Source organism: Sceloporus occidentalis, unplaced genomic scaffold, assembly GCF_023333645.1.
Source record: "Sceloporus occidentalis isolate IW3139 unplaced genomic scaffold, rSceOcc1.0.p SCAF_1, whole genome shotgun sequence".
Classification (NCBI taxonomy): domain Eukaryota; kingdom Metazoa; phylum Chordata; class Lepidosauria; order Squamata; family Phrynosomatidae; genus Sceloporus; species Sceloporus occidentalis.
The window spans coordinates 42,835,763-43,989,195 of NW_028316981.1; the positions used below are offsets into that span (position 1 = coordinate 42,835,763).

Below are 1,153,433 nucleotides of genomic sequence, written 5' to 3' on the forward strand. Positions count from 1 at the left end.
ATCTCATATAGATGTCATGGCCAGGAGTGCTTGGTATCAGCTTCAGTTGATATGCCAACTGCGTCCCTAACTGGACCGAAAGGAACTTGAAGTGGTGGTACTTGTACTGGTAATCTCTTGTTTAGATTTCTGTAATACGCTCTACTTGCGGCTACCCTTGTACCAAGTTCGGAAGCTTCAATTGATTCAAAATGCTGCAGCAAGATTGGTCATCGTAACATCTAGGTTTGACCATATAACACCAGTACTAAAAGCTCTGTGCCTGTATTATTGGTATTACCTTGTATTACCTTGTATTATTTTATTGTTGTAATCCCACCTCAATCTTTGGAGAGGCGGGAAATATAAATAAACTCTATTATTGTTATTATTATTATTAGTCTTGCTCTATAGGACAACAAAAAACAACTCTTTTCCATCTCCTGCATACCATCCTTTGAGCTGTTGCAAGACCACTCCTATAGTGGCACCACATGTTTTTCCATGATGATGTACCACCAGTGTCAACAGGCATCCATTATTAATCTCTCATCATGCTAATTCCAGATGTTTTGCACTAGGGCTGTGCCTTCCATTTGGGTGAATCCTGAATAATGAAGTGAATCAGGCTGATTCAGATTGATCTATACAAATTTTGGATCAGAATGGATTAGTCCAGTTTCACTGTGGAGCAGAACTGTGCAAGCCAAAGCCCTTCAGACTTCTTCAGACTAAGCAGTACATTAAGAATGAGCAGGAAAAAGTCAGGCACTGTGTTTCTGACATGACCATATATGTTTGTGGGATGTGAGCTGGATACTCCTCATTGACCCTGCATCTATCATTTAATCTAGGACAAGAGTCTTACCAGCACTTCCTAGTGTTTACGATGAGTGATTGTGTGAAGCCATTGAAGTTATATAATTAATTATCTGTCCATAACATCTTTTCACTAGGTGTTAGCAGACCTTAGTGAAAGAGCTGTGGTGAGAGGTGATCAATGCTTTATGTTCATGTAAATTGGTCACACTGAGTCTCTTAGTTGATTTTTGTTTGGGGGTTTGTTTGTTTTTTTGTATACAAAGGGATCTTGTAGCACCTTTGAGACTAAATGAAAGAGAATAGTTTGTATCATGAGCTTTCATAGACTTGAGCCTACTCACTCAGATGCATGTTTTGTTGAAGAGTCTAACTTAATCTTCTGTTTGCCTTTCTGGTTCACTTGGTTAGTGTGAGTTTCTGTTGATTTCATTCAGTACCTTTCTGTCTTTTTTCCCATACAGGATTGGTTCCAGTTTGGATGCGCCTTGTGCAAACAGCTCTCTGGTGGGATTCATTCAGCACTGATGGCCATGCTCCAGTTTATTTTGCAACACCAGTGGCAGCAACATTTTAATAGTGGTTGAGAGCTTCCATTTTAAATTTTCATATGTTCTTGAGTGCTCAATGTAGTGTTACTCTAGGAAGTTGAAATGGAGACTCACAAGAAGCAGAGTCAGGCTCTGGCAGCTGCCCAATGACGTCAGGTGCTATAACAAGACTTGTTTTCCTAATCTGGGCATTCTTTTAGTAGAGCACAAACATCTGGCAATCTACACATATGAAAAATAGGATGTGATTTTTCTCTCGAATGTCACTGCAAAAAAATGACCCTGACATACTAATATACTTCAATTTTCTGAAAGCACTTAGAAGATCTTTGCAAATAGCCATTAAACTCACCTCCTTAGGCATGACTATGGAATGAAAAGAGTATTTGAAATTATTTAATAAATAGCTGGAAAACATGTTACCATCCATTCATCGATGATAGATAGATAGATAGATAGATAGATAGATAGATAGATAGATAGATAGATAGATAGAGAAATAGTTTTTTAAAAAAATAAATCCTAACAAGCTGAATCTTAGATTGACAAAAATGGTGGCAATCCAGTACTTACTCTGTGCAAAATTTCAGGAGGAAGGGGAGGTTTGTGCAAAAAGTAGCATTTTCTGTGCAGCAAATATTGTTTTCTGCACACAAAATGCTGTTTTCTGTACCCACACAAACACACACAAACTCTGAATGACATCTTGTGCAGAATAAGTCCTGAACTGCAAATAATATTTGAAAACTACACAGTTTTTGAAGACTTTCTAACATCAGTAAGAAAAATGCTAAAATAACTTGTTCCTTTGAGAGGAAAATTAGTGAAGAATTACACCCCTAACATTCCCACACTTTGATCTCACCTTATCTTCTGTGAACGGACTGAAACAGAAACAGAATGAAATAGAACTTCCCCATCTTTCCAAGCAGCTCTCTGCAGCCCCTGAAAATCTGTCGCAACTTGACAGTAGATGAACTCTTGAAAACAATATGGAATATCTGTAGGCGCCTGTAGATGGAAGAGGGGTTAAATTTGTTCTCTCCCATTCATGAATGCATAAGTAAGTAAAATGCAAGCCATAGACGTAGAAGAGAATTTTCATATACATTATAATCTGGGGCTCCCTGCTTCAGGAATACATTTTACAACTGCCTGATATCTACACCTGAAAAGTAAAATTGCAGGCCACAGACATTTCATTTTTTGAAAACCCTCTTGCCATTTTTGAAAGTAATACATTTGTGATTTTTTGTGATAATTTTTAATATTATCTTAACTTTTGGATTTCATTTGTATGTATATGTGTGTGTGTATAAAATGAGTTGCTACCCAAACAACAACAACAACAACAAAAATCCCACTTCTAATTAATGAATATTGCCTCCTGGAATTCCAAACCTGTGCTAGTTTCCTCATACTTTCATACTTTCTAACACATTTGTTTTCTCTCTCCTCCAAGAAAGCTAGCCCATTTAATAACTGTATCACAAATCAATAAAATACAACTTATGCTGAGTCAATGCTGCAGGAATACATTCTGTTTTATGTTTTGTAATGGGTGATGTGCACTTATGTTATTCGTTACCTTGGATGGGTAGAAACTCCATAGCAACATGCAGATACTGTTAAGGGTGATGTAGTACCACACTGATTACAAGAGCACACATACTAATTAAAGGCACATTTTAACAACTTCATCACTTCTTGAATTATAGATTGGGGGAAAACCTATAACTGATGTGGTAAGTATATCATCTGAAGAAATGTGTCGAAGGCAGCCCAGTGAGCTACAGATATTGATAATAAACAAATAAACTAAAATGTATTTGTCTATTACAATCAAGATGGCTGAAAGTGCACAGCACAATTTCCATCTGAGGAACCAAAACTATCTCATGAATCTCAGGCAAGTCCCTTTACAGCTTTATCATTTCAGTAGTACATCAAGGAAGATTACCTAGCAATAAAAAATGGCTTTGTTTACAAGCTTCTTGCCAAATCAACCAAGAACTTGAGCCAAGACTGGCATAAAGCATGAGAGGATTAGGTCATACCTTATAGCCCGTATCTTCTTGCACTTATTATTAATATCAGTCAAGAATGAACCATATCTGAATGACAGCTTTGTAATAAAAGATTAGTGAATGATGTTATAAAAATGGATGATCAATCATTACTCCAGAGTAGAAGTTACTGTTTGCCTACTTCCATTCCCCTTTTTAAAAGAGTTTGCCTTATTTAGATAGGTAGAAATGTCACCTTGTATGTGACATGAAAACATTCTACAGATATGCTAAATAGAATAGATAATATGTTCCAGGAGGGCTCAGCAGTTAGGGTATATGAATAGTCTTCACAGTGGAATTGCATTTCTGTGAGATTGTATTCTTCTATGAGGCAAGTCGCTAAGCTGACAGCAACCATGCTGCTGGTAGGGTCTCTCATGTCAGATACGATTTTGCTGAGTTGCCAGACCAGGGTGACCAGATGCATAACTGCAAAGGAGGACAAGGCACCAAAAATGTAGGACATTACTACATAAAGGCTAAAAACATGCATACAGATATACATTCATTTCATATGGTTTATTTACAGCTATATTACACACACTGTATTTTATTATATACTCAACCATATTTTTCTGCTGAACCTGTCTTTGTTGAAATGCCTTTTTGGCATTATCCAGTGCTAAAGTCATCTCTCACTCCTCTTTGCTTTTACCTCTCTGGACCTCTCCCGGTCACCAAATACCACGTTCCTCCAGTTCCTTCCATTCTCAAGGTGATGTTAAAGCCTTCTCTTCCAGCACCAGGGAAGTGGGGTTTGGTGGCTGGGAGAGGTCCAGAGAGGGGCAGGGACAATGGCAGGAGAAGGTTTTAACATTGGATTCAGAATGGAAGGACAGGAGGGAAGTGGTGTTAAGTGGCCAGGAGAGACACCAGCAGCCTGTAGACAAATATCTCAAAGGGGACCAGCAAACATGATGTTACTCAATGGACTTCTTTCCTTTTTCTCTCTGAGACACAAAAACATCCCAAGCTCTGGGGAGCAAGTCTTGGATGCTGCTGCTTCTAGGAAAAAGAACTGTAAAAGGATCCATCCTATCATCCTATTTGCAGCAAGGACGGGCTGCAAATATGTTGAAGTGGAACAACAAGTGAAATTAATGAATGGGTTTCTCTGTCATCTTCAGAATGGAGGGCATTCAAAATGGAGTTCTTCCCAAACCTCTGGACAGAAGGTTGAAATGGGGGACATGTCTGGGAAAAGGGGGATGTTTGGTCACCCTGAGCCAGACTGAATGTGCCAAACAGCTACAAGGCAGCAGCAGTAATACATATTATAGGAACATGGAATGTGAGCAGAATGAATCAGGGGAAGCTAGGCCTAGTAAAACAAGAAATGGAAGGTATTAATATTGCAGTACTTAGGGTGAGTAAGCTAAAGTGGACAGGAATTGAACATTTTGAGTCATAAAGGCGGGATACTGACTGCCCCTTTGGGGCGGCCTGCACCTTCCCCTTTCCTTGATCGATCAGGGCTTCAGCTGCCACAGCAGCAGCCCCAGAGGCCCCGATCCGCCACTTTTCCTGGCCTTGGGGAAGCGGCAAAATGCCGCTTCCTCACGGCCTGGAAAGGAATGTCCTTGGGGCTTCGTGCCTCAAAGACACCCCGACAGTGACGGGAAAAGGGAGAAAGAGGCCACTTGGCCCCTTTCTCTTTGTATTGCTTGTGCAGCCATTTAAAGGCCGCACCAGCGATATGCGCAGCAGGAGGAGCTCCAAAACAGAACTCCTTCTGGAGCCACTGAAAGGGCGCCACAAGTGCCCTGCAGCAGCGCCAGGACATCACATCTGCACCACGCCGTTTGGCTGTGGCGCAGCCGTGATGTCATAATGGCGGCACCCATGTAGACAGGGAGCCACCATTACAACGCCGCAGCTACGTACTAGGGTTGCAGGGCATCTGGAAAGGATGCCCCTAGGCAACCCTAGTACGTATCCAGGCTGGCACTTTGCACCGGTCTGGATACCACCATAATTACACAGAGTTTTACTCATGAGATGAAAACCTAAGAAGAAATGGGGTGGCATTTATAGTGAGGATATAGGTAACAGAAGCACTCAAAGCATATAAAAAAGCCTGACCAAATCATGTCAATAAGACATCAGGGATAAAACCTTAATATAATATAAACTCAATATAAACTTAATCCAAGTTTATGCTCCAACTACAGGGACAGAAGAAGAAGAAATTGAAAGGTTTTATTCTGGAGTCTCATTGTTAAGCATAGGTAACTGGAATGCAAAAACAGGAAATAAGAGCCGAATCAAAGTTTATATAAAAATTCACCCTAGGATGAAGAAATGAAATAATAGAGCAACTGAATTTTGCATGGCCAATGGTGCCTTCAATGTAGACACAATCTTCAAACAACCAAAGAAGCAACTGTACACGTGGACATTACTTGATGACCAATATAGAAATCAAATACACTACATAATTGGAAGCAGAAGATGGAGAAGCTCCATTCTCTGCAAAAGCAAAATCAGGAGCAGATTGTAGCAGCGGTCATGAACTGCTAATATGAAAAATGAGAATAAAGGTAAAAAACACATCATGCCAAAATATAACCCAAAGAACACCCCTGTAGAATTTAAAGAAAATGTGCAATCTAGTATTCACTATTAAGCCTAATTGACTTGGAGCTAGAAGAACTCGAACTTGCTCTTTTTCTCCAGCCCCCTTATTTCTTTATATTTTAAAATACCTGAGGTGAACTACAGATGTTAAGAAAGTATAGATAACAGCTGCTGGGGGAAAAGTCAGAAAGAGAAGCAGCCTATAGTAGGGAGGATCTAGTCAAAAAATAGACATCAGATGTCAAGTTCCAGTAATGGCTTTTGTGAGACCCCTAAAGCCATAAGTCTGAAGGATGGAAGATGCTAAAGATAATTATGTCAGTCTTTGCCCACTGTTATATAAATGCATCTATTTAGCTATTTAGCTATCCAGAGAGTATAATGCTACATAACATTTCTATGGAGGGGTACAGACTGCCAGAAAGAGGCATCTCCCCAGTGTCTCTCTTTGCTCCGCAGGAGCGCCACAGCAAGCAAATGGCGCTGCTGTGGAGAAAAAAAGGAGCGCCCGGAAGCGGCTCCTTTTTGAGGTGCTGCTGCAATGCCACAAAGTGCATTGTCAGCTGTTTGGAGGCGGAGCAGCTGAGATGTCACCATTACCCGCCGCATCTGGTGGGCGCACTGCAGCTGCGGCGCCCTCATCACGTGCGAGGGTTGCTGGGCATGTGGGTGCTCTGCCCACCGGACAACCCTTGCACGTGACGAGGGTGTTGCAAAGGCCCGTCTGTTCTGGGCCTGTAATACTTTAAAAGAATCAATATACTTTGCATTTTTAAGCAATTTTACAGTGCAACAATTTTGTACAAGAGGTAAGCCAGAATTCATTAATTTTAATGCAGTCATTCATTTATTTTGTCAATTTCTCAGTTATTTTTCAATTCCACAGTGTAGTCAGCCTTAAAAAAATAAGAGTAATGAATCTGTTATTGCTTTATTAATGAGATAGAATGACTCACCTAAAGCCCTTTGCTGATGAGTTTTTATGATACTGACTTCTCAGTTCACAAGTCAGCGTTTGTACAACTTAACAAATGTAGATAGATTACAGTGGCATTTTATTTTTATTTTTCACCAAATGATATTTGCATTATTATTGTGGTTCATTGGTAATAAAGCAGGATTTTCTCTTGATATGGCTTGATATTTGTACCTTTTGCCTTTAGCTGTTGTCATTCAAACACCAAGTAAAAGCATGGCTTTTTACTAAAGCCTCTAGTGTTACCCAAAGAAAGGTGGGGCAACTAAGGGAATCCACACCAGGTATGTCAGTGTTACTTTAAATGTTGGGGAAATTAGCTTAGCAAGAAGCTGAGTAAACTTTAGAATATTTGGCACCTATTTTTATTGGAAATAATTGAGGAGAACTTCAGGTCTGAGTGAATTAAGAGGGTTTATCTAGAAAAAAATGTAGAGTGCAAACACACACAACAGCAATTCACACAGATACAGCATTTAGGACTAATCAAAATGGAAATATGGAAACTAGATAGCGAGGTTTGGGGAGTTTTAAAAAGGTGATACTTATCTGTCCGAAGTGTAGACCATGGAAAGCAGGAGTGGCTTAGACTGAGGTCTGAGAGCGACACAGAACATACACAGAGTGCAGCCTGGGACAACTGTATGTGTACTGAGTGCACAAGAGGCTAGGTTTTTGAGACCAGTATTTTTACACCTGAAAACTAGCCTCTGGGGATGTGCTATCTTGCAAACTAACCAAGGCTTTCTGTTCTTTCTCAGGTGCTGTCAATTGGATTCCAGACTTGTTGATGTCTTTAACTTTAGAAAGGCAAAAGGAAAGATAGTATGAGGACAACCCCAGGAAGGGTGGACAAAGAAGTTGGCTGAAAAACAGCAGGGGCAAACAAAAAGAATTGGTTTACTATTTTGATGCTATGAGAACTTTTTTGTCATTTGGTGCAGAGGACTTGGGGGAAGGAAGGAGCTATTAGTACACTTATTTAGCCTTGATTGTTTTATAACCTGTCCATATACCCTCAGGTCTTTGCTTCTTTTCTACTGAGGATCTTTAAGTCTTGGATCTTTTCACACTGATAAATATCCCTGACATATAACACTATTCTGTGGCGTGTTACAGACCGCCGAAAAGCGGCGGCCTGCACCCGCCCCTTTTCCTGCCGGATCGGGGCCTCAGCGGTCAGAGCAGCAGCCGCTGAGGCCCCAATCCGCCCCTTTCCAGGCCGCGGGGAAGCTGCAAAAGGCCGCTTCCCCAAGGCCTGGAAAGGGGTGTCCTTGCGGCTTCAAGCCCCAAGGACACCCCGTGGCGGCGAGGAGGAGGAGAAAGGGGGCGCTTGGCCCCTTTCTCCTCTGCGTCGCTGGGCGCAGCCATCTAAAGACTGTGCCCAGCGATGCAAACCTGGAAGGAGCTCCAAAATGAAGCTCCTTCCCAGGCCGCAGAAAGCGCGCACTAGGCACCATCGCGCGGCCCCACTACGTCACAACCGCGCCGCCCTGTTTAGAGGCAGCACGGTCGTGACGTAGTAATGGCGGCGGCCATGTGGAACGGCTGCCGCTATTTTGTGCGTGCTCCGAGCGTCCTAGGATTAGGGGCGTCTGGAAAGGATGCCCTTTTGTAACCCTAGCACGCGCGGAGCGCACACTTTTAGGCCCGTCTGTAACGGGCCTTTCTTCTTTCCTGTTTGGCCTATTTTTCTTTAAAAGGTTATACCCCTCATGAGACATCCCACCACATTTCAGCGATGCCTCTTATATTGTATTGGCTTTGTTGTGCTAGGATTTCAAGTTTATCTTGTTTATTTCTCATGCTGCCTTGCAGACTCAGTGCTGGGACTTCCTTGGTTGAATCAACCCACCAGTAGTGAGTTAGATTACTAATTTTAACTTTGTATGTTTTAAATTTTATATTTGTAATTTTTAAAAACATTTTTATGATTTTAATTGTACAATTTTAATTGTATTTTATATTTGTTGTTAGCTGCCTTGTTAGCTCCCACTTTGGGAGAAAGGTGGGATAAAAATAAAATAAAATAAATAGTGTGGTCTTTCTCCTTTTTTACTGCATTCCAGTCTCCCAAGCATTATTGTCTTTCCTAATAAATCATGTTGTTTCATGATACATCCAAAATGTGACAGCCTCAGTTTAACTATCTTAACTTCTAGTGAGAGTTCAAGCCTGATTTACTTTAGAACACAATGATTTGTCTTGCTTGCCCCCCATAGCCCAGGCCATAGTCTCACTAAACCTAAGTTGTCTATTCCCCAAACCTCCTGATGTCACACAGAGAGCAGACAGGGTGAGCAAGAGAGAAGCATGGAAAGATCCCTATTAAATTTTCCACTCCCTTTCTCAGTACCTCTCACCTCTCTGCCCTGCTACAAGAGACCTTCTCACTTAAATCATTTGTTCTCTCCTGCAGGAAAAAATATTTAATACACTACCATCCTATTCCAGGCTCCCCTTGTCTGATTTCCCTTCCCATTTCCAATCCAAAAAATCCTGTGCACCCTGTGCCTAGTTGCTTAAGTTAAAAAGCAAGATCTACACATTTTGCTCCAATGTCTTATAAGTCATTCTTTAAAATAAAATAAAATAACCTGGAGTCCATTCCAACCAGACACTGCTTTAGATGCCTAGATAAAACCTGGCAAACTGGGTAATATGACAATCATAAACAAGTGGTGAATTTGGTGAATCAGCCCTAAGTATTGCTAAACAGATGATCCAACTGCATGTCACCTATGAAATGTTTTCACACATTAGGTGTCATATATCAAATAATGAAATCAAATATAATTGGACAGCAGATTCAGACAAGTATTTGAAGCATATTTCAACAGTTGGACTTCATCAAGATTATATTCAACACGGATTTAGCAAAGAATTTTGATGAGTTGTGGGTTTTTTTTAAAGTAGACTAATTTCTGTTCTAGTATTGTTCATGCAAAACTGATCACAAAATATGGGGCTTGGGGAATTAATTTCCCCAGGTACAACTGTATAAAAGAAAATAAAAAACATCAATCAAATGCAAAATTGCCCTGAATTATAAATAGAAAGAATTACATTTGAAAAGGCCTTCCCAAAGAAATGGAAGGGAAAAGATATGGCTAGACTAAACCTTTAAAAAAATGAATATGCTCCTTTGTAGGAATTGGTTGGTCTCCCTCAAAAGAAAAGAAAAAAAAAAACCTAAAAACTGCCTTAAGTTTAGGTGTTGTAGCTGCATTTCAAATGCTAGAAGCATCTTGTTGGGTGTGGTCCAAAATGTCATTCATTTCAACATCATACCTATTTTTCAACCAATGCCAAATAACATTCTGTTTCCTGCTAGCCTAAGGGGCTTATGAATTTAGTTTGTTTCCCCACTTTCCTTATTGATTCACAGTTATATTTGGCTTGTCTGTTGCACCAGGTTGTCAGTCAATTTGCTGACAGCTATTATAAGCTCCTGGAATGGTGTATGATTTATTTGACTTATCATCATTTTCAAAGGCCATTGCTGAACATCACTAAGATTTGAAACAGAGGGGGGAGGCTGTTAGCTTGAGGCAAAGAGAGGTACAGAATTGCATGGTAACAACATCTCTTCCAAAAATATCAGCGTGCTTTAAGTAGAACAATTTACAGTGCAATAATGTTCACTCCTGTTAAGGCTGCAAACCTAAACCTGATCTGAGAGTAATCTCCATTGAACTCAACAGGACAAGCTCTGCTGAAAGAACCTATACAGCCCTTGTATTATTTCTCACCAATATTCTCAATCTTGATGGTTTTAAAAAGGCCATCAAGATGGATCTCTTCTGAAAGGCCTTCCCTGATTGACCATCTTAGCTCCACTGATTTAAATTGCCCAGGACTGCCCCAAGATGACTATTTTAAGTGATTTTAACTGGATTTTATAATGTTATAGCACTGCAGATATGCCAACAACAGAGCCCAGCCTAGGGGGACAATTGGCAGCCTATAGGGAACCAGAGCAAGGGTAGAATATTTGACCTTGAGGCAGTTGGCATCAAGCAACCAACTGCTGCTGCATAGGAAAGAGATGGCTCAGAGGTTTATTAAATTGTCATTTCAGTCTAAGGAAGGACCCCTGGAATGATTTCTGTATCCACAAGATGATAGAAGGGTGACATAGAGAGCAGATCCTTAAACCGGATGATCAGGGTTCATTGTACATGGGCATTTTGTGAGGCCTCAACTTTCTTAGGAAGGAAATCTGAGGAATATGTATGATCCTATTTCATGCAGCATTGCTTCTGGCATACCTCAGATCTCTTAGAGTAGAGGAGATGGACATGATGGGCTGAGCGCACCTCCAGCATTCCATGCATCTCTTAGGAGACCAGAGTTTAGTTTCCTTAAAATTCTCAAAATTAACTAAAGTGGAAGGAGGATTAGGATAGAATGGTTAAGAGCAGTGCACTGCTTTTATTCATTTGGGGCAAAAAGCTCCCCCAGGTCCTAACTCTCTACAGGACCTCACAGGCTGAACACTTTAGAAATGGACAACTGAATGCCTCCAAGTAAGAATGAGGAAGGAGGATAAGCTGATTTTACAGCAAAAACACTTATTTCTTCATTTAAATGGCAGAAAAAGATAGCAGCAGAAACCAACAGAACAGTCTACAGTCAATGCAAGCTGTTTCTCAGAGTAAAAAGGGAGGGGCAACATGGAAGCTAAAACCCTGTCCAATCTAAGGGGGATAGAGCGGTGTAGATAAACTTATAGGACTACAGACTAGAACACACACATGGATTTTATCATTGTCTGATGCAAAGAAGATGACTGGAGATTGGAGCCGCAGAAGCAGGTCTCAGAGAGAGAAACTCTCTCTGTGTGTCTCTGAATTTAACCTCTTCCTAACTTGGAGGCTGTCTTCTAAAAGTGATTGGAATGCTTCTGGGAGGGGCAAAATGTGGCCTCAGTGTTTTTCTATGGAAGGTTCAAAAATGACTCTCTGGGCAATAGAGAACAATGGGCTGTGTACAGTGGTGTCACTCGGCAGGTGCAGGGAGTGTGGACAACACAAGGTGACATCCTAGGGAAGAGGTGACTCCTGGTGGGATCTTCCACTGAGGCGGATGAGTGAGTGCACCCCTTGTGGCTATGTTGGTCATCCAGCTCTCTCCCTGGGAAGGCAGTCAAAGCAGTGGAAAGGACAGTGGAGGCATGAGCATGCCCTTCGTGGCTTCATCGCGAGCCCAGCTCTCTCCCCAGGGAAAAGCAGGGCAAGTGTGCCCCCTTGTGGTGTCATGACTGGTCTGGCTTTCTCCCTGGGGAGGGAACAGAGGTGGTGGCAAGGGTGGCAGGGGAAGTTAGAGAGAATTTCCAATTTGCACTTTATGGCTTGATGTTTTCCCCCAATATGGACATGGGTCCAGGCCAGCAACATCACTACCTGTCCAGTATGCTTTCTCAACAAATCATGCAGACTCTGGTCACAGACAGCTTTCCTGCCTTATGCATTAATATTTCATATTTATTGAATATAACTCATAACAGAACTAAGCTTATGTGCTGAGCCAGGTTTGTGCACAGTGAGCACACTATAGGATCGTCCAGCCATTAGGGGAGCTGACAATGGACTCCTATTTTGGCATCAAGATAGCTTTCCCACTAAGTTCCAGTTTTTCAGATGATGTTACAGGCCCTGGAGAGGTGAGAACTAGGGTCAGGTCGGTTTTGGTACTCATTCACTTCAGATTAGGGCAGTTACAACAGCAAATGCTGGTGGGTAGAGCAGTCCATTAAGAAGCCAGAGCATAAACATTCTGTTTATTAGAAAAATTATATTCATCCATTAATGAACTGAGTTGAAGGTTGAATGGTCACACTGTATACAATTTTCTTCTCTTTTTAGGAATCAGAAGGAGGAGAAATTATTTGCATACTCTGATACTTGTAAGTACAAGGTAAATCTGTGTCTTCATAGAATCATAGGATTGCTTCCCCTGCTCATCTGTAAAAGCATTTAAAGATCTTGTGACCTAAATACTACTGTTCTAGATGTTCATTCCATCTAGAATAGAACCACTCAATGGATGTGAATTTAGTAGTTACATGAGTTTCATTGATTCAGTGGGCTTGGATTAACAAGCAGGATCTCTCAGTCTATTCTCGCTCTCTCTCTCAGATTTTTGTTCAATGAATAATCAATTTATATTCTGGTAGCATCATCTTCCTCTTGTGTAAATAATATTTTTATTATAATAATGCTTAACATAAAACAATCCAAACAGTCAATTAACATTTCCAAGTAGGATAAAGATACAAATCCAAACATACTTGCCCACAGTGTTGTTCAAACCATTGAAAAGCCCATCAGGACCCACTATTAGAGGAAAGATCTGCCAGAGTGTACTTTAACCAGAGTGTACTTTTCATTAGGCCAAATCTGAACCTGGATTTGCTCTTCCTTGTCCTTTTTAAGTAACAAAAATGTGACATGATTCTTCCATTCAATGTAGACTGGGACCCAGGACTATAGCAATGTGGGCAGGGCAAAATGAGAAAATTCCCCCCTCTAAATAGGAATTCTGCCACCTCCAGTGAAATTTCCCTTCTGTCCTCAAATTTCTAGCATTGCTGTGACTTAAAATTTCAGCTGAGCATTTAGAAATACAGTTTAGATATTGATCTGAAAAAGTTACCAAAGGAATGTGAACCATGAAAGACCAGACTCTTCTGGCAGACCTATCCGGATTGTTTTTAAATGATGAATTTCAAATGTGGAATGTATTTGCATGCATGCATTTTGTTCATTCTTTAAAACTGATGTGTGTTTTTAATTGATGTTTTGTTTTTAACTGATGTGTGTTGCTGGTCTGTTGTTGCTCTCTGCCTCAATACATGGGGAGTGGCAGGTAAGGTGTTGGTGTTGCTGTTGAATGATTTTCAATAGCTCACTCTCTGCAATGCTAGTAATTTGCAGAAGGCAGGTACTTTTCAGGGAAGGGGTTAATAAAAGGTATGGGGTTTCAGGCCCTGGGTTGTCTCATTTTTTTTTTTTTAAAGGATCAGAAAATATAATATCAAGGAGTCAGACATGGTACATAATGTGTTTTTGATTTGCAGTGCAACAAATTTCATTCTCCAGCCCAATAAAGTTAATGATAATGAGCTGTCGGGCCTTCCAGAGAATGACTAACAGAATAGGTTGCTTTTAAATAGTAATGTTCCAAGCTCAGCTCTTTTAGAACTGATGCATGAACTGTGATTATGATGCATTTATCCATGACAAAATCACAGCTTTCCTCTGGTGCATATAGACTGTCATAAATTATGATGGTGTGATAAGATGACTGTTGATATGCCCTCTTCTTAAGCACTCAATGGCTCAACATAACAAGCGCCAGTGTCCATAAGTTATAAAGTATTATCTTTCATAATTCGTCATTTAACAAATTTTCCTGTTTTTTCCATGCTCCTGATGGAAACAGTAGATTTTCCCTTACTTGCATATCTCTGTGTTTTGTTTTCTTTTGATTTGATTTTTGCTACTGCAGGGATTCAAATGGTCTTCACTGTTAAAATAAGACTGGAGTTTTGTTTGTTTGTTTGTTTTACTTTCCTGACTGACACACTGGCACACACACTTGCAATATTATTGCAGATGTGCAAATTTTGAAAACACACGAGGAAGTGCAGCTCTGTAACATCCTGGGAAATGAACAGTTATGTATTCAAATTTTTTACTCCAAGTTTCAAGACAAGTCTCAAGCCTCTGCCTTCAAGTCTCAATTTAAGTCTCAAGTCTGGAAGCCAGATTTAAAAGGAAAGATAGAGAAGTGGTTGTGGTGTAGGGGTGTGACATTTCAATAACTAGCAAATCAAGAAGGCATGGAGAAAGTTAAGTAAAAACAATTCCCAGAGGGGAACAGCAAACATGTTAGGCAACAGACTTGAGGCAGAAGGATCCTTCTGAAGCTTTTCAAAAGCATTAGAAGTTTCCTCTAATGTGCAGTGGGGACAGGTGGCTGAATAAACCTCAGCCCCCGTTCCAAGCCCATTGCCTAATGTGTTTGCTATTTTTGCAGGAAGTTAGATGAGCAAGTCAGTCACTAAAAATATGTATCGAGTCGAGTTGAGTCAGTGCAACATTTATTGCTGAGATGAGTCCAGGATGAGTGATTGAAGCGATCTGAGTCCTACGTGAGTCCAAGTAATTTGACTGAGGTCTACATCGCTGGAAACAGACATACATATACAAAACAAAAGAAAAGGGCAAAAGGGGTGAACATTAACAATTTTCCGTTAAGGGTTATTAGTGCCTGAATATATGCAGTATACATTTGGTATATGCAGCAATTCAGTGGAAAGCTTCCTTTGGCAATAAAAGCCTTGGTCATGGTCGAAGAGGACTAACTATTCTGTGGGATCTGTGGATGATTTACTCAAATGAGCATTTAATGAAGGTCCATACAGACAAGGCTTGAATCTGTTTCATGAGGTACAATTTTGCTTTTAAGAAAGCAAAACAAAATGCATGCAGATAGAATTGACTGACAAATGCCAATTATCAGTGGCTCATTAGAAACATCTATGAGGGGGAAATGGCTGGTTGGGACATGTCTATAATCAGGCAGTGAACAGTTCTTAATTCTGATAAACAGAAAGCCCAGTGCTAATTAATAAACTGACACTCATCATTGAATGGTGCTGTTGGGACTTAATTTCTGATTGTCTCTTGAAACTAATTAAGTTATTCTCTCATTAAAGCTAGTATCATTCCCCACATATCTTGTTTTGCAGACTAAAGAATGTTTGTTTTCTACTTTGAGTACAGTGCAAGAGTATCATGATTTATTTATGTTATAGAGTCATTGAGAACCTCAGAGCAGGCATTATTGTTCAGGCTTTCACATGCTTGTTATAAATCTGAGCCATGAAGCATGTCATGTAATTTTCCCAACAAGGACAATTTATGAGACACATTCTATAGTATGTGGCATGTTTTCCCCATTCTACCACAAATAGCTGGGGGAAAAGTAATAAGTTCTCCACTGGGGAGTCACGTTACAGGGTGTCATGTAGAAAACCAGGCTTAAACCTTGTTTTTCTCTTCTGTGCTCCTGAGAAGTGTAACTTATGTGATTGCCTGTCAGAATAAAGAGTAGGAATTTATAAAACACTCAAATGAACACTGCCCTATTTCAGGTAGGAGCACTTCTCGTTAGCTGGCTCCCTCTGGTTAGAACGTAGTTTTCCCCTTTGCTACTCCTTGGCTTTCCTATCATTCTTCCACTTTCTCCATGAGGAAAAATCTTCTTCCCTTGGAGAATGAGGAGAATGTTATAAATATGGCAGTGCCAGAATGGCTTTGCATTGGGCATCGATTGTTGGATGAAAGTTTAGGAAAGGCCTCCAGTGACTTGAGATCACTGACAGCACTTGCCCCCCACCCAACCTTCAGTTTTGATTCAGCATTTCTCTAGTATTTATATGCCAAATGCTTTCTAGGCTCAGGAAAAAAGTACTGTGAGGTGCTAAAGGAAAATCTTAGACAAAGGAGTAACTGGCAACCTTACATAGCAAAGGAAAATATGTAGGGTTACTACTGCTGAAACCAGAAGACTTGTTCTTCATCCATTTATTCCATAGTGGCTGGAATTCAGTTAGGGACATAAATATGCCTATGTCATGCTACACACAGAGAGCCAAAAAATCACCAGTGTACAATTGACATATTCCACTGGTAGCATCGGAAGCAGAGTTGTGCAGACAGTACAGTAGACCTTCCATATCCACTGATTCTTTATCCAAGGATTCAACCATCCACAGTATGAAAATATTTTTAAAATATAAATTTCTAAGAGCAAACCTTGATTTTGTCATTTTTATACACACCATTTTGCTACACCCTTATATTTAATGGAACTTGAGCATCCATAGACTCTGGTATCCACGGAAGATCCTGGAACCAAACCCAGCATATACCAAGGGTCCACTGTATTTTCATCTGTGCTTTGCAAACTGAGCATTGTGTATTGCATCTGGGTATCCTATACTTTCAACTGTACATCTTATACTTTTGATTGTGGTTGTGCATCCTACACTTTATGTTGTGATTATGCATTGTAGTTGTGTGTCTTATACTTTGCATCATGCATTGTGTATTGTACATGGTCCAATGGAACATAATAATTGATATGTGTTGCACAGTGTTGCTGTGCTGAATGAGGGCTAGGTAATACTTCTGTGGCATTTGTCCACATACAGGTATTTACATAATGCTAAGGAGAGTTTGGATTGAGTTGGAAATCTTGTAACAGTAAATAGGAGATGATGACAATGGACTATGAAATTCCAGCAGGAGTATAAAGAGTACAAATGGGAACTTTACCACTACAAGAATTCTGTCCCCACAAGCCATGCACAACAAACATGCTTTCTATAGCACCTTATAACACAGGGAAGCCTGAATTGTATCATTTCCCTTGATGCTGAATAGAATGTAGAGCAACTCTAAGATGCTGGAGCATCATAGAGTTACAAGTCTATTGTACTAATTTCTTATGTGTACTGTCCAGGCACCCTTTTGTTTGTCTTCATTGTCACCAGTTGGTATAATTCTAGATAAGCTATATACATCTCACCAGCCACAGATTGTGACCCATCAGAATCCTGACAATCTTCTGTGAAAACAGCTATTGTAGAGTTATAGGTTTTACTTGGCTTGTTCAGGTACAAATTTAGGGGCCTGCCCTAGACAGATGGGAATCAGTATCGTCCAGATGGGTGAGACTTCGTTGTCACCATTGTCGTAAGGATTAATGAAGTAGGTTTTGTATACAATTGGTATTTAAGCATCTGCCTTGAATATCATCATACATCTCTTCAAAATCTCCAGCATGTGTACTGAACGTGTACTCCTTGATAGGATATGAATATTCCATAAGCTACAGGGCCATGGCAGTAGCCTGCAGGGAATATTTTTCAAACTTATCCAGCTATGAGAAAAAGAAGAATGCTTGAAGAATTTGATCTATGCAAAATCTGTTACAAGCTGACCTGATCTGCACCTCATGGACTAACATACACATCAGTTACCTACCAATTCTTAGATTTTCTAAATGCATGTCTATAGAGCTTCTTGTTTGATCGGCTATATCAAATATGACTTTGAAATTTATGTTGTGAGATAAAATACATAGTCAGATTGTAAAAGGAGAGAAATGCTAACTATAGGACTGGCACAGTTCTTTTTCCATTATGTGGGCATGGCAGGGGCCTGGAAGTACTTTGGTTTTCAAACTGGGAGAGGCAAATTTAAATCTTGTGGGGCTGTATGTCTTGCTCCAAGGGTGCAAGTAATTCTTTCCCTCCATTGTCCTCAGAAATGCTATGACCCCTAGTCTGCCTTCCTATGGCCCAAAAACTACAAGTTTGGAAACATTATTTTGTGAAAAAATGTTGTTGTTGTGTGTCTTCAAGATGTTTCTGACTTATGGTGAAACTGTCATGGGATTTTCTTGGTAAGATTTGTTCAGAGGAGGTTTGCCTTTGCCTCCCCCGCAGGCTGAGAGCAAGTGACTTACCCAAGCTCACTCAGTGGGTTTCATGACCAAGATGGGAATGAGACCCTGGTCTCCAAAGTCATAGTCCAGCACTTAAACACTATACCATCCTGGCTTTCTTGTGAGATATATATATATATATATATATATATATATATATGCGCACATTTAAATGTTAATTTTATTGCAGAATGTTTTAAATACAGGAGCTAAGATAGAATAAACTTTATGGGTGAAGATGAGCAAGTGACCAGATACTGAAATGGTCCAGAGGTTCACTAATGTCCTGCTCCCTGCACAGACGTTTTGAGTCCATCAGCCTTTTCAGTATTGAGTGTCTGAACAAGATGAATATTGAGCAAAATCAGTGCCACCATGTGGGCACAGGTGCCCAAACACATGGATGTTGGGATGCAATTGTATTGCAGCCTACAAAATTGTAATAGACCATGGCATCTTTCACAGAAAGGACGGCCTTTTAAGAGTCTCATAAAATTAATGGAACAGAATATAGTGACTGTCCTTCAAAACTAGAATGGTTGCTATCTTTCTTCTATGAAACTTTCCACTAATAACATAGGGGGAAAACAGTTTGCTTATGGGTGTTTATTTATTCTTTTGCATTTTTTAAACTAGCAGTTATTATGGTACAGACAGCTCCTTACTTTTGTCTTTATGAAAAAATAAATGAATGAAATAGATGTATTTATCCCCATTCTATTGTTCACAAAACTACTAGTGCTGGATGCAGTTTCTTTTGCAATTTAATTTATAGCACCTAGGGACACACATTTGTGTGTTTTATTCTGTCTCCTCAATTAGAGCCAAGGGCAAAAGAAAAAAATATTTTGTAAGTCTGGTGGTATTCTGCTCTTTTCACTCAACATCTGGAAAGCTTACTCATGCATTTTTTGTCCTGTTCATTTTTATCACAGTGATGTGTTTGCTTCAGATAAGCTAGAGGAAGAATCTGCAATTTGGCTTGATTCTACATTTCATAGCTGGCCCCAATTTTCAGTAGTTATGAGCTACTGTATCATTATACAAGGTCAGAACAAAAACTGCCAAATCATGCTTATCTGGGTTTTGAAGGTTCTGGAGTCCAGATAAGACTAGATAAGGTAACAGGCACAGGCACTACTAGTGACAATTATAAAAGGTAGGAGCAGTATCACACTATATGAAAAATTATTCCTCTTTAGGCAGAGCTCCTGAACTACTTCAAAAACCGGAACTACATGGAAATAAATAGGATGTAGGGACATTAACTGTCCAAACAAAGGAGGAGCTTCAGTGGATGTCAGACAAAACTCTTTAAGCAGTTTAGGACAGATGAGAAGCAAAAATAAAAGGGGACGGGAAGAGACTCAGAACACTGAATGCAACTGTTCAACAACTCGTGCACAGGGACAAGGAGAATTACTATAATAATCAATGCAGAGAAATAGAAGGTAACAACAACAACAACAACAACAACAACAACAACAACAACAACGGAAGATCCAAGAAATTAAAGGCAATTTTAAACCAAAAGTAAGAATGTTATACAACCAAGAGGGAACACATTACATATGCAAATAGAAGTAAAAAGATGATAAAAACAATACACAGAAGAACTATATAAAAGGGATGAAAAGTTGACAGATTCCTTTGAGGAAGAATTATATGTAAATGAACCTCCAGTTTTACAACAGGAAGTGGAAGCTGCTCTCAGAGCACTTGGGAGAAATAAATCACTAGGAATAGGTGACTGTGGGTGGGGCCGGGGCCGCTGGCTGCATAATGAGCGACCCGGCTTGACTCCTCCCTCCTTGTCCGATGGTCGGCGGCAACAAACATTCAGGCACGTTGCAAGAAAACTCAGCTTTTTAATAATAATAACTCTCAACTCCAACACACCAAACCACAGGCTGTTTCCCAGACCTTTGAAATAAACTATAAGTCCCAGTAGTCCCCCGGCAAACTCTTCCCTTTTTAGCCGTCTTCTTCAGCCACTCGGTTCCGCGGCGAGGGCCTTCCTCCTGAGTGCTTCTCCAGGGGTTCTAGCTCCGCCTTCTCTTTTTCCCGGGGTTCTGGGCCGGTTTGCCACTGTTCCCCCTTGGGGTCCCACCAAGCGCCCTCCAGAGGGTCCTCTTTTCCTACAGCCCAACTCTCCACGTCGGGGAAGGGAAAATCTCCTTCCACACGGGGGTCTCGCAGACAAACCTCCTCGTGAGGCCCCTTTCGACGCCCGCCCAACCTTGCCTGTAATATTGCTGGCACCCCGTCTCTTAATGGCTTTCGCTTTACCTCCTCTCTCCCTTCTCCGACCACCCTCTCTCTTAAGGGTACCCCCTCACTACAGTGACATACAAGATAGCTGCTTTAATCTACAGGGACAGGACTTAGTTCTAACTAAACTCTGTCAGCAGATATGGAAAACATCAGAATTGCCCACAAATTGGAAACACTCAATATATATTCCAATCCCCAAGAAAAGAGACACCAGGGATAGTAGTAACCACAGGACCATTGTATTAATTTCCCATGCAGGCAAACTTCTACAACAAAGTTTTTTCCATATACGGAGCAAGAAATGCTAGATGATGATGATGATGATGATGATGATGATGATGATGATGATGATATCCTGCCTTTCTCCCAACATAGGGACTCAAAGCAGCTTTTTCAAGCTGTTCAAACTGGGTTCAGGAGAGGAAGCAACACTAGGGACCATGCTGCAAACATACATTGGGCAATGGAGTGCACCAAGGAATTTCAAAAGAAAATCAGACAAGAGGCTTCTGTTAGGACAGAATATGAAGAAAATAAATAGATTCCAGTTGGTAAGGGAGTCAGGCAAAGCTGCATTTTATTTTATGTGTTTAACTTGTATGCTTAAAATATCATAGGTAAAGCAGGAATAGATGTGCAGTAAACAGTCATCAAAACTGGAATTAGGAACACCAACCATTTAAAATATGCAGATAATACCATTCTACTAGCAGAAAATAGCAATGACTTTGAATGATTACTGAAGAAAAACAAGAAAGAAAGTTTAAAGGCAGGTTTACAGTTGAACATTAAGAAAACAAAAACAATGGCTAAAATGATTTACATAACCTCTATATACTGATTCTACAGACTAACACAGCTATATCTTTGAATTCTACCACTTGGTAAGGTGGAAAGCAGTAGAAAAAGAAGAGGACTGCATTCCAGATGGACAGGCTCAATCAAGGAAACCAAAGCCCTGGATCTGCAAGACCTGAGCAGGGCTGCTGGTGTCAGGGTGACTTGGAGAAATGTAAGGTACTGCATTTAGGGCAGAAAAATGAAATGCATAGATATAGGATGGGGACACCTGGCTTAATGAGACTATGTATAAAAGGGATCTAGTCGTTCTAGTAGACCACAAGTTGAACATGAGTTAACAGTGTGATGCAGCAGCTATAAAGGCCAATGAGATTTTAGGCTGCATGAATAGATGTATAGTGTCTAGATCAAGAGAAGTAATAGTGCCACTCTATTCTGCTTTGGTCAGGCCTCACCTGGAATACTGGGTCCAGTTCTGGGCACCACAATTCAAAAAAGATATTGACAAGTTGGAGTGTGTCCAGAGGAGGGCCACCAAATTGGCGAAGAGTCTGGAAATCATGCCTTATGAGGAAAGACTTAGGGAGCTGGGTATGTTTAGCCTGGAGAAGAGACAATTACAAGGTGACATGATAACCCTGTTTAAGTATTTGAAGGGATGTCATATTGAGGATGGGGCAAGCTTGTTTTCTGCTGTTCCGGAGACTAGAATACAGAACAATGGAGGGAAGCTACAGAAAAAGAGGTTGCGCCTCAACGTGAGGAAGAACATCCTGACAGTAAGAGCTGTTTGACAGTGGAACACACTCCCTCAGAGAGTGCTGGAGTCTCCTTCTTTGGAGGTCTTTAAACAGAGGCTGGATGACCATCTGTTCGGGATGTTTTGATTGTGATTTCCTGCATGGCAGGGGGTTTGAATGGATGGCCCTTGTGGTCTCTTCCAACTCTATGATTTTATTATTCTATTCATAGAGTTGCCATAACTCCAAGCTGATGATGGCAATTAACAATATCAAGAGACACCTTAGCTTAAAATCTATTCCTAATCCTGAGTGAAGTACAGCTATTGAATCAACCAGATTTACCTACTTAGAGAGTCAGAACAGGCCTGTCTCCATATAATTTGTCATGACCATAGTGTAAACTATGAAGGAACTGTCTTTTTGTGAATCAGCTAATGACATAAACCAAGGGTTGGGTAGCATAACTGAAGTGCACTTCTCAAAATCATGATGGGATGTCATGTAGAGTTTCTTTTTTGTCTTCCTAGTTCAGGATTGATTTCCACAATTTGCTGGTAGTTTTCATGTGATAGTTTTCATGTGCACAGAAGTATACACTTTTCTGTCATGATTACTAATTCTGATATAAAAGAACATGTAAGACTAGCATTGAGTAAATTTGTTATATGGGTATATTGCCATTTATTTAACTGTTTTTAAGTTAATGTGTTAAATATAATGTTTAAAGTGGAATTATTATTATTATTATTATTATTATTATTATTATTATTTACCTGTGTTTTAGGGGATACAGATTAGACTGCAACACATATCAGTTAAAAACACATAACATCAGTTAAAACATAAAAATGCATTTAAACACGTAACATCAGTTTAAAAGAAAAAGAAACCTGGATCAAAACCATGTAAGGCTTGATAATAACCAGCACTTTGTACCTTGCCTGGAAACTAATTGGCAGCCAGTGGAGTGATTTTAATATTGGTGTAATATGATCACTCCTAGAAATACCAGTAACTAAACTGGCTGTCATTTTTTAACTAACTGAAGTTGCCAAACTTGCTACAGAGGTAGCTCAATGTACAGTGCATTGCAGAAGTCCATCCTTGAAGTTACCAGCATATACGCTACCGTCTCGAGGTCTTCCAGCTCTAGGAAGAGGCGTAGCTGGCATAACAGCTGAAGTTGACCGTAAGCACTCCTTGCTGTTGTATCTGCTTGAGCTGTCATTTGGTGAGACAGATCCAGAAGCACTCCCAAGCTGCAAAAGGTCTTTCGGGGGAGTATAACTCCATCCAGTACTGGCTGACACACCTCCAAATCCTTGACTGTGAGCATCTCTGCCTTGTCTGGATTCAACTGCGTTCTGATTTTTCTTCATCCAGCTCATTACCCCCTCCAGACATTCATCCAAAGGAGGCACACTATCCTTAGCTGTGACTATTTTTGAATTCATGAAGAAATATATTTGACTATCATTATCATACTGACTGCTTCCCATCCTATACCTTTGGATTATCTCTCACAGCAATTTCATATAGATGTTGAACAGCATGGAGGATAGCATGGCACCTTGTGGTATGCCATATAAGAACCCTTTTTTAAAATACTGCCACTATCTGGAATCTACCTGACAGATGGGACCATAACCATTAAAGCACAGTGCCTCCAGTTCCCAAATCGCACAGGTTTTCCAGAAGGGTACCACAGTTTATAGCAGTAAGTGTCACTGAGAGGTCCAAAAACACCAGCACAAACACACACATCCCAGTCAATACTCTTGCAAGGATCACAAAGGTGATCATAGTGGTCTCAACTCCATAGTGGTCTCAATCTGCTCTGAAGCTGGTTGGAAATTAGTCTAGATAACATGTGTCATAAAAAAAACTGCCTGCAGTTGAGAAGCAACTACTTTTTCAGTCATCTTGACCATAGTCCAGGGAATGGAGAGGCTTTTTAACTTTTGTAATCATATTTTTTCTGCTGTTCTGTTTTAATTTATATTGTAAGGGGATTTAAGTCTCATTTGGGAGAAAAGTGGACTATAAATCAAATAAATAAATCTGTTAGTGCATGGTAATTACTAAGTTGATAGCTTTCAGTATAATGGCTGTGGATGGGGTGGGAGAGGACAGCACACTAACATCCATCCATATTTTTATTGTGTTACCAATGTATCTACTACTGTGGGTATGCTTTCATGTTCCTTTCATTAGAGGAAATGTTGTGGATTGTATTATAATTCAGTTAGAATCCACATAATTTTAAATGATGTACAGTGGAAACATTTAAAAAAAAACCTATTCTGCTGCTTGCGCATCATAATTCCAATTTTAGATCTTAGCCTTGTTGAATCCTACTCACATCTAATTAGCTATCCATCAGAGCTAACGTTGATATTTTATTAAGCAGCCCTGTTATCATGAAAATATAAGGGCATTATATCAAAGACTATATGAGAATGGAAAAAAATATGGATTTAATTACAAATGTATGAAACGACTTGCTAATATATACTGCAATGTCTGGTTCTAGCAAAATGCAAAATACTAGTGTGAAATAGACTGCCATAAGCTTTCCATCCCCTTCAATAATTCAGAAAATAAATAGGCTATGTGATATTCAGGAGACTGATTACTAGAATGAATGAACAATACTTATTAGAACTATTTATTAGTGGCAAAATGAAGATTTTTTGATGAACAGAAATCATACAGAATCCACAAGTTGAGCTGGAATAAATAAATAAACAAATAAATAACCTTCAAGTAGTGAAAAATGTAGTACGTCCCTAAGTAAGTTGTTTCAATAACAACAAAATGTACACCTACGCAACCATTTGAGATGTCAGTTTCCTTTCCTTTTCTGTACTTAATGTTCAAAATACTATGTATAGTGAATTTCAAAACACCCACAAAAGTACTATTACCAACATCCTCTTAGTGACATTCAGGCAGGTAAGTGTGGCTACAAGTATTTAAGTTCCTTTTCAAACAAGGTGCAGGAGACTGTTTCCTTGTCATTACACTCCTCCCCTAAATCTCCCTCCTGTCAGCTGTCATGCTCTGAGAATCCATCTGTGAGTCCCCCTTTCTTCTCCCACCATGAAGAGTCCATTTGTGATTTCATGGTCTGAACCACTTCCACCCTCCATCCCTCCCCACTCTACTGGTTAGTATCAGCAGCTTCTCCTGGAGCTTGAAAGCCTCGAAGGGAAAAGAGAGAAGGACACAAAACTACGCAGACAGAGTTTTGGACCAATATAGGATCTTGGCTTGAGACTGTATGTGCCAAAGTGAGGAGCTTATTGCTCACCTTTTTAATCTGGTTCAAGCTTCTCAGGCTACAGCTAGGACACAGGATGAAGGCAGGGATTATCGCTCATTAAATTGCTGCTGAACAGCCACTCACCATCAGCCCAGGTCCAAGCTGGATCCTAGCCATGATACCATGCCCTATGAGGAACGACTTAGGGAGTTGGGGATGTTTAGCCTGGAGAAGAGAAGGTTAAGAGGTGATATGATAGCCCTGTTTAAATACTTGAAGGGATGTCATATTGAGGAGGGAGCAGGCTTGTTTTCTGCTGCTCCAGAGACTAGGAACCGGAGCAATGGATGCAAGCTCCAGGAAAAGAGATTCCACCTCAACGTTAGGAGGAACTTCCTGACAGTAAGGGCTGTTCGACAGTGGAACAAACTCCCTCAGAGTGTAGTGGAGTCTCCTTCCTTAGAGGTCTTTAAACAGAGGCTGGATGGCCATCTGTTGGGGATGCTTTGATTGAGATTTACTGCATGGCAGAGGGTTGGACTGGATGGCCCTTGTGGTCTCTTCCAACTCTAAGATTCTATGATTCTATGAACCAGATTTAAAAAGTGAGCAATAAGCTTCACCACAGGAGATGGGTCTGTCTTCTCATCCCAGATTTTGAAGCTAATTGTTTACTGGATATAACCCGCACTCATTCATGATGTGACTGCATTTTCCTGTGCAAGCCCAAGATAAATATATTTGTGTACTGATATTTGAGGGGAAAGAGATGTGTTACATTAACATGCTATGAATGCTATGAACATTCTAACATGCCAATTACTTTTTATACGATTCAATTGAAATGTACTTTTTTTGTACTGTTTTTGGAGTTATTCTGCAATTGGTGGGCCTAGGTATCTAAACTAATGGGTCACTCACAGCAGACATATGTTAGTGTGCACTATTATCATTCTGTCTTCCCCTTTAGCCAATCCAGCTCTCAAATGATAACAGAACATCTATTTTCCTTGCTTCAGAGTTCACCAATATGTTAAATTCATCTTTGAAAACAAGATGACATTAAAGCTCTTCATTATTATTATTATTATTATTATTATTTAAAAATTTCTATCCCGCTTTTTGCCAGGCAACCAAAGCAGCGTACAAATTAAAATGCATCCATATATACATAATGACCCCCCCCTTAAAACAAGATTAAACAGTATAAAATTCAAGGGCCATCATGAAATTTTGAGTTAATTCCACAGCCCTATAAATTGTATACTTGGTGTCAGGTTATCTGAAGGACCACAGCCTCTCATATGAGCCTGTGTTACCAAAAATGTTAAGGTTGTGTTTATAGGGCTCAATGAAGCCCAGGATAGCAACCCAGTTGTATACCAGGTCCAAATCACACAGAACTCCAGAGGCAAATCCAAATTAGTTTTCATTTATTAAGGGAATGAACAACATATACGCAAAAACACATGAATTCACACATGCACACAAGAGCTAAGAAACCAAAGGTGTGAACAGTAGATAGATTGAGTCCTGCCTAATGTTATTATTATTATTATTAACCTTTATTTATGAAGCGCTGTAAATTTACACAGCGCTGTACATACAATCTTTTAGTTAGACGATTCCCTGCCCTCGGGCTTACAATCTAAAAAGACATGACACAGAAGGAGAAGGGAGTGGTGGAGGGAAAGGATAAGAGGTCCAGCAGTTCCTCTCTATCTCCGAGGCCTGGACCAAGGCAGATGGAATGGAGGGAGGGGGAGGCTTCATAATGGATGGTTAATCATTTTTCAGGGAAAATACATACTCTCAAGTAGGATAATACATATACAGTACATAGCAATACAGGAAAGGGTTCAATAAACAGGCACCACAAGAACATCAAATAGTGAGCGACAATTATGCAATGCCTGGGAACGCTTCTCTGAACAGGATGGTTTTCAACTCCGTTTTGAAGCTGGTTAAAGAAGTGATGGCTCTTGCTTGTGGGGGAAGAAGGTTCCAGGAGTGAGGGGCAGCAAGTGAAAAGGGGCGAATCCGGGATGGGGCAGAGGAAATCCTGGGCTGAGACAGCAGACCTTGACTACCAGAACGGAGGGCCCTGGTGGGAAGGTGAGGAGAAAGAAGGCCTGATAAGTAGGGAGGGGCCAGTCCATGGAGGGCTTTAAACGTGGACAGCAGGAGCTTATACTGAATGCGGAAAGGGAGGGGGAGCCAGTGAAGGGATGCCAACACAGGAGAGATGTGGTCAGAGCGGTGGGCGGATGTGATAATGCGTGCAGCTGAATGCTGAACAGAGATTAAAGGACGGAGGTGAGAAAGAGGAAGCCCAGCCAGGAGGACGTTACAGTAATCCAGTCGTGAGATCACTAGGGCATGGACCAGGATCTTGGCAGTAGAGGCGGAGAGATATGGTCGGATTTTGGCAATATTGTATAAAAAGAATCTACAAGCCTTGGCTGTGGTCTGGATCTGAGGGATACACGACAGAGAAGAGTCAAAGATAAAGCCAAGACTGCGGGCTTGCTGGACTGGTTGAATAGAAATGTTGTCCACAGAGACCGAAAAGGAGTGTTGAAGGATGGGCTTAGGAGGAAAGACAAGAAGCTCCGTCTTGGACATGTTGAGCTTCAAATGCAATACTTACCAGTGATGAAACTTGCTTCAAATAGAAAGGACTGAGACAGACTCAAGCAGTTACCTGGAACAGTGGGGTGCAGCTAACTACTGCGGAGAATTTAAAGGATGATAAACAGCATGCCAGTCTGAAGTCAATTAAGCCCCAAAGAACTGGATGCTAAAAGCCAGAATTTATACAGTGAAACAGCTTTGATGGCAGAAATCAAAGACTTGGAATAATTAAATAAACCAAGTAGTTTTCCAGGAAGGAATATTAGATGGGATTTGGAGTGGATGTGCCCATGACTATTTGGACAAGTGATAGATGGCTTCAGCAAATGTTCTCAAACCAAGAGTTGAGAGTTGTGAATTTTTGGAGATAGATGTTATTTCCTAAGACAAATGGCAGACTCACACCTTAGTAAGAAGATTCTTGACTTTACAAATGCCATAATCTCCTCTTGCCAGACTCCCCATCAACTCATCTTTGACCAAAGGGCTTATGCTGATGTCTTTGGGTGACCTATTGTGATGTGGGTCCAGATCACTCTCTGGTTGGCTCTGACTGGTCTGGGGGCCCAGCTGCCTGTTTTGGAGCAATCCTAGGTTATTTAGAGGCCCCTTCATCAGAGTCCCTTTTTGATATGAAGTTACATTAAATATATTTAGGATCCAAATGTGGGCTAACACTAGCCTATGCCTTGAGATCTTTCAAGAAAGGACCTTCTCTCCATTCCACTCCTCTGACATGGCCATCTGGTGGGAACACTGCACAAAGCCTTCCTGGTGGCTGCTCCCAAGCTCTGGAAGTCTCTTCCTAAAGAGGCTAGATTGGCACCCTTCATGGTTTCTTTCTAGAAGCGAACAAAAAGGGTGGGGGTGGGGTTGTTTTGTTTTTTGGCTTGTTTCAATAAGCATTTGGGAAATTTTTAATGAGATGGTGTATTATCTGCATATATTGTTTTTAGTGAAAATGATTTGACATTTATTTTACAGTTGGCCCTCAGTATTTGTGGGGATCCATTCCAGCGCCCCCCCCCCAGCCTCTGGAACTCGCTGCCAATGGAGCTCCGCACAGCCACCTCCCTACCTCAATTTAAGAAGGGGTTGAAAACTTATTTATTCAAACAAGCCTACCCCTGAATACTTCCTCCTGAAGATGTACTCTCCTCCCCCCCTTCCCTCTGCCAGTATCAGACCGGCACGAGGTTGTAATATTTTTAATATGTTAGATTTTGCTGTGATAGGGTTTTTAATATATTGTACTGTTTGGATGCTTATTGTATTGTATTGTTAAATTTGTTGTACACCGCCCTGATTGAAGAAGGGCGGTATAAAAATAAAACTTTTATTATTATTTATTTATTTATTGAGTTCCGTTGTCCCCAATGGTGGCTCATGCATGTGGCTGCACCATGATTGGGGTCAAAAGAACTTCAATGATGGCACATGCACATGGCTGTGCTGCCTTTAGGGATAGGCCCGGTTGTCTTCAGTGACAGCACATGCAAGTACATGCGGCCGCTCTGCCATTACAGACAAAAGCAATAGGACTCATTGTCCCTAATGACAGCATGTCCATGCACCCATTGGGGACAATGGGCGCTGATCCTAATGGCAGTGTGGCCATGTACACGCACCTCATTTGGAGACAATGCAGGCTTGCCTGTCACAGATGCTTGAATCTGCCGATGGCAAGTCCATGGATACCGAGGGCCGACTGTAATTCCATATATAGTTTATCATATTTTAAGTTTTGCATGACTTAACAATGTGAAATTTTATCTGTACTTGTTTCACCTTTGTAAATTGCCTTGAATCCAAGGGCAGGGGAAAAGGTGGAATGTGAATAAATAATCTCTCTCTCTCTGGTTTTTCTTCGCAAACGAAGATTCAGGAAGGACTAATCCCATGCTTTCTACAAGCATGCTGATGACTAAAAAGGCCGATCCGAGATAAACAAATCCAGTTGCAGAAAGCACAGCAGAAAGTCTCCTTGGGTGATGTTTCCGGGTTGTGGTTCTTTCTGCGTTGCCATTTCTCTTCAAGACTTGTTTGCCGTGAGCTTTCAAAAAAGGCTGCAGCATCACGGATAGTGTGTCTCCATGCCTCTCGATGCGAGGCCAGGGCGGACCATTGTTGGTGATCGATTTGGCCAAGCCTGAGATGTTGTTTCAGGAAGTCCTTGTATCTCTTCTTTGGGGCACCCCTCTTATGAGTTCACCATAGAGTATTATTTTTGGGAGGTGATGGTCCTTCATCCTAGAAATGTGTCCTGCCCAACGCAGCTGCGTTCTCAGTAGCATGGCCTCAGTGCTGGTGATCCCTGCTTGCTCAAGGACAGCAACATTCATAATAAATAATATACACAAGAACTCATAAATATGATCTGGGATTTTGAAAAAACAAACAAACAGAGTATACAAGCAAGCCAACGCATGCACATAACAGACTGCTTTAGGGATGGTGGATTGCTCCAACTTCTCAGAAGTGAATTAGCTGTTAATTTCTGCACTGGCAGGGAGTTGGACTAGATAGTGTTTAACATACCTCTGTAATAGTATGCACCAAGGTTCTGTTCAAAAGAGCTACTGAGGCAGAGAGGCAGAAACAGTGGACAGGGTCTGCTCCCTCCTACTGATATGATATATTCACTGTATCCAGCATGTCACTTAAAAATAATTTTCTGATTATTTGGTGTTTTGTTTTGTTTTGTTTTGTTTGGCTATCATAGCATTGTTCACTCTGGGTGTATTATTTTAGTTTTATTATCTTGAACTAGGGTATATTATGCAAAGAAAAATAATACATAATTAAAATTCTATTATCCTATCCCATGAGTTTAAAATCTTGTGTTGCCTTTTAGCTACGCCAGGGTTACATAAAAAATGAAAGATGCCTTTTAAGGATGTGGGAAGAGAGGAGGTTTATTCACAAAAAGATGAGCATCCAATCTTCACCTTGAAGAATGTCACCTTTCTTCTTTATCTGGAAATTCGTATCAGGTTTATAGCAAGAGACAAACAAATAAGTATAAAGCTGAAGTAATTAATAAAATTAATGCCTGTGTGATCACACTTGTTTTAAAAACTGCTTTAAACATTAATAAAAGCAAGCATTTCAAGGCTTGGGATTAAAATTTAATTACTTCAGGGAGTAAGATAGAGTTCATTTACATAGGAGGGCTGCAAAGTTATCTGCAGTTTTGATCTCAGAAAAAGTAGGCACAGGTAATGGCATGATCCAGCCAAAGTGAAGTATATTTAAATACCCCTGATTTTAGTGGGAGAGATTTAAACAAATGATTTAATTTTGCCCTTTCTTTTGCCAGAATGAAGACATGGCACATATCCAGAGTATCAGAAGTAATTCAGTAGTATCATCTGTCTTACAACTGTCAGAATCTATAGCATCCTTTGTGTATAGAATCTGCCATGAGTGTTTATGTTGATCTCTGTGTATTTTATTTTACTGGGGCTGATGGGAGATGTTTAAACTGGGGCCTGTTGGGTGACCAGTGGTATGGTGGGGGTTAATGTGCTTAGTAAATGTGCTAGCTGCTGAGAAGAGCTTGTGGAATTTACTGTTGCTGGGTCTTGTCTATAAGTAGAGGTTTGAAGGTGCTCAGGCGGGAGATGGGGAAAACAATTCGACATTGTTATGGGAAGAGAAAGTATGCACACTAAATATATGGAGTTGAGTTAATTAATACAAATGCTTTTAATATGTGGCGATGGGTGTGGTACATTAGATCTGACCTAGATGTACTACTGATGGCTCTGTTTCTGATCTCTGCATTAAAAGTCTTTTGTTTTCACTTCACCAAGATTGATTGACTGTGGGATAAGAGTTCATTGGTCCTGACACAGTCCTTGCCAAGTTTCCTTGCCTGTCAAGGCCAACAAAAAGGAGGAGTTAAGCCAATTAGCCAAATGAGAAAGTTAAGATTCCCAGTGAATCTATTCTATAGAGGGGGAGGAGAACAAACCTCAAAATCAAACCATCACAAATCATAGTCACAAATCATAGTCAGATCCTGAAAGAGCAACCAGCTAGTCTCATAGAACCATTGGGATGGATGAGTGGACTACTGCCCTATCTGCAAAAGAGACAGGCCTGTTCTTCTTTGGTTGTCACAACCAACATCAGTAAGACTCTGAAATCCCCATTCTGCTTTGAATGCAGAGAGATCCTGACCACTCTCACTTTAGCACAGAAGGGCGGGATGCTTTTCACCTCTATCAATGGTGTTTATCACACTGAGGTTTTTGCAGCTTTTTGCAGCTCAGATCCGGGGTGACTGTGGATCCAACAATGCGAATTCACATTATAATGTGAATGTGTTATCAGAAGCGATTCCTTTCTGTGGGAGCTCCTTCCGTGGCGCTTCCGCAGTGAATCCAAAGTGACCCCTTATTTTGATGAATTCGGAAAAAAGTGAATTCACAGAATTCGCTTTCAAGCTCACTTTGATTTCAGTCCAAATTGGTCTGGTGTGGAATGCAACTTTGCTTCTGCCCTGGTACACCACTGCAACCCCACTCCCGGGGTTGCAAATTTCCCATGATGCAGCACTGCAATTTTCCCCCATTTCCTTTCAGTGGTCCTTTCACTTTCAGGGCAACTTTCAGGGCAACTCATTTTTTATATGTGTGTATGTGCGTGAATGTGAATATACAGATATGTCTGTCTGTCTGTCTGTCTATCTATCTATCTATCTATCTATCTATCTGTGTGTTGAAATTGCTGAAATGGAAAGGAAAATAAAAAAGGGGGATGAAGAAGACACAGAAATATTCACGAGGCAAATATTCATGCAATCACGCAATTACACGAAACAGGGAACAAGAACTTGTGCCCCTTCTCACCCCAGAAACATACAAGGTCACGATGCGTTCAGACCCCCACTGAGGTGCCAATTCGAATACTTGAATCCCACTGGTATGGTAATACGATTTGCACTCACTCTGCTTTGCTTGAATCCGCATCACGTGACTTGCCTTGGATTCGATTCCCCCTCGATTCGGAAGGGCAATGGAAAGGCAACCAGATGTGATAAAATATTCACGTTATAACATGAATTTACATAGCAGAACCAGGGGTCACCCCAGATCTGAGCTCAAAAACCTCCATGTTATAAACCTCATAGAGAGCTGAAACTGCTGGATGTTGACTGGATAATCTCAGGTGTTTGCAGTGAACAGCCTGATCTACCTAAAGCCCCCAAATAGTTGTAACTGTTCATGCTGAAGAAAACATCATCGTGGAATCCTAACACAGATATCTGCAATACGATTACTATTTAATATTATGTATTATTGTAAGAACATCTACAGTGAATTTCAAAGGTTCAGCTAAGAAATCTGTCTATCATTTCAGGTTTAGAATGAAATGTTCTTGTGGAGGGGGACTCCATTGCTTATGTAACAAGCAAAAATATTGTAGTTGTATACCAAGAGTTCTGTTGCTGGGTGCCTTCATGTCATTTCTGACTTACGGCAACCTTAAAGCAACCCTATTACAGATTTCCACAGAGAAGATTTGCCAGTGCTTCCTCTGACATAGAGAGTGTGTGACTTGTCCAAGGTCACCATGGCTGACTAGGTCACACCCTGCTCTCCCTGTTTCTTACTGCAAAACTTGAATTGCTACACCACACCGACACTCAATGATTTATGTTGTTGTTGTGTGCCTCCAGGTTGTTTCCAACTTATAGCAAACCTAAGGCAAACATATCAGGTTTTTTGGGGGGAGGGGAGGGCTGAGGCTTTGTTACCTGCCAAAGTTCATCAAATGGATTCCCATGGCCAAGTAAGGAATGGAATCCTGATCTCCAGAGTCATAATCCAACACTCAAACTGCTGGCTCTTCATTGGTTGTATACACTAACGTACAAAACTGGCCAGGATCCACTGCTTGAGTATGCACTGAAGGTGGAAGTGAGACATTCTCTCCATCAAGCTTCCTGCTTCATGAGATTTCCTAAATGTCTGGAGCAATTTTTTGGGATGCAACAAAGGAGAGAGAAAATGAAAGCTAGATTCAATTTAAAGGAGGAGGAGGCAGAGGAGAGATGCAGTAGAATCCTGCAGAAGTATATCATGGAATCTGGGTCATTGTCTTAAACTAGAGTAGTCCTAGCTTTTCTCAACTGTAGTAATGTGTATAAAGGGAAATATGGAACAGCTAAGTGTGGATGTAAGAAGTTTTGTTTCTCTTGATGCTAGCAGTTAGAAATAGTACCGCAACATAGAAATTGCTGCCTGTGTGATCACCAGTTGATGTGGTATGTATTATTTGTGTGTTGTTAAATACAGAGAGAACTTTATATTTTAATTTGAAAATGAACCCTTGTCCATAGCAACCACACAAAATTGTTCACCCAAAAAGAATTCACATTGTTCTTAAATATGGGCATTGCCACAAGAGCCCCATTCTCACCACAATTGTTTTAATAAAAGTAAATGGATACATACCAGGTTGGGAACTTTCCATATCACACATCCCTCCAAAAGTGCAATTGGTGCTGTTTCTGGCATTGATGGTCCCTTCTGTTCTCTTCCACACTCCTGCTTAGCCCATCCCCCTGCACTATGCCCTATCCAGCATGCCCTTGGGTTTTTGGTTTTGGGGGATTTTGGGGAACACAATTTACTAATTATGGCAATATGCTTTAGTAAAGCAAAGATGAAAGAGAAGAAAAGAAAGTGGGGAGGGGAAAAAAAAAAACCAGGCTACTGGAGAATAGTGAAATGGAGGGGGAAGACTAGGGGAGAGGAGGAGACTGACACTACGTGGCTGCACAATGCCAGATCTGCCATGGAAGGATTATTAATGCCACAGCAGCATGATTGGGAGCTTATTGACAAGTTTCCCCCATCAGTAAAAAGGGTTATCCTAACTATGTTTCAGAGACATGAGTTGGAGCTATGGGTTGGCGGTGACACTGTGTGATTTGTATTGCCAAAGGTGCTATTTTCTGACTTTAATTTCAGTTTAAAGGCCACATGTGATAATCTCATATGACTCATTTTTATTATTTATGATGGCTGGAATTCACTATTGCAGTTACAGGTGTGTAATGTATAACATGCATCAGTTATGTATCCATATTTGATGCATATTCATGGTCCCTACATATTCACAATTATGGCATCACCGTCACACCCCAATCCTACTTTACCAAGCAGCAACAGCTACAAGCAGTAAAAGTCTTCTCTCTTATTGACTGGTGTGCAGCATACCGATATTTCAATCCCATACCTCCCAGTAATCTCTGGTGCAAGGAAGAATTGTAACAGAGGTCCTACTTCTAATTGCCATACTGCAGATCGCTAGCGGGAGGGAATGGAAATGTTATTCTACAGCACCCTGATCAACAGGAGAACTGATGCCCAGTAAAGCAAGACTGGGAGAGAGTGGGTCAGGAGACACTACTTAGGTAATTATAACAAACTAGTCACATAATCTAGGATCTCAACCTTTATTTATTTATGTATTTTATGTATATGCCATCTTTCTCCCTATGTGGGACTCAAATATTAAAAAAAAAAACAATAAAACCCACTAAATTTTTTTAAAATGTAAAATTATTTTAAAACTTAACAATTAAATTTAAAATACACCACACCCACACCATGAAAATGGCTTCCTGCAAGTAATTCATCATTAATCGCTTGTTTGAACTGAAAAGTCTTCACACACACTATATATAAACTGTTAACTGTGCCATATAATATGAATGGTTGTGATTCCCAATTTTAAACCTTTCTCTCTCTCTCTCTCTCTCTTTCTTATCAAAACAAAGTAGAACATTATTCTGACTATGAATCACATCTTACATCTAACTAAAACAAATAAATAAATAAATCTAGATATTTAATACACTCTATTTCTTGAATTCTGTTAAAGATAGATATCAGGACGTATAATCAACCATCGTATATCAACAAAGAAATGCAATCTGTGAAACGGTCTCTCCGTTTATTGGTTTTTACTTGCTTTACAAACTAATTTGCAGTAATTGCTCACCATGTAATGTTAAAACAATTTTTTTAGGAAAAACACATAGGACTGCAGGCTAACAGAAGCTGCTGCAAAATTCACTAAAAAGGTGGGGAAACTGTCAAACAGTAATGTAAAATGTTGTGTAAGAACATGTGCAAGAAAGTACAGAACCCGAGACATGATGCTTGTGAATAGACTTTCAACAAGCATAACAGTGCTTTCAACAAACATAAGCTCTATCCTAGAATTTCTGTGTCTGTGCAAGGCTCCTGAACTGAATCACAAGTACACCATCTGCGCATGAAACAGTTCCCAGAAATGGCGCCCTCTGGAACCGAATTGGGACGTGATGGGAACCCGCGGCGGCGGCCCCCCATGCGATAAAGTCGCGTTCTGGACCCCATCCGGTGCCCATCGCGTTCCGTGCGCGCCCCCGCTCACCCCCGTTAGAATGTGCTGGGGAGCGGTTTAAGCCCCATGCAATAAAGTTCTCTATCTAGCCCCTCCTTATCTGTTCATCAGCCTATCCAGTTACTGAGACTTTATATGGCTTTCTGTCATATCTGGTGCTCTTATATCTCCATGAATCAGATATGGGTTTTACTGGGTTTTGTATGCCATAACTGAGGTGACTGCACGATTTATCTACAGTACTGACATATACTTAGAAGTTCCCTATGTATCAAAAATAGAATACTATAATGGCTACCCCTACATTGCCAACAATATAACTTAACTATGTCATTGGGATACAGTTAAGTTGTACTGTTGCTAATATAGTGGTAGCTATTATAATATTATTCTGAAACAATCTGATGGAAGATGCTCTTCAACCCTAACATAGTGATCATGGTTCATTTGGACTTTTATCTCAAAATACAGACAGCCTCTTTGCATTCAGGGAATAAGCCCTACTAGAACATGAATACTGGAAATTTTTAGCACTAATGTTACATTTGAGCAATTTTCCCTCTCTCTCCAGTTGTGTTGGATTACAATTTTCTTCATCCTTAGACAGTGACTACCTCTTCTTCCTGTGGTTGATAGAAGCATTAGCCCAAAACATCTTGAAAATTGCAAGGATGAGAAAAGGAAGTGCTAGGGAAATCTTTTCCAATGCAACCTTAGTATTATTCCTCTCAAACAGTGATTTACAATATATATGTTAAATAGCATTGGGAACAGAATGGTGCCTTGAAGGATGCTGAATTTAAGCTTCCTTTTTGATGAGCAGCTGTCCCCAACCATCACCATCTGGAATGTGCCCAAGAGAAAGGATCGGAACCACTGCACTGCAGTGCCCCCAATTCCTAACTCTCTTAGGCGTTCCAGAAGGATACCATGGATGATGGTATCAAAAGCCACTGAGAGGCCCAGAAGTACCAATAGGGTCACACCTCCTTCATCAATACCCAGACGAAGAGCATCCACCAAGGCAACCACGGAGGTCTCAACTCCATATCCTTCCCTAAAACCGGTTTGAAATGGATCCAGATAATCAGTTTCATCCAAGATTGCTTGGAGTTCAAGGGCAACAGCCCTCTCAATCACTTTGCTGAGAAATGGAAGATGTGAGACTGGACTATAGTTGTTCATGTCCAAGGGATCTAAGGAAGGCCTTTTCAGGGGCGACCTTACTATCACTTCCTTACATTACCTGAGCTGTGAGTCCTTAAACCACCACTGTGAAATGAGATGTCCTCCATATTTTGACCATGGATCATTAAGATCATTGGAACAGCGGCTCCTTGATGCAGTGTTAAAAGAATTTATTCACAGACAGATCAGGAAATGTCTCTCAGACATTTGCTATTGATCCTGTATAAAGGAACTGTGGTTGTTCTAATTACCCATATAAATGCTTTTCTTTAAAAAAAATATTAAACTTACTGTCATGATTGCTCAGAATTCATGTGTTGAATACAGAACACACACACTGACATTTGAAAAAGAAAACACCCAGAAGATGAGATAAATGTTTCTCCTGCCACTGTGACAGAATCCAGAACTGACGAATGATGGTTAAAATGGCAGCTGAGAATGACAGGCTTCAAAAACTGTAGTAAATTTGCTGACTGCCATTCCCTTGGTACTTCAGCAGCCACATGCCTTTCCCTCTGCTAGACGGCCAGTGCTGGGACTGTAGAATGGAAGCTTCTGTTTAACAAAATTAAATGCACGGATTAAAATGAAAACATCATACTCTTTCTGTCAAAGACAGAGGTTAAATGGGCTTTATTTTTAAAGTGTGCTTCAGTTAAAGTTCTGTAGGAAGTAGTCCTTCTTTGCTTCTTTGGTTTTGTTGTTGTTGTTGTTGTTAATTTTATTTTGAATACAGACAAGAAATTAAGAAAATCCAACAGTATATCTTGATGTGAACTTTCTAGAAATTGCATTATGACAGATATGGGCTCCATTCTTCAAATGGCACATATCTCATAGCAGTAAGGCTGTCAATAGTAAAGGATATTTGGGAAGATTACATTACCAAAGAATGCATAAAGATGGAAGTTATTATAATGAAATGATATTTTCTGCATTCAGTTCATGAATACCTGTCAGCAAAGAAACATTATTGAGTTAATTAATTACTGTCTATTGTTCCTGATGGGCTAGAAGTAAGCAATTTTTTTAAAAAAAATTCCCCCTCTTCTGTGTTCAGAGTCAAGTGCTATTTGTATGTCTTCTTGGTCAAAGTGAACTACATTCTTTATGCAAGATGGATTCATTACATACTGTATCACTCCCACACCTTTGCAACTCTCAAAGCCTTAACTCTGTTTCTGCCAGTTGTTCAAGTTCCACGTTTCAAAACAAGATGGATTCCTGAGTGAAGTTTCCAGGATTATATCCAATATTTCCATAGTTCACAATACATGTGAGCAGAAATCAAGCATGTCTGGAGCTCCTCTGTATCTCTATGAATTGCTACTTACTGTTGGGCATGAAACAAAAAAAAAACCTGCTTCATTGATTCAATGGTTCTACTCTAGTTGGGACTAAAAACTGGATTCAGCATCTTTCAGTTAAACTCAAATCTATTATCCTCCTTTTTACTGAGAACCCAAATATAATCCGAAATGACAACCCAGTTCATGCACATTTTGGTAATATTCAAAGATATAGCCGTGTTAGTTTGTAGAATCAGTATTTAGAGAGATCTTGTAGCTCCATTGAAACTAACTAAAGAACTTTCATAGACTAAAGTCTAAATCCAAATGCATCTGAGGAATTGACATTAGTCTACAAAAGCTCATGCTGCCAACTTCTTTCTTTTAGTTAGTCCTAGAGGTGCTACAAGATCTCTCTACATGCATTTTTGTAATATTGTAGCTGCTATAAAACATCCTCCATGGGTCCAGTACTTTATAGCAAACTAATGGCACAGCCAGGAACCAGTAATATTGTTTGGCCTAGGAATGGGCCAAGGCCACCTGCAGGTTAACAGTGCCCTTTAAGAGACATGGGGGAATTCTGCCAAATTGCTGGAGCCCAGATCATGTTATGACCAGAACAGGCTTTCTTTTTTAAAGAAAGGCTTAAAACAACCTAACTGAAAAAGCTCTCAACTCCCACAGAAGGCATTTGAAGACAAAAAAAGTTTTGATTGGGGGTTACAGTGGAGATTCCACCTTCCAAGGTCTCCCGGGAAGCTAATAAGGCCACATTGGCCCACCCTGATTTACCAGATTGACACTGTTAGTTCCTTTCCCAGATTGGAACCTTCCTTACAATCCTGAGAAGGAACATTTTTTTAGTGCTGGCATAAGTTGCCAACACTGAACATTAGCCAAAAAGACGCACCTTCATGGTAGGTGTATCAATAATATAAATTGGCACATGTCACCTTTATTGAGATTTTAGACCACTGATGGGCAATCTTGGATCCTTCTGATGCTCTTTTACTACAGCTTCCATTAGCTCTGGTTAGCATAGTGAATGGTCTAATATGATGGCAGTTGTGGCTCAACAAAAGCTGGGATTTATCCAAATTATACAATTCTAGTGCTTTGATCTCAAAGTGATCAAAGTGTCATGGTTCCATGCTGTGGAATTCTAGAATTTGTAATTTCATGTGGTACTTCAAATTCTGCGCCAGAGAGCTCAAACACTGTTGTTTGGGGGAATATAGTAGGGAGTTTGAAGTACTTCTTGAAACTACCAAGCCCAGAATTCCATAGGATGGAGCATTGTAGCAGTTACAGTGGTATCAAATCGCAATAATTATGCAGTGTGGATATATTTTTGGTGATTACAAGCCTTTTACCAGTAGTTGAGACAATCAGCAAACTTTAGGCAATGAACACTACCAGAGAATTATTTGTTTGTTTGATTGATTGATTGATTGATTGATTGATTGATTTCTATCTGGCCTTTCTCCCTGAAAGGGACCCAAGGCAGCTCACAAATAAAAATTCTAAAAACATATTACAATAAAACAATTAGAAATATCATCTAAAAACAATATAAAATTGCAGACATTAAAACCACACTAAAACCATGATGCAAAAGGAAAATCATACAGGTATTCTCCACTTATTTGCAATATTTTGAATGGTTATTACTGTGCTGATGAAGAAAATCCAGTCTTCTGTAATCTAGACAGAGTAAAAAATATATAGAAAGAATGAGGTGAGGAGCACATAGTCAGGTCCTGCTGTTTATTAAATCTAAATGAGTGCTTCTGTAACATTGCTTTAAAGTATCAAATGCTAATCATAAATCAAACAAGCAAATGATGGCCTAAAGTTGCATCACTATTCAATTAACTGTGACATTTGCATAATCACAGTCCATACTAGCAATGAATGTGCTAGTTGGGGGTAAAATTTAGAGACGGATATGCAGAAGGTTCAAGAAGAAAGGACAAAATTGGAACATCTTACTTTTCATTCTTTTCTGTAACCAGATAAAAGCATAGAGAACTCATATGAACCAAGGCATTATCAGTCCAGTATACCCTCAGCATAGAATGGCAGCTGAAAGCCTTGCCCAAATGTTATGAGATGAAGGCATATTGGATCCTATCTGCATTTATTAAAGTATTATTATAATAAATGTAATAAATATAATTTATAATATATATTTTATGAATAATAAAATACTTCTGTAAAACAAAAGTATATATCCATGTTTCCTGCACACACAGCTATTACATGCGACTTACTTTTGTGATAACAAAGTAAGCTTTACAAAAGTAATTTACATGTGTGCTGTCTATGACAGTAATAAAGATTCTATTCTTAATGTAATTTGCATGTAATAATTTATACCATGGGGAACATCTATTTACGCTTTGATTTGAAAGAATATTTTTCATCATTTTAAATAACAAATAATATATTTGCAGTTTCAAGTCACATGACATAGCTATTCCTTGAACCATAAATCACTGTCTGGCCAACACATGAATGGAAGGGAGACTACCTCGCAATCATGTGAATACTGGAACAAAAAGGTTTTATTGAAATAATTAATATATAAACATTCTATACTTATTTAGCATATCTACAGCTTGCATGTTATTTTCTGAAGTGTTTATAAATGGTAGCTATGTTAACATAAAATACCCCAAGGATTTCTTTATTTTCCATTTTATAACTGAACATTTCTTGTGCCAAGTTCTAATTTATTCATCTGTAGATTATTTGCTGGCACTACAGTTTCCAAACTTGGGATGATACCATTCCACTTGAACTGCCATGGCTTAATAACTGCCATCAAGTTGATGTCCACTTATGATGGATCTGCTTAGGTCTTCTAAACTCAGGGCCATGGCTTCCTTGATTTAGCCTATCCATCTGAACTCTAGTCTCTCTTTTTCTCCTTTTTTTCTACCTTACCAAACATTATTGTCTTTTCTAGTGAGTCACGTCTTCTCACAATATAGCCAAAATCTGACAGTCCCAGTTTAGTCATCATTGCTTATAGGGAGAGTTCAGTCTTGATTCACTCTTGATTCCCATTGATTTGTCTTTTTAGCACTACATAATATCTATCGAACTCTTCATCAGCAACATATTTCAAATGAGTGCACAGCTTCCTATGAGATCTTAGGATTTGCACTTGAGAGATTTAGAATGATCAGCCAGAGAGCTCCTCTAGTATCTCATCAAGCTACAAACCCCGTGAATCCATAGGATGCAGTAATAGCAGTTCAAGTAGAATCGTAACACTATAATTGTGCAGTGTGAAAAGGGTGCTTGGATACTGAGAAATATTGCTGCTGGAGTTGGACAGAGATATTTAAAACATACATGTTAGTTCTTCATGACTCTTCTAATAAATGGGGAAGGAGGGTTAACTTATTCTTTTAAAAATTGTGATAGCCCTGATGGAAATATCTCAAATATTTCATCATTGATTTTCACCTGTATTATAATAATAATGCCTTTTACGTCCTCTGTAATAAATATTGGGTAATTTTTATAACTAAACTTCATTTTAAGAAGTATGAGATACCATCTATATTTATTTCTTCTGTAACTCTATTTACAGTTATTGACAATGGGGCAGATGTTTATAGGTTTACAGAATATACACTAACTGTATCTAATCCTGTCTTTCATCTGGGATCCCTGCATTTGTGAATAAGATACATTGTGGTAATTTCATTTGTTTAAAGGGGCCAAATAATAAGATTACACAACATTTGTGTGCCCATTAAACACGCTCATTTAGCTATTAGTGGAAAGTAGAAGGCTTTCTGCATTTGGCCCTGGCATTCAAACAAAGAGAAGTTACTTTTATTCAGTAGGAATTTTACCAAGTTTTGCGAATTAATAGCCTAGCAAAAAGTAAGGTATTTCAAAGGAGACTGTGGACTTCAAGGCTTGATGGCTTCATGTTTTTATATTAATTAAAAAGCAGTAATTAACTGATTGTTATCTGGCCACCCTTGAAGCATTAGATGCCTTTAACTTGCAGTTAATTTTATTCAGATTAATTAAAATACAAACAGTCCCATTTTGAGTCATTCTTGGTCTCTTTTGCTCTGGATTTTTTTTATCTCTCTTACCTTGATTTCCCCCTCCTTCTTTCTTTCCCTAATTCTCTTTCTTTCTTTTTAAATAAGTGGTTCTCACCTAGTGTAAACCAGATATCTCTCAGGTGAAATAATCTCTTGAGAGAGAATTGTGATTCCTATAGTAAGTGAAAAGTGTTTCATGTCTTACTTTCATCTTCTGAAAGGGTACCTTAAAAACTTAACTCCTGAGGAGAAACAGATGCATTGTAAAATTAAGTATTCAGAGCATTGCTGGGAAATGCCCACTGCAGCCACGGCTCACACTGACTGTAAAGGAAAAGCATCTTTGAAAATAACATATAATTTCAGTATTCTAGAGTATGCACCTGAATCTATTCCCTGGGTAATTTGGAAATGCAAAGTGTTTCTGATGCATTTATTCACTAGATGTAGGGCTGTGTTTTGAATTTTGGAAACTAAGAGGGGTAGCTGTGTGAAAAATTGACTGAAGCTTTGGCTTTTATTTCAATAATGGTTGAAGTGTGTCCCCAATAGACTTGATACAATGTTGCATTGATATTGCCACATCTTCTAGAAACCTTTGCCCTAACCATAGAGGGTTTTTTCCCCTTTAGAGATAGGAAAGGAGAAGTGTGCATCCACTTATGCAGTTTTTGTGGCCCCCAGAGCCCTACAGCACACCACTAATATTTCTTTCCTTCCAAATGATTCCCCTTTTACTGCATTTTGAGTCCTTCCTTGGCCATTTTAGGCTCAAGAGAAAAGTGTTTTGCTTTTTAAAAACCATATGTTAATAAACCAGCATGGTGTAGTGGTTTGATTGTTGGACTAGAACACTGGGAGACCAGGGTTCAAATTCCTATTGGCCATGGAAACTCACTGGGCAATATTGGGCAAGTTGCACTCAGCCTCAGAGGAGAGCAATGTGCAAAACTCCTCTAAAATGTTTGCCGAGAAAAGCCTACAATGGATTCATGCCAGGGTCAACATAAGTCAAAAATGACTTGAAGGTACACAATAATAAAAGCCAATGATCACCTCCATTTGGTGCCCTGTTGCATAAAATGCCTTTCCTGGGCCTAATACAGCCAGAGGGAGAGGAGGTAAGATGTGGTGAAAATATGGTATCCCCTATATGACACTTTGTTTCTCCCCCTAAAAAAAGCTTTTTAACAAAATTTAAAAATTTAAGCATAGGGTGAGGCAGGATGTAGTGAGGGAAGCAACACTCTATGAACCTCTGAAGAGCCAGTGTAGGTTCCCTCTCCAGACTTCTAACAGTTGTCCAACCCTACATCAGAATATTATCAGTCTGAGCATCAGAGTGTTCCAGGTATGCTGTGTGCTCATCCAGAGTCCAGCAGAAATGTATTTGCTTACTTATACACTTTATAACCCATACTTCTGGTCTCACAAGAGATGCTTGAGTCAGCTAACATCCTTGAATAAATCCAAATGCCTCTGATGCAAATACCATCTGAAAACTGTCTTCCAACTTTTTCGCTGTCTGCATTGTGCTCTTCTCCTCCTGCCTTTTCAGTTCTCCACTCACAACCCCCCCCCAAAAAAAAACATTCTTTCAAATTATTTACTCTAGTAGCTTCCTACAAATTTCCCATGAACATCTCTTCATCAGACCATTTTTAAAATTGATTTAAGCAGAGTTAGCCCTGTCATTGGACAAAATAAGGCTTTGCCTAATGCATCTGATGCCAATGTGCAAGGAATAATTTCAACAGGCTGTAGCACAGAGGTGTGTGTACCACACAGATTGCCTTGCATACACTGAGGTATCATATTCCATAGAAGATATTGTTCTATCACCAGCAGTATTGTTTTAATCTGTATTATTTTAATTGTTGGAAGCTGCTTTGATTGTTTTTTGTGGGTTTTTCAGGCTATGTGGCCATGTTCTAGAAGATTTTCTTCCTGACATTTCACCAGCATCTGTGGCCACAGATGCTGGTGAAATGTCAGGAAGAAAATCTTCTAGAACATGGCCACATAGCCCAACCCCCCCCCCCCAAAAAAAAACATGGATGCCGGCCATGAGAGCCTTCGACTTTACACCGCTTTGATTGTTTCTTACAAATAAGTGGGATATAAATAAAAGTTTTATTTTTTATTTGTAGTAGAGGTTCAGTTATGAGTCTAGTTAGAATCTGTGCACAGATAGACTCATGGATAGAGAAAAGAGAACTCTTCTCCACATAGTAGTTGGAATCCAGTGAGGGACATAGACATGTCTAAGTCATGTAGGGCCAATAAAGTCTCTGTTTCATAATGGCTATATTCTGTTGATTACAATGAAAGCACAATTGAATAGACAGAGTATACCTTTGTGCCTTCTCTTTGTACATTGCAGTTGCATATTGTGAATTTTGTGTCATGGTTGTGATTTGTGCACTGCATGTCTCAGTTGCAGATTGTATATTCTGCACTGACGTGCATCATATATTGTTCATTGCATAATGACACCTAGTCACTGACACATTGTTATGCTATATTATTCTGCATGGGGATTGCATAGTGCTTGCATAGTTTATCTCCATGTGCAGATATTCTCACTATGCTGAATGGATTTTGAACTTGAGCCAGTGTGTCATAAAGGTATGGAACCTGTGGCATAAGATGTGCCACCAGTAATTATATTGGATGATGTGATGGGATCTTTTTAAAGACCTAGGTTGATTTCATATTCCAACCTCAGAAAGTACATTGTCACTCACGCTTGCCCTGCTTTTTACACTACCCTTAAGTGTATAAGTGCTAGGGTCCCAAGTGTCTCCATAAACCAGTTTCAATATTTTAGGTAGCATGTATTTTCCTCTCTACCGTTCATAATAATTAATTCAGTCAGAGTCAGTCACTATAAAACAAGCAGTAACTTTTATTGAGAATCATATAGAAATAAAGTATGTTATTGGAGTTAACTTCAAGCTCAGTATGGTTACATTAAAATCAATCACTTGTCAGGCTTTAGCCAACTCTTTGTCCTACTCCCTTCCTATAGACACACATCTCTGTGTCAGCGATTCAGCTATCTCAGTTCCTTTTTTTCCTTCTCTCTTAGTAGAACCACCAACCAGACCAGACCAGACTAGATTAACTCTCACAACCAAACTTTGCTTTTTAAAAACTCTCATTTACCAGGAGGACCCTCCCATCAAATAACTGGGCTGAGTTTCACTCCTCCCATGCTATTCATTGGCTGACAACAGCTATTGAGCTGCACTTCCTTCCAAAAGTCCATCCTCTGCCACGGTCCCAAATGGGCCACCAGCAAGGAGCACTTTTTTTGGTCCTTTTGCCAGTGGCCCCAGGCCACCTTGGGCAGCCATGATGCAGCTTTGGCCTGATCTGGGGACATGTGTCATCTGTACACCACACCCCCACATCTGCCCAAAGCCAACACTTTTGGACTGTATGTTTGGAGCCTATGTCCTCCTCCTGTTTTAGATGAACTTAGCCTAGCACTCTTGGAGAGCTTTCCTCTATCTAATGGAATTCCTATAACAAAGGTTTAGTTTATTTTCTGTAGCCATTGATATCAGTGATCTTTAATTATAGTTGCTAGTCAATAAACAAACACAGACACAGTCATAGACTGTAGTACATCCAGGAATTGTGCAATCTAATTCTCCTATATTTTATTGAAAGTATTACCTACTGTGTTCAGTGAGGCATAAGAAACATAATTTTGTATGCCTTAGCATGAAAAGGAGGGGGAAAGAGGGCAAGTGGGAGGGGGAGAATCTAACACTACTCTTGAGACTGGTTTGTTTTAGCATGAGCTTCCACAGATCCATCCTTTTATGCTAAAACAGACTGGCATGGGTATCTCTTTAAAAACGCTGCTTGTAAACACTGTGTCATTATTTCAATGAGTTTCTGTATTATATACAATTTTAACTGGAGATGGCATTCTGTATTCACCTTGTTTTAAAGGTCTTCTAAATGAACCAAAGTTTAGAGGTAGAACAAGGCAAATGCTGAGACAATCAAACAAGAACATAATGATCACTAATGTTTAATCAGTCATCAAACCAAATATCCATCTAGACCATCAGACTCTCTACAGCAGCAGCCAACCATGGATATGGCCCCAGAAAGTTCATAAGCAGAGCAGTCTGGATATAGCATTCTCCTCTTGTTTGCCCTCAGTATGTGGTAATGAGATACATACTTCCTCCGATTACAGAGGTTTAGATATCATCATGGCTAATAGAAATGGATAGATCTATCCTCCCTGAAGTTGTTGTGTTTTTGTTTAGCCATAATAAAGTACCTCACATTTTCTAAGCATTGTACAGAATGATAAACAGTCCTTGCCGCTGGTGGAAAAAAGAAAAGGTGCCAATTTATAGAGATAGAACTTTTCTGTGAGCTCCTTTTTGCTACCAATTCAGTAGTGGTCCCAGTTCAAGTTAATGGAACTTCTGCCTCATTTATTTGAATTCTACTGATATTGTACTTAGTTGCTTGTCCTCTAAAAGCAGGGATCCATAGGATTTTTGGCTTCAGGGGCTGTATATAATGCTGACTCAGGGGTTAGAACTATATGCACAAATGCACACATACACATATATACCACTTCCTCTTTCAATGTTGCATGGGAGTGAAGAGCTATCTTTCTGTATCATCTCTGACAAGGCAAGTGATCTGTATAAAGTTCTTTTGTAAAGGAAATGGATAGTCACCTCTCCCTTGCAGCAATCTTGATACAGACTTTATTAGAAAATTGGGGGTGGGAGAATTTGAAAGCAGTGGGGTCAGGCACTGGAGGCCCTCAGATTGTTCATGTTTGATTTATGTCTTTCTTAACTGGATAGCAAATGCAAAATAGTGTGGCCTAGTAATATACTCATATATGTTTACAACAGTAGGAACAAATATACTAAATTTCATGGAAATAGTCTATACTCTTTTTTAAATCCCATTATTCTCAAATGACCTATGGTACCAGCAGCATTTATATTTCTTTCCTTACCACAGTTTGCCATAGTTCATGAATGCAGAACAACATTGTGTAAATATAGAAATCTCCTTCTCCTGCTATTCTTGCTGGTTTTAGATTAGCAGGCCCTTTGCATATGTTCTTTAGTTTTGGAATGGACTCTAGTTCTAAAGCGAGATATGTACCACTATGAAAACAAATCAAATCAAATGAAGAGTGGTGTACAGATGCATAAAGCCACTTTGGATCCCATCCCAGGAGGAAAGAGTATAAAATAAATAAATAATTTTTTTTAAAACCATGGGAAAGTTTTCCCATTCATCAAACCTCACATCTTCAGTAGCCACAAATAATTTTTGGAAAGAAGGTTGCAGTAGGAGTAGGTGAGAATTCCCTCTTTTTAATATGAATTTGCCACAATCCATACATGTCTCCATTTTGAAGATGGAAAGAACCTGATACTATGTAAGAATCTAAAAGGGAAACATTTATCTATCTTGTGCTTTGAGTACTTAACTATTACCTGTCTCTTTATATATAGGTTTACAGTGAGTGATCAAAACATCAAAACAGTGAAGATTGCCTTTATTTTGATACAATCATTAATACAAATGGAAACTGTAGTTAAGAAATTAGAGAAAGTTGGGACTTTGGGGTGCAGTTATGAAGGAACTAGAAAAAGTGTAAAGATATGCTGTATCATTAAATATCAAATTCAGAATCATCATATTCTCATTTTTTTCAGTGCATGTTTATGAAAGCTGGACAGTGAAGAAATGCAGTGCTGAATGAAAGTTCTGCAGATACCACGGACTGCCAAAAAGACAAATAATTGAATCCTACAGCAATTCAAGCCTGAACTCTCACTACAAGCCAAAGTGACTAAACTGAAGCTATTGTAAATTGGACATAACATGAGATGACATGATTCATTTGAACAGATAATAATGTTTGGTGATGTGGAAGAGAGGAGGAAGACCATATTACAATTACAGGTATGACATGCTCCTCTCCACATGATAATAGTTCTCTCAACTGAATTTGGTTCATGCATGTGTTTCAGTTTGTTTGTTTGTTTGAAAAGAGCACCAAAATTCGCAATTGCATATTTGTATAGAAAAGATTTAAAATCTGAATAAGAAAGAAAGTGGAACTAAAAGAGTTCCCCATCTGTAGTCTGCAGAGAAAACTCCAATCTCTCCATTACACTTTGTGTTAATTTACAACAGTTCACAACCCATACACGTCTGCACAAATGAAACTCCATAAGCCCTTATACTGCTACTTGTGGTATCTAGTGAAGCTGATAACCAGAATCTTCAAATAGCAGCAGACATCTCACCATAAGGATTACATCTAGTGTAATCCCCTGGTATGTGCCAAATGTTCAGTGATCTCCCTCGTGAATTGTCAGGTGCCAACAGATTTTACTCCATCTGTGCAAATTGTTCAGGGACAAAAAGATATAGGAACAGTTGAAGTTCCAGGAAAAGCAAGACAGTCTGTGCTGCTAAATGGAAACAAGGCTATACCACAACGCCTGCTCCATTATAACAAGAACTGAGATGAAATCCCGGTTTTATAAAATTTATGGCCAGATCTGCAACAGGTCTGGAGGAAATGCTGACAAAAAATCTCATGACGTGCCAGCAAGTTTCTTCTCTTTTCTACAGTTCCTTTATCCCATATAATTGCTTTCATTATTTTCCTTGAACAATTACCATAACAATATGAAATCTCCCCAGACTGGGCAAAATATCAAGATTGTTTTGCAGACAATTTTTTGCGACACTGCATAATTTGGACTTGAGTTTTGGTTTAAAAGCAACGGGGGAGGGGGGTGGATAGAAAAAGCATACAGTGTATTTAAATATGATTTCTGATGGTGAGATCGGTTTTGTTGGTAGTATTCATAACATTATGTATTACGACAATAAAGATTTGGAGTATGAAGCTCTAGAAGTTTTCTGCTGCAAGAGAACTTCTTCCTGCATTCAGCTCTTGATGTGTTTTCAGTTACATTTCTTAGAGCAGAAATAAAAATATTCTATTAAATATGAGAGATTCTGTGAAATTTAAAGATAGTGATAGCTAATATAGTGCAAATAAATATGCAAAAAAACCCTTATTTGATGGGAAATTGCTATACAATACATTTTCCTTGTATTGAGATCCTTTTTCTTGCTATATCTTAATCCTCTCTTTTCATGTTTCCTTGCAAATAAAAATATGTGCAAAATTATTTGTCCACTTGCTGTAAAAAGGATTTCACTAACAGTTTTCTTTCCAAAATCTCCTTTTGTAACATTTTAACATATCAGTTGTTCCTTACAGTGAAAGCTCAAACAGCGCAGAGTGTTTTCTACCTGCTATCCCCTCAATCTGTGCAAAATAAAAAGATCTAAAGATGGACAAAACTAGTTGGTTCTGCTCAATGGTGTTTTGATAGACATGGGATGAGCATTCTACTCTACAAAGCTGCCAGAGTAGCTTGCAGAGTCAGAACAGCTTTGACTTTTCACCACACAGCAAAGTGGTTGTGTTTTTACACCTTTTCCTTGCTGAAAAAGACAACCAAAGAGACATTTGACTACCAACGTGATCAAATCAGAGTTGTTGCTTTCCTAATAAAAGACCACATTCAGATGTAAGGATAGTAATTAACTATCGTGAAATACCAAGGTGAGGATTATCCATGCAATAAAATTTCTGATTTCTTTGAATGCTTGTGAAAGCTCTACAGTGAAGAAAGCTGAAGTCAGGAAGGGAATCAATTCATTTCAAATGTGGTGCTGGAGATGAGTTCTGTGGATACCATGGACTGCCAAACAGACAAATAAATGTGTTCAAGAGCAAATCAAGCCTGAACTCTCCCTCAAAGCCAAAATGACTAAGCTGATAATATCATACTTTGGACATATCATGAGAAGAGTCATTAGAAAAGACAGTAATGTTTGGTAAAGTGGAAGGCAGCAGGAGACAGGGAGAGCATACTACAAGTGGATTAATTAAATCAAAGAAGCCATTGCCATGAGTTTGCAAGAACTGAGCAGGCCTATTGATAGCCGGTCAACCTACAGGTCTCTCATACAGAGGGTCACAAAATTTGAAGTCAGTCTGAAGGTAATTAATGACAATATAGTCATTGACATGACCACACATTAAGAAGGGAAATTTAAGCCTTTCTTTTCCTATTGGCATCAATGAAAGTTGTGTGTTTTTTTTCTGGACACATATGGACTTTCAGGTGATATTGGTTTGCATCCCATTGAAACATAGACCCATCAGGTATTGTTTGGAACTTCTGCATTGCTACTTATAAAGTAAGAAGAAGTACTGCACCATAGTTAAGAGAATGAATCCTCTTTTATTAGACAGAATGATTCAAAGGCAGTATTTTAAATCATTTACAGCTGAGAAAAACTAAGTTTACTTAAAGAGAAGAAAATTACTCAAGAATTAATACATAATGGCAAGGGCTAGACACACTCAACTTGGAGCAATGCAGTCAAAATGAGATGCCAAAATAAAATAAAGATGAGTTGAGGAACTGTAAAATGATATTCTCTAGTGAGCTATAAACTCCCTACCCCCATTACTTTTAGAAATTTCACCAATTAATAGAGTTTTAGTTATTGCCAGAGAGCAATAGATTAGAATTTGATGGTCATCTTTTAGACTTCTTCTGCAGAGATTATAAAAATGGGTAGATGTGTGATATTTCATTTAGTTCTTTTTTCCCCTTTTAGTTTCAGTTTAGTTACTTGTATCCTTGAGCCAGACAGCTCTATGAGGAGGAAAAGGAGGCGAGAGAAAGGATATCGAGTTATATAATAAGAATAACTGCTTTCCTAGCAACAATGTTAAATTGATATATATATGTCTTCAATTTCACCTTGAAACCATCTTCTCTGTATAAATGGTGCCTATTCCAAATATTAGATATTTCTTGTTACTGCTACAATGCTTGGGTGCAGTCCCACACAGCTAAAACAATGAAATTTCCTTTCCCGCTTTTTTTAAAGGAGAGCAATAGTCAATTTGTTCATCCTAGAATAATAGTGTTTGGGACTCAAACCGCATTACCAAGTGATATGTGGGAGGGAGGGGGATCTTGAGCCAATAACAACATGTATTGGCCTTAATACCCTAAAGGCACCAAAGTTCACCTAACCTGGAAAGCTAAGCTGGGTCAGCTCTGGTTAGTACTTGGATAGGAGACCACCAATCAATACCCGGTGCTATATTTCAGAGAAAGGAACTGGCAAACTCACTTCTGAGTATCCCTTGCCTAAGAAAACCCAATGACATTCATAGGGTTGCCATAATGTGACAGGCAACATGTAGGCACATACATACACACATGCAGAGCTCTGCCTTCCAGACATGTTGTGGGTCCTTATTGTGTGTATGTTTCAAGTCACGTGTTGGCCTATGGAAATACTGTGATTTCCATGAGGTTTTCTTAGACAAGGAATACTCTGATATGATTTTGCAGAGCTGCAGAATGGCAAACCCAACACAAAATAAGAATTGTTTCACTATTGTACACAAGGAAGAAGCAGTTTCTTTCTCATGTGTTCCTGCACTAGCACAGTCACAACTAGGGGATAATGTGAAAAGATATAGCTACAACAGTTATTTACCACTGAACAGCAACATTTCCTGACACGGTTTTGTAGCTGACATGAATGGAGGTTGCTTTTACATGCGTGAACTAGCCAAATGAGTTCTTAGAGATCCCTTAGCACTCTCAGCCAAATGTGGTTCTGACAAGAAATGCTGGAGAAAGCAAAAACACAATTTTTTAAAGAGAAGTAAATAAGTTTAATTTGTACCAAGAGATGGGGTTTCCCCTGATACTCTTGAGTTACATAGCATTCTTTGTATTATGTTTTCCTAGTACATTTTGAAGTTCTGAACCTGAATTCTGAATCCTAGCTCATTCATTCCACTCATGGAGGAGCCTTTAGTATTTTTTTTCATATTTCACAAAATATGCTTCTTCTTTTGTGAAGAGCAGGATTTTGAATGTTATTTCCCACCAGAAAGCTGAGTATAATGACATAAGGAAGCAATGGTAGTATGCTATGGGACCCGGGGCATCATCTTGCATAGTTATGGTTGGCTTCAGCATGCCATTATATCCATCCTTCTGGGGAAAAAAATAACTTTGGAAGCTCTGTTCCTAGCCAGCAAGCCCCTTCTAAAGTTTCCTGTGAAGAAAACAGGATGCATAACTAAAGGCTTACTGTGATTTTTATGCTTAGATACAAGTTCAGCAAGATGAAATAGGCATGCAAATGGTCAAAATGGTGCAAGGATTTACAGCGGCATCAAAGAAAAATAGCATGTTCCAGAAACTGCCACCATTTCTGCTTACTCCTTTTAGCCATGCAAATCTTAGTTATCTGTGTCCCAAATGGTGGCATTCAAACTTTCCTCCAAATAGGCACGGCTTCTCCAGTACCTAGAAGGCACCACCCATCAAAACTCATTGATAGCAATTTAAAGCTAACATTCTTCTATTTTAATTTTGGCTGCTACCTACTGCCAAGTTGTGCAGGTCTGAGCTAGAGTCTTATCCTGGTGTCCAGAGTCCTGAAATCACCATGACTACACCTGGAAGCTAAATTGTCTCAGGGAAGTGTTACCTGTTTTTCAGGAATGTATTGGACTAGGCGAGCTATTATGTTATATCTGGGGTGGGGGAGGTGATGAAGATGCCTGTATACCACTATCAATCTAGAATCTTTCTCAGAGGCTACATGTATCTTTTAAAATTAAAACTGCATTTTGTTAATTAGCAGAATGCCAGGAAAATATCACATGCAAACCAAAATGATGGGATCTGAATGCTGTAATGTAAAGAAAAAGGGAACTAACATGTTGCTGCAGCCTTGGCAACTACTAGTAAAGGAGATGCCAGCAAATGAAGATAGGAACACTGAATTTTAAATAAGGGGAGCAGAAGGCTTAGTCTATTGCGGGGAAAGGAGAAGGCTTGCAGAAAACAGCTGCAAGCAGTGCTATAAAAATTAGAGGCACAACACGAAAGGATGCACACGTGCAGTAAAGTAAAGCCAAATAATTCGGGAGGGGGGGAGAGAATCACATCATTGGGAGGAATACTTCCCTCCCCCTGAATCAAAGGGACAGCTGCAGGGAAATCTGCTGTTTATGAAGAGAAAGTATTATTAAGGAGCAAGCCAGTATCCTCCTGGGAATGTTTGTTCAAAGAATGTGCAAAAGTAATTATCCTCATGAGAGGTACTGCTGGCCACCAACTTGAACAGCTTTACAAGGGGATTAAATAAATTCAAGGCAGATAAGGCTATCATTGGCTTCTGTTCATGATGCCTTCATTTTCCTCAGAGGCAGTAGGTCTGTCTCTGCATACTTATTGATAAGGGGGGAAACTCAGGACAGTCCTATCACACTCATATCCTGCTGCTGGGTTTCCCATGGCATCAGATAAGCCACTGTGGGATGAGAATGCAGAACTAAGTGGGCCTTTGGTCTGAGGCTGAGCTATGAGGATTCTTTTTCAAAGAACATGAACCTGTATCAATCCAGGACCTCACAACCCCAAGCCAACAATTGTTCTAAAATAAAAAACCTGGACTTGCAAGGCATAGCATGGCTCATTAGACTTAGAAAACCAGACCTCTAGACCATTCATAGCAAGATAATGTGTATCTGCTGCAGAACTCAGAAACTTTTAGGGCTAGTAACAGGTACAAAACAAGTATGGGACGTTTTGTAACAAAAAGAAAATGTTTCATAGGGGAAGGGAAAAGTTAGCATTAATGTGACATGGGGGGCGAAACAGACCACCCAAAAAGGGTGGATTAGGGCCGCCCCAGAGCTGCTTGCTCTGGAGCTACAGCAGCTGCATGTGTGTGGCCCCAATATGGCCCATTGCCACTGTTTCAAAGCAGCTTCTGAAAAAGAGCAGTTTTTTACTGCTCCTTTTCAAGGCAGTTTTCTAGGTGATTTGGCAGCAGCCTCCAGGCAGCTTGGGGGAGTGTGTTATGTGATCACTATGCTCCGAAGCCACCTGGAAGTGAGATTTTTTTCACCTGTCTGTTTCAGGTCAAAGTCCTGGCAGGTGTTTAAACGGCTCTGAATTCTACAGGGAAGGACCAAGAAACCTGTGTTCTATTCAGAATACATATTAGTGATACTTTTATTAGGTGAGCCAAAAGGTGCAAAGTTCACTCATTTCTTCACAAGGCACAAAACACTTGCACAGTCTTTATGGCTGCAATGGGGATCCAGAATCTTACGTCCTTTTATAATCGTAAGTCCTGTTGCTTCTATGCCTTTCTGTAGAGGAAGGAGTCATGGAGCATGAGCTTCTACCTGTGCAAAGTGTCCCTCTGTAAACATTACAAACAAGATGCAAACCTGGGGGTGTAGCAGACTGGCCAAATGGAGTGATCTGTGGCTGCTCTGGCCACAGTCGCTCTGGAACTGCAGCAACCAGATGTCACGGTCCCAAAGCTGGCCACTGCCATGGTCCTGAGCAGGCCACCAACAAAGAGCCACTTTTTGTTGCCCCTTTTCAGGCCAACTTTAGACCACCTTAGGTGGCCTCAGAGCAGCTTCCAGACATCTCAGGGGAGTGCCTTGTCTACCTTCCATGCCCCCGAAGTGGTCTGAAGAGACTCTATTTGACCCGTCTGTTTCAGTCCCTGGATACTTGTGACTCCAACTGTGTCTTTTTTGTTCCCCTGCATGATTTCTTTCTGCAATTTTTGCCATATGAGTAAACCAATTAGCTCCCAAAGTTCAAGTAATACTTGTGTGACTTAATAAAGGTATTAGCCATTTTATTATAGATTTTAGATAATGTTAAATAAGCAACACTACTACACCTACATTGTGCCCTGTACCAACAACCTCCAAACGGCAAAGTATATTATGTCAGCCATGAACATCATCATTGTGACTAACATCATCATTTTATATATATAAAAAATCTCCTATATGATTCTTAACATCTTTGCCTGATGAAGAAGCCAGTGGAGCTTTGAAAATATGCATCATATATTTTGTAAATTTTGGCTAGCTGATTAAATGTATCACTGTTTTGTGGATTTTATTATAATTTGCTATATGACCAGCATTGCTACCGCTGAATATGTTTCCATGTCAGCCATTAAATCCTAGGTTCAGAGAAAATTAGAGGCAGTTGGGGAAATATTGTCCACAGATATGTCATTGACTGTCTGAACCCCTATGCTTATTCTCCAAAGGATGAAACAGTTGAATCTTAAGTTCAAAATACATTGATTGATTTTGTCACTCATTTCTACCAGGTATTCACATTAAAGTGAATATTCAAGGAAGATCTGCCCAACTCAGAGGTCCTTCACAGGAAGTATGTAAGTATGTGAGCTAGGAGTCTACAAAGTTTATCTCAAGAATCTCCAGTTAATGACAACATAAGATGTGTAAACTTTCTTGCCTTTCATCTTAAATTTTACATCCATCACTGCATGCTGCTGTTTGTACCCACAAATGCACCACCACAATCAATTTTTCTCCTGATGTGATTGACACTGATGTTGTGCTAGTTGCATTTCATTGCACAGTGGAGGTCTGCACTGCCTAGTAGAGCAGGGGTTGCTGCCTACACTGACTTTAGGGATGTTGCAAGAATGCTGTGTCTACCAAAAACAAGAGGGATGAAGATAGTTAGATCCTACATGCACAAGACACTCATCTCTCTTACAAATATAGTATGACCCAGAAGCACAGCTGTTAATCCTTAGAAGAAACTACAAGTACACTAGAAATTTTAGGACTGCTGTGACTGTTCAAAAAGTCAGTCAGGGCCCCAGTAAAAACACTCTCCAACAGTAAGTGCTAAATTAGACTCAAATCGTGCAGGCTAGCATTGAAAATCCTTATATAATTTGCACTGTCAGTTTCAATACAGCTCTACAGCTACAAATCTATTATCTCAACAGTGGCATGATCTAGTTTCCCTTGACTTGATAGATCTAATTTTGGGGTGATGGTAGTTTTTTAAAAGAAGAAGAATTTGCCTTTGTGGATGGAAATAGCCTACAACACACACACACACACACACACACACACACTTTCTCTGATTAATTTTCTCTTCTTCATCATACATGACTCTGGGTGTTTATCTTCTTCTATATTTAGTACATTTTTTCTCTTTCTAGCCAATATTCTATTGCTTAAATATCCACAGCTGTTGCAAATCTATGGTACGTTTTCCTCACAGGGAATGATTAACATCCCTGGCTTGCTTGCTTGCGTGTGTGCTTGCTTGCGTCCTTCGGCTTGTCTGTTTTGGTTTGGGTTCTGAACAGTAGCTGTGCAGTGTGCATTTCTTGTTTCTTAAATTCTCCAGATCGTGTGTGATATCTATATTAGTTTCTCATCCTATTACTTCTGCTTCGCTATCCATGAACAATGTGTGCTCAGCATCTGTTTCTGTCACTGGCTCAGCAAGCAAAAGTGATTTTCTTCACCAGCTTTCCACTTTTCCACAAAACAGGAGGAAAGATGTCTTACTACTTGTGTTTAAAACAATAGGAGTTGATAGCATATGTAATGTGGAAATCAGCTCCACTAGACACAACATTGGATTTGTATCCCAGACTGAAACCATGTTGCAGATCCTAGTTCAGCAACAGCAAGGGCTTTATCACACAATGGTTGCACAAATACACTCACTTGGTTCCATGTTTGATTTTTCCTTGTCATATGAGATCATGACTCTCCCATTGTTACACTGCATGTCTATCATTATTAGATCACATCTTTTCATTGATGAGGAAAAATCCATTAATGGCTCAAATATCGCTACTGTTCAGCTATTGCTTCTGGTGTGATCAATTTGTTCAGCTGCGCTTCCAATATTCCTGCTATTCTGTGATATGAGTGAATGTGGTTTGCCTCTTTTCCCCTTCCCTATCACCAAGCACAGGGGTAGGCAACCTGCGGCCCGCGGGCCGGATGCGGCCCGGCGAGGCCTTGGGACCGGCCCCAGCCCGGTCCTGCCGCCGATTGCCGCCGTGGCCTTTGGCGTCTCACGCGAGGGGCATGGTGGAGCAATTGTCTATAGAAGCCTCAGAAACATGCATTTATCTTAACATTTATTTAAAAATCAGCAAATTTTTTCGCGTGTCCTCCATTTTTTATTAAAAAAGTGCCCTCCATTTGAAAATTTTGTCCTACATTTGTCCCGGTTTATTTATTTATTTAATTTTTAAAAAATTATTTAATTATTTATTTTTTGGCTTCGGCCCCCCAGTTGTCTGAGGGACAGCAACCCGGCCCCCGGCTCAAAAGGGTTGCCTATCCCTGACCAAGCAGGATTAAGTTGCTACTTTCAGGTGGAGAGAACATGTCAACAGTGTGATGCAGCAGCTAAAAAAAACCAATGAGATTCTACGCTGTATCAATGGAAGTATAGTGTCTAGATTGAAGGAAGTAATAGTGCCACTCTATTCTGCTTTGGTCAAGCCTCACCTGGAATAGTTTGTCCAGTTCTGGGCACCTCCATTTAAAAAGGATGTTGACAGCCTGGAACGTGTCCAGAGGAGGGCAACCAAAATAGAGAAAGATCTGGAAACCATGCCTTATGAGGAGAAACTTGGGGAGCTGGGTATGTTTAGCCTGGAGAAGAGAAGGTTAAGAGATGATATGATAGCCCTGTTTAAATATTTGAAGGGATGTCATATTAAGTTCAGGACACCGTGCAGTGGATTACAATGACAGGAAAAGAGATTGCACCTCAACATTAGGAAGAACTTCCCGGCAGTAAGAGTCTGTTCAACTCTGGAACACACTCCCTTGGAGTGTGGTGGAGTCTCCTTCTTTGGAGAGTTTTAAACAGAGGCTGGGTGGCCACCTGTTGCGGGTATTTTAATTCTGTATTCCTGCATGTCAAGGGATTGAATTGAGGTCTTCCAACAATATTATTCTATTATTCCAGGTGTCCAGGCAAAATGTGCATCATGGTGCACAGGAACAACATTACTTTTACACAATTTCCCAGTATTTTACTTTAAAAAATGTTTTGCACAATTGTGAAATTGTGTTGCTATGATGGGTTACCAGCATGCCACAATTATGGTATTTAAAAAAAAAAAAATACTGGGGAACAGAGTAAAAGCAACCAGTATGAACCAGCAAATGGATACACAAACTACACAAACATGTGAATGAGGTAGACAGATTATGAGCCACATTTATGTGCACCGTTTCAATCAGAAGGGTGAAATGGTAGCAGTGAGAAGCATCAAAACTGCACAATTGTCAAAAAAGAAAAATAAATTGTATGAATTCACTACATAGATCAGACACAGGGAGGAAAGTGGGGTTAGTGAGGTAGTGTGGAAGACTGGTTGTTAGAACTTACATTACCAAAGTGGCACCGCAGCACTATTGCAGAGAAGGTGTGATAGTGATTGTTTCCATACTAGTATGTTTCTTTTTTGCTTAAACAGCAATAGCACTTACATTTCTATACCGCTTTATAGTGATAGGCATTTCTAAGTGATTTACTATGTGTTAGCCAATGTGATTGCTGCAAGACAACAGGCTGGTGTAATAAAGTCCCAAGTGTTTCCCAGTACAAATGACCTGAAAAGGCGGGCTGGGGCCGCCTTTCATTGCTGCACAGCAGCGCTGCAGCAACCAAATTGTGCAGCGCTACTGCACAGAAAAAAGGAGCACTAAAAAGCAGCTCCTTTTTGTGCTGCCGCAAGCAGCCTTCAACAATGCAAACACCTCGCTGCTGCATTGCTCCATTTGGATGCAGCACAGCAGTAACGTCATTGCTACGCATGCCATCTACACAGCGCTGTGCAGTGACAACGCCTTCGCCACGTGCTAGGGTTGCGGGGCATGTGGGCACTCCACCCCAAGGCAACCCTAGGACATGACGAGGGCATTGTTTAGAGCCCGTTTGTACCGGGCCTTTCTCTTCCTCAGTTTACATTTCTAAAATGGGAATCACAGAGACCTATATTATAAGTTTGTTGTGTTGAATGAAACAAATATTTTTGGACATTTGCTGACCAAAAAGCTGAAATCAAATAGTCACCCCCTAGTAGAATACAGTCTTTAAATAAAACTCATGCTTTGGACATATCATGAGACAACATGATTCATTTAAAAAGACCATAATGCTTGATAAAGAGTCTTGACAGACCAGCCATGAAGGCTGCCATTTGGGAGGAGTGGTGCCATGGCATCTGTACATCGCACACCTCAACTTTGCCCCCATGCCAGCATGATGCCATGTGCTGTACCACATGGCAGGCGGCATCATGGTGCTTCTCTGGTGCTGCGCCAGGTGACACAGCACCAAAGGAATACAGAAAGGCTGTGGCACCAGTGTCTATGGCACCATTTCTGCAGCACAGAAAGGAGATGCTTTTTGCAACTCCATTTTGTGCCATGGAAAGGCCAGATTGGCGCCACCGCATGTAGTTGCCATGGCCCCAATCTGGTGCTGAAAGGGGTGGCTGCAGGCTGCCCCTTAGGGGAGGTCTGTTCAGCCCCAAAATGAAAGAAAATAAGTAGAAAGGAAGACCACATTAAAAGGGGATTGACTCAATGAATGAAGCCACAGCCCTGGATTTGCAAGAACAAAACATGGCTAATTAAGGGCTCTAATCTACTGGAAACCTACTGGACACCTACTGGACAGCAAATAAAAACAAAAGTAAAATTAAATTACTTCTAAGAGTTTCTAACTTTTTCAGGTGCTTTGAACCAGAGATTCTTGATGTAGGAGACTACTTTTCTTTCTTTTGTTCCTTTGTAATGTCAGCTCAGCGTTGAACCAAACTGAAATTCTTCTTTAGGTGATTTTTTGAACTGCTTGCAATTTGCAACATCGAAGATATAATTGAACATTATGATTCAGAAACGTTTAGATCTAAAGTTAATTTTGTTACAGTAACCCTACAATCAAAACATACAATTTCCAAAGACTGTACAATACAAGCATAAAATCATATTACAGAAAAAACCCTGATGCCACCAGTTGCCCTTTCACTGTGAAGAGTGAGCTTCAGCTTTTCATTAGGTATTATATCAAAGAAAAACAGAAGTCTGATTCATTTAGCTTTTGAAAAGGTGATAAATGGCTTTGCAAGTTGCCTCATCAGTAGGCTTCAGCTGGCAGCGGGAAGCTCTGATTCATTAGCAAAGATTTTTCCCCATTTCCTTTTATCCAAATACAAACCTTGTTTTTAATAAGAATGATGTCAGGCATTTCATAAAAGAAGCAGCCTGATACAAGATTGGTATCCACACTGTCTGTCTGTCTAGCTATCCTGGTTTAAAACTCAGATTATTTTCTTAAATATCAAAGTATACACTAAAGGCTTCAGATCCTGTCTGACCTTGACCTAGTCAGGGTAAGTGCTGGTTAGTACTTGAACAGGAGACCACCAATTAATACCAGGTGCTATCATCTATATTTCGGAGGCAGGAACTGGCAAAACCACCTTTGAGTATTCATTACCTAAGAAAACCCTATTGAAATTCATGGGGTCACCATAAGTGGACAGGTGACATACACACACAATTCAAGTTCGAGTTATTTATTTATCAGGTGTACTATATATAGTGCCTTATAGACAATCATCCAGGGTGATCTTCAAATGCATTGCAATAGTTACTGTGAATAATTGCATTCTTCTTCCTCTTTCAGTTCTTCGTCTTGCCTCTTTTAGGGCTTGCCTACACTTACTGGAAAATCCAGAGTACTCTCACCATTTCCCAATGGGCAGTGAAACCTTGCTGTCCATACAACATCAAGTTTATTTCAGAGTAAGTGGTCATGCACTTGTTGCTTCCAAAGTCACTTTGATGAAAGATGGTAACTGGAAATTCACTTTCTCTGCATTGTTTCTGGCCACACTTGCATGGCCACTTCACATTATTTTTTTTAACTATCCCTCAAAGATGCACACACATATATACTTCCTAGTGTATCATCATAATCTTTTGTGCTCTCATTGGTTATCAGGAAACACACTCATTGAAACTCTTGTCTTACTTCCCACACCAAAATTGTTCTCACCATTTGCTAACTTTGGTCATAATGGAGAATTCGATGGAATTTTGTTCTGCAGTTCTTGGATTGATACAAACCATAAATGGTGTGCATGGTGCTCTTGATCATTATGAAAGAAGATGAGAAACTGCACAAAGAAGAGCAGTATGTGTGAGAGAATAGTTAGAGTTCCATCCCATTCCTTTCATGAAGGTTTGTGAATCCATCTTTAGCAGTGGCACCACAGCCATGAGCATTCCCACACCTTGGCAGGATCAACATTGGTGGGTGTACCCATCCAGAACTGAGTGATGGGATATGGTCATTTTGAATGCATGATCTGACGATCAGAGGTTGTAGAAATTCAGGAGGCCTTGATTGATTTTCTTCAAGTTGGTGGATGAACTCCTTCCTGAGATCTCAAGAAGAGATACCTACATGTGGAGAGCCATTCCAGAAGAGGGATGAGTAGCTATTCCTTTATGGTTGTTTGCAAATAGATGCTCCTAGTTGCCCAGCAGTTTAAAGTTGGAAGATCCACTGTGGCAGATATCTTTGTGGAAGTCATCCTGGCCATGGAGTTGACTCTGCTGATCCACACCATATTCCTAGGTGATGTTCATATCACACAGAAAAGATAATTGCATAGGCACTTTTTCAACCAATTTGTTGGAAAAAATATATGTTCACATCTACACATTAATTGCCCTTTCTCTGTCTTCCCTTTCCCTACTTTTTGCTCACAGGTCATGGATGGCTTAACTGAATTCTGTTTTCCACAGATGGTTAGGGCAGTGGATGGCTGTCACTGCCACGTAATATCACCAGTGAGACAAGGAACACAATTTATTAAGCAGAAGAACATTTACTCCATTTTTCTCCAGGGCATAGTGATCACACTGGTCACTTCATCAGCATGGAAATTGATCAGAATGGCCAGAATCATGATTCCAGGATCATCTGGAACTCTGCCATGAAAGGTGGGGCTTTTGTTTTGGTGAACCCAATCTTCACAATTGGTGACCAAGAGGTTGGGCCAATATTTATTTCAGACAGTGCCCACCTGATTTGGAGGAGGCTAATGAAGCTGTACCTATTAGGTTCACATAATGCTCAAAAGACATGGTTTAATAGACATTTGAACAAAGCAAGGAAAATTGTAGGGAAGGCATTTTGGTCACCTGAAAAAGGTGACAGTGGCCTTATAGCCACATTAGAGGTAGCTGAGGGAAACGTAGCCTCGGGCATTTCTGCATGTGTTAGTCTGCACAATATATGTGAAAGTAGGGGAAAGCTGCTGGATGGCAAGCCACATCATGTTAGGGAGTATGTACCAATAGAACACAGAAAAGCCATGGCACTGCGGCTATGGCACCATTAACAAATGAAGAACAGAAAATGAAAAGGCCACTACAAAAGGCCACTGCAAACCACTTTGGGGCTTCATGTCTGTAGCTGGAAGGTTTTGCTTTTGTTTTTTCATCACTGGCATTGGGAGGATGCTAAAGGGAGACTGAAAAAAGTCAGACTTTCAGTTGCAACAGCATGTCTGAAGTAAACAATACAATAAAGCTTGACCTGGGAAAGAATATGATTCTGTTTTAAGTGATCCTGCTGTAGCTATATGTGCTTATGTACATCAGTGAAGGTAAACAGCTGCCTCCTGTAGCTCTTGCTGAGCATGTATGAACAGCAACACAGAAAGAAAAGGGGAAAGCAAATTAATGTGCCTCACCAGCTACCCTGGCATGCTGAAAAAGCATAGATCACTATGTTTCACCACCAAAATGGAAATCTTAAGAAAAATGGAAGCTGTTGAAAGAAAAAATAATCATCCCAAGATGTATATTTGAAAAAGATTTCAAGTGGTTTCTAGAAATTCAAAATGTTTGTTTACTTATGCAAGGCTTACCTGACCTAGTTCTTTCATTTCCCATGTGTTTAATGTTAGTTTTGCATAAAAAGTTTGTTGAAACATGTTGAACTGCTTTTGAAACTCAAAAACTTGGTTGAAACTTGTTGAACTCTTTTTTTCCCTTTTTGGTGGGGTAGGAACCTATCTCTATTCTATGTTATTTCTACTTCTACCAAAGTTTCTGTTAAAGAAGTCCAAGAAAACATCTACTTCACTAACTGAGGTACACCTATGATCTATTTGAATGGCTGCATCCACACTGTAGAAAAGCCATTTTATCTGCCATGGCTCAGTGCTATGGAATTCTGGGAATTGTAGTTTTGGAAACTATTTAGCCTTCCCTGTCAGAGAGCTCTGGCTCCACAACAAACTGCAATTCCCAGAACTCCATAATATTGAGCCATGGCAGTTAAAGTACTGTCAAACTTTATTATTTCTGAAATATGGATACAGCCAATGTGTGTTAAACCTGCAAAACTGGAAGAGAGAAAAGGGGAAAGCTCTTGAAAACTTTCCTCCACTTTTCTCAAGTCTCAGGCATCACAAGTCTCAGGGTGACTTGTGCGTATATATAGAGTATGAATTTTCATGACACAGAAGAGAATTGTTTTTTGTTTTGTTTTTTAAACCCCTCTGGTATTTTTGTGCAATAGCATAAATTACAATCATGCTTTTCTTGTTTGCTTTCTTGGAAGAAGATCACCCTCTTAACTCACGTGTGCACACACACACACACACGCAAACACACACACTGCGTGAATTGAGACACTGGAGAAGACTATTTAGGGAGGCAGTTCTGGAAAAAGGTCTTACTCTAAGAAAACAAAAGCAGAACTAGCACCATCATAATTTACTGCCGTTGCACTATAACTCTACATAATTCTTTTTCTTTTCTTTCTTTTTCTTTTTCTTTTTTACAAAAAAAGGATGTATTAAGCAAGAAAAAGGAGACTATGGCCTGTTACAGACTGCCAAAATAAAGCTGCTTCGGGTCTCTTTGGAGGTATGCTATTTAAATGATGCATGGGTCCTACGAGTCCGGAGGTCGTGCCAAAGCCACACTCCATTCCTAAGCACTGGAGTGCAGCTTTGGTGCGGTTTCCAGATTCTTAGGATGCATGCATCATTTAAATAGCATACCTCCAAAGAGACCCGAAGCAGCTTTATTTTGGCAGTCTGTAACAGGCCTATGTGATGATTTCAACAAACCTGAAAACACATCTGAGAATAATTGTGAGGCAGGTTAGACACACCCGCACCTAAGGTCATAATTCAAGTAGGCTTCAAACCCTCCTCTCCAGAGTCATAGTCCAATGCTCAAACCATGCTGGCTCTCTCCAAACCAGACCTACCATGGCTCAATCCTAGCTCAGAGCCATGACTGCCAAGGTACCAAGGTTAAAAGGGAGAAGAGGGTCCCAAGAGCGACCGACTGCATTAGTTAGCACTTGTATTTAAAGATCCCACTCAAGGCAAGAACCATCCAGCTTTACTCTTGAGCCATGTGACAATGAAAGATATATGGGTTGGATTCCTTCACCAGCCAATGCCTCAGGAAGTTTACCAGCAGATCATATTGTCTGCCTCAGTTGCTTCACACTGCCAATTGTAGCAAGGGAAACACTAAATAGCCAGATAAACCAAATTCACACTGCCAGTTGTGGCAAGGGAAACACCAAATAGCCAGATAAACCAAATTTAGATTACACTATGGGTAGGTGAAAAAGCTGTGTCCACAGACCATGAGGGTACAACCAAAAATTCCTACTGAGTCTTCAAAGCTCATGCTATATTTGGGAGGGAGGAGATGCCAGTGAAGAAACATTATGAAGCCTAGCCTGTGCCATCTTAAATAGGTGGCATTAAGCAGCCCTCAGTGTCCTCTCCCTATGAATGGAGCAGGGAAGGGAAAAACACTTTCACCTACAAGGAGGGAGAGTGAGAAAATTTAACACTGAGCAGATTGATCTGAATTGGTATGTCTATTCTACATCTTTTAAAGAACCCACTTTTTTGGACATATATATTTCCAATACCTATCTTCTTCCAAAAAGCAAAGATCACGAAAGTTGCATCAGCATTGCACAAATAATCTAGCTTGACACCATTTTAATGGCCATGGCTCAATGGGATGGAATTCTGGGAACTGTAGTTTGTTGTGACACCAGAGCTCTGCAGTGTGGATACAGCCAACATTAATCCTACACTTGACCAGTTTAACAGTGTGGGAGCTGCACATAAGGAGATCTTGATGGATAGTGTCTGTGTCTTTTGTTGCTTAGAGCAGGTGTTCAATTAGGCACATATTCACACTTTTTGGTTCCAGGAAAAGCCTTTTATGTTTTAAAGCTATCACCTTTAAATTAAAACAAAGGGGAAAGGGTAGTGTGCTGATATATTCAGTGTTAGCTGCTGTTCATTTTTTCACACTGCTTCTGGTGCTCCTGTTTTTTAGTCTAATTACTGCATTGGTTTTTCCTCTCATTTGTTACTTCCCTAGATTTCACTTTACTCCATTGAGTTCATCTGAGATATTGCTACTAATACTTCTAGCTAGCAACTATAAAGTACACATAAAAGACAACCCACAAAAATCAGCCAAAGCATTAGCTCAGTTCAAACAATTTAAGTTTTGTTTAACATTTTTGCAGAGGATGGGTGATACATTTTCATAACAGAAGCCAAATGATTTACTATATCATGCTTTTATAGATAAAAACCTTTTATTGGTAAAACAGGTGTCTGATCTGCAACACGTTGTTTCAATAAGACAGGTGGTTGCTAAATTCAACATTTTTTAAAATTTAACAAACAACTGATTGTAGCTATGAGAACATTTACTTGTTCTCTCTAGACAGGATTCAGATATATTCCTGGCAACATGAAAATGACAATGTTTCCACATGGCTAGACTGTCCATCATCAAAGTAAAACTATTAAATTATGAAAACTGTAATTGTGTGTTCAGTGAAATTGTAGGCATATGGTTAAAACTCTTACACTAGGCTATTGATATGCATCCGTTAATGATGCAATAAAATTAAGAACCAACTAACTGAATATATTAGCATGATAATATTTTTCTTTTATTTCAGTTTAAAGATTGTATTGCATATCATTGTAGTGCTGGATTTAAACAGCCTTTATTTTCTGTTACGCCTTTAGTGACTACTTGAATGGGTCAGGAGACAGAAAAGGTGACATTAACTGATGGATAAAAACAGGCCACAACTTGATTTATTCCAACTCTCATGTTTTTGGCACTACACAGGGACAGATCTAGTCACTGGCAAATCCAACTGCCAAATGATCCCGCTACCAACACATGTGGGTGGCATGACAAATGGGGTAGCAGATTATTTGAGCCCACCAGGGCAAGAAACACTATGTGTGGTAAGGCTGAGATCATATGACCATGCTCTATAGTAAAGTTGTTACAGAGCAATATGTAGCATAAAAATAGAAATATGTAGCACTACAGCAAACCTATTTCCAGAATAAATAGTTGGACCAGAGAGGTGGAGCATACCATGTCCATCATGAAAATTATAATTACTACAAACCAATTAGAGGTGTCACTTGGGTGGAGGAAGGGAGTTCAAAGCCTATGGCACACAGCATGACCATATTAGATGCTGAGAAGAAGACCAGGCACCATCCTCACCTTCAGTGTACATTGCAGGATAAAAACAGGGGGCACGGTGAGGGCTCCAGGCTTCTAGCTTTGCACCTATCTAGGTGAATACAGCCAGTGTGAGCATTGGACTATGACTCTGGAGGTCAGGGTCCAATTCCCCACTCAGTCATGAAAATCCACTGTGTGAGCATAAGTTGGAAACAACGTGAAGGCACACAACAACAACAATGGTCATCATAAATCAAAAACTATGTGAAGGCACATCAGGATTGGTTATTGTTCAGCTTTTGCTTTGTCAATACTATTTCTCATATTTCAAGACATAGCCTAGCAGCAACAATAACCAAAAAGAGGAGGAGAAAACCAGGTTTTCTCTTCAAATTGAATGCTTCTTGTATCAAAACACATTAGCACACCCAGAAATCCCAGAACAAATTGGAAGTCACAGAAAGCTCCTAACTATCTATTCACATACAAAGCACTTGCTCCCCGGGTGACTTTTTTAAAGAATAAATACACACTGACATCAAAATTTTGAGGATAATAGCAGTTTAGGCAATGACAGCAGAGACAGTGGTGGTCTTAGAGGCTAAGAAAAGGCACTAGCTGTGTATATGGCCAGCAAGCCACACATTTTCTACCCTGGCTATAAAGTATCAGTTGCAAGTCACAGCCAGTTGTGATTTCCCTATGCTATATATCTATATCAAGTTAGTATATATATCTGTGGCATGTAATAATCACAGTGTAGAACATAATTAAGCTCATCTGCTTGTGGAAATGCAGCATTTCTATTTTTATCACATGTATGATACATACTTTAATTTAAGACATTACATATTTTAAATATGGTACATTTTTTAATTTAATGAAATGTATGTTGAGTCTTTTTTGCATTATATTTATATTCCATCTTTTTTCACATTACAGCTTACAACACAAGTTAAAACAAACTTTTGATACACACACACACACTACTTTCTCTCTCTCTCTCGATATACAGTGTGTGTGTGTGTGTGTGTGTGTGTATAGAGAGAGAGAGTAAAACACGGCACAGACACAGTTTCTAAACAAGTTAATAGTTCCTTATTTACATCTAAATAACCCTGGAACACCAAAATGGCATTTTGGATAGCTGTCATATCGCACCACAAGGAGGCCATCTCAGATGAGGAAGGAGGAAAGGAGGGCAAAAATAACACATCCCAGTCAGAGCCAGAGAAGGTTGGTTTTCCTCCCATGGCACTGACAAAAGCAGAACCTTGTCCACCCCAGGCAGGACCTGCTGATGAGGAGATACTATATACTTCATCCTGTAGAGCATCCTAAATTAAAATACCAGAGCTCAAGATCAAGAAACGCCCTGCTCCTATTTAAATGGGAGACACTAAGCTACTGAGGCCATCTCGGCTGATTTATTGCTGATAGATGATATTCCTGTTGAATTGATACAATCCACACAGAGATTGTCAAATCCAGTGTTAACTAAAATATGCCAACAAATATGGGGGGAAATGGTGGCCAAGAGACTGGAAACATTCAATATTTATCCCGATTTACAATAAAGGAGACACAAAAGACTGCAACAGCTATAGGCCATAGCATTAATTTCCCACACAAGCAAAAGTATGCTTAAAATTCTTCATCATGGAATCCAATCACATAAAGAGAGAAAAATCTCAGAGGGACAAGCAAAGTTCAGGAACAAGAGAGGCACTTGGGACCACATAGCAAATATATGATAGCTAATGGAGCACACCAAGGAATTCCAAAAGAAAATCAGCAGGTGCTTTATAGATTATAGCAAAGCTTTTGACTGAATAGATCCCAAAAAAGCTATGGAATGCACTTAAAGTTGTGGGAATGCCACTAGATTTGATAGTACTGATGAAAAACTTGTACTCAGGTCAAGAGGCAACTGTTAGAAGATAATATGAAGAAACAAAATAATTCCCAGTTGGTAAGGGGGTCTGGCAAGGCTGCATATTATTACCTTACTTGTTCAACTTATATGCAGAAAATATAATACTAAGAAGAAAGAGGAGTAAAGATAGGAAGAACGAACATCAACAATCTAAGCTGTGGGGATAACACCATACTACTAGCAGAAATCATCATGGACTTGGAAAAATTAATAAAGAAAATCAATGAAGAAAGTGCAAAGGCAGGCTTGTTACTGAACATAAAGGAAACAAAAATAATGATGACAGAGGAGCTACAGAGCTTATTGCATTAACAAATAACCCAGTTTACCTCTTCCTGCTTGAATTCAGGATCCAGGATGCCCTTGGATGTTATCATACCTAAACTGCCACTAATCTAGCTGGGATGCTGCTGCCCAGATGCATCCCAGGTCAAAGCCTTGCTCAGCAGGCCAATTTTTGAAGTCAGAAGGACCTACAAATATCTAGAGTAGGATTTTCTCTAGGAACCTCTCCAGCACAATTCTATGGTCAACTTCTGGCAGCGATTCCTGGAGGGAACATATTAATCAAAATTGCAAATAATCAAATCCACAAATGTCAAAGAACTTTATCGCATCAGAACCTGTAACGTTACCATTGAGTTCCGAAAACATTCCATGGCAGAACAATCTGGGAACGGGACTCATCGCATTCGAGAAGTAAGAACAGGATGATAACGTAACGGGAACACATTATATCACACAGCACCCCCTTTGAATGCCTTATTTGCTGTTTCATCACACTGATTGTTCATACTATACCATGATATAGCATTAGATTTCTTTGCTGCAGCACCACAATGCTGTCTCTTCATCTAGCAAAGATCAATAAATATCCAATGTCGTTTTCTTAATGTGATGACTGACACCCAGTATAAATTAGTTTTCCAGACAAATTCCAAAGTGTTTTTTTTAAACCTTGAACAGTGTGGTATTACATGGATGTTATTGCACAGAGGAACGTCGCTGCTGCTGCCGGACGTTCCCATTGCATCCTATATCTGTTCCAGAGGGCGCGATTTTTGAGAACTGTTCAAAAGCGTTGTCAAAAATCGCACCCTCTGGCACAGGTGTAGGATGCGATGGGAACGTCCAGAAGAAGCTGCAGCGTTCCTCTGTGCAATAATATCTGTTCTTAGCCCCATCCCGTTCTGGTCATGCCCCCTTTTGGGAAAGCGATGGGGCTGTTCTGGGGGCAATGCGATAAAGTTCAAAGTTCAAAGTTCAAAGCTGCAAATGTTGTGGGCCAACTGTAATTTCTATCCTGCTGCGGCCATTGTCCCCAAATATGATCTAGAGACTTTAAAGGACTCCCCAGAGCAGATCTGGAGAAACCTAGGGATGTAGAAAGAGGAGAGAAGAAAGACAAGTTGTTGATATGTCATTAGATGTAGCCCTAAATATTTAAGGTATCCTGTAATTTGGCATTAGGGCTTGACCCTGAGAATTGTCATTTCAGGAAAGTTTGACCCTGGTGAGAGCAGTGGGGAAACAGTGATCTAAAAACCCATCCCTGCTCCTTGAGATGGACAGGTGTGTGCCTGTGCCACTTTGCCAACCCCCTCCTCAACATGACAACATTCCTGAAGCGATAAAAAAGTGATTAAAAAGATGCCTGTTCATTTATATTTTCTTCTATTTTCTCTGATCCCAGAACTATACAATATAGATTTTGTAAGAACCTGAATTACTTCACACTACTTTTTTACATTTTAAAACAAGTAGGCCAAAAATGACATAAACCTGTCTGTCATTTCTCAAATATACCTGTGTATCCTAGCTAAAAATATAAGTTGATCCACACTACAAAGGAAATCATAATGTGAAATTATGAATAAAATATTGTCCTTTATCTAAATTAGAACAACCTAGAAACACCTTAAAAACAAAGCTGTAGTCAAGTTTAGATTAAAAAGCTCTGATGCTGTTTCTCTTCAGCTGCTTATAAAAAATCTTTTTTCTATCTCCAGTCATGCATGTGGAAACCAATTACTTGATATTTGAGCCGTAAAGCAACAGTGATTGGGTGGCAATTAAGACAACAAGGAAGCCTTGAACAAAAGGCGGTTTTGTTGTGTATATCTGAATTATTTATTCTTTAAAAAATAACAAGAAACTGCAACAAAGTGAACAAAATCTCTAAGAAACCGAGCAATAGTTGAAACAATGAATAGTAATTTGATAAAATTACTGGATTGTCTGTGGAATTTCCTACCTTTATGTGGTATAAAATCATATTAGGCATTGTAAATAATAAGGTTATTGAAGTGTAAATACATATTTGGAATTGTGTTAATGGACTCCTATTTCTAGTAAAGGTTGTATTAGTAGGTCTTAATTTATTACACGTAGCTTATACAGCCAATGCAAATGTTTGAAGATGGTTAAAAAAGTGAAATTAATGTAATGAAGATCAGAAATAGGTTTGAACTGAAATATGGGGCATAAACTCTTTCTGAAGACACTGAGTTCATTCAGCAGTTCATCTGGCCAAGAACTTTACTATGAGCAGAATCTAATTTTGCATGAGTTGCATCAAGTCCAACCCCAAATTAACACTGTCACCATTCCACATGCTTCCCACATTCTAGCATTAAATACTGCAGTTCCTCTAAAAACATTACTATGGCCTGTTACAGACGGGCATAAAAGTACAGACTGGGTCCGTATTAGGGTTAGAAAGGGGCGTCACTTCCTGACACCCCTAACCCTAGTACGGAACCAGTCCATACAAAATGGCGGCGCCCGTTCCACACGGGGGCCGCCATTACGATGTCACGACCGCGCCGCCTCTAAATGGGGCGGTGCGGTTGTGACGTAGTGGGGCCGCACGAGGGCGCCTAGAGCGCCCTTTCTGCGGCCCTGGAAGGAGCTCCGTTTCGAAGCTCCTTCCAGCTTTGTGTCGCTGGGCGCAGCCTTTACATGGCTGCACCAGCGACGCAGAGGAGAAAGGGGCCAAGCGGCCCCTTTCTCCTCCTCCCCGCCGCCATCGGGTGTCCTTGGGGCATGAAGCCCCAAGGACACCCCTTTCCAGGCCACGGGGAAGCAGCCTTTTGCAGCTTCCCGCGGCCTGGAAAGCGGTGTATCGGGGCCTTGGAGGCTGCCATTGTGGCAGCTGAGGCCCCGATCCACCGGAGAAAGGGCCAGTTACAGGCCACCCCAAACGGGTGGTCTGTAACGCGCCTATGAGCAGCATCTAATGTTGCATAGGCAGATTCTTCTAAAGCAATAGAATGTTATTTTCCTCCCTTCCTCACACTGTTTCACAATCCCTCTTAAATCTGCTAAAAGTTAGGGTAACATAGAATCATAGAGTTGAAAGTGACCTCATGGGTCATTGAGTCCAGCCTCCAGTTCAATGCAGGATCTTCAGCTAAAGCATCCCCAGCAGTTAGTACCCAGCCTCTTTTTGAAGACATCTAAAGACTCTTCAGAATGAGGAGGTATAGAGGTTGCAAGGAGAGATGGAAGGTAATCAGATTCCATCCTATTTGTCTGGTTTTGTTTTTTTTTTTTTTTTTAAAAATACCTTAACACCCTGCAATGGGCAGTATACAAACAAGTCAATTACACCTGATTCTGCATTATAGTAATGACCTGTTGGCTTTCAAAACACTTCTTAGGGGTTGTATGCATGAGTTAGGGTACTCTGGGGGCAGTCTGAAGTATTCCTCCAGTTACCTGGCCCTTCAGTCCCCCATCATGGCAGCTGTCTGCATGGGTGTCCTTCTAAACTGCCCAGCTGATCTGCTACAACTGCAGGTCAGAAGGAGACACCCAGCAATGATCACATGGCTGGCCACCTTATTCTGACCTCATAGAAAATGACCCGCTGCTGTGGCGGCCATGTCAGGCAGTTCAGTGGGACGATTGTGCAGAGAGCCACTGTGGTGCAGGGTCAGAGGGCTACAAATACTCCTAGAAGATCCAGAGTAACAGGTAAGCTTTTAATAACCATTTTAAGGGTGTTATCTCTTGGTTCTTGTCCATAACATGCTGGATGTTATCCAAATGTTGTCTGTTGTCCAGTGTGCTTGCACCAAAACTGGGGTTTGGGACATGTGTCATCCAAACAGGACAATACCAGAAGGAGGGAAATGGGCCTTTTAGCCCATGCAGACAGGGTCATAGAGGCATCATAACATCTATTATTAGCTACACCTTAAATCTGCCATCTGCTGGAACAAGTCTTCATATACTCAGTTCAGCATTGTCTTACAGTAATAGGACTACAGCCCAGAACAGGCAAAGAAGGAGTACCTAGCTATTCTTAATGAATTCAGGTTTGCAGGGTCAGATGAGCTGAATCCAAGAGGTACTGTTAAGTACTTAACTACTGTTATAGAAGGAGCTAAGATACTATGCTTAGAGTTGTCAGAGTGAAACCTGGAGGGAGCTCCTGTACTTTTAATGTTGGTGTAGGAGGGAATTTCACCAGCTGTTGCTTGTCATACAACCAGATAACAAGCAATACCTACTGAAATTCCCCCTTCTACACAATGATTAAGGGTACAGGAGCCCTCTCCAGTTTTTATTCCGGCAGCTCTAACTGTCTCAGAGAAGTGAGGGAGAGGCTGCTATGCTCACTGGAGGAGCCCTAGGAGGTCATGTGGAGATAGAAATGGAGGAGGGAGGTGTTTTTCTATGTGTCAGAGAGATAGACAAGAAGGAGTGTGTGCTTCTGAGTGTGTTAAAGAAAGAAAGGAGGGGAAGGAGTGTGTTTGTGCATTTATGTAACAGGGGCAGCCAGGGGAGAAGAATCAAATTTGCATGAACAATATCAATAGTCCATTTAAATTGACAATCGGACTACGGGGGGGGGGGGGGGGGCAATCCCAATCAGTTTTGTGAGACTTACTCCTAGTTAAATGTGTGCTTAGCGACAAATGTTCCAATTTTCATCTGTGAAATATTGGAGATTTCCCCCCAGGTATTGTGGATAGCTAGCAATGAAAGAGCACCTTCAGTGCTGGCATTCACCAAAGATTTTTTTTAATCCAATTATAACTTGTTTTAGCTCTGAAGATTTTTTTAAAAATTCTTTGATCTCAGCAAGAACTGTTGTCAAGGTTATTTGATGCTTAAATAAAAAGATAAACAACAGGATATTCATATTGTATTTTTCTTGCATTGTCGGTCTTTTTTTTAAAAAAAATATATATTATACTTTGAACAGCCTAAACAACTGGAACCTTTTGTTCCAGAAAAGGCTTATAAAATGTAAATAAATAAAACACTAAGAAAGCATAAATACTAAGGAAGTATGTATAAGTTTTTTATGTACCCTCAGAAAGGCAACATTATTAAAACATCTGCTTTGATTCTTTTTGATTCAAACACCCTTTGGATTAAGAACCACTAAATATAGATGTCTTCATTATAACTAGATTTATCATTCAGTCAGTTGTGCACCACCTTTTCCCCAATGGATATTCAAGGCGTTATGTTTATCTCTGTTTACTTAGGTGCAGCTCACAAATTATCTCATGGTCATGAAGGGTGGCATAACAGTGAAAAAATTGAACCTCTGTTAGCATTACTAAGCCTTCTAATAACAACAACAAAAAGCTGTTGCAGACTTAAGGAAAGACATTTTGGCTCTTCCCTCTGTAGTGGCTATAATCTTAAATACATTTTTGTGAAGATTTTTTTTTTTTTAGCCACCTAATTTTATTGCTGTTAAATTGACAAGTGTCTACATATACAGGCTGAGGAAACCTACGGGTTTTTTTGGTGATGGTGCTGATTTTTTTTGCGAACCATGTCATTCTGAATTATATTCTGTCATGTTACAATGATGACTGGGTGGCAGAGAAGTCTATGGTTTGAGAATACAGTGTTGGCTTTATAAAGAGAGGCTTTATAATTACAGTGATGGAAGCCTGGAAATTACAATATATATATATATATATATATATAAACATGAGACAGAAATAAGTGGCTGATATATAGGGGAAGATGGTGATACCACCGCTGCAGCCTTAGCTTGAATAGACCTCTGCACTACGTTCTTATAGTGCTGCTATTCCACTTCTGCTCTGGTTGCCTCCTGTTGCATTCTGGGGTTTGCAGTTCCATGTGTCCTAAGAACTCCATGGCTGAGAATTCTAAATGCCCCTCCCTAAACTGCACATCCTAGAATGCAACAAGAGGCAGCAAGAGCAGTAAAAGTGGAATAGCAGCTCTAAAACAGTGTAGTGCGGTAATCACAGACCTGGTCATATCAGGCCCAACAGAGTTAGGAGAAGACTCTGATAGTTTATATCTAAAATACTCAGCAATCAAACAAGACATGCAAGTGGATTCCATATTATAAATCGCCTGGCATCTCAAGAATTTGTTGCTGACAACTGAACATTCAGTAGAAACAACATTCATGTCTCATGTTCCTGTTTGTGCTTTAGACCTTGCTCTGTTGTTTACTATGGGTTGAAGCAGATGGCCATGAAGGAGTGGTCATCTACTCCAGACTGATCTCTCTGGGATTTCAACTACCACATGGGCTGTTTCCAAAGTGGGCTGCTACTGCAGTCCCCAATGGGCCACCAGCATGAGTGGATTTAATCTCCGTCTAAAAGCTCTGGCTCTGGCACCATAAACGCAGCCTCAACGCAGCTTCTGCCCATTTTGGGGGTGTGCATCATCTAAATGTCATGTCCCCAAAGTCACCAGAAGCTGCTTTATGTGACCCATGGATTTTGGGTCCACTTTCTCAGAATCTCCCTTTGAACTGCTGCCTGAATTTATTGCTGGACTGTGTATTACTCGGACTGAACTGTCTTTTCTGCTTCAACCTTCTTGATGATGAGCCACATTCTTCCTGTGTTTGCCTTGGCTCTATATTTCCATATATTCCCTTCTGAGACTCTGGTTGTTTGCTGTGACCAACAGAGGGCATTACTTCCCATTGTAAGGGAATGAGGGGTGAAGGAACTACAGACATTCTATTAGCCATCCTCTTCTTTCTCTCTAATGTCTCTGGGCACAGTCAGCATATACCATGATGATGATGATGATGATGATGATGATGATGATGATGATGATGATGACGATGATTTGCCTTTCTCTAAGGAATTTCTCAAACACTATTTAAAGAGATTTACCCCATTCATATTTAATTTTGAAGTCAGATCTTATTGTACATGCCAGGGGCCAGGCGAATGCAACCCAGCTGTGTCCCGGTCTGCAGCCATGTTAATCCAGCATCTTTTCAAAAACAGCAGACTCCCAGTTTTGAAAAGATGCCAGATAAACATGACTGGGACCCGGGCTGCAGCTGGGTTGCACTTGCCTGGCTCCTGGCACATGCAACAAGATCTGGCTTCAAATTTAAATGTGAAAGGGCAAGTCACTTTAAACAGCATGCAATAAAATCCTATGGCTCGAGGCAGGGTACAACATAGATTACAACACATAAACAATTTAAGCACATTAAGGCCCAGAATAGATGGACAAAAGGAAGCTGTTTCTGGCTGCTTTCAATGTGTGGCATTCAAACAACGCACACCTCCAATGTGGCCTGAAGCCAGTGAAATGATTTTCATATTGGTGTGTGATATCCTTCCTCCTAGATGTACCAGCAATCAATCTAGCTGTCATGTTTTGAACTAACTGAAATGTCTAAATCTGGTACAAAGGTAGCCCAACTGTATATTGCACAAATGTAGCCTTGCGGTTAAAGATGCATATACTACCATCTTTAGGTCTTCCAGAACCAGGAAGGAGAGTAGCTGACATATCAGACAAAGCTGATAATAAGTACTCCTGATTGTTGCATCTATCTGGGCTGAAATTTGGAAAGATGGATCCAAGAACACTCCCAACACTATCCTGCAAACACAGTCTTTCAGGGGAATGTTACCCCATCCAGAACTGGTTGATGCACCTCCAATCCCAAATAAGGCCCTTTAATAATAAGCGCCTCTATCTTGTCTGGATTCAGTTTCCATTTGTTTTTCCTTATCCAGCCCATTACCTCCTCCAGGCATCCATTCAGAGGAGACACAATATCCTTAGCTGAGGCTGTTTTTGAAGGTATGAGATGGAGATCGAAATAGTCATCATGAGGCATTTTACCTAGACTACCTAGGGAATAGGCTACCAAAACCGAAGGCCTTTAGCCCACCAGGATGATCCCTGGTTTTACCTTTAAATGGTCTAAACTGTCATTCTAAAATAATATATCTAGCTACAACTGTTCTGAACTCTAGCATTTCGGAGTTTTTGCTAGTCTCTAAGAATCAGACAAAAGGTTAAGGGTACACAAAACCATTAGAGTTATAGTAAAACAAGGAAAGTAGTTATAGCCAGGAAGATGGAAGAAGCTTACAAATGAATTTAGGAGCCCCTTTGCACCCACAATGGAATATTCTTTGCCTCTCGTTTCTTCCCCCAGTTGCCGGCATCACTGAAAACTGTGCAAGGGGTGGGGAGCTTACCCTGTGGATCAAATATTGAGGTGTGTGTAGGGTGTGTAGGAAGAGGCAAACATTTCCTCCTAGACCCATAGATTCATTTTTTTCCATCAGCCCAAGTATCTATTTCAATTCTGGTCTATGCATTTTCAATTTAGGGCAGTTTCAGACAAGACTTTTATGTTGGCCTTACATTGATATATAAGTTGGGTTTTGGGTGGTCTTAATGTTATATCCTGTTCAGCTCATTTTCAGGCTGAAACTAAGTTCATTTCATCACATAGCTTCCTTCAGCCTTTTTACTCCTTTTAAAGCTGCTGAGAATTTTATAGGTATGGAGAAAATTCAGAACTGTTAGTGTACTATCGGAATGGAACAGCAGTATGATTTGGGGTATGTGTTTTGACTGTACCCCTTAGTTTCTACTGGGGAAGAGGTGTTGTTCCAAGAGCAGCATGGGGTGAACAGGGTGGGGATGCTTATGTACTGCATTTCATATCACTGACCAAAGCTATACAAAAGAGGTAGAACAGCCTTCATCTCTGCTTTATCAATAATGTTTCCTCCCCCACCAAAACAAAAAGAGGAGAAGGAGGAGGAGGAGAGAGAGAGAGACAGAAAGCAGAACCTCTCGAGAGAACCTGCAATTCCTCTCATGGGAAAAATGTCTAACAATTTGTAAGACTTTCTGATAGCCTTTTGGCTGAACAGCTGGGTATAAATAAATTATTATTATTATTATTATTATTATTATTATTAAGAGGGTAGCAAGGTGAATTTTTCTTACCCACACAGTTAAGTCCTGTCTCACTTCTGTGAAAAGAACAGAATACATACTCAAGGAGCAAAAGTGTGATCTACAATTTCGACTACAGCTTATATTGGGAAAGCAATGATCTAATAACAGGAGCCATACATATGTGAGCGATCTTTCTCTCTTGTAAAGTCTCAGGTAGACACAGGCCTGTTACAGACAGCCAAAATAAAGCTGCTTCGAGTCACAGTGGAGGTATGGCGTTTCAATGATGCATGCGTCCTAAGAGTCCAGAAGTCGCACCAAAGTCACGCTCCAGCCCTAAAGACTGGAGTGTGGCTTTGGTGTGGCTTCTGGACTCTTAGGACGCATGCATCATTGAAACGCCATACCTCCACTGTGACTCGAAGCAGCTTTATTTTGGCTGTCTGTAACAGGCCACAGAAAATACTTATTTTTGGAAAAAAGCTGAGGAGAAAAGGAATCCAAGATTAACTGAATACTAACTTGGAGATGCTGTCTAATCAATTTTATTTTTTGTGCAGCCTTATCAACACTTTCTGCTTCTTTTCTTCTGATTTTATTGTCTCCACGGTCTTTCCAAAAATGACAATTTGTCTAGGCTTAGACAAAATTCTCTGCCCTCTGACATGTCCATTTATTTCTTGATCTGCAGTGAGTATTTTCACACATGGACCAGTTACTTTCATGTGTTGAAGAAGATGGAGGAGGCAAGAAGAGTCAGAAACTGTGGGGCACAGAGACCTCGCCAACAGGGCAGATATGTTCAGAAAAATCCCTGACAGCTTTCCTGTATGAAATATCTGAAGAGGTTCTGTATTTTGCAACATTTGGAAGGCCTAAGAAGATGCTTCGAAGTAATTTGGGGGAAATAAATACCAAGTAAAAAATTATTGTTTTAAATACCGTTAAACATTAACATTCTAAAATAAAGTATGTCATAATCTATTTTCCCATATTTAAAATTTCTCAGAAAGTTATTGGGAAGGGACCAGGACCCCTCATTCCCATTTTTCATTAATGTATAGTCCTATGAGGAATGACAAATCCCATAAAGGTATATGGTTATAGACAACAGATTTCCTAGGTATTATTCAGTTCTAATGTTTTGCCTATTGCAAACCAGAAAGACAGGGGGAGGTTTGATGAAGAGGATAGTCCTGTTCATGCTACACTGAAGCAAAAATTTTAGTTAAAAATGTTGGTAGCACAATGTCTTTGTGGTGCAACTGGAACATGAATACTGTACATGTTCTGGTCAACACATCTCAAGAAGGATATTATGGAAAAGGAAAAGGCATCCCAAATGACCTGAGAACCAAGAAAAGTCTCCCTCAATGAAAAATTAGAACATTGATGGCTTCTACACTCAGAAAAAAAAATGCACAAGGGAAGAAACGATGGAGAATCATTAAATTATGCACAGTGGGGTGAAAACAGATGGAGAAAAATAGTTTTCTGTGGGTTTTTCGGGCTATGTGGCCATGTTCTAGAAGAGTTTCTTCCTGACATTTCATCAGCATCTGTGGCTGGCATCTTCAGAGGATGCTTGCCTGGAAAAAGGTGTGTGTGTGTGTGTGTGTGTGTGTGTGTGTGTGTGTGTGTGTGTGTACACACACACAGACATACATACTGTGTGAGTCTGGGAATGCTGGAGTGATTTGCATGTGTATTGTTCTGTTGCTGATGGTAGGCCTCAGGCTCCGAGGCGAATGCAAAAGAGGATTCGTGTCTGCTAATTGGAGGAAAATATTTCCCTCAAAATACTGGAGCACAGGATCAGACTATAAGCTGAATAGTAAGAAATCTGAAACAGACAAAAGGAGACATGTAGACGTATAGGAAAACTATGGAATTCAGCATCACAAATCTGTTAATGACAGTCAAAAAACATGGAAGGATTTAAACTATTATTAGATAAATTCATGGATACATTCACAGTTGTGATGGGTACATCTACTAACTCCTGGATGAGGGACAGCATTCTTTGATCATGGAGACCATAGAACAAAAGGAATTATGCCTTCCAAGTTTGCTTGTTGACTCCTCATAAACATCTGGATGGCTAGCCTGAGAAACAGGACTGCTAGGTGATCTGACGTAGCATGACATTTATTATGTTCCTATGTCAATAATTCTAGTTGTATCAATATAGACAGGCACATGTTGAATAAGGCCATGCTCAGTGAGCATATGTTATTTATCATTTTCTCAGTGATATGCTAATAGTAACTTATTTGCATTATTTGTTATGAAATCATGTTTCAGCCAGACTTCTGAGTTAATGATTTTTTTAATTGTTCAGATATTTTGAAAAATAATTAGCTTTCAATGACAGAACAGATGGAGGTGCAAATCTGTTAGTTCTATGTCTCCCTACTAATATATTTTTGGTTCTGGATGATGGTGTAGCTTTGTTGGTTTTTTTAATTACCACATCAAACAATAGTCATTCTTAAGACGAACTAGGCATCTTGAATATCTTAAATAAACTGCACCTTAATTTATGTAGGGATGAGAGCATTCTGAAAGCTTGTGTGTAATTCAAGAAGCTGATACTCTAGAATATGGAACAGTAAGTCATATTTAAACAACCCCAGTGATGCAGTCTTGCACAATTACTACCTCTTCCCACCTTTCTTAGTCAACACTTTCCCTGCTCCCCAAGCCAAATAGATATTTGTCAACCATGATACTGAGTGATCCTTCTTCAATATCCATGGTTCCAGCCTATGGAATCCTGGGACTGGTAGTTTGATGAGGCAATAGAGTTTTAAATGCCCCTTCTTCAACTGCCAATCCCAGTAGAAGTGAAATAATAGTGCTATACATCTGCAGCATGAATGGGCATATAGTTAAAATGCAGATAGGTTCCTGACAAAATGTGGAGTTTTAATATGAGGAAGCAGACTGGTGATCTGGTGGTGTGGCAGAATTCGAGAAACCCTGACTGATTTGGGACAGTTCTTCCCCTCCAGGTCCAATTCCATATTAGTCAGGAGAGTCTCCTTAATTTGTAGAAAGAACTTTGGGTGATGTAGCAGACAGGAAGATGGAACACTGAATGGGGAAGTCTCCTTACATGTTCACCTTTTCTGTTACCCTATATTCATAATATTTCACATCTCTACCTCTAAAATGATAGGATCAAAGACTAGTCAAATGCACATGATATTTCAAAAATGGTCAGTCAAAGGAGCATAACATTTCAAAAACTGGATTTGTAGACCAGAGACATCATTAAAAATGTAAACCAAAGATATCCCAGCAGTAGAGGGTTTTGATTAGGAGGAAGTCTCTTCTGCTGGCAAAAAAAAAAAAAAAATCTTCTGCTGACAGAAATGCCATTCTGCCATTCACAATCTTCTTCTGCCAGCTGATCTCTGAAATCTGCCAAGAGAGCAACCTGCCAGCAGAACATCTCTGTTGGATAAATTCTATGTTGAATAAAATACCCAATCCAAAACTCCTCCAGGGATGCAACCACAAAGGGTGAGGGTAATCTTTGGCAATTTCTAACACCCTAGGTTGGGAGCAGGTTGGATTCAGTGTCACTTTAGTGGGCCTAGTATCAGTTCAGCTAGCCTCCTGGCCATTTTGGCAAATTAGGATGATGTCCAGTAGGTATAATCCCATTTATACTAGGAGTTAGCAACATACAATTAGTGGGGACATAGCAGAGAGTCTTCCCAACTGGCATGGGTTACGGAATTCCCTCCCATTGTGAGTATGCATTTTGCAAATACTGTAGTAAAGGACTTATTGTTTGAATTATGAGTAAAAGATAGAGAGCCTTCAATTAAAACCCACCATGCCTTATTTCCCTGTAACTCAGCTGAATCATGCCACACATCCTTCTAAGAAAAGTCAGATAATTTAGTGAAACAGTGCAAAAACCAAATGGCCTGACCCACCTTGTGACACAGTTAGTAGTTCTTACAGCTTTATCTCACTAGGCCAGTTGTACTTTTTACCTCGGCACCCCCAACTCCTTTACATCTACATGGAGCCTTTGCCCCCCTCCATTCAATGTAGTATATGAATAAAATTATTTTGTTGATTTGTTAGATGTATTTTCATTTACACATTCATGTATATTCATATTTTAACATTTTATAAGGAAATAAACATTCAAATTGGAAACGTTTTGTTTGAGCAAATTCAGTATTTAACTCAATAGATGTGTAAATTTTAGACATAAAATGTGAGAATGTGGAAAAAGGAGGAGGAGGGATCCAGGCTTCCAAGTCTTCCCTACCCTGCAAAGCAACTCTTGGGTTCTGCCCCACCATTTGAGAACCACTGCATTAGGCTATTCTACTGGCACAATAGTGGATTTCTTAAAATCCTATTTAAGTGGGATTTTTTTAGCCTTTTGCACCTTTGGAATCATGCTGGAACTACAGCATTTACTTACAGTAGAAGCTTGTCATACAAAGAACACTTTGGACTGCCCACCCAAGTACTCCAACAAGATGTGTCCCCACCCCTTTTCTGAATTTGGCACACATGCACGAACACACACATATGCACACACAGAGACCTATTTGTAATTGCTTTTCCAAAATCTGAATAATGTACCACAAGACACTGATCTATGGTATAAAACACACACAAGCAGATTAAACTGGCTTTAAATACACACACACACACATCCCCATAGGACATAACAAAATTAAGGGGGAGAAATAAAACACTATGCCCAGATTCACCCTTGCACTCCCCATCTTAATGTTACCCAAGAACACATTTTAAAAAAACCCACTTGTTTTACATTTAAAATTCTGCTTTTGAAATATAGCCATCAGAAACAGCAGGTGTTCAAAGAACAGCAGGAATCCTCTGTTTACAGGACGATTCACAGTGGGTTTTGACCAGTCTCAGAATAAAGATGAGGATATTCCTGAAAAGTTAATTGGTTCTCCATTCTTTCCTGTTGTTTTTCCAGGAGGAAAAGGACATGCACATTCAATTTTTTATGTAAGTGAAGCTGCCTTTGACAGTCATGTGGACAGGGCAATCTGCACTTGGAAGGACTTTACATGCCCACCCCATTGAGGATGGCTCTTAAACAGAATGTACAGATTTTGTGGGTTATTATATCTGTCCAATAATCAAATAACCCAATTATTCTAGAATTATCTGTGAGTGCTATTTTCACTGCTGTAGTGTTTCCATACGTGTTTCATGATTACTTAAGCAAGTAGGTCCAACATAATCTATTTTAGGATGACCCCACAAGTTCTAGATCATTATATGGGGGGACCTTCAAAGTCTGAGCAAAACATATTTAAATAATGTATCAGCTTGAGAAGGAACCTTCAATTTTGCTCTTGATATTGCAATAGACAGAATTTAGTTGCCTTTAGCTGTTATTCCCACACCTTGTTTTTAACACCCAAAATAAATGACAAACTATAATTGAGGGGTTTTTTTGCAATATGTGTCCAGCTATATACAAAATGGCCACACTGATGAAGATCTATTGATGAAGATGAAGGTGGCACTCGTTTGTTCACTCCATTCAGCCTTAATGGTAATATGCTAAAGGATGTTGTTGTTATTGTAACCAGAATAGGATTTGCTTAATCTCATGGTGTGGATTCAATTCAAAAATAGGAGGCAAAACTCTACGAAGGCAGATTAGCAATATAGCTTAATTTCACCAAGTTAACAGCATTGATTATCTAGCAAACTGATTTATGTTTATTATTATTTTTTGGAAAACAGGAAAAAGCTGCAGATAAATTTGTTTTGTTTCTCCCCATGGAGACTTTTGACTATTTAATTAAAGGCCTCATTGCCTCATCATTAAATTCAAAGAAGCATATCTAATACGAACACTTAAATGTAATGGCACTAATTAGTCTTTAATGAAGAGAAACTTATTCTTTCTCTGAAGAACAGCTGTAAAAATTGTATCGATGTCACAACAGAATCATACATTCTGAAGGTTATTAATGTGTGTTTGATGACTTTTTTAAAAAAAATGAGCTGTGCAATGTATACTGTATATATAGGATACTTTTTTAAAAGAAAAGAAAATCTTGGCTTCACTTTCGAAAGGTTAATTAATGCTGTAACATCTGTAATTATGTGACCTGTCCATGTTTTGCACTAGCAAATAGGAAATCTTAATGATCGTTGGTGACAGGAATAATGAGACTCAAGGGGTGTCCATGGGGTCATGCAAAGGAATATGCTATTTAGAAAGGTTAGGAGGACAAGGCAGTTCCCACCTCCTGTTTTTTAAATCTATGTCATTATTGATCAGGAAGACTTTTAGGTGTTGTATGCTTTCTGTATGTACATACTATATCTATAAACAGTTAAATTGTCATAAATATGCAGGCAGGTCTAACAGTATGAGTTAGTGCCACTGGGCAAAGAGGCTAAGGGTGCTACAACTTCTGGAGATCTTTGACACAGGTGCTGCTTCTCCTTGCTATCCTGTCCATCCACCTGAGCTCTCCAGAGCCATCACATAAGAACAAGGGGGGGGGGGGAGAGAAGGAGTTTCTACGCATCTTGCCATATTCCTATTAGGAGCATTACATAGTGGGACCTTAAGAAAAAGTCTTGGCAAGGACCCACACAAATACCTTTGCATTGGATCTACTTTCAAGTATGTTGATATCATTTCTATGTAGTGTACTGGTTAGAGCAGTGGTTCTCAAATAGTGGGGTGGGACCCCACATGGAGCATGAGAGTTGTTCAAGGGACATGTGAGATTTATAGACCCTGATCCTTCCTCCTCCTCTTCCCAAACTTCTTTATATGTAAAATTTACATATACGTTTAGTTAAATATTGAATTTACTTAAATAAAACTATTCTAGTTTGAACAGTGTTATTTCCTTATACAGTGTTAAACTATGAATATACATGAATATGCAAATGAAAATATGTCAACTAAATAAACAAAATATTTTTAACATATGCTATCATGAATGCGGGTGCGACATTTGCATATAAAGGGAGGTCCCAAGGGTAAAAACTATGAGCATGGCTGGGTTAAAGAGTCAGATTATGAGTGGAGCAGAAGCAAGATCTAGATTTGCTAGATCAGATCCAGAGGGGGTTCCTGCAACTTTAATCATTCAGATCTTGGCACAGGATAAGGTTAAATAAAACTCTTGTTAAATGGGAAAAACATTCTTGTTATCCCTCACTTTCAAATCCCAGGTTTCAGTTGAGCTTCTCAACAAAGCTTTTGCCTCATAAGGAGAGAGTTGGGAGGGAGCAGGATGTTCTGTGTTTAATAAGTTAGTAATGCAGTAAGTGTTGTGTGTTCAGTAAGAACAGAGTTAAACATTCCTCCATGCCCTCTCCTCCTAAATAATATAACTGCTAAAAAATAGGAACTGTTCAATGATAAATAGTCAGGATGTGGGGAGCACTGCAGATACATATACTGGAATTCTCTTAAGTCATTATGCAGATGTAGCTCCTGGTTATGCAAGCCGTTGTTTCTTTGCAGACTGGTATGAGGAAATGCTCAGCTATGCAAGTGGTTCCCACTAATGCTCAGCACAATGCTTGAAGGCACAGTTCATTGACCTCTGGTCCTGGAATGGCCACTATGACAGAAGATCTTGGCCTACCTATAGCTGGACATCCTATATTTAGATCATTTAGATCATTCAGCCATGTTGAAATGGATATAATTTCAGGTTCTCAGGTCAACTACTATTCTGTCCTCACACTGCACTAGCAGGCACAGTGATGAGAGTTCAGAAGCAAAAAGATCAAGTGGAATTCAATGTCAATCAGTCCAAAGGTCAAGGGCTGTAAATCTAATACACAGTTCACAAAAAGCAAAGTCCACCAACAGTTCAGGGTCATAACTTGTAGAGTCAGGTCTTGCTGTAAATGGAAGTTTTCAGAAAGCAAACCAGTTGTTTCCAACAACCCAGAATGGAAAAGCCCACACCTTATAAAGCATGCTGGCTCAGCTCCACCCTCCTTCAGCCCATATTTCAGGAGGGTGTTTCCCTGCTGTGTCCATAAAGCCTATCACTTGGTCTGTGGAGAAGCAGCTGAGTCTGCTCTAGATACCACATCCTTCTCCTTTCTTGAGGTGTTATCTCTTGTACCTCCTCCTCCTCCTCCTCCTCCTGTAGATTACTCAAATGGCTGTCAGACAGAGATGGAGGAGGTCACCTTCATCTGTAGAATCCAATCCGGTGAGGGGGAGGCTGCTGGCTGAATCTGCTTCATCCTCAGAAGCCAAGGGCGGGTTATAGACCGCCAAAAAGCAGCGGTCTGGCTCCGCTGCTGCTTGCAGCGTCCGGGAGCCGCAGCCTTTAAACAGTGCGACTCCTGGACGCTGCAGAGAAGGAGCGCGGAAATCACGCTCCTTCTCGGGCCCCGGAAGAGGCGCTGCAAGTGCCAAAGGGCGCACTTGCGGCGTCACTTCCGGTGCGCCACGTGCGGACGCAGAGCATCCGTTATGGCAATATGGCAGCGGCCGTGTGGAACAGCCACTGCCATATTGTACGTATTGAATACGTATTAGGGTTGGGGGGGTGCGGAAGCACCGCCCCTTCCTAACCCTAATACGTATTCAATACGTATTTTTTGGAGGTCTATAACCCGCCAAAGTCTCAAGCAGGGGCATGAAAACTACTCCATAATATCTTTCTCCATTAGGTCCTTGTTTCAGATATTTGTACCTTCTTGTTAAGCCAAGTGCCCACTAATATCTCTCAGAAAAGCCAGATGAGGGGCTAAGTGTGCTATTGTTCCTCTGCTGTAGTGGACCAACACGATCTCAACCTGGTCTTTCCTCATCCCAAAGCCACATGAAAGACCTCAGACTCTAAACAAAAGCTTGCTGTTCTGGATACAAAACCCAAGTCACTGTTGTCTCTCTAGTTGTTGCCTGACTCCCTTCATAACTGAAATCACTGAAGCCTGGAGCTCTAGACTTCCTTGAAACCATTCTCTCTTTCAGAGTATTCTGGCCCATGTGGAAAGAGATGTCCCACTTAAGTTCTTCTGGGTCTCAGCTAATATTATGTGCCTTCTGCACTGTCAAGTACACGACTCTCACTGCTGCTTTTTCTCAGCTGTTCCTTTTCTTCATTTCTTCAAAACAGCACATGGAAATCTAAAAGGGTGGTGGGAAGCACACAAGAGCCACACCTCCAGCATCTCCCTGGCACCCTTCCTTTTTCTGGCCTTGCTAAGATGAGGAGCAAGATCTGAAGGGAACTTCTATTCATGTTCCCTTGAACACAAATGCATGTATGGGACTGGAAAGAATCATTCCTGATTACATGGAGGTGTCTACTTTTATTGAGATGAACATGTAGATGTCTGTTTTAACCCTTACTGTCCAATATAGTGAGGCTGGGGAAAGGGAAAGTATCCTGTGGGTGTCTTACACATATGTAGGTTAACCTATGGAAGTAATTCATTTTTTTTCTTTTTTACTTATGCAGATAATTATATTCAGTTTAAGATTGCAAAAGTGGAGATGCATGTGCAGTTTCATTCAGCATGGATACACTTATTGCACATGGATATGTGTGCCTGCACACTGTGACTGGCTATCTGGTTGCATGTTCAGTTGCCCATTGTCATAATCCATTAATGAAGCAGTGTTAATGAGGCAGTGATCTATTATCACTCATAGTTTGATCATTATATTTTTACCTGTTTGAGCACTGGGATCTCCAATGTGTATTGAGAGGAAATGCCTTCTCTGTAGCAAGTGATGATGAAATGCAAGAGTGGGAAGAGGAGAAGCCAAGCCAAATTCTGAATGCCTTTCCAGTTCCTGTGCTTTTCACAAAAATATTCCTCAACATGTTAATGCATATTTTTATTTTCTCTGTGCCACAAAAACAGAATTGCCATTTCAGTCCTCCCGTTGAATTGCCTTGTGCTTCTTTTAATGCTGAGGATCAATTATTTAAGTGCCACCTGATTCTAAATGACCTACTGCCACATACTACTTTACAAAATAATTAAAAACAAATCATCCTAGTGTGGAGACACTTTAGGAGTTAATAAATTAACCCTGGAAATTGACAAGGAAGCCATTCATCTGAAAGCCTACTCTGACACATTAACCTTTTGCTGTTCCATTTTGATGAATACTGGTACCTTGGAGGGATCTATGACCCCATATCACAAATGTACAGTATGTATATTTGGCCATAGATTGTTGGAGATCTTGATCATAGAAAGCTTTCTAGCCTCCATAGCTGCCAGATCATGACAACAGGATTGTTTGGAAACTTTGATTACAGAAAATTGGGTGTCTCCTATCCCTCCTTATACATATTTAAAAGATTTTACATCAAGTTAACTCATAAAGCAAGCATATATTGCAGATTATTTAAAGCATGACCACAAGTAGACCACAAGTTGAACATGACTCAACAGTGTGATGCAGGAGCTAAAAAAGCCAGTGCGATTCTAGACTGCATCAATACAAGCACAGAGTCTGGACTGAGGGAAGTAGTGGTACCACTCTATTCTTCTTTGGTCAGGCCTCACCTGGAATACTGTGTCCAGTTCTGGCAACACAATTGAAAAGGGATATTGAGAAGCTGAAGCGTGTCCAAAGGAGGGCAACCAAAATGGCTAATGGTCTGGAAACCCTGCCCTATGAAGACAGTCTTAGGGGGCTGGGTATGTTTAGCCTGGAGAAGAGGAGGTTAAGAGGTGATATGTTAGCCCTGTTTAAGTATTTGAAGGGTTGTCATATTGACAATGAAGCAAGCTTTTTTCCTGTTGCTCCAGAGAACAGCAATGGATTCAAATTACAGGAAAAGAGATTCCACCCAAACATTAGGAGGAATTTTTTAACAGGAAGAGCTATTCAACAGTGGAATACACTGCCTCAGAGAGTGGTGCAGTCTCCTTCTTTGGTGGTTTTTAAACAGAGGCTGGATGGCCATTGGTTGGGGTTTTTTGATTGTGAGTTCCTGCATGTCAGGGGGTTGGACTTGATGGCCCTTGTGGTGTTCTCCAATTCTTATGATTCTATGATGAGATCAACTTGTGCTACATAGCTGTTTTGGTGAATTGGCATTCCAGGCCAATCTTTTTTATAACTACATTTACTCACATTATTGAGTGGCTGGTTTTCTGAAAGCACCAGTCTTCTTATGCCTAGATAATTCCATAACTACTACAGTCACCTCTTCCCTAAAACTACAGTTCTGGAGCTGCCTTTGGTCCATCCAGCCTAGTATTGACAACTACATGGCAGGATTCTTTTCTAGTCCTGCTTGAAAATCCCTAGTATCCCCTGATTGTCTCCCATCCAGGCCCAACCTTTCATAGCTTCAAAAACCAGATGAGTGAGTTCAGGATAGTATGATGGTTACAATGTCTCACAGTAGAAGGAAACCATGGGCCAAATAAAACACACACACACACACACAGTTCCCAAAGGGACGAGTCTAAATGATGCATGGTCCAATTCCCATAATGTGCAAACTGTCCAGATGATGTTTAACCACTTCAGCACTAAACCTGTCACCCCCTTTAAAAGTTTTTTAAAACTCATATTTTCCTCCTGATCTTCCCAGAAGACCCAGAACCCTCCACTGTGATGCCAGGTAGCTGTTTACCATGCATCTTGCTGTGGCACCCACTTCCATCACCACCACGTGTTGCTCCCTCTAAGGTCAGAACAAGGTGCCCAACTATGCGACTGAGCTTAAGTGCCTTGTTTTCAGCCTCAGAGGGAGTGAGCCATGGCGGCAGGTGGCACAGTGAGATGTGTATGCAAACAGCTGCCTGGGATTGCAATGGAAGGTCCTAAGAAATGGGGAAACAACAGGGCAGCTTTGGGTCCAGAATACTCTTAGCTGCTCTCAAAGTTTTCTGGCCCATGTGGACCTGTCCTCAGCTAACTAGAGGTAAAGTGGTAATTAGCCCCTTGTCAAAAATGTTTTGATTTAAAAAAAAAACAGGTAAAGAAATAACTTTTATTTGAAGGGACTCTGTACTGCTGATTGATTGGTTTGTCTTTGTCACAGAATTCCTAATTTCCTTCACAAAGATATTAGGCCTTAACATGCTCTATTTTGGGGCCACTTCTCTTGCATTTGTTATTAGTTTAAAATCACTGATTGATTGGCAGAGGTCATCATGCATTTTCCATTGACTGCCTTTTGTTTTGTTTTAGTCCAAATGATCTTAATTTGGCTTCCAGTGGACTTTTGGAGCTGAAGAAGGAAAGCCAAGCAGGAGGGAAGAAATTGACTTGTTACACAAGTAGTGGCCATTCAAGAAGCTTCTGAAAGTAGAGGCAGACTTTATACAGTGAGTGCCTGACTGAGCTTTCCCACTGTTGCAAACAATAAGCAAATCAATGAAGTTTCACTGTTGTAAAAAAGGAAGAAATGGGGGGGGGGGGGGGAGAGTAAGTGGTTAAAAATCAGACCCTTCTTTTTTATATAGAAACTGGAGGGGATAACTAGCAAATGGTGAGAAAGCATATGGAATTGTGACTGTAAATGTGACTTGTAGCTAAATGGATGACTTTCCTTTAAACATGTCCTCCTTTTGTAGGGTCAGATTGCACACATTAAGATTGCTTGATATCTCCTGCAATTAAAATGTTTTCTCTCCATGTACACGATTCCTTCAATGTTCTGTGCCTAAGCAAATAGACTTGCAGTTGAAGCCCATGTTTACCTACCAAGGACTAATTAGAAAACAAAACTAAATTAATTTGTTTACTACAGTGGCTATCCACTGGGATTTGGTTCCATGAACCCTCCCCCCAATGGATACCAAAATCCGTGGCATAATGAAATGGTGGCCCTTCTATAAAATATCAAAATTAAGGTTTGCTTTCTGGAATTTATATTGTTTTTAAATATATATTTTCAAGCCGTGAATGGTTAAATCCGTGAATAAAGAATGCATCTATATGAAGGGCTGAGTGTAATTTGTTACACGTTACATGCAGAGTAAGGCAAAATTGTACCACAATAATAGAATTTCAATAGGATTTTATAGTGTTTTACTTGTTTTAGCATTAATTTGTGTTATTTTGAAATGGCCTAAGGGCTAATCAATAAACATTTCTTGTCTTGTCTACAACAACAACAACAACTATTATTATTATTATTATTATTATTATTATTTATTTATATTTCCCACCTCTCCCTGCAGATCGAGGCAGGATTACAACATAATAAAAATACAAAAACACAATAAAAAGTTACAATTAACCCCTAAACCCTCCCACCATTAAAAATAATAAAAATTCAACAAATAATTACATAAATAGTATAACCTAGAATAATCAAAATGGAATGGACAGTTAAATGCAGATGGGGCTATCCTTCTTCAGAGGTCAGTCTGGGAAGGCCCACCAGACATCTTTTACTTCCTCCATGTGTGCACTATCTCTGTCTATTTAAAAAAAGGGGGGGTAGAAATCATGTAGAAGAGTCTTTGAAGGTTCCTACTGAAGGGAAGGGGTGAGGGGTTTTTTTATCCTCCTTTTTGCTGAGTGTTCCTTTTTTGCTGAATCTAGCAACCCCAAGGCCCTGAGGACTGGAGACTCAATGCCAGGCCCTGAGACCTGGCAACTGCACTTCTTCCTCCTCTGTTGATATAGGGCTAGAACAGACTAGCCTGAAAGGCTGGCTTCTGGGTGGGTTGGGGGCATGGCGTTTAGATGCTGCATGCCCCCAAGATTCCCAGAAGATGCCCAGCAGCATCACACAGGACCAGCTTCAAGATTGGGGCTGTGTTGGAGCTGCTTAAGGTGGCCCAAAACCAGCACAAATAGGAGCAAAACCTTTTTGCTACTATTTGGGCTGGTCTCAGAGCAGATTGGGGCCACGGCATATGTTTGCTGTGGCTCTGGGATGACCAGCTCTGGGGTGGCTCTAGTCCACCCTTTTCATCTTGTCACTTTCACCCCATAGTTACACCAGCCAATAGGACCTTGACTGCTATCTCTATTGACTTTATCACACGGGAGGCAAGTGTTCTCCTCCCATCATTAAATTATAATTAAATAATGTTAATTGCACAATTGGGGGGGGGGGGAGATTATTACACCCCCATGTACTTATCCTGTTTTTGTCCTGTCTGTAAACAGTAATGGACTCGCCATTTGGTATTAACAGAAACTTTCATTACTATTTACAGATGGGACAAGAATGGGATAAGTGCACAGCGGTGTGATAAACTCCTCTCCTCCCGATTGTGAGATTAACATGATTTAATGATAGTTTAATGACAAGAGGAAGACGCTTGCTTGTGATAATCTCCTATGTGTTTCCTTCTGTGGGCCCACAGTTGCTTATACAAGCAAGGTCACTGTCTCTCCTTCCAGCAGCAAGGTGGGAACTAGAATTTTCCATATAGTATTCTATACTATCTAAAACCTTTTAAGCACTCTGAACACATCTGGCATCATTTTAAATAATGGATAATCCCAGTTTGTCACTATTTTTCTTCCTCTCAGTCCACTATCTACATATTGTAGAGATGCTTTATTCTGCTGCTCTGTGATACTGCTGTATTCTGACTGATTCCCTTAACAGCGCATGAAAAAAGAAGAGGGAGTTGAACAAACAAGGTTTCTTTAATTATACAAACTTTAAAACATTTGCTGATAAATTCAAAAAGAGTCCTTATCAAGTGTCTGGAAGAAAAAACATAATCTCTCTCTGCTAAAAGGACAAATTCAATGCAATCCCGTTTGTTTTTCTAAAGAAAATGCAACAAAAACAAAAGATGTTAGAATTTAAAGGCTATTTATATCACATATGGTTATTTTTCTTCATTGAAAAGGATGGGTAACCATAGCAATAAATTATCCTTCTCTCTATACATATATGTACATATAGGGCACCAAATTTATTTTTAAATTCCTTGGCATTTCAGTCAAGTATTTAGGAACTAGTACTAAATTTGAAGCTCATGAATAACCAGGGATCTGGGATTTTTTTAGCCATGTTAATGGGATAACACAGTGTGCCAAAGTTAAATGCCAATTACAGTAAGCCCATTAAAATGAATTGGATTTGTTAGTGACAAAGCATGGGAAGCTGTGGTCCCAAAAAATTGGTTAAGTAGTTATTGTATAGTGTGAAAGCGCCATTGGTCTGAGAGTAAATCCAGTGTTAGTCCTACATATAGCTTGGCAAAGGATGTGAAGGGTGCATCCACTTTAATTGTCATGGCTGCATCCTACACAGCCCTGGAGTTTGTAGTTTGGTGAAATATGTAAGCACTCTGGTTGAGAATTCTAAATGTCCCTCCCTAAACTACAAATCCCAGGATTCCATAGGATGGAATCTTAACAGTAAACATAGAATCAAGACTCTATAACTGCATAGTATGAAAAAACTCTAGATGATCTGTATGAGAATTCAGCCCTAGGGTGTTCATTTGGATTGGGGAGGTTTGGCATCAGATTTCTACTTCACTATTAATTTTCTGAATGGTCTGTGGCTGTGTGCAATTATTATTATTATTATTATTATTATTATTATTAAAATGTTTATATCCTTCTCTATATCAAAGTTCTAAGGGCAATTTACAAAAAAGCATTAAAGCTTAAAACTATAAAATAATTAAATAAATATTAAACAGCAATAATAACTTAGACATTCTTAAAAATATGTACAACCATATTTAGGAAGAATTAATGAGCCCCAAAGGCTTTGATGAACAGCCACATTTTGAATTGGTGCATAAAGGGCAAAAGTGTTGGTGCCAGTCAGGCTTCCAGTGGGAGGGCATTCCACAGTTGGGGTGCCACAGCTGAGAAGGCCCTCTCTCATGTCCAAAAACAGAACAGTGATCTCACCGGTGGAGCATGGAGGAGGGGACCCCAGGAATCCATTATCCTTGAGCAGATAATCTTCCATACCACAGTTTTGCTGACCAAAAATAAACGGAACACTTTCATTTTGCATAATGATCATTCCCATGCAAAGCTCCATTTTACTTTGTTTCTTAGCATTACTCGCTAAAACATTCCCAATCACTCTACAATTTAAGATCTGCTCTTAAAACCATCTTTAGAAGTATACTTCCAGATCATCTAAACTGAGCCAACTCAGTTTCATATCTGGGGGGGAGGGTACTAGGGATTTGATATGTTTTATATTTTTAACTTGTTAGCCACCCTGATTGTTCTCAGAGGGGCGGGATACAAATAATTTATTATTATTATTATTATTATTATTATTATTATTATTATTAGAAATGTGCGTGAAAATGTGTTCTCAGACCCACTTTCATCTACTACTAAAGCTTGATTTCTTGGCTCACCAGGATAAAAATTTCACTTATTCAGACATTGCCTAAGCGGTGTAGCCCTTTAAGGGAAGGTATGCATTTGGTGGTCTGCATGATTAGAGACCAGGATAAATGGGGATTGGCTAATTAGCCAAGCCAGAAACATGTGACAGGAGGCAGAACAGGTGTTTTATGCTGGTTGCCCCCTAGACAGCCATTCCTTTTCTTTGGAACACGACCTGCCTCTTTTATTTCCATTGAATGGGTTTTTGTTTTTTTTTGTTTTTTGCCTACCCCATACTGTTTGTATTGGGACTTGGAAAACTGGCTTGTTGAGTCATTAAATAGGATGCTGTCATCGTCACCAGGGGGCAGCAATGGGGGAAAACATGATTAGTTCAGTGTTCACCATTGGCACCCCCTTTGGATGAAAGACTGGGACAGGCTTTACAGGTCAAGAGACCTGGGGGTTGGAAAGGAGCCTGCCTTTGGGGTTGACATGAGGGGTTTGCTCTCTCCTAAAACATGTAGGATTTTGGGAGAGAGTGCCCTATGTTTGCCTTCCAATAGACTGGACCAAGGGTTCAGTCCAATATCTTGGATTTACCTTGGGGCCTAATGTTTCGCCCAAGGCTAGGCTGGAGGGGTTTTCGTCATGTGGTAACACCTGGTTCTCCAGCTGGATCTGCACCAGGATGCTCCCCTTTCTTGTAGTTTCCCAAAAAGTCAAGTCTATTAGTATTTGAATAGGTCAAATAAATGACCCTTTATTTTCCCATATACTGTATTTGTGTCTGGTCTCATTATTTCATGGTTGATCATCAAATGCTATAAGCACAATTAAGACAAGGCCAGAATTCTGGAGTGCAATTCTGGCAAGACATGTTTACCAAAAATGTTTTTAAACCTATAGGCCACACAGTTTAGAGAATCAAGGTATGAGTACTGTTACCTACCCCAATTTGTGAAATATTAGGGGTGTAAGTAAGTGAAATAAAACATGCTAAACTACCATTCTTTGTGCTCAGATTTGCTTGTTAGAATGCAAATCAGGAAAGGGAAGGAAACATTGTTCAAACCACCCACATTTCCTGAATTAGTTTTTTAAACTGAAATTGTCTACAGAAATCGTTAAAATTTTCATTGGTGAGCCATCCTACTATACTCAAAAGAGAAAAAAGACCTCAACAGAAAATGGAATATATATGTACTTCTTTAAACGATTTATTGCCACAGGGAAAACCAGAGGGAGGAAGATTATCTGTGGATAATCAGTACTAATAGCCAGAGAACAACAATCTACTCATCCTCCAGGAGCTCTCAGGAGTTCTTAGAAGGTCCTGAATTATGATGCCATCATTGTGTACCAGCTAACAGAACATAGCCAGACTCTGATGCCCTTGTGCACTGGTGATTCTGGGATGGGAGGCAGGTTGTTGTCCCTGCTTTGATTCAAAGATTCAGGAAAAATGAAAAATGGGCTTTAGGAGGATTCTGCTCATTGGGGTGACATGAAAAAGAAAGTCCTTTTTATCCCACGCTGCAAGCCTTCAAGTATTATTTTCATTCCTAAATAGGAATAGTACCAGTGGTACACACAGGAATGTTTTCCTTTTTCATTGGTATTCTGCCAGGAGATTTATGGGATTTTGGTTCTTCCAATTGCTCTCTTTTACCCTTAATTCCAAGGTTCTGTTATTTAAAGGGATTTGATCAGACGGGAACAGATGGCGTTCATATAAGATATCCAACAAGTATTCATGATTAGTTATGTTGCAGGGGATGCAGTAAGAGTCAGGGTAGAGATGTGGTCCAGCTCCTCAGTGCAGATATAAATGGTAGTAAAATAACTTCAAAATAAGACAAAAGAAAAAGTTATTTTACTACCATTTATACGAGGGTCATTCAATAAATACTTAGCCTACAAAAGAAAAACAAAAATTTTGGGAAAGTGGCAATTTATTTTTCAACATAGTCTCCTTTTAGCTCGATACACTTGGCCCAGCAACGCTCCAACTTTTTCAACCCATCCGAAAAATACGTTTTCCCGAGGTCTGCAAAACAGGCCTCTGTGGCAGCGATGACCTCCTCATTCAACCCGACCCAAATCTTTTCCCGGCGAGTGACTTTTTCAGGTTTGGAAACAAAAAAAAAGTCACAGGGGGCCAAATCTGGAGAATACGGTGGATGGGGCAGCAATTTGTAGCCCAATTCGACCAATTTGGCCATGGTGACCGCGGAGGTGTGAGCTGTCGCATTGTCGTGATGGAACAGCACCTTTTTCTTCGCCAAACGGGGCTGTTTTTTCTTCAATTCAGCAGCGAATCGGCCCAATAAGTCTGCATAGTAGAGCCCCGTGACTGTTTTACCCTTCTTGAGGTAATCGATGAGGATCACACATTGTGAATCCCAGAAAATGGTGGCCATCACCTTTCCGGCCGATAGAACAGTCTTCACCTTCTTCGGAGCACGTTCGCTGGGTAAAGTCCACTGTTTCGACTGTTTCTTGGTCTCTGGTGTGTACCAGTGGATCCATGTTTCGTCGACAGTCATGAAACGACACAAGAACTGTTGGAGTATCAAGGGTTAAAACAGCACACAGGGAAATGCTTGATGTGTGTGTCTTTGGCCATGAGCATTCAGCAGAAAGACAAGGCTGATTTGCACAGCTGGTGCTCATAGGCTCAAGGACACTTTGGTGTCTAAGTGCACGTAGCCATGGATGATGAAACAATGTGTCTGGATTACACAGGGGACACATGTCATGGTTACACACCTGAACTCACTGGGTTTGGGAGACCACATGGTCTGGAGTCTATATAAACCCAGAGGTTTCAAGTGATAGCTTGTGGGTATGTAGTAGGAGTTGGTATGCGTTTTGGAGATCTGTATTTGTATTATAGCACTGTGAATAAAGAGCACTTTGGGAGACTTGGCTTCTCTGGTCATTTATCAGTAGAAGTCTGGCATCGGTTTGCTGTGTGTCCCTGGAGGTTCCTTCATTGCTTCGGTTCCTAGAAGAAACCCAGTTGCTGTTATCTCATCTGGCTCTGGAACCACGTTTCTGCTGAAAATTGCGGGCTTGCTCTGCTCAAAGGTCTGATTTAACCACAGGGCTCGTTTGAGTTGCTGACAGTGGTTGTTGGACCCAGCAGTTGTGATGACAAGAACGCCGCCGGATTGCGCGTAAACAACGGCAAACACGTCGCCGATGTGGTCTCACGGTTGTGCTTGTTGTCCAGTGTGAGCAAACGCGGCACCCATCGCTCCGACAGCTTTCTCATGCCCAGTTCTTCGTGTAAAATATGATGCACCATTCCTTCTGCGATGCCTACAGTCTCAGCTATCTCGCAAACCTTCAATCGGCGGTCTGCCAACACGAGATCATGGATTCTTTTTATGTTTTCCTCTGTAGTAGCCGTTTTCAGGGCACCTGGGCGTGGCTCATCAAAAACCGACGTGTGGCCACGAACAAACTCATTGAACCAATTCTTGACGGTCGCCATCGAAGGAGAAGAGTCACCGTACACAACGTCCAAGCGCTCTTTGATTTCACAGCGCGTTTTCCGTTCCAAAAACAAGAATCGAATCACTGAACAATACTGCTCTTTTTCCATTTTTGTAAAACTGACCGACACGCTCGCTTCCAAAAGCTATCAAAACAAAACAAATGAAGGGAATTGACTGAAACTTTGACAGTAGGCTTCTAAAAGAATGTACTGCACAGTGGTAAAACTCTTTTGTAACAGCAGTGCCATCAGGTGGTGAGGCTAAGTACTTCTTGAATGACCCTCGTATCTGCACTGAGGAGCTGGACCACATCTCTGCCCTGACTCTTACTGCATCCCCTGCAGCATAACTGATAGTGAATACTTCTTAGATAAGTATTCTTTGTTAGGGCATGGAAAGACGCAATGTGTCCACCACGACCACCTACAGAGTTGAACCATGTCGACAGGACGCCAGGAAGAAGGAATCGGTAAAGAATCTTAGTTGTGTAGGCAGACTTCCTCTCACACAGGAATGAATCTCTTGACAACTAGGTTTCTCTCAAGAACAGGGTTCTTTAATCTTTGTTACATAACTATTTACAAAGATTACATTGATTATCAGACACCTGTCTTGGATACTTATCAAGTTACTCCACCAACCGACTATAAACACAACCTCTGAGGCAGCTACATTAACACCAACCATCTCTCTGTCTCTCAGTGACAGTTCAGAATGTCAGTTGACAGTTGACAGTTGGCAGTTGCATCAACATTCCATAATTCAACTGTCAACTGTTAACAGCCACTGAAACTGTAATATGTTCTGCCACAGCTCCCCCTAGTGGTCACATCACTGTCATTTTATCAGACCTGTTTCAACATGGTCCTGACAATCCATAACCCTTGTTAGGGCATGGAAAGACGCACTGTGTCCACCACGACCACCTGCAGAGTTGAACCACGTTGACAGGACGCCAGGGAGAAGGAATCTGAAGAGATGTCTGCAACTGATAACGACACTAACAAGCCTTCACTCTTCACGAGGGCTTTAATAAATAAGTTACTTTACCAACCAAACAACCATAACAACTAAACAGATAGGCAGGTACATAACAACAAACACAGAGAGGCAGTTGCTGTAACACCAACTGTCATAACTGACACACTGTCTCTGAAGGACCAACTGTCTCACTCTCCCTCAGTGACAGTTGAGAACGACAGTTGACAGTTGCATCAACATTCCAATGATGCACTGTTTAAATGCTGACATATATAACTGCCACTAGAGCTGTAAATAACTTGCACAACAGCTCCACCTAGCGGCCACATCATTGTCATTTCCTAACATTCTTATAGCTAAATAGCTAAACTGGGATACTTTATTTTCAGTAACTCAGGCCCAATACAGACAAGCACAAAGCGGTGTACTGCCGCTGATTCTAGCTGCATGGTCCAGAACCATAGAACATACAGACACCATCATCATGGTGGTCTCCCATCCACACGGAGGCTGCCATGATCACGTGCGCAACGCACAGCATCTTCACATCCACAACAAGAAATGACATCATAAGGGCTGTGATGCACCCCTTACAACACTGTAGGAAGGAGCTGCATTTTTCAGCTCCTTCCTAGAGCAGATAGTTCCCACGACAACCTCATGGCCATGGGAATGATCCTGAGGAGAAAGGGGCCACCCCTTTCTCCTCTGTAGGGCTGGCATGTCCAGGGCCATGAAGCCCCAAGGACACCCCTTTTCTGGGCCAGGGAGAAATGGAAAATGCCGAATTGGGGCCACAGGGCCGCCAGTGAGGTTACCCTGGCCTCAATCCAGCACAAAAAGGGGTGGGTACAGGCCGTCCCTTTGGGCAGTCTACTGGGCTTCTGTTAGCATCCTAATTCATAGAGGAGAAAATTTGCTTTCAAACCATAGAACCACTTCAGTAAATCATGCCCTAGTTTAAAAAACGAGAACTTTGGAAGAGCACTAGTGCAGATCCAAGAAATTGCTGTAAACAGTTTGAAAAAAGAAAAGCAATAACAAACAGAATAGGGTGATTGGATGCTGAGGTGACAACATCCAATAAAACCCAAGGAGTTATATCACAAGAAGTAACACCTCTTTAGGCCAGACTGGAAGAGTTCTTTGTTACTTAGTTTGTCATGCGCTGTGGGGAAAGGCAGAGAATAGACAGAAATTGAGAAGATGTGTGAATGTATGCATCCAGGCATTTTTCTCATTCTTAAGAGTGTTTGTGACAGAGAGCTTAAAAGATGTCCTTTCTCATTTTTCTCATGCTTAACATTAATTTAATGTTTCTGGAGCTGCCTGTGTGCATTTCCAGAACTGTGGAACAAATTCCTCTATTTTTGTGAAATAATTACTTGATCCTGACTGTGAGGAACTAACATTTGGACAGTGAAGGGAGGCTTGTACATGTGCATACAGTAACAAGTACTTTCAGCAATCAGTTTCTTCAAGGTGCCATCACTAGTACACTGCTTATGTGTTAGAGTTTAAACAGGCATTTGAAGTTACTATTGTGCTCAAAATTACGATATGTACAAGTTCCACAGACTTCCTGCATTCTGCTCCCATATTCTGGGATCTATTTTTCGTTCAGAAATCTAGAACATTTGACAGTCCTCGATTAATACATCAGCCAAGAAGAAGGCACAGACAGTCTTGTTTGTTTCTTTGGTGAAGCAGAAGACAATAAATAGGCACACCACACTTCAGTTGCTTGTTTTCAAGCAGAATAGAGAAGAAATTTATGAAGAAACAGAAAGGCTATGGATTTTTGATTTGGGTTGTTTTTGTTTTTAGCATATTTGTATTTTATTTTAGTATTTTAGTATTTTATAGTGTGGTGTTTTATTTATTTTTTATTGTACACTCTGCCCTTCGCATACATGGGGGATCTGTTACAGATCCTCCCCCCCCCCACCGTATATGGGGAAAAGCTCAAATCCCATTGAAAATAATGGGGCACATGCTCAGGGCGGCGTGGGTAAATGCCCCATTACTTTTGCCGGGACTTGCCTTCCACATAAGCTCAAAGCCATGGAAGGCAAGCCTGCCTATGGGGAGGGCTAACTTTATATGTTATGATGTACTACCCTTTGGTGGAAAGGGGGTTATAAATAAATGTTATTGTTAGTTTTTGTGAGTTTTTCTGGCTATGTCTGGCTTTGTTTACTTTAAATACTGTTTGAAAACACTGAAATTCTAGACCTTGCCTACAACTATCAGGTCAGAATGCACAGGAAAGCCATTGAAATTCATAAACATCTGGACAACTTCAACAGGAAAGAAAAAACCCTTAAAGTAAACAAAGTTTGGTTACCAGTCCTGAAAAACACTAAAATCAAGACCCAGCAAATGCAAATGAAAACCAGTCAGGGTCATGGGATTTCTCAACAGACAAAGGATCATTAATTAAATAAACCCTCTGAGACCTTGCCTTTCAACAACAGAACAATACACAGATTAACATGTAAATCGCTTCCTCTTAACCAACAGTATATATACCCCACTTTCTTCCATGTCAGCATTTTCTGAAGATGCCAGCCACAGATGCTGGTGAAATGTCAGGAATAAACTCTTCTAGAACATGGCCATATAGCCTGGAAAACCCACAAAAAACTATGGATGCCAGCCACGAAAGCCTATGACTTCACAAACATTATTATTATTATTATTATTATTATTATTATTATTATTATTATTATTATTATTATTATTATTATTATTATTGCTATTTGGTTGTGGTCTGCATGGACCAAAAGGCCTGTTTCCCCTCTGTTCTGGTGCCGCCTGTTCAGATGACACGTGTCTCAAAACCTGTTTCTGGTGCAAGCAGTCCAGACAACATCTGGCACATTACATACCAGAACCAGGGTATAAAAGTCTTAAAATTGTTGGGGGGGAAAACCCATACTTGTTGCTCTGCATCTTCTGGGAAGATCCAGAGCTCTCAGTTCCCACAATGCCACAGCTCTGTGTGGGCATCCCACTGAACTTCCCAGTGTGTCTGCCATAACAAGTCATTTGTTCTGAGGTCAGAATGAGAGACCTGCAATGGATGCACCAGGCAGATTAGTGGGATGCCTATGTAGACAGCTGCTGCTGCACAGGAATGAAGGGCTAGGTAACAGGGGGAGATTGGGGCAGCTGCATGCCCAGGATACTCCAGGCTGTCCCCAGAGTATCCTGGCCCATGGATTCCAGACTGGGTCTTGTCTTGACTATTCCACAGTGGATTGAGGCACAATTCAACCACTTTATTGAGCTCCCAAGTGGATCCATGTCCAGCCATTGTATCATTTTCTATTGCTATATTAGCAATATTAATTGGGCCATGTTTTTGATGTGGTAGCTTTATTTTTATGTTATGTCCTATCTGCTTCAAGGAATCCAACATTACACCAAAGGATTCCTGAAACGTAATCTTTGGGAATCACTCTTCGAATACTTATTTATCTACTTAATATATGTATTTACAACATACCTATAAAACAAGCTATCTAGGAATCACATAATTATTTGAAAACAAATACAAATAATTATGTGATTCCTAGATAGCTTGTTTTATAGGTATGTTGTAAATACATAATAATAATAATAATAATAATAATAATAGGTTTTATTTATATACCGCCCAATCACTGGGAATCCAAGCGGTTTACAATAGAGGGGATAACAGACAGTTCCCTGCCCACAGGCTTACAATCTAAAAGACACGACACAAAAGGAGAAGGGAATGATGAGGGGGGGAGGGAATCAGGTCCAGCATTCTTCTCTCCCTCTGAGGCCTGGACCAAGACAGATGGACCGGAGGGAGGGCTCTTCTTCTTCAGGCTAGCCCCTGATGGAACTGTTGGATTCCTTGAAGCAGATAGGACATAACATAAAAACAAAGCTACCACATCAAAAATATGGCCCAATTAATATTGCTAATGGCACATGCGTTCATGCTCACATACACACACAGAGTCTTCCTACAAGTATGTTTAGTAACCATCATATTAGAAAAGAATGGTTTTTACATAAGCAATGTATTTTCAGGTGAAACTGTTTGTCTTCTCTCAGTATACAAAGGATTAACACAACAGCATTTGCCATGTTAAAGCCATTATTTGTACAGTAAAGTAAGATGAAAGTAGGCATTACAAGGATTTGGTCACTTTGACATGTTCCTCTCCACTCCTTGTCCTGTGCCATGATCCTATCTATGATCATAGGATGGCACCCCATCAGATTGTTCTTAAATTTACCCAGAAATAGCTATAGCAGTTCAGGACACCTGCAAGACCCACTTACTTCACAGTTAGGGGAAATAAAATCTTTTTTAAAAAATAGAAAATGTTTGGGTGTATTTCTCAGATGTTGTTTGTCAGGTTTGCTGTATAATAACCTGCAGCGTGTGGTTAGCATTCATAGCGTTGTATCGACTGGGAGGGAGGGAGTGAAGTTAACAAACAGAACAGAAATGCTACAAGAAATATTTTTATCTTGAAACACTTGTACACAAACACAATCCCCTGAGATCTGCTGTTCCATTTTACGGCCCCATGAGAGGCTGAAGTATATAAGACAATCACAGAAATGCTTTATGCTAAACTAAAACAAGTATATGCCAAGGCCTCCAGAATAATGACAAACAGTATTTTATAACCTCTTTTATCCACTTGGCCTTGGGAACAGTGAAAATGTGCAAACTATGTGATGTTCTGATGAAAGGAAGAGTTGTTTACATTTATTTCAGAAGATAATTGTGGACTTAAAAGAGAGGCCGCTCCGTTTGACAGCTTTTTTTTCCCCAACTGGTTAATGGGAAAGGCTTATATGTCTATATAGTCAGTCCATTGTCTAAGTAAGGTAGTATACACACTATAATCTCCACAGGACCACCCAAATCACAGGTTGACCCACATATGAGGGAGCTTCTGGCAACCCCTCAGCACTCGCCTAGCCTGAGACATAGCTCTTGTCAACAATTGACAATGAGGATGGTGTACCTACATCACTGAGAGAGAGCAATTTGTGGTCCTTACTGTGTCTTCCATGAATCTGCCAGGACTAAACCAGTAGTGCCTCACCTGGACCTGAGTTACTGTAAAATAACTGATTACAATCTGAGATTATTGCACCTCCAATTTCTGCCAGGATAGATGCAGGTTGTAACCATAACACACGGATCTTATCAGACATCCCTGTGGCCAAGCAGTAGGCAGCCCATATCCAATCTGAACTTCTTTTCAAGAACAGGATTTTCCTCCTCCTTCTTTTACAAGTTTTTTTAAAGTCAGAAAATATAAATAATATTTTAATAGAACAGAAAAGTTAAATATATTTGCTTAGTTATTGTCTTAGAGCTGCAGGGTATTGTCTGTATATTCTGTACCCTATATGTAGATGTGGGGGGTAGAGTAGAGTAGTTAATCTATTTTTATATTGATGTTGTTCAGTGTTTAAACTGTGCTTTTTATGTAATTGTACACTGTTATTTCACTAATTATAATTTTTAAAAAAACATTGTGTTTTTAAGAATCCTCATAGCTAAAGATATTTCAGTGATGATGTATGAGAAAAGTAATTTCCTTGCCACACTGGTACTTGCAAGTAAACAAAATTAATTTAAAAGAATGACTTCCAGTGTTGAACGTCCCACATCTTAAAAACAGTTCCAAGGACCTTGTTATCCATTGTCGTGGAAAATGGAAGAATACTGCCATAGCTCAACAACTGAGCACATGCTTTGCATTCAGAAGGCCCAACATCTCCTATCTCTTAATCAGTGTGAAATAAACTCCTGTTTGAAACCCATGGAGATCCAATGAAGGGGAGAAAGAAATTTACTTGGTTCACATTTCCCTCAAAAATTTACATACTTCCAGCACTGAGCCTGTGATCTGGTTGGGTCCCTATAGAAGCATAATTGGCATTGCACAATTAACTGCCATGGCTATGGAGTTCTGGGATCTGCAGTTTAAAGAGGGGAAAATATAATTCTCAGATAGAGAACTCTGGAGAACTCTAGTGCTTCCCCAAACTACAAACACCAGGATTCCATAGAATTCAGCCGTGGCAAATGAAGTTAAACCATACACCAACAATTATGTAGTGTGAAAGGGTAAGGGGCAATGGACCCTACGATAGGAGAAAGGAAAAGTTGCCTCATTATGGGGAGGCTGTTAGCTCTAAGTCTCAGATTGGAAGAAAAGTGGAACAAACATTAAATAAATAAAACAATAAATAAATCATTTACTCCAATTCATGGAAGTATGCCCAAATTTCTGTCAGGGATAGGAGGATAGTTTCTCAACCTGATTTGATACTGGAATGGAGCAAAACTACTGGTGGGGCTAGAGAAAAGCAGCAAAATTAAAATAATGCGCTTTCACGTCCTAAAATTGTTTATTTATTTTTATATTTATTTAAAGTGTTCATGTATCTCCTCTGAGTCCAGCAAGGCTCCCAAGGCAAAGGAAATCAGGTAAAACATTTGAAATAATACAGAGATAAAAACTTTAAAAGCAAATTAAAATATTATTTAAGAACATTTCAAAACAAACAATTAAAACAGAAATGTTTAACCATAGATATCTCTCTGTTTTGTAAGCCATGTTGCGTCCCAGTCTGGGGAAAAGGTGAGATATAAATAAAATGAGAGATGGATGAATTTAATTTACTTTAATAAGTAATTGGGTCCAAATGGACTTTGGTGCAAAACAGATCGGCACAATATCCCAATGTAGGGGCATGGCGTTTAGATGTCGCACACCCTGATGTTGTCCCCAAGCCGCCCACCCACCCACATGGCAGGCAGCATTGCGGTGCTCTGGTGGCATGGTGTTCATATGCTGCCCACTGCAGGAGTGCAGAAAAGCTGCTGCCATGGTGGAAAAGCCACCCTTTTCCGATGCAAAAAGGAGCGGCATTTTGCCACTTGTTTTTGTGCTGGAAAAAAGTCAGATTGGGGCCATGGCATGCAGTTGCTGTGGCCCCAATCAGGCATTCAAACGGGCAGCATCAAGCTGCCCCTTTGCGGGGGTCTGTTTTGACCCTTTATTAAAGTGATGTTTTAAGGTATTTTCATAAGTATTTTGATAATGTTATTATTTATGTTTTCTTATATGTGTTAATATGCTGCAGGCTACTTTGCATCCCAACTTTGAGAGAAAGGTGGGGTACTACACAAATAAATAAATGCTTTCTCATGTTTATAATATGGGAATAATGTATTGACATATCTTACAGAGTTGTGAAGATTGATAAGATGGTGGTTTATATGATTAAAGGTACTTAGATGTGAGTGATTTTGTCCCTTTTGCAACACATCCCTAAAGCTTTCATTCGGCTTTTTCACCATTTCAGATACTTGGATGTTGTTTGCTCTTTAAATTCATAATAGCCTCTTAGCCAGCCTGTTGCCTGGCACTTTGTTCTCTCCCTAGCAATTTTTCTAATTTTGGGGTGCCATTTTTCCTTGGTTGTTCTAACAGCTGTTTATTTGTCATTTGGTGTTTGTATGTAATTACTGCCTTTGCTTTCCCATTCTGGAGTTAACCTCTCTCAGCACCATTCTGTTCATGATGAGCCTGTATTAACCAAGACACTAGGAAGAAAATTTGCATTGGACATACAGGAGAGATGAAATGCAAACGTAGTTAATGGGAAATTGTGTGTCCTGTGTTATGTAGCTATTAATACAAGCAGTGTTACAGGATATTCAAATTCATGATGGTCTTTAAAGAACATACTTGCCAATTAGTGCCTTTACTGGAATCCTTATTTTTATCATTTAGAACTACAGCTCCTAATTGGGATCAGCTATTCCTTGGGGAGAAACATGTTTAATAAATAAGTGAATAAATTAAGTCAGCACTGGCAATGAGAAACATGAAGAGAAAGTGGGTGTCTTTATAGATCTCGCCTCTCTTAATCCCATCCAATTATTAAGAAACACCATTTCCATGGACACGATTGGATCTTGTGATTTGCAGTATAGACAGAATATTGGAATGTGTTTGTTTGTTAAAGGAAGAAGCTCATTATGAATAATGGAAATAGAAGAAACTGGGTATTAAATTTTCATAGCACACTATCAGTTAGCAAGCTCTACAAAAATAAGAGAGAGAAAAGCAGACTGCCACTCAATCAGTACATTGATCCATTGAAGTTTAACATAATTAACCAAGCAATTCTATACAAGTTTAGTTAGGAGTAAGGCCCATTGAATTCCATGGATCTTACAAATGAGTAGACAGGCATAGATGGATTGCACTGCAAGGTTCTGTTTTTATGAGGACCTTGGCACAACCATTATTTGTGAACATATTTCAACTAGCATTTAATTAAAAGCCTAATGAAGATGCTCAGAGAAAGTAAGTTGTTATAGGAAACCATCTATCCAGTTGTTAAGTTACCAGTTATTTAATGAGCATTTAGTAACACATTGGAAGCATGGAATCTTCTTTGTACAACATTGGTGACTAGAAAAAGAGACAATTTATGTCTTTTGCCCAACCATCTCCTAGCCTTGTCCTACTTCTCTGATCTTTTAACAATATTTTCTCCTTTTTGTTTCTACACGGTCCAACAGAACATCCCTGAAAGTCTTCACACATTTTGGGTATTAACACTGCACACTTACTAAATCTCTTGGTGACATATTTTGGGGTTTTACTGCAGTCTATGGGAAAAGTTTCAAAGTAAATATGTATAGGCTCAGCTGTACAATACCTGAGGATTTCAAAGAAGTAGTCATGTTAGTCTCTTGCAGCAAAAAAGGGAGGAAGGAAGGCGAAGGGAGGTAAAGAAAGAAAAAGAAATGTGGCAATGTCTTGAAAACTAACTGGTTTATTTTATTTTATTTTGAGATGAGCTTTTGTGGATATTTTCACATGAGCTTTCCTGGATTATTTTCACATGAGCATTCATGAAGATATGTTCTTTGAACAGATAGGAAGAAAAGGAGAAATGAGTTGATAAAGCCAATGGCATGTATTTTGGATTTAACTCTTATTCTTCTGTACCTCACATTGGACATTTAAACAGAAACCTACAAGATGGCAATCAATTCCTTTTCCTTTAATCCCTCCCTCCCTCCCTCTTTGTAATTTCCCCATGTTTCTGCTTCATGATCTAAGCCATTTTTTACACACACACCCCTTTACGAGAAGGTGCTATGTGCCTTGTCCAGTGCACAGACAGCTGGATCCTGGCATACAGAAGTTCTCTTCTCAGCTTCTCTCCAATCCTAGGAGAATCCTCTCTAAATTCATCTAGCATTTGTAGGAACAAGATAGTTTCAGGCACAGGATTTGGTCCATACCTGCAAGGACAAACTGAGAAATCTGTACTCTTCTGCCACCTTCTCCTTATGAAAGAGAAGCAAAATCAGATCCCTAACAAAGCAGCAAGCAAGTGACAATGGTGTCACAGGCTGTGGCTGTGTATCCGGGTACAGAAGGCAGATTTGGGATGAGATAGTTCTCAACTCATTTTCTAAAGGAACATAGAACCACCCCTGAAATGCATTTTGGGGGTTGTTTATACAAAACCTCAGTCATCCCTGCCCCCACCCAAAAAAAGTTCAGCATCGCTTGCAGCTCCTTTAAAGTTCAGGCTATAACCCACAGCAGTTTCATCCCAGCAAACATCAGAACTGCCAGCTGTCAACACTCAGCATGGATTTTTATTTTGTTTCATGTAGGAGCACTTTAAAATACATTCTCTTATTTGCATTTTCAAGCAACACATTTCTGTATGAGGAGTTTTTGCTACAAGGTTTTGTGTCCTTCGTCAGTTCCTCAATTGGGGAAACATATTATCCAAACATATTGCTCAAAAATATTAGGCAAAACCCATAATTCCCTGCCTTTAGTATGTGAACGTACAAGAGAGTTTCAAGTGCTAAACGGTGGCACATCAGTGCACCCCCTAGTGACTCCACTGGCTCTAAATATTTTCTGGGTGACCTAGAGAATTCTGAAGGTACAGCCTTGGAACCAGAATTTTCCTGTGAAAGGAATTCTACTGAGTGGATCACCCCCATTGGAAGAAAATGGGTGAGAGATTTTATCTGTTCCTTCTTTCCATCACCACCCCATGTGTCCACTAAACAGTTGGAAGCATGGGACTTTCTGGAACATGTAGAAGGTGGAAGTGATGGCTCGAAGGAAAAGAAAAATTGAGGGAAATCAGCATATAACACTCAGAATGCCCTATAAACACGCACTCTCTCTCTTGCTTTAAGATAAGGTACACAAGGTGCACATTCCTTGTTTTAACACAAACTTGCATTTCCAAAAGCTTCTAGAATGCTTAAAAATAAGGAGTGTGTTCTCCACATACTTTAACTGGAAGCTTTGATGTCTGTGTGTGATTCCCCCCCCCCCCCTTTTTAAAAATCTGGAATGGTAGTTAGCAGGAAGATGCAGCCTACAGTGAAAGTAAGAGGATGCCAATGTAGCCCCACAAACTCCAGAAGTCCTGAAATAAACACATATGCACTTAGATGGCAGTCCTACAGGAGCTGGGGAGAGACTTGCATAGACCACACAAGCCTCCAGGTTTGAATGAAATAACTAACTCACTATATAGTTCTCTCTTCAAGATTTAGAGACTTGTCAGCAGGAAACAAGACCTGCTTTAAAACAATCAAGGAAAAGCAATGGTGCAGAAGATGTATGGTAATTGCACTGATTAGCAAAGGACACATGAAGGTACTGAGGTGAAACTGGTTCTTTATGTGGGACTATAAAAATGATACGAGTAAAAAACAAAAGACAAAACAAAAACATTGATATAGCTATAGGCTATTTCAATATACCTATAAGCCAAATTCACAGTGTGTCATCTGGTTACATTTATCAGTGTCAGAAGTTGCATATGCACCTTTCCTGCCATAAAATATTAGGAAGGTTATGTGATGGGATATATGCAGTGGAACAGTTATTGCAGAGAAATTGTGATCTCAGCCACAGGTGGTGCAATAACAGTGAGAGAAGGCAGGCATGATTCAAGCCTTTTGAGCGGACTTTCTATGAACAGAATCCAGCTGTAAAAACATAAAAGGGTGGTATGGGAAACAAGAGGGGCAAATACGTTTAATAATTTAACAAATGGGAAATGAGTTTTAAATTGTGATTAGTTAATTGGGCATTATTAATGTTTGTTATTTAGTTCTGACAATGAGCATTGCTAGTATGGAATTGTTGTACTGAGTAATGCTTTGCTGAGTTTTTCACTACTGAAACGGGTATTTCTGAATTTGTTCTTCTGCCATGCTTGACAATGAAAGGCAAAGTTTATTGTGTTATTTCACCTCAGAAAGTCAAGCTTATGAAGTGTTCCCCTGTCCAATTCATATGTACATTCCTTATAAGATGGTGATGATGATGGATACAATGAAGATTTTTACAGCTTGGCCCTCATTTATCTCTTATGCTAAGATGGTGAGACTTGAGGAAGTGGAGAGAGATGTTAACAGTCAACTTGTTAAAGTTAAAACAAAAATATTTTTGAGGGCTTTTTCAAAAATGCATCCAAGGACATTTTTTTTCCTTTTGACCAGCCTAGACATTTCTCATGACTTCCATTTAGGCCAGCCAAACTTGCAGATCTATGTTTTTTAAACATAGGGGAGGTGATGTGACAGACTATATTGTTTTTCCTGGATTTTGTCATCTGCTTTGCTGTTCATGTGCTCAATAAAGGATTCTAGAGGGAGCTACAACCTACTTTTTTTGCTATATAGACAGACACACACAGCTGCAGTAGGATCATCTAGAGTAGAATGTCATTCTTTCTTAGTTCACACTTTCTTGCACTGTTCTCTACAGGCTTACTGCTGCAACTTGGCACCAGAAGTCTGTATTTCTCTAGCCCCCCCTTCACCATGTTAATGCTGGTAAAAACATTTTGAGTTAAATAGAGGATAAAGAGGAAAGGGCATGGAGACTGTGGGTGAGGATAAAAAAAATGTAAAAAAAATCAAGAAAAAACTTATTAAGGCTTTATTAACTGAGGTATGCCCATACTTTATTTTTGTACTTCTGTTATATATCTTTCCCCAGGACAGACAGAACTGGGAAATGGAGTAAACAGTTCATGCTGTCTCTGATGCACATTGCTTCTATAGGCCTGGTGAAACTGGATTTCAGATCAACTCAATCCAGTTTAAAGGAAATTTATAGAATGATGGGCTAATGACAGAAGTATAGCAGGACGAGACCGTGCAGTCTATGCGCTTGTCAGAAGCCACGCAGCTCTTTATATTGATTTCATCACTGACCTATTTTCACAGCAAAATGTTGAACTACTATTTCTTTTTTTTAAAAAAAAGAAATCTGAAGCAACACAGATTTATTTACATTTGTCTTGCAAAATAATTACAGGTCACATTGTGAGATTTGTTTGTTTTTTCAACCTCAGACCAATGTCTCCCCATACAGGATGGACTGGGTCTCTGCCCTTGCTAATCAAAGGCCTTTATTATGAATCAGTGAAATTGGAAGGTATAATCAGCACAGTGGAAGCTGAGTGGTTTCTGGGCTTTTATTCAGCACATATGGGAGGCAGATATTTCTTCCAATAGCAGGGAATATTTTCCTCAGTGGACACACATAATGTGTTGTAGAAAACAGGTTAGCTGTAGGGGTTTTTTGCTTCTTTCTTTTTAAATTGCCCTGAGTTTAGTTGAGTGGAATGAAGAGGGTTTTTAAAAAAAGAGCCATTTGTTATTAACACGGATGATTACAGTTATAACAATTATAAGACTACCTGAGAAATATCAAAAGCATCTCCATAGGGTTGATGACATAAACTGTTTCTTGTTTACAGTTTTAAATGAGGAAAAGCTAATTAACATTTAATAAACAACCCCAAAATGACAATAAATGCTCAGTCTCTCTGAAGTACCACTGGTGATTTTTCTTCGTGTGGCAGCTACCTGATGTTGAGACGAATCATTGCTCAACAAAAGCTGTATGAGACCTATTATGCTCATGCACTACTAGACGATGTTGAGATCTATCAGAACTTTCCTTACAAGCCACTTATTTATTCTAAGATGCATAGCAGACCAAGCTTTTTTATTTATCTCGACTTGCTGTCAGGTTTGGTGCACTGCTTGGAGGCAGCTTTCTGCCATCTTTAAGACACAGCAAGTAATCTTGAAGATACTTATAAAAAGAGACCACAAATGTTTAATAATATTTAAGACTTGATAAAAATGTAAAGGTAGGGCTATAACAATGTTTGCAAAATGCTTGCAAGAGAAAATAAACAAAAAAGGTCAGTCAGAAGGGTAGCTAAACACAGGAGAAGATTTTATAATCGAATATCACTTGGACCTGTAGTAACAGCATCATCAAGCAAAATGATGGGCCCAAAGAGCTGTGAGAATGAGAGTTGGCCAAGTACTTTAGAATGCAATTTATCCTTAGCAAATTCAGTTAGGCTCAGTGTTTGCAGATAACTGGATGTAGCAAGAGCATGCAATTGATGGGGTTAGGGGAACAGATTGGCCCCAGGGGACTTTGAAAGCCTGCATCTAGTCACTGCATCCCCAAACAATTATATTGTATTTTTGAACCACCATAAGTTGATAGATGGCTGGAAGACACACACACACACACACACACACACACACAGAGAGAGAGAGAGAGAGAGAGAGAGAGAGAGAGAGACTTCTGGATGGATGAAAGATGACCTCTGAGTCTTCTAAACTTGCATAGATGTGTTGTAAACACTCAAAACCATTTTGGTGGATGAACTCTCCTGCTCATACGGTGTAAATTAATTGGAAGATGCAAGCAAGTGGGAAGATGAAAATACATGTGGAGAAGTGGGGCTGAATTTTGTATATCTGCATGTGGGGCACAAGAAATTTGCTTCAGTGGATTCTTCCACATTGAGCTCTAGGCAATTAATCAGGTGTAGGAAACCCATCACACAGGACTGGAAGTGGCAGAAAATATAATAATGTGTTACTTATTCATTTTTAAAGGAAAAAATATATTTCCTTAAGTAATTAGAGTTTAAAAGGCACATGACATTTCTGTAATATTTTTGAATTGTATATTAATACATGAGTGGAGCAATGGCGGAGACATTCTGTCTAAGCATTTCTAGAAGAAGCAAACCAATGAAGTTCTACATGAAAACATGCCTCTCCCATCTCTATTCTGATTACAGCTGAGCACCCCCCCCTCCAGTAGCCTGGAGGGGTCCTCCAGTAGATGGGGAAATTTTGGCAACCCATGTGTCCCCACGAGATCCCCATGAAAGAGAAATGGTCCCTGGATCCACTGCGGTTACTCACCCTGGATTATATGTTGGGTTCTGTGGTGCCCATATGACAAGGTTAGCTCATGCTCCCAATCTGGGATAGAGTTTTGCTTGGGGGAAGACTAAAGGGACCTATCAATGCTGTGTTTTAGGAATCTGTGCTTTGTTTTTTTGTATCTTCGATCCTATTTTCAAAATAAAATAATATCCTTTTATCCACAAGGCAATCATCCCCTCAGAACATAAATAAGATAATGTAACAGTATAGCTTTTGGCCATAAGAAACAGAGTAACAGTTGCATGCCAAATCTGCTTTTAAAAAATATTGCTCCATTCTGGACAGTATATGTTATGCTCAAAGACTAGCATTTCAACAAGCTGAGCAAAAATTGTTAATGGCTGAAAAGAACTTTCTTTGACATTTGGTCTGTCTAGGCTCTTTTCAGATATATTTGATCACTAATGTGCATTTTCTCTGACATGGGAAGTGTATCTGTTAAACCAAGTGGACACATGCATAAATAAGGCCAAGCAAATTAGGTTATCATTAAGCTATCAAATCAGAGATGCTATGTTTTCTGAACATAATAACATCGGGCCTTGCAAATTATCTCCTCATTCCACCTGTTCTTGGATCTTTATAGCTTGGCTATCTTCTTTACTGTGATTACTAAATGGAAAAATAAACAGATGAGATTGAGAAAAATAAAAAAGGAAGGTGGAGGTAAAGAGAACAAAATCTCTTGGGGGCTTTTTGACAGTATCCATTTGCTCTTTTAAAACTGTCTGTGTTTGTGTGTGGTTCCCCTTTAGATTAAAAAAGAAAACAGCTGTCTGGTAAAAATGACATATTTTTATTACTGTTTGACCATAGATTTTTTTAATGTCTTATACTTCTTTTAAAAACCTCAAGGGTCTATATAATTTGGTTGTTTATCTTGTTTGTTTTTGTAATCCGATAAACTATCCATAGTGGTATTTTGAACCAATATTAAGATATGCAGAGAGAGAGAGAGAGAGAGAGGCCTTTCAATGCAAGAGACTCTATAGATTCTTTCTGAATATGCTGAAGAACTTCAGCAGTAGTAATCTCATTAATGGGATTGCTTTTCAAATAAAGGCCAACTCCATTGATACATGACAAAGATAAATTATGCCTCCGGTAGGCTTATGCTTTTCTGTGTGTGCCTGGCCTTTATGTGTTGACTTCTCCTTAAAGCAAGCCTAGCTAGACATTTTCCCCCCTCAGACCTCCCAAGACATATCCGCTTATTATCTTAAGGAAGAAGGCTCTTTTCCTGCTCTTGTCATTGTTTACAGACTCTGCAGCAGCAGGGGTGACCTTATATATAACCTTTAAAGATGCTGATTGTGTTCACTGCCTTCCCTAACAAAAAATGAAAGTTTAAAAAGGACAAAATGCTGTCTGGAAATCCAGAACTACAGTTCTCAAAATGTGACAGGAGGCCAAATGCTTGGGACGGAAGGGCCCATTATTGGTCTTCATTGTCCCACTCTTATTTGGAGGATGTCTGGACTTCTTTTATCCAGAAGGATGAAAATATTATTAGAGAGAGGATTTTTGAGTTTGATTCTCATGAAATTGTGCTTGCTAGCCAACAACAAGTGTTCTCCCCATGGTACAGCCTTCTAAAATGAGAACAAGTATTTCCAAGATTTAACCTTTGTTGCTCTTAGAAAAGCCTTTACTGCCCTCCATTTTCAAACACTGCTATCAACTCACCTGGAGGGAAGGTATAAAGGGATCCCCTATACACAGCAACTATATGTTTGTGGCTCTGGGGAAGGGGAGGACATAGTTCACTATTTAATACACTGCCTATTACATAGTGACTGCAGGAAGCATTTCTTGGGACCTCTTGAGAGTGAGGGCAAGTTGGATGTTGCCTGATATTATTTATGACCTGTTGGCAGATTGTTCTAAATCCATTACATTCAAACTTGCTATTTTCATAATAGCTGCCAAAAAGAGTATCTGCAAATGACTAAAGATGTCAGCACTGGATCACAAAGGGATTAGTCGTCATAGCTGCCACTACTATTGTTGATCCAGCATTTGATCCATCTGGTTTTGTTCCTACATTACTAACCTTTGCAATTAATTTGCCTAATATAAGTATGTCAGTATCATACAATTTGTTCTACTAGATACACTAGATTATCAAAATGATTTGGTGTTGTGCCATAGACAAAAAAAAAAAGTTATTGATTGACAGGAGCCTAAACTGATTTGAGCCATTCTGACAGGAAATCTGGATCCTTTTCACAAGCTGTTTAAGAGTGAATCTACATTAACACAAATGGTAGCATTCACAGATTAGCTATCATGGTTCCATCCAGTAGAATACTGCAGTTTGGTGAGGTACTTAGAATTCTTTTTTCCTGATAGAAAACTCTAGCAGTTCAGTGAATGCAGTAGACCTTTCTAGGAAGGAAATTTAAGTACCTCACCAAAATACAAAACACAGGACAAATTCATAAGTACAGATGGAAAGAATACTTTGAAACATTTGAACAGTTCTTGTAAAACATGTGTCTGAAATGCTGAAAAACCATTACAACATGAACGAATGAGAATTTTCACAGCCAAGGTCTTATTCAGAGCAAAGTTTGTACATGTTTTCTTTGTTCAGAAAACAGAATTATCTGCAAAGGAAACAGGACTTCCTGTAAGAAAAATAAAAAAGGATGTACACTTTGCACAGAATAAGTCCTGAACTGCATATATGCTTTAAAAACTGCAATTTTTGAAGATGTTCTCCTGGTAGGAACAAAATGGCTCAAATTACTTGCTGAAAGAAGAAAATTAGCAAATAATTACATCTTTTTAGTGACAACTGTAAGTTATTCATGAAGAGTGGCTATATTTTTAACAACATCCAGATGATGGCAATGTAAGTGGAGTTGCACATGTGGAATTGTTATGCAAGCTGAAGCTCATTGAAGTACAGAGCGTAGCATGTGACTCTATGTATTGCCATTGCCTTTGAACACTGTACCTTACAATTTCACAACTGATTGTCAGTCTTGCACATTGACCATTGATCCACATGTTGCACTATCTTGGGGTTTAGTTAGGGGTTGTGTAATTTACCACCACCACCACCACCACCATCACATATATCAATGCTGCACAGAAGAACTGTACGATCTCAGCCAGAGTTGAACAATCAGCCTTCTATATCCACAGGTTTTGCATCCACAGATTCCACCTTCCATGGCTTGAAGATATTATTTTTTAAAAAATTCAAAAGCAAACCTTTATTTTGCCATTTTAAATAAGGGACACCATTTTACCATGCCATTGTAAGTAGTCAATATAGAGCAAATCAATATGCAGGAAGGGGAGAGAATTAGCTCCTACCCCTTCACTCATCACTCCCCATGTAGAGCAATAGTGAGCAAAGTATGCCCCACTGATGAATACACACAGAGAGAAAGTCCTGTCTATAGAGTGTGTGGAACAATTATGCCATATTTTTTTTTTTTGGGGGGGGGGGGCTGTTTTAGGCTTGGGCAGGCTTTACTCCAAACTGAAAATGGCCTCACAGAATCATATACAGTCAGCCTTCTGTATTCATGTATTCTTTATCCACTGATTCAACCATCCACAGCTTGAAAGTATTTTTTAAAAATTCCAAAAAGCAAACCTTGATTTTGCTATTTTATATAAGGGGCACCATTTTACCATGTCATTGTGTATAATGGGACTTGAGCATCCACAGATGTTGGTGTTCGTGAAGGTCCTGGAATCAAACTCCAGCAGATACCAAGGACCCACTGTAGTAGAATCCTAAAGTAATCACATGGACTGTACTACTTTACATTGTTGGTAGAGGATGCTATTTTTGATTGCTCCCCCATTGACCATATTTACTAAAAATATTTTTAAATACACACACACACACTTCAGGATGAAAGGTTTTGTATTACTTCACCCCCTGTTATGTTAATTTTCAGATTGCAGACCATCTTCAAAAAAAAGCCTTGAGAAGCATTTTCAAAAGAATACCTGCCAGAGCCTACAGTAGTGTGAAATTACACAGGCAATTCTATCAAGTTGGGTCTTTCTACCTCATCTTCACTTCATTGTCTGCATGTGTACACAAAGCAGATACCATTTGCATTTGACAGAAATGGTTCATGATTCCAGCAAACCATAACTAGGAAGAACAGATTGTTACAAAATATGCACTCCTGTTCACATTTACATGGGATTAAAATTACCTGAATTTGGTGGAATTTCCTTTTTTTGTACAGAAAGATAAGATCAGGGAAATGAATTCCATAGTATGGAGACTCTTAGATGTCCTTTATACTTTGAAGTTTAGCCTCAAAAATTGTCAGTCTCCAGCTTCAAATATAACTGCACACTATTTAAAAAGGACTTTAACAATTTCATTGTTTAAAAAAATGAGTACAATTATATGTGAAAGAGAGATGATATATAGTTCTGAAAATGTTCATCCAGCCACTGGAGTGGTTGATTAACAAATAGATTTTAACTGGTGCAGTCTCCAGTCTGTCATCTATAGCTACTAAAATTCCTCAGAATATTTCTTTTGTCCATAAAAAATCTATCATTTCTATTTTCCCCATTAATTATGGATGCAATCCTGCCCAAAGGATCCACATAATTTGGTTACTCTGATTTAGAGGCTCAGTGATCAGGATGTTTGTTAAAATGCCAGATTATAAAGGAACTGAAAACATTTATTTAACACCTCTGTGAAACAAGTGAGTACAGTTTGTTGTCCAAGAACAGTTTGATTCTCTTCATAGGCAGGAGAAATCTGAAGTGCAGATTTCTTGAGTATGTTATAGTTTGTTGGTCCTTGGAGACCCTGGGCATGTCCTTATGGAGAGGGAAGGTTACAGATCACTGATGTGCTTATACAGTTTATCTGACCCTGCCAAATTTCACGGAGGAGGGACACCTACCTGTCCAAATGATAGACAAAACATTGCAGGCTGCACACAGTTGGATGACACAGACACAGAGGATGACATGCTGATGATGTTTCACACACACACACACACACACCACATTGTAACAGATCTGTTTTCTAGGAACTATTTCCTACAGTCTCTTTTGTCCTGATATGGAAAATAGGAAGTGCAGGAAGCTTGAAAGCAAACATGTCTCACATTGAAATCCCCCCCCCCCCTTTGCCTTCAGTGTCTTTGTAAAAATTAATTCAAAAGCAGTTGGAAAAATCCCAAGTGTAAATACAGTCCAACGGCCCAATGATATTTAAAACAGAAGTTAACCTGATCAGCAAGGATGGCTGTTTTAAATGATCTAGGAAATCTATGTAAAAACAAAAAGCAAAACAAAAATCTGTTGTTATTATTATTATTATTATTTGTATCCTGCTCTTTTCCCAAAACTTAGAGTGGCTTCACAATATTAAAAACAATACAATTTAAACATAGAAGAGTGATTTATTATAACAGAATTAAATTGTTACTATATTTAAATAGATTACCTATTAAGAGAATAAAAATACAGTTAAAAAGATAAAATATTTAGAACACTTAAAATGATATCACACCCTAGCTCAGTGACGGCAAACCTTTCCAGGGCCATGTGCCTGAATTAATTTTTTTCCAGCATCAGATAGCACCTAGTGCCAGGGGTAGAGCTTCTGCACTCCAGAGGTGGGACGTCTGCCCTTCAGGGGTTGGACTTTCCCTCACCCTTTCCCCCCCATCTAGCTGTTTCTGAGCCTTCTCCTGGCCTCCAGCTGCCTCTGAGAGACAGCTGGCTGCCAGGAAAGATCCCTGGGGAGGAGGAAGAATGGGCACACACCTGTTCCTCCTTCTACCTGAGCTTTCCTGACCCCCAGCTGTCCCTCCAGAGGTAGCTGGGGGGAAGGAAAGGTGCCTGGAGAGCAGGAGAAATAGGCACGTGCCTGTTCCTCCTCCTCCCAAACCTTTCCCTAACCCCAGCTGTTCCACTAGACCCACTGCCAGTGCCAACCTAGCAGTTTGAAAGCATGTAAAAGTGCAAGTAATTAAATAAGTACCACTGAAGCCGCCATCAATCAAAATTAACCCTCCTCATCTCCTGGATATCTAAACAAATCCATCACTTCGGAAACCCTTTCAGTTCCTCTGAAGGGCTATTAAGTTTTGTTTCCTATGGAATCACATTGATTTGGGGCTAGTACTAAGGTATATATGGTTGTCAACCTCAGGCATCGCTCTGAGTTGCTATTATTCTTTCTTTGTGCTCAGCACTTCATCTATTTCTGTTATCATCCCTAAACTGGTATTCTCAAACCTCATGGTTTGAGTTGTTCCTGCTTTCCATGGACTTTTCTTCAGGACAGGTAACTATGAGCCCTCAATCCAACCCTCAAACTCTACTATTCCTTTTGACCTTCCCAGTTCAGTTAGCTCTGTATGCTGGATGTTAGTGTGTTTTACTCTTGTATGTGCATTCCATCATATAGTATTTCTTCCAAATAAACCAGCAAACAGCTGGTCTTTTTAGACCACATTAAGGGCCCTTTCAGACAGATTCAACCAAGAACCACCAGATTAGCATCCACACTGGCCAATCCTGGCCATCATCCATACAGGACAATAATAGACCAGGGGAGGGGGGACAGAGACCTTTTAACCTGTGTGTTGAGCCCCAAAGAGAGAATTCAATTGCTTGTGAGTTTGGGTTGAAGAATTTGAAAGTAAAAAGCTGTGACAGGATATTAATAACTAAAAGCAATTCTCTTATCAATTAAGGTAAACATCTTATAATAAAAGGAGGAAAGGTTAATTGAATTTATTTTTAAATTAATTGATTGACTAAAGTTGGATTTTATAGTATTAATTCCAAAATTAAGTTACTAACTGGCGTTTGCCACTGCCAAGGCACCATTAGTGCCCTAGAGCGGTGCAGTGACACCCCTTGTATGCCACACCGTTTGAACGCGGTGTCATCAGCGCACATGCCATGGGAATGTGCATGCCAAAATGGCACCCAGACAGTGCGGTAGGGCTCAGGAGCATGCAGACTCCCGAGCCCTAAAATTGGCCCCAGGCCAGCGCTTTGCACCAGTCTGTACTGGGCCTAGGTTATTAATTAATTGCATGAAACTGTTAGAAGAGCCCTGGTGGCACAGTGGTTAAATGCCTGTACTACAGCCACTCACTCACAAACCACAAGGTTGTGAGTTCAATACAAACCAGGGGCTCCAGAGTTGACTATGTCTTGCATCCTTCTGAGGTCGCTAAACTCAGTCTCCAGCTTGTGGGTTCAGTTGGCTTACACATTGTAAACTGCCTAGGGAATGCTTAAGTGCATTGATAAGTGATATAGAAATATACTTTCGATTGCTATTGCTATTACTTTTAAATGAGTACCAGAATCCCTGTTTTATTCAGGATTAGAGTACAATAGTTTAGTTAATTCCAAGGTTAAAAGATTTTGAATTAAGAAGTAAAATCAGTTTGAAAGAGGTGAAGATTTGTGTTCTACAACTGATACCAAATAGTAGCTCCTCATTTGTCCCAGCGAACTGAATGCTGAATGTCTTAATCTTTATTTTTTCTGGGATTAAAAAAAAGAGGAAGTTAAGAAACTAAGATCATAAGGTAGAAAGCAAGGGGAAAGTTTTTGGTCAGGTGACAAGAGATGAGGTTTTATAAAAATCATCCAATTATTTCCTCATCTCTCAAATTCTAAATAGGGACAAAGAGACCAGCAAAATCCTGGATAGCATTTTTGGGGATTCATTTTCATAAAGTTTTTAGTGCAGGCTTTTAACTAAAAGTTAAACAGAAATTTAACATAAACATAATAATTAATTCCCTCCCTTCCAATGTAAATGTAAGTGAATTAGACTTTTTAAAAGGTGATTAACAATTAACTAAACACGTTGACCATTCTGTGTTAATTTTCCTGTCTATAGTATAGATCTTCCTAATGGTAAACATAAGTTGTCACCCAGTCATTTAACTATTAAAAAGTTTTCATTGTTCATTAACATAGAAAAGGTAGAAGTGGGGAAGGGGGTTATTTGCTACCAAACTATTCTGAAGATGTTTCCTAGGAATGTATCATTTTTAACAAATATTTTTATTCAAAAGGCATAAAAGGAAGCCACCTTATCCAACCCAAGTCACATTCCCCAGTCTCTAAATAGTGAGATTATGGACAAAGCACACCATCTGTCTTAAATGAAAAGCAGCATAATTAAGAATACACAAGTGATCCGCTTTATACTTTCATTTTATTGCAAGGATTCTTGATAATTTAGCCTTACTTACTTACTTACTTATTTACTTATTTATTATGAGGACTTCTTTATTTATTATGTAAGTAGAGCATCCAATAATAGATGCACTGAGGCTCAAGTCTATGGAAATTCATGCTACCAGCTTGTTTGTTTCAGTTAGGGGCTGTGCACACTGGCGGGAAAGGCCACCATGTGGACAGAGTCTGTTGGGATATAGAGTCACAAGGAAAATGTACAATGTGGGTTTTAATAGTAACCAGGCATAAAAGGGTTACTGTGAGCCATAATGATTAGACATTTAATCAGGGAGTGACATCAAAAAGACAGTCAACAAGTGCTGTAAAGTATATAGAGTGCTGCCAGTCTGAAAAGTCACTCAGGAGGGTGGCTGGCTTCTTTGTGAGACCAGAGGGAGAGTAGAGTAGAGTAGTGACGAGCATTTGATCTCAGAGTGGGTTGTTACTAGTTTGGATGGTGGATGGTGTCGGTGTATATATTGTTGTAAACACTGGAACTTCTTCTAAGAATAAAAGCCTCATCTGAGAGACATTTACAATGTCTCTTTGCTCATTCAGAAAGGGAGAGGTGTTTCTCCAGCTCACAAGCTGCTGACTACAGTCACGAAGGTGGAAAATCTGGTGCCAAACGTTGACGCGATGCCATCAAAAGCATTTTAACAGAGTTGGGGTGTGGCATCCATATGTTGCACACCCTGGCTCCGCCCCCAGGGTGGCGTGACACCATGCACTTCACCACACGGCATGTGGCATCATGGTGCTCCTCTGGCACTGCATCCTCATGACACAGCACCGAAGGAGCACTGTAAAGCCTCAGTGCTGCTGCTATCGCACCCTCTGCAGTGCACAAAAGGAGCCACTTTTTGCAGCTCCTTTATGCACCCTGCAAAGGCCAGATCAGGGCTGCTGCAGCATGCAGTTGTCACAGCCCCAATCTGGCTGTAAAAGGGGCTCCCAGACATCTTAATTATAGTTTGGTAATTATTATATAGTAAATGTAAAATCCTTAAGGTCACCCCATTTCCATTTTCTTACAAATTTTGAATAAATACAGTGTACCCTTGTTATATGCTGGGGTTTGGTTCCAAGATCCCCTGTGGATCTTGGAACCAAACCATTGAGCTTTATCGCATGGGGGTTAAACCGCTCCCCAGTGCGTTCTAACGGGGGTGAGCGGGGGCGCGCACGGAACGCGATGGGCACTGTATGGGGCCCAAAACGCGACTTTATCACACGGGGGGCCACCACTGCCACCGCCGCGCGTTCCCATCGCGTCCCAATTTGGTTCCAGAGGGCGCCATTTCTGGGAACTGTTTCAAAGCGTCCCCAGAAATGGCGCCCTCTGGAACCAAATTGGGACACGATGGGAACGTGCGGCGGCGGCGGCCCCCCGTGCGATAAAGTTGCGTTTTGGGCCCCATCCGGTGCCCATCGCGTTCCGTGCGCGCCCCCCTCACCCCCGTTAGAATGCACTGGGGAGCGGTTTAACCCCCATGCGATAAAGCTCAATGTTTTTGTACTTTCTAACTGCTTGCATTCTTGCAGTATCTTAAATTTCAACAATAATTTATTCTTGGCTGTATCCCCTCCTCACACACAAACACAAACACACACAAAAACACAAATTCCCTTCTTAGAAATACCTTTAGAGTATCCCATACATAGCCAAGAAGATGGGGAAAATATAAATTATCAGAAACCTGACAATCCAGAAGGGAGCCAAGGGCCCAACTATGTTGCTTTTTTTAAATGTCTTTATCGGTAGTATCATTATTTGCAGACTGTTTCTGACATCAATTGTAAAATCTGTGAATTTCAAAAATAATAATAATGATGATAATGATATATAAAAATCTCTTTTACAAAACATGAAACCTTTTAAACTGATCTGCCCTCACTGCAAGAGAGATTAGTACCAGGGCCCAAGTTGGGGGGCAGGAAACTGCATTTTAGCAAAGGCATATAGCAGCATCAATGAATAGAACGAAGGGAATGAGAAAGCCAGTCAAACAGCACTGGAAAAAGCCACAAGTAAAATGCAGGTGGAGACATGGTGGTTTAGAAGTTCAAATGCCGACTCAGACAACCACAAGGTTGGCTGATTGCCAATTCAAAACCCAAGTGTCACATGATAGAGTGAGCCCCCATCACTAGTCCCAGCTTCTGCCAGCCTAGCAGTTTCAAAGCATGTAAAGGTACAAGTAGATAAATAAGTACCACTTTGGTGACAAGGTAACAGTGTTCTGTTTAGTCAAGCTGGCCACATGACCACGGAGTCATCTTTGACAACACTGGCTCCCTTGGCTTAGTAACGGAGATGAGCACAGCCCAATAGAGTCAGACATGACTAGGCAATCATGTCAAAGGGGAAACCATAACTTTTTTAAAAATGCAAGTATGACATAATGGTTTGCGCATTGGACTAAGGCCCTGTTCAGACCAGCCATTAAGGCCAGCCTGGGGGCAGAACTGGGGCAACGCGTCCTCCTGATGCACACCCCAACTCCAGACCCAGGGTGCCATGATGCTGTGAGCCACTCTGCATGGCTCACAGTGCCATGGGACTCCTCTGGTGCTGTGTCCCTATAATGCAGCGCAGAAGGAGGGCACCAAGCCATGGCAACATGGCTATGGCACCCTTCCCAGGGCAGAAAAAGGAGCCACTTTTTGCACTCTGGAAAGGCCAGATCAAGGTGCGCATGCCACAGCCCCAATCTTGCTGAAACAGGTGCGGCTCAATGTCACCCCTTTGGGGCTGTCTGAAGAACCCCAAGACTCTGGAGATCAGGGTTTAATTCTTTGCTCAGCCATGGAAACCGCCTGGATGAGTCACACACTCTCAGCCCCAGAAAACACAATGACAGAGTTGCTTTAGGGTCTCAATAAGCTCAGTCCTCAAATGACTTGAAGATAAACAATAACAAAATGCAAGACCTCTGACAATGGTGGGTGCTGCAAAGAGAAACCCAAAGATGATCTGCCCACTGCGTATGGAGGAGGAGGAGGAGTGTCAGTTGTCTCTTCATATCAAAAGTCCTGGCAAGCAGCTCTCTCAGTTCTATTCAAGTCCTCTGACTCTCAACCATCTTCTGGCTGTCCCCCTAGCCACTAAGTTTTCTTTTCATAAATATAATGTGCAGAACATATGGGGCTTGACAGTCCTCCCCAAAAGGGTGGGCTAGAGCCACCCGTTTTTGCTCCCAAGGGATGTCTCAGCAGCCAAACCGCGCAGCATCCCTCCGCACCAAAAGAAAAACAGAAGGGTTTTAGGAGCACACAATGATGCAAGAGTGGCACCGCACCATGCGGATACTGCACCATGTTTGTGTCATCATGACAGCCCCCATGGGGACAAGAGGCCGCCATTATAACAGCTTCTGTATGGACTAGGATTTGGGAGCATGCAATCGCTGCACATTCCTGAACCGTAGGATTGGTGCCAGGACAGCGCTTCCTGCCTGTTTGTACCAGGCCATAGTCCAAGAAAATAATTCATAATTCAAGAAAATGGTATGCTGAACAGATTTTTATATGGACTGGGGTATGATCTATCAGCCAGAACCAAAGTGATGCTCACTTCTGGAAATAGCTCCCTTATACCAGCCTTTTTCACCCTTTTCACTCTGGAGGAAATATTTTTCAGACCTCAGGGAAACCCTACATAAAAATTATTATATCGACAGCTAAAAAAAAAGGTGGGCAGAATCCAATCACAATTTCTCATACAACCCCTGGTGAGATCTTGTGCGGTTTATACCCTGTACAGATATTACACTATTCTAAAACAGAATATGATTCAGCCTTTAGGTTTATCATGCTGGTCTGAATAAAATGACTAATATTTGTTCCCCAGTGAATTTCATATATGGAAGGTGCAGAAAAAGAGGTTGATCCGCCAGTTCCCATTGTCACTTCTCTATCATTTTATCACATTTTTTAATATTCCAGATTCTTGTAAAGCATATCAGATAAATATATCTTTCTTTTTGTTGTGACTGTACAAAAAACTTGGAGTCCCTTTGTTCCCTTAATGAAAATGAAATAGCCTCTAAGCATGTATCATTTGGAAGGACTTTCTTCATAAAAGGGCTATCAAAATTTCTTTGAACTTGAATGATCCCGTCACAGCTTAGTATACATGCACATTGGTTTTACTGATCAGAGAAAGGGTTCTCCCCATCACATGTCTCTTTCAATTTCAAAATAGTTAGACTTTTTTTAGAATTATTCCTGGAAATCTTATTTGTTTTATAGCCATGCCTATTCCATTAACATTAGAAAAAAATGGTCTTTAAAGCAGCCATTAGTTACATCCTGTTGTTATTATTATTATTATGTTCACTCAGAATGACTTTGTCTTATGGCAATGCTATAGGAGAGAGAGAGAGAGAGAGAGAGAGAGAGAGAGAGAGAGAGAGAGAGAGAGAGAGAGAGAATTAATTCAGAGAAGGTTTGCCCCAAGGCTGTGTAGCCAAAAATCTATGTAGGGGAATTTTACTTTAGCTCAAAGCAGGTTAGGCCACTTTTGCCTCTGGGCAAAAGTGATTTCACATGTATGGGTGAAGTCATGGTCTGGCAGTATTCAAGGTGGCAATGGGTGCTTGATTACTATAAGCCCATCAGGCTCATCTGGTGAGACATCTTTCTGATAATGGAAGTGTTAATATCTCATTTGCAACTCCCAAACTATTTGCTTAGCCTGCAGGGATCTGGGGCATTATTCCCCAATCATCCCATTAGTCTGACCTCATTTGGGTGCAGTGCAGACATGTCCCCTTGCTTTGGGGATTATGGTGGGCTGTATTGCAGAGTCCATCTGGGGTCATGTGGAAAATTACACACACCAAAATTTCAGAATATCTCAATGTCAGTAACAGCTGAAAGGGTGACTTGTCCATGAAAGGGTGACTTGTCCACTTCCAAGGCTGAACAGAGATTCAGCCTCTGGTATCCCACAGTCCTAGCCCACTCAAACTACTAAGCCACACTGGCTCCTTACATCCCATATATTGCCAGCAAATTCTGAATAACCAGTTAACTCCAAACATATTAAATAATGAATCCTGAAAGGCTCATCCAGGATTGCATCTCTCAAGCAACTATGACCATTGCTCCAAAAGAAGTGGTAATATAGGAGATAAATTTAGGGATAAGCAACATCTACAGAAACAGGGTGAAATAAATTATTCTCCTTATTGTTAGTTTTTTCACTGAAAATCATAGCTCTAGAACACAGAGAGATCTACCACTCCTGGTAGCAAGGGATGCCACAATGGTGATTACCTATTTTGGATAAACCCCTTTGTGATGAACCCTCTTTATGTGAGATCTAGGTTGAGTCCACCTTCCAACCTCATCACTAGCACTTTGCCCTATTTCCACCCTTTCCCCACCATCTGTATGTGTATGAGGAGAGAGCTAGCATGGTGTAGTGGTTCAAGTGTTGGACTATGACTCTTGATTCCCAGCTCAGCCATGAAACCCACTGGGTGGCCTTGGTAAAGTTACATGCTCTCAGCTTCAGGGGAAGGCAATGGAAAACCCCTGAACAAATTGTGCCAAGAAACGCCCATGACAGGTTCACCTTAAGGGTGCCGTACATTGGGAATGACTTCAAGGCACACAACAACAACAACAACATATGTGTATGAGGGCTTGGGTCATAAGTGTTTCTTCAGCTCCAGTTTATGTATTTTTGGTAATGTCCACTTCTGTATAGTGATTAAACCAATTCAGTCAGACTCAGCAGCTATAACGAACAGTAACTTTTATTGAAAAACCAACTAGAATAAAGTATTTTATATAAGTTTACTTCATGCTTACAGAGAAAAGAATCCATCACGCAACAAACCAAAGTATGTCTTTGTTTAGCTCCCTTTCTTTAAACAAAGATCTCTGATTAAATATCAGTCCTCTCGCCTACTCACCAGAAGGCCCATCCCATCACTTACCTGGGCTGGATTTTGCTCTTTGTGTACCAAGGCTGTTGCTTAGCAACATATCAAACTGCAACTTCACTCAAAAAACTAGTTCTTACAACAAACTTGTCAGACCCTTCCCTCCCCCAAAGAAAGAAAATCGGGATTTAAGGGCATCTGTGCGTACAGGGGGTCTGATAAGATAGCAACAGCCTGGAGGGTTAGAAAAATACCGCTATGGACCAGATGAAACCCATATGCTGCAGTTTGCTCACACCTTCTCTTAGATGAAAATAATGACTTGTTGTGAGTCAACAAGACATGATAAAAAAGAAAAACAAAGATGGCTTTGCACTCATCATGTAAATTATAGTTCTGACATTCTGAAAAATAGTAGGAATGTACTAGCCTCATCCTTTCCATCATCACTTTTTGCATGTGCAGGAGGACCTTCTGAACAGCAAAGTCTTCTCTATCTGTGGAGAAGCTCCACATAATTCAAAACACTGATTTTTCATTGTTAATGCACTGATATGGGCATCAAAATCCAGAACTACAATAGCTCAACTGACATAAAAGGAGAATGTAAAAGAAAGCTAAAATCAAAATTCTATAAACTCTTACTGGAAAGGAAATTAGAACAAAAAATAAACAAAAGACTCGATGCCCTGCTGGGCAAAAGATCTGGGCAGAGAAATCAATCTAGATAGCTCACAATATGCTAGAAAAAAAGGACATTAAAATTATCAAAAGTCAAAATCTCTGTGAGAATTATTTAAAGATGGAGTTTCGATGGCACCTCACTCCTGAGAAGTTCATCATAATATACAAAGGAATAAGTAACACTTGTTGGAAATGCCAGTCATCAATAGGCACATGGTATCATGTATGGTGGTAATGCCCCAAAATAAAGAAATTCTGGAATCGCATACATACAGAAATAGGCAACATGCTGGAAGTAAAATATGTCATGATTCCAGAAATATATCTTTTAAATATGATTAATAAATTGCCAAAAAAAGCTGAAAACCCACACTGGGGAAAAAATCTATATATGATCTCCACAGGAAAACTACTTATGGCACAGAACTGGAAAACAAGTAACTTATACACAACAGACGAACATTTACTTAAACTACAACACATGATGGAACTGTCATCAAACAAATTTGATACATGGGAAATCTGATGAAGAGATTGAGAAGGACTGAAACCCGGTGGGATGAGTCTCATGATCGGAAATGTAGAAAGAGAGGGATATAACCTTTTAAAGAGAAACAGGCCAAACAGGAAAGGAGGAGGAATAGCATTATATGTCAGGGATATTTACACTAGTGAAGAGACCCAGGACATCAAAACTGTAAGCCAGGTGGAGAGCATCTGGATAAACATTAAAGGGGAGGGAAACAACAGGGACATTATTGTGGGAGTCTACCACAGACCCCCAAGTCAGACTGAGGAATTGGATGATGCCTTTCTAGAACAGATGACCACATACTCAGAAAGGAGAAATGTAGTAGTGATGGGTGATTTCAATTATCCTGATATTTGCTGGAAGTCAAATTCTGCCAAATCCTCAAGGTCTAGAAATTCCTCACTTGCTTCAAAGACAATTTCACTGTCCAAAAGGTGGAAGAGGCAACAAGGGGGTCAGAGATCTGATACTAACAGGAATGATCTAGTTAATGGGATGCAAGTGGTGGGATCCTTAGGTGGGAGTGATCATGTACTCCTGGAGTTTGTTTTACAATGGAAAGGAGAAGCCAGGCATAGTCAGATATGCATTCTAGATTTTAGGAAAGCTGATTTTAGTAAACTTAGAGAAATACTTGGGGTGATCCCATGATCAGGAATACTAAAAGAGAAGGGAGTTCAGGATGGATGGGAGTTTCTCAAAAGGGAGATACTGAAGGCACAATTTCAAACAGTTCCAGTGAGAAAGAAAAATGGGAGGTGTCGCAAGAACCCAGGATGGATGACAAAGGAACTTTCAACTGAGCTAAGTTTTAAATTGAACATGTATAAGAAAAGGAAAAATGGGGAAATCGCCAAAGGGGAATTCAAACAAATAGCTAGCACATGTAGGGGTAAAGTCAGAAAAGCTAAAGTGCAGAATGATCTCAGGCTTGCTAGAGAGGTTAAGAACAACAAAAAGGGCTTTTTTGGATATGTCCACAGCAAAAGGAAGAAGAAGGAAATGGTAGGGCCACTGCATGGAGAAGATGGCAAAATGCTAACAGGGGACAGACAAAAGGCAGAATTACTCAACACCTTCTTTGCCTCCGTCTTCTCAGAAAAAGAAAAGGGTGCTCAACCTGAGGATAATGGAGCAGAGGGCAGAATAGGGGAAATTCAGCAAAGAATAAGTAAAGAGATATTACAGGAATATCTGGTTAATCTAAATGAATATAAATCTCCAGGACCAGATGAACTACATCCAAGAGTATTAAAAGACCTGGCATATGTAATATCAGAGCAGTTGGCAATAACCTTTGAAAACTCCTGGAGAACAGGAGAAGTCCCCACAGACTGGAGGAGGGCAAACGTTGTTCCTATCTTCAAAAAGGGGGGGAAAGAGGATCCCAACAATTATCATCCAGTTAGTCTGATATCAATACCAGGAAAGATTCTAGAGCAGATCATTATCAGCTCTGGCTGATCCGCCAACTGCGTCCCTACCTGGGCCGGAGGGACCTTTAAACGGTGGTACATGCTCTGGTAACCTCTTGACTGGATTTCTGCAATGCGCTCTACATGGGGCAACCCTTGTACCAAACCCGGAAGCTACAATTGGTACAGAATATGGCAGCCAGACTGGTTACTGGTACATCCAGGGCCAGTCATATAACACCTGTACTTAAAGATCTGCATTGGCTGCCCATTCGCTTCCGGGCGCAATACAAGGTGTTGGTTATAACCTATAAAGCCCTACATGGCTTGGGCCCAGGACACCTTGAGGACCGCCTCTCCCCATACAATCCGCCCCGCACACTCAGAACATCTGGGCAGCAGCTACTGAGGGTCCCAGGGGCAAGACTATCCTCCACTGCGAGGAGGACATTCGCCATCTCGGCCCCGACTCTCTGGAACACGCTGCCCATAGAGTTCCGCTCGGCCACCTCCCTGGCACAGTTCAGGAAGGAACTAAAAACCTTCCTGTTCAAGCAAGCATTCCCCGAAACAAGTCCTAGTTAGTCCCCCCCCCCCCCTCTGATGGCAATAGTGAACTGGCTAGATAGGCATTTTAATGTGATTTTATTGTATTTTTTATTATTGTATTGTATTTTGTGTTGTTATTATGCTGTACACCGCCCTGATTGATAGAAGGGCAGTATAAAAATAAAGCTATTATTATTATTATTATTATTATTATTATTATTATCATTATTACTATTATTATTAAACAGAGAGTCTGTGAACATCTAGAAGGCAATGCCATAATCATAAAACGTCAACATGGGTTTCAGAGAAACAAGTCATGCCAGACAAATCTGATCTCTTTCTTTGATAAAATTACCAGCTTGGTAGATGAAGGGAATGCTGTGGATATAGTATGTCTTGATTTCAGTAAGGCTTTTGACAGGGTTCCCCATGACATTCTTGCTAACAAGCTTGCAAAATGTGGGCTAGACAAGGCAACTGTTACATGGATTTGTAATTGGTTGACTGACCAAACCCAAAGGGTGCACAACAATGGCTGCTTTTCAGCTTGGAAAGAAGTGACCAGTGGGGTCCCACAGGGCTCTGTCCTGGGCCCAGTGCTATTCAACATCTTTATCAATGACTTGGATGACAGAATTGGGGGCATATGCATCAAATTTGCAGATGACACCAAATTAGAGGAAGTAGCAAATACCCCAGAGGACAGGATCAAAATTCAAAACGACCTGAACAGACTAGAAAGCTGGGCCAAAGCTAACAAAATGAAATTCAACACAGAGAAACATAAGGTACTGCACTTAGGGCAGAAAAATAAAATGCACAGATATAGGATGGGGGACACCTGGCTATAGTATGTATAGTATAGTATAGTAATATGAAACTATGTGTGAAAGGGATCTAAGAGTCCAAGTATACCACAAGTTGAACACGAGTCAACAGTGTGATGCAGCAGCTAAAAAGGCCAATGCAATTTTAGGTTGCATCAATGAAAGTATAGCGTCTAGATCAAGGGAAGTAATGGTGGCACTCTATCCTGCTTTGGTCAGGCCCCACGTGGAATATTGTGTCCAGTTCTGGGCACCACAATTCAAAAAGGACATTGAGAAACTGGAGCATGTCCAAAGGAGGGTGACAAAAATGGTGAAGGGTCTGGAAACCATGCCCTATGAGGAACGACATAGGAACCTGGGGATGTTTAGCCTGGAGAAGAGAAGGTTAAGGGGTGATATGATAGCTCTGTTTAAATACTTGAAGGGATGTCATATTGAGGAGGGAGCAAGCTTGTTTTCTGCTGCTCCAGAGACTAGGATGTATTTTAACCTGTTGTATGCCGCTTTGATTGCCTGGCAAAAAGTGGGATAGAAATAAAAAAAGTATTATTATCATTTATTATAGGACCCAGAGCAATGGATGCAAGCTCCAGGAAAAGAGATTCCACCTCAACATTAGGAGGAACTTCGTGACAGTGGAATACACTTGGAGTCTAGTGCAGTCTCCTTCCTTGGAGGTCTTTAAGCAAAGGCTGGATGGCCATCTGTCAGGGAAGCTTTGATTGAGAGTTCCTACAGGGAAGGGATTGGACTGGATGGCCCTTGTAGTCTCTTCCAACTCTACAATTTTATGATTCTATGATTCATACAATATAAATGTTATCAAGGGAAGTATAAATATAAAACAAAAAAAATAAGAAATTGACAGCAGTACTTAAGAAGTAGAAAGCTTTTTTATTATTTAATTTTCTTTATATAGAAATTGCAAACAGAAAGGTGACAATATAATTGTATATAAGTAAAATAGGATTTGCAATTTATATATAATGTTGCATTAATTAATTTGGATATAATGTTACATTAATTAAAAGTAAATAGTAAAAAAAAAAGTTATCCATAGTGATTTGCTGTTTGTCGGCCTTAACTACATCATCTTCCTGAATCAGTTAGCCTGAATTAATCTGAGTTTGATTGTCCTCCACTTTGCAGTCTGCAGCTCTCTCCTCCTCTCCTGTAACAGCTCATGTTACAGATTCTCTCCTCTTGAGATTATATTTGTAAATAAACCTAACTCATAGATTTTAACAAAGAGGACTAAGCCTACTTTATTTTTTGTAGACCCAGTAGGGGATAGATGTGGAACTAGTTGTTGCTCGCCTTCTGCTTGCAAATACTAATTACTTTGCTTGTGAGAAACATTACGGTTTCTCATATTCTTTTTCATATTCCTCCAAAATATAGCTTGTAGATTAGCTCTACTATTTTCTACACTGTATAGCAATGCCTAATATATAGCAATGTGCTATATAGGTTTCCAGACAGGACTCTTTCCTACGCTGACTGGAGATGCTGAGGACTGAACAAAAGACATCAGTGTACACAGAATATGCTCTACCACTATGCTATTGCTCTTCCTCAAGACCTGTTCCTTCCAGTTCTTCCTGGGAATGATTAGCATAAAGCATCATGATTAATTGCACCTACATGTGCTTATGAGGCTCTCAAGACACAGTGAAGCTGTCCTTGCCTGCATTTGATTCCAAAGCAATATTTATTGTTTTTCAAATCTGGATATTTGTGCTTCACTCTGTGGATTAGCACAGAATGTATCCCAGGTTATAGTTTTATAAGTTCATTCACAGGCACTAATAAAAAATGTTGCAGATCTTCTGTTGTATTCGATAGGTGTCCCACAGGTTACTTTTTAATATAATTAAATATAAATCACACAGAGAAGCATGAAATCTTGTCTTCTAATCAGAGCATATGCCCAAGGAGTAAATCAAGCAGATACTGTATCTGTGCTACCATTGTACATCTCCTGAGTGAAAAGTTGCAATAGTAATAAATAATAGTCATACACTACTGCACCTGTGTGATGTCATGTCATTATGAATCACCCTGAAATGACAACCGTGAGGAAAAGAACTACAATATGCTCACTGCAAAGGAAGTGTTGGCATTTGGGGGTGGGGTAGGGCTCTCTTGGCAAACACATTTATTCATATGTTGTTGCCAGGGAGAGGGGGGGGGGGTAACTAGGCACCACAAAAAAATTCAGGGCTGCATGTTCATTTGATATTTGATCTACAAAGGATGTTACATTCATATTGTACCAAAATGCATCTAACAATAAATCCTAGCTGCTTCACCAGCTTTTAAATTTCAAATACCACAGTTCTTCAATTCTTCCATCTCCTCATTCATCCCTTTATTTGTATCCTTCCTTTCTCCCTGACTGGAACTCAAGGTGGCTGGCAAAAATGCAGAAAATGCAATGAAACACATTTAAAAGCTAGAAAATTAAGATTAATAACAACAACTAAATAACAACAAAATTAAAAGCATTTAAAAACTTACTTCAAAACAAAGCATAAAAACAGTACAGCACCACAAAAAGCCTTTTGCTTGTTAAAAAAAATCAATTGCCAAAGGTTTGCTGGAAAAGAAAGATCTTAATGTGATACCAAAAGGGAAAGAAGGATCCATTTTAGCTTCCCTAGGGAGGGAGTTCCAAAGTGTGGGAGTAGGTGCAGCAAATGACTTCTCCCACATTCCCATCAATTGTGTCTGTGAAGAAGTGCCCCTGGGGAAGATCTTAAAGCTCAGACAAGTTCATATGGGAAGAGATCCACCTTCAAATAGCCTAGGCCTGGGGCATATAGATCATAACCAGCACTTCGAATTGTGCCCAGAAACAGACCAACCACCAGTTCAGCTTTTGCAACAAGGGAGTTGAGTGCTTCCTATAACCAGCACTCATTAGCTATCTGGCTACAGCTATATGGACAAGTTCAAGCAGCCCTCTGTAAAGTGCATTCCATTAATCCAGTTCTGATGTAACTAAAGCATGTGTCACTGTGCCCAAGTCACACATTATAAGGAATGGACACAACTGAACGATAGCTTCTGAAGTACATGGAAACTATATCCTCCAACTTGGAAGCCCTATATCTTAAATATGTAGTGATTCCTTAGTAACAAGGAAGAAATTCTTATAGGTACTTATGGACACTGTTTTTTCCCCTTACTATTGTCAATTGTTTGGTCTTAAATCAGGATGGGAATCATGTGGTCCATGAGCTACAAGCAGTTTGCATTGGGTTTATTGTGGCCCTTGACCATATGAAGACTCCAAAATCTTCCCCACAAAATAGGCAACTGAGCGTAATACAAATGGCAGCCATTACAGCTGCAGCCTCCTGGAGAAGCAGAAAAATGGCTCTGTATCATACCCATCCCTTTCTAAACTTTGTTTAACTGAAGTTCATGATTAGCCAAAACAATAAGAGAAAGCAGGAAAAATAAATCACCAGGGAAAAAAAATGATATTCCAATATAGAATTGCTACGATCCACACAGACAGACTCAACTCTAGTGTTAATTAAAATATGTCAACAAATATGGAAAACAAAATAGTGTCCAAAAGACAGCAAACAATAAATATACATCCCCATCCATAAAATTAGTTACAAAAAAGACTGCAGCATAAACAGGACCATAGCATTAATTTCCCATGCAAGCAGAATTATGCTCAAAGTTTTGCAGCATAGATTCCAATCATACACGGAGAGAGGAATTCCAGAGGTGCAATCAGAGTTCAGGAAAGGACTCCCTCATTGAGTCCATCCATCTAGCATGGAGTTTACCTCTCTTCCTACTGCCTTCTGCTTTCCTAGCATTATTGTCTTTTCTAATGAATTGTGTCTTCTCATGATGTGGTAAAACAGCCTAAATTTGATCATCTTGTGGGCTAAAAAGACTACCCCTTTGGAGTGGCGTCCCACCACCCCTTTCCTTGCTGGATCAGTGCCACACCAACTACATGCCATGGCCCTCATCCAGCATTTTTCCAGCCCCAAAAGAAGCAGCAAAATTACCACTCCTTTTGGAGCCAGAAAAGGGGTGCCTTTGTTGCTTTGACAGCACTTTCTGGCGCTCCTTTTGGTATGCATCATTTGGATGCTGTACCAAAGGAGCGCCATGACACTGCCTGTAGTGTGGTTGGGCAGGCAGCATGACAGCAGCTGGGGGTGGAATCAAGGAATGTGTCATGTGGCCTCTACACATCCACTCCATCCTGGCATCAGACCTTTGGGCCTCTAGGGAGATTTCAGTTTTACTCTGTTCTAGGACCCATTTGTTTGTCTTTTTGGCTTTCCACAATATCCTCAGCACCACATCTTGTATGAGCTGGGTTGTTGTTGTTGTTTTTTTCACACTGATTTTCTTCACTGTCCCCCCATACAAGGCAATGGGGAATACCAGGGTTTGAATTATTCTAACTCTGGTACTTAGCTGTATATTTTTACATTGGCGGGATACATACCGCCATATAGTACGTCTTCTATACGTACTAGGGTTAGGAAGGGGCGGTGCTTCCGCACCCCCCTAACCCTAGTACGTATAGAAGACGTACAAGATGGCGGCACCCCTTCCACATGGGTGCCGCCATCTTTACGTACTGGACGCATAGCGTCCAGACGTGTCGCGGCGCCTATGACGTCGCGAGTCCGCGCCAGGCGCCTCGCGACGTCATAAAGGCGCCGCAAGAAGAAGCTCCATTTTGGAGCTTCTTTTTTGCTCCGCGCGGGAGCCGCGCGGTTTGACTGCTGCGGCTCCCTCGCGGAGCAAATGGTGCCGGCGGGAGACCGCCGCAAAGCGCCGGTCTGTATCCCGCCTTTAGTTCTTGTTTTGCTCTATCATAGCTGCCCTTTCCATTCCTAGTCTTTTTATTTCTTGGCTGCAATCTCCATTCTGATCAATGTTTGATTCTAGGTATGGGAATTCTTTAACTATTTGGATTTCCTCACTGTTTAGATTGGTCCCCTGTGGTCATTATTTTTGTTTTCTTTATGTTCAGTGTGAAAGTTGCATTTTCATTTTTGATCTTCCTTAGTAATTTTCCAAGTCTTTGATGTTTTCTACTAGTAGTATGGTGTCATCCACCTATCTTAGATTGTTGATGTTCCTTCCTCCTGTCTTCACTCCTACTTCTTCTGCAGCTAACCCTGCTCTTCTTATATGTTCTGCATACAAGTTAAATGGATAGGATGAAAGGATGCAGCCTTTCCTGACCCCTTTGCCAATTGAGAACCATTATTTTTCTCCATGTTATGTTCAAAGAATAGCTTCTTGTCCTATGTATGGATTTCTCCTCAGGGCTATCAGATGTAGTGGCACTTCCATGATCTTTAGAGCCATCCATAGCTTTTTGTGGTCTACACAGTCAAATGCTTTGCCAGAGAGCCCTGGTGATGCTGTGGTTAAATGCTGGTACTACAGCCATAACATTGTGAATTTGATCTCAGAGGGCTCCAGGTTGACTCAGCTTTCCAACCTTTCATAGATCAGTAAAATAAGTACAGTGGTGCCTCGGGTTACGAAATTAATTCGTTCCGCTGTCAATTTCGTAACCCGAAAGGCTTTCGCAAGCCGAATCCCCATAGGCGCTAATGGGGAAAAGCCGCGATTCCGTGTGAAATCGCGCAGAAAAGCACCAAAAGTTTTTTCGTAACCCGAAAAAACTTTCTTAACCCGGAAAATTTTTTTTAAATTTTTTTTTTCGTATCCTGAAAATTTCGTAACCTGGGTATTTCGTATCCCGAGGTACCACTGTACCCAGCTTGTTGGGGGCAATTTGCTTACAGATTGTAAACAGCTCAGAGAGTGCTGAGTTCACTATGAAATAGTAGAGAAATGCAAACGTTGTACCTATTGCTAAGCTATAGTCTACAAAGCACATGCTGATCCCCCCCCCCCCGCAATTCCTTTTTACGCTCCATTAACCATCTTATGTTTGCAATGTGGTCCCTAGTGCCTCTCCTGCTAGTTTACATGTGCAAATTTGATAAACATAGTCTCTAACTCCTGGTATGTTGCAAGAAAAATATTAGCAGGTAAAATAGGGCATGTAAAAATAGTACATGTGCTCACTTTAAAAAAAAAAAAAAAAACTTTTTCAACCTCCGCACAGGTGTAAAGGCAAATTCCTGTGGGCCATAGTTAATACATAAAATGGAGAGCTGGATTCCAGAGTATTTTTGCCAATTTCTGCATGGTTTCCCAGGACATGAAATGAGTAATTTTTAGATTAATTCAACAGCAACCATATTACTTCAACAACAGAGTAATAAAAGTTATTCTGAATGCACTGACTAGCTGCAAGATAATAAATATGTTTGCTTTGGAAAGAGCAGTGGGAAAAGATTGGTAGAATGCTATAATTCTGTTATTTAGAATCATAGAATCATAGAGTTGGGAGAGACCTCAAGGGCCATCCAGTCCAACCCCCTGCCATGCAGATCATGCTACAGAAGGATTCAATTTGGTGGTTATATCACATTCTGATAAATTTTCAACAGACATACAGTCGCTTCATTAGGCATCAAGACGATGAAGGGGAGGAGAGGAGACTTAGGGGCTGTGCACACCAACCATAAAGGCTGGCCTGGGGGCAGAGTCAGGGCATGGCGTCCACATAACGCACACCCCAACTCCGCTCCCAGGGCTGTGTGACATCGCGTGCTGCTCCACACGGCGCATAGCATCATGGTGCTCCCTTGACACTGTGTCCACATGACACAGTGCCAAAGGAGCACCTTAAACTGATGTGACAACAGAACTGATGTGATAACAGTTGGTGGATGGGTCTTGTGACTACAAGGACTCATGTAAGTGTCAGTGCTCAACCTTTTGAGATCTTTCACAGCCTTGGGAATGTGCCAGGAGGATCCAACATGTGCCAAGTAGTTTCAATTACATAAGTGCCCCAAAAGTATTTTTTTTTAAAAAAAAAACTCAGATGAGAGTAACTACTTAGAAGGTAGTGGTTGAACATAAGTTACTCTGACATATTTGGCATACAGCTGGCCTTGCTGACTGTACAGTTCCATTTATGCAAAATACAACAATTTTTTTACCAAAGGCAATGGCAGTTGTGTGGTATGTTTGGCCCCTTTTTCAGTACTGTGACATTTACTGATATTTCAGTTTTACAGGTGCAGAAATGAAGCAAAATTTATCTAATTTTGTTTTATCCAAAACTTCACAGTATGTGGAGAAGAGATAGCAATCTGGATCTCAGGTCTATATCCAAGATTTTCCTCACTGACTCCCAGCATACACATTTTCTATAGCTGAAATTGCAACTTGAGGTTTACAGATGGTCCATGGCAGTTTTCACAGACACTGCTTCCAACAGTTTTCATGAAACAGACTATTCCACAATAGATTCTCATGCCACAACTCTATGTATCATTGATATTCATCCTTTTATTGGTAGCCATTTTGCATTTATAACTCATATATAATGAACCAGTTCTGTATGGCAAATGCCTCAACACTTGAAAAAATGCATAAAATATAGAGTGGATACATTTGTGAAAACATCAACATGCTGGCCACGTTATAAATAACCCATTAGGATGGCTTGCTGGGACTCCAGCTGGGATGTTGCTAGGATCCACACGTTCAATAATTACCAGTCACAGATTCAATGTGTTTTATCTTCAAACAGATATATATTTACTAGTTCAGCTATCACTAGCAATGAAGAGATTGGTATCAATGCTCCTTTTAATGTAAAAAAAAAAAAAAAGGGGGGGGGGGTAAATAATAACAAATGAAATAATAATCATTTTATCTTGCCCAGAATTGTTATTTTGAGATGCACAGGTATGAAACACATATTCACAATAAATTACAAACTACCTATTGTTTACTGCAATCTTTAAGGGTTCCCAGTGTAGACACTGCAAAATATATTTGCAAGGATAGGCACATACTGCAGTGTTGCACTTGAATTTCTCTCCTATGCCAGGCAAGAGCCTATAGATGAGCCTGTGAGAATGGGGTAAGGCCATTTTATTTGGCTATGCACACAGGACTCTAAACTGATCCTTGAGACTTCCTAGGCAGGGAAACCCATAAAAAGAATTATTGGCCCAAGAGAGACGGGCTAAAAGCAGTGTGCCGCTGCCGATACTAGGGTTCCATAGTGTGCAGTAACTGCATGCTCTGGAACTCTAGCATGTTTGGATGGCACCATCTTTATGCAGCACTGTCCATATGGGGTGTGCATGCATGACACCAGCATGGCGCTATATCCGCACCTCTGGGCACCATGCTTGTATCATGGATGCGTCACAGTGTGCCAATGGTGTACTGATGATGGCGTCTGAGTGCGCCAAGAAGAACCCGTTTTTTCCGGGTTCTTTTTGGTCTGGAGGGATGTCGTGTGGTTTGGCTGCTGCGGTGTCCCTCTGGAGAAAAATTGGGTGCCTTCAGCCCTCACAGTTTCAGTAAAGAGCCCCACAGTTTCAGTAAAGCCATGCTGAACAACAAATTACTGAGCTCTGGCTTGCTTTTTGGGCCTGCTTAGGTTGTCTTTCAGTCTTTGTAACCTTAATTAAAAGTAATGGAAAAATGTAAATCACAGGAAATTAGTGTCTCTGTGGACTTCTGGAGTCTTGTCATGTCAGTTCCTATTCCTCTTCAGATCCCACCACAATCATCTCAATCCATTGGAGATACTATATAAAGTTTTGGCTGGTTAATTACAATGTCATGGCAAATTATGTTACTTCCTCTCTTTGTCATTTGTTATCATTGTTATTGTGTGCCTTCAAATCATTTCCAACTTAAGGCAATCCTAAGGTAAATCTATCATGGGGGTTTTCTTGGCAAGATTTGTTCAGAGGAGATTTGCCATTGGCATGTTCAAGGCCACTCAGTGGGGTTCATAGCTGAGCAGGGAAACTGAACCCTGGTCTTCAGAGTAATAGTCCAATGCTCAAACCACTTTGTCATTACCAGTCCCACATATTTCTGCCTGCCCTCCCGCCTCCTATCTCTCTTATTTACCTTTCTGGAAAGGCATATGTGTCATCCCACTTACTCAAGAATCCCATAGTAAGCAGCACATATTGGTGCTAACTACATCTGACATGATAGACACCAATAAATATAACCTTGTTTGTCTGAAGGCTACATCATAAGGGGGATAGAAAGTGAGGGCAGTTTAAATCGACATGTGAACACCAATAAGTCCCCCCCCCCCAAAAAAAAAAAGTGTGCATGTGTGTTTTCCAAAACTTATTTCAGCAAATTGTGAGAATTGGGAAGCTTAGCTGTGCCTCAAAGAATACAACCATTGCCAGAGAATGGTTTTCTTTGCTAATTGCAATATTTCAGTCCAAGTTTAAGCCTGATAAGGAGGGAGCTTCTTTGTCCCTCATGCATAGGGGAAAATGTGTTGGATAATTTATCCATGTGAAGTTGCAAGCTGCCAAGGTCACTGAGAGTATCGAAAATTTGCTGAATAAGTGCTAAGCAAGCAATACAAAGGTGCCTTGTTCAGCTTTACCATATGGACCCAATTTGTCTTATTCTTCTTCTGTGTATCCTCCTTGCATAGTTACTTCTTGCCACCTCTCACTCTTTTACATATAATCATTTCCCCCTTATAAATATGAGTACTATTTTCACTGTTGTATCTGCAGTTGTAAGGGGATAATATTGCAATGGGCTCTAACCTTATATTTTAGAGTAAATGAATAGACTCTGGGAATGCTGATCGCTCTAGGGCCCCTTTTAATACATTCACGGCTGTGGTCATTCTGGTTAAATGAGACTTTGGACTCAATACTTCCAACAGATACTCTGAGGGCTGCTTTAAATGTTATGAAATTATTATTATTATTATTATTATTATTATTATTAAACTTTATTTCTAAAGCGCTGTAATTATACACAGCACTGTACAAAGAGAAATTGTCAGATATCTTAAAAATATTTTTAAGTACTGGGAGCTGATAAAAAGGGAGGAAATGGGAAAAACCCAAGTGTGTAAAATGGAGGAGATGGGCAATTTACTCATTTCTACTACTTTTGTCTACTAAAACTTGGGTGTTGTTGGTTTGCAGTGGGAGATGTGGGGTTAAATTGTGCTTTGTATTTAGTGTTTAGACTATATCTTTATTTTACATACATTTTATGATCTCCATTTCACTACACTATGAACTGGCTACACTATGGAAATCTTTTTGCCACCAGGAATATACCTGGGCACCATACTACATTATTAAAGCTTAGAACCTTATCATCTGTCAAAATTAAGCCACCATGCAACAAGATAGAAGTTGCTTTCTGCCTACCTCTCCACATGCTCTTGAAGCACTTCCATTCTCCTTCCAGAAGGAGATGGTTGTAAAAGTGTGTCTTTTGCTAAACTGATTTTTCCAGCACAACAAAAGACATTCTTTTATCACCATCTCCCTCAGGAAGTGCTTTGAGGTCATGTGGAGGGGTAAGCAGAAAGCCATTTCTGTCTCACGGTCTCTCGGCTTACTTTTGTAATGAGATAAGGCTCTCAGATTCCAAAAGTGTCCAGCATCCAGACAACGTCTAATATTAATGACTTAGGGGCTTGACAGATGGGCAGAAAGGGGTGGTGAGACATTGCCCCTTTCTGCCTCAGAAGCAGGCTATGGCAACCACACTGCGCAGCCTGTGCATGGCAGAACAAGGCGCCCCAAAAAGGGGGTTCTTTTTGTGCCACAGAATGGGCAACATTGGTGCACTCGTGCACCATGATAATGCCCCTCATGCACCGTACCATTTGGACATGGTGCATGAGGCACATCATCGGTGCACGCACTGTCTGAATGTGTGTGTGCCAAGATGGCGCCCGGACAGCACTGTAGGGCTCAGGAGTGTGCGGATGTTCTGCTCTCCCAAGCCCCAATTTAGTCCCCAGGCCAGCGCATAGCGCCAGTCTGTATCAAGCCTTATTTAAAATATCCCCACACCTTACCTTCAAGGGAAAGGCTCCCAAAAGCAATTCCCAAGGTAGTATTGAAATATTATAATAGAAACTATTATTATTTAAAACAGTTAATTAACATAAATATTTAAACTGCAATAATATATCATTCTCATTATTTTATTTTTGAAAGGTGCCTGTTATACCTCAATCTACAAAACAAACTAAAGTTAACTATGTTCAATCTTTATTTCCCAGCTCTGTTTTTCAGCCCTGCATGTGACATCGCTAAATGCTATTCCATGAGTACCAATGCTTATTATGGCAAGAGGTAAGCCGAAGGTAAGTACCGTTGCTTCCTTTCTTTCTATACCAAGCACACAGAAACAAATGAAATTGTAACTGTACTGAAATACGTAAGAATGAATACTGAAGAAGCCAAGATGCAGACTGGTGGGCTGCTGTCTTAGAAATCCTGTGAACACACTGGAAAGAGTGGAAGAAAATGCTTTGCAGATAATTTGAAAGGGAAGTATGAGTTATGTACATCCTGCAAAAGGAAATGTACTTTTGCTAATGGTAAGTCATTTTTATTCTCCCAGGCACATTAAACGAAATGATTTTTTAAGATCAGATGGAAGAAGCTATTTTTAAACATTATAACTGAGTCCTCTATTCTGCTGTCTGGATTGGCTTTAAAGTTGTGGTGAATTTGGAAAGTTATTATTATTATTTTAATTGTGAAAAAGAGTGGTAGTTGTGGAGAGAAGGCAGAATAGGGCAAGCCTTAGCAATAGCCAATAGAATATGAGCTGGTGACAGCCAATCAAATCAAAGGCTAGAGAAGATAAGTAGTCAGTTAGGCACAGTACACACTGGTCTTTTGCTCCGTACCGGCGCCGATTCTAGAGTTAGGGATCGCATGGCAACTGCATGGTATCTAACACTAGCATGGCGCAGTGGCATAACAATGGCGGCACCCTGTGTACACGGGTGCTGCCATTGTTACATAAGCACCATGCGGTGTCCACACGTTGCTGCATGGTGCTTACATTGCAAGTGTGAAATTGGTTTTTCTGAGTTCTTTTTCCTCCACAGTAATGGCATGCTGTTTGGGGGCTGCACCATCCCTGCGGAGGAAACTAGGCCACCGGCAGGCCGCCGTTTCTCGACGGTCTGTCCTGGGCCTTAGTGACAGTTGGAACATAGATAGGGTTTCAGTAAATCTAGAGAGGGACAGATGTAGTGAGGGTTCTAGTGTGAGACAGGGATGGTTGGGGTAGAGTACAAAAGTGAGGGACTCCCTACCAGTACACATCCAGACCTCTGAGAGAGAGAGAGTTGCTGGAGTGGAATACAGTCGGCCCTTCTTATACTCGGATTTGCCATCCACGAATTTGAGCATCCACAGATGGCAAACCGAGAAGTTTTCTCCAATGGCGGCATGTGTGCACACGCGCCACCATTGGGGACAACTTCCTTCTCCTCCCCTCCTGTTCTCGCTTCCCTCCCTGCCTCCCTCCCTTCCCTCCCTCTTACTTACCTTGAAGGCCTCTGGCATGACTGCTTGGCCTCACCACCACCGCAACGGGAAAAGCTGGGTGGTGGTGGCAGCGGAAGCCAAGCCTCGGCCTCTTCGCCACCGCCGTGGAAGGACCCGATGGTGGTGTTGGAGGCCTCTTGGCCCCCAACAGCACCGCCACTGGGCCTTTCCCACATCAGTGGCGAGGAGGCAGAGCACAGCACCCGGCCTTATCAAGGCCTCCGCTGCTGCGGAAGGGCTGGATACCGGTGTTGGGGGCCAAGAGGCTCCCAGCACCAACACCTGGCCCTTCCGCTGTGGTGGCAGCAGCGGCGAGGAGGTCGGGTGATGGTGCGGGAGGCCTTGAAGGCCTCCGGCGCTGCTGCACTCCGCGCCGCCTCTTCGTCACCTCCGCCGCCGCTGGGGCTTTCCTTTTGAAGAGGAGGCACAGAGCACAGCAGTGCCAGAGGCCTTCACCCGGCCTCCTCGCCACTGCCGCCACGGAAAGGCCGGGTGTTGGCGCTGGGGACCTCTTGCCCTCCAACACTGGTATCCAGTCCTTCCGCGGCGATGGAGGCATCGAGGAGGCCGGGTGCTGTGCTCTGCCTCCTTGCCTCAGATGCGGAAAAGGCCCGGTGGCAGTGCTGTTGGGGACCAAGAGGCCTCCAACACCGCCATCGGGCCCTTCCATGGCGGTGGCAACTCTGCCACCTGGCTTTTGCCACGGCGGCAGCAGCAAGGCCAAGCAGTCATGCCAGAGCCCTTCAAGGTAAGTAAGAGGGAGGGGAGGGAGGGAGACAGGGAAGAGGGAAGCAAGGGAGGGAAGGGAGGAGAGGGGGGAGGCCAGGGACTTTTGTTCCCAATGGCGGCGCACGTGCATGCGCACCGCCATTGGGAACAAATGGGACTTGAGCATACGCGGATTTCGGTATACATGGGGGGGGGTCGGGAACGGATCCCCCACGTATACCAAGGGCCCACTGTATCCTTTGAAATTTAGTTAGCCTGGTTGGGCAGGGTAGAGATAAGTTTGAGAAGGAAACATTGTACAAAGATTGTATGAGTTTTAAGTGAAACTAACTGGTATTCACTAGAGAGAGTCTTATGTAGTAGCTATGGGGCTCAACAGATGAGTGGCTCAACATTGCCACTTTCAGACCCAGAAGCAGGCCATGGCAGCCATACACCACAGCCTGCACACAGAGCAAAAAGAAACCCCCAAAAGGGGCTTCTTTTTGTATTGTAGAAGAGGTGCAGTGTTATGATGCCGTGCTCATGCTTATGGCGTGGGAGAGCATGTGTGCCTCAGGTGTGCTCGCCATTCATTCTCCAGTCATGCGACTTCCACAGGTAAGCAGGTACACTGTATATGGTTGGAAATAGTTGGTCCTTAAGAGATATAAATAACTATTAATTATAAGAATAAATGAGTACAACTATAACTAAATAACACAAGAAAAACTATGCAAACAATTTCATATCCATGATGCTTTGTACAATTCTATTTTTAAATAAACTTCTGTTATAGTTTCAAAAAAGACTTGGCCGGAGTTTTAAAATAGTAACACGCTACTACACTTTACCCAAGTCGTACCCAAGAGTGGAAGAAAAGATAATGGGGACAGAAGTGGGTGAAAAGGCCCATCGGAAAGGAACTTTGGCGGGATACAGACGGGCAAAAAGGGGTGTATTCATGACGTCATGAAGGTAGAGCCTTCAGACAGGCCTTACCTGAATGCCGCCATGAACACGCCCCCCGCACGCCCCAAGCGGGAAGAGGCGGCATTAAAAAGGTGCTGCTTTTCTCCGCTTCTTTTCCGTTTGATGCGCAGCTGCGCAGCTCCGTCTGTAAGCTGCTGCACCGGTACGCCAGAATTGCTACGCCGCTAATTTAAGTTGCCCATTTAAAAGCTCCGTGTCTGCTGCGTCGCATAATGAGTCGGGGTCTTGGAACATGCGCAGTTTGCAGTCAGGCTTTAATTGCAGCGTCAGCTGCCATGCAGGTGTGGAAGCTGCAGCACAGCTGCAGCGCATTTTAAGACTCGTAACCCTAACCCTAACCCTAACCCTAACCCTAGAGCAACATGTACGCATGCGCTGCTTGGAAAGTTTGGACTTTAAAGTGAGCCCCTACACACATTCCTGTGCCATTTTCACCTAACAATAAAACCCCTAAAACTGTAAATATTTACATATGTACAAGGGAGGTGATGGGGGATGGCAGGGGGACAGCGGTGGCAGCGGCGACAGCTGTGGCTGTGCATTGCAGATTCAGCAGGAGCGCAGGGACCAAAGGAGAGGAGGCATCCATGATGCTGGTGACACTGGCAAAGTGCAAGCGGGCAAGGATGCCAACACCAGCTGATCACCAGCTGGCAGGAGACCACCATTGTTCTTGGGCAGAGCGGGGAAAAAAGTTTTAAAAGGGCTTGGGCACTTTAAATGTGCCCATAGGCTTTCTGCCGCCGCTGCTTAGCGCTGCAGCTGCGCAGCTGCGCATCCGCCAGCCGGCAAAGGGGAAAAAAAAGCCCCGTTTTTGGCCGCCCGTGAGGAAGCTGCCTCTCTCTTTGCAGCGTCCTCCGAGGCGGCAGTTTGGAAACTGCGGGTCAGAAACGGACCCAGGTGAGGTGTCTTCACTGCCCCCCATGTGGAAGCCCCATCTCCTGAGCCACGCCCCTGGGGTGGGCAGTCTGGAGGCTCCGTATTCAGCAGAATACACCTCCAAGACGTCTTCCCCTGCCCGTCTGTAGCCCGCCATAGTGTTGTTAATTAAAGTGGTCATGACAGTAGCATCTGCAAAATGTAGTGGCATCTTATTTTAATTTCTTTCAGTGAATTAATTTTGAATATAGTCATATGAAATGGTATAAATAAGTTATTGGAAGCTGGCCAAACACAGATCAATTGAAAACCAAACAAGCTAGATGCAAAATAGGTACTTCTGTATTTTCAAAATGAATTTTCAATGTTGAAAGCAGGCATGTGACCTGTAGGTCACATGTCCTCAAGGCTATTTTTGTATCTCCCTCTGTCTTCCCTTTTTATTTGTGAAAACTTTTTTTTCATTCTCTCTGTTCTCTAAGAAGCATTGGGACAATTTCAGCAATTTTAGGGTCAGGTGCATTTTTCTCCCAAAACTAAAATCATTCATAGAGTTAGAAGAGACCACAAGGGCCCTCCAGTGAAGACCCCACCATGCAGGAAAACACAATCAAAGCATTCCTGACAGATGACTATCTAGTTTAAACACCTCCAAAGAAGGAGATCGCACCACACTCCAAGGCAGCATATTCCACTGTCAAATGGATCTTACCATCAAGAAGTTCTTCCTAATGTTTAGAATCATAGAATCCTACAATCATAGAGTTGGAAGAGACCACAAGGGCCATCCAGTCCAACCCCCTGCCATGCAAGAACTTTCAATCAAAGCATCCCTAGATTCACCAGGAAAAGGTGAAATGTCTTTTCCTGTAGTGTGAATGAATTGCTCCATGTCCTGATCTCTGGAGCAGTTAAAAACAGGCTTGTTCCATCCTCAACATGACATCTTTCACATTCTTAAGCACTTGACTTCAGGTTTCTTTCTGGGTGGAAAAAGGTTTTACCTGCACCTATAATATTCTGTGCAGTGAAAAACTGCCCTCTAGGGCACAGTAGAGTATTTTGATTTTTGAAAATAAATAAATAAATGGGCTTCAAGGGGGCAACTCAGGCTGTTGCCCACACATATTTTAAATTTTAGAATGTTTGGGCCCAAACCCAAACCACTAAAATATATTAATCTGTCTGCACTCTAGAAGACGCTTCTCATTTGTTTGTGGTTAAGCCAGTGAGTACAAAGGACACAACCTTCTCAGTGCTTATGCCATATTTTTGTAAGCCAATTTCATCAATTGTTCATCGGGCCTCTTCTTTTCAGATCTTTGGGTCACCTGTTTTTGATGGCCATCTCTAATTCTTAGACTGTTAGATGTATTAATTATTTATGTGTGATTGCCTTTTTAAAACAAATTATTGGACTTTTTCCAGTTAGGATTGCCTTTTTTGCAACAATTATTGGACTTTTTCCAAGTAGGAATATGTTAGTAAAGAAGACCAAAAGAGAGAGAGGGAGAAATACATAGGATATAATTGAGCTAGGTGTATACTATAATATAAGCTGACCACAGCATTGTTTTGTTGCTTTTATTTAATATTTATTGCTTGATTTTTGTTCTGTTTGCTTTATATTGTTTTTATCTTCTACACTGTCTGTGAAGAGTTCCATCCTTAAAGGCTGCCTAAATAGATTTATAGATAAGTATCTTGGAGTAATGTGATTTTATTGGGGTGGTCAGTTACTGTTGGTGCAGACTGCAACTATTTCACACCATCGTTGTAATCATAGTTGCTATGGCATTATTAACAGTATATCAAATGGCTTTGGCCCTGATGTATGGATTATGGGTGCTGGTGGCATATTCCTACAGAAAGCTGCCCCAATTCCAACTCCAGCATGTACCAGGCACCTTTCCTAAACTTTGGGATTTTGCTTTTTCAAATGATTATGTCACCTATCTAGGAGTAAGCCCTGTCTAATAAATTTGGGCTTCTTTCTGAATAAATATGCATGTGATTACTCTTTTATAAAAGTATCCACTTCCTAAGAAATATACAGCAGACATGTGTGGGTGTCGTGAGAGCTTGTTGTAAAATGCCATAATATGCTGCTATCATTGCTCACTTAACCCACCTCATATTTTACCATGTCTTGTGATCTGCAGTTGTTGTTGTTGTTGTTGTTGTTGTTAATGTTAAACACGGGCCTCTTCACATTGCACAATCTTAACACTACGATCCCACTATTAACTGCCATGGCTGCAGCCTATAGGATCTTGTGGCTTGTAGCTTAGTGAAGCACTGGATCTCTCTCATTGAGCATTCTAAAGACTTCTCCATAAATGGGGAATCCTTGGATTCCATAGGATGTTGCCATGGCAGTTAAAGTTGAATCATACAGCCATGCAGTAATTGTGCGTCATGAAAAAGTCCTGTGTCGCTAACATCTGTAGATTGAACTTGTACATCCCCTTGCCACCTCCATGGGGAGTTTCCTGTACATATGGAGGGTCAGCCAAAACATTTTCCTCACATCTGAGATACACATGCCCCCCACTTGAGAGATTACTAAGAATAATGACTCATTTCTGCGTTTCCACATAGGACGATCAGAATCTCATTTTATAATATAGGTGACTGCTTTAATTCCCATTATTGTTTGAACTTATCAATAAATATAGCATAACAAGCAAAGGAGGGGGGGGGGAATGCTGCAACTGTTGGCTGATTTCTACACCTGAAGGAAATCAAAATGATACAGATGGCTAATCAATGCTTTAACAATGCAGAAAGGATAGTTGGGCAGAAGTACCCAAGTGGGGCTCCCCTCTGGATTCAACCAGACAAAAACAAAACAAAACTGCATTTTCCTACATGGTAAATTAGTCTTAAGGACTGACACTTTCCCTGGCAACTTTGATCATTTGATTGATTAGGCACATGCAATACTGTTTTGATTTTCTGAGATGCCTTGATTGATACAGCACTTGTGGCTACATTGTACTCTATAACTTTCCTGCTACAAATTTCTCTTTCAATGAATTAATATGATCTTGGCATTTGGGGTGATTTTCTGGGGTGGGGTGGGACATTTTACAACTGTCTAGAATAAATAGAAGGTAATGATCTATGACACTGGAGAAATTATTACATGTCTTGAAGCAATGCTGTTTCTTTTCCATTGCTCTAAATGATGAACAGCACGAGCGTTTCAAGTCATATGAGGCATAATTCAAAGTGTTGGGTTTGGGCTCAAGATACCTGAGGTACCGGCTAGCTCCTTCCAACTTCTTTCTGACTCCCTCAGATCTCTCCTTATGTGCGCACACACAAACACACACACACACACACGGAGAGAGAGAAAGAGAATAATATCACTGAAAGACAATACAATTTTATTTATTTAGGACAGTCTTGAAGACACTGGGCAATTTTCAGTCCTAAATGAAAAAAATGTTACTTTGTTGCATAGGAGGCCAAAGCCAGAGCCTAGTGGCATGTCTGTCTTGTGATCAATTAGTCTGCTCTTGTGCTTGTAGTAGCGTGTATGCTAACTTTCATAAAGGAGGAAAGACACTAATATTATGAACCAGGCTTGTTTCCCCACCCCTATGTCTTAGACTGAGGGATTGAAGATCCACTTGTCAGATAATTCTGGATTCTGTATGAGATTACCCTTATCAGTTTCTGGTCAACTGACTGCCCAACACATGACGGATATAATACTGCTAATGTGTCCTTAATGGATATGGTTTGGAATTGTCCCATAGTAGCTACATTTTTGGAGAAAGTAATCACATGAATAAATTTGGTTTGGGAAAATTCCTTGATATTCAGGATGTACATGTTCTTTTGAATTGTTTACCTGTTCCTTGCAAATCAAACAAATGCCCAATGGAAATGGATTTTTATGCCCTCTTGATTGCTAAAATATACTTCATTACTGGAAATATAATTTCTCTCTCTCTGTGATCCAATGAATAGAAAATCTAACAACATGCAACATTTGAAAAAAAAATGCTGTATAGAAGAAATTTAAAAATAGACTTATATTGGGACATTTGGGCCCTGTACAGACCAGCCTGAAAGGCCAGCCTGGGAGTGGAGTCGGGGTGCTGCATTCACATGACACACACCCAACTCCCCCCCTGGCACCATGATGTCATGCACTACTCCACACGGCGTGCGGTGTCATGGCACTCCTCTGGTACTGTGTCCATACGACACAGTGCTGAAGGAGCACCACCAAGCCATGTCAATGTGGCTATGATGCCCTTTCCAGGGCACAAAAAGGAGCCTTTTTTGGTGGCTCCTTTCAGTGCCCTGGAAAGGCCAGATTGGGGGTGCCATGTGAGGCTGAAGAAGGGATGGCTCCATGCTACCCCTTCAGGGATGTCTGAATAGCCCCTTGGACAGCTTTTATAGAAACTTTTTCCCTCTTTTTTGTTTTTATTTTCCTGTTTTTGTTATACTGGAACAATTTCTAAATCCATCTGTCTATATAAAAAGATGATGGTTAAATCAAACATGTCAAGTTTACATCAACATTCCACTTAAGCATTCTTAAGTATTGGAATTTCAGAATGTTTATACAAGAAATGAGCAAGCTGTGTAGTACTATTTTAGGCTATTTATTGGAAGCATTCATAGATATATACATTACATCATATTATATGGCCATGCAGATGTCACCCTTTCAGTAGGACATTTCATAAGGACTTTATCTCTCTATTCAGCTCTTTAACAGGCTTATTTTTAATTTAACATTCAATCCTTTAACATAGCCTTTTATCCATCATGATTAACCAGATTCATCCATGATTTCATAGTTTCCAACAATGTCTCATAAGACATTATACCTATATTTCATTAAGATTTTTACATGTACAGAATTGTGTCTCTTCTATTGTATTTATAACCATACAATTTAGCCTATAATCCATTTGGTTATACACTCCAGTCTGTTTGAAGAATTACCCAGCTCTAACAGGTATTCAAGGGTTAATTTCCTTGTTAACAGCATTCAATACTACATCTGTTATCTATAACTCCACCTGGAGTCTGGTAGGACTTGCAACTATCCTTCCTGCCACAACTAGTACACCTATGAGGAAGTTCATTCCCAGATCAGACTAGTGATAATCTTCCTCTATTTATTTCAGTTGGCATTTCTTATCTTATTTAGATTTCAGAGCATCTGCCCTTTCTCCCAGATTAGATCTGACATCTGTATTAATGATTCTGAATGATACAGAATCACCTCCTCTCAGATGTAATTGGTCTTAATAATTGTAAAGTCATTTACTTATATGTGATCTAGGTTAGATTCTGTCCTTTAAAGATATATGAACAGGCTGAAAAGCAGGCAACTGAACGTAGCTGTCCTGTTGCATGATGACAAGAGTTTTGTGCAAATTAGATTTTTCACAAATTATGCAAACCATCTGGCCTACTGGTAGACTAGTGTTTTGGCCTCACACAAGGTGCAGCATTGCTCATGGGGGCTTGAAAATGGCAGGGATGATGGGAGTTGTAGCTCTTCACCTCTGGCTCTAACTCACCACCTTGTTATGCAGCAGAGCTGACCAGCTTTGGTCAGTAGTTAATGCTTTTCTCCAAAGCAGCAGAGTTTCAGAGAATAGGCTGAAGACCCTGACAAGCTCTCCAAGCCTTCTCACTCTTCTTCCTCAGATGTCTCCAAACTTCTCCAGGATTCTGCTGACACTTGTGTCTTCACCCAAGATACCAGACAACTCAGTAGTCTTATATAAAAGATCTACTTTATTCTACTATATACAAATACTATCACAATCTCTACAATCTCCAAACTACTCAACTATCCAAACTACCCAACAACTACCCACAAAATACATTGGCAAACATAGCAATTATTATAGCCATTGTTAATCACCACCCACTAGTCAGTTTCCACCCAGTGGGCGTGTACACTCATTTTGATTGGTTCACATAATTCAACCCATACTTAAGAATTTCATCATTTCACCTTGTACACTTAATGAATCTCAGGTGTTTCCAATTGTACATTCTACAATTCTGTCCTTGACATTCAAGACTTCTAAATTACATTAGCTTTTTCACCTGTGTGGCTTCTTAATTGCTCTTGCTTAGTCATTGTGACTTTCACATACATGTTTTATTTCTTCCACTGTATGTCCCATGTTGCATTTTCCTTAACAGAAAATCCTTGAGAAACTATCTTGTAATGTCAATATGCACAGTCTAGCCAACAGTCATAAAATTTCATTCCAAACCTAGTCAATGGTCATGGCACATTCTGGAATGTCTTACACCCATGTGACCTAGGTACTGTTCAGACTAGCCAAAAGGGCTAACATCGGGGTGGAGTGGAGGTGTGGTGGCCTCATACCACATGCCCTGACTCCACACCCCAACCTCTGTCATGCCACCGACCCAACCAGATGGCAAGCACTACTGTAGTACTCTAGCAGTGCCACATGCCAAAAGTTGTGCCCAAAAGTGCCACCATGGTAGCAAGAGTGGCTTTTTTCTATTTTGTTGCTTCTTTGGGGGCGAAAAAACACTGGATTGTGGGCTATGGTGTATGGTTGCCATGGCCCCAATCCAGCAAGCAAAGGGGCAGCATGGAGCTGCTCCTTCAGGTTGGTCTGTTTTGCCCCCTCTGCTCCACCTTTACTTCTGTTCTCTGACTAGTTAAAACTGTTTATACCAGCAAATGTTTATCCTAACACTTTTTTTTTAGTGGGACAGACTCTCATTTTTATTTTTTCCCCATTTTTGTACTGTTGTTCTATTTTTTTTTTTTTTTAGATTATTTCATTTTTAATTTTTGTAAAAGCCACCTTGAATGATGGAAATATTGGTGGGATACAGACCACCCCTTTGGGGCAGCCTGCACCCGCTCCTTTCCCCAACGGATCGGGGCCTCAGTGGCCACAGCAACAGGCCCGGAGGCCCCTATCTGCCACTTTTCCAGGCCTCAGGGAAGCGGCAAAACACCGCTTCCCCATGGCCTGGAAAGGAGTGTCCTTGGAGCTTCATGCAGCCTGGAAAGGGGTGTCCTTGGGGCTTCTGTATCACTGGCGCAGCCATGTAAAGGCTGCACCAGCGATACCCACAGCAAAAGGAGCTCCATTTCGGAGCTCCTTCTGGCGCCACTGAAACGGTGCCACAAGTGCCCTGTAGCAGTGCCAGGATGTCATGCTCGCACTGTGCCATTTGACTGTGGCGCGGCCATGATGTTGTAATGGCAGCACCCATGTAGACAAGGTGCTGCCATTTTGACACCACGGTTACAGGCTAGGGTTGCGGGGCATCTGTAAAAGATGCCCCAAGGCAACCCTAGCATGTATCCAGGCCGGCGCAAAGCCGGTCTGGATACCGCCATTGATGGGGAGGAGGAAAGCTTTCTCAATAAATCTTGCTTCATCAGGATCCTAATAAACTGATTTTTTGGAATTGAGTATTATATTAATACATGATGTGTGACTGATATACAAATTGGCATTGCAAGATTGAAATGTTTTTAACGATGGGATTGGGCATATGTTCTTAAACATTATGAATAAGAAAGCCACATTTCCATGAACACTACCAAAGGCAGGAATAAGGCAAAAAGAACTGTATTCAAAATACTGTCAGAGGTTTGCAAAGAAAAATCAGGTTGGGTTTTGTGTGTGTGTGTGTGTGTGTGAGAGAGAGAGAAAGAGAGAGAGAGAGATTTCTATCATTTAAATTTCTGGATAATAATCAGCAGATATACAAATGTCCCATTCTTTACTGAGTGGTGTCTAGATTTTTAAAATGGTTTTAGGGATTTATGGTTTTAGACACTTTGGCCAAGATCTTGCATAAGACATGTAGCCATGATATCCTGTCTTCTGATTGGGCCCAACCTATTTAAGGAATTGCCTTCTTCCGTACAATTCACCCTGTGCACTCAGATCCTCTGGGAGGAACCTGTTGCAGTCCATAAAGACCCGATGGACTACGAGATCCCAGAGGATGTTCTCCGCAGTCACTCCCACCTTATGGAATGGCCTGCTGGATGAGATCAGTCAAATTACCAACCTAGATAGCTTTAAGAAAGCTGTCAAGATGGATCTCTTCAAGCAGGCCTTCCCAGAATAACACCTGGCAATGTAAATATCCCTGTGCGTGTGTGTGTGTGTGTGTGTGTGTGTGTGTGTGTGTGTGTGTAATGATTCTGCCCACCGTTATTGTATTAATGTTTTTAGATTTATTGCTTGTAATTTTAATTTTTAGAACTGTTTAATCTTGTTTTAAGGGGGGAATATTGTATATATTGTTTTATCATTTTAATGTTGTACGCCACTTTGATTGTTTTAACAAAAAGCGGGATATAAATAAAAGTTTTTTATTATTATTTATTTCTGAAACCCACCTTAAAATCAAGCCAGCTGCACTGAAAGACAGCATTCTGAGATGCTGGTAAGAGTGGTGCTGATGGAAGAAAGAATCCTTGAAGTTGTCTGGTTTCTTCTTTTGCTTTGAGATAACTTGTCCAGACCCCTCCCACCAGTGATCATTGACCCACTGAGGATTTGTGACAGGGGTCCCAACTTCTTCTCTGTGCACTATACACAGGGGCTCAACTTCTGCATTGTGCACTGTCAGTTGCTGGCAAGGGAGAGCTAGATACAACATATTTCAGCACCCAGCTCACAAGTGCTAAAGAATTCCATCCTTCAGTGCATCTAGCTGGATTTGAAGGTTCTTTCTGGCAATGGTACCATAATTGTAAATGTGAATAAGAAACCATTAAAAGGTCATAAGACTAGCTTACAGCATCATTACTAAGTGCCAACTTTTCTTTATATGTCTTGACTGTTTTGTCCCAACCATTGGCTGATCTGCTAAGACAACCCAAATAACTTTGTATTCAGAAGTTACCAAATCTACAGATGAGGTATGCAATGTACGGCATCTACATAGTACTTAATACCAGTAGTGACCCTCATTTTGAAGCTTTCCACAAAAGTATCTCTTGTTCTACATTAAATTCCCTATGTGGCGTACAAGGTGCATTTGAGACAAGTATATTTTCACATGGTATCACAGACCTACAATGTCGATTGACCCTCAATTTCATTTTTCTGATGTAGTTGTAAAGAAAACATCCTCAGTACCAATATCAGGTCTGTGAAGAACTTGCTTTAAGACTTACAAAGGAACTTCAGAAACAAGGCAAGGAGTGGGCAGAGGGAAGAAGGAAGTGTCCTTGAAGTTGTCTGGCTTCTTTTTTGCTTTGAGATGACTTCTGCATACATTCTATTTAACATAAACATAAAAGAGAGCAAAGACTTCATAAGAGGTCACACAGGTAGGCAGCCTGTATGATCATGAATAGGAATAAGATGGGGATAATGAATAATTCTTCTACGGAGTGTCTCACACATTGCTATTAAGAGTATTAAAAGAGAAGATCATAATTAGGATTTGCGAGAAACTCAGTAGTGTACTATACACCTGTAATTCTGTAAATATTTCCATCAGGCCAGTTTCTAATATTATGCCAGTCACTAACTAACTAACTCAACTAGAGTACACTAGCATGTAAGAAAGAAAATGGGCTAGATCCTATCTATTTTACATGCTACATTTCTGCTGATGAAAAGCTTTCTATGGCAGAGCATTGATATTGTGCTCTATCAGCATTCTGAAGTGGTATATCATTCAGCAAGTGATTATTAATTTGAGCCTTTTACTTTGTTCATTATATGGCCCATCCTTCTTTGAATCCAAAGTATTATTGGCTAAATTCAATTTATTTGATAGAATGAAGGACATATTTTACAAAATGAGAAAAGAACAGAAATATTCATGGCCAATGTTGCATTGTTCTCAAAGGAATGAATTGGTGATTTTAGGAGTCTTCTTCCTGTGGTGAAAATTTGCAGTTTTTAACATTCAATATTTTTTAATATTTTCGGTGCATAAAATAGTATGTTGTTTCCTGTGCAGAAAAGTCTGCTTTCTGAAATTTGATGCAGAATAAATCCTGAACTATAAATATTCCCATTGCTTCAGGATTCTCCTTGTAAAGGTTTCCTAACAGATTTTTCAACCGTGTTACAAATATTTTCAAACATTATTTCCATCTTTAATTAATACTGTTTTGTGAAGTATCAAGTTGGTTGGGGGAGATGACCCATGAGTTTGTTGGTGGTACATTAAATTTCATACAGACAACTATGTGGAGAGCCTGAACTTGAAAGGTTACTTTTAAAAAGTAATTAGTAATGTTTACCTCTGCAAAGTGCAAAGAAGTTAACTGCACTGTTTAAAGGCAATTCTTCATTTTCTTGTTGGTCAAAAGTAACTAAATTACTTAATTTAAAAAAGAGTTCTTTTATTTTGTGGTACAAAACACAGTTAAGTAGTATGGCTACACATTTATAAGAATAACAATGAAAGAATAAAAGCTGGTCACCAATAAGCAAGGGAAGAGACTCTCTTGCTTCTTCCTTATTTGCCTGTCTAACAAAGTGATGTAGCATATTTGGCAGCTAAACCTGAGGAGATGTCTGTCAAGGGAGAGGGCCTTCCTCCATAATAAGACTTTACACAGCTTTATGTCAAAATTCATTCATATGGTATCATAAACCATATGCATGGATTACTGCAAAGACATATTTAGAATGCTGAGTGATCTTGGCTGGTCATAACATAACATTCTTTAAAACCATGGAATGACTACAGAAGCTATAGTCTCTTACATGCCAGTATCATGTGGTTTCTTTGATATGTTTTCAAGAAACACAATTTGTACTCTTTGCACACTATAAAAGAGCAAGTGTAAAACACCCAGCTACCCGGAAGAAACAAGAAATGTTCATATACATTTTTGATGAGAACTTTCCCAACATGAATACATTTGTGCAAACATCTTCTGGTTCATAAGAAAGGTCCAAGGCTAAACTTAGGTGAAGCTAAAGTTTAAATCTGTCTGGGGATTATTTGTCATGGTGTCAGCTATTGGCCAGCATATTTTCCATTCTAAATTGCTGTAGTTTGCATGCCCAAGTTGTTAAATGACATATCAAGAGAAGTTCAGCATGTCATGAATATGTTCAAAAAACATATTTTGTCTTATTTAATAAGGTATCATTTACATGTGCACTGTACGGCTTGAGAGTTACTTTGTCTGCTGTCAGTCCATCAAGATTTTTGGTGAGGTGAATGTTGTTGTTGTTATGTTTATTTGTATCCTGCTCTTTTCCCAGAACTGGGACTCAGAGCAGCTTCACAATATTAAAAAAACAATACAATTAAAACATAGAAAAGTGATACATTAAAACAGAATTAAGTTGTTACAATATTAAAATGGATTACTTATTAAAAGAATAAAAATACAGTTAAAAAGATAAAAAGTTTAAAACACTTAAAATGATACAACACCCTAGCTGGTTCTTTGAGACCATTCTGTTGTAAAAAGCCTGCCTGCATAAGAAGGTCTTCACTTGTCGTCAGAAGGCCAATAAGGAGGCGGCCATTCTGGTCTCCCTGGGCAGGGAGTTCCAAAGTCTAGGGGCAGACTCTGAGAAGGCCCTCTCTCGCATCTCCATCAACCATGCTTGTGGGACACAGAGAAGGGCCTCACCAGAGGATCTCAGGGATCAGATTAGAATTAGCATTAACCTGCCACTGCTGTATATCTCCAGGAACTGGGAATGAGGTCTGCTAACTTTGGGAAGGTGTTTGTTTTTTACCCAATAAAAATGCTATAGAAAATATAGGGACTTGGCAGAGTCAGACTAAATGGGGAGGGGGGGGGGGCTTGGCCAGGTGTCACCCCTTTTCTGGAGTATCACCCAGTGCATTCCTCACCCACACAGATGCCACTGGCCACAGGCTTGAGCCTGCATGACCTGAGCTGAGCAGTTGAGGACAGCGGATCTTGGAGATCTCCCATCCCCTGGGGCACAATAAGTCAAGATTGACTCAAGGGCAGTTAACAACAACAAAGTACTGCTACAGTACTATGGTCAATGAGGACCTCTCCTGGGTAGATCCATATAGGATTGGAGCCTTAGCCCTAAGTTCAAGGGTTAGATACAAGCAAAGTAGACCCACTGAATTAATGGAATAGGTCAGTTCATTTATAAGTTCCACTGGTTGAGTGGCTCTGCTTTATCTGAAACAAATTGACCTGGGTTATTTCCCCCTCACATCTTAAAAAATGCATTTTGGTGGATATGCAGCTAGTAGATTCTTTTATATGGATGATAAAAAAGAGGAGAGAGAAAAAAAGATGTATAGGTTACTAGCTTAGTTAAAATCCAGCCTTGAAATCTCTTCTCCCATATTCAGGACTTTAAAGCTGATTCAACCAGAAAGAAAGAAAGAAAGCTCATTGTGGAATAGAGAAGAAACGTCTTTTCTTGCTCTTATCAGTATAATCATGGTGAGGTATAAGGAAATTATTCCCAGAAGGGCCTACAATATGCTACAATGCATTTCTGCTGTGTCTTCAGGAATGTTTCTAACAGTGCTACCATAAAAGTGTAAATATTACCATGATCAGAGATTCTCCACAGGCTTGGAACCTGTGGGTGGAAGTGAAAATGTGCAATGTTTTGCTAGCAAGCTGTGCCATTTATCAGCCTCTGCTCAGCCAGGGCTTATTTGTACTTATGCTGATTTAAAACCCATGCTGAGGTGTTTGTAGAAGGAGATGAGCTGATTTAGGGGTGAGTATCCTGCATTCCCTTTGGCTGCATGCTTCAAAGCAATCTCATACACCCTTATTTCAAAATGCTTCTGCAAATAACCAGTTCAGATTTACACAGACGGACCACATATTATTTGAGTGATCAGTTCCGGGACCCTTCATATAATATGATTTTTACATAAAATCTGAAACCTTATTTCTCTTACCTAAAATTAATTAAATGTTCTCTCTAGATCCGAGTCTACTTTTGGAGTGCCCTCCCCCCAATCTTTTGCTTGAGTTTTATCCACCACCAGCACTCAACTTCTGACAGAGTTTAAGTGGGCAACGTGGTCTTCAGGAGAAAAAAGTGTGCTCCTCTCTGCCCCAACCGGAAAGCTAATAATGGCCAGTAGAGAATTCTTATTCAAAAGTGCATGCAAGCTGTACAAACCAAGACCAAAAAACTGAGAGCTATTAGGAACTGGGCTTTCTGACCCATCTTCCTAGCTTTAAAATAGACTCTCTAATATTTGCAGCTTTGACAACACCAACTGTGTTACTTGGCACCTTATAAATAAACAGATCTCTGGCTACAAGTAGTAAATACAGCCTAGCAGGCTTAGGAATAGGCATAAAAAGATCAAAATGATAACTCTATATCCTTAAATGGGAAACAAAAACTCAAGGATATGATTTTACTGGGGCACATTATATAGATGTACAGATTACAGGAAACATCGGCCTGCTGCCAAAAATGACAGCACTATTTTGAATTCTCATCTTTCCTGCCATAACACACAGTACAATTTACCGGGGTGCACACATACTGTTATCAGTGACAAGGAGAATTTTAATTCTGCTGAACAGCAGAAAAGTCTCCCACATGTAGATAGACAGACAGTCAGTCCTAGGAGAAAGCTGTTGGCTAGGTCAGATGAGATCAAATATTGCACACATTTCTAAAAGCATGAAATACTTGTCAACTTTTTTAAAAAGTCACCAGTAATCCAAGGCCATATTTTCCTGTCTCATCAGCGTGTGGAGGTGATGCTGGGTTCTCAAAGGTTATGTTATTAGATCACAAGCTCTGGCAGGTTCTGTGTACAGCTCCAATGGCAGCTTGCATGTTGACCATCCAAAGATCAGCCTAGCTATGGATGGGCAGGCTCACCACCAGGCCATCAGAGTAATGAATTTGGCACAGAAACTATGAACACATTAAGGATGTAAAATAGTTGCAGTGAACTATCCTCACCAATGAAGTCATACAGATATTCAGGTATACAAAGGGCCAGCAATGAAAGGGGAGAGTGTGCTCCACTTTTTAAAATGGCGCTAGGAATTACCATACTTTGTTATAATGTCTATATAGGAACTTAGGGAAACATTTCTATCAATGCCATGTGCATGCATACATATATATGCCGTGGTACAAAACAACATGCTTATTTTGTCTATGTGTTGCTATAATGATCTTTCTTGCAGCAACCACAAACAATAACAGGCATTTTTTAATACCAAAAAAGAGGTGGGAAACCCACTGGGTGACCTTAGGCAAACCACACTCTCTCAGTCTCAATGGCAATGGCAAACCGCCTCTGAAGAAACCTGCCAAGGAAACTCCATGGGTTGCCATAAATTGGAAACAACTTGAAGGCACACAACAACAACAACAAATGGTAAAACATTAGTATGAGGAAGAAGGGAAGGAAACTTGACACAGGATCAGTTTTGGTGGAACACCTACATTACTATTACATGTACTTGACTTTTGAATAGCCCTGGACAATATAGGCAAACCATTCAACGTAGGGTTATGAGCAAAAAGGAAAGACCATGTAAATTTTAGGTGAAAAATCTAAGAAACATTTGAATACCTAACTTCTGATATTGAATGGAATGTTATGGAGCAAAAAAAAAAAAAAGTATTTTTCTGCCCTGATCCTTTCTTTCAGCTGGATTTCAAAAGCTCAGTGGAAGCAATGGGAACATTTGAGCACCTTTTGAAAAGGTGGAAGACTACTATTTTACCGTGGCATGCAATAGACAGTATAAATATAGGCATTACTGCTATATCTCCTTGTATAAAATATCTATGTGATAATTTATCACCATGAATTCCTGCTGGGGAAATCTGGATGTGTAGCTTTAAAGTGCCTGGCAGTGATTTTTTATTTTTGTTTTTGTTTTTAGGCCTGTGGTGGATTTGATGCACAAATATAGGATTTGTGCATCCTTTTCTTGCATAATGTGTTCCCTGGCAGAGTGAAAACTTACACCCTCCACCCATCTGTTCTCACGTACAATTCTTAGGAGAGCAAAATGTTTAGCGTAAAAATTATTTATTTCCATGCACACAAAAATTAAAGATGTCTATTTTTCAGAGAATTTTGTAAGAACTCCATCAATAAATGTAACATTGGAGACTGAAAGGGTTGGTGTGTGCATGTGAAATTCTTACTTATCGTCTTGGTTTAATTCTATGCAGTTCTTCTCTTGGACAGAGTTTAGTTTGAGTTCCAAAACTGAGATAGACATTTTTGCTCCTGTTAATGCCTCTTCCAGGTAGTTTACTTGCTGAATCGTTATATCTAGTGATATTACTGCATTTATAGCTATTTCTAAAATATCAAGAATGTGGCTTCTCTGTATAAAATATGTGAATGTTTACTATAATGTTGGTTTCTCTGTATAATATTTGCCATGTGTTTAAAAGATACACATTTTATGTAGTATAGCTAAACAGATGTTAACCATAACCATCCAAGCAAAACTCACAAGTATTATTATTCTTTTTACAAGTTATTTCCCTTCAATTATTTTAGCACTTTATATCTGCCATAGATTTTAATGAACATGCTCAACCAATTCAGCTACATTTCAGAAAGAAATTTATTGTTTTAATAGGAGAAATATGAAATGCCAAAATTATTAACTCAAATGGTGTAGCTTCCAGAATTGTTTCAGTATATACTGTAGACCCTCTTACACTACACAATTATAGCACTATGATTCCACTTGAGGCATCATGGCAACATCTGATGGAACCCTGGGATTTGCACCTGGGGGATATATTTAGAATTCTCAGCCAGAAAGCAATTCTAGTGCCTCACCAGATTAAAAAAAATGAGATAACCACATGAATGATTCTCTCAAAACTTTGTGCACTTTATTTAGGTGTTACCTATTTATTTCACTTCTGAAGGTGCTGCTGTGTGCCTTCAGGTTGTTTCTAACATATGGCAACCCTAAGGTAAACTATCACAGAGTTTTATTGGCAAGATTCGTTCAAAGAGTGGTTTTCCATTGGTTTCCTCTGAGGCTGAGATAGTATGACTTGTAAAGTTGAAGGCTTTCATGGCCAGCATCCATAGTTTTTTGTGGGTTTTTCGGGCTATGTGGCCATGTTCCAGAAAAGTTTCTTCCTGAGGTTTCGCCAGCATCTGTGGCTGGCATCTTCAGAGAATGCTTTGCCTGGAAAAATTGGGTGTATATATACTATATACTGTGTGAGCCTGGGAATGCAGGAGTGATTTGCATGTGTATTGTTCTGTGCTGATGGCTGGCCAGCAGATAATGATCACCAATTAGCAGACACAAATCCTCGTTTGCAGTAGCCTCCCAGCCTGAGGCCAGCCATTAGCACAGAACAATACACATGGATGTGCCTCATCACACAAACACACCACCTGGGACCTCCAGTACCTCCCACATCCAGCCAGATGCCATCCCATTGCATGGCCACCTCTTTCATCAGCCACACAGTCACACATACAATGCTCTGCCAGTACAGGACATTGGTGCACCAGTGTGCAAGTGATATATTGACATAGCACAATCACGGAGGCCCCCCTACATGCCCCCTTCATCCTAATGAAACTCTAATTTGTTGGGTCTTCTAAACCTTGCATTTTTAAAAACTGTACATTCTTTCTCCCTACATTCAGATTTACAGTTGATCAGTTTCAGATTAGTTGAAATGTTTTCACTATCATTTTTATTTGAAATGCAAATTATCCTAGTTATCAGTGAATTTGCCACACAACTTGTTATAAAACTGAAACATTGGAGGGGCAGACATGGAAATACCATAAGGAGCCTGCTTTTCATCATAGCCAGGAGAAGGTGCCTTGAAATTGGGCTATGAGATGATGATTGTGCGATGTTGTTGTGAGCCTTCAGGTTGTTTCTGACTTATAGCGACTCTAAGATGAACCTATCACAGGGTTTTCTTGGCAAGATTTGTTCAGAAGGGGTTTGCCATTGTAATCCTCTGAGGCTGAAAAAGTGTCACCCAGTGGGTTTCTGGCAGAGGCAGGATTCAAACCTTGGTCTCCAGAGTCCTAGCCCAATGCTCAAACCACTGTGTCAATTTGCCCCTCATCTTTGGCTATGCTGGCTAGGGCAGATGGGAGTTAGAATCCAGCAACATCTAGAGGGTTCTCTAAGCTAGAGAAAGGACTCAGACAGTCAGGATCTCTGTTTTGCAGGTCAAAAATCTCTCTATGACAGAGTGGGCCAAGTGTGGCCTGTGGGATGCAGGTGGCCCCTGTGGGTCCTTTTTGTGGTGCTCAGAACCATCATCAAAATATGTTAGTCCCCAAATGCCCCCTGGGGGGATGTGGAACATTTTTGCCATGTTTTAGAGTCCCTGGATCATTTTAAGCCTAGGAAATGCCCTTTTAAAACCACTTTCTGTTCTGAAAGGGTGGAAACGACTCACCAGGGCCTAACATGTTTTTTAGCCAGGGCCCCCCTAAAAACATGGCAGAAATGCCCTCTGAAGCCCCTAGAGAGGAGGCAACATGGGTTTTATTGCAGTGGGAGTTGCCCTGGGGGCTAACGCAGCACCTAGCCTCCCACAGTTGCCCCCCTGATCCATGAACAGAACCAGTCATCCAAAAAATATGTTTTTCCAGATGAAGCAAATGTGCCAGGAGTGACAATATTTGTTGCTATATATCCTGTTGTTTTTTCAAAAGACAATCCAAAACAATTTTTGCTAGTCAGAGAATGCATATGCTATTTCCTTTCCTTTTCTGCAGTGTTCAATGATGCTTTGTTCTTACCCAAGGGGAAGATACTTTTAAAAAAACTGATACATTTGGTCCTCACATCAATTGTGAAAACAGAAGTGTGTTCAGTCCCTCACTTCCTCCCTCTTTTCAGGATGCTTTTGCCCTCTTCTCCACTTACTTTCTATCCTCTTATGCCTCCGTTTAATAATGTTTTCAATGTGTTCTTTTTAAAAACAAAAACAAAACCCAACTCTCGCTACAGCCTCAGCTATAAAGCAGGAGGTTTTTTCCTTCAGAAAGATCTCACACACACACACACACACACACAAACACACACAAACACACACACACGAGATGTAAATATTCTAATATTTCATAATTTCCAGTCTTTTCTGGGTTGCAGAGAAAAGCAAATTTTTGTGTAGTTCAAGATTGGTGATTGGATGTGGGTGTGCATATAAACACATGCAAAAACCAGGTATTTTTGCACACACAAACAGTAGCTAGGTTTGTAACAGCAATAGCAAGTACATTTCTATACTGCGTATCAGTGCACTTAAGCACTCCCTGGTGGCTCAATGGTGAAATGCCTGTACTGCAGCCACTCACTCACAAACCTTAAGGTTGTGAGTTCAGTTCCAGCCAGGGGCTCAGGCTTGACTCAGGCTTGCATGCTTCTGATGTCATTAAAATGAGTACCCAGCTTGTTGGGGGCAATTAGGTTACAGTTGTAAACTGCTTAGATACTGCTTAGTATGGTATGAAGTGGTATATAAATGAAGCTGATATTGCTAAGCAGTTTACAATGTGTAAGCTAATTGCCCCCAACAAGCTGGGTACTCATTTTAGCATCCTTGGAAGTATGCAAGGTTGAGTGAACACTTAGCCCCTGGTTGGTACTGAACTCACAACCTTGTGGTTTGTGAGTGAGTGGCTGCAGTACAGGCATTTAACCATGGTGCCAGCAAGCTGTAAGATTATTATATTTTTGCACAGAAAACAATCTTGCACACATACAAACCCCACATGGCTACTTAAAAACAGTGGAAGGTTTGCACAAAAAGACATTCCCCTCAGAGACAATAACACATTTATATGTAAAGAATCCTGTGTATTTCTGTGCAGAATAATCCCCCCCCCCATTTGAGATAAACAAGTGTACAAAAACTGCAAAACAATGGGCATGTTGTGCAGAATTCTTACTACTGTTATTCTTCCCAACCAAGTGCCCATTTTTCAGCCATACCATGAATAAAAAGTGAATATTCTTTTCATTCCTACCCTATATACACTAGTCAATTTCCACCAGCTGAAGTGGTAAGATTGCAGATTGGGAGAGCATCTCTTGAAACGTTCATCCAGTGAACATATAATGGTTGATCCTTCCCAGCACAGGAGCATACTGCTTTTGTGCAAAAGTGCTCGACATTTTGTTATTAAAGTCTTGCATTGTAGTATAAAAGTGGTAAACTATAATGGCTATGTTTGTTTACTCACATACACACTACCTCCCCGACACACACACTTTATGTAAATCAAGGCTTTGGAAGAAGTCTGTATGGCAAATGAGTGCAGGGCAGGAGACATTACTCTGGAGTAGCATACAGAGCAATAGTACTGTTACATTTTACTACTATAGTTCCAGTGAAAACTACACACACAAACAGAGAGAGAGAGAGAGAGAGAGCAAACTACCCTTAGGGCTCTAGGGGGAAAGCAAAAGGAAACTGTGAGGAGACTAAAGCAATATGGAAACCTGTCAGGGGTGGAAAGGGTATAACCTGAAATGTGCTGCCTTCCTATTTCTTTCTTTAATGTCAGGAGAGTATTTGAACTGGGATGGTATGATATAAATAAACCACCAAAAACCACCCATCTGGATGTTTGTCAAATAATGGGATGTCCAATGTGTTACTTGCTAGGACCTCTTATCACAATTTGTGTAGCAACTAATGGGTTAAAACTGGATGCCTACTCCAGCAATAGTCCCAAATTTTCAAAATCATTGTTCTCTATCAGGATGCATAATATACTTTCAGGATGGCAATCCCCAAACTGATCAAAATGTTGTTGATGCTGGAATTAATACCTAGGACAGTCTTTCAGAACTGGAGTTTCTGAGCTTCACATATCTCTTTTCAAGAAATTCACTAAGTTCAGGTAAATAATGTTTATTGTGTGTTTTCGTACTGTCACTTTGCACATTATCTTCCCCACAGAGATACTGCCATAGACATCCTCCCCATGTCAAGTAATAACCAACTTCGCCATAACTCATAGAATTGCAGGTAGTCATTATCACATTGTGTGCCTCCACACCCCTACCAGGTGTTCCTGGCAGCTGCTAGCAGGGGTGTGGAGACTTCTCAACATGATGACAATAATCCACATGGATCAGCTGCCTATGTCAAGTGTAACATCCTTGGACAGAATAAGATCTCAGTATTTGTAGCACAACAGACTCTGATTTGATCAGTGATCCACAGCAGGTGGGGGGGGGGGGGAGGGACTGAAGATGAAACTAAAGGTGAGAGAGTATCTCTAACAGCATTAGACTACAATGATTCCTGCTCTACTAAAGCAGAAGAAGTTACTGGTAAATACATGACAGTAGGCAATCTCAATGAGAACCTTTTCTCGTGATCTCTGACTTCAGTTGCCAAAAAAACCCCCCACAAAACACACACAAAATAAAAACTGCAAGGCTCTTCAGCATCACTCTCGAAAAGAACTAGAGGCAGTGACTCCACTCCAGAGCTCACCTGTCCTGGTCAGAAAGGATTCTTAATCTCATGAAGTTCCATTCTCCCCAATGGAGAATTGTAGTGGCATTGGGGACAATGGAACTTAAGTATCCATGGATTTTGTTATCCATGGGGGGTCCAGAACAGGTCCGCCGCAGATACCAAGGGCCAACTGCATTAGCAACTATCAAAACCAGGTAAAATCCAATAAGGTAGACCATAATATGTATTAATATGTTGAGCTTGTTTGCAAAAATCCTCACTTAGTGTCTTCTAAGAAACTCACCAAACTACAGACAAACAGCATAGCATCCATTATTGTTTCCTTTTTCATCAAGGGTAATAAAATGGAAACCTGCCTGTCATTAACTTCAAAGTGGCTAGTGTGGCAGTATAATAAATCTTATAACAGTGGCACTGAATAAACTACAGAACACTATACTATATCCTATACTATATAGTCTATATCCTAAAAGTACCTTTGGGCCAGGTCTACTAGTCTTTTGGACTCCATCTTACCCTTACCCTTCTTAAAGAGACATAGGCTTGTTACAGACAGCCAAAATAAAGCTGCTTCGTGTCACTTTGGAGGTATGGTATTTCAATGATACATGCATCCTAAGAGTCCAAAGGCTCACCAAAGCCACGCTCCAGTCCTAAGGACTGGAGTGCAGCTTTGGTGAAGCTTCCAGACTCTTAGGATTCATGCATCATTGAAATACCATACCTCCAAAGTGACTCGAAGCAGCTTTATTTTGGCTGTCTGTAACAGGCCATATTCTGCATATTACATACAAGGGATTACTCATAAAGATGTCTCTCATTGCATGTTGGCATGTTGCTCAAAGTTTCCTCTTAGGGATCCCACTCCATGATTAGAAGAGTTACACCAAAAAGTTACTCCCTCTGAGTTTGGTAGGAGGGTGATAATAAAACAACAATTTTCTTTCAGCTCTTGATACTGTCCATTGTTTACTTGTCTAAAAGGCACAATTAAGAATTCAATTTTAATAAAATAAAATAAAAAAGACAAAACAACCATCATTATTTTCAATGGGTCCAATGGTATGGAAATTTTCATTAGGCATATATGGTATCTAGTGTGTCCATATAGTTTACTGAAGTGTTTCAGGTATTCCTCGAGGCATTCTCTCTTGATATGGGTCTCTTGTTTCAAGGAGTCTTTCTTAATATACTGTCACATGAACTGAGATCTACACTGAAGGAGTAGCCCCCTGCCAAAGCTTAGCATCACAAAAGGAGAAAATGTCCTTACAACCTGCAGTCTTAACTCACCTTTCCAATGAGTGAGCTAAATCTGTTCTCCCCCTGCTTCATCCCCAACACTTCTTTTGAAGAAAAACACACATATCCTGGCTACATTTTTCTTCTTCTTCTCTCTTTTTATAATAATGAAATATCAACTGGTTCCAACACTGATTCAATGAATACCATAAAGCTTGTGGATTATACAGGTCTAGAGTTCAGGACTTCTTGCCTTCTTTGCACACACATCAATGACATTAATAGCATTGCTCCCTATGAGTGTTGCAAGGAGACTGCTTTTTTTGCTTGCTTTCTTTTGGATAAAAAATATCCTTAAAGCCTTTCCTTTACTGTGTTAGTGAAAATCACTCTGCTAAAGAATCTTTTCTTGCTTACATAAAATATAAGCAAATTCACTTCCACCAGCCCAGATATGGGAATGCTGGATAAATTTCAAAGGCAAGGCTTAGCAGGATCTCCTTTTACCCTTCTCCTTTCAACCCACAACCTGAAAAGAGCAGATTGAGAAATTGAAACTATTGTGCTTCCAAAATTTCAAGATTTTTAAAAAATGCTACACATTGCTACTGGCCATGGTTATTAAGAGGAAGTCCCATGCTAAGAAGTAGCAGACATCTATGTACTGTGTACAGTATGTACTCACAAAGTGGGAATGAGAGTTAATTTCCTGCTCTCAGGACTGACCATTGGCATTTGGCCTCCTTCTTTTAGAAACAGTATACTGGTATAGATCCTTAAACATATATATATATATATATATATATCTTCCTCTAGACATACTATCTGGACAGTTTATATGAAATTCCAAAATGACAGTGGCACTTTAGTTAACTTTTGTTAGTACTGTGCAGAAGGAGGCAATGATTAAGTACTTCTGAATGTCTTTTACTGAAAACACTATGATGTTTATCACACTATACTCTTAACGAGCTATGATTCCAGTGTGACTCCTCTAGCTGCCTCCTGCTGCATTCTGGGATTGGAAGTTTTAAGGAGGGGTATTTAGAATTCTCAGGCAGAAGTTCTCTGCCTGAGAATTCTAAATACCCCTCCTTAAAACTTCCAATCCCAGAATGCAGCAGGAGGCAGCTAGAGGAGTCACACTGGAATCATAGCTCGTTAAGAGTATAGTGTGATAAACCTCTATGATGAGACAATCCAAAATTAAGCAAGCGGTGGAAGCTGGGATCCTGGCTGGGGCTGGAGCTGGGCTGGGGCTGAGGCTGAAGCTTGAGTCTCGGAGCCCCATCCCTAGGCCTAGCACCTGGGACAGAACCAATATTCAGCCCTGGCCCCGGTTCCCTTGGCTGGAAGGAGTTAGGGCCAAGGCTGAATCTTGGGGACGGGGCTCCGAGACTCAAGCCTTGGCCCCAGCCTAAGCCCTGGCTCACTGGTATGCAAACTCCACCCCCAAAGCCAAGCTGGGGCAGAAGCCTTGGAGGAAGCATGGAAGGAGGGAGGGAGGGACTTTTGTCCCTTGTGGCAGTGTGGCTATGTGCATGCCACCATTGGGGACAATTTGCAAATCCACGGATGCTCAAATCTGCCAATGGCAAGTCTGCAAAGAAGAAAGGCCCACTGTAGTTAGCAAAGAGTTCAGACTTCCTATTTTATTTACCTCAGCTCAGTCATTAATTATAATGGACTCAAGAAATCAGAAAAAGACTAGGGTTGCATCTGCACTGCAGAAATAATACAGTTTGACATCATTTTAACTGCCATGGCTCAGTGCTACTTAATCCTGGGATTTGTAGTCTGCTGTGGCACCAGAGCTCACTGATTAAGAAGACTTTCTCACAGATCTATAAATCCCAGAATTCCATAGCACTAAGACATGGCAGTTAAAGTGGCATCAAACTGTATGGAGCCTAGGGCTTGGAAGGGCTGATATGAAGGAACTAGATAAAATCCTTCAAATGTAAAGACATATCATTAAATCCAAAAGTCTGAATCATTCATACCACTGTAATTCCAGTTTCTATTTATGGTCATGAAAGCTGGACAGGTAGCAGACAAGAATAGAATCAACAGCCAAAAAAAGTGAGCACCCACCTCAGTTATAACACTTTTGAATCAACACATTTGAAATGTGAATTAACACATTTGAAATATGATGGTGAGGGAGAGTTGGATATTACAGATATCATGGACTGCTAAAAAGACAAACAAATGGATCTAAGAGCAGATTATTCTTGAACTCGCTCTAGAAGCCAAAATAACTAATGTGGGGCTGTCATAGTTTGGAGATGACATGACCCATTGGAAAAGACAATGAAGCTTGGTAAAGTGGAAGGCAGTGGGAAAAGAAGGGAAATACCTTACAGATGGATTGATTCAATAAACACACAACCATGCGTTTTCAAGACCTGAATAGGGCTATTGATGGTCATGGAGGTCTCATTTGTTTGCCATGAACTGAAGAAGACTTGATGTCAAATAACAAATTCATCAGTGATTCTGTTACTTAGAAATCCCGTAACATGACTACTCAAAATATAAGCATCACTAAATCATTGGGTCTTACTCTCAGGTAAGTATAGGAGTTTACAGCCTTGTCGATTTATAGATGTTAAAAATCTGATTTATGAACCTGAAAGAAATTTCTGAGTTTTCTTTTGCAGCAGTAAATAGATATCTAAGGGATCAAACAGACAGGCCAAAATAAAACTGCTTCAGGTCCCTTTGGAGGTATGCTGTTTAAATGACACATGCATCTTAAGAGGCCAAAAGCTGTGTTAAAGCTGCGCTCTAGTCCTTAGGATTGGAGCATGGCTTTGGTGTGGCTTTTGGACCCTTAGGACACAAACATCATTTAAACAGCATACCTCCAAAGTGACCCAAAGCAGCTTTATTTTGGCTTGTCTCTTTGGGCCCTAAGTCTTTAATATTGAGAGGTTACTAATCTTCAACAGCACTAACCTGTCATTACTTGAACAAATTTTATCTCTTATTCCTAAATGCAAAGGGATATTTTCTTTGTTAAGATGTCATTATTTTCTCTCATCATTTTTTGCAACTGCCTGTTAGAAGGAGAGTTTGGCTTAGTATGTAAGTGTTATATTTTCCAATGAAAATAAAATGTATGCATTAATATTTTGCTTTTGTTTTAGTGTGGTAATTAATTTCAATGATCCCATTTTCACTTGGGTGATGACAGTAACAGGAACATTTTATATAATGTCTCAGGGCCATACATATGTAGATTTATTAGTGGTAGGGATGGGCAAATCCATCTTGTTTTCTTTTGTGTTCACCCTTTAGTCTTTTCTATTCTGTTCTTCTAGATTAAGCTGCACATTTTGTTTTTATAAGCTCCCTAAAATACTCATTTAATTCTGTACTAAAATACAATATGTGTTTTTAAAATATATACTGGGCCCTTGGTATCTGCTGTGGTTTGGTTCCAGGACCTGCTGTGGATGCCAAAATCCATGGATGTTTAAGTCCCATTAAATACAGTGCCATAGTAAAATGGTGTCCCTTATATTAAATGACAAATCAAGGTTTGCTGTTTGGATTTATACTGTTGATAAAGAATCTGTGGATACAGAGAGCCAACAGTATTCTTCTCAAAACAATACATATAAAATGTATCCAAAACATTGATGAACTGTAAATGCCTCTGGATAACTATATTATGATACTCACATTTAGCTAAGAAGTGCATACCTGTCATTTGTTTTGAATCAGCAGGGACAGTATTAATTAATCCCATTATTATTCAATTTTCAGCTGCTTTTAAAATATCATTTTCTCTCTCCTCCTCCTCCTATTTTCCTTTGTGCTCAGTTTACTCCAACTGCTGCAAACTGAATTGAAAGTGCAAAAATAGTCTCCTAATATATTTATCAGTCCAGCTAGTTTGATGTAATATTAGATGGCAGCATGCGCAGACACAGTTTGTGATGGCATACATAGCACCAGAATAGGTACGCTGAATGACATGTAGACCTTGCCATGTCAAAAGGCATGGAAGTGAAGGAGCTTGCTGGAAGAGTGCCAACACCCCCACTCTGCATTTCCAGTGGAAACTGAAAACCAAAAATGGGTTTTGCCAGATCAAATAAGACCAGAACCCCCCTTTCGTCTCTTGTGTATTCCTAAACACTACTTCTCACCTTCTCATTCTTGTGGATTTTGTCTAGGTGTTGTAAAGTCCATGAAGCATCATTGATTAACATCAGTGCCTCTCATCTCCCATGTATCAAAACAAACTCTCCACTTTGGAAATCTTCTCAGGTTCTGTTGAATGGCAAACAAGATTTTGGTTTTCCATTGAACCTTTATGGATTGGGGTTGACTTTATGGTATAAATAGCACCCCAAAACTTAGCTTTTTTGCCCACTCTGAACAGGTGACTATTGCCCTCAGGCTTCGGTCTGGGTCATCATTCCTTTGTTTCTGTCCGTTTCCCCAAACCTTCATATTCAAGCCTCCTAGTTTAAGCTGTTCCTGCTTTCTGCAGACCATCTCTTCAGGATCAGTAGATATATATCCTTATCCAACCCTCAAATTCAGCTATCCCCTTTCGCTTTTCTATAATTTTGTTAGTGCTGTATTCTGTGTGAGAGAATAAGGTACTCCAGTATCTGGTTCTTTTATATATCTCCCAATAAAGGTTCATGTAGTTCCCCATGTCTAGAGTCTCTGTCCATTATCATCAATATAGTTTATGATTAGCTCATGCAAATGTTACCCTCTCCTACAAAGCTAAACATTCCCCAAATTATTAAAGATAGATTGCAGTTGTCAGTGGAAGCTCTACAAGCCCCACACATTTCGGGTAACAGAGAGGAGAAGAAGGCATGGAGTCTTCCACTTCCCAGTAAGCTCAGGCAAACATAAACTGTTGCAGGCATTCATTGCTTGTGCACTGTTCCTCATTAATAACTTTTGAACTGTAGATTGACTATCATTTAGCACCCAACAAAGGAGAAGAAGCAGAGGGAAGCCAAATGCAGATAGCTGGTTGGCCTAACATAATTTTTTAGAGAATTATCACTTATTTAATCATTCTTAATGGAAAGTAACAGGTTGGTAACATTAACTGAACTCTACATAACCCAGGAGAATGATCTGCAGAGGAACTATAAATACACAAATAAAAGCCAAGCTGAAAGCTCATATGAGTGTCCAAAATATAAATCCAAAAAAGATGTCAAAATGGGAGGAAAGAGGTCCAAAAGTGGAGGCATAAGATAAAGAAAAATAGTAAGATATAGAAGAAAAGTAAGACCATCAGGACCATCAAGGAGCTGGGAAAACAAGGGAACTCAACTATATGTTCTTGGAAGAGAGATCTACAAAGACTGTTTGCTTTGACTGATTCTTCTGCAAAAACAATTCCACTTAAGGCCACTCAGAAGAAGCCCCCCCCCAAAAAAAAGAACAAAAAATCAAAATATAAAAGTGTGCATAAACACTATCATCAACAGGATGCTCCCTCCAAAGACCTAACCTCAATTAAGGAGACTGGTGATAAGGTTTTGAAATTGCCACAGGACCAGAGAGAAGAAAAGACATTGATGCAGATAGATTTTGGGAATGCTAAACCGTTTATGCAACTGCCTGAAAGAAATACAGAGGACCCTTGTTATACACTGGGGTTTTGTTCCAAGTTCCCCCGTGGATAAAAAAAATCCATGCATGCTCAAGTCCTATTAAATATAATGACATAGCAAAATGGTGTCCCTTATAAAAAATGGAAAATCAAGGTTTGATATTTGAAATTTATTCTTTTGTGAACATTTTCAAACCATGGATGCTTGAATTTGTGTATAAGAAATCCGTGTATAAGAAGGGCCAACTGTACAGATTTATCAGGCCAATAGACAAGCAGAAACTAAACACAACTAGTCTATACAAAATCAACATAAGTAGATGGATCTGAACAGTTCCAACTGGTTAGCTATGAGATATTTAGAGGATAGGGAGTTGGGTTGCTCTAAAACCACGACCCCTCAAAACCCCTTTAGAGCCAGTGGTGAAAATTGTTAACCCTATAAGAACATAAGTGATTTTGGTTCAGATAATGATAAATTGGTATGTTTAGAGTCAGAAGAATCTAGAGCTTTCTAGAGCTTCCTGAATTATAGGATTCTATGAGACATAACTGCAGCTCTTCAGGAATTTAGGAAGAAGATCCATTATCTCAGGTAAATTGCTATCAACCCTTATCTACACACTGTACATATTATGTAGATAGCGGCATGAATCATATTGGTAGCATCAGTCAAACTTATGGAGTTGAAGACATTCATGGCCAGCATCCATAGTTTTTTGTGGGGTTTTTGGGCTATGTGGTCATGTTCTAGAAGAGTTACCAGTCAAACTGTTTATCTGTCTTTGGGAGAGAGGAGGAAACTTAGAAATTCTGCTAGGTATAGCTCATCATCCATCCCAAAATTTCATTCATTAAATGTAAATAGTTTAGGATCAGCTCTCAGGAGGGGGAAAATCCTCAAACAGATTAAGAGCCTCCAGACAAATTTGTTGTTTTGACAAGAAACACATAACAAAGGTATAGACCCAGTTTTGAAAACTCAGTTTTGGAGGGATCAATATGTAGTGGGAGGAACTGGCAAGACAAAAAGGGTAGCTATTTTGTTTGACAAATTATGTCTTTTTCAGTTAGGCAAATTCAAACAGGACCCCAAGATTTGTTATATTGAAGGGCAACATTTTCAGTGGTGCAACCACACTGGGTTGAAAGCAAAAAAGTCTAGGGGAAAAAAACTATAAAACACAGTAGTTTTATTAGGACAAATTAAAAATATAAAATGTATACAATCCTGCAGACAGACTGACTTGTATCTTGTATCTATCTGTGGGACATCCAAGTTTCTGTACTGCACAAGGTCCATATTGGACAACTACTTGCTTACTATTACTAGATGTCTCCACATATTTCGATATATATTTTTCAAGCTGTAACACCAGTTAATCCTGACCACTGATGAAGACTCCTAGTTGAAACGTGTTTGGTCTCGGTTGGTTTATTTCTCAGTTGTAATGGGCTTACTGTGTTACCCCTTTTATTCATCTTCTTGGAGGTGTTAAGAGCCTTATTTGTATCTGTTCTAGTACTCTGTATGTATGACACCTCCATACACCTGATACATTATTTGGGATTTACAGTTTTCCAGCCTAGTACATATTGGTAACACCAGCCCTTTATTTACATTTGGGCTTTGCACACAGACCAAAACAAGTCAGTTTTTTCCCCCTAGACTTTTTTGCATCCGAAATTTAAAAGTTCTGACATCTCCCAGTTTGGGGTGTGGAAAAATAAAGGGCCCTATACATTGCAAATCACCCCCCCCCCCCAAGAATAAGCCCAAATCAGCAAATGAGCTGCTCGAGGCCTGAGCATCTTTTCAGCCCACTTTGGAGGCATGGCATGCAGATGATGCACACCATCAGAGTGGTTGGAAGCCATGCGGAGAGCGTGTGCATCCAGGAAAAGCTAGCTGAAAAAGGAATGGCAAAATGCTCCCCTTTAATCAAGGTCCAACTCATGCTGGATTGGTCAGAGGCTGCTTCAGGCTGCCGGTCTGCATGGCCCCTTGGTTAGGGAAGGGGAGACTTTGCACTCTCCTACAATGTTTGATTATTATTGTAAGGCTTCCACCCAGCTTCCTAAAGGCATTACAGGGAAACTCCACAACTGGCTTATAGAGGAAACGTATGGTAATGGACTGGCATATAAAATGAAATGGGAACTAGATTTGAATATATGAATTTCAGAGGTTGAATGGAATAAGATTTGGAGTCTATCCCCTTTCAAATCAAGATCTATCCCCTTTCAAATCAAGAGAGTGCTCCTTAAAATTACTCTATACATGGTACCTCATCCCTTTGCAACTGGCTAGATTCTCTAAGCAATCAACTGTAATGAATGAATGAATGAATGAATGAAAGTTTATTTCTAGACCGCTATTCCTTAGAGATCATAGCGGTTTACAAAATTTAACATCAAAAGACAATACAAAGTGAAAGCCCATAACTCGACAATAAAAAACCCACACGTACCACTTAAAAACAATACAATAATTCTAAAAACATTCTAAACAATCATTCAATATAAAAACCAATTAAAACACATTAAAACACATATAACAAATTAGCTGGATCGAACAAAATGCATAGAGAGAAAAGGATAACACCAAGGCACGTGGGGGGAGGTTTGACGGAAGAAGAAAGTCTTCAGATTCTTCCTAAAAAGATCTAGAGAGGTTGCTGAGCGGAGCTCGTCTGGCAAAGAGTTCCAGGTCTGTGGGGCCACAATGGAGAATGCCCTTTGTGAAGAAGACACAAACCTTGCCTTGGGAACTCTTAATAGATGTTTTCCGCCCAATCTGAGAGTGCAGGGCATATTGTATGGGGAGAGGCGGTCCTCCAAGTACCCTAGGCCCAAGCCATTTAGGGCTTTATAGGTCATTGCCAACACCGTGTATTGCGCCCAGAAGCGAATAGGCAGCCAGTGAAGATCTCGCAGTATAGGTGTTATATGGCAGGTCCTGGAACATCCAGTGACCAGCCTTGCTTCCATATTCTGAACCAATTACAGCTTCCGAGTTTGGTACAAGGGTTGCGCCACGTAGAGTGCATTACAGAAATCCAATCGAAAGGTTACCAGCATGTACCACCGTTTCCAGGTCCCCCCGGCCCAGGTAGGGTTGCAGCTGGCGTATAAGCCGAAGCTGATAACAGGTGCTTCTGACCGTCGCATCCACCTGAGATGTAAGGTGGAGCGACAAGTCCAGGAGCACCCCCAGACTGCGAACAGAGTCCTTCAAGGGGAGTGTGACCCCATTCAGGACAGGTGGACAAATATCCTTCCCCGGGCCTGGGGAACCTATCATGAGTACTTCCGTTTTCTCTGGATTCAAGCTGAGTCTGTTTTCCCTCATCCAGCCCATTACCGACTCCAGGCAGGAATTAAGAGGAGAGATGCCATCCCTAGTTACTGCATCAGTCGGGGACACAGAGAAACATATTTGGGTGTCATCAGCGTACTGATAACACCGCGCCCCGTGTCTCCGGATGATCTCTCCCAGCGGTTTCATGTAAATGTTAAATAGCATGGGTGACAGAATCACTCCTTGAGGGACGCCAGATGTAAGCACCCTCTTATCGGAGCAAATGTCCCCCAGCTGCACCATCTGGAATCTACCCGAGAGGTAGGAACGGAACCACTTGGAGCGCAGTGCCCCCGATACCTAACTCCCTCAGGCATTCCAGAAGGATACCATGGTCAATGGTATCAAAAGCCGCTGAGATGTCCAAAAGCACTAACAGGGACACGCTTCCCCTGTCCATGCCCAGACGGAGATCATCAACTAAGGCAACCATGGCAGTCTCAACTCCAAAACCCGCTCAGAAACCGGTTTGAAATGAGTCCAGAAAATCCGTTTCATCCAAGACCCTTTTAAGCTGGAAGGCAACCGCCCTCTCGATCACCTTCCCTAAAAACGGCAGCAGCAAAACAGGCTGATAATTGTTCTGAATTAGGGAGGGCTTTTTTAGTAAAGGTTTTACTATGGCCGTTTTTAAGCTTGATGGAAACTGCCCTTCCCTAAAAGATGAATTAATAATCCGGCATAACATCTCTGTCACAGCCGTTCCCCCCAGAGCTGCCAACCAAGAAGGACAGGGATCGAGAGAGCACGTTGTCTTCCTAACGCTATGAAGAATCTTGTCCACATCCTCGGTACTTACAGACTCAAAATGATCCAGTACAACAGGGTCCACGGAAGCTCTGGACACCTCTACTCTAGATTCTGAACTAATACTGGCGTCGAGATCAGCCCTTATCTGAAAGATTTTATCTGCGAAGAAGTTATTAAACTCATCACAGCAGGCTTTATATGGTTCCAAAATAGGGTTCAGAGGGGGAGGCAGTTGAGTAAGCTCACTACCCTGAACAGCTCTGCTGGATGCGACTCCGCGGACGCAATACGTGCAGCATAGAACAAATTCTTAGCTGCACTTATTGCCACTCCGTAGGCCTTCAAAAGAGAGTCTAGGAGTGCCTTGTCGGCTAAGTCCTGATGTCTTCGCCAGTCGCGCTCTAGTCGTCGCAGAACCCGCTTCCTTTCCCTGAGGTCTTCCATATACCAGGGCTGTTTTTTGGAAGCAGGCCTGAGAGGACGCTTGGGAGCGATACTGTGTATAGCCCTGGAGAGATCAGTATCCCAGATGTTAGTCAGGGCATCAACAGAGTCGCCGTCAGTTCCAACCATATACCCCTCTAGGGCTTCTTGGAACCTTGTGGGTTCCATCAGCCTTCGAGGGTAGACCATCCTAATAGGTCCACCACCCCCGGGAGGGATCTGGGTAGAAGCCTTGATACTAGTCTTGACCAAGAAATGATCCATCCATGACAGGACAGAGATGTTGGTGACCTCTGCCCATGGAGACACCATGTCCTTACAAAAGACGACATCGAGCGTATTACCAGCAGAATGCATAGGCCCTGAGACCAATTGGGACAGGCCCATGGCAGTCATGGTAGCCATGAACTCCCGAGCCGCGCCAGTTGGACCATGGCCAGCCTCGAAGGGGATGTTGAGGTCCCCCAGGACAAGAAGCCTAGGGGACTCCAACATCAGCTCCAAGACTAGCTGCGTCAGCTCGGACAGGGAGTCTGTTAGCGCACGGGGTGGCCGGTAGACCAACAGAATCCCTAAACAGTCCCTGGCCTTCAGGGTCAGGTAAATACACTCGATAAAGTCCAGTTGTCGGACATGGTTCCTGGTCAAGGCAAGGGTGTTCTTATGGATCAAGGCAACACCCCCCCCCCCCCGCCCACCTAACCTGGTCTGGTCCTTAACTGAGTACCCGGCAGGAAGGGCCTGTGCCCACACAGCTTCACTCTCAGGCCCAAGCCAGGTCTCAGTAATGCAAGCCAGGTCACAACTCTTATCATCTATAAGATCGTATATAATGTGGGTCTTGTTCCTAACAGACCTGGCATTGCACAGGAGCAGAGACAGGGTTTGTGGTACAGTTGGACTGACCCTCAGATTTGTTTGGTTAGGAGAGTGGATGGAAGGGGAGATAGATATTATGCATCGATCTCGCTTTCCCTTCCGATATGATTCCACTCTCCTACTGCTATACCTCCCCCCTGCCCCACACTACTCCAATAGGAGCCCCGCTTAATGTTGTAAAATGTTGAAGAGGCTGTACTTGCAAAGGAACGTATGTCCATACGTGGTTACACTGTGACAAGGTTACCCAGTTTGGGTCAACTGTACTATCTATTATTTCTGAGATCACTTTTCAAGAGATAGTTCTCTGCCTTGAGCTTTTATTATTCTCAGTGTTTCTGGGAAGGAACAAAGACTTGAAACACAAATCACTGATTTGTTTTTTCCTAGTCGTCACAAGAATTAAAATAGCCAAGAGCTGAAAGACAGGCAGCTTAACAATGGATAACTGGTGGCATAGGTTATGGGACAGTTTATTAATGGAAAAATTGTCAGACAGGATAAATAACCTCTATTATACTTCTTTTGAGGAGAGATGGCATCTTTTTTTAGAGTATATTAACAATCACTCTTGTCAGCTGAAACCACCAAACCAGCATTTAAATCTCTGGAAAAGAGCTCTTACAGAAGACTAATAATAATCATGACGTATACTTATACAGTTGCTTTTTGGAAACCCTCATATATCCCTCCTTGGTAGTATTTTGCCTGTGTCTTACCTCTGCCTGCTCTAATATGAATTTTTAAAAATTATAATAAAGAATTAAAAAAAAAACCTTTGCCTTCTTGATCAGACTCTGATGATGCTTGACTACATGTGTCCTGGTTTTCATCTGTGAAACATTCAGAGGGATGGGAATGTTTCTATCATAATTCACAATTACCAGATTCCAAACAGTTGATGAAACCTTTGATGCATCAGCAATGGGTAGTCTCCCATCATAAATATTTATGTGAACAAACAGTGGAACAATTATACAGTAGACTGTGGCTCACAAAATTTCAGTTTGAATGCAAAATATGGTAATAAACCAAACCACCAGCAACAAGGGAATAGTTCCAGTTTACAAAACTGCCAGCACTGTTTGACAGATATAAGAAGAATGTGTTAGGAAGTTATATGGGAAGGAGACAAGGCAAGGGCATTAAAGAGAAAAGAAGAGACAGAAAATGAAAAGGTATGACTAGAAACAAGTTGGCTCTAAGTTGGATGAAGTGAAGAGGATGAAGGAGCCAAGTTCCATAAGGGATATACCAAGAATGCAAAGGAAGCTACAGCTGTAGAATAGTAGGGCAGAATATTATAGAGAACAATAAAATGCACATATATTTTAGACCTCTAATTTTGTCCTTCTGGCATACAATAATCTGAGTAATGTGGTTTACGCTGTCAAAGTGTTCAGAGTAATCTATGTATAATAACAGGAACTTAAACTTCCATATATGAATGCCTTGTGCTCCAAATACTTTTCCCGCATTCTTAAACAGGACTGTGTGTATCCTGTCATTTATTATTATTATTATTATTATTATTAGCCTGCCTTCTTCCCAGTACAGGGACACATTAAACGTTTGCAAATTGCCATGCAAATTTTTAAAATATAAGGAAATTTTCTATAGACTCAGTGCTATCAATTATACCATTTTCCCCCTTTCTTCTACATACAGCTCAGGAAACAGAAATTTTCCAAGGGGATTTAACACAGGGGACATGGAAACCCACTCCTATACAAACCTTACAAAACTTCTAGTGAAAACTTGTTGCAATAAAAATACTCCAGTATTACAATTTAGTGTGCCATTTCTGCTTCTCAGCTGTATTCATCAATATAAACAAAATAGTTGAGCACATTGTAAACAAGGATCATGGGGGGGGGGGGATAATTTGAAATATTCTCCACCTTATTTTTAAAGCACTCTAATGTACAAAGTTTTTCACTGCTACTACATTGTACATTATTAGTTAATGCTTAATATGCCTTATTCAGAAATGACTGTCACTATTTCTCATGCTAATCACATGACATTTACAAATACCAACACCTTATCAGGCCAATGCAGCCTGAGTTTGGTGTCTCCTGTATGAACCATATTTGTTTATAACCCCCCCCCCCCCCCAATGTGGCTGGAGGAAAAATGTATTTTTAAAATTCTCTTTTTGTGTTGAATTCTAAATGTCATTGAACTCCTTGTTAATAAACTAAATAATGAACAAGAGTGTAAAAAAAATGATCTCAAAACAGTCATAGCAGATTATGTTTTAACATGGTACTCTGAATACTAGAGCACTGAGGTATATGTCTCTTTGGAATCTTAATCATCTTAGAAAATAATTTACAGCCCTTGAACTACAGAACTTCAGGCTTTTCTTGGGCTGTTTTTTGACATTAATTTTTTGTCCTTAGCTTTCTAACCCAAGGTGTTAATTTACAATTATAATTGTAAGAGAACCATTTGTGAATTACCTCATTATTTCCATTCTAAAAAACCCTAATTTCAGAGTTCAGTAATTCAGTCATTAAAAAAAATGCTGTAGGCTTAGGCATCGTGTAGAGGGCTTAACCCTGAAGCATTTTTCCTCTGAGGAATAGAAAAGTTCAGATGCCTTTAGCAAAAGAGCTAAAAACAAATTACTAGTTTAAGATGCTATTTCGCACTTCCCAGAAAGTACAGAAGAAAATTTAGTTCCTAACCTTTCCTTTATGGCGAGACCACAACGTCTTTAATTCAGATGAAACTCCTGCTGATTTTAATAGCAGTTTTCCTAAAATAATAGATGCAGGATCAGGGCATTGTTCACAGAAGAGTCCCAGGAATGTAATTTGGCCAGATTCACAATCCTATATATACTTTCATATCTTTATCTGCTGCAAAAAGGAGCGGCATTTTGCCACTTTTTTTTGCACCAGAAAAAAGCTGTATCAGGACCCCAGCATGTAGTTGTGATGTCCCCAATCCAGCACTCAAAGGGGCGGCATCAAGTCGCCCCTATACGACCATCTGTTTCAGCCCTAGATCACTTTTTATCAGAGTCAGATGAACTCCATAAAGGCCCAAAGACACCCACATATGCAGGTGCTATTATAAAGATAAATGAAGAGTCTGGAAATGTGAACATTAGAAGAACTTAGAGCATATAGGAAATTAAAGATGAACAAGTTAGAGGAAAAGGCTTGGCTTTAATTAGCTGCTCAGGTGCTCAATGTCTCTGCCTCAGTAAGAGCCCACAAATAATTAAATAACATTTAACCCTCTCCTATCAAGTTTCCAATTTCTGCTGGAAATCTTTGCATTACAGTGGGTAGTTTGCTTTTCTTACCGTCTTGAAACTTATTAAGTTATCCTTGACAAGTTTCTAGCTCTCAGGAAAATTTACACTCAGAAATTTCATCTATGGAGAATATATATGTGTAGGAAAAATCAAAGGATAACCTAAAGTATTTGGCTGCCTGATAACAAATGATGAAACTGCAAATTTATTTGCAAGCTGAAGGCTATGTGCTTTGTGCTCCAAGACAATGAAATAGAGGAAGAGGGCCTGTCACTGGTGCTTATCCAATATCGAACATCTCAGAAAACTCACTTCTCACGGGTCCAACCATTTGATTCTAAAAAGAAGCCAAAATGACTAAATTGATGTTGTTGTGTGTCTAGACACATCACGAGACAACATAACTCAGCAGAAAAGTTGATAATGCTGAGGGCAGTGGAAGACAGTAGGAAAAGAGAAAGACCACATGATAGGTTCATTGATTCAATTAAGGAAGGCATCGCCCCAAGTTTGCAAGACCTTAGGGGCAAAGGGCTGTTGATGACTAGGCCTCTCAGTTATCGAGTGGCCATAACTTGAAGCCAACTTGATAACAACAAGAATGACCAACAATGGAAGAATCAAGTGCAGGCCATCCTATGTGATGGACACACATACAAGATAAAAAGTTTGTTTCCCAAGATGTATGTTGCATTTTCAGAAGCAGGTACATCTCCCTAATATTGCAACTGTTTTTTTCAATATATATAGTGTAGAAGGTGATCACAAGGAAGCATGCAATAAAACAAAAGTGATGAAGGTATAGAACATGCTCTTGTTATGCAACAGCAAGTTACACATATGAGCATGAAAGTGAGCCCCCAGAATTGCTTTATAAGTTAACATAGGTTCTTAAATTTCTGAAACAGAAATTTTTTGAGATGCATCAGCAGATGAGAGATGTCACTGTTTTCTTGCAAGACTTTACTCTCCATGCTGTCAATCCAAAATCCTTCACCAGTACTAAATTCACTTTAAAAATCTGTCTAGATGATTTATTGTTTCAGTCCTTACTGAATCAGCCTGGTAGTCTCTCTAATAAAAGATATTTTAGCTATGGTGACAACTAGCTTCTCAGCTCCTGGACAAAGTTTACAAAAAGAAGAGGGCATACAAAATGCAGTTGAATACAAAATCTACATGCATGTAGTGCCATCTTCAAGCAAAGTCCAAAGTTGTAGCAGGGCGTTCATCAGAAGCAGTATGTATTTCATGGAACAGGTGTAACAAAATGAAAGAAAATGAGGATAACAGAAATGGATACACACACACATGCTCCACTATGAAGCAAATGCTTCTTAACAGTGTGCTACTGTCTTTCCGTGTTTAACATACACAAAGAACAGCTGCTAAGCCTAACTCAGATGAATGAAGATATATATATATATATATATATATATATATATATATATATATATTTATATTAATGGCTTCTAAGCAATTCAGAACACCCAGTTTAGCACTGAGGGAGAGAAAGATATCAGAGGCCTGACTTATAGGGAACAGACATTTTTTAAAAGCACGTGAAAAGCAAAAACATAAAAAGAGCTCTGCTGCGTTGGACCAAAGGTCTTTCTGTGAAAAGATTTTGCTCCTCAAAGTAGCCAGTAATATCTACTGAAAAGACATAAGCAGGGAGTGAAAGGAATAGCTGTTCCTTGCCGTTGCCTCCCACTAGGAATTGTAAAAGTGAATTCCACATGCTCTCCTTCCCACCAACTGGTGAATAGCTTCTAAGCACAGAAGTTCCAGGTAGCCATTGTACTGAATAGCCTCTGAAAGTTATCCAACATTGTTCAACTTTTTAAAGACCACTTAGGTTACTGACCATGACTGCATGTGATGATAAGGAATTCCATCAATATGCCAATTCCAACCTGCATCTCTCCAAATATTTTCGGCTACATCATAGGCCCTGTTAGATGGAGCTGACAGGAGATGAAGAGTCTAAAACATCCAGTGTGACCTAGGTTGCTGAAGGCTGTCATAACTATGCCTCACAAGCAGCTGACTTGATCCTTTTATAGCCCCTCATCCCTACATTTCTCAGATCTTGTTAAGAGGGCTAACCAAACTAGCAGATAGTTCTAAGATGGATGCACCATCAGCTGATAAAAAGGCCAGTATGTTATTGATCAAACAAATGGGTACAGGAAAAAATCAGACTTAGAAGCCAGGATGACTAAATTGAGGCTGTCGTGCCTTGCCCACATCATGACTTATTAGAAAAGACGACAATGCTCATAAAGGTAGAAGGAAGTAGGAAGAAAGGAAGACCACACATCAGATGGATAGACTCAAGCAAAGATGACATAGTCCTAAGTCTACAAGAACTGAGCAAGACCATTGAGAATAGGGAGAAGCCTCATTTACAGAGTTTGAATTCAACTCAAGTGCTGTTAACAACAAATGTTATTGGTATTTTATGTTCAGTGCCTTTCCTTAGAATGTCTGGATAATCGGGTCTTCATTTTGGCAATGAGCCTCATCTATACTGATCTGAAAAACAAAAAATGTATTTGCATTTTACAAAACATTATATAAAGAAAACATTTAATAAAATGGAAGGATGACTGCTGGTTATTGGACTACAGAGGTTAATAAATTATAAAGCTGGTGGAAAATATGAGTTGGTGGCACAGAGAAGGAATTCATTCTGTTTCAGTCAGTGGTTATGTTGCCATGATGCACTGAACAACATCACTGCAGTGACTTCTCAGCACATTAATGTACTTTTTAAATCTTTTCCATGAATCCTGAATATCATTTAGACTAGTCCCTTCTTTTAAGACAAGATTCTCCAACTTTCTACAGAGTATTATGAATGAATGAATGAATCTTTATTTATATACCGCTATTCCAATGATCACAGCGGTTTACAATCAGTTAAAATACAACAACAACAAATCCAATAAAAGAAATCCCCCCACATTAAGCAATAAAATACAAGCGATAAAAATATCCATCATTCAATCACCTTTTAAAACCATTAAAACCAATAATACCAATAACACCAAGGACATCCATTACAGTACAACAACATAAAAGGAGAAGAGTGGAATTAAGGGACATGGGGGAAAGCAAGACGGAAAAAGTGAGTCTTTAGGTTTTTCCTAAAAGACTCCAGGGAGGGGGCTGAGCGGAGCTTGACAGGGAGAGAGTTCCAAGCCTGCGGGGCCGAAGCAGAAAAAGCCCTATGTGCGGACATCACATATCTCGTGTCAGGGACTCTCAAAAGCTGTTTCCCACCCGACCGGAGAGTGCAGGGCGGATTGTATGGGGAGAGGCGGTCCTCCAAGTACCCTGGGCCTAAGCCATTTAGGGCTTTATAGGTTATAACCAACACCTTGTATTGCGCCCGGAAGCAAATTGGCAGCCAGTGTAGGTCCTCCAATACCGGTGTAATATGACTGGCTCTGGAGGTACCCATAACCAGTCTAGCTGCCATGTTCTGAACCAATTGAAGCTTCCGAGTTTGGTACAAGGGTTGCCCCATGTAGAGCACATTACAGAAATCAAGTCAAGAGGTTACCAGTGCGTGTACCACTGTTTCAAGGTCCCTCCGGCCCAGGTAGGGTCGCAGCTGGCGTATCAGCCGAAGCTGATAACAGGTGCCTCTGACTGTCGCATCCACCTGAGAGGTTAGGTGGAGCGACGAGTCCAGAAGCACCCCCAGACTGCGAACAGTGTCCTTTACAGGGAGCGTGACCCTGTTCAGGACAGGTGGAAAAATTTCCATCCCTGGACTAGGGGAACCTATCACAAGTACTTCCGTTTTCTCTGGATTCAGGCTGAGTCTATTTTCCCTCATCCAGCCCATTACTGACTCCAAGCAGGCGTTGAGCGGAGAGATGCCATCCCTAGTCACTGCATCAGTCGGGGACACAGAGAAGACTATTTGGGTGTCATCAGCATACTGATAACACCGCGCCCCGTGTCTCCGGATGATCTCTCCCAGCGGCTTCATGTAAATGTTAAATAGCATAGGGGACAGAATCGCTCCCTAAGGGACCCCAGATGTGAGGGCCCTCTCGTCGGAGCGACAGTCCCCCAGCTCCACCATCTGGAATCTACCCGAGAGGTAGGAACGGAACCACTGCAAAGCAGTGCCCCCGATACCCAACTCCCCCAGGCGATCCAGAAGGATACCATGGTCGATGGTATCGAAGGCCACAGAGATGTCCAAGAGCACTAACAGGGACACGCTACCCCTGTCCATGCCCAGACGGAGATCATCGACTAAGGCGACCATGGCAGTCTCAACCCCATAGCCCGCCCGGAAGCCAGTTTGAAATGGGTCCAGATAATCCGTATCCTCCAAGACCCTCTGCAGCTGGGAGGCAACCGCCCTCTCGATCACCTTCCCTAAAAATGGCAGCAGTGACACAGGCCGATAATCATTTCGAATTAGGGGGTCAAGGGAGGGCTTCTTTAATAAAGGTTTTACAATGGCCGTCTTTAAATTAGATGGAAAAAGGCCCTCCCTGAATGATGAATTGACGATGCGACGCAACATTTCTGTTGACGCCGTTCCCCCTTGAACTGCCAGCCATGAAGGACAGGGATCGAGAGAGCAGGTCGTCTTCCTAACGCTGCCAAGGATCCTGTCCACATCCTCGGTACTAACAGACTCAAACTGATCCAGTATAACTGAGTCCACATCCATCTTTATTATGGAATTCTACAGAAAGCAGAAGCAAGTCAGTGTCTCCATGCCAGAGACACTGAAACAATCTTGATAGTTAGGATCTATTGTGGAAAAGGGGAGGTTTTTTTAAATAATAAAAAAACCCCCACATACTTGGAAAAAGCTGTGGTAGCTTATTTGTGCATTGTAAAATGTTATTTCTCTCCAGGCTGTAATAATCTCTCTTTATTTAAGGATTTGCAAACAGTGAACTCAAGGCTGGAGGTGGCCTTCTATCAATGTATACATTTTGTTTCTTTAAGCTCTGTTGAGGAAAATAATGCCTACGAAAATAATGGACATGTGTGGGAAACAGAACTATGGAATTTATCTATTTATGAGTATTCCCAGACATTTTTTAAGGTTGCTCTTCTATCTCAAAGCAGCTTACACAAAATTCAATGCATAAAAACTGTGTGAATACATAAAATAAAACAGTGACAGAAAGCAAACAACACTATACAATAGCAAATATAAAAAAATAAGCAGCAGAATTCAAAATCAGCTATTTGTCTCTCCTTATTTCAAAAGCTCTTTCAAAAAGCATGGAGCTGACTGTTACATGATATTTGAAGCTACACAAATCTGAAGTTACCTACATAACACTCATGTGAATAGCTACATACTATCAACATGCTGATAAACTCATGCCCTACTTAGTGGGTGATCTCACTAAGTAGTTTTCATGCATCCATTTCATGCATCAAATAAATACAGGAGATGAGAAACTTTATAGTAACCCACAAGATAATGACCACAGGGTGGGACAAAGATCCCCTAACCATGTGTTTTGGTAGCCTGTCCTCTGGACAGAACATTTGCACTACGATGTTCCTTTCCAAGTCCTGCAAGGTGTCAAAAAAGGATATCATGGTAGCATATGTCACTTAGCGTACAGATTAAAAGTCAACTGATGTGGACCAACATTTTAAAAAAAGTTAAACTTGTATAGCCAGTCTACTCATGTATTGTTCTCAAGTGGTGTTACTGGCTTTATATTCAGCAGTTTCAGTAGATTCCGTGGTTTAGTTAGGGTTTAATGAGAAGCTTTGCTTAGTTGCCATTCTTTCCAGATCTTGTCTTGCAACTATGTTTTAGTAATATTTAATAATAATAATAATAATAATAATAATAATATTTATTTGCATCCCACTTCTCCCTATAATGGATCGAGGAGGGTAACAACAAACAAAAACAATAAAATCAAACATGACTATCAATCTCCCTCCCACCCTAAATACCATTAAAAACAATTCTCAATAAAATGGTTAATAAAATAAAACGAGATTAAAGTCCGGTGTGTACTGCTAAACAAATGGAGGGGAAATTCTGAGGAGATTAGTTTGGGAAGGCCTGCCAGAAGCGATCCATTTTTATTGCCTTCTTAAAGGCCTCCAAAGATGTTAGATAGTAGATCTCATCCAGCAGGCCATTCCAGATTTTTGGAGCGACAACAGAGAACATCCTCTGGGAAGTTGTCTTCAGTCTAGTTCTCTCTAACTGCAGTAGGTTCTTCCCAGAGGACCTGAGAGTGCGGGAAGGATTGTATGGGAGGAGGCATTCCCTCAGGTAAGCTGGGCCCAAGCCATGCAGGGCTTTATAGGTAATAACCAACACCTTATACTGTGCCTGAAAGCTAATGGGCAGCCAGTGTAGGGATTTTAAGATAGGTGTAATAGAATCAAATTTGGACCTCCCTGTCATATTTTGGACCAGTTGCAGCTTCCGAGAGTAGCATGAGGGTTGCCCCATGTAGAGCGCAGTGCAGAAACTGAGATGAGAGGTTAGCAGTGAATGTACAACCATTTCTAGGTTTTCCCATTCCAGGAAGGGTCGTAGCTGGCGAATCAGCCGAAGCTGATAACAAGCACTCCTGGCTGTCTCATCCACCTGGGATGACAGCTGAAGCGACAAGCCCAGGAGCACCCCCAAGCTACGGACACAGTCCTTTAGGGGAAGTGTGACCCCATCCAGAACTGGAGAGCTTATCACAATACCTGGATTGGGATTGTCTATAGCGAGTACCTACATTTTATTTGGATTCAATTTAAGTCTGTTTTCCCTCATCCAATCCATTACTGACTTCAGGCAGTCATTTAGAGGGGAAATACCTTTCTTGGTCACTGAAGCTGTCTGAGACATGAAGAAACAAATTTGGGTGTCATCAGCGTACTGATAACACCCTGCCCTATGTCTCCGGATGATCTCACCCCGCAGCTTCATGTAAATGTTGAATGGCATTGGCAACAGTATCACGCCCGATTTGAGCTACCTCATGGCCGAACAACTGTCGCCAAGCGACACCATCTGAAACCTGCCCGAGAGATAGGACCGGAACCATTGCAGAGCAGTGCCTCAGATTCCCAATTCCCTCACGTGCTCCAGAAGGATACCATGGTCTATGGTATCAAAGGCCACTTTTCAAGCCTCACATGTTCCTAATAATGGCTTTTTTCCTCCATTAGTCCTCTAGCATCACCTGTGTTCTCAATGAAACAAAGAGCTTTATCCACACTGTGATCTTCCATCCAGATGGAGATGATTTCCTCATTTTACATTAGTGGCCAATAGTTACCATGGCCAGTGATTAACTATATGGTCGGGCCCTCTGCTTTTTCTCTTTCTCTGAAACAGTTCAATAGCTCTGCTCTTAATTTCTCTTTTGCCTGAGACTAGTATGCATTATTTATTTATTTATTTATTTAATTTATAACCTACCTTTCTCTCAAATGTGGGAAACAAAGTGCAATATCGCATAGGTTAAAATAAAACAGCTATATAATATAAAAGGTTTTTTTTAAAGGAACAAACAACCTTTCTAGTTCAAACATTAATTTAAAAGAGAAATATATCCTTTCTGTTTCTCAACTAGCCCTGTGCTACTGAAACTTGAGTTTTCTCCATTATACATAAGCCTTAAAACATTGCAAAGTACTTTCCCTAATGTCTCTGTTTTCCATTGTCATTATTTGACAGAACTTAACTTGTTGTTTCTTTCTCTGCCTCACAATAACTCTCTCATATTTTTTTAAAAAACATTCAGGGGTAGCTGTGTTGGCCATTTAACAAATACAAACAAAAATCCATCAGTGATACTTTTATTGGCCAACCGAAATGCACAATATACTTGTTGCAAGCTTTCGAACTCCATGGGCTTCTTCATTAGGCAATATATTACAAACCAAACAGAAAGGGGGAAAAACAATTGGAGATGTTAGTCAGATACCTGCATGTTGTTTCAGTCCTTAGTAAATATGTTCTGATGGGGAAGATATCTTTTTCAGTCAGGCTCCTCCTCCTTTTGGCCATGTGGCAATAGGGAGATTTTCAAAGTTCAGGAAATTTAAAGTCCATGTGCATCTCAAACAAAAGCCAATAAAAGTATCAGTGATGGGATTCTCTCATATTTTTCCACTGTTATTGGGAATTGTGAGGCAATAGTCTGCCAGTTCAGTGTGTGTGTTTGTTTGTGTGTGTGTGTGTGTCATCAGCCTTTTTCTCATTGGAGTAAAGAGCATGGCCCATACTGTTTTTGGAAATGTGGGAGATATTAGTAGTTAGTATTCACAAGCAGAGGGTGAGCAACAACTAGTTCTGTGCTGCCAGCCCCAACAGGATCTAGCAGAGAAATGAGGGAGTCATATGCCTTTGGAAAATCATATACAACATGTTTATCTTTAAATACTGAAGATTTCATAACATCTCATGTTGACATCTTCTGGTGTACTCAACCACTGAGGAGAGAGAGAGACCTGCAGACTCAAAATGGAAAATGAAACAAACTCAAACTAGCTGATGCAGGAAGAGGGTGAGGCTAAGTGTATTAAATGACATGAATATATGCTGTGCCTAAACCCCTAGACACAGTTCTTGGTTACACAAAATAGCGAGTAGAGCAATGAACATATTATTTTTGGAACAGCAAGGATACTACTTCTGGTTAAAGTGACATAAAACCTGACATAATGGCACCAATCTGACTCATGTTGATCAGGACTCAGTCTTGACCGCAGAAATAATGCACTTTGACACTGCTTTAACTGCCCTGTCTCAATGCTATGGAATTATAGAATTAGTAGTTTGGTGAGGCATTTAGCCTTCTCTATCAGAGAGTTCCAGTGCCACAACGGAACTACACATCCCAGGATTCCTTAGGATGGAGTCATGGCAGTTAAAGCAGTGTCAAATTGCTTTACTTCTGCAGTGCAAATACAACCTTGGGCAAGTCATACTCTCTCAGGAAGGCAATGGCAAACCCCTTCTGAAGGAATCTTGCTAAGATAACTCCAGTATAGGTCTGCCTTAGGTTCACCGTAAGTCAAAACAACTTGAAGGTACACAACAACGTTTACTTCAGTTATGATGGTGAAGAAGGAGCCCGACACCAAGCTGCCACTTTTGGAAGCAGCTCCATAATTCTAATAATGTGGAATTCTCCTCAGAGTCAAGATTATAACCGTGTATCTGGTTTCCTCTAATTTGTAAATTCTTTGACTGCACACCTTTTTTATGATCTGGAACCTGTCTTTAATTACATTTGAGGTGATTTTGGTTTCTTCTTTAATAAAGTGAAGGTAAACACTAGATGCTGTTTATGTGAAGCCCTGTAGAATTATTTTAACTGAGATTCGGACTTTTGCCTTTAGGGACTATTTCTATCTGGAACATAAAGTGAAACTCATGCAATGTTTAACCCCTGTGGATCAAAACAGCTGAGAAATATATACTCAAATCCTTCTGCACAGAAAGCACTCCTGTCCTGGTTCTAAACAGCCCCCCAAGGGACCAGCAAATGCCCTTCTCCTAGTCAAGATAGTCTTGATATTTAATTAAAGGTCAAACAAAATTGTACAGCAAACCCTGGGGATACTTTAGTCGAGTAACTTGGGTTACTCTATTAAAGGGTTGCCTAATGAAGATTTCACTGTATTAGTAGAGGGGAAATGGCTAAGTTCATTTCTAAGAGTATGATGCAAACATAGCCTAACAAAAGATTTGTGTGTGCAGGGGAAACTATAACAAGGAGAAGCAGATGGCATTGTCAAGATGGCTGGAGTAACACTGGAAAAAAAATAGTGTATGAGAAACTTGGGTTGCTTTTTGTAAAGAAAAGAAAAGAAAAGAGGAAGGAAGGAAGGAAGGAAGGAAGGAAGGAAGGAAGGATGGAAGGAAGGATGGAAGGAAGGATCTATAATGCCAACTGTAGGGCATATTACCAATCAAGGGTCCTTGTGTGGGGAAAGGAAACAGGCAGAGTGTCATTTGTTTTCCATTTCTAAGGATACAGGAAGCCAGTGAAAACTTACACATAGACTTTTTTGTTAGTAGATAATATTATCTGTGTCTAATTTTCCAGGCTTAAAAACCCACTTCTTGGGAGAAATTGACTATTTGTGCTGTCTCTGTTAACAGAGGCTTGCGGGACTGGGCCATTAAAACAACTTATGAAATGATAAATAATACATTCATAAACTAGAAATAATCACAGGCTCGGCATAGTGGAACAATGGATTCTTCCAAAGAAGTTCAAAAGGATGAGATGTTTAGCAAGTATGTTGGAGAACTTTTATTATACATAGCCATCATATTTTACTGTGCCTATTTCCTGGCTAGACATTACAACCTATAGGACAACTTTAACAATTTCAGTGCATATGATACATGTTCTCAGGCACGGTAAAGTCAGTATTTCTTAAAGTGGATATCTCAGTTGTCAGCCATGTAGTACAGTTACATACAGCACATATATTTGAAGGTCAATATGTGGAAGATCCTTGTCCAAATAGTCAGCTTCATTATTTCATTTGATCTTAAAGCAATCTACAAGGTAGTTTTGGAGTCAGATTTATCACCCTGTCTGAGAATTATTTTAGACTTATCTCTGAAATGGGTCATATTCAGAATTTTTACCTAAGGACTTTTACTTAAGCCACTCCTTCATTTTATTGGTTCTTCCTAATGTTGAGGTGGATTCTCTTTTCCTTAGCTTGCATCCATTGCTCTGTGTCCTAGACTCTGGAGCAGCGGAAAATAAGCTCCTCGATATGACAACCTTTCAAATATTTAAACATTGTCAATAGCAATGCAGCTCTAACTATTGTTTACATGGAAAGGTATCCTTGACTTTTTGCCAAGATACATTCTTGATTGTGCCCAAAGTCTCTGCCATCTACATGGTAATAAATTTGATTAGTCTCCATATGTAAAGACAGTGCTGGTTTCAGTGTCATTGGAACAGTCAATGCATTCCTGTTTCAGTATGAACTATCCAAGGTGCTAAACTTATTTTAGGGCTGCTAGCTCATTTAAAGCCAGTGTGGTGTAATGGTTTGAGCATTAGAATATGACTCTGGAGACCAGGGTTTGAATATCCGCTCATCCTTCCTCTTAGCCTCAGAGGAATCGTAGAATCATACAATCATAGAGTTGGAAGAGACCACAAGGACCATCCAGTCCAACCCCCTGCCATGCAGGAACTCTCAGTCAAAGCATCCCTGACAGATGGCAATCTAGCTTCTGCTTTAAGACCTCCAAAGAAGGAAACTCCACCACACTCCGAGGGAGTTTGTTCCACTGTCGAACAGCACTTACTATCAGGAAGTTCCTCCTGATGTTGAGGTGGAATCTCTTTTCCTGTAGCTTGCATCCATTGCTCTGGGTCATGTTCTCTGGAGCAGCAGAAAACAAGCTTGCTCCCTCCTCAATATGACATCCCAATAAGACAAAGGCAACCCCCTTCTGAATGAATGTTGCTAAGAAAACCCTGTGGTGGGCTTGCCTCACGGTTGTCACAAGTCATACGTGACTTGAAGACACACAACAACAAGTTCAAAATTCTACAACAAAGACTTTTGCCAAACATGGAGCAAGAAATGCCAGATATCCAAGCTAGGTTAGGAACAGGAAGGGGCACAAGGGATCATCTTACAAGCATACATTGGATAAGAATGTAGATAGATCTTGTAGCACCTTTGAGATTAACTGAAAGAAAGAAGTTGACAGCCAACTTCTGCCAACTTCTTTCAGCTAGTCTCAACGGTGCTGCAAGATCTCTCTACATACTGATTCTATAGACTAACATGACTATATCTTTGAATAACATAAGAGAGCACAAAAAAATCAGAGGAAAATCAACCTGTGTTTTATAGATTATAATTATAGCAAAGCAATTGGTTGTGTAGATCATGAAAAAGATATGGATCACATTTAAACAGATGGTTTTCAATTGGTGATCAGGCAAAACTATTAATAAACCTTATTTGTTTAACTTGTACACTCAATGTATCACACACAAAACTGAGAAAAGATGTGTGAAAACTGGAAGAAGGAACATCAACTATTTAAGATATGTAGATGACACTATACTAATAGCAGAAAATAGCAAATACTTAGAGTGAGTATTGAAGAAAGTAAAGGAAGCAAGTGCAGACAGGTTAACAGAGGAACATTAAGAAAGAAAGAAAGAAAGAAAGAAAGAAAGAAAGAAAGATGACCACAGATGAGTTGCATGATTGTACAGCTGATGATGAAGACATTGAAATAGTTCAAGATTGGCTCAGGTATCAAAATGGAGACTGCAGCCAAGAAATTAGAAGAAGATTAGCACTTGGAAGGGCAGCTATAAAGGAACTAGACAAGATCCTCAAATGTAAAAATATATCATTGGCGCTTTACAGACTGCCCAAAAGGGCGGTTTGCCGGTGCTGGTGTTTGCTGCGCCAGGGAACCACAGTGGACAAACTGCACGATTCCCTGATGCAGCAAAAAGAACCCGCAAAAAGTGGGTTCTTTTTGCAGCGCGGTTATGACACCTCAAGGCGCCAATGGTGCATTTGTGGCATCATTTCCGCACTGTGATGTGCGGACGCTAAGCATCCGCTACATCAAAATGGCAGCACCCATGTAGACTGGCCGCCGCCATTTTGTACATGCTTGGCAAGTACTAGGGTTAGGGGCATCCGGAAAGGACGCCCCTTCTTAACCCTAGTACATGCCAAGCATGTACTTTTGGGTGGTGTGGAACCCACCATTGAATACCAGAATTGTTCATGCCACTGTATTTCCCATTTCTGTGTATGGTTGTGAAAGTTGGACAGTGAAGGAAGCTGATAGGAAGAGAATTAACTCATTTGAAATCTGATGCTGGAGAAGAATTCTATGGATATCCTGGACTGCCAAAACAAACAAACACACACCCCAAAATGGGTCCCAGAGCACATCAAGCCTCGGCAAAATTGAGAGTGTAAAATTTTGACCATATCATAAGACATGACTCACTAGAAAAGACAATAATGATTGGTAAGGTGGAAGGCAGCAGGAAAAGAGGAAGACCACATTATAGGTGGATAGACTCAATCCATCCACAGTCCAAAGTTGCCAAGACCTAAGCAGGGCTGCTGATAGTTGAAGTCAAACTGAAGGCAATTAACAACAGCATTTAAAGTTCTGACTAAAAGCTGGAGCAGACTCAACACCTCACTGACATGTAAGCTTTCTTACCTGCTACTTAAATTATTCTTGCCCAATGCAGAATGCTTTCAAAACATGAGCTGTTCATATTCTCATTCTTACAAATATGAAATAACTGTAAAGGGAAATTATGTCAGAAAACTTGAGGAAGTCAGTGTTTCTTTGTCTTCAGAATTATTTTATATCACTCTCAGGCCAGTCAGCATCATATATATATATATTTATATCTGAAGTGCCTGCAGAGGTGCAATTGTCCAAAGTAGCAAACCTCAGATTATTAAAGGGATTATTTATATGTCTTGTACTTTCTTGTGGGATGTAACTACCGTCAAATGGCTTGAGAAGCTCTCAGCTAGAATACTTTCCCAAATGTTGCAGTTGATTCACTCCTGCTTCTCTCTCACATACACATGCTCAAAATATTTTTAAAGTTTGACTTATGTGCAAGCATGATTTTGCCAGGATCAGAAGAGAAACCTTAGGCTAGTCCTCTGTCTTTCCCTCCAGACTCCTGACTGATCAGACTTAATCAAGTAGACAGCCTTTGCTGCTGTTTCTGTTCTGTAAGACCTGTCCATTGCCTTTAGCTGTCTCTTCTCCACTGCATTTCTGTTTCAGCTTCGGAGTAGTCTCTGCAATCTTTCCTGGCATTCTTTGCTTAATTGCCACCAGCTGGAATATGGCTTGCCTCAAGTAAAATGGCCAGCAGTATTCCTCTTGACATCACTGTGGAGGATGCCTTCTCTAGATTCATTCCCCATGGTCATTCATTAAAATTTTGCCCTATTTACTAAAGTATTTGGTTACAAACAAAGGTAGGGGGTTTTCCCCCCTGATGTTTTTTTAAAAAATGTCTTCTAGTGATGGCACTTTAGTAAGAATGAGAGCAGAGTCTTGTCTGTACTTCAAATCATATTGGCCAATCAGTTTATAAAATTAGTAACCCCCACAACCTGGGGAATGGTAGTATGGTAAGAATATTTTGAAGCAGATCATGGAAAGTTAGTTTAAGAAGAATAAATTGTGTGCCATGCTGAAGCTATTGGTAACTGAGTCATGTTCAGCTTGGAAGTCTGTCTAAAATACCTAGCTACCCAATAAAACTATTGTCTATGGGGCCCCTTGGGGAAACTGAAGAATACTGCACCAGTTTACATCTTTCAGTTCAGATTAGTTGAAAGAGCCCTGCATTGAAGAACCGGGTTGTCTTTTGAAGTTCAGAAGTTGAGAGGGATCTGAAAGGGATTGTTGTTTAGACATCTTTTAATGCTTTGCATTGTGTATATTCTGTCCTGATATAAACAACCTCAGGTATGACTATCCCCAACAGAGTCTACAAATCAGTCTTTCCATCTATTTCTTTGGACGGTGGCTTCAAAAGTTTTCCTATCCTGTAAAATGTTGTTGTGTGCCTTCAAGTAGTTTCCACATTATAGTGACCCTAAAGTGAACCTATTAGACCCAGTGTGGTGTAGCGGTTTGAGCGTTGCACTATGACTTTGGAGAACAGGGTTCAAATTCTGGCTCAGTCACGTAAACCCACTGGATGGCCTTCAGCAAGTCATATTCTCTCAGCCTCAGAGAATGGCAATGGAAAATCCTCTGTGAAGAAACTTGCCAAGAAAACCAAGATATGGTTCACATTAGGGGGTCGCCATAAGTCAGAAACGACTTGAAGGTACACAACAGCAACAAATTGAACCTATCATGGGGCTTTCTTGACAAGATTTGTTCAGAGGAGGTTTGCAATTGCCTTCCTCAGAGGCTAAGAGTATGACTTGGCCAAAGTCACCGATAGGGTTTCCATGGCCCAGTGAGGACTCAAACCCTAGTCTCCCAGAGTCCTAGTCCAAAATTTAAACCACTAAACTACACTGGCTTATCACACTGGCTTGTCATATAAATTAAGTAAATATGGAACCTGGAGACATTTATATGAATTGATCAATTGTTTCCCCCTCCCCATTTAAACATAGTCTGAGATCCAACTATTCAGAAATGTTTTCTGTTTTGCAAAAGGCTGATTATTGCACTATTCCTGATCATTTAAAGGGGAAAAAACCACAAAACCCCATAGCTATATACCCAAATGATTCTCCTTTATAGAAGTAACTTCTGCCAGGATCCATCCTGTCCTTAATGTGGAATAAATGTTGCCCTTCCCATTCTCCTTGGAAAGCTATACAATGATCTTTCTTTTTCTCAAAAGGGACTACATTGTTGTCAGGTTGCATGATTTTTTTTTCTTGCTCTTTGGGAGAAAAGCATTGATTTGTTCCTAGCACCAGGAGCTGTTCTAATAAGGAGGTGCTGATATGTGAAATGAAAGCACAGAGTGCAAGCACGTGGAGTGCAAACCTGTGAGCCACATTAAATAGGAACTCAACCTGCACTAATGTTAATTGTCATTCAGTTTATACCAACGTGAAGCTTATTAAACCATAAAGTGCAGCATCTAGCACCAAGAGTGGCACTGGAGACAATTAAGTGTAATAAGTGTTTCTCTTAATCCCTTCAAACCCAGGAGATGCACAAGTTACAGATGAACATCCTGTTTATATTAAAGGTGCTGTTTGCACGGCTGCTGGGCACACATACTGCGCTGAGAGATCCCTGCTCAGATATAAAGCCAATTCTTCCCTGAAGCTTGAAATCCAAATTCACTTCCTTTTGAGTGTATGTGTATGTATGTCTTAGCTCAGTCATTCTTTTTCTTAGCTTACAGGTTTCATTTCCAAGACACCTATTCTTCTACCAGTGCTGTTGTTTATTATTTTGAGTAATGCTTTTAAAAATTATATCAAAATGTCTGACTCTTGAGGTGTTGTGAAATTTGGGGCTTGTTGGAGAGATTAATGTGTGAGTTTGTAACTCCTCCTTAGTACTATCAAAATGGTGATGAGCACATATCTTTATTTACATTTATCTGCCACTCTTCTATAAAGACTCTCAAGGTGATGCACATAGGCAACAGCCAACAAAAATCATTACAAATTTTCTTTAAAAAAAGACTGTGGTTTAAAAAGCCAAATTAAAAGGACATGTTTTAACATCTTTTCTCACCAATTCTATGTATCGACTAGAAAAAAAGAACACTAGGAACTAAGGAGGTTCATATGAATGACAAACAGCTTCATCTATTTCCAGGTTAGTGCTACTAGTGTGTGGTTCATGTGGAAAAGAGCCACCCCATTAGAGATTATTTGCAGGAGCCACTGAAGATCCCTTGGAACTTCAATCTGTATATTCATTTCTAATATTCAAAATGCACATTTTGCATTCAAAGGCAGTTAATCTTTAAGGCAGCTGTCGGCCCAGAGATGCTGTGTGTCTCTTTAAAAGCTTTAATACAGGAAGAAAAGGCACAGCAGGCACAACTAATCTGCAGATCACCTCATCCAGCATCTTCCTTCCTCTATACTTCTTGCCCTATTACAGCAACCCAGAACTTAGTTTTATGCTATGAAGAACAAGAGTAAGGGTGGTGATGGAATTGGCACAGTACTGGAATGAAGTGGGAAGTACAATATATGTGTATTTTTATTCCTGCTTTAGAGCCCCTACAGGGACAGGTGAGATCTCTGGGTTGACAGCAAGTGGCAACCAATCATAATTCTCTTCTTTCTCCAAAGACTAATACATTCAGAGTGTCAACATTCACTGTAGATTAGTGAAGTTTGTGAAAGTGGGTTCCTGAATACGTTAGACAGTATTGTGCCAATCAAAGTAAATATAGCTGGCAGCATATTTTCCAAGTAGGTACAAATGCAGTTGGGGGGGGGCATGTTTACATCGTGTTAAAAAGTGTTATGCCTATTATGTGAAAAGAGGCAAGGAGTAATGTACCTCAGTACTTTAGTTTTCAGGATATTTCTAAATCATCAGATTGAAAATATGTGATTGGGAATACGGGGGAAGAAATATATTTTAATGGTATGCCAATGATTTATTTATGCCACATTTCTTGCCATTCTCATGAAGCTGATAATCGGCAGACCAATAGAGTCAAGAAACAAATATGTAGCACACACCATAAATAAATTAAAATATAATTATAAAAGCCACATAAAAAGTCAATAATCTATATGGAATACATTATCCAGAGAGTTTTGATACTAAAGTCACAATATTAAGCATGTGAAGGCCTACCTGGCATAAATCTTTGCACTGATTATAATCTGCTATAAATAAGATAATACTTGGATAAAAACCAGATGTCTTTCAACACAACTGCCTTCTGCACTGTCCTATATTAAAGTTCTTTCTTTCCAGAAATCTTCTCACTCTTTCCATCAGTGGGAAAAACTGGCTGGGAGTGGAATTATTATTCCTACTATATTAGGAATTTTAGACCAATGATTTTGGTTCTGAGTGGTAGAAATTAGAAATTTTCTGGAAATAAAGGAATTTAATATTTGCCCCTGAGGAAAACAGTTTTGTTGAAAGACATCTGGCCTTTATCCAAGATTTATCACAAACAGACCTTCACATGTACAGTATTGTGCCTTTATTGGTATTATAAAACTCTATGGGTCGGGCATTAATTTGTTGTATGGTTTATGTGTATAGATTAGTTATACATTTATCTTTTAATTTATTCTCTCTCTCTCTCTCTCTCTCTTTCTCTCTCTCTGTGTGTGTGTGTGTGTTTGTGTGTTTTACTTATACTGGCCACTATTGGTTTGTTCATTATCAGTACTGTGGGTCAGGGCCTATATTTTCTGCTTTCTTGTATTGCTCTATTAAGAATCTTTGTTGTCAGCAGAAGATGGTAAAATATTTCTTCCTTTGACCTTGAAGAACTTCTCCCAGTTAGGTAAGATATATAGGTGCAGGACTCAAAGCAGGACTTATAAAATTTTTGCTGCTGATTCTTCACTAGTTTAAACGTCCAATATCCCCCTGTTCAGATGAATAGGGCTGATGGCTAGCCAGTGGCCTGTTTACACTAAGCAATTAAAATGTTATGATTCCAATTTAACTGCCATGGTTACATTGTGTGGAATCCTGAGACTTGTAGTTCAATGAGGTGCTGGTATTCTGGCTGGGATTTCTAAATACCCCTTCCTGAACTGCCAATCCCAGAATTCCATAAAAAGCAACTCTGGAAGTTAAAGTGGAATCACAGTGCTATAAATATGTAGTGTGAATGGATCTGCTGCCAAGGAATTATTCTGTGCTGGATTAGACTGATATCTACATGATGGAATGTCTTTGCCAGGCAACTTCTTGTTATCCAGCTTGTTCAACTACAGGCTCCAGTAAAACAACAACCACACAACCCTTCTACATGCCAGACGGTTGGTGGCATCTAATCTCTAGCTTCTGATGGATGCTTTATTTGTATAGTATTGCTTATTTCATTGTGGATTATTTTCTTCTTTGCTGTAAGCAACCTTGGGGAGCAAGCATTGTTGAAGAATAAATAAGCTGCTCTGGAGATGTGGTGGATGATTAACAATAGCTTGCCCACTCCGTTGCAGAGGAGGTGCTCAGAGCAAGCAGTGCAGCTTCGGATAATTTCTTTTCAAGGAATGAAGTGCTGTTCCTCACCGATCACTTATCCATGTGAATTATAGAACAGCTGTATGTCTTTTAGATTAACAAAGCAGTGGGCTGTTAATTATTGGAGATTTTTATACAGAGGTTGGATGGCCATCTGTCAGGGACGTGTCAACCAACCATTTCCTACATCAGCAGGAGGATGGGCTAGATGACCCTTGCAGGTTCCTTCAAGCTCAACAGATCCATGAAATGAAGCATAGTGTGTGTTCTTTGTCTCTTCCTCCCTATTATGATTCTAGACAGGATTGATTCCAAGCCACAGGGACACATCAAGAACATGCTTCTGCTAGCAACGGCCACTATCTCTTTATACTTGAATATGCTCTTCTTCTGGACAGCCTGGATAATTGGGCCTAGCAGACATAGTCCTTCCTGCTATGTCAAGAAGAAAAAAGGAGTGGGTGGGTGGGTGGGTGGGTAGTGGCTACTCCACCAGTGGCTCTATTATCCATATTCTCTAAAAGAAGAGGGACTCAGCTGGGTATGTGTGAGACTGGGCTCAGTGGGTTGATTCCCTTTTGTTGTGCACTGTTCAGACAAAGTCAAAAGGTGAGGGATTGTAGGCAGTGGCAAAGTCCACACTAATGCAGAAGCTCACACCCGCCCCCACTCCAGGGAGATGCTTTCCCCTGATCTGCATGGTTTTGTATGGCCACACATAATGTGGCTTTGCTGTAGTCACACTCACCATCTCAGAAGTAGGGGAAATTGTGGCATTTTTCGCTGTAGTAGGTGTGTGGTGTTCATCAGAACCACTAGTGTCAGCAGGGTGTTTATGGGCTGATACTGGTAGTCATTCTTACATGTCCTGCAGCCTGAAAAGTCCTAATTTCTCCTGATTCCAAGGTATGAAGGCACAGCATGGCTGTGTTATGCACAGCCATAGAAAATAATGTATGGTGCCAAACTGAAGGTAAAAAATATCCTCCAATCAAAATCCAATTCTGTCAGAAGATTCCAAATCCTGTGAGGTTCCAATAAACCCTTTGGCTGAATTGCAAAAGGAGTGCTGGGGCAGTTGGACACACTTGTAGCTAGCAGGGCTGTTGATGACGGGGTGACTTGGAGGCCTCCTATTCATGGGGTTACCATGAGTCGAAGTCGACTTAATGGCAGTTATCAACAAAAGATATGGTCATGTATGTCCAGTTGACAGTACCTGTAACTAGACAGATCTTCATGCAAGTTCAGACAAGTCTCAATTTGCATCCCCCCCATTCACAACATTTCAAGTTTGCAAATAAACAAATAAATGAATGTCTCCCAGTGCACGTATGCAGCTGAATAAGGTGGGATAGTTGAAAGACTGGGGAGGCTAAGGTGACTTGGGGGGCATTCCCACTGGAAGGATAACTCACTTTCTGATTCAGCTTGGCTGCATGTCAGACATCGATCCCCAAAGGTCCCTTGTTCCCACTATGAACAAGATTTTCCTTACTCCAGTGTAAGTGTGTGTGTTTTTGGCACAATTCTTGTTCCCATTTGTTTTGCTTCATATGTCAATCATTTGATGGCAGGAGGAGGAAGGGAGGGAGGGAGAGAGAGAGAGAGAAGCCTCCGAGTTGGGGATGGGAAGGGGAAGAAGCAAGGGGAGGAAAGGCCCAGGAAGGCCTGCGTGTGTCTCTGGTGCTCCCTCCTTCCTGTCCCCTTCTTTCTCTCCCTTCCCTTCCCTTTTGCTGCTTCACCTTACCAGGGAAGGGAATCCTCAGGGAGGGAGATGTGCGGAGCACTCCAGCGTGAGGCGATGCTCCTTCACCCAGCTGTCATCCAACAAAGCCCCCCCCCCCCCAGCAAGGCCAGGGAAGGGAGAAATGGAGGGCAATGTTTTTTTTAAAAAAATTAAATTGAATGCATATGTAATTAATTGCTTTAGCAACTAAATGCCTTTGCAAGTAGTTGCAAAAGCAATCAATCCAATATGCACTTAGTTTAATTTTTTTTAAAAAAAAAAACAAGTACAAAGGCAGCACTGATGGGGGGAATGGTGGATCTGTCATAAACTGAGGAGGGATAGTAAACACCCCTCTGCCATTTGTCCCTGCCCTCCTGAATGCTGCAATTCCAAGTGTTGTTCCCACTTATCTGACTCGGTTAAGGATGATTCTTGTGAAAAGAACCACAAAAAAGGCACTATCAAGTAACCCCGGGTTATTTGTGTTTGCCCCGCTTCTTTCCTCCTGGGATCGATCAAATGAGGATCAGAAGTGGTTTCAAATAGGAGCAAACAGCAGTGGGAATGAGCCCTTGGAGTATTAGTTTTAAAAAAGTGACTATTACCTGCCCAGGCTGAAGAAGTGAGGGGTGCAGCAGCTTCAGTTTTGGCTTTATTTGCTTTAAGGGTGTGTGTGAAGGGGAGAAAGAAACTGGAATCTTGGCATGGATGAAGGGAAGGGTTTCTTCCGGCCACTTAGATGGGGGAGTTTTGATGGGAAGGGAGTGAGTGGGTAATGTAGCAATGCCAAATGGGATAACTCTGCTAAGCACACTACAGTAAGAAAGAAGAACCTTATGGTATCTTAATGTCTGCGTATCACTGAGAACTGTTTGGAAAGACAGAAATCAGTGGGTGTTTTTGTAAGGACTGTTTATTTTGTTTTTTTGCTTTAAAGTGCTGCAGACACTGCCTCTCCTCCTGTAGTGACCTCGGCACCTGATGCAAAACACCCAGCAGGAGGTGTGCTCTCTCCTGATGTGCTTTCTCCACCTGTGAAGCCTGCTGGAGAAGACACATCAGAAGTACACAGTTCTCCCCAGTTGCTCTATGCGAGCATGTGTGCTCCTTTGAAGAGGCACTATGGTCTAATGGTAGCCAGCTCACCCCAATCAAGCCTTTTCTGATCCTCTGGAGACCATCTGCACATTTCTCTGGCCAGGAAACACAGATGGAGTTTTCAAGAAGCTGATCCCAATAATATATAAATAATAAAAGGTTGATTGCAGAAAGGGAAGGTAATTCATACTTCTACTACTATTCCTATTGTTGATTTTATTTTCTGATCATTAAAAATAAAAAGAAATAACCGTATTCCTGAGTAAAGCCCATATTCCCAACTGCACAAAAGCTTATTGCCTACTGAAGAGTCTCCTACTCCACAGAATGTGTCCATCTGCCCTTTAAAGTAAGAACACCACAGTAACAATTGCCCTACTTGTAAAGTCAAAGGCTTTCATGACCGGCATCCATAGTTTTTTGTGGGTTTTTCAGGTTATGTAACCATGTTCCAGAAGAGTTTCTTCCTGATGTTTTGCCAGCATCTGTGGCTGGCATCTTCTCTGAATGCTGGCGAAACATTGGGAATAAACGCTTCTAGAACATGGCCACATAGCCCAAAAAACCCACAAAAAAACTGTAACTGCATTACTTCTCTGGATAGTTGTGATTAATAAAAGTCTTGAAAACATAACCTTGGAGAGTGGTGCTTGCAGTGTAGCAAAGTACAATACCATCCAATATCTACAAAAGGAACCACTATTTTGTGGATTCTGGATGTTTTTGTATTTCTCTGGACAGCTGTAATTTATCAAGTGTCTTGGAAACATATCCTGGGGTAGCCATGTTGGCTGTATAGCATAGTACAGTTTATCACACGGGAGGAATTTCTCTTAATTTCAAATGAAAAGAAAGTGGGGCCAGAGCGCATTCACATGAATTCTGTGGATTCCAGATGTTACCGTACTTCTCTGGACAGTTGTGATTTATGAAAAGTCCTGCCTCCCATCCACACGGCAGAAACAATCTGATTTGACCCTGCTTTAGCTGCGATAGGAAGAGGCCAAAAGCAACACGTCTGCTCAAATTCACAGCCTGGCAGAGAAATAAACAGGCTATATATTGCACTGTCCACACACATTTTCCCCCCTTTGAAATGGGTTCATAAGGTTGCATTCCGGCAAGTTTGTAATGGTTTGGTCCCTTTAAATTGAGAAGGTAGAGATGGAACACTGCGGTTAAAGCGGTGTCCAGCCACATTATTTCTGCAGTGCAGAGGCGGCCTTTGGAAACATGGCCATGCAGCAAAGTACAAGAACATCCCAAACCCACAAAAGACGGTGGAAGACAACAAAAGTCTTATCAAAGGCTGCATCCACACTGGAGAAATAGCCCTGAGTGGGCCCCACAACAAACTCCAACTCCCAGGATTCCATAGCCTTGAGCCAGAAAAGAGTTGAAGTGCCAAACCGGGTTGTTTTTCCAATGTAGATGCAGCCCTTGGGTGTTATAGCTTTCCTCACTTTCGTTGTAGTTGTGTGCCTTCTTGTTTTTTGCCACGGCGCTCCTCTGAGGCTGAGAGAGTGTGACTTGCCCAAGGTCAGGCAGTGGCTTTCCACAGCCGAGGCTCCCCGGGGTTTCTTGGTCCTCCTCCCTCAGTCAGAGGGCTCCCCTTTGGGGAGGGAAGAGCTCAGGGTTTGGGCGCCCAGAGGAGGGCCTGGGGAGGGGTCCTTTCGCGCAGCCCCTGAAGCCAGGGCTTCTCAGCCTTGGCTCCTCCAGGCCAGGCCTTTGGAGACTTCAGCCCCCAGCATCCCTGAGCATTTGGGGGCAAGGGGCTGAGACTTCTGGGGGCTGAAGTCCAAATGAGGTTGAGTAGCACTGCCCCGAGCGTCTCCTCCGCCTGGCGCCCCGGGGCCCGAGGCGTCTGCCGGTGCCCAGCCTCCTTCTCTCCCTGCCAGCCTGCCTCCCTCCTTGGCGCCGCCTCCCGCTCAAAAAGGGCCGCGGCTGCCATCCCTCAGCCCCAGCTTGCTCTGGCAGGGCAAGCCAGGGAGAGGAGGGACCCGGCGAGGAAGGCCAGGCAGGCAGGCAGCCTCGGCGCCGGAGAGTTCTTGGCCAGGACCCGGTTGGCATCCCAGGCTTGGCTCTGGATCTCCTCCTCCTCCTCCGGCTTTGAGTGCCAGGGCAGCAAGGGCAGGGAAAGGAGCCTCCGCTGCCAGCCTTCCTTCCTCTGGTCTGGGGCACCTGGGCAGCCTCCTCCCCCTCCTGCAGCCCCAGCCCTTTCCCCAGGTAAGGCCGGGCTTTCTTTGGGGCAGGGCAGGGCAGGGCAGGGGGAGAGAGGGAGCAAGAGGGACCGGGAGGAGCAGGGGAAGGAGGGCAGCTGCTGCTTTTATGCCCGCTGGAGTCCCCTCTTCCCTTTGCAGCTGAATGCCCTCCGCTCTGGAGCAAGGCAGCGCCTGGACAGCTCCTGCCTGGCTGCCTGGCTGCCTTCCTCCTGAGGGTGACCCCCGCCAGCCAGGTCCTCCTCCTCCTCCTCCTCCTCCTCCCGCCCAGGAGGACTTTCCCAAAGGGTCCTCTCTGTCTGGAGCCTCGCTCTTGGTGTTTCGGGGGGTTGGGGTATGAGGGCTTGGAGCTTGTGTTTGGAAGGGCCTCCATTTTCCCTCTTCCCTGGAATGTCCTACATTTTGCGGTGCCTTGTCCTCCTTTGAGGTGAGCAGGGCGTCTGGTCCCTTCCTTCCTTCCTTCCTTCTTGCCTTCCCGTCCCTTCTTCCTCATCCTCTCCCCTCTTCTCCTTCTCCTTCTTCCCAATCGCCCTCTCTGCACTGAGCTCTCTCTCGCTCGCTCGCTTTCTCTGAAGTGGGACATGTTTTCCTCTCTCCCTCTCTCTCTGCCTCCTTCCCTTTCTTCTCTTTGCCATGCCTCTTTGGATGCAGAGACTTGGGGAGCCCCCTTTCGCCCCTTCTCTCTGCAAGTTGTGTGCCTCGTGCCTTTGCAGCGGGGCTCCTCTTTTGGGGCTGCATCCACACTGCAGGAATCACCCGGTTTGGCACTGCTTTTCTTCTTTGTCTGGCTCAAGGCTGTGGAATTCGGGGAGTTGGAGTTTGTTGTGGGCCCAGAGCGGAGGAGGTCTCTAAGCAGAGGCTGGATAGCCATCTGTCGACGGGGAGGCTTTGATAGAGAGCTCCTGCATGGCAGAAGGGGGCTGGACTGGATGGCCCTTGCGTCTCTTCCAACTCTAGGATCCGATGATTCTATGAGGAGGTTTTGCCAATGCCTTCTCTGAAGTACATAGCCTATAGCAGCTGGTTTCCCATTCAAGTGCTAACCGAGGCTGACCCTGCTTAGCTTCCAAGACCCTTCAAAAAGGGCCCCTTTAAGAGGCCACGACCATCTTTTTCCATTTAATAGAGGGGCAAAAAGGTATGTTAAATGCCTTTCAAAAGATGGGCAACTGACTCCAAAATCCTGCGTTGGTGTCTATGCCAAGGTTCCCACTCAGTTCTCCCCCAGAGGAGGCTAGATAGGGAGATTGACTGGGCTAGATAGCTGCTATCTTCCCTAGTCACCTTTGCAATAAAGCCGGCAGAAGAAAGATGATATGTATCAGTCGTTCCCCCTCCCTCCCTCCCTCCCTCTCTTTTTTGCTTGCAAAAAATGGGATGATCTGAAAGGGAAAAGGCTGGGCAAGAAGTCTGGTGGATGATCTGAAGATAAACAGACATTTGGAGGGGGGAGCATCCATTAAAGATGTGCGCTTATGTTCCTTGAAGTGAGAGAGAGAGAGAGAGTGTGTGTGTGTGTGTGTGTGTGTGTGTGTGTGTTGTTCTTACTCGGATACTTGGCAGAACTGTTTAACCAAAATCGTTCAGCAACTTAATATCCCTTAATATAATAATATAACATATATATGGAATGGGCTTCTTTCCTCCCTCCAGCCTTTTCATTTAAAATGACACAACTGGACACAATGTTTTATTATTGCAACTACCTTGGGAGAGGGAGCAAGGAGGCAAACCCATAAGGTGTGCTTGCATGCATGTGTGCAAGCGCGCACGCAAGTGTGTACAGCTGTGGTGTTTTCCGGTGCCAATGCCTGAGTAACTCTGGCTGGGTGCAAACAAGTGTTTCTTTTTCCCGCTTGTACAATCCTTCCCTCCCAAGGGTGGTTTGTTAGCGCTTGGTGTTGGGCGAACAACATAATGCAGCATGTTGTGTCACTTTTCCCGACAGAGATGGCTGGCTCACTAAACTACAAATGAAACGGTGCTGCTTGCATAACAAGTGGGGCTAGTTAGCATCTTACATACTGATTTTCCTTTCTGGTGAAGGGAATCTGGCTAGTTGTTGCAGCAGTTGGTTGTGTTTCCTAGGAGGAAGGATATATTAAAATCACCATGAACTTTCATGAAAATATATTTACTTCATGATATACGTCCCCCTTCTCTCTTTAAGCTTACATTTTGGATCTTTTTTTTTTTTTTTAAACACAAGATAAAAGATATGTGCAATACTAAATATCTTACAGATTTCTTGCAGGTCATATGTAAAAATGATATCAATACAATACTTTATAATTAATGCAAAGTCAAAGGCTTTCATGGCCGGCATCCATAGTTTTTGTGGTTTTGGGGGCTATGTGGCCATGTTCTAGAAGAGTTTATTCCTGACGTTTTGCCAGATCAGAGAAGATGCCAGCCACAGATGCTGGCGAAACGTCAGGAGGAAACTCTTCTAGAACATGGCCACAAAAACTTTATAATTAACATATATTTTTTTTTGGGGGGGGGGAGAAATTCTACTGTTAGGTTAGAGTGTTTAGATTCAGGGTTCCAACAAATGAAATGTATGGAGGTGTCCTGCATGCTCAGTACACCTGAGTGCATTTCATTTGGTGGCACTGTGACCCTAAGCATTCTAAACTGAATATAACTCCTAAATCATTTCTTTGGAAATACCTTTCAGCTAAGGGTAAAGATGGACCCATATATTCTAATGTGTGACAGAGCTGAAGTAGTTTCTAAACAAATTTGCTGCATACTGAGGCATTTGTTTCCATTCCATTTTTAAAGGCTGCACTGCACACTTCTAGAATACCTCCCTTCATCACATTTTGGCTGGTGTAAATTTATGCGCTAAAATGAGTTTGACTTTACAAGCTAAAATTAGTTTGGCATGTGACTTTGTTAGGGTTTCATGCAAATAAGTTCGACAATAAGTTTTGATAGTATGAAGAATCTTTGGTGTGCTATTCTTGCTATCAATGTATGTCATGCAGGTTTACAGTGTAAAAATGTGTTTGTTTGTTTTTTGTTTTTTTAAAATATAGCAGCAGTTTGTGTGTGAGAATACTCTGTAACCAAAGCTGCTTTTCCACTATGGCTAGTAAGGAGATAGCACTGCTGGTAATCCCCTGATCCAATCCTTAATATTGGTGTTATTAGACTTAAGTGGTATTATGGCTGTCATTGTAACCACAGCTCATTGGATGCAAGTTTTATTGAAAATGGTAGTACTTTGTATGTCCATAAATAACAGGAACCGTTTTTCTGTAGTGGGGCCGAATTGGGTTTGGAATTGCAGGGTATGGTTACAAACTATTAAAACAGTGTAGGAGATAAAAAGTTGTCAGTAGCACGAATTTGTTGTTAATTGCACAAATAGCACAACACAAACAGGCTTGTATAACATCTGATGAAGTAGACTGAAGTCTATGAAAGCTCATGCTGCCAACATCTTTCTTCCAGTTAATCTCAAAGGTGCAACAAGAGCTCTCTAACAGGCCTGTATGGTGTATTGTTAGGCATTCGTTGTCAAATTTCTGTTTGGGAATGTGCTTACTCCTGGTATGGATAGCTGTATGGGGTCCTTGCAGACTCACAGTATCTATATTCAGCTATTTATTTATTCATATTATTAACATCATAGGGTACCAGTCTTGGTAGAGTTTGGCTGTTCGTGCTATATGAAGCAGGTATTAATTGGCTTGAAGATCTGCATCACCTTACCTCACAGCTGTTTAATCTGCCATATTGTGGGCTGATATTTTAAAATGGTACAGTGGGCTGTAGAAAATGGTTTGTTTTTTTAAAAAAAATCCCTACACATTATAAGCTTTTTGTTTTTAGTACAACGGCAATTGTAACCCACTATAATCCTCTACTACAGCTACTTAATAGAACATAAGCTACTTAAGATAATATAAGATGTGCTTCTCAGTCATTCAAGAGATCAATGCAGTCCCAATGTCTTGTTCCAGCACTGGCTGACCAGACGCCTCCAGGAAGCCCTTTCTTGCAGTAGACAACCGTCCTGTGCTTTTGCAGCAAGTGGTGCCCATCTGAGTGTTTGTTAATATTCTGCCTATACTCTTCAAGCACTTAGAAGGTAATGGAGGACCTGATCCTAAGCCAGCAAAAAGGCTCCTGATGACTTTGCCATGACCCAATCATTAAATTCATAGGAAATCCTACAGTACACCTTTAGCAAGATGGACAAAATTGCCTTCCAGCTTGCTTGATGTTGGTAAATAATGTATTGCAGATGGCTTTAAATAGTTGCAAGAAGTGCTAGCTAGAGCTCTCCAACATCTGTAGGTCTGTGGCCAGCTATACTGAAGAAGCCCCTTTGGGTTTTGGTCAAGAATACAAACTGCTCACTGCAGGAGTATGTTTGCTTGCTTAAAATATCAGTGAGAAGATTATTATTATTTTTAGAAAAATGCTCCATGTAGGCCAGGGGATGATCTAGGATTTCAGATACAAATATTTGAGTCCAGTTTTCAGTTCAAGATAACATCTTTATGTGAGTTTCAATGTAGAACATGCTAATATTTCCTTTGTTTTCTTCCTGAATTATTAGGAGTGACTGGTGTGCAGAGTTTGTTCTCCCGTGGTTAGCCATTAGGCCTTTAATATGTTGAATTTAAAGAAATTCTTAACCTTGACACTTTGATTTCAAATTCCACATTTCTCATTTTAATTTTAATTTCACTGCCTCACTATGACATCTTTAAAAAATTTAAACCCTTGCATGATAGAGGACTGTGCAGCCATTAAATAGAAATTCATCTTGAATGGGACACATGGGTCCAGTTCTTTACATCTGTTTCTGTAAGTGAAAATGCATTATATTCATCAAAGTGGAGAGATGTTTAAAAAAGAGTATTTATGCTTACCTTTCCACCCAGTACTATAATCAACATTAATTTTAATTGTTGTACTGCTCTTCTAGTGTGAGGGATGCTTTATATTTCTTTTCCTCTTTACCCTAACAATAATGTTTAGAAAAAGGTGCTATATTCACATTTTGCAAATGAAGAACTTTGTCTGAGACAATAACTTGTTCATGGCCATGACAGGGACCCATATTTCACAGATTCAAAGCTGGCTTCATAATCTTGCATAGAGCAGTGACTATTGTTTACTCCTGATGGTTGCATTTCAACTGTGCAACATTATCTTAAAGTGCACTCTTGTATATATTGGGATATGTTTAAAAAAAGAAGTGAGTAATCCAGTAAGTCATTTTGTATCAACGATTGTTATGACAAGACAGTGAAAACACTGGGCTCTTTAGATTTGGAGAATGCCCTGCGAGTGTCTGGTTAATTTTTTCTGACTTCATTAGGCAACGTTAAAATTGTATACATCAAAAACTGACAGCTATATAGCTGTTGAAGGCAATTGATTAGCATTGTGAGTACTTAATAGGTCTCTCTATCCACTCACTTGTCCTGTTGGTTTCATCCAGCTCAACCACAACAAAAATCCAGATCCTGGTGATATAAAAAATATATCTTGCTACATATTTGGGGAATGCTCTGGTGATCAGTCATTGTCATAGCTGTTTTGGGTGATTCCAACTGTTCTGGGTGAAATCTTCTGGAAGCAGGAATTGTGAATCAGAACAGTAAGACACCTCTGAAGTGCACCTCTGAAGTGGAAGGGAAGAGCACAGACAAGGTATGTGCATCATGTTTCAGCTGTATCAAAATGCTTGTAATTAGTAACTCACAAGTTATACATCAGCAAAGTTTAGCCACAGATTTCTTTTCTATAGCAAACTGTTCCATTGGATTTTTGCTTGGACCTTGCTTCTGCTAGATGCCCAGTAGGTAATGTTAGTACATTTACTGTATCTTCTTTCCCCCTTTTAGCTGGGAAGAGAAAATGTTCACATTGGTTGATCAGCTTTGAAAGGTTTCTCCTGAAACTCCTCCATTTGTAAGGAAACCTGCCTAAAATTGGCATTTTTGCTTTTGCCACAGTCCTCCTAACTCTCCCCCTCAGTGTAATCATTCTTACAGTTAAAGTGGAGGCAGTGTGGTATAGTGACTTGATTGCTGTCCTAGGATTGTGAGAGACCAGGGTTCAAATCCTCCATCAGCCATGGAAACCCACTGGATGACCTTGTGCAAGTCACACTCTCTCAGCCTCAGAGGAAGGCAATGGCAAACCAAAAAGCACTGAGTGGAGGAATTATGTTTTGGAAGAAGTGGCTTATATGTTTCCAGCATTTGTTTGAAATCATCTCATTACAAGTGGGGTTCTTTTTCTTTTCTTTTCATTAGGAGAAAAGATATATGATCACCATATTTTTTTTCACCAAAGGGAAAATATCAGCTTAGAGGGAAAAGATTTATAGCTAGTAGCAGAAAGGGAAACAATTAAATAACCGCTTATCTTTGCTGCGATTCCCTTTTTGTATATTCAGTGTATTTGGCCATAGCATGCATTGTTTTCTGACTGTTTAGCTCAGTTTTGAGTCCTGTGTAGATATCTTTTCTTTGAAAAACAAATGTGTATAACTTAACAAAAAGAGCAGGCAACATTGTGACCACTACATGTTTTGGATTACTACTGAGATAAGCATGATCACATGGGTACTGGTTAGGGATTATGGGAGTTTATTTCTGCCAATTTTTTAAAATTCAAAACTAACAATATGCACATATAAAATGAAACAACCAGGCCAGGTAAGCCTTGTGTATGTAAACAACATTTTGAACTTTCTAGAAACCACTTGAAAGGTTTTTAATTACAAACGTAATCAACCTCAAATTATATGGGTTGGAAGCCTAACAATTTTATGTTTATATAAAATATATGTTTAGCACTTTTGGTGGGTGGATGGGTTGGTAGTATTCTGTTTTAGGGTTCTGTTTTGTTTTTAGTATGTTAATATGTCCCTTTTTGCTTTTTCTGTTTTTATTCACTTTTCTGTTTTTATCTCTTTTTTCTTTAGTTGTACGTTCACCAATGTTATTATTAGTAAATGATTCATCTATTCACCAATACAAATATTGATTAAAAAGAAAGAAAAGAAAGGTTTTTCCAAAATTCATCCATTTTTCTCTCAACCCACTCTACTTTTAAAATGATTCTTTGTGGCCAAACTTCTAGATCTTTGCTTTTTTAAATATGTTGGGATACCTAGTGAGACAGGCTGATCTGCTTTCCCATTTTATCTCTGATCTGCTCTTCACACTTGCTCAGAAAGGAATTTTGAAGGCAGTTGTTGTTTACCTTTCCTGTTGTAGACAGGCACACATAGCTACAACAGGCTGAGCTAGCGTAGAATCCTATTGTTTATAAGATGAAGTCTTATTGCATAGTTTACTGCTGACATGCTGCTTAAACTCAGCACCAAAGAGTGTGTGTGTTTTCTAGCCCACCTTCCCAATTCTGATAAAAACTTTCAGCTAGAAAAAAAAGGGGATTAGCGGTTATAAAAGGACTTTGTAAAAAGGAACTCTTTTGTCAGCTGCTTTTAAAGCTGAGGTATGCCTGTATTCTAAATTCTAAACAATGAAGTACAGTGCTCCCACATCATACACGGGCGTGCTTTACATGGTCTTGAGCATACACGCTCAAGCCGTGGGGAGCACGCGGGGTGAAGGGGCGGCCCGTCCCATTCAATTGAATGGGCACACACGCCCGTGGCGCTCCACGCACCGCCGCGTCACCGCACCACTGCGCAGCCGTGCATGAGCCCCATTGTTTCCAATGGGGCTTGAGCATAGGCAGAATTCGCCTTACGCGGGGGGTCCGGAACGCGAAAGGCGAGGGCCGACTGTAGAAGCTGCAATAAGAGAAACAGATGATATTCCGATAGAACTGCTGCAATCCACATTGTCAGAGTCAACTCTAGTACAAACTAACATATGTCAACAGATATGGAAAAGAAAATGATGGCCAACGAATTGGAAATGATCAATATACATCCCCATCCACAAAAAGGGAGACACAAGAGACTGCAGCAACTATAGGACCATAGCACTGATCTCCCACACAAGCAAAATCATGCTCAATATTTTGCAACATAGATTCCAACCATACATGGAGACAGAAATCCAAGAGGTTCAAGCGGGGTTTAGGAAAGGAACAGGCACTAGCGACTACATTGCAAACATAAAATGGCTAATGGAGCACACCAGGGAATTTTAAAAGAAAATCAGCATCTGCTTTATAGACTACGGCAAAGCCTTTGACTGCATAGATCCTGAAAGGCTACAGAATGTCCTTAAAGACATGGGAGAGCCAACATATTTGATAGTCCTGATGAGGATTCTGTACTCAGGACAAGAGGCTATTGTCAGAACATAACATGGAGAAACAGAATGGCTCCCAATTGGTAAAGGGGTTAGACAAGGCTGTGTCTTATCACACTACCTGTTCAACTTATATGCAGAACATATTGTAAGAAAATCAGGCTTGGAACCAGAAGGAGGAGGAGTGAAAATAGGAAGAAGGAATATCATTAATCTGAGATTTGCTGATGACACCGTAATACTAGCAGAAAGCCTCACAGACCTTGAACAGCTACTAAGGAAGATCAAAGAAGAAAGTGCAAAGGCAGGCTTACTGTTGAATACAAAGAAAACAAAAATAATGACTATGGAGAATTTACATAAATTCAAACTAAACAATGAGGAAATAGAAATACTAAAAGAGTTCTCATACCTGGGTTCAAACATTGCTAGAAATGTGGACTGCAGCCAGGAAATCAGAAGACAATTAAGAATGGGGAGGGTGGCTATGAAATAACTGGAAAAGATCTTAAAATGCAAAGATATACAACTCAGTACTCAGTTAGAAGCATTCAAGCCATTGGATGTCAGAGCTGGATAGTTAAGAAACAAGATAGGAAGAAAATACATTCATTTGAGATGTAGTTGCTGAAGAATAGTGCTGAGGATTCCTTGGACAGACAAAAAGACAAACAAATGGTCCTAGAGCAGATCAAGCCAGAGATTTCCCTGGAAGCCAAGATGACAAAACTTTATCATTAGAAAAAAAACAATAATGCAAGTAAGGTGGAGGGAAATAGAAAGAGGGGAAGGCCTCATACTAGATGGATGGACTCTATTAGGGAGATCACGGGTATGAGTTTGCAGGACCTAAGCAGAGCAGTGGAGGACAAGGGGGTCTTGGAGATGTCTCATCAGCAGATCGACATAAAGGCAGTTAAGCAACAACAACAATGGCAATATTAAATTTAACATGGAAAGAATTAATCAGGAATGAACACCCCCCCCCCCCCCAGTAATTTGTTTCTGCAAAGGCAGACAAAAAACATAGTAGGGAAGTTTTGATAGGGCTTTTTATATGGTCCTATAAACATCTTCATCTTTCCGGAACTGTCTATGCTCTTTCCATGCATGTTTAATGTGCTTAATATAAGAGTATGAGTTTTTAACATCTTATAGTTTTCCATGAGCCATAATAGAGGCAGACTTTTCTGCTGTGCATGCAATTATGTGTGAGAGAGATTTTGTTGTTACAGTATTAACCATGTAGCTTCTAACATTCCAAAGATACATAAAAGTTCCATTGAACTTAGGGAGCTGGGGATGTTTAGCCTGGAGAAGAGAAGGTTAAGAGGTGATATGACAGCCCTGTTTAAATTCTTGAAGGGATGTCATATTGAGGAGGGTGTTAGCTTGTTATCTGCTGCTCCAGAGACTAGGACCCAGAGTAATGGATGCAACAGGAATAGAGAATCCACCTCAACATTAGGGACAACTTCCTGACAGTAAGGGCTGTTCGACAGTGGAACAAACTCCCTCGGAGTGTAGTGGAATCTCCTTTCTTAGAGATTTTTAAGCAGAGGCTGGATGGCCATCTGTTGGGGATGCTTTGATTGAGATTTCCTGCATGGCAGGGAGTTGGACTGCATGGCCCTTGCGTCCTCTTCCAACTCTATGATTCTATGATTCTAAGTATATACTTTAGAAGCTGTGTTGTACATCATTAATGTTGTACTAAAGAAGAGAAGTTATATTTTATTTTTAAAAGTTCTTTTCTTAATTGAGTGAAAAATCTTGTAGTGAAAGATCATAAATTTAGCAAACCTAGTTTAGACTGTTTTTTGTTGATATTACTGAGCAAACATTGTAGCATTCTATATTAGATTTTAGTGACTAAATAAATTGTATACTGAAAGACAAATAATTTCCTTTAAAAGCTGTATGGCTAGGCAGCATGCAGTAGGTATATGTGTGTATGTTTCTCTGTGTGTGTATTCTGTCACAGCAACACTGGGAATAACTGAAGTTTATACATTTAGAGCCATTTATGTTCTCTTTTGAAAAGTCTTAGCTGTTTGCAGTATCTTATCTACTATTTTATGCAATAAATTACCTTGGCTGTGTCCTTTTAAAACAACATTGATAAACTGTGCTGTTTTATTTATTTGTTTGTTTACAATTTATTTATTCTAGAATAGTCTTAGGGACATGAATGGCATTGTTCTAGAATAGACTTAAATTTATCATAGTCATACTGCGCAAAATAGGCTTGCTTGCTTTGAAATAAGTCCTGCTGTGTTCAGTGGGGCTTTCTGTGAGGTAAACATGTAAGGATTGCAGTCTTAAGTCTCACTGGTATACAGACAAATAGGCATATAAATATATGCTCAAATCTAGGAGTCCTAAAATTTCTCCTTAAAAACGTATTTATCTTCTTGGGGCATCAGTTGTGATGCAAATACAGTATATCTATCATCATGAACACCAGCAACTGAGAAGAAGCATATGAAGTCTACCAACACAGTCTTTATTTTAATTCAATCAAATTATTAGGTTTATGAATTTTGGGCCTTCTCACTAGTATATCTGTTGATAAATCCTGCTACTGTTGGTAGTTCATTAGTTTCATTTTTATTTCAGTTACTCCTAGCTGCTAAGTCTAATCTAGTTGATGTTAATGTGTTAGTATATCAATAACTTCTTTGTACTGCACCTTCCCAGTTGATTCAGATTGCTCCTTGGGATAGTCATGTTTCCTGTTTTACAGGGGATGGTCTGGTATTTGATGGATTGTCCAGGTGAAGTCAAATTAAAAGCTAAAGAATTTGTGTGGCAGCTGGATGGCAGACTGAAGTATAAAAAGTAAAGATAATGGAGTGTAAAGCTCCAGTAGTGTCATGTTGCTGAGCTTCTGGTTCCTGGCCTGTGCAATGAAGCATGATTGTGCCATGGGACATCTTCACAACCAATAAATGGTCAAAAAGGTGGATAAGCACTTGGGCATCTTTCAGTTATATGTAGACAGTCATTAAAAAAAAAAGGAAGAGCTATCGGCCCTCTGGACCACCAATGTTATGCTGTAAGTGTTGTGCCAGAGGTCTGGAAGGGTGACATTGTCCTTTGCCTCAGATGTTGCTGTCAAATAACCACAATACAACAGGTTGGAAGTAAGGTCACTACTTTATTTGCAAACAATTGGTAGGGTTGGCACAAAGCATAAGGTCAGGATCTGTGAAATCAAACAACCCGATGTTGTCTGATTATCCAAACCTGGCACCCACCAGGTGCTTGGGATGACCTAGGGGCTAAGGAACACATCTTGACCGCAAACGTTGTCTTGCGTTCACAAATTCACTAAGCCCCTAGTCACCGGGAGGCGCTCCCGCGTTCTGGCCCCCGCAATGGCCAAACGCCTGCCCTATTCACCCCCGGGTACCTATTGACTCCCAAACCAGAGCTCCATAGCCCTGGTACAACAACGTGCAGATCCTGGCCTATGCTGCCGCCAAAGTTGTGACGAAAAAACACCCACAAAACAGCGGTGGGCGGGCGGGAGAAGTCTTTCTCCCTTCCTCAGCTTGGCTCCGCTCTGCTCGAAGCCAAGCGCCAACTGAGGGCTGGGGCCGGCAATGTGGCCTAAAATAGGCCTAGGCCCCACCCATATTGCATGCTGTGCGGAGCCCCTCCTCCAAGGCCACCCAACCAATGGGCAGCCCTGGAGGACCAGAAGCTCCGCACCAACGAGCCCGGCTCCCAGAGCGTCGCGGAGCGATGGGACCGCCCCATCCGCTCCGCGCACCAATAGGGAGCCGGAGCAAGCCCCAGTGCACACTGGGGCTTGTAGTTCCAGCTGCTTCTAGCGGCAAAACTGTCTGTCCGCCGAGTCGGGCGACTGTTTTTTTTGCCAGCTGCTGACTCACCATGGGAAGGTGTTCTAAGCAGTCTGAAGCCATGGTTGTGCCAGGGAGGAGGGCTTTGTGCAAGGGGGTAATGGATAGTCCTTGTGCAAAGCCTGTGAAGATGTATGTTTATGTCATTGATGGATTTCTGATCTGAGCAGGCACAAGTGTTATTTGGTTACATTTTTCTGAATTGTGGTGAGTGATGATGAATTTTTATTTAAATTACAGATAATATTTGTAATGAATATTAACTAAAATGACAGTTCATTTTCACATGGAGCACAGCAAACCATTCATTATTTTTAAAGCTCCATGCTGTCATCCTCTCTCCCACCTTTTCACTTTGTATGTTGTAATGTAAATACCTGTGCCACCCTTGAACTCTGGTACTGTTCTAAAATTCTTTAAAGTATCGGTGGTTCATTTGTCCAGTCTATCAGTTTTTGACATTGCACATTTGTATACACCTGAAAAGGATGTCATTTTAGAATAGATGGTATGGTGGAGCCAACACAAATCTCTCCCAAGGTTTACTAAATCACTCTTGAAGGATTCCAAAATGAATAAGCATAGTGGGATTGATGGTAGTTTCTAAAATCAGAGTCAAACTTCTTTTCTTATCCCCCCCCCCCCCCACTGGTACTTATCGTAAGAATAAGAATATATTGAGATCAATTCTGGACCAGACGAAAGGCCTATCTTGTTCGGCATTCTGCTCCTACCATGGCCAACCAGACACCAATGGGAAGCCCACAAGCAGGACATGAATGCAATAGAAACTTCTTTTTTCTGTTCCCTAGCAACTGGTAGAGAAAAGCATACTGCTCTGATACAGGAGGTAATATATATCCATCCTGATTAGTAGCCATTTTTAGCTTTACCCTTTATGAATTTGTCTAATCCCATTTTAAAGCTGTCTATAGACGCAGTCAATATCTTGCCCTCAAGATTTTCATCGTTTGGTTATGATGTGTGGAAAAATTAATTCCTTTTGTTTGTTATGTACCTCCCACAATTTATATTTAGTGAGTGCCCCTGATCCTTGTATTATGAAAGATGAAGCAAAACTCTTCCCATTCTGCTTTCTCCACAGTAATTTCATGTACAGTATTTCTAGCTTTTCATAAGTTATGACTGTATTGAAGTCCTAGGAGTTGGTACCAGCACCTGGCATCCTTGGGTAGTTTTCAGTTCTCCAACACCTTGCAGAGCACTCTACCAATGCTTGGTCATGGTCCTCTGGGCATTGTGGGAAGCTAAAATGGTAACTTTCAACCACCCACCATTATTGTCTTCTCCTTCTTGCTACATCAGCCACATAAGCCTTCAAAATCATATCAAGAGAAAAGGAAGTCTGCCAGAATGCATTTTGTTCATCCCCTCTCTCTCTTACATGGAGCCTCAGTTGCTCTGCTTTATACAGTGCTGCCCTTAATGTCATGACTTTGTCCTCTGGGATCCTAGGATTTGTTGCTTTGAAAGGTGGTGAGAACTCTTTGCTAGAAGGCTTATGAAGGTACAGTACTACAGTTTGTTTGTTTGTTTGTTTTGATACAGTGCCCACCTTGAGCAACCCCCCCTCAAGATTCCTGCCCCAATTTGAGAACCACTGCCCAGCTCTGTCTCTGCTTCCCATCTAACGCCAAGGAAGCTCTTTCTGTACTAAACCAGTGTCTGCTGTATGTAATAGATTGGATAAGGGTGAACAAACTGAAACTTAATCCTGACAAGACAGAGGTGCTGCTGGTCATTCATGCAGCAGATAAAAAAATACAGGAGTTTATCACACCGACTCTAAAACGGGCCCATTGTGTTCTAAAACGTGTGCGTACATGGGCGCGCACAGAACAGGATGGGTCTGAGGATGGTATTTTACCGTACACGGGAATGCCACTTTTGCCACTGGGTATTCCAATTGTGTCCCCGTTCTGTTCCAGAGGGCACCATTTCTGAGAACTGTTGTAAAGAGTTCTCAGAAATGGTGCCCTCTGGAACGGAACGGGGACGCAATTGGAATGCCTGGCAGCAAAGGCGGTGTTCCAGTGTGCGGTAAAATGCCGTCCTCAGCCCCATCCTGTTCCGTGCATGCCCCTGCGTGCATACGTTTTAGAACACAACGGGCCCGTTTTAGGGCCGGTGCAATAAACTCCAGATTCAGCCTGAACAAGATGGGGTTACATTTCACCTGAAATCTTTTGTTTGAAGCTTGAATGTACTCTTGGACTCAGATCTGAACCTGGATGCCCATGTTTCAGAAGTGGCCAGAGTGCATTTGCACAGTTAAAACTAGTGCACTACTGGAGCCTCCCCTGAGAATTCCAATCTGTCTACAATGATATGCTTTGATTACCTTTCATTTCAATTACTCTTACATCCTGTATGTGGACCTGCCTTTGGAAATTGTTCAAAAACTTCAGCTAATCCAAAGCAGTAATAATAATAATAATAATAATAATAATAATAATAATAATATGATTTATTTATAAGCTGCCCAATCACTGGGAATCTGGGCGGCTTACAACAGAGGGGATAATAGACGGTTCCCTGCCCTCAGGCTTACAATCTAAAAAGACATGACACAAAAGGAGAAGGGAATGGTGAGGGGGGGAGGGGATCAGGTCCAGCATTCTTCTCTCCCTCTGAGGCCTGGACCAAGGCAAATGGACTGGAGGGAGGGCTTTTCTTCTTCCAGGCTAGCTCTGATGGAGCTGGACCTGCCTGGTTAACTCCCTCATAGGTCTGAAGATGACAGTTATGAACGGAGGAGTCTCTTCTTCCAGGCTATCCCTGATGGAGCTGGGCCTGCCTGGTCACTCCCTCGCAGGGTGCAAGATGACAGTAATGGAGGGAGGAGTCTCTTTCTTCAGGCTAGCCCTAATGGAGCTGGGCCTGCCTGGTCAATTCCTTCACAGGCTGGAAGATGACAGTTATGGAGGGAGGAGTTTCTTCTTCCAGGCTAACCCTGATGGAGCTGGGCCTGCCTGGTCAACTCCCTCGCAGGCCGGAGGATGTCAGTTATGGAGGGGGGAGTCTATGGCCAGGTTGTTGACAGGGACTGGTTACAGGGGTTGCATGAATCCCCTGTTGCAATAGCTTCACTGGCTACCAGTCTGCTTCTGGGCAGAATTCAGAGTATTGGACATGAACTTTAAAGCCATACAGAGACTTGAGTCCAGACTGTCTAAAGGACTGTATCTCCCTAGATGAACTGGCCAGTGCTTTAAGATCTGCAGGGAAGGGATTTTCTCAGTTCCACCATCATCAAAGGCACATTTTGTGAGGATATGTGAGACAACCATTTCAGTGGCTGTTTTTTTAACAGAACTGAAGTTTCCTTGTGTTTTAACTTTTTAAATACTACCTTTTAAGCTAAACATTTATTTCTAATTTTATTTTAAATTTTGTAAACAGTCTTAGGTCTTATGGTGGGAGAAAAGTGTGTATAAATTTAATAAATTTAACAAGTCTCCTTATAGGTCCATTTAACAAGTTAACCTATTACTTCACTGAATGTGATCTTTTTTTAAAAAAAAGCCTTCACATTAGCTTTAGTCCTTGAGGCTAGAGTTTCAAGGGCCAAATGAAATGGTCTTACTAGTTTTCACAGCAAGCTGTCCTAACAATGAATGGGATGATTGGTGCCAAATCTGGGCCTTTTCATTGCCTCAGAACTTTAATGTGGAGGGAAAAAAGTGGGAGTTCCTGGTTTTGAGTGGAAAATCTGGATATTCATGTATGTGTGTGTGTGTGGGGGGGGGGAGGAACTGTGCTCCATAGTGATACTGATGTGAGGATAGGTAGGAGAGGAGTTGAAAAATGTGTACAATCTCATGCATGAAGAAGGGGAATCCTGGAGCAGTCATGGTCATGCATACTATAATTTAGTGGACCAGGTTGAGTTGGGAAGGGAGAACTGTGTGTGGACAATTGTCTGGAATTCACCTCAGTGTATGTAGACAAGCTTGTGGTCTGTTCAGATTGGGGTAACGTGAAGCTAAACTGGATTTTCTTGTCAATGTAGATGCATCTTAGATATCATTTCACTTAAAATATAACTATTCCAATGGAGTTTGAAAAGATGCAGTTTGATACAGAATTTATTCTTAAGGAGTCAGCTCTCATTATTCTTTATGACTTTTGAACAGTTTTCAGAATATAATACTACAAATTTCTGCTGTTGACTGATTATTTAGAACTAAAAGCTTCTTTTTTTTAGAACAAAGTTCACCTTCTTATTTGCTCTCTGGGTCTCTCAAGTACATTTTGGAACATTAATCAGCAGCTGGCTTGTAAAAATAATGACTTGTTTAGTACTTTAGCAGAATATGATTTTTTTAAATGAAGGATTTGACATATCTGATTTTAATAGTCAAGAGTGACCTCTTTTGTGTATGTGTAGATATCTTTGTATAATTGTGTATCTACAGAATGCTCTTTGCTGCATGACTGTGCAAGGGAAGGTATAGCAATGGTGGTTTAGGAGGATGCAGTTGAATCAAGATTTCAAATCAAGCCTCAAGGTATGCATGCAAATAAGATTTTTACAGGTGCAGTTTTTTGGTAATTGGAATATGCAAATCACTTTGAATTACAACATTTTTAGTTTATTTCAGTGACCATTTTCATTATACAGTATATCTATTTTAGTAATCCAGGAGTACTTTGTTGTGTTTTGTGAAGAAACCTAGGTTCTTTTTAAAAAAGAAACAATTCTGCTATTTTGATTTTAATTTGAAATTCACATATCCAGTTCTTATAAATACATTTGTAAAGGAGGTTCTTACATGCATGACTGTTCCATTTCCAATAGAGGGGGACTTGTGCTGAATCTGAGGTTCTCATAGCACTTTTGGCCATCACTGGAATGCCAGCTCTGTTTGTTCTGTGTTCTCTCCAAAAAAAAATCTCTAAAACATCTGGCTGCAGGGAACACACCGTTCCCTTTTTGCAAAAGCTCTACTGATTGCTGGTCTGTTGCCAGGCACAATTCAAAGTGCTAGTTATAATAAATAATAAATAAAAGCTTTATTTTTACCCCACCTCTCTGTTGGGGACAATTGAGGCGACTTACAATTAAAACGAGAACATACATATCCCATATCCCAATCTTTCCCTCCCTTCCTTAAATTATCAATTAAACAGAATTAAACATTAACAACAATACAATTAAAATAACCAGGGACGGGTAGATGGGGTACAAGTACTCAGTGGGAAGGTGGCCAACAAAAGTATCTGCCTGTATGATCCTTCCTGTGTCTTGAGAACTTTTGGGAAGGGCCTTCTCGCTCCCACCACCTGCATTGGTATGTCTGGTGGGAACATGGGAGAGGATGTTCTTGGTGGCAGAGACCAGGTTCTTGAACTGCCTTCCTAGAGAGGCTAGAATGGGAGCCTCTGCCAAGTGAAGATCTTTTTGTTTGACCAGCCCTTTGAGAGCTGACTGCCCAGGGCTATGTTGTTTTTGTTTGTTTGTCTTTCTAAGGTTAGTTTTCTACTGCTTTTTGCATGATGCAAAGCATTAGTTATATCTGTTTTAACGTTTGTAAGGCACCTTGAGTCCGAGACTGGAGAAAAAGGAAATAAATAAACAAAAAATCAATTTATTATTATTATTATTTGCATTTAAATAATAATAATAATAATAATAATAATAATAATAATTTCTACAAATTGGTCAGCATATGTGTATATATGGGAGGTCAGCCCCACTTCAGAGCATTATATACTTCATGGTATTGTGACCAGAAGGAAGAAGGTGAGGGTGGTGGCTGAGTGTGGTTGAGAGCTGGTCTCATTCAAACATGATTGAATCAGATTCACTCCTAAAAGCACCCACCTTCAGCTTGTTAAATAACTTCAGTCAGAAAAGAACAAATGGTGGGTGGGCTAGACAGTTTCACTTGTATATTTTTTTAAAAAGCTCTTTCTAATTTGTCCTCTATAATCATTTCTGTCTTGAGCACTGTACAGTTAAAACTATTGCACTAAATACATGTGTCAGAGCCCATTTTGTTGAATCAGAAAGTTCTAAATGGTGTGTTTAAGAATAGGGAAAGAGGCAATTAACTTTCCTGCCTGCCAATGTCCCTTTTAATATTTGCAAACCTCTTTGCAGTTGATTTTCTTTGTGTGCCTCTGCACTCTGTAAATCTTGAGAGTCCCTCTTCTCTTGGCTTCTCCCTGGTTCAGAGACTACACATTTAGCTACTCATGGGTTATTGGACCACTTGCCCAAGATTTATAGTTTAGGAGCCCAGTTTTACTATTGACTGGTCCCCATTAGGAAAAGGTGTGGAATGCTTCTCTTCTGTATACCACCTGCTACATCATTTTCCATCAATAAATCACATCTTATAGCAGTAATGTGTGTCAGTGTTGATACCCCCCCCCCCCAAAAAAAAAAAAGAAAAGAAAAGAAATCTTGGGAAGGCCTGGAAGTACGGCCAGTTTCAGTTTTTTAAAATTATTTCTCAGGGTTGGAGATGGGGTACTGTCTAAGCTTCAATAATATGTGTATTTATGCTTTAGATCTAAATTTAGATAAGTGTTTTTGGCGTAAAGCCAGCATCACACAGGTGCTGCAGCTTTCTTCCGTTTACCTGTTCTGGAGACTTTGCTGTTGTCCCAAAAGCAACTCCGGACAGTTTCCCAACCCTGCAAAGTAGGTTAAGTGCATGAATGTCAACAGTGCTTGGGGAAGGGATTCATTTTTCTCCAGTTCTGCTGGTGGAAGCAATTCCATGCATGGTTGGGTTTAGGCCTTTATCTCTTAATGCCAGTTGTGCTTTTTCAAAGACAACTCAGCTAAGCAACATAGCTCTCACTTTATCATGGATCTGGATGCACTGAATAAATTGTTGCCTTGTTTACATAGCGCTTATGTGATTCATCAGCTGTTGACTCATGTGGCTGATCTTCATCTTTTTATGTGGGCTGTTGAGGGCATAATTGGGTTAACTGGGTTAGGTTTCTGTTTTATGGGCACTATGTCAACAAGGCAGTACACACTTGCAGAGAGCATAGCACTGGGAAAGAAATTTGAATGAATTTGATGGTGGCCATTGTTTTCTAATAAGTATCTCAAAAGTACCCAAATGACCCCTTTCCCATACCAGTGGCCATTGGTAAATTTAAACTGGTGGACTCTCTCTGATGTTGATAATAGGATAAATATGAGAAAGGAAGGAAGGAAGGAAGGAAGGAAGGTCGGTCCAAAACACACTGCAGAAATAATTCAGTTTGAGACAGCTTTAACTGTCCTGGCTCAATGCTAGAGAATTCTGGAAGTGTAGTTTTGTGAGACAATTAGCCTTCTCTGTCAGAGAGCTAGAGTGCAAAAAGATATTACAGTTCCCAGAATCCCCTAGCATTGATCCAGGGCAGTTAAAGTGGTCTCAAATTATTTCTGCAGTGTGTTTTGGACCAAAGGTAAATTGTCTCTTGTAATACATCAGTCTTGGTTGTCTTTCTGATACATGCAGTATCAATACAAATAAAGTAGTGCCTAATACAGCATTGTGCACCATGGTTTCTGATTTAATATATTACTGTAATTCATTTATACTCAAATTGACTAGTATTTCAGTGGTAGAGAGAAACTGTGAAAATTAACTTTCCTTTTCTATTTGTATATTATGAGATTCATGATAAAAAATGTTGCACGTGTAATTTAGTGGTTGTCCCAATTGATCTGGAAAAAGCATCCAATACTTTTGTACCTTATTTTCATTGTGATCTATGAACTACTTGAAAGGCATCATGGACTAGTTTACAAATATTTGTTCTATCTAAATGTAGTTCGTATGCTGTCTTCCCTTTAATTCTCACTCTTTTATGATATGATTTCCTGTAGCTGATAGATGGACTTAAATTTAACTTTCAATAAGGCTTGTTGCCCTGGTGTATTCACATGTTGAGTACACCACTGTGATATAGTGGTTTGGGCTATGATTTTGGAGACCAGGGCTTGAAAAGACATGGGGTAAGACACACTTTCAGCCTCAGAGGAAGACAAACCTGTAAAAAAATCTTGCCAAGAAAACCCTGTGATAAGTTTGTTTTAAGGGTTGCCATTAAGTCAGAAACAACTTTAGGTTACACAACAATTCATGTGTTGTTTCAGATACAGCTGAGATGAGGACAGTATTTTCCAGAAAAAAAAGAAAAAAGGTGGGTGTTCTTTTATTCCAGCATTTAGAATACTAGAGTACATGATGGGCATGGTATAGGGGCAGAATCCAAAACAAAGCAAAAACTGTTTTGGTCTGTCTTCAACAAGAAAGTGTATCATTTCTTTTAAGAAAGAAGGTTTCCTTTATATCCTGGTTCTAACTGCTGCAGTTTTTGGAGATAAATTTGCTTTCCCTTTTTGATTAAGGACCTTGATTATCTATAAAGCCCAATCACCTGCTGTTAAGCTGGCAGTCTATAACTGAAGGCCTCTGGCCTGTATTGGGTAGGAGTCATATCTGCTGAATTGCTGAGAACAGTGAAAATTCACAAAGCCTCTGAAATCTTCAGTTTTCATGTTGTTTACAAAATGAGATGATCCAAGCTTATTTAGATGGCTAGAATTGGAGAAGAATATAAGGGGATGATTTTGGGTTCAAGTTGCAATGACACCTTGAACCTGGCATCTGAAAGAAAAAGAAAAAGATATGACCAAGCTTGCATAACATATGTCTGCTATGTCCATTTAAAAACAACTGCAGACTACAGATGCTACAGTAATGTGGGCCTTCTGAAAAATATGATTTCTCTAAACCATTTGGTTTAAATATTGTATTTATTTATTTAATATTTTTATTTTAAATCACTCAAATACAACAATATATGCTTATATGTACATAAACCATTGATATAAGTACAATCCTTCTAGATTTACATTAGATTACTGGTTTTCGTTATACAAATAATAATTCGTACAGGTCTATCACTAACAATACGTCAAATAGACAGGCAGACCAGCCACTACTAAACAAAAAAGGAAAACATACCTCATTATCACTCACAAAAAAGAACCGAGTGTATTGCTTAGTCATATTTCTCTTTCATATTTATATCATTATATCCTTTTGGATTCCAAAATTATCCTCCCAGTATTGTAATACTAGCAGCCATTCCTCTGCCAGTTTGTCTTTAGATTTATTTCTAATCATAAACGTTATTCTGTCCATTTCTTTTACTTCTTGTAGTTTCAAAATCCACTCTTCCCAATTTGGAGGCTCTTTATTTTTCCAGTTTCTCACTATCACTAGCCTCGCTGCCGTCACAAGAAAAGCAGGACCCTCCAGTACTTCCTTTCTATTTCGCTTTGGAAAACAGATGTCATATTTAGCAAATAGAATTCTGATGACATAGTAATCTGCACCTTAAATATCTTTTGAACAGTTATTTGTATTTTTCCCCAAACATTTTGAATCTTTTTGCAGGGCCACCACGTATGGTACAATGATCCGGGGTCTTTGTTACAGCACCAACATTTCCTATCAGGAAGTTTATATATATGCTTTAATTTTGTTGGGGTTAGGTACCATCTATTTGATATCTTCATAAAGTTTTCTTTTAGATCCTGCGATGCTGTGAAGCTATTTGTTTTCTTCCAGGCCTTTTGCCAATCGTCGTATGCTATCGGGTGCCCTATATATTGGGCCCAGCGGACCATATGTTCTTTTATTGTTTCCTTTTCCAAGTCTCTATTTATTAATAGTTTATAGAATTATAGAATTTAGAGATTTTCCCTTTATCCGATTTCCACCAAAGTTCATCTAGATCGGTTTGCTAATTCTATCCCTCTGTCTTTAATATCTTTCTTAAATTTCTCCTTTATTTGAATATATATATACCAATTTAGATTTACCCCTTCTTTAACAAGTCTTCTCTTTGTTTAATTTCTAAATGTCCGTTTTCTCCTGATTTTGTCAAGTCCTTATATGTCTGCCACTTTGCGTCCGTATTCCACTTAGCAAAAAAAGCTTCTTGCACTGATGTCCACAATGGTAGCTTATGATAAAATAATTTTTTAAACTTTATTCCATGTTTTCAGGATGCCTTTCCTTATGGGATGGCAATTAAATTCTTTATCATCGACTTGTTTCCCATATAATAGAAATGCGTGCCAACCATACTTAAGTCCTGCAGCTTCTAAATTTAACAGTTCTTTGTTCTCCAGTTTTACCCAATCTTGTATTTCTCTTAGGTTACAGGCCCACATATAAAGTTTTAAGTCTGCGAGAGCATACCCTCCTCTGTCTTTTCTATCTTTTAATATCTCCCATCTTATTCTTGATTTCCCACCTCTCCAAACAAATCTCTTCAAATCTTTGGTACAATGTTCAATGATCTTTTCCTTTATGAAAATAGGTAAACTGGATAACAAAAATATAATTTCTGGAAGAGTAGACATTTTAATAAGGTTTTTTCAAGATAGAGAGGTTAAGATAGAGAATGCCCACAAGGAAAAGGAAAGCACAGACAATGGCCAGTCCTCAAAGTGATCACTCTGATTTATCTAGTAAACAATCAGAGATAAATAACATAATTCTCCAAGAATTGAGAGAATTCAAGAAATCATTTAAAATTGAGATATGAGATGATCTTAAAGAAAACAGAAATGAAATAGAACAGGACTTGCATAAAGAAATTGAAATGTTAGCAGGGAAAATTGACAAAATTAATAAGGAGAAGTAGTCAAGACAGATGTAAATAAAATAACCTCCAAAACAAATAGATTGGAAACTAAAATTGAATCTTTTGAAGCTAAGCTAAAACAGAGTGAACAAATCACTTTGTCCTTGGAAAATAGACACAGAGAAAGATGTATCAAAATAAGGGGGGGGTCACAGAAGAATTAGAGGAGAAACTGTTCAATAAAATAATTCCACCTATAGCTAAATTTATAGATATATCAGAAGACTATCTGGACTCTCAGATTGAGAAAACTTTTAGAAGTAATTCTAAATTTGCAAGAGAGAGAAAAATACCAAGGGACATCCTGATTTGCTTTATAAGTACAAGAATAAAAGATGAAATAATACAAAAGTGTTATAAGGAAAGATTAGTAATAGAAGATAAAACAATAGAAAACTATAAAGATTTACTGGCACAAACATTAAAGAAAAGGCAAGAATATAGATTTCTAACAAATTTACTCCAAAGGAAAAACATTAACTATAAGTGGGATAAGACAGATGGCATAATTGTCTTTTATAAACAGGTGAGACATATAATTAACACACCAGGGAAAGCAGACGATTTCTATAGGAAAATAAATTCGGAAGAGAAAGCAGAGGAGAAGGAATATTAACAGAGTTCTAAACGAAATAAGTAATCAGAAAAGGAAAATTATGATAAGGATCAAGGAAACTTATTTCAGAGAGAAGAAGGAAAAAGAGAGGAGTATAAAAACAGAGTTTAAGAAGATTTAGTGACTAGAGGGGAGTACAAGAAAACAACTAAAGCAATATGTCTATTAAAGTTGGCTCTTGGAATGTGAAAGGTCTAAACTCAGAAAAGAAAAGAAAACAAATATATCATATTTTATAGAAAAACAGTTTTGATTTTATATGCTTACAAGAAATTAAAATTAGAGAAAAAGATATAAAGGCCTGTTACAGACTGCCAAAATAAAGCTGCTTCGGGTCTCTTTGGAGGTATGCTATTTAAATAATGCATGGGTCCTATGAGTCCGGAAGTCGCGCCAAAGCCACACTCCATTCCTAAGCACTGGAGTGCGGCTTTGGTACAGCTTCTGGATTCTTAGGACCCATGCATCATTTAAACAGCATACCTCCAAAGATGAACAAAATGGATTCCTGCCAAACAGGCATTTAAAAGATAACATCAGAACTATAATCAACATTCTACAGTACTATAATATCAAAGGAGTGGGAACTAGCGTTAATGTTTATCAACGCCGAGAAGGCGTTTGATAATGTAAGATGGGAATTTTTGCTAGAAATACTAAAAAGAATGGAATTAGGAGAATTTTTTTATAAAAAATATAGATCAGATTTATAAACACCAATATGCCCAAATAAAAATCAATGGAAGTATGACAGGAGAATTCAAAATAAGCAAAGGAACAAGGCAAGGTTGCCCCATGTCTCCCTTGCTATTTATTATGGTAGCAGAGATATTGATTAATGCAGTCAGAAATAATGAACAGATAAGAGGCAACAGAATAAAAGGTAAAGAAAGGAAAATCTTAGCCTTTGCAGATGATATGGTGGCAATATTAGAAGATCCAATGCGGGGAGTGGAACATTTGATGAAGGAATTAAAAGAATTTGTCCTCTTTGCAGGATTAAAAATAAATAAAGATAAGACGAATCTATTAACGAAAAATACGGAGAAAAAAGAGGAAGAAAAATTGGTAAACAAAACAGGTTGTAAAATTGTGAAAAAAGTCAAGTATCTTGGTATCTGGCTTACAAATAATATTGATAAACTTTTTGAAAACAACTACAGTGGACCCTTGTTATACGCTGGAGTTTGGTTCCAATATCCCCCGTGGATAACAAAATCCATGTACGCTCAAGTCCCATTAAATATAATGACATAGCAAAATGGTGTCCCTTATAAAAATGGAAAATCAAGGTTTGATATTTGAAAATTATCCTTTTTGGATCATTTTAAAACCATGTATGTTTCAATCCGTGTATAAAAAATCCGTGTATAAGAAGGGTCGACTGTATAAGGGGAAATGGAAGGATATACAGAAAGATCTGATAGATTGGAACAAACTAAACCTCTCAATCCTGGGTAAATATTGTATTTAAACATATACAAAGCTCTATTTGTATATTATTTTATAGCACTGTCTGTAATAATATGAACAGAATAGTATATACTTTCATTATATTTACCAAAAAAGACTATAAATTATACGACTGCAAATGACTAAATTATATCAACAGTTTATTTTTGTTCTGCTGAAAGTAAAACTATAATACCTTCAACTTCACTCACTCAGTCTCTGCACTACTTATCAGCTTCAGATTGAGGAAAAAAAACTGATTAAATGGGGATAACATAAACAAATTATTCAACAGTTTATTCCACAAAAAGATTTATTGAGTCTGTGTTCAGGCCATATAACATTTTGTCCTGACTACTTGTACAGTGATCCCACCAGATTTCCAGGCTCCAAATTTGTAAACTCAATGGCACAAAGATGACCACCCCTCATATTACTAAATGGGAACGTACAGTAAATGCAGACACACTAAAGTGTGTGCATTCAGGTTGATACCATTTAATCATATGAGCCATGATTATTTCCATTTTTTCGTGTCTATGTGGTGTCATGAAACTAAACCTCTACATATCCCAAAGGCCAACTATGGTTATGACTGACAAGAAGCAAAAGATTTTGTAAAATATAAACAAGTTTAGCTATATTCCTCTGAGCACTAGAACTTCATGTGCTATATTTATCCATCCAACCTGACTGATTGCAGTACCAGAGCCCAGATAATGATGATTTCATATACACACACAGTGTGGACATTTTTCCATGGAAAAATATAGCAGAAAATTTCCTACCTCACACATCTGAGAGATGAGGTATCATGCCTCCTGAAAGGGAGAACACACATGAAGGGCCTTAACTGAATGAACCTATTATCATTTAGATTCTAGCATAATTAGATGTTGACATGATTAATATAATGCCATTAAAATCTTTAAAGGTGGCGATAAAGAACTGTAAGAATCCTTATCCTGAAATCATGCAACATTGTTTCTCTTGTCAAAATCTTTCTCAGGCGATTCATTATAAATACTTAAAATATTTTGGTGGGGTTGATGATCTATGCATCTATTTAGTTTTTGATGCAGTATTCTAAATATCCTTCATAAACCAACTTGATCTCACATGCTTCTTTGGCTACCTAGTCAATTAGTGGTGGCTGAAATCTTTCAAAACAAGAAGATGAATAGAATCCCCCCCCCCCCGATCACTGAATGATTGAAAAGTTGTTTGTTGATTAAAATCCAACATAGCTAGCTAATCTGCCCTGTTCCAAATCATTCCCCCCTCTTCAAATGACCAAATGACTGGTGATCTGTAACTTTGCTTTCTTAGCTGATTATGCTTGGCAAAATTCCATAGATACCTGGTGAAAGATTTGGCACCAGGTTACACTTACTCAACATCCATCAACTTGGCAATTTAAAAATCACAATTTGCATTTGGTATTGTTCTAATTGAAGGATGGACCGTATTGAGATTTTTATGTCATTTATACACAGGTATTCAAATTCATTTTTAAACTCTAAGGATAAAAAGCAGATACCATCTCTGAAACAGGGAGCCACAGTTTTACTTTAAAATAAAAACACCCAGTAACTCTGATGTTTCATACATAGAAATATAGCTACACATACTTTATGTAAAATTCCAGAATTTAAGGGAACAATTGGTGAGGTAAACTTAAAATTTGATATGCTAATAGTAATTGCACATACGAAGATTAAAAAAAAAAAAAAAACAATCAGTGGTCAAATAGATTTGAGACTGGGGAACAATGTGTTTAGACTGACTTGAGTGTATTTTCAAGTCAAGTGGAAAAACAAAGCACAGGTTTGGAATCCTGCAAAGGTCAAACTAATTTTGACTTGTATGACAATGGGTAATCTTGCTAGCAGTGGAAAATGATTGCAAAGTCCTCCCTGGCATTTTTCCTTTGCTGTCATGTTTTCTTTTTCATGTAACTTATAGGCCTTCAAACAGAATTTTACCATCTAATTTAGTTTATTGGAATTTTTCTGAATAGTTACGTGTAGCTCAGAGGTCTCTTCTGATTGTTTTCTTTCACTGCCAGGTGACCCATGCACTGACATATTCTGTAGAGCCCTATACATTGATTTAACTGAGATAATGATTCCTAATTGTTGCTGTAGTATAAAGCAACATGATATTCATGTTAGGTGGATTCAAATGACAAGAAAAGAGATTCCACCTAAACATTAGGAAGAACTTTAATTTATGAACTGTGTGACAATGGAACAGACTTTTTCATGGTGCGTGTGAGAGTTGACCCACCTTCTTCAGAGATCTATAAACAGAGGTTGGATGGGCATCTTTCAGGAATGCTGAAGTTGTGTATTCCTGCCTGGCAGGGGTTGGACCAGATGCAACCCTTTACAACTCTAAGTTTTTGATTTTATAATCTTATATGTATGCTCCCCCCTTTTGGGGGGGTTCTTTTTGTGTTGATCTGCATTGTCCACTTTCTCCCCCTTTAATTTAAAATGTACAGCTGTAAGACTAGGTAACAGTAGTATGACATTTTTGTGCTGAAATTGCAGGCTGCAGATTGTTCTTTTTCTGTCAGGTCTTATGAACTGATTTGCCAGGAAAAAAAAAATCTTCCGAAGTGGTTGCTGTACTGCTGACTAAATGTTGTTGTTTTTCAGACAGAAGTCATTCATATTACAGTACATGGTTACATGCATTTCACTGCCTGTGGTAGCATGTTAGCAGGTGTTTCTTCTGCATTAGGAAGAGTACAATTTGTAGACTATATTAGAAATCATTTGCTAGGTAATATGTTAGCTAGTTATTACCACAAATGCTTTACAGTGGAATATTTTAAGGTGTTGGCCAAATGTCCCTTGTGGTCTCTTCCAACTCTACAATTCTATGATTCTATAGCTACATCCATCCTTACTGAAGGATTCTGGCAATCAGAGAAGAGCTTCAAGAGAAGATCAAGAGATTTGTTCATTTTTTTTAAAAAAAATGTTGAAGTAAGTGACACCATGTTAATTTAGGAAATCTTTCTGTTTTACTCACTGCTTTCCTTGAATGTTTTTTAATGGTACATATATAAAGAAATACGCAGAAGTCCCTATGCCTGCTTACAAATTAGTTTTTTGTGCTTAACAGCATTTGAAAACTTTGTGTCCCTAAAATATCCAATGACACCAAGAAGAGAGGCCTGGCCTTTAATTTTAAACTCTTGGTAACAAGCTAAGGGGCATAACATAAGAATCTGTATTGAAACGGTAAGCATGCTTCTCTTCTCCCATAAATGCCACTGTTCCCGAGAAGATGGCTGTATATCATTGAGACACATGGATTTTGCTAAAAGTGGCTACAAACTCATCCTATAGTTGGTGTTCATCATTTTTTATTTTCCTGCTAGGAAAGCTTCAATGTTTCTTCTGCTTAGTTTTAAAAAGCTCTCCACTTAACATGCAATTTCCCTAGCATTGTACAAACAACTCTTGTATCTTGCTGAGTATCCTGCATCCTATGGTGTGATACTATGGTAGGCTCCCTGTTGTAGGCAACAGGGATCCCACATGTCTTACAGCTTTATTCTAGTATAAGAAAACAATAACTGAGGCTTGTTGGTGAGAAGCACTGGGATACTGTAAATCTGGAATATATTTAAGCCTTATAGCATCCATTTCTTCATAAGGGAGAGTTGAACAATGATGAAGTGTTAATAAAGAATGTGATACAGTATTGTTAGACTAGATCAAGATCATATGGAGACATGGCCAAGGCATAGTGTGCAGCTGTCAGTCTAGTGGACAAAAGAATATTATTTTTATGACTTTGGTTTAATAGCACTTTTTGTTTTGTTTGCTGATATTAACCCAAGCCTGTTTGGTTCTCTTTCTTCTTCTAAGTTGCCCGTGTATAGAAAAAAGAGTATTGGGCCATGTTCCCACTATGATATGGGTTGAAAGGAATGTCAAAAATACTTGCTTTTATTAGGTGCGAACTAGTTTACAGTTTAGACACCTATACAGCTCTTTGAGTGCAAGACAGTTGTTAAAAGCTGTTTTAGTTAGTAGCAGAAACCAACAGAAAAGTTTATAGTCAATGCAAGCTGTTTCTCAAAGTAAGAAAACAAAACCAAAAATAGGCAGGGAACAATATGTGATCTAAAACTCTTCTCCTAACTAGTCTAAAGGGGGGGGGGGGGCTAGACAGTTGTAGTTAAGCTTAAGGGGTTTACAGGATAAAATACACACATGGGTTTTCTCACCCTCTGATGTGGAAATTATGACAGAGACTGAGGAATGCCAGACAGAAAGAAAGAGGTCCAAGGGAGGGCAGGCCCAAAATATAGATTCTCTCTATATGTATCTATTTTTATGGTATTTCTAACTTGAGGGGCAGTCTCCTTTGAGTGACAGGAACACCTCTGGGTAGAGCAAATGTGACCTCAACAGGTGCTTGCAAAAGGGCAGAGATAAAGTACCCTTCTGGTTCTGGTAATGGCTCTTAAGTGGTCTGGGCAATAGAGCCAATGGGTTTCATATACAGGACGAAGCAAAACAAACAAATATTTACCTCATAATATACCACTCTGAGACGGTTAGTCGGGGGCCTCCATTCCATGGTAGTATACAAGACATTTAAGCAGTAATTGCTCTCATTTGCTTTCTCAGCAAGGGGGGTAGGTGGAAATTCCCAGTTTTAAAATGAGGCATGGCTTTTCCAAAATGGACAAAGAGTCCGGGCCAGCATCAGCTGCCCTAGTTTGACTATTATGAATTCTTTAGACTCTTGCCAAAGAGATCTTTCCTGTCTTATGCATCAAAATCTAATATTTTTCTTCCATATATTTTTTGCTCATTTAAATATATCTGTCAACATTTCTTAAGTTAGGAATTACAGTATTTTCAGCACAACAAGCTATTCTTGCAACAGCTGGAATTTTAATGTAGTGTTTGCTTTTTGTTCATAAAGAATGAATGGTGATGGCAATGCCAACTATATCTTTTACAAGTATTCCCAGATGTGAACTGCCTAGTACATTACAGCTGCAAATCACCTTTTCTCCAGGTAGTCAGCTTTCTTTAGTGTGGTGTAGTGGTCTGAATGTTGGACAATGGCTCTGGAGATCAGGGTTCAAATCCCTGCTCAGTCATGGAAACCCACTGGGCGACCATAGGCAAGTCACATTTATTCACCTTGAGAGGGAGGCAAGGGAACCTCTCCCCTCCAAAAAAAATCTTGCCAATAAAATGCTATGAAAGGTTTGCCTTTGGGTTGCCATAAATTTGAAATGACTTGAAGGCACACAACAATAACAACCCAGCTTTTCCCCATATTTGCTTTTCACTTCTAAAACTATGCTAGCTACTTAGGAGAAACAATCTGCTAATCAAAATTAGAGTCAAAGTGTCTGAAAAATATTTTTCCAAAGGTCTAAATGAGATAAACTTTTCTTGGAACATTTAGGTTTCTTTAAAATTTCAAATTTACCTGTCAGAGGAGCTGTTATATTGGGACTCAAGGTGGATTAAAGTATATTAAAAGCTATTCAGCTTCTGTTTGTATGCCAGTTTTCTCTGGTATAACCAGAGAGCTTGGGAAATCGGCAGAGATTTATTTGTTCTTGGTCATCAGGCAGGTAAGAAATAATGGAAGAGGAGCTGTTTCTTCTTCAAGTTAAAGGGTAAATGAGAGGCGGTGGTCTGTATTCTGAGTGATCTGTACAGTCTATCATAGACTTATGTATTTTGTCACTAATGTTATGTGTTTCTCAGCAAATGTGATATAGAAAAATGGAAGTGTACCAGTGCCTCTACTTGACAAGGAACACAGGAGACCAGCCCCATTATTCATTTTGGTAGTGGTGAATGAACGCAAAGACTGTATTGACTACATGTCTTATTTCTGATGAATTTTCTTTTGTGCTATGTCACCTATGGCCATTGTCACTCATTCTCTTTTTTTTGAGACAATATCATTCTATATTCCAGGTATCAGATTTAATCCATCCTTCACCTGTCACTAACTTGGCTGAGACTGCAGATATATTTTCTGTGCTGTTGTAAGTTAATGAAAAGAGTTGGCCAAACCATTTTTTGTACACACAGAGGTAAATTCTTTACAGTTCAGAACAGACTACACAGTGAGCTTTCTGAGTTTTAGGAATTTGGTATATGATCTGTTCTGTTTGGAAGTCAACTGTTAAAAAGAAAAAAAGATGCCTAGTGTCAGAAAACTCTATTATATGTTTGCCTTAAGGTGACCATAATTGGAAACCACTTGAAGGCACACAACAACAACAATTACGTAACTTGTGAAAATAGCATACTGTATTTTAATTTTTAAAATGTTTTTATTTATTATTTATTTTTAAAAGATTTATCTTGAGTGTCAGTCAGTTTAGTGACAGCTGAAGGTTGGATTAAATCTCATATCTGGAATAAACAGGATACCTGTCTTTGAGAAGACAGAATTGTGTAAGCTTTTGGAAGTGATTTTTTTTTAAAAAAAATATGATTTTAACTGCTGTGTTTTGATGTTTTAATTATAATTCTATATGATCTGAATTTTACTGTTAGCTACCTTTATTTCTGTTCACATAGGAAAGGTGGAATGTATGTATGCATGCATGCAATAGTCTGTCCTTTCTGCATCCATTTTGAACAGTCTAGGTCAGAGATGTAGGCATAAGGAGGGTGCACCTGGTCTGTCTTGGAGGTGTCCATCAGTATGAGAGAGAAAGCTAGATAAATAGCTGTAGAAGTTGTAGAAAATGAAGTTCAACAAAAGTTTGCACAAGGAAGGCTAATATATGGAGTCTAGGAACTGTTGCGGAATATGATGTTGGTAGCCACTTCCTATTAAGAAGTGATCAGCCACAATAAGTCCAGCATAATTTATTTAATACAGCACCTTTTGATAACAGATTTCTGCTGTTGCTAAATGAGTCAGTAAATGTTAATGTGTTCATGTTACTTGGAGATAACCAGGTGCCCTTGGCAAATGTATCACTAAGTGGCATTTATGTTGTATTACGGATATTAATTTATGTGTAAACAAAATAATGAGATAGCAAAGGTCAAGGACAAAATCAGTTTCTCTTCAAAACAATAATAGGCTATTTAACAAATGTTTAGAACGTGAACCTCAGTGTTAACATTTGGACAGCAGGATGAAAGGCTCCAAATGACTTCTAAAAATGTATTCCAAAACATATTTGAAAATAAATGCAGATTTGAAAATGTAAAGGTGCAATAAAAAAATAATAAAGTAATAAATGCTCATCATAGGAGTAGAAATGCAGATCTTGATGGACAAGAAAAATCTTAGCTTTGTTTTGAAAAGTAACTTTTTGGACTATAATTCCCAGGATCCCCAGCCAGCATGGCCACTCAAATTGCAGTCAAGAAAAGTTTCCAAGCTTTGGAGATGTCCTGAAATATATTTACATTAAAGTTGAGCATGGCTCTGGGATGTAGTGAGGAATATATTTGCTTTGCCAGCAAATTCCTTTGGAAGTTGAATGCGGTTAGTGAACATAACACTTTTTGAAGGTTAATACGTGTTTAGTAAGGGGAGTAAATTAAGTTAAAGGAGATGCAAAAATAATTATTTGAAATTAAAAAAACCATAAAATTATCAGCATGTATAATTTAATAGATCTCTCTTTTTCTGGGTCAGATTTAAAGTGATGGCTATTACCTTAAAGCCATTAGGGTCCCATGATGTTGTTGGATTAAAACTCCCATCTCTGATTGATAAGGTGGCCTTTGCTACATTTTAATGTACCTTAGTGTGAAAATCTTATTTTAAAAACAGTGTTTTGGCTTCTAGTGTTGCTTACACTGTCTTGCTTTTGGTGATTGTCTCTGGGCTAAAGCACATGCTCTGGAAGGAGCAGCCTTTGGCCACTCTGGCCCCAGTCACACTGGGACCACAGCAACTGCAAAGCCTGCTTCCAAAGTGGGCCACTGCTGAAGTCCGAAGCGGCCATCGGCAGGAGCTGATTTAATCAGCTCCTAAAAAGTATTGCTCTTGCCGCCTTATTTCAGCTTCAGAGTGACTTCTGGCTGCTTTGGGGGTGTGCGTAGGGATGCCATATCCCACCTGGGGGTGGGACATTCCCGTTTTTTGGTGGGTTGGGACGGTCCCGTCCCGCTTTTGGCCCTTTTTCGGGTTTGCCCCGGGGGGACTTGGCTGCTGTTTCCTTGGCCGCGGCCACAGCAGCAACCACACCCGCTTCTGGCACGGCCTCCGTGAGCCCTCTGCTAGGGCTCTGGGGTGCCCTTTGCCCTGTGTGCTTGCACACGTGCGCACAGCCTGTGCCACCGGCGCACCTTCTTTAAGGCCTTTGCGAGGGCTGTGGGTTGTCTTGTGCGCTCGTGCGCGCACACCACCCAGCACTGCTGGCGCTCCCTCTATGAGCCCTTTGCTAGGGCTCTGGGGTGCTCTGCGCGCTCCCGCGCAGCCGCACACAGGGCTGAGCAGGAGCTTTTCCGTTTCAGGCTGGACAGCCAATGGCTGGACAGCTTGCCCCTGCTGCAGGAGCCTATGACTGCTAGCAGGGGGTGGGGCTGTTCCAGCTCCAGTCTCTCATTGGCCAGCCAGCCTCAAGAGGAGGATCTTCTCCTCTTTCGTCCCTTGCGCAGGCCCAAGGCTGGAGCCTGGAGAGGGCTTTGCAGGCAAGCTGCTTTTTCTTCCTTTTCTTCCACTCTTCCTCTTTCCCCTCCTCTTCCTCCTCTCTTTTTTCTTCCTTTCTTCCTCCTTCTCCTCCTCCTCCTCTTCTTTTTCTCTTTTTTCCTATTATTCTTCTTTCTCCTCCTTTTCTTCTTTTTCTTTTCTTCTTTTCTCCTTCCTTCTTTTTTCTCCTCCTCCCCCCTTCCTCCTCTGCTGTTGTTGTTGTTGTTATTGTTGTTGTTATGTACCCAACTCCTTTCTGACTTATGGCAACCCTGCCTCTAGCCCCCTTATTTACCCTCCCCTCTCTAAGCCCCCCTCTTCTTCTTCTCAGGGGTACAGGGCTTCTCAAGGCTTTGCCCCCATTAGAAAAGAAAAAAGACTTTGCAAGAGATCTGACCCATAAATCCCCCCTAAGTTGAGACATACCTGGGGAAAAAGAGGGGTTTTTTTGGGGGGCGGGGTTGGAGGGGGCAAGGAGAAGGAGAAGGGGGGAATTGCTATGAAGGCTTGGGAGTGGGACATGTAGTTTGCAGTGGCACAAGGGGCTGCCTGTGGTCTTGCAAACCCTATGCCTGCTTGGGAGTGGGACATGTAGTTGTAGAATTGGGTGGGGGGGATTTTGCCAGAAAGAGAAGTACATTTCTGCCATCTGTCTAGGAATAATGCCAAAATGTCCTCCATTTTGAGCATGCCTAAAAAACATGCATTTATATTAACATGTTTTTAAAATCATTTTTTCGTGTGTCCTCCATTTAAAAAAAAATGTGCCCTACATTTGAAAATGTTGTCCTACATTTGTCCTACACTTGTCCCGGTTTGGAGGTCCTGACTTATGGCAACCCTAGGTGTGCGTCATATAAATGCCATGCCCCTAAAACACCTGGAAACTGCTTTATTTGGCCTGTGTTTTAGACTTCTGACTCTTAGGCGCAAAACACATGGGCCAAATAAGGCAGCTTTTGGCCCCTGTGGGGTATGGGGTTCAAATGATGCACACACCCACCCAAAGCAGCCAGAAGCTGCTCAGGTGCCACGATCCAGTCATCTGGACCAGATAAAAAAAGAGTGGTTTTAATCTGGCTCCTGGTGGTGCTGGTTTAGGACCACGGTAGCGGGCTGCTTTGGGACTGGACCATGCGGTCCCAGCCCAATCATGCCTGGAGTGCTCTTTACCGGTCATGTGCCTCATGTGTTTCTTCTTGTTTTTAATGTTCTGTTATACTCCAAAAACAAATCAGTTTGCTGCAACAAACATGCTTATGCCACTGGAAACTGTTACAAAGGAAGGCATATAATGTGTTGGGTTTTATACTACTAGTTTTAGTGTATTTAATTTTAATTTCCATGGGCTTTTTTAATTTGTGAAACACACTGGATGACCTTGAGCAAGTCACACTCTCTCGGTCTCTGACAGTGGCAGAGGCAAACCCTTTATGAACAAATCTTGCCAAGAAAAATCCATGGTAGGTTTACTGCAGCATCACCATTAAATTAGAAATGATGTGAAGGCACACAACAACAGCAACAATGACAAGAAAAATAACATATTATTCTTGATTTTTTTAAAGGAAAAGTGTGTGTATGTATGTGTCCCTCCCTTCCTCCCTCTATCTTTTGCATCTTCTAAAGATGATATATCTTAGTTATATTTGTTGTGTGTACCCTCACCCAGTTTTATTGGCTGCTTCATGGATCCCTTCTAGCTGGAGGATTCTGGAAGTTCTAGTCCAAAAATAACTTTTTGAAGCAGAACATAAGAATGACTATAGTACTATCTCCATTCTTCCTTGCTACTTTAGTGCATTCCAGGGAGCCTCTGATGAGCATTTAGTATTAAATATAACTGCTTTTACTGAGCATCACAATTTCTCAGAATCCTTCTCTAAGTGTTTTTAAACCTTATATTTATACTTTAAAATGTTTTTGTTTTGATTTCAGTTTGTATTGTTTATAATTTTATTGTTAACCACTTTGAGTCCCTATATCATGAAAAGATGGTATATAAGTAAATAAAATGATAATAATATTAACAATAATATTCAGTACTAGAAGTAGAAAAAATTGAGGACATTTTAGGATCGCTATGCCTGATTGTCTCTGCTTTATTTTCATTTCCACTAAAGGTCTCAGGGAAAGTATGAAGGTTATAACTACCTAAGGAACTAGTGGTGTAAGAGACAATGTGGTGTAGGGGTTTGAACTTTGGACTATGACTCTGGAGAACAGGGTTGAAATCCTCACTTGGCCATGAAACCGAATGTGTGACCCTGGGCGGTTCACACTCTATCAGCCTCAGAAGATGTCAATGGCAAGCCTCCTCTGAAGAAATTTGCCAAGCAAACTCCATTATAGGTTTGCCCTAAGTTGGAAATGACTTGAAGGCACACAACAACAACAAGGAATTAGTGCAACCATTTAAAACATGAAGTTATACAACAGCATGGAAGAGAAACATGGAGGCAGTTGATTTTACCTTATGCCAAATTGTGCACCAACAGAATGCATTGAATAAGCCACTCATACCTCAGTGAGACCAACCTATTATTCCGTTAATTAAATTTATATATTCTATTGTTCTGAAGAAAGTTACAGACGCAGAACACTGCTACCTTCTATTTGAGATTTTATTTCAGATACTGCATTAATAGGAAGAATCAAACTGAGCTTTCCTATTGTAGCAAAAGTATGTTAATGACTGTAGTATGTATATTGTCTTTTTAGCTTACAGTTTATTATGCAAAAAGAGAGCATACTCCAGATAGTGCATTATCTATTAAAAATGATACTTGCTCAAAGTTTTGGAGCTTTCCCATTTGCCCTCAGCCTTGCTAAAACAGTAGGCAACTCAGTAAATATCCAACAGTTACCATGCTGCTAGGCTGCTCAAGGAAAGATTGAAATTAAGACTTCTTTTGAGTCTCTCGGGGCTTCTTTTTATCCATTGTCTAAAAGCATCTTCCCTACTAACCAGATGATGTTGATATATGAAATATTCATATTCTGTCATACATTGTACAGCTCTAAATATCTGAACTGACTAGGCTGAAATATTATTAGTATTTTATTTTCCTTCTCACATCCCCTTTGTCATTGTTAGGAAGCTGCTAAATACACTGGGTTGAAAATGCATGCATTAGATGGGTGTTTTCTATGCGTCTGTTATTCCGAAGACGAATTTATACATGGTTACTCTGTTGAGTTTAGAGATTAGAAAATATTTATTTTTTCTGAATGAGTTTATTTTATATAACACATCATATTTTTTGTATAAAAAATTCTTAACACATTCTGAGGAGTCCAAGAACAATTTGATCAGAATGAAGTTTGTAGAGTCATGATTAATTCTTTGAGTCATGTGTTTATTTTGGAACCTTGCAAGATTTAAAAATTGTTGATATACATCTCTGAAAAAAAATCTTCACCAAACTAGGATACATCATGCAGAATCTGGGGAGTTATTAGGGGGTGTAGGGTATGTGTGACACACCAGGTGACACCCTACGGTAAGGGTGACACCACTGTTCCTCAAACTTGCATTTTGCACTGTATTGTATTCCTGCTGCCAGAAGAGAGTTAGACTTGCTATTTATTGCTATTATGATTTGTTGTTATTTTTGTTATTGTTATTTGCTATATTATTCTGGGGATTAATTTTAAGTTGTATTGATTTGATATGTTAATTGTTATGCAGTTTTTATTGCTATTATTATTGTTATTTGCTATGCATTCTTCTTGCTATTTATTATTATTCTAAATTGTTATGTTATTTTTATTCTATGGTTATTGCGATGTATTTTTCTTACTGCCGTAACCCACCCGGATTCTTTGTGATTGGGTGGGCTATAAATAAATAATTTATTATTATTATTATTATTATTATTATTAAACATCTTTTGACAGAAATGGGTTGTGGCATTCAGCTGCATCCTTTTAAAATGCTAAAAAGATGGTGTGAGTGGAGCAAGGTTCAGTGGGAAGAGAAAGGAGAGGCCCGTTTTTTTACAATTAAATTATAAAATTATTAAAAAAAATAAAATGTCATTTAAAAAAATAAATTATTTTAAAATTTTCCTTAAAAGTATCACTTCTTACCAATTTTTCTCTTTAATCACATGAAGCGTGCATGGAAATATATTTAGACTATGCATATGATATTGTCATTTAAATTTATAATTTAAATTTTGCTAGTTGTTTATGTTACATTTATTACCATTACAGTCACTGATCATATATGGGAATTATGATTTTTGAGTAACAGTACCAAAAACATTATGAAGGATTCTGTATGGTGTGGTATGGGAGGAGGTCAGTGGGGGGGGGGGGGGGTGCCATGACACCTTGAGTTACCGCACTGGATGACGCAGATCCTAGTGACACCACGGTGCAGATTGAATAGTATGCGTGTATAAAGTTTAGACTTGTCATTCTGAATTAGCATGAACTTTTAGCTATGATAGATAACTTTTAGATTGGGAAGGACATGGGATGTATGAATGCATATTGATATGCACTGTTGATTACATCCAAATCTTGGACTTCTCTATTGCTTTCTGTGCATAGGCCTTCTATCTTTTTTGGGAGGAATTAGATTTCCCATTATGAATAAAAATGAGGCAATTACCTATGTAGACATGTAGACAGTTACTCTTTTTTCCCACACTGTAATTTTTTTTCTTCTTTAGCCATCCTTTCCTCAATTTGGAGGAACTAGAAAGCTAGAAGGGGAGAACCAAAGGAGGTTCATGAAAATATAACTGGACCCGACCAAGCACTAAGGGGAGAAAGAGCGGGGAGAGAGGGGAGGACGAGGAGACACTATGTGTTTATATTGAGAACACCTAGCAGTGATGCAGCACATGTAGTAGTTTGCCAAGCCAAAAATAGCCCAGAAATTTGCTGCTGACAACTGGATTTCTCAGTCAAAGTAAGCTTGGTAACTTGTTCATGTTAGTGCTCTAGACCGCACTCAGTTTGTTGACATTGCTCTTGGAATATCCTTTGGGACTGTTGCCTGGACGTATCTTGAATTGTGTATGACCTGGCCCAAACTGACTTCCTCACTGCTGTCTCTTGCTGGTGAGCCAGGATTTATCCTGAACTGTGTGTACAACCTGGACTGAACTGACTTGTCAAACTACAAATCCCACGAATCCGTGGGATGGAGCCATGGCACTGAAAGTGATTGAAACTGGATTATTTCTGCAGTGTGGATGCAGCCACACATTCTGCTCTTGAGCTCCAAATTGTGATTTTCACAGAACTGCTACTTTTTCAGTGACTGTGATTCATTCTGCTACTGAGCTCCAAACTGTGAACTGCTACTTTTTCTGTGACTGTGATTCATTCTGCTACTGAGCCTCCAAACTGTGAACTGCTACTTTTTCTGTGACTGTGATTCATTCTGTTACTGAGCTCCAACATAGTGTCAGCTGGGTATCTACCTGCCTGCCTGCCTTCCTGTGTTACGTCTGTCTCTGCGCTTTGACTGAAACAGGACAATTCCTTGTCTCAGTTGCTCCCTTGCCTTTATATTGGCTAACTATGCCTGTTTCCAGCATGCTCCATTCCATTCCAGATTGACTCCCAATGTTGCATGCCTACAGAGCATAGTCAGTTGACACTGGAACCAGCAGAGGCCAGCTCCCCTCACATAAAGAAGATGAAACAGATTCATGGAGAACAGTTCTTTCAGTTACTATTAGCTGACTCAGAGTGGCTTGCAATTTATAGTTATAATATCATAATAGTTATAATGCAATATAGTTAAAGACAGCTTGTGTGATGTAGCAGTTTGAGTGGGGAAACCTACTAGGTGACCTTGGGAAGGTAACAATGGCCCTATCTGCAAGGGGCAAATAAAAAGGGCCTCCTCCTGTTCCCTCGGCAGACTAGATAACACACCGCCCAAAGCCCAGCTCTGGTGCAAACAGACTGGACAATAGCTGGCCCTCTCAGCACCAGAACCAAGTTTTACCCCTCTTGTCACAGGTTTTTTTTAAAAAATCCCTGTGTGCTCCAGATTTTCCAAAAAGATCTAGACCCTGCCATTCAGATGCTAGGTGGCTGTGTCAAATGCAAATCAAATCAAATGCATTGAGCCACCTGTAATGTCCTCCACCACTGCTGCCACCAGTCACTTGTACTGAGGTCACCTTAGAGTCACCATTACTTGAAAATGATTTGAAGGCATAGCCCAATAAAGGTTAAAACATACAGATGATCAGCATTAAAAGACAATTGAACTTCCAACAATATTTTGAAACGGCTTCAGGCATACAGCTAATAATGATAAAAAGCAGTTAGAAACACTGCAGGTAAAACAGTACAGCACCTGCTTAAAAACACTTAAAAACAAAAACCTGCAGTTCCCAAAAGCCTGTTGGAATAAAGAAGTCTTAACCTAGTGATGGACGGACTGCAGGAAGCAGTCCATTCTACAGCCCTAAGAAGGATTGGTGCCAATGGAATATTTACAAAAAATGTTCTACTCTTGAGAAAAGAAAATGAAACTGGAGGAGGAGGTTTAAATCTCCCCTGTCCATATGTGGGGACACTTTTCCAAATTAGAATCCTATAAGTTTAGGGTGCACTGAGAAATAATGCAGTTTGACAGCACTTTAAGTGCTATAGCTCCATTCTATGGAATCCTGGGATTTGTAGTTTTTAATTAAGGTCTATAACCTTTGCTGCTAAACATTGTAGGTGCCACACAAAACTACAAATCCCAGGATTCTTAGAATGGGGTCATGGCAGTTACAATGGTGTTAAATAGCATTGTTTGTATAGTGCAGATGCTCCCTTAGTGGTAAGTAAAAGAGAAGGCTCAATTGTATATTATGTGTTTAATGTTGGTGTAGTTTCAGTAGTTGCTATACTATTGCATAGTTGTCAATAACACTTTAGCTGCAAGGTATGCTTGTGTACCATTCCTCCTTTTAGACTTACAACTTTTACTGAATTTGGAGGTTTGGAAATAATTTATAAGAGTCTTGTTTTCTGAAGTGACTGTCTTGATATTGGCACAGAAGGGAAACAACATAGTATGACTTAATTTTCTTATAAATAATTATGTCATGCGGAAAACAAATCTGACAAGGTTGTGATCCTTTCTTTTAAAGAAATGGGCAAGGTATGACCTTTCCAATCAAATTAATTCATTGTTTTTAAACTTATTCATTTTTAACAATGGAAAGTGGTGCTGCACAAAAATAAAATATTGCTCTTTGGCTTTTTCTGAATTCCTAGACTCACTTCAGTCCATAGTTTCATAAAATACTGGTAATCCTTTACTGTGAAAACTAAAGAAATAATTTCCTTCTTTACTGCCTTCTGCACACAATTATGCAAAGAAGGCTGAAGAGGAACTGTGCTAAAATCACAATACTGTATTCAGCTTTTATATTTGGTCCTGTGACCTAAAAACAAATCTAGATTTGAGAGTCAAATTTTTAATAATTTGAATAAACACTAAACCATAAAAGGAACTCCATGGAAGAACCAGGTGCTGACTTAATATGAATAGAATAATATCAAGTAAACAATTTTCAAAGTTCATATGATGATATAAATTATGCCAATTTATTCAGTGAGTATTCAAGTATATGTTTAGTCATTGTTTAGAGATTTGATATCTTTTTGTCATTGGTATCTGTAGGGATGCTACACTATTTTGTTGCAGTTTTGTAGAAGAGATCACAAGGGTTATCCAGTCCAACCCTCTGTCACACAGGAACTCATAATGAAAGCACTCCCAACAGAGGGCCATCAAGCTTCTGTCTGAGAAGCTCCAAAGAAGGAGGCTCTACCACTCTCTGAGGCCCTGAAGTTTATTGCACTGGCCCTAAAACGGGCCCAGTGCGTTCTAAACGTGTGTGCACACGCGTGTGCACAGAGCAGGATGGGGCCCAGAACCCCAGTTTATCGCATGCTTGAACACCGCCTTTGCCGCCGGGCGTTCCAGTTGCGTTCCCATTCCGTCCCAGAGGGCACCATTTCTGGGAACTGTTTCTAAGCGTCCCCAGAAATGGCGCCCTCTGGGACGGAATGGGAACACAACTGGAACACCCAGCGGCAAAGGCGGCATTCCAGATGCGATAAAAAGGGGTTCTGAGCCCCATTCCGTTCCGTTCGCACGCGCGCAAACACGTTTAGAACACACTGAGCCCGTTTTAGGGCCAGTGCACTAAACTTCACTGTGTTCCAATGTGAACAGCTCTTACTGTCAGGAAGTTCTTCTCAATGCTGAAGTGGAATCTCATTTCCTGTAATTTGGATGTATTGCTCGGCATCCTATTTCCTGGAGCTGAAGAAAACAAATTTGCTCCATCTTCAGCATGACATTGCTTCAGATTTTTAAAAAACAGGCCTATCGTATCACCTCTTAATCTTCACTTCTCCAGGCTAAACACACCCAGCTCCCTAACTGCTCCTGTTAGGACATGGTTTCCAGACCTCTCACCATTTTGATTTCCCTCTAGACACGCTCCAGCCTGTCAACATCCTTTTTGAATTGTGGTCACCTAACTGGACATAATATTCCAGGTGAGGCCTGACCGAAGCAGAATAGAATGGTATGGTTACTTCCCTTGATCTATACACTATACTTCTATTGATGCTGTCTAGATTCACATTGGCCTTTTTAGCTGCTGCATCACACTGTTGACTCATTTTCAACTTGTGGTCCACTAGGATTCCTAGAACCCTATCATATGTACTGTTGTCAAGCCTGGTGTCCCCCCATCTTATATCTCTGCATTTCATTTTTTTCTGCCTAAAAGATCACAACAGTTTTGTAGACCACAAAATGTTGAGGATAAATCATATTTATGAAAGACTCTGCTTTAATATTAATCTAAGTGTTACAAGGATTAGTACTTAACTTTTTTTTATTTTTAAACATCTTTTACCACTCTTCCATTTTTGTGTTTGTACATCTAGGAAATAATCCTTAAATGACAGATTAAACCAAAGACTTAATTAGTCCAGCTTTCCTTTCCCATAGTGGCCAGTCAGATGTCTATGGAAAGCCCATAAGTGAGACATGACTCCGATAGCATCTTCCTGGTTCTGTTATCTAATGACTTTTCTTCAGAAGCATTACTGCTTTGGATGCTGAATGTAATATACAGTCATTATGATCAGTAGGCATTTTATATTAAGCAAAACATTACAGAATCAAGTCACTATAGATTACTTGTAGCACTGTAGACATTATAGTTTCCTGCTTGGGCTTGGAATTTTTCACCTTGATATATATTTTTCTTAGCAACTGTATAACTAAAGCCCAACTAAGGTACCATCTGACAAAACATTTGGTTTTAAATTTATGTAGATTTTAAAATCTAGGAATTCTTGTAGAACTACTTAGCCTTTGACTTATTAACCTTAAGACATAATGTAAACATTTTTTTTTTCATTCTTGTTTTTGCTGTAGTATTTAATTCTCTGTTTTTTCAGGCAAAGTACATCAATATGTGATAATTTCCTAAGGGGAATGCACTCACAGTGTTTTCCTATAATGTCTTTTTAATTACAGGCAATATGCTTCATGAAATTAAGCAGCATAATGTTTGTTGATATTTCTTTTATATCTATATATAAAGGAACCAAGTACAGTTTAAATATCCAGCCTAAAATTTCCTTGCTAGAATTGGGTCTGTGCTAATTGTAGAAGTTATGAGAAAGAAGCAGGTTTAATTCCAGGATATTTTTGACATATTTAGCCACTCATGGCCATAGCATATTTATATCCTAGGCCACTATTTTTAAAGTGCACAATTAAGTTGTTTATAAGGGAAAAAATTGTGGAATATCAACAAGAGCTAGAAAAAATGGTTTGGACAAACCAGTCCTGATGAGGAAGACACCAACTGGACGGTATGTTGTTACAAAGGACCCTGATGATGATGATAGGACCACCATCTCAGTTGGAAATAAACTTGAAAGGAGTAGCTTGTTAATGATACTTCATAGAATCATAGAGTTGGAAGAGACCACCAGGGCCATCCAGTCCAACCCCCTGACATGCAGGAAATCTAAATCAAAGCATCCCCGACAGATGGCCATCCAGCCTCTATTTAAAGACCTCCAAAGAAGGAGACTCCACCATTTTCCATTGAGGGAGTGTGTTCCACTGTCAAACAGCCCTTACTGTCAGGAAGTTTTTCCTAATGTTCAGGTGGAATCTCTTTTCCTGTAGCTTGCATCCATTGCTCCGGGGCCTAGTCTCTGGAGCAGCAGGAAACAAGCTAGCTCCCTCCTCAATATGACATCCCTTCAAGTATTTAAACAGGGCTATCATATCAACTCTTAACCTTATTTTTTCTGGGCTAAACATCCCCAGCTCCCTCATAAGACAAGGTTTCCAGACCCTTTACCATTTTGGTCGCCCTCCTTTGGACATGCTCCAGTTTCTCAACATTCTTTTTAAATTGTGGTGCCAAGAACTGGACACAATATTCCAGGTAGAGCCTGACCAGAGCAGAATAGAGTGGCACTATTTCCACTTAGAGTAGAAGAGTGCTAATCAAGAAGCTTTCTCTTCTTTCTTGGAATGCAAATCTATATGACCTCTCTGGAGATTCAAGTGAAAGCAGAATGTTTCTGGCCCAAATGTGTCATGCCAGAATGGAACAAGAGATTTCATGAGTAGAATAGGAGGTGTGGTGTCAGAAAAGCTAATGCGAAACAATAAGGTTTCCAGGTTTGTTGTCATTTTTCTGAAGTGAGAATGCAGAGAAAACAAACATCCTGAACAAACTGTTGTCTGAGCAGAACCAAAGTCTACAAATGAATATTTGCTCAGAATTTGGATCCAGGATGGGACAAGACAAGGGGTCAATTTCAGCCAGCAAATGAGAGGTACAGGATTGCTGTCCAACTTGAAATAAGAGACCAGACAAATATATAGGTTGTAAAATGGGCCACTTTATTGAATTAACCTATTTAACTGTCTTCTTGAAAACCTGTAAAAATTTAAGGGAGCAACCTGGTGCGGGAGCAGCTGTGGCAGGTGGTCTATTCCTCAGACCGCCTCCTCAGCTTCCCCTGGGTGAAACACCTGAGCTCCGTTGAAAAACCCTTGACTGGGTTGCTCCCCGGCCAGCTCGCATCTGGAATGCCAACCTGAGATTTCCTCACTCAACTCACAGGACTTGATTGAGGGTTAAAATTCCTACCCAGCCCTTAAAGCGGCCAACACAACCACACTGAAATTGAGGTGGGAGGGTGGGACAACAATTGCAAAGAGGGATAAGGAATGGTGCTGCTGGCTTAAATAGCCTCAGGTCCACCCCCAACCCTTCCCTGATGTACTGTAGAAACACCACATCTAATTGGCTGCTGGCCTCATTCAAGAGGGCAGCAAATGCACATCTCCAGACATGGTGGCTGGGGGATGTGGATTTCTTCTTTCCTGCTGGAAGTCAAAGAAGAGAAACTACATTTAGAAGCAAGAACAGAGTTATGACTGTGCACCATACCTTACACACTGCTGATCAAATAGGTGGATGGAGTTTTTACAAATGCTTTTGATTAGCCAGTTAAGGTATATGTGAGTGAGTAACATGCTGGATGGTGATATGGTAACCAATGCACTTCTTTTTTGGCCATAGGGAAGATACTATTTTCTTTTTTTTTCTTTTTTTTAAAATTTTATTAAATTTGATCAAAAACGGAAGATACTATTTTCAAAACAAAAATGCAATTAAAAAGCAGCTTGAAACTCCTGCTGGGAAAACTGAAAGGGAGCAGATATCGTATAATTAGTTCCTGACAGGTCTTTAGGCAGTGCTGTTCTGGAATTCAGAAAATAGAGAGAAGAACTTTGGAATATATGAGCCACTAAGATCTTGGTGATGTCCAAGTAGTGCAGAGCCAGCATGTCGCAAACTCCACTGCAATTCCAAGGGCTGGATGTTAAGTATTGCAGCAGCAACTGCCGTGGGGAACTTCTCTCCCACCAACATTCGGCAAGCATTCACTGTTTTGATTTTTACTTATTTGTGTAGATCTTTTCTGAAACTGAAACTTCTGAAACTATGGCTGTGCCCTGGTCTCCCTGACTCCTAATCCAACACTCAAATCCTTATTGTCTGCTGTCTTTTTATGATCTGTATTATTTGTTTATTTAGAACAAATGGTATGTAAATTCAAAAATGTATATAGACTGTTAGTGTCATCTTTTTTAACTCCTGTAAATTAAGTAACATAGACCTAGGTAGTCCTTACTAAAGTAGAAACCTTGAATAAATTGGAATTTGGTAAAACAGTGTCATCGGCCCACTGTATCCATGGGTTCTTTATCCATGGATTCAACCATACATTGTTAAAAAAAATATTCAAAATTATTTCAACAAACAAAAATCCAACCTTAATTTTACGGTCGGGCCCCCCAAACCAGGTATTGGGCTGCAACCTCCAGTCCTAGAGGGGCTCACGCTCTCCTCGAAGGACTGTGTTCACAGTCTGGGGGTGCTTCTTGATCCATCACTTCAGAGGAATCAGGTGAATGCGACACTCAAGAGTGCCTGTTACCAGCTTTCATACAATCTGCCCCATACACTCAGGTCCTCTGGGAGGAATTTACTACAGCCCTTAAAGACCAGATGGATGGTGACCTCCCAGAGGACATTTTCTGCAGCCACTCCCAGTTTATGGAATGGCCTGCCGGATGAGATCCGTCAAATTACCAATCTAGAGAGCTTTTAAAAAGCCATTAAGACGGATCTCTTTCGGCAGGCCTTCCCGGAATAAAATACTCAGCTACGAATAAGTCCTCCCATCTATTGAGCTCTGCCCATGGTTTTTATTTGGATTATTTGGATTTTAGCATGTTAGTTTTAATCTTATAATGTTTAATCTTGTTTTAAGGGAGGAGGGGAGTTTTGTATATATGAATGTATTTTAGTCTGTTGTATGCCGCTTTGATCGCTTGGCAAAAAGCGGGATAAAAATTAAAAAAGAATATATTTTATTTGTTACTCAATTTTGTCATTTTACTATGCTATTATATATAATGTGATCATCCATGGATTTTGATATCTATGGGGGGTGAGGGTTGGAACCATACCCCAGCAGATACCAAATGCCCACTGTACTTACTGTAGTTCTGTTGATTCTGTTGGTCTGTTCTAATATTAACAGCTAGATTTAAGCAATAGAGATCAAGCTTTGTGATCCCATGCACCATCTGTGAATCTTTTCCCAGTTTGGCAGTGTGGTTGTTGTTGTTGTTGTTGTTGCAATTCCGGTTTGTCATGACTCTCTTGTTATAACAACACAGGACCCTTTCAATCAAAATACCAAATGCTGTATAATTAAATTTATTTAAATATTACACAAAAATTGTATTCTACAATTAGTGACTATGTTATTTATTGTTACCTGTATATATTAGGAGGAGTCTTGCTATTGCAATTTGTTCTATTTTGGTCTGACTCTCATGAGCTCTTTCATTTGTTCCTGTGCTGTACATCTGCAAAGATCAATAGAGGAACAGATGTGGCATTTGAGTTAGCACACTGTATGGTGACTTTTAAGTACATTTACTTATGGTTGCTTAGAAATGGACCTTTAATTAGAGAAACCTCAATGTATGTAGTACTGTATGCTGAAATCTGGACATATATCAGAAAAGCAGAAAAGTTGCTGTAAAAAGAGGTGGTGATTTAAGAAATATTATTTATTATCAATCAAAGGTCTGCTTGTTATGATTGTTGATATTTTTCATGAATCTGTGTTTAATCCTTTAACTACCTGTATTCTGGTCTTGTTTGGTTCTATGTGCCAATTGCTAGTCCTGAACAGAATAAATAATAATAATAATAAATAAAATTTTTATTTGTATACCGCCTTTCCTGTGATCAGGGCGGTGAACAGCACAGTACAAATACATATATCCATATACAAATACAGTAAAACAAACTATTAAAATTGTTAAAACCCCCCATCAGCCAGCTATCATTGCTGTCGAAAAGGGGGAGACTAGCTAGAACTTATGTCGGGAATGCCAAACGGAACAGGAAGGTTTTTAATTCCTTCCTGAATTGGGCCACGGAGGTGGCCGAGCGGAGCTCTATGGGCAGCGTGTTCCAGAGGGTCAGGGCGATGATGGTATAAGACCTCCTTGTTGTGGAGGCTAGTCTAGCCCCTGGGACCCTCAGTAGTTGCTGCCCAGATGTTCTGAGGGTGCGGGGCGGAATGTATGGGGAGAGACGGTCCTCTAGGTACCCTGGGCCCAAGCCATATAGGGCTTTATAGGTTATAACCAACACCTTGTATTGTGCCCGGAAGTGAATGGGCAGCCAATGCAGATCTTTAAGTACAGGTGTAATATGACTGGCCCTGGAAGTACCAGTGACCAGTCTGGCTGCCATATTCTGTACCATCTGTAGCTTCCGGGTGTGGTACAAGGGTTGCCCCATGTAGAGCGCATTGCAGAAATCCAATCGAGAGGTTACCAGAGCGTGTACTACCGTTTCAAGGTCTCCCTGGGCCAGGTATGGGCACAGCTGGCGAATAAGCCGAAGCTGATAACAGGTGCTCTTGACCATCGCATCCACCTGAGCTGTAAGGTGAAGCGACGAGTCAAGAAGCACCCCCAGACTGCGCACGGAGTCCTTCACAGGAAGCGTGATCCCGTTCAGGACAGGTGGAACCACCGTCATTCCTGGACCAGGGGAACCTATCACAAGTACCTCCGTTTTCTCTGGATTCAGACTGAGTTGGTTTTCCCTCATCCAGCCCATTACTGACTCCAGACAGGCCACGAGAGGAGAGACGCCATCCTCAGTCACTGCATCAGTCGGAGACATAGAGAAGACTATTTGGGTGTCATCAGCGTACTGATAACCCCGCGCCCCATGTCTCCGGATGATCTCTCCCAGCGGTTTCATGTAAATGTTGAAAAGCATGGGAGACAGAATGGCTCCTTGAGGGACCCCAGTTGTGAGTGCCCTCTTATCGGAGCACACGTCTCCCAGCTGCACCATCTGGAACCTCCCAGAGAGGTAGGACCGGAACCACTGGAGCGCAGTGCCCCCGATTCCCACCTCTGCCAGGCGCTCCAGAAGGATACCATGGTCTATGGTATCGAAAGCCGCTGAGATGTCCAAGAGCACCAACAGGGACACGCTTCCCCTGTCGATGCCCAGACGGAGATCATCGACCAAGGCGACCATGGCTGTCTCAACCCCGTAACCCGCCCAAAAGCCGGTTAGAAATTGGTCCAGATAATCCGTTTCATCCAAGATCGATCGAAGCTGGATTGCAACCGCCCTCTCGATCACCTTCCCCAAGAATGGCAGCAGCGAGACTGGCCGATAATTACTATGTATCAGGGGGTCGAGGGAGGGCTTTTTTAGCAGCGGTTTTATAGTGGCCAATTTCAAGCTGGATGGAAATTGCCCATCCCTCAGAGATGTATTAATAATCCGGTGTAACATCAAAGTTACCACCGGTCCCCCCTGAGCTACTAGCCATGAGGGGCAGGGATCGAGAGAGCAGGTTGTCTTCCGAACACTTCCAAGGATCTTGTCCACATCATCAGTACTCACCAACTCAAACTGATCCAGTTTAATAGAGTCCGCGGAGGCTCTGGATGCCTCTACCCTAGGTTCTGCTTTAATGCCGGCGTTAAGACCCTCGCTTATCCGAGAGGTTTTATCCGCGAAGAAGTTGTTAAATTGGTCACAGCAGGCCTTAGAAGGTTCAAGGATCTGGTTCAGGGTGGGAGGGGGCTGAGTAAGCTCCCTGACCACCCTGAACAACTCTGCTGGACGCGACTCCGCGGACGCGACACGAGCACCATAGAACGAATTCTTAGCTGCTCGTATCGCCTCTCCATAGTCCTCCAAAAGGCGGTCTAGAAGAGCCTTGTCGGCTAAGCGTAGGTGTTTCCACCAGCGATGCTCTAGCCGTCGCAGGACTCGCTTCCTCGCCCGGAGATCTTCCGTATACCAAGGCTTACGTTTAGAAGCGGGCCTGAGAGGGCGCTTGGGAGCGATAGTGTGTATAGCCCTATAGAGACCGGTATTCCAAATACCAGTCAGGGCATCAACAGAATCGCCGTCACTTCCAACCATGTGCCCCTCTAAGGCTTCCTGGAACCTTTTGGGTTCCATCAGCCTTCGAGGGTGGACCATCCTAATAGGTCCGCCACCCCCAGGGGGGATCTGGGTAGAAGCCTTGATTTTTGCCTCCAGAATAGAACCATTGAATCAGTTGCTGAACGGTAACTCAAGAGAATCTGCTATATTCAACAGGAATGCTCTAGCTGGAAATAGTAGTTTGAGTTAGGCCTAGCACTGTCTGCATCCGCACAGCAGAAATAATCCAGTTTGACACCACTTTAACTGTCATGGCTCAGTACTGTGGAATACTAGAATTGTAGTTTGTTGTGGTACAGAGAAAGGCTAAATGTCTCATAAACCTCTTTCTCTCTCTTCTTAGCTTTATGACACTAGCGAGATCCCACGAGAAAATGGGAGTTAAATGAGAGTTAAGTTAAATTCGAATTTAAACAGAACTTACAAATTCGGAAAGTTTAGCACACTAATTGCTGCTAAAATGAAATAACACGTAGTTAATCCGCAGTTAAAGCGGAGGAAACCAGCAGCTTTTTAAATTTGGTTTGTTCCGAATTTAAAAAGCTGCTGGTTTCCTCCACTTTAACTGCAGCTCAACTTGTGTTGTTTCACGTTAACTGCAACGTTGTGTGATAAACTTTGGGCATTTCTGGGTTATCTTTGTATTATATCACGTTTAACTCCCAGTTTCCCGCAGAATCTTGCTAGTGTGATAATCTCCTCTGTCTCTCAAAAGAGAGAGAGAAAGAGGGAGGGAGAGAGGCGATGTACTGGCACTGAATTCAGTGAAGCTTCTTTTTATTTATGCTACTAGTGCTTGACATAATGTGTGGCTCTGCCAATTGCCTAATTAATAAAGAAAGGGAGGGTGGGAAGGATTCTAATAGCAGTTTTAGTATTAACTTATTTATTTTCATGTTAGCTTTGATGAATTTCAGTCCACTTTCTCAGTGTACTGATGCCCAGTTTAAGACTACACAAATGAAGAAGAATGCTAGTTTATATTCTTCTTTGTACAATGAGCCCTTGGTATTTGCTGAGGTTTGGTTCTACGACACCCCCCCCCCCCCCCCCGAATACCAAAATCTGTGGATGCTCAAGTCTAACTAAATACAGTATCACAGTAAAATGGTATCTCTTATATAAAATGGTAAAATCAAGGTTTGCTTTCTGGAATTTATATTCTCTAAACATATTTTCAAGCTATGGATGGCTTAATCCATGGATAAAGAATCTGTGGATATGTAGGGCTGATTGTAGTAATACAGCCCTTTGTCTTGCACATTGATATTTTCCGCAGATAAGAGGTGAGTGGGTAGTGTGCAAGGGCCAGGAAGAGCTAGCCTGAAGAGGATATTCCTCCCTCCTCACATAGGCTTTCTCTCTGCTGGAGAACTCAGGAATTCCAGCTGCTCAACTGTGTGCCTGCAGAAATGATCACTCAAAGAACATTAATTCTTTTTTCCACTACAGAGCAGTGTCATGACTTGAACAGCCCATAGTAGCTCTGTGCCACTATGCATTTTTTTGGTTGTACCTCTGTCTTTTTCATCCAAGATACACAGAATTCAAGCAGACACCACCATCATTATTATTATTACAGTCAGCCTACATATTATGCAAGCAATCCATTCTGGGACCTTTCACATAATATGATTTGTATAATCTAGAGTCCTGTTTTTCTTGCCTGAAAGGAATGATGACATGTTCTCTCTAGATCATCCAATGTGACTCTATGGTCAAGGTTTGGCAGAAGCATCTCATAGAATCGTGCTGGGAAACATAGAAAATGCTTTGAGAACATATTTATCCAATGTGTATAAGTGAACCCATGTTATATGAACTCGCATAATATGCTATCCTACTGTATTTTTATGATTGTATTTATAGTTGTCCCTTTATATCTCGAAGTGTGTGTTTCCATTCTGGACCCCTCCATGGAATGCCAAAAACTGTGGAACCTCAAGTCCCATTGCTTTTAATGGTGATACACCACACACCTATCATCATTTGGGACAATGGGAGGGGCCATCTGTGGATGCTCCAATCCAGAGATGGCAAATCCATGGTTGGGTGGGCCGACTGTATATGTTGTCTTTCTCCCAAAGTTGGGACTTGAGACAGCTTAGTTTTGGGGTATTTATCCATTTTGTTCTCAAGTTTTAATATTTATCTTTGACTTCCTAGAGTTATTTCAATAGATGTGTATTCAGGCATACCTATGAATGTTTCAGGTATTTTTAAGTTAGAGAAGAATTGCTCCCCCCCCCCCCCCCACTGCCATTGGCATCATATTTCACTGCAATGACATTCCAATGGCAACTCTACACTTCTGGCTAACATCCCACTGTGTCTTATTTAGGCTTGTGGTGGGACTGTTGATTCTCTTCTTTTGTACTTTTTCACAGCTAAGCATTCTAGTTGGGTCATTTATTTTGTGTTTCATCTGTACTGATATGTGTCCGTGGTAGAATAAAAGCCAAGGCCCTTTCCTTTTTGTAAAAGGTTAGTTCTGTTTCATTTAGTAAAGGTATTCCCACATGGCTAAAAGTACGGCAGAACAGGAAAGACATCCTGTTTCCATGCATACCTGATCTGCTAGCAGGCAGAGAACATGTCAGGTATTTTAATAAACTTGTTTCTACTGAGTGTCTCATCAGATTACTGAGTAGCCTTCTCATGACAGGTAGCAAGTGGCCTTTTGTTAGCTGTTCTAAGCTGCTTTTGAGTGAAGTGAGTATGATATTTCCCCTTTGTTATTTAAAATCGCATTAGTGTTTAAAAAAATGTTTGATGTAGATTTTCAAATCAGGCTTTAACAGGTTTTTGTCATAGTGGACCTTCAATATTATATTGCATGATAATTATATTCCAAAATGCATTTTAATTTTTTAACCTGAGCCTCAACTGTTCTTTTGTTTTAGATTTTCAAGTCTTCCTCAAAAATTAAGGATTTTTTTTCTGTGAAGTTAGAAGATTTATTTTGCAGGCCTAAAAACATTACTTTTCTGTCATGTCATGTCCTTGTTAATCTGTTTTCTTAATTATTTTTGGGGTTTTTTTGGCCAAATCTTCACCTCAAGCGGGTGCCATAGGTGTTCACCTGACCTCTAATTCTCCCCTCATCAACGGCCAGTGACCACCTATTTAAGTCCACACCAAAGCCAATTTTCCAAGTCCCTGAACAATAATGTGAGGTAGACAAAAAAACCTTGGAAAGGGGAGATAATTCCTACCTGGCTAACATAGCCACACTGAAGTGACCAACATAGCCACACTGAAGTCAAGGCGGGAGGTGAGACAACAAATTCAAAAGAGGAAGAGGGGAGGGTGGTGCAGGCTTAAATAGCCTAAACCCCACCCTCCAATGCTTCTCCATGACACGGCACAGATCGCCACGTCCAACAGTTTACTGGCCTCAGTTCAAGAGGCCAGAAAACGCCTGTACCAGGCCAGAATGGCTTGGGGGACATGGAATGTATAAGTTGAGAAATTTGAATATAAACATGGACCCCAAAAGCATGCATTGACTTATCCATAGATCAAATTAAGTACTGTCCCTTAAGTCTTATAGAAAAAGGAACTACCCCATTCTCTGAGTAGAGTGGCAGCTTAATTCATCCTGAAAGAACCTAAAAGAAGCACCAATCACTCCTATTCTCTCAACCATGGTGTTGCTTCTGGCCTCTTTGAATGCCTGGTTGGGAAAATGTCAGGGGTTACAGCTCTTTTGCAGGAGCGCTGAGAGAGTAGAGGAGTTTAGTGCTGAGGGTCCAGCTGCCCTTGGCTGCTGCCACTGCCATTTGCCAACCAGGCATTTAAAAAGTACCTTTCGGCAGTCTACTTGGAGAAGAGGATGGTCTCTCTCTCTCTCTCTCTTTCTCTATTTTGAAAAGAGTTAATACTGTAACTTAGGCACGTTACAGACTGCCCTCAAGCAGCCGTTCTCCCGCCACCACCATTAGCTGCGGCAGGAAGCCCCAGCGGCCAGACCGTGAGGCTTCCGGCCGTAGCAAAAAAGGGGCGCCAAAACGGCACTCCTTTTTGGCCCCCGGAAGTGGCGCCGCAAGGCGTGAGGCGCGCACTCGCAGCATCACTTCCGCCGCGCTACGCCTGGACACACAGCTTCCACGATGTAAAAATGGCAGTGCCCATGTGGATGGGCGCTGCCATTTAGGACGCACTCTGCGCATGTCGGGAACGGGGCCGGTTAGGAAGGAGCAACCCTTCCTAACCCTAGCACGCCCCTTCCTAACCCTAGGACACACGGAGTGCATCCTAAATGGCGGTCTGTAACCCACCCTAATTTTTTATTCAAAAGGAACCATCCCATTCTCTGGAAGTGACCTCCTGGTGCTTTTGACTCTCTGCAAAAATTGATCTAAAGAGCCCTGTGCATCATATTTTCCTAGCCCTACCCATGCCTGGTAACCCCTCATACACACTGCACAGTCACCATTTACTGTAGTTCCCTCATCATCAATCCAGCCCTTAGAGTGAGTGCTAACATTTATAATTGTCAGAATTTTGTAAGTGCTTTGGCATTGTTTTCTTTTGCTTTGTCCTTTACATCCTTTGTTGCATGCCCCAAAGTGTTACCCTCGACTTATCCATGTGTCATAGCAAAATCCATAATTTTGACCCGAAACTTGCCTTTGAGGTCGATTTATACATGAGTGTATATTGTATACACATTCCAAGGTGATGAACAGAAAATGAAAAGAGAACAAATAAAAATACTCTTTCAAAAATGTTTTTAAAAACCTTTTTAAAAGTTTTTTTTAAATGCAACTCTGGTTCTAAAGACCTAAGGCTGTGTGTAACAGTATAATCTTGGTTGTCTGCTCAAGAAGGATGGAACCAGCTTGAAATCCCCTGGGAAGCAGTTTCAGAGTGGATGTGTCACTACAGAGAAAGGCCATGCTTGTGTACTCACCAGGCTATCCTCTCAGGACAGGGTGACCAGACATCTTCCTTTTCCAGTACATAGCCTACATTTCAACCTTCTGTCCAGAAGGAATTTCATAATTTCCTTCATTGTGAGCATGGCTAAGAACCATGAATTTACATTTATATGAGTGTTTTCAGCTTTTATTTTGTAATGTCCTACATTTTTCTTGAATGCCCTACAGTTTGTAGTCTCTTGTCCCCTTTTGTGGACATGACACTTGGTCACCCTGTTCCAGGTGGTAGGAAATGCAATAAGGCCTCTAAGGATCTCTAACAGCAAGCACGCCCATAATGGGTGGAGACAGTCATTTCTGATATCCTAGAGTGCATTGTAGTTTTCAAACTGAGAGGTATGCAAGGCATGAACCACTGTGGCCAGATCTGCCCACTCTAGGAAGGCATGCAGCTGGTGCTCCCACCAACCAAAACTGGACAAATGCACTCCTGGTTATTGCAACTACCTGACTTCCCAGGATTAATTCTGCTGTTAGAACTAATTCTGCCCCAAGTTGTGAATCTTGTTTTACAGAGACCTTCCCTAGCAGCATGTAGACATTTAAAATCATAGAAGATAATATTGAGCTCCCTGGAACCTCATAGGCTAACAGTTGAGGGAATGAATAACAACCCCCCAGCAACATTTTCTAGAACCACAGCAAAACAATGTCCCCAAGGCCAACAGTAGCCAAACGGGGCCGAAGGATATCATGATTAATGGTGTTGAATATACTCAAGAGGTCCAGCAAAACAAATAGGGACATATTGTTCTTAACTTGTAAAGTAAGTGATCATCAGTGGTTATTTGGCTGTTATCTTGTCCTTTGGATGTCATCTGTTTCTCATTAGCATTGTAATATTCCGTGAAGAAAGCTGAAGCTCATAGTTCTGTAATGCACAATTTTGTATGTGCTGTTTATATCATCTTGCATTTAGAAGAAGAAAAATGGAGATTAAAGTGAGTTGTTAATGATTCTATTTGCAAGCACATTCAGATTTTCTTGTAGTTGTCAGTATGCTGGTTATTTGATTTGTTTCTATAACTTTCTTGTAAAGTCCAGTCTTTAAAAGGAATATTTTAAACAGACTTCTTAAATTTTGTAAACAAAATGTCCTTTACTGTGGCAATCTGTTGTAATGCATGTTCTGAAAAAATACTAAAAGCTTGAGTGGTTTTTTTTCATGGGAATTCAGAGCCCTGACTTGAATTGTCCCTTTGTGCCAAGATGAGCAATACATTGGACAATAGCTTATCAGCCCCAGTCATTTCTGGCTGATGATATACACACAAAGAAAAAAAAACAGACAAATGTGCACACTTAGGATGTGAAGGCATAGGAAATAATGGAGTTCAGAAACAAATTCCTCAGGGATGGATATCTCAGAACTGTTACAAACATGGTTTTCTACCTTTCCTCCAAATGTTGTCCAACTATACAATCACTTGGAGACAGCCTGGTATATTACTCTTTTCTGTTCCCCTTTTCTCCACAGTTTCACAAATGTGGCAACTTGTGGGATGGGGAGGATAGGAACTCTGGCTAAGTGTGTGATTATCAGTCTCCTTTAAATTTATATATCCACTGCTTTGAATTTCACTGGGATTTTATGCAAATCTCCATAGCACTGTTCAGACTAAATGAAAGAAAGTAGCTGATAACATGAGCTTTTGTAGACTCCAGTCTATTTCATCAGATGTATGGAGTGGGGGATCTGGGGACAGATCTATATAAACAGTCTGTGTGAGAGATTAGCAATAGAAATGCAAAACTTATGGGTAAGGAGATGAGGTAGAATAGAATAGAAGTTCAGTTTTAATGATGGTCATTCTGAAACAAAGGCAGGATGTTGCCTAAAGCCAAGATTAGATAACCATATGAGTGGTACATTTTATTTGGAATGTAGTTTGGGAACAAGAAAGGAGATGTGATGGATTAGCCAAGAGCTTTCATGAGGCAGAGGGGTTAGCTAGCTATAATGTGAGTTATAATGTGTGTAATGTGCAAGGAAACCAAATTTTCTGTTCAATCCACTGTCAGTGGATGGTAGTTTGTGGATATATTCCAATTCTGCTGTTTCGCTTTCCAATCTCATTTGTGTTGTTGTTGTTGTTGTTGAAACATTGTTCTGAGCTCTGAGGTGGAATGCCCAGGAAGATTGAAGTGTTCAGCAACTGGCTTTTGTGTATTCCCATTCCTAATGCCTGATTTATGTCCATTTATCCTCTTGCATAGAGACTGGCCTATTTGCCCCATTTAGAGCACTGAACAGCATTGCTGGCAGAGGATGGCACAAAGCACATTAGAGGATGAGCAAGTGAAAGTCCCTCTAATATTGTGGGTTGTGTCATTAGGTCCTGCCATGGCTCAATGCTATGTAATCCTGGGATTTGTGGGTTTTTGTGGAGAGCCCTGGTGGCGCAATGGCTAAATGCCAGTCCTGCAGCCAGAAGGCTGTGAGTTCGATGCCAGGGCTCCAAGGTTGACCCAGCCTTCCATCGTTTTGTTGGTCTGTAAAATGAATAACCAGCTTGTTGGGGACAATTAGCTTACAGATTGTAAACCACTTAGGGCTGAGTTCACTGATAAATGGTATAGAAATATAAATGTTATTGCTATTACTGTTTTTGCACCAGAACTCTTTCACAGAGAAGGCTAAATATGTCACAAATGTACAGAACCCAGAATTACATGGCATTGAGCCATGGCAGTTAAAGTGGTGTCCAAGTGGACATGGAAGGGCAGCTATGAAAGAACTAGTTAAGATCTTCAAGCGTACAAATATGTCATTAAATACCAAAGTCAGAAAAAAGGGCATCCTTTCTTCTTGCACTCATATCAGAAGAGAAATCTGTGCAGCTCTGTGATTTTTTATAATGCAGATTTAACCTTTTGGCCTCTTCTACAACTTTTGATAGCAATCATAGGGTTTAACTCTATTGAGGTTGTGTCAGATGAAGCACCAAAACTTGTGTTCTCTTACAATTTCATTGCATCTCATTCTCTATGCATTTGCAAATAACTCAGAGTTTTAATTTCTCTCCTACTTAAAGCATAGTTTTATCCCCAGGTTCCATCCTCAGTGTAATGAAATGCCTGCTCTAGTTCATTCTCATTATCAGGAAAGAAAATGGTAGGACTGAAGAATGGAATAAGTGAAGGCTATACCCAGAAGCAGTTTCATGTAATCTAAAAAGCTAAAAGACATGGATAGAGTAATAAAAAGTATGTTCAACATAGCCACTAATAAAAGAAGAACCAAGCATCATTACAAGGTCAATGTAACTAAATTGGTATCTTCACTGTATTATAAGAAGGTAATGAGAAACACCTTCACTCTCAAATAGAAGTCAATAGAAAATCAACAAGCAGCTACTGCAGACATTCTTTATCTAGCAAGAATCAGAGTCAACATGTAAGCATTCTGGAATAGCACACAAAAAGCCTTTTAAAAGAGGACAAACAACTTCCAGCAAATAGCAGAAGCGGCCATCCCCATTATTTTATCTCTCTGCAGCATGTTGGTGAAATAATGAAAGAAATACAGGTCAAACCAGCATTTTTTTCAGGCATAAAATTGCACACAATTTAGGTTTATAGCAGCAGATGGCCACAGAAGTGAAGCTAAATTGAGTGCTGCATGAAGCAGGGAGCAGAAAGGGAATCTGAAATGCAAGTTAAAGATAAGGTAGCAGACATTTCTCTACCTAGATGTAATCTCAGCAAAGCACCCTATTATCAAAAGCATTAGGAACATTTTGAGATAACTGATAATGAATGAAGTTATGCTAGAGATAATTGTTGAAGAAATAATGATCTAAAAGTATGATCATCCTACTCAGAAAGGTGAGTTTCAGACAATGATATAGGGCCCAGGCCAGTATTTTTCATGTATAATACATCATTATTGTGAAATAGATAAGTGATTAACTATGCATTGCTCTTAACATCTAACATAGCACTCCAAGTGTAATCACACTAATTTGCAATTCTAAATCTCTTGTTATCAATTAATTTACACTGCACAAGTAACCATCTGATTATCTTCTTACATAGCAGTATTTACACAGTAATTAAATTGTAACTAATTAGCATGTAATTGCACATACTTATTTGTACCTTGTAAAGTGAATGATGTATTTAAACATAGTTGAAATACTTGTAATTAAGAAAACATGAATACTTCTATGTCAGATAATTATGTATATGACTGAAAATTATCCCCCATGATTTGTCTAGGGTGCACTGATTTTTTGTGTCATCCTTATGAATGTAACTTTGAAATAGCTTTTCCTTTTTTACTTAAAAAAATATGTTTCTTAAGCTATCCAAAGTGAGGAACTCCCTAAGGAAATCAGAAATATTTAATCTCTATACATTATAATTCTGTCCCATATTAAAATATTGCTTTTCTGCAGAAGGAACACTTGTAATAAGAAAGATTCATTACAAGTCCAGTTGTAATAAGAAATTCATATAGAACTTTTAAAATAGTAAATAACCTGGCATGGACAGATGCACTGCATAGTAATTAATACCTTAAGGCACATGTGCCAGGAATATTTTCAAGGTTAACTATAGTTCAGTGTTTTGTCCAGTAACTTAACAATTATTATTATTATTATTGTTTCTCTAACATGCTTTTTCTTTCCCCTGCATTAATATGCATAATTCTCTAAACATACTCAATATTCAAATATAAACTAAAATACATTACCTTACGTCAGTAGTTTACAGTATGCTTCTAGCCATGTCTATTCAAAAGTAAGATTGATTGATTGATTGTATTTATATCCCACCTTTCCCCCCAAATGGGATTCAAGTTCTGTTGAATTCAGTGGGACTTACTGTATATACTCATGTATAAGTATAGAAATTTTGGCCAAAAAACTGATCCAACTGGGTTGACTTATCCACGGGTCAGTGTGACTACTGTACTTTAACTCTTTTTTAAAAAAAACAAAGGAACCATCCCCTTATGAAAGGCAAGAGCAACACTGGTTCCTCTCTCTATTCTCTCATCCATCCAATCTTTAGTATGAGCAGATATGCCTACCAGAATTGTCTAAGTTCTTTTGCATTGTTTTCCTTCATCCTTTAGATGTTTTGTTACATGTCCCTAACTTTTACCCTCAGCTTATCCATAAGTCATATCAAAATCCATAATTTTGAGCCCAAAACCTGCCCTCAACTTATACATGAGGAAGAAGTATGATCTGCCTTCAAGTTATTTCTGACTTAGGGCATCCATAAAGTGATTCGGTCACAGGGTTTTCATGTCAAAATTTATTCAGAGGAGATTTGCCATTGCCAAGAGAGTGTGAATTGCCCAAGGCCAGTCACTGGGTTTCTGTGGCTGAGTGGTGATTTGAACCATGGGCCTGATCTAGACAGGCCAAAATAAAGCTGCTTCGAGTCACTTTGGAGGTATGCTGTTTAAATGATACATGCATCCTAAGAGTCCAGAAGGCACACCAAAGCCACACTCCAGTCCTAAGGACTGGAGTGCAGCTTTGGTGCAGCTTCCAGACTCTTAGGACGCATGCATCATTAAAACACCATAACTCCAAAGTGACCTGAAGCAGCTTTATTTTGGCCTGTCTGTTTAGGGCCATGGTTTCCTAGTCATAGAAGACTTTTTTTACCAGCGCTTATTGTGGGGTAAGCTCTGGTAAATTGTTGCTGAAACATTGTGGAAGCATGTGTGTGTAAAAGCCTGTTTTGCCTCCTCAATGTCAAAGAATCGTCAGCTCCCCTCTTGCATCACTGAATCGTTCAGAGAGAGGGAATTTCCTCTGAATGGAAACTTTGCACTCAGAGGAAATTCCCTCTCCCTGAACGATTCAATGATGCTAGAGGGGAGCCGACAATTTCCTGACGCTGAGGAAGTGCATCAGGCTTTCACACGCACAAGCTTTCAGCAACGATTTACCAGTGCTTAAGCACTGATATGAAAATGTTGCTAGTCCAACACTCCAACTAGTACCTCACATTGACTCATTAAACAGAAATACAGTGGGCAGTTCTAGTCCTTATAATAAAAGTGCCAGAACACAAATAGGACCAACATTGAGTTGAACCCAGGTTTGACTGAACCAGGGAAGCATCAGAAGGTGCAGAGATACTTTGAAAAGCAAGACTCCACAACTATACATATATCCCCAGATAAGGCATGGGACTGCCACAGCTATTTCCCAAGAATTGTCTAAAATCAGCACCCAAGTATTGAGGAGTAATTACTAGATTTGCATGCATTTCCTAGTGGATAATAGCCTTGAAGAAGATGTGAAAACATAGCTATGACCATTTGGTATACTAGGTAACCTAACACTAGAGAAGTAGTAACCACAAATATTGGCAGTCAGATTTTATTTATTTTAATATTTATGTTATACCAAACATGGCTTTATAGAACCCTCAGGTGGCAAATGATATAAAATAAGAAGCAAAACCAGAGCCCATCCAGGGTGACAAGAAAAATCCTGTGAGCCAAAGAAGGTGTCTTAGTACTTGGGATTATATGTCTTCTGTGGTTTAGTCCAGTAATATATTACAATAACCTACGGGTAAAACACACTCACACCCACCGCTGATTTGCTTGCAGTTTGTTTTTTTTTAAAAGAGTAGCTACAGCAAAAACCTCAGTAAACCTCAACAAAGCAGGAATTATTTTAATATACTGTTTTGTCAACCTACTGAAAAATTGTCTTCATGTAGTCACACATCTGTTATTTAGTTTTAACAGACAGAAATTTTTAAAAATATCATTAAAAAAGGAAGCAAAAATGTAATTTTTTTCATTCAGAAAAAGGAACAAATAAACTTATGAAAGATAGATTGGCAGAATAGTGTCCATGACTTTTAGCACTAAAAGACCCCATTCTAATTAGCATCCTAAATTGGTGTTAAAAAGTATATTTTTATGACAGTTTATCTCTCAGTTTACATCCTTCATTTTCATGACAAAAATAGTTATTGATTGCTAGAAATCTCCTCTAAGCAGAATGGTACACATCACATTCAGAAACTAACTTCATTGAGATTTTACTTTAAAAGACAAAGGGTTGGGGGAGAACTATCTAAGATTGGCATACAATATTAATTATAGTGGGGTTTGAGATTGATTTCATTTTGTGCAAATAAGAAAAGAATAACTTAAGCAGCAATTCAAACACAGTATGAGCATCATTTGGAAGCAAGACAAATTGCACTGCATTTTATTTTAAGCTGAAAGGTAATGAATAGGCCAGAGTGTCTTAGGGCAAGCTATATGCTGACAAATAAACTCCACTTTTGTTTCTATAAGAAAACTATTTGATGACTAATTCATGAAATAACGAGACTAGACACAGAACTTGGGATAAAATATGGGTAACGTTATTTAAACAGTTTCCTATTTAAACTTGTTTCTTGAAAAATACAACAAAAGTGGGGAGCAACCTAATATGGGACCAGTTGAGGCAGGTGTTCTCTCTTAGACCTCCTCCACAGCTTCCCTTAGACAAAACACCTGAGCTCTGAGGAGAATAAAAGAACTGGGTTTCTCCCTGGCCAGCCAACTGCTGGAAGACCTACCTAAGGATCCAACCTCCAAGCTACACAAATTCTATGGAGAGCAAAATCCCTTGGCCAGCCCCAAAGATAGCCTCCTGCCTCACTCCTCTAGCTCCATGCCCAGTGGGGCATTTCCAGAAGCATATCCTTCACCAAAAGGCTGCTATAGGCGATCAACAAACTCCTCCTTTCTGCCCTCACTACCTGCCAAGTGATTGCCCATTTGAGACACCACCCTAGGCAAATTTCCAAATCCCCAAAGCACAGTGTAAGGTAGGCAAAAAACCCATGGAAAAAGGGAGAAAATTCTTACCCATCCCTGAAGCTACCAGCAAATGTACACTATGTTAGAGGCGGGAAGGTGGGTCAAAAATTCCAAAAGGCTGGAAGGTGAGGGGCGGTAGAGCCTTATATAACCTCAGCTCCTCCCCTCATTCTTCAAGTCTTGGTGGGAAATGCGCAGGCAACCATTAATGTGGCCTCCCTCATAAGAGGGCATCAAACTCTTAGTCCTTTCAACATGCAAGCAGTGTGGTTAGATAAGTATTCCAGCATATTTTCATATATGCATCTCTTTGGAGTGTACAAGTGATTCTCTAGTGCACATGAAAAAAATATGCTAAATAGAGGGGAAAAACACTAAGTGAGTGATAATCTGTGATTTACAAAGAAGCCTGTAATAAGGGGTCCCCAACTGTGCCCTTTAAGAGATTTTGGACTTCAGCTCCCAGAAGCCTCAGCCATGTTGGCTAATAGTCTGGGATTTTGGGAGCTGAAATCCAAAATCCCTTAAAAAACACCGTTTTGGGACCACTGCTGTAAATCTTCTCTTTTGTTTTCTTTCTACAATTGCTGAAAATAGTCCTGGGTATCTAAAGATGACTGGCAGTAACAAGGTTGGGATGTCAATGGATGCATTTAGTTTGCTAAATTAATGTAATATTTTGATTTTTAATATGTATTTTTAAAAAAATTATGAACAAATTAAGGGAAATGTGTGTGTTGCTATACAGTATTTTCAGCTAATCTGATTTCCTTGTGCTTTTCTTATTGCTCAAAAATCATGGCTTTAAGCAGTTTTGAACTTCATTGGCAAAGACCCAAGTGGTTTGCTATTCAGATAGATAATAATATTCATTGCAGAAGACTGTTGATCCTATGGGACAATGATCAGATGCTTGATTTTGTGTATATATGCATGTGTATTGTAAGCAGTACAATGGAAACACTTTTGGATTAGCATTATGGCACCTCAGATAAATATATTTGATGTATAACACTTGCACTTTTGATAGTTCGTAACCCTGTGTCAGATTATAGTTTTGGTAGGTTCATGATTGCATTAGATAGTGCATGACAATGCTAGAAGGCATCCTACCCTGTTGTCACAATACAGCATGGTTGTACAACTGACCAACAGCATCTAGTTCAAGAAATTTCTCGTTAAAATCACCATCTTAAACATGCTGAAGATTAATGTCTGAGCACTATGAATTCATACTGTTGTGTAAAATCACCCCCAAACTATTTCTCTTTAATCCTTGAAAGTTACCTTCTCTGAACTCCCCATTAGAGGATCTTCACTTATCGGACATGTTGGACTGATTTAAACCATAGGAAGGCAATATGCCTGAAGTATGTAGATAGAACAGACTTTAAATTTCAGGCTTTCAAAACATCTCTTTTTCTCCTGTTTTACTTGTCATCACCAATCTATTCTGCTGATGACAATGAATTAATTCATGAATAGAGCTTGTGATCCAAATATTATATGACAAAAAGCTGCAATGTACTTGCTAATTTATCAAGTACAGCTTGACTGAAACATGGTATCCCTTTTGGGGAAAATAATTATTTCTCTGCACATGAAATTCAGCTTTCTTCTTACTTCCCATGGGTGCTAAGGAGGAGCTGGGGCTTTCAAGATCTCTGTGATAACTTGTGGGGAGCAGAAACAGAGATGGAATGAAACCAAAACTTGGGGCAATTATTTTTTCCAGTTACAGCTCTGCTAATCCTTTGGCCAGCATGACTACCAGGAGATGTAATACCATATATACTCAACTATAAGTTGACCTCGTGTGTAAGTTGAGGGCAGTTTTTTTGGGGGGGCTAAATCATGGATTTTGATATGACCCGTGGATAGGTCAAGGTTAAAATGTAGGGGCATATAACAAAAGGTTCTAAAGGATGAAGCAAAGGAAAACTGTGCCAAAGAAATTACAGTGTTCCAGCAGGCATAACTGTTTATACTCACACTAAAGGCTGTATGGATGAAAGAACAGAAGGGAATCATTTCCATGACAGATTACACGCTTGCCTTTCAACAGGGGATGGTTAATTTGAATCTTATAAAAAAAAGTACAGTACTTACCTTGACCTTTGGATAAGTTGTTTTAAATTTTTGGGGTTAATTTTTTGAATTAAATTCTAGTCTTATACATGAGTACAGTAGGCACTCGGTATCTGCAGGGATCCTTCTGGACCTCCTCCCCCCAATGGATACCAAAATCTGTGGATGCTCAAATCTGCATTGTCCCCAGTGGCAGCACAGACATGCAGTCATGCCACCATTGGGGACAATGGGACCCTCCCCCCCTCCCTCCTGGCTCTCACTGCCATCAGGTAGGCTGCCGGCTGACTACTTCCTCCACCAATGCTACTGTCGCTTCCTCCTCCCACATCTTCCTCCTCCTCCTTCATCCTCATCCTCTTGCTGCCTCCTCTTCCTCCTTCTCCTGCCTCCTCCACCACCACCTCTTCCTCCTCCACTCGCTTCTTCCTCCTCCTGTTTCCTCCACCGCTGCCACTTCTTCCTCCTCTTCTTCTCGCCTCTTCCTCTTCCTCCCACCTCCTCCTCTGCTGCCTCTTCTTCTTCCTCCTCCGCCTCCTCTTCCTCATCTACTGCCACTGCTTCACTGTGGGCCTACCATTTGCAGATGCTTGAATCTGTGGATGGCAAATCCACAGATACGGAAGGCAGACTGTGCATATAGTAAATAAAGTTTTTCAATGAAAACTGTCCATGTAGCACACAATCATTTACTTCTTCTCATTCATTGTTTTATAGTTTATATGAGATGGTGGCCCTGAAAATATAACATGGTCTATTTGGCTTTTCATGAGCGAGATATGTTACTTCTATGGTTGCGTAACATTATTTGTATGAAATAAGTTTCCTGTTTCCCAAGTAAAGTTAAACAGATGTTCACACATGCTCAATTAATGCATGAATGATGGAAGTAGCAACATGACAGCTGTCACCTGATCTGCATTAGAATATGTGTAAAGACCCTTCTGCTCTATGCATAATAAGAAAACACACGCACAGATGAATGTATGTGTCTTCTACCGAATACACATGTTTTGAACCAAAGCTGAAGGCTGCATACCCCATAATCTGTCACTTGAGTTTATTTAACAGTTGAAGGATATAGTAATAGGCTAGGTTCAGGTCAACATGTATTAAAAATTCAACGATGAGGGCTGATTTGAGACCTAAGCCTCATTATAGTTATAGCAGTTTAACTCATGACTTTGGGACTTTCAAAACAGAGGCTGGAGGGCTATCCATCAGGAGTGCTGTAATTGTGTCTTCCTCCACAGCAGGGGGTTGGACTGGATGACCCTTGTGGTCCCTTCCAATTCTATGTTTCTATTATTCTATGTGCTTCTGGAAGAAGTGGAAGGAGGAGGGATGCAGTGGCTTAGTGGTTAAGACGCCAGTTCTGTCGATTGGAAGATTATAAGGTTCGCAGTTCGAGGCCTGAATACTGCATGCTGGGGTGAGCTCTAGTCACTAGTCCCAGCTTCTGCCAACCTAGCAGTTCGAAAGCATGCAAATACAAGTAGATAAATAGGTACCACTTCAGTGGGAAGCTGACAGTGTTCAGTATAGTCATGCTGACCACATGATCACCAGAGCAGTCCTCAGACAGTGCTCGTTCTTCATCTTAGAAACGGAGATGAGCACTGCCCCCTACAGTCGGTTACGAATAGTTATACTTTGGGTAGAATCATTAAAGTCAGTGGGACTTAATAACTAAGAGTTAGCCAAGGCAATTTATGAAATATGATTTTTTACATTACAGCATGTCTCATTGGTGTGGAGCACTTTTTTCACATATAATCTAAAGAGTTTATTACACAATACATTATAAATAGCAGCAATCTGAAGCCATCTTCAAAATTAATTATTGATAAAATGCCTTTGCAAGCTTTCTTCACTGGGGGAAGATCAGGTATTCTCACCACCAACTCACAATTGCCATTACCCCCCACCCTCCATGTATCACCAGAGAAAAACATATATTTTGGGGTACAATTAATCATTGAATTGTGAGAATTAAAGTGTTTTTCCTCCATGAAATGTTTCGTACAAAATGTTTGTGCTGCTACTTCATATAAAGTGTGTGGTCACATAAAAATAATGTGAGAATCAAATTCTGCTGAAGGAGAGAATGTATTATATTTGAATCCAACCTCATACTGCCACTCTGAGCCTATTCCATGTCAGTTACAGCTATAGAATTTTCTGAGTAGCCTGTGTGAATGAAGAAAGCATTTGAGTTGACTGGTAGGTGTCACATACTTATTTTAAAGTGTAATGCTTTATGTTTCTGAATATTGGGTGGCGACATAGTTTAACCTTTTAAGTGGGTATTTATTGCTTGGTGTAACTTGTAAAAATATAAGATGTTGTCATTTTTCTAAGGGTGAACAAAAACATGCGTGGTACATGAGAGGTGGAGAACCTTTGCATTGCAAAGGTTTTAGACTTTAGCTTTCAACAGTTTGTCTTATCATGTTCCAATCTGGGGGGTTGTAGTACTGGGGTTAAGGACTGTACTCTCTTCCACACCATGCATAATTTTATACATCTCTATCATCTCAGAGCCAGTGTGATGTAGTGATTCGAGCATTGGACTCTGGAGATCTGGTCTGCTTCTCTACCCTGACATGGAAATACACTGAGTGACGATGGGCAGATCACACACTCCCATCCAAAGAAAACCCAGTGATAGAATTCACCTTAGAGTTGCCATAAGTTGGAAATTACTTGAACGAACACAACAATAACAACAATATCATTGTCCTAATGAGATCAAACCCTCCCCCTCACAAACCCTTTTCTAAATTTTGGTAAAGGACAAACATAACATTTACTCACAGGAGTGTTGGTTCAGTGTCTTGATTATTTTGATTGACTTTTTCCAGACCTCTTTCAGCTCTACCCTATCCTTTTGGAAATGTTGTTATGCCTAGTAGAAAGTATTCCAAATGTTGCATCACATATTTTATAGAGACAGTATGATATAACAATCAATTCCTTCCCTAATGATCTATAACATGGCATATCCCCACCTCAATCCATGGGGAGAGATGGGTAAGAAATAACAACAGCAACAACAACAATTTTATGTGCTTGTTTATACAGCGATCACAGACCGGATCAGTGTAGTTGTTTTTAAAGTTATCTATCACAATCTCAAGATTCCTTTCCTGGTAATTCTTCACCAGCTAAAACCCCATCAGTACCGTATATATGTGAAGTTGAGATCTATTTATTTTTTTGTTCCAGTATTCATCATTTTACATTTTGTATTCTGCTTGACTCCAACTGATTCTATCATACTTGTACTTTAAAGCAAATGAGAACAGATAATGCTTCAGCCATGCATGTTCAGATGAATTGTCTGCAACAACATGGAAGCTACTTGAGTTTATATCAGAGTGCACGTAGCTATTGTACAAAAGCTCATACATTTGCCTTTTTGATCTCTAGCTGCATACAGGTTTATGTAGAACCCCATCTGAGTCTCTATCTCTTGAAGCCTGAACGTTATTCTCATTCTGGGATGCTTTGGAAGAATTGTGTTTCTCAGTTCCACATGCTTCACATCAAGCCTTTACGCTTGAACTGGAAGAAAACTCTTCCCTCCAGCCAAATGAAAGCTAGTACTGTGCAACAAATAAAAGCTGTGGCATTAAACCTGCAGAGCTGTGGCTGCTGCTTTCTCTCACAGTTTCTGAATCTGCTTTACCAATATTGGCTAGGCTATGTCACAATCAGTCTCCAGGACAGCATGTAATTATATGTGCACACTATATGCTTGTTAAGTGGAGCTATAACCCTTTCAATCTGATATAGTAACACATAATTGTCCAGCCAAAATTACACACAGAAAAATTGTTAAATAAGCTAGGAGGTGAATGAGTGTACCCATGAATCTAGTGGGAGTTTTAATTCTAGGTTCACTTAAAGAAAATATAGTACCATATTGGGGGGAGAAAAGAGTAGCTTTCCAGCATATATTACAATATATTAATAGATTTTTATCCCATCTTTAGTATCTAACATCACATAATTGCTTACCAAAATATTAAGATAGCAATATAATAATATAAAACAACGTTAAGAATTTCTTTAAAAACAACAATGAAATCAACCCTCACATTGCTCTATCTTGTTTCTTGTTATCTATGGAGAGAAGATGTTCTGAATTAGCATCTGGAGAAATGGGCTGAATGAGTGCTAATAAACTGAGGCATAATACAGATAAGAAAGTAGTGCACATAAATGGGAGACAGATGGACTTGGGAAGGGGAATGCAACTGGTTTCAGCTAGGGCTAGAGTCTGGCCCACATTTTGAGGCTGTTTTGGGATTTGGCTTAATACAGGGGTTCCCGACCTGGGGGTCGCTTGACCCTTTCTTGCGGGTCGCCAGGTTGAGATTCCGCCCTGCCTCCCCCTCCTCCCCTTTTCCCCGTGGGTGCTGGCGCTAGTGCCAGCAACCGCAAGGAGAAGGGGCCAGGGCCTTCTCCTCCTCTTCCCTTCAACTCGCGGGTGCCACCGAAGGCACCCGCGAGGAGAAGGAGACAGAGCCGGGGCCTCTTCCTCCTCTTCCCTTCTCCTCACGGGTGCCACTGAAGGCACCCGCGAGGAGAAGGGGACAGGGTCGGGGCCGCCTCCTCCTCTTCCCTTCTCACGGGTGCCACCAAAGGCACCCGCGAGGAGGAGGGGACAGGGCTGGGGCCACCACCTCCTCCTTTTCCCTTCTCCTTACGGGTGCCACTGAAGGCACCCACAAGGAGAAGGGGACAGGGCCGGGGCCGCCTCCTCCTCTTCCCTTCTCCTTGCGGGTGCCAGGCACCCGCGGTTAAATGGGACAAGGATGGGACTGCAAGCCTTTGTGGCCAGAAGTCCCTCCCCTTCTCTGCCGGTAGCCTCCCTGATTGGTTGGGAGGCCAGGAAGGGGCGGAACTTCTGGCTGCAAAGGCCGCTGGGGCTTGTAGGCAGTTGAAAGTCCCACCCCTTCATGGCCTCCCTACCAATCAGGGAGGCTGCGGGCAGGACTTTCGCCCGCAATGGAGGTCGTGGCCTAACAAAGGTTGGGAACTGCTGGCTTAATGTCTGGATACTCAGGCAGCGGTACCAAAGTGCCTTTATCCATGCTAAGCTGTTATGCCAATTGCATCTGTCCCCGTCCAGGTGACAAGCACCTTAATGAAATCTAGACTGGCTCACACTAGTGTGCTTTGTGTGGTGCTCTGTTAGAAGAGTTCTTCCGAAATTGGCGGTAGTCCAAATTGCAGCAGCAAGCATGCTAGGGTGAGTGTATGTGCACTCATCTACAAGGATCATAGCAGGGAGTTGGACTGGATGGCCCTTGTGGTCTTTTCCAACTCTATGATTCTATCACACCTGTCTTGAAATAGTTTTTCAGCATGCCAGTTTGTTATGGAACACACTAAGTGTTGGTGATGACCTAAATGGCTTAGCTTTGGGTTATCTTATACATTTGTTGTTACAAGCCTTCCTCCATTTTAATATATGATGGAGGTACTATCATTTAATCTTTTCTCAGATTTTTTATGGATATCCGATGAGGTAGAAATGCCTTTCCTGGTGCTTAGTTGCTGGTAAATTAAAATATGCTGGTTTCTTTGGTGTTACCCCTTTTGCCCAGCCTGTCACAGAAATATAGCCTTGGGGACATTTTTCTAATTGAATTTAGCCCTTGGGCTGAATGGAGTTTTCCATCTGTCTTTATAATGTATTCAGGTTTGCTTGTAGTATTTGAAAGTATTGTGTGTCTGATAGTTTTGTGTGTGTGTGTGCTTGTGTGTGTTAGAAACAGAGCCAAAACACTTGTGATAATGGCCATCATATTCTATTGCTGCTGGCCACCACTAAACCACTTGGTCCAATATTGAGCAGCTTTATGGAATTAAAATGTTACTTGGCATTTTGTTGCTGAATACTTGTGATAGTTGACAAAATGACAAAAATCTGAGACTGCTAAAACTGGACTTCTGGCAATAGAAAGAAAATTGATTAATTGTTCTCCTTTTTTGAAAAAATAAATCTTGTGTGATTTCTTTTTGTAACCATCCAGTTTTTATATTTAGTACCTCTTAAGTGGAGATAGTAAATCAATTATATTCCATTTCTCGTAAAATGCAGTTACAGAAGAGCCTAGAAACTCAACTAACTGAAAAGCTCTTTTGACAGTTACTTGGGCTTTTAAACCCCGATTTTGGACCCAACCTTTATGGCTCCAGCCATTTTGAGGAACACAATGCTGAGCTTCTGTGTGAAGCTGAAAACTGTAATTCCAGTTTTGAGATTGATAAATCTGGCACACTGAGAGTATCTGGGCAAATGAGAAATGGAAGACTTTCCAAGGGGGTTTGGCAGGCTTAAAAGAACTTGTTCTGCCCAAAGTCAGTTTTAGGCAGCTGAATTTTGAGTCCAGGCAGCTGAGTGAAGCAGTTCATATAGCTGTAGGTGAAATAACTGAACTTGAAGCACTGAGAACTGTACACATAGTAGGTCTGAGAATACTACATATATGCCGAGAGCTGTTTGAGAGAAGGAATAATTCAAGTGGAAGGAAGGAAGCATTGATTCATATGCTGGAATAATCCAGGGGACTTCTTGATGTAACTTTGCTGTTTTTAACTGAGAATTTTGCATTGCTAAATTAGCATTGTTCGTAAACCCTTTTCAAAATCCCTTTTGTATACAGAAGGAATATTCAGAACAAAGTTAATCATGTAGGAATCAGGTAATGTTTCCAAGCAACAGTTTGTTCTCACATAATATCATAGTTTATATTGATTCACAATAGCAACCCCAGCCAATTTTCAGTGAAATGCATCAGTCTTTTATAGTCCCCATTTTAAAAATTGAATCTCTCTACTACAGTTGGGTAACCCTGACTTATGAAATAACTGTTTATTGAATGAAATCAGTAACCCTGCATATTTATTTTTCCAGGTAATGGTGAACTGAAAGTGGACTCTGTATCATGCCTTGAAGTAAGTATGAAGTATTTCAGTGTTTTTGATGGTCTCATAACAATTTACCAATTGATATATTGTCCTGAGCTTCTATTGACCTTTGGAAATCTTGTGATGTTGAGCAGCTATGTTCAAATATTTGCTCATTGTAATTTGAAGCAGCATTAGGGAAAGGAGGGCTGGTCATATGATAGAGATGAAAAGAATATTCAAATACCTGAGGGAATAAATGAGGAAGGGGCTTTTTAAATGTCCAGAAATCCTGACAAGAGATTCCTCCAGAACCCCATTCTGTGCACCCCATCATCTTTTACTAAACCAAAGGACTACTCCTGCTTCCCCAACTCTGACTCATTTGTTTCCTTTTCCTGTCAAGTTGGGAGTGGGGCAGCCAAGTGAGAAGGAACAAAGTCATGCACTGTGTCCAAACAGTAAAGATATAATGTTTAAAATATGTTGTAATTGTTTTAACTATTTTTAATCATGTTTTAATACTACTGTTGCTTAATTCTTATTTAACTTTTGTAAGTGAATATTCCATGTTGATCTTTTTAAATTATTGTAAATTGCATTGAATTTCATCTTGGGATATAAATTCAAAGAAATAAAATAAATTGTGAACAAGTTGACAGACTGCAGATGGCAAGGATATAGCCTTTTTAGTCCTTGGTTGGCTCTTCCCTCCCACGTTGCATTGAACGTGTGTGTGTGTGTGTGTGTGTGTGTGTGTGAGATTCCTATTGTTTTGAAAGGGGTTATATTACTTCAGTATTCTGTATAGCCCATAATCTGATCTAGGTCCTAAATGACCTTTTGGTTATATATACAATAAATAACAATTGTGTAAAAATAAATTTCATATTTTCTAATGTAACTCAATGGAAATTCATGGAAAGCTATTTTGACCATTACATTGTAGTTAGAGGGCTGTATCATTATAACTTTCCAAATCTTCATTCACTGGCACAGCCTGTATGCTCCCTATAAAATACCACTGAGTACATGAAGTTTTAGTTAGTTAGATACAAATATGAATTAATTTACACAGCCAGAAGGCAACCTGAAGGAATTTACAGTTATTTTTCTTTGGCACATAAAGAACTCAACCATGCAGCACAGGAGTTAAAAAGTGAATAAGAAAAATGACTAGCAGTGAGGTCATTTCAACTAATCAGATACCTAAAGAAAGGGAAATGGCTTCATGTATCACTTAAGAGATAACATATTCAGCACTAGAGAAACGTCTCTGGGACAGGCAATCTCTCATGGAGCTATCATACAAAACCTATTCTTTTTTCACCACCCTCTAAATCTTGATTGAGATACAGAAGGAAGAGTCTTAGATGTTGATCTCAAAGTTTATATTGGAAAAAGCAGTACATGTAGTAATGGATTTCCAGGAGGTACATGGATTTAGAGGTGAAAACCAGCACCTTGTCAACCACCTCAGGACATATTAACTGAAAATCGTCCCACAAAATTGAATCAGTTTGTTCTCTGGATATCTCTTGAGTCTGCTACTATAGAATAATCCAGATCCCAACATAAAGGGAATTTAAGTAATGGTATCCTTAAAATCTCTTCCAAACAAATACATCAGAGTAGGACACCAATGATATATCATAAATGTGCCATTTGTCACCAAAAGCAGGGTTGTTGTTTTTTTGAATACCTGCCTGGTTGACAGAATGCTATTGCATGGAACAACAAGGTATGTAAAGGTGTTATTTTGCACTTGGGTAAGCCCCACTATTCATCTTGGCAGAGCATTCCAGTAGATAAGCTCATAACCCTTCCTGTGGGAATCTTTCAGACTAGCTATGAGAGGGAGGTAGTTCTTAGAGTTTCTGTTATCAAAGCTTTGAAGGAATGTGTGTGTGCTCAAGGGAGGGACAACAATATTTTTTGGAAATCTGGACAGCTCAGGGAGAAAGACTCTGGCATAGCACAGTGAATGGTATAGCAATAGAATTTTTAATATGTCCTGTGAATGTAGCAGATATTTTAGACTGAAACTCGGGTGAACAAAACTGGATACACTGATAGTATTTATCTAGAGCAAGGGTGGAGAATGTGCAGTCCTCTACATGTCATTGGATTATAGTTCACCCCAGAATTAGCTAGTATTAGCCATGGTGAATGATAGAGGAAAATACTGACTAATGACATCTGGAGGGTCTATATTTGCCCCATCCCTGCTTAGCCCCCTTCCTGATTTTGGTCTTACACTAACATTCCAGATAGGCATAAGTGGAAAGCTTCTCACCCACCCAACCTCACATTTGTCCAAGCCTCAGTTATAAACACCAGACTCTCTTCCTTATCAAATTGTGAATAAACTGAGAGATAACCTGTCATTCAACAGTTTATTTCCAAGCCCAACTCACAGGGCAGCTGTTATATCCCCAATTGCAGGAGGAACAAGTATATAGCACAGCAAAAGCTATGTATATTGATTCAAAGGCTTTCACAGCTGGCATCCATAGTTTTTTGTGGGTTTTTCAGGGAATGTGGCTGTGTTCTGGAAGAGTTTATTCCTGACATTTCAACAGCATCTGTGGCCGGCATCTTCAGAGAATGCAGGCACAGAAGTGAGTGGGGGTATAAATGCTGTGTGACTCTTGGTTGAGAGGAAGTGATGTACATGTTAATTTGTGTATTGTTCTGTTGTTGAATGTCAAGGTTGGAAAGCTCCCTGCCCCTAAGTGGTTTTCATTTGCACTTGCTGGATCTCTATTTTGGTGTTGTTGCTACCCAAACTTTGTTTACTTTGAGGGATTTTTCTTTTCTGTTGAAGTTGTCCAGGTGTTTATGGATTTCAGTGGCTTTCTTGTGCATTCTGACTTAGTAGTTGTTGGTAAGGTCCAGGATTTAAGTGTTTTCAAATAGCATTTTATGCCCAGGGTGGTTCTGCTACTGCTGATTTTTCTGCAGTATCTTTCGTGTTCCTCGATTCTTGTTTGCACTGCATTTGGTGGTCCCTACATAGACTTGTCAGCAGCTGCATGGTATGTGGTAAACTCCTGCAGCTGTGAGAGGGTCTCTTCTGTTTTTCGCTTTTGCTGGATTTTCTTGGTCAGTTTGTAGATCATTTGGAGGTTGTGTTTCCTCTCCAGTTTCCCTATTCTATCTGTGGCTCCTTTGATGTATGGTAAAAAAATACCTTCCCTTTGGGTGGTTGTTTGTCTTCACTCCCATTCTGGGTTATTCTGGGTCTGGCAGCCATTCTGATGTCTGAGCTGGAGTAAACATCAGCCATTAGCAGCCTTTCTAATTTGAAAGGTTTCTTTTTTGTTACGCTACCTATTTTTAGAAGGAACTGTTGTTCACAGTAACATGCCAGAGTAGTTGTACATTCTGCACTGTTTCGAAAGTCTTCACAATCATTGTTTGAAAGCTAATGTGTAGGGGATTTTAAAATTTTGAAATCAATTAATAATCTACTGAATCATTCCCTCAGTGCTTGCCTTTTAATCTCAAATTTTATTACTTTGTCTCTACTGAGTGGTTTCAGATAGGCAGATCATTAAAATATTTATTTTGTCAATTGTTCTCCATTTTTCAGATTTGAATTATTCATTTGTTTCTCCTGGGCTGCTAGATTGTTGTCAAGAATGCTAATTGATCCGAATTTATTGTTTGAAATGAGAAGAGAATGGGTCTGATAGAACTAAACAAGTCTTTTTCAAAACAATATTTCTATCTCTTTTCAGTTTCCTCTTTTGTTGGCTGTTCTATGGGGTGTGCATCTGTTTCTAAAGAGTGGAATTTCTCTTCCCATTTTAAGATAATCTTAATACTATACTATAAAATGTATATAGTGTTGAAGATTATCTCAAAGCATTTCACATGTATTTTGTAAATATTTTTAATCACTGTATGGCGTATGTCAGTATTATCCTATACCATATTGTGTAGCAGCAGAACTTGTTACAGGTTACTTGGCTTATTTATGTGTGTGGTGGTGTTGAAATTTGAGCCGAGAACAATTCCTGATTCACAAGTTTTATCTTACAGTTCACTCTCTTGACTTCTAGGCAGCAGTCCTTGAACAAAATAAAATAATAATAAAAGAATAAGAGGGGATTGGAAAGAGAAACAGCTGAACATGTCCACAAACTTTAGTCCATTAGCCATAATTTGAACAGAAATAATGGTTTCTTGGAAAAGTTCACATATGAAAAGACTAGTTGATATCCTAGATGCTAAGTAGGGTTCTAATGCCTTATTTATTGCCACACTTCACTAGTCTTAAATCCATGTACATGCAGCATAGCAAGAACTTCCTCCACTATTCATATGTATTCCTCATCATCTTATCTCTTATATAAATCCTGTCTCCCATTTCTTTTAATACCCTTGGATGTAGTTCATCTGGTCTTAAAGACTTAAATTCATTTAGATAAACCAGGTATTCCTGTACTACATCTTTTCTTATTCTGTGCTGCATTGCCCCTGTTGTGTCCTCTACTCCATTTTCCTCAGGTTGAGCACCCTTTTCATTTTCTGAGAAAACTGAGGCAAAGAAGATATTGAATAGTTCTATCTTTTCTCGGTCCCCTGTTAGCATTTTGCCATCTTCTCCACACAGTGATCCTACCATTTCCTTCTTCTTCCTGTTGCTACAGACGTACCCCAAAAGCCCTGTTTATTGTTCTTAACCTCTCTAGCCAGCCTGAGCTCATTCTGCACATTACCTTTTCTGACTTTACCCCTACACGTGCTAACTGTTCCCCTTGGGTGATTTAAAACTTAGCTCAGTTGAAAGTTCTTTCATCAACTATACTGGTTTCTTGAGACACCTCCCATCTTTCCTCCTTGTTGGAACTGTTTGAAATTGTGCCCTCAGTATCTCCCTTTTGAGAATCTCCCATTTGCCTTGAGCTCCCTTCTCTTTTAGTATTCCTGACCACGGGATCATTCCTAGTGTTTCCTTAAGTTTACTGAAATCAGCTCTCCTAAAGTCTATAATGTGTGTCTGACTATGCCAGGCTTCTCCTTTCCACTGTATAACAAACTCCAGGAGAACATGATCACTCCCATCTAAGGATCCCACCACTTGCAGCCCATTAACCAGGTCATCCCTTTTGGTTAGGATCAGATCTAAAATGGTTGATCCCTTTGTTGCCTATTCCACTTTTTGAGCAATGAAATTGTCTTCCAAGCAAGTGAGGAATTTGCTAGACCTAAATTTTGGCTAAATTTGACATCCAGCAATTATCAGGATAGTTGAAGTCAGCTATCACTTCTAATATATCTCTTTTCCGGATGTTTGGTCTTCTGCTCTAGAATTCCTCCATCTGACTTAGGTGTCTGTATACTCTCACAATAACATCCCTGTTGTTTCCTTCCCCTTTAATTTTTATCCACATACTCTCCACCTGGCTTCCAGGATTTAAGTCCTGGATCACTTCACAGGTGTAAATATCTCTAGCATATAACACTATCCCTCCTCCTTTCCTATTTGGCCTATTTCTCTTTCAAAGGTTATACTCTTCTATTAATAATAATAATAATAAAATTTATTTCTATACCGCTTTTCTGCAGTGATCAAAGCGGTGTACATAGTAAAATTATTAAAACAACATAAAATTGAAACCACATTACATTAATTACAATATACAATTAAAATCCAATTACTAGGTGTATGTAGTGAGAGGGAGAAAGGGGATCGAACATAACTTCAGTGTACATGGGGGAATGCTTGGTTAAAGAGAACTCATCCCACCGGGTTTGAGTGATACCAATTATATTGTATTTGCTCTTTATCCTGTTTATTTCCCATGCTCTGTGCATTAATATAGAGACATTGACCATGGGTCCTTCCCTAGCTGCCTAGTTTTTCTCCTCCCACTGTTGGATCCTTGCACTATTTGCCTTCTTCCCTCTATAACAATTCGACTACTATCTCCAGTCCTTGATGAACAAAGGATGGAAGGCTGAGTCAACCTGGAGTCCTACAGGATTAAACTCATAATGTTTTGGCTATACTACTGGCATTTAACCACGAAGGCTCCTTGATAATATATAAACACCAAATGTTGGATTGTAACATTAGCAGCCTTAGCTAGCATAGACAATGGTAAGGAATGCTGGGAGTTGTAGCCAAAGAACATCTGCATAATTCCAAATCCTGCTCTGGGGTATGGGTTGCGCCACAAAGGCTATACAGAATAAACAGAGAATAAAATATAAAGTTAGTAAATTTTATATATCTGTTTGCCATAATTCTTCTTCATCCCTCTCTAAAGCTAGCAGTAATCAGCATGACTTGTGACAGCGAATTTCATTAACTGACTTTTTGTTTTTGTGAAGAAGTGGTTTATTTTGCTTGTGTTGTCCCTACTGCAAGTCAATATTATGGGATGATCTTAAGTCAAGGTCACTCAATTTAAAGTGTAGTTTATTTGATTCAAATCAATTTGCTGAAGAACCATTTTGAGTTGAATGGATTTTAATTCATCTATTAAAATGGCAATATTGTTCCTTTTATCTATGTACACCATAGGTCTTAGGGCATGATTTTGAAGTTGAATTGCATACAAATACATTTCCAGAAGATGGACATGAATGTACAATAATTAAGAAGGAAATCATCATTTACTGTTATAGAAGCATATTATTGTACAGTTATGTAAAAGTACAAGGCAGAAAAAGAGACAAAATACTAGAATGTTTTGGCAGTAGAAGAAATTTCCGAATTCCAATAATGATTTTTTATTCTCTAGCATTCCTCATAATATTTGAAATAGATTTTACATAATTCCAAAAGTGTTTCACAGGCCCGGTACAGACCGCCCAAAAAGGGCAGTGTGCCGGCACCCTGGTTTGCTCGGTGAGGAAGCCACAGCGGACAAACCGCATGGCTTCCTTGCGAAGCAAAAAGAACCCGCAAAAAGTGGGTTCTTTTTGCATTGCCATAATGATGCCACAGTGTACCAGTGGCGCACTCATCATGTCATTATGGTGCCGTGACGTGCAGACGCTAGGCGTCTGTCACGTCAAAATAGCGGCACCCATCTGTACAGGGCGCCACCATTTTGACGTATGGAAGACATGCTAGGGTTGCGGGGTGTCTGCAAGCGACAACCTGAGGCAACCCTAGCATATCATCAAGACGTGCCACGGGGCCTGTCTGTACCAAGGCACAGTGATGAAGAAATGCATTTCCATTGCACTGCATGAACGTTTGAAATTTGTTCTTTGGTATGGTACTACAAATAAGATGTTTGGAGAGTTCAATAGACACATCATTTTTAACTGATCAAAAATAAGGAGTTTAACTTTTAATTTGTATGAAAGTGGATAGAATTTGAATGTAAAAAGTTGTGTCCAAGCTCTGCAGATTTTTATTTGATAAAAGGAGAAAGGGGATTTTAGGTAACAAAGAGAAAAATGGTGGGTATCATAAGAAGAGCATTAAAATTGTGAAGGGTCTGGAAAGCATGCCCTATGAGGTGAGACTTAGGGAGGTGGGTATGTTTAGCCTGGAGAAGAGACAATTAAGAGGTGATATGATAGCCTTGTTTAAATATTTGAATGGATGTCATATTGAGGATGGAGCAAACTTGTTTTCTGCTGCTCCAGAGAATAGGACCTGTAACAATGGATGCAAGCTACAGGAAAAGAGATTCCACCTCAATATTAGGAGGAATTTCCTGACAGTGAGAACTGTTTAACAGTGGAACACACTCCCTCAGAGAGTGGTGGAATCTCCTCGTTTAGAACTCTTTAAACAGATATTGGATGGCCACCTGTTGGTGGTACTTTGAGTTCTGGCATGGCAGGTGGTTGGACTGAATAGCCCTTGTGGTCTCCAACTCTATGATTCTACAAGACTAGGGAACTGTTTGTGGAAGAATTACCCTTACCGAAAATTAAATGTTTGAGGTCTAAAAGAAAGGAAGGGAAGCATTCTATGGAAAGGAGTTTTCTGTTGAGAAGACTTGTCTCCATGACTGCTTACATCTGCTGTATCTGTTGAATTCTTATTCATAACACAAGGTGATATTTATTTAGAGTGAGGTTAAGTGTCTCCCAAATTTCAAATATTTGCCATACATGGTAGAGTACTGACGTGTTCCATTTCCTAATTGCTTGAATAAATATTGAAACATTTCTCCCCCCCCCCCAAAAAAAAAATCATAATTTTAAATAAGCAGTTTTCCCATGTGACATTTTAATTTTGTAGCTTCAGATCAGTTGGTGAATGGTGTCACTCCTTTCTTGGAAAGAGATTCAAGCAGGAAACCTGTCTGCATATGTTTCTCAGACTCTGTGGATGCTTTAGACCTAATGCTGACGTCAGGTTCAGGGCCATCTACTTCTCGCTCCCCTTTCTTAACACTTAGATGTAAGAAACAAGCAGTGAGATGGATCAACAGATCCTTTCTCCCATTTCAGATTCTAAAGCCTGGATGTGGGAATGTTCCTTCACATATGCAAAAATAAAATACTGGTATGGAAATTCCTGGAACTTGCAGTTCAGCTATCATCTCTGTGGATGGGGATGATGATGATTATAGTAAAATAACCCTACATTGGCTTTACAGACAGAAAGGGTAAAATGCATACGCTCAACGTCAAGTATCCTGTCCTAAAGCATATTCTAGTAACACAATGGCCGGTTACAGACCGGCACTTTAGTGCATGACGAGCACGCACTAGGGTTACAAAAGGGCGGTGCTTCCGCACCGCCCAAACCCTACTGCGTGCTCGTCACGCACTAAACGGCGGCGGCCCTTCCATGCAGCCACCGCCGTGAGGACGTCACGGCCGTGCCGCCTCTAGACGGGGCGGCACGGACGTGACGTCCTTACTCCGCGCCAGGGCGCTTAGTGCGCCCTGAACACGGAGCAGGAAGGAGCTCCGTTTCGGAGCTCCTTCCTGGTTTAGTCCGCTGGGCGCAGCCTTCAGACGGCTGTGCCCAGCGGACTAAAAGAGAAAGGGGCCAAGCGGCCCCTTTCTCCTTCTCCCCGCCAGCACGGGGTGTCCTTGGGGCTTGAAGCCCCAGGGACACCCCTTTTCAGGCTGCGGGGAAGCGGCGTTTTGCTGCTTCCCCGCAGCCTGAAAAGCGGCAGATCAGGGCTTCAGCGGCTGCCGTTCTAGCCGCTGAGGCCCCGTTACTCCGGGGAAAGGGGCGGGTCCAGACCGCCCCAAATGGGCGGTCTATAACCCGCCAATGACATCATTGCCCCAAAATGCACAGGCCAAATAAGTTGGCTTCTGGACACTTTGGGGGCATGGTGCTTTCATGATGCATGCCCTCAAAGTGGCCGGAAGCCTCTCTGAGGCCACGTTAAATAGGGAAACCCAATCCCAAAAGGAGCATATACAATCTGCTCTTGCTGGCGGCCACCTTGAGACTATGGTAGGGGCCCGGTTCAGGAGTGGGCCATGCAGTTGCTGTGGTCCTGGCCTGATCACAGCCAGAGTAGCCTCCAGCCAGTCCTCCAGGGTTTTGTGCTTTAGCTTCTAGTCTCTGCTAAGTAAAATATTGTGTTTCTTCATTCCTGCAAGACTTGGCTTCACTACATCACAATAGTGCTATAGAAATTCTGTTCATCATTACCCCATGGAATACAGAAAGTCAGTCCCTAGTATGCAAGATAATCCAGCAGGGCTGGGAACATACCAATAGAATTTAAGCCAGTGGAAAGAGAGATGATTACATGAAAAAACTTAACAATAGTCATGGAATGAAAACTCACTTATAAATGAAACAAAAGTAATCTATTCCTCCTCTCTGTATTTCTGAAATTTTTGTTTACATTTTCTATAAGCACTTTCCTTTACTTCCCAAGGGATATATAGTGGCTGGCAATGAATGGAAGTGTTTTATTGCACAGCATATCTTGGTGTATCCTTTCTTTTGTTTATTACTGCATTGTAAAATATTTATTCATCTTGTTTCTTTTCTCTTGAATATCATACTCTTTGTAGGCATGTACCTGCAGACAAATAACTGTAATTACTAGCAATTATGCTTATAACGGAGCCTGTGTATTTTAGACAGGTAAATTCCAGGGCTCCCCGCCTCCCCAGAATATAAACATAGGTAATGACTTCTCAGTTGTGAAACAGCTGATAGTTCAGCTACTATGGAAAGCCAAACTAAAACCATGACTTCCTAAAAGTACAGGTTATGGGTATGCATACATTGAAATATATCCGTGCATGCACCCTCATATACCCAATGCAATTTAGAAGCAGGCATCCATGTGATATCTGCTTTCTGTAGCTGAAATATCTGTCTAATTTCATGTTACACATACTGTTTATAACTAAGTTATTTGAGGGCACTGGTATATCAGCCAAGAAGGATTGCTGTTTTATACTTTTGCTGATTTTTCTGTAGAACTAAATATAAGATGCCCTGGTTCAAAACCTAATATTATGCTCCTATTGCAGTCCAGTCTTTATAAATATGTAATAATCTGAGACTACAGTTTGAGATAAAAAAAAATAAGTACAGTTAGCCCTTCAGATCCACAGATTCTTTATTAATGGATTCTGCCACCCACAGACTGATAATATTTAAAAAACATATAAATTCCAAAAAGGCAAGCCTTGATTTTGCTATTATAGATGCCCCTCCAAGTCCGTGGACTTGAAATGCATGGACTTGGAAATCCGTGGAGGGGTGACTGCTATTAATCATAATGGGGCATGCACCCACAGTGCATGCCCTTTCATGGGCTTGAATATGTGTGAGATTTTGAACTCGCAGGGGTAAAACACTGTGTAATTATCTAACTCAAAATGTCTCATTCCTGTCCACTTTAGCTTGCTCACCGCAAGTATTGTAAGGTTCCATTTCTTGTTTTAATTCCTCTAGTTTCCCCTGATTTATCCTTTGCACAGACAATGTTCTTATATAATATGTATTGTGCAGTTTCAGACTTTCCTCTGAGGACATCAACATCTCAGCATCCTTTGGGTTTGAATCCAGTTACTTCATTAACCCCAGCTGTACTCATACTTGTCCTTTGCTCTACATGATAAGTTCACCTGAGGGTTACAATAAGTCAGAAATTACTTGAAGGACGTAACAACAACAACTACCCTAGTAGCTTTTGTTTCATGCTGGACTGTCTCATCATTTGGTTTCTATGGTAAAGGATCTTCAAAAAAAGATTTACCTATCCTTCTTCTGTGAAGTATTAACAAGCATTAGTTGTGGTGTCACTTCTGTCAGATAGGTCCCCAGCCAGTGATGCCCTCCACTACTGCTGCTTCCCAGAAGTTATTTCGGATGTTTGGTCTGGCTTCTTAGCAAAAGCTTTGATGCTGTTTCAAGAGTGTATCCACACTATCAGAACTAGTTGAACTGCAACCCAGAAAATTAGGTTTCTGTGGATGATCAGCAAGCTTTATTTCTGAAGTCAAAGAGATGCAGCTAGTGAGTTTTTGGACAAAACTAAAGATAATGCTCATATGCATCTTAAAAAAGCATTTGAAAAACATAGCCACTTCTCCCAAATTATTTGGTGGGCAAAAGTTTGCCAGTTCTCATAACAGTAGCTGAGCAGTTCTCAAAAAAAAAAAAAAAAAAAAAAAAAAAAAAAAAAAAAGCTAGTTTACTTTTAAGGTGTTGTTTTTCCCCCCTTCACATTCCGATATCATTTTGGTCCATTAGAGCAAGTTGATCACAGAAAGCTGACAAGCACTCATGCTGCTGACATTTGTATACACAAATCTCCCTTTGAAGGCCAAGCGGCCAAACAGTCTTCTCCATTACACTTTACATTGGATTTTAAACTCATTGGAATTCTTAAATTCCTCATGTATTCATAATCTGTAAAAGCCATTATCTATTTCTCAGTTACATATCAATGATCGTCCTCATACAACCTAAATGATAATATGTTTTGGGAGTATATTCCAGACCTCATACACCATACCAACCAGTAAGAATATTGAATTATAAAATATAACAATCAAATATAAACAAACATATCAATCAAATAACAAAGACATATTACTAATCACTCCCATTTCAATCATACAAAAGCCTTTTCATATCACTCTATAGCTGTATTAAGCCACACTGCACAGGTATTATCAATCAGGACAAAATTATGGCAACATGTAAGGGCAGAATCATTGCAGAGTTAACCCAATCCTGACATATACCCAGCTGAAATGAAACCATGATGTCTTTGAGGCAGGGAGTTGGGACAGCATATAACACTTGTTACAATTGTATTTTTAACTCTTTTTAACTCTTGTGTTTTTAACAACATTGCTTGTTTGAATTTTTAAATTTTTTGTAAAGTTTCATTTTAGTTAGTCCTTGTTTCTAATTGGATATATTATATTTAGTGAGAATTAATTTTGCTTTCTTCTAAATGGTTATCTGCTGAAAAGGAACATGTTAACTGCTGATAATGTCTTTTATGCTTCCATCAAATATTTCTTCTATTTATTTTTTTCTATGAGTTATTTCTCTAATGGTGCATTCCTCCAGGCTGTTTGACATTAATTGTCGACTAAGAATAAATTGGGCAACAAAATTATCCTTCTTTAACCTTAGGATTTCAATGAACTGAAATGCTCACATTAATTTTATATTATTTGGCAAGTTTCTGGCTTTTAGAGAAGCTTAACATTATTTTTCTAAATGTTTTGTGCCAAACATAGACTGATTGCCCTAATCTGTATACAATGCTGACTTCAGTGGAAGCACTCCTGGTTTGGTTGTGAAATTATGTCCATAGGCTCTACTTCATCTTCTGTTTTCCATATTTTTATGAAAGTTTAGGGCAGTTTCTATTTTAAACGACAGGGTTGTAAACACTGCTGTAAGCAAGGAAATAATTAGCTTATATCTACTCAGAAATCTACTTCAGTTTTAAAATTTAGAAGCTCAGTTTAATTAGTGTCTCAGTGAAAAAAAATATCTAATTTCTCCTTTATAAGTTTGAAACACTTTGGTCTTTCTGTATACTAGAGGTGCAGTAGATAGCATTCATGTTTGGCTGCACTGCTCTATAGTTGCATACATTAATCAAGGAACATTAGATATGATGGCTGCAATCTAGCATGTTCTTAAACCTAGTGAAACAATGGCCTGTTACAGACTGCCAAAATAAAGCTGCTTTGGGTCTCTTTGGAGGTATGCTATTTAAATGATGCATGCGTCCTAAGAATCTGGAAGCTGCACTCCAGTGCTTAGGAATGGAGTGTGGCTTTGGCGCGACCTCCGGACTCTTAGGACCCATGCATCATTTAAATAGCATACCTCCAAAGAGACCCAAAGCAGCTTTATTTTGGCAGTCTGTAACAGGCCAATATTAATTAAACATACCACACCTATTTGCTGAACACAGGTGTACAACAGTTCATGTTGTAGATGTGTTCCTTCTTTAGCAGAAATGTTGGTACCGCTGTTAGAAATGATATTGAAAGAATAAGGATAGGTTCCTACCCCACAAAATAGAGCAGCAGTTCAACATGTTTCAACAAACTTTTAATTCAAAACCAACATGCACATTTGAAATCAATCAGGTTAGTTAAGCCTTGCAAAAGTAAGCAAAAACAGTTTGAATCTTCTAAAGATCATTTCCAAGTCTCTTCCAAAAGGTAGATCCCCCCCCCCTTTCTTTCAACATCCTCCACTTTTCTTATGATTTCCATTTTGGTGCTGAAACATCTAGGTCTATGCTTTTTCAACTTGTAAAGGTAGCTGGTGAGTCGGACTTATCTGCTTTCCTCTTTTATCTGTTTTGCTCACTTACATATTCAGGAAGTGATTCTGAAGGGAGCTGTTCATCTTGCATGTTCTACATAAGCACAAAAAAGATCATATAGAGGAGAATTGCATTCTTTTCCAGGTCAAGCTTTATTGCATTGTTTACTGCAATTACAGCTGCTGCAATACACCACTAAAAGCCCTCTTTCTTCAGCCTTCCAAGAAAAAGGTGGGTGGGCTTTGGCTGAGCTCTCATACGAACATTTTTGGAGATTATCATTGTTCTTAAACAATGGGATAGAAGTGGGATGGAAACTGTAATAACAATAGCAATAGCAGCTTCATTTATACACTACTTCATGCAACACTAAGCACTCTCTAAGCAGTTTACAATGTGTAAGCTAATTACCCTCAACAAGCTGGGTACTCATTTTAGTGATCTTGGAAGGATGCAAGGCTGAGTTGACCCTGAGCCTCTGGCTGGGATTGAACTCACAACCCTGTGGTTTGTGAGTGATGGCTGAAGTACTGGCATTTAACCACTGTGCCACCAAGGCTCACTAATTGATGGAACGTATCACATCACATTGTGGCTAGGCAGTAGTATCCTTTAGTCAATCAGTGCTTCTGCTGAAACTTTTAATAAACAGGAAAATTCTGTGAATAGCTGTCAATTCCACAGTTAACCCGTTATTGAAGTATGTTCCATAGGTCATTCAGGGGTAATTCAGAGAAGGGGATTTAAACTGGTTTCACTGCCCCCCCCCCCCCCCAATTCCAAATGAAGGCAAGACATCTTACTCATGAGGATGCAAGAGAAAGGAAAGTTAAGCCATTTTCACTGCAGAGAGAGCATTCTCAGTGAAGGCAAGATTCTTATAAAGAGGCTGTAGAAAAGGGGATTTAGACCGGTTTCACTGCACAGACTGCATTCCCAATGAAGGCAAGACTTCTCACTCAAGAGGAGAAAGGAGGCAGAGGAATTAAACTGGTTTCACTGCACAAATCCCATTTCCAGTGAAGGCAAGACTACTTACTTAATCTTGGATAGCTGGCCAGTAAACAGAAAGGTTGTGTGATAAGATGCGTCGACAGCCTGTTAACAGTTTACAATTGCATGTTAATTTGAAAAGAATTGTTGCTGTTTGGGGTGTTTTAAAAGCCATGACAGCATTGGGAGGGAAGCTTCGTGTGATAATCTCCTTTCTGAAAAGGAGTTTCTTTGTAAGAGACTTTATTAACTGAGGCCGCTACTGCCTGTAGTGGCTTTTGTTTATGGAAAGTTGGTGTATGTATTGTTCTTATGTGTATTGTTCCATTTTCTCTGTTTGCCTCTGCACAATATAATGGTCAGGAATCCAACATTTCATCAATCCCACCTGGGCGGATGGGTCTGCATCTAAGCCCAGAGGATCCATTAAGCACCCTATGGGGAATTAGATTGTTGACCATGGGGTAGCAGAGGCAGAATTAGTTGTTTTAGGGACCCAGTTCATTGATTGGCTATAAGGGGGGATGTACCCCAAGACTGGAATGCCTCTCTGTTATGTGCTGCACCACTCACCACCTTATTTTGAAACTCTTTTAATAACAGTAATGAGGATCAATACAGGAAGCCTTGGGGATGATTTGGAATATAACCAGTTCCAACACAGAACAGAGGGCAGTAGACTACAGTTAAAGCCTAACAAAAGACAGGCTAGTATAGTTTGTAATTTAGTTTACTGTGTAAAGTAGTTTACCATGAGCATGCTACACCTTTTCTCAAAAAACTGTACTGATTACCAATATGTTATTTGGTATAATGCAAATATGTTCTTATTATACAAGGTGCTCTTATTATCTCCTCAACAACTTGGTACCATATTTTTTGAAGTAATTCTCCATCATATATAAATTTGCCTATCCATTAAAGTCTACAGATCAAGGCCTCTGACTGGAACCAGTCAGCATTTATGCTCCACTAGCTTACACTTTGAAAGTGCAGGATACCTTCATAGCATGATGATACAACAGAATAGGTCTTGGTTGGAATCAACATAAATCATTTATATAAGTAAATTTTTTAAAGCGTGGTATATATTTTTTGGGAAAAAAATGAAATCAATACTTATAAATGTATTTCATGTGTCTCTATAACTTGCATATATAGCACATGCAAAGAAATGGCTGAGAAAAATGCCATTTGCAAAAGGCTGCAGTTTCTGCTTTATGTTATTCTGCTGTGTTGAGAAGCAATTTTTAGATGGGTTTCACTTTCATTTCTGTTCCACCTTCATTGTGCAGTTTTGAATTCTAAAGCCGTTTGTGCATTCAACCAGCCTAGGCTGTAGCGTATTTTGACTAATGAGGTGTTGCTACCAGCAGTTCGACATTTCTTGTAACTGCACTGAAAAACAGCCAAAGTTCATTTAAAAAGGAGAGAGAATGCAGGCTGTAAAGATTGCCAAACCAGTAAGAGGCACATTTATTTTCATGCACTCTTCTGAAGGAAGAATCAGAACTGGCCTAGGATCAAATTAAATGTTCCACTTAGTGAAAGATGTCAGCTAGGAATTGATAATGCATTCTGTCTGAATGGCTTCAGCATTATCATTGTCTCTCTGTTGCGCAAATGGGCTCTGAATGTTACAGAAATGTCAAGGTACTGAGAAAAGTTTTAGGTTTTACTTTCGGTCTTGGTTTTGAATGTTATTTCCCAGTAGACTTTTCAGTTCTAACTTTCTGGTTAAGAAAGAGAAAGCATCTGAACCTTTCTACTTTCAAACACAAATTCCTTTATTTATCCGATTTATATCGTACTTTTCTCGCAATATGGTACCCAAACTGGCTAAGAGAACAAGCACTCTGGAGTCATTAGGATGGACAAAAATATGTGGCAGCTATTCTTCCTAATTTCAAATATAGAAGCATGCATTCAGATAGCATGAATGGGCTAACTGTATGCTATGGGTGAATGTAGCAGAGATCTGTTTTTATGGAAAATAATTATACACAGGGTTACAAGCTGAGTCTTCCTTATTCAGAATTCTGAAATCCAAAATATTCCAAAATCCAAATTGTCCACATGAGCAGCTAAGATTGTGACATCTTTGCTTTCTGAAGGGTCAGTGTACACATACTTTGTTTCATGAAAAAAATAATGTGAAATATTATGTATACAATTACATTCAGGATATTTCTATAAGGTGCATAATAGATACCAATTAATTCCATGTTTAGACTTGGGTCTCATTTCCAAGATATCTCGTTAGGTATATGCAAATATTCCAAAATAAAATAAAATAACTTCAAAATCCAAAACACTTCTGGTCCTGAGCATTTTGGATAAGGGAGACTCAATCCATACCTTGCTTCAAATAGTGAATTGCCTTTGTAGAGTGCAATATACAGTGAGCCCTTGTTATCCAGAATCCCCCATGGATACCAAAATCCATGGATGTTCAAGTCCCATTAAATCCAGTGGCATAATAAAATGGTGTCCAGTGGCATATAAAATGGGTTTTATATTGGTTTTAATTATTATGATTGAATGATGGATTTTAATATGATGTGTATTGTACTGTTTTAATATGGGGGATTGTTGCTGGTATAATTTGTATTTTGATTATGTTGTAAACCGCCGTGATTGAAGGAACGGCGGTATATAAATAAAGACTCATTCATTCATTCATTCATTCTTTATGTAAAGTGGCAAAATAAAAGTTTACCTTCTGGGATTTCTTTTTTGGGGGATGGGGATATTCAGCCCATGGATGATGGAATCTGTGGATGCAGAATCCATGGATTTGGAGGGCTTAACTATACCTGAAACTTGGCATAACCAGAAATGCCAGTTTTATTAAAAGATAATAAGACATAGAATGATACATTAAGTTTGTGTCCTTATTTATTTATTTATTTATTTATTTGCTGTATTATTATTTATTATTTATTTACTGTATTTATATCCCACTCTTCAGCCTTAAAGGCTCTCAGAGCGGCTTACAGATAGTTATTCAGATAGTTCCCTGTCCTCAGGTTTACAATCTAAAAAGACATGACACAAAAGGAGAAGGGAATGGCGGTGGGGAAGGGGATTACGTCCAGTATATAAATATATTAAATAAACCAGATCCCATCTGATCTTGCAAGTTAAGCAGGGTCAACCCTGGTTAGTACTTGGATGGGAGACCACTAATGAACTCCAAGTGCTGTAGGCTGTATTTCATAGGAAGGCACTGACAAAATCATCTCTGAGTATTCCTTATGTACGAAAACCCTATGAAATTCACGGGGTCATCATAAGTCGACAGGCAACTTGAAGGCACATGCACATATGTGCACATGCACACATACATAGACACACACATAGTCATGCAGCATCTTTTTATTGAGAAGAATGGTTTTAATATATAGAAATATATTCGTGTTATGTTATTTTTTTAATGATACAAATAATTTCTCATATTTTTAGAAGCACTCTGGAATCTTTTGTCATTTTCAGTAGCGATCCTAATCTCAATTACCTTTGTCTTCAGTGGATAAAATGCTGAAAATCCTTATGTTACAAAGGTTGTTCACTTTACTTTAGTTTGTTTAAATTCCATAATTTGTTTTCTGTAGCTATACTGCCCTCTGCTTAAGAAATGCCAAACTTCATTGAACAGCTGTAAGTGGGTGTCATAAAAGAAACAGAGTTTGCATGATTAAGGAATAAAAGGGATGGTTACTTACGAGCAGTACACCCATTTCAAAATCTGTAATGCTGGATTTAGATGTTTGTACTGCGTGTTAAAAACAGGGGCCAGAAGAAAGTATCTTAATGAAATTGACCTGATCATGTCCCTGTTGCTAACACACACATTCTTTTTGACCAAGAAATTCATAAGTAGTAAATAATTGTGTTATATACAGGCTTTGTGCCACAATAAATAAAACAATCATTATTCCGTTAGGAACATCTTGATTGCAAAAGGTCACCATGCATAAGAAATCAGCTAATTTGAATCTGTATGAATAGTAAAATGGGTTCATCATCATTAACGCTATTGAAATGAATGCCAAAGGGTGAAATTATTATTTGCTGTTTATTTGGGGCAATTTAAAGAGCAAAATGGTCAAATCAATTCATGTATATAAATCTTTTCATTTTTGTTCTAAACTTTTCCAAGCACATCTTGCCAACTGTGACTAGAGGGATGGCCTGAATATGTACATTTGTATGATTAGAAAGATGTGGGGGAAGCTCAGCTTGAATATGGGACAGTCCACATTCCAGACAGTTGCCACATTGAAGACAGAAGCTTGTTTGTACTGCTTGTTGTACTGGATGACAAAGATTAAAATAGTTTAATGAGTGCACAGTCCCTGCCTTTGGCACATTTCTGTATATGTTGGTGTTGCTAGTCATATTAGGCAAGTTGCAAAGAAAAGGTTGCACCATCACAAACCTTGGCATTATTTTTTGGCTTTTAAAAAAAAATGACATCTGTTGAACTCATAACCTGAAATCTAGCCTCTGTGATGAAATTGATGACATCAGCATTTTTGTGAACTGACTCTGATGATAATTGGCAAAGGTACAACAAGTTAAAAACTATAGACATTGGCACATGAATCATGTACTTCTTTCCAATTCAGTGGTTCTCAACCTTCCTAATGCCACAGCACTTTAATACAGTTCCTCATGTTGTGGTGACCCCCAACCATGTCTCAGTTCCTAAGAACATTGAAAATATGTGTTTTCTGATGGTCTTACGTGACCTCTCTGGAAGGGTCATTCAACCCCCAAAGGGGTCACAACCCGCAGGTTGAGAACCACTGAATTAACTGGTGTGGTTTAAGAACTACTCATGTACTCCATTTATTGTACATCCAGAACTGGAAATCTTGGTTTGTGAAATTTTGATGAGCAATTTAAAAGTGATTATGTTTTTCCAACTCCATTAAAACCTGCCAGCTGCTGGCAGTGTTATCTTGTGAATGATCAAATTTGTTTTCATGGTATATTGCTACCAGTACCCCTGTGTTTTCAGAGGAAGTCTTTGTCACAGGGATCTACTAGAATCTATTTTATTCTGTAGTTGGAATTCTTTTGCTATTCTACATCAGTGTAACTATGCCCTCATGAGCAGTGGTGTCCCTGCCCCTGGCGTCATTTGAGGAGGCAGCAGCAGCCAAAAGGGTGTTCTTGTCCTCCTTTGCCATGGCTGTGGCCTCCTCCTGAGGAGAGAGCTGCCACTGCCCCTTCTCACCCTGAAGCAGGAGGAGGGCTTGACCAGATGTCACTCCTCTTTTGAGGTGTCACCCGCTGTGATTTGCACCTCCCTAGTGATACCACTGCTCACAAGTGGGAGTATGACAGTACCAGGAGAAAAAACGCTACAAGGGGAGGAAGGCAAAGCTTTTTTCATTGTTAGCTTCAAACAGCCCATTTCCCCAGTACCCAGCTTCCAGGTATGTCCTTGGAACCAATGTGTTCTGGGAAGTCTGGCTTGCAAAATTGCTTCTCCCCATCTGTTGTGAATTACTTTAACCTGTACTTAATTATTATTTTATTCAATAAATTCATGTCCGCAAATACCTTAAATTTTTTTCTTTACATATTTTTTTGCATTTTATTACTCAGTTTTTAAAGTTTCAGAGTAGCGTTTATGGTAGGGAGATTTTATTTAAAAATATACTCATAAAAGGACTATTTATATTGTAATTGCTTAGGTAATTTTTTTGGAGGAAGAGCACAGTAAGTATAAGCTTCACTAACTTATTTCTGTATGAATTAATTCCAGTACTTTCAAGAGTGAATGGTTCAAAGAAAAATGGTAACATCCAAAATATTTATTCTTTTGGTTATGAAGCCTAAATATAAGAAAAATTCTGCAATTTGTTCTTTCAGGTATAGAAATGTAATTGCCAGGTATAGTGGGTTATTAAATAACCCCAGTATGAACACACATACATGAGCTCTGTCACATGCATGTAAAGTGTTCTGATCTGCAAACTATTTGCCTAGTTGGGGTGGGCAACTGTGAGGGGTGAGGAACAATTTATTGCCTTGCTCATTCTGTGGGTCATATTTCCACATTATCAACCAGAAATCATTCGAAAATGAGACTACAAAGTACATAGAAGTCACTTTCAGTTTTTGTTATCTGTTTTAATGCTTTTGTAAAAATCAGTTTCTCCCCATATAAGTAGGTTTAGGAGGCTACCAGTGTTTAAAGACAATTTTGGGTTGTTGGGTTGAAAGTTGCATGAAAAATGATTGGGGTGTGGCTGAAGGTTTGGAGGGTTTGGAGGAGGAGGGTATAGTGTTTGGGGCCACAAAGCATAATTTATCTGCCCTGACCTAGACCGCGCACATAATTGAACTGTGTATATATGAACCATCTGTGTACATGTGTTCACACATTCAGTGTGCATTGCATTTAGTATCTGAACACCCCTTTTCTTTTGGCATTTCATACATTGCCAGGTTGTTGTGGAAATACTTAGACAAGGCCATCCATCCATCCATCCATCCATCCAGGAAGATTCCTTTAATAATGCATTGAGGCTCAGAGCAGTCTTACTAGGATAAAGTGGATCATCTTCACTGTTCCAGACACTCCATTTACTCATTTCGTTTGAGCAGTGTATGGGGAGTAAGTTGTAAGAAATATGGTTTGTGATATTGTATGCCATCTTTCTTGACCAAGGCTCAAGTGTTTTAAAAGAGTGCTACTCAAAGTGCTGGTCCATAGATGGTTTGACTCCATGAGCCATTGGCTGCTGAGTTTCCAGGAAGCTATCCAAATATGAAAATAATGTGATCCATGGCATATTGGGGGGAAATTTGCCAGCGTACAACATAAGATACAACAGAAGCAGTGTTTTAAAATTATTTTGTTTTTCTTCTAGCTTCCTGGCATCTTAGCACTTGAGTCAATAAGTTACTTTATTTATATAATTGGAGATAAAAAAAAATATTTTGGGAAAGAGGAAAACTATTTGAAGAAAAAAAGTTTAAAAGTATGAAAAAATTGTCATCAGATATTTTTTTTCTCACACTGCAGATCTATTCACACTATGAAATAACCCAGTGTGGAATGTGGGTTATTTCATAGGCATTCACACACCCCGACTGTACTGGGGGGGGGGGGGGCACCCAAAAACCCACCTGCACTTGTTTCACACTGGGTTATTTCATAGTGTGAATGACCCTTGTGTACCTTTTCAAGTCTGTAAATAATATTGGCGCAAGTTTCCAATGTGGAGGCCAATGTGGTTTTTGGTAGATTTTTTTAATGCCATATTTAAATATCTATTGTCTCACCAGACTTAGATTCTGGTCGTTATATCGTTACTGAAAATACTGTCAGCCAGATTTTAATGTGATTTCATAAATGTTATGTGCCCTCTCCAAATGAAGAGTTAAAGCTGAAATGTACTAATATGCATTACTGCTTTTAGGAGGTGGGGGTGAGAGGTTTTTTAATTGCTGTTATTAAAATAATTGGGTCCTTAGTGATTTTGTAAATTAGAGATGCCTTATATAGTCTTGATAATTTATGCATATCAACCTTCTGAAATATACTGGACTTCCTCTGAAGGGAGGATGTGTAATTTTGGCAAGTTAACACTTTATCTTATTCAGTTCTTATCCTTTCTTGATTACTGCATAGATACCTACTCCTATTAACAGATACACAAGTATCACTAGATTCTGGTATACCAAGTGGTTTATATCATATAAGATAATGAACAAGAGTTGAGGATCTCATTTCTTCTTGCCACTTGTTAAATTTATTTACAAGAACTCAAACCCTGCAATTTACAGTTAAGGGTTTCTGCATGTTATTTTCCTGAAAATACTGTGACCTCTGCAGAGTTTTCCTGATGGCAAAGAAATGAATATTTTGAGAAAGAAAATTATGTCCTTAGATTCTAAGGGTGGTCAGCTAAAACCCAAAGAATGTGCTCTGCTGGGAGCCAAAGAACATGAGTGGCCCTGCATATGGTTCCACATCTGCAATTTCTGCTTCCACATCTGCAGTTTCTTTAGCAGTTTTGTACTTGTGGAAGAGATTAGCATGTAGTATCTAAAATAGTACTTTTGTGACTGGAAGACCTTTCTCCATATGGAAGAGAACTTTTGGATACATTCTGAGGAAAATTTTCCAACTTCTATATGATAGGTACATTTTGAGTATGTATTAATTAAACAACAGCACTGACAACAAAATTAGTATGTAAAGAAATATATAATGAACTTGTGGTACAACTAAGTGCTTACTAAGCTCTCATTTAATCAATAGGTAATGTCGGCAGTGATTGCAAAACTTTACTACATGAATTTAATCAGATATGTTTTCTTGGCACGTTAGCAGATAAAACACTGATTAATTAATTTCTGTGTGTGGAGTGAAAAAAGCTCCCAGCAGAGCATATTTGAACAGTTCAGTGGCACTGTGAGCCGTAAAACTATGCCATAAAAATTGTAAGTAGTCTCTCATTTAAGACCCTAAGACAGCTAGTTTTATCAGAGTTACAACAGGAGAATAAAAGGGAGCTAATGCCAAATCAAGTAATACAACATTGGCTCAATATAATGATATGCAGTAACTTCCTTTCCTACATTACTTTTTCCAAGGAAAATATTCAATATCAGTGATGAAAATAAATAGAGTTAGAAAAAAGATATCAAGTCAGGGGGATTTAATTACCCCCCCTCTAAATTATAGTTACTAGTGGTTAGTGTGGAGATATTTCGTATAAATTAGAATGCTAATACCATCATTGGTGTACCTTGTATATAGTTACCTGCAGTTCACAACTGGTGGTGCTTCCCCATGGGAAATGACAAACTTATGGTAGAATTCAGATACATATCCAGAGTTAATGTACAGAATCAGGAACAAGTAGCTGTGCTCAAACGTATATCATTTTTTGCTGGACAGGGACAGGAAGGTTTGTTTTACCACATCCAATTCCTTCAGAATATACAAAGGCAATCCTTCAGTCTGTTCTAGTGCCCCTCATGTTAAACACATTTGAATTGTGGAATACAGCCCATGGTCTTCCCATTTCAAATAGGTGAAGAGCTATGACTATACAAGAGCATTTTCCTTACTCATGTAAATGGATATACCCCTCAGAACTCTATCCTTGGGTTGCTTAGGTGCTGGTATCTTTTTTTTTCTCCTTACTGGCAATTTTTAGGTTGTTCACAGAAGAACAGTGATCTTGTCTATTCCCTGTGTTCTGTCAAGCAGACATCCAATATGGTGTTACAAATTGGTTTAAACATCCTGGAGTGAGCTTCCAATGATATGGTATCCTTCTGAGTTATTGCTTTATTGTGACACAAAGAAAAGAAGTGTCAAGCCCTCAGTGATTCTTTCATGATGCTTTCCTTATCTACTATCTTGCTCCACTTTCCCATGAATTCCTATTTTAACTTTGGTTTACAAAATTTAACAGTAGTCAAACAGTACTAAATCCTCTGTGGAGGAAGATACATATTGAGGGAGAAAAGCACTTCATTGTCTTGAAATGGTAATAATGAAAGAGATTTGCGACTGAACGAACAGGTGGATGGTGAAGGAAACTAAATTTTCTCTTTTCTTATTTATACCTATTACACATATTGAATAAAAATTGTTAGTTGAGCAGTATGTGAAGAATTCAGACTGTAGTAGCTGTACATCAAATATTTTAATTTGGATAATAACAGCAGAATGCTTGCATTTCCCCCTAATAACAGTGTGTGTGTGTGTACGTGTGTTTATATAATCAACATTATCATTTTAATTAGGAAGTATCGCAGTTCAGAACCAAGCTATTAGTGTGTTTGTTTTTTGATTGCTTGGGTTTTTAAAAGGATTTCTGTCATGTTGAAGCAGAGGAATACATCCAGCAAGGGACACCAAACAACCTAAATTGCTGGTTTAATACTATGCTACTTTGACATGCTCTGTAATAGTGTTGCTTTCTTGAATATGGTGATGGTGGAATAGCTGCCTAAATGTTAGAGACCAAATATAATGCTCCATTTTGACTGGGTGAGTTCTTTTTTCCAAAACTTTGTGAGTGTGTTTCACTGAGGGTATGGGTATGGGGCTTCTGTGAGGAGGAGCTAGCAGCCTTGCCTTTATAACTCCTGCCAGAGGCTTGCAGGTTCAATCCTTGCCAGGGAGCAGAGGGAGAGTGTGACTGGCCACAAGAAAACCCTGTGATAGGTTGCCTTTAAGGTTGCCAAAAGTCTGAAACAACTTTAAGGCACACAACAACATCATTAATGTGACATCAGTTGTCAACACTTTTTTGTTTTCAGTGAAATTACAAATTAACTAAGATTAGGATCTCATCCTGTGTGTGTTTTGCGGAAAAAATACAGTGGACCATTTGTATCTGCTAGTATTTCTCCCCAGGACCCCCTGTGGATACCGAAATCCTCAGATGCTCAAGTTGGAAATGCTTTATTTCTATTTTGTGGAATATTCCAAAAATTTGAAGCCCTGGATGCAGAACCAATAGTTATGGAGGGCTGACTGTATACAACATATGTATGTACAAAATATGTGCAGTTTCTACTAGTACCCACAATACTATAAGTTTTCTTTACCACTGGAGTGTTTGTGAGTATTGGTTATGTTGACCAACTTTATTCCAATGCCACCTTGGATAGGATACATGAAATGCCAGTATTAAGAAAAATCATACATTGTGTGGCTGACGCTGTGGCTTCATCTACACCACAGAATTAATGCAGTTTGGCACTGATTTAACTACCATTGTTCAATGGTATGGAATTCTGGGATTTTTAGTTTTGCGAGATGTTTAGCCTTCTTGGTCAGAGAGCTTTGGTGCCACAACAAACCACCAATCCCAGGATTCCATAGCATGGAGACATGATAGTTAAAATGGTGTCAAGCTGTATTATTTCTACAGTGAACATGCAGCCTTAGTTGTAGTTGAATACTACACTGCTTTGATAGCACATATAAACAGAAAATCCAGATCACATAATTAGTCACCAACGCACCCACCCAGTAATGGCATGAAATAATTGGAACAATATTTGAAAATTATTTTTAAAAAGTTTCCTTAGTACATTCTCTCCTCAAAGGAAAGCAAAACAATTTCCCCCCAAGGATACAAGCCTAATACAAGCCTGGAGGGAGGAGGAGGGTAAAGGAAAATTGGCTTGTATTAGGTTTATTTCAGGATCAAACTTAATTTAGGCATTGCTTTCATCAGTTCATTTCTATGGTACCTCTCTTTACAGATTCTGTGGAAGCTCTCCTTAGGGATTCTTCACCAAATCTCAAGACATTCAGGTAACACAGGCAGATGGACTGAGAGGAACCCCTCTTCCAGGGACCTTTAAAAGATCTTAAACTTCCTAATCTTCATATATCTTAGAATCCAAGCCTGTGTTGCCAATTAGTTTGGTTACAGTTGTGTAAAGCAACAAATAATGGAGCTGTGGAGATGTGAAACTACTAGTTGAGTAATATCAATAATATCAATAATAATGCAACTATTGATAGACCTGGCTCCAAAACAGTGCTACAAATTGTAATGACTTCAGCAGATGGTCTTCCTTGACAAAAGGATTGTATTTTAGAAGAGTAATGCAGTACATTTAATACTTCCAGCCACTTGATATTTTGTCAAACTAGAAAATTGAAATTCATAGATGAGTGATACCACATATTCAAGGCACTCTACTGTGCTAAAATTTGTAATATAAATTTTTATTTCATTTCTTAAAAAATTAAATAGATGAAAAATATATCACAATCCATTGCAAGCTAAATGAGCTGTAAAATCCTTTAGCAAAGACTGAAATAAATGTAGATTATAATTCAAGGTTCCTTTTTTACTACTGCTTTTTAAATGGTGAGGTGATGTGCTGAACTCTTCCCTCCCCTGTTGAATAACTTCAGAATAAATCCTTTGTGGCTTATGTGCATGACTAGACAGCTAGTTAAGTTTAGGACACAATGCTAGATTTAGGACTCTCATACTTGAAGTTGGCTCAGGAGCTGTAAAAATTGGTGTAAGCCCTGCTACACTATAAGTTATCATCCACACAGATATGCTTGTCAAATGTTCTATCAGTGAAATTTCTTCTGTGGCAACAGCACACTAGTAAATGGATCTCTGGGTAGGATTCATGACCCACGATCATAAACACAGTTATGATGAATACAGAATGGCCATCCCATAACCAGCAGCCAGTTACCAAGATGCTCCTAGCTGTTACTCCATCCCAGATACTTATGCCACAAGTAAAGATCACCACCACCCCAAGTGGTGGCAGACCATACCTAGTAGCTTACTTTTTTATGTAATACTGCCCTAAAGAACAAAGACTGTGCTGGAGAGAGTAGTTTGAAAGTATGTGGTTTTATGTATGGGTATGCGTGTGCCTTCCAGTTGGCTGATGACCTGTGGTTAACCTAGAGTATGTACTTATAGGCTGTTTATTTTCATTTTCCTATGGATAGAAATTCTGAAATGAATTAAATAAGTTACTTGAGAGGACCTTTAAATCATTCTTATAGTTATTCATTTAAAACATTATACCAAAATTTCCCCAAATGTTTCAGCTTAAAGTGTGAAAAGTGTGCATTATGGCATCAACAAATTGAAAATGAGAATACTGGATCTGAAATGAATTTCATTTGGCACCTACAAAAATGGAATATGATTTCTCAACACATAAATTGAATGCTAAAACCCTAGTCTTATATAACAGACAGTTCATGAATACACTCTACATGTCTTTGTTTTCTATCAAGCTACAAGGACTGATGAATTGTGCTTTGATTTAAATCAGAGGAGCATAGTTTGGGCTTTCAATATTGAAAATAGTCCTTGATAAATAAAGGCTTGGCCAGTTTTCTGTGATTCCTTCCAGTTAAACATAATAAACAGTTCATTTAGAAGGCTTGGCTATGAGGTCAAGGAGTTTTGCCCAATGGATTTTGTCTTTGCCCCCAATTTTGTTAGAATTTGCTCTTCAAAGAAGTCATGGAGAGGGGAAAAATACTGGTAACTTTGCCCGGAAGCTGTCCTTTTGAGACCTCATCCCAGCAAAACTAGGACTTTTAGTGGGAGAAATCATTCCTTACAGCCAATCCTGTTATCGCAAGGATTTCTTCCGTGGGCACAAAGGGATGGAGAAAGACAGTAACCCCCTTCTATTTCCAGGTTGGTATGAAACTTCTCTTAGCTTTGCATAACTGAGCAGATGGGCCAGGATAGCACAGGCTGAACCCATGCTATTCTGGCTCAGATCCACATTCAGGTTGGCATGGGGATGGGCGGATGATTTTATGCCCATTCCCATGCCTCCTGGGACCTGCTACCAGTGTGTGCTCCTTACCTTGCAGGGGGATAAATTTAGTGATAATTCCCATTCATGTCATTTCATGATTATAATTTCAGTTAAAATGGTATGAAGATTGCATTCCCTAGAAGACTGTCATTTTTCTTTGCCTTTTTTAAAACTATGCAGTATCTTTTTCAGTATAGTGATGATTGCTTTGAACAGTATTCCAAGGGAGATTCATTTTAAATTTGTATGACAATGATCTTTTAATTCCTTATCTAAGAATTCCCAATTCTTCTTAATCATGCTCAAAATGGAATTTACTAACCCAGTGCAGCCACACACTGGGTTGACATTTTCACTGAGCTATCCACTCAGCTATACAACTGAGGCTGCATCTGCACTGCGGAAATAATTCAGTTTGACACCACTTTAACTGCCATGGCTCAATACTGCAGTATTCTGGAAACTGCAGTTTGTGCACTATTTAGCCTTCTCTGTCAGAGAACTCTGATGCCATGACAAACTACAAATCCCAGAATTCCATAGGATGGACCCATGGCAGTTAAAATCATGCCAATTTGGATTTGTTCTGCAGTGTGGATACAGCCTGAGAGATGTGGTCATTTTCTTCTACCTTTTCTGCTCCCAGTTTTCATTCCATAAAAAAAACCAGTCTTATTCTGGAACTGCTAGGTTTGCTTAGGAGTCTTTGGTGAGGGATTTTGCCAAAAGCCCTTTAAAAGTTCAAATAGTGTGTACTGGATCACTTCTACCCATGGGTTTATTGACAATTTCAGAGATCTTTTAAATGGCTAGTCAGACATTTGCAGAAGCCATATTGATTCTTTTTCAGCTTCACACCCCCTATTATATGCTTCACAATTATATCCTTAATAACACTTTTCACTGATTTATCAGGAAAAGACATTAAGCTTACTGATCTATAGTTCTCTGATATTTTCCTTTCATCTTATAGTATTTGATCTTCTTGTGTGAAGGCTTAACACAAATCAAATTTAGCTTATTCAAAGTGAGTTCATTCTTCATGTTTCTTGTTACATCTCACTATGAATTAGCATTGTTCCCATTCAGTGACTATGTACACTATATTTTCAGTGTCTTTATGAAGAAGAATATCAATTTGAGCAACAAACAGGGGTTGACGGCACTGTAAAAAGTATCATTCTTTGTAAGGCTGGAAGAGTATATTTTTGTTGTTGAAAAAGAACATGTTCACCAAAAGTGTTCTTCCTCTCCAATACAGTATTAACTTTACATACTATAATTGTTCCTTAAACCAATTCAGGGGCAATTATGGATCCTTGCTTCTAGTTGAAATTGATAGGAATACTTTTAGAATAAATCATTGTTGAATAGTGCTGGGCTCAAGTTTCTGCATAATTAGAGTACTGTTCATGGTGATTTGTTGAGGCTCTGATGTCATACCAAGGAGAACCAATTTAGAGAGAATGCACTTATGGGAATAATGTAGTACAGCCATGGTTGCCTGATATTTAAAGGATAATCATTTTCATGCTGGCAGAGTAATCTACATGAGAAAATAAATGGTCCTCATGTGTGATTGATAACTGCAAAGCCTGTTTATTGCTAGTGGTTTTCACTACTGTGTACATTCCAGCTAGGTTAAAGAAGACAGAATCACCATAATGAACATTCTAAAATTAAAGGCAAATATTTCTTACCACCTGAACTCTTAAAAGTGCTGTGCTTTGCTTTCTTTCCCCAATGGAGTTATCCTGTGCAGCAGTCTTGCTTAATTATTATGCAAGAAACTTACATTTAAAAATAAACTGTTGTTTTCTTATCAGACACCAAAAGAATTACCATAGACTCAGGAACTGCAACCACATGTCTTGGCAACAATCAATAAATTACCCCATGGCTACGAACTTTCCTTATTTTCCTTTGTTTTTCATTTCCCTTCATTGAAATGGATGATACCAATGGTTGGTATTAAATGCCCAGATAAAAGCCCACAATTTATTAAATTCTCCTTCCAGATTTTGAATAGTAAAATCTGTTGCATGAAATAAATGTGACATATGCAACATAATTACAATAAGCATGTAAAGATAAGAATAAAATATTGACATTTCCATGGCACTTGGCATATGAGAATAATGGTAAACTTAAAAATGTATGGCTAGTATTCTACATCTACTACTTAGTTAAGTATATTCAGCTAAATAACCTCTCCTGGCCTGACTCCCTCCCTAAAGCCTGATAGAAATATTATTCATCATCCAGTCACAGGCAGGATGGACTGCCTTCTTTCGATGCAGCTGATGTCCAATAATGTAGCTTGGGAGAGGGGAGAGTTACAACTGTGATTATAATGTCATAGTTGTGACTACATAGTGACCATGAATACAAAACAGTAACAGAAATATGCTTAGTTCCAGGGGTTTCTTGGTTTACTTAGTAGCTAGTGTAAAATACAGCTTCACATTTCTAAGTTTTCTTCCTGAATTACTTCGAATATATTAAAACACTAGCTGTACCCAGCCACACGTTGCTGTGGCTCAGTCTGATTAAATGGAAAAGAAAGAAAAGAGAAAGTGCACATTTCTAAAATATTTAATTTCACAATACTTGTTGGTATACAATATTTTTTGTTGTTCCATTGTCTGTATAGATATAGAGATTGTCTGGTTTGCCGACTCTACAACACGCAACATATAATTATCCATGTGAGAAGCAATCCGTGTCTAGATATAAACCGCACAATCCTAAAGATTGGCCCTGAGCTTTGTTGATGGCGATTGCAAATGACAATCAAATTGGGAATTGCAATCTTTTAAATTGAAATGGCATATCCATTTGGGTATGTTGCTGTTACATCCAACAGATGGCGCTGTTTTTCAAAGAACATATCTTTACCTGTCACAGGTGTGACATCTATATATAAAAACATATTAGGCATATAAAAACGTGTGTATTCAAATGGAATGTTGTGTCAAAATTTCAAAGCCATTGGTGAAGAACTTACGGAGATTTAAGATTTTGAACAAACTAACATTTACATTTTTATTTATACAGATGCTGGTTTTGGACTATTTTATTAATTTAGGTTTGCTCTCTAGCCATGAATGATGGTGGTCCTTTGTCTCAATCTTGCTATGGTCTGGTGAGAAAATTAGTGTGTCCCATATTGTTAAAGAACAACATTATTAATGGTTGTTGTTGTTGTTGTTGCTTTTTTGTTGTGTGTCATCAATTTGTTTCTGACTTAATAGAGAATCTAAGGCAAACTAGTCACGGGGTTTTCTTGGCAAGGTTAGTTCAGAAGAGGTTTTCCATTGCTTTCCCCTGAAGCTGAGAGAATGTGTCTTGGCGAAGGTCACCCACTAGATTTCATGGTTGAGTGAGGAGCTGTAGGGCAACATTCAAACCACTATGCCACAGTGGTTTGCAGTTCATGGCAGTAGCACCTAAAGGGGGGAGGAAACCTATGAGATGAAGCAGATCGGCAGCATGGAATGATCTCTGTCCACTCCATCCCTGGTCAGCCCCTGGTCATCCTGGGGCTCCAGCAACTGGATGCTGTGGTCCTGATGCCGGACCTATAGCTCTGAAGGCAGATGCAAAATAAAGGAAACAGTTATTTGCCACTGATTCTTTTTAATATAAAAGGATTTCTGAATTGTGGCAGGTCCTAATTGGTTTGACTTAAATTGGTGTTGAACCATAAGCAGTTAATGAATTAGACCTTGACATATTGAGATTATATAACAATGGCTATAACTTACCATGCATTTCTAAGTTTTATGTAGGGGAATGGAACTAAGCAAAATTATTGGAAACATCCTATGTCTTATTCCTGAGCAAAGAAGTAAGACATAGGATGTTTTCAATGATTTTTACTGCTCCAGCTCTGTGCTATTGTGCCAGAACAGTCATTGGTGCTCTGTTTCTGAAGTACAGTACACCCATACCATATCCAGGCGCACTATACATGGCTTTCAGCTTATGCTGAAGCCGCACAACAAAAAGACGAATGCTGCATGTGCCTGCGGCGCACACACTCTGCCATGCCACAAGCACGAGCCCCATTATATTGAATGGGGCTTGAGCATACATGCTTTTCACCTTACGCAGGGGGGAGGAGGTCCAGAATGGATCCCCTGCATAAGGTAAGGGACCACTGTATACATGGAAGCAGAAACAAGTAAATAGGGATGATGGATGCAGGAGTTTAACACAATTCATAATTTCAAAGGAATTAACATATTTGCAGCTCTCAAAACAATATGCGAACTCCGCCTTTCTCTTAAAGAGTACCATTCACGGTGGTCTATGATGATCTATATTGGGAAAAAAATACAATTAAAATTTAAAATATGTTTTGAAGTTGGAATTAAAAGCTGCCAGTAAAAACATACCAGTAAAACACAGCAGAAAACAGTAGGGAATTCTCTTCCAAAAGATGTACTGGTTTCTATCAGCTTGGTTGTCTCTTGAAGGATAGTAGTTAAATTCTTAGAAGTTGCAACTTACAATTATTTCTTATCAGGATGGTCATATATCACCTCCAGTGTCCAAGGCAGTATACCTCCATGTAACAGTTGCTAAGAAATGGGAGACAGAGGGTGCAGTTGCAATTGTTTCTCGCTGACAGGTTGGTCTCTGTGTAAACAGGATACTGGACTAAATAGGCTATAGGTTTGATCCAGAATGGATCTTATCTTCTTAGGCATTAGTCCACCTGGTTAAAACATATTTTAATAGAAAAATAGTGTAATTTCCAAAGGCCTCTCAGAGTGAAAAGGCCATTGTCTATGTACTGAAATGATGCTTATAGTTTTATTTCAGTATTGACATTTCTTGGCATTTTTGACCCATCTCTCTGAATGAAAACTGCATGAAAACTAAGCATTTTAAAGAAAGTGTGCATGTATATTAAATAAGTACAAAAAGTACTGTATATGGGTTTATACGCAGATGTTACAGACTTTGGAAATGGAACAGTATGAACCTATAATTGGAAAAATGAGAACGAGAGAGAAACAGAAATTGACATAGGTTTCCATGTAGATTAGTAGCTTAATTTTTAATTAAAGAATTTTAGAACAGTAATGTTCTTTCATGTATTGAACAAACCCATTATATTACAAGTTCTCTAAACTGTAAGAAATACTTTCCAGTTCTTGAAGTGGAGAGGGAAGGACAGACCTCTCCTCTATTAACAGTCAGTTGGGACAATCAATTGCTTTAAGTTTTGTTGGCATTGCTTTCAGTGATGCAGTTCAGACAATTTTAAAATGAAATATTCATTAATAGTTTTGAAACATGTAGTCCTGAAGTCTGGCATATCTTAATGTTCACTAAATGTATTTCAGATAGAAATGGTATTGTGTCCAAATTCAGGTTGTAGAGCTAATTACCTATAAAAGCTTTGGTTATGCTTGTTAAGCATGGAATGTTCCTTGTCATTGTCCTTAGTATGGAACTCACTAGAAGAATATTAAAGTTTGTTGGAAATGCTGACAGAAGATACAGTAATATCAATAAGAGAGAAATACAAAGGTTAAACTGAAGGAACTTGAGAAACAAAAATGTGAAAGTAGTCCCTTTTCATTTTAAGAAACTAACCTGATATTTAGCATTTCATAGAAACTTAAGTGGAACGAGGCAGCAAGTAATCTAAGCCCATTCAATCTTTTTGTATTTATTGTGCAACACATTTTTCCTCATTTGAATGTAATTTTTATCCAGCTTGAACACTGACAGCTGATAAAAGTAATAACGTACATACTCAACTAGAATTCGAGCTCATGTATAAGTTGAGATCAGGTCTGGGGCCAAAATTATGGATTTTGAGGTCAATTTTGGGGCATAAATTTTTAGATTTATAGATGAATATATACTGTAATCTTTTGCTGAGAAAGCCTTAACTGGATGGATTCACTTCCTTTTTCTCCTTTACAGTGTCATAGCATAGCATTGGAGACCAGGATCATCATCCTGCAAATTTGGAGAGTATGTTGTTGGGAGCCACATGAGGCTCAACCTGATATACTTTTTTCCCCCTCACTGCACAATAATGTTCACTGTTATTGTCATGTATACTGTCTTTTAAAAAATAATCTAAAGGAGAAGAAGAAACAACCAACAGTTTATGGGCATTGGACTGTTACTCTAATTGACTTCTTTTAACTTGATGGATTCATTTTCTGAACCATCCACCGAGCTTCATCTACTTGGTGGCATAAAAAGGCAGTAAGTAGAACACTAAATCCAGATATTGTTTAAAAGTAACATGCCTTGGGTTCCATACTGGGAGAAAGGTGGGGTATAAATTAAATACATAAATGATTCTTTCTCTCTGTAGTTAATTCTGCTCAGTCAGTCATTCAGCAGATTATATTGTATCATATAGAATATTTGTCCAAAAACTTCCAGGATTTTCTACTACTTATAATGCACTTAGAAATAAAAGCAACAAAAAAGGAAACAAAAACAACCTCCCGGAAATGCTAAAAACAGTAAATAGAAATGTTAAACACAAGAAATAAAATCTGTAAAAATCATATAAATCAACTTGTAGAAGAAGAGACTAGGACAAGTCTTATAAAGGAAGGCCAACCAACTTGGACTGAGTGATGAAATGCCCTGGCAAATAAGTTGCTCACTAGATGAAATGATGGCTAGGTTTCATACCAACTAAGTCTCCCTACAAGCTATAGACAGAACAGCATGACTCTGGCCATGTCTGCATGGGCCAGAATAGTCTGGGAGCAGCCTGGAATATCCCTTCCCTGAAGCTGTTCCAAAGTCCCTTGTTACCTGGGTACTCAGGAGTGACGCCAGAGGGCTGTTCCCACACATGTCTCACTGTGTCACCCATCACCACTGGTGCAAGTTGTTCTGTCTAGCTGAAAACCAGGTGCTGAACATTGACCACATGGTTGGATTCCTCATTCTCACCTCAGAGCAATTCATTCTGGCCCCAGCAGTGGCTCGGCTGTACAGTATTGCTCCAGATGGCTCCAGATCTTCTGGGGAGATCCAGAGAGCAAACAATGACTTTTAAAAATCCATGTTAAGGGTGGTATACCATGGGTTCAGTGCTGAACTGGCTGTATGTCACTGTATGTTGTCTGGACTGGTGATTGAGCCGGTGATTGGGCCCTGCATCGTCTGGACTGATTATTGTGAGGATGAGAGGGGTGTTTTATTTTCCATCTGTAGACACATCCTGATGTAGCCTTTTCTTTAGTCCCCACACAGGAGGGCCTCTAAAATATTTGCAGGCTTGTTTGAGAGAAGGTGGCCCTACAAGTTGGCAGATAAAGTAGATATAACTCCCTGGCTGACTCCCTGGCTTGAACATTTGAAAGGAAAAAAATCACATTGTGAGTTCTCTCTCTCTCTCTCTCTCTCTCTCTCTCTCTCTCTCTCTCTGTTTCTCTGTTTCTCTCTCTTTTGTCTGTGTTGTGAAAATAAATTACAATCTGGCTACCCTTTTAAAATGTGATCATATTTTCAAAGCATATTAATATAGATTTTTTTAAAATTACATTTAATTCTATAGAAACCTTGGGTTATGATATATTTCTGTGCATGATCTTGATTCACTGATTTAGTTTGCAAACCACGGAACAGCAAAGAAATAAACCCTAATCACTGAAGTGCACTACACAAATGAAAACATATACAGTGCTATTCAAAGATGTGGTTCATGGATCAGTGCCCAACCATGAGCCATCAGCTGCTAGTCCCTGAAGAATTTCCAAGAAAGGAAACAATTGTAGCCAAGGGGCATAAACCTGCCATCGGTCCCTGGAACACTGGAAGAAAATAACTGCTGTCCCTCTGCATCAGATAGATTAAGAAAGCATTATTTTAGAGCATGCTTTTTACCTTTATGGAAAGGCACGTTAGTCCATTCAAATTGAACTCTGATTTACCAGAGGATAAATTAACAAAAATCAGAAATTAGGAATGGGAGTACACAAAAGCCTGATGCAGAACATTTCAGTCTTCCTGGGCATTCCATCCTTGACCTCAGAACAGCAATCCTTGAACAAAACAAAACAAAAAAATGACAAAGAGAGATAGGAAAGAGAAATAACTGAATTATAATATTTCACAAATTCCAATCCATCAACAATGAGTTGAGTAAAGACAATAGCTTCCTGGCATACTACACATATTAACATTGGACACTCTTAGTCAGTTTAATATATACTCAACCCTCTATATCCATGCATTCTTTATTCACAATTCAAGCATCTACAGCTTGAAAACATTTTTTTAAAATAAATAAATAAATAAAAAAGCAAACCTTTTATGTAAGGGTCACAATTTTGCTGTGCCATTGTATTTGATGGGACTTGAGCATCCATGGATTTTGGTATCCATGGGGTCCTGGAACCAAATCCCAATGGATACCGAGTGTCCACTGTATCTCCCTTTTGGTTCCTACCCAAGCACGCCACATTCCAAAACTCCCTCTCACAATTTCATATAGACACCGACCCACCTCACCATAGGCAACATCTTTTCTCCTGCCTTTGTCCCTCAATGACCTTCTTTAAACCTAAACTTGTCACCTCATCACCATAGCCCCACCTTTGCCATTTCCATAGGTATTTATACAATCTAATTATAAAAGTCCTGCATGGGCACAAGTTCACTCCATGCATCTGAGGAAACAGACCGAATGTATGAAAGTTTATGCTACAATTTCTGCAGAAGTAGACTCAAGTTTATGAAAGCTCATGCTACCAGCTTCTTTCTTTCAGTTAGGGGCACGGCACACCACTACTTTCCTAGCTGAATGGGGGCCGTGGCAACCGCACACCACAGCCCCAATCCGGCCTTTCGAGGGTGCAAGAATGAGCGGCAAAAAGAAGTTCCTTTTTGTGCCCTCAAAAGAGTGCCATGTCCACAGTGGTACAGTTGTATGGCACTCCTTTGGCTCTGTGCCATGTGGATGCAATGCCCCAAGTCTGCCCCCAGGCTGGCCTTTCAGTACAGGGCCTACATCTCAAAAGTGCTACAAGATACCCTTGCATACTGATATTCCAGATTAACATGGCTATGAATTATGATTTACCAGGTAACTGTTTAGGTGATTATGCCAATAGTTTTTCAGGAAATATATAGATAGGAAGATGTCCTTAATAATGTTTCTTCTAGAAGGTGAAGAGAGTGAAGAAAACCTGAACATTGCCTACTTGTAAAGGAATGGCAAAAAATCAGGTGCTTTGTTTTCTTTTTAAACTACCAGTTACAATAAAATCTTTGCAAGTAAAGGCACATTAGGTTTAGAATGAGAAGAAAATAACAGAAAAAAATCTATATCAATTTTGGGCCTTCAGGCTCCATACAAACTCAGTTCCTGAGTAATCCAGTTTATATATTTTATTAAGCTATAAATACATTTTTAGAAATCCAGTTGACATTTAGGGATTTTATTAAACACAATAAATGGCAGAGAAAATTGAATTAAGAAAGCTTGTAACATGCTTTAGTGCTACTTTTAAAAAATTTGCCTTACAATAAACCACACTTCTTTATATCAAGAATAAATCTGTTTGGGAACTGGTGAGTAATTTTTTACCCATTTTCATTGCCACAGGCCCTGACCTTTTTGTTGATGGCTGATTTTAACAGCTTCACCTTATGTTTTATTCTTTGTGATTTGTGTTAAATTTGATTATACGCCCTGAGCGCTAGTCACCATAACAGCAAGAATATGGCTGGGAAGCCAAAGGAGGAGGAATAGCACTATATGTCAGAGATATTTACACCAGTGAAGAGATCCTGGACATCAATCATGGAAGCCAGGTGGAGAGCATCTGGATAAGAATCAAAGGGGAGGGAAACAACAAGGGTGTTACGGTGGGAGTCTACTACAGACCCCCAAGTCAGACTGAGGAATTGGATGATATCTTTCTAGAACAGATGACCACACAGTCAGAAAAGAGAGATGTAGTAGTGATGGGCGACTTCAACTATCCTGATATTTGCTGGAAGTCAAACTCAGCAAAATCCTCAAGGTCTAGCAAATTCCTCACTTGCCTGGAAGACAATTTCATGGTCCAAAAGGTGGAAGAGGCAACAAGGGGGTCAGCTATTTTAGATCTGATCCTAACCAACAAGGATGACTTGGTTGATGGGGTGCAAGTGGTGGGATCCTTAGGTGGAAGTGACCATGTTCTCCTGGAGTTTGTAATACAGTGGAAAGGAGAAGCCAGGCAGAGTCAGACACGCATCCTAGACTTTAGGAGAGCGGATTTCAGTAAACTTAGAGAAGTATTGAGGGCGATTCCATGGTCAGAAATACTAAAAGATAAAGGAGTTCAGGACGGATGGGACTTTCTCAAAAGGGAGATACTGAAGGCACAATTTCAAACAGTTCCAGTGAGAAAGAAAAACGGGAGGTGTCTCAAGAAACCAGGATGGATGACTAAGGAACTTTCAACCGAACTAAGTTTGAAACGGAACATGTATAAGAAATGGAAAAAGGGGGAAATCACAAAAAAGGAATTCAAAGAAATAGCAGGCATGTGTAGGGGTAAAGTCAGAAAAGCTAAAGTGCAGAATGAACTCAGGCTTGCTAAAGAGGTTAAGAACAATAAAAAGGGCTTTTTTGGATATGTCCGCAGCAAGAGGAAGAAGAAGGAAACGGTAGGGCCACTGCGTGGAGAAGATGGCAAAATGCTAACAGGAGATAGAGAAAAGGCAGAATTACTCAACACCTTCTTTGCCTCAGTCTTCTCAGAAAAGGCAAAGGGTGCTCAACCTGAGGATAATGGAGCAGAGGACAGAATAGGGGAATTTCAGCACAGAATAAGTAAAGAGATAGTAGAGGAACACCTTGTTAATCTAAATGAATTTAAGTCTCCGGGACCAGATGAACTCCATCCAAGGGTATTAAAAGAACTGGCAAAAGTAATATTGGAGCCATTGGCAATCATATTTGAAAACTCCTGGAGAACAGGAGAGATCCCAGCAGACTGGAGGAGGGCAAACGTTGTCCCCATCTTCAAAAAGGGGAAAAAAGAGGATCCCAACAATTATCGTCCAGTTAGTCTGACATCAGTTCTAGGAAAGATTCTGGAGCAGATCATTAAACAGAGAGTCTGTGAACATCTAGAAGGCAATGCCATAATCACAAAAAGTCAACATGGGTTTCAGAGAAACAAGTCATGCCAGACAAATCTAATCTCTTTCTTTGATAAAATTACCAGCTTGCTAGATGAAGGGAATGCTGTGGATATAGTATATCTTGATTTCAGTAAGGCCTTTGACAAGGTTTCCCATGACATTCTTGCAAACAAGCTTGTAAAATGTGGGCTAGACAAAGGAACTGTTAAATGGATCTGTAATTGGTTGACCGGCCGAACCCAAAGGGTGCTCAACAATGGCTCCTTTTCATCCTGGAGAGAAGTGACCAGTGGGGTCCCACAGGGCTCTGTCCTGGGCCCAGTGCTATTCAACATCTTTATCAATGACCTGGATGACAGAATTGGGAGCATTCTTATCAAATTTGCAGATGACACCAAATTAGGGGGAATAGCTAATACCCCAGAGGACAGGATCAAGATTCAAAATGACCTGAATAGACTAGAAAGCTGGGCCAAAGCTAACAAAATGAAATTCAACACAGAGAAATGTAAGGTATTGCACTTAGGGCGGAAAAATAAAATGCACAGATATAGGATGGGTGACACCTGGCTGAATGAAACTACGTGTGAAAGGGATCTAGGAGTCCAAGTAGACCACAAGTTGAACATGAGTGAACAGTGTGATGCAGCAGCTAAAAAGGCCAATGCTATTTTAGGCTGCATCAATAGAAGTATAGTGTCTAGATCAAGAGAAGTAATAGTGCCACTGTATTCTGCTTTGGTCAGGCCCCACCTAGAATATTGTGTCCAGTTCTGGGCGCCACAATTCAAAAAGGACGTTGAGAAACTGGAGCGTTTCCAAAGGAGGGCGACAAAAATGGTGAAGGGTCTGGAGACCATGCCCTATGAGGAACGACTTAGGGAGCTGGGGATGTTTAGCCTGGAGAAAAGAAGGTTAAGAGGTGATATGATAGCCCTGTTTAAATATTTGAAAGGATGTCATATTGAGGAGGGAGCAAGCTTGTTTTCTGCTGCTCCAGAGAACAGGACCCGGAACAATGGATGCAAGCTACAGGAAAAGAGATTCCACCTGAACATTAGGAGGAACTTCCTGACAGTAAGGGCTGTTTGACAGTGGAATGCACTTCCTCGGAAGGTGATAGAGTCTCCTTCCTTGGAGGTCTTTAAACAGAGGCTGGATGGCCATCTGTCAGGGATGCTTTGATTTGGATTTCCTGCATGGCAGGGGGTTGGACTGGATGGCCCTAGTGGTCTCTTCCAACTCTACGATTCTATGATTCTATAAGCCAATTCAGTTTAAAATGCAGTTCGCCTTGTTATGATGCAACTTGGATGAAACTTTTAAAATCTAATACACACAAGCACACACAAATGCACACATGTTAGACATATGCATTGCTTTGCTTACAGTTTTCTGTACTTTCACCCCCCCTCCCCCATAATTTATGAATACTGAGCCTGGAGATTTAGGACAATAAAAGCAAATAAGATATATGCCCCTCCCTCAACGTTATGTTACAAGTTGTTGCAAAACATGATGAAAGAGGGGGGTCTCTTCCTTTGTAACTGACATCAGTCACTTTCAGCTCTTTTCTTTGTGGAGTCTTGCTATTTAATTTGATAAAGAATCATTGAACTGTGTAAAGTGCATTTTTGACCTGGAATCGCTTTCCTCTCACTTGTATACCTACTGAATGTTTTATTCGCTGTTTGATGTATTGTCGTATACATATGGTTAGATTGGCTAGAACTTAAAAAGTGACCAAGGGGGAAAACAGACCAGCAGTAAGAGCTGGCTTTGGGGATGTGGTGACCGCACGCTGCATGCCCTGACTCCATCCCAAGCTGGAATCTTGTCACCCACCTGACCAAATGGTGGGTAGGATGGGAATGCTCCTGCGGTGCAGCGATTAGACACCACATGCCACAGGAGCAGAGAAGAGCCATGGCAGCAACGAAAGGGGCACCTTTTTCTGGCACAAAACATAACAACATTTTGCTGCTTCTGTTTGTGCTGGAAAAATACCAGATTGCGGCTGCTGCGTGCAGTTGTTATGCTTCTGATCTGGTGCTGAAAGGGGACGTGTTAAGCTGCCCCTTTACGTCCATCTGTTTAGCCCACAAGTGACTAAATTTTGGATACTTTCTTGATTGGGTGGCTAGCTTTTCCCCCTTACTCTCTTTTAAAATTAACAGTCAAGATAATAGAGTGAAGTGTTAGCTGAACTGAATAAAATACAGTGGATCCTTGTTATACGCTGGGGTTTGGTTCCAAGATCCACCGTGTATAACAAAATCCATGTATGCTCAAGTCCCATTAAGTATAATGACATAGCAAAATGGTGTCCCTAATAAAAAATGGAACATCAAGGTAAATTTATACTTTTTTGGAACATTTTCAAACCGTGTATGCTTAAATCCGTGTATAAAAAATCCGTGTATAAGAAGGGCCAACTGTAATAATAATGATGATGATTTATTTATGTTCCGCCTTTTCCTTGCAGAATCAATTTATATTCTCATTTGAGCCATCTAGTTATGAACTAAAGGAAAGGATTTTTGGTGCCTCTTGAAATGGACAGATGCTTCAAGCACAGCTGCATTACTTTCCTGACTGAACCCCCTTCCCCTCGAATTCTCATAATTCATCCTGTCTTTTGCAGGCTTTCATCAGTGAAGGGCCAGATTTAGTGGAAGCTTGTTTGATTTTAGTGAGATTTTCTAGCAGTTTTATTCACCACTTGCTGAAATCAGAAATTGGGCTCCTGAATTCTTTAAATAAATAAATTAATTAAATAAAACTTTTATTTCTACCCCGCTTTTTGTATAAACAATCAAAGTGGCTTACAATGTTACATGAATACACTATATATACAAAATATCCCCCTTAACAAAGAATTAAACAGTTTAAGGTTAAATTACATGAACATTTACATGAACAATTAAAGTATTTGTGGGGTTTTTTTTATTCTTGGAAGCTTTGGGTGTATTTTTAATATAATAAAATGTTATTAATAATATAATAAAAGATGCTTGTTGCTGGAGCAGTGGCAAAGGAAGGGGCATTGTCTTTTTATTGACAAGCAAGCAAACTAATCCTCCTCCTTCCACTGCAAGCATAATTTAAATCTCACATGAGTGGCCTTGATAATTTGAAAAATAATGAAGTGGAAAAGGCAACTTTTTCTGACATTCTGTGATCTGACCCACAAAATTCAACAACAGGAGATACTGCATCAGGTAATATGCATCACCTAGGTGTATAGTTAGCATGTCTTAAACTGTGAGTGTAAGTATTTCCATACTGAACAGTTTAGAGATTCTTTTTGAAAGAATAAATTTGTTTCACTAAGTGTACAGTCCAGTAATTATAAATATTTATTGTACTGAATGAAATGAATGGAAGGGAGGGAAAGGTTTTCTCTGTTAAAACACAATGTATTTTAAAAAAAATAGTTTATACCATGTACTAATATGACAAATCCTATTCTATATATTAGGATAGTCAATAGGAGCAGAGCAGAAAGGAGAATGTGTTTTGTTTCTCTCATCAGTTTAGGACTGGAAGAAAAATACAATGGTGCAAGAGATTCTCTTGAGGGCTAATCAGGTATCTTGTGCAGGAATATTTTGCAAGGTTTTTTTTTTTTTTTATCTGATGCTTGTTGCCAACTTGTATATATTTAAGTAAAGTATGGATTGTAATGACAAAAAAACCTATAGTAGGGAATAGAATAATGATTTAGTTATGAATGATGTAACTCTGTGTGTGTTATTAATTTGTTTAATCAGAGAATATGGTTTTGAAAGTAGCAATTGGTTAAGAAAACAAAGGAAAACTAATAAATAAATAAAAGTTGTCATTGTCTATGACTTGCAAGGATGGATAAAAGAAATAAAACACATAGAGCTTCTATAGTGAAATGACCTGCCTAGAGATAGAAGTATGTGTATTGGACGTTTTGGAATTCTATGCGTACTTCAACACTGCTTCCTCATGTTTTTAGGATATTTATGCTCCCATCCCCATACACTTACATTGTCCTTTAGCCAGAAAGATGATTCATAAATATTTTAATATCAAACACAGACACAAATCAAACAAAGTATTTGTGCCACCTAATAATTTCTTCATATGATTTTATTTGCCATTGTACAATATCTTGGGATCAGTATTGCTTTACCTTATTTTCTCCATGATTTTGAATAGTAGGGACATAACAGTTATAACTTATAACCATGTGTCCACTACAGTCTCCAAAGGTTAGTGTATCATGCCCAGATTTTCATTATTTCCACTAGGCTGTGTATATTTTGTAAGATGTCACTGAATTTGTGGGGTTTTTTTAAAATCTACAAAAGGATTTTCAAGCAATACCTGTTCTCCCCACCAAATTCCAACTACATAGCAGGCAATATAGAATTAGATCATGTTTCTCCCCACAGCTGGTTATGCTATAGAGGCAGAAATAATTTTAGGAATACAAGGCATATTAATATGTAAGGTAATCATACATTTTGGATTATAAACATATGAGATTGCAACTCACACATACATACTTCCTTTCGAGTCAGTGAACCTGGTGGAGTAGACATTTATAAGATTGTGTGGGTGGATCATTTATGCGATCCCCTTTCAGCTTACTTTAGAATGTTTATTTTTGTCTTTAGCCATAAGAATTTCTGGAATGTAGATTCTGATACACTGAAAATTGAATGCACTGTATTTTCAATACATTTACTGCACTTTGTGAAGCAGATAAGACACCATACAGATTGATACTTAAGCTGCATTGTGGAGGAAGAACAGCCTTCTATTGCTTCTAAAAGTAGTACAGAATGCATACTTTATTTGGTTGTTAATACTAGATTGCTTGTAGGATAATTTAGTAACAGAAGCTTCTCTTTCAAAGTGGACTGTCTGTAGATGAATGATAGCTGTGTTGGAGCTTTTATGTTGACAAATAGTTTATTAGAATGACCCTTCACCTTTATTATGCTTGGTTGTTCATCCAAGCATCTTTACTGGGTTGCTTGAATTTTAAAAATTGTTCATGGCAGGTATCTATTATAGGTCTCCACACGTACCCTAAGTATCCCTGCAGCCTTTTTTCTTTCTTTGGTGGCTGAAGAGCTCAGAAAAGATAATAATAATGTAAAACCATATAAGTGATGCTGATTGAGCCTATTAAAGAATTTTCTTTTTAAAGTGTACACATGCATGCTTATGTAACCCAGGGAGAAGCTGTGCCAAGATGCAGTTCAATTTGCTTTGTACAGCTGAATTATCAACAGCTCAAGAATGATTTTTAAAATGGAAACTTTGACAGTTTTTTTTTTTTTTTTTACATCAGTGCCTGGTGGAACTATTATACACCGAATAATGTGATAGCAGTTCATGCAATAAACAATTGACTAAAGCTCTTTTCATCTTGTCTGTCCAATAATGCTAACCTTAGAAACATCATTTGAAGTTGAAAGCCTTGTTTTTCTGCCAGTATGCCATTTGAAAAACAGCATGAATTTTGAAATGATAACACTTTATCCATTTATACTGAGTCAAATCACAAATATGTATGCATTCGGGATGCAGACTTTAATTGTTCTAATAGTTTAATCAGCTAAGTTAATTAATTAATAAAAGTCATAACTTATTGCCATGGAAAAATTAATTAATTGTGTGCATTACAGATTAAATTTTTAAAAAAGTTTATTTGGATTCAGTTGTTGTGCACTAAAAGATAGGACAAGGAAAATACATATAAACTGTAATTTGCATTATATTATTTCAACATCTTGAAAATAATCTAAATGGAGGATTTGGCAATGTACACTTTTATTTAAGTAAAAGTTTTATTTAAGTAATTGTGTCATGAATGAGTTAAAAGGCTGGATAGCCAAATGTTTATAAATTATTTAATTTCATCCTGCTTTTTTTTTTTTTTTTTTTGTACAGTGACCCTTACCATTGTTTAAACTATCAGACCAAAATTAACATCTTCCATAAAGTATTAACTTTCAGAGTGCAGTTTTATATATACTTTATTATTATTATTATTATTATTATTATTAAACTTTATTTCTAAAGTGCTATAATTATTATACTTATGTAATTCCTTTCGGTTCAGTGGAGCTAACTCCCAGGAAAATAGATATAGGATTGCAACTTTAGTGCCATATATTTTTATTCACATTCTAAACTTTATATTTTTAAAATATACTTAATTTGAAATAAAGCATCTGTTTGTTCATCAGAATGCTCAGCATAAAATAATCATTGCTGGATCATTCTAGGCTAGCAGGATTTACCTGTGTATTCTGACATGTCAAATGCAAGACATGGCACTTGCTGTTTCAGGATATAGCTAACATTTTCTCCCAGGTGTATTGCATGCTATAACTTATGTTCCTTGAGATTGCCAAAACAAACCTTATGCTCTCCTTAGCAGTGACATGTAGGTCTAGTAGGTGGCTAAACTTTACATTTACTCTGGGTGCCTCATTCTGTTTAATCCTTAGCAATTTGTCTCACCCATCATAGCTGCTGTGAAAGAAATTGGAGCGGTTACACTCTGTCTTTTGATACAGTTTGAAAAATGGAAGGCAGGAGATAGTAAACCAAACACAGCATGCTAGTAATTTTTCTAAAACGGTTGATGTTCCAGTGTGGTGAACTTATATCCTAGTGAGATGTTATTTCTTCTCACTGCAGAAGAGATGATAAGGTTTAAATGTTTCATTCCACTCCTTTTTACTGATGTTGTAATTTGTTAAATAGTTCACAAACATAGGAGGTGAACAGTCACACCAGATGTTTAGATGTTATTCTGCATTAAGTACAAAACTGTCTTCATTAGAATGGGATAACTTAGTGAGTGGTGGCATGTTGGATGATTGCTAAACCTTCAGTAATGGATGGGTGGGGAACTGGGGGTAGATGATAAAAAGAGAATTGGGAGAGGCAGAAAAATCTCTTATTTTGCAACTATCCCGTGAATAGAACTAATGTTAGCATCCATACCACTGCAATTGTGTTTGTGGTCATAAAACACATACAAACACATTTCCATTATTATTATTATTATTATTATTATTATTATTATTATTATTTAAATGAACACATAATTACAGCTGCTGTTTATGGTTATTTGAACACCTTGTTATTAATGTGACCTGTGTGCCGACTAAATATATGGAGTTGTGGCATGTGCAATTGCAGCATTCCTTATGTTCCTTTTCTTACACTAGACAGAATTTTGCCACCATGAGCAGTGCCCCCCCCCCCCCCCCGGCCCGGTATTTTAGCTTTGTCAAGGTGGGGAAATCGACTTCTTCATTAAGAGGATAAATAAAAACCTTTCCTTTTTGTGCATTTAATTTCCTCTAAGGCTCACTCACCTGCAATTGTACTTGATCCAGATAATTTTTTGTAGGTTTTCCGGGCTACGTGGCCACATTCTGGAAGAATTTATTCCTGATGTTTCGCCTGCAACTGTAGCTGGCATCTTCAGAGGGTGGTGGCATGGAAATGTGTGGCATATATAAATATTTGTGTGACTCTTAGTTGAATGAATGAATGGATGGATGGATGACATATTTATTTATATCCCACCTCTTCCGTTTTGGGGATCGAGGCGGGTAACAACATGATTATATAGTATATAAAGATCAAACATTAAAACCCACAAAAACCCTGCCTAACCCTCCCACCCAAATTTAAAATTACATAGTGGGACACAGTTAAAATATATAACAACACATCACAATTATTGCATAATCCGCGATGAAAGAGGTGATGGAAAAGGTTCAATCGGTTCTGGGCAATTTTCAGTCTGGGTAGGCCTGCTGGAAGAGAAGTGTTTAGTCGCCTTTTTGAAAGCCTCCAGCGAGGATAATTTGCGAATTTGTACCGGCAGGTAGTTCCAAATTTTTGGGGCAGCTGCCGAGAAAGCTCTCCAGGAGGTCGCCACCAATCTGATCTTTCTTATTTGTAAGAGGTTTTTCCTGGAGGACCGGAGTGTACGGGGAGGACTATATGGGAGGAGGCGTTCCTTCAAGTAGACTGGACCCAGGCCATGTAGGGCTTTATAGGTAGTAACCAACACCTTGTACTGTGCCCAGAAGCTAACAGGCAGCCAATGAAGTGACTTTAAAATAGGTGTAATTCGGTCGAACCTGGATTTTCCAGCAACCAGTCTAGCTGCCATGTTTTGTATCAGTTGGAGCTTCCAGACGTGGCACAGGGTTGCCCCATGTAGAGTACATTGAAGAAGTCAAGATGAGAGGTTACTAGAGCATGTACAACCGTTTCTGGGTCCCGCTGCTCCAGGTAGGGATGCAACTGGCATATCAGCCAAAGCTCCTGGCTGTCACGTCAATCTGAGAGGACAGATGAAGCAACGAATCCAGGAGCACCCCCAAGCAGTGGATGCAGTCTTTCAGGGGAAGTGAGACCCCCATCTAGGACTGGTGAACCTATCTCCATACCCGGATTGGGGTTACCTATCACAAGTACCTCCGTTTTATTTGGAGTCAGCTTAAGTCTATTTTCCCTCATCCAATCCATTACTGACCTCAGGCAGTCATTCAGTGGAGAGATGCTCTCCTTGGTCACTGTAACAGTCCGAGACATAGAGAAGTAAATTTGGGTGTCATGAGTGTACTGATAACACCCCACCCCATGTCTTTGGATGATCTCACCCAGTGGCTTCATGTAAATGTTAAATAGCATTGGCGACCGTATCGTGCCTTGAGGGACAACCAATTTGAGCTCCCTCTTAGTGGAATAGCTGTCTCCAAGCGACACCATCTGGAACCTTCCCTAGAGATAGGACCGGAACCACTGCAAAGCAGTGCCTCCAATTCCCAACTCTCTCAGGTGTTCCAGAAGGATACCATGGTCTATGGTATCGAAGGCCACTGAGAGGTCCAAGAGCACCAACAGGGTCACACTTCCCCTGTCGATGCACAGATGGAGATCATCGACCAAGGTGACCAGGGCAGTCTCAACTCCCTATCCCGACCTGAAGCCAGTTTGAAATGGAAGTTGGGAATAAGTGATTTACATGTCAGTCTGTGCATTGGTCTGTTGTTGAATGGCAAGGCCTCAGGATGAGAGGATATGCAAGGTGGATGTGTGTCTAGCAAACCATTATCTGCGGGGATTGCTAATTAAATAGACACCCACCCACCTCGCATATCCTCCCACCCTGAGGCCTTGCCATTCTACAACAGACTAGCACACAGATTAGCATGTAAATCATTTCCTCCCAGCCAAGGGTCACACAATATATATACCCCACACACCTCCATGCCACCATTCACAAAGATGCCAGCCACAGATGTAGGTGAAATATCAGGATTAAATTGTTCCAGAATGCGGCCACATAGGCCGGAAAACCTACAGAAAACTATGGGCCCCTGCAATGAAAGCCTTTGACTTCACATTGATGCAGATAGTTCATATATACGTGTGTGTGTTTTCCCCCCTTGAACTGTTGCTCTAAATGTTCATTTCACAGACTAGTCTGATTTACAGAGACATTTCTAAAGTGTTACATGTTATAATCCCAACCACCATTTTCACCTCTGGGTTCTGAGAAGTGTCATATCTATCTTCAAATCTGACCGTTTTTTTAAAAAACAACAACAACAGTGAGAAGAGCTCTATTGGTCAGACTTTTTTGGCTCAGCATTATGTTCCTACACTGGTCGACAAGATGCCGAAAATAAGCCTAAAAGAGCTGAGTATTGTACCATCCTCTCACTGTTGTGGTAACCAGGGTCATATTGCTATTGGAGGTAGTATACAACCATCATAGCCTTATCTTTATTATTATTCATTATTATTATGTTTATTTATATCCCGCCTTTTTCCCAATACAGGGATTCAAGGCAGCTAGCAAATCTAAAACAGCCCAAGTTAAAACAGTATAAAACATTAAAAAATACAAAGTTTAAAAAACAATTAAACAATAAAAACATTACATTATTAAAATATAAAACTCTTTAAAACATAAACAAAGCAGCATCCATGTCCATTATTATCTTCCATGAATGTGTTTAATTCCCCTGTAAAGCTATCCAAGTTGGTGGCCATCCCTTCATTTTATAGCATTGAAACCCATGTTCTAATAATATGTTCTGTAAAATAGTTCTTGCCTGCTTCCCAATTAACTCCTGAGTTCTAAAACCTCTCATGACTGTAGGCCTTCTTTATAAGTATCTGGTCTCTAGAGATGGGCAAGTCCAAACTTTCTGTAGGACATCTGAAAACAGCACCTCCCAACAACTACTGATTGGTCTTACAGTAAGTACCTTTATATCCTTGGCTGTAAACCTTAGTGCTGTGGGTCAACCTTAGAAACCACATAGACCAGAATACAGACATCTCAAAGATTTAATATATCTATTATTTAATAAATCATTGTCCAGAACAGGTAGTCATCAGTAGATAACAGCAGTAAATAATAATGCTTTCAGTAAGTGAACATGGGTTCTTTGCCTTCAATAACTTCTCATTCTTTCTTCACCAGTCCTACTCCTAATGGACTTTCCCAACTGCCACTAACTCCAGCCATGTTTTTCCCCTTGGCTCTTTCTGACAGTCTTTTCATTCCTCTACTTATTTATCTGTTATACTCTTTTTCTCTGTTCACTTTTTCCATAAGCTTTTCCTACGTTTAAAAGCCATCCATATTGTAACCTTTCCTCATGTTGGAATTGCTCCATCCCCTTGTTAATTTTGGTTGCCCTTTCCTACACCTTTTCAGCTCTACAATATTTTTTAATTTCTTTGTTGGAAAGGTTATGACTTTAATTTTGCTACTGGAGAGACTGCAAGTTAAAGCTGAGGTAGACCTTGAACATGTCACAGTATCTTTCAGCTGAGAATTGCAATGCTGAATGGTGCAGCTCATTGTTACTACTACAGATGTTCAAAGTACTCTCTGTTCCAGTTTTGTTGGCATGCATTTTCAGTTACTGAATGTAAAGATGTGGACATTGTTTTTGTGGAGCCACTGAAAGCTCATATGCTTCATCATGCTCTTCATGGCAGAAAAGTGATGTCTTCCTGATTCCGTAACATTGGATATAAGTATTTGAGTAAATCAATCTGGAACCAGCGTTTTGACATATTAATGGACTGGAAGAAGTTGAATAAAGGGAGATTCTGTCCAGAGCAGACAGAGATATTATTGGTCTGTGGACCATTCAGATTAATGGTGGTCCTCCTGTTTTCGTATTGTTACCTCTGTGGCTTGATATAACTTCTATCAGACAATATTGCAGTTGTGAATTTACCTAAGACTTTATCACATGAGAAAAGGAAGCCAAAATGGAGCAGGAGAGTAGTGGCTTTCTCCATACCTCTACACATGCCATCATAGTACTTGCATTCTCATCCTGAGGGAGATAGTCATAAAAAGTGTGCCTTTTCTCAAATGGATTTTTCCAGCACAACAAAAGACACACTTTGATGATTGTTGTCCTTGGAAAGAGAATACAAATACTACGAGAGCATTCAAAGAGGCACAGAGAAAGCCACTATTCCCCTGCTCGAATTCTGCTTTCTGTTTTCATGCAATAAGGCTCTTCGATCTGATTGTTTAGCCACAATTAGCAATGCTTTGATAACGTCCAATTTAAATATTGTACTATTGAAGTTGAAAGAGTGTAGTCCATAATATGTCTGCAGAATTATTAATTGGGACTGTGTATTTTAACCATATTGTTTCTGTAATTTGTCAGTTCATTTAAAGAACTGAATTCAAAGTATTAAAAAGTTTGACCTAAATTGTTTGAAATTCTGTCCCCTCCTGTCTTTCAAGGGATGTGTTGTCCAGATCTTGTCTGCACTGGTGCACGGCAGCCTGTAGTATCTTGGCTCAGGAGCTGCCCTGACCTTTCACCATTGCTGAGCTCCCCATCCTGTTCTTCCACCTGAAACATCTGCCTCTGCTCTAGGTCACTTCACTCTGAGGTCAGAATGAGGTATCCAGCATCTGTCACATGGCTAGGCCCTTGTTCTGACCTCAGAGCAAACAACTGGTAGCAGTGGCGGATACACTGGTAGCTGAATGGTATGCATCTGTGATTAGCTGTCTGGTGTAGGAGCAGAGGACTCCAAATCTTCCTGGAAGATCTGGAGCAACTGGTGAGTTATTTTAATTCATGTTAAGTGGGTTATACCCTGTTTCAGGGGCTTAACAAGGTGGCCATCATCTGGTCTTTTCACATCAGAACTGGGGTTTGGGCTATGCATCATCTGGTCTCCTTGCCGAGAAGCTGGGTTTTTTGGACCGTGCAAAGAAGGCCCTAGTATTACAGTTAAGATTTTTTGTTTACCCAGGATTTTAAAATTGTAGTGTGGGCCTCAATAAAGCATGGTCTAATTTTGTTTCATTTCTGATAGACTGAGCTCTTCAAATAATTTTTGTAACATGGCACCTATGTAAATACAGAAAGATGTGTCATCAACTCTGCTCTTTGAGCCATGATTTACTGGTTTAAGTGATTGTGAGGAGCAAGTATGGGGAACTGAAGCCTTCCAGATGATGTTGAACTACCATCCCATCGCACGCCTCAGCACTGGCCAGGTGATAGTTGGACTACGACAACATTTGGAGGGCTGCAGATTGTCTAGTCCTGGTTAAGAAGAATACAGAACAGCTTGGGCTCTTCTGAAAAGCAAATGTAGATGCAGAAGGAATATATATTTTTTATCCATGTGCTGAATGCAGTTTCTTCCTTTCTCCAAGACATATATGTTTAAAGGTTTTAATTTATTCAATTTTACTTGTTTTGATAACCATTTGAGAAGTATTTCTTGACACAAATCAGGAAACATAATAGGCACTTCCTGTGATGTGATTCTTTTGAGAATTTTCAAGTCTCTTGACACATCTAAATAAAATCCCTCCAGATCATATTTAAGTAAGTTTAGCTGGAATATATCAGGTATTTCCTGGCACTGGCTGTAAGTATTTCTATAATTGGGGCACTTATCTGTAAGAGAGACTCTTTGAGCTAAGTCCTAGTTACACACATGTGTGTGTGCATACACGCACACACACACACACACACACGGGAGAATGAAAAACTTGAGATGTATAAGGTAAAATAACAAGGTAAAACAACAGCCACTGATTTGTTTATATAACAACTTCTATAGATGACTCCACCCTAAAGCAACACTTGTCTCTAACTGTATCCTAAAGCTTTTTAAAACAACAGCAGCTAGGTGTCAGGATATCAAAAACTGCCTAAATCATCCATTTATTCCATATATTTGGTTAAATGTGATGACAGACTAATAGAATTCAGAATGTAGATCTCAATTGAAATAACAAGGGCTAAACATTAGCAAAATAATTCTTCTTCTAGTGGCATTTAGTGAAGTCTACTCACCAGATTTGTTTCTCTTGTTGGTCCTAGACAGAGTCATCTTCTGTTAACTTTTTTTCTGGGATGAAAGGCTCCCCAAATACTCCATGTCTTGGGAAGAACTAACAGTATTTTTCTGATAGTCCCAGTAAATATTAAAAGTTCAAGAAATTTCATGGATAGTTTTTTGTGATATTTTTTTTTTTTTTTTTTTTGGACTATGAGGCCATGTTCTAGAAGAGTTTATTCCTGATGTTCCACTAGCATCTGTGGCTGGCATCTTTAGAGAGTGCTGACATGGAAGTGAGTGGTGTGTGTGTGTGTACTGTGTGACCCTAGTTTGAGAGGAGTGGTTTGCATGTTCATCTTTTTATTGTTCTGTTGTTGAATAGCAAGGCCTCAGGGTGGGGGGATATGCAAAAAGGGGATTGTGCCTATTTAATTAGTGGTCCATTGTCTGCTGGGAAATCCCTGACCTAGGCTGGTTTTCATTAGCATTTTGCTGGGTCTTGATTTTGCTATTTTTCAGGACTGGTAGCCAAACTTTGTTCACTGTAAGGGTTTCTTCTTTCCTGTTGAAGTTGTCTAGGTGTTTGCGGTTTTCAATGGCTTCCCTGTGCATTCTGACCTGGCCTTGCCATTCAACAACAGGACATAGACAGATTAATTTGTAAACCACTCCTCCCAACACAAATTCTTTTTGCACATTCCCCTTTTGCATATCCATTCAACAACAGAACAATACACAGATGAACATGCAAACCACTCCTCCCAACCTAGGAGTCACATAGTGTGTGTGTGTGTGTGTGTGTGTGTGTGTGTGTATACCCCACTCACCTCCATGCCAGCATTCTCTGAAGATGCCAGCCACAGATGCTGGGGAAACATGAGGAATAAACTTTTCTAGAACATGTCCACATAGCCTGAAAAACTCACAAAAAACTATGGATGCTGGTTGTGAAAGCCTTCGACTTCACAAATTTCATAGACGTTTTCTGACAGTGACCCTTGCAATAGTTATGTCTAGGAAAAGATTTTGAACACTCTTGCCTGCATGACAAGCTTTTTCCTTTCCAGGAACAGGTCTGAGTATAATCATATTTCAATGTTTCAGTGCCAGAATGTATGTGGAGCATCCATCCCTCATGTCAAGGTGGCTGAGGCACAAACAGAATTAGCCACTATCAAGCCATTTCTATCCCTGAACAGCAGAATGGGCATTCAACAGAATACATATTGATGGAGCTAGTCAGTATGCCAGCAGTCTTTCTGACAGAGTCAGTTCTTCTGCTAAGTCAGATGTGGGAAAAGCCAACTCCTGGGACTGTATTCTGTGGTACCTAGAGCCCCACAAGTAAATGTCACAGTTCCTTATCCCACCTTTTTTTTAAAAAAAAATGACTGAATCGTCAGCCTCACAAATCATGTAAGCTGCCACAAACTAATCATTAGAAACAGCTTTGCTTTTCACTTGCTCTTTATTCAGAGTAGGTGCAAGTAAGCTCACGAAGGCTCAAAGTATTCATTCTGAACTGAACTTGCCTTTCGGAATAGAGGAAGGGGAAAACCAGACATTTCAAACACAAGAAACAAAAAGCTAAATCCTAGTGCTAAAGTAGTGATCTGACTCAAAATCAATAGCTCTTTTCTTGGAAGTTGGGATTCATTTTTGCCTGGCTATATAGAATCTCCAATATTAAACACAAAGGGCCTCTCAATATGATTTCCTGGGGATCATTGGTGGGAGGATGTTCTTGCACTCATCTTTTTTTGTTTGTTTTTTGGGAGGGCTTTCTATTGGAGCATCTCAGTAGCCATTGTGGAAATTAAATTTGGCTCTAAATAAGCCCATGGCCTAAGATACCTCTTGTAATGTTTACAAGATGCTGACTTTGTAATATACCATATAATATTTTGGGATTTCCTTCCCTCTCCCAATATGTTTTATCAAGAAAGAATGAGATAAAATGAGATTTGTTCTTTGTCATTACAGTGCTGTCCATACATTCATTGTACAGGGTCCTCCCCTTTCTAAAAGGCTCAGCTACCATATACAGAGAAGAGTTCCCTTTCTTGTCAACATGTTCCTGAAATTAAGAGAAGTTCTCTGAAAGCTGATGAAAGTTTTGATGAAATCCTTGTCAAACTATACAATACTTTTAATAATTTGCTAACAGCTGTATTTTTTTTTATTCTGAAGTTAATGCAGGGGACTTGATCCAGATTGTGTCCGTTAAAACGGATGGGTAACTCCCTGACAATGCAAATTCCAAGTGTGGATGCCCAGTTCAGATCAATACCACAGTGGGGGTGAAAAATTAAAAGCTCCTCTTCAAGTTTGGACCATAAGCCACCTCTGCTTTTGTGAGGTTCAAAAGGGGTGGGAGAGGAATAGCTGTTGGATGTAATGTGTAGTTTGGCCATTAGCTCAAATAGCAATTGTGTGTTCCCATGCATTTAAAAATAAAAGAAAAGGAAGCTTTATGTAGCAAATCAGATCTTGCATAGCTTCATAAAATATAATGAGAGCTGCTTGCAAATAATATTTTTCTCATTACATCTAGTTTGGTTACAAAAATTGTTAATTTGCTCAGTGATAGACCTGGTTAAATGCCACATGTCCCATGATACCCTACAGGGAGGAAGTAGCATGGTTTGTGATTAATATATTTGCATTAATTGAGCTGAAATTAATGTTTTATGGAAGGAGCATTTATTCTTCTGGGAACTAGAGTGCTCTTACATAAAAGTGCTGCTTCTGCCCAGCTGCCACCTTTCATGTTCTTATAATAATGACACTTCTGTTTTTTATTTCTCAATTTGACTTGTTTCAGAGTTATCCTGTGACCTTACATTAACATGAACATCTAGATAGATGTAGCCTATTGTCCATGAATATAATGGGCTCTATATTTTTAAAGTTCATTTTTTAGAGCTGACCTCCCCCCCCCACCCCTTTCACCTTTGGAGGTCTAAAGTTTCATTTGCACTAGACATGAAAATCAGCACATTTTCTGCCAGGTGAGCATTCAGCCTCCCTCAGGGAAGCTCTATAGAGCAACTATGACTGGATGCCCATCGCAGGAAAGGGAAATTAAGCCCCATGCTGACACAAGGTATCTTGTGAAGTTTTGGGAAAATGTGTTAATCTAGTACTTTTAAAAAAAGATATTCTAACAACAAAGGATTATTCGAGTAAACAAAAATGAATAATAATGTTTGCTCCTAAACAATTATTTTTATTAATTATTAGTAATGTTTATTTATATAGCACCATAAATTTGCATGACACTTTACAAGCGTCATCAAAACAGCATACAACCTGCCAATGCTGTACAATCTAAAAGTCATAAGATATAAACTATACAAAATTAAGCAAGCTTTGCAGTTAAAATGAAAACTGTAAAAACAACTAATATGTTTTTATCAAGAATAAATTATAAGAAATGGGATGAGATCAGAAACCGTCATGAACAATAAGAAAGCAATGGTGCAAAATTAAAATAATAATCCACATGGTTTCTTAGCATATAAGGAAAATATGCCCTAAGAAGATATCTTCTCTGAGGATTCAATGTATGTGAAGTTGAAGGCTTTCATGGCTGACATCCATAGATTTTTTTTGGTGGGTTTTTCAGACTATGAGGCTGTGTTCTAGAAGAGTTTATTCCTGACATTTTGGTGAAACACCAGAAATAAACTCTTATAGAACATGGCCTCATAGCCCGAAAAACCCACATAAAAGTAAGGATTCAATGTATCTTCAAGGACTCCTGAAGACTCAGTATCTTCAGTATCCATCTCTGGAATCACTGTTTGTGGGTTGTTTTCCCTCTGTGCCTTAGCATGTTTATACCTAGTAACTCTGCGTAAGTAACTTCATTTTCATGTTACTATCTGTTTTGAGAGCCATTGTGGTGTAGTAGTTTGAGCATTAGGTTAGAACTCAGGAGACCAATATGTGAATCTCCACTCAACCGTGGGCAAGTCACACTCTTTGAACCTCAGAGCAAAGTAAAGTCAAACCCCAGGTGAACATTTCTTGACAAGAAAACCCTATGATAAGTTTTCCTTAGGGTTGCTGTAAGTCAGAAAGAACCACAACCAAGACCCCAGTTTTAAGTGTTTAAGAAGTTCATCTTCAATCCTAAATTCCCTAAGATCTCTTTTCTGTTGAACACACCAGAACTTCTTTCTGAGTATGATTAGAATCAGATCACACAGATTACATCAATAATGAACAAGAATACTTTGAGGAATTTGTATTTCTTAATATAGATTTATCTGTAGAAATGTAACTTTCTGTTGATAAAAAAGAAAACCACTGTAGCAATCTGGTAACAGAGTCAAATGAAAGATGTACTTCATGAAAGCTATACAAATAAAATAACTGATGGATTTATTAAGCCCAACCCAATTTGTACTTTAAGTATTAAAAAAAGTGGTTTTGTTAAGAGCTTCTTTTTTCAGTTCAATATGGTTTTGTGGTTAACAGTTTCCTATGCTGCACAATATAAAACCTACAAGAACAGTATTTGGCACCTAATTAACATTACATATTTAACAACATAAAGAAAATATTGGGTCATTAATATAACATTTGTGTACTAGTACAATATTATTGCACACTCTTCAATGATTTGGCATTACTGTGATTTTTAATTTAATTATAACTTTTTAATACATTATTAAGCACTATGGAAGAGTCTTATAGGTGCAGTACAGACCGCTGAAAAACGTTTTTCATTTTTCCGCTGGATGGAAGCTGCTGCTGCCAAACTGCACGGCTTCCCTCCAGCGGAAAAAGAACCCGCAAAAAGTGGGTTCTTTTAAAGCCACAGGGGCGGCATAACGAGTGCACCACTGTTGTTCCGCGCGGCAACATGCGGAACGTAACAATGGCATTTACGTAACAATGGTGGTGCCCATGTATACAGGGCAACTAAAGGAGGACAACTAAAATGGTAAAGGGTCTGGAACCCATGCTCTTTGAGGAATGAATCAGGGAGTTGGAAATGTTTAGCCTGGAGAAGAGAAGGTTAAGAGGTGTTATGATAGCCCTGCTTAAATATCTGAAGAGATGTCATATTGAGGATGGAGCGAGCTTGTTTTCTGCTGCTCCAGAGAATAGGACCTGGAACAATGGATGCAAGCTACAGGAAAAGAGATTCCACCTCCACATTAGGAGGACCTTCCTGACAGTGAGAGCTGTTTGACAGTGGAACACACTCCCTTGGAGAGTGGTGGGCTCCTTCTTTGGAGGTCTTTAAACAGAGGCTGGATGGCCATCTGTCGGAGATACGTTGATTGAGAATACCTGCATGACAGGGTTTGGATTGGATGGTCCTTGTGGTATCTTCCAACTCTACGATTCTGTGCCTTCCTGCGCAAGCTATGAAAAGACACATCAGCATACGTGATCTGGTATTACCACAACTGAACCCTCAGGTACATTAATACAGTTGTTCCCAACCTTGTGTTCCCAGATATTTGGGATTACAGCTCCCACAATCTTTGAATCATTAGCCATGCTGGGTGGAACATCTGGGACCTGTACTTGTAAGCCACCTTCAGTCCCAATGTAGGAAAAAGGTGATTATAAATAAAGTGATGAACAATGGCGGGAAAGAGTTGAAGTCAATTAAAACCTGTGTACTCAAGTCTGGAAATCACTAAATATTATAACAGCCTTCTAATTGACTGAGTGTTCTTAACAGCTTGTAGAGAAATGTAGAGGTGGGGAATTATAGTTGTACCAAATAAGGAAAGGTGCACACTATAGAAAAAACACAAAAAATATTTTTGTCGCTGAAGGCACGGTAGAGACCATCCAAAAAGGGTGGCCTCCCGGCACCTGTTTTTCCACCAGAGGGAAGCCACAGCTGCCAAACCGCATGGCTTCCCACCGGCGGAAAAACAACCTGCAAAAGGCAGGTTCTTCTGAAGCTGCAGCTGTGGCATAACCAGTGCGCCACTGGCGCACTCATTATGTAAGTGCCACATGGCGCTTTCGTAACAATGGTGGCCCCCATGTATACAGGGTGCCACCATTGTTATGCCCTCATCACATGCTAGGGTTGCGGGGCGTGTGGGCGCTCCACTGCCCAGGCAACGCTAGCACGTGACAAGGGTGTGAGAAAGGCCCGTTTGTACCAGGCCAAAGTTATTTTAAAAAATAACCCTCAAAGATTGCCATTTCTTCCTTTTTGGTCTCCTACAGGAAATACTATTACTACATTGTTGTTGTTGTTGTAGTTTGCTTTCATGTTGTTCCTGACTAATGGTGACCCTTAGGCAAAGACATCATGGGGTTTTCTTAGTAAGATTTGCTCAGAGAGGGTTTGCCATTGCCTTCGTCTGAGGCTGAGAGGGTGTAGCTTGCCCAGGGGATTTCCACTGCCAAACAGGAATTTGATTCCTGGTTTCCCAGAGTTTCCGTCCAATACTCAACTGCTTGGTTAAAGTTAACTCAGAAGTTTTCAAGAAATATGATTTAACAGGACATCACATAGTTGATCTAAGTGTAGGTAAGGGGCAGTTTTTCTCAGTGCAGCCAAATAAAAAGAAGCTGTGTATGCAGAGAATCAGGGCTGGAAACATTTAGAGCTTTAGAGCACAATCCCAATTAACCAAATGGCAATGGGCCAGCTGAGCAGACTCTTGGGCAGGTAATGATATACTGAGTCCAAATTCTACTTATTCTAAGGGTGTTAAAATTATGTAAGACTACTTTTGCCCTGACTTAACTGTGTGTTAACATAGTGATTATGTCTCTGTGGACTGAATAATGGTCTGGAACAGACGGGCCTTTGCAGCGCCCTCATCATGTGTGAGGGCTGCCTGGTGGACGGAGTGCCCACACGCCCAGCAGCCCTTGCACATGACGAGGGCGCTGCAGCTGCAGCGCACCGACCAGATATGCCACGTACTGGTGATGTTGCAGCTGCGCTGCCTCCAAACGGGGCAGCACAGTTGCGATGTCCTCGCGCCGTCACTGGCACTTTGGGGCAGTAGAAGAGCACCGCAAAAAGGAGCTGCTTCCCGGCCCTCCTTTTTTGCTCCGCAGGACCGCTGTGGAGCAAAGAGAGGCACCTGGGACGCACCTCTTTCTGTTGGTGTGTACCCCGCCAATGTTTGTATCTGGAATGATTCAGCTCTCTGTTACTCCACCCTTTGCTTCTCCACTACCCTTTTTGTCTCTTGCTGATAGACAGCTGTGTGGCAGTTCCTTGAAATCAGCTGGCAGCAGAGGTATCCAGTAGAAGGGTTTGTTTGTTTGTTTGTTTGTTTATGCATTTATTTATTTATTTATTTATTTATTTATTTATTTATATTTTATGTATTTATATCCCACCTTTCTCCCACAATGGGATTCAAGGCGGGTATTTCTGCAGATAGAAATATTCTGTACTGGTCGGTCCTCATCTGGAGAACAGCAGTCTGTTCTGAGCATCACATGTTAAGAAGGATATAGACAAGCCAGAGTAGATTAGGAAAAGAGCAGCAGGGATGATGAAAGGTATGGGGAACAAAACATCCAGGGAAAGGTTGAAGGGGATGGGCTTGGTGGAGAGAAGATTGTGATTGACATGATCACATTCTTTAAATACCTCAAAGGCTGTCAAAGAAAGGAGGGGCATGCCTGTTCTGTGTTGCCCCAGAAGGTAGGAGCTGGTCTTAATGGTTTGAAGTTCTAGGAGAGTAGATTTCATCTGAACATTAGCAGGACAGGAAGAGCACTTCAGCAATGGAACAACAGAAGTGGTGGGGTTTCCTTCTTTGAAGTTCTGTCTTCTGAAAGAGGCTGGACAGCTACCTGCTGAAGGTGCTTTAGCTAGAGATCCATCATTGAACAAAAGGTTGGATTTGATAGCCCATGAAGCCCCTTCCATGAATCTATTATCCTATGTTTGAGTTTTCACAGGAAGTCATTGAACTAGAGTTTACATACTGCTCCTTCCAAGACAACAGTGTAGTATGATGTTTTTAGTATTGGATTAGGACTCTGGGAGACCAGGGTTTAAATCCCTGTTCAGGCATACAAACTCACTTGGTGACCTTGTGCAACTCACACTTTCTGGCTGAGAGGAAGAATGACTTCCTTTGAATAAATCTTGAGAAAACCTTGATGGGAACTCAGTAAATCAGAGTTGACTTAGAGTGGCCTAATAACCACATCAACAAACCTCCATGGACGGACAAGTACTAATATACAGGATGAATACCCACCTGCTCAGTTCTCTTCTGAGCATCACATTACTGTAATTGTTCTCACCTTTTCCTTTTCATTTCACTCATAGAAAGAGCAGTTTTCTTTCAAACATTTAATATGATAATACTGTTTTATTTTGTTTCCTTCTCGTACTCTTGAAAACTAGTTAACTCTCCTTGCCTTTTCTTTCTTTCTTTTTCTTTTTATCCTTAGGGGTTTTTTGGCCTTAGAAGTTTTTCATTGCTTTTTGGGGGCATAGCCTAAAAAATAATAATAATAACAATCAAAATAGGCAATGCTTTTTCAAGCAGAAAACCTATGCCCTTTGGGAATTCTTAATGGGTGCACTTACAAGTATGCTCTTGAGTGAAGACGTGAAGAATTTGTTTTTCAGCATATGTCCTGCCATAGGGCTCTTGCCAGCCAAGAGTGAATTCTATCGGTCATGCTCCAAGGGATGTAGAATGGGGCATATATTTATGGTCCCTTGAACAGAATATATATGTTGGAAAATGTTTACTGTTCATAGGAGTACATGAATTAACTAACCGTACCCTGAACAATCCTGGCAGACATTATCTGATTCTTTTGCTTACAGCCTTTTCCTTTAAATCCACCTTGACAAATATTTTGCTACTCTGCTTTATGTACTGTAATTTTTAGAGCCAGAAATCTACATGTTTATGTCAAAAAGAAGGCTGTTCTAGGATTGAAAGGTCTTAGAAAGGGAGTTGTATCTTTCAGGAATGTCATGAAAGATTTCTTCAACAAAATTTACAGTCATGATAAACTAGTTACAGAATACTTTCAGGCTGCTTCATAAAATGAAGCTTTGCTTGTTTAGTGTCTGCAAAAGTACACCCTAAAATCCTATATATAATTTTATAACATTAAAAATATTTGAATTTGCCATACTGAAGAAGGAGAATTCTTGTTTTCTGCTACTCCAGAGACTAGGACCTGGACTACAGGGAAAAACTATAGGGAAACCAATTCACCTAAACATCCACCTTTCCTGAATAGATATCCAGTCACCAAAAATCCGAACCTGTTATGCCTCTGAACTCTGATACAACCACTGTTTGATTTGTGTTTAATATGCTTATTGTTTATTATTTTAAGGTATGTTTTAAACTGTGTATTGTTTAATTGTATTTTGGGGTGGGATTTGGGGATGAGATTGTAATGTTTTAATGTGTAAGTTGCTCCAGTTGTGTTGCACAGAGAGGCGGGATATAAATAATGTTTATTATTATTATTATTATTATTATTATTATTATTATTACATTAGGAAGAATGTGCTGACAGTAAGAGCTGTTAGACAGTGGAATATGAATCAGAGAGTGGTGGAGTCTCCTGCTTTGGAGGTTTTGAAACAGAGGCTGGGTGACTGTTGTGAGTACTTTGTGTCTTGCTGCATGGCAAGAAGTTGGACTGGATATCCCTTGTACTCTCTCCGAAACCTATGACTCTAATAGTACACAGAGTTATCCATTATCATTTTGATGCAGATAGACAGTGTACTTTTTTCATGACTGTCTCCAAGTCACGTATGATATAATGTATGCCGGTTGTAAATATGTAGTGCAATTCTAAATCAAAGATGTGCAGCTATAGGAGATTACAAGTACAAGGTTACAACAAACATTAAGTTACATACATACAAACCTACTAGAGCCCTAAGATCTTCCGGGGAAGGCTTTCTCTTGGTCCCTCCACCATCACAGGCTTGCCTGGTAAGGACACGAGAGAGAGGCTTCTCAGCAGATGCTCCTGCCTTCTGGAATGCTCTTCCACGAGAAGCGAGGCTGGCCCCCTCCTTGCTGGCCTTTCGTCGGCAGGTAAAAACAGCTCTGTAGAGACTGGATTTTAATATTTAGTCATAGAATGGGTTTTATATGGGATGGGTTTTGTGTTTGTATTGTGGCTTTAATATTTGTAATTTTAAAACATTTTTAACTGATAGTTTTTTGTGGGGTTTTTTTTTGGGGCTATGTGGCCATGTTCTAGAAGAGTTTATTCCTGACATTTTGACAGCATCTGTGGCTAGCATCTTCAGAAAATGTTGGCATAGAAGAGAGCTGGATACACACACACACACTATGTGACCCTGGGTAGGCATAGTATATATATACATATCCAGCTGGTGTGATGTTGTTGATCTTCTGGTCAGTTTTTAACTTGTTTGTTTGTTTGTTTGTTGTTGTTTTTTGTTCTTTTTTTTAAAATATTGCATTGGATTTAATACGTTTTTAAGGAGGTGAGGGCACCAGGGATTTTATATGTTTTGTATTTTTAACTTTGTTAGCCGCCCCGATTGTTCTCAGGGGGGCGGGATACAAATTATTATTATTATTATTATTATTATTATTATTGTAACATGTTTTTAAAATTGTTATTGTAAGTTGCCTTGGGTCCCTTTAGGGAGAAAGGCGGGATATAAATTAAATACATACACACATAGACAGTTCCCAGTAACTGAAAAGCATGTAACCCTAGCCCCTAGTTAAAAACTTACAGGATAACAATGAAAAGAAACAGAAGACAATCAGAAACTACTCCACATGGGTTGTATGCTGCATACAATGAGAGATGGTTCAGCTGGCCCTTGGCCATTTATATAGGATAGCACTCATATTTAAATTAGTTTATAAGCATAACCCAGTCAATAAAAGATTGTTTTAACTGCCTTAGCCATAGCAACAGGAACACCTGTACAAAAATTGTTTTCTTCACTCTACACCATGCGGAACGTTAATAATGGCGCTTACGCAACAATGGCGGCGCCCATGTATACAGGGCAACTAAAGGAAGGCAACTAAAATGGTAAAGGGTCTGGAACCCATGCCCTTTGAAAAACGAATCAGGGAGTTGGGAATATTTAGCCTGGAGAAGAGAAAGTTAAGAGGTGATATGATAGCCCCGTTTAAATATCTGAATGGATGCCATATTGAGGATGGAGCAAGCTTGTTTTCTGTTGCGCCAGAGAATAGGACCCGGAACAATGGATGCAAGCTCCAAGAAAAGAGATTCCACCTCAACATTAGGAGGACCTTCCTGACAGTAAGGGCTGTTCGACAGTGGAACACACTCCCTTGGAGTGTAGTGGAGTCTCCTTCTTTGGAGGTCTTTAAACAGAGGCTGGATGGCCATCTATTGGAGGTGCTTTGAGTTCTTGCATAACCCAGTCAATAAAGCATTGCTTTAACTGCCCTAGCCATAGCAACAGGAACACCAGTACAAAAATTGTTTTTTTCACTCTACACCAGTGATTCCCAAAGTGAGTGGTAAGCCACCTGGGGGCAGCAGAAAGATCCAGGAGGTGGTGAGGAAAAGGGGGAAAATAGGGGAGCCCTCAGTAAAATGATTTGCATTCAAGCAATACAAAGGGAACCAGAAGCTGCTAGGACCATGGTGAGGATGAGGGTCGTGTGAAACTTCTCTTTTCAGGGTCCCTTAAAACCACCACACAGCCTCCTTGGTAGCAAAATCTAACATGGGCTAGAGGTTTCTTGGTAGCAGCTCAGCCAGCTATACCTGAGTGATCAGGTGCAAAGGGAGCAGAAACCAAGATTAGTTGTTTTGAATTTGAAATAGAAAAGTAGACCTAATATCAAGAAATAGGTTGTCAGGGGTGCTAGGTTTGTTACCAAAGAGGAAAGGGGGTGGTAGACCAAAAATGCTTGGGAACCATTGATCTACACCATGTTACTGACAAGTTTGGGCAGGCAAAGGTCATAAAAGTTAGTAGTTGTCCTTGAGCAGGGATTTTAATTATATGATACTATCAAAGGGAAGGCTTGGGTTTCCCAATTTTAGATAATGGATGTTCAGAAGATAGCATATAGCTCATAGAAATGATCTTCCCTCTCGTGTGTCTGTTGGTATAGACCAAACACAGTTTTTGGAGAATGTAATTGTTAAACCTATTTTAGGCTAATGTTGGGGACCATTTTATATAAAAATATAGTTGGGTTATGCTGAATCTAAACTTACTGCTGAAGTTAACTTTCAGTATTGGGGAATTGTAAAGGTGCTGGGGTTATATTTTTATATTTTGTGTGAATCATCCAAAACATAACCAGAAGTAACTTATGCTTTCTATTTCGGGGTATTTTTGGTCCCTTTCTTCCTTTGTTTTGTTGAGGTTTGAGAGTTTTATTTAGGATATGCTGCACTCACTTTCTTCTTTTAGGAAAATATGACTGATACATCTCATGATTGTTTATTTTATTTGATAAATGTGAGATATATGTAGCAGTTTGCTTCAAACCTGCTACATAAATAATTCATTAGTTATCTAAATATGAATGTGAATATTTCATTATATATTTCAAAGATCAAAATGCTTATGTAATTAACTTTCTTATAGTTCTTGTCTTGGACAGTTCCTATATCATTTTATAATGTTAATGTTACATTCAAAACATTGCTGCTATACAACAATTTTGCTTACTAAAAGGAAGGCAGCTACTTGATCATCACTTTTCCACGTTCAGATGAAATTTGCTAACAGAAATGTTATGGGATGAAACAGGGAACTTGTCACCAAACAGAATGGAAATGCAACACAGGGATGTGTATGTGAATTTGAAGTTCCATAAGGCATTTTCCTATGGAATTTCAAATTCTTCAAAATTGAAGTTAAATTTAATTTTTATGAACTAAATCAAGTTGTTATTCTCAACTAGATTAGATCTACATATACATATCAGTTTGTAAGTCTTACTGAAGGAACAATAGTGGGAGAGGAACTGTACCCTTCTGTTTTGCATGCAGGTTTCGTCTGTTTTGCCACTGTGAGAAACAGAATACAGAATTAAATTGGCTTTTAGTATAATTCATTGAACCTCTCTTTATGTTGTTATAAATTCACTATGGCTTATTTCCTAAAAAGTATGTATAGTATTACAACTTTGAAAGGTACCATCTACATTGCTGCAATGTGTGGGTATGTTGGGTGTGTGTGTGTGTGTAAAGTAATCTAGGCAACTTAAACTAGTTTCCATTGGGAAAAAGTGACTGTCACAATAGGGAATGTAGGAAGTCTTTGTCACCAAACCAAAATCAGCATTTCTTTAATTGGACTTTAAAGATCAAAGTTCTGAGGCTTAGTCAGAGATTTAAAAAATGCCTTGGTTAATTTAGCAAAGTAACTCATGAAGACAAGCTTGGAAGATAATGCTTTTACTTCTTTGTTCTTTGTGTCAGCTGAAAATCATTTTTCTTTTGATAAGAGATATAGACAGCTTAGAAAGTATGATTAGATTCTATAGAAATATGAAAGGAGTAGATGGGGTTAAGAAGGCTATTTACTCTGCCTGGACTTTCCATTTTTAAAAAATATCACCACAAAATTAAATGTCTTTTTATTGGCATAAAATAAGTCTTCTTTCTTAAGGTACCATGGATCAGAAGGAAGCTGTACTTGCTACAGTTGATAAAGTAGATATTCTACACTAATAGATAGGATTTATGTGGTACACAAACAGATTCTTATGATTATATAACTTAAATACAATATTGATTTATAACATCTGTGTAATAAACAGCTCTTATTTGCTGTTCAAAACTGTAGATTAATGTTGCAATGTGGTAACTGTGCGACATAAATTTTGTAGGAATGTAAAAAAAAAAAGGATATTCTATGCTAGATTTTTTGTCCTGATTAATAAGTAAGGGGAAAAATATCAACAGTTACCTTGACATAGAAATGGCTAGCACTCAAAGTCTGAAAATGCTGGACAGATCTTAAAATGATTCTTTTAAATGATAAGTCAAACTTTAAAGCAGTGGTCTCCAAACTCCGGCTGTTTTGGACTTTAGTTCCCAGATGCTTCAGCCATCTTGGCCAATGGTTAAGGATTCTGGGAGCGGAAGTCCGAAACACTTGGAAGACCAGAGTTTGGGAATCACTGCTCTGAATGGTAGATTGAGAGGATTCAAAACAGCTAAACACATCTATTAGGCATTTAGTTTACATCAGCACTTTGAATGATATATTACCATTTCTTTACTTCTAAAAAAAATACATAATCCTGAAGTACTGTACAGTCATCCCTCCACATTTCCAGCTTTGTCTTTTGCAGATTTGTTTATTCACAGATTTGATTATATGTTCTCTCTAGGAAGATAGGTCCTTTCAGCACAACCCTATGGTCAACATCTGTTAGAAAATCTGGAGTACCTAGAGAGATTGTTAAAGTATATTGCTAATTTGTATTGAAAATGTTCAGATGTGTCAATGGTTAACTAAGGTTTAAAATGGTTCCTGTTGCAGGCCAGAAAGCCTAGGCCTGGAAGAGCAAGTCTTCAAGGACATTGCCTGAGACATAATATAAACAAATGTATTATTGTTATGGTCTTGTGTAGTATGGTGACTTCATGGGAAAGAGGTGTGTCCACTTGGTGGGTAAGTTGATCTTGTGAGAGAACAAAGACTGATGTCACATTCAAGCTTCTAGCATGGACTCTGAAAGAGAATAGATGTATAGTAGCTTGCTGTGAATGTGTAAATAGCAACAAAGTTAATAAACCCTCATTTGAGTGTACATCTGTGTGGAAGTTACTTTGATATTGAGTAGCTGAGAAGACTGCATCTGTTCCAGTTGGTACCAGTCCAGAACCACCAGTAACAAGAGACATCAACCATCCCAAAGATCTTTTTCTCTAACAGAGATCACCTCTCTAGGCATTTGTAAGTCCTTCTGTGCAATTCTTTGATCAACATCTGGCAGACGTTGACCACAGACTTGTGCTGCAGAACCTAGAGATTCCTAGAGAAGTGTTTTCTCAGTTAAAAATAATAATTTTTATTTTCAGTATTCCCACTTTCATGGGGATCCTGCACCCCTAACCCCAGCAAATGTGGAGCCCACTGTACATTGACAGTATGCCCTTTCTGCCCAGATGGATTGTCCAGGGAGCCAGAAGAGGTCCCCCTTGTCTGAAGAGCTGACCATAACGGAAACTGGGTCAGGTTTCATGTGTTTGCCATGGAGGGAAGTCGCCAATGAGAACCAAAACACAGGGTTGCAGGAAAGGCCACAACTTTATTCAAACAAACCAAACAGGAGTAGGGTTGGCCCCAAAACATAAGGTCTGGATCTGACATCAATCAACCCCTGATTGGTCAGTGAACCGAATTGCTTGGTCATGGCCAAGCTTCAGGATGACATAGGGACAACGAAATGCCCTCTCAAGACATGCAAACAGTCGATTGCATGTTCACAGTTGAGCCCCTAGTCACCGGGAGATGTTGAATCAGTGTGGCTCCTGCAGCTGCCACACCGCATGCTCTCAGCACTCCCGGGTCCCAAAGATCTCCCGATTCAGTGCTATGCAGCCCTGGAAACCATCCACCAGATCCAGGACCTATGCAACCACCCCCATAAAGTTGTGACAATACAGCACCCTGAACCAAGGGAGGAAGGGTGGGAGAGCCGAGCAAGAATGACCTTATATAGGCCTAACTACCACTCAGGGGCCAGGAAAAAAAGGAGGCACCGCCTGTCCAGCCCCTTGAACCAGTCAGCTGCACCCAGGAGACAGTGGCAACCAATCCTCCAAAATGAATAAATGAAATCAAGAGAACAGCTAAAAGTGGAAGGATATACTTTTCAATTGTACTCCTACCTACAACAGTAAGGAAGCTTTAAAATTCACTAAAACGATGTATGGTTCTGAATAAAATAAATCAGAATTTGAAGTGTAATTGTGTACAGAAGATGAACATATAATTGCTAAAATGTATAAACTTTTGTTAAAATTTGAAATGAAACCAAAGCAAGTTAATGTATGATAAAATTAGCCAAGAATTTTGGCTATACAGATGAGGATATATGGTCAAAGGGATTAAAATTTACATTATGGTTACAATCTTCAAATTTTTACAAGATGATGTATTGGTGGTAGAGAAACTGTCTACAATGTATACAGGTTTGTATAAGATGTTTGAACAGTGTATCGTATTTGGTGGAGATGTGAAGAAAAAAATCTGATTCAATGCATAAGTTGATGCAGATGATTTTGAAGACAAATATTCAATTAAAACTGAATATTTCTTTGGGGACTGTTTGATGCACAGCTGGAAAAGACCTACAGAGGATTACTTCAATATATGACTACAGCAACAGCTCAAAGATGGAAAAAAAATCACTATTACCTACTATGGAGATTTAACATATTTAGCATAAATTGATAAATTGCCTTGTCTGGTTAGAGAAAGGTTATTAGTGACAATTCTCAGAAATGAAAACCTTGTAGACATTTTACAAAAAAAGAAAGAAAATTATTTGTTAACTTTTGGCTTTGATGATTAGAAGGAAAGGCTAACAAGAAAAAGGAATGTATTGTATTAGTAGAGAGGGAAACATGAATATGAATATGGATACCATGGACAGCCAAGTAGACAAACAAATTGGCTTTAGAACAAACTCTCCCTGGATGTTGAACAATTAAAATGTTCATACCTTAAATTGTATGCCTTAATAATCACTGAGAGTTGAAAATATGTTAGTGAAGTGTTGTTATCTGAATCATATATTCAGTGAAAAATTCCACAAGAAAACCACCAAAATGCAAACTTGTGGAATATTTTATGACCTTTTTCTTCTTTGCTGATACGTCTTCCTGTGTTATCCATCTTTTCTGCCTATTATTTGGTGCAAATGATCTGAAATCCCACTAGGAAGATGTTCAGGCCTGCAGACTTAGGTTTATTATTATGAGATTAAATATTACAAGACTTGGTTTCAAAGGGCTCTTGCTGCTTTTATTTGGCATCGTAGGTGAAACACAGGTATTGTTGGGCTGCTTTCTGCTCATTTTATAATAAAACAAGCAAGAAAGTTACCTTTGGGTTCATACATTGCCCATGTGAAAACCTACTGCCATTAATATAGGATGCACTCATGTGATACATTAATGATATATAGTAATATATTATGTAGTACTCTTCCAATACAATTCTTCGTGCCTGTAAAAAAGTCAGTGGACACGGTCTCATGTATTTATTTATTTTTATATGCTAAATAAAAGTATACAAGATATAGGCGTAAATACATAATCCTTTAAAAAAGAAAGAAAAACAATTATCAGACAAAGTATTTTTCAGAGGATAGGGAACCCAGGGGGTTCACTTTCTGATTGGTCACAATCATTTGGAAGCTTGGTGATTTATGACTGCTTCTGATAATTAGGGATGTCAGATTAGGGATGGAAGGAATATTAAAAAAATTATGAAAACATGACCAAAACCAAATTTCTTGAGTGCTGCAAAACCCTGAGGAGGCGAATACTAGTTGGGCAAGAATCTTTATAGTGCAAGACTTATTCTACATGAAAAAATGCCTAATTTATTTTGAGAGGGGGAAAATATTTTTCTTTTGTGCTTATTACAAATTTCCAGCACAGATTGTACTTTCTGCATATAAAATGCCATTTTCTGTGTAAAGAAATCCCCCAGGCAATTTTTTAAGGCAAAATATGCTCCAATCTGTGAACAGTCTTTAAAAAAAAAAACAAAAACAGCACAGTTTGATGTCTTTCTCACAGCAAGGGAAAAAAATCATTCTTGCTTGCAAGAATAAAATTTATGAAGATTTGCATTCCTATAACAGGTACATACCTAATACCTGAATGGGGTCTTTGCTTGCTTGGGAGTGAAGACTGTTGTGTCTGTATCAATCCCCTTCCATACAAGGCAAAGCTGATGCAAATGTTGTTTGGGGATTAAAGGGGGACTATGACATAATTTCAAACCTTTGTGCCCTAATGGTGTGGGAAGAACTTCAAAAATAGAATTTGAGCTAATAAAGCAGTTCTTACATTTGGTATAATTATATCCCCACAATGGTTAATTTGTTTTATTGGAAATGCAGATTTCAAGTGCAGGATCTTCAGATACGTATAGGACTGGATGACAGGAAGCAAACTATTAAATCCTTCTGCCCCTCTGAATTAGCAATAGCAATAGAAAGTACATGTCTATATTGCTTATCAGTGCACTTAAGCACTCCCTAAGCGGTTTACAACGTGTGAGCTAACCTTGAAAAGATGCAAGCCTGAGTCGAGCTTGAACCCTTGGTTGGTACTGAACTCACAACTTTGGGGTTTGTGAGTGAGTGGCTGCAGTACAGTCATTTATTTACTGTACCACCAGGGATCCTGCATTATGACCTACACAAAAATCCCAATTCTAGATCAGGTTCCCCTGAACGTTTAAAGGGGTGGGGGGAAAGGATAAACCTGTTAGTTTGATTCCATAATTACAGTAGTTATTCTAGAGAATTGATGAGGTCTCAGCCCCCTCCCAGTCTTCTTTCAGCTGACATGAAAGGTAGGTAAAACCACCAGGGCAGCAGAACAGTTCTGTTAAAAATATCAGCCTCAAACAGTTCAGACAATCAATGCTGTATTTGCTGAGCATTTGGGGTTCACACAGGTGCTGAGAAAGGTCTAAGAGTTTATCTGATTTGGAAGCTTGATAAGTGGGGTCAAATTGCATTTTGCTTTCTAAATACACTAGCCCTTGATTCTTGCAGATGCATATATGGAAAATATGTAAAATAGCTTTGTGGTGAGATATTTTTTCTTGCACGCTGTTGATTTCAATAAATCATTATTCTCTAATATTAAGTCTGTAATGTTGCATTAATTTGGCTCTATAATACATTTAGGACATCATCTAGCTATGTCATCCATCTTCATTTGCTTGCCATGCTCTGTAAACTGTTGAGGCTTGCAGTATGCTACCATGTCAAAAGTGTTCATTCAGATTGTTGTTGATGTGGCATAACGTTACTGCACAACCAATAGCACCTAATGGGAAGTGGAGACCAACACAATAGGTTAGAAAACCAAGACCAGAGTAAGTAGAGTAATTAATGTGCAACCTGTGTGTTTGATATGCAGAAGATGGCAGGTGAAAAGCCTGAGAGCATCTGGCCAGGCAATGCACAATATTTAAAACTAAATAGATATATAAAACATGAAAACTGAATATCGGTCTTGAAGGGTATGTAGCTGGGAGGCAACCAAGAAGAGTTAATTCATCCATTTCCTTTGTATTCATTCACTCATTCATTCATTCATTCATTCCTACAACTGTCTAATAACCAGAATTTTCAGAGTAGAAGAGGACCTGTTTTCTGTACCTGGTAGCAGATAGGTCGAACACATGAAAGTCAGAGTAAAATACATAATAAAAGTAGTATGTAATGAAATAAAAATACATCCAGCACAAAAAGGTAAGAAAAACATAGGGCATAAAATCAAAGCAAAAGGATAAGGATTAGTAAAAGAATAAGTATAAGAAAATGATTTGATGAGATTATTCTCTCAATGGTAGATTCTTTCTACCTCCATTACACTGCTTTTAACATGATGCTCATTTGAGTGCTCATCCTACTGAAACAGATTTTTTTTGTGTGTGGACTATATCTGCACTTGGACAGGTGAACCGTAATCCTGTTTTTGGAAGGCAGTCCATAAATGTCTGATTTTTACAAAGAGCTGGAAATTAGTTTGTAATTCTAAGAATTTGAAGGCTGAAGTCTCATACTCTGTTATTCCCTTTCATCTGGGATCCTTCTTTCTCCCAATTATCTATTTACACTGATAATTTTACCTTTTAAATGTCAGCCCATTTCAAGACCATAATCATTATTGCCTTCTTGACCAGGAGTATGAACACTTTTGGATTTATTATTCCCTAGCCTGACTTTTCCCCCTGTGGCTGAATGCTTGATGCTGTGATGGAGTGTTACATTAATTAAGATGGCATTTAGAGGGTAAGAGGATTCCTGGAGGCAAACCAAGTGGTGAAGAATAGGACTTTGGAGGTTGTACCTTGTCCTACTTTTGGACACTTGGTTTCCATAGCTTGATTTGTATTGTACTGTTGTAGACACTCTAACATAAAAAGTGCAGGTGGATTTTTTTACTTGTTCATGATGAACTTAAATCCCCCAAATCTTTGACAAACCTCATTTCAGAGAAACCTTCAAAATGTGTAATAGTGGTGAGATATTATTTATTCAGACAAAGTGACTGAAATATGTAGTTTTACCAGCATTATTGAAGGTACTGTGAAGCTAATGATTTGAGAACCCACAGTAATGTTAAGTACATTTGAAAAATACTATTATCATGACATAAGGGCACTGCTAGAAGTTACAGAGCATATTCTGCTCCTCATTTTTGCACATTCTGTTCATGGGGGGGGCTGTAACAAATAAAAACACACTAACACACTCTAAAAACTAATAGACAATGGCTCTCAATATGTACATAGTGGACTTAAGGAACTAAGTAGTTGGCTAGTCCAATCTAATCCTGTTCACATCGAGGTGACACCTTATTGCCAACTAGATGGTACCAGGTTGTGTTCCCTCCAGTACTCCGTCTTATTGCTGCCACTCTCACTGTCAACTGGTTTATTAGTATTATAGAAATATATCTGTATATAGATATCCAGTCAGGTAAAGTTCTCAAATAAGGTACAGATGGGATTGCAAAATACAACAGTATAATACACAATAAACACAACACAGAACACAACTAAACCATTACTAAAATTGCCATTTTCTTGTAAAAATCAGTAATTCAGTAGCTTTATGACAGTATGTGGGATTGTATTCATGTTAAAGAGACTGAATTTTGAGATTATGAATGAATTCTCCTCTCCCCCCCCCCCCCCCTTTATAGTATATATTTAGTATTTGGTGGCCCTCTTTATATTTTGTAAAGTTTGTATTATAAGGTTTAAAAATATAACTGTCCCCTTATGGACTTAATACTTGGATGATGATGATGATGATGATGATGATGATGATGATGTTAGTAGTAAGATTTCTTTCTGATCAAAAGTTGTGTGAAGTATTTTCCCTGAATGTTCTCCTCCTTCTCCTGTTCCTCCTTCTCCTGTATAATGTTTTATGGCTGACACCTTCTGTCTCTATCCCAGGAGACTGGATTGGATTGCTTTTGTCTGAATGCAAATCAAGCAGATTAGATAGTGTCATGTTATGAGATTGTCCGCTAGTTTATTGGATCTTCCATCTTTACTTTCTTTGGTAAAACACAGTGCGTAGATTGTGCATAGTGAATATCATAGAGGCAAATAAAAAGGAGATCTGAAAGTACCAAGACCAGCAAACGTGTATGAAAATGTAAGAGAAATCTGAAAAGTTGAACTACTTTGTGTGCAATGGGTAATATTTTCACTTTCAAATAACTAAAGCACTGATTTAACTTCTGGACTATGCTGTATCTATGCAGTTAAATCTGTGATTGTTCTGTGCAGTCTGCAGGGAATTTTGGTATAATATTGACAAGAGCTTGACTGCATTCCTGAACATTTTGAATATTTACTTTTTGTCTTTGAAATGGGAGAAAGATGAAAGTTCAAGACTTTCCTGCTAAAGGAATGAGGTGCTTTGGAAAGATCATTAATTGCAGTAATCTTCAAACAAAGCAGAAGCTGTCTCCAGGAAATAAGGATTAATAGCATTGCAAGTAACTAATCCCTTTGTATGTATACAACATGTCAAAAGTCAAGAGAATCCAAGGATCAGTCAGATGGCTGATGGAGGATGCATCTGATGGATTATCCTGTCACTCTTATCAATACATGAAAGAAGAGTGGCCCAAAACATTACACATCATAGCAATGAAATAAAATTGAATATGATTGTTATCAAGAAAAGAATGACTAATTAGTGTTTGCGCTACTATACTACATCATTCTGATTATATAAAACATTTAAAAATATTACACTTTGTCAGTTATTATAAGGAATAAAATGTGTTTATGTGTTCGTATGCGTGTGCGCACACATGTGTGTATCATTACTGTTCTATCTAGGCAAATGTAACAAATAGGAAAGGTGGGATATCACCAATTCATACAAAACCTGTGATAAATTGAAATCCAAAGTACAGTCTTTTCCCTTAAATATGGTTTGTTATGAGAAAATCAGGGATGGTAGAGCAAGATTAAGCCTTATGGAAAGTGGATGTTCAGGAATGTCATGGGGAATAGTAATGTACACCATGAAATGAAAACTCATTCCAAGCTATTCAAAATTAATCTTTGGTCTGTGATGATGAACACAGATAACTTTTAAAAATGTACTGAAAGGGAAAGAAAAGTCATGCATGCATGTAATAATATAATTATCTCCTAATATTTGCATACTCCTTCATGAGATAAGCTATCTTTCTTCTTCAACATGGTACTCATTGTAGCAAAATGGAACTCAGTGTAGCAATACAAGAAAACTTAAGCAAAATGTATCAATCATATATTAAGTGTCCCTCAAGACACTTAAGGCATGATCTCTAGCTTATTATAATCAGTGAGAAAGTGTCTTTCTCTTTCTTTTTTCCCCCCTTCTTTATTTCAGCTATCCTGTTCTAGGAATTTAGTCATGTAGTTTCTAAATTAAAAATTACTGCTGTTACTAGATATTACTGGATCTGAATTTTTCAAGCATCGCCACCTAAGGTTATTGTCATCTGAGAGAAGATTGTAGATTTGGAAGCTTCACAAAATGTAAAATCTCAGTGAAACTCAAAATCCTGTTTTGAAATATTTCTGTTAGATATTTAAAGCACAGGCTTTTTAATGTTTAATTGGAAAAAGTCCTGCTGTTCAGTAAGATTTATTCTCAAACAATTGTTCATAACATTGCAGTCTTAGGTCTCAAAGCATACAAGACTGGATTATATGTGACAGTGTGTCAGTCATGTGCTCGCATGCATTATTCTGTGTATATTTTTAAATATTTCCAACTATGCATGCATTATTCTGTGTATATTTTTAAATAATAATAATAATAATAATAATAATAATAATAATAATAATTTTTATTTCTACCCCGCCTTTCCACAAGTGTGATCAAGGCGGCTTACAAAATTAAAAGACAATAAAATACAGTTAAAAACATCAGAGTATAAAATTTAAAACAGCATTACAGGGGGATATAAACAAGAATCTATACAAATCACATTCATCAGGGGGAAAATAAGCGGCACTATTTACAGTACTCTGGGGACAGAAGGACAAAAACAGGGGCAGAAAGAGAAGAACACTACTAGCTAAAGTGAAAAAGCCAGCTGAAATAAGTATGTTTTTAGTTGTTTCTTAAACGAAACCAATGATGCAGAGGAGCGGAGCTCTATGGGAAGCTTGTTCCACAATAAGGGGGCAACAGCGGTAAAAGCCCTCTGTGAGGTCCTTGCCAGATGAAATTTAGGGACCTCTAACAAGTTTGTCCCGGATGATTGGAGTGTGCGGGGCGGATTATATGGGGACCATTATATGGAAATATTTCCAGCTATGCAGTCTCTAGACTCTAGATATATGAGACACCTGGAAAAAGTATGGTTATGTTTTTGCATAATTCTTCTAACACATACCTTTCCTCTTCTTCTTGGACACAATGTCTTGGTTCACAAGTGTTGCAGCTTCTTGGGGGATTATGTGAAAGAAGAATTTGGAATTACCTTTATGTTTTTGTTGTTCTCCTTAGTATATATGTAGGCAATTCTTTCCTCAGGCTCAAGCCCTCTGTCTGTTCCAGAATGTTTGGGGTGGGAGGTACAGACTTATCTATTTTATTTGATTTAAAGCAAATGTCAAAGCAAAGTCTAGAGAACCAAATACACAAGAAAAATTGTTTTTGGGCATTATCTGAAAAATTTGGTTGTCTTTCTGAAAATTTGCCAATAATTAGAGGCAGTTTGTTTAAATCAGTGGTTCCCAACCTTCCTAATGCCATGACCCTTTAATACAGTTCCTCATGTTGTGGTGACCCCCAACCATAAAATTATTTTCGTTGCTACCTCATAACTATAACTTTGCTGCTGTTATGAATCATAATGTAAATATCTGATTAATTAATAAATATATAATTATCAATAACCAATTATTAATAAGTGATAATTAATTACTACTAATAACTAATTATTAATAATTATTAATTATTAATATGAATACTATTAATTCCATCCTCTGCTGCTGTCACCCTGCTCTTTCTTGGGAGAATGCCAAGCAGTGGAGGAGCCTTGAGCAGAGAGACCAGATGTCATAACCAGAATGGAGGGAAAGAAACAACAAAATGTAGGACATTCATGAAAAATGTAAGTGACATTACAAAATAAAAGCTAAAAACAATAATATAAATTCACACAATATATAAATATAAATGCACAAGAAACCTCCTAATGCCCCCCATGGCACTGTGCTCCCACCCCACTCATCCTCCTGGCAGCTGCCTCCTTAGAGGTGAGAGTCAGCTGGAAAAGCACATCTCACTTCAGAAGATAAATATTGAGCAGTTTGCACTCTATGTCTTTCCAATTTATAACAACAGCTACAAAACTGAATAATGGTAACAGCATATGGGCCATTTAGGTCGAAAACACACTACAGAAATAATCCTGTTTGAGGCCAGTTTAACTGCCCTGGTTCAATGCTAAGGAATCCTGGGAAGTGTAATTTGTGAGACATTTAGCCTTCCCTGTCAAAGAGTTCTGGGGCCACAAGAAACTACAGCTCTCATGTTCCCTAGCACTGAGCCAGAGCAGTTAAAGCGGTCTCAAAATGGATTATTTTTGCAGTGTGTTTTGAACCTTACTTTTTAAAAAATAGTCAAGATTTAAATGTTGCTTTAAAAATTATTTCCATCTCCCAGCAATGAGATGGTTGGAGGGAAATGAGAAAGTGTTGGGGGGGAAGGACTGCCAATATATTGGGTAATGCATTCTGGGGTATGTACAATTTGTGGCCAAGTAAGTGGCCCTGGGCAGGTCACACTCTCTCAGCCCCAGAGGATGGTAATGGCAACCCCTCTTTGAAGAATCTTGCCAAGAAGACCCCATGAAGTTGTCTTAGGTTCGCCATAAGTTGTAAAGGACTTAAAGACACACAAGAACAGCAAAAAAGATTGCAATTATTTCATAATTAGTATATAGGAATAGGAACCAGTGCGCTGTAGTGGTTTGAAAGTTGGACTAGGACTCTGGAGACCTGGGTTTGATTCCTCGCTTTGCTATGAAACCCAGTGGGTGACCTTGGGCAAGTCACACTCTCTCAGCCACGGGGAAGGCAATGGCAAATTCTGAGCAAATTTTGCCCAGTGTGATTTGTGAATTGAAGATCAGGGTTTGAATTACCGCTTGGCCATGGAAACCCATTGAGTGGTCATAGGCAAGTCACGTTATCTCAGCCACAGAAGGAGATACTGGCAAAACTATGTCTAAATAAATTGTAGCAACAGGCTTCCCTTAGGGTTGCCATAAGCCAGAAACAACTTGAAGGCACAGAACAACAACAGGAGCACCTCACCACCCTACACATCAGGCACTCACATGAGTAGAGAGCCTGGGGGCAGCGGTGGCAGCAGAGGGAGGTGACAGAGCTGGCAGTGCCCAAAACGCAGCCTGGCAAACTTTACCTCCTCCGCTGAGGGAAGAGCGGGAGGGGGAGGAGGAGGGAGCAAAGAGGGAGGGGAGGGAGCAAACTTGCAGTCAAGGAAGTGGGAGAGGAAAGTTTCCTCCATCACCACAGAGCAAAGGCTGGTGCTGACAGTGAGGGCGCTGCCTGAACCTTCTCCAGCCACTTTCAGGGGCTTGGCAGAGACCTGAGTTTGATTCCCTGCTCTGCCATGAAACCCACTGGGTGACTTTGGGCAAGTCATACTCTCTCAGCCTCAGGGGTTGAAATCTTGCCAAGAAACCTCCCATGTATAGGGTCACCTTAGGGTTGCCAAAAGTCCAGAAGAACTTGAAGGCACGCAACAACAAAAAACATGGGAATGGGTGTGCGTGTGTGAGAGAGAGAAATGCTGGCTCCCACTGCATGCTTCAATCCAAGCATGAGGAGGCAGCTGCAGCAGCACCAGACGTCCCCAGAGGACATTGTCGCCAGCTCCAGAGCCCCCAGAGCAGGACAAGGAGGAAAGGGCCCAGGGGGAGCCCTCCTTCAGACAGTGCCCCTGAGCCAGGCACTCTCTGGCCCCAACTGGGCTGCCTGGCCCACTTCTCTGAGATGGAGAGGAAGCAGGCAGTGACCATGCTCTGTCTTTACCTTCTTGTCCCCTGCCCTCCCCTCTGAGCCCAGGCAAGGCACAGACAGGCTGTCCTCTGTCTCCCCAAAGAGCCCCAGCAGCCCAGCCCAACCCGGTGCCCTTCTTTCTCCCCCGCCACTTCTTCTGCTTGCCTGCCTCAGCGGCTTCTCCTCACCCATGGTCCCACCTAGGACTCCGCCTCCCTGCTTTCCTCCCTTTGCTTCACTTTCGGGTGTAGCTGCAGAGGAAGGGTCTCCATGGAAATGGAGGGCGTTTTGCAATTTCTCTGAGACCCCGCAGAGAGAAGGTTAAAATGTAGGACTTGTCCTAGGGAAAGGAGGATGTTTGGTTACCCTGCTGGCCTTGGGAGGTGAACAATTGCCTTTCCTCCTCTTCCTCCTGGCCCTTTCCTGCCGGCTGCCAGGAACCCTTGGGAGGATGGGGGCTAAGAATCTTGGGCGACCCCTGTGAAAGGGTTGTTCGACCCCCAAAGGGGTCGCAACCCACAGGTTGGGAACTGATGGTTTAAATGCTAGCTTCCCACCATGTGTGTGCCAATATTAACATACTATCAACATACTGTATCACATTAAAATGGGCATTCCTAATGGCCTTCCTGAGTTGTCAGGTGTAGAATGGGTGTTTGGCTATGCCTCTGGAGACCAGGATTCAAATCCCCACTGAGCTATAAAATCCACTCTCAGCCACTGAGCAGGTCTTGGAGGATGAGGAGGAGGATGTGATTACTCCAGTGCAGGAGGAATTGGAGGCTCCACCAGGTCCTAATCCTGCTCTGCCAGATCCCAGCTGCAATCTCCCAGCCCCAGAGGAGGAGGCTCAGCCAGGTCCTAGTGCTGGAGGGATTCCTCCTGAGGCTCAGCAGCCTAGTGGTGACTCTGGGGAAGAGCCAAGCCTGGAGGTGCCTTCCTTTAAACAATGCAGGGCTGAGAGGGCTTGCATGCGTCGGTCCAGGGGAATTGCTGAGAGACAATTGGCAAACAAGCTTCAGCTGGCACTGAGAAGAGAGTCTCCTACTTAACCACCTGGGAGACGCTGACTCGGTGCCAGAGTTTATTGCAGTATCCTTCTGGGTGATTACTGTCAGCACTGGCTTCTTGCTCCCTTGTTTGCCTTGGACCCTTGACTTTGGAACAGACTGGACTCTTTTTACCTTCTGGCTGCCCTGACCTGGACTGAATTGACTTCTGTGGACTCTAGAATCCTGACCTTGGCTTTGTTATTGGTGTGCTTCATGTGGACTAACTGAAAGGTCTGTAGACTGACTTTTAGCTCCTTTTTTGCTACAAAACCCTTATCAGCATTTCTTTGGACTTGTGCTGGCTGTAGTCCAGGACAGCCACAGAGGATGGCAATGACAAACCCCCTCTGAAGAAACTTGCCAAGAAAAGCCTGTGATAGATTCACCTTAGGGTTGCCATAAGTAGGAATAACTTGAAGGCACCCAGCAACAGCAATAGTAAGCAGAGTACAGTAGGGCTGGTACAGTATGAGCTTGTTGTAGAGACGAATGTAACGTACTACATTCATCCCCCCCCCCCCCCATATCTATCTTGAGTTAGGAAAGGAAACAGATAAACAGATAAAGTGAAGTGACCTATACTTGGTAACAATAGGCCCTAAAAGTTGTCTCATATCAGTGGGGCTAAGCTAGGAGCCGCGGAGGCTCCCTTTCCTGACAATGGGAACAAACAGACCAACTTCTTGAAGAATGGGAAAGTGACCCCTGCAGGTATGAAGGAAGCAAAAGGAGTGAGCACATAGACTAAAGAAAGGGATCTTGTAGCACCTTTGAGACGAACTGAAAAAAAGAAGCTGGTAGCCTGAGCTTTTGTAGACTTGAGCCTTTTCCTCCAGATGCACAGGGATCTGAGAAAGCAGGTTCAAGTCTACAAAAGCTCATGCTACCAACTTATTTCTTTCAGTTATCCTCAAAGTTGCTACAAGATGCCTTTGCATACTGATTTTCCAGACTAACACAGCTAGACTAAAGAAAGAAAGAGAGGTGAAACAAAAAGCAAGCATCCTCTAGGCTACTCTCTCACAGTAATCACTTTATACAAGCATTGATGTTTCTTTGCTTCCAAAAATCTTGAGGTGGAGGGGACTTGCAGTATGGCATGAGATGCAGAAAATAAGGGAGGAATCTGTACCGTTGAGAGGTGAAAAGGGCATCCTACTATTCAATAAGATGGTCCTTCTATTCATATGATGGCATATGTGGATCTAGGTCTATAAGCATATACTCATAGTATAGTAGGAACAGAATCAAGGCATTTTGATAATGCTATTATTTGCTCTGTGTTAAAGGTGACACATCCTTTTGAGGTTATGTTTTTGTTAAAAAAAACACATGCACCCTGTACTAGTTCTTCACCACATAATTGCCTTTAGCTTGTTCAAATAGTCTGTTCTTTCAAACATATCAATGATTTCTTTGAGCTGAATAGGCAAAATATACAGTACATTAACTTTGGTTTTTCAAAGAGATTAATTTATTTACTATGTAGTGTTCTTGCATGACCTAGGGAATTTGGATATCCCTAGTTCTCTAGTTGACATATATCTGTGTATATTAAAGTGTAATCCTTTCATGAGTAGGCATTTCCTTTATTAATTTTGTTGCCTCAAGAGTTAGGGAATAAATAGGAATGGATTTGTAAATGGAAAGTTCCTTGCTTTTAGGTTGTTTTCAAGTAGTTAATCTGAGGTTTTAGTTTATCATAAGGAAGATGATAGCTCTGTGATTTCATTTCTTTTTACAACAATAGTGCTCTGGGGGGAAATATAATGAAAGGGGCTTAAAATTAGGTTTTACATATCTAATAAAGGGTGGTTATATGTTCCTTATTTCAGTATTCTCTCTGTATAAATGAGGGGCAAGGAATTTGTAGCCTTGTTGAACTTGACCCCCCATCAGTCCTAGATAGTATAATCAATGATAAGAGATTATGAGAGTTGTACTCCAGCAACATATTGAAGGATATATGGTCCACATCCCACTATAAATAATGCCTTTGAGTTCATACTGTGCATATTTAATTTGTTTCAAAGCCCTCCTTGAAAAAAAGTATTTTGATGTGAACTGGTTTGGCTATTATCCCCATGTAAAACTACAAAAGACCTAATAGAAGGGAAATGCAGCCATGTGATCCATAGTAACAAATATATTTTAAAAAGAGCTTTAATACTATAGAGGGTGCTTTATGCTTCTGCTCTAATGCATCTCAGGAGTTTCAAAATTGCAACAAGGAGTTTTCAAGTTATTAATCTGCTCTTCAGTGCAAGAAGGTGGAGAAAAGCCACTAATGTTGCATCTTAGTAAACTAAAATTAGATATTTCAAAACCTCTTCAGTGTGTCCGCTGTAATAATTTGCAGACACACATTGTTCGTGATCCAAAAGGCCAGAATCTGGACTCTCTTCTTTCTTCCCTCATCCCATATTGTTCTGTAGCGTTATGACTGATGGCAGAATTCTGGAGTACTTGGATGGTTGTGTAACATGTGGAACCACTTTTAACACTCTAATGGTTTGGCTCTAATAAGATTAGGTATCTGCTTTCAACTATCAGGTCAGAATGCACAGGGAATCCATTGAAATCCACAAGCAGCTAGACAACTTCAACAGGAAAGAAAAAAAACCTTAAAGTAAACCCTTAAAGTTTGGCTACCAGTCCTGAAAAACTCCAAAATCAAATGAAAACTACCCAGACTCAGAGGGTTTCCCAGCAGATGATGGATAACTAATCAGACACCCTTAGACCTTGCTATTCAACAACAGACCAAAACACAAATTAACATGAAAATCACTTCCTCTCAAACAAAGGTCACACAGAGTGTGTGTGTGTGTATATATATATATATATATATATATATATATATATATATATACCCCACTCACTTCCATGCCAGCATTCTCTGAAGATACCAGCCACAGATGCTAGCAAAACGTCAGGAATAAACTCTTCCAGAACACAGCCACATAGCCTGAAAAACCCTCAGAAAAATATATCCTCTCTGATTAAGAGTGTACAAGTATTTGCACATGGTGTTACATACTTAAGCATCTTTAAAATTTTTATATTTCATTAATTTCATAAAGTAATGGTCACTTCTTGATCGTTTTTCTGCTGAGATTTTTACAACATATTTGATTGAATTGATAACATTTAGCCCATTGTGAGTTCAACTGCCTAAGGCATTTCTAAGTTTCGAGGGCAACTTTTGGTAGAAAACTTTCACCAGAGAATTGTGATTAATGCTTTTTTGCTGCAGAGCAAAGACCTTTTTAAATTTTTTAACTTAATAATGTTAAATATGATAACTTTTAATAGTGATGGTATAGACACTTTTGTTTTCAAGGCTGCCCTGTTTGTATTCTAATATATCTTAGAATTAACACCAGTCAGCCAAAGGGTTATTCTATTATACTTTAGTTTTCCTATTACTATATTCCCCCTTTTTTGTTCGTTTTGCTCCTTTCTGTGTTCATATAGCTGTTTTGTACTTTTTGCAGAATCAATGAAGGTATTTAACATTCAAATAAATCAATTAAGAATATTCCTGAGCTTCACTGAGGGTAAAGATAATGAATAGAACATGAATCGGTGGTATTTCAGGCATATTCTCTGCAACACGTTTGCAATATCTTACAAGACCATGCTGAGTATCCTGCATCCTGTCGTGAATCAATCTAGGAGTAGGCTTCTGAAATGTGTGGAATATAATGCTTTTCATATTAATGGGAGAATGAATTGATTCTGGCACTTTAAAGGATCTGTTTAAGGTGCTTAGCACTATTCCCATAATAGGGTCAAGATCTTGGACAATTCATTTAAAGTTCCGATTAAAATTTAGAGTGGATTCACCAACCCAGTCACATGAAGATACAAATACTGTCAAACACAAATTGCTATGCACAATGAAATGTTATTAGTTATTTTGCCATTAGTTATTATTAATATCCCTATTTATCTTCCTCTTGGTTTTGAAATAAAGCCATATTCTTTCAAATATATTGATCAGCAGAGTAGAGATGAAGTGCAAAAACTATACTGGGAATCATTTGAAACTAAAACCACTATTTGTCATTAAAATTGGAGGAAGGAATCTCAACAGTTTAAGAAATGCAGATGATACCATACTACAAGCAGAAAATAGCAAAAACTTGGAAGAAAGTCAAAAAAGAAAGAGCAAATTCAGGTTTACAGTTGAACATTAAGAGAACAAAAATAATGACCACAGAGGATTTATATCTGTAGTAGACAATGAAGACGATGAAGACATTGAAACAGTTCAAGATTTCCACATGTTGGCTCAGTCATTAATCAGAATAAAGGCTGCAGTCAGGACATCAAAGGAAGACTAGGAAGGGCATCTTGTAAGAAATTAGACAAGAATCTGAACTGTAAAGATTTGAATAGTAAAATTAGGACTGTCATAGAATCATACAGTTCGAAGATATCATAAGGGACACCCAGTCCAATCCCCTACCACGTAGAAATATACAATCATAGCATTCCCAACAGGTGGCCATCAAGCCTCTATTTAATACCTCCAAAGAAGGAGACTCCATCACACCAGAGTGTGTGTGAGGCAGCACATTCCACTGTCAAACAACTCTTACTGTCAGAAATTCCATGTCATCATATTTCCTATTTCTATGTTTGGTTGTGAAAACCAGTGAAGAAGAAAATAAACTCATTTGAGAGGTGGTGCTGATGCAGAGTTCTACAGATACCATGGATTGCTGAAAAGTCAAATAAATGGGCCCGAGGGCAAATCAAACCTGAACTCTCACTAGAAGCCAAGATGACTAAACTGATACTGTCATACTTTGGACTCACCATAAGAAAGAAATAATGCTTGGTAAGTCGGAAAGGAAGACTACATTCCAGATGGATATATTCAATCAAGGAAGCAATGCCCCTGAGTCTGCAAGACCTGAGCAGGGCAGTCAATTATAGATTGACATCATCATTATAGTCATCATAAGTTGGATAGTCATCATAAGTTGAAGTTGATGTGATGACAGTTAATAACATCAACAACAACTCCTCAATTTATTTTTTGTTCCTTCAATCCTTTTCCCCTTCCTTTAGCCTGAAATGCTAGATGATGACGACGATGACGAAGACAACAATGATGATGATTTGAGCAACGTGTTCTTTGGCGTTCATAGTCAAAATATCAGCAAATGGTAAGCAGAGACTGCATGATGGATGGAGGCAGCAGGAATGAAGTATTAACAGAAGGACAATACCTGCCTCTTAAATGACTAAACAGTTTATTCTGTTCTGCGTCTATCTGATGTTGAGTACTGTGTTGATAAATAAACAAGAACTTCTATAATTTCATAACTATACTAGGCACTTGAGGACATTATGCATACTCTTTGTCTATATTCTGGAAGGCAAAGTGTCTGGTTTGATTCCCTTCTCTTGTCCCACACAAATGTGATCTTAATGTTTGTTGATTTTTATGGGGCGATGATGAAGATGATGATGATGGTGTAAAGGCTGGAAGAGGAGGAAGAGGAGGAGAATGAGGAAGATATGTACAGTATGCAAACCAATGTTTCTTTAGTCATCTCTTTTATTCATCCTCTAGACTTTGGAGTGAGTCCATTTATAGTTTTCTGTGGGAAAACTGAATTTGGAATAGAAACCCAGCTCTTAATGTTTTTGATCCTCCGACTAGCTTTTTATTATATGTTGTCTCTGACAATGAAAGATGAAGTTACTCGGCAAATAACAGAACTGAGCTCTAAAAGCTCAACCAAGCTGTAGAAATCCCCTTTTATATCTTCTTTGAAGGATGCTTTTATAAACATAAATATCATGGGGTCAGGAACAGCTCAGCTGCAGTGATCTTATGATATTTTCCTAGGTAGTCAAGATTAATGACATTTGAAGGAGCTAACTGGCCTGAGTAGGTAAGAGAAAGGCATATGGCAGTCAAGGTATGGGGCTTTCTTCCTGTTGCTCTCATTCATGTTTAATCTTGGTAAAGTAAAAGGAAATGCTGCCTAATGGGAATATTTGATTCCAGGGTTTTCACATTCATATTTCTTGAATTACACAGGAATCTCACCTCATTCATTTGCAGAATAGGTGGTGATCTGAATGAGATTTCAGAAATATATTTTTTTATTTATTTAAGAGTAGCCATCAATTCAGAAATGGCTGCATCACTGTATTTTTGAGAGCAGATCTTTTTCAAAACTAAAGACAAGTCTTCAAGGAAGAAGGATCTGACAGAACAAGCATCTTTGAAATGATGCTTTAAGAAGCAATTGCAGGTTGCCTTGAATTCTGTACATGAAACATTTTAGCATTTTTCCTATATTATATACTGTCTTACTTTGTATATCCTGAGGTGGGACTAAAGATGCAGGCAATGATATAGGAACTGACTACCAACTTGTTTGTTAATTGATACTACTATCTCCTTTCTTTTTCCTTAGTTGACAATGTCTTTCGTGAGACTGAATAAACTTATTAAGAGAAAGTAGAAATTACTACATGTGGCTTTTAAATTGCAATTATAATCGTAAAATAGCACCTTAGGCGATACTTCTCACATGACATCGCCTCCAACTCATAGCTACTGTGCATGCCAATTGTAGTTAGGGTGTCTTTTTTCATTGGTGGGGGGGGGGGGGGAAGCTTCATTTCATGGGAACTTCACTAGTCCTCCTGTGAAAAATATTGTTGCTGTGGCAGTTGTGACATTGGCAGTCATGTAGTGTCACAGTCTTCTCCTCTCCCCCATCAGCACTCTCCCCCTTATTTTCAAGCAGCCTGATTCACTTTTTTTGTATCACTTTTTGTGGGGAGGGGGTGTTGGTACTCATTTATAGTAAGCTCCTCTATTTCTTATCTTGCCCACACGGCTGTGGATATGCACTCCTATACTACTTATCCCCGTGCTATGAATGCCATTGCAAAACATCTACTTATGCTACTATTTTAATATTACATATCTGATGTGGTGAATATATCAGTGGATGTTCAGATACTTACAGGAGCCCCAGAATTAATGGTTTGGCACATCAGTGATAAAGGACTGAAAATTTGCATATCACCCTTCCTCACCCTAGTGACCTCCAGAGTTGAACAACAACTCTGATCATCCCCATGATGTTGTACACATCTGGAAAAGAGCAGATTGGGGAAAGCTGTTACTGCTCCATACTGCTCTTTTTGAGTTGTGAATTAGATCACTATATTTTGAACAGTGCTGATTTTAGAACATGTGTCCCAGGTTGTTTGCAAGTTTGGCAGATGAGGACTTGGCATATTTATTCCAATGCTCTGCCATGATCAATTTGTCTTGGAGTTCAAGTTGTTATGGTATTTGGATTCCAATTGATGAAGGTTTTAAACATGAAAATCAGCACCTTGGTTTGGGTTCAGAATAGAAACAGTAAAGTGTGGTAAACATATATTTTTAATCAAAATATCAGAAATTAACATATAAGTATTTACTTTTTCTGTATACGAAATTAGTGAAAGCTGGATTTTGTCCCAATTTGAAATTTATTAGAAGATTTATAGTTCACCCTGCATATCCACAGATGTTTCATCCATGGATTCAACCATCAATGACCTGAAAATATTTTTTAAAAACTATATAAATTCCAAAAAGCAAATCTTGGTTTTGCCATTTTATATAAGGGGTACCATTTTACTACCTTACTGTGTATAATGGAATGAGCAGCCATGGAATTTGGTCCTAAGGTTTTGACCACTGCATCTGACTGTAGAAGAATTTTCTTTTCATTTATGCCATTACAGTCCTTCTCAATCCTGCTTTAGAAAAATGAAAAGAAAATAGACTTCAACCCTGGGCATGGCCATGTCAGTAGTGGAGGCAAAAACTGGAGAGCACCCAATAGAGGGGGGAAAGGGAGACATGTCTTCAAGTGCTCAGTGGGTGGGATATATATGTAAAAGCCCAGTGCTACATAAAAACATAAATATAAATATATGTTTAAAATTAAAAAGACAACACATAATTACATAATAATACATACATCATAATAAATATAAATGAAATCTTTGCACACGGCTTAAAGCATATATATACCGATATGAAATTTAACTGTAGAATTTTCTGGAGCTGAGAATCTTATTTCATTTGCTGAAAGAGAAGAAACAAACATGTGAATTAGGCTGAAGGTTTTTAATGTTAGCAGATGGATGGGAAAAATGGTGGTGGGAGGAGGAGTAGGAGTGTGGTGGCCTTCAAGGACATATCATGCAACCAACTAGAAAAATGTTCTTCATGAATTTAGAAAAGCAGGAGGAAATCATGCTTTTCATTTCAGTCCTCCAGGAATTAGAATCCACTCTGCTTCTTTTTGAACAGAATCTTCTTCTTATTATTATTGTTTCCTTTTTTCATTAGTCTGAAATCAATGGTCTGTTGCAGGATGGTGGCTTTCCAAAAATGACTTATTAAGGGAGCACCTCTTTTATTGTTTCTTTTACATATAAAGGTGTTCACTTGCATCATTTCTGAGAGGACTTGTTGTCTTTCCCATGTAAATATTGAAGACACCTGCACTGTATAGCATAGGTGACAAAACTGTTATTGCAAGTATTTGTTAGTATGGTTTGTAAATGCAGTCATTTTGGAGGTATACCAGCAAGAGACACAATGGCCACATGGCTGGTATCCTGGAAGGTCTGGCTGCAACCGTCAGATTGTTCAAGGATATTTTATTTTGTTCCCAAAGATTGCTGTTCACCAAAGTATCTCTAATGTTTTCTTGACAAACTGCTATGAGTTGGATTACATGGCAATATTTTTTGATGGGACCTTGTACACTGTTGTTGATATGACTGAAAGAGTCTGACTGAGAGAGTTGGATTGTGGGCAATATGTGTCTTGTTTTTTACTTTTTAGTAGTCCAAAAACCGGTTTTCAAGCCGCCTTATATAAAGCCTGAACCACCACATCATGTGGATACCCTCTGTGAATTGATTGATACTTGGATCTTTTCGAAGTCACTTTCATTGGAACAGTTTTATTTTAATCAAAGGAAAAGCCCCTATTGACAGCGGACACTGCTTGGAATGCTATGTATCCCTTAGTAAATAAATTAGGGTCCTTGCTGATTAGGTACTTCAAGGCTCATGTGTGCTCATGGCATTTTGTGAAGTCAAACAGCCTTATATCCATGGCTTTTCTTTGCTATTCCTCTTGTTAAAATTGTTGTACAGAGCATTGAAAATTGGAAGACCTGATATATGCAGGAAGAAGATTTGAGCTAAGAAATAAAAACCTTTAAAACTTGTTTTTTCTCATTGCTGGTGTTTCCCCCCCCCCCCCCTTTGTCTAATTCACTCCTTCCCCCTTCCTCTCATGTTTCCTTCTCCAGACAAAGGTATTGAATGCTGATTGGATGATAACCTATTCCTGGGACAAAAATTGTTAAGGTCATTTCTTCCACATCATTAAAGCATGGCCAGCTTATTTTCTTGCACAAGATGTGTCAGCTACCCAATTATATGTGCTGCATTTTATTTTTTTGTGTCCTCTCTCTTTTTTGCTTCCATTCATACAGTGTGATAATCCACAGTTTAAGTTTTTGAAAGAATTGCTTTCTGTTGAACATTCAAAACAAGTACTCAGCATACAGACACAACAAAACACACTCTCTCTCTTTCTCTTTTTGTTTAACTTTCAAAGCCCTACACAACCTAGCTCCCATCTTTTAGCTCTTATTTCTTTTTACCAGCCAGCTTTTCTGGCTGCTTTCAGAAGCCATGAAGGGCAAGGATCCTGTATGCATGTTGTGGCCCTCGCTTCTCCAGGAAGGAATTCACCACTCCCCTTACCTACTCCCCTTACCTGTCCATGTCCTCAGTCTGCACAAATTGAAACTTATCAAACAGTATAGGACAAGCAGGCACCAAGATTACAGGTATCTGTAATACAATCCAAGTCAGGATGCTCATCCAGGATTGAGTCCTGGATCAATGGTATCTTTCCATTCACCAACCTGGCATTGAGCAACAGCATTTTCAGCCTAGGGAGCCTGTTGCCAAGGCTATCTAGGCAATAAAATTGGGGTCATCTTGGGAGTAATCAATACCTTGTGTCTCTCCCTTCTACCAAAGTAATAGGGCTGACTCCCCATACCATGGAGATTACCGCACTAGGGTAAAAGCGTTCCCCCAATGTGTTCTCACGGGCGCGAGCCTGGAGCGTGATGAGAACCAGAACGCTAGTTTACCGCACAGCGGAACGCCGCCATCGCCGCCGGGCATTCCAAATGTGTTCCAAATGTGTTCCCAGTGTGTTCCAGGGACGCCATTTCTGGGAATGGTTTTGAACCGCTCCCAGAAATGGCATCCCTGGAACACATTGGGAACACATTTGGAACGCCCAGCGTGGTTCTCATCACGCTCCAGGCTTGCGCCCATGAGAACGCATTGGGGAACGCTTTTACCCTAGTGCGGTAATCTCCCATATCTCCCCCTGCCCATTATTGTCATTATGGCTGCTCCCTGGGCTGCTTCCTATCCCATACCCTCCTTGTAGCACATATTCTACTACTAGCAAGTAGGTTGTTTCAAGGTTACAGTCTGCAGTAGTCCTCCAGATGAGGCTAGCAAAAGCAAGCAGCAAGCAATCAGAGAATAACATGGTAAAACACTCTACTGGGATGGTGGAGTGGCCTCTTCCTCCTCCCACATGCTGTTTGCCAAAGTTTTTGGAATTTTAGTTTGATACTGTTTTATAATCTTGTATATTTGTTTATGTATATTTGTCAGTTTGCTTTACATTATATTGTCTTATCTGGGTAATTTGTTTTAGAATTGCATTGTATAGTTTTATATTTTTATTATACTTTCCTTCCCTCTGCGTGTGTGTTCATATATTTTAGCTCGTACACTTTTAGCAGGACCCACTGTTTTTGGTTGTTTTACTTCTAAAGTGCCATGTACATTGATGGTTCTAAATAAATAAATAAATAAACATTGTGTCCAGTTCTGGGTACCACAATTCAAAAAGGATGTTGAGAAATTGGAATGTGTCCAAAGGAGGATGACTAAAATGGTAAAGGGTCTGGAAAGCATGCCCTATGAGGAATGACTTAGGGAGCTGGGAATGTTTAGCCTGGAGAAGAGATGGTTAAGAGGTGATATGATAGCCCTGTTTAAATATTTGAAGGGATGTCATATTGAGGAGGGAGCGAGCTTGTTTTCTGCTGCTCCAGAGAACAGGACCCAGAATAATAGATGCAAGCTACAGGAAAAGAGGTTCCACCTCAACATTAAGAGGAACTGCCTGACATTAAGGGCTGTCTGACAGTGGAACATACTCTCTCGGAGTGTAGTGGAGTCCCCTTCTTTAGAGGTCTTTAAACAGAGGCTTGGTGGCCATCTGTTGGGGATGCTTTGATTGAGACTCCCTGCATGGCAGGGGGTTGGACTGGATGGCCCTTGTGATTTCTTCCATGATTCTATGAAATAAATCATACATACATACATACATACATAAATGTTGCAGTTTATTAGGAGAGGCTCTGTTCAAATATTTCATTAATAGTTTCTGTAGTTCTCAATAATAGCCAAGTAGGTGAAGTTATATATGAAAGCCAAGTCAGGTTTTATATAAAAATTGTATATAAAAGCCAACCATCTAAATGAAGTTATATATAAAAGACAAGGCCAAGTGTGGGAGACAAAGGGAGAAGTAAACAAATCCAACTAGTCTCTTGGGAACTACCCTCACAAGAAGCTAAAACTGGTTGTTGGTGGTGGGAGTGGGTTCTGGTGGGCGTAGAGAGTCTCTTCAGCCATCCTGTATTTTGCTGCTGATTTTATCTCTCCTGTTACTTGGAAGATTTCCACATCAGCTCAAAGACATTGCTGGATCATGAGGAACTGTGTGTGTGTGAGAACGCCTGATGCACTTTCTCATCCTCATTAAATCGTCTGCTCCCTTTAGCGTCAATGAATTGTTCCAGGAGAATGAATTTCCTCTGAACAGAAACTTTGCATTCAGTAGAAATCCACTCTCCTGGAATGATTTAGTGGCACTAGAGGGAGCCGACGATTCAATGACAATGAGGAAGCACACCAGGCGTTCACACACGCGCAGTTCCTCAATGTTTGAGGGACAATTTACCAGTGCTTCTGCCTGGTATGAAAATCTTCTTGGTGGACAAAGAGTTGAGTTGCAGAATCAGGAGACACAGTCTACTATAATTAGTGTCTCCAATCCTTTTCCTCTTTCCCTGCAGTTGGGATCTCTTTAATGCTTTCTTGTTCACAGTGGGAGTGGTAAAGACAGAAGGAATTGGGCAGCAGGATCTGAACACAGAGAAAAGTGAAACAGATTTATGCATAGTTCTCCTGATCGGCTCAGATTCCTCTCTAACCAGCAAGGTCATGAAGGCCCCTGATAGATCAAGGATAAAAGTGCATTTTGATAGCAGAAGAGCGATCTGATAAGATATCCCTGAATGCAGAGCAGAAGGTGCTGTATCACAATGCTATACACTAGTTGAACGGTGTTGATTGCCATGTTTTCACCCACATCCTGTCAGGGACGTAGCCAGGATTTTAGGAAGGGGGGGTCCAGACTAAGTGCCACCATTATAATGGGGCTTGGGTGCGGCGGCGCAGCAGCACACACCATTCATTTTTCTAATGGAAGGGGGGGGGGTCCGGACCCCAAGATCCCCCCCCCCTTGGCTATGTCCCTGATCCTGTTCAGTCTGGCTTCCTCCTCCTGAAAAAAGCCACAGTGTTGCCTGGTAAGCAGTGCACATCTGGCTTGGAGTTTCACTGAACTGTAGCCCCATTCAGGCGTGGTATTTTCTGGAGGATGGTACAGGGGAAGGTGTATACATGGGTACAAAGGCTAGAATGCTACTTCTTGGAGGTCTTATCCAATTACTGGGCCAGTCATTTCTGAAAAATGATGGGGGCGGGTTGTGTGGAGCCAACTGATTTTTTCCCTTTTCTTTTTGAATCTTAGAGACTTTAGTCTTCTCATGTGTATAAGATATTAAAGGCTCTGAGGAAGTCAGACATCTCTATTCAATGTATTGATCTACCTCATGTATTCCTCCCTCACTTCTTGAGCTTTCTGGCCTCTGAATGTTATGAATTCACAGGGGCTGAAAATGAAAGGGAGCATACATATCATTTTGCACTATAGTCTTTCCATGTAATTTGCTTCCATCAATGCCCATTTTTGTCTTGCTTGGTGGGACCTGCAGCAAAATAGGTCTAACTGTCATTTAATGGCAAACACATAGTGAAATATTTGCTCTGTTATTTTCAGATTCATTGCTCAGTTTTAATTCATTGTACTTGAGAATATGTGTGATGGTCACTGGAATATTTTACTGTTGTTATTTTCAAGTGTAATATATCTCTTCAAAATAATTTCATAATATGAGTGAAAATAATTTGGTGTTCACATTCAGTTAGGCTCAGTCAATCATTAAAGATTGATTTTTTAAAAAATATTTTTTCATCCAGAACATAAAGTGATAAAATCACAGAGTTGGAAGGGGCCATCAGTACAGGATCTTCATCTAAAGCATCCCCTATAGGCAGCTGTCCAGCCTCTTTCTGAAGATGTCCAGAGATAGAGACCTCACCACCTCTCTCACCAACAAAATGAGTAAAAGTAGATATTTTGGGTTCAGAAAATGGTGAGCTGAATGATTTTAATAATAATAATAATAATAACAACAACAACAAAAACAATATACAGTCAGCCATTCATATCCACAGATACTTCATCCATAGACTTAAGCATCTATGCCAATATCAAACTTTCCAATGAGATTAAACTCTGTGAGAAATGATGTCGTTTTATGCATCCCATCTTGCTTATAAAATATTTAAGATGGATTCTAGAGAATGTTGATTACTTGAATTGTGACATAGATGAAGAATTTAATTTAATAGGAGAATTTAATTGAAGAAACTAATTAAAATAATAAATTGAAATTTTTCAGTGTTTATTTGTATTAGTCAATCCTTAAAATAGTAAAAGTATTGAATGGGGGTCATTACATTTTAAAGCTAATATAGATTCATGTTCCTTGACCCTTGTATGTTCAAAATAAAAAGGCTACACAGAATATTAAAATTATTTTTGTTAGCTGATCTATTTTCATTGACTCTAGATTTAAATTTGTGTTAAAACCTTTATCCTTCTATTGCTTCAGAAAGCATTCTGAGTGAATTGTATCTGAAAGCATTTAAAGTTCTCTACTTCATAAGCTCTTTAAAGGTCAACCTAATTAAGATAAACTTTGTACCAAGAGAAAATAGATGCTATTATTGGAATTCGTTGCCATTCTATATATATCATTGTGCTTACAGTTTAAATTTTGTAAGTGTAATAAGGAAAGAGGAATGGTTTTCAATTATTGTACTTACAATATTTTAAATCAATAATAATGGTTTTTAGTGTGTGATCTCTCTCTCTCTCTCTCTCTCTCTCTCTCTCGCTGTGTGTGTGTATGTGTGTGTGAGTGTGTGTACCCACGCCATATGTGTACTTGTAAGTGGCTTTGAGATTACACATACGGCAAGCCCCATAGGACAAAATGGCAGGCATGCCACAGGAGCACCCACAGCACTGTGCATGGGAGCGTACTGCCATAAGAATAAATGGGCTTTCACCTCACGTGTCTTTTCCATACATGGGAGGGGAAGAATGGATCCCCCGTGTATAGAAAGGGCCCACTGTATATCTGAAAAAATGATAGTCCTCCAGATACAAATCAGAGAACAATAATTAAGCCAGCATCTATAGTTTTCAAAATGGAAAGAGTTAATGGGGAATAACTTGTAGTAAGCCAAGTCTAGCAGTAGAATCTTCAATTACCTGCTATGAAAAAACAAACAGACTGAGGCACTGTGTGTAGAAAGTCACTCATGTTAGCTAAGAACATGATGCTTCATGTAGAACAAGATGATAGCCTTGGTTATAAATTCTGTAAATTGCCATAGGCTAGAACCACCTCTTGGAATAGCACTTGGAAATAGACCGACCATTAGGATTGCATTCTCAAAATTTTCACAATATGTTGCATGCCATTTAAACTCACGAGGAGACCTCCAGCCGCATGGGAAATGAGAGGGCCGAGCATTCCTTTCCTGTTTTTTCCATGGCAATGCAGGACTCCTACCTAGGAGACCCCTGCCACTGCAATAGCAAGTAAATTTTTATATCACTTATCAGTGCACTTAAGCACTCCCTATGCAGTTTACAAAGTGTAAGCAAATTGCCCCCAACAGTCTGGGTACTCATTTTAATGATCTTGGAAGGATGCAATCCTGAGTCAAGCTTGAGCCCTTCACTGCTATTGAACTCACAACCTCATGGTTGGGGAGTGAGTGGCTGCAGTACAGGCATTTAACCGCTGCGCCACCAGGGCTGCAGAAAAAAAGGAGACTGAGTGTCCCTCTGCCAGTTTGCTGCAGAAGTGCAGGCTGCCTCACGAGGAAACATCCACTCCCACGGGAAAGAAGAGGGCCAAGAGGGCCCTTTCAGCACCTGCCGCCCCCCCCCCCCCGGCAGCACCCCCCTGCACTGGGTGACTGCAGAGATAGAACTACAAACCCAGAGGCCTCTGGGTAAGATCATGTCCTTGCCATGAAATTGGTAGATGGCAATTAGACCTATTTTAGAGTTGTCATATAGATGACTGTAATTATCTATGTGAGGTGCTTATGCACTCATAGGAATGGACTGTAGAATATCTCCCTTTGCTGACTCTCCTAGGTGAAGGTAGGTAGGGGTAAGTTGTCTTCTATATCTTAATGGTGAGAACTCTGCTAGAGTTGGTACCACACTCTGGTCTGGATCTGAGATGTATGGCTCTGAAACCTCCTCCTACTTTGGTTCAGCAGCAAGTCCCAGTGGGTTCACTGCTTTGGTCTCAGAGTCAGAGTCCATATCCATGTTCTGAAAGCAAGACCTGACAGAGGTCTATGGCAGTGACACCATGAGTTCCTGCACTGGGTGACACCAGCACTAGTGATGCCACTGTTTTCAGCTGACACATATTGCTTATAGTAGTGCACATATTCTGTTGGTGTAAAATTAAACTGTAACAGATGATCCCTCCCTACCCGCTTTCTCATCATTGTTAAATAAATTAATGAAAAATTACATAATGAGAACATATATGGTATTATGTAAATATTCAAAGACGTAGAAACATGATGTAGCTTCCCCATTCAGATTATAAATGTTATAGCAGAGGTTGACTTAACTTTAGACACAGCTACCCAAATCTACCCAAATACCTTTTCTGGAGCCAGTGAAGATATGGTGAGTAAAGAAACAATACCTTGAAGCAGAGATTTTAAACTCAGTGTTAGTATGTCCACATTCCAAGTTTAAACAAACAAACAAACAAAAAACACACTTCAAGGCACATAATATTATTTTGGACAGGTTGACACTTGGCACCTGTCATTTTAAATTGATTACAGTAACATGAGTATAACAGACTGGCCACAGTCTTGGGCACAGTCTTCTTAAGTGAGACATTGTTTTAGGAATCATAGCATAATCCATATGTCAGCTGTGAAGTAACTTAGTGGCGCTTGTTTCCAGGTAAGCTGGCACAGAATTGTAGTATAAAATATGGTTTTAAAGCTATTTCCTTTTCTTTTTACTGTTTTCCATTTTCACTTGCTGTCAAATATGGAAATAAAGCAGTAGAATTAGATCCACAGTTATCTTCTTGGATCTTTGTCCATCAGAATTTCAATTATTTTTGTATAAGGGTTTTCTAAATCCCCTTCCCCATGTAAGAGCTCTACAATGGAATCCCAAGCCTATTACAGACGGGCGTAAAGTACGTCCCCAGGATATGCTAGGGTTAGGAAAGGGCATCCATGCCAGACACTCTAACCCTAGTACGTCCTGGGGACGTACAAAATGGCGGTGCCCATTCTACATGGGCGCTGCCAAGGGGACGTCACCACCGCGCCAGCTCCAAACGGGGCGGCACGGAAGTGACATCCCAGCGCCTCGTGAGGGCACCTGGGGCGCCCTTTCCACATAGCTGGAAGGAGCTTCATTTCAGAGCTCCTTCCAGCTTTGCATCACTGGCGCAGCCTTCAGATGGCTGCGCCAGTAACGCAAAGCAGAAAGGGGCCAAGCAGACCTTTTCTGTGTGTCCCCGCCGCCGTCGGGTGTCCTTGGGGCATGAAGCCCCAAGGACACCCCTTTCCAGGCCACAGGGAAGCGGCCTTTTGCCGCTTTCCCGCGGCCTGAAAAGCGGCGGATCGGGGCCTCAGAGGCTGCCGCTGTGGCAGCTGAGGCCACGATCCAGCAGGGAAATGGACGGATACAGGCTGCCCCCAAAGGGCAGTCTGTAACGCGCCCCATACCTATCTACTGAAAAGCAAGCCTTGTTGAGTTTGGTGGATGGTAGAGAGTTTACACCAGCCATGTTAGCTGTAGTAGGGCAGCCCTCTGCTAAAAGGGGGTATTCCAAGTAGTTCTGAACAGGGTTATAGCCAAATTCATGCACATTTGTTGTTAGTGAGCCCATCATTTATTATGTTTTAAAACACAGTTTCTTTGTTTAAAATAAAAAGTTTTTAATTTTTTTGTATTGATGTGAAATTTCATGCCTTTCGTGTTGGAAATGTTTCAGAAAATGAGACACAGTGAATATACAAAAACATATGTGAACTCTAGGCAGTCTCTCTCTTGGAATTGCTGGATATTTTCTGTTTAGTTCGCATGTTCACCTAGTCCTTATTATATCTGACCTAGATATATCATCTGAAAAGGAACAGCTAGTCCCCACACATCTAGCCTTTCAGCCTATTGCTCAGAAGTCTTCTTTCTTTCCAATGTTAACCTATTTTTATGGCAGACAGGAAGTGAGCCAAAATATTTGCTTTTTATTTTACTTCATACAAATGTGAAACTTAAAAGACAAAAACATCCACCAGGTCAAAACATTACTAGTAATAACTTTTAACACAAATGAGTCTTTATACATATGGTTTTTAAAAAGCTCTGTTGATGTTCAAGTAAATGGGTTGCTAAATGACCATAGTTCATCTGAGCAGCCTGCATCTCAATAATGCAATTTCTATTGCTGGCTGTGGAAAGTGACAGAAATTCATGTGCTCATAGATTTCTGGATTTAAAGAGCCTAACAGTGTATGACAAGGGTTCAGCCATGAATGGCTGTTAAATCTTTCAATGAATTTCTACTTTCAAGGTCAGCAATAACCTGCTGATGTGTTGTTCCAGGATTGTCCTTCCTGCAGTGCTTTTATCTAATCTGGCAATACTTTCACAGGGAATGTTTTACTGTTCCTTGATTCCATAACAACATGTTAAAAATCTTTTTATTTATATGGGTACCCCCTAAAAGAGAGCCAGCATGGTGCAGGTATTTGAACATTGGACTGTGACTCTAAAGACCAGAATGTGATTTCCCACTTGGCCATGGAAACCCAATGGGTGACCTTGGGCAAGTCACACACTCTCAGCCTGAGAAAACCTCAGGGGTCACGATAAATCAAAAATGACTTGAAGGTACATGATGGCAATGACAACCCCTAATAACCCAAAAGCATCTGCATTCATAATTTTTACTATGTAACAGGACTGATTTCTTGCACAAAGGAAACATGGGGACTATTAACACATCCTGTGTTTTAAAGCAGGGGCAGGAATCATGTGGTCCTTCCAAAGTTGTTTGCCTGAAACTACTAGCATTCCTCACCATTGACTATGCTGGCTAGGGATACTGGGGATTGCTTTTGTACAACGTCTGGAGGGCTGCGTAACTCTTTCTACAGGTTTATTGTTTTTTCCATTTTATGTTAATATTTTGTACTTAATTTTTAATTTAGGAATATGCCGTACCTACTTTGTGCATCTGTTGAAGAGTGACTACAAAGTGGCTACATATCCACAAAGTTTTGTATTTCGATGAGCATCCTTAAACACAGTCTGTTATAACAATAGCAATAACATTTATATGTCTATACCACTTCATATTGAACTAAGTAGTCTCTAAGAGATTTACAGTGTGTAGGCTAATTGCTCTCAACAAGCTGGGTACTCATTTTACAAACCTACAAAAGGATAGAAGGCTGAGTCAACCCTGGAGCCCTGGGATTGAACTCACAACTTTGTGGCTGCAGTATTGGCTACAGTACTGGCATTTAACCAGTGCACCATCAGGGCTCCCTCTTATATAGTTCTGTGCCTGGACTTTCGACTCTATCCCATGGATCTGGGGAAGTAGACTAAAGTCTACAAAAGTAAATGACACCAACTTCTCTCTTTCATTTAGTCTCAAAGGTGCTGCAAGATCCTTTTGCATACTGATTTTCCTGACTAATACAGCTATGTCTCTGAAGTCTAAAAATGAATAAACAGACATTACCATTATCACAATCATTATATCAAGATTTCAGCCAATTTTTTTACAAGTGAAAAATGACTATATCAGTTACATTATATTATAACATCAAAACATTTTGATAAAGCACAAAGCCAGGTATACTCATACACTGTGACTTGATAAATCTATTTTTATAGTCCCAAGCAGGTCACTAACACAGAGAGAGGAGACTTCAATATTTGGGGGGGGGGGGGGGGCAAATTTCTAAAGGTAAGAATTGTTTTTCATCTAGTTAGTAATGGGCAAATGTTGCACTCAACTGTGGTTGGGCTGCAGTTCCCAGCATTTCTCACCATTTTTGGGTTGACTATGTCTGCTTGGAGTTTCAGCCCAAGAATATTTGGCAAGCAACATTGTTGCCATCCCTGATCCAAATACAGGGTTCAGCCTGCGATAGATTTGGATAATACTCTAATATATAAGAATCAAGGTGTTAACAATTTGGGGTGGATCCTGGATCCAGCCTTAATTTTGGGGACTAACTGGATACCCATTTCTTCATAGAGCCAATTCAAATTGCTGTCATTATATATTGGACCAGGACTGCTTATTTGCAAATGAACTTCCTATGTATCTAAGTATTCTCACACATTCTAAAATTTTAAGGCTGGTTCTGCAATTTAGAAGCTCTGAAAAATTCTCCCAAGGGAATTTATTTTATACCCTTGCAAACAGCTTTTCAACAAGCCTTCAGCAAAGGTTTTTGTGCTTCAGAAGAGTACAACATACAAACTAACTCCATCATTAACATGTAAACCACTTTCCCCCAAACAAGGGTCCTACAAGTATATATACTTCCATACCACCAACCTCTGAAGATGTCAGCTACAGATGCAGGCAAAACATCAGGAATAAATTCTTCTGGAACGCAGCCACATAAATAAAATAATAATAAAACTTTTATTTATATCCCACTTTTCTGTGACAGGACAATCAAAGTGGCTTACAACACGTTAAAATCCACATTTACAAATTTATATCCCAAATGCCCCCCCCCAAAACAGGATTAAACAAGTTACAATTAAAACATCTATTAAAAATACAATAAAAAATACAATGAGGACAGAGCAGTGGGCTGATACATGATGTGGGGGGCAGTCATTCTGTGGCCGGGCACTTTTATTCAGGAAAGGCCTGCCGGAAGAGATCCGTCTTGACAGCTTTTTTAAAGCTGTCTAAGCTGGCAATTTGATGGATCTCGTCTGGCAGACCATTCCATAATTTGGGAGCAATTGCAGAGAAGGCCCTCTGGGAGGTAGCAGTTAGTCTGGTTTTTAAAGGCTGCAATAGATTCCTCCCAGAGGACCTGAGGGTGCGGGGCAGATTATATGGAAGCAGGCGATCCCTCAAATAGGTTGGACCCAAGCCATGTAGGGCTTTAAAGGTTATAACCAACACCTTGTACTGTGCCTGGAAACTAATAGGCAGCCAGTGAAGAGATTTTAAGATGGGTGTTATTCAGTCACTCCTAGTTTTTCCAGCGACCAGCCTGGAAAAAACCACAGAAAATTATGGATGCCAGCCGTGAAAGCCTTTGACTTCACATCAGTACTATTTCATTTCGTCAGTTATTTATACCTCACCTTTTACCCAAAGCTGGGACTCATGCCCGAGCTTAAAATGCCTCACTTTTATAACTTTTTATGAGATTATGAAAGTGGAGGACCATGGGGGGGGGGGTGTATGAAGGCGAAAAAGGATTCAGGTGCCAGGTTACTTTTAAAAACAGCAGACAAATCTTGCCCCTGCGCCTCTTACTGAATTCTGTTAATATGTCAAGCACAGCTATATATTTACAATCTGCATGTAGCATAATTATATGACTTCATTCCAGGATCACAGTTTGAATTTTCTAAAAATGGTTTGTCAACAGTGGATTTAAAAAAAAAATGGTGCTGAGCTTTGTTGCAAAAGGATGTCAATATCCTGGGGACAGGAGAGGGTACAATCTTCTATATATTATAAAATAAGTTATATCTGTCATGGCAGTGAACTTCATTTCACAAAGCCTTCTCATATGGGAAGTTGTTTTTATTTAACAGCTCTTGTCCTGGAAGCTTTCTCCAAATTTGCCATGTCAGTTTCCTCCTACCAGCTTGTTGAAATGATATCACTTTGTTGCTGCCATACTTTTGGATGCCCATCTTTTCTTGGGAAAGATGCACAAAGGGTGTAGCATTACTGCTGTTGCTAAAATGGAAAAATGTACTGCTGTAGTGCTTGAGTTCCAGATACTCTATCCAGTGGTTTCTACATGAAGCTGATAAAGATTTTTCACCCTGATAGCCTTGCTATCTGATAGGTTCTAAATGGAGTGGATAGTTCACTATCTGAGCATCTGTAATATAAATACCCACTTGTGCCTTAATGTTGGATCTCATTAATAGGCTGCTCCACTGTGACTGCCTGCCTGTATGTCTCTCTTTCTCATTTTGCTCTTCTCTCTCTCTCTCTCTCTCTCTCTCTCTCTCTCTCTCTCTCTCACACACACACACACACACACACACACACTCTGTGGTAGAACTATGGATGCTTAATGGTACAGATATTTTCCTCTGTGAGATAGTGAGGTTCGAGCCTAGTGTCCTTATTTTCCTTGCATAAACTTTCAATTTGATTTTCAGAAAGTGCAAACAAGATTAGACAGAAATTTGATTTGCTGGAAAGTTAAAGACCTGCTGTGTATCCAGAGAGTGCCTTGCTTCTGTTCAACAGAATGCGTTATAAAAGAAACTATTTGCATTCAGCTACAGGAATTTTATATCAGTCATCAATCATGGGGCCAATGTCATTTGGCACATAGAACAGCATGTGGTCATATCCATAGGACTATGGGGTCCTGGAAATCTGGAATGTGGCCTTTGATCACTGCCATTTCACATTATCAGTATTTTTTTCTTTTATGCAATTCACTTGAGCTTCCTAACTTTCAGATGATTTACTGTATATGTTTGATAATTGACCCATGAAGTGCAATCAGGTCCACTTCCACTTTTGTTTCCTTCACTATAGTCCACAGTGAACAAATTAAGATACTTTAATCTGCATATGTAAGGTGTGCAGGGGAAGCCCTATTTCAGATGGCAGATCCTATGTGAGTAGTGGCTGTATTGCTTTCTTAAAGGGCAGAGCTGGGCCTTTCATTCAGCCTCCCCTTGATTCCTTCTCTGACATCAGGCATAGTGAATGTTACCCCATCGTCAGTGTAGAAGTAAGATTCAGCAGAATACAATTAAGATATAGGCTACTCCATTTCTAGTTGGAATGCAAGTGACATATAACTTTCTTAGCTGGGGTAAGGATGTGACTTCCAAGTTACAGATGACTTAATAAAACGCAGAATCCTTTGTTCTTCAGTTATATACATCCTATGTAGGATGGAAACAGTGCCTGTTACAGTGAATCCCACTTGTCCATATACGTTTTGAGTTATGTTGTTATGGGCTACCTGAAAAAGACTGAGGAAACATCTGAAGCAATTCTGTAAACATAGACAGAATTTTCCCCTTGTAGGTTAGGCCAGCAGAGTATAAGCAGAAGATGAAGGCAGTTCTCAAGTTAAACTTCTTTGTAACTGCTGAGTTGATGTTGCTAATTTATTTTAATGCTCTAAACAGACATGATGAAGCTTATGTCAGGGAAATTATTTCTGCACATATTTTTTTCTAGCATATCAAGATGGAGCTTTCTGCACTTTTACTCCAACATTAAAGCAGCATCAATGATTTGATGTTGGGCTAAAAGAAGGAAATAAAATACAGATCGGCTATGCATGCCGTTTAAAGCCTTTCCCTAATATGGAAATGCAGCCATCACTGAGGTGAAATTGGTGTCATGTACAGGAGTTCCCTTCTCCAATGTTAAATTTTGGTTCCAAACATAGTATTTGAATGAATCTTACTTCTCTAGGATCTTAATAAAACATATTCATGTTCCTTAGATGATGAAAGCAAAAATTAGGGGGAAAATACAATTACTTAAACAGAAAATTGAGAGAGACATTGACTCAATCTCATAGCAGCACAATTTGCATATATATTTAGTCACTTGGAAGTGTTGCTTTCTTATAAACATTTCTGAATAGTAGGAGGCTGCTTTTCATAGGGATGTGTGCCATATATTTTCAGATTGGTGATCTGGGGAGAAACCCATTTGCTGGGTACTCTAAGCACCATTATTTCTACTTTAGCTTTTCTAATATCCTTCAAATTGTACATGCTTGGAATTGATTCTGGAATAGCACAGGATTTCCTGATTTTGACATTTATTTTATTAGGATATCTATATTGTGCTTTATATTATTGGATCTCATGGCATTGCATAAGTAAAACCAGTTCAATCAGTTTAGAAGCGTTGGTCCCAGTAAGGCCTCTAAGAGGAAGAATTTCACAATCAGGAATCTACAACCATGTGTATAATTACAGTGCTCTAGAAATAAAGTTTAATAATAATAATAATAATAATAATAATAATACAACCATAAAGGGTATTTCCCTCACCCTTACATAGTACAGACATACCTCAGTTAAGAAAGCCTATGACAAAGAAATTCTTTTTTACATAGTATTTTCATGGCCCTCCTTTCCTTCTTCTACTCTGTCTAACTGGGTGTCTATTAACATCATTACCACTGGGAGGAGGATGAAGCTGGGCTGGAGAAATTGAGGCTTTCAGTCATGGGTTGCAGCAGCATGTTTGTAGGGAGCGATGCAATAAAGGTTTGCCAAACAAAGACCTGAATTCTACTCATCTGAATTGTACTTTATCCATGTCTGCAACAGGTAAATATACAGCAGATCCCACCAGAATCCATTACTGAGCATGCTTGAACAGCAAAAGAGAGGGAAACACATAAGCCTGCCCCACAGCGATCCCCAGCATGTTAAAAGGCTATAGACCTATAGATCAAAATGGAAATCATAAGACAAGGAGGCTAGTGAAAGAAAAAAAATCATCCTTGGACATATGTTAGAAGTTCAAATGGTCTCTAGAAGGTTCTAAATGCTTTTGTTTATTTGTACAAGGCTTACGTGACCACGTTGTTTCATTTCACATTATTAATGTTGAGTAAAATGTTTGTGGACAAATGTTGAACTGCTTTTCTTTTTGTACTGTTGGAAACTATCCATATTCTTTCCATATTATTTCTACCTCTAGTACCATTTTTGTTTGTTTGAAGAAATAATGCCTAAGAACCCATCTACTTGGTTACCCAAGGTATTGGGGAAAGCACACCAGCAATAAGAGCTGGCTTGGGGGTGGTGTGGGGGCATGGCAATTGCATGCTGCATGCCATGAGTCCACCCCCAAGCCAGAGTCACTCCGCATGCCCAACCAGATGGCGGGCAGCATGGGAATGCTCCTGCAGCGCAGCAATTAGTCACTGCATACCACAGGAGCAGAGAACAGCCACGGTGGCTGAAAGGGGGGGGGGTCCTTTTTTCCAGCACAAAAAGGAGAGGCATTTTGCCAGTTCTTCTTGTGCTGGAAAAATGCCGGATTGGGACTGCAGTGTGTGGTTGCTGCGACCTTGATCCAGCACTCAGCAAGGCATCTGTTTAGCCCCTTAGTCTTGTATATTGCCCCCATTGGTGAGCCACAGAAGGTGACCTCCTCCAAATATTGGGCAATGGTATGGAGGAAGGGGCACTGCTCCACATGTCAAGGCCCCAGTCAAATAGCTTGAAAGCATATTGGCAGATAGTGCAGGAGTAGAGCTATATGGTGTCTATATGGTTTTTTGTTCAGCAGTTTATCTGGCTTGTCTTACATTAGCTGCAGCTTAGTGATGGAAGAAATATTTGAAAACATTTCTTAAAAAATGGTTAAAAAGCATGTTTCTTGAGTGCTCGGAAACCCTGACAGGAAGGATCCTGGACTGATGAGAATATTTGCAGTTTAGTACTTATTCTGCAGAAATGTCACACTTTTCTTACACTGAAAACAGCCTTTTCTGTGCAGGAGAGAGCATTTTCTGTACAAAAAAAAAATTCTGCACAGAGAACTGCTGGGCCTGTTTTCTGTGCACAAAACGCCTGTGAGTTTTGCAGAGAATAGGTCACAATTACAGTATGTTCTGTTCAGGAACTGCATTTTCTGTGCAAAAAAGTAATCTTTCTCTACAGTGCCAAATTACTGCATGTGAATTTTGTGCAGAGTAAGTCCTTACCTGAATGGTTTTTTCTTCCATGGGAATAAAATTGCTGAAATTACTCACTGATTCCTTCAAGAACAAAATTAGCAAAGACTACATCTTGGCTGCAGCTTCTATGTTGCCTTCAAGGGAAGCTGCTGGTAGAGTGCATCAAACGTACTATAATCAGGAGATAACCATTGCATGAAACCATGTGGCTAGGTTCTTCCTTTCCAGGAAAAGACCCAGATGTCTGAATGGTGAAAACTGGCCACAGACACTCTGAGCCACTGAGAGATGGATCTCTGAGACTCTGTTCTGTGCTCCTTCAAGGGGAGTACAATCCCATCCATATTGTATACCCAGTTTCTGGACACAGGAACAATCAATCACTCAAGCTTTACATTAGCATGGCAGAACCTAATTTGTTTTCAGAATTGGTTGATCAGCCATCTTTGATATTACTTACGCAAATTAGATGTGTTCATTTCTGCCATTGAGGCCTCCCAGCTGTAATAGCAGGTTGAAAACCTGTGGTTTCACATGCGCTTACACAGTAGTTGTAAGGCAAATAGGGCTAGGACAGTGTCATAGATTGAGTGCTGGACAAGGATTCTGGGAGATCACAGTTCAAATCCCTGGTCAGGCATGGAAAGCCACTAGCTGATCATACACTTTCATCTTACTATAAAAGCAATAGCAAACCTCTCCTTGTAATCTAATTTCAAATTAGAACCAATTCTAATTGTTCAATATTTTCTTCTGAAAAGCAGAAATGCTCCGTATAGTATAGTTCATATATTATCTGTTACAGAATATCACTTTCCAAAGAAAAATCATAATGCTTTGCTAAAAGTGATCTAATTTTGAATCCAAGTCTTAAACCCAACTTCTTTCTTCTTTGCTCCAATTTTGCTACAATGTCATTCATAAATTGGTGGACTATGAAGGGGAAAAACTCCCTAGTAAACGTGGCTGCATCTTCCTGGGCTGCAATTTGGTTCCATGAATTATTAATTATTTGACCAGTATAGCATCAGCTCTTCAGAACTCAATATGAATGTAAAAGGCTCACCTTATCAGTCATAATCTAAGAAGCAGCAGTAATGCAATTCTTACCATTTAGCACTTTGTGGCAAGTTGAACAGGAATAGGATATTCGTCCACGAAACTTTCTGAAATGTAACACAAAGTAAGGAAGCATTTTTTCCTCTCATCTGCGAAATGGTGTAAAAAGAGATGAATTTGCATAGGTTTTCTTGGGGCTTTAAAAAGGTGGACGTTCTTCAAATTTGTGGAGAAGGTTAGATTCAAGAGGGAGAAAGCCTGCATGAAAGACAGGTCAAGAAGCAACAAAATTGAACAGCTTTTCTGTATAGTACTGATTTGGACAAATGGAAGAAACAGCCAATGAAGACTCCAAATATGCTGAAAAGTAATGAAATTGTTAACTTTAAAAAAAATCAAGGGTACTGTAAGTAAACTTTTTATTTGTTTCACATTTGGTTGCTTGCTTGCTTCTTACTATGCAATCTGAATTAGTTTACAGTGGTAGATTTCTGTGCATTTATGTAGTTAATTAAAAATAGAAACTACCTGGTTATTCTTTCTTTCTTTCTTTCTTTCTTTCTTTCTTTCTTTCTTTTTTGTTTGCCTTTACCAATGGAGATTGAAACGATCAAAGTTTTATTAGCTCATTGGCCAGATTTTAGATGTTTTGATATAAATACACTTGATTTCTATGTTTTGTGTGTGTGTTTTGAGATACTGTTACTTAAAATATTCTAAAATAGAGAAGCCTAGGCTTGAAATAAGTTCTTTTCAGTTGAATAGCTACATTTGCTCAAGGTCATTCATTTTCTTCACATGAATCATTAGATAAGTTAACCTGCAAATGCTACACCGATTACCTGAAGTAAGCTTTATTGATCTCAGTGGGACTTAATTCTTATTAGAGATGCATAGCATTGTGCTGTAAGTATATAAACAAATTTGTCTGGCAGAAAGCCAAAATGTTCTAACAGTTTAAAAAAACTGCAAAGGAACTGAAATTCAAAACAAAAAAATAAAATAAAGTAAATTGTGCACACTAAGCCATTGTTTGAAAAAGAAACTGGAACAATTCATATGATAGTACAGAAGGGAATGCCTAAGCTTACCATTTTATAGCAAAACATCTAATTTCTTAGTTTGATTAGAATACATTTTTTTCATTACACTTAGTAGTATAATTTGGATATAGAACTTGTGTCTCAGACTAATTTAGAGTAATACCATTGTCTCTGTTTTTTTACTGTGTGCATTTCTAGAAAGAATTTGAAAAAACCTTCTTGCCTATTTGATAAAACTAGTATTCACACCTATGCAAAACTGCTAATATACCCAGATATATAGGGAGTGATCCATGCAAAGTTGCTCTTCAAGAGTTTCAGATCTCTGCCACTATTACATATTTGTTTATGTTGTGTGTCAACCAACTAATTTAAGAAAAATAACAGAAATCCAGTTAAGTATGGTTTCTCTGCTTTGTTACCTATAATCATTTTCATAACTGATTTTTAAGTTACATTCACTCTTATTTTCTCCCTGATCAGAGCTCCTTCTCTGAAATATTTCTGTCTGTTTCAGAAAGAAATGAACACTCTTGACCACATTGTTCCTCTACAGTATGGAAATAATTGTTCATCAGCTCAGATATTAAAGTACTCCTCTCTCACATCCTGAGCTTATTCTGAGAAGAGTTACTGTCCAATGTTTCACTTTCTTTTCTTCTGTTACTTGAGCCTTTGAAGAACAGAATGGTCTATTGTCAATCCTTACTCTACATGTATGCAAGCTAAAATATCAAATATCTTTGTATACTTTAAGAAAAGGTGAGCTTCTAAGAATCTTTTTCAGAATTTGAACATTGGCAAAGTAGCTGGCAGTCCTGGTGTGTTGAACTGGGGAAAAAAATAGCCCAGGTAGTTTTAGAAGTGCATTTCAATCAGCATAAGAAAGAAGTTTCCCTTTCATTGCTAACTTACCATTTATTCATGCTGCAGAAAGGACCAGCATGATAAAATAACCTTTGGAATTTTCCTTATGAAGATAATGACTAGACGAGGATGCTTCATTATTAATGAAATTGTATAAGTTGGGGTTCATTTGTAGTGTGTCTTTTATAGTATAATGTGGCAGAGATAATTGGAAAAGATTTCAATCAGGAACTTTTTGCTTCCTGTCTATATCACTGGCTTGTTGGTGTTATAGGCTATGCATTAAATATTTTAGAGAGAAAGAGAGAGTGACAGTGGTCCCTTTCCTCTTTACTGCACTTTGAAGCTAGTTTAAAACCATAACCAAATGGCTTATCTTTCAGGTCATGTCTGGACTAGAATACAGTTCAAATTTGTCAAGTATGTTCTATTATATACAGTAGCTAAAAAAACCCTAGAAGTGATGAATGGGTCTAGTAAACATCACCATATATGCAGACTTGGGTGATGGAGGCATGCCTTTGATTTCACCAAACACTATTGTGTAAGCACTGATGGTTCTAGTAAGGTAAACCATGCAACAATGGTTATTACAGATCATGCATGTAGGATCAAGTGAGTGCCCTTAATTAAAACTGGACATAATGCAAGTACAGTAGGATTAGGATTGTAAAAGTGAATAAATAAGGTTGTCATTCCTCTGTATTAAGGAACAATCCAATTCAATCTTTATTTATGGTCAATAGACCCATCAAGGCATACAATAATTTAAAACATATAAGTGGAAAGATTATATATAAAATAAAACCAATATAAAATAGGTTTCATTAAAATGCAGAAAGTTAAGAATAAAATTAAGTTGTCAGACTGGATTACAACATTGGGAATTAACTTGATTATGTAATTATAGCACTAGGATATAGATCCATTATTCAGACCCCTTTGTAGTAGTTCACTCTCTAATTTTAGCCGCCAGTGACAAAAATTTTGAAGCTGACAGGGTAGTACTCTTGCATTTATCTTGCAGTAGCATATGGATGTAAAACAATCCAGAACAGCCTGGCTTGCATCTCAATAAGGGGGCAATCACCTGGTTATGGCACTGATTATAAAAACATATGAGAACAAAATGTGTGATAAAATTTCAACTACTTGCTGTCCACAAGGGCGAAGTCTGGCAGAGGTGGGTAGTCCAGCAAACCTTCAGAAAGAAGGAACAGAGTTACAGAATAAAAGTGATGGACTGATTACAGAGATACCGTTTTGAGGGAGTTAGTGAAAAGTAAAATATGTTCCATCTGGGACTCCTGCAATAGTTCTTGGGGCTTTAAAAATATCCTAATGCCATTTCTCTGGTCTTGGATTATTTTTTGGCACCAGATACAACATTTAATTCCCACCTTTGGGTTTCTTTTTAATTCTGAGACATGAAAACAAGGCATTGAAACAAGAAACTGGCAAGGGCTGCAGCTAAAGGCCCCTTTCATGTTACCTTTACAGCGTGGGGTTTCTTCATTTACATCCATGAAGTGGCACTTTTGTGCTACAACATTATGAGTTTAAGATTTAAAAGGGGGAGGATTTGCCCTTCAAACCATAGCATATCTCAGCAAGCCCATGTTTAAAACAAAAGCAAATCTTTGGGGAAAGCCCTATTGCAGATCCAGGAAATCACACAAACAGCCCCCCAAATAATGAATAATGAATAGTGGATGCATAGGAGACTGGAACATTCAATGAACTCCAAGGACCTCTATTCTAAGAACTCATGTTTCAAGTCTGAAAGACCCCTTGGGTAGCAATGATCATTTCTTTGCAGAAAATAAAAATAGTGCTGCAACAAGAGGAGACGATTGTGAGACCTTCACACAGAAACAGACCACCAGAATGAAATATGAGATTATCAGAAGTTGCTCCAAAAATATTAACATACTCATTAAAAAAAAAACAACAACCCTGAGATCAGTATCTCTGAGATCCATAGTTCCACATTATATACTTACACTTTGATTTTAGAGGATGAAACATGATTGTAAACAAACATCTCCACTTATTTATCAATGTATTTTCAAACCTTTATCAGATTGTTCCACTTGTTATAAAAGATTGAAAATATGTTGATAATTTCATATGTTGGAAATATGTTGGAATATTTCCTAAAAATATGAAGCCAGTTAAATATATAATATAATATAGGAAAATATATGGATATTTGAAGGGGAATTTTCTCCCTTGCTTCCCAAAACAGAAAATATTTTTTTTAAATAATGTATATGTATAGAAGTTTATTGTTAAAAGCTAAAAGCCATCACAATATAAAATAGATCCAAACAGTAAATACAAAAACAGTATAAAAAACAGCAACCAAGGGACACAAACCACAAATAAAACAACATGGTAAAATTAGTAAAAGAGACCCATCAACAAAAAACAATAATACATCATAAATGATAAAATAATAAAAACATAAAACTAGAATGGATCTAGCCATCATTCCAATCAAGAAAACTGATTCTAATCTTGCAAGCAGCTAAACCAAATTTTGCTATCATAGAAGTAACAAAAACATTGTTGTCGGCCAAAAGGACACAAATCTGCTGAAGGCAAGATCTATCGGAAAGGGATTTTAAAATACATTTAAGAAAACTTTGTCTAGGAGATATATACAGAGGACAATGTAAAAGGTAATGTTTGATATTCTCCATTTCCCTGGTTTTGCAGATACATAGTCTTAGATGGACAGGAGTGTTATTATATCTGCCCGTCAAATAGGCAGAAGGCATACATTGGTACCTTAGAGCTGTAAATGCTTTTCTAGAAGGGGCCAGAGTAAGATTATTAAAGTAATGCTCTAACCCAAACGAAGTCTTGTACAATGGGTACCAAAAAGAAAAAGAAGAGTTTGAAAGTGAAAGAGGATCGGCCCATTTGGAAGCAAGATAAATTTTCTCTTTAATCAGTTTCTTGACTCTATGCATGGCATAATTTGGAAGTGAGTCCACATTAACCTCACAGCTCTGCAATATTGTTCTAGCTATAGATACGCAGGAGCTTGGAGAGTTTAAAATAATATTTTCTCACCTCTTTCAGGAACAAAGAGGAATCAGGTATTTGGCTCTTTTCTGCTATCTCCTTGGAAGAGTCCTAGATTATATTCCAAGCTCACCAATGTGATTTGTTTTAAAAATTCAGAGAAATTCAGGAACATCACTGTTTCCACATATGTCAGTTACACACCTTAAAACTTTTTTTTTTTTCACTACTTGGCCTTTATGCCACTTACCAAAGTTCTGGCTTAGATCTAGTTTTAGCTGTCTCTAAGGTTAATCCATTAAAGTTTGTAGACAGTAAATCTTTCCATAGATTTCACTGGTTCTACTTTCAGCTGACTAAACATAAACTACTGTGAAGATTCTAGAATAGGACCTCAAAGAACACTTACCAATTTTTATCATTTTTGACAGAATCTAAATATTACAATCCATTTTATTCTCTCATAGAAAAATTATTTATATGTTTAGTCAATTGTTTGTTTCCAAATTTCTTTCATGCTTAAGACAGTTATGAAAGAAATGTGAGTGGTGGGGGGACTTTTTAAAATGAACTTTAGGCTCATCTATTCTAGGCTACTCCCAGATTATTTTGGCCCTGAATACTCCCCTTACCTGATGCAGCAAAATGTGGTGATGATGAGTGGTTGCTTTTCCATGCAGCCGACCGGTACTGATGCTGTGGGTACTCTGGCTGCCTCGTTCTGACCTCAGAGCAACTCAACAGGAAAGCTCAAAGGTGCAATAAGGGAAGGCAGCTGCCTGTCATCGCTGTGTTGCCATATTTCTGGAAAACTCAGATTAGAAGGTAAATCTTTTCAATGTGAAACATTTTGAATGGAAACACCGAATTCGGTCCAGGAGCATGCAGTCAACCCAGGAGGGATTCAGGGTAAATAGATAATGTAGATGAGCCCTTGGGTGATTTGTCAACATGCCTTTAGAAGCAATCTTATTTTTCCTTGTGCATTTTTGCAATCTTGTCTTTACAGGTGAAAAAACCTTTTTCTTGCTTTTTTTTCTTCAGGATAATAGACCAGTATATATGTTTTCTAGTTTCAGTGATGAATGGGGATATTCACCCTTTGACCATCACAATGTTGACAATTAAATGGACTGCAAAATGTCAATAAAATAGCTGATTTGAAGCTAGGAGTCCTTTTTCTTTCTGTAGTTGCTGCACAGAAGAAATCTTTAAACTCAGACTAGTGAGACAAACATTTAAAACATTTTGCCAATTTAAAAAGAAAAAGAAAAGAAAGTTAAAAGCTTATATTTAAAGATGCAATTGTTAAAAAGGACTACTTTTTAATTCTTTAAAAAATAGTTTTGATACTTTAATAGCACATATTTATTATTTCTGTGGCATTTAGCAATGTGTTGTGAAAATACTATTTCTGTTGCCCAGTGTGTTGCCCAGTGTGTTGTGCATAGTATGTTGTGCAAATACTGTTATTGATGTTCTACCAATAAACCTCACAAGTAACCGAGGCACAGATTGATCCCCAGTATGAGCAAGATGTATTTATTTAATTGATATCCTGTCTCTCTCCAGTACTGTATGTACTTTAATTAAATGTAATTTAATTAACATTTACTTAAAATGTTAATTAAATTACATTTTAATTAAAGAGAGAGAGAGAGTTTGTTGTCATTGTTGTGTGCTTCCAAGTCATTTCTGATTTATGGCAATTCTTAAGGTGACTCAATCACAGGGTTTTGTGGGGCTGAGAGTATGTGACTCACCCAAGGTCACTCATGGCTGAGTGGGGGATTTGAACCCTGGTATCCCAGAGTCCTAGTCCAGCAGTCAAACCACTCCATCACACTGGCTCAATTGAACTAACTTTGATTGAAAAACAGAAATTCATAAATCAGCATTAAAAAGATACTTAAAACATAATAAAATGAAAACACTACACTTCCACCCCATTAAAAATGCTATCTGACATTGCCCAATGCCTCCTTAAATAAATATATCTCCACCTACTGGTGGAAAGAGAGTAGGAGGGTGGGGTCCACCAGAGCAGTCACCAAGAAACCTCTTTCTCATGTCCACTACATGTACTTGAGATTGTAGCGGGACTGTGGAAGCCCTTTGCTGAAGAGCTTAAAGCATGAACTGGTTTATATAAGAAGATACAATCTTTCAAATGGTCTGGACCCAAGCCGTTCTGGGCTTTAAAGGTCTTTGAATTCTGCACTGGGACTTAACTGCACTTAACCTAGGAGAAATGCAAATCTAGTGGCACACTGCTTTATTAGAGTACTATGGTTCTATTTTAAGTGCTTTGGGAACATATAATGGCTGTATCCAATGACAGTGGAATCCTGGGATTTGCAGCACAAAGCGAGGTGATTAGAATTCCCAACCAGAGTTCTTGAGCACATTACCAAACTACAAACCTCAGGATCCCATAGGAGGCAGCCATTAGAATTAAACTGGAACCATGGTGTTATAATTGCATATAATATAGTATGAAAGGACCCCTTAGCCAAGTGAAAAAGTTTTTTTAAGACTGTAAGATAGTGATTCAGTGGCTTAGTGGTCAAGACACCAGTTCTGATGATGTTAAGGTCAGGAGATTGACAGTTCGAGGCCTAAGTGCCGCATGGTGGGGTGAGCTCCCATCACCAGTCCCAGCTTCTGTCAACCTAGTAGTTCGAAAGCATGCAAATGAAAGTAGATAAATAGACTTACCATTTTGGAGGGAAGATAACAGCATTACGTTCAGTCATACTAATCACATGAACACAGAATCATTTTTGGACAACACTGGCTCTTTGGCTTAGTAATGGAGGTGAGAACTGTCCCCTACAGTTCGTGACGACTTGACATTCACGTCAAGAGAAAATCTTTACCTAACCTCTAAGATGGTGGCCAACTTTCTGGCTTTGTTTTTCCTTCTGAGATGCAACATTGACCTTAAAAGTGTTTGTGTTTATCTCAGAGCAAAGGATATCTGCTTGACTGTAATCTAAAGTAGTGATAAGAAATTCTGGACATGTAAATTCATTGTAACCACACCTACATAGCTGTTGTGTTTTCTTTTAAGATATTTTGTTAAAAAGGAGAGTCATCTGTGGCCAACAGAGTAAAGCAGAAGGGCAGGTGTCCTTTTCTGTAGTGTTTTTCTGTCTGAACTCTTATCATCCTATTCAGCTGCAGGATTCTAAAGGAAAAGCTAATATGGTTTTTGCTGCCACCCCCCCCCCCCCCCAACACACACAAACACAAAGCAAAGAGCAGTATGTTCCTTTTGGATTGCTCTGGAGATCACTGACAATTGGAAGAAGCAATGCTTTTAAGATAATTGTGGCTATTCCCTAAACATTTATTAAGGAAATATTTATTTTTCTATACTATCTCACAGTGTAAAGATGATTTTTTTTCCTAATGCCATGCCATCTCCTGTGGCCATTAAGAGAGAAGTGCTTTACCACTGACTCCAGTCTGCTTGGAAACTGAAGGAGGAGGAGGAAGTGAAGTGAAGTTACTAGTTGCAGTGCAGTGCAGTAAACTCTTTTTTGTGTGTGTGTGGCAAGGGACAGTTCTTCCAGCTATTTCTATGATAGCAGGGTGAGCTGATATTGTTTTACTGGCTCTACTATTGCATCGAACTTTATTTACTCTTTCTATTATTCTATTTATATTTTCTGGTGCATCACAAGAACTCAAGGTGGTATAAAAATAAAATCAATTCAAGCAATACAAAATTAAACACATTAATGTCATATTCATTTAACAATTTAATTTTAAAGTTATGTTATTTATGATATAAATAATTTTGATCCCAAAGGGTTTGTTAAAAAGCTACACACACACACACACACACACACACACACACACACACGGAGCTGGAATGAAGCCAGCATCATGACCAATCAAGCCTTCAATAGTATTCCAGAACCAAGGTGCCAGAGCTGGGAAGACTGTCTCCCATGCGACACGTTACATTGTCCCACTGATGGATTATGAAAGATGACCTAATAATAAATGGCAGATTAGACATTTTTGAATAATATATAATTACTGTTCCATATCAACAAGATGACAACTTCACTCTCAGTTTTAGTCAGAATGTTTAGAAAGCTACTCGATATTCTGTGTCTATTTTAAGGGTAGCATTCTGTATCTGGGATAGTTCTTTTAATGTTTTTTTTTTAATCTAAAACCCAGAGAGGATTCCTCATTCCAAAGGCATTGAAGCTATGAGCCACCATTGTACATAATTTTGGGCTGAAGCCTGTGTATCAGCAGAGCTAAACATACTGAGTATTTATTCATGGTGTGCCACTCATAATAATGAAATCTAATTCACTGAGCACTGGAAATATCCTAGAACTACCAAAAGAGGCACCAACAAAAGAAGACTTTCAAAGGTTTTTCTCCCTCTGAGCTCTTTGAAAAGCATTTCCAGAGATTGTGGGTCCCTTTTGGATTGACTGGGCTACTGATTGGATTGATAAGATAAAAGGAAGGAATCACTGGAAATCCAGCTGTAACTGTGAAGAGAGCACTATTGTGACGTACATTTTAGGGAATAAGAAAGACAAGGCAAACACTTTTCCTCAAGAAGAGAAAGTTTATTGAGGTAAATTGCAAGAAAAAAATACTGAAAACTTATCCAAGAAGGATGGGAATGGTGAGAGGTGGGCCTAAAAATTGGTGCTTATTGATGTTTTGATGAAGTGTAGACTGTTTCTGACTCTCCAACATTAAGCTATGGAAGTTGTTGGGCTGCATCTCCCATCAGTCCTAGCCATCACTAGTATCTCCAGCTGTATTTGGAGGGCCATGGGTTTTCCTTTAAAAAAAACATATGGGAAAGAGAAGGGAATAAGGGGACTGATGAAATTGAAAAGAAGAGGTTGGAAGAGGTAATACAGCAATAGAGAACTGTGATTGTATTCCCGATCTTTCCTTATAATCTGCCCTCAAACACATCAAAAGTTAGAACATGAATTTAAAAGCAGCCATTTCCCATGCTCTGGTTTTACCGGCCAAGGTCCAGTGAATGAATAGGTGAGTATAGAGACAATTGTTCAATTGTACATGTTGAATGTGCCCAAGACTGGTCTTCTGCAGTCAGTTCAGGAATGCCTACTGAAAGAAGGGTTTCCAGATGAACAGAAGAAGAAAATGAGCATCTATCCTTGACAGAGATGTATCGTCCTTAGGTGGTTGCTTGTCAGTACTAACTGAAAGATCGCACACAGTAGTTCAGGGTTCTGAATAGCTCATTAACGGGTCTCAGAAAGATGCCTAGACTGAACTGGGAAGAAATTTATCTTGCCAGCTCATCGCAGAACGTCTTATAGAAAAAGATGGTACTTACTCGCATACATGTCACTACATCTCTGCAGGATATCCTTAAATAGGAGACACAATGTGCATATTTATTTTATTTCCAAGCAGAAACAAAAATGATGGCCATCAATTAGAACATCAGGTTTAAAACATTATATAAAATTAAAATATGAAGTGTTTCAGTTACAACACCTGCTTCACTTATAAAGAGACATAAAATGTACTAAAGGCTGGACTTATTAACCACATGAAACAACCAATTAACAATCATAATCTATACCCAATAGATAATTAAATCCCATTTATAAACATTGTGGGCTATGTTAATTCCTCCTCATGGATAACAGATTTCAACTGCTCAATAAAAACTATATCTTTGAACTGTCTTCTATGAGTGAATCTGAAAATGCAAAGTAATACTACAATTTTAGATATTCACGTTAAGCCTATACCCACTTTATTGGGAATAAGCCTATTTGATGTGAATGTGAGTTACATCTGAATAAATGTCTAAAAGACTGTGGTGTTAGTTTATTTGATGATCACCAATAGCAGAAATACTATTGGATGTTTTATGCAAAAGTGGTAAAATATGGCATGAGAAGTTTGTGTTTTTTAAGAAATCACCAAAGCAAGGAGGCAGTCGGGTTCCAGTTTATTTTTTTAACATTTTAAAGTATAATTATTTTTTTCTAGCCACAAAAAAACATTCCTAAACTAAAAAGCTGAAAATTGTGATTGGTTTTTCTTTTAAAAAATCCTTAATTTTATTTTATATGTATTATTTAGTTTTGGTATACACAAAATTACAATGTAGAAAAAGTGTTTTAAGTTGTTTTGTGTTGTCACCCAGAACATGGTTGAAATAACAACAACAACAACAACAACAACAACAACTGGCTTTAAGCAACTGATAATGGTATGTTCATTGCTGAAATGGAAGTACATAGCAAAATGAATGCCTATTATCTAGCTATAATGGTCTACATTGAAATGCAAAACAAAACAGGGAAATGAAATTCAGTTTTTAGTTTAATCAAGTTTCATGAGTCTTTTGGGAAGACCAGAAGTATCTAAAAAAGAGCCCATGGGGCCTGCTAGGTTTAAGTATGAATTTTGCAGTCTGTTTAGTATGATGTTGAATGTTACATTGGCTGGAAAAAGAAAGAAGGCTAGCAAGTGACATCTGTGTTTGATTTTAATAACAGACAGTAGGAAGCTACCAAGGGAGAGAAAGACAATGGGACAGCTGTCAAGCTGTGTGGTCAGTTAACCCTATTTGCAGTGGCAGATGGTGGCTCCCATATCAGTGAGGCACTGAAACTGCTCTTGGACTTTAAAGGGGCTGTTCAAGGGTTGAACCTATTTGGGGGATATAGTTAAGCCCCTAGAATAGGTCCTTTAAGGTTTGAACTAAAATATGGAGTTGTGTTGACATAGGAGCCATGATCGTGGATAGGGTTTTCAAAAGCTAGCAATAGTATTTACATTTCTATACCACTTATCAGTGAACTCAGCATTCTCTAAGAGGGATACAGACAGCCCTTTTAGACTGGATCAGGGCCACGGCAAACAGATGTGTGGCCCCAATCCAGCCATCTTCCACTCCAAAAGTAGTGGATAAGATCCACTTCTTTTTGAGGCAGAAAAAAGCTGCCCCTTCTCCTGAAGAGCTGACTTTTTCCCAAGTGAAGAGAAGCTGGCCAGCATGTAATTGCCAGTCCAGCTTCTCTCCTGCTTGGAGGAGTGGCACGCCCTCACTAGCCAGCCCAAAGGGGCTCAAATGGACTATTTGTTTCGGCCCTAAGTGGTTTGCAATCTGTAAGCCAACTGCCCCTAATAAGCTGGGTACTCATTTTACCCGTCTATGAAAAGATGAATGTAAAGATATAGACGTGTTAGTCTGTAGAATCAGTATGTAGAGAGATCTTGTAGCACCTCTGAGATTAAATGAAATAAAGATGTTGGCAGCATGGAAGGCTGAGTCAACCTTGGAACCCTGGGATCGAATCACAATGTTGTGGATGCAGTACTGGCATTTTCCTACAGCATCACCAGGGCTCCTCAGTATCCAGCTACTTCAATATCCAGTGTTTACTGAACTTTTGTTTGTTAAAGTTCTTATACAACTTTATAACCAAGATAAATATGTGTTATGTTTTATGCAAGTGAACTGACATATTGTACAAACTCCAGAGAAGGTTCTGCTTTCTAGGGTCAATGACTGACAGCAGTATGACACCATTCTGGGCCAAGTTGTATTATTTCAAAACACTCTTGGCAAAGCATTATATCATTTCACATTGATATGAATAAGCATTAGTCAGTGAACATTTTGTAGAGCAATGTATATTTAAAACCTTTCCTGAAAGCAATTATTGAATATTGATAATCATCAAACAATTAAGGGTTTCAGGCAAACCCAGTCACTCTCACAGATTCATAGATTTTGAAGACTACAGTAGTATCCAGTCCAACCCCTTACAATGCAGGTATACACACATAAAAGATTTCCACACCTGGCTGTATTGCTGGTAAAACATCCGTGAAACATCCTTGAAATGTGGAGGAAGTGTACCTGTCTGGAAGCCAGGCAGACTTCCTCAATAGCCAGGGAATCGTCGCTCCTTCTAGTGTCCTTGAACTTTACATTCATAGGAAATCTGCTCCACAGGAATGATTAAGGGATGTGAAGAAAGGAGCAATGTTTCCATGATGATTGAGGAAGTGCAACTGGTTTTCAGATATGCGCACTTCCTCCACATTTCAGGGATGTTTCACAGATATTTTACCAGTGATACAGCCAGGTGTGGAAATCTTCATAAAATATGGTACTCTTGAGATGTAACCATCCAACCTCTGTTTAAAACCCCCCAAAGAAGGGATGTGTGTTCTACTCTTGAACAGCTCTTGCTGTCACCTAATGTTTAGGCAAAATTTATTTTCTTATCATTTGAATCCATTGGTTTGTGTTCCAATCTCTGAAGCAGCAGAAGACATCTTCTACATGACATCCCTTCAAGATATTTAAAAATAGCTATCACATCACTTCTCAATATTATCTTCTCCAAGTTAAACATATCTGTTTCTCTAAGCCATTCTTCACAAGGATAGGTTTTCAGATATTTGATCATATTGGTCACCCTTCTATGAACATTCTCGCTTGGCAACATCCTTTTTGAACTGTGGCGACCAGAATTGGACATGATATTCAAGGTGAGGTCTAACCAGAGCAGAATAGAGTGGGACTACTACTTCCCTTGATCTGGGCCTGAAATAAAAAGACAAAAAGAAACGACTTCAGGCTGTGTTGGGGGCATGGTATTCAGATGACTCACACCCCCAATAGAGCCAGACGCCATCAAGAAGCCTTGCTCCAGTCCTTTGGAGGAGCAGTTTTAATCTGCAGTGTGTGGCTTGAGACTGCTTGAGTCAGCTTGCTTTGAGAGCAGGCTGTGCGGTCGCCACAGTCTTGGCGCAACTGTGGCTTGAGTGACCTTGAGCTGCTCTTTTTGACTCATCTGCTTCACACATACACACACACACCCAGAGACACTATACTGCTGTTGATGAAGCCAAGAGCTGCATTAATTCGTCTGTGAAAAAGCGGAATATAAATATACTACTACTATTATTATTATTATTATTATTATTATTATTAAGAGCTGCATTAAGGGTTTTTTTGGCCAGTGCTTCACATGCTTGACCCATGTTTACACTGATCAGTTAGGCATCAGCTTCATAGAAAAGGAGAAAAAAATCTGATGAAAAACAATTCGCTATCTCTTCTGCTTAATGTCAAAACATAAGACATTGTAGTTTTGGATATTAACATTAACTTGTTCTGTAGCCAAAACAAACAAACAAACAAAAAAAAAAAAACACCACTCATTGGTCTAGGCTTCTCTATCTCCACCTCCCCCCCCCCCCCCCAAATGCTTTGACCTGTCCAACCTCCCTGTATTGAAGTGTCTATGTATTGGGGTGAGTGTGGGAAGTGTTGTGTTGCATTACTAGACTCCTTGTAGGAGTTGGAAAATTAGGAGCAAAATTCTCCCAAGCCACCAGAAGCTGCCAGGCTGTATGCATGGGGTGGCTTCATGTCACATTGCACACCGCATGTTACTGGAGTGTTAAGTAGCTGGCTTCCAGCTGCGGCATGGATGGAAATTTTGGGTTTTTGCTGCTCTTTTTTCAGGCAGCTTCAAGGTGGATTGGAGCCATGACATGCAGTTGCAATAGCCCCAAATCTGGCTTTGGAAGGGGCGGCTTGAAGCTGCCCTTTCCACTGGTCTATTTCGCCCCTTAGTCATAGGCAGCCTGTTTATCATTAGAGTCGGCTTTCTGCTTCATTCCATCCTCTCAGATGTGTGTGTATCAAGTCATCTGTCAACTTATGATGACCCTATGAATTTGATAGGGTTTTGTTTGTTAGGCAAATAATTCTCAGAAGTGGTTTTTCCAATTCTTTCCTATCATTGATGGACTTCCATCCAAGTACTAACCAGGGCTGTTCCTGCCTTTTCTTCTAAGATCAGACAGAATCTGGTGCCTTCCTTTTTCTGATTTAAGAGGATAGATGGAGGCATAAGGTCCAGTATTGTTTTCATTCTCATACATGAGGAATCAAATGGAAAGCAAATACCCAGATATACAGTATTAATGTTTGACCCAAGTTGCTAAGAGTTGTACTTAGGTGACCTGAAAGTCCACTGTGTGTGTGCCTGCATATCTACATGTATGTGAGGTGATGGAACAATGTAGTGGATTTTATAGACATATCTGTTCAGAAGTTATTTGTATTCATAGCAAGGAATTTAGTATGGTGGCTCCCATCTTTTGGAATAATCTTTCCCTCGTTACACACATACCAAAAATTGTTATTATTAGGCATCAGTTAAAATGTTCATATTTTTAAAAGATTCTTGTTGTAATTCAACCTATTTAAAGATGGAAAGTAATGAGCACTGAGTATTGATTTTATATATTGTATGATTTATTATTACTGTACACTCCTTTGAAACTTTGAATTCTATGCTGGTAAATAAGGTTTTTTTTTGTTTTTGATGTTGCAAAGAAGCGGCATGTGCTTTTTGCAGAGAATAAATCCCAAACTGTAAATAATCCTTAAAAATATGCAGTTTTCAAGGACTTTCTTGTAGCAGAGAGAAAAGTGGCAATAATATTCATTCTTGCCTACGAGATTGAAATTTATAAGAATTTATGTCCTAGGATGTAGACTCACACTAGGAAATAAAAATAAAATTTAAACTTGGCTAACATTTCTAGAAAGTGACACCGAAACTATAGAATGCTGGTTTTCATTTATTTATATGCTGTTTGATTGAACTAAGACTGTGTTCATGTCCTTAAAGTTATATTTCTCTTGAGTCCAATTACAAAAGTTCAATGGGTTGTTTTTATCCCCCCTCCCCTTTATGCCTTTTTAATGAGGCCTAACCAGCAAGCATTATACTTCCTTCAACTTCTGTCTGCCGCCTTCAAATGTTTATTGCTAATCCAGTTGGGAATTGATTTATAAATTAAATATTAGGAAAATTTACTTTTACAAAGTAGAAGGAGTTGTCGGGGGCATCATATATAATTGTCATTTGGGGAAGGAAAAATCATACTTGCTAATGGAAATGCTTTTAAAACTGCTCTTTAAAAATGTTTTATGATTGTATTTAATAAAGCTTGTAAAAGTGGGGTTTTAGTGCACATATTTTGCTTTCTGGCTCATTTTAATAAATTATGTTTAGAAAAGTGGTAATCTTTGTTAAGAATTCTCTGTAGATAAAATACTAGCATATTCCCAGCCTTCCAGCTGGAATTAGTCATTTCAGTCCAGGTAGCAATGCATTTTGAAGTCATATTGAGGCAATGTTGGAAGAGAAATCAAAAGTTTATTGGTTGCCATTGGTTAACTCCTCTGTGATGTTACTAATAAGCTTGGCAACTTGCATAGACAACCACAGTAATACGTGGGAATACAGACATTTTAAAATTAGAATCTAAATAGCAGTGTTCCTGATAAATTGGTAACAGGAATATTGATGATGACCAGATGGGTCTTCTTAATAGTCAGAAATACAGATTACAGTTGCTGGTTATACAAGAGATAATGCTACCTGCTTCCACAGCAGTGAACATTATTTGTTTTGTTCACCTGAGCAAATAGTGCTTGAAAATGTTTGAAAGCAACAGCAACACACAGTTTGCAGATCAGAGTAATTTGGAAGATCTTCCTGTTTACATGCAGCAATTAATTGCAAACTAGAACAAGGCAACTGAAGATAATTTTTCAAGAAAAGATGAAAACATAGAGTGGCTGTACACCAGCCAGCATACTCCAGGCTACTTGCAGAGTATTCCAACCCCCGAACTGACTTGAATTTCCCCTATCTGGACTAATGCTGGGTGGCTGTCTCCATATCCGTCCTATTGGGGCTCCTGGTGCTGTCACCACTGGTGCAAGTTCTTCCCTTAGAGAATGCTCCTTGTGGTCTCTTTCAGCTATGTTTCTTTTTAAATATTTTTATTTTAAAAAGATTAAACACAAACACACAATAACCAACACAGACATACCTCTGTTACCCATTCAACATCAACCCCTTCCCCTCCATGCCTTAAAAGCAAAATACTTCCTGCATATTTTCTGATTGATTTCCTAAATGATAATATTATTTCTCTCTCTTTAGTCTTCTCTCTATTAGTCAGAATTCACAGGGAAGTCATTGAATCCATAAACACCTGAACAATTTCATCAGGAAAGAAGAAACTCTTAAAATAAACAAAGTTTGGCTACTAGTCTTGAATAACACCAAAATCAAGACCCAGCAAATGCAAGTGTAAACCACCCACTGTGAGGGGAATTTCCCAGTGGACAGTGGATCATTAATTAAATAGATACGTTGAAGCCTTGCCATTCAACAACAAAACGATACACAGATTAACATGTAAATCACTTCCTCTCAACTAACAATATATATACCCCACTCTCTTCCATACCATCATTCTCTGAGGATGCCAGCCACAGCTGGTGGCGAAACGTCAGGAATAAACTCTTATAGAACACAACCTCATAACCCGAAAAACCCACAAAAACTATTTATACATTTTGTTGATCAGGTGATTGTCCTTGGAACACAATAACTTTTCAGATATAGATTTTTTCCCCATACTGGGATTTTAAAAAAAAATTCTTTGCTCTCTTTCATAATTGGTAACCACTGCATATTAATTCCCTCTTTCTTTAATTCTTGTCTATCTTTAATTTTCCACACCCCTGATTTTTTTTTCTCCATTAGGTCTCCTTATGTAGTAGCAGTTATTGTTGTGTGACTTCAAGTCATTTCCGATTTATGGCAAACCTAAGGCAAACCTATCATATGGGTTTCCTGGCAAGATTTGTTTATTGGAAGTTTGTCATTGCTTTCTTCTAAGGCTGAGAGCGTGTGACTAGGCCAAGGTCACACAATGAGTTTCATGACTAAGTTGGGAATCAAATCCTGGTCTCTAGAGTCCTAGTGCAACACTCAGACCACTAATAGCAAGTACATTTCTATACTGCTTATCAGTGCACTTAAGCACTCCCTAAATGGTTTGCAATGTGTAAGCCAATTGACCCCAACAAGCTGGGTACTCATTTTAGCGACCTTGGAAGGATGCAAGCCTGAGTTGAGCTTGAGCCCTTGCCTGGTATTGAACTCACAACTTTGCTGTTTGTGAATGGGTGGCTGCAGTACAGGCATATAACTACTGTGCTGCACCACCAGGGCTCGATTATGTCAAGCTGGCTCACAATTACTCAATTATCATCTCTTAACTGCTAATTATAAAGAGCCTCCTGTGGTGATAGCCACCCTGGGATTTTGGGGCATAATCTGTTTTTATACATTTGTCATGTTTTTATTATAGATCTTACATTTTTTTAATTCTGTATTTGTTTTCACATTCCCATACCATATGTACCCATGCCACTATCATGTTAATTTCTGTCCCTCTAAGAACTTTATCACACAGGCCCTAAAACAGGCCTGTCGTGTTCTAAAAGGGGACGTGATGAGAATGGAGGCAGCATAGAATGCTGTTTACCGCACATGGAGAATGCTGCTGCCGCTGCCAGATGTTCCCATCGCGTTCTGGATGTGTCCCAGAGGGGGCGGTTTTCAGGAACACTTGAGAAGCATTCCTGAAAATCACCCCCCGGGGAACACATCCGGAACGCAATGGGGATGTTCGGCGGCGGGAGCAGCGTTCTCTCTGTGCGGTAAACGGCGTTCTGTGCCACCTCCCGTTCTCATCACGTCCCTTTTAGAACACAACAGGCCCATTCCAGGCCTGTGCAATAAAGTTCTAATTCTAAATCTCTACTATTTTCTAAAGTATTCCAGTGTTCAATTCAACTTAAACTAGCAGCCTCAAAATATAGTTTCAGATCTGGCATCACTAACCCACCTCTGTCTCTTGCATCTGTTAGTAATTTCCATTTGTTTCTTGGCTTTTTTGCCAGCCCATATAAACTCAGATAATTTCCCTCTTCTTTGAGGAAAAATAATTGCAATCGTTTGAAATAAATACATTAATCTAGACAATACATTCATCTTAATAGCTGATGTTTACCCCAACTCTGTGATTCTATGATTCTATCCCACTCCCATAATTGTATAAATATGCTTTATATTTCAGATGTTAATACCATTCTGTACTAGAACAAACGAATCCTGAACTCTCCTAAGAAGCTAAGGTGACTACATTGAGGTGCAGTTCAGACCGGCACTTTGCACTGGCCTGCCACGTACTAGGGTTGCACGGCGGCGGAGCATCCACACGCCCTGCAACCCTAGTACATGGTGGCAGCTTCATCATGATGGCCTCCCATCCACACTAAATGGCGCAATGTGTGCGTGAACACAAAGGTAGAGGATAGGGGGCTTGGAGACATTTCATTCACAGGGTTGCCATGAGTTGAGGTTGACACAAAGGCAGCTAACAACAACAACAAAAACTACATCAGAGGACTTGGGTTTATGTCCATAAAAACCCATGCAATTTTTTAAAAAAAACTAGTTAATCCTAAAGGTGATATCACATTCATTCATTCATTCATTCATTCATTCTCCTCTTTCTTCTTCTTTTTTTATGTTGCAAGAGACTAACATGGGCACTTCTTTGAAAACTACAATAGTGGAGAGGAGATTTTAAGCTGCATTTCTGTCATTTGCAGCTTTCCCCTGCCGGATCACTATCACTCTTTTTGAAAAAGGACTTCTCTTAGTGCCTGTATCCACAACCTGTCTTGTAATAGCCAATCCATCCTTTATCACAGCCATCTGTCAGTCAGTGGGGATGCTGCCCTAAAGTAATTTCTTTGACTGAGTAAAATATCTCTTGTTCAGCTTGTTCTACAGGCTTCTGATTATCTTCCAAATAGTATATGCCACTTTGTTGATTGAATTTTCTAATGACTAAATGATTGTCTGGGACAGGGCATGAGATGCACTGAGGCTACCAAAGCATTTAAATAGCAATAGCAAGTACATTTCTATACCACTTATCAGTGCACCCTAAGCAGTTTATACTGTGTAAGCTAATTGCCCCCAATAATCTGGGTGCTCATTTTAGTGATTTCAGATGGATGTAAGCCTGAGTCGAGCCTGAGCCCGTGGCTGGTATCAAACTCACGTCCTTGTGGTTTTTGTGAGTGAGTGGCTTCAGTACAGGTGTTTAACCACTACACCACCAGGGCTACCAGGGCTAAAATAACATGATTTCTAAAAAGAATGACTTAAACACACTGGAATGCATCCTGAATACCACTTCAATCATGTAAGAGTTTCTTTAGGACATATTAAGACTGCATGACTCATACATAAGACACAATCCATGTATTGTGGCATGACCAGTGATGTTTTGAATTTGGTTCAAGCTTGAGTAAGCTGCTTACACCAATATTTGTTTATATCCTACTATAAATGATAATGAACTGTATTTACCTTGGAGAAGTTTTACAAACTGGGTTAGCAAAATCAAAGTGTTATGCTAGCAATCCTACTTTCTACATTTTCAGCAGTACAGGAGTGTGTGCAGAACATGAGACAAGCACAGTGACATACAGAATTTCGGAAGATCAGTGATCTTCTTTATGGTATCATCAGCACAAAGGACAGATCACTCTTTTATGGGAATTGTAGAAAAATGAGAAAATTGCTTAAGGCTCAAATCACAGCATGAGATTTGCAACAAGTTGGAGTGTATTGTCTGCCATGGTACCACTTCAGTCCTCTTCAATTCCTGGGCAGGAAAACAGAGGCAGTGGCTCTTTGGTATAGTCAGTCCCCCTTATCCACAGATTTTTCACACATGGATTCAAGCATCCATGGCTTGAAAATATTTTTAAAAAGTATAAATTCCAAATAACAAACCTTGATTTTCCGTGTTATATAAATAACACAATTTTACTACCTAATTGTATTTAATGGGACCTGGGTATCCACAGATTTTGATATCCACCGGGGGGGAGGGGGTATCCAATGGATAACAAGAGTTGGTGCTTTCCCTCAAAGAAACACCAAGGAGCTGGTGCTTCTTTCAGGTTCTCCCTGGATGGACTAAGCTCTCACCTTTCGCCACTCTACTCTTTTGATAGGAGTTAATACTGTACCTTAACTCCTGCCTTTACATCCTTTTTGACATGTGCATATTTTCTTAGCACCACATGTGCCTGATCACCTCCATGTGATACAAGGTGTTGGTTATAACCTATAAAGCCCTAAATGGTTTGGGCCCAGGGTACTTGGAGGACCGCCTCTCTCCGTACAATCCGCCCCGCACACTCAGATCAACCGGGAAGCAATTGCTAAGAGTTCCGGAGGTCAGATTAGCTACGACCACCAGAAGGGCCTTTTCCATCTCGGCCCCCAACCTCTGGAACTCGCTTCCTGATGAGCTCCGCTCGGCCACCTCACTGGACCTATTTAAGAAGGGTTAAAATCACACCTTTTCGAGCAGGCATACCCCTGACTCTTGACCTCCGACTCCCAATGTGCTCCCCTCCCTCGTCAGCATTGTTGGGCTGGCATGAGATGGGGTTTTAATGTGGTTTTAATTGTGGTTTTATTATGGTTTTATTGTTGTTTATGTATATGCTGTAAACCGCTTTGATTTTTAGAAAAGCAGTATATAAATAAAAACTTTATTTATTATTATGTCCCATTGCATAGCCACCATTTACAGTAGTTCCATCCTTATTCATCCACCTTTTAGAGTAACCACAAATATTTCTGCCAGAATTTTGTAAGTTCTTTAGCATAATTTTTCTTTGCTTCATCTTCGACATCCTTTGTTGTACACTTGACTTATCCATTGGCCATATCAAAATCTATACTTTTGGCTCCAAAACCGGCTCTTGACTTATGCATGAAGTTGACTTATATACCAGTATAAATGATACATCTTTCCACTCACTGGTTACTTCTACAGCTGCCCTGCAGTATGAGTTTGGTTTTTGCTTTGTTTGTTTGCTTGGTTGCTTGTTTTTAATGACTAACTGGGCACTTAACTGAAAAGGTCACTATAAAACATCTACTATACTGAGCCATGCTTGTGAATAACGGAAGGATTACAATAACAACCCATTCTTATTAAATAACAGCTTCAAGGAGGCCTTGCAGAGCATATGTTCAGTCAGTTAATTCTTGCTACATTATTATTTAGAAGCAAATTGCTCATTCAGGTGTTGCCTTAGGACAAATAAAACAGAAATGTTCTGATAATATCTATTTTCTTGTGAAGGAAGAAATTTATATAGAGGTGCATGAAAGGTTCTTAATCAATGTAATTGAACTCTTTACATTGTAAGGCAGAATTGTAACTATCCATCAAAGATTTGGAATATTTGTCATGGAATACAAATACTGTAAAGGAAAATGAGCCTTCATTTAAAAAAAATGTGGCCTATACACAATTGATTCTATTATTCAATCTGGAATCCTCTCAGAGATTTTGAACCGTTATTTTGCTTATGATGTTTTTATCAAACTGTCCTTGTTGTAAGCTGTACTGAGTGCCCCCATATATCAGTCAAGTGTTTGTGCTCTCGTGGAAGTAGATGGCCAGTTCATGGAATGTGTAGTATTCTTTAATTTTTTGTGTTTTCCACTTTGAGAAATATTTTTCCTCTTGAAGATCTGTTTCCTAGTGTATGTTTGATTGCATTATCATATCCAGAGTGGGAGTATGATTAAGTAATTATGCATCTCTGACATCCCAGCATCCTTCAGTCAGTAGTTTGTATTCAACCAAATTATACACAATATATATGGGTGTATAGTATGTAGCTCACAGACACTCTCTCAAACTCATTCAATGACAATGGATGTTTTTACACAGGTAACTTCATTGATTCAGACATAACACTAGAATGACATACTTGAATACAGATTTGAGTGTAGTTGTATTTAAGCCAGTATTTTAGAAAATTATATATAACTGACATTTTGTTCACTAACTATTTTCACTTCTGTCTCCAATCAGTGATTTTAAGCAGAGTATGAGTGTTTAATTTAGAGTGTGTCTGCACTGCACAGTTACAGCAGTTTGATACCACTTTAACTGTTATGTCTCTTGGAAGTTGTAGTTTGATGAGCTACTTAGAATTCTCTAATGAAGTCCCCTAATCTAGCATTAGAACTCTCTGGTAGCAGTTCTAAGCACAAAACTACAGATCTAGGATCCCATAGAGCAAAGTGATGGCAGTTAAAGTGGTATCAAAGTGCTATTGTTGTATAGTATGATAGACACTTTGGTAACTGTAACATTTAGGAGACTACATCATCTGTAGATGGGGACAGGATTGATCCAAAGCAGGTGCTGAAAAGTAAGCCTCTAAAATAAATGGAAGAGCAGAGATTTTTCAGTCATAGCTGTAGAACATAACCATACCAGTCATGCCAGTGAATGAAAGGAGTCCCACTTTGTTCTTTAAAGCTACTGACTCTGCACTGTCTTCTTAGCTGCAGTGATTCACTACTCAAGCATGGATGGCAAAATCTATAAGTAGACTGTTCTGCTACTACAATAGCTCTTGCAGTATGCAGTATGCAAATACATCCTAGGAAGTAGTCTACGAAAGCGCATGCTGCCAGCTTCTTTCTTTCAGTTAGTGGTGATGCAGACCTGCAGCTTGGATCGAGCTCTGGCCGCTCCAACATCAGTCAGCCTCCAATTGGAGCAGGGCAGTGGCAACTGCATGAGCCTGGTCCTGATCCTGCTGCTGAGGTCTGCAACCCGGCCACTGGCAGGAGTGGCTTTTAGCCAATCCTTTTTGTGCCAGCTCTTCCAGATTTGAATGCTCTTGCCATGCTGCTTGTACAGGTCCAGCTGCTTTGTAATCCACCTTGAGTCCCTGTACTGGGAGGATGGCAGGATAAACAACAACAACAATAATAATAATAATAATAATAATAATGTGTCATGTGCACACCCATCCCCGAAGTGGCCAAAAGCTGTTTTTCCCCGCCTGCCTGTCTGTTTCAGTCTCAAAAGTGCTACAAGATCTCTCTACATAATGATTCTACAGACTAACATGGCTATATATTTGAATTCTATTGCATGGTTACTTGATTGCTTACATGGTATAGTGTCCAAAAGGAGTGACTGTGTGCATGGCAGGACATTTCACTGTAGGAAAAAAAAAGGTCCCTGGATCTGGGACATAATTGGTACCAGATTCAAATAGCTCACCGTTCATTTGGATACACTTCTAATTTGGTGAAAATACAGCTTAATTTATGTATCATATGACTGTGATGTGTAAACATTTAGACCTGCATGAAAGGTTCAGATCTTTGTGAAACTCAGTTGTTTCCATGTTTTCCATGCTGATGGATTGTGAAAATAAAATTAGTAATTAATTTAAAATGTATAGATTTTTACCCATATTCATGGAATATATTTATGTATTGATCAAACAGAGTAGAAGGAAAATCACAGTGCCCACATTCACAAAAATATAGTTATTTTGTACCCCTCTGTGTGTGTGAGTGTGCGCGTGCCTTCATCACCTGTTGGCTTATGGCAACCCCATGAATTCCATAGGCAAACAGTACTAAAATGTGGTTTTGCCAGTTCCTTTGTCTAAAATATAGCCTACAGCACATCACATTCATTGATAGTCTTCCATCCAAGTATTAACAAGGATTGACACTGCTTAGCTTCCTAATATCAGAAAAGATGTGGTGGTTTAGGATATTTAATAATAATAATAAGTTTTATTTATAAACCGCTATTCTGTGTTGATCATAGCGGTATACAGGTAAAAATTGCAATATCAAATACAAAATACAGGATAAAAATTGCAATACATAAATAAAACTTCAATAAAAACATTTCAGAATACAGATTAAAACCATACATTTAGGTTTCTCTGCATTGGTATATCAGTATAACCTTATTTATCAGTTTCCCTACTGAGAGAAAGATGAGATATTGCATAAATAAATGGAATTTGGGTGTTGTCATGTGCCTTCAAGTCAATTATGACTTAAGGCAAGCCTCTCATAATGTTTTGACCTGGCTTTTTTTCTCTGACTGAGAGAGTGTGACTTGCCCAAGGCCACCCAGTGGGTTTCCAGAATTCAGCAGGCATTCAAACCCTGGTGTCCTGGATTTCTAATCTAATACTCAGAACAACTACACTTCATTGTATCTGTATGGAATCAGGGCCCTTCAGCACACTCCAGTATGTGTAATTTGGGATGGGGCTGTTACCTCAATCCTACTTACCTGCTGCAAGTATATTCAAGATGTGTATATGGGGAACATGAATTACATATCGATTGCATTTTGGAATCACGTTTTAACAACAGAATAGGCTCATTTTATCAAAATTGGATTATTATAGGTCAGTAGTTCTCTGCCTTTGGTCTTCCACATGTTTTGGACTTCAACTCCCAGAAAGCCAGTTGTCAAACATTTGGGGAGTTGAAATTCCAAAAGCTTCTGATGAATCAGAGTTTGAGAACCACAAGTATAGGTAACAATATTATGGCCAATAGTCAAATAACTTTGTTGAAAAAAATTATTTTATCCAGTATTTTGGAATAGCATCTTTCAAGGTAGCATCCATCCCTATATTTTCCTATCTCTGTTATGATGTTTTTATATTCTTTCCATCCAGATAGACAGACAGAATATAGGTAGTTTGGTGTTCAGAAAGGGTGATGGACACAGTTAGATTTTGTTCTTTTATGGAAGGAGAAAAATGCTAGTTGTGATTGTCAAAGCCCTCAGCTAGTTGGCCATGACTTTGCATTTATCTTTTGTGGAATGTGTATTTAATTTCTGAGGTTTGAGAAGAACTACAGTTGCCCCTTACTAAAAACGATAAAAATCTATGTGATCAAATACCTGGACAATGACTAGAGCGCAAGTGGTGTGACACTCAACTCTTATCTGACAGAACTCATCATAGGAAATTTCTTCGTTCCTATAGAGAGGTGATACAGGCAGCACAGAGATCTTTCTCCTCTGCACGTATCGCATCTGCAGAGTCCCGTCCAGCAGAGCTGTTTAGGGTGGTAGTGGAACTGACACAGGTTCCACCTGTGCAGAACCCTTTGCTTAACCCGACAACGGCCTGCTGTGATGCTTTTAATAACTACTTCGCAAATAAAATCTCTCAGATAAGAGCTGACCTGGATGCCAGGATTGCTGCAGAATGGACTGATGAGGTGTCCAGTGAACCCGTTGTTGAGGTTAAACTGGATCAGTTTGAGCTTGTGAATACTGAGGATGTGGACAAGATCCTTGGAACTGTGAAGAAGACGACATGTCCGCTCGATCCCTGCCCATCATGGCTGGCCATCCAGGGGGGTGATGCCTCGATGGCATTTCTCAGAGATGTCATCAATGCATCCCTTAGGGAAGGTTGTGTTCCAACTTGCTTAAAGGAGGCGGTTGTTAGACCGCTCCTGAAAAAACCTTCCCTTGACCCCCTGGATATGAAGAACTACAGGCCTGTATCCCATCTGCCATTTTTGAGCAAGGTGATCGAGAGGGCTGTCGCCCTTCAACTCCAAGTCATCTTGGATGAAACCGATTATCTAGACCCATTTCAAACCGGCTTCAGGACGGGATATGGGGTGGAGACTGCCATGGTTGCTCTGGCTGACGATCTTCGTCTAGGCATTGACAGAGGAAGCGTAACCCTGTTGGTGCTTCTAGACCTCTCAGCAGCCTTCGATACAATAGATCACAACATCCTCTTGGAACGCCTGGGAGAGTTAGGAATCGGTGGCACTGCACTCCAGTGGTTCCAGTCTTTCCTCTTGGGTAGATTCCAGATGGTGATGCTTGGGGACAGTTGCTCCTCGAAAACAGAGCTTAAATGTGGCGTCCCTCAAGGTGCCATACTGTCCCCGATGCTATTCAACATTTATATGAAGCTGCTGGGGGAAATCATTCGCAGGTGTTATCAGTACGCGGATGACACCCAAATATATTTCTCCATGTCCCGATCAGCAGCTATGACAACAGATGGCATTTCTCCCCTCAATCAGTGTCTTGAAGCAGTAATGGGCTGGATGAGGAAAAACATACTCAGGCTGAATCCAGACAAAATGGAGGTACTTACAGTAGGGGCCCCCAAATCAGGTATAGGGTTGCAACCTCCAGTCCTAGATGGGGTCACGCTCTCCACAAAGGACTGTGTTCGCAGTCTGGGGGTGCTCCTAGATCCGTCGCTTCACATGAGAAATCGAGTGAATGCGGTGATCAGGAGCGCCTGTTATCAGCTTTGGCTGATACGCCAGGTGCACCCTTTCCTGGAAGTAAAGGACCTAGAAACTGTTGTACATTCACTGGTAACTTCACAACTTGATTTCTGTAATGTGCTCTACATGGGGCTACCCTTGTGCCTAGTCCGGAAACTTCAACTAGTGCAAAATATGGCAGGCAGGCTGGTCACCAGAAAAACTAGGAGTGCCCAAATAACACCCATCTTAAAATCTCTTCACTGGCTGCCTGTTAGTTTCCGGGCACAGTACAAGGTGTTGGTTATAACCTGTAAAGCCCTACATGGCTTGGGTCCAACCTATTTGAGGGATCGCCTGCTTCCATATAATCCACCCTGCACCCTCAGGTCCTCTGGGAGGAATCTATTGCAGTCTTTAAAAACCAGACTAACTGCTACCTCCCAGAGGACCTTCTCTGCAATTGCTCCCAAACTATGGAACGGTCTGCCAGACGAGATCCATCAAATTGCCAGCTTAGACAGCTTTAAAAAAGCTGTCAAGATGGATCTCTTCCAGCAGGTCTTTCCTGAATAAAAGTGCCCGGCCACAGAATTACTGCCCCCCCATCATGTATCAGCCCACCGCTCTGTCCTCGCTGTATTTTATTGTGTTTTTAATAGATGTTTTAATTGTAATTTGTTTAATCCTGTATTAAGGGGAGGAATTTGGGACATAAATGTGTAAATGTGGATTTTAACATGTTGTAGCCGTTTTGATTGTCTTGTCACAGAAAAGCAGGATATAAATAAAACATTTATTTATTTATTTATTTATTTATTTATTTATTTAATGCCAGGGTGAGCGTGTGTGTGCACACATCTGTATTGCTTTTAATATTCTCACCTTTTCTTGCCTTCTTTACAGCTTTATTTTATATTTATTACTGTGTGAACATTGGATTTAATTTTACAAGAATAAATACTGTAAATGTTCTGTCATCCTCATTTATAACTGGCTCCTACGTTAGCACCAAAGTAGTTTTCTTTTATTTCCTGAGTGGCCTGATTAATATTGTAGGTTTATCTGGAGACTCATCTGTCAGGTTATTCAGAGTCTAACTATTATGTTGGTAATCCTGAATCCATTTCTCGTTCAGAACACTTTGATATGCTCTTTGCAGTTATGATTTACAGTGAAGCGGCTGTTTCCCAGTATTTACTCTGATCCATTGTAGAGACAAGCAGGATGTTGTTCATCTTGAATTTTATAGGTGCTGTTTGTACATGCTTCACCACATGCTGAATTCAGCTCTAACTTTTATTATTAAATGTAACAAAAATTGACTTGCAATTAAATTTTTGAAGGGAATCATATTTATAATACTAGAATTTGCAAGAGACATTGTGAATTTTTATCAAACATGTAAATTTATTAATTGTTTTAATATAGTATTCTGCATGTCACTAAAAATCAATACAAGTTGTGTGTCCCTTATCCGAATTGCTTGGGATCAGAAATGTTTTGGATTTCGAATAATTTTCAGATTTTGGAATGTTTTCTTATACGTAATGAGATATCTTGGAGATGGGACACAAGTCTAAATATGGACTTCATTTTAGTTTTATATATACCTTATGCACATACCCTAAATCTAATTTTATTTATGCTATTTTAAATAATGTTGATTATGAAACAAAGTTTATGTACACTGAACCATCAGAAAGCAAAGGTGTCACTATCTCAGCCAGCCATGTGGATAATTTTGGATTTTGGGATATTTGGGGGTTTGGACTTCCAGCTAAGGTACAATCACCCTGTATTGTAAAAGAGAGGTGACATTCTGCAACATTTTCCTGAGAATCTTGTATGTGCAAAATGCACTGGTTTGGTTCCTAACTGGACTATTATATAGACATCATATAATGCCAGTCTTGAAAGTATTGCACTGGCTGCAATACAAAATAGGGATTTGGCCCTGCTTTGTGTAGACAGGTCATGATGAGGGTGGGGAGAAACTGGTGTAATTAACCTGTGTAGACAAGTCCTAAGTAATCACTACCTAGGAAAGCAAACCTCTCAGATCACAAAACAAATAATAAAATATTTGGTCTTGGGAAAAATATTAGGACAGATGCTTGGCAGGAGTGGATTTTCCCTCCGCACACTTCCCCTATCAGTGGAACCAGTTATAGATTCTTGCTAGGCACAACATATCATCACTGAATACATTATGTTTTCAAATTTTCTTTACCTCATCACATTTTGTGTGCATTGACCCATCACAAAGCAAAGGTGTCATTATCTCAGACACTCATTTGTGTAATTTTGGATTTTGGAGAATTTTGGATTTTGGAATTCTGGATAAGGGATATTTAGTTTGCAGTAATACTGATATTCATTCAGTACTACTGATATGCATTTTGTCATAAAGAAAACGTTATATTTGGGTAGGTTTCACACTTAATGTATGCATACACACGCATGTACATGCAGTGTGAACTCTACCCAAACATCATGCTTTCTTTAAGATAAAATATGTTTTAAAGCACACTGTTATTTTGCTTTTTGGCAAATTTGTTGTTGTTGTTGTGTGCCTTGAATCCTCTATACCACACTGGTAAATGGTATGGCATAATTCTGGGAAATTTTGCCTCTTGAGAAGTGTGAAAAGTGTTAGCTTTGTCACCTATTACAATATTATAATATGGAGCTTGGTAGGTTAGGTTTGAAAATTAATTCACTTATGTTAAGTGCTGGAAATGAAAAATTAGTTCAGTAGAATAAATAGATAAACAGATTTACAGATAAAAGCATAGAAGTTTTCACTATTGACCTTAAGGGAGCACATTTTGTTAACAGATCTTACAGAGTGGCCCTTTTTGTCCTTTTAATGTTGCCTTCTTCCAACCTTGAATTTATTTCTGTATAGACTACAAAGTCCATAATTGTATTGTTTCCTGGGAGTGGTGGGAGCCTTGCACATCTGGAAACTATCAGGTTGCTGTCCCAAAGCATGGAGTCTCTTCCTCAACTTCATATTCAATTTATAGATGATCTTTCTCTTTCTTTCAATCCAACACATATGCTTCACTCATTCTTCAATTACATGTTCTGTGGAAGACATTTTGCTTTCCTCTTGTTTGAGAAGGGAGAGCAACAGAGGTTTATTCGGCCAGATACATGTGTTGTCAGTAGCCACATTCATTCCCATCTCTTGGACAAGAATTTTCTTGTCTCTTGGATAATTCATTTATCACCTTTTTCTCTCTCTCTTGCTATGTAATTCCTTAGTTTCCACATTACATCCCTAGAGGGCTATTCATGCTGGTTTTCCTCAAGCGTGTGTCAGCTGCTGTGTCCTCCAACTATCCCTGATACCATCTCCTATGTCCTTGGCTCTGTCCTCAGCTGCTGAAGTCTTCTGGAGAATGTATTTCAAGCATGTGAGACTGACCTTTCAGTGGAGTCTGGTAATCAAAGTAATAATACAGTCTACTCTTCATTACATCACTTAATTCCACCAAACAAAATTTAAGAGCCATACAAATGAATGTTGTCCTAGAACCTTTTGAGTGTACATTTTTAGACTTGTATAAAACATTCATTTTAGTGCAATTAAGACTATAACTAGTAGTTAAGTGGTGTGAGATCACAAAGAGAAAAGGGAGAGTTCTCTGCCTACTACATTCTGGTAACAGCTCTCACCTGGTCTGGATATCATTTCATAGATAGTTTTTGAGGAGAACAGGCCAGAATTGGAAAAATTAGAATGATCATAAATAAAAGACATTAATTGGTCATCTTGTCAAGGTTAAATGAGAAAATCTGAAGTGTGCCTCGGTGGCTGTTTACTTTCTTTTTTTAAAAAAAAAGTAAACATGAGGAGACTTGATCCAGACCAGGACACTAGCCTGAGGGTAGTGGTTTTTAATTTGAACCAGTCCCAGCACCTGCAGTGTTTATGGGATGAGAGTGGGAATCCTGTATGCAAATGAACTGATCTTTTTCCCCTATGCAAATTGTAGATTCAGGACTCCCAATTTCCTATGCCAATCACAGGGAAAGATATTACAGTATTTTGTAATTTGACTTCCCCTAAAATAAGTTTTATATCTGAGAGAGCATTTGCTTATAACTATACCTATCTCTCTCTCTGGTACTAGAGGCTTGTTTGATGGGAAAATATGTTTAGTGGGTTTTTTTTTTTGGGGGGGGGGGGGGAAATACATTGGCAGAATCACACTTGATAATGTGATATAGGCCCGGTACACACTTGCCTTTTGCGGCAATAGTAGGGCTTGATTTGGCGCAGCATCCATATGTGCTGAGCCCTACTATCTGCACCATTACGTCAGAAGGCTGCATCCCCATTTATACGGGGTGCAGCCTCATGACATAAGGGCCCCCGAGCGTCCAAACACCTCTGGGCGGAAGAGCCGTCATAGGAGCTGTGTCGCAGCCCTTATGAAGGCTCAAAACAGCCACCTAGACTGGCTCCTTTTAGACAGCAGGGCACAGATAGGCGGCATGGAGCAGTCTGTCTGTACTGCCGCATAGGTACTGATCCAGGCCTTTCTAACCTGTGACCCATCAAGCACAGCTACAATGGTCTACCAATGGCTTGATTCCTGTTTTAATAACCTGCCTGGTCTATAAAGACAGCAATGTTGTCATGTACTTGCCAAGCCATAAAACATTATTGCTGAGTTGAATACAGCTTTGTGAATCATATCTTATGTTGACTTATCATAAACCAAAGGCCATTCGTATAACCTTATGGGAATATTGGTAATAGTGTTCTAAAGGCCTTGAAAAATTTTGCAATCTGTAAAATTTACGTTTAAATGGAAATATACACATTGTACTTAATATTCTACTTGACACTAATCACAACCAGTCTGTACTTTCATGTTACTCATTTGAATATCGTGGGCCCTTGGTTTTATCCACTGGGGTTTAGTTCCAGGACTCCCACCTCCCACCCTCCATGGATACAAAAATCAGTGGATACTCAAGTCCCATTATATACAGTGGTGCAGTAAAATGGTGTCCCTTATATAAAAACGACAAAATCAAGATTTGCTTTTTTGCCATTGATATTTGGGGGTAAGTGTTTTCAAGCTGTTGATCTTTGAATCCATGGATATGGAGGGATGCCTATATCAGCAACCTTTGGGAATGAGAGAGAAAGGAATATTTTTTGTTCTTGTTTGCAGTTTTTCCCCCCTGTACTTAACATGCCATAGGCAACTATGTGGCTATATAGAAGCCAGAGATAGTTTGCAAAACATGATGATAACATTTAAGATACCAGTTTATTTCTGTGTCTTTTTTGTTATCTGAGTTAACAATTAGTGCAAGTATCATTTAAAAGTATTCATAATAAGTTTTGTGTATAAAAGTAATATATGAATAGGATATATGCATGTTTACCAGTGTACATACTTTACAGATAGACGTGTGTAAGGAATTAGGAGAAAAAATCAACCTAAGTAAGCTAGGACTTTCTCCCAGAGATTTGAAGAATTTAGGATATCATATAATTCTAGGTGAAAACATGCAGTTGTTTAACAATTACTGTAGGGATGAGAACAACAAATATCCCCATTTGTCACTTTCTTTTTCACAAAAACAACTGAGCAAAACAGTAGGCCTTTTGCCTACAGGCATGAAATCTGGCAAGGATAATATCATGTGGGAACAACCAGACAAGCAAAACCATAGGAGCTGTACAAATGTTGCATTTACTCCAGGCTTTATTTTATTTTATTTTATTTTTTGCAGCAGGAGGACCACCATCACACAGATCACAAAGATCAGGTGTATGCAAGCTAGGCAATGGAACTGTATTTTATTTTAGTTCCAGTGCAGAATAGTAATACAAATAAGGAAAAATAGCATTTTTCAAAGATAGTTATATTGGTCTGTTTCATTATAAAAATAAAAAAGGAAGTGAAGGGGGAGAGGGGGAGTCTTGTAGTACTTATAAAAATAACTGGTTTATTTATTTTTCCATAAACATTTGTGCCCTAAAATTCTCTTCCTCAAATGTGCTGATGGAGTACAATATTCAAGTCTCAGGTGGAAGAGTGAAATGCAATTCTGGAAAGTCCAATTGTCACACTGGTCAGAAACCATCAGAGTGCATCTTTAAGCTACTGTAGATAGCTTCTTAGACTGATAATTGCCTTGCACGTGTGAAAGCAATATACATTTTGACTTTAGGAAAGTTCTCTTGGAGACAGAGACTTTTCCAGAAGGAGTTAATATATATATTAATATACATAGTTGCCTCAGGTTGAGCACCCTTTTGTGAGAAGACTGAGGCAAAGAAGGCATTGAGTAGTTCTGCCTTTTCTCTGTCCTCTGTTAGCATTAAACCATCATATCCTACCATTTCCTTCTTCTGCCTTTTGCTACAGTCATAACCAAAAAAGCCCTTTTTATGGTTCTTAGCCTCTCCAGCAAGCCTGAGGTCCAAACTATGTTGGATTTTGGCTCCCAGCGTTCTTCACTGTGATGGCTAGGGATGCATTATAACAAAAGTTAATTTTAGGCACTTGAAAATAGTTCACTGAGGATGATTTGTAAAAACATAAATTAAATAAGGAGTAGTTTGTAAAAGGTGTGGCAATATTAATTACATAATCAACTTTGTATTAATTCGAATGCTTGCAAATTTTAAAATATGTTTTATTCATTTTGTACTGTATGTTGTTGTTGCTGTTGTTGATTATTATGTTCTTGTGTGCCTTCAAGTCACTTCTGACTTATGGCGACCCTAAAACGAACCTATCATGGGGTATTCTCAGTAAGATTTGTTCAGAGGAGGTTTGCCATTGCCTTCCCTTGAGGCTGAGAGCATGTGACTCGCCAAATCACCCTATGGATTTCATGGCAGAGCTGGGAAGTGAACCCTGTCACCAGAGTCCTAGAAGCTTACTGCACTGGGCTTCAGGGACGTTCTCAGAATGGAACGAAAGGGAATGGAATGAGTGGGGGATGGATTTTACTGCACACACCAGTCCCTCACTCGTCCGTTCCCCCTCTCTTCCGTGCCCATTCCATTCCAGAAGGGAACGGTTTTTGAGAACTGTTCTGAACAGATCCCAAAAATTGCCCCCTCTGGAACGGATTAAGAACAGAAGAGAGGGTGAACAGAATGTGTGAGGGACTGGTGTGTGTGGTAAAATCCGTCCCCTACTCGTTCCACACTTGTTCGATTCCGTTCTGAGGCCGGACCGAGGAGGAACAGTGCGGTAAACTCCCTAGTCTCGTAAGCACTATGCCACACTTTGTATATATTAAAGGTTATATTGAAGAGTGCAAGTAATTACATCGTTGAACATTTAGAGAAAATACACTAACCAGACATTTCCTAAAAGCAATGAAATGTAAAATATAGAGATGTTGGAAGTCTGCATTTGGAAGCATATGCTCCATTTATTCATTATAACTGTGAAAGCTTAAATGCAAAAATCTCCAGAGCTGTTTTGTATACCTGTCACTTTGGCACTTTTAATGAACATTTCTCATGTTCATCTGGACATATATTTGAATTAAGAAAAAAAAGTACTTTCTCAAAACACTGCAAGAACCTTTCTTTTTGAATAACATTTGACAGTTCCCCAGAATGTATCTGCAAAGACAGCTATCAATTTCAATACATCTTAAGTCAACATTAATCCCAATAAAGCACAATCCACTCTTAGGAAAGCTATTACAGTTTGAGAAGTAGTCAGGCACAAAATATTCCAGCTTCCCCCGGAATAACCATCAAAACTTTATCTTGTGATGTATCTAGTGGTGTATAAATATGGTTATAATCCTATGGTGTCATCCCATAGTGAAGATTTGTTACTCAACAAATGATAGCTTAAATGTTGAACCAGCAGTTTAGAGATAAGTGCAGATATTTTGATAGATACCTTAAGGGTACATATGTAGCTTGAGTTTAAAAAAACTGAGGCCTTAAATAGCAACAAATTTATTTTAGATGGGGTTATCAAGAGTAGAACTCCAGTACCAACCACTTAGATTTCAGTTTGTTACTTTTATACTTTCTTACAGAAGGACGGAAGGAAAATCTTTCCCTACAGTGGAAATCTTGCCCTTCTAACTTACTCTTTGTTTCATTCTTCTGCTTATGCATAAAAAGGCTGTGGCAGAATGTTGTTTGTAAATAAAAGTGAATTAAAAACAAGCAAAAATTATATTACCTTTCAAGATATACCAAGACATTCTTGTCATGGATGAGAAAATTTGCATATGCTCTTTATGTTATTAAAACTGTAAATTTTAAACAGAATTTTAAATATAGATTGTTTTAATATGTATGTGCCTTGTTTGTTGAATGTATGTATGTTTTAACTGAAGTTGTACTTAATTAATGCATATTTGTTGGTCTGTTGTCGTTCCCACCTCGATCCATGGGGAGAGGCAGGGAAGAAATAATACTAATACTAAAATAATAATTAAGCTGCTTCTTTCATTGTCGAATCAGGACTGCAACAACTACATGCCACAGCCCCAATCTGACCTTTCCACGGTGCAAAAAGGAGCCACAAAAAGTGGCTCCTTTTTGCACCATGGAAAGGGTGCCATAGCCACTGGCACCATGGCTTTTCAACGCTCCTTTGGCGCTGTATCATCTGGACACAACTCCAGAGGAGCGCCATGACACCACCTGCCGTGTGGTGGGGTGCATGGTGTCATGCTGGCATGGGGGCAGAATTGGGGAATGTGTTGTGCAGATGCCACACCCCCACTCTGCCCCAATGCCAGCCTTTGATGATGGGCTGTCAAAGCTGTAAGTCAAACCAGGATTTGGGGGTCAATTTTTTTGACTAAAATTTCTAGACTCATGCAGTAGTATTTTTGTGCTGGAGTCAGTTTTTTGTGTGTTTATATATGCTAGACACGTATTATGATATTGGCTATAGGGTTTCAGGGGTGATCTAATTAAATAGTGTTTAGGGAATTTCACATACAGTGGCCTTTGGTATATGCCAAGGTTTGGTTCCAGGCCCCCCTGCCCCCATGGATAACAAAATCTGTGGATGCTTATGTCCTATTAAATACAATGGAGTCCCTTATAAAAAATGGCACAATCTTTTTGGAATTCATATATTTTTAAAATTTAACACACACACACAAACACACATTTTTAAGCTGTTGATGGTTGAATCTTTTAATTGGAAACTGTGGATGGCAAGACTGTGTATATGGAGGACAACTGTATGTCAAATGGTACTTGTGCTGCTGTCTTCTGAGGTACTGACAGGGTGGAAGAGAAAAGAATATATTTTGTACCAGAATGAAGTGGTTAGGCTCATTTAATTATTTTTTTTAAGTAGCTAAAAGTAACTGTTTAGTCAGTTTTGGAAAGCAGTAAATGAAAGTTACTTTGAAAAACTATTTGGACCATCACATTATAACAGCAATCAATTGCCTTTTAAATGTATCCTTACAAACTCTCTTATCACCATTTATCCATCCCAGGATCTTTTGTTCCCATATCATTTGCATTTTAAAGGTCTACATGTGAACTCTCTTTTACCTAAGTGGAAATTATATATTTGGGACCTTTCATCAGAGATACCAGAGTAAGAGCAATCCCATGGACAGTTTAAGAAGTGTTTCCAGAAAAGGTGAATCACTATGATATTATTCAGTTGTAGTGTAGAAATGTGTGTGTGTGTTATGTATTAACCAGTATTTGCAGATTTTGTTCACTTAAAATTAGCAACAATCGCCAATCCTGATGACCATAGTTGTGAAGTAGTTTCTGGATATTTTTACCATAAACTGATTTGTTCTACTGGAGATTGGAACAAGGAATTTTTAAAAGATAACTAGACTAAACCAAGGGGTTTCTGCTTGGGCCAAATAAAACTTCTTCCATCTGTCCTCCTAGCAAGCAATCTGGACCTCACAGTTTTGGTGTATACTGTCTGGACAATGCCTCAACATTTCAACACCAAACCTGCTATATACCCCTTACACCATTTTAATTTTGATCAGGATTTTCCTTGAATATCTGGAGTCCTCCCTGGAATATTGGTTGGCTGTTTACAATATGTCTGGCTATACCAGCCACCCCTGCTGCCATGAGTACGAGTTGCTTGCTCTGAGGTCAGAACAAGGCGATCAGTGTCGGGTGCCTCATTCTAACCTCAAGAGCAAGTGATGCACATCACTGGCGGTGGTGCTGAGAAGCACAACATCCGCACAGAGTGCCCAAGCCAGCAAGGAGAAGTTGGGGCAGCTCCATACCCAGAATACTCCAGATTGCTCCTGGAATGTTCTGGTCTGTGAGCTCTCAACTTAATTTTATACTTCAAGATACATACATACATGCAGTTCCATAAGAGAATCTTCAGTGTTAGGTTGTTTTCTCTCTCAACAGAATTTGAACAAATCTTGTAATTTTGCCCCTACGTTGATACTATCATCACTATTGCTACTTTCTTCTTCCTAAAAAAAGTAGGAAGGTAGGGGAAAAACAGAATGTAGCAACATCTTGAAGAAAACTTGTTTTAAAAAACCAAAATTTATTTTTCCATGAGCTTTCATGGATATAATCCCATTTTTTTCTATGCAATACTGCAAATATGCAAAAATAAAACTAGTTGATTTTAAAAGTTCTGTTATATTTCTTTTTGCCCCTACCCCTCCCTTCCTCCTTTTTATCTGCAAAGAGACTGACATGGCTATTTCAATATATATCCCACTTTTCTCAAAAAATGGGATTCAAAGTGCCCTTTCCCCCACAATGAGATTCAAGGCCTTTTAATTTCCCTAAAAGCAGGTGGGATACAAGTAATTTTTCAAAATGAAAGCTATGGTTAGAAAATCTGTTATGAATTATTTAGCACTTCTTGGCAGACCTATCTTAATTATATTCCAGTACAACAGCAACAACAAAAAGTCTCCAATTGGACTCTATAAGTATAAGGCTGCTTTCATATGATGTTTATAATGGGTTGTTTTTACCATAACTTCTAAATAAACTGCAACACGATTATAACAGCACACTCTGGGATGAGTTACAGACCAGTACCACATTTTCACCTTTCGAAAAGGTGGGAAACATTTTTCAACTTTTGGCTGAATTCAGTTTCAGAGAAGTTGAAAGGGGGCAAATAGTGAGCAATCCAAAAACAAAGAAGATTGGACCCAAAATATCAGTATTTTAGGTGAAAGCTCTTGCTATTATATACTGAGCATTAAGAAAGGCATTTAAACTTTTTAGACTGAAGTGAAGCAACAAAAATTGTATTAATAGAGGCTCCGTAAGAATACATACCATGTATCAGCAAGTACACATTTGGAGGTCACCACTGTGGCTAACAAGCGTTCAGAAGGAAGTTATTAGAGATCAAAAGCCTTCCTTCAGAAGTTGGAGCTCTTGCCCAAATCAAAGATACTTAAAAGAACACAAACTTGCACAAAGAAAATGTGATATTAAATAAAGAGAGAGATTTTGAATAGCACATTAAATCAAAACCAGTAACAAGGAATTCTATGAACCTAACCCTAGGACATTTTCTTTTAAAATGTCTATTAAATACCTTAATCGGAGGTATTTTCTGACTCCGGTGAGGATCTATAAAAATCTCTCATGTCCATGTTCCCAAAAGTATTAGTGGACACAGAATCATGGGCAAAATCAACAATACCTAAACAACTACAGATAAAAAAAAAAGATATGGGACTTTTGTTTTAAGTAGATGTCAGTTACTTCTGTTTGCAGAAAATTTAGTCAAAGCAAATGCAATAGATTTATCATGATAAATTTATCTCAGACACCCTGTCTCACATGTTGGAGATGTAAAGAATATTACAGGTTTTATTTTCTTATTTTCAATGAAATAAGTGTCTTCACAGACTGAGATTTCCTACCAGAAAAATGGTCAAGTACTGTGATTTTGTTGTTGCTGCATTTTGGAAAGGCAAATAACGGTTTTTGTAAAGAAAATGCTTTTTTCCAGTTCAAAGCACCTGGTGGCTGTCCATGATAACCCATTTTGTACAGAAAATAATGTATTTTGTTCAAAATCCATGATTTGTAGTACATTTATAATGTGGAAAAAGTAAAAACTGGAGAAACTGCCCCCCCCCCTCAGTTTTCACAATGTTGTAGCATGAGTCTGAAGCTATATGGCAAGGGTGGGCAAATGTATTAAACTAAAGGACTGCATTAGCCCTCCAGGAGACCTTGGGAGGTTGCACCTGATCCTGCAACACACACACACACACACACACAGACAATTTTTTTGCCTCCAAATGTCCTTAGGGTACATGGAGCGACAAATTTGGACCTTCCTGATCCACAGATGGCTTTTGAGTCAAAATGATGTGTTTTTTTAAAATGCAAATTTTCATTTTTATTCTTGCAGGGTCCAAGCTCCTCCAAATGCCCCCTCCACACCCATTTTTGGATATTTTTGAGCCCTCCACCCATGAAAATAGTTTTGTGGTAAACTTTATTTTAACCAAGGGGGCCAAAAATTGGTCCTAGGGGCCGCATACTCCTGTGGGCCTCAGTCTGTTAACCATTGAAATACAACTTTAGGATAGATAAAAGGAAGCATGTCTTGTGATAGCATACAGTTCAGTTATGGAATAAACTGCAGGAAAATATAGTTAAAGCTGTCAACATGAATGCCTTTGAAAGAGGGCTGGATAACTTAATGGATGTTAGCCTATGAATGCCTGCTAGTCAGGATAGCTAAGTATCATCTCCAATAACAGAAGAGTATGCTGAAAAACATGAAATGTATGTTTCAGTTGCACTCATGTCCTGTGACAGGTTCCCCATAGGCAACTGATTGACTACTCTATGAACAGAAAGATATGAAAGATAAGCTATGGTCTGATCCAGTATGGTTCTTATTTTATTGTGGTCAAATATAAGTTGGAGAAACTCTCAAAAAATGTTGTAATGAGAAGGGAAATGCGGTCACTTTGGATAGCCTGGACTGGGAAAACACAAAGGTTAAATTTGGCCCTAGGATCTAAACTGCACCACTCCTGTCTGACAGGTTGTTGGGGTCAATTTGTCATAGAGATCACATTTTTAAAAAAAATAATAAAATCTTGACTTGTAGTTCTGGGAAAGCACTTTGCCTGAAATCCTACGTGAAGAAAGAGATGGCAATGTTGATGTAGAGGTGTGCCAATTATTTCCTTATAATCAATCATTTGATTTTAAGGCAGGTTTAAGTCTCCTTTGTTACAATAAACCAGTGGCATAGGATTGACTATAATATATTCTAAATTTTTGTTTGTTTGGTATAGTCCAATACTGTTTTCAGCTATAAGATCTCTAAAGCAAGTATTTATTAAGTTTAAATCCAAAGTGTAGTATACAGGTGAAATCAGAATGTTTCTAGGATTATTTTGAGATCGGCTTATTGAAAAATATCTGATAGTTTATTGGGGACTGTTACAAGAAAAGAATTTTACTGAGTTTCACTGAAGACATTTGCATCATTTGTTTCAGAGAATGGTCATATGATTTCCCCCTGATTATCCAGCCTCTTTCTGACAGTGGCTAATGCTGACATTTTATCCTAATTGAGCTGGTCAAATTATTCATTGTGAATAATTTAACAGATAGGGTTTGGCATATTTCTTTTTAGAAATTATTCAAGGTTAATCTACCTCCTCCTTATTCCTGTCATTTAAATTGGCTTGATAGAAAACTAACTCGGAAAAATCTTCTCCACCCCAAAATGATAAATTATATGATGTATGTTTTTAATGGAGTTGTTATCAGTATTCACCAATTCAAAAAAAGCAGCTGCCAACCTGTTTTCATGCACTATTCTTGTCTGTTACTTTGTGAAATCCAAAATGAAACAAGTCCTATAAAAGCTTGGCTCTTAGCTTGTGGAAGACTGTTGTTTCCCTATATTAGCTTACCTAAGTTTTATTTATTTGTTTGTTTGCATTTGTTTCAGTTCTACAAACAACAATAACTGAAGAACAACAAAACAGGGTTAGGATATGAGTTATGGGAAAAACACACATAAGGGATACTTTTTTGAGATCCTCAGGGGAAGGCTTTCTCTCATAACATGGACATTTGATTTGGTTGTTGAGAGGACCTTCTTGTTGGTTGCCCAAAGCTGTAGACTTCTTGCTACAGGAGACAAGGCTGGTCTGTGTCTCTTCTCTTTGGCTGCATCTGCACTGCAGAAGTAATCCAGCTTAATAGCACTTTAACTGACAAGGCACAATGCTATGGAATTCTGGGATTTGTGGTTTTGTGAGACATGTAGCCTTCTCTGCCAGAGAGCTCTGGTGCAACAACAAAATACAGTTCCCAGAATTCCATTTCACTGAGTTATGACAGTTGTGTCAAATTTGATAATTTCTGCAATGTGGATGAAAGGTTAAGATTTTTTTTTTATTTTGACAGGTCTTTTAACATGGTGCTGGATTTTTATTTTCATCACTACATTTTAAATAATTTTAGAACCAGTTTAAATTAGTGATTGTAATATGATTGCTTATTTAATGTCTTTTAACTTTAATTATATTAATACATTTTTAGCTGTATTTTAAAATCTAAGTTGCAATGCTACTTAGGGCTCTAGTTTGACCATTGTCCCCCCCCCCCCCCCCCCCAGTTTCACAAGGAGTTGCAGAATTGTTTGCATGGCCTGTAGGTTGTTGCACTGGTTACATAGCCAGCTGTACAGCCGCATGTCAAAGTAGTTGTGCACCTGAATGCACCACGAGCAAAGCATTTTTAGACAGAAACTCACCATTGCCTTCAGTTTCAGTGGATGTTGGGGAGTTAATCATGCTGTTAACATTTAAAGCAATTTTTCACAACGTCTGTGTTCAATGGGCATCAAAATGGGAGCAGTATTTTTCAGCCGAGGGTGGAGTTTGTGATAAATGTTTCCTGTTTTCAGTGCAACCTAGGTTTTTAAATTTAATGTTAATGTAATGTAATGAACCATGTATATGTTAACCTATTGCCAGAGAATAATAACATTTAAAAAATCATAATGTCAAGTTTATCGAATGAAAATTTGCAATCATTTCTTCAAATGTACTTTGTTAGACTTGGATAAGTTAATGTATGCCTAAATGGCTTTTGGGAGTTACATGCACAGTGGAGGTAAGCTGATAATTGGTGGTAAGGGTAATGAGGAAGGGAAGACTCGGGTAGTTTTCTATGAAGCTGGTAGAAATTTGAAAAAAGTTTCTAGCAAATGGAAATAATGCATTGTTATTATGTGTGTTTATTTAGGACCATTTTTTCCTGAGCTGGTTTTAGCAGCTTTAATAATATTTTCAGTTAATATAAATCTATGTAGACATAATTAGAGCTAGTGTGGTATAGTGGTTTGAGTACTAGTTTGAACTAGCGTTCAAATCCCTGATTATTCATGGAAACCATGAATTATCTTGGGCAAGTCCTTTTCTCTCAGCTTTAGGGGAAGGCAGGGGCTGTGCAGACCACCTCCAGCTGTGCCGGATCAGGGCTGCGGCAACCGCACACTGTGGCCGTGATCTGGCCTTTCCAGTGTGCAAAAAGGAGCCTCAAAAAGCGGCTCCTTTTTGTGCCCTGGAAAGGGCACAGCAGCTGTGGCGCCATGACATTAACCTTATGTTGCAGTGCCAGGGAAGCACCATGATGCCGTGCGCCATATGGAGCAGTTCATGGCATCACACCACCATAGGGGCAGAGTTGGTACGTGCATTGTATGGACGCCATACTCCCGACTCTTCCCCCAGGCTGGCCTTAATGGCCGGGCTGAATAGGCTGCAATGGCAAACATCCACAGAATAAATTTTGCCAAGTAAACTCTGATAGGACCATCATGAGTTGGAGTCAACTGGAAGGCACATTACAACAACAAAAGCAAAACAGTTATTCAAACAAACACAGAATTATATTGCAGTAATATCTTCAAACCAAACGTGATTTTTCGTATTGAAGATTTATTTTTACCAATTTATATTTCTGTAGTACTTGTAAAAAAGGAAGTGATCCCAGATTAAGAAATTTCACATTTTATGTAAGAAACTACTTAATTTGATTAAAGCTGTCATTAGTTTTGTTCCTGTAATCCTTCCTAGCTTTGGAAGGTTTCCTAATTAAAAGTGCAGTTGAGATCAGAAGTCTATCCTGAAGTAAGACCCAGAAAGCTAATTGAGGCTTACACACAGGTTAAAAGTATGGTTATATTTTTAGGTGCATCAAGAAAAATTAGTGGAAACTCTTACCATTGAGAATATGCAATATTCTTTAGCCATATTATTGTAAGATGGGTGCATTTTAATTCTTCAGAAAAGTTTCCTATGACATTCAGACAACCGAATACCACAGTTCTGCAATTGCAGGACAGAGTATGACTGCTTGATGATATTTATTTATTTGTCACAAATGTCAGGCTTTTACAGTTGTTATACTGTCATAAAAGGCAAAATCCTATAGTGGTGAACCACTAGCAGAACAGGCTGTTCCTTTAGTTAGTGAGTTGCACACAGAGGCATAGTCTTTTACTGGGCAACCAGAAGAAAGGCATCTGGTCACCAACTACACTTGCATGCTGCTGTGTGCAATGGAGGCAGATTCCAGGTCTTTTTTAGATGGGTCTATTTTCTCATTACTTGCCTTTAGGTGTTCATAGAACAGCCATGGCATTATGGAAGACATGTCTTGAGCATTGTCCTGTGCCTTTACAAGTGATTTCCCGAACTATTCCTCTCTTAAGATTCAGGGGCAGAAGAAATAGGCCCATAAAGAAAGAGCTGGCCTCTGGCTGGAAATTTGTGACATGCAATCCAGTGCAGTGATGTTGGCAGCCCATTTAGCTTTGGTGACACTTAACAGGATCATGTTAAAAAGAACCACAGTTTACTAATTGATCATATTGAAAGATCTTCAGAAACTTTATTGAGATAAAAAATTAATTGGTCAATATGCTTAAGTCAAAAATGTTTTTATTTTTTTATTTTCTGCTCAGCTTGTGCAGATTAATGCACAGTCTATGTTACAGTGGATATGTTGTTCTCTGCTTCTCTGCTTTTTATATTGCTCCACTTGTCATAGAGGAGAATGTTAAACTTTAAGTATCATACAGAATGCTCCCCACATAGTCATTTTTTTTTTACAGAGAAGCTTATTATTTCATGAAATCATGGCTTATAGTCTGACCTCAAATTCAAGTTTCCCTATATTTTTGAATGGAGACAGAAAAAGAGATCAGTTGTTGATGAAGTTAGCTGATGGCAATGAGTAGATGAAACTGTCAAGACAAATAAAGATGCAATAAAGCATGCAAAATATATTTTTAAAAATATGTTTATTCTAATCATACACTAATCTGCAGTTTCTTCTGCCTGAGGCTCACAACTTTTCTGTGGGGTAAACAGAAAATGCTTGGGGTCCTTTTGTGCACCCCATCCCCACAAAAAAAGATGTGAAAACCCTAAATAAAATAATCAGATGAAAGATTAATCAAAATCTGTACAAACATTTAATATTAAAATAACGTTTGTGTTCATAAATGTACATACAGATTCAGTTGACTGGCCTCTGGCCCTTTTGACTATCATCCAAACTACTGTGGAATTTGGTTACTTGCTAATGTCTGTCTTCAATCATTTTATGAGAAGCTGTTCCTGAAATGCCTTGATATACTTGTTCAAAATACATCAAACTAATTAAATTATAACACTAACTGGATAGATAGATAGATAGATAGATAGATGGATGGATGGATGGATGGATGGATGGATGGATGGATAGATAGATAGATAGATAGATAGATCTTTTTTCAGTTCTATTTCAGCAAGAAATTTTGGAAGACTGAATATACTGATATACCCTTGCAAAAAATTAATAATACTTTCTCCTAATATTGGGACCAGAATGTGTTCAGACTGGTTCAGGCGTTGATCTTATCACAAATGTTTAGCATTAGAATCATAGAATCATAGAGTTGGAAGAGACCACAAGGGCTATCCAGTCAACCCCCTGCATGTAGGAATACACAATCAAAACATAAATGACAGATGACCATCCAGCCTCTGTTTAAAAACTTCCAAAGAAAGAGTCTCCATCGTTCCCCGACAAAGTGTGTTCCACTGTTGAACAGCTTTTACTGTCTTATTGGAGGAGCACTTGAACATGGTTGCTTATTACAGTCAGGAATATCTCCATATTAGATCGCTGATACCCCCCGAAGCTACACTTTATATCATTTTTGAGTCATATGTCTCTAATACCGTAGATCCTACACAGAAGCCTTCTGAAATAACTGTATATAACAGCAAACTCAGATCTACGAAGTCCCTGCTTTGAGGAATAGGTGAGATATACATAAATTAATACAATACAGTTTAAACAACAGTTGACTGATAAATGTTGATAATACACAAACTTCGTAAGTCAAAAAGGCATTGTTATTTTTTTTTAAATAGATGTTATAACACGGTAAAGGTAAAGGTTTTACTTTGACAAGATTATCTAGGTGTGTGTGACTGTAGGGGGCAGTGCTCATCTCCGTTACTAAGCTGAAGAGCCAGTGTTGTCAAAAATGCTCTGCGATCATGTGACCAGCATGACTGCACAGAACACTGTTACCTTCCCACTGAAAGGTGTCTATTTATCTACTTGCACTTGTGCATGCTTTTGAACTGCTAGGTTGGCAGAAGCTGGGACTAGTGATGGGAGCTAACTGTATCACATGACATTTGAGCCTTGAACTGCCAACCTGCCAATCTTGCAGTTGTCAGAATCAGTGTCTTAGCTGCTGTTTTCTCTTTATTTCTTACGTGAAAATCTTTCAAGCTGCTGATCAAATTTCAAGTACAAATGCTTGTATGGTTTTCTTATCACATGAACACACACATTTCAAAACACCATACACATATTTACTCATTAGACAATGAGCTTCTGTTTACTGTATTTCTTTAGTGATCTTGCTGTACCATCGTTTGCATACTTTTGACTTCATTTAAAAATAAATTTTGATTTTATGCTTTTAAAAGGAAAACCAAAACAATCACTAACATCTATCTTCATGTAAAACTGACAATGAAAGATTATCTTGTGAAGACGTTACCATGTCAGCATGTAAAGTAATTAATCCCTTTTTTCCCTATTGATTTCACTTTTTCTTAATCTTCTACACAGTCATAAAGCCAGATCACGAGGGGGAAAGTGGGAAACTATTAAGTAAAAGTAAACAAAGTGCCTGAATTATAGTTATGGCTTAACAGTGGTAGCTGTGTAATCCCAAAGCACTATTAAATTCATTGTGGGTTCCAAGATGAATTTTCATTTCAGTGCTGTATAGCATTTCTCATCGTGCTTGTTTGACTTGGCAATTAATTTTCCCACAGCTTATTTTTAAAGTAGCTCTGGATTTGCTACACCCACCGAGAATATCACATAAGTTGACATCTGTGATGAAAAAATAACACTTCATTCCCCTTCTTATTTCAATGTGATCTGTTGTTTGTATCCATGGAAGATAAATTTTACTAGTAAAAATTAAAAAGGTAATACTTTAAGTCTATTATATAGCCTCTTAAACCTTATGTTATCATGAAGTAAAAGTTTTATTTTGTTTCAGCAATGCAAAGATGATGATGTGAATGAAGTTAGGATTTATTTCGAATGGGCCGAAACAAGATTGCACGGAGTACTATTTCAGATATTGAGGTAGGGAACTGTGGAGATTTTTTTTTTTAATCAGCTCCATTTACAGATTTCCTTCTGGGTTAAAAAAAAAAGCCATCTGGAAATCTGGCTAGACGGATATCAGACAAGCAGTTTCCCTATGCATATGTTTAAGCAATACAGTCTATGAGGATTTTGCCACATGGACTAATTAATATTCTCAAGTCAGTTCTCCATGAATGTCTCATTTCAACCTTTTCTTATGATGAAATAAAACAGGAGTAGCTGAAAAATATAAATCAGATTCATGGGAAAGAGCAAAGAGTAGGAACAGTCCATAGTTTCTGAATTCTGGTTGAGAAATCTCTCTGTAATGTGTGGGGTTTTTTTTATTTCTGGAAGGAATGAGTCCCCTCACTGATTTTTAATAAGAATTCCTTGTGAGGGTACATTCTAAGCTATCAGTGAAAGAGAGCATGATAGAGAGCAGACAATTATCAGGGCCTTATGTAAAACAAATACTCTCTTCTAAGATGTATTTCTGTGCAGCTGATTGACCAAGTTTGTTAGCAAAGTTATAGATTAGAATTAATCATTCTGCACACAGACATGGAAGAATAGAAGCATACTTGCTCACAGTAAGTCCTCTTTCCAACTGTCCATCCTGAAGACTAAAAGAAAGGTATTGCAATCTAATTTCTCATCCCAAACCATCTGCTTCTTGTGATCTATTCATGCACCATAACCTTCCTCTCCCCATTTTACACATCCATAGCCATCCATTCTCTTCTCTTTGGTTGTCTTCCCTCCATTAAGTGAAGCAATGTCGCTGCCCTCTTAATAAGTGCCTTAAGACTATCTTCTTTCAGGGTGATTCATCAGTTCAGTTAAAGTCTTAGGTGAAGCTCTTGAAGCAGTCAATTTAAATAAGAAAGAGACAAAAGCAAAAGAACTTGATAAATCTACTAGTTGAGCTCTTTTATTGAAAGTTCTGGCTATAACACAGAATACTGGGATCTAATTAGAAAGAATAAGTGAGTCACTTATCCACACAGTATCCACACTGAGTTATCGACATCATAGGTCTGGGTATATTTTGGAACAATTCCATTTTATTTTGGAGTAATGTTTTATTTTTGTCATCTCCTTTGTTTCATCTAAATGTATGTTAATTCCTGTTAGTATTTCCATTTGTCCTTTCCCTCAGTCATTCTGATACCTAACCTACGTATTTTGCCCTAGAATTTGATCTTTGCAGGAAAGAGCCAATGTGTTTTTCACAAAGAGACTGCTTTCTACACTTTTTGCCTTATGGATGGTTTTCTTATGTACAGAATCTCTTTAGGTCAGTAGGCATACTTTCTTATATGGAATGAAACTAAATGAGGAGTCAAAATCTAGGAAGAGCAGGAAAAATGAAGCTATGAAGTCATATTTTATACAAATGTCTTGTGCAGAATATGCTGACTAAATCAGGGATGGGGAACCTATGGTCCTCCACGTTCTAACAAACTACCATTCGCATCAAGACTCGCCACCAGCCAAGATGAAAGAAGTTTTAGCCAGGCTCATGAGGACCTGGTTGTAGCTCCTTCCCTTATGGTGACGCTACATGTATATGATGCTTGGTGGCAAGGCATGATGGGAAAGGTAGTTTGTCAGAAATTGGAGGGCTGTAGGTTCCCCACCCCTGTTTCAAACCAAACTATTCCATGCTTTCCTTATGGATGGTTATGTATATGTATCTATTTAAGTTGGATTTCTGCAGTGAACAATGTGGAACTGGTAAGCAAAGATAGACATATGGTTCTTTATATATGTTTGGAAGACCTCTCATACCTGTGGAGCAGGACCCCCTGAGAGGCGTGAGAGTTTCTCAAGGGAGGCACAAGACTTGGAGGATCAGATCCCTCCTCCTCCTCCTCCTCCTCCTCTTCCCAAACTTTTTCATGTGTAGTATTTACATATATGTTGCGTTAAATATTGAATTTACTTAAATTATATTAATTTAAAGGATGCTATTTCCTTTTTTAAGATGTTAAAATATGAATATACGTGAATGTGAGAATGAAAGTATGCATGCTAAACAAATAAAATATTTTTGTTCATATACAGTGCACCCTTGGCTTACGCGGGGGATCCGCTGCTTTACAGGATAGAAATTTAAGTTTTCCTTTTTAATTTTTATTTTTATTTTTTGGAAGACTGCCAAAAAAATTTTCAGGTGGCAGCTGCCTAATCTATATCTGATAAACTCCATAGATCTAGTAACTGCCATTGCAATGATAATTAGAAGCACTCTGTGAAAAGATAAGTTGTCATTCAGAAAAAGGGTCATGTGGAAGTGGTAAACTGAGAGCAACATCTAAAAGGGGGCTAATGAGAAAGTATGACAGAGCACTCCTTATTTCATATGCTGTATATGTTTACACATGTCCCCATCCCACCATTAGTAGTCTTATACTTTCTGTGTAGAAGCAACAGAACTGAGCTCATTAAAGGAATGGTACAAACTACAGTTCAAATTCCAGAACAGCTTATTGGCTACACAGTGTCTCCTAAGGCCTGACTTGTTGTGCAATATATTTGTAAGTACCAAAAACACATCCTAATCCCCCCCCCCCATAGACAAAGTCTTCTGGTTTCATGAATTGTTAAGCTTACTGCAATATAAGTCACAAATACAGTCGGCAAGATGCCATTTTCTTTAATCTTTCTCTTACTGTGATTTAGAATATTTTTTTTATGCTCCAAGTAGTATCTAGTTTAACCCACAATATGAGGATATTTTTGTGCAAATTGCATTCATGATGATGTGACAGCCTGTCAAAACATTAACTGCAGAAAATCTGGTAGCGGGAAATCTCTCTGCCAAAGATAGGGAGCAGCATACACCACCTATCACTTTGTTCTACTGACATATTGCCATGTCACTGCTAAATGTTAACAGCATAAAATCAATCCTAAATCAGACTAATATCACAAGGACTGGGATATTTTATCCATGCTGCTTCTGGAGCTTGAGACTGTCAGTGCAGGGCGGGGGAAATCCCTCTTTCTCCATTGTGCATATACTCTGTACTGTGTGGGGAACCATTATAGGAAGGTGCCTGTTTGTGCCAGTTGTTTCAAATGCACCACATCTTTGTTTTCTTGAATTTCCATTTGCCTTGTTATCAAAAAGAAACTAAACTCTGTAGGATGAAAAACAGCAATGTTAAATGAATTCCTGTCTTGCTGCAGCCCTTGATATCCCCACTAGAAAACTACTCTGGAAGCTGGAAGACTTATGCAGTGTGAAATCAGTAAAAAATAGTTCAGCCATCAGAAAACCTTTTTAGGATTCCAGTTCCAGATGCCAATGGAAGGAACCATTGCATTTTCATAGGGACCGCCTGTATCTGACCACAATATCTTTCTTTATTAAATAAAGGTTTCCCCTTGAAATGAAAGTCTAGTCATAAATGACTGTAAAGGGCGGTGCTCATCTTGGTTAGTAAGATGAAGAGCCAGCATTGTCTAAAGATGACTCAGTGGTCATATGGTCAGCATGACTGCACAGAATCCTGTTTCCTTCCCATCGAAGTGGTACCTATTTATCTACTTGCACTTGCATGCTTTCAAACTGCTAGGTTGGCAGAAACTGGGACATGTGGCACCTGGGCCTCAAACTGTGCCAACCTTCTGATCTTACGATCATCAGAATTGTGTTTCAACCCCTAAGTCACCACTTAGTGGCTTCATTGCTGGTTTATAAATGTTCAGTCCCACTCTTATGGATCCAAACTGCTTTCTGAGGAAGCAGTCTGCCTTGTTTCTGCTACTTGAAGTATTTGCTTGGGGGTGAAACAGACGGTCAAAAGAAGCAGCTTTTGCCTGCTTTGCAGGCAAGGTGTTTAGGTGATGCATGCTTCCAAAGCAGCCGGAAGCTACGCTGAAGCCATGCTCTGGTCCTTACGACTAGAGTAAAAAGGAGCTGCAATAAACGGACTCCTGGCAGCCCAGGTCAGTCCCTATGTTCATGTCCCACCTTGGGAGTGGCCCATGTGGTCAGCGGGGTTTCAGACTGCTTCACGCCAGAGCAGATTCAGGCTGCTTTTTGGCCTCTCTTCATATTCTGTTGTAAAGAAAAGAAAAGAAATTAAATAAGACAAAAATCTGTAATAATTGCAGTTTCAGTAATGTGCATGTGGAAAAGAACACAAATAAATTAATATATATTTGAAAATGTTATTAAATAATCAATAATATTTATAGCAACTATAAACAAGGTTAACAAAGCCAGGGAATTGAAATGACCTTGCATCCAGGTGCATTATTATAGTGTAGATATTGTCTGACTCTAATTTTTGACTTTAATTTTTATTAATGCTGATAATGTCTTACACAAGCCTTATGGCTGCATTACTAGCTCTGTAAAATTTAATTAGATTTTAGAGCAGCTGTTAATGTCTTTTCTAAGATTATGTAATTTGGAGGCAATGCTAGCAAACTCCATCCATTTCATTTCATTTCATTATGTTTGGAAAGGAAAGTAAAATGTGATATTTGGTCTGCACTACCTTTTGGCATTAATAAATAATAATTAAGGCTGAGGGCATACCTGATTATCTGCCTGGCATGTTTTGTACATAGTGTGCAGATTGACTGCACATATTTTACATTGTCTGAGAGTGGGAAGAGATGACAGTACAATAACCAGGTCCCTAATTCATTTTAGTGTAAACTAGAGCCTATTGTTTCAAGGCCAAATCAGAGATAATGTCTTTGAAGTAGTCTTTGAAGCAATCTGGATAAGCCCTTATCTGGGGGAGGGATGCTGTTTTTCAATACTGAGATATAGAGGTATTCCAGCAAAAGAACGTACTTGTGTATATGATTGTCAAGAGGTAGAGGACCTTGTTCATTACATGTTATTTTGTCCTCTCTACCAAGAACCAAGAGAAAGGTTCATTACACCTATAATAGAAACCAGTCCCAGTCAAAACCCACAGGATATGATTTTTCATCTTCTACTGGACCTGAATAAATATGTAACCTGGAAAGTAGCTTTGTTTGCCATAGCAGCTAAAAAAAATCAGGAACAAGTATATAACAGGGATAGCTATAAACTGTAAAGGTGATGACTATATTTGACAAATTTTTTAACCCATAATGACAACTGTTGTTCGTTTGTTTAGAAATTCTATACCAGATATGAGATACTCGCATTTTAGATATAGGAGATTATCGCACTGTGTTCTGAGAACGTTCCTATCATCACGTGATGAGAACGTTCCTGGAACAGATATTACTGCATTAGTAAACTAGAACGTGATCAGAACGTGATCAGAACTGCATTTTACCGCACAGCGATTCCTGAAACCGTTCCGAGAACATATTCCACCAAGGCCGCCTCCGTCTCCTGATTGGCTGAAAGAATGACAGCCAGGGAGGCAGTGAAGCAGGCAGGCGAGCGACTGCAGTGAGGGAAGGGGTGTGTGTGAGAGAGAGAGGGGGGAAAGGAGGAGGGAGGGAAGGGAGGGAAGAAGGAGGGATCGGGAGGAAGGCAGGGAGAAAGAGAAATGAGGAGAGATGAGCCTTGCAAGTTACATCCCAAACCTCCTTTGCAAGGCTGGGAAGAAGGAGGAGCTCCATGCAGGTCTCTTCAAGCCGAAGAAAAGCAAGTTGCCAGGGAGGGGACTGGGCCAAGGGCAGAGCCCCGGCAGCCATAGCAGCTCTTTAAACCGGTTAGAAAAGAAGAGTCCTCTGCTGTCATCCCAATTCCCCATTTTGGCTGCTTGTCAGCCTTTTGCCTCCTGTGTGTGTGCGCATGTAATGTGTGCCTTCATAGAATCATAGAATCATAGAGCTGGAAGAGACCACAAGGGCCATCCAGTCCAACCCCATTCTGCCATGCAGGAAATCACAATCAAAGCATCCCCAACAGATGGCCATCCAGCCTCTGCTTAAAAACCTCCAAGGAAGGAGACTCCACTACACTCTGAGGAAAGAGTGTGTTCCACTGTCGAACAGCCCTTACTCTCAGGAAGTTCCTCCTAATATTGAAGTGGGATCTCTTTTCCTGGAGCTTGCATCCATTGCTCCGGGTCCTAGTCTCTGGAGCAGCAGAAAACAAGCTTGCTCCCTCATCAATGTGACATCCCTTCAAATATTTAAACAGGGCTATCATATCACCTCTTAATCTTCTCTTCTCCAGGCTAAACATCCCCAGCTCCTTAAGTCGTTCCTTGTAGGGCATGGTTTCCAGACCTTTCACCATTTTAGTTGCCCTCCTTTGGACACGCTCCTTTTTGAATTGTGGTGCCCAGAACTGGACACAATATTCCAGGTGGGGCCTGTGAGCTTCCCTCCCCGCTTTAATTCTTGTCTGGCTCTTTGCTATGGAATTCTGGGAGTTGTTTGCTTGCTTTTGTGTGTTGCTCCAAACAGAGGAGCTTTTGTGGGTTCCTTCCTGGAGGGAAGGAGGAGAAGGTCCTGGGCATCCCTGCCATCCTTGCCTCCTGCAGGCTGCCAGCACAGGAGCCCCGCTGGACATGACACTAGAGGCCCCGCAGAAGCAGCCAGACCCTCTCCCTCTTGCTCTCTGCTCTGGCCCCCCTGTTTCCCTCTCTCTTTCTCTCTCTTTCCCTTCTTTCCTCTTCTCTCACTTGTCCCAACTTTCCTCCCTTCCCTCCCTCCTTCTTTCCCCCCTCACACACACACACCTTCCCTCACTGCAGTCGCTCGCCTGCCTGCCTCCCTCCCTGCCTGTCATTCTTTCAGCCAATCAGGAGACGGAGGAATGAGAGAACGGATTTGAGAACAGATAAGAATATCACACACACCTCTGTTGGAACGTTCTCATCACGTTTCAGCTCTCTGGGAACACATTCATATCTGTACCCTCCTGGAACACATTTGGAACACATTTAAACGTTCTGAGAACCCGATTGGAACACATACGTGCGGTATACTCAAATGCGTTCCGTTCTCATCACGTGATGAGAACGGTCTCAGAACGCAGTGCGATAATCTCCATAGTTTACATGTATTTTTATATTGTTATATGTATTGTTATATTGTTGTGCTGTGCAATGACCTTTGGTCAAAAGCAATAAAATTTGAATACTGAGGTTTCAAGATACCTCTTTCCTCCCCTTAGATGTTATCTGTGTAAGGATAAATGTTCCACATGATGCCAGTGGTTCCTTTCTCCTGGGAACTATATCCTGGATATAATCTAGGTTAGGCTCATTGCTCAGTAACATCTGATTATGGCAAGCTCTTAGAAATAGATAGTTAGGCCCTTGGCCTCCTCACCACAGGTAAGTACCACTCCTTTCTCTTGGTTGCACTTCACTTACATACAAGATTGATAAGCTTATACTTTTATATGCATGCACATGCAGGTTATTGTGTTTCAAATTTGTGTCCTGTGAATATTTGTGAATTTGATCAATGACCAGTCTTGCATGGTATTCCATTTCATCACTCATCTCAGTGTAACTTGCTCTATAACTGGTGTTATGATTTTGGAACTGCTGAAAACTGTCATGAACACCATGATTCCATAGAACACAACTGAAAATCATTGTAGATTATTCCCTTGTAGGTTGGAGGAACTTTGCAGAAATTATTATTGCAGAAATTATTATTTCTATTTTTGTGCCCTATGTTTTGTTTTTGTTTTTTAACATGCTGGCGGTAATGGGTAAGGCTGGGAAATGTTCTCTTTTCTTTCTGTTTTGCTGTTCACACATGCTCATTAAGGGAGCCTGGAGACAACTTCGGTTTCGCTTGCCTGTTGTAGTCAGGACACACAAAGCTACAGTAAGATTGGTGAGATCTGAATCCCATTCTTTCTTAGCTCAAGCTTTATTGCATTGTTTACTGCAGATACTCTGCCACAACGTAACACTCCTTCATATCCCCTGCAATGCTGAAATTGCTTTTAAAAAATCCAGTTAGAATTAAATAGAAGACCAGGATATTAAGTGGGGGCTGGTCAGTTGTAAAAACACTGTGAAAAGGGAGCTTCTTTCTTAACGGAGATATTCCAATACCAAAATATATTGACCAGTAGAACTTGGCTCACAACAATCACATCATAGAGTTTCCTTAAAATAGATTTCACATTCACACACACATTGATAGGAACAAACACACCTCCATTATCTCTTATGGCGTACTTTTAAGTGAAGATACTCATGCTGAGAAAAAAGAGAAAAAATTTTCAAGCTTTCTAAGATCTTGTCATCTTGGCTTTTCTTCATTGTGTGACGGTAATTATTGAGAATGTATGTTAACTAGAAAGGAAATGTTGTAAAGTAAAAATGGATGCAAAGATGAGATGTGTTAGGAAAAGATATTATAATGATATATGACAGTGACCTAATTTCTGGAAACATCTCCCGAGATAAAATAATCTACTAATTTATAGCTATATAATTAACTGACCAAGAACAAAATCAATCATGTCAAAATAATCACATAGTGTAACAAATCACTATAACTTTTTGAAATACTGCCTTGTATCACTGAGTTACGTGTAGTGAACTCTCTTTATGAATTCAGTAAAACAGATTAAGATAACAAATGTAGAGGCCAACAAGTCAATTATTTTATATTTGTAGAAACTAGGAAACAGGCAAGGAAGAATAATAACTCAAGCAGAAAAGTGATTTTCAAGCTTTTAGAAAAAAAATACTACACACTGTCTCTGCTGTGCCCTGTGACTGCAGGATATTGCTACATAGTGTGAAGAAATACATAGGCAGTAGGAACAAAAGAGTAATTATAAACTAAGAGGTGTTCTTGTTAGTGTGTTCATATTCCACCTTATCCCCAAAACTAGAACTCATGGAGGCTCACAAAAATTAAAAGAAATACAAATAAAAGTATTTACAGAAATATAAGGATAATGTATAAATAATTATTTTAAAAATAAACTTTGCACCTGCCTATTGTGATCTATCTCACAATATTTAATAATAGTAAGACAGACAAAGTCTTCCACTCATAACCAGAAGCATTAGCATTGTTATATACATTGACATTAACGGTGCCCATGTATGGTAGCAAAGTAGTAGGATGTTGTTGTTGATGTTGATGATGTGTGAATCTATAGTGAACCTAAGGCAAACATATCATGGGGTTTTCTTGACAAGTTTCTTCAGATGACAATTGCCATTGCCATCCTCTGGGTCTGAGAGAGTGTGACTTCCCCAGGGTCACCCAGTGGGCTAACATGGCTGAGGTGAGATTTAAACCCTGGTATCCAGAGACAAGTGTCCAATATGCAAACCCCTACAGGGCACCCCATTTATATCTACAAATATTAGCTGAGCTGAGGACAGCGTTTCACAATTATTCAAGTTCCTTGTGGAGATTATTTCACTCACCAATCCCACTTGATTGGTGAATTGAAATTACACAAATTGATCACAAATGATTTGAGACACATGCTCTAGGGAGCTGGATACCCTTTCCTTCCTCAGTGAGGTGATGGCTGATGCTGGCAATGGTGATGCTTTGGGCTACCTTTGTGTATAACCCAGGAATGATGCAAAAATAGCATACCTGAAAAACATTTATCATCGTCAATAAGGATCATAAGTGTTGATCATTCTGTGGATGTAGGCAACAGAGCAATAATTTGAGAGAATCTGGTTACAACTGGGTGGTGAATTTGTGTCCAAGATTTTGTTTTTGTTTTGGCCAGCTATTTGAATTGAAGTGAAGGGTGTACATTTCAAAGTATATAACTTATTTTCCAAACATAAAGAGCCTGTGAAGAGCTCACATCCTAAGCTGAACACAGGGAGCTGGATAGCTTTTCCTTCCTCAGTGAGGTGATGGCTGATGCTGGCAATGGTGATGCTTTGGGCTACCTTTGTATATAACCCAGGAATGGCTACATGCTAGCATAATCTGAAGATAATTTAATATGATTGTAATGTCAGAACAAAGTTTCCTGAGTACTGTGGAGTCTAGTGAGTCAAGAGTTATTTCAGGAAAATTTATCCTTGTCAGCATAAGAACAATGTATATTCAGCAGCGAAATGAATGGATGAGGAAAGTCTTCTTTTCCTACTGATGAAAATGCTTGCCAAAAGAAGGTGGAACTCCTTCTTTTGGCTGAACCATAATCAGGAATGACTTTACCTTTCAAGTGACTGCTTTAGAAACAGCATCAAAATCCCTGATGAAATATCACTAAAATATTCATTTACTCTACTAATTAAATATGTTGTCAGATGGAAAAGTGGCAGATTGGTGTGCCTCTTACCAAGAGATGTCTAAGTGCAGCAGCTAAAACACATTGGATGTGTTACATCTGTGTCATCACTCTAGAGACAAAAATAAAGCCTATAATTACAATATGGTCGAAACATTTCATGGTGCAATTACTCACAAAAAGGATCTCTAACAGACTGTAAAGCTTCTGGTTTTGTATTCTGTTTATTTCAAGAAATGGGTTCAGATTGTATTGTACTAAATACAGTGAAGAATGGGAAGCACTCGACAAATAGGTCAGGAAACAACAAGCTAATTATTTATCAGTAAAGAAAAGTCATCAGCTGCTGATAACCATTATTCATCATCCAGTGTTATTGATTTTTACACAGGGCAATGATAACTTGTCTAATGAGGGGGTTATTGTATAATTCTAGCCGAAGGCTGACTCAGCTGAAAGGACCATTTACAAGTAATAACTGTATTAACCAGCTAAAGTGTCTAAAGTGCTATGGAGAGGCTGAAACCCAAATCTGGGGGGGTGGGGGGGGTGGGGGGTGTTTATAGGTGGCTTGTGGGATGTAATAGGACATCAGTTATTTAAAATCTACACAAATCCATAGAATGAACTTCATTAAATAAATAAACAAATAAAAAGACTTACTTAATATGTCCTCCAGGTGAATTTTTCATTCATCTTTATAAATTTACTTCCACAGAAATATATAGCCTGTTCAGCAGTCATGTTGTGCCTCTACATTGCGCCTCAATAATCTCTAAGCAATAGATATTGCATTGCTTATTATCTGAAATTTCCATTGATTATTATCCTTGTAAATCAAGAATGCTCCTCTTTGTCCAGACTTTTCATAAGATGTTTATTTATTTAGCATTCTTTAAAGGTGTTTACTTGGATCCAACAGGAACCTTAATTATCAAACACAGGGTATTGACTATGCTTGGAGAGCTTCATTAAGTGAAAAGAGATTTATTGGTCATTATGTTTCTCTTGTTTTCAACTGTGTCCAGAATGGTCATTTGACTTCAGCTTGCTAGGGAAAAGCATGCAATTTGTTCATGAATTCTCTGTAGTATTAAATAACAGCTGTATTTTATTTTATTTTATTTGACTTTATTTTATTTGTGGCAGGGGAAAATCTATGGAATACTGCAGAGTTCTATACAGTTATAGCATTGGGGGGAGGTAGATTATGGCTGTGTAATAACATCTAAGAAAACGATTAAAAGTTTTAAATGTTATAAATCAGAATAGAATTCACACACACACACACAAGACAAGTTTGGCCTATTACAATTGTTTTATCAAACTGCATGAGTAAATAGTCTTCTAAAGTTTGAGCGTATAGATAAACCCGTGTCCTTCATCCCAACCAGTTATGCTTCCTCCACTATTGAAATCTGTGAGCTACTTTGGGTCCCTTCTGGGAGAAAGGCAACATATAAATGAAATAAAGAAATAAATACATTGAAAAATGGACTACAATCTGTCTCATGAGAGATCTGAAAGAGATGGGCTGTCTTTTGTTGGAGACAACTTGTTATTGTGTATTCTGGAACCTATTAGATATCTCCCCCCCCCCTTTTTTTTTTTCTATTCTTTTCCTTTTTTTTTTTTTTCCTTGTAGGACACATTGCATCAACCAATGGCCACCAAAGTCCCCTATTCCTCCTCATTGTTATTTTTTTATAATGATGAAACTAATGAAGAGAAGAAAAGAGATATATAGTCTTTTTGCAGTATGAGTACTTGTGTTTGATTAGCAAGCAATGTACTTATTTGGGAAATGCTTTTACTAGAACAGATTAACTTTGAAAGTGATTTGGAGAAATAATTGGCTGCCTCTCTGTGAAACTGATGATGTTTTAGAAGAAAAAAAATGTCATTTCAGAGGAGTAGTACCATCGTTCTTCAGTATCTATGGATCCAAGCTTTCATGGCTTGAAAATAGTTTTATAAAATATAAATTTCAAAAAGCAATCTTTGATTTTGCCATTTTTATAAAGGACATCATTTAGCTATGCAATGATATATAATGGGACTTGGTATGTTATATACTGGGACTTAAGCATCCATGGATTTTGTTATCCATAGGGGCTCCTGGAACCAAACCCCAGTGGATACAAGGAGCCCACTGTATTTTATTCTGGAGATTAGGTCCCAGCTGTGCCTTGTACCTAGGGTTTTAAGGAATCTGCCTTTTAATCTCACTGGTATCCCTTCCTGGGAAATTGATGTTTTGTGACTTGTCACAACCATCCTTTGAACATCCCATTTCATTATAGCTATTTTTTGATGCGGCCTGTAGCAATTTCAGGTATGCTTATTAATATAGAAAGTCTGGGAACCTCCATTTAGATCTCTAAAGATAATGCCTGCAAATAAACACAAACCAAATGTGCATCTTGTAAAAGATAGCACATTCTGAGTAACTGATGTTTCCTGATATAATTCAGAGACAGCTCCATGTGAAGCATATTGAAGAAATCAGTTATAGATGCAAGTAAGGCATATAGGATCATGACATGAACTGGGTGAAACCTTTTGTAGTTTCAGCTGCTAATCATACTTTGCATTTAAGCAGCTAGCTAAAAAAAGTAAAAATGTAGAATTCTTTGTTTTATGAAGAACTTTACTCTTTTGTTTGTACAGCCTGTTTAGGTTTATGTGCTAGATTAAAAATATCCTCTTGCTCTTGAAAAGAAAGGAGTAAATTATTTCCTCATATTGGTTTTTTTTGGGGGGGGGGGTTATATTGCATTATCATTGTGTCTTTATATTTGAGCAGTATCTAGTGATTTTTATAGACTGGACTTTCTTAGGATTTTTAGTCTCAACCATATTTAGTTTGAAAATCCCTTTATTAGAATAGTGCCATTTTGCAGCACTGTACACACTATGGGGTGTCAGCATCATTTTTTTTCTTTCAGAGAATCACATCTGATAAATGCATATCCTGTGGTTAAGAAAATTACAGACATTTAATACCTGAGACCAGTGAACTGCAATATCAGCATAAGTTTAAATGATTATATTGTTTCTTCTAGCTGCCAAAGGGAGTACTTGATATCATCCAAAGTGAAGAATTGTTTCCTCTTTGTATTCAAGGGCAATTTCAACAAAGGAATTCATTGTTGATTATTTAGTTTGGTATGTCATAGGTTTCAATAATAATGCTAGCTTGTTGTGAATGCACCCTTTTATACATTGTTGTGAATTATATTATATTATTATTATATTTATTTATATTCTACCTTTTATCCAAAATCGGGACTCATATAATTATGTGAGGGAGGTTTTCTGTTCAATTAAGGGCGCCTGTTGACACATGCTACATATATAATGGGTCACAAGCCTCCTTCCTTAATGTCTATTTTAAAAATTTCCTAAATCTGATCTTTATTATGGCAGCATGGTGCATTTACCCACACAAAGCTTTATGATGCTTATGTCTGGATGAACATTCACAAATTAATTCAAAGACTTTGGGCCAGAATAGACAGGTTAGAAGGGGCACCTGAGTCCGCTTTGGCCAGAGGTGGATTGAGACCACACCAACCACACAGCCCACTCCCAAAGAAGCCTGTGGCCACAGGACCCAGATTATACCAGCTCTTTTTTTCTGCAGTCCTAAGGACCAGAGCACAGCACTGGTGCAGCTTCAGGCTGCTTTGAAGGTGTGCATCATTTCAACGTCACACCTCCAAAACAGCTGGACATTGCTTCATTTGGCCCATCTGTTCTGGGCCATAGTTGTGTTAGTCTGGGCAATCAGTATTTCAAGGGATCATGTAGCACCTTTGAGACTAAAGAGATTATTGTATGCTCTTCCAGTACACAGAAATAGAACATATGTTAAAAATCAAATGTGGGAGATAGATATTTTAATGGGTCAAAAAGATATTATAATAATAGTAAAAGAATGGGGCCCAATATTGATATACTGTAAGAATAAACAATAGAGGGTGCAGATTATGATGAATTACTTTTGAGTTGTATTCTGTCCCAAAATAAAAAAAAATTAATTTGGGAGGGGGGAGTAATACAGAGAAAAAGAAAGACCTTGGTCTCATAAATGTGTTTATTTATTATTTAAAATATTTTATATTGCCATTTGAAACAAATCCTCTTCAGAGTGGTTTACAAGTAAGAAAACAGAATAATGAAATGTACAACTAAGACCACAGCACAAAACATGTAAAATTGCTATAGTCAGTTTATGTAATTACATTAAGAATATTCATTGTTGATTGTAGTAAAGTGACACTGCCCCGCTAGTGCCTGATTATATAAGACTACAATTTCTTATGGATAATACCTTTTTCTTTCAGTTGTTTTAAGCAGAATAATGCTTACAGCCTTATTTTCCAGGCTAATTCTGTTTTTTGGTTCACACTGTGTCTCCCTCAACTGTTACTCTTACTCAGGTTCCAGTGTGCAGCATTTGAAGTTGCTTTCTTTTAAAAAGATTGGGCTTTCTGTTAAAAAGATTAAATGGATTAACTATTTCTTCATTGGAGCAGCCTTCTGAGGCATATTCATCAGGCACTAAAAATAATCTTCTGTCACCACTATGTGTATTTTATGTGTCTGCCCATGTTTCTTAATATTGTGCCCCAGACAACCGGTTAGCTTATACACAGTATTATTTATTGTTCTGTATTCTGTACATTTTCATTATACTTATTGTTATACCTAAATAAAAAATATCTCCAGGGAATGTGATCCATCCTGTTGATTATTAACTTTCTCCAATTTTAAAGTGACTTAGTCCATGGGTGTTTTTTCCCCTTCCTTTTGTTGGGGGCAAAGTCAAAAGCACCAAGTGTGCAAGCATGTCATAATTGGATGTCTGTTCAAAGCACCAGGGAATTCAATCTATTACATGCACTTCAGTGCACTAAACTAACACTACATGGAGCCATCAGAGCATAGAATAGGCCCACTAATCTCTCCATAATAATTATTCCAGGTGGGCCCATAGCATAAAACACATTGATTATATTATTTAGTTCCTTTCCTGGAATGCATCCTGAACCTTCATTTTGCCTTAAATGATATTCAGATGTTACTTTTCTTTTCAAAGCAGAAGAAAATAAAAATTTAATATTGCTGTATTCCAATCCACTGTCAAGGCTGTATATATCATAGCAAGCTAGTGATGTAGACAATAGTTTGGATTCTAATCAGAAATACATCCCCAAAACTCTGTGGTTCAATTGAGACTAATTTTGCAAGCACATTGATATGCAAGTATAATCTGCTGTCCTGTGTTTTTCCACTTGTTGCTTGGTATGAAATTCCACTTCATTCCATCCTGAACGCACCCAAAATCTCATCCCCTTTTTGAATTTAAGCAGAGTTGGCACTTGTTAATACTTGGACAAGAGTCCACTAGATAATACCAGAAATCTCTAGGTTGGGTTAGGAAAGAATACCACTTGAATTCCTGGATAGCTGCTGCTAGGCATTGTTGACAATACTGGTGTATGTGGAAACCAGTTTAAGATACCTTCCTATGTTCTTCAGTTAACAAAATGGAAAGCTGGAATGGTCAAGAATGGACACATATTTTGTGACACGGTTGTAACTGTTGTTACAGAAAGGAAGCACAGATATATAAATATTTATGTTTTCAGCTCAGCTGAATGATTTTAGCAGCCTAATGATTTTTCAGTATGTCTGGAAAGTCAAAGAGCTGCCCAAATAAGCCTGAGTGGGTGGTGGGACAGAGAGAAGGGCCTCTCCAGATAATCTTAGATCTTTACTAGGCTCATAAAGGAAAGTATGGTCCTTCAGATAACCTGGACCCTAGCTGTATAAGGGGTTTTTTTTGTTTGGGTTTTTTTTGGGGTCAAAACTAGCACTTTGAGTTGTGCTTGGAAACAGACCAGCGGCCTGTTAAGATGTTGCAACAAGAGAGTTTTGTGCTCAGATCAGCCAGCCCCAGTTGATAACCTGGCTGCATCTCTTTGGTCCAACTGATGCTTATTAGCACTTCTCAAAGGCAGACCCACATAGAGTGCCTTATAGCAAGCAAAATGGGATGTAACCAAGGCATGTACCATCATGACCAGATCTCATTTTTCCAGGTGTGTGCCTTGGCACACTAGCTTTAACTGTGTGCAAAAACACTCCCGGTCAATGCTTAAGCCTGGGTCTCCAAGCTCAGTGTTAAATTATTCCAAAACTGTGAATGTGCCTTTTCAGGGGGAGTGGAACCCCATCTAATCCATGTTTCCCGATCTATCTTTTGACTGACCAGGAGCATCCTCTGTCTTGCCTGGTTTATGCTTTAATTTTTTTGCCCTCATCCAATCCATCACAACTGCCAGCACCCTTTTAACACAGGAAAGGCTTCCTTGGAATTAAGTGGGAAGGAGTAATAGAGTTGGATATCATCAGCATACTGGTGACAGATGACCCCAAAACTCTGGACAATCTCTTCCAGCAGTTTCATATAGATGTTATATAGCATAGGGCATAGGACTGAACCCTGAGAGACTCCATAGGCCAGGGAGCCAAACAGGAATCCCCCTGAGAGACACCCTCCAGGAAAGAACAATGCCACTGTAGAACAGTAACTCCAATTCCCATCTCAGAGAGGTGACTCAGAGGGATACTATGGTCAATGGTATTGAAAGCCATTGAGAAGTCCAGAAGAACCAATAGGGATGCACACCCTATATCCAGTTTCCTGCATAGGTCATTCACTAAGGTGGCTAAAGCTGTTTCAGTTCCATAATTTGGATTAGTCAGATTTTAATATGTAGTTTTAATCTTATACTGTTTAATCTTGTTTTAAGGGGGGGCCTTATGTATATATGGATGCATTTTAACTTGTTGTACGCCACTTTGATTGCCTGGCAAAAAGCGGGATAGAAATTAAAAAATATATTTATTTATTCATAACCAGGTCTGAAATCAGACTGAGGGCCCAGACAGACAGGCTAAAATAAAGCTGCTTCGGGTCACTTTGGAGGTATGCTGTTTAAATGACACACATATCTTAAGAGCCCAGAAGCTGTGTCAAAGCTGCACTCTAGTCCTTAGGATTGGAGCGTGGCTTTGGTGCAGCTTCTGGCTTCTTAGGACTCATGCAGCATTTAAATAACATAGCTCCAAAATGTCCCAAAGCAGCTTTATTTTGCCTAGGAGGGGTGCCGCCACAATAACCACGTAGACAGTATTGGAGGAAAAGGCCACAACTTTATGTAATCAAACAGCAAACAGAGTAGGGTTGGCCCAAAGCATGAGGTCAGGATCTGGATTATCGAACAACCCCCTGGTTGATCAATGACTAAAAAGGCCTGTCCACGGCCATACCTCGGGATGACATAAGGGCTAGGGAATGCCATCTTGCAACCATGCAACCATCCGATCGCATGTTTCCCCCTGAGCCCCTAGTCACCGGGCTACACAATAATGTTATGGCCCCTGCAATGGCCACAACATATGCCCTCAGTGCACCCGGGCCCCAAAGGATTCCCGCTCCAGTGCTCCGCAGCCATGGGAATCACTCGCACCAGATCCATGACCTATGCTGCTGCCCCTTAGTTGTGACTAGCAAAACACCAATCCCAGGGAGGGAGGGTGGGGAGCCAAGCTAAAATGGCCCTGAACATTGGGCCACATGGCCTTATATTGGCCAGACAAGAGGAGGGGTCAGGAGAAGATTTCTCCTTCCCCTCCAGGCAGAGCACCAATCAGCTGCCTTGGAGGACCGGAAGGAGCAAACATAGAGAGGTCCTCCCAATTCCTAGAGAGGCCTCTCCCCAGAAGTCCTCCTCCGGCCCCTCTTTCAGCCAATCACAGGTTCCAGCTGCCCCAGCAAGGCATGCTGGGGCGCCCCAGGCCCAGCAGAGCCCCAATGGCTGGCGCGGCCTCCCGCTGGCAATGCAACTTGCCGGGGCAGTCTGGCAGCTGGCTTTTGGCCTGTCTGTTTGGGCCCTGAAATGCATCTACCGTAGTTTATCTTCTTCATCCATGAACCCCTGGAGTTTAGAAGCAGTCATGCTTTAGCATGCACTTTAAATTATAAAAAGCAATTTAAAACTGTAATTTGAAACAATAATGCAGCCTCTTAAAGACTTTTCAATATGTTAAACTTACATATTACTAGACCAAACTCAGCCATGAAACCCACTGGGTGACCTTGGGAAAGTCATATCCACTCAGGCTCAGACGAAGGCAATGGAAAACCTCTTCTGAACAAATGCTGCCAAGAAAACACTATGATAGGCTTGCATTAGGGTCACCAAAAGTTGAAAATGACTTCAAGGCACACAACAACAACAACAACAACAACAGCAACAGCAACCTAACTTGGATATTTGTGGCTCAGAAGAAGAAGCCAAAGAATTCAAATTACTAAAAACAACAGAATTAAAAGTTTTATGGAAGCACCTCTATTTGTTAAAAGTCTAAGATTTAAGGTTCTACTGTGCCTTGTTTCCATGCCTGGATTTAAATGCTTTAAGTTATTGCAACCAGCGAACTCATAAACATTCAATGAATCAATTTTATCCACAGCTTGTATGCTTTTTGATACAGCTTATTTTATATTCACATTCTGTGGGATTCCTCTTAAAGTCACTAATTTTTACTTTTCATTTTTGTGTGTGCAGTATATTTGTGATTGTTACTAACAGAACAATAAAAATTATGCAGAAACACACTGTGAATGATATGCAATCCATAGTTTATGGGCCCTTAATTCTTCAGCACATTCGAAGGTTTAATGCAGTTTTAGATTAAAATTGGAATAGAGTCACTAAACCATCTCACTCCTCTGTCTAATTTTTATTTCAGTGCATGCTGGCTAGACAGTCTAGTATCCACCATTAAAGCATTATTGATGGAGATACTCTGCAAATGTAACCCTATGTACACACACTTGACAGTCCCATTTAACGTGATGACACTTCTTATTTATGTCACATACAATGTACTATATCAGCAAGAAATATTTAGAGGTCTTTATCTGAGATCTAAACTAAAGAGATTCTCCATGCTAGCTAATAGCTAATTAAATTCACATTTAAAACCAACAGAAGCTTTCTCTCTCTTTTTGCTCTATGGAATGAAGCCTCACTAACAAAGCATAATTAGCTGCTATTTTTGTACATCCTTACATATTTCCACATGGTTGAGTGGACAGTTTTTGTTTGTGCCCTTGAGTCAACCCCCAACTCATGATGATCTTGTGGATGAGACATCCAATCCCCCCCCCTTGCTCCACGTCTCTGCTTAGGTCCTGCAGATTCAGGGCCATGACCTCCCTGATTGAGTCTAGCCATCTGGAGTATGGCCTTTCTCTCTTTCTGTTACCTTCTACCTTTCCTGGCATTATCATCTTTTCTAATGAGTCATGTCTTCTCATGATGTGGTCAAAGTATGACAGCCTCAATTTGATCATCCTGACTTTTGGGGAGATTTCAAACTTGATTAATTTGAGGACCCATTTGTTTGTATCCTCAGCACTCTTCTCCAGCATCACATCTCCAACGAGTTTATTTTCTTACTGTTGGCTTTAATTGCTATCCAGCTCTCACATCTGTACATAGTGATGGGAATATAATAGACTGGATAATTATAACTTTAGTGCTCTGTTGTATTTCTTTACACTTTAGAATCTTGTCCAATTTTTTCATTGCTGCCTTTCCCATTTCTAGTCTTCTGATTTCCTGACTGCAGTTTCCTTTCTGATCAGTGTTTATTACAAGGCATAGGAGATCTTTAACTATTTTGATTTCTTCATTATCTGGGTTGAGTTTATATAGATCCTCTATGGTCATTATTCTTGTTTATATTCAGCAGTAAGCCCGCCTTTGCACTTTCTTGTTAGTAATTGTTCCAAGTCTGTGATGTTTTCTGTTTCTAGTGTGGTGTCATTCACATATCTTAGATTGATGTTCCTTCCTCCTGTCTTCTCTTCTTCTTCTTTTCTAAACAGTACTGACTGCTAATATGCAGAATGGTGCAGTTGCTTTGGGCAATAAGTGATAGTCCGGTATGATACTTGTCTTGCCCTGCATCTTCAAAGTTTGTTGTCTCCAGGTGTGAAGGAGGAGGTTCTAACTTCACTAATGGTCCAGCTGAATTTTCTGCATAGAATGCAAAATTGCACCAACTTGCTTTTGGCATCAGACAGCAACATGCTTTGGGCCAGCACTGTGATTTGATAAAGAGTTTGGGTCTTGGACCTTGGAAAGGACTAAAATATAGATTTCTTACCACATCATATGGTGCTTTCTTAAAGGAACCACCCCAGATGAGTTTTGTTTAATAGCTGAGAAGACAGCTAGGATGAAGAGTGTGGGTAGTAAGAAATATGAACTTGTGAATGTTGGTATCAGTACTATAAGTCTTCACTTGGAACACAGATTAAAATGCAAGCAGTTATGTGAATTTCAAAAGTTAAGTTATGATTGCATACACCGTAAAATCCCTCTAATGAAAAAGGATGGTAGAGCACCGCTGGCGGAAACACCTACGCTTAGCCGACAAGGCTCTCCTAGACTGCCTTTTGGAGGACTATGGAGAGGCGATACGAGCAGCTAAGAATTCGTTCTATGGTGCTCATGTTGCGTCCGTGGAGTCGTGTCCAGCAGAGTTGTTCAGGGTGGTCAGGGAGCTAACTCAGCTCCCTCCTGCCCTGAACCAGATCCTTGAACCTTCTAAGGCCTGCTGTGACCAATTTAACAACTTCTTCGCTGATAAAACCTCTCGGATAAGCGAAGGTCTTAATGCCAGTATTAGAGCAGAACCTAGAGAAGAGGCATCCAGAGCCTCCGTGGACTCTATTAAACTGGATCAGTTTGAGTCTGTTAGTACCGATGATGTGGACAAGATCCTTAGAAGTGTTCGGAAGACAACCTGCTCCCTCGATCCCTGTCCCTCATGGCTAGCGGCTCAGGGGGGACCGGTGGTAACTTCATTGTTGCACCGGATCATAAATACATCTTTGAGGGACGGGCAATTTCCATCAAGCTTAAAATTAGCCATAGTAAAACCTTTGCTTAAAAAGTCCTCCCTCCACCCCCGATGCACAATAATTATTGGCCAGTTTCGCTACTGCCATTTTTGGAGAAGGTGATCGAGAGGGCAGTTGCAATCCAGCTTCAATCAATCTTGGAGGAAACGGATTATCTAGACCCATTTCAAACCGGCTTTCGGGCGGGTTACGGGGTTGAGACTGCCATGGTCGCCTTGGTCGATGACCTCTGTCTGGGCATTGACAGGGGTAGCGTGTCCCTGTTGGTGCTCTTGGACATCTCAGCGGCTTTCGATACCATAGACCATGGTATCCTTCTGGAGCGCCTGGCAGAGGTGGGAATCGGGGGCACTGCGCTCCAGTGGTTCCGGTCCTACCTCTCTGGGAGGTTCCAGATGGTGCAGCTGGGAGACGTGTGCTCCGATAAGAGGGCCCTTACATCTGGGGTCCCTCAAGGAGCCATTCTGTCTCCCATGCTTTTTAACATTTACATGAAACCGCTGGGAGAGATCATCCGGAGACATGGGGCGCGGGGTTATCAGTACGCTGATGACACCCAAATAGTCTTCTCTATGTCTCCGACTGATGCAGTGATCGGGGATGGCATCTCTCCTCTCGTGGCCTGTCTGGAGTCGGTAATGGGCTGGATGAGGGATAACAGACTCAGCCTGAATCCAGAGAAAACGGAGGTGCTCGTGATAGGTTCTCCTGGCCCGGGGAAGGTGGTGGTTCCACCTGTCCTGAAGGGGATCACGCTTCCTGTGAAGGACTCAGTACGCAGTCTGGGGGTGCTCCTTGACTCGTCGGTCCACCTTACATCTCAGGTGGATGCAACGGTCAGGAGCACCTGTTATCAGCTTCGGCTGATACGCCAACTGCGTCCCTACCTGGGCCAGAGGGACCTTGAAACTGTAGTACATGCTCTGGTAACCTCTTGCTTGGATTTCTGCAATGCACTCTACATGGGGCAACCCTTGTACAATACCCGGAAACTACAACTAGTGCAGAATATGGCAGGCCAACTGGTCACTGGCATATCCAGGGCCAGTCATATAACACCAGTGCTTAAGGATTTGCACTGGCTGCCTATTCGCTTCTGGGCGCAATACAAGGTGTTGGTTATTACCTATAAAGCCCTAAATGGCTTGGGCCCAGGGTACCTTGAGGACCGCCTCTCTCCATACAATCTGCCTCGCACACTCAGAACAACTGGGCAGCAGTTGCTAAGGGTTCCAGGGGCTAGATTAGCTTCCACGTCTAGGAGGGCCTTTACCATCTCGGCCCCCAACCTCTGGAACTCTCTGCCCATCGAGCTCCGCTCGGCCACCTCCCTGGCCCAGTTTAAAAAGGGGCTGAAGACTTTTCTATTCACACAGGCATACCCTGATATGAGCCCCGAATAACCCTACCCTCTTCTCTTCGTCAGCAACGGCAAGCTGGCTGGAGTGTTTTATTATTTTATTGGATTTTTAACTGAATGTATAATTTGTTTATATGTATTATTGTAATTTGTGGAATGTTGTGCACCGCCCTGATTTTGCAGAAGGGTGGTATATAAATAAAATTTTTATTATTTATTATTTATTTACTTGTGTCATGGTTGGTCATTAATAAGGATGAAGAACAATTGCTTCACTTTTCTTTCCCTTCCCAGTGTTGTTTTCTTTGGTTTGGTGCCAATACTGTCTCATGAACTCTTAGTGGCAAAGTGCCAAGTTATTCTTTTCATTCCATCTAAATAGCAGGAAATTGAGCGCAGGTGCACATCATCCAGCAGAGAGGGTAGAGAATACAGGTATATGTAACTATTGAGTGTTTTAGTATTCTGAATGGAATGAATTTGTTTAACAAGAAAACTGACTATGTTTTGTGCTCTAGGTGAAGGATCACCAGTCCTCCCCAAAGATGTAGCTATGATTGTTTCCTCTTCTCAATTTTCTAACATTACAGTAACTGAAAACGTCACTTCAGCACTTAGAAATTGACTTTGGCACCCAAAGAAAGGGGGCGAGCAGAGTTACCAAGGGAATGCAAACACAGCAAATGCAAAGTTTTAGGTGTGAATAGTTCTCTCTCTCTTGCCATGCATGGCTAGAAATTTGAGGACTGAATGAAAATTGCATTAGAGAAGCAGAATGCTCATTGGAGGAGTAGCATCACATGAGTACCCCCCCTCCATATCCTGTTTGACCCTTTTAAGATCCAGACTTAGCATGGTCAAAAAAGGTTATGGTTAAAGAGGCATCTAAGGTAGCTCACAGAGTGATCTATTGTTGGACAGGGAGAAAGAAACAAAGTTGGAAGGTGGAGCATAGGAACCAATCTTGTAGGAGCAAGCACCATACAATTGTGTCATCCAGCCTTTCCTTAAAATGCAGCTGAAATGTTCACAGTTGCTGTTTCCAAAGATTCCACACACCTCTTTTTCTAGTTTTCTCTCACTGAAAGACTGCTCTGGAATCTCCACATAAGTATCTTGCTGAAACTGAGAGGTGGCATAATGATGTGCAAGACACCATATTGAATCTAGTCACTTTAGACTTCTCTTTGACAAGTGTCTTGCAATATTTAAGGACTCTTAGGTCAGAGAACTTCCAGAAGGGAAAAAGACTTAGTCAAGAAAAAATCTTTCTAACTGGATTCTATTCTTTCCTTCCACACAAAATCCTGCACATTGTTCTTTTAGAATGTGTTGAACTGCAGGCTAAGTCCACTTGGAGATGTTAAACCGTGCATGGGGGCTGGCCATGATCTATTTAATTTTAAATGGTGAATCACCACTCCCGGAGGACTTCCAGAAGAAACAATTCACCCTTTCTTTCTCTTAAAGAAGAAAAGTAAAAATAGAAAAATATATGGAGGATTTTGTGGAAGAAATCAGGAGTTACATCTATTTTAGAAAATGTAAGGCAAAGTAAGTTTATATATTATTAACTAATTTAAATAGCTAATCAGTTATGATAACTGATAGCTAATATTTAAAATACTGGCAAATTCAATAAAGTAGTTAAATAGTATAATGTAGTTTAAGTAATACTAAATTAATATAAGTAGTAGCTCAGTTGTCAGCAAGTGAGTGGAAAGCCAATTGAAGAAGAGTCTTACACCATCTTAACATTCTTTCTCTTTTTTTAAATTTCTCTTTCTTTTTCACCTTGTTCTCACAATATGCTTTTTCTGGTTTATACACACCATCTACTAGTTGTGCTGGAATCTTTGAGACTTGGGTGGGAAATATTTTCTGGCATGCTGTTTTTGAAAGAGATTCCTAGAATCGAAGCTTGCCTAGGGAAGAGAACATTCTTTGCCCAATCCCCCTTTAGAGAATTAGATCAAGGAATATCAATAGAATAGTCTTCTCTTCTAGGCAAGAATGTTATAAGTCTTTGTTCCTTGCTGTTATTGCTTTGGGTGCACGCAGCAGGAATTTGGCTGTTAGTGTTTCTTCAGTTGCTTTGTGATCTTTCAAGAAAATGATGTATGATATTAGTTATACCTGGTATATAAAGTCAGGGATGGGGGAGGTAACTTGGTGCCAATGCCTGTCCTAGGCCTTATATGCCACCTCTCAGAGACTTCAGCTCTCATAGGTGCTGGCCAACATGCCGAAATTGTCATTGTTGTGGAACTGTGGAACTAAACCTCTGGAGAACATTATGGAGTTGCCTACTTCTAATTTAGGTATTGGAAACAGTGAGTTTTGTAATTACAGTCTCCAGCACTTGGTTCACAAGGACAGTCTTTGAACAAATTTGTCTGTATGGAGCTATTCTCAGCTTACAATATATAAACTGAATTTCTCATTTAAGAGGGTTTCTTAATTTTTCATGATAGTGCATGTTAGAAAGATCGTGTCTGAAGAAAATTACATTGACTTTCTAGTGTGTTCAGACTTTTAGTTTAACACTGTTACATAGAACATGTTCTTTGCATTATTGATGAAATAGATTGTTATCTTTTTGTGGAACAGGTGTGACAGTCTTACATTGGGGCATTTCTTATCTGTTCTTTCTCACAGAAAAATATAAATATCTCAGAATACTTCATAAAGCTTCCCATTAGCTCCGTAGTATCACTATAACAGTAAATTGGCATTTTTATGCTTCTCCTGCACATATATGACATATTTGCAGTGGAAATGAAAACAAGGCATTCCCTCAAGAGCAAAAAGGGAGAAAACTCCACCAAACCTGATGATGTTCTGTGACTGTTCTTCAAGGCTCTATCCCCTAGACATTATTGGGTAAACCTGTCCAGGGCTTGCATCCTGTAGAGATGGGGAAAGTACTTGCAATTACAGTTATACCCCATTTAACAAAGTATCTGACAAAGAACCTCCTTTTTAAACATTCTTTTTACATCCCCAAGTCCCTTACTGCCCCTCATCTTCTGGCTGGAGGTTTTTTTAAGCAGCATTGCCATTCAGAGTTTGGTGAAGAAACAGTGTTTTGGTCCTGGGCTGCAGCAGAAGTCTGCTGTAAACAGTACAATAAAGCTTGAGATAGGAAAGAATGTGATTCTTCTCTTGTTGATTGTAATGTAGCTGTATGTGCCTGCCTACAACAGCCAAGGTAAACAGTAGCTGCCACCAGAAAAGCAGAGGGAAAAGACAGAAAAGAGACATACCTGTTTCATCAGCTTCCCCAGCAAGTTCAACAAGCACAATTTCCAAAATGGCCACAGAAATGGAAAGAACAGTGTGGTCAATGAAAAGGTCATTGCTGGATGTATTTTGGAAGAAACTTTTCAGTGACATCTAGAAGATTTAAAATGTTTACTCACATGAAATTACCTGATCTGGCAGTTTCATTTGACAAGAGAATATTTCCTGGGTGGGGCTCTGTTGAGTGATCAAGCCAAGGAAAACCCTTATATGGAAAGAAAGGAGATAGTTTTTTCCTCTTCTTATTCCTTTTTGTCTGCTGAAACTAGTTGTCTTGCTGATGAGCAGACCTTTGAGATCCAAGTTACAGGTGCCTAAGGGTCTCTTTTATTCTGCTTAAACAAGTCCACACATTGGGTTCATTTACACTGTAGAAATAATGCACTTTGACACCACTTTAAGTGTTACAAGTCTTTAGCCATCTCTGCCAGAACATGCTGGTGCCTGACAAAACAATAAATTCCAGTATTTAGTAGAATGGAGGCAGGACAGTTAAACTGGTGTCAAACTGCAATATTTATATAGCCTGTATGCACCACTGGTTTTGTGGCAGATTTCTTTGAGGACATGGCTAAGCCTCAGCCACAAGGAGAAAACCAGATACTGTTTGGCCTGAGACCATATAGCCTTCCTGCAAGCCATATATGTAGCTTGCTTAAAATCAGAATCTCAGGGGGAACAAAATTCATGTGGCAGGAGGGAATACATGACATTTGAATGTGGATTGTTCTCTTGCTTTGTTGACAATTGGTACTGTGGGGGTGGAAGAGGTGGAATATCAAATGAGATCAACTTGCCTCTGATTCTCTTTTGTGTGTTTTTGTGTGTGTGCCTGTATATGAGAGAGATAAAGTCTACAGTCTGTGCACATGTTTGTGAATTCATGTTCGAAAGTTATGTGTATGACATGTCAGAGACTGATGTGTGTGAGTGAGAGATGTGTGATATAATAAATAAAATGTGCTTCTCTTTCTTTTCTCCAGCTGCATAATATTTTTGTGGGTCCCAATGTGTAATCCAAGAAGGACAGTGTAGTGGTTTGAGTGTTGGACTACAAATCTGTTGGATCAGGGTTCAAATCAGCCATAGAGTCAGGCAAAGAATCCTGCCAAGAAAATCCAAGGACAGAATTGATTTAAATCAGAAGTGATTTGAAGTCATATAACAACATTGACTACTTTTTTTGTCCATTGTATGTATTCTTTTTGAGGTAACAGAAGCATTTTCCTGCCCTTTTAGGTTATAAAATTATTATTACAACTTTGTATCACAGCTTTTGACCCAATAGTTCAAATGCAGGTCATCCACCTTGCACTGTGCCCTGAAGGAATTTTGCAACCCTCATGTTTTGAAGCTCTGCCCATGAAGCAAAAACAGTAATTTTATTGAGCCTCTTGTGGGCCATCTTGCAGTGCTGATACATTACATGCAGGCATATCATGCCTCCTCCTCTTCCTCCTCCTTCTCCTCACTTCATCCTACAAAGGAGATAATTTTTATTTAACTACTTGGTAAGATTCCTGGGTCTTCTCCTTATTAGATTATATACATTGCCAGGATTTTCTGATACGCTCTTTGAACTTGGTACACATTACCTGTACAGAACCCAGCAGTTCAGTTAACATGGGACTTTATCCAAAGAAGATTAAAGCCAGTTTCAGAATTGCGGAAGTCATTTCAATTGTGCTTCTACTTGGCTTACTCGGTGTTGTTAAAGTATGCTGCTGTGCAGTGATATGAGAAGTATAAATACATTATCTTCATAGCCATTTGAAACAACTGGGTTGTGGGTGTTTAGAATACACCACTACTTTGCAAAACCAAGCATGGGATGTGCTGTGTAGAGCTTACACAATGAAATATCTTTGGAAGTGACAGTAATAATAATGGAAATAATAAACTGTACCTATATTTAGTACCATTTGTCCACAAATACCAAATTGCTTTTTAAATATTAACTAAGCCTCAATACACCCCTGTGGAGTAGGTAATTATCATTGCTATAACCATTTTGCATATGAGACAGGAAGAGATTAATGGCCTTATATTTTTACGAACAGGAAATGAAGCTCACTGTTTATGCAAGTACACTGGGGCTTATTTTTAATGTGATGGTTACAAAGCTTTCTGGACTATTTGCAATGTAACATGAAAGTTGTGTGTCTAAATGACCTTTTATCCTTACCTCCTGCATTTCTGGGGTTGTATTTTAGTTTTGTTTTTTTCTTTGTTTGTAGATAGTAATTAAGGAACCAGCTGTGTGAGTCAGAGAGCCTTTTATGACTGCACAAAGGAGGGAGAATGAATACTTCAAGATGAGACGTTGTAATGATTCCAAGGACCTGATCCATAGGCCAACTGAGACTTGAGGGTCTGTCAAAATTAAACAAAAAAGTGGCAGGTGCATCAAAATGGTGGTTTATTAATTAAATAGAGAAGATAAGATGGATGGGAAAAGAAAGCCTAAACAAAGACAAAGTTACCTCACATCTCTTGAGCTGATCTAAGCTGGCATTTGTCACAGCTGCTATTCACCAGGATCCACACAATTAACAAGTTTCTGCCCCAGTGGACCATGTTCCTGGCCTGGACTATGGCCTAATACACCCTTTCAGGATGAGAGGCTTGATTTTTTCCTGATCTTTAAATATCCTCTTTCTGTTGTTCTGAAATGTACTGACACCCCATTGAGACAAGTTTATTCCATTGTAACAAAACAACAACAACAACAACAACAACAACAACAACAGTATTCCAGGCATTCTGTGATAGAAACATTTTTACTTATGTCTACAGTGGGGTTTCTTGACCAGGGTTCACTGGAAGACTAGGTTTCTGCAAGAGGTCATTATACTATCTCTGTGAGGGTTAGGTCAGGGTTTTGTGGGCTTTATTGTTTTTATATTGTGCATCATAAATTCTGTTGTTACCTGCCTCGATCCCCAAATGGAAGAGGTGGGATATAAATAAATATTTTATTATTATTATTATATTATATAAAAATAAAATCATTTTTATGCATGGGTTCCATGAGACTTTATTTCAAGGGTTTCCCTGGGTAAAAAGATTAAGAAAGGCTTCTCTACAGTGAGCTGACCTTGTACAGCTTGCTAGAGAAATCACATCTACTGAAAGCTGCATTATGTTATTACCTGTATTATTATTTGCTAGAGGCTGGTTTGATTAACTAACAAATGTCTAGTTACTGTGTTATGTATTCCTTAAATAAGTGTGTTCCTTAAATAAGTGTGTCTATGTGTATATGTGTAAGTATACATGTGTATAGTGAATGTGATTGCTAACTATCACCTCTAACCAACTGTTCAGGAAATTCCAAACTACCTACAGATTTGTGAGGTCTTTCTTGTTCCAGCAGTGGATGCTGAGAGATATTTTTTAAGCACCAGCAGTTTTCAAAGCTGACTTCTGTTGTACCATGAAAATTAAATTCTGTCATCTCTAGTGCATCACATCATTGCAGTATGGTGCAGTGGGACAGCTTAGTAATACTTGCTTTTCACTGCTTCATTTACTGTTTTATTTCACAGTGTTACAGTGTCAGTCCTTCTTCCCTGTAGAGGTAGAAGATCTCTTTAAGTGGTCTGTCATTGGAGATGTATGGAATCAAAAAGTTTTCTGAATGCTCCAGGGGAATTTTCCAGTAGCCAGAGTGAACAATTCTTTTTAGGTGCTTAGCATGGTGTAGAATGGTTAGGTGCAACAGGTTATCATCACAATTGTTTTTGAGTGTCAATTTTTGTCCTGTGGAGTTGGGATGACTCTTTAGTGTAACTGCAGAACTTCAGACCATGAAACAGATAGGAAAACAGCTGGAAGGAAAGTAGAACTAAACATGTCACGAGAATGATCAGACAGACTTGAGAGCACAAAAATATGCCTACTGTGTGACACTAAAGGCAAGAAGCAAGGTTTACATTGAAGTCTCCATCACATTCTTGTGTACCTGTATGGCTACTCCCCAATAGTTAGGGACTGCTTTGATATATCCTGCTGAATTCAGTGGCAGAGGCTAACTGACTAATTTCCCCCAAAGATTTGAAAACAAAATCAAGCATATTCATGCCAGTTTAAGTGTCTCTATTGAGATAGGGTCTGTTGAGGTTCCAGTGCACTATCATGTCCTCTTTTGTATAATCAGTTTCAGGTTTTGCATCTTCAGAATGGGGACAAAATGTTTCCCTCTTTGCAACCTACCACATGCTGCCTCAACTATCCAGCATGGAATGTTTCATCTTCTTCTACGCATTCAACCCTTGTCCATCATTGAGGAACGATAGATTATATGTGGGGTGTAGTGAAGGACGAATTTTATGATCATGTGGTCTCTAGTGCCATGAAGAAAGGAGTAGTCTGACAGCTCTTTTAAATACCCTCCCTTGGTCCAGTGATTTATAGTAACTATTGCCTGTTCAAAAATATCCCTTTTGCGGGTACAATACTCAATACAGTTGTCACATCTCAGGTGTAGATACCTTGATCATTCTAGTCTCAGTTGAGGCCCAGTTTTGGACCTTGTTTGCCTTGATGGATAACTTTCTTTGGGACAGGGAAGGAAAAATGTAGTCCTGTTACTCCTTGGTCTCTCAGCTTACAGAGTCTTTTTGGACTGCTTCTGTAAGTTTGATATTCAGGGAAAGTTTGTACATTGGTTCCACTCTTACTTATAGGGTTAGTTTCAGAGAACAACAATGGGAAACAATGGGAAAAATTGTGTTGGTTTTCTGGTAGTTGGCTTGTGGAGTGCCATAAGTCATTTTCTGTCCCTAGTGTCACCAAAGAGGAATTCAAATAACCAAAAATGAATTCAAACAAATAGCATGCATGTGTAGGGGTAAAGTCCAAAAATCAAAACTGCAGAATGAGCTCAGTCTTGCTAGAGAGGTTAAGACCAATAAAAAGATGGGGGTGGGGGGTTGGTTAGGTCAGTAGCAAAAGGAAGAAGGAAATGTTAGGACCATGACAACAGAACTACAGAGAGTTCCTCCAGTTCCAGATCACTATCATCCTGCCCATAATGAAAACCAGATCCAGAGTGTGTCCCACAAAATGCTTGATATTACTTGGGGCAGCACCATGGTTATCATGGCAGAAATGAAGTCCTGAGCTGCTCCTGACAGAGCAGTCTCCACATGGATGTTGAAGTCCCTCAGGACAACAAACCGAAGAGACTCCAACACCACTGCAGAGACCAACTCAGCGAGATCAGGAAGGAAGAGTGTTGAACACTCATGTTGGGCAGTACACCAACATAATCCCTATTCTGCCCTGGCCACCCACCTTTAAGTTCAATCACTCAAACCCAGTAGACTATGGGACAGGGCACCTGGGTAAGAGAGATGGAATCCTGATAGACCTTTGCAGTTCCACCTCCTCGCCCCTGAGGCCTCACCTGCTGCTATATGGAGAACACAGGTGGGCAAAGCTAGGAGAGATTAGCCCCCAGCTTCCTCCTGCCAGGTCTCTGTAATACAAGTCAGGTTGGCATGCTCATCCAGGAACAGGTCCTGGATCAGTGATGGCATTTATGAACTGGATGAGGTCAAGTGTTTTGTGGAGCAGCAAACTGTAAACATGCTGCTTCTGTATGCTGTTTGGACTGGAGATTATTAAAAGTGTTTGGAAACTTTGAAAGTATCCACACTATACAGTGATTGCACTTTGATGCCTCATTAACTGCCATGGCTCCATCCTATGGGATCCTGGGATTTGCAATTTCATGAGAATTCTATGCCAAAGAGCTCTGTAACCAGGATGGGAGCTCTGCCTTATGGTTAGCTCACTCTGGGAATTAAATATTGGCTCAGTGTATTGTCTGGGTTACTCAGTCCTAGGATCATCCCTATGTATACCAAGGTTGGAGGGAAGAAGGACTACTGGGGCAAATCCTCAATGAACTGTATTTTATTTTAAAGGGGAAAAACCAACATACACTCTTAACAATCACTCACACAGACACACAAGAACTGAGAAATAAAGGTGTTAGGTTGCAACAGAATATAACGTTCTAATGGAGATACAATACGTGCTTGGATGCTGCTCCTCTTGATGATGTTCTGGGGCAGGAGAAAAAGGCTACCAGAGTTTGGCGAGTGAATGAAGGGTCTAGCAAAGTGAAAACTGGCAGCACTTTTGCCTACAAACCAAGCGTAATCCAACCAACAAAGGAAAGGTCCCCTAATTGATAGGAAATTTGTTCCCTGGAGCAAAATCCAGAGAGTTGATGTGCCGAAACAGACCAAATTTTTTATATGCATAGGCGACACTTTGAAGTTGGGTCTTCCAAATGTGTATCATGGGGATATGAATGGGTGTGTTCCTGAAGCAGGGTAGCTTAAAGTTGTTTACTCCGACCGGAGCTATCCTATTATTTCATAGTTAGGCTCTTCCTCACCTCCTCCAAAATAGAATCATAGAGTTGTAAGAGACCACAAGGGCCATCCAGTCTAACCCCCTGCCATGCAGGAACTCTCAATCAAAGCATCCTCAACAGATGGCCATCCAGCCTCTGTTTAAAGACCTCCAAGGAAGGAGACTCCACTACACTCTGAGCGAGTGTGTCCACTGTCAAACAGCTTTTACTGTTAGGAAGTTCTTCCTAATGTTGAGGTGGAATCTCTTTTCCTGGAGCTTGCATCCATTTTTCCGGGTCCTAGTGTCTGGAGCAGCAGAAGACATATCCGGAACATAAATCCTCTTGGTAATTCCTAAGCTAGCCAACCTCCCACTTGCAAATAATGGATCATAGAGGCTGAGTTTCCAAAGAGATGGGGTAGGTTTAGGTATTTAGGGCTAACAGCTCTAATGAAGCAGTTCAATGGAGTGCACTAGATCTTGCCATAATGCCAGGGATTTTTAATGATGGAATTATGTCAAAAAAAGTGGTATCAAAGTGCTATCATTGTGTAATGTGGATTCACATTCCATTTGGTCCTGAACACTGAAGCCAAATAATTGCCTCTGACATGTTTGCAGAGATTGTGATTCTGGTGCTATATGATTTCTACTGGCTAGCAATCCTCTTCTGGACCCAGTTCAAAAGTGCTCCTTATAACCTATATACTGTGGGTTTTAGAACCAGTCTGTCTGAACAGAGTCTACATTGTTAGGTTATGTGGTTCAGATCCTTTGGAGAAACTCTTCTCTCAGTCTTATGCCTGTTCAAGGCATATTGGGAGCATGAAAATGAGTATTCCCAGGCTCTAGGAAATCTTTGACAAGAAAGACCATGATGCCTTCATTGCTGTTCTTCTCCTTTTTTTCACTAGTAAATCAGAACAAGTCATTAGTGAGAGAGGTATGGCTTTATTATAAGTATGTATAACTGCTGAAAAGAAATTTAGGAAATTATCAATAAAAATACTTTTAAAAAAGAACAAACCAAAACATATTTTTATTCTTGTAGGGGTATTTTTTGTTGGATGTTTTTATTTTTTGTTTGTTTGTTTTTACTTTTAAACTTGTAAAATATGTTTTAACTAGTGGACACACTCCTAAGACTTTGTTCTTTTACGAGGCCTTTAAAAATAGGTTTGCTTAGGTTGCTTAACTGGCCATGATTCTAAAACTATTTTCAAAGAATTATTTCAGTCAGTTTTGAAACATTTTTATTTGTATATTTCCTGAGTTTATTTAACCCATTGCACATTGTCTCCAGGTTGAAAAGCAATAGAAAAGAAATTATTTTATTTTTTTTTCTTATTTTGGATTTTGTATTCATCTTACTATATGAATCTTACCAATATTTGCTACTCTGAGCACATTAGTAATGGAAATGTGGAATACATATGTCATAAATGATGTGTGAACTGCAGGGTTGTTGTTTTTTTTTCTTAAAATGACAGATCTGTCATTTTACCTCAGCAACTTTAACTTAGTACAAGGATTTTCAGCGGAGTTATTTATACACTTTGTGGAAGGTGTCTGCTTTAAAGTTGTCAAGTGATTTACATAATCTGTGAAACAGGTCTATATAATTGGTTGGAAAACTGCTTATTTTATCTATAAAATCATTTTTTAAAAAAGTTATAGCTTTTAAGGGGCAAGATGAGAATTGCCTCACAAACCTTTGCATGCTCAGTAGTTTCAGTCTAATTTCCAGAGCACTGTGCAGACTGCAATGGTTTATGCAGTAGATTTATTTCTAAAACACTGGCCCACTGACAAGGGAACTGTGAAGTGTTATATTGTTAATGTCAGCTGGCAGCCCTATTTTAACTGGTCTTTCCTTAGCTTCTTGTCTTGCTCAGTGCTAGGATGCTGTTATCACTTATCACCCATCCTTGTGAAAAATATCCTTACTAATCATAAGCTTAGCATCAAATTGCCATGGACAATACTTTTTAATACTTCAATTTGGTTAATTGTATTGTTTACAGTTATCTTTTGTTGTAGGTCTGATTGTGGAGATATAGGCTTGTCGACACAGGGATAACACTTCATGCATCTGACTAACTGTTTTCTGCTCCAAGAAAACTTCTGCCATAATTGGTTGCATTATTTTTTAGGGTACCACTAGTTTCCTTCATAGTTTCCAGATCATTCTGGAAATTGTTGCTATGATGATGCATTTCCCCCTCAACTTCCCATTGTAAGGTGTTAATTGTTAGTGTTGTGTGTCTTCAAGATTTTTTTTGAATTGTGATCACCCTAAAGTGACCCCATCATGTGGTTGTTTCCACAGCATTTGTTCAGAAGAGATTTGCCTCTGCATGTAAGGCTGAGAGAGTGTGGAGATTTACACACAGGGACTGGACAGAGACAGGATCACTCCTCCATCCTTATCCCATGCATGATCTGAGTGAAAGTGATTGCATGAATCACTTTCACATGAAAGCAGGCTGAAAAGCACTATCCGGCATCAGCCGAAAGTGTTTTTAGCCATCATTGTAATAATGGGTTTTTCCACTGGAAATGACAGCTGAAAGTGCTTTCAGCTGATGCCTGATAGTGCTTTTCAGTCTGCTTTCATGTGAAAGTGATTTGCACAATCACTTTCACTCCCACTTCCTGAGTGGTTGAATGATGGGTTCAGTGCACTTGCAAGTGAAAGTGATTGGCACAATCTCTTTCACTCACACTTCCCTGTTGGCTCAAGTGCAGGTCATGTGTGAAAGTTCTTCCCATGGTTGGGCGGGAAGGACGGGACAATGACACCCCGTCCCTAATGTGATAATGTGCTGTGACTTGCCCAAGGACACTCAATGGGTTTACATGGCTGAGTGGGGATTCAAACCCTGGTCTCCAGAATCATAGTCCAACACTCAAACCAGTATACCACTCTGATTCTCCTAAGGTGCTGATTGGTGATTTTAGGGCCGGAACAGACAGGCTAAAATAAAGCTGCTTCAGGTTACTTTGAAGGTATGCTGTTTTAATGACACACGCATTTTAAGAGGCCGGAAGCTGCACCAAAGCTATACTCCAGTTCTTAGGACTGGAGTGTGGCTTTGGTGCGGCTTCCATCCTCTTAGAACGCATGCATCATTTAAACAGCACACTATCAAAGTGACCCAAAGCAGTTTTATTTTGGCCTTTCTGTTTGGGCCCGTATTTAGCCTATGTTTATATAGGGGAGTTTTCAAATACCTGAAAATGTTGCTTATTGTATGAAAATAAATAGTACAACTGGATAGTCCATATAATTTTAGTCCCATGATTCAAAAATCAATGCAAGACTCTTGTTTCATTTAATTATATGATGCAGTTATTTCACATATTGCTATTATTGATAATTCATCAAGTATTTAAACTGTGATTGGCATACAGCCATCATTGTTGTCCTCACAGCATGGTCATGCAGTTATTCTCTAATGTCTTCTTTTGAAAATTGAGATACATAGACTGAGACATAAATAAGGTCTAAGACCACTCATTGATTTGTGCTTTATTTTTCCATGACAGCTCTTGCAAGCTTCATATCCTTTCATATTCTATTGTTCTGTTCTTCAGATACTAATACTTTTTTAAAACTGTCCTCATGAAAGATCCTTTTTTAAGAATCAGTTACACGCTGATTCTTTTTTCCCCTGCAAATATCTGTTGAAGCTTGAGTAAACAAATAGAAATGATATGGCATCATTACTACTGGATGCATGCAGGGTAATTCTGTCTCACTTTGTACAACAAAATAAATCAGTCTTACTAAATAGCTGTGAGTTTCCAAGACTCCATCCAGTGTCACTTCTTCAAAGAAAGGAAAATATAAATACAAAGAAGGAAAACGATATGGCTCCACAGAGCAGTTAAAAACAGGATTTCAGGAAAGACTTGACACAAGCATCTGTGCTTGTAACAGAACTGCCTGCCATCTATGCAAAGCATTCATTTTAATTACAGAGATTTATCTAATCATTTATTATGTCATCATAGCAGGATTACAGCGTCACTGAAATCCAGAAACCAAATACATAAATGCATGCCTGCCCTTCTGTGTGTGTGTGTGTGGCCAGTGTTTGTTTTCAATTAAAAATAATAATAATAAAGAAAGAAGTCTAGCATACTTGATCAGTGAAGAAAATTAACCAGTATTTGGCTATCCCTTAGCTAGGATCTTGTGTTCTTATGTGTGCAGGGTCTCTAAATGCATGCACCTTTGATTCTGTGTGCTAATTGTGCAGGTCCTTGGGGGAAGGGAAGACATAAAGCTGTGCTGCACTCTACTTCTTCCTGATTAATGCTGGTGAGCAGGCACACAGTGCTTCATAGTAGTAGCGGTTAGGCATCTCCAGTCCCAGCTGAGAATATGGTTCCATTATATCCCAGCTGCATAGGCAATCCATAAGGGCCTCTTTTGCCTGACTGATCAGTGCAGTGGAAACGAGCTGAGATCTTTGTCTGATTTGCTGTAACATGTAAAGGAGAAACTGGGACATTTTACTTTACAATCCTGTAAGTACCAGTTTTGCCTCCCTAGCTGCATGTGAATGTGACTTTGCCAGCTACGTTTTAATTTTCTGTTCCACTGCTCTTTGTTGAATTTAACAGGCAAGACTGAGGGTAATCTGTTTACAGCTTGCAAGTTGCTTTGGCTATGTAAAACACAGACACATGACAATAGATTCAATAAGCCAGCAAGCTGACTTTAAAAAAAAGAGAGAGTTTATTTTGTGAAAGTTTAGTGAAATGTAGTTGGCATCTTCAGTGGCATTTTCTTTGATGTATGATTTGGCTATGCATTTCCTTTCAAAAACCTGGATACTTTTTTCTTTCTGTTATTAGTTGGAAAGTTATTAGGAGCTGAGAATAACATAAAAGAGATTTTTTTCTGGAATTCAGTACCTTCTGAAGGCCATCAGAAATTAAATGAGAAATGAATTTGTTGGAAATTGAAGTCTTTCGATTATCATTGTGCCTTTTACACACACACACCGGGGAAAGGTGTGTTCATATAGAAGACGTGCTGAAGAATGATAGCAATGTAAAGGAAGACATGTTTTGAAAAATGTATTCAGTATTCAGAACAAATTAATAATTATTTCTTACATTTAGGATTGTGTTCCAAACTGAGAACCATGATATAAACTTACGACTAATTGCCTTTCCTCACAGTATGTGTGTACCTATGACTTGGTTCGTTTTGTTCATTAGTATAGACATATATGTGTACAGCATTAAAACATGGCAGAATAAAAGCAGCTGTGCAGCATTAGTTTTGGAACTAAGCTGCAATTTGGAGGTGGCTGCAAGTTGTATATTGCATGCTAAATGAATAAGAGTGGTATCTTATTTCATGTGTCCAGGAGGGTGTCTCATTTGTTTCCCAATGATAATTGCCATTAAATATATACATGGTCTAATTGTGATAGCCTATTATAAAGCTCAAACTTCAGATCAAGACATTCTTGTTTGAAAGCCAGCACAATATGTCAATTGAATGAAACCATGTGGTGCTGAATGTATCTTCCTGAATAGGCAATAAGTCTCAAAGCAGAGCAAAATCACAGACTGTGAAGTATGAAAGTGTCTCACCGCTGAGGACAGGGTATGTTCTCATTAGGTTGGTTGATGTGATGAAGAAAAAGGAGAATGTCACAATAGATGGTTACCTACAGTAGTAAGGAACACATTCTCATAGCCTGGGGGTCTTGGGAGCAAAATAACAAAACAGTAAGTGGAAAAAATGGCAGGAAATGAATACAGCCTCTCTCTTTCCTCTCTGCCAAATGCAGCTGAGTTTTACTGGCTTCCAGATGTAAGCTGATGTCTCAGCTTAGAACTAGCTGCCTCCATGGAAAGGGTTTGTCGGAATTAAATATGCACAGATACATTATTTGTAAAGCTTATTGTTTTCAGTGGCTGCTTCTCTAAGCATTTTCTTCTAACTGAAAGGACCAGCCTTTATTTCAAAACAGAAAGCTTTTTACTGGACACTTGTTGTACACAAGGGTTAAAGGAATATTGCACTGTGTTTTCTCACTGAACTTTGTAATTTGAGCATTTGTGTGATGATTATAAGCTAGTTTAGTGTGAATAATATCCTACTGGGCATCTTATTAGGTAGACTAACATACTGTACATGATGTATATTCTCTTCTTACTGCTGGTAAACTCACTGGATTCTATGTGATTTGCTCCAGTGTAAATAAGCACACAGAGACTTTCAATCTGTATTATTTTTTAAGCCTCTTGCAAATACACATTCACACATAGAATCGTGTGGTTTGTATATACACCACCTCACACACATTCCTTTGTTTTTTTAAGTTTTTTATCATGTGGATAGATGATTAAGATGATGGTTTTTGGTGATAATGATCAAAGCTGATATCCTTATAAGGCATGCTTAGTCAGTAAAGAAAAACAAAATAACTTTTTCAAAGCTCCTCTATGAGCATGGTTTCTCCAAAGCAGATTTTAATTCTTTTCTACATTGGGGATGGGGGAAGACAACCCTGCGCTGTTTCTTTTGATGAGTACAATATCTACAGCTATTGCTGAATATAGGTAGTTTTTTGACCTTAATAAATTTACACGGTCTTCCAGTTGTCTGAAATAATCTGAGTTTCTGACTGTCTCTCTTGGTATATGAATGAAAATCTGATATAGGTGACAGCTGTAAAGAACAGCCTGAAAAAGCACTGAATGGCCCTGATGGGGATTACAAGCTGTGTTGTATGTTACACATTGTATATCAAAGAGCCGACATTAGAGAGTGCCAAGAAAACCTTATTTTCAGATAATAAAGCAGAAGACAATAAAAAATTTTTTTGAACTGAGCCTGTGAACTCAGCAATGTATATTGGGCTAAAGAAGAAATTAAGGGGAAACTGTTGAATCAGCAATGCTTAGAATACTCCCCAGTAGTGTAACAGTTTTATTACCAAGGGTCTCAACATGAACTCCAACAGCAGGAAGTAGTAATATTTCTTAATGGCAACTTGGTTGAGGTAGCAACTTTAGGAGAATAAATGTGTTAGTTTGTTCTAGTAAAAACAACAAAGGAGTCTTGTGACATTTTTGTGGTTTGGAGTTCACTTCATACATCTAATGACATGGAACCCACTCTATCAAAATATCATATGGGCAGAACAGACTGCCACGAAGGGGCGGGCTGAAGCCGCCCCGAGAAAGCTGAACTGGGCCTGTGGCAAACCATACACCATTGCCCCAATCCCCCTTTTTGCCAGCCCAAAAAAGAAGAGGCAAAATGCTGTTCCTTTTTGTGCCAGCAAAAAGCCAGCATTTCCCACCATGCCACAGTTTTATGGCACTCCTGTGGTGTGCAGTGGCTAAATGCCATGCCTCTGGAGCACTTGGAATCTGGCTGCCATGAGGGAAGCCTGGAGATGTGAAGTTGGCTTCCAAGCCAGCTGGAAACTGTCTTTTCCTACTGGTCTGTACCGGGCCTTACTGCCATAAGACAAGTTGTTGTTTTGGTTGAAATGATAACTGAACTTTAGTGTATAGATTGTTTTTGGGAAGATACAATAGAGATACATATGGTTAAGAACAAACCTAACTCAAATATACCTTTATTGTAGACCTTTATTTGACGGGGAATTTTTGGAAACATTTGGATCTTTATAACATTTGTATAATGTGACTTGTAAATTTGTGTTTTGACTTCACATGCCTCCTACTTTTGTTTCTCTTGATTTCATCATCCTGGTTGTTTCTATGTATTTCCATCAACTATATTCCCTATGGCCGCACTCAACTTTGCAACTGTTCCTCCTAGTTCCCTGAGCCTGTGTTTAGTCACCATTCTATTAACATTTTCTCCATACTTTGATCACATTAATCAGTACTTAGAATACTGACAATATAGAGGCGTCATATACTCATCCATATACTCATCCATCATGTGAAAAGTGACAATACTGGCTGGAGAAACTTCAGGCCAACTATGTAATATTAAATGGCATGATATATTTGAAGGGTTTTTTGTTTGTTTGTTTGTTTTTGCAGCGTACTGTAGAAGAGAGGTATGATATAGAACCCTTGGAAGCACCAACTGCTACTTACTTGTTATTAAAAAAACAACAAAGTGTATATTGTACCTTTGTTAGAAGGCAGGTTGTCTGGAGAGAAGTACAGTCTGTTATCTGCCAGTCCTTCCTTGTTCTGTCAGTGTAGGGCATGATTGTGACTTTTGGGAGCAATCTCCTCTTACCTTTTTTCAAAGTGCATGGGATTTCAGAGCACAAACAGCAGCATGAGTTGTGCTTAGCCTGCTGTGTTGTAAGCCTATGGTCAGAATACTGAGAAGTGAGAAAGATGTGTACGTAGAGGTTGGGCTGCACATCCCTAACATGGAGAATTTGTGGTTGTTAAAAAAATATTCATCTTCCTTGTGCTGTCATACATACTCAGTGTCCACATAAAAGTAAATAATGCTTCATATGGCTCATAGGATATAGCTGTGATTCACACTGAGATGGATCCAAAGGAGTATTAGGTACGGTGGGGCTTACAAATTTGGGTTTCGGAGAGCCATGCTTTTCTCCAGGATAAAATGTTCTCTTTCCTTCTCCGATCATGGTTTTCCATGTATTCTTCCTGACCCTAATATCTGATATTCTGCATTTTGGGGCTTTTGAAGAGCACTGAGCATTTTCAGTTCAGATTTTGATGGTTTTGGAGTAAACTGTTTCCATCCCCCACGCTAACCTAGATTTGCTAAAGTATCTGCATAAACCCGGTTTACCCAAGCATGCTGGTGCAAGAACTTGGGTAAATTCCTTTTCCTCCTGTACCACAGTTCCCAGAATTCCCTCAGCAATGCAATTTCTGTCAGATTCTGGGAGCTGCTGTCCAAAAACTAACATTTCTAGGTTCTGGCTGATATGTCTCTTGTGTTTCTCAGAGTCTGTATTTTGGCTTGTGTATAGTAAGTATTCAACCAATAGTGTTTGTGAAGTCGAAGGCTTTCATTGCTGGCATCCATATTTTTTTGTGGGTTTTTCGGGCTAATAGTTTGCTATTAGAGATAAAGATGGTGATATGCACCTCATTGTTCAGAGACAATATGTTCAGCACCCTATAGTCATCACTGAGGTCAATTGCTGGAGTGTAATACTATGGGAAGGTTGTTGCCCTTTCTGCTTTTCATCCCTCTTGTTTGCGGTTTACAGAATGCATTTGGTTAGACATTGTGAGAATGAAAATGCTGGCCTGGCTATACCTTTACACTGATCTAACATAGGTATGCTGTAAAGGTTTTGAAGAAGCACAGTTCCTTTTCTATACCTCAACTTATCCCTTGAGCACCTATTGCTGCTGCCATGTCCATTCCCTTTCTCTAGTCTCCATCATGTCTTATTTGGATCAAGAGAAAAGGAGGTAGTAATCAGGGAAGATATTTCCACACAGAAGCATGCCTTCCTTTCAGGGCAAGACATCACCAAGGAATAGAACACACCAAGGAGAGAAGTGACCAGTGGGGTTCCACAGGGCTCTGTCCTGGGCCCAGTGCTATTCAACATCTTTATCAATGACTTGGATGACAGAATTGGGAGCATACTTTTCAAATTTGCAGTTGACACCAAATTAGGGGAAGTAGCAAATACCCCAGAGGACAGGATCAAAATTCAAAATGACCTGAATAGAATAGAAAGCTGGGCCAAAGCTAACAAAATAAACTTCAACAGGGAGAAATGTAAAGTACTGCACTTAGGGCAGAAAAATTAAATGCACAGATATAGGATGGGGGACATCAGGCTGAACGAGACTACAGGTGAAAGGGATCTGGAAATCCAAGTAGACCACAAATTGAACATGAGTCAACAGTGCGATGTGGCAGCTAACAAGGCCAATGCAATTTTAGGTTGCATCAATAGAAGTATGGTGTATAGATCAAGGGAAGTGATAGTGCCACTCTATTCTGCTCTGGTCAGGCCCCACCTGGAATATTGTGTCCAGTTCTGGGCACCACAATTCAAAAAGGATGTTGAGAAACTGGAGCGTGTCTAAAGGAGAGTGACTAAAATGGTGAAGGGTCTGGAAACCATGTCTTATGACGAAAGACTCAGGGAGCTGGGGATGTTTAGCCTGGAGAAGAGAAAGTTAAGGGGGGATATGATAGCTCTGTTTAAATACTTGAAGGGATGTCACATTGAGGAGGGAGGAAGCTTGTTTTCTGCTGCTCCAGAGACTACGACCCGGAGCAATGGATGCAAGCTGCAGGAAAAGAGATTCCACCTCAACATTAGGAAGAACTTCCTGACAGTAAGGGCTGTTCGACAGTGGAACAAACTTCCTCAGAGTATAGTGGAGTCTCCTTCCTTAGGCGTGTTACAGACCGCCCAGAAGGGGTGGTCTCGCACCGCTGCCGGTTGCAGCATGGAGGAGTCGCAGCAGCCAAACCGCGCGACTCCTCCACACTGCAAATAAGAAGTGCCGAAATGGCACTTCATCTTCTGCCCCGAATGTGATGCCGTAAGGCGCTACTCACGCACTCAAGGAGTCATATCCGGGGCGCGACGTGCGGACGCTATGCATCCGGCACGTAATAATGGCGGCGCCCATGTGTATAGGGTGCCACCATTATTACGCCCCCGTCACCTGCTAGGGGTGAGGCCGGTGTGGACGCTAGGTCCTCGGCCAACCCCTAGCACGTGATGGAGGCGCCGGAAGGGCCTGTCTGTAACGGGCCTTAGAGGTCTTTAAACAGAGGCTGGATGGCCATCTGTCGGGAATGCTTTGATTTAGATTTCCTGCATGGCAGGGGGTTGGACTGGATGGCCCTTGTGGTCTCTTCCAACTGTATGATTCTATGAATATAAGGTGTCTCCACTGCTTTCCCTTCTCATGCCCTCTTCACTGTGCAAGGCAGAGGGAGGTGGAGAGGTTGGCACACAGGGAATCAAACCCTTTAGGGGTGAATAACGTAATCTCTTGCTTTCCTCGTATAGCAATGACTGTGCTGAAGCGTATTTATCAGGCTATTTCTTCTCTTGGTTAAAATATTAGGGAAATACCTCAGATGTTACATTGATTTGAAATCTCTTACAAATCCTTTGAAGCATGTGGTTCCTATACTTTGAGCATATTTATCTCTGACCTATTTCTTCATGCATTATATGTGGAAATGATGCTCCATCTCCTCAGGCTGTGTTTCCAAGTACAGTTACTTGGAATTAAATCACTAGAAGTTAAGGGAAGGTTTTGAAGAAAATACGTTTAAGGTTGTACTTCAGATAAATCTTAAGGTAACAGCCACTCAGAGATAAAATAATGGTAGATTTCTTTAATGAATGCCTTTTTCAAGTCAATAGTGCTTCTGAGCAATTAGTGTTAATTTGATGGTACTGTGACAAAACATTAATTAATTGGATTGTTACATATCTAACATTCTATCAGTTTTGCATTCATTCCCAAACACAAAATGCTAAAATGACTAGTATGTCCTTCCCACCCACCACCCAGCCCTATTGTATGATGACAGTAGAAGTGAAGGCTGCCCCCGATTAAGTATCCACATCTCAGTCTATTGAGTCAGGAGACAGTTAAATATTTTATGTGATCAATGCGGTATATGAAAATCATTTGCTTTTGTTTCCTATGTGTCAATATGTTTGGTGGGCAGTAGCAAGCAAATTAAGTAGAGGCATTATACGGGTTAAGTACAGTAAGTCCTCCTCTCCCGATTGTTTTCTTTCTCTTCATCTAGCAAATCTATTTCTATAATAATGTGAAAATATGCATTCACAGAGATTAGTATCTTGGTTCTTCAGGTGACATCACCTTCAATTTCATTCATGCTTTTAATCCATGTCTTTATATTGATGACACTGACTTAAGCATATAGGTTTTCAAGTTAATAACTCATTATATATATATATATATATATATATGGAGTGAAATTTGATTAAGCCATTGTATTTTGTGGTATTAGCCACAGCTAAGACTTATATAAGTGAGAACTTGGAAGGGAAGCTAAAGTCTTGTGATTCACATGCTTGCTTTGTATGAGAGGGGAATGACTGTCCTGATGTCTCTCCCAGATAAGGGTCTCTGCCTGTTTCAGTCCATTTTTCAGCAAGGAAAAGCTCGTGATTTAATGTTGAGTAAAAAAAAACACCGGAAGAACAGCCAAGAAATAAAATATCTCGCATGGTTATTTCTCGCATGAGATATAAAATGCAGTGGTGTAGATTTTAGAAGAGATGGCAGAATTTACGGAAGCTGGCTATCCCGGGCAATTGGCAAAGGAGACTCAAGAAGACAGATTTAAGACTCACCAGAAGGAAAACCTTATATCAGTGGGAAGAAATTCAAATGCCTGGCAGAATGTTTGTAGCCATCGAGTAAAGTGTATTGACACTGGAGAGAAGATGTAAATAAGGGGAGGGGGGAGCCTAAGTTTATTGTGGCCAGATGAAATTCAGGGAGACCATCTCTGTAGAAGGAGGGAGAGGATGTATATGAGAGGGGGGAAATATCAGCAACATTGGGACAAATTCTGGAGCAGCTGTCATATTTGCTGGTAAGTGGCTGAACAAATTACTATGAAACTTTAATAGCTTGTAGTGTTAAAAGGCTGTTTAAAGATGTTGTTGCCTTTAGCAACTTTTTGATGATCGAGCATGTCAATAGCATCTTTGTTCAAGCTTTAAAGCAAACCACATTCAGTGGGAAGTGGTTAAAATCACAGTAGGAATATTAGAAAGAACCACACTTCTTCTGTGAAGCAAATTCTTTCTCTATAGGTTTTATTTACGGTGAGGAAGGAGTAGTGATAATGTTGGCTAGCTAACAGCATGCATGCATAATATAGTAATAGAGTTGTTACTATGATTACATTTAATTAATTCTTAGAACACAAATGAAAGTAAAATATCTGCAGATCATAGAAGTGTATCAAAACAGGTTTTGTTGTTAAGAATGGGATTATTTGTGAGCAAGTTGAATAATTAGGTGTAATAATCTGAAAAAACTATTTCCCCCTTTTTATGTCTATGTACTTCTCAAAACTAAACTATGCTGTTCATGATGTGTTTTGAAAATGGAAAAAAATAATGGAATATCCTTGTCACAGATGATCATCTTGCACAGTATAACATCTTGGTGGACTGAACACACCACTCATAAGTTGCTTATTTTTAATTATTAATTTAATTTTAATTAATAATTAAATCTAATTAATCATTAAATTATTAATAATTTTAATTTATATTGTTATTTTCTGAATAATGAAAACATAGTTTGTATTGTTCAGCTGTTTTTATATGGTGAGAACAAAATTTTAAAGGCAGGGGAAAAAACAGTTCTGTTCTTGGCAGTCACCTTCCCTGTCATGACACGACCCAGAACCCCCTGAGGCAGATCCAGTTTATTATAGTAATTAACCTCTCGTGCAATATTATGTTTGCTCTTGAAACTAACCAGAGAACAGTACATAAAACTCAAAGTGGTAGACGAATAATGCACTCCCTTTAAAAGTATTTAGTACAAAATTCAGTCAGACAACTATGTATTATACTGTATATAACAATAACGTGACATATTTGTGCTAAAATATACTTCTGTACCTCAGGCAGATCTGCGTAAATTGGAAGAGGTTTAGAGGTGTGCATTAGAGCAAGCAAGTCCTGGTTGCATTCTGTGTATTCTAGTTTTTTGCACGTTGTTGTGTTATAGTAGGGATGTTTACACATATGCAGACACGCACATGCAAACTGTGGAATACTGTTTTTCAGTGAAGATGACAGCTTTCTCTTGAACGTTTCACAATTATACCATTGATAGTCAACTTGAAGGATTGGTTAAGGACTCTGGACAGCTCTCTGGATTCTTTGTTCAAACAGAAAGAAAGGAGTTGCAGCTGCAGTTAATGAAGAGGCAGTGGCTCATCCCACATCTGTCAGGGAGTGTTCAGGAAACAGAGCACAGTGAAGGACTGAGATTAAAGCTTGGGGGGAGGGAAGGATACAATGGCCTTTGCTGAGTAGGACAGAACAGGCAGTGTTGGGCAGCTCTAAAAATAGAAATAGTGTCATTATTGCTTTTCTGTACAAGAAAACAGATTTGCAAAATGTAACTAAAACTTTGGCATAGGAAGTGATGACCTCCATTGTATCTACACGATTTTCAATAAATATCTTTTTTAAAAAAAGGTAAATTATCATAAAGCTCATTGTGCAGTTTTTTTGTTTTTGACCTTCTGGGATCTTTATGTAGTTTTGGATCATTTACTTGGTTCTTTGAAGAGCACTGTTGAACTGCATTGATTAGATGTTCATGAATGGGTCAAATGAAATACACCTATAGGGTGCTACACCAGTCTAGAAGGGAGTATGACATTCTGATCTAACTCTATTGCAAAGACCTTGGTAGACATAGAGGCAAAACAGATGGCCCCTTTCTGCTGCCTTAGAGGTGGTGTCAGAGCAAGGCATTTGGATGTCACATACTCTGAAGCCACATACTCTGATGCCGTCCCCAAGCTGTCATCATGCTACCCACCTGACCACATGGTGGGTAGCTTTGTGAAACTCTGGTGGCGTGGCATTTATATGCCACATGCTGCAGGAGTGTCACAATGCCATGGCAGTGGTGGAAAAACCAGCTTTTTGCTGGCTCAAAAAGGAGCTGCATTTTGCTGCCTCTTTTTAGGCCAGCATAAAATTGGATTGGGGCCACGGTGTGTGGTTGCTGTGGCCCTGATGTGGTTTTCTCTGGGATGGCTTGAAGCCACCTCTTCACAGCTGTCTGTTTTGGGCCAAAGTTTGCTATAAAAGTGCAAAAACAAACCCCAAAACAAAAATGCAACATGGAAGATTATTGCACCGGGGTTAAAACATTCCCCAGTGCGTTCTAACATGCACGTGCGGGGGTGTGCACAGAGTGTGATGGGAACCCAATGGGGCCCAGAACGCTATTTTTCCGCACAGTGGAATGCCGCCGGGCATTCCCATCGCATTCCCTTTGAGTTCCAGGAGACGCCATTTCTGGGGACGCTTTGAAACAGGAACGCAATGGGAATGCAATGGGAACACCCGGCAGCAATGGCAGCATTCCGCTGTGCGGAAAAATAGTGTTCTGGGCCCCGTCGGGTTCCCATCACGCTCCGTGCACGCCCCTGCGCATGCAAATTAAAACGCACCGGGGAACGTTTTAACCCTGGTGCGATAATCTTCATGGACTCTACACTAGTGTCTTGTGTCTTAATCTGCCCCCATTATCTGTATCCTGTGTTCATTTTCAGTGTTTACACATCTCATCTATTTTATCTTTGCATGTGAGGACAAATAATTTCAAACAGGTTTTTCCCCCTCACTGTGGGATATTTATGTTCAGTATTTACACCTACTGAAGTGTTTAAGGCAATTACATGGAGGGATGCATGATTTTCCCCCCTGTATGTGTGCAAAAGGCATGATTTTCACACATAAAAATTAACACTGTTTCCAGAAACATACACTTTTGTACAAAATCATACTTTTTCTACAAACCCTTCCCCATCATATTTGCATTTTAAAAATCCCAAGTATGTTTCTCAGCATAATAATTTCCCCAGACCTTTGGGATGTGCAGATTACAGGATTCTTGCTTCTGTGTTACTCTTCCTGAATGAAAGGGAAACCCATTTCTTAGGTAGAATACATAAAGGGGTGAATATTCTTTCTGTATCTAGTGTTGATGTCCTACTTTAATATATATTTTATCATGTTTTTGTGAGTCCTCACCTGAGCCCATTGCACTGGTCAGAAAGAAAGAAGAAGCGATCAAACTCATTAATTTTTGACATAATCTTTTATAGTTTAGACATTTTTAAAATCCCATTTTAGTATACAAAAAGAGGAATGATCAGAGAGAAGTGGGATGGGTAACTGTTTGCTTCACACTTTTTTTGCCTCAGGCCAGATCTGCCTGTTGTTTCACCACCTTTTCGTAGAGTAGCATTCAGCTCATTGCAAGAATTACAATAATAATAATAATAATCAATTTTATTTGTATAGCGCTTTTCCAAAGATCAAAGCAGTTTACAGTCGATAAAACCAAGTACAACACATCTCATAAAAATCCATATTACAAATATACAATATATAACACTAAAAACTCCAACACAATCATTCAAAGGGTAAAGCAGAGAATCGATGGCAACAGAATACATAGCTTCATTGTTCAGCATGTACAAAAGAGAAGGGTTTTCAATCTCTTTTTAAATGTTTCTAGGGGGGTCATCAGACGGAGCTCCTTGGGAAGATTATTCCACATCCGCAGGGCCGCCACTGAAAAGGCCTTTTGAGAAGTGGAGACATATTTGGCTGAAGGGACTTCCAACAGATTCTTCCCGGATGTTCTGAGTGTGCGGGGCGGATTATATGGGGGGATGCGGTCCCTCAAGTAACTCGTGCCCAAGCCATATAGGGCTTTATAGATAATAACCAACACCTTGTATTGCGCTCAGAAGTGAATGGGCAGCCAGTGAAGATTTTTCAGAATGGGTATTATATGGTCAAACCTAGATGCCCCGGTGACCAGTCTGGCTGTCATATTTTGTACTAACTGTAGCTTCCGAGCTTGGTACAAGGGTAGCTCCATGTAGAGCGCATTACAGAAATCTAAGCAAGAGGTTAGCAGAGCATGTAACACAGTTTCAAGGTCCCTTTGGCCCAGGTAGGTTCGCAGTTGGTGTATCAACCGAAGTTGATAGCAAGCACTTCTGACCGTTGCATCTACTTGAGATGTCAACTGCAGGGACGAGTCCAGAAGTACTCCTAAACTATGAACTTCATCCTTCAGGGGAAGTGTGACCCCATTCAGGACAGGTGGATAAATTTCCTTCCCCGGGCTTTCCCTCATCCAGCCCATTACCGACTCCAGGCAGGCATTCAGAGGAGAGACGCCATCCTTAGTCACTGCATCAGTCAGAGACACAGAGAAACATATTTGGGTGTCATCAGCGTACTGATAACACCGCGCCCCATGTCTCCAGATGATCTCTCCCAGCGGTTTCATGTAAATGTTAAACAAAGTGGGGGACAGAATAGCTCCCAGAGCGACACCAGATGTCAACTCCGTATCCTGCTCTGAAGGCAGTTTGAAATGGGTCCAGATAATCGGTTTCATCCAAAACTGCTTGGAGTTGGAAGGCGACTGCTCTCTCGATCATCTTACCTAAAAATGGCAATAATGAGACCGATCTGTAGTTATTTCTTACCAGGGGGTCCAGGGAGGGTTTTTTGAGCAACGGTTTAACTGTTGCCAATTTTAAGCTAGATGGAAATTTACCCTCCCTGAATGATGCATTGATTATGCGTTGCAATAATGATGTTACAGCATCACCACCCTGGATGGTCAGCCAGGAGGGACAGGGATCGAGAGAGCACGTCGTCCTCCTAACACTTCCAAGAAGCTTGTCCACTTCATAGGTATCAACAAACTCAAAGTGATCCAGTTTAATGGAGTCCACGGAAGCTCTGGACACCTCTTCTATTGTCTCTGTTGAAATGCCAGCGTCAAGATCAGCCCTTATCCGAGATATTTTATCTGCAAAGAAGTTGTTAAAATCATCACAGCAGGCCTTAGTTGGTTGGCATTTAGGCCCTATGGATTTGCTCTTGTGTTTGTGCCATTTAGTTCATCAGTAGTATCTTTAGATAAGTCGCATATTGCATATATTACAAATGGTGCTGACATGTTTCTCTTCAAAAATTTGCTTGGTTCATTATCTCTACTTTGGGCTTGGTGGGTGTAGAGAAGGGTGACAGATGCAAGAAAGAGCAGTGAAGGCAACAAACAAAATGGGGACTTCCTTAATTCCCTTGAGCAAAAAATGAGCCTGCTGCAGTGGTACCCACTTTTTCAAAAGAGGGAGATAGGATTAAACTTCCCTGCTTGTTTTGTGCAAGTTCTTTACTTCAGCTCATATAAAATGCTGCGGGCCATACTGTTGATTAGGACACTTACCATGTGTACCTATTGTTAAGAAGGATTTATTGGCTACCATTTTATTACTGGACACAATTCAAAGTACTGGTTACAGCCTGTAAATCCCTATACTGCATGGGATTACACTACTAAAAATACTCTGTTCTCCTTTATGATACTGACTGTATTTTAACATTTTCAGGGGAAGTAATTTTCTCAGTCTTTCTACATACTTTCAGCAGCATCCTCAGAGATTTTGTTGGAAGGGGGCTTTTTCTGTTGGCTGCTCCCAGGTCCTGCCAAATTCCCTGCCAAGGGATGCTAGACTGGCCCCTTGCCTTTTGTCCTTCACCAACAGACAAAGACCTTTTCATTCAGCTAGGCATTGGCCAGCAACACTAGATTGTGTAGGAGGTTTTGACTGGAGGTGGTTCTGGTTTTATTGATGAATTTTTTTATCAGTTCTACAATCTGTTTTTTATGTTTTAATTCTAATTGTTTTTATTTTGGTTTAATGCTTGTACCTATATTCAGTCGTTTCTTGGCTGAAAGACAGAATCTACATTTAATAAAGAAATAAATAAACTTGTGTCTGAACTGCTTGTCTGGGGCTATGGAGTGTAATGTCATATGGAATACCTCATTAATACAGTACTACATTAAACAACCATATAAACCACTAAGACCAATATTCATTTAAATGGTTAGTACTAATGAACTGATTTTCAGGGATCTGATTGAACTGGATATAATTTCTCACATGCTTAGGGGCTGTAGAATGAAAAATGAAGTCTAGCTACCATCTGAACACATACTGGAATATGAGTGAAACCAATTCAGAGTATGTGCACACATGCACATCCTTTACTGGGAAAAATCATGTTGACATCAACATATTAAACAAGTGTTTGCCTTGCCCATATGGGAGTGACATCATGTGAAAATCAGATTGCTTGTTTTGGAAATGGTTGCATCATTTATTGGCTATGTAGAGATTGCAATTACCAGGAACTGTAGCTCTGGGGAGTTTGCAAACTATGTTACACAGTGCCTGGGCAACAGGTACATAATTTCTTCCAAGACTTCTATAGCACTTTTTTTAGAAGGAGTGCTTTGGCTAACCAATCAGAGATGCCAAGTGAGCTACCTAAGGAGTTTTATGCTAAATAGCATTAGGCTAACAGAAGACAACTTAAATTCTCATGTTAACTACCATACTAAAGAGCCTTTGCAGATTTGAATAAAGAGGAGAAGCAGTCTCTTATCATACCATGGCTGATACAACATTTGGTGACAACGAACAAAGCTTTTTCTTTGGATTGTTTCTTATATATACTGAAAATGACTTCAGGTTTTTCCCCCCTAATCATCCTGGGGTTTCTTCTTTCAACATAAAACTCTTTCCCCTGCCAGTAAAGACACAAAAGGTGATAGCTTCCTTAAGGATTATGTAGCGCACACATTTTTATAGCCTCCCTTTCCAAAGGGGCTGTGGCAACATCACACCGCAGCCCTGATCTGGCCTCTGGAGGGTGCAAAAAGAAGCTGCAAAAAGTGGCTCCTTTTTGCAACTCCAAAGGGCGCCATATCTGTGGTGGTGCAACTCTATAGTACCCCTTCAGTGCTGTGTTATTTGGATGCAGCGCCGGAGATTAATTATGATGCCACATGCTGCCTGGAGTAGGACGCACCATCATGGCGCCATGGGGCAGAATTAAGGCAAGCATAATCAGGATGCTGATCCCTGACTCCACCCACAGGCTGGCACAAAGTGCCAGTCTGTACAGGCCCCAAGTAAATATTGAACAAGTTACTGACTTTTACATGGCAAACCCAAGAAACATACTTTGAAACATCATTTAAACCATGGCATAGACAGCACCAGATAATTGCAGCTCTCAGCACTGAGTTGAGGCTCCAAGCTCCAATAACGACCCAGGTACTTCCAGTGTAGCATAAAAACTGGCCACAACTTTTATTGATTACAGTTGAAAAGGGGGGCCTAGCATGGGACAGAGATCCATTAATCATGCAACCCATCACTCTCCCTAGTGGTGCAAGTGCTGGAAGGAACTTGAGATCACAGACCCAGGATTCCACATGGGCAATAGCCACGGCATGGTTCTCCTGCCACTTAGGCCTGATACTAGATACACCCAAACTGAGTGTGTCTGTTAGTGCCTCAACTCAAGATCCCTTAAGGGTACCCCATAGGACCATCGACAGTGAGCATATAGACCCATCTCCCCTCATCTTCATCTGCCCTCATGTCCAACCTGCCAAAAGTAGTGACAGATCAAATACAAACAAAAAATAAAATAGTCAAGAGCTATTGTACAGAGAGGGAGGGTAGGGAATCTTCTTCCAGCAGAATGCAACAGCGTTCACTGAGCAGACAGTTTCCTACCCCTTAGGCAGACCTCATGGAAGCCTTCAATAGTCAGGTCACCCTGGAAACTCCCCCCCCCAGCCAGCATATTCACCATTGCAACACAGTAATGGTTCCTGGGAGGGGGAAGCCACAGCACATAGCTTCATTTTCTGTCCTGACAACTTGCTCACAGAGCTGCGAACAGGGATTCCAGGTAGGTCAGGGCTCCCTTGCTCCTGTTGTGCTGTGGGATATATCCACCTCACACATCTTAATGTAATAGAAGTGGTAGAGTTGCTGAGGCAAGCATCCATCCCACCATAAATCTTCCCACTGGTATTGTAGCATTTGACCGCAAATTTCAAAGGGAGGTGGGGAGAACAAATGAATATTTTGCCTCTCAGGATTATGGAAAAGCAATGGCTGAAACCTGACTGGAAGTTATTATGTGTGCTATAATTGTGGAATATATTTCTTGGGAGAGAAACTATTTGCATCTACATGAAACTTTTCTAGATGAGGCAACCAGGGACTGTTAGAAAAGTCTGCTTCCTCAAGCTCCCAATAGTAATAAAAATATTTATTTTTCTTCAGCAGCAATGCATATTTTATTGCTATAAGTGACATCTCAGAGGCTGGGGTGTGACACCTCACTTCTTGCTAGGGTGACATGATGACAGCTGTCCTGGGAAGGAGAAAGATACAGTGATTAAAAATCTTCCAATGAAGGCATATTCACATTTACAGCTTAATGAAAGTTACTTCCTAGCAAGAATATTTTGACCATTAAGTATTTTGAATCCCTAAGTCATGTGCTATTTGTGTCTGAAGGAATTAATTTGCCTTTAAGCTTTTTATAACATTTTACTATTGTCATAAGGAAAATATTTATTAGATTTATTTGTTTTTCCCTAGGAAGATTTACTCATATATAGAGAGTTTACGTACACTATTTGTATTTGTGAAGCAGAAAGATGAATGACTGCATTATTCTGGTAAACTAATTATTGCTTCTGGTGAGTAGTCACTGTACTTGGTGGATGTTTTTGTCCTGGGATTTTGCTTCAGGACTCATCACTGAGAGACGTGTGTGAGACCTGTCAGTGAAGCTGACAACTAATCACTTATGCATTTGTTTATTTAATGTATAATTTATTTATTTAAATGTAGGCTATTTAGATTCAAGTATCATATAACTGAGTAAAATAGCCCTCCCTCTCTCTCTCCCTCTTTCTCTCTACCTCTCCTCGACCAGCTCCACCTAAATATACGAGAGGTCATTTGCTTAGAGACCTTTTCCAAGCCAAAAGGTGCCACACAATAATAAAGCAAGGCGAAGAAAGAAGCATCCTTGCTTTCTACCCAGATATCCAACAGCCTTGGCTCTTAAATGCAGGTTGCTTCTTTTTACAGCAGTCAGATGTTCTGACAGGTAAAGAGAGATGCTTGTATAGTGAAGCCCTGTCAGGTGCCAGATTACATCCAAAATGGAGCCTTAAATAGAAGTCATGACTTGACAGACTGCATCTCAGGAGTTAGGAGGAAATGTAAAATTTCTCTTTATCTTTTCTTTATGCCTTCAAGATTCAGGCCAGTAAATTGGAGGCCTCCAAGGCTCTTGAGTGCACAGGTGCTGTTATGTAGCTTCGCACCTGTACTTCTTGGCCAACGGACAGACAGGCTGGATATTGTCCAGTATTTTTAGTCACTTTCAAAGTTGTTGATACATTGGATAAAGAGATTTATATAAATATATGTTTTAATATCATTTTTTGTTCTGTATTCATTTTTACTTTATCTGTATTTAATAACAGGTGCTCATCTAGCTACTTACTTTAACATGTCAGTACGAAGTATTTGCAAGTGGGTAAAGGCTATTTTCGTTCTAATTTCACTCTTTTATTTTTCAGTCCTAGTTTCATAAACATTGCTTTCTACTTGTCTAGACTACAGAGGAAACCACTTTACCCATCGTGCTCTTACAATACTCTGTAACCTATATATTTCTTAGATATTATCCATAAAAGGCTATTTTGCATAATCATGGGCTTTGTGGAAATATTCCCAGGAAACACACAAAACTTTGTTTGTACATCATAGTGGGTGGTTGCTATTACTCTGAAAAAAGCCACTACCAGATTATGCCCAAAGAAGTGACCAGACAGATACCTGTAAGACATAAACTAGTGCAAGATATTTTGAAGCATCCTTAAAAGGTTGTGAGGTGAGGGGCATTCTCAGATTTTATTCATGCTGCCATACTTCCACATTCTATGTATGGATATGGAAGGTGGAAAGTGAAAAAAGCTGATAGGAAGAGAATCAGCTAATCTGAAAACTGGTCCTGGATAAGAATTCTACATGCATCACACCAAAAACAAACACACAAATCAGAAAAAAATAAATGAATGGGTCCTACATTAATCAAGCCTGGAAGCCAAGATATCTAAACTGAGACTTTTTTACTTTGGAAGACATGACTCACTAGCAAGGATAATGGTGCTTGGTAAGGTAAGAGGCTGGAAGAAAAGAGTATGACTGTATTGCAAATAATAATAATAATAAATTTATTTAATCTGCCTTTCCAAAAAGATCAAAGCGGTTTACAAAAAGACATAAAAATACATAACACATAAACAATTTACAGAACCAAATAAATAAAATATCTAAACAGTACATAACGTATACAAACTAAAACCCCATCACTCATCCCTTAACTAAAATACATCCATTATTAAACATTAAACAAAATTACACAAAGCAATATTAAATAAATTCAAATTACAAACATAACAAATTACAAACAAATGTATAGGCTCGATCAAGGAAGCCACTGCCTTGAGTTTGCAAGACCTAAGCAGGGCTGCAGATAACAGGGTGACCTGGTGATCTCTCATTCATAGGGTTGCCTTAAGTGGAAGTTGACTTGATGCCAATTAACAACAATATGCACTCCAAGACATCCAGAAGCCTTCTCCAAAATGCCATAAAGGAAACTGGGAATGACAAAACAGAACTTCCACTTGCCAAAATGGCTGCCACAATCTGGCAAGGCCCTCCAGAAATCTGGAGGCAAATGAAGGGGATGTTGTGCCCTCTGGAGCATTCCTGTCCCTTTCCCAACATGACATTGGAATAGGAGGAAGAGACAAATCCCTCCCTTACTGCACCCAATAAAACAAGAAGGAAATTTTAATGCAGTATTCTGGCAGTTTTTTTCCCTTTCTGACAGCAATATTATAAGGTTTTCCCTTTCCTTCACATTATGATGTGATGAATTCGAAGGCTTACATTTTGAGTTCCAGTGTAATTTCATGTTGAGAAGTTTCATATCCATTCTCAACACTGGCCTGTCCAGAAGCTTTTGTACGACAATTTTTAATAATAATAATTCAGCATTGTTACATACACTGCTATGTATAACAGTTTGTTGTGAAACAGGAGTATTGCTATTTTGATTTCAGTGGACCCAGCTGGAGACGTCCTCTTCCCCCACTAGCTATGGAAAACTGCAGTTTCAGATTGAAAGAGCTGACTATGACACAACTGACCTAAGGCTGATATCCAGTAAAGAGAAAACAAAATATAAGAAAGGGGAATCATATCTATTGAGGGGGGAAATAGTTTGACAGTTAGAGACTCTCAAGAATATTAGTTGGAATCAAATGTTTGGAGATGATAAGATGGTTGGTCCTTTTTACATTGACAATTATTTTACCTAGAGCAAAGAATAAATGATAAATAATCACATAATTCACATTATATGTGTCATATTCCCTTTTGTTTTTTGAGCCTGTGCTCCCTCTCCCTTGTAATCTGTTGTATAACCATCTAGTGAAGTGCAACATCCTGTGAAATATCCAGTTGCCCATGCCCCATATTTTCTTCTTCCAAGACTACAAAGAAATATGCACATACTCACACCCATTCACATGACAAAATTTGTCCCTAAGAAATACCCTTATTCGTACAAAACACTATTGACAAAATTGACAACTCACAATGCAAATTGCCTAACCAGACAGGAAGTGGATTGCCCTGATTCAGGCCATTGGGCCTTGTAGCTCACTGTTGTCTGCCAGCAATTCTTAGGATTGCAGACTACAAACTATCCCAAATTTACATAAGGGTGAAACAGATGGGTCAAATAAACTGGATTCTGACCACTTTGAAGGCAAAGTGTTCAGATGACGCAGACCTCCAAAGTGGGCAGAATCCGGATTGAAGTTGTACTCTGGGGCTAAAAACTGGAGCAAAAAGAAGCTGGGATATTCTGACTTAGCCCAGAAAATGTGTACCTTTGGTCCTGCATATAAAGCCCCAACATGAGAGCAGTCCTGAAGGAGTGCTAACCCTAACCATAAAGCTGCACATAAACACACTGGTGGAGGTGCACATGAAAAAAGAATGGAGCTGGCATACCCAAGTGGTGAGGGCAGCAATGGGAAAAAAGTGAAAGTGTGAAACCTCCGATAGATAGACCATATATAAACTAGACAGTCCAAGAAGAGGCATGAGGTAAGGGGGGGTGAAAGGGGCATGTGGGGGGCACAATTGTGCTTTGCCAGTGCTTTACTGGCCACACCAAGGCACCAATGTACTGATAGAGGATCTCATGTCATGTGTGACTATGTGGCTGATCAAAGGGATGGCATTTAGATACCAGGCAGACCCCAGTGGTGTGTTTGTGTGACAGTATGCATGCATTGTGGGGAAGCAACAAAAAAAATTACCCAGTGGCGTGGCTTGATGCTGTAGTTTGTGAGTTATTGTGTGCAAAAAAAAAATTAGATGAGGGAAAGTTTCATGCCCTTCCCCCTCCCCCCCCCCCCAAAAAAAAATCTGTGCAGAAATGTTGGCATGTTATCTCTCCCTAGACTACAGTGTTTCCTGTACAGGAAAGTTGTTTTCTGTGCAAAAAGCGTTTCTTTCTGCACATTTGTTTCATGTAGAGTAGGGCAAAAACTGTAAAAATTCTCAGTTATCTGGGATTGTCCTCATCAGTGTTTCCCAGCACTTGAGCAATCGTTTTTCAATCATTTTGAATATTTTTGAATATTCCTTCCATCTCTACCCTAGTATTGAACTTGAGGTCATTTCCATGCCCCTTGTCTAAAGAACCTGACCACTAGTGTTTTGATGTCTTGAATATGTATCCATGTGTGTGAAAATAATTTTTCTGTCATTCCTCTTTATTTTTGCTGTGCAAACTAAGTCCCTGCCCATGAAGTTACAAAGAGATTTAAAATTTTGTCTGCTTAATATTTTCTTCATTGAGTATGGAGAGTTACAATGTAGTAGCACACAAATACTCTTTATTATTTTTCTTCTTGACAGTAAGAGTACTGATCCACCTGTATTAAATCTGCTTTTCAGCAAATAATGTTTTCATTCTGGTTAAGCCTTTCTGAATCTGTACCATTTTAGCAGACAATGTATTGTGAAAAGTGAAACCAAGATCAAATTTCTTCTTTTTTCCCCATGTCTGTTTCTCATAATCTCTCACCCTTTTATTTAAGCACTCCAGGTAGCCCAAAGCAACAGGCAATTGCATGGAAGTGAATGAACATGCAGGTGGAGGAAGGATGGAATACTGTAGCCTAGCCTAGGAATCATGCAGTTCTCCAGATGCTGTTCGACTGCAACACCCAGCATCTCCAACCAGCATTGCCAGTGGTGAGGAATAGGAGCTGTAGTTTAGCAACCTGTAGAGGATCACATGTTTCCATCCCTGCTCTGCATCTAGCATGGGAACCAAGTGATCTGCCAGAACAGAGAAGCTCCTCCTCCTCCTCCTCCTTGTTTCCCTACACAAGTCTTGATAATAATCAAAAATTGCACAAAAATCATAGTATGTTCATGCAATTGAGGAAACATTTCTTCCAAGTGAGAAGCAGATAAGCAAAGATTTATATCTCTAGTAAATTTGTACATCTGGTCATCATATGAAAATGCAAGGCTACATATTTACTAACTTTTGCTAAGCAGCAAAATACCTGCCACAGGTCAGATGCTGCAGAGATTTCATACAACCTTATAGCACAATGTTCTCCAATGGTAATGAGGCACTTATACAGGGGGGACACACTGAATCCTACTATATACATGGGAATAGATTTAACATTGCTATTTGGTTGCTAGAGTTTGTGTTCTGAAATTTGGTGGGGGAAAGGGATTTATATGGTGCGGTTAGGACACAGATACACAATATGTAAGTGTTTAAAATGTCTTTTCTAATTCATGGTGCAGTGAACCTAAAGAGCCTGATTTCCATGCTACTTGAACTGAACTATCCACACACACACCACACACAAATAGAAAATAACAGTTTATAAATTCTGTGAAGTGCCAGATTTTGGAAAGTAGGGAAACATGTCACCACTTATGTAAAGTAAAATCAATGTAGATTGAGTTACGCCTTTGCATTTTAAAAAAAGTGACACAATAAGCACACATCATGATGATTGAATAGTAGTATACTTTGAGACAAGAATAGAAATGAAAGTCCTAGTCATACTGCAAAGTCATTTTAACATTATAATCTTGCCTGGACTTTTTTTCCAGTTTAATTTAATCTTTGCAAAAACCATGTTTCTGTCCTGTTTTGCTGCTGCAGTAGTCCTCTCTTTTTTGTCTTAGTTTTCCCTTTCCCCCTCCTTCTCCTTGGTATATTTTTATCTTGGGGCCAAGTTCTTTTCTCTCACAGGTTTTTATTCTGCTTCTAGGTTTTCCTTTAACAGTCTCCACTTCCTGTCTCATGTGCTTACTCCTGTCTTCTTTAATATTGATTCCTGCTCATGCTGCCCAGTCACTCCTAATGATTTTTGACATTTTTAAGGGTGGAATGCTTCCTTGCACACTCCATCATGATTCTCTCCTGGCAAGATACAAGTAACTCCCATTGATGTCAATGAGAGTTATTTGTAACCCTGTAAGAGAGAGAAACATTAACCCATTGGAGATGGTTGGACAGATTTTGGCCACTAAGAAATGGTGCTGACAGGTTTTTTTCCCCCTTTAAATCAACACCCTGTTGTTTCAGAGTGGGCAGAAGAATACAGATCTTATTGCATTCCCAGGATCCAACTAATAGTGATGTGTTTGTGTGATACATTGTCTCCTTTGATTTTGATTATTTAATGCCTATGAGTACTAATTCCCTTCTCCCTCCATTTTCTCTTTGTGAAATGTGTCTCATTCACTCCCTGAGGGTGCTTTGGCTTGTTTGCTTAAAAATACTGCTCAGTTCTCCTTTGTTGTTTGAGTTCTGACAGGTGATAGGACAGAGTATCTGTTGCTTAAACAAACAATCATAATTATCATTGGACAGTGGCTTGAAAGAACATGAGTTCAATTTTGCAGTGTGCTCATACTCTTTTACTCTAGCTAGTAAGCCCTTTATGTCAGTAAAATATGTAAATGTAAGTAATTAAGCAGGAAAATTGTTCCATTCGTGAGTCAGCTCTGTGCTGGTTTTGTGATGGTGGTCATGGTTGCTATTGTCCCTATCCACCTGTAAGAAGTGAATGCATATTAGTTACTTAAATTGTGAACAGTAAGGGGCAAAACAACACCAAACCAGACAGAAAAGGGAGCAAGAAAGTCCAGCAAAGGTAGTGGTGATGCTGTTGTTTAATGCTGCAGCTTGTGCAGTAGGAGTGACCTGCTTCAAAAATGAATTGGTTATCCCAAGGCATCTGTCAAAGTCTTTTTTTCAGGACTGCAATCTTCTTCCCTCTTTTGTATGAGACAGATTGTTTGCCTTATCTAGACCTGAGTACTACCTGCTTTGAATATCAGCTTTCCCAACTCTAGTGGTCTCAGCGTTCCTTGCTCTTGAGCAATGTGAGGGGTTTTTCTTTGTACAGCTTTCTGAATCCCTTATGGAAATCCTGTGACAGCGATGACTCAACCTAGGACCCTCTGCATGCAAAAACATGTACTGCACTACAGAGCAGTGACCCTTCTCTCTCACTAAGAAGAGAGCAATCCATCTCCTTTGTACTACTCACTTTGAAACAATGGTTTCTCCACGTTTTCAAACATTGTTCTGTTCCTGTGGGCTTACAAGGTAACTGAGGGCTTATTGGGAAATCTTAGCGAATTCCCATGGTCTCTCCACAGGTTCTTTGAGAGATTTTGTGCTTTTCAGATCATTTCCCTTGTTATCTCCCCACAGGGATCTTTCTGGTCTTGTATGGACATGAGGCTGCATTTTCAGATGCTTCCCCCTCTCCTCCATACCACAGTCAGCTCCTGAATACTTAGCAGCTGGATAGCCTATGGCAAGGAGAAAGAGCTTCTTTCCACCTTTTTTTTTCTTCCTAGCAAAAACCATCATATTGTGTGAGACTGACTTGAAACAAATACATTCTTTCCATAAGAAATGAGTGAGAATGAAGAAGAAAGACAAAAGTGGAGGAGGGAAGAATGGGGAGCAATCAATAATGTCATTTAATCTGCATGCTTGTTAAGTCCAACTTGAAGTGTATTTCCGGTTTCCTGATAGAATACTCTAAATAAGCAGGATTTTAATAGCAATTTTTAGCTAAATAATGCTCTAGATAATATATTAAATGTGATACTGTTTTGTTAGTTTTAGTTTTCATGCTTGTTTTATTTTATACATAATAAGTCACCAGGGAGAAGGGACACTGAAGTGGAAATGAACACATTCACTCTATGGAATTCATCCATGCAAAGGCACATATGAATTGTATAGTTTCCAGTGGGTATGTGGGTTTCAATATTTGAATGTTTTCAGCTACAGTAAATTGCATTTGCCAAACTAAATGCTACATGGAAAATTCATGATTGGATTTTCCAGCCAATTTTATTTCCCTAAAAGAATACTCCGCTTCCATTTTCTAAAAGCATATAGAGCAACAGAAGTTCTAATTCAGGAGTGGGACTTGTATGGCCAGCCAGTGCTTTTAAACTTCAGCTACCAGCAGCCCTAGCCAGCAGAGCCAAAGCTGAGGTATGCTACGAATTGCAGTCCAAGAACTACTGTTTGTGCTCAGGCATAAGCTAGAAATGGACTTTATCCATGGGTCAATGGATAACTCTTTTCAAAAAAAGGAACCATCTATTTCTCTGAATAGTGTGGTGAAAGGCAAGAGCTTATTCAATGATAGGAGCCATTCTGTATTTACCCTGAATGCTAGTATCTTATGTTTTCATCTTTAACATATTGCATAAATGGGTAGCAATTTAAATAAAATGCACCTGTTTTAACTTTTCCTTCACTCAATAAGATATTATGGGACAATTTTCCATAATATATATAAACCATATATTTTATAGTTAGTTAATAAATATAGTTAGTAAATAATTGTGACCTATTACCAATCAAGATGCGACAATGCAAAATTTCAAAAGGTCTTTATATAAACAACGGTTATTATGTCCTTCAAAAAGACCTAGTAGGAAAGGATTTGCATCCTTCACACCTGGCACCTTCAGTATAAAGGACATTCTTGAATAATTAAATCCCAAAGGTAGAAACAATTGAGCAGTCTCACCATATATGTCAGTGTGTATCCCTAGAACCAGAGCCCCCACCCCCAACAAAGTCCTAATCCTGTAGTTTTAATCATGGCGGCCTGGAATTGTGTTCTGTACAATTTATGTGATAATTTTAATGACCTTTCCTGAATATGGGTTGAAACCAATTGAATTGGATGCAAAATATGGGAAAAGAGATTCCACCTAAACATTAGGAATAACTTCCTGATGGTAAGAGCTGTTCGACACACTGCCTCTGAAAATGGTGGAGTCTCCTTCTGTGGAGGTTTTTGTCAAAAGTCCTTTTGTTTTGTCTTCCTGTGTGGCAAGGGATTGGACTGGATGGCCCTTGTGGTCTCCTCCAACTCTATGATTTTATTATTCTATGGAATGATTTTAGGGACCAAATTTTGGGCCAAGTTCTGTGTGGTATGATTTCCTGCCATTCTGATACCCAGCTCATTTTAAGTCATTCTATATTTGTTGTTTTATTGACCCGACCCATGACCATTGTATTACCTAGACAAATCTTTTCTTCTCATATTTGAGTCACAGTCTAAATTTCTTCTTTATATTTGCTAAAAACACGTTTTCCACTCCATGGCTCATAGTGTATGAGGGTCAAATGCATAAGAAGAAGGTTAAATGTACATATGACAGCTAAAATGAACATGATACTAATGGCGACCATGCAGTTTCTGTACACTTTTTTGTTATGTAGCTAGCAACCACAGAAAAGCCTTAACAGCCTTGAGAACGAAGGGCTTGAGAAATGTAACACTGTCTTTCCCTGCTACCATTCTGACAAAACCTGTCTCATAGACTGTACTCTGTGCAATTGAAAGAAACTCCCATTGGTGCCAGTAGAGCCTATCCTTAAAATGTAAGTAGCACCTTTAGATAAGTCCTGTCTGTCAAAATAATGGCAAGGCTAGGAAAAGTAGATACTGACACCCATGACCCCAGAAACTGCTCAGAGTTCCCTGTGCCTACATTTCTATACTTAATGCCATCTCTAGTTTGTTCCTGAATTTCCAAGAACTTGAAAGATGTGCAATAGTACTTAAAAAACTAAAAGACCCCTTAATGGAATAACTGAATGAAGAGGGCTTTCTGCACACCCAGCATCCTTTTATGGCAACACCGAACTTGACATTTCAGGTTTCCTGAAGGCTTAAATGTCCTGATTTACAGTTGTCTCTGCAGAAAAGATAAGGAGTAGTACTTCTGTCATTTCTATATGCATGTTCCAGGCACTGTACCAGTAATATGTCAGAATATCTTCACCCATGGCTGTTTTGCCATGTTTTTCCTTTTCGGTTTTGCAGATTTGTGTTTACACCCACAGCAAGTCACACTGGAAGCCCAGTTATGGCTTAATGATTGAAAAACAATTTCAGGGCCTTAATGTTTGGGTAGCAGTCAAGAGTGATAGAGAGGAAAAGAAAGTGGGGGTGTAAAAGTCATGCACTAGCAGCAGGAGTACTCACCTCTCTTGAAAATTAGGCTGATAGTCCTGTGCAATAAACATGTGAAGGATGACTGGTTGCTTCACAAAGATTAAAGTTTGAAAGCATCTTGCACATTAAAAGGGCTGAGTGAATGGGAATAATCAAGTTGAGTGCAAATAAGCTTGATGTGGTGGAGTGCACTAAATGAGCCAGATATTCATGTGTCAAGTTTATTCCTGTATCTGCATCACATTGTTATTTTTTTATTAGTAGTAGTCAAGGTTGTAGTTATAAAAAGATCAGTTCCTTCTCCATTCTCCTGTATCGTTATATTATTTATAAGGAAACTCACTGTATGCCAGTGTGTTTCCTCATCCAAGAGGACAGTCACATCCTTGGTGTTAACCAAATGAGCACAAGTTGTAATTATCATAAATAAATCTAAATTTGAAAGTTACTGTTTATTTGTATATTTCCCTGTTCCTACCGAACTGTTCCCAGTAGTCACTGGAGTCATTACTTGGTGCTTTACACTTTTAACAAATACTGGTGGTACAGTACTTACAACTGTTTACTGGAGATGTTGATAAGTAAAATAAATATTTGCCTTAGGGTTTTGCATTTTCATAAAGATTCTGATTTGTATCCAAGTGCTTCCAGCAAGAAAGAAAGAAGGAAGGAAGAACTGACATAAGGACAGACAGAAGTTGGACTTGGATAATAGCTGAGTGGTTCATTCATTGATTTTACTTTGACAGTTTGTCTTAGTTCAGAGGTGACAGTATAGCTGATGTAACCTAAAACAGAAATCAAAACAGGGGTAAATCAGCCGTCATATACTTTGAAAACCACTGACAATTCAAAATAAGTAGTATATACTGGATAATAGTATATACTGGCTAGCCTGAAGAAAGAGGCTCCTCCCTCCTTAACTGTCATTTTCCAGCCTATGAGGGAGAGAATAGGCTGGTCCAGCTCCATCAGGGCTAGCCTGAAGAAAAAGGCTCCTCCCTCCTTAACTGTCATCTTCCGGCCTATGAGGGAGAGAATAGGATGGCCCAGCTCCATCAGGGCTAGCCTGAAGAAAGAGGCTTCTCCCTCCTTAACTGTCATCTTCCGGCCTATGAGGGAGAGAATAGGCTGGCCCAGCTCCATCAGGGCTAGCCTGAAAAAAGAGGCTCCTCCCTCCTTAACTGTCATCTTTCTGCCTATAAGGGAGAGAATAAGCTTGCCCAGCTCCATCGGGGCTAGCCTGAAGAAAGAGGCTCCTCCCTCCATAACTGGCATCTTCCAGCCTATAAGGGAGAGAATAGGCTGGCCCAGCTCCATCAGGGCTAGCCTGAAGAAGAAGAGCCCTCCCTCCAGTCCATCTGCCTTGGTCCAGGCCTCAGAGGGAGAGAAGAACCACTGGACCTCATACCCTTTCCCACCACCATTCCCTTCTCCTTTTGTGTCGTGTCTTTTTAGATTGTAAACCTGAGGGCAGGGAACCGTCTATTATCCCTTCTGTTGTAAGCCACCCGGATTCCCAGTGATTGGGTGGCATATAAATAAATCCTATTATTATTATTATTATTATTATTATTCAAAAGACAGACAGACAGACAGACAGAGAGCCCACTTAAACAGATTGGTATGTGTCAGCAGAACAAAGACGTGAAAAATAATGTTTCCTCTTCTGTTCCTCAAAATCTGCTCCAGTAGTTTCAAATATCCTCTTGGATAGATTTTGGGGCACATTGGGGTGGATACAAAATGTTTATTGTATGAGAGGGATGCCAACATTCGATTTCATGTGTGATGTTGAGTAAGATTTACTGCTGCAATTTAAAATAGTGCCCTGTGTCACACCTTTCTTAGTGAGAGTTACAAAGAGTGAGGTTTTGGATAGGGATAATCTCAGTAATTCCAGATTTACTGAACAGCTCTATGTTGTTTTTGTTTTGTTTTGTTTACTGCTAGGACATATTTTATTGGAAAAATCTAAGTTATATTCTTGATCAAATAGACACCACTTTCTAAATATATTGTGACATATTTCTAGTGACAGACAGCTACCCCAGGATTTCTCATTTGAATCAAATTCCTTGGTATGTGCTTAAATTAGAAGTTGCTGAGTCAAAAAATGCTGCTGACTAAACACTTTTGCTGATATTAATTATATGCTTTTGAAAGTAGATTTGTTTGACAGAAAATTAAACAAGTATTTATCTAGCCCAAGAGGTATTCATATTGATATTTCCTGAAAAATAAAAGCAATTAAAACATTCACAGTTAAATATTGTATTGTGGACATAACCAAAGGATACTGGGAGACAAACTCCAACAATTTACTTCTAATCTCAGTGGCTCTGGGAAGCCTATTTTCTCAGTAACAAAAAATATGTGGCTTTCTAGATGTCACTAGTTTGAAAAATTAAGAGTGGATGGCTTTTTGTGTGTGCGGCAAGTAAAACATTAATGGCATCACAAATGTAATAAAGAACTAAGCTCCTAACCTCATGTTTGAGAAGTCTGGTAGTGAAAGCAAAATTGCTCACTTAAAGAACCAAGATTTTGAAGTAGCACTGAAAGATATTATCTGTAGAGTAGAAAAAAGGAAGTTAAATAATAGACTGTGGAAGCTACAGAGAAATGAGATTTTTAGTCTTTGTAGGAATGTGAACTGTTAACTAAACAAGAGTGTGTGTGTGTTGGAGGGGGATTATACTATGAGTTCAGTATTTATAGGTTAGAAGTACGTTTCATACTAAATCTGGTGTGGGATTAATAGGTATGGAAGATAGATGTTTATCTATTAGTTACAGTGATTTACAGAGCAATCAAAAAATAGGTTTGGATTCAGAGTAAAATGATAGTTCTACTGTTGCATTTTATGTCCTTCAGGGAAAATGGGGGTAGATGACTTCAGTTCTAGGGCAGTGTAGCTGAGGGTCCTGAAAACAGGCTATTGTAATGTGGGATATTTTGTAAAACTGTAAATAGTAATAGCAAATATTGCCAGAAATTAGTGTGATCACAGTTTGAATAATCTACCAGACAGCTTCTGAACAATTTTCCAACCATCCTACAAAGCATGATGGTATCCCTGGATGAAAAGTATTTAAAAACAAAATAATAGATTGCTCTTCATCTGAACAGCAGCTCTTTTTGATGTATAATTCAATTTAGTATATAAAAACTAGATTGCATGGAATATGCTCTTTTTCAGGTTCAGATTGCTGCAAGGAAGCATTTCCCAATTTCTTTTGCAGATGGAGTTTTCTGTCCTTCATGTTGTTATCATGTACTGAATCATACCAGTATCAACACTCAGAATTGACTAGGAAGCAATTGATATACAACCTATCTGTCCTTGAAATCCCCTTGGCATAAGAAGTCTATATTGTTTTTATTGGATAAACATGTTTGGTTTTAATTTTATTTTTGAAACAAAGCAATTGTAGAAACAATTGTATGTTATAAATAATAATAATAATAATAATAATAATAATAATAAATTTTATTTATATACCGCTTTTCCACAGATCAAAGTGGTTTACAGCTGTAGAAAACCATTACAACCATAAAAAACCGTTATAAAACATCTCTAGATAAAAACCAATTATACAAAATTTAAAACACAGTCATACAGCAAGGTAAGGCAGGGAATCAATGGCATCAACATACACAACTTCATTTATCAGGGGGGAAGGCTTGACAAAAAAGGAAGGTTTTAAGCCTTTTTTTAAATGTTTCTAGGGGGGTTGTCAAACGTTGCTCCTCGGGAAGGCTATTCCAGATTCTCAGGGCCATCACTGAAAAGGCCATCCGGGATGTAGAAACATATTTGGAAGGTGGAATTTCCATAAGATTCTTCCCGGATGTTCTGAGTGGGGGAAAGATTATATGGGGAGATGCAGTCCCTCAAGTAACTCGGGCCCAAGCCATGTAGGGCTTTATAGGTAATAACCAACACCTTGTATTGCACTCGAAAGCGAATAGGCAGCCAGTAAAGATCTTTTAAAATAGGTGTTATATGGTCAAACCTAGATGCACTGGTGACCAGTCTGGCTGCCATGTTTTGTACTAACTGAAGCTTCTGGGCTTGGTACAAGGGTAGCCCCATGTAGAAGTCTAGACGAGAGGTTACCAGAGCATGTACCACAGTTTCAAGGTCCCTTTGGCCCAGGTAGGGTTGCAGTTGGCGTATCAACCGAAGTTGATAGCAAGCACTTCTGACCGTCGCATCTACTTGAGATGACAACTGCAGGGATGAGTCCAGAAATACTCCTAGACTGCGAACTTCGTCCTTCAGGGGAAGTGTGACTCCATTCAGGACAGGTAGACAAATAATATAGTCTGCTTTGTTCCTAATTTGACAATCAGCACAAACATCCTTTCCCTGGGAGAAGTAAACTTCCAAAGTGGCCAAGCTGAGAAATTCAGAAATGTAAAATATTTTAGTTTCAACAAGAAAATGGGTTTTTCTTCTAATAAAAGAATTCCATTTTCTCAAAAGAATTTAGATTAAATTTCAAAGCAAATTAATGAGATGCAATGATGAAAAGGTTATATTGCTATGATCAGTGCATCTCAAACTGTCTGATGTGAGGTACTCTTCCTCCCCCCGCCCCCAGTGTGCCAAGGATAGATACTGCAGTCTATGTTTCACAGGCCAGCAACAGTCCATGGACCACTTTGAGTAGCAGTTATTAAAATTATTAAAGGACCAAATGACAAGAAAATTTAACTACTATCTCAAAATATATTGTCCAAGATCCTGTTGATGCACAACACTGAAATAACAATGCTGGTGTAGCCAGTGGTGGCAAAAGCTGTCAAGGATGGAAGGAAGACTTTGGAGATTTATGCTGCTCAAAGCAGGGCAGATCTTGGCACTGAGCAGATAGAGGAGAAAAACTGGCTTACCTCTGTGGTTTCCCAATTCATGCAGAGAAGCTGTTGACAGCACTGCTTGGTTGCACAGTGGACCAAATTCCCACAGGCAGTCCATGCCACTTCCCTTTTCCTACAAGGATGGACCAGATAAAATGGGGCATTTGTGAGTATAGGCTGCACCATGACATAATTGTTTTCTGTTTTGCCCCAAGTGTATGTGCAAGCATGTATGATGTGCCACCAGCAGCCATCAGTCACCTTCCTCATCCTGCCCAGCTGCCAGCCCATTTGACACCCCATGTAACTAGCCAACCTCCCAATTGCACAAGTGATCAACTGTCCGTATGATGCATTGGTGTGCCAAGTGAGACATTGGCTCAGCACAATCAAGGAGGCCTCCCTTTACATTCTTCCTTCCTGCTTTCCCCATGGAAGGACTGGCTGGTTTGTTAATGTTCTTATTAAATCCATTGTATTGTTGGTGACATTTTGTGTTTGTCATTGTTTCTCTTCATGGATTATACGATAGGTTGACGGTGCAGCTGACCACTCATGTACATGTGCTATCGATTCGTGGGTGGGCAACAAAAATACTATGCATTGTACTTTTTCAACAGGATTGCACTTTTAGAAAGGTCATTCTTGATCATATGTAGCTAAACCTGGGTGTGTAGAGAATGCTGAAAGAAGGGCACAATTTGATGGTCTCCACAATTGGAGGCCAGATGTCAGTGGCCTGGCTTGCAAGGCTGTAGCTTGCAAGGGGGAGGGGGGGAAGACAGAGATATTTTATAGCTCTGTTGCCCTTTAACAAGCGTCTTTTGATCATTGCTTGGACAGAGCCTCCTACCCTCAGTGCAATGTGAGCTCTGTTGGTCACTTTGGGGCCAGGTAGGAATTTTCTCCCTTTCCCCTTGTTGTTTCCCCTCAGGGCTGACTGGGTTTTTTTCTAATAAGGTTATTTTTAGAGGCTTCTTGTGATCTTCATAACCTAGAAAATATCCAAAACAATATAATGTGCAAAGCCTGTACTGGGCAAAATAGTGTGATTGTCAGCCTTATCAATTCAGAACATGCAAGAGACAGAGCACATACATACCCATGGTAATGGTGACCACTCTTTCCTCTACACTATTTCAGTTTCTCAATTTGTTTAGATTAGAACTGAGTTTTGTGACAGCTGATGTCAGATGTGGCTTCCTACTATGGAGGAGAGAAGGAGGACTGGCAAATATGAATGACTAGGCTGAGCTGGAGGGGGCTTGCTTCTTTTCTGATGGTGCGTGACTTCTTGGTGCAGCCTCAGAAAAACCAAATCACATTCTAGCCTGAATAAGGAGAAACTTGATAAGTCACTATGTGTTTCAACTATTTAAAATATCTTTATGCTACTGTAGGAACATCCTACATTGACTCTAAAACAGGTACACACAGGAGGCTGCTAGCATGTGCATATACTGTCTGGTTTTAGCATATCAAATGCTAATGTGATGTAATGTAATCTTCTGTGACATATAAGGAAGAGGACGATGTTCAGACATTCCTTAGTCTGACATGTTTGCTGGAAAAAGAGTGTGACATGAGCTCTTCTGATGATATCACTGGCCTGCTTCCAAAACTCTCCCTTGCTTGTTGCCTTTCTTTTGCAGAAGATGATTTCTGAAATGCAAGCTTATAGTTTCATCTGTAAGATCTCAATGAACATGTCCTTCAGTGTTGAATTAAAGCTATATAATTTTTTAATGAAAAGTAGGTGCTATATATAGCAGTATAAATTCCTTGGGAAATTACATATGTCTGTGCTGTTAGGAACTCTGCAGGTACTAATTACTCAGAAAATATAGCTCATAACCAGCTACTACATAACTGAAAATGAATCTGTCCTGAACACAGAACCTTGCAGAAAATACTACTCCCAGTATTAGTGTTGCTTCTTATTAAAAACATATCTTTAATTTCCTGGGGAGATTAATAACATACATTCTACTTCGCAAGAAATCCAGTGGCCAAGGCATGGGCAACAGCTGTGCAGAATTACTGCTTTCCTCCTGATTTAGTGAGGGATATTACAGTCCTTTCCTGATGGGGGAAAAAAAGAGGATTAAGATATCTAAAAAACAAAATAAAACAAAACAAAACAAATATAGTTCACCATAAACTTTTGTGCTGAGGAAGTAGGCTATAGTCCATAGAAGTGTTTTCTGCAATAAATTGTTTAATCTTTATGTTGTCTTAAAGATCGCTCTTTTTATATATTTCTGCAATGAAGACAAGGCCTTAGTTTTGAAGCTCACTAAATGATGTTGGGCCAGTTGCTTTTTCTCAGCCTAATTTTCCTTGCAATTTTCTTACAAAGAGCTTTGGGCTTCTTCAAGAAAAAGTAGGATTTAATTGTAGCAAAGAAATGACAAAAGCTATAAATAATTTTGAGATCATTTGGAATAGAATACTATGTGATGGAGCCGCCATTGATAGTCATCTTCATTTTATCTTTTTTGTCCCAAGGCTCACTGGCATTCTGAGGAAAAGAAAATGGTGGCGGTGGGGAGTTTATTGGGCAGGGAGAAGGTGAGAGAGGCTGGTAAATTTTTCTGGAGGTCCCACTAGGGCAGTGCAGAGGGTCTCTCTAGAGGGCACCATCAATGCTTGCCTTGCTGTTCAAGATCAGAAGCTGAACAATCACTGGACATAGTTTGTATTTATTGGTTCCAAGAGGACCAGCGTGCTTTGTAAGTGATGTCAAATGTATGGCAGGATTTGGGATAGGGTTGCTTGTATGTAAAATACAAAGTGCAAGCCTTGTTCATGTGGTACCATGATGGAACTGTGAACTTCATTGACCTCAGCTAATAACTCTGTCATTACTTATATTATCATGCTATTTGGAGTAATTAAGAGTGAGTTAAGAGCTCCCTGATCTTCTTTGCCTCATTAAGACTTTTAAAAGGTAAATGAATGTCATTGCAACACTTTGGTATTGCTATTTTATTGCAGTTTTACTAAAGCTACTGTAACAGGAAAAAGGCAGGGAGAAAAAAAAGTTCCAGTCAGCTTCAAGATATGTATGTGTGTGTGTATGTGGAGGAAATTTGCCCAGAAAATCTCCATTCCTGTGAGCATCCATCTCCTCTTCAGTGTTGATGTTCTGTTCATTTTGTTAATTCTGTCTCTACAACATCCAACTAGAGCATTTCTTAGAGCAGGAATGAGCAAAGGATGGGTTATGGGCAGTGCCCTGACTCCAATTTTGTGGCTTATACCAGACCCCAAAGCCTGCTAGCGTCCCCCCCCCCCCCAATTTTTTAAAATATTTTTCCAGATTTTTTTTTTTGCCTGCAAACCATACTATTAACCTCCACAAGCAACCCATACATTCCCCAAATACCTCAATGTTCCTGTGTGCTTCCTCTCAAAATGGCAACAGAAAGGGGTAGAATGTAACCCATACAGGCATCCAGGGCAGGGAGCATTGCCTGTGGACCACCATGCAGGTGACCCCTCTGGCCTAGAAGAATGGAATGCTGTGGGTAGTTCTCCTTGCTCTGGTCCAGTCATTCCCAAACTTTGGTTCTCCGGGTGTTTTGGACTTCAGCTCTCAGAATTCCAGGCTGTTGGTCAAGGTGGCTGGGGTTTCTGGGACCTAAAGATGCAATAGGGGCCTGGTAGATAAATAAAGACTCCATGGAGAGGAAGTAGAAGGCAGGGCTTGGGAAAGTTATATTTTGGACAGCAACTCCAGAAAACCTCATTAGTTTTAAAGCAAGGCCCAAAGGACTGTTCTCTAACTGTTTTCTGCCCTCCCCCCAACACACACGTATACCTTTTTTCCCCTAATTCCAAATAGTTTTTGTTGTGGGCTTATTTCAGTCATTGCTTTCTTTTTACCACTCTTCCATAAAATGGAGCTTTATGGAGTGTCCGGGTGGTATTTGCCCAATGGGTGGTTTCTCCTATGTGAGCTGCAGGTCTCTCCAGTTGTATCAGAGTTGTGAGTGGCCTCTTGATTGCTTCTCTGACTAAAGCCATGCTTACTAGGTGACTGTGCTTTGGGTGGATCACTTTCTCTAGGTACAATTATTATTTAACCATATTCTTTCCAGTTTAATCATGGATATATAATGGTACTCCTGGGAATGTTTATATTAGTTAGTGCTTCTACAGTACTTTTGCCTGGATTTGTTATTATTACTTCCCTGGCCTTCATTATGCTGGTTGTTGTGGTCTCCAGCAAACTGTGTGACCTTCCAAAAATGGGTGAGATCACATGAGACTAGAAATGTATAAAACAACCCACTCATTCAGTAAGGTATCTTTTGTGGACAGCGGATTGTACCAGAGCTGATTTAGTGACATCACAACAAGAGGGAATGAATATTTACAAAGCCCACAACTGCCAGTTTTGTTTGTTTACTTAATTTTAGTGCCATAATTAAAAAAATATTGCACCTTCACTATGCATCTTGTGCGCCTTAAGTGGTAACCATGACAATTAAATCCATTTCATTTCCAGGTTATAACACAACAAAATGTGGGGGGGAAATCAAAGAGGCTGAATACCCCTTTATCTCTTTATCCAATGAATGCTCTAGATGGAGCTAACAATAAGAATCAGGCAATAAAGTTTAATATTAGACATAATTTAAGAGTTTCCCCCCACAAGGAACCATGCAATAGAACACTGCCTTTGTTTAAAAAAAAAAACAGTTGCACAGAGTTGTTTTTTTTTAGTAGTTTTTGCATCTTTAGGTTTTTTTAAATTTAAATGATTAAAAAACCTGTTCTCTGACATGCACAACATACTTCATTAATTATGATTTATTTTGGCATTTAACACAGTTGGCACATTGTAGTACACCAGTGGGCAGAAGAAGAAGAAAAACCAAACGTGAGGGAACTGCTAAGAAACCTCTTCTTGTTTCCAGTTTTGTAGATATGACTCCCAGTCACTTTGCAAAACATACTTTATGGGATGCTAGAAAACACTGACAATACAAGTTATGGGACTATATACACAAAGATCTTCATGACAGACTGCTTTGTTTTCATTTTGAATGGAGAAAAATGGAATTGTTGCAGGGTTGTTGCTTTTTTTAAAAAATCAATATTGCTTAGTTGTCAAAGTAACATATAGGCTTAACAGTTTGTTGTCCAAAGATTTCCAAAAACCCACAGAGTCTGTATTTCATTTGCAGAGAACCATTGAAAGAAGGTCCCTAAATGCTTTTGCAACTATGCCCGTGCCACTTCTTTCTTTGCCTTATCATACCTAAAGTTCTTATATTGTCAACTTTCTCGATCAAAATCCAATTACTGACAAAGGTGCCTTTCAAAACAATTTGCTACAGCTCAGTTGAATCGCCAAAAGTATGGTTAGAAAAACATCAGCATAAATACGAGGTCTTTTCAGTGGGGAAAGCATGAGATTCAAATTGTATTTAGGTCATTCTTCATCTTTTCAAGTGACTTGTAACTATACAGATTTTCTTTTTAGGAATTATATATTTTTTATCTTGTGTTTAGTACTTTGTATAGCCTCTTCAGCTAGATAGTATGCTGTGTTTGTTTATAATTCACAGACATTAGAAGAAGGGCAGAATGTCATGTATTAAATTCTATATATTTTAGCCCTCTTCTATCAAACAAAAAAAGCCTGATAAAATCTCTCCTTCAAAACAAAGAAACTGAACAATAGAAATTTGTTGGATTTTTCCATTTGAAGTGTAAATGAATGGGCAGGATGGCAAGTTGATTTCAGACACTCCTTACTAGTGAATTTTAATAAAGAGTAAACTATTGATGCTGTGTTCTGTGTTGTTTCCCATTACAGACAATTACATACAGTTTTCCCCATTATATGGCCCTTTTCCACTATGCAATTATAAAACAATGCTTTCCTTTTAACTGCTATGGCAATGTTCTACAGAATCATTGGATTTACAATTTAACAAAGGATGTTTAGAATTGTTAGAGGAGCCAAAGGCATAATCCCCCCCCCCCCCAAAAGATGATGAGGCAAGCAGACGATCCACTCAAAAATCCAAAACCTATCCAGAGCAGCACAACACATATAATAGGAACATGGAATGTGAGAAGCATGAGCCAAGGGAAGATGAACATAGTAAAAATGGAAATGGAACACATTAACATAGCAGTACTGGAAGTAAGCAAGCTAAAATGGACAGGAAAGGGCTACTTTGACTCAGAAAACTATGGAGTGTTTTACTCAGGGAATGAGAATATGTGAAGGAACAGGGTGGCACTAATAATAAGGAAAGATGTGGCAAAAGCAATAAAAGACTATAATGCCAAATCAGACCGAATCATCTCAATAAGGCTCCATGAAAAAGCTATTAATGGCGGGATACCGACTGCCCCTTTGAGAGGGCCTGTACCCGCTCCTTTCCCTGCCAGATCGGGGCCTGGGCATCCGCAACGGCAGCCCCAGGAGCCCCAATCTGCCGCTTCTCCAGACCTCAGAGAAGCGGCAAAATGCCATTTCCTGGAAAGGGGTGCCCCAGGGGTGTCCCATATAAAGACTGTGCCAGCGATACACGCGGTGAAAATGAGCTCCATTTCAGAGCTCCTTCTGCAGCCACTGAAGGGGCACCACAAGCACCCTGCAGCAGTGTGAGCACGTCATGCCCGTGCTGCGCTGTTTGGCTGCAGCGCAGCCATGATGTCATAATGGCGGTGCCCATGTATACAGTGCACCGCCCTTATCATACCACAGGTACATGCTAGGGTTCGGGAGCGTCTGCAAAACACTGGTCTGGATAGCACCAATATTAACATAATTCAAGTACTGTATATGCACCAAATACAGATGCGAAAGAGGAAGAAATAGTGAGAGTGAGACAAAGGAGTCCGGGAAGAAATTGACAACACACTAACACAGGATAAGTTGATCATAGTTGACTGTAACACCAAAGTTGGAAGCAAAGAGGAATCAAAAACAGTAGGCAGATTTGGATTAGGCAAAAGAAATGAAGCAGGTGAGCATCTGATAGACTTCTATGAAGTCAGCAATCTATTCATTGCAACCCCCTTTTTCATACAGCCAAAGTGAAGGCTATACACATTAACATCACCAGATGGACAACACAAAAACCAAATAGATTATATAATTGGAAGCAAAAGATGGAGAAGCACCATGTTGGTGGCCAGGACTAGACTGGGTGCTGAGTGGCACAGACCACAAATTACTTATTTCAAAAATAAGAGTAAAACTTAAGAACAAAATCAGTCAACGTACCAAAATTTAATGTAAACAATATTTCAACAGAATTTATTGTCAATATAAGGGACAGATTTGAACTAAGTAGCACAATAGACTGGGAACCAGAAGAACTATGGTCAGAAGCCAGGGACATAATAAAAGATGAATGCAGACAAGACACTTACAGTAGTCAAAAAGAAAGAAGAAATCATGCATGCCAGATAAAATGCTACAAGCAGTAAAAGAGAGAAGAAAAACAAAAGGAAGACAGGAACAAACTCAGAATTATAAATGCTATAGTTCAACAAATGGTGCGAATAGATAAAGACAAACACTACAATAATCAATGCAGAGAGATAGAGGATAACAACAAAAATGGAAGAACAAGAGGGTTATTCCAAAAGATCTGGGAAATCAAAGGGAAATTCAAACCAAGGACCAGGACACTCTATGACAATAAAAACAACATAATTCAAGATCAGGAAGGAATAAAAAGATGCTGGATGCAGCACACAGGCATGTTACAGACCGCCTGAAAGCGGCGGTCTGCCTCCGCCTCCATTTCCGCCATCAGGAAGCTGCAGCCTCCAAACGGGAAGGCTTCCCGGCAGCAGAAAAAGAAGCCGCAAAAAGCGGCTTCTTTTCGTGCCATGCTTGCGATGCACGAGTGTGCAAATGGCGCACTTGTGACGTCACAAGGCAAGGGGGACGTGCGGACGCTAAGCGTCCGGCACGTAAAAATGGCCACACCCATGTGTATAGGGCGCCGCCATTTTTACGCCCTCGTCACGTGCTAGGGGTGAGGCCGGTATGGATGCTAGGTCCTCGGCCAACCCCTAGCACGTGACGGGGGCGGCGCAAAGACCCGTGCAGAACGGGCCACAGAAAAGTTATATAAAAGGGATAACAAAATGAAGGACATATGGATCAAAGAGTCGTATGAGGATGAATCCCAAATTGGAAGCTGCAGTTAGAGAAATAGGAAAACATAAATCACCAGGAACAGATGATATTCCAATTGAATTGCTTTAATCCACATTAACAGAATCAACACCAGTGCTAACCAACATATGTCAACAGATATGGAAAAAAACAGTGGCCAACAAATTGGAAACCATCGATATACATCCCCATCCACAAAAAAGGAGATACAAAAGACTGCAGTGACTATAGAACCATAGCTCTAATCTCTCATGCAAGCAAATCATGCTCAAAATTCTGCAACACAGACTCCAACCATACATGGAGAGAGAAATCCCAGAGGTGCAAGCAGGATTCAGGAAAGGAAGAGGCACTAGGGGCCACATTGCAAACATACGGTGGCTAATGGAGTTCACCAAAGAATTCCAAAAGAAGATCAGCATGTCTTTATAGACTATAGCAAGGCCGTTGACTACATAGCTCATGAAAGACTATGGAACGCCCTTAAAGAAATGGGAGTGCCAACACATTTGTTAGTCCTAGTGAGGAATCTTTACTCAGGACAGAAGGCCACCGTCAGGACAGAAATAGTTGAAACAGAATGGTTCCCAATTGGCAAAGGGGTCAGACAAGGCTGCATCCTCTCAATGTATCTGTTCAACTTGTATGCAGAACATATTATATGGACACAGAGGAAGGAGGGCTGAAAATAGGAGAAAGGAATATCAACAACCTAAGATAACAGATGACACCATACTACTAGCTAAAAACATCACAGACTTGGAACAACTACTAAGGAAGAACAAAGAGGAAAGTGCAAAGGCAGACCTATTGTTGAACATAAAGGAAAATAAAAATAATGCCCACAGAAAATTTTCACAAATTCAACCTAGACAATGCGAAAATAGAAATAGTAAAAGAATTTTCATATCTGGGATCAAATATTGATCAGAGTGGGAAGTGCAGTCAAGAAATCATACGAAGACTAAGAATGGGGAGGCCAGCTATGAGAGAACTAGAAAATATCCTAAAATGTAAACACATACAACTGAGTATGAAAGTTAGAATTATACAAGCCATTGTATTCCCTATTACTCTGCATGGATGTGAGAGCTGGACAGTTAAGCTGATAGGAAGAGAATTAATTCATTTGAGATGTGGTGCTGAAGAAGAGTGCTGAGGTTACCATGGACAGCCAAGAAGTCAAACAAATGAGTCCAAATGGATCAAAGCAGAAATCTCTCTGGAGACCAAGATGTCAAGACCGAGACTGTTGTACTTTGGCAGCATCATGAGGAGGCACGACTCACTGGAAAAAAACAATAATGCTAGGGAAGGTGGAAGGAAGCAGAAAGAGAGGAAAGCCATATGCTAGATGGATGGACTCTATTAAGGAGGTCATGGGTATGAATTTGCAGGACCTGAGCAGAGCAGTGGAGCTTGGGGAGTCTCATGTATAGGGTCGCCATGGATCGAGATTGACTCAAGGGTGGATAACAACAACAACAAAATTTAGAATTTTTAGCCAGATTGCTCTAGTGCCTCAACAAACAAAAGCCCAGATTTCCATAGGATGCAGTGCTTGCAGTTAAAGTGGAATCATAGTGTTATAATTCTTCAATTTGAATAGGCCCATAATCACTTTGAAGCCTACAGTATGAAGAAGTTCAGAGTCAAGTGCAAGTGGCTTCATTTTATGAGAAGAATTTCACAAAACATTCTTGATTTTCAATTTAAGAAATTGCTAAGCTTTTCAGTAAAACAGGGTGGGTGGGTTATTATATATTTATTTCCACTGAAAGTAAGGGGAAGGTTTTGTGTTGAAACCAGTGCATGTAGCATTACTTTTATGTCTTAAATCCAGTTGTTAGGTACAAATACAGCAGACTCATTAAGTCACTGGGAACTTGATAAATCAGCCTTTATGTAAGTTCCATTGATTCAGCAGCTCAGGAAATTGTCCAGGAAAACCATTTATGAGAACTGATGTGAAAAGCTGGATCTAGGCTACTTACCATGTTCCTACCATGGTATGTGTGCTGAAGCTGCTTACCTCTGTACCACTGAAGCCCATTCAGTAGCTACTATTGTCCATTTTCCCTACCTGAGGATTTTCGAAGCTTAGAATAAAAATTCCTCTTTCCTACATGATTTCAGAAGACATGCAAGATTGGGAATTTGATGTATCGCATCCCTTGGAAGCTGCAACCTCTGCTGCACAAAAAGATATTCTCTATGCTATATATGAACTGCATCACAATGTTCAGAAAAGTTCAAAGGTCATAGCTGGGATGTGTTTCAGTTTATATTTATGCTCTGGAAATGAGAATTTGGTAAGCTAGGACTGAAATTGGAACAGAATTAATTTCTTACCCATCTCTGGGTGGCAAGGGGGAATCACTTTGGAGTAACAAAATGTAATTGGTTTTGCTGCAGCTATCCTATTCATTCGCTTACCTACCTTTTAGACAGCTTCACTACTATATCCCCAACAAAGTAGTTTTGCAACTCTACCGTTTATGGCATGTCAGTGGAGGCTTTGATTGTGGAGATATTTAATTCAAGGTCTCATTCTCAGGAGAAAAGTGTAGAGAAAAAGGCTCATTCAACTAAGAGAGTGCTCCATCTTCTAATGGCTGTTTCCCTCCAGATTCATAAGTTCTATGATTCTGTGAGTTCTATGTCCAAAAAATCATTTTGTGAGCTTATATAGTATAAGATGAGCCCAAGCCAAGGACCTATATTCTGCAAAGTTTAAAGCTGTGATATCATTCCAAGCAGATGAGTTAAGACACCTGCTTGTGAATGTCAGTTCCTTTATCCTGGTATGACACCTAGGGTGTGTGAAAAACTACTACATGACTTCTGAAGTGGTATCATCTTCACATTCTAAGACAGATGGGGTAAAATTCACTTAATATGAGCATAGAACTCCCTGTGGTAGAAAGGCCACACTGCACTGATTCTAAGCTCAACTTGCTGTGTTGCCCTATTTAAGTGGCAAGTGAAATGTGATGCATGAAAACATAAAATATGCACATTTTAAAGATGTAAATGGCAACTATGTGACTTGAGCAGCATCAGGATGGTAGGGAGAGTGGGGAAACTGAACCCCCTCCATTGTGCTAATGAAAATCTCCTGCAGAGACCTCTCATTGTAGAGAAGGAAATTCATTTATTATAATGGGTAAAAATGTTAGTTTCTCCACTTACAGTCATGATGCTGCTCCCTTCCTCTTTACCTGCATCTTATCTTACCTTATCTTACCTTATCTTATCTTTTATTAACTCCAGTCTCACGCCTGTTTGATTTGAAAATGTTGCTGGTGCATTGTTGGGCATTTTTTGTACTGTAAAGGAGACATGCTGAACCATGCATATAGCCTAGAATAGCCAGTGACATGTTCATTATGCAATAAATAATGGATGTTGTAATCATTCAGTTTAAAGGGTTACTGAGTTCCATTCGTCAGCACTTTTCTGCTTATCTAGTTATCCTAATCCTCATGCATGCCAAAATATTGGTTTAGTTGTTCTCTTGAGGTAGTGTCTGCAAATCAGAAGACAAGCGTTTTTAAGTCTTCTGAACACATTAAACCTGACTTTTAGAATTTGAGCAAATTTAAGTTATAAAATCAGGCTGGCACCTCTAATGATGCCATTTCATTTTCTATTAGGCAGGCAGTTTTCTTGTAAACATAAAGGTTCCTTAAGCACTAGACATCAGAAAAATTAATAAATGATGAGAACATATGATTAGATGGTGTTATTTATTTTTAATCTTAAAAACTGCCTCATGTGGATACTTTAAAAGAGATTAGGATGTTTCTATACCCTCTTTCCACCCAAACATACACAGTGTTACGGACTGTAATAACAGTTTCCTTAAAATCGCATAAAGTGGGGATATACAACTTAATATGTATACTGAATTATGGATGTTTATATTGATTTAGCTAGGATAAATACACTAAAGAAAATGCCACAGTAGAATGCTTCCTTATTCAAGCCTGAGCATCAGGGAACTTGCTTTAATACGTATGTACAGAAGGGACTCATGCTTTGCTGAAAATGAATTACTTCTGGTCAAATGGCTAAAAGAGTTTAAGTGGTTTGCCATCTTCCTGACTGTTGCCCCCCTCCCCTCAGCTGCCCCAGAAGTCTACCAGGAAGACAACACACTGTCATGGAGGAGATGAGCATTACAGAATAGCAATTAATCTTAGACCATCTCTCTTGCTGGATGGTCATGAGCAGTGAGCCTGTGTCCTAGCTCCCTGGGCAAAAAAAAGAAAGAAAGAAAAGGGATCTCTTGCTATTCTCTAATAGCTCGCCCTGACTTTGTATACAGAACAGCATTTATCATCTCCACAGGGATCTCTAGGCTACCCTTGTTACCATTTCACTTCTTGCAACATTTCACTTGTTGCAAAGGACGTAAATTCAGTGTTAGCAAAGGAGAATGTAAGGGATGAGAAACACCTAGTGATGTCAGTCCTCAAAGGTTGTTTTTTTAAAATATATATACAATTAACTAAGTACCAATTATTGGACGAATGAATAATATGAGAATGAGAGTAATATGACACCATTTACTATGTCACTGTATATAATGGGTCAGGAGCATCCACAAAATTTGATATCTGTGGGGGTCCTGGAACCAAGCCCCAGTGGATAGCAAGCCATTCCCATAGAAAGTTTCCTTTACCACCACCATCACCACCCAGATGATACTAAAATACAAACTCTGAAAAATCAAATTATTATTTCAAAGGCAGTATGGTTTCTTCACCATTTCTAAGTGACTCAACAGTTATGGCATCCTCCCTTTTTTTATGTATAAATTTCCTTAGCTGTTGTGGAGAGGCAGAGAATCTCAAAGTCAGTAACAATGTGGCATCCTAAATCTCATTGTAATATTTCTCTTTGTATCTCTATAGATTGAAGATTGGATATAACTTAAAAGAAGCAGCATTCTAATCGCTACGTATTGGACTCCGGCCTCCTTTGACCTCGGGAACTGAAAATGAGGTTGCTATGGGAACTGCTTGTGCTGCAATCGTTCATGTTGTGCCTTGCAGGTAAAGTGTCATTTTTAAACTTTTTTGTTCCCCCTTTATTTGTGATTTTTAAATGCCACTGTAATGTTACACATTAATCTAAAAGGACACAGCATTTCATATGCCAATGACACAGCACCAAATTAAGTTGTGCTTCTTGACCTGCACTTAACCAAGAGACTTGAATAGACCAGGGGTGAATTAGGGAGAGGGTTGACTGTATTTGAGAGATCCCTCAGCAGTTTGTATTAGATCAGTTGGATTCCTGACTTCCAGTAGTTTAGCAAGGATAGGATGATCCTGTTAAATTCATAGTGTCAAAATGAAGAAAGAATTGGGTAACCAGGAGTACTTTTTCCCCCTGTTGTCTTTTTTGGTCCTGCTGTTTAAAGCTATTGCCTGAAGTAGAGTTTCTTAAATATAAGTCTTTTGCATCAGGCTCTGCCTGGTGCATATCAAAGTTCCAGTTAAAAATCAAGTAGATCATAGAATCCATCTCTCTCAACTCTTGCCAGAGCAAGTTTTTATCTTCCTTCTATAATATTTTCTACACCTTTTTCACAGCTACATTTAAGTTACTTTACATCATTGTATTCTGCACATTTAAATTCACAAACGGTTTGTTAACAAAGATCCATTTTTTCCCCTCACTAAGAATTCTATGCCCAATTAAAACCTCTTTCGAACTGGGAGGTGCCCTCCGCCAGGAAGTGATACAGCTACAAATTGAATGCTTGACATAAATAATAGTGATGCTGCTGTACCAGTTAGGTTACATTGGATATACGAAGTTACATCTAGAGTATGCCTGTTGATTCAATGGGGCTTATGTAAGTATCAGCTTGCCAAGTTTCACTCATTCAGTGAGTGCTGTCTAGCTGGGATTAATGTCTAGATACAAGGGAGTATATATTTTTCTAGTGCATCAGGTGTAGATCCAGCAAGGAATTATAGTCTGCATGTTGGATTATGACTGTGGAGACAAGCATTCAATTCCCCACACAATCATGAAAAGCCACTGGTTCATTTTGGGTGAATCAAACTCCCAGCCCCAGAAAACCCTCGCTTTAGGATCATGATAAATTATAAATGATTTGAAGGCACACAACAGAAAAAACATGTTATATATGGCGATTTTGTAATTTAGATTTTTCAAAGTGTGTTAAAGTTTCATAAATTACTCAAAATTTGCTAGCTGAATCACACCAAAGCACTGTGGAGCATATTTGCAAAGGGGCTGAGCTGATACCTTACAAGATGTAAGAGAGGAAAGCCATTTTCCAATGCAGTGTCTGGCAGCATTCTTCTGTTAACAGAATTCTTTACTTATTGGCATTCCTAGGGTTATCTTCATCCTTTTAAAAGTTGTTGTTGTTGCTGCTGCTGCTGCTGTTGTTGTTTATTTAACTTTTATTTTGTGGATTGTGGGCTCTTTTATTCTCATACCATTCCAAGAGTTGGCATTTATCGTCATACTTAATTTTAAAATAGAATAGACTATTATGTTTTGGCATGCAGATTTTTCAGTTTCTGGCTCTAGGCATCCAGGAATACAAATGTCAGCCAACCCTCCATTTTCTTATTTGTAGATGAAGGGGCTATCTGTACCTTATTACAATATAAGAAATTTAGTGGTTCTCTTGAACAGAAACTTCAAGAGCTATGAGAATGAGTGGTCTGTGTGTTTATAAATGAGACAAGGGCATGAGCTTCCAACTGAGCAGTCACTTTCCTCATAAAATAGCTGTAGCATTTGCTGCTTACTTCAAGTGTCCTTTTCCAGGAGTCACTGTTTTTCATTCCTCATTCTTGTCAGTCAATGTTTTTTGTCCATAAAATAGCTTCAGTTCTCATTAGGCTCTATAAAAATACCTTTTATTATTTCCCTGTCCCCTGAAAACTGGGGTATCCAGTATCATATAAGCAAGTAGACTGGATGTGTGTTTGTGTTTATGTTTAGTGTGACCATATGTGATAAAGTTTGTTAGCAGCACAGGATCTAACGTAATATTTTTTTTTGTTGCTGTCATTGCCATTCTTGCTGCTTTAATCACAATGGATGGCGGAAAAGTGTAAACAGAAGAGTGGCAGGAGAAGTTCATGACACGTTGTAATATTTCATGTCCATCCAATGAATACCACTGAAAGATGGAAACTGAAACATATGATACTTTTTAAATATGACTGTTTTTAATACTTTTATTCTACTATATTAATTAAACTACAAATTTTATGGTATCCTTTGGAATCTTGCTTCTATCTAAAAACTGTCCTGTTACTTTCTCTCTTCTTTCTCTCTAATCAAGTAGTCTTGTGCAGGTGAATTTCACTGTCTTGCATGTTCCTCCCATCTCGGCACTTTACAACAATGATGAAGTGTGATAAAGTGTGTTTTCTGTTTTATTTATCCCATATGTTTCTACACAGCATCTTGCTCTCACACACATTTTCTTTGAAACATGTTTATGCATATGTTTACCTCCAAGACACATCACATAACCTTTATTTATTGTTTTCAAGTGTGTCTCTACTGATCTGGGGATGGATAGGGGGAATCTTTGCATTATTCAGCTGAAGTTCCTTACTTGCCACCCTGAATTCAAAATGTGATTTCCTTACTCACAAGCCACTTTCTGAGCTGCCTTTAGAGGAAATGTTGCTGCTTATTTCAAAGATATGTAGGTACAGGATTGGAAAGTCGTAAGTGGTGAATGAAATTAAATAAAGTAATGGTTTTCCTTGATTCTTCTGCATATTTGGTCTTTTCAAACTTAAAACCAGCAGCTACAATTACAGTCTTATAGACCCCAGCCCTTGTACTTATACAGACAAGCCCTGAAAACAGTTATTCCTCTCAGCAAACACAGAGAGCCCTTCTTCTAGTTGAATTACTTGTTTCAGCCATCATTGAGACCTAAAGAGAAAATTAGTATAACTTAGGCCCTCAACAGTCTGGCAAGACACGCTGGTGTGATTGCCGCCAGCATCACGCCACGCACTCCACTGCACCACATAGAGGGTGGCATCACGTCGCGTCTTTGGAGCAGCATGTAAATGCGCTGCGCCAAAGAGCCACAGAAGAGCCACTATGGTGGCAGCTGTGGCACCCTTTTCGTGGCACAAAAAGAAGCCACTTTTTCCGGCTTCTTTTTGCGCCATGGACCTGCTGGGTTGGGGGGTGTCATGTGGCTGCCACGTCCCCAACCCAGGTCTTCCAGGGATGGCTCAGAGCTGCCTCTTAGGAGTGGTCTGTTCAGCCCCTTAGTCTTTAAGTATATGCCAAGGAAATTCCTTTAAGAAACACCAACCCTCAATCATTATTTTAATAATTCATTTATTTATCCCCCAACTAGCACACTTGTCTTTCATTGTTCAAGTCTGCCAGGTGTAAGTGGTATTCCAATATGTTGGCAACCATACACATAATGTAGCCAAGTCTTGTCACAAAAAAGTGACAAGACAGGACAGGGCAGACATGGAACAAAAGAAGGACAGTTATCACACCAGCAGGGAGAAATATGACAGCTGCAAGCGTAATGTATAGTCTATGATTGGTTTCAGTTCAGGGAGGTGAGATGGGAAATTGTTCAGGGTGAGTTACTAAATAGATAGATTTAAGCTCAGGCACTGAAGGAAGAAGAGTAATGGTGGGGAACCCTGGCGAGTAGTTTGAGGATGAGGTGAAGGGATTGGCTTCTGGCTTCAGCATCCTTCAAAAACAGCAAATGCCAGAGGACATTCATCATAAAAACTGGTGTAGGCGGGGGGGGGGGGGGGGGGCTAGTCCTGTACTAATAGACTGCCAGTGAATATGTTCTTACTTGGAGCTGATTCAGTCCTTCTCACCCTCTGATCTTTACTGTTCTATACAGTGTTACAGAACAGGTAATGCAATATCTCTCTCTGTCTCCTATTTTGGAAAAAGATTGCTTCAAGCTCTGTAGTATTGTCTTAATATTTCCGGGACTCACTGGGCACAATGCATATTGTTTTTTCCCAGGCAATCTACTCTGGTTTCCTCCACCAAGTAGAAACTGGAGAGGGAAAGAGAAATAGGGAATAATAACAGCAACAAGAACAACACAAAACCATAAGTGTGCACGTGCGCGCACACACACACACATCTTAATTTGCTTTCTTAATATCATGCAAAGTCTGTTCTGGATGCCTCTTTTTCCTAGTGTGGCTTCGGACATTGACAAGAAGCATTAATAGGAAGTGACCCATGCTGATTAATTCTGATGCAAAAGTGGCAGAATATTAATATCTTCCTCAAATCATAGTATTTATTCTATTCCAACAAGAAAAAATTTGTTCATTGTGGCATTACTTTTCTATTAGGAACAGCCTCAGATCAGTCATAGAAATTCTGGCTAACAAAGCTCATCATACAATTAAGTCCCTATTCCTAAAATGCCATACAATTCCTTGTTAGTTCATTGTTGCTGCAGAGAATAGGTGAGGCCTTTCAAATGTTGTTGAACTGTGACTCCCACCAGTTCTAATCAGCCTAGATACTGGTGATGGATGATGGGAGTTATTTTCCAACAGCATCTAGAGAGCCACATGTTCTCCACCCGTACCATAGAAAATACATTATTTTATATTATCTGATATGCAACTACTGTACTGTTTTATTATCGATCCTTCTCAGACTACACAGTTGATAGTTTGGTGAGGCACTAGTACTCTTTCACTGAAAATTCTAAATATTCCCAACAACTACATATCCAGGATTCCGTGCAATGGAGCCATCACAGTTAAGATGATATCAAAGTATAATAGTTCTGTAGTGTGAAAGAGACCTAGAATAAAGTAGGAAATATCAATTTAAGCAAATGAGACATCAACTAAGAATTAAAGTTTGAGACCTAGGTCTACTCCCCAAGGTCTCACCCTTTTGATTCACTAACTATTCATCATCATCTAGTACTAGTTTTAATGCCAGGATTTGACTCTAGAAACTGCTGTATTAACTAAAGATTTTTAACATTGTACTATGCCCCCTGCCTTATGGTTATTCAACTACTGTATCTTTTTTATATGTAGATGCAAGAAGAGACCTTTCTGCAGAAACACAGGGTGAATTAAATTAAATTAAATTACAAGAAACAATAATAGGCTGTTTCTTTCAGAGTTGTGTGATATATTAAGAATAGCTAGCATCTTCCTTTTTGAGGTTTTCCCTTTATTTCTTATTAAATCAGTTTCTGTGGAGGTGAAGTGTAAAAATTAAAGCATCTTCAAATGCCTTTTAAAATTCTAATCACTGTGTCTTTCAATTTTCAAGGAACCAATTTTAATCCTGTCATTTGACACATCTCTATTTAAAACTAGAGACAGAATATAAAAATGCACTCAATATTTGGTACTGCAATAAAGCTGGAGTATATGACCTCACTTTAATTGCTTTCATGTTTCAAAATAAGAGAAGATGTTAATGGGGATTCGGTGTGACTGGACTTAGAAAATAAATAGGAATATTCCCTGGTGCCAACTATAACCTGTTTATTCTGTTATATATCTGTTAACTAAACATTTGAATTTGTCCCACTCCAAGCCTGGTGGAGGTGTATTGCTCTATTGCTATAAGTAGGAAAACAGATTGACATTGGGCCTGTAGAGATGGGCCAAAAAGCATGTACTCAGTAAGTGCTAGGGTTGCCTGGGAGCATCCTTTTCAGATGCTCCCTAACCCTAGTACATACTCAGTACGTCAAAATGGTGGCACCCTGTCTACATGGCATTTTGACAAGTTTGTAAGGGCAACCTGTTTATGCTGAGAGCGTATGGTGGAAATCTCCTTCCTTCTGAACCTACCCAAGCAGGACTGAGACAGACATTGAGACACCAAATTTGGTTTTAAACAATATGCATGTAACATTTATTAAGACATTAAAACAGTACAGACATTCAGTATCTCTCACTCACACACACACACACACATATAGAGAAAATGGAGGCACCCACAAAAACAAGGAAATGGTGGGCCAAAATAATTGTGGTGCTAGTCCTGATTAGTAAGGGAACACAAGGAAATTGGATTAAGCGGCATTCTCAACGCATATTTGAACACCATGGAAAAGATGTGATTTTGGTTTATGCACACCCGCAATCAGTAGGGCGTATATCTTTTTTGCCCACACTATAAATGCTGTTTTCAGCACAGCTCATGTGTAGTTGGGGATTTACTGTATGTGCAAAATTTGCACATAGTTGATTTGCAAAGAAACCAGCATTTTCTGCACGTGGATTAATATTTCTCTGTGGAGATACTATTTTCCATACAGAAAATGCTGTTTCTTGAGCATACAATGTTGTAATTGGGATTTTTTTTCTGCATAAAATACACACATCATTGATTTGTATAGAAATAAGCATTTTCTGCATAGGAATTAATATTTCTGAACTGAAATATTATTTTCAGAAAACAAAATGCTATTTTCTGTGCAAAACAATGTGGACAAAGTCCTGAATTTCAAATATTATTTGGAAACTGGTTTTTGAAGATTTTCTCACATTGGAAAGAAAATTGCTGAAATTACACATCACTCTCTTTGGGAAGACGCATAGTGAAGAATTACATCCCTGGATGGATCCAGACTTGCTTTACAACAAACAAGAGCTCTCCTAGTTCTAGTAGAGGCTTCTCCAGGCGTCTCTGTGTTTGCTGCTTCAGCCTTCCTTCAGCGGTCCACATTACTCCCAAACCAAGCATCCAAACTACTTTTCATACTATTCTTGAGTTTTTTCTCTGCTGTCCAGATAACATTCAGGGCAGAAAAGGGCTGCAGGGGGGTTGGAAATAGCTAGAAATAACCCATTCCTTCTGCCAAAAGAACATTCTGTGTGCACATTTCCATTGCTAGAGTTTCTGGGTTTAGGCAAGTAGCATGCTTATTACTTCTGTAATGATAGTGTATAAAAAGCAAGGCCTTAGATGTGGTGCAACTTTTGGTTTTAGAGGAGAATACAGTTTTGCAATTCTGTCTGCCTTGCCTAGCTCCTGGTTCACTCAATAGGGTTAACGGTGGAAAAAGTCCAGTTAATTGTGTCCATTGCTTCATGGCAATTTATTAATGGGTGCATTAAATATTGTGGCATCCTTTCTTCTGAAATTAAACAATAGCTGTTCAGAGGCAGCGAATGCTGTCTCTATAATTATGGTAACTTTTCAAAAGTTTTGCTATAAATTCTGACAGTGAAACCCACTCATTAGCATAGTGCTTCAGCTAGATATTCTTATTTTTATTCTGTGCTTTTGTTGTTGATTACCAACACAATACACAGATTTAGCAGCATAAATAATTTGGCGACACCAGTTGTTAAACAGTCTATTTCATATTAATTAGACTCTGAAACAAGGCAAGCATTACAGCCATTTATAACTGAGTACTGCTTAAGTTGCTAATCAATGAAAGAGGCAACTAATTAACAAGCCAGCAGTCAGCATCTGAATAGAACTTGGAGATTTCCAACTTAATTAAACATCTAAGGTGTCTAAGCCAAGAAATCTTCTATAGAGAAGTACCATCATTTTTCTTTTATGTTTTAAATTATGAAAGACTTTGTTTCTTAAAAGAAGCATTATGTGCTTTGCATTCTTATTTCATGTTGTTTTGAAAATAACAACCATTAAATCATATTTCAATTGTGCACAAGGGCTGCTACATTAAATTGTTCTCATTATAGTGTCTTAGAAGTTATGTACATTGATTTAATAGATGTTCTTTAGAACTGCTATATCACACTTCACATCCTCCCCCCCCCCAAATTGTCTATGTATATAAATGTAAACATACCTTATCATGTTTAAAATCTATGCAACATCTTACTGCAGTTAAATTTATTGGAAAGCTACTGTGCCTTTAAGAACTTGCCTAGAACCATATACGGGATGGGCATGTTTGGCCTGAATGAAAGTTAAGGAATACAATAACCTGAAAACCAGCATGTGTAGTGGTTTGAGCATTGGGCTACAACTTTGGAGGCCAGGGTTTAAATCTCTCTGCAGTCAAGGAATTCCAATGGGCAGGTGAAATGCTCTCATCCTCAGAGGTAGGCAAAGGCCCATTCTAAACAAATCTTGCCAAGAAAATACCATGACGGGGCACCATATGTCAGAAATAACTTGAAGGCACACAACAACAACGATGAAAGAGGTGTTTAAATTAAGAAAATGAGATTTCCCACAGTTATATTAATGTTGTCCTGGACCTTGCTATGCAAAGGTTACCTGCTTGGTTTTTTTTTCTTCTACATCATAAATAGTAGGTGTGGGGTAGTTGCACGATCAGGGCTATAACTGAGGAGATGGCAAAGGTTAAACTATATTCCAACACTATAGTTCTCATTCTCCTCCTCTTTGTTAAAGTTAATAATTTTGAATCAGATGGATTAGAAAGCCTCATCCTGGAGAAGCTGTGTCACAACTGGGTTTCTTCCCCACTAATTATCAAATTATAATTTTGTTTTTAAAAATATGAGTTTCCCCATTTCATTCCCCTGCTTAGCGGTTATCCTTATTTCAGAATAAACTGTCCCTGGACATTCTTTTCTGAGTATACAATCATAGAACGTGTCCATTGGTCACTGTCTGCTGACAAGTAGTTGTATGCCAAAAGCCTGCTTGCTTGCAGTGGCAGATATGAATCATAATATAATAACTGGGAGTCCCCACCCATGAGTTAGCCTTGGGACTATAAAAGAGTTATGCCAAAGTATGTAGTTTGATCCTGGGTCCCTGATGGGAAGTCTGTCTTCCTTGAAGTTAGCAAGCATTAAGAATATTTTTTCTCACCTCCTGGAAAGAACTAGAAAGAAAGTCTAAGAGACAATGAGTATGTGCAGGTATGTGTCCTCTTCCTTCTCATGTTTTATTTCTAAGTACAGTTGGATTTCAAAAGAGGAGTTGAGCATCTGGCATGCTGAAACAAGAGTATTTAGGTGTTGGGCCTGAGGTGCCAGAAAACTAAAGAGTGAGAAGAGAAGTGAATAGAGAGGTGATACCAAGTGCTTTAGCAGGAGTGGGAGAAAAGAGTGAAGATTGGAAATACGACTTATTGTGCAGCTTCACTTTTCTGAAAGTCTTTTATGGAAAAGAAATAAAAAGAAAATCCTTCACCTGCAGTGCTTGGAATGAAAGGTAGTCATACATAAGTATGGCACTGAATGCATAAATAATATCTAGAAACAATTTTCTTAAAAAGAGGAATTTGTATTACAGCTGGCTCTTTATCACAATTCCATATTGTATGTGCTTGTGTTTATAACTTACTGCTGAAAGTACCTGTAAGCTATTTTGTCTGTTTGTTCAGCATACCCATTACCTTACTTTAAAAGCCTTTAAAAAAAAGCTTAAACAAATGAGGCATTTAAAAGATTACACACAGATAAAGGACTCTCAGAATCTGTTGAAAATGGTTCATTGCTGGTCTTGCACAAGGTGAATATTTCTGTACCTATATTCAGGGCCAAGGAGTGCTAGAAACAAGCCAGCATGACAAATATAGAGTGCCTCTGTCATCCTTTGGAGCAATTTTAAAGGAACAGAAGAATGTATATTGTTATGTTGGTGAGTGGAGAAACTCAAGAAGATTTTAACAAATGTATATAAAAACTTGATGTGTTGAAAGAAAGTTAGCCTTGAAGATGATTTATGCTGCCAGCCCCTCCTGTGCTGTTTACTTTCTGGCAAGTTACAGAGAAGTTGTTGTGCTGTCCACCTTATAGCTCTTCTAGGAGAAGTCAGTGCAGCTCAATGTGCAGGGACATTGATGGGCCAAACTGGGAAGAATCACATGAAGTGATAATAGGTGAAAGGCATTTAATATGCAGATATAAATTTAAAGTCTGCTGCTGATTAAAGAATGTAGAGCTCATGTTTTTCCAATAGGTTTAGGGAAATGAGATGGTAGAAGGAATGACTGGAGGAGTGATCAGAGAAAACATTGGACAAATCCAGTGTGATTTTATTTATTTAATTTCTATGCCACCTTTCTCCCAGAAAGGGACCCAAGGCGGCTCCCAAGTGTAACACATACCAGAGTCCATTTTAAAGTGTATGGTACAGTAATAATTACCAAAAAAGAGTAATCTTCCATTGCCATTGCATTCACAGTTATCTAACAGAGATGTATCAAGTGAAAGATTTGCTACATCATAAACAATTAAGAGTTGAGGAAGAAGACTCTTTGAACCACTGCAACTGTTTTGCTACACATTTTGTTTTGATACAGGATCTGCTATCAGCTGCAACTGAGATGCCATGATTTTAGTAGATCCTAAGGATGAATATTTGGTTGTTACTTGTCTTGTCTTGGTTTGTCCATTCTGAAGATGTGGCCAAGTTCCTTGGTAGGTTGAGATCAGCCAGTTCCATACATGATGTCTACACTTTTGCCTGGATTCAAGTAGCTGCAGGAAGCCTTGATGAGATTAAGAAAAATGGAAGATGCCTCTTTGTAAGGGAGAGAAATACAATCCAGCATTAAGTGGCTGTTATGAGATTTATAAAAAAGGGCTACTTTATATTCACTGTGTTTAATGATTCCGGGCAGTCTCTACTTTGCTTTATTTAAACAATATCATCTGATGGAATCTTAGCTGAATTAGTTTCTGGATGAAGTAAATTGGCTGGAATCATTTTAATGGGGCATGGTCATTCCTCACAAGTTGGTTTCATAAAGTGATGTTGAGAGATTCCTATTTAGACCCTTGAGCATTGGTCTGTGGAATCCCTTTGTGCCAGTGAGGTGTAGTGGTTTGAGCACTGCACTACAAAACCTCATTATAGAGTTCCCTTAGGGTTGCCATAAATTTGAAACAACTTGAAAGCACACAACAACAAAGCAACAATAAAAGTTCTGCCTTGCTTTTCCTCTGTCATCCACATGCCACCTGCATGGAAACTCCAGAAGAGAGATCATCTATTTGTTAGTGTTTCATTTAATGTCTTTTTCACAATGCGCGTAAACTGATCAGATTGGTGTGCATTGTGTTCTATGGCAAAGAAATAGAAAGAACAACAACAACTGCTGCTGCTCCAGAGACAAGGGCCCAGAACAATGGATGCAAGCTACAGGAAAAGAGATTCCACCTCAACATTAGGAGGAACTTCCTGACAGTAAGGGCTGTTTGACAGTGGAACACACTTCCTAGGAGTGTAGTGGAGTCTCCCTCCTTGGAGGTCTTCAAACGGAGGTTGGATGGCCATCTGTTGGGGATGCTTTGATTGAGATTTCCTGTATGGCAGGGGGTTGGACTGGATGGCCCTTGCGGTCTCTTCCAATTCTATGATAATGTGAGTGAAAGAGAGAGAGATATCAGGGGAGAAGACAGATTGGAAAGGATGGCGGTGATATATCCACTGTGTATCTGGGAAGGAAATGTGTGTGTATGACAAACGATGAATGGAATGGGATGAGAAAGCAAGCAGTGGCATGATGGAAGGTTTTAATGACAGGAATAGGTGATTGACAAGTGTGGAAGGTACTGGTGATGAGTGGGAAAGAGGTATATAGACATATATGGATGGATAAATGTTGATTAGTTCTACCTAATTTTGACATTGATCCTTGTCTCAGGGATGGTTACTGTAAGAAAATGTGACTCTTGGTGAAAAAGATTCCTCGCTGACATCCAGGTCCTATTCTAAGTTGCATTGAGTGAACTAGTATCAAGAAACTCAATTGTGGTTTCTTTGTTTTTTGTTTTTCTTGTTATTTTGTTTCTGTCTGATCAAGTGATCTTCAGAGTTCGGTGGTAGTTTGTCTTCCTAAGCTCCTTTTAAAATAACTGCAATACGCATAAAATATTCTGAAGCTTCACTTCCCCCCCCCTTTGGTGATGCAGAGTTAAATGTCTGCCAAAAGAGATTTCAGAACTGATGTGTGAAACGTTGTTAACTTTCTGTTAACCTTATACATTTGAGTCAGCAGCTGATTTCACAGCTCATGCATTGGGTTAAAGGTAACAAAAACTTCAACACTATTATATTGAGTGCTGAAATAGCACTGAAAAGTAGCATGTTAATAGGAATGCTGACATTCTATGGCATGTAAATTATTTCTAAAATAATATCAGTGCAAATAGCTGGAAGATTAAAACAAAAACATATGGATGATTTTGTAGCTAGAGAAGAAAACATGAAATAATAGATCTGAATTTATCTTTTAGCAGTCCATAGCTGTCATTTGGGGTATGCTGACTTTTTGAAGAAAGGCTTGGGAGTAGGATTGCTTATTCTAGTCTCCCTAATCTAAGGAGCATAATTTGCATGGTACACATTTGTGTATACAGTGGGCCCTTGCTTTATGCAGGGGATATGTTCCGGACCCCCCCCCCCCACGTAAGGTGAATTCGGCCTATGCTCAAGCCCCATTCATTTGAATGGGGCTCGTGTGCAGTGATGCGGCAGCGCGGGAGCATGCAGGGCGCCACGAGTGTGCACCCTATTCATTTGAATGGGATGTGCCACCCCTTGCACCCCACATGCTCCCCACAGCTTGAGTGCATACACTCAAGTCCACGTAAAGCGCACCCGCATACAACACGGGCACACTGTACTATGCAAAAGAAATATGTTATACAAATGTAAAACATTAATTACTGAATTCTTTTTCTACCACTGTGTTTTATCCTTCCCATCATTTATACTGTAAACATTGACCTGAGAAAGCCAATACATGTTAACAGCTAACGATATGGAACTGGGCTTATATTGGCATATATTGAAGAATGTCTCCCAACAATCAGTTCTGAACACATAGTTTTTTGTGGGTTTTTTGGGCTATGTGGCCATGTCCTATCAGAGTTTCTTCTGCATCTGTGGCTGGCATCTTCAGAGAATGTTTGCCTGGAAAGGTCTTGGCTATATATATCGTGTGACCTGGAAAGGCAGGAGTGATTTGCATGCATATTGTTTGTTGCTAATGGCAGGCCTCAGGCTGTGAGGGTCTGCACAAAAGGATTAATGTCTGATTGGTGGTGCTCATTGTCTGCTGGGAGAGTTCTCATTTCCATTGTTGAGTCTTTATCTTGCTATCTTTCAGGACTGGTAGCCAAACCTTGTTTACTTTAAGGGTTTCCTCTTTCCCATTGAAATTGTCCAGGTGTTTGTGGATTTCAGTGGCTTCCTTGTGCATCCTGACATGGTAGTGGTTGGCGTTGTCCAGAACTTCGGTGTTTTCAAACAGTATTTTATGCCCAGGATGGTTTGTGGCATGTTCTGCTACTGCTGATTTTTCTGGATGGTCCAGTCTGCAGTGTCTCTTGTGTTCCTTGATTCTTGTGTGCACACTGCCTTTGGTGGTCCCTATGTAGACTTGTCCGCAGCTGCATGGTATGCAAATATGCATGCAAATCACTCCTGCCTTTCCAGATCACACAATATATATAGCCAAGTCCTTTCCAGGCAAACATTCTCTGAAGATGCCAGCCACAGATGCTGGCGAAACGTCAGGAAGAAACTGTGCAATACCATGGCCACATAGCCCAAAAAACACACAAAAAACTATGGATGCCAGCCATGAAAGCCTTCGACTTCACAGTTTGGAACACCATTTTGAAGAAAACTGTGTATTTCAAAGAACTAATGGATGTTGACCTGGGAAAGACAGTACAGATTAACAATTAAGAGTGCTAGATTCTGACTTCTACAGTGTTGTGACATAAAGAAGGCAATAGAAGAGATTCTTTGCACATAATGGCCACACACACACACACATGCACGCACTTCATCATAACTCAAAAATAATTGTGGGTCCTATTGGAGAGGACTGAGAGGTGTCGTGATAGCCACCTCTCAGTATCGGAAGGGGTGTCCTGTAGAAGATGGAGCAAGCTTGTTTGCCCATCCACCCCAGGAATAACAAGAGAAGACAATGGAAACAGGGTCGTATATTAACTTGACCTATTTATTAATTTCTTAACAGAATTGCAAACCCGGTGGGGAAATAGCCAAGGATGTGAGTAGCTGCAGCCAGTGGTCTGTCTCTGAGACCACTTCCACAGCCTTCCCTGGGCGATAGCACCTGAGCCCCAACAGTAACCCAAAATCTGGGTTATGTGTTGGCCGGCCTGCATCAGGAAGACTAACATGAAAGTCCCTCTCCCAGTGCCCAAGAGTTAAGGGGAGGGGTTTATCCTCCATGTAGTCCCAAGGAGTGTCTCTTTCTCCACCTCCCAGGTCCCAAGGCCTAAAGAGGTGGTTCCGTAGACTTCCCTTTCACCCGAACGGTGTCCTAGGTGCTCACTGAAATCCAAATTTCTTTCAAATGATGCCAAATCAACCTATTTAGACACCACCCAAGCCAATTTCCCAAGGTCCGTCTGGAAACAGCATGGGGTAGGTGAAAAAGCCCTTGGAAAGGGGAAACATTCCTACCTAGCTCTGAAGCAACTAATTTAACTTCACACTGCACCGGTCGTGGGAGGGTGGGTCGACTGCAAAATTGAAGTGAAGAAGCTGAGGGCAGCAGTTGGCTCTGGCCATGCCCCCAAAACCTTCCAGCCTTGGCAAAACTGCTGAAGCATCTTTTCAATCTTGTCTCCCTGTTGGCGTGGGCAAACCATGCATCCCATCCCAACCCTTTGTGTGGGAGTGGGATGCAAATTCCTGCTGCTCCAGAGACCAAAATAATGAACCAGTGAATTCAAAATATAAGAAAGATTCCATCAACTTTAGTCAGAAATTCATTATTCATCTAAACTTTAGGAAGAAATTCAAGTGGGCTGTTGGACAGAAAAATAGACAGGCTTGGAAGGTGGTAGAGTCTTCGTATTTGGAGGTCTTTAAACAGAGATTTCATGTCCATTTCCTATTTATTTATTTATGGTATTTATACCCCACCCTTCAGACCTAAAGGCTCTTAGAGCAGCTTACATGAATGCTTTGTTTTTGTATTTCAACATGGTAAGGGATGGAATAAATGACCTTTGCAATCCCTTCCACCGCTTTGATTTCATAATACTAACATTCTTATATGGCAGCTTTCTTGATAATTATGTTCAGAATCGATGTTAGTTCAGATATATTCGAGTATGAACCCAGTCTCTCACCTTTCATTTTTTCCTGTTGCACTGACCTTGATCTTATCTACCAAGTAACAGTATGTGTGTGTTTCTTTTTTTAAAAAAAGAATAAAAAATCCTGTATTCACTACTTAGATTGTACTAATTGAAATGCATGGGACTTGGTAAATGAATCATAACTAGAATCCCATTGATGTCAGTGTGTCTACTCTAGGTAAGACTAATATTGGACTTAGCAAAGTAATGAAATATAAAAGGAACTTGCTTTTTCAGCAACGTAGGGATTATTGTACATATACCGCTGTATTTGATAGCCAAGATAAAAATGTGTTATTACTTGGCCCTAATGAGAATGTATTTGTCATCGTTATTCCTTTATCTGAGCATAATAAAGTAGCAGTTTCAAAATGACTGGGACTCCAAGATCTCGTGTAAGTTTATTCATAACAATGGAGCCATACACATTAATTCAAGTAAGGAGTAGTTCCATTAATTTTACTACAGAAATTTATTAGTATTTGTTATGCAGTGAGATGGAAAATGTGATAGCTATCTATGCAAATATATTTCTTTCTGTCATTAGCTTATGTAGGGTGCCAGACTTTAACCAGCCCTTGAAGAGTAAAGGTTGTTTTCAAATAAATGGTGCTTTATATGGCTGATTCTCATTTTAAGTGACCAAAATATTGGCTCACAATTTAGTTATACTAACAAATTAGCGCTCATATATGTTATACATAAGTAGAGGTAAGATTATAAGAATCAGAACAGTACATTTAAACATATTGTATCAATGCTTCAGCAAAAACTTTGAAATGAATCTAATGAATGTGTATGTGTGTGCATGCGTGTGCACATGTGTATGTGCATGCATATGCACAGATACAGCTTTGAAAAATTGGTATTATCGCAAGTGTTTTCTGAACAGAGTTTTGCTTGTTATTTATTTGTAATATTACAAATGTGCATACTCAGGAGAGACTGATTGTGAGCTTCCCAGGGTTTATTTTATTTTTTAAATGAGTTTTTAAATTTGAATGAATAAAAAATAGCCAGTGTCACTTTCATTCACCTATGTACCTCTTGTTCCCTGGACCAACAAGTGGCAGGCATCAGATTTTTCAGGAGTAAGAAGACTCTTTGCTATGATAAGGACCTGCTCAGGAGCAGAAGACCTTGAGTTTAGGTCCAAATAATTGTAGCTCATTTGTGGTGGAGCTAAGGAGAACCGAGATATAATTTCAACAACACATGTCTTATTGCTGTGAAACTCAGCTTTCCTTTTCCTGATTCCAAGTGAGAGGTTAAGTGTGACAGAGGCAAACCTCCCTAAAACCAACACTGTGTGTTTTAAGAAGAGAAAGAGTATTTGCCATCAATTCTATCTGTCCAGAAAGTGACATTTCTATCACTCAGGACACTCAGTTGGGTAGAATAACACAAAACTAAGAATTCTGTGCAGTTGTCACCTGGAACCCAATTCCAAAAGCTGGGTAGTAACTTATGAGAAACACTTTTATTTGTTCTTGACAAATTTATTCAGGAATTTTCTATGCCTGTTTCAAAATGTGTGCAGAACACAGCTTTCTTAAGATAGGAGGAGGTTTTAATCTGCATGTGTAATGAAGGCTAACTTTGTTCCCCAAAGCTTAACTGCCACGCTTTTCTCACCCAGGACCATAAACTGCCGTTTGTTGTTGTTGCATACCTTCAAGTTGTTTGTGACCTATGGTGACCCTATAGTGGGCTTTTCTTGGTATGTTTCTTCAGAGGGGATTGTCATTGCCATCTTATCAATAATATTTTTTTAACTTTTGTAAATTAACGGTTTTACTTCTGTCTTTTTAAATTATTTTGTCGTTTTGAATTATTGTATCCCTCATTGAATCCCATTTGGGAGAAAGGCAGGATATTGAAATAAATAAATAAAATAAATAATCTTCTGAGGCTAAGAGAGTGTGACTTGCCCAAGTGTGAGCAAGTGACTCACCAAGTGAGTTTCCATGGATGAGTCCCCAGAGTTGTAGTCCAATGCTCAAACTACTATGCCATGCTGGCTCAATTGCTGTGGTTGGGTCCAAACCCCCACTGATTCCTTTTTTTAGAGAAACTTGAAGCTAAGGGAAAAACAATTTAAGTCATCCCCACTTCTGTTGTTGCGCTCTCTCTCTCTCTCTCTCTCTCTATATATATATATATATATATATATATATATATATATATATTTGAATATCTGGTGTGCCTCAGACACCTGGGTTGAACATTGGGGGGGAGGAGCAGCACTGCTATCCAAAAGCATGATGGAGAAAACAAGATGCCTACACACACACACACACACACACACACACACACGGCAGAAGGCTTGAGCGCTTTTATGGTTGATTTTAAAATTTTAAGCAAAACCACTTCAACCTCCATTATAAAGCACATGTGTTATCTGTGACATTACCATCTTAGTACAATGCCAAAGGGAAAGAGTATAGTGGTTAACCAGCTTGTGGCTGTTCAGCCATTTATGTTTTAACTTTTAATAACTAAAAATGATGCAATGGCACAAAGAGGTCAGGCTCATGAAAGTGACAAAAGAAATGAAGCTCAGACGGGATATTGTCTCTCTGCCCCCTGGTTGTCATAGAAATGGAGCTTCTGTGCTATGAAGCTTTTCTGTACTGACCTTGATAACTTAGTCACCTTCAGCATTGCAATAAAAAAAGGTTATGCAGGATATAAATTCAGGATAAGTACAAGTTCATGGCTATGAATACAGGTTTCATAGACTGAACAGGCTTCTTCTTGGATACATGTTTTCTAGCATTTCACTTTCTTTGAATAACTGCTTTAAAGTTAATCGGAAAAAGGCTTGAAAGAAAAGTCCCAGATCACCAGGCATAGAGATCTCAGGGCAAGTAGAACGGACATGGTAGGAACTACCTTGGAATTTATCTGGTGCACACAAGTTCCAGAATGCAGGTTGTTGAGTAGGAAAGAAATAATGGTGGTGAAAACAATTTAAGATTATAACTTTGTTGTTGGTAACTGCCACTGAGCTGACCACGATTTATGGTGACCCTCTGTATGATACATCTCCAAACCCCCTTATCCTCCACTGTTCTGTTTAGGTACTGCAAACTAAGGCCTCACTGATTGAGTTCGTCCATCTAATATTTAGTATATGTGTCTTTTTGCTACCCTTCATTTTCCTAGCATTATTGTCTTTTCTCATGAACCACACCTTCTTATGATGTGGCCAGTCTAAGTTCCTTCATATTGGCTTCCAGGGACAGTTTAGGCTTGATCTGTCCTAGAACCCATTTATTTGTCTTTTTGACTGTCCACAGTATCCTCAGCACACTTCTCTAGCACTACATCTCAAATGAGTTGGTTTTGTTTTTATCTGTTTTCTTCACTGGCTACCTCTCACCTCCATACATAGTGCTGGTCAAATACAGTGGTCTGGATGATTCAGATTTCTCATCAGGACCATCAAGTGTATTGGTACTCCCATTTTTTAAGAGCTTTCCATAGCTTTTTGTGATCTATACAGTCAAAGGCTTTGCTATAGTCTATAAGGCGCTGGTCTTCTGAAATTTCTGGGTGCTCTCCATTAGCCATTGTATGATTGCAATGTGGTCCCTAGTGCCTCTTCTTTTCCTGTACACTGCTTGCACCTCTGGAATTTCTCTTTCCATAGATGATTGGTTCTAAACAGAGTTCTAAACAGAATGTTGCATGTGTGAAAAATTAATGCTATGGTTTTGTAGTTAGTGCAGTATTTTGGATTGCCTTTTTGTGTGTAGGAATATATATTGTTTCCAGTTTGTTGGCCATCATTTTGTTTTCCATATTTGTTCAATTGAAATATCATTTGTTTCTGATTATTGTTTTTCCACATTTCTCTTATTTCAGCTTCCACCTCTCTTTCTAGAATTTGCAGTTCATCTTCATATGGTTCTTCTGTCCATGTGTCATTCATTTTATCATCTCTTTTATATAGCTCTTCTGTGTATTGTTTCCACAATCCTTTTATTTCTTATTGTTCCTGTAGTATGTTCTTCTTCTGATACAGTTACCAGCTTGGTAGATGAAGGGAATGCTGTGGACATACCATATCTTGTTTCCATTAAGGCCTTTGACAAGGTCCCCAAACAAGCTAGTAAAATGTGGGCTAGACGATACAACTGTTGGTAGATTTCTAATTGATTGACCGGCCAAATCCAGAGAGTGCTCAGAAAAGTGACCAGTGGGATGCCACAGGATTCTGTCTTGGGCCCAGTGCTATTCAACATTTTTATCAATGACTTGGATGATAGAATAGGGGACATGCTCATCAAATTTGCAGATGACACAAAATTAAGAGGAGTAGCTAATACCCCAGAGGAGAGGATTCAAAATACCCAAAATAGATTAGAAACCAGCTCCAAAACTGACAAAATAAATGTCAACATGGAGAAATGTAACGTACTGTACTTAGGTTAAAAAAAAGAAATGCATAGATATAGGATGGCGGACACCTGGCTTAACAAGGGATCTGGGAGTCCTAGCAGACCACAAGTTGAACATGAGTGAATAGTGTGATGCGGCAGCTAAAAAGACCAATATGATTCTAGGCTGCAACAATAGAAGTATAGTGTCTAGATCAAGGGAAGTAATAGTGCCACTCTGTTCTGCTTTGTTCAGGCCTCACCTGGAATACTGTGTCCAGTTCTGGGCACTACAATTTAAAAAGGATCTTGACAAGTTGGAGCATGTCCAGAGGAGGGTGACCAAAATGGTGAAGGGCCCTACAGGAGAGACATAGGAAGCTGGGTATGTTTAGCCTGGAGAAGAGATGGTCAAGAGGTGATATGATTGCCCTGTTTAATTATTTGAAGGGAATCATATTGAGGATGGAACAAGCTTGTTTTCTGCTCCTCCAGAGACTAGAACATGAAACAATGGATGCAAGCTACAGGAAAAGAAATTGTACCTAAACATTTGGAGGAACTTCCTTGACAGTAAGAGCTGTATGACAGTGGAACTCACTCCCTCAGAGAGTGGTGAAGTCTTTCTTTGGAGGTTTTTGAACAGAGGCCAGATGGCCATCTGTTGAGGATGCTTTGAATTGTCTGCATGGTAGGAAGTTGGATAGGATGGCCCTTGTGGTCTTTTCCAACGCTATGATTCTATTGTTCTAACCTATGGACTGAATTTGGGTTATTGTTTTATGTCTTGGAACATCAGAATTTTGCAACAATTTGACTTGTTTCTTCCCTAGCAAGCCAGAGGAAGAATTTGATGGTTGTTTAAAAGCTGGTTTCTCTGATTTTTTGAGAGACAAACAAGTCAAATGGCCAACCACTTCCATGTTCCAATGTAAAAAAGAAAAGAAAAGAAACCACGGAATGAAGTACTTGGCTAGTTTAACTGTGACTGTTGCATTCCAGGGTGATTGGAAGGTAGGAGCAAGAATGCTGGGTTAGCCATGGAAACCCAGGGTTCCTCCAGTGCCCTGGCTTCCTATGGCAGCCAGATATGCTCGTTGTTGCTTGAGTAAAAATCTAAGGTGTACCTTGCTCCATTCAAAGAGCAAGTCATGTTAGTCTGTCACAGCATAAAAAAGTGAAGGGGTTGGTACAAGGAGAGAAGGAATCTAGAAGAACCATTAAGACATCTATTTTGGAATGATTTTTGTGGATTGCAGTTCACTTTTTCCAACACACTCTTGGAGTTAATACCAAACCATAAGTCTATCAGCAGTTACATAGTTGAGGAGGAGGCATTTTATTTCTTCATTCAGAAAGCAGAGTTCCAATCAGTTACAAAATTCCTGTTCACAAATTTGTTGCAAATGTCTGTTGGAACATTTCCACTCAAAATCCACAATGATCAGGTTTCTAAGTATCCCCCCAGGGGTGAAAGACAGCAAAATCCATGCTGCTAATGGGCTGGGGGGTGGCAGAGGAAATGTTGCTGTTTTCTGAATACAGAAGGCCTTTGGTATCCTCTGTGGTTTGGTTGCAGGGCCCCTCTCCCCTGATGGATACCGAAATACATGTATGCTCAAGTCTCATTATATACAATGGTGTAGAAAAATGATGTCCCTTATATAAAATGGCAAAATCAAATTTTGCTTTTTACATTTTTTTTTTCAGGCTATGGATGACTGAATCCATGGATGTGGAAACCATGGATATAGACGGGTGGTCATACTTTCAAAATCACATTTGTAGTAGGTTGTGCCTCTGAAAAGGAAGCAACACAGTCATGTAGTGCTGTTATTTTCATTTTTAAATTGGGGAAAAGATGAAAAATTCTGGGCAGTGTTTGTGGACCCTTAATTAACTTCATTGATGAACTCCAGAGTCTGGAATCCTCTCCAGTATATAAGTACAGTCTGACCTATCATTTCAAGTAAAATCAATAGCACAAGGCATCATGTTTTGGTGGGATCGTTACAGATATTTCTAGTAAACACAACTTGCATTTTTATTTTAGTCAGAACAACTTCTTTTTATCTTCACCTGACATGTAGCCTTTGAAACTCAGTATATAGTCAGGGATGTTTATATGAAATAGTGTGTTGATATTTCACCAAAAACTTAACAAGAACTCTTGAAAGTCCCTTCTTCACATCTGAGACTTGTATCTTTAGCAATCTGAAGCACTTAAGAATGTGCTTCTTTCTGAAATAAGTCAAGCAGGAAAATATCAAAAAGTATCTCATGTTACTACCCTACATTTTATCATGTTGCAAGCTAACAGAAATAGCATGGGGAAAAAGATAGCTTAAATCTGCAATCTACCTGAGCTAAGATGACTCAGGGTTATACATTCAGTGTGCATGGCTAAATTCAGAAGTGGGTGGATGGGTGGGTAAGTAAGTGTGCTTTAATCATTCTGCCTAAGTCACAATGGTGCTCATCTTTTCTTTCCCTGTGCATCAGCAATATTTAAGATTATGCTAGATTCATCCTCAAATAATGCTGCAGTGTCTGGAGTGATTAATTTTTCAGTGGAGTGTGTGCTGACATTTTGCCCACTGAGACGAAACAAGTAAAAAGTGACATCAGGCACAGCTGCTGACTTCAAAATCCCTGCATATCAGGTGACGCTAAGCTGTCTTCCCCACTGATAATAAACACCATTTACAGTGAAACTTCATTTAGGTTAACCTGGATAAAGTAAAAAAAAAATCCTTAGGGAAACAGATGAAAGTCGAATGTTGTTGCTTTGCAAGACGCTTTGTAGAGTCTTTGACAGGTCTGCTGTGCATACGTTCTGAGGTGAAGGTCGTGTCTCTAGTGGGCTGGATGGCTTATGAGAACAAGTAAAACATCTATTTGAGTAAGAAGTTAGGATGTTCATTCCTTCTGTGCTCAAAGCTATATTAGGTTACTTGTTGCTGTTAGAGGCCAAAGATAGCATCTCACCCTGAGGTCCCTTTGTAAGTATCCCTGGCTACCTGTGATGTATGAGAGTACACACCACATAGTAAGTTACACATGTAGGGGTTATTTAAGACTCTGAAAGAAACAAGTGAGATAGAAGAGAGTAAGCCATGGCTAGGGAAGGGTTCATAGCAGTGACAGCGAGGGTGAGGTCAGTGGATTATGGCACATGTAACAGAAAGTAAGAGCAGAGAAAGGTGAGAAGGAGGAATGTTTGAGAAGTAAGAGGGTGAAAGATGGAAAAGAGAGCAGGCAGGCTAAGGAGTATCACAACTTCTCCTTTTGAAGCACAGTTTAACAAGGATATTGATGAGCTGGAAAATACCCAGATAAACATGACCAAGTAGTAGAACATGACCATAGTAAAAGGCTTGGAAATCAAGCCCTATTAGCTTAGGAGTATGCTTAACATGTGAAAAAGAGGTGCTATAACATCCATCTTTAAACATTTGAAAGGATGTCATGTATAAGATGAAGGAAGCTTGTTTTCTGCTGCTCCAGAAACTAAAACGTGCATCAATGGGGTCCATATACTAATTCCAGCTGAATATTAGAAAGAATGTGTAGATGATTGTAAGAGCTGTTTGAGCATGGAATAGGGTGTGGCCATTTAAGAACATAAATATTACTCTGACAGTTGTCATATTACTACTGTTTTCCAAGGCAGAAACCTTCTTTTACATGAATGTTAACTATTCTATAGGAGATGTGCTGTATTTTAGTTTTTATTGTTGTTGCTGTGTGCCTTGAAGTTGTTTTGGACCTATGGTGACCCTAAGGGTTTGATGGGGATTTATGGCAAGATTTGTTCAGAGGAGGTTTGCCATTGCCTTCCCCTGAGGCTGAGAGCATGTGACTTTCCCAAGGTCACCCAGTGGGTTTCATGGCCAAGTGGGAAACTGAACCCTGGTCTCCAGAGTCACAGTCCAACACTTATGCCACACTGATTCTCTATATCTATACACAGAACACTTCCAGCTCTGAAATCATATTTTATCCTTTTCTCACCTTGGTGATGAATTAATTATTTTGCAAAAATACTGCTTCACAATGACCTATTCATGAGTGTATTTGATGTTGATAGTTTTAAAGGTAATTTGTACACTTTTTCTTGATTACTATGGTCTCTGTGTCAGCAAGGGTTGTGGCTTTCCAGTATCAGTGTGGTAGCCAAGATAACCTTGGAGTTTCATTTTAAAAATAACAGAATAATATTTGTTTTCCCTATGACTTCTTTGGGAAACTGGAAGTATACATTTTAACTGATGTACAAAATACCAATTTAATTAATTATTGGTTTAGCTCTGTTACACAGAATAAGATTATCATCTTTTTTCTATCTTGCTAAAATAAAAGATGGATAAAGATGGGCGAAACACTCTTCTTTTGTTGCCACTCAGAGAAGTGAGATTGTAGTTGTCCTCATTTATTTTATTTTGGGGGAAGGTTAGGGCTAGGGTCAAAGTGCCACATCAATACCCATAGATTCAGTAAATCTGACATCTAATTGTTCTGCAAACAGTGCTGGATTTTTGCTGGACTGCATATTATTTGAAGTGTTTGTTGTTTGGCTTCAGTCTTTGAAGTTCTTTGCCTACAGTGCTTTGATCTGTTCCTTGTAGTTTGCAGTAATGAAAGTAATGTTTTATCTGTTGGTTGAGTGTACAATTGGTCTTGATGGTCTGCAGAAAGTCAATGACAGCAACTTTGCCTCTATAGGCAATAGCCAAAGGGGGGGCTGATCACTTTGTGCTTTCCTGAAAAGATTCCAAATCTTCTCTCTAGATTTTCACCTGTCACTTTTAAAAATAAATAACTAAATAATAACTAAATCTTTTTTCTTATAGGGCTTTTAATTGGACACTGGATACTTCTTCTCCCAAACCTTAAATTTCAGTGTCAGGTCCATAAATTCAGTTTATTTTGTTGAGACAATGGTCCAGTCAGTAGGTAGAGAAACAAGAATTATTTATGCAGGTATTACAATATTGAAAAAAGTACCCTTTAAAGATCGCCCAGCAACAAGAGAAACAGAAGTTGCTCTTCATTTGGCTGACATGATTTTGATGTTACCATTTTGTTCTTCCCATTTTGCTGATCATTCTACTGCTGCTGAATTAGGCTTCTGCTTTCTGCTGATGTTACGGCTATTTCTTTTGTCAGTTGGCAGTTCCCCAAATATTCAGATCTTCAAAGGATCAAAGAAAGGGGTTGGTTCCTTCAACTACTGTTACTGAGCTGAATGTCTTTGCATTTCTCCTGTCTTTCTTGTTCAGTGTCTCCTCATTTTTTGGGCCATGGACACTTTTCTTTGAAGTTACAGCCTTTATTTATTGGAAATACTGCAGTGAGGTATTTTCTAGAAGCCCCTTTTTATTGATTAAAAAAGCAGTTACCATCAAATACAATTGGTATACATACATTCATAGGTGAGAAAGAAGAGAAAAAAATATGAGATGGTAAGTATTGAGTTCTCTTAATTCTTTATCTTCAGAAATATTTTTCCCCTCTAGTCTTCTTAACTCTTCACCGAAGTAGTTGGATCTTCTTATGCATGTCAATAGGTCAACACCTCTTTATATATAAGAGACTCGAAAGTGGTAAATTCTTTCCTACAGATCCTTAAACCATTCCCCAATAAATAATATAAATTAATTCTTTCAAATCTATTTCTAAACATATTATCATATAATCATGTTAACCTAATCTTTAACCTACACTCGACTTCCACCACCTTGGATTATAACCGCTGAAAACTCCCTATATTCAAATAATTCTATTTCCATAGATCACTCAAAATACATCAGACATTATAAGAATACATCATTTGTGAGTAACCATATTCTAACCTAAGAGAATATTATACAGTGAATCAGATCTATCATGATTATCCATTAGTCAAAACTCTTTACCCTTTTAATTCACTAAATTAAATCTAAAAGAATGAATTACTAAAATCTAAATTCCAAAATTATTGGTCTATAAATCCTAAAATTAGCCCTGAAACTTAATTCCAGAATTGTCTATGCCTATTATTTCTCTAAAATCTCAGTATATAACCAGTGAATCCCCCCATTTCCTCCTGATGTAACTTATAACTCTATCCCATTCTTCTGGTATTGTCTCTCCTTGATTAACTGCCATCTCCTGAGACAATTTGTCCATCTGCAATAGATCAAATAAATAGTTAATCCATTCCTCAAGCAGGGACATATCTTTCATTTTCCATTTTTTGCGTATAGAATCTTAGCAGCTGTTAACATGTATCTCACTATTTTTCCCACATTTTTTCTCCAAGCTGTCTTCAAACACATGCAAGAAAATAATTTCTTTCTAGATTAATTCCAAGAATTATATTTATTTCATCTATTATAATTTTCCAGAATTTTTTAGATATCTCACATGACCACCAGCAGTGAAAGTAAGATGCTGGCGCAGAACTGCATTTCCAACATGAGATGCTGATATCTTTATATATTTTAGAAAGTTTGGTAGGTGTAAGATACCACCTCAGGTAAATCTTAAACCAATTCTCTTTTAGGTTTTGAGCTGCTTTGAAATTTAAGTTTATGACCCAGGCTTTTTCCCACTGGTCTATATTAATTGGGTGACCCACATCTATAGCCCAATTAATCATTACCTCTTTCACTGTCTCCTGTTCTGTAGCTCAGGATAATAGTTTTTTATATAGCTTCCCCATGAGTCCTTTTTTATATTCTTCTGCTTCTAGAATTTCTTCTAATTCTGATTTTTTCCTTAATGTGCCCCATTCTTTTATATCCGCATATGTTCCCTTTTTAATTTGCCAATATTCAAACCAATTTAAATTGAGCCCCTCCAATTTTAATTCTTCTAGTGTTTTTAAAACCAATTTATTTTCCTTAACTTTTAATAAATCTTTATATTTAATCCAATTTCCTTCTCTATACATCTCTTTTCTATATAATGCTTCTAATGGAGATGCCCATAAGGGGAGACTAACTATAATTCTGCTTTTGTATCTTTTACAAATGTGGAGTAAAGAGTGTCTGATTCAGTGGTCATTAATACTGTCGTTTGCTTTTTCTTTATCATACAATAAGAAGGCATGAAGTCCGAATTTGAGTCCTTCCCCTTCTAATTCAAGAAAATTTTTATCTGCCAATGTTAGCCAATCAGGATCATCCAGACACATTTCAAAGAACTCTATATGACATGTGATACTTTTTTGCAGTGTCAGGCTATAAAACATACAATTGAAAAGTTTTCTTAAGATGCCATTAATATAAGTGGGTTCTCAAGAGCCTTTTTGGTCATGTGTGTGCTGTTGCCAAGTTTTAATTGGAGATATTTACCTGCTGGAGACTATTAGCTTCCGTTCACACTAATAAATTCACCTATAACAACACTGTTGAAGAGCCATAAATTTCTCCCACACATGTTCTTATAACCATCAGACATAACTAGGATCACAGTAGATCTCTTTAGTATACCAACTGATGCTCATATGAATTTGGACTGGAATTCCTGCCATTCTAAATGTGAAAAATCAAAAACATATATAGTGTGGCAGTCAAAATTAATTATATATGCAATAGTATTAACAACAAAGATTCCAGAAACTAAAACACCATCTACTTTAAAGAAGATAACCCATCTTTTATCACTGAGCACAACATCCATCAGTCTGCTGTAGTCACAAGAGAATATCTCCTTTAGAAGAAAGAGGCAGTAAAAAAGTGGAGAGAGGGGATAGCATGTGCCCTTTGTGGTGGATTTCCACCCATCATCCCCTAATTGCCATACTTTGTGTTGAATATGCTTTTATGAGTAGCTTCTGTAGATAACAGGGAATGGTATGTGAAAAAAAAATAGTAATGGCAGAATTATCAATAATGGAGGAAGTTTAGAAGCAATAGCTCCTGCTTCTGGTGGCTGTGCATGTGAGAATGCAAAGAGACAAGAGCTGATGATAGAGCAGGAGGAAAGTAGGATGGAGCTCCAACTCAATGTGGTGCCATTAATTTGGCCACTGTCTCCTCCGAGCCAAAACTTCCTACTCCGTTCCCTATGCTGTCACCACCTCCTTCCAACTCAGAGCTGGAGTAGGGTTGATGACAGTGACTGACAGAGCAAGGGATGGAAAGAACAAGTCCAAAAAGATGCCTTTTGGCTGTCCACAGTATTCTCAGCACTCATCTCTCAAATGTCTTGATTCTCTTTCTGCCTGCCGTCTTCACTGTCCAGCTCTCACATCCATGCATGGTAATGAGAAATACAATGGCTTGGGAGATTCTAACGTTAGAGTTCAGGTCTATATTTTTACACTTTAGGATCTTGTCTAATTTTTTCATAGCTGCCCTTGCCTTTCTTAGTTGTCTTCTGATTTGTTGACTGCAGTCTCTGTTCTGATCAATGTTTGAGCCAAGCTATGTGAAATCTTTAACTATTTCAGTTCCCTTATCTAGACTGAATTTATGTAAATCCTCTGTGATTATTATTATTATTATTTCTTTATGTTCAGCAGTAAGGCTGGCTTTGCACTTTCTTCTTTAACTTTCCTTAGTAATTATTCCAAGTCTATGATGCTTTCTACTAGTAGCATGGTGTCACCTGTATTTGTTAGACTGCTGATGTTTTTTTTCTCCTAACTTCACACCTCCTCCTTCCAAGTCTAAAAATAATAATATGTATATGTTATTATTAAAATAGTTATACTCTACCCTATAATCCAAAATTTATGGACAGATATCAATAATTTTAAGTATAGTCAACCCTTCACATTTCTGAGTTTGCCATTACTGCTCCTTGGTGATTCTTCCTGCTCACAATCAAAGCAGTTGTGTGAATGTGCACATGGCAGCTTTGGCAGTGGGGAGCAGAAAGAATCAACACTGTCATTTTCCACAAAACCCCAAGCCTGAATGTGCCCATAACAACCTCATCCTAAAGCTGGAGGCTTTTGGCTCAATGGGTCTACATAAAACTGGAGACTCTACATGAACTATATGCCCTTTGAAACAAAAGCCACAGCTTCAGGAATGGGAAGCAAGAAGGATCTTTACTCCCACTTCCAAAGCTGCCACAAGACCACAAGCTAAACATGAGTCAACAGTGATGTAGTAGACCAAAAAGCTAATACAGGTTTTGCCTACATTGACAGGGAATGACAGCAACTAGATTAATTGCAAACATTTTGCTAGCATGAAGGGTACAATTCATGGAAATGAGTTGCCAAGGGGTATGCAAGTGAAAAAAGAAAAGAGCTTGGGAACCATTTCTCTAGGAGATCTTGACACAATTCTTGAACCTCTAACTTAAACTCATAGTAGTTTTAAAAATATACTTGAAACATTTTCTTCCTTAATGAGAAAGGATGTCTCAACATATCAAATCATGTCAGTTTTTAAAAAGTCAACTGCCATGAATTTTATTTGCTTCTTTTTCCACTAGTTTGGAATCCCCCCCCCAAAAAAAAAAAAATATCATAAAAGTGATTTTGTACCAAAAAAAAAGGTTTTCTGCATGAAGACACTGTATTTTTGCCAAAAGATTTTTAATGAAAAACATACATTTTTTTGTACAAAAAGGTCTCTATTTATTTCCCAAAAGTCCAGAAATGCAAAAAAGAAAAGAAAAAGAAAAGAAAAAGAGAGCACATATTAGTTCACTCGTTTTCATGCAGTAGGGATAAAATGTACTATATATTTTCATGCAAGAATGAAATGAGTGAAGATTTACACCTCTATTTTTGCCTGAGAACACATTATCATAAAGAGGCTAGAGGTGAGAAGCCATTTTCTTATCTCATTACTTCATTCTCATTGAGTGATTAATTCTTATTAATTCAAATGGTCCATTAAAACATTAAATGGAAGGGGGAAATGAATGAGACATATTTTACATATGTCTATACCTAGGGTACACCGAATCCCCCCACCATCACTTCTACATAAATGTTGACATAAGGGGAGACAATATTGTGCCGTTATTGATATAGAGATCCAGAAAATGGAAAGAAGCATCTGAAAACAGACTTCCTTGCCTTCTCCACAGTGGAATACCTTGTGTACTTTGATAATAATTCCCTGCAGTTTGGAAAAACCTTCCAGGATGTGAGATGGAGATTATGTGTTGAAGTGGGGACTGACCAAAATGTTGCATGACCAAAAGCAGCATTTGGGTAGCCCAGGGGAATTTCCTTGTGAAATTTCTCAGATTCACATTCATACACCTTTTTTCTCTCTAAATGTTCAAACTGCTTCATATTTTCTTGGCAAACATTCCCAACAGCTCGATATGTAAGCCAGTATTTCAGATCATTCACCATAAAAGTCATGCCAGCTTAATATATGCTATTTTATGGTTTTGTTTTTGTTTTTTAAAATTCACATACACACCCTAAAGTTCATTTCTTCACAAAATCCCAGAAAGTAATTAAATATATCGTGTAAGAAAGTAGTCTTTATCTACTAAAATGTTCACTGATTTACAAGGTCAGTATACTGTGTTAAAGGAATGTCATCAGTTGAATTGATGCCAGAAAATGAAACCTGTGTGACTATGTTTTAGTACATAACCATAGAACATAATGTAGTATATCAATATTGTTAGCAATATTTAGAAGATTTATTTGACATATCTTTGAAGATGACATATTATTAATGTACACAAAATGACTTTCTTTGAAAATATAGCTTTACTATACTTTATTGTGTTAGAGGTAACTATTTAACACAATCAATTTACAAAGAACAATTTGTTCTTTTTCCATGCTGTTCAAATAAATTGGGATGTAATTAGATTTATATACTGAATAATCACATTTGCATATCCAATTAATTCTTCCTGTTTTAATTTGTTAAGGATGGATTCACTTTAGTTGTAAAAATAAAATTTAAATAGTCAAGAGCTCTATTTACCTTCTCCAGTACTTCATTCAGGAAGTTTCCTAAGATATTGTTTGTGAGCATCCTCCACTCTCTTTTTTAAATTTTGAAAACTTTTTACACTAAACAATGTCCCCTGTTATTAAAATACAATGTGAAATCATGAAAAGTGTGATTTCATTTGACAAAAATTAATGCATCACACATTATTTTATTTAAACAGATTATTTTATGCCATTGTAAAATAGGTGTATACAGTGCCTCATTTCATTGAACAAATTCTGTGTTTGAGGTATCATTTATTTTATTTGCTGTATGTACAAACCTGGAGAAGAGAAGGTTAAGAGTGACGTGATAACCATGTTTAAATATTTGAAGGGATGTTATCCTGAGGATGGAGCCAGCTTGTTTTCTGCTGCTTCAGAGACTAGACCATGGAGCAGTGGATTCAAATTACAGGAAAAGATATACCACTTAAATGCTAGGAAGAACATCCTGATGGTAAGAGCTGTTTGACCATACTCCCTTGAAGTGTACTGGAGTCTCCATCTGTGGAGGTTTTTAATTATGTTAGTCTCAGTGAAGGCAATTTGAATTATTCCATTTGGGCTGCAGGAGGGAAGGAGAGAGAGAATTCTATTCTACAAATAAGCACAGGCCATGTTTTCTTATTAGATTCTATGTGAATGGAGTTTTGTGGTTCATACACTAATTGCAAGAAGAGTCATGACTTGTGAGGGAAGTCAGCTGAGTGTTTTGTAGCCCTCCTTTGGAAATCTGATAAGAATGGTTTGCTTTTCTGTGAGGGGCAACCAAGTTGAAATATCTCAGTTGCCACAGAAGAGCAAGAAGAGTAATAAAATTTTCCTACTCCCTTCAGGGATGGGAAGAGTAAAGAGAAATATTTACATCACTGTTTCCATGTGCGCCATATGTAAGGTCGGCAAGTGAAATAATGTACAGGGCTTCCTGTACCTTTAATAGTTGTGTAGAAGAGGGAATTTCAACAGGTGATGCTTGCATGAGAAGCAAGATCTGGAATTCCATCTTCTACACAGCCATTAAAGGTATAGGAGCTGTGTCACTTCACCCAGCAGTCCTACCCATAAACTTCAGATAGGACTCCTTCAGCATAAAATCTCAGATTATTTCAAGAGACTATACAGAACGAAGACAACATGGGGAATCTTTGGTGACCCGAGGTACTCCATTTTCTCCATATGGATTTAGATTTGAAAGACTCAACAATGGTAGTTGTAAGCAACCACAGTTTGTGGCACCTGAAGAAATAGGCTCAAGTCTATGAAAGCTCATGCTACCAGCTTCTTTTTTTCTTTCAGTTAGTCTCAAAGGTACTACTAGATCACTTCCCATGCTAATTTGTTACAATGTGCCATATTTTTATTGATCAGAGGGGATGTTTTTAGTCCATCAACCATATCTTATAATATATTGGATTTCTGGAGTGTGCATGAGATAATTTTGTTCTTAAGCCAACAGTTTTAAAAAAATATATATTATTGAAAATACAGTATATCAGATTTATTCAAAGCCACAGTTACAACCTTTATATGGGCTAGCTAGAGTGTAATCTAGGCATGAACAAACCAGCTGTGTGAGGATGTCTTTACCTAATGTCAGGCCCATCCCAAAAACACAGTCTAGACAAATCATGTATATTACGTACAGACACCATTAGCACTTTCTATGATAAATCTGCTTCAGTCTTATTCTTTGGGTATGAGATTATATGTTCAGTCAGTGAGATGCTTCATGAAGTGTTCAGAAAACTTTTAATGATTTCCAAGCCCCCACTAATAGGCGTTTACTAAAAGGCCCTTACTAAAAGGCATTTGTGAAGCAGAACCATATTCAGACTATCAAATAACAGTAGAACTAACATTCTGGAAACTTCATTAGGGTCATGGCTACCTGCTGATTAGATATGCCCCTTGCATTTACCTCCAAAACTCCAGGTTATAGATATCTATTCAGATTCATCCAAGTCCTTGATTAAATTTACCAATATTACTGCTGATACAGATTCATTTTTCCCTTTTAATTTCAAAAGGTGAATAATTACTTTATCAGCATTGAATTATATTCCATTTCCCCCCTGAGATAAACTATAGTCTAGTGATTTTCAGTTTAAGCAAAATGCTTGGAGTGAAAAAGCACAAACAGTTATGCCTGCCAGAATTTTGTAAATTCTTTGACATTGTTTTCCTCATCTTCATCCTTTATCTCTTTTGTTACATGCCTTTAAGTATACATGCCTCAACTTATTCATGGGTCATATCAAAATCCATAATTTTGGCCCCTAAACCTGCCCTCAGTTTATAAATGTCAACATACTCATGGCACTTGAATTGAAAAATTTGTATTAGAGGTAGATATAACATAGAAAGAATAGGTATAGGTTCCTACACCACAGACACAAAAAGAGTAGTTCAACATATCTGGGCAAACCTTTCACTCAAAATTAACATTCTCCATATGAAAGGAAGCAATCAAATCAGGTAAGCCTTCGAAGTAAGCAGAAACATTTGGACCTTCTAGAGACTACCTGGAGGTTTCTTCTAAAATTTCTGCTATCCATTATCTAATGACTGAATTTGATATTTAAGAATAAATACAATTTTAATTAATAGCAGTTAATCCACGTAAAAAACAAACCATACAGTACAGATGTTCAGGGTCCCCTTAGGGTCCATGCCTAGTTACAGCTGTCCAGGTTCCCTTTCTTCAGGCAACAGTGAACTCTCTCTCTCTCACACACACACACACACACACACACACACACGCACACGCACGCACCGACCCACTCTATTAATATTATTAGAAGGCAAAACTGCTGTGTCCTCAAAAATGAAATAACATTTTCTTTTTGGAGTCTCAAAGGTGCTGCAATATCCCTTTGCATATCATTTAGAATAGTTAAGAGTGCCTTATTTATGCTGTGTCCAAGCAATGTGAAATACAAACCAACTGATAACAGCTATTAATAGTGAAAATAATTTCAAGTAACCCTTCTTTGTTTTTTATGTGCACCAGGAAGAGTATGGTTCTGAAATGTATTAGGTTTTGATGTGGATTAAGGTTGTATATAATATAGGTTAATACTGTGGAGCACTCCACTAAAGTACAAACAGAGCTTTAAAATTCTCTGGATAGAGAAGAGTGTAAACATTCTTATGTGCAAAAATAAAAAGGTAAGCACAAATGACCTCCAGCTCTGAAGCACTTATTGAAAACCTATTTTAAACTGAATACACAAGCCAAGATAATACAAGTTGTTTGATAAGAAACATTAGAGAAATCCATAACATAAGTCTTTTTCTTATAGGTTTATAACATCAATCTCTCCAGTGCGTAATGGAACTTGTAAATATACTCTTATGTAGGAGTCTCCTCACAGGCTTTTTATTCATGCTGAAGTAAGCACAGCAAACTTATTTGCTGTCAGGGTACATTGAATTTAGGATTAGTATTTATTTTGGATATAAAGAGGTTTTGTGTCTGGGAACTTGGATCAGCTGCATTAAAGACAGGTGGAAACAAACAACTATGGGGAATACAGCAAGTAAATTAGTTTTCTGAGGATACTTTCATACACAGTTTAATCAGACCAACATGAAGTTAAGTGTTCTGAACTGTATCTATCCCAAAGTGCGGGAATCATGCAGTTCTCCAGATGTTGGACTGCATCTCCCAGCATTGTTCACTATTGGATGTGCTGACAAGAATTGATATGAATTGCAGTCCAACATGAATCCCCTCTCTGCCCTAAATAAATATCAGCATGGTGTGTGTGTTTAATAACAACAGTTGTTGCCGAACTATCAAGCATAATTGCCTATTCCCAATTATGTAGGTAATCCATTGCCTCTCAAGGAGGGATGGATTCCCCCCCCCCCCCCAATTAGGCTAGTATAATAAAACTGACTACATCCTTTTCTTTTATACAAATCACAATAAATTTCGTTGTAATATGGTCACATAAATACAATACATTGAGAACAACACATTATTATACTGGAAGAGCACAGTCAGTTAAGTAAAGGTAAAACAAGCACTACAACACAGGTCTGCAGAGATAGATTATTGTGTAGACTACTGCTCCTGTTATATTTCACAAGGCCGGCTTGAGGCTGATGGCAATTGAAACAGTAACTTAAAGTGACTTTTTAACTTACTGATTCACATCTATAGAAAGAAGAGGTTCCAAATTTCCACTTAGGAATGAGGTGCCACATCCTCATTAGACCAAAACTCACTACAGGCCACGTTATATGGCTTAATCTTGTATGAAAACATTTTATTTTCCTTATTTTTTACATACTGTTTCTAATGGATGCAAATATAGAATGACGAAGTTCTTAATTTAAAGAGGTAGAGCATATGCTTCTCTGAAGGTGAAGTGTAAAACTGATGCAAGCACCAGGAAGTAGGTTATGACCTCCATTTGATGCATCATATTCAGATCTTTTCCCTACCTGTGATCTTGTTTGATGTTTGTAAATCCTGGTACATTTTAGGAACAGTAGTATTTATTCTAATCAAACTGCTTCAATCCACACTGACAGAATCAACACCAGTGCTAACTCACATATGTCAACAGATATGGAAAACAAAATGATGACCAACAGATTGGAAATGATCAATATACATACCCATTCACAAAAAAGGAGATACAAAAGACTGCAGCAACTATAGGACCATTGCTCTAATCTCTCATGCAAGCAAAATTATGCTCAAAATCTGCAATATAAACTTCAATCATACATGGAATAAGAAATCCTAGAGGTTCAAGCAGGGTTCAGGAAAGAAAGAGGCACTGGGAAAACATTGCCAACATATGGTGGCTAATGGAGCGCACCAAGGAATTCCAAAACAAAATCAACATACACATGCACATTATATTAAAGCCTTTGACTTTATAGATCACAAAATGCCATGAAATGCCCTTAAAGGCATGAGAGTGCCACCACATCTGATAGTCGTGATGAGGAATCTGTACTTAGGACAAGAGGCTACTGTCAGAACAGAACATGGAGAAACCTAATGGTTCCCAAATGGCAAAGGGGTCAGACAAGGCTGCTTCCTTTCACACTATCTGTTCAACTTGTATGCAGAACATATTATATGAATGCCAGGCTTGAACACAGAAGCAGGAGGAGTGAAAATAGGATGAAGAAATATCAACAAGCTAAGAAAATAAAATGACACAATACTACTAGCAGAAAACATCACAGACCTAGAGCAAATGCTAAGGAAGATGAGGGAAGAAAGTGCAAAGGCATGCTTATTGTTGAATGTAAAGAAAACAAAGATAATGACCATGGAGAATTTCTAAAAATTCAACCTAGAGAATGACGAAAGAGAAATAGTAAAAAAGTTCTCATACCCAGGGATCAAACTTTGATCAGAGCAGGGACTGTGGTCAAGAAATCTTAATGGGTCTAATAATAATATAATCATAGAATCATAGAGTTGGAAGAGCCCACAAGGGACATCCAGTCCAGCTCCCTGCCATGCAGGAACTCTCAATCAAAGCATATCTGACCGATGGCCATCCAGCCTCTCTTTAATGACCTCCAAGGAAGGAGGATCCACCACACTCTGAGGGAAATTTAGTGTCATCTGCAAATTTGATAATATACCCACAACACTGTCATTCAAGTCATTAATAAAGATGTTGAATAGCACTGGACCCCGGACAGACCCCTGTGGCACCCCACTGGTCACTTCTCTCCAGGATTAAAAGGAGCCATTGTTGAACACCTTTTGGATTCGGCGGGTCAGCCAATTACAAATCCATGTAACAGTTACCTTGTGTAGCCCATATTTTACCAGCTTGTTTGCAAGAATGTCATGGGGAACCTTTTCAAAGGCCTTACTGAAATCAAGATATACTATATCCACAGCATTCCCTTCATCTACCAAGCTGGTAATTTTATCAATAAAAAGAGATCAGATTTATCTGGCATGACTTGTTTCTCTGAAACCCATGTTGACTTTTTGAATGGGGAGGATAGGTATGAAAGAACTAGAAAAGATCCTAAAATCATATAAGCCATTGTATTTCCCATTAAAGTGATGGCAAACCTTTTAGGGACCAAGTGCCCAAACTAAAAGGTGTTCTGGCACCGAGTGTTACCTGGGGCGGGACTTCAGGGGAAAGACATCTGCCTTCTGGGGTGGGACTTCTTCCCTCCACCATCCAGGCCTTTCAGCTGCCTCTCCGGAGACAGCTGAAGGCACGGGGGGGGGGGGGGAGGGCGAGAAGGAGGAAGAGCAACAGGCATAGCCAGAGACAGCTGAAGGACCGGGATGACCACGGACAGCCAGGAAGAGGAGGAACTGGTGTACATCTGTTACTCCTCTTCCTTACTCTCTGTGTGCTCTGAAAAATGACTTCATGGGCCATCTCTGGCTGGTGTGCCATAGGTTCGCCACCACAGTCAGTGATGGCAAACCTTTGAGACACTGAGTGCACAAACACAAAGGTGTTCCAGCATCAGGTGTTACCCAGGGGCTTCCAGGGTGGAACTCCCATCCTCTGGGCATGTGACTTCCACCTTCCAGGGGCAGGACATCTGGGGGTTGGACTTCCCCAGAGACAGCTAAAGGCCGGGGGGGGGGGGGGGAGAGGAGCAAAAGGCATGCACTTGTTCCTCCTCTTTCCCCCACCTTCCCAGGCCTTCAGCTGCCTTTCGTCTTCTTCCTCCCTCCCCCCACCCTCTCATTGTGAGTGGCAGCTGAAGGCCCAGGAGGATGGGGTGGGAAGAGGTGAAACAGGCATGTGGCTGTTCCTCCTCTTCCCCAACCTCCCGTCTCTCCACGTGTTCTCCAAAATGGTGTTGTTGTTGTTGTTGTTATGTTGTTGTTATTATGTTTGTTTATATCCCTCCTTCCTCCCAGTGCATGCCATAGTTTCACTACCACAGGACTAGACCGTGAGATTTAAAGAGAATGGCATGGAATTTATCACTGTTGACCTTAGGAATACACATTTTGTTTCTGGCTTCTTCTAAAAGACTCTTTTTATTCTTTTAAAGTTGCCTTCCCCAACCAGAATTTTGCCCCATATATACTATAAAACCCATAATATGATTGTTGCCTGGATATAGTGGGACTATAACACAACCTTAATTGTCAGGTTGGAAAAGGCTGTCTCCAAGTGTGGAATCTAAATTTATAATTTCTTCAACTGAATTTGTCACTCATCTGCATCTTATTTTTTTCCAGCTCCACCAACATGTACCTTTTGTTCACTAAGGAGTGATCTATTTCAGCCAATCCAAGTATTAAGTAGATAGTTTCCAACATTAGTTCATGAATCAAGGGTGGAGGTTCTTAAAGTGTTTTGAGAGTCTTTGCATATACAGAACATTTGGTTTCTCTACAGTTAAATTACTGCATCCTCTGCCACCTAACTCCCAATGAAAATAGCAAAGTTTGAAAAAATAGGAAGGAGAGAGAGAGAGAGAGAGAAAGAAACTAATTGAAAGAATGAGGGCATGGATTTATGGAAAACTTTTCAGACAATTATCCAAAAAGGGATTCATAACCTCTCAACCCAAATAATATTATGCAAGATTGTCTATTATACCATAATAATAAGTAAGATAAGTTACTGATAAGGAAACGAATTTACTGAAGAGTCATAGTACACCCCTGCACCCCAGAAAAGCTTCGCACACTTTTCTTCCATAGAGATTAACTGAGGCAGTGTTAGATTTGTCAGAAAGTGAGTAATTGGGAAGGTGGAGAGAAGTCTGTATTACTTAGGCATTGTGCAGTGTCTCCCCAGATTTAACATAATCATTAACTTTTAAATGTAGAAAACCATTATTTTAATTGTAATAAAAATTACTGAACCAAGACACACATTTTGATTACCTGCAGTGATTATATAAATGCACACACATACTGAAGGAGGGGATTATCTTTCTCCCTTTAGGAGTCATGCCTTTATTTGTAATTTGAAAAAATGTTGGAGGGGGAATCAACTTTGCTTTTTTTTTGTCCAATATGTTCTGTTGTTAAATTGTCTTGTATTCATCTGCTAAGCCCTGCAGAGGTATAAACATTCAGACTAGAAATATAGGTGCATTAAGACTCCCTGCTTTATTTCCATGTTAATGTTTTTCTCTGTGTGCTAATCCTACTCAGATACATCAAAGGACAACATTTATTACTCTCTATTGAAATTCAAGACCATGACTTCTGAGAAATGTGAGACCTGCTGATTTAGCTCTAGGTATACATTATTTAACTGCTACTTTACCAGGGTCTCATCCACTGTGTGCTAAAAAGAAAACATTGGCCCATTACAGACCGCCCCTTTGGGACGGCCTGTAGGCGCACCTTTCCCCGCCAGATCGGGGCCTCAGTGACCAGAGCGGCAGCCGCTGAGGCCCCAATCCGCCGCTTTCTGGGCTGCGGGGAAGCGGCAAAAGGCCCCATTCCCGCAGCCTGGAAAGGGGTGTCCTTGGGGCTTCAAGCCCCAAGTACACCCCACGGTGGCGGGGAGAAGAAGAAAGGGGCCGTTTGGCCCCTTTCTCCTTTGGTCCGCTGGGCGCAGCCGTCTGAAGGCTGTGCCCAGCGGACCAAACCAGGAAGGAACTCCAAAATGGAGCTCCTTCCGGGGTTGCGGAAAGGGCGCCCTAGGCGCCCAGCCGCGACCTCAATACGTCACAACCGCGCGCGCCTCGTTTGGAGGTGGTGCGGCCGTGACGTATCAACGGCGGCGGCCGTGCAGAACGGCCGCCGCCATTTTGTGCGCGCACAGCGCGCACTAGGGTTAGGGCAGTGCGGAAGCACCGCCCCGCCTTAACCCTAGTACGTGCTCCGCGCGTACTTTTAAGCCCGTATGTAACGGGCCATAGACACACACACATTTCTTGCAATGGCAATTGCAATTGTACAGTAACAACTGTGGTGCTATTTTAAACTGACAAAATAACATTTGAAAAATTATTTTTAAAAAATTTAAATTGCTGCAAGATGGTATTGTTATTTGGGGGAAAATTGGTTTCTTTGATTGGACTTCCTTTCACAAAAGAAATGTTCCAACTGCTGTGCATAGGATCTATTGACATGTTTCACTCCTCAGTGTGTGATCTGGCTTCTATATGTGACTTGGTTTTGTCTACCAGGATGCCTGTCTTATGAACTTTCCCCAGTGTAACATCCCCTGTCATAACAACAAAACAAGCATTTCCTCAAGGGAAGAACTAGCTACACTTCATCTCCTGAGATACAATTATTTTGTGTTTGTCTTTAATGCCCCAGGGGTGTGGTGATGCAGGAGGTTTTCCGTTCAGTCAAATACAATCACCTCTGTTTTTAAATGCAACCAATACTAATTCATGCACTCTTGCATCACATTTTGATAATTTTGATAGCTACTCTGCTAGTTGTCCTGGCTTTGACATGAATTTTCAGTACGAAAGCCTTCAAAAATACATATGCAGCTGTGGTTGCTATTTATTTATTTATTTATTTCCTGTCCTTTCCCCAAAACTGGGACTCAGTTAAAAACACAGAAAATCTTACATTAAAACAGTATTAAATTATTATAATATTAAAACAGATTGCATAAAAAATAAAATATAGTTAAAAAGATAAAAGTGTTTAAGATACTTTAACAGAATTCAACAAAATGAGTTCAGAACCCTTGTGTTTACAGTTTGATTGGTGATATGCCCATGGCCCACATTCCCACCAACCCTTGTCAGTTTTATTCCCTGTCTCTTCTAAAAAGTATGTTTAGTTTGACAATTAGGGTGGAGTCATCATCCCTTTCTGCCACTGTTCTCAAAAGGGACATATGGTCATGTATCTACAAGTCAAGTGCTTCTGATTTTGAGGGTGGAAGGGATGTAGAAGACTGATACAAAATGCAATTTTCATTTTCTTCACCTTCTCAGGTTATGGCAGTGGGTTCTTGAAGAATGTGTCAAATTAGTTACAGACTTAGGTACACCAATTAGCCATGTCTAGTTCAAAAACCCAAGAGTTTTGTGATAATTTGAAGGATCATATTGTTCACACTTCTCCAAGACTGCATGGATCAGTCATGAATAAATACATTTATTTTTGAAGAATACGGGGAGTTGCAGTCCAACATTTGGAGATCAGCATTATTCCCAATCCTGTCTTGAAGGCAAGGGAATGTAGTTCAAGTTCATAGAGAGAATTATTTTACTACTACTACCTTAAATATCTTTTTTTTAACCAGAAGCACACTTTGATCTGACCACTATCACCAAAACAAAAAAGAGATACCAGTATGAATAATATTTGGAGTGCCCAAATAGTGGCATCATTAGTGGGTGAGGTGCTGTGGACTTCACCCGGGGGGGGGGGAGTGTCACCCAGTGGGGAAATACACATTGAGGGAAGTGGACAGCTGCCTTCTGAGTCCCACACGACCATGGCAACACAGGACTTGGAAGCCGAGTGGGGAGATGGATCCTTTCCAGGTCCTGCACACCCATGCCCACATGGGACTCGGAAGGCTAGGGGATTACTAGATCAATTTACATGAGGGTTTTTCTGGCAGTGGGGCCAATACACTCCCTCAGGTAATGCAGTAGGGAAGGGCAAATTCAGTGGTGCTCGGGCCAGCTTTCTATTCCCAAGGTCCATCATGGGCCCCATCACCACTCTCACATAGCATGTGCAACTTGCACACCTTGTTTCTTGTACTGAGACTGAATGTGGTTTCCTAGAATGCACTTCACTTTGTTACAAGGAGCGATGAGGCAGGGAGATTGGCTCTGAGGGCTGCAAAATGCAAGAGGGCTTTATGAAGACTGTGGCCCATATGTTAACCACCCCTGTAGTAACAGGACCAGAACAAGGTGGGGCATCCTTACTGGCCCCTGATATTCTATTATCCTTTATAGATTAGGCCCTGAAAGACCAAGGGAAGCTCTGGGGAGAGTATGTTTATGACATTGCACAGCATTGTTCCTGACCACTGCACACACATTAACAAGCCCACAGATGTGGAAAAGTGAGTCTGGTTACATCCAATCTCTGATATGGAAGATCCTTCATTATATTGGCTCTAACAGGTGAAACAGATTGGTGGCTTGGAGTGGCCTCTGGTCGCTCCAGCCGCAACTGCCCCATGGTCAGCTGGGACTGAAACAACCACTCAGAAAGCAGGCCGTTGTCATGGTCCCAAATGGGCCTCTGGCAAGGAACAGATTTTTGCCACTCCTTTTACTGGTTGTCTTGGGCCACCTTAGGCCTCAGACCAGCTTGTGTCCACTCCAGGTGCATGCATCATCTGCACACTATGGCCTTGAAGTGGCTGGAAATTGCTCCTTTTGGCCTGTCTGTTTTGGGCCTAAGATGATTTGCCTGCTCTCTTGGAATGAAATCAAGTTGTTGGAATTACAGTGTTATTGTAAGAGGCGTATAATGTATGAATGATTAGTTTGCCCAGGAGGTGGAAAAAGTATAAGGAAGGAGATGTACTTACTTGTCAAGTTCAGGAAAAGAGGGAGAGCTGGAGCTGGAGTTTGAGAGGACCTGGAGTTCAAGCCATTGTCTTCCGCTGCACCATCAGAGATGGACAATGGAGAAAGCAGATAAGAAGAAAATCAACTTTTTTGAGATATGTTCCTGGAGCGGAGTGCCGAGGATACCATAGACAGCCAAAAAGACAAACAAATTGGTCCTTGAATAGATCAAGCCTAAACTATCCCTGGAAGCCAAGATGAAGAAACTGAGGCTATTGTACTTTGGCCATATCATGACTCATTGGAGATTATCACATGGGGATTGAAAACAGGATGAAATGGAATGCTCCTGTCATGATCGCACAGAGATTTTCATACGACATTGCACTCATCAAGTACTTTGGTCATGAATAACTCGTATTCATCATGAATGGTTTCTCATTTGCGCCTTACTTTAGCTATTGTGAACGTGCAGAAGTTAATGACAGTTCATTCACACTATCACAGAGCTATCTGATCTTTTGTCAGACAGCTTTGCAATACAGACAGTTCATTCTTATTACTGGGATTGGTTCAAGAGGAGAACTGCAGAGCATGATTTTGTTTGAACTAAATAAATATCATGTTCATAATATAGAAAAAAATTTTTTATACTGTTTGGGACAGAACCATGTTTTTCAGACATGTGCAGTAGCAGGAAAAGAATGCACATATGAAATATTCAATCCTGATATAATAATGATGCAGGAATGTGATTATGCAGGACACAAGTGCATTTCCCATTTCTTTTTATATCACCATTATATTGTCATTATGGTGCGATTGCACAGCTGTGCAGACACAGGGTCACACACTCAGAAAGGAGAGATGTAGTCATGATGGATGACTTCAACTATCCTGATATTTACTGGAATTCAAACTCAGCAAAATCTTCAAGGTCTAGCAAATTCCTCACTTGCCTCAAAGACAATTTTATTGTCCAAAAGGTGGAAGAGGCAACAAAGGGGTCAGCTATTTTAGATCTGATCCTAATCAACAAGGATGACCTGGTTAATGGGGTGCGAGCTATTGAAAGAACTGGCAAATGTAATATCGGAGCCATTGGCAATAATCTTTGAGAACTCCTGGAGAACAGGAGAAGTCCCAGCAGACTGGAGGAGGGCAAACGTTGTCCCCATCTTCAAAAAGGGCAAAAAAGAGGATCCCAATAGAAGACAGAAGAGTATTGCAGACAGAAGAGTATTGCAGTCAGGTTATGCGCTGGAACCTAATTGGATGCATGGAACTTTTGGGACACTGCATATGTGTTAAATTCAATATATAATTTGTTGTACTGTTGCTAAAAATAGATTGGAACTTAAATTGAGATTATGTTTGGAATATTCAGTTATAGTTGGACACCTAGAACTGAGAAAGTGGTGCACATGCACATTATAAAGGCACTGTCACATATAACAACACAAATAATAATTTATAGTAAACCTCAGAACCAACACTGCATGATTCAGTTGTATTAACTAGTACAACTCTTAGTGCAATAGAGACACAATCCATTTTATGCTGCTGATAAATTCATAAAAGGTGTGTCACAGAAGCATAACACTTACATATGCTCTCTTCTGCTTATTGCAGTAGCATACAAATAAAAAAGCAGTAGTACATGAACAGGAATATTAATATTATAGTCAGACATAAGCTAAGGAGAAGAAAAATGATCCAAGGGCTCAAAGAAGAGCTTTAGATAGATGGAACTTCTGATGTCAAGTGGTACTCATAAAATAAAAGACTACAGGAGCAAGTAATGAGAAGATAGCTGGTTGTGAAAAGTGAACTAGACTATAGGGAGTCTGTGGAGAATTTTGTAAGTCAATGCAGTAATTTTGAGTTGGATTTAGAGATGAATAGGGAGCTTCTGATATAATGTGTTATGTATGAGCAATGCTTAGTTTTCAAAACTCTTGGAAAAAAGATTTGTGAGCAGTATTTCTTCAAAGTGACTTGCAAAATTTGCTAGTCAATTTGCATATTTTAAAGTCTACTGGAAAGGGAGGCTGCCTTGAGTGTTACACTAGGGCTGCTGCCACATTGCAAAAATAAAACAGTTTGACACCATTTTAACTGCCATGACTCAATGCTATGGAATTCTGGAGTTGGTAGTGTTGTGAGATATTTAGCCCTTCCTGTCAGAGAGCTTTGGTAGCCCACCAAACTACAATCCCAGAACTCCATAGGATTGAGCCACAGAAGTTAAAGTGGTGTCAAAATGTGGTGTTATTTCTGCAGTGTGGCAGCTACCGAGGATTCCAAGAGACCAGGATTTTAATCTCAGCATAGCCATGAAAACCAGCTGTGTGACCTTGGGCAAGTCACACTCTTTCAGCCTCACTGGAAGCCATGGCAAACTTCCTCTGAATAAATCTTGCCAAGAAACCCCTGTGATAAGTTTACCATAAAAAATCTACCTAACAATAAACTCTACTGAGATGTTTTAATCCAAAGCATTTTTATGGGGAGGTAAGTACAGATACTTAGTTTTTTCACAGTTATGCATGCAGCATATGTTTTTATCCAGTTCCCATGTACTTATTGTCTCTGCTTCCTAGTCATAAAGTGTACCTAGTACAGACCTTGCACTATAAAGGAGGAATAATATTGGAACAGTAAGAACATTTTGCTAGTTATATAAATCTTAGGAAATGGGATCCACTGGGATTTGGTTCCAGGACTCCCCCTTGGATACAAAATTCATGAATGCTCAAGTCCTCTTATATACTATGGCATAGTCAAATAATGTCCCTTGCCATGGGTGGTTGAATCCATGCCAAAAATAAATAAATAAATAAATCCATGGATGAGGATGGCAAACTGTATATAACTGTAACATAAAACTGTATAGAAGATTGTGGAATTGTTTCATTATTGCTTGTACTATACTGAAATTTAGGATCAATATTAACACTTCTGAATATTGGCTCATTCTATTCTAATGCTGAAAACATGATGTGATTAGTGAAATGAGACGAGCCAAGGGACTAGTGAGTCTTTTGATGTGTTTAGACTCTAGTTGGACCAGCCCTAGCCAGCATACCCAATAGAACGATGTGCTGGTAGTGCAGACCAGCCACATCTGGAGGAATCCAGATTACCCATACATTATCCTTTTTCAATTCTACAGCTGATTTTCAGATTCTAAAGAATACATTATTATTATTATTATTATTATTATTATTATTATTATTATTATTATCCTTTATTTATACAGTATAGTGCTGTAAATTTACATGAATCCCTTTACATTTATTTTTATTTTTTATTAAACTTTTGTATGTTTATAAATGATTTTATATTGTTTTAGTTGTGACTTTTTTAATTGTTTTTCTTAAGATTACACTGATGATTTTTTAATTGGTTTCCAGCTATGAGCCAGAAAGGTGGCATTTAAATAAAATAAAGAAAAATAAAGAAATAAACAAATTTGAGGTACTGCCATTCCCCACATGAATTTCCACCTTCTTTGGGGGCCTTTACTGATAACTTTTTAAGAAAGATAATATATTTTGAAAACTATATTATTGAAGTTTTCTAATGCTGCTTCATGGTCCAGCTTTAAAGCTATGGTCTTTAAGGAGCACTTCAACTGTTTTCTCAGTCTGGACATAACAGAAAGCTGTGATTTAATAAACCATGGAAAAGGAGATACAACTTAGAATAAATTTCTATATTAGAAAATGTGAGGATTGAATAAGTAATACGAATGTAAATATAACAAATGAATGAATTTTTTAATGAAGAAAGAAAAAAGTAAGAAACTACACTGAATCTGAGTATGCAAGAGGATCAGAGAAGGGAAAAGGGAGCACTTTTTGAGAGCCATCCTCTTTCATTTGGTGGGACATTCCTGGAGTTATTTTTTTTTATCACTTAAGGTCTATGAAATAGTGCAGTTATTAATCATACAGTGCAGCTAATAGCTCCACAGTTAATTAAAGGCAGCCTCTAGTTGGTGAATTAAAGGCTCTGCCAACTTTGCCATACCATATATCTAAGAAATATGGTAGAGACAGACCATTATTCTTTCCTTTTAAAAAAACAATGATCCATAAATATGTTCTGGTGAAAATAGGTCATTGTCATTGATTTATATACAAAAAGCTTTGCTGCGTTCTCTCTGGTCTATTTCCTTTGTCTGTATCCACTAAGATCAGAGAGTATCTTTTTGAAGACTTTTTTTTAAAAACCTATTCATCATATATGATCTGGGACATGAAGAAAGATGCAAAAATTGGTCATTTCTCCGAATTCTCTCAATGCAAAGGGCATGGTTTCTAATATAATTGTAAATTACAGAATTATTAGACTGTTATTGTTAGTCCCAGGAATGGAGGACGGGCAGGAATCCCAGTTTTTAGAATGTGTCTCATTCTTAAAATAATTGATGTAGCTCCATGGACGGTGATTTTGGTGAATACTGAACATGATCTCAATTTATAAATTATACATTGGGTCAAAGCTGCGTTGCCCAGGGTATGTGTGCAAAACTGAACATCACCATGATTTCTGTTGTTGGTCACATTGTAGTACATGAAATATCACTTGCTCTGATCTTATCCTTTTCTAAATTAGCCTCTACTTTGGAGTGAACAAATTGTCACCCTGGAGTCTCATGTGTACAGATGTTTCTGTGGCCCTCAGTATCTCCAAAATCCTTGTATCAACCTTTTTGTGGCCAAAAAAAGAGGGTGAGCATCTCTTCCTGGACGGGTCAAGATCCAACAGTTTACCTTTTAAATAGGTGGCAAAGTCTCCATGCATAGTTTAATGGTTTCAAAATAATAAAAAATTTTGAGAGCCAGAAGTAGATTTCTGGATACTTTGGGGTTTTTGCTGTTTAATTTTTTGTTGTCCATATGGTCCGCTGGAGTGTCCCAGAGCATAAAAGTGGCCCATAGAGCTCCCACAGTTGTCCATCCCTGCTTTACATAATTCCAGTGCCCTATTCCTAAAGAAGAATATTCCCAATTCTGTTAAAGCAGGTCCTCCAAGTGTTTTGAAGTTCATCTCCCAGAAGTCCCAGCAAACTTGGCCAACAATCAGGAGTTCTGGAAACTGAAGTTCAAAACACCTGGAGGACCAAAATTTGGGAATCACTGTGTTAAACGGTCTTTAACTTTTTCTTGACATGATCTCAGTGACTAAGGCAAAATGCTACTCCCCACATTTTCCCATGAATAGCATTTGTGAGTCTCCCAAAGATATCAATGTGACTTCATTAAACATGAGATATGGAAGTTGAGGGGCTGCTCCTCTTCTCCTTCCGGAAGTTAATTCACATGAGAGACATCAATTCTCTCATTCTGACACTTCAGTTAGAAGTCTACTGTTCAGAAATTAAAGTGTGGGTATATATAAGAGCTTTATTTTATCATTTTACTATTACACTCAATCGTAGCCATATAAGAATACAGAGATTAAAATGCTGTGTCCAAGCAAATAGCCTATCCAGAAGCATCATCACATCAAAAGGATATTGTTCAAAAGGAGACAGACAAGTGTTTATTATGGTTGTTAATTTGGTGGCAAAGTGAAATAGCTATTCATGTGCACCAACACTATTATAACATTTTTATTTGGCTTTCAATTGCTGCATCTGCAGGAATCACTTTATAAAGACTGGCCTCCTGTAGCTGCAGACAAATTTGGAAACGAAACAGTGTGCATATAAATAAAAGACTCAAGTCAATAAATCGATGCAATGTGCTTCTCTAATTGTGAGGTGAAGCACAGGAGGACACTTCTGTTTTGACAAGTAGATCAGATAAAATGTCAGTATAGTTACTTAATGGTTGTCCTATTACAATCTTCAAGGAAAATAGGAAAGTAAATTTGTAGCTGAGGTTACAAACTTGCAGTGTCCGAACAGAATATACTAAGTCAGTGATATATCCTCCTTAATGTTATGTTTTGCTTTCAAGAACTCTCATTGCACTTTAAAATAGTTATGTTTGAATATACAACAGCCACAAAGAAATATGGCTCTCTTGGTTAGCAGAAATTTGCAACACACTACAAATTTCTGCAGATTTTGTTCACAACCTACTGTACAAATGTATTCATCAGATCAACAGTAGGTAGGGGTGGACTTGTTAATTTTGGTTTTCCCCAGCTTCTCAATTTTTCCATTTTATATAAAAAAAACTTGCAAGAGCATGTGTACATATTTCATGAACATTTATTCCTATTTTATTACTGTATTTTAATTCCATCAAGGGCAGGTTTGCGGGACAAAATTATGGATGTTGATATGACTCTTCGGTAACTTGAGGACAAAACATAGGGACTTGTAACAAAGGCATATAAAGGATAAAGCAAAGGAGAACAGTGCCAAAGAACTTACAAAATTCTGGCACAAGTAACTATTTGAGCTCACCCTAAAGGCTGGATGGTGGAGGAAGGAACTATGGTAAATGGTGGCTGTGCAATGTGTGCGGGAGATGATCCAGCATGGGCATGGCAAAAAAATGTGCAGATGTCAAAAAGGATGTAAAGGCAAGAGTTAAGATAGAGCATTAACTCTCATAAAAAAAAAGGAACCATCCCCTTCTCTGAGTAGAGTGGCAAAAGGTGAGAGCTTAGTCCATCCCAGGAGAACCTAAAAGAAGCATCAACCTCCTCTACTCTCTCAGTGCTCCTTTGAGGGGAAGTGCCAAAGAGCTGCTGCTGCCACCATTTTCCTCATCAGGCATTCAAGATGGCTAGACATGGTGTGGTAATAATGGAAATATCCTAGAATCGTACACACGCGTGACGTAGATAAAGACATCTTTCCATTCTGATGTGTAAATGCAGAGTAGAGCACTCACTTCTCAAGAGAACTCTTACTCTGAAGGATTATGGTGTCTGTCACATAGCAAGTCAATGAGAGAATGATACCTAACAAATCTATGTGGTCCTATAAGTTACAGAGAAAATTTTAGTTAATTAAAAGCTGTCACTTTGTTTTAATGAACAAAACAATCCTTAGATGCACCCTGTGGAGTGCTCCCAGTTTCATGGGTGCAAGTTTCAGTGTAGGGACTATGGCAAAAACAGATAAACAGATGGGCAGAGATACTCTCTTATTCTAGAAAAAACAGTAGTAAACAACTAAATGCAGACTATAACAGCAGTACACGTACACATTTGCCAACAAATTGTCAAGTACAGAGGAGAAAATCACTAGGATGAATAAGTTTTGCATTATCAAGATTTTTCAAAATGGAAAAAAGTGGCATGGACCCACCTTTATACAAAGTATATATTTATTACTTTTTCAAGAATATCTGTTCCAAGAATAACTTTGGGGACAGTGTGAATGTTTTGTTTTCTACATTTATACACTGTCAGAAGTCATCACCAACTTTCTACCAGACTATTTAAGAAGAATTTAGGCAGGGGATTTGATGAACAAATATTTGCAAATAAGCAGATAGTCACCAGTAATTCCGTAGGTAAATTGATGCTTTTGCTGGATATAGAAAAAGGTTGTAAATAATCAGTCTGATGCATTCTTCTAAGTGAATGACCTGGAAACTAATGTAAGTGACAGGAGTAAATGGAAAAAAGAATTGGATTTTATTATCTTGCTTAATATGTATCTTAGAATACTTGATTCATGTCATATTTGTATTTTTTTTCTCCAATCTAGATTAAACAAAGTCTGAAATGACTTGAAGGCACACAACAACAACAACAGAAAATTATGTATTGTGTATTTTACTATTTTTTACTGTAACCTGCCTCGATCTGCAGGGAGAAATGGGCTAAAATTATTATTATTATTATTATTATTATTATTATTATTATTTTAAAGGATAAAGTGAAGCTCTGTTTTGTTTCTTTCCTAGGCAGAGCTATTTATACAGTGCAATCTATGTTCTGTTATTATTTATCCTAAACAACAAAAATAGATGCAGGAAAGAACTGGTAAACTGGCCTGCTTGTTTAAATAGTCCCAACTACAGTAGACTCATTGAATCAAATGTTCAATGATGAAACAATATTTATATAAATCCAGTTGATTCAGTGGATCTGAGTATAATCAGACCAACAAAAGGATACAACCCAGAGTATTTAGCTCTGCCTCTGAGGTCACATAGCTCTTCCCATCCCATCACAGGAGGGCTGACTCTCTTTCTTTGGAGGTCTTTAAACAGGTTGGATGGCCATCTCTTAGGCCATCTCATAGATGATAGATTGAATTCACTGGTTCTATGATTCTATAAGAGAGAACCCAGATAGTCATAAGGCAACTGGGCTGTTGTCTTATAGTTGAGAACAGTGCCTCCCAATCTATCTCATTGGGGAATTGGCAAAAAAAAACCCATTGTGCCAGCAAATGGTACCATATTTGGCTTCAATTGTTTGGTTACATTTGTTTTCTTTCCTGGGAATTCAGTAGGCACTATCAGCCAAAAAGCTTGTGGACAGGCAGCAGTTCATGGGCCACCACGTTCGGTAACACTGGTTTAGAGAAGGCCTAGGTCCAAGATACACTGCCAAAATAATCCTGTTTGAGACCGCTTTAACTGCCCAGCCTCAGTGCTAGGGCATCCTGAGAATTGTAGTTTATTGTGGCATCAGAGCTGTCCGACAGAGAAGGCTAAATGTCTCACAAAACTACAGTTCCCAGTATTCCCTGGCATTGAGCCAGGGCAGTTAAAGCGGTCACAAACTGGATTATTTCAGCAGTGTGTTTTAGACTCTAAATTTAGGTTTAGACCTTGTAACAGAGATTAGCCGAGAGGCTGTATCAGCACTGCAGAAATAATGCTGTCTGAGAACACTGACTGCCATGTCTCAAGGCTATAGGATTCTGGGATTCATAGGTGCGTTACAGACGGGCCCTTCCAGCGCCCCCGTCACGTGCTAGGGGTTGGCCAACGACCTAGCATCCACACCAGCCTCACTCCTAGCACATGATGGGGGCATAATAATGGCAGTGCCCTATATACATGGGTGCCGCCATTATTACGTGCCGGACGCATAGCATCTGCACTTCGCGCCCTGGATATGACACCGCGAGTGCGTGCCTCACAGCGTCACATCTGGGGCACAAGAAGAAGTGCCATTTCGGTGCTTCTTTTTAGCTGCGCCAGGAAGCCTCACGGTCTGGCTGCTGGGGCTTCTCGGCGCAGCTAATAAGGGCGCAGGGAGAGCGCCGCTTTTCGGTGCTCTGTAATGCGCCATAGTTTGTTGTGGCACAAGAACTCTCTGACAGGGAAGGCTAAACATCTCATAAAACTACAAATCCCAGATTTATTTTTACAGTGCAGATGCAGCTGTACTCTGTATAGCTGAGGCAAGCAGAATCGATGTGGAGAAAATAAGTAGAATTTTGAAATCAAAGATTCAAACTAGAATAAGATTGAAAGAAACAGAGCGTTAAGAGATCAAGTGTGATGGAACCTGTTAAGACCTAGCATAAGGAAATGTACAAGAGGAATCAACCATTGAAGAAAAAGGATAATACTTGAACTCTCTAGCCCCCTGTTTCTACTGGTTTAGCTCTCCTGTAAAGGAACATTTGTTGTGTCCACAGAGCAAATCTGTGAGATTGTTGTTGTGTGCCTTCAAGTCGTTTCTGACTTAGGGTCACCCTAAGGAAAACTGATCACAGATGCTTTTTTAAAAAAATAAACGGAATGCATTTATGTTTCCTTATGAATGGCATATCAGAGTCTAGAAAAAAATAAGTACAGCTCTGCAAAACCAAGTTGTTTTCCCAAGCATAATTTAGGAAAATTCCTTCAACAGTTAGTAACTAAATTATTAAATATTAATTACAACACATTTTAAAATAATCACAGTGGTGAAGTGGGGCTTTTTCTCTTCTTGACTTTCATCCTCCCCCCCCCCCTTTTTATGACTAGTCTAGAGACTAGCTAAAACAGTCTAAGTTCACCTTCCGCAAAATCTACTTTCCCCAATGGAATGAGAGATTTTTCTACAGGAGTCCTCCAGAAATAATTCCCAGCACCATTGCCCTGCATGATAATCAGCAGCCTCGGATCTAATTCATTCATACAGAAGAGTAAAGTGATGACCACTTTCTTAAGGTGTCACTACTTAAGACTGCTGATGAAGAATGACACATTTTAATGCTTTCCCATGGAACCTAAACTTCATCTCATGTGGATATTTAGTAGAGCAGGGACAGGATGAGTGAATTTGCTGTGTACCCTGGAAATACAGATTTTTCTACATGAGAGACTTGCAGGGTTGATAAAAGATTGCTCCATCCTGCTGGGTAGAGATCAGGTCCTCCTTTTTTAAAACATGCTGTTCGGAAGGTGAATGAATTTTTGAATATGGCTTGATTGGCTTTGATTTCCTTTCTTTGTGTTTGGTGGAGAATCACAAGTGAAGCTAAATTCCCGCCTCATCTCTGCAGCTGGCACCTGGACAAGAGTTTTTCCTTCCACCCCCAGTGGGAAAGAATATGTGTCAAGCAATGTGTATCATACCCTTATTGCCAAATATTGATCAGAAATAGTGGCAAGGATCCCCACCATTGCCACTGGCCTTCCAAGTCAAGAATAGAAATTGTGGCGGGGGTGGGGGTGGGAATCCCAGTGTTATATATGATAGGATGTAACAGCGAGATCCCAGTGCATATTGCTCACCCTCTCATTTAGGAAGGCTAGTGGCACATAGGACAATCTCTCTGCACTGGAGGTGTGTGGGTTGGGAAGGGGCATAGAGGAACGAACGAATGGCATTTAGTAGTTTATAATTCAATTTGTGTTCACATTCAGATTTTAAAGAAGATATCCAAGGAACTGAACTGTATGCCCAAAATAGAGTCAGGACTTTCTATAGTTTCTTAAAAATTCAGATAAAAACCACCCCAGTAGCATGGAAGCCACCAGCCACCACTGAGCAGGGAATACCGCCATACTCTCCATAGGCCCTATGGGGAACATCCAGGGGCTGAATTAGGATCACTGGGTGAAAACTCTCTTTATTGTGCTAAAGAACAGAATACTAGCATCATATAGCACCTCCTTTTTCTAACTCCACCACTTCACAAAAATCAAGTGATATCTTGTTGACCTTCTCTGTAACAGGACAGCTTATGTTTTACTAGGTCCCACACCTTTTTCCAATTGAGATTCCTTTAACTGCTGTGTGAAGGTGAGAGGTTCATCAAGAGTTGTTTTATCTCAACATAACAACTCCTAAAGAAGAAAATCTGATTTTGTTGGTCACTCCTTGTCATGAAGCTAAACTTGAAAAGACTAGAAAGCTAATTAAAGTTCAAGTAACATTAAGTAGCTTGAAACAATTAAGCTGCAATTATTTTCAAAGATTCTTCATGTCATTCTTTTACTACTTCCCTACCCTAAATTTGTAAATCAATTATGTTTTCATGGAGAATGCTTCCCTCTTTGTTTCTTCTCCTGGACATTAATGAAAGATAAGATGTCCTTGAAGATTCACAACTATAGCAAGCATATTTTTTTCTTTCCATATTTGATGTGTTTAAAATATTTTGGAATGTGATAACAGAGAGCTGGAAGAATGAATGTTTACTCAGGATTCCCAATTATTTCACGTCTTGCTCTCTTAAAAATATGCATATGATTGCAGTTTTAGATCCTACTGTCAGCGCAACTGCTGGGGTCCAACAACCACTGTCAGCAACTCAAACGAGTCCTGGGGTTAAATCAGACCCTTGGAGCAGAGCTGGCAAATTTCCAGAAGCCGAAGCGTGGCTCCAAAGTCCAAGTTGGGATGACAGCAACTGGATGTCTTCCAGGAGCTGCAGCAATGCAGGAACCTCCGGGGACACACAGCAAACCGATGCTATAGCTTCTTCTGATAAACAACCAGAGAAACTAAGTCTCCCAAAGTGCTCTTTATTCACAGTGCTATAATACAAAACTAGATCTCTAAAACTCCAAACCATACCAATCCAACTCCTTCTACAAACCCACACCACACCCTTGCAACCCCTGGGCTTATATAGTCTCCAGACCATGTGGTCTCTCAAACCAAGTGAGTTCAGGTGTGTAACCATGTCATGTGTCTCCTGTGCAATCTAGACACATGGTTTCATCATCCATGGCTACGTGCACTTGGGCATCGAAGTGTCCTTGAGCCAATAAGCTTCAGCTGTGCTGATCAGCCTTGCCACTCTGCTGAATGCTCATGGCCAAACACACACACATCAAGCATTTCCCTATGTGCTGTGTTTTAACCCTTCAAATCCCTGACACCTACATCCCATTCTGTTTTGGAAGATTTAATATAGCTGACAGTCTCAGGGTGTAGTATGTATTTTTAATCAGTGGTGCCCTTCAAGCTGTCCTATCTATGTGTGCTTTTAGTTTTTCACATGGTACGTTTTTATCTTACAAAAATACCAAGTATCAGTTTGCTATACCTTTCCAGTTGTATTATAAATTGTAGATAGCATGAATTCCCTGAGCAGAAAACAAGGGCATTTTTTTAAAAATGGTGTGGACTGGATAGAATCCAAAAATCTTTAGTTTAGTTGTTAGCTTTTCCCCACAGTGAGAAATATTCAATTAGGTCTCCTCTCAAATTGGCCATAACTTTCAATTAAAATAAATGAAGTTTCATTTTGCTAACAATATCAATCAGCACATGTAACAAAGAGGTACAGCAGAAATGGTTCACCTGCTTACTTAATATTAGAAGGCTCAGTTGCAGTGTATTATAGGTCCTTCTGAAGGTTTTGACTGAGTGAAATATGGGAAACCTAGTGCAATTTTTATGTGAAGATTTTTTATCCACAGATGGCTAGTGAATTCTGGTAATTGCAGTCCATTAATTATTATTATTATTATTATTATTATTATTATTATTATTATTATTATACCCCACCCTTCTCCCAAGGCTGGGACTCAGGGCTGCTTACAACATTAAAAAACACCATACAGTTAAAAACATACAAAATAGTACATTTGGAAGTGTTCTCATGTTAAGGAAGGCTGCTTTGTAAGAAAGATCTATTCTATGTCATCATCTCCCCCCCCCATCCCCTTGTATTTCAGTGACAAAATGCCTGTCCTTGAGAGAATTAAGTTAAATAAGTTTCTTACACTTTCAACTTCTAACAATATCTCAGCTCAAAATCTCTGCCCCATCTGATTGTTCACCTTTGTGGAGAAAAGATACTCTAGGGGAGATCACCATATTTTACTGGTTAGTGTTTCCATTGATTGTGTCATAAACCTGCAAGGTTGACCAAGCCATGGGAAAGTGTAGTACTGGTCCATTAGAAGACAGAGATATTATATGGACCATGAGACATATGGATTGAGATGTTCCATGGTCCATATGATAATAGATTCAAATTACAAATTAGAAGATTATGAATGAATACTAGAACTTCCTGATGTTAAAAACTGTTCAACACTGAAACCAGACTACCTTGGAAGGTAGTTAACTTTACTTTGCTGGAGTTTTTTACACAGAGGTTCATTTACCAGGCTTGCTTTTCAGGCTGATTTGCTGCATTAATGACAAGGGGTTGAACTAACTAACCCTTGGGGCTCCTTTCAGCTCTGTAGTAGTCTGACATGAGCTGACAAAGTAATTTACTGAAATGGCTATATATTTGAACATTATTTAGCATAGATATGTGTATTCTTGTAAAAATTGACTTTAAAGAAAATCCTATAATTATCAGAAGAACTGAGAAAAATGTCATTTCGGTGAAGTTTAAATATTTTAAACCTACTATTACATAAATATGTTTGTTTTTTAAACTTAAAAACCACATTATATTTTGTCCTGAAAAAAAAAATAGCACAGCATTGCATACTTTGGGCCATATCATGGACAGCTGCATAATTTTTTTTCCCTTTATGGGTTTCTTTAAATGTTGTGAGTTCATTTTATAGTTGCCAAATTCAATTTTTAAGAAACTAAAACAGACACAATTGCACGTCTTACCATCCTCTCTCTTTATGGGATTCAAAGACCAACTTTATCTCATGCATTCATAGCTGAATGTTTTGAGTTCTTTGCTCCAGATGGCCAACAGGTGCACACAGTGTATGGCTATTGTATTATTTCTGATTCGCACCATCTGAGAGTTTAACACACACACCCCAATTGGATAGAATAATACACCAGCAATTTTCTAGCAAAAGGAGTGTATGGGCTGCCGACTAAACTGATTATGAACTTGGTTATCTTGACTACACAGTGGTAGTAATTAAATGGGCTGGGGAAACAGGGAAAAGAATAACCAGTTAAATAATGCTAATGGTGCATTGTTGTCATTTCTCCCACGTCATCCTTTCCTTTTCCTTTTCTGCTAACAGCTGCTCCCAGATTTTCTCATTTTCTTTAGCCCATGTAATTTATTTTTCTCAGACCAAGTAATAATTTTAATGGTTTCTTTTTGTCTTCCTTAGAGAAAAGATCTTCTTTGTTTAAAAGGCAACTATTAAAAGGTGTCTGTTGCCAGCATTTTAATATGGAGACAATGACCTGATCTACTGAACTTCTGTCAAGTGTTTTTGATGTGATTCCCTCTCCCCCACACACTGTTTATGTGTTTGACACAAGTTAATTGACTTCCTATAACTAAGACCTTTATAGGTTTTTGAATCCTAGAATTGTTATGAGCGATTGCATTCCTAGTCACTCATGAGGGTTGCAGGATGATATATGGCAGAGAAGTCTTGAAATTGGTTCCACTGTTTCTGTAGTTAATTTAAAGAATTGGCACTGACATGCCAGAAGTTAGATTCCTAGATAATTCACACTACTAGTCTGTATGATACAGTCTACCTCTTCATACGTCATCCAAATGCAGCAGTTACAAATGTTGGTACTACTAATGTTAGTATGCCATCTATAAAGAAACAACTCAGAGAAGGTCAGTCACATAGGGCATTCCCAATTAACTGAGATATAGTCTGGTAGGATACCTTTACTGGGAATTAATCACAGATCTGATGTTCTGATGACTGATGGTAGTCATCTTTAAAATAGTTTTGACTTGGTAGCATTTTCCATTTTTTATGGAGTTTTCCATAAAAATCTCCAGCAAAGTAAAGTTTGACATCAGGGTACAATCCATAGCTCCAAGAATGTTGATGTACATGATATGAGTCCATCTTCTTTTTCTTTTTAAAATAACTGTGGGACAGGAAAAAAATCTTTCAGTGCTGCTTGCCAACCTCTTTTGAATAGCCTTCTAAGGGAGTTAGAATTACTTGGTAAGGTTTTATGCATTTGTTTGGGAAAGTTCTATCAAATATGATGTGCTTATCTCTGGGCAATCATCCTTATAATTGTGTGGAATAAGGAGTTATTTCCTTATGAAAATACTGCAGAAAAAGAGCCAGTAGAGAGCATAGAGAACCAGTTGTGTTGCACTTACACTTTAGTAATTCAAGAATTATTTCTTCACTGACATTTCCTTCTGAAAGTCATAGCAAAATAAGAGATGAAACAACATTGGCATATTTAGATCTGTTACACAGTTATCAGTCAGTAATGGATGTTTCCATAAAATGTTCTGCTTTTATTTTAACATCTTGAGCCTTCCAACCATTCTTTTCTTGTTTTTTATTCTTTGTTTCCCATTATCACCAATATGCCAGTATGTCACCATATTCAAGCTCCAGCAGCCCTGCAACTATATCTGCTTTGGTCAATTGATATGAGGAATAGATATCTGCAATATCTGTGATATCTCAGCAATAATGGGGCCGCCCGCCTCGGCGGGACGGCCTGGTTGCCGCTGGGGGGGAAAGCCCCGCGGACGGCTGAAGGCCTCTTCCGGCTCGAGTGGCCCTCCAAACCCTGGCGGGGGGGCCGCTCAAGCCGCGATTGGCTCGGCCAAAGGAGGAAGGCCTACAGGTACCAGTGGCCTTTACGGGAGGAAGTGCTCGCCGATTGGGCGGCGTCATCCACGGGCGCCGCCCGGGATTGGCCTTAGTGCCCCTTGCCGGCCTCCCATTGGTCCACAGGCCTATAAAAGGCCACGAGGCATACGAGGACAGCACCATGCGATGGATATGCGGTTGATGGCGCGTGAACAACAACCCATAATCTCTTGCCATCCCGAAGCTTGGCCGTGACCAAGCACTTGGTTCATCCAATCAGTACTGGGCTGATGGATGACAGATCCAGACCTCATGCATTGGAGCCAACCCTACATTTACATTGCTTGATCCTTGGTTATGTTTACCTCCAACATGTTGTGGTTTATTGTGTCTGGGGAGGCGTCCCTCTGAGGCAATGTATCTTTATCATTTATTAAACTGTTTGCTTTTAATACTTTATATATTACTGTATATATTACTGAAAGACTACTCTGGAATGTGAATGTCTGTGACTTATTTCCTAAGTGTTTATTCTCCTTCATATCCCCTTTTGTCACTTACTGTTATATAGTAATCACTCAAATTGCCCTGCTAAAATAGTAGTAAAATATACACTTCATTTTTACCTTCTCTTTTTATTCTTTATTGAAGCTTCATGTCAAAACAATGTTATCTGTCTTCCTATCTTTCCATTAATTAGAATAAACTCTACTAGAAACTCACTCATTTTGTACAATGTAAAAAAGGCAAAATCCTTCATTTGTTGTAACCTATGAGGAATATTTACCAGCTTGATTAATTTAATGCACTTTTCTATCATCCTTTTTATTTCTGCAAATTGGCAAACACATCCTGTTGTTTTTACTTTTGTTGTTGTTGTGTGTCTTCAAGTCATTTCCGACTTAGGGAGACCCTAAGGCAACCTTATCACAGGGTTTCTTTGCAAATTTCTTCAGAGCCATCCTCTGAGGCTGAGAGAGTGTGACTTGCCTAAGGTCATTCATCATAGGTCTTTCAATAAGAATGCACTCAGAAGTTTATTTTCCTTTTACAATGCACAGCTCTTAGCATCAATACAATGATGTAATGCCCTTAAATTGCATTGTGGGGCAGGGAATCTAGGAATATGGTTCCTTCATTGAACTGTATCTGCATTTCAGGGCTCCCGACCCAGCCCTGTGAACCTCTGCATTCTGCCTCCACCATGAAAGTTTGGTGATTTTTGCTTCTGGAATGTTTTCTCTCCATTGTTCAAGTTTGAAATGCCTATCTGGAGATTTAGTTGCTGGTCACAAGAGCTTTAAGCTAAAACCTGCAAGTAGTTTTGTCCCGAGAGCCAGTAAGGTGTAGTGGTCTGAGCATTTGACCATGACTCTGGAGACCAGGATTCAATTCCCACTCAGTCATGGAAACCCATTAGCAAGTCACATAATCTCAGTCTCAGAGGAAGAAAGGTAAAGCTCCTCTGAAAAAATATTGCCCCAAGTTAGGGTCAAATTTAGAGTCCCCATAAGTCTGAAACAACTTGAAGGCACACAACAACAAAGTTTGGTTCTACCCTTTTGGATTTATTTTTTTTTCGCCATCCATGATTGGCATTATTGGTTGTTTATTCTCAGTTTGGGGGAAAAGATGGGGTATAAATAGAGAAATTCCCAATATTTTCTCTGGAATTGCATTGGACCTTGGGGTAAAAAAAGATTTTTCACCATTGCACCCGTATCAGATAAAAAAATAGGATTTCTGACACTGACTTGAAGGTTGTTTAGATGAATGTGCAGAGAGCAGGAGTATGCTGGCTTGGAGCTTGACAATGCTTTATCTAAATGGCTTTAGAACTTGACTTAGTCACAGGAAAGTAAAACCATTGGATTCATATCCAGAAATTCCTGCTTCTCAAGGATCCATAGTTTTCATACTGTGGCTGTGCCCTAGAATGGAAGCCTGTTTTGGTACTCCTTGGCAATAGCCTGCTGTGGTTGTGCCAAATCTCCAAAATGGAAGTTGCCTAAAAGGAGTAGAGACCTATCTTCTGTTAATAGGTTTAATCCCCTTTTAAATCCATCTAAATTAGCACATTTTATAGTAGTGAATTACATAAATTGATTTGGTGTTGTGTAAACAGGACTTTATTTTGTCTATCCTGAAATGATTATTGTTCCATTTATTGGGGTGGTCCCTAGTTCCAACAGTCTAAACTAGTGAGTTCTACAAGATTTCTCTATACTGTGCAGAGTGTTACCAATATTATTACCTTTCTAAATTTATTGCCCCTAAGTATATTGAGGAATGGAAACCATTGATAAATTACATAAAGGAAAAAAATGGGGGAAATATATATTTCTGCATTTTAAAACTGATAATTAATAGCTAGGATATAGACAGTACATATTTGGAAGTCATGGAAATGAAGGGGAAAGACAATGAAACAATTAGAACTTTTAGGAATCAAAGGGTGTATAGTACTATATTACTGATATTCCAAAAACCAATAATAGTTTAGTTACTTTTATTACACTTATGAATAATTTTGGTATGAGAAGTTTAGAGGTTTTGAAATATGGAAAGAAATTTAGATTTATAGGTAAAGGCCAAAAAAATAAGAAGAAAAAGAAAGCAGGAAAATAATAAGAGTCAATCTGCTGAAGGTAGAAAATCCTTTTATTCTCTCTAAAAACAACTATACGTTAAAGCACTTTGCAATGTGCATGTTAATTTTAGTGTTGAAAGTAATAACAATACATTTTTATATAACTGTAATTTTCTTTAATCCTAACTACTTTAATCTAAATTTAAACAAAAGAGGAATCACTCATGTGATCATTTTAGTTACTCATCTTTGCAAACTTTCCAGAAAAGAATGACCTGAATTGTATATGCTAAATGGGGATCATGCTGACAACTCTTCTCTTCTAATCTACAAGTACATTTCTTTTTTACAGATTTTGTTTTCCTATATATTCTTATTGTTATATTTTCTGAGTCTGAGCAAGGCTTTTACTTCGTAAAATTTTCTTTGTAGCTTCCTTATTTTTTTTTATTAATCATATGGACCTTTCCTGATATGTAATAAATAATAATAATAATTTTTTTTATTTCTATCCTGCTTTTTGCCAGGCAATAAAAGCAGCGTACAACAAGCTAAAATACACCCATATATACATAGTACCCCCCTTAAAACAAGATTAAACAATATAAGATTAAAACTAACATGCTAAAATCCAATTAATCCAATTAATACTAACCATGGGCAGAGTTTGATAAATGAGAAGTCTTATTCATGGCCAAGTATTTTATTCCGGGAAGGCCTGCTGGAAGAGATCTGCCTTAATGGCTTTTTTGAAGCTCTCTAGATTGGTAATTTGACGGATCTTGTCCAGCAGGCCATTCCATTAGTTGGGAGAGGCTGCAGAAAATGTCCTCTGGGAGGTCGCCATCAGTCTGGTCTTTAAGGGCTGTAGTAAGTAGATTCCTCCCAGAGGACCTGAGTGTACGGGGCAGATTATATGGAAGGACGCAATCCCTTAGATAGGTTGGGCCCAAGCCATGTAGGGCTTTAAAGGTGATAACCAACACCTTGTACTGTGCCCGGAAACTAATAGGCAGCCAGTGGAGTGACTTCAGTATTGGTGTTATATGGTCACTCCTTGCTGTTCCTGTGACCAACCTGGCTGCCATATTCTGTACCAACTGAGTTTCCAGACTAGGCACAAGGGTAGCCTCATGTAGAGCGCATTGCAAAAATCAAGTCTTGAGGTTACCAACACATGTACTATGGTTTTGAGGTCACCCCGTTCCAGGAAAGGGCGCAGCTGGTGTATCAGCCGAAGCTGATAACAGGCGCTCTTGATCGTCGCATTCACCTGATTCCTCATTTGAAGCGATGGATCAAGAAGCACCCCCAGACTGCGAACACAGTCCTTCGAGGAGAGCGTGAGCCCCTCTAGGACTGGAGGTTGCAGCCCAATACCTGGTTTGGGCTATCGTAAGTACCTCCATTTTGTCTGGATTCAACTTGAGCTTGTTTTCCCTCGTCCAATCCATTACTGCCTGAAGACACTGGTTGAGGGGAGAGATGCCATTTGTCGTTGTCGCTGATGACCAGGACATGGAGAAATATATTTGGGTGTCGTCAGCATACTGATAACACCCAGCTCCATATCCACGGATGATTTCTCCCAACAGCTTCATATAAATGTTAAATAGCATCGGGGACAGGCTGGCCCCTTGAGGGACACCACAATTAAGCTCTGTTTTTGAAGAGCAACTGTCCCCGAGCATCACCCTCTGGAACCTGCACGAGAGGAAGGAACGGAACCACTGCAATGCAGTGCCTCCAATTCCTAACTCTCTCAGGTGCTCCAAGAGGGTGCCATGGCCTGTTGTATTGAATGCCGCTGAGAGGTCTAGAAGCACCAACAGGGTCACGCTCCCTCTGTCATTAGTGGCATTGTGACATTGGTTGAAGATATAAGCCTTTTCCAAATGCAACTGCACTTTGTGAAATGCACACATGGAGGACAGGATTACATGAACACCTTTCCTTGCATGTTTCCAGCAGCATCTACACATGGAGAATGACTTTCTAAAAAAGATAACCTCTTCTCTCCATGTGATTTTAAGTACCTGAGATTCCTGGATCAAGTTCTTTAATTCATCTTTGTGTCCTCCCTGTATTTTAACTGAGTAAAATGCTTCACATATTGTGAAATGTCTTCTCTGTAAGTGATAGTAAGTTGGCTTTTCAGCTGTATGAAATACATGTGAATGTATTGTTCTGTATATTGCAGATGATAATACGCTGCATGGACCAGTTTTCATCCAGGAACCAAGCAGTGTTGTTTTTGCACTGGATTCTGAGGAGAAGAAAGTCAAACTGAACTGTGAAGTCAAAGGAAATCCTAAACCAACTATAAGGTCTGTTGCACAGCTATAATGTCTTTAGCATTGTTGTTTATAAATAAATTGAATGATTTTAAAAAAAACCCTTGAGATTATAGGTTTTAGTGGGATGACCATAAATTTGGATTATTCTTGTATTTGTCATCCTACAAATCTGTGAACTTGAAGTTACAGACAAGAAAATCAGTGAGAAAAATACTGCTACATTATGCTTACACAGAAAAAAAAAGAGTCTGTTAAGTTAACTGTATTCACAATGAAGGGCGATGAGTATTTTAGTTTCATTAATTCTATCCTAACATTTAAAGTTAAACTAGTTAGCTGCTCTAAGGACCTCACCATCATGCAGATAAAAATATTCCATCCATGATTTCATGTCTCCTTCCCCTCCATGTCCCAGTTTGGACTTTAGCACATGAGGGAAAGCAGGGGTTTAAACTGTCATTATCCATGAAAGTCGTGCAGTCATGCTGAAGATTTTCACATGATGTCGCAATTAAAGAGGACATATCCCTGAAATAACCAGATAATAACCAGCAACAAATCATTCACGGGGAAATATTGTGAATGATTTGTTGTTGTTTATTACCTGGTTATTGCCAGGATAAGTCCTCTTTAATCACAATATGTGTGAAAATCTTCTCCAGGATAAACTTTCCCTGATCTATAATAAGAAATGAGTGCAGTTACAAAGTTACAAAGAAATACACACAGGAAGAATACAGAAACAAAATCTTATGGAATGAAAGCCAGACTCACTCACACCACTCGATTGACGGTATCCCATACTAAAATTTTAAATATCTCACATCTCATACCTGAGATACTACTTTGAAAAACAAAGCCAACAAATAGCATTATCTCCGGAATACAAATGCAAATCATTGTGCTGTCCAGTATCTTATTCCTTTCTGGGGTGTCATCAATCAACTGCTATTAAGTTCCTGTTTTATGTCCTCTTCTCTTCCCAATTGCTTCCATGAATTCCTTCTATTTCTCAGACTGTTCTCTCTGAAAGACAAAAGGAAAATAAAGACATCCTGAGATAAAATTGGAAACATTTTTTTAAAACTTTCAGAACACCAAACACACATTCATTTGTTACAGGAAAAGAAACAAAAATAACAACCAAGATGAAATATATCTCTTGAGCAATGCTTGAGGGCCAACGTGACATAATGGTTTGAATGGTGGACTAGTATTTGCCAAGAAAACACAGTGATAAGATCACCTGACATAGTCAGAAATGAAGGCACACAACAGCAGCAATGCTGACATTAAAATGTTGTACCACATTGGCCAAAGAGCTTTATCTCTGTGCAAATGGCCATATGTATTGGGTGCTGGCAAGAGTTGCACTTCACCAGTAGATCTTTCTGCTTCCTGTTTATGAGGTTTACTGCTGTTTCATATCCACATCAGAGTACCACACTATTCCAGCCAAGATTACCATATTATTTAAGTCCCTCTACCTCTTGCTTGATGTATGGAACAGCAAAAGCAGCTTCAATCCCTGTTAGAAGATAGATGAACTGGTTTTTTTCCCCTGTTTAAATATATTAGTCTTGTAAACAAAGATTCATATATCCATCTGTCCATGTTAAACCTTTTGAAGCTGATGTTAATAATTAGGCACACAGAGACATGCATATATTATTTCTTAACTAGGTTTACAATATTTTTAAATCCCGGCTTGGATTAAGAGATATCAAATGAAAGCAAAAGAATTTGATTAGGTGGAAGAATGGTTGAGCTATATTTGGATTATGTAATACTGCATTGAAATCCTCCTTAACCCCCCAAAGTCAGTTATACATATTTGAAACTACAAGTGAAAGAGGAAAAAATATTTTTATATACCATTATCTACTTCTGGCCCAAAATAATCCCATCCCTTCCCTTTTCTTCCTCCAGTTCTTCCTGGTAACATACCTCTTTCAAAATCTTCCTTTCCTCTCATATTTTGGCAAATATCTTTCTCATCATCAATACTATCATTAACATCTCTAGTGCCATGTTTCTTCCATCTACCTCCTCCATCTTCCTTTTTTTTAGCAGCTGCACAACTGTGCATTGAGTTGTGGAGATCTTGGCCCTATATATATGGATAAAAAGCCCCATTCCCACGCTGATGCTGGTCTTGTCTGTTCGCCTTGTTCCAGTGAAATACCACAGCTCTTCCCTGTTAACCTGACTTTGCACTCACAAAGTTGTAGGAAGCCTGGTGTTTTCACAAACCCCAGGGACAGCATGGGGTTTTGAGGTGTACAACAGCTGGATCAGGCCTGGTTTGGGTTGGCCCACTGTTCATATATTAGGCACTCTGCCACCCCCCTTCCCTGTATTGCACAGTGCAGGGAAAGGAGATGGCCAGATAAGGGGACTCCCTTGATCACATACCTGGAACTTCTGGAGACCCCAGATGTGTGATCAGGGAGTCCCCAGACATCTCTCCTTATTGGTTGCATGAGCAAATCTAGCCTTAGGAGAAGTGTCAGGACACCAGGCAGCATGTTCACGTAGATGCTCCTACAGATACAGAGGTGGTAGCCATGGCTCCTGGTACAGCGAATGAGCCAGCCATGCCAATACTGTGTGGGCCCAGCTGGCCTGTGCAGATAATACTGTGCTGCCATACTGGATTTGGCCCAGTGCATACGGCCACCTTTGTAGCCAATCCAGGGCCAGTTCCAGAACATAATGCTCTGGGACTGACCACAGACTTACACCCAGTAAAAGCAGGACCCTCTTCTCTGTGTCCAAATTTTTCCTCTTTCATTCATTCTTCCTTGTCCTGGGTCTCCACTACCCCCTCTTCATCCTTGTCAATTATCATCACTATTTCTTATATCTTCTTTCACTTCTTGACCTTGTCTCTGCCTCTGTTCTTTCCATCATATACACTCGGCAGCTTCCTCCCCCCCCCCCCCACATGCACACATTGCAGCAGAAAGCATCATGCCCCAGGTATCCTGCCCCTCCCTCCCTCCCTCCCTCCCTCCCTCCCTCCCTCCCATTCTTTGGTGGTCTGGCCACTGATTACCACATACTTGCCACTGATTACCACCTAACAAAGCATGAAATAAAATCATAGAATCATATAATCAGAGTTGGAGGAGACCACAAGGGCCATCCAGAACAACCCTCTGCCATGCAGGAACTCAGTCAAAACATCCCTGACACACAGCCATCCAGCCTGTTTAAAGACCTCCAAGGAAGGAGACTCCACCACTCTCTGAGGGAGTGTGTTCCATTGTCAAACAGCCCTTGTCATGAAACGTAGATACCTGGGCCTCTAGCTGCTGGACTTTCTCTTCCATGAGGGTTACCAACTTGCACTTGGTGCAGGTGAAGTTCCCTACATCCATAGGCAAGAAGAGAAACTTCCCACAAGTGTTGCAGTTGACTGCAGCAGATTCCTCAGTATTCATACTGAAAAGTCTTAAGGAGCCACTGAAATAAGACTAGGGGTTTCCTCTGCTAAACACCAGTGTAAAGAACCCCTGCTGGCTTGGCCTTTGTTCCCAGGCTCTGTTAGCAAGCTCAATCAACTGGGACTCTAGTTATGTAGAGAGCTCCTGGCTACTAGCTCCTTCCAGAGGCAAGTCTCTGACTCACTTCCTCTGAGCAAAAGTCCACACAAGCACCTTAAGGAAAAAGGTGAATAAGAAAAAGTGGAAAAATTAAAGGAGAAACCCTTAAATGTTGCTCCCAGGTCACCTTCTCCTCTGTACTCCAAAACCAATGTGACTATTAAAAAAATATCACACGCCATTAGGCGCACACCTCTGCCAGCAGTTACATAAAATTAAGCTTCTACCTCCGCCCCCAGTGACCCACAGAAGTAGCTCACAGTTTAAAAAGTTTAAGAACTCACCCAACCAAAATGGCCACAGAGAACCAGCCTTTCTTCTTGAAAGAAATAACTCTGGTGAGGATCATAGGGTTGGGTGCAAAAGGGAAGAGATTAACACAGATAAGGAAAATGGTCCCTTTTCATATACAGAATGCCTGCTCTATATGGCTTCCAGTTTACGCAAAAGCCACGCTGCAATACTCTGTGGTGCGCACGCATGTTGTGTGCACACACACTGCACCACCACGTGCATGAACCCCATTCACTATAATGGGGCTCGAGCATAGGTGGAATTCGCCTTACGTGGGGGGGGTCTGGAACAGATCCCCTGCGTAAGGCGAGGTTCCACTATAATTCCCTGGAAAATACTCTCTAAAGTCCATTGAACTACATTTAGAAAAATAGTACTTTACATTCTGGTCTAAGGTTTTGTGGGAGATTTTTAAATATGAAAAAATAAAATCAATATAAATAATATTAATACATGAATTTGGATCTCTAACTGGAATGATAGCATCTTAAATTGTATGCAAATAGAGTCAAATGAAACCTGCTTTTTAAAAAGAAGAAAAAGAAAAAATGCTAGAAAAGTAATAAGAACTGTACTGTCATAGGCGGCCAGAGGAAAAAATCAGTAAAATACCTGCTCTGTTGAATTGTGTAATTAAAAATAAATAAATATATAAGTCAGAAAGGAAAATCAAACTTTTTTTTCCTGAAGTTGGCTCTTCTCTGTATGTCCTCTATGCACATCTTTGGCTCTTTAGTGTGTATTTACCTTTCCTCTGGTGACCATGTGCTACAGCAATTGGTCATGTCTTTTTATACAGCTCTGGTCCCCATAACACTGAAGGGTAGTTTTTAATTATTAAATTAATACATATATAATTCTGGATGACATGATCTAAACTGTGAAGAGTTAAGTTTTGAAGACTTACCTTGCATTTGGGAAACTGGACTAGATTCATTCCTAGACATAGATGGCACTATACAACTGTTCAATGTGAAACAGTAATACAAAGGTTGACTCAAATTTAATCCATTGTATGACTGACTACCAAAATGTATACCTATCAAATTATATGTTGCATCACATTTCCTCATTATATAGGAAATTGTGATTTCCTGCTTGTTAGGAACAAGAGAATGCTTTTGTTGTATTTTTAAATATATTTTCCCAATAAATCCTTTAATGTTAGCAGAATTCAACAACTGACACTTTTGTGTTATAGGTGGAAGTTAAATGGAACCATAGTTGACATTGGTATGGATTACCGCTACAGCGTGGTTGAAGGCAGCTTGTTGATCAATAATCCCAATAAAAGTCAAGATGCTGGAACATACCAGTGCATAGCAACAAACTCGTTTGGAACAATTGTTAGCCGGGAAGCTAAACTACAGTTTGCGTGTAAGTAATGATGATACAATATGGTTGACATGGCTTTATTTACCATAATTTTTTTTGGGGGGGGGACACTACAGACTGATGGTTTTAAGAGGCATACATATTATTCCATTCAAGATGCAACTTGGTTTCTTAAATGAAATATAGGTGGGCTACAGACGGGCAGGGGAAGACATCTTGAAGGTGTCTTCCCCTGAATACGGAGCCTCCAGACCGCCCGCCCCGGGGGCGTGGCTAAGGTGGATGGGGTTTCCACACTGGGGGTAGTGAAGACGCCTCACCTGGGGCCGTTTCTTACCTGCAGCTTCCATACCGCCGCCTTGCAGGACGCTGCAAAGAGAGAGGCAGCTTCCGCACGGGTGGCCAAAAACGCGGCTTTTTTTTTCTTTTGCCGGCTGGCAGATGCGCAGCTGCGCAGCTGCGGTGGTCAGCACCGGCGGCAGGAAGCGTATGTGCACATTTAAAGTGCCCAGGCCCCTTTAAACTTTTTCCCCTGCCCTACCCAACAACAAAGGTGGCCTCCTGCCAGCTGGTGATGGCATCCTTGTCCGCTTGCACATTGCCAGTCTCACTGGCATCATGGATGCCTCTTCTCCTTTGGCCCCCGTGCTCTTGCTGAATCTGCAATGCACAGCCACAGCTGTCGCCGCTGCCACCACTGCCACTGCTGTCCCCCTGCCATCCCCCATCACCTCCCTTGTACATATGTAAACATTTAAAGTTTTAGTGTTTTTTTTATTGTTAGGTGAAAATGGCGCAGGAATGTGTGTAGGGGTTCACTTTAAATTCCAAACTTTCCACAATTCTAGCAGCGCATGCGTACATGTTGCTCTAGGGTTAGGGTTACGAGCATTAAAATAGAGTGCAGCTGTGCTGCAGCTTCCACATCTGCCTGGCATCTGACGCTGCAATTAAAGCCTGACTGCAAACCGCGACTCATTATGCGACGCAGCAGACACGGAGCTTTTAAATGGTCAACTTAAATTAGCAGCGTAACAATTCTGGCGTATCGGTGCAGCAGCTTACATACAGAGATGCGCACGTACGCTGCTTATCAAAAAGAAGCGGGAAAAAGCGGCACCTTTTTAATGCCGCTTCTTCCCGCTTGGGGTGTGCGGGCGGCGTGTTCATGGCGGCATTCAGGTAAGGCCCGTCTAAAGGCTACACCTTCATGACGTCATGAACACACCCCTTTTTGCCCGTCTGTAACCCGCCATAGGTTCACAGAATCAGAGAGTTGGAAGAGACCACAAGAACTATCCAATCCAAACTCCTGCTATGGAGGAACAATCAATCAAAGGATCCTGACAGATGGGTATCCAGTCTCTGTTTAAAAATCTCCAAAGAAGGAGACTCCACCACTCTCTGAGGCAATGTATTCCACTGGCGAATAGAACTTCCTAATATTTAGGTGGAATCTCTTCCTCTAGTCTGAATCCAATGCTTTGTGTCCTGGTCTCTGGAGCAACATTTTAAAAAAGCTTGCTCCGCCCTCTATATGACATGCCTTCAAATATTTAAACATGGCTATCATTTCACCCCTTAACCTTGTATTCTCCAGGCTAAGCATACTCAGCTCCCTGAGCCTCACCTTACAGGGCATGGTTTCCAGGGCTTTCAACATTTTGATCATCCTCCTCTGAACACACTCCAGCTTGACAATATATCTCTTGAATTGTGGTTGAATTGTGAGAGATCTGTTCTTGTTTAGAACTAAAACGGGTGTCGCTCCATTCTAAATTTTGATTGAAGTAAAAAAAAAAAAATTAATGCCGTATTGTTGAAATACATAAATGTGTAAATGTTCATCAAGTTTTGAAACTTCAGAATAATTCAAGTAGACATGAACTTCAAAAAAGTGAAATCCATAATGGTGGTTGTTCTTGTTGTTTTTTACATAGTGAGTGATCTAATGAGGACTGCAAATCTTAAAGCAGTGCTAGATTTATCTTTGGATGTATAAGTCACTCACATAAGGTCAGCACACTTAGGCCTGTACTATTCGTTTCCTGAAGACATTTATCTCATTTGTTATGATTTGCCTTTATTTATAAAGTGAAGTATGGCATGGTGTTACACTAATGAGAGTGTAAAATAAGCTACATGCTTTGGCATGTCCTGATGAGCAGCATTTACCTTTTTAATAGTACACATTTTTACTTGTACAGATCAACTGAGGCATTTTATTTGGCTAATGAACCCATATGGGAATATGGTTTAAGGGCTAATACCACTTAGAGTACCAGTTAGAAGCAGTTCATATCATTGTTCATAGCTTGCTTGTGAACGTTACCAGCACATAGACCAATGGATGGCTATGAAGTTTTGTTTAATCTTATTGCAAGCCTGTTGTAGAATAAATTTTGATTTATTCCTCAATAAGAAACAGATGTTTTTGCTTCAAACTACTTCCTGTTACCTCTGGTAGTCTGGTACGGAGTAGGTAGCCAGGCTGAAAGATGGATATAAATAAATTGCATTATATTCTTGTTCTCTTGTTACATCTTTATTGTTAATCTTCATTATTTAAAGTGACAACCATGTGAGATGTGGTTTACCTGTGGGCAGGAACATTCCCAGATATTACAATATCTGTTCCTCAGATATTACAATAATAATTAAGTGTTATTCATTATCTATATATTAATATTTCAGTTTTAGAGGAACCCCTTAAAAGGTAGGTTACAAAAACTGAGGACAATATGATCCCACATAATCAATAAAACAAAACTATATAAGCTACTATTTAAAGATAACAGCTCATCTAAAAAGCCTTCTTAAAAATAATACTACCACAACCAATTTATTTAGAACCATTTCACAAATAAAAGAATACCGGGGCAAAGATGACTTTATACAATATGAATTAATAACATAAACCAATCATGGGGTTTCATACCTTTATTTTTTCCATTTAAATTATATCCTATTGTGAGACCCAGAGCAATTGATGGCACATGTTAAAAAAAAAATACTGTAGAGCTAAAACAATATGTAGTACAAAAGTTAAAAGAAAAGCAGAAAAACTGGACAAGTGAGTAAATTCAAGATTAATCCAGAAAAGTCCATCTTCCTCCAGTCCATTATTTGTCAATACACGTTGGTTTAGTACCAAAACAGTTCCTTGGTAATTGGATTGAAAGGAGAGTATGGACCTTATCACACGGAGGCACTTACGTGGGTAAAACATTGCTGAACTGTTGCAGAAGCACAAAGGTGGTATCGTCCATCGTGCTTCTAAAATGTAATTGAGGATTCCCACTTTCCTTCTGTTGATGAAGCGTTCACAGAGGAGCCGGGTTTTTGTGGGGTTTTTTTAATAACAGAAGATCCTGTTATTCAAAAAATAGCTTCTCTGCGAATGTTTCATCAACGGAAGGAAAGCGGGAAGCCTCAGTTGCATTTTTTTTTCCTTCAGGAAGGTTTCCAGTTTCTTCTTATGAATGTAGCCTACAACACCTGGTGTCCATTGTCAGTCCCCCATCCAAGTATTAATCAGGGCTGACCCTGCTTAGGTTCTAATATGAGATGAGATGTTATGCCTTTAGGTTATTTAGGCATTCAATATCTTTCTATCTACTTGTCCAGCTATCTCTATATGTCTGTGTCTGTCTGTCTGTCTTTCTGTCTGTATTCATGAAATGAAAATTCATTTTTGTGGCAGCTTCCTTGACATATGATCGGTAATAAAAAGTAATAGCCATGGGAAGACAAAGTCTTGTATTTTCAAGAATAATTTACAATATAGTATCAACTTCTTATAGTCTGGTGTTGTTTTTCTATGACTAGAAATGTGCTCTTGTGAAAGGACAGTAATGAACAACTTCTTTGAGACTAATAACATGAGATTCTGGTTTGTCAGGGAGATTGCTTCATAAATACTGCTTCCTCTCCTGAAATCCTGGTGCTCTGTGATATCCCAGAAGTCACAAATCAAGTAGCTCTTGTTACTGAACAAGCTAAGTTTCAATACATTATTATTCAAAGCAGATTATTCAACATGCTGTCATATTGTTTTGAAAAGCTACTCACTGACCTGGTCACATATTTTAGCTATGTAGAAGATGATAAAATGGAAAATGCCTTGGGCAGCAGGCAATCCTCCTGTCCTGGTCATGGAATAATCTTCAGTGTAATTTCTAAGAAATGCAAAGCCCTGCCACATTTGCTTAAAGAACTGAAGGGTTAGATGAGGAAAGGAGCATTAGTTCCATCCTTTCTTCTCATTCCCCCTTCCTTCCCCCATATTTGCTTCCTAAATTTTCTTCCCATCATTCACCAGTCATCCTTCTTTCTGGGGACAGAATCATGGTGGGGTTCCTTCATTAACATGAGTGAGTGTTATTCATGAGCTTGTTCCTGACAATTTTAGAGGTGTTGTTTAGATATTGTATTTTCTGTGACTGAAACTATGTTTGAAATTTAGCTTAATTTGCAAGTACAGTACAAATCTGTGTTGCATTTAATTAATGGTTATGTTTCTGCAGCCTAAGAACACATCTGGACTATAACAGAAACTTTGATAGATGAGCAAGCAAAAGTTTGGCTTGACTGACTTTTAATTAAGGAGGTTTCCTTATAAAGCAAAGTTTGTTTCTTAGCAATGAAGTGGCAAATAATGTCTCTTATGACCAACACATTCCTAACATTTATATCCGTTAAATGTCATGCACATATCACTCATATTTTGATTTGAAATAGGATGAAAGGGGAGAAAGCAGTAGCTCAGATTGTGCTTTGGCTTTGTTTTGTTTGTCCTCCTACTTCCTAAAAGATATGTCACCTTATGTTACCTGAGTAAGAAGATTGCAAACATAATGTCTAGATTTTGAGATCTCCTTGGTGGATTAAGTTTATTACACAGGATTTGCTTCTAGAAAGCAATAAAGGTGTGCATCAATTTTAATAATGCATTCTTTGGAATCCTGACATTCAAGTGAGCTGTGTGTAACTCTGATAGAATGAAATCAACCATAAAGGACACATTGTAGAGAGCAGAGGGAGAAGTTGATTTCTGAACTCAAAAGTTCCTTCATTGAAAAATTGCTTCCTATTATTGAAGGGAGAAATGGTGTAGAGAAATTTCAAAATATATAATTAGCATATAGAGATATCATTGAAGATATGCCTTGTCTTCCATGCCTTTTATGGATTTTTTTTAAATCACTCTTTACAATACCATTTACTCTGAATATAACACAATCATGTTCTGAGGCCCAGGAGTTCCTAAATAATTCCCAGAGAAACTGGTATTGTCAACTGGGGCTAATAAGCTTGGCATCAACTCATGGGCAGGCAGTGGCACAGTGGGACTTATTGAAGTTGGCATTCCTTGTTATAGAGACCCATCTTCTTTTCTATCAGGATTATTTTGAGTTTCCTTTTTTAAAAAATCAAGATTCTTTTATGCTGTTTCCTGCAGGCAATATAGAATCACTTGTAAATCATGGAATGACACTGGGGATGAAGAAGAGCAACAGGTTGTGTTCTGTACCTGGACTTTCAATGTAAACTAATGCTTACATAGGGGAAACCAGTTCCATAAAGAATCATTGCAGACTTGGGAATACATTGAAATAGCCAAATGGCTAGTGATTTAATTCAACCCACCACTAATATTAAACAGGTTTAAAGCAGAAAACATCATAGCTTATTTATTCCAGGTTAGAGAAATGGGTGATTCTCCCCAGAGGCAGCAACTTGTTGATGCCAAGGGGGGTTGGCTAGGATTAAGTGGTTTGCCCCTAGATTAAAGTTCCTTTTCAGAGAGCAACTCTGTTTTGGTTTCCCCAGTAGACATTGTGGAGGAAGCACATTAAGGAGAAGAGAGAGCGGCAACACATCTTTTGTGTTGATGTGTTTTCTTTGCTACAGGAGAGCACAACAGGAGGAAAGGCAATACATCTTCTGCTGTACCCTCTCCAGTGGATTTGCCATGTGTAGAAAGCAGGCTCAGGCTGCATCTACACTGCAGAATAAATGCATTTTCACACCACCTTAACTGCCATTGATCATTGCTATGAAATTCTGGGATTCGTAGGGTTTAGACTTCTATTTAGACTTCTCTGTCAGAGGGCTCTCGTGCAAAAGCAAACTATAAATCCAGGATGGACCTATGACAGTTAAATTGGTGTCAAACTGCATTAATTTGACAGTACAGCCTTTGATGTTTCCATCTAAGCACAGGAAACACACTCCAGCCATTCCAAAGTTCTAAGGCTGCAATTTCTTCCTCCCAAGCAGGCAGAATAAACATTTTCCTCTACACAATGGCACAATTTGAATTTCATCTTTACCTCGACACTTCCTCTTCTAAGCAGGCAAAGGAAACCCCATTTCTTTCTGCAGGTCCAACACTGTAGTTGTTTTCTCCCACTCCTCCAGCCAAGGGAAGTAAAACCAAGACAGTTCAGTCAACTTTTCTTATCACTCAAAGTCCATGACACTCTCACCTTACCCTTTTTATTCTCTCTCATCTTTTTCCTCACTCAGCTGCACAGGAATATCAAACTATGAATTTTGGGTGGGACTTCTGTTTATTTGTTTATGGGGAGGACTACTATGCTTAGCCCTCCACATTCATGGATTTCGCAGATTTGATTATCTGCAAATTTGATTTGCAGCAACTCTGGCAGGAGTTGACCATAGAGTTGTGCTGGAGAACCTAGAAGTTCCTAGAGAAAACAATTTGCTAGGCATTTGTAAGTCCTCCAACATGGTTCTATGATCAACTTCTGGCAGATGCTAACCAGAGTTACACTGGAGGACCTCTTAGGTGAAAAGAATAGTGTTTTTATTTGTGGTTTTTCCACATTCACAGGGGTCTTTCACCCCTAACCCCAGCAAATGTGGAAGAACCACTGTAAACCTGAAATGCTATAAATTGGGGTAATACAAATTGAGGCTCACTTGCAATACTTGTGTGTTTCACATCAGAAGTAACACAGCATAGCAATGTAAATGGAGCCAGTAAAACCATTAAATCCAGCATTTAAAATTGCGTAGCTGCAGCACTGTGTTTGAAACCCACCACTAGATTTGCTGTCCTTCGCCTACCCTCATAACCAGACAGTCTCTCATGATTTGGTTTAACTATATGTGAAGTTATATTTAATATGGCAAAACCATATTGTGTTGTGTGGGAGGTTTCTTTTGTCCTGCGACTCAGCACTTTCCACCATTTTCTTGTTACTCTATTGTTCATTATTCCATTGAGTGGTCTTTTCCTTCTGTTTTATCCCTCATTTTATATGCTCTGCCAAATTACAACCACTCCATTTAAGAGATAAAAGACTCATGGGTTAAATTTTGAAGACGAGGGCACCATTAAAAGATGCTCTTTCTCTCTCTCTCCCTTTTAGTTAAAGGCTAAATTATTCTTTGTGTAGCTTATCCCCTGCAGATTAAACTCTGAAGTAGCTATTTAAGCTCTTGAAGAGGTTAGAGCAGGTCAGCAATTTATTCCTGAAATATGTATTTAGGTTACAAACTAATTTTGATGAAAGTGCTAAATATGTGCCCCCAAATACTTGCCATGTTATACATCATTAACATTTCAAATTTGCTCATTGTTTCTTGACCTATTAGTCATTCTTTTTAAATAAAATAAAATTTCTAAAAGTAAAGCATATACTACATCACTCTAATAAGCTGTGGATTGATGATATTTTGGCAAAAAAGAAGGGTGGAGAGAGAATACCTTTACTCACAGCAGTAAAGATTCACTACTTTATACTCCATATAGAATGCTCAAATATTCACTTTACACATATGAACAAAGTAATTCAGATTAAACTGTCTGGGTTCTTTTCTTCTTTCTCATTTGAGTATGTAGCATGATTGGACTCTTCTCTACTGGATACTTGTTTGATTCCTTAGAGAACATAGTTTTTTTGCTGTTGTTTCTTTTTGATTTGGTTTTCATTTTTTGTTAAGATATAACTTCATTTCTTAAATTAATGGCATAAAGATGTATTTCAGAAATAAATGTTGCCACCGTGCATACAACTAGGCTGCTTAAAATCCATTTTAAGTCAGTGGGGTTTGAGCAGGCTAATAGTGTGCAGGACTGCAGCCAAAATCAACAAGGAACTAAGCCTAGATAATGAGTGTTGCTATGAGCCTATATGCACTTCACCCTGTTCCTAAAGATGGTCTTTGGATCTATGAATTATTAACACATAACTGAGTAGCAGAATAAATAATTGATCTCATGAAGTGCTGTGCAGCCTCCTTTCCCTCTGGTTTTTTAAATTTATTTCTTGTCCTACAGGCACCTATGGTGTTGGCTGGTACTCTTTGATCCTTTTGCTCTTTGCTTGTGGCACATGATAATCTGAATTTCATGGGTTAACATTTTAACACTTTTTCAGTATGGAGGTTTCTGCCTGGTTATGCTGCACACAGGGGGCTTGTTCCTGTTCATGGTGAGGCTTTATTGCTCATGAGTAAAAAGGCAGTTGCAGCCTACTTTGTGGTTTTTTGCTTTGTTCTGACATCTTGACTGTCATAGGAGATTATTCTGTTCTATGGGAGATAGCTCATGGGAGTAAATGTCTTCTGACACTGCTACACCCGGATCTGTCTGGAGCCATATAATTATGCATTTTGCCTTATCTGGCAATCAAAATTTGGGGAAATTACTTTTTTTCCCCAAATCAAAGAAGAAGAAGAAGAAGAAGAAGTAGTAGTAGTGGTGGTGGTGGTGGTGGTGGTGGTAACGTTCAAGCTCTGGGAATTATCAGCTGGTAGTGTTTTACATTACTCTGACTATACAATATCAATCACAACCTTTGAAAGTCAACAATACATTGACAGAAATGGTTCCATTTCAGTTTTTTCAGATAAAGATCTTTGTATTTACACAGAAAATTGATGGCCACCACCTTTTAGTTGGAGGGTTGTGATGTACTTTTGTTTTGTTTTGTTTTTGTTATGCTTTTAAAATCTTGTGATTATACCTTGTTTTAAATTACTAGTTGTTTTTAATGTGATTATTTATTCAACTGTCTTTTATCAGGATTTCAGCTGTGTTTTGTTCAAATCTTGTTATAAACCAATTTGGGTCCTGTATTAGGAGAAAGTGGACAAATATAAATTAAATAAATAAAAGATAAAATTTGGCTGCTATCCTTTTGGCCTGTGTAACTATGCCACCACAGGTAGCGTTGGCAGAGTGGCATGGATAAAATGGCTGCAGGCATTACAGCAACAGTGGCACAGCAACTAAAGCCTTCTCTGTCAGAAGGAGAGACTATCCTGCCTCTTTGCAAGCTAGTTGGGGGCCAGCAGGGCAGCTTTTGCTAAAGGGAAGGAAGGCTTCCTTTCTTGTCCTTGCGCCACAAGTCCAAAAGGTCCTGACACCAGGATAATAGGCTAACAGGATTCTGCTCCTGAAGGCAAATTTAGAAGTATATGGTGATGCAAAAAAACAATGGTGCAAAATCAAATGAGTATAGCTTTACTTTTCCACCATTCTTTGTGAATCACCCTGTAGATTTTGGAAGCACGTTATGTAGTTGCTGGATTCATGTTATGTCAGGAAACACCACACTTTTGGGAATGTTGGAACTCAGTCTTTCCAACCAGGACAGTGATGGTGAACCAGTCAGTGCCTTTTCCTCAGGATTGAATAATCATCCGCAATCCTCCCGACTACCATTCCCTTCTACTTTTTGTGTCATATCTTTTTAGATTGTAAGCCTGAGGTCAGAGAACTGTCTAATTAAAATCTGTAAGCTCCTCTGAGAGAACCTCTGTAACTGAAAAGTGGGGTATGAATACTCCAAACAACAAACAAACTCTGAGACGATGTCCAGGTTTCTGCAGTGCATTTACGCAGCTTAACTCAGTGTAGCTGTTGCTAGAGATGTCAGATTTAGCTACAGTGACACATGCTTTGATTGCACTCTATTTGGACTTCTGTAACACACTCTGTGGGGCTGTCTTTGGAAATTTTAGCATGTCCAAAATGCTACATCCAGAATGCTTACAATGGTAAGTTATAGGGAACATATAACTCCCTTGTTAAAACAGCTTCACTGGCTACTGGTTCATTTCTGGGCAACGTTGAAAGTGCTGGTCATGACATATAAATCCATGGGTTAGGTTCAGACTATCCAAAACACCGTATCTCATCATACAAACCAGTCAGAATGCTAAGATCTTCAGGGGAATGCTTTCTCTTGGTTCTGTCAACATCACATCAGTTGGTGAGGACATGAGAGAGAGTCTTCTCAGTGGCTGCACTCACCCTCTGGATCTCCTTTCATAGGAGGCTGGAATGGCCCTCTCCCTGCTTTCCTTTAGCTGAAAAAGAGTTTTTGGTTTAAGCAGACTTTTAATGTGTAAGCAAGGAGCTTCTTATTGAGATGGTTTATTTATTTCTTAAAAACTCATATATATCTTTATCATATGATTTTATGCCTGTTTTATGTGGTGATTTTGTTTTAAAGGGTTGTTTTTTTTATTAACTCCCTCTGGGAATCATCTTGGGTCCCACTCTGGGAGAAAAGTGACACACAAATGAAATTATTTTATTGATTCCAGCCATGCACCACTCCCTGTGCTTTAAAAACTAAGCACCCTATATGCAAAATTGATTTTCTTTTATTGCAGTTTGTGGATAGTGAACATCAAGAAAATTAGTCTCTTGTTTCCAAAAACTAAGCTTAAAAGGTTGTTGCTAAGATTGTTTTTTCTAGAATTGTAACTTCAACTCTATTATCTGCTTTCATAATTCATATAGTTCCTACTGTCAATGTGAACTTGTTTTATTATTTCCCTGTACATAGTTGAAGCTCAACCTATCCTAGAAAACGCCTACATGCTTTGCATTTTATTTGGATTACAGCCACACTTTTTAATTTGTCCCAAGTGTATTCCCCCTCTGTTTCTTGCCTGATCTCTAGTTAACCATAGCACTATTTCACTGTTATCAACTTACTTCTACTTCGTGCTGATCTCTAGTTAACCATAGTACTATTTCACCATATCAACTTACTTCTATTTCACTATATCGACATATTACTACATTGCTATATTACTACATCGCTATATTTCACTATATCAACATATTACTACATCACTTTTTCGCCTCATATTTCTTGTCATGACAGATCCATAACTTCTGGATATGACACCTATTGAACCAATGACAATTTGGCAAGTAAATGCACATGGAAGTTCTATTTCAGAGCTTCTATTTTAATTGGGAATAACAATAGGTATAAGCACTTAGTTAAATTGAGGTTTGGTTGCTTTTATTGAATTTGTTTAGTTACCAGACTGCCATAATCATTTTCAAAGGGGGAAAATGGATTTATATCCCCTTGAAAGACCGTGACATATTATAATAGGAATGAGTTGAGGAATTCAGAATATTAACTGTATAGATAATTTTGATCTGTTTTTCTTGTTATATATATGTATATAGGGGAACGGGGGGGGGGGGGGGACAGAACAGAATTATATGCGTGATATTTATGTTTAATTTGGATATATTAGGCCTATTTTGTTTGTTTGTAAATGCTTCAATAAAAATTTAATTTAAAAAAAGAAAGACCGTGACATACAAGTTGCTGCTCAGAACTGAATATTTTGAAAGGAAAACAGGAGTCACATAGCAGATAAATTTCAACTTCAAATGAATAAAACTGGATAATTAAGCAAATATTTATCAAAGTCAAGCTCTTTTTTTAAAAAAACTGTTTTGAAATGTCATCAGTGAAGCCCACTCAGAGAAGAAGAGTAAATGCCACCTACTCACTTTGATGTAAGGGATAAGATTCTTATGCCTCATCTGGGTAAACCAAAGAAAGGTTTCCTTGCATACAGGCAGAGTATTAGAAACTCTGAGTAAGTAAGTGAAGTGTATTTGATATGCAGCTACTATCGATCCCATTTAATGATTCCTTTGAAAGTGAAACAACTTTATTATCCTGAATGACTGACATTGGTTTTTTCACTTTGTTTGATGGATGTTGCTGCTATAGAATGACAGTTGTTCATAGTAATATTATTGAGCTGTCATAGTTTGATGGATTGATTGATTGAGAAAGCTGCTGAGTTTTTTTATAAAGTTTTGAGACTAGTGTGCTTCAGAGGCTAGATATCTGATTCAGGGATGGGATTCTGGTAAATCCTGCACAGTGATTTATCTCAGACTACCTGGATTAGGAGTCATGGTAAGCACAGTGGCTGAACCTATTAGCTATATAGAATCAGTATTGAAGTTTGATTTCTATACTGGCCATTAGGTGATGCTCATGTATACAGTTGCTTCTTTTATGCTAAAAGAATATACTTCCAATGAACAAACTATTGACTTCACAAAATTCAGTCAGTCATTTTCCTGCTTCATTTCTTGATCCTAGGCCAAATGTTCCTACAATCTTTGAGTCTGCTCTGTTTCCTGTGTTTGAATTCCAGTTGCCTATGATTAATAAGCAATCCTGTTTTGGTGTGTGTGGGCAGGACTGGCATAGCAGACTCCATCTTGCAAGGAAACAGACTCCTCCCCTTAAGTTCTTTCCCACATGCACAACAAACTTACTCAGGCAAGTGTGGTACAACTGTACCTTTAATAAGAAAATAACTTTGTATCCAGTAGATGATAACTCAAAACATAAAGTCCAGTCTTCAAGTCAGACATTCCCACTTCCCATTATGACATGGCTTGTTTCTCAAAGCTTCTCTTGTGGACTCCACCACTCATCCTCCAAATCCTCAAGGTCTCTGGTTGTCCATTCCCCAGAGCCCACAAAAGCCCAGGCTCCCTCCTTTTGAGGGTTCTGTCGCCTCTCCGCCTCTTGGGGCCTCTGCTTTGGCCGTAGGGCCCTTCTTGGAAGAGGCACAGGGACTCTGTCCCTCTCTGGCCTCCTTAAACCCTGTTCCTTCCCTTCCCCGGCCGCTGCTGCCCGAACAGCTCTTCCACATCCATCCTTCCTCCCCGCACGCCTCAACCCTTCTGCTTTTATAATCCTTCCAGCTCCTCCTCCTTCCCCTCAACTTCCACCACCTGGCTGCCCTTAGCCCCTTCAGCTCTCTCCACCTGGGTGAGTACCTCACTACAGTGTGTAAGCTATTTCTTCCTGGACTCTGACATAGACTCTTTCCATTCTTCTTCTGCCTCCATAGGTGGAGCATAAACTTGGATGATGGTTATATTGATGAGTTTTTCCTGGAGTCTTACTGATATTATTCAGTCAGGCTTTACATTATATCCATTGCCTGCTTTTGCTACATATCTCCTGTTCATATCACCCAATTTCTTCTTAGATTTCATTTAATGAGTAAAACATTGTACAATTTTCCGACTCAAAATGCCCCATTCCTGTCCACTTTAGCTCACTCATCCCAGTTTATACATTCCATTTCTTGTCCCCTAATTTATGCTTCTGACATTCCATTTTCCTATAATATGTGTTGTGCAGCTTCAGACTTTCATTTAACCTCTTAGAACATCAACAGCTGAATGTCCTTTGGGCTTGAGTCCACTTGCATCATTAGACACAGTGCTACTTATTTTTGTCCTCTGCTGTACCCCAGTAGCTCACTGAGTAACATCTGACCTATACAGTTTCATCTTCTGGCACTATTCTCTTGTTTTAATATGTATTGTCTCATCATGAGGTTTTCTTGGTTAAAAAAAAGCATTTAAAAGGTTAAAGTGTGCCACTGCCATTGTGTCTGAGAATTCCTCCTCCACTGCTGCTGCCAAGTAGCTGTTTAGCACATTTAAAAAAGACTTATATCATACTTAATGGAATATAGGCAAAATAATGATGATGATATTGATGGTTCTTGTTGTTGTTGTTCTCCTTTGTGGAAATTGATAAATTGATCCTCAGGAACAGCCTCTTAATAGTTCATTGCATACCCTAATTCGGGGAGTTGGAATTACATCTCCGGACTCACTTGTGAATTGGGAGAAGCACAAATATGTGAAATACTTTACACACATATGCCAGTACTCTGCATTTGTATTTGTATCTGGACTGATGGAGTAGAGATGCCTTAGTTGAAATATATGTGTGAATATATATAAATGGTTATAAAAAATATTAATTGATGTTCAGTGTCAATAATATCTGAACCTCTGAAAGTTGTCCACCATATACGTGTTGTGAAACAGCATAGCCAGTGAAAAGGAAGAAAGGATAAAATAAGATACAGATACACTCATATTGACTGTAGCCCTATAAGCCAGACCTGACTATAAACTGTTACACTGGCAAAAACAGAAACACAGAATTAAGCACTACCAGCTGCAGGCAACTGCTCTAGATGCAGAGAGTCATTTATCTCTTATTGAACCTCAGAAGACTATAATATATTCCTCCATGCCCCTCCCCAGTTTATTTATAACTGTAATTATAATAACTGTAACTACAACTGCCCCAGAAAAATATTTTGTTTTGTTTTTAAGGGAAGGACATGGCAAAAAATCCATTGGGATTAATGAAGGATATTTTATAAATTTAAAAGTGGCTGATACATTGAATAAATCATACATGCCATAGGCTTGAGGTATACTGTGGTGCATGAGGAGGTAAGGTAAATTATACCAAATATAATTTTCTTGGGAAGAGTTAAAAGTATGAAGTTTGATTTGTAGGAGTTGTGTGAACTCTGTAATTTTTATTTATACTGATTGTGCAAACAAACAACTCACATTATTTTTACAATTTATTAATTATCCTTCATTTATCCTTGGACAATGTACCTGAAATTAAAAGAGGCAGGAATAGACGTTAAAACTGATCAACAGAAAACAAACAAACCCAACAATGATGCGGTTCCTGCTGCTATTAACATTTTTTTAAAAAGAATATTTTGATTTTGTGCCAAAATAAAAAAGTACCCTAAAGTAAGTCCTAAATTCCCTAAAGGCACCAGATCCTGTCTGATCTTGGAAGCTAAGCAGGGTCAGCTTTGTTTAGTACTTGGATCGGAGACTGCCAGTGAATACCAGATGCTATAGGCTGCATTTCAGAGGAAGTGGCAAAACCACCTCTCCTTGCCTATGAAAACCCTATGAAATCCATGGGTCACTGCAAGCTATCAGATGACTTGAAGGCACCTACACACTGCACAATGTGAACATTAATTATTCAGTCCCCTAGGAGAGTTTTTGAATCTCAGGATGCTGCAACAGAAAACCACTTATATGAGCTGTTGAGCTTGTATATCAGGGTCCGGATTTGAGGAGTCACTTGTCCTTTGTGACACGCTAGCTAATTTTCTCTTGCAAATATTCTGCTTGTCAGATATATCCATGGAATGTCTATTTGTATCCATGGTGGCTTAAAAAAATCTCTGTGAGCCCTGAGCTATAGCTTCATTATAAATTTTGTGCAAAGGGCAGCTTGTTCCTAAACTCCCATGTGTACCGGCTAATTAGAAGACTGTGATTATGCCCCTTCCTACTCTAGGGAAGGGAGTAAAATGTGACATGCTCTGCCCGATACAGCGTGTGTTTGATTTCCCAGGCTCACTAGCTTTAGGAAAATATACTCAAGTGCTGTGTAATTAGGAGCTGTCCTTCGAATATGTTGAACGAATTCAAGTCTTTATTTTGATTTCCAAGCATGTTCCGTTAAGGCTGCCCCCATGGAAGTGATGGGGGGAATCTGCTAAAACCTTGGAAACTCAAATTGTTAATTTCTCTAGAATGGAAGAGCCATTGTTCACACCATGAAAACTGCTAATTCTTGCTTGTAGTGAGTTTCTAAGAAGCCTTGAGATATGCTTGGGACATGCATGAACCATTTTTCCAAAGATTTTCTAAAGGTGGCACCAAAAGTTGTCAAAATCATCAAGAAGCATAACCTCTTCACTTACTTGTGATATAGCAATAGCTGTATAAAGAAAGGGCTATGGGCAGCTGAGGTGAAATGGGAGCCATGAACTAGGAGTCATGGAGCAAAGCCATTAGTCAAACCAAAGAACAAGCCAAAACTAGAAGACAAATGAACAGGGAAGATTGAAAAGTAGACCAGATGGAAGAATGAAAAGACAACCAAGATTGCAGGTGCACAGTAGAGATCTAGAAGACCTAGTTCCTTAAGCAAATCTGAACAGGAACAGGAAACCATGCCTGGGAAACAATGTTACCAATTGAGGCCTAATGATATTAAGTCACTCAAACAAATGCTCCAACATGCAATTTATTTTTACCTCACATGGGCAACTTAGTGCATGCTAATTCAGATGCTCCTTCTTTCAAGTCCGAGATCTCCACGCATGGAGGCTTTGAAGATAACGTGAAGGGAATTGTCAGACGTTTCACTTAAGACTACTTATAGGCTATGCTTCTTCCCTTCCCTAGAAGACAATTTAGAGAGATGCTATCTGCATCTTTGTTACATCACAAAGCTCATCTTCCATGTTTCCTTTCTTTCCATGCTAACTGCTGCAGACTCACTGTAAGTGGAATGTCAGGAAGAAGAAGAATCAGCAAGAAAGGTTGATGAATGCTATATAGAGAAACGTATGGATATTATATAAATAAAATATCATTGCTTTCCCCTCCATTTGTTATTGATTTCTATCATACTTAAACTTCTGTACAATGTAAATATCCAAACACTATGTGAATCAGTGAAGTGAACTTGAAAGATTATGAAACTCCCATCCACAGAAGATTTGGTCAGCCCCCTCTCTGCCATCTTTCCAATGTCAGGCAAAGGACTTTTTATTTAGGCAGGATTTGGTTTTTAACCTGCTGCAGCAGATGGAGCATTTAATGGATGTGTTGTGTCTGTCTGTTTTTATTATATTTAAATGTCTTCTTTAAACTGTTTTTAACTTGTAAGGGGATCTTTTAGCACCTTTGAGACTGAGAGAAAGGAAGAAGTTGGTAGCATAAGCTTTTGTAGACTTAAGAGGCAGTACAGATCAGAACTTTGTGTTGACCTGACTGCATTCTAGGGGTGAAGAAGGGCTGAGTGTTTACACGCTCATAGCCCTTCTTCCTCCCCTTGGGCACCAACTGGGCTCACGCCTGTTTACACAGGGTGCGCCATGATGACGTCCCTCGTGTGCTGCACCCAAACAGCACTGAACACAAGGGCTGTCATAACTCCATGGCACGGCGGTTATGGCGCCCCTTCTACGGTGCAAAAAGAAACCCCTTTTCAGGGCTTCTTTTTGGTCCATGCGCAGGCCATGCCATTTGGTTGCCGTGGCCTGCTCCAGGGATCGAAGGGGCAGCCCTTAAATCTACTTCCTTGGATGATGGAGTGAAGATCTGATGCTTTAGGCATGTATTTTATATACTGTCATGGCCAGCCAAGAGGAGGACTCAGAGGACGACGAGGAGGACTCGGCTCCTCAGGTACCACAGGAACCTGAAGCTGTGCCAGGCCCCAGTTCTGCCCTGCCAGGTCCAAACTCTGCTCTCCCAGCCCCAGTGGATTTGGCTCAGCCAGACCCTAGCTCTGTGGGATCTCCTGCAGTGGAGCCTGGGGCTCAGCAGCCCAGCCTTGCCCCCTAGAAGTGCCAGACTTGGAAGACATAGAGCAGCAGAGCATTGAGGTTCCTATATTCAGCCAGAGGAGATCAGAAAGGACATGACATCGGCATTCCAAGAGGCTTGCTGAGAAAGGCTCATTAGCTACTCAGCAGCTGTGATAAGGGAGCTAAATATAAGATACCTGGCACACTCTGAACTCTCTTGTCAGAGTCTATTGGTTCTCATTAGTGAATGCTGCTTGATCTGACTCCTTGCTTCCTAGACCTTTAACTGCCTTTGAATCCTTGACCTCAGACCGGACACCTTGACCAACCCTCTGGCACTCTTGACCTCAGACTGGACTGGTAGTATTGCTCTCTGTAATCTTGAACTTTGGACTGGCTAGTGGCTTATTCTATTCAAACGTCGTTTGGCATTGTTGCTTGAGGAACTGCTTCTTGGCAGCTCGACATGGTTTTCTTTTGCCGAGCAGGCTCTTGTCAGCCGTGTGAGTGTGTGTTGGCAGCATTCCCGGACACATAGTTTTTATTTTAAAATGTTTGAACAGTTTGCCATTTTTTTCCTTTATCAGACCAGTGCCAAATAATGTAATAAGTAAAAACAAATAGTGCAATAAGTAAATATTGGAGTAATAAAATAATGCAGTAAGTTGAGCAAGGAACCAATAATATATAGACATGTAGCTACAGGTATAAACCAGCATGACACAGTGGTTTAAGTGTTGGACTATGACTCTGGAGAGCAGGGTTCAATTCTCAGCTCAGCCATGAAACCCACTGCATGATCTCACATGCTTTTAGCCTCAGGGGAAGGCAATGACAACTGTCCTCTGAACAAAACGTGCCAAGAAAACTGCATGACAGATTCACCTTAGGGTCACCATAAGTCAGAAATTACTTGAAGGCACACAACACACACAGATACAGGTATAAAGCTTTAAAATATACATTATCTTTACCCCGAGAGTTTGTTTTTGTTTTTAATTATCATAAAATAACCTCTTAAGTATTTGCAATATGTGGATTACTGCTATGTAATAAATAGTTATGATTTTAAAAATCTGCTTCATAATAGGAGCAAACAGGCAACTGAATTCAGTACCAACCATGAAGAAATATGTCTGAAGCTAGGAAAAGAAGAGTGGCTGTCCCATTTCCTTTAGTAGAGACATCTCCAAATCTTACTGGATCACAAGAAGCTGTTTTACACTAAATCAAGCCATTGGTCCATGTAGTTCAGCACTCTCTGTTCTGTCTGAAAGTTGCTGTACTGTGATTCCATCAGAAGTTTTTCCTAGCCTTATTTCAAGATGCCAGGGAATGATCATGGGACCTTTTTACAAAGCAGGTGACTGGAGCAAATGATCTTTCCACTAAGCTAAAGACTATTTGAAACTTGGAAGTAATTAGAAGATTAATGGAATCCCTTTAAGCCTTAAAACCCTTATGGAAAGCCCATGGTTTTCTTCAGGAGCAGACTCTCATGCCAATGCTCTTGTTCTTTAAACCATTGCTGTCCACTAGTCTGATTGGTTGGTAAGATCATTCGAGTAAATCCTGCTGTGGTTTCAAGTATCCTACACTACGGTTTAAAGCAAAATTGGGCAACTGCAGAAGTCCTAGATACCAAAGTTTGAATAGCAATAGTAATAGCAAGTACATTTCTATACCACTTATCAGTGCACTTAAGCACTCCCTAAGTGATTTACAAAGTATAAGGTTATTCATCTTAGTGACCTCAGAAGGATACAAGCCTCTGGGATCCTCATGGCATGAAACCACAAAATGCCCAAAGAAAAGGGGTTATGAATGGATATTCACTTCTGATTTTTTCATTATCATTTGGGGGCCTGGGAAGGTTAGGGGCCTGCCAGTCTCTCCAAGTACATAACCAATCCAAAACACATTTACAGTTAAACGAAAATACTTTAAGCATTTGGGACAGGGAAAAAGATGGTGGGGGTGAAAACAAGTAAGGAGCCACTATGGACTGAAGACAAGTAAGAATTACCTTTGCCTGTTTGGCAGTTACGGTGGATTGACCTAGCTTGATGAAAATGTGGAGGTCTGGAATTTCATGTTAATCATTCCTGGAAAAGGAGTAGAGCTACAAAGCATTGGACTTATAATAATAAAATAAGTAGGCATTTTGTGTTGTTATGGTGTATGTATTTGTGTGTATTTACTGTGCCTCTCTGTTGCTGATGATCTCTAGCTTGAATAAATGCCCCAGGCCAGATGGAATTAATCTATCTACTGCCTCTAGACCTCTGGGCAGAGATCCTCTCTCCAGGTCTAATGCTCTTGATTCTGAAAACTTGCTGAAGTGTAGCAGATCTTGATCCAGCCACTGTCTAAATGAGAGATGTCATATTTTCCTCCCCTCCATGTAAAATGCCTTGAAAATAACCAATATAAATAAATATATGGAAGCCTTTCTCCTAAGGATTTTATGCTGGTGTTTTATGCTGGTGCAGACTGTTTTTGTGTTTCCTGGCAATTAATGCATGTCTGGTTCCTGAAGACATGCTGAAAATATTCTGCCTAGATAACTGATTTTGTCATAGAGATTCTGAAAAGAAATAATGTAGTAGCTGACATTAATCTTTTACATGTCAGAATACGTAAAAGATTAATGCCAGCTATTCCTAACATTACATGTTAGTAAACCTGCACAAAAATCAAGCTACACATTACAGCTGGCCCTCTGTATGCATGGATTCTTTATCCACAGAGACAACCATCCATAGCTTGAAAATATTTAAATATATCAATTCCAAAAGGCAAACCTTGATTTTCCCATTTTATATAGGGGGCACCATTTCACTACATCACTGTATATACACCCATGGATTTTGGTATCCACGGAGGATCCTAGTGGATACAAAGGGCCCAGTAATCACTTAGGTTGCTGCTACAACTGGGTTTTTTCCTACTCAAAAGTAAGTGTTTTGAAGAGTAATGAATCAGTATCAAGGTGCCATTGTGGTGGGACCACATACTAGGTTCTTGTAGAGAGGAATTAGGGAAGGCTGAGTAGAGTCAACTAATCACAGCTGTGAGTGGAGCCTGTGAAGAAGTATAAATCCACCTACTTGTTGGTTAAGCAGTCATATAATAGCAGTTAGAAACAGAGAGATAGGTCCAGTTAGGAATAGAGGGATCGATAAGGTCTGAACAGAGACTTTTGGTTTGATGGGAATGGAGATTGTGGAAACAGTACCAAGAGAAGTGTTAGTTTGTCTTGAACTGAGATGTTACAGTATACTGTGTACAGGGCACTTATAAGGCCATATGTTTAACTTACTTGTTTTCAAAATATCTTTACTAGTTTTATTTTCTACATTTTTGTGTGTTTTCTTTTAAGAACTGATAAAGAGAACTGCTCGTGTATTACTACAGTGAACCTAACAATAAACACATCAATTTGCCCATTATAATGGTCACCTTGGGGTCCAAGACCTAGACCCTTCAGGGGATTTTAAAGGAAAAGGGGTATAGGAGCCAAATGGTAATTAGAAACTTGATTCATAGGGCTGAAACAGATGGCCTTTTTGTGCCGCCGTCTGGGCAGCTTTATACGCCACATGCTCTGAAGCTGCCCAGAAGCCAGTTCCAAGCTGCCCTGCTGCCCACACATAAAAGATTAATGCCAGCTACTTCAGTCCCATGCCATTTACATGCCGCACACCGCTGGAGCACCTTAAAGCCAGCCCCAGCTGTGCCGAGGCGGAAATAGTCAGCTTTTCACCAGCCAAAAAGGAGCAGCTCTTTGCCGCTCCTTTTTTGGCTGGCTTCAAGGTGGATTCGGGCTGTGGCATGAGGTTGCCTCAACCCCAGTTCAGCTGCCAATTCAAAGCCAAATCTATTTTGGCCCTTAACCTCTGCTCTAGAAAGATCAGTTGTAATCTGTAATTAGTAGTAATTTGGAGTGAAATTCTACTGACATTTAGACTAGGATACCAAGTTCACATTAATGAGTATCACTGATGCAACTTGCTGAGGTGAATAGTCTCAGCGGTGAAATAGACCACCCCTTTGCACCGCCTTCCATGTGGCATGGCAGAACAGTGTTTACATGCTGCATGCTTTCAAGCCACCCAGAAGCCACCCGGCCATTTATACAAGGGCGGCTTCATGATGCTCTGGTGGCACCATGCCACACACTACTGGAGCATCATGAACATGGCACAGGTGGAAAAGCCACCTTTTGGCGCTGGAACTAGGAGCGGATTTTTACTGCTCATTTCTTTCGGGTAGCTGCAAGGTGGATTGTTGCCATGGCATGTTGTTGCTGCAGCCCTAATCCAGCTTCAAAAGGGGCAGCTTCAAGCCACCGCTTCTAGCTCTCTATTTCTCCCCTAAGTCAGGCGAGTGGAATTGAGCTGACTCAAGTAAATAGAAAACAACAAATAATAGTGTGATATACCAGAAATTGACAGGTGGCTTGAAGACACATAGACATACACACACTTAGATCAACTGTGCAGGGATGGTCTCTTAGATGTTTTGAGTATTAGTTTACATTTAATGAGGTTCTTTAACTTGCATTAAAATGTAAAATATGACAGGACACTTTACCCCAGGTTTGTCTTCTGCTATCAGGGTACTGTTGTAAACCATTCTAAAGATCAAGTCTTTACTGAACCCTTTGAAAATTGCCTGCTGCAATTTGTAAGAAGAAATCAAGTTTTGGGGAACATACATTTTTACCGAAAGATATCCCCTAGAAAGCTGTTCAGGAAAAAATCATTTAGCATTTATTCATTATTCATGTAGCATCGCACAAGTATCTTGGAGATTAAGTGTGGGGAAAGGCAAAGCTCATGATAGCACAGATGGTGCAGGTGAAATGTGAACAGCGAAGGAGTTGTAAAGAGTATGTGAGAATGAATTGTGTTTGGAAAATCTGCTATGTTGGGAGTGCCAGGAGTCAAAAACTAACACTTAGTTAATAGCATAATGCCAAGAGAGACCTGTGTTGCTAGCAATGTGTGGCATCAGGGACCATGCGCAATCACAAATATGGTAGGTATAAACAGACAGGCAAAGCAACGTTTCAAGCTGTTTCTAGACATACTTTCAAAATAAAATTAAATAAAACCTAGTGAAGAAATAGGGGGAAAGGTGGAGAGAGGCAAAATTATAATCTGAAGCTCTTTATTCTGAAGGGCAAAATAAAATTAAAAAAATTAAATGGTCAACCCGCCACTGCCAGAAGCATATTTCACAAACTCTGACATGCAGAGAACCCCACATGATTCCAAAGCCTTTAATGTAAGGCAATCATTAAAATGAGAGCCAGTGTGGTATAGTGGCTCTGGAAACCAGGGTTCAGTTCCCATGGAACTATTCCCATTGTCCATGGAAGCTCACTGGGTGACCTTGGACATGTCACAGACTCTCAGCCACAGAAAGCTCCCTGTGTGTTCTCCTTAGGGTTGCCATGATTCAAAAGTGGCTTGGAGGCACCCAACAGCAAAGTCCTTACGATCCTGTACATTGGACCAATGGATTTTATCTCACTTGCAGTTTCACCAGGTCAAGCTACTAGTCTCTCACCTTCAGCCCCATCCAGTGATGGTTGGTGCTTTCAGCTCAGTCGACCAGTTTCAGTATGAACTTCAAAGAATAATAAAGTTACTGATCCCTGTGCACAGCATCTTTCATAGTAACTTTAAATTTTGGACCAAACTCCAAAGTGGATTCATTGTCCCACTTATATGGGTGCTGCAAACCAAATGCAACTCCAGGGACCCCATCAATTTCATAGGGTGTTCTTAGCCAAGAAAGACTAGAAGGTGGTTTTGTCAGCAACTACTGAAATACAGCTTATAGCACTTGGTATTCGTTGGCAGTCTCCCATCCAAATACCAACCAGGGCTCTCCTGCCTAGCTCCCAAGATTAGACAGGATCTGGTCTCTTTAGATTATTTAGACACACTGTAAACCTAGAGTATATGAATTACAACACTAGCATGTATTACACCGTTGTTGTAAGATTTGCTGAGAATTAAATGTATGTAAAGTAATTAGGATGCTTGGAATATTCTATACAAATCATAGAGATTATTATTATACTATTCATATTTGGGTGTACCTAGGCAGATCAGCCTTTTACCGGTTTCTGTTGTTTTCCTTGCTGTTTCTACACTATTCTGCATTTTGAGTGTATGTGAAATGTGAATTTAAATTTACATTTCCCTGAAGCATATTTCTAAACCTGTTTTTCCTTAAAATACCAGTTTTAGCATGCATGTTAATTTGTTGTTGTTTTTAAAGGTGGGAACTGCATCAGAACACTTGGGAAGGTCAAAAGCCTATAGACATTTGAGATTTGTTCTTTATGTTTGAGATGCAATTCATTTCAGTTTATAGTAAAAATATCAAGTTCTGCAAGCCTCCTTATTTCATACTCTTATCTCCTATAGTCATGGCATATCAACAGGCTTCATTAAACCTCAGTTTCCCCCCAAGTTTTTATCATTATTTTTTGTGATAGTTATTCGAAGACATCTTGATATCACAGTGATGTTTTAGATATCTGAAGCTGAGCCATTGCATAGAGAATGTGGTGCCTATTGCCTTTTAGGAGCACTCCAGTATAATCACAGTAGCAGTTTGAGGCATAATATTATCATGCAATGGGGAGAGATTACTACATCTCTAGTCTTCTGAACTATAATGTTAAGGGAGAATTTTAACTTACTTTCTAGATGCCATAAGAGATTCTAGCCCTAAATCTTTTATAACTTCTTAAAAACAGTCAGCCCCAAATTTATATACAGATGCAGATGCTGAGTGCTTAGAATTAAAATGCATACATTAGTGGAATTGATAGAGTGCTGTACTTGATTTGTTCAGCCATAAAACATTTAACCTCTGAATCTGCTGTTTTATATAATCATAATTTAAATCTGTAAATAAACTGAACTATAATCCACACCACCGTTATACTCATTCATAGAACAGATCTCAAAATGTGGGGAGGAACTGCCTGAAACCAGGATTCACTAAGGTGTGTGTGAACTCAGAAAGTTAATAGCAACATGTTTGCTACTTAAAAATAGTCCTAACTAAATACCTTGGAGAAAAATTGAATATTTCAATGGAATGGGAATATAACCCACCATCATGAACAAGGTCATGTTCAGATCTTGCTGTTAATCACATACATCCCAGTTTGTCACCTAGGCAAACTTCATCCTAGGATCAGTGCTAGTCACCTGTTTTAAATATACAGCCTCTGCTTTACTGAAGTAGTATTTTATTTATTTATTTAACTAATTATATCCCACATTCTGTCTAAAGATTTCAGAGTGGCATTTAATAAATCTCAATTTTACCAATTCAAAACAAAGTCAACACCAAAAATGTTTATTAAAAGGCTAAATACATAATATATCATTTAACAAGTTTAAAATAAGACAGATTAAAACTAATTAAAATAATTTTTAAATTGTTTAAAAGCTGACACATTTGTGTAAATTTGAGGTGTAATAATCAGTTCTGTTGCTTTTTTCATCATCACTTGGCTATCTCATAACGGTTTTTCCATCAAAATGACTAGGAGACTGAGTTCTACATGTGGTTGGACTACAAGTGTCAAAGTACTTAATAATGGTAAAGAATGCTAGGAGTTATAGTTGCAGAACACTGGTCTGCTGGAGATAATATATCTTTTCTGGAACGAATTCATAAGCTAATGCAGAGGTAATGCCGTAATGAGCTTTTTGTTTCAGGGAATTAACCCTTCCTAATCATGGGTCAGGGTCAAATATAAAATTTATTTCTGTCACCTAAATTATCCTAAAATTAACAAGAGTCCTTGTTAGTAGATATAGAACAAGAGTCCCATATCTATATATCTGTATCCAACTACGTAGCCTTTGGAGGCTTCCGCTAATAAATTGAGCAATTATGAATTTTAATGATGATCTCCAAGGTCATTGCAGTGATACATAAATTAGTACTTTAATATCCAATATTTAAAATATTATTATCAACAGCTGACCTTAAATGTTGTTGTTCTCTGTGCTGGTCCCATTGTAACCCATGACAAGAGCAGCCGCTCCCAGGCTGGCATTCCCCAAATTTATTGTACTACAACTCCTATCAACCACACAGCCAGATTGAGTTATGCTGGTGGAGTGTGAGAAAAGCTATTGTCCAATATAATTGGAATGTGCCAGGTTGAAGCAGACTGCCAGTCATTGATGAGCATTTGGAAGATATGTGATTCAGTAATGTCACAACATAGGCAAGTGTGCCTAAACATTGTGGGATAACTATTGGAGACAGGCCCAAATGCTCATGCAGTCTTTCCTTGAAATGAATCTTCCTGGATCATTCTTTAACTGAACTCTGTGTATTACTATAGCAGCAAAGAGTCTTTTGGCATCTTAAAAGCTAACACATTTTATCTGGCATAAGCTAACATGAATACTTCATCAGAGGTTGTAGTAGTTTTGTTGATCATTTTTACTGTTCACTTTAATGATATTAATCTGCCATGAAATTGATTGATACAGGTTGGCGTATAATTTAAAAGGAAAGCAATACCCAACCCAGAGTCACTATATTTTATTAGTATGATAAGTATAATGCCTACTTCAAAAGAAACATCAGTCTATATATTCTGAAAGAAGTACCCCCAAAATCTCCCCACCAGCAGCAACTCTTCAGTGGAGAATAAAGATGCTTCAACTGTTTCCATTGCTGCTTATCTGATGGACTAAGAGCTCTCCTTCCTGTGTCAAGAGTAATTCTGCTCCCTGGAGCTTCTATAAATCCTTTTGAAGAACAAATATTTTCTGCTAAATTGAATGTTCTAAATTGCTCTGTGTGGGTGTTTTTCTTTTCTTTTCTTTTTAAATGCACATACATATCACAAATGTTCCTGCTCACAATGTACTGTTAGCTTTTCAGAAATATTCCAGAGATTGTGTTATAGCAGTTTTTCAAATATTTATCTGCCTTCTATTTTTGTTTGTTTACATTTTGTTAAATTAGGTGTTTAAATTGGTAAATTGGCTTTGTGTTATTTGTGTCAGCAGAAGATAGACATTCGAAAGATTATATAAAACAAAAGGCTCTTTTGTATCCCCCCGAGAATCTTGGCCTATTTAGTGACACTCCAGGGTTTTATACAGATTGAGAGTGACCCTCTACAGTACAAAAGGCAAAAGGCAATTTTTAAAAAGTGTATCAACAGATTTGCTGTCAAAAGTGATGAGACCAAAATTCTTCCATCATTCAACTTTTAAATTAGACTTTCTGAAAAATCTGGATAAGTGTACTCTTTGGCACCTTCCTATATTTGTGCTGTCTTTCCAATATAGCAAGTTCCAAGTTGTAATAGTGCAGCAGCCTTTTCTCGTTACTATTCAAACTATACATGTCACAAGCTTTTGAAGCTCCACTGGTTTCTTCATCAGGCAAAGGTGTTAAAAATGATAGAGGATAAAAGGAGTTTGTAACTTCCCAGGAGGTGGAGGCAATGTGAATCTCAAGAGGAGCATTTCTTTTTGTCTTGCTAATGGAACATACAATTTTTATTTCCTGGAGTACCTACATGGCCTGAGGGAGAAGGGGCTGCCCAGCATGAATATCCCTTCAGAAACACCTGAATTGAGAACAGCTATATCTTGACAAAATGCAGGCTTGTTTCTAATACCATCACATTTTTTTCCTCCTCTGTGATTTTTGTATGATTTCTCCAGTATTATTGTATGATTTCTCCTGTATGATATTTTTTTCTCCTGTATGTCTGACGAAGAACCCAGTGAAGCTTTGAAAGCTTGCAGCATGTATTTTGGGGATTTGGTTGGTTCAATAAAGATAACACTGTTTTGTGGACTTTGGATGTTATTATACTGTAAAACCAGAGATTTATTTATGTACTTAGAGCCTCCACAGGCCGGCCCAAAAGGCCAGCCTGTTGGAAGAGTCATGGTGTAACATCTGCATGCTCAACACTGTGACCCCGTCCTCATGGCACCATTTTGGTGTGTGCCTGTTTACACAAGCATGTGCTGTGATGTCCAGCCAGGACTGTTTGAATCTCCCCCTACACTTTCTTTCATATTAGTTCAGGCCATAGTATGTTTTAGTGAAGGAAATGTTCATTGTATTAGTTATGGGAGGAGCTGTAGGATCCCCTGCATTTTTCCAGGTTTGGTTTGCCCTTTCCTAGCATGCTCTGTTTTAGCTAGAGGCTTTTAGTTTGAGGCAGTCTTTGCTGTGAGCTTGCAGAGAGCTGTCTTTTGGTGGCAAACAGGCCTAGACAGCCGGAAAGGACATTTCTTACATGTTAGCCAATTTAGTTACCCGGAACAAGTTAGCCGAATCAGTTACCAGGAACTAGTTAGCCATTTTAGTTACCAGAAACAAGTCAGCAAAATTAGTTACCTACATCAAGTCAAAGAATTCAGGAGCTGAAAGAACCTGCACCAGCTCCATTGAGTGAGGAGATCAAACCCAGAGAGATGTCACTCTGAAGATTGCTGAAAGTCAAACTGTAAAGTATCTTTTATTTCAAGTTATCTAAAGCTGGGGAGGAGAAAACTCTTTATTTTTGTTCTTTAAATTAAACTTCCTCCTTTTTGAACTTTACATTCAGCATCAGAGCCTTTTTTGGTAGAAAATTTTGATCTCACCAGGGTACCAGCATTGCACACCCAAATCTGCCACCATCTTTAGTTGGGTGTGTCTTCACATGTGCCATGATGACACCACTCTGGTACTGCATCTACACGATGCAGTGCCAAAAGAACACCATCATGCCGCACTGCAGCAGATATGACACCCTTTAGAGGGCACAAGAAGGAGCTGCATTAGTGTTTCTGTGGCACAGCATGTGTAAATGCTGAACCGCTGAAATGCCATGAATCCTCCACATATGTGGTCAGCAATGTGGCTTCCCAGTGGCCTGGGGACATGCTGCTGTCTGAGCGCCACACCCCCATGCCGCCAAGAAGCCAGCTTTATTTGGCAGTCTGTTTTGCCCTTTCATTTCTGCAAAAAAAGCGAGGAGGGAGGGCAATTTGATGATGACGATATTAAACAACTGGAAATCAAAGATGTTTGCTGACAATTGTATGACAATTTACCCATAGACCTATCCATACATCCAGCTCTACTCTCTGATCTGCTTTATAGAGCCTTTAAAAGTAAAATTCCAATGCATATGTTTGCCATACAATCTCCATTTGTTAAATTTGCTCTGTACTTCTAGATTCTGGGATTCAGTACATTATTTATATCATATATGATAAGCCTAAGAGTCCATACCTGAAGTGCAATGGAAGTGCTCTTAACTTAGAAGTTGCAGAGGGACCAAGATTTATATCAATTTACAATTTAAGATTTTGATGGGAGTTGGTAAATAATAATAATAATAATAATAATAAATTTTTATTTATATACCGCCCTGTGGCGAACCAATCCGGGCGGTTTACAGCATTAAAATAACATACAGCATAAAAACAGTTTATTTCCCTCCCCCCTTAAAAAGTAATTAAACAACATATCTAATTTAAAACCACAATAACTAGTTAAAATAACAATAAATTAAACAAAATAATACCAACCAATAAACCACTGCAACTTCAGTTCTAAAGAAAAGGGGGCTTTGGAGACATTACTGAGGAGGGGGAAATCCTAAGATCCTGAGGCCGGGATATTTCAGTCTGGGAAGGCCTGCCTGAAGAGATCCGTCTTGACAGCCTTTTTGAAGCTGTCCAAAGATGTTAATTGACGGATCTCATCCGGCAGGCCGTTCCAGAGCCTAGGGGCGACAACAGAGAAAGCCCTCCGGGAGGTCGCCGCAAGCCTCGATTTTTGAGGCTGCAACAAGTTCCTCCCAGAGGACCGGAGAGCGCGGGGAGGATTGTATGGGAAGAGGCGGTCTCTGAGATAGCTTGGGCCCAAGCCATTTAGGGCTTTAAAGGTAATAACCAACACCTTGTACTGGGCCCGGAAACCAATAGGCAGCCAGTGGAGGGACCTCAAAACCGGAGTGATATGGTCCCTTCTGGATGTTCCTGACACAAGCCTGGCTGCCATGTTTTGAACCAGCTGTAGTTTCCGAACCAGGCACAAGGGTAGCCCCATGTAGAGCGCATTACAGAAGTCAAGGCGTGAGGTTACCAGCGCGTGCACAGCTGTCTCGAGATCCCTTACTTCCAGAAAAGGGCGCAGCTGGCGTATCAGCCGAAGCTGATAACAGGCGCTCCTGACCGTCGCATTAACCTGATCTATCATCAGGAGCGACGAGTCAAGGAGCACCCCCAGACTGCGAACGCAGTCACTAGAGGAGAGTGTGACCCCGTCCAGGACTGGTGGTTGCAACCCAATTCTTGGTTTCGGGGCCGCTACCGTGAGCACCTCCGTCTTGTTCGGATTCAGCTTCAATCTGTTTTTCCTCATCCAGCCCATTACCGCCCGAAGACATTCATTGAGAGAAGAGATGCCATTAGAATTCGAGGCCGACGAACGAGACATGGAGAAATAGATTTGGGTGTCATCAGCGTACTGATAGCACCCAGCACCATAACTCCGTATGATCTCACCCAGCGGCTTCATATAGATGTTAAACAACATTGGGGACAAAATAGCTCCCTGAGGGACTCCACAAAGGAGCTCCCTCTTTCTGGAGCTACTGTCCCCAAACAGCACCCTCTGGGACCTGCCTGAGAGGTAGGACCGGAACCACTGCAATGCAGTGCCTCCGATACCTAATCCCCCCAAGCGGTCCAGGAGGATGCTGTGATCTATCGTATCGAAAGCCGCTGAGAGGTCTAAGAGCACCAACTGGGTCACACTACCCCTGTCGATGCTCAGACGCAGATCGTCAGTCAAGGCAACCATGGCAGTCTCAACCCCAAAGCCTGTCCTGAAGCCAGTTTGAAATGGGTCTAGATAATCGGTTTCATCCAAGACAGCTTGGAGCTGAAGAGCAACCGCCCTCTCGATTACCTTGCCCAAAAATGGCAGCAAAGAAACAGGCCTGTAGTTGTTCATATCCAGGGGGTCCAGGGAAGGTTTTTTCAGAAGCGGCTTAACAGCCGCTTCCTTCAGACAAGATGGAACATGCCCTTCCCTAAAGGATGCATTGATGATATCCGTGAGGAATCTCCTCAATGCATCCCCCCCCTGGACGGCCAGCCATGATGGGCAAGGGTCGAGAGGGCAGGTTGTTTTCCTCACCTTGCCAAGCAGCTTGTCCACGTCCTCGGTACTCACTGATTGGAGCTGATCCAGAATAACTTCATTGACGGAGTCACTGGACACCTCGCCTATAGATTCTGTTCCAACAGTGGCGTCTAAGTCGGCTCTTATCTGAGAGATTTTATCTGCGAAGAAGTTGTTAAACGCGTCACAGCAGGCCATCGTCGGGTTAAGCAAGGGATTTGGCGCAGGAAGTACCTGCGTCATTTCCCTCACCACCTTAAACAGCTCTGCTGGACGGGACTCTGCAGACGCAATACGTGCAGAGGAGAAAGCTCTCTTTGCTGCACGAATTGCCTCCCGATAGGAACAAAGAAAGTTCCTATGGCGAGTTCTGTCAGATAGGAGTCGAGTCTTCCGCCACCTACGCTCTAGTCGTTGTCCGAACCGCTTCATTCTCCTAAGCTCTGGTGTATACCATGGCCTACGATTTGAAGCGGATTGGCAAGGACGCTTGGGAGCGATCGTGTTGATAGCCCTGGTAAGATCGGTGTTCCAGGTATCAACCAGAGCATCGACAGGGTCACCGGCATTCCCAACCATTAAACCCTCTAAGGCTCTCTGGAATCCTATTGGTTCCATTAGCCTTCGAGGGCGGACCATTCGAATGGGTCCACCACCCCCGGTGGGGCAGATATTGGCTCTTAGTGCCGTCTTGACCAGGAAATGATCCGTCCATGACAATGCGGAGGTACTTACCACCTCCGCCCACGGATATTCCTGTTCCGTACTAAAGACCGCATCGAGTGTATGACCTACACAATGTGTGGGCCCAATGACCAGCTGGGATAGGCCCATGTTTGTCATGGTCTCCATGAACTCCCGAGCCGCACCTGTTAGGCTGGTCTCGAGCGGAATGTTGAAGTCCCCCAAAACTAGAAGTCTGGGGGACTCCAACAGTAGCTCAGAGACCAGCTGCGTCAGCTCAGTCAGGGAGTCTGCTAGACAACGGGGTGGTCGGTAGACTAGCAAAATCCCCAGACTATCCCTGGTCTTCAGGCTGAGATACATACACTCGAAGTGGACTGTGTTCCGGACAGGTATCCTGGTCAAGGCCAGGTGGTTCTTGTGAACCAGAGCCACTCCGCCCCCCCGCCCACTTCCCCTCACCTGCTCACTGACAGAATACCCGGCTGGGAGGGCCTGCGCCCAGGTGACTGCGCTATCCTCTCCCAGCCAGGTCTCTGTGAAGCAGGCCAGGTCAGCATCCTCATCCAGGAGGAGGTCCTGGATGATGTGGGTCTTGTTTTTGACTGACCTGGCATTGCAGAGGAGCAGAGTGAGGTTCTGTGGAATGGTTGGTCTGCTCTCCAAGCCATTCTGAGAAACAGAGGGAACTGAAGGCGGGATAGCTTTCAAGCAGCGATCCCGTCTTCTTTTGTAACATTTGTTCCCTCTATTCCAACCATACCTCCCATTCCCCAGCACAACTCCAATGGCCGCCCCCGCCACATTCCCGGCCTCAGGTGGGGTGGTGGAATTATATGTTGTCTGATGATGCATACTCTCATTGATATTCAGGAGATGTATTTCAGTTTATATCTTGTAAAGGATTATACATTTATTGTTGAGTTCTTAATCTGAAGGTAGTTTTAAATTACTGTGACAAAATAATAATAATAATAAAACAAAAGTTTTATTTATATACCGCCCTTCTTACAATCAGGGCGGTGCACAGCAAATCAAAATACAATACAAATTACAAATACAAAGACAATTAAAACCCATATTAAAACCCATTCTAGCCAGCTACCACTGCTGTCAGAGGGGGGAAGACTAACTGGAACTAGTGTCTGGGAATGCTAGTTGGAACAGGAAGGTTTTTAATTCCTTCCTGAACTGGGCCAGGGAGGTGGCCGAGCGGAGCTCTATGGGCAGCGTATTCCAGAGGGTCAGGACGATGATGGTATATGACCTCCTTGATGTAGAGGCTAGTCTAGCCCCTGGGACCCTCAGTAGTTGCTGTCCAGATGTTCTGAGGGTGCGGGGCGGAATGTATGGGGAGAGGCGGTCCTCTAGGTATCCTGGGCCCAAGCCATGTAGGGCTTTATAGGTTATAACCAACACCTTGTACTGCGCCCGGAAGCGAATAGGCAGCCAATGCAGGTCTTTAAGTACAGGTGTAATATGACTGGCCCTGGATGTACCAGTGACCACTCTGGCTGCCATGTTCTGTACCATCTGTAGCTTCCAGGTATGGTACAAGGGTTGCCCCATGTAGAGCGCATTGCAGAAATCCAGTCGAGAGGTTACCAGAGCATGTACTACCGTTTCAAGGTCCCTCTGGCCCAGGCATGGGCGCAGCTGGCGAATAAGCCGAAGCTGATAACAGGTGCTCCTGACCGTCGCGCCCACCTGAGATGTAAGGTGAAGCGACGAATCAAGGAGCACCCCCAGACTGCGCACGGAGTCCTTCACAGGAAGCGTGATCCCGTTCAGGACAGGTGGAACCACCGCCATTCCTGGACCAGGGGAACCTATCACAAGTACCTCTGTTTTCTCTGGATTCAGGCTGAGTCGGTTTTCCCTCATCCAGCCCATTACCGACTCCAGACAGGCCACGAGAGGAGAGACGCCATCCTCAGTCACTGCATCAGTCTGAGACATAGAGAAGACTATTTGGGTGTCATCAGCGTACTGATAACCCCGCTCCCCATGTCTCCGGATGATCTCTCCCAGCGGTTTCATGTAAATGTTGAAAAGCATGGGAGACAGAATGGCTCCTTGAGGGACCCCAGTTGTGAGGGCCCTCTTATCGGAGCACATGTTTCCCAGCTGCACCATCTGGAACCTCCCAGAGAGGTAGGACCGGAACCACTGGAGCGCAGTGCCCCCGATTCCCACCTCTGCCAGGCGCTCCAGAAGGATACCATGGTCTATGGTATCGAAAGCCGCTGAGATGTCCAAGAGCACCAACAGGGACACGCTTCCCCCGTCGATGCCCAGACGGAGATCATCGACCAAGGCGACCATGGCCATCTCAACCCCGTAACCCGCCCGAAAGCCAGTTTGAAATGGGTCCAGATAATCCGTTTCATCCAAGATCGATCGAAGCTGGATTGCAACCGCCTTCTCGATCACCTTCCCCAAGAATGGCAGCAGCGAGACTGGCCGATAATTGCTATGTATCAGGGGGTCGAGGGAGGGCTTTTTTTAACAGCAGTTTTATAGTGGCCAATTTCAAGCTGGATGGAAATTGCCCATCCCTCAGAGATGTATTAATAATCCGGTGTAACATTGAAGTTACCACCGGTCCCCCCTAAGCCGCTAGCCATGAGGGACAGGGATCGAGGGAGCAGGTTGTCTTCCGAACACTTCCAAGGATCTTGTCCACATCCTCGGTACTAACCGACTCAAACTGATCCAGTTTAATGGAGTCCACGGAGGCTCTGGATTCCTCTACCCTAGGTTCTGCCCTAATGCCGGCGTTAAGACCTTCGCTTATCCAAGAGGTTTTATCCGCGAAGAAGTTGTTAAATTGGTCGCAGCAGGCCTTAGAAGGTTCAAGGATCTGGTTCAGGGTGGGAGGGAGCTGAGTTAGCTCCCTAACCACCCTGAACAACTCTGCTGGACGCAACTCCGCGGACGCGACACGAGCACCATAGAACGAGTTCTTAGCTGCTCGTATCGCCTCTCTGTAGTCCTCCAAAAGGTGGTCCAGGAGAGCCTTGTCGGCTAAGCGTAGGTGTTTCCGCCAGCGGTGCTCTAGCCATCGCAGAACCCGCTTCCTTGCCTGGAGATCTTCCGTATACCAGGGCTTATGTTTGGAAGCAGGCCTGAGAGGGCGCTTGGGAGCGATGCTGTGTATAGCCCTAGAAAGACTGGTATTCCAGATACCAGTCAGGGCATCAACAGAGTCGCCGTCATTTCCAATCATGTTCCCCTCTAAGGCTTCCTGGAACCTTTTGGGTTCCATCAGCCTTCGAGGGTGGACCATCTTAATAGGTCCACCACCCCCGGGGGGATCTGGGTAGAGGCCTTGATTTTTGCCTCCACGAGGAAATGATCCGTCCATGACAGGGGGGAAATGTTGATTATTTCTGCCCACGGATTTTCCGCATCCGTACAAAAAACCAAATCCAGTGTATTACCCGCAAAGTGCGTAGGACCCGAGATCAGCTGGGATAGGCCCATGGCCGTCATGGTATCCATGAATTCCCGAGCCGCACCGGATGGAACGTAGTTGGCCGTGAAGGGGATGTTGAAGTCACCCAGGACAAGCAGCCTGGGTGTCTCCAGCATCAGCTCCGCGACCAGCTGTGTCAGCTCGTTAAGGGAGTCTGTTAGCGCACGGGGTGGCCGATAAACCAACAAAATCCCTAGACTGTCCCTAGCCCTCAGGGTCAAGTAAATACACTCGATAAAGGAAGTTTGACGGATGTGGTTCCTAGTGAGAGACAAGGTGTTCTTATGTACCAAGGCCACACACACACCCCCGCCCACCTAACCTGGTCTGGTCCTTCACCGAAAACCCGGCAGGGAGGGCCTGTGCCCACACAGCGTCTCCCTCAGGCCCAAGCCAGGTTTCGGTAATGCAAGCCAGGTCGCAATTGCTGTCTTCCAACAAGTCGTGGATTATGTGGGTCTTGTTGTTAATCGACCTGGCATTGCACAGGAGCAGCGACAGGGTTTGTGGCATGGTTGGAATGACCCTCAGGTCCCTTTGGTTAGGAGGGGGACAGGAAGGGGAGATAGATATGACGCATCGAGTTAACAAGTTATCCCACCGACAACAGAACTGTGTCATCAATTATTTTGCCTTTTATCAAATAGAGATAAGAGTAGGATTATCACAGAACAATCACAGGGAAGAAATTATTTTGAACTAAGTAGTCCTACTGCTAGTAAGTCACTTGCCCATTTCCCACTAAGCTAGACACATTATATTGTGGCTGTTTAATTTTATGTTGAATTAGACTTAACAATTTAACTTTTGGAATGCATTAGTTATATAAGCTGTTGGAAGTCACTGTCATTTTATTAAGAATTTGGCAATCCAAAATTTGGCAATCCATGTTCAAGATCACTTGGGGGCTCTTTTGGTCACTTGGAACAGTCAGTGATACCATATGTTTTCTCAGTAACATAGAAAGATAGCAATAGCAAGTACATTTCTATACTGCTTATCAGTGCACTTAAGGACTCCCTAACAGTTTACAACGTGTAATCTAATTGCCCCCAACACACTGGGTACTCATTTTAGCAACCTATGGAAGGATATCAGGCTGAGTGGACCCTGGAGCTCTGCCTGGATTTGAACTCCCAATCTTGTGGCTGTAGTACTGGCATTTAACTACTGTGGCACCAGGGCTCCTGATGATATAAGTAAGATACCTTATACTAAGTTGGTTTACCTACCTCATTATTTTTAACACCAATTCTGTATAATTATCAAGATGTTTTGAACTTCAGTTCCCAGTTTTCCTGTGCATTGGCCATGCTAATCCAAAGATGGGGGAGGCATGAATGTTAGGAATTATTGGCCTGTTCTGACTGTCAGTAACTCTCCTTAAAGTGGGAGACAGTAGGAAAATAGAGAGACTACAGGAGTCCTGGTGGTGCAGTGGTTAAATGCCTGCACTACAGCCACTCACTCACAAACCATAAGGTTGCGAGTTCAATACCAGCCCAAAGGCTCAAGCTTGACTCAGGCTTGCATCCTTCCGAGGTCGCTAAAATTGGGGGCAATTAGCTTACACTTTGTAAACCACTTAGGGAGTGCTTAAGTGCACTGATAAGCGGTATAGAAATGTACTTGCTACTATTACAGGTGGATATATTCCATCAGTGCTGAGTTTACAAGACTAGAGCAGGGCTGTTGTTGACAAGGTGACTTGGAGGTTTCTCATTCATAAGGTTGCCACAAGTTGACTTATGACAATCAACAACAATAAAGTATACTGGTTGTCATTGTCTGCTGTCCATTGTTGCATGCTTTGGAAAACACCTAGCAACTAGTGATGCCAGCATAGCATAGATCAGTGATAGGAAGAAAGGGCTCGTGAGGGCTTGCCTATGATCTAGGGATGGTTCCCTTTCTTCACTATTGGTACAGAACTCAATGCAGGATGGCCTACTTTAAGAGGCCTTAGGACTGCATGCAGTTTTCCAACCCTGAAGGGCCACCATGCAATATGGCTACCCTGAAAAAAATAAGGGTTCTTTAAAGCTCTTATTTTTAACAGCAAAAACTCAAGAGTAGTTTTCCTGTGTTTTTAGCCTCCCCAGACATAGTTTAAGCTAAGAAGTTTTTTTCCAAAACAAAAATAACTGGAAATTGTCTCAGTTTTAAAATATACCACTATAAGAGGTATTTTAAGGTATTTGCATGAGGCCCAGAGATCAAATTTCTACCACCCCAGGCTCAAATGTTGAGTATTGCAATACCAGGATTTGAATTTGCACTCATCCATGAAGCTCATAGGGACAGCTACTTTCTCTCAGCCTCGCTTATTACAAAGTAAAAATGAGAAGTGGGAGCACAAGATAATACACTCGCTCTCTCTCACACACACACTCAAAGAAATCAACAATAAAATTCCCAATTAATCTTGGATAAATATGCATCTCCCATTTGGTATCATTTCTAAAGCTTGGGGCACTTAGCTTTAGATGGATTTCAGGGCAAGCCTTTATCATATTATGTAGAATTGCTATTTATTTTTGCTTTGGTGAGAAATAGTAGATTGATGTGCCAAGTAAAAGTCAAGTAAAAATTGGTCTTCTCAGCTGTCAGTTTCAAGGAGTCAGGAATGCAATTAAGATATGATTGAGAGGAGTTGCACTGCTATGATTAATGAGCATTAGTACTATTTCATATCTTTTCAAATTCAGTATTCAGTTAGAAGACTGAAGGCTTTACTGAAAGCGAATAGACAATGGAAAGGATTGTGCTACTTGAACTGTCTCCTCACAGTGCCTGCAAAACCTGAAAACTATTGTAGACCCAAAACAAAATGAAACATGCAATAAAATCCCCTGAATAATACTGTTGAGCATTGCATCTTCCCTAATGTATGAAAAATTCAGCAAGCCACAAGGCTATATCTACAATGAGAGATCATTGAAGACAGAAGATTTGTGTTGTAGCAAAAAAAACAGAAAGTCCTGCAGTAGGCAGCAGATCTAAACTGTCACTAGATTCCTAGCAAGCAGCGTTTGCAATGCCTTTTGCAGCTATGGCTGCACCCCAGTATTTTCTAGTTCTAGTGAGAAACCCCCAACTATTTCACCATCTGTATTTGTTTTGTTTTGTTTTATTTTGCAAACCGTTTTCCGTATCTGTTTCAGCGATCAAAAGAATTAGAAATCAAATTTTCATTTTCCCCAATTTTAAATTCTATCCATTTTCAGTATCTACTTGAAAATTTCCACAAATGCTTCTGCACATTAACAGTGTGTTCATTTTATACCAATTTTGTGTAATGCTGACAAAACGTAAAGCAGTTCTCCTTAATATAATGGATTTTTATAACCAATTTCCCCAATGCCATTCATTTTTGTATGCACTTCCCATAAAATATACCTACTTCGATGCATTTTTAAACTGGAGAACTCTTTCATGAAACCCAGAAAAATAGGAATACTGAATGGCTGTGTTTTGGTTCATGTGCTGGTTTGGAAAATGCAAACTAGGTAGTTTCACATTAAAATGCATACCAGACAAATTCCCCACCCCCGTCCTTTCCAATTAGCTGCACAATGTCATCTTGCAAAACCAGCAAAAAATAAATTTTCTAGCCCTTACAGCACACTAATCTTATTTCATTATTGAAAAGATAGTCCACTGAGGAAGTATCATTTATCATTTCTGTTCTTGGCAAATGATTTGTTTAGGGATGGTCAACCACCATCAGTAACAATACTTAGCAGCTGACAAAAACAGCTGTTCTTAGGATTTCCCTTGGTCTACTATCATAAAAGTCAATGTATAATTCGCTCCTCACTTGATTTAACTGCTAGATTAATCAACCAAAGCTTAAGTTGATTAATTGGCAGTGGCTAAAATAGGGGACAGTCTTTTCTGTGAATTGTACACTTTAGTTTGTTTAGGTTACAGATTAAATTTCTTGTGTTCATTAAATTATAATATAAATTTTGTTTTCCAAAAGCTTTATTGATGTTTTGTTAATATACTAAAATTGATTGTTTATTTAACAGGATGGGATTCTAGCACTGTTCACATATATGAACATCTGGAAGCTGTTTCCAGTGAAACTGAACAACCATGTCCAAATTCAGGGGTGGACGATATGTACAGTTCCAGATGTTTTGGACTGCAGCTTCCACAGATTCTCCCCATGGGCCAAACTGTGTAAGGCTGATAGGAGCTGTAGTCCAATAACCTCTGAAGATGTTCATTTCACAGTCCTGTATTAAATGGAGCAGTGGTCTCATATGATCTTTGTACATTTGTGTCTTAATAAGATGTAATATTATCCAAGCTATTAGCATATTCATAATATCTTTCTGGAAAGACAGTAATGGAAATCTTGCCAATGCACTATGGTGGTATAATAATAATAATAATAATAATAATAATAATAATAATAATAATTTGTTTTATTTATATACCGCTATTCCAAAGATCATAGCGGGTGAACAGCAAGTAAGCTAATTAGCAAGTAAGCTAATTTGCCCCCAACAGTCTGGGTACTCATTTTAGCGACCTCAGAAGGATGCAAGCCTGAGTCGAGCTTGGGCCCTTTTGCTGGTCTTGAACTCGCAACCTTGTGGTTTTGAGTGAATGGCTGCGGTACAGGCATTTAACCACTGCGCCACTAGGTCCAAAACATACTGCAGAAATAATTCAGTCTGAGATCACTTTAACTGCCCTGACTCAGTGCTAGGGAATTCTGAGAACTGTAGTTTTGTGAGACAGTTAGCCTTCTCTGTCAGAGAACTCTGGTGCCACAATAAACTACAATTCCCAGGATTCCATAGCATTGAGACAGGACAGTTAAAGTGGTATCAAACTGGATTATTTCTGCAGATTATTTCTGGACCATAGTTATGGTGAGACAAGGATCAGCAGTGCAGGGGTGATGAGACAGAAAAGGCCATAGGCATAACAGCAGCAAGGAAAAACTGCCATGTTTCTTATCTGGTGGGGTAGGCTTCCAGCTCCCAGAAGCTATTTCTCCAATTCTTGATTCTTGGCTGGGTCCTCAAAGTTCTCTGAAAGTGCTCTGGAAAGGCTGGTTTGGCAAAGTGGCTTTGCCATGGGACAAAGAACATCTTTGTATCAATATTCACAAAGGAACATGATGACAGTGAAGGGAAAAAAATTTTTGGAGGCTGCTTTCCCCTCTTATAAGTGACCAAAAATTACTTTACCTGTCTTTTGTCATCCTGGGGGTGGGGGGGGGGGCACTCTAGTGTAAGGGACTTGCAGGCTGCATCTGCACTGCAGAAATAATCTGGTTTGACACTAGTTTAACTGCCATAGCTCAATGCTGTGGAATTCTGAGAAGTGTATTCTGTTGTGCCACCAGAGCAGAATTCCACAGCATTGAGCCATGGCAGTTAAAGTGGTGTCAAACTGGATTGTTTTTGCAGGGCAGATGCAGTCTTTGACATGTGGAACACACCAACAGAATTCCAGCGAGTATTTTGAAAATAATGTGGCTTTCCTCTTGATTTTCCTCTTGATTTTGACAACTCTTACTGTATTCTGCATATTTTTGTTTATTTATTTTTCCAGCAACTTTCTGCATTTGTTCCATAGTATGAATCCTGTGCTGATACTGTATTTATTCTATATTTGTTCATGAGGTGACTCTGCAACTATGTGGAAGCACATCTCACAAATTTATCAAATAAATAGTCTTGAAATTCTGTCTGTTCTGATTCATATTAACATCAGTATGTGTTAGCTAGGTATAAAATTATTCTCACATGTGATTAAAGTGTTTGCTTAGTGACCCAAAATGCTGAGAACTGACATCATAAAACCAATTAGCAGCCTTACTCATAATATATCTAAGGAAAGAACATAGCAGTTGCTATAGGGATGGCAAGAATATTAGTTTTTATTTTATTTTTTCTCTCTACAAAACACGCACATACAGAGAGAGAGAGTTACATTCTTTGCAAGACAATGCTAAGCTTCTCTGATTATAGTAAAAAGACAAACAAAAGACAGAAATCTATTTATGCTTGTCTTTCCAGCTTTGCATACCTGTCTGCAGGGTATATAATTTATGACATTTTTTACTGACTTACATCCTGTTCCTATAGCTTTAATATCGTTTCCGTGTTACTATAAAGTTGGTTCCACTTCATGGACCATTTGCCTGTTTATTCCTATATTATTAGACAGTTATGAGTGCCAGCATGGTATAGTAGTTTTGGATAAGCATTGGATTAGAGTTCAAATCCCGGCTCAGCCATGGAAACCCAGTGGGTGACCTTAGGCAACTCACACACACTGAGCTTCAGAGGACAGCAATGGCAAACCCCTCTGAGGAAACTTGTCAAGAATACCCCATGATGGGTTCATAGAGTTGCCATAAATTGGAAATTACTTGTAGATACACAACAACAGCAAATTAGAGCATCCAGATGTTTGTCTGAAATCTAGTCTACATTTTCAATGGGAAAATGGGAGTAGAGGTGGGTTCAAGCACATGTAGAAATGTATACCTCAGTCAAGGATTCCCTTGTGATCTCTTTCCAGAAAACCCTGGTTGAGAAATTTTGCTCTACTGGCTAAAGAAGACCAAAGGCTTCCAGTATGCACCTCCCATATATGCTACTGTGTGCACTACTTGGTGACCTGCTATGTTCCGTTCCTCCATTTATCCCTAGCACTATTTGTTGTGTCTTGTATTTATTCTTAGGACCTTATCACACTGATAAAACTCCTGACAGCTCCTCAGAGGGATACAGTCACGTTTCAGATTGCTACTGGGAATTATCACACATAATTTGCTGCCAATGCCACTGGGCAATTGCAACCTGGCTGCATCCTGGGTCCCAAGGTGAGCTTCGGAGGCTGCTTTTCAAAGTCAGAAAGCTTCCAGCTTGGAAAAGCGACCTCCGAAGCTCGCCTGGGATCCAGGATGCAGCTGGGTTGCAATTGCCTGGCGGCATCAGCAACAATTTGCATGCGATAATTCCCGGTAACAACCCAAAAGGCAACTGTATCCCATTGGGGAGCAGTTGGGTTGGCTGCTGCCACATTGCAGAATTAATGCAGTTTGACATCACTTTAACTGTCATGACTCAATGCTATGGAATTGTAGGATTTGTTTGTTGTAACTCTAGAGCTCTGTGACAAACAAGGCTAAATATCTCACAAAATTACAAATTCCAGAATTCCATAGCCTTGAAAGCCATATCAAACTGCATTATAGATGCCATCCTTAGGGGTTGTTCTCACTGGCTTATACTCCGAGTTACAAATCGAATTCAAGGTATAGCGTTCCTATTTGAACCCAAATTAACTCTAGAACAGTTCTAGAGTAATCCGCAATTGTTTCCACTACGATCTGAATCAGAAATCTTTTTTTTTTAATCTGCGGTAGGGGCTTATAAAGCGGGTTAAAAAAATAGAAGGGTTGAACGTACTGTTTTCCCTTGATTCGGGATAGGAATCGGAGTATTTAAATAGGAACGATCAGCCTCTGAAATCGGGTTAGCTGGATGGGAGGAGCGGAGCGTGATGGGCTGGCTCGGGGGAGTCGCCCTTTCTTGTCCTCATCCGTCGTGGCCGTCGCCATCTTTGCTTCCCTCACACCCCTTTGTCCGCGGCAGTCTTTCAATAAGAGATAAGGATTATTTTTTTTAATGGTTTACAGGCGCTTAATCTCTTCAGCACTTTAAGCGCCTGAAGTCCCGGCCGCTCAAGCGCCTGCATCTGTCAAAGGACTCTTAAAGGCTTCCCCCGGTGTGAGGAGAGCCATTGAACACCATTTGTAACAGAGGAGAGGGTGGATGCACAGCAATCTGGGGGGGAAATAGAGCCTTTCCTTCTCTCTTTCCCAAACGGAATCTGGGGAGACACAGGAAACCCTGGATGTGTGTGTGTGTGTGTGTATTCATCTGTCAAATGACTCTTAAAGGCTTCCCCCGGTGTGAGGAGAGCCATTGAACACCATTTGTAATGGAGGAGAGGCTGGATGCACAGCAATCTCGGGGGAAATAGAGCCTTTCCATCTCTCTTTCCCAAACGGAATCTGCCATCTCCTCCTTGATCTCATTTTCCAACCCTGGAAAGAGAATCTTTGGGGAAGAGTGCTCCCTCCCTGGGCTGTTTGTAGAGCCATGAAGCGGGGATATGTCCTGCAAAACCTATCCCATAGTTCCTCTGGAAGGAGCTTTCCCCAAATTTGCTTTGCCTGCAGCCTCCCCCATTGATCTCTGGGCTCTCTGGAGGGCTCCCTGGCTGTATGTAGAGCCATGAAGCGGGGATATGTCCTGCAAAACCCATCCCATAGTTCCTCTGGAAGGAGCTTTCCCCAAATTTGCTTTGCCTGCAGCCTCCCCCAGCCTCTCTGGGGTCTTTCTTCCAAGGCAGCAGCCTAGCAGAAGTGCTTTGGGGAGGCAGTTTTCTCTCTCCCTCAACCATCCTTCCCCACGAATAATTACAGGACTCATAGGCACTTTAAGCGCCTCCTCATTGCCTCTTTTATAAAAAACCCGCGAAATTTAAAAGTGACGTTATGATGACGTTGCTTTGATTGACAGCCCCAAAATGGTGAGTGGGAACGAAATAAGGCTAAAACCGGTTTATATATACACCGTTAATAATAATAATAATAATAATAATAATAATAATAACTTTATTACGGCCATTTGGCCAGCACAATTACAAAATTCCAGTTTAAAACACAACAGATTAGAGAATATAAACAAATTACAGTCTATAAAAAGTAAGGATAAAAAGCAATGATAGGACAGCATGATCAGGCAAACACACAACAATGAGTAGGCTGCCATCACCTCGCAAACAACTCTATCATATTATGTAAAAGAGGACCACATTCATGACATATTGGTTCAAAATTCACAAACATATCCCCTATCCAAGCAAGAGTTAAACTACAAAGTGCCATTAATCAGATGCAATTGATTACTAATTTACAAATTTTACCGTTAAATCAAGCCCTCTGTACAGATTTTGAGATTATATTATAACATATTACATCTGTTTAACAAACTGTTTACGATTTGCAATGGCAGCTGCAAAGAATTGTGCAACTGCTTGCGTTATATCTTCCTTCTGATCTGCAAGTAGAAAATTTGTATAAAATTTCTCTTGTCTGCCTGGAAACTGCAGCACAATTGGTGTATACACCGTTTTATTTGAATAGGAACGAAAGCAGATCACTTAAAGCGAATCAGTTGGTAAATGAGAACGAAGAAAAAAAAGCGATTTGGAACGCGGGATAACACCCGTTGTATTTTGAATCCATTTAACCGATACCGGTGTATTTTAAACCGTTGTAAATTGCAAGTGAGAACACCCCCTTAGACTCAGCCTTCTTTTTTCTTTCTGTATTTCCCCTCTTCTTTCCCTTAATATTTTAACCCCCCCCCCTTGCCTGCAATCCCTGCTCTTTCCCTTTAGTTTAGGTTTCCAAGTGCATCTGAGACCACCTTTTCTTTTCTTTTCTTTTCTTTTTACCAGTTTTAGCTTTTTATACGAACTCATCCATTGCTTAAGCTCAGCTCATTTTTATTTTTATTTTTATGCTTTGCTAAGGCTCACACCCAAAAGATAATAAGAAAAAGAAAACTGACACAGTCTTCCAGCTTCAGGCCTCTTTCTCCAAAAATGGCTCTGGAAAAACTATAACTCACAGCAGTTCATTCAAATAAAAGCCCTCAGGTTCAGGCTTTAATTCTGGCACTTCTTAGTGGAGTACTACTGAAAAGGACAAGTAGGGATAATTATCAGAGTGCACAACTCATCCCCTCAGTGGCATATTCAACCCTTCACATCTTCCTTCCTTCCTTCCTTCTATGTTTGTTCCTAGAAATTCTGTCAAAGTCCTTATATTCTTCAAACATCAGTTGTGATACATCTCAGAGAAAGATGGACTCTGGTTTTTGGAGATCTTTAAGCAGAGTTTGGATCGACACCTGTTCGAGATATTTCATGGCATTATCACTTTGGCAGTATAACAGAGGGTTATGGGAGACATTATTATCATTATTAATTTATAGAGCGCTGTAAAGTTTACATGTCCATTGGATTCCTTCCAACTCTGTGTTTGTATCATTCAGTGATCTATCAGTTGACAATAAAGAAATCAACAGAACCTGTATAAAATAACAGATCCAATGATTCATAAAGACAGTGGGTTAGAAAACATTACTGGGCAGCAGTAAATGCAGAATAAGCTAGATGCACTTAGATCCAATCCAACTCCAGATGAAAAGTTAATGATGATAGCTTAATTTCCATTGATTTTAATAGGTTCCAACTATGCCAAAGTGATAGCTGACATAGACTTCATCTACACTGCAGAAATAATCCAGTTTGACACCACTTTGCCATGGCTCAGTGCAATGGAATTCTGGGAGCTGTAGTTTTGTTGTGGCACTAGAGTGCTCTGACAGAGAAGACTAAATGTCTCACACAACTATAATTCCCAGAATTCCATAAAACTGAGCCAGGGCAATTAAAGCAGTCTCAAACCGGATTATTTCTGCAGTGAGGATGCAGCCTTAGTCTGTGACAACAAAATCAACATGGATGGCATTAGTGTTAGACATTAAAGTCTAATAAATGTATTGTGGCATACGCTTTAATGGACAGTATCATCTTCATTGGTTGCATGGGTTGTTTATGTGTGACAGAGAGAAAGAGGTACATGGAAGGAAATGAGGTTAATCCTGAGAGTTTCAGTCTGTACCTGAAGAAACTTCAACTCCCAGAATTCTTGAACAATGAGCATACTGACAGGGACTTCTGGGAATTGATGTCCAGAACATCTGGAGGCCCAAAGGTTGAGACAACTGCCCTAGAGGCAGATTGTCACGTGGTCAGGTTTGGCTGCACATTCTTCCACTTTGAACAGTAATGTCCTATCTTTGTACATAGACCTAGGAGATTGTTTTAACTGAATAAGAATATAGCCCTCTAGTTTTTTAGTACATTTCCTTCTTGATACTTCCCCTCCCATTTTCTTCCCATTCCGAAAGCAATTATATTGAAATCCTGCTGAAGGCTTCGTTCCAAAGGTTGAACTAGAAAGCATTCACCCCAAGACATGTTCACTGTCTGTGACTTTAAAAAATTATTCATTAAAACATCAGACCTTAAACTAAACCACTATTAAGTCTGCAGCATCAAAGAAGCTTTTTTATTTTGAGCCACCTAAGCAGCATCTTGACAGACGTGACACCAAAGCCAAGGACACATAGGCAGAAGAACTTAATCTTTATGTATTTGTGCAAAAGCTGTTGCGTAAAGCCCTGCTTTTAAAGTCAGCCATGTGTTATAGAGAGACAGTGTCTGGGCTATATTAGCATCATAAATATCAGAATGCAAATATTGTCAAGTGCTTCAGAAAGGGGAGAAACCTTTTTATGCTTCTGCGGCTGCTAGTCCCCACATAACCTGATTTTCATATACACAGGCAATTACTACTTTTGTTCACCTCTCCTTCAGCTGTTTCTAGATTCACTGGAAGAACAGAACTAGCCACTGTTTTTAGAGAATGGGTATTTTAATTAAATATAATACATTCAATACTCTCTGTCTGGTTTCTACAGTTAGAATATCTGCTGACAGAGGTAGTTTTGGAGGATGAAGAGTTTGGAGGATGTGGGCTTTATCATCTCACTTGTCTCTAGGATGCTAAGCTGAATGATTGTTGATGATTTTGGGACAAGCCGAATGGCAGTTGGTCTCAAGTGAGCCAGTGGAAAATTCTACCTGTGAGTCTATCTGTAGCCAGATGTACTGCAAAACAAAGGGAGACAGGAACAAAGCTAGAAGTATGAACCCAACTGTCCAACATCTGACACACAGGAATAAGGAGAAATACTACAATGATCAATGTAGAGAAATAGAAGAAAACAATAAAAAGGGAAGAACAAGAGACCTCTATCAAAAAAACCCAAGAAATTAAAGCCAAGTTCAGACTGAGGGCAGGGATGCTCTATGGAGAAAAAAAGAACATAATACAAGAAGAAATAAAAAGATGCTGGAGGCAATACACAGAAGAGTTATACAAAAAGAAATGAGGGAATAAATGATACTTGGGATGAGGAGCCATATGAAGATGAACCTCAAATTCTAAGAAGTGAAGTAGAATCTGCAATAAAGAAAATGGGGAAAAAATAAATCACCGGGAACATCTCAGTTGAACTGCTACAGTGCCTACAGATAGATGCAACTTTAGTGCTAAATGAAATATGCACACAAATGTGGAAAGCAAAATGGTGATCAACAGACTGGAAATGCTCGACATACATACCAATCCACAAGAAAGGAGATACAAAAGACTGCAGCAACTATAGGACAAGAGCACTAATCTCACATGCAAGGAAAATAATGCTCAAAATTCTGCAACATAGACTCTAAACATACATGGAGAGAGCAATTTCAGAGATGCAAGCAGGAGTCAGAAAAGGAAGGGGTACTAGGACCACATTGCAAACATCTGATGGCTAATGGAGTGCACCAAAGAATTCCAAAAAAAGAATCATCATGTGTTTCATAGACTGCAGCAAAGTATTTGATTGTATAGATCATGAAAAGCTATGGAATACACTCAAAGACATGGGTGTGCCACTACATCTGATAGTCCTGGTGAGGAATCTGTACCAGGGACAAGAGGCCACTGTGAGAACAGAATTCGGGGAAACAGAGTGGTTCCCAATAGGCAAAGGGGTCAGACAAGGCTGCATTCTATCACCTTACTTGTTTAACTTATGTGCTGAAAACATCATAAGAAAAGCAGAATTAGAATCAGAAAAAGGAGAAGTGAAGATAGGAGGAAGCAATATTAACAACCTAAGATATGCAGACAACACCATAATATTAGCAGAAAACTTTCAGGAATTAGAACAGTTAATAAGGAAAGTAAAAGATGAAATTACAAAGGCAGGTCTGATGCTGAACACGAAAACAAAAATAATGACCACAGACAAATTCAATCTAGACAACGAGAAAATTGAAATAAAGAATTCCCATATCTAGGATCAAACATTGACCAGGAAATAAGAAGAAGACTAGGAATGTTAAGGGCAGCTATGAAAGAACTGGAAAGGATACTGAAGAGCAAAGTCATACAACTGAGCACTAAAGTCAGAATCGTTCAGGCCATTGTATTCCCAAATGACATGTACGGATGTGAGAGCTGGATAGTGGAGGAAGCAGACAGAAAGAAAACCAACTCATTTGAAATGTGGTGCTGGAGAAGACTACAGTGGGCCCTCCCCTTACGCGGGGGATCTGGAACGGATCCCCTGCGTGAGGGGAAATTCGTGTATGCTCTCACCCCATTGGAAATGATGGTGTGTGTGCTCACGGCTTGGGGCAGTGCGCACGCCATGGGTGTGTGCACCATTACTTTCATTGCAGCAAGACTTCCGCGTAAGCTGGAGGCTGCGTATAGTGTGCATATGGCATGGGCGCACTGTACTTAGGATACCATGGACATCCAAGAAAACAAACAAATGGGTTCTTGAACAGATCAGACCTGGGAAGCTAAGATGATCAAGTTGAGACTATCTTACATTGACCACATAATGAGAAGGCACAGACCACTAGAAAAAAACGATGATGTTCGGAAAGACAGAGGGTAGACCACAAACCAGATGGATAGACTCAATCAGGGGGATTATGGGCAGGGGCTTGCAGGATCTGGCCAAGTCAGTGGAAGATAGGGATTCTTGGAGATGTCTCATTCACCAAAGCCTACCATCCAATATTCCCTTTCTGTTCTTGTTGATGATATATTTATTTGACCTGTGCAGGAAGCCCACAGTCTTGGTTTCAAGTTTTATTCTTTCCTGTTGTGTATCCTCCAGATTCAGGCCATATCCACTGATTTTTTAATCCATGGATTCAAGCATCCACAACTTGAAAATATTTTTAAAAAGTATAAATTGAAAATAACAAACTTTGCTTTTCCATTTTATGTAAGGGGCATCATTGTATTTAATGAGATTTGTGCATCCACAAATTTAGTTATTCACAGGGGTTCCTGGAACCAACCCCCAGTGGATAACAAGGACCCACTGTAGCACTTTATATTAGATATTAATATAATGGGTTTGGGTTTATGTCTAAGAGTTATTGTTATTCTGATTGCTATTTTTCATTCTTCTATGAATTACTTACAAAATGGCTTTTTTAAAAACTGCACATCAGGGCCATACCATATTATGCCATTCAGACCAAAATAGCACACTGTAAAAGTATCAGAGCTTGGGAAATTATTTTTCAGCAGAATGAATGTAAGGACATGCTGAAACCATCCATAACTGAGCAGTAGTAGAATGATGCACTGGGACCCATGCCATTACATTCATTCTTCTTTAAAATAAATGTCCACTCTCTGGAAATTCTGCAAGACAGCACTCTACAAAGACAGAGGTATATTTGGCCTAATTCTGATGAGCAAGAAAACAAAGTAAACGTATGCCTTGGTGTTATTAGTTCAGATTGTAGATGAGACATTGTGTGAATTAATTCCTTTATGCACTCTCTAAGAGCCTACCCTACAAACCATGTGATTCGGTTCATCCTCTGTCCAGCCCAAAGGAATATAGATTTACATAATCATCATAAAGGACCCTGTATAACCTTTAGTTGTATCTGGTTGAGAAGTTTCCCTGAAATTTAGGAAAAGCCTAAGGTCCCTAGACTTAGAGTTTCTCTGGAAATTACCTAGAGTCTTAGAAGTCAGAGTTTGGACAGGTTTGTATAGCAATAGCTCAACCATGAGTAGAATGCAGAACCACAGATGAAATGCAGAAGGACATTTGATTTGAGGGATACTTGTGTAGCAAGTTGACAAAAGGTTCTCCCTCACTGAAAAATTCAATACAACAATAAAATTTATTAAATTATGCCTCTAACTTTCACATACACATTTGGTACATATAGTAAGGTGCATTCAGTTGTACACCTCTCCCAGTTCTCAGCATTATGATATGCTGTTCTTGTTCTGTATCAGAGCAGTCTTTCACAACAAATTTTGTATCAGCACAGTCTTTTCATGACAGATTCTCAAGTCTCATAAAGACCTCTGGTAATAAAGAATATCCTGAGAAAACTAAACCATTGCTATTTCTGGGTTATAGTTTCTTTGCACGTCATTCCAATTATAAACCACTTGTGCCTCAAGAGACAGGTCTGGAGTCAGAAATAGCAGTGTAATAGCATCTAATATATTTTTTGCTATAAGCCAGAATATTAATCATGTTTGCTTTCATAAATCTGGATTTAACAATGTATAAAGAATTGATTGATCTCAGCATTTCCTCTCAGGTTATAGTACAATATATAATTATCTCCTGTTTAAGGCTGTAAGAACTATATCATAAGACAAAAATAATACAGGAGTACATAAAATGGCTATTGTTCATGCATTAACACATTGGCCCTGTTTATAGATGTACAAGGGATTATGTATACATGGTGGCCTTTTTTTCCCTTCTTTTGTCTTTTCCTCCCTTTGCTTTGTTTTCAGCAGCTTCTCCAGAAAGCACTAAGGGGAAATGTTTAAGCAAATTAACACTTCAGGCAATATATGCCAGAAGTATAGATGTGCAACCTGGTTTTCTGGAGAAGATAATCAGAACCATTTAATTATTCCAAAATAAGGAATACAAGCAGATGAAAGGCTTTGCATGTGATTACTTATCCACCTAACATTATGTATTTGTTATGGTAATTTATAGATGTCACGATAAGAATCATTGTAGTTCAGTGATAGAACACAAGTTTAATATTCACAAGGCCCCAGATTTAATTCTTAGCTCTTCCAGGTATGGCTAGGAAAGAGTCCTTTCTGAATCCAGAGAGAACTTTCAGTCACTGTGGGCAATAGTGATCTAGGTGAACCACTTCCAAGCCACTTCTTGAGACTGTTGAACCGATGGGCAATGAAAACATACTGTTGATTCTAATGATGTTCTAAAAAAAAAAAACATTTAAAGGTAAACCATAGCTTGGTTTCTACTGTTCTACTAGAGGTGTTAAGTTCTCTATTTTTGTGGGTTTCATTTTAAAAAACCAATCAGTTTTGGATGTTTGTGATTAATTTCATTACACAAATGATAGGGCAAAAAGTGATTTTGTTGTGAACAATGAGTATCACTTTCAATCTTCACAAAGAGCATATAAATATGATGTTGATATCAGCAACACATCAAATTGCATGTTTTTTGAAAAATTCATTTTTAAAAAATAAATAAATGCTTGAGTTTGCCACATAGCCTTAACAGAAGAGGTAACAAGTACTGTTAAGTTAGTATGAGAAAATAGGTGGGATGATAAATTTTAGTCAGTGTGGTCTAAAATAAATATGGTCTAAAATCAAGACCCAGCAGACAATGGATCTCTAATTAAACAGACACAAATCTTCTTTGCGTATCCTCCCACCCTGAGATCTTGCATTGAACAACAGTCAATACACAGATTAACATGGAAACCACTCCTTCCAACCCAGGGTTACACTCACTTCCATGCCAGCATTCTCTGAAGATGCCAGCCACAGATGCTGGTGAAACATCAGAAACAACATTGCCACATAACCCGAAAAACCCACAAAAAACTATGGTGTTCATTTATTCATCATGCAAATACAAAAACAAAAAAAACAAAACAAAAAAACAGTAGGACCACCAAGTCACTGAACCTGGGCTATCTATCTATCTATCTATCTATCTATCTATCTATAATAAAAATATAAAACTAAGCAAAACAATTGCAAAATAAATTATCCATATAAAATACAAACATATATAATATAATATAATATAATATAATATAATATAATATGAAACAAACTGACAAATACATATGATCCAAATATACAGGATTATAAAACAAAATTAAACTAAAATTCCAAAAGCTTTGGGAAACAAAAGTTTTTAATCGAAATTTAAAAATAATGAGGGAAGCAGCAGTACGTAAATGTAGTAGTACTAAAAGAATGAGTTGCAAGAATTCACAGCAAATCAAACTATGCATGAGCTTTGCACACCATCAAACAGCTTCTTTTCATCTTCATCATTACTTCTATCTCACGGAAGGTAAACTACCCAGGAACCTGAGATTAACCTCCTGAAATCTCAAGTCTGCAATTTGAGTGTCCTCTTGCACTCACATCTGAGCCTGGATACCCAGGTTTCAGCTGTGTCCATGAGTATATTTGCATATTTAAAACTAGTGTGCCAGCTGCACTCATTCCTTGAGAAGCCAGATGTGGCTACATTGACACATGCCTTGCTTATATTCCTTTTAGACTACCATAATGCACTCTTTGATGGGATGCAATTGTAATAAAATTTATTCGGGCTTTGACCAGTATAAAAACAAAATCACACAAATAGCATATCAGTATAACAATAACAGGTTAAAATATAAACTAATAGTAGACTATATATGTACAGTATCCAAACAAATCTTTATACACGGTAATAAAATGTCCATTTGTCAGTTGAGGGCGCAGTTTACAAACAATATAACAAAATTTAGCCACCTTATGGGATACTGTAGGATCATTGTTATCCAATAGGAGGCGTAAATAAAAAGAGTCAGTTTTACCTGGGAATTTACTCAGTAGTGGGCTAATCAGTTGGTGACGAATGTCCCTATAGAATTGACAGTAAAGGAGAACATGCTCATTGGTTTCAACAGCGCCCGAGCCACATGGGCAAAAACGAAATTCAAAAGGTGTTTTTCTTTAATCTAACTTCCAACATGGCCATGGGCAACACATTGAAATATGCCAAAGTTAGAGCCCTTCTAAACTTCGGGAGAGTAACATGGAATAGATATGGAGCTGGGAAGGGGACCAAGACTTGAACACTGAACAAGACATATTTTGAAAGGGAAGCAGAATCCATGTATCTTTCTGCTTCTAGAATTTTTTGTTTAATAATAGATTTAGCTCTATCGGCATCAAGCTTTAGAATTTCATTTTCATTTTCATTTTCATTTGATGGGATGCTTTTGGAAACTGCTTGGAAACTTCAGGGCGTCCGAAATGCTGTAGCCAGGATGCTGACCAAAAATGGGTAGAGGGATCATGTGACACATACATCCCCATTGAAACAGCTGCATTGACTACCAGTCTATTTCTGGGAAGAATTCAAAGTGCTTTTTGTGGGTTTTTCAGGCTATGTGGCCATGTTCTAGAAGAGTTTCTTCCTGACGTTTTGCCAGCACCTGTGGCTGAAGATGCCCGCTACAGATGCTGGTGAAACGTCAGGAAGAAACTCTTCTAGAACATGGCCACATACCCCGAAAAACCCACAAAAAACTATGGATGCCAGCCATGAAAGCCTTTGACTTCAAATTCAAAGTGCTGTTTATGACCTTTAAAGCTCTACACTGCTTGGGTCCAGACTATTTGGAAGATTGCATCTCCTCATTACCAGGGTATGTGTTGAGATCTGTCATGGAAGGGCATTCTCACAGTCCCATTACCCTTGCAGGCACAGTTGGTGAGAACTTGGGAGAAAGCCTTCTCTGTGGCTGTTCCCAGCATTTGGAATTCCCTTCCAAGAGAGGTCCAGTTGGCTCCCTTCCTCCTGTCTTTCTGCTGGCAGATGAAGACATTTTTATTTAGGCATGTTTTTAAATTTTAACTGTGGAGTTTCAGTTTATGAATTGGTGTGCTGTATGAATGTGTGTTACATATATTTAAATGTTTTTAGCAATTTTGCTATTTTAATTATATTTTTTAAAAAAATCTTTATGTTTAATTTCTTTCAAACTTGAAAATTAATTTGTAGTTGGATCTTTTTAAATTATTGTAAGCTGATTTGGATCCCGTTTTGGGAGAAAGGCAGGATACAAGAGCAATAAATAAATAATAGTTTCCTGTTGTGTCTGAATCAGGGAACTATAGCTTTATAAGGTTTTCATTTAACCTCTGTATCTTGACTTGTTTGGCAGTCATTACTCATAATTTCTATTTTAGACACAAGTACAGTAATTTTGGTTAACTCATGAAAGGAAAATCAAAGTGGGAGCAAAAGACCTATATGCTGAGGCATAAAGCTTGTGCATATCTGCTTTTAACTATGTTCACCTTCACAACACATGGGTTAAATGCATAGTGCTGATAAAAATAAATAAATAAAAGGATTTGAGTTTTTAAAAAGGGGGTACCATATTTCTTTGCTTCCCAATAGCAAAATATGCCTAGGTGGATTACAAAATCGAGTTTAAATCATAAAATATAAGAACATAACAAAAAAATAGCATTAAGAATTGTGCCAAAATGGTTGGAGTAAATGTGAAAAAACAACAGAGAAAATGGTCTGTTTAATTTTGGCTGTACATAAATATTGTCTTCTGGAGAGGGGAAACTTGCAGAAGGCATATTATAAGGCATTCTGATTCTTTAAAAAATGTTTGATTTATTTATCTATTACTGTTGTTGTTGTTTTAAAAATTAAGCCAAAGGAAGAATGGCTATAAAAATATTCCTCTAGCAAACAGGGACATGCAAAACAAAGCTTAGCTTTCATAAATGATAGTGGCCTGTTTGTCAAATTGCCACTGACCTCAGACACACAAAGTCCTCAGGGATGTTTTACTGTTTACATTATTGTTTTGAGGGTGCATTGAGTTCACTGGTTGAATTATTTCCACATTGTGGCCAAGAACAAGAAGAAAAAGACCTTCAGTGCAAAATGTGCAGACGGTATGCTTGAATGGAAATGTGTGGGAAAATGAGAGTTGATTACTGAATGAATTTCCCTGTAATGTAAGGAATAAATGAAAGTTTGTATTGTCTTTATATTTGTGGAATATGCTATGTGTGACCTTTTGTGGTTACTGGCATTGTAAGATAATTCATCACTATTCTTCCCCTCCACTTCGATCACTGAGATACAGATAGAAATACTGTGTTTGTGACTCCAGTTCCCTATTGTAGTTGTTTGTAATTTGTCCACTAACAGCTGTCCACAGAGAGCTTAAGAAAGCAAAGTTGCAAACGGATATTTGTAACTTACCTTAGTCTGGTATGACTACATTTTTCACTTAAAAGTATGAATAAATTCATAATGGACTATCATGTTAGGAGCTGATAATCTGGTATTCACCCTGAAGCCTGAAGGGTCATAGATAAAAACTGAGACTATCTGTTGTCCTGATGTTCTACTATCAATTTTTGAAACAGTTTATACCATACGTTCCCAAACTTTCTCAGTTCACAGCACCCTTAGCTTCCCAGAAATTTTTTCATGGCTTCTCCAGGACCAAATAAATACACAACAGTTCTGTTATTAAGTAGGTAAGTCTAAACATCTTCTGAGTTTTGGACTAGTACTGTGAGGATTCCTAGTTTGCCCATAAAACCCACTGGATGATGTTTGGCAGGTCATACTCAGCTTCAGAGGAAAGCACTGAGAAACCTCTGAACAAATCTTGCCAAGACAGTGGCGTAAAAATCAGGGAAAGGACAAGTGCTATATTGGAAGCAGCTGAGCCTCATAAGCCTTAGAAGTGATTTGTCAAAAAATAACAATCCTCTTTAATAGCATTTAAAAATAAAATTGAGAGCTGGTATGGTTTGAGCATTGGACTACAATTCTGGAGATCAGGATTTGATTCCCCGTTCATCCATAAACCCATTGGGTGACCTTGGACGAGTCACATACTCTCGGTCCCAGAAAAAATGTGATAGGATTACCTTAGATTTGCCACAGTTTGACTGTACACAACAACAACAAAAGTAGAATCAGACTGAATACTCACAGGTTTCAAATTTAAACTGAAATGAAGACATTTTTACATGCCTGGTTTCTTCTTAGTTTGAATAGTTTCAATAAATTGAATAGTTTCAATAAATTATAGCCAGAATTTGGTTGCATGTGTGAAGTAGCCAGATAGCATATTTACTCTGAAATTCAGAACAGCATCATTTAATTCAAATAAACCACAGTGCTAATTTTGATAGAATAGTCAGTACAATCCAAACTAGGGCCAATTGGGCCAATGTTTCTTAAGGTGTTACTTTCAACCTGTTTTAATTTATAAATCATGCATGACCACATCACTTCATCCATGGCTATAGCTGTGGGGGGACAGCCCCACTTTCCAGTAAAACTCAGTATTTATTGTTCGTAAATATTGATGTTTGCACTTCCTGTTAGTGTTAAAATGTGTGAAAAAATACTGTTTATTAAAGCCAAAGATGGCTAATTACTGTCATCAAATGCCATATGTTCCAGGTTTAAAATCTTGATATTTAGCACTCTGGCATGACTTGTTGGTTGTCAAGTTTTTAATCTTCTACCGTGTTTGATTTTCTGTTTCTGTTGTGACACATCTGATATTCCAAAAGTGAGTCAGAGAACATCTTGTACAAAAGGTTACCAGTCAGAGAAAATGCTAGATGTGTAGTGATACTGTGCCAGATAAAGCTGGCAATTCCTCTTGTTTGGATGTCATACAATGATTTTAATCAAGGCCGATCTATTTTAGGACAGCAGGTAGGTTAGAAACTGCTGCTGTGTAAGTTAAGAATTTGAGTTGCCTTGATAATGAAGGTGACTTAAAAGAGTTACCAGAGCTAGAGAGAAAACAAAGTTCATACTGAAAAGAAGATTTGAGCTCACGTACATATAATACTTTGCACTTATATAGTACCTTTCATCTTAAGAGTGTCAACGCTCTTAGCATAAATTAATTAACTAGGCCTCTTCAACGGCAGAGATAGTTCAAGCATCATTACACTCATCATTTCAAATGAGCAAACTTTGACACGGAGAAGCTAAATAACTTACCCGGGGTAATACAAGTCAGCTGAAGAAATCAATACTTTCTATTAAGGCAACTGTATCATAGTGTCTGACCAGGTATAATACTAAAGACTTATAGGGTAGGTAGGAACAACTGTGATGCTGCAACCTTTTAGAATTATTTATCCCTTTTTGGGGTTAATCCATCACAATAACCTTCATTAAGATGTCAAAAATTCCATGCAAGCTTTGTATACAGAGTAATTACAGTATAGGTTGGAGAGAAATAGGTTGATCACATTTAAAGCATAAATTAGTGCCCTAAGGGTTGCTTCATATATACACAATTTTTTGCTCCAGTAAATATACTCAAGTACTGCAGGTACTTCAAAGAACAAGGGCAGATTATCGTCTCTTTCCTTTTCTGCCATTAATTAATATTGTATATGAGGTCAAGATGCCTTGGCTGAGTAAGACAGAATGTGGCTTGTTTGATTGTTTGTTTTCAAATGGAGATACTCCATGCGAAATGAACCTTCTCCTACTATTAAGTGAGAACCCAATATTTCACTAGTAGTGTGTTGCACTCTTCTTTGTTTCTTGCAATATATTGCTGGGTAAACATTGCAGAGATCTGTCTTTTATCGCATGTCTTTTATGTGAGATGACTATATGAAACATATCTGTGAAATCAGTATTAATTGACATTTCATCTAGTCTCATTGCTCTTGTGTCCCAGATAGTATCAGGCTGCTTAATTCTCCACATCATTACAGGAGTCATCCAAGACAGGACAGGGACTGTTCTGTTGTTCATTTTTGCAAATAATATGGGAAATATGTGAAGATCAGTCCCTGATTTGTTTGCTAGATCAAAAGAAAGATCTTTCTAATTCAACACTTATCACCTGGGAAGCTCAAAAGCTGAACATACTATTTTGCCTCTGGCATTCGGTAATCATACATGTACTATGAATATGGATGCTTCATTTGAGCTGTCATGACTAATAGTCATTGATAGACCTAACTTCCATTAATTTCTTCTAATCCTTTTTGAAGCTGTCACAACGACTGGCAATCACATCTTATGATTGGGTTGGGGGAACCCTTCAGTTAATTCTGTATTTCATTTATTTTCTCCTGAAGCGAGACAGCCAATTTCTCTGAGGGCTTCCACATTCTAATAGCGTAGGTGGTTTTTGGTGTGTGTGTGTGTGTGTTTTGTTTGAGCTAGTTTTTCAGCCTGAGTTTCTATACCCCGATGTTACACAGAAGGAGGAGGAGGAGAGGGCAGCAATTGCAAAGAAAAGAAGCAAAGTGTGGTTTCAGTGTTTCAGGAGGAGGAAGCAGCCAATGTTGAAAGGGAAAATTAGGTAATACCTTTTGGTCATGGCATGACAAAAACTATGTACATTTTACAGTGTAGTTCCTAACTTCTTTTGTTCCAATCTTGATGCAAGCTGGTGTTTATTATGATGATGCTGTTCAGTTAAGAAACAGTTAATTTAAAGGCACAAAACCTCTTTCAACCCAAGGGCCAAGCTGAATGCGAGATAAATCCTTGGGGGCTTCATTTCAGTGGTGGCCAGGGCCAAGGCAAAAGTGTTGGACCAAAAATCCTATCATAATTTATTTAAAAGCCCATATTGTCTCTAACTAAGGAGATTATCAAACTGGTAAAAAAGATGGGAGCATAGCAGTATGCTCCCATCAATACTGTGCGATAATGCAAAGATTATCACACGACATCGTGCGATGTCACAATTATCCTGCAATCTGTAAATAAAGACGAATTCCTGTGCCACTTTTTGTTCATGGAAAATCCCAGTGAATAAAAAGCGGCACTAGAATTACTCCTTATTTACAGGATAATTGCAGGATAATTGTGACATTGTGGGATGTTGTGTGATAATCTTAGCGTTATCGTGCAATATTGATGGGAAAATACTGCTATGCTCCCATCTTTTTTGCCAGTGTGATAATCTCCTAAGCCTAAAAGAAGGCATTTTGGTCCCTTAGAATGTGAAAACTGAAAGTGGGGAAATTTCCAAGTGATGGTGTTCACAGGAAAGATGATATAGCCATCTAGATAAAGTCAGGTAGTCAACTGAATCTCTAGGCCTGAATTCAACCCCAAGGCCTAGGTTGTTTCTTCTATATTAAACGCTTCCTTCTCAGTTTCTGGTTAATTTCAAATCCAGGAAATCTGGCATCCATATTATTTCCATCTCTTTAATTTAATTGATACATCTGACAGCTTGCAGAAAATAGATGTTGGTTAGTGCTTCAGACTGATTCCAGTTTCTGATACTTTCACACTTTAAAATGTATGCTCGTTCCAGAGTTGACGTGTCTGCTATTGTGTGTGTGTGGTGCCTCTACCTGAACTGGCCTGTTACCTCTCATTCAGAGTAAAGTACACAATCTGTGGTCTAACCTTTGGGTGCTCTTTGTCAAGTTGTAACTTGTCCTGTTTTTTTTTTTAAGCATGTTAAGAACTCTGAAACACAGTGATAGAAATAAAACCAGTGAGGGAATTTGTGTGAAAATTTGGATTGCATTTGCACCACTATGTAAATAACATACAGCTCTATTTTTAGCTCTTTCCTTCTGATACCATGGAGACTATTGATGTTCTTATTCAGTGTCTGGAGAAGCTAATGGGCTGGATAAGGGCTAATAAAAAGAGACATACCCAGATAAGAAAGAAGTGCCCCAGGTCATGAGAAAGTTTCTGGAATAGGAATTGTCCCTGTTTTGGATAGACTAAGAATATTGAAGAATGATCTCTGAACTTTGGGGGTGTTTCTGCATTTTGCTTTTTAGCACCTGATTGCTAATGTGTATCTTAGCCAGGAGTAATTGTGCCTGGCTTAGGCGAGTGAGCCAAATGCATCTGTTCCTGTTGAGGTCAGATCCAACCAAGTCTTAGTTACATCTAGTTTAGATTCCTAGTTTAGATCACATCTAGTTTAGATTACAGAAACACACTTGGCATGGGACTTCTGTGAAGGATTTTTAAAAACTTCTCCTGATCCAGAATTCAAGACATAGGACTTTATCGCATTTGCTCCTTCTGTTCCGTTCTGAGCACGGAACGGAAGGAGCAGGGACGAGTGCGGAACGAGTGGGGGACGGATTTTACCGCATGCACCCGTCCCTCATTCGTTCCGTTCCCCCTCTCTTCCATTCTCAATCCGTTAAAGAGGGGCAAATTTTTGAGAACTGTTCAGAACAGTTCTCAAAAAGCGTTCCCTCTGGAATGGAATGGGCAGGAAAGAGAGGGGGAACGGAACAAGTGAGGGATGGGTGTGTGCGGTAAAATCCGTCCCCCACTCATTTCCGTTTCATGCCGGGCCGAGAACCCAGTGCGATAATCTTCATCGAGTCTAATAGAATTAGAAGAGTCCTCATGGGTCATCAAGTCCAACTCCCTGATGAATGCAGGCTCTCCATATAAAATATCCTTAGCAGATAGCAGTCCAACCTCTTCTTGAAGATATCCAGAGAAGGAGACCACCACTGCTTGGTTCAACTGCTGAACTGCTGTTACTGTTAAGATGTTCCTTGTAATGTTCAGTCAAAATCTATTCAAACCATTAGACTTGGTCCTACAGTCTTGGGGAGCAGGGAACAGGCCTACTAAATCCTCTCTATCATCAGTCATCGCTATGTGGTATTTAATGAGAGCAATCATGTCACCCTCAGTCTTTTCTTCACAATGCAGAACACATCCAGTTCCTCCTTTCTACATATGTCTTGTTCTCCATACGTCTTATCATCCTAGTTGTCCTTTGGTGAACCTGCTTCAGTTTGTCCATATCCTCCTTAAAATGAGATAAGCAGAACTGAATGAAGTACTCCAAATGAGGCCTGACCAGCACAAATATATATTGGGACTATTACTTCCCTCAATATGGAAACTATACTTCTAGTAATGCCTTCTAAAATAGCATTCATCTTCTTTACTTCAGCATCACATAGCTGGCTCATGTTCAGTTTATGATCAAAAATAATCCCAAGGTCTTTTTCGCATGTAGTATCACTGAGCCATGCATCCCCCAACCTATACTTGTGTATTTGTTTTTTGTGACCTAAATATAGAATTTTGTGATTATATCTATTGAATTTCATTCTATTAATTTATACCCTATAGTTTTGTGTGGGTTTTCAGGCTATATGGCCATGTTCTAGGAGAGTTTATTCCTGGCATTTTGCCAGCCTCTGTGGCTGGCATCTTCAGAGAATTTATGCTCTAGATTATCTTTCTTTTCCTTTCCGAATTCTCTTCCTTTCTTCCAATGTGTTAGCCACCCTTCCCTGATTGGTGCTTGCTGAAAGGGTTACATCACACAAGTCCTGGAAGAGGTGCATTGGCTACCAGTTCAGAGTTTTGGTGATGAGCATTAAGGCCCTAGGTGCTCACATCCAGTATACCATAGGGATACATCCTCCCTTACTAGCTGGGCTGCATTCTGAGATCTGGCAGAGACATTTTCCTCTGGGTGCATCTATACCAGCTGCTTTGTCTAGGGCCAGTCCACAGCATTATTCTTTGAAACAGACCTGGACTGACCATGATGGTGACCACACGCACCAGACGAATCCAGCATGACACTGCATTGTTGTGCACATTGGCCATTTGGGCCAACTCTGCAACAGCCTCACTGACCGAACTGTTTGTTTGATTTTTGAACCACTGCTGCCACCTCCCTATGTAAAGCCTGCCTGGCATGCCAACACTTCTGCTGAGGAGAGAAACAGGCACCCAGGTAGCAACAGGGAATCTGGGCACCCATTTCTGTCCTCAACAGAACTGGTGGCACACCAGGTAGGCTTCTCACAGAGCTCTTGCTCATGAGGAAGTGTTGGTGGCTCAGAAAACAGGCCATCCTCTTTCCTGATGCTCAGTGCAAGGAAGGATAATATCACAGCTCTTGGCATATGGACAACCAAACTGGGCTGAACTGGGTCCAATCCAGCTCTCCACATGGCAAACAAATCTGAAGTAACTCCAGGGTTTCCCAGAAATACTGGGATTTCCCTACAGCTTTGCTTATTTTGGAGAAAAGTTGGGTTAAGGGCACAAAACTACTGATCCTCCTCAGAAGTAGCCTTACATCATCAGTACTGCCACTATAGGCTTCAGGGTGAATACAGCATTTTTCACCAGTGTAGACAAGCTCTCTATTCTAGCTATGGTGAATTCATAATTGTTGATCACAACAGAAAGGGCCTTCCCAATGGTCCCACTTCAACTAGGACATTCTTTGCATCAGGAGACTAAGGGGCTAAACAATCCACCCCTTTGGAGTGGCCTGCTGCCACCCCTTTCAACTCTGGATCAGGGCTGGGGGAACTACATGCTGCTGCCCTGATCTGGCCTTTCCCCAACACTAAAAGGAACAGCAAAATACCACTCCTTTTCACACCAGGGAAAAGGCACCTTTACCACCACGCCGGCACTTTCTGGTGCTCCTTTTGGTGTGGCATCAACTGAATGCAGCGCCAAAAGAGCACCATGATGCTGCATGCTGTGCAGTCGGGTGTATGGTTTATTATTATTGTTGTTGTTGTTGTTGTTGTTGTTTATTTTTATAGTACTGTAAATGTACACAGCATTGTACATATAAATGATCAAATCAATAAAAATAAAACATGCCAATGGCGGTACAATCTACAAAATATGTATAAAACAATAGATAATAATATATAATGGAATTGGTTAAAATAAGCAGGCAACAATTAAAAACAACAACATCAACTATCCAGTCAAAAATCAGATAATCACACAGTGCCTGGGAACACATCCCTGAACAAGATAGTCTTCAACTCAGATTTAAAGGTGGTCAAAGAAGTGATGACCTGTGTTCGTGGGGGAAAAAACGTTCCAGGAGTGAGGAGCAGCAAGTGAGAAGGGGCGAATCCAAGACAGGGCAGTGGAGATCCTAGGCTGGGACAGCAGACCTTGACTACTAGAACAGAGGGTACGAGTGGGAGTGTAAAGAGAAAGAAGTTCAGATTAATAAAGAGGTGCCAGCCCATGCAGGGCTTTAAAGGTCAACAACAGAAGCTTATATTGAATACAGAAGGGAAAGGGGAGCCAGTGAAGGGATGATAATAAAGGAGAAACATGGTCAAAGTGGCGAGCGGATGTAATGATGCATGGCGCTGAACGCTGAACGGAAATTAAAAGACGAAGATGAGCGAGAGGAAGCCCTGCCAGAAGGACAGCCGCGTCAGGGCAGCGTCAGAATGTGTGTCGTGCAGATGCCACACCCCCACTCTTCCCCGAGGCCAGCATATAATGCCGGTCTATACAGTTGTAAACCACTTTGGTTGGATTCTGCCATATGTGACCATTTGCCTTGTTTTATGAGTTGCATAAAATGTTTTATCTGCTGCAGCAGTTTGCTATTAGTGTAACAGTTTTGGTTTAGTATTTTATTTATCTTGGTTTTATTTGTTGTCAACCTCCCTGAGTGTAAATAAGCACTAGAAGGGCTGGATCTAAGTTTTACATAAATATAAATTAATATATCCTGGTTCTATAAAATAAATAAATGTTCGTGTTCTCATACAAACAATTAAGGCCCCCAAACAGATTTCAGAATAAATTAAGGATACTGGATGAGGGACTACTTTGTGCATGCCTGTTCTTCCAACCACTCTTCAAATTCTAGTCCATGTTATACTTTTTCTTCTACATAGTTTGCTTCTGCAAGAACCAGCTTGGTGTAGTGGTTTGTGTGTTGGACTATGACTATGACTTTGAAGGGTTCAAATCCCCACTTGACCAGGGGAACCCCTTGGATGGGTCACATTTTTCTAGCCTCAGAGGAAGACAAAAGCAAACCCCCTCTGAACAAATCTTGCCAAGAAACCTCCATGATATGTTTAAAATGACTTGAAGGTACACAACAACAAGTTTATTTCTGCAACCCACCCTTTTTCTTGTTCTTATACTATCTCCTTAGTATTTTGCTTTCCAGGTCTAGCAAAGCTATGTCCATTTAACATTCCACCGTCTCCCTTCCCTTCCCTTCTTCCTCTACTATTCTTTTATCCTCCTTTTGTTTTGTACCTGCAGTTCTTCCCCAGGCAGCTCACCCTCTTCCATCTTCTCAAAATTTGAGTCCAATTATTTGGTCCTCCACCTTCTCAGCTGTTATTTTTGATTTATTTTGCCAGTCTAGTTTTTCTTGGTTACATTAATCTTTCTCATTGTAATGGATGCTTTCTGGCTTCCTTTAAAGAGTATTGTTTTCTGTTTTCATTTAACTCTTTTGTTCAATTCATAGACAGACAGACAGCGTTAGGAAAAATCACTCCCTTTCAGTCTCAGTCTCACATCCACTGTATAGCAGGTCCAACGCTGACCTATCTTTACAATTGCTATAACAGTGGTCCTTAACCTTTTCTTTTCCACTGATCCCCTTTAAATAGATTTTGTTGCTGTGCTCCCCCCTCCTAAGACCAAACTCAAGATTTAAAACACAAATAATAACACGTGAACACTGAACCATTAACAATTACACCATCCACTGAACTTTCCCTCAAGGAGGGAGGAGGAGGGAAGACATCTCCTGCTTCTTCCTGCCAGTTTGGAGCTGGAGCAGATTTAATGGTAATGTGCATGCCTGGCCAGCCAGACTTTGACTTGGCTCCTATCATGTGGGCTGAGCAACAGCAGAACAGCCACGTGACAGGAGCAGAGGCAAAAGGCTACCTGGTTGGCATGCATGTTGCTGCTCAATTCATTCTGAGGCTGGAGCAGATTGCAACTCATAAGCTACAGGCTGGAAAGCACTGTCATAAAAGACATTTCTGCACACGGAAGACAATACTTCTGCTCCCCTTGCAGCCTCATCTTGGCTTCCTCCCCTCCTCATAAAGAAAGAAAAAAGCAAAAAAGAGGTTGTTGAAGCATTTCTGAGAGGAGACTGGACTGCCCCCATCTGGAAAGGAGGGGAGAAAGAGAGAGAAGCACAGTTTGCTCAACAACTCAACCCACCTCTCCCTCCAGCAGAATGACAGTGTGGCAGGTAACACTCAGGCCCAGCAAGCCAGCCAGGGTTTGCCTTGGCTCCTGTCATGTGGCACTCCACTGCAGGGAGGAGGTAAAATGATCAGTCTTCAAGACATGAAGCCTTTGCAGTCTCCCTTGGCATTACGCAGACCACAAGTTAAGAAACACCGTGCAATAAGATCATTGAGATAATGTATATGAAGTGCTCCTTGATCTTGAAAGTGTTGTACAAATGCTTATGATCTTCAATGCAATGATATATCCACCCATTCTTTGGCTCTTCTTCTTTCTTTTTATTTTAAATATTATAAACTCATTGGATTATATCCAATACTGTCGGTCCTCCCCGTCTTCTTCCTGGCAACCTCTCCCAATACCCCATCAATCAATTCCATTGCATGATGCTTGTGCAACATTATGCCTCACAATTAGAAGTTGCAAATTGTTCTAATTTTGTATCAAAGAATTGTACGTCTTAAAGCAGTTTTCTAAAATCTTCTCCTAGTTAAGTATTATTTCAAATGGCTTCTTTGTTATCTAAAACTCGAGGAACATATACTGCCAGTAACTGTTTGGATTATTTCAATAGTTTTTGTACTGCAGGTTGCTCTCTGCTTTACTGTCATCAGGATTCTGTTCTCACTTGGTCCTGCCCTTTTCTAATGGTCAAAAGTACAAGTCCATTTCTGGTTCTGTACCTACTTACTCTGAAGACACCAAATCCCCACTGACCATGGAAGCTAAACAGGGTCAGCCCTGATTAGTCATTGGATGGAGACCACCAAGGTAGACACACACACACACACACACACACAGCCCTTTTCACATAAGCATACTGATGGTATTCCTCACTGTTTTTTCTTGGTCCTAACTCCTATTCACTCTTTACATTTTATCTTTTAAAAAACAAAAAAGGATATTGTTCTTTCAATCTTTGGTTTAAACTGGCCACAAGGCTGCCTCCCCCCCTTACCCCCCATTTCAAAAGAGGTTCTGTACAGTTCCAGTAGTGCATAATAGCTACTGTATGGCTTTCCTAGTGTCTCAGATATGATAGGGACAAAACCAAAGTAGATAGTTTCTCTTTCTATCTGGTCTGGTTTTTTTCCTTTATGTTGGTACTGATGATTTTGTTCTTCGTTTCACCATTCATACACGCCTGGCTGTTGTGTTTTGTTGTTATTTTGTTGTTATTCTTCTCCACAGTCTTTGTAGATGGTGGGGGTGCTTTGTAGCTGCACCCTCCAACCCAATTTTTAATACTGCAGAAATCTATACTTGTATCTACTGTTCGGCCACTGGCTAATTGTTTAGCTCATTGTAGAGTGTTTTTGCCATCTGGGGTGTTTAGTTTTTACTTTTTACATTTCATATCTGTTCACAATTCTGTTGCCAATATATTCCACCTAATCCATTTTTTTTATCATACCACTCTTCTTTGCTGCGCACTCCCCTTGCATCTATTATCTTTCCTTATCTGCTCTAAACGTCCACTACTTAGTTTAAAGCCTCGAATAGTCTAGTTTCAGTTTTTATGCTGATTCTGATCTCTCACTGTGTTCCACTCAAAAAAAAACTTCACTGTTCCTGTTTCTGGATTAAAATTTCTCTTCTCCACTACCTCTTGTCTTTTAACCTTGTGTTCAAAATGCTCCTTCTGATAAATTCCTCACAATTTTTTCACTGTGTATGTATTATACAATACATTAAATTTATAATGTACACAACAGGTTATGTTATCAAGGAGGGACAAAGCTGTATCTAGGTTTCTCCCCAAAATCTCAGCTGCTTAAGCTTCTGGTTGTCCATTTTTCAAGTGTTCAATTCCTAATCTTAGAAATGCACAAACATACACACATATATGTATTTGTCTCTCACCTGGCCTTGCTTTCCTTTTATTTGTATTTCATGTCTCTCTCTCAGTCATGGCTGGGAAACTTCAAGAGGTCTAACAACAACACATATACCATTCTAGAACTTGGACATCCACAAGACTCTCAACGCCATTCTTTTTTTAAAAAATGGAAAAGGACCTTGTGCCTTTTAGGGAACATGGAAGGCACTTTCACTTCATTTCTAATAAGCTGAAGTTTGTGTTCCACACTCTGTTAGTGATTTACATGCAAATAACTAGATTATGCACACCTTCGACACTGTGAGTAGAAAAGGTCTGTGGCAGATCCTGGAACAACTAGAGTGCCCCCCCCCCCAATTCCTCAAAATGATTATCCTGCTACATGAAGGCCAGCAAGGTCAAGTCAGATATGGTGACGCTCTCTCGGAGCCCTTTCTAATAACTAATGGTGTGAAACAAGGTTGTGTTCTCGCTTCAACTCTATTTACAATCTTCTTCAGCATGATGCTCCAAAGGGCTATGGCAGATCTTGAAGAAGAAGACGGCATTTTATATACGCTACCATACTGATGGTAGCCTGTTTAACTAAAGTCGTCTGAGGGCTCGTACTAAGACTCTAAACTATCTAGTCCGTGAGCTGCTTTTTGCTGATGATGCTGCCCTCGTTGCCCATACGGACGCAGCTCTGCAGCGCCTAACATCTTGCTTTGCAACAGCTGCAGAGCTATTTGGACTGGAAGTCAGTCTGAAGAAAACGGAAGTTCTCTACTAGCCGGCACCTCAGGAAGAACACTACCATCCCCACATCACTGTAGGCACATCTGTGCTTAAGTCTGTCCAGCAGTTCACCTACCTGGGAAGCATCATCTCCTCAGACGCCAAGCTTGATAGAGAGATAGATCACAGACTAGCAAAGGCATATAGTGCATTCGGAAGGCTTCACAAAAGAGTCTGGAGTAACAAACACTTGAGGCGAAGCACAAAAATCAGTGTGTATAGAGCCATTGTACTGTCTATTCTCCTTTATGGGTCTGAAACATGGGTCACCTATCGCCAACACCTACGACTCCTTGAATGCTTTCATAAACGCTGTTTACGCACAATTCTAAATATACACTGGACTGACTATGTAACGAATGTTGCTATCCTTGAGCAAGCAGGGACCACCATCATTGAGGCCATGCTATTGAGGACGCAGCTGCTCTGGGCAGGACACGTTTCTAGGATGAAGGACCATCGCCTGCCAAAAATAGTATTCTGCGGTGAACTCACCATGGGTCAGCGTAAGAGGGGCACCCCAAAGAAGAGATACAAGGACTCCCTGAAAAACATCTCAAGCCAAATTGATCACCAACAATGGTCCGCCCTGGCCTCGCATTGGGAGGCATGGAGACACACTGTGCACATTGCTGTAGCCTTTTTTGAAAGCTCACAGCAAACGAGTCTCGAAGAGAAACGACAACGCAGAAAGAACCGCAACCCAGAAACATCACCCAAGGAGACTTCCTGTTGTGCTTTCTGCAACCGGACTTGTTTATCTTGGACTGGCTTTTTAGTCATCAACACGCTTGTAGAAAACACAGGATGAGACCTTCCTGAATCTTCGTTCGCGAAGTAAAGCCAGAGAGAGAGTGATTTACATGCAAATAACTGTAGATTATGCACACCAGAGAGCCAGTGTGGTGTAGTGGTTTGGCCATTAAACTGTGACTCTGGAGACTAATGTTTGAATCTCTGCTCACCCATGGAAACCTACTGGCTGATCTTGTGCAAGTCACACTCTCTCAGTCTCAGAGAAAGGCTTGAATAGCAAACCCCCTCTGAACAAATCTTGACAAGAAAACCCTCTGATAGTTTTGACTTAGGGATATTTTGCCCCTCTAGATTGGGAACCTCTTAGTCTAAGACCTGGTGCAGTAGTGTTGACAGATATACATGCATATTTAAAAGCTACCATTGAGTAGTGGACTAGGACACCGGGAGACCAGAATTCAAATTTCTGCTTGGCCACAGAAACCTACTGGGTGACCTTGAGCAGGTCACCATCTCAGCTTCAGGGGAAGCCAATGGCAAATCTCCTCTGAACAAGTTGTGCCAAAAAAAAAAACAGTGTGATAGGTTCATTTCTATGGTCGCAATCTCTGAAGATGCCAGTCACAGATTCTTGTGAAACTTCAGGAATAAACTCTTCTAGAACACAGCCACATAACCTGAAAAACCCACCAAAAACTATGGATGCCAGCCATGAAAGCCTTCGACTTCACAACTATGCATATGTTTATAGGGTACAGTATGGGCAGAATTAGAAGGATTTGCATCTGGCAGAAAGAGTTCTCATCTCTTGCATGTTATAAATTATAGAACATTTCAGAAACTGGTATCTCTGATTCAATTTCTAGCTTGTAAATAAGAGAAATATGTATTTCTAGCCTGTGAATGTAAGGAATGTTACAGAAGTATAAATAAATAAAGCCTATTCCAGTTTAAACATGTGTTACAAATGTAGGGATTACAGAATGCAATTTTCCAGAAGATTTTCATTAGATGGAACTTCACGAGGAAGAGTATGAAGGAAAACTGGGTTCTTGTTCTCATCAGGAGAAATACTGTGTGTCGATAGGTTTGCCATCTGCAAAACAACTGTTCCAGAAATAAATCACTATTAGGAATACAGTGGACCCTTGTTATATGCTGGGGTTTGGTTCCAAGATCCCCCTTGGATAACAAAATCTGTGGATGCTCAAGTCCCATTAAATATAATGACATAACAAAATGGTCTCCCTTATAAAAAATGGAAAATCAAGGTTTGATATTTGAAATTTATACTTTTTATGAACATTTTCAAATAGTGGATGCTTGAATCCGTATATAAGAAATCTGTGTATAAGAAGGGCTGACTGTGTATGTGTTAGAAGATTAGAAAGATCATCCCTAACTACCAAAAAACATTTCTGTGCCTTCGGACATATAATGGCCAGCCAATCAAAAATAAATGTGTTCCCCTCCTATTTGAGGAGCTTTATGCACACTTCTAAACTGGCACAATACAGAGAGCTTAAATACAAATCGAACTGGTGGGTGTTATCACATCAGTTCAATCCAAGAGCAGGAGTTGGCTTTGGCCATAATCCTGTAGGTGAGTTATACCAACATGACATTTATACGTGTAAATTCATTTAAGACCATAGTGGAAGGAAGTATCCTGTATCCCCTTGTACAATGCCTTTGCCCTTTGGTGTGCTTCATCAACCAGGGGTTCCCAGGTACATCTCCATTCTCCCCTGGCCAACAGGATGTATTTAGGGACCTTGTGTGCCCAGGACCACTTATAACAGCCAATCATTGGTAAGGGGGCAGGCAGATATGCAGCCATCAACTCCACCTCTCCCCTGGATTACCAATATAGCTATTGGATATTGCCTTAAACTGTATAGATTGTATCTGTACTGCTGTGTGTTCACTTTGCAGTATTCACACAGGTTGAGAAGACATACTTTTGTAGATGAAGCTACAATAAATTTCTGTTGTTTCCCATTATTCCTTTGTCACTGTGGGGCAGTTCAGACATGACATGATTTGGAGAAGTCTCAGCCTCCAGTTCAAACCTCCTCCCTGCTCATAATGCAGGGAAGTCAGTGACTAGATCTTAAGATCCCACATTTATTTCACTGGCTCAAGAGTGAGTGTGTCTATCCAGAAATCACTCACAGCCCCACCAGGTTCAAAAGGTGAACTAGCATCTCAAAAAGCCCTGTATTCTATAAGTGCCTCAGGGCAGATGTAATGCTGCCCAATCTCCCAGCCATCATTAAGAGGTTGAGAATGTCGTACAGGGCTTGTACGCTCCTCTTGCCATGGCTGCACTGTCTGTATTGTACTATAATTTACAGCCATTTGAAGCTGCAAGGTGCTATTTTCATTTTCTTCACTGGTGTCAGACCATTGATCTTCATAGTAGTGCACGCAGTACTCTCCCACATTGTTGAACTGGAGGATTCTCAACGGTAAGTGGTAAACCTTTGAGAGATAGTTTAAATGGAAAACATAAAACTAGTCAGACTACTTCTCTGGTAATAAAACAGTTTTCAGGGGAGAAATCAAAACTGCATTCAACATTTTGGTAGAGATATTCTGTCTTTTGCCAGTCTCCCATTTGAAGTACATAATACACTTGTTATGCGCCAGTAACTGTGTAGAAGAAGAGCCTGCAAAAGTCATTGTTTAGACTATAACTCCCAGAATTCCCCACATCATGATCTATTGGGGGGGGGATATATATTTTTCCAAGTTCTACTAAAAGTTTGGGAGAAAATGTTGTGCTTTCCTAAAACGCTATTAGTGTTAATTCTTTAAAATAACTCTTATGTTTGTTTTGGTTTTACTAGCACACAGGATGCAGTAATGAAATCCATGACTACAGTGAAGAAGGCATATTAGTTTTATAATGTTTATGCATTACATCTTAAAGCAAATTCAGCTAGTGACAGGGCTGCAGCCAAAACAGGGCCAAGTGGGAAATTATGGATCTTTCTCCCGTGATACTCATATTGTCATCTGTACAAATGGACTGGGAAAGTTGTGTATGCTAATAAATCAAGCATATCACAAGTTTATTTCTGATTATAGAAAGTGAATGGGGAGAATATAACAGAGGGGAATGGAATCATATAAAGTATTCTGACCACCTATAGGGCCTATTTGGAGTTCTCTCTTCTCTCTTTCTTTCTCCTGCACAGAGAGAAAGATCAGAAGTGGTATTTTCCCATTGTTCCTGCTTTTTTCCACCACTTTTCAAAGATGTGAAGCATGTTTAGCATCTAAATAAGGGAAAATTTGTTTTTTATCTAAATGTGGGGGGTCTCCCTATCACATCATAATGTTTTAAGAAACAAGACTGCCAGTTAAACACTTAAAGGAATGGAGAAGACATGACAACATGGAGTTTTCATAGTCCTTTTCTATTTAGCCCGTAACCCTGACCTCCTTAGAAATATGCTATGGAAAAACTGTTATTTATGTCAATAACACTTTTCTTCTGGGGCAAAGCTGAAAGGGCATTTTTTTGTGTGATATGGGCTGGGAAATTAAGCCCTTCTGCCTTTACTGATGCACTGATCTGCATCCTCCCATGGTCCCTTTGTTTGTTAGTTTGCTTCTTTGCTTAAAATGCAACCATCGACAATGGATCAGTCCAGTGGGTAATTTGAGCCTGTATCAGAAGAAGGGGAGTAGAAGAGAAAGGAAGAGAATGCATAGTAGTCCTAGCTTTCCATTATATTGGTGTGTCTAAAACAAGGGCAAGACTGTCTATCTCTCTAGGCGTTGTTTGATTGCCAAAGGTGAACAAGGATAATTTGTTGCATTCGATCAAAAAAACCATAATGGGACTGTATTCCGAAGAATTTTTTGGGTTAACTGAAAAATAAAATTGTGTGTGTGTGTGTGTGTGTGTGTGTGGAAATAAGAGTAAGATGTATTGCCACAGCCATTGTATTCTTTACCTTTTAATGGCGGGGGAGACCAAAGAGGGGTAAAAATCAAAGTCTAATTTCTCACCTTTATAACAATATAATTACTTGCCAACTGTTCAATATATTTATCTCCTGTGTATTTTCCAGGGTTTCTGCTGTGCTGAACAACAATTTTGAGATCAGCAAGCAAAGGCTGAGCTGCTCTAAAAGCTTTTTATTTTTTAAAAAAAGACGGGGAGAGAGAGAGAGAGAGAGAATTTAAAAGCAAGCAAGTTTATAAGATAAGAGGCCACTGAGGGTGACTCAGTGCTGTTGGAGCTCTTGCACCAAATTCTCCTGGTAATTGATCAATAACTGGTGCCATTGGCTGGGTCAACAATAGTAACCTTGGCAATTAATAAGCTTGTGCGTAATGTACAAAGCAGTGAAACAGAAGAGATATTTCAGAGTGACTGGTATTGTTGGGAAGGAGAATTTGCCGTTTTGAAGTTTTTCTTTGTATAGTTCTCACAAGTCACCAATAGAATGAGAGATTTAGTAGAGGGGATTTTAGCAGTCTCGGCTCCTGATTCTCAGTATACTGTTACCTAGCTCATAAGGGAACACAGGTATGAATCCGACCAATCTCTCCTCAAGATGGAGTGACTTCTCAGAGACATGTTGTAGTTCAAGAGAAAACCCAAGCCGTGTGTGTGTGTGTGTGTGTGCAGATGTTTGTTCATATGGCTACTATAGAGTTGCTGTTCAGTTTCTGTGGGTGGGCATCCAGCTGTGTAGCATACAAACATGCATGTATTAATGAAATATCCACTACAGATCTACATTTTTGTGAACTCTAGTGCATTAGACAAGTAACAGAATCAGTTAAACCCATGAAATCTGACCCAGATCACGTGTAAAATGGATTTCTGACAAACACAATGCACAGTTTTGAGTTTGTGAAACACTATATAGCAGAAATATACTGGCATTGTTGCCTATGATCAAGTGACTTCTTATATATCACAAATAGTTTTTGTTTCTCCCTTTTGATACCTCAGACCCCTTTACAAGCCATACATTCTGCCTCTTAAATATGTTATATTGGGGAGGATAGTTATTTGGGAAAGAAAAAAAGCCCCACAATAGAGATGGTTGCTGATCAGAAGTGAGCTACAGAATGCTCTCTAAAAGCAGAGAATGGCTTGTTCAAATCTGACATCCATATTACATTTCATTGTAAATCATTTTTCACCTTATTACGCACTATACAGAACAAATTGTGAGTATAGTGTCTTGTTCTCAGTGCCAAGCTTCAAAAAGAATGGAGACAACTTAGAACAGATTGAGAAAAGTGCTATAAAGATGTGTTGGTAGAATGGAAAACAAATGTGATGAGGGGAAAAATGAATGAACTGGACATGTTTAGGCAGGACAAGATAAGGCTGAGGCGAATGGTGATAACACTTTCCATATACCTGGAGATCTGATCTATGGAATAACAGAAGGAGATAAAGTATTATTCTCTGATACCTAAAGGGGCATGGCAAAATCAAATAAAGCTTGGCTACAGAATAGTAAATTGTGGTATAATATTACCTTTAATTGGTTAAGTCGTCTACCATTTCAGTGGTAAAACTTATATAGGAAAAAGACAATTGGACACTCTAACCAATTACCTTGGTGGCAGGGTGTTTTCTTCCTTTTTCAAGAAGTCTTCAGGCAAAGGCTAAAGATTTCTAGCTAGAAATGCTGTAGTTCCAGATTTTCTGTAGCTACATGAGCTGAAACTAGGTGGCCACCAAACTCTATGATCCCATTGACACTAAGAAAATAACGTGGTGTGAAACCAGGTTATGTTTGTGGCATTCACATTTGCCCTGATTGCACTCGGTGTAGTTTATGGGGGGGGGGGGGGGGGGGCTGCCAGAAAACCCACTTAACCCCAATCAATCTGATATATTTGATACTGGGTTTTTTTCCCTGTGTCTTTTTTTGTAAGAGCCGCAATGATCCGCATCTTCAGTGGTGTAAGAGTACACTATTGAAGCGATACAGATAATGCTGCATCATTTCCGGAAATAGAGATGCCTACATTTTAAATCACTCTGATGGCAAATGTAAATGGCAACAGGGTAAAATGCTGCAAAGAGATTTCCAGAACACTGATTCGGTATTGCATCACTGCAGAGATGCGGATCTCCTTGGGACAAAAAAGTAAGTGTGAATGCCCCTGGCTGTGGTTCTATGTTTGCAGTACTTCACATCTGGAATCCTTGCTGTGAAATACCAGCTTTGTACAGCAGGGGACAAAGAGGGAGTACTCTACCAACACTGCTGCATAGGGACAAGAAAGCTGTCTGTAAAGAGGTGGATATTTTCAGGACCCAGCCTCCATTGTTTGTTTGTTTTTACTTGTTTATATGTTTTCTACTCAAATTAAGTGAATAGTTGTTGTTCCTTTCCTTTTTGGAAACTGAATGCAATAACATTTACTTATTCCTCTCTTCCTTACAGATCTTGAAAAATTCAAAACCAGAACAAGAAGTACAGTGTCTGTCCGACAAGGACAAGGGATGGTATTGCTGTGTGGGCCGCCACCACATTCTGGAGGTGAGTAGTATAAATGCCATCAACTTCACTTCCTTTTGGAAATCAAATAAATGCTTATTAATTTTAAAAAAGTATTGGTAAGTCCTACTGAAAAGAATGGAATTTACATACATATAATTATTCATGGTACCTGAACTGAGTCAAACAGATCCCCACTGAATCATGACAAAACTACTACAGTATGTTTAGCAGGCACTCAAAAGTACAGCTTTACTGGATAATATTTTGTATAACGGCATGCTCATATTTCTTTCCCCTGTAAAAAAATAAAAATTTCTCATGACTAAAAATGAAAAACAAAAGCAAATACTCCTTATATCCACAATTATACAAAAAGATAATTAATTTTCTAGGCAAAAACATGTGCATGATAAAAAGGGACAGGTATATATACTTTAAGCAGTATTTTCCCAATTTTTCAGCAAAATCTAGAACAATGATACTCAAAGTAAGTGGCCCATGGACTGCTGCTTCCAATTCCTGGTGAATTTCTAGGAAGGAAAGAAGCAGATGTAGTCAGTTGGCACAAATGTGGTGCCAGTCCCATGCACCTTGGGGGAATTCCAGATGGTGATGCTGGGGGACAGTTGCTCTTCCAAGAGAGAGGTGACATCTGGTGTCCCTCAGGGCACCATGCTTTTCAACATTTACATGAAACCACTGGGAGAGATCATCCAGAGACATGGGGTGCGGTGTCATCAGTACGCTGATGACACCCAAATTTATTTCTCTATGTCCCCGACTATTGCAGTGACTAGAGATGGCATCTCTCCTCTGGTTGCCTGTCTTGGATCAGTAATGGGCTGGATGAGGGAAAACACTTAGACTGAATCCAGAGAAAACGGAGGTACTCGCGATAGGTACCCCAAGTCCAGGGATCGAGTTTTGTCACCTAGTCCTGGATGGAGTCACACTTCCCCTAAAGGACGAGGTTTGCAGTTTGGGAGTACTCCTGGATCCGTCCTTAAAATTGAAATCCCAAATAGATGTAACGGCCAAGAGTGCTTGATATCAGCTTCGGTTGATATGCCAACTGCTTCCCTACCTGGACCGAAAAGAATTTGAAGCAGTAGTACTTGCACTGGTAATCTCTCGGTTAGATTTCTGCAATGCGCTCTACTTGGGGCTACCCTTGTACCAAATTCGGAAGCTTCAATTGGTTCAAAATGCAGCAGCCAGATTGGTCACCGGAACATCTAGGTTTGACCATATAACACCAATACTGAAATATCTTCACTGGCTGCCAATTAGCTTCCAGATACAATAAAAGGTGTTGGTTATTACCTTTAAAGCCCTACATGGCTCGGGCCCGAGTTACTTGCGGGAGTGCTTCTCCCTACATAATCCGTCCTGCACTCTCAGAACATCTGGGAAGTTTTTAACTAGAATATTATAATACCAGGTTAATGACAACTTCACATAAGGCATTCACTCCTGTGGCCCCAAGATTATGGAATGACCTACTAGAAGAGATCCATCTCATTACTACCTTAGAGGCCTTTAAGAAGGCACTCAAAATGGATCTCTTCCAGCAAGCTTATTCACTGAATTCCATATAAAAAAGTTATGATGACTGCTCTTCCTTGACTATGATTGTTGGCTAATTGTAATTTTTAGAGAACTAATAGGAATTCTTGGTAAATTCAGTGTTAGTATTTTATTGTTGTATTGATTGTAAATTGTACTAAGTATCTTTTAAGGTTGTAATCCTTCCTCGATCCGTGGGAGAGGCGGGGGTTATAAATAAACTATAATAATAATAATAATAATAATAATAATAATAATAATCCCCTACCATTTTGCCACATCAGATAGAAGAAGTCCTGATCTGAAGCCAGACTTCTCCCCTGTGCATATATCCTAGTAAATTTACATTCTATGTACTTTCTTGAAGTACATAGCAGAGTTTGAACTGGAATTTAATAGCTGTGATTTAATTTCTTCACAAGTTTAACATTGCTGAATATTTCATTGTTATTTCCTTTTGCTGTATGGTGCTATCTGCTTCAAGCTGTTTGGAAAAGAAAATATAAAAAGTGATAAAATTACAGGAGGTGGGGTTTGAGTGTTGCACTGTGACTCTGGAGATCAGGGTTTGATTCCCCATTCCACCATGGAAACCTATTGGCTGACCTTAGCAAGTCACATGCTCTCAGCCTCAGGGGAAAGCAATGGCAAACCTCTTCTGAACAGTAATGTATGGAATTAGGTTTTCTCATAAACCATCTTGGGAATATGCTTGAATTATGGGGTGAAATAACTGAAGCAAATCAATGACCAATATGATAAAGTATAACGAGATTCATTATATCTTTTGCCTGATCACGTTAACTGAGTGGATTTTCTTGTAGTAGCCTCTTATTCCATAAAGCTCAGTGACAAGATAGTCTAAAATTTGGGAACTGTGCCTCTATTGATTTCTTCCTGGTTTTCCTGTTCCCATAGCTTTTATTGGAAAGGCTCTTGTTCTCTTCTATTTTACATGATATGTATTTGTGACTACATTCATGTATAAAATGTAGGACATAAACAATTATGTGAGCTTTCCTCTAAGAGGAAGAGTGAATTATTACTACATCTTTAATCTATCAAAAGAAATTATAGATGGTGTGCAGTGGTAGTGGGGGGGGGGGGGTAGGTTAATAAGTTTAAACTAAATCAAGTGCGTAGGTTTTGTGGTCTTTTAGATCTCAAATCTCAAATGCAACCTCACAAATAAAAGAATTCCCATGTTTCGTACTCAGTGGAACCAGTCATTTTACAGCCTGTAAAATGATCCATTCTTCTCTGGGACATGGGATGTTTATCAAAGCCCATTCTGTAACTGGAGCCATCTCCATTGATGCTACTTTTCAGAAAATTAAGTTAACAAGGAAGTTGCATTTGCAACAGTCAAAAAGTCAATGTTTGCTTGGTGGCAGATGGCAAAATGAACAGACAAACAAAATGTTCACGCTTCAGAAAGGATTTTCTACAATAACAATTATAGTGATGAGCACAACAAAATATTGTTCTCTGTTATTACCTAAAGACAGTTCAAAACTGTGTCATTATGTTAAAGCATAGCTTTAAAGATTTGTATCAACAGTAGCAAAGTACCTAATGGAAATGCTTGAATAAAAAACTTGGGGAAATGTTGACAGTCATGTGATGACTGCTTAAAATTGTTCCATGTGGACACATAAGGTGTTAGTAATCTACCAGAAAAAGAACCCTATTTTCACCACACTGCAGTAAGTACATAATTTAAGATTGTTCCCTTTAGGATTAACTTTCAGTATAGAGGCAGTCATGGTGTAGTGTCATGGAATGTCAAAGCACTCCCAAGCATATAATAATATAATAATGATAATAATAATAAATAATTATTATTATTTATATTTCCCACTTCTCCTTTCGGATCGAAGCAGGATTACAGCAGTAAAAACATCTTAAAATACATACATAATTCAAAAACATCAATCAAAGAAATAAAAATAAAAGGGAAAAGGAGAAAGTTGTTACAGTGTTGCTCAGCCATAAGGATCGAGTCATATATTCAGATGTATAAATCAGATTAGAGGAGATCAGTTGGATAGGCCCGCCAGAAGAGATCCATCTTCAGTGCCTTTTTGAAGGCTTCCAAGGAAGTGATAAGACAGACCTCTTCCAGTAAATTGTTCCAAAGTCTAGGGGCCATCACATAAAATGTTCTACAAGAGGTAGTTTTCAACCTGGTTTTGGGGTGTTCCAATATTTTTGTGCCAGATGTCCTGAGAGTGTGGGGTGGATTATGTAGGGAGAGGCATTCCTTAGTAACTCAGGCCCAGGCCATGTAGGTCTTTATAGGTAATAACCAACACTTTGTATTGCACCCAGAAGCTAATCAGCAGCCAATGTAGAGATTTCAACACCGGTGTAATGTGCTCTGATCTCGGTGTCTTGGTCATCAGTCTGGTTGCAGCATTCTGAATCCTTTGGAGCTTCCCAACTTGGTACAAAGGTAGCCCCATGTAGAGTGCATTACAGAAATCTAAATGAGGTTACCAGTGCAGGTACTACTGTTTCAAGGTCCCCCTGAGCCAAGTAGGGATGCATTTGGCATATCAGCCGTAGCTGATACTATGCACTCCTGGCTATCGCCTCCACCTGAGATGTCAACTGTAGAGACGAGTGCAGGAGCACTCCCAAACTGTGGACTTCATTCTTCAGGGGGAGTGTGACCCCGTCAAGGATGGGTTGGCAGATCTCCCCCCCCGACCAATAATAATAATATGTATTCACACTTCTCCTTAGTCAATTAATTGAGCTATAAATAACCATACAACATACACAGAGAAAGATACACACAGTTCATTGCTGTTAGTGTTTGTTGTTGTTGTCAACTATTTATAGATATATAATTATAATTGCTCTGCCCATTGTTTCAGTATGGCTGTTATTAGGGTCCAGTATAAAGTCAGCAGTAATGGAAAAATCATTCTGCTCAACTTTCAGACATCTGACTAGCATTTCATTTTACATGCCTCCAGGAATCTACCTGTAACTACCTATAACTATAATATAGTAGCTGTGAAGAAAAATCCATTTCTCTTCTGTTCACCAGTTGCCAAGTGGTCAAAAATATTTATGCATCTAACAGCCAGTGAGGTATAGTGGTTTCAGTGCTGGACTAGGACTCTTGAGAGCAGAGTTCAAATCCTTGCTCAGCCCTTGAAACCTACTAGGTAACTTTGAGAAATAACACTCTCCCAGCCTTGAAGGAAAACAATGACAAACCTTTCCTGAAGGGTTGCCAAGAAACCCTTTGATAGGTTCTCATTAGGGTCTCATTAGGGTTGGAATCAACTTGAAGGCACAGAACAACATTTCTAACATTTCAGAGTGTTTTAGTATTAATTGACAGACCATATCTCCCTCTATGAACCGGCCTGGGCTCTGAGATCCTCAGGAGAAGACCTTCTCATGGTGGGAACATGAGAGAGGGCCTTTTCCATGGCTGCCCTAGAAGGCCCTCTCCTTGTTGGCTTTCCATTGGCATGCAAAGACCTTCAACTTCAGACAGGCTTTTAAAGCAGAAGGGAATTTTTACAATCGGGCTTGAAGTTGCATTCTTTTAAAGTATTTCAAGCACCGTTATCTTTTTAACTATATTTTTAAGCAATCTGTTTTGATATTGTAATAATTTCATTCTGTTTTAATGTAACATTTTTCTATGTTTTTAATCTTGTGAATTTTGAGAAAAGGGTGGGATATAAATAAATATAATAAATAATAATAATGAATTGATTTTCAGTGAAAATTCCTTGATCTTGCATTTTATTTTCCATACTGAACTATTTCAGTAAAATCACTATGGCTGTTACACTGCCACTACTGAAGATATGCTGATATCTTTTTCCTGTTCACATAATCATATTTGAATATGGAAATTAGGTTTAAAAATAAGTGCCCTGAGAGATTCTTAAAAAATACACTTGCATTATTAACCTACCAGTAAATAGTCAGCATTTGCTTTCTAGAACAACTGAGCAAGCATTTATATAACAGCTTCTTGCAAGAGTATAGTACACTAGGAAATTTCCAGGGAATGCAGAGGAAGTTCAGAGATGTTTGTTTCTCTGCATAAGTTGTAACAAGCATAATGAAACATGTATTGCTCCTTAACTGTAACGGAGACTTCCAGACTTTCCTTGGGTTATAGAGATCCTACTGTAGGATCACATTGTCATAGCCTTGAAAGTAAATCAGTTGAGGTAGCATCACTTATGTAGTGCCTGAAATTCAGTACTGAAATTTCAGTCCCTTGAAAAATGAGTTCCCTTGATAATGCCCTGAGCTCAATAGTTGTGCTGTATCCATAAGCTTCAGAGTATTTTCATTACTTATTTTCATATATTTTATTAGAATATTTTAAAAATGTAATACAAATAGAAATATAAAACAAATAAAAGAAACAACTTTTGGAGAAAATACAGGGTGATACAAAAATAATAGTGCAAAAGTAAAGCTGTTCTACTTATTTTCACACCATTATAACTGCCCTGTGCATAAAAATACATGAAAAGGAAAAGTATAAAGCATACTTCCCACTTTCATACCAACATTTACAATAAATACATTATTCCTCTTACTCTATTTATCTATATTTCTTCCTTTTACATATTAGTTATTTCTTAAAAATTTCCAGAACCCAGTCAAAATTTTAGCTTTCTGTTCTTGTAATAAAAAAAAAATCAACACTTCCCTGTCTTTTTGGAATATATTTACTGAATTGCCTCTCAACAAAGTAGATAATTTCCCCATTTCTACTAAACACTCATCTTGAGCTGAGACCCCTGTATTCTTCCATTTCTGTGCATATAACAGTCTTGCTGCTGTGATCATATGCTGTAAAAACAAATTTGTTTCTTCTCTAGGTGTTAATCTAACAAACCCAGAAAAAACATTTCAGGGTTGAGTTGCAAGTTCATTTTCAGAGTCATTTGGATCATCTCATGTATCTGTTTCATATATGTCCACCATAAATGGCTTTAAAAAACAGTTTTGCTGTTCACATTTCCAACATAAACTCAGCACCCCTTTATACATTTAGATAATATTTCAGGTGTTAAATACCATCAGGACATCATTTTGTAAAAATTATCTTTAAAATCATAATAATCATACTAGTAGTGGTAATAGTAGTAGTAAAATTCTGATTACCTTGTAGCAAGATCATACAGACTTAATATAAGAAATATGATAAAGTTGCTGCAATGATACATTGGGATCTATGCAAAAATATGATTTCACATCCATGAAGAACTAGCAGAAAAAACATTAAAATTCTGTGGGTCTTTAAGATAGAAATTGACAAACAATTAGAACTTAAAATGCCAGACAGAACCATGGGTGAGAAAAAGAAAGTTTGGGTTTATTGATATGGCAATCCCGGGGGATAGCAGAGTCAAAGGCAGAGATGGAAAAGATTATGAAATATCAAATTGAGATCAAGCACCTCTGGGAAAATAAAACAACTGTGTTTCCAGTGAAATGTGTTCTCATAACAATTCCAAATGGATGAATAAAATACCTGAATGAAATCACCATAAATGGCATCGCAATTATAAAAAAGCAAAACTGCTTGAAATGTGTCATATTATCAATGATACTTTCCTGATTCCTATGTTCTATAGAATCCAAATTATTGATGGTCCAAAAGTAGGCAGTAACAACTGGTAGACTAAGAAACTGATGTTGTTGTTGTTGTTGTTGATGATGATGTAAGGTTTCTTCAAACTGTTTACTTAAAGCATGGAAAACAATTGGGGGATAAAGTACTGTAAAAATAGTGCATTAAAGTATGTTTCCCTGGTGTATGCTTCTCCTTCACATTGGATCTCTGTTCCTCCCCAACCCACCCCTATATCAAATCCATCTTTACATATTAAAAAGGGAGGAGCAAACAAATATAGAAGCTGTATCCATTTGAACACCATATACAAAATATGGTTTGTAATGTTGTCCTTTCAGATAACCTTGATTAACAGAGAGAGCAACAAAATGTCTTGTGGCTCTTTAAGGATTCCCAAATAAATTGCAGCATAAGCTTTAAGGAACTCTTACCCACACAAGTTTATGCTGCAATAAATTGCTTAATCTTTTAAGGTGTGGCAGATGAACACAGCTATTCCCCTAGATTCACAGGCATGTCACCCAGCTGCAACTGAAAAGTCATTACATGGTGGGAAGAAAGTGTTTGGATGCTTCCACGGTTGTCATGAACAGAGAGAGGGCTCTGCACCAGCAGGGGAAAAAAGCTGACAGTTTCTAGTTCTTGTGGTTTTCTTGCAGTAGGATAATGTCTTTCTATTTTTGAAGCTAAAAGCTGTGCAGTGTAAATTGAGCTGGTTGGTTGAGCCCTTGTTGTTGCTCTTGTTGAAGTGTTGCAGGAGGAAATATTAAGTGTAAATTTATTCAGACGGAGGACTTTGTAACACCAGAACAATGTTTCCATTCCTTCCCCCCTTCCTAGTCTGACATGGTGGCTGTGAGATAAGTTACCTGTCTTTCCAGGCAGGGAAAGCACTGAGTTAGACTCTCTACTTCTAATCATGCTGCCTATACAATTAGCTGGTAATCAGTAGTTTCTCTCAGTGGTACAATTTCAGCTACAAATAGTGGTTTTGTCTGGAACTCAACTGAAGAGCAAAGCGATTAGCCATCCCTCACCATGTGCTGTATTCAAAGAAGTGTCGGCCCATATGAGCCTTATGTCAAATTGCATAAGATGTCACTGTATGTTGTCATCTGGCTGTCTGACAATATTTGATGTGATGTGATTTGTTTGATATTTGATGTTTTTAATTTGCTTTTTCTTTTCTATATGGTAATTTTATCTATTCCTCTTTTAATTGTTATTATTTTAGAATGTACGCATTGGGCAGGCTTTTATATATTTAATTTTACCGACTTTGTACAGCACTGTGTATAATTACAGCGCTTTAGAAATAAAGTTTAATAAATAATAATAATAATAATAATAATAATAATAATAATAATAATGACAACAAGGAGATAAAACAATATCAACCAAGTCAGCAAGAAAACGAAGGGGGGAAAGGTCTCATGCTGAATAAAATGTGTGTAGAAGCTTCTTATAGGACGCATTTTAGAGTGAAGTGGGTGATCTCCCATCACTAGTCCCAGCTTCTGCCACCCTAGCAGTTCAAAAGCATCCAAATGCAAGTACAACCGCCCCTCTGTTTTCGTGAGGGATCTGTTTCGGACCCCCCTCCCCCTGGAAAAATAAAAAATTGCACGTATTCAAGCTCCGCCACGCAGCCCTGTATGCGTGCCATGGGCACATGTGCCATTTTGTCCCTTGGCACTTGCTGTTCATGAAACACCAAGGGACATGTATAGATAAATAGGTACTACTTCAGTGGGTAGGAAAACAGTATTCTGGGCAATCATGCTGGCCACACGATCACAGGCTGGCTCTTTAGCTTAGTAATAAAGATGAGCTCCTTACAGTCGGACCTGACTTGACAACCTTATTAACAGAGAATATCTTTACTTCTACCTTTAGTTCTTCTTTATACATTGGTACTTTTAAGAAATATGTCTAACATGCACCTTTGCTGCTATCATATGTTTAAAAAACTTTTTTCAATAAGTCAAACTGTTGGGAAAAAGTAGGATTGGGAAATTTTATTTATTTATTTATTTATTCATTCATTATTTGTAGTAAGAAATTTTTGAGCAAAATTCTATATATTTGATGAATTCATCAAGATTCTCAGCTTATAAAATAGTATTTCACTCTGAAGTGTGTTGATTAAATCCTTTTTTAAAAAAATTCTGTACTGGAAGTTTGCCCTCTTTTGTGGGCAAGAGCAACATGCCATATCAGGAATACCAAACATGAAGCAGAAGGCTGTACTCCTGACATGGTGGTCATGATTATGTCCTCTGATATCACAGACTGCCCAACCATAGCACTAGCTTGCCCTTCAGTCGGTATTATAGCTTGGGCTCTGGCTATGCTGCCTCTTTGTCTTCCTTGTATTCACTCAGCATTTGAGGAACCAAGTGCATCCTAACCAGAAAACCATGTATGTGACACAATGATGGGGGAGCAAAGCTGACTGCAGAAACATCCCTTGGGCTGCCGTAAGGTGTGGAAATCTTCACGTTTTCCCCCATTGGGGAGGATGTGAAATAAATGAAGCCAGCCGTAGAAACAGATTCTGGTTGCAGATATGTTTCTGCTTCACTTACCACTCAATTTTCCTCGGTGCAGTGTGTTCAGGAAATGTGACACCAACACTGAGATTCACATCCCACCTGTTGGAACAGTCCTGTGATTGGCATATATACCCCTGGGAAGCTTTGTCCACCCAATGGAAAACAGGAAAACCTACCAGCAGCAATTAGCTATTTCACTTCTTCAACTCTGCAGTGGGAAAAGGGAAACATCTACATAAAAGATGAATGCATTTTTATTTCTCTTTCTTATAACCCTTTTTGAAAGCTCATTTTGCAAGCAATTCCCCATAAAACATAGCTTTTTGTGTGCATTTCCCTCAAATTTCTATTTATTGATTTTGCAAAATGTGTGGGACATAAGGATAATAGAATTCTTGTTTGCATATTAGTTTAGGATAAACAGATTAAATTGCAAACCAACCAACCAGATATTTCTCCTGCCCACCTGAGCAGCATTTTTGTCTTCCTTCATGTATGTTTCACCCTTTCCGCAAAAACCTCAGAAGATACTCCAGTGTCACAATAACAATTTTGTCAAGAAAGTTTAGGCAGAAACAACACATTTACCAAGGGTGGTGTCATGGACTGCCCTGGACCTGACTTAGAGGCACACTCACAGGGGGAGGGGAGTCTGGAACAGACTCTGAAGACATAGAGGAGGCTAAGACAGGGGCAGCTCTGGGACTACCTGGATCAGCAGTCTCAGAGGAGGCTCAGGAATCTGCAGAAGGAGAAACAGACTCTATGGCTGCAGGTGCTAGGACCTGTGGAGTGAAAACAGGTCAAGGAGTCTTTGAGGTGTACTTCCAGGCTACAAGCCAAGTGGAGAGCTAATAGGTTTCAGCTGAGAGAAGCAGAGGCCTTTTAAAAGACTTCCGGCTGCAGAGATTCTTTGCAGCTGACAACCTGTCTTGCAGCTTTGTTGTTCCTGTGTTTCTTGCTCTTTCTCGACTTTTGGTTATCTGACCTTTGGACTTGCCTTGTGACTATGCTCATGACTCTGCCCCTGGCTATGACTGACTGACTGGTATTGTGTGACCTTTGGACTGGACTCTGGGCTATTCCTTTGTACACTCCCCTGCTGTTCTGCCATCAGTAGTGGTAAACAGGACAAGTAACCTGTGAAGGACACATATAATTTGCTTGGGTTTTGGTGGATGTAGTCCAAGGCACAAATGGATCAATATATCATAGAACAAACCTGCTTATTTAGATATCTGGCCATGACCTTCAGCATGTCTCTCTCTTGGAAATGACACAGGAAGGTGGTAAAGGTGAAAGCAGAGGAAACTATATGATTACTGATGAAATGTTATTTGAACAAGCAAGGCCAGCTGAGTGAATCCACCCAAAACATTATTAGTAATAAAATGATTGCTCAGATGCATTACAGGGCTGAAATTTGGGAGACCGATACGAATACCAGCAAAGCCTTGGAAACTTTACAGATTCTTCCAAAAATGTATTCTCTCCCATCTAGAATAGCTGTCACATGTTTGCTTACAATATCTGACTGGCTGTCAGTTAAAACAAGAATAGACTGAGGGGTTGTCCACATGCCCTATGTTCCCTCTGGCCTTGTGTCATCTAGTGCAGATGATGCAGGCCAAAAACACTGGGACAGGATCAAGCCCAATCCTGCCTGTACAGAAACAGATCTAGAGGATCCAGTCTGACCCCAGGGTAAAGAGCCTTTACTCCAAGGTAAAATAGCCTAGCCTGTTCAGACAGCCCTGGTGCTACTTACCTTTCCAGTGGTGGATCCAACTGAGAAGCTAGCCAGTCACCTCATCTGACACATAAATAGGGCATCTAGAATTTCTGTGTTGGATGAGGTGACTGGAGCGCTTCTCAGTTGGATCCACCACTATTTGTAGGTGAAATTGGAAAGATAAGCAGCATACAGATCTTGAGTCCTGGGTCAGTGCAAGGACAGGTGTGTGAACACCCAGCCATCCCTGTGCTGACCCAGTGACTATCCTGGGTGAACATCAGGGCCAAGATAGCATAGGATCAGCTCAGCCCATAATATCCTAGCCCATCTGCTCTGGCCCTGAGTCCCACTAAAATATTATAAACAAATTGTCACTTTATGAAATGACTGTCTTCCAGGATTGTGTTACATGGGAATAAGTAATAATTAATATTGTGATTTCAAGTAGGGAAGGTGCTATAATAAGGTGCTATTTGAATACAAGTAATGTATTTATAACCAATGTTAGTCAGAGGACCATATGCCAACTTGTCCCTTGTATCATAACCCAAGAAAAAGATTTTGGAACCATTGCCGATTTATGGAAGTGGGAATTGTTTTGTTTTGTTTTTTCCTTTCTCTGACAGATACCTGTGGCTACGTAACCCATAAATTGGTTATTTTTGCAAAAAAAGAAAAGAAAAGAAGATGAGAAAAAGAAAGTTAGATAAAATCTGAAATTTAAAATTTAAAATTACAAAAGGAACATTGGCAGGTTACAGACCGCCAAAAAGCGGCGGTCTGGCTCTGCCTCCGCTTGCAGCGTCCAGGAGCCGCAGCTTTTAAACCGCGCGGTTCCCGGACGCTGCAGAGGAGCGCGGAAATCACGCTCCTTCTCAGGCCCCAGAAGAGATGCCGTGAGGTGCTAGTCGCGTGCTCGCAGCATCATTTCCAGAGCACAACGTGCGGACGCAGCACGTCCGCTACGTCAAGATGGCGGCGGCCATATGGAACGGCCGCCTCCATTTTGTGCACACGGAGCACATACTAGGGTTAGGGGGGTGCGGAAGCACCGCCCCTTCCTAACCCTAGTAAGTGCTCGTCGCGTACTATATGGTGGTTTGTAACCCACCATTGTTATGGAAACTTAAAGTTAAAATATTATTTGATTCTCCTATTAGTAGCTTACTTACACTTCTGAATTTTAGATATTATTTCATTCTAGCTTTATAAAAACTGTTATTACTGCTTGTAAAATCATTTAATATCATTTGTATATTCTAAATCTTATATTCTTTATGAAAAGACAAAGCCCCTCTGAATAGATCTTGCCAAGAAAACCATGTGATAGGTTTGTTTAGGTTGAAAATGACTTAAAGGCACAGAACAACAACAACAAATTATTTTTAAAAAATATTTGTCATGGTCTTTGATTAGCACAGTAAATTCATTGATTGACTGATTACTTTTAAAAGATAAAATGATTCATATAACTGATCAATTGACTAAACATTGAGACTATATTAACTGCATATTCTAAAAATATCCAAGCAAATAAACAACATGGAATCTTATTCTGTTGCTATTACATAAATACTGAACAGGCATTGCATTTTCCTCGAGCATTAATGTCCCAATCTCTATCCCCTTTCAAAGTCAAAACACTGTACAGTTACTTAACAAGAGCAGAGTAAAAGCAGAATCAACATTTCACCTTCTTGTGTGAGTATAAGAGAAAGGGTTCACTGAAACTGCTTGAGTTAGCACAGGTCAGACAGTTTTATGCATCACTTTGGAAAAGCAGATTTTCAGAGGTGTCGCTGAGGCATGTGGTCACTGAGATGTGTGAAATGTGTAACAGTGGAATTGTTTCAACTCCCCACTTTACTGGATAAGAAATAGAATAGATAAACAACACACACCTAAACTGTACCTGGATGGCCTTTCCAAAAAGTGTCATGCGGAAATGGTTTCTACAGCTAGGATTGAAGCCTATGTCTTTGTAACCTTGGTAGTTTTACAGCTTTCATACTCCACTCTGGGTCTCTTCCTTGTAGCATTTTCAGACATGTTTCCTTTTCCACATGCAGAATCAGCTAGACTGTCAAGGTTTTAGGGTTATATTGCAGAGGAAGAGAGAATGTACATTTTTCTAGCCATGGTGATGCATTGATGATGATGATGATATTTATATGCTTGGAAGTGGCTTAAAGCAGATTTTAAAAACACATAGTTACATTTCACAAAATACAAAAGTTAAAAAAAGATTAAACAATAAAAAATTAACACCAGTTAAACCATAAACTATTAAAGGAATGAAGCGACTTCAGAACAGTATCTCCAGCTCCCATCCCAGTGAGGCATCTGAAAAGGATGCCACGGTTGATGATATAAAATACAAAACCAACAGGAACACATTCCTCCTGTCCAGTTCCCAGCATTTGTCATCTTCCAAAGTTGCCTCTGTCCCATATACAAGTCTAAATCCTGATTAAAATGGACTCAGATACTCAGTGTCATTCAGAAACCCCTGGATCTGGGAGAAATGGAAAACACCTGTCAAATACCTGCCGAGAGAGAAAAGTATTTTCTTGTGTGTGGAAAAACTTTAGAGAGAGCGCTAGTCAAAACTTATTCTGAAAGGGAGTTCCAGAGCCTGGGTTCAACCACTGAAAGGGGCCTTTCCCATCCATCACATGTATCTATGCAGGAAGGGGATGGAAAGAAGGGCCTCTTCAGCAGATCTCAATGCACTGGAAGGTTCATAAGAAAGAATGTAGTCTTTCAAATAACAGCAAGGGCTACTGTTTTTGGCAAATAAGGTAGCATGCTGATGCCTGGGCTGAATGTGTTACTAGGAGGCTACAGCTGTTTCTGCTACTTTGCTTTCAGTTTTTCTGGCTGCCTAGAAAAAATCCTTCTGCTGCAACTCCTCTCCAGGAAGGAAGAGAGAAGGAACACCTACTTTGTTTTGTTTTTCTCTGGGTTCAGTACTTCAGAAAAAAATTAAAGCTCTTTCAAGAAGTGATCTCTCTCTCTCTCTCTCTCTCTCTCTCTCTCTCTCTCTCTTTTTTTTTTTTTTTTTTTTTTTTTGGTGAGTTGAGGGAAAGCACTTTGCATGATTTTTGGGATGATTTTTCTTTTCTGATTTGAGAAATGATGTTCTTTATCATCTACAGATGAATTTGAACTACAAATTAATTTTCTAAAAAAAATAGAAGTGTGTGGATTGGAGGGTGGAAGAGGTACAGGTGTTTGATGATGGGCTAAAGGTGGGTGAGTGGGATGCAAGATGTTCTTTTGTTGTTGCTGTTGTTAATCGCACACAAGTCGATCTCAACCCATGGAGACCCTGTAGATTTTATTTAGTAGAAATCAATTAGCAAGTCACCTTGAAACCATTCTGTCTGTTCCTAATGAGTGGCAGCAGTTGGCGGCTCCCATGTTCGTGGGGTGGTGGATTTGCTCAGGGTTTTAGTAAAGAATTTCAAGGGGCTACTCAGGATGATAAGCCTATTTTGGGGTAGTGGTAATCTAGACTAGACTAGAGGGATCTTGGGAGAGAGCAGCTGCGTAATCTAAATACATGCCTCCTGGCAATTCTCTATGCCTACTCTACTGCTTCTTCCCATGCTATGGTGACTCCTAGAAGCCCAAGTGAGCATGATGGGAAAGTTGTGTCCAAAACATCTGGAGGGGCACCTTTCTGTTTACCTGTGTTAAGGGCTGCAAAATGCTGTTTCTCCTGCACTGTTTTCTATGTCTCTCCTCCCTCAATGAATTTTGCAGAGAAAAGGTCCTGAAATGCAAAGATTCTAATCAGTCAACAATTCTTCTCATCAGGGGTTCCCATCACTGGAGAAACACATTTATGTTTTGTTTCAGTCTCTGAAGAAGAAGAGGACAAAACTGGAATTGGTTGCCTCCACCTAATGTTGACTTAGGCGTCACTTTCTACTGGTCACCCTGCCCTACCACTCCCAATGAGTGCCAGCTGCCACTTGTCATTAATATAAAATTATAAATTTAACTCCAGACGGGTGCATGTTGCACTGTTCATTTAAGCTGTGTGGTCCATTTATTTTTCATGTGATGCTAGAGTCCATGTCTAAATTATTAAGAACACAATGTAGAAAGCTCCTCAGAAAGATAAAATCAATGTGATTAAAAGTAAGCTTTCATAATTCTTGCCTTGGAGCTATTTTAACTAAGTTTGCCAAATGCAGTTAAAGGTTAAGGGACAGGTTTTGCTATTGTTTGTTTTGTGGTCAGAAATCCTTCCCTGAGCATTTTATGAAATTTCTACATTTAAAAAATGCATAATTTATACTATACAGGCTGACCTTTCCTTTCTAGGGAAATTGCTTATTAGTACTGTACTCCTTATTTGTTGTCTCTTTGTAAGCATCTGACAAACTGTGAGGCTGCACATATCTCCTTGCTATCCATGGGAATGCAATAGTGGGCTCTTTTACAGATGCAGATACTCAACAGGAGGAGAAATTAAATGGATGACCAATTAGTAACCTTGGAGGATTTATTTATTGGTTTTTGGCTTTTTCATGGGTATCTGATTCACAGGTTGAACCATACATAGGGCAGGAGTGCCATCTCTACATGTCTAAGCATGTCCTTTATTACGAAGAATTGCTGAAAAGGGGTGGGAGTTAGAAGGTCAGATTTATCACTACTTATAAGAAGCAATAAAGTTATTCAGACTCCCAGGGTGGATTTTTCACCAGTTTATTATTTATTCTACTTTCTTTAAATTTAATAAGATATGTCATTTTTGACAGTGCTACAATATTCCAGTGCCTTTATTTTGCATCCATCAACTGATAATATGTTACCTTTTTTTCCCTCAAGAATTCTTCCATAAGCATAATTTTTCAGCTGCTAATAAGACAGAAAGATATTCAAGTTCTTTTTTACCCAGGGAGTCTCTCAAGGGAACAGTCAGAAAGCTTGCAGGGTCCCTCCATCAGATTTTAACATGCATATTTTATTGGTTTAACATATGTCTGTTTTAAACATAATAGATTGGAATGGCAGTTTGAGGCAGTGTGTCACATTCTTTGTTTGGTTTTAAATACTTTAAAGTTTAAAAGCAAAGTAAGATATGGCTGGGATCCAACAGCGTGCCCCCCCTCCCCACACACACTTTTACTCACAGAAAGCTTCTTTCACTCAAGAAAAAGTTACTTCTAACTTAGCTGAACAGAACTGCATGCTAAAAAGAGGTAAAATTGAAATACAGACCCGATCTTCTCGCATAACACCTGACACACATCTATTTGCATAAAATTATGTATTATTTTATTCTTTGGTTTCCATATCATTTTTTTAAGCTTTAATACTTCATATCTGCAGGAAGGAAGCTATAATAACTAGGACTCCTACACAGTTACCTAATGTAATGTAAAATGTGATACAATAGCATCTGCCTTGGTTTGCTGTGGGAAACTGTTGTGTCCCTCAACACAACAGGTGAGAGATGTCAGACTGGTGCTCTTCTTGCTATCTTTCTTCAGGCAAGGGAAGACTTTTTAGTTTTGACCAGCTTTGAAAACTAGTTGCCCAAGGAGAATGGTCTTGCATAATGTGTTGCAATATGTATTTGTTATTTTCTTTTTAACTGGTTTTAATGTTATTGATATTTCAATTACATTTTTAACTTCTCAGTGTGATTTTTGGGGGTTTGTTTTAACTGCTTCAAGCCATGTTGGGACAGCAACAACAGAAAAAAGCATTGGTGTCTAGAAAACCTGTCTAGACAGAAAAGGGCTTTGACTCTTCTCTTCGAAGGTGAGATACATGATGCTACAACAAGGGTGGATGATGGAGGTTATTGCATCCTTAAATCCTACTGAGAGAGACGTGGGACCTAAAAGATGAAAATGGGTATTAATATATTTACCTGTGCCCAGGTTGTGGGCAGCCCGTATCCTCCTGGGCAGCCCATCTACAACCCGTACTTCTGCCATAGCTTTTGTAAGAATGCAATTTTCCCATTCTTACAAAAGCCATGGGAGAAGTCCGGGTTGCAGATGGGCTGCCCAGGAGGAGATGGGCTGCCTAGATCCTGGGCACAGGTAAGTATGATAATACTCATTTTTGTCTTTTAGATCCCACATCTCTTCCAGTGGGATGTAAGGGTGCAATAATCTCCAAAGTGTCACCTTCCCAATATTCTTGGACTGCAACTCGCAATATCCCTCACTATTGGCTTTGTTTGCTGATGGTGATAGCAGTTCCAGTTCAGCAACATCAAGATGGCTGACCTCTGCTCATTCCTTCACTTGAGTACACAGTCTTGTAATTTTTGCACAAGGTATTAGTTTGTGGTTTTGTAAATGAGATTGCTGGATCAATGTGTATACTTCTGAATAGTCTCACATGAAAATTTCATTTCATTTCTCTTCTTCTGTGAGCCATCAGTTCCTTCAATGTAGTTTGAGCATTATGGCATTTTATTTATATTGGTGCCGGAGTAATTCTGCCAATGTCTTTCTTAAACCTCTGCCTTTTCAAATAACACCCAAATGTATAGATGCATATGAAAATATTTTTAGTATGCTAACCAAACCATACATAATTTATGTGTGATTCTTGTCAACTGTTACTTCTTAATCACTCAAGAGCTGTGACTCATCACACCAACTAATGATCTCCATCTGACTGCTTAGCCCACTTGCTATTCTGTCTTGAACACATCTGTCACCGTGGCTTTCCCTAGAGATTTACACAAAAGTTTGAAACTCTGACACATGTGCATTAACTACCCAGAGATTTTCCCCATTAATAACTGACTGACTGCTTGAATATTGCAGGTTTCCCTGAAAACACCTACTATTTTGCCTTTAGACACCAGTTGGGTTGCCACATGATAGACAGCCAGGGAAAAGACATCTGGCATTGGTAACTCATGCCACATTGCTGAAAACAGAATTTTAATGGTATCCCCACTGTATAGACTTGGTGGGAATATTGAAAGTATACAGAATGTGTTATTAATTATGTTGTTTTTTCTGATGAAGATTTTGCTGCATGCAGATGAAGTGCACACCCATTAGCATTTTGAGGGATCTGCATTTCTGCTTATAACTGTTGTTCTTGGAACTGCACCATTTCTTAGCCATCTGCAAAGATGACATTTCAAGAAAATTAGATTAGACTGATTGTACCATAAATGGTAAGCTATTATGCCCCCCCCCCCTTCCCAAGTTCTATGCCTGTAGGAAAGAGATTCCATTACATCCCCTATCACCATGTATGGATGTGAGGGCTGGTCAGTGAAAAAAGTGGATAGGAACAAAATCTGTTCATTTGAAATATGGTGCTGGAGAAGAATGAGAGTCAGTGTGACATAGTGGTTTGGGTGCTGGATTAAGACTGAAGACCAGGGTTCAATTCACAGCTTTACCATGAAAGCCACTAGGTGACCTTGGGCTTGTCACATTCTCTAAGCTGCAAGAGAAGGCAACGGCAAACCTCCTCTGAACAAATCTTGCCAAGAAAACCCATGATAGGGTTACTATAAGTTGGAAATGACTTTATGACATACAACCACAGCAAGCTGGAGAAGAGTGATGAGGATACTATCGATAGACAAAAAGACAACCAAATAGGTCCTTGAAGAGATCAAGCCTGAACTCTCCCTGGAAGTCAATATGACTAAACTGAGGCTTTTGTACTTTGGGCAAATCATGGGAAGGCACAATTCATTACGAAAGGCAATAATGCTAGGAAAAATAGAAGGTAGTAAAAAGAGATGAAGACTGCATGCCAGATGGCTAGACTCAATTAGGGAGGTCACAGGGATGAATCTGCAGCTTTCAGTGCCTGTTTAGTTAAGGACTATATGGATTTGTTTGCATACGAATCATAACCTTTCCTTGGTTAAGTAATGATTTGTATTTTTTGCTTCTCTTCTACATAATCCTTCCTATCACAGCCCAGATACATATCATCATGGGATGCTGAATCTTTTGATTCATGGAAATTACTTAAGTATCTCACCTTTAAATTCTATTGGTTACAGTGTTCAGTTGCAATGAACATTTTCCCTTAACGATTGTAGCTGTAAATTTTTATTCATACTCTGTTACACCTCAAAGGGACATTTTGTCTTTGATGACACTCTGTCCTTGGAAATGACTACAATCTTAATGCACTTCAGAATTCACAGACATTACTTCTTCATTTTTAAGTTTGATCTTATCTCTTTTACTTATAGTAAAAAGCTGATCAAAAAATAGTAAAAGCACAGTATTAAAGGATTAGCTGGGTCACATTGGAATGTTTTTCCACATAAACATAGGTTACTGAAGGAAACATAAAAGAACCACAGAAAAATAGGGTAGGATAAATCTGGGCTCTCTTCTTAATATGACATGCATATCTTTATCAGTGTGCATTAAATTTTTGGTTTTGTAAGTAGTTATTAAATGATGTATATGATATAAATATTTTAAAGAAGAAAATCAATTTCACTATGATATGCATAGCTGGGCAAAGGTAATTAGCAGCAATGTCTGATCAACATGGTATTTTATTCTGTGATTCCTCTTCCCCCATCATGTCTCCTCTTTATTTTCTGCTGACAAGATCTGCCACTGAAGAACCTTATCTCAGCTTTGCAGTCTAAGTTGAGTAGTTTTTCTAAGCCCATCAGTGTTGCTCCTGATAGTGTGAGCCTATGGTATTTTTGTTTTAAAGAAAACTTTTTACTGCAATCAATAATGGTGGCTGTTCTAAAAATCAAGGATGTATTTCAGATGGAGTATATCAGGAAGGTTTTGCATAAATTGTGAAGCAATAAGACATGTTTACTAATATCTAAATGAAATAACAAGGTTTACTTTTTTGTGTGCTACAAAAACTTCAGTAAATGTTCCAAAGGGATATTATTCGATGAAAACTATTTGTCTCTATAGTTAAATGAAATTTTAGATGTGAAATCAGTTTCGGTGCTTCAAATATTGTTTTTATTTTCACTTTGGCATTCAGGATATGAATGTTTTTTTAAACATTCATATCAGATTCCTAAACCTATTTTTTTTAGTCCAAATTGCGTAAAATCAATGAAATCAATAGAGATTTGGCAAGTCAACCACTAGGCAAGCTCTGCTGATTCAATGGTGTACTTTAGATGTGACTAACAACTGGATTGAGGCCAAATTTTGTAAATTGGCCTGTACCTTTTTTTTCCAATCCTGACTCCATATAGCCACAGATATATGACTGTAGGGAGTACAAGCTAGTGGAGCTGGGGTCCGAATATAACTTCTGCTCTTCCAGGTGATTTAGATTTCCACTCCCTAGCCATTGACAACCCAGTGGGGTCACACTCAGTGCAGTAATTCATGGTGTCCCGTCCCCCCCCAAATTTAACTGCTCCCATATCACATCATACAGAATCCTTAGTAACGTTTTTGTATTAATGTTACTTATATATCATAATTCCCATGTTATGGCAGTAGTTGGGAAATAAAAAACTAGCAAAATTAAAATTTTACCTTTAAATTACAATATCACACATTTACATTTACATTGGCCTGGTACAGACGGGCCCTTTGCGGCACGCCCATGACGTGCTAGGATTGCTTGGGGGCGGGGCGTACACACAGCCCACAACCCTAGCACATCATGGGCATGCTGCAGCTGCGCAGCACCATCCAGATGGTGCGCACAGTGATGACATGCCAGCAGCGCAGCATCCAAACAGCACTGCATTGCTGGCACATAATTGCACTGTCGCTGGTGCTTTGGTGCAGCGCAAGTGCAATGCAGAAAAGAAGCTGCTTCCGCACACTCCTTTCTTGCTGTGCAGCAGTGCTGCGCAGTTTGGTTGCTACAGTGCTGCTGCAGAGCAAAGAGAGGCACCTCCCCAGCACCTCTTTTTGGCGCTCTGTACCGCACCATAGTTTCATGTGGTTAAAGATGAACATTTGGTAAGATGTGATGGTTTTTAAGAAAAATAATAATTTTAAATTTTTGAAAATTGATTTTTTAAAAAATACTTGAGCCCTCTCCTTTGTCCTCCCACTGAGCCTCGCTCTACTCAGAGCATCTCTTCTGCTGGATCCCAGTGTTTTAAAGGGATACAAGCACAATCCATTTTGCTTCACACACACCACCACCCTGATTACATCTTATAGAGGAGCAGGATATAAATAATAATATTTATTATTATTATTATTATTATTATTATTATTATTATTGTGCAGCCCATAACCCCCTAGTGATACCCTTGTGACCAACCTTTCTGAGACTTCTGTGAGTAGAAGTCCAAAATGCCTGGAGGACCAAAATCAGAGAACCACTGGACTAGAATATAATTCCTTACTTCTGGGCTCAGAATGTAACCACTCTCCTCTACAATCTTCTCTGTCCACTGAAATCCTCTGGGAAATGTTTTCTCCAACTGGCCAGGACTAGATTGGCAATGGTTTTTCAGAGGACCTTTTTCATTTGCTGCCCCCAGACTGTGAAATGACCTACCAGAAGAGATATGACAGATGAAAACACTGACTCCATAGCATTAAAGACATATCACTTCTGGCAGGGATATCTAGTCAGTTTTAAATCATGACTTTTTAATTTGTATATAAACTCTTATGAATGTATTTTAATGGTCTTATATACTGAATTTTAATTGTAGGTTTTTTGTTTTTGTTTTTAATATAACATGTTGTATCCCACCTCCAGCCTTGAGGAGGGATGAGAAAGAAATAATATTGATGGTGGTGGTGGTGGTGATGATGATGATGATGACGACATATACCTATGGCTTTATTTTCAACACTGTCAGTGCCTTTCAAGAAATAGATCAAGATCTTTTATAGAAAGAGCCCTGGTGATGCAGTGGTTAAATGCCAGTACTGTGGCCACTCACTCACAAACCACAAGGTGGTGAGTTCAGTCCCAGCCAGGGGCTCAGTGTCAACTCAGCCTTGCCCCTTGTTTGGGGCAATTGGTTTACACATTGTAAAGCACTTAGTTCATGCTTCAGTGCACCGATAAGCGGTATAGAAAATGCTATTGCTATTGTTAGATTGATAACCATGAAAGCTTATGCTGAAATAAACTAGTCAGCTCAAAGGTGCTGCTGAATCCCTTCACCCGTCTACCCATTCCCTTTCTATGCATCACTACTCCCTAGTCCAAGGAGGTTATTCCTTTCAGCAGAAGCAAGCAAATATCCTGCAGCATCTTCTTTTCTTCTAGTAGATATGACAAGGCTCTTAACTGCTTTTTTTTTGTTTCAAAGTTTTGTTTTGTTTTCCAGTTGTTGCATTCTTATTATAGGCATTGCATACATAGTTCAGTAAATATCTGTTTTGTTTGTAGCATGATTTTACAAAGTGTGTTTCATAATATTTTTGCTACATAGTAATACAAAGTGTGTTAGTCATATGATGAACAAAACTGTAGTTTACTTACTCCACCTACAGAGTCATTTATGTAGTTGTAATTGATTAACTACAAGGATACTTAAGAAGGTGGGGAAATGGTTATGATGTTAAGAGTAACAGATGTAACAGTATAAAGACTCCTTGAGAAATACAGTATTCTCTGCCTAAGAAAGAATCTATTAGCTTCAGACAGGACAGGTATATCTGGATATCAAGAGAAGTTACTTTTATGTTGCTAATGGAGTTCAAATTTTATTACTTGCCTTGCATTGCTCTTTATCCCTAGCCCTCACATGTCCAGTAAGGAAACCGGTCTCTGCATGCATTGAAATCCCTCAGTACCATCTCAACTGACAAAATTTCAAGGCTCATTGTTCTTGCCAGAATACTCTGGGCTGTCCTTAGAGTTTTCTGGCCCTAGACTCCCTCCAATTTTCCCCCCTTACCTTGATCTCTTCCCCAGCTATGATGTTCAGCTGTCTTTCTATGTGGACCCTGTTTATCACCTGACACCGCTGATGAGGTCAAAATGAGGCTCCCAGCCATACTATTAATGTTGGGCACCTCATTCTGACCTCAGAGCAACTCTCACCTGCAGCAGAAACACTGAGAGAGAAACAGGGACCACAAGTGAAAAGGCATTTTCCCATCATCAATGAAAAACCCCTGGCTTGATTCATGCTTTTGGCCCTACATTGTGTATGCAGGACACAGTGAGCCTGGAGGCTGATGGTGCTTATGGTAAAACTCCCATGTCGACAAGGCCTCAGACAGTAAGTAGGCAAGGCCTTAAACATATTCTTATGATGATAACCATTTTTCTTCTGTATGATTTTTTATCATCTTTGCCTGATAAAGATGCCAGTGTAGCTTAAAAATTTGGATAATTTATTTTATACTTTGGAATTGGGCCAATAAAGGTTTTACTGATTGTGGACTTTATGTTTTGTTATATTTTGTTACACGTCAACACAGCTACCCCAAGTGTGTGTGTGTGTGTGTGTGTGTGTGTGTGTGAAAGAGAGAGAGAGAGGGTGGAGAGGCTCAAGGGTTGTGCCATGAAAGGAGAGTACAGCCAGCAAAGTTTTAGACAGCTAACTTCATACCTGTTAAGTCCCAGAAAGAGTGTTGGGTTCATGTATTTTTTGATTTAATATGATGTCCAGAAAACATTGTGGCCAGCTATTTATTTCAGTGTCACAAAGCTGGCATGTAGGAGAGGTTTACTGGTGACTGGTGTCTTCCATGTCAGAGGAGAGAGTGATTTGTTCTTGAGTTTTTTTGTTTTGGTTTTTTTGTCTGAACTTTAATGGAACTGTCCATTAAACGTAGTTGGGAGTTGGATACAATTTAATATCTTGGATAGATCTTTAAAAGTTGAGGGGATGGGACTAAAAATCAAGGAAGTCACAAATGGAGAAGTTAAACCCAATCACTGGGGCTTTTCAAACTACACTATTGTAGCACTCTGACCCATTTTAACTGCCGTAGTAGTGTCCTGTGGTATCCTCTCATGGCTGCAGGAGTTTATCACATACCATGCAGCTATGAGCAGGTCTGCATAGATATGGACCATCAAACACAGTGTTCAAATGTGAATCAAGGAACATGAGAGACACTGCAGCCAGAAAAATCAGCAGTAGCAGAACAAGTTATAAACCATCCTACGCATAAAATGCTATTTGAAAACACTGAAATTCTGGACCATGCCAACACCTATCAAGTCAGAATGCACAGGGAAGCCAATGAAATCAACATACATCAGGACAACTTCAACAGGAAAGAAGAAACCCTGAAAGTAAACCAGGTTTGGCTACAAGTCCTGAAAAACACTATAATCAAGACCTAAATCCTCCTTGCCTTGCCATTCACCAACAGACCAGCACACAGATTAACATGTAAATCACTTCCTCCCAACACAGGATCACACAATACACACACACACACACACACACACCCAACTCACTTGCCACCATTCTCTGAAGATGCCCACCACAGGTGCAAGTGAAACATCAGGAATAAATTCTTCTAAAGCACTGCCACATAGCCCAGAAAACGATATGGATGCCAGCTTTGACAGCCTTCGACTTCACATTGAACTTCCATTTCATAATTCAGTTTCTTGATCTCTATCCAGTAGAGATTTCTAATTTTTTTCTCTAGCTTCATTATTATTGCAGATAGTCATCTTTTGTGATCCATACCTAACATAAACACAAACACCTATTTGTGATCCAAACTGAGCTCATCTGCCTAACTTTCTTCCAACATTTCTCAGACAGAAATGCCATAAATACATAAACCAATGGGATTTCAGTCTTGCAGTATCTCCCCTTCTGTCACAGATAGTAGCTGTTGCTGATTTTTCTCCCCCAAGGCAATTTAACTTAAGAAATGCACTGAAATTCCCAATAGCATGTTGGAGCAATCATTAATGTTTACAGTTGCTATAGCAACTATGATAGCTGGCAATTGACTAGGAAGGGAACCTGTTTGTCAGAGATAAGCTGGGGCAATTATTGAACAGCTGTCAAATCCTTAACAGTTTTAAAGATAGAGGATGCACAGAGATAGAGTGGGAAAGATTTCAGTACACATGGTACCATGGTCCAAATACAATAATGCTGCCTCTGTTAAAATGGAATTAATTTGCAGTGAATGGACTTTTCTTAGAGTTGTCAACGCAATAATGTTTTGTTCAGCATGCAGATTGGATAGTTTAGGTCAAAGTAATTTATGAAAATAGTAATTTGGAGGCTGTGCAGACCACCTCTAAGGGGTGGCCTGCAGACACCTTCAGCTGATCAACTGCACATTGCGGCCGTGATCTGGCCTTTCCAGGGTGCAAAAAAGAGTGGCTCCTTTTTGCACCCTGGAAACAAACTAATCCTTTATTTCCCAACATACAACCATTCAACAAAACTACAAACACCTTTCTTCCTCTGTCTTTCTCTTTTCAGTTAACTTGTCACACATAGGAAAGGTCAATTTAATCAGATCCTATCTACCTGGCCAGTTTATTAAAAGCGAGAAATGAATGTGTAAACTGCTCCCACACAGCTGAAGAATGTCTAAAGTGACTCTGATTAATCATGTTTAGATAACAAGAAACTAGGGAGATTATCTCACCACCAGTTCTCGCCAGGATGGACACAGGTTGTAACCATAACAGATCTTATCAGACAGCCCTGTGGCCAAGTAGTAGACAGCCTGTATCCAATTGGGCTTCTCCCGCAGCCTTTGAAGAATGAGAAAATCCCATTCTTGACAGGCTGTGGGAAAAGCCTGGCTTGAATATGGGCTGCTTACTGCCCTGCCTCAGGGATGTGTGATAAGATCTGTCTGTTACAGATACAGTCCATGTCTATCCTGATGGGAATTGATAATCTGCTAGATATTTTAAAAGATTCTCAAAAATGTTATTATATTTACTATGTCCTTTCAATACCATCTCTAAGAGAAACAGGAAATATCTTTCATGGACTTCCTTGTGTCCCATGTCATAGTCTGTAAAACAGGATGGCAAGGCAAGAAGTATGGGAAATGCAGTTTGTTCCAATAAATTATTAATCGTATATTTAAGAGCAGTCTTTTGTTTTGTGTTTTAAGTTCCTGGCTGCCAAGACCAGCTCTTTCGTGATTTGTGAAGAGAAAAATGAGCTAAGCAAAATCAGAGCAAATATTATGCACATTGAATTATTTAACATATTATGTATTCCCACCATAATATTCACAGGAGAGACAACGAGAAACCGTGAGGCTCTTGGGATTCTAGAGAAATACATCCTACAGCAGAGAAGCAGATAGCTGCAGATTTTTTTTCTTTTTTTAAAAAGGACAATATGCTCTCAGAGCCACATTGATCACAGTGGAAATGTTTCAGTTACCAGCCAATCACCGTAGAAAGCATTTCTTAAAGATTATGCCTTGGCAGCAGTGGTGCCAGTAAAATCCTTCATTCCTGCTGCTGCTTCATCTGTAAATTGTCATCAAGTAGATCTATTTTGAGTGATGGATATGGTGGCAAACCCCACAGTTTTCACCCAGAGAGAAAAGGTGAAGGCAGACATTCTAAAACATGGTGGAAGTGGTTTGAACACACATTATACTTCTGCCCTGAAAAGTAATGCCGTGGTGCTCTGCCAGCATATATTCTTCAAACCACTTCCACCACATTTAGAATGACTTCACCCTGAGATACCTAATGCCCTCTGTGATGAGTTTCCAATTCAATTTGCTGTCAAAACTGTTGATGTTTAGTTCAGTTTGAAGTCTGTTGTTCCAAATATATGTTTCTCTGCTTGAAATACCGGAGGTTTAGTCTTGCCCAGCTTATTTGCATCGGTACCATATCAGAGTAGCTTGTGTCTATGCTGCATCATTTTAAGTTTCTTAGTGTATTCCTAAACAGGCTCAGATGCTGCAATTGTTCCTCTGATGAACAAATTGAATACTGTAAGTCATTCTGTTTCAAGAACAATAGCATAATAATTATTTTACTTATAGCTGTCTGAGACATCCTAACCAACTGTATGCATGCTTACTTAGAAATAGACCTTCAAAGTAATGTGATACAAAGCAACAAATACTGTGTTATTTGTAGGTGGTTTGGTCAAGGAGGGCATAATGACATTCCTCTTGCAAATCATATAGTATTTGGTAACATTCTTTTTGCATGTAATGTAACTTTTCAGGCTTTGTTCAGAAATATGTTTATTGTGTTCGGGGAATCTCAATCCAAAAACACTGAGCACAAGTTTGTAAAAGTAAGTCCCAAAGTTATTTGGTCTTACTTCCAAATAATTATATGATTGTGCTGCTTTATATCGAAGACATGGTTATGCTGCTTGTGATCTAAAATTCTGAGTATAGCCATGGCTCATTCACAGGTAATGAAAATTCTGTTTGAGTTATTCACCTTGTACTGGAAGTATCTGTGGCTGTTTTTATTTGTTATTGTTGTTAATTGCCATCAAATAGGTTTCATCTTATGCCAACTCTATGAGAGAAAAACCTCCAAGACACCCTCTCCTCAGTGGCATTGCTCAGGTCCTGCAAATGCAGAGCTGTGGCTTTCTTAAATGAGTATATCCACGGATTTACCTCTATAATACCTCCACCACCACCCCAATTTACTAAATGTTACCATGTTTTCTAATAAATCATGTCATCTCATGATATGTCCAGAATATGGTAGTCTTAATTTGGCCATTTTGGCTTCTATTGAGAGTTTAGCTCTGATTTTATGGGTCATTTTGGTATTCTTTGGACTTTCCTTTAGCACCACATTTCAAATTAGTTCTCTTTCTGTCAGTTTTTTCCCCCCACTCTCCAGATTTCATAATCATGCATAGTAATTGGAAATACTGGGTCCTTTATCTACTGAATAAAAATAGAAAACTAAAAGTTGGTCTTTGCTTCATTGCATATGTTTTCTCCTTTATTTTCTTTGTATTTTTCTTCTCCTACATAGCTCTTTGATGTGTTTGTTATTTGATTTTTAATTATGTGTATGACTTTTCCCTAATTTAAGAGTGCAGCAGAAATAGTAAAACCTAACATATATAACAGCAAACAGTGGAGGAGGGTATTTAAAAAAACAAAAACAAATAATCTTCACTACATTGTATGGCAACTCAATTTCTGGGGTCTAAATCCAACTGCTAATCCCAACTAAAATAATACCACTGAATCAATGGGATTTATGTGAGTGTTCGGCAGTTGATTCAGTGGGTCTGTTCTGGTTGGGGATTGGGTTTAAACCAAGAAGATTTACTCATAAGTAAGTGTGTGTATGACTGCACCACTACTTGATGGCATCCCATTTTTTGTGCACAAATAAAAAATTACTAAGGGAATTAGTGGTTCTCTTATTAGTGCCACCTTCAGGTTAGTGGGAGTTAAACATAACTGGTCTTCCAACATTTTCAAGGTGGGACTATACTTTTTTTTCTCATCTTTAGTTTACACAATTAGCTCTCAGTATCCATGGGGAACTTGGTTCCAGAAACCCACCTGTGGATACAAAAATCCATGGATGCCCGAATACAAAAAGAATACATGGTACAGGCATCCATGGTTACACAACAGTCAGGCATGCCAGAGCAGCAGTCAGGGGAAGGGGAAGCATGTAGAAGGATCCTTTCCCATGTGCCCTGCTGAAGACACACATACAAGAGGCAGGATCTCTTGATAGCAGGATGTAAGCTTAGAAGCTCCATGTGCATCATGAGTCCCTCTGTAGCCAACATTGGGCCCACCAAACCAGGGCATCCAGTTCCTGGAGTCACAGCAGGTCAGAGACATTCTGCTGCTGGAGCAGAGGGGGCCTGGTGGAGGTGTGCCTCAGGCCAAGGAGGAGGAGAAGGAGGCTTTTCAGCACTCCTTTAAAAGCTACTCCAATGGATCACTGTGACCCCCCTGCTATGCGGTTGGACATGCTCTGTGACACCAGCATGGGAGTGGCCAGTGTGAGTACACCATGCCCCCATGCCGTCCCCATGCCAGTGTATAACCCAGCTACAGAGCTCTGGAATTGGATGACCAAAGTGGAAAAAACACACACAGAAAACAGCCCTGAAGGGACGGCCTCCAGCTGCCCCTTCTTCAGCTGGATTGGGGCTGTGGCAACCTCACACCATGGCCCTGATCCAGCCTTTTGGGGCCCCCAAAAGGAGCTGTAAAAAGCGGCTCCTTTTTTCACCCTTGAAAGGGTGCCATAACTCCACCGGCAAGGCTTATGGTGCTCCTTCAGTGCTGTGTCATATGGACGCAGCGCCAGAGGCACGCTATGACGCCACATGCCATCTGGAGCAGAATGCAGCATCAGAGCGCCTTGGGATTCAGGCATGCATCATCAGGACACTACTTTCCGACTGCCCCCAGGCCGGCCTTTACAGGTCCTCAGTTCACTTTTTTTTTTAATTAAAAGTGTTACTGCTGCAAGAACAGGGCCATGTGCAGTAATGTCTTTGAAATAGGTAATAAATGTATATTTTTTAAAATGCACACATACATTACTTCTGCCTTTTCTGCCCATGCCATCTAGTATGTTTTCTTCATGTTGAGTAGCTACTAGAAATTCTTTGTATGTCCTAATTTATGGAAGCACTTCTCCCAAGAAATTGTTATAGTGTATAACATTGACTGCATTTGGATGTAGCACTAAATTGTGTTTACATTTCTGAGAATGAGGCCACTCTCTTCCCTGCAGTGGGCACAGGAAAGAGAGAGGAAGCTTTAAAATTACTACGGTGCGGTATGCCATCCAAATGTGAAACTGTAGTTAATCTTAACTATAGTTAGTGAAATCAAGCCAGCTGTATAGACTATGATGAAGCTGATTTGCTTCCACTATCCTACAGTTTTTCAGGTTCAGGTAGCAGGGTCATTAATCTAAAATGGGAAAATGGCTACCAAATTTCACAGTTGTCCCAGAGGGGAAGAAGAGAGAAAGTGTATTGAAAGCCTAATATAAATCTCAGGTTGTTTGAATTGTACTAAAGAAACTTGGGGGAATTGTTGCATCTAAAAAGTTATGTTTTATAGCAAGTGAGGCTGCACTTACACACTGGGAGTTTTCCTTATTCCTTATCCTGTCTGCACACACCCCTTGTGCATGCACACATACACACACTCTGTTGCTCCCAAAATAGTATTTATAGTATTTTTCAAAGGAAAGGTATTTCTAGTGTGTAAAATATTTTAAGAACACTGTCTCCTAAAATGTGGCATTGCACAATTGTTTTATTACACTCAAGAGGAAAATGGATACAAACTAGCTTAGAAGACACAAATGCATTCAATGCTGTCAGACATCATTTAAGACTGACTATAGACAACCTAAAGAAATTTAATCAATTTACATTATAATCTGTGTTTTTCTTTTGTTTCATCTTACATAGCGCTTTAAAAAGTTGTGGCATTTCTGTAGCCGAGAAGGCTGTAAATTCTTGGGGGGGGGGGGGGGGGTGTTTAGTTTTGTTTTTTAATGGAGGCAAAATATTGGATGACAGTTATCTACAGATTAAAGCTATTATTAATAAGATGATATATCTTTTTTGCTTCAAGAGACCTTGTAAAACCCAAAATTGCATATTGCAATATTCAATATTAATAAAAGTTATGAAAGTTCCCATTTTGTTGATAATATTAATTTTACAATTTCAGTCTTCCATTTAGCTTTATAGTAAATTTAATCATGGTGTTTTAATAGCTTTTCCTATAACCATTACACAGTCCTTTTAAATGTGGTTAGTGGCAGGTCTATCGTTATGGAAAATGTGTTCTTTAACTAGATGTTATAAAATTCTGCTAATGCCACAGGGCCTAAATTACACATATGTGTGCACTATATTTGTTAAGAGGGAAAAAGTAAATGAATGTCTGAGACGCAGAAGTTTCTAAAAACATTACTTTGCAAATCATGTAATAAAAGTAAAAAGTATGCATTTTCCACACTACCCCACCCCCGATAGTCTTTTCTTTATTGATAATTTCCTTACTCATTGCATGTCACAAGTTGTACTTGTGCATCAAAAATCTACTTTCATTAAAGTGTTGGGCTGGGGAGCATCAACAGGCAGCCAATAGTCTTTGGAATATTTTCATAGGGGAACAGTTCATAGGGGATCAGTGCAGATTCTCATCTTTTAATTTAAAAAAAAAAAATGAAATCTAGTTTATTCCAGTCAACCAAATCTGTAGCTTTCTGAACAATTGTGCTTCTGTGTCAGCCATCTCAAGTTCATTTTTCTTAGTGTTGTATGCATTGTATTATGTGATCCTTACTCATATATAAAGGTTAAAGTTGCTAGATCTCAGGGCCCTCTTTCCCCATTCTCAGGGTGAGAGGAAAGAATCTCAGTGCAAGTGTACTGCTATAAAAAGGATGTGTACATATATTGTCCCCATTACTTAGCCTTGGTGTTTTTAATTTGAATAGTATAATCTCTGGTACTGTGGTTGTTGTGTAATTTATGATGCTTAATGGCACCATTGGTTTTCTTTTTTTCTTTTTTTAAAGGCATCCTCAGGCCAACATGGTGTAATGATTTGAGCATTGGACAATGAGTCTGGAGACCAAGGTTCAAATGCTCCACTCAGCCATGGAAACCCATTGGGTCACCTTGGGCAAGCCAAAGTCTCTTAGCCTCAAAAGAAGGCAAAGGCAACAACCCCACCCCTCCCCCTAGAACAAATCTTGCCAAGAAAACTCCATGCTCCTAGACTCTGGAACAACCTGCCCAGGGAGTTCAGAATGGCCCCCTCCTTGCTGGCCTTCCACTGGCAGGTTAAAACCTTCTTATGCAGGCAAGCTTTTTAAAACAATGTTCTTAAAGCACTAGCGTGTTGAATCATTTCAAGTGTTTTAAAAATGTATCATTTAACTGTATTTTTCATTCTTTTAATAAGTAATTTGTTTTAATATTCTAACAATTTAATTCTGTTTGATTGTATCACCTTTCTGTTTTTAATTTTATTGTTTTTAAATATTATGAAGCCACTCTGAGTCCCAGTTCTTGGAAAAGAGTTCATGGATTCCATGACAAGCACGGGCCTATCCCAGTTAGTTTCCGGGCCAACGCATTGCGCAGGTCATACCCTCGATGCAGTCTTCAGTTCAGCCGCACTGTTGTGGATGGATCATTTCCTGGTCAAGGCTGAACTAAGAGCCACAGTCCATCCAGTCGGGGGTGGAGGACCCATTAGAATGGTCCGCCCTCGAAGATTAATGGAACCAACTGGATTCCAGAAAGCCTTAGAGGGTTACTTGGTTGGTAATGCTGGTGATTCTGTCGAAGCTTTGGTTAATACCTGGAACACCGATCTCGCCAAGGCTATCGACACAATTGCTCCCAAGCATCCTTTCCAACCCGCTTCTAATTGCAAATCATGGTACACTGAAGATCTGAGGAAAATGAAGCAGGTTGGACAATGACTAGAGTGCGACTGGCATGACACTCGACTCTTATCTGACAGAACTCGTCATAAGAAATTTCTTCATTCCTATAGAGAAGCGATACAGGCAGCGCAAATATCTTTCTCCTCTGCACGTATTGCGTCTGCGGAATCCTGTCCAGCAGAGCTGTTTAGGGTGGTAAGGGAACTGACACAGGTTCCACCTGTGCAGAACCCTTTATTTAACCTGACAATGGCCTGCTGTGACGTTTTTAACAACTACTTCGCAGATAAAAACTCTCAGATAAGAGCCGACGTGGTCACCAGGATTGCAGCAGAATTGACTGATGAGGTGTCCAGTAAACCTGTTATTGAGGTTAAACTAGATCGGTTTGAGTTTGTAAGTACCGATGATGTGGACAAGATCCTTGGAAATGTGAAGAAGATGACATGTCCGCTCGATCCCTGCCCATCATGGCTGGCTGTCCTGGGGTGGGGGTGATATTTTGATGGTATTTCTTAGAGATGTCATCAATGTATCCCTTAGTGAAGGTTGTGTTCCAACCTGCTTAAAGGAGACGGTTGTTAGACCACTCCTGAAAAAAACCTTTCCTGAACCACCTGGATATGAAGAACTACAGGCCTGTATCCCATCTGCCATTTTTTGAGCAAGGTGATCAAGTGGGCTGTTGCCCTTCAACTCAAGTCATCTTGGATGAAACCGATTATCTAGACCCATTTCAAACAGGCTTCAGGACATGGTATGGGGTGGAGACTGCCATGGTTGCTCTGGCTGATGATCTTCATCTAAACATTGTCAGAGGAAGCATGACCCTGTTGGTGCTTCTAGACATCTCAGCAGCCTTCATTACAAGAGATCATGACATCTTCTTGGAACACCTGGGAGAGTTAGGAATCAGTGGCACTGCACTCCAGTGGTTCCGGTCTTCCTCTTGAGTAGATTCCAGAGGGTGATGCTCAGAGACAGTTGCTCCTCGAAAACAGAGCTTAAATGTGGCATCCCTCAAGGTGCCATACTGTTCGCAATGCTATTCAATATTTATATAAAGCTGCTGGGAGAAATCATTCGCAGACATGGGGCAGGGTGTTATCAGTACGCTGATGACACTCAAATATACTTCTCCATGTCCCCGATCAGCAACTACAACAACAGATGGCATTTCTCCTCTCAATCAGTGTCTTGAGGCCGTAATGAGCTGGATGAAGAAAAAGAAACTCAAGCTGAATCCAGGCAAAACGGAGGTACTTAAAGTAGGGGCCCCCAAACCAGGTATAGGGTTGCAACTTCCAGTCTGAGATGGGGTCACACTCTACACAAAGGACAGTGTTCGCAATCTGGGGGGTGCTCCTACATCCATTGCTTCACATGACAAACCAAGTGAATGTGACAATCAGGAGCGCCTGTTATCAGCTCCGGCTGATACGCCAGCTGTGCCCTTTCCTGGAAGTAAAGGACCTAGAAACTGTAGTACATTCACTGGTAATTTCATGACTTGATTTCTGTAATGTGCTCTACATGAGGCTACCCTTGTGCCTAGTCCAGAAACTTCAACTAGTGCAAAATATGGCAGCCAGGCTGGTCGCGGAAAAACTAGAAGTGATTGAATAACATCTGTTCTAAAATCTCTTCATTGGCTGCCTATTAGTTTCCGGGCACAGTACAAGGTGTTGGTTATAACCTTTAAAGCCTTACATGGCTTGAGTCCAACCTATTTGAGAGATCACCTACTCCCATATAATCCACCCCGCAAACTCAGGTCATAAGGGAGGAATCTATTACAGCCTTTAAAAAACAGACTAACTGCTACCTCCCAGAAGGCCTTCTCTCCAATTGCTCCCAAACTATGGAACGGCCTGCTGGATGAGATCCGTCAAATTGCCAACTTAGACAGCTTTAAAAAAGCTGTCAAGACGGATCTCTTCCAGCAGGCATTTCCTGAATAAAAGTGTCAGCCACAGAATGATCACCCCTCACTTCATGTATTAGCCCACCGCTCTGTCCTCGTTATATTTTTATTGTGTTATTAATAGATATTTTAATCTCCAGTTTTAATTGTATAATGTTTAATCCTATTTTAAAGAGGGGGGATTTGGGACATAATGTTGAATGTGGATATTTTAATGTGTTATGAGCCACTTTGATTGTCTTGTCACAGAAAACCGGGATAAAAATAAAAGTTTTATTCTTATTTTATTATTTACAAATAAATAAAATAATAATAAAATAATAAAACAATAATAAAATGTTTGCATTGCAAAATTAGATTTATCTTCTAAATGAGAGAGATTAAGGCCTAAAGCAGCCATTAGAATGCTAGGATGTTAATACACACACACACACACACAGATATATATAGGTGTGTGGACTCAGCTACAATTTCAGGTTGGGGGGCAATTATAACATAGTGTTAAGTGTAAGATGTTGTTGTTATTGTTATTGTTGTGTGTCTTCAAGTAATTTCCAATTTATGGTGATCCTAAGGCAAACCTCTCGTAGTATTTGCTTGGCAAATTTCTTCAGAGGGAGTTTGCCATGGCCATCCTTTGAGGCTGAGAGAGTGTGATTTACCTAAGGTTACCCAGTGAGTTTACATGGCTGAGCAGGGATTCAAATCCTATGCTCTCTAAGTGTAATATACCCTACACATATTTATTTATTATTCATACATTTAATTTATATCCAACCTTTGCACCAGTTAGCTCAGGGTGGCACAGGTGGCTGTCAACCCATGCCTCTTTCTTTTCACAACAACCCTGTGTAAGTTTGAGAGAAAGTAGTCCAAGGTCACTCAGTAAGTTTTTTGTTCAAGGCAGAGTTGACCTTGGACCTCTTAAGTTCCAGTTCAACTGTAGCCAGTATGATAAATTTTCACTATAAATAATTGCATTCAGAACTTTTACTGTTCCTTCCAATAATGCTAATAAATTATTTCACACTGATTTCCTTACCAACCTCTCTCTTTCGTACCCCAAACTAGGCTTTATACTCTGCAGGATTAAAAAGCACATATAAGAATGTATCTTCTAAAATGCCAACATCAGAAACGTATTTGTTAACTCCTCTGCAGTTACAACTATGTATTTGCACACCTGCATTTCACTCTAAATAATGGGATTTTTGTCTGGATAAGTATGGACCACATTTATCCATGAAACGCATTGCTTATACTCCCCCTTAGCAGTGAGCCATGATTGATAGTCAAATTTGGATATTTTCATGCAGACAAAAAGTAGTCTTTCAGATGTCGGACTATAGTTTCCTGCAATTCTCCAAAGCTATAATTAATGTGAAGTCGAAGACTTTCACAACTGGCATCCATAGATTTTTGTGCGGTTTTCGGTCTATGTGGCTGTGCTTTAGAATAATTTATTCCTGATGTTTCTCCGGCATCTGTGTCTGGCATCTTCAGACAATGGTGGCATGGATGTGTATGGGGTATATATACTGTGTGACCCTTGGTTGAAAGGAAGTGATTTACATGTTAATCTGTGTGTTGGTCTGTTGGTGAATGGCAAGGCCTCAGGGTAGGAGAATATGCAAGGAGGATTTGTTTCTGTTTAATTGGTGATCCGCTGTCTACTGGGAAACCTCCTAATCTTGGGTGATGTTCATTTGCATGGGCTTTTCAGGAGCCAAACTTTGGCCCGTTCCACACGGGCACCCTAGTATGTGCTCGGCACATACTAAGGTTAGGAACCCTAGTATGTGCTGAGTGCGTACAAAATGGCGGTGCCCATTCTACATGGGCGCCGCCATCTTGACGTCGCAGACGCTTAGCATCCGCACGTTACATGGCAGAAATGATGCCGCGAGTGTGCCATTGGCGACTTGCGGCATCATTTCTGTGCCGCAAAAAGAACCCACTTTTTGCAGTTCCTTTTTGCTGTGTCTGGGAATCGCGCGGTTTATCCACTGCAGTTCCTGGACGCAGCAACCAGCGGCGCCGGCAGAGCGCCCTTTTTGGGCACTCTGTAAAGCGCCCTAGTTTACTTTCAGAATTTCTTCTTTCCTGTTGAAATTGTCCAGGTGTTTGTAGATTTTAGTGACTTCAGTGCATTCTGACCTGATAGTTGTTGGCATGGTCCAGAATTTCAGTGTTTTCATATAGCATTTTATGTCCAGGATAGTTTATAATGTGTTCTGCTACTGCTGATTTTTCTGGCTGGCCAATTCTGTAGTATCTCTTGTGTTCCATGATTTGCATTTGAACACTGCATTTGGTGATCCCTAGGTAAACTTGTCCACAGCTGCATGGTATGCAGTAAACTCATATGCCATGAGAGACTCTCTCCTGTCCTTCACTGAGTGCAGCATTTGCTGGATTTTCTTGGTCGGTCCGTAGATCATTTGGAAGTTGTGTTTCCTCATCAGTTTCCCTATTCTGTCTGTGACTCCTTTGAGACATGGTAAAAAATACCTTCCCTTTGGGTAGTTGTTTTTCTTCACACCTGTGGCTTTTCTTAGGTATGAAGCTCTTCTGAAGTCTCAGCTGGAGTAACCATTAGCCTGTAGAGCCCAGTCTAGGTGCTTCAATTCATCTTCCAGTAAGTGTGGTCCACAGATCCTTTGTGCTCTGTCTAGCAGTGTTTTTATTGTGCTTCTTTTTTGTCCTGGGTGGTGGTTGGAGTTCTTGTGCAAGTATCTGTCCATGTGTGTAGGTTTTCTGTGTACTGTGTAGCCCAATCATTGGTTAGGTTTGCGGATGACCAGGACATCCAAGATTGGCAATGTTCCTTTCTTTTCTTTTTCTATTGTGAATTGGATGTTTGGGTGGATGTTGTTCAGATGGTTAAAAAACAGGGTTAGATCTTTTTCTCCGGAGTTCCAAATTGTGAAAGTGTCACCCACATATCAGAACCATCTTGTGGGCTTTTTTGGGTGCTGTTTCAGGGCTTGCTTTTCAAAGTGTTCCATGTAAAAGTTTGCTATCACAGGGCTCAGAAGACTTCCCATGACTACCTCATCTCTCTGCTCATATAATCCATTCTCCCACTGGAAGTAGCTTGTGGTGAGGCAATGTTCAAACAGGGCTGTGATGTCTTCTGCAAAAATTTGTTGGATAAGTGCCATAGTGTCCATTATGGAGACTTTGGTGAACGGGGGACTACATCAAAACTGATTAGTCTGTCCAGGTTTGAGTTCGAGTGTGTTGATTTTTTCTATGAAGTGAGCGGAGCCCTTGATGTAGTAGGGGGTTTGCCCTATATGGGTTTGTAATTGTGTTGCCAGAAACTTGGCCAAGTCATACGTGGGGGATACAATGGCACTCACTATGGGTTGGAGTAGAATGGAATCCTTGTGGATTTTGGGAAGTCTGTACAGTCTTGGTGGGAGAGCCTCAGATTTGCATAGACATTGGCGTGTGGCTGGCTGGATTGAAGAGTTCTTGATCAAGATGTTTGTTTTCCTGGTGATTTTGTTGGTTGGGTGTTGTTTCAGTTTTTTGTATATTGCAGGATCCAGGAGCTCCTTGATTTTTTGCTTGTACTGTTCTGTTTCCATGATTACCATGGCATTGCCTTTGTCTGCTTGGAAAATGATGATTTCTGGGTCCAAACTGAGATCCTCAGGTGGTTTCCCAGAAGACAATGGATCACTAACCAAATAGACACAAATCCTCCTCACATATCCTCCCACCTTGAGGCCTTGCAATTCAACAACAGACCAACACAGAGATTAACATGTAAATCACTTCCTCTCAATCAAGGGCCACACAGTATATATATCACACAAACTCTCATGCCACCATTATCTGAAGATGCCAGCCACAGATGAAGGGGAAGTGCCAGGAATAAATTATTCTAGAACATGGCCACATAGCCTGAAAAACACCCAAAACTATAATTAATGTTTTGAGTGACCTTGGGCAAGTCATGCTCTCTCAACCCCTCAAAACTCTGTGAGAGATTCACTTTAGGGTCCATAAGTTAAAAACTATTTGAAGGCACACAGTAACACAATAGTTAGTATCACTAATGGGGCGAAATGTACTAATCCATTAAGGTTTGTTTTTTTGAGACATTAAGATGCCATAAAACTTTGGGCAACTTTCTTCTGTGTTCTCACACTCATATCATCTTATTTTTTTCTGTAATATCCAATAAGAAGGGAAAGATTAAATAGTTGCACATTGCCTTCAGATTAGTAAGCCTTTGATAAGATAATTAGTACCAGTAAGATTATACAGCTACTATTCTGGAAATACCTAAAGTGGGACACTGAAAACCAATTTATCAGTTTTCACCACCACTTCACAGGAAACAGTTTAGAAAAGCTGCAGTGACCCACCACATTGCAAAAAAATATTGGATGCCAGTTTAAATCATACAGAGAAAAAATGGCATTGTGATTCAAAGCTTCCATGTAAACTGCATAAAAGACTCAGGGATGTGCTGAGCATATTAGCACCACAACACAAAAGGTGTGTGGTGTGTGTGTGTTTGTGTTCTATCTAAATCAAAATGGAAAGGTGTTCTGCCTGGATTGTTCTGTCATGGATACAAATGCTGCTGAAGAAGCTGCATTTTTTTTAAATCCCGTCTTTCAAAAGAAAAGAAAAAAGGAAAGAGAAGGGAGGGGAAATAGGTAAACCACTTTGAAGACACCTTTGAGTTGTCAAACAAATAATTGCACAGAAAACCATTTCATATTTTTGTGGATAGATGTTCAACATTTTATGCATACATATAAACCTATTTTTGTTACTTTTGTTAGCAGGTACTGTATAATTTAACTGATATTTAGGTAATATAGTGATTTTAGAGTTTACAAATAATGTGGTGATAAGGATATATTTATCAAAATTAGAGTGAATAATAATGATATATAGAGTTGTACAGAGTGGGTCCTTGGAGTTTGTTCCAGGACACACACACACACACACACACATATCCTGTGGATCTAAAAATTCTAGATGTTCAAGTCACATTGTATACAAAGACATTGTAAAATGATGTCCCTTATATAAAATGGCAGAATCAAGCTTTGCTTTTTGCAATTTATATATTTTTTAATATTTTCAAGCTGTGCATAGTGAGGGCTGACTGTACTTTTAGTAGGTATAAGTTGTAAGTATATTTTTTAATGTGCTTAATGCTCTGTTCATTTAGTATAGGTTTTACTGTGAGTGGTTTTGTTTCTGTTTTGTTTGGTTTCTTTTATTTGTTATATTTGTTTGTTATTGCCATTGCATTTATTTTAGTTGACAGGATATTATTAGTGTGTGTGTGTGTGTGTGCGTGCGTGTGCATAAACCTATAAAATATGTAAGCAGAAAATGCTTGTTCTCCACCATAGCAAATACCAACTTGCTATGGCATAACAATGGAATAAGGGATAAGGAGAATTACTATAATAAACCATGCAATGAAATTGAAGCTAACAACAATAACAAAAGAAAAAAGAGACCTCTTCTGCAAGATCGGAGAAATCAAGGGAAATATTAAGCCAAGAGTGGGAATGCTATATGACCAGCAAGCAAACATAATACATAAGGAAGGAATCAAAAGACAACAGAAACAGTACATAGAAGAACTATGTAAAATGGATGATTTGTTGACAGATTCATTTAAAGAAGAACAATCCCCGCATGAGGATGAACCTCAAGTTTTAAAAATGAAGTGAGAGGTGTAATTAGAGCTCTTGAGAGTAATAAATCACCAGAACTGATGGCATACCAATAGAGTTGTTCCAAGCTACAGAGGCAGAATCTAAACTAGTTTTAACTAATGTATTTCAACAAGACAATGGCCCACAGACTGGAAACACTCAGTATATATTCCAGTCCCTAAGAAAAGAGACACCAGGAACTACAGTAATCATAGAACCATTGCAATTATTTTTCATGCCAGCAAAGTAATGCTTAAAATGCTGCAATAAAGACTCTTACCATATATGGAGTGAGAACTGCTAGATGTCCAAGTGGGGTTCAAGAAAGGAAGAGGCACCGGGGCTCCACATATGCTGGATACCGGAAAGTACTAAAGAGTTTCAAAAGAAGGCCAGTCTGTGTTTTATAGACTATGGAGTTTATCACATTACTTACCTCCCGCTCTGCTCCCATCGCCCCAGCATCATCGATCTGCGACGGGAGCCTCCTGGTGGTATCGCAGATGGCGCTATTGAAGAGGAACACTTCCGTTTTCATCATGGAAGCGTTCTCGTAATTGTTTTAAAAAGGACCCTTTTAAAATAACGATTTAATCCATTCTTTAAAAAGGGCCCTTTTCCTAACAATTACGAGAACGCTTCCATGATAAAAATGGAAGCATTCCCCTTTAAAAGCACCATCCACGATCCCACCAGGAGGCTCTAGTCGCAGATCGATGATGCTGGGGTGACGGGAGCAGAGCAGGAGGTAAGTAATGTGATAAACTCCTATAGCAAAGCATTTGATTGTATAGATCATGAGAAACTATAGATTGCTTTTAAAGAAGTAAGTGTGCCATAACATTTTATAGTTTTGGTGCATAACCTATTGAAGAAGGACAAGGCAGAAAGTGGAATGGCAGATTTACAACTGAACATCAAAAAAAATTTTTTGGTGTTTTTTATTTTTGTTTGTTTTTGAGCAGAGACTGCAATCAAGAAATCAGAAGATGACTAAGACTTGGAAGGTCAGGTATAAAGGAACTAGACGAGATCCTGAATTATAAAGATATATCATTAAATCCCAAAGTTAGGATTGACTATGTCATCATATTTTCCAGTTCTGTGTATGGTTGTGAAAGCTGGACAGTGAATAAAGCTGATGGGGGGGGGGGGGAGGAATCAAGTAATTTGAGATGTGGTGCTAGAGAAGAGTTCTAATACTACCATGGATCTCAAAACAGATCAATGGATAGGTCTAGAGCAGATTAGGCCCGAATGCTCCCCAGAAGCAAGGATAAATAAAATTAGGTTGTAATATTTTGGCCATATCCTGAAAAGAAAGGATTCACTAGAAAAGACTATAATGCTGGAGGACAGTAGGAAAAGAAAAAGACCACATTCCAGATGGATAGACTCAATCAAAGAAGCCATCGCCATGCGTTGGCAGGAGCTTAGCAAGCGGTTGTGGATAGGATGACTTGGGGAGCTCTCATACATAGGATCGCCATAGGTCGAAGTCGACCTGAAGGCAATTAACTACAACAAACCATAATATTTGTTATTCCCCAATGAAACTGTTGTCTATTTTTTTTATTTCTCTGGGCCGGTACAGACAGCCCTTTAAGACACCCTCGTCACATGCTAGGGTTGCCTCGGGGCAGCGCTTCCAGACACCCTTCAACCCTATCACGTGATGAGGGCTTCAAAATGGCAGCGCCCTGTACACATGGTCACTGCCATTGTTACAGAAGCAGCCACAGCGTAAAAAGAACCCACTTTTCGCTGGTTCTTTTTACTCCACAGGGAAGCCCCTCAACCCTAGCACGTGATGAAAATGGTGGCTTCCCTGTGGAGAGAAAACAGGCGCTGGTGGGGCGCTGTTTTTAGGCGCTTCTGTGTTCAATAACATTCTCATTTTAAAGATCTTTGTGTGCATAGTCCAATTTGCCTGAGACATAAAGGTCATTGTCACAAGATCCCTAATAGGCATGTGCAGTCAGAACATGGGAGAGTTCATTCATGTGCTTGAAGCCATATCTGTTAAGACTCTTTCATGATCATTGCTACTGATGAAGAAGCAAGTTGATGCATCTAGTGTAACAGATTTTCCAAAATCCTCCCGTTGTTTCTTGGCATCTTTTGAGGTCCATTTGCCTTTGGCAGATTTTATAAACTGGATTCATCTTCCAATATGTAATTTGTCCAAGCTAGCAATTTCTTAGTACTTACATGAAACAAGAGATTTGAAAATGCATGTACCTAACTATACCTTAATTTTTAACTTAGAGTCCTAACTAGTTTATCACTGTTCTGCCTTGAGCATTTTAGAAAGTAATTTAATTCCATTGTTTTCATTGTTGTTTTTGTTGTTGTTACTTACTGCCAGAATCATCCCATGTCACAGTCCTGTCTGTGGTTTCAAAGGAATCTATGCCTTTGTGATTCGTTTCAGCTCTTGCATGTCATCTTCATTTCTGTTTGAAGATTCAAATGCTTGGATTATTCAAGTCTCCCTTGGAGAGCTTGAGGGATATTAGGATATTTAACACTTCTCTTGTATCTGTTTAATTTGCTTTATTGCTCCAGAGCTTTAGAGTGGGTTGTAATAAATGTGAACTTGTACACAAAGAGTTTAACTCTTTGACAAAAATACAAGTGTGAAGTCATAGGCTGTCACGGCTGGCATCCACAGGTTTTTTGTAGGTTTGGGGGGCTTTGAGGCTGTTTTCTAGAAGAGTTTATTCCTGAAATGCACAGATATAGGATGGGGGACACCTGGCTGAACAAGAGTACATGTGAAAGGGATCTAGGAGTCCAAGTAGACCATAAGTTGAACATGAGTCAACAGTGCAATGCGGCAGCTAAAAAGGCCAATGCAATTTTAGGCTGCATCAATAGAAGTATAGAGTCTAGATCAAGGGAAGTAATAGTGCCATTCTATTCTGCTTTGGTCAGGCCTCACCTAGAATACTGTGTCCAGTTCGAGGCACCACAATTCAAAAAGGACATGTAAATCACTTCCTCTCAACCAAGGGTCACATGTATCTTCCATGCCAGCATTCTCTGAAGACGCCAGCCACAGATACTGGCAAAACGTCAGGAATAATCTCTTCCAGAACATGGCCAGATAGCTTGAAAAACCCACCTCCTGTATTGACCTGCCTGCCTTCTCTGATTCCCTGTTATTTCTCATCCCTACAAATTTGCTTCATCCTGCCAGGGCTGCTCGTCTCCTGGGCACCCACTTCTGCTGCTGCACTCGCCTTCTTTCTTGACCTGCCTCCCTACCCTGATTCTCAGTAGCAAGTTGTACACACCCACACACACACACACCAGCTGAGAAAGAGGGGCAGAAGAAGAAGAGGAGCAACCTTAGTGGGGATGAAGTGAATTAGAGGGGGAAATATTCATACCTTTTACCGTTAAGGTGTGGAGCTTTAGGGCTTAGCATTCCAGAAATGCTCTGCTTTGATCTCCCATTTTCAATGTTGAACCATTCAGATGCTTATAAAAATTACAGTTTTACTTAGTCTAAGTGTGCAACTTTGCTTCAGAGACTTGTACTGTATTCCGACTGTGCAGCTTTTAAGGCTGTGCAGAGTTGACAAAAGATGTACTGTTTTGCTATGCTGAGAACAACAACAAAAGATTCCAGCAACTTTCCAGCAGCTGTTTTTCTTTTCAGTTTTTCCCAAGTGGGCAGGTTAACCAGATTTAAACCACATTTGGGCATTGTTCCATAGCCATTCCATCCCTATACTGTGTATAGTATTACATAAAAGTCTTCCTCTTCTACAGTTCTTAGAAATGAATTTGAGGCAGGAAATATATTAATGTTGTTGTTGCTGTTGTGTGATTTCAATTCATTTCTGATTTATGGTGACCCTAAGGCAAACCTATCATGGGATTTTCTTGGCAAGTTTCTTCAGAGGGGGGTTGCCATTGCCATCCTCTGAGGCTGAGAAATTGTGAATTGCCCAAGGTCACCCCATCAGTTTCCATGGCTGAGCACGGATTTAGTCCCTAGTCCCTGGGAAGGAGGATTGACTAAGTATATGTTTTATTTGCTTCATTCATTGGCTAGATGAGTGTGCAACAAACTCTGCAAATAGCAAAGCAATGTGATAAAGCAAAGAGAAATAAGGAGATAAAGATGCATAAGTGCTGCCTCACAAGTGAGGCATCTGGTTCTAAAAAGCACCCTTTTGATTTGCTAAAAAAATAAAAATAAAAATCGAAAGTCTGTATTTGGTTATATTCCCAGACTTTTCAGATAAAATTTGACAGCATAGATGGTGATGCTATCTGAGAAGCCATAAATTGCCCTTCTGCTGTGTATACATTGTCAGTACTGGCAGGCACCTTGTTGTTGTTATAAGTTCTAATAGTATTTCAGTTCCTCACCAAAAGCCATTTTGTGCTGTATTTTAAGTGTCTGTTTACTCAGTTGTTACAAATTGCCTATGGGACAGGAACTGCCTGTCACTTCCAGAGCAATTAGTATGTGAAGCCTTATCAGAAGAAATTTGTCAAGTTTGAACAGACACAAAGAGCACATAGGCATCTCCAAGGAAATCAAAATAAGTATTTTATAGTATATATTACATGCTGCTATTACTGAATTCAGTCACATTTACCCTGCACATTTCTGTGTTCCTCTTGATACACAGAACAATATAAATCTTTATAATTTAGGGTATATTTTTGCATATTTTGTGATATGTAGAAGAATATAAATGCTTATAATCTGAAGTATAGATATTAGCCATTGTCTAAGAAAACCTTAATGGCTGTCTATTGTGTTTGCTTTAAATACAAGCTTTTAAAAAATGTGAATAATTAGATTTTAAAGTATATTCAACCAATGTCTTATAAAAGTACAGCATTGGCTACTTGGCTATTTCTGTTTATTTTTTGAAGATATGGCATGGTCCAATGTTGTTTTCACAATGAAACAAAGAAAAATTATTTCTAAAATGTCTATTTCTACATAATTATCTTTAAAAAGTGGATCTGATTTTAAAATACACCCACACACATACAAAAAATGGTTGCATGGGAATGTTCTCATACAACATTAATCCACACGACAAGTAGACTTATTAGATAAAATCTGAAATGACTGCATCAGTCACCCTACACTGAGTCACCATGAACAGCAGATCTTGTGTTACTATTTCTTGGGAGATCATTTTAAAAAGACTGTGATCTGTGGTGACACATTGTGGGTGGTGAACATGTGAATCTGTTCATGCAGCATCTATTCTCCCTGGGGCTGGGCCAAGATTTATTTATTTAATTATGTTTGAGGCAAAGGCCAAAATGGCCAAACCTCAGTTACTGAGGTTGAATGGACTGGAAGTTGAATCTTCCTTCAATACTGTGCTGGAGTAGCATCCTCTGTTACCTGAGGGTAACAGAACAGTTTAGGGACCAGGGAAAGATATGTAGCACATGCAAAGAGTTCTGTTTTAAAAAGAAGAAGAATACCCAGGAAATCAGAATGAAAGCATAAGTGAATATAAGTGAATCTGCCACTTGAGGCAACTGCCTCATGCCCTGCTGGCAAGGCCTGCCCTGAAACTCTATTCTGTCTCTTGCACTGTACTTACCACAGTGCACAGCAAATATTAACATCTTACCTTGGCATTTGTGGGACATATTGTAGCTTTTTTCAAATGCCCTGAAGAAGGGATCACTCATTTAGAACATGAAACCACATTAGTAGGGCCAGTTGCATAGTGGTGTGTTGTGTTCCCTTTCAGTGGGGTGGGAAAGATGATGATGATGATGATGATGATGATGATGATGATGATGATGATGACAACTGTATTTTCCCACCTCTCCCAGGTGGATCGAGGGGGATTACAATCCAGTACGTACAATAAAATACATCGTTAAAACATACACTATCCAACAAATAAAACAGTTAAAATAGTATGACCAATAACAATTGGTGTAGTGTTCTGAAACCTGAATAGAAGAATGGCACATCTCTTTACAAAAGATTGGGTAGATAGGCCTGTCGGAAGAGATCCGTCTTAACCTCCCTCTTGAAGGCCTCCAAGGAGGTGATGAGACGGATCTCTTCCGGGAGGCCATTCCACAATTTCAGAGCCATTGATGTAAAAGTTCTTTGAGATGTTGAAACTAGTCTGGTTGGATGTATTTCCAAAAGATTTTTTCCAGATGACCTGAGAATGCGAGGCGGATTATGTTGGGAGAGGTGTTCCTTAAGTAACTCGGACTCAAGCCATATAGGGCTTTATTGGTGATAACCAACACCTTGTATTGCACCCAGAAGCTAATAAGTAATAGGAGAGATCTCTGTGATTTGCCCCATCCAAGTGGTCATAGATTTCAAACAAATTCTCCAACAACTCCCTTGTGAATGTAAAGAGGGCTGGTAAATGGACTGTTTTTGTGTTGTCTACAAGGTTTCTGTGTCCAGGTGTTTCTTTCATTTGGAGATTGTGGAGAATAATTGAAAGCTTTTAAAACACACACACAAAAAAAAACACATCTCTAAGCATGCTAACATAGGAAAGGCTGCCTACTGTTGCCGACGTTTATAGGAAACAAGTTAATTGTTTGGCAAGTGTAAATTAAAACAAAAACGAATGCTAATTACTTGCAGAAAAAAAATTAAGCCTGCTGAGAAGTGCTACCTTGTTTACTAGGAGTATCCTCTTGACATCAGCATGGGGTTACTCGTAATTAGATGCACATGTGTAAATACAATGATTAGATAGTCCCACATAAACATAATTATCATATCTTCCAAAAAGTCTATGAAGATGGTCTCCAGCCCTGTGGGGGTTTTGTTATGATAAAAGCCCAACAATCTACATGCCTTCATCCTTCGTTAGTAAACAATGAAACAATAGAGCACAATGGAGCCCACGCAAGCCCTTGTGAAATGAATGGAGGTTGTGCAACAAATCTGCTTGGTGGACTGAGCCCAGTGTATTCTTAAGCATCACAGAGGCTGAGGACTATTACAATGATTACTCATTAGAGAGTATTAAAATATATATTCTTTTTTTCCAGAACAATTAGCATCCTTCCAATAAAGCTGCAACATCTTAATGATTCTTAATTTCCTGAGTTATCCAAGATGTTTGGGGTATTATTTCTATATTAATACAGGGAGGTGATAGTAAATTAACCTAAGTACTAGACTCAACTTGCAAAACCTGTCCCACTTGTCCCATCTTAGATAATATCCAAAGATATGCTACAAATTTGGGACTATTATCTAATTAGTCATAATGCAGTTGATGAGTACTTCATTTCTTTTCTGACACTCCCAGTTGTAGCAAACCATATCTACTAAAGAAAACTCTTTCTGAGTAAAGATATATATACTCCTAAGACTGCTCATTATTATACTGTCAAGACATAAGTCTTTCAATATTTAAGGGCTTTACAGACGGCAACTAAGGGACGGTGGGATGCCACCGCTTTCCCTGCCAGATCGAGGACACGGCAACCACACACTATGCCCCCAACTCAGAAAGTCCATGGCAGAAAAAGAAGCCACAAAAAGTGGCTTCTTTTTGCATCGTGGAAAGGGAGCCATAGCCACCAGCGCCACGACTTTTCGGCACTCCTTTGGTATAGCACATGTACACTTTGCCCCAAGAGAATGCCATTATGCCTCCCGCTATTTGGTTGGGGCGGAGGTGGAGTTGGGGCACGCAGCTTCTGGTTGCCATGCCCCCACTCTGCCCTGATGCCAGTGTTTATTGATGGTCTGTTCAGGGCCTTTGTCTTCAATTTATTCCGAGAGGATGAGCTGAAAGGGATAATTACTTGGTACCTGAAAACATTATTAATAATACATTGTGTGTATGAATTCTACAGCTTTCCAAAAATAAAATAGATGTCCATACGCAAACAGTTCTCTTTTCTCTGTCATGGGCCCGAATCCTATTCTATCCAGAATAAACCTATAGAATCAGTTGTATTTACAAAAATGTTGACCCTAGCATTGAATAATTGATTCCCTGGATCCACTCTGCATGGGACCATCAATAGGATTCAGACTTCAGTGAAGATAGTTGGCTTTGGAGCAAGAAATGGGACAGTTAATAGAAAAGAATAAATTGTGAAGTGGAAGGCTTTCATGGCTGGCATCCATAGTTTTTTGTGGGGTTTTTTGGGCTATGTGTGAAATTCTTCTAGAACATGGCCACATAGCCCGAAAAACCCACAAAAAACTAAATAATAAATTGTTTAACTATTAATGAGCTCAGCATCTGTCTCAGTAACAGTTCACTAACAATGAACTAAGTTTCCCATCTCTGCTGAAAAGTGGGTGTGGTCTGTGGAATTTCATAGGATCATAGATTTGGAAAAGATCACAAGCCATCCAATCCAACCCCCACCATGCAGGAAGACACAACCAAACTCCTGACCCATGGCCATCCAGCCTCTGTTTAAAAACCTCTAAAGAAGAGATTCCACCTCTCTCTGCGGCAGTGTCAAACAGTCAAACTGTCAAACAGCTCTTACTATCAGGAAGTTCATCCTAATGTTTAGGTGGACTTTCTTTTCCTGCAGCTTCAATCCATTGCTCTGTGTCCTAGGTTCTGGATAATCAAAAAACAAGCTTTCTCCCTCCTTATTATGACAACCTTTCAAATATTTAAACATGAAGATTGTGTCGCTTCTTAATCTTCTCTTCTGTGGCTCAACATACCCAGCTCCCTAAGCCATTGCTAACAGGGCATGGCTTCCAGACCATTCACCAGTTTGGTCACCCACTCTAATTCTAAACCAATCATTTATTCTGGTGTGAGATATCTGCCAGGTTGCAATCTAGAGATAGGATTATCACTTCTTGAGGTATCAGCTGAAGTCTCATGGAATTGTTCCGTTTCTCTGGGTCTTCAGGCAAATCTCAAGACAAGTGGTATTGGTGGAGGACAATGTTTAATTTGTGTGTGTGAAAGAGATGACTTTAAAACATGGGCATCCCATCTGCCTATGGCATTTACTGTATAGTATTGCATTCATGCAACATCAGTGGGCCAGATGTGAAGCCAGATGGATGCATCTGGATCCACTGTAACATTTTTGAACAAAGCATGGAGCAGACTGGCAATGTCACTGGTTATGAACATTGTTGTATTATCCATTTTTGCCGCAGCTTAGGACCTGAAGATAAAAAAGTTCCCCAGGGCTGGTTGTGAGTCTTCTACACACTCCACCAGAGCATATTTTATATGTGCTGTAAGTAAGAAATGGCAGCAACTAGTGCAACTCATGGGTACATTTTGCAATCTGCCCGTTTGCTGAAGCATGTTGTCATTCCTCCCACGCACCCACCCACTCTAGGTTGCCATAATATTTGGATTGTTAGATTTTACTTAGATTGCCCATATGCCCATTTCAATGATCAGCTGACCCAAAAGCAATTCTTACCCACCTGACAACCCATTGCCTGCCCCATCTCTGTGACATAATAAAGACGCATCCTTGTGTCATCACAAGGACTTGGCGCCTGAACTCATGTTTTGACCTGAGAATAATACAGTCAGCCCTTTGTATCCATGGATTTTTTTTATCTACAGATTCAAGAAACCACGGTTTGAAAATATTCAGACACACACACATACATACACATCCCCAAAAGCAAATCTTGATTTTGCCATTTTATATAAAGGACACCATTTTACTATACCATTGTATTTAATGGAACTTGAGCATCCACAGTTTTGTATCCACGGGGGATCCTGGAAACAAACTCCAGTGGATACCAAGGGCCCATTGTATGTTGTTGAACCAGGCAACAACTAAAGATTTTACCCATCCATTTAAAAATTATTTGCACATGGAAGGTGATGTTAGTGATTATCAAGGAATTTGAAATTTGATCCTTACAGTGTTTGGAGTGATTAACTGATTGGTAAAAAGACAGTATGGTGTAGTGATTTGAACATTGGACTGCAACTCTGGAGACCACAGTTCGGATCCCTGCTCAGCCATGGAAACACATTGCTTGACTTTGGACAAGTTACACACTCTTCACTTCAGAAAACCCCATAATAAGTTTGCCTTAGGTTTGACATAAGTTGGAAATGACTTAAAGGTACAAAACAATAACTTTATTTATAGATGCTTTGTCCCATCCTTCAGCTGAAAGAGCATGGAAATAACACAGTCCCTCCTTGCCTTTGTTTTTAAATAATAATAATAATAATAATGTTATATATATACCGCTTTTCCAAATTAGATCAAAGCGGTGTACAACAAGAAGTACAATACAAAGTCAAAATAAAACATAACATAACAGGCCTCTCTCCCCCTCAAGATGTATATATATAATGTAAAATAGAATATGTATATATTTTATACATATTATAAAATATGTGACACTAAAGAAAATGCAATTTGTAGGAATAGGAAATAACCATGCATTCAGGCAGTAATTCCTATTTACAAATTTCAATAGGTGATGCTTCTGGTGCTTTGAGGGTAGCGATGGAGCAAGCTTCTGGCAGCTGCTCTCTTTTGACTTGATGTATGAGGTCATGTTATTGTAGACAGAGAATGTAGCTTTCCTATGTCCCATTTATCTGGACAATAGATGTTGCCAGAGTGTATTTCAGGACTAGTATCAGTTCAAACTGGTAGTATGGGGCTGATGGTGCAACATTATGAAGAAACAGAACCGCCGTGATCATTGGAACGGCGGTATATAAATAAACCTTCATTCATTCATTCATTCATAAACAAACAAAAACACATTTTAACAAATGTTAAGACCTTGTTACTTAAGCTCTGAACACATTTGTTAATACTCTGAACACATTTGTCATTTAAACAATGTAAATATAATACAGGTTGAGTCCCTCTTATCCGAAATGCTATGTTTTGGATACACAAAGCTTGTGTACACTGAACCATCAGAAAGCAAAGGTATCAGTATCACAGCTACACATGTGGACAATTTTGGAATGTTTTAGAGTTCAGAATTCCAAGTAAGGGAGATACAACATGTATAGTATTCTGTGCTGTAGTTACTTCCAGTATCACTTCTTTCTTGTAGTTGGATGTCTGGCTAGTGCTAGAACTGTGGTTCCAACTCCCAGATTTTTCTCCTTCCTGGAATAGACACACACACACAGTTTATCCAACTGAACATTCTGCATAATAAGTAGCATCCTGGTAAACACTACTATCCAGGATAAAGCTGGAAGCAGTAGAAGCAGTCTTCTTGCTCCCCTGTTTATAAAGCAGCACAGTGGGCCCTTGGTACCCACTGGGGTTTGGTTTTAGGACCCCCAACCCCACCCCCCCACCCCCCATGGATAGCAAAATCTGTTGATGCTCAAGTATCATTATATACAATGGGGTAGTAAAATAGTGTCCTTTATATAAAATGGCAAAATCAAGGTTTGATTTTTGGAATATATATATATATATATATATATATATATATATTCAAGCAATGGATACTTGAATCAGTGGATACAGAGGGCCAACTGTACGTGCTTTTTCCAGCTCATGGGGCTTCAGGATAGTCCAGTAATTAATGTGAATATCTGCAGAATATTTGTCTGTGTCTTATGTACTTTTGAGTCTAGTTAATATAAACAAAACTTTTCCTTCTTTCTCCTTCTTTCTCCTTCAACTTTTCCCCCCAAATGCCCACACTATTGGATTTTGGACAGGCTCCACTCATATGATTGAGGGTCTTTTGGAAAACATTAACCTATTTGTTTTAGCATGTTAGCAGGTTGCTTGCAGCTACTGTGAACATTTATTTATTTATTTATTTATTTATTTATTTGTTTATTTAATACTACAGAAAACGTGTGCACTAGATATTGTGTGTGTGCGCGCGCACACACACACACACATATGGAACAGTTCTAGCACTTGAAAAAACCATTAATTAAACTCTTCAAGTAACCCTTTCATCCCTGCAAAACACAAACACGCATTTAGTGTTAAATTGTTTTATTGGGTATTATCTGATTTGTAAGGGGAAAATAATGTTTGGAAAAGAGGTATATCTGTTTACAATAATAATAATAATAATAATAATAATAATAATAATAATAATAATAATAATAATTTATTTATAGCCCGCCCAATCACAAGGAATCCAATGCATTTTCTTTAATTTATTACTTCATCATCTTTCTTTCATTTAAAAAAATGAAAATAGTTCTATTTTATTAACAGTAATAATATGTATAACACCTTTTTATTATTTCCAGAACTGATCTATGCTTGGATTTTTAATGAATATCCATCATTTGTGCACCAAGATAATCGCCGATTTGTTTCTCAAGAAACTGGAAATTTGTACATAGCTAAAGTGGAGAAATCTGATGTGGGGAATTACACATGTGTGGTGACAAACACTGTAACCAACAACAGAGTGCTGGGACCTACAACACCTTTAATCCTGAGAAACGATGGTATGTTTCATGACATTTTGAGCTTTCACTTCCTTATGAGAAATGGGCAGAAGAGGAGTTAATTGTCAAGGCTGTTTTTACTCAAATAATTATATTACTATAGATGTTGTAATGGTAGGGTGTATTTGTTAGAGTTTTGCCTCCGAAACTGTAAAATTTAAATTCAAACTCCCAGGCACTAAGAAACTCATTGAGTTACTGGTACATTGACCTCTCTCTCACATGTAAAACTGTTTGACCAGGATATAAATGTGAAGAGGTTGATTAATCAAAGCATCATTTATTCTATTTAAGTGGAAATGACTAGCCTTATTTTAGATTTATAATTTATTTTTCTTAGGAAGTTATTGCTCTTGTCTGGCACATTGCTACATGGAAGTACAGCTTTCAGAGGTCTGTTCTTACTTGGCAATGCCACTAGCATTAATCAGATGCTTGTACATGTTTAGATAGTGGTTAGTATATGTAATGCATAGAATTTGTGTAGCACTTCTGACTATTCAAATAATTTCACATACTTAATCTCCGTATTCAGGAAAAACATGTATTCTGGTCATGTATACATAGAATCTTGAATGGTACTGGACAATCATGTGCGTGCTGAATGAAATGAAGTATTCTGGCTTTATGGTATTAGTTGTAGGCCTGAGACACTTTCTTCTGCTGCATCACTGAGAATCTCAGAGTATTTGTTTTATAGAAAGGAACAGTGAGACTTATATTTGCTAGAACTCTTGAAACAATATTTTAATATAATGATTTGTTATGGTGTGGACTGTAAAGTGTGTAGGTATGAGTTATTCTGTAAAGAATTCTTGTTTTGCACCCACTCTGCTATATTTACAGTTGCCCTCCTGAAGTCATTCTCACAAATGTTCTTGAAATGCACTTAAAGTGCATTTTACTTTTTATTTGATACGCTGGGAAACTTTGTTGAGTTCAGCAGGAAAGTTCAAGCAGCATTTATGTCAGCACAAGATGATCAGGTTTCTCTGGGACTGAAGTGTTAGTACAGTTGAAGAAATGTTAAATAGGGGTTTTAAAATTAGACATCACAGAATAGCATGAAACCTCTATTTATAATTATCAACTACCAGATTTTCTTTTATAGTGATGTTCACGTATAAATGCACTTCACATAAGTGTTCATTCACTTCAGTTTGGTCAGATGCAAAGTGTCTTCACACCCAACTTTCAGGAATACAAAGTACAAAAAGCCAAAAGAATACAAGTGATAACTGTATGTATGTAGTAACCTGCTGACAGCTACATCTGGATTCTCTCTATTTAAATTGAGTTTGACATGTCCAGTACATCTCAATATATATGACAGATGATTTTCATTAGAGCATTTCACCATTAAATTAGTAGACTAAGAGGAAAATTCATCAATGTTTAATGTCCCAATTACATGAATAAGTGTAACACAGAGAAATTTCATGATGTTCCTCTCCCACTAAATGTAAAATATACAGAACTGTGCAATTCGTCATTTTGATGTTACACGTGCTGCTTGGAACTACTTTCCTCACTTAATTATGATAAGTATATGAAGGAAGATTAGTAATAAAAAGGTATGGATATTTATTGACCGACAGTTACCATTTGTGGGGAGGGAAAAGAGGATTGATTGATTCCCATCTGTGTCTTTCCTGCACAATACTGTACAGTCACCCCCCAAGTCCACGGACTTGAAATCCGCAGAGGGGCAACTGCTATTAATCTTAATGGGGTGTGTGTGCATGGCATGCTCTCCACATGCACACACCTTATTCAAACTTTGAATATACGCGGGATTTTGAACTCACCGGGGGGGGGGGGTCTGGAACGGATCCCCGCGAGTTCAAAAGGGCGACTGTATTTGGATAATTATTCAGGATTTAGATTATTGACCCTGATGTGGTAACATATAGGTATTACCTTGTTATCTAGTGAATATGGGCAGTAGTACGCATTCTGTTACATGACCACTTTACCCTTCCATGTGTATTTTAACATTACCATTGAGTAAGGATCTCAATCAGGATCAGGACCATAATGTGCAGGGTGGGCCTGTTAACTGTATTCTAGACTGCAGAGGTCTTCTGCATTTTCCATTGGCCCCCCAATGGCAGCTTCTCTCAAGTCTCATACTGCACCTTGGGAAATTTTTATTGGGACTACATCACTGAACAAAAAGACAAGTTCTTCTCTTTCCCAGACTTGGACTGCATCCACACTGCAGAAATAATGCAGTTTGGCACTGTTTTAACTACCATGGTTCAATGCTATGGAATTCTGGGAACTGTAGTTTTGTGAGTCATTTAACTTTTTCTGTCAAAGAAATCTGGCATCACGACAAACTACAGCTCCTAGAATATCACAGTACTGAGCCATGGCAGTTGAAATGATGTCAGACTGCACTGTTTGTGTAGTGCAGATTCAGCCTTCCTCTTGATCTGGCTTCTTGTTCTGTTGCTACTATTTCTAATGCAGTTGCTCTGGTGGTTGGGGGGTTGGCATACAAGGTATAAGTGCCCATTTAATATAACATATATACAGAGCTTTGAAAAGTGACTTCTTTGGACTTTGACTCCCTGATTCCCCCAGCCAGCATGGCTATTCCTTTTTAAGATTTTGACCATGCTGATCAGCTGCTCTCATTGTTATTGTCTAGAAAGGAACAATTTCCAGTTTCTATATATATTTGGTCCCTAACATAGACATAACAGAAATTAATTGAACCACATTGTGGCAACATGAGAGTTTGCAGATATTTGGGATACATCATAGCACACTGTAACTAGAGGGGAAAAATGGGGAAAATGTTTTAAATGACTATATGTTAAGTCACTTGCAAATCTACCCTATATTCCTTACCCAGTTCACTTTAGGGGGATTGCCTTCCAGGAAAGTGGGCATAGCACTGCATCCTGAAATACCTGTCTCTTCTTCTTCCCTTTCTCTCTCATCCTCTGTGCAAAACCAACCATCTATAAAATAGCTGTGTCCCTTAGCTGACTGTTCCGTTTTTGCTTTTAATTCTGCACCCTCGCCTGCCTCTCAAGGCTCCTCAAACTTAAAACTTCAGATGTCACTTTAGTGCTTTTGGGAAGCAATATTTCATTCTCTTGTTGACTTAAATTGGACTGTTTCTTTCTATTTCATAGTACAATCAGAAAGTGCTCTTTCACCCATTGGTCAGGCACTTTCAATACCAGCTGGCATTTTCTCCACAGGGAACTAAAATATATCAAAAACAGGGACAGCCAAGCAATAGTAAGAGTGGACTTTTTTGTTGTTTAGACAGTTCTCTGGATCAATATTAGACCTGTTTGTGGCACCTCTGCAGGGGAGTATTTATTTCATTGTGACAAAAAGAGGATAAAAGGCAATCTATGTAGTATAAAATCTTTAACAAGTAGTCTTTGCTTATATCCTTCTCTAGTAAGACATGCCTTCATGTTTGGAGTTGTTTTCTACCATTTGTCCTAAGTATACTTTCAGGCAATCTTCGATTTGTCCATAAGTTCCTGTAGTAATCAGTGTTCAAAGAACAAGTAACAACAGCAGTGAGGAGTCATAGCCTCTTACACCTGGTAATCTGTTCACTTGAAGTACCCTTATTACTTTTCACTGCATAGTACAACTTGTTGACCACGTCTCTCCTTTGATTTTCGCTGTGTGTCCACTTGTGATGTGGAGATGGAAAGGCTGTTAGCTTTCATCCATGCTGAGAAAGGATGAACCCAAGCTGTAACTCAGCCTTTTGCTCACTCTTCTCTTGAAAAGCCACCTCTTGCAACTCCCAGACTACATAATTCTGTCATAAGTCCCGAAGACTTTCCATCTGGAAAACTGTGTGAGACCCTCACAAACACACACATACAAATGCACACATACACACAAACACAAAGAGGATTTGCACCTTATTTGGAGACTCAAGAAGACTGACAGTGAAATGAAGGAAACCAGTGTGAGTGAAAGTATACCACAGATGGATGAAAACAACTTTTAAAGCAGTTAAAAACAAATCAGTTGAGATGGAAAAGAACAGAAGCAAAACACAAAAGGTGACAGCAGCCTGGATTAAAAGCCCCCTTTCCTCAGCAACCCAGACAAAGTGCCAAAGGCTTGCCTGAATGAAAAGATCTTTGACTGCTAGCAGAAGAACAAAGAGAGAGCCCCTGCATAGCTTCCATCGGTATGCCTGGAACATAAAAAGCTAGCTGCAGCCCTTGTGAAAAACATCCCCTTGTTCTTATTTATTTGTTTGTTTGTTTCTATCCTGCCCTATATCCAAAGATCTCAGAGTGGTATATAACAACATCAGTTTAGGACAATAAATAACAATAATTAAAAAGACTAAAATTAAGCTGACAATATTTGCAAAAGGGATAAAATCAGTTAAGCCCAAAATGGTTTGATAAAGAGCCATATTTTGACTTTGCGCTGGCATGATAGCATTGGTGCCACTTGGGCTTCTGAAAAGGTATTCCATAAGCAAGATGCCACAGCCAAGAAGGCCCTCTCCTATGTCCTCCCACAATATTTTCCTTCCAGTAGTGGGGCACAGAGGAAGGTCCCTCCAACAGACTTGGGGCAGATGTATAGAGAAAGATGCACTCCCTTAAGAGTTTCAGATTTTATTTTTGAAAAGAAGTGGAGTCATGTCTGAGGGAATAAACTGAGTTTGGGTGGTTCTTCAGATACATACATCCTGGCAAATTTTATAGGAGAGCTAGTATTTCTTCATAGTCTGAGTTGGAGCCTAGTGAAAAGGCTATCAGTTCACACCTTTTAAAAGTTGGGAAAGAGGAATAAAATGCTCTTTTTCTTCTTTTTCTTTTCTAGCATGTTGACAAGAAGAAACAAAGAAGGGAAAGGAGGCAGGCAGGCAGGCAATCAAGCAAGCCTTGGCCAATTTGTATTGTGATTGTCAACCTAATCTTTCTTTTTCAGCACAAGTGAATTATTTTACAAACACAATGGCTTGTTTTCCCTTATAAATTACCTGTGGATCAAACCTATTTTCAGAAGGTGCCAGAGAATTTATCTCTAAAGGTAAGGGAGGTAGGCTGCCTGCCCTTGAACATGTGCTAATTCTCATATTGCAGGGTATAACAGCACTGTTCAGCTCCTGTGGCTGCTGTTCCCCACTGCCAGATTTTACTTTTCAGTTCCCATAGTTTTACTGTTCAGCTTCCATGGTTGCTGTTCATGCTTACTTCCATCCCCAGTTTTCATGGATTTTGTTAACATTGTAGCTTGGGCTTTCTATTAAAAGGATTGGATCTATTCTAGAATAGGTTGCAGAAAGACCTGGAAAAGGTATTATTTTGAGACACAACTCCCAGAATAGCCACTTAAGCAACTTGGCACACACCAAATGTTCTTGTCTATAACTCCCATAAGTCTCACCCAGCATAGTAAGCAACTGTTGAAATACCACTCCAAAATATCTGGAAGACACCTGCTTCTAACCTAGGCTATTAAAATTGATTCTGTGTAGCTGGAGAAAAGAGTAAATTCAAACATCTGCAGCAAGGGAAATTTTAAAAATGCATAGAATGAATATACATTCATGCTTGCGTTTATTCAACTTTTACTATTCTTGTCTTATTTTATTCTGTTTGCTTCAAGGCCCCGCGTTCCTTATTATATAAGATGCACTGCCACATAAAGTAAGTCAAACAAAATACACACAAGGCAGAAGTATGACTTGCATGCCACAGATCACTGTCAGTATTCTGTGTCTTTCAAAAGGCTATCTTAAGAGAGCAAATGCTTTCCCGGGTTTGCATCATTCACCATTATAAAGTAGCAAGAAAACAAACAAACCAAATTTTGTGCTAACACCACATAAAACTCTATCCTAACCTCCTTACCAGATGAGAAAACAAAAACAAAATGGAGTGGGAAAGTAGCAGCTTTCTTTGTGCCTCTCTACATGCTGTCGTAGCACTTTCGTTCTCTTCCTGAGGAAGAGAGTTGTAAAAGTGTCCCTTTTGTGGTGCTGGAAAAATCATGAACCTGGTTGGTCGCTTTGGGGCCAGGTAGGAATTTCCTTTCCCCTTTTCCTGGGGTTTTTGCCTACCCCATACTGTGTGCAGGGACTAGTAATTGGCTTTGGGTGGCTGCTAAATAGGTTGGGGGTAAAGAACTATTTGGTGCACACCAGTAGCACCCGTTTGCAGTGAAATGTTAGGCTCTGAAACAGTTTAGACAGGTCAAGGGATCTGGGGGTTGTGAAAGAACCTGCCTTTGGGGTAGACATAGGGGTTTTGGTCAAACTTACAAACTTTAGGGAGTTTGGGGGATAGTGCCTTATGTTTACCTCCCTAGGACTGGCTGAGGATATAATTTGAATCAAAGGGAAGGCTGAAGAGGTGGTCTGGGATTGACACCTGGCTTCAGCTGGACCCACACCAGGCTTTTCACTGTAGTCGATTTCCCTCAAGAGTGTTGAAGTTTTAAGTCTGGAAGTTCAAGAGTTTCACATTAAATAGGTTACAGGCTGAATAAATGGCCCCTTTTATGCATCCAGTTTATGTGTCTGGTCTCTTTATTTCATGGTTGGGTATCAGTTGTTTTTTTTTTATGATTGTTTGCTGCTGATTGCTCTAAGAGAATATAAGACATGCCTTGCTTCTTTTCTCTCATTATGACATTATCCTTCCACATAGGTGGAATTGCACACTCCTGTGAGACAAGAGGCTATACTGATGGTAGCAATATTGTTAGTCAGGTCTTCCATGTCAGACAGGCTTTTGCTGGGGGGCCAGACTAAAAGTGCCAGCCAACTACTGGACAGCAGTAGTAATGGGGTGACATTGGCAAAAGATCTCTCAGAGACAACAGCAGTGGCACCATACCTAACAATTGTTAGTAATGAGCAGAAGGAGACATGCTAAACCCCTTTTGAATGGGGGTTTGGAATGATGAGACAATCTCAAATGGAATGAGATTGTGCCAGAAGATGACAGTCCCAGGTTTGAAGTCACTCATCAAGTTACTAGGGTACAGCAGAAAACAACTACAAGTAGCACTGTGGCTAATGATGCACTTGGACTCAAGCCGAAAGGACATTCAGCTATTGATGTGCTCAGAGGTGAAAGGAAAGTCTGAAACTGCACAACACACATTAGGAACATGGAATGTTGGAGGCATGATTCAGGGGAAACTAGAGGAAATAAAATAAGAAACGGAACCTATGAACATTACAGTTATGTTCCAAATACAGAGACAGAAGAAGAAACTCAAAGATTCTATCTTAAAGTCCAGGGGAAAATGGATCACACACCAAAACAGGATTTCTTGTTAAATAGACAGTTGATGAACATAGGTGTTAGAACACAAAAGAAGGAAACAGAACAGAATCAAATATTGTAGGGAAAATAATGCCTAAGATTAAGAAATGCATCAGGAGAGTAACGAATTGAATTTTGTGAAGTCAACAGTATGTTCATTGCAAATATATTCTTCAAGCAACCCACAAAGTGACTGTATATATCACTGTATATAAACCAATCATTATGCCAAAATACAACCTGAAGAACATACCAATAGAATTTAAAGATAATGTTAAAAGAGACTTTCAGTATTGAGTTTAATCGGGAGCCAGATGGACCCTTGTCTGAAGCTAAGGAGATTGTCAGGGCAGCAAAATGCAAAAAGATACTACCAGCAGCCAAAAAGAGGAGCCTCAATGGATGAGAGATTAAAGTCTTAAGCAATTAAGGTAAGGTGAAAAGCAAAAGTAAAAGGGAAAAGAAATAGAGTAACAACCCTAAATGCATCTGTTCACAGCTAGTGTGCAGAAACAAAGAGAACTACTATACTAATCAAGGTAGAAAAGTAGAAGTTGTCAACAATAACAACAACAACAACAAAAGAATAACAATAGGCCTCTTCCACAAGTCCCAAGAAATCAAAGAGAAATTTAAACTGAGAATGGGGATGTTCTATAACCGGCAAGGGAACACATTGCGTGGCCAAGTAGAAATAAAAGGTCAATGGAAAGAATACACTGAAGAACTGCATAAGTGGAATGAAAGGAAAGATTCATTCAAAGAAGAATCATTTGAAGATAAACCTACAATTTTAGAAAGTGAAGTAACACTCAGAACACTTGAGAGAAATGAATCACCAGGAAGCGATAGTATACCAACAGAGCTGCTTCAAACTACAGAGAGAATCTACTTTGGTTCTAATTAGCATCAGTCATTAATCAGAATGGAGACTGCCGTCAAGAAATCAGAAGACGAATAGGACTTGGAACGATAGTTCTAAAGGAGCTAGACAAGATGCTCAAGTGTCAAGGCATATCATTGATTGCTAAAGTTAGGATTGTCCATGCTATCGTATTTCCCATTTCTATATATGGGCAGTGAAAAAAAGCTGATAGGAAGAAAGTCAACTCATTTGAAATGTGGTGCTGGAGAAGAATTCTGTAGATACTGTGGACTGCTAAAAAGACAAATAAATGGGTCCTAGAGCAAATCAAGCCTGACCTTTCCCTGGAAGCCAAGATGGCTTCTGAGGGAGAGAGGGGTGGGCCAATCCCATCAGGCCTCCCCAAAGGAACTGAGCCCTTCCCAGAAGGCATCTGGCTGCATCCACCACTCCCTTCCCCTTTTGTGTCATGTCTTCTTAGATTGTAAGCCTGAGGGCAGGGAACCGTCTAATTAAAAGATTGTATGTACAGTGCTGTGTAAATTTACAGTGCTATATAAATAAAGCTTAATAATAATAATAATAATAATAATAATAATAATAATACTGAGCCTTCTGAACTTTGGCCATATCATGACTCACTAAGAAAAAACAATAATGCTTGGCAAGAAGTCACAGGAAAAGAGGAAGACCACATTACAAATGGATAGACTCAATCAAGAATCCACGAATGTGAGTATACAAAGCCTGAGCAGGACTGCTGAGTATAGAGGGTAACTTGGAGGTCTCTCATTCATGAGGTCGCCATAAGTAATTTACAGCAGTTAAAAACAATTTCTTTTCTACTGGTGGCGTTGTGTGTAAATTAATCTATACTCTGGAGCTGCACACACCTGTTAATGAGAGTTTCTAAATGTTTACTCAGGAAATGGATATTGATTACAGGGTTATTGGATAGGACATAAGTCAGCGTAAATTCAGAAGAGGGAATCTTTCTGGGAGTTTACTATGATCCTATCTCTTCTGAGTCTTTTCAAGAAAGATATTAATAATCATTCTAGTTTTATCTCACTTCCTCACCTGCTACTACCAAATGACTTTGTCCTGTTTTCACTCCTTCCTTCCTGTTGTATTTCTGGAAAATCATGCCATTCTACATTCATTCAGGCTGTATGATGTTAGTAGGTTCATTTGAGCATCTGTTGTTATGAATATTGTAGTAGTACTGTAGAAGTGGAAACAGCAGTATGATAGTAGAATCATTCAGTTGGAAGAGACCTCAAGGGCCATCGTCCAATCCCTGACAGTAGTATCAGCAGTGTTTGCCATCCTTGCAGTTTTAGTCAGAGCAGGCAAATAGTAGAAAAATAAGGAAAAATGCAAACCACATAATAATGCCTCTGTGATTAGGTGTGTTAGAAGTCCAGAAATGTACAACCAGTCATTGCCAAGGTGGAGAGAAGTAGTTAGGGTTCTTTGGTGTGTTCCTTTTTTCTTTTCTTTTCTTTTCTTTTCTCTCTTTCTTTCTTTCTTTCTTTTTCTTTTTTTGTAGTGTTTGTTTTCTTGGTTCCTCACTGGAATATAATACTCTGAATTGATTTTACTCCCTCCCATGCACTTCCCCAGTCTCTCCCACACTCTTTGCCTTTCTGATAGTCAGTGGCAGAAAGCATCGTCTTTTCTGAGTCCCAGATATGCAGCTCTTGATAATAAACTCATTCTTTAAAACAGATAGTACACATTCTATATTGATGATTCCAAATACCAGTTTCCAAATAAGCTTACGTTTATTTATTTGATTTCTATCCCGCCTTTCTACCAAAATGAAATTCAAGATGGTTTGAACATGATGTAGAGCACTCTCTATTCTCTGCACATAACAAGGAGGGAAATGTAAGCAGCAGACAGTATCTCTTGAGTGTGTGACTGTGATTTCATTCTGAACATATTGTTGTGTACTACATGCTTCCACAAGTAATGAAAGTTTCAAGAGACAACACTACTGGATTTAATGTACAGTACTTTGGATGCTACAGGCAGAGCATTAGAGATTTACTATCAGTTTTTTGTAAGATCTGTTTTAGTTACAACCAAAACATTCTTTTGTAAAGTATTGTAAAGGCAAATATATCTTTGTAGACAGTACAGCCAGCCTAAGAGCTGCAGAATGCCAGTACTGTAACCTCCTCTAATTTCAGCTACAAAGTACTCATTTCTTGACATGTATGTGAGCCTATCCTCATCTCCATCTGAGTGACAAAGTGTTTTTAACAGTGGTTTGTTTGCTTTTTAGACTTCTTATAGCTGAAGTAGTTTTCCATTTTTCAAACTTGAGTCAGTGTTTCATTCCAAAACTTGGAGAGAAATTCTTAACAAGCTATCCTGAATTCATAAGCCCACCAACAGGTGAAGAGAGTTGACCAGGCAGCATAATATATAGATCGCAAGGTGCAAGGTATCCAACTGGCCATGAAATTATATTGCTAAAGGTTGTAGTTTTAATTTAATCCACAACACAATTGCTATTTTATTATAACTATAGGCTTTCCCAATGATTACTATATTTAACACTTTACTCCTGCTATAGCTGGACAAAAAGCATTAAAAAGGATTAAGTTGTGATACCATTTTCATGGCTTTGACTGTGATTGCGCTCCAGGAAATAATATTGATCTGGTTTTACAAGCTTCTCACTTTGTATCAAATGTGCTGACTTCTCTTAAATATACCAAGGTTTTTTATTTATATGTACAGCTTTTAATACCATTTCTTTTTTAAAAAATCCTGATAAGGGGGGTGATTTATTAAGGCACTAAAATTTAAAGAAACAGCACAACCAATGCAGCTCTTCAGGAGATTCTTCCTTAATATTCATGGATGCTTTGATAAGCCCACAGTGCTCTATCAACAGTTTTTGCAACTGTTGTTTGCTCTGCATTACTTTCTCCAAAAGGCATTGATTAGACTTTATTAGCAGTTTCTTTTTCAGAAGAAGAATATACAGAAATGAAAAAGCAAGGAGCTATGATGAGATGTAATCTTAGGCAGATGGCTGAGTGCTGCAAAACAAATTTCCCTCTGGCAGTAAATGGGAGTAGGAGCCTGTGGTGTGCGGCTGTTAGAGGCAAGGTCCTGTTTGAAATGAACAGATTAATTGGGCACGTAATGATGTATAAAACAGCCCCAGGTTAACTCAGGAATACTTGAGGATATGTGATGCAAAATTCAAGCCAATTTAGCATCTATTATATGTTCACAGGAGTGATGGGTGAATACGAGCCAAAAATTGAAGTTCAGTTCCCAGAAATGGTTCCATCTGCAAAAGGAACAACTGTGAGACTGGAGTGTTTTGCACTGGGAAAGTAAGTTCTTTGCCTATCACTCATTCAAAGGTACTGAAACAGTTTGCAGAGACTGCACCACTGACCACATTGTAGATTTTATGTTTTGCACAGTTTCCACCATTCCAAGGCTATTGGTCTCCTGGTTTTTTTAAAAAAAATGTTAGGTTTGCTTGGACTATTCAGTTTGCCATGTTAAAGGGATGTTTATGTACACTGTTACTTCAAACGTAGTTTCCTTTGTTTATATCTGTCTCCTTTTTGCTTACTAAGGTCCAAAACACACTGCAGATATAATCCATCTCGAGACCATTTTAACTGCCCTGACCAATGCTTGGGAATGCTAGGAATAATAGTTTTGTGAGACATTTTGTTTTCTCTAACAGAGAGCTCTGGCATCACAATAAACTACAGTTCCCAGGATTCCCTATCACTGAGCCAGGGTAGTCAAAGCTGTCTCACTGGATTATTTCTGCAATGTGTTTTGGACCTAAGAAAAGTTGGTGCGGTTTGGTACATGAACATGATGGCTATCAGGACAAGGCACAGACATTGCAGCTTTTAACACAGGTCTGGAAGATGTTGCTGAACTGCAGCTTCCAATAATTCCCACCATTAGTTATGCTGAATAGAGCTGCTGGGAATACAGGTCAACAAATAAGTGGAGGGCTGTACTATTCCCATCCTTGTTTTAGCATATTAATGGATATTATCGAAACTGGCTTCAAGAAACTAATCTTGAGGATATAGTAAATTGTTTGCTAATACCAAATGATATGGCAGCAAAAAGGGAAATTTCAATATTAGGAATCAATCAGAGAGTGATTTAATATAAATGAAGTATCATAATGTCATTATAAAGATATTTCATACAAATTTGGAACACAGTGAGATGTTCTAGTAAACTAATCCCAAAAGTGTATCTTTGAGCTCCAGGTGCTGCAAATAAATGATAGGGAAATGCACTATTTTTAAATTTCATAAATTAAATTTAAATTTCATAAATATGCCAGTAAGTATCTAAGTTGTTTTTGCTTATATACAGCCCTGAGATCTTGTGATATAGGACAGGATGTTGATGTTGCTGCTGCTGTTGCTGTTAGCTAAAATATGAATTGAGCATTTTAGGTTTCTTAAAGAAGTGAAATAAGTTTATACTTGGAATGAAAATAAGTATTGTACATATTTCAGTTTTTCCCAAAATTGCTCTTTCTCCCTCCCAAAAAATCTGAGGAAAAAATGAGGGCTTTTCAGGACTTCAACATTTTTGCCTCCTCTCAACATTGTGCTGACATAAATACATTTGTGTGGGAGAATTTTCTTCCCTTTCCTCTCCTCTGTGGCCCTCTGTGCCATCTAAAGACTGGGTCTGGAGAATTCCAAAACTGGTTTGTGTGATAACCAGGGAGCTGGTGGAGAGGAGAGGAGAGGAGGAGGAGGAGGAGATTGTTGTCCTCCTCTCATTCTGCTAGCAGTAGTAGCAGTAGCGGTTTTGTCAGTGGAACCATCTCACTGGATCCTTGCCATCATACAGTATGCCTAATTTGTAATTCTAAAAATTCGTTTTTTAAAAAGACCTTGTGTTTAAAAAGTGGAATATGAAAACAGCAAACAATATTTGAACTCACTTTTTAGAGGAATAGAAAGTACACAACTGAAGTGACATTCCCAAAATACTTTTAGCACCATTTGTGACCCACTACCTTGTTCAGCCTTGGAAGCTACTCACTTGCTTATTGCTCTGTTAATGGAGCTACCATTTTTCTTAAGTTCATTTGCATTGGTAGCTAGTGCCAATCTCTCTTGGAGCAACTGACTATGCTCCGTGTGCTGTAGCTTTTATATTAGGCCAGTGGTAGCATAGTAACAAATTATTACTGGAAGAAATAACAAATTGGTATTTTCATTCTAAAGAAAAGTACCTCTTTTTTAATTTAGGGGAAAGATGTATAAATCCCAAGGACATAAATGTCAAAATACACCCATCTTCCAATTATGAAAAGTCTTTGCTTAAAGGAAGATTGAAATAACTCTAAAGCCTAGAAAAGCAGGGAATCACTATAAAGATGAATATATAACTGACAAATGTCCTCTTATTTTAAATAAATGTTTACTGCTTTAGAGTATAGTCTCTTAGAACATGTCTCAGAATCTACCAATTCTTAGCTGCATTTCAGTCAATAAACAGCACAGAACATCTTTGAAGGCTCATCATAACTGTAAGCAGTAATGATCTGGATTTAAAAGTGTTAATTGAGTATCTATCTATTGATTGATGGATTGCAGTGCAATTACAAGAACAAAGACTTTTCTTTTTCCTTTGTTGTTAAAAAACAGCCCAGTTCCAACAATCAGCTGGAGAAGAGCAGATGGAAAACAAATACCCAAAAAAGCTCGGAGGCACAAATCGAGCAGCATTCTTGAAATCCCAAATTTTCAACAGGAAGATGCCGGCCTATATGAGTGTGTGGCTGAAAATGTGAGAGGAAGAAATGTGGCCCGAGGCCAGCTGACGTTTTATGGTACCCAGATTATTTATTCACCTGTTTTTCATTACAGCTGAGGCCAAAATGTGGTAAATGCTTTGTTGCAATGTCAATGTTGATTTTTCTCTTCAAATTTTGTCTTGCAAATTGGACTGCTCAGCAAGTATAATTTTGTATAAAGTAAAAAGCCTCTGAGACAGGCGTATTGATTGAGGCTGTGATGTGAGAGAGAAATGAAAATGTATGTTGTCAGAAGGTGATTGGTCCAGTAAGATGTAAAAGATGTTGTAAAGTAATTTGCCCATCTTCCTTTGCCATTTTACAGAAACTAACATGCTCCTCTGATTAGTCTTTATTTTGCCCCATGTATTAATTTTAGGAGCAGTTGCTCATTAATAGAGTCTTCATTTTTGGCTAGTTTTTAATATGGATATGTTTTGTTCCAGTGTTCACATAGACCCTGGCGTTATTCACATGTAAAAATAGTCCAGGGTGAATTTGGGTTGAATCACTGTTGTTCACATGCATCCCAAATCTACCCAATTAATTGGGGATGGGGGGTGGGCCAAAAAAACCCACTTAACCTGGGATAATCAGTACCGAATCTTTCCCCCAGTTTTTTTAAAAAGTTTTGCATTACTGGCAGTGTGAATAACCAATGCAAACAGACCTGGATTAAACTTTGCATACCTTGAACGAGTTTCAAATACATTCGCATTGTTGCCTCTTTAGGGACAAAAGCCGGCCTTACAAGGAGACTCTCCTCTTCCTCCTCTTCCTCTTCCCCTCCACACCCATTGCACTGGGCTGGCTTCCAGCAACTTCCCAGGAGGAAAGTGAAATACACTTACAGGAGGAAACACACTTACAGGAGGAAAGTGAAATTAGCTTACTTGCTAATTAGCTTACTTGCTGTTCACCGCTATGATCTTTGGAATAGCGGGATATAAATAAAACAAATTATTATTATTATATGCCCCCCCCCCCCCCGCTGCCCTCAAACCATGGAGAATGAGTACAGACCCAGCAATCAGTTATTTGCATTGTTCTTCTGCAAAAAAACATGTGAATGACCCCTGTTGCCAAACCTAGTGATAACTTTTCCTATTTGTCTGCAAATTAGGCCTCAGCTGAAATAGAGAACCACCTTTGTTCTCTTTTGGATGCCATACAGATAGGTATGGCAAATGTTTGAATTGCTTGCAGTTCAGATCCCTTGTAGAATGCACCTTTTCTTCCCTTTGTGGAAGATGAAGATTTTCTCAGATCTGCACTAAGCCTTTTAAAAACTTGGGCATGGTTTGCTTACTTTATCCTGTGGTTTAATGAGCCAATTTTCTATTTCTGCAAATTTGAGGGGTGGGGGATTAGTTACAGAGTTATAATTCAAAAACACCATTTCACAGATGCGTTACAGTGCTATAATTCTAAAAATAAATAGAGGAAGGAGAAAAAGAAGGTAAGGGAACATATTGTTCTGATAAATCTTGGAATTAAAGAAAAAACAATTTGAGGGTGGGAATAAACAGTTGCAGCTGCTACCAGTAATTGCCAGAAAATAGTCCAGAACAACAGAAATATTATTTGGATATTTAAAAAGCAACCCAAAAACTACGGCAACTCCTGATACATTTGCCCAATCTGGAAGAGCTCATAGGTTGCATCTGCAGGGTAGAAATGATGCAGTTGGATGCCACTTTAAATGGTGTAGCTTCATCCTATGGAATCCTAGGATTTGTGGTTTTACAAGGTCTTTAGCCTACTCTGACAGTCTGATCTAGATACTTCCATGCATTGAAAATGGTCAAAAAGCTATTTTTTGATTATCTGCTCTAAAACCAGAGGCATCAGTCCAAAGGTTCCTCCACAGTACCTGAGATGTCTCTGGCCTGGAGTACCACAAATGAAGAGCAGATTTATTCTGCTAAAACACTTTCCTATTGTAGACTTCTCATAAGAAGAAATGTCATATAGTGATATATGTTGCATTTCTGCCTATCTTTGTGCGCAGAGGAATAAAACTTTGCTTGTATTGTGTGTATGAATGAAACCTTTGGACTTTGACATGAAAGTCTGTCAGGGCAATCCCTACCACATAGTAGAGGGCATTATGTCAACATGAAAAGCAGATGCATCAAAGCAGGAATTGCCAAAGGAATGAAACCCCAAGTTATTTGGAAACACCTCTATTTGAGATCTTTTTCTGGTGCCAAAATGGCTTGGAGCATGAACATTAAAAGAGAATAGCTATTCTGGGTCTATCTCTTTCCCATAGGCAGCCCTGCATGGACTTGTTTGCTTTAAATTTGAAGGGAGTGGCTAATACTATCAAGCCTAAAGAGCCTTAACTTCACCCCCATGTCTTTATATGGACATTATATGGATACGCCAGCTGCGACCCTACCTGGGCCGGGAGGACCTTGAAACGGTGGTGCATGCTCTGGTGACCTCTCGGTTGGATTTCTGTAATGCGCTCTACATGGGGCAACCCTTGTACCAAACCCGGAAGCTTCAACTAGTACAGAACATGGCAGCAAGGCTAGTCACTGGATGCTCCAGGACTAGTCACATAACACCTATTTTGCAAGATCTTCATTGGCTGCCCATTCGCTTCCGGGCGCAATACAAGGTGTTGGTTATTACCTATAAAGCCCTAAATGGCTTGGGCCCAGGGTACTTGAAGGACCGCATCTCCCCATATAATCCGCCCCGCACTCTCAGGATGGTCGGGAAGCAATTATTAAGGGTTCCTAAAACGAGATATACTTCATCCTCGCGAAGGGCATTTTCTGTCTCGGCCCCGCAGATTTGGAACTCTCTTCCCAACGAGCTCCGCTCTGTTACCTCCCTTGACCTGTTTAGGAAGATACTTAAGACCTATCTCTTCCAACAGGCTTTCCCCCATGTGTCTTGACATCTGTTTCCCATCATATATGTTGCTTTCCTGCTAGTTCTGTCTTTTAGCCATGGTTTTTATTCTCTGTGGTTTTATTGTGTTTTTAATTTTGGAATGTTTTTATGATGTTTATATACTGTTGTTCAAATTGTATAATGTTTTATATCCTTGTTGTAACCCGCTTTGATCTCTTTTGGAAAAGCCGGCTATAAATAAACAGCATTATTATTATTATTATTATTATTATTATTATTATTATTATTATTACAAAGACCCATTCTCCTTGGACTTTGTAGGAGAGACTATAGCATTTCAAGGCTAAAGGCCTCCTCTCTTCAAAGGCATAGTACAACTTCTTTTGACACTGTTGGGATTTTCTTTTCTTTTGCTTTTTTCACAGCAGTCACGCAGTCACAACATTTATTCCAGTTATCTGCTAACTGTCTTCTGATTATTACTCCAAATCCTGGACTCTTATTGTTCTTTTACAGTGTCTGCCTTGTTGTTTTGGCAATGGTTTGTTTGTTTAGTAGCAGCAGTAACAAAATCTGCTATGATTCAAGACACTTTCTTTATTTTTTTTATCCTTTTCCATTATCCACATTAACAGAAATCTGGACAACTTTGTTCAGTGCTTATTTTGTTTCTCAAATGGTTTTCCTACTTTTCCCCACTCTCTGTTGTGGATCAACATCTTTAGAAGAAACACCACACATCTACTAAAAGTGAATCAACATCTATTCAAAGAAGAAAATATATCAAGCTATTCTCTCTCTCTCTCTCTCTCTCTCTCTCTCTCTCTCTCTCTCTCTCTCTCTCTCTTTCTCTTGCATATTTTCTACCTTTGCATCCTGCTTAATCTATCATTGCTGTCCATGTATTAGTATTATTTATTGTTACCTTGGTTCTAGCTATCTTTTTTCTCAGATACTGGTTGCCTTTCTTTCCTAATCTAATTTTTCTGAATAGTGAACTCCTATGCATATATACTGAAAAATAAGTTCCACTGGGACTTTATCATTTAGCTCCAAAACACAATGCAGAAATAATCCAGTTTGAGACCGCTTTCACTGTCCTGGTTCAGTGCTAGGATAAACTGGGAACTGTAGTTTTAGACTTCTCTGTCAGAGATCTCTGGTGCCACAATAAATTATAATTCCCAGGATTCCCTAGCACTGAGCCAAGGCAGTGAAAGTCATCTCAAACTGGGTTATTTCTGCAGTGTGCGTTGTAAGTAACTTTTAATAGAATTCACACTTTCCATTGTACTCAATGGAGTTTGTGCCCTGGGTAGTACACTTAGGATTGCAATCTTTGACCTTAATTTATTATTGTCCAGATACATCTGCTTCATTTTATTTTTTCTTCTTCATTCTTTTGCTCTTACCATCAGTCTAATTCATGATTTCATGTTGATTGTCATATTTTGACTATCGCCATTTATTCTTGATGATCACTGTCTCAGCTAGATGTATTTATTAATTTTACAGAAGTTAATACTGCCTTTTCCTGAATGCATTAGGACAGTTTAGTTCTCTTTTTTAAAACATTTTTATCAAATAATTTAATATGGTTGACCTAATCCATTAATAACTCACTGTTCCTCCCCATGATTTTCTTTCTGTCATCTTCCCCATACATGCCTTCTTGTTTCTCATTGGTTTTCAGGATTCTCCTCTGGATTTATTATCTGTTTTTTTCTTCTGTTAAATTTTCCTTCAGTGACTTTGACCCATTGCATATAGGCCAGAACACAGTCATACTAGCTGTGTCTTTTAACACTGGCTAAGTAGGCAAATAAGTTTTCAGTGGCATCTCAACACAGACTATATCCCTGAAGTGGTTTTTTTAAAAAAGTTAATATCGCCTAAAGGCAAAGTTCCATATTTTTCAAGATTATAAATGCATAGTTTGTAGTGTTCTGTCCTCATGAATAACTTTACTTTTTCTGCCTTTCAAATCTGAAATAGCCATTTGCTTTGAACCCATAAAACTATGAAAATTGTCTCCATGTTTCATCAAAACAATCTTTCCCAACCTGTTATTGTGAAAGCAGCTTGTCACAATATCTCATCAATACCTTACATAATGTCACATAATGTATAAGTAATAAAAGTAATAAAAGTGTATGATAACATCTTTTCTTTTCTTTTTGATTTTTAACGTAGAATGTATAACTTGGTTGTGGTCCTCCCCCAAGTTGTTTCTACTCAGTCAAAAGGTTGCACCCAAAGAAAGGAATACTCCAAAGCATTTGATATGGAAAATCAACTTGTCACTTACTTGCAGCCTTTCTCTGTGAAATGTTCTATCATAATGCATCCCTAGAGATTAAAATCTGGCTCTAACAGTGTTACTCCTTTAAACTAAGTTATCTGCCTCTGTGAATACTGAGGAAGGAAAAGGAAGATGAAATTCAAATTTGCCTGCTTGCTGCAGATAAACCAGACAATCTCCTTTTTGTCAACTATATTATGCAGCACATGGTAAAGTTGTTTAAAGAGGGTTATATATTTATTAATTTTTTGAGATTATGCTGACACTGATTTTCTCCTGTATTTTTTAACAAATCCTCTGCTTTAACATCAGAGGCATTAAAATGCTTCATGTTTAATGCAGTTAAACCAGTTAATTCAAGGGGAACAATTTAGCTTATCTTCCTCACCTCAGTTATCACAGTGTAGCCAACTCAGAAAACGGCTGCTGACAGCAACAGCCTCTATGCACAGAGATCTTCTACATTGATCCCCAGGCATGTCTCCACACATAGTCATCCTCTTTAAAAGTTCACAGCAGGGCCTCTCCTAACATTTGTTTATTTAATTATAATATTTCTACCTCGCCTGACATCATATGAACTCTGGATCACTTACAGTAAAATCAGTTGAATAATTTAAAATGTTGAACAAATGAGATGATGTTTAAAACAGTAACAATAATTTAAAATCTAAAAACATATTAAAAAGCTGCAGACTATTTGAGTTCCCAGTTTTAGGATCCTTGGGAGAAGGCTCTCTCTCAGTGATAGCCGCATTTGGTGAGGACACAGAAGAGAGCCTTCTCGGTGGCTGTGGAACTCCCTCCCTCATCAAACTAGATTGCTCTCATTTATCCAGGCCCTTCATTTCATTAACTGTATTATGTTTTAATTTATATTGTAATCCATGTTATTTCCCATATTGGGACAAAGATGGCGTGTATGTATTGCCTCCTATTCTGGAAAGTATAAAAGGGCTTTATATGTGTGCTGCCTCCTGTTCTGGAAAGCATAAAAGGGCCTGAAAGATAGTGATATGGAGCAAGCCCCTTTTCTTTGATTTCATTGAAAATATATTGTCCCAATATAATATAATATAATATAATATAATATAATATAATATAATATAATGTAATGTAATATAATATGTGTGGTTTGAACATTAGACTGTGACTTTGGAGACTGGTATTAGAAACCATGAAACCCCACGAGTGCCTTGGGTAGGTCACACTCAGAGGATGGCAATGGGAAACCCCCTCTGAGGAAATCTTGCCAATAAAACCCCTGTGATACGTTAACCTCAGGATTGCTGTAAGTCAGAAATGAAAGCACACAACTCACACACACACACATGATATAATATAATTGCCAGGATGTCTTGAAATCCAGAGAGGTCTCAGATACATGATAAATATGAGCTCTTTGTTAATAGCAATAGCAAGTACATTTCTATACTGCTTATCAGCAAACTAGCACTCCCTAAGTGGTTTACAGTGTGTAAGTCAATTGCCCCCAACAAGCTGGATACTCATTTTACTGACCTATGAAAGGATTGAAGGCTGAGTGGACCTTATAGCCCTCCTCTAGGATCAAACTTACAGCGTTATGGCTAGGGCTCCTTAATGCAGTCAATAACTTTCATAAAGGCATTAATCACAAGAAAAAGTGCTACTTCAAATTTCAGTTGTGAAAAATAGGTCTCACTTGGTGCAGTGAAATTCTCAGTAATGCTCGAAGGCACATCTTTGGCTACATTCAAAATAAATCTGCAAAAGAGCACATGCTGCTGCTCATTCTTTTCAGCTCCTCCTAAGAACTGGCAGTGCTATTAACAGGTCAGACAGTTAAAGAAGAGCCCCACTGAATCATACCAGAAGGTCTATCAGAGCCACCATCCTCTTTGCGAGCAGAGCTTGGAAAAGTGGTGGTGGTGGTGGTGGTGGTGGTGATAGTGGCTATTGGACTACAGGACACCCATAGTCAGTATAACCACTGACCCTTTTGGCAAAGAGTTTTTTGGAAGAAAGTTGTACTTGAAAAGTAACTTTTCCAAATGTTGTTTCCCAAAGAGCTAGCTGGCTTTCTGAAGCAAACAGCTATCTCTCTTTCATGCTGCTCAGTAAACTGCTTCCAGAAACAACAGCTCCAATTGCTACGCCTGTAGCAGAAGCTGAGGAGGGAGCACTATAAATGTGGGATTGACTTGGGAGTTAATGCCTACATCTGCCTGTCTGTTTTTCTGCAACAGAGCAAATGAAGAGATGGGAGCAGGAGGGAAAGAGCTACATGAAAATTAAATTAAGTACGAGAAGCAACAGAAGTGCCTGGGATCTGAGATTGGCGTCTGCCTGAGAATAAGAAGAAGGTTGCAGGGGAAGGATAAGACACAGTTCCCACCAACACTACCAATCCAACCTGCAACATCTCCCCAATGGAGGGACTGTAGAAAAGGGGTGGGAATATGTGGCTTCCCAGATGTACAGCAGCTCTCAACACCATTTTCTGTACTGGCTAGAGTTATAGAAACTGGGTCAGCAAAGGCATGGAGCCAGGAAGGAGGAGGTTTGGTGGGCAGGGAGCAATTTATCAGGCCATTAACACAAAATTAAGCATAGGTTGATTCAGTTAGTCAAGGCACAGCCCTCATCACTGCACTTTTATTGTTTTTGTCAAAGGCTCACAAAAGCACACAGCACTGTCTGTCTATCTATATCTATCTACTTCTGTACTGCCCTTTATCAGAGGATCGCAGGGCAGCATAAAATACAGATAATTTAAAACATTTCCAAATTAAAAGCATAATTAATTAGAACAATATAGAACATATTAAGTTGTTGTTGTTGTTGTTGTTGTGTGCCTTCAAGTTGTTTTTAACTTATGGGGACCCTAAGGCAAACTTATCACAGAATTTTCTTGGCGGGTTTCTTCAGGGTTGCCATTGCCATCCTCAAAGAGTATGACTTGCCTAGGATCAACCAGTGGGTTTCATGTCTTAGCGGGATTTGAACCCTGTTCTCCAGAGTCATGGTCCAATGCACAAAGCATGACTTTTTCAACAGTTAAAACTACTTTTAAAGTAACAGTTAAACCCACTTTAAACACTGCAGCAGTTTGAAAGCCATGTCCATGAACTCTTGAAATCAATTCCTATATATAATCATGTATAAGACTAGAAATTTTAGTCAAAAAATGGGCCCAAAAACGTGGGTCAACTTATCTATGGTTCAATATAAGCATTGTACTTTTAACTTTTATTTAAAAAGGAACCATCCCTTTCTTTGAGTAGAGTGGAAAAAGGCAAGAGCTCAGTTAATTAATTCCTATATATAATCATATATAATCACCTAAAAGAAGAACCAGTCCCTTCTATTCTCTCTGCCATGGCACTGCTTTGAATTTTTTTGGCCTGGGTGGGAAAATGGTGATGTTGGCACTCTTTGACACTTCCCCTCAAAGGAATGCCAAGTGGAACCAGGCTTGGAAGGATCTGAATAACACATATGTGTATGTTCGTCAGCTTTTCTAGGGACTTTATTGCATCGCCTCTGGTGCCCAACTTATCTCTTCTGAATTTGAGCCAAATTCGGATGTTAGTCTGATTTTATCACCCAGACTGCACTCACAATGGCTTCGTGTTGCCTCTAGTTGCTACAGTGGCCACTGGCTCAAATTTGGAAGAGGTGAGTTGGGCACCGGAGGTAGTGTGATCCTAGGTTAAAATCAGGCAAAGTTATTACATTAAAATTAAGGACTGTAACCATTGCTAACATATTTGTCATTTGCTTTGCTTTGCCTTTGTCTCCTTTTTGATGTGTGTGTTTTTTCTTAGCCTCACCTGTCACTGATCACCTCACTGATACATTGCACAGCCACCATTTACCATAGTCCTTTCTTATCTATCCACCCTCTAGTGTGAGCACAAACAGGTATGCCTGCCAGAATTTTGTAGGTTCTTTGGCATCATTTCCTATTGCTTTATCCTTTACATCCTTTATTACATGCCCCTAAATTTTACCCTCAGCTTATCCATGGGTCACATTAAAATCCATAATTTTGGCCCCCAAACCTGCATAAGGTCAATTTATAGTCGAATATATACAGTGGACTCCAAAACCTTTAATAAAAATTATGTTTTAGGTTGACTCCCAAAATAAATCAACATTGACACCAGTTAGACCTCTAGACCAAGTGGTCTTTTTAACACTCAAAATAGTATAAACTGTCTGAACAGAAGTTGATTCCATGGTACTATATGGTTCTCAGGTTTAGTCAAATCTTCCAAATATATGCAGTAAAGTGAGCTATAAACTTTATTGTTTCTCTGCAGCGAGTAGATGCTATCCCACTCACAAGTTGCCACATGACACATACTAAGTGGCAAATAGCTGCCTACTATCATTCCATATCTGTAGACAAACTAATGCCAACTACCATAATAGTCAGTGTTTATTTCCAAGGCTAATACAGAAAATAGTCTTTGCTTTTCTTGTTCACAAAGCTCTTTAAGAGAAAGGAGGGTTACTTGACGTTGCTTCTTATGAGTGGTACTATCCAATTACCCTACTCTTAAAAGGAATGCTCTTCTGACCATTGAGTTAACTAGCCACCTATACCATTCTCTGAGGCTACAAGTTCAAGAGAGCTACTTTTATTCACCTTCTCTCCCCAGTACAATTTTCTCTTTTTGAACTGATGTTGAAAAATATGCTTTACCAACAATGTTCCTTCTCCTCCCTTACTGTTTAGATTATTTATCTTGCATAAATTCTGCCATTTAGTGATTATGTTTCAGTCATGAATTTAATCCCACCAAGGAGGAGTATTTTGAGTTCCCAGCCCAAGAGCAATGGAGCCTTCTGATTACATACAAATCACAGGATTCCACAGGTTGCAGGCATTGCTGTTAAAATGACATCATAGAGCTATCATTGTGTACTATGTAAAGACTCTTTAATATATTAATTATTTTAATTATTTTCATATTAGTATAACAACTTTCCCTGAACTCCTTCGGCACTGCACTGCCAGCTTCATATATGCATAGAGATCCCTACTGATCAATGTCTGCCACCTCCCCTACTCGACTGTATTGGCTACAACTCCCTCCTTACTTATCGCATCTTTCCCCGTACCTTCCCACTTGCGCCCTCCATTCTGGCAACCATGGACTGTTGTCCCAGCTGAGGTTTTCTACTTCTCCAGCTTGGATCTACCCCTTTTCTTTGGCTGCTCCTCAGTCCTGGAACCTCCTTCCCTCTTGAACACCACATCTCAAATGAGTTGATTTTCTTTCCATCTGCTTTCTTAATTGTCCAGCTCTCACATCTTTACATGGTGATGGGGTATATGATGGACTGGATAATTCTCATTTTAGTGCTCAGTTGCATATCTTTGCTCTTTAAGATCCTATCTAGTTCTTTCATAGCTGCCCTTCCCATTCCTGGGAGTTTATTACAATGGGGCTAATTTAGGCATTAAAGAGAGATTAAAGCACATTTTAAGTGTCCTGCAAATAAAGTGAAAATGGCTCATAATTGCAGGAATTATTATCACACACAATTGTGCAAATAAAGTGACATCAGAAAAGCATTGTCACTGAAATCCCAAAAGTAAAAAGATGTGTGTTAATGCTTCTTTGTGACTACTTTAATGACGGGTTTTATGTGACAACATGTGAAATTATTTTGCATAATTACGCAATTTTTCCAGGATATTCACAGGATAAACTCCCGATCTCTTTCATGTGACAAACTCCCTAATCTTATTTTTTGACTGTAGTCACTGTTCTGATTGATATTTGATCCTAGGTATGGTAACTGTTTGAATATTTAAATTTTCTAAAGTTATTTAGGATGAATTCTTGTAGATCTTCTTTGGTAATTATTTTTATTTTCTTAACGTTTAGCATTAAAGCCTACCTTGGCACTTTCCTCTTTGATCTTCTTCACTCATTACTCCATGACTTAATAATAATAATCATTTTATATTTTCCCACCTCTCCCAGGTGGATCGAGGTAGGATTACAGTATGTTAAAACCTATACATCAATAATAAAAGACATATAAAATACAGCAATAAAAATAATACACTTAATCTTAAAACTAACTCATCATCAAGTGGAAATGCAGTAGAGTTGTACAATGGTCTGGAGGCATTTCTTAGACAAGGTCAGGTGGGTAAGCTCGCCAGAAGAGATCTGTCTTAAGTGCCTTCCTAAACGGCTCCAAGGATATATCTCTTCCAGGAGACTGTTCCACAATTTCGGAGCAGCTGCTGTGAAGGCTCTCTGGGAAGTTGATGTGAGCCTCGTTGAGACTTAGTTGGTTTCTGCTAGTAGTAGTGTGTCATCTGCATATCTTGGGTTGGTAATGTTCTTTCTTTGAATATTCACTCCTCCTGCCTTTGAGTCTAGGCCTGCTCTGCATACAATATTTTCTGCATACAGGTTGAATAGACAGGTTGATATTATGAGGCCCTACTTGACCCCTTTTGTGATTGGGAACCATTCTGTTTTTCTGTATTCAGTTCTGATGGCAGCCTCTTGTCCTAAGTACAGGTTGCACATTAGGACAATCAAGTGTAGTGGCACTCTCAGTTCTTTGAATGCTTTCCACAGCTTTTTGTGATCTGTACAGTACAAGGCTTTGCTGTAGTCAATAAAATACATGTAGATTTTCTATTGGGATTCTCTGTTCTGCTCCATTATCCATTGTATATTTGCAATTTGATCCCTAGTGCCTCTTCCTTTCCTAAATCCAGCTTACATCACTAGGATTTCTTGCTCAATATATGGTAGAAGTCTTTGCTGCAGAATTTTATGTGTGACTTTGCTTGCTTGTGAAATTACTGCAGTGGTCCTGTAGGAATATATATTGATTGCTTCCAATCTGTGGGCCACTTTTCCCCATATTTGTTGGGAGATTGTGACATTATAATTTAGAAATACCTGAGGTATTTACCATAACTGTTCAGATATATGTGTGATTCCAGATGGATCCAAATGTAGAGCCTTAAAAACACCTTTCTTTCTGAATAGATATGTAACTTTTTGTGTGTTATACTTGTTCTTGATTTTTCTTCACCATTTTAAAAATTGGGAAGAATGTAAGTGACAAGACTGAAAGGCATTTGTGTTGTCAGGATTTGTGAGAACTTTCATTAAGGCTAAGAAAGTGTTTTTGAAGATTCTGTCACATCCAAGGACATATGGCTGAATAGTGTTCTTATTATTATAGACTACTTGGGTAAATATTGTACACCTATCAATAGGTGAAAGATAGCCTTGGATTTTGAACTGTGTCCTTTAACAACCATCTTTAGACAAAACTTTGAATCTTTAGTGTGCTTTCTTCACTTTCAGTTTAAAAATTTCTTCCTTTTATATTACTGAGGAACTTACATAAAGCTAAATGTTGCAGTCTTACCAAAATAATAAGTAAGACAGTAGTGATTTTCTACTTCCTCTTCCTCACTTGCTGTGTTTGTCATTCCATTTTTTTTATTTATTTATTTATTTTGCCCTGAATGCTGTTATGGAAGAACCTGTGATGTTCAGCTTCATTAACATTAACTCCTGTTAGGATTAATTCTCCCAAACAGAGCTGTTCAGTTGTACTCTTTCTGTTTGAGCACCGTTGAGTTTATCAGCAGAAAAAGCTGATAGCAGAGATGGATTTAAAAGGAGCAGCATCATGTTGGTATTCAGCCTGACACTTCTTGTTTATCAAGCTTTTTCTTAATTCTACCCTTGCAAACCCTCTTCTGATCTCATCTAAGCCCCTAGGGAATTTTTAAAGTGGATGTCCTTTGTTGAAGAAATCTGAAATTGTTTTATCTGATTATCAGGAGGCAAACTATTTTAAAATATCCTGGTTCATGGAGACCTCTGCTGGTATAATATATTCTTTAAATGTCTGGACAATTGTGTTTGTTACTTTTTTGTCAATATTGGTTATACTCAAAGCCCTTATACAGGATTCCCAAAGGTTTCCCATCTAAGAGACTGTTTAGCAGTTTCTCCAGTGTGGCAGTCTGAAATGTCTCATGGGGACTTGAATTGGTTGTTTATAAACAAAGTAATACTATACTTCTTAAATCTGAAATTTATTTTATTGCAGGGTTACATCAAATACATTTCTGAAACACTTCTACAGACCTTTCTCCCTCAGCCCATAAGTTAAGCAAGCAGTTAAATCTCTCAGAAGCACAACTTTAAACTTTTAAATAAAATGTTTCCGTGCATGTTCACACCACAGTCATCACAGGAAATGTATCAGTTCTTTGCTCTGCCCTTTCAGTTTGAATGACAGGACCAGCCGTTTGCCTACCTGATGCAAAACACATCTATTAATGCAGTGTGACACCCCTTTAACTGCCATGGCTTAATACAATGGAAATCTGGGGATTGCAGTTTTGTGAGATATTTAGCCTTATTTTTCAGTGTTTTGGTGCCACAACAAACTATCTGGCCAAAGGCAAGGAGGTTCATCACTAGGATTTAGAAGCAACACTAAACATCTGTGGTAGTTGCAAAGTCTTAAGATTTATTACACACTCAGTACATTATATAGATGAATATGCTTACATCATATCAAGCAAACACCTCCTTCCAGCTGCTGGGAACCCCAAAGAAATAGCAGTGGAGGAAACCCCACTGTAGCCACTGAGAGACACAACACTTCAAGCCTGAAGGTCCATACTGAAGCTCCAACCTTATGTTCATACTTTATATGCTTCCATAGGTTTTGCTTGTCTGTCTCATAATGACTGGCAGTTGTCTACACCTGGGATGAACCATGTGACTGGGATCACACCACCCAAATTGCCTAGACCTGGGATGGACCATGTGATTGGGATAATGCCACCTCAAGGCTATCAATCAGATGGTTATCGCCATAGGTGCCAGCCATAAGCCTAATATCACTCCAAGTCCATTAATAAAGGGCTATCTCTGTACAAGTGTTTAAGATTCCTCGTTAAGCTGTTCCAACTGTTCCAACTTTAGAGACATTTAGATTTGCAAATACACAGATACATGGTTTAGCAAAAAGCAAAGCAAGGTCTTGTCCAGACTACAAACTACAGGATTTCATAGGATGGAGCCAACTCCTCTCCTCCTTTTTCCTTCCTTCCTTCCTTCCCCTCCTCTGCCACCACATCCACCTCTTCCTTCTCCCTCTGCCTCTTTCTCCTTTTCCCTCCTCTTCCTCCTTTTCCCTCCTCCTTCTCTTCTCACTGCTTCCACCTCTTCCTCTTTCTTCCTCCTCCTGTTCCCTCCTCCTCCCTCTTCCTTCCTCCTCTTCCCTGTCACTGCCTCCACCTTTTCCTTCTCCTCCTTCCTCCTCTGCTGCCCCCACCAATGTGGTCTTGTCACCCATGGATGCTGGGATCCGTAGATGGCAAGTCCGGAGATACCAAGGGCGAACTGTATTTAAAATATGCAAATATAATTCAACTAACAATAGAATTAAAAGCAATTAAAAACAAAGCCATTAAAAACAGCAGGAGCAACATGTCCCCTTTAACTCTGAGCAGTCTGTATCAAAAAATAAAATATTATTATTATTGTTGTTGTTGTTATTATTAAAGCCCTTTTAAAAAGTTCTGCTTCCTGTGAAAGAATAGTAGTGAGGCATCAGGGAATTCCAGAGTCTGGGAGAAGCCATTGAGAAAGCCCTTTCCCATGTTCCCACCAGAGGTAGCTATGAAGATGGTGCAGCAGAGTGAATGACCTCTTCCAAAAACAATAGGAAGTTTCACATGGGAAAACACACTGGCCCAAAGACATGTGGAAGAACTAGATAGCACTAAATAAAGGCTAAATGGGTTTGCAGATTATTCCCTCCTCCTCCAGGCTTCTCGCATATCCTCTTGTAATAGGGACTGAGCAAATCTCATTGCTAACCATATTTCCTTCTCATCCCAGGCTGTGTCCTTGTTCAACCCTTTCTCTCCAACTGTCCAGGGGTTGTCTCAAATCCTATCAATGTTTTGTCACTCCAAAGTTCAAAACAAAGTTCATGTTCATTTTCAAAGTTCAAAACCCTCATTTGTTCTAGAATCCTATTGTCCATTCCATTGGAAGACCATGAGATCTTTATTACATTTCAGGATAACACTAAATATCCCTCAAGGCTAAGAAATCAGATATAAATATCAGTCCCATCTCTAACCTCGTGTGTGCTCAGAGGGACTCTCTAATACCCTATGTCTCCTTCAGACACTGAGAGGCCCAGTCCATCTTCCATGAAACCCCCTCTTCAGGACTGGTAATTATCACTCCCATTAGTTCCCGATTCTTGCTATCAGACCTTTCACGCCTTTCTTTCTGTTAACACTGTATGATTCCTGAAGTTGCATTGATTTTGTGTGTCTGCATGCATCTCTGCACATTTCTAAATAAAAGTCATTGTATTAATCAAAAACGGAGTCTCCCTGCAGTTAGAAAGGGGGGAAATTCCTTTAAATTACCCAATCTCTCATAAGCCTCATGTGAAGCTAATAATTTCTCCCCCAATACCAACAAGATGCTGTCACTGTTGGTGGGAAACCCAGGTTTCCCCATGTTTTTGGCTAACAGGCCAGCTGTGGGTGGGAGTCAGTGGTAATTGCAATAGTAGGGCTAATACTAATGGTTTCTCTTGTGTGATGCACTGCAGGACCTTTCTAAAAAGAGAATGTCTTGCAGCTTGCTCTTCTTCCAGAGGCTTTCTTCTGACTAGTTCTGTCACCATCTTTTTCCCTGGGTGTTATGGGTTAGGCATAGGCAGTGCTGCCAAGGACATACCAAGTAAGGGCAGAAGTAATTGTTTTGGCAAGTTGCATATACATCTCATGCAATATGAAGCCAGACAAAAACTCTTTCCATGTTTTTGGGGGAGGCAAACATAGAAAATCTCAATGCCTATAGTCTCCAAGGGGAAATGGGGTGTTTCAGGAACTGAGGCACTGCCACTGTGGAGATCTGCCATTACTATCATATCGCTAGAGTAGTACAGACTCTCTATGTTCAACACAGCCCAGTTTACCACTTCCAGCACCTGCCATTTCAGACAACTGCCTCACTCAGTCTCATGCTGGTCCTGGCTGAATGAATACAATGTCCGGGACACAATTACAAATTTTCTGAAAATTTGCAAGTTGATTTCTTACATTTTATAAAATGGAACGCCATAGAAGGAACACTAAAAACTATAGGTTTTAAAAAAAACCTGCCACAGACTGCCATGCAGTGCTGTGTATTTCTATTCAGGACTAGATCACATTGAGAAGGACTCACTCCCAGGTTAATGTGCATAGGATGACAGTAGTTGATTTAGGGGCAGTAAAAAAGAACGATTAGCATGGGTAGCAAAATGCCCATCAGCCCTTGCTAGCATATCCTGGGTTGATGGAAGCTGCAATCCGACAACATCTTCATTTATTATTTATTATTTATTTATTATGTTTTATTATATGTTTTTAGATTGTTATTTGATGTTTTAATGCTGTTTTTTGCTGTTTTTATACTGTCTTTAACGTGTACACCGCTATGATCTTGAAAAAGGAATAGCGGTATATAAGAATAAAGTATTATTATTATTATTATTATTATTATTATTATCTGGAGGGCCCAAGTGTCCCCTTGTTTTATAGCATTATATTGCATCTAACTAGTCTTTCCTACATAGGTACCCTTTCTGCTTCAAGCTTATTCTTTTCACTGCAAATTAATTCCTATACATTTTTGATATAGATAATATTACTCACTTGAGGGTGATGAAAGTAATATGCATAGTAGTTATGGTGCTTTGTTGGATTATAGTATAAAAAGCAAATTAGTCAGCTCTATTTTGTGTATTTTCTTTCAACTTGAAACCCTTCTGGAATCTATGTCATGAAAATTGCAAGGGGGAAAGTTTTAGATACAGCATATTTCATATCTGGATGGTACATTTTATTTTGCACTCAATTCTAGCAAATCATTATTCATAGTAAGCATATATACATTGCAGACCTCTACTGGTTTTCCATGTTGGCAGATATGTTTTTTTTCTCCAAAGAATCTTATAAAATGCACCTTATTGAAAGTACTAAGGATTCTTTCTTGATGAATAAGTACAGGAGTTCAGAAGCTGAATTTTCTTAATACAAATAAACCCTGCCCCAAAAGATAGCTATTGTTGATGATGTTAATATTTGCAGGCAATCTGTTTTATTCCTGAAAGCATGTTTATTTTATGAATGCATTTAATGGTTAATGGCATACAGAAATTCTTGCTTTAAAATTGTTACCGTCTTCATTGCAGCTCCTCCCAACTGGGTTCAAAAAATAAGTGATGCCCATGTGGCTATAGAGGAAAGCATCCACTGGGAGTGTAAGGCAAATGGGAGACCAAAGCCTTCTTACAGCTGGTTGAAGGATGGTGAACTGATTCTCCCTCAGGTATGAGCAATGTTTTGGCTTGGTGTCCTTGGTGCTTTGAGTTTAGGGACTGACTTGAAAGGATTTGCTCTGATGTTGTGACCTTTTCATGTCTCTATAGTTTATTGCTGTTGAAAAAGAAATTGATGAAATCATGTAGCCTTAAAATTCCATCTGTCCCATTGCAGACTTCCTTCCCTGCTGAGTGAATGTCACAGAATCACCTTGAGCTTTCCTTGTAGTTAAAACAATGACACTTCAAGCCACGCTTTTCAAAGGCAGAAATTACCCTCAGGCACTTAATTCCCTACCAACACTCAATAAAAGTTAGGCATTTAAGTGCCATTTTCTACCTTTGACAAGCATTTCTCTGAATCAAGTGGAACTTGGAAGCTGAGGGACTCATTTCCAGAGGATATATTCAAGATGAGATGAAGAGTTCATAAAATCGCTGCATATTTTTCAACAAAAAGCCAAGCTATAACAAAAACCAAGTTAAGTGTGAACTATGAAAAGGCTGAATGGGTTACTTAGGCTATAAAACACACCTGTCCCTCTCTTGTTTCTGAGTTTTTCTTTTTTTTAAATGGAGCTTTAAAGTATGTAAACAAGCCCTCTGGTCTGTATCAGTAACCTCATTCCACTTCTCCAGACCTCTGCAGGCATCAGCAACAAGAGAGTTGACCTACCATTAGCAGTGGCAGAATGAATTGCCTAAAGATTAATGATCTATGGAAAAGGAGGAAATATCTCATAGGTACCTGCTCTATTTCAGTCTTACCAGAGGGGATCCTTTCAGGTCTTGATTGTCTCGATTGTGTAGGCAAAATACTAAGCAAATTTTTCTCCATTTTCAGAGTTAAGCAGCCTTTTTCACCTGCACTTTGAAGAGGGACAGTACTGGTGCCTAGATTTGCTCAAGCTGTAACAATTGTGGAAACATTGCACTGCAACCCTGCAGCCAAGGAGAGAGCCAATCACATTTTATATTATATTAGTTATGTGTTTGGTTGTTAAAATAGGGTCAAACTCCTGTTGAGTAGGGAAATACATTGCTGTACTTTTTAAAATGGATAGCATGAGTTCCATATCCTTAGGCTGAAAAATGATTGCAGGGTCTCTTGTTCCACATGCTAATTCCACTTGCTTCATGCTGGTCACTAGCAGATGGTCCTGAACTTAAATCACATTAGACTAAAGTAAGGATCGTTAAATGATTAACATTTACATCTTTAGGGTGTTTTATTCTGTTGGGGTGAACTGCATACAATTGCATTGCACCACTGAATGTGATTACTTTCCCCATTAACCTTCAAGGGAGCTGAAAGCTAATAGTTCTGTTGCTGCAAATGTTCTGAACAACTTCCCTGACTGTCTTAGGCCATAATACAGAATAGGACAGAAGCAGTTTTGGGATTCTAGTTTATCTCCTTGAAGGGGTTATTAATCTAAATGGTTCAGATGTTCAGTCAATGAGAAGTCAAGCAAGAGAGCTCCATTTTAAATGGCATTTATCAACTATTATATTGTAGTTTTATTTTACTATTTAGCATTTAAGAGAACATTAATTTAGATCACAAATAAAATACATCACATCACATATTGTAACCCTTTGCAGCTTTGGTTTTGATCTCCTCCCCTGACTGCCATGTTAAAATAATGATATTTTTGAAGGAATGTATACATTCTGAGCCAAGTTTCCTTTATGTATTTAAATTTATTAATTTGTTATTTTGCAGGAAAGAATTCAGATAGAACACGGCACACTCACCATAACCAACGTGAGCCTGTCAGACACCGGCATGTACCAGTGTGTAGCAGAAAACAGATACGGCGCCATCTATATCAGTGCGGAACTGAGCGTAATCGGTGGGCTCCCTTTATTTTAACAACTTGTGAAAAATCTGTTGGTCTTAGTTCTATTTGGTGCCCCCAGTGAAGTCTGCAAATAAGTTATATTTCTTTCTGTTAAATATGTATCCTCCCTATCTTGTAACATGCCCACTCAAACATGCTTGAGCCCTTCCAATGCCCATTTCATAACAACTGTCCATGTATATGGAAAAAAAGAGCTATATACCTCATATTTGCAAGGGAATAGACAATTCTAGTTCTTTAAACATCATACTCCTCTGGCGGGTGGGGAAGTATGAAAGTGATGTTTTGGTGAGTCCCATGCTGAGAGAAAGTAGACGTGAATGAAAGGGATTTTGTAATACCTTTGTGACTAACTGAAAAATAGAAGTTGACTTGAGCCTACTTCCTCAGATCCATCTTTTTAGATCTATCAGATGTGTTTTTAGTTCTGAGGAAGCAGGCTCAAGCCTATGAAAGCTCATGCTACTAACTTTTTTTATTTTAGGTAATCTCAAAGGTGCTGCAAGATCCCTTTGCATATTGATTTTCCAGGCAAACATGGCTATGTTTTTGATGTGAATGAGAAAGGGATCGCTTCATGACAGAGGCACCTGGTGAATCTGTTGCTATGGGAGTGGCCAGTCCATTCTTGTCGTTTTATGAATCTCTGTTACATTAGGGTGCAGCACTAGGAAGGTCTCACATAAATTGGAACAACAGAGGGAAAAGCAGCTGTAAAACGAAAGGTGCATTCACCACCTCAGCAACAACAAATCCACTGCCTCCCCTGCTCCAGTCACCCTATATTGCTCTGTCTTCCAGGGAACCTGTGTATTTTACAAATAATTATGCAGAATTAGGGCATGGTTGGGCAGACTTCAGTTTCTTAAGACCTGCCCTTTTCTTTTCTTTTTTCTTTAATATAATTCTAAGCTCCACCAGCAAGCATGAATAACTGTAAGCTGATAGTTGTTATGTGCTGTCAAGTTGTTTCCGACTTATGCTCACCCTAAAGCAAACCTATCACAGGGTTTTCTGGGACTTAGAGTAAGTGACTCACCCAAAGTCACCCAATAGATTTCCATGACTGAGTGAGGAATTGAACTTTGATTTCCAGACTCATAGTCCAACACTAAAACCACAAGACCATGCTGGCTCATGGAAACTGACAGACCATGATTTCTTTGAGTTTGGAAAGCTGTTTTCTGTTTCATGTCTGAGTTCACAGTCCTTTCATGCAAACAACTTATACTTATTTGTTTCAGTACTAAATTTATAATGTTGTTATTGTTGCTACAATTAAACAATCAGAAGCCAGAAACTGTTGCAATTCACGTCTCACAGATTGTTGCCCAGATATGCTTGGCTAGGGTATAAAATAAAATAAAATAATAAAATAGGGTCATCAGTCCTAATTCAGCATGAATGTGGTTGAATGTGCAGGGATTCAAATCAAAACTTTTAAAAACTAAGTAATCAGAGCTATGGACCTGCCTCACTAACCTGGGCCCCCAGTAGATGGACTATACTTCCCAGAATCCTCTTATGGAGCCCTGGTGGCGCAGTGGTTAAATGCCTGTACTGCAGCCATTCACTCAAAACCACAAGGTTGCAAGTGCAAGACCAGCAAAAGGGCCCAAGCTCGACTCAGGCTTGCATCCTTCCGAGGTCGCTAAAATTAGTACCCAGACTGTTGGGGGCAAATTAGCTTACTTGCTAATTAGCTTACTTGCTGTTCATCGCTATGATCTTTGGAATAGCGGTATATAAATAAAACAAATTATTATTATTATTACCCAGTAGATAGATGGCTAGGACATCTGGGAGTTAAAATTCAAAGTTTGCAGAATCAGGGGTTAGAACCTCTTAGTGGACAAATTTATTAGTTTTATTAGTTTTCCCAGATTTGATTTTAAAACTTTGCTCTCACATTCTTTCCCCCCAAAATATAAATGCATTTATTGATTTTTGGGAAATTCTTATCAAAAATAAATTTCTCTTCTATCCCTTTTCTGGGAATCATTTTCAGCCTGTATGATGGGATTGTATGTGGTATTATACAGCCACTACAACCTTTGAAGGCACATAGCGGGAGCATATGGGTAATGAAGAACAAACTGCTGTTCAAGAATGTGCAGTTGGCATTATGGATCTTCTTGAGAAGATGTAGGAATGGGTGGGTCCTACCTTCCTTTTGGTCTTTGAGGGATAGCTGGTTTTCCTTCCTTCCTTTTGGTCTTTGTGTGTTTCACATGTGCACATTTGTAAGCCCATTCTGCCCCATGTCTGCATTAATGTACATTTTAAAAACCTGCATGAAATGACATTTCATTTAAAATGTACATGTTCATACTCACTTAGTTTTCAGTTGAATGCACATTTTAGACTAACATATGCATTTGTATGCACATCAGTACATTTTTAAAACTGAATGCTGCATTATAAAATTTGAAGACATACAGAACTGAAAAGATAGCTACATTTCAGTCTACACATTTCTTTGGGAAGAGCAAATTAGATCAGTTTGTCTCAAAATAAGAACCAAATTAAATTCTTAACATTCCTATTTAAGGAACCCCTGACAAATGTCCACAAAGTTCACAGAACATTATGTGAAAACCACTAATTAAAATGATAGTGTTAGTACTTACTATCTATGGAAAATGTTGACATCAATAATCCTTTGTGTGTAAATAGAGCATGTTGTATTGCCTAAAGTGGCTAAGATGTTCTAGCTTTATAGAAGTGGTTTACATTGTCTCTTAAACCTCTATTCTCAGATGTTCTTTGGAAATTCTGGGGGAGGGCTCTTTAAAAAACAAAACAGGGCATGCACAGCATGGCACACCAGGCTGCACAAATGGGAAAATAAAAACTAAAAGTTCCTGTCCTGGTTTTATGGGATTTAAGATTTCATGGAGTAGATTTGGGTTGGCTGGGGTTGCAATGACCCCAGCACAAAAACCAGGATTTTTTTCAAGGTTTTTGTTTGTTTGCAGGGGGACCATGAAGTGGCTAAGGAATGGTCTTGAGGGGCTCATGAGGCATATTTGCCCACTTCTGATCTATTTGTAGAGAGCCAGCATGGTGCAGTGGTTTGAGCACTGGACTACAACCCTAGAGATTAGGGTTCAGTTTCCCACTCAGCCATGGAAACACATTGGGTGATCTTGCGTGAGTCATACACTCTCAGCCCCAGAAAACCCTTTGATAGATTTACCTTAGGGTGGCTATAAGTCAGAAACAACTTGTAGGCACACAACAACAACAACAACAGTCTATATGTAACCCACTTGTCTAGCTTCAAACGTAGCTGGGACTTTCCTAAATGACCAGTTTTCCATGCAGTAATTAGAATATACCCATTGCTTGTACAACATCCCCACATTGTAGTGATTTGGGAGGTAGGGTGATATAACCTTTTAAATTCTAGGAAGTGTAGTGTTTAGCACCACAGATTATTGCATTAAAAATATAGCTGGTTAATGTGCCAGAGCAAGGAATCCAAACCTTCTCTCCCTTTCTTATTACTGTCACCAACCTCCTGTAACAGGTTGTGAGTTTTGAGAGAAAATAAGAGAAGATCTGATAGCAGAGTACATTCCAGTTGTGGATACATTGACTGAATAGTTCTTCAAAAATGGGTGGTGATTGCAATACTATTTATTCTGCAAGTGATGAATATCCCACACAGATCTATGCCCTATTATGGATTTTGTTTATTCTTTGGGGCCAAATTGAGAGACATCCCCCTCATTCTAGATGATAAGCAATAGTGACTATTACTGGCCATTAACTGCAGTTTATTAACCTTCTATACAAAGTGCATCATAAGCCCTATAAGCAAGTATGGTGGGAATTAAAAGAAGCTGTTCATGAACTGATGGGAAATGAAAAAAAATATGTTATGGTCTCTAGAAATGGCTAGCATGAAGGGGTCACTAAAGACTGCTAGATGTTCTGTTGTGTGTTAAACTGTGTTTGCTTTAGCTGTGACATCACCTTCCTGTGTACCTATTTGCTTCAACTCCGGGTTTACCTGATAAATAAACAGATATGACAAAGCATGTAAAGTCTGAAATAGTCATTCCTCACAAGGACACTGACTCTTGGAAGCTTGGAAAAGAGAGGAATCTCATATAACCTAAATACGTTAGGGCAGTCTTACTTGACCTATAGTGCTTTGGGTGTTTTGGACTAAATTGCCATTGTCCTTAACTTTCTTGTAATTATGAGAAATGAAGTCTGCAATCTCTAGAGGATGTCATGTTGAAGAAGACTGCATCGCTGTATCTTGGAAATGGGATTTTCTGAAATTTACCCTGTGGCCAAAAACAAGGCATGTGTTTGCTGACCAGCCAGATGTAATTCCTAATTAATTTACATAATTTATCACCACAGAATATAGTGATGACTGCATGTTTCCTTGGACTTTTATGCAATATGCAATTTAATGAATTCTCAAGAGGATCTATTGGAAAAATTCAATGGATTAGAGCTCCTGTGGGGTTCCGTTCAATAATATGTCTAACAATGGCTTTACATTACATTAACTAAAATAAGTGGTTTTGTTCAGAAGTAGAGTACCTCTGATTACTAGTGGCTGGGAACAAACAATGTGCTTGGCTATCACAGTTATTCCCGGCTTTACCATTGAGGCAACTGAGATCTAGACTAGGTGGCCTTCTACATCAGTTGCTGTCACATTTTGAAACATCCTCAGCTTTTATATAGCTCTCTAAAAAGTCATGATATATAACTATAAAAAATATATAAAATTAGCATACCATCAGCTAGGATGTGATTCACTCTAATCACCTGTCTTCTGTCATTGCTTTGTGTATTCTTCAATGGATTACTTTAAAATACTGTGTGCATTAGTTGACTGTATTTCTCTTTATCTGTCTTGCCATCACCTTGGAGAGTAAGGTTAACATTTAGATCATTCAACCATAATCACAGAAATTAAAGAATTAAGTACTGAAATTAAAGCAGATAGGTTATAGCTTTTGTGATTTTTTTTGTAGTAGTAGTGGTGGTGGTGGTGATAGTGGTGGTGGTCATAGCAGTAGTATTTCAATTCCCCCTCCCTGTAAACTCTTGACAGGGTTTTTTGTGGGTTTTTTGGGCTATGTGGCCATGTTCTAGCAGAGTTTCTTTCTGACATTTCGCCAGCATCTGTGGCTGGCATCTTCAGAGCCTTCGACTTTACATCTTGACAGGGTCTTTGGAAAGATTAGGCAAAAATTAACCTGGCTCTTGTCTGCAATTGTGAAGTCTCTATTTACCAGATTCCTTTTTGGAGTGATGCAAATTGCTGTTGTGAAAGCCAAATCCACATCAGGACCACACTGAGAGGAAAGGGGTTTAAAACCTCACTACTTCCTGTAGCCAAGGGTCCATAGGGGAATTTTTATTATTATTGTTATTAGCTCAAATATTGCAAGAGGAGGGCCTGCTACGACGGCCCTTGCAGAATCGTCTCCCGATGTGTATACGGAGTAGACCAGGGGATCCCAATAAATAGAGCTGAGACAGACTTTAATAACTAGATGTCTAATTTATTGAAATAGGGGAAACACATTCACTGCACATACACACACACATGCATTCAAGGCTCAGGAAAAGCAGGAGTTAGCATGGAATAGGATTTTAGGCATCACTGGGGTGATACATAACAGAATGTAGACTCCCTCCAGGAATCCAAATGGAGTATGATGAGGATGGCATGAGGCTCAGCCATGGAATGTCTGGCCAGGAGCCAGGATTCAAAGGGACATAGCTTCCCCCTGAAATCCAGACTGGCCCCCTGAACAGGCAAATCTGGTGATATTTATAGGCAAAATCTTGCTTCTGCTAAAGGTGCTTGATGGTGAGAACAAAGGTGTTTAATTACTTGCTTTTCACCTGGATGTCCCTGTCTGATTGTCTTACTGGTCTTAAGCTGCTCGGACAACAGACCTGGGAAGGGGCAAGAGCCTCAGGCAAGGCAAACATTTGCTCTTCCTGGTCCTATGATAATCCTCTTATGCGACTCTCTAGATATGATAATGTGGGTGCCCCTCAGGGGTGTGTGTACATGTCCTCATGCCTTGCTGGCAATGGTGGACAGGCTATTAGAGTTCATCTAGGGGTCATTAAGGGTTATCATTTATACCAAAATTTATATGAAGCAGCATGGGTAACATTCCCACAGTGGAAGCATCTTCTAGATTGTGGGGCTCACTCTTATTTAAACAGAAAAAAGCTGTTCACTCAGGGCAAGAATTATGCAGAAATGCTAGTCTGCCATTGGTCTGAAGTTATCAAGCTATCATGGGATGTTCTCAAAGATTCTACTTGGTTAGAGCTACATTAGCATAAGAAACTTAAGTATGAAAGATATGCTAGCAGTAAGAAGGGGTTCCAAAGGAGATAAAAACACAAAAGAAGGCAAATATGTGTATTGCCATAATTCTTTATGGAAAGTTTGCCATATATCTACATTTGTTATCTAATTTACAATAACTTTAAAAACTATGCTACAGTACACTGGTGTGAACATTTATTTCAAAGAGATGTGATGATTAGTTTACATTAACTACTGCTATTAAGATTATTTCTTACCTTAGCCACCACTTAGGAGTTTGTCACACTAGCGACATCCTGCAGGAAAATAACTGGAAAATGGGAGTTAAATGAGATTTAAAGTACATTCGAATTTAAACGAAATTTGCAAATTCGGGGAGAGTATCATACTAGGAGACTGCCCAAGTGAAATAACACGAAGTTAATCAAAACGCAAAGCAGAGAAAACCAGCAGCTTTTTAAATTTTGCCCTTCCCTCCCAACCTAGGCACTGGCTGAAACCTTTTAAGCATGGATTCTATTGCACGCTTCCATGTCTAGGTCAGGCGCATCCCATACCCAATCCAGACTTCTCCAGCACTTTTTGGAAAAACTGGACTTTCCCGTTATTTCCAAAGTTCGGGAGAAGTCTGGATCGGTCGGGCATGGTATGCTATGATCGGGCATGGGATGTCTCCAATCTGGACACAGCAGCGAGTGATAGAATCTATGCTTAAAAGGTTTCAGCCTGTGCCTAGGTCAGGTCAAAAGGACAAAAAGGCAGTGTGATAATCTCCTATGTTGTGTATGATCAGGACCTGTGGCACCACTGTCCCATTGCCCATTCAGTGTGTGATTTGCATGACACATAATAGGTGCTAGCAGTATGCCACTACTAAGATATTTTATACGACAGATGAGGAAATCAAAAGCAAATCCCCTCTGAACAAATGTTACCAAGAAAATCTTGTGATAGGCTCCCCTTAAGTCAGAAATTACTTGAAATCAAACAACAACACAACAATCCCATGTGAGCCACTTTAATGGCACTGAGGGTGTCCCTGCCTAAGTTTCATTAAAACATACCATTGAGTCTTCTAGACTTAGAGAGAGCTTGGAAACATTGCTTTTTGGAATGCAACTTCCAGAATCCCTAGAAATACCCTTGCTGCCTGGAAGATTCTGCATGTTGTTGTCTAAAAAATAACTTTTCCAAGCTCTCCACTAACAGTAGGTGTGTGCATATCTGTGTGTGCATGTGAGAGAGGAAGAGATGGTTATATCTGGATCTTGGCAGTACGGTGATAATTCTGCACGCTGGGATAAAAACCCAACACATTCGCACAAAGATTTTATTACCTTTTTTAAAAATGCTTATGATAGATCAGCCCAGTTACATGCATATTATTCAGGATGTTATAGGAAGGTTGCTTTACAGGTGGCCCTGGCAAATTTGTTTTATGTACAGATGCAAGTCTTGGGCTTGTAATTCCATAGTTTTATTGTTGATCTTGTTGTTGCTGTTGTTGTGTGCCTTCAAGTCACTTCCAACATATGGCAATATTAAGGCAAACTTACTATGGACATTGCCACCTCTGAGGATGACAGAATGTGAGTTGCCCAAGATCACCCAATGGGTTTCCATGGCTGAGTGGGGATACAGACCCTGATCCCCAGAGTCCTAGTCCAATAACCAAATCACTACACCACACTGACTCTCCGTAGTACATAGCACATAGACATTTTAATAGAAATCAGTACCTGCATGCTTCAGTTGTATGCAAGCTTCAGCTACACAATGGGTGCTTGCAGTTGTGTTGTTGTAAAACACACACACATTTAAGTCATATTGTATAAGTACATTTCTTTTTTCCTCACTTCCCCATAAGTAGAACAAAACACATTGAAGTTGTTTGTAAGCCACTCCTGAATAATTCTGCAGAAAATTGTTGCCAATATCTTGTCTTCAGATCAGATATAAATGCTTCCAAAATGAGAAGAACTCAAAATGACCCCATTCCTGGCTTTCTTGCTGTGCTATCATTCTTTTGGCTTTTAGCAGAAGCTTGTGAAGTACTGTTTTGCTCAGTTGTACTGCTTTAAGAAAGCTTTTATGTGAAACAAACCTGGGAATCAATAGAAAGGTTTCTTTTTCCAAAAGAATGGATACAGTTTGTGATTAGATAATATTGTTTTTGATGTTTCAAAGAGAATGTTCAATAGCTTAATTGCCATTTCTTCTAAAGAAGATAGTTCAAGATATTTTCTGAGCATTTTTCTTTGTTGGTCACTTTTATCAATAAGGACAGATGCTTGCAGATGGGCAAAAGTCCCATATGTCTAGTGCTACTGCTGGAAAAAAGAACAATGAAGTTCAACAAATTAAGATTCAAAGTGGCAAGATTTATTGTGCATATTAACTTTTGCTAAAATGTTCTTTTTTTAAAAAAAAAAGGCAATTAAAGATTCTTTAGTCTACAAAGCAGCTACTGTGCAAGTCTGCTAAGAATTATAAATTGTAGTATAAAATCAACATCCTTAGTTTTTTCCACTTGTATTGGACTGACTAGAGTATATGCAAGGACTGCGATCCTACATGTCTCAGCATACAATAGTATTTCTGTATATAGACGTGTCCTAGGTTGAGGCATATACCATTCCCCTGAATATACTGTACAGCCTAATGGAGACCTCCTCCAGCTATTCTATGTCTCATGGGCAGAGGGCAGGATAAGAGAAGCATTTGGCTATCTCCCCTATATCCAGATGCAAAATGATTACATCAACACTGCAGGATTCCCACAACGGTCTCAACACCACTATGGAGACATAGCCAGGTGCTTCTCTGATCTTGCCCACTTCCCATGAGGCACAAAATGACTGTTGGGCAGGGGGTCTCCAGCAGTTGTATAGTAAGCCCATGGAGACATTAGGCACAGCAGAGGGAGGAAAAGAGTACCAACCTCTGCAGTGCCCCAAAACAGGCAGCTTAAAACAATTTAAAATAATATGCCATGGACAGGTTTATTCTTATCTATTTTATTGTTTGTATGTACAGCCCTGTGCAAATGTACAGCACTATATAAATAAAGCATAATAATAATAATAATAATAATAATAAGAAGAAGAAGAAGAAGAAGAAGAAGAAGAAGTTAGGCAGCTTTAAAACTTATTAAACAATTAAGAGTCTAAAGTGTTAGAACATATTAAAACCATGTACCTCTATATTTTGGAATAAATTCACAGGCTTAAAGGCTTTCATAAAGAGATATTTAATTTGGTCCCAAAATGAAGTTAACCTCCAAGAGGAGAGAACTGCACCAGAGATAGCCTTTGCCCATGTCCTTTGAAAGTATATTGTATCTGTTAATGGGAGACAGAGGAAGGCCCTTCTCGCAAAGCTCACTTCTCAGAAGTGTATTGGTAACCAATCCATTTCCTTTAAAACCAGAGTGACATTCTTTCCTGTATGGTACTCTAGTCAACTGTCTTGCTGCTGCTGCATCATATTCAAGGCAATCCCCATGTATACAGTATTACAGTGAGCAAACTGGAAAGTTACCAGTGCATTAGCTACTGTGGCTAGGTTATTCCTGTCCAAGATTCCTGTAGCTGGTGGACCAATTGAAGTAGACCTAGGTAATCTGAGCTACAGATTCCGTTTGAAATGAGACCAATTTAGGAAAAACATGCACCTGTTCTTCTGGGATGGGTGTAACACCATCCAGGACAGGTCATTTATCCAATGCCCAAACCAGCAATACAGAGAGCCCCTGACTTCAGCCTCAATTTATTGGCCCTCATCCAGCTCAAATTCTCTGAATAATAAGCAACATATTCCCATCAGTTGCATGTCATGATAGAAAATGTGATAGTCAAGTTAGTTTTTGTTCCCATTGAAAGAAAACAAAAAAAAGGATTAAATACTGAAAAGATGTAAACCATGACATTACTTCCAGACAACAGCACTAAGGATATGGTTGTTGAAATAAGTTATTGAGCAGAGAGAGAAAAAGCAATGTATGATCATAGCAAATAAGGGACAAGCACTGTATCCTTCTAGCCCTCATCAAAGCTTTTGCATCTTCAGATGTACCTTGTAAAGTGTGTATGATTCTATGGGTCCTAACATTTACTTTCAGACTTCATGTAGATTGTGCATAAAGGCATGAAAACCATAATGTAAAACATCTATGAAAAGAAAGACTCCAAAAAGATTAAAAGATTGCACAGATTCAAACACTGTGGGTGTTTTTCAAAAAAATCAGGGAAAGGTATACCTGTAAAAATAAATGCAGAAAGAAAGAACACATCTTTTTTGTTGTTTGCTAGTTTATTGTTTATTTTTATATTTATTTTATTTTTTGCAGACAAGCTGTTTCCTGATCAAGAAACATTTTTTTAAAAAAAAGAAAGAAAAAAAAACACTGCTGATCTGTGCTGCATTCTTTTTGTTCTTTTCTTTTTGTCTGGCATCAATTAGACTCTCTCTGTGATCATTTTTATAACTCTAGCTTAAATCCAGTATTGCCCTAGCAGACATCCACTAACAAAGCAGCACTTCCTGCTCACAAGCTCTGTTATCCAAACCTTGCTTACCTTCCTGTTGGTTCCACTGGCAGAAGGAAGATACGTGGAATCATCAGCAGAACAAGAGTTTGGGGATCACCCTATATACTTCTCTGTAATGTGTGATACTGATAAGTTGAAAGACCTTCCCCCCCCAAAAAAAAAAAATTGAGGGAAATCCTTTCTGTGTGTGATAAACAGGATTCTGTTCATGAGAGGAGGGCTATCTTTTAAAAAAAAACCCACAAACATTATTTTTGGATGTCATCGTTATTTGATCTTTGGCCCTGTGCCTCTGTTTAACCTTTGAGCAAGACTGCAGTCTTCACAGAAATAATGTTTTAAAAAGTGTATAAGAAGTCTGTGCATATTCAGTTTGATTCTCCATCTCTTTCTGTAGCTATTTGTTGTGCTTTCCCCCCCATCCTTCATATTTCTCATCATTAATCTGTCACTGGCTGTTCTGTTTCCACCTTGGCAGCAGGAGTGTCGAGCCTTTAGCATTGTCATAGTGAAAGGCCAACCATGCTGAAGTCATGCTCAGAATCACATTAGAATGATCAGTAGAAATCTGGGTTAGCCAACTGTTTTGAGAGGCATACTTTATTATTAGTCTGCTTCCTTCCTTTTATCCAATATGTGTATCTCTGAGAAAAAGAGAAAAGGTGGAACCATTCCTCTAATCTCCATGTTTCCATAACTGCATTTTATGGAGATTTTTAAAAACAGCTTTGAACCAAAGAGTATGCTCTGATTGGCAGCTGAAGCTGAGAAGGTGGCAAACTCCAACATTCCTCTGTAGAATAAAGAACTCACTCCTCAGCAACACATTCTGACAACAAAGCAGAGTGCATATGGAAGTTGCAGAGCAGCTCAGTTGCTTAACATGAACCTGGATAACTATGACACCTGCCAGAAACTATCTGCTAAAGACAGACTTTGCAATTAATAATGTACCTCCTTACTAACTCATTTTCAGACTTGTAACCATCAGATCTTATGCTTGAAATTTGTTCAAAGTATCATGTACCATACTGAAGATCATGCTCTCTCTGAACAGTCTTTGCTCACATCCTATAACACTGGTCCATGGTCTGAACAAAATCCTGCTGAGTTTATACCTACAAGACACACTTGGACAGTGGCACTGGAAGTACTTTGCAGCTCTCTGTCAAGAGACCTATGAATAAAATTTAGGGCTTTCATTGGTAGCCTGAAATAGATTGTAAAAAAGTTGATAACACAAAACAATTTAAGCTTACCTAATACAGTGTTTCACAAGAAGTGTGCAAATGCTGCAGTATGTCCTGAAAAACCGAACACACAAGCTAGATGTTTCTGCCACTTTACTCTCCTCCAAGCTGAAATGAAGCATCACTTCTCCACTAACTTTCTCAGTTTGATTGCCTTAGATGCTGCTGCAAAAAACCACACAACACCAGCTTGGAAGAAAGGCCACAACTTTATTAGCAAGCCATTGGTATGGGTTGGCACAAAGCATGAGGTCAGGATCTGCGAAATCAAACAACCCGATGTTGTCTGATTAACCAACCTGGCACCCACCAGGCGCTTGGGATGACCTAGGGGCTAAGGAACACAAATTGACCGCAAACCATGCCATGCGTTCACATATTCACTAAGCCCCTAGTCACCGGGAGGCGCACCCGCGTTATGGCCCCCGCAATGGCCATACGCCTGTCCAATTCGCCCCCGGGTACCTAGTGACTCCCAGACCAGAGCACCATGGCCCTGGTACCTACACCGTGCCGATCCTGGCCTATGCTGCCGCCCAAAGTTGTGACAAAAAACCCACAAGACAGCGGTGGTTGGGCGGGGGAAGCTACTCCAGTCTTCCTCCCTTCCTTCTTGGCTCCGCTCCGTGCGAAGCCAAGCGCCGACTGAGGGGACAGGGCCAACAACACGGCCTAATAAAGGCCTAGGCCCCGCCCCCTCCAACGTGCAGTGCGGGGCTCCTCCCCCAGGGCAGCCCAACCAATGAGCTGCCCTGGAGGACCGGAAGTCCCTCACCACAAAGTCCGGCTCCCAGAGCGTCGCGGGGCGGAAGGGGCCGCCCCTTCTGCCCCGCGCACCAATAGGGAGCCGGGCAAGCCCCAGAGCATTCTGGGGCTTGTAGTTTTCTGCCGATTCTTCGGCAAAACGGCCTGCCACGCAGCGAGGCGGCCGTGATTTGCCTTAGATGCTGCTGCAAAAAACCACACAACACCAGCTTGGAAGAAAGGCCACAACTTTATTAGCAAGCCATTGGTATGGGTTGGCACAAAGCATGAGGTCAGGATCTGCGAAATCAAACAACCCGATGTTGTCTGATTAACCAACCTGGCACCCACCAGGCGCTTGGGATGACCTAGGGGCTAAGGAACACAAATTGACCGCAAACCATGCCATGCGTTCACATATTCACTAAGCCCCTAGTCACCGGGAGGCGCACCCGCGTTATGGCCCCCGCAATGGCCATACGCCTGTCCAATTCGCCCCCGGGTACCTAGTGACTCCCAGACCAGAGCACCATGGCCCTGGTACCTACACCGTGCCGATCCTGGCCTATGCTGCCGCCACAAAAGGCCTACACCGAAGGCCTACCGCCAACCCTGCCAAGAGCGATGCTAATGATTAGTGCATAGGTCCAAGTGCGGACGAACATAACCAGCGTAGGCCTTAGATCTCCACCTTCCGATTTTTTGGATGTCCTGCGCGGGCAAGCCTGCCCTGGAAGCAGCCGTAGCAGCGCCTATGCGAAAAGAATGACCTCCGAATTTCTCAGCTGGGAGCCCCAAATTTTTTAAAGTCATTCTTAGCACCGAAACAAATTGGTATCTGGTAAGCGGTGATCCATCCAAATGAACAAAAAGCAAATCCAAACCTATAGGCCGAATCTTCCAATAAGATCGAAGGGCCTTAACAGCACAGACAGGTGAGCCATGTAAGCGATATAACACCACAGTCTGACCAGCTCCCAATTGGTCGCACTTGGACCGGCGAACCGTAAAAGAAACACCGTGCTTTAAATAAGTGATGTCAGAGGCACCCAACGCCCGCCCTGACACATCGCTCTTGGACCCAGCCACCAATTCTCCCAATCTGAAGGCACCAAAGAAAGCCACTGTAAATGCTGCACGAAACAGTTTGATTTCAAAACGAGATGAACAAACAACAGGTAAATGCATATACAGCTTGCATAACAATTGAAAACATATAGGGCGACGTACATCGTTAGTAATCGCATGAGCTCTTCTCCATCCTTCGACAGCCCTTTTTACCAGAAAAGAAGCGCAAGGGTCACAAAAACCTCCTGCCTTTGAAAAGAAAGAAATGCCAGCGAGATGAATGGCCATAGTTTTGGGAGCAATGTTATTGTGCCTAAGCCAAACCAAAAATTGCAAAACCACTTCTGTGGTAACCGGCCAACAAGGCTGTAAAGCTGATTCACCAAAAAACTGAAAGAGTTTCTTTAAAGCATTCTTATAGCTCTTAAAAGTAGATGGAGCAATGGAACCCAAAATGCCTTGTATTATTTCAGACATCCAACCTCCCACATGGACACCGGAAACTGGGTAGGTCGAAGATCTGCCTCTGGGGCCAACAGACGAAACCGCTGAACCTGGAATCGAGAAATCGCATCAGCAATATCATTTTTTAATCCTGGGACATGTCGAGCTGTGAAAGAAATATTATTAACCAAGCAACACAAAACAAATTTCCTGACCAAACCCATGACCCTAGTGGATTTAGAGGTTTGCTTATTAAGGACAGCCACCACAGCTTGGTTGTCGCACCAAAAACACACCTTTTTGTTGGAAAATTCGGCACACCAAATGATGACTGCTACAACAATGGGAAAAAGCTCCAGGAAGGTCATATCTCTTAAGATATCTGACCCATGCCACTCTGCAGGCCATTTTTCGGCACACCAATGGCCTTGAAAATAAACACCAAAACCGATGCTTCCAGCAGCATCAGAGTGAACTTGCAATTTATCTTCTAGACACCAAGATTTTTGCCAGATGGCAATACCATTAAAGCCATTTAAAATTTGTAACCAGATTCTCAGGTCCTCTTTGATTTGTCTGGTAATGCGAACGTGATGATGCAAAAGCGTGGGGCCAGCCAGAGATCTAGCAAGCCTGGCACAAAAGGCTCTACCAGGAGCCACCACTTTGCAAGCAAAGTTCAGATGCCCCAGTAAAGACTGAACTTGTTTTAACTTAAGCTTAGAAGCAGCCAAGGCATGGTCCAACAAACCACACAGGTTGGCAACCTTTTCTTGAGGCAAAGAGGAAAAGCCCTTAACAGAATCCAAATGAATACCTAAAAAAGACATAGCCGTAGCAGGGCCTTCCGTCTTATCTGCTGCCAGGGGAACCCCAACCTCAGCTGCCAACCCAGTGAAGGCATTTAACAAATCAGAACACTTGGAGGAGTTTTCAGGACCCACAAACATAAAATCATCCAGATAGTGGGTAACCAAAGGGGAAGAGGCCCTGCGTTTTAACTCCCATTCCAAAAAGGTGCTAAAAGACTCAAAGGCTGCACAGCTGATAGAGCAGCCCATAGGCATGGCCATGTCAAAAATAAAATTTTTCTTCGAACTGGAAGCCTAAAAATTTGAAATCTTCAGGATGAACCGGAAGGAGTCTAAAGGCCGACTGAATATCGCACTTGGCCATAAGTGCACCCTTTCCACACGCCCGAACAAGTCGGACCGCATGATCAAAGGAAGCATATTTGACGGAACACAACTCCTCTGGGATCGCATCATTCACCGAAGACCCTGGAGGGTAAGAAAGGTGATGAATGATTCTAAATTCCCCAGGTGCTTTCTTAGGCACCACACCAAGGGGAGAAATATGAAGATTATCAAAAGGGGGAACATCAAAGGGACCGGCCACGCGTCCCGCCTGTATTTCCTTGTTGATCTTGGCCCTAAGAACCTCAGGCATGGATCTAGCAGACAACAAATTATTAGGAAAATGATGCGAAAGTGGGGCTTGAACCGGGATCCTAAATCCAAAGGAAAAACCATCAGCCAAATAAGAAGCAGCTTGCTTATTAGAGTATGCTGACAATAAAGGGAGAAGAGCACTGGTATTTACGGGCGTAAAAGCCATGGCTGATACCTGGGTTGAAACCTTAGCGACCTGTTCATTTTTGGCCCCCTGCAGCACCGGCATCTGGGCCCCCTGAACTTTCTCGTTTGCCGGTGGTCGCGGAGGCAGGGCGCCCAGCTCGAAAGGGCTGAGCAGCTGGAGCAGGGCGGGAACACGATGACCTAGGATGAGACCCTCTACAACTGCTACAACAATGTTCAAATTTACAATTTGTGCGAGAACAACGTCCAGCATTATAGTCCCAACAAGATAATTTTGCGTCCTTCTTGACCTGTCCTTTCTGTGGGCCCTTGAACCTAGCAAGGGTGCCCACCTCTAGCAGCCAAATTTCGTTATGGAGCAAGTCCCAACGCTCCCGTGAATTCTGCGATGCATGTTGACGAAAGGCCGCATCGTAGGCAATGGCAGCAGCATCACCTGCGAATGTCCTTGCACGCAGAACATTCAAAAAATGGCTGTCCAAATGCCAAGCACGTTCAGGGAAGGCCATGGAAACCACAGCCTTGAAGATAACAAAGCCCTCTAACCAATTGGAAAAGGTGGGCTCAGCAGGAACTGCCTTTGGCTCGTGCTTACTAGCCTTTGTTGAAGTGACAGCCACAGCATCTTTTCCTTTAGGTTGAAGAAGGGTAAAAACGTCTACATAGCAACCCTTCAGGATATTCTTGCGCACTTTCTTCGATAAATGTGCACCAGGAGGACGCTCTCCAGGAGAGCAAATAGGAAAATCCGCTGCACGCGGATCCACCCACACACCCTGAAGACCTGGGCGCCAAGCCCTCTTTTTGATGGCCCACTTGGGCAAACCAGGAACCAAAGCATGCTCAACCCAAAAACCGTCCCTCCCAAAAGGCACCCCATGAGGATTTCCACCTTCCACGTCAGGCTGAAGAACTCCCTCTCGACGCGCTCTGCGACGTCTCCTCTTGGCCTTGCGTTTACGTTTCTTCTCCTTCCGACGCTCAGCTGATGACGTGGAGGACGAACTCGAGCTCGATGAGCTGGACGAACTGGACACCTGCCGGACGCGATGTCGGGATGCAGGAACCGATGAACTGGAGCCTTGACCGCCCGTAGATGTCGATGCAGGAACCGATGATCTGGGAACCTGACGTCCGGATAACTGAGGCTCACGTGTCGCAGATGCCGAAGAGCTGGCAAGCTGGCTAGAGGTAGTAGCTTTCTGAATGAGCTCAGCAATGGATCTTGACAGTACAGCCAAAGATTCGCCCGACAAACCAGTAGCCCCATCTGGCTGCGTCAATGTGTCCCCAGGTGGTCTAGAAGGAGGCCGATGCCTCTCCCCAGACTCACTGCTAGAGCTGGGAGAGATGTCTCTGGGACCTGTCCCAACATGTGGAGGGACCGACAATCTGAGCCGCTGCACAGCTCCTGAGCTCTGGCCCCTGCCAGACCTGGACTTTTTAGGAGGCATTATTATAATACTGGACAGAGGCACCACAACAAGCAATGTCCTATAGTCTAAACAAAAGAACAAAGCTTGCAAAGACTAAAATTAAAAGCAAGACCTGGCAATAGCAGCACAGAGGATAGTGCCTAAATTGATGGCGGATTTTCCCGCCAAAACAAAATGGCGGATTTTCCCGCCAAAACAAAATGGCGGAATTTTTCCCGCCAAAACTAAAACGGCAGGAGGGCCAAAATCCCCAGAGGGGAAAGAAAAGATGGCCGCCGCGCCCGCAGGCCAGGCCTCAACCGGCCACAAGGACCCCCCCACTGGGTCCGTCGGCGACGGAGCCGCGGACCGGGGCTAATGGCCCCAGTGGAACGGGGATGGGGGAGGACCAACCGCCCCCACCACACCGCCCCACTTACCCCGGCCCCGGCCGGCTCCAAGGAAGGGAGGAAAGACTCAGGAGGAAGCTACTCCAGTCTTCCTCCCTTCCTTCTTGGCTCCGCTCCGTGCGAAGCCAAGCGCCGACTGAGGGGACAGGGCCAACAACACGGCCTAATAAAGGCCTAGGCCCCACCCCCTCCAACATGCAGTGCGGGGCTCCTCCCCCAGGGCAGCCCAACCAATGAGCTGCCCTGGAGGACCGGAAGTCCCTCACCACAAAGTCCGGCTCCCAGAGCGTCGCGGGGCGGAAGGGGCCGCCCCTTCCGCCCCGCGCACCAATAGGGAGCCGGGCAAGCCCCAGAGCATTCTGGGGCTTGTAGTTTTCTGCCGATTCTTCGGCAAAACGGCCTGCCACGCAGCGAGGCGGCCGTGATTTCCAGGAAGATGGAATACAGATGCAGCCGGACTCCCTGACACAGTCATTGCTACATTCGAATAGGCATGATGAAATCCCAGAAGTACCATCATTGGCCATAAAGCAAGGTCCATTCATGAGCCCTGATTAAGAGGCTTAATAAAGAGAAGAGAATGTTGGGAAGCCTTGTTAATTGGCTGGTTGAACAGGAAGTATTTATTCATTATCTGTGAACTGTTAGAGAAATTGCACGTATAACTTCTGTGAGTTAATTTGAAGAAATACCACTCATGGGGCAATCTCTCTTATGGGAGTTAACAGTCAATTTTTAAAATTATTGTTGTTGTTGTTATTATTATTATTATTGCAAGCTTCAGACTGCTAAGCTCACTGTGCTACTGAAAATGTGATACTGGAAGGAACACTCTTCAGTAATATGGAAATGGAGTTGGGTGGCCAGTTGTGAGTGAAGGGGAAATCATTATAAATCGGGTCCATTTCTTCTGTCCTCCAAAGGCTCCAATGGATCAAAAGCTTTTCTACGAACTGAAGAAGTTCTTCCTTTCCTGGAAGGGCAACGCTGGATTCAACCTATTGTTTTGCTGGAGAGGTCTGCAGATAAGACAAATGAACATGTCCTCAAGCAAGTCAAGCCTGAAGTCTCACCAGAAGCCAAGATGGCTAAACTGGGATTACTGTACTTTGGACATATCATGAGACAATGGGACACACTGGAAAAGATAATAATTTTTGGTTACATGAAAGGCAATAAGAAAAGAGGAAAGCAGGTTGATCGATTCAATCATGGAAGCCAAGGGGCTAAGTTTGCAAGACCTGAGCAGGGCAGTTGATCATCAGGGCTCGTGGAGTTCTTTCATTAAGGTCACCATAAGGGAAAGTTGACCTGGTAGCAAATAACAGCAAAAAAAAAAAAAAAATGATGAAGGAAGATCCAGTTCTTTTCATGTAGATGGTGGTGCTGAAGAGCTTTGAAATACTACCTCTTTGAAATATTGCCTCAGAAACCTTCATCCTCTGTAGCTACAGCAATTAAAATAACCAGAATGAAGTAGAAATACATTTTCTTCCTCAAAATGTTGAACAAGTGCCAAAACCCCTAAAACTGAACATAAACTGCATATATCTCCTAAATGTATTAAAAGGTAATCATGAAGCTGAAGCCCTGCTGTCCAGCAAATGTGTTAATGTCAAGAAGGTTGCTTTAATCACTGTGTTTTTAAAAGCCATGTTTTAATTAGAACTCACATACAATAATGCATCCTATTTTGGATTAAGCAGATAAATTGTCTAGTAATGCATCTGTCTTTTTAATGCAGGCTTGATTGTAGTGCTTTTATATAATATCCTTCTGTCCTACTATCTAGAATCCCATGTTTGCCATTGAATGTTCAATAACTATATGTCTCCAGTCTACCAAGCAATTTTGTGTTGTTAGATAGGTCACTTATGCTATGCATAAGCATGAGAAGTTGATGAAAAATTGAGTTGATCTCGAGAACTGCTGTGTATTTGTAATAAATTTTAAATATTACTGCATATATTCATGTATACGCCTAGAAATGTTAGTAAAAAAAATTGACCTAAAAAAACTGAGTCAACATATCTGTGGGTCAATGTAAGTACTGTACTTTAATTCTTATTTAAAAAGGAACCATCCTCTGGTAAAAGGCAGCAGTGTAATCTTTCCTAGAAGCACTGACCCCTCTCCTGTCATTTCATGCACCCAGCCTTTAGAATGAGCACAAATAGTTATGCTTGCTGGGATTTTATAAGTTCTTTGGCATTGTTTTCTTTTGCTTCATCATTTACATCCTTTGTTACATGCTCCTAAGTTTTATCCCCATCTTTTCCATTGATTATTTCAAAATCCATAATTTTGGGTCCAAAACATGCTTTCAGTCTATACATGAGGTGTACTTATAATTGAGTGTATATGGTATTTATTGTTACAGTTAGCCCTCCATATCCATAAATTTTGCATTCATTGATTCAACCATTCACAGCTTGGGGGAAAAATTATATGGGACACCTTTTTACTACCCCTTCGAATATAACGGGACTTCAGCATCCACTGATTTGATATCCACAAGGGGTCCTGGAACCAAACCCCAGCAGATTCCAGGGATCCACTATAATGGATGAATTTCTATTATGGTTTCCTTCACACCAGATCCTGGAGTGCTTGTGCTAATCTCCCATTCACTAATATGAGTCCTGGGGCTTTTGGGGTTAATCTGTATTGCAGTTTGACACCACTCGAACTGCCATGGCTCAGTGCTATGGAATTCTGAGATTTGCAGCTTTGTGAGATATTTAGCTTTTTGTCAGAGAGCCCTGGTGCCACAACAAACTACAGATCCCAGAATTCCATAGGAATGAGCCATGGCAGTTAACATGGTGTCAAACTGCATTATTTCTGCAGTGCAGATTAGACCATAGTTAAACCACCTACTTCTTATTCCGTTATCCCTGTTCCCACAGATATGCTGGCCACTCCTCAATTTTCAGAACACTTGCCAATCTGAGTCATTTCCAACTAAAGTGAAGTTATCACAGGGTTTTCTTGGCAACATTTCCAGACCAGCTCCTGCCACATTTGCTCAGTGGCCTTTTGCTCTTGCCTTCTCCTGAGGCTAAGAGACTGTGACTTGCCCAAGATCACCCATTGGGTTTCCATGGCCGAGCAGGGATTTGACCCCTGGTCTCCAGAGTCATAGGATTTTATCTTATGCTATTTTAATTCTGACCTGGGCATGGGACAGGATTGGGCTGGCATGGGTTAAAATTGATGTTACCACATGCAAAATTGCTGCTGCGCTGCCGCCCAGCCATCACCCATCTTCCAGTAGCCGATTTTGGTACTACGGAAAACTGCTAGAGCACTGCTGGAGGATGGGTGATGGTCGGGTGGCACAGCAGCAATTTTGTGTGTGGTAACATCAGTTTTAACCCATTCCAACCTGATCCCATCCCATGTCTGGGTTTGCATTAAAATTACATGCAATAAACTCCTTAGTCAAATGCTCAACCACTACACAACACCACAAATTAATAATATGGGTCTATCTTGCAGCCTGGTCTATGGGAGGAGAGTCAGCAACTGAACTGGGCTGGGCCCTTGAAGTGGCAACCTAAAATCCCTCATGGCAAATCCTCAGTGAGAAGCAGGAAGCCCTGTTCAGTCTAGACCAGCTACAGATCCAATCCATTCCCTCCAATGAGAAATTATGACAGAAATACACAGCTATGCAATTGGCACCAAATTACTAGGGATGGAAAGAACATTCACAATTTTTTTTCCAGGCTGGGAGAGGAAAATAATAGAGTGCTGAAACTTTTCCACAGATTTCTCCTGGTAATTAAATGTGTTTTGCCTGCATAACACTTCCTCTGTAGCATTTTGGAATACTCGGATTCAAGAAGAATACTGCTGAGAAATATTTCTTTATTCCTGCAGCAGAGGGGTAAACTGCAGCAATGTACTTGCATGAGAGGACAAAATAGTCCAGGATTTGCATCCCCACAAACTACAGTGTTGCCATGAATACAAAATAAAATAAAATAAACCCTACATCCTTGAGACCCATTGTTAGTGGTGGTAAAATTCCATCAAGTAACCTTTGTCCAGGGCACAGGAACCATTACTAAAATAGGGAGACTGGGCAGGGATGTTGATGCAGACCATGCCTTCTCCATATGCTGTAGCAGAAGAAGGTTCCCCTTCCAGCTCCATCCCAAATTTCTGCACTTGCAGGTTAGTCAGCATAGCTGGTTGGTTTCTGGGGCAGGAACCAAACTAAACTGCAGCCAGTCCCTGAACTGGATTAGTAAACCACTCAACACATGCAGGAAAAGGGGGCTACAGTTAATCCCTTGCCACACACTATACACAAGTTCAAAAAGAGAACTATGAGCTCAAGGCACCCTGCTACAATAGCAGAAAGACTATAAGATATCAAAGTGGAATGAAGTGTCCCTGTATTAATGCTAACCAGGTATGGATGAGGAACACAAAGGGCTGTACAACTGTCAGATATACTTAAGAGGTTTGTAGAATGGGAGCAGGATGTGGAAGGTCTGGGTGGGGAAGGGATGGCTGGCACAATTCCACTCCTGCTCTGTATTATTGTTATTATTTTATTTATTTATATCCCACCTTCCTCCCAGGATAAGGACTCAAGGAGGCTAACAAAACAGTCCAAGTTAAAACAACACAAAGCATTAAAAATACAAAGTTAGGCGGGTTACAGACCACCATTTAGTACGTATTCTATACGTACTAGGGTTAGGAAGGGGCGGTGCTTCCGCCCCCCCCTAACCCTAGTACGTATAGAATACGTACAAGATGGCAGCGCCCTGTTCATACGGGCGCGCGCCATCTCTATGTATTGGACGCTGTGCGTCCGAACATGTCGTGGCGCCTGTGATGTCGCAAATGCGCCAGCGGCGCCTCGCGGAGTCACAGAGGCGCCACAGAAAGAAGCTCCATTTTGGAGCTTCTTTTTTGCTCTGCAAGGGAGCCGCGCGGTGTGGCTGCGACGGCTCCCTTACGGAGCAAACGGCGGCGGCAGACCGCCTCAAAGCAGCGGTCTATAACCCGCCTAAGAAAGCTTAGTCTATACTAAGCTATTATATTTTGAAGTGTGCATACATGTAAATCCCATGATGATTTGTTAGTTCATCATCTCAAGTCTTATTCACTGATACTCAGAGTGCATCCACACTGTAGCAATAATGCAGTTTGACACCACTTTAATGGCCATGGCTGCATCCTACAGAATTGTGGGGTCTATAGTTTTGTGAGACATCAGCACTTTTTGGCAGAGAAGGCTAAAGAGCTTATAAAGCATATTCCATGATTCCATAGGAAGGAGCTACAGCACTTAAAGTAATGTCAAAGTGCACTATTTCTACACTGTCCGTTGCATGTATACAAACTATAATTGTTGTGAGTGGCATTGTTGGAAAATAAAGACTTTATGTGGAGATGTCAGATGATATAACTAGGTCCTTTCATGTCAGTGGAGGAGTGAAATCATTCTCGGTTTTAGTCAGAGGTTCATATGAGTGATCTGAGGTTCTTACCGCTCTCCTCAAACATCCCTTAGACAGTCCATGTGGTACAATGGTTTGACTGCTGGACTGGGATACTGGTACACCAGAGTTCAAGTCCCACCTGGCAGTGGCAACCCACTTAACCTTGGGCAAGTCACACTCTCCCAGCCCTAAAGGAAGTCAGTGGCAAATATCCTCTGGACAAATCCTGCCAAGAAAACACCATGATAGGTTTGCCTTAGGATCACCATATGTTGGAAATTACTTGGAGGCATACAACACACACAGATCCTATAAAATTCAGACTAAAATCTGGAGTGGATCTCCTGCTCTGCTGACATAGGAGCTACAAGCCGCCCTGTATAAAGTAGGGTTGGGCTAGGTCAGGAGACAGATTTTCTTGCCTGAGGATCCTCTAGTGGCCTCACAGACTGGAAAAACAAGAAAGGAAGGCGTCTGAGGTCCACATCTGGTTTTGAAAAGCAAGCTTTTTTAAAATGTTAAATAGTGTAGAGGGACTGTAGCCTATTTAGGAGAGAAAGTTTGCAGTGCAGGGAAGGCAGAAGGAGGATATTCCAGACTGTCTAGAAAGAATGAAGGGCACCAAAACAGCTTCAGGGGGATCACATGCAGCCCCAGAGTCACACTTTCTCATCATTTCATATAAAAGGCCTATTGATGCTATTTGTTGTACACATACAAGTTTTCACTTGCCAAGGGATCTTGCAGCACCTTTGAGACTAACTGGGAGCAAGAAGTCGGTAGCATAGGCTTTCATAGACTTAAGTCCAAAGGTGTTTAGTTTACATCTAAAGGAGATTGATGCGTGCAACACATTGCTTCTTGTGAAAGGTATAGGGGCTATGGTTTTTAGTTATTATTTTGATCTGCTTCATAACTTGGATGTAACTAATTATAAATAGTGAGTTGTGTTTAAAGACTTTTTAGTCTTTAAGATGCTATGAAAATGTGTTATTTTGGCTGCAACAAAGGGCCGAAATGCTTGTGTTCCCCCTGGCCTGGCATTGTCCGGTATGGATGGTGCAGGCCATTAGCCCCAGACTGTGATCAGCCAGTCCAGATGCCAGTCCAGTGATTCCAGACTGAGCCCAGTCCAAAGGTGCCTTAGCCTAAGACAAAAAGATCTGCTGTTTGCCTCAGAGTTTCGTTGAAACTCCTCAGCAACAGCTAGGACACTGAAGGGCCCCACATGTCTCCTACTTGCCTCCATCATCACGTCTTCTCAGAAGACCCTATCACAGCCTGTGATGGAGGTGCCTGATCACACATGGGTGTCCCCAGGCACCCTGTTTCCACTCTTAAATGCTGTGATGGGGGTCTTCCACTCTTACAAGCTGTTATGGGGGAGGCAGGAAAGAGACATGCGGCAAGAGCGGCTCTGTGACATGGTAGCTGGCAGACATGTAAACAACTGCCCATCACTGTACCAGCCCAGGGACAGAGACAGGATACAGGGGCTTAACCCATACTATCCTGACCATCTTCTTAGGCCCAAACACAACCTCACACATTATACATTTTGTCTATAAGATGTCCTTAAATTATATTAAGAATGTAACACAGTGAGGGATAACTTTACCTCCTTTGAAGTGTAACTTTTTCGATTAACTTTATAGTTACAGGAGGATGTGGCCTTACAGTTTTGTATCACAAACTTGTAAAATTCTGATTGTTGTTTGTTCTTAAAGTGATCAACTAGGTAATCATTTTAATTTAGGAAAATAATATGGTCCTTTTAAAACGTAACAACTATAAAAGTATCTAACCACTATGGGGAATTTGGAATTGCAAGATAAGTATTTTTAAAAAGTAACTTTCCAAGCTCTTATTCTAAAGGGAATCGATTCTCCAGTTGATTCTCCTGCTTCTTAGGAATAGCTTTTCAGGGGAAGGAGTTGCACCAGATAGGAGAATTGGCAAAAAGTGAAGTCTCATTGTGCCCAGAAATGCTTTCTAACTTTGTCAGAGGCATCTTTGTAGCTCATATGTTTATTTAGCTATGTGCTCTTGTTATGCAGAGGGGGCACTATGAAGTATAGTTATGTGAACTCTAAATGATCAGTAATAAACAAAAAAAGTTTTATGATGGTTCTCATTGACTCTAAGCCCTCTCCCATGTTGTCTTTCAGCTGTGAGTCCAGATTTTTCCAAAAACTACTTGAAAAGGTTAACTCTTGTTAAAGTTGGTGGTGACGCAACCATCGAGTGTAAGCCTAAAGCTTCTCCAAGGCCTACCTTTACTTGGAAGAAAGGAAAAGAGATCCTAAGAGAAAATGAGAGGTAATATCTGAACAGTACTAACTATTGCTTGCATTAAAAGACTACTAATGTTCTTGATGCCTCCCATGCGAATCAGCTTGAAAATAAATGTGAGCAGATATTCAGCCAGAAGATAGAAAGCAGCAATATTAATTTTTGAAATCACTACATTCTTTTAACTTTATTTTCTTTTCCACATATTTTGAAGTTTGGTACTTTATTTTGAATAGCCTGAAGAAAACAGCTATTAAAATATATCATCTCAGGGAAACAACTTATTATTCATGTTTAATGTAAATGGAGAGTTTCCTGGTAAATAGAAATTATTTAGAAGTTATTTGGGCAATTGTCATATTTGGTTTAGAGATATCACTTTGGGTGCAGCCAAAGTAAGATGGTTAGATTGGTTTGCTTTCAGCTAGATATGTCAGCAAACAGAACAAGAGGAAATAATTTCATCTATTCTATATAAGTTCCCTAGTTTGTTTAATTAAAAAACAGACAGCTGAAAGTAAATGGGAGATTAGGTAGTCTCAACTTGATTTCTAAATGTGCACCAGTGCACTTGAATTGACAGAACAAGTTTTTTTGTGACACACTTTGTATTCATGCAACAGTGAGTCTTGTGATGCCTTAAATATTTCATTTTGGCATAAGCATTCAACAACACTATTCACCTCATTAGATGAATAAAATGTTTCCTCAGTTGGCAAATTATTATACTCACATGGGGGGAGCGGGTCATAGGTGAGTCAGAGGGAAATGAAATTTTGAAAGAATAAACAGTGAAAATGAACTCTCTTCATAGTGATCATTAACACAAAGCAGTAGTTAGATGGCCTCACAAACATCCTTGTATTGTTCATTTAGTTGCTTGTCAATGTCTTTTATAGCAAGTACTGTTTAAGAAAAGAAAAGAAAAAGACACCCTTGTGTTTCAATCCTGTGTGTTTTTACATGCTTAGGAGTAAATCCTATCCAGAATATGGTTGTTTCATGATCACTTGTCAGGAGCTTCGTTGGGATACATGTAGTGGAGTTTCACATTCAGACTGACTGTCTCAAGAAAGGAATAGCATGAATCTTGCTGTGCTGCTGGGAATGTTGCACTAGAGGTGTCCACAGACAGTGAAGCAGAACCAAATGTGATGTTAGATGCTTGCCCAGGAGGCAGAGCTAGTTTTGAAAAGAGAGTTTTATTGCTTCAGGTTTCTTATGCTTCTCATGAAGCAGAGCTACTGTGCGCTACACCCTTAATGAACAACCTGCCTTGAAGGTGTCTCTTATTGGTGCTTGAAAGCTATACAATTGCATTATTAGGAATTTTACCCTGGGGTACAATTACGTTATTGCAGTCATTAAAGGTATTTCATCTCCATAATAATGGAAATCTCTCTTGGAGGCATAACTGCATCAAAGTAAAACTTAGAAGCCACACTCCAGCAGGTAAATTATGTATTGCTATGGAACAGATTTAGATATAAGTTACAGATCCAGCTTTGGAAATAAAGATCTCTCCCTCATAGCCACTGATATGGATCTCAGAATCAGTTTCTGGAGTTTCAGGAACAATAATGTCCAGTAAGAGCCAAAGACATAGCTGTGTTAGTCAGGATTGGTACTTAAAGGTATATTGTAGCACCTTTGAGGCCAGTTGAGAGAAAGATGTTTGGAGCATAAGCTTTTATAGACTGAGTGTATGTCTGCATCTGATAAACTAGTCCCAGTCTACAAAAGCTTATGCCACGAACTTCTCTATAATAACCCTTTGCATATCAACATCCAGTGTTTACTTTCAAGAGATGCTTCTATTGAATGATCGAGTAATCGATCAGTATAGGTGATTGAAAGGAAAAACAGCACTTGTGTCTTGTTCTGGACCCCAAGAGGATTGAATCCACCTTTCCTTCTCTATCTTCTTTTCTCCCTCCCTCTACATACACACACATCTTTTTTAAAACAGTGTCAGCAAAATGCTTCAGATAATATTTATTATCCTCTAGATTAAGAACGTGGTATTAAGGTCAGTGGATCAAGAATCCCCCCTCCCCCCCAAAAGTGCTTGAAAAAGATGGGATTTCCCCCTTTTTCCAAATTACTTAAAGAGATGACATTTCCAAACCCAGACAAAACAGAGCGGCTGTTGTGTTCCAAGTTAAATATATAGCCACTGGATGCTCAAATTTCCTAATTAGGATATATAACTCTGTGTTTGTTTCCCCATGTCTGGATGACCTTTTGTACATCTGCATTCAATTGCATAAGATTGTAGGACTGGTAGGTGATGTTTTGTTTGATGTAGTCACTATGCCAGTCACTATTCTCCTTGAAAAGATACAATGCTTGGAATAAACACAATGCTGACTGCTGGTGACAGGATAGTTTTTACCAGCTGTCTCCATAGATTTGGTGGCTGATGGAAAACTGTAACAGGGGTCTTGCTAATGGTTGTCACAAAAGGTTCAAAACTTTCTAATAATGGATAGCTTTCCCTAATGACCATACAGTAGCACAGTAGTTAGTAGGTACTGGGTGGAAATCTATCACAAATGGAATGGGTTGTGGACTGTTGCTCACATGTCCTCTGTAGAGCCGAATTTTTCTTTTCTCTCAAAATGATGGCTGCTCTCTTGAGGTTGATTATGTCAGGAGGATACTCTCTTGGAAGCAGTTGTTGCTTACGTTTTGTTGGTCCTTTTACAGTAATTTTCTTCACTGTTACAGATGTGCAGGTCAAGCTATAGTTAATAGTTCTTTTAACATACCTGGCATGGCTGTCTCTTTAAGTATGGGCATTAGTTACTGAAGATCAATAACAATTTGTGATTTTCAGTGGTGAAGAGAGCAACAGGAAAAGGACTATATGGATGTTCAGTTTTGTTGCTACATGTAAAATTGATAACTAGATGGACTGAACTAATACATACTTCCCCAAGCATTATTTTCCCCTCATCCAGACCATAAAGATATCTTCAATGTATTGCTATATGAAAGGTTTGCCACTGGTGCCTTTAAGGATGTTACCTTACAGTTTGCCCATGAACAGATTTATATAACAAGGAACCATGGGAGTGCCCATTGCTGTATCCTGTAGTTGTAAGTAATGATCTCCACTGCATGGAAAATTATTTCAAATGAAGACTAGCTTCATTAAACTGGTAATAACATCTGTATGAGGAAGATTTGAACTCCTGGTGTTAGAAATTCATATAAAACACAAATCCCATCAGTTTTCAGTATGGCGATGTAAAGGAATCTAATATCTAGAGTAACCAGTATTGTATTATAGAACTGAGACTTTATTTAACAACCCAGTTCTGTATGAGAAATGATGCTTTGTTTTTTGTTTTTACCATATTCTGTACATTTAAGTCAATACAGTGTCTCTGTTTATGTTATTCCCTGAAAAAATAGGGCATTCTGCCTGGTTGGCTTTGTGGATTTTTGGTAAAATATAAAAATGTCCTGCATTATGGTTTGAATTTATAAGGAAATTAGTTGTTTCATTTTAAGTCGTTTCTTGTTTGCAGGTTCTTAATATTTTAAAAGCATGATCACTGCATTCTGTGCTGATGTCTTTGTGCAAGAGTTTGGTTTTTTTAGCCATCAATTGTCTCTGGCCTTCTGCAGTTGGCTATGTAATCTGCAGTGTTAAGTACTATAGTAGCACCCTGTTTGTGTGCAGGTTTATAACTGAAAATTCTTTAGGGCTATGTATTCTTTTGAAAAATTATCATAGGTATGTGTCGGTCTCTGTGATTACTAATGATTCTGTTCATGGACAAGAAAAAGGGTTTATAAGGCTGTGACCGTGCTCTTGCATCTGAAGGCATAGCTACATTTCCATGCTACCCCCTGAAAAACCTACCTTGTAAGCCACCCCAGTGTTACACTGGCCATAAAAGTGAATTCATATAATTACAATTTTATTAATTTGGCCGTAAAACATTGTAATTAATAGGATGCCAGCCTAGGGTTCTCTTGCTATTTGGTGTCCAAATCTTTGGTGGCTGAATCTGAAGTAGACAATCTCTATTGTAGATAGTTTTCTGTGAGTTTTTGGGCTGTGTGGTCGTTTTCTGGAAGAATTTATTCCAGATGTTTCACCTGCAACAGTGGCTGGTACAGCCCAAAAAACCCACAGAAAACTATAGATACCAGCCGTGAAAAACTTCAGCTCTGTTGTAGGTGTTCATATGATCTCTGGAGTTGTCATGTTAATGTGCATTTCCTTTCAAATATTGTACTTTCATGTCTTTTTTTTAATTTCTGCTATATCATCTTCCTTTGGTACTGGGCAGAAGTGAAGTCATCAGAACAGCAGCTAAATTACTGTGTGTCATCTTCTCCACAATAGGCACCCTACCCTGTTTGATCTGAGAAGCTAATAAGGATCCAGCCTGGTTAGTACTTGGAAAGCAGATCACCAGGAAATACCAAATCTTTTAGGTTATCTTTCAATAAAGGCAATGGCAAACCGCCTTGAAGAGCTATTGCCAAGAAACCCCATATGCTAGGGTCACTGGAGTTTGGAGTTCACTTGAAGACACATAGCAACAGCATTAAAAAAAAACCTTTTAGTGTTTCAGAGTCATTCTGGGCTCAGTCAAACTTATTTTCAGCATATGTGATTTATTAGTAATTTTTCCAAACCTCCTGTTGTGAATATGCTAGCCTTATTATTAAATGTAGAGGAAAATGTCTAAATGTAACTAGAGCCCTTTAGAATGAGAATGAATGGATGGACTGACATGGGATATATATATATATATATATATAGAGAGAGAGAGAGAGAGAGAGAGAGAGAGAGAGAGAGCGCCAAATATTTCCCATAGCCTAGTGATGTGCAGCTGTTATTTTTGGTTTCTGAGACCCAACTCTTAAAAAAATCAGTTGTACAAGTTTCTGAACATTTTAATTGCTCATGTAAGAAAATGATGCTTTTGTTATGGCATATGAACAAGCTAACGTTTCACTTCTCAGAGCTGTGTTTTAAAATATCTGCAAACTTTGGCAGGCGCATGGTGGCGCATGGTGGCATTAATGATTAATTATGCAGGATACTTTACCATTTCTCTCTGACTGGAGATAGGCAAACTATAATTACAAATGCATGATAAGCACCACCAAGCAGGTAGCACTTTGGTCTATCCTACTCAGTCTGTGACAGGATCAAGCATTCTTTTATGTAAAACTGATTAATGTGTGTTGCACTGGTTAAATGTAGGAATGTAGGATGTGTGTAAATTGTAACAACAGTGGCTTCTACCATGTAGCCTTAAAAATAGGAACTTTCTTTTTGTCTCTTTATTAATGAATAAATGAGCTTTACATAAAGAAATACCGGTAAGTACATTTCAGTTAAAAAGCGACACCTTCTTAAAATTAGTGGCTAGCATCCTGTTCAGTAGATACAATCTATATACTGGACTGAAGATATTGTAACTTCTTGGAGTAACATTTGCAGTTGTGAGGCAATCAAATGTGACTCACCTACCCCACCCAAACTACCTTCACAGCCTGGCAATATCCAGATGAGAGCATTTCGAAAGTGCTGGAAATCAGGGTGCTGGGAAATTTTGGGTCTGAACAGACATGCCAAAATAAAGCTGCGTTGGTCACTTTGGAGGTATGCTGTTTAAATGGCACACACATCCTAAGAGTCCAGAAGCTGTGCCAAAGCTGCACTCCAGTCCTTAGGACTGGAGCGCGGCTTTGGCGCAGCTTCTGGCCTCTTAGGATGCAGGCATCATTTAAACAACATACCTCCAAAGTGACCAACGCAGCTTTATTTTGGCATGTCTGTTCAGGCCCTATGTCTGCAGTCTTCTCCCAGTTGCAGGATACCCAGGGAGAGGCAATTGTGGCAGGACTCTGAGGGCATCCCATGACCAGAAACATGCTGCAGTTGGCATTTCCTAACACCTCAATCTCCAGCACCTGAGAAACACTTAAGTCAGGCCACTGACCGACTAAGTTGGGGGAATCATGATCAGTCATAATGATGACAGACCTCTGTCATCGTAGTCACCATGACAATGCAGGATCTCTGTCCATGTGAAGAAGCACTTTGAAAACCAGCCCATCAAAATGTGAGACAACAGCTGCCAAAGGGCAAGAGATGATCTCGATGGTTTCTAGATAAACTGTTTCACCATTGAAAATTCTGTTCCTTTCCTCTGTCCGTTCTCTTTACCATTGCCTCTAATGTATCACAAAAGCCAGTTAGCTGCCTTTTCACTCAGCACGGTACAGTACCATACATCTCCAGAGAAACAAGAAACTTCTGCTAACTAGTCAGATTCTCTATCCATTTATCCCAGCAGCTATTCTTCATAACATCCTGTATGGGATTGGGAAGCTGCATTGCTACCTCAGAAACCTGGAAGGCCACACCACCTACAGTTATGCTCTCACCACTCCCATTTGGAGATCAACTTGTTTTCATACACCTCTCCCAAGAAATGGTCAACAACAAAGCTTCTGGGAAGCGTTAGTTTGGCTATTTTGCCATTTTGCTGTATTTGAGAGCCTAGCCTTCCCCCCGCCCCCAGACCGGAAGTAACCAGTCAGTCATTTCTTGTTTTAAACAAAGGCACAATCCGGAACTAAAAGAAAAAGAAAAAGTGGGTTTGTAAAAGTCTTCCAAACACATTGTAATGGCAAGTACCACCCCTCCATGCTATTCATTTTTGACCAAATTATAGATCCATTTTGGGGAGGGCTGGGGACCCTTTGAGGCTACAACAGCCTTGGGGAATCACTTGTTTCCAGCAGGCCATGTTTTCTCTATCCCTAGTCTACTCTGACAGGCAGCATACCTCCAAAGTGACCCAAAGCAGCTTTATTTTGGCCTGTCTGTTCGGGCTCTATGTATGCTGTGTGGAGTCTCAGGAAACCTCTGACAAACTGGTTATGCCACATATTGAACCTAGGGCTTCTTTTTTGTGCAAATCCTGTGACTGAGTTATGGTTTCTCTCCAACAGCTCACTATTGATTCTAGCATCCCATATATTTAAGGCCCAAGCTTTAAAGGACTTCTATGTTTTCCTGCTTGAACTGAACTTTTTTTTTCCATTTCCCAAAGGAAGAATTTTGTTTTATTTCCCACTGCTGTAAAGTGGCATTTCATATTGGGACTCTTCCTACAGCTTGTATTTTTGTGAAAGGGTCAGACAGGAGCAAGAAGGATCATTGTACTCCATCAGTCTTGTACAACCATAAAATGGAAATAGGTACTATAGAACATATACACATTATAACAACCTACACTTAGTTGGGGGAGTCTTTCTGGAGTAGTGCTCTTGTTTGATCGTGTCAAAAACATATAGAAAGTGTCAGCATCCTCTTTCCAGCTACAGAATTTTCTTCCTCTTAAAAGAAGGAACATTCTCTGTTCAGATTGTGCTGTTGTTCACCTTTCTTTATATTTTGCTTTTCTGTGATTTAAGCCTGATTCTGCTCTCTTTGATCTGGTGACAAATTTTTTTGAAACTGTTTTTTTCTCTTTTCTTTTTTACATACGGAGATTGGCCATATGTATTTCCCTTAATAGATTCCTTATACTAATATCAGGAAAAGAAGTTGGATTTCATGTCTCTTAACAGGTTTCTTAGTATTTTTTTAACTTTTAGAGCATATGTCTATATAAAAAGAGATTTAGAGAGTATCCCTTAAGGACGAGTAGTTTACACTTTGATTTATTAAGTGGCTGCCTTAGCTTTCTGGTAAAGTCTGTCTTCCAGTAAAGATACTTTGGAAAAATCTGAATTCAGATATGAACTAATGTGATCAATCTTCCAAACTAATGTGGTACTATAACTGCAAATCAGTTATCCATTGGCTTTCACAGTCTAGTGTACTTATTGGATCAAAATATTTTATTATATATTTTAAAATATATTTTATATATTATCTTTTAAAATATATTTTAAAAACATATTTTAAAAACACGTTTTGAAGGAATGTAGCTTTCAGAGACCAGGGATTCATTTCCAGCTCAGCCATGAATCCCAGTGGGTGATTTTGTGCAAGTCACATGCTCTCAGCCTCAGGGAAAAGCAATGGCAAACCTCTTCTGAACAAATCTTGCAAAGAAAACCCCATGATAGGATAGTCTTAGGGTCACCATACATCACAAATGACTTGAAGGCACACAACACATAAACACAGCTTTTAGAGATGCACATTATGAAAGAAAATAGTTTTTTTTTTAAGATACATATTTTAAATCAAAGTTTTGTGCAATTTTTTAATGCAGAAATGTAACAAAAATAGATTTAAAAGTGAATGAATATGTAGGTGATATGGACCTGAAACAGACAAAATTCCCGAGCTCTTTCTGTAGAATGGACTTGTCTAGCACTATTTCATTATGGTAATTGTACACAAAGAAATTAATGATCATGTCTGATATAATCTCATTTTCATACCCTGCAAATTTAGTGATTTATGGCCTGTTGAAATGTACTGCAAAAAAGAAAAAGAAAAAAAGACCTGTACATAAAACAGACTTAGCTTCAAATAGAATGTCTTTGTGCAAGTGCAAGCAAGTGAAAATGTTGACTTCATTTTTAGAATATCCCACTGCGCATTATATGGAAGAAATGACAAGACCCCATGCTAAGAATTTTCTCAATGTTGTCATTCATTGCTTTCCTCCTAACATCACTATAGTATCTATTGAGCCCTAGAATTTGCTGTCAGTTATCTCCTTTGCCATCAAAATTATTACTTCATCTCCTGAAAACCAATTAACTTTCATAATATAATAAAGGTTTCTAATACACACACCAAAGAACCCCCTTTCCTCATATTTCTCCAATTGTTGTTCCATTTTCAGAGTTTATACTGTTAGAACTGATTCTTTTCTAGCCTGTACAGCATGTGCACATTCACACATTTGTTTTCTTTGACTTAAAGAAAAAACCTTATAGCAAAGACTGCAAAGGTAAACTATTAAATACCACTCAGGCTGTATAATCACAACATCTGTTATTATGATTACCAAGCTCCTATATAAAGATCTCCTTATTACACTCTTTTTTACAAGATGGTTTGACCTAGATATATTAGATGCTCTTCCTGACTCTGAATATTTTCCCCACCCATTACAGTGCAGTACTAGCAAGCTTAAAATTCTCTATCTACCTTAAGCTCAAAGTGTTTCCATTCTAAATGAGTTAGAAATAAAATCCAATAGGTAAGCAACCTTGTAGGGTTGTGGCTTTTTATTTTGACAATCTGATGATTACAGGAGAGAAAAAACGTGCTCATTTTACTTCTCTTACTATGAAGGCAAGAAATGATTCAGGGAAACAGAGACCACGAGCCCTCCTAAATATTTGAAGTTCTCATACTAAATAGGCTGGGCCACGAAAAAGATTTTGCTTTTAGTTTGTGAATTAGAAGCCTGTTTTGCATGGCCAATGATTTCACAATATACATGTGATTTTATACCCCCTATACACCCACACCCACCCATTGACCAGTGCCAGGCCCTATGTGCCATTTCACCACATTTTTGGGTTTGCGGATTTCCATCATCTTATTTCCAAAATACCCTAAAGGTGCCAGATCCTGTCTGACCTTAGAAGCTGAGCAGGTAATAGTAATAATAGTAATAATAATAATAATAATAATAATAATACATTTTATTTATATACCGCCTTTCCAAAGGATCAAGGCGGTTTACAAAATTACAAAAGCAAATCCATAAAATACAGTAAAATACAATACAGTAATAAAAACCAATACACACATAAAATACAATACAACTCCAATGTAATACAGTACAGTACAAATAATTCGCTCCTCCCCCCTTTACATGTATAACAACATATCTAATTATAACAATGATAAAATATAAAATAAATCATTAAAAACATTAGTTAAACAACCAAAACAAAAGGAAGCGGAGAGGTTAGATATTAGATTCCTTATATTTAAAAGACAAGTGGCTATTAATTAATGTTGTTGTTGATTCTAAAGCCATCATCATCATGGTGGGTGGAGTGAGGCAGTCCTCCTCCAGCTGAGTTTTCCATTGCCATTTGAGGCACAGGGATGATAGTGGGTGGCCCTTGTTAGTACTTGGATGGGAGACTGCCAAGGAATACTAAGGCCCTATACAGACTAGTACTTTGTGCCAGCCTGTGGGTGGAGTTAGGGCGCAGCATCCGCACAATGGATGCCCTAACCCTGCCCCCAGGGAACCATTTTAGTGTGCGCCAGTCCACATGGCACATGCCATCATGGATGCCCTAACCCTGACTCTCCGGTGCTGCATCCACATAATGCTGTGCTGCCATGGCTATGGTGCCCCTTGGAGGGCACAAAAAGGAACTGCTTTTTGCGGCTCCTTTTTGCACTCTCCAGAGGCCTGATCAGGGCTATGGCATGAGGTTGCCACGGCCCCAAACCGGTCAGTAAAGAGGCAGTTGCAGACTGACCCCTGGGCAGTCTGTATAGTCCCTAAGCATTCTAGGCTATACTTGAGAGGAAGGCAATGGCAAACTTCCTCTGAGTATTCGTTACCTAAGAAAACCTTATGAAATACACAGAGTCACCATAAGTTGACAGATTGACTTGAAGGCATGTGTGCACACATTTCCAAAAAGGAAGTGAACAAAGTATTCCACAGTGTTCTTGAAACATTCTTGTATACACAGGCTTTCCATATTCAGACTTGAGGTAACATGGACGTGAAGCCCCATTTAGATTAATGTTGTGCGCACTGGTGGCACCCCATTCATCTAAATGGGGCTTGAGCATGCCCAGAATTCACTTCACGCAAGGGGATCTGGAATGGATCCCCCACATAAAGCAAGTCATATTCAGAACATAGCACAGTTCAAAAAGACGTATTCCCACTGTTCATTTGTAACTTCATTTTCTCTACAGTCCCCTAAACTGGATAATATTCTGTGTACCTTTGAAATCCTAACAGCAATAATTTTTCATAAAGGGTGTACCCTTTATAGTGATTTCCTGGATACAGCTTCTTATCTGCAGGTATTGAAAATAAGAGAAATGAAGAATTGCATTTCACAACACATGAGATAATAACACCCTCAGAGGAGAAGAAAACCATTTCCCCTAAGCCAAACAGGTTAGTACTATATCTCCCTGGTCCTTTGCAAATCAACATTATTAATTATTGGAGTCAGACAGGAGATTTGAGGTCCCCAAATATACTAAATTTTCTCCAGGTTTTTTATCATTGAGTTTCTAAACACATTTTGCTGTTCTTTTCCTCTGTCTTGATATCTGAACCATATCCAGTGTACTAACACTGGATTAACCTGGATTTGTTCACCAAAGCAGAGTAGGGTACTTCAAATACATGGAACCATTACTTCACAACCACAGGGATAGCTGCCCCATACTAATATAGCATTAATATGAGGAATAAAACACTTCCTTTTTTTTTTTTAATAAAGTGTTATTTCCCATTGCTTTCTGGAAGAAGAAAACAATCAGAAAAAGTATACGGGGTTGTTATATGCTAATTCTGAACCAATCAAATAATGGGATTTTATTGTCAGATATTTCATGTGGGACTTTTTTGGAGGGGGGTAAGGGAAGTCATAACATTATAGAGAAGAACACTAATGACCTAGATTCTAATAGGATCCTTGTTCTGTATTATTATTATTTTTACGTATAGGGCTTAGTTGTTTCACTTCTTTCCTGCAGAAATATAGCCAAATCATCAAAAATGTCATTTTCATCATTATATCCTATCTTGGTAAAATGAGTGATGAGCCAATGCAAATTGCTTTCTGAAGTCTGAAAAGGTATTGCTTCATTTATCTTTGTTCTTGAACATAAACACATTGAAGAAGGTATTTTTTAGTTTGTTTGAGCTTTTGGAACTATAATGTGAATATCAACTTATTTTGACTATTTTAGACCAGAACAACATATAGGTTGTTGCTGTTGTGTGCCTTCAAGTTGCTTCCAATGTGTGGCTGCCATAAAGCTTTATCTTGGCAAGCTTTGTTCAGAGGAGGTTTGCCATTGCCTTCCCCTGAGGCTGAACATGTGCCCAAGGTCACCCAGTTTCATGGCCAAGTAGACAATTGAATCTTGGTCTCCAGAGTTGTAGTCCAACACTCAAACAAACCACTGGCTCTCATATAAGAGAAGGTTGCAATTCTATTATGCACAAAGTGGATCTTACCTCTGAGTAAACATGTATAGGTCTGTGCTGTAATTTCATTTAAATGAAGTCTGGAAATGTGAAAGTTAAATAATGCCTTGAGATGTAGATGTGTGTGTATGATGTAGGTGAGTATACTAGGAGAAATGAATTAACTATCTCGTCGCTTGGTTTTGCACCAACAAACTGGGAGTGCATCTTAGACCATCACTTGTGGTGCAGGTTTTTTTCTGTGGAATATTTTTGCCATCTTAGCCTGGTACTCCAGCTGGACAAAGATAACCAGCCTTCAGTGATCCTGATAAATTTTCATATTGTTGCATATCCTTGATCACATGACAGTTCCTGACTGTCCTGACAGTCCACACATAGTTGACTAGCATGGAAGTGTAGGACAGTTGTTCTCAACCTCAGGGCCTCCTTATGGTTTGATTTCAGTTCCCAGAACCCTTCACCACTGTTTATTCTGGATAAATAACTGACATTCCAAACACCTAGAAGATGAAAAGTTGAGAACCACTGGTATTGATATTGGGTCTAGGGTCAAGATGTGTCACAGGCCTATACTACATAATGAACATACTGTAGACACAAACTTAAATCAAAGATTATTACGAATTGAGCATCCCTTTTCCAGAATGTTTGGTACCAGACATTTTTCAGATTTAGGGGATTTTTTTGTTTTATTTTGTTTTGTTTTTGGCTATTGGAATATTTGCATATATCTGAGGAGCCCACCAGCCATCCGTTTCTGCCTTCCAAACAAATAATCCCCTGAGATGGGATTCAAAGCAATTACGATAATTTTAAAAGGTTAAACTAAAATATTAATTCACAAAAGTTAAAAAAAGAATTAAAGCACACATTTATTTTACAAACATGGTTAAAAACATTAAAAACACAAGTACTAGTAAAAAAGTTAAAATACAGCACACCATTTCACAAACATACTACTGCTCAGTAATTGCATTTTAATGGCCTGCCTGAATAAAAATGTCTTCAGCTGCTGGCGCAGAGAGGTCCCAGTCCTGGTAGCAGCCACCATGAAGGCTCTATCCCTAGTCTTCACCAAAAGTCCCTGTGAAAGTGGTGAGACTGAGATAAACTTCAACTGGGGTGTATACGGAGCTATGGTCTTTCATCAGAGTCCCTTTTTGAAGTTTTCCTCCCATGTATTGTAGTCTGTGGCGCGGTACAAACTGCCCGAAAAGGGCAGCCTGCCAGCAGCCTAATTTCCTCTGGAGGAAAGCTGCAGCTGCCAAACTGCATGGCCTCCCTCCAGAGGAAAAAGAACCCGGGAAAGCCGAGTTCTTTTTCCACCGCCATTGTTACATCATGAGTGCGCCAATGGCACACTCATGATGTAACTGGTGCGGTCCGACGTGCGGATGCTACGCGTCTCTTACGTCACAATGGCAGCACCAGTGTACACGAGGCGCCGTCATTATAGTGCTGCCAGTCCGTGCTAGAGTTAGGGACCATGCGGTTTTCACATGGTCCCTAGCCCTAGTTGCGCCACCACCAAGCTACAAAGGGCCCCTCTGTCTTGGGCCTATGAGTACCAAGGAAAAAGCCCTGTTCACTGGTGATACTTCAGATTTTGGAAGCTGTCTTACAAGTTGCTTCTTTAGCACTCTATCTGATGCCTGCCAGAATCAAAGATCCAAAAATATAAAGTTCCTAAGCTTTCTGGCTGTTTATCTTTTGCTGAGTTTTATTTTAATGCTTCTTTTTCAAGAATTGTTCTTTTCCCATTTTGTTTAAGGCATTCATTTTTTGATGATGTTTAAAATGTTATGCTGACCCTGATAATGAATCGGAAGGGATGGCATCCATATTTAAGCATTTAAAAAAACCTGGACCAGAAAAGCAACATTGTAATTGGAGATTCATTTTTTGAGGCAAGTCAAATGCCTCCCTATATTGATCAAACAAAGAGAACAAATGTCCCACCAACTAAATATGCATGCATATATGTACATAAAATTGTACTTTGTGACACCTCAGCTGCTTCTATGTGGAACCAATTTAATTTTTTATCATATCTGAATCATCTCTAGTTCTTCAATGGGTCATAAAATTATAGATGGAGCTACTCTCATTACATGGACATTTTTCCAGGCCTCACCATATAAAAGCTGACTCCTGGCACTGGATTAGCTTCCTGAGAATCTCTGATATCAGTTCTGAAACCACTAATCTTAGCCTCCATGATTACAGAGGTTTGGAAGTTGGAATGAATGTTCAGTCTGGAGCAGGTTTCAAAAGCAAATGAGGTATACAGCCAAGTATTCCTTTTGTAAGAGTGAGGGGATGAATTGGTTTCTCCAAGCCATCACTTAGAAAAACAAAGTCTGCTTTTGAGTAATATGAACCACAAAGAACCAGATTAGGGAAAGATCAGTTATAGCTCAACTGAAATTTTTGTCAACCTTTTCATGGGTTTATCTCTTTGTTGAGCCCTTACAGTGAGAGCCAGCACAGAAGCCTTTTAACAACTGAGACACAAAATCATTTCTTCCCCTGGAGACCCTCCATAGTCTTAATCTGAGCCTTTGAAGACCAGTATTAAGGAGCCAGCCTGGGATAGTGGTTTGAGTGTTGAATTAAGATACTGGTTCGAAACCCTGCTCAGCTGTGGAAACCCACTTTATGACCTTGGGCAAGTCACACTCTCTCTGTCTCAGAGGAAGGCAAGGACAAACCTCAAAGAAATGCTGCCAGGAAAACCACATGATAAGTTTGCCTTACAGTAGCTATAAGTCATAAATGACTTGAAGGCACACATAGAAAATGAAGGCTTACTTGGTTCAAACTGACTTCCAAATGCCACCATTAAAAACTAGGATGCTTACTATTTGAAAAACAAAAGAAAACCCTGAAGCTTGTTTCTCCATTTTCTGTGCTGACAAGTTCTCTGAAGTTAGAATGTTTGACCTAGTATCACTTATTTAGTTTGTGGATTTTTCTGCATCTTCCTCAGCCGGTATAAGTAACCAGTCATTGCAACTCTCCACATTAATAGCTTTGTCATAGAAGAAAGGGATTTGGACTACAAATATACACCTTTTTTAATATTACAATTTCTCAGATACAATCAATACTTGAAAGCACATGTTGTAATTGCAGATTCATTTTTTAAGGCAAGTTGAATGCCTCCCTATATTGTATGGGTGATGATAAAGGTCGATGCTACCGAGCAGTAGAGAATTTTGAACAACAGGCAACTAATGTAGATTTGGAGGAGGGGGGGAGAAGGGGGAAACCACACATCTTTTATTGTTGCCGAAGCATATAAGAATAAGATCACACACTGAGCTACATGATGAAAGCAATCAATGGGAGATCTGCCATTCTATGGCTAAGCAATGATTAATTATCATTTCTTATGACAAATGCTTTCATTATCACAGGCCTGCAATGAAAAAAAAATTTTTTTCAGTGTTGTGGCTCTTTTAAATCTATTTTTGGGTGCTGAATTTGATAAAGACAACAAAAATATTGTACCACACACAGTTCTTTCACAAATTCAATATTTTTTATAAATTCAATTGTTAGTCGACTTTGATTAAGTATGGGAGCTGATATACCAGTCCAATTTCTTTTAGTGCTTTTTAACAAATTTTGGTCTTTCATATTTGCCTCTAAAGTATTTTGAAAGTCTATATTTTCTCTTTGTTACTCTTTGCAGGATCATTTCATTCAGTCATATATTGCAACATAAAAACATCAAAGCAAGTTATGGGGGGAAACTGTACATGATGGAGCAAATCTGAAGTCATTTTTGGATTTAGAATGCCAGGTTACTATAAAACTAGAACAGATTTTTATAAAAGTTTTTATGATCCTCATTTTTGCAGGCCTATGTAATCTGTTAATATCACTTTTCAGTATTATATTTAGAGAAGGAAGAATGAACACCAAACGACAAACTTTTTCATGGATATAAAAATAAACGTGTTGGCAAGGTTTTGAGTTTGGAGGCAACAAAGTTTTTGATCATAAAGCCTACACCTGAAATATGTTTTTCAGTTTTGGGTTTGCCAGATCAATAGAGTGTGTAGTCGGCACCGTGTTTTTTAAGGCTGCCTTCCTCGTGGAGAGGAACTTCACTAAGAGCAGCGATGTCGATGTTAAGTCGTGACAGTTCATGGGCTATTAGAGCAGAACGACGCTCAGGATGTCCACTGTCTGCAGAATCTTGCATGGTTCTGATGTTCCAGCATGCAAGCGTTAGTCTATTTGCACCTTTGGAGGCTGGTGTGTGCCTTTGTTTCTTTGTCTTTGTTTGACCACATTAGAAGATGCCCGTTGGCCGTGGCTAGCCAACCAGGTAGATGGGGTTGAGCTTTCATTGGGCCACCTTTTCTAGGTCCCTCTCCATATGGAGCAAGCAGTGCTCTCCTTAAAAAAGGCTGCTTGGTCATTCAGGATGCTGCCGAACAAGCCTGTCATCCCCGGTCAGTCTCAAGCGACCAAGGTCCTGAACCGCCAGCATGCAGGGTTGGGTCTTTGGCTTCCAATGCATCTTTACACCTGCCGTTTCGTCCCTCGCCTATCGCTACAGGGCTTTTTCGGAAGTTGGATGTATCCTTCGAGCCTGTGCAATGCATTTTTCTGGTGGAGCGCAGTATGCACAGAACTGGCCTCACCCTTTAAACCAGAGGTTCATCTGCTGAGGCCTTGACAAGCATGGATGGTGGCAGTGAGGTCCTCGAGTCGTAGGTTTGATTAGAGTTTCCTTCTCTTAGATGGTTGACCTTACAGGGTTAGACGAGCACCATCTGCCCGGGTTTGAGATTAGAGTTTTCCTTCACCTAGAATGGTTGCCATAAGGCTAGAGAGCCCATCCTGCCCTTTGGCACTCTTGGTCAGACCCTTCAGTTGTGACCTGTCTGGCATGGGAGGCCTAACTGGTGGCTATTATACCACCGCCAGCATAGCTCACAATTTCATTAGGGTATGCAAGCCTCTCCCCCACAACAAGGGGGCATCAATGGAGAGGAAAAATAAATATAATAGAAAAAGAACATATGATTGATGATACTTTGCCAGTATAGGAGGAACTGTGCTGTGCATAGGCAAAATTATGCTATTGCACTCATATTCTGCTTATGAACTTCCTATAGACATCTGGTTGCCACTGTGGAACACCATGCTGAATAAATAGACTTTTGTTCTAATATGGTAGGAAGAGAGCTTTTTGATTGTAACAGCTTTTCGCTTAAACTTCAGGTCTTTCCAGGTAACCATGAAACACTCCTGTTGAGCTTCAAGTTGATTATGGGAACTCTGAATTGACTATCACTGTTACTGTACTTGACAGCACAATTGCTTATGAGTGTCCTATTCCACCAAATACATCCAAGATTTACTTTCCCATTTCTTTCTGGGCCCAGTTCAAAGTGCTGTTTTCACCTTGGAAGAAGCTGGGTGCATTCGTTTCTGATTATCTCGGGAATGTTTGTTCCCTAGCACTGAACATATTTTGCCCACCCTTTCTCTTCAGGATGGATTGGAAACTCTCTTCCAAGGCAGGCTCATGTAGCCTTGCTCCCTGCTGTGATTTTGGAGGTAGCTGGAAATATTTCAATAGGCTTTAGATTGTTGATACCGGCTGTTGTTTTTTTCCTCTTGGTTGTTATAGAATCATAGAGTTGGAAGAGGCCACAAGGGCCATCCAGTCCAACCCCTGCCATGCAGGAAATCTAAATCAAAGCATCCTCAACAGATGAACATCCAGCCTCTGCTTACAGACCTCTAAGGAAGGAGACTCCACTACACTCCAAGGGAGTGTGTTCCACTGTCGAACAGCCCTTACTGTCAGGAATTTCCTCCTAATGTTGAGGTGGAATAATAATAATAATAATAATAATAATAATAATAAAGTTTATTTCTATACCGCTTTTCCGCATTGATCAAAGCGGTGTACAGAACAAAAGAATACAACAATACAGCAGTACAGAATAAAAATACAATATATACATAACGATAAAACTGTATAAAAATTACAAATACAATTTAAAAACTATTAAACCAAATCAAAGCCAGCTGAATCTCTTCTCCTGTAGCTTGCATCCATTGCTCCAGGTCCTAGTCTCTGGAGCAGCAGAAAACAAGCTTCCTCCCTCCTCAATGTGACTTCCCTTCAAGTATTTAAACAGGGCTATCATATCACCTCTTAACCTTCTCTTCTCCAGGCTAAACATCCCCAGCTCCCTAAGTCGTTCCTCATAGGGCATGGTTTCCAGACCCTTCACCATTTTAGTCACCCTCCTATGGACATGCTCCAGTTTCTCAAGATCCTTTTTAAATTGTGGTGCCCAGAACTGGACACAGTATTCCAGGTGGGGCCTAACCAAAGAAGAATACAGTGGCACTATTACTTCCCTTGATCTAGACACTATATTTGCATTGATACAGCCTAAAATCACATTGGGCTTGTTAGCTGCCGCATCGCACTGTTGACTCATGTTCAACTTGTGATCTACTTGGACTCCCAGAACCCTTTCACAGGTTCAGCCAGGTGTCCCCCATCCTATATCTGTTCATTTTAGTTTTCCGCCCTAAATGCAGTACCTTGCATTTCTCTATGTGGCAATTTGTTCATTTTGTTAGCTTTGGCCCAGCTTCCTAGTCTGTTCAGGTCATTTTGAATTTTGATCCTGTCCTCTGGGGTTTTAGCTACTCCTCCTAATTTGGTGTCATCTGCAAATTTGATAACTGGACCCCCAAATCTGTCATCCAGGTCATTGATAAAGATGCTGAATAGCCCTGGGCCCCGGACCCTGTGGGACCCCACAGGTCACTTCTCTCCAGGATGGAAAGGAGCCATTGTTGAGCACCCTTTGGGTTCGGCTGGTCAACCAATTATAAATCCATGTAACAGTTACCTTGTCTAGCCCATATTTCACTAGCTTGTTTGCAAGAATGTCATGGGGAACCCTGTCAAAGGCCTTACTGAAATCAAGATATACTATATCCACAGCATTCCCTTCATCTACCAAGATGGTAATTTTATCAAAAAAAAGATATTAGATTTGACTGTCATGACTTGTTTCTCTGAAACCGATGTTGACTTTTTGGATTATGGCATTGCTTTCTAGATGTTCACAGACTCTTTGTTTAATGATCTGCTCTAGAATCTTTCCTGGTATAGATATCATATTAACTGGACGATAATTGTTTGGATCCTCTTTTTTCCTTTTTTGAAGATGAGGACAACGTTTGCCCTCCTCCAGTCTGCTGGGACTTCTCCTGTTCTCCAGGAGTTCTCAAAGATTACTGCCAATGGCTCCGATATTACATTTGCCAGTTCTTTTAATACCTTTGGATGTAGTACATCTGGCCCTGGAGATTTATATTTGTTTAGATTAAAAAGGTATTCCTGTACTATTCCTGTACTATCTCTTCATTTATTCTGTGCTGAATTTCCCCTATTCTGTCCTCTGCTCCATTATCCTCAGGTTGAGCACCCTTTGCCTTTTCTGAGAACACTGAGGCAATGCAGATGTTGAGTAATTCTGCCTTTTCTCTGTCCCCTGTTAGTATTTTGCCATCTTCTCCATGCAGTGGCCCTACCATTTCCTTTTTTCTTCCTTTTGCTGCGGACATATCCAAAAAAGCCCTTTTTGTTGTTCTTAACCTCTCTAGCAAGCCTACGTTCATTCTGTGCTTTAGCTTTTCTGACTTTATCCCTACACGTGCTTGCTACAAGCACTCCACCATCACCTCCAGGGAGATCCAGACCGCAGTCAGGCTCCTTTTGCCCAGAGAGTTGGCCAGACATGCCATCTCCGAGGGCATCAAGGCCATCACCAAGTACACCAGCTCCAAGTAAACAGTGCCTTCCCTTGCCTTGGCTTAGCTTCTAGGCCTGAGATCATCCTATTATTCTATTGTGGTAGTATGTTTATAATTTTTGTTATTTTGTTTGTCTGTTGCAAGTAAGGTAAAGGTAAAGGTTTCTCCTTTGACAAGGTTGTCAAGAGGTGTCCAACTGTAGGGAATGGTGTTTTTGAACATTTAAATAATTTGGCACATATGATCATCTTACAATGATCTGATGGCCCACATCTGTTATTGTTATAAGTGGCTAAGACTGAATGATAAAGTCAGTAAGGCAACCAGGACAGCTCACTGCCCACAGCTCCCTTATATGACCACCCAGAGAAGAGCAAGGGATGAGTTCAGAAGCAAAGTCTCCTGGCATCTGAATCTGGCCTGGTATCAACATGAGGAGCTGGTACCTTTCAACCAACTCCCAGCTCCACCTAAAATGACTTCCAGCTCTACAACTCTGAATCCACAGCCCTGGTGTTTACTCCCAAATAAATGTGTTTAGCATCAGGGCAGCAGAAGCAAACTTATTTTTTTCCTTTTTCTCAACATAATTGTGTTATGATTCCTAGAGTAAATTTTAAAATGAATTTAAATTTAAAGCTGGACATGCTCTGTTTGTTGACCAACTCATTAATAATGAGACCAGACACAGAGAACTGGGTTATAAAATGGGCAACTTTATTTAACTCAACTTATTTAAACTTATTTCTTTGAGAACTGCAAAAAACCGGGGGGGGGGGGGGAGAGAACCTTGTGTAGGAACAGCTGGCAGATGGTCTGCTCCAAGATCAATTCCCCAGCTTCCAAAGGGCGAAAACACCTGGGCCCCAAGGGCAATCGAGAAGTGGGTTGCTCCCCAGCCGGCCTGCATCCAAAAGGCCAACCCAAGACTCCCCCACTTAACTTGCCAGACTTAAGTGAGGGTTTAAATTGCAAGCCAGCCCCAAGGCAAGTCTCTTTCCCTTCATGTTTACTCGCAAGACCTAAATGTGAGTTCCAGAGACCTAGCTTCACCCTTTAGGAGGGTGCCGAGGTGTTCACCGAAACGTCTATCTTCCCCTGCCTATGCGTGGAACCTATTTATTGTCAGGAAAAAGCAACATGGGATATATAGTCACAAGAAATATAATATGTATATGAATGTATTTGAAAGTAACATGACACAGCAAAAGCTATTGAAATGGCACATAGGTGTTGCATATAATGTAATTAGAAGTTCCTAAAAGCCAAGGACACATGTGGCAAGGACAAAGTGAAAAGGTGCAAATTGATATCACCTGAAAGTCATTGAGTGGACAGTAATGTATGATGCAATGTGAGGTAAAGATTGAGCCAAGTATGATATGTCAATCATAATGTATGTACACACCCAGGAGGTGGCAACTGTATAATGAATGGAGAGACAAATGCCTATATAAGCAATAATGTATGGCAATATTTTTTGTGGGTATTGAGGAGTATAGTAGTGTGGGTATTGAGGAGTATAGTAGTGTGAGTTTTTGTGAGTAGTGAATTGTTTTGTGCATAGTGTATATATTAGAATAAAAGTAGATCTTTTATAGAAGACTACTGTATTGACTGGTGTCTTGAGAGCTGAACAAGAACCAGCAGACTTCAGAGAAGATTGGAAGACATCTTCAGCCAATTCTCAGAGCTACTGGTCAAACTGGTTGTTCTTCCGCTGACCAGGGGGGTGTGAGTGAAAGCCAGGAGAAGAGCTGCAACTCCCATCATCCCTAACATTTATGACCACACCCATGCCAATTGTCAAGGTCCTCAACCAACAGTGTGGGTTAGGCAAAAAACCCTTGGAAAGGGGAGAAAATTCCTACCCGGTCCCGAGACGACCAGAATTAATTTTCACACTGATGTTGAGACGGGAGGGTGGGCCAGCGTTTGAAGCCAAGTGAGAGGAGGTTGGGCAGGGAAGCCCGCTCCTCTCCCAACAGCCAACAGAGCATGCTGTTTTCCTTTGACACTGTTTTAACTGCTATGGCTAAGTGCTATGGAATTCTGAAATTATAGTTTAGGCTAGTCTGACAGAGAGCTCTGGAGCCACAACAACTTCAGTTTCCAGAATTCCATAGCATTCAGCCATGGCAGTTAAAGTGACATCAAACTAGATTATTTCTGCAGTGCAGATGGTGCTAAATGGGGAGTTCTATAAGAGGGAGCCAGTGGACTAGCACTTTACTGTTTGAGGATTCTACCTCCAACAAAGGACTGGAGCCCTGGTGGCGCAGTGGTTAAATGCCTGTACTGCAGCCATTCACTCAAAACCACAAGGTTGCGAGTTCAAGACCAGCAAAAGGGCCCAAGTTCGACTCAGGCTTGCATCCTTCTGAGGTCGCTAAAATGAGTACCCAGACTGTTGGGGGCAAATTAGCTTACTTGCTAATTAGCTTACTTGCTGTTCACCGCTATGATCTCTGGAATAGCGGTATATAAATAAAACATATTATTATTATTAAAGGTAAAAATGTAAAAAATAAAACAGAATTCTCTATTGCAGATTGCAATAGAGAATTCTTTTTTTAAAAAAAAAGTTTTAAAAGTTTTGTTATATAACTTTACATATACTTAGCTGCATAGCAGAGGAGCTAAGAAACCTTGCTAGTGGGCTGCAAAAATGTGTATCAACAAGCACATCCCAATGAGCATTAGGCTCTACTTATGCACATCAATACTTCCTAGCTGGCATCCCGATGCTCATCGGCCTCATAGTGCATCATCCTCAATGCACATTGGTCACTGTGTCAGCTCCTCCACACAGTAAGGCCACAACAAGGCCCTTGATGACATTGAGAAACTGCTCACTACAATTTACAGCAGACATAAGTCCACTTACTAAGATGTACGTCCTTTGCTGCATTCTGGCCTCAGTTCTTCTATCATCACGGGTTGTTTGAGTCTGAAATCCAAATTATAAATGATGTGAGAGAACTAGATATCAGTATCCAGCCAGGATCAGGTTCAAAGCACTAAGAAGGTGGAACTCCAAATCTTTCTCACTGTGCTTCAGCTGATCATATAGGCATCATACCCAAGCTAATGGCAGATCACAGAATTTGAATTTGGAATTTTCTGCATCAATACTGCCACTTTTAGCCACTGTACTACACAGATCCCTGAAAGGAGAAAATATTATTTAAAAAACAAAACAACTAGGTTTTCTGAGTGTTATATGCTCTTTGAATGGAATGCAAGAGAAAGTGACTCATGATCTTTCAAAGCTGTTGTATGCATTCTCTTATCTATTGCATAAATGTTATTTAATGGGGACTAGGAAAATCTGTAGTGCCATCTATAGTTTTGCTATATGGTAAATTGGAAGAGGTTGCAAGGATTAACATGGTATATAAAGTATCTGCTTATGGAAGCACACAGTGTAGCTGCACAAAAAGATGGAAGTCTAGCATGAATATCCAACTTTCTTTTTTTAGATTGTGCACAAGCATAAGAAATTATGCTCAAGCATGTACATGAACACAATTTACAGATCATCCAAAGGAAGTGATTACATAAATCATAACCATTTTGTGGGACAGAGTTGTGAATTATTTTCTGAGCTCTTTTCATCATTAGAACAAGAAGAAAATGATTTTATATTCAGAGCTAAGCTCTGAGAAATTCATATAATGAGTTTTAAATGCAAGGCAATAATTATATGCCTTAAGGAAAAAGTGTGTGTGTGTGTGGGGGGGGGGATCATATAGGAAGGAAACATTTTTTTAAAGACTTTTTTTCCTAATTCTGTTTTTGTAATGTTTGTGATGAGCATGTTTTTTCCTCTGGTGGTTTTCTATGTTTCTTTAGATATTTAAGAACTATGTAAATATCAATTACAAGTGAGTAATCTGTCTTTTTACAATGGGCAGTTTTTGTTGAAACCAAGAAAAAAAATGTCTTCTTTTCTCTAAGATTGTGCCTCTGGGTTTCTATTCCAATGGCATCAGCTAGAACAAATAAGCTGAGAATGCACATACTGCTTATGTTCTAATCTCACAAAATGGGCATAAAAATCGGTTTATGTCAGCACTATATTCACAGAGAAATGTGTGTGCATTATATTTTTTCTAATTTAGAAAAAGACTCTTAAACTGTGCTTCGAAAAGATTTTTAGTGTTAATGATTGTATGTTCTTCCGTCACCTCCCAGAACTTGTCTTCTCAGTAGCAGACTTGTGAAAAGAGAGAGAGAAAACCAAGGTTTCATAACATAACTGTCATCTTCTCTGTGTGACCTTTTTTTATATATAACCTCCAGGAATGTTGTTAGCCTCTTGGTGCCTTTAGTTGCAATTATTACTGTGTAGAAACAAGCGTAATGATATCTAAATTATCTCAATGGACTCTAGGCAGACAAAAGAGAATTAAGTAAAGTGCTCTGAGATCATCATGTGAAATGAACTTTCTCTTTGGAAAAAATGGACTATTGGGGGCAAGAACACATGGATATTGAATATATAAGTTTGGGAGATGAAGTATTAATGTTTAACTCATTGATAAGATACTGAAATATTCACTGTCCATGTTTCACCCTTGATAATAGTCATAAAACCTTCAAACACTATTCTGATAGAGATATATGCAGGAGTTCTTATAACAGCATTCTAATTTTGCTCTGTGTCCTTCAATGCACAATTTACTTTGACTTTCAGTGTCCAAAATGGCTTGCCTTAGAAATCTTTTAACAGCCTTAATACCCTGAAGGTACCAAATCCCATCTGACCTTGCGAGCTAATCAGGCTCAGACTGGGTTAGTACTTAGGTGGGAGACCAACAGGGAACACTAGGCACTGTAAGCTATATTTTAGAGGAGGGCAATGGCAAAGCACCTCTGAGTATTCCTTGCCTAAGAAAACCTTATGAAATCCATGGGATGGTGAAAGTCAACAGATGTCTTGAAGGCATATGCATACACAGAGATATAAACATCTTCCTTTGTTACCAAGGCTGTTTTGCTTCCTTGTCACTGAGACTTACCAAAATTTTAAACATACGCTGATGCCAAATAAAGGTGCTTTAGAGAGGTATTTGCTTGCTTTAGAGATTATTTAACCTTCCAATGTGCAGGACAACTTTGGCCAGTGAAGGTTAAAAATATTTTTTTACTAACTGGAGCCAGCCTATGTCTCAAAAAATATTGTTTCTTCTCTGTGTTGGTGTTACTGACACAGCTTTTACCTCTGTTATTGCTTCCACAAGTAATCTGCCATCATAAAACCAATGATATCTGCTTTGACTAGTAGGGTGGGTGCTACAGACTAGTCCTAGACCAGCTTGAACATGACAATAGGCCCCATAAAGAGTGTTAGAAGGTGATTTAAAGCCAATTTCCTCAAAACATGATTACTTTCTTTTAATCTGTACAGTACAATGTCTGAGCAAAGGTAACAGGGCTATACTGTTCTATCTTGCCTTTTTTCCTACCCCAGTCACAGGATGCATTTATTTTCTTTTGGGGTTTCCAAATATGACCTGTTTTTAACTTTGTGAGTTCTTCCAAATCTATGATTCTATGATTCTAAGAACTGTATCTTTGCAGTTATTTTGTTCTCCTTCAAAACTTAGATATATTTTTATGCTCACATTTGACCTCAATAATCATATAACTACATGAAAATAATTAATTACTATAAATACTTCCCCTCAGCCCTTTCAAGATGATACTCCTTCAGTTTTTTGCCTGCCTTGGAAATGTGAAATTGTTCTTCAGGGGGGAAGTTCATATGATGATCAAACTTAGCTTTCTTGTGTACACAGATATGAATAAATGCCATTATGAAGCATGTTCCTTTGGACAGCTCTAAATGCAGAATAAAATGTATTAAAACTCCCTTTTAGTAGAACAAATTATGTATTTTATTTTATGGCAGTTATTAGCATTTGTAACCAGCCAAAAATCTAGCTCATGCCTATTCCAGACTTGGCTCCAGGGTCCCTGGTGAGAATACTAGAAATAGGTTGTAGGCAGCAATTTGCTTCTTTGAATGAAGTGCATTTAACATTCTGTATGAGATTAATATTAAGAATTAACTATGAACTGGTGAGACGAAAAAATCTAATTGCCCATTTTTCAAATGCAATAGGCTAAATGCAGCTCAGTGTGATTGGCAATTATAAAGACCTCCTGAAGTTTCATTTTATTTTAACGTTGTTCTTCTCCTGTGGTTGTGGTGCATTCCCAAAGCCACCTTCCTCCCAATCACACAAGATTCCATTTACCTCTGAGTTTTCTAAGCAATTTACCTTGTACAAAATTGAATCGCTCTTCTGAGTGACTGTGGTTCACAGCTGCTAATTATACAAGGCCAGTTCTTCCCATAGATTGTCTTTTAAGAGCATTTCCCTGTCATAAATTATATTTTATCAAAATGAATCCTCTTTCTCTGAAATGGAGGAAAGGGATATTACTTTGTTTCCCCACCCATTTAAGTGCTGTGTAGATCTTTAAGCAAACTGTTCCAACTTCCTTTTCAGGACAGGAAGCAGTCTGTCCAACAGAGAATGTATAGTAAAATGCATACACCTCCTGAAAACTACATATCTTCATGAGCTGGTTCACATGTGGTTTCACCACTTCTCAGATATGGGAGTTATGCTCACTGAGGCACATAAATATTTACGTTTGCTGATGGCTCCAAAGTAATATGGATCACTTGCTAAGCAGGAAAGTACCTGGAATTTGTGTTGCATTTCTACACTCTTTTACCTGGGAGTAAGCTCCACTAAACACAAGAGAACTTACTTTTGAGTACACATTTATAGGATAATGCTGTTGGACAGACAAAACTATTGCCTCTTCCATGCTTTTATGACCTTCAGCATCATGTGGAGAAGCAAGCCAAAAGACATTGTCGGGTTTGTTTTGTAATGCGATAAAGCTCAGAAAGCAAAGGAAAATAATAATCAGTGGTGAATAGAGGATTCAGAAGGAGTTTGGTGTATGTTCAGAATTTATTACTGTTGTTCTGAAAACAACTTTGGTATCTTGAAAATTCTCATCTTCATAGATCAAAGTTTTTTGTCATGCTAATTTGGTTCATGACATATCGGGAAAGGGAGAAAAAATAGCCCACTCAACCCAATAAATTTGTGAGCATATGATGATGTCCAAATAAACAAAAGGCTTAGATTTATTAGTCTCACAAACATTGGTAATTTCTTCATAATAATCAGAATTGCATCTATCATTCCACTATTCCCTTAAGCATTTGTCATTTTAAAGCATTTACATTTGTTCAGAAGATTAATCTCTTGAGCAAAAAGTTCCATCAGCTCCTGCAGATGAATTAGTCATTAGAGCATATTACCTGGCTGATTTCACAGCTGTCTCCAGATTGTTTGCCAATCACTGAATAAGATTGTGCTGAACAGAAAGATAACTGTCCATTATCTGGAAAAGAGATTAGAAGAAGTGATCCATTAAACATTGGCATTTTTCCATATTGTGCTTAGGTGTCTTATTAAAGAAAGAGTGCATTGTTATTAGTAGTAGATAGTTATAAAGAGTTTATGTGGAAGTACAGTTAATGTGAATCTTTCTACAGATTACAAGTTATCTCTCATCAGGAGTCTACCCTGCATTCTCTTTTTACCAACCATATAAATATGAGAATTTGTTTCACCTAGGAAGAATTTATTTATTTTATGTCCCACTTTCCTCCCAGTAAGAGACCCAGGCAGCTTATTGTGTACATTGAAATAAAATTAGCTAAAACACAAAAGCTTTTTAAAAAATAAAAAGAAAAATCAATTAAAACGCTGTAAAATTAAAAACATATTCAAAGCATAGTAGAAATAAAAATGTAGCATGTGAAATTAAAAGATCTTTCTGCCCCCGCCAATTAAATGCTGAAGGCCTGTGGAAATGAAAAGGTCTCTGCCAGAAATTGAAAAGAGAGCAGAGAGAGAGCCAGCCAAGCCTCTGATGGGAAGGAGCTTCATAACCCAGGAGCTCTTTGTGCTGTCCTCAACTGGAACTGAGAGATAGCCCTCCTCTAAAGGCTTATCTTGAATTTATGAAAGTATTCACAGGTGACATTTCCTAGACTCCCTGCTTAAAGACATTTTGCTGTGCATCAGAAAAGTAAACATTAAGGTGGGAAAACTGTAACATACACACATGCACAAGGTCGTTTTAAGGCCTGGGGGCAATTTTGAGATTTAATTTTCAAAACAGAATTTTAAAATGAATGGGGAATACAGTGGTGGAGTGGTTCTGTTAGCAATATTTGGACCCTAAACTATATTTGGTATCAACTTCATATTAAAAGGGGACTCTGGTGGAAGGTGAGCAGTGAATGAACTAGGATTGCCCCAGAACAGGCAGCTGCCCCCCTAGACTAGTTGGACACACATCACAATAGATATCAACCAAAGCCCTTCGATCAACAGAGGAGTTGATGGGGAGTCTGGCAAAGGAAGATGGTGGCATTTGGAAAGACAAGACTCTCTCTTACCAAGGTGTGTGTTTGCCATTTGTTTTAGGAAAAAACACCTATCTCCGGGAATTCACAACTCTCTGTTCTTGGTTTGAGAACATTTGCTAAAGCCATCAATCTTTTGTCTAAACAATCATGGACACATCCACTGCTATTCCTATCTAATAGTCCTTTCTGGAAAACCATTTGACATTGTTAATTATTCCAAGACTTTGATTTCGGCCATCAAAGCTGTTTCACTGTATAAATGTTGGCCTTTAAAATCCAGTTCTTTCGCTTTAGTTTACTTCAGACTGGCATGCTGTCAGTCTTCTTCTACATTCCCTCAAGTAGTCAACCGCACCCCACTTTTCCAGGTGACTACTTTGTGTCCCTTCCATTTGAAGCAAGCCTCATTGTTGATAAATATTGCCATTAGCAAGGCCTCAATCTATTCACCTCTCACACCTTTGATGTCTTAGCTCTTGTCTGTGTGTGAATGCATGTGTTTTTGTGTGTATTTTATTCCCTTAAATAAACTACAACTAATTCTGAATTGCCTCTGGAGTTTTGTGTGATTTGGACCTGGTATACATTGGGTGGTTATCCTGGGCTGCCTGTTACCACAGCCATACTACAACTCTCATTTAAGCTATTATTAAAATTCCCATATAAACATATTAATTTGTGGGTGGCCTCACAGGACCCTAGCATTTTTGGTAACATTTTAGCTCCCTGAAAATCTGCTATGACTAATGAAGTTCCCACGCACTGTCAGCTGCCCCCCCCCCTTTTGTTTCTGAGTGAATCAATGGCTGAATGGGAAGTCACTTATGTAAAATTCAGTTAGTTTTCTCCACTTTGGCCTAGCAACTGATTTAGGACTAAGACTGAAAATTAAGGATAATTTGTTTGGTTAACATGAAATATTTCTTATAATGCATAATCAATTTACATATTTGATCGCAATTGATTTACAAGTGGAGAGCAGATTGTTCTTGTGTGCCTTCAAGAAGCTTATCACATTCACTTTTGCCCCTAATCTGGGCACGGGCAGGGGATGTGCATGGCAAGTGAAAACACATTTTATCACATGCCGCACTGTCCCCAAGGTGGCCCCATGCCATCATCCGCACCATGCTGTCCCCAGTCAGAGCTCAGGCACATGAATTATGAAAGATGGAAGCTTTCCGTCAGTGCAAAATCGCATGGCTGAGCCCTGATTGGGGACAGCTTGGTGCCAGGCAATGGCATGGGGTTGCCTTGGGGACAGTCCATCATGCGATAAAATGCACTTTTACTCAGCCACTCATGTCCCCTGCCCGTGCCCAGATTGGGGGCAAAAGTGAGTGCAGTAAGGTACCAACTCATTTCCAGCTTGCAGCAACCCTAAGGCAAACTTATCATGGGGTTTTCTTGATAGGATTTGGTCAGGGATGCTTGCCTTTGCCTTCCTCTGAGGCTCAGAATGTGTGACTTGTCCAGCATCATCCAGTGATTTCCATGGCTGAGTAGGGATTTGAACTGTGGTCGCCCCAGAGTCCCAGTCTAACACTCAAACCACTACACTTTTTGTTTGCCTCAGAGATTCTTTTCATCTTCACTGTTGGATTGGCTGACTCCAGATTTGTAAAAGCTGAAGGAGAGTACATCCCTCTTAAAAGTTTTTAGACAAAGTTGTTTGATGGCTTCTTAACTTGACACCAGTACAAGAATCTTAAAATGTTGAACAGGATAGGCCAGATTGATCAAGAAAGAGGTAGATCTACTTGTTTCTCTCAAAGACGAAAAAACTAGTTGCAGGAACACAACATTTCTGCATAATTGTGCTGTGCTGTTTTCTTTTTGTTGTTGTTTTTAAGAGTTATGCAGTTTGATTGGCTTTAATTTTATTGATAATTTCATTATATTTTCCACTTTGGTATATGGTATATATTTAGCTATGTCTCTTTTAACTGTGTAAGCCACCTTGAATCCTAAACTGGGGGAAAGGTGCAATATAAATAATAACAACAACAATACCTCCTAGCAAAGCTTTCAACAAATGAACAGTCTGAATTAAATGTGATGAATAAGTTTCCAAACTATTCCATGTTCTATAAATTCTACACTGATCTTTCATATGAGTTACCAAGATTTTTCCACTGGATCAGGACAGGATTCATGCAGCCCTCCATTTGTGGTTGGACTGCAATTCCTAGCAACCTTTGCCAGCATAATTAATTGTGAGAGATGCTGGGCATTACAGTCCAACATCCTTCATAGGACCAAACTATTCCCACTCCAGCAGTAGACATTAGAGACGTACTGTCCTCATCAGAGTTTGAAGAGTTATTTTTTTGAAGGATGAATATAATGAAATGCTGAAACCATCCATAACTGAGCAATGATAGGATTATGTTCGACATTTAGGATTCAGGGGACAAAACTAATTTGATTCATAATGTGTTTGAAAGCTAATTTACAAGGTTACTGACTTAGAATAAGTGTGTCTGCTATTGGCATAAAGGTAACTCTTATATGTTATCAGTTTAGGTGCCAAGAGATGTTGCCTCTCCTACAGTATGCCATGATATCACAAACTGCTACTTTATCAATGTTCAAAAAATTATAAATTGCATAGGAAGTGGCATTTTACAAATTGTCTTAGTGCTAATTTGCACATTTATAACAGTATTATTTTTCACAATATCCTAAGAGTACTGCTTGAATAACACTTTATTTTATGTATTAAAGTATTTTGCCTTTCCTTTGGCCAGTAGGTCTGAAATCTTTGTTACCAAACTAAGGGCCCGTACAGACAGTCCAAAATAAAGGTGCTTCAGGTCACTTTGGAGATATGCTGTTTAAATGATGCATGCTTCTTAAGAGGCCAGAAGCTGCACCAAAGCTGCACTCCAGTCCTAAGGACAAGAACGCAGCTTTGGAGCAGCTTCTGGCCTCTTAGGATGCATGTGCCATTTAAACAGCATATCTCCAAAGTGATCCAAAGCAGCTTTACTTTGGCCTGTCTGTACGGGCCCTAAAACACACTCATATGCCCATAAAGAAAAACCATCAGAGAAGTAATAAAACAACAACTGGAAGCAAGAATGCCTAAGTCTGAAGGCAGTTACTTCATAAGGAATACTTTTTTGAAGGAAGTCATCTTAAGTAACCATTTGAAAAACAGAAACAGGAGTCAATGGCCAACAGGTTAAAAAAAAAAGGGGGGGGGGACACTAGATCTTAAACTTTTTCCATTCGTTTGTGTAGGAAACATCACCAGCCCAAGAAGGCTCTTCAGGTAAATTCTTATCCATCTTATAATTATAATAATAATAATATTCCCTGTATCTGTTTAATATAATTATAGCCTAAGGGAAAGTAGAAGCCCAGGCTGGTATCTTATGCTGTCATCTGTTTAAAGAGCTCTTTTTATGGGTTATTTTGGTGTTACTTTTGAGCAGGGGCAGTTACATGATTAACTGCAAACTATCTTGGTTGTCTTGGTAGAAAGATGGTATAAAAATGTACAAAATAAACAGTTTGGTCCCAGAAAGCAATAAAACAGTGATGTTATTTGAAAAATGGCATTGGTTTGTCCCTGGTGTCAGCCCATTCCCAGATAAAATTCTGCCTTTTTAAGTGGGAAATCCAGAATGACTCCAAGCCAGCAGGCCCTGTGAGAGGAATAGCAAGGTCAGATGTTCTCCTGCACTCAATGAGGTTTTAATAAATAATGTTAGCTGAAGACATCCCCATGTAGTGCCCTTTCCTGTATTCAAACATTTTCCTGTTGGAAAGAAGACTTGCTGCCCCTTGGGTGGGTTTGTTTTTTAAAATATCTCAGTACATACTGCAAGATGTTTTGTTTCGGGTTTTCTGCTGGTAGCTGTACACTTACAGGTAAGAGTAAGAATTTAGATCATTTCAACCAAAGTTGAAAAAGACGGCATGAAACTGGACATGGTTGATTTATGGACATTTTATAGGTGGAGTGACTCTCTGACCCAAATTGCTTGAAGAAATCATTTTTGCAGATTTTATGGAGGATAAATTGAAAGACCCAGTCATTTTTTTCCCATTTGAGCTGCTGACTGACTAACAGGTGCTCTGTATATTCCATTTTGCAACTGACAATTCAAAGTAGTGAACAATCAGCAAATGTTTTTGTACAGGGGTGACTGGTAATTAAATGATTTTAAACATTGTTCCAGCATAACTTCACAGTTTGGCCCATTCATACTAGACAATTATAGTGCTTCAATTCCACTTTAACTGCCATGGTTCCATCCTATCAAATCCTGGGATTTACAGTTTAGGGGGGAGTATTTAGAATTCTCAGCCAGAGAGGAGTGCTTCTCCAGACAGTAAACCTCAGGATTCCACAAGGTGTAGCCATGCCAGTTAAAATGAAACCATAGTGCTATGATCTGATGATGTGAAAGTGTTCTTAAATCACTTCAGGCCAGTCCTTTTTGAACAAAAAGAAAATAACTTTTATTTACAGAAATAATAATAATAATAATAACAATAATATTTATTTATATTTCCCGCCTCTCCCTGCGGATCGAGGCGGGATTACAACCGATAAAATCAAACAGTACAATTACACAATACCATAATACATAAAATAATCAATTAAAACACACCGAGATGCAATACAATCGTTAACATAGCCAAAGCGTCGTCTGTTTCTGTAGTGTTGAATCAGGCGTAATAAATTCTATAAGATTCACTATAAAATAAATAAATAATAATAATAAAAATTTTATTTATATACCGCCCTTCCTCAGATCAGGGCGGTTTACATCTTTCCAAAACACAATACAATACACATTAAAAACATATCACACCATTAAAAACAATTACCATAAAAACAAAAAAGCCCCGAGTTAGCCAGTCCTTTTGCCAGTGAGGAGGAAGGAGGTCCATAGGACTCTTAGTCGGGGAATGCGTTGCCAAAAAGGAAGGTCTTCAGATCCTTTTTGAATTGGGCCAGGGAGGCGGCCGAGCGGAGCTCTATGGGCAGCGTATTCCAAAGGGCCGGGGCGGCGATGGAGAATGTCTTCCTGGAAGTGGAGACAAGCCTAGCCCCGGGAACCCTAAGTAGTTGCTGCCCAGATGTTCTGAGGGTGCGGGACGGAATATACGGGGAGAGGCGGTCCTTCAGGTATCCTGGGCCCAAGCCATTTAGGGCTTTATAGGTCATCACCAACACCTTATATTGCGCCCGGAAGCGAATCGGCAGCCAATGCAGATCTTTTAGCACTGGTGTAATGTGGCTGGCCCTGGAGGTACCAGTGACCAGCCTGGCTGCCATGTTTTGTATCATTTGTAGCTTCCGGGTTTGGTATAAGGGTTGCCCCATGTAGAGTGCATTGCAGAAATCCAGTCTCGAGGTTACCAGAGCATGTACCACAGTTTCAAGGTCCCTCTGGGCCAGGTATGGGCGCAGCTGGCGAATAAGCCGAAGCTGATGACAGGTGCTCTTGACCGTCGCATTCACCTGAGCAGTCAGGTGAAGGGACGAGTCAAGAAGCACCCCCAGACTGCGCACGGAGTCCTTCACAGGGAGCGTGACCCCGTTCAGGACAGGTGGAACCACCGCCATTCCTGGACCAGGGGAACCTATCACGAGTACCTCCGTTTTCTCTGGATTCAGCTTGAGTCGGTTTTCCCTCATCCAGCCCATTACTGACTCCAGACAGGCCACGAGAGGAGAGACGCCATCCTCAGGCACTGCATCAGTCGGAGACATAGAGAAGATTATTTGGGTGTCATCAGCGTACTGATAACCCCGCGCCCCATGTCTCCGGATGATCTCTCCCAGCGGTTTCATGTAAATGTTAAATAGCATGGGAGACAGAATGGCTCCTTGAGGGACCCCAGTTTTAAGGGCCCTCTCATCGGAGCACACGTCTCCCAGCTGCACCATCTGGGACCTCCCAGAGAGGTAGGACCGGAACCACTGGAGCGCAGTGCCCCCGATCCCCACCTCTGCCAGGCGCCCCAGAAGGATACCATGGTCTATGGTATCGAAAGCCGCTGAGATGTCCAAGAGCACCAACAGGGACACACTTCCCCTGTCAATGCCCAGACGGAGATCATCGACCAAGGCGACCATGGCCGTCTCAACCCCGTAGCCCGCCCGAAAGCCAGTTTGAAATGGGTCCAGATAATCCATTTCCTCCAAGACCGCCTGAAGCTGGATTGCAACCGCCCTCTCGATCACCTTCCCCAAAAATGGCAGCAGTGAAACTGGCCGATAATTATTATATTCCAGGGGGTCGAGGGAGGGCTTTTTTAATAAAGGTTTTACAATGGCCAATTTTAGCTCAGATGGAAATTGCCCTTCCCTCAGAGATGTATTAATAATCCGTCGCAGCAACAAAGTTACTGCCGGTCCCCCCTGGGCCGCTAGCCACAAGGGACAGGGATCGAGAGAGCAGGTTGTCTTCCGAACACTTCTGAGGATCTTGTCCACATCATCGGTACTTACCAACTCAAACCGATGCAGTTTAACAAAGTCCACGGAGGCTCTGGATGCCTCTATCCTAGGTGCTGCCTGAATGTCAGCGTTAAGACCTTCGCTTATCCGAGAAGTTTTATCCGCAAAGAAGTTGTTAAATTGGTCACAGCAGGCCTTAGAAGGTTCAAGGATCTGGTTCAGGGCAGGAGGGAGCTGAGTTAGCTCCCTGACTACCCTGAACAACTCTGCTGGCCGCGACTCCGCGGACGCGATACGAGCACCATAGAACGAGTTCTTTGCTGCTCGTATCACCTCTTCGTAGTCCTCTAACCGTTGGGCTAGGAGAGTCTTGTCATCTAAGCGAAGGTGTTTTCGCCAACGGTACTCTAGCCGTCGCAGCTCCCGCTTCCTTGCCCGGAGATCTTCCGTATACCAGGGCTTACGTTTGGAAGCGGGTCTGAGAGGGCGCTTGGGAGCGATACTGTGTATAGCCCTCGAGAGACCGGTATTCCAGATACCAGTCAGGGCATCAACAGAATCGCCATCACTTCCAACCATGTGTCCCTCTAGGGCTTCCTGGAACCTTTTGGGTTCCATTAGCCTTCGAGGGTGGACCATCCTAATAGGTCCGCCACCCCCGGGAGGGATCTGGGTAGAGACCTTGATGTTCACCTCAACCAGGAAATGATCCGTCCATGGCAGGGGGGAAATATTAGTTATTTCCGCCCACGGATTTTCCACATCAGAACAAAAGACCAAATCGAGAGTATTACCCGCACAATGCGTAGGACCCAAAATCAGCTGGGACAGGCCCATGGCCGCCATGGTATCCATGAATTCGCGAACCGCACCGGGTGGAACATAGCTGGCCATGAGGGAGATGTTGAAGTCGCCCAGGACAAGTAGCCTGGGCGTCTCCAGCATCAGTTCAGCGACCAGCTGTGTCAGCTCGTTAAGGGAGTCCGTTAGCGCACGGGGTGGCCGATACACCAACAGAATCCCTAGACTGTCCCTCGCCTTTAGGGTCAGGTAAATACACTCGATATAGGACGTCTGTCGGATGTGGTTCCTAGTGAGGGACACGGTGTTCCTATGTATCAAGGCCACACACACCCCGCCCACCTAACCTGGGCTGGTCCTTTACCGAGAACCCGGCAGGCAGGGCCTGAGCCCACACAGCATCCCCTTCAGGCCCCAGCCAGGTCTCGGTAATGCAAGCCAGATCGCAACTACGGTCCTCCAACAGGTCGTGGAGGATGTGGGTCTTGTTGTTAATCGATCTGGCGTTGCACAGGAGCAGCGACAGGGTTTGTGGCACGGTTGGAGTGACCCTCAGGTCCCGTGGGTTGAGAGGGGGACCGGAAGGGGAGATAGATATGAAGCATCGATCTCGCCTTCCCCTGGAACGCAAGTCCCTCCTCCCACCGCCATATCTCCCCGTGGATAAGCCCACCGGAAGAGATATGTCTTAAGTGCCTTCTTAACGGCTTCTAAGGTGGTGATGAGATGGATCTCTTCCGGTAAGTTGTTCCAGAGTGTGGGGGCCGCAGCTGTGAATGCTTTACGGGAAGTTGTAATTAGTCTGGTCTTTGTATATCCCAATAAATTCTTTCCGGATGTTCTGAGAGTGGGGGGCGGATTGCGTAGGGAGAGGCATTCCCTCAAATAACTCGGGCCCAAGCCATGTAGGGTTTTAAAGGTAATAACCAACACTTTGTATTGGGCCCGGAAGCTGATCGGCAGCCAGTGTAATGATTTTAATATTGGAGTAATATGCTCAGATCTAGATGTACCTGTGACCAATCTGGCTGCAGCATTTAGGATCAAAAGAAAGAGCTTATGATTGTATCTTGGTAGCTGGTTCTTAAAGCTTATGGTTACAAAGTGTATATTACTTCACTGGTTACAAACTGACTTTTTTTCATTTCACTCAAGGACTTCAGTTACTCTTCAACTGTGTTTTAGTTCTTTCCACGCGCCTTCCATTAAAGATTATTTAAAAATGTAAAAACACTTAATAATTAAGGGGCTGTACATATGGGCAGCGGGACACTGCCCCTTTTGCCCCAGATGGAGGCTGCGGCAACCACACGCAGCTGGAGGGAGCAAAAAGAAGCCGTGAAAAGTGGATTCTTCTTGCTCCCTGGAAGGGGCTTCATAGGCACGCTGGTGTGCCATGATGACGTCCCTTCTCTACTGCACTTTTTGGAGGTACATCATCATGGTGCGCGCTGTGTAGAATGTAAGTCAGCAGGAGAACCAAGTGTTAGAGAGATAGGTCTGAGGTGAAGGAAGCCTCAAACTATTTGTCATAAGACAGAAGAAGAATCTTGTGTAACCTAGTGGTTGTCACATAATTTAGTGTCAATTGGCAGGATCCAAGAGACCCAGTGTGAGGTGATCTTAAAGATCTGGTGTGAGAGATCTAAGGGATCCAGTCATCACATAGCAATTCTGAACCTTTGGTCTGCCAGGTGTTTTTGGACTTCAGCTTCCAAAAGCCCCAGCCATCTTGGCCAACAGTCATGAATTCCGGAAGCTGAAGTCTAAAACAGGTGAAGAAGCAAAGTTTGGGGACCACTGCTCTAAAATTATGTTGTTTGTTTATTTATTTCAAGGATTCTTATCCCACCTTTCTCCCACAATGGGGTTAAAGGCTTTGGAAACTTCAGCTTCTCTTTCAGAGAGTGTGTGAGAGGGACAGAAAGAGAAAGCAAATGCTTAGTTTTGCCCTTGTTCTGCCCATCAGTGTTTCCTCAGCCCACCATTAACTGCCATGTCATCTGCCCCGCCAGCTTTAAAGAGTACCATCCACCACTGCCTTGAATAGTGGATTATCATTTCTTTATTTTTTGCATTTCATTTTTAGATTTAAAAGTTTCTTTCTTCCGCCAAAGATGTGTTTATCACCTCAGCTGCACTACAGAAATAATGCACTTTTACTGTTTGACACTGTTTTAGCTGCTATGCTATGCATTCCTGAGATTTTTAGTTTGTTGTGGCACCAGAGCTCTCTGACAAAGCTAAATATATCATGAAACTACAAATCCCAGAATTCCATAGCACTGAGCCATAGCATTTAAAGTAGTGTCAAACTGCATTCTTTCTGAGTTCAAATGAGGCCAAAGTCACTATTATATGTATTATATTGCTTTCTAAAAGTCAGTTTTTGTGACACAGATCTCTAAAACTAAGAAGCCCATCAGTTTTTGAAGGTCAGAATTTTAAAAAGGATTGCTTTTAATAAAAAAAAAGAGTTTATCTCTGAAGCCCAGAGGTATTCTAAGTTTTTGTACGTCCAAAATCTCCAGTTCACTGCACAGATCAACAGCTGTATTTTATAGATAATGTAATACATGGTAGATAAGATGACCTATCTCTGTAAAGGCTGCAAAAACAACTTGTATCACCCTTATCCCTCCACTCCCCCGTAAAATTATATTTTATTGCTAGTAAAAAAAATTCTTGACTAAAGTAGCCTAGATATAGCTCATTTGTGCTAGTGTGCTGCTAGATTCAACAGATGGAAATCTTGAGTTTTTAATCAAAGTTAATGGATATTAGCAGACAATCCATTGCTCAATAATAGATGACTGATTGACAGAAGTAAACTATGAAGCATTTTGAGCTTAGAAAAGCCAGATTATGAAATTTACTTCAGAAGTGAAAATGCTTACTAAAGGCTGTTTTGGATATTAATATAGTTACAAGCAGCAAAAGCTTGAATACACTTAGAACCTTATCACACACACTTTTGCCCCCAATCTGGGCACAGGCAGGGGGTGTGCATGGCTGAGTGAAAACACATTTTATCACATGACAGACTGTCCTCAAGATGATCCCATGCTATCACCTTGAATTTTGAAAGATGGAAGCTTTCTGGCAGAGCAAAAACACATGTCTGAGCCTGATTGGGGATGGCTTACCACCAGGCAATGGCATCATATGACATGCGATAAAATACGTTTTCACTCGGCCACGTGTGTCCCATGGCCATACCCAGATTGGGGCAAAAGTGTGTGCGATAAGGCCCTTAGACTCTTCTCCCACATTTGATAATATGCAGTGGGCCCTTGGTATCTGGTAGGGTTTGGTTCCAGGACCCCCCGTGGATACCAAAATCCGTGGATGCTCAAATCCCATTAAATGCAATGGCATAGTAAAATGGTGTTCCTTATATAACATGGCAAAATCAAGGTTTGCTTATTGGAATTTGCATATTTTAAAAATATTTTCAAACCGTGGATAAAAAATCCATGGATATTGAGAGCTCATGTACTAAGGAGACATCTACAATGTAGAAGTAATGCAGTTTGATACCATTTTACTGCAGCTCCATTCTATGAAATCCTGGGGTTAGTGTTTTACAAAGTCTTTAGTCTTCTCTGCCAAAGAGTGCTGTGGCCTCACAACACTAAATATCACAGGATTCTGTAAGAGAGATCCATGGCAGTTAAATGGGTATCAGATTGCATTATTTCTACAGTGTAGATATACCCTAAGGCCACATCCACATTGCAGAAATATGGGATTGATCTCTCCTACAGAATCCTGTGATTTTTAGTTTTGTAAGGCCACAGCACTCTTTGGCAGAGAAGACTAAGGACCTTGTAAAACACCAAACCCCAAGATACCATAGGAAGGAGGTCCAGTAAAATGGTAACAAACTGCATTATTTCTACACACCACTTTAACTGTCAGGGTTTAATGCAATGGTTTGTAGTTTGCTGTAGCACCAGAGCTCTCTGGCAGAGAATGCTAACTATCTCACTAAACAACATATCCCAGAATTTCATAGCACTGAGCCATGATAGTTAAAGCAGTATCAAACTGCATTATTTCTGCAGTGGAGATGCAGTCTAATTCACTCTACATATACATGCTCAGCTGGCTTTGGTGCAATTCACAAAGGCCATGTTGGAATGTTTGGGGGAGGGGATAGTGGAATCATATTTCATCTTAGTCAGGATGAAGAGGGTCTTCATCCTGAGGGTATATGTTGGTCTTCATCCTGAAACAGTTAACAGGTATACTCAGCCTAATATCTGAAAAAAAAATTGGATGACTGAAAGAAAAACTGCCAAATATCCTCATGCAAATTGGCCTGAAACCCTACTTAGAAGATATTTACAATTTTTTATACCAGTTCTTTGATAAGTTTGTTCCAGCAACCATCATGTTCTGAAACAGGGGCAGAAAGGTGTAGAAATTTCTTTTTTAATTGCAAGTATATAGATTTATGGGTTGTTGTTTTTAAAAAAACAAACTGCTGATGCTACTTCTCAGCTGCTAGATGTTATAACGGCATACCCACCTACATTTCACAGAGGAAAACTGGGACACATGTGGCCAAGCAACATTAGAATATAGACAAGCTGTTGAAAGTTCTTAATGGGGAAGAGCACACAACCTAGGAGAGCCTGCAGCAGTTTGCTTCTGCCTGAGTGTACAGGGAAGGGCAAGATTCTATTCCTTCCTCTCTTCTCCACCCTGCTGAGTTAACTGAACGCGAACTACCTTTGCATGTTGAACTTGATTTGCAGCAATGGAATTAAGTTGAGGATAAAGGAGGCAAGTGTGAGGAGGAAAGAGAAATGAGGACATTTTTAAAACTTCTGAGAAAGTGGGAGTACAGAGGATTAATTGGGGCTGTCAAATCGGGACACTTGAAAGGCAGTTAACAAGGTTGGGCTACAAGGAGGCCTCCCACTTTTTCTAGCTTTGCTGCCATGTTTGCCGCCAGCCCAATGCAATGGCAGTGACAATGCCTTCTGTTTTAAAACAAGCATGCAGGGAGTATATACCTGATTTTGAAATTGTAATCCTGGAAACCTGCTGGCTGATTGGTTTGGCCTCAAAACAAGGCACAACTCTTCATGTACCTTGTTGTAAAAGAAAAATGTTAAACTGGCTTGTCTTTGTTGCTACCACAGCACGGAAACTAGGACCCGAGATGACAGCCCCCAGGAGGCTAACATGCCATTGCAGGCACCAGACTTCCAGATGTTGCCCACTCCTGTTTACTCAGGGTTCTTAACAAAATAACACAGAGATAGACTTCAATGCAGACTTGCATGTTTTTGCTGAATGAATGGCTTCCTTTTTATTTTATTTTTTTGTTAGCAGAGATGCATTTTTAGTTTACTGTGAAGAAATGATTTTGTAAAAGATGTATAGTTTCAATGTTTATCACTCAATCACTTACTGTAAAAGCATGTTGTTTATAAAGCCTTAGTTCCCAAAGTAGCAAAGCTATTCACTTTTCATGAAATCAAAACAGACAATATTTAATATGCTTTGTTTTGGTTCTAACTACCTCTGTATCCTGTTCGGCATAAAATGTTCTTACGGGACTCCTTATGGATTCAAAGTATCATTTCTTGTGTGAGATAGTTTCATGCTTTCATATTTTAAAAACACTTATTTTCTGAGCCATTTATTGATTATATTTGGCAATAGATCTGAATTGTGCTAACCAATTTTTTTTTTCCCTGAAGAGAGTCTATTCCAGTTGGGTAGTAAGATATGAGAGCAGCAAACAAAATATATTTTTCATTCAAATTGTTGTTATTATGGGAAGAATGTATAAGCAATCATGCAAGTAAATGTGTATTTTTCACTTTCCTCAATTCGTCCAAAAGCCATCCTGTTTGAAAGAGGTGGGGTTTTATCGTTTTAGTAAAGATTTGTTGTCTTTTTGTAAGTTAATTTGTGTCTAGCTAGAATTCTTTCTTGTTTACCATTTTGGCTACCTGAACTTCCCAAGAAAAACTTTCCTGGTGGCTCCTCCCAGGTTGAGGGACACCTCCTTATGGGAGATTTGCTTGTTCTTTTTCTTCCAACAGACATAGGGGCAAATCAGACAGGCAGGAAAAAGTGGCTTGAAGCTGCCTTTTCAAAAAGGATCTGAGTCCCCACCAAACACAACACCCACTCTCAAGGTAGCTGTAGTGCGCATGTCCTGACCACACGGTGGTTTTAAGCTGTGACTCTGGGTATTTTTTTATTGCCCCCCCCCCCCACCATCCCTGTACACAGTAACAGAAGCAAACTGCTGTTGACTGCCATCCCATTGCATGGCCATCCCTGTGAACCTGCACACATTTGCATGTGCAGCACATCACTGGGACAGGGCATCGTAGCAGAGGTATGCCCATGCAGATACAATCATGCCCTCCTTAAACTTCTCCTTCACACCATGCCCCCTTTTTGACTGTCTGTTTTGTGTATGTTGTACTCATCTCCATAAGAGGTGTTACACTTTCTCTTTTGGGCATTGCCATCCCCACCACTTGGTTACGTCAACTCCATCCCTTTTAAATGCACTCCTGCAACGGACGTTTATATGCACAATTAGGGTTAGGGTTAAGACAGAATGCCCATTTGGAGCCGCTTGGCAGCACTGCATTTAGACGTATGAGCGAAGGTGCGCATTTTGCAGGAAAAAGCAGAAAAAGCCAGCTCCTTTTTAGTCCTTGTATTCTTCCTGTAGTGTGGCTTGTGAGTGATTTCCGACCGACTGAGGCTTGTGTCACCTAAACACCCCAGAAACTTATTTTGACCATCTGTTTTGCCCCAAAGACTATTGAGAATGCATCTGCACTGCAGGAGTAATCCAGGTTGACACCACTTTAACTGCCATGGCTCAATATTATAGAATTCTGGGAAATGTAGTTTGTTGTGGCACCAGAGCTCTCTGACCAAGAAGGCTAAATGTCTCATTGAATGACAGTTCCCATAATTCCACAGCATTAAGCAATAGCAGTTAAAGTGATGTCAACCTGGACTATTTCTGCAGTGCAGCAGTTTATCACACTAGCGAGATTCTGTGAGAAAACAGTAGTTAAGATTTAAAGCAAAGAAAACCTGGAAAGGCCCAAAGTTTATCACACGACTTTGCGGTTAATGTGAAAAAACATGAAGTTAATCTGAATGCAAAGCAGAGAAAACTGGCACCTTTTTACTTTCAGAACAATCCGAAAGTAAAAAACCTGCCGTTTTTCTCTGCTTTGCATTCAGATTAACTTTGTGTTATTTCACATTAACCACAAAGTCGTATGATAAACTCCCCAAATTTGCGAGTTTTGCTTACATTCAAATGTACTTTTAAATTCGAATCATTTCCTGTATTGCTATGTATTTTATATGTATTATCCTACTAGAGAGGCCCCTTCCCCACCACCACTCCCTTTGTGTCGTGTCTTTTTAGATTGTAAGCCTGAGGGCAGGGAACCGTCCAATTAAAAAGATTGTATGTACAGCGCTGTGTAAATTTACAGCGCTTTATAAATAAAGGTTAATAATAATAATAATAATAATAATAATAATACTTTAAATTGTGTTTAACTCCTGTTTTCCCATGGGATCTTGAGAGTGTGATAAAGCTTTTAGACAGGTCTCTGGTTCTTAACCTGTTCTGAAAGAAGGAGCTTTTGATGGGGTATGTTATGTTTTTATACATTTAAACTATGGTCCAAAACACTGCAGAAATAATCCAGTTTGAGACTGCTTTAACTGCCCTGTCTCAATGCTAGAGAATTCTGGAAACTGTAGTTTTGTGAGACATTTAGCATTCTCTGTCAGTGAGCCCAGGTGCCACAATAAACTCCAATTCCCAGGATTCCCTAGCACTGAGCCAGCACAGTTAAAGTGGTCTCAAATTGGATCATTTCTAGAATATGTTTTGGATCCTAGTTTTAAATTTTTCCTAAACTGTTTTAACTGTGTATTTTTAATGTAATTGTTCTTAATTTGTTTTTAAACTTTTGTTTGAAGAGTCTTTGTAGCTCTTTTAATTTGATTCCTGTATTGGGAGAAAGGCAAGATATAAAGTTTGTTATCAGCTATATTTTCCAGGAGACAGGTTCATATCAACACAACTTAAGATTCTCATAATGTTTTGACTTTAAGGATAATTTATAGTGGGAGAACAAGCAGGCTGCTTTGTAATCTTTCCTGACATTTATTAAATCATACAGATAAGCTATACATGTATGTACTCCCCTTAGGGAGGATCATTACATAGACATCCCAGTTTAGTCACATTTGCATAGAAACTTCACAGTGTCCAAACATATTCTCTTACCTATTTTATTTTCATTTCACATCATCATAGACATTTTATACTTATGTTCTCTGTTGTCTCATTAAGCTATTTATATTCTCGACACTGTCTCTTATCATATACCTTATAATATTGGGAACACAACCTATATTAACATAGAATAACTATAACCATTTTATGGGGAGGAATAATGTTCGCTAAAGTGTGATGCACACCTTAGAAACAGCATCAGCAGCAGCTGCATAAGACCATTGGAAACAGCCAGGAGACTGCTTTGTTTTATCTTCTTGACATGGCTTTTATATGTTGACTGTGCCCCCCCCCCCCCATCTGATACTTAACCCAACAGTTTACTAAACTTTTATTATTTATCTTAAACCAGTCAGATCACTGGAATTAAAGAGTCTCCAGACTCTTAACTGTGTGTGCAAGGGGCCAAGAATTAGTGACCACTAACTTTCCATCTGGCTTTCTGCCTGGGTTTCCTCATTTGTCTGTATTTGTTTTTATTCTGCACCTGCTCATGTTATCTTTTACCAATCAAAGAGAGTTTCACTGGGCTTTTGAAAAGGGCCACTACTGAGCTGTTGATTTGGCTATTTGCCATAAGGCAGGCTTCCTGTTGAACATAAAGAAAACAAAAATAATTACCTTGGAGAATCTACACAAATTCAGCATAGACCATGAAGAAATAGAAATAGTAAAAGATTCTCATACCTTGAATCAAACACTGATAGGAATGGGGATTACAGCCGGGAAATCAGAAAAAGATTAAGAACGGAGAGGGTGGCTATGCAAGAACTAGGGAAAAATCCTAAAATGCAAAGATATACAACTCAGCACAAAAGTTAGAATCATACCAGCCATTGCGTTTCCTATTAGCATGTACGGATGTAAGAGCTGGACAGTTAAAAAAGAAGGTAGAAAGAAAATTAATTCATTTGAGATGTGGTGCTGGAGAAGAGTGTTGAAGATTCCATGGACAGCCAGAAAAGACAAACAAATGGGTCCTAGAGCAGATCAAGCCAGAAATCTCCCTGGATGCCAAGATGACAAAACTGAGGCTGTCGTACTTCAGACACATCATGAGAAGGGAGGACTCATTGGGGGAAAAAACTATAATGCTAATAAACGTGGAGGGAAGCAGAAAGCTAGATGTATGGACTCTATTAGGGAGGTCACAGGTATGAGTTTACAGGAACTAAGGAGAGCAGTGGAGGACAGGGAGACTAAGATCGACTCAAGGGCCGTTAACAACAATCGATCTCAACCCATGACAACTCTGTGGATGAGACATCTCTTAAATGCCTAAGGTAATGATGTTGCTGGATTGCTTCCCCTTAGCTTCTCACTTTTTTCACTTTAGAACAGTGCCCTTATTTTGCTTATTTTATGTTTATTTTGTTTACATTTAGATAGGAACCATAACCGAATAGCAGTAGAACACAATTGTTCAGTTATAACTGACTATTTTAATCCCATGGAGTCCATTAGTCAGTGTTCATTTGTTTCTAATTTTAACACTTTGTACTAACAACACAGGTTTCAGGTCATGAAACCTCAATTTTTGCCAGTTTGAGGTATTCAATCACCATTTATATAAAAAAATATTCTATATGGTATCAGAACTTTTTAAAGACCACAATTTTTAAAATTTCTCTTCTTGAAGCACCCTTCAGTAGATGCAGTCACAGTTGCACTCTGGACGTCTTTTGTCGCTCTGGCAGTTCACCCTCAACTCTGAATTTAAAATGGGTTGCTTCTATCAATGCCTGGCCTGACAAGGATTTGTTTTCTCCTTTTGATCCAAGGCATTGTCTCCTCAAACATAAGGTGGAGATTCTGATTTCTTTTCGTCTACTGGCAAAATATACCGGCCAGCCTACATCATGCTGAATAATAGTTTAAGATACTAAAATCATTCAGATAAATATCATTATCAATCTAAACTTCAGAAATTATATCTAAAAGCTTCCATTCTCAACACATATACTTGGAAAGAAAGGTCATAAATTAATGTATCAAATTTCATTTACAAATTGTTCCTGATGACTATCTACACATGTCCCAGTTTTGGTTTAGTTTGGTACGGTTAATGTTTTGACTCTTACCCAGACATATAGACTCATAGAATCTGTATAGAATCATAGAGTTGGAACAAGCCACAAGGGCCATATTGAAATATTCACAAGAGAGGTGTGTGTGCATTTGCTTCAAGTAGAGATGTCTGTAAGATTGGTATCTATAAAATGTTCCAATATTATATAGATGTTGTTTTATTGTGCCTTCAAGTCATTTCCGACTTATAGTCAGAAGGGTTTTTCTGGGGCTGAGAGCATGTGAATCGTCCAAAATCACCCAGTGTTTTTCCAAAGCTCATATCTCTATACCACACGAGGTCTCCATTGTATAGAAACACACCGAGACACATATACTCAAGAGACAGTGTAGTATACTGGTTTGAGTGTTGGACTATGACTCTGGAGACCAGCATTCGATTTCCTGCTCAGCCATGGCAACCAACTGGGTGACCTTGAGCAAGTCACACTCTCAGTCCCAGAAAACCCATGATAGGTTCATCTTAGGGGCACCATAATTTGGAAATGACTTGAAGGCACACAGACACACATATATATGAGAGGGAAAGGGAAATACGATAGGTTATAGTGGGTAAATGCTGGAAACTACACTTTATATCCAGCCTTAGTTCCAGGGAAATGACTGGGATGAAAAACTGTTCTAGAAATTGAATCTTAATTTTATCAAGCATCAATGTATGCCTTGTAAATGAGTAAGAAGTAGAGGATGAATGATAACAAAACAAATGTATTTTAGTTAAGATTAGGTTTTTTTTCTTTTTTGAATTAAAATTTATTAATAAATTCTAAAACAAAACATGACAACAAACAGTACACCAAAACAACAATAAATAAAGACAATAACCCAGTTAAGGCCCTGAAAATTATAGATAAAAGGTGTGTTCAGGGATCCTGAAAGACATCTTTCCATAAAAATTTAGCTAAAATTGGGGGATGTCTAGAGACTAAATCTTGCCTGATGTATTCAATAAATGGGTGCCAAATCTTATGAAAGGTCAATCCAGAGTGTAAGCCTCTTGCTCTGTTGTTATTATCTGCCATTTTCTCCATTAACCATTAAGTTCTAATCTTCATACATTCATTTTATGCAAAATATAGATGAGTATGAAGAATTGTATATTTTTTTTTCTGTATAACACTAAGTGTTTGTATCACTTCAGAAATGATAATTGGTGACAATAAGAAAAACTCACAACACTGATTTGTGAAAAATAAGAAGTCATTTTCTAATGCTTTTGCTATCCATTTGGCATAATCATTAAATCTAGATCCTTCAAAGGAAAAATGCATGAAAGAATATAAGGTCCACTAAATTCCTCGCTGGCCTTGCTGACAATTTCAACTTCGAAAACAGTGATAAGGAGACTGACTATCTTTGACCAACAGGAAAGAACTGATAAGTGATGGTGAAGTGAGAACCTTGGGTAAAAGCATGTTTCATTCTACTTAATTGGAACTTAAGGTGCCACAGGTCCAAAACACACTGCTGAGATGATCCAGTTTGAGACCGCTTTAACTGCCTGGCTCAGTGCTAGGGAATCCTGGAAACTGTTGTTTATTGTGGCATCAGACCTCTCTGACAGAGAAGGCTAAATGGCTCACAAAGCTACAGTTCCCAGAATTCCATAACACTAAGCCAAGAAATTTAAAACTGTCTCAAACTGGATTATTGCAAACCTCCACGCAGACATGAGTGACTACTGGGTGACCTTGGGCAAGTCACGCTCTCTCAGCCTTAGAGGAAAGCAGGCTTTCTGAACAAATGTTGCCTAGAAAACTCTGTGATAGGTTCACCTTCAGGCTTCCATAACTCAAAAACAGCTTGAAGGTAGACAGCAACAATAGGAACAACAAACAACCTAATATTCCTTAATAAATTGGCAAGCTTGATTTTAAAAAATAAAACTCAATAAAACTCTGCAAGCCCCTTTGCCAGTAGATTCTGTTTATTCAGTTTGGAGATTTCATACAAACTCCTACAGAATGACTGCTGCTCAGATTGCTTCTTGGACTGAAACTGTTTCCAAGATCTGTCAGATGAAGCTGAACAATGCACGGTTTGATTTGAACTTCACATTATTCATAAAGCCACTTGATGTGATTTTCTTCAGGCCACTTAGCAGTTTGAGAGCCTTGAATAGCCTTCCCCCCAGGTTTACAAACAAATCTTCTGAGGTTACCAAAACTGAGTTCAAGTTGTTTCTATTTCCTGACCCCCCCCCCCTTAACATTTTAAAAAATATATTTAAATTAATATCTGCTCCATCAGTTTTTAAAAGTATATGTAGCTGAGAAAAGCACCTATCACAAATGTAATACCTTTGACCATGAAGCCCTTTCATCTGTGAATCACAGTTCAAAGAGAAGTACTAAGCCTCTGAAATAAATATATAACTATATATAGATATTCATTCTCTGTCTTTGTCTTAAATCGTTATTTCTTGGTTTTATTGCAAACCATTTGGATCACATGAATGGGATTATGCTTTCCAAGTGTGATGGAACAAAGTGTGAACCTAGTTGCATAGATTCATGATCTGGTTTCATGTAATACAGTTTTAACATCTGCCACAAATGATACATCCTGTCATCCCCTTGATATTGAGAATATGTCTCGAACATTAATTTTACAGAGACATGCAGCACAGATTTGATTCAAAAAGTAATATGAAACCCTTAAGGCAAAAAAAGTTCAAGTAAGAATTATCAGCATAACCACCTTGGAATTGGAAATCCTGAAATCATTTTGACTAATCAGTAGCTTAATGTTACCTTACAAAGTGATTTTTTAAAAGCGGGGGGCAGTGGTATTTGAATGCTGGAGAAAGACATGTCAGGAAATGTTTCAGATCAAACCTGTGTAAAATAAAATTTAATTTTTCTACAAGTGCTATCAGCATTTTGAAACAAGGATTGTCAGCCTTGTCTGATTCCTTTGCCAATTAAGAACCATTCTGTTTCTCCATGTCCTGTTCTGACAGTAGCCTATTGCCTTGAGTACAGATTCCGTCATCATGTTACATATCATTTTCCAATATTTTTCTGATTATTGACATTTCCACCAGATATGGAAAAATGTGTTGGCACTCCCATGTCTTTAAGGGCGTTCCATAGCCTTTCGTGATCTATGCAGTCAAAGGCTTTGCTGTAGTCTATAAAGCACATGCTGATTTTCTTTTGGAACTCCCTGCTATGCTCCATTAGCCATCATATATTTACAGTGTGATCCCTGGTGCCTCTTCCTTTCCTGAACCCTGCTTGGACCGTGGGATTTCTCTCTCCATGTATGGTTGGAGCCTATTTTGCATAATCTTGAGCATGATTTTGCTTGCATTGGAGAGTTAGTGCTATAGTTCTTTAAATGTTGCAGTCTCTTGTGTCTCTTTTTTTGTGGATGGGGATGTACATTGATTGCTTTATATACATAATCCTGATTCTAATCTAATATCTTTTCCCATCCCTTCTATTCACATATTTCAGTATGTTGTAACCAAGCCTTTCTATATAACCTCTATTAACAAACTCAGGTTCACGGTTTTTTTTCATTGTCCATTTATTCCAGATTTAACCCTTTCCCCCCAATAATTAACACAGTTCCATTCTTCTTCCGTCTCTTTTCTTGTTTTTTCCCACATAAGAGCTGTCAAAATATCAACAACTGTCACTTAATTTGAACATCCATTCGTCATCCATTGGAATTTGGCTTTCCCCCCAATATTTAGCATATAGCAATCTCGTAATTGACATCATATAAAGTGTGATGCGTTTATATTTATTTTTTCCCTGATATCAACTACCTAGGTCATATTCAACAAAAAGAGCTGTGGAATAAATGATATTCTTATCTAATATCTCCGTCATCATGTTACACATAATTTTCCAATATTTTTCTGATCATTGACATTTCCACCAGATATGGAAAAATGTTCCTTTAGGTTCTTGACATTCCCAACAATTTATATTTCTGGTTTCTTAGCCCAGTCCATGCCTGATCATCTTCCCCACATATTGCACAACCACAATTTACCATAGGTCCATCCTCATCCTGCCAGCCAGTTATGCCTGCTGGAATTTTGTAAGTTCTTTAGCATTGTTTTCCTTTCTTTTTCCTTTACATCCTTTATTACATTCCCCTACGTTTTACCCTTGACATATCCATTGGGTCATATCAAAATGCATAATTTTGGCCCTCAAATTATACATGAGGCTGACTTATAGTTGAGTATATATGGTACTTTCTTCAGTATATATGTTTCTTCTTCAGACAAGTGAACAATCTGAAGAATTATAGTAATAAAAATAACCAAAGTTTCAGCATCCAGTGTGTTTGGGGGAGGGTAGATATTCCTATGCATGTAGAGCCATGACAGCACTAACAAAAGCTATATTTTTTCATATCTATATATGGATCTATTTTTAAACATTTGAAGTGCCTAAGGTTGAAGTTCTATACACACTTCCCTGGGAAAAAGCCTCACTGAACAGAGTGAGAGTTAGAACCAATAGACATAGTATTGTACTATCAGTTATGTCCTCTTCATGTATTCTGAATGTTTTCCCGCCAGTGATACATGAAGAGTGAGGAAAAGAAGCTTTTATCTGTTTGTGAACGCTTTTGGTACAAGAGATATCATACTTTAAGGTATTTTAGAAGAGATTATATATACAGGAATATGAAATGAATGGCTTTAGCATGGTAGAGATGGGCTCAAGATGGGTGCTGCTATCTTTTGAGCTTTCATTTTTAGGATAATAAAATCACATAATCTCTACAATATCTTATAAGACTTGGTTATGTTACAACTCTGTAAATCAACGAATCAAATGTAGCTGGCCCTCTCACCATAAGCATGTATCACCCAGTACTGTTGAACAATAGTCCTTCATCTTCAGATGATAATAAAAGAAAAGCATGGCAATCGATTTGAATGAAATTACTCTAAATAAATTATACAGTTTTTGGCCAATATAATGCAAAGGCTAAAAAAATTAAAATAGGTCAGCAGGTCACTCATAACTGTGCCGTGGGGCACCATCAAAGTCCATTTGTGTTGAGTTCCAGTGTTAAACACCTTCTTCCTTGCAGAAGTTATAGCATACTGTCTTGATGAAGATCTAGAAGTGTACCAAAATATTTCTACTGCCATCTTCTGTATTAGTGAAACTTTATATCATTGTAGAATCTGTAGAGAAATTACTCAGAGATAGCATAATTTTGCTCCCCACAGAAAACAACAAGAACAGCAAGTGACAGCCTCCATTCTGTTTGTGCCTTTTCTGTGATGCATCTGGTTAGCCATTCTTGGAGACAGTATGCTTAATGAGATCAAATTTTGGCCCATCATGATTACTGTGTCATTAAATGTGTTATCCATGGTCACCTACCATGTCTACCCTAAGGCAGAATTCAAACATGATTAGCTTAGCTCCAGTACCTCAATCCACTAAAATAAAAATTAAACAAAACTGTTGAATTGCTTAGTCATTTGCAAGGATCCCCCCCCCCCCAGGAATATGTGCAGAACATCTTGAAGGGATAAGCACTGTGCGTGAAAGAAGCATTCCTAGTTGGGAAACGTAGTGTTGTCTTCCAGTCCATATGTGGAGAAATCATGGACAGGTTGAGTCTTCCTTCTCTGAAATTCAAAAATCCAAAATATTCCACATGAAATTATCATCCCCATGTGTGTGTGTGTGGGGGGGGGGGGGGGCTGAGATAGTTACACCTTCATTTTTTTGATGGTTCAATGTACACAAACTTTGTTTCATGCACAAAATTATTTTGAAATATTGTGTATAAAATTACTTTCAGGCTATGTGTATAAGTTGTTTACAAAACATAAATGAAATTCATGTTTAGACTTGAGTTTCATCTTCTTGATATCTCATTAAGTATATGCAAATATTCCAAAATCCAACAAACTCCCAAATCAAAACCATTTCTGATCTCAAGTATTTAGAACATGGGAGACTCAACTTGTAAATGGTGTATGTGGTATTAATACCTTTCAAATCCCTGAGCAATAGCAAGTACATTTCTATACTGCTTACCTATGTACTAAGCAGTTTTCAAAGTGTAAGCTAATTGCCCTCAACAAGCTGGGTACTCATTTTAGCAACGTACGAAAGGATGCCAGCCTGAGTCGACCTGGAGCCCCTGGCTGAAGCGAGTAGCTGTAGTACAGGCATTTAACCACTGCACCAACAGGGCTCCATAGGGTTTAAAGATCTAGTCAGCATTGGATGCAGCTGGAAATGGTTTCTCATCTGTCTAAATGATAAATAATTAATGCAGATTGTTAGTGCTAATTTTTCTTTAAACCTGTGCTTTTCTGTTGTCCTCCCAGATACACTATCTTGGAAGATGGAACGCTGAAGATTGCCAATGTCTCTAAAGCAGATGCTGGAAGTTACACATGCATAGCCACAAATCATTTTGGAGTAGCCAGCAGCTCTGGAAACCTGGTGGTAAAAGGTAACACGTTTCTTCCTGCACAATTCTAAAGTTTCAACTCCAGTTGGACAGCACTCTTATATTTTTAGAAATGTTAAAATATGATGTTGTTGATGAAGGAAATATACTGTTTAAATTGGAATAATTTATGCACTCATTGGGCAGAAAAGCCTGTAGAACTCAGCGGGACTTGCTTTTGAACATATATGTCAAATATTGTACATGAAGAGCAGAATCTTATATCTTTGTAAAGAAACTGATTGAAAACAAATACATTTGAAGCTACTGTATGCAGAACAAAGCCATTAGATACTTCGAAAAATCTAATCTCAGATTTTGTTATATGCCTCCCTATTGCAAAATCCTTGAGTTCACACTTATCATCAAGCATACTAATTCCTTCCCCTGGAAATTAGCATATCCAGGTGTGAAATTCCCTTCTGACCCCCCACATAAGAAAGTGCTGAAATGGAAAATGAACTGCTAAAATTAATCACTAAATTCAAACCTGTTTGCAAATGGCTCCGGGGCTTACAAAGTTTGGCAGCAAAGTTTTATTTGGTGATATATAATTCTCTTCCTGCAAACCATCAAATACAAAATATGCATTCTGAGGCATGAAATCTCTCATTCCAAAAACTATGCATATCAGAGATTTTGGATTGACATTACTCCTGCATGTCTTCTTTATTTATTTACTTTAGCTATTATGTTTTTAGAACATAAAACATTTATCTTTGTTTTACTTATATGTCCTAAAAGTATTATTATTATTATTATTATTATTATTATTAATTTACTGAAAGCAGCAGGAGACAGTACACAGTCCAGATGAACCGAGTCAAGAATGTTTGCTTCCATGCTTCCAGACTGAAACAGGGACTCATTTTCACTGTCTAGCTGGCAGTGTCAAGTCAGGTCACATTGGGGTCTAGGGCTTCAGGGTCCAGATACCCTTCTTCATTGCTCTCTTCTTCATCAGCATTACATGGGGCATTAGGATGGTGCTTTTCTGGAGAGACTAGCTGGATACTTTCCAAAATTTAACAAATGAAAACCAGGATATCTGTGGCCAAACAATGGCAAAGGTTAATGAGGAAAAACACACTGTCAAAAACAGGCTGCAGCAGACAGCTTTTGTCAGAGCTTTTTCATACATTTTTTTCAAACAAATAAACCTTTTTCTTTTGTCTTTTTTCACGTCCAGTTCAAGACCCTCTGAAATACATTCATAGACCTGTTAGGGTTCCTTTTGGAGTGCACCTTAAGAACCTTTGTCTTATGATAAGCAGCTTGCTAAGGTGTTGCAAACTGCACTTTGCTTTAGGAAAAAGTTTGGTCTTCATAGTGAGTGAAGATGGAAAAACTACATTCAAAAATTTTCCATGAGCCATTTTTTATTTTTATTTTTTTATTTTTCATTTTTTTGAGGAGTGAATTCACTCTAAAGAGGAATGGGGTACATTTACCCTTGGACATAGTTCAACCGTATGTAAGGTACCTCTTCCTAAGTTTCCTGAAGTTCTCCCACCCATTTGTCTAAGGTCATTGCGTTCCAACAATGGAAAGGCCTAAGTTCAATTTTGTGTGCATTGAACCATCAGAAAGCAAAGGTGTCACTATCTGAGCTACCCATGTGGACAGTTTGGGATTTTGCAATATTTTTGCTTTCAGAATTCTGGATAAGGGAAATTCCATCTATACTACATTTGGAAGTGAGTGAGGAAATACAGTAATACACAGTACCAACAAAACATGCATCATAACACCATTAAGGCTAGGGGGAGCATACGACTGTTAAGTCCATATCATTAATTATCCCAAGTGTACTGTTATCACCATAATATATGAACCATTTCTAAAGTTAACACTTTGATCTGTTTATTCAAACAGCTCTGTTGGGTTGCCTCATTTATCCATCTGCAAGACACACTTGTGTATATATGTACTTAGTGGTTGTTGAAAATACAAAGGGAATGCTTCCCATGCCAAAGAACTGTCTTGCTAACTTCCCCCAGTAATAAGCTTTAGAGCTTTTGCTTCATACTGGCACACAAAAAGATTGATGTAATAGTCTTTTTTTATTTTATTTTTATTGCACTTACCTCATAGACCAGTTTTCCTCCAAAGAGCACATAATGGCTTTGGTCTTTTATCCAGGCAGTTAGCTTCCAGAGCCAGGCCTTCAGCAAGAGAACTTCATCATGTGCCTTCAGTCTAAAGGCACATATGTGCTGATGGAGCACTTTGTGGACAAAAGGGTAACATTTCCTTGGTGAGAGTCACTAATTGAGAGCCGCATGGGGTTTAATCAATTTCACCAATTCATTGGTTTTTATGGAACATGGGGAAATGGCTGCAATTTTAAAAAATGGAGTTAATCTGGCTTGGATCTGGATTTTCTTTTTTCTATCTACCATGACATTTCCCCTTTTCTTCCACCTTCTATGCATTGCTATCTTTATGAGGCTACGGGTATTAGGATAGGACTAGTTCCACAAGTTGGAATTTTCTTATGGTGCTTTTTGGAGCAAATTGTAATAGCCAGAAGATGGAGTTTTGTGCACATTTGAACTGGTTTACAGTTATGACTTTAGGAAGTACAAGTAATTGTGATGATGGGGCTTCTCCATTATCTGAACAGTACAACTGAGGGAATAGTCTTGTTTCTAAGGGACAGTTAATAAGGTGATATTGTTAAATTACATTTATCGGGGGTCAGCATCATAAGGAGTTACTGGTCATGAGAGACAACTACCCAAGGAGATGACCAGTTTGGGAGAAACTTGCAGATGCTTCAAGGGAAGTGATATAAAAGCCTCATGAGGAAAGGGATGCTTTGGGAGCTGGGGGCTCTTTCCCATCTTGGGGTGAGAGGAGATCCAGAGTCCAAACTACCTTGATGAAGATTGAGGACTCATGATTCCAGCTATCTGTGAGTAGAATAGGAGAATGTATTAGCTAGTTGCATCTGGGACTTTTGATTATTTTACTGACTGGGCTGAAAATGATCAAGAGTCAACTAATCTGTAAATTGTAACTTTCCTAAGTGTGCCTGAAGGAAATTGGCCCTTCATTAAGAGAGATACTTTTTACTAATGGAGAGTTCTTGCTTAGAATAAACACCTTCCTTTAAATGTACCTCTTCTCTCACACATTCCTTTCACATGCTTTTGCTGAATTCAACTCTTCACTAGACTTTTGGGGATGAAAATCTTTGCAGCATCAGAACCAGAAAGTGGGAGTAGAATCTCAGCAAAGTCCCACTGTAATGCTAGCAAGGAAATTCAAATCAACGGGTGGTGGCAGGTGGATAGATAAGTGCTCTCTAGAGGTCCCATTGTGATCAGCAGGAGGAGAGGCCATTAGAATCATCACAGTAGTCTACTTTAACATTACATTAACTTTGTAAGATGAGTTTAGAGTGCCCAGGTAACAGTAAAATATATTATATATTTTATACAGAAATATTCAGAATTTCCATTATTCTGCTGAGCAATACTGATTCTCTGAGTTTTATAATACAACACTTTTGTTAGTCTCCAAGTCTTACTATGTGTTTCAGTTTTTAAGTGTTTCAGGATAATATGTCTTATTCATGGAGAATTACAAACTTACTCTTGTAGCTCTTGCAACACAAGTCTTATTTTCCTCAGTATATAATCAGTGTATATGTAATACCTTTAGCCACTATTCATTTTAGCGGTGTAACATATGCTCAGAAAGTGTGTACTACCAAATTAAACATAACAGTAAAATGTTGAGAGCCAGCATGGTGTATTGCTTTGAATGTTGGACTAGGACACTGAGAGATCAGGTTTTGGATCCCCACTTGGCTATGGAAACCTACTGGGTGACCTTGGGCAAGTCATGCTCTCTCAGCCTCCAGGGAAGATAAGGGTAAACCCCCTCTGAGCAAATTCTGCCAAGAAAATTGTAGGATAGGGTCACTTTATGAACTGAAGACACACAATAGCAATAATAACAACAATAACAAGTAAATTATTGGCAATAACATCTTGTATTGTAATTTGTTAGAATCTTCTGACACTGGAAATGTTTTATTCAATTATACATTTTTTATAGGTAGCATTGCATCTGATGAGTTCTTTCACACAACAGACATATAGATTATAACACTCACAAATGCTTTCTGTCTCCTTTTGGTAGCAAGGTGATCCTCTATTTGAAAATAGAGAAACATAGATTGATTTAGTGTTTTGCAATCAATCACAGCATTCTAATGCTGTCATTTTCATTCTGCCAAACACCAGTGTAAATGGATAGTTTTCCCGATCTGTTTCCTAGCCACTATTTATACTTCTTCAAGTGCTACATTGAATATTTTAATTACAGTTTTTAATAAACTCTGAGAGGCAAACAATGGAATTCAGATAGCTAATAAAGAAAGTAGGTTCCATACAGCATAATCCAATACAAATGCATACTAAGTTTTGTATCTATGAATCTATCTAGCTATCTGAATATGCATTTTGGGCCAGAGTTGTGGTCCTACATTTAAAACTGGCTGCTTTATCACACTAGGGGGCAAACAGGATTTAAACTAGAGTTAAACTAGAGAAAACCAGGAAATGTTGTGTGATAAACATCAGTAATTTCCTGGTTTTTATCATTTATCTCTCGGTTAAATCCTGTTTGCCCCCTAGTGTGATAAAGCAGTGTGTCAAATGGATATCATCTCATTTGATGGAATCATAGAATCATGGAGTTGGAAGAGGCCATAAGGGCCATACAGTCCTACCCTCTGCCATGCAGGAATACACAATCAAATCACTTCCAGCCTCTGTTGAAAACCTCCAAAGAAGAGGCTCCACAACACTCCAAGGGAGTGTGGTCCATTCTCAAACAGCTTTTACCATCAGCACGTTCTTCCTAATGTTTCAGTGAATTCCCTTTTCCTGTTGCTTAAATCCATTGTTCCATGTCCTAGTCTCCGAAGCAACAGAAAACAAGCTTGCTCCTTCCTCAATATGACATTCCTTCCAATATGTAAACTTAGGCGGGATCTACACTGCCAAAATGGGGTGTGGCGGCGGTGATTCTAGGGTTAGGGAGCGTGCACCATTTGCACGCTCCCTAACCCTTTGACGTGACGGACACGCCGCATACAAACAGCATGGTGCGGGCATCACATCATGGCGCCACAGTAGGGCGCTTGTGGCGCCCTTTTAGCGGCATCGAAAGAAGCTCCGTTTCGAAGCTCCTTCCGCCACACGTATCACTGGCGCGGCCTTTAAACGGCCACGCCAGCAATACAGAGAGAAAGGGGCCCTTTCTCCCTTTCCCCGCCGCTGTCGGGGTGTCCTTGGGGCATGAAGTCCCAAGGACACCCCTTTCCAGGCCGCAGGGAAGCTGCGTTTTGCCGCTTCCCCGAGGCCTGGAAAAGCGGTGGATCAGGGCCTCTGGGAATGCCGCTGTGGTCGCTGAGGCCCCGAACTGTCGGGGAAAGGGGCGGTCTGTACTCCACCATAGTATCCTATCACCTCTTAACCTTCTCTTCCCCAGGCTAAACAAACCCAGCTCCTTAAGCTATTCCTCATAGAGCATGATTTCTAAACCCTTCATCATCATATGGTTTTCTTGGCAAGATTCATTCAGAGAAGTTTGCTCTTGCCTTCCTCTGAGTCTGGGAGAGAGTGACTTCTTCCACAGGTCACCCAGAGGTTTCCATGACAGAAAAAGCTCAACCAAGGAGAAAATATTTCAGTAAGAATGGGAGGGAAATCAGGATTTGTGCTGCTAAATTTGTAGGCCCCAGAAGATTTTTGAGTAAATAAGCTTTCCTTAATTTGCAAGTTTATAAACATACCAGAGATTTATACCAGCAGGATTTTCTTATTAAAATCCTTTCAGAAATTGGGATATTTTAAAAGTTGTGCTAAATTTCTGGAAAATAAGACTCACCGTTTCATGTTAAACTGTGCATCAGCATCATATTCTTTATTTACTGGAACAAACCTGCCTTTCAAAAATATAAAAACCACCCTTTGAGATTTTTTAAAAAGTGCCCTAAAGGTCACTCTCCAGTCCAAATTAATTTTGAAAAAATGTCTGCTGCCTTCTCTTGACTCTGACAGGCTATAGTAGTTCTCAAAAGTTCCTTCCATGCAACACTCCATGCTGCAAAACTCGACAGCATTCAAACATGCCTTCTTAAAATGTCATATTTAGTTATAAATATACAAATATACTTTTCAATGTGGGTTTTCTATGGTCATACAATCTTCAAAATGTCAAGAAACTGCATCTGTAAGCAGATGGATGTTAGGCAGTATCAATAAAATATTGTGTCTTGTAATAGTGAATTACTTTGGACCATGTTAAGCAAAGAAAACCCTATGGTAGTGTCACCTTAGGGTGGCCATAAAACCCTATGGTAGTTTCACCTTAGGGTGGCCATAAGTCAAAAATTATGTGGAAGCACACAACAACAACAACAACAACAACAACAACAACAACAAGGGTGTTAAACATTGAACTAGCTGAATTTTGTCTGGCCTGTTCACATCAGACTTGGGGATTTGGCCTGCATCATCCAGACTCCTCACCCAGAGAAGAGTCTTCCAACTCTATGATTCTATAAAATGTGTGGGTTTTCTATGGTAACACAATCTTCAAAATGTCAAGAAACTGCATGGTCCATACAGACAGAGCCTAAAACAGTGGTGGACAGCTGTGGAAAGTGAAGGAGGCATTCCTCCTCCATGTGGTCCCTGGTCACCCATACCATCATATTTCAGTGCACCTTAAGTGTCATAATGTCATTTCCAGCCATCATTTTGGGCAAATTTTAGCTGCATTTTCCCCTGGGATGGAGAGCTTTGAGAGTGAGGATCTTTGGGTGGGTTTGGGTACCTTGGGCTGGTTATGGAGTGGGGAAAATAGTACTGTTTCTTTTTTAAGACATAGGGGTACACAGGCTTGGGGTTCCAAGGGCTGTGTTTGGATCACAGGCCACCCTTTTCCAGAGTGATAATAATTTAAAGAGATCCTGGAGGTTAGAATGGGACACCATGGTATCCAGCATAGGATACCATAGTATATCCATAGTGTCTAAATACTACATGAGTTAAGGATGGAGTCACTAATAGCTACAATTTTTGACAGTCTTAGTTATATAGAGATATATTGCCATGTGCTCGATTAGAAGTGGACTCCTGGAGTGTTTGTCCCCTTTCTGAGAAAGATAAAGACTGATTAAATTAAGATTCAGCCTCCTTTAGCAGAGAGCACTGAATCTCTTGGTTCTCTCTGAGGCTAGTTTTAACAAAGTAGGGCAAACAGGCTGAATGCAAGTTTCACGGCTAAGAACTTTACTAAATTTACCAGTGCAGTCAAAGATATTTACATGGAATGCCTAAACACTAATTACAGGAAAGTTTCAATAAGAGGACAGCTCAGTCGAGCACAAACTCATGATCTTCACGGAGGAGAAAGAGAGAGAGGAAGAATGAGTGACACATAGTGGGTGATTGGTCCAACTGGGAAAATTTTAGTGCATGTTGTTACCCAAAACGATGGGGGGACTGGAGGTCCCCACCAACTATGTCAGCATATCCTTAAATGTTAGAGGAACTGCTTAGCTCAGAGAAGGCCTGTTGGGTAACTTAAGGGACTGTCCTTACCTATGTATACCAACACTAACTTTGGGACAACTCCATGTTTAATGAATAAAAAAGGTTTTGTTTACAAATATGCAAGAGTGCGTACAAACACACATTAACAATTCACTCTGAGACATCATTCTAGGCTAACCAAAATGGAGGTATGGAAATTGGATCGTGGAGGCTTAGGGTTGTAGAAGAAGTGATATATGCCAGTACTGCAGAGGAAATTATGGAAAGCAGGGTGTGGCGCAGACAGCGTCTGAGGGCAATACAGGAAGAGGTAGTTCTGAACGGTTGGACAGAGCTTCAGTGGTTGCTCACTGCAGTTGCAAACTGCACTTGTGCAGGGTGGATATTTATATCCTGTTTTGTGCCCTCAAGGGATATGTAATGTTCCCACACAAAGTACAAAGGGTTTGACTGCTTTTTTGTGGGGTTGACAAAAAGGGCACATTTGGTCTTAACTCCATGTACAGTGGGCCCTCGCCTTACGTGGGGATCTGTTCCGGATCCCTCCGCATAAGGCGAATTCCGCCTATGCTCAAGCCCATTGTAAACAATGGGGTTCATGCGCGGCGGCGCAGCAGCGCGGAGTGCAACGGGCGTGCGCGCCCAGTCAATTGAATGGGACGTGCCGCCCCTTCCGCCCCACGTGCGCCCCGCGGCTTGAGCGCGTATGCTCAAGCCACGTAAGGCACGCCCACATATGACGCGGGCGCGCTGTAGTTCCTTGCCAGCCTGCTTCCAAGCTAGGACCTGCCCATCCTTGAGGTTCCATGTAATTCACTGCTCCGAGACTTGGTTGCCTTCACCAACCCTTCTCTGTTAGTTTGATGTCAGGGTTCTCCTGTAACAACACAAACTTTCCCCGCAATTTGGGGATTAGATAAATACAATAGAACAACCTGGGGGAGTTTAGCTAGTCCTTTCTTGTCATGACCTGGGGTGAAAACCTTGCACGCATGCCCCACACCCCTTCTCTGAGGCTTCCCATTCAGCTTTCTCATTACTCCTGCACCCATATACCACACTCCATCTATCGATCATGTAGGCTGGAGGCCATGGGACCTCCTTTATCTCCAGTGCAGGAGGATATGCAGAAAGCCTGGGGAGAGGGATGGAGAAATCAGCAAACCCATTTAAACTTTATTTTGGTGTTACCTAGCTCCTTCACATGTCTTTGGGTCAATGTGCGCTCTCACACCTTCTGATGTTCATTTCAGGAATTTACTAGATAGGAATACCTTCAGATTAGAGCTGATTTGGGACCTTCAAAGGTGTCCTGTAAAAATAACACTAACAAATCTGCTGTACGTGTTGGAGGAGGATTAGGTATAGAATAAATATTGTTAATATTGGCTATATTGACCTTCAGTGTATATGTGATATGGGTTTGGCCACCATAATTTATATAGAAAGGCTGTTGCACTACCAAGTGCAATAGTTGATACATAGTTCACTTCATGGTTTGTTCACATGGCTTAAGAATTCCTTCACTTTGTGGTAAGGTCAGGGGATATGAAAAAGTACTTTTATTTCCCTCAATGGTTAGTTCTGACTCAGTCCCATTAGCATTAATGGGAGCTACACGTGTGCATGAAGCGGAGAATATACCCGGAGGGCTGAGGCATGGATATAAATGCCAACCTGAGAATCACTGTGTTGAAATCTATCCCATAATGAAAGATATAAAATGCAAAAAAGCCACAAAAAACCCTGTTGTGAACTCTAAATGAACTGTGAAAGTACTCTGTTTTACATGGATATGTCTGAGTATCAATGTCCTAAGCAAGATGTATATTAGTTTGGATAAAATCACTGAACAAAGACGGGGTGTATCATTCTAATTCGGTTTTGTGTCGTACAAAAGGATTCATTTATCACATAATTTTCACATAACAGTGTCTCTGATGATAAGATATGTTTCTTTTTGATCTCATTATATTTCATTGATTAAAATGCCATGAAGATAATTTAACAGAAGATTTTTTTGGTATGCCAATTTCCAGTGTTCTTCCATTAACAATACTAGCATTCCCTGTCCAGCTGCTGCTTTTATTTTCACTCGCTATTTTAAAATGAGATGTCAACAGTACACCAAAAGATAACATACTAAGGAGATATCATATCTTCTTTTAAATATAAAGAAGCTAAACCCAAGTCATTTTCTAGCAAACTCCCAGAAATATAAGTATTTGTGTCTGCATAGTGTCATAATTTATTTATTTTTTAAGCGCTAAAGTAAACTCTGGCTGTTTTTACCTCTCTAGACCTGTGAAATTCAGTACTTAGTCTAATCACAGTTTGTGATTGTTTCTAAATTTTACATCAAATAAAAAGCTTATACAAATTACATGTGTTTTTATTTATTAAATTACAATAAATGTAATTGACAAGACAAATGCCTTAAAAAATAAGAAACAAGTGATGTGCAGAACAGAAGCAGTGTCTGCATACAGCATATAAAGCTAATTTGTCAGTCATATTCCTAAGGCAAAGTGTTTCTATTCTTCTATGACAGGATCCTTAGTAAAGCATGGTTTACATGAAAAATAGTGTACAATAACTGGTGTGGGCTGCTAAATGCTTGCTAAGTTGCATTTTACAATGTTATATGTGTAGTGTCAGATGGGAAGAAGATGACTATATTTATCTGAATACATTACTTGGTACAGGCTGTAATTTTTTTTAAAAAATAAGATGGGTTAAAGTAGTAATTCATTTTTTCCTGTGTCACAGCTTCAAAGAAACTGTCAGTTTGAATTGTGATTTGCTAGAGGGGAGGCTGTCAATAGTACTGCACCCAAATCGGTGAAGGACCAGCGCAGGTTAGGTGGGCGGGGGGGGGGGTGTGGCCTTGGTACATAGGAACATCGTGTCCCTCACCAGGAACCACGTCCGACAGACCACCTATATCGAGTGTATTTACCTGACCCTAAAGGCTAGGGACAGTCTAGGGATTCTGTTGGTGTATCGGCCACCCCGTGCATTAGCGGACTCCCTTAACGAGCTGACACAGCTGGTCGCTGAGCTGATGTTGGAGACGCCCAGGCTTCTTGTCCTGGGCGACTTCAACATCTCCCTCACGTCCAACTATGTTCCATCCGGTGCGGCTCGGGAATTCATGGAAACCATGGCGGCCATGGGCCTGTCCCAGCTGATACAGGGTCCTACGCATTGTGCGGGTAATACCCTCGATTTGGTCTTCTGTACGGATGCGGAAAATCCGTGGGTGGAAATTGCTAAAATTTCCCCCTTGTCATGGACGGATCATTTCCTGGTAGAGGTGGAAATCAAGGCTTCTACCCAGATCCCTCCCGGGGGTGGTGGACCAGTTAGGATGGTCCACCCTCGAAGGCTGATGGAACCTCAGAGGTTCCAAGAAGCCCTAGAGGGGCTCACGGTTGGAAATGACGGCGACTCTGTTGATGCCCTTACCGGTATCTGGAATACCGGTCTTTCTGGGGCTATACACAGAATCGCTCCCAAGCGTCCTCTCAGGCCCGCTTCCAATCGTAAGCCCTGGTATACGGAAGATCTCCGGGCAAGGAAGCGGGTCCTGCGACGACTAGAGTACCGTTGGCGGAAACACCTTCGCTTAAATGACAAGACTCTCCTAGACCGGCTGTTGAAGGACTATGGAGAGGCAATACGAGCAACAAAGAATTCGTTCTATGGTGCTCGTATTGCGTCCGCTGAGTCACGTCCGGCAGAGTTGTTCAGGGTGGTCAGGGAGCTAACCCAGCTCCCTCCTGCCCCGAACCAGATCCTTGAACCTTCTAAGGCCTGCTGTGACCTTTTCAATGACTTTTTTGTGGATAAAACTTCTCGCATAAGCGAAGGTCTGAACGCCGATGTTAATGCAGAGCCTAGGGTAGAAGTGTCCAGAGCCTCCGTGGACTGTGTTACACTGGATCAGTTTGAGTTGGTGAGTACCGAGGATGTGGACAAGATCCTCGGAAGTGTTCGGAAAACGACCTGCTCTCTTGATCCCTGCCCCTCATGGCTAGCGGCCCAGGGGGGACCGGTAGTAACGACATTGTTACGCCGAATAATTAATACCTCTTTGAGGGACGGGCAGTTTCCATCGGATCTCAAATTGGCCATAGTAAGACCGATCCTAAAAAAGCCCTCCCTCGACCCCCTGGTACATAATAATTATCGGCCTGTTTCGCTGCTACCATTTTTGGGGAAGGTGATCGAGAGGGCGGTTGCGATCCAGCTTCAGGCGGTCTTGGATGAAACTGATTATCTGGATCCATTTCAAACTGGCTTCCGGGCGGGTCACGGGGTCGAGACGGCCATGGTCGCCTTGGTCGATGATCTCCGTCTGAGCATCGACAGGGGAAGCGTGTCCCTGTTGGTGCTCTTGGACATCTCAGCGGCTTTCGATACCATAGACCATGGTATCCTTCTGGGGCGCCTGGCGGAGGTTGGGATCGGGGGCACTGTGCTCCAGTGGTTCCGGTCCTACCTCTCTGGGAGGTCCCAGATGGTGCAGCTGGGAGACGTGTGCTCCAGTGAGCGGGCCCTTAAAACTGGGGTCCCTCAGGGAGCCATTCTGTCTCCCATGCTATTTAACATTTACATGAAACCGCTGGGAGAGATCATCCGGAGACATGGGGCGCGGGGTTATCAGTACGCTGATGACACCCAGATTATTTTCTCTATGTCTCCGACTGATGCAGTGACCAGGGATGGCGTCTCCCCTCTCGTGGCCTGTCTGGAGTCAGTAATGGACTGGATGAGGAAAAACCGACTCAAACTAAATCCAGAGAAAACGGAGGTACTAGTGATAGGTTCCCCCGGTCCAGGAATGGCCGTGGTTCCACCTGTCCTGAACGGGGTCACGCTCCCTGTGAAGGACTCTGTGCGCAGTCTGGGCGTGCTTCTTGATTCGTCGCTTCATCTAACTGCTCAGGTGAATGCGACGGTCAAGAGCACTTGTTATCAGCTTCGGCTGATCCGCCAGCTGCGCCCATACCTGGACCGGAGGGACCTAGAATCTGTTGTACATGCTCTGGTAACTTCGAGATTGGACTTCTGCAATGTACTCTACATGGGGCAACCCTTATACCAAACTCGGAAGCTTCAATTGGTACAGAATATGGCAGCCCGGCTGGTCACTGGCGCTACCAGGACCAGCCATATAACACCTATACTTAAAGATCTTCATTGGCTGCCTATTCGCTTCCGAGCTCAATATAAGGCGTTGGTTATTACCTATAAAGCCCTAAATGGCTTGGGCCCAGGTTTCCTGAAGGACCGCCTCTCCCCGTACAATCCGCCTCGCACCCTCAGAACATCTGGGCAGCAATTGCTGAAGGTGCCAGGGGCTAGGCTTGCTTCTACTTCTAGAAGAGCCTTTTCCACAGCTGCCCCTGCCCTTTGGAATACGCTGCCCACCGAGCTCCGCTCATCTACTACCCTGGCCCAATTTAGGAAGGATCTTAAGACCTTCCTATTTAAGCAGGCATTCCCCGACTAACATCCTGTGGGCCTCCCTCCTCTTCCGTGGCCATGAGGACGGGCTAATGGGGCTTTTTATTGTTATTTTTATTGACCTTGTTGTGTTTTTAATCTGTATTTGTTGTATTGTTATATTGTAAGCCGCCCTGATCTTTCTGGAAGGGCGGGATATAAATAAAGATTTTATTTATTATTTTATTTATTTTGCAACAGCGTTTACTTTAAAAACTTAAAAGATTATAGAAGAATATGAATTCTATTTCTTGGCCTCCATGCATCTAATGAAATTTAAGCAAATACTGTAGCTAGCTCATGTAAGGGGAAGGTCAGAAAAGCAAAAGTGCAGAACAAGATCAGGCTTGCTAGAGAAGTTAAGAACAATAAAAAGGGGCTTTTGAGGGGTATGTCCATAGCAAAAGGAAGAAAAAGGAAATGGTAGGACTACTGCGTGGAAAAAATGGCAAAATGCTAACAGGGGACAGAGACAAGGCAGAACCACTCAACACCATCTTTGCCTCAGTGTTCTCCGAAAAGGAAAAGAGTGCTCAACCTGAGAATAATGGAGCAGAGGACACAATAGGGGAATGCAGCACAGAATAAGCAAAAAGGAGGTAAAGAAATACTTGATTAATCTAAATGAATTTAAGTCTCCGGGACCAGATGAACTACATCCAAGGGTATTAAAAGAACTGGCACATGCAATCTCAGAGCCACTAGCAATAATTTTTGAGAACCCCTAGAGAACAGAAGTCCCAGCATACTGGAGGAGGGCAGAAGTTGTCCCTGTTTTCAAAGGGGGGGGGGGAGGATTCCAACAATTATTGCCCAGGAAGGCTTCTAGAGCAGATCATTAAATACAGAGTCTGTGAACATTTAGAAAGTAATGCAATTATCACAAAAAGGCAACATGGGTTTCTGAGAAACAAGTCATGCCAGACTAATCTGATCTCCTTTTTTGATAAAAATTACCAGCCTGGTAGACAAAGGGAATGCTGTAGAAATAGCATATCTCAATTTCAGTAAGGCCTTTGACAAGGTTCCCCATGACATTCTTGCAAACAAGCTTGTAAAATGTAGGCTAGACAAGGCAAATGTTACATGGATTTGTAATTGGTTGACTGGCCAAACCCAAAGGGTGCTCAACAATGGCTCCTTTTCATCCTGGAGAGATGTGACCAGTGAGGTCCTGCAGGGCTCTATCCTGGACACAATGATGTTTATCACACTATGCTCTTAAAGAGCTACTATTCCAGTGTGACTCCTCTAGCTGCCTCCTGTTGCATGCTGGGATTGGCAGTTTTAAGGAGCTGAACTTCTCTGCCTGAGAATTCTAAATACCCCTCCTTAAAACTGCCAATCCCAGCATGCAACAGGAGGCAGCTAGAGGAGTCACACTGGAATAGTACCTCTTTAAGAGCATAGTGTGATAAACATCAATGTTATTCAACATCTTTACCAATGACTTGGATAAAGGAGTAGAAGGCTTGCTTATCAAATTTGTACATGCCACCAAATTATGAGGAGGAGCTAATACCCCAGGTTCAAAATTCAAAATGACCTGAATAGATTTGAAAGCTGGGCCAAAGGTAACAAAATAAATTTCAGCAAGGAGAAATGTAAGGTACTGCACTTAGGGTGGAAAAATAAAGTGCATAGATATAGGATGGGGGACACCTGGCTTAATGAGACTATGTATAAAAGGAATATAGAAGTCCTAGCAGACCACAAATTGAACATGAGTCAACAGTGTGATGTGGCAGCTAAAAAGACCAATGCCATTTTAGGTTGCATCAATAGACGTGTAGTGTTTAAATCAAGGGAAGTAATAGTGCCACTCTATTCTGGTTTGGTCAGGCCCCACCTGGAATACTGGGCCCACTTCTGGGCACCATAATTCAAAAAGGATGTTGACAAATTGGAGCATGTCCAAAGGAGGGCGACCAAAATGGTGAAGGGTCTGGAAACCATGCTTTACGAGGAAAGATTTTTGAAGCTGGGTATATTTAGTCTGGAGAGGAGACGGTTAAGGGGTGATATGATAGTCCTATTTAAGGGATGTCACATTGAGGATGGAGCAATTGTTTTCTGCTGCTCTGGAAACTAAAACAGGGAACAGTGAATGCAAGCTCCAAGAAAAGAGATTCCACCTCAACATTAGGAGGAACTTCCTGACAGTAAGGGCTGTTCAACAGTGGAACACACTTCCTCAGAGTGTAGTGAAGTCTCCTTCCTTGGAGGTCTTTAAGTAAAGGCTGGATGGCCATCTGTCGAGGATGCTTTGATTGTGAGTTCCTGCATGGCAGAGAATTGGACTGGATGGCCCTTGTGGTCTCTTCTAACTTTATTATTCTATGATTCTGTGAATGGACTGAATATATGAAAGCTTATGCTAGGGAACTTCACCTTTCCAGTTAGTCTTAAAGGTGATGCTGGATTCTCTTGTATCTTTTATTCACCAGTATGTTCTAATTTGTTCTCCCAGAACAGTCCTGTGGTGCTTTTAGTTCCACGTGGAGTCTCTATGTAGGGTGATTGATTGATTGATTGATTGATTGATTGATTGAGGAGGGCTGTTTGGGCCTCAGTCTGGTATTGCTTTTGTTTAACTATCTATCCAGATCTACCCATGTTATGGTCTCTAGAGAACCACAATTTCCCCCTTGACTCTAGTTTGTTCAAATGTTCCCAGCTGTCAGTCATTGTCTTCTGTTACACTCCTTTGCCTGAAATTCCTGAAAATTGCTTTATTAGAATGAATGGAAAGATGGAGGAGAATATTTAGAATACTGTAAGCTTAATTAATGTTATCTTTTCTGTTGCAGTGCAGACTCAGATTAGTAGAAGTCAAGAAGAGTTTGAAGTAAAGAGAGCTTGGAAAGTTACTTTTGAAAAGCAAGTTCTTCCCATTGCTGATTATAGTGTTTAAGAAATAATTTGTTGGTGATGCTCCATACAGAGATTGAAAAGGTTATTTTTATTCTCGTACTCATGCATTGCTCATTGCTGCTGGTGCTTCTTAGCTGCCTTCTCCTCATTACTTTCCTTCCTGCCAGAAATCATTGCTAAAAAATTGAGTATCTGGTCACTCAGGGGGTTTCCATGCTGAACAACATTCAAGCTGTTGTTTCCCAGAGGCCTAGAAGTTTATCGCATGGGCCCTAAAACAGGCCCGTTGCATTCCAAAACAGGGGCGAGCACGGGCATGCATGGAATGAGATGGGGCTAAGAACTGAATTTACCGCACACTGGAACGCTGCTGCTACCTCCGGGCATTCCAATCATGTCCTACATCGGTTCCAATGGGCACGATTTCTCAGAACTGTTCCAAAGCATTCTCAGAAATTGTGCCCTTTGGAACGGATGTAGGATGCGATTGGAACACCCGGTGGCAGCAGCGGTATTCCAGTGTGTGGTAAACTCTGTTCTTAGCCTCATCCTGTTCCATGCGCACCCATGCACACCCCAGTTTTGAAACGCAACAGGCCCATTTCAGGGCCCATACGATAAACTTCCTAGTCTAACATTCAAACCAGTGCACTGTGCTGAATCTCCTCAAAAATATATACAGCATTATTTCTCGATGATGATGATGATGATGATGATGATGATGATGATGATGATGGATGTGACCACTCTAAAGAAAAGTATTGTATTACAGCCAAACCATAGCTTGTCTGGATTTGTGTAATAAGCTGGGCATTAATGTGGGTTCTGTTTTGAAACCTTTAAATTCCCAGACTTGGTGTTTTTGACTTCAAGTCCCAGAACCCCCAGCCAACTTGGCCAGCAATCAGGAATTCTGGAAACAAAAGTCCAAAACATCTGGAAGACCAAAATTTGAGAATAATTGCTTTAAACAGTGAAAGTTTGGATACTAAAGGAATAAACATGTTTGTAAAGCATAATGTCACAATTTACAAAGCAGAAATGTTTGTGTAATGTTAAGAGCATAAGCACTTCCTAATTCCAGGCATAAATCCAGACCGACAAAACCAAAATTATAACCTTGAAAGTAAAGCATAAAGAACACATTGGCTTATAATAATCCTAAGAAAGGTGCTGCATTAAAGTGTTATTAGCACTACATTAACGGGTTATTGGCTGACACAATCAAATGGCTGATGCAACCTAATTGAAGACAGCCTAGAACTACTGATCATCAAGTGTTATGTCACAGAGGAAAGACCACTAAGATCTTTTGTTCTGATGGGAGGAAAATAAATCTTTAAATAAACAAATTAACATTGTTGACATGAGCGGAAGTTTGTTGTTGTTATCTGCCTTCAAGTCAACCTTGATTCATGGTGACCCTGTGAATGAGGAACCTACAAAACACTCCTCACTGCTGCTTCACTGCAAACTCAAGGACCTTATTTTTCCTCGATTATCCATACAGTATGCAGGGACATAGCCAAGGACGGGGGTCCATGAGGTCCGGACCCCCCCCCCCTTCTGTTAGATACAATGAATGGTGTGTGCCGTTGCACCACCACACCCAAGTCCCATTATAATGGTGGCACTTAGTTTGGACCCCCCATCCCAAAATCCTGGCTATGTCCCTGCAGTATGCAGTATTCTTCTCAACCTACTGCCTTCTACCTTTCCTAGCCTTATCGTATTTTCTAGTGAAACATACCTGCTCATGATCTGGCTGAATTATGACAGCTTCAGTTTAGTCATCTTATCTTCTAGGAAGAGTTCAGGCTTGATTTGTTGTAGAATCCATTTGCTTGTCTTTTTAGCTATCCACATTACCCACAGAACTTTTCTCTGGCACCACATCTCAAATGAGTTGATTTTCTTTCTGCCAGCTTTCCTCACTGTCCAGTTCTCCCACCCATACATAATGATGGGAAATACAATGGTATGGACAATCCTAACTTTAGTGTTCAGTTGTATAACTTTGCACTTCAGGATCTTGTCTAGCCCTTTCCAGCCCTCCTAGCAGAAGCTAGTAGAGGTCTAATTGACTGGATGACTGAAGTCTAGGAAAGATCTAAAACTGATCCAGAAGAGAAAGACAGCAGACTGACCTGAGCATCAGTTTCCTCTGTAATATGGCAGTTGTTTCCTGGCAGCTTTTCTGTTCCTAGCTGATAAAAGAGCCAGACAATGCTGGTGAGATTTTGGGGCTATACAGATACCTCTTTACTGGCCAGATCGGGGCTGTGGCCACCTCATGCTGCAGACCTGATCCTGCCTCTGGACAGTGCAAAAAGGAGCCACAAAATGTGGCATCTTTTTGCACCCTCCAAAGGGCACCATAGCTATGGCAGTGTGGCTTTATGACGCCACTTCAGCACTTCATTGTGTAGATGCAGCGCCGGAGTCACATCATCATGGTGTGCACCGTGTAGACCAGTGCATGCCAAACTGGTGCTCTAGGAGCAGAGTGCGGACGCTGCGCACTAACTTCACCCAAAGGCCGGCATGAAATGCTGGTATGTATAGAACATTAGTCTATGTTAAAGATATGTTTCAATTATAGTTATAATTGATGCTGCTTGTATATAGCAGTGCATGTGTTCTTATGCATAGATGTTTAAGTTCCTCTATTTATTAAGTATTATAGAAATGTCTGCTAGGGAAAAGCAGAGATTTCTTCTATAAAGTGTAGAGGTCCTTGCTGGGGGAAGGATGATATAAAAGGTCAATACTAATGTAAGATTATGATGTCTTCCCTGCAATACATATAATGTAATATAATGAATATTATAATATATAATGTAATATATTGAATATAATGAATGTAATATTCCTAGACAATCAATGTCTGTTTCCTTTTGCAAGGCAATGTATATTTGTATATCTATGATTGTATATTATAGAAATAGCCTGAACAACTAACCAAGAGCCTGTTCATTCTCCCATATTAGCACCATGAGATTCCAAAATTTAAGAGTGCTAAGTGGAGAGTCTCCTTGTTTGGACTCAACCATGCTTAATGAGTTAGAGGCCCAGGCAACCAAAAAGTGATAGAAAGGACCTCTAGACAGATGCAGACTAGCTGACAAATAAGTACCCCCAGTCTTCAGTCTAAAGTGATGGGGTAGTGAACCCACAGCTATTTCATTTGGCTAGATTATTGATTATTAGCTTAAGAGCCGCTGCCTTTGTCTTTGAACGATCCTCTGCCAGTGTCAACCACCTCTGCTGCTGTTGCCCAGTAGCTATTTTGCACATCTAGTCTGAAACCCTGGTAGGGACGTCTACACATATAAGTTTCCCTTGCACATGCAGATGTCTTTTTTGGGGTGTTGCAGTGGTTAGTATTCCCTTCCTCTTTGTGCAGTACCCAAAGCCTCCCCCAGCCTACTCAGAAGCCTGATGTTACCTCTCTTACCATTCTGCGTTGGAGAAGTGTCTGGATAAAGTCATATAGCCAGATGCAAAATGATGACACAGCAATGAGATCTGCTGTGGTTCTTCAGAGGGCTCAACACTTCTTTAACTCATGTCACTCACATCAGGATATGGGGATGTGCCCAGATGCTTCCATGATCCTACCTGCTCTTGGCAAAACATAGAATGACCATGAAGGACAGCATCAAGATATTGGTATTAGTACATTGGAGGAGGAAATATGGCTCAGCATAGCTTAGATCCACATGCAGATATTTATGCTATGGTGAGGAGATGTTGGATTGAAGCGATAGTCTGGTTCCTCTGCAAAGAAAACCTGTCTGATATAGGAAACGCTTCCAGAAGTGCTTCTAATTTCAGGGTTGTCTCTTGCTTCACAGGAGCAAACAGTGCCACCAAATGTAGTGTCCTGGTGGGCCAGCTAGACTGGACCCATTGAATAAGTTGGAATTTGGTAGGCTAAGACTTGCAAATTCCAATGATTCAATAGGTCTCCTTTAATTGAGACTAGCAATTGGGTTTTTCCCAATAAGTAAAAGGGGTAAGCATGTCCTTCCAGTTTACTATTTCTTTGCTTCAGATTGCATCTTCTCAATACCATGGAAAAGATGTGACCTCACTTACTCAAGTTTCTATGCAAGTGCCTATGAGAGCCTTTTATAGGGGGAAGAGACACTGGTGTACAAGTGCAACCTAATCATTCTCAGAATCAGCATCTTCTCCACACACAGTGTGAAGACCCACAGTTTTTGGTGCCTCTTAGATTCTGTGAAATAGGTAGATTGTTTTTTTATTTATATTCAGTTTGACTTTTTTTTCATCTTTGGGACAACAATTATTATTATTATTATTATTATTATTATTATTATTATTATTTATATCCTGCCTCTTTCTGTATTGGATCAAGGCGAGTAACAAGATATCAAAGACAATAAAATCAAGTAAAAAACCCACCAAAGAAACAATAGTTAAAAGACATATTACATTTCAAGTTCCCAAACTCCCTCCCACCCTATAAAACAATAAAACAATTCCCAACCGATGGCCAATAAAATCAATCAAGAACATTCAATCCAATGGGAACAATTAGGTAAGTGGAAAAATTGGAAGTCAATTCGGGAAGGCTCGCTGGAAAAGATACGTTTTTATTGCCTTCTTGAAGACACCTAAAGATGTTATTTGGCGGATCTCGTCTGGTAAATCGTTCCAGATTTTTGGAGCGGCAACAGAAAATGTCCTCTGGGAAGTGGTTACTAGTCTAGTTCTCTCTGACTGCAATAGATTCATCCCAGAGGACCTGAGAGTATGGGAAGGATTATATGGGAGGAGGCGTTCCCTTAGGTATGTTGGACCCAAGCCATTTAAGGCTTTATAGGTAATAACCAACACCTTATACTGTGCCTGGAAGCAAATGGGGAGCCAGTGTAGGGATTTTAAAATAGGTGTAATGGATTCAAATTTTGAACGCCCTGTTACCAATCTGGCTGCCATATTTTGTACCAACTGCAGCTTCCAAGCATGACATGAGGGTTGTCCCAAGTAAAGCGCATTGCAGAAATCGAGACGAGAGGTTACCAGTGAGTGTACAACCATTTCTAGGTTTTCCTGTTCCAGGAAGGGTTGTAACTGGCGAATCAGCCAAAGCTAGTAACAGGCACTCCTGGCTGTCACATCCACATGAGATAATTAGTCTGTGGTGCTAGAAACCATGAAAAAAAACTGCCATCAATACTCTCTATGTGCCATTGTTACCTCTACTATATCAGAGGAAATTCTAATTACTCATTGTTTAATCCATTCTCTCATCTACTTGTTTGTTCAACAAATATATTATTAGTTTTTTGTGAAGTTTTCGGGCTATGTGACCATGTTCTAGAAGAGTTTTCTTCCTGATGTTTCACCAGCATCTGTGGCTGGCATCTTCTGAACATGCCAGGCACAGATGCTGGCGAAACGTCAGGAAGAAAACTCTTCTAGAACATGGTCACATAGCCCGAAAACCCCACAAAAAACTATGGATGCTGGCCATGAAAGCCTTCGACTCCACAAATATATTATTGCTTATTGTAATGGAGTTGCTCTTTTTGAAAAAGATCTTCCTTCCATTAAGTATCTACTTTTGATTTAATTTAAAAATATTTTAAGTTCAGTTAAAAATTGTAAAATATCAAGCAGAAAATGCTGCAACAGGGTACAAATATGTGGTGCTTATAAAGTCTAAATCAGCCCTCAGTCCTGTGCATCCTTAGCTTGGAAATATATTTTGCTAAACACACTGGGACTTACTTCTGACTAAAGATGTAAAGGACTGTGCTGCCTATAAATGACTTTGATAAGTCCCCACCCTCAGTGAACAATCTGCTGATTATAGCCAACAAATTACATGTGTAATATGATCATATAGATTCTGGAAATGTAGTGCTGATTCAGTGTATTTTAGCATAACACCACAAGCAGATAACAAGAAATATATTGAAGATATCCATCTGGTTTACACTGAAGGCCTTGTTCATTTCATTCTCCATGGTTGTCAGTGGCCTTACTAATTGCCTCATTACAACTGCTTTACAATCAGTATGACTTAGTCATTAATGTGATGAAAGGCTTAGTGAAGAGCAGCTAGATATTAAAAAGCATAGATCTCTGACCTACAATTCAGGAGGTTTCAGAGTATACCTCTAGCTTTATTGAAGTTAGTTTTATAAACACTCACAGAGAGAGAGAGAAAGAAAGAAATGAAAATGGATCTAATGCCTCTGAGCATCTACCGTGGTGATATTTGTTATCCTGTCTATGGAAAACTGATTTAATGAGAAACTGGGTACTCTAAAATACTCCATAAAATGCTAAATTCAACATGTTTTATTTCCCTCGCTGTTTACTATTCCAGTCACTTAAGTAGTTTTAAAGGATAAAATTGCTCACATAAATAAGAAAAGTATGACAGGAGCAAGTGTCTGTTGTTCCTAAGTATTTGTTTGTTTCACTAGGTAAAAACATGGCAAGCCATATGCGCTTTTAAAAAGAGGTGAGTCCTTGTAACCAAATATTCTACATTGAAAGAGAAGCATTTTATTCTTTGGATTTCATACACCCTCTTTTTCACACAGGAGGCAGGCTCAGGGTTTTTATAGCACCTGGAATATCTGTTTTTCCGACCACCAACATTTTTAATACTCAATTGTGTGTGTGTGTATGTGAGTGAGTGAGTGAGTGAGTGAGTGAGTGAGTGAGTGAGTGATTCACAAATTATTCTTAATTTTACTTTAAACATGGCATTAAATTTGCAAAAAGACAAGGAAAAGTAACAGCACTTCTGAGTAAGACAAAAAGTCTATGTGCTTCAGATACTGTTTTCAACAGCAGCCAACCAGAGGAATCTGGGGAGCAAGGAAGCAAAATATTAAAGCAAAAGCTTTCCTTTGTTGTTTTTTCTAGGCGTGTAATATATTATAGTTAGGGCTCTCACAGTGGCTGTCCCTAAGCTTTGGAACTCACTTCCTAGAAAGGCTGGAATGGCTACCTTCTCCCTGTCAATCCACCTGAAGGGAAAGACTTTTTTTTTTATTCTGACAGGCTTTTGAGAACCACCCTGGGTCCCAGGGTGAAGAGGCAAGTAAAGATAATAATGGTGGTGGTTATGACATGGAGAACAAAAACAACAGTATTCAGAGGTGTAGTGTTTTTTAACATGATACGATGTAATTGCCACACCTGGTATATTCCATGAATTTATCTAACTCTTGGGTAGGCCACTTTCTCAAGAATTTGTCTGTGGTAACAAATATTATCTTGGAGTATTATCATCCCAAGATTGCAAACGTGTGGAGAGACAAAGTCACCTAGAGAGTCCATAGTCTAGGTATGAAATGACGTGGGATGGACCGAGATGATGTCACAGTGCTGGTTTGCAAAACACTGGATCTTCCTAGATCATTGCATTCTGTGGATATGCACTACTTGGAAATGACATCGCTTGATAGCTATGATTTTTTGGATGTGTGTGTTTTATGTAGTCTCTCACAGTTGAAGCTTGTGTGATTTCTCATACTTCAATTTGTCTAGCTTTTTCTCAAGAGCCACCACTTATCTACCTTTTCCACATTTACCTTAAGAACTTTGCCAGTGCAATGTTGGAAAGGTAAGGAGAAGACAACAAACTGTGATTGGAGAGAGGGAAGTCTGGGAGGAAACCTTACAATCTCTCCATCCTCTAAGAACTTCATGAGGGAACACTATTTTCCATGCATAGGGAAGACAACAATAGTGACATTATTACATAATGATACCAATCCCAAGCCACATTTTAGGCCTGTGCAAGTCCAGCAGCCAGTACCTATCACACTACAGAGAAAACTGCCATGCCATGTTTGAAAGGAGAGAAGAATGAATGTGAGTTTGTGGGAAAGCTGATGTTTATTTCCCAAGGTATGGGGGAAATAAAACTCAACGCTGCTCATATCAAAAAGATTAATGTATTTTTAAGCCACATTTAGCACATCTTCCCTACGTTTATGGTCATATTGCAAATATGTATCGATAAGGAACTTAAAGCACGTAGCCAAGCAGCAAACAAAGAGGAGACGAGTTCTGCATGTTTCAAGATGGTCAATTGTTTATTCAGTGTTTAAAAAGCCCAACGTGCTTCGGCAACACTAGGCCTTCCTCATGGGCTCAAAAAACAAATATAAATACACTTAAAAGAAAATATTTAAAAAGATAGGACAACACTCATCAAATTATGATACAAAAATATACACTCATCAAACTATGATACAAAAACCATATAGGTCTTATCAAAGTTATACAGACCCTTGAAAAGGAATCACTGGAATTGTACAGGACCATAGAGATAAAGGGAACAGACACTATAGCGTTTCTGTTTATATACATATTCCAAATGACCTTGTATGATAAATGGGAATCCTTCCATTTATCAGGGCCTTTTTTCCCTGTGGGAGGGGGACTGTAAGATATAAGGAATTATGACATCAACCAGCCAATTAGATGGCAGTTAGAAAAGACCATTCTAGATTGTTGCTGGAGAGAGACCACTGAGGCAATTGAGAGTAAGAAACTGAAAAGAAGTCTTGGCTTTTAGCCTTTTTCTTAGTCAGGGATTCAGATTTAGCTAGGTTTGGCTGAAATGATTATTATTTTATAACTTTAAGTTTGTGCCTGGAGATCCAGTTGTCCTCTTTGTCTTATTCTTTAATGTTCTTTGCTTCATAATAAAGTTTTTTCTTTAGTACTCTGCCACTGTCTTCATTCCTTTTAATGGCCTTAGCTTGGCTAGTGTTTGTTCTTATTGTCGGTTACCAGTAGAAGGTCCAGCAATGTCCCAATGCTGAGGTGTGACAAGTTAAATCATTGGGTGGTGGCAGCAATTATTTTTTATTAAGGTGTTCTGAAGGAGTCCCATCCAGCTCAGGTAAGTGGAGTAGGACCATAGAGAACCATCACACCTTGGAAAGGCATACCCAATGATATGTCTTCGGACAGGGCCCAGGGACATCTGATGCAGTGTTTCCAGACAGTTGCTCAGCATATTCATGTCATTGTATTACACTCACACATGTGTTCTGATGTATAATTTCTCTATTAACATTTCAAATTAAGGATTGTATGCCCAAATCTTCATTTAAACATGTAGGCACCAAGGATTTCAACCCTAGAATCCATTCTATCTCTTTATTCTTTAAAATATGTTCTTTATTATTATAAGAAAGAATTTATAATAATACAGAACATATTTTAAAGAAAATCCTTTATCATGTGGTTTGCATTCCCCTAGCGCATTCTGTTTATAACAGCTGCTGCTCAGTTGTTGTTTTTCAAAACAGGGAAGATTTTTGGCATATGTAGTACATCTACTGAATCTCTTCAGCTTTTAACAAGTGCAATGAGTTTCCCCTTATTCTTATTCTTGCCTGCTTAGTAGTAAAGGAAATGTTATCCTTCATATAGTAAAAGGACACTAAGCTTAAAATTCAGGAATTGAACCTTTTGTAGAAGATGGTTTTTTTTTCATCCATCTCAGATCTGACAGTGTCAGTGCCTTGCCCTGGGGGAAGAATATAACAAAGCCGATGGAAGAAGATAATGTTTACAGCCTTTCATACTTTATACTAATTCAAAATGATATGCTCTTTAAGTTTATCTATGCCCAAACTTTCAATATGGACAAGATTTTCCAAATATGGTGTGCTCCTTCTAGCTGGGGTCATTGCAGATGGTGTGCTCAGGTTGACCTCGCACTATTCATTTCCAGTGGATTCAAAATACCTTGTCCGATCACTGAGCACAATGAGCCAGTCTCTTTGTGTGCAGCATGAAAGCAGCCTACATTCTTTCAGAATTGCTTCTAAATGCTTGAGGGGCCATGGACTTACTGTATCACTGTCATAGAGTTCTCTCTCCAAGGGAACTTTTAACTAATACATCTAATACTTCTGTCCTAATTATAAAATAGTGGGGCAGCTGTTACTTTGCTTACAGAGCACCGGTGGAAATTCTCTATCTACCCAGCCAGCAGGCAAAGTGTCCCACTGAACAGTGAGACTGTTGACACTCAGCAGTGAAAACCAAGATGGTCATTTGCTCCCTTGATGAGAAATAACTGTGGTCTCCCCTGTTTGTTAAGCAGTTTGATTTCTCTTTCTTTTACACTCCATCTGGTGTGTTTCTTTGTAGCTTCAAGCTGTTTAACAACACAGAGAATTTGGTTTGCAGTAAAAATCAATGAAGCCTAATTGTCCACTTACCATTTGAAGAGTGTTTTAGAAACATTTCCAAAAAACCAGAATGTTCAGTTTCATACAAATCCCTTTTAAAGCTGAAAATCATAACATAATGTCCCTCATTCTTGGTTTATCTTTTAAGATCTTACAAATTTAGGGTTGCAAGAGGGCTGTGCTCATTGAAATGTCATGTCCTTGGAAACTGCACGCATATGAGGCAAGGTTTCTCATGATGCTGAGAGCTAGTACAATTTTTTTAAAATTAGAATTAAGACTGAAAAATAATTTGCCTTTAGATCTAGTATTTTCATTTTTACAACATGTTTTAGATATGACTGGCAGGTTCTTTACAAGGGAAACCCTGTAGCAAAAAAATTAAAAATTAAAATGTTCTGGGCTTTACACACTCAACATATCAGAGTCCATTTCATGACACACTTCCTGATGCTCTGCTGCAGCTTGCCCATGTAGTGTTAAGGTAGTCTGTGTTCCCAGCAAATGAAATGAACAAAGAAGCTACTTGACAGATAATTTAAGAACATCAAGCCTGATATTTTTTTAAAGATATTATTATTATTATTATTATTATTATTATTATTACACATTATTTCAAAGTGTAGAACAGGCAGGTTTTACATTATGGCAGTATAGCAACAGGTGACCTCTCAAGTAGGACCAAATTATGGATCCCTTATTGGGAGAAAGGTATGATTAAACTATTCTTGAAGAGACCACCACTGTTGTCTTCCCTTTTACCAGAAGCTGGCACCATTTCTAACACTGCAAAAAATTCTTTTATTTGACCTCTTGTTGCTGTTGTTGTGTGCCTTCAAGTTGTATCTGACTTATGTCAACCCTAAGATGAACCTATCATGGTTTGTTTTTTTGTTTTTTGTTTTGTTTTTGTTTTTTTTTTTGGCAAAATTTGTTCAGAACTCAGAAGAGGTTTTGCCATTGCCTTACTCTGAGGCTGAGAGCATGTGACTTGCACATGATCACCCAGTAGATTTCATGGCCAGACTGGGAATTGAACCGTGGTCTCCAGAGTCACAGTCCAACACTCAAACCACTATGTCATGCTGGTTCTAAGTGACTAATAAATAATAATAAATTGGCTGAATAATAATAATAATAAAACAAGAGTTCTCACTACTGCACATATAACAAAAGGAATCTTCTGAAACCAAGTTTTCAACCCAGGGAAATTGACTTTAGGTAAGCAGAGTTATTGCTTTTATACATCAACACTAACTGAACATTGTAAAGATCTGAAAGACCTGTATTACCTTATGCAGCCCTTTGAAAATTTAGGACAACTGACATGGAAGATTATTGTACCATCTCTGGTGCCTGATTTACCTCTTCCGAATTTGGCTCAAATTCGGAAATTAGGCTGTTTTTATCACACAGATTTTTCTCTCATAGAATCATAGAATTGTAGAGTTGGAAGAGACCACAAGGCTCATCCAGTCCAACCCCCTGCCATGCAGGAACTCCCAATCAAAGCATCCCCGACAGATGGCCATCCAACCTCTGCTTAGAGACCTCCAAGGAAGGAGACTCCACCACACTCCGAGGGAGTGTATTCCACTGTCGAACATCCCTTACTGTCAGGAAGTTCCTCCTAATGTTGAGGTGGAAAAAAATGGCCACCAAAGCAATTTACAGTGCCCCAGTTGAGCACTGGAAGCAATGAGAAGCTGTTTTGTGAGAAAAGTCTGTGTGATATTTGGAAGACGTAAATTAGGCACCACAGGCAGTGCAATAATATCCATGATTTGCATCTTTCTGGATCCTATTACATTCCATCCCACACCCACAACTGTGTCACCCTCGCACACAAAGAGGAGACTATCCTAGAAACTACTCTAATGTACCCATTCTGGAAACTACTGCAAGGCTCCCATCACCTTAATCTGGCCTTGAGAGTAAAGACGAAATAGATGGACAAGGAGATGGTATCATAAATAGCCATGTGAGTGGCTCTTCTCACTAATTATAATTAGTTTTATGCTGTAAACTATGAGTTTGATTCTGCACTCTTTGAATCTCATTGTGGGATAAAGGTGGGATATAAATCATTGAAATAAATATAAATAAATATTTTTCCCCTTCTCTGTATGTTCTGCAAACACTACTAGCTTTTGTAAATGGCAAAAGCTGGTCCAGTTCCCCTGAACTATAATTTAAAGTTAAATCTTGCATTCACTTTCATCTTTGCAATGGACACTGTTTTGTGTGTGTGTGTGTGTGTGTGTGTGTGTGTATAAAATCCTTTCCAGGTCCCCCCCCCAACATGTGGGGAAGGCACCCCATTGGAAATAACAGAATTTGCCCCTTTGTGGTTGTGGATCCCAGATCCAAGAGTTAGGAAAGGTGACTCTATATCTTCAGATTTTTCTTTAAAAAATAATAATAACATTTTAGCAACAAAGATGAAAGCAGATTGTACATTGGCTTCTATTTGTACTGACATGAATAGGCATAGATTCTTCCTTAAAACCTTTTCATTCAGCATTGGAATGTAGTGAACAAAAAGAGTGGGTGTAGGAGCTTGAGGAGGGACATGGTTTTCATCCAGGTAGATGTTTTCTATTCAGATATAATGGACAGTGCTAAAGTACAAAATATACTATGGGTATTGTTGAACAAGTTGCATTGAAATCAGTGATCCTTGACTGCTTGCAATCTACTTATCTTAAGAAGCTCTAAATGGACACTTAACTTTCTCTGTATTATAAAAAAGAGAAGGAAAAGGTTGAGGGGGAGAAAGAAATGTGGCAGCACTGTAAAGATTAACTCTATTATATACCATATATTTAAATATTTATTTGAAAATTACTCTATGCTAACTCAATGCTGAGATTAATGCAGATGTTTTCTTTCTTTTGAACATGATACTTGAGAATTCTAAGCTAACTTCAAACAATAAAAGAAGAGTAACAATAGGTGCTATACAAAATTGCTCTTTAAAAGACTTGTAAGTTGATGAGTGCCATAATTGCTGGGGCCTCTTGTTATCTTTGGATAGGCAGGGTGAAAAACGCAGAAGAGAAGAATACATGACCCTGAGCTAAGATTAATAGCTGATGAGTAACTGAAGTCACTTGTGATACTTTGCAATTGTAATTTCTCTGTTTAATGGATTGTTTGAGTAGTATATGGGCCATAAACAAAACTCATTTGAGTAAGAAATGGGTTAGGGGAAGGCCAGAACAAAGTTTAGTGAGTGCTTGGTGTTGTTTTGTTTTGTTTTGTTCAGAAAGAGACACTTTACTATCACAGACACTATCACAGAACTGCAGTCTCTAGACTGTCCTTTTTTAAAAGCTATGAGAAGTGATCCGTCAGACAAAAATGACGCTCCTCAGCACTGAATGGGGACAGCTTGGCGCCAGGTGCCAGAATGGGGCCTTTTGGAGGACGCTTTGGCGTGTGATAAAATCTGTTTTTGGCTAGTCGCACGTGCACACATGAGCATCCTCTTCCCGTACCCGTAACGGGGGAAAAATAGGTGTGATAAAATTCGTAGTTTAGAGATCACATACAGGTCTTCCTTATCCAGAATTCCAAAATCCAAAATTATCCACTTGGATGGCTGAGATAGTGACACTTTTGCTTTCTGATGGTTCAGGATACACAAACCTTGTTTCATGCACCAAATTATTAAAATTATGTATTAAATTATCTCCAGGCTATGTGTATAAGGTGTATATGAAACATACATGAATTTCATGCTTAGACTTGGGTCCTATCTCCAAGATATCTCATGATGTATATGTAAATATTCCAAAATCTTTTTTAAAAAAAATCTAAAATCGCAAACACCTCTGGTTCCAAGCATTTTGGATGAGGGAGGCTGAACCTGTACTATTAGTCATGCACTAGCTGCATTGGTTCCAGTTGGTTTCGAAGCTCAATCCAAAGGACTGGTTTTCACATACAACCCCTAAACAGCTTGGGTAGAATATCTCTGAAAGGCCTGCCTGGAATATGAGATTCTCACTGAAGGCTCCACTGCATCTCAGGACCCTTAGAGAGTAGACTGATTAGTACGGAAAACTTTTCTTTCTCTGTTGTGCCCTCCCAGGCTGTGGAACTCACACTCAAGGGAGTTAATCTGCTCCCTTTTGAGTTGCTCATGGATAGTCAAAACTACACTCTCTCATGTGACATTGTGTCTTTAAAATATTTGGCTTTTCTCATTATTTTATACAAACTCTTTTGAAATTATTTGTTCTAAAATATTGCTTATCTGTTTTTTGAATGAGGCAATTCAGTATTTCAGTCTCCTTTATCTGAAACATTTGGGACCAGAAGTGTTTGGGATGTCTTTTTTTCCCCAAGTTCCTCCAGTACAACTTCCAGACCTAGAAAAGCCAGAGAAATGTTCTCTCAGGCTAAAAAAAACCCCTGGCATTCTATATTGTGGTTTTCCACTTTGGCAGGAATCCTGCACTCCTAATCCCTGCAAAAGTCGAGGACCAACTGTAATGGACTACTGCATTCAAATTACATTAATGTATTCTTGAAAAGGAGGGGGTAACTTTATCCAGTGTATGTTTGCAATATGATCTCTGGTGCCTCTTCTTTTTCTGAAGCTAGCTTGAATGTCTGGTATTTCTTGCTCCATGTATGGGGAAAGCCATTGTTGTAAAATTCTGAGCATCACTTTGCTTGTGTGGAAGATTAATCCAACAGCCCAATGGTAATTGCAGTCCCTTGTATCCTGTTTCCAGTCTGTAGGCCAGATTGTTTTGTTTCTATATTTGTTGCCAGATTTTAATTAGAATTTGAGTGGATTCTGTCTCTGTAGCTTGAAACAGCTCTATAACTATGCCATCTGTTCCTGGTGATTTATCTCTCCCAAATGCTTGGAATGTAGCTTCTACTTCATCATTTAAAATTGCAGGTTCATCTTCAGATGGTTCTTCCTTGAATGAATCATTTATCCTTTCATTTCTTGTATATAGTTCTTCAGTTTATTGTTTCCACGATCTTTTAATTCCTTCTTGATTGTGCAGTATGTTCTCCTGCTGGTCATATAACATCTCCGCTCTCAGTGTGAATTTCTCTTTGATTTTTTGGAGCTTACAGATGAGGTGTTTACCTCTACCTTTTTTGTTGTCATTTTCTATTACTCTGCCTTGATTATTATCTTAGCAGTTTAATTTAGCAGATGGGAGATACAGTATACAAGTCACACCTATCAATTTGCCACACACACACACAACTTTAGATGGGTGTGATGCAAAAAGTCACATAACCCCCACAGAAACCACCTCCTTATGACCATCCAGATATGGTTTCTTGGGAAGGTAACATTTTGAGCCATGTTCTAGACTACAGAATTTTGGCCCTGATTTCTGTTAATTTTCTTTCTGGCTTTGTTGCATCACTTCCATTTATTCTTTCTCAACTCATGCTGTGGGCTATTTTCCAAAAGATGTTTTGTCTGGAATGAGTCATAGAAAGTGATTTCTGTGACTTCTGGCATCACTCCCATTTGGTCTTGTACATCTGCTGGATTTGGTGTTCTTTGCTCCTTGAAAATTTGGCATCCTTGGGTATTTTCTTGATGTTTTACCTAGAATGGGTTGCAGAGGGTAGTTTTCTGTGAAATTTGTGTTGCTTGTGGCATTCTCCCACTTTGTCTTGTGTGGCTGGTGAATCTGCTGGGCTTGGCACCTCTACTCCCAAACCAAGCAGTAGGACAATTTGGGGCAGTGCCATCAGTGAAAGAAAAGGTCAAATCAAATGTGTCAATCTTTAAGCTTTAAACTGCAGAGCTTATCGCTCAGCATTTTAAACTGGCTGGAGCCGGGACGCAGGATGGAGGTGGGAATTATCACACACTAAATTGCCGCCAAACCACCGGCCGCCATCAGCCCGGGTCCCAACCACACTTGGCCAGCACTTTTTAGAAGACAGAAAGCTTTATGGCTTCTAAAAAGTGCTGGTGGAACACAGCTTGGATCCGGGCTGATGGTGGCCAGCAGTTCAATTCAGCAGTGATTTAGTGTGCAATAATCCCTGCCTCCATCCCACATCCTGGCTGCAACTTGGGAGGCTGGAGCCGGTTTAAAATGCTGAGCGATAAGTACCTATACTCTTTTATATTTTTTCCTCCAAAACCCTAACACTACTACGTCCCTGAAAAATCTGTTTTCCTTTGTGTAAATTCAAAGCAAGTAACAATCCAGTGTGGCACACCTGTTTTCCCAATAACACCACTTGATAAATACAAATAAGTCATATTTACTTTAAAGACCAATGGGAGTAGGGATTCAGGTGTCTGAGTAAAGTTCAGAGCACCATACTATATGCTAAAAATGAGGGAATGTGGAATCAGCCCACGTCATTTATTTGAAATTACTTACAGGAAAACCCATGGCAAACATCTACCCTTCTATCTATCCTGTAGTTGGCTTCTTATCATCTGCTTTCCATCTGGGGGCATCTAGTTCAGCTCTCAAGAAGCCTGGGAAAAATATAACAACTAACTTATTTATATTTTAGCATGTGCTTTTGTGGATAGGAATCCCATTCTTGCATCTGAGGAAGTGGACTGTTATTCACAAAGGTTCATTCTAAAAATAGAAATTAATCTTTAAAAAGTTGCTAGATTCCATTTTTTCCTCCCTTTCTTTTTTCCTTCTCTAGCAACAGGTAGCAGGGCTATTTCTTTAATGGTAAACAGTTTCATTTGCTAAAGGAAACAGCATCTACCCACCCTCATATCCTCCCACTTTTTCTGTCTTGCTCAAGGATGTTCAATGGCAAATGCAGAGGAGACAGGCTTGGCTTGATGCACACAGAGAGTGTCTCCTGCCCAACTCCTGTTCCTGGCACTCAAAATCTGCTTCCCTTTTATGATGCCTCAGTGAGGGAGGGGGTAGTAAGGAGCCAAAGTTGTAAAAAAACCACAACAATTTTGTTCACCTAGAGCAGAACGACACTCTATTAGGATGCCACTATAACATCAATAAGAGATACAGTGGTTTAGTGGTTAAGATGCCAGTTCTGATGATCGAAAGATCAGAAGGTTGGCAGTTGGAGGCCTGAGTGCTGCATGATGGGGTGAACTCCTGTCATTAGTCCCACAGTCTGCCAATCTAGCAGTTCAAAAGCATGCAAATTCAAATAGATAGATAAGTACCATTTCTCAGTGGGAAGGTAACAGCATTTGGTGCAATCATGCTGGCCACACGACCACCAGAGCAGTCCTCAGACAGCGCTGGCTTTTCAACTTAGAAAGGGAGATAAGCACTGCCCCCTCCAGTCAGTTACAACTAGACATTCATGTCAAGGACAACCTTTACCTTTTGCATCAATATCAACAAATCTGAACATAGCCGTGTTTGTCCTTCTGTCCTACTTTAGCTAAACATACTGATCAAATTTATGTCTTTAAAAAGACACATTTTTCATTTTGAACTTGTTTTTGTCCTGCTATTAGAAGTAGTTTGGTAAAGTTGAAGAATACAAAAGCTTTATTGAGAAATGTTGTTGTTCTTGTTGTTCTTCTTCTTGTTGTGTGCCTCCAAGTCCTTTTTGACTTATGGTGACCCTTTTATAGGGTTTTCTTGGCAAATTTCTTCAGAGGAAGTTTGCCATTGCAATCTTCTGAGGTTGAGAGAGTGTGACTTGTTCACAGTCATCCAGTGGGTTCCATGGGCGAACTGGGAATTGAACCCTGGTCTCCAGAGTCATAGTCCAATGGCCAAACCACTACAGGGAAGCTGACTCTCACTTATTGAGAAATAGTTCCCTCTAATTGATTATGCTGACAATAATTTGAATCCATCACTCCATCATTTCAGCCATTGGAAAGATATTTTCATACTGGGCCACAAGATTAACATTTTTGAGACTAATGAGTTTTTATTTTGTAATTTCATTTCCTTATGAGCACCCATATTTTGTTATATGAATGTTATGTTATGCTGGTTTTTGTTTTATTCTTGATTGTTGTTATTGATTTTTTCAATGTTATTCTTGTTTGAAAATACATTTTTTAAATGAAAAAAGTTGTTTGGATTAATTACTTCAGCTGTAAATATATAGATTGGAAGGCACACTGTTAAAGCTATCAGCCTCTTGCTGTGAAAGCATTGCTTTCAGCAAACAACTTGTCTTCCAGCAAATAAGAAAGACCTTCAGTCACAAGACACTAATCCTGCATGTGTTCTTTGTATGACTGAATAATAAATGGAAGTTAATTTAAACCTGCAACAAATTTGGAAATGGATTGGCACTAGAGAGTGCCAGGAAAAGATGCTAATAGAGAACATTATAAAATTCAAATAAATGAAAGCCTATCAGCTCTAGATAAAAGGAAGTGCTTGATTTTTCCCTCTGTACACAACAACCATGCAATGTTTTCTTTTAACTGCCATTTTGTAGAATGCATTGCAGTCTTATTAAATCAAACTTTCTCCATAGAAACATGACAGAAAGAATCATATGAAATGGAGTCTGGAAAGAACAATAAAATTTGTCATTTGACAAAACTTTTATTTCCTCTTTTATAGCTACTGCACTGTTGCCTGATTATCCTATAAAAACAAAGCATGCAGTTTTACTCTTCTGTTTCTCTTTGTATTTAGCAACAAAACAGAGCACACATCATTTTGGAGATGTCTTAAATGAAACTGGCATCATGAGAAAACATCACAGTATCCATTACAGGCTTTATGGATAACCCAGTGAATTCAAGTTGCCATCCTTTACAGACTATTGATTAAAGTTAGCCAATATCCATCTTTTCAGGAAGGAATAATCTACTGTTATTACAAAAATGATCACCCTCTTTACAGAGCAAGTTAATCAAATACAAAAGAAATCATACTTGGTCTCTGATAAATTATGGAACCCTTTAAGGTTCAGTCATTGACTCTTTACAATGTAATGTCAGCTATTTCCATACCATGCAGTTCTTTTTTCCTTCATTTCCTTTACTTTTCATGGTAATGTTGCACAGAACACAGCATCACTTTGAACTTCTGACTCTCATATGACTGAGGAAATAAAAGTAAAGTTACCTCACTCTACCCAGAAGTAGTATCTATTTTGACACACTTTTCCCCCTATATCCTCTGGTCATACTGTACAACTTTATTGAATTCATTACTTTTCATTTGGCTCATAGTTTGGCAATGAAGTCAAATGGTTTCCCAAAGCTATTTCCTTTCTTCATGGTCTCATTGAAGCTTCTGCACTGGGGGACAGAGGTGGAACTAAGGTAAACAACAAAATTACCAAATTCTGTCTTTCCATTATAATATAATAATAATAATAATAATAATAATAATAGGATTTATTTATATACCTCCCAATCACTGGGAATCTGAGCGGTTAGTCTCAAAGGTGCTGCAAATTCCCTTTGCATACTGATTTTCCACACTAACATGGCTATGTCTTTGAATTATATAGCATTATGTTTATAAAGAAGTGGTTGGCAACTGTGGGAAAGGGTTAAATTTTCTGCTGCCAACCCACTATAAGCTGTACATATACCCAGGTATGCCAGAATAGATTGTTTCCCCTCCATTTCTTATTCAGAATGGTGACCAGAAGTGGCATAATTAAGAAACAGAAGGAAAGAAGGTATTTGGAAAGGAGTGTCAGTTCTATAGGACACACACACACGGAGAGACTTTGGATATGCTTTTCAGTAAATTTTTGCCCCAAAATTGCTGACATTTTTTAAACGGGCCATTGAAAGGGTTATCAGGGACTGGGGAGGTGTTTGGCATTTCAGACGTAAGGTCCATGCCCACTGGTGGCCTGTGGGCCATAGTTTGCCCACCCTTGCCATAAAGCTATTTTTTAAAATTCTTTGAGATGATCCACCAGTCTGTATCATGTTCTGAGAAGGAGCCCTGGTGGCGCAGTGGTTAAATGCTGGTACTGCAGCCATTCACAGCCACAAGGTAGTGAGTTGGATCCCAAACAGGGCTCCAGGGTCAACTCAGCCTTGCATCCTTCCGTAGGTCACCAAAATGAGTACTCAGTTGTTGGGGGCAATTAACTTACACATTGTAAACCACTTAAGGAGTCCTTAAGTGCACTAATAAGTGGTATATAAATGTACTTGCTATTGCTATTCCTGTGCCAACAACCCCCTTGGATCACAACTGTGAATTTGTACTGAACATATGCTTAAAGTCATAAGTACTATGTTCTTCAGGTGCTCAGATTGCATTTGTTGCTGTTATACAGAATCTACTCTTTTGTTCATATATTGTGGATTTCTATTGCAGTATCTGGAATGAAAACATACTTTAAAATTGTGGTCTGTTCCATAGATGTTAAAATACATGCCAGATATGGAGTTTAAATTTCCTGGTTTGATTTTAAACACAAAAGTATCAGCGTCTCGCTCATTCAACTTGTACTAATGCTGTAATCCTATACTTGGAGTAAGTGACTTTTAATTAAATGAGGATTACTTCTGAGTAGACATGCATAAGATTGTGTTGTTACTAATTTTCCTTACCTACTATGAACATTTACATTTAGATGTACTGTAGTATACAATTATAGCTATGTTCATTTTCCCATTCGTAGCTGCAAGTAAATGTAAATGTAGATATGGCAGCAGCACAAGCAACATTCACACTTGAATTCAAGCAAATATCATTCTCTCGTCCATACTGACTGTAGTTGTGTTACACAGAACAGATGACCACACACACAACATTCTAAAGTAACATTGTAGTCTCCCTTTTCAGATCAAAACAAATTGACTTTGCACTGTATTTGCCAGTTGAATGTCTTCCCATTTTATCTCCAAACGCTGTTTAACTCACTATTACTCAGATCTGTTCGATTGATGTATATCTACACATACTGAAAATTAAGAGGAAAACACAGCTCTCTGTTATACAGGCCACTCTGTAAAAAGAGAAGCTTATTCTGCTTTAAATGTTGTATTCTTTTACATTTCCATACGGATCAGAATACTGTTGAAAATTGCCATTTCTGTGGTAAAAATAATATTTTGGAGTAGTGTAGGATAGAACAGTTTCACAAAATTCTTTTGATTGTTGGCATATTTAATTATTTCAACTCTGTTTGGTACTCTGACATTTCTCACTGTTTGGTGGTTTCCTGTGGCAGCTTTTTACTATTCTTAGATTTGACACTTATCCAGTCCTAGGCAAAAAAGAAGTCATGGACAACTTTGGCCAGTCATGCCCCTGGACCACCATAGGCCACACTTCATTACTGCTCTGCTGCTTAAATTCAGAACCTAATCAAACTGCCAAATTTCAACAACAAAGAAAGAAATGTTTCTGCAGAAATTGAGTGGAGTCTTCTTGGGGGCCACAAAAACCGTCTACAATAAGTGGTCAAATGACATCACAGCATTATGTAGGAAATTAGATTTAGAAACATGATGAAAATCAACATTCACAGTAAGTGCAGTTGCTTCCTAGACTGGTTACGCAGCCAGTTACTGATCATCATGATACTACTACATTATATGACAATGTCTACAGCCTCACTGCAGAAATAATTTCAGATTGATACCACTTTAATTGTCATGGCTGAATGCTATGGACGTCTGGGAACTGTATTTTGTTGTGGCACCAGAGCTCTGACAGAGGAGGCTAAATGTCTCACAAAACTACTGTTCACAGAATTCACTGACAATGAGTCATGGCAGTTAAAATGGAATCAACCTGGATTATTTCTGCAGTGCAGATGCAGCCAATGTCACTGAGACCCTCAGAGAATAAAAAAAAAACCATCGGAGAGAAGAGTGCACATGCAAAAGAGGACAACAGGAGCAAACAGGCAAACCTATTTTTGCAGGCTCTGCTAAACTAATAGCTGAAGGGGAAGGTACTTTGTCAATGTCAAATCCACACAGACACTATAGCTAGATCTCTGTCTTTCCGTATGTGTGGTTGAAAGGTTGCTACATATATTTAATTCTGAAATCTTGCATAATCCAGAATAATGTGTCTGTCATATTTTTTTCTCTTCCAATTGCCGAGACAGGCCTTCTTTCCTTCACCCTACCCATCTGACAATTAACTTGGGCTTGCTATTATTCCTTCTAGCCATACAGATCCTTACAGCGATTTCTTGCAATGCTTTTGGAAGTATAGCCATTTTTAGCAATTCTGTTAGCTTCTATTAACAAAATATTTGATAGTAGCACAAAATTCTTTAACAAGAGGAAATTGATAGGGTTGCAAGAAGAAGGAGGATAAGGCATCTGCACAGCCTCTAGCTATTTTATTTTATTGTTAGCATAAAACTGTCAAATGTTACAGCAGCGTTAAGCATTTTTAAATGAACACTTTGCCCTAAAATATAATTTGTTATTTCCCATCCTAAATACACTATTTACAATAATCTTTGTCTTTTTTTTAACCATATTATTTCCATCCTTGGACCTTTTTCTGCTTCTGTGCTAAAATAACAACAACCAACATCATTCCCAATGTGTCAGGAAAAGGTTGAGTGAGAAACCTGAGTAAGAAAAGGTTATTTTCTGAAAGTAAACCTGGATGCTACAAAATTTAAAGACACAGCCATGTTAATCTGGAAAGTTGGTATGCAAAGGGATCTTGCAGCATCTTTGAGACTAACTAAAAGAAAGAAGTTGGTAGCATGAGCTTTTGTAGACTTGAGCCTACTTCCTCAGACGCATGTTTGGGAAGTAGACTGAAATCTACAAAAGCTCATGCTACCAATCTCTTTCTTTCAGTTTGTCTCAAAGGTCCTTGCCCTGCGTCTGAAGCACATGTGTGGCCATAATGGAAACACGATGCTGAACATTGTTGAGGTATAATTCAGAAGGGAGAAAGTACAATGTGGGATAAAAAAAAGGTGACTGGACAACAAAGGGTCACTGTCAGCCATTATAACAAGGCATTTTCCTTTCAGTGCTGAGTCACAGGAAGAGACATCAGGAGATGGCCACCAAGTCGAGAGGGCAGTTGCGCTTCAACTCCAAGCTGTCTTGGATGAAACCGATTATCTAGACCCATTTCAAACTGGCTTCAGGACAGGCTTTGGGGTTGAGACTGCCATGGTTGCCTTGACCGACGATCTGCGTTTGAGCATCGACAGGGGTAGTGTGACCCTGTTGGTGCTCCTAGACCTCTCAGCGGCTTTCGACACGATAGATCACGGCATCCTCTTGGACCGCCTGAGGGGGTTAGGTATCAGAGGCACTGCATTGCAGTGGTTCCGGTCCTTCCTCTCGGGCAGGTCCCAGAGGGTGCTGCTCGGGGACAGCTGCTCCAGTAAAAGGAGCTCACCTGTGGGGTTCCACAGAGTGCTATACTGTCCCTGATGTTATTTAACATCTATATGAAGCCGCTGGGTGAGATTATTTGGAGTTATGGAGCTGGGTGTTATCAGTACACTGCTGACCTGCTGTCACTGGCACAAGTCATTCCCTCTTGAGCTCAGAACACGTCACCCAGCCATGTGAGTGATGCTCGGTACTTCATTTCAGCCTCAGAGGGACCAACGTGTGATAGCAGGTGACACAGCAGGATGTGCATGCGAACAGCTGTCTGGCATTGCTTTGGAGTGCCTGGGACTTTGGGCAGCTTTGGGGCCAGAATACCTTGGGCTGCTCCTGGGTTCTGGCCCATGCAGACACAACTTAAAAATTAGTCTAAACTAAAGTATATACATTAAATCAATGGGACATTGATCAGTCATCATTTGTGTAGGTTCTAGTGATTCCATGGATGTACTCTTGTTGGGATAATTAATTGGCAGGTTGGGTTGAAATAAATCAAAATTTTCTTTGTATTCTGGCAGCTTTGCTGGGTAACAAACCAAGAAGCAGTTCATCTCTTGATGAAAACTTTAATTTAGTATGTTTCATATCTTAAATTCTACAGTAACGTCACTGTTGGATCCTTGAGGATCTCAGAAGTTGCCCAGTTGTTTCTTTTTCTGGTTTTGCCTCTTTCAGTCTTTCTCTTAATTCTGCAGCTATTTTTATATACTTTTTATATTATATTTGAAGACTTGGTTAAAAAATAGGGGATCTGCCTTCTGACTGTCAGGCTATGATTTATTTTCTGGTGCTTGGTTTCAGTCCACAGCAGATAGTGTCCCACTGTGTCATGTATTCTAGATTAACATGACAGAACACGGCACTGCATGATCTACAACAAGCAAATAAGACAATGAAGAGCTGCTTATTCTAAACAATGCATCTTAATAGACACACAATCAATATAAAAGCAGGGTGGTTTTTGTTTTCAAATTGGATAATTTGTTACTCACAGACTTATGCAGCTGGGTGGCTTGTAATTCTAAAAAATTCATTACAGCTTTGTGACAACTGAAACATTCATGCTGATAGCAAATGTCACCCATTCCAATTCTTTTAATTTTGGAAGTGGGGGGAAAAACCCTTTCCAAAATAAACCTAGTAGGCATGTCCAAATAGAACTGTATCTGTTTCATTTCCTGCTGTGTTTCAAGAAAAAGGAACTGTCACTACGAAGCTCACACCCCCCCTTAAAAACTAGGGATGCAGAGTGCTATGATTTAGTGTACCCAACCTGTTGTGAAATATGAGACATAGTAGTGGATCTCTCTAGCAGAGTAATCAAATTGGCAAGGCAGAAGCTGTACCATAACCAGTCCCACACCCACACACTGCCCCCCCACACACACACACATACAGGGGCTAGCAGAGAAAAGACGTAATTTTAGTCTTTGTGAAACTTAAAGTAACTTTGCTTATTAATATTTGTACATAAGTAAATACATGGCCAAATGGAGGAGAGCATGAAAAGAGAAAAATTGATGCAGTCTAGAAGAAATGCAGGAAGGCAGTAAAGCAAACAAATCAGGAAGTCACGAAGCACATAATCTAGCAGTTAGTGAGTGTAAGCATGCAAGGGTTGCTGTCTTTAATACAACAGCCATAATGTCAGAACTGTCATGAAAATTTTGCCCCCTCCCCATAGACCTTTTGCAATACCAAGGCAGAAGGAGCAGCAAAAGAACAGTCTGTGAAGTTTGAACATATCTATAAAGATGCAGAATACAATGCCAGCTACAAGTTTGTTTGTTTCTAGGAAGGAGCTTTGGGCAGGATGACCTAAGCAGGCCTTCCCTCACCTCCTCCCTTCCAGTTCATCTTTCTTTCCTTCCTGGAATTTTTCCTCGCCTAGCCTTTTCAAAAATATACATACCCAATACGTATTTGCCAAAGGAAGAGTGCAAGGCATGTGGAAGATGTGGCACCATCTTCTCATAGGTTATAGGCTCTCACTTTGCAGGTGAATGGGCAAAGATAGCCAAAATAGGCCTCTTGCAGGGCTGTGTGTCTCAGCAAGTGTCCATGCTGTAGCTCTGTCCAGATAAATGAAAGATTCACCTTCTTATAATGTATTTAGGAACAGCTCTTAGGCTCCTGATGTAATAACTTGACTGAATATGCATCGAATGAAGCATGGGTGTGGGGAACAGGTACAGGTACTGACCATTATCTTGACTTGGGTAGTGCTCAGGTATATAGAGAAAGAAGTGAATGAAGCCAGTAACTATGAAGGCAATATTGTCTGTTTCCTTTATCATGTACATTTCTCTGTATAGAACAACAGATAAATTTCACTTTTGCTGCTAAAGGGCCCTGTTTGTCTGCTGTCTGCTACACTAAGAATCTGTCTGCTAGAAAGAAGATCTTAGATTCAAATGCAGCCCACAGACTCCCTGTTACAGTTTTTGTTGCCATGCAGAGCAATAACCCTCTGCTTAGTCAGAAGCACTGTTTCTTATAGCTGCAGAACAGGAAACTGCTGACAGGCAGAAATAAAACACTCCTGATCATCCAGTGACACCTAGAGTTAAAAGCTCTAACCACGCTCTTCAAGAATGGAAGTTGTCAGATCCTCTACTAAATCTATTTATTTGTAGGATACATAATGAAGAGAGTGTTTTCATTATTCTGTTGCTTTGCAATGATATTTTATTCTTATCAATAAAAACTAAGGAATTACTAGCATGAATAGAATGTGAGACATGTGATATAGAAGCTTTATAAGTAGGTATTTTCTAAAGATTCACATATGCTTGCACACACACACACACACACACACAAATGATAAACTTAATTGTACAGTCAAGGTTTCAGTCCTTCCTGCTTACTGTTCTAAAACAACATTTTGCCAATATGTGCAAGAAATTCCAAGGTAGTTCAACCACATTCGGCTTTGTTGACTTTGGGATCACTTGTAATGCCATTCATGTCTGCCTAGCCAAATTATTATTGTTTGAATAATCGCTAGCCTAAGAAAATCCCTATGAAATTCATGGGGTTGCCATAAGCTAACAAGCGATGTGAAGGTACATACATACACAATAATGCATTCAAGCTGAAAAGTAGATGAATCAAGCCTTTCTAATTTAGCCAAGAGCTGTTGACTTTCTTTAAGTTTGCTTCTGGAATACTTACTTTAAAGACTGAAATGAACTAAGGAGTTGGTATCCCAAGGTAACCAACTGTGAAAACATGCTCTGCACCTCATCATCATTAGAAACAGGTGGGATGCCACTTTGCCAGCTGCAAGGACTGCTTAAATTACAATTTGATAGATTATAACTACAGCTTGGCTGTACGATCCCACTTGCCAGGATTGCCACTTGTGAAGCAGGGGGAGATGGAAAAAGGTATTTGGGGGTGCCCCCCCTCACCTTGGTTGTATTGATGATTTCAGACAGCTGAGAGGTAGAAGGAGGATTTCCAGCAAAGGCCTATGTGAAAGTGAAAAGGAAAAGAAAGATTGAATGGTTTAATTTATGTATTCAAATTCCTTTGGTTAGAATACCTTGAATCTCTCCGTATGAAAAATATTCTCAAAAGAGAATGTGTGCCAACAGTGCTGTCAAAAATGTCTTTAAAGTGGTCAATGGTCAATTAGAAGTCAACCTTCTAGCCACCCAAAGATCCTTTTGAATATGTTGAATCAACAGAGTAGTGGTGAAGGAATGGAGGAAGATTAATATTTCTGAATAGTTCTTTGATTTTTTTTTTCACAAGATATGAGAGACAGTGTCATGTAATGGTTCGTGTGCTGGACTAGCACTCTGGTATACCATGATTTGAATCCTTACTCATCCAGGGAAATCCATTAGGAGCCCTGGTGGTGCATGGTTAAATGGTGGTACTGCAGCCACAAGGTTGTGAGTTTGATCCCAGGGCTCCATGGTTGACGCAGCCTTCCATCCTTTCATAGGTCAGTAAAAAGAGTACCCAGCTTGTTGGAAGCAACTGGCTTACGGATTGTAAACTCCTTAGAGGGTGCTGAGTTCACTATTAAGCAGTATATAAATGCAAATGCTGTTGCTATGCTAATGGTGTTAGGCGACCTTGGGCCTGTCACACACACTCAGCCTAAGAGGAAGACAATGGCAAACCTTCTTTGAACAAATCCTGCTGAGAAAACCCTGTGACTAGGTCATTTTAGGTTCTCCATAAGTTGTAAATGACTTGAAGGTACACAACAACAAGGGTAGGAGTTTCCATTCTCCCAAGGAGCAACTAAAAGTTTTAATTTTAGAAATAATCAGATCAAAATAATTAAGATAGCATATAGAAAGGTGTTTTCGTTGTTGTTTAAACAGATGATGAAAGTTCTATTATCTGGCCATGAGGTCAGAGGCACTTAATTCTTTAAGTCAGTGCTTGCCACAGGGCTATTATTCTACCATTAGCTTTGGCTGGCAGAATTCAGAGTTCTAATAAAAAGCAAAGAAGATCCTAGAAGCCTGAAGATGGCCAGTGCTGCAGTATTATCTAAGTGGATGATTAAGGTGTGTTGAGCCAATTTATAATTTCATGGAGGGCTCCTTTAAAAACAACAACCTTGATTGATATTTCTAACCAGCCTTAGAATATGGAAGATAGCCAGAACAATATTGGGTTTAGTGAAAGCAGACTCCATAATTAAAAAGACATTTCTCACTATGGATCTTTACCATGTAAATATAGTATGTCTGATTGCTACTTGGCTTCTTACTATTCACCCTTACTTGGCTTCTCCGCTGCACTTTTCATTTGTTGCTACAGTAAGGTCATTAAATAGATATTTTCACTTTTTCAAGTCCTTGAAAACAGATTGGTAAGCTTTCTCCTTGGGGGTGATTTGTAAATTGCTTCGCAGAAGGCTTAACCTCGTGATGAATATGGCTAGAAAAAGTTTCATCAGAGTTACACTAGGGTGTCATTTTTCATCAGGTCGTTTCAGCCACTCATAGAAATGCAATATGTCAAACTATATCCCTGTCTGGCTTCAACAAAACATTAATGGGTTTTAAAAATGGACGCCTTTGCAGACATTGGGCATTTGCTGAGTTCAAGTGGATGACATGTTCAAAACTCATTCATAAAAGGTGCTTTTTTAAAGAAAAAGAAAGAAAGAAATTCAGCTTTTAAAAAAATCCAGAAGAAGCTAGATATGACAGTGCTAGCCAGTAGTATTAAGTAGGAGAGGGTGGTAATTATTGGGACTTGGGGTTTGTATGGATATTTTATCTGTAAGACACCTCTATTGTCACTGACATAGAGGCAGGGTATAAATAAAGATGATGATGATGATGATTTCTATTATTATTACTATTTTGATTGGTTTATGTGGTTTAGGATCCTATAAAGCCTGTATGACTTCTGTGAGCATTGACATGGCATTCCTGGCACGATTCCTATTCAGACAAGGCCATATAGATATGCAGGTAAATTAGTAATGACACTTGTAATGAATAGAGAGGAATCCTGACAGGAACAAGAGAAGACTAAAGCCCCAGCTCTACTGACAGCCCAGGGAGGGGTAAACCCCCTCCCCCAATTATCAGTTTTTCTAAATCACAAGTATGGAGACTTAACTAAGAAAAACAGTTGCCCTTGTTCTTGATGCATTTCTTGTTCTTGTACCTGATACATTTTTGGGGGGATCTACTGTAGTTCCATTCCCCTCTGCCTCTGGTTACCAGGTAAGTACAAACTGAAAATGCATGGGACCAGAAGTGTTTTGGAATTTGGATTTGTTTGTTTGTTTTGGATTTTGAAATACCTGTAATTGCCTATAAGTACATAATGAGATATCTTGGAGATGGCAAACATAAAATTCTATTAGATTTCATATATACCATATACACATATCCTGAAAGTAATTATATACAAAATATTTTAAATCATTTTGTGAATGAAACAAAACTTGTGTAAAATGAACCATCAGATAGCAAAGGTGTCACTAACTCAGCCACCCATCAAAAAGGTTTTGGGGTTTGGAATATTTCAGATTTTGGAATTCTGGATAAGAGAGATTCAGCCTATAGCAAATGACAGAAAGTTGCTGCTGGTCTTTCTGCATGGGGGAGAAAGTGGCTTCATCTCCTGTTTCCTGCCCCTTCCATAGGCATGGTGATTTTCAGAGTCAGATCATGTATATTTACACATGTGCAACATCAAGATTCTGGTGCGGTGATGTTATACTTGAAGGGCTTCGTAGTTCAGTTTAAACCTAGTCATTTGTGGTGAATAATAAGAAAGTGCTTTCACACTGGCCCCTGCCCATGGAAGTGATGCCTTAAGTGAAGGTTGCTGAGATAGTGAGGTTGAACCAGTGCTTGCAATCATTCCTCATAATATTATAGTTTGGAGCAGAGAGGAAAAAAAACAGCAAAAGTTTTATAGGCGGTTTACAGACTGCCCCTTTGGGGCGGCCTGTTCCCGCCCCTTTCCCTGCCGGATTGGGGCCTCAGCTGCCAGAGCAGCAGCCTCTGAGGCCCCGATCCGCCGCTTTCCAGGCCGCAGGGAAGTGGCAAAAGGCCACTTCCCTGCAGTCTGGAAAGGGGTGTCCTTGGGGCTTCATGCCCCAAGGACACCCGACAGTGGTGGGGACAAAAAGAAAGGGGCCGCTTGGCCCCTTTCTGCTTTGTGTCACTGGCACAGCTGTCGAAAGGCTGTTCCCATCGACACAAAGCTGGAAAGAGCTCCGTTTCGGAGCTCCTTCCGGTGCCACGGAAAAGGCACCCCAGGCACCCTCGTGCAGCTCCAGCACGTCACTTCCGCGCCGCTCCATTTGGAGGCGGCGCGGTCGTGACGTCCCAATGGCGGCGCCCATGTAGAATGGGCGCCGCCATTTTGTACATTCTAGGTACATACTAGTGTTCGGGCATCCGGAAGGGACGCCCTTTCCTAACCCTAGTACGTACCTAGTACGTACTTTGCGAGCGTCTGGAAGGCGCCAAAGTTATGGAGACAAATTATTTATGCTAAACCGGGAAACCATTTAAAAAGGCACAAAAGCAAGAGCACCATGGGCACTATCAGCAAAAAATGCACACTCAGAATTTTTTTGAACTTTGAAATTTTAATCTGTTTCATTTGCAATACATTTGGGGGAGGGAGATTGATCTGTCATGTAATGGATCAACCACCCTGTGGATGTTCATATGTTACTTCATATGTAAACTTGGCTTGTAACATTATTATGATGAAGGTGAAAACATATTTCAACTGGTTATGTATAAACTGTGCAAGAATTATAATGAGCAAAAACCACTAATATGTGGATATATCTTCTTTAATACATTGTGGATTGGTGATTTCTTTTGGTTTAACTAAAATTTATCTACCATCATTATGAATTACCTCTTTTCACCCATGCATGGAGAAAGTAAGTTTTGAGGGCAAATGGCCAGAGGGAAAAGTCATTTGAGATGTGGTGCTTGAGAAAAATTTAAACGGACACTGTGGACTGCTATAAAGACAAATAAATAGGTCCTAGAGCAAATTAAGCCTGAACTCTCCCTAGAAGCCAAGATTACTAAACTGGGAGTGTTGTACTTTAGGCAACATCATTAGAAGGCATGGCTCCATAGAAAAGACAATAATGCCTGGTATGGTTTCTTGGTACAGTGATAGGAAAATTGGAAGACCACAATACAGATGGATAGTCTCAATCAAGGAAACCACAGCTCTGAGTCTGCAAGATCTGAGCAGAGCTGTTGGTGACAGGGTGACTAGGAGGCCTCTGATTCATAGGGTTGCCATAAGACAAAGTATAGGGTTGCCATAAGACCAAGTCAATTGGACGGCATTTCACAACAAGTGCTATCCCCATTCTGTATCTGTGTGGGGTTTTTTTCATCTGCTCTTTTCTCCTAATTAAGGGATGAGAAACTGAGAGAATAGATACCAATGTGTGAAATTCCCAGAAGAAGGAACACCCCGTGCAATTGGTTTTAAAAGTTGCTACTGGTGCTCTAAATTTGCAAGAAAAAAAAACTAGACAGGGAAAACATCATATCAACATCAGAGAAGGCGAGACAGACAGACAGACGCAGGCTTTTTTTTTTTTTTTTTTGGCCAGTCTGCACTATCTCATAATGTCTAGTTGAACTTGTTAGAAAGTGGGGGGCAAGTGGTGATAAAAAACCAAAATCAGTCTCTAATGACAAAAGAACTACATCTGAAATCCATGAGATGGGATAAACAGTTGGGCAGGATATTGAATTCTGAAGTTCTCTACTGTGAGGCCAAGCTGCACAGTTTCTGTTTTTTTAAAAAAAATTCATTAGAGAAGCTTACTACTTTATTCAGGTTTGCTAACTGCACCTCATTAAGTTGTGTCAGGCAGACAAATGCTGCTTCCTTGAGCAGCTGGAGAAACTGAGGAACACTGCAATTAATTTACTCACCCAAAGCGACACAGTAAATTATGAAGAGGTTACTCTGAATCACCTGGAATTCATCTGAAGATTAGCCCTTAAAACTTTCCTTAGCTTGAATGGAGGCGTGAAAAAGAAGCATGCTTCCTCTCGAGTTCCATCTTTCCTCTGCTCACTGTTGTTCATTTATAAATACAGTAAAACTCACTAAATTATGTGTAATCAGTTTTTAGTCCTTGGTGGAATTGGCTCAGATAGGCAAATTGTTCCAGTGCTTGGACTGCTCCCTCCAAAACTGAAGAGGCCTTGGGTTTTATCTGAAATTATGCAAAGCATTCTGTCCAAAAGAGATGGCAGTGAAACAAGTGCAAACTATTAGAAATGGGAAAATCAGAGAAGGGGGAATGTTCAGAAATGACACAAGCTGATCAAACTACTACAGATCTAGAAACAGTTATTCTGAACTACTGATACAAAAGAAATGTGACAGATGACTACTGAGGACCTCAGATATGTTCAGGTATCTCCTTTATTTCATATCAAAAATATAGGTTAGTTCTGAAAGCATGTGTCAGAGAGATACCCCATTGAAACATACAATACAATTTGTCTCATATGTTCATGTAATTATGCTGTGCTTTCCCATTACACCACCATTGGCTGTTGCTAGCAGGGGTAGAAGGATTTTCACCAGCTCAGGAGGCAAGTAATACATTGCAGAAGGGCGAACTCAGTATGAGACACAAATGATGAATGAACAATTAAACTACTTGGTTTTTTTTTAAAGTTCATTGTTAATAAGGTATTCTTCCACTTGACACCTAATTAACTTATTGTCAGCTTCATGTTTCCTTGACTATGTGTCTGATAGCAAAGAAGAAATGTTTAAAATTAATAAAATGAATGAATAATCCAAGTAAATGAATTCCCAGAGCTTTTTGTAGACAAACCTGTGACAGTGTGGTCTGTTTTAGGATTTTAGAGTAGACATTTGAAGTTTACCCCTTTGTAAAAATCCATCAATTATATCAGTGGAACATTTAGGTTTTGCTAAATGGCATCGTATGACTTCTATTTGGCTTTCTGTATTGTAGATGGTGGTGAAGATTATGAAGATATATTGTAATACTTCTAACACATTAAAATTTTTGTGGGTGAGGGTACGCATTAATACATAATATAACATATAGGCTAGCAATGCAATAAGAAAACTGTTTATGCATGTAAAATTACAAAAAGCTTTCTCTTTGAACTTTACTATGTTGTCAGTAGGAATAAAGTATGAACTCCTAAAGTGTTATTTTTTGGCTGTATTTTGCTCTTTGATGGGTAGATATACCACCTTTTTAATATATCTTATTCATCCCATAATGCTTACAAAACTTGTCATAATAAACCTGTTGTGGGGTTGAACAAAAAAGTAAATCATTTCTACATCTATTCCAGTGGAAGAGAGTTTAATTCCATTAATTCACATGTGGAAAACAATAAAATTTAAAGGTCCTCAATCTGGCTGAATCATGCCATTCAAAGTATAGGTACAGGTGTGTTTCAGGATTTGACCAGTTAATGCAGATACTATTATATTTATAAAGAAAAGAAAAACATATAATACAGGAACTGAAATAACTATTCACATTTCATTTTCTGCTTATTGAATTGAACAGTAGTAAATTACTCCAGCTTAACCTCAGCCCAATGAAAAGCTACTTCTGTGCTGTCCAATGTTGCAATTTATTTCTCACTTTAGTTAAGAGTGCAAAAATGAAATACTTTATTGCCCAACTTGTTTCTGTAGTAAACTAAAGTGCGCAAAATTATTCCATGTTTTAAATCAATCCTTAGAGATTATTATGTTGCTCCATCCTCATCAAGCTGTGTTGTATTGTGTGTATATGTGCCTTCAAGTCACTTGTCAATTTATGATGACCCCATGAATTTCATAGCATTTTCTTAGGTCCAAAACACACTGCAGAAATAATTCAGTTTGAGACCTTTTATCTGCCCTGATTCAGTGCTAGGTTTGAAATAGTTAAAGATTGCCTGTGCCTTGGGTCAAACATTGATCAGAAAGGAGACTGCAGCCTAGAAATAAAAATAAATTAGGAACGGGAAGGGCAGCAATGAAAGAACAACAAAATCCTAAAGAATAAAGATATACAGCTGTCACAGTGCCACAGGGCACACCCCCAGCTCCAGGCTTCTTAGCAGGGTCCATGGTGGACAATAACTCCAAACAACTTAAAGATAATGCTGAGTACCTTTAATAGAACTAATAACACCAGTGGAGGCACTGTTACTTCACAGAGTTCCGGTCTTGGGGTTACTTCACCCAAATCCTTAGTGGCAGTGAGGTCTTACAGGTCTTCTTCGAGGTTTAGGCCCTCTCCCTGGGCAGGCTAGTAACACCCCTGAAGGTCCCAATGGAACGCTCCCCTTGAACAATAACCCAATCTCAAACCTCTCTCAGACGAGCTTGGGGTTGGAGAGTGGGGATGGGCAAACTCCGACAGAAAACCCTCCTCTCCTGAGCATCTCACAGCTTCTGAATCTTCTCACTCTAGCCGGTAAGGTCCTCCTCTCTTGGCTAAGCCCACCAGCTTGCCCGAAAGCTGACCTTTTTCCCTACACGCGACTGCCTCACCACCTTCTCTTCCGTTCACGCCCTCCTCCTCAAGCACCTCTCCCTTTTGCCTTTTATCTGCCAGCCTCTTCCTTGTAGGGCCTGCCTCCTAGGGTCTTCCCTTCTCTCCTTTCACCCCAGGGAATGCTGGGCCTTGTAGTTTCCAGTCAGAGTTCTCCCTTTGCAGTGCCGCCACCTCTCCCTTTCTGGGACAACCCTCTGTTGTCTCTCTCACGTCCTTCTCCTTGTTACAACCGCTAAACACTCAATTTAGGATTGACCATTCTATTGTATTCCCCATCACCATGTATGAATGTGAGAGTTGGGCACATCATGAGAAGGCATGACTCATTAGAAAAAATAATAATACCAGGAAAGGTAGAAGGCAGTAGAAAAAGACAAAGACTGCACCCCAGATGGCAAAGCAGTGGAGGATAGGGGGGCTTGGAGATGTCTCATCCACATGAGTTGAGTTGACAACAACAGCTGCCATCCAAGTACTAATCAGGGCTGACATTGTTTAGCTTCTAAGCTTCCAACATCAAATGGGATCATGAACCATTGTATCCTGCATATTAACTAGGTAATTTATTAATGATTTGCTTTTGTGTCCTTGTTTACAGATCCAACACGGTTTATGGTGGCACCTACCAGCATGGATGTCACTGCTGGTGAAAGTATTCTTCTTCCTTGCCAGGTATCTCATGATCATCCGCTAGATATTATGTTTACTTGGTCATTTAATGGACACCTGATAGACTTTGAAAAAGATGGGGATCACTTTGAAAGAGTTGGAGGGGTAAGTATTAATATTAGTAATCCCACAAGGCTATTCACTATGAGTGCTGAGAATTGGGATGAGCACGATGAAAATTTAGCAACATATGCTTCTACAAATAGTTACAAATTCATGGCATGTGTTATTTGTCCTGTCAACTTTTATGAGATGTCTCACACCCACTCTCAGGTTACAAGTCTACAGGACAGTAATTTCAGCAATAAAATACTATCTACTTTATTGCCAATCCAGTTTTTCCCCCCAGTGAACTGGCGTACAGGCAGTATGGAAGTGATATGCTATAGTACAAGAGTAAATTAGTACTGTTTAAGAATACCAGTGTGAATGTACTAAGTGTGCCTTATTGGTGTGCCTTATTACAGGTTTATGAAATTAGTTCCCTAGCACTTTTCTAGAGTGAGGATTTTTACATCTTCTTAATTGCATTGTTCAAATAATTTTCTCTCAGAATTTTCCACTTGTCAGAAGCAGATAAGCCAAATGCAAGAAATGTTAGCATTTGCATTAACAGAGAAACAAAGAAGTTTTTTTTTATTCCTTAGTACGTTCCATTATTTTCTTGTATTTAATCTCTGATGCTTTATGTGTGAAATGAATTATCACATCTCTTGAAAGTTTTTTTCTGCTGTGCCTAAAAAGAGTTTTGTCTGTAGATTGCTTCAAACTTCTTGTCAAATTAGTCACCAGAACTGCTTATAAGCATCATGATTAAAAAAGGACATTGAGAAACTGGAGCGTGTCCAAAGGACGGCAACTAAAATGGTAAAAGGTCTGGAAACCATGTCCTATGAGGAACGACTCAGGGAGTGGGGATGTTTACCCTGGAGAAGAGAAGGTTAAGAAGTGATATGATAGCCCTGTTTAAGTATTTGAAGGGATGTCATATTGATGAGGGAGCAAGCTTGTTTTCTGCTGCTCCAGAGACTAGGACCCGGAGCAATGGATGCAAACTCCAGGAAAAGAGATTCCACCTCAACATTAGGAGGAACTTCCTGACAGTAAGGGCTGTTCGACAGTGGAACACACTTCCTCGGAGTGTAGTGGAGTCTCCTTCCTTAGAGGTCTTTAAACAGAGGCTGGATGGCCATCTGTCGGGGATGCTTTGACTGCGATTTCCTGCATGGCAGGGGGTTGGACTGGATGGCCCTTGCGGTCTCTTCCAACTCTACGATTCTATGATTCTAAGACACTCTAAAGTTTTTAATAAATCAGTTAGCTCTTCTGGAATAGGTCTTGACATAATTTATGTTTCCTTTGATTTTAACTTCAGCATCTTAATTCTTTTTCAAATCCTGCCATAAAATGTACATTTCCTTCAAATTATCAGAGATCTCTTGTTCATGTGTGTGTGCAGTCATTGTGAGATTCTGAACTGAGGCAGTGATCTCTGAACTGTTAGCAAGCTCTTTACATGATTTACTTGTCCCATAATCTCTAATCTTCGTGAGTCCAATTTCTTGTCTATATTTTCACTGCTTTTTGATACATATTTGTTCAAATTTAAAATATAGTTAGATGTCTTGACTATTGAATACTGAATGTTAATGACACAGAACCAGTTTTCTCTAGCCCAGATCTAGACATTTTTCTAGTGACCACATTTATGATACCATACAAATCACTCTCTGCTTAAATTTCAGCATCAGAGACAATGCCTCAAAACATATGGGCCAAATAAACTAGCTTCTGGACATTTTTGGAATGTCTCACAAAACTACAGTTCCCAGAATTCCCTAGCATTGAACAGTTGAGGCAATCTAAAACTGGATTATTTCTGCAGTGTGTATCGGAGCTGTGTTTCTGCCCTTGTGGTATCCTTTTCTATATATGCTTAAAGATAATAATAAATCCTGCAAAGCTGGGATCAGCATGAAATCATGCCGCTAATGATCCACCAGCTTGGACAGAGTTCTGGAATGAGCCTTTTATGATGGCAGAAGGTTCTCCACCCTGTTTTAAAACGCACTTGCTGAAAACAAAGCATGATCCACTTGTGCATTGTGATCTCCTACCTTGACTTCAGTAACTACCCACAATTTAAACTTATCAGAATTTCTTCTAGTTCAAATATAACACAGGACTCCACCTAGTTTGAAACAAGATGTAAACATTTCTGATCTCCTCCATACAGTCCTGCTGGAGGAGAAGCAAGACAAAGACTTACTGACACTTTTGCACTTAATGCTGTGTTCAGCACTGCCTTTGAAGCAAGCCTAGCTCAGACTAAGCCTATTATTTTCTCTACATATGATGTTAAACTGCATGTGCCTGTAGTTAGGACACAGCTGGAGCACAGCTTGTTTTCAGAAGCTTGCAGCTGAGGTTTTACAGATATAGATATGGATATATTCATGTAAAGTCTTTGTTTAAATTAGGGATGTATATCTTTTCCTCCCAGCACCTGCTATGTACTTCCAAAAGTCAGAAATAGGCATTTTTAAATGAAAACAAATGAAAACAAATCCAAAACTGGGAATGATTAGACATTAGATTTTGTTTTGCTTTTTTATGTTTTATTTTAGAGAGACTTTTCCTGGCTTGCTGGTTGATCCAACCGCTATATCTGAATCAAGCCCCTTTTAGTTGGAAAATCAAAATGGAGTACATGGGGTCGGGGGTCTGGATGGGGCACTTTGCTCACCCAGGTTTAAACATTTGACATTATGTTGCAGATTATTTAGAATATTTGTAGATTTAAAACATAAAAACTTTCACCTATGAGAAGTTTTTTGTTTTAAAGTATTCCAGCAGGAAGCCTGCATGCCATCTCCTGTCTTGGCCCTACCCTACCAGTATTTTGCAGAAGAAAAGGTAGATTATTGTGAGAAAAGAAGCTTTTGCTATGCTTAAATAATCACCACTAGTTGCTACTTGAATGGGAGTCTATCAATGAATACTGGATACTGTAGGCTATATGTATTTCAGAGAAAGCAACTGGCAAAACTACCTTTGAATATTTGCCTAAGAAAATTCCTATGAAATTCATGAAATCACCAAAGGTCAGCAGGCGACTCAAAGGTACATGCATACACAGTGGTGCTTGTTTATACAGCTTTTTTGGGTTGCAAAGTACACTGCCATGTGTACTTAGTTCTCAAAATGTGACTATAAACAAGTCATCCACCGTGTTAAAATGAAGAGCGGAAACAAAGTGCTGGCAATTTATCCCAAATGACCATATGATGCAGATGTTAGCTGAACCAGCTGTCCCATATCCAAAATAAACTCTATACTCACTGGGCCATACTGGTATTCTTTCGACAGAGCAGAAGGAAATTTCAGTTTCAAACATTAACTTCCATCCTTTCCTTGTCTCTCAGGCAGGTGTTGGAACACTCAAATCTGTGGAAGATAAAAATCACAAAAGATTCTCCCCTATAGGGGGGCACGGCAGCAGCAACAGCTGTTGTTAGTAATTATACCTAATTGTGCCACAAAACCCCCAAATACAGACTATATTAATATTCTTCAATTAGAAGACTTGCAACTGCAATCATATCCTTAGATTTCCAACTTGTAAGCACTGTGCCTGGCTGACAGCAAGAAAATACTTTGGGCCATCCACCGTCAGACAGAACCATAATTAGTCCCATGCAATTACTAATCAGACATGAGTATTTGGCATTTGGAAAAAAACAAATTATTATTTTTCCATGCTAGGTGCTGCAAAATTTCCTCACAGAGCACAATCCTTGTGACCTTTTAATACAAAAACTGTGGGCAATCAAAATGCTGGCTGGAGCACTAAGCTGTGGAAAGTACTGCAGATGCCTCATAATTTGGGTTGGTATTCACTGATTAACCGGAGGTAGGCAGAATGCAGACATCTGAATACCAATGAAGACTATAAATTGGATGTCTGGAGCATGGCAGAAGCAAAAGCTGGCCTTTTTGTCAAAGAACGCTTCTGGTAAACTGTTTGCCTGACCTGAAGTCCCTGTGTCGCTTGCAGAGGGAGAACCATACTTTCAGCTCTTATCTTCAAGGAAAGCTCACATATTTTAAATAGGCCGTGGCTTGCCTTACAAATGTTTTTGTCAGCTGATGTAAAATAAATCCATTAGCCACAGTGTCCTTCATGTGATAATGATGTTTAGAGCTCATTAAAAAGTAATTGTAACCACTTTCCCCTACTTTATCAGCAGGATTCAGCTGGTGATTTGATGATCAGAAGCATCCAGCTGAATCATGCTGGAAAATACGTCTGCATGGTGCAAACGAGTGTGGACAAGCTATCGGCTGCTGCAGACCTGATTGTAAGAGGTATTTGAATTTTGTTGCTGTTGTTGTTGCAAAATGACTGTTCACACTAACAGCGGCTGTCGATAATAGCATAAAGCACAGCTTGAGAGGATTCACTATCACTCTAACTAGTAACCTGAAAAGGTACCCCTGTTTATTTGGTACAAACTGCAAGGGGGGAAAGTCCTTTATCCAGCCTAAAATTGTAACAACATGCACCAATAATTTATTTAGTTTTCATGGGCAATTGAAATAATGCTGACAGTGTTAATTTGCTTAATGCTGATGTGGGCAGGAGCAATTTTTTCTTTCCAAACAGCATGCTGTGCTGGAAATCCTGAGGATTTGCATGCATACAGGTTAGCAGGAGTCATTTCTGGGAAAGAAAATTTAACATGTATGCTCCCCGTGAATGTAAATTATTTACCACAGCTTGGTTGTGATAAAGTACAGTTGATAACTCTTAGAAATACATGGTCTACAACCAGGGACCTTTGCGGCATTCAGTTGCCCAAGGGCAGGCATCTGACTATTGCGCATGAACCATGCACCTCAGCTCAGTCTGTTGCCTGATGGCATAAGACGTTATCATTATTCTGGGCACTACTGTAAACTAAATAGTGTATTATCTTTTTCAAGTGCAATATTTAAAGTAGGTCCAGGGAAGAAAAGATGTGTTCTAAACAGTTGCTCTTTGAGAAAAGGCCATGGCAATATTGACTTGGAACAGTCAATATCAGTTGCTGCTTCCTCTGTACCTGATGATTCTCCAGGATGCTGAGAGTCCCTGAATATTTGATGCTTTTGTTGGGTTTTGTATTGGCCATTATAAAATATAAACTAGGGCAGAATTATACTTATAGTTAAACCATGATTTCTTCTTCCCTTGGATCCCTAAGAATTATAGAATTAAAGTCTCTAGCAGTGAACTTTTACAACTTCATCAGTTACTCTTTCCCAGAATTCTTTGAAGGGAGCTATGACAAAAGTAAATGTGAAATATGTTTGTTGTTGTTTTTGTTGTTGTTGTGTGCTTTCAAGTTGTTTCCGACTTATCGCAATCCTGAGGTGAATTTATTGGGGTTTTCTTGGCAAAATTTATTCAGAGAGGGTTTGCTATTGCCATCTTGTAAGGCTGACAGAGTATGACTTGCCCAAGGCCACCCAGTACTATCTATCTATCTATCTATCTATCTATCTATCTATCTATACTGGTCAAAGACCGAATAAATTTTATTACTATTACTATCTATCTATCTATCTATCTATCTATCTATCTATAATTTTCATGACTGCCATCTCTGTTAAAAGCCTGTTTTCAGAAAGGCCTGTATAGTGCCATGTTTATTGTTTATTTAAACATTTTTATGCTGTGTTTTGATCTAGACATACAGAGACCAGCAACATCATTAGGAAACAAAAATCAAACACAAAAATTAAAAAACCTAGACAATATAAAACTAGAGGGCGGGAGGTCAAAAACAATGGCAATATAGTATAAAGAATTATGAACAGTAATAAAAGGTTTTGGTGATCACAGTCGAAAACTCCATCTAAAAAAACCATATCTCCACAACTGAGAAAATAGCGTCACTTGTTACTACTTGGCATTTTCAAATGTTGGGGGAACAGATTAATGGAAGCTATGTTGTGGAGTAGAGTAGTCAGTAAACCTCTTACAAAGAGAGGTAATCTTTTCATTCCATACGAAGTATTAAACAGAGGAGGAAGCCAGGGGAGTGATTTGGGTGTGCCTAAAATAGTTCCATAACTGGAGCCAAAATATTCTAGATTATTCTAACCTATTCTTGAAATATGTTAATCTATTAGATTATCAGTCTATAGATCTGTTAATCTATTAATCAATATAGTATCTATTGAGGTTGGATTAAATTAATAGATTGATGTCTGTTCATTAATGCATATATATTAATGGATTGATGTTTGTGTTAATATTGATTAATATCTATTAGATAATTTTAATATCTTCAGATTAATCTGTTGGAGTATTTTAATTATTAATTAATATTTATCTATTTAGCTACAGTGCTATATAAATAAAGCATAATAATAATAATAATAATAATAATAATAATAGCTTTTAGAGTGTTCTAATTTATTCTAGATTATATTCCAGCATATTTGCCTGGAAGCCTCATGCCATTTAGCTTCTTGCAGGGACGTAGACAAGGGGGGGGGGGTCTTGGGGTCTGGACCCCCCCTTTCCGTTATATAAAATGAATTGTGTGTGCTGCCGCACCGCTGCCCCCAAGCCCCATTATAATGGTGGCACTTAGTCTGGACCCCCCTTCCCAAAATCCTGGCTACATCCCTGCTTCTTGGAGGAAAAGGCTTGTAATATTGTGATAGCCAAATACAGCCCTTTCGCTTTTGGGCAGTAAGGCTTGTTTGCTTCCAGATGATTGTCTTATTCAAACTAAAATTACTGACATCAGTGATTGTGTGTTGAGCTTTTTGGATTATGGCTTTTGGATGTGAATGCTTTAGTCCTTACTTAATGCCTTGAAAAGCAGAGAAGAAGTAAACCTACTGTAATGTGGAAAGAGAGGGAGGGAGAATGGGGAACATGATCATTGTCCATTTAAGAAGACAGCAGCGGTTTATCAGCTGTTCCCTCATGGGAGTAAGATATATTGTTGCTGTAGTAAACGTACACTCCATTTAATGAGGACGAGAACCAATGAACAATTTAAATACCAATAAATTAGGCTGCTAAATATTTAAAATCCATAATACTTGAAGTTCTTAACTCAAAATATATGCATCATTTTGTAGGGAATAATCTTAAATTTTACTAGGAGTCTTTTAGAAGAAAATGTATGGCAAGGAAGCACTGAATACAGTTAATGAGTTTATTTCTTTGTTAGTATTTTCTTTCTTTCTTTCCCTACCCCCACCCCAAAAAGGTATTTTCCTAGCATACTGCACCATCTGCTGGATAGCAGGAGAGAACACACAAGCTTTATTCTTACCTGTTAATAGGAGCTAGTGATGCAAAGGCACAACATGCCTGCTCCATCAAACACAAGCCATGTAGAACTTGATGTAAGCAGAATCCCTTATTGATCAATGTAAATGAGATTCCCTTTCAGGCATCACGAGTGTATAGGTTTTAAGGGGACCAGATTCAGTGCATCATCGCATTTGCCTGAAAGCTCTAAATGATAAAAACAATAAAAGCTTACACACCATAGAAGCAAACTCATTGAGATTAGCATAGGCTAAACTCTTTTCAGAGATCTTGCCAGCAGTAGCTTACTCCCAAATAAATCAGGTAGGCAGTCAACAAAGTTTTTAACATCCAACAGATGATGGCAGTTCCAGGAGTGACTTTTTGCAGCTTTAATTTTTTTTTCAGCCATCCCCTTAACTGAAGAAAAGCAGGCCTTGTTACTCATAATTTTGTCACATCCAGACTAGACTAGACTTAGTGTAGTGGTTTGAGCATTAGGCTATGACTCAAGAGACCAAAGTTTGAATCACCGCTCAGCCACAGAAACATACTGGGTGACTTTGGTCAAATCACACACTCTTAGCCTCAGAGTGGCAAAGGCTAATCCCCTTGCCAAGCAACACTTCATGACAGGTTTGCCTTAGGGTAGCCATAAGTCAGAAATTACTTGAAGGGACATAACAACAACAGATAGACTACTAGAATCTGTTCTTCATGGGCTTGCTTTTCGAAGATTTGGAAGGTTTTGCTAATATAAAATGCAGCTGACCAGCTGTTTCTTCCAAAGGATCAACAAAAGCACAATTCTGTCCTCTTTTACTCAGAGATAACTGCCAGCTTCTGTATAGTATGTAGGGCTGCAGCCTGAAGCTTCATATCCAAAAGTCTCCCTTTCAGAATGGTGTTAATGAATTCTCATAAAAACTAAATTGCATAATTTTATCTGCTGTTGATGAACATATATTCTTTGCCTTGTATGTGCTTGTCAAAATAACCACATAACACCGATATGGGAGAAAGGCCACAACTTTATTAAACCATTGGTAGGGTTGGCACAAAGCATAAGGTCAGGATCTGTGCAATCAAACAACCACCCTGTTGTTTGATTATCCAAAGCCGGGTCCCTACCCGGTGCTTGGGATGACCTAGGGGCTAAGGAACACCGCTTGAGCGCAAACCATGCCTTGCGTTCCCCAATTCACAAAGCCCCTAGTCACCGGGAGGCGCACCTGCGTTCTGGCCCCCGCAATGGCCAGACGCCTTCGCTCATCGCCCCCGGGTACCTTGTGACTCCCAAACCAGAACTCCATAGCCCTGGTACCACCAACGTTCAGATCCTGGCCTATGCTGCCGAACAGTTGTGACAAAAAACCACCTGAAACAGCGGTGGGCGGGCGGGAGAAGCTCGAGGCTAGCTCCCTTCCAAGCTTGGCTCCGCTCTCCTCGGAGCCAAGCGCCGACTGAGGAGGAGAGGCCTCCGAGCAGCAATAAATACTGCTCGGCCCCTCCCCTCTGCGTCCTTTGCGGGGCCCCGCCCCCAAGGCCGGGCCCACCAATGGGCAGCCTTGGAGGACCGGAAGCCCCGCACCAACAAGCCCGGCTCCCAGAGCGTCCCCGGGCCGGAAGGGCCGCCCCTTCCGGCCCCACTGGCCAATCAGGAGCCGAGGCAAGCCCCAGAGCACTCTGGGGCTTGTAGTTTTTGCCGCGCTGCAGCGGCAAAGCAGTCTGCCCCGCGATCGGGGCGACTGCATTTTGCCTTGTATGTGCTTGTCAAAATAACCACATAACACCGATATGGGAGAAAGGCCACAACTTTATTAAACCATTGGTAGGGTTGGCACAAAGCATAAGGTCAGGATCTGTGCAATCAAACAACCACCCTGTTGTTTGATTATCCAAAGCCGGGTCCCTACCCGGTGCTTGGGATGACCTAGGGGCTAAGGAACACCGCTTGAGCGCAAACCATGCCTTGCGTTCCCCAATTCACAAAGCCCCTAGTCACCGGGAGGCGCACCTGCGTTCTGGCCCCCGCAATGGCCAGACGCCTTCGCTCATCGCCCCCGGGTACCTTGTGACTCCCAAACCAGAACTCCATAGCCCTGGTACCACCAACGTTCAGATCCTGGCCTATGCTGCCGCCACAAAAGGCCTACACGGAGGCCTGCCGCCAACCCTGCCAAGAGCGATTTAATGTCCGCCACATTGATCCAAATGTGGGCGAACATAGCCAGCAAAGGCCTTGGATCTCCAGCGTCCCACTTGCTTGATATCTCTGGCAAGCATGCCAGCCCCAGAGGCCGCAGTGGCCGCACCAATACGAAAAGAATGTCCACCGAACTCCCTGGCAGGGAGTCCCAAACTTGAAATGACCATTCTGAGCACAGAAACAAACTGGTATCTTGTAAGGGGAGAACCATCCACATGTATGAAAAGAAAATCGGCCAACGAAGGCCTAACATCCCAGAAGAGTCGAAGAGCTTTAACTGGGCAAACAGGGGAGCCACGAAAGCGACGTAGCACCACATTCTGACCAACCCCTAACTGGTCGCACTTGGAGCGACGCAAAGTTAAAGAGACACCGTGCTTTATAAAAGTTAAGTCAGAAGCACGCAGTGCCCTGTCAGACAAATCGCTCTTGGACCCAGCAACTAATTCGCCTAAACGAAAGGCGCCAAAAAATGCCACTGCGAAAGCAGCACAAAACAGCTGAACTTCGTATATTGAAGAACAAATGACAGGAAGAGTAGCACAAATTTTACAGAGCAATTGTAAACATATTGGTCGTCTTGTGTCCTTATTACAAGCATAAGCACGTTTCCAACCTTCAACCGCCCTTTTAACCAGAAAGGAGGCACATGGATCAGCAAATCCCCCAGCCTTAGAGAAAAAAGAAATACCAGCCAAATGGATGGACATTGTCTTAGGAGCCACATTATTGTGGCGTAGCCAAACTAAAAAACGCAAAACCACCTCCGTGGGCAAAGGCCAAACATGCCGAGTTCTAGAGTCATTAAAATAATCTGCCAGCTTTCTTATGGCATTTTTGTAAGTCTTTAAAGTGGAAGGAGCAATGGATCCCAAAATCCCGTCCATTATTTCAGACAGCCAACCTCCCACATTGAAGCAGGACATTGGGTAGGTTGAAGGTCTGCCTCCGGGGCTAATTGTCGAAATCGCTGAAACTGAAAACGAGAAATTGCATCAGCAATGCCGTTATCTAAACCAGGAACATGTTTAGCTAGGAAGGAAATATTGTTAATCAAACAACACAATACAAACTTCCTTAACAAACTCACTACCCTCGGGGATTTTGCTGACTGCTTGTTGATAATTGACACCACAGCTTGGTTGTCGCACCAGAAAAGGACTCTCTTATTTGAAAATTGCGAGCACCAAATGTGAATGGCCACAACAATGGGAAAAAATTCCAAGAATGTCAGATCCCTGAGAATGTCTGACCCTTGCCAGGCCACAGGCCAGCGCTCGGCACACCAGTGGCCAATGGAAAATAAACCAAAACCGATGCTCCCAGCTGCATCTGAATGAACCTGCAAAGAATCATTAATGTGCCAGGTTCTCTGCCAAATGGCAATACCGTTGAAACCCTTGAGAAATTGGAGCCAAATGCGAAGGTCATCCTTAACACCTTTTGTGATCCTAATGTGATGGTGCGGCAGCCGAGGACCTGCTAAAGATCTGGCTAATCTAGCGCAAAAAGCTCTGCCAGGAGTCACCACCTTGCATGCAAAATTAAGATGTCCCAGCAGGGACTGAACCTGCTTAAGCGTAAGCTTGGGAGCCTGGAGAGCATGCTCCAAAAGTTCACATAGCACAACAATTTTTGAATGAGGTAAGGAAGAAAAACCATTGACCGAATCTAACTGAATCCCTAGAAAGGACATGGCCTTAGCTGGACCCTCTGTCTTGTCAGCCGCAAGCGGAACCCCAATTTCCGCAGCTAGGGAAGAAAAGGCAGTTAATAAATCCAGACACATGTTAGAATTAGCAGGGCCAACAAACATAAAATCATCCAGATAATGAGTAACCAAAGATGAAGAAGCCCTACGCTTTAACTCCCACTCCAAAAAGGTGCTAAAGGTCTCAAATGCTGAGCAGCTGATGGAGCAGCCCATAGGCATAGCCTTGTCAAAGTAAAATTGACCTTCAAATTGGAAACCAAGGAAATGAAAATCGTCCGGATGAACCGGAAGGAGTCTAAAAGCTGACTGAATGTCACACTTGGCCATAAGAGCACCTGTGCCGCAGGACCTGACCAAGCGAACTGCGTGATCAAATGAAGCGTATTTTACTGAGCAAAGCTCATCGGGGATGGCATCATTGACAGAAGACCCTGGAGGGTGAGAAAGGTGATGAATTATCCTGAATTCCCCAGGAGCTTTTTTGGGTACAACACCCAAAGGGGAGATATGAAAATTAACAAAAGGAGGTGAAGGGAATGGGCCAGCAACCCGCCCAGCCTGGATCTCCTTCTTAATCTTTAAACGGAGTACATCAGGCATAGATCTGGCAGATAACAAGTTCTTGGGAAACTGATGTGACAAATGACCAGAAACGGGAATCCTGAACCCAAATACAAAACCATTGGCCAAATAGGAGGCAGCTTGTTTATCAGGATAAGCTTCCAACAGTGGAATAAGAGCCTTGGGATTTACCGGAGAAAAGGCTAACGAAAATTCTGGAGTGGTGACAACCGAATTATTTTTGGCTCCCTGCTTGACCGGCACTTGGCCCCCCGGCCCCATCGCCTTTTCCGGTGGTTGAAGAAGCAGAGCGCCCCCCCCGAAAGGGCTGGGATGCTTGAGCAGGACGGGAACAGGAAATTTTTGGATGGGACCCTCTACAATTAGAACAACAATGCTCATATTTACATTGAACACGGGTACAACGACTAGAATTATAATCCCAACAAGACAGAAACTTAGAGTCCTTCTTAGCGGGCCCTTTTTGAGAGCCCTTGAACCTCGCAGACGTGCCCACTTCCAAGAGCCAAATCTCGTGATGAAGAAGGTCCCAACGTTCACGAGAGTTCTGTGAGGCATGTTGTCGAAAAGCGGCATCATAGGCAATAGCGGCTGCATCTCCAGCGTAAACCCTGGCACGCTGGACGTTCAAAAGATGGCTAAGCAAATGCCAAGCACGCTCAGGGAACGCCATGGAGACTACAGCCGCAAAGATGGTGAAGCCCTCCAACCAATTAGAAAAAGTAGGCTCAGCTGCAGCCACCCTGGGCTCATGTCTGCTCTTTTTGGTTGAAGTGACAGCAACCGCCTCCTTTCCTTTAGGTTGCAGTAAGGAAAAAACATCTACGTAGCAACCTCTAAGAATGTTGTTACGTATCTTCTTAGACAGATGAGCTCCAGGAGGGCGCTCTCCAGGAGAGCAAACTGGGAATTGAGCTGCAAGAGGATCAACCCAAACTCCTTGCACCCCGGGTCGCCAAGCTCGCTTCTTAATGGCCCACCGCGGCAAACCCGGGACCATGGCATGGTCGACCCAAAAGCCATCCCTCCCCACTGGCACATCAGGTTGAAAACCACCTGTAGAAGCTGATTGTACAGAACCAGCCTTCCGCACTCTCCGTCGTTTCCTCTTAGCCTTGTGCTTTCTCTTCCTCTCCCGGCGCCGTTGTGTCGCTGAAACTCCGGAAAGGTCGTCCTCATCCGATGACGACGATGAAGAGCTGGAACTAGAAGAGCTGGATGAGCTGGAAAGCTGAACTTCCTGACGACGTGAAGCAGCGCCGTACGACTGAGAGCCTTGAATAGCTGAAGAAGTGGATGGCTGTACAGACACGCTGGCATCCTGATGTCTTGGCTGACTCACCGGAACTGCAGGCGTAGAAGTGTAGGGCATCTGACCAGCCTCCACAGCATGCTGAATGAATTCAGTGATGGATCTAGATAGGTTGGCAATAGCGGCCGAGTTCATCCCAGCAGGAACAGCTGGCTGTGCAAAGTCTGCCACAGGAGGAATGCTCACACTCTGCAAGCCAGCATGCGCAGATGGAATAATAGGAGACCCCTGTCTGGAGGCCTGAGACCGACTCGGCACAACATGAGGATTTATAACCAACCGAGCCCTGCGGGACTCTATCCTCTTTGACCTTTTGGGAGACATCTCAAATCAGATGTAAAACAAGCAACTGCTGATAAGGCAGTAGACAGTCAAAGGCACTAGCAAGCAGAAATTGATCAAAGTGTGGGAAAACCCCACACAGCAATTGACCCAACAAACTAGCACTAAATAACAGTGTCAAAGCACTGCAACATTAACCCAAAGGGTTAAAAAGGGGAGAAAATACAAAATGAAGCCCCTGAATAAACAAAAATGGCGATTCCCGCCAAAATCCACATCAAAAATGGCGCTCCCGCCAAAAAGGAAAAAACAAAATGGCGCTCCCGCCAAAAACAGAGGCTAAAATGGCGGCTCCCGCCAAAACTGAGGCCCAAGCTACAGGCCTGGTGCCTGTAGCCGCCCCTTAATGGAGCCTCCAACCCCCGAACTGCACCCCAGGGGGTGGGGAGGACTTACCCAATGGCCGCCGGGCCGCGGAAAAGCCGGCAAAATAGAGGCCGCGGACCAAGGCAGAATGCGCCCGGTGGAATGGGGATCCGGGGAGGGAGCCTCCCCGAACCACACCACCCCACCAACCTTGGCCCAGTCGGCCCCCAATGGAAGGGAGAAGCTCGAGGCTAGCTCCCTTCCAAGCTTGGCTCCGCTCTCCTCGGAGCCAAGCGCCGACTGAGGAGGAGAGGCCTCCGAGCAGCAATAAATACTGCTCGGCCCCTCCCCTCTGCGTCCTTTGCGGGGCCCCGCCCCCAAGGCCGGGCCCACCAATGGGCAGCCTTGGAGGACCGGAAGCCCCGCACCAACAAGCCCGGCTCCCAGAGCGTCCCCGGGCCGGAAGGGCCGCCCCTTCCGGCCCCACTGGCCAATCAGGAGCCGAGGCAAGCCCCAGAGCACTCTGGGGCTTGTAGTTTTTGCCGCGCTGCAGCGGCAAAGCAGTCTGCCCCGCGATCGGGGCGACTGCATTTTAACATGCTGACCACTGTCTGAGAGAAAATTTCAAGATGACCTTGCCAAAATCATTTCTGAAGAATCAAAAACCCAAATAGAAATTATTAACTGGCATTTTATATTTTTTAACTTATTTTGGCTGGAATCCTGTATCAGCTTATACTTAAGACTTAACTACAGGGTCAAGCAGAAGGCCAGGAAAGAGCAGCCCAAAGCTGCTGCTTCTGAGAGTGGGCCAAGACCCCACTGACCACACTGCCTGCTCTCAAGGCGGTCTGCATGCACATGCTATAACCACATGGTATGACCTCAAGCCGTGCTGCTGTTTTTAAATGTTTTGCCCCCTCCATCCATGTGTACCATTGCGGAAACACACTGTCAGTGACTGCCTCCTGACTAGATGCCATCCCATTGGATGGCTGCTCCCTTTGATCGTGCACACAGTCACACCTGTGAACCTCCACTGGCCATTGGAGTAGAGGTGTGCCCAGTCAAACACTGGCAATGCATGATCCAACACAACCAAAAGGGGTGTTCTTCCCCTGTCTAATTCTAAACATATGTCATCCATCAAGGAGAAGAAGTCTGTCTCCTTCCAAAAAAAAAAAAAAAAACCAGACCTGAACTCAGGCTGAAAGAATAATAACCAGCTCATTCAAGAAAATCTGGTGTTATGGTGCTGCCACTTGCTGAAAGAAAATGAGGGGAGATTGGAGAACGGCTGAAGTCTGGTGTTTCTAGGATGACTTTAATCTTCCATGAAGCCATAAAATATTGTAAACTTGCAGTCTGTGCCCACTTACCTGGCAGGAAGTCACACAAATTAATTGAACTTACTTCTTAATAGAGCTGCATACCATTCCAAACTGATGCACATTTCCTTTGGAGAAAACCACACTGAATATATTGGGACTCACCTTACAATAAGATTGTACTGAAAGAAATCTAACAAAAGCCTAAGTCTTGCATCTTCACTCTTCCCACAACTTCTGAATTCTACATAAGCATTTGTTAGACATTCTCTGGAATTCATTTTCAATGTGTTTTTTTAGCACTGCAGAATATGGTTTTGGCTTCATTTTCTGTAACTATAGTTTTTTTTTAAAAAAAATGCTGTCAGTCAGAAGCAGCTCGTAATCTGAAAGAGATAAAAGTGACCTTCCAACAGCAAGTTTTGTCTGCAAACTTCTTTATCTACCAAAAGTGGGGAGAACTAACTTTAGTCACCCTAGTTAAAGTTTGATTCTTTTCTGCCAGACTACAGCTAACTGGGGAAAGCCATGTGGTGGGAATTTGTTTTTGTGCAAGGAACTGAAAGTAATGCAGATCCAAAGTACAATATCCAATGCAGCCTGATGACTTTAACATTTGATCCATTTTATATAACTTTTTTGCATGCTGAAAGCTATCCATCACATACATTATGTTCTTGATCTGAAATTTAAAGTCATGCAACTGCTTGATCTTAACTGTAAGATATTTCCATATAATGTTACATATTGAGTACATTTTGTCATCTTGAAACTTTTTTGTTTATTCTATAACAGGCCCACCAGGTCCACCTGAAGCGGTGACAATTGATGAAATCACAGATACAACTGCTCAGGTATCGTGGAGGCCGGGACCTGACAATCGCAGCCCTATTACAACATATGTTGTTCAAGCAAGGACCCCATTCTCTGTCGGATGGCAAGCAGTTAATACAGGTAAACAGACACCTTACAACTCATTGAATATGATCTACTACTTCAAGTGTGTTCTCCAGATGCTGTATGAGAGAATGAACAAGTACAAAAGACTCTGAACCTTGGCAGTCATGTGTCTTGTCAATTTGGTTTCAGTAATTCAAACAGGGCTACATTTCAGAGACCTTTACTGAACACATAGGTGGGTTATAGACCGCCGAAAAGCGGCGGTCTGGCTCCGCCGCCGCTTGCAGCGTCCAGGAGATGCAGCCTTTAAATGGCGCGACTCCCAGACGCTGCAGAGAAGGAGCGCAGAAATCGCGCTCCTTCTCAGGCCCCGGAAGAGGCGCCGCAAGTGCCAAAGGGCGCACTCGCGGCATCACTTCCGGTGCGCCACGTGCAGACGCAGAGCGTCCGTTACGTCAATATGGCGGTGGCCGTGTGGAACGGCCGCCGCCATATTGTACGTATTGACTACGTATTAGGGTTAGGGGGTGCGGAAGCACCGCCCCTTCCTAACCCTAATACGTATTCAATACGTATTTTTTGGCGGTTTGTAACCCGCCATAAGAATCAAAATATACACAAAAGGTACGTTGGGAGTCTGATACATATTAAGCAAATCCATCAAAATATAATTTGTTCAATGTGGCTTTTCTAGAGATGGGGAAAATTCACACAAGGAACACACTTATTGCATGATCAGGATCCTATGAAGCATCTGAAGTAAGTCTGTTTTTGCTAGCCCTCTGCAAATTTGGGTTCAAAGGTTCTTGGAAGGAGGAGGGGAGGAAGGGAGCAGAAACAAGCTCAAAGCATGAGCTCAGGGATCAAGAAGAGAAAAATGGTTTCCAGGTGAATGCTTGCTGCTGGTTCGAAAAAACTCAGAAGCTAATCCTCTCAGTGACAAAAGGAGAGGGCAGTATCCGTGGAATAGCTGATTCTAACACAGAGAGAGACTGAGAGAGAAGGGACTGGGTCTCTTGTCTTGCCCAAGTTCCTCTTGTTCCCTGTTCCAACTCTCTGATCCTTTTGCCATCAGATCACCAGAAGAAGAACTGCAATAAGCGGCTGAGCTTCCAACTGCTTAAAGAACTATGAACTTCTCTTTCTTTAAATATACACATAATGGAAAATAGGATGTAGAGGAGGAAGATACAGCTTGTAGGGAAAGAACCTTCAAAAAACAAAGGTTTTCAAAGGTCCAAAACAGATGGGCTAAATAGAGCAGCTCCCAGTGGCTGCAAGGTGTGGCATGCAGACAACACACATCCCCAGAGTGGCTTCTAGCTGCTCCAAGACTGCCTAAGGCAGCCCAGAGCCACCAGAAAAAGAAGCACAGAAAAAGCAGTTCTTGCCAGCAGCTCGTTTGAGACCACAGGAGCGGTCCACTTTCAAAGTTGGCTGTCCAATTGCCACAGACCCAGGCCAATCGGGGAGCCAATCAGGGCTGGATACCTTTCCTTGGATCTTTTTAGATCTTTTGTGAAGACAAGCAGGGAAGCACAAAAACGTGTTATTCCTGCCAGAAGTGCAGAACTTCTCAAAAGCCTTGTCTGTACTGGCCAGGATACTCCAGGGGCAGTCTAGAGTATCCTGGCTCCACAGCTCCCTCATTCTGCCGCTGTTACCTTCACTACCATTTCTGCACAGCAGCAGTTATCTACATGGGTACTCCACTGGGCCACATAGTGCATCCATTGCCACCACCGGTCAGATCAGAGCAAGGTACCCAGTGATGATCATATTGCTGAGCATCTCATTCTGACCTCAAAATAAGCAACCCACAGAGGCAATGGATGCACCAGGCAGCCCAGTGGGACACCTGTGCAGACAGCCACTGCAGCATGGAAACAGAGGGCTCCAGATGTTCTCAGAAGATCTAGAGCAACAGGTGACTTTTTTAAAAAAAGTTTTTACTATTTTTTTTTAAATGTTTTATTCTCCTGTTGTGGTTCAGGACATGCCGGACATTGTTTGGCCTACCCACACCAGAACCAGGGTTTGGGTCATGCATCATTGAAACAGGACAGTGCCAGAAAGGGGGTGGGTGAATGGGCCTTTTGGCTGTGTAGGCAAGGCCTAAGCTACTTACTGACTTCACAGTGATATCTACAAAAGAACTGGCCAGAGGTAGCAAGGGCTCAGAAACACAGAAGTGAGCAAGAACCTTGACAAATCAAAAGTTTAGGAAGAATACAAGAATAAGGCACATTGGAATCCAGGCCTTTTTATATTGTTCCTGAAATCTGTGCTGACACCAGAGACATCTTTCATATGTATGCAAAGAAGTATGCAGAAATATGAAATGAAGGAATATGGAAAGGTGGCAGTGATGGACAGCCTTCACGAGGCTGTTTCTTTTACCAGAAATCTAATTCTGGGTGAATATGATATATATGCCATCTTTAACGTGATTCATGATTATCTAGAAGCTCAGGGGAAAGCTTACTTGTAGCAGGGGCTAAATAGAATTTCATTTGCTGATTCTTATTCTGAATACATGTGCTGTTGCTTTCCCAACCCTACAGGGTACTTGGTCCATTTGCCTTTTCCATAGCCCCTTATGTTGTGTGACTAGTATTATTAGTGGCAGTCCACCATTCTTCAATGCACAGGGCAGTTCAAGGTCCATGCATATGTTTTTCATGCATCAGAATACATTCTAGCACACACAAGCTGGGGAACAGCTAAAGTAGAGAGCCTTGTTGGCAACAGAGGCCTACAATCCCCTTAATGTAAATATCAAACTGATTGAGCAGGGGATGAGCCCATGGTATTTGAACTTAGTAAAATGAAAATGTGTGATCCTTACAGTATAGCAAGTCACTACATACTAGAGACCATGGATGGACTTGTCTCCATTAGGCATGTTCCATTTCAGCAAACTACATTTTCCAGCATCCCTATTACCTAGTATAGCACTGGCTCATGTACCAAGGAAGAAATAAGGGAGGGAGTGCTAAAGACATACTAGCCAGAACTTCAGTTTTAAAAGTGAGGACATAGGAGTTAGGAAAAGGCACAATCCAGCTCTTATATTATGACTAAATGTGCTCCCAGCTGATTATTTTTAATACTTATCCTTCTTCTGTATGCTTTGATCTTCTTTAAGAGACATAGCCATGTTAGTCTGGAATAATTCTCAGTAGGCATCTGAGGAAGTAGGAAGTCTAAAACATCTTTTCCCTCAGCTGGCCATGTAATAGTTTTTTAATATGAATTGTTTTATTGTTATGTTTGTAATCTTGTATTGGAATTTTATCTGTACACTGCTTTGATCATTGCGGAAAAGCAGGATAGAAATAAATTATTATTATTATTATTATTATTATTATTATTATCTTATGCTAAAACTTATTTCTCTCAGTCTCAAAGGTGCCACAAGATCCCTTTCCACATTGTAACCTCTTCTTTGTTACCCCAACTTTAGCAATGATTTTTTAAAAAGCAAAAGTAAGATCATTCTCCTAATGGGCCATTTCCTTAGTCTGTACTCTAATCTGCCCCCTTATACTGTGTTTTGCTGTATCTTCATATTTCAAACCAAGATTTCACTGTGTTTTTCAGTAACAGTTGGACACAGTCACTAATACTTTCTTCATCTATGTTTTTCCTCCATCACTCAGTGCCTGAGGTCATTGATGGAAACACATTTACAGCAACAGTGGTGGGTTTAAACCCATGGGTTGAGTATGAATTCCGAGTGGTTGCTGCTAGCCTTATTGGGATAGGGGAACCAAGCAAACCATCAGAGAAGAGGAGAACTGAGGAGGCTCGTAAGTAGACAATGAAAAAGAAATATGTAAGATCAAACAGTCTTTATTTTTATGAATTTACTAAGGGTGCATTGGCACCTCATAATGAAACATGGAAAATAGAGGCAAGTCCTGTTAGTCCTTTTCAGACAAGGATGGAATCACACAGATCAATATACTTTCTGAATGCTATTGGGTTATTGACACCCAACTTATCCATGCAACATACCAAAAGCAGTTAGGAAATAGAGATTTTGCACCATTATGAATGTTAATCAAATATATATCTATAATTGTGCACCTAAGAATAATAACTTGGTGGTGTTAAAGCAGAAGCAAAAAGCTTATCCTCATTCCTTCTGAAAGCATATGTAGTCTGATAAATGGCCCATCTGATGTATAAAATTATCCTAACCCCAATAAATATTTGTCTTGTTCTTTATCATGCTGCTCCCAAAAAGACCACATAGAACCATTTCAGTACTTGGACAACCACATGCCTGTGATCTTTCAAGATAGAATATATTCCTGGATTAATGAATTCCCCTATATGTACAGGCCTTCAGATAAAAACATGATAATCTTGAACACCATCATTTTTAAAAAAAATCATGTTAAAAAAATCATGAAGAGGTAGACATTTTGGCCTATATCCTTATGTTCTTTCATATTTGCAAGAGAAGCAGAAGGTATGAAGTATCCAGTTCACTGAACTGGCTACTGTTGAATAAGCCTTATTGTTTATGTGCATATGTACTAAAAGCTATAAGCTTACATCAGTACATTTCCTAAACCACCCCAGCAAAGGGTTTTTTTTAAAAAAAAATATTTGGAACTGTTAATTTTAAATTTTGTTTTAAATTTAAAATCAAGAGGAATAAGAATGACAAGACTGTGCAAATATTATTAGTCTACTGTAAAAACACTCTTCTGAAATGTTCATTAACATATCTAAAAATAATAAGTCATCAAATACCTTCCCTGTATATGCTTCAAAGAGCTGTAAACTAGCTGTCTAAAACTTGAATAACTGCAATGTTTGTCTTTTCTTCTTCAGTTCCTGAAGTCACTCCAGCTAATGTCAGTGGAGGTGGTGGCACTAAATCTGAGTTGGTGATAACCTGGGAGGTAAGTGATGTGTTAATTTGGGAAGGGATGAATTTACTGTTTTTAATGTCATACCTCTCAGGTGCAAATCTGAAGATATTGTATCAGACAGCCATTTATCAAAGGATGAACAGTTTATTAAATGATTTCCATTGCCTAACTCTACCACCTTCTTAGTAGAGGGGACAAAAAATGGCACTGACAACCTTTTGATCCAAATACACTGTCATGAAATGTGGTGAAATATAGGTTGAAGCTAGAGAATGAGGGTAGCCCTATTTTTAGTCAAACCAGCCTAATTACCTGACTAATCTGTAGATCCAAATACACATATCCTTCAATTTCCTCGGTTTTCCAAATTTCACAATGAAGCTTTTCCTTTTTCTTACACAGCAAGCTTTATGGCTCAGCAAGCATGATGAAGCTGTGCCACAGCTGTTTTAAAAATAAGTCAGTTGTACCACCTTTGTGTATACTTGTTAGGTTTCTGCCCCAGCTCCCCTTTTCTCCTAGCTCTGGATGATAAGGAAATCCAGAACTCTTAAGATAATTATTTCTCTGTGTAAGTGAAGAAGCAGCCAACTAGAATCCTCCTGACATTGCAGGAAAGGGAGATTTCTGTTCCTTTTTTTATCTCCTTTGGACAGGAACATGTAGAATATCTTAAACTGGTGTAGAAAATAAAAGGGATTCCTGTTTCTAACCATTTTCTAACCATTTCCCACACCCAAGGTAAAAAAAATAATAATACAGCATTACCCACAGACACACTATTGTTTCTTCAGTTTCCTGAGACTTCTAAAAAAGCAAGTTTAGGTTTATTGGGTTTTTTAGTATTTGCTTCATTGCTCAGTATGCTGAATTCAACCCTTCAATGCAATGTTCAAGGGTCCATGCATGTGTTTTCCATGCACTAAAAGACATTTCAGAGGACACAAACTGGGACACAGCTATTGTACAGAACCTTATGGGCACTGAGGCCTGCAAACTACTTAATGTTTTCTGTAAACATAAACTGATCGAGCAGAGGATGAGCCCATGGTATCTGAACTTAAAATGAAAAGGCAGTGATCCTTACAGTGTAGGCATTACATACTAGAGACCATGGAAAGGCTCATCTCCATTAGACACATTGCTGTTTCTTCACCTTCCTGAGATTTAACCAAAAAAAAAAAGTCAACATTTTTTTTTTTTTAGTATTTGCTTCATTACTCAGTATGCTGAATTCAAACCTTGTTAGAGCTCATTATTTCCACTCGATTCCTTCCACTCACACGCCCCAATACCTATTTGAAAGTACTAAAACTATTGTCCAGATTTTTTTTATTTTATATGCCCCCTGGAGTAGGACCCAAGGTGGCTCACAAAAATAATCAGCTAAAAACAATAAAATTTTTGAAACACAGTTAAAATCAAATCAAAGGTATAAAATGTTTGAATCCTGGCTTGACCATATAAACCCACTGGGTGATCTTGGGTAAGTCATACTCTCTCAAATTCAGAGGAGTGCAATGACAAACCCCCTCTGAAGAAACTTGCCAAGAAAACACCATGATAGGTTGCCTTAGGGTTGCCTTAAATCAGAAATTACTTGAACACATACAACAACAACAACAACAAAATCATTAAAACATATAAAAGTTACAAAATAAAGTTTAAATTTTTAACCCATAAACTGCAGTAAGTATGATGTATATCTTTTTTTTAAAATGGGCATGGATGCCACAGTAGCTTCCTCAAATCCAAAAGAAGCAATTGTACTTCTGTATTTAAAAAAGGACCTAAGCATAGGCTAATCTGGCTGGCTTCAATGGAACGTAAAACTGCCCTTAAGTAGCATTCTAAATAATGATATTCCTACAATGAGGCTTTTCGTTTCTTTGGTTTCCTTACTGAGACTAGATAATTGGAGCATTGCACTAGTGACCTAAATGTGAAGCGACCGCTTCTGGCATCAGACAGCATTTGCCTGCTACTCTGCATCACACTTCAACATGCGTTTCCTGTCATGTTGGAGTTCACAGCATAGTTAAATTAGGTCATGCCCTTTGCATCAAAACTAACTATGTGCTCTGTCTGGTAAGGTAGAAATGACACACAAGGGAGCAGAATCTTTGTGATTTGAGCAGCTACAGATGCCTATGCTTTGCTGCCTTTAAAAAGGAGAACTAGGTCTTGATACAAAATTAATGGAAGTTAAAGTGTTTTGCTAAGGAAATCAGCAGTCCAGGAAGGGGGAGATACCCACACAGTTGCTAGCCTTTTATCCAAATCACGCCAGCTCATAAAAAAGCAAAAATACAGTACTGTCGACCCTCCATACCCATGGATTCTGCATCCACGGGTTCAACCATCCATAGCTTGAAAATATTTGTTATAATACCAAAAAGCAAAGCTTGATTTTGCCACTTTATATAAGGGACACCATTTTACTCTGTGTTGTAAATAATGGGATTTGAGTTAGGTATCCACAGTTGGGAACCAAATCCTAGAGGATACCAAAGGCCCACTATATAATGTGAACATCCCACTGCTTCCTTTATTATTTGTTTGTTTGTTTGTTTGTTTGTTTTGCCACTATCTCCATATATCTTGTATACTTAATCAAATGTTCCAGGAAAAAGATCCAGTAAAATCTGTGCAAGAAAGTAAAATATAGATGGGGCCATAGTGAGGCAGAACAGAACAAAAAACAATGCTGCATGTAGATAAGAAGAAATTAATTCACTACGTTCCATTCTGTTTGAGTATGAAATGAAATAGATACATGCCAGCTAAGGCTAGGTCAAAATAATCCCCACATGTTCACAGGCCCATTCACATTTTCAGAGCCAGTAACTGTGGAAAGTATCTTTTCTTCAAAAAGAAAAAAAAGCCTTCCACAGTGGAGAAAAGTAAAAAGGCCACTTTGCCCACATAGACTCAGCCAAGTTTCAGGTAACAGACCTAACACTAATAAAGCTTTAGATTTTCTGAAGCTGTATCCAGGAGAATGGCTGGATACAAATCCAACAGATAAATAAATGAGTGAACGAACAAGTGGATTGCTCCTCTGTGCCATGCAGAAAATCGCAGTTGTAAATAAATAAATAAATAAATAAATAAATAAATAAATAAATATTTCCCACCTCTCCCTGCAGATCAAGGCAGGGTTACAACCTGATAAAAATACATACTATAGTACAGCCAATGATAAAATACAGACAACAACAATAATCTCAAATAAAAACCTAAGCCTTATCTTAATACAACAGTAAATAACAGTTACGATTACTCAATAAACATGGTCAAAAAGATTGGAGCATTGGGTGGATGGCTATCTTATACATGGTAAGGTAGATAGGCCCATCTTGTGTGTACAAGAACATTATTGCTGTCCTTGCTTACAGGAGTGGTCATGGTGGCTAGCTAAGAAAGCAGTTTGTCTATTTCTTCCTTTGCACAAGGCTGTAGGAAACCAGGGCAAATCATGGTCTAAGAAGAATGCAATAGGTCTGTTCCCTCAATGTAGGCAGCTTGAAAAGTGTCAAAGGGAGAAAAAAACTATATGAAGGGAGAGATCTGAAAAAAACACAAGTATGGGGTTTTCTAAATTATGATGTTGTCTGCTAAAAATGCAGAAGCTTCTTTTCAAGCTCTTCAAAAAGGCTTTTAGAAGATTCTGGGCCCGAACAGACAGGCCAAAATAAAGCTGCTTCAGGTCATTTTGGAGGTATGCTGTCTAAATGATACATGTGTCATAAGAGGCTGGAAGCCACGCCAAAGCCATGCTCCAGTCTTAAGGACTGGAACGCAGCTTTGCCGTAGCTTCTGGACTCTTAAGATGCATATGTCATTTAAACGGCATACCCCCAAAGTGACCAGAAGCAGCTTTATTTTGGCCTGTCTGTTTGGGCCCTCATTTATGCTTATGGGCTACATTGTGACACGAATCCCACACTGAGTTGCCTAAGCTGTTTCCTTCTCCTGCCACACAGGTAGGGAAGAGGTAGAATTCCCCATCGTATTTATGATTCATATCTAAGGAAGGGCAAGAGCCAGTGTGGTCAAGTGGTTTGAGCATTGGACTATGATTCTGAAGACTAGGATTTGAATTGCCCACTTGTCCATGGAAACCCATTGCGTGACCTTGGGCCCATCGCACACTCTCAGCCTAAGAGGAAAGGAGTGGAAACCTCCTCTAAATAAATCTTGCCAAGAAGATCCTGTGATTGATTCATTTAGGATCACTGTAAGTTGGAAATAACTTGAAGACACACAACAAATCTAAGGAAGGGACATCTCTTTTCAGCAACTACTGAAGCAAATGCAGAAAATAAAATCCCAACAGCATGTGAAGTTCTTTTTTTGTGTGAGCATATATATCCCTTATGTGATCTGGATCCCAGCCTCTATTTATTAGAACTTTCTAGATTTATGAAGCTGACTTGAAGAGGACAAGCCAGATATTTCTACCTGGATTATTCCTTGGAGCTGTCTGTGATATTTGAGGCTACAATTGGTTCCTTTTTAAGACATACTGTTTTAGGACTAGCTGTTTCAAGGGAGTGGACCATAAAAAAAACACCTATTAACAGTTGTAACATGGGCATTTTCATTGCCGGGTATTCTGAAATGAGACTATATAGATCCATTCATTTCTCAAAGATGCCTTCTACTGTGCCTTTTTGTACATTCATTGTACACATTAGGTTGCTTCCATGCTTCTTCTCTTGTTACAGACAGTTCCTGAAGAGTTGCAGAATGGAGGTGGATTTGGTTATGTGGTTGCTTTTCGTCCAGTTGGGACATTAAGTTGGATGCAAACAGTAGTGGCGTCTCCAGATGCCTCCAAATATGTGTTTCGGAATGAGAGTCTACCACCATTTTCACGTTATGAAGTCAAAGTGGGTGTGTACAACAACAAAGGAGAAGGTCCTTTCAGCCACGTCACAGTTGTTTATTCAGCTGATGAAGGTAAGGTCTTGACTTGATTTGATAGCTGTTTATGAAATGGCCGTGTATCTATATTATTATTAGCATATTCAGCTGATGTCCAGGCCTGCTTGTAATAAATGGCATGTAGCCAATTTTAGAATCCAATCTCCTGTAAATGCATATTAATAATGATGACGTTATCTTTGATAATATGCATCAGAAAGAGTGAGAGCATTCATTTAAGGAACAGAGTATATTAAATTGTTCTTAAGTGAAAACATTTCTGCAAATTGAAATTTTAATTCTGACATTTAATGGCACTGTGTTGGTTCTATTAGGGTTGGCCTTATGCCCAGTAGTATGCATGTATACTGAGTTTAAATCTGTTCAAAGATTGTCTTAAAATGGTAATAATACAACCTTCTCCAAATGGGTGCCCTCCAAATGTGTTGGATCACCACCCCTCTTATTCCAGCTAGCTACATTGGCTGTTGGATGAGGGGAACTATAAGCGGAGGACATCAAGTTGGAGAAGGCAATAGCAATACATTTCTGTGTTAGCATTATAGTATTTTTATAGTTGTTAGCTACACCGCTGGCTTTTACACTGCATTCCAAAATGTTATTATGATGAAGAAAAGTTGTGGCCATTAACATAAACTTACCACCAAACCATTGTTCATTCTTTTCAGAGCCCAACAGAGCTCCAACCAGCATCTTTGCCAAAAGCCTTTCTGCTTCAGAAGTAGAATTATTTTGGTCCATGTCACCAGAAATGCAGAGCAAAGGGAGAATACAGGGCTATGAGGTAGGACCATAAATGGCACCATTAGCCTTATAATTCACACTGCTTATAACTACGTGGGATGAAGCCCACCCACTTTGCTTTTCCCCCTAGGGCTTCTGCCTGCCACCTTTATCTCTTCATTTTTTTGCCCAATCCCTATATGTACGGGGGAGGAGGTCATCTCCAAAATGGACAAGGCATATGTGTGTCCTTTTGTCTCTGATGGGGCAAGCTTGGGACCTAGGAAGTCCACTGATAGAGTTAGTTCAGATTAAGCATAAAGAAAAAAAAATACTGCAAACCTACTCTATGACATAAACTATGATATAAACAAAACCAGGCTAGCTAGCTAGTTTCAGTCACTATTTGTCACCACTGTTTCTTTCCTTGAATTTTACACTGTTACCCTCCTTTCTCTAGAAGGTCAAACCTACAAATAATTCACCTCAGTGGCTCAAGTGGTTAAGACACTGACTCTGTTGATCCTCTGTCCTTCATATTAGTTTCATCTGAGGTCTGAACTACTAGATCTGCACAGCAGAAATAATGCAGTTTGAGAGTGCTTTATCTGCCATGGCTCAATGCTATGGAATTTTAGGATTTGTAGTTTTGGGAAATATTTAGCCTTCTCTGTCAGTGAGGTCTGGTGCCACAACAAACTATAAATCCCAGGATTCCATAGCATTGAGCCAGGGCAATTTAAGTGGTGTCAAATCACATTATTTCTGCAGTGCAGATGCATGGCATGGGAAGTGTGTTTAAATTGTTTAAACTAAAAAAAACTAATTCAGCTGATGTCAGTGGGCTTTCACATGTGTTTGTCATTCCTATTACACTGTGCAAAGGGAGGATCTAATTGCAAAATCCACAAATAATATCAGCATAAACAGATTAAAAATACTTAACACACAGCAACAGGGCCACAGCCACACTTGAGGCAAATTTGCTGTATATTATATTTTAAATGTGAACCACCTTCTCACATACACTGTAAGCATCTCACTCGCCCCCGAGTTTAGTAGCAGTTTTTAAGCGTATAAGACTAGAAATTAAAATTGGAAATGGCTTTGGCAAGGAGATTGTCCTCCCCATGGGTCTGTCCATTCAGCAGTTTCTTGCAATCAAAGCACTTAAGTGGGATGTTAAGGACTATAAACTTGACCTTCATAAAGATTGCTGCAGTGGTCAGATGTGCTGACTACTGGTTTCATGCATGAGAGGACTATTCTGAATGGCTGTAACCTCCTGAAATGGAGGCAATGGTAAGATCTATGGAAAGGTGCTAAAACAAAAGTCCTAAAAATGATCTCTTCTAGAACTAAGTCACCTTAGATCTTTTTGTCATAGTAAAAGTCATGTTAAGACTTGTAGAAACATTTGCCATAATAAAGGTAATATTAAGGCTATATTATTTCACAATAAAAGCACCTGGTCCCTTTGTTCCAGAAAATATCCTAATAGGTCAATTGGCCACTAGTTTTAACAGGTGCAGCTATGGACTATCATGGTCCATTGCTAATGACAAGAAACTTCAAATAAACTATTGGACAAGATTAGCCTAAAACAGAATTGTCCCCAGGAGATGTTTGTTTACTATTTAAATAACATAGAAGAGAGAAGAAGGAACTAAAACAAGTGAATTCTTGATTATAGAAAACTGGAACAATAGTTTTAAGAAAACAATTGCAATTTTTATCAGATACAGTTCTGACAGTACAAGTCTAACTGTCTGTGGTGGGAATGTATGACCTTCTCCCAGAGGGTATTTTCAGCTGTTTGTTTACTTACTTACTAGATGCATATTCTGCTTTTCTCCAGGAATGGGATTTAAAGCAACTAACAGTAAAACAGAGTAAAGGAAAGAATGCATCCATGCAGTTGGGAAGTTCAAATAAGAAAACATGCATTTTATTTCTGCAGGTTAGATACTGGAAACATGGTGATAAGGAGGAGCAGGCTGGAAGAATGAAAACCATGACCAACCAGACATTTGCAAAAATTAGCAACTTGAAGGGCAATGCATTGTATCACTTGGCTGTCAAAGCTTACAACACAGCAGGGATGGGACCTTCCAGTGCTGTAGTCAATGTAACAACCAAAAAGCCACGTGAGTGTTAAGGGAGCACGTCTTTCATATTATCAGGACTTAACTCTATTTTGCTTTTGCAAGTGGCCCATACAAATGTTAGCTATTTCTGTGATTTTATTAATCAAGGTAAAAAAATGGAAACTAGCTGGAAAGGAAACAAATATTTATCTTCATGGTTACAATAGGATCTCCTGTTAGTCACCTTCACATTGAATTGCCATCCAATTCTCTTTTTCATGTGCAGCATTTATTCACATCCTATCTACTAATGACTTTGAATATACATGCTTGTCCAACAGCTTATTAACTTATCAAATAAAGGAGATCAAAGCTCCATAGAAAGTATATAGTGATTCAACAAAGAAAACCTTGCTAGGTAATAACATTCAATTTCTAATGTTTTAAATTTAGCACCAAGTCAGCCTCCTGGAAACATTATATGGAATTCATCAGACTCGAAGATTATACTGAATTGGGATCAAGTAAAAGCACAGAATAATGAATCTGAGGTGAAAGGATACAAAGTAGGTAATGGGCAGCAAAGAATATAGTAACTTGTCATTGTGGCAAGACATTGGTATATCTCGTAGCATTGACTATACCATGCAGCAGATTAATTATATGTGAAAATGTAACTTGAATAATGGATTAGAAACTGAGTCAAACAGTTCACTTGAATTGTGATCATAAGTATCCTTGGTAATATAATAATAATAATATAATAATAATATTTATTTGTATACCGCCCTATGGGAAACCAATCCGGGCGGTAATCTACTGTTAAAGACAGAGACATTGCTTTCCAGTAAATATGTAAAGGATTAGACTGAATATCTAATTAACTTTGGGTATGCTCTTTCTATGGTTTCAATGGCATTAAAATATCCTTCACATCTTCACAAGAACACAGACCTGCAAAATTGAGGGTCATAAAAACATTGTTAAAAATGCATGCTGCTTTTATAGGAATTTGGTGTTCTAAATCCAAAAATGACCTCAGATTTGCTCCATCACATACAGTTTTTTTCACAACTTGCTTTGACAATATGTGATTGAATGAAATGATCCTGCAAAGAATTATCCTGCAAAACGTAAGAGGTTAAAGTCTTCTAATAGACTTTCAAAACACTTCAATTCACTGATAGGAAACATAAAAATACATTCAAAAGCACTGAAAGAAATCATGCTGAAATCAATGTCTGCACTTAAAGCTGAATAACAACTGAATTGATAAAAATATGGAATTTGTGGGGGGGAACCTATGATGTGGCATTTTTATTGTGCTTTTCAAATTCAGCACTCAAAAAAAATTAAAAAGAACTACAATATTGGTGAAAAAAATTGTTGCAGGTCTGTGGAATTAATTACCAATGGCTCTGTGAGGAGCAAGCCCAAATTAGACAAAATATATAACCCCAGGGCAAAGCTTGACTTTAGCACTTGTGCTGGTGCACACTCCCAATCATTCTTCTACTAATTACTGTAATATATTCCATATAGCTGGAGAGTGAGCATGACACATCCTGCTTAGCCTAATGAAATATAGCTATTTTGTACTGTTGCACTGGTAGAAAGGATTTCATGTAACACTTGTTAACTGTAGGAGCAATAACATTTATATTTCTTTACCGCTTCATACTGAACTAAGCAGTCTCTGAGACAGGGGTAGGCAACCTACGGCCCGCGGGCCGGATCCAGCCCGGCGAGGCCTTGGGACCGGCCTCAGCCCAGTCCTGCCGCCGGGGCCTTTGGCCTATCAGGAGGAGACGGGCAAGGGGGAGCAAGCGGGGGCAAGCGGCAGGCAAGCAGGAGCAAGGGGGGCAATTATCTATAGAAACCTCAGAAACATGCATTTATATTAACATTTTTTAAAAAATCAGCAAATTTTTTTGCGTGTCCTCCATTTTTTTTAAAAAAAAAAAAGTGTCCTCCATTTGAAAATTGTATCCTACATTTGTCCCGGTTTATTTATTTATATAATTTTAAAAAAATTATTTAATTATTTATTTTTTGGCTTCGGCCCCCCAGTTGTCTGAGGGACAGCAACCCGGCCCCCGGGTCAAAAAGGTTACCTACCCCTGCTCTGAGAGGTGTACAACCTGTAAGTCAACTGCCCCCAACAAGCTTGGGTACTCATTTTACTGATGTACGAAAGGATGGACTCACAATGTTGTGGCTGCAGTACTGGCATTAGCTATAGTGCCACCAGAGCTCCTCCTACATAGGAGTGTCAGAGGCTTGTGGCATCAAAGACCCATCTAGTGCAACATCCAACTCCCACAAGTGGCAGGCAGATATTTCTAAAAATGTCAGAAGCAGGACTATAATAGCACTTTCCTCCTGCGCATGTTCTCCAAGAGATGGGAGGGCATACTGTCTCTCATATGGGAAGTGATATATAGCAATTGTAACTATTCATAGTAATGTATATCATATACTGTAACATTTTCTTTTGCCTACCTTAAATCTCCAATCATTCAGATTCAGTGGATGGTCTCCGTTTACTAGTATGAAGGGGAGGGAAACTAAAACCCATCCACTTTTTGTACATAATCTTACATTTTGATAAGCCTATGAGAGAATTGTGTTTAATGTTTGCTTGCTTGCCTGCCTGTTTACCTCTGTACCTGCAAAGCTTTTCACAGATCAGCTATATGTCACTTGTTGCAGAGATCATTGCATCAGTTCAACACTACAGCACACTACTTTGCACTGAGGCCTAGGTGTTTGCACCAGAAAAATATTTTTGCGTTGAATTCTTTGTCCCAAAACTAGACCTGGTTCCAAACTCAGTTCAGAAATGAAACAGAAAAATGGTGGTCAATTCCCTACACTTCCCAGCATGAAAGGCACATTAGATTTGATAAAATGCTGGCAAAGTATTTTTAGGTTGTGGACAATATCACATGATCAGTCCTGATCTCACAGAGGTGGTGAGTGTTAGAAGAGCTCTGTAACATGACAAAAAGGATGGGAAATCTCACATGATCAATTACACTGTTTATGTACACTAAGATAGGAGTCCTTGGGTGTTCTGGAAATTAAGATACTTTCAAAAATGGAAAATATGATAATTAGTTACAGCCATAGAAAAAGAAGCCATTTCTATTGTCAATCTAAGTCTGTACCTTCTATTCTTTCTTTTCTCTTGGCCAAATATATGGCGCTTTAGGTTTTTTACAGATGGAATAGACAAAGCAGTACCTCTATAATAGAAACTAACAAAACATCTGTAGAACTTTCTCTGCCTTTCGATGAAGATTACATCATAGAAATAAAGCCATTTAGTGATGGAGGAGACGGCAATAGCAGCGAGCAAATCCGAATTCCAAAGATATCAAGTAAGAGCATTTTTGTCTACATGTTATCACCATGGTGACATACAAAGCAAAAATATTTTCTTCTCTCACTTTTGCACCTGGTTTCTCAGAACGAAGATTGGAGTCATTACACTAAAAGATTAAAAGACATTTAATGTGTGTATGTGTGTGTGTTCATATCTGACCATTTAAAATAGCTACATTTATTTCATATAAATATAATGGCTAGTTTGCTTGGATTGTAATTATTTATTTTACTGCCTGTCTTTCTACCAAAAATCACTCCAAACATTCACAGCATCCATTAAAAAAAATCTACAACTGCAAACCACGTTATCAAAACCTGCATTAAACTGACAGTTATTAACCAAGTACACTAATGAATGAGTAGAGACACACACTGTGCCAGTACAAACAAGCTCACATGTAGTGTTCAAGTTGACACAAGCAGAATTCCCATTCACACTTTGTTTTTAGACTCTGCCTATTAGAGCACTGCATGACCACTTGTATAAGCCATTGTAGAAATGCATTCGCAGTTTTTCCCTTATGCTGATCGTCCCCAAATCATTGTGTATTTTTCCTTGTGTCAAGTTTTTCCAGTTCCCAGAGAAAAGTATGGGACCACACCTTGAATTTCCCAAAAGCATTCATATTGCTAATTTTCATGGGAAGCTAGTTGGGAAGGTTGCAAATGGGGACAGAAGTGTTAATCCTCCCCTCCTCATGTCTAGTTATAGCACATGGCAGGAGGGTGTTAAAGTGTATGTGCATGTGTCTGCACACACATACATGTGCATAGGATGAAAGAATTTAGCACTGACCCTGCTCCTATATTTCCTTCTCTTATACCTCCACCCCATCGACTTATTATTATTGTTATATATGACTTGTACTTTTTAAAACATAGGTCAGTTTATAAGTATTGCAGTATATCAGTTACATTACCACTTACATTGCCTATTAGTTTTTCTGTTACTCTTTTCTTTTTTTTAAAAGAATTATAGGATTGTGTTTTCTAACCATAGAATTACGTAAGAGTTTTAAAATCCCTGTGAAAATGCCCTTTAAAATGTCCCAAAGTGACTTTTTAAAGTAACTAGGGCCTGTTACAGACTGCCAAAATAAAGCTGCTTCAGGTCTCTTTGGAGGTATGCTGTTTAAATAATGCATGCATCCTAAGAATCCGGAAACTGCACCAAAGCTGCACTCCAGTGCTTAGGAATGGAGTGTGGCTTTGGCACGACCTCCGGACTCTTAGGACCCATGCATCATTTAAATAGCATACCTCCAAAGAGACCCGAAGCAGCTTTATTTTGGCAGTCTGTAACAGGCCTAGATAATATGACTTGTTGTACTAGTAAAGTACTAGTAAAGTAACTTCTTTCCAAGTGCACCACTTTTCAAATGTTACTTCATTTCATCCTTCCATTCATGTGACAGAACCATCACCCCAATTGATACAATCTGATGCTCAAAATTAAGATAACAATGCACTCCTGCTGATGGGGAAACTTCATGTAATAACATTTCAGTGGATATGAAACAGGAACAACAGACTAGACAAATTCTCTCACCTTCCCCAAACATATCTCACATTACTGTCTTAATATAAAAGTATTTTATTCAAATCAGCTGTAGACAACACATTTTTCATGATATTGAGGGCAGTATTGTTGAAGCAAATATATCATTTGTTGACATATATGAAGCAGAGTATATGAAATGTCTTGATTTCTTGTTTCTATCCTCCTAGATGCATACGCAAGAGGATCGAGTGCTTCTACATCAAACGCCTGCACACTGTCAGCCATCAGCACAATAATGATTTCCCTCACAGCTAGATCAAGTTTATGACAAAAAATATCTAAAGGACTTCCTGTTTATGATATAACTAAGCAACATTTAGCTAGTTGTTTTGAAGACACCCAGTACTAAGTAATATTGTTGTTCAAGTACATCTTACTACTGGAAAAAATGTTTTATGCTTCTCTAGGAATGGCATTATACGGTACTTCCTCAAAGCAAATATAGCTTTGTCTGAAGTTTCCTTGGAAACTCTGCAATGCACTGAAAACATCTGTAATATGATGTTACCAAAGCAGTTTACATATGTCCTTATATGCATATTTTTTATTATATATTTAGTGTTTTATAGACTTTTTTAAAGTTAACATATGATGTAGATATTGATTTCATTTCCCCTCTGCTATAAAATACTACCGATGACATTAACCTTGCAAATATATATATATGGTTTTGGAATGTTTTATGGCCAGAAGGTTGAAGTCCTCAGTAATCAGTTTTGAATTGATTGTATAGTTTTTCAAGAGTGCATATTGAAGGAATTCTTGGCCTTGATCTGTACTTCAAGGTGTCTGTAAACAGAAGGGATTCCTCTATGTATGCTATGAAGCTTTTTCTTCTTCCCCTTCCCCTTCATTTGGTGATCCTCAAGTTTCAGACACACATTGCTGATAAGATGAGGCTCTCATTTTGGTCTAGTTTAATGAGTCACTCCTTTCCAGGTCCCTAAGCATAGGCTTTTCTCACAAGGAAAAGAAAGGAGTGTGATGTTACATAGATGTACATGGGGAGCAGGGCATATGCCCCTGGCACATCAACTGAGGGCTGGTCGGCACAGAAGAGGTAATAGTTTTGAGGATCCTTCCAATCTATGTGGAAGGGATGGATCATGTCACTATTTAAAGCTGTTACAATGATCTCACTTCCATCCAATGCTTTTCCTATACAAGATTGCATTTTTTGATGATCAGATGATTCAAATAAATTAATGCATTTGCTTTCCGCCTGTTGTTAAGTCAAGCACATAATAATAATCATCTAGCTAATATTTTGATGATGCTTATCAAGATTTTTATCTGAATGTACTAATTTAGCTTTCTCTAACATTAAACAAATATTACATTTCTGTTCATTCCATTTAGCTGTCATCACGCCAATGGTAAATTGAAACAGACACTGCTATAAGACATAACAAGATTCTGAATGTGGTGAAAGTCTGAAATTCCATCAGTTGACCAATATATGTAATTTTGGATTTTCACAATTTTAATCAGGAAATCTGTGAATCTGGGAGACTTTAAATGAAATATAATCATGCTGACTTCTTGTCTGAACAGATATTTCTTTTGACAGGGAAAAGTTAACTGTAATTCTCTATAGATTGAGTTCATAAATTTAACTACACAGTTACTCATGTTTATAAGATTTTGTTTGACTATAGGTCATAAGCTAAAGATAATAACATTCTTCTGAATTACTGATCTAACAAGGCTTTTTTCCATTAAAAATGTTATGTCCGGGTGTCTCTATGCCCTTCCAAATAGTTGCTTTGTTTTTAAGATTTCCAGTCCTCCTGGCTAGCAAAGAACCTGCGATCTTGATCAGAACCTGTTGTTTTGTGTTCAAAAGATCAAGGTTCAGTTTTATTGACCAGGTTGTCATACATGTCTAGCGTGTGAATAAAATTGAATTCAAATGTGAGTACAATCCTACATTAAGTCATTTCATGCAGCCTCCATTCATTCCAGTAAAGCTTGTACTGGAGCATAGTTTGGTGAATGATCCAATGTGTTCATGCAAAGTGTGCATGCAGAGCTTTTAATGTAGACATGAAGTTCTACACAAATCTACACATGCAGAGCTTCTGTGTGCTCTAGAGTCTGGCACAGTACTGGATCAAGTTTAAAATTTATAAGAAAAGTATATTAATACAAAAGAGATTTCTTACTATGGAAAATTTTTGTAAGTGTGCTCAGATGGATCAATGATAATTAAAATGATATGACTTTTCTATTAATTTTTCCCCAAAATTTAAAAATGCACTGCAGAGGTTTATCATTTGTTCTTCCTAATAGCTTAAATTTGCCTGTAACTTGTCTCTTTTGCTTCCAGAACAATACAAGCTAACTTTTAAACCTTTAAAAAATATATTTATTAAGTAATTCATAACCAGAATTCCACTTGTGTAAGTCAGGGGTGTTAACCAGAGAAATATTGTCAGTATTTCAAGCTGTGTTCCTTTCTTAGTTTGATATGGTTACTTCTATGTAAAAACAAAAAACAAAAAAACCCACAAAACGAAGAAAATGAAAGAAAAAAAAGCTTATGTAGTTTTTCTCCCCATTGTAAATGATATTTATCAGTGATCTAGGAGATGTAATCTTTTTTAAAGTTATTGGTAATAAATATTCTGTTATTTGTTAAGATTCCTGTGTTTAGGAGCATTTTTCCTGAAGTCTTGGTGGTTTGTGACAAATAGTTCCACATGTACAATACTGCATATCTTTAAGCTGTACAATGAAAAGGATTGTGAAAATGAACCAACAGAGGAATCGATGATAAATTATTGAGAAATATGCCAAAATAAAAATTTGAATGGGCTCAACTAAAAACAATCCCCAAAAAATTAATTTTCATTTGAGGCCCCATGTGAAAATTCTTGGCAGTGATTCTGTTGGAGTCCATCCCATTGATTCTTCATATCCATGTCTGCATCAATGGATATAAAAAATATCCTAACAGATTTCTACTGTGGCCTTAGTGCCACAATCAAATAGGTTTGGGAGTGAAAAGGGAGAGGGCACACGGACAAAATATTCCTAACAGGTGAACAAAAAGAGCTAGCCCTAAATTCCAGAAGAACCTGGATCCACCTTGAAACTGGCTTGTATTGAAACTGCAACCATTTGAAAACTTCTGTTGTAAATTTCAGTATTATCACTTCCCAAGATGAACCCTTTAAGAGCACAGACAACTTGTTACTGACACATTACTGACACTTATTGATTCATGTTTCCAGACTCCTGACTCTTTATACATGCAAAGGAGATGGCTCCTTTGCTACATAAACAAGGCAGGAAACCTAGCAACCTAATTTGCTATCCAATGAAAGATAGCTCGAAAATGAGACAAACTTTTAGAAGACAGTGCCCTGAATTATATTTCCATTCACAATGGTTTCAGGTTTATTTTAATACAGTGCAGAACCAAGAACAAACAAAATGGTATTCTCGTGTTCTGGTCCTCCATTTATGCATAACAGAACAAACATAAGGCTTTGGGTCTGAGATGTGGCTCTTAAGAGATTCATGACTTTATTGTGTGATATGAGACCTTATAAACAAAACACTTTATAACTTCAATCCAATTGTTAGTTCCAATTGGAGGAATTTCATTGAATCAATTACTGAATGGTAAATCAACCTTTATTGTTGGTGGAAGAGACCTGAACAGAATTTAGTCCAGTGATAACGTGAAAGTCCATGCAGACCTACTGCTGCATGAAAACAAAGAGCAGGTTAGTTTTTGGTAAAGTTGGGATGGAGAAGTAGAAAGCATTTATTATACCAAGCTATGGAAACCATATCAATATGCAGATGATACTTAACTCTACTACAGTGCGCTTGCGTTTTATATGCTGAAAGCCACACCAGAAGAACTAATGGGGCGCGTGCTCATGGCACAGGTGTGCTGCTACACCGTTGCACACAATAGGCATGAGCCCCATTTCTTCCTATGGGGCTCCAGCATACTCTGATTTCCCCTTATGCGGTGGGATCCAGAATGGATACCCACATAAGGGGAGGGCCCACTGTATTGCTTTCCATCTTAATCCAAGGAAGTTTTCCTGGTCCTAAACCAGTGTCTGTCATCAGTAATAGACTGGATGAAGGCAAACAAGTTGAAACTTAATCCAGACAAGACAGAGGTGCTCCTAGTCAGTCAGAAGGCAGATCAGGGAATAAGGATCCAGCCTGTATTAAATGGGGTTACACTCCCCCTGAAGATGCAGGTTCGCAGTTTGGGGGTACTCTTAGACTCAGTTTTGAATGTGGAGGCCCCGATCTCTGCAGTGACCAGAAGTGCTTTTGCACATTTCAAGCTTGTGTGCCAGCTGCACCCATTCCTTGAGATGACGGTTCTGGCATTGGTGGTACATGCCTTAGTTACATCCTGTTTAAACTACTGTAATGGGCTCTACATGGGGCTGCCTTTGAAGAGTGTTCAAAAACTTCAGCTGGTCCAAAGAGCTGCAGCCAGGCTGTTAACTAGGGCAGGCTATAGAGATCACACAACACCTCTGTTGAAACAGGTCAATTGGCTGCCAGTTTGTTTCTGGGCACAGTTCAAAGTGCTGGTTATAACCTATAAAGCTCTATATGGCTCAGGTCCATGATATTTGGCAGACCATTTCTCCCGGTATGAACCCCCCTGAGATCCTCTGAAGAGGCCCTTCTCTCTGTTCCACTGCCATCACAAGCTCAGTTGATGGAAATGTGAGAGAGGGCCTTCTCAGTGGCTGTCCCAAGACTTTGGAACTCTCTGCCCAGGGAGATCAGAATGGCTTTCTCCTTGTTGGCCTTCTGCCGGCAGGTTAAAACCTTATGCAGGCAGGCTTTTTAAAACAATGTTCTTAAAGGATTAGCGTGTTGTATCATTTTAAGTGTTTTAAAATTTTATCTTTTTAACTGTATTTTTATTCTTTTAATAAGTAATCTATTTTAATATTCTAACAATTTAATTCTGTTTTAATGTATCACTTTTCTATGTTTTTAATTGTGAACCCCTGAGATCCTCTGAAGAGGCCCTTCTCTCTGTCCCACCGCCATTGTATTGTTTTTAAATATTGTGAAGCTGCTCTGAGTCCCAGTTCTGGGTAAAGAGCGGGATACAAATAAATATATAACAACAACAACAACAAGAACTCTCTACTCTTCAATTTGGTTGTCCATGATAACCAAAATATCTTGAGAATAGTACATGCATGTACTTCAGAACTATAAGAAGCTGCTTTAAGCTGAGCCAGATCATTAGTCCAGCTAACAAGGAAACCCTCTGTTTGGAATGCCAGTTGAAAGTGGTACCTTTTGTATATAGACCATATGCTTTGCGTTAGCTATGGTCCTTCCACATACCCGAAGCATACCTTCATCATGTAAATAATGGCTTGATACAATGCTACAATGTTGCATTGTTGAATGACTAAAATATCTTAGGGTCTCTGTGAAACATGAATTTATGAAGATGGAATGGTCATTGTTCTCCATCGAACATAGTGACTCCAACAACAAGCCTTACAACTTTCAAGAACACTTCTGTCTATCCAAAATGCTACTCTGTATTATCTATATTCCCCAGAGTGTTCCCCCACCATACCCTGATAGCTATTTACATAATTTCCTACCAAGGCAATGTCCATCTGGTTATTGTCAATAACACCACAATCCAGTGAGTGGCTTTCATTTTTATTTATGAGACATTAATCAGAAGCACAAACATTTGTCCAATTCCACTGAGCTAATATGCATATCTTTCATGTGTAATCATATTCTGTGGTTATGTAGCTAGTTTGACAGCTGAGTGCTGAGCATTACAGACAGTTTCTAATCATTGAGCCTGGTGTATTGCTATATATTCATACAGATACAGATATAAAACAAGAAGCATGGTGTGCAATCCCTGCTGTAGCTATTTGTGAAAGATGGACTCCAGCTCAGAATGGATTAGCATTCTCAAACAAGACGAGATGGGGAACAAAACAAATGGAAACGCATTCATATCATTAGTTTTCTACTCTATTTCTTGTATGAAGCTATTTTTGGTGCAAGAAAAGTGTGCCAAACTTTGCTACCTAATTACATGTCACCTAATTACTAGATTAATTGCTACATTAATGCAAAAGGGTTTTCAGACATGGCTTTCCTTGTACTATTTTAGACCAGGTGAGCAGCTTGTTTAAGCTCTCATGACCTTGTTCAACAGATCACACATTCATCCAGAGACAGGGCTCCAAAGGTATAATGATAGAGTCACTTACTGCTTTTGACAAAGAGGCGCATTTGCAAGCATGGGATTAATTGTTCTAATTAGAGCTCTGTTGGCTTTCTGTTCAAAAGAAAAAGCTCAGAAAATCTTAAACAAGAGGATTTCATTAGTACCGTTCATTTCAAAATCTGTTTATGCTACAGCTAGAAGCAGTGTGAGCCACAACAATGAATTAAAACTTTTCCACCTACCTTTCATGATCTTCAGTGTTGTTTTCAGTTTTTTCCTCATTCACCAACGCTTACCACTTTAGATGCTGATGTGATTCTAGCAAAGTGACATACATTTTATTTTTTTTGTTGTACGCTGCTGTCAAGTTGGCTTCAACTTAGAATATCCCAAAGAATGAAAGAACTCCAAGTCACCCTGTTACTAATAGCCCTGGTCAGGTATTCCAAACTTAGGACAGATGTTGCTTCTTTGAGTGTTGCTGCCTATAATGCAGTCTTCTTCTTCTTTTCCTGCTGCCTTCCACCTTATCAGGTTCTTCCTAATGAGTCCTGCTGCCTCATGATGTGTCCATACTGACCAGTGCTATTAGAAACAGTTTAGACATCTTTGCTTCTAGGATTTCAAGCCTGATTGAAAACTCTGACCCATTTACAGTCCATCCTTCATTTTGGATAAGGAACAACATGGGACTTCAAATCCCATCGTCCTCAAAGCACACAGCCCCATTGAAAGCAATGGGGCATGCCATCCGCAGATGCTTAAATCCACAGATGGCAAGCCTGTGGATATCGAAAGTGCTGTATTTGTCCTTTGGGCATTCCAAAAAGGATGGGATTACTTGCATCATCCTGCAGCATGCCACCCTCTCCAGCCCAACATAACTATTTTGCTCAGGATAGTTTGCTGACATTTAAGGAAGGTTTCATGGATTAGATCAGGAGATAGAGCATAGCAACAATACTGTAGTTATGCCTCCAATGCAGGATCTCAGCCAAAGTGTTCACATAAAGAGTTCAGCAGAACTCTCGTAGATGACTTTCAGTTGTATCCAAATGGTATTCGGAGGAGGCTGAAGTATATTTCTGTAAATCAATGAGTCATATAATTGGAAGAGACCACGATGGCCATCACGTCCAGCCCCCTGAGATGCAGGAATACGCTATCAAAGCACCCCCAACATAGCCATCCAGCCTCTGTTTAAAGACAGAGACTCCACCATTCTCTGAGGGAGTGTGTTCCACTGTTGAACAGCTCTTACTCTCAGGAAGGTCTTCCTAATGTTGAAGTGGAATCTTTTTTCCTGCAGTTAAAGGATTGTAAGGAATTAAACTGTAAGAAATTTAAACATCCCTCATGTCACCATAAGTGAATAATGTACTTTCTCTCTAAGGCTGCTAGGAACTGTAGTTCACCAACATCTGGAGGACTGCATGATTCCCAACCTTGATGTAGGAAAGGTGAATAGTTGTGGAGACACTGACAACCTTTCAAAAAATGCTGCCATATGATTTCTGCCTACTGTAAGTCCAGATCAGAAAGGGATGCTGCTGAGATCATGTTCAGGAAGTTCTTCTTAATGTAGAGGTGGAATCTCTTTTGCTATAGTTTGAATCTATTGGGCCATGTCTTAGTTTCCAAAGCAGCTGAAATGGGACCACCCGACTCACTGGACTGGTCCTGTTGCTGTGGGTGAGGGGTGGTCCGGGTGCCTCTCCCTGGTGGTCCAGTGGTAGCGATGGTCCCATTTGGCATAACTACCCTGCCGGCCCTGCCGGACAAAGTGAGGCTGCGGCGCTCCTGGTCCATGTGTTTCATGGACTCCAACTCCCAGCTTCCCCAGGAGAAGAAGTGCCACAGCTTGGGGGCGCCGGGCCACTTCCGGCATGGGAAACTCCAACTCCCATACTCCCCTGTGAGTGGAAGTGGCCTGGATTGGTGGGCTGCTGGGGCGGCAGCCCTCTGATTGGCCAGGAGGCCGGGGGGAGGTCCCACCCCCGCTTCCTGGCTTGCGTGGCCAGTCGGCCAATTTGGGTCCAAGCTGCGCCAGTTGTCAGCGCCATTTCCTCGCTGGCTCCCCACTCTCCCTCTCTTGTTCAGGGTTGGTGATGTTATGTCACAACTTTGTGGGGCGGCGATAGCATAGGTTTTGGATCTGGTGGGCATAGTTTCCTGTGTGGCGGAGCACAGGATCAGGAGTCTCACTGGGACCTGGCAATGCTGAGGGTTAGCCATGTTACCAGTGTGATTCAGTGTTCCCTGGTGACATGGGGTGAAGATGCACATATGGGCATAACCAGCTCCTTAAGTGGCAGGCACTTTGAGCTGGTTACCCTTCTGTCATCTTGATGCGTGACTATGAACAGGCATTCGGTTCATCAAACGACATGGGTTGGTGGATGTCAGATCCAGACCTCATGCTTCAGGCCAACCCTCTTCTCTTGTCTTTCCCTGCTTGCTGTATATAATAAAGTTGTGCCCTTTTTCCTGCCAATTGGTTGTCCATTGTGTTATTTGCTCCTCCCCCCCCTTTCCTCAGCAAAACAAGCTTCTTCCACCCTCAATATGACATCCCTTCAAATATTTAAACAGGGCTATCATGTCATCCCTTTAACCTTCTCTACTCCAGGCTAAACATAACCAGCTCCCTAAGCCAGACCTCATAAAGCTTGGCTTCCAGACCTTTCACCATTTTGGTTGTCCTCCTCTGGACACATTGTATTGTCAACATCCTTCTTGAATTTTGGTAAAGATTAAATGGATATTGCCATTTGAAAGTCATAAATCTGGTTATAGGATGATTTCAGTTGCATACACTGATTATCAGTTTCCAACCACATTTGGGTGGGGGGGGGGATTTAAGACAGAATAACTTAGAGGACTCTTTGTTCTGCCTAGCTTGTGTCAGACATGGGCTCCATCTGCAAGACCATTTCTAAATAGTGGTGAAAGGTGAATTATAGATAGATAACAGCTAAAGGACATGGTCTCACATGATTATCAAAACAGTTCTGAGCAGTATTCAGTCTGATATTAAAAGGAAAAATGAGGAAGGATGACATGAATTAGCAAAGAACCAGCTGGATCATTTTCACCAAAGATGTTAAAGGCATAATGTGGATTTCTGGCCTGTAACTTTGCTAATGTAGAAGGCCCAACCTCACCCATGTTGTAATGGCACAGTACCCACAGAAATACAACACATGCTGATGGACATTGCCCAAGGGCAATACTTGGAAGATTGAACATGAGTCAGCCATAATACTGAGAGACCCAAGATTAAGTGGTGGCCCATTAGTCATGGCACTGGTTATGCACCTGAAAAAGTCTGCACCACCCCTCCTCTTTCTAGATGTGCATTTTTTAGGGATAGCTAATCTGAAGAACAATACCACTGATACAATGAGATGTTACTATATCATGTTTCATTCCAAAAAATCCCAAAGTGACTGACACTATTGAAATCTTAAACACCCACAAACTGCAATAAAATCAAGTACTCAATCAATACAATATTTAATTAAAAGTCCCTAGGGATGACTGAGCCTGGAAAATTCCTGGGCAAACAATAAATTCTTCAGCTGGTGGCAGAAACATTATTCAACTGGGGAAAAGCTCCACATCATGGGACAAAGTATGCTGTACTTCTACTGATAACCAAGACATGTTTGTCTCCAAGTTTATCAGCCAATTTTTTCACCCAAATTTAATTGACTTGAAACAGAAAGGCTGTGAAGTCGAATCCAATTTTCCTCCAGATAATACTATACACCAGCTTCAGAACTCAGGGATTTGCTGTTTGCCTCTAAAGCCTGTTTACATCGCTAGCATTTGCTGTTTTTCTTATTCAAGACTCAGTTGTGGTTTTATTTTCCACTGCTGATTTAATATTAATTAAGAACAAACAAAGCTTTATGAAATAATGTTTTACGCTGGATTTCTTGACCATGCTCAAGAATGACAAAGGAAGGAAGGAAAAACAGTTTATTTTTATTAAAAGTTTATCACATGGACTTATCATTTGTATTTTGGTAGCAAAACATTTAATGGGGCAAAAGATTATTTCCATGCACAATATGAATCGTGTGCAGCCTCTGAAATGAATGGAAAATTAGTCTGTGCTACTAGTTATTATAAGGAATCTCATAATAATATTATTCACAAGCAAAGGCTCAGCCATCTTAACAGTAAGATCATAAGATATATAATTAGCCAACATGCCAAAATGCATGAAAACACTGGACAAATCCTTAGTCATGGTGAATGCATGGTGAATGTGGCACACTCTCCATTTTGTACACTAAGTAGGAAATTTCATCACATGAAATATACAGAATTGCTACAAAGAAGAAAAGAGATAATGACTTGGTATGTCCTCATATCAGTTCTCAGAAGCTTTTATATTCAACAATGTCACTGATTCCACCTTTCTTGTCACAATAAGAATCTTGTTAATAAAACAAATTGCTAAAATAAATGCAATCTTAACTCCTACAAGACATGAACATGCACCAAAAGTGGAATGCTAGTGACCTGGTGCCTACACATCTGTACATGTGAAAAAGGTACAAAACAATTTGCCTCAAACTTTGTAATTAACTTTTTTTGTTTTCTTTTCTGCAGATTGGGAAACTTGTGTCGGTGGGAAAATCCAAGTCCTTAAGTGTCTAATTTTGTTTTGAAAGAAAAGGAATACTGAAGAAAATAATGCTATTCCTTTTTTCAGCATAGACAGCTGTGATTACCACCTTATCCCACTTTTTCTCCTGTTCAGATTGTGATCCTTGCTGCACCAGAGACATCACTGACCCTTCAGATAGAGAGATGACAGAGGGGGAACAGACCCGTTTTCAACACTAATGCCCACTGCCTGAGCACTTTCAGAAACAACTTGTTTGGCAGTAAGAAGAGAAATGGGCTTGTATTCAAAGGTGCTTTTCAGAAGCAGAAACCACATCTACTTGAAGGGGGCCCTTATGGTGTGGTGGCTGCTTCTAGCCCACCCTGAGCCATGATATACTAGGTTACCATCAGTCATTATACAAATGAAGTTAATAAACAAACAAATAAATAAATATTTAGCAAGTTTTGCCAATTCCCTTTGCCCACTAAGTACCCTAAGGGGCAAAGCACATGACTGATAAAAAGCAGGCTCTGGCTGTTCCAGCCATGATCAGGGCAGGATCACAGTGACCACACAGCCTGCTTCCAAAGTGGGCCACTGCTGAGGTCCCAAGCTAGCTGCCACCAGGAACTGGATTTAACGCCTTTTTGCGGCAGCTTTGGGCTGTCTTTGCCAGCCTTGGAACAGCTTCCAACTGCTTTGGGGGCATGCATCATGTAAACATCACGCCCCTAAAGCAGCCAGAAGCTGCTTCTTTTGGTCCATGTGTTTTGAGCCTTAAATTCCTTACAATTTGTTTACAATTTACAAATTGTTTCTGATCACTGGGCAGGGGAGGAGGGCAGGACTTCAGAATGTTATTGAGCTGCTGTGGGGAACTGATGAACTCAGGTGATGGGATGGAAGCTATCTTTTGCTTTTGAAATGCTTTTCACTTTTGGAAAAGCATCTTTGGATATAAGTCAAGGGATACAAGATGATGTAAGAATTGCAAAATAAGGAGAATCAAAATGGTTACCAATACAATGACTTATAATTTGGAGTCTGTTTTCACTGTTCCAGTTTCAGTTCCTAACATATAGTTATTTGGCCACCCTCCTTTTTTCCAAACCAAATCCTTTGAATTTTTGTTTGGAAACACATAGTATAAAAATTACTCTCTTTAAATCAATGTTCAATCAGCCTTTTTGCATGGACTGCTGTCAGCTGTCATTGGCTGATAGATCATTTCTGTATGGTTTGTTTTCCTGATCTCCTTGCCATCTCATTTCACATCTTTCAGCAGCAACCCCTCTTCACAACAGAGGATATAAAGTAGCCCAATGCATGGGAGAGAAGATAAAATGATGTACAGTTGTCTTCTAAGCTGTTTGTCTTCTCTCCCAGTTACTGGGCTAGTGTCTATGCTTGGTGGAGCGACAGATACACAAAGATATGGTGGAATTTGATGAAAATGGCCTATATCAGTATTTAGGCCAAGAGCTACACTTTCTTTTCCTAAGATAAATATAAAAGCTTTATATCTAAAAATGATGTAAAAATCAAGAAGCAGAACATCATCATTGAGCTAGCTCATCACTGAAACTGCTAGAAAATTTAATTATGAACAGCAGCTACTGGGAGGAACTTGCCAACATGAACAGTTGGTAAGCAACACAAAGAATTAACAAGGATGAAGAAGATGAGCTGGACAGCAGAATTTAATTGCTGCTCAAACTAGCCATCCAAAACATTCAGCTGTAACAGTGGGTTAAATAAAGTACTTTTCCCCCCTCCATCCATGACAATATTACTATATTGCAGAAACTGGCCATGGAATAATAAAGAAAAAAAAGACTGCTCATTGCAACCATACAGTATTTAGAAACATGACTATAAATAGCAGCATTCTGTTCAGTATTTATGATGTTGTAAGCTAGATTTGTGACCTCACAAATTTGCTATCCATGCTTATGGTTGTGGCATTATTGCCCCACTAAATGCCCCCCTAAACCCATCTTAAAAGCCATGGAACCACACCAACCAAAGAAGTTCTATGGCACTGGTGAGCAAGGTGCTGAAGTTTGACATGTCCAGCCTCCTCCCACCAGCCGACAAAACAGGGACAGGAGAGGGTTGGATGCACCTTCATCCAATGCCTCACCCAACACTGAACTCCTATGATTGGTGTGGCTGCCTGATTTTTAAGATGGGTTTGGGGGCATCAAATTACGAGACAGATCATAGTTAGGTCACTGTACCCACAATTTGCATGCAGAACATCAGCTAGTGTTTAGAAAGCTATGAAATACATCCTGGGACTAGTAGCTGTTTTCTTTATAAACAGAAGACTTTGCGTTAAGATATTTTTAAAGGTCAGTTCTAATTTTATATCAATAGGAGCAAAGGTAAGAAAGACTATGAAACAACACCGCAACTACCTCCAGCATCATTGGGAAAACAAGTCAGTCTCTGCATCACAGGATAAATGGACGTAAATCAGACATTAGGAATAAGCATACAAAAATACTGATTGCAAAACACATAGGCATTCCATCTTGGCCCTCAGAACAGCAATCCTTGAACAAAAGAAATACAAAGGAAGAAATATTCCAGTTTCACACCACTTTAACTACCATGACTCATTGCTATGGAATTATGGGAATTGTCGGTTTCTGGAACATTTAGCCTTGTCTGTTAAGAGAGCTCTGGTGCCACAACAAACTAGTTCCCAGAACTCCATAGCACTGGGCCATGGTAGTTAAAGTGGTGTCAAACTGGATTATTTCTGCAGTGTGGATGCAGCCTCAGAAAGCCAGAAAATCAGTTGTGGATTAAAAGTTTTTGCAGAAGTGGTGACTACATAAAAAAAGCCTTGGAGTAAGAAATATAATTCTATTTCATTCTATCCACATTTTAAACTCTTTTAGCAAATCTAAAATTTGACAGAAGTTCTATTTTCTAGGAGCAAACGTACCTTCAGATTTCAAGCTTTACATAAAACAAAAATATAGGCTGCATCCCAGAGAACTCCTGTAGGCCAAGTGGAAAGGGTCACTGCCCTTGCCCAGTTAGATATTTGTCTTTTCCTTTGTATATTGCTCCCTGTGCTCTCCAGGCAAAGTGTTCTCCTTTAAAGATCTACTTCTGTAAAATGTGAAGTCCAAGCCAAATTCAAAAACGAGACATCAAATATTTCTGCATAATACTATGGTATATAAATTCTATGGATTTTAAATTCTATTTACCATGCAGTTTGGATTCATTTTTTAAAAATGGAATGGCAGTACAATTCATGGGATAATGTTCCCTACTGCCCTATATATTTTAAAATGAAATGGCCAAAAAGCTAAAATGCAAAATTTAGAAGATGCTTTTGTAAATGCATACAGTTATCTGTTACAATCTGTGTATGTAAAACAAAATGTTCTATATAAAACAAAACTGCTGACAATGGCTGGAATCCAGCTGGTACATTCTGGTTGTGTAATGGCCCATTACGTGAGCAGTTGCACTTTTTCCAGGGTTACACAGTGGCACCAAAGGAGGACAGATGAAGTCACTATCATTGGGAAAGGAAGGCTGGCAGCTCAAAGCAGTACATTTCTCCAAGGTCTTCCTTCCAACTCTGATGGAAATGTGGGAAACTAAATAAATGTTTTGACATTTCTGCACAGATTGGCTATAAGGCAGTTCTGCCCAAAATATAAAGTATTTCCACCACCATTACACTCATTCAGAACTAAGATGAGAGAAAAGGAACATCCCACCACTAACAAACTAGAACTTGATCAGCTGATTCAATATAGATATGTTTTTACTGAGGACCATTTAAACCATAATACTCTTGGTTATCTACAGTGGAGTCATTTTGTTCCCAGAATGGGAATCACTGATGAACTGAAATATGAACTGAAGATTGTCAAGCTTTCATAAACCTGCTGGGAAATCATCTCAAGAAGCTTTGGAAAGCATGCGGACAAGAAGGAGGGAAGGAAAACTACCCTAGTATGACAAATCTATTCACATACTCTTAACTGTACTGTACCCTCTACTTTCACAATTCTACCTGAAGTGGCATAATCAAATCCAGACTTCCAGCATTTCAGCCTAACTCAACCCTTCTAAATATTGGCCCTGGATAAAAAGAAAACTTAATTGTTTATAACAAAAATGTATTTTCCTCTGATCAGTCAACATACATATTTTAACTTCATAAATAAAATACTGTGAGTGAAATTTTCTACCTTGACTAAAAGGTAGTCCTGCTGAAGAGATGCCCTGGCACTCCTGGGACAAATCACATTCTCTCTTTTTTTAATAGAAAGAAAAAGGAGGTGTGTGTGAAATATATTGGATCTCTCTGGATTCTTTTGTCCTCCCGCTTAGTCATTTTATACCTGGATTTGTAGGTATGAAATGACCAGTTTGGTTTGCATGATTCTGCAGTCTCATTCACAATAGAATATAGATTTATTTTTATAGGCATCTATACAGAACATGTGAGATGGCTAAAGAGACTGGTAAGAATGCTAAGGTAGCAGACACATGAATAGAAGATTAACATACATACATTTGCAGAGGTGGCCATCATTTTCACAGCCTGCTTCTTGTGAACTTCTTAGAGGCATCTAACTTGCCAGAGCTATAAACCAAGTTATAGAATTCAAAGATATACCGTATATACTCACCTATAAGTCGACTTCACGTATAAGTCGAGGGCAGGTTTTGGGGCCCAAATTATGGATTTTGATATGATCCATGGATAATTCAATGGGTAAAACTTAGGGCCATGTAACAAAGGATCAAAAGGATGAAGCAAAGGAAAACAATGCCAAAGAACTTACAAAATCCCAGAAGGCATAACTGTTTGTTCACATCCTAACAGCTGGATGGATGAGAGAATAGAGGAGGTTCAGTGCTTCCAGGACAAATTATACTTTACCTTTCACCAGTGCATGTTTCTTTTTAAAAAAATAAGAGTTAAAGTACAGTACTAACATTGACCTGTGGATAAGTCAACTCCTGTTTTAGGGGTCAATCTTATATACATGAGTATATACAGTAGCCGTGTTAGTCTGTAGAATCAGTATGTAGCACCTTTGAAACTAACTGAAAGAAAGTAGTTAGCAACATTAGCTTTCATAGACTTAAGTCTACTGCCTCAGATGCATTTGGACCAAATGCATCTGAGGAAGTAGACTTAAGTCTACAAAAGCTCCTCTGTCAACTTCTTTCTTTCAGTTAGTCTTAAAGGTGCTACAAGATCTCTCTACAAATCAAGTTATAGCTGTTAAATGCACTTGCATTATGACATGCCAAGGTAGCATCTTCCCCACTCTTAGATAAAATTTCAGAAGATGGAAGGTTTTCTTTGCCCTACATTACAATAAATAGGTGCCATAATCCCTCTCCATTATCTTATTGCATATGTTCACCCTGGGCAGATTCGTTTTGTTTGAAAACTGACTAGATTCCTAGAGAAGTGCCTCAGGTGTGGTTGCCAGAGTAAAAACTGGAAATGGCTATTGTACTTTTAACAGTAATATAGAAGTGGGAATTTCACCAGGAATTGCTTTCTACAGCCTTGCGTGACAAGCAACACCTGCTGAAATTCCCTCTTCTAAACGGCTCTTAAATGTACATGACATCTCTCCAGTTTTCAGCTGGTAATCCAAGTAGGCGGCAAATGCTGGAAAGTTGCCTGGCTGTTCATTCTGAATACCCAATCTGTTGTATTCCTGTCCTGCTGGTGGGCTTCCCACAAGCAACCAAATAGCTACTGTGGGCCTCAACCAATATGGCTTTTGTAAATTCTTAAATTCTTCTTGCCCCAGCTATCACATGCCCCAAACTTCTAAACTAACCAGCAGTGCTAAAGTGTTTAAAGGCTGCTATTCCACAACAGCATTCTAGTAAAATTTAACTGGCAGGTCACTCAATTTCATTATGTGGAAAATGAGGGGGCATCCACTTCTCTTTGGTCCCAAATAGCAAAATGTTTTTGGGCTGGCATTGTCTTGCTTCCACTTCAGAGAAGGGAACAGAAAAAATATTTGGCTGATCAGAGGCAAACACCGAACTCTCAAAGGGAGAAAGAAAAAAACCATAATGAGGAGCTGCAGTGTATTTGATATGCTTAAAAATCTGTATGCAGTAAATGTCTGCAGTCCTTTAAATGCAGAAAGCTATTCTGAGGAAATGGGGTATATTTTACATATTTTTAAAATATATATCTAGAACCAAGTTGTAATCCTATACCCATTGGTCTGTGTTAAGGGTTTGTTATCATCACTGAGTTTCCAAAGTAAAACGCATCCAGGAATGGTTTTCCATTGTCACCTTCTGTCCAGGATTAACAAGAGCTAGCTAAAGTACCACTGTTTCTGAGAGTTGCTCCACCAGTATCTCTCTGTCTCACATATTCACACTCACATACACACTCATACACACACACACCCTACTACTGCAGTCGCTGCTGCTCATTAACTAACTGGCACATTTTGTTTAGTTCCTCAGCAAAAGTCTGACCCCCTTTTGAGACCCTGGGGCCCTTTCACCCTACACAGTTATAGCATGGATTGCACTTAAATTGTCCTGGCAACATTTTACAGCATCATAGGATTTGCAGTTTAGGGAGTTTATAATTCTCAGCCAGAGTGCTCCGGTGCCTCAGAAAACTACAGACTCCAGCATTCCACAGGATGCTGCCTTGGCAGTAAAACTGGAATCAAAGTTGCAGAATTGTGTAGTGTGAAACTACTTCCTATCAGTAGCAACACTACCACCATCACAGAGTCTGTCTTTACTGGAGAGCTTGCAATTCCACCACAGCTGGAGGTAATGCCAAGGTGGATTAATAAGGCTTTGTTGTTGTTAAGTGACCTCAAGTCAACCTCGATTCATGGTGACCTTGTGGATGAGACATCTCCAAGACTCCCTGTCTTCTACTGCTCTGCTCAGGTTTTGCAAATTCACGCTCATCACCTCCCTAATTGAGTTTAACCATCTGCCATGTGGTCTTCCTCTCTTTCTTCTGCACTCAACCTTTGCCAGCATTATTGTCTTTTCTAATGAGTCCTGCTTTCTCATAATGTGGACAAAGTACAACAGCCTCAATTTTGATCATCTTGGCTTCTAGGAGTATTTCAGGCTTGATCTGTTCAAGGACCCATTTGTCTATTTTATTTTTTTGCTGTCCTCAGCACTCTTCTCCAGCACCATGTTTCCAATAAGTTGATTCTCTTTCTTCAATAGGGCTTTTGTTGTTGTTATCCACCCTCGAGTCAAACTTGATCCATGACGACCCTGTAGATGAGACATCTCCAAGATTCCACTGCTCTGCTCAGATCCTGCAAATTTATACCCATGACCTCCTTGATAGAGTCCATCCATCTGGCTTGTAGCCTTCCTCTCTTTCTGCTTCCCTCCACCTTTCCTAGCATTATTGCTTTTTCCAATGAGTCGTGCCTCCTCATGATGTGGCCAAAGTACTGGTACCACAGCCTCAGTCTTGTCATCTTGGCTTCCAGAGAGATTTCTGGTTTGATCTGCTCTAGGACCCATTTGTTTGACTTGGTTGTCCATGGTAACTTCAGCACTCTTCTCCAGCACCACATCTCAAATGAATTAATTCTCTTCCTATCCGCTTTCTAGCTCTCACATCCACACATGGTAATAGGGAATACAATGGTCCCATACAGACAGGCCAAAATAAAGCTGCTTCGGGTCACTTTGGAGGTATGCTGTTTCAATTATGCATGCATCCTAAGAGTCTGGGAACTGCGCCAAAGCTGCACTCCAGTCCTTAGGACTGGATCATGGCTTTGGCACAGCTTCCAGACTCTTAGAACTTATGCATAATTTAAACAGCATACCTCCAAAGTGACCTGAAGTAGCTTTATTTTGGCCTGTCTGTATGGGGCCAATGGCTTGTATTATTCTAACTTTCATGTTCAGTTGTATGTGTTTACATTTTAGGATATTTTCTAGTTCTCTCATAGCTGCCCTCCCCATTCTTAGTCTTCGTATGATTTCTTGACGGCACTCCCCACTATGATCAATATTTGCTCCCAGGTAAGAAAATTCTTTTTTTCCTTTTTCTATTTCCTTATTGTCTGGGTTGAATATGTGTAAATTTTCTGTGATCATTATTTTTGTTTTCTTTATGTTCAACAATAAGCCTGCCTTTGCACTTTCCTCTTTGATCTTCCTTAACTAGTAGTAATGTGTCATCTGCATATCTTAGACTGTTGATATTCCTTCCTCCTATTTTTTTCTGTGTCCAATCCTGCTTTCTGTATAATATGTTCTGCATACATGTGGAAGAGATAGGGTGAGAGGATGCAGCCTTGCCTGACCCCTTTGCCAATTGGGAACCATTCTGTTTCTCCATGTTCTGTTCTGACAGTAGCCTCTTGTCCTGAGTGCAGATTTCTCATCGAGACTATCAGATGTGTTCCCACTCCCATGTCTTTAAGGGCATTCCATAGCCTTTCATGATCTATGCAGTCAAATGCTTTGCTGTATAAAGCACATGTTGATTTTGTTGACCCCCCTCCCCCTTTGCCAATAGGGCTTACTTCTAAGTAAAGATAGAAAAGGACGCACAATCAAAAATAAGCGAGATAAGAGACACAAATGGACCCTAGAACAGATCACACCTGAACTCTCCCTGGAACCCAAGCCTGCATCTGCACAACTAAAATAATGCAGTTTGACACCACTTTAACTGACATGGCTCAGTGCTATGAAAATCTGGGGATTTTCGATTTGAATTGACTTTCTCACACATCAATGGCGCATATATAGGTCTGTCCCTGGCTTCCACTCCACCAAATGCATCTGAGGAAGTAGACTGAATCCTACAAAGGCTCACACTACTAACTTCTACCTTTCAGTTTGTCTGAAACAGGGGTTGGCAACCTCCGGCCCGCAGGCTGGATGCGGCCCGCGGAGGCCTGCTGACCGGCCCCTGGCTGCTGTTGCCGCCGCCGCCACCCATCACGGCTTTTCGCCGCTCTGGGCGCCGCCATTTTGGGCAAAAAAATGGTGGCACCCATAGCGGCCTCTGGGGCTATGGGCGCCGCCATTTTTCGCCCAAAATGGCGGCACCCAGAGCGGCGAAAAGCCGCGATGGGCGGCTGCGGCGGCGGGCCTCTAGGAGGCCCGCTGCCGTCTCTGGGTCCCTCCATGAGGGCTCCGAGGGCGGCAGGGGGCCTCTGGGGGGCCCTTTGCCGTCTCTGGGGCCCTCCAGGAGGGCTCCGAGGGCGGCGGGGGGCCTCTGGGGGGGCCCTTTGCCATCTCTGGGGCCCTCCAGGAGGGCTTCGAGGGCGGCAGGGGGCCTCTGGGGGGCCCTTTGCCATCTCTGGGGCCCTCCAGGAGGGCGGCAGGGGTCCTCTGGGGGGCCCTTTGCCGTCTCTGGGGCCCTCCAGGAGGGCTCTGAGGGCGGCGGGGGGCCTCTGGGGGGCCCTTTGCCGTCTCTGGGGCCCTCCAGGAGGGCTCCGAGGGGCCTCTGGGGGGCCCTTTGCCATCTCTGGGGCCCTCCAGGAGGGCTCCGAGGGCGGCAGGGGGCCTCTGGGGGGCCCTTTGCCATCTCTGGGGCCCTCCAGGAGGGCTCCGAGGGCGGCAGGGGGCCTCTGGGGGGCCCTTTGCTGTCTCTGGGGCCCTCCAGGAGGGCTCCGAGGGCGGCAGGGGGCCTCTGGGGGGCCCTTTGTTGTCTCTGGGGCCCTCCAGGAGGGCTCCGAGGGCAGCAGGGGGCCTCTGGGGGCCCTTTGCCGTTGCTGGGGCCCTCCAGGAGGGCTCCGAGGGCTGCAGGGGGCCTCTGGGGGGCCCTTTGCCATCGCTGGGGCCCTCCATGAGGACTCTGACGGCGGCAGGGGACCTCTGGGAGGCCCGGTGCCGTCGCTGGGGCCCTCCAGGGGGCCCTCCAGCGCTGGCGGCCCCCACCAGCTTTTTTGCCAGTCTCTGACGGGGCCTGGGGCCCCGTCAGAGGCCAGCAAAGATGGGGAGGCCTGGCCCCCGGAGGGTGGAAGGTCTGCCCCCCGGCATGCGGCCCCGCCCCTGGAAGGTGGAAGCTCCAGCCCCCGGCATGCAGCCCCGCCCCGGAGGGTGGAAGCTCTACCCCTGGCTTCGGCCCCCCAGTCGCCTGAGGGACAGCAACCTGGCCCCCGGCTCAAAAAGGTTGCCTACCCCTGGTCTGAAAGGTGTAACAAGATCCCTTGTCATACATAACAGTGGGGATGCAGCCACAGAGCATCAACCTGGATTATTTTAGTATCCAAAGGGATTTTACAGCACCTTTGAGACTGTCCAGGTTGACTTCTCTTTAACTGCCATGTCTCAATGCTATATAATCCCGGGATATGTAGTTTCTTGCGCCTGAAGCGCACAGTACTTTGTAGGAAGAAAGAGAAGGAGGGGGACTGCATCTGCACCAGAGAAATAATCCTGGGACTTCTGGTTTGCCGTGGCACCAGACCTCTGTCTATGTACGTGTGTGTTCTCAAAGTTGTTTCTGACGTGGCATTTTTATCTTTTTAAAAGTGTTTGATATTTCAGCTTTGAATTTGTTTTAATTATTGCAGTAATTTGATCCTTTTTTAATGTATTATTTTTGTATGTTTTTAACTGTACGGCTTTTTTTTTAAAATGTTGTAAGCCGCCCTGAGTCCGCCAGTCTTGGGAGAAAGGCAGCTGGATATAAACATACATACATACATAAACATACTTATATCCTGCCCTTTTGTAGAAATAAAAAGGGGAAGGGGGTATATATATATATATATATATATATATAAAACCAGTATATATCCCCTCCCCTTTTTTATTTCTTCAAAAGGGTAGAAATTTATGCATGCATATAAATGTAAAAAAACCTTCTCAAACTCTGTTTTGGAGAGTGGATTATTTCTGCAGTGCAGAGTGCAGCCAAAGTCATAACCCCCTCCTCTTTATTATTATTAGTATTATTATTATTATTTCTCCAATAATAATAATAATAATGGCTGGAAATGAACCATTTTTTGGGGGGGGGGGCAGGTGGGCTGCTGAGGGAGGAAAAGGGAGGGAGGCCAAGGCTGGCAGCCATCTTAGCCTCTGCATAAGGCAGAGAAGGAGGAGGAGAAGGAGAAGAAGGAAGAGGAGGAGGCCCCCTTCCTGCTCCGCCTTCCCAACTGCGGAAGGGAAGGCCGGGGAGCTCCAGGGCCTGCTGGGTGAGCCTTTCCTGCCTTCCTTTATGGAGGACATCCTACAAAATAAAAGCTGGGAGCCACTCATAGAGATGTAAATGCATGCTTCTTGTCCAGGCTCGAAATGGAGGGCGTTTGGGGGGATTCCTCCTGGGCAGAGAATAAAAGCTGAAAACGCTCAGAGAAAAATAAATGCATGCTTCTTACTCAGGCTTGAAATGGAGGACTTTTGAAATCCCTCCTGGGCTGAAAGGAAAAGATAATGATAATAATAATACTGCTATGAATGGGGAATGCTCAAAATGGAGGACGTTTTTGGAATTCCTCCCGGACAGACACTGAAAGCTGAAAGGACTCGTAGGCATGTAATTTCGCACTACTTTGTCAGGCTCAAAATGGAGGGCGTTTGGGGATGCCTCCTGGACTGAAAAGCAAAGCCTGAAACGCTCGTAAAAATGTAAATGCATATTTCTTAGCCCTGGTCAAAATGGAGGACGTTTGGGGATCCCTGCTGGAGAGGAAATTTAAATGTAGGGTGTGTCCTGGAAAAGGAGGACCTCTGGTCATCCTATGTATTCCCCAACCCACCCCCAAAACTCTCCTTTCCATAAGCCTTTAAAAGGGGGGGGGGGGCTGGGAGAGTATTGAACCTGTAAACTAATGTCTAATGCAAGGTTTGAAAGCCATTGCATGATTAAATATACCCAGGGGAGCTGTGTTAGCCATATTGTTGTTGTTGTGTGTTGTTGTTGTTGTTATTTCCTACTTATGTCGACCCTAAGGCAAACCTATCAGGGGTTTTCTTGGCAAGATTGTTCAGAGCAGGTTTGCCATTGCCTTTTGCTGAGGCTGAGAGAGTGTGACTTGCCCAATGGGCTCCCATGGCCAAGCCAGGATTCAGATCCAGGTCTCCAGAGCCCTATTCCAGCACTAAAATCTGGGGCCTGTAAACTGTCTCAATGCAAAGTTTGGGAGCCGTTGCATTAGGCATATCAAAATACAATAACCCCCAAACCCCTCAAAACAGTGATACCTTTAGTGAGGCCATCCAAAACGCACCAGATATATGTTGCAGGCTTTCCAAGCCCCACTGGCTTCTTTGTCATTGTCAGAAACCATACAGGAGGCAGAAAGAAAGAAAAAATATGACTACGTTAGTCATAGGCTTTTCAGAAAGCCTCCATGCTTTTACATCAGGATAACTTTTTAGGTGGTTTTAAGGTAAAACCTGCCAATGTAGTTCCAATTTTGGGGGGGGGGGGGGGGGATCCTGAGAAATTCCGTGTATTCTGCCTAACAAAGAGGCTTGTAGCTTCACAAAGGATTCAGGACAAACTGGTCTTTTTCTCTTGCTAGCTGAATTTAAATTTTATGTCCTGGATTTTTAAGACTCTCCCAGTACCCACATGCCCCAAGGGAGGAGAGGCCTACCTGCATGAATACCCTTCCATAACATCAGAACACCACAGTATCTTGACAAAATGTGGGTTTATGACTGACATGGTCATTCCCCCCCCCCCCCCCCCGGTATGGTTTTTGACATCTTTGCCTGATGAAGAAACCCATTGGAGCTTTGAAAACTTGCAACATATGTATTGTGCATTTTTGTTGGCTGAATAAAGGCATCACTGTTGTGTGGATTTTGGATATTATTGTACTTTGGTATATGGCCAATACGGCTACCCTTGGATATAATGGTTAGGCTGGTTGGGATGCTTTATTGTATTCCTTAGAGATGGGGGAGTAATAGTTATAATTGCGCTAAGTATACATCCCACGCAAATATTTGAAGTGCTTCACAAATTGTGTTTCCCACCTGTGGTTTGCTAGGAGGTTTTTTCCTTTTACTACATTTCCCATAATTCTTCACCATGGCCATCCTGGCATGGGCATTCTGGGAGCTGAAGTCCTGCACCATCTGGGGATCCCAAGGTTGGGGACAACTGAATAAATAGTAATCCCTTTGAGGTAAATCATCAGCAGTTCTCTGCCATATTAGTGATTAACTAGTTAAGTTACCCACCAGTTTTAAATCTGTTTCATCACTGCTGTGGTTCAGTGGTCTTCCAGAGCAGAGTGGCTTCTTGAAGTAGTGGTATGCATTGGTTCCTTTCCCACAGTGAGCAGGACATTTCTACGTACCAGTTACAAAATCATAGTAACTGTATTTCTGGTGAGTTGAGCTGATGTGACAAACAACAATTTTGAACATAGCCAAGGACATCTGGAGAAATAACATATTCAAGAATGGTGAGGGTATTGTGCCTTATTCAACAAAGGAAACATTAACATTATTCATCTCTCCACTTTTCCTCAGATGTGGAGTCACCTATTTGGCCGGGGCTGCAAGGCAAGTCTTCCTCTTTTCCCCTGCAGCAGAGCAGGGCTTACAGTCCTGTGGCAACACTTAAGTACAATGAAGCTAGAATCTCCTGAATTCCAGTCCCTCTTCACACCAGGACTGAAAGGTGTTGCAGGTAAGAGCGCATCATTTTCTGAGAAGGTTTAGGACAGAGCCGGCAAAATACAAACCTATCTTCTGAGAGCAACAAGAAACATTTATAAGAAATATGGACATGTGTTTTTGTTGTTGTTTCAGCTATCCTGAATTGGTTTCCTAGATTTGAAGATACCAAATTTTGCTACAACAAGGAACATTTCAGGAGTAAATAAGTGTCACAAGGCACAGTCTGAAGAATATAGTGCAGCTTTGACATCCCATACTTGAACACATTTTTTGAAAGCAAGTTTCATTCTGCTTAACTGGAACTTAAGGTGTCATAGGTCCAAAACACACTGCTGAAATAATCCAGTTTGAGACTGCTTTAACTGCCCTGGCTCAGTGTTAGGGAATCCTGGGAATTGTAGTTACTGTGGCACCAGAGCGCTCTGACAGAGAAGGCTAAACGTCTCACAAAACTACAGTTCCCAGAATTCCCTAGCATTGAGCCAGGGCAGTTAAAGCTGTCTCAGACTGGATTATTTCTGCAGTGTGTTTTGGACCATAACCTTAGTTGTTGTAGTAAAATGGGAAGAATGTTTGCAGGTATGTGATGTTTTCTTATATAATGTTTTGGGGATTACTTGGCTGCCTCGGAGGTCATTTAGGTATTTAATTGCCTTAATAGTGCCAAGATGTAACGTGTCATAAGCAGGCTTCAGATCTCTGCAGCTATATACCTCCCTATGAGAAGGGAGTTCAGGATTAAATGTCATCAAAATAAATGAGACATTTATGTGAATATGGAGCATTCATTACATGGGAAAAATATGAACTGCTGAATGAAAGTATAAATATGAAAGTGTATCATATAATCATCATGGCCAACTTAACTCATTCTGTTGCACTCTACCCACCCTTCAAAAATATTCAGAGCCAGCCAAGTTACTTTGGGACCTGATGCAGAAGATCATACAAGTGCCTCTCACCAACTATAGCAGTAAAAGTACAATCATGAAAAGTTAGATTGCTAACAAGTCTATGTTGTTTCATGACTAGCAAAATCTGCTGCAGAGGCAGCTTCCTTACTCCACTGAGTGGTAGGGTTGGTCTTTTCAGTCATCATGCAGTATTTTTTTTCTATCTTGGTTTCTTTCATTTATTAATTGCCCTAGTAAAATTGCATCAACTGTGAGGGATAAAAGAAGTGTATGTGTTGAGAGGCAATTGCAGATCACATAAGAATTTGTTAACAGTTCCCTGTTTCTTGTGCACTTACTTATTTTCCCATCTTTCCACCAGAACTATTTGATGGAGCAAATTATGAACTAAGAATAGCAGGAGGTGCTGTCCGGGACTTACTCAGTGGACTGAAGCCACAAGATGTTGACTTTGCCACCACTGCAACACCTACACAGATGAAGGAGATGTTCCAGGCTGCAGGTGTCCGTATGATCAACAATAGAGGAGAAAAACATGGAACCATTACTGCTAGGGTAAAAAGATCTACAGCTGTTTAAAATTCAGGAGGTGACAACCCCTTGCCCCAAAGACACATTCATGTAACTTTGTGTCAGTGTACCCTGCTTGGGAATGAGGACTTCCAAGGGCTTGTGCACATGCTCCCTTGTCAGGAGAGAACCAATTGTCAATGGGAAGAATCTGGCAAAAGGTGTAAAGCAGCTTTTTCCAATCCAGCATTTTGAACTACAGGTACCATCATTCCTCAGCCAGCATAGCCTGGGGATCATTGGTGTGTTGTCTAGCACCTCTAGAGGATACTGGGAGGGGTGGCCTCCTAATCTTCAGTTCCCAGATGATGTTGGATTTCAGTTCCTAGAACCCCAGCCAGCATGGTCAATGACAAGGAATATAGGAACTGTGGTCCAACAGAATCTGGGAACTCACTGGTTGGGAACCAGTGTCTATGAGCAGTGAAGAAATCAGAAAGTGATCTAAATGGAGTGGAACCATGTTAGAGGGGAAAAACAGTTTGCTTAAATATAGAGAATGTTGTAAGTCCCTAGTGATTTCCAGTGAAAGATATACAAAAAAAATCTTAACCATGTTCCAAAACATCTTACATGTTCTGCTGATATAACAGCTTCAACACATGCACACATGAAGATACAAAGAACAAGTGTGGCACACATAGTTTGAAAATAGTGGTTACTTCTTATTAGTGAGTTTGGATGTGTGTCATAGCCATTTGTTGATCAACTTCTACCATTGGATGTTTTTTATAAGAATTCTATGTGGAGACCAGGCAGGTGAAGCTGACACAGGCTGTTCATATTAGAAAGTTGCCCCTATTTAACAGTGAGGGAAGAGAGGGGTCATAGTATCCCAAAATTATGTGTATTTATATAGGTATTGATGCCCTACTGTCTAACATAGCATACATATTATTTAGGGCCTGAACAGACAGACCAAAATAAAGCTGCTTCGGGTCACTTTGGAGGTATGCTGTTTAAATGACACGCTCATCTTAAGAGTCCAGAAGCTGTGCCAAAGCTGCACTCCAGTCCTTAGAACTGGAGCGTGGTTTTGGCACAGCGTCCGGCCTCTTAGGACGCATGCATCATTTAAACAGCATACCTCCAAAGTGACCCAAAGCAGCTTTATTTTGGCCTATCTGTTCGGGCCCTAAGTTTCCTTCTATATGGGTAGCGATGCTATTTTTCCCAAAATGTATTAAGAACTTTAAAACTTCTCTTACAGCTTCATGAGCAGAACTTTGAAATTACCACACTTAGGATTGATCTGATTACTGATGGGAGGCATGCAGAAGTGGAATTTACAACTGACTGGGAAAAAGATGCTGAGAGGAGAGATCTCACAATTAATTCTATGTTCTTAGGTAACCGTCTCTCAAATTGGCATGACAATTCTGCTTTAAATTCTGACTGTTTTTATTGTTATTTTCATGTGGAAATTCCTATATGGCCAGCTATAGGGGAATTGGGCTCAGACTCAAGTCAATGATGATCAATTCTGACTGATTTCTAGTCTATTTGTTACTGCAAGATTATGATCCCACTGCTTATTCAACCAGATACTAAGATAGTTATATTTGTCAAGACACACTTTTGGATCTTTAAATATTTCTTGATGTTCTTGCTAATTACCATCAATTTGTAATAATAATAACAACAACAATCACAACAACAGTAATAATATTTATTTCTTACCTGCCTCTCTGCATGGATTGACTCAGGGAACAACAATTAACAGTCACACCACATCAGTTAAAACACTTCAATTAAAATACACATTAATTTAAAAATACATGCATATAAATTAAAAAGACAAGATATACACATATTAAAACAATCCACATTTAAAATTCATCATTTAAAATCACATCTGGATAAGCCTGCTGGAAGAGACTTGTCTTTAATGCTGTTTTGAATTCAGACAGTGTATTCAGCTGTCAGATCTCTTCTGGCAGGTCATTCCAAAGTCCAAGGGCAGCTGAAGAAAAGGTCAAGACAGTTGCTTACCTAGTCCTGGGTGACTGAAGTAAATGTCCTCCAGAGAACCTGAATGTACAGGGCAGATTATATGGAAGTTGGCGATCATGTAGGTAATCTGGACCCAAACCATGTAGGGATTTAGAGGTAATAACCAACACTTTGCCCAGAAACCAATTGGCAGCCAGTGCAGTGATTTTAATACTGGTATAATGTGATCACTCACTCCTGGATGTACCCATAATCATTCTGGCTGCCATGTTTGAAACTAGTTGACGTTTCCAAGCTTGGTACAGAGGTACCCCCGATGTAAAGTGCATTGCAAAAGTCCAGCCTGAGGTTTCCAGAATGTGCACTACCATCTTTAGATCCTCCTGCTCTAGGTAAGGGCAGAGCTGGCATATGAATCAAAACTGATAGTAATTACTCCTGGCTATCACATCTATCTGAGCTGTCTTTTAATCCTGAGGTACCCTAGACTGTGAACATAGTCGTTCATGGAGAATGTAACCCCATCCAGGGTTGATTGACACACCTGCAAACCCAGGCTAGGACTCTTGACAGTAGGCCCTTCTGCCTTGTCTGGATTCAACTTCGTTTTTCCTCATCCAGCCCATTACCCCCTTTAAGATTTCATTTTCAGACCTTGGTCATGACTTACTTCACTGACTTTATCAAGTAATCCTTGCAGATAATCTCAGTTGTCAACTAGCAATACCATATAATCTACATATCAGATGTCACTAATAATCTTAACATCATTAATCTGTAAGGAACACAGGATAAAGTCACACCCATGAAGTGCCTCTCTACAGGGGATGATATTTTCAAGGAAGTATCCTCTGCAGCTCATAATATCTGAAACTGGTTCATAACGAGACAGCTGGTTCCTTCAGCAGCCAGGTCTCATACCATTTAAGGCTTTCAAAGTTAAAAAGAACACCTTGAATGAATTTCCTGAATCTTGAACTGGATCCAGATATTGAGTTTATGCTTGCTTTGTTTAAATGTTAAGGATAAATGTGGCATCAGAACATACCCTTTTAAAATGACCTGAGTTATTTTTGTTGTATTTGCTTTATAGGTTTGGATGGCACACTCTATGACTATTTCAATGGCTATGATGATTTAAAAAGCAGCAAAGTCAGATTTGTGGGACATGCGAACCAAAGAATACAAGAAGATTACTTAAGAATTCTACGATACTTCAGGTAGCAGTTTTCTGTTTCTAAAGAGCATGATCTGACATCACACGGATAGATTATTACATAGTTTACTGTAGCACAGTTTCCTCATTCACCCGTATAATGGTGATGCTCACATGGACATTGTGTTAAAACACAATCCCAAACCCTTGTCATATTAGTCAGTATCGAGTTGCAGCACTTTCATATCAAATGTCGGCATTTTAGAATGAAAACAATCAGTTTTCCAATATATATTTGCAAAAGAGACATATTTGCTCTGGCTACTGAGATTTTCTTCTTGTTGTTGTAGGTTTTATGGAAGGATAGCAGAAAAGCCTGGTGACCATGAACCCAAAACTCTAGAAGCTATCAAAGAAAATTCCAAAGGCCTGGCTGGGATATCAGGCGAGAGGATTTGGATGGAATTGAAGAAGATCCTTGTTGGGAAACATGCTAATCATCTCATTTGCCTAATGTACGAACTTGATGTAGCCAACTACATAGGTAAAGTGCAGCGAGCTTACATGGCAATAATCCTTCTCAAATTCAGAACATTAGTGATAGGAAACATGGTCATTTCAGGGGCACATCCTACAGCAAGTAAGCTATGTGCTTTGTTAGAAAAATGGGCATAATCCATTAACAATTTTAAAGGTTTTTACAGCAGCTTAGATTTCGCCCACTAGACTTAATGCACACCTCTTGGAAACCCCTATTGTTACTTTGGTTATTGGACAACACTGATCCAGTTGTGCCAGCAGTAGTTCTGACCCCATCTCTGGTGCAATGTGATGAGTTGTGGGTTTGCACTCAAGATACAATTCTTCCTGTGATCCTGTTAGCTGTGGTATTTTGGCTACAGCTCAAAACACAGTATTGTTAGTAAGTTCATTTGTGTAGGGCCAGGGAATGTGTGATTCACTAGATATTATTAGTCTATGACTTCCATTGGTTATTTTGGCTAGAGCTAATGGACATTGGTGTCTAACATTACCTGGAAGGCCACATGTTCGCTATCTGGTTTAATTGACAAGATACATCTTTTGCTAGCCATCTGGTTTTTTTGGTTATGCTGTTCTCATGTTCCTTTTTTTGTGTGTGTTCTCAGGATTGCCTGTTAATGGGAACTTACAGGAATTTGAGACAGTCTTTAAAAATGTTCAGAATCTCTTTCCAAAACCAATGACCGTTCTAACATCACTGTTAAAGGTTCCAGATGACATCACGAAACTGGATTTAAGGCTGAAAATTTCAAAAGATGAAAAAAACCTTGGACTGTTTTTACTGAAGCATAGGAGAGATTTGGTCAAAGCTACTGATACTACAGAACCACTTAAGCCATATAAAGACTTCGTTATAGATGTAAGTATGATCTTGCACCCCTACTTCAGATTAAATTTTTTTAGAATAATTGTTCCACCAGAGACACTTCTGGATAATTCATAACGCTTGTTCAGCTTCTTCTTATACTTACATCTGTCTTTGCTGCCATGGCCAAAATTCTATTGGGATGTTACAATGGCAGTTTTACTTCTTTCCATGCTTGCAAAGGAGGCATCCAGTAGCACTCAAGAGTTTTACATTCTACCAGCATTGAACAGAATTCTGGCCATAATGCCCTGAGAAAAGCACATAAAGTTGTAAACTTGAAAGGCGGTGGAGGCAAATGAAAAAAAATTATCTTAAAAGGAAGGGGTATCTAACTCTTCCTATCCTTTTAGACTTCAGTACCACCTGTATTGTGCCCTTGAAGGCACAAATGTTTTGTAGTCATAATGAAACAGCTGAGATAGAGATTTGTTGGTCAGTGAAACTTATTCTAAAATGAGTTGCTCCTCCCTCTCAGGAGTGTTGAGGAGTGTTCTGTAGTGGGAGTAACCCCCAAGACAGTCAGTCTACATCCTACTTACACTCCTCTAGGCTGTGTTTAGTGGTTTTAACATTGGGCTCAAAATATCATACATAGCTTTGAGCTGCTGTAGCTCAGTGACTGGTGAAGAGAGAAGAGTGTGTCCAAATCTGGATCCTAAATTATTTTAAGAAAGTTTGTTTATTTATTTAAAATTGGTAGCTTTTAGGTTGTGGATGTTGCGTGCACAAATTCGTCAGATTGTTGTGATGTGTTGCTTTTGTTTTTATTTTGTGGTGGTGTTTTTTTGTTTGTTTTGAGAAGTCAAGGGAAGTTGATGCAACATCCAAAATCTGTGAGCTTCTGAAATACCAAGGAGAAGAAGATCTTCTGCATGAAATGCAACAATGGTCTGTCCCTACTTTTCCTGTGAGTGGCCACGACATCAGGAAAATAGGGATTTCATCTGGGAAAGAAATTGGGGTACTGTTGCAAGAGTTACGGGATCGGTGGAAAAGAAGTGGATACAGAATGGACAAAGAAGAACTCTTAAGCTATGTGAAGAAGGGATAAAAGAAATGGGGGAAATACAGTCTAAAATAATTTAGTGAATAAAATTGTATCAGATTCTATGTGTAAATATTTTGCTACTCTTGCTCAAAATGGCACTTCGTATCAAAATCCCTTGAAATGAATCTGTATTTTCTGTTTGTGTTTTTTACAATAAAAACATAAAATATTGGCAAGCAATTTCTTGTATATTTGCAGTGCGTGATTATATTTTACTGAACTGTTCTGGCATTGAATTAAGATGTGATGGCATACCAAATCAAACACACAATTTTTTTGACTGTGGGGAACAATTTTTTTAATTTCATGGTGTCTTTTCTTGGGGCCTAAAATTCCAAGGGAGATTGTGTGCAATATTATAAATACCATAGGTTTAGGATTCCAGTTTCAGATCCAAAATGATTCTGCAGTGAGCTAATTATGAGTAGAAAATCAGCACATCACTGATTCTCAAATAGAGGAATAATAGGCATTCAAGTACCTCCTGACCCAACCCATCTTTTATTTTTCTGATTTCTTGGTTCTCTTTTTCATTATCTACATTACTCACTTGCTGTCCATTCCAGTAGCACACCTACTGTTTTGTTCCTAAACTGTTTTAGGTGTGCATTGCACTTTTATTCTTGACTGCCACTTTTTCCTTTTGTTCCAAGGCTTTGTTTTTCCACGATTGCCAAGGTATTTCTTTATGTGGCTTTCAGAATAAGAATTTTTCATGTAGGCAAAGTATTGTAGCAGAGAATGAGTGACTGAAAGGTGGCCATTTAATAAAATGGAAGCAAGTTTGCTCTCTTAATCCCAGTGTCCACGACTGGATTTTAACACTCCAATGCTTGTAACAACCAGGCAATATTTCCCTGTTATTTTCCATTAACTAAATGATCTTTCTTAACCTATTAAACACTTATGTAAGCATCACAGAGTTTCAATTTACCTGATCATTATAATATAGTCTGCTAATAAACTAAAAACCAACCGATCTGGCTTTCTTGTTATTACAAATGGGATTATTATCATGACTTTGATAGAACTGGTGGTATAACCTATCTTCCCCCTTTGTGCTCCTCAACACACAGCATATGTGTTAAAATTCTAAAACAACTTGCAGATTGATGAGATTTTCACTGGTCCCCTGCACCATTTTTTATTCAGAGAGTCCTTTGGCAATTAAGCTGGGTTGCTATGGAAGCAGCATTTGACTTAATGGTTGCGTTCTTCTCTTTTAGTGGTGTCCTTCTGATCTGTTTCATGTCAATTCTATATTTGATTATATTTTATTATCGATCACCATATGGCCTCTCACACTGCACAGTTACTGCACTATGATTCCACTTTAATTATCATTTAATTGTATAATCTTGCATGACAGGGGGTTGGACTGATGGGCAACACCCTGTAGGATCTTGGATTTATAACTGGGGGAGGCCTTAGAGCTCTGTGGCTGACAATTATATATTTGTTGTTCACTGCCCTTGAGTCAGCCCCAAATCATGGCATCCCTGTGAATGAGACAGCTCTAAGTCTCTATCTTCCACTTCTCTGCTTAAGTCTTGTAGACTCATACTTGTAACCTTAATTTAGTTTATCCATCTGTTGTAGCTCTCTGCTGCCTTTTACCCTTCCTAGCATTATTGTAATTTCTAATGAGTTGTGCCTTCTCATGATGTGGCCAAAGTACGACAGCCTCAGTTTCTTCATCTTGGCTTCCTGAGAGATTTTCAGCTTGGCCTGTCCTATGGCCCATTTTTATTTTATTTTATTTTATTGTCTTCTTGGCTCTCCACTGTATCCTCAGCACTTTTCTCCAGCATGACATCTCAAATGAATTTATTTTCCTTCTGTCCGCCTACTTGATCATCCAGCTCTCACATCCGTACATGATGTTCCCTATGGCTGAGACGACTCTTTAGTGCTCAGTTGTATGACTACTTTTTATGATCTCTACTTATTTCATAGAATCATAAAAATTATAATTTTATAAGTTAAAATTATAATTTTTATAATAGGGAGGGGGTATTTATAGAATTATAAGTAACTGTGGTTAAAGTAGAATTCCATTGATTTTTTAGGAAGTTTCCATGACATTTAAAGTGGGTTCTTAGCACTATAATTGTTTTGTGTGAAAGGGTTCCTTGAGTGCTATATGGGAATTTTTTTTGGAGGGGGAGCAGAGCTAGGTATGAATAGGATCCAAAGAGGAGCTGCTGCTATGGGAACAGTGGGCAGCACCAGAAATAGTTTGGGGAGTAATACTCTTCACTGGGGCTCCTCCTGTGTGAGGTACTAGGAAACCCTATGCCACTAGTTCAGAGGGTGGACAGCTCCAAGGGGTATGGTGAGGAGAGGGAGAAAGATCTGCCAGCAGAAGTTGGGTTTAATCTTACGTAACTCATCAATAGAGGACGCATGCATAGGATTGCAACCTAAATGTTCCCATTTAGGTTTATTTCAAATCTGGATAATGACTTCTTTCCACTAGGTGGTGCCATATAAAAGTAATTTATATAACTGCAGACAGTACTGGACAACTTGTTAATTAGGTGTATGGGTAAGTGATTTTTAAGTTATATTTTTATTAATTACTTCAAGGTAACATAACGTATCCATACAACTACACATTTCACACAAACGAAAATGAACTTATAAACATATTCAAACATTTACATATTCATCTCTTATACATAGATGGAAATACTGTACATCAACACTAGTTAATTAAAAAAACCTCCCAATTGCCAAAATAACAATTATAAAGAGGTATTACATTTTTTGTATACCTTTCTTAAGAAAAAAAGCTTATTATTCATTTCCCAGACACATATTTTCAATCTTTCTATGAATTTTTCTCCTATACTTAGAATCATCGAATCATAGAATTGGAAGAGGCCACAAGGGCCATCCAGTCCAACCCCCTGACATGCAGGAAATCCAAATCAAATCATCCCCGACAGATGGCCATCTAGCCTCTGTTTAAAGACCTCCAAGGAAGGAGATTCCACTACACTCCAAGGGAGCGTGTTCCACTGTCGGACAGCCCTTACTGTTAGGAAGTTCTTCCTAATGTTGAGGTGGAATCTCTTTTCTTGTAGCTTGCATCCGTTGTTCCGGATGCACTTGCTCTCTGGAGCAAATGAAAACAAGTCAGCTCCCTCCTCCGTATGGCATCCCTTCAAGTATTTAAACAGGACTATCATATCACCTCTTAACCTTCTCCAGGCTAAACATCCCCAGCTCCTTAAGTCATTCCTCATAGGACATGGTTTCTAGACCTTTCACCATTTTACTTGACCTCTTTTGGACACGTTCCAGTTTTTCAACATCCTTTTTGAATTGTGGCACCCAGAACTGGACACAATATTCCAGGTGGGGCCTGACCAAAGCAGAATAGAGTGGCACTATTACTTCCCTTGATCTAGATAAGATACTTTTACTGATGCAGCCTAAAATTGCATTGGCCTTTTTAGCTGCCGCATCACACTGTTCACTCATGTTCAGCTTGTGGTCTACTTGGACTCCCAGATCCCTTTCACACGTAGTCTCATTCAGCCATGTCTCCCTCATCCTATATCTGTGCATTTTATTTTTCCGCCCTAAGTGCAGTACCTTGCATTTCTTCCTGTTGAAGTCATTTTGTTAGCTGTGGCCCAGCTTTCTAGCTTATTCAGGTCATCTTGAATGTTGATCCTGTCCTCTGGAGTATTAGCTACTCCTCCTAATTTGGTGTCATCTGCAAATTTGATAAAATTGTATCAGATTCTATGTGTAAATATTTTGCTACTCTTGCTCAAAATGGCACTTCGTACCTAAATCCCTTGAAATGAATCTGTATTTTCTGTTTGTGTTTTTTACAATAAAAACATAAAATATTGGCAAGCAATTTCTTGTATATTTGCAGTGTGTGATTATATTTTACTGAACTGTTCTGGCATTGAATTAAGATGTGATGGCATACCAAATCAAACACACAATTTTTTGACTGTGGAGAACAATTTTTTTAATTTCATGGTGTCTTTTCTTGGGGCCTAAAATTCCAAGGGAGATTGTGTGCAATATTATAAATACCATAGGTTTAGGATTCCAGTTTCAGATCCTCCTAATTTGGTGTCATCTGCAAATTTGATAAGAATGCTCCTAATTCTGTCATCCAAGTCGTTGATAAAGATGTTGAATAACACTGGGCCCAGGACAGAGCCCTGTGGGACCCCACTGGTCACTTCTCTCCAGGATGAAAAGGAGCCATTGTTGAGCACCCTTTGCATTAGGTCAGTCAACCAATTACAAATCCATGTAACAGTTGCCTTGTCTATCCCACTTTTTATAGTTTATAGTTTATAGTTGTTGAGAAGTTCTTCCTAGGTAGGGCACTCTAATCCCTAAAAGAAGGCAATGGCAAATCTATGAACAAATCTTGCCAGAAAAAAAAACCCATGATAGTCTTAAAATCGCTGAGTCAGAATGACCTGAAGGGACACAAAAACAAACTGCTACAATTTGGAAAGTAAATTTTACTACACAAGGCCCTATTTTTTGTAGAGGTGAAAAAAGAGATTTATATTTGTACTGATTTATTTGCTTATGTAAATCATTTATGCATTATGTATTTTTATGTAATTTTGTAAACTGCTTTGATCTTTTTGGAAAGGCGGTATATAAATAAATTTATTATTATTATTATTAGATGTAAATACAGGCAGAACAGCAGGTCATATAATCCTATACCACTGGATATTCTTCCACAGACTGATAGCTACATTTCAACATCTGGAAGGTCACATATGATGTATAGGATTTAATTATTTTGTTCTTTTCAACATTATTCAAAAAATATTTTTTACCAAAAGGTATGGACATTTTATAAGATTAGAGTGATAAAAATTGTCTAAATAATAATAATAATAATTTATTTGTGTATCCCCGCCTCTCCCAAACGATCGAAGTGGGGTTACAGACTACTAAAATCAATACATACAATGCAATACAATACACTATAAAAACACAAAATGGTACATCTGTACAAACATCAGTAAAATACAACAATCCAACAGCATCCAACATCCAGGGGTAAGACAGAATATCATTGTCGGCAGGCATATTGGTCATGTAGACATCACTCCTCGGGGGGGGGGGGGGGAACGCTTGGCAAAAGAGTATGATTTTCAATCTCTTTTTAAATGTTTCCAAAGAGGTCATGAGGCGGAGCTCCTCCGGAAGGCTGTTCCAGACTCCTTCAGTACTGGGAGCTATATGGTCTAGTATGTCAATTGTTGGGGAATGTAGATATAGGGTTACACTCATGTCCTGCTGATGGGACTCCCATTGTCAACTGTGGACTAGATAAGCCTTTGGTCTAGGCTAATCTTATATTCTGCTGTAGACATTTCCTGCTTCACATCATCCCTGGCTAAATGGCATTTCCAAAAGCCTTAGCTCAGGAGTAAGATGTCCACAGGTCCTACAACCCCTAGAGAGCACACTAAGCCAAAGCACAGTCTTCTCCACTATGGTGAAAGTTTATGCATTACTATTAAAATTATAGTTAATAATTTTGCACATGACTCTATACATACAAGTAGACATATGCATGGTTTGTACAAACCTATGCCCTCTTGCTCTTAGTTTCTTAGTAAGACCTTTCCCTTTTCTTTTAGTGATGCATGAGTGGTTACCTTTCTTAACTAAAATTATGTTAAAATCTTTACTTCCTTTCAGATGCAACAGTTTATACATTAAGGCTTAAAGGCATGTGTTGGTACAAGTGTAAGCAGGAAGAAAAGGTACAACTGACAGTAAGGGCTACTTGGCAGTGGAACACACTCCCTCGGGGAGTAATGGAGTCTCCTTCCTTGCAGGTCTTTATCTTTCTTTTTTCTTTCTTTCTTTTTTTTCTTCTTTATTTAGAAATATACACACATTTAAGACAAAAAAAACCATCCTCATAACATCTCACAAATATCACAATTACAAATTAACAAATAAAACAAATATATATACATAAGATAATAGATATCGGTATCCTTCAAATTCTACTTCCTTAACAATCCGTTAATCCGTTAAACTACAATTTGTAGTTTAGTTGTTTACTCCTAATACCCAATATAAATCATTTGTGATTCCATGGTATTATTTCTATTAAAAAGCAATTATAATATCTATAACATATTTTAAACAAGTGTGATAGCAAGTATCTATAATATAATATAATTTTAACAGTAATTTAAGTTTGAGTTCAGATTTTTCCAAGACAACTCCATTCTGCTTCTAAATTTTCCTTTGACTTCCCACTCAAGGATGCAGATAATATATCCATATTTCTGGCTTCATATAATTTAATCAGCCAGTCTTCAACAGAGGGGATGATCGTAGTTCTCCAAGTTTGGGCAAATAAGATTCTTGCACATGTGACCATATACAAAGCAATTCTCCTGTACTTTGATATTTTTATACTATGGGTCATGTTTAATAAAAACAGCTTTGGGTTGAGGGAGGTATCTATATCCTTCCTTGCAGGTCTTTAAACAGAGGCTGGATGGCCTTCTGTCAGAGATGTTTTGACTGAGAGTTCCTGCATGGCAGGGGGGTTGGACTGGCTGGCCCTTGTGGTCTCTTCCAACTCTATGATTCTAACTGAGAAACCTAAAAGGACATGAAGGAGGTAGAACATAGGTTATAGAAACATACAATTGTCCACTACATTTTTAACACATTACCTTCAGTAGAAAATCAGTCCTACTTTCTATATTGTAAAATATGTTTTAAAAACTGCCACAACAGAAAAGTGTTTTGCCATATTGTCTTCTGGGGGGGGGGGGGATATTGCTCTATTTTCCAACACTTGGTGACATCAAAACTGCTTGGCCAAATACCCTAAAGGCAACAGACCCCATCTGATCTTGGAAGCTAAGCAGGGTCAGCCCTGGTTAGTACTTGAATAGGAGACCTCCAACAAATGCAGGGTGTGGTAGGCTATATTTCAGAGGAAGGAACTGGCAAAACCACTGAATATTCCTTGTCTAAGAAAACCCTATGAAATTCATGGGTTGCTATATGTCGACAGGTAATTTGGAGGTATGCACACAGACGCACACCAAAAACAAATGAACAAAACTGTCTGGAAAGCAAAAGATTATGCTCTGTGGAAAATTATCTGTGCATATTTGGAAGGGTAGAGTAGTCATAATATTAATTAGCTGCTTTCATGTTAATGATATCTGTTTCAGAAACTCAGTGAAAATTCAAACTGTACAACTCAGCTGACCCGATTAGTTTACATAACAGCCAAGCCCCTACAAATAAAACTAAGTAACGGTTTGCAAATGAAATGATTGTTGGGAGCAGGCAGGGAATGGGACAGCATATATTCATGACATTACTAAGCAGGTCAGGCATCAGATTAAATTTGAATAGTAGCTCGCAAGGGAACAAGTCTCTTTATAGGTTAAAACCAGTCCTCATGTCAGCTAATAACTGGAGCTGATATCAAAGAAAGCTGTAAAGTCATCTATGTCTATCTTGCCTAGAAGCCTAATTTCCCTGGTAGACTGTTGGAAATATTTCCAGATGAAGCTGCATTAATGAGGATTAGCAACCTTTCTCTGATCGCAGTTTTGCACCCCCATGCTCAAAGCAATGAACACGTCTCTGCTTTATACTTTCATTATTTACCCTTTTTGGAGTGAGAAATTGTGAGGAGCTTCCCCACCGATCAGAGCTGGCTTAATTGATTCTCTCTTTAGTACTGTTATTGCAAGTTCCGAAACATCCTTCACTTCACTGTGGTGTCCTTTCTGCATTCATGGGGAAATTCATCAGAATGACTACATAGGACTTTGGTTTGTGTGATGTTACCACTGTGATACTCAAAGTGTGCTTAGAAAGCATATGGAGGGGATGTTATGTAATGATTAGGTTTAGGAGGGAGTTAAGAATCCGGCTATGGGGACAGGAAGCCTAGTCCTTCCCTTACCAACTACAACTCACAGACAAAGTTTAGAAAAGAATCATTCATGCTAACTTGGTGATTCTGGAAATGGCACTTCAAAAGCTAACTCTTCCAACCTCTGTAGGCTGGAGCGTCCAGGCTAAATCAAATTACTTTTGCCAGCTAGAGCAGACTCAATGAAGCAGGGAGGATTAAAACAAGTGTTGCTATACCATTCAACAATTGATTGAGTGGGTTTACTCTACAAGCAATTGGCTTTAGGCCTCTGGGAGCATGGAAGTCCAAAAACGCAACTCCCCCAGGCTTTGCTAGCAGACATTCATCAGTTGGTGGATTTGTTGGCCTTTCAACCACTATTCAAAATGTAGCATTTTAGAAATTAGGTGTGAGTTTATTTGTAGTTTCAGTTAAGAAAATGAAATAGCTTTGAAGTCAGCTAGACAGCTCTACTAATTAGGCAAGGTGAAGGTTACTTATATAATGTAGCAGATGATATATAAGACTGTTTTGTCATAAAACAAAACTACACCACAAAATTGCAAAACAGATGTAAGCATGAAAGGTTACCTTCGAACAGAAATGTTTCCATGGAGAACAGAAGCATTACCAACAATATTCCAACACTTTTTTTCCCTTGTCAAAAATTATCACGTCAAATTGATCCTAATGATCAGCATGTATTTCACATTCATGTAATATTTAAGCATGCACAATATTTATTTGATGAAAAGTTTCAAATTTAAATGGCCTCTGAACTGAAGATTATTTCTGTAATAATGAAGGTACTAGCTACTCACATGGGATTGAATGAGATATACGTAAAGCCAATTCAAGAGGGAAAACTATAGCATATGATTAACTCCAAAGGAGGAAGAATATAGTGAATACTTTACTAAACCATTTTGTAACCTGTCCATTCACAGATAACCAGAAATTGCAGCATGCTAAATATGACATGAACAAGCATTATCATCTAAAGCAGAACTTCCATTGACAAACTGATGTCAAAGGTACTGGAATAGTTGGCTGCATGTTATTGTCAGCAATTCAGTCAAAAAATGTTCTTGGGTTGCTTTTTCTTTGAAAACATGTAGCAAAATAAGGGAGTTACTTATACCTAGGCTATCATCTCTTTCCAAAGCCTCCTTTGGAATAATCTTTCATGATTTTATGCCTTTGCTGTATCTTCTTCTCTCTGTGTATATATTTTTGGTGCTGAATGCCTTCAAGTTGTTCATAACTTATGGTCTCTCCCTGTGTGTATTTATTATACATGTTTCCTGAAGCATAATAGTATCACTTCTTGGCTTTAATTATGCACTGTCACTTTGCTGGAAATCCCAGTCTATTAACTTTAAAAGAAATTATATTTAAGCTGCCTATTAGGTTTGATTTTACAGTAGGTCCTTGGTATCCACTGGGATTTGATTCGAGGACACCAGATGGATACCAAAATCTGTGGATGCTGAAGTCCTATTATATACAGTGGCATAGTAAAATAGTGCCCCTTATATGAAATGGCAAAATCAAGGTTTGTTTTTATAAATGTATATTTTAAAAAGAAAATTTCAAGCCATGGATGGCTGAATCCATGGATAAAGAACCTGTGGATACAGATTTAGAGGGCCAATAAATATACACAGTGCGAGACAGTTGTTTCTGTTAAAATTATTCTGCTTGCATAGGTTTGCAAGGGTAGTTTGCATAACCTTCACACTTCCACCTCTCTCTGCCTCTCTCCCTCCCATCCCTTGCTGCCCAACATTTGCTGCTGATGCCAACATGCCTCTGGTTCTCTTTTAAAAAGCTCCAAAAAAAGTCCAGGAGTACTAGAAACTGAATCCCGCCCAATGGCCATACTTCAAAACGTGTATCAACAGTTCAATTATTAAATGTCTTTCCAGACTAGAAATATGGATACTAGAAATATTGTTCCAAAGTAGAAATATAGTGCAGCACAAAGTGTGATTACCAGGGACTCCCAGCTTCTTGGCCCATATGGGGGATTGTCAAATCAGTTTCATCATAGTCGTCTGTGCTCTCTTTTCCTTTCTGCATTCTCCTCTCTTGGGATTTCTTTTCATCTTGTGCGTTTAATATACCAGTGTCGGGCACACAAATCTTTAGCTCTTCAGCGAGGTCTTGCAGCTCTTCTGTAGTAATTATAGTACTTATTTTATGCTCAAGCCAAACTATCAGTTTAAAGGGCAACCCTAATATATATTTCTTGAATTCTGGCAGCTTCAGTGTACCATCTCCACTATCTTCATCTCTTCCAATTTCATTTGCAAGGTCTTCAAATACTACTATTGTATAATTTTCATGTCAGAGAACTACAGTATATTGTGTTCAGTAACTTATTTCTTCTTGTAATAAACAACCCCACAACTTTTTTATGGCCTTTATGTGTTTGTCTCAGTCTATGGCCTCTTTCCAGTTCCTCCACTGTCATTCCTAAATCCAGACCAGAAGTATTGTATGTATTTCACCACTTTGGCTATTAAATTCTCTTTCCTCTTGAATATCTCTCAAATGAATATTAGTGGTGATTTTAGTGTTCCTTCTCCTCCAGTTTATCTCTTACCTCTTCTCTTTCTTTCATTTCCCAATATTTAGCCTCTTAATGTTGAGCTTGTAGTTTATTCTACTTCTATAACGCTTCTTTGCAATTCTGCAAGTGTCTCTTTTACTGGTAAGAAAGATTCAGATCAAACTTTAAATCTTTTGTTAATGGTTTTACAATTTTTTTTCATGTCCTCATTTTATGTTTACTGTCTAATCCATTTTTATTTCCTCTCTTCCTCTTCACTTTAAATGATGCCACATCACTGTCATCTGAAGTACAGTAGTATGATCTTCCTTTTCCAATGTGGGGGTCTGAGCAACTTTCTTCCTCTGCTGTCTTTTGTTTTTTCATCTCTTAAATCTTTCAGATATTATTTATTCAATCTGGTGGTTTGACATGTGTTCAAATATAAATTATGGGCAGCTAGGTTCTCCTGTTTTCTAGCTCAGGTGAACCTAGTTTTCTATACATTTGATTAATAGGTATTTTGCATCCTTTAAAATTGTTAATTAGGCCTTAGTGCATTGCTGTAATTGGAACAATCTTGGAATCCATTTTTTGTTGTTTCTAAAGAGATCAGTATGGATGACCATTTCGTCTAACGACAGTTTGACAAACTGCTTTTCTCTCCTTATGTTGGCAATCTGAAACACCACAAAAGATGCTTTGGAAACAGTGGATTTCGTCTTGAGTTGCTATTCCTCCTTGCTCTCCCACATTTCCCATATCTGCTCTGCTGGGTCCCAGAGGCATTTCCTCTGTGTAGGGGAGAGGGGTTGGTTGGACAAGAAAAGATCTGTATCTTTTCTTGTTGTGTAATAAGCAACCCTAGTGGCACAATGATTAAATGCCTGTACTGCAGCCACTCACTCACAAAACCACAAGGTTGTGAGTTAATAGCAGCCAGGGGCTCAGGCTCGACTCAGCCTTGCATCCTTCTGAGGTCACTAAAATAAGGACCCAGATTGCTACATTATGGTCCTTATCAAATGGGTAAAACGTTGCTGAACTGTTGCAGAAGTGTGATCATCCATCGTGCTTCTAAAACATAACTGAGGCTTCCCACTTTCCTTCTGTCACTGAAGTGTTTGCAGAGAAGCCAGGAGAAGCCATTTTTTGAATAACAACTTCTCTGTGAATGCTTTGATGGAAGAGAAACATGGTGCCTCAATTACGTTTTAGAAGCGCGATGGACAATCCCACCTTCGTCCTTCTGCAACACTTCAGCAACATTTAACCCATGTATGTGCCTCTGTGTGATAAGGTCCCTAGTCTTACACACCCACTACTTTTCAAGTTGTTATACGTCTAGGAATAGGGACCATGCCTCCGTTATCAAAAAACAATCCATTGATACCAGCTATTATGCCTGGAAGGTGGTTCCTCATTCAGCTATAAGTCAGCCCCAACCATAGTATCACTTGTTGGCTTTAATTATGCACTGTCACTTTGCTGGAAATCCCAGTCTATTAACTTACTTTCAGCAAGAGCATGATTATAGGCATATGCCCTGCTTCTAGCTCTCAACCCTTCTGTCTGTGAAGGCTTGAGAAATGTCGTCCTGCCATGGAATGTCACAGCCGTTTCTCACAGGATTGCTTGGAAATTATTTTTATTGTTATTACACATATCTTAATGTGTGTGTCACCAATTTTAAATTTTAATTTTAAATTTAGCCCAAAAAAAACCACAAAAAACTTTTAATTTTAATATTTATAAACTAAACATAATTATATTATTCAAACTTTTATTGCATTCATTATAGTGTTTCTGGTATAAATCAATATTTCTTTGAATGTGAAATAACATGGCACAAAAATGGTTATCAGGAAACTGAATTGTGTTCTTGCTGTTCCTGAATAAAATGAAAAGGTTGCAACCAAGACTCAGGGTTTGAGCCACTGACTGGAGATAAGAATTCAGTACTTCCACAATGATAAATTACATCTCTGCTCCTAGAATAAGATTCACAGACAATGATTTATGAATCTGCCTTTTCTGTATTTACAAGCAGGGGAGCCCTTTTAAAAGAAAAAAAAAAAACACTAAGAAAATTCTTTTTGAAACCTAATCTGTGACACATTTCTTCTGTGCAATATGGACTCCCTGACAACAACTGATAATCTTATAGAATGTGCTTAAAACAAAATTGACAAACAAGTGTTTGCAGCAACACCGACACTCTGCAAGCAAGATGGCGTGCAACACACCAATTCAAACATCTCTTGGGTATAGACTGCTTACTTTCATTTTAATGTAAAATAATTTACTGCCATACACTGGGCACATAAAGCAAGACTTTATGAGCAGCCATGTTTTCAACAGATGATTTTGGAATTTCCTTTGGTTCATTTTACAACTTAGATGCCAAAAAAGAACTGCATTTTCAACAAATCCATGAAGTTCAAGATTCTCAGCCTAAAGAGTATCCTATGGGATATATATAATCCTGGACTTTCCTGCTCAAGTAAGATTAGAATCCAGCACAAATTGAAGGACATAAGCACAAAAATACAGTAAGAGCTGTTTTAAATGGTACTCAGGTTAAAAGTGTATCAAGGGAGCTAGGATGATTCTCTTGGCTGGAGCCACACAAAGATCACCAATGCTGTCTACTGTTGGGTTTTTAGAAAGATAATCAAAGTCAACTTGTTCATGAAGAACATCTGGCAGTGGGAGGGTTAAGTTGATGCTTTTTCATTGCTTTTATTTTATATATCACTACTAGAAGAGTATCCATTCCTCTTATAGTGCAGATTTATAGGATTAGTTATTATAAGCCAATTTAAAGATAAGACAGGCTTGCGTGTGTACTGTGAAAAAATGCAGGTTATAAATCAGAAAGCACATTAAGCTTACAAGCAGCAGCCATATAATTGCTACTCCCCTCCAATTAATGTTATACCATGTGTAGGGATGTACAACTCCCCAACTATTTCCAACTGCAGCCTCCCATTGACCACTCAACAGCTCTTCTAAAGGGGCCAGAGTATCCAAGACCCATCTGTTCTGCCCTAAAAGTTAAAACCATAGACCATTGTTTAAACTACAGCAGAAAATTACCATCTCTGCACTTTCTGTGCAGATGAAATAAAGGCATCAAAAAACAATTTCAGTTGCTTTAGTGTTGTGGCACGTCTTGCTAACTTGACTCTGCTGGTTGACCATTTCTATAAGCTATGATAAAATGCTACCAAATATATTGCAGTGTGGTTATTATACTTCTCTTGTACGGGCTTAAAAATATGTCTTCCTATGGAACAGAAAACAGAAGTTAAAGGACACAGTGTCCATTATTTGTATGCAAAAGCACAATGATTTAAAACTTGACATTTTCTAATTCCTCTGAAAGCTGATACAGCTAAACTTCAGTTTAACAAAGCAGATGGGATCCTGAGCATCCTTTAACAGAAAGTTTGGCACCACTGGCAGAAATAAAATAGAAAGAATAGGGAAGAGTTCCTGTATCACACACACACACACAAAATCAACATGTTTCAGCAAACTTTTTATTCAGACTGAATTGTATGCACATGTGAATCGGAACATCCATCTCAGGTAAGTCTTGCATAAACTTCTAAAGCATTTGAGAGCTTCTTCAGAAATCTATCCAGGTAAGTTTTTTCTTTCTTTCACCAGCCACCGCTTTTACTATTATTTCCATTTTGGCATCCAAACTTATGGATCTATGCTACTTTAAAATACTGCGGATACCTGTTGAGACAAGCTTAACTACTTTCTCCTTTTCTTCCAGTTTTGCTTTCATGCATGCTCAGTAATTCTGGAGACAGTTGATTATCTTTCTTGTAGCAGGGAGGGATACACAGCAACAGTGAGATCAGCTAGAGCAGATCCCATTCTTTTCCAGCTGAAGCTTTATTGCATTGTTTGCTGCAGACACACGCCTACAAACTGTTCCTAAAAATCTGAGCTTCTCCAGCCCTGCTTTACCATCCTTCCAATGTTGCTGCTGCTGCTAAAAATCTTCCATTTAGACAGATGACAAGGAGGAAGGGGCTTGGCAGACATTAAAAAAATGCTTTGTAAAAAGGCTTGTGGGTGTGGAAATGGCCTGCTGACATCACCTTCATGCAACTCTTTGAAAGTGAGAGTGGCAGTGGTGCAGTTGAAGATTGGAGCTTATCTCTGACCTATATCTTTCCTCCCTGGACTAGCGGAGAATGAGGGGATACCCCATAAGGATCCAAGAACTCTGCCAAGCATATGATAGTAGCATTGTGAGTGAAGTAGGGGACATCAGAATGGAATCAAATTCCATCAGGTTATCCAATGCACACAAGCCTACATGAACACTGATTTGGCATACCACACTTTCTTTTCAAAAAATAATTTCTGTAACAAGATCTAAATCTGTTGAAGCAAAAGACATTTTCATATCTGGTTTCATCAATGCCTGGGCAAGTTTCCTGCCATTTGCTTTAATAAAAATGTTTTAAGAAGTCAAAAAGTCTGATGTACATACACCAAGAAGAAAGAATTAAAAATTTTAAAAAGTAGATAAGGACATTAATAATGTTGGATATTGGTATTAACTTTTTAAAGTTGGAAGATTGGGTACTTTTTGTAGAAACTCACAAGTAATGAGGGTCTAAAGAAAGGCTGCTTTGTTTTGAGAAAGTGGAATTGTTTTGACTAAGAGGTTCCATTGAAATCAATTGGAATAAAAAAGACTAATCACCAGGCTGTGTCATTACTACATTTTTCCAGAGACAGCACTGAATTAGATTTGTTAACTCTCTGCATGCCAAGATTTGCCTTGATAGAAGAATGTTAAAGATACAGCCTTTTCAAGATGAAATTGCAGAGTTGTCCCAAGACTTTTGGAGGAATGTAAATAGATGAAAAATGATTTTAAGAACTTTAGAGTGAGATTCAGGTTGAATTTTGTATTGCCCAAAGAAGTGGAAGATGGAGGAGAACTGGAGGAAGCTACGGGACCCAATCAAGACAGAGGAGTAAGTCTAAATTCGGAAGAGCCTGAAGGGACAATTACAGACAGAGGTTAGGGACTGGACTGGGAAGATTTTGAAGTTTTAGGCAAGTCCCTTTAGGAGCTGTCAGAGATGGCTGAGGCCATTATAATAACACAGAGTGGAAGAGTGAGATAGAGTAGGGAGAGCAGCGCCTGGAGAGGAACTGGGTTGAGGGGCCAGGGCTTGTCTTTCCTGTTCCTACCCACCCTGGATGTCCTCTGTGGGGTAGCCAGGCTGGGGACGAGGCTTGAGAGACAAGTGTTTGCCCTGCCTCCTCCTCTGCAGCCCAGCTGGACTGGGGAAGAGCCCATTACCATACTGACCAGTGTAAGTCAGGCCAGGTTTTTGGGGTCTATTTTTTGGGCCATAAATGTTCGATTTATAAGTAGGCTCGGAATGATTTAATTTTTTCAAACAAGAACAGAAATATTGACAATAAAGAATGAAACAGAAAGACAAAGTGGAAGAAAATGTATTATTACACTCTTAATGTGATCTTCCAGAATGCTACTTATGTGATGGATTAACAGAAGGATTATTTACAAGGCAGGGTCATTAGCTGGGCACAGTTGAAATCACTATTTTAATAAAGAATCAAATTTAGATATTCAATGATTTTAAAATGCAGAGTAAGTGCATCCATGTATGTGACTTGGTTTGCAATTAGGATAGCGATAGTTTCACAGTCATAACAACAGTTTCAAATAGCAGGATTAATAAGTATCAAGGACAGCAAGGCTGGGTTAGTTTGGGGTACTAAAAACAGCCAAGCTGTCAAGCAAACCAAATCAAGAAGATGCTAAAAATTACAGAAAAATTTAGTGATTTTAAATTAAGCTTGTTAAGAGCCTCTTTAGATAAACTGTCGGATTTGGTGAGTAATAATTCAGTAGAAATATTTAAGAAAACATGGAATTTATCTATAGAGTATATTAATTGGAAAAGAGGAGGTAGCAGTTGTGCAGGATTTGAAATATAAGATATATTCGTTCATTTAATTTTTATTAAGATTTTTGATTAGTCAATAGTTCTTGTTATTATAATCAGAAGTTAATATGAAATGTACATGAAGATGAGAGATGAGAAATATATTAATTTAGAAAGCAGATAGAGGGAAGCAGAAAGTCAAATTTTAATTTTTTGTGTATTAGTTGTTTTATCTTGTGGGTCTGATTTGTTTATTCATGTTCATTTGTCTTTATTAATAAAGAATTCAAATTAAAAATAAATAAAAATAAATAAACTAAGTAAGTGAAGTAGAGCGACTGTTCCCCTATATCGTATAATTTAGAGTGAATAAGAGAAAAGTTTACCACATCAATGACTTCTCTTTAGGTATGAAAATTATTTAGTAAGTATTGCTGTATGACACAATGCATTAATAAATCCATTTAAGACAGAAACAATCTCCCTTCTGTTTCCTTCCATACCATTGGCTTAAAATGAGCCCTGTCCTGAAATGAAGTAAAAGTGTGTGTGTGTACATGTGTGTATTATTCTTAATAAACATTTTTCCAATGGAACACTATGGTTTCTCTTACTCCCTAAAAAGGCAAACAAAGTAGCAATTACAAGCACATGTTTTCTTACTGCAGCTCTCAGAAAATAGTTTGAACATCAGTTGGATAAAAATTATCACTGAAATAGAATTACTAAATAGAACTAGTAGGCAAACTTAAATGCATTTGCACAAGCACTGGAAAAACACTTTGTTTTGCTTCTTTGTGCATGGAACTGAGAAACTTCATCTAGCTATGTTTGTACTGCCTTTAGAATAGCTTAAATAATGTCTCTGATTAATTTAATTTTATAATATTTAGCATTAAGTATGGAAACACTGAGTATGGTATTTCGTTCTTTGTTTAACTGCTAAATCATTCACCCTAACGTCCTCAGTATTTGTGGTTTTTTGTGGTTTTTTTGGGCTATGTGGCCATGTTCTAGAAAATTTTCTTCCTGACGTTTCGCCAGCATCTATGAAGTTGCATCTCTGAAAATGCCAGCCACAGATGCTGGCGAAACGTCAGGAAGAAAATTTTCTAGAACATGGCCACATAGCCCAAAAAAACCCACAAAAAACCATGGATGCCGGCCATGAAAGCCTTCGACTTCACATTCCTCAGTATTTCTTTTTTCATCCATTATTTGAACAAAATCCCACCCATAAAAAGTGAGCCAACACCAAAAAGCATTAATGGTTTTATGCGGGAACTAAAAAACATAACCTCTACATAAAGAATTCTTAATTCAGGGCTCATAGCCATTTGCACAACAGAATATATTGATTTTTTGTATTACTTGAAATCACACTGGTGTAAAAATTAGAAATAAGCGTTTGGTAATTTCGGACTCGTTACATAGACCGGGACAGAAGGAGAAACGATAGTTAATATCAAATGAAACTGGTGAAACATTTAGTTCTTGCTGACTTGTCTTGTGGCTTTTCTCACCAATTATGATTATACACATCTGTACATTACAAAAATAGCCATGTATCACACTCATCATCATTGCATCTATTTTATTTTGAGGCAACTGCATAACAAATCTAGCCAAATATCCTGGGGACAATTTATCAAGCACTGTGTCATACAACTTCCAATTACTGGAAATGGGCCTTTACAAAAACATGGTTGATATTGATGATAGATGTATCTAGTGCTTCTTCCCCTCACCACTATGAACTGCAACGTTAGGAACAGGTCTTGACATGGGTATTGTGCTTTGTACACTTAAAATGTATGTGTACATATCTGAGCATTTGCAAAAATACAATAAAATGAAGTACAGACCTCTTCAATCGTATGACATACTGTATACCAGAGAGGAATAGTTATTCTCTATGGCAGGTTAAAAATGAATCAGAGTTAGGGAAGAGATCCATTTAAAAAACTAAATCCATGTATTCAATAACTTTTATATGTGCTGGAATAAGGAAATATATGAGTCAGACCTGTTCCATGGTTAGAGGTGAGGAGATAGTGCCACTCACAGGGACTAGTTAAAACATTTGTCACATAAGAGCTTAAAGAACACAGTTTTAACATGTATGGATTAGGTCATACTATAGCATTACATCACATTCCTAAAACTTATTCCTCACGTTTCACATACTAATTTCTCATGCAGTCTTGTCCTACACCAGATTAGCAGTTTCAGGAGTCCAGCTCCTTGAAAAACTGAGGCCACAACATTGCATTCAGTTAGGAAAAGAGCTTTCTAATATCTTGAATCAGTTTACTACAAATTCTTTACCCTAATTCTGTGCTTTCACAGCAGTGCTTCATATTGAAAGCTACTTTCTGAAGAAATAAAAAGGAAAAAATCCAAAATGCTCTCTAATAAAACGATTCACATCTCACTCTTTTCAAAATGAGGTTTCAGCTAGTATTGCTTTTCATAGCTCAGCAGAGAGACAGAGTTGCAGCACAAAACAAAGGTAGATAGTTTGATTGCAAGTGGGGTGAGAAATATTTTAAAAACACTGTACCACAGAGGTAGAAAACTTCAAGAAACAAATCCTGAATCACAGGATTGCAGATTCCTGGCTATCTAGCACATTAAGAGTCCCTAACAGTTCAGTATCTAATGTCACTTACTATCTGCATAAACCTTTCAAATGCAGAGGAACAGAAGCCATAGCAGTATCTCTAAAGCTGGATGCTTGTTATTTTAAAGCCACCTATTACTTGGTAGGTAAATATGCTGGTTATTTACAAAATTGCTAAAATAGTTTAGCAATTAAAAAAAATCAACAAGATAATTAGCCATCATATAACATCATTTCTACAATTTACTCAGAACAAATGAGGAGTGAGAGAAACAAACTCTAGAAAATATATATATACTCATACATGTAAAGAAAGTCTGCTATTTGCAGATTTTGTTTGCCAAAGTGCATTCTGGAAAAACAAGACAGGGAAACAAAATTCCTTTATGCCCTTTTTGGCACCCCTTTCTGGAACACAGGTAATGCCTCTTAAAAAACAATCTTCTTCAATATGTAGCATCAGTTCCTGTTCAAACAGCAAATGATAACTGCATCAAAGTCTGTAACGTAACATAGGAAATTGCAAAACCTGGCTGGACTGTTGTTATGTCCCAATCCAAAATAGTACAAGGGATTTAGAACCTTAATAAGGTCAAAAGGTGCATAATATTTCAGATGATTTAGAAGACTAAGTGCAAACAATTGAAATAGATTGAAAGAAGTGTAGCAAAGTTATTAATGAAAAAATCACATAATTTATCACAGTGGTGTCTATGAATAACACGTTTCCATTTTTTTAACGTCAGAATATGCCAAATGGAGTGAAAACTGATAAACAAAGACCAAAGTTATTCTGGGATTCTTTCAAGGAATTGCATATAATAATTATTTTAGCAGCAGGCTTTGGTGCTTGTTTCCGACAGTAAGACCACGGTGACTCCTTCTTATCACATCAGCCCCTATGGGAGGTTTAGGCCTCTTTCTCTTTTAAGGCTTGTTTAAATAAACACAAATATCTGTAAGCTATTTCATACAGTTAGAAAACAGGAACTCTCATAACTTCACAACAGTCTACACGCAGGTATCTTAAAACAGTGGGCAATGATTTGTATCTACAATTATACACAAATTGAGTTATGCAGTCTCCATTTCTAGCAAACATTTTTTATCTCCTCAACAACAGTATGCATCTTCTTTCAGTATTATAGATCAGATGTAATCTGCACTGTCCAAATCAGTCTTTCCCAGATAATCTGAAAACTCTGCTTTTGTTAGTCTTTGCCTTCTTTGTCCAAAAGTCGAATTTCAAAATATTAAACATTTCAAGGCCTTTGGAAATAACAGTATCTTTTCTCTGCACAATGCTAAAATATTCTGATCTTTTAATATAATCCGACATCAGATGCAGCACTTAATAGAGTTCTTAAGAGACACTGACAACTTCAAGATCCCGCAAAGTAAGGATACCAAATCACAGGCACAGCAATAGTGATCTTTCTTGACCAGATTCATTCTCTTTTTCTGGAATCCTTGGCAGCAGGGCAGAACGGGTCAAGCCCCAGAATTTTTGAGGCGACATATCTTTCTTTGTTGCAGTGAACTTCCATCCCATATGGCTTCCACAGATCCTGCACTGGGCTATAGTCCATGCATACCTAGAAGGAGACAGAATCATGTTAGTTTTAGAGTGACATGCACACCATAACCCAATAAGAAAACATCTTTAAAACAGTCCCTTAACATCACTAGAGTTCAAAGTAGTAAAACCATAGTAACTCAATAAGAGGATTCATATGCATGCATCTTCATCACATTATCATACTAAGACTGTGAACCAGAAGGAACTAAAATTATAATGGTGCTTTTCAGAATACAGGTTAATAGATACGTTTACAGATATTCCAAAGATTTCCCATGAAACCTCTGCTACACTTCTATGTAGCAAGGTCTTCAGCTAGAGAAAAACTCCTGAACAATAATAATCTAGTATGTTTTTAGGTAATCTTGTGCATGAAGGGGAACATCCATCACAGATATTGAAACTGGCTGCTATTCAAAAACAGGCATTAGGTGCACAAATTAAATAAATGTTTCAATCGGAAAGAGCTTTGAAACAGGTCTGGAATACATGTCTTATTGATCTGATTAAGGTATCTTTGTAGTGTGTGTCTTTCTTTTGCCTGATCTCTCAGCCTTCTGGGGATTGCACTTTTTCTTCCTTCCTGATATTCCTACTGATATTTTTAGACTTTTGAGAGTTATACACAAGTCTTGCTTCAATGAAAGGAAATGGCATATTTTAACGAGACAGAAGCTATTTTACCCAGGAAACCAGCTGTGCTCTGTGGAAGACCTGCCACTCAGATTCAGGTTACAGGCTTTGTACACAGTAAGGGTCTCATGCACATATCCATGAGGATTCACATACGCAGCCATAGGTCCACATAGGGATAAGCTGTAATGGAAATAAGGTTGTGAAAAAGAAGAGAGACCCAAGAGTGGTTATTTCTTAAGAAATGGATTGTGTGCATTTCTCACATCCGTAGTTTTAATGAAAATCTCAGGCACTGTTAGGAAATTTGACACTACAGTCCGCCCGCCCCGTATGTGGGCTTGCCGTTTGCGGACCTGAGCTCACGCAGACGACAAGCCCAGGGGTACAAAATGGTGTATGGTGAAGCACACAGCCATTGATATCCCACTGTTTTTCCATACACTGGGGGGGGGGGGGAATGGATCCCCCATGTATACAAAAGTCTCACTGTATTATTGTTGGAAGACAAAATCAGTAAGAACTTCCAAGTGTAGGGTAAGCACTGAGAGGAGACTGGACCACAAGAGATCAGCAGCTGGCATTATAAGCAACCTCTCCCCACCCCCATTTTGCTGTCCACAGCACATTATCAAACAGCCACATCCTAAGTTAGTTGCCTTCTGCAATTACAATGCTTCAGTAAAAAATGTTTACTAGAAGTAGAATACAGTAATTTGAACAGAATGTAAGTAGCTGTGCAATTTTCATATCTATAAATGAGAGTCTCCTAATGTGAAACATCTGCAGCCTTGCGGTAATAAATGTATTAAATTATTTATTTATTTATAGTATTTATATCCTGCTCTTCAGCCAAAATATATAAAATTACTCTTAAGTCTGTATGTTTATATATAGGTTTGTGCATATGTGCACAAATATATATTTAGAATAAAATGCATTTTATAGATATATGAAATACAACCATAAAATAGGTGAACTTGTTTGGGTTTCATTTTCTAGCTAAAATGTCAGTTTTCATTAAACATCCTATTGGAGTGCACAACTGTGAGAACTGTTGCTTAACAACAACAACAACAACAAAGATGCACAGCATGATTACAACGGAGTACACACACACACACACACCTATTTTTATCCTCACAACAAGAATGAACCCATTAAATGCTCACCTGAATATTTCATTTTTAGTTGTTATTTCTGTATCTTGACAATGCTTACAGCAGAGGGATGTACACTGCAAACAGTAATAAAGCAAATGTCAGTGAGGAAAAAAGCAATTCACTTCCTTTTAGCTCAATGGCAAATATACAAACCATTGCATTTGATTAAACTTATATTTTTATTTTCTATGATCTGATTGCAAGCTTTAAAGTTCAGTATACTCACTTTATTCATGATATCTAGTTCACATCGCAGTCGCTGAACAGCACTACCAATTTTTAGCAGCTGAATTCGTAGTGCATCATCAATAGGCAAACAAGCAGCCACTCTGTATGAAAAATCTGGAGTGAGGGAATTTTATTTTAATATTGAAAAGGGAAAGGAAGCTGAGTCAGATGCAATTTATTTTATTAATATCAAATTATCAGTGCATTAGCATTAAAGGTATCAGCAGTTACAACTGTACAGTAAATTTTCCTGTGTTAACTCGTCTGGAAAAAAATAGGCTATTTTTTCAACATGTTTTTGAGCTGATAAGCACTATCCTTGCAAAGTTAAATTTAGCTTCACTGCAGTTTGTCTCTTATTATAGCACTACCAGCATGGTGAACCGTGAATGATATATCTGTAAACATTAAAAAGAAAAGCTTGTCACTTTGTCAGTAGTGATATTTTTGGACATCTATCTCAGGCTGCATTACCCAAATAGGAAATTAGGACAAGCAGAAAGAAAGATCATATGAAGAGCAGCAAAGGGGTTGATGATGGCTTTTCTTTCTCTTATGCATGTTTTCCGATCTGCAGTGTCGTAACATTTTCTCAGTGTCTGCCAATATGGGGAGTCCTCATGACAGAAGCAATCTATATTAAAAATGTTAATTTTAAAAATGTATGGAGCAGCTGTCACGTACAAAATCTTTTCAAGTGGCTTGAAATATGCTGAACCACACTAAGGGCTATATAAAACAGTAGTCCACAATTTTAAAGGAAAAAAGAGTCAAGGGGCACACTATGAAGGTAACCAATATACTACAGTATTGGTTGGCTTGAGCTATCACATTTTTCAGTTCTCCAGACAATTGTTTCAACTTGATTTACAATCTGTATAAAAAGAGTTATTCAAACCAAAGTGGGCTGATTCTGAAGTCAAACTCTGAAAAGACAATGATGTGTTCTTTTGAGAGGTAAAAGAGAAAGCATGGATGAGGATCAAATGTTGAGGAGGGAACACAGGGGCATACATACACATTGTCTACAATTATCCAAACCATTTGCTACTGGAATGTAGCCATAATGTTTCATAGGCCTTAGCCTATTATATCAAGTATATTTAATCTTTCCCTGTGAAAACGAATTTACTAGCGTTGATGAAGAAGCAAAGCAGACAGAAATGCACAAAAGCTGGACAACTATCAAGGAACAGAGATTTTTAAAGTACCTATAGGATTTGATGGAAGTGACTCATCTTTAAGATTTTCATCCCATTCATGCAGTTGCAGCTTGACTCGTTCCATCAAGGTTTCCTTGTGTTAGAAGAAAAACCTAATTTAAACATAAAAACTTCTTTTTCTTTATAGAAAAGAATAACATTTAATAATAAGAAGAATGATACCTATCCACATCATTAGCAGTTAACTTTCATTAAAATAAAAGTGTAATGAACAATGACGCACCTATTACCCAGTGCTCAAATGTAAGTTAATGCTATTTCAATGGACAAACAAGAAATAAAGATGGTTCAGACCCTTTCTAAATATTGAGAGAACACAAGGAGGCAGTCATGAGGTCACATGAGCTACTTCTCCATTCTGTCACTGTCATACTTGTATGTCTGGAATGTGTGAGAATGGAATATAAACATTTTAGTTCCTCTGTACCAGGGATGAGGAAAGTGCACCATGTGGGGGGGGGGGGCACATGCATTCCCCTCCAGGCCTGTTTTTCCCCCCTTCCCTTCCAGAACACCCACAGTTTTGCCCACAAAAACCTTCCAGCAAGTGTGGGGATAATTTCTTTTACTTTTTTTAACCTCCTGGATATTTTAGGCCCCGAAAAGGCCCTTTTTCTAACAAGAAATGAAAAAGGCACTTATTGTCTGTTTTAGAAGCAGCTTCTCTTGGAGTCTAGATTCTAGAGCAGATCATTAAACAGTCTGTAAGCTCTATGTAATGATGGAGACAATACACAGAAGAGCTATATAAAAATGTGAAAGGATTAATGACACATGAGAAGAGGAAAGGTACGAGGATATGCCCCAAATTCTGTAAAGTGAAGTGAAAGCCACACTCAAAGTAAATGCGAAAAATAAACCACCAGGAACAGATGACATTCCAATAAAACTACTACAATCCACATAGATAGAATCAAGTACAATTCTAACTGAAATGTGCCACAAATATGGAAAACAAAACAGCAGCCCACGGATTGAAAGCAATCAATATACATTCCCAAATGCTGGGATTTGTAGTTGTAGAAGGTCTTTAGCCTTCCCTGCCAAAGAATGCTGGTGCCTCACAAAACTACAAATCCCAGAATTCTGTAGGATGGAGTCATGGCAGTTAGTGTCAAAATGCATTATTTCTAAAGTGCAGATTGCCCCAGGACATGGAGCAATGGGTTTAAACTACAGCAAAATCCACCTAAACATTGGAAAGAATGTCCTGACAGTAAGAGCTGTTTGATAGTGAAATACGCCGCCTTGGCGTGTGGTGGAATCTCCTTCTTTGGAGGTTTTTCAGTAGAGACAAGATGGCCATCTGTTGGGAGTGCTTTGATTATGTACTCCTGCATGGCAAGTAGTAGGATTGCATGGCCCTTTGTCTTTTCCACCTCTATGATTTTGTTGTACAAAGACATCTATAATATAGTATATATGTGTGTGCGCATGCGCACATGTGCACAACAGTGGATACAGCCCTCTAAAGTTTCCTGGGGTGGGGAGTGGACAAATATAGTCCCCAAATCCCTGACACTTGCCAGCCTTTGTTTTATACAAAGGGGGACCATAGGTTCTACATGTTCACACTGGTACACATGTAGAATTCTATCAGTATACCCTAAAAACACAGTTTCTAGACACATCGGAAATTAGCACATACAGTATCCAATCCTCTCTTGTGTTCCTTCTATGTGTGAAAGGGTATCTGAACTGCCCTTTGGTGTGCTTCTCTTGTAACATGTATAAGTATGCCAGCTATTCAATTCACTGTAAGGTGGTGTGTGTATGTGTGTGAGAGAGAGGGCACAAGCAAAAAAGAAAGAAAGAGAAATAGAGATAGATAGAAGTTAGCTTTTATCAAAAACAGATGAATTACAGGTCTTGTGTACTATAATTATTTGTCTACAGAAAGATAGTATGGCCCCCAACCAAGAAATCTTCTTGAGATCTATATATGTACTGATTTGTAGAAGTCATATACACAGTATGTATGTGTGTGGGGGGGAGGGGGGGAAGAAGATATGTACTCTTTATGAGAAACAAAAAGGATGAAGTTTTAAAAAAAGAAATAAAAAGAACAGTCCTAATCACAGAAATATGCATACAGACACTTATTTTTACCTAACCTAAAACAACAGTCAGTACCAAACCTATTAATACTCACAGCATCATATAACGAATAGAGCCAAGATGGCCACGAAGTCAAACTGGCACAGTGGAACTTGCGCTGCAAAACAAAAATATTTAAGATTAACAGGTATTTATTAATATATTCCTTTTATTTGCATGCTTCCTTTCTCCTAGGCCAGGATCCAAAGTCGCTCACAATACAGCTAAAACCTAATAAAATTTAAACACAATTTAAAAAATCACTGAAACACTTCCTTGGAATCAGATGGAAAGGAGATATAAAGTTGGGTGTCACCTGTTTACTAGCGACACCAAACCTCAAAACTCCAGATGACCTATCTCAGCAGTTTCATGAATCTGTTAAATGGCATGGGGGCCAAAACTGAGCCTGAAAAATCCCCCAGTATCCTTTCCTAAGTCCCCCCCCACAAAAAAAAGGACTAGAACCACTGCATAACGGTGCCCCAGGACACAGAAAGATACCACAGTAACTGTTGCTTTTAGGATTGGGAGGAGGGTTGGAGTATGGAATTATTTAAATTTGTGATTTTTATTTTATATTGTATTTTATTGTCACGTTGTGCTGTTATCTGCCTTGATTCCTTCAGGAAAAGATGGAATATAAATAAATAAATAAATAAATAAATAAATAAATAAATAATTACTACTGAAAGCAGATGTGACATCCAGCAGAACCAACAGAGATACACTCCCCCTGCCCAGTCTCCTGTGTAGGTCATCCAGCAAGGGAACTAAGGCTGTCTTCATCCCATAATCAGACGCAAAGTCTGACAGAAATGGATCTAGATAATCTGCTTCATTCAGGAATCCCTGGAGCTGGGAAGCCACCACTTCAAGGATGTTATTTAGGAAAGGAATTTTGAAGACTAGTCTGTAATTCTTGAGCATTGTGGGATTCAGGGACATTTTCACACCACTCTAGCTGTTTCCAAAAGCCAGGAAGGGCAAGGATCCTGTATACATGTGATGACTCTCATTTCTCCAAGGATCCTGCCCACATCCTCAGACAGCACAAACTGAAAAATATCCAGTAACACAGAACAAGCATGTGCCAAGTTACATCAAATGGACGTGTATGAACTACAGCCTCCAAGTCTGAGTAGATCCAAGCAATCTTGTCCACAAACTGTCTTGCAGATTCTTCACAGTGGGCTGTTAAATGGTCTTTGTTATCTTCTTGTGGGTCAGAGTCCAAAAGGCCCCTGACTACTTGAGACAGAACTGCTGGATGACACTGTGCAGATGCAATAGTGGCAGAAAAGTAGTTTCTTTACCATTGCCATGGCATAGGCTTTCCAATGGACTGAAGCACATGTTTGGTCAGAGTCCTCCAAGTTTTTCAACATTAATGCCCCAGTGCCTCTTCCACCTGTTTAATTGTTGTCAGCTCCCTACAGTAATGTTCTAAATCTAAAAGACAGTGATGCCTTCATTGGGCCAATCAAAATGCAAAAATACATGATGTAAGTTTTTCAAGTTCCACTGGCTACGTCATCAGACAAAGTTATTAAAAATCATACAGGAAAAAGAAAAAAATACGACAATGTTAGAGTTATAGACCTGTTGGTGCTGTTCTCAGTTCTCAGATGTCATGGAGGCCTATCTATGCAGGCAGAGGCATTCCTCCCTTTTGTACATGTGGGCTCTGGGAGACAAAGGAGTCTTAAAGTCCAGGAAATAAAATTTAAACCCTATTAGCAACGCAAAAAGATACTCCGAGATCCAGGCTGCCTCTGTCCTTTGCTCTCTAGTAAACCAAGAGGCTCACTTGGCTCCGCACTATAAAAGGGGATGAAATTGTGCCTTGGCCATTCCCCGATTCCAAAGATTAGCCAAGGTTTCAACAGGATCATCTATCAAGACAGAATCACCTGTCAACTGCTGTTCTTAGGCGTGCCAGAGATAAGACAGCACACCTCTTTAGAAACTGTGCTATTCCAAAATCTTTCATCTGGTAATTCCTCAATCCCAATTAATCTGCATTGGTGTTACTATTTACTTCAGTATGTTACCATCACATGAAAGAACAAAAAACAAAATACGGAACATATGAAAGAGACTACTGATAAACATGAGAATGCAGACACTTTAATGTAATGAACCGGCAGATCCCTAAATAAAATACAATTACTAAATGGTGGAACAAAATGGGGAACATGTCATTTTCATGATATTAGACTGCAATTGCCTACGTAGCACAGCACTATCCAGCATAACCGATGATGAGAAGTTATAAAAATTGTAGCCCAACAATATCTGGGAGAGCCACATGTTCCCCATCTCTACTTTTTGAAGATACCACCAGACTGAAGTTTCTACCTTGATAAATCCAAACATCAAATAAAACCTTCTTGCTTTAATCCACTTAAAAGCATCTCTTTTGGTTTCTGGAATGGACCATATTATCTATAATATTACAATGACATGCACAGAGTTTAGAAAAACTATTTTTTGGATTATAACTTCACAAATCACTCCAAGGCTATGCTGGCTGGAGAGATTCAAAGGGTGCTCAACAATGGCTCCTTTTTATTCTGGAGAGAAGTGACCAGTGGGGTCCCACAGGGTTCTGTCCTGGGCCCAGTGCTGTTCAGCATCTTTATCAATGACTTGGATGACAGAATTGGCAACATACTTATCAAATTTGCAGATGACACCAAATTAGAAGCAGTAGCTAACACCCCAGAAGACAGGATCAAAATTCAAAATGATCTGACTAGACTAGAAAGCTGGGCCAAAGCTAACAAAATGAACTTCAACAGAGAGAAATGTAAGGTACTGCACTTAGGGCGGAAAAATGAAATGCACATATATAGGATGGGGGACACCTGGCTGAATGAGACTATGTGTGATAGGGATCTAGGAGTCCAAGTAGACCACAAGTTGAACATGAGTCAACAGTGCGATGCGGCAGCTAAAAAGGCCAATGCAATTTTAGGTTGTATCAATAAAAGTATAGTGTCTAGATCAAGGGAAGTAATAGTACCACTCTATTCTGCTTTGGTTAGACCTCACGTGAAATACTGTGTCCAGTTCTGGGCACCACAATTCAAAAAGGATGTTGAGAAACTGCAGTGTGTCCAAAGGAGGGCGACTAAAATGGTGGAGGGCCTGGAAACAATGCCCTATGAGGAATGACTTAGGAAGCTGGGGATATTTAGCCTGGAGAAGAGAAGGTTAAGAGCTGATATGATAGTCCTGTATAAATATTTGAAGGGATGTCACACTGAGGAGGGAGCAAGCTTGTTTTCTGCGGCTCCAGGGAACAGGACCCGGAACAATGGATGCAAGCTACAGGAAAAGAGATTTCACCTCAACATTAGAAGGAACTTCCTGACAGTAAGGGCTGTTCGACAGTGGGACACTCTTCCTTGGAGTGTAGTAAGGTCTCCTTCCTTGGAGGTCTTTAAGCAGAGGCTGGATGGCCATCTGTCGGGGATGCTTTGATTGTGATTTCCTGCATGGCAGGGGGTTGGGCTGGATGGCCCTTGTGGCCTCTTTCAACTCTATGATTCAATGATTCTGGGGATTCTACCAAGCTCTGGTTATGTGGTTCCATTGTAATCATGTAACCATGGGGTTGACATGATTCCAAAGGTAATCAATACTACTCTCATGCCCCAAAGACAGCATACTCAGCTTCAGATCAATTATATTCTAATTATGGTTTTGTTATTAAACATTTTGCTATATAAATATGCATATTAGACTTTGATGCATAAGATAAGAAAGCTGTCTGTTGCCAAAGTATTTACAAATTGTTAAGAAACCCTACTGGACAGGTAGGAGTGATGGTAGCCTGGACACTCTGTCCATCTTGGAAAAAGCCAAACTTTATTCTAAACAGCAAACTGCAAATTCCCCCCTACCCTCCTGCTGACAGCATTCCATGGCTATATTCGATTATTCGGGGGGTTATGCCATCACCGTTGCTACCAGATTTTCTGATTTTTCTTTTATACTATTTCATACTATACTATTTTATATTATACTATTCCAACATTTCTCCAAGCCTAATGATCCCTCTCCCTTATTCAGGGAACGTGCTATTTGGGTAACTAAGTAGTCACACTAGAAGAATTTGCTCTATATGATAGAAGAAACTCAAGATCAATTCTGCATTTCTCCAGTGATTACACCTGGCTTTATGGTGTTATGAATATTTATTTAAACACTTTTAACGTCAACCTCTCCAATCAGTCTTGCTCCCATCCTTCTTTTTCATATTCATATAAAGACCTCCTCCTTTGAAAAAGTAGCCAAATGCTAATAGAATCAACTGTTACTTATCTAGTACAAAATGTGTAACTGCCCACTGTGCTGAAATGATAAGCAACACAAACAATCTGCAGCAACAGCATAGTTTTGACAGACACCTTCCCATTTCAGATGCCTTCCTTTAAAAAGAGATACACAGATGGAATTTATATTGATTTTTGAAATGTCATACCAATTTTTTTTTAAAAAAAATACAATTAGCTTCTGACCTTTTGATATTTCTGCCGCCATTGATGTGTACGTTGATCCTGCCATGCTGCAGGCTTGGAAGAAGGAAATAGGTGGCATCTGCTGTGAGACTCCAGCTGCACTGCTGACATTGTTGAAGGCAGCACTCGCTCAGGAAGGATTTGCACTTTTGCCTGCTGTATTCTGATAAAAAAAGAAAGCATATAAGTGTGAAAATTTGGCTTCTATGGAGAATGAAAATATGGGTCTTATCCATTCCTAAACAAAACCACTGAAAAGAGCATTGCATAAAATATTTCAAGCTACTTCAGCAGATTTTCAAAATCTCTATTCCACAAATTATTTTTCCAGCTTATAAATTCCTTCCCTGTTGTGTTGTTCTAATCCCCCCAGCACTAATTAAACCCAGAGTTTCTATGATCATGCTTTAGTTAACCCAAATTTGAATGTTAGCTTGATCTTTTAAAATGGGAAATATATTGAAGTCAAATAATTTAAGCCTTAAGCAAAACTTTTTGCATTCACAGAAATGTGCTTCAAAAATTGCTTTGTTCAGATATTTTTGGTATTAAATATTCTACAGATAACATCCAACCACATGCAAATGAATTTATTTGCAAAGCACTATGGGTAAACCAGGAAGGGTTATGTGATTAGTTCTGGCTCAAAACATAACATAAAAAGGAACACGCTAATTGCTTTTACCAAGGATGCAAGAACACCTCTCTTCAAACCAGCTTTTTAAAAACTGTTCTGATGTTTATTGTGGTGATTTTAATGATTCTATTATGACAATTTTAATTTTTGTTTAAGCTGATTTTAACTTCTCGAGTACTTTGCTTTTAATCATGGTTGCCAGCTTACTTGAACTTTTTTAATGGAAAGGAAATGACAGTGTGTGACCCTCTACACACACACACACACACACACACACACACACACACACGAAATAAAATATTTAGAACTGAAGAACATATGGGCATCTATCTCAGCAAAAAGACATTCCAAGTTTAGATTTTTATTTGGGTTTTTTTAAAAAAATTCTTATTGTAGCAATTATTGGTAGCATAACTTTGTTCACAAGGGGCATAAATACCCTAAAGACATCAGACCCTCCGCCTCCGCCTCCGCTCGCCCCCAAGGACTGTGCTGTTGCTGCTGGGGCTGCTGCTGCGCTGCTGGACGGCCCTCCGTGTTTGGAGGACACTGCGCAGCTGCGCACCAACACGGAGGAGCCGCCACAGGACTTGTCATCTGCGGCTCCCCAGCAAGCTAGCGTTCATCCGGGGGGCCAGGTACACCTGGAGGAAGGCGGGGAGAGGGGGTGTGTCGGTGAGAGCGACGCACTCAAAACCAGCGCGTCTGGCCCTCCTCCTCCGTCCCGCCTCCGCTCACCCCCAAGGACTGTGCTGTTGCTGCTGGGGCTGCTGCTGCACTGCCGGACGGCCCTCCGTGTTTGGAGGACACTGCGCAGCTGCGCACCAACACGGAGGAGCCACCACAGGACTTGTCATCTGCGGCTCCCCAGCAAGCTAGCGTTCATCCGGGGGGCCAGGTACACCTGGAGGAAGGCGGGGAGAGGGGGTGTGTCGGTGAGAGCGACGCACTCAAAACCAGCGCGTCTGGCTCTCCTCCTCCGTCCCGCCTCCGCTCGCCCCCAAGGACTGTGCTGTTGCTGCTGGGGCTGGGGCTGCTGCTGCGCTGCCGGACGGCCCTCCGTGTTTGGAGGACACTGCGCAGCTGCGCACCAACACGGAGGAGCCGCCACAGGACTTGTCATCTGCAGCAGCGCAGCTGCGCAATTGCGGCGACAGCCAGAGGGCAGCTGAGACGCACCTCTGCCGTCTTTTAGGCGAAGAATGGTCATTGTGATTTTTCTTCGTCCTTTTTGCTGTACTGTGGGGGGAGGGGGGGACATGGAAGCGGGGGATGGTTTGGCTGGGGAGGCAGGGGATAGTCCATCGAGAGCGAGCGGAGCTCCTATTGAGGTAGTGTGGGGCAGGGGGAGGTATGGCGGTAGGAGAATGGACTCGCGTTACAGGTGAAGGAGAGATCAATGCTTAATACCTATCTCTCCTTCCTGTCCCTCTCCTAACCAAAGGGACCTGAGGGTCACTCCATCCATACCACAAACCCTGACTCTGCTCCTGTGCAATGCCAGGTCTATCAAAAACAAGTCCCACATCATTTATGATCTAATTGAGGATAACAACTGTGACCTGGCTTGCATCACTGAGACCTGGCTTGGGCCTGGAGGGGAAGCTGTGTGGGCCCAGGCCCTACCTGCCGGGTACTCAGTGAAGGACCAGACCAGGTTAGGTGGGCGGGGGGGGGGGGGGGTTGTCGCCTTGATCCATAAGGACACCTTGTCTCTTTCCAGGAACCATGTTCGTCAAACTTCTTATATCGAGTATATTTACCTGACCCTGAAGGCCAGGGACAGCTTAGGGATTTTGTTGGTGTACCGGCCACCTCGTGCACTAACAGACTCCCTTGACGAACTGACACAGCTGGTCTCGGAGGTACTGTTGGAGTCTCCCAGGCTTCTAGTCCTGGGTGACTTCAACATTCCCTTCGCGGCCAGCTATGTTCCATCCGGTGCGGTTCGTGAATTCATGGATACCATGACTTCCATGGGGCTGTCTCAACTGGTCTCGGGTCCAACGCATTCTGCGGGTAATACGCTCGATATGGTCTTTTGTACGAGCATGGAAAATCCGTGGGCGGAAATAACTAATATTTCCCCCCTGTCACGGACGGATCACTTCCTGGTGGAGGCAAAGATCAAGGCTTCTACCCAGATCCCTCCCGGGGGTGGCGGACCTATTAGAATGGTCCACCCATGAAGGATGATGGAACCCAAAAGGTTCCAGGAAGCCCTAGAGGGGCTTATGGATGGAAATGACGGCGACTCTGTTGATGTCTTGACCAGTATCTGGGATACCGGTCTCTCTAAGGCTATACACAGTATCGCTCCCAAGCGCCCTCTCAGGCCTGCTTCCAAACGAAAGCCCTGGTATACAGAAGACCTTCAGGCACGGAAGCGGGTTCTGCGACGGCTAGAGCACCGCTGGCGGAAACACCAGCGCTTATCTGACAAGACTCTCCTGGACCACCTTTTGGAGGACTACGGAGAGGCGATACGTGCAGCTAAGAACTCGTTCTATGGTGCACGTGTCGCGTCCGCGGAGTCGCGTCCGGCAGAGTTGTTCAGGGTAGTGAGGGAGCTAACTCAGCTCCCTCCTGCCCTGAACCAGATCCTTGAACCTTCTAAGGCCTGCTGTGACCATTTTAACAACTTCTTTGCGGATAAAATCTCTCGGATAAGCGAAGGTCTTGAGGCCAGCCTTAGAGCAGAACCTAGAGTAGAGGCATCCAGGGCTTCCGTGAACTTGGTTAGTCTGGATCAGTTTGAGTCTGTCAGTACCGAGGATGTGGACAAGATCCTTGGAAGTGTTAGGAAGACAACATGCTCTCTCGATCCCTGTCCCTCATGGCTAGCGGCACAGGGGCCCCCGGCTGTAACCTTGTTGTTACAGCGGATTATTAACACATCACTGAGGGATGGGCAATTTCCTACAAATTTGAAATTGGCCATAGTAAAACCTTTATTAAAAAAGCCCTCCCTCGACCCCCTGTTGCATAATAATTATCGGCCAATCTCGCTATTGCCATTTTTGGGGAAGGTGATCGAGCGGGCGGTTGCTATCCAACTTCAATCGATCTTGGATGAAACGGAGTATCTAGACCCATTTCAAACCGGCTTTCGGGCGGGTTACGGGGTTGAGACTGCCATGGTCGCCTCTGTCGATGATCTCCGTCTGGGCATGGACAGGGGAAGCGTGTCCGTGTTAGTGCTCTTGGACATCTCAGCGGCTTTCGATACCATAGACCATGGTATCCTTCTGGAGCGCCTGGCGGAGGTGGGAATCGGGGGCACTGCGCTCCAGTGGTTCCGTTCCTACCTCTCTGGGAGGTTCCAGATGGTGCAGCTGGGAGACGTGTGCTCCGATAAGAGGGCCCTTACATCTGGTGTCCCTCAAGGGGCCATTCTGTCTCCCATGCTTTTCAACATTTACATGAAACCGCTGGGAGAGATCATCCAGAGACATGGGGCGTGGTGTTATCAGTACGCTGATGACACCCAAATAGTCTTCTCTATGTCTCCGACTGATGCAGTGACAGGGGTTGGCGTCTCTCCTCTCGTGGCCTGTCTGGAGTCGGTAATGGGATGGATGAGGGACAACAGACTCAGCCTGAATCCAGAGAAGACGGAAGTACTCGTGATAGGTTCTCCCGGTCCAGGGTTGGCGGTGGTTCCACCCGTCCTGAACGGAATCACGCTTTCCGTGAAGGACTCTGTACGCAGCTTGGGGGTGCTCCTGGATTCGTCGCTCCACCTTACATCTCAGGTGGATGCGACGGTCAGGAGCATCTGTTATCAGCTTCGGCTGATACGCCAGCTGTGTCCCTACCTTGACCGGAGGGACCTTGAAACTGTTGTACATGCCCTGGTAACCTCTCGTTTGGATTTCTGCAACGCACTCTACATGGGGCAACCCTTGTACCATACCCGGAAGCTGCAACTTGTGCAGAATATGGCAGCCCATCTGGTCACTGGTACTGCTAGGGCCAGTCATATAACACCAGTCCTTAAAGACTTACATTGGCTGCCTATTCACTTCCGGGCGCAATACAAGGTGTTGGTTATCACCTATAAAGCCCTAAATGGCTTGGGCCCAGGGTATCTGGAGGACCGCCTCTCTCCGTACAATCCGCCCCGCGCACTCAGATCATCAGGGCAGCTATTGTTAAGAGTTCCAGAGGCAAAATATAATTCCACCTCTAGGAGGGCCTTTTCCATCTCGGCCCCCAACCTCTGGAACGCGCTGCCCTTTGAGCTCCGCTCAGCTACCTCCCTAGCCCAATTTAGGAAGGGGCTAAAAACCCATTTATTCGAACAAGCTTACCCCTGACCAGAATTCTTCCTCCCCCCCCCTTCGTCAGCATTGTTTTGTCGGCATGAAAATTTTGTTATTTTTATTGAACTGTTTTTAACGAATTCTGTATAGTTTGCTGCTGTATTGTTATGTAGTTGTTGTTCACCGCCCTGATTTTTAGAAGGGCGGTATACAAATAAAATTTTATTATTTATTATTATTATTATCTTGAAAGCTAAGCAGGGTAAGTTCTGGTTAATACTTGAATGGAAGACCACCAACAAATACTAAAGTGCTATATGCTGTATTTCAGAGGTCCAAAACAAGTTAAAAAAACAAAAACCTGGGAGGGCTGATTTGGGCTGCAACCGCAATTTCAAACTGGGCTGGCAAAAGGAGCAGTATTTTATCACTCCTTTCAGCCCTGGTTCTTTTCAGATGATGCAGTTTCTTGCCATGTTTGGGGTGTGTGTCATCTAAACGCTATGCCCCGAATGTGGTGGGAAACCATGTCATTTGGCCTGTCTGCTTCAGGCCAAAAAGGGGAACTGGCAAAACCATCTCTGAGTATTGCTTGCCTAAGAAAAATTCACAGGGTCATCATAAGTTGACAGGCAATTTGAAGGAGCATGCATAAACTCTCTCTCTTTCACACACACACACCTTTGTTCTGTGTTGCAGGGACGTAGCTAGGATTTTAGGAAGGGGGGGGATCCAGACTAAGTGCCACCATTATAATGGGGCTTGGGTGCGGCGGCGCAGCAGCACACACCATTCATTTTTCTACTGGAGGGGGGGTCCGGACCCTAAGAACCCCCCCTTGGCTACGTCCCTGTGTGTTGCATTAAATAGGCGACTTGCCCAAGCAAAATCACATCTCTACTGGAAGGATGTGAAACTCAGTGCTCCTGCTATTAAACCTCCAAAAAAGCTTTAAATCAGGAAGAAACCATGTTGACTCTCAAAGTCAAAACATTTCCCACACACTACTGAAAAATACTCCTCCCTCCACCTGATTCATATACTGATCATTCATACTGAAAGGTATATATTTTGAACTTTTTCAATGAAGTCTTTAAAATGTACAATTTAAAACTGGATGCTTAAACAGAAAACAATGCAAAAATGATTAATCAGAATGGAAAAAGGACATTAAGCATATCATTAAATTTTCAAAGAATAGCTGTGTTAGTCTGTTGCAGTATAAAACGAGAAAGGGGGAAGCAAACGTAGCAGCACTTTTTAAGACTAAATTATGTATAATTCAGCATAAGCTTTTGTGGACGTTTTGATGTAGTGATTTCAGTGTTGGACTATGAATCCTTTAATGGCTATGTAAACTCACTATCAGCCTCAGTGGATAGCAATGGCAAACCCCCTTTGAAGAAACATGCCCCCTCCCAAAAACAATAGGTTCCTTAGGGTCACCATAAATCAGAAATGGCTTGAAAGCACACAACAACAAAACCCACTACTTTAGATGTTTCTCACATTCTACCCTATCCCCACAACTGATAAATATGATTAATAACCTGAGGCTTTAATAAACCTCTGCATCGCATCTGAAGAGGTGGACTGATAGTCATAAAAGCTCATGCTAAATATAAATCTGTTTGTCTTAATGTTGCTACTAGACTTGGTTTCTCTCCCCCGTCCCCTTTACACTTCAAAAAGTAAAGTGCACATATGTTTGGTTTCAGAACCCTACCCCTTCACGGATACCAAAATCTGTGGATGTTCAAGCTCCATTATATAAAATGGATAATAAAATGGTGTCCTTTATATAAAATGGCAAAATCAAGGTTTGATTTTTGAATTTATATACAGTGTTGCCACACCAACTGTGGGCTTGGCACCTGCAGATTCTATGGATAGCAAGCCCTGGCTTTTTAAATGGGTGGGCATGTATGTGATTGCATGTGCCCTTTAAAAAGACCAGGACTTAAGGCCCTGCATTTTCTGCTATCCGTGGTGTGTGTGTGTGTGTGTGTGTGTGTAATGGATCCCCCATGGATAACAAGGGACTACTGTATTTTAAAAATATTTTGAAGCTTGACTCTGTGGATAAAGAGTCCATGGATTAAAGGGCCAACAGTACATTACAATGTATACAGTTTGAGTTTCCTTTATCCAAAATGCTTGGGACCAGAAGTGTTTGGGATTGTGGATACCTGTATTTGCATATATGGACATAATGAGATTATCCTGGAGATAAATCTAAAGACAAAATTCATTTTTGTTTCATATAGATGTTATATTTATAGCTAGAAGGTAATTTTACACAATATTTTTAATAATTTTGTGTATAACATAATTAATTTGTTTTGTGTATACTGACCATAAGAAACTAGATATGTCACTAGGTCAGAAGCCCATGAAAAATGTTTTTGTTTTTGAAGTATTTCAGAATTTTAAAGCTCTGCATGGATTGGCTCCTCTCTACCTGTCTGAGCTACTTTCCCCTTGTTCCTACTCACACTTTGAGGTCTAGTAATCAAAGACTGCTGCCCCAGTCAAGGATTGTAACCTCCTCTGCTCAGATCTACCCCATCTCTCTTGCTGACCCCTATTCATGGAACCTCTCTCCTGCATGAGTACAGTCCATCACTACTTTAACAAGCTTCAAAGCTGAGTTGAAGACCACTCTGTTTAGGAAAGGGTTTCCAGACGCTACTTGATTGTTACCCTACATTTATGTTAACTTGTGTTCTTATATTGTATTGCTTTGAATTTTAATATATGTACTAACCTCTAGTTGTTCTTTTAGAATGTATGCTGCTGGCAAGTCTTAATTTTTATTTTATTTACTTTAACTATTGTTTACTATGCACAGCACTATTCAAATTACAGTGCTTTATAAATAATAATAATAATAATTATTATTATTATTTATATACCGCCCAATCACTGGGAATCCGGGCGGTTTACAACAGAGGGGATAATAGACAGTTCCCTGCCCTCAGGCTTACACTCATAATAATAATAATAATAATAATAATAATAATAATAATAATAATAATAATAATATTAATACCAGATAAATGAGAAGCAACCTATATTATAAACGTTTTCAATTCAATAAATAAAATGAAGACTGTTTATATTTCAAAGAAGACCAAACCAAAGTTAGATTTAGAAATGTCGTTAACATCTAAAGGACAAAATGATCTTTATATTGTTTCAAAGTACTTCATGCACATGCAGATGTCCTGTTATTAATGTGTGCTGCCATCTTGTGTTCAAACACTTATATTGAAGACATAACTTTCTGCAAAAGGATAGAGCACACATCACTCCGCACCAAAGTCTCTTTCAGATTAAGCCTCATCATCCCCAACTATTAGCAAGCATAGTGATCTGACAACATTAGGAGGCCTGCAGGATACCCAACTCTACACTCAAGAATATATAGTGTGTATCTTTCCAAACTGCACTGCCAAATTGGGATCTATTTACATACATTTTTCCCTACACCTAGGAGATCCAGGTACAGTTTGATGATCTGACTTTTGCAGATTAGATTATTTGTGGTTTTGATTAATATGTTCTCTCTAAGAATCTCTTTAGTCCTCCAGCATAATTCACCATGTTGATAGGCGCTTCGGGGAAGTAAAGAAACCAAACATCTGGACACTCCAAGGTCCAAAACACACTGTAGGAATAATTCACCTTGAGACTGCTTTAACTTCCCTGTTTCATGCTTGAGAATCCTGGGAACAGTAGTTCATTGTGGCACCAGAGCTTTCTGATAGAGAAAGCTAAATATCTGACAAAACTACAGATCCCAGAATTCCCTAGCAAAGACCCAGAGCAGTTAAAGCGGTCTCAAACGGGATTATTTTTGTAGTGTGTTTTGGACCCAAGGTCCCCTATCCCTGTCTTTGAAAAGCAGTGTTTTATAAAATAAATTTGCCTGGTGTATAACTAGACACTAAAATAATGACATTTTATAAAAGAAGTGCACAATAACTTCTAGAATACCTTTCTCAGTGTCCAGCACCCCCTGAAAATAACACAGCAGTTATCCCAGCAAGAGTCATCTCTGTTCCTGGGATCAGTGCAAAAGGATCAAATGCATATGCTGACTTCAGGGCACTCATCCTCTGAGACAGACTGTTTCATTCTTATCAGTTTAATGCTTCCTGGGGGCTTAAACATCTTAAACATTCAGAGCCACTTCACATCTAACAGAAGTCCTACTCAAACATACTTATGCACAGAAGTCCTACTCAAACATACTTATGTACAGTATATTTCACCTCCAAGTATAGCCACATATATGACTAAATATGCATATATCAAGATGTTCTTAAAAATAAATACAAGCACTAAAAGGTCAGAAATGCAGAAAACTTCACAGTTCTTAGCTATAATGCAGTTAGATCAAGCCTAAGAAAATGTTCCTAAACTAAAGTCAAGCCAATCATTTTGAAAAAAATATGGCATGTATCCAAATTTATAAGTAAATGTTCAATTTCTTTGTCCTGAAGTTCAATAAATGTGACTAAAATTTTAACTTTTCAATGTAACAGCTGATTTTATTTCTTAATTTTATATTTTGGACTGTAAAACACCTTAAGAATATCCTTAGTTACATTTTTATTCCAAGGCTATTGAACAGCTACATGAAACTGCTGTGAGAGATCATCCAGAGGCATGGGGAAGGTTGCTATGAGTGCACTGATACACCCAAATATATTTCTCCATAAATTTTCTTCAAAAACAGCCTCGGCTAAGGATAGGGTGTCTCCTCTAAATGAATGCTTGGAGGAGGTAATGGGCTGGATGAAGGAAAACAAACTGAAGCTGAATCCAGACAAAACAGAGGTGCTTATTGTCAAGGGTCCTACCCTGGATTTGGAGGTGTGTCAACCAATCCTGGATGGAGTAACACTCCCCATGGAAGGCTATGTTCACAGTTTGGGGTACTTCTGGATCTGTTGCTCTAAATGACAGCTCAGATAGATGTGATGGCCAGGAGTGATTACTATCAGCTTTGGTTTATATACCAGCTGTGTCCTTACCTAGAGCAGAAGAATCTAAAGATGATAGTGCATGTGCTGGTAACCTCAAGGCTGGACATTTGCAATGTGCTGTACATTGGGCTGCCTCTCTACTAAGCTCAGTAACCTTGGCTAGTTCAAAACACGGCAGCCAGATTGATTACGGGTACATCCAGGACTGATCATCACACTACATCAATATTAAAATTACACCACTGGCTGCCAGTTAGTTTCCAGGCAAGGTACAATGTGTTGATTCTTGCCTTTAAATCCCAGGTTACCTACAGGATCACCTCCTCCCATATAATCCACCCCATACACTCAGTTCCTCTGGCAGACATTTACTCCTGTCAGCTAGGCTGACAACTGTCAGCCACAGACTTTTTCTTTAGCTGCCCCTAGACTGTGGAATGAATGACCTGTTGGAAGAGATTTGACAGCTGAGTACAAATTTAAAAGAGCATTAAAGAAAGAGTCTTTCAGCAGGCCAAAAACAACCAAGGGAGAACACCTTTCTTATAGTGAATAACAAAACAACTTGCACTTTCTCTAACACCGTCTGTCTCTACTGTATGAGTTAATTAGAGTTAAGGGTCAGAGGTAGTCATTAATCTCAGAACTGCATGAACTCCCCCAACCCCAAATTTGATATATTATATTTGAGGATAGGCTTATTTCTTATATCTTATTTCTAAGTAGCTAAAGATACTGTTACTATGCACCATATTTTCCAAGTCCATGACTCGTATATTATTTTCAATATAAATACTTTATTATTGTTCATTTTTCTAGTTCTTCAGTGCCTGGAAACAGATGTAGAATAAATCTGTTTAAATATTTGCCCAAATGAAATTTCTCATGCAAAACACATCACTCAGGCTGAAGTAGCAATGCAGTTCTTAAAACTGCTGTAAAAGAAAATAATTATATTTCTTGGTTATTCAGATATAATGCATAATTTTAGAGATCTGAATTAATTTTAGTTATCAACACATCCTGGACTAATTCACACAACCCAAGATCCTTTTCACATGAGAGAGAAGGGGCCACACATTATATAGTCCCTGCTCCGGTAGGGACAAGGGTTGGGTCCTCTCTGCTGGTCTGTGTTTTCAGCATGGTAAAACTGTAATGATTAGGTATACATAAACAGGATTCACACTTCTCATTACCAAGCTCATGGTCTGGGACCTGACCATCCGTGTCTGCCATGCAAAACAGATTTTAATAAAATAAGATAGTAACAGCGGTAGCTAGCATTCAGGAAGCAAAATAGCTGCAGTATCTACATCAAGGAATTGCTCATCCATCACTACTGTGCAAGTTTTGGCCCCTGAATTTACACCATCTAAAGTATAGCTTACTGCCATCTTTTAAATGATACATAATTCTCTCAAACTACTGTTATATGTTCTGATCTTTCAGGATGGCACTGCCAACATATTTGAGTACAGGTTAAGTAATGTCCCTCATCATTATTCCCACACCCCAGCTATGTGGCTACTGACCATTTCTTGATAGTCTTAGAAATGTCTGCTGGACATTTTTCCCTAAGCTGCTAGTCAGGCAGGTACATGGGCACCAAAGCTTAACTGGAACATTACAGGTTTATATGTTAAATTAATTGTTAAAATAATTAAAATAGGGTTCTAGCATTGAAACCATAAGATCAGTGCAGGTGAAGACACTGTAAACTATAAAGTGATTCAGCCTTTAATGTGATCTAGATCCAAAACACACTGCAGAAATCATCCAGTTTGAGACCGCTTTAACTGCTCAGTCTCAGTGCTAGGGAATCCTGGGTACTATAATTTATTGTGGCACTACAGCTCCCTGACAGAGAAGGCTAAATGTCTCTCAAAACTACAGTTCCCAGAATTCCCTAGTACTGAGCCAGGGAAGTTGAAGCAATCTCAAACTATATTATTTCTGCAGTGTGTTTTGGACTCTAGTCTCTAATAGGCAGGCTGCTTGATCTGATGTGTGTGTGTGTGTGTGTGTGTGTGTGTGTGTTAACCTGGAAATTCAAGGTCTGCCAGAGGCCAAAGCTAATACAATATTGGAGGGGGAGTATTCTTACAAGTAAGGAGGAAAGGCCCCTCTACACAACAATGTGTTTTCAGTTTTGAATTCAGCTCATAGTTTAAGTCATATGGAGATCCACTACTATTGCCCCCTTGCACTAGTTTTCCTCTATACCAGCAGTCTAATTCAGCAGATCATGCTTCTTGTTGCTGCTGTTGTTAAACTGTAGGTGGTGGGAAGGTACATCTACAGATTTTACCAATCTGCAGTAGATTGCCAAGAGCTTCTGGCTTCCATTTCTTTAACAATAGCAACAACTAAAAAGGCTTATTAAAATAAATGGGCTACTGAAATTGAAGTAGCTTGAGGGAAAAATACAACTGGGTTGCTTGAAGGAACTGTGAGCTCAGTCAAATACTGAAAACAAATTCCTAGGCTGAGTACATGCTCACAGGCATGCTGTTCTTAATTCTAAGGATACATGTGCCCTCAGCCACCATGTTGCACTTGTCTTTCTTTGGCAGACCTTGTGGCTCTAGTAATATCTCCTGAAAGCCTGAAATTAAACAACTGGGAGAAATCTACTGCAAATAACTAAGAAACCTACCATGCAGATCCTGCCCATCTTTTTTCACTCCAATTTGTCACAAGCCAAGCGGATATCTGTATTAATCAGTTGCGGAGAAACACCATATGAAAAAACAGCATTCAATTATTATTAAATGCCTTTGTAAAGTTGAAGGCTTTCATGGCCGGCATCCATAGTTTTTTGTGGGTTTTTCGGGCTATGTGGCCATGTTTTAGCAGTTTCTTTCTGAAACTCTACAGGCCAATGGTTATTCCAGCTCAGACATCAGAAGGGCTGCCAGGCCCAGGAATACCCAGAGAAGTGAAGACAAGCAGCCACTCAAAGAGAAGGTATTTTACCATACATCAAAGGAGTCACAGACAGAATAGGCAAAGTGGTGAGGAAGCACAACCTTCAAGTGGTTTACAAACTGACGAAGAAAATCCAGCAAATGCTTCGCTCAGCCAAGGACCAGAGAGACCCTCTCACAGCTGCAGGGTTTACCGCATACCATGCAGCTGCAGAAAAGTCTACATAGGGACCACCAAACACAGTGTGCAAACAAGAATCAAGGAACATGAGAGACACTGCAGACTGGGCCAGCCAGAAAAATCAGCAGTAGCAGAACATGCCACAAACCATCCTAGGCATAAAATACTGTTTGAAAACACTGAAGTTATGGACCATGCCAACCACTACCATGTCAGGATGCACAGGGAAGCCATTGAAATCCACAAACATTTGGATTCAACCGGAAAGAAGAAACCCTTAAAGTGAACAAAATTTGGCTACCAGTCCTGAAGAATAGCAAAATAAGGACTCAGCAAATGCAAATGGGAAACCACTCTGTCAGGGGCTTTCCCAGCAGATAATGATCACCAATTAGCAGATATTAATCCTCTTTTGCATTTACCTCCCAGCCTGAGGCCAGCCATCAACACAGAACAATACACATGCAAATCACTCCTGCATTCCCAGGCTCACACACAGTGTGTGTGTGTACACACACACACACACATTTTTTTTCCAGGCAAGCATTCTCTGAAGATGCCAGCCACAGATGCTGGCGAAACATCAGAAAGAAACTCTGCTAGAACATGGCCACATAGCCCGAAAAAACCACAAAAAACTATTAAATGCCTTTATTATTTTGTTTAAAAAAGAGGGAAGAAGGGGAAAAAAGAAATGTGGCAGCACCTTTAAGAGTAACTGGTTTTTATTTTCACATGAGCTTTCATGGATATCAACCTACTTCTTTGAATGCAGTGCAGAGTGTCTTTGTGTCAGCTGCAGCAGCAAAGTAATTACACAGGACACATTCAGTGACCTTAAGACTTCGTATTTCTGCAACACCATCTTGGAAAATGCAGTTAAAACAGATTATATTTGAGGTTTTCATGCTGAGAAAAGAATAAAAATCTGTTGGTGGTTAACAGGTTGTTATGTTCAACAACACCATATATTTCTTGTGTACTTACCCATCTGCTTGAGTTCGTATTTCAAGCACTTTAAACCTCTGTCTTCCCACTGCTTTTACTTTGACTGTTTCAATTCCATACTCCTGTTCTTCTCTGTAGGCATAAATTTCAGCTGTTGTTCCAAAATGTGCTTCCCTTTCAAGTATATTGCTGCACAAAAAGCAGAACACTTTAGAAAACTCTGTGTCATCTACCTTACAGCTCATTTTAGAATTATATACTGACATTAATAATCTGTCAACTCTCCATAATCTTAATGTTTTATTTTCTCTATGCCACACAGAAAGAAACCCACAAGCAGAATGTCAAAATGTACTGTTTAAGCAGAGACTGTAGACTATTATCTTATTGACTATGATTTTATATTTATTTGAAATGTAATGATAAACTGTGTTGAATACAATGGGCAAAAAAATTATTACAAGGAAAAAAGTAGCAAAGAGTTCAGCTGCTTAAGTGATCTGCAAAACAGAAGCTTCCGCATTTATCTCAATGTTTGGCAATGTTTTATCCACCCAGCCTCACTAAATGTTTATATCACTGTTTAATATTTAAGTAAATGGGACAACTCCTGCTCAGATGGAGCACCGAATGTGAGCTACAGCCCTCAAGGAGTTGCAGCCAATCAGTTCTGTGTACTGAATCAGTTCAATGCTACCTTCTCTGGCATTGTATTAACTGTTACTAAAGACTTTCATGGCCAGCATCCATAGGGCTATGTGGCCGTGTTCTGGAAGAATTTATTCCTGATATTTCCCCTGCATCTGGGGCTGGCATCTTCAGAGAAATTGCTGAAGATGCACCTCTGAAGATGCCAGCCACAGATACAGGTGAAAAGTCAGGAACGTGGCCACATAGCCCCAAAAAACCACAAAAAACTATGATACTAAAGAATTCCATAGAACTACAAATCCACTTAAGTAGTTACCTGTACGCCAGAACAGCAAACGTTCTGTCTTTCTGTATTAAGTTCCGCACCATGCTAACTTCCTGGGGATGAAAGAGCTGAAGAGGCAGTGTTTGCCCAGGAATCAACATTACCATCACGTGGGGCAAAACTGGAATTGTTTGACAACTATCATCATCATGGACGGTTCTTCCATGAAATTCTTCCATATCTGATCCTAAATACTTTCCAAAATTAAAAAGGTGACAATTCAGCGGAAAAACATCATTAGACTTGTTCATGATTTATAAACACAAAAATTAAGGTAATAAAATAGGTTAGATCCTGAGAACAAAGAAGAGGCACTATTAGGCACAAACAGGCACCATGTTCGCAAGAGTGCTAATGGAAGAGTATACATCATATACAGTTATCAAAAAGCTTCAGAGTAACAATGGTGTGGCACAGACCACCAATAAGTGGCGTACCAGCGCCGGTATTAGGGCTAGGGAGCGCGCACCATGTACACGCTCTCTAACTCTAATATGTGCCGGCGGTGCAATAATGGCAGCAACCTATGTACATGAGCACCGCCGGCACATATTAGAGTACAGAGCCATGGCTCTGGCTCCCAGGGTGTCCAGGGGCATGAAGTCCCAAGGACACTGTAAACCACTTAGACACTGCTAGTTCGGTATGAAGAGGTATATAAGTGAAGCTGTTTGTTTGTTTGTTTTTCCAGGCCATGGGGAAGTGGCATTTTGCTACTTCTCCGTGGGCTGGAAAAGTGCCAGATTGGGGCCTCTGGGCTGCTGGTATGGCTGCCCTGGCCCCAATCCTCTGCGGAAAGAGACGGCTGCGGACTGACCCTTTTCCACGGTCTGTACTGGGCCAATATTACGCTTCAGTTTAATGTCTATAGCATGAGCTGAAAAAAAGACCTATCTCATTTTAGAAAGGTAAAACACTATATATCAAATTGCAATGTTTCAGTTGTCTTTTTGATACAACCACATAGATTTAATTCTAACTATCTGTTATTATTCTAATACAAGTTGAGTACCCTTTACTGAAATGCCTGGGAATAGAAGTGTCCCATATTTCAGATTTTTTCATATTTTGGAATCCCTGTATTTGCATATACATAATTTGGCTGTAGAAAGATGGAGGAACTGTGAAATGGCGGGAAGTGTGAATTCCCACAATTTCAAACATCCTCACATCTTGCTCCAGCCTCACAAATACAATGTAGCTATGCAGTATGCTACTTGTGTTGTTGCTCAAGAAGTTTTGGATTTTGGAGTACTTTCAATTTTGGGATAAGGGATGCTCACCCTGTATATAAAGAATTTTTAGTGAAGAATGTGTTGCTAGTTAGTATGCAGATTATGTTGTTTGTTTTACTTTAATATGCAGTGTGCTGAGACAATTATATTTCCAGGCCTTCAGTCCCTATTTATGTAAAGACTGCCAGCTGATTTCACATGCTATCTGCATGATTTGGGGTTTGAGAAGTAGGAGTTCTAGATATCTATTGCAAAGCTATGGGTAAGGTGAAAGTAAATAAAAGGTAATGACGAGGGTATGGAATTAAAGGTTATGACAGGAATTGTATGCTGCTTGTAACAGACAAACCAGGTTACTGCAAATTCCTTGTTTGCTGTAGCATCCAAACTGAGCCTTTATTTGTCTCAGATAATCTAAATTTAAAACATAAAACAAAGTTCCTACAAAAGAAACAGCTATTATCTACGAAAGAACAAAAGTACAATATAAATACCATGTGTGAAGTTGGCAGGCTTGTATCAAAATTAATCGTGTTAGGCTTTTCAGTCTCCTTGCTGTCTTGATCTTCGACTTCCATTTCAATGTCATCCTCTTCCTCACTCTCTGCTAACAAGTGAAAAAGAAGAAAAAGAACACCTTTTTACAAATTAAGCTGGTTGAAATCTAATGTTTTAGCCTGAAGAAAGCTGGGCAATTTTATATGGTTCAAGCTTTTTTTTTTTTTTTTTGGGGGGGGGCAGACAGGGAGGAAGGGGCAGCTTGAAGCTGCCCCTTCTGAAGGTGGATTGAGGCCATGGCAACCACATGCCGCAGCCCAAATTCAACTTGAACACAGATCAAAAAGGAGTGGTAAGGATCCTAAATGTCACGCTGCTGGAGTATCTTGAAGCCGCCCAGATGGCTGCCCAGCTTCCAGGTGGTTTCAAGGTGTCATCAGAGCATGCAGCATGTAAATGCCCTATTTTGAGCATGCCCTGAAGGTGTCTTTTAAGGGTTGTCTGTTCCAGCCCTTTGTTGAATTCCTTTCCTTGGAAAAACTATACGTGTTGAATAGCTGCTTTTCCTGCAGCTGTTAAAAAGCACAAAAGATGTGACATGCTGAAAGGCAGGTAAAGAAAGACTATTCAGGTGTACAAAACACATTTGGTTAAAGGGTGTGCACTGCTGCATTACATGTAATGATTCTAAGAAAAACAAACTTCCAGGTCTTCTATCTATGGTCTAAAACATATTGCAGAAATAATCAATTTTGAAACCGCTTTAATTGCCCTGGCTCAGTTATAGGGAATCCTAGGAACTGTAGTTTATTGTGGTACCAGAGCTCTCTGACAGATGGCTAAATGACTCACAGAACTACAATTCCCAAGATTCCCTAGCACTGAGCCAGGCCACTTAAAATGGTCTCAAAGTGGATAATTTCTGCAGTGAGCTTTGGGCCCATAAAACTATTTTGAAAGGAGAGAATGTGAGTAGAAAATTAGCACCTAGTGAGTGTGCCGGTCAATTCTTTCATGAAATCAATGAGTCAGATGCTGAGAAAAAAACATAAACTTAGAACCAAATAATTTAGAGCCTGTACAGCAAACAAGTCATGTTTTCTCAGCCTTATGGGAAGGCAATGGCAGACCACCTCTGAACAAATCTTGCCAAGAAAATCCCATGAGAGGGTTGCCTTAGGATTGCCATAACTCAGAAATGACTTGTACGCAACAAGAAGCAGCAAATGAACATCTCACATTCCTTCTACATAAAAATGGATTCCTGGTTACTGCAACATTTTTGCATTTTAAAAATATTATTTTAAGACAACCGGGGGGGGGGGGGATTATCGTTTTGCATCTGATATTAAACAACAGGAAAACAGAAAAGTTTATTTATGCCTGTATTTGTAAGCATGCTTTGTTTGTTCATTTATATAAACCTTTGTGCCCTTATCCTTAACTGACCTATTACAGTGGCAACTATTGTTTCTTTGAATCTCCTTTCAAGTTCTGAAAGTGTTGCTTTTCATATAGTGTTCACAGTTTTCTTACAGAATACACACTGTGCTTCATCATTATTAACCGTTTACATTCATAATATAATTTATGGAAGGCTTAATCTTGACTGAACCATGCTTAGTTTAAACCCCACTAAAACCAATGGGACTTGTTAGTCAAACTTACCCCCCCCCCCAACCCCCGATTTCAGTGATTCTACTGCAAGTGTGACTACTATGAGTCCAAACCTGTATCTTTTGCAAAATGATAATGAGCAGCACTCAAGCAGCCATACTGAAAAATAACCAGTGGAAAAGCAGTTATGGAACCAAATACAATACCTATTGACTTCAATGTACTAGCACCACAAGAGGGAAAGCCCATAGTGCCTGTGATGATGAAACCAAGAGAATGGCCTTAGCAGAAATACTACAAGATTTATTTAATTGTGATTCATATTGTTTCCTGCATCCTGATCCCTTGAGGTAGAGTCAATTATATAAACAAATAATTAGTGTAATTATTTTTGAAAGAACACATCTGTTCCACTATCATGCGAACAGGCAAATTGTTTTACAAATATTTCACTAAAGTACAATCACAGCTGCAGGATTTCCAAAGTGTGATGCATTAGAGGTCATCATGAAACATGGGTGGCCCTTTTAAAAAAAATGGACAGAGCTACACTAGGAAGTGTAGGCCTATCCACAACACTTGAAGCCACTGCCACTCTCCAGAACAGATGATGCCCCACATCGCAATTTTGGCTGTTGTTCTTTCCAGACCCCCCCCCCCCCAAACTTTTGCCCTACCACTCTGAGTTCTCTTGATACAGGAATAGGGCAGGGATATAAATATTTTAATAAAGAATAATGATAATAATTATTATATACTCAGAGATTTTCTGAATCAAAATGGAAAAATATGATTCCACCTTGCCTTGCCATTCTTGAAACTATACACAGGAACAATATCGCTCTATTATGGCACAATAGATACAATGGATTGGATCCTGATTGGCACTTTAAGGAGTTCCAGTCTTGCTGAGGAAACAGGTGAAGAGGCAGTCTTCATAATGCCTCCTTTTCTTTCTGCCTCCTGTAAAACTGCTCTGGATGTATGTATGTAGGACAGTGCAGGAGACTGAAATGGACATCACTGAAGATTTGCCTCCTTGACATTCCCCTGCCATGTCTAAGAAGAGAAGGACCCCTTTCTTTCCAAGAATGGATTATCCTTGCAACCAAATCAGTACAAAGATTATATTTGAAAAAACTAAAATCTAAAATGGTATTTCCTTTCCTATTCTGCTAGAATCATTACTATAGCCATGCAAGTAAAACGAACACCTGCATATGAAAATATACTGTTCTAACACAGTGTGCTTCATCATTATCACCACCTTTCATCTGTTTCAGATACTTCATCCAGCTGTGTCAGTTATATTTTCATATACAGTGCTTTCCTTATTTATGTTTTAAACTTTATTTCCCCCTCTCTCTGTTTGATCTATTAGTAGATGAAACATTTTAAAATATGTTGCCACTTATTTTTAATGCCAGGCTATCATTCTTAAACCTAACTTATGGTATTTCTGTTTCGTTTCCTCACTTTCACTTATTTTTACAAGAAAAGCAGCAGCAACCGAACTGTGCTGCATTTTGGCTGAGGGAGCCTAAAGCCCGTGAACAGCGATGACTCATTTTACTGCAGTGGCACAATGGGGGGAAAAAAAAACCTGAGAAGACCATCTACTTCTGTCTCCTCACACATCCAAAAGATAGTCCGATGAAGACATGGCACTCCCTGAGCTCTATACAAAAGCAGATGTCAAACCTATACACACATCTGAAATATCAAATTAAAAGCAAATACTCAATGTTTCACTTCTACCTACAATATTTATCTTTTCAAATGACCTGAATGAAGAGATTAATTCAATGGCAGTCTTATGACACAGTACTACAGGAGTCAAACTCACTATCTACATATAGGAAATGTTCAGTTTTTAGTGCCAATAGCAATAGTGAAGAGTCTCCTAGAGATTAACTCCAAGGATAGAGAATTCAATGTATGAGAGAGTCTAAAGCCCTTTGTCTGCAAGTCTTTAGTCCGGATTCAGGACCACTCTGGTCAGCTAGGGAACACCAACATCACTGTCATCACTTTCTTACAGTTTGTATGCATTGCCTTAGTTCTTGGGACTTTAAAAAACTTATTATCATAGAAAGACAAGGAAGATGGGAACACCGTCCCAGAAAGAAAACTAGGATGCCATTATGTATGGTAGAGCCCAAGTCTGAAAACACTGAAACTACTATTCAAATTCAATTTTCCTCTTTATCCATGGATTGAAAGTATTCAAAAATGTATATACATTCCAAAAAACAAACCTTAATTTTCCCATTTTATATAGGGGGCACCATTTTACTTTCATTATGCTTAATAGGACTTGAGCATCCACAGATTTTGATATACACAGGGGTGCTGGAATCAAACCTGAGGATACCAAGGGACCAGTGTAGGCCCAATCTGCCCAACCCACAGATCAGCTCCTTTTTTGGCTGGGAAAAAGCCAGCTTTTGCAGCTCCGCTGAAACCTGAAGCTGGCTTCAAGACTTCTGGGCAGCTTCAGAGCATGCAGAGTATAAATGCCATGCTCCCAAGCTGCCCAGACAGTGGCTTTAAAGGGCCATCTGTTCTGGCCCTAACTTACCTAATAATTATTCTTTTAAAAGTCCTCTTTTAATGCTTGTTGTTTTAGTTGCATTTGTGAATGGCATTTCTCGTTTGCAAATGACATTTCTTGTACTACAAAATAAAGTGATTAAAAAGAAGCAACTGACACTGAATACTGGTCTAACAATGAATTGCCAATAAATTCTTAAAATTAAAATCTTTAAATTCAGTCACTGTTGATCCTGTATTGGAATAAATATACTGTGATAAGTTTTACAGAATGTTATAAAATTTACGTATATTAAGGAGTTAAAACTGAAATAGAAGGATATCTCCAGGACACCAGGTTTTGGAAGTCTTTATTTTAAATTTCTGTAGTGGTGCAGTTTGTATGATGTATGGTTTATTGTTCTATATATTGTAAACTGTATTTTATTTGTTGTGTGTTATGTGCGTTGATAAATGTGTAATGTTTTCGTTGTTTGCTTGCTATAGATTTAATATAGATTAAAAAAAATCAGTCACTCTTGTTCCTGTAAGAGGGTTGGGAAATAGTAATAATAGCCAGGCTTTTTTTTTAAAATTTACACACACACATGAAAGAATTTCAATTTCAGTTATCAGTTTTAAAAACCCGGAGTATATTCTTTTTAAAAGACCTTTAGTTTAAACCAATGTGGTTTAAACCAGCCAACCCTGCACAAAACCCATCTGTCTTCTCCTTAAGGATGAGCAACAGTAACTGAACTGACTCCTCATGGCACCCAAATCTATCTAATATAGGTCTGACCAGTTAACCTGAAACCAGTATATTATACAAAAACATTTTTAAAAAAACATTGTTTGTCTCCATGTCTTGTTTACTACACTATCATCCTACCTCTTCCATATCCATGTAAATGAGAAATGAGGAAAGTACTTCCCACAACTTAGATGCAGCCCCAAGGCCAATTTTTGTACCTTAAACACAAAATCCCTAAAGACCATCAATGTCTAAAAATGTTTTTAAATTTTGGGGATGAGACCCTTTAGGCCAGAATTAACTAGAAATGGCTCTAAACTGCCTGAAACCACAGTGATATAACTCCCAACACAACCCACAAACTCCTAATAGCCCCTGGGACCAAATCTAGTCCACAGGAAAACCAGAAGTGACATGACATCACTTGTCGTTTCCTGAAAGCATGGAGATGGAAATTATTTTTCACATCTTGTGCAGTTGTTAATCCCAATGAAAATCATTTGACAAGGCTATTTAATGTCCTTGCTTTTCCTTATTTCTTCTCTCAACAAAACATGGACTAGAGCAGTGGTACTCAACATTTTTACCCATGGGAACCCCCCTCCCTTTTATCTCTACATGCAGATGTCACATCCCCTTCAAGATAGCATATGAATAAAAATATTTTCTCTAATTTGTGTGCATATTTTCATTCACACACTCATGCATATTCATATTTTAACATTTTATAAGGCAATAACATTGTTCAAATAAGAATAGTTGTATTTAAGTAAATTCAGTATCTAACTCAACATGTATATAAGAATTTAATTTAAAAGGATAGCACAGGTAATATGGAGATAAAGTCAAGGTAAAAGTTAGCCAGAGAAGGTTACAATATTTCTTGGTTTAATTATCTCCAGATCAGACAACGTTACAAAGAAGACAAAAGCACAATAGGCATTGCAAACAACTTGAATGAACTAGATCAAATACTCGGGCAATCAGAGAAGGGAAAAGTATCAAAATTATATAATCTGCTACTAGAAAGAAACATGGAGCAAGTAAAAGTATATATGATTAAGTGGGCTAGAGATATGGGATGTATGATTTCAATGGAAGAATGGCAAAATACATGGAGTAAGACGAATAAATTCACTGTAGCACAAGACCTCAAAGAAAATCATATGAAAAGCATGAATAGGTGAAACTATACACCATGGAGCCTTAAAAAAATCTATAAACTAGAACAAGGACACTGTTGGAGATGTAAAAAAGAGAAAGGGACAATCTACCATGTATGGTGGCGTTGTGTGGAAATTCAAAAATTTGGGAAAGAGGTTCATGAGACTATCCAACAGATATTTAAGATAAAATTTGCTTTGAATACTAAATTGTACTTGCTTAATATGACTTCAATTCTGAATTCACAGGATGAAAAAAATATTGGAGGATAATATTATATTTAGTTACAGAGGCGAGAGTTCTAATGGCAAAATTATGGAAATCTGAAGAGAAGCCCAAGTGGGATGATTGGATGCAGAAAGTTAATGAATACAGAAAACTAGATAAGATATCATGTCAGATAAAAGAGCCAAGTGCAAGTGAAAAGAAAGATGGGTGGGAAAAAGTTCTGAAAATTTTGGAATTTAAATGGAATTTAAAAACAAATCTATTAGATGTTTAATACTTGGAAGTTTCGCAAAGTTAATTTGCTGCTGCAACATCTCTTTTCCTTTCCTTTCCCAATATCTTAACAAATTCTTTTCTACTAATGCAGGTCTGTTAAAGAACAAACGACACCTTCGATAAAGCTTTTCACTTAGAATAAGAGTTGAGGGTTTGAAATTTTAATATGAATTAACTAAATGATTAAGTATAATTCTCGTTTGATGGGCTGTTAAAACAAAGAGATTATTTTCTTACTGAATATATGTTTCTCAGAGAATAGAGTTTTTTCTATCTCCTTTTTGTATATGGTGTTTAATACATAACAATATAGTCGGTTTTCTTTGTTAGCTAAAAATCTAAAGCACTCTTCTTTTTCAAATCTGATGAATTAAGGAAGTTGGAACACAATCTATCATTGCTAGAGAACAAAATGTATATTTCTTTTTAGCAAACTTTATTGCGGTTTTTAATGTATTCTATTTGTAAAATAAAGATTAAATTAAAAAAAATAAGAACAGTTGTATTTAAGTAAATTCAGTATCTAATAATAATAATAATTTGTTTTATTTATATACCGCTATTCCAAAGATCATAGCGGTGAACAGCAAGTAAGCTAATTAGCAAGTAAGCTAATTTGCCCCCAACAGTCTGGGTACTCATTTTAGCAGCCTCAGAAGGATGCAAGCCTGAGTCAAGCTTGGGCCCTTTTGCTGGTCTTGAACTCGCAACCTTGTGGTTTTGAGTGGATGGCTGCAGTACAGGCATTTAACCACTGCGCCACCAGTGTTGGCAGCCACAGAGAAATGTGCTTTACTAGTCCAACCTAGCAGTTGCACCAGGGCAACATGTGTAAATTATACATATAAAAAGTCTGGGAAGCAGAGGAGCGATCGGCCCTCTTGAGCAACTCTGACACCTCTTGGGAGGGGGGGACCCAGTGTTTGAGAACCACTGGACTAGATAATTTTTAATCTACAACACTTACATCTATCCCAGTCTATCTAGCAGTTTACCCTGCTTCCTTAAGCACAGTCGGCTCAGGAGCCCCCATGGCACACAAAATCTGTGGATGCTCAAGTCTCATTATATACAATGGCATAATAAAATGGTGTCCCTTACACAAAATCAAGGTTTGCTTTTTGGAAGTGTGTGTGTGTGTGTGTGTGTGTGTGTGTAGCCATTGATGGTTGAATCCATGGATATAGATGGCTGACTGTGTATTCTTAGTGAAAACTAGCTGGAAAATAAAGCCATTCAAGAGAAAAGCATCAACTATTACTAACTGCATGTAGTATTTAATAAGAGATGGTTCTATTCCAACTCAGAAAGGAGTGATTTTGAATTTTAACTGAAATCCAGTGAACAAGATTGGTTTGATCTTGTTTTAATTATACGGTAGTCTATCAAGTTACGCTTGATATTTCAGAATAAGTTTATATACAGAAACATATAAGTCTGGAGGCACAAACTGTTATCATGAACCAAAATAGAAATGTACTTTATTGTTAATGATAAGCACCTAAGTTGTTTGATTTGCTATATTAAGCTGAAAAACCACCCTGTTGAAGATACAGGTGTAAATTCCTTAAATACAAGTGAACAAAATCTGAAAGGATGAGCAGATACAGTAGTTAAAAAGTTAAAAGCAGTGACTCTGGTACAGCATCACTGCCAATCATGATTTTCTCTTCCCTTGCAGTATATGACTTCAGATCACCAATACCAAGTGCACATGGCTTGCTTCAACATAGCATCAAAGAACAGAGTCCCTAAATTAATACAGACAAATTTATGGCACTTAATTCCCCCTATTCATCCTTCTTTCTTCCAGAACAATCTCTATAGGAACTATTCCTGCTGGTTACCAAAAGAATAATTACAGTCGGCCCTTCTTATACACTGATTTTTTATACACGGATTCAAGCATCCACGGTTTGAAAATGTTCCAAAAAAGTATAAATTTCAAATATCAAACCTTGATTTTCCATTTTTTATAAGGGACACCATTTTGTTATGTCATTATATTTAATGGGACTTGAGCATACACTGATTTTGTTATACACGGGGGATCTTGGAACCAAACCCCAGCAGATAACAAGGTTTCACTGTATTTCTATCCCCCTCATTTTCTTGGTTTTTGATATTTTTATAACACTTAGAATATTATGCATTTTTCAACTAATTATTAATAACTAGACAATTATTCTGAACTATCTGTTATGTTCAGAATATATTAACATGCAAACGAGAAGAATTTATTCATCCCACTGCCCAGTTTTCCTAAGCCTGCCTCATTTATGTCATCACCAAGTCCATTATTCTATCTTTCTGTAACTCCAGAGTCATAAAATGTAGCCATGAATTACGTTCTTTCCATAGCTACTGCTCCCTCAAGGGTCTTGTTCAACTAGAAATCTATTTAGGGAGACAGTAGGATCTCAGTGGGGGAGGGGGGAAGTAAAAGTAAAATTTCTGATGAAGTGTGATTCATGCCTTAGTGAGCCAACTATCATAGGTTCTTGCTTTGAGGAAGACACTTTTGATAGTATAGTAAGTGTATACTTATACATGCTGGTATTTTTTAGCATGTCCTATTACACTTGCCACATCTGTCTGTGAAACTGTGGGTGTAATAAGTATCCTTCCCCTCTCTGGAAGCGCTACACACACTATAGATTAGATATTACCTATGAGTCTATCCAAACAAGCTCTCATTTTCTCTTGGATTACATGGAAATGATTGGTTGGTATAACTAGTGCTATTAGCTGAGAAGAGAAAATATTAATCCATGGAAAAGATCTAGCATTTTAAAAACAACAACATGTAAACTAAATTATTATGCAAGTAATAGAAATGCTAGAAGTAAAACCTCAAAAACTCTAACATTATCCTGGAATAGTCATCTATATGTGATACTTTTCAGAGACCAAAAAAAAATAAAAATGAAAATGATAGAAACCTCATAATGTTTTTAGATTCTATGTTAGCATCGTACACACGAGGCCAATGCAAAGGTACAGTGCTCTTTAGGCATATGGTAAATACAGCAAAGTGGGGTGGAGTGGAGAGAAATGTATCTGATGTTCAAGGTAATCTGTATTTGATCAATTTTCAGACTCTACAACTGGGGTGGATGTAATGCAACCTTCAAAATGTTGGACTGCAACTCTAGGCATTCTCCACTGCTGACTACACTGGCATCTAGAGGGCTGTATGATTCCCATTGTAACTCATTGTAACAAAGATGATACAGGCCTGTTACAGACTGCCAAAATAAAGCTGCTTCGGGTCTCTTTGGAGGTATGCTATTTAAATGATGCATGCGTCCTAAGAATCCGGAAGCTGCACCAAAAGCTGCACTTTGGTGCTTAGGAATGGAGTGTGGCTTTGGTGCGACCTCCGGACTCTTAGGACCCATGCATCATTTAAATAGCATACCTCCAAAGAGACCCGAAGCAGCTTTATTTTGGCAGTCTGTAACAGGCCTGATTATGGAGCTTTTATTAAAATCAACAAATATATTGTGCTTACCCTAAGGGCTTGCCTAAAGGGCTAACTTTGTGGTTCATATGACTTGGAAAATACTGAATTCAGCTATTCAACAGCAGGATTCTACAATGAATAAGCAGAATTTTATAAAATCTCAGAGGTTCCATTCTGTCCAGTTCTTGAGTAAAGGTACTCAATTTTGCTTCTCTTGGTTGATTTTTAAAAACCTAACATCTTCTAAACCTTACCTCCAGATTTGTTGACATAAAACTATCCAATTTCTCGTTATTTCTATTAAGATGATTTTAAAAAGGTAAAGGTTTCCTCTTTGACAAGATTGTCTAGTCATGTTCAACTATAGGAAGCAGTGCTCATCTCCATTACCAAGCCGAGAGAGCCACCTTTGTCAAAGCCGACTCCATGGTCATATGGCCAGAATGACTGCACAGAACGCTGTTACCTTCCTACTGAAGTGGTACCTATTTATCTACTTGCATGTTTACATGTTATTGGAACTGATAGGTTGGCAGAAGCTGGGACCAGTGACAGGAGCTCACTCCATCACGCAGTGCATGGGTCTCGAGCTGACGCTCTGCCATCCTTGCCATTGTCAGTCAGCGCCTTAACCACTGAGAGGCAAATTCAAGAAAGATGGCTTATGTTAGCCTTGCATTTAGTAACTCATCTTAGGTGATGAGAAATCCTAGGCAGGTGAGTTAGCCAACTAGTCAAAGAGAAAAAGATTGCTCCTTGAACTTCCTCGGACTTACATATTGGCCATGGAGGATGCAAAACTCCATTCTTTGAGGCCGGCATGGAAACACAGATTGCCAAAAGGCCATTTTTTTTATTTATTTTTTTACTATTGTGAAAAAGGAGACACCATTTATTTTGGCAGATAGTAACCTTTATGACCTACTTACAAGTTGATTTATGACAGTGTGTTGTTTTCATGTTTCCAGTGAACCTATGGCAGCCCCATAAATTTGATAGTTTTCTTAGGCAAGGAATGTCCAGAGGTGGCTTTGCCAGTTCCTTTCTCTGAAATAAATCCTACACCACCTGGTATTCATTGCCAGTCTCCCATCCAAGTATTAACCAGAGCTATCCCTGCTTAGCTGTTGATATCAGCTGAGATCTGGTATCTTTAGGGTATTTGAGCTACATTACAAATCTTCATATATTTCTTCCTTCTTCCAGTTCCTTATCTCCCAATGACCTAAGCGTCAGCCCTACACTTCAGCTCTTATCACAGGCAATTCTTGCATTTTGTGATCCATTTTCTTGCCCCTCCCTCAAATAATGCATTCCTGTCTTGTTCTCTTGATCCTATGCTCCACTCCCCTTCTTCCTTAGTGACATGATTTCCCTATTGCAACACTACAACAACTCTCAAATCCTTATGCCTCCCTTTCTGCTGGAAAATTCCACTTTCCACATACCCAGACTGCCTTTACATTGCAAGGTACTGTGCTCCTAACAAAACCAAAGATTGCTACCTGCATATACATGTGTGTGTGTGTGTGTGTGCACCTTCCAAAGTGTCTGTTGACTTATGGTGACCCCATGAATTCCACAGGGGTTTTCTTATACAAGGAATACTCAGAGGTGGTTTGGCCAGTTCCTTCCTCTCAAATACAGCACCTGATGACTTGCTGTCTTCCATCGAAGTGCTAACCAGGACTGAAGCAGCTTAGCTTCCAAGATCAGAAGGGATTTGTTGCCTGGCAGGAATCCTATACCTTTAAGATAACTGTAAACAAGCAGAAATCTAATGAAGAAGCTCCCAGATCATTATGTCTTTGGGGTGGGGCAGAGAAAGAGAAATACAATTTCTCTTACAGTGGGCTCTTGGTATCTGTTGGGGTTTAGTTCCAGGATCTCCCATGGATACCCAAATGTGTGGATGTTCAAGTCCCATTAAATATAATGGCACAGTAAAATGGTTTCCCTTATATAAGGGAGCAAAAGCAAGGTTTTCTCTTTGGAATTTATATCTTTTTGGAATATTTCCAGGCAGTGGATGGTTGAATCTGTGGATACGGAGGACCAACTGTATTTTTTCTCCAGTTTTCAGTCTTACAGGAACCAGTCCACACAAAATAATTAATCCCAACATAACTCAACCCACACTCTCCTTGCTTTTGGCTGCACCCCTCCTACTCTTGCCATCGAGTCCATCCTGTTCCTGACACACCTCATTTTCCACCTCAGCACCACAAAACCTCCACACTATGCCCCTGAACCCAGTATTAGGATCTATAGTACTTTCCTTTACCAGAACAAAAGAACACCATGAACTCCACTTTCCCTTTGTTTTGTTGTTATGCCAAGGGATCTTATAGCACCTTTGAAACTAACTGAAAGGAAAGAAGCTGGGATCCTGAGCTTCCTAAATATTTCCTCAGATGTATAGGGGTGCGGGGTGCGGGGGGGGGGGGGTGGAGACCTGAGGAAGGAGGAACTTCTCTAGGAAAGTTCATGCACCAAAAGTGCTGCAAGATCCCTTTGCATACTTTGTTTGCTGTGGTGTGCCTTCAAGTCATTTTTGACTTATGGCGACCCTAAGACAAACCTATCATGGGGTTTCCTTGTCACTTTTTCCCAAAGGACATTTGCCATTGGTATCCTGAGGTTGAGAGTGTGTGACCTGCCAAAGGTCACCCAGTGGATTGACAGCCATCCATCCATCCACGTTGTTGTGTGCTTTCAAGTCGTTTCCAAGAATTGTTCAAAGGAAGTTTTCCATTGCCTTTCCCTGAGGCTGAAAGAGAGAGTGACTTGTCAAGTTGCTTCAGATGGCATTTGCCTTTGCCATGGCCATCCTCTGAGGCTGAGAGAGAATGACTTGCCCAAAGGTTTACATTCAAGTTGTTGTTGTTGTTGTTGTTGTGTCCCTTCCAGTCGTTTCCAACTTATGACAACCCTACCCTGGGCTTTTCCTTGGCAAGATTTGTTCAGAGGGGGGTTTGCCATTGCCATCCCCTTCCCTTGAGGCTGAGAGAGAGAGTGACATGCCTAAGGCCACCCTATGAGTTTCCATGGCTGTGTGTGTGTGTGTGTGTAGGGGGGATTTGAACCCTGGTCTCCAGAGACACAGCCCAACACTCAAACCACACTACACTACCCTCCTTACCCTTCTCGGTGCATTTACAAAAACGAAACCCCAACGCCCTTTCTGTTTCTATCCCTTCCTGCGTAGTGCTTTCGCTCCCCACAAGCAAATGGAGTCCTGCCTCCATTTCCTCGACCTGCCATTCCCCTCCCCTCCCCAGGCAGCAATTGTTGTTGTTGTTGTTGTTATTGTTATATTTGTTTGCTGTTGTTATTGTCCTTTCCAAGACCTGGGACTCAGAGGGGCTCAACAATATTAAAAGAGCAATGCAATTAAAAACACAGAGAAGAGGAAGCCCCCTTCCCTTTCCCTCTCCACCCCACTCCCCTTTCTCCCAGCCCCAAGGGCTTAACCCCCCCCCCCCCAGGGCCATATAAACCCACTCTCATTCCCTCCAGGGACCCCATTTTCCTCGCCCTTCCCGCCCCAGGCCCCCAAATAGCCACCCCTTGCTTCTCCACGGCCTCCCTCCACCACCGGCCTCCCCCTTCCCTTCCTTGTATCCCTCTGAGGGCTGTGGGGGAGCGGCCATTACCAGGGATGAGCTGCAAGTGGTTCCCCATGTTGTTCTCCTGCTCCCCGCCTCCTTCGTCTGCGGCCATCGCTGTTTACCCGAGAGGAGCCTGGGAGGAGGAGGAGGAGGCGGAGGAGGAGGAGGCGGAGGACGCGGGCTGGCTGGCTGACATTGCCCGGCAGCGGCCCCTAGCGGCACCAGGGGGAAGCGACGCACGCAGCAGTAGCAGCCCTCTCACAAATGGCTGAGTCCAAACTGAGGGGGCCTCCTCCTCCTGTGACTCTGGCCCTGCTGCAGCAGTATAATCCACTCTGAGACTGCTTTAACTGTGCTAGGGAATCCTGGGAATTGTAGTCTGTTGTGGCAGCAGAGCTTTCTCTTGACAGAGAAGGCTTAATGATGTCTCACACACACAACTATAGTCCAACCATGTCCTCCATTTTGAGCATGGCTAAGAAGCAAGAACATACACAACAAACCCAACTACTTTTTACTATTACAGCCCCCACAACTATTTCTTTGCATTCCATGGAGAAATCCTGTATACCTAATTTTTTCATATTTCATTATTTCCTGTAGCATTTTTGAAGTATGGAGAGTGAATTTTGGCAGTTGTCCAATTCACCCTCACAACAAAAACTACTCACACAACATGAGAGAGTAAAATCCTGAGAACAGATGGTGTTGGTGTAATGTCTTTACTGGCCCTTGAATGCATAAGGCACTACATATATGCTTTCTTTAAGGTTCCATACAGTTCTGGATTGGAATGGGATGAAAAGGAAAAACAATTTCACTGCCTTAATAAAATAAATAAAATAAACCTTTTATTTATATCCTGCTTTTTGTGAAAACAATCACAAGCCTTGTCACAGAGAAATTCATATCTAATGATTTTGCTGATTTATAAGACCCAAAACACTGCTATAAGCTGCCTCTCCACTTTGGATTTCATGGGCTTTGAAAATAGAGCTCTTCTTGCGCATTCAGAAAGAAAGTTCATGCCCAAATTAATCAGTTGAAAGGATTTCAGGAATGGTCATTTTAGCAGTGTCCTGCTGCAGTTCAGTGGGTTTTGTGCATGGATAAAAGAATCACTTTGCAAACAATGCTCTGACACAATCCTGCCTGTGACTTTTATGTTTCTCAGTTTTTTATATCTCAGAAAGCTCCATCTTTATAAATCAGAAGTTATTTTAATCAGTTAATTTGATTATCTCCATGCCACAAAGTATTTTAGTCAATAGGACCGGCCACAGAGTAATGAAGTGAAATTTAAATGAAGTCGGATCCCTTCAGCAGTGGATCCTTCTATCTGTAGAGCACACAAAAGGGGAGTTCCAGGTCTCTTCATATTTAAAGAATGTATAATAAACTCTGCTGGCTTAGACCAAAGACCTAAAAGCCCATCTAGATGCACATCCCAAAGGCCACCAGGAAGGTATGACAACAATAGTGACTGGTATTCCACAAATTTCTCTACTCTGCTTTGAAAATGTGCTGTGAGGAGAAGTAATTCCTTCTATCTTGATTCTAGTGTGTGTGCATGCAGACATCTGCTTTCTTCATGCTTTCCATCATTTTACATATCTCGTTTTGTGCAACAGATGGTAGAATGGACTGGCTTAGATGGTGGGCTGTCCATCATTGGAAATTTGGGGGGAAATGTAGAACTCTACAATTCTAACCGTTCTCTTCTTTTCCTAAACAAAGAATCCATAAATTACTCAAAATAGATCTTTGAAGGCTCTACTCAATGGCTTGTCAAGGAAGTCAGTAAGGATGGTGGGCACTAGAGAGAAGACAATCTCAGTGATAGTGCCTACATTATAGAAGTTCTTTCCAAGAGATATGTGACAGGCTCCATCTCTGGGTGCTTTAATGAACTCTTGAAAGACTCATTTTTATGACTTTTAAATGAAAAGTTTTCCTAGCATTTGCTGTTGTCAAAGAAATTATATTTTCTTTCAGAAGAGCATTCAAGTTAAAATTACTTGTCTTTTCAAGATGTCAGGTCTTAGTTTTGAGTGGACCCTAAAGATTAACCCCCAGTTATTTCCATCAGCCCATTTACTGGTTAAAATATAAATATTATATATGGTTGATCATCTGAGTTTTATTTAGGGGGAGAATGGAGGGCAAGAGATTCACTGCTATGCAGTATTGTGTAAGGATCCAGAGGAAACCGGTGCAGAGATGATGTCTTATTTCCATAGCATGCAAATTTAAGGGATTAGTGTCTATTGGACTGGATGGCCCCTGCAGTCTCTTCCAACTCTACAATTCTAAGATTCCATGATTCTATGTTGTCTGGTTCTTGCATAACTGCCCTTCCCATTCCTAGCCTTCTTATTTCTTGAATCCACCCACCATTCTGGATCAATGTTTGATCCAAGGTATGGGAACTCTTTATTTCAATTTCCTCATTGTCTTGTTGTAATTCCTCTGTGGTCATTATTTTTGTTTTCTTTATGTTTAGCAGTAAGCCTGCTTTTGCACGTTCATCTTTGACCTTCCTTAGTAATTGTTCCAAGTTTATGATATTTTCTGCTAGTAGTATGGTGTCATCGTTATACCTTAGACTATGGATCTTACTTCTTCCTATCTTTACTCCTCCTTCTTCTAAGTCTAAACCTACTCTTTGTATGATATTTTCCGCATACAAGATGAACAAATAGGGTGATAAAATACAGCCTTGCTTGACCCCTTTGCCAATTGGGAACCATTCTGTTTCTGAATATTCTGTGCTAATAGTAGTAGTCTCTTGTCCAAAGTACAGATTTCTCATCAGAACTATCAAATGCAATGGCACTCTCATTTCCTTAAGAGTCTTCCATAGCTTTCCATGATCTATGCCAGTGATGGCAAACCTATGCCATGCGTGCCGGAAGTGGCACTTGACGCCATTCCCTCAGGCACGGGGCAAGGGAGAAGGCAGAAGAGGAATGTGTATGCCCGTTCCTCCTTCCCCCTGCCTTTTCTTGGCCTCCAGTTGTCTCTCTGAGACAGCTGGAAGCCAGAAAATGGTGCTCAGGAGAAGGATCCAGAGGAGCGCGCCTCTGGTTTCTCCTCACAGCCTTCTCCCAATCTTCAGCTGCCTCTCTGAGACAGCTAGAGGCCGGGAAAAGGGCGGGGAGAGGAGGAGCGACTGGCGCGTGCCAGTTGCTCCTTCCCAGGGACCTTTGCTGACCTCCAACTGTCTCTGGAGAGACAGCTGGAGGCAGGAAAAGGTCAGTGGGCAAGAAGGGAGGGTGTGTGCCCATTTCTCTTCTTTCCTTTTTGCCTTTGGGATGAGGAAAGGTCCAGGAAGAGGAGGGCCTTTGCTGACCCCCAACTATCTCTGAGAGACAGCTAGGTGCTGGGAAAAGGGTGGAGGAAGCCCCACCCAGAAGATGGAAGCTCCACCCACAGAGGGTGGAGGCCACGCCTCCTGGGCCAGAAGTCCCGACCCAGCACGCAGCCCCATCCTGAGGGGGCAGAAGCCCCGCCACCCGACACGCAAACCTGAAAATGTTCTCCATTTCTGATCTAAGCTGTTAAGGGCTTTGCTGTAGTTTATAAAGCACATACTGATTTTCTTCTGGAATTCTTTGGTACACTCCATTAACTATTGTATGTTTGCAATATGGTCCCTAGTGCCACAAAAATGGTACAAAATGCTAAATGAATGAGGTGATGGGAATGTCACAGATGAACAATTCACGCAGATAGTACTCATGCGATTTTATATTCCTTTTCTGGCCCCTGTACTTTGATTTAATTAATCATAGTTAAATCAAAGTACTGGGGCCAAAATGGAAAAATAAGATCTCATAGTGTACTGCCTGCATGAGTTGTTCATCTGTGATATTTCAATCATCTTACTCATTTAGCATTTTGTACCATTTTTGCCTTGTTTAGTATGACTAAGAAAAGAGTTTATTGGTAGTATAGTTATAAATGGCTGACACTGACAATAACTGTCACTCAGTATTTAACAAAATAAAACAAAAAATTGGAAGGATGAAGGCTGTCACTCCAGGGGCAGAAACTTCCATATATCCCAGTGGAAATGTTACTGAATTAGTAGTGAAACAGGGGACCAGAACAGACTGACATAAAGGGCAGATTGAAACAGCTCCAGTTGAAGACCGTGGCAAACACACTGTGGTCCTGAAGGTGCCCTCTGCCACCGGCCCAAAATAGGAGAGGAAAAGATCTGTTCCCATTTGGGTCAGTTTTGGACCACCTTAGGTGGCCCTAACGCAACCTCCAAGTGCTCTGTTGGCACGGGGCTTCAAAATGCATCTTGGGGCATCTTGAACCTGCCTCCTTCTTGTTGGCTGAGTAACTTCTAGGTGTTTGGGGGGCTTGCAGCATCAAAACACCATGCCCCCAAGCTGCCCAGAAGCCAGCTTTTCCAGCCAGTCTGATCTGGCCCAGAATCTGAAACACTCTACTCAATTGCTCAGGTGTTTCCCAAACAAATTTTAGCTGATGGCCACTGATAGAAATCTGCAAAGAAAAAATATGATTTGTATATTCTGAAGAAACAGAGAAATCAACATACATTTCCTCATGGGACTGCCTTTTATGTAATTATATGCTGTTGTTATATGTTGGGATTTGGTTCCAAGATCCCCTGTGGACAACAAAATCCATGGATGCTCAAGTCCCATTAAATATAATGACATAGAAAAATGGTGTCCCTTATAAAAAAATGGAAAATCAAGGTTTGATATTTGAAATTTATACTTTTTTAGAACATTTTCAAACTGTGGATGCTTGAATCCATGTATAAAAAATCTGTACATAAGAAGGGCCGACTGTAGTATGTTCTGTTCATAGTTTACCTACAAAGAAAATTAAGTGAAATTACGTAGTAAAGTGTTTATTTGGTTGTCGGGTTGGCTCTTTTTTCTAAGCATGAGGCTTTTTCTTCTTGCAGCCTCAGTACTTTTATTGTTCTGTCATTTGTCATAAGAAAGATAGCTTTTCAGCCTCTTTCTAAAACAATGTAGATCAGAATAACTAATTGGGGAGGGGATTCTACCATTGTACTCAACGTGCTGTAGAAAATATTTTTGGACTGCCAAATATATACATCAGCATTTTGCACACATAACTGCCTAGTGAAATGGTAGCCGGATATTTAGCTAACCACTCTGTGGATGTGTAAGCATGAATTTGATGTTAGAACACTGGCTTTTCCCCCCCTCTGCAGATTACCATAATTTCTCAATGCAGTCATGCACAAATGCAGGGAAACAGAGAACAATGCTTTGTGGATGTTGCTGAGCAAAGACGGACGGAAGGGAAGAAGGCATGTGTTTCCTGGAGAAGACCATTGCCCAATGTGGAGTGCTGGGCATTTACAGTGCAAATGCTACTGGGTGGCAACTGGGGCCCAGTGGTACTGGAGATTCACCAGCATCACACTGTAGCCTTTTCCATATATTATGTCCTGCTACAGTTGTGATTTCAATATACAAGGATTTTTCACCTAACATCATATAGGCATCCTCCTATTTTCAATGGCTCATCTTTTAAAGTTTTGATAATTTGACAAATCAAAATTATAGCTATGTACTGCACTTTCGACCCATGATCTCTTCTTTTGATCACTGCTGCTCTTTTTTTCCTCTCTCAGTTGACTCAACAAGTTTCTCACTCTCGAGCTGACTTGGGTCCATTTAGTGTTCAGTCTTGTACTTGCAATCTAAAAAAAGATTGGGTTTCACTTTTCAACAAATTCCACTTTTTGACAGTCCTCCAGTCTGTAACCTATCAGATAAGCAGGGATTTCCTGTACATATATTTGAGTTTGATTTCTGGGGAAATCATCCACTTCATCCCCACTATAACTCTGTGAAGTGGACCTGACTGAGAAAACAAGACTATCCCCAAGGTAGTCCAATGAATTTCTGTCTGTCAACAGAAATGTGCCACTTGTATAACTCTGGTTTGTCTTTGTTTGCAAACTTTGATTTGTCTTTGTTCTAGGACTCTCAAAGGGCTGTGGGAAAATGGGGAAAGTACATAATGGATCAGAGTTCAGCTGCTCCTAAGATTTGGTGGTATTTAGCCTACACTGAGAAGGGGTTACAACGTAGAAGGGATGCAGATTCTCTCTGTGTGTTCACTGAAATTCTTCTGTATGTTCTCTCACTGCTATATTAATAATTACCATTTTGCTATGGCAGTGGGGGAATATACCGAAGAGTCTCTATATATTTAATGTATATAATAGTTTAAAAATAAATGAAGTAGCTGTGTCTCTGGATATTACTTCTTTAATGAAAAAGAGTGTACTAGAAGCAGAAATAACATGGAAAGAACAGAAATAGATTCCTACACCACAAAAAAGAAGAGCAGTTCAACATTTTTCAGCAATTTGTTATTCAGAACTAACATGTATACAGTCAAACCCTACATATCCATGGATTTTCCATCCATGGATTCAAGCATCCACAGTTTGAAAATATTTGAAAGATATACAAATTACAAAGAGCAAACCTTCATTTTGCCATTTTATATAAGGGACACCATTTTACTATGCCACTGTATTTAATGGGACTGGAGCATCCAGAGATTTTGTTATCCACAGGTGGTCCTGGAACCAAACCAGTCCAGAGATATTTTGGTTTCTTTCTGCAGCATCTACTTTTCTCATGATTTCCATTTTGGTGGAAATGCTGAGTTAGTTGATGAGACAGGCTTATTTGCTTTCTCTCTCTCTATTTTTCTGTTCTCCGAGTGGGTTCTTTTTCCTCTGCACATGGGGTGCCATTGCTGCACTCGCGCACAACGATGACATCCATGCAGCACAGCACTATTTGGGTGCCACACTGCGCAGACATCATTGTTGTGTGCCCCGTATGGATGGGTGCATGCAACCATGGCGCCTGCATGGCGATTGTAGGGCTGGGCGCATGCGGATGCCCAGCCCTACAAAAAGCACCAGTCTGTACTGGGCCAATGATGTTCATTCAGTACCTGGGGCTCAGGTTCTTTCAGTATTTTCTTTCTCCCTCTTAGTAAGAAATCTGGAATCATTGCATAGGAAATATGTATTATGGCTAATTAACATCAATAGTTTGAGCCTGCGTATGTGTTGAAACATGAAACAAATTGTAACAGTAAACAGACCTACTAATAAGAGATTGTACTATCAGACATAAGGTATCCCTGATGCTTTACAGTCTGACTTAAGACTGTATAACAAAGAGCTGTTATGTTTGTCACTGCTTCGAGACTAGATTAGATGACAAGCATGTTTATAATTTAACTAATTACAAAAGAGCTCAACAGTGCAATTCTATAGAGACACTGATTTAAATTACTGCACTACATTCCCACAAGTCACATTATTTCAGACTGTTGAACACATTTTCTTTCTTTCTTTTCTTTTTATGAATATGAAAAAAATGAGAGGAGAACCAATTCACATCTCTCTTGTGGTTAAACAGAACTGTCACAGCCTGTGATTTTACATGCCACTAAGGAATATGTCCCTGAAAGATTATTAATAAGCATTATATTGAGAAAACACATTGTGTTAAGTGGTGATTGGCACTAACTTTAAGACCATTTAGAAGATACATACATTGATAGCATGATAAAGCTATCAATGACCATCTAAGTCAGGATGGTTGTATGCTACCTCCATCATCAAAGAGAATTTTTTTTAAAAAACACATTAAAACTTTTTAAAAACTCCTAAAAACAATCTGAAAATAATTCTTGAATCCAGTTTCAAACAGTTAAAATAGTACAGTATTTTCAAATACAGAATGTCATGTGGAACAGCACTATTTTGGCCTGATGGAAGTTTAAAAGAGATGGGGACCAGCCTAATTTCCTTTGGTAGGAATTCTCCAGCTGAGTCACTGCTACAGAGAAAACCTGTTAGGTGTATTGACCAAACTAAATTCATGAGCAGGGCCTCCTCTGAAGATCTCAAATTTCTTACAGGGTTGTATGGATGAAGGCAGTCTTTGATATGTCTTTGCCCCAAGTCACTTTGGGCTCTGTAGGTCAATACTAGCACCTTGAATTGAGCTCAGAACCAAATTGGAAGCCAGTGTAATTCTTGCAGGACTTGTTGCTAAAATGCATATTTGACACCTGTTTGGCTGTTGCATTTTGCATTAGCTGCAGCTTTCAAACAATTGTCAAGCGTAGTTCTACATAGAATACACTACAGTAGTCTAATCAAGAGGTCACTAAAGCATGAACCACTGTGGTCAGGTCTGCCTTCCCCAAGAAGGGGCATAGTTGGTGCACCAGCTGAGCAAAGGCTCTCCTGGCCATCAAAGCAGCCTGGCTTTCCAGGAGCAGAGCTGGCTAAAAGAGCCCCCATGGGTATGAACCTGATCTTTCCGAGGGACAGCAAGTCCATCCAGAACAGATTGTGACCTCAATCCCAGATTGCTTTCCTAATCACCAGCACCACTTGTCTGGATTAAGCCTTAGTCTATTCACTTGCATCCAGTCCTTTACTGCATCCAGACAATGATTCAGTGCTACCACAGCATCCTTGGCATCGGATGTAAAGGAGAGATAGACCTGGGTGTTATCAGCATACTGATAACATCCAACCCCTCAGGATGGCCTCTCACAGCAGCTTCATATAGGGGGCAGACAGTATTGACCCCATGGAACCTCACAGGCCAAGAGGCTGAACAACAGTCCCCCAGCCCCACCCCTTTGAGAACACTCAGCCCAGAAAGACCAGAACCACTGCAGAGTAATCCCCCAAGCCTCATATTAGCCAGAAGACACAAAAGGATGCTATGGTCAATCCTCTCAAATGCTGCTAAAAGATGCAGGACCAATAGGGACTCACTCATTCAAGAACCCTTTTGGATTCATCTCTGGTCTCTGGGGTCAGACCATTTTAATGGGTCTTTTACCCCTCAGAGCTTAGGATTCCCAACAAGTCTAAACCTTATCTGGTAGCAATATGTCCATGACAACAGGGTTCTTTCAACCTCCACCCCCAGAGCACCATCATCCTGACCACCAAAAACCAGATCAAGAGTGTGGACTGTTACATGTGCTGTATGCCTAGATATTAACTGAGATAGACCCATGGTTTCCATGAAAGCTATAAAAACCTGAGCTGGCTCTGATGAGGGTGGCTCAGCATGGATGTTTACATTTTCCCAACCCAATATGTTTGGGGAGTTTAACCCCACTTCTGAGATCACCCCCAGCAACTCTGGCAGGGAGACAGATGGGTAGAGGGGTGTACGATACATCAGTAGGATCCCTGTCATATCTCATTGCTCCATTGCCAAGTGTATACACTCAAACGTTGGACATTGTCAGACAGGCTACCTCAGTAGAGGAATTGACACACTATAAATCGCTGACATTCCTTCTCCCTGCCCATTGGATCTTGATTGCTGCTGCGCCAGAAAACTTGGTGAGCACAATGTTGACATCCCCTTCTTCAGTTAACCAGGTTTCAGTTATACATGCAAAATTAGCTTGCTTATGCAGGATCAAGTTCTGGATCATGCAGACAGACATGATGTTAAGCAGCAGTACTTTGTGGTTTAATTGGGTTCTATAAATTAGCTCGGAATCTGTTCGTTGGATGGTGAATCAGGATGGAACAGCCACAAGAAGTCTGTCTCCCCTCTTCCTCCATTGGCTTGTTTTACCTCTGCTGCCATATCTCCTCCTGCCATTATGACTAAAATGGCAGCACCCCTTGTAATTTCTGAAATGTATTTGGCTGACCAGAATGCAGAACAAACTGTCATAAAAAACCACAGAGCCTGAAGAACTCTCAACACTTAGCCAAGGCTGGCTTCATGGGATTCTACTCAACAGGTACTCCTTTTTTTAAATTTATTTACAGAACAAATATGCTGTTCTGGCCACAGCTTCCCAAGGCCAATGCATAGTACCTTTTCTTGGTCCTTCATCCATTACATCTGGATTCAGTAGAAAAGCAGGACTCTGTTGTGCCTTAGGCTGCAGGGCCAGGCTAAGAGACACAGACAAGATGCCTGTCTTAACAATGCTGAGACTCTGCAACTTGGTTTCAGCTTCCCTCCACAAAGCCTCCTCAATTCCTCCTCAACCAAGTCTCCTCAGTTCTCCTCAAAATGCCTGCTTTAACAATGGATGCAAGGCAGGGGCGGAGGAGCCTTTTGATGGCAAGAACTGTTGCTCAGAAGCAATAGTATTTCTCTGATATCTTACTTGAATACTCTCTGTTGGCATCTAGCTGCCCATTACAAGAGAAACACTGTTGTGCCACATATTCTGGCTGAGACCTTCTGGAAGTTGTCATTTCAAAAAGTAGTTTTCTAAACTTTTGATGTATGAGTATGAATAAAGTAAAAAAAAAAAAAAAAAAAGAGAGAGAGAGAAAGGGATGTTAAATTTTCCTGTGTTTCAGCATGACTAAAAATATATCAGTCTTTTATAAATACCTATTGACTAAATCGAGTGTGTTATGTATTAGGGGTTCAAACTGAGAGCCAGTGTGGTTTGATCATTGGACAATGACTCTGGAGATCAGGGATTCCAGATGTTGATGCTGGGAGACATTACTCTTCTAAAAGAGAGTTAAAATCGGGTGTCCCTCAGGGTTCTATTCTGTCTCCTGTGCTATTTAACACTTACATGAAGCTGGTGGGCAAGATCATCTGGAGACATGGGGTGGGGTGTTATCAGTAGACACCCACATATGGTTCTTCCTGTCTCAGACTGCTGCAGTGACTAAGGAAGGCATCTCTCCTCTGAATGACAGTCTTGAGTTGGTAATGGACTGGATAAGGAAAAACAGACTCAAATTGAATGCTGGAAAAATGGAGGTACTCACTATAGGAACCCCAAAGCCTGGGTTGGAGACTTACCAACCAGTCCTGGATGGGGTCACACTTCCCCTAAAGCACTGCGTTCACAGCTTGGGAGTGCTCCTGGACTCGTCCTTTCAGTTGTCATCTCAGATAGCTGCAAAGGCCAGGAGTGCTTGTTATCAACTTCGGTGGACAGGCCAGATGCAAACCTACCTGAACCAGGGAGACCTAGAAGTGGTGGTACATGCACAGGTAATTTCTGCAACGCACTCTACATTGGAAGCTTCAGTTAGTCCAAAACATGGCAGCCAGACTGGTCACTGGCAAATCCAGGTTTGACCATATAACACCTGTTCTAAAAACCCTTCACTGGCTGCCAATCAGCTTCCAGGCACAGTACAAGGTGTTGGTCATCACCTTTAAAACCCTACATGGCTTGGGTCCAGGTTACTTGTGGGAATGCCTCTCCCTATATAATCCACCCAACACTCTCAGATCTTTTGAGAAGAATCTACTCCAGCCACAGAAGACCAGATTAGTGTCAATTCCCCAGAGGAACTTTTTTTCTGCTGCTCTGAAACTGTGGAATGACCTGCCGGAGGAGATCCATTTTATTACCACCTAGATGCCTTCAAGAAGGCTGTCAAGATGGATCTCTTCCAGCAGGCCTTCCCAGACTGACCTCTTGAAGAAGGATAGCCCCATCCGCCTTTAACGGTCCATCCAATTTTGATTATTTTAGATTATGCTATAGATGTAACTATTTTAATTGTTGAAACTTTATTATTTTAAGGATGGGAGGGTTAAGTTTTAATGTAACTTTTTATTCTGTTTTGATATTTTTATTTGTTGTAATCCCACCTCAGTCCATAGGGAGAGGTGGGAAATATAAATAAATCTTATTATTATTACTGTTTTTATTATTAAACATTTTGGTAAGACAGTGGAGTATGAAAAGGACAGTGAAAGCATCCACTGACCAACCCTGTGTATATTTAGTCAACGAAAATGCTACATTGTTCAGGGAAAGTTTCTCTTGTGGAAGTGAGCACAAGATTGCATAGTAAGGTTTTAACATTCTACTTAAGTCTTGCAGTTTTATTGATATTTACTGATTACTCTTCTATGAGTTTTACTATGTTTTTATAGGTTTTACTGTATGGCAATTATATAATTGAAATGCTTAAAATAAAATAACCTAATAGCATCCTCATGTGAACACAATTCACCAAACAGATCCATGGTTTAATACTTAATAGTTGAAGAATATTTTCCCAATAAAACCTAGAACACTGTACAACATCGATGCAAAATTATATGGTAGGTCTGTGGATTCACATTTGTGTGATTATGAAAATATTGGTTTGAGTCAGTGGCAAGGCACTATTCAGTGCATACCAAGTTCTTCATTGTCTGAAGTCCAAAAGCATTTGCTCTGGTGGTGAAAAGCTACACCTTTGAAAATTTCTGAAGGGGTCAGTATAGTTTGCAAAATGTGAAATATAAAGGTATTGCATCCACATGTTTGGCCAGCAGGTGGCACTCCTACTTCTTGATGCAGCCCAAGTGGGCTATGAACAGCTGATTCAGAAAAGCACTGTACCATAAGGTTTTCAAATAAGCATTTCAAATTTGCCAAAAAAGTGTAAAAGGAATAACAAACGGTGCCCCTGAGAAATAGCTGCCTATTGTATATTGCTCTGGCTTGCATGCTAGCTTTGCAGCTTAAAAAGAACGATGGATTTTCAGGGAACAGCCAGGAAACACAATGTGTGCCTTGGCATTTTTGTGCTTAACTTACTTACAAGGTGGCCATGGAGAGCATGTGAGCCCTGTCTTTGTTAGTTTAGACATCTCTCTGGCATCCTCTTCCCACACTTTAGTTAAAGCCTAGGCCCTAGGGGAAGATGTCATGAAGTAACTTATCTCTCAAATGGCTTTTTTTCCAGATTAGGGAAGTGTGGGCTGGGAATCTACAGAATAACAGAGAGATGTAACAGAATGACACACAAAAGCAGCCTTGGCCAGCTTTCCATAACAATGTTAAACTCAAAAATACCATTGAAAGAAATTCAATATAAATTTTAAGGTGTCGTGAGAACAAGGGTTTACAAAAATGAAACAGATTTCATGAGGAAAGAAAACTATCAGGAATTTGGATACATTTTATCCATACATTGGATACACTGTCTTTTTTTCTCATTTAAACTGTATAAAACTAAATTTTATATAAGATTTAACAGTGAAACAGCAAGGCTTGCAATTGTTGTAATTGTTGAAGATTGAATATATCTTTCTGTTATTATTATTAGTTTGACCATTATTATAATGGAAAGGTTTTGCTCAAAATGACAAAACAATAATACCAAATACGATGTCAGAAATGGATTAATTGGAGTAACAGGAAGGAAAGCTTCTCTCGGTTGTAAGTTAGTAATTAAGTTGAACAGTATTGAAATACACATTCATTTTGTAAATTATTGCTAAACATATAATCAAGATATCATGTCTTAGTGTTTTTAATGATTTTTAATGATTTCTATATTTGTAAGTTCTATATATCGTATTTTTTCTACCTCTCCTTTTTTTCTTTGTCTCATGTTTCATGTATGTAATCTATGTTGTATTTTTTGTCATGTAAAAAAAATAATTTTTTTTTAAAAAAAAAGGAATTTGGAGGCTGGCTTTCCCTGGAACAAGTGCAAACGAAATTGAAAGGCTGCAATGCTGTTGGTTAGTGCCAGTTGGAGTAGACCCATTGATTCAATTGCTGAATCTATATGTAGCTAAATCCACTTGATTCAGCTGTTTTACTTTAGTTGGTAGTAACATCAGAATTTAGGCCACTTTATGATACATGATATGTTAACTATGTAAGCTTCAATCAAATTGTTATTCTTAGCTTGAGTAAATCCACTAATACAGAGGAATGTTCATAATTGTTGACTTACCAAGTTTCCATTTCAATTGATCTGTTCCAGTGTTACATTTTATGCTCAATAAATATGAATATTAGACTTTGATGCATAAGACAACAAAGCTTGTCTATTGCCAAAGTCTGCACAAATTGTTCAGAAAACACACTGGGCAGGTAGGGCTGATGGTGGCATCTTGCAGCCTTCAGGGAAGTTGAGAAACCTATCTGGATTTCAAAGAAGGTAAATATATGTACTGATTGGCTCTGTCCTGTGAACTCAACCCCATTGTTCAATCCTGCTAGGACCACTGAAGAGTCATTTTTATATCCCAAAGGGTACTTCACCTTTGTCCTTTTGCAACTCATGTTTTGCACCAACCAGAGATGTTCCCTTCACTCTTAGGAGACCACCCTCCAACGTAGGAAAAGATCAAATGAAGACCATCCTGTTCAGAGAAGCGTTCCCAGGCATTGCATAACTGTCACTTGCTATTTGATGTTCTTTTGTTGTCTGTTTTATTGAATCATTTCCTGTATTGCTATGTATTTTATATGTATTATCCTATTAGAAAGACCCCTTCCCCACCACCACTCCCTTCTCCTTTTGTGTCGTGTCTTTTTAGATTGTAAGCCTGAGGGCAGGGAACCATCCAATTAAAAAGATTGTATGTACAGCGCTGTGTAAATTTACAGCGCTTTATAAATAAAGGTTAATAATAATAATAATAATCATCATCATCATCAGACAGACACACAGAACCTCCCATTCTCTTTGACCTGCTCCCATCTTTTAGACCTGCTGTTCTCTCTCAGACCTGCTCTCTGAGGCCTGCTTCCCTGTTCTAATCTCCATTCATTTTCACACTGGAGGTTGAGAAAATCCATATGTGTGTTTTAGCCTTTAGTACCTTTAGCCTTTAGCACCTTAAACTTAGCTCTAGTTCCCTTAGGTTGTTTCAGAGAAGAGGTTTTAGCTTTCACACACACACACCCCGCCCCTTTATTTTGAGAAACAGCTTGCTTTGACTATAGACTGTTCTGTTGGTTTCTACTGCTTTTTTGTTTGTTTTTTTAATTTAAAAAATTGTTTTTGCTGCAAAATCAGCTTGTTCTTCTACATTATTCTCACTTGGAGTCACTCTGGTTACCTGCCCATTTTTAAAACCTTTAACCTGCAAGGTCCTGCAGAGAGTTAGTGCTTTCCCCCCTGATGAGTAATACCAGTGCACTGCTCTTAGATTTAAGCCTTTATATGTAGCACAGTCTCTTTCTTTCCTCTAGAAGAAAGTATGTGGGCCTCTGAAAGTATGTGGGTCACAAATGTACCTATAATTTATTAAAAGGAAGGCTCAGCCATATCTTTGACATTCCGTGTAGCTTAGCTCATGGAAGGCACCAAAACAAATCTGTCAAGTTTATAATGAGCTAGATAAAGTATTTCATTCTTATATATATGCATGCCTTTATGCTGTTTCCTTTCTTAATAAATCTCCAGCTGTAATGGCTGAAAAATGTTTCAAACTGTTTTTAATTTTACTGTGTTTTTAATTTAGCTGTATGGTAACTTGGTTAATTCTGCTTGAATACCATATTTTATTTGTGTTTTAAAAAAAATAACAATCAAGTTCAGAGCCACCTTGAGTCCCAGTTCTGGAAAAATATGGAATATAAATAATCTGTCTGTCTCCCTCTCTCCCATATCTATCACCTAATCTTACCATTGGTAAGAAATTCTGGCAGTAGTGGCAACAGTTGGAGGAGCAGTGGAGTCTTAACTTATTGTAGGTAGAGTAGGAATAGCCAGAACTCTTTTGTGGCTGCCTGTATAACCCGCTTCTGCCAGCTGATCTCAGGGACTGGTCAACAGATGGTTCTGCTGGCACAACTGCTCTGTTGGCTTAGATTAACTGTCAGAAGAATTTTAAAAGGAATGGGAAAAGAGTAGAACAAAAGAAAAGCTGAATTACACCAGATCCAAAGCCGTACCCCATTATGCTAGTATGTCAGCACAAAGTTACTCAGGGCCAAGGTTATCCTGAATGTTGGGAGGGAAATTGGAGGTCCCCACCAGCATTGTCTGTGTTTCCTTGAACCATACATGGTTAACAGAAAGAAAGATGTGGAAGGTTGGATAGAGAGATATCAGGAGATAGAGGGGCGATAATTTCCAGTCCTGAAGCCTATGAAAAACAGAGAGTGACTGTCGGGTACACAGAGAGAGTGAGCAAGACCCTCTGTGCTCACATGGTCTGTGAGCAAAATGGCTATGTTGGGTGGATATTTATATCCTGTTTCATACCCTCAAGGGGTGCTTCATGTTACCATAAAGTAAAGGTAAAGAGTTTCTCCTTTGACATGATTGTAAAGCTGTGTCCAACTGTAGGGGGCAGTGCTCATCTCCATTATGAAGCCGAAGAGCCAGTGTTGTCAAAGACTACTCTGGATCATGTAGCCAGCAGGACTGCACAGAATGCTGTAGCCTTCCCACTGAAGTGGTAGCTATTTATCTACAGTGGTCCCCCGGGTTACGAAATTAATTCGTTCCGCTGCCCTTTTCGTAACCCGGAAGACTTTCGCAAGCCGAATTGCCATAGGCGCTAATAGCGAAAGCCGCTTTTTGGTGCGAAATAGCGCCGAAAAGCACCAAAAGTTTTTTCGTAACCCGAAAAAACTTTCGTAACGCGGAACAGTTTTTTTAAATTATTTTTTTCGTAACCCGGGAATTTCGTAAGGCGGTGCTTTCGTATCCCGGGGTACCACTGTACTTGCATTTTGACATGCTTTCAAACTGCTAGGTTGGCAGAAGCTGGGACTAGTGACAGGAGCTCACTCCATCACAATGCACTCGGGTCTTACCATACAATGTTACCATACAGTCTAACAAAGATTTTGATGGTTTCCCCATGGAATTGACAAAAGGGGCCAGATTGTCTGATGGCTTTAAATCCAGAGTGACAAAATGTTGATTGAATTTGAGAGAACTCCTGGACACCTGGACAGGAAAGGTGGATAGGGACACAGCATGAGGTGCAGTGGAAAGTATGGCCCTTTACTGCTTTTGCAATGGGTCTCCCTTTGGCTCCATTGTGAGAGAAAATGAGAAGAGCTGGGGGTGGAAATCTAGTTAAAACACTTCGGCTGAGTGAACACTAAGTGTACCTCTGCACTGTAGAAATAGTGCAGCTTGACACCATTTTAACTCCAGTTGCTCCATCCTACAGAATCCTGGGATTTGTAGTCTTGTGAGGCTCCTACACTCTTTGACAGTGAAGACTAAAAATCCTCTAAAACTACAGACCCCTGGATTCCATAGGCTGAAGCTACAACACTAAAGTGATGCCAAACTGAATTATTTCTACAGTGTAAATGCACCCTGGGTAAAGTAAATTGAAACCCCTTTTGGCCTAGGATGTTGGAAAGACTACAGATCCCAGTATTCTATAGGATGGAGCTATAGCATCTTGGTTTGTTAAGATTATGCTGCGATTAGGAATATGGGTGGATTCAGACACCAGTTTTATGTTGGATCTCTACACATAACAAAACATCTGTCCTTTGAGCATGTGCAGACATGACCACTTGAATTAGACCAGGGCAGGGATGCTTGGAAATCAAATGACTCGCTGCCCTTGGACTGTGTTTTGTCATGATATTCTTGTGCATTTCCTTTTATACTTTTTACGAAACATGTAACAATGTAATCATGCCTCCTTAAGGCTGAAGCTCTGTCATGCTTACTGCTATTTGTGCTGGAATTATTTTCTCCTTTTCCCACCCCTTCAAGACAGGGAACAGATTCTTTTCCTGGCAGCTAAAACATAAGTCTTTTGCTTCAGGGCATTTCCAGACGCTTAGAATCTGAGCCTGTAGTTTCAGTTCAACTTCCCAGGACCATTCTGGAATCTGTCCTTATCACATTTTGCATGTCTCATCTACACCTTTGTATTTTTATTCCTGTTGATCTCTTAATCCTGCTCCACAACAGGTTGTTCATCATTTTTTAAAGACTAGCTTCAGAAAGATAGCCCCTTGCAGTCATGTTTAACTGCACCAAAGGAAAGTTGCTACTAGCTCTTTCATTATAAAGATGAATAAGGAATTGAATATATAATAAAGATCTGCAGAGCTGATATGAACAACTGGTAGTTTATGGCCTGGTACACACGGGCAGGAAGCGGCATGGCGCCGCCGATTCTAGGATTCTGGACCACACAGCAACTGCATGCTCTGGAACCCTAGAACGTGCCACCGCCACCATCATGCCAGCCTCCCATGGTGATGTATGCAATATGTAGTGTCCGCACGTCATGCACAGGAAGTGGCGTCATAGGGCTCTGTCGCAGCCCTTATGATGCCGCAAGGAAGAAGCTGCTCTAGGCAACTTCTTCTTGGCTGCATATCGTTCCTGCATGGTTTGGCTGCTCTGGGAATGATATGCAGCAAAGAGGGGCAGCATTTTGCCAACCGTATATATAGCCCCTATGTGTGTGGGGTTTTTTACAAAGTGTTTTTTAAAAAATGATACCAAATGCTAAAGGTGCAACACGATATGCATAATTAATTATGCTGTAAATGTTACTGATCAGAACCAATGAATTAAGCATACATTGACATGGATTAAAAGGGGAATACAGTAGTGACAAAGAAACCAGTTGTTACTGTTGCTAATGCAGTTTCTTTACTTTGCCTGGATAATGTCCTATTTCAGAATTCAATTTCTCATCTATTCTACCAACAAAAGATATACACTGACAGACATTTTTGAAGTTTTCCAAAAGTAGTTATAGACATCAAAGAATAATAGGCAGGTTAAGCTCCTCTTCTTTATGACTTTGTAGTCATGAAAATATGAGGGTTACACACCTCTACAAATTACAGTGAGAGTGGTATATGAATTTCTCATACCTGTAAATCAAATGAATAGGCCAGATCAATCACTTATCTCTGGGTGCACAGGATGTTTCATTCCTCATTTAAAGATAATAATGTTCTTTAAAGCCTGCAATGAAAAGATTTAGACCAATATACTATCACTCCATAGTTTTTGCTCTAAATGAAGGATGTGCTTATTTCTCTATTTCACCTGGCACCCCAATGTGGAAATGATATTTACAAATTACAGTTCTTCTTTTTATCCCTTTCTGTTTGCTGTGGTTAATTCACTTATCATGGAAGAAGTCATTTGTCCAAGTTCTCAATAAAAATAAGATGACAGAATGGCCCAAATCAAACTGTGTACTATTGATAAATTGCAAGTACTGTATATGCCATCAGAATTAAATTGTGAGACTGGGAAGGACCATAGCACATCGTACAGCTCATGCTTTGTATGTAAAATGGCCCAGGTTGAATCCCATCATTGTGGGTAGGGTGGAAAAGAATCCTACCAGATACCCAGATAGCCACTGTCAGTCAGAACAATAGTCTGACTCAATATCATCATCTTCTTCTTCTTCTTCTTCTTCTTCTTCTTCTTCTTCTTCTTCTTCTTCTTCTTCTTCTTCCTATGTTTATCTATGACATGCACCCTTTCCCACAGAAGTATGCATTCATAAGGCAAGTTCTTAAGATGGTGACATAGCAGTGCTCTGTACTGCAATACTAAATATCAAAGCATTTATTTAATACTCATGTGATTCTTGGCTTAAGTCAGTAACAGTGGTAATCTGCAAGGAGACCTACTTCTGATTACCAGTTTACTTTCTTTAGACTAGAACTTCTCACTATAACATCTAAAAATCATGTCAACTATGGCTGGACCTGTAAAAGAGGTGGGCAAAGTTTAGTTGGTAGGTATTAAAAAACAAGAGATCCAGTGTGATGTAGTGATTTGAGCATTGGATGTCAATTCTGGAGACCCAGGTTTGCATCGTTTCTCTGCCATGAAAACCCATAGGGTGACTTTAGGCAAGTCACACTCTCTTAGCCTAAAAGTATGGCAAGGCAAGGGCAAACCCCCTCTGAACAAATCTTGCCAAGAAAACATTTTCTGTGGAATTGTGTCACCATAAATCAGAAATGACTTGAAGGCACACAACAAGAAGTAAAACAAACAAACAAACAAACAAACAAAAAACAAAACCACCAGGAAAGATTTAATGGTTAAGAGAATGGCCACATGCAATACCTAGTGGATTAGCTTCAAGGCTTGGTTAATATATTGAAAGGGACACCTTTGAAACAGCTTTCGGGGCGAAGCAGACCAACAGCAAGGAGCAATTTCTAGCTGTTCACACCATGGCCCTGAGGATGTCTCCTCCCATGTCCCCAAATAGGAGCAGTTTTGGGCTGCCTTAGGTGGCTTTGGGCTGCCTTAGGTGGCTTTGACAAGGCCCCAAAGCAGCTTCTGGATTTACATGATGGACATCTCTGGAGCAGCCAGACACCACTTCTATCTGCTTCTCTGTTTCAGGCCTAGATCACCAAGCTTTTTTTAAACTTATACATAGAATTGCTGGGATAGGTTTCTGGAGTTTTGGACCTCAGTGGGATCAGTACGGTATCATCAGTTTGCTGATGATGCTCAACTCTATCTCTTCTTTTCATTTCAATCCACAAAAAGTGGTTTCATTTCTAATCAGTGCTTAAATCAACTGTTATAGATTGGATGAGAGTGAACAAATCAAACCTTAATCCAGACAAGACAGAGATGCTCTTGATCAGCCACAAGGCAAATCAAGGAATAGGAACTGAATCTGTGCTGGACAGGATAGTACTTCTGAAAATGCAGCTTCAGAATTTGGATATATTCATGGACTTGAAGCTGGATGCTCAGATTTTGGCTGTGGTTATGGGTGCATTTGTACAATTAAAACAATGCCTGCTCTATAGCCACACCTCCTCTATGGCCTGCTTTTGGCCATGATGATGGAGGCCTTAGTTACATCCCATTTAGATTATTGTAACGTGCTTTACTTGGGTTTGCCTTTGCAGAATGTTCAGAAACTTGGTTCCAAAGAATTACAGCTAGATTGTTAACAAGGGCTTGCTATAGGGAATAGGACTCACTTGTTACAACAGCTCCACTAGTTCCAGTCCTTTTCCAGGTACAATTAAAAGTGATGGTTATGCCCTATAATGCCCTATATGGCTTTGGTTCAGGTTATTTGAATTACCATGTCATTCCCTATGAGCCTGCCTTAACTCTAATAACTTTGGAGAAATACTTCTCTCAGTTGCACCTTCAGAGGCATGTTTATATATAGATGACATATAAATTGTCTCAATTTCTAAAAAAAAATGCTTATTAAGCAAAGTAAACCAGTACAGGTACAAAATAATGCTGTGCCTTTTACTCTGTAAGCTATCAGCTACAAGACTTAAGCTTTGGAGGAATAAGCTTTGGAGAAGCTTTTAAAATCCCTTCAGGTTGATTTTAAAGTTGTGATATAAGTAATAATTTGTACCCATATAGATTTATTCTAATCTAGAATACTTGCTTGTATTCATTGACTAGTCTGTAGTTTCCTAGACCTGTGAGAGGCTGATTGGCATTACATAAGAGATGTTTTGGGGGAGCAAGATGTGACCTCTATAATAGTAAAGGTTACAAGGTGGAATAACAGAGATGCACAAGCCATTGCGGGAGAAGAAGGGAACAACGCATGATTTTCTCTATGTCTTTTATTTCATCCATACAGCAAGATTCCAGATTCCTCTGGTGGCAGCTTCTCAAGTCTGCAGTATGCCAGGTTTGGTATGGTAAACAAAGAAGGATGTGGAGCTCACTTTACCCATCTTTTCCTAGTTCAGTCCTTTACTATCCTCATAGCATCTGCCCACACTGGGCTAGGGCTGGGGATGTAGAGTTGAGGTGCTTTATTTGGAATTTTGCCCGTGTTCAGCAGTGATAAGAGTTTTAGTGTTTGTTCCTGAGCACTGGATGAGGATGGACACTTTCTATAACCAGTGCTTACTCAATTGCCCAAATGTCTACTGGCTTGAGACAGGAGGTGTAGTCTTGTGTGGTATCGCTATAGTCTCCTAAACTGTGCTGAGTAATGTCAGCATTCAAGCAGAGGTTGTCCTGTTGTGAATAGTTTGGGATTTCATGTCTTCTGTGAAATCCATGAGATTGTCACAAATGATATTAGGTTCTAGTATTATGAAGAATTGATACTAGTATTCAGAAAATATTCTGGTTCTGCTGTTTAGTACTGGATTGGGTGATGGTGATCTGTATATAGGAGAACAGAGATAATAATTGGGTTCCAGAGTGGTAATCATGTTAGTTTGAAGACTGAACAAAGAACAATAGGGAAGAGGAAATCAGATCACAACATCCTCTGTGAGTTTTGCTGCATTCCCTACAGATGAGGTGAAATGGTTCCTTAGATGAACATTATAAATAGTGGGGACAACACCCCCGCCCCTGGGGTGGGGGAGCCATGCTCCAACAAACTTTGCAAGAAGCTTCAGTACACTTCACTACCTTAGAGTATGACATGGATTTGTTTCCATTTCAATTAAAATAATGACTTTTGATGGGACATTCATGGTAGCATCTGTAATAAGGAGACCTTGCTCTGGGGAATTTATCATTAGCTCAAACAGAGGAGCGGTCTCTATCCTATGTATACGAAGGTAGCCAAGGTAATAGGTCAACAGAGACAAGTTTTATGAAAACTGAATACTGTTTATTATTCATTCACACATAAGACAATCATACACTCACACAATCATCCAAGAACTCAGGAATATAGTAAGTTAGTGTTGGATAGATAACATGAGGCTTTCTAATGGGAATATTCACCTGTATTGGTGGTGCTCCAGGTCCAGATTGATGAAGACTGAGCAACACGGAGGGAAAGGAAGGGAGGGGGAGTGGATTGGAACTATATCAGAACTCAGACAGATGTGAAGCCTGTCTGGATTCTAACATGGAACAATGACAAAAGATTTGAGGGACCTTAAATAGGCAAAATCTTGCCTCAGGCTAAGAGTTGTTTCCACATTTCAAAGCAAAGCCAAATCTACATATTAAAGATTGCTTGATCTATAGAAGTCTTCAAGGTGAGAATGTTCATCCAAGGTGAGAATGGTTCTGGCTTGGCAAAGCATCCTGGCCATGGTGTGAATGACCCTTTTCTGTTGGCAACTCCTATCTGAGCCCTTTGATCTATGTTTCAATAGCCTATGTGACCTGTCTGTCTTGCAGTGATGGAGAAGTCTGTGTCAGGTATCCCATCAGGCACTCTGCATAGGGTCATCAGAAGAAAAGTCATCCACATTTAGGATTTTAAGGCACCAATGCTGGTAACACATCTTAAGCCAAATTTATGTCAAAGGTCTGGAGAATTCTATTTCTGTAAATATGTATCACAGTAAGAATACTGAGCACCAACTGGGTTCATCAGATGCATATCTTCAGTGAACTGAAAGGGATACAGGATTGCCAGGTCTTTTTTGTTTTTGCCAATTTAATTGTTCTGAAAGCAAGTTAGCATTTGCTTTGATTTACCTTTAGTGGCTTGCTGCAATCAGTAATCTAACAATTAAGATTTTGAGCTACAAATTAGAACATTCCTGTGTAGAATGTTGCCTTTTCTTTTACTTCCCTGGCCATTGTTCTCTCTACGTCTGAAATACTGGGATAATAATGTTCCCCTACCTGATAGGGCTGTGGTAAACAACAACATAATATATGTCATGGCAATACAATAAAATATTTTCTTTCAATACATTACATGGCTAGATGTATTAAGTCAGCTGTGTCTCATTAATTCCAATGGACCAGAAATGGGCTTCAGGCCAAGTAGTCTCTTTTAATTAATTTCAGCCCATTTGAGATTACAGGAGAGAACCACTCCTGCTAAACTGATCAATGAGAACCCCAAGGAAAAACATGGCCCATCTATTAAAGTTTCTCCCAATTACTCTTCCTTTGCTGAGAACTGCAGTTTATCTCCCTCTTCAGGCAAAGAAAAACAGGAGTACGATAAAATACTAATGAGAGATTCCTGTTTCTTTATTGGCAGCTTAAGCTCTTTATTCAGCAAGTTAAGTTAGTCATGAATTTGAAGTTGTACCTGCTGTGCAAATGGAGCAGGTCTATAATCCAGTGAGTGTATACGGTTTATTTATACACAATTGCTTGTTGTGTGTGAGAGGATTAATTGGGGGAACAAACTGAATGCATATTTCACAAATATCAAAATTGAATATTTACTAGATTTACCTTCTGATTCATAAAGTAAATCAGGCTATTTATCTGGCTAGTCATTCATTGTCTATTCTGACAATGGCACTCTAGGTCTCAGGCAGAATCTGTCTTTCAACTCACTTGTTACTTGATAAGTAAACCTATCAAAGACTGAATATAAGATGTTGTACATGCATCAGCTTCAGCCCCTCCTCTATGTATAATTTGATTGTTAGAAACAATAGGAAACCAAATCATTAGGAATTCACTAATCTTGGATTCCATCCCCTTGAATCCCATCTTGGGAGAAAAGCAGGATATAAAATAAATAAATAGGAAATAAGAAGCCTAGATCACCTTGGTTCAGGACTGATTAAAAATATCCCCACTTACTGTATCATTCCATGGTCTTCACAAAACAGTACTTCTGGATAAAGGATAAATAATGCAAGGCTCAAAACAGCTTCAAGTAAATGTTATCAAGTGGAAAAGCAGGCAAAGTTTAAGAATGCTGGAAATCTTAACTTCTGCTGGAGATGATTTATACCTCTGACTCAACAGGCCATCTTCTTGGACAGAATGAGATCTGGACTCACTATTATTGCATATAAGCTTTTGGTGAAGAACCAAATTACATCAACCGATGATCAGATACAGAGCTTTCAGAATATGTCAGCTCAGGATATTCTCTGCTGCCATGGAATTCTTTTCTACAAAGAAATATTTTGATAGACAAAGTAAAACATTAAAAATTACATTTCCAATGACCAAAATCATTATTAAAATAGAATTACAGCCAAACTAGGCAGCTGCTAATATAAAGCTGTGATTTATATGAATACACACTTGACATTTTTATGGTGAAATAAACCTGCATTATTATTTCTTCACATTTATACTGTCTTGTGATGCCAGTATCAAAGTAAATCATACTCAGAACACATCTAGAATGCATATATACTGTTTGACCTCCCTTGATTGAAGATGATATAGCTAAAATATTTCTCTGTGAAGCAATAAGTCATCTGTATGATCATACTGAATACATTTCACTTGCAGTTTTCCAAGTGGGGTGGCTGGCAGCCAGTTAGGGAGCCTATCTCTTCTGTAGAGTGGTTAATACACTTGCTGAAAATATATAGATACATGAAAATTATGTTACAAAATACAGGTTTATATCAGAACACTGGTAAATGGGAGATATTTGAGGGTTCATTTGTCTTTTGCAATGGATTCAATTACAGCCTGTAATCATATTCTATAATCATATCATTTTTCCTTGGGATTTCATTCATTCTGTCATACTTAACTAAAAGAGAGGCTATTCCGAACTTCTTTATAGATTATATAGCCATTAAGAGCAAAATCTAGTCTCCATTTTAATCAGAAAAAAACAGAAATCAAGTAACCTGCCAAGTATAAGAAAATCTTCTTTAGGACTTACATTCCAGTACTGTACCCAAGTACAGTGCTATACCCAAAATACAGTAACCAGGTAGAAACTGGCAGCACATTTCAAACTTGACACCAGCACACAGCACATTCAGGAAAATGCCTTGGCCTTTTCAGGATCTTTCACTGTTGCTGTACCCCCAAACCTAATGCTCTGAGTGGCACTTGAATGGGAATAATTCTGTTTGCTTTCACCTGGGGAGAGAGTTTTATACCTGTCTCCTATACTCCCAAAGTCAGAGGTAGTGGATGTACCAACAACCTTCCCAGATTCAGATGAGACGTTTCCAGAAGCACCTCCATTTTCTCAAATTTACAGAAACCAAAGTATGCAAAACTAGGCCAGGGCCTTCTAAGAAAGTGAGTTGCCTTCTTCAAGGAGATGAGATTGTATACAGAACATGACTAATGCTTCATCTCTGCTGAGGCAATGTTTCCTTTCAACCAGTCCAACTTCACTGGGCACTGGGCACTGATCACACTGAGTTTTTTTTATTACAAATTAAGCAAGAAATACTCAGAGGAAGTGTTGTCAGTTCCTTCCTCTGAAATATAGCCTACAGAAGCTTATAATTGTCGGCAGTCTCCCATCCAACTACTGTTCAGGGCTGACCCATCTTAGCTTTCATGTTTAGATGGAATCTGGTATTTTAGAATATTTTAGGCCCTTCAGTGCAACCTTGGTGTTTGGTGTTAACTGCCCTCAATAGCATTTACATTTCTATACTGCTCATACTTTCTAAGCAGTCTACAACGTGTAAGCCAATTTCCCCCCAACAAGTTGGGTACTCATTTTACCGATCTATGAAAGGATGGAAGGTTATTCAACACTGAAACACTGGGATCGAACTCACAATGTTGTGGCATGCTGTCTTCCTTTCTGTTTTTGCCTTCCATCTTTCCTAGCATTATTGTCTTTCTCATGATGTGGCCAAAGTATGACAGCCTTAATTGATCATCTTGGCTTCCAGGGAAATATCTGACTTTATATGCTCAAGAACCCACTTGTCTTTTTGGCTGTCCATGGTATCCTCAGCACTCTTCTCCAGCACCACATCTCAAAAGAATTGATTTTCTTCTTATCTACTTTCTTCATTGACCAGCTCTCACATTTGTACATGGTGATGATTCTAACTTTAGTGTTCGGTTTTGTATCTTTAAACTTTAGGATCTTGTCTAGTTCTTTCATAGCTTCGTCCCCATTCCTAGTGACTTTATTAGAAATTATATTGCCTGTTGTGACTGGACTTGGTGAGACCCTCTTATTGTGCTTCATTTTATGGGACCTTCTTCATTAAGACTCTACCTATTAATTTTTCCATGAATTATATGGGATCTGGAAGTGTGTAGATATGGTCAATACATGTGTGTGATTAGTACATTCATAGATGTAGCATGGTTTGTGAGAGAATGTTCTGCACAGTAAATACCTGAAGTCTAAAAAGCAGAGCTATACATAAATACAACACTACTCAGCCTCCTCTTCCTCTTATAGCAATAATGCTATTGCTATTACTACCACCACTAATGTTACTTCTATTACTTCTACAATTGCTATCACAAATTAAGTTAGTGATAAAAAGAATGAATATAATGGCACCCTGAAGCTATATGTAACTGAGCAGTGGTAGGATGAAGCTGTGCTTCCCAGAATATATCATTCTTTTAAATGTAACTTTTCAAGCTCATTACTTTTACTCTGGTCTCCAACCAGTGGTGTGCACTATGCAAAATAATATAACCAAGTTCAGTGGCATATTTCTATTCTTTCCAATATATTTTGCAGGAATATACATTGGTATGGACATGCTTAGAACTACAGCTACCAATTGAAGTGAAGAAACAAACTGATGTGGGCACCCAGGAGTTTCTTGCTATAGGGCAGTGCAAGATGATAAAGCCATAGGACTCTTTGTTTCTCTTTTAGAAGTGACATAAACAACATTATACGCCATATGGGCAGGCCAGGTCTTAATAAGGCAGAAGATACAGAATGCACATTATTTCCTTATATACTATGGCCTTTATTATATCAGTTCCTAAGAGCTTGTCAAAATAAAGAAATGTTTACCTGGTGGTGGAAAAGCAAAAAGGAAGAAGCTAGTTTATTTTTCCTTGGAAAGGAGTTCTAGAGTCTGGGAGAAGCTATTGAGAAGGCCCTCTCCCACATGAGTCCAAGTGATCTTGAACAGGCTCTTGTGGGAAAATCTAATCCTTCATATAGTCTGACTCCAAGCCATATAGAGCTTTATTGGTTACAACTGATAGAAAGTGCATGTCTACATCAGATAGCTACCATGGTTAAAGAGCAATGACACCACTGGCTATAGCAAATAAACTAAATTTTTATTATAGGAACTCCATTAGAGATAGGAAATTGCTGCAAGGGTGCTAGGCTAGGCTAAACTGGGACAGGAAGAGGACTGAGGGGCTCTGTGCCACCCCTGGAAGGACTGGGTTGGGGACGGAGCAGCTGCATGCCATGCCCCCAACCTGGTGCAAATAGAAGCTGCAAAACGCGGCTCCTATTTGTGCCCTAGAACGGGTGCCATAAGGGTTGCAGCATGGCCTTATGACACCCCTCGTGTGCAGTGCCATGCAAGCACTCATCATGGTGCATGCCATCTGTACAGGCGCATGCCAAGATGGTACCCAGGGCACGCGGTAGGGTTGCTGAGCATGTAAACGCTCAGCCCTCACACGACCCTAGTACTGCACCTAAGGCCCTAAACAGACTGGCACTTTGGGCTGGCCTGAGGCTGACAGTATGGCTAGATAGGGCTAGGCATCCACACACACCCAGCCCTACCTTTGCTGTCCATGTGCCATGTTGGCATGCACCCATCTACACAGGGCACACCATGATGACAAAACAGCACTCTGTGGAAGGGGTGTCATCATCGTGCGTGAGTGCTATTATGGTGCCCCTTCCAGGAAGCTGCTTTCAGCAGCTTCTTTTTGCTCCCAAGAGAGAACAGATCGTTGCCATGGAGTGTGGTTGCCGTGGTGTGTGGTTGCTGCGACAATGATCCGGGGCTGAAAGGGGCGGCTTTTGGCCGTCTGTCTGTTGAGCCCCTGAGTTAGTTTTACTTTTATAGCAGTGGTGGAGTAAAAAAGGAGATAGAGAAAGAGGTGGAGTTATTCTTAAGAATATCAGTCTAGGAGATTTTAGGATAGGTACATAAGACATCATATTTTAGGAAACACTCATTAACCCTATCACTGTACTCTCTCTAAGACACATGTAACTTTTTAAATGCAGAGCATTGTTGCATTTCAAACTATAACCAGCATTTTGAATTGTGCCAAGAAGCAGACTGGTGGTCAATGGGTTTTTGTAACAAGGGCAATGTGCATTCCATATAATTACTCTTAGTCAACAATCTGTTTGTAGCTCTTTGGGCAAGGTGAAATCTTTTAACACTTTTAAAAAAGTAGCCTCATGTACAGTGTATTGTTATAATCCAAACTGTATATGACTAAGATATGTGTCATCATAGCTAGATCTGGTATCTGTATGAACTGGTGTAGCTAGGGCATTAGTTTTAACCATGCAAATACATGACTGAGCACTGCAGGAGTCTGGGCATTCAAGCTCAGGGTGAATCCAAGAGTACACAGAAGCTGCAAAATTGCATCTCCAATGTGAGTGTAATGCCATCCAGCACAGGCAGAATCACTGTTCCCTGATTTGTCTTTTGATTAAGCAGAAGCACTTCTGTTTTCTCTGGATTAAGTTTCCCTGAATTAAGCATGTGTTGTCTGCATGCCCCACCCCCAAAGCAACCGGAAGTCACACTTTCCTGCCTGTCTGTTTCAGGCCCATATGAGCATTGATACAAATTAGCAACAGGGAATGATCAAGGTTGTTCTTTAAACATGGTGTAGAATTCTGACATGTGAAATCCAAACTTTCCCCCATCCTTTTATACTAATAAATCTCTCAAAAAGTAGTTGAGGAAGAGAATCTAGAGAATTCTCTGATAAGGGAATCTATAATTATGGACCAAATAACTGCTCTCCTGCTTCTGCATGATTCTTCTAGTGCAGCAGAGAAAGACTGTAGATCAGGGGTGAGCAACTGTGGAAGACTAGTGGGGCACATTAGCCCTATAGACGATCTTGGAAGGAACACTTGCTCCGTCCCTCCATCTATCTGAAAACACCTTTTATGAGACCTGGAGGAGAGGCAGAAGTTGTGCATTCCAGGCTATGTAGTCCAAATTATATTCTGTCCTTCATTGAGGTGTCTCCAGGAAACAGTTCCAGATGATTTAGCATAACAAATCTACCAATGATTCGCAAGCCAGACAACATAGCAACAAGGCTGTGCTGTTTGCTCTTGTTGTGTATCTTCTTCTGTCACACACACACACACACACACACACACAATCTTGTAGAAATCATTCAGCTTTCCTTTATTTGTGTAAATGAAGTAATTTTAAATGCCTCTCCTTACCAGCTTCCACAAGAAGTACTTTTCTTGTTGAAGACAGTGGGCTTCTCTCATATCCTTTGCCCTTCATGACTAGATGCATCCGTCAGACATGACAAATGCCTACCCAGCACGAAATCTTTCTTTTCCATCTCAATGAGCTACATAATAGTTGTCATACCCGCTACCAGTTTTGAGATATCTCCTTGAATCCCAGTCCAAAACACCTGCAAGTCTAGACAGTGATGGAAGAACAAGAAAGAGAAGTTTTTTTTATGTAAGGAGCTTCAGAATTCCTTTCCTTGTAATGGTACAAATCAGCTGGCCCCATATTGGTTTGATAAGGATGTGTTTTGATGTTAGACCACTCAAAAGTACATAACATGTACCTCATTAAATCACAACACTTAGATCCAAAACACACTGCAGAAATAACCCAATTTCAAACTGCTTTAACTGCCCTGTGTCAGTGCTAGGGAATACTGGGAATTTTAGTTTATTGTGGCACCAGAGCTGTCTCACAGAGAAGGCTGAATGTCTCACAAAAGTACAGTTCCCAGAATTCCCTAGCATTGAGTGAGGGCAGTTAAAGCAGTCTTAATCATTAGCTTAAATTTTATGAATCAGCTAATCATATTGATTTACATATGATCTTTAAAAAAAAGAAACTAGAGAAGTATTTATTTAATTTTTTATTAATTTACCGTATATACTCATGTATAAGTCTAGAAATTTTAGTCAAAAAATTGACCCCAAAAACTTGATTTGACTTATCCATGGGCCAATGTAAGTACCATACTCTGACTCTTACAAAAAAAACAGACCAGCTACTGATGAAAAGCAAGAGTTTAATGTATCTTGGAAGCACTGATTCCCCTCTGTTCTTTCATCCATCCAGCTTTTAGTGTGAGTACAAACAGTGATGTCTGCTTGAATTTTGTGTGTTGTTTGGCATTGTTTCCCTTTGCTTCATTCTTTACATCCTTTCTTACATGCCTCTAAATTTTACCCTCAACGTATCCATGGGTCATATCAAAAGCCATAATTTTGGCCCCAAAATCTGTCCTTCATTTATACATGAGGTTGACTTATTGTCGAGGATATACAGTATTTATTTTGTAGCCAGGTTTTCTCCCAGCACAGTACCCCAGGTGTCTGTTTTCATATATTAATCCACTTTAAAAATGTTTAATTCCCCTCCCTTACTTCATGTAAGCACATATCAGCACTCCCGTTCAGCACAGAAATACCTTTAAAAATAAATCAAAATTAAAACCTCTAAAAAATAACCATTCACCCAATTTTTTAAACACTTCAAACAACAACAACATCAACAACAACCCACTTCCTTCAGCAGTGAATAACAAACATGGCCACAGAAAAATAAAGCCTTTAAAAATATTGTTTTAGCCATTATGAAATAATTGCATACCTTGCATCACTTTTTGTTTGCAGACCAGAAGTGTGTTAGGATCTCTAGTCTAGCACACATTTCTGGCAACAGGGAGTGTGCAAATGCAAGGAGATATTTGGAAGACAGTTACAGTGCACCTGTGCCATAAATGGGCACACCATATGCGGCTTTCAGCTTATGATGAAGCTGAGCACCAGAAGCAGCACTGGGGCATGCACTCATGGCATGTTTGTCGCATCACACCATATGCACAAGCCCCATTGTTTTCAATGTGGCTCAAGCATACACGGTATTTCCCTTACTCAGGGCTGGTGGTGGTCTGGATGGATCCCCATGTAAGGGAAGGGCCGACTGTATTTGATAAATATTCCTAACCTGTAGGACTGACATGGAGAAAGTAACAATGTTTTCCTAGCCAATGAATTCTTCCCTGCCCCTCTTCTTTCTTTTTATTTATCAATCAGCAGCAAGCTCCCATTTTTGAAAAGCTGCTGGATAAGTATGGCTGGGGTCTGGGCTGCATACTGGTTGCACTCGCCCAGCCATGGCTGCATGCGATAACACCCAGTTTGACTTTTCAATCCTGCATCTATCCTGTGCAATAATTTCCCTGGTTATCCTTGTGCAGGTCAGACATTTCCTTTGTAACGGAATGATGATCTGGTCATCTTGGGTCACTTGCATTGGATGAAATGTCAAAGTTCCCTTTAATTTTAATACTGCGAACTAAGAATGTAAATTCTGACTTGATTCATCCTGAGAAAAAGTGGGAGGAAATCCTTGATATGAGATGTTGTAAAACAAAAGATGCTAGTTTTTCATACAAAAGAGTTATGTGCAAAATAAATTTTGTATCAGCTACTGTTGTGTAGTGATCTGTGCACTGGACTATTGTTAAGAGCAGTGCATTGGTTTAAGTGGTTTGGGGGATAAAGCTACTTTCAGCAGGACCTTACAGGACAAAGGTTGTAAAAACAGATAATTAACCAGAATGACTCCAAGTGAAAAGGACACACCGGTTTTGCAGTAAAAAGAATTATTTATTTATTTAAAAGACAGAAAAAGAACCGTAGAAACCAACAAAACAGTTTATACTTGATGTAAGCTGTTTCTCAAAGAAAAAGAGGCAGAAAATAGCACAGGAGCTAAAAACCCTACTGCTAACCAATCTAAGGGAACTAGAGCTAAATTTAAGGGATTACAGACTAAAACACACACATGGATTTTCTCACCCTCCGACATGAAGGTGACTGGAGATTGGAGCAGCAGAAGGCAGGTCTCAGAGAGAGAGACTAAGGCGGGATATAAACCGCTTCCGCACCCCCCTAACCCTAGTACGTATCCTATACGTACAAGATGGCGGCGCCCCTTCCACATGGGCGCCGCCATCTTTACATATCGGACGCTGAGCGTCCGGACGTGTCTCAGCCTTTATGACATAGTGAGTGCGCCCCTGGCGCCTCGCTACGTCACAAACGCGACTGAAAAAGAAGCTCCATTTTGGAGCTTCTTTTTCGGTCCGCGTGGGAGCCGCGCCGTCTGAAGGCTCCAGCTCCCCCGCAGACTAACCGGCGTTGGCGGCAGACCGCCGCAAAGCGGTGGTTTGTACCCCGCCTAAGAGAGAGAGAGACTCTCTCTGTGTCTCTCTGAATTTAACCTCTTCCTAACTTAGAGACTATCTCCTAAATGAAGGGAGCAGTTCTGGTTGGGGTAAAACATCATCTCAATTTTGTTAAAAACCACTAAAAAACAAAACAAAAAACATGTACTTGCAAAAGCCAGAAGTGAACATGCCCTTCAGGTCCTGATAATGACTGTTGTGGTCTGGCCAGTGGAGACAATGGACTGAGTACACAAGACACAAGCCAATCAAATATAGATGTTTACCCTCTTTCAAATCCAGATAGGTTGCTGAACCTCTCTGAAAGCTGCACAATACCTTATAATGGGGTGTATGTGTGTAGGTGTATCAATCTGAGCCAGTTTGGCAGGTCTCCATTCAGTAGAAATAGACAAGGTAGTTAAGCCTGATAGCTCTCATAAATGGAAACATTTCCTTGTCAGCAAGGGTGGGTGTGTATGAGAGCATTTCTACTTTTAGAATAAGGCTTGGCTTCCCCCACTCCCCACAGATGTACAGAGTCCAGGCCACAGCAGCCTTATCAGTCCAGTATGCTTTTAAAACTATTTTTGCAGACACTGGCAACAGTCAGCTTTCCTACCTTATGCATTGTAGTCTAATATTAATATTTACGGATCATAACTCATCACTATGATGCTGGAGACAAGGGTTCAAATCCCCGCTCTGCCATGGAAGTCCAATGGATGACCTTGGGCAAGTCACACACTCTCAGCCTAAGAAGCAGGCAAAAGCAAACCCCTCCTAACAGATTTTGGCAATAAACCCTGTGATAGGTTTGCCTTAGGGTCACAATAAATCAGAAATTATTTACAGGCACACAACAGCTGTAGCTTGTATAAACTGCAGAAACCATAATGAAAAATAAAGAACTGGAATCTTTCAAGGAAGTGAAGAATCCTTGAGATGTAGTCTCACTGTGCATTTGTCATGACCACATGCATTTATACAGAAAAATCATGTGTATTTCTGAACAGAAAATTATTGATGTGCAGAAAAAAAATTTCTGTGTAGATAAAACAACGTATATGTCTGCTCAGAACCTGTATTTTCTGTGAAGTAAAGATGACTTCTTCCCAGGAAAAAAGTGTATTTTTGCACAGACAAATGCTTCCCAAAGCATGGGTAGCTTCCCCAAGCTTGAATAGCAACTGTGCAGAAATATTTCTGTTCTCATCTAACAAGGAGAATAGTGCAGAAATTATTTGTTATTGCCTGGGAGGATGAAGATTTACATCCCTAGCAGAGGTACCAAAGGGTGAAATCCAAATTCATGTGACTGGACAACTACTGACATAGCTAGACTTTCCAAACTTCCCCTTCTCCCTACACTTGCCTAAATTATTTCAGAAGGATCCCCCAACCATGAAGAACAGATTTTGAGTATGTCTGTGGGGCTGCAGTGGGAAGGGGATGAGGGTAACGTCCTGTCATCTAAACATACTGTAAATCTCCTCCACTGATATGTGATTTGCTGGTAGAATGGGCAAATTTGACACAACTCAAAGGCTAGACATAGTACCACCTACATATATGCACTTTGCTCTCAAGTTATGATCACTCCTCATAATTAAACGATCGGCTCAGAATTTGTATTATTTTCTGCATTTTGGCACCTCTGCTTTTTAATCAAAGAATTTAGGAACAGTTATATTAATATTATGAATTTGCAAACAGACACAGAAGTATTTAAAGAAGGATGACTTATTGTTGTTATTCTTCACCTCCTGCCTCTAATCTTAGCATTGAGTATTTGAGACTACTGATTTAGAAAGGAACATGTATTCTGTTTTTATAATTTTTAAGTTCAGGAACAATCATAGCATTTTTTCCTAAGAAAATTATTCAGCTAGCATCAGCACATAAACCTAAATGAAATCGAACTGTTCACTCAGTGTAGCCAGTTTTAGAACATCAATACACAGAGTAACATTTATGATGAATAAATTGATTTTCTCGCTTCTGTGTGTCAGGTAAAAAAAAATGATTTGATTATGTATTTAGTTCCTAAATGGAAACTCATTAGCAGAATTTCATTTCATGCTTGCTCACACCTGCAAACTCTTTCCCCCTCAACCAAAAGAATGTTTCATTTAGTCTGCATGCTACAAATTCTGTTTGTTGTTGGGGTTTTTCAGTTCATACAAAATTAAATATCACATAAAATGCCATGCCTGAGATACCTTTGGGGCATTTGGTTTCCTTCAAGAGTGATAACAGAAATTGAGACCATCATCCAGTTGGATCTATTCTTTGATAAGCTTTTAGTATCTGGTCTAATGGTTATAATTTCCCCCCTCTCTTTTTTTTGGTAGAAATGTTTCACTGTTTCCTGTGAGGTTTCATACCAGGTTCTTGACAAGGAAAAAAAATGCTGCAATGGCTTCTTTTCACCACATTCAGAAGTAAAAAATTATTTTATCTATTAGCATCTATTCTCCCTCATGCAACTGAACAGAAATACACACACACACATGCACCGCACAACTCCCATTCATCTTCTTGGGATGTGCACAGAAGGTGTCACTGATAACTGTGCTCAGATGCATCACCCCTTCATACATACCCAAATCTATTTCATATAATGATATTCCTGTGGTAGAATGGTCAACCATTTCCTTTGTCAGACAGATTTAATTTAGACAATAATGTAATATTTGAAGTAAAACCATCCAAGATCTCTGGCTAATAGCTCAGAATGGTTGGTTTATGTGTCTTTAGGGTCACTAATTGTGGGGAAATGATATCCCATACGCCAAGATTACATAGGATGCTGTTATGGCAGCTGAAACTGGAGTCATACTGCTATAATCGTGTGGCGTGAATGGGTATCTGGTTCTGAAGGCAAAGATGGGATATAAATAAATACTTTAAAGGTGCCAAATCCCATCTGATCTTGGAAGCTAAACAGGGTCAGCTCTAGCTAGTATTTGGATGGGAGCCCACCAACAAAAATCAGGTGCAGTAGTCTGTTTTTCAGAGGAAGGAACTAGCAAAAACACCTCTGAATATTCCTTGCCCAAGAAAACCCTATGAAATTCATGGAGTCGTTATAAGTCAGCAGGCAATTTGAATGAACATATACACACACAAAGTTAAAATCAGTAACAGGAATTACTCATTTGTGTACTATCATTTTGTTCCTTGGAGAACAAATTTCCTTTTGGAGCTGATATGGCAGATCCTGTTTTTTCAAATTAGAAGGAAAGAAAAGCTCAGTGAAACAAAATATCACAATTCCCTCCCACTGTTTCCTATCTCTTGCCAGAAATGAATTGAGTTGTTTTAAGGCTATCAAATTTGGCAGAGAAACAAGACAGTTGAGATATGGGAATATCTACGTTGTAGGAAGTTCACTGCCATGCCATGAGCCCACATTCAGTCTGTAGATACCCTGAGTCTTCAGTATCCAGTTTGTGGACTGGTGCCTGTTGTTTACTGCACTGTCAACCCTCAAAGCTTTTTCCAGAATTTGCAGTTCATGCGTGCCATTCCCAGACACATGATTAGAAATCCCCAATTACATTTTCCCAATGCTCTGCAAAAGAAGCTGAAATGTAATTTGATGGTCAGTTGTTTCTTTTCACTGCTCCTTCTTTTCTAATATCCCACTCATGCACCTGCCAGATAGTTCCTCGGTGCTTGATTCATTTTTATAATATTTTTTCTTAAAATTTTTATAAACAAAAGCAACAAAGAATCCCAAGGCTCCATTGACCCAAGATATTCTTTTCCATGCCACATTGCCCACCTCATTTAATACCTTCCATCCAAATGGTAGTCTACCACAAAGAGATAGCAAGGGCAAACAAGACAGCAGGTACACAGTGTCAAAGGTTCTCAAAAGTCTCTTAGGCTGAAGGAAATAGATCCATACCACACACACTTCCTTCCTTATTCTTTGCTGCAAGTGGGTAATAAACTGTCTTGCCCTTAAATGTAATAATGTAAGAGACCCAGTATGCAAAAGGATCTTGTAGCACCTTTCAGACTAACTGCAAGAGAAATGTTGGTAGCATGAGCTTTTGTAGATTTGAGCTTACTTCAAGTAGCATTGCCACCCTGGTGCAGGAGGGCTGCCGGAGAGGTGTGTGTGACCAAAAGGGTGCACCCAACCTTTCTCCTTCCTGGTGCAGTAGCTGTCTACTCGTAAGTAAAGCACACACTATGACACCACTGCAACATACTTGCAGGTAGACTGTCGTGGCCTCCTCCTGAAGCCTGGAGAAGCCAGCAAAAGCCAAGTCTTTCAAGGCAAGAGAGGAGTAGGGAGATCGAGGGTTGCTCCACTGTCCCTTCCCCTCCTGGCCAAGGGCGGTGGTGGTGATGGCATCAGGGGCAGTGGTGGGTCTGTTGCTGATAGGAGAGCAGGCGGGTCCTTGTCATGGCAGTGGTGGCTGAGGAGTCTTCAGAGCCTGTGGCACCCCTCTGGTGCCTATTTCATCACCAGTCATGGCCTCCTTCCTTCCTCCCCCTTCTCCTCACTTCTTCTGCTTGCCTCCTCCTCAAACACCCCTCCTTCCCACTCTTGCTCTCACTGACTGAGAGAGAGGGGGAAGAGCACCAGCCCTGTTATGAATGCCCAATTAGCCCTCACCACCCCATTGGCAGCTGCCACATGGAAAGAGGGTTCAATTGGGTGTCACCGCTCTTTTGGGGTGCCATCTGGTGTGGTCCATACTACCACATACCCTAGTGACACCACTGCCTACTTCCTCAGATGCATGCATGGTACATGCCTCTTTTGTTAGCCTTGTCACTCACTTATAAACCACAAGATTGTGAGTTCAATACCAGCCAGGGGCTCTGGGTCGACTCAGCCTGGAATCCTTACACAGGTTGCTAAAATGAATACCCAGCATGATGGGGGCAATTAACTTACACTTTGTAAGCCACTTAGGGAGTGCTTAAGTACACTGATAAGCGGTATAGAAATGTACTTGCTATTGCTATTGTTATTGTTTTATCTCACAGTAAGGCAGTTGCGATAGATAATAGAAGTGTACTCATGCCTTGCTTATATGTTTACCCAAAGTGTGAGCAAGCATCAGAACTGAGCTACAGAGTTCTTCCACTGCTACTGCTGAGTGAATGTATGAAAAGATGTGCAAAAGAAAAGACATGGGAGATTGCTGTGGGATCAGGCTTAGGAAGTGATGTACTACAGCCAAAGCTCATAGGATCAAAACTATGGGAATTATTATTATTATTATTATTATTATTATTATTATTATTATTGACTAAGGATGTTGTATAACAGGGATGCATCCTGACTGAAGAAATAATGCAGTTTGCCACCACTTTAAGTGCTATAGCTGTGTCCTATGGAATCCTTGGATATGTAGCTTTATAAGGTCTTTCTGTCTGCCTCACAAAACTGTCCCAGAATGCTGTAGAATGGATCCATGGCAATTAAATTGGTGGCAAACTGCATTATTTCCACAGTTTAAGTGCACTTATGACATCCTTTGCCAGCCTCTTGTGCTGCCCTGCTCTCTCTGAATGTAGCTGAAATCCACACAGTAGCTATGAAGGACAATGGATTTTCCCAGCAACAATGTTTTCATGAGTTATTAGTATTGCAAGGAATCTGTGGTTTGGTGAACAATGTTAACTTTACAAAAGCTGTCCTGGTAGAAATGAAAACTATTATCTTTGAAACACACACACACCTACATTTTTGACTCTTAGTGTATTGCCATAAGGACTGTCATGATGAAGGCCTGCACTTTAAAATTCACCAGTACAACACTGGCCTTGAGACAAAAAGGGGAGCATTCCATCAAAGTCAATAAAATGATGAAGTAAAAAACCATCTGGGAGTCCAGGGGTCGTATGGATGTAGGAAAGGTAATAGCAAAAGAAGTCTTACATATTCATTCATCTTTGGGAGTTTCTGGAGTGTTTGGCAAAGCATGTGTAGATGTACAGTGCCTTCAGTAAGACTATCCAATTTCCAAGAACTTCTGGAACATATGGACTGCCAATCCAGTTAAAGGCATCACCCACGTAGTGCACACTCTGATGTTAATCTGACAAGACCAAGATATTTCAGAGGGTACAGAGCCTTCACAATGGTGTTATCAAGTATGGTTTTATATAAATTTTGGGTGCCATGCGATCTGAATCTATGACCCCTGACTGACCCCATCGCTAGCTGCCATTATCCTAAGAGCGAGCTGACCACGTAGTCAGCAGCCTTGCTAGGCTTGGTCACAGGAAAAAAAGGTACATTCTAAACCTTTCAGCAAGCAGTTTGGGAGTTGCCATACCGGTTTCACAAGCGGCCCAAAACAGGAAGACAATAGCAGTAGCTTCCTCCTTTTGAGAGCCAGTGATTGAGTAAACGGCTCAGCCATCGAGATATGTGTCCCCTCCTGAAAAGTGCCAGACCTCTTCTTTGTGTATCCATTGTGTAAGTTTCAGCTTAGACAAAGATAAAGTCATCAAGCCTTTGTTCGCCAAATTGCCATAGCCTGAAGTTATGTTTAGGGGTATAAAAGGACCCCACTTCCAACCCTCCAGTGGGCTTGTTGAGCTTTGAGTTCCAAACTTGAAACCTTGCTTGTAGAGCATCTCGCTCCGAGCTTGAGTTCCTGGAGCCTTGTGCTCTGCTGAAATCACTTGAGCGAAGCCAAGCTCACTGTCATTCGGGCCTCTAATTAGCCTTGCCTGTCGGAACTCTGCTCCTAGCCACCGCAGTCGCCGCTTCCCTTTTCATTCCCATGGTCGTGTCTCACCTTCCACCATCCCTCGCATCCGTCGCTTTGAAGAAGACTCCTAAGTTAAATATCCCAACGGTGCCTCTATCCTTTCCCCTTAACTCCCGAACTCACCCCTCCCTTGCTTTAGCATTGAATGTGTCTGTGCGTGTGCAATCTCTTTTGTTGTGTGGCTTTAATAAATGTTCATATTTTAATTGCACCTCCTTTGGCATTCGAGTCTCTGTTTATTGGGGTTGGACTAGATGACCTCTGGTATACACATAGGGACCCGACCCCGCTGCGTGCTTTGTTAGGACACGCCTCTCATAATATTTGAGCGAATTAAATTCCCCTAATTCAATCCTTCCTAACAGTGTCAAGATTTTTAAAAGAGCTCTGCTCCTATTTGACCAAACAGGAGAATTTCTCTAAGGGCAACCCAAAATTAAATAGCACCCATTGCTTGTTATCTTTGTGCATAAATAAGCGTAGAAATTGTTCTTTCACACAGGAAGCCTGACTACTAGATATATGCCAGGGTTTCAAATCTCTCTCTCTCTCAGCAGGCAGTTGTCTCACATAAACTAATATTGTTTTCAATATGACCCCAGTCTAACCAAGAGCATCAACAACAGTTGCTTTGCATGTGGCATAGATTTTTTTAAAAACCACTGTAACCTCACCTATAAACTGTTTCGTAGAGATATGGAACTGAGATTGGGACTGAATCCAATTCCCACTCCCTTCTTTTGCCCAGTGGATCAAGTCCCCGACTCTCATCCCTTTTTGTCATACCATAAAAGAATGAGAAACAATCTTGTAAAATGAAGGAAGCCAAGCTGTAGGAGTCCATGACTTGTGAAGTTGTCCTGTTTGACTATTGAGTCATTTGACTTCCAGCATTTTACTATCTGTTGTGAGTGAAAATGGAGGTGATATTTTTCTTGGAGCAATGGACCACATATGCAAATGCATTTCCTGTGCCTCATAAAGGGACTGGATAAACCTTTATGACCTCCCAAAGATGCTCCTTTGATCTCCTGCTTTGGTTACCTAACATGCATATGTACCATTGCTTACTGCCTCGAGATAAGAAATCTTAGGTGCAGCGCAAGTGTCTGCCCAGGGGATTTTGCTGCATGGGGCAAAGGACAAGATAGCACCTGAGGCAACATGTTATTTAGGGATCACAAGGCAGGTTTGTGGCATACACAACTCTGCCCTCTAAATGTGTGTGTTTCAAGAGGAGTAGCCAGGGGACTGTTGCTGATCTAAAGTAGCTGCCGCCTCAGATATTCACTTTACTTTTCTTTAATGGTTGAACTGACTGGGCTACTCACATGTAGGACCTCCATTTGTATCAATACTACTTTGGGACTCTTTCCTTGATCCAACCTGTGGGCCTCTTCTCAATGAGCTCATAATGCCTCTCTGTCAAACTTTAACCTTTGAATCCCACTACTGGATTTCACCAGTGAGACACACTGTCAGTTGGTCAGGCTACTGCCACGCTTTGTGACATTTAACTTTGTGACTCTTTTTGTGTGTATTCCATGAACCCAACACATCACCAAAGATACCAAACACAATTAAAAATGCGATGCCACCACAGACCTCTTGTGGCTAATGTAGTAGCATTCCAGGAGGCATGTTTGTACCTTACAAAATATTTATTAAACAGAAGAGAAATATACAAATCAAGATTACTTACTGTACAGAAGCATGTGACTGTTGATTCGGATTGCTGTTACTGAGGGTGCAGTCTGATTCAAAACACCAGAAAGTTCAAAATTTTATTCCTGTTATTTCTGATTTTATTTTTGGAAAGCCATACATATTTTCTTTATCCCAGAATATTTTCTGCCAGCTCCCAGTATGATCAAAATCTTTTTATTCTAGCTCCCCAGAATGGAATAATTTGTGTGTGTGTGTGTGTGTGTGCTTGTGTGTACCTACCCTCAAGTCACCTGATGACTTATGACAACCCAATGAATTTCATACCTTTATTTATTTATTTATTTATTTAAATTCTGTACCACCTTTTTCCCAAAAAAGGGACACAAGGCAGCTCACAAGATAAACAATGTTTTCTTAGGCAAGAAATAATCAGAAGTGGTTTTGCCAGTTTCTTCCTCTGAAATGTAGGGGACAGTACAGATGGGCAGCTGGAAGCTGTCCCTTCCTGCCCTAGGTTGGTGCTGCAGCAGCTGCACGCTACATAATCAACCCGCTCCCTAAAAGAAGCTGCTCTGAGCAGCTTCCTGGAAGGGGCGCCACAGGTGCACTTGCACACCACGATGACATCCCTTCTGGCCAGGGCTATTTGGGTGCTGCACGCCACAGATGTCATCATGGCGCATACTTTGTGGATGGGAGTGCACCATGATGATGGTGGGATGGCAGAACTAGGACTTGGAGCATGTGAATGCTCTGCCCTAGTTCAGCCCTTGTACGCGGTCAGACCGGTCCAAAGTGCCGTTCTGTATTGCCTCGTAGCCAACCACACCTGTATTCATTGGTGGTCTCCCATTTAATTATTAACCAGAAGTGACCCTATTTAGCTTCCAGTATCAGATGGAATCTGATGTCTTTAGGGTACCTGGGGTATTTAAGCCCACAATAAATTTGGAAAGAACAGGAACAAAATCTGGGAATTTTCAGTTGGCCTGGATGCACCCTTATTTAACTATTAATCTGTATCAATCACCCATCACATGACTGTCCTTTCTAACTGAAATTAAACGGACTAAAAACTCTTTAAAAAGAAACTTACTGCTGCTGAATTCAATTCTAATTCTGGATGTATCCTGATATTATCACATGTGTTTTGCTGCTGACGCCACTGGCTGAGTGAATCCTGGGTAACTTCTGGCTAGAATCCAAGCTCAGGCAGCTTCTTTCCAACACTGGGAAGCTCCTGGCTTTGCAAATTGGCTGGCTGAGTCCAGATTCTAGCCAGAAGTTACCCGGGATTCACTGGGCCAGTGGCATCGATGGCAAAACATGTCTGATAATATTGGGATACATCCTGAATTAGAATTGAATTTGGCAGCGGTAAGTTGCTTTTTTAGCTGTGTAGTAAACTAACTTGTCACCTCATCATCATGATACCCACAACTTTTGCATTTCTATGGCCTATTCATATGATCTAATTATAAAGTTCCTTCCTGGGCACCAGGTCACTTCATGCATCTGAGGAAGCAGACCAACTCTGTGAAAGCTTATGCTATAACCTCTCCACACAGTTTGTCTCAGAGGTGCTACATGATCCTTTTGCATATCAAAACCCTTTGTACAAGTTCAGAACATAACATTGCTCTAGTTTGGTCTGCACTCATAATTGCCATGACAGGGATGTTACTTAAGCCTGCTTCTGATCATGCCAGGCGTAACCCCTTAGCTCCTACATCTATCTTCTTAGATAGTAGGAATGTTATGTCTGTCCATTCTTACAATTGTATATTATTTTTAGATATTTAAGTACATGACATTATTCTAAGAAGCAGCTACTGGGAAGAGAAGCAAGTGTTACCCAAAATGCCAAGAGTCCCGGGAAAGCACCCACAATCACAACTCAATTAGGAAAATTTTAGTAGTTCAAGTAAACTAGCTGAGAGGGCTTGGGCAATTCAAAGTGTGGGACAAGCCTGTGTATACCACTTCCAAGAAACAGAAACGCATACATAAAAAAATATTTTTATTTATGAGTCAAGCGCAGTCACCATCCATGTGAAGACACTCACTCACACACACATTCAAGGACTAAAAAAATGAGAGGTGGTAGGAGACAGTGGCTTAAGGATTACAGAGAGAGATACTGTACTGATTCCAAATGCAGAGTTCCAATCGGGAGACAATGGGAAGAGAAGTGACTCAGCAAGATGTCTTAGGATCGTGGCATGGTCAGAAATGATGAAGAGTCAAGTGAGATACAGAGTTTCTGTCTGGCCTCAAGTGAGACTAAATTGTGAGTAATTACATTAACGTATTTATAGGGCAAAACATGTCCCAGGGCAGAATTTGGGATTAAAGGTATCTTCCGGGAAAGAAGCATGACAAGGAAAGTTGTGAATGGCTGGACAATCAGTGCAAATGTCCTTGGACAAAGAAGTATTGCTCCCAGGGGGAAGCATATTTGGACTTCTGTTCATTTGAAAACACAAGTTGTATCACCCACCATCACTCTTATTGGTGAAGGGATTATGCAGATTCCATTCTTGATTGATCTATCCTTGGCTACATGCTCTTGAGCATGCCCATGCTGAGCCTTCCGGATTTCCAAATATGGCCACTGATGTCTTTATATGGTAAGGCTATTTTCCCACACTAGGGTGCCCTTGTGGCTATGTGCTTCAAAACATTCCTTTCAATATCACCTTGATATCAGAAAGAGAGCAGTGCAGGGAGGCTAAACCTTGGGGCAAAACAAATTCTGAATACACTGAACAAACATTCATAATATGAATATAACAAGTACAAGCTATGTATTGCCCGGAGGTTCAAGGGAAAGTACAAACTGATTTATAAAGTTCTCATCTTGCTTTCCTTTTTAAAACCCAGGATTACAGCACATAGACCAAATTTTAAATGAACTCTCTAGATTAAACTTGTGTTCAGTAATGACCACTAGGAATTAACAACCTGTTAATCTGTCTTCCAGCTGCTGTGCTCGATTAATAACCTGCATAAGAGAGAATACAAGCTCTGCTTTTGCAGATCATTTGGATCTTTGGGGAAAATATGTATAATTGGGGGAAAAGGAAGGAGGAGTTAGTAAAAGACCTTATCCTAACATTAAATGAAGAATTAATAACTCAATTTAAAAGTGTGAAAAGAAAATGATGGCAGCTGATTGTAATTGCTTTAAAACAGATAAAGTAATTGAAGCTCTGAAGATTTATTTCAAAGCACAGAAGTCAAATTAGAAACCTGGCTTTATCTGGATTTGAGTTGCTTTGATGATGTCAGTATGGTGTTACATATCTTAGTTTGTAGCTAAACTGCATTTTAATGAGACTGCTAATAATCACTGTAACATTTAAAGGATTTTATTGACTTGGGAAATAACTATGTAAAATTTGCAAACTCTTAAAGGTGCATAACAAAAAAAAGTGTGCCAATTGCAAAATGTAATTTTGAGAAAACTATGAATTTTGTTTGTGAGCAGAAAAGAAAGATGGATTTGTCCAGCTATTACAGACATTTTACAAATTAAAATGCTGTATATTAACTGATTTTCCCAAAAGTCCACTGTGGAGATTCAGTTTTTGCTTAGTTTTAGTAGTTAAATCTCATTAAAAGTCCTTATCCTAAGGACAAAAAGGACTTTGACCTTCACTAGATTATAGAAAATAGGTTATACGTTTCAAAGAGTCAAGGAATGTGCTTAGAGCTTCCTCATGGAGAAAATACCTGGTTTCCTGTACCACCCCTGCCCTAATGTTCAGAGTATGTGAAATTTATCCACAGTGGAATTGCTTCAGAGAAGGGCAGGTAGAATCAATATGGGAAAGTAGGTCTTATGAGCATAACTTTCCTGTTCAGTCTGGAAATAAGTATGAGAGAAAGAGAGATACTGTAAGATATGAGTGTATACCTTAAATACATTGAAGAACTATGATTTCATCAATGGAGGCAAACCGCAATATTTTCACACAATTATTGCCTTTATAGTTTCTACAGTTACTTTATGGTGGGCAGTTCATCAACTGACAGCCAGTTCCTTAGTATTAAGACAGATGTCAGCCATGAAGTTTACTGCTAAGTCTGTACTTGGCAGATAGTTTATGGATCAGGTGAGAGAGGCATGCCTTTCTCATAATTACAGGGTAAGGAGCTTCCCCCTCTTTCTCTGGAGCCCTGTTTCTCAGGAGCAGGTGGTCCACAGAGCCCATGGCTGGAACATCCATGATCCAGATGCAAACAACAACAGAAATCCATTTTCTTCAGTTTCCTTCTCACCATTTTGAAAACCATTTTTGTGAAAAAACATTATTTCTATGTTAAATTATGTTACAAGTGTATTGGATCAATGTAAGGCAGGCAAGGATGCATTTGGCATGTATTTGCAGTATAACAGAAAGATTTTCTTTCTACTTTGCTACTATATACCTTTGTGCATCTTAGCATTTGTTACCATCAAAACAGAAAGTCAAAATCAATTAGATTTCAAAGAAACATAAATTTTAGCATATCAAAGACCACTTCACAGTTTCAACTTCTTATTCAAGCCAAACAACAGCAGCCATCTCATTGAAGTTCATTGAATGCTAGATCCTTGCCCTTTCTAGAATTCAAGTGTACTTTTTTTTAACATTTGCACAATGTGGATTTATTTCTTTTCTTTCAGGAAGTAGCCACTAATAGTTGTATTAAAAATGTGAGTGAAACAGTTTTGGTCTATAATGTTTTCTGAATCTGTCCATTTCTTCCACAGTGGTTAGTCTTCCAGTTGTTGTTGTTGTGGACTGCCCTCAAGTTGGCTTTGACTCCTGGTGACCCTGTGAATGAGACATCTCCAAGACCTCCTCAACTGCCCTGCTTAGGTCCTGCACGTTCATGGCTGTGGTCTCCTTAATTGAGTCTATCCATCTGGTATGTGGTCTTCCTCCCTTTCTACTTCCTACTTTCTACTTCTACATCATTGGTTTTTCTAGTGAGTCATCTATTCTCATTATGTATGGCAACCTTAATTTAGTCATCCTGACTTCTAGAGCGCATTGAAGCTTGATCTGTTCTTGGATCCATTTGTTTGTCTTTTTGGTCATTCATGGTATCTTTAGCATTCTTCTCCAGCACCATATCTCAGAGGAGTTGATTTTCTTTTTATCAGCTTTCTTCACTATCGAGGGCACCTGTCAGTAATACCTGGCAGGCTGTGGAACTGATTGATGATGATGATGATGATACCTATTAATATTCTACTTATTTTAAAAAAATACGCAAAAGGTTATTGGTAAACTATAATTATACCATTTATAGAATTAAGAACTATTTAGACACCAGATCCCATCAGATCTTGGAAGCTAAGCAGGGTCAGTCCTGGTTGGTACTTGGATGGGAGATTTCCAATAAATACTAGGTGCTGTAGGCTGTATTTCAGAGGAAGTAATTGGCAAAACCACTGAGTATTCCTTGTCTAAGAAAACCATATGGAATTCATGGGGCTGCTGTAAGCTGACAGGCAACTTGAAGCACGCGCGCGTGCACACACACAACACACACAGTATATATATATATATATATATATATATATATATATATATATTAAAAAGGCAAGAAACAAACAAATATAGCAAACAACAAACAACTATTTCCTACAGCCAGTTCCCGAAACTGGTTGGAATAAAAGTCTTCACCTGCCAACAACAAGGAGGTATTGTGTCTAGGATCCCTAGGAAAGGAATTCAAGAGTCTGAGAATAGCCACAGAGAATTTCTCAAGGACTTTGCTCCATTGACTAAAGCATGTTTATATTTTTCCATTTTCACATGTAGCCTTTTGCATTTTTAAAATATGCACATTGCTTTGTGCATACTTTATTTCTTGGATGTGCCCTGAAAGCCTCATAAATGTCAGATCATGGATGAGCATGCTGACCTGACCTGTGAATAGGTTGAAACGGAATCTGAACAAGACAGATGTGCTCCTGGTCAGTTGAAAAGCAGATCAAGGAATAGAAATACAGCCTGATGAGGTTACACCCCCACCCTTAAAATGCAGGTCCACAGCTTGGGTGTATTCCGGATTCAGCCCTGACCCTGGATGCTCAGGTTTCTGCAGTGACTGAAAGTACATCTGCATTTAAACTTAGTGCACCACCTGTACCTGTTTCTTGGGACATCTGACTTGACCACGGTGACCCATGCCTCAGTTACACCATGATTTGATTACCATAATGCACTCTACATGGGGCTAACTTTGAAGAAAATTCAGAAGCATCAACTGGTCTAAAGAGCTACAGCCAAATTGTTGCAACAGCTCCACTGGCTGCAGATCTGTTTTTGGGCACAGTTCAAATTGCTGGTTTTGACCTATAAATGGCTTAGGCCCAGGCTATTTGAAGGGCTGTATCTTTCCATTTGAGCCTGTCTAAGCTTTAAGATTGGCATGGGGTGCACTTTTCTTTGTCTCACCACCTTCAGAGGCATAGTTGGTGAGAACGTGGGAGAAAGCCTTCTTTGTGGCTGCTCCCATCCTTTGGAACTCCCTCCCTATAGTGATATGGTCAAAAGTGCTTTACTATTTTTAATCTTTAAATTAAAAAAAATGTTTTTAATGTTGCTGTTATTTAATACTTTTTAAACCTTAATTTTGTATGGGTATAATTATTTTTATTGTATTTTGTGCCTTTTTGTAAGCTGTCTTGACTCCCAGTCTGGGAAAAGGTGGGATAAAAATAAAGTGATGGTTGGATGGAGATGTGTGAGTCCTTGAAGCAAGTCAACATTTTTTTCACAAGTGTCAGGAGGTATGAAAATGCTACTTTAGTCAAAACTGTTGAGTGCAACAATATTTCTTTCCCTTCCTAATTCAAACACTACTGATTGCAGCTATGGCAGCTAATTTTCCTTCTTTTCTTCATCAAAACTAGTAGTATGTCTCTCTCCATTATAGAAACACACCCAAACCCTGTGGTTGGTTTGAACTGAAATTATATACCTGTACTTGTTTCAACTGAGCCCTATTTATCGCAATACTGTCTATGATTTTTACCCTTACAAAAAAAAGCCATAATATCCTTTCACTGAAGTACAAGCTACATGCTCTCTTTAGAAGTAAAAAAGTGTACATTTATAATTACATTATCTCTCTCTCTCTCTTTCTGGCTTTGCTTCGCGAACAAAGATTCAGGAAGGATGCATCCCGCGCTTTGTACAAGCGCGTTGGTGACTAAAAAGGCCAATCCAGAATAAACAGATCCGGTTGCAGAATGCACAGCGGAAAGTCTTCTTGGGTGATGTTTCCAGGTTGTGGTTCTTTCTGCGTTGTCGTTTCTCTTCGAGACTCGCTCGCCGTGAATTTTCAAAAAAGGCTGCAGCATCGTGGATAGTGCGTCTCCATGCCTCCCTATGCGAGGCCAGGGCAGACCATTGTTGGTGATCAGTTTGGCCAAGCCTGAGATGTTGTTTCAGGGAGTCCTTGTATCTCTTCTTTGGGCCGACCCTCTTACGCTGACCCATGGCGAGTTCACTGTAGAATACTATTTTTGGGAGGTGATGGTCCTTCATCCTAGAAACGTGTCCTGCCCAGCGCAGCTGCATCCTCAGTAGCATGGCCTCAATGCTGGTGATCCCTGCTTGCTCAAGGACAGCAACATTTGTCACATAGTCAGTCCAGTGTATATTTAGAATTGTGTGTAAATAGCGCTGATGAAAGCCTTCAAGGAGTCATAGGTGCTGGCGATAGGTGACCCATGTTTCAGACCCGTAGAGGAGAATAGACAGTACAATGGCTCTATACACACTGATTTTTGTGCTTCGTCTCAAGTGTTTGTTACTCCAGACACTTTTGTGAAGCCTTCCAAATGCACTATATGCCTTTGCCAGTCTGTGATCAATCTTTTTATCAATCTTGGCATCTGAGGAGATGATGCTTCCCAGGTAGGTGAACTGCTGGACGGACTTAAGCACAGATGTGCCTACCGTGATGTGGGGATGGTAGTGTTCTTCCTGAGGTGCCGGCTGGTAGAGAACTTCCATTTTCTTCAGACTGACTTCCAGTCCAAAGAGTTCTGCAGCTGTTGCAAAACAAGATGTTAGGCGCTGCAGAGCTGCTTCCGTATGGGCAACGAGGGCAGCATCGTCAGCAAAAAGCAGCTCACGGACTAGATAGTTTAGAGTCTTAGTGCGGGCCCTCAGGCGGCTTAAGTTAAACAGGCTACCATCAGTACGGTAACGTATATAAATGCCATCTTCTTCTTTGAGATCTGCCATAGCCCTTTGGAGCATCATGCTGAAGAAGATTGTAAATAGAGTTGGAGCAAGAACACAACCTTGTTTCACACCATTAGTTATTAGAAAGGGCTCCAAGAGATTGTCGCCATATCTGACTTGACCTTTCTGGCCTTCATGTAGCAGGGTGATCATTTTGAGGAATTTGGGGGGGCATCCTAGTCATTCCAGGATCTGCCACAGACCTTTTCTACTCACAGTGTCGAAGGCTTTGGTGAGGTCGACAAATGTTACATAGGCGGGTTACAGACCGCCTTTTTGGGGCAGCCTGTAGCTGGCCTTTTCCCCGCTGTATTGGGGCCTCAGCTGCCACAATGGCAGCCTCTGAGGCCCCGATCCGCTGCTTTCCAGGCCATGGGGAAGCAGCAAAAGGCCGCTTCCCCACGGTCTGGAAAGGGGTGTCCTTGGGGCTTCATGTTCCAAGGACACCCGACGGTGGCGGGGAGGAGGAGAAAGGGGCCGCTTGGCCCCTTTCTCCCTTGCGTCGCTGATGCAGCCATCTAAAGGCTGCACCAGTGACACAAACCGCAGAAGGAGCTCCGTTTTGGAGCTCCTTCTCGTGCCATGGAAAGGGCGCTCTAGGCACCCTCGCATGGCGTGATGACGTCACGACCGTGCCGCCTCGTCATCATGGCGGTGCCCATCTGTATAGGGCGCCGCCATTTTGTACGGACTGGGTCCGTACTAGGGTTAGGGGCGTCAAGAAGTGATGCCCCTTTCTAACCCTAGTACGCGCTCGTCGCGTACTAGGGTGCCCGTTTGTAACAGGCGATAGAGTCCTTTGTTCTGCTGTCTACATTTCTCTTGCAATTGTCTAAGGGCAAATACCATGTCTGTAGTGCTCCTATTAGCTTTAAAGCCGCATTGGCTTTCAGGAAGAAGTTCTTCTGCAATAGCAGGGACTAATCTGTTCAGCAGTATCCTTGCAAGGATTTTTCCAGCAGTGGGGAGCAGTGTTATACCTCGATAGTTTGAGCAATCCGATTTTGCTCCTTTTTTCTTGTACAGGGTGATGATGACTGCATCTCGGAGATCTGATGGCAGCAACTCACAAGGAGCTCGTGTTAGAAAAAACTCTTTGTTATGGGTGATGTCTCTTGCTGCTGGTGGTTTGAACTGGTACCAACTGGAACAGATGCAGTCTTCTCTGGAACTCAGGAACAAAGTAACTTCAACACAGATTTTCACTCAAATGAGGATTTATTGACTTTGTTGCTATTTACACATTCACAGCAGGCTACTATACATTTATTCTCTTTCAGTGTCCATGCTAGAAGAAAAACTTGAATATGACATCAGTCTTTGTTCTCTCAAAAGATCAACTTTCCCACCAAGTGTACACACCTCTTTCCCATGAAGTCACCATGTAACACAAGAGCATAACAATAACATAATTTTGTTTATATTTTGTCTCAGCCAATGTCCTTGAGCACGTGTTCTTCCAGGCTTAGGCTTTCTGGCCTTCAACAGGAACCATTTTAAACTTTAGTTAACCATTGACACATCTGAACATTTTCAATACAAATAGAAATATATTTTAACAGCTCGTGGAGTTTAGCATGGAGTACATGACCTCCATGTTTCCAAGCTTCAGGTGGAATTCCATCAATCCCGGCAGCCTTGCCGTTTTTCATCTGCTGTATGGCCTTACGGTTTCTTCCAAAGTGGGAGCTATGTCCAATTCCTTCTTCATCGGTTGTTGTGTCATATGTTGAATAGCTGAGTCTTGGACTACTCGGTTGGCCAATTACATTGCAAATACATTATATTGCAAGTAAAAAGTGTACATGGAGCAGGAAACAAAGAATGAACATTCAGCCTCAATAGCAGCAGACCAACTCAGTTTAAAATTGTGCTGATAAATTAAAGTCCAGTTTTTAGTATCATGAACACTTTCCAGGAAATCAAGAAGACATCTAAATGTGCCATTAAATATACATTAGATCTGGAACCCTTTCACACTATACAATTATAACACAATGATTCCACTTTGACTGCTGTGGAAACATCTTATGAAATCCACTTCCCTCAGATCTAAATACATAGGATGGAGCCATGGCAGCTGAAATAGATTCATAATGTTATAACTGTGCAGTGTGAAACAATACAGGGAGCAAGTTAAAAGCACTGAATAAGTCTTTCAAGTTTGATACAACAGTTCCAGGCAATGCAGAATCTTAAAAAGGTGGGAAATGTTTGGCTTCCAGCTGTTTGTGCTACAATGTCCACCATCCTTCATCATTGGCCATGCCAGCTGAGATTTCAGTACCCAAAGCCCCCAAACATCTGCAACCCCCCCTCCCACTTCTGGCTTAGGATAAATCCACAAATGGGGGCAAGTTGTCATGCAATGATTGGTACATCTGAACCTTTTTTTAGAAATCCATGCATTTCCCCTGCTATGCTATACTCCAGTAGTTGGCAAAGAAGCCAGGAAATCAGAAGAATGGGAGAAGTAGCATAATTTTTTCAATTTGTACGAGAACCAGATAATTTAGGCTTGGTACAAGATTCTGTTACATGCCCAGGAATTGTTGTCTTTTTATTTGTGAGTATGAGAACATGGGAAGCTACCATAGGGATCAAGTCAGACAGCCTATTGCACACAATACTATCTACACTTCCCGGCATAGTAAAGCCAGCATTTACAGTGCTGAAGCACACAGACATTTTGATTAGCAATAACAATGGCAACTTCTATAGGCCCTTTAGTCTTCCTTGTTTCCTATCATCTTAGCAGCAAATCAGTACCTTGTGGTGGGTATAAAATTTCTCAGCAGCAATGTGGCATTATGAGGGTAACTCTGTTGTAATGCCAAGTATTATGTAACAAATTGGCTCTGAAATGACAACCAAGAGTAATTAGTTTTACAAAAGACCTGCTTTTGGTTGAGATGAAAATGGCTATACTGATTTCTTCTATGAATCAATACAATTGTCTGCATTTTCTTCTTGGAGAGGTGCCTATTGGAAATGCTGAAATAAGTGCTTCAAAATTTACCATTAACATTATTGCTCGACATTGACTCTCCAGGTTTTACAGCAGGTGTCTTTGCAGACCTACGTTGAGATGCATGCTGTCCACTGCTACTCAGGTTCTACACACTCTTCCACTGGGCTTTGGCATTTTCCTTCTCACAGGGAAATGCTTCTGTCTCCCAGTGCTAGAGCTGTATCATCTCTCTCTCTCTCTCTCTCTCTCTCTCTCTCTCTCTCTCTTCTGCTGCTTTTGCTGCTAATACCTTTTATTTGCAGTCCCAGTCTACAAATGAAGTTTGTTTGCCTCATTGGAGCAACTAGAATAAATGGCACAAGCATTACAGTGTTAGTCTCCTGCGAGCCTATAGAATTCATACTCCATGCGGGAACATTTTCTGAGGCAAAAATGGAACTTCAATACCATTAAAAAGAAATGTGAGCAAGGCAGCAATTCAGCCTTTGAAAAACAATGACTCTCATGGAAGTTGATGGTACTGCAAGTGCAGTGGGGGTAGATCTCTCTGTTTGTATTAGTGTGCGACTTCTAATGAAAACTCAATTATAGCTTTAAAGCAGGGTTAGCTTGGCACCACTGGCGCAGCCCATAAATGAAATTATTTGTTAGGAAAGCTGAGCACTTTTCACTCTTGCTCATTAAATCTTTTAGGATGATAAACATTCATGCTTCTGGGCTGCCTGGTGAGATCACACACATGGGAATAGCTTTTGAAGATGAATGATTAATATGTCAAAGGGACCACAGGGTCTGTGGCTCCAACTAACACTTCTGTTTCAAGAAAGGTACCAGAGCAAGGCTTTTAAGTCACATCTCTCATAGGAGGCCCACTTTAGGTTAGGGGGGAAAGGAGGGCAATCATCAAGCAGTAGCTAGATTAAGGACAAGAATTAAGGGTAATAGAAAAGGTCCTCCACTTTATTCCCATGTTCCCAGTCTTTGAGCAACATAACCAGCCTTAATTCTTATGCAGAGCTGTAACAGAGGGCAAACTCAAATTGCACATCTAGAAACAAGACATCTTTCAAAGTCAGGTTTGATAATCCAAACCATAACCCAAACTGCTTGTCACCAGTCCTCATGATTCCCTCTTGTGAGCACACTGCAAGTGGAAATGAAAGCAAAGCCAAAATGGACATGGCTAAGTTGAAAATGTCTTGGATCCCAGGGGTAAATCATGAAATCTTTTTGCACCTAAAACGTTATTAGAAGGTGAGAACATAGGATTGCAGCAGGGGGAAAAAACCTGGAACATGGTGCTTGATCATGTCTTGTTGCAATGGAAGTTGCTAACTAAACCATAGACCTTTGCCTTAGATTTGAGTTTATTGTGTTGCCTAATGTTGAAATGCTTTTTCTCTGGTTTGTTCTCTCTCTAAAGAACAGAGAAAGAACATAAGAACCATCTGTGGGTTATTTCTGATTTTCTGGCAGAGAACAAACCAGAGCAAGGAAGTTGACAACAAATCAATTGTAGGGCAAAGCCAGGGTACTGTAATGAAAAAAAGCCTTTCCCCCAGTCACCACTTCAACTAGCATGAACATCTGGAGAAGGCCTCCAAAGAACAGTGTTAAGCCAATTACGTTTCTACGCAGACAATAGATTGCACATATCCTCCCACCCTAAGGCCTTGCATTCAACAACAGAGCAACACACAGATTAATATGTAAATAACTTCCTCCCAACCAAGGGCCACACAGTATATATACCCCACTCACTTCTATGCCATCACCCTCTGAAGATGCCAGCCACAGATGCAGGTGAAACATCAGAATGTGGCCATGTGGCCCGGAAAACCCACAAAAACCATGGACGCTGGCTGTGAGAGCCTTCAACTTCACAAACAGTATTTTTTCCATCTAGAGAAAATGGCATTTCTCCATATAAATATTATTTTAGATATAATATTATTTTCTGTGCAGAAAATGAGGTTCTCTGAGGAAATCAACCTAAATTTTGTGTGCTAAATTTAGCACACAAATCACCAATTAGCTTTGGAAGGCTGTCTCACTGAGAAAATAAGATTGCTAAATTACTCATTGCTTACTTCAAAATAATAATAATAATAATAATAATAATAATGAATTGCATCCTAGTACTCAGTCTAACCATTACATCAGCACCCCCTGAGGAGGATGGATGGATCTGTCTTTCCCCCAGAATGCCCAGAAATACACTCTAGGAGAATGGAGAGCATTTTCACTATGTTTTGAAGCCCCTTTGGCCCTCAACAATTAAAAAAAAAGCACTGAAATGTTACAAAATGCCTATGAGGTATAGTGGGGGGGGGGGGGGAGGAAGGTGAATTTCCATCATATTTTGCCAGACCCATGGTCCAATTTAGCCCCAGAAGAGGCCTGTTTTGAAACCCAACATGGTGAAAACACCACATATTTCTAGAGGCATTTGTAAGCAATAATAAATAAATAAATAATGCAAAATATTTTATACAAGAGCAAGTGCGGTCCTCCAAAATCTTCCAGGGAACTAATGCAGCCCCCTAACCATCCACAGTTGCTCACCCCTGCAGTAGATAAACTGAGACACATACATCAGCCAGATGATGTTCATTATGAACATGCAGGGAGCCACAGAGTGGTAGACATATCTGTCACTTTTTCTTTCCCTACATTTGTGGGGTTTTCTTTAAAGAAAAGTTATTTCTATCCTGTTAAAGAAATTAACGTATTTCTGATAAATTAATTAAGTTCTTATAAAATACCAAATCAAAGGAGCTTAACACACTGCTTTAAAAAGTGACTTACCGCTCCCAAACTGAATTCTAATTCGGGCTGCAATCCTGGTCATATCGCATGGCTTTTCTCCCCAAATCTGTCATCCAAGTGCAGCCTGGCTGCAGCCCACATCCCTTAATGTGCTTTGGTGGCCATTTTTCAAAATCAGAAAGCTCTTGAGTTTGAAAAATGGCTGCCGACGCATGTTAAGGGACGTGAGCTGCAGCTGGGCCGTACTTGGATGGCAGATTTGGAGACAAAAGGAATAGGACCAAGATGCAGCCCAAATTCAAATTCAATTTGAGAGTCACTTTTTAAAGAGGTGCAATAAGCTCCAAAGTCTAATTCATTTTTAGGTACATAGTTATGGGATTTCCTACCTCAAGTATGATAATAACATCTGCATTTTGTCTTATGGTGGATGAGGAAGGATTCCAATTGCCATTCCTACTCAGAAAGGAAAATATGGTATATACTTGACTATAAGTCAACCTCATGTATAAGTCGAGGTCAGGTTTTCGGGCTAAAATGATGGATTTTGATATGACCCATATATAAATCGGGGGTAAAAGTAAGGTGCATGTGATAAAGGATGTATAGGATGAAGCAAAGGGAAATTATGCCAAAGAACTTAACAAAATTCCAGCAGGAATTACTGTTTGTGCTCCCACTAAGGGCTGGATGGATTGGGGGGGGGGGGTCAGTGCTTTCAGGACAGATTACTCCTTTGCCTTTCACCATGGGATGGTTCCCTTTTTATCAGAGTACTTACATTGATCCATGGATAAGATGATTCAGGTTTTTTTGGTCAATTTTTTGCCTAAAATTTCTAGACTTATACATGAGTATATACAGTATCTTGACCCCTTCCCATGTTCCCAGATGACATGTGGACAACGTTGGCCGAAGTTTTTGCAATTTTTTCTTCTTCGCCTGCCTTTGTAGCTGGAGCATAAACCTAGATTTTGGTTATATTGATAGGCTCTCCCCTCAGTTAAACTGATATTATTCTGTCCAGCTTTGCATTATATCTTTTGACTGCTTTTATACACCTCTTCTCACTATTAATGCAACTACACATCTTAGATTTTTATTTCCTGAGTACAACACTGTGTAATTATCTGACCCAAATGTATTGGAATGTTTATACGTTTAATCTCTTGTTTTAGCATGTCTCGCTTCTCCTGATTCATGCTTCTCACAGTCCACGTTCTTATATGTTCTATGCAGCTTCAGACTTTCCTTTTATCTCTGAGCACATGAGGAACTGGAGTCCTTTCAGCTTGAGTCCAGTTGCATTATTAACCACAGAGCTATGTGTAGTTGTCCTCTGCTGTATTGCAGAAGTTTGCTAAGTGCATTCCAGGAATATCATTTTCTGGCACTACTTCTTGTTTCATTTTGGTTTGTCTCATAGGATTTTCATGGTAAAAGACATTCAAAAGATATCTACTGTGTCTCTTTCTGTACAGTACTAAAAACTATGCAAATGGATCTTGTAGCACCTGTGAGACTAACTGTGAGAAAGAAACAAGCTGGTAGCTAATGCTACCAACTTCATTCTTCCTCTCAGTTAGTCTCACAAGTGCTACAAGATCAATGTGTGTACTGACTCAGACTAACATGACTATGGAGTTTATTGCATTACAACCCCCCCCCCGACTTATCTCAGCTGTGTTCAAGTCTGTTAGGGGATACAGTTGGGTATTATCACATGCAAAACGCCACCAATGCCACTACTGCCTGACTGCATCCCACCTAAAGCCCACCTACTTTGCAAATTGGCCATCTGAGTGTGGCTTGTAGATGGGTTTTAGGCGGGATGCAGTTGGGTGACAGCATTGGTGGCATTTTGCATGAAATAATACCGACTGCATCCCTTAATAGACTTGAACATGGTAGGGGTAAGTCGGGGTTTTTTGTAATGTGGAAAACGCCTAAGTCTTTGAGTACTAACAAGTATTAGCTATGATGCCACTGCTGTTGTCTCTAAGAGAACCTCCACCAGTGTTACCCCCATTATTTCTGCTGCCCAGTAGCTGTTTAGCACTTATAGTCCGGCTCCTTAGCAAAAACTTGTCTGACATGGGAGATCCTACTAGCAGCACTGCCACCACCAGCCTCACAGGAACACGCATTCCCACCACCGTGGAAAAGGAGTGCCATGGTGGGAAAGATACAGCTGCCTGCTATTATTCATTCTGGCAATGCTGCTTAGCCTCCCCAGCACTATGAAAACAGAAAGAAACTGAAAAGGGACAGATAAACATAAAAGTGAATAATCACCTCATAGAACTTTAACATCTATGCTATATATTTTTCTCTTCACCTCCCTCATGTTTGCAAAATAAATAATGACAGATCAATCATGATTCTCTTTATCATATTCTGCAGTTAGGATCCTCAAGATAATCTTTTATTTAATATATGAAAAGAAATTGATCTATTTCTGCTGTTAAATTTAGCTTTATTATCAAGATGATGATGGTGATGATGATCATGATGATGATTGTAAAAAGCACATTCTTTCCTTTTAGAATCGCATGAGTATATTCTCCACAGCTAACACCTGCAGTAATAAGAGGCAGACAAAGCAGAGGCAGGATGTAAAATGTAGCATAGGTTTATATTATTACAATTACTGTTAAGACTATGACTGATTTTTTTTCAGTGACAATGTTCAGTGTGTAAATTCACTTCCCATCTGAAATTTAGAACCCGATGGAAAACAACTGTACTAGATAAATGGGTGACCACTCTCCTAATGTACTATAGGATATTTATATCCTGTAAATAAAACCTCTTTCATGGGGATCTCTCCATCTGTCCAATCCATTACTTATAACATAAATACACTTTGGGGGGCCTAGCAGTTGAGAGCCGATAAAGAAAGAATTCAGTTAAGAAATAATAAATAAACAGTGATTTCTTGCCATTTTCATATCAGAGATTTTACCAAGAAAACCATCATTTCTCATTATTTTGTCCCTTAAATTATTTTGACTGGGCAGGATGGAGACAACTGCTAAGCGTCTTCTAACAGATGTGTCAGTGTTTTAAAACTGGAGAAACATTTATGTTGGAGGAATACTGGGCTGATGGAAGGTATCAGAAGTGTGTGGCTTTGGAAGTAGTAAGAATGTCATTTTGTTGTGAGGGGAGAAAGCAGAAAAATGAAAGAGTGTTTACAATCTTCTGCTCCCACAGGAATCTCTCCTGCCTGCTTAACTGATGAATATATTCAAAATAAGTGTCATATGCAAAGACTTATTTATTTGCTAAGCCCTATATGGCTCAGGTCCATGTTGTCTGAAGGACCATTTCCCCCTATATAGTGGTCCCTTGGTATCTGCTGAGGTTTGGTGCCAGGACCTCCCGTGGATACCAAGATCCATGGATGCACAGCTTCCATTAAATATAATAGCATAGTAAAATGGTGTCCCTTGTATAAAATGGCAAACTCAAGCCTTGCTTTTATATATATATATATATATATATGGATATTTTCAAGCTGTGGATAGTTGAATCCTTGGATACAGAGAGCCAACTGTATAAGATTGCTTTTCTTTTGAGTTCTTCTGGGAAGGGTTTTCTCTCTGTCTCATCACTTTCACAGGTATATCTGGTGGCAACATGAGACAGGGCCTTCTCCATGGTTGCTGTCAGGCTCTGGAACTCTCTTTCTAAAGTGGTTAGACTAGTGTCTTCCTTTCCATCCTTTCATAGGTAGGAGAAGACCTTTTTGCTTCAGAAAGCCCTTGAGAGCTGGCTACTCAGGGAGAAAGGGTCTTTCATATGCTGTGTTGTTTATTTTTGCTTTACTTCATTTCATTGACCTATGTTTTACTGCTTTTAATTTTATTGCATTTAACTGTATTTTTCAACAGTAAAATATTACATGCCCTGGGTACCACTGGGACTCCAGTCAGTTAAACTGACAATCCTGGCATATATACATTCCAGCAATAGAGTCCATCTCACTGTTTCTAGGCCCTTTTTACATTACACAGTTATAGCACTATCATTCCACTATAACTGCCAAAATCTTGAAGACTCCTGGGGTTTGTAATTGTAGATGTCTCTCCATAAACTGCCCATCCCAGGAAGTCATAGCACAGAACCAAAGCAGTTAAGGTGGAACCATAAAGCTATAATTGTGTAGAATAAAAGGGCTTATCCTCTGCTTGAAAAGGTTTTTTGAGGGGTGGGAGGATCAGGACTGTGATCCAAAACACACTGCAGAAATAATTCAGCTTGAGACCACTTTAATTGACTTGGCTCAATGCTAGGGAATTCTGAGAACTGTAGTTTTGTGAGACATTTAGCCTTCTTTGAGGTCAAGAAGACTAGTAGCTTGGACTGGCCTCTGGCTGCTCCAGCACTGTTTCCTCCCTGTTCAGTGTGGGATGCAGCCAGGCAGTGGCATTGGTGGCATTTTGCATGCGATAATACCCAACTGTATCCCCTAATAGACTTGAACCCAGCTGAGATAAGTTGGGGGGGGGGGGTTGTAATGCGATAAACTCCATAGTCATGTTAGTCTGGGTCAGTACACACATTGATCTTGTAGCACCTAGTCTATGAGACTGTGAGAAAAATAAAATTAAACAGGTATATTTTATCAATCTTTATTAAAGATTATTAAAATAGGTATATTGTATCTATCTTTGCATTAATGTGTAAAGGTGTAGTTTGAGCAACATACTTTCTGACCTGCAAGAATTTAAAATCAACATTCTATAGGATGTTTGTTAGCCACAGAAGATTCCACTTTGATATCTCATACCAAGAGAGATTGTTGAGGGAGCCTGGCTGTCTCAAATGCTCCACTACTTAGATAGAGACCACAAGCAATGCAGCTGTCTCCCTTCCTTTTATACACAACTTTTCTTTGCTTCACAGCTTCCTTTTGTCTGACACTTTGTAGCAAGATAATGTAAAATCTAATCAAATGTATCTTATTATATATATAAAGTTTTATCCTGAAATAAATAAATAAATAAACATTGCATTTCATTACATATAATTTCATTTATAGCCTGCCCCCCTCAAATGAAACATGAGGAAACTCTCAAAAAGGATAACTAAAATGATACAGATAAAAAAGGATAAAAGTAAACACTATAAGCAATTTTAATATTAAAATTAAGTAAATTAAAACAATTTAAAAGCTACAATGAAGATACATTGTGGGAGTTGCACTGCCCTTCCTGCTCCTGAAATCTATGCATTAAGCATATGAATGGGGTTTATTGGCACACAAAGATGTACATACCTAGGCCCTTCCATATGCTGGAAGTGGAATTCAATCATGCCTACAGTAAGGATTATGTGCATTCAGGGGGCAATAATCATTAGGGTTACTGGTGTGTTCCCCTCTATGTTTCAGCTGATATTTTGCATACATGGAGGGCAGGGGTGGGAGCCAAACCCCCACCAATAAGGAGAGCTGACTGTACATTAGGAAGACTTCCTGACAGTAAGAAATGTTCGACAGTGGAACATGGTTCCTTGGAGTCAGGTGGAGTTTCCTTCTTTGAAGGATTTTAAACAGAGGCTGAATGGCCATCTGTCAGTGTGCTTTCATTGTGTATTCCTGCATGGCAGGGGGCTAGACTGAATGACCCTTGTGACCTCTTCCAACACTGTGATCCTATGTTCGGATGGTAGATGGTTTATCCAATGGGTAACAGTGGGCTCAGTCAGTTTAAATCCAGGTTTACTGACTACAAATAAATAGTTTGAACCCCACTCTGTTAGATATCACAAAAACATATGCCTAGATAATATGCAGTAAGAAACATAGGCCTGGTACAGACTGGCACCATAGCACATCCTGGTGATGTGCTAGGGTTGCCTTGGGGTGTCTCTTACCGATGCCCTGCAACCCTAGCACGTCTTCCGTACGTCAAAATGGCGGTGCCCTGTACAGATGGGGGCTGCCATTTTGACGTGATGGATGCCTAGCATCCACACGTCGCGGTGCCATAATGATGTCGCAAGTGCGCTATTGGCGCACTGCAGTGTCATTATGGTGCCGCAAGAAGAACCCTCTTTTGGGGGTTTCTTTTTGCTCTGCAGGGAAGTCCCACGGTCTGGAGGCTATGGCTTCCCCGTGGAGCAAAATCAGGCGCTGGCAGACTGCCTTTTTTGGGCAGTCTGTACCAGGCCATAGATTTATTTTTTAAATAGGAGCTTATCCCTTGGGCAAATAAGCTGGCTTACCTCTTCCGGTTTCAGTTCTGGATCCAGGATGCCCCCGGATGTTATCATAACTAAATCACCACTGATCTACATGGGATGCTGCTGTGTTGATGCATCCAGGGTCAAAGCCTTGCTCAGCCGGCCAGTTTTTTGAGTCAGAAGCTCCCTGAGTTCAAAAAAGTGCGGGCTGAGCAAGGCTTTGACCTGAGATGCATCTGGGCTGTGGCCTCCCACCTAGATCGGTAGTGATTTAGCTGTGATAATTTCTGGGGGCATCCCAGATGCAGAACTGAAGCTGGAAGAGGTAAGCTGGTTTATTGGCAAAAGCAATAAGCTCCATAGTTATAGTGTTTTTGTGGGTTTTTCGGGCTATGTGGTCATGTTCTAGAAGAGTTTATTCCTGATGTTCTGCCAGCATCTGTGGCTGGCATCTTCAGAGAAAGATGCCATCTTCTCTGAAGATGCCAGCCACAGATGCTGGTGAAACATCAGGAAGAAACTTTTCTAGAACATGGCCACATAGCCCCAAAAAACCACAAAAAACTATGGATGTTGGCCATGAAAGCCTTTGACTCCATAGTTATCATTGTAACAAGCAACTATATGCTCAAAAGGGTTCCTTTGCTCACAAAATGTGAGGCAACTGAACCAAGACCTAAATTCTCACCCTACTGTTGGCATCAGAAGAATCTAGTATCAACAGCATGCTGTTCCAAACCAGAGATACCAATCTATTTGTGCTTAACAGACCTTCTTCCAAAATGTGATGCTACTATTTAAGTATACATTAGAAATGTGTGAAGTTGAGACTCCAGTTTATTAGGAGATAGGTCTTCAGAGACAAATGCCAAGGATTTATATAGCTGCGACATCTGCCATATGACATAATCTAGGGAGACAGGAAAGAGAAAAAAGTGAAAATAGAAACTATTCTTAGTTTGGCATGCATACCTCTAGACAAGAAAGATAACTTGAGAGGCATTTGTGAACTAGCTTCACAGCAATATGGGATTCAGACTGCAGTTATTCCACACCCACATACACCATATCCATAAAAATGAAAACAAGCCACAGAAGTTTGTAATTCTTTAACTTTTTGCTATTATATCTTCCACTTTACATAATTTTACATCCAATCATATTGAATAAATATGTTCTAAACTAACATTTCTCAGATGTTTTAAATTGCTCACTCCATTTGTGAGAAACCTTAGAATGCAGACAAGTTTTTGGATGACATGGGAATTATTCAGGAAGTTAAAAGTCCACAGAAAGTGTATTCATGAGAGAAGACTAGTAACCCAAACAGGTTGTGAAATGTTTCAAAATGATCCCTCTATAATTCGGGGATGGCATATCAAAACTACAGGTGAGTCTCACTGAGGTAAATACAAAGTAATGAATGCAGAAAGCGTAAATACCCTGGGGCACTAGATCCCACCCGATCTTGGAACCTAAGCATGGTTAGTCCTAGTTAGTACTTGGACAAGAGACCATAAATAAATATCAGGTGTTGTGGGCTATATTTCAGTGAAATGAAGTGGCAAAACCACTTCTGAGTATTACTTGCCTAAGAAAGCTTTATGAAATGCATGAGGCTGTTATAAGTCGGCAGGCGACTTGAGCGCACACATACACCCAATGCATATAGAGACAAAAATCCTTTAACATCATGAATATGCTGATAGGCTCTAAATTGAGTGTAGCCACTCGGGAAAGAAATCTTGAAGTAATAACCGAAAGCTCATGAGGAGCGCCAGCTCAGTGCACTGCAGCAGTGAAAAATGCAAATACTGTGTTTGGGATCATTAAGAAAGTCATTAAAATAACCTATAGATTTATAATGATACTGTCTATATATTTGTATGTCAGCTGTATTAAGCTTTTTCTGTACATGTCTGGATATTATTCTTTAGATATACTCATTTCAGACAGTTACCTGCTGAGTTGGAAATGTTACAGAATAGGTTCAGAAAAGAATATCTATAATAATCAGGGTTTTGGAGCTTCTGCCCAATGAGAAAAAACATGGCTGAGCATTTTATGCTGACATTATGCCAATGGCAGTATTTAGCAGAAGTTTCATGACATTGATTGTATTTTTATTCCACTCTTTCATTTTCTGATTGCATATCCCTCCCTCCCCCGCTTCCTCTCCTGGCCAAGCATAGACAGTTATGATGGCAGTTCTGTCAGTGAGTAACAATAGTGAATTCTGGACACTTGCCCTTCCACCAGAGTAACTGCTGTATAGGATTACATTTGTTATTTTTTTTTGAGGGGGGGGCAGTTAAGACATTCATGACAGAAGTCTATACATTCATAGTAAGTGTGAAGAAGGTGAACAGAAATTTCAAATTATCACCCCCTTCTTTCAGGCAATTAATAAAATGATTATTACATAAGTTAAGAAGTATTACTTCATAGTAAGCATAATTAACATGTTACAAAAATTACTATTAGATGAGACAATGACCTGCTATCCAGTGAAATTATTGTTTAATCTACGTGTTTAGGATGAAATGAAAGCTGGTAGGTGCTTTTGCTTCTGATTGTTGTCTGTTCTTTAGCTCCAACTCCCTGGCTCTGCACTCATCTCCTAATGCATTTTGGGCCTGATCAGTCCTGAAGACCACTTGCAAACATATTAGAACAAGAAGGGCCTTGTTGTTCAGACCGAACAGGATCAGTTCAAACAGGGCTTTTCCAGCCATTTCTGTCCAGAACGCCCCAATGACCAAGCTAGATGGGACTGGTGAATTCAGCATCTGTTAATATTTCAGTGCTTCTGGTAATGGTAGCTTGTCATCTAAAACAACTGCATAGAGAATATAAAGTTTCAGATTCTAGCCCTGACAGCGTATTGGCTCTTGCAGAATCTTTCTTTCCAGAGCTAGGGCCTATGTAATTTTTAATGTAATTTCTTTTATTGTATATGTATTTGTAATGTATGTATTGTATAAGGTTGTACACCGCCCTGATCATAGGAAGGGCGGTATAGAAATAAAATTATTATTATTATTATTATTATTATTATTATTTATTCACAATAAGAATTATAGCATTTTATTCCATTTTATAGAATCCTGGGGTTTGTAATTCCATTGTTCCACTGGAACACTCTGGCTAAGAATTCTAAATCCTCCTTCCTAAATTTTGAAAGGATGGAACCATGTCAGCTGGAGTGGAATAAGAGTGCTATGAATCTGTAGTATAAATGATACACAAAAATACAGAGGTCTTTCTGCCCCTTTCTCTTGCCTTTGGTATATTGGTAGTATTTGAGAAAATTCTTTACTACAAAAGATCACTTTAGAAAGTTATAGATCCAGCAACATTACTAAAAAAACTTTATATCCACATTTCTCAAACACCTGAACAAAGGTGGTGTCAAAACCCACAGAAATAATATCTCTCAGTGGCAACATGAATATCTTTGGGGATGTTTCTAATTAAATGAGAAAAAGTTCAGAAAAAAAAGTTACAAAGGAAACTAAGTATATATTGAAGAAACAGAATATGCACAGTTGGAATGTAGTAAAGTGTGAAAGTGATACTGATGAAAAGTTAGAAGAAGGCTAGACTTGAAAATGACACATTTCATGTGCTGTATGTTTTTGATTTGACAGCAGGTTCCTCTAGAGAAGTGCCAGGAAGATTCTAGGATAATTTTCCACAATGGTATGTTAGATCAGAAATATCTGCCAGACAGTGATCTCAGATCAAAGAGCTCCAAATGTTAAAGCACAGTATCCAGAAGAGAGCCAGATAATCTGCGGTATATGAGTATTAACTATATTGTTGTTTGAAAGCCACAGTCTCTCTCTCTCTCTCTCTCTCTCTCTCTCTCTCTCTCTGCATGTGTGTGTATGTGTGTGTGTGTGAGAGAGATGAATTCTATATTTATAACAAGCTGGACATGCTATGCCAACTCTGAAACACTTCATCAATCAGAAACCAAGATGGCACCAAGGTGTCCAGATTGTCCACATGCTAGGGTTGTGTCCAACACTCAATGAAGAGAGAACCTGAAAGAGAAAAAGAAAATGGTGTATTCTCATCAAGCCCACCTCTTAGACTGTGGTTCTGAAACATTATTTGCAATTTACTCAATGTCAGATTCTTGCATCTATTGCCATGTGATCCAATGGAAGGGAGAACCTCCACTGATAGGTTTTTATGGTGCCAAGGTTCAACTGCCACAAATCAGCTGGTATGAGCTTGAAGAAATGGCAGGAATCATGCCTACAATTAATAGCTTCGTTCAAATGGGATGGAAGCAATGATCTAAATTATTTAATTTTCCAATTTCTAATGACCAACATTAATTAATTTCAAACTTAACATTCCAAACTGATCTACTCTTTTGGGAGTAGAAAAGTTAAATACCATGTTTTTACTAGAAAGTCCATAATTTTAGAAACTACCTTTTTCTTTAACTGTTTAATTAGTTTGTTCTGTGATTAATGTTCCTCTGTGTAAGCGTATGAGAGAGATAGGCATGTCTCAACTGAATATAGAGAATTTCCCCCAAGCTACCTCCAAATGTTACATAAATGCATTTCTACCATCACCTTTAATCAAAGAAACTACACCTGATTGAATGTCATCAAGCTTCAAATATTTAATGTTCTTCCTTTCAGTCTCAGTCTATCTATAGGTATTCCTCCTATTCATCTTCCTGCATATGTTGGCTATATATAGACTACTAGATCATGAAATGCTGCAGACCTCTTGATTACAGACACAAATAATTTTATGCTTGAAGAAATGGGCACCCAGAGGGATTTTTCTAGGGTGAGGTGGGGTGTGTGTGTCTCCAATGTGTTATATGATTTTAGTTTGTGCCTATAGTGTTTACTGCTAGACCTTCTGTATGTGGGTATGCATGCACTGTTCCCCCCTTACTGTCACATTCCCTGATGTTTCAAAGCTTTCAGAATGGCCAAAAGTGCCTGAAAATTTGGGTATTTAATTCAGAGCTCCACACAGGAGGTATTATGGGAGTGGGAGTGCAGTGAACAGTGGAAGCCCTGGTGGCGCAGTGGTTAAATGCCTGTGCTGCAGCCACTCACTCACAAACCATAAGGTTGCAAGTTCAATACCAGCAAAAGGGCTCAAGCTTGACTCAGGCTTGCATCCTTCCGAGGAGGTTGCTAAAATGAGTACCCAATTGTTGGGGGCAAATTAGCTTACAGTTGTAAACCACTTAGACACTGTGAGTTCAGTATGAAGCAGTATATAAATGAAGCTGTTGGCAACAAAAGCTTATTTAGCATAAAGTCTATTTTTAAAAACTAAAGAGAAGATTAAAAAAACACCAGATGTACAAACACAGCACAGGAGTCTTAGGAATGATTTAGACATTTTCTGGTATTGTAACACTGACAACGTTGCATAACGTATCAGAAGGACTTCTATGTATTCCAGTGATTTTCTTTATCTTTGTGAAATACTCTGTAGAGCAGCGATTCCTAAACTTTGCTCCTACAGGTGTTTTGGACTTCAATTCCCAGAAGTCCCAGCCAGCCTAGCCAACAGTCAGGAGTTCTGGGAACTGGAGTCCAAAACTTCTGGAGGATCAAAGGTTGGGAATCACTGCTGTAGAGGGTAGCAATGGTGACTGCAGGGAATGCCCTTGGGGTGTGTGTTGTGTTGTTTTGCCTTCAAGTCATTTCAGACATATGGAGATTCTAAGGCAAAACTATCACAGGGTTTTCTTGGCAAATTTCTTCAGAGGGGGCTTGTCATCTTGGTAGGAACAGAGAGATGTACTTCATTAGGATTTAGAATTTCAGAAGACACTGGCTTCTGAGGAATTTGTATACTAGGTCCCTTCTTATCTTGTTTTTCAGTTGGTAGACCTGATGCCTAGACAGTGTCCCTCCACTCAAAGTTGAAACCCACAAATTGTTTCCTGTATATGTCTACTAAATTAATAAGAGTGGGGTGCTTATCCAGCTTGCAGCCCATGCCTAGGCTCTTTCTGCAAGCAGCATACAAAACACCCCAAAACATTCACAACATCATAGTCATATTGACCATAAGAAAAACTCCAAAATCCTGCTCAGACACCACAGAAATATACAAGTGTTGGTGATCACTTGATCTCTTTACCATGTTAGAGGTATTAAAACTAAAACTAAAACTAAAATAGGGTGGGTGTGGGCAAAAGGTGGGGAGAGGACTGCCATTGGTATGAATCCTATTATTAGTCCCAACTAGAGTACACCTACTAATTATTTAATCAAGTATGTAAAACATAAGCATGCCATGCTGGTTTTTATACTGAGCATTTGCATTGCCTTTTAACTTCTGGAATATTTTAAATGAAATTTTGTATCATTTTTAGATGATTTTAACTGTTTTGGATTTTATTGTGATGTTTTTTTTAAAATCTGTGAGCTGCCTTGAGTCCCTCTGGCGAGAAAGGTTGCATATAAATGAAATAAATAAATAAATAAATAAATAAATAAATAAATAAATAATCTGTGTGTCATTCAAAAACTGATTCAATCAGTCGACTCTGATTCGGACTGACTAATAAAACTCAGGATGTGATGTTGAAGTCATGAAATGTTTATGGTCAGAAACTTAAAATGAAATGAAATGTATTTATAAAATGAAATGCATACAATATATGTAAATAAAATTAAATATATAAATTTTATATTTAATATATCTCTCACAAACTTGCAATTCCTTCGCAGTTAGTATTAATAGTTTTACCATTTCTGTAGTGTTCCAAAGAAACACTGTGTAAAGAGAGATAAAATGGCATTTCCTCATCTCTCCAGACAGGATTGGGCATGGGGACTACTTTTGCAAATAGACTGGTTGGAGATTAGGATACTTGGTGTGGTCACACCTTTGTCATGTAATGGAGGAGGGCAGTGGCATCACTAGGTTTGGCATCACCTGGTGCAGTAACTCATGGTGTCAGCCCTATTGACCTCCTCCCATAACATAGCTTAGTAATGTTTTTTGTACTAATGTTACTCATAAATTGTAATTCCCATATATCATTGAATAGTTAACAGGTAATACTTGTGACATAAACAATTAGCAAAATTAAAATTATTTCTTTAAATTACAATATCATACGCACAGCCTGAATGCATTTACAGCTAAATATTTTCATGTGGTTAAAGTAAAAATTTTGTAAGATTTGATGTTTTTAAAGAAATTTTTAAAAGAATAAGAAAATTGAATTGTCTAAATTGACAGTGAGAGCTATTGGGATTATGGAGAGTAATTTATTTGAATGGGCTGAAATACACCAAACACTGCCACTGTATTAAGGCGTGCATGAAAGTTACTGATCTGAGCAATGTTTCCCTTTGTGGAATATCCTGTGGAGGGCAGACCATTCCAGTCCATACAAGGAAAAATAATTTTTTAAAAAAACCTTTCCAAAATAAACTCAGATAATTTCTCATTGCTCTATTAAAAGGTTATTCATAAAAGTTGTTAATGCACCAGATCTTTCCATAAATTTATATGAAAAGCTCGTATACTAAATTCATCTGCATTGCTTTCAGCATACGACCTAAATGGGTGCCAAATTCTATGCATGATGAAACTAGTGAAGTACCAGATGTGTATTGTAGGGCACATTTATATTCACTTTCAAATCATCCACGTTCATGTGCTCAGGGGGAGAAAATAGATTTTGCACTAACGTGATCCTATAAAGTATGCAAATGATTAAAATTTTTGTTATTGTTGTTACCATGTTTAAGTAGGCTAATTGGCAACTATTGTTTTAACTGAACTGCTTCTAATAATAATAATAATAATTATTATTATTATTATTTGTATCCCGCCTCTCCCTGTATTGGATCGAGGCGGGCTTTTAAGAGCTTTCAGTCTTTTTAACCGCATTTTATTCTTTTAACTTGAAGTGTGAATTGTTTTAATACTGTCAGTGGTTTCATTTTATTTTAATGGACACTATTTGTATGTTTTTATCTGCATTGTTCTTTAAAAGGGTGAGCTGCTTTGAAGTCCAATTTTGGGGGGAAAGTGGGAAATAAATAAATATAATAACAACAATCACTTAAGCAGTGATGTGTCGTATTGGTGGTTTGTAAGGCTTTGGTGGACTCCTAGAGGAGCTATTTATAGGTTATAGACCATTGACGAGACCCACTCTCTTGATAAACTGTCCCTAGTTCAATCTCATTTTCACTGGCTCACCTCTGCAGGGGATCTTCCCTCAAGCCATGATTTGGTTTCAGCAGGTAACCAGGTGCCTCAATGAGAGAGCACCCACTTGCTCCCCATCTGCCTAGCTCCTACATTACTTTGATAATACTTGGAGCATGGAATGGTCGCAATATGCTCATAATTTCACTGTGATGGGAGATCACTTTGTTAATTTTTATTAGTTCCAAAGGCTGCTATAAATTTTTGCAGGAATCTTTAAAATGAAACTGCCAGAGAGGGACAATAGAGAGCCGTATGTTCATAACAATTTATAAAGAAACCAAACATTGGTGAAGGTCCTCAGATTCAGAGCACGTTATCTGTGCTAATTCAATAATTAAAAATCTACAGCAGAAAAAAGAGCAAATGCTACATTAATCTTAGGAACTCCTCCAGTGAATATCTGTGCCTAATGGTCTCCTTTTTTTTTTTTTTTTTTTTGGTCATAACTGTCACGGGAAGAACATTTTCCTGTCACATAACTTGGCTACCTCATGATTATTTCAGTGCCTGGAAGACTTTTCACTTTAATTTGATGGCATTTGGGAAAGATTGCCAGTTCTTTATGCTCCCTAAGGACGGAGAAAGGAAAAAGAATGCTGGTCCCATGTGGAAAGTCATTCTTACAGAATGGAAGTATGTATATATATATTTCCATGTAAGCTATTTAGGAATGTAATCACATGTCCATTTCAGATCATGAATATTTGATCTTAATTTATCTCAAATGTAATCTTAATTTATGTCAAATGTAGTTCTGTGGCAGAGATGCCCACAGTCAGTTTCTGGCATCTCTAGGGAGAGCAGGAAAGCCCCCGGCGTAAATCTCTGGATAATGGCTGCTTGTACAGTCTTCATGCCTAAGAGACTCACTTGGGACTGCTCACACACACACAGTCTCAAGCCTTCCCTATGGAGAGAACGTACTTCTCCTTGAATTAATGGAACTTATCTCTGTAATTTGCAAGCATGGAAACAGCAGAACATCACCAGTTTTTCTTATGAAGGCTTGCTTTGGACTGTTTGCATGTACTTGCTGCTTGCAAAGCAAGCTGAGAGCGGGAAAAGATACCAATCTGACTGTGGAGGCTCACTTGCAACTGAGTAAGCACTACGTATTGCCTTCCTTTCCACCTGTCTGTGCTTTTTGACTCGACACCATTTTTGCTCCTACAATGTTCATTCAGTCCATGGTGTTTCTGCAATTGTGGTCAGTGCATCTCTTACATTATTTGTGGTTATAATACAGAATACAATATAATATATTCTTTCTCTCTTTCTAGTATATTATACTGTATTCTGTATTATAAACACAAATACTGTACAGTTATAATGTAGGAGATGTATTTAAAGTGGTTGCTGGGAATTGCTGTGCAATAGCTTCTTGAGTGTTTGACACTCTCTGTAAGTTGGTCACTGGTTTCTCTTGACTTGTTAATCAGTCTTCAGTTGAACATGACTCCTGGGATATTTTTTGTTCTGACTACTGGATAATTCTTCATGTTGTAATGGACAGAACTAGCAGCCACTCTGTCCTGGGTTCAGCCTATCAAAGCTGCCATAGTGGGACCATTGAGGAGGACTGGAGAGAAGGGGGAAGAGTAGAAAAGCAATTGAGCAGTTAAATACAAACTTAAATTCTGGCTAGCTAGGAGGAAAGTAGGAGGGACATGAGTTAGCATTCAGGTAAATTGTTTTAGGATGAACTATAGCACAACAGTTCCTAGCAACCAGTTGTTAATTTAGAAAGAAACTTTAGAAATAAAAGTTTTTAAAGTTAACAACTGCCTGAACCTGTTTTGTCAGTGGATTTGTTTTATTCCAGCCACGCATCACTCAAAACTTGAAGACATCCTAGCCCTTTGCTCAAAACACCTTAAGATAGCTGGTGGGGTAGGGGAGAAGGAATTCAGAACAAAGTATGAAATGGGTAACAGGATCTCCAGATTAAGGAAAAATAAACCGGAAATGGGCTAAGTCACACATGCCTCTTGGTTTATCCACTGAATCTAACTGAACTGGTAGCCAAAGGAACATATTATATTTCTGTTTTTTTTTTTTTTTTTTTTGCTTTATTACTTTCATTAAATATATAAAACAGTGCTTGTGTTAAGAGGTGCAACTCTGGAATATATGTGTTGTAATTTATTTATGATGTTTTGGCACATTGCGAAGCTTGCTGGCATAATAAACAACATTTTATAATAAACAACATCTATGTATTTTATGGTGAAATGTAATCTCAAAACAAAAAAGCTGAGAGAGACTGTTGTCACAATAAACAATCTGCATTTCTCCCAGGGCCAGCTCTAGGTATTTGGCCACCCTAGGTGAGAAATATTTTGGCACCCCCTGTCGCCCCTCACAATTCTTTTCACCCCTTGATTTCTGCTGTTTCACAGTGGACAGCATTAAGGACAGGCAAGCCTGATTTTCCCGTGCAAAATGGGGGAGAGTCCTCTGGCACCGCCTTTCTGGCCAAGCCATTTCTTCCTGTGCTGGAGGGCAAGTTTCCTGAGAGAGTTGCCCCACTGGATCCCGTCCTTCCTTTGGGGCTGACTTCACAACAGGTTTCCACCCCTCACGGCCCCTTGGTAGGACGAGGAAGGTGAGGGGATGTCACCCCTTATCCCGAAGCCTGGCCGGTCTCTCCATGTATCTATTTTGGGCCAATGGCTATGCCCCGTGCACACTTGGGAAATGGGAGCGACTCTGTATGGGCCTCCCTACCTGCCTTGACCCCAGTGCACAGACCCTCCCTGCAGTGTTGGAGGGGGTTAGGGTCTCCCTCAACTAAAGGGGCTTCCTGGGGGGAGGGGGCCTCATGGAATCTGGGAAGGGAGCAATTCTGACGGTCTCCCCATCTCACTTCCTTCTCCTGCTGACTCACCCCCTTGGCCTCCCCGATTTGGTTTTTGCAGATGAACTGCCAGTTCGCCCCCTCCCTCCTGGCTGAGAGTTCAGATTCTGGGTGCTTTGATGGGGAACACCTTACTTTACATCGGGGGTCTCTCCCGCCGAGGCTCCCATTCTTCCGAAAAGACTTCAGAGGCTCCTTTAGGAAGAGGCCGCTTCCGCTCCTCGCTTTGGGGGTCCCTCTGAGAGCGAAAGCCACCATCTCTTCTGGGGTCACAGAAGCGGTGCCACGGACACAGGGGAGTGCACATTTATGTCTTGGCCATTGTACAAAGAAACCGTCATATGGTAGCTTGCTTTTATGTTGCTTGCTGTAATATGTTTTCACTTTAATATTGTATAATTACGTAAAAAATTATACAAAAAAGCCGCCAAGCTGCCCCTCAATTTTGCTGCCCTAAGCAGCTGCCAAGTTCACCTATATGGATGAGCTGGCCCTGATTTCTCCTCTGAAATTTTGATGCAGGTCTGTGAACGTATGTGTGCATCTATGTGAAGGAGTGTGTATATGAGACAAAGAATGAACGTATATCCTGGAAACCTGACCAGAGCGGGGGGGGGGGGGGGGAGGAGAACAATCTGAACCAAAGCAGGAGAAAAATGAAAGTTTCAAGAGCCAGAGCTGAAAAGAGGAGTCCTTGGTGCAAATTTTGCTCCATCTCTAAAACAGCTATTTCAAGCACTGTAAAGAGTTTGGATTGGTGTAAGCACATGGTAACCATGATTAGAAAAATAACAACAAGCTGGCTGAAACTGATGAATTACCAACATACAAATATCAAAAGAGTTGAGGAGGAAAGAAGCGCCTCCTTGGATGACTGGAACTGTGGGCTTAGAGATGGAGGAAAATAATCCCACATCACAAGAGCTATGGGACAGTGCACTGATGTTCCCTTTTGTCTTTGCACATGTTCTCCAAGGCTGGCTTTCAGATTTCAGTGAGGTAAGCATTTTTTTTGTGGGAGTATGTGCATATGCATGGATAGGGGTGTGTTTTCCTATGCTACTCACTGGCTAAATTTCCTAAAAAGAAGAAGAGACTTCTCTCATGGAATATTCTATTAAAATACGAATCATAAAATTTTAATATCCATTTTATAGCTTTTATACTGAATGTCATGAGGAATATGACATGATATACACTGCAATTATGCGAGGAAAATAGAAATTGTTTCACACTTTACAGAAAGATTATGCTGATATACTGGGTAATAAGATGCAGACTGAGTTTCCACTCCTATAAACACTTACCTGAAAACAATGATTACTGAATTCAGGACTTCTGAGCGGATATTCATAGGAATGCACCACATGTCTCCTCAAGGAGTAAGCATCATTCTGTGGGATGCTGTACAAACTTTTAATATCGGACCTCTTCCCACAGTACCACCTTGTCCCATTCATGCAATCTCACAGATCAAGAGAAAAGTATGGTTTCGTTCTGAAAATTTTTACACATTACATACTCTGATTGTGAAAAAAATGTCTGTCTTTGCTTCTTTTCTTCAATATTAACACCCAGTCTGAAAATCTTTCAAATTTGCTAACTATTTCATAACTTTTGGGTCATTAATTGACATATTATCCTGTCATTTTTAATTTTTAATTTTTATATTCTAATGAACCAACATGAGGCTAGTTAACTCTCAAGCATTTTCTCTGCCTTTTTCATTGTTAAACCTTGAATTGTCCCTTTCTCCAAGGTCAAGAACTTCTTTCGAGGCCATATTTAATGGGCAAGATGGCTAGGAAGCAACCATTGTAGAACACCTGCAGTTTTCGATGATGTTAGCTTGCTGAAACTTCTTTCAGCATTTGTTATAGTCACTGATAATATTTTTTTAAAAAGATGCAAGACTGTACACATTTCAGTAGAAATTAGTTGAAGTTGCTTCTTGCAATGTTATTTACCATAGTAATATTCATATTTTTTCCAAAGTAGACTTGGAGATGTTTTGTTTTCCCTCACGTGTAACAATTCACAAATAAATTCTTCGAAAGATCTGTGGGATACTCAAAAAGTAAACATTTAGAAGCTTCTTCCACTTCCCCAAGCTAAAGAATATATTTTAGGACTTAATGCAATGTAAAAGACAATAAAGCTTGGCAATGTAAAAGGCAGCAAAAAAAGAGGAAAAATGCATTAAAGGTAGATAGACTCAATCCAGGAAACCACAGCCCTGAGTACATTAGACCTAAACAGGGCCTTGAGACCCTGTACTGGGAGGAAGGCAGAATATAAATAAAAATTATTATTATTATTATTATTATTATTATTATTATTATTATTATTAAGGATAGGGCATCTTGGGGATGTCTCATTCATAGGGTCAAGATAAGTTGAGGTTTACTTGAAGGCAGTTAACACACAGACATACAACACAAGTTATATTTTGAATCTGTGCTGTAATGTGTAGATATTGTCCAAATATTGTGCAAGTGTGGTGATGAATGAATAAGACATTTACTCAGAGGCCTGCAGGTCCTACCAGATGCAGAAGCACTTGTTCTAGGATTTGAATCTTCATTCACCTGTGGAAACCCTCTAGGTGACTTTGGGCAAGTCCCACTCTTAGCTTAGAGAAAGACAATGGCAAACCTCTGTATGAATCTTGCCAACAAAATCCTAGGATAGGATTGCCAGAGTCAATTTGAAGGGACAGAAGAACAAAAAGATGTCTCTAGAACTCCTTGCTGGAGAGTTTTAGTACTGCAATTCAAAGAAGTGGATAAGAGCACTTTAAGAGAAAATTCTAAGGATATCACCAAACTAAAAAATCCAGCATTCCTTAGAACAGCACCATATCAATTAGAGTCTTAACAAATTCCTGTAACTCTGTAGTACAGATTTACTCAAATATTGAGAAGCCCTGAATTAGTTGATTGCTCTGATAAGCTTATACTTAAGGAAAATTTCACTCCAAACACATTTAGGATTGCTGCAAGAATGCACATACTATAAATATAATACCTAAGAGTGCATGTAAACTGCTACTGTGACTATGGAGGGCACTAAACACTTGAACATCATTTTGATTCCTGACCATGCCTGATGGAAAATTCTAAATAGATGATGAAAGGCTCAATGGCCAGGATGTGGTAATACCCCAAGGACAGTCTCGGTCGTCTTCTCATTTATTAAATGCTCTGTTCAACTGTTTTAATTCTAAACCTCAGCTCTGGGTTTCATAAAATGACAGGCTGTAATGTCAGAGGGGAGTGCTGTGGAGAATATCATCCTGTCTGCAAGGCTTGCTTGTCACAGGGGAAATACACAGACTTCAGAAATGTAAAGATGAGAGGTGCACATGAACAATGACATAGGTGCTTCTCATTTCTGAACTTTGAGTTGGGCATGAAATAAAGGTCAGTCTGAGCCCAGCAAGAAAATGAGCATGCAATCATCAGGGACTAGAAGCAAAAAGCATGTTGTGGTACAATGGCAGTAAAACTCCATGAGCCAAAAAACTCAATTTGCAAGAGCTGAATATTTATAAAGTACAGCTTTTAGGCTTCTTTACGAATTTGGAACACAGTCCCCAAAGAAATACTCGATGAACATTGCAAGATTATGCATTACTATTCATGCTTTTATTTTCACTACATTACTTGAGGTGCGTAAAGTGCACGACAGCAATTTCCCATGTGTTTTCAATCCATTGCTTTCTACACCCATCCACACCCCATGAAGTTAATTTGAAAGGCTAGACTAGCAGGTTTGTAGTAACAGAAAATACTGTGTCATTTTAAGAAACCAATAGGATTCTGTGATCCATCTGAGATGGTTGCACTGATGTAAGACAGTCAATTTCCTATGCTCAGATAGCAGCAAATAGTAACAAAGTATTGTGCATTAGACATCCAAAAGCTTTTTCAGTTATCTGCCTAAAGCTTGGAAATTAATGTCTGGTCAGCGGAAATTTATTTTCCAAGCTCTTTCAGTGGCGAAAAGACTTACATTGCACCTCTGGAAAGAGAATTGTCCGGACTGGCCAACCAAAGTGCACAAAACACATCATGCAGCCTTTTGAAGCTCCAATGGCTTCTTCATCAGGAAAAAGATGTTTAAAAAATCACACAGAAGAAAGAAAAAAAATGGGGCTATGGTGCTGGAGGCCCACATTTGTATCAGATGTTGTCTCTGTGTAGTTCAGTTGATAACTGGAGGGATTTCAATGCAGGCAAAGGCCACTCCCTTCCAAGTTGTATGGGAATCAAACCATACATCCATAGTAAATCAGAATTAAACCCATGACAGATCAGAATTATAATTAAGAGACATCAGGATTTGCAGACTCTAAATTGTCATGACCAGTGGATTATATTCATTTAAAAATAGCTGGTTATGATCACAGGTGTGAATAAAAATTATTTAACTTTTCAAAGAGGGGTGCATTAACAATAGTCTAATTTTCCCCTTGAGTTAAACAGCAGAAATGAAATGCATTTTTTCTGTCTGATTTGAGAGAGACTGGTTATTATATATTTTTTTAAAATTTCTGCTCTTGCTTACTAAATTCAAATCCATGAATAATAACATGTCACATTGTCTTTTGAATACTTGAATGCTTCTATTCACACACATTTCTCACTTCCAGTTATGTATCCAGCTGTCTTACTGAGCCAGATGTCAATGAATGCAATTAACTTAAGGGCAGGAAATCTTAGGAATTGCCTCTTCTGACTTCAGCCGCTTGTGCCCTAAAATCCAACAGAGAGGTCCTCCTCTGTATCTAGATTAAGGTAAAGGCATGATGAATGTGAGTCCCTTTCATTCTACACAAATATAGCACTATGATTCCACTTTAACTGCTATTGAATTTTGACACTTGTAATTTGGCAAGGTACTAGAACTCTCTGGCTAAGAATCCTAAAGGCTTTTCCTAACCTGCAAATCCCAGGATTCCATAGCTTGGTATCATGGCAGTTCAAGTGGAACCATAGTGGTATAATAGGGTTGTCATATTCAGTGTCCTCAAATTCAGACATCTAATTCTAATTATGCAAATCAGGCACATTAATTATTACTTTATTTCTCTCATACATGTTTAAACGTATGGAGCCCTGGTGGCGCAGTGGTTAAATGCCTGTACTGCAGCCATTCACTCGAAACCACAAGGTTGCGAGTTCAAGACCAGCAAAGGGCCCAAGCTCGACTCAGGCTTGCATCCTTCCGAGGTTGATAAAATGAGTACCCAGACTGTTGGGGGCAAATCAGCTTACTTGCTAATTAGCTTACTTGCTGTTCACCGCTATGATCTTTGGAATAGCGGTATATAAATAAAACAAATTATTATTAAATTATTATTATTAAACAGTTACAACTGATTGGAGAGAACCTGTAACAGAATAGTGTTTAAAGTGATGGACTTTGACAGAAGATAAAGTTCTGTCTATTATTACTGTCTTTACATCTAAAGGAAAACAAAAATTTGAAACAGAAATATTTAATAACATTTTTTTTTACTAGTGGCTTGATTTGAAATAGCTTCTGCTTGGAAAACAGAAAATGTATCATAAGAGAAGTGGTGGAACTATATACGGGACACTTGGTTGCTTGAGAAACTATCAAACAATATAAGAACAACAACAAGAGATATAAACCAAAACTCCTATATTGATTTTATAAATGATTTTATAAATGCAGATACATATTTGCGAGAACAACCAGGACACCACCAAGATCTTTGGAAAGATATTGTATACTTGAACACTTGATGGAGACACTATTGGAAACTCCAAAACCATTATTTGAAACCAGGAGATGTAACATCCATAAGATGTATGAGAATGAAATAGCTTTAATAATCACATCTTCATTTGACTGATACTGACTAATATCACATTTGTATTTTGTTTTTTATTTAGTTATTGTGATCCATCCTGTTTCTTTATGTATAGACTTGTAATCTGAGGAGAACTACTCTGGAATTAGAACAGAGTGCTGCTGTCTTTCTTGGGGGAAGAAAGGTGCTGCTGGTTTTCTTCTTCCCCCCTCTTCCACTTTCTTCTACTCTAGAACCTGTCTCCTCATGTCCCTCCCCCAATAGTTTCAACTTGGGTATCCCTGGATTTGAGTATCCCTGAATAGAAAGCCAGTATTGGACTGTGATTCTGGAGTCCAGAATTCAATTCCAGCCTGGTCATGAGTCCCACTGGCTGACCATGGGCAAACCACATGCTCTCAGCCTCAGGGGAAGGAAATGGCAAACTTCCTCTGAACAAATCCTGCCAAGAAAGTCCCATTATAGGTTTGCCTTGCCATAAGTCAGAAATGCCTTCAAGGCACACAACAACAACAAATCCCTTGATTAGATCCAGACGAGGGGACTTCTGATGACTAGCAAGTCTGTAGTAACAGAAAATACTGCAATATTTTAAGAGACCAATAAGATTGACACAATTCTGCCTTTCAAGCAAGGATGGCCAATGTTTGGTCCATTGTGGGCACCAAAGGCTCCCAGCTGGCTCTGAAGGCAGGCCAAAGGCTGAAACTGCCCACTCTGCCACCATTTGCAGGACTCTTCCTTTCCCTCTTCCAGTGGTGTTCTGTCCACCAGTGTCACCCAGTGCTGAGGGTGAGGCTACTGTGGGCATAGCTAAAAAGACCACAATCACCCCTTCTCCCTCCTTGTGGTGGTGGCCTCCTCACGAGGCATGCTCAACCTTCTTTTTCCTTGCAGCACTGGTCTCCTCTTGACGAAAGTGCTGCTGCTGCTGCTGCTGCTGCTGGGAATCAGGACCAGCCTTCTCCTTTGGCGTGGTGGCAGTGGCCTCTTTGTAAGGATACCACCACTGCCACCAAAAGGAAGCAGAGCTGGGTGCACTTGCTCCTCCCCCCCCCCCCCCCCGGTGGGAGAGTGTTAATGTATTGAAGGTGAAAATGTTCAGATGTGGCAATGGTTGCAGAAGCCTAAATTGGCTACAGCTGGAGTCCAGAGCAGCAGCCGGATGCTCAAGGTCAACTGAGCTGGACTAAATGTAAATATGCTATGTCTTTAGTCTGAAGAGGGATTGGTGTCTATGGTGCATCGCAACTTATATAAAAAGAGGCTGGGCTTAGTGGTCGCCTCATGGTAATTCTGTATATAAGCAAAAACGCTGTTCTGTGGGATTATGGGAGTTTGAGATAGTGTGGTGTGTCGGTTGGTAAGAGTTTTTGTATAGTGGTAATTAGCTCGTGTTATTTGAAACAAAGCAATAAAGCTCTCTTAGGAGTGAACTGCTGGAGAGTGATTCTATGATTTAGCAGCTGTTTCTCCAGGCATTCTTCCAAGCAAAAGCTTGTGTTTGGAGCTTCACTCTGTTCCTGTGATGGAGAGACAACCGACGTCTTCATCCATTTGCCACCGGACCGGAATCACAGGCAAGGTTCATCACCCAAATATCAACAGAGGGCACCCTGATTGGGTGTCACCCCCCCCCCCCTTCTGGGCTGTCACCTGATGTCCCATTATAGGTTGTGGTGCCACTGCCCTCTCTTCAAGTATAGACCACTCAAATACCACCAAAATCTCTCAGTGGGGCTTTGCATTCCACCAAAGTTGCTCTGTATCTGGGCCTGGAAATTTATGAAGCTATCAAAAAAGGATGCTACCTTTGTCCACTAAACAACTAAGTGTAATATTCACTCAGTTGCATCACAGGTTTGTGTCACCACAGTGCAGTAACTCATGTTGTCACCACCAGGCAGGCACCCACCTCAACGGAGACAACATGGGAGGAGAGTGGGAGGGGAGATAGTGACAGAAAGAAAAGCAGCAGCTGGCAGTGAGAGGTGAATGTCATCTGCTGTGTCCCTCCTGACCACCTCAATGCCCACTGTGTCCCACCCAAGTTGCCTAGCACACCCCCAGCTGTCTCCTCCACCAGTCAGGGAACTTTTGCTGCCTGCAGCTGTGGGTGAGATGTTGCTGCTGCCTGGCAGCCCCTTCTGGGTTTAGTGGGGTTGCTGGCTGGGCAAGAAAGGGAGGCGATGGTGGCAGGAAGGAGATGTCCTTGTGATGAACCTGCATCCATGGTAAGAACAGTTGTACACCGCTTTGACTGTGGTAACAAAAAGCAGGATATAAATTAAAGATAGATTTATTTATTTATTTATTTATTAAGAACCTGGTTAAGGAACCACTAGAATCACTAGATTTTGCACCATACATAATGCTAACACACTTGGAAAGAACTTTCCTGTCATACTTATTAACTGTTGTAGTTCTGAAGATTTCTGCTAACTGTAACAACTAAATCTTCCTTCCTGAGTCTTGCATCTTCATGTGTGTTGGACTATGATCTCCATAATCCTGCAAAGTGCTTGGGGATTATGGGTATTGTCTCTCTAACTATGTGATATGGTAATTTCTTTTCCAGTGTGCTGGGGACCTAAACTATGTTTTTATTAATTTTTATTCTTATCTTTATATATATCCCACCTTTCCCCCTAAGGTACCTTATAAATTAAACAAATACAACTTGGTAAAAAATGCAACATATCAACATTAAATAGAATTAAACTACTAACAACTCTGAAAACAATTCATGGCATACAGTTAAAATATTATAAAGTAGTCTAAAACTGTACACTTACAATGGAACAGCCCACTATTAAAAATACTTCCTTTAAAAGCCTCAAAAGACAATTGGAATTAAAAAGTATTTCCCTTTCATTGGGAAGACAGCAAAGATATTATTGCTTTATTTGCATAGTCTCTTCAAAGCTCAGCTGATGGCTTGTGGACAAGCACCAGTTCATATACCAGCACTTTCAGTAGTGTGGATATGTGGTTTCTTAAAGTAGTGGCATAAATAGCTAAAGTATCCTGTATGATCTTTGAAGCTAAGAAGGGTCAGCCCTGGTTAGTTCCTGGATGGGAGACTGCTACTAAACACCAGGCCCTTTGGGCAATGTTTCAAAGGAAGGAAATGGCAAAACTACTGCCAAGTAGTCTTTGTTTAAGAAAATCTGAGAAATTCATGGAGTTGCTGTAAATCAACAGGCAAACTGAAACAGTAGCACTGGTCTAGAAAACTTGAACATTTACTCATCTTATCCCCTTCAAAACACTGTCAGTTGGGCTTTCTTCTTGACATGGATGTAAATGAAAGAAACCTATCACTTTGAGGAAAGGGAGAAATAAAGCCCAGCACACATAAAACCAAACATTAAACTGAAGACATTTATTCTAATCTCAAATGAGTCATCTGTCAAAATAAGTCATTCTCAACAAATGTTGCACTAAATAGATGAATTTATTCAGAGGCCTCAAATTAAGGCAAGCCAGATCCCAAGCTGAAATAAGTCTGCTATGTGAAATTTATTTATTTATGCCTTTAGCCTCGTCATAACCACTTTTATGGAGGTATCTTTTCATTCATTCAAAATGAATAATTTGTTTCAATAAAGTAACACGGAGCATGCAATCCATTAGGAACCACGGAATGGCTTGTTTATAATGATTGCACATTACTAATGCTCTGAATCCTCATGTTTATGCTGAAGTAAAATATTAAATGGAGCACAATAGAGACAGCGAATCAATGAGTCCTCACAAACCAGCTGACAATTACTTCTTTCCTTGGATTTCTTTGAAAATCAGTAATCTTCTTAGTGATTTATGCCACTGAAGGTACTTTTATAGATGTTGTGTATAAGAGGGGTTCATCTATGATGTAGAAATAATGCAGCCTGACACCACTTTAAGTGTTTAGCTCCTTCTTATGGAATCCTGGGATTTGTAGTTTTACAAGGTCTTTAGCCTTCTCTGCCCAAGAGCATTAGTAATTAACAAAACTACAAATCCCAAGATTCAGTAGGATGTAGCCATGACAATTAAAGTGGTGTCAAATTGCTTTATTTCTATAGTATAGATGCACCCCAAGTTATCCAACACCTCTTTGCATAATGGTTTTGCCCTACTGCACAATAAATTGCTGCTGGATTGTGCTAGGTACTGTTCTTATCCAAACCCAAATAGCCACTGACTGGGGAGGTACACCAGGAGAGCTCTGTGTCACACTGTCACCTGCTGTCATGAATACCTTTTATTCATACATGTTTTAGAGCAGAGAGGGTATTGGGTGGAGAGAAGCTAGTTTTCAGTCCTGCGGGGGACCCCTTCCACATCAGCCAATATTTGTGCTTCCCAGCATACCATAGGTAATGTTGTATCACTTCTGGTCATCTTCTTTTTTTTTTAAACTGATTTTTGTTTTACAAAGCAGGTTTGGAGGGATTTTTGGGCTTTGGGGAGAGTAAATTTCTACATTTATGTGCACTTTTGAATGATTTGGCCAGGTTTGGGGGCAAAAATTGCCCTAAAATCATGCATTTTTTTTTTTTAAAAAAGGAGGACTTGGGGACTTGGGGGAACTGGTGGAGAGCCTTGTGGGATATAAAGCTGGATTGTGGGACTGCACACAGTTCATAGGTTGCACTTTCCCCTTCCCTGATCTTGGGTGTACATTCCTTTCATAGCATCATTGTGAATATGATGGGCTTAGGCTAGATTTGAGTGAATCCATCAAACTTGACCTCACCCTTGTTCTCATTTTTTTTTACTTTACTTTACTTTTACTTTGAAGTTCATTCCACCTCAGTTCTGCATTGGATTCTAATTCTTTGTCCTTGGAAAAATTACAAATTTTTGTGCACACTTTAAAACTGGTGCACTTTTGTGCTAATTCCTCAGTGCATGAACAGATATTACTGTGCACCAAGATGATGCCTCCAAGAGATGGAGCAGGTTTTGGTAACAGGAAATTAGACATTTAGAAACAAAGTTTGGGTTCTGACAGGTGTGTAAATGATTGGTGTGCTGGCTGTGAGGACACCACAATTATCAAGATGGCAAGATACATAGTGATGGAATCAATATTCTTGTGCATTTTGGTGAAGACTGGCTATGAGACCCAAAAGTCAAATTGAGATTGCTAGATAGGAAATGGAAAGCTAGGGTCTCAAAGCAAGTATTACCTGAAATAGTACATGCTCTATATGCAAGACAAAGCTAGACAAAGTTGAATAATCTCAATGTGTGAATAAACCCTGGAGGAAAGGTAACAGAAACTGAGAAGCATCCAGATCAGACTGAATCATCCCTAAGAAATGAGGGTGAAAATGTTCCAGTTCTCCAAAATGGTGGATGAAGTAGGAACAGGCCATGAGTATGGAATAAAACATAAAGCCGGTCAAAGAGGCCTAAGCAGCAACATGGAAAATGCAAACATCAAAAGGTTCTGGAAAGGGACAGAGAATATAGGTGTTTGTATGCCAATGCCAGAAATGTCTAAATCAAAATGGGAAAGTGGGTATATGTTTTTAAGTGATAATGTAGACATTGTGGACTCTATCACATGGAGGAGGCAAGCATCATTAAAACATGATTAAAACGTGGTAATAGTGTGATTGGTGGGAAGATTATCACACCCTGTTGGCTTCTCCTGTTCGTGTCCCATGGGCAAACTGTAATGGGCACGTCATTGTGTAATAATGAGAGTTTCTGTTATTACCCAATGACACATCCATTACAGTTTATGCACGGGACACGAATGGAGAAACGTGCAGGGCTGCTGGAGTTTCCCAGCCCAGAAAGGCTTTTGTTAAGGAGCCAGATATGATAAATAACAGAGGAAGATACTGGACAGTAATAATAGTGATGGTGATGGTGGTGGTGTGTATGAGGCAGAGAGAGTCATTGCTAGAGAATCTATCAGAAACAATGGCATTGGCATTCTAGCTAACTCTTGTTAGTACTTCCCAGAAAGAGGCAATGATTAATTGCTTCCATTTATCTCAGAAGCCCTATGATGATCAGACAATCCAACATGAAGCAAAGCGATAGATCTGGACGATGAGACCCTCAAAGCAGAAGGCACTCACCCTAGCTACTGAAGAAGAGTAAAGGACAAGTGTAAATAGTGGTGTGTCTAATAACATAACTGGATTAAAATGAAATTCAGTTGTGTTGGCCAAATGGCTGTAATAAAGTTATTATAATGAAATTCAGCAGCTGATATGCTCAGAGGTGAGAGAAAGTCAAGAGTTGCTACAACACTAGGAACGTAGAATGTGAGAAGTATGAATCAGGGAAAGCTAGAAATTTTAAAACAAAAACAATAATGAGAAGACTAACTGATTAATATTAATAAAACTTCATGCAAAACTGATCAATATAACCATAACACAGGTGTATTCTCCAAGCAAAAGAGGAAGGCGCTGAAAGATTCTATGTTGGCATCTAAGAGGAAACTTATCTTATTTCAAATGACTAATCAGACAATTAAGCCATAGGGAGAGATGTTAGTTCTTTCCATTTTCATGGGTGAGAATGAACACTTATTACATAAAGATCTTCTAGGGCATTTGTTGGAGCTAAATAGTTAAAAGATAGAAACTAGCTAAGGTTTTATAAATAAGGTGGTGGTTGCACAGAGTGTGGGAAATGGCTTTGTCTGGAAAATTAACCTGTCAAATGAAATACAATAAAAGAAAAACAGAGGTAGATAGCTCTGGTTTCCATTAATATCATTTATTTATTCAAGAAGAATACAATATGGACCTCCAGCAACCTGATCTCGTTTGTGCAGAAATATCATAGAATCACAGTGTTGGAAGAGACCACAAGGGCCGTCCAGTCCAACCTCCTGCCATTCAGGAAATCTCAATCAAAGCATCCCCAATAGATGGCCGTACAGCTTCTGCTTAAAGGTCTCCAGGGAAGGAGATTCCACTACACTCTGAGGGAGCGTGTTCCACTGTTGAATAGCCCTTACTGTCAGGAAGTTCCTCCTAATGTTGAGCTGGAATCTCTTTTCCTGCAGTCTGCATCCATTGTTCCGTGTTCTAGTCTCTGGAGCAGCAGAAAACAAGCTAGCTCCCTCCTCAATATGACATCCCGTCAAATATTTAAACAAGGCTATCATATCACCTCTTAACCTTCTCTTCTCCAGGCTAAACATCCCCAACTCCCTAAGGCGTTCCTCATAGGGCACGGTTTCCAGACCCTTCACCATCTTAATACCCTTCTTTGGACACGCTCCAGTTTCTCCACATACTTTTTGAATTGTGGTGCCCAGAACTGGACACAATATTCCAGGTGGGGCCTGAACAAAGCAGAATACAGTGGCACTATTACTTCTCTTGATTTAGACACTATACTTTTATTGATGCAGTCTAAAATTGCATTGGCCTTTTTAGCTGCCTCATCGCACTGTTGACTCATGTTCGACTTGTGGTCTACTTGGACTCCTAGATACCTTTCACATGTGGTTTCATTCAGCCAGGTGTCCCCCATCCTATATCTGTGCATTTCATTTTCTGCCCTAAGTGTAGTACCTTACATTTCTCTGTGTTGAATTTCATTTTGTTAGCTTTGGCCCAGCTTTCTAGTCTATTCAGGTCATTTTGAATTTTGATCTTGTCCTCTGGAGTATTAGCTATTCCTCCTAATTTAGTGACATCTGCAAATCTGATAAGTATGCTCCAATCCTGTCATCCAGGTCATTGATAAAGATGTTGAATAACACTGGGCCCAGGACAGAGCCCTGTGGGACCCCACTGGTCACTTCTCTCCAGGATGAAAAGGAGCCATTGCTGAGCACGCTTTGGGTTCGGCCAGTCAACCAGTTACAAATCCATGTAACAGTTCCTTTGTCTAGCCCACATTTTACAAGCTTGTTTGCAAGAATGTCATGGGGAACCCTGTCAAAGGCCTTACTGAAATCAAGATATACTATATCCACAGCATTCATCTAACAAGCTGGTCGTTTTTTTTTCCAAAAAAAGAGATTAGATTTGTCTGGCATGACTTCTTTCTCTGTAATCCATGTTGACTTTTTGTGATTATGGAATTGCTATCTAGATGTTCACAGACTCTCTGTTTGATGATATTCTCTAGAATCTTTCCTGGTATTGATGCCAGACTAACTGGATGATAATTGTTGGGATCCTCTTTTTCCCCCCTTTTTTGAAGATGGGGACAATGTTTGCCCTCCTCCAGTCTGCTGGGAAGTTCTCCTGTTCTCCAGGAGTTCTCAAAGATTATTGCCAATGGCTCTGATATTATATTTGCCAATTCTTTTAATACCCTTGGATGTAGTTCATCTGGTCCTGGAGGTTTATATTCGTTTAGATTAACCAGATTTTCCTCTACTATCTCTTTACTTATTCTGTGCTGAAATTCCCCTTTTCTGTCCTCTGCTCCATGATGCTCAGGTTGAGCACCCTTTTCCTTTTCTGATCAGTTATCAGATCAGTTAAAGATTTGGACTCAGCTTTTCTGAACTATTTATTTAAACAAATGGATTGTTAAAATTAGAAATCACTGTATGTGTGGTACAACTGACTGTGAAAATCCTGATTGAAATAAGCTCATGAATCCATCTAATCTTAACTCTCCAGACTGCAGTTGAAATTTATAATAATTTTAATGAGTTGCAAGATTCAAAAGCTTTCATGGCTGGCATGCATAGTTTTTTGTGGGTTTTTAAGGCTACGTGGCTATGTTCTAGAAAAGTTTATTTCTGACGTTTCGCCAGTGTCTATGGCTGGCATCTTCAGAGATGCTGAATGCTGAAGTTCTGCCGGCCACAGAGGCTGGCGAAACGTCAGGAAGAAAATCTTCTAGAACATGGCCACATAGCCCGAAAAACCCATGAAAAACCATGGATGCTGGCGATGAAAGCCTTCAACTTCACATTGCATCTGAATATAATAATAATAATAATAATAATAATAATAATAATAAACACAAATGATTTACACAGATGGTAAAGACACTGAAATGATTAAAGTTTTTCCATACCTTGGCTCAGTCATAAATCAGTATATAGACAATATTGAAGAAATCAGAAGACCAAGAACCTGTCTATATGGGCCCAAAGGCCTGCTTCTGGCAGCATCCTGTTTGAATGAAACATTTCCAAAACACTGGTTCTGATGTAGGCCATCTAGAATTAGGTTGTAATACCCTTAAAATGTTTTTTTTAATGTACCTATTACTCTGGATCTTCTGGGAAGATTTAGGCCTGTTATAGCAGCCAAAATAAAGCTGCTTTGAGTCACAGTGGAGGTATGGTGTTTCAATGATGCATGTGTCCTAAGAGTCCAGAAGACACACCAAAGCCACGCTCCAGTCATGCAGACAGCCACCTTGGCACTGGAATGGAGGGTCATGTAACCAGTGGGGGGGGGGGGGAGGTTGGGACAGCTGTGGGCCAGGATATTCTGGGCTGCATTTTTTTATATAATAGTTAAGAGTTAAAGTACTTGTCAAACAGATTGACTTCTGTTCTCCTTATCACTGGCTAGATGCTGTACAGATGCCTTTTCACACTGTAGTGTCTATTAATGTAGAACAGATGTGTGTATTGTTTCCTTTATAGCTGAGATATTGTAAGATGAATGATCCATTCCATGTAAAACCATGAAAAATCTATCTAAGAATTTATCCTGGTAAGTACGATCAAGAATGTGTGCCTATACTGAGATATCGTTATCATTTGCACTGTTTCTATGTAAGGAAATTGTATAAGACATATATACTGCCAAAATGTTTGCCTTAATAAAAAGGAGATATATAAAGTCCACTTGACATTGTTGTTGTTAAAACCTTTGATGAACTAGAGGGAATTCTAGAAGAAGGAACCTGCACATCTTTCCAATAAAGTGATGGGGTGGAGGAACCAAGCCTATTTCTCTGCAGTGCTATGTTGGGACAATTGCCCAATTCTGTGGAGTTTTCTGTTAGCCCAGTTCCTGATCTTTTCCAGATGTTATTTTTGCTCCAGTGCTTTTCCTTCCCATGCTTCTGTTAGAAGTGTGACAACACTTAGCACTGAGGCATGAAGAAGACCTCAGAATGGGCAGTAGAGGTAGGGTTAGATAATCTGAATGACTCAAAGGCTCCTTTTTTGGTCAAATAATCTTGCCCCCTTTTTGATACAAACTGATACTTGTAATGGTGTTTTTTCCACCTCTTCTCTTCCTGCCAGTCCTCTCAGATCTTCCCTAGAATGAAGCTAGATTAGATTAGCACCCTGAGTAATTTTCCTGTCATAGAATGAAGTTCTTATAATACAGCATGTACTCTATTCCTCCTAGCCATTGGTATCTTTACTCCTTAATGAGGATGTCTAACTGCTGCATACACACTCTATCAGCTTCTGAGCTAGTTGGCTGTTGAGCATGACCTCTGTCTCTTCTCTGAACTGTACTGTGTTGAAAACACAGCCAACACTGACTATGCAAATGTTAAATGTTAATAACAAAATGGCATTGCACTTTTGTCTCCCTTGTCATCAAGCCCACCTTGGAGATGACCACAGTGGCACCAAACACTGACCCTGAAATATCACAGTGCCACTGAACTAAAAAGATGACATCTTTAATAATGAATGTCTTCTGGGTTTGTGAACTTGCTTAATTATTTTTTGCCATTCAGCCACTTTTTAACAAGATAAGAAGACTCTGGCAAGAGTAAGGTAATTTCATGAAATGTCAAGGACTGTTATGACAGGAATTTTATGGGTGCTAAAAAAAATCTGCAAGTGCACTGGCAATTTTCAGCATGCAGTTTAACTGTGTGGCAAACTGCTGAAAGATAAACCTATGACAGTGGGATTCAACCACTCCTTTGTTCATCAACCAGATTTCAACCAGAGTTTCTCAAAGGTATGTAAGAAAGGTTCTAATGTCTGAAAATGATAGATGCTGTTCAATTCATAGAACCTCCTCTTCCCCCTCTCTTCCTCCTCCTCAGTTAATTTTGCTCTCAATGACAAAAGTTACATTTGCCAGCTCATGGGAGCTTTGAGAGTAGCAATGAATGGCGCTGGCTACTCTTCTATCAATTTTCATCAACCTGATGGCCTCCTAGCATGGTCAAAGGGCAGACATAATGGGAATCCAACACATCAGAAGGGAATCAGAAAGGGGGATTGTAACCTGAGTAACATCCTCAGAATGCAGGAACTGAACCTGTGGATCAGAAATCCATACTGATAACGTGTGTGTGTGTGTGTGTGTGTGTGTGTGTGTGTTGTATTTTTTTAAAAGGTTGTACGCTGCTTTGATTTGATATAAAGTTTTATTTATTTTATTATTAATATTCAAATTGTTAATACTCAAGGAAACTTTAACTAAGACCAGAAGATTATCTTTGTCTAACAAAGAGGTAGCAGGTGTTAGCAACAGAATATTCCATATATTCTATGTCTGTGAGAGACAGCTGGTTGGAATATTTCTGTCTATGTATGCAGTATTATTTTCTGCCTTTTTGCCATACTTTACTTGGTATTATATATATAATGTATGTTGGACTCTAAATATAGGAATGAAGTACAGTGGTTCTACCCATGGATATAAAAGAAGTTGGGAGGCTGTTGTTTCTTTGCTAGGCTAATCTGAACAACACGCTCTGGCCTAATCATGTTGCTTTGCAAACCAACAATAAAAACTTGTTCTTGTTTTAATCTTCTAACTCTTGTTTGGACATTAGGTATTTACTGAACAAGAGAGAATATTTGCCTTTTTCTAGGTGATAACAATACCATCAAAGTGTGGGAAAAGAGGCAAAGGGGAAAAAAGGAGACTAGTGTAATGGGCGACTTCCAATACAATTCCAGCTTGGGGTGGGTTCATTTCTCCTTGTGTAAGCAGTGAAACTGTAAGTGAACAGTTCACACTGCTCAAGGGGTGGGCAAAGTATGGCCCTGAGATGGCATCTGGTCTCCAAACCTGTCTTTTCTTCTCTCAACTCCTCTAGACCTTCCCCCCAGTTGCCGTTTTTGTGTCCAAAAAAGAAAAGAAATGTGAAAAATGAACATATAAATAAATGGGAGGGGGAATTGGATAAAAAAAAAAACAAAAAAGAAGGAAGGAAGGTAGAGAGGAAAGAAAGGAGAATTACCTCTTCTGCAATCTGCCAGGAATTGCAATTCACTTTTCAAATTCGCCTTTAAAGGTGGTTGTAGCACACACACACACACACACACACACACACACACACACACCAGTGTTTATTTAAAAAAAAACACAACCAAACAAATTGATTTTCAAAATCAGAACTAGACTTGCAGCCATTTTTAGCATTTTGGCAGTGACTGGCCTAAGTCACAAAATTTGCTCATAGGCCTGTTGCACCCCACAAAGATGCAGGGCTGGGGTCCCAGAGAGGAAATCAAGGTGTACCTTAACACCTAAGCAAACAAGTTAACTTGTTAATGACTCAAGTAATCTTCAAAGTAACATTTTACAACATCCGTGAAGGTTTTTTTTTTTGTTTGTTTAAATGCAGCATATTTAGAATATGAATATTGTAGCCTGTTGTATCATGCCTATCAACAGCAGTTTGGGACCTATCATTTCTAAAAATAGAAGGCAAAACATGCAAATCAACTGTCATTCTCCTGGGTATATTCTGATGTGGGTCTTGAGGTTTATTTGCTTACCAGTCTCAGTTCTCACGCACCCTTGGTATCCACATAATCATACTTTAGATGGTGAATTCATTTTAAGAATATGTAGATTGAAGGATATTTCTCACATGTGTTCAAACTTTGTAGCCCTGGGATTGTTATTGATGGTAAATATTTCAAATGAGCCATGTCTGTTCTGGAAACTCCTTGTTTTTTCCCCTGTATGTTGATAAAAGTGCCAGATTTCTGATCAAAAAGTGCACAAAAGCTTTGGAAATTAATTACAATAATTATCAACTTAGCAGACTTGGAATGCAGATCTATTAAAAGGTTGGTGGTTAATTGGTGTTAAACTACTTATTGCTGTGCCCTGCATCATAAAAACTAAGATCACCACCCCATTGGAAAGAGCCAGATTTCATTAGCAGGCATACAAGATTTACAAAGGTACTCTGTAAAGTGAAAGGACACACATATAATAAACTGACATGTTGTAGAGGATACAGTATTTGTTTCCTGCATCTTGGATCAAATATTGACCAGAATGGAGACTGCAGTAAAAATATAAATAAATCAGAAGACAACTGGGAATGGGAAGGGCAGCTATGTAAGAACTAGAGAAGATCCCAAAGAATAAAGATATACAACTGAACACTAATGTTAGAATCATCCAGTCCATTGTATTCCCCATCAACATGTATGGATGTGAGAGCTGGAGAGTGAAGAAAGAGGATAGGAATACAATCAACTCATTTGAGATGTGGTGCTGAAAAGAGTGCTGAGGATACCATGGACAGCCAAAACAAAACAAAACACACACACACACACACCACATACAAAACTAAACACACACACACACACAAACCAATCAAATGGGTCCTAGATCAGATCAAGCCTGAACTCTCCCTGGAAACCAAGATAATGAAAATGAGGCTGTCATAGTCTGGCCACATCATGAGAAGGTATAACTCACTAGAAAAGATGATAATGCTAGGAAAAGAGGAAGCTAGTAGAGAGCGAGGAAGAATACATGCTAGATAGCTAGACTAAATTAGGAAGGTCACAGGCTTGAGTCTGCAGGACTAAGTAGAGCAGTGGAAGATGGAGAGCTTGGAGATGTCTCATCCACAGGGTTGCCTCGAGTCATGGTCAATTTGAAGGCAGTTAACAACAAACAACAGTACTGGAAATTCATTTCTCAGATAACAGAGGCAGGGTACAGATTGCCCCTTTGGGGCAGCCTGCACCTGCCCCTTTCCCCGACAGATCGGGGCCTCAGCAGCCACAGCAGCAGCCCCAGAGGCCCCGATCTGCCGCTTTTCCAGGCCATGGGGGAGCGGCAAAATGCTGCTTCCCCGCAGCCTGGAAAGGTTTGTCCTTGGGGTTTCATGCCCCAAGGACACCCCGACAGTGGCGGGGAAAAGGAGAAAGGGGCCACTTGGCCTCTTTCTCTCGGTATCACTGGCACGGCCGTTTAAAGGCCACGTCAGTGATACGCGTGGCGGAAGGAGCTCTGAAACGGAGCTCCTTTCAGAGCCGCTGAAAGGGCGCCACAAGCACCCTACAGTGGCGCCATGATGTGACGCCTGCACCGCACCATATGGATGTGGCGCGTCCATCACGTCAAAATGGCGGCGCCCATGTAGACAGGGCGCCTTTTGATGTATGGAGTACGTATTAGGGTTAGGGAGCGCGCAAATGGTGTGCACTCTCTAACCCTAGAATCGCCGCTACGCCCCATTTTTGAGGTGTAGGTTAAGAAGTATAATGTTAATAATGTTTTAAGGTAACATCTGTACCAGAAGTGAGCAAATTTCAGAGGTGAGAGAACTACCCCGGCTCATCAGGTTCTTCGAGCACTGAGTCTAATGCTGTATGCACCACTTCTGCTCTCTTTTAGAATTGAAAAAATAAAAGTCCCACCACATTCCTAAAACATGCCTCCCAACATTTCACAGATGAAAAAAAAAAACAACTTTTCTTCACTCTAACACTCTTCTGGACTACTGGTCTGTAGGAAAAGATCCTTCTTTTCTATTACATGTTCCAAATTAGCAATACCTTATTTGTGTTTGTACTCACAAGTAGAGCAAAACAGGTCTGATCTTGGTTTGATGAGAATCCATAGAATGATAATCAATGTTTTCCCCAAAACTGTGAGAGAAGGAGAATATGAAAAGAGAAAGAACAATGTGCAAATGGAACAAATTTTACTCATGCACCATTAAACAACCCATGTGACATGTGCACTGAACCATTGGTATCCTGTACAGCATGAAGATCCCAGGAGCAGAAAAGACTATAAGACTCTATTTTTCCTTAGATGATACTTAGCTTATTAGCATATAACAACAAAACAATACACAGATTAACATGGAAATCATTCCTGCCTACCCAGGGTCACATGGCCACATAGCCTGAAAAACCCACAAAAAACTATGGATGCCGGTCATGAAAACCTTCAACTTCACATATATGATGATACTTAGCGTATTCATATTCAAGAGGTTCCACTGGCTGCCTAGGAAGCTTGATGTACCAGCTGCAAACACTCCTGAAAAAATTTGAACCCTTTTCTCAGTGAGGACAAATTCATAATTGGCTTTGCCACCGGGCGGTATAGAAATAAATATTAAAAAATATATATTATTAATTTTTGGCCACCCTCTGGTCCCCAAACATGGGGTCCACAAAAACAGCCCAGGGGCAGCATGTGGCACTTTCCCCACCCCTGTCTAAAACAGTACCATTGCTGAATGAAGTGATTTTGTTACTGAGTTCATTCCATTCTCCATCAGCCTTCTCCTGATTATTCAACAGGTTAGGGACCAAAGCACTGTCAAAAGAAATTGTTGAAATGTGGAATCCATATTACTGTATATTATATTACTATATAAGACCAAATATAAGTATGATAACCGTTACAGTGCTGTAACAGAAGCACATGATGGCACCACAAATGATTTCTACAGTATACAGACAAAAAGAATTGGGGAAAAAGCAGCATGTAGTCACAAAAGTGTCATGCAAAGTACCATCTTTTCATTCAGCCTGTATACTGTTTATTGTAGAAGTCATTCATGGTGCGTTTGTGTGCTTATAGTACAGATAAAGAACCACAACCTGGGAACATCACCCAAGGAGACCTTCTGCTGTGCTTTCTGCAAATGGACTTGTTTATCTCAGACTGGCCTTTTTAGTCATCAACACGCTTGTAGAAAGCACAGGATAAGTCCTTCCTGAATCTTTGTTCGCGAAGAAAAGCCAGAAAGAGAGCGAGGGTATACTAGTTATTCATACTTATATTTGTTGAAAGAGCGGACCACACATCAAATAAATGGGTTCTGGTAATAATTTAATAGTGTCCCATGGCAGTGTGTCAAAAAGTGGAGGGATACCTGTACCAGCAGAACCCATGCTCATATCCTACTATGTAATTTCAGTTTTACTTACCAAATTGTTTCGTTTACACTTCTAGTCCATTAACATAAAATTAGACAAGAGATTAAGCTCAGTAGTAAGGCTCCACTAAACTGGAGACATTTTAGACATCACAGAAATGGCTATACCATATGCTTCTACCCACCTCATATTTATTAATATCCCTTAATAACAGCATTGAAATCAGTGGCAATGAACCAGGAGTTTACTTTTTGCATGAATCTATGGGAAGAGCAAAATCCTACCCCCATCCCTGAGTTAGCTGAGTACAAACTACTCCGGCACTATGAATTCAATTTTCAGCAACTGAAGTAGGGTGAAGAAAAGGGGGTAAAAAGGGGAGTGACAGAGGACTAATTAGGACTGGGACATTTGGAGGACATGTATGCATAGTATTATCTATCTAGGTTACTCTGTACAAGTGGAGAATTCTGAAAAACAGAGACCATTTAGGACCCACAGCTAGGCAACAGCTCTTAACATCTATTTTGAAATGTTGCTCCTGACCCCTCAAACAGCAAAATATGTCTGTTTTAGTCTGTGTTTTTAGCATATAAATATGGTAAAGGTAAACATGTGCTTAATTGGCAAGTCTGATTTCTGAGATACACGGGTCCAAAGAAAGCCTATTACTAAAGGGAAAGATGTGCTAATAGCAGGGGATATGAGTTTTGCTTAATATCTTTGATCCTATGACACCTTGACTGGCACAAAGCAGCTGTTATGACTCAACGGGGAGGTCTTGCTAAAACATTCTCCTTGATACATCACACTGGCTCTCAAAATATGTTTGATAATGGACTTGACATTTCCCTTAACATCTTTGATCGTATGACATATTAACTTGTAGAAGGTCAGTTGTTATGACTGAACTGAGAGATGATCCTAAGATCACTGAGGTCCTGCTACATCACTGTCCTTAGATTGTCATGCTGTTTCTCAAAATGAGTTTGAAACAGCATTGTTTGATGCAATGAATGTGGAATTTATTTATTTATGAAATGCTTAATAGTGTGCTAGGCACAGTGCAAGTTTAAAACTGAATCCAAAGGCTCACAAATAGTAGGCAGTCTCCTGTCCTGAAGAATATCTTTCATATTGGCAAGGAAGGCTGGTGAAATCTATCTATACTCTGCTCCCAAAATGAATTCTGGCCCAGAGCTTTGTCATGAGGCCCAGCAGTTATACTTTTGTGCTGGCAATTATCCTGGCAGATTCCAAAGTAAGAGAGGAAGACTTTCAGCTCACTCAAAGAATCAAGACATTGTAGTTACCATCTAAAATTGAAGAGGAGAAGCATTTGCCACACCATTACACTGGAAGACAAAGAAGATAAAACCAAGATGGCGTTTCAATTTTAAATTATCACTAGGGAGAGAAGTGCTGCTGACTGCTCCATTTCATGCAGTGGTTATGATAGTGGTGTGATGTGCTCAGGTATTTGCTAGGAGAAATTGCACTAACTACCATTAGTATGGCTGCAGAAATAATTCAGTTTGACACTACTTTAACTACCATGATTCAATGCTATGTTATTCTGGGAATTGTAGTTCTGCGAGACATTTAGCCTTCTCTGTTAGAGAATTCTGATGCCACAATAAGCTACAATTCCCAGGATAATGTAGCATTTAGCCATGACAGTTAAAGTGGTGTCAAAATGGGTTATTTCTGCAATGCAGACATAGGGTGTCATATATAAAATCATAGAAACATATAATCCTAGAGTTGGAAAACACCACAAGGGCCATCCAGTCGAATCCCTGCTATGCAAGGTTAAACAAATACTAATACCTATCTTAATACGAGTTCCATATACATATCCTAGTCCTTTAGCAAAGTACAGCCAGCCCTCCATTTTTGCTGGGGATCCGTTTCAGACCCCCCCCCCCCCTGTGAAAATGGATACTCATCAGTATTCAAGCCCCATTGGCTTGAATGGCAGTGTGCTCTGCAGGGGCATGCCCCATTTTGCCTCCCTCTGTTTGCTGCCCACAAATGGCCAAGGGATGCAGATTTCAAGACCACGAAAATGGAGGGGTGACTGTACTTCCTAAGCTAGCTGATACAGGGGACCAGAATTTTTTACTCCTGAATGTCCCAGAATTTGGTATTGTATACACCTACTGGCTTCAATTATTTCTTTATTTACTGGAAAACTCACCAGGGATCAACAACCAATGGCTCATGTGCTGGCTTTGTTCCATGGATCACAGTTTGAGTAGTGCTGCTCTCAAAATTATCTAGAATTTTAGAATTCAAAGATACATCTGTGTTAGTCTGTAGAATCAGCATGTAGAGAGATCTTGTAGCACCTTTGAGACTAACTGAAAGAAAGAAGATGGCAGCATCAGCTTTCGTAGACTTCAGTCTGCTTCTTCAGATGCATTATACTTCTGAGGAGGTAGACTGAAGTCTACAACAGCTCACACTGGCATCTTCTTTCCTTCAGTTAGTTTTAAAGGTGCTACAAGATGTCTCTAGAATTCTAGGTTAGTAGTACATATTAGACCATATTTTATGTAGGTGCTGTAAAATTCAAAACCCTGCTGTTCCTGATTACTGAAATAGATACCAATATATTGTTGATATTTGTCACTTTGGGGATTATCAAAGTTAATTATCATGGCAATAGAATACACACATTTTTGCCATGGAGTTCATTCTGATTCTGTTGTCACATACAAGCAATCTTGGTTCTCATTTTCCCATTAATTCATTGTTATTGACTAACAGAGAGATAAATTACATATTTACTTTCTGTACTTGTTACAGCTTTCCCAAATTGCCACTTTCTCTTCTGCTCCTTCACTGCTACAATCCCATCCATCACTTTGGTGCTGATTATCTTGCAGCTTTACTTCTTCTCCTATTTGCTTAACTGGTTTACCTGGGTAGTGTAGCTTTCCTTTTAGAAAACTAATGCACAGTTCTCTAAAAGGGAACTGTGCCTGAAGTTGTCACCCATAGGCTACCTAATTCTTATATCTGCCATATTATAATGTGAGAAATCAAATCAAAGTTAATGTATCAGACACAGCCCCCAATTCCACAAAACAATTTTGTAGCTCATTTGAAAGCTATTTCATTTCTTGGCTCATATCCATCATTGTTATTGATCCTTTGAGCAACTTTCATTTTCCATAATTGAGAAAGATCAAGGTAGTCAATAGCATGAAAAAACATAACTATCAAAAGGATGATGTTCTGGAGTTGGAGATTAGGGAGGAAAGGCACATTTTGTATTCCAGTATTCGAATCATCCACTTTGACTGATAGGGATTAGTCTCCAGATCCAAGATAGATAAAATTCTTCATCTTCTTCACCTCTTTTGCTTTTTAAACATTGAATGTCAATGTGCTTAGTATGGAGATACTTAGTAAAATTGTCTTCCTGCATCCCCAGTAAGACCTTCCTAGTTTTCATGTAGGGTTCCATCTATTCAATAATTGCTGAATAAGTAAATGTCTTTGAACTCTTAGTTGATCAAATAAATGCTTAGAGCTTTGAAAGAGAGCATGGAGGTTTTGTAAAAATTCCTGTGCCATTTACCCCAATATGTGCTATTCACATTAATGCTGCCTGTATATATATTGTATTGCAGTAATATGATTATAGCCCTTTCACTTCATCAAATCCTTTATTACGCCATCTAAGCTGGTGACTGCTCTGAAGGAACCAGTGACCATTGACTCTTATGAGATATACCATTCTTAGAACTTAAACTCTTTTGAATGGTTTTGCACTTCCCCAAATCCAGCTGTGACAGCCAAAGACAAAATAGAATCTTTCAGGATGCAATTTAGGTTTTTATGAAAAATTGTAAATCTGAAGATTAATTGTCTGGGTTGGACTTATGAAGGTCCTCGGTAGTCATTATTATGGTTTTCTTTATATGCAACATTAAGCCTGCTTTTGCACTTTCTTCCTTATAGAATCATAGAATCATAGAGTTGGAAGAGACCGCAAGGGCCATCCAGTCCAACCCCCTGCCATGCAGGAAATCCAGATCAAAGCATCGCCGACAGATGGCCATCCAGCCTCCGTTTGAAGACCTCCAAGGAGGGAGCCTCCACTACACTTCGAGGGCGTTTGTTCCACTGTCGAACAGCCCTTACTGTCAGGAAATTCCTCCTAATGTTGGGGTGGAATCTCTTTTCCTGCAGCTTGCATCCATTGCTCCGGGTCCTAGTCTCTGGAGCAGCAGAAAACAAGCTTGCTCCCTCCTCAATATGACATCCCTTCAAGTATTGAAATAGGGCTATCATATCACCTCTTAACCTTCTCTTCTCCTTGATCTTCCTTAGTAGGTGTTCCAGGCCTTTGAGGTTTTCTGCTAGTATTATGCTGTCATCTGCATCTCTTAGATTGTTGATATTCCTTCCTCCTATTTTCTTTCCTCCTTCTTCTGTGTCCAAGCCTGCTTTCCTATAATATGTTCTGCATACAAGTTGAACAGATAGGGTGAAAGGATGCAGTCTTGTCTGACCCACAACAACAACAACAATGTATATTACAATGATGGTTTTTAAATTGTGAATTTTAAGTGATGAATTTTAAATGTGGATTATGTTGATATGTACACATGTTATTTATCCGTTAATTATTGTTCTCTGCCTCAATCCATGGGGGTAAGAAATAGTAATAATAATAATAATTAATAATAATAATAATAATAATAATATTGTTTAATAATATATAAATGGTAATGATTTTGTTGAGCTGGAACATTCCCTTGGGTACAGTGCAACACTCCTAAGAGATTAGTCACCACTATTATCTAAAGTGGCAAAGGGGAGCAAAGGCAAAACAAAGTTGTGAGGTTGCTGCTGGCACCACCACAAAAGTTTCAGTAACTTTCCTGCCACCCTAAAAACTTGTTAAAATGTTCTAGCCTCAATCCATTACTTCTGCTAAGAATAAGACATTTGGGACATTCATTTTCTGGAAAGAAATCCTTTTTTTAAAGCCAGTTTCTGAGGTGTCTCTAGTTCACCTCTCATTGAGGCTCAAGATGTGCACCAGCTGAACTAAAAGTTATCAATAAAGGTATGTGAACGCCAGAGGAAATCTGTTTTCAGTTTGCTTCCTATTCCACCTGCCAATTTCAATTCCACCTTATTCTGGCTGCACACTGTTTCACTCAATATTATCAATTAGTTGATATAATTAAAGGTTCTCGGTAGTATTAGATAAGGTATAAACCCCCTCCCCATCAGTAAAGCCATGATAAGAAATCTCATTTGAAAGGTGAAGGATCATATACATGGAGAGGAATTTTTCAAGGAGATGGCCTTGCTAATCTGTATTAGAATAAAAAGGAAAAAGGGATGGGGGGTGGGGGGTGGGAGGAAGAGAAGTAGGACAAGGAAGTTAACAACACCATTAAAAATAACCGATTTATTTTAGCATGAGCTTTTGTTGGTATCAACTCATGTACTTCAGATGCACTGAAATGTATTCACTGCAATGAAGATGTGAGTTGCTATCCATGAAAACTCATGCTAAAATAAACCAAGTAGTCTCAAAGGTACTTCTAGATTCTCATCTCCCCACCCCACTTTGTCCCATCTCTTATTGACAGGGGGGCAGCACAATGGTTATTTAAAGAGAGAGGTAGATGTGAGCGGATAAAAGTCTGGAACCTTCTCAGATGTCTAAAAATTCGTACGGATGGCACTGCTTAAGGGTGAAAATTTTCAGATCATGAGCTTTAGAGTTCTAACTAGGATATTCCAGAAAAAGTCTTTTGATTATAGCCATATAACAGATTTTGAGAACTGGAGTTTGATTTCTGTTTGATTCCCAGTGGCTCATGTCTTCAACAGATTGGTCTATAAATAATCTTACAAAAACTACAAATAGCCACACAAAGCATTACGCTGCCACGAGGATATATCCAGTAGCTGAAGTACAAGTAATGATGACTGATGTGAAGTTGAATGCTTTCACTGCTGACATCCATAGATTTTTGTTGGTTTTTTTGGGCTATGTTTAGAAGAATTTATTCCTGATGTTTCGCCAGCAGCTGTGGCTGGTATTTCAGAGACTGCTGGCATGGAAGAAAGTGGAGTACCATACAGCTGTGGACAAGTCTACATAGGAATCACCAAACGCAGTGTTCAAACATGAATCAAGGAACATGAGAGACACTGAAGGGTCAGCCAGAAAGATCAGCAGTAGCAGAATACATTATAAACCATCCTGGGCATAAAATGCTGTTTGAACACACTGAAATTCTGGACCATGCCAGCAGCTATCAGGTCAGAATGCACAGGGAAGCCATTGAAATCCATAAACACCTGGACAACTTCAACAGGGAAGAAGAAACCCTTAAAGTAAACAAAGTTTGGCTACCAGTCCTGAAAAACACCAAAATCAAGATTCAGCAAATGCAAACAAAAACCACCCAGTGTGAGGGGGATTCCTAGCAGACAATGGATCATCAATTAAATAGACACCCTGAGGCCTTACCATTCAACAACAGAAAAATACATAGATTAACCAACAGTATATATACCCCACTCTCTTCCATGCCAGCATTCTCTGAAGATGCCAGCCACAGCTGCTGGTGAAACATCAGGAATAAACTCTTCTAGAACATGGCCTCATAGTCTGAAAAAACCCACAAAAAACTAGGTGTTGATTGACGTTGAATCTATTGTGGGGATAAGGCCCAGAACCTTGATTAGTTCCTTCAAAATTCAGTATAAAAACCAAAATGGATTCACTTCCCACTCAATCAACATAAAAGCCACCAGCCATCACTGAACAGAAGTAATATCAGAAGAGCTGTCATTCTCTCACAGACTTTTTCTTCTTACAGCCAGGTGGATACCTCACTGGTGAAGACTCTGTTCTTCCTCCCAGTTCCAGATACTTTTTCTTCATGTAAAGAGTTGGAGTGTTGTTTTTACTAACCACTCATACTTTTGGGGCATTTTTTAAAATGGTGCTAGACCCTTTCAAAAATGCCGAATTCCCACCTCTGTCCTGGAGGTACACTGCACCTCCATGCTTATGGCTTCTAATGGTGGGTTACAGGGCTCTGAACTTGATTGTCTCATTGTGAACCTCTTTGTCCTTTTTTTGCAGCACAAGTATGACAGTAACTATGATAAAACAAAAACACTGTGTGTTAGGTATACATCAATACATGAAGGGAAGATGATCCTTGTTTTAAAGGAGACTGATGCTCTCCGAAGTCTCCATAAATGTGGTTCTACATTAGATGTGTGTTTACTGCAAGCCATGTTTTAAGATGAAAAAAATGCTGAAAAGATTCTATATACTTCTAGCTTAAATATATTTCAGTGTACGTATGCTGGAGAGCCAGTGTGGTGTAGTGGTTTGAATGTCAGACTAGGATCAGGATTCACTTCCCTACTTGGACATGGAAACCAGCTGGGGGACTTTTGGGCAAATCATACCCTCTTAGCCCTAGAAAACCCCATAATAGGTTTTTCTTAGGGTTGCCATAATTCAGAAACAACCTGAAGACAGATAACAATAGCTTATGCTGGGTCCCAGAGTTGTACAACCAGTCATAAAACAGGCACCATGGATTTGAGCTACCTTTGGTGTGACAGTTAACTAGCTCCACATTGATCCAGTCAAAGGGGTGAGAGAGGTCTGTGTGTGTTAGGTAATGTGAGAAATAACAGTTTATCTCATCAGAGGAATTGGTATTTGCAAGCAGAAGGTGAACAACAACCTATTCCACTCCACTATTCCACACACAGAAGGACTAGTGGAAAAATATAGCAGGAGTTTGTTAAAGATGTAAAATAATTTATTTACAAATACTAACCATTTCATGGTAACATGCACTCCTCAAACAAGGAGAAAAATAGAACTGCAGAGGGCAAAACGGAGGAGGAAAACATTCAAACCTCAGCCTACTGCCGCAGGAAAAGAGAGGGTGTGGCTGAAACAACAAACAAAAGATGACATGAATACCTGCTACGCCTAAACAATTAGAGAGACATACAAAGTAGCAATGGCTGAGAAAGCAGACTTAAGATGGCTTCAAATGTGAGAAGACTTCCAAGGGAATAATCTTTGAGAAATATTGTGATTTGCTCTTATGGAAGAAAATGCAGACAGTGAAAGACTTCCAATCAGATTTTTACCTTTTTCAAAAATTAAAAAAAGAGAGAGAACCATCTTTGGATGCTTATCAGTAGAGATGATACTAAAGAAATGACACTTTTTGATCATTCACTTGGGGGACTAGCTCACAGAATCAGCATTTAGAAAACAGTAAGCAAAGTGTAGTCCTGGGATAGTGGGGTGGTGGTTTTTTGTTTGTTTTTTGCAATAATTGATGGTTTGAAGATTTTGCTCTTTATCAGCCATGCCACCCACTTTTTTAAAAACTGTTTTTGTTCAGCAAAATTTTGTTCTGATAAAGGGGACCAGTCTCATGAAACAAGATCTGACTTGCAGAAACAAACTGGCTTGGAAGAGAGTGTTCAAGACTATAAATGCAGTGCCTTAAGGGTGGGGCAAATGGCAAACATTGATTCTACAGATCAAGACTCTTTTCCTGTATCCCCCTTTTTAAATAACTACCCGTGGGGCTGTAAACATGGCCCTTTGGCTTGAAACAGTAGGTTCTCTCCATTGCTTGGAAAACTGTTTTTGACACAGACAAACTCTACATATACACTCAAGTTTTCGAAGCAGCCTTTGATTCATCATGGAGAACACTGGGGGCAGGCATGACCTTACATAGCTGGAGATGCTTGAAGAATTTTCTCTTTCCCTATTCGCATACAAACTGACCTGATCTCTTGCTCCTGGAATAATGCACAGAACAAACCATTTCACTACCTTTTGCAGTTCCTCAACGCACAGAGTTCTCAGTTGAAAACAAGCAACAAAATGCAGTACCTTTTGAAGAAGAACTAAGTTTATAAATGTATATTTTCATGGCAAGTAAATTCTGAAGTATCTATTTTACAGGGAAGTACATTTAAAAATGTATTAAGTGTTGTTTCCTGAATATAGTTTTTATTAAAAAAAATCAACAGATCAACGTGTACATGAAATGTAAATGAACTTCCAGGTGAACACATACTGAAGTGACACCTCTTTCCATGCTAGTCCCCAGAACTTTCCAGAAATGGTTTGTCACAGATCCTGCTGAAGGGGATGGAGTGTGGCACAGGTCCTGAGAGAGAAGGAGGAAAACCAGACAGAAGGACCTTCTGTGCAGAGAAGATATTTCCATTTCTTCCAGAGAAAATATTTTCGTTTCCCCCTTCCCCAAAGGCAATTGACAACTTCCATGTCAAGGGGATGGTGCATCCATGCTAGTCTTTATCCCAAGCCTTAAAGGAGTTGTTCAACATGTTGAAGCTGTTTGGGGGAATAGCATCCTTTCCATTGAATAGCCAATATCTGAAATAAAATGCAGAGCAGATTCAACCAACCCTTGACATGGCTGCCATGCTTTTCTGCCATGCATTGCTTTCCTATCCATGCCCAGCCACAGTCATCTAACTCAACCATCATCCCCATCTTTCCAAGAAGGATTTGTCTAATGCAGAAAAGAAGAAAATGCCTTGGAAGCAATAGCAGCTGAAGCTGAATCTGCACCAGTTGTTAGTTTGAAATTTAGAACACTTATCCAAGGTGCTGAATTTCCTGCCTTTCCCAAATTTCTAGCCCTGCAGAGAGTGAGATGTTGAAAATTCATCACACCTAGAACTCATATTTGCTGTCTTTGCACTGCCTTGGTAACTTTGCCTTTCTAAGCTCTGTTTCTAAATGCTCAATTGAAGTTTTAAATTAGCCCAATACTAGATATTGGCAACTGAAGGAAAATTTCATTTGGGGAGGCAGAATTCTTCTGAGGGGAAAGGCTCTCATTCCCCCCAGTTCCCAAGTAGAATAGACCCATTGAAACAGTTAATGAATGATCAATAAACATGTAAATATCATTGATTCAATGGTTCTACTCTAGATAGAAATAAGAACAGAATCCAGGCCATAGAATATATACAGTGGGACCTTGTTATCTGCTGGGTTTTGGCTTCAGGATCCCCCATGGATAACAAATTCCATGGATGCTCAAGTCCCATTAAATATAATGGCCGAGCAAAATGGTGTCCCTTATATAAAATAGAAAATCAAGGTTTGCTATATGGAATTTATACTTCTTTTGAATATATTCAAGCCGTGGATGCTTGAATCTGTGGATAAAAAATCCGTGGATAAAGAGGGCCAACTGTATCTTAACACTTGTTTAAACATATTTTTTTCCAAGCATGTTAGAATTTTCAGTAAGAGGTATAGGCATAGTGCACTACTGCAATTCTCAGAGTCATTCAAAAGCCTCAGAATAACTCTGCAAATCCCTGGGGTTGACAATTATTGTCAACAATTCATCTGCAGATAGATCATGCCAAAGTGTAAAACACACTTTTTTTTACAGAGGCACTGCAAGCACACTTTCCCCATTGTGTTAATAATTCTGGCTCTCTTTATATAGAGAGTGTGGAGTTTGGCAAGGATTTTTTTTAAGGCCTGGGAAAAGAAAGATCTGGCAGGTGGCTGCTAAAGGAGAAAGCTGGCTGTAAGAAACCCAAAGCACAATACCAAGTATCAGTGGTATTTTGCTTTTGTTCTCAAAGCTGAAAAGTGTGTCGCCTTTCCAAGCAAGTAGGACAAAAGCACAGAGCGGCGCAGTGTTGTGGCTTATGAAAAATAATTCTCTGCAGGCCAAAAGAATGTCATTTCAAACAGCATCCTTTGCTTATTGTGCCCAAAATAGGTACTTTTCATGAAATGTGCTCATGTGAAAAGGAAAAAGAAAAAGAAATGAAGCAGCTAGGTAATTACTGCAGTTAGCTGTCTATCTTCTTAGAAAGAGAGGCCAGTGGGATCTGAGAAAAAACAGGAATGCAGAGTTTTAAGTGTGAGAGCACTTGGCATTCGTAAAATTTACAACTCTGCTCAACAGTCAGGTTGCAGCTTATTGATACAATGGGACAGTAGAATTACCTGCTCCATGAGATCTACTCTTACCACCTCGCAACGGCATATGAATGTCAAATAAAAACAAGTCTGGTCTGGTCTGGTCTGCCTCTGACCTGAGCAACTACTGAATTTTTGTTCCTTGGATACCTTTGTTGTTATCTACTTTTAACATTTCTATTTGTTCTTAATCTTGATAATCTTCAGGGGACCTGATGACAAGGCAGGGAAAAAGTATATAGTTTTTTAAAATAGACCAACCTCTCATTTCCAAGAGCCAGCATGGCATAGTGGTTTGAGCACTGGACTATGACTCTGGAGACCAGCGGTCAAATCTCAGCTCATCCATGGAATTCCACTGAGTGACTTTGGGTAAGTCACACTCTCTCTGCCTCGGAGGAAGGCCATGGCAAATCTCCTCTGAACAAATCTTGACAGAAAACCCCATGATATGTTCATCTTAGGGTCCCCATTAGTCAGAAACAACTTGAAGGCACACAACCTAGCCTATGTTTCTCATAAGACATAGTTAAACTGTGTGGCTGAGTATATCTTTAAATATTATATTAAGGAGTGTCTCTCTTTCTCTCTCTCAGAATCTGAGCACAGAACAGAAAGAGTAGCTTTAAAACAAAACAAAACAAAAAAACTCTTTCTCCATGCACTGTTTCCCTGATAAAATCACTTCCCTGAAACCACTATTTGTCTCTGTTCATCTTACTGGGGAATCTTTCCACCCTACATGATTTCAACATTATGATTTCACTTTAACTGTCATGGCTGCATCCTATAGAAAATCCTACTAATAAATATTAACACCAAAAACACAACTACAACACAGTAGGGTCTCAAAAAGAGAACAATACAAAACAAACTAGGGGAAAACCATGTAGGTACCAAATATAATAGAAAAAAATAACAAAAATAACTGGAGAACATACAGAAAGTAGCTACCAATAATAGAATGAATTGAAATTATATTACCCAAAAATCCTATGGAATCCTGGGATTTACAGGTTGGTGAGGCAGTAGAACCTTTTGGCTGAGAATTCAAAATGTCCCTCCCTGAATGGTAAATCCCAGAATTCCATAGTATGTTGCCATGACAATTAAAATAGAATCATAGTACTATAACTGTGTGATGTGAAAGGACCCTAGTTTAGTGGTGCAGTGACTCTTAAGCCTCTCCTCCTCTTATTCTAGAGAAGACTCCCTACAGCTGCTGTCAGATAAAAGAAAGAGTAGACACCAATTCACATAATTCAAAGATGCATTTAATATCCTGTATACGCTGACCTACAGATATCAGATGTGACAGAGACAGAAGAGAACCATGCTTTCTCTTTTGCTACGCAGCCAAAGATTCCACTGCAAAATATCCCTGGGTGCTTCCTTCCTTCTGGCTTGCACCTGTTTATCAATGGCAGCCCCACCATGTTCAAGAGAATTGATGTTCGTGGCAAAGCCTTCAATTCAAGAGCGAGATTTGGAAAGTCATCAATGCTGATAAGTGCAGTGAAGGGGAAATGGGTATAAATTACCTTCTATTCTCCAACAGTTACTGCTAATTTCCCCAAGCAATTTTAAAAGAAAAGAAAAAAAAATGCAGCTTAAATTGGAATATTTATGAACATATGAGTGCATGTGAGGCTACCATAAACATTGTGAAAAATTAATGTGTCAAGATGAATTTTAATGACAAATTTGTTTCTTCCCTGAAGTGTCCTGCTTAGAGTGAAATTTACTTTTCCCCCCAGCAAATGAAAATCTTATACTCCTACCAGGGATGTATCTGCCACACAGGATAGGATTTTCTAAAGTCCTCAGTTCTAGTTCATATTATTATAGTAGCAAAAAAAGAAAACCGCTGGTGAAGGTGTGTTGAGGATTGTGTGGAGCTTAGCATGTATCGTCAGCTTGCTTCTTTTCTTTTCAGAGCGTCTTCTTTTCCTCTCAGAGTCCAACTGTGTTGCACCTGTAAATGTGGTGGCATGAGTTGAAACCCTCCTAATGGAGTCAATGGACAGACCAGAGCATTTGCTCAGGATCTTTTGCTAAGAACAGTATTCTTAGTGTGGTACTTTATCATCCTTTTTGTCTGTTTCTCTTTTGCATTCTGACTTTTGGCTCTTTTGTGTTTCTTTTTAGTTGGAGTCATGGAAGAATGGATGGTTAAAATGGGTATTTTTTGTAACAGAATGAGATCAAAAAGCTTTAATAGGAAGGAGCTTCTACAAAAGTTAAAGTTTATTCAGGACAGCATTGAAGAAAAATAGAATGAAGTAATATGAAAAACTATTTCAAGCCTTTTTCTTTAAGAAAAGAAGGATTAACAAGTTGCCCTTGCCAAGAAAACCCCATGATAGGTTTACCTTATGGTCACCATAAACTGGAAAATGACTTGAAGGCACACAAGCACAACAGCAACATAATTGCCAAAACTAATTAAATCAGTGGTTCCCAACCTTTCTAATGCTGCGACCCTTTAATACAGTTTCTCCTGTTGTGGCGACCCCCACCATAAAATTATTTTCATTCCTACTTCATAACTTTAATTTTGCTACTGTTATGAATCGTATTTTCATTGAACATAAGTAAAGCATAGTGATTAATCACACAAAAAAGCCTCAAAGGATGGCAAAGACAAAGCTCCTCTGAAGAAACCTGTCCCGAAAGACCCAGGATAGGTATGCCTTGAGCCTTTGGCATGAAGCCACACTCTCTCAGCCTCAGAGGATGGCAATGGCCAGCCCCCTCTGAAGAAACCTGTCCGGAAAGCCCCAGGATAGGTATGCCTTGAGCCTTGGGCATGAAGCCACACTCTCTCGGCCTCAGAGGATGGCAATGGCCAGCCCCCTCTGAAGAAACCCGTCCAGAAAGCCCTGGGATAGGTATGCCTTGAGCCTTGGGCATGAAGCCACACTCTCTCAGCCTCATAGGTTGGCAATGGCCAGCCCCCTCTGAGGAAACCTGACTAGAAAGCCCCAGGATAGGTTTGCCTTGAGCCTTGGGCATGAAGCCACACTCTCTCAGCCTCAGAGGACGGCAATGGCAAAGCTCCTCTGGAGAAACCTGACCAGAAAGCCCTATCATAGAAGGGCAGAGGGGTGGTGGTTCAAAGTGAAACTGAAACTCTTTGGCTGTGCTGTCTCTCTTCCTTTTTGCAGAGGCAGGAAAGGGGACTCTGTGTGCAGTTGCTAAGCAACTGAGGAGGGGCCTGGAGGTGGCTGCTGCTCTAATGGGCCTAGCTTGGGAGCCCTTTGTTTGGGAAGTGGTGCTCTGAGGGGGGTCCCTGGCGACCCCTGGGACATTGTAATTCGACCCCCAAAGGGGTCCTGACCCCCAGGCTGGGAACCACTGAATTAAATGAAAAAGGAAGATCCATACATTGCTCTCTGTTCTGGGTAGAATATGTCCTCAGACTTTGCATAGTTAGTAGAATGGGATATAACTATTTTGTAAAAGTAATATAACTGCTTTGTACAGGTGCCTCTTCACCACACACATTGCTTGCCAGAACAGGGTGAGACTGAGCTTACTGATGAAATGTGATTCTTCTGGCTAGTTCTCTTGGATTAGAGTCACCTGTCTGTGAAGCTAATAAAATTACATATGACTGTAAACATGAGGTGTGTAGGGAGAATTGAAAAGTTCAATGATGCTATCTAAAAAAGCCTAGCATTGCATCTAGGTCTAGTTGAACCATGCTATCTAAAAAGGTTTAGCACTGCAATTTTTGTCCTACCCAACTCCTATGCCTGGCTGCAGTCTTGCATCCTCTGTGTAAACTTCTAGTTCTGTGCATGATGTACTAGCTGAAATCAATATCACTGTTACTCAGTCCAGTGCTTTGGGATGCTTGTATTTCACTGCTATCCATCTCATCTGAGACCTCTGAAAGTATGCACAAACACATTGCTAACAAAATGTTTTACACAGTGACTGGAACTTGCAACATGAAGGAATACAGGACAGCCAGTGGATCGTGAATGGTGAAGAGCATCAACATCCACACATAAACTCTGGAGAATTATGAGAGATATAAAATTCATCCCAGAGGAGGGAGGCAGCATGTACTAAACCCTTCAATGGATAGTTTCTTCAACTCAGTTGTAGAAAGCTTCTTCAAACCATTAGGAAGAAAACAAGAGCAAAAAGAGGTAACATTTTTTTACATCAGTGTAAATACTTTTATGAATGCTATACAAAGAAATATCTAGTACTTCCATGTCAACGTTACAAAAAAATTTTTTTGTTATTGAACACATACAAACAACAACACATTAAAGACTTCTATATATATTGGGCTTTGGACTATGACTCTGGAGATGAGGGTTTGAATCCCCACTTGGTCAGGGAAACTCACTGGATGGCCCGCCTTGGGCAAGTCAAACTCTCTCAGCCTCAGGAGAAGGCAAAGGCAACTCCCTCTGAACAAATCTTGCCAAGAAAAGCTCATGACAGGTTCACCTTTGGGTTGCCATAAGTTGGATTTGAAGGCACACAACAGCAGCAAGAAACCCTTTCTCAGGTCAGCATACACAGATTTTTCCATTTTTAGCCTTGCAAAAACCCACTAAGTAAGGTCAGGGTGCTAGAAAGAATGTGACTGCCCTAGACTTGTCAGCAAGTCACTCTAAACACGTTACTTAGAGTGAAGCCTAAGTACGTTTCATGTTTGAACTTTGGTGCAAGGCCACACTATTTAAAAAATATATATAGAAAAAATTAGAAGTTTAGTTTGGATTATTGTTGCGTGCCTTCAAGTTGTTTCTGACTTATGGTGACCCTATCACAGAGTTTTCTTTGCAAGTTTTTTCAGAAGGAGTTTGCCATTGCCATCCTCTGAGGATGAGAGAGTATGACTTGCCCAAGGTCACCCAGTGGGTTTCATGGCTGAGCTGGGATTTGAACTCTGGTCTCCATAGTCATAGTCCAGTGCTCAAACCACTGCACCACACTGGCGTTTTTTACTTTTAGTTTGGACACGGGCAATAATAATTCCTGGACAGCTCCATTACCACAGTGTTAGTTCCTGCATGGACTATTGTTATAACTGTATTAGAATCTCTTCCCTCAAAATATAGCATGGATGAAGCCACTTAGACTCATCAGAAAGCAATACCAGGTTTTCATCCTTTGTTGAGCTGGCAGTCGCATGCATGGTTGATTGGTAGCAATATCAATGGTGGTGTGCTGTAAAAGGGGAGATTTGTGGCAAATAGCAATCTGGAGACTATGAAAATGAATTGTTCATGTTTCACTGGCTTTGATATGGCCATATCATCTCTAAATGATACACTCAGCTCTTTTTTCCCTTGGTTAGTCATTATTCTGCCATTTCGGTTGGCTGCCAAGAATATGCCTTCGAACCATACGCATGCTGTAAACCGCAAAAGCAGCTGTCTCCAAAGTGAGCCAGTTTAGGAAGAATACGAAAACAAATTATATAAAAGTGGATTAACTTCTGTTTCACATCTTTTCAAATATCCCTGATGACCGCCCACCACAACCAACAGCCTCTATAATCCGACTTGTTTGTGTACACTCTGCCTCTGAACTTGTGATCCGTTCCTGGTCTGACTGGAATTTCAAACATGAAGCTTTATATCTTTGCCTGATGAGCTATTGTATTTATTATCTTCTGTGTGTTATCTTGTGAGAAGAGCTCTTTGCAGCCCTCTCCTTGTTGTACTGCTTGGCCATCCAGTGCAAACCATTTGGTTTCCATACTTCAGTGTGTGTGTCTGTGTGTCTGTGTGTCTGCACTTGTCTGGTTTTTGCTTGTTGACACTGTTGCTCCTTCTGCTGTTCTATCCCTATGATTTTGACAGAGGTGGGGGAAAAATCTAAATCCTGCTTTTGATTTATTTTATATGTGATTTATATGTAGCAACTGGGGACAGTTTTTAATGGGGAGTACAGTCAGCCCTCAACATAGTGGTTTTGACTTTTGTGGATTTGATTATTCACAGATTTAATTGATATGTTCTCTCGGAATCTCTAGGTCCTTCACCACAACTCTGTGGCCAACTTTCACAATCCTTTGGTCAACCTCTATTGGAATTTGAGCACAAAAGATTCCTAGAGAGTTGTTCTTACAAGTAAACAAAAGGTGTTTTTTTCTTTTCATTTTCCCCATTTTCATGGTGTCCTGTGTCCCCAACCTCAGCAAATGTGGAGAGTCCAGCGTGGTTATAAAAAATGTACAATTCTAACTGTAGAGAGCCAGAGTAGCGTGTTGGACTAGGACCCCGGGGGACCAGGGTTTGGATCCCCACTCAGATATAGAAACCACCTGGGTGATCTTGGGCAAATCACACTCACTTGTCTGTGGAAAAAGGCAATGGCAAACCCCATTAGACCAAATCTGGCCAAGAAAACTCTTAGGGTCTATAAGTTTGAAATGATTTGAATGCACACAAAATAAACTCAATTATAAAAAGAACAGGCTGACTTATATAGCCCCTTGGCTCTTTTCTTAACACTACGAGAATGTTCCACACAAGTGTACTAATTGTGATGCCCAGTCTCTACCAAACTGAAGGGACAGATTTCATGGTTGATTCCAGGAAAGTTTTATTGAACATTAGGTTCAGCACAGTACCATGTTCACTGCTAGATCTAATTTCCAACACGGCTCCATATCAGCAAAGGTAGCATCTGCAGTGCAGAAATAATGCAGTTTAATGCTGCTTTAACTGTCCCAATTATGGGATTGGTAGTTTTGTGAGATATTTAGCTGTCTCTGTTAGAGAACTCTGGTACCATGACAAACTATAAATCCCAGGATGCCATAGGATGGAGCCATGGCAATTAAAGTCTTTCTTAGATTGTACGCCAGAGGCAGGTTTACTCTTTTATATTTATTGTTTTATGTACAGTGCTGTGCAAATCTACAGCGCTATATAAATAAATAATAATAATAATAATAATAATAATAATAAAGTGGTATCAAATTGCATTATTTCTACAGTATGGATGCAGCTTAAGCAAGCTTTTGCCTGGCTGAGAGGCCTGGGCCTGTGGCCTTACTGATTAGATGAAGGGAATGGTGTGGATATAGTATATCATGATTTCAATAAGGCCTTTCACAAGGTTCCTCATGACGTTCTTGCAAACAAGCTGGAAAAATGTCGGCTAGACAAGGTAACTGTTACATGGATTTGTAATTGGTTGACTGGCCAAACCCAAAGGGTGCTCAACAATGGCGGGATACTGACTGCCCCTTTGGGGCAGCCTGCACCCACCCCTTTCCCCAATGGATCAGGGCCTGAGCAGCCACAGTGGCAGCCCCGGAGGCCCCAATCCGTCGCTTTTCCTGGCCTCAGGGAAGCGGCAAAACTCTGCTTCCCCGCGGCCTGGAAAGGGGTGTCCTTGGGGCTTCATGCCCCAAGGACACCCCAACAGCGGCCATGTAAAGGTCGCACCAGCGATACACAGCATGAAAGGAGCTTCGTTTTGGAGCTCCTTTGGGCACTGCTGAAAGGGCGCCACAAGCACCCTTCAGTGGCACCAAGACGTAATGACCATGTGTGCCGTTTGGATGCGACGCGGCCATTACATCAAAATGGTGGTGCCCATGTAGACAGAGTGCCACCATTTTTACGTAGTCAGTACGTACTAGGGTTAGGGATGGTCTAAAAAGGACGCTCCTGGACAACCCTAGCACATACTGAGTACATGCTTAATGGCCCATGTAAACAGGGCCAATGGCTCCTTTTCATCCTGGAGAGAAGTGACCAGTAGGGTCCCACAGGGCTCTGTCCTGGGCCCAGTGCTATACAACATCTTTATCAATGACTTGGATGACAGAATTGGGGGCATACTTATCAAATTTGCAGATGACACCAAACTTGGAGGACTAGCTAATACTCCAGAGGACAGGATCAACATTCAAAATGACCTGAATAGACTAGAAAGCTGGGTCAAAGCTAACAAAATGAAATTCAACGTGGAGTAATGTAAGGTACTGCACTTAGAACAGAAAAATAAAATGCACAGATATAGGATGGGGGACACCTGGCTGAATGAAACTACGTGTGAAAGGGATTTAGGAGTGCAAGCAGACCACAAGTTGAACATGAGTCAGCAGTGTGATACAGCAGCTAAAAAGGCCAATGCAATTTTAGGTTGCATCAATAAAAGTATAGCGTCTAGACCAAGAGAAGTAATAGTGCCACTGTATTCTGCTTTGGTTAGGCCCCACCTGGAATATTGTGTCCAGTTCTGGGCACCACAATTTAAAAAGGACATTGAGAAACTGGAGCATGTCCAAAGGAGGGTGACTAACATGGCGAAGGGTCTGGAAACCATGCCCTATGAGGAACGACTTTGGGGGCTGGGGATGTTTAGCCTGGAGAAGAGAAGCTTAAGAGGTGATATGATAGCCCTGTTTAAATACTTGAAGGGATTGAGGAGGGAGCAAGCTTGTTTTCTGCTGCTCCAGAGAATAGGACCTGGAACAATGGCTGCAAGCTACAGGAAAAGAGATTCCACCTCAACATTAGTTTGACAGTGGAACAAACTCCCTTGGAGTGTAGTGGAGTCTCCTTCCTTGGAGGTCTTTAAGCGGAGGCTGGATGGCCATCTTTCAGGGATGCTTTGATTGAGATTTCCTGCATGGCAGGGGGTTGGACTGGATGGCCCTTGTGGTCTCTTCCAGCTCTACAATTCTATGATTCTATGGACTATTATAGGGAAAAATCTGAGGAGAAAACCAGTTTTCTGTTTGCACTGTGGTCAATCAGTTGCCAATGTGAGGACTTTGGAGGACATGAATACGACTGTATGCCTTGCATATTTTGGAGTGCCAGACACAAAGAAAAAGCTGCCTGAGGCATAAAGCTTGAACATTTCTATGCAAAAGACTCAGGATAAGAAAACTTTGTTTTGTGGATCCCATGATGGAGTTTGGCAGTTACAATGAATCCTCAGTAGTCATACCAGCCAATTTAGAGGACGAGACAAGATGCCAACCAGAGAGATAATCACAGGAAAATGCATCACTTTTTACCGCTGAGCCAAGGATAGCAATGCCCATGAGGATAGAAGAATATTCTTTGTTTTCAGATGCTAAAGAAAGAAAGTTGGAAAGATAAGACACCTACATCTGCACAGCAGACTCCCAATTAAAATTATAAAACAAAAGACCCATTTTTTTAAAAAAACTATCATGCTGACTATAAAATAACACAGAGAAAATAATGCAGAGAAAACACTAAAGTCTAATTTTTAAACATGTTGTTATAATCACACTTTTGCCACTATTTTATAAGTTGATTTTCTTTGGTAAGAATACAGTTGATATAGTGAATGCATGCTTTAACTGCCATGCATTAGTGGTAGGCAATCCTGGAAATTGTAGTTTATTGTGGCACCAGAGCGCTCTGACAGAGAAGGCTAAATGTCTGACAAAACTACAGCTCCCAGAATTCCCTAGCATTGATCCAGGGCAGTTAAAGCAGTCTCAAATAGGATTATTTCTGCAGTGTGTTTTGGACCATGATGTTTCTTTTAACTCTTTAGAAATAAATATTTCTTCCTTTATTTACCCTTAGGATTATTGATACACAATAGGACCTTGATATATACTGGTGTTTGGTTCCACAACCCCTCTGGATACCAAAATCGATGGATGTTCATGCCCCAGTATATTCAATGGCATAGTAAAGTGATGTGCCTTATATACAAAAGTTTGCTTTTTGGAAATTTAAAAAATGTATTTTCAAGCCATGGATGGTTGAATCTATGAATGGAGAATCTGTAGGCACAGAAGGCTGACAGTAGATGTTTTGGTCAAAATAAGGATCAGTTTCTCTTTTTTGCTAATATAGCAAAACAATAAAATTTTCAAGCTTATCACAAACTTGCTAAATGTAAGTGAAAACATTAGTCGGTTTTATTATTCAGTGAGATTATTTTTGTTTGGGTGATACCAGGTATTGATAAGGTTGTTCTTAACAAGAACCAATAACCAACATCCTCTTTGATGATCAAACTCTCAAAATAAAAAGAACAAAGTTATGATCCCAGATCAAGTGTAAAGGATAGTACCAAGGATGAAGTTGAGAACAGAAGTCTTTGACTTTGGGGTGTCAACAAGGCGAGATATAAATTTAGGGAACAAAGAAATAATTGAAAATTTGATCCAAAATACATTTAGGCAGACCAATTTTTAATTGGCATAAAGCTTTAATGAGATAGATAAGAAAGAAAGAAATGACGTTATAAGGGAAGAGACCATGAAAAGTTGGAGTTATAAAAGTTGGGAACAGCCAAAGGAGAATCTCTTCTTCACAAATCTCTCTTGTTTAAAGGTAGAGAGAAAGAGTAGGGATGAAAGAAGGTTTGAGTATGGTAATATGTATGTAATATGGATTGAATCTGTTTGTACTTGGCAGACTGTTTTTTTCCCCTTTTTGTTAGATTAATTGATGGACTGTTTGAAATAATAATAATAAAAAACAAACCTCCCTTGTTCATACACCATCCTTTTCCCTTCCCCCTTCTATTTTCATTGGGATCTTGGATTTATAGACTTTCTTAAAAGAAAAAAAAAGCTAACTTTGGGCCTGTACAGACAGGCCAAAATAAAGCTGCTTTGGGTCACTTTGGATGTATGCTGTTTAAATTATGCATGTGTCCTAAGAGGCCGGATGCCTCGCCAAAGCCACGCTGCAGTCCTAAGGATGGGAGTGCCGCTTTGGCGCAGCTTCTGGCCTCTTAAGATGCCTGTGTCATTTAAACAGCATACCTGCAAAGTGACCCAAAGCAGCTTTATTTTGGCCTGCCTGTTTGGGCCCTTTGGTTAGTTTTGGGCTCAGGTTGGGTCCTCAAATTTCTCTTTAAAAAAGAGAAATGTTTTTTTAGATGTGTGGGATACAAAAACTTGGGATTTCTTCCATACCTTTTCTTATATCCTTGTGTATACAATGGGCTCTCCATATTTGCTAGGGTTAGGGGTACAGGAGCCATCTGAAAGTGGAATCTCTAGGTCCTCCAACACAATTCTGTGATCAATGTCTACCATAGGTTGACCATAGAATTATGATGGGGGACCTACAAATGCCTAAAGAAGTGTTCTCTTGGAGAGGCCTGGGGCTGCTGCAGCCCTGGTTGCCCCCCAATTGGCAAGGGACTGTGGCAACCGCACAGCCCAGTCACAAACCAGGCTGTCACCCCAGTCCCAAATGGGATGGCAGTAAAAAACAGACTTTCTCTGCTCTTTTCCCAGCTGGTCAGGTGCGCTTTCTGTGTGGCTTCCGGCTGCTCTGGTGGCATGAATCATCTGCATGCCCCATCCCCTACTTCAGGGGTAGGCAACCTGCAGCCCGCGGGCCGGATGCGGCCCGGCAAGGCCTTGGGACCGGCCCCAGCCTGGTCCTGCTGCCGATTGCCGCTGGAGCCTTTGGCCTCTCGCGTGAGGGCGTGGGGCCTTTGGCCTATCAGGAGGAGGCAGGCAAGGGGGGCAAGCGGCAGGCAAGAGGGGCAATTGTCTATAGAAGCCTCCGAAACATGCATTTATATTAAAAAATTTTAAAAATCAGCAAATTTTTAGCGTGTCCTCCATTTTTTTATAAAAAGTGTCCTCCATTTGAAATTTTTGTCCTACATTTGTCCTGGTTTATTTATTTATTTTTAAAAAATTAATTAATTATTTTTTGGCTTCGGCCCTCCAGTTGTCTGAGGGACAGCAACCCGGCCCCCGGCTCAAAAAGGTTGCCTACCCCTGCCCTACTTAATCTGTGACAATAACAGGTTCTTCCTCTCCAGCTCTCTTTATCTCATTCTGAAACTTGAAATTATAGCCTCTTTCTTAAACCTTGCCCACTCATGTCACAGAAGCAAAATATTTTGAAGAATTCCCTGATGTTTGATTCTCATTAAGGGCTGTCAATCAGCTTCGGGTCTCATACAAAATATTCTTTCCTCAGACAATCAGATAGAATATCTAGTGGGGATGTGAAGGAGCTACAGGGAAAGTAAAATGAAGGAGACCTTGAAATTCAACATTGTGAGGTGCTTTAGAGAACCTCTGGTATTGGTTACCCTATAAATAATCCAAATAAACCAATCTTCTCCAAATTGGTGCAATCTGATGTTTTGGCTACATCATTCCCATTCTCATCCAACATGGGCAAGGAGAAAAAATAATGGGAATTAGATTATAAAAATAACTGGAGAGCTCTAGGTTGGAGAATGCCAGACCAATTTTTTTTTTTTATAAATCCATATTTTATTGAAAAAGAAGGTAACAGCAGCTGGATCTTTTTAAGAGGATCAAATATAGGGGAATATTCCAATGAAAACCACCTTTAATATTTAGTGTATCTATTTCAAGCAAAAACAACAACAGTGACAACAAAATTCAGACTTCCAAGCAATAGTTTCAATGTGTCTTAAAGTGCCTCCTTCCTCTCCATAAGAACCATGGAGGCTTTTCAGCAAAACCAAGCACTATCCATTATGGGGATATTTATTATCTATTTTAAAGAAATTCTTCCTTGCTTCTCAGCCTTCAAGGCTGCCTTCCAGTTAAAACACAACAATGCAATAAAAGCGTCAATGCAAACAGTACAACAAAACATCAAAAAAGCCAAACCGAAGAGCATGAAATCAATTAGAACAACAGCAGGAGAAAGCAGCAGGATATAGAACGTACTGCCTATGGGATCAACTATCACGACTAAAAGCAAACAGATAGCAGCAACATCTCTATGGACAAAGGTTCCAGGATCAAATGAGTGTGTCTAGTAATGCTTTTGGAGCATTTAAAGCTGAGCTTTGAGCTATGTCAGAGGTCAGGAAAGTGGATACCATTTATGGATGTTAGCCTTTACTGTGGAAATGATTTACTTTTCCACCTTCAAGCATGGCCTGGGCAATAGATTAGAACTATATCAGAATGGCTTTGGAAGAAAGCATAATATGTTCAAAATCCTTCTCTACCAGATTCCCCCCCCCCCCTTTCTACTCAAGCTGGTAGCTCCCTAAAAATAATGAATTAATTGGGAATAAATCTTAAATCTTATAACTATTTGTCCTGATCATGATTCTTGTCACTATTTTCATGGACTGTACTCTTACCCATTCTATGAACCATTTTATACTAACCAGATGACAGGGACTGCATGGTGTCTTCATGGAACTGTGTACTTATACCAAATTAAGCATAGAAAAGAAAAAAGGGAGTTAGGTATTATTGAAAGGTGACACAATCTGTTTAGATATTGTTCAAAGTATTTATCTACTGCTTAAAATTCATAAAACAAACAAATAGCATAACAATTATATCATCCATAAAAATAGAATAATAAAATGAGGACTAAAGTCCTATGTTCTTTAGGAAATAATAACCAGTCTCTATAGTCATAAAAGTCCTCGAGGAACCAAGCCTGTGTCCAGAGACTTGACTGTTCTGTGGTTACACTCCAATACAGTTTCTAGGCATGATGTTCTGTGATTCTACTCCAGTATAGTCACCAGCCAAATGCGTTTTAACTTTTATGTCTTCATCAGTGGCTGTAGTGTCTATATAGATATCACGTCTACAAAAATTATAAGCAAATAACAAACCCACGGTCAACTAATTATAACAATAAAATACAAAATTAAGAATATTATATTATGAAACAAAATATGACTTACCACTAATCTCTCAAAACAATATGTGGAATAATCAAAATAAAAGGAAATCACCAGCTTCTCTCCTGTAGTTCACAGACTGATATTGCCTGATAAATTTAAGGACTTAAACAGACTTATGTAACACCTGCTATAGCAAAAGGTATTAGCTAAATAAAAAAGGTCTTGGTTCTGACAAAACCTTTTAGAGACAGATATATTTGATAACTATAGGTGGGTTACAAACCGCCGAAAAGCGGTGCTCTGCCACCGCCGCCGGTTGCTGTGTACGGGAACCGCAGAAGCCAAACTGTGCGGTTTCCGGACGCAGCAAAGAAGAAGCGCTTCTTCTTGCGCCCTGGATGGGACACCGTGAGGCACTACTCGCACACTTGCGGCGTCACATCTGGGGTGCGACGTGCGGATACTAAATGTCCAGCACGTAAAGATGGCGGTGTCCGTGTGTATAGGGCACCACCATCTTTACGCCTTCGTCACGTGCTAGGGGTGAGGCTGGTATGGACGCTAGGTCCTAGGCCAACTCCTAGTACGTGACGGAGGCGCCACAAAGGCCTGTTTGTAACGGGCCACAGATTCTTATAAAAGGAACCATAACAAAAATAACTATTACAAATGTCCATGTAGAGCAGATATCCTGCAATAATAAATTATGTATCACAACAATGGCAACTAACGCAAATAATTTTAAACAATCAATTCAAATATTTAAAATGAGACAAGAAAAATTGTTTCCAGATTTGTAAGGGCTGTGTGCATGTGCAAAATACAACAGATAGTAAACTATTCACAGACACCCTAAATGTGGGATTATTCTATATGCAATGCCCCTATATGCTATATGTGGAGGGCCCACTGCATATAAATACCTGGAAGTTTTTTATATATATATATAAATCTTTATTTGATTTTCTTAAATACAATAGAAAAGAAAAAAGAAAGAAAAAAAGAATAGAAAAGAACAGTCAAGTTTAACCAAAATTACATACTTCTTTTGTCATTTCTGATGTGAAGATACAGAGGTATTATTCGTGTTTTCCCATAATAATCTGTCTACAATGTTTTCTATGCTTAAAAAAAATTCTAATACCGCTTGTCCTTTTCCTCATTGTACCATAACTGGATAGGGATTTCTATCACGATATTTCCATTTAGTTCCTATTTGTTTCTCTTATTCTTATCTCCATTTCTTTTTCAATTTCCCCCATTTTTTTTCAAAATCTTGCTTTGTTTTTCCCGCAGTATACATGGACAATTTGTCCTTCTTTTAATTCCAAAACTTTTAATTTCCACTCTATTATGTCTGGGATTATTTTTTGTTTCCAGTGTCTTGCGAAGATCATGCGTGCAGCCGTTATTAAATATAATAATGTGCTTATCTGTATTTTATCTAGTTTTTTCCTGTGGAATTTCTATCATGTTGAGTAGAAATATTTCTGGAGATAGGAGTATTTTTATTTCCATTATTTCTTGTATCTCTTTATGTATTTGTTTCCAAAATTTTTGAATCTCCTCGCACTGCCACCATACATGATACATAGTTCCCAGCTTCGCTTTGCACTTCCAACATTTCCCGTCTACGTTCTTTTTCATTTTTGAGAGTCTGGAAGGGGTCAGATCCCATCTGTGCATAATTTTAAAATAGTTTTCTTTCAAGGTGTTTCCTTTTGTAAATTTTTGCGTATCCCTCCATGATTTCTCCCATGTTTCTAATGATATTGTTTTCCCTATGTTTCTCATCCAGCTTAGCATTGAGACCTTAATTGTTTCTTCTTCCTGGTCCATATCTAGTAGCATTTTATAAATTTTCCTAATTATTCCTTTTTCTTTTCCCATTATGATTTTGTCAAACTCTGTTTTCTCTATTTCTATACCTTTGTCTTTTATATCTTTCTTTATTTCTATTTTCAGTTGTTCATATTGCAGCCAATTAATTTTTTTCCCTTCTTGTTCTAGATTGTCCTTACTTTTAATTACTATCCTTCCTTTTATATTTGTCACACAGTCTTCATACTTTAACCATTTGTGGTTCCCAGGATATTCTCTTTTATGGAAAGCCTCCTGCGGTGATAGCCATTTTGGAAATTTGGTGTAGAATACTTTTTTCCAGATTTTAAATACCGCCTTCCTAATAGTGTGTGTGTTAAATTTTGTATCTCTATGGTCATACATTAGAAAAGCGTGCCAGCCTGCTTTCATGTCCACTGCTTCTAGTTCTAGTTGTTTCTTATTTTCTAACAATATCCAATCTTTTACCCATATGAGTGCACATGCATTATAATATAATTCAAAATTAGGTAATCCTAAACCACCCTTTTCCTTTCTACCTTGCAGTACCTTTAATTTCATTCTCGGTTTCCTCCCTCTCCATATAAACTTTGTTATCTCTTTGTTCCACTGTATGAAGGGAGATTTGTTATCTAATACTGGAAGTGTTTCAAACAGAAATAACATTTTGGGTAGGACCTGCATTTAATACCTGGAAGTTTTAACTGAGCTAAGATAAAAGTATAGCTCTCTGTATGTGTTTGTTACTTTTGTGCCAGTGAAGGCTCATCCTAAACTATGCATACATCACAGCAGGGGAAAACAATGCATCAGATACAAAGAGAGACATTTTCCCATGGCCTGCAGGTGCTACCTTGATTGTTATATATATGTATTGTGGTTTGAAATTTATACCTAAAACATTTCCACAAGCCACTAATGGCTAGTGTGTTCTCTGCTAGGTACAAATGATGTTCATTAATCCAGCTCAGTTTTAATTATCCTCAAAATAACCAACCCATTAAAAAACCCGAGTAGTGAAAACCCCCAGAAGATCTGAGCTAATAACTTCAGTTCAGGCTGAATCCCTATTCCCAGGAGCACCTGGTCAGTCAAAAGAACCTTACTCAGGTTCACTTACTGTGAAACAACCTTACTCAGTAGATAATGACCACACAATCTGACCCAGAGGCACACTTAAATTTATTCAAATCAAAGGGTTTTAATTCTCTGTTGGGCTGTTAACTGCTAAAGAATCCTTTCCCCTTTTTCATAGTCAGTTTCAGGTACTTAAGTGCAAAATACAAGTGTCCTCTCTCTATTGCTACATAGTGGAATATATGAATTCAAATCATAGGAACAGACCAAGAGACAGTGTGGTGTAATGGTTTGAGCATGGGATTATGACTCTGGAGACCAGAGTTCGATTCCCTGCATGGCCATGAAAACCCATTGGGTGACCTTGTGCGAATCACACACTCTCAGCCCTAGAAAACCCCATGATAGGTTCTCCTTAGGGTCACCATAAGTCAGAAACAGATTGAAAGCAAACAACAACAGGAACAGTGCAGCAATCTAGAGTTTGTTGAACTGTAATTCCAAGCAGCCCTAGCCAATGGTAAAGAATCTTGGGAGTCTGAATTTGGTTCCTCTTTCTGAATTAAACTGTTAAACTGACCTAGAAAGGATAGGACTCTGCTACTGTGTATGCAATAATTCAGACAAATTCCCAACAGGTGTAAAGCAGAAGGACCATGGAAGAGAGGAAGAGAGAGTGGGAGAGTTTTTTTAAAAAATTCCTGAAATTAAAAGAATAAAGGCTCTTGAACCCATTTAGGAAATTATACTTGGATCAATTACCCAAATGCATTGCAATTCCAATCACACTAGAGCAGTGGTTCCCAACCTGTGCTCCATGGAGCCCTTAGGGCTCCATTGGACAAAAAGGTTGGTAACCCCTGCTTTAGAGCATTCCTTGAGCTCTAATTCATGTGCATGGGTTCATATAGTCAGAGGGAAATGAAAGTTGCCCAATTTAGGCTCAGTTAAGCTATCAGCATTAGGAGAATCCTAGAACAACAGTTTTAATCATAATTCGCCTTGATATCTAGGAAGTGCTTAATCATTTGGGCAGGAGAAAGACTGCTCATTTATCAAATGGATTCCTGAAGGGTCCTAATCAGTCTTAGCATTTGCATTTAGACATATGTAGTGTGTTATGCTGGAGGTCAGTGCATGTGAGGCTAGCTTTCCTTTATGATAAAAGTTCTTTTCAAACAAATTATAACTTTATTAGCCATGCTTGCTTCGTTTCTTTTCATCTTGAGATGTCCCAAAATCAGTTTTAAGATTAGCACTGGCCACTCCACCCAGACATTTAAAATAACTGTAGGTCAAGGTAATTAAGAAAAGCAGATGATAATATCATTTTGGCCAAATCAGGTCAGACCTGCAACAAAATTCTAGAGCAGGCATCGGCAACCTACGGCCCGTGGGCCGGATCTGGCCTGGCGAGGAGCCAGGACCGGCCCCTGCCCGGTCCTGCTGCAGGCGCCGCCGCCGCCAAGGCCTTTGGGCCAGTCGGCAGCCTCCTCCGCCTCCTCCTCCTCTTCCTGCGCCTCTGTGCTCTCCTTCTCCGGCCCGCAGGCACCTCTTGCGAGCTCTTGTTTGCGCGCGCACACGCGCGGTTACAGCACTTGCAAAGAGCAGCTCCTTCTCTTCAGGGAGCCTGGCAGGGGCTGGACAATAGCAAAATGACGGGGGCGGGGCTGTTTCTAGCCCCACTCTGCCATTGGCCAGCCTCACTGAGGAAGAGAAACTTGGGAAGAGCAGGAGGATGCGGAGGAGGAGGACCTCTGGTCCAGAGGGAAGGGAAAGAAAGGGCCGTTTCCTAAACCCCTTTGGCTCCGAAAATGAGCAACAAGAGGAGGAGGAGGAGGAAGGTGCCATTTCCAATATGCATTTTCCCCTGGATTTAGTAATATTCCCATGTATATTTCCCCCTGGATTTAATTATATTCCCATGTATATTTCCCCCTGGATTTAATTATATTCCCATGTACATTTCCCCTTGGATTTAATTATATTCCCATTTACATTTCCCCCTGGATTTAATTATATTCCCATGTATATTTCCCCCTGGATTTAAGTATATTCCCATGTATGTTTCCCCCTGGATTTAATTATATTCCCATGTATATTTCCCCCTGGATTTAATTATATTCCCATTTACATTTCCCCCTGGATTTAATAATATTCCCATGTATATTTCCCCCTGGATTTAATTATATTCCCATGTACATTTCCCCCTGGATTTAATTATATTCCCATTTACATTTCCCCCTGGATTTAATAATATTCCCATGTATATTTCCCCCTGGATTTAATTATATTCCCATGTATATTTCCACCTGGATTTAATTATATTCCCATTTACATTTCCCCCTGGATTTAATTATATTCCCATGTATATTTCCCCCTGGATTTAATTATATTCCCATGTACATTTCCCCCTGGATTTAATTATATTCCCATGTACATTTCCCCCTGGATTTAATTATATTCCCATTTACATTTCCCCCTGGATTTAATAATATTCTCATGTATATTTCCCCCTGGATTTAATTATATTCCCATGTATATTTCCCCCTGGATTTAATTATATTCCCATTTACATTTCCCCCTGGATTTAATTATATTCCCATGTATATTTCCCCCTGGATTTAATTATATTCCCATGTATATTTCCCCCTGGATTTAATTATATTCCCATGTACATTTCCCCCTGGATTTAATAATATTCCCATTTACATTTCCCCCTGGATTTAATTATATTCCCATGTATATTTTCCCCTGGATTTAATTATATTCCCATGTACATTTCCCCCTGGATTTAATTATATTCCCATGTATATTTCCCCCTGGATTTAATTATATTCCCATGTATATTTCCCCCTGGATTTAATTATATTCCCATTTACATTTCCCCCTGGATTTAATTATATTCCCATGTATATTTCCCCCTGGATTTAATTATATTCCCATGTATATTTCCCCCTGGATTTAATTATATTCCCATGTATATTTCCCCCTGGATTTAATTATATTCCCATGTATATTTCCCCCTGGATTTAATTATATTCCCATGTATATTTCCCCCTGGATTTAATTATATTCCCAAGTATATTTCCCCCTGGATTTAATTATATTCCCAAGTATATTTCCCCCTGGATTTAATTATATTCCCATGTATATTTCCCCCTGGATTTAATTATATTCCCATTTACATTTCCCCCTGGATTTAATTATATTCCCATGTATATTTCCCCCTGGATTTAATTATATTCCCATGTATATTTCCCCCTGGATTTAATTATATTCCCATGTATATTTCCCCCTGGATTTAATTATATTCCCATGTATATTTCCCCCTGGATTTAATTATATTCCCATGTATATTTCCCCCTGGATTTAATTATATTCCCATGTATATTTCCCCCTGGATTTAATTATATTCCCATGTATATTTCCCCCTGGATTTAATTATATTCCCAAGTATATTTCCCCCTGGATTTAATTATATTCCCATGTACATTTCCCCCTGGATTTAATTATATTCCCATGTACATTTTCCCCTTATTTATATATTTCCCCCTTATTTATTGATATCAGTCAGCTTTTGAGATATGGGCCCACTCTTTCTGAAGCCGAGAGTGTGTGACTTTCCAAAGTGTCTTTCTGTGCATTTTTTTGTCCTTATAATGCTGCCTTGTTGTGACAATGATGGTGGTGGTGATGATGGTGATATTGATATCAGCCAGCTTCTGAGGCACGGCCAATGCAAGTTGCTCTGATTTTTACAAACTCATGTGCAGTGAAGAAAAACCAAAGTCCCTTGACCAAGTACACACTTCTGAGAAGTATAGTTGGTGCAAGACACATGAAACCGAGGGCAAATCACTTCTTGTTAAACCAGCTTTACATGTTAAATATGCATAGCCATGTGAACTCATGTTCAGTGTTAAGTTTGGTTATGCAATAAGCCTCTGAAATATGCAAGAGGCCATCTTAAGTAAAGCCATGTTCAATGCCCAAATGTGCTGTTTGGAATGGGGTGATGGGGTTCGCCAAAAGGAAAGTACATTTCTGTCATCTGTCTAGGAATAATGCCCAAATGTCCTCTATTTTGATCATGGCTAAGAAACATGCATTTATATTAACATTTTTTTTAAAGCATCAATTTTTTTGCATGTCCTCCATTTAAAAATGTGTCCTACATTTGAAAATGTTGTCCTATATTATTTATTTATTTAATTATTTATTTTTTGGCTTCGGCCCCCCAGTTGTCTGAGGAACAGCAAGCCGGTCCCCAGGTCAAAAAGGTTGCCTACCCCTGTTCTAGAGTGTCCAGTGCTCTTAGACAGCTATAAGAGGACACTTGGGTAAAACAGCCAATCACATGGTTCCCCATTTTCCCAATTTATAAACCAGAGAAATAAATATAGATATAGAGACAGGGAGATATATACGCCTGTAATGAACCTTTCTGTCGACCATTTTATATTTGATTTCCTACAGAAGCATTTTATAGGTTTCCCATTATATAAAACCTCTATTAAAGTCCTACACAATCTCTGTATCTTCTGCCAAATAATGGGTATATTTCAGCTAAAAGCCATCTGAGCTGTACATATAACTGGCCTGATCTGGCCCAGATGAACCATGTGTGCATACATTCAAACATTTTCATATTCTGCATCTAACCTATAGACACAAATGCACATTGCATTGCTTGGAACAGGATGTATATTTGTGTATACATTCCGATGAGCATCCCCTACATAGGCAAATTCACACTTCAATGTGTATACCATTGCAAAACAATCCTACAGATTGACATCAACTGCACGTCAATCCACAAGATATTGCAGTGCTGTTGATAGATCTGCCAAGAGATAACATTGAATGGTGTTAACAATAAATATACTTGATGAATTGCCAATGTAACAGTGTCCTCACTACAGGTGGCTATGCTAGCCCCTAGTTTGCCAGGAGCCATCCACCCTTTACATTTTTAGCAATGTTCCCAATGTAGTATGCCCCCCAAGACATTGCTGGAATTAAAGTGTCTAGACCCATCCAGAAAGTAATGTTTGGAATATACCCATGACAGCTACATAAGCCATTGGACTGCATCAATTGAAAATTGGCCTACTAAAGGATGATTTTGCTAGGGATCACTCAAAGCTAAAGCCGGCCCTGAATGCAACATGTAGTGAAGCCTTCTTACTTCTCTGCACTGAGACATTCCCAAATATTATGTAGTACTTTGCTGTAGAGATGTAAATCTTTGACTATTTTGTTTTCACAAAAAACAGCTTTCATCACACTATGCGAGAAAATAAATATTCCTCTGCAGTAATCTCTCTCCAGTTGAAAGTCCCAAAGTGTTGCTCAGAAATGATTCTGCAGAGAAAAATGTGGGGGTTTGTTTGCACAAAATGTCCATTTTCGACTCAGTCAAGTTTGCACAAAAAACCCTGTGTTTTTCTCCACATAATGATTTCTGCCTGACACTTTGGGATCTTGAATACCAGCAGAAAATTGTACAAAAATCTTGCTGATCTATTATTCTTTCCTGATGGTAATTCCCAACTGTTGACAAACTGGTTTTTTGGTTTGAGATGAAATATTGTTAATATTCTTTCCATCTCCACTTTTCAGCCTTCCAATGGGGTAAGTGCCTGTTCAGCTTTATTTCTTTGAAATGCTTAATGAAAAAAAGCAAAAGCAAAAATTTTTCTGTTGCTGTCAGACTCAACTTTGACTAATCTTCTAAAACAAGCTGGTTGTGGAGCTGTTTTGTTGTAATATAGACTGGTATAAAATGAAAACTAGCATTAAAATCATGTTTTATTTTTATCAGTGATTTTATATACAGCTGACCTTCTGTAACTACTGATTCTTTGTCCATGGATTCAACTATCAATGGCCTGAAAATATTTTTTTTAAATATAAATTCCCAAAAGCAAACCTTGAAAGTGCCATTTTATATAAGGGACACCATTTTACTATGCTGCTGTATTTAATGGGACTTGAACATCCACAGATTTTGGCATCAGCGGGGGTCCTAGAACCAAACCCCAGGGGACAGTAAGGGCTTATTAAATTAAAAAATGTCTAGGATTATTTTTTTTTGCTGAGGAGGTGAATTCACAGTTGTGGATTAAACAGAGAAATGAATGGAGCCTTGAAATGAATCAATATATTGGACCCTGATTTTTTTTTAAAAAAAAACCTCTTTAAAATCTGACTAGTAATTGGAAAATTGCCCATATTTGGCCACAAGAATCCATCTGAATTGCAGTCCCTCAATTTTTTAAATAAGTGAAAACAATGATAATTACTTATTGTTTTGTATAAACTTCACGATGGGCTTGGAATGAGGAAAAGTATATTTTTAGAGTCTGGGCTACGGTGACATTTTTGCACAACCATGATCATGCACAACTTGTAAACTCGGTCTTTGCGAGAGTTACCATAGTCTGTTACCTTGAAGAAACTGAAAATGGTGGTTTTCATTGGCAGGGTAAGTGAACTAACCAAGTTGATAAAGTAAGAAATTTGTGTTTGGTGGGTGGCATTATGTTGGCTGCTCGTGGTGACCATCTGGCAGGCATTTGGGACATGTTGTGGACAGCTCCTCTATGCATTCCCTTGCTGAGTGTAAAGAACTAATAAACATAATATCGCCATTAACTGAAACCAATTAAGCGTATAATCTGCATTGCAGAAATCATGTAGATTGACACTGCTTTAACTGCCATGGCTCAGTGTAATGAAATTCTAGGATTTGTAGTTTGTTGTCGCACCAGTGCACTTCACTATCCCACAAAACTGCAAATCCCAGAATTCCATAGCAATGAGCCATGCCAGTTAAAGCTGTATCAAACTTTATTATTTCTATAGTGCAGATTAGACCAAGGACAGGTTTAGCTGAACCAACAACCATCACATTAAGCAACAATGAAATGACACAGTGTTTGATTTGTGTCTATGGTTTCTAAGTACTTGTTTTTTTTTTTTTCCTGTCCAAAGTGCCCCTGTATTTTCATTTATTTCTGGAAAAACCTTCGAAAATCCCATTAAATTATAAAAAATAGAGTGCCACTTTGCACATGGCCTAGCAGTGTGTTAGAGATGGGTGAGATTGACTGATTTATACCTGTGCTTCCAGCCATGCATAAGGCAGCATAGTGCTTTGAAGGAGTGTGTGTGTATGTGTGTATGTGCAGGGAGGGAAGCAGAGTCTCTTTAAAAGCCTTATGCATTTGCAAAACATTTCTAAGGTGCATGGATGGCAACGTGAGGACTGGGGATAAACTGGTCAGTGAAATTCTGGATGGCTGTGAAAGTAGCAGTATGAAGTGGTGTTTTCCAGGTGTCCCAAAAACTTATAAAAGAAACTTTAAAGTATTCCACCATATAGTGTTTCTCAGGCTGCTAGAATAATAGAATCATAGAATCATAGAATTGGAAGAGACCGCAAGGGCCATCCAGTCTAACCCCCTGCCATGCAGGAAATCCAGATCAAAGCATCCCCGACAGATGGCCATCCAGCCTCCGTTTGAAGACCTCCAAGGAGGGAGACTCCACTACACTCCGAGGAAGTGTGTTCCACTGTCGAACAGCCCTTACTGTCAGGAAGTTCCTCCTAATGTTGAGGTGGAATCTCTTTTCCTGCAGCTTGCATCCATTGCTCCAGGTCCTAGTCTCTGGAGCAGCAGAAAACAAGCTTGCTCCCTCCTCAATATGACATCCCTTCAAATATTTAAATAGGACTATCATATCACCTCTTAACCTTCTTTTCTCCAGGCTAAACATACCCAGCTCCCTAAGGCGTTCCTCATAGGGCATGGTTTCCAGACCTTTCACCATTTTAATCGCCCTCCTTTGTATTAAAATGTCTATCTGTCTGTCTGTCTGTCTGTCTAGAGAACCACAATAATTATAGGGACTCTGAATTATAGGAATCCTAAAATTTGGGAATGGTTCAGTGAAACAATGAATCCATCAGCAATATAAAACTGAATATTTAAGGCAAACATATTTGACATAGAATTACAATTGGAAAAGGAAGAAACAAAGCTATAAATGGAAAACTAACTGGTATCTATGTATCTAATGGGTAAGGGTTTGAGGCCAGGCCATACTTTGACTATAGCTGCAAGGAGACTGTCGTGTGTGTGTGTGTGTGTGTGTGTGTGTGTGTGTGTGTGTGTGTTACCAATCTTACAGACAGAGGTTAACACATACATCTTTGGGTGTATCTGCACTGCAGAAATAATGCAGTTTGATGCCACATTAACTGCCATGGCTCCATCCTATGGAAATCTTTGATTTGTAGTTTGTTGTGGCACCACAGCTCTCAGACAGAAAAGGCTAAACATCTCATAAAACTAAACTCCAAAATTGCATAGCATTGAGCCACTGCAGTTCAAGTGGTGTCAGACTGCATTATTTCTGCAGTGAAGATGCAGCCCTAATTAGAACAAAAAGGGGTACTGTTCAGTCCTCATCCCATTATAGACTGTGCACTGGAGCTTGAAAATAAGTATGGTACACAATGGAGCTGTCTTGTCTTTTCAATTATCTGACTGCCTTTTAATTAACAAATTCAATTTGTTTGGAAGGTAAGGAAAATCTCCCTTGACATTGGTCATCCTTGGCCATAACTATGAGCAGTTATGGTTCAGTTATGGCCCCAGGAAACTGAAAAACAAGTGAAGCAACAGTCTGCCACACATAGGCCTTGGTCCATTGTTCACAGAAAGGAACCAATGCCTCTCAAAAAAATGGCACCACTTAGAAACGTTAATTGGAGGCACAAAAATAAAAAAATAAAAACCCAGTTGATACTTCAGCCATATATGCACTTCCACAAGGATACTTAGTCCAACAAAACCTTGAAAATACACTTTATCTTCATACCACATGGTATATTTGCCCATGATATCATTTGATGTAGTCCTATATGCATACACACACACACACACACACACACACACACACGCATGCATGTATGCACACTTCATGCATTACACACAATTTAAAAAAACCACCAAACACCTGTATAGGTAGAAGACTTGTACAGAGACTCCACAGAGGGTCAGCATAAAGCTCTTGTACTTTGTGGGGGCATAGCCCATGACATCCTCCCTTTCTTCTCATGCTTCAGTTATGACCCAGCCATATAGAGCCATCATGGTATAGTGGTTTGAGTGTTGGAATATGATTCTGGAGACCAGAATACAAATCCCTGCTTGGCCATGGAAACCCAGTGGGTGACTTGGACAAGTCACACTCTCTCTAAGGCGGGATACAGACCGCCGCTTTGCGGCGGTCTCCCGCCGGCGCCATTTGCTCCGCGAGGGAGCCGCAGCAGCCAAACCGCGCGGCTCCCGCGCGGAGCAAAAAAGAAGCTCCATTTCGGAGCTTCTTTTTGCAGCGCCTTTATGACGTCGCGAGGCGCCACTGGCACATTCGCGACATCATAGGCGCCGCGACACGTCTGGACGCTGTGCGTCCAGTACGTAAACATGGCGGCCCCCATGTGGAAGGGGCGCCGCCATGTTGTACGTATTCTATACGTACTAGGGTTAGGGGGGTGCGGAAGCACCGCCCCTTCCTAACCCTAGTACGTATAGAAGACGTACTATATGGCGGTTTGTATCCCGCCTAAGTCTCAGAGGAAGGCAAGAACAAACTACCTCTAAACTAATCTTGCCAGGAAAACCCTATGATAGGTTCATGTGATAGGTTTGCCTTAGGGTCACCATAAGTCAGAAATGACTTGAAGGCACACAAGAAGAAGCAGCAGCAGCAGCAACAGCAGCAGTGTTTAATAATTAATTTAAAAACAGTATAGACCACTACTGAAGAAACCATATGGGGGAAACACAGACTTAGAGCCCGAACAGACAGGCCAAAATAAAGCTGCTTTGGGTCACTTTGGAGGTATATTATTTAAATGATGCATGTGTCCTAAGAGGCTAAAAGTTGCACCAAAGCGATGCTCCTGTCCTAAGGACTGGAGCGCAGCCTTGGCACAGCTTCTGTCCTCTTAAGATGTGTGTGTCATTTAAATAGCATACCTCCCAAGTGACCTGAAGCAGCTTTATTTTGGCCTGTCTGTTCGGGCTCATAGTAAATATAGGGTTTGTTCCCTACCCTTGGTCCAGATTTCTCAGTAGAAAAGGAGTAGAGACATATTCTCATCTAGAACAGTGTGGTTTGAAAGGGCCGGTATGATCTGGTTGTGCCCCAAAATGCCTCTAGGCTTCAATTGATAACATCTCAGCAATCAGGTTGACATCCTTGGGACTGTTCATAACATACCAGCAGCCAATGTGGCTGTATGTGTTGTAGGGCAAATATAGAGCTGCATTTCTTTCTTAATGTTCTTTTGGAAAGATAGACACCCTGGGCCTTGATAGGTGGTGTGGTATTGTTCAGCCCTATACAAAGACAGCAACAAATAGATGGGTATCTGATCCCTGCTACATATAGGAAAAACAGATACTCCACTGAAATAGTTGAAGATTTTACATAAGGATCTTTCTTTCCCTTTCACCATCCTTGGAGGCAAATTCGGATGAGATGAGAGGCCCGGTCATCTCTGTAGTGTTCCCACTGCGGCTGCAGAACTCCTTTCCAAGTGGGACAGGTTGTCCCCGTCTGTTATCCTTCTGACATCAGGCAAAGATCTTTTTTTTAAAAAAAAAAAAAAATGCAAGTGGTCTTTTGTCCTTTGAATAGTTGCTGGCAAATGGTCTTTTGATGGGTAGGTGCTGTATTTTTTGACGTATGCTTCTCATTTAGTTCAACTGTGCTTTAATATTACCCTTTTGTGTGTGTTTTGGTCTTTTCCTATGAACCAGCTGGCCTATCAATTGGTCAGTCAATTGGAGACTGACCTCTTATTTCAAGGGGCCAATGAGCTCTCATGGTATTGGAAAAGAATGAGGTGACCAATGTTTTTGTTTCTGCAGGGTCCCTGTTTCTTTGATGATGAGGCAAAAGGATGAGCAACCTGTGCAGTTGTCCTATCTGAGGTGCATAAAATTATATGCTGATGTAAAGTTATAATCTTCCAGTGATTTGGAAGTGATGCTACCCAGCAGGTGCACATCAGGGGGCCGTTCTTCCAATTAATTTTGCTGGTAGACATGTTTACCAGCAAAATATTGCAAACGAGAGTGTTATTTCTCTTAGGTTTGGAAGCTGTGGCTAACTGGTTGCCTACTTTGTCTGTGTCTATTTGTCTCTCTCTCACACACAAACAACCTTGTTCTGGTCACTATGTATCAATATGCTCTTCACAAGAGATTATCAACGGGATATATAACAAACATATGTTCCAACACTGTTATCCTGTGTCATGCAAGTAAACAAAACTTGAGGCTTTGGAGAGTGTGCCAAATTATGGAATGGGATTTGAGAGCACATGCTTTCATCTGCTATAAAGCAGAAGAGCACCCGGAATAGCAGATGGCAGAACTAACACCCTGTGGGTTTCATTTCACTGGATTAAGAAACAAGAACAGTTTGATCTCCTAAGGATACGGCAATATCCTTAGGATATAGAGAAAGAGGTCTTATGTTCCCAGTGCAAATGGTGTCAACATTTTTGACCAGGGACACTCTCTCAGCTTTAGAGGGAGGCAAAGGTATCTGAACAAATCTTGCCAAGGAAACCTCATTATAAGGTCATCTTAAGGTTGCCATAAATCAGAAATGGCTTGAAGACACAACAACAACAACCATATTAAAGAGATACTTTTCATTTCCTGAGGCAGTTTTTATTAATAAATATTCATTTAGATAGGATGAACAACCTCACTCTGCAGGCATGAAAAGAGACACTTTAGCTTAATTTGTTGAGCCTCTGGTGAGCAGGGGAATAACCATCTTTGTGCAGACATATTTTCAAATTCTGTTTCCCTACTAGGTTTTGACAGACTTTAAATGTTTAGTTAGGGTCAAATCTTCAGAAGGCTCAGTACTCAGACTGTCTGCAAGTGCTGTCAAAAGGATTTAGCTCCTGTTAATTCAACATCACTGAAACAGGAGAGAAGGACCAATTCGTATGTGCAGCCATCTGTAGAAGTAATGGTTTGAAATGGAAAAAAACAGCAAAATCTATGTAGGAAGTCACAGGACAGTCCTGTTCATTTCTACCAGAGACAGAAAAGTTGGGGAACAAGTACCACCTTGTCACTTTTACAGTAAAATACTAAAAAACAAACAAAACATCCTTAACATTAATTAGCTTTAATTTGAAAATGGGCTGTTTACTGTACTAAAAATCTTGCTAAAATGTAGGTGAAAAATCTAATCCCTTTCCCTTTTCTTGAGCTTGGGTGACAAGGACACAGCTGCATGGATTTTCAAACCCACCCCCCATGGAAAGGCAATGAGTAAAGTGAGAAAGAAAAAAAAACACACACAAGTAGTCTTCGGAGAGAACTAGTATATAGCATAATGTTTAAAGTGGTGGACATGGAAGAAAGAGATCCAAGTTCAAATTCCTGCTTAGTCATGGCACTTAATGTGTGAATCGAGGTCATCACTACAACTCAGCAAAGCTAATTTACAATACTGTTGTGAAACTTAATGGCAAAATAGAAACCATATAAAATGGTTATGTGACTAGTGCAACTAATAATGGCAATGAAAACAACAACAAAAGTACAACAACCTTTTGTTATGGATAAGCAGTTCTAATGCTACTGTATTTTCATCAGATCACTTTACTATTTTCCTTTTTTTTGCTATCATTTTTTTTTACTGATAAAAATAAGTTAAAGGTCACAGGAAGCCCCTGAGAGTGATGGCCATCAGATTCAAGGGGAAACAGAGAAGAAGGTGAGGACAAAGTTAAAGTACCTATTTCTCTTGCTCCTTGCACCTTCCCACTGCACGTCTAACCCTCCCTCCCTTCCCTCTTGCATCATTTCATCATCATTTCTAAAATACTCTGCCTCACTCTGCCTCATCTTTAATCTTTGCGAGGCTCCTCTCATAGCTTCTTGCATGCTGCCACTCATTTACCTTCCCTTATCTCCTTGTCTCTCCTTAAACTACCCCTTTGCCCTCACTTGCACTTTCCATCATCCTAGGTGTACTTTTCTTGATGCTTGCACCCTGCTGCTTTCCTTCCTCTCGTCTCCCTTGCCTCATGCAACACCTTTGGCTTGCCTCCCTCTCTTGCTTTTTTCTTTCTTCTCCTTGCATCTCTTATCGACCTTTTCCTCAATCTGTTTTGAGTTCCAGGGCATGAGGAAGGTGGAGTATAAATGATGTTGATAATGATGATGATTGCCCCACCATCTCAGTCTGGTGCAACTCCCTTCTGTTGCACCTCCTCTCTTCCCTCCCTCCTGCCAGCTTGCATCACTGTGCCCCCTGCCATGCATACTCCCTTGCAGCTTCACCTGTTTTCCTCCATCCACTTCATTTCATTTTGCTACCCTGTGTGACTGGCATCCACAGAAGCAGTGGCCATCAAATGGTGTCAGTGCTCCCTTAAACAGAGAACAGACATGCAGACAGTGAAGGCCATGTTGGTATTGCTGCTACTGCAAGGAACAGGAAGAGAGTAAGAAGAAGCAAGGCATGGGGAATTGGAAGGAGGTTGCCACGGAACCAATTTGGATCAGAAAGGGACAGCATCTCCCTGCCCCTTCCTGCCCATCTGTAGAGCCCCTTAGTAATAACATTTTCTTCACTGTTGGTAGCGTGTAACTGTATCTTTGAAATCACTCCACAAAGTCATGTATTGAAACAATGTTATAATTTTATTTGCAGGTTAACTTAACACTGTATCATTGTATGGGGTGTTGTTCACTGTTGATACGTTATTGCCACACTTTATTTATTACACTCTGTTACACTTGTGGTTACTTGTCTTTATACTTATTTGTTAGAGTAACCACAAAACTATTTAAACTTTGAGTTATACTTTGGGTTATTACACTGTTATTACTGAATGTGCTTCACATTTCACTAACTACTGATCTCCTCAGATAATAACATTTCACTTTCTCCAGTACACCCTAGTCCTCTCTTAGGTACTTTTAAATCCTTTAAACTGCTTTCCTCTGCAGTATATACACTTGCCACTAAGGCTCTTAATACCCCTCACGGTGTACCAAAACAGCAACTCCCTGTGTTCTGTTCCTAATCAAGTCCATAACCAACTAAGCCACTCTCTCTTCTCTCACCTGCACTATTTATCCACTCCTAACTCCCCCCTCATTGGCTGGTGCTTGACTCATCCTGACTGGATGTTGCAAGGGCTTCTTCTGTTGGCCTGCCAAGCTTTGCCTTATCGCCATAGGATGTTCTTGACATATTTCTTTGGGAGGGGGGGGTGTGCCACTGCCATCTTCAGGGGATGAGAGACTGTGACTTGCCCAAGGTCACTCAGTGGGTTTCTATGGCTGAGTCATGATTTGAACCCTTGTCTCTAGAGTCGTAGTCCAATACTCAAGACTACTGTACCGAGCTTCATTGTATTGAAGCTTTCATTCTGTTTTGCTACATACTGCCTCCTTCATTCTGGTGGCTCTGTTGCAAGAAACTATGCAAAGCAGACTTCAGCTAAACTTACCTCTGAAGTTGTGACATTGATCCATGGAACTGTCTGACTCTATTGCCAATGAGAATCTTAGATGTGAATGTCAGTGGAAGACTTAGGGCTGGAAACAGACTGGCAAGCTAAGCCACCTTCCCAGTGGCTTGGGAATGTGGTGTTTACACGCTGCACACTCCCAAGCCGCACAGAAGCCTCCCAGCAAATCACATGGGGGTGGCATCAGGACATTCCAGTGGCATGGCTGTCAGAGTGCCCAGAAGCTGCCCTGGGATTGTGGCTGGGCCACCTAAGGCTGCTTTTTACTGGCCTAAATAGGACTGGATCTTTCCCACTCCTATTTGGGCTGGCTCCAGGGCAGATTGGAGCCACAGCATGTGGTTGCCCTGACTCCGGAGTGACTGGCTCTGGGGCAGCCTCAGTCCACCCTTTTTGGGCAAGCTGTCCCATCCCTTTGTACTGGCAAAACAATTGGCCAAAAGAGTGACTCCCCTATAACTACTCCTACAAAGAGTATCTTTGCCAATTTTTTTTTTAAATTAAAGCTCAGAATCTAGATTGGATGATGGTCCAAACAGGCAGTAAGTACCTAGAACAAGGCCTAGAACCAGAGAAAAAAGCAGCCAGCCAACCTTTATAGCAACTCTAGCAGCTGTGTGCAAGACTGTAGCTTCATACACACACACACACACACACACACACACACACACACACACACACACAGAGGGAGAGACTTGCCACATCTAATGATAGCTAAATTTAGGGCTTAGAAAATCATTTTGTGTATTGGGGCTCAGAAAAGTCATTTTTGTATTATAACAGTCAGAACAACTCTACAATTACAACTCACCAAATCCCCCCAACCGTCCTGGATAAACCCAGGGTATAACTTTGCTTTAAATGAAAAAAAAAAAAAGATTATATAGGGAGAAAGTCTTATAGTAGCTGTTTCACAGATTTCAAGCAAAAGGAAGTGACAATCTTGCATGTATTTTCAGCATGTAATTTTGGGACATGAGAAATGGAACAAGGATGGCTTCTATTTGCTTAGGCTTTAAGCCCAGTTTGGAAGCAATTGTTGCAGCAGAGTAGCAGCTGCAGACAGAGGCAGATCAAATCCAAAGATCAAATGCTTATTTCAGTTTGATAAAAATCATTAAACCACAAATCAACTTACTCTGAGCTCTAGTCAGGAAATGACTTTCTATGTACCATCTGCACATAACTATCGTCTCATAAATTAGAATGGTGACACAGGCTTTTCTTACATAAAATCCCCAAGCTATATATACTTCACACCCAGCCAGGCACAGCTATTTATTACTCGAGTTTTAGTTAGCAGCCAAAAATGATGCACTACGTTTAGAATCAGGAAAGAGCTTTTTAAAAAAGTTTTATTTTAACCACAGTGGGCTTTTGGGCTCATTCATTTTGCCATATTGTAGTCTTCAGGAACAGCAAGCATGAGTTTAAATTAACAGAAATCTTCCTCACAATTTTGCCTCAGAGAAACTTTCCACTTCTTCTGAATCTTTCTACCCCATACTCACTAGCAGATAACTTGCACATAACTTTATAGGAGTTTAGGCACAGCATATATTTGTGGTGTTTGTTTGCTGTTTTGCTACACCCTTTCTTTTTCTGCATCATTCTAACATGCAACTATTTTCTCTTCCCTTTTTCTTCTCCAGTAGAGCATGTGGCTGATTTTGCAAAAGTGTTTGTAAGTAAATCTACTGTTTTATGTTTTTACCAGTGATGTAGAGAAGCCAATTGACTCGGACACAAGTAGGAGTCAAGTCACCTCAATGATGCCACTTGGACTCAACTAGGCAATAAATGATGCACTGACTTGGTTCGACTTGAGACTTGTAAATTTTTAGCGACTGACTTGGTGGCCTACCTTCATCCAAAAACAGCAAATGCATTAGGCAGTAAGCTTGAAACTGGGGTTGAGATCTACTCAGCAGCTTGTCCCTGTTGCTCCTAGGATGTTCTAGAAAATCTAGAAAATCAAGAAGACGTGCACAAAGTTAGGTAAAAAATATTCTCAGTGAGGAATAGCAAACATGTTAGGTGATGGGCATAAGGCTTAATACATTTTCTGCTCCTGTCCAGAATTTTGTTTTACCTAACTTTGTGCACATCCCATAAACTTTTTTTTTATTTTCTAGTTATTAAAACTTCACCCACCCACCCCCACCTTCTTCTTTTTTTCTATTAAAGGTGGATCCCAGACTTGAGACTTGACCTGAGATTTGACTTGAAAGTATCTTGGAAGGACGTGAGATTCAACTTGAAGGACAGACTCGGGACTTGACTTGAGATCTGAATGCATCACTGGTATTTACACATATAACACAAGACTAAACTTATTTATTTATTTTTCTGCTATGCTGTGCATGTGTGTGGGGAGGGTATTGGTGGGTAGGTAAAGCTGTGGGACTGGTTGTTGCTCAGTTTCTGCCCTGACAATCTTTTTTACTCTGCTTGAGGGATCCACTACTATAACTTGCATAAGACATTTCCGACTTATAGCAACCCTAAGGCCATATCATGGGGTTTTCTTGGCAAGTTTCTTCAGAGGAGGTTTGCCCTTGCCATCCTCTGAGGCTGAGAAAGTGTGACTTGCAGAATGTTACACAGTGGGTTTAGATGGTCAAACCAGGATTTCATCCCTGGTCTCCAGTCATAGTCCAACACTCAATCCATCATGCTGGCTCCTATATCTCTCACATCTACCAATGAAAAACAATTTTTAAAAAATCAAAACAACAAAGACAAAACAAAGACAAAACCTAGATATAAATATTTCAGAATGGTGCATAATTGAGGAACATACCTTAAGATACCTAGCAGCAAGAAACTAAAGAATCATTCAACACTGGCATGCAGGGGTACTATTATTTTTCTCTATGCACAACAGTTGCCAGGGTCTAAATAACTTATTTTTCAATGGCCATGCTAACTTGGGCCATTCTTGGAGCTGTAGTCCTAAAGACTGACCTTTCCAAGCTTTGATCAGAAACATAGGAGAGAAAAGAACAAGAATAGTATCTGAGCAGAGGCAAGAGATAGGATAAAAAGTAGCAAACTTTACAGAATAATCCAAACATCGAAAAGTAGCATTGAACAAGATAGAAGGGACAATAGTGAAAGCATAAGACTGCTTATGAGAGACAAAATCACTCATATTGGAATGACTGGGGGATTATAGGAGTTAAAGTCCCCCCCAAACACTTTCCTGAACCTGTGTATGTACTTGTGTGTTCAAGATTCAAGAAATCTGAAGTGACAGGACACTCTGGCTTTGTCCATCTGGCAAGACCCATCAGGCACTGAATCACCTTCTTCCCAAGAAGAGCTTCACAGCAAGGTGACAGAGTAGGTGTTCTTATGCTTGCTTTTATTTTCTCTTTCCATCTCTGTCCCCTTATATATCACATCTATAATTCATTTCAGTCTTAATTCCTGCAACTAAAATGAGAGAGTAATCATCCATCTCATCCTTATCATCATCCTGCCTTATTTCTTATATTGAGACTCAAAATGGCTTACAACATAATAAAACTAGTGCAGATTAAAAACACACAGAATATCATTGAAAAATCATATATTAAAGTTATTTTTATTTACTGGCCAGTAGAGATTGACCACATAACAAAGGAGAAATGTCTGGTTCTCTGGAGGTTGTGGCAGATGATCTCGTTCTGTGTCAGGCTAGAGGAACACAGTCAGATGCTTCTCTGATACCCCCGAGTTTGAATGTCCCATTCACTAAATGGCCATGTGTATGTGGTGGGATTTTGAGGGTGAGAGAGGAGATGTAGCATAGTTTCACATGAAGATTTTCATTGATTTTTTGTGATGTGGGCTCATGGACATTGTTTCAGTTGTCGGTGGATAATTATCACTATTTGTAGGTCCAAAAATGGTGCAAATATGATGCTTTTATGAAGATATACTCCACTAGTTTTCCTACTACAGTTGGCCCTCCATATCCATGTTCTGCATCCATGGATTCAACCACCTGTACCTTGACAATATTCAACAACAACAAGATTCCAAACAACAAACCTTGATTTTGTCATTTTATATAAGGGACACCATTTTACTACTCCATTGTATATGGAACCTGAACATCCGCAGATTTTGGTATCCCTGGAGGGTTCTGGAATCAATCCACAGTGGATACCAAGGGCCCACTGTACATCCTGATGGTGTTAGAGGGCACCATATAAAGGCCAACACAGGACAATAAACTCCTCTTCCTACTCTCTACTTGCAGCTTGGGAGAAATTGGTTACTATTTTCCAGCACCTACAGTTACCAATCTAATTGCTAGAAAATAGTAATTTTCCAGGAATAGGAGCACTTCCTGAGCTAACTTCATCTATCGGCTGCAGCCACAGCTGCAAAATCACCATAGGAACATCAATCTCTGAAAAGGCGCTAGTTAGGATCATCCTTTCCTCATTAAATTTCTCTGACTGGACAAAGAAAAAGATAACTTTACACATATGATCTGTTGGATTGCTGAAAGGGGAAATTTTATATTATATCTAAATGAAATGTTAGCAATTATATCAAATATTTTTGAAGTTGTCCTATTTTTGGTGCCTTTGCTAAATGCTGCATTTCCCATCCTCCAAGTCTAGCTTTTCAATTCTGGCTTTTCAATTCACCAAGAGGCAGGAGAGGCCGTTTGTAGGGTAGGTACAGAAGCTAAAACATAGTTGGCTCACTAAATTTGACAATATTAATAATGACATTTATACTGCAGCAGTTTAATTAGTCTGGAAAGAAATTTGTAGCAAAAATGCCGTAATAATTCAAAACAATGTGAAAACCAACCCAAAGGCATTTAATCTTCAATTAGCATGAGAGCTATCTTTGATTTGCTAAGGCTGAAGAATGCCTATGTAATGGCTGGAAATTAGAGTTACAAAAATGCATGCTGTCAGAGCAAACCTTTGCTTTTTTTAGTGCATTGCTTAGGCTATACTTGTTGTCTTTCTAAAGTCAAAATACCTTTGTTTTTGAAAAAAAAGCCCAGCTGATTTACCCACTGTTTATTTTTGAATTTAAATTATTTCCTGCCATCCTAGAACAATACCATACACAGCATTGTTGCCATAAAGCAAAAAATTGAAATTCTAAATCTTAAAACTAGTATTCCTATCATCCCATTTCTTTGTGTTGCAGTAAATAACATTTGGTATGCTTGTGTACTTGGTCACAAAGAAGAAAAGAAGAAGAAGAAGAAGAAGAAGAAGAAGAAGAAGAAGAAGAAGAAGAAGAAGAAACAACAGATTGGCATATGTGAACCAGTTCAAACAAATATGGTTAAGTAAAGAAAGTGTTGTGAATTAATTTTATTGGGATTGGGGAAAACATGGCCACCTAAACCCCACCGAAGTCTGAACTGAAATGATTTGTTCTTAACTGTCATCAAGTTGACTTTGACTTATGGTGACCCTTTGATTGACAGACCTTCAAGTCACCCTGCCATCAACAGCTCTAGTCAGGTCTTGCAGACTCAGGGGTGTGGCTTCCTTGATGGATAATGCAGTCTTCCTCTTTTCCCAACTGCCTCCTATTTTACCAAGTATTATTCTCATTTCTAGTGAGTCACGTCTTCTCATGATATGCCCAAAGTACAATAGATTCAGTTTAATCAACTTGGCTTCCAGGGAGAGTCCAGGCTGGATTTGCTCTTGGACCTATTTATTTTATTTTTTTAACATTCCACGGTATCCATAGAACTCCTCCCCAGAACTACACTTCAGATGAGATGATTTGCTTCCTATCATCCATCTTCACTGTGCAGCTTTTACATCCATACAGAGAAAACAGAAAGACAGTGCATGTTTCCTGGTCTTTGACTGTAATACAATGTATGTACAATCCTAACTTTAGTATTCAATTATATATGTTTGCACTTCAGGATTTTGTCTAGTTCATTCAGAATAGCCCTTCCAAGTCCTAGTCTTTTTCTAATTTCTTGACAGCAATCTCCACTCTGAATAATGATTAAGCCAGGGTATGGGAAATCTTGAACTATTTCAGTGTCTTCATCTGCTGTAAAGTTATGTAAATCCTCTGTGGTTATTATTTTTGTTTTCTTAATGCTCAACTGTAAACCTGCCTTTGCATTTTCTTCCTTGACTTTCTTCAATAATCGTTTCAGCTGTTTGCTATTTTCTGCTACTAGTATGATGTCACCTTCATATTTTAAATTGTTGATGTTCCTTCCACCAGTTTTCATGCCTCCTTCCTCTGAGTTGAATCTTGCCTTCTTAATAATAATAATAATAATAATAATAATAATAATAATATGCTCAGTATCCATGATAATCAGATAGGGTGAAAAAATGAAACTGTGCCAGACCCTGTTGCCAACTGGAAATCATTCCATTTCTCCATATCATGCCCTGATGGTAGTCTCGTGTCCTGAGTACAGGTTATACATCAGGATAATCATATATTGTTCCACATCCATATCATTAAGAGCAATATATAGGTTTTTTTGAATGATCTACACAGTTAAACTGTTGATGTAATCTATAAAGCACAGGCTAATTTTCTGTTGAAATTCTTTGGTGAACTTCATTATTCAACATATGTTTGCAATACCATTCCTAGTGCCTCTTCCTTTTCTGAACCCAGCTTGGACATGTGGTATTTCTCACTCCATATAAGGTAAAAGTATTTGTTGTTAAATTTTGAGCCTCACTTTGTTTGCATGGGAAATTAATGAAATGGCCCAGTGGTTACTGCAATCCCTGGTATCGTCTTTCTTGAGGATTGGAATGTATATTGAGGTTTTCTAATCTGTGTGCCATTGTTTTGCTTTACATATCTGTTGACAGACTTTAGTTATAACTAGAGTAAATTCTGTCTCTGTAGCTTGGAGCAGCTCTATTTGTTCCTGGTGATTTATATCTCCCAAGTGCTCTGAGTGCAGCTTCTACTTCACTTTCTAAAATTATAGGTTCATCTTCAAATGTTTCTTCCTTGAATGAACCTGTCATTCATACATCTATTTTATATAATTCTTCTTTGTCTTTTTCCTCATAATCTTTGTATTTCTACTTGGTCATGTAATGTCTTCCCCTGCTGGTTGTGTAGCATCTCCATTTGTGGTTTAAATTCCCCTTTGATTTCTTGGATATTGTGGAAGAGGTCTCTTGTTCTTCCTTTTTGTGGTCATCTTCTATTTCTCTGCATTAACTATTATAGCAGTTCTCCTTATCAATGCACACAAGTCATTGAACAGTTGCATTCAGCATTTTTACTTTATTTCTGTCACCTTTTACTTTTGCTTTCTTCTGTCCCTAATTGCTTGAAGTTTAATCTGCCATCCATTGAAGCTTTTCTATCTTTTTGGCTGCAGTTTCATTTATTTCATGATCCTATGCCAAATTTCCCTACATTCTTTGATTCTGCTCTCTTTCCTACTTTTTCATCCAATCACCTATGATTAACAAGAAGTGTATGATCAATCGCTTCCTGGACTACAACATACAATCTTTCTATTTCTTCTTCTTTTGCCTCTGTAGTTGGAGCACAAACATGGATTATGATTATATTGATTGGTTTACCCTGAAGTTTTATTGACATGATTCAGTCAAACTTTGTATTATATCCTTTGAATGTTTTACTACATACCTCCTCACTATAAATCCCACCCCAGGTGCAGTACAAGATGTTGGTTATCACCTTTAAAGCCCTACATGGCTTGGGCCCGAGTTAGTTGCGGGAACGCCTCTCCCTACATAATCCGCCCTGCACTCTCAGAACAAGCGGGAAGAGTCTGTTAGACTATCAGTCAACCAGACTTGTACCGACTTCCCAAAGAGCTTTTACTGTAGCTGCTCCAAAATTGTGGAATAGTTTTCTGGAAGAGATCCGCCTTATTACCTCCTTGGAGGCATTTAAGAAGGCACTTAAGACGTATCTCTTCCGGCGAGCTTATCCACCTGACCTTGTGTAGGAGATATTGTTCCATTTCTCTGACCATTGCATAATTTTATTGCTATTATTATTGACGATGAGTTAATTTTTAATAGAATTATTATTGTTATTGTATTTTATTGATGCATTTTGTATGTGTTTTATTGGTTTGTAATCCCGCCTTAAGAGGCAGGAAATATAAATATATTATTATTATTATTATTATTATTATTATTATTATTATTTCTTAGATTTTCTTCTGCTTAAAGAATGTACAGACTCCTTCCCATACTGCATAAATGCCCAAGCTTTTTGCTGTGCAGTTTGCATGGTTCTTACTAAAGCCATTTCTTTTTGCAACTGTGCCAACATCTTGCCTGGTATCATACACTATATAGTGGGGTGTTAGTTCTCTCTAGTTTAAAAGGTTGATAAAGAACTTGCTAGAATTAGCGTAGTTCTTTTCTTCAGTCTTTTAGAAACACTGAGCTTTTGCTCTACTACAAACCCCTTTAAACCGCAAGAGTGCATAACATTACACACAAACACAAAATATATATTATCTCTCATTATTCAGCATAAGTTTGTGATATCAAGATCTAAACCACAATATTTAGAGAAATTATTTTTCCAAGGGGGTGAGCTGGACAGGATTATGTTTCCAAGTTTTATTGCAGCAAAAATAATTGCACTATTTGTGCCACAAGGGACCTCACTGTCTTCTTTTTTCAGTACATCCCAGCTGAATATAAAACATAATATATCTGAGGAAGTGTACTCTCATTCAAGGGAGCTTACAACATAACAAATCTGAAAGTCTTTAAGGCCTTATAGCACTTTTTTATTTTGTTGCCCTAAGTAACCCTCTAAGCAGATTTTACTAGACTGCTGGGATTTTATTTTTAGACTTTAATGGATCCAATCATGCTTTCCTCATTGGCAGTAGACATAGCCGAGAGGGATTCTCAAAGACATAAGCCACAAGTCAAGCAATTGTTTTTGTACTTGCAGCCTAACGTCAAGAGCCAATGTGGTGCAGTGGTGTGTATATTGGAACAGAACTCTGGAGACCAGGGTTCAAATCCCCAATTAACCACAGAAACCCACCAGAGGCACTGTCTCAGCCTCAGATGAAGACAGTGACAAACCTGCTCTGAATAAATCTTGCCAGTAAAACCCTGTGATAGGTTGCCTTAATGTCACCATTAGTCAGAAATGACTTAAAGGCACATGACAACAACAATCTACTCTCTCCCTCTCTCCACCTGCCTGCCTGTCTGTCTCCCTGTATTTAATTTATATCTCACCTTTCTCCTGACAAGGCACACAAAGTGCCTGACAACATAGATAAATACAAGATACAATATTTAAAACCTAACAGTACAAACGTAAACAACAACAACAATTAAATTAACTATGAAGTCAAAATACTCATAATCTGCAACAGTGTAAAATCATTTAAGAGATGTAATTATAAAGATAAAAATGGAGCACATGGACCCCTTTAAAAAAACAACAGCGTTCTGCACACCCAGTTGAGAGCAAGTGTAGTATAGTGGTTTGAGCATCAGACTCTGAAGATCAGGGCTTAAATCCCTGCTTGGGCATGGAGGCCCACTTGGTGACCTTGAACAAATAATACTCTCTCAACCTTAGAGGAATCATAGAATCATAGAGCAAATACAACTGGTTCACTCCCTAGAAGAGGCTGTTGTACATTGGAGATATTGTGAGACAATATGACTCATTGCTAAAGTCAATATTGCTTGACAAAGTGGAAGTAGGAAAAGAAGAAGATGGATTATTTCACCAGGAAGTCATAGCCCTAGGTTTGCAAGACCTCAGCAGGGCTGTTGCTGATTAGGGATCTTGGAGGTCTCTTACTCATAGGGCCACCATAAGTCAAAGTCAGCTTCATGGCAAATAAAAAAATAGGACTGTACCATGAAACTCTTGATTTGGGCAAGGACTTGGATCCTTATCCACAGAGGACTGGTGTTTGGGCCTTCGAAGTCAGGATGACTAAGAGGATATCTACACCGGCCTGAAAGGCCAGCCTGTGCACAGAATCAGGGCTCAGCGTCCTGACGGCACAGGCCCTAATTCCACCCCCAGGGTGCCATGATGGCCCATGCTGCTCCAGACGGCACATGCCATCATGATGCACCTCCGACACTGCATCCAGATGACGCAGCACCAAAGGGGCGCCATACAGCTGCACCGCTGCGGCTATGGTGCCCTTTGGAGAGTGCAAAAAGGAGCTGCTTTTTGTGGCTCCTTTTTGTGCCCTCCAGAGGCTGGATCAGGGCCATGGTGTGAGGTTACCACAGCCCCGATCTGGCACAGAAAGGGGCAGCCTATATAGCCCCTAAGGCCCTGTACAGACCAGCATTTTGGGCTGGCTGAGGGGTGGAGTTGGGGCACAGCATCTCCAGGATGCATGCCCCAACTCTATCCCAAGGCGCCATGACACCACATACGGTTCCACATGGCATGCAGCATCATAGTGCTCCTCCGGCACTGCGTCCATATGATGCAGTGCTGAAGGCACACTGTATAGCCACAGCGCTGCAGCTATGGCACCTTTACCAGAGCACAAAAAGGAGCTGCATTTTGTGGCTCCTTTTTACACCCTGGAAAGCTTGGATTGGGGCTGCACCAATCAGAGGGGTCACAGCCCTGAACATTCAGGACCTGAGCAGGGCAGCTGAGAACAGAAGGGCTTGCAAATGTCTCATTTACAGGGTCATCACGAGTCAGGGTCAACTCAAGGCAGTTAACAACAACAACAACATTGTTAGTCTGCCTCTCTTCCATTTTTCAAACTGACAGGCTAAAGTACACAGAATATGTAGTTCATTTCTGCATGTCATAAAGGTTAGCCCATAATGTTTTATTCACTAAGTAGATGCATTGAGTCATTTTCTTGATCGAGGCCACTATTAGGAGTTCCTTGTATAATTCCAATTGCTGAATGCCTGGAAGAAAGAAGGATGCATAAACAGGGCTTGACAAGGCATTTGAGGACAGCAGGTATCTCCTACTTTTCTTAATCAAAGGGAAAAAAAAGGAATTTGTGTATGGAGACACCTAGGAATCTTTCCAGGTATTCTCCAAGGCATATACTAGGAAACATCACCCCTTTTAGGTATTGTGCAAGAGTCAGATTTGGGTTTGAGTAAATGACCTCATGTGATTGTCTTATGCAAAGGATACGTTTGTATTCTTAATACAGCATGTTCAAAATATATTACCTTGAAGTGATGGAAAGATTAAAAGTGCTCCCTGTAAACAAAATTAAAAAAGAAACAACACACATCTGTCTACATGAACAAAAAACACTGGAACAACTCAAACTGAAGTTATGGCTGGACATTGCAGCCTAAGTCCAGTGCCCCTCAGCACACCCAAATGATTACTGAGAGAGAGGTAGGTGTGGATGGAAGCAATAATCAGGAATGGTATCAGCACATGGACATGTCAGAGCCCAGCAAGTTTAAGGCTTATCTTGCCTTCTTTTTTAAAAGACTTTGGCACATTACAGATGCGCCTATAGTGTGTGTTAGGGTTAGGAAGGGGCTTATTAGGGTTAGAAAGGGGCATCACTTCCTGACGCCCCTAACCCTAGTATGGACTGAGTCCGTACAAAATGACGGCGCCATATGCACATGGGCGCCGCCATGGGGACGTCACCACCATGCCGCCTCCAAATGGGGCAGTGCGTAAGTGATGTCCTTGCACCGTGCAGGGGCGCCTGGGGCGCTCTTTCGGTGGCCCCAGAAGGAGCTCCATTTTGGAGCTCCTTCCACGATTTGCGTCGCTGGCGCAGCCTCTACACAGCTGCGCCAGCAACGCAAATGAGAAAGGGGCTGAGTGGCCCCTTTCTCCACGTCCCTGCCGCCGTCAGGTGTCCTTGGGGCATGAAGCCCCAAGGACACCCCTTTCCAGGCCATGGGGAAGCGGCCTTTTGCTGCTTCCCCTCGGCCTGGAAAGCGGCGGATCAGGGCCTCAGAGGCTGCCGCTGTGGCAGCTGAGGCCCCGATCCGGCAGGAAAAGGGCCAGATACAGGCCGCCCCAAATGGGCGGTCTGTAATGTGCCATAGTCAGGGGTCAAGATGCTAAGCTTCTGTGTGGCTTCAGATTTTCATATAGACTTTCCAGTTACATATATAGAGAGAAATTTTGAGACACAGTTACTTTCTTTGAGAGCATAAAGACTTACAAATTCACATAACATGTTTAAATAGTTTTGTGCTAGAGCAACTTTTATATTTGGAAGAAATCCAAAAGGGACATATTATGGGGGGGGGGGGGGGGGGACACCCAGACCTGGGAGTTAGACAAAATGGGCCATTAACAAGGGGGAATTTTTCACTGCTCCTTTTGCCGGTGGCTTAGGTGGCCCCAAAGTCACTCCTGGGGTGTGCATCATCTGCACACCATGTCCCTGAAACAGCAGGAAGACAATCCTTTTGACCCATCTGTTTCAGGCCTTCGTTTCAAGTCTGCTTAATTTTGGAAAGCACCTAACTGGTCAGCAGGAGCCTCTTTCTATGAAGACCTATGTCAAATCTAATGTAGACCCATATTCACAATAATTGTAGATAGCAGGGACCATGAAGAGTAGTAATGCCTCCTTTCCAGACAGACAGACTGATACAGAAACATATTTTAATAAAATTATATTGGTATAATTTTAAAAAAATATTTATTATTAATTTCTGAAGGGAGTCAGAGTTTATTTCTTAAAGGAGCACTGCTGAATATAAAACTAATTCTGTTAGCAACCAAATACCATCTTATCTCATGAGAACTGATTTCTCCCTTTCCTTACTCTTGTATGAATGTTTGTGTAGCAGAAAGAAGGGGAAAAAAACACTTAGCAGTTTAGCTGAGCCTTTCATCCTTTCACCCTTTCCTAGCTCAAAAAGACTTATTTTATAAATGACAAAGCTTGATAGTCAAGAGACATCCTGTAGTTTCTAAAAGCTCAAAGACAAGAAGAAGATTTGGCAGTGGAAAGACAGGTATTTTCAGATAATATTAACATTCAGCTAGTTGAGAACCAAGGAAACAGAACAGTCTGATAGCTTGGATATGTACTGCAAATTCCCTGCAATAGGTCATCTCACCTGTCTGCCTCAATGTTTCATCTTTGTGAGACATTTTTACTAATACCACTTTAACTGTCATGGTTTATCCTATAGGCTCCTGGAGCTCTCTGACAGACCAGGCTGAATGCCTCACCAAACTACAAATCCCAGGATTCTGAAGGATATATCATGGCAATTAAAGTCATGTCAGACTGCTTTAATTCTGCAAGGTGGTTACATCCTCAGTTTCATATGTACTGATTATATTCTCATCTACATATTTGTAGCAAGGAGTTGTCTACTTGAATTAAACAGTGATGCAGACATTATTGGAAAATTATAACAATTTCTGGTTGTCTTGGGTTTTCAAAGTTGAAACAATGGAAATGCTATAGATAGTCAGGGGAGAGAGGGAGAGAAGACCTATCGCATTGGAATGAAAATGCAATGTAGGCCCTGTTCAGGCTAGCCATTAATTGACGCACACCCCGACTCAGCCCCCAGGGCGCCATGATGCTGTGCACGACTCCACATGGCATGTGGCATCATAGTGCTCCTCCGGTGCTGCGCCCATATGACTCAACACCGAAGGAGTGCAGCTCCTTTATGCACTCTGGAAAGGCCAGATCAAGGCCGTGGCATGCGGTTGCTGTGGCCCCAATCTGACTGAAACAGGGGCAGCTCCATGCCATCCTGAAGTCTGACCATCTCCTAGAAATGGAAATGCAATGAATAAAGCTAATAACAATACATCCATCAATCCATCCATCCATCACACAGCCCACATAAAAACAATGATTCAGTCTATAACTTCTTCATTAACTGTCTCCACTCCTTACACAATACATTTCTGTCACTATAATTTTCTGCATATCTTTTAAGTTAGTTCTACTGAGTTCAGTATGCCTCATCTAGTTGTGTAAGAGGCCTTGTCTGCACTGGCCAGGATAGCTTGAGAGCAGCCCAGAGTATCCTGATCCTGGAGCTGCCCTGGCCTCCTCCCCTTGGCTGGCCCATTGTTTTCATGTGGGGCTGTCTGTCTCCTGATGCATCCCACTGAGCTGCCCAACACATCTTCAACTGCCTTGATTCTGAGGTCAGAATGAGGTTCCCAGAGGTGATCTCATGGCTGGACACCTCATCCCAACCTCAGAGCAAGTGACTGGTGACAGAAGCTCAGCAATATGCCCCTGCAGAGAGCTGCCCCTACCCAGGAATAGAGGGCTTCAAGATTTGGAGTAAGAAGTAATTTTTAAAAATTTGTATTAAGAGTTTTTTTGTGGGTTTTTCAGGCTCTGTGGCCATGTTCTAGAACAGTTTCTTCTTGACGTTTCGCCAGCATCTGTGGCTGGCATCTTCAGAGCCACAGATGCTGGCAAAATGTCAGGTACAAACTCTTCTAGAACATGGCCACATAGCCTGAAAAACCCACAAAAAACTATGGATGCCGGCCATGAAAACCTTCGACTTCACATTGTATTAAGAGTGTTATATCCCAGTTCTAGTGCTGAATGTGCCAGATGTTGTCCAGACTATTCACACCAGAGCCAGGGATTGAACTGTACATCATCCAGACAGGACACCACCAGAATCAAGGTTGGAGGGAACTGGCTTTTTGTACAACGCAGACAAAGCAAATTTCCAAAGTAAACAGCAGATACAAATCAGATTTTATTTAGCAAGAAAGCCAAATATTTTGTGAGGTTTTACATTTTCAGAAACTGGCATATTCTCAAAGCAAAGAAGAAGCTTGAGTTTCTGTAGCAAAAGAAAGACAGCAGCAACAAAACAAAATGAAACATACATTTTTTTAAAAAAATGAATTATCCTGATACAAAACTTTGTGATATGAACAATAATGTTTTCTTTGCAACTGCAATCCATATACATTCATTAATGTTTAAAGTCATGCTGACTAGGAAAAAGGACAAGTGTTATTGTTCATTGCCTGTGGGAAAATCATGATAGTTGATACTTTGAGAGAAATGCCATGATGAAATCCTCAGCAAACCTGCTTTGTAATTTATGCCCTTTTCTCTTTCTCTCTGTGCTTCATATTGAAAAACAGTGTGTGAAATACTGTGAAGAGAACAGATTATAAAAATATGTCTTTTTTAAAAAAAGAACTCATAACATTTAAACAGAATAGTCATAAGGAATCTTATGAGTCATAGCACAATCTTACTTGCTCTAGCATTTCTTAAAGAAGGAAAACAACTCACCTTTATTACCTGTGGATAGAAACCACAACTCATGTCCATGTACTAGCCTTGTAGATAGGAAAAGTCAACATAGATTTCCACCTGTTAGTACTGCTTACTGTGAACTCTGTACCTTATGCCTGTATAAAAAATATCAACCTTCTTAGGACAGCAATATTTTATTTCAGCCACAATTTGGTAATGCAATTGTATTAAAGAAGACAGTTTTTTCCATGGTCATATTGGGCCTGAAAAATGTTACTATGTATGGTTTTAGAGCACATGCATAAACTAACCTGTGCTCCAAACACACATATGCCTGTAAGGGATCTATGGTCCTTGGCAGTAGTACACCTAAGGCAAACTGGAGTCAAAACAAATATTGTCACAGAATTATCTAAAAGGGAATCTTTATTTTATTGAAGAATAAAAATATGCACAATCATTTCTTTGGTAGAGCATCATAATACTTTAGTAGAGCTTCATAAATAGCAAAAAGTACATGCATATTACAGTTGCTCCTTGATATTCCAGGACCACCATGGATACCAACATCCATGGATAGTCAGGTCCTATTATATACAACTGGGTACTAAAGTAGTGCCCCTTATATAAAATGGCAAAATCAAGGTTTGCTTTTTGGAGTTTTTTGGAGATAAAATTTTCAAGCTGTTGATGTTTTGAATCCATAGATATGGAGTGCTGACTGTATCAGTGTTTACTTAATAGATCACCGTTGAACACTAGAGTAGTGCCATGGTTTGGCCATTGGACTAGGATGTCAGGAGACCAAGGTTCAGATACTCACTCAGCAATGGAAATTCATAACCTTGGGCACTCTCTCAGTCTCAGAGGAAGGCAATGGCAAACCCATTCTGATGAATTTTTCCTAGGCAGGTTGTGATAGATTCAGCTTAGGGTTGCCGTAATTCAAAAAACATTTTAAAGCATACGGCAGCAACAAAAACAACAACCATCACTGTTGCTTTAGGGAACTATTAACTGAATGGAACAAACCCATATGGGTGAGAAGGCTTGGAGTTGAGCTATATGAAGTTTTGGAGTTATTAAAAGGAGAAAGAAAGGAAAGAGAAGGGGTGTAAAAACAACAACAACAACAATAACACTTTCCCAACACACACACACACACACACACTAGAGAAAGAGCAGGGCAAATGGGGGAGCTGCAATGTGCAGAGAAATACTTCTTGAAAGATAGATTTTTAGTGTGACAAAATTTACTTTTCCTTAGTTCTGGTGGACTTACCTGGGGAGTAGCTGGGAAACATTGTACTCCTAGTTGGAACAGTATAAAGAGGAGGAGGACAAGCTAATCAAGGTCCAGAGCATGATTTTGAGGAGGAAAATGAGCTAACAAGAGTCTCTGTCCAAAATCATGGATTCTGGAGGGCCTGAGAGAATGAGCTGAAACAAGAACAAGGCCCAGGCCTAGGCAATAAATTCAGCAAGAAGCTTCCAGTTGGAGGGAGCCAGCACATTTTTCCTCAGAGCATCCACTTAATAGGGACATTACAACGTATTTGACTCACCGAGCTGAGTCAAATATTTTGATTAACAAAGAGAAAGAAGTGTTGGGTTGACTGAAAGGTGTCTTTCCTATCAAACATTAATATAAAAAGTAATAAATTTTCAAGACATATGTTATACTTTGGAAGTTTATTTATCTGTTATATAAATTTGAAAATACAGTAATTCTTTTGTATATAATAATGGCATGATGAAGGTACAGGAAGCTACTGAGCAATTTATGTTAAATATTTCAAATTGTGAATAATATGTTTTTAATTAATAAAATTAAAAAAAGAAAAAGAAAGGTGTCTTTCCTATCGGTAGCATTTCCTGTACAGAATGCATTGTTTGCCAGCTGAATATTGTTATATATTGGAAGATACAAAACGTTGCCTAGCAGTATTCAGTTGTATCTAATATTTTAATCAGTATGCATGACTTCTGGTAGTGGAGATAATAGGATTCAGTATGGATTTTACCTGTAGTGACTTCCCAGCTAACTCTTTTCTGCCCTTAGACAGAAAGTCAAAAGTGGTTGTATGTACGTATACACACACATCTTGGCAGGCTAATGTGTAGATTCTAAGAAAAGTCAATAGCAACAAGAGTCCTGGAAAGAAGACCTTTCACATCACACCAGAGTAAGGATGTAAATAATTTATTTCATTCTTGCAAGCAAGAATGAATAGTTTTAATAACTTTGACTCACCAGAGGAGAAAAGCAGAAAAATGACACACTTCTCAGGCTGTTCATGATTCAGGATACTTTTCTGAATGATCTGAATGACTACTTTGGATACTTTCATGAATGACTATGCTAAATTCATCAGATCCTGTTGGATCTTGAAAGTTAAGAAGCCCTGGTTAGTACTTGGATGGGCGACCATCAATGAATACATGTGTTGTAGGTAATATTTCAGAGGAAAGAACTGACAAAACCACCTCTGAGGATTCCTTGCCCAAGAAAACCCCATGAAAATTAAGGGGGTTGCCAAAAGCTGACAGGTGGCTTGAAGGCAGACACACACACACACACACACACTTTTCCCCAAAGACAAGAATATAAGAGAATATAAGGTCAGTGACTGCAAGTTGGGAGCTAGAGTGAAACAGGGATGACCTAGAGTAATAAGTAGGCATTAGAATAGTCTATATAAAATGATTGAGAAAGAAGCAAAGGCTGAAATCACACTTGGCAGAAACTGTGACAAAGTACCGAGAGAAAAGACTTTTTCACATGGGAGGCAAGTGCCATTAAATCATGATTAAATCATGCTAATAGAGCGATCGGGGAGAAGATTATCACACACACCACGTGCTTCTCCCATTCGTGTCCCATGCGTAAACAGTAATAGACACATCATTGGGTAATGACGGAAACTCAGTTATTACCCAAAGGTGCATGCATTATAGTTTACGGATGAGACACAAACAGGAGAAGCATGCGGGAGTGTGATAATCTTCCCCCCAATCACGCTGTTAGCATAATTTAATCACAATTTAATGATGCTTGCCTCCTGCGTGTGAAAAAGTCTAAAGATTCAAGTAGAAATTATGGAGATTGTCAGCTGATGGCAGTTGACCTCAAGAAATTATGAGAGACTTCAGGATAAGGCAAGTGAAAACTTTCTTTTGTCCTGTGTCTTCGATACTGATCTTGGGCCTGAACAGACAGGCGAAAATAAAACTGCTTTGGGCCACTTTTGAGGTAGGCTGTTTAAATGACACACACATCCTAAGCCAGAAGCTGCACCAAAACTGAGCTCCAATCCTTAGGACTGGAGCGTGGCTTTGGCGTGGTTTCCAGCCTCTTAGGATGCATGTGTCATTAAACAGCACAAAAAGCAGCTTTATTTTGGCCTGTCTGTTCGGGCCCTTAGTTACAAAGAAAGCTTCAAGTAAAGCTGCCAGAGGAAAATGAGCACATTTAAGGAAGCAAGATTTTACCCTTCTCAAGCCTTCACACTCAGTTTAGTTTCCTACTGATCAATCAAGCAACCCTAATATTCTTGCACTCTTTGCTTTTGCCAAGTATCCTTCCATGGAAGGATATTAAAATATGCATAGCTTGGTAAAACAACTTTTTGTTATAGTGGTGTTGTAAATTCATACATTTACTATGGCAGACCTATGCAAATTTGTATGCAAACTGACTTAAATCTCAGCTTGTGTTTACTGCCACAAGTTTTCTATAATCTCTCTTGGAGATTTTGCATTTCATAATTGAAAATTAATGATCTCACTCATACACAATTAAAACATTTCAGGGAAATAATTTTCTAAATATATATGAACACATATTTCAAAGCACCTTGAGACTTATAAAAATATAATCTTCCTTACATAATCACCACTCTCCCACTTTGCCTCATATTTCTTTCATCAGATTAATTTCCTGATTTAAAATAACAGCTATTTTTTTAGTGTAATAACGTACAAAAAGCCAGATGCTCCATAGGGATTTTCTGCCAGCATTACTTAGCACTGTGACTTTGCTTTTTGTGTTATAATTAACAGCTTCAGAAAATGACACAGGCTGCACACCAGAGCTGTAAAATACCTCATCACAAAGCTGGTGACCTGGTTATATATTTTAAGGTATCATTATTTATTGTTTAAGCATTATTTGTACACCGTACTGCAATAGAGTTAATGTGTGTGAAATATAGGCTATGGATGTTAGAAATTTAATTACATCTTGACATTTCCCATTGTCTCCTTACATGTAGTTACAAAACCTCAAGGCACTTTTCACAGTGAGTCGAAAGGATTTATTTGGCACCACTCTGCAAATTCTAGAAGAATTTCTCTGTGACTAACTAATAACACTATTATTACCTAAGCATAAACACAGTATTCTGCTAAGCTATATACTACTTGGGACTCAGACCCATTAAAACTGGTGGAGCTACTTTTGAGTAAATCTGGATTGGATCTGACTGCAAGAACCAATGGAACTAAATCAGTTTAAATCCCAGTGTTTCAATTTAACTGGGTTGTAGATGGAATTGATTAAATGCTCAATAGGTAGAAAAACAATGCTGTGTCCTTCATGGAATAATAAAGAACTATAGGTTGACTGCATGAATTTAAAAGCAGTTACCATTTCTAGTAGATGGACATGAAACAAATTCTGAATTCACAATGAATCCTGGAAACATCTCAGCGAATTCTAAGGATGGACATTCCACTACATCTCTGTGGGATCACATTTTCTCAGTGCCCTAAAAAAAGTAAGCACTGACCTATAAAAGTGAGCACTTCACCTTAAAGTTTTTACTTCACAAAAATATTTCTGTCAAAACTC

At 39.8% G+C, this 1,153,433-nt stretch overlaps 4 protein-coding genes across 14 annotated transcripts; 2 read left to right on the plus strand and 2 right to left on the minus strand.

The window, feature by feature from the left end:
- Window positions 1–96,892: 96,892 nt before the first annotated feature.
- LOC149321340 (protein GVQW3-like) lies at window positions 96,893–102,199 on the minus strand. Its single transcript, XM_089496301.1, has 2 exons — window positions 102,174–102,199; window positions 96,893–98,803 (listed from the first exon to the last, which is right to left on the minus strand). The coding sequence occupies exons 1-2, from the start codon at window positions 102,186–102,188 to the stop codon at window positions 98,255–98,257; spliced, it is 564 nt and encodes a 187-aa protein (XP_089352427.1). The 5' UTR covers window positions 102,189–102,199; the 3' UTR covers window positions 96,893–98,254.
- Window positions 102,200–206,717: 104,518 nt separating this feature from the next.
- Window positions 206,718–907,185, plus strand: LOC149321341 (contactin-4-like). 6 transcript variants are annotated; one of them, XM_089519801.1, is made up of 25 exons: window positions 206,718–206,923; window positions 278,355–278,395; window positions 363,292–363,389; window positions 513,015–513,155; window positions 575,587–575,713; window positions 580,787–580,962; window positions 655,408–655,503; window positions 708,091–708,294; window positions 719,708–719,810; window positions 722,127–722,311; window positions 739,716–739,852; window positions 741,571–741,700; window positions 767,150–767,300; window positions 819,675–819,802; window positions 870,897–871,072; window positions 875,215–875,335; window positions 886,874–887,032; window positions 890,641–890,790; window positions 891,827–891,897; window positions 896,598–896,832; window positions 897,486–897,601; window positions 899,501–899,687; window positions 900,081–900,193; window positions 902,842–903,010; window positions 904,746–907,185. In XM_089519801.1, exons 4-25 carry the CDS (start codon window positions 513,101–513,103, stop codon window positions 904,844–904,846), a joined length of 3,090 nt encoding a protein of 1,029 aa, XP_089375927.1. In that variant the 5' UTR covers window positions 206,718–206,923; window positions 278,355–278,395; window positions 363,292–363,389; window positions 513,015–513,100; the 3' UTR covers window positions 904,847–907,185. The 6 variants fall into 6 exon arrangements, with proteins under 6 accessions (XP_089375927.1, XP_089375953.1, XP_089375963.1 ...); XM_089519827.1 differs by having other exon boundaries at window positions 875,218–875,335; XM_089519837.1 differs by having other exon boundaries at window positions 870,897–870,970.
- Window positions 907,186–926,507: 19,322 nt separating this feature from the next.
- On the plus strand, window positions 926,508–936,280 carry LOC149321342 (CCA tRNA nucleotidyltransferase 1, mitochondrial-like). Of its 3 annotated transcripts, none has more exons than XM_089519861.1 (8): window positions 926,508–926,675; window positions 928,899–929,058; window positions 930,324–930,517; window positions 931,743–931,881; window positions 933,579–933,705; window positions 933,992–934,185; window positions 934,790–935,043; window positions 935,855–936,280. In XM_089519861.1, exons 2-8 carry the CDS (start codon window positions 928,899–928,901, stop codon window positions 936,101–936,103), a joined length of 1,317 nt encoding a protein of 438 aa, XP_089375987.1. In that variant the 5' UTR covers window positions 926,508–926,675; the 3' UTR covers window positions 936,104–936,280. The 3 variants fall into 3 exon arrangements, with proteins under 3 accessions (XP_089375987.1, XP_089375998.1, XP_089376008.1); XM_089519872.1 differs by having other exon boundaries at window positions 926,508–926,605; XM_089519882.1 differs by lacking the exon at window positions 926,508–926,675 and adding an exon at window positions 926,695–927,038.
- Window positions 936,281–954,106: 17,826 nt separating this feature from the next.
- On the minus strand, window positions 954,107–997,043 carry LOC149321343 (protein cereblon). 4 transcript variants are annotated; one of them, XM_089519897.1, is made up of 11 exons: window positions 996,959–997,043; window positions 983,262–983,374; window positions 981,524–981,726; window positions 980,596–980,745; window positions 966,602–966,764; window positions 962,128–962,190; window positions 959,964–960,048; window positions 958,751–958,866; window positions 958,534–958,598; window positions 957,413–957,544; window positions 954,107–956,744 (listed from the first exon to the last, which is right to left on the minus strand). In XM_089519897.1, exons 1-11 carry the CDS (start codon window positions 997,023–997,025, stop codon window positions 956,561–956,563), a joined length of 1,341 nt encoding a protein of 446 aa, XP_089376023.1. In that variant the 5' UTR covers window positions 997,026–997,043; the 3' UTR covers window positions 954,107–956,560. The 4 variants fall into 4 exon arrangements, with proteins under 4 accessions (XP_089376023.1, XP_089376033.1, XP_089376043.1 ...); XM_089519907.1 differs by having other exon boundaries at window positions 983,262–983,371; window positions 996,959–997,031; XM_089519917.1 differs by lacking the exon at window positions 957,413–957,544.
- Between the last annotated feature and the right edge of the window lie 156,390 nt (window positions 997,044–1,153,433).

What these genes read in the sequence shown, in the direction of transcription:
- LOC149321341 (XM_089519801.1), top strand. Translation starts at nt 513,101, where the DNA reads ATGAGGTTGCTATGGGAACTGCTTGTGCTGCAATCGTTCATGTTGTGC. An exon ending in AGCTAAACTACAGTTTGCGT is followed by an intron (nt 580,963 to 655,407) that starts GTAAGTAATGAT and finishes TCTTCCTTACAG; the next exon opens with ATCTTGAAAAATTCAAAACC. An exon ending in TGCAGACCTGATTGTAAGAG is followed by an intron (nt 875,336 to 886,873) that starts GTATTTGAATTT and finishes ATTCTATAACAG; the next exon opens with GCCCACCAGGTCCACCTGAA.
- LOC149321342 (XM_089519861.1), top strand. Translation starts at nt 928,899, where the DNA reads ATGTGGAGTCACCTATTTGGCCGGGGCTGCAAGGCAAGTCTTCCTCTT. An exon ending in AGAATTCTACGATACTTCAG is followed by an intron (nt 933,706 to 933,991) that starts GTAGCAGTTTTC and finishes TTGTTGTTGTAG; the next exon opens with GTTTTATGGAAGGATAGCAG. An exon ending in TGATGTAGCCAACTACATAG is followed by an intron (nt 934,186 to 934,789) that starts GTAAAGTGCAGC and finishes GTGTGTTCTCAG; the next exon opens with GATTGCCTGTTAATGGGAAC.
- LOC149321343 (XM_089519897.1), bottom strand. Translation starts at nt 997,025, where the DNA reads ATGGCCGCAGACGAAGGAGGCGGGGAGCAGGAGAACAACATGGGGAAC. An exon ending in TTTGCTGTTCTGGCGTACAG is followed by an intron (nt 980,746 to 981,523) that starts GTAACTACTTAA and finishes CTTTTTGTGCAG; the next exon opens with CAATATACTTGAAAGGGAAG. An exon ending in ACTTCCATCAAATCCTATAG is followed by an intron (nt 958,867 to 959,963) that starts GTACTTTAAAAA and finishes CCCTCACTCCAG; the next exon opens with ATTTTTCATACAGAGTGGCT.